General features: G+C 37.0%; 8 protein-coding genes, 1 non-coding gene and 4 pseudogenes across 18 annotated transcripts; 5 read left to right on the plus strand and 8 right to left on the minus strand.

Annotated features, from left to right (window-relative positions):
• Window positions 1–17,556: 17,556 nt before the first annotated feature.
• Window positions 17,557–96,730, minus strand: HGD (homogentisate 1,2-dioxygenase). 2 transcript variants are annotated; one of them, XM_037836334.1, is made up of 14 exons: window positions 96,539–96,730; window positions 89,425–89,496; window positions 88,669–88,757; window positions 84,903–85,008; window positions 72,912–72,971; window positions 71,179–71,270; window positions 69,472–69,506; window positions 68,592–68,671; window positions 67,930–68,029; window positions 65,767–65,891; window positions 63,308–63,412; window positions 60,869–60,995; window positions 54,664–54,845; window positions 17,557–18,158 (listed from the first exon to the last, which is right to left on the minus strand). In XM_037836334.1, the coding sequence occupies exons 1-14, from the start codon at window positions 96,551–96,553 to the stop codon at window positions 18,144–18,146; spliced, it is 1,203 nt and encodes a 400-aa protein (XP_037692262.1). In that variant the 5' UTR covers window positions 96,554–96,730; the 3' UTR covers window positions 17,557–18,143. The 2 variants fall into 2 exon arrangements, with proteins under 2 accessions (XP_037692262.1, XP_037692257.1); XM_037836329.1 differs by lacking the exon at window positions 17,557–18,158 and adding an exon at window positions 51,152–51,504 and having other exon boundaries at window positions 96,539–96,726.
• NDUFB4 (NADH:ubiquinone oxidoreductase subunit B4) lies at window positions 33,800–38,024 on the plus strand. Its single transcript, XM_037836343.1, has 3 exons — window positions 33,800–34,034; window positions 36,601–36,747; window positions 37,903–38,024. Exons 1-3 carry the CDS (start codon window positions 33,855–33,857, stop codon window positions 37,963–37,965), a joined length of 390 nt encoding a protein of 129 aa, XP_037692271.1. The 5' UTR covers window positions 33,800–33,854; the 3' UTR covers window positions 37,966–38,024.
• Window positions 96,731–102,909: 6,179 nt separating the features above from the next.
• RABL3 (RAB, member of RAS oncogene family like 3) lies at window positions 102,910–185,767 on the minus strand. Its single transcript, XM_037836366.1, has 8 exons — window positions 185,635–185,767; window positions 160,358–160,449; window positions 132,381–132,510; window positions 122,504–122,618; window positions 111,411–111,561; window positions 107,503–107,574; window positions 104,675–104,713; window positions 102,910–104,142 (listed from the first exon to the last, which is right to left on the minus strand). The coding sequence occupies exons 1-8, from the start codon at window positions 185,678–185,680 to the stop codon at window positions 104,077–104,079; spliced, it is 711 nt and encodes a 236-aa protein (XP_037692294.1). The 5' UTR covers window positions 185,681–185,767; the 3' UTR covers window positions 102,910–104,076.
• Window positions 185,768–185,803: 36 nt separating this feature from the next.
• GTF2E1 (general transcription factor IIE subunit 1) lies at window positions 185,804–227,237 on the plus strand. The gene is made up of 5 exons (XM_037836353.1): window positions 185,804–185,930; window positions 189,909–190,375; window positions 205,835–206,036; window positions 212,447–212,688; window positions 217,274–227,237. Exons 2-5 carry the CDS (start codon window positions 189,928–189,930, stop codon window positions 217,696–217,698), a joined length of 1,317 nt encoding a protein of 438 aa, XP_037692281.1. The 5' UTR covers window positions 185,804–185,930; window positions 189,909–189,927; the 3' UTR covers window positions 217,699–227,237.
• Window positions 227,238–252,986: 25,749 nt separating this feature from the next.
• LOC119534235 lies at window positions 252,987–254,702 on the minus strand (annotated as a pseudogene).
• Window positions 254,703–381,347: 126,645 nt separating this feature from the next.
• On the plus strand, window positions 381,348–934,946 carry STXBP5L (syntaxin binding protein 5 like). Of its 8 annotated transcripts, XM_037836387.1 has the most exons (30): window positions 381,348–381,484; window positions 382,646–382,842; window positions 532,025–532,122; window positions 588,282–588,363; window positions 592,447–592,547; window positions 625,445–625,579; window positions 632,342–632,405; window positions 653,190–653,273; window positions 658,167–658,290; window positions 716,362–716,440; window positions 722,117–722,271; window positions 726,362–726,434; window positions 727,826–727,973; window positions 728,846–728,913; window positions 744,962–745,002; window positions 748,992–749,209; window positions 751,042–751,214; window positions 764,637–764,762; window positions 785,549–785,700; window positions 787,573–787,644; window positions 805,155–805,220; window positions 826,724–826,816; window positions 834,173–834,223; window positions 860,076–860,246; window positions 861,971–862,210; window positions 912,450–912,810; window positions 916,337–916,502; window positions 918,130–918,241; window positions 927,821–928,041; window positions 928,539–934,946. In XM_037836387.1, exons 2-30 carry the CDS (start codon window positions 382,654–382,656, stop codon window positions 928,578–928,580), a joined length of 3,705 nt encoding a protein of 1,234 aa, XP_037692315.1. In that variant the 5' UTR covers window positions 381,348–381,484; window positions 382,646–382,653; the 3' UTR covers window positions 928,581–934,946. The 8 variants fall into 8 exon arrangements, with proteins under 8 accessions (XP_037692315.1, XP_037692323.1, XP_037692329.1 ...); XM_037836395.1 differs by lacking the exon at window positions 834,173–834,223; XM_037836401.1 differs by lacking the exon at window positions 787,573–787,644.
• LOC119534282 lies at window positions 410,505–410,981 on the minus strand (annotated as a pseudogene).
• Window positions 492,715–492,821, minus strand: LOC119510831. Its single transcript, XR_005212039.1, has one exon. It is a non-coding gene; the product is annotated as a U6 spliceosomal RNA (small nuclear RNA).
• On the plus strand, window positions 516,972–518,114 carry LOC119534272 (casein kinase II subunit alpha'-like). Its single transcript, XM_037836454.1, has one exon. The coding sequence runs from the start codon at window positions 517,043–517,045 to the stop codon at window positions 518,093–518,095; it is 1,053 nt and encodes a 350-aa protein (XP_037692382.1). The 5' UTR covers window positions 516,972–517,042; the 3' UTR covers window positions 518,096–518,114.
• LOC119534276 lies at window positions 584,213–586,195 on the minus strand (annotated as a pseudogene).
• A 21,993-nt stretch (window positions 934,947–956,939) lies between the features above and the next one.
• On the minus strand, window positions 956,940–1,119,451 carry POLQ (DNA polymerase theta). Of its 2 annotated transcripts, XM_037836477.1 has the most exons (30): window positions 1,119,289–1,119,451; window positions 1,118,363–1,118,542; window positions 1,116,514–1,116,644; window positions 1,115,129–1,115,285; window positions 1,113,384–1,113,492; window positions 1,109,890–1,110,109; window positions 1,101,287–1,101,434; window positions 1,079,658–1,079,804; window positions 1,078,172–1,078,384; window positions 1,075,374–1,075,510; window positions 1,073,948–1,074,152; window positions 1,073,493–1,073,635; window positions 1,068,970–1,069,163; window positions 1,067,219–1,067,343; window positions 1,056,190–1,056,436; window positions 1,039,725–1,042,843; window positions 1,038,157–1,038,297; window positions 1,034,055–1,034,251; window positions 1,031,650–1,031,890; window positions 1,027,269–1,027,462; window positions 1,023,591–1,023,728; window positions 1,022,091–1,022,265; window positions 1,019,432–1,019,558; window positions 1,018,731–1,018,852; window positions 997,181–997,365; window positions 981,488–981,599; window positions 977,646–977,770; window positions 964,608–964,761; window positions 958,913–959,028; window positions 956,940–957,929 (listed from the first exon to the last, which is right to left on the minus strand). In XM_037836477.1, exons 1-30 carry the CDS (start codon window positions 1,119,449–1,119,451, stop codon window positions 957,816–957,818), a joined length of 7,779 nt encoding a protein of 2,592 aa, XP_037692405.1. In that variant the 3' UTR covers window positions 956,940–957,815. The 2 variants fall into 2 exon arrangements, with proteins under 2 accessions (XP_037692405.1, XP_037692415.1); XM_037836487.1 differs by lacking the exons at window positions 956,940–957,929; window positions 958,913–959,028; window positions 964,608–964,761; ... (4 more) ...; window positions 1,019,432–1,019,558; window positions 1,022,091–1,022,265 and adding an exon at window positions 1,026,672–1,026,754 and having other exon boundaries at window positions 1,023,596–1,023,728.
• Window positions 1,119,452–1,124,721: 5,270 nt separating this feature from the next.
• LOC119537502 lies at window positions 1,124,722–1,125,483 on the minus strand (annotated as a pseudogene).
• Window positions 1,125,484–1,136,453: 10,970 nt separating this feature from the next.
• On the plus strand, window positions 1,136,454–1,152,243 carry ARGFX (arginine-fifty homeobox). Its single transcript, XM_037815169.1, has 6 exons — window positions 1,136,454–1,136,481; window positions 1,138,635–1,138,760; window positions 1,144,199–1,144,324; window positions 1,145,233–1,145,337; window positions 1,150,737–1,150,885; window positions 1,151,641–1,152,243. The coding sequence occupies exons 1-6, from the start codon at window positions 1,136,454–1,136,456 to the stop codon at window positions 1,152,241–1,152,243; spliced, it is 1,137 nt and encodes a 378-aa protein (XP_037671097.1).
• The last annotated feature ends 1,190 nt before the right edge of the window (window positions 1,152,244–1,153,433 follow it).

A 1,153,433-nucleotide genomic window follows, 5' to 3' on the forward strand; every position in this document is an offset into this window, starting at 1 on the left:
GTGCCAGGGACTTATGGGTCAGTGGCAGAGATGATCTGTGGCAGGACTGAGGTGAAGGCTTGGACTCTTGCAACAGCCTTAAATCTCCGGGAACACCTAGGAGGTTTGATTATTAAAGCTATCCTGCCTCCCTAACTGCTCGACACATGCCCCACATTCAGGCAGACAGCACCAACACACACCCAAACTTAGTGCACCAATTGAACCCCACAAGAATCAGATCCCCACACACCACAAGACAAAGTTGGGGAGAACTGACTTGAGGGGAATAGGTGACTCGTGGACACCATCTGCTGGTTAGTTAGAGAAAGTGTATGCCACCAAGCTGTAGATCTGACAAATTAGAGACCAGTATTTTTAGACCCTGAAAGAACACTATCAAGTAAAGCAAATGCCAAGGTCAAAAACAACAGAAAATCTTAAAGCATATGATAAAACCAATGATGTGGAGAACCCAAACCCAAATACCCAACTCAAAAGATCAGAAGAGACACGTACTTGGCGCAATTAATCAAAGAACTAAAGACAAACAATGAGAGCATGGCACAGGATATAAAGGACATGAAGAAGCATGGCACAGGATATAAAGGATATAAAGAAGACCCTAGAAGAGCAAAGAAGAAATTGCAGAGTAACTAAAAAAAAAAGATCTTATGGAATAAAAGAAACTGTTGGCCAAATTAAAAGACAGTGGATACTCATAATACAAGATTAGAAGAGTTGAACAATGACTCAGCAGCCTCAAGGACCACAGAATGGAAAATGAAAGAACAAAGAAAGAATGGGGGAAAAATCGAAAAAATCAAAATGGATCTCAGGGATATGATAGATAAATAAAACATCCAAATTTAAGACTCATGGTGTCCCAGAAGGGGAAGAGAAGGGTAAAGGTCTAGAAAGAGTATTCAAAGAAATTGTTGGGGAAACTTCCCAAACCTTCTACACAATATAAATACACAAAGCATAAATGCCCAGCGAACTCCAAATAGAATAAATCCAAATAAACCCACTCCAAGACATATTCTGATCAGACTGTCAAATACTGAAGAGAAGGAGCAAGTTCTGAAAGCAGCGAGAGAAAAGCAATTCACCACATACAAAGGAAACAACATAAGACTAAGTAGTGACTACTCAGTGGCCACCATGGAGGCAAGAAGGCAGCGGCATGACATATTTAAAATTCTGAGAGAGAAAAATTTCCAACCAAGAATACTTTATCCAGCACAACTCTCCTTCAAATTTGAGGGAGAGATTAAATTTTTCACAAACAAAAGCTGAGAGACTTTGCTAATAAAAGACCTACCCAGCTTCAGATACTAAAGGGAGCCCTACAGACAAAGAAACAAAGAAAGGAGAGAGAGATACAGAGAAATTTGACAGACATATATAGAACATTACATCCCAAATCACCAGGATACACATTCTTCTCTAGTGATCATGGATCTTTCTCCAGAATAGACCATATGCTGGGACATAAAACAAGCCTCAATAAATTAAAAAAAAATTTGAATATATTCAAAGCACATTCTCTGACCACAATGGAATACAAATAGAAGTCAATAACCATCAGAGTCTTAGAAAATTCACAAACAACTGGAGGTTAAAAATGAGGGGGAGATGAAAACATTCTCGGATAATCAAAAGCTGAGGGACTTCATCACCAGTAGATCAGTCGTATAAGAAATGCTAAAGGGAGGAGGCGGGGCAAGATAGCGGACTGGTGAGCTGTATGTTTTAGTTACTCCTCCAGGAAAGTAGGTAGAAATCCAGGAACTGCGTGGACTGGACACCACAGAGCAATCTGACTTTGGGCATACTTCATACAACACTCATGAAAATGTGGAACTGCTGAGATCAGCGAAATCTGTAAGTTTTTGTGGCCAGGGGACCCGCACCCCTCCCTGCCAGCCTCAGTCCCATGGGAGGAGGGGCTGTCAGCTCCTGGAAGGAGAAGGGAGAACTGCAGTGGCAGTTCTTATTGGAAAATCATTCTACTGATCCAAACTCCAACCACAGATAGACTGAGACCAGACACCAGAGAATCTGACAGCAGCCAGCCCAGCAGAGAGGAGACAGGCATAGAAAAAAACAGCACAAATACTCCAAAATAAAAGCGGAGGATTTTTGGAGTTCTGGTGAACATAGAAAGGGGAAGGGCAGAGCTCAGGCCCTGAGGATCATATGCAAATCCTGAGGAAGAGCTGATCTCTCTGCCCTGTGGACCTTTCCTTAATGGCCCTAATTGCTTTGTCTCTTAGCATTTCAATAACCCATTAGATCTGTGAGGAGGGCCCTTTTTTTTTTTTTTTTTTTTTAATCCTTTTTCCTTTTTCTAAAACAGTTACTCTAAGAAGCCCAATACAGAAAGCTTCAAAGACTTGCAATTTGGGCAGGTCAAGACAAGAGCAGAACTAAGAGAGCTCTGAGACAAAAGGCAATAATCCAGTGGCTGAGAAAATTCACTGAACACCACAACTTCCCAAGAAAAGGGGGGTGTCCGCTCACAGCCATCATCCTGGTGGACAGGAAACACTCCTGCCCATCCCCAGCCCCATAGCCCAGAGCTGCCCCAGACAACCCAGTGTGACGAAAGTGCTTCAAACAACAGGCACACACCACGAAACTGGGCGTGGACATTAGCCTTCCCTGCAACCTCAGGTGATTGTCCCAGAGTTGGGAAGGTGGAGCAGTGTGAATTAACAAAGCCCCATTCAGCCATCATTTCAGCAGACTGGGAGCCTCCCTACACAGCCCAGCAGCCCAGAACTGCCCTGGGTCACTCACCTGTGACATAGCACAATCATCCCTCAACAGAGGACCAGGGGGTGCACGGCCTGGAAGAGGGGCCCACTTGCAAGTCTCAGGAGCCATACGCCAATACCAAGGACTTGTGGGTCAGTGGCAGAGACAAACTGTGGCAGGACTGAACTGAAGGATTAGACTATTGCAGCAGCTTTAAAACTCCAGGATCACCAGGGAGATTTGATTGTTAGAGCCACCCCCCCTCCCTGACTGCCCAGAAACACACCCCATATACAGGGCAGGCAACACCGACTACACACGCAAGCTTGGTACACCAATTGAACCCCACAAGACTCACTCCCCCACTCACCAAAAAGGCTAAGCAGGGGAGAACTGGCTTGTGGAGAACTGGTGGCTCGTGGACGCCGCCTGCTGGTTAGTTAGAGAAAGTGTACTCCATGAAGCTGTAGATCTAATAAATTAGGGATAAGGACTTCAATTGGTCTACAAATCCTAAAGGAACCCTATCAAGTTCAGCAAATGCCAAGAGGCCAAAAACAACAGAAAATTATAAAGCATATGAAAAAAACAACGAGTATGGATAACCCAAGCCCAAGCACCCAAATCAAAAGTTCAGAAGAGACACAGCACCTAGAGCAGCCTACTCAAAGAACTAAAGATGAACAATGAGACCATAGTAATAAAGGATACAAAGGATATCAAGAAGACCCTAGAAGAGCATAAAGAAGACATTGCAAGACTAAATAAAAAAATAGACGATCTTATGGAAATTAAAGAAACTGTTGACCAAATTAAAAAGATTCTGCACACTCATAGTACAAAACTAGAGGAAGTTTAACAATGAATCAGTGACCTGGAAGATGACAGAATGGAAAATGAAAGCATAAAAGAAAGAATGGGGAAAAAAATTGAAAAAATCGAAATGGACCTCAGGGATATGATAGATAATATAAAATGTCCTAATATAAGACTCATTGGTGTTCCAGAAGGGGAAGAAAAGGGTAAAGGTCTAGGAAGAGTATTCAAAGAAATTGTTGGGGAAAACTTCCCAAATCTTCTAAACAACATAAATACACAAATCATAAATGCTCAGCGAACTCCAAATGAATAAATCCAATAAACCCACTCCGAGACATATTCTGATCACACTGTCAAAACATAGAAGAGAAGGAGCAAGTTCTGAAAGCAGCAAGAGAAAAGACATTCACCACATACAAAGGAAACAGCATAAGACTACTCAGCAGCCACCATGGAGGCGAGAAGGCAGTGGCACGATATATTTAAAAATTCTGAGTGAGAAAATTTCCAACCAAGAATACTTATCCAGCAAAGCTCTCCTTCAAATTTGAGGGAGAGCTTAAATTTTTCACAGACAACAAATGCTGAGAGAATTTGCTAACAAGAGACCTGCCCTACTGGAGATACTAAGGGAGCCCTACAGACAGAGAAACAAAGAAAGGACAGAGAGACCTGGAGAAAGGTTCAGTACTAAAGAGATTCAGTATGGGTACCATAAAGGATATTAATAGAGGGAGGGGAAAAATATATATGACAAACATAAACCAAAGGATAAGATGGCTGATTCAAGAAATGCCTTCACGGTTATAACGTTGAATGTAAATGGATTAAACTCCCCAATTAAGAGATATAGATTCTCAGAATGAATCAAAAAAAATGAACCATCATATGTTGCATACAAGAGACTCATCTTAGACACAGGGAAACAAAGAAAGTGAAAAGTGAAAGGATGGAAAAAAAATATTTCATGCAGCTACAGCCAAAAGAAAGCAGGTGTAGCAAATATTATTCTCAGATAAAAGAGACTTCAAATGCAGGGATGTTTTGAGAGACAAAGAACGCCACTACATACTAATAAAAGGGGCATTCAACAAGAAAAAATAACAATCATAATGTCTATGCACTCATCAAGGTGCCACAAAATACATGAGAGAAACACTGGCAAAACTAAAGGAAACAATTTATGTTTCCACAATAATTGTGGGAGACTTCAAACACATCACTCTCTCCTATAGATAGATCAACCAGACAGAAGACCAGTAAGGAAACTGAAAACCTAAACAATCTGATAAATGAATTAGATTAACAGACATATACAGTACACTTACATCCCAAATACCAGGATACACATACTTTTCTAGTGCTCACGGAACGTGTCCCAGAATAGATCATATGCTGGGACATAAAACAAGCCTCAATAAATTTAAAAAGATTGAAATTATTCAAAGCACATTCTCTGACCACAATGGAATACAATTAGAAGTCAATAACCATCAGAGACTTAGAAATTCACAAATACCTGGAGGTCAACAACACACTCCTAAACAATCATGTGTTAAAGAAGAAATAGCAAGAGAAATTGCTAAATATATAGAGATGAATGAAAATGAGAACACAACATACCAAAACCTATAGGATGCAGCAAAAGCAGTGCCTGAGGGGGAAATTTATAGCACTAAATGCATATATAAAAGGAAGAAAGAGCCAAATCAAAGAACTATGGATCAACTGAAAGAAGCTAGAAAATGAACAGCAAATCAATCCTAAACCAAGTAGAAGAAAAGAAATAACAAGGATTAAAGCAGAAATAAATGACATAGAGAACAAAAAAAACAATGAGAGGATAAATATCACCAAAAGTTGGTTCTTTGAGAAGATCACCAAGATGACAAGCCCCTAGCTAGACTGACAAAATCAAAAGAGAGAAGACCCATATAAACAAAATAATGAATGAAAAAGGTTGACATAACTGCAGATCCTGAAGAAATTAAAAAATTATAAGAGGATACTATGAACAACTGTATGGCAACAAACTGGATAATGTAGAGGAAATGGACAATTTCTTGGAAACACATGAACAACCTAGACTGACCAGAGAAGAAATAGAAGACCTCAACTAACCCATCACAAGCAAAGAGATCCAATCAGTCATCAAAAAGCTTCCCACATAATAAAGCCCAGGGCCAGATGGCTTCACAGGGGAATTCTACCAAACTTTCCAGAAAGAACTGACACCAATCTTACTCAAACTCTTTCAAAACATTGAAGAAAATGGAACACTACCTAACTCATTTTATGAAGCTAACATCAATCTAATACCAAAACCAGGCAAAGATGCTACAAAAAAGGAAAACTACCGGCCAATCTCCCTAATGAATATAGATGCAAAAATCCTCAACAAAATACTTGCAAATTGAATCCAAAGGCACATTAAAAAAATCATACACCATGACCAAGTGGGGTTCATTCCAGGCATGCAAGGATGGTTCAGCATAAGAAAATCAATCAATGCATTACAACACATTAACAAGTCAAAAGGGAAAAATCAATTGATCATCTCAATAGATGCTGAAAAAGCATTTGACAAAATCCAACATCCCTTTTTGATAAAAACACTTTCAAAAGGTAGGAATTGAAGGAAACTTCCTCAATATGATAAGGAGCATATATGAAAAACCCACAGCCAGCCATAGTACTCAATGGTGAGAGACTGAAAGCCTTCCCTCTAAGATCAGAACAAGACAAGGATGCCCGCTGTCACCACTGTTATTCAACATTGTGGCTGGAAGTGCTAGCCAGGGCAATCCGGCAAACAAGAAATAAAAGGCATCCAAATTGGAAAAGAAGAAGTAAAACTGTCATTGTTTGCAGATGATATGATCTTATATCTAGAAAACCCTGAGAAATTGATGATAAAGCAACTAGAGCTAATAAACAAATTTAGCAAATTAGCGGGATACAAGATTAATGCACATAAGTCAGTAATGTTTCTATATGCTAGAAATGAACAAACTGAAGAGACACTCAAGAAAAAGATACCATTTTCAATAGCAACTAAAAAATCAAAGTACCTAGGAATAAACTTAAACCAAAGATGTAAAAGTCTTATACAAAGAAAACTACATAACTCTACTAAAAGAAATGAGAAGGGGGCCCTTAAAGATGGAAAATACTCCACGTTCATGGATAGGAAGGCTAAATGTCATTAAGATGTCAATTCTACCCAAACTCATCTACAGATTCAATGCAATCCCAATCAGAATTCCAACAACCTACTTTGCAGACTTGGAAAGCTAGTTATCAAATTTATTTGGACAGGGAAGATACCTCGAATTGCTAAAGACACTCTAAAAAGAAAAACGAAGTGGGAGGACTTACACTCCCCTGACTTTGAGCTTATTATAAAGCCACAGTTGTCAAAACAGCATGGTACTGGCACAAAGATAGACATATAGATCAATGGAATCAAATTGAGAATTCAGAGATAGACCCTCAGATCTATGGCCGACTGATCTTTGATAAGGCCCCTAAAGTCACTGAACTGAGTCATAATGGTCTTTTCAACAAACGGGGCTGGGAGAGTTGGCTATCCATATCCAAAAGAATGAAAGAGGACCCCTACCTCACACCCTACACAAAAATTAACTCAAAATGGATGAAAGATCTCAATATAAAAGAAAGTACCATAAAACTCCTAGAAGATAATGTAGGAAAACATCTTCAAGACCTTGTATTAGGCGGCCACTTCCTAGACTTGACACCCAAAGCACAAGCAACAAAAGAAAAAATTAAGATAAATGGGAACTCCTCAAGCTGTAGAAGTTCTCTGCACCTCAAAGGAATTTCTCAAAAAGGTAAAGAGGCAGCCAACTCAATGGGAAAAATTTTTGGAAAACATGTATCTGACAAAAGACTGATATCTTGCATATATAAAGAAATCCTACAATTCAATGGCAGTAGTACAGACAGCCCAATTATAAAATGGGCAAAAGATATGAAAAGACAGTTCTCTGAAGAGGAAATACAAATGGCCAAGAAACACATGAAAAAATGCTCAGCTTCACTAGCTATTAGAGAGATGCAAATTAAGACCACAATGAGATACCATCTCACAAACCGAGTAGAATGGCTGCCATTAAACAAACAGGAAACTACAAATGCTGGAGGGGATGTGGAGAAATTGGAACTCTTATTCATTGTTGGTGGGACTGTACAATGGTTCAGCCACTCTGAAAGTCAGTCTGGAAGTTCCTTAGAAAACTAGATATAGAGTTACCATTCGATCCAGCGATTGCACTTTTCGATGTATACCCGGAAGATCGGAAAGGAGTGTCACGAACAGATATCTGCACGCCAGTGTTCATAGCAGCATTATTCACAATTGCCAAGAGATGGAAACAACCCAAATGTCCTTCAACAGATGAGTGGATAAATAAAATGTGGTATATACACACGATGGAATACTACACGGCAGTAAGAAGGAACGATCTCGTGAAACATATGACAACATGAATGAACCTTGAAGACATAATGCTGAGCGATATAAGCCAGGCACAAAAAGAGAAATATTATATGCTACCACTAATGTGAACTTTGAAAAATGTAAAACAAATGGTTTATAATGTAGAATGTAGGGGAACTAGCAATAGAGAGCAATTAAGGAAGGGGGAACAATAATCCAAGAAAAACAGATAATCTATTTAACGTTCTGGGGATACCCAGGAATGACTATGGTCTGTTAATTTCTGATGGATATAGTAGGAACAAGTTCACAAAAATGTTGGTATATTAGGTAACTTTCTTGGGGTAAAGTAGGAACAGGTTGGAAGTAAAGCAGTTATCTTAGGCTAGTTGTCTTTTTCTTACTCCCTTGTTATGGTCTCTTTGAAATGTTCTTTTATTGTATGTTTGTTTTCTTTTTAACTTTTTTTCCATACAGTTGATTTAAAAAAGAAGGGAAAGTTAAAAAAAAAAAAAAGATGTAGTGCCCCCTTGAGGAGCCTGTGGAGAATGCAGGGTATTGGCCTACCCCACCTAGATGGTTGCTAACATAATGGACAGACATAGGGGACTGGTGGTTTGATGGGCTGAGCCCTCTATCATAGGTTTTACCCTTGGGAAGATGGTTGCTGCAAAGGAGAGGCTAGGCCTCCCTATAATTGTGCCTAAGAGCCTCCTCCCTAATGCCTCTTTGTTACTCAGATGTGGCCCTCTGTCTCTAGCTAAGCCAACTTGAAAGGTGAAATCACTGCCCTCCCCCCTACGTGGGATCAGACACCCAGGGGAGTGAATCTCCCTGGCAATGTGGAATATGACTCCCGGGGAGGAATGTAGACCTGGCATCGTGGGACGGAGAACATCTTCTTGACCAAAAGGGGGATGTGAAAGGAAATGAAATAAGCTTCAGTGGCAGAGAGATTCCAAAAGGAGCCGAGGGGTCACTCTGGTGGGCACTCTTACGCACACTTTAGACAACCGTTTTTAGGTTCTAAAGAATTGGGGTAGCTGGTGGTGGATACCTGAAACTATCGAACTACAACCCAGAACCCATGAATCTCGAAGACAATTGTATAAAAATGTAGCTTATGAGGGGTGACAATGGGATTGGGAAAGCCATAAGGACCACACTCCCCTTTGTCTAGTTTATGGATGGATGAGTAGAAAAATAGGTGAAGGAAACAAACAAACAAACAGACAAAGGTACCCAGTGTTCTTTTTTACTTCAATTGCTCTTTTTCACTTTAATTATTATTCTTGTTATTTGTGTGTGTGTGCTAATGAAGGTGTCAGGGATTGATTTAGGTGATGAATGTACAACTATGTAATGGTACTGTGAACAATCGAATCTACGGTTTGTTTTGTATGACTGTGTGGTATGTGAATATATCTCAATAGAATGAAGATTAAAAAAAAAAAAAAAGAAATGCTAAAGGGAATTGAGCAGGCTGAAAGGAAGGGACACTAAACCACATGAAGAAATAAAGATTTCCAGTAAAGATCACGTGGTAAATATAAATACCAATACTACTGTATTTTTGATTTGTAACTCCACTATTTTCTTCCTACAGGATCTAAAATACATAAACTGTAATGATAAATCAGTAGTTTTGGACTCAGTGTAAAATATGTAATTTTTGACAAGAACTACATAAAAGTGGGGGAATGGAGGAGTATAGGAACATAGTTTACGTGTCCTATTGAAGTTAAGTTGGTATCAAAGAAAAACAAGATTGTTATAGATTTAAGAGGTTAAATTTAAGCCCCATGGTAAACACAAAGAAATTAGCAGAGAATATGACCATAGAGATGAAAAGTAGAGTATGGGTTATGAGAAGTGGGGGAAGGGGCAATGGGGAGTTAAGAAATGAGTGTAGGGCTTCTGTTTGGGGTGAAGGGAAATTTCTAGTAATGGATGGTGGGAAGGTGATAGCATTGCCGCATTCTTTATGTGATTAATCCCACTAATGGAATGCTAGGGAGGGGGTGGAATGGGAAGATTTAGGCTGTATATATGGTTCCGCATTTGAAAAAAAAAATGACAGTCTAAATAGATAATGACAGTTAAATGCCAAGGATGATCCTGGATGGGATCTGAGAATGGAGGAGAGGAGGCTCAAAGGGACACAGCTGGGACATAAGAAAAAAAAAAAAGGAAATATAGAATGTAAGCTTTGTATCAATTTTGAATTTCTTGAACCTTTCAGCTGTGCTTAAAGGGAATGCATAAAAGAATGTTCTTGTTCATGGGAAATGTATATGTGAATTATATTGTTTGTTCAAGGATGTGTGCAGCTTGCTCTCATATGTTCAGAAGACAGAGCAATAGATGATGGATGATAGGGAGGGAGGGAGGGAAAGAAAGAAATGGTGGTGTGACAGGATGTTAAAGTTGGTGGAGTGGGGTATCAGGGGAGGGGGGTTGGGGTCTGCTGGAGTTCTGTGTATGGGGTTTGTATTGTTTTTGCAACTGTTCCTGTAAGTTTGAATTTATTTCAAAATAAAATTAAAAGAAAAAAAAGTTAATTATTCTCTCTCCCCCCTACGTGGGACATGACTTCCAGGGGTGTAAATCCTGGCAACGTGGGACATGACTCTCAGGGATGAGCCTGGACCTGGCATCATGGGATTGAAAACATCTTCTTGACCAAAAGGGGGAAGAGAAATGAAACAAATAAAGTTTCAGTGACTGAGAGATTTCAAATGGAGTCAAGAGGTCACTCTGGAGGTTATTCTTATGCATTATATAGATAACCATTTTAGTGTCTCACATATTAGGATAGCTAGAAGGAAGTACCTGAGACTGTTGAATTGTAATGCAGTAGCCCTGATTTTTGATGATGATGGTCTAACTATATAACTTTTATTGTATGACTGTGAAATTGTGTAATTGTGAAAACCTTGTGACTGACACTCCCTTTAACCAGTGTATGGACAGATGAGTAATAAAATAAAGACAAAAAATATATATTAAAAAAGTTAATTATTCTTAAAAAAAAAAAGAAACCAACTCTGTTATTTGCTGATTTGGGGCCAGATATTTAACCTTTAAGAGCTTGTTTCCTCTTCTGTATAATGGGATAAATAACCCTACCATCATGGGGCCATTGGGACATTTAATGAGATATTGTACATAAAATAATTAGCTCAGTGTCTGTTACATAATAGGTGCTTGGTAAAGGTTGTTTTTATTAGTTGTTTGTCTTACTCTTAGGATTATCCATTTTCCGGGCTGGCACTGGTTTTGAATAGCATCTTTAATACCAGGAGTGGTCTTGAATGATAACTCTTTATTTTAAAGATGAGGAAACAGAATGATGAGGTTGAAAGTGATTTGGTCAAATTGATGACAGAGCTGGAATCTCTGATTTTGGGCCCAGTGTTCTTTACCTCTACTTCGTGTTCATGGGTGGGATTTGCCTAGAATAGTGACTTTTAGGGACATTATGCTCACATGTGTAGGGTGTGGTGGGACACCACCTTCCCTGCCTGAGTCTCAGTTTCTTTATGCAGAGAGAGGGAGTTGGCTAATGATTCTACTCAAGGTTTTAAGACACAATGTCTTCCTGAAGAGACGCCAGGGAACACAGGTAGCCATGGGTCACTTCACCTGGCCCTTGCTAAGACCAGGCTCCTGATCTACCTAAAAGAATGGGTAAAAACAGATACAAGATCTCCTCCATGCCCTCCCCTACAAGTCATCTCTGAGGTGACTGCTTTCTCAGTGGGAGTGATTTTCAAACTACAGATCATAAGCCATTAGTGGGTCTTGAAATAGATTTAGTTGGTTGGCATTTTAAAAAATGAAATAGAAGAGAATTTAAAAATATCAGAATGCATCACAAGTGGTCAAATAAGCATTCTTTTGTGAGATCTTTATTACAAATGTTATACAGTATATATGTGTGTGGATTCATGTACTGTGCTGTCACAATTTAAAATATATTTTTTATTGTGAGCCACAGTCCAAAAGTTCAAAAGCTACTGCTTTAAGACATGATCTATGTTGCCTGCAATTTGAAATTTTTTTCTGTTTTTAATGACACATTCATTCATTCACTCAAAGAAATAGTTATCGAGCACCTATTAAATGCCAGGCACTGTTCTAGGCACTGGGAGTACAGTAGTGAGTAAAACAGGCAAAAATTCCTGCACTCATGGGCCCTACATTTTGGTCAGGAGAATGTTAAGTAATATACAAAGCATGCACCAGTAAAAAAATACAGATAAGGAGAAAGGAAGTAAGGAAGGAAAGGAAAAGAGAGGGAGGGAAGCATGAAGAGATTCAGGGCACTCATAATCATACCATACAGAGAAAACACTTAAAATTTCAGTCCATGCCATTATAGACTTTTATTCATATGCATGTGCCATTTATCTTGCCATTTAGAGGACTTCAGGGTAATAGGTGTCACAAAATGTACAGGATGGGCGCTAACCAAAATCCAGTCCTCTGAAGGATGAAAAGAGAGCCCTGCTTTGTCTCCGTCTGCTTCTCCCTGCCCTCTCCCTTTTATCTCACAGCGGTCTGTCTCCGTATTTCTACTCTCTCCCTTCTCCTGTAATCATGCCAGGGCCTCAGCCTTAGAGGTAGAGACTGCTGTTTACAAATGAAATAGGCATAGCACGGCAGGCCCAGCTCACTGGGGAGTTGTGGGTCTGGGTCAGGATTCTGTGGAATACTGACTTTTAATGGCTTTAATGAATTAATCATCTTATAGATTTTTTAAAAAATCGAGGTCCAGAGAGGTTGTGGCTTGTTCAAGGTCTCACAGTGGGAGGTAAGGCAAGAGTCTGAAATGCTGTGCAGTTTGTGAGAGCTTTGGTTCGGCCATTCCCGCCTCCTATACATTTCAGATTCCTTTTTATTGTGCAAATATATATATAATATATATATATAATATATATATATAAAGTTAAGATGCTAAGCTGTTGCAGTTGTTTTAAGTTGTTTTTTAAAGAAGTAAAAACTGATGGTTAGACTTACCCTGGTTTAAGAGACCATTAATTTAGCAAATCTCCTTGGATTTTGCAGCTGCCATGCTAAAAGCCTTAAAAATAAATGTAATAAGAAGCTGCCCTTGGGTCTAGCAGGTGAGAACATAGAATTGGATCCTTTCCAAAGCTTGTATTTACACTTGGATGCCTCTGGCTTTCTCCTTTACCTTATTTAACAAGCTTATTTCATGACTTAACTCCATCTTTAAAGACACCGTCTGGTTTTTTCTTTCTTAAGAGGAGATGGTTTTAGGAGATAACAAGGAACTTAAAATCAAGGAGCTTGAACTCCTGTCCCAAGGCTGCTGGGTAACCTTACACTAGTCACTTCCCCTTTCTAAGCAGAAGATCCCTCATCTGTACAATGAGTGGGATGGACTAGACCAGAGGTTTTCCAGAAGTGCTCACTGGAGCCCTGGGATTTCCAGCATATATTTCTGGACCACCCTTGGGGGTTAAAGTTGAGGATCAGAGACTAGAGCTCCAGAGCCACATCTCTGCCCTCCCTCTTTCCCACACAGTACAGCTACCCTTATATTTGTTTTACAGGGAGAGATTCTGCATACGATTTTATTTGAAAGAAAGCTTCCTCTGTTTTTAAGCATTTAAAACCCACTAGAACAGCCTGACAATCTGAAAGATCCCTTCTAGTTCTAACACTACAATTTCTGGATTCAAAGATTGCCTCCTGGTTTTTCCGTTTGGAGATTTCTTTGCTCTATGGACACACTCACCAATCACACCTAAATTATAAATACTCTCTCTGCTGACTCGAGCTGACTGCTAACTATGTATTATGCTGGCTATAAAGATCTTGGAAATGAGCTTGTCTGGTAATCCAGCCTTAATAGCATTGCAATCGGCAGGGAAGAACATTTGCAGCAGTGCTTATTTGCTGACCAGGGATCTGATTTTTTTTTTTTTTTTAACTCGCAGGCGTTTGTTCCAACCACTTTGGAAAAACAGATTCATCCCCAGCCCTGGCTGGTACAGCAGCGTCCTCATTTGTATGCTGCCACTTTGTCTAGCAAAAGGCATTCGGCAATACCATTCTTAACTCCTCCCCTCCATGGTTAGTGGGTATTCAGATCGGATCCCGCATCCTCTCCTGCACATTTTGTTTTTCTGGCTGTCTGTATTGCTGTGTGCCCCCCAAGTTGCCTTTGAAAGTGAGAGATTTTTGGCTGTCCCTGCAGTATGGGCTGAGCCGGACTGTGCCAGCCCAGCCCTTCCCAGAGAGTCACAGCTCTTCCGGGTACTGATTGATTTCATACACGATGTGGCTGCTTTCCCCAGGATGGAGCAAGAGCAATTTTCCTGTACAAAGAACTGATTTGGAATTTCATCTAAAATTCACTAGTGCTAAAAGTAGACTAGTAAGGTCAGTAAGGTTCAAGAACTTGCTGCTCAATGAGTAAAATCAGGATACATGATGGGGAATCGTGAACATGATGAAAAGCCTTCTATCTGTCACTTTATGGGTGTTCTTTATTTCATATAATCCATATAATAACCCTCCTAGGCAGGTACTTTTATCCCCATTTGTTAGAGGAAGGAGCTGAGGCTCAGAGAGGGAGAATAGCTTGTCTGGACACACAGCTAGGAAGTAGCAGATGCAAGAATTAAACTTGTTCTATCTGGCATCAAATGCTGTGTTCTTTCCACGACACTATCCTGCCTTCTTAATGAACATGCTGACTCATTTAGGGAGTTACATAAGCTGGTAAATCACATTGAGATTCCCAGATAATATAACTGCATAAAGAAGAACAAAGTATCACTATGAGTAGCTCTGGTGCACTGGCAGAGGCCCCGGGCAGGTCATTCCCCTCAGTCCTTTGGGAAGGACTCAGCAAAACTGCTGAGAGAGGTAAAGGGCAGCACCCATGGAATCCAAACAAGGCACAATACCTTATCTCTCCCTTGCCCTCCCAACCTTTCCGGCAAGCAAGCAGGGTTTTAATTATACATATATGAATATATGTGAATAAAGCTATCTATCCACTACTAAAAACTATTAGACAAGATATCAATTATCTGAGCAGTTTATGATTCATGAACCTGGCAGCATCCAAACTGCATGCAGAAAGGAACTCCGTTAAGGAAGTGGAAAAGAAAAGCTTACATGGGGCAAACAGAAATATGCAAGGAAATGTTCTGATTGGCTGATGATAAGTTTCCATTTTACATGGGGGGTGGGGTCTTACAAAGTGGGGAGCAGATGTACATCGATTAGTATGGTATGCATGTCCATTCTGATAAGCTAACTCTACTGGACCGAAACTGGTTTATCACCGGGTATTGCTTAAGTGCAACTCTGTATGGTGTATTCCATTGTTCCACTTTCTGGGAGAGACCAGGTCAATTGTTTGTGTCTTCTGGAAAATCCTTTCTCAGAAAGGGGTTCCTCCCTGCAATGCCCAATTCAGGCAGCCATTTTATTTTACTTAACAGCCCCCCACCCCCTACACCCCACTTTTTGGTCATTTTTCCCATGTTGTCCTTGGAAACCTGATCAAAACACTCTGATCACCACCACTGTTTAATTTCCCTGTCGGGTGGTTGTTGAGTAGGCTTGGTCAGTTGTTGTGTTCTTTTCTTTCTTTCTCGATTGCAGTGTGGTTCGTTGGGTGTTCAGGTACATTTAGGACCCTTGGAGTGGGGTTGCTTCCTTAGTTGAGTATATTATGGGTACAGCCCTCTCTCCGAGTCAGGGTGTCTATTTTTTTATTTTTAGTCTCAGACCGCTAGAGACAGTCCAATTTCTATCTCATTTTCCTTTTGATTAGCTATCTTAAGAGCAACCATCTGTTTGAGGGTGACAATGAATTTGAACAGATTCTTGAAACAGTTTGTACAATAAGAAATAAAGCATAGGCTGATAATTACAATTAAAAGCATAAATCCAAAGCATACTAGTTATCCCCATATTTCCTTAAACCAACAACCTAGGTCTGAAAATAGGTCTGTCCATTGAAATAGCTGGGCACTGACTGTTATGTTGAAACACCTTAACTTGGTCCTTTAAAATATTTAGGTTATTTACCATTGTGCCAGATTTATTAACATAAAAGCCACATTTTTTTGTGGTCAGTCAGGCTTTCTAGAGCCTGTCCGTTTTGCAAGAACGCTGAGGCTAAGCTGCAGCTTCAGCCTAGAGAGGCTGTAGAGCACTGAAGGTGGTGTTACAGCTCTGTTTCATAACCTTAGCTATATTTATAACTGCTGTCTCCGGATCATATATTTCCAGGGAAGGTATGATGGTATGTATGAAAGAGTGGAACCCTGTATTATAGTAGGTCAAGGGATTGAGGGTATTATCCATCTTTTGTCAGTTTGAGGCCCAGTATAGAAAAGATCATAAGTTAGTTGTGTGACTGGCACTTAGGGTAGACAATATATGCAAGATCACAGCATCTCGTCCAATTTACCGGTAAGTAAAAAAAAAATCATGCAGTTATCTGCAGTTTACAAAGGTGGTGCAAGATAGCTCAGACAATGAATGGGATGACTAGGAGCAGAATCTGATAAGCCACAGGAGTGTGCTATAGTTTCTATTGAAACATAAAATTTCTCTGCAGTCACCCTCTTTGATCAAAGATTATCCAAGAAAGATTATTCTTGATCATAACATAAAGATGATTTCATTAGATTTGGCCTGATTATTTACATATGTGCAGCATGAATGGTGGTTTACTATATAGACCTTTTTAAGTTTGCTTTGCTGGTAGTTTTCATAACGAACGTCAGATTGAACTTTTAAAAGACTCTTGAGGCTGGGAAGCCAAGCCAAGAATTCAACACCAAATTTCACCTGCAGTACTTATAGGTTTGGGTGAATTCCACTTTCTTGAGGTCATCAAGTATCATGTGGTTCCTATGCTGCCAGAAAGTGACCTAGTTTACTTATGATGCTGGGAATCCTGGAGCCAGGAACCAGACCAGTTTTTCCAAGAGGGTTTTGTAAGCATTGGTTCCATAAAGTTGACCTTAGTTTTTTAAAAGTGTCTAGCCTTCTGGAGTAATGCAAATGTTCTAAAAATGATCATGGTGATGAATATACAAATATTTATTGAGAATATATCTCAATAAAATTACATTTAAAAAAAATCTCATTCCTAGATTTTGAGTGTTAATGTACAAAAACATGCAGTGTGGCCTCAACACTGCAACTTGAACTTGACAATCACGGTTTTCTGGTCTCAGACAGGCACTTAAATCTCAGTTATGAATATATGATTTAGTAATTGAAACTTCTCTTCTATTTGTCGGTTATATTTCTACCCCTCAATTAGCTGCACTGTTTTCTAATGTGCTATAGAATCTTTGAAATAATTTATTCAAGTGTTTGGTTTCCCTGCTTACAATTTATACAGCTCTCCTAGCATTTTACATGTAAATGTCAATAAATGCTATGAATTGGTGTCAAAATAATATTTTCTTTTTTTTCCCCTTTGCAAAATGACAGCTTTCTTATTTGTAAAATGTAAAAAAAAAAAGTTTCTGGTTATATTTGATTTAATGAGCATCATTCTCAAAAATGACATTCCAGTCAAAGCCTTGGTTATATAACTAGTGTCTCCAATTATACCCTGTTAACTAGGAGGACACATTCTTATTGAATATATGCAAGTAATTATTTTGCTATTAAAATAAGAATATTCAATAAGCGCTTCTGAATTCTGGAAAGACCTGGCAGGGAGAAAAAGATAAATGTTTTATGAATTATAAATAGACAAGGGAAAAGAGTAAGGAATTCCTTATATCTAGAAAATAGAATATTAAAACATCAGCAATATTCCAAACAAAACCTAGAATTATTCTCATCAGTTCATTCAGTCCTAGTTAATGAGTCCTTATTCTGCTCTGTTTTGTGTAGCAATTTCGTGAACCCATTGGTTTCTTTACTAGAATTCTGGAGATCTTTACTCAGACCAGCAGTATGGTCTCAAAGTTATTTAAGCAATGTCAGTAGAAGTTTCTGCACCAGAGTGGCTGGCATAGTCCTCTTCCTTTCCATGGGTCTCTGAGACAGTCCTTTTTGTTGAAGACGAAGCATTCTTCCCTGTATTTGATTGCAACTGCTTTCAGGCAAGCATCATCTGTAGATGACAAAAGACTTAAAATGGCTGTGGTTAACTCATTAATGCTTTACAAAAGAGCAAGTTCTGATGAGGTTCATTACAAAAATAATGCCATTGAAAAGGAAATTTGGTTGTTTCTTTAGTATGTAAAATATTTTTAAGAATAACTGAAATTATAACCAATAACACTTTTCTGTTTTCCAATATCTGGCGAATCAGTACTAGAACATCTCATTGACAGGGAGGACATTGACAAATCTTTAGGAACTTTATATAACTTCTGAAATATTTATATTAATAACATTTTACCCATACAAATTTAACCAAAAAAAGGTTAGAAAATCCTTTTTGACAACACTTCCCAAGCAATTCATAACATATCAAATAATTCTAACTATTTCTAGCAGCTCTGTTTACAACATGAAAGAACAAATCCTTCGTGATTTTCCAGGGGCCCTCTGGAAAATTCCAAAGACAGTTTGAGATCAGGAAGATGTAATTTAGGGTTTGATTGGGGGAAGGTGAAATGTCCAAAGTTGTCACTTTTGTTTAACAAAACTTTTGTTTAACACAAGTTGAACATTTTGTTAAATTGGATCATAGGTCACTGTGAAACAATATTTGGTTCCTTATTTAACCTAAGTAACAACAAAAGATTTTAAAAGTAAATAGAAGAGTTAACATGAGTGTAAAAGAAAACAAAAACAAAACAAAACAAAAAAACAAGGATGATAAGGTCAATATAAAGCACAGGAGATTATAAGGTACAGAATCTTTACTTCTAGGCCGATTACTCAGATGGTTAAGAAAATCCTTTTACAACCTCTTAGAGCAGACCAAGAATCCAAGCAAATGTTGTCATTTTAACAAAGAGAAAACCAAATACTAGTTTTGGATGAAGATACAGTCTGACAAGAAAACTCTTAAGAATATTATAAACCTATCAAACCTTAGCCCACCTTGACCATGACAAATAAAATTCCTTTTCCAAAAACCTTTTACAACCTTTTATATATATTCAGTTTTGTCATATACATTCCAATTTCTCATTCTTCAACAACTAGTCATTTTACTTTATCCTCTATTTCCTTACCAAAAACACATCCTGCATTCCTTATACATTTAAATTACCAAAAAAAAATCTTTAAAATTGTCTTCAAGCTGACATCCTACAATACATAATTACTCTTGAAATAAAATTTGTCAGAATAATATCAATTTGGTTAACCAAAGTTTCACATTTTTCTTCTTAAACATTTTGTAGATATAATGCTAGCTTATTTGATCAGTATACCTGTATAATTTTATGAAGAACATCTCCAAGTATAATAAAATTTTTTTCTTGTATTGTACTTAATATTGATAACTCAGAAGACACAACTATTTTTATTTTAGTAACATTATTAAACTAGTCCTGTTTGCCAAAGGTTTACCTAAATTACATGAACTTGATTTTTTTTTTTTAAACATTTGGGTTTAGTTCCACGAATACTCTTTTTTTTCCCATTGGAAATATTAAAAGTTTGGTTTCCCAAATTTCTGAGACTTCAGAAGTATTAATTTATATAACCACTTATTTATCTTTTAGCCAAGTTGAATAGAGGCCTTTTTAGGAGCTTTCTAAGTTAATTTGGTAATACCATCTGGAGGTAGGTAAAATACCATACATCAAAAATACAGACAGGCACAAATAGCTTATAGCTTTAATTAAAAATTTTCCAGCCATGAGTCAGACATAAAAAAACAGAAACACAGAAAACATAGAAATACAAAACTCAGTAGTTTATATAAAAGAGCTGACTTTCTGTCCTTGCCCCACTCATATATTTTTAATCAGAATTTTGTTCTTGGCAGATGGGACGAGTTGAGGTTAATTGCTTTATATGAGGGCTAAAGCTTTCCCATCAATACTTGTGAAGGAGAGTTTTAAGATTTTCTTTGCAAGGATGTGTTATCTTACAGAAGCTTTGCCCTATTTCTCGGCCTATTTGACCCTCAGATTTATTGTGGAAAGAGGGATCCTATAGGTCTCTTTCCAGGTCAGTCCAATCAGCTTTTGCCTTCCAGGATTTATCATCTAAGGTTCAGAACAACACGTATACACGCTGATATAGGTCAAATGACCCTGGGTCAAATGCACTCAAAAAAATTCTAACTTCTCTGAATAATTGACTCAGAGTTTCATCTTTGACCATAGTTAAAGGTGGTGGCAGTTGGAATGCCAGTCTGTGGAAGGTCTAACCTTAAAGAACAGCTGTCTAATTTCCTTTTCTTCCTTATCTTCTACATAAAAGGGTAATAAGAAAGGGTAATTAGGCAAAGGAGCATAAAGAGAAGTGGCTGAAGGCACAGCTGGGGTCATCAGTTTCTCTACAGTCCTTGACATGTGTCTCAGTTTCTTCTTTCTTACAATTATTTTTTATTGGCTATTGTAAGGAGTCTTTTATTGAGACTATTTTGGAATCACTAGTTCTTTTTGAGTCCACTGAATATCAATCAAAATATGTATCCAATTGCTTTTGAGAGATGCAAGATCCCTTATTTTCCAAATGTCCTCTGAGGAAAACTGCTTTATCTAAACAAAAACTACCCACCCCATTGTAGCTGCTGCAATTCTAAATTGTCCTTAGTAAAGTCTGACCATATTTTGTAAAATTAGACAAGTTTGGGGTCCATTGTTTTTAAACATGTACCCAGCCAGTATCCCAGCTGGGGGACCCCTAGATTCTGAAATTTTAGACAAAGATGAATCCATGTTACTTATTTGAGACTCAAGGCTTTACGGTCTGATCCGCAAACCTGTTTTATCCAGACTCTTAACTGGACCTTTACTCTGATTCCCAGACTTGAGCACTGCTCAAAGTCAGAGCACCATGCAATTTACAGAGCTTCGATCCGAGAAAAACTCACCCATCGACCTCCAGGCACCACGAAGGAGCAGAGAACACAGAGGGATCGGGTACCTTTTGTCTGGTTTTCCTGCTGCCTCCGGGGGCCATCAGGGGTCTCTTTTGGTTCCCACTAAAATTGTTTAAAAATATTAGATACAATATCATTTATGGAGTTTGTTTGAACAGTTTACAATCTATGAATTGGGCAGCATCCAGATTGCATGTGGGAAGGCGCTCCACCAAAGGTGTGGAAAGAGGAAGCTTATATAGGGCAAGCACAGAAGCAAGTGAGGAAATGCTCTGATTGGATGACATTAAGTTTCCATTTTACATTGATTAGTATCACATGCTTGTTCACTCTGGTAAACTATCTCTACTGGACTGAAAATGGTTTATCACCAGGTGTTGCTTATCTGCAACTCTAGAGGTATGATGTTCCATCGTTGCATTTCTCAGAAAGCCCCTGTAGGACAATTGTTTCTGTCTTGTGGAAAATCCTTTCTTGGAAAGGGGTTCCCTGTGGATGGCCATTTTATTTTACTTAACAATGCTTAATTCACCTGTAGTTAATGAAAGTATCTACAGGAGTCATGCCAAATGTGCCTGGGATCAGATGGTTCAGTGCCTCTCAAGGCAGTCACCCCCATCAGGAAAAATAGGGAATGTTGGCCCTTAGCATCATCCACACCCTTTCTGTTGACTGGGGGCATGCCATGAACAGATGTACCCTTTGGCAGCATGCCCAGCACAGGGTGAACCAGAAATTCTGGGGAATTGAAGAGCCTGAGAACACCTCACAAGCAATGATGGGTGAAAACCCCAGTTTCCTTGCCACTCTGTTGGGATAACTCTGAGATGTGTTCAATACTGTCTTTCAGAGTTTCCCACTGGGATTGAGCTCCATTGGCCCAAGTACTTAATACCATACCCTTTATTGGTTTCTTTCTCTCCCCTGTCTTACTTCCTCACACCCCTGCAAGGGTGTCCTGGGGTCACTTCTTAAATAAAATATTTAAATTCAATTCCTTGTCTCAGGGTCTATTTTGGGGGGAACTCAAATAAAGAGCAATCAAGACTTCCATGCAGATACAGATAACAGGGCTTAGATGAAGGAAGCAGGCATGGGAATGGAGAGGAAGGGATGGAGATCAGTAACGTTCACCCTGAAACTTAAGACTTCAAAACTGGTTAGATGTCCAGACAAGAGAGGAGGGAGGGAGGGAGAAATTTGGGTCCCTGACTTGAGCTACTGGGTGGATGCTGATGCCTTGAGCTGAACAAGGGAATAAGTTTGGGGGTAAGAAAGTAAATCCAATTTAGGGTATGTAGGAGAGAGTGGCATCTGGCTCTGTGATATCATTTGTGATTGTGAAAGTACTCACTCTGCCAAAAGCATTTCCCAAACTGCTTACCATAGTGCTTGAAATTCCTTTATTACTCATTCCTTTGGTTTGCTTTTCCCAGAATCTTATTTTTAAAATGCTCTTGAGATTATTGATAATTTGTTATGTGTGATAATAGCATTGTGGTTATGCAAAAAAAAAAAACACAAAATCCTCAACTGACAAATACATCTAAAATATTTGTGGGTAAAATGAAATAATGTCAGGGATTGTTTTAAAATAATCCAGCAAAAAGAAAAATGAAGTGTGTATGTGTGTGTGTGTTGGGGGGGATAGATAAAATAATCAAAGGCAAAATATTTAAAATTTTAAGAACTGGAGGATGTATATCATTTTCTCTACTTTTGTGTGTATTTGAAAATTTACCATAACAAAAATTAAATAAAAGTTATCCTGATACTTTTAATTCTCCTGGGAGGATACCATATCCAGCTGTCTTCAACACCTGGGAAAAGACAACCACAAGTGTGTTTTAAAACTTTGGTTGAGTTTTATATTTTTAGAATGTTTAGCAGAAAAGAGAGCTGGTCCTGTGAGGAGCAGAATTTTAAAAGAGAAGAGCCAGGATTCCGATGTTGGATATCATACCTTTTGCAGATCATTTGCTCCTTCCCACCATTCTACTGAGAGGGAGAAGGCATCTAACGACCATCTATTGAGCTTTGCTACCATACTCCTACATCAGGTCTCACATTAGCTGCTTTGTATGTGTGACCTCATTTTATCTTCAAAACTCTATCTAGGGATCCATTTCATAATGAGGAAATTGAGACGAGCAGTCCAGCCATGTACTTAAAGACAGTAGGGTGGTAATTGGTGGGGCCTTGGGAGAGGGGTCTGGGTTTTAAGCTCCCTTTATCTGGTTCCAAAGTTGTTATATTTCACAGCCTTCAGACTAGCTCTCCATGGTTGGCCCTAGGTCAGAGTGCCATTCAGAGAAGTGGTCATTCAAGCAAACTAACTCCCACTGAATTGATTTTCTGGGAATTGCCCTGCTTCTGCTCAGTACAGGCCTGAACTAAGAGGAATTAAGAGCATGCCCCCTTGGCCAGGGACAATAGGGTAATACAAGCTCATAGACCACAAGAGGACTGTCAAGGAAGCATTGAACCTGTTTACCCCAGAGCCTCAAAGGATTCACAGGGGCTGCCGGAAAGCTGGGCACAGCATCTTGAAGAGCCAGTGGAGGTAAGAAGCAAAGATAAACTGAATGTAAAAAAGCAGATAACTCCATGAGAAAATGTAAAATGTTCAGGTAAGTGGTATTTCTTTATTTAGGTACTCATGTACATTTTTAAAGCCAACTTTAATGTCAAGTAAAGGAGATAGTTAAGTAAATTAAATTATTTCCTCTTGTTGGAATAATATTATTATTCATAACAAAGACCATAAAATGTTTATTTTAAAAACTTAGGTGAAGCAGGATATAGTATATATAGCATGATTATAACTTTCTCTGTATAGGAAAAAGATTGGAAGAAAAAAAGTCAAATTTCTTATATAATTATGCTTACGTTGTGGAAATATGGAATTTCATATATTTTAATTTTTTTTTCCACTAAAAAAATTCCTGTAATGAACATGCATTACTTTTGGAATGGAAAGAAATAATAAATGTTAAAAAAATAAAACAGAGAAATTCATTTTACTTTTTATCCTTGTTTAATCCAGGGTAATGAAGATGCTTATAGAGATAAAAGAAGTTAAAAATATGGTTTCATGTTGAAACAATACTTACATTGTACTTATAATTTGGTATGAAATCTGAGCAAGTGATGATAAATTATATTCTATGTACACAAAGTAAACATCCTCATTGAGCCTTTGCCATCTTTGCTTGATCAGGTGACTATGAAATATTGAGAAGTTCTGTTCACCTGAAGATTACACTAAATGTCATCACTGAGCCTTCACCATCTTTGCTTGATCAAGGTGACTATGAAATATTGGAAGGTTTGTTCACCTGAAGATTACACTACAGATCCCTAGTGATAGGTCTCTCTCTAGACCCTAGGAAGTTAAATTTGTATGCCATTATTTTAAATTAGCTATCCACTTGGTATTTTCAAAAGGTCAGAAGAGTTAGACTCTATAAATGGTACTTTTTTGGCAGTCAAACTAGTGTTGCATTTCAGGAAGCCAGAGCCAACCCAGGAAAAAACTTCAGCGGCATTTTTTACCGGGTGTACTGGTTTGTATATATATATTATGTCCCCCAGAAAAAACCATGTTCTTTAATGCAGTCTTGTGTGGGCAGACGTATTGGTGTTGATTAGATTGTAATTCTTTGACTGAGTGTTTCCATGGAGATGTGACCCACCCAACTGTAGGTGATAACTCTGATTAGATAATTTCCATGGAGGTGTGGCCCCGCTCATTCAGCGTGGGCCTTGATTAGTTCACTGGAGCCCTATAATAGCTCAAACAGAAGGAGTGAGCTTGCTACAGCCAAAAACGACACTTTGAAGAACACACAGAGGCTGAGAGGAGCTGCAAATGAGAGACAGTTTGAAGATGGCTGTTGAAAGCAGACTTTTGCTCCAGAGAAGTTAAGAGAGGACAAAAGCCCCAAGAGCAACTAAGAGTGTCATTTTTGAGGAGCTGAAGCCTATGGAGGAATGTCCTGGGAGAAAGCCATTTTGAAACCAGAACTCTGGAGCAGACACCAGCCATGTGCCTTCCCAGCTAACAGAGGTTTTCCGGTCACCGTTGACCATCCTCCAGTGAAGATACCTTATTGTTGATGTGTTATCTTGCACCCTTTATGGCCTTAAGACTGTAAATTTGTGACCAAATAAACCCCTTTTTATAAAAGCCAGTCCATTTCTGGTGTTTTGCATTCTGGCAGCATTAGCAAACTGGAACACCTGGATAGATAACTTCTCTCCAAGACTGTTAAACCAAAAGCTATACTACATTTCCCAAAATATCTATAGAAGTTCCTTGGCAAGGAGGAGTACTTTCTGCTAGCTGACCTGAAATTGAAATTTTGGATATCTCATTTAGAAACATGAAATTCAGTGTCTTGGAGAGGATTTTACCGAAACTTAAGAAAAGAAATGTAAACAGTTTAATTATAATTCAACCATCCCTGGAGCCAGACTCAGGGTCAGACTCTTCAGGTGACACCTAGAGAGCTTGCCTTTAAAGGAGAGGGAGAGAGAACACAAAAATTCATGCAGTCCCAAGTAAAATAAGAAAGAAGTAGTATGCATATTCCAGGAAGAGAAAAATCATCTCTTCTTGGGGGCTTTGAGTAAAAATATCCAGGAGGATGAAGTGTTTTGAGTGGACCTTGATGGACATAAGATTTCAACTGGCCACAGAGAGCAGGGAAGGACAGGATGTCACTAATGGAGGGAACAATATCATCCAACAAAGGCAAAGATAAAAAAACCCCAACACTTTCTGTTCCAAATTGTAAAAAATTCAAGTTACCCTATTAACTTAGGCACCCCGGAGTTGCAGCTTGGTGTATGGCTGGGCTTTGTTTTGCCAAGGGTAGACTTGGAGCTCTGTGGACTTTGAGAGGGCAGGTGGAAGAGGAGGCAGCTTGTTTGGAGGTGCTCCCAGAGCAGATTCATAAGGGCAAGAGAGGAGGGATGAGACATCTCCTACTGCTGTAGAGTTGGGAACTTGGGGGAGAAGCAGAGATGTTAAAGGAGATTGTTAGAGCATTTTGTTTTGTGATATACCCCCTGTGCCAGTTCGATGTATTATGTCCCCCAAAATGCCATTATCTTTGATGCAATCTTGTGTGGGCAGACATATTTGTGTTGATTAGATTTTGGAATCCTTTGGGTGTTTCCATGGAGATGTGATACAATCAACTGTGGACAAGACCTTTGGTTGGATAATTTCCATGGAGGTGTTGCCCCACCCATTCAGAGTGGGTCTGAATTAAATCACTGGAGCACTATATAAGCTCAGACAGAAGGAGCAAGCTTGCTACAGCCAAGAGAGACACTTTGAAGAATGCACAGAAACTGAGAAAAGAGGAGCTGCAGATGAGAGATAGTTTGAAGACGGCAATTGAAAGCAGACTTTTGCTCTGGAGAAGCTAAGTGAGGACAAACGCCCCAAGAGCAACTAAGAATGACATTTTTGAGGAACTGCAGCCTAGAGAGGAACGTCCTGGGAGAAAGCCATTTTGAAACCATACTTTGGAGCAGACGCCAGCCATGTACCTTCCGAGCTAACAGAGGTTTTCCCGACACCACTGGCCATTCTCCAGTGAAAGTACCCAATTGTTGATGATTTACCTTGGACACTTTATGGCCTTAAGACTGTAACTTTGTAACCAAATGAACCCCCTTTATAAAAGCCAATCCATTTCTGGTGTTTTGCATTCTGGCAGCATTAGCAAACTAGAACACCCCCCTCTTCTGGAGCCACACAAAGTCTTCAGTAAAAATCTACATTATTAGACAACACAGGCAATACTTTTGGATTTGAATTTTGAATTTGCGTGTGTGGGGTGAAGGTTGGGAGGGAGGTGATGGGTGTGCAGTATAGCCTGTAGGTGAACATGGGATGAAAGCAGAGGCAGCAAGAGGGATCTATGCACATTTGATTAATATATGCACTTTTAAGTGAAGAAAGTCAACTGTCCATTCATTCACCATTGCCACAATGTGCCAGACGCTGTGCTAGTGCTGGGATGCAGGAGGAGCCAAGTCCAATGTGGTCCTGGTATTCAAAAAGCCTACAGGCTAGTGGGAGGGATGGGGGCAGGTATTAATTAAATAATTAAAATGTAAAATTAGTATTGTATTTAGTGTTACGAAGTAGAGGTCTATGGTGCTATAAAAGCTTATAGGAGATTTGACCTTTTTGGTGAGTTAAGGGGCTATATAATAGAATGAGTTCTGAAGGATAAATAGGAGTAGTGTAGAAAGTAATGTTTAAGGCAGATGAAGGATAAGTTCAAAGGTCCTGTGAAGGGAAGAAAGTCAAAAGAGGCCAGTGTGGCTGGAGCACAGACAGTGATGGGGAGGATGGAGACAAGTGTGGCTGAAGAGGTACAGAGCAGACCACATAGAGTCTTGTAAGTCATGTAAGGGTTTAATTAGGGGTAATAGGATTAGGTTTATTTAAAAAAATCACTGGCTGCTGTGTGGACAAGAAATGGGAGTAGGGCAAGAGTAGATGTATCTAAGAAGGCCAATTAGGAAGTTACTTCTCTCCCAAGCAAGAGATGATGATAGAACAGTACTTTGTCCCAAAGAAGAAGGCATGACAGCCTCAGCTAAGAGGATTAACCCTCTTTTATGTTAAACTGACAACTTGCAAAAATGTCACTTTACACCAAAATGTTGGAAACTTATTGTGCCTCTCAAGTACAAATATGTGCTTATGTAACTGACTTTACTAACAAGAACAGATATGTGCTAACACTGGGATGAAAAGACAATCTCTGAAGAAGAGGAATGCAAAATGTAATATTCATAAGCTTTTGGATATGTCTATGTGACAGATGTGTTCCTAAGTGTACTGTATATTTTAGGCAGAGATCTTTTCTCCTGCTTGGTTTGTATACAGCACACTAGGATGGAGTGAGCAGACCATTATATTTAAGTTGCCTTGTCTTTATGGTGAAAACAATTCACAGATGCATGCACAGTAAAATGTTTCCCATATCACCTTCAATTTACTCTGTGTACTCTTGTATTGCTCAAGGAGAAATCACAAACCACAATGGCACTGGGAAATTATAATACAGTTCTATATTGGAAATAGATCAAGTAGACAAAAATGAGTAAAGATAGGAGTGATCCAAACCACATAATTAAAAAGCTTGATATAATTTCGCACCCAATGAATACAAAATACACATATTCTTTTTAAGCTCAATGATAAAAATTGACCATGTATGATTACAAGGGTGTGTTCATTTTGTAATAACTCATTGAACTGTAAATGTATGATTTGTGCGTTTTTTCAATGTGAATGTTAAATTTCAATGAAATGCTTTGTTAAAACAACAAAAAAAAACTGCACCAAACCAAAAATTAGCCACATATGAAGTCCCAAACAGAGTCTTTGCAAATTTTTGACCATACAGAAAAAGTTCTCTAACCATAATGCAATTAAATTAGAAATTAACAGTAAAAATATAGTCAACACAAAACATCTTTCGAAAAGTGAAAAAATCATTTCTAAATGACTTGTAAGTTAAGGCAAAAAAAAAAGCATTACGGATTGATTAAAGATAATCACTAAAATAAAAAATGAGTACTCTGAAAAGACAAAGTAGACAAACCTCTAGAAGGATGGATGAAGAAAAAAGTATAAATAAACAATATTATAAACAAGAAGGGGAATGTAATTATAAATACAGTAGAGATTAGAAAAATCATAAGAGACTAGAAACTATGGCCATAAATTTAAAATGAGATGTTTGAGAAAACATAAATTACCAAAATGGATTCAAGAAGAAACAGAAAACCTGAACAAACCAATAATCATTATAGAAATTGAATTGGTAGCCAAAAGTCTCCCCTGGAAAAAAAGACAGTAAAACCAGACAATTTTACAAGGTAATTTCACCAAGTTTTCAAGGATAGTTCCTGTCAAAAAAAAAACAAAAAAAAAACAAACTGTTTGTAGAATTTTAAAAAAAAAAAAAAGAAGGAAATCTATCCTGTTCATTTTATGTAAGTATAATACCAAAAGTAGACAAGAGAAAAAGAAAACTACAGCACCAACTCACCTATGAATATAAATGCTAAAATTCTAAATAAAATGCTAACAAGTTTAATTCATCGGTGCATGAAAAAATATACATCATCACCTGAAGTAGGGTTAACTCTAGGACTACAAAATGGCTCCACATCAGAACCATCTATTAAGGTGCTCTGCCTTTTCAACATACCAACAGAGAAAAACCATATGATAATAGATCAAAAGAGTTAGAAATAGCATTTGATCAAATAAACATTCATTCATGATTAAAAAAGAACTTTTAGCAAGGAATGTAAGGATAGAATACAAGCCTTCTATCAAACTCTACAGGAAACACCATATTATAATGCCGAAATATCAGAAGTTTTCCTATTAAATTTGGGAACAAGATAAAAGATCTCTGATTTCTACTATTATATGACAATGTACTGGAGGACATAGAAAATGCAATAAGAATGAATAAAAAGAAATACAAGACTTGGAAAAGAAAGGCAAGACTGCTATTTGCACATGATATGACTGACCACATGGAAAAATGCAAAAGGGACACTGGTTACAAGATCAGTATACAAAATCAGTAAGATTCCTTGACACCAGCAATAACCAGTTAGAAAATATAATAGGAAAAAGAAACGACAATAGCAACAAAATCTACAGTGTTAGAAATTAATCTAATAGAAGAGGTGAAAGTTCTTTACGGAGAAAATTAAAAAACATGATTGATACTGTGGACAGTTGATTGTATACCATGGATCATTGTGTGGTGTGTGAGTGTATTTCAATAAAACTGAATTTAAAAAAAATTAAAAAGAAAAACATGATTGAAGGACATAAAAGAAGACTTGTCTAATGATCACAGATGGGAAGATGCAATACTATAAGGATGTATATTTTCCCCAAATCAATCCATAAAATTTAATGCAATTCCAATGAAACTCCAAACAGATTTGTTTTTCATGGAATGTAATAACTTAATCCTAAAATTCATCTGAAAGAGAAGAACAAAACTAGCTAAGATAATTTTAAACTATAATAAAATGGAGGAATCTGATGCCATGAAATAGTTAAGACTTACTGGAAAGCTATAGCAGATGCATTTAGAAAATGATGTATGTTTGTAATGGGCAGGCTGAGTAGTCTCCAAGTGCTTCCAAGCATGACATCCACTTTTGAAGAAAGCAGTTTCAAGCGGGTCTTTTCTAAGTGTGGTACGCTTCTGTGTTTTAGGTGTACCTGTTAGGTGAAACCAGTTGTGTAATCTTATTCGTAGCTGATGGAGACAATGCTCAAGCCAACAAAGCAACAGATGAGTTGGAGACAATGAATGTCAACCTCCCATGTGGTGCTTCAGAGCAATCTAGATTGGATAGTGTTAAACTGATCCAATAATATTCTCTTTTGGGGGGAGAGTAAACACTAGGTAAATGAAGAGAAAGTGGCTTACTTGAATTGAGGTGAGACCCTGAAAACTTGGGAATATTGGTCCTATTGTCCCTGAGGGCTGCCGTGCATTCCAACTTTTGAAGCCCAGGGTCCCAGGGTGGCTACAAAACCGAAAGGATGACTTTCCTTGCCACCTCAAGCTCTTGGATCTCCTTGCAATTAAATCAATTAACATAGCACTCGGTCTTTTGCCTGCAGCATTAGCAAGACTGACAGGCAGAATTTTTATGAGGCTTGAGGCTTATATAATTTTGGGGAGGGGGACTTTTTAAAGAAAAAATTATACAAAATCACAAATACAGTTAGGTATGAATGAGAAAAGAAATTATAATAAATTATAAAATATAATTATAATTTATAATAAATTATAAATGTTTCTCTGAAAAAAATCCAGAGAAATAATAGAATGTTTGATTAACTAACTCCCTGATATTCCTTTCTATCTTTTTCCTGTATATTTTCACTGTATACACTTTGTTCACCTTTTCAGATGTCAATGATTTTGTAATATTATTTCCTATAGAGGGAAAAGAAAGATAATTCAGTCTTTCCTCTAGCATGGTTAGATTAAATTTGATTTCTGTAATTGATATTTGTGTGTGTATATATGTATATATAGGTATATAACATTCTTTGTAGTATTGCACAGATTGGTATTCCACAAACAGGGATTCTGACAAATGATATTTTCATGCGATTTTCATCAAGAAAGAAAACAAATAATGAGTTCATAATTCTACCTACTATATTATTGAGTATACTCTTGATGACAAAGACTTTCTGTTTTGACTAGGCATTGACAAGAATGACTATTTGACTTGTAATTTTACGCCATGAAGACTGGAAGTGTTTTCCACAGATTAGCTTTTGGTTCTGTTTATTCCAAACCTTGTTTCTCCTCCTCTAGCCACACATTTCCAGGGCCAGGATTCATAGGACAAGATCATATCACAATACGAAAACTGATCCTTCCCCTTTGTGTGCAAACCAGGTGGTGAGAGTATTCCTGGAAGCCATTCCTACACCTGGATGGACAGCAATAACTTAACTTGACCCAGAATTGACTCTTAACCAAATAAATACATCCCATCAAACCTGGACTTCCCTTTGCCAGATCCCCAAAATTCCTGACGTCACTGCCGTGCCACCCAAAAGGAGGAAAATGTGATAGAAGAAAAGTCAGAAAGGAAAGATACAGCAGTCTTAGCCAATTGTGGTTAAAATACGTTACTTTTTCTAATTTTACAAAAACAGAATGAACATATGAACACATTTCCAGGGCTCTTCCCAGGATTCTTAAAGAGGCCCATGTAAGAAGGGGCCCTACATTAACTTCACAGTATATCCTCTGCCAACATTCAATGACAGGACAAACTTGAAAAATAATGAGGGAAATATTCATGAAATGTCAACTGCTGCTAATTATTGATTAATTAAACTTCTGAGCAACGGGTTTATCCCCAAATCAAAGTTGAGTTTATTCACAAATTTAGCTATACTCCTATCCAATTAAGAGAAAGAATGCTCTTCATATTGTTGCAAGTTGGAACCAGGTTCTGACTCCAGTGAAGACAGGTTGTTATCTGCTTCTTATACTTTTCTATATCCACCTGTCAGTTTTCTCTTCCCTGCCCCATTCACACAGCTTGACCAGCCCTACATATTTGGACTTCTCTCCTTCTCCATTTCAACACTTCATCTAATTCCCCTTCCAGCCAAACACAGGAACATATAACATGTAACATACAACATACAACATATATATAACCTATTCCACAATAAGGAAATAACTAAGACTGTGGAACTGTAACCCACAACATTCTCTGAATCTTGCTATTTGTTAAATTGCACTTGGAAAGTTATCACTTTATGTATATATGTTATATTCTACAATAAAAATATGATTAGAAAATTGAGTGTGAGTAATTTTTCTCAAACTTCTTTTTTCAATGTTTCCTCAGCCTTCAGTCTCATGAGCCCATTTTGCTATATAGTCATTTGGACATTCCACAGCTTTGCAAATATTATGTTGTGTGTTCTTTCTGTACTGCCTGATTGTCAGCTCCTCGAAGACAAACACTGCGTCTTTTATTTCTTCTGCATTTCCCTACTGAGCCTAGAAGACTAAGACTGACTAGTGTGCAGTATGCTTCATGAAGTAGGTGCTTAATAAATATTTTTAAACAGTATTAACATGTTGAATAAATTTGACAGCAGTGCTGCTCCTCATCACTTTGAGTGCCAACACTTTCTAGGTCCCTTCTTTGCTTAGCAACCATTTCCCAGCATACCTATATGTCCCCAGACGTTTCATCCCAGCTGAAGCTCTTTGTTCCTGCTTTCCTTGCCGGAGTTATGGAAATACTGTTTACATTTTCCCCCCTGAGGAGTGCCTTACTGGTACCCAAAGACACGACTGTGTAACTTGAGGCTCCTTTTAATCCTTGGTGGTGGTGTGGGAGTGGGTGACTGTAAGGATGGAGAAACTTTCATTTTGGGTTACCTTCCTTTTCTCACCAAATCATTTTTTACAATAAGATACAATGCCCCTATGATTATTTTCATACCTCTAAAAATGTTTTTCCTTCCTAGCATCTGAAGGGGGCTAAGGGTTTTAGGTAAGCAGTTTTAATATTTAAACTAAGATATTGTTTCTTCACAAGCTTTATTCAATGTCTCATTTTTTTCTGACCTACTACAATCAGGCAACGCTTCTTTAATAACATCATTCTCTTATTAAAATATTATTTTGTGCCTGTGAAAAATATTATGATTATGTTGTATACATTTAATGCATGCCTCTGTTCCTTGGATAGGGATTTGTTTTACAGAGCACTTTGACATCTTTATCTTATTTAATCCTCACAATACCCTTGCTAGGTGGACAGAATAGGAATAATTATCAGGAAATAGGAGACGAAACTCAGAGACGTTAAGTGACTTGACTGAGTTCACACAATTGTATAGACTCACACTGAGATCCAGGACTTCTGAGTCCAGACCCAGTACCGTTTCCCAGTCTGGTTATGTCAGTAGAGTTAAGGCTGCAGTAACAGGTTACAGACAGTAGAAGGGTAGGGAGCGGGGGAGGAGAGCAAGATAAATGCTCATGCGCAGATCACCAGCAGACGCCAGATGGTAAAAAAGGAACGGAAAACCAGGCTTACCTCTTTGCTAACCTCCACTTCCAGCGCCTGAATTAACGCGCAGGCGCACTTCCTCAGGATGAAAGTCAGACTAAAGGGGGCGGGACTTGGAGTCGCGCAAGCGCCATCGTGCTCCGGGTCGCCAAGATGTCTTTCCCCAAATACAAGCCGTCGCGGCTTGCCACCCTGCCCACTACTCTCGATCCAGCCGAATACGACATATCTCCGGAAACCCGGCAGGCCCAAGCCGAACGGTTGGCCATAAGATCACGGCTTAAACAGGAGTATCTGCTTCAGTACAACGACCCCAACCGCCGAGGGCTCGTCGTGAGTGGGGGCCGGCCGGGCGGGGATCTAGGGCCAGAGCCCCCAGACTGGGCAACCCAGACAGCCCGTACCGGCCACAGGGACCTAATGGGGGTTGGCCACCGTTTCCGGCCAGTATCTTAGACACGGGGACTCTTCCAGGCCCGGAAAGCAGGCCAACTCTCTAGCCCTTTGACCTTGTTCAGAGAGTTTGATGGTCAAGAGAACGGGTTCTGGAGTCAGACAGACTGGCTGGATTTGAGTCCTGGCTGGGTCACTGCCCACCTGGGTGGTCCTCAGAAAGTTATTTAACTCAGCTAAGCCTCAGTTTTCCTATCTGAAAAATTGGTATAACATAGTACTTCCTATTTTATGGGGCCATTATGAGGATTGAATGATAAAAAGGCACGTGGCAGGCCTAGCCCAGTGCCTGACTTGTAATGAATGTTCAGAAAGTGTTTATATCTATATATACATATATATATATAAGCTGTTTCTGCCTTTCGTTCACAGCTCATACTGATAATGCTGCTCTCTCTCTTGTTGGGAATATAGTGATTCTTGAGCTACATCTTTCAAAGACCGTGCAATTGTTGAAGCTTTAAGCTTTGGAGTCAGGTGCCAGGGCTATACTGACTGGCAAAGGATATGACCGTGGACAACTTACCTAGTAACTGCTCTGAACCTTATTTTTCTAATCTTTGTATGGGAATAATAGTACATTCTTCATAGAATTGCTGTGAAGTTAAATGAGATAGTATATGTAATGGAAATGATAGCCATGTTATTTGACATGTTATTTGTCAGAGTTACACTTTATTAATACTCCCATTTGACAGATGAGAAGACAACATGGAAAGGACAAGTAGCTCATGCAGAGAGATACCCAGTTAGCAAAAATTGAACAGAATTTGAGCTCAGATCTGTGTAAGCCAGAAAGCCTCTGCTTTTAGCTGTTTGGCTCTGCTGTCTCCAGCCAGAACCCTGTTTCCTTGGGAAGAAGATGCAGAGGAAGATATTTATTATAAACATACTCACATTGTGAGATTTGATGTGCTGGATTGTATGGTATAGTGAAAAAGAATGGGGCATTGGAGTCAGACAGACTGGTGGTTTAAATCCAGATCTATTTTCCAGTTGTGTGGCAGTTTCAGTTTTCTCATATGTAAAATAAAGTAATGATACTTGCCACATTGGTTAGTCTGATAATTAAATGAATGCCTAACACTTAATCATTTATTGATCAATAAATTTGAATTCCCTTGCCCAATCTTTAAGGATGATTGATTCAGTCAGTGCATAATTGCTTAGGCCCTATTATGTGCCAGGCTCTGTTTTAGATGCTGAGGTGAGAATGAAGAACAAAACAGGCAAAACTCCCTGTCCTCAGTGAGCTTTCTTTCCGGTGGAGGAGATAAGTAATAAACAAGTTAATAAACTAAATTTTCTAGCATATTAGAGCATGATAAGTGATAAGAAAAATAAAACAGGGAAGGGAATTAAGACTGTGTGTGTGTAAGGACGAAGGGAATGCAGCTACAGTTTTAGATAGGTTGGCAAGGGAATGCAATTCTTTTTGAAGGTGACATTTGAGTGAAGACCTCAAAGACATATAAAGTGAGGGAACTAGCCAGGTGGCTTTTGGGGGAATTAGCATTCAGGCAGAGCAGACAGCAAGTGCAAGTTTCCTTAGGCAGGAATGTGCTGGTTAATTAATAAAAAGTACTGAAGAGGCCATTGTGGCTAAAGTGGAAGAAATAAAAGCAGAGTGGAAAGAATGAGATCAGAGAGGTACCTGGGACTACATCACACTGGGCTTTGTAGATTCTTGTAAGAATTTACTTAGTGGGGAGTCACATAATCTGGATTTAGAATTTAACACTGAATCTCTCTGACTGCTTAGTTGAGAATAGACTCTGGGGGAGCAAGGGCAGGAGCAGGGAGACTAGTTAAGAGGCTTGTGCAGTAATACAGATAAGAGATTATGCTGTATTATACTTTCCTTTAACAAAACTATTCTTTCTACAAAACTATTTTAATAGTGTGAAATGTGGTACTAATTTTTGCTTTTAAAATATCAGCTGAGTCAACTTATAAATTTTAAGTTCAGAGTTAGCCTCCTCAGTCTTCACCTTTCTGCAGCTTATTTGTGATCTGGAAAGATCAAGGTGGGAGTGCCTTTAGAAAGGGTCCTGGAAACAAAATACAAAGTATAATACAGCATATGTATTTGTCTTCAGTGGGACTACTGTATGTCTCATGAAAGACAAGCTAAAATCCAGAGAAGAGTAGATAAAAATGACCCAGGAGGTAAAGCGAGAAAAAGATTCTTAAAACTTAAATAGAAAGCCGGAGGGTGATACAAGATTCTTTAAACTTCTGAAGGATTTGGACAAGATCATCAGAAAAGTATTCAACAAATTATAGAAATAAAGATCTTCCGTGAAGCTTTTTAGAAACATTCAGGGTATACCCTTCAGAAAGAACAAAAGGCATCTCCTGTTCTCGTCCATAGAAGTGCTGTTGAACTTGTTTCTCAATATGGCATTTCTTTAGTTCTTACAACTTTTGTTTCCATTAATTTTAGGAAGACCCTGCCTTGATTCGTTGGACTTATGCGAGATCAGCAAATGTCTATCCCAATTTCAGGCCCACTCCCAAGACCTCACTTTTAGGAGCTGTGTTTGGGATTGGGCCCCTTTTCTTCTGGTATTATGTTTTCAAAACTGACAGGGTAAGTATTAGGACCTGCTGTTTAGTATTTGTGTGATAGGTTCCTGCGGTGCCTGCTGCAGCCCTTTTCCATGATGATTGCCCCAGTGCCTCTCACATCTTGGCCCTAGACTCTTCCTTTTATCTTTATTCCCATTCAGCAAGAGTTAAAACAAAGTTTTCAGTTATGTGTTTGGTTTTATTGCCTTATCATTTCAATTCATAAAAATATATTGTAAAAAATCATGATAGCCTTTGGGTCTTTCAAATTAAATTTTAGTGGCTGCTCTAGAGTTTAAAGTAATAAAATGATTAATTTTAATTTCTAAGACCTGAACTTAGCTCATGAAAGAATTTTCCCGGTTTGTCATAGATGATGTAAGGAAATTGTACTGTGAATACTAAGCAAGGGAATATAGAAACGATATTTTTTTAAGTAAGTTCTCTTTTCTCATGAGAAGATTTGCAGAAATTAAACTTTTCTATTCTGATTAACCTTTAGACATTATCTTGGCAAATTTTTGTATTTTGTTTTTTTTAGTTCATTTCTTTTAAAAAGAGATAATGTTTATCATGTGTCATTTAGTGTGTTCTCTGTTCACATGCATTCTAGTTATACTGGTCACATTTTATGAATTAATGTTAAAACTTATTAATACTCGAACAACAGAGAAGCAAAACTGCCTGTGCTGGAAATCACTGCCATCAGAGGCCTGGGTCTATGACTGCAGAATCAGCAACGCTTATCTTTGTCAATAGACAACTCCCTTTCTGGTACCTGGCCCTCAGGCCCCAGGCTTTATGTTTCCAACTAGACTGGAGCCTATCTATCCAAGTAGCTCTGCCTAAACTAGCCAGTCCACTCTCCTGTTAGAGCTTGTGTATTTTGATTATCAGTTGTATCGGCTTAACAGAAAGGTAGGCCACAATTTTCCAGAAGGTGTTTGCATTTTGCTTTCAATGTATGTTCTTTAGTGTGGCGATTGCTAAACTGTGGAAAAGATGCGTTTGAGTAGTGATATTTTCTGATTGTCTCTTTATTTCTGCTATCTCTTCACTCATTCTCTCGAGTTTAGTGATGGGGAATTGGAATTGGGTTTGGAGTTTTTCATTCCTATTTTTCAGAGGTTGTACCAGAATGCATTGTTTTTAATGTACTTTTTTCCTGTCTATACAGGATAGGAAAGAAAAACTCATCCGGGAAGGAAAATTGGATCGAAGTATGAACATCTCATATTAAGTCTGGCAATGATGACTATATGTGTTCTTGCTTAAATAAATCTTCTAATAATCATTAAATAGTTTTCCTTTCTTATTATTTCCTTGATTCAACAAACATTTCCTAGACTTAGTAGAATCCCTACTTTCTAGGAGTTCATAGTTTAATGAAGAAACATATTCACATTCATTCATTCAGTCGTCAACAAATGAGTGCTCACTGTGTGCTATGAGCTGAGAATACAATGATCAGTAAGACAGATCTGGTGCCTGTACTTAATGAGTACACATTCTGATGACAGTTATTATTAGAGTTCATATTATGTGCCTGGTACTATTTAAGTCCTGCTCTGGTCCCAGCCCCACTAGTAAATGCAGAAGGATAGTAACAATTGTGAGATTCAGGGAAGTGATGTAGGCAAGCTGATAGGAAAGCAATTTTGACTCAGGGACTTAAGGAGAGGCTCTGAAGTTCACAATGCTGTAGGGTAAAACAAGCACAAAAGGGCAAGGGGAGGAGAAAGAGGGTGGAGGCTATGACGAGGAACAGAAGTACAATGGTTAAAAGCATGAGTTTTGGAGCTCAGTTCTGGCCTGGTTCTGGAGTTCAGTGGTTAGAATACCAGGCCTCCTTTTCCTCAAAAGCATGAGTTTTGGAGCTCAGTTCTGGCCTGGTTCTGGAGTTCAGTGGTTAGAATACCAGGCCTCCTTTTCCTCATCTGTAGCATGGAGATAGTAATGCTGATTACCTTATGGGATAATGAAAAATGAAATGAGTAACAAGAGTATTGCTTGATAGATTAAAGCTACCCCAACTTTGCTGTTCAGTCTTTTGAAGCAGTAGAGTGACAGTTTGCTCCATAAGGGTGGTGAAATCAAGTGCTGTTGATGAACCACACACACTGTAATTTAATTTATATATTGAGTTTTAATTTTGAAAGCATGTTCACAACTCTTCTCTCATTTGATTTTTGTCTTTGGGTTACCCCAAAAAGCAGAGCCCAAGAGAAAGACTTGTATGTAAGTAGGTTATATTAGGAAGTGATCTGAAAGAATAGGGGTGAGAGACTGGGAAGACTTGAGATGGGGAAGGAAGGGAAGCCAGTGAAGTGTGTATTCTTGATCTGGTGGTCTCTGAGAGTAAAGGGCTCAGTGCAACTAGGGACTTTCTGAGTAAAGTCTGAGTAGCCCTGTAGAATGCACACAATTTTTTCTCCACATTTGGGCAATGTGAATTTATCTATTAGCTCTTCTAGCTATTGGTCAAGAAGTGTCCCAGACAATTCCCTTGTACTTCTAACTATGGGATTGCCTCAGAAATATTGACTGCTTTCTTGCCCACATTGCACATGGAAGAGAAAGGACACTTAGTGCAGAAAGCAAGAAATGTGCTGTGCAGCTGAGGTGAAATGCTGTCAGGTTTTTCCTGCAGACAGCTGATAGCTGCAACAATATCTGAAGTAAAATGGTATGCCAAGAGGATGTGAGGCAGGGCCCAAGAGGTATCTGATTTCCTCATCTACTCCAGGCACCATCTGGATCTGCTTGGGCACATAGTAATTCCAAACTGTAACATGGCTTTCGAGGAGGTGACCAGCGACAATCTCTACAGAAGTCTCAGTATAGGAGGATTAGTGAAGCAAACTATAATCCACACTGTCACAACCAGTCCTGAGGCCATAACGTCTCCACTATGCTTTCTAAATTTCCCTCCCCTTGGCTATTACTTTAGCAGGTCTATATTGCTTGCCTGGTAGAGTCACTTAGACCTTTATTTCCAGAGATGAGAACCTTAATTAATCTAGCATCATTAAGTCTTTGTTGCACCAATTGTTTAGTTATCCCTGGACGTGGAAGCACTGAGATGCTCCAGTGAATCCCCTGGTGTTCTGGTTTGCTAATGCTGTCAATATGCAAAATACCAGAATTGGATTAGCTTTTATAAAGGGGGTTTATTTGGTTACAGATTTACAGTCCTAATGCCATGAAAGTGTCCAAACTAAGGCATCAACAAGTGGATGCCTTCACTAAATAACAGTGATGGCGTCTGAAACACCTCTGTCAGCTAGGAAGGCACTTGACTGGTGTCTGCTGTTCCTTTGCTCCTGAGTTGCATTTCAAAATGGTGTTCTCCAAAATGTCTCTGGGTTTCTCTTAGCTTAGCATCTTCAAACATCCTTCTGTCTGCATTGCCAAGTGTCTCCAGGCGTCAGCTTTCAATGGCCGCCTTCAACATGTCTCTCTCAGCTGCTCTGAGCTCCTTCTGTCTATGAGCTCTCTTACAGGACTCCAGTGATTTAATTAAGACCCACCCTGAATAGGCAGGGTCCATATCTCCATGGTAATAATTTAATCAAAGTCCTCACCAACAGTTGATTGAGTCACATATCCATGGAAACACTCAATAAGAAGATTAATGTCTGCCCTCACAAAATTGCATTAAAGAACATGACTTTTGGGGGACACAATAGATCCAAACTGGCACACCTGCCCCCATTATGTAGCAGCAACCCTAGCTCCTTGTAATCAGAATTGATTAATGCTGCCAATATGGAAACATGTTTTCCTAATGTTTCCCAGAGAAGCCCCAAATGACCAGGAGGTAGTCAGAGCTTCAAGTTAAGTGGAACCCTGATTGTATTTCTGCAGTAAAAGTGTTCTCACTACTCCCCCACTGTGGGGAGTTCTAATCCAGCAGAGCCTTAATTTGTGGGGAAGGAAAGCACACATTCCACAAGTGAGTCACTGAGATAGTGGACGGCCAATCCTACTTCTCCTCTTGTTTCTCAGACTCATGAATTCTAGCTCCTGGGACATAGCACTCTATACAACTGTTGGTTCATTGCCTATACAACATGGTCGACCCTGTACCAGAACACTGCGTGATGTCCTCAAGCTGGTACCTTAGCTAAAATATAATAGTCTTAACTGTATCTACTTGTATCCTAGAGCTGCTTAGGTCCAATTCCAAATATACCATTTCCATTGTATGATAAATTGCTGCTATGCCCACTTGCCCACGTGACTTGATGTTTCTGACATTATCCAGGCTCATGATAGCAGCTCTGGTTGCATGCATGGTCACTCGATTTCATGCTCAGACACTTAGTCTTTACTGGGGTCCCCTAGGCTGCCCAGCTGTTTCTGGAATGGTGCATTGTTCTCTGCTGCAGAAGGCACTTACTCCAAAAACCTGAGAGTCTGCATTGCAACTGTCCTTTTGCCAGTGTGTTGCAAGAGACTCCAAACAGCATCCTCATCTACCATGAACACCTAGAGTATCAGTGCTATTGTGTGATGTGGCCCAAGAGGTGGGGTGCTTGCACAGCAACTTGAATTGCTATATACTTCTCTCTGAGCCATTCAAAAACTGACAGTCTTTTGAGTCACCCTATAAATGGGTCAGGCAGTGTTCCTAAGTCGGGTATGTGTTGCCTCCAGAATCCAAAGAGACCCACAAACTGCTGTGCCTCTTTCTTAGTAGCAGAAGGTATGAAGGGAACAATTTGCCCTTTACCTTAGAGGGATTGTGCCTGCATGCTCCAGACCTTGGGGGGCCCCCTGCAAACATCACTGATATGGCAGGCTTCTGAACCTTTACAGGGATTAGCACCCACTCTCTGGTATCTCTTATATAGTGGCTTGGAGTTATGTACCCCAGAAAAACATATTCTTAATCCATTCCTGTGGGTGTGAATCCATGGTAAATAGGAACTTTTGGTGAAATTACTTCAGTTAAGGTGTGGCCTAAGTGAATCAGGATGGAGCTTAATCCCATTACTGGGGGCCTTAAAGAGAAGGCCACAGAAAGAGAAAAGCCACGGGGAGCAGCCAGAAGCTGAAAGTCAATAGAATCTGGAAGAGAAAGGAGAAGATGCCACCATATGCGTTCCCATATGACAGAAAACCCAAAGAGCAAGGATCACTGGCAGCCAGCCCCAGAATGCCACAGTCTTCTGGGAGAAAGCATTGTCTTGGTGACATCTCAATTTTGGACTTCTCTTAGCCTCAAAACTGTGAGCCATAAATTCCCATGTTCAAGCCAGTCCATTGTATGGTATTAGTTTAGCAGCTAGAAAACTAAAATATCTTACTAGGACACTGACGTAATGAAGGGCATATTCTATGAGTGAGCAGAAGCTTTGAAGCAAAAATAATAGAAAGTGTGGGAAACAGCTGTTCAAAGGGGCCAAGAAAGTAGACATATGGAGTAAGCTGTGTGATGGCAGAAGAAAAGTATAGATCCATGAATTTGTGCAAAACAGATCTTTGAACCATTTTGGACCTACAGCTGCCATCCAGTGAGACTTATCTGAATAATGGATTCCTGTTTTCATTTTCCATATTAATACCTGTTTGCTAATTGCCCCCACCTGTATTCTTGCAATAGCTGTCCCTGCCTCCTTCACTTTTAATTTGAATAACCTTATTCAAAGATCTCAAAGGATTTTCTGATGTTATCCTCATTTTACTCAAGGGCAAAAACTGAAGGAATTCTACCCTGACCTCCAGTCTTTTTTTAGATAACTTTTAATGTATTTTTCTTTATGCGTATGTACAAGTCTATTTTAGAAAAATCAGAACTAGTTAGGTAAAATAATAAAATAAAAACCATCCCCAATGCCACCATACAGGGATGACAATTTTGGAGTATATCTTTCTAAAGTTTTTTTTTTCCTTTGTGTTTACATATCTTTTTCCAAAAAAATGAGATCCTGCTGTGCATAGTAATTTATAACATTTTTGACCCAAAGATTTCTCATGAACATTTTCCCATCTAATGACTTTTCTACAACATTTTAAATGGGTGCTGGTGTTATGTGTCTGTCATAATTTATTTAATCAATATCATAGTTGGACATTTCATTTTCCAATTTTTTTGCTATGATGACCAATATTTTAATGGGAACTCTTAGAGTTGAATTTCTGTGTGTGTCCCTAATTTTTCTCTTAGAATAAATTTCTGGAAGTAGAATTTTTGGGTCAATAAATATGCAGATGTTTAGTGTATTTGCTATAAACATAAATGATTTTATAATTTTATATTCCCAGGCAATAGATTAAGATACCTGCTTTCTGTACCTTGGCCAACAAAGGGCATCATTTTTAATGATGCTGCAGAGCAAATAAGAGCACAGTCTAAACTGCTAAGCTTCCTGCCTTCGTAGCCCTGTTCTGCCACTTACTAGTGAACTGACCTGAGAGTATTTAAATTCTCTGTGCCTCAGTTTTCTTATCTTTAAAATGGATATACTGATAACATATATAGTGATGTTTAATAAGTTATTACTTGTTGTGTTTAGAATAGTGACATATATTAAGGTCTCAATAAGGGTTTATTGTTATTATTTTTAACCTGATTGATGGAAAATATATTTTAATTTGAATTTCATTTATTAGTGTGGTTTAACATTTTTCATGTGTTTTTGTATTTATTTTGTAGTCTACTTGCTAAATCCATTGCCCATTTTTATGATGTTGTGTGTGTTTTTTTAATTTTAAGAGTAAACAATTTCAAAAGATTTTTAGCAGTTAGGGACAGAAACCAACTCTGGGTAGATCACAGAGTTGCTGGGAGGGCTGGAAAACCAATTTGGGGCCTTGCATCCAGGAACAATGCCCAAAATCAACACCCCAGAAATGATCTGGTGAGGACATCATTGTTGCCTCCTCTGAGCACTAAATGCTGCCATCTGTCTGGTTGAAGTACTTGTCCTGGGCACCAGGCACAGGGGCACCCACTGGTACTGCTGCCCACGTTGGCCCAAGAACTCAAGCCGTTGCAACCACTGCTATCAGAAATAGTTCTTCAAGGTCCCCACACATTCCTGTCACTTGCTTCTGAGTCCAGGTGCATCCGATTGAATGAACCTAGGTCACGTGCCTGAGTTCCAGCTCCAAGGGAGGCTGGAAAAGCAAGCATGTAGCATATTCAGCTCTGTAGTGGGAGACAGGTACATAATCCCAAACATAGGAAAGGGTTCAAATGCTAAGAATTCAAAAGAAGAAGGAGAAGGAGAAGAAGATGAAGACAAGTGTGTAAAAAGGTATTGCAAATAGCCCAGCATAACCATATTATAGAGGGCAAGGGGAATGGGATGGGGTGGGAATGTCAGGAGAATCACAAGGAAAGCTGACCAGGGACCAGATCATAAGGGCCTTATCAGCCACTGTTAAGGAGTTTAATCTTGATGGCGATGGGGAGCCATTGAAGATACTAAGCAGTAGTATCCTAATGGGATTTGTATTCTTGAAAGATCACTCTGGTTTCTGGGTGAGGATGTTCACAGGGGGCAAGAGAGACTGAAGCAGAACCAGTAAGAAGGCTGCTGCAGGACTTGAGACCAGAAATGATTTTCAATTTTTGAGACAGACTTCAATGTAGAACAAAGCAGCCCCTGCCAACCCCAGAATGACTCATTTGGATGTGAACTTGTTGAAAGCTTTATGAAAGTCTAAATATATTGTCTCTATTAATTCCCCTTTATGCACATGCATGAGGAGCCAGTCTTCTTAATCATTCCTTATCCTTGTATGACATCTCCTTCTCTTCTCTGGAACAATATTGCTTCCCTAACAGGCTGATTTGTTTAAGTACTATGTCTTCTGACCCCTTTTTTGGTTCCTGCCTGAGAAAAGATTATGTTTTTACTCTGATTGAAATCCCATTGGGTTCGGTCCTTGATTTATTTTCCTTTTTATGTTTTCTCATTCATGGTGGCCCTGACAGTCTTCTCATAAGTTTGAGGAAGATATTTATTATCTGTCTTGACATTCTTCATGGTCATTAATGGGCTATTTGAAGAGTTTAGAGATGTGTACAGGAAGCTGTCTCTCTAAAATTTGCACAATTACAAAATATGGATGGTATTTTAAAATTACTATGATTCTAGTATATTGAAGATTTCGGATTCTCAAAGCTTCCACAGTCACTTTCTACCATTGTGTGAACAAATGGAATATTATTGGGTCTGCTTCTCAGAAGACCCATTTGTACTTACTGCTATAAATCCAATACTTCTAACAGTTTTCCCTCTGGCTGCCTTGTGTACTGTCCTTTCTCTCATGGAGATAGAAGCTCCTCATTCTGCTGATATTCCTCGTGGCCTGGAGAGACACCTAACCAGGTTATTCACCTAGAGATCCTTCATCTTGAGTTACCAAGAAAGTGCAGTGTGCATTGATTTTGCTGCCAAACTTCAGAATTTAAAGGAAACTCAACATCTGACATCTGACCTCCTAAAGTCCTTAGAGATGGATGATTGGAGGAATATCTGAGATTTCTGGAGCAAATCTGGCACTAGAATTCAAGTGCACTTTTTCCCATATCTTTACTTACATCACCAATTGCATTTAAATCACTGATCTCTTATTTAATTATTAGACTATGGAAAAATCTTGGTGGTGGGGGAAAGAGGAAATAGGCCAAGGGTGATCCAGAGACCAATATGGAAGGGACTTAGGAGCTACAGTCTGATAAGAAATGGTTGGGGATAGGGAGAGAAGGTGGTAGGGGACTTCTCTTGAAACTATATTTGCATACTTAGGCATTTTTTAACTTACATTATATGTTTAATGTCAATTAAAAATGCAAAGCTTTCTTAAAGAAGATTTTAGTCATACTTTATAAAAAATAGAGAAAGCATCAAAGACTATAATTATTATTTCATATGGGTTGGCTTGGGTGGAGAGTAGATGGGGACGGTCAATGTGATGGTTTCAAGCTGTATGTACTCCAGATAAACATGTTCATAAACTTGACCCATTCCTGTAGGTGTGAACCCATTGTGAATAGGACCTTTTGATGAGGTTACTTCAGGTTACGGTTTGGCCCAATTCAGTCAGAATGGGTCTTAATCCTATTACTAGAGTCCTTTATAAGCAGAATGAGATTCAGACACACAGAGAGAAAGGCACTGGAAGCCAGAAACTGAAAATCGGCAGAACCAGGAAGAGAAGGGAGAAGCCAGAGGAGCCCTCCATCTGGATTGCCATGTGACAGAGGAGTCAAGGACCAAGGATCACTGGTAGATGGTTGCCCAATCTTTGGGAAGAAAGCATGGGCTTGATGATACCGATTTGGACCTTCTCTTAGCCTCAAAACCGTGAGCTAATAAATTCAAATTGTTTAAGACAATGCATTGCTTGGTATTTGCTTGAGCAGCCAAGGAAATTAAAATAGTCAGTTACCCTGAATCCATCTGTTAGTAGCTGCACAGGCAGCTTCCTCTCCAAAATCATGCTCTACAGAAGAGGTGGCCCAGAAGTGATTTGGTCTTTATAGAGCATTTGGGAGGAGGCACCAGGGCAGGGGGCAAGGAGGATGAGCTGCTATTGGTCTGCAGATACCTGGGGATGGTTAGTTTCCTGGAGCCACTGAGCAGAGGAGCCTGTGTCCCATTGAATTCTTATGGGACACTGGCCTGTGGGTTTCCTCTGCATTGATCAAAACATGTTATCACTTGCCAGACACTGGGGATACTAATATGGAGAAGATACAGCTCCTTCTTGGAGGAACTGATAGCGAGAGAAAAACAACTTTAGCAGCAACTAGGATACTAGGCACTAAGCTAAACTAAGAGCTATGCACTCCTCCCATCACACCTCAAAACAACTCATTTAGGTAGGCCCTAATATCCCCATTATGAAGATGAGATTAAGAGAGTTTAAATAATTTCCCCCAAGTTTCCCCCTTAAATCTAGGCAGTCTGACCCCAGAGGGGATGACTTCAACCACTCCTTGAAAAGGATAAGGACTGATGCTATGGGAAGGTGGGTACTGAAAACAGATACCTCCAGCCTGGAGGATTTAAGAGATGGCACCTTAGAGAGCAGAGACTCCCGCGTGAATGCTTAGGTTTTCTAGCACATTCGCAGACATACAGAGTGCTAGAGTGGGAAGAATCTTTAAAGATCAGCTAGTCTCACAGCCTAATTCTATAGATAAGGTTTGGACAGGAGAAACGACTTGTCCAATTATTCTAGAAACCCTGCTATTTTGAGGATTAGGAATCTAGGTTTCGATTAGGAACTATGGCTCTGACTGCCCATGTCACCTGCTTGTGATTAGAGGTGAGACTGTCAGGTGTTAAAGACAATTGCCAGCCAACCTTCTTACTGCACGCAAATAGTAGCCTAGAAGAGTCATTTTAATAAGAATAGATTTGGGGAGAAATCAAGCAGATGTTTGAAGCATTTTCTGTGTAAAACAAGTATTAGCAGATTTATCTCTTCTTGGGGCTGTGAGAATGGAGAAACTGGATTTAAACCCAATACCGTCTATATTATTCTTGCTGAACTGTTACAAGAAGACATCTTTGATGGGCTCTAGATATTGCCCACCAATAGCCACTCCCCCTTTCTTTCTTTCCAATAGAATCACAATTTGTTTAGGAGGTTGGTGGAGACCCTTTATCTCAGGGAGGGTAGCCATGACCCCACCCCCAGGGAATAAGTCTAGGATTGCCAGGGACTGGTCTAAGAGTAGACATGTGACCCAGTTTTGTGTATGAGACTTGAGGAGAAGTCTGCTGGGGAGGGTTTCCCTTCCTTAATAAAAGAAAATAAAATGGAGAATGCCTTTTCTCTCTTTGCCCTTATGCTATCCCCCTTCCTTTGACCTGGAACATGAATGTGAGGCATAGAGCTGGATGGAAGGTGAAAAAGCAATATGAGAAGAACAGTGGAAAGATCCTGGGTCTGTGATGACTTTGGTTTACCATTGCCCCCATCCTGAACTGCCAATCTCAGACAAATGTCCCCAGTCTTCCAAATGTTCCCTAGGGGTGAGGGTGGGGATGGGGGGCAAAATCACCCTGGCTGAGAATCTTTGGTCTGGAGCCATTGCTAGTAGCTTGGGCTGTGAAAGAAGTTTTTCAAAAAGAAAAAAAGAGAAGGGTGGCTGCTATTATAACCTATATTAACAGGAAAAGGTGCCAAAGGTGATCTGGCAGAAAACCCTCCTATCGTTGGAGGCACTAATCTGGATGCCTTTTTTCTTTAAAGTTTTCTATCTCTAAGCAAGGAGATAATATATTTTCAAGGAGCATGGAAGAGGAAGGAATCTTAGAGAACAGTGAATTAAGAAAATGGTGCAGATCTTTCTAGCTGATCTGAGGCACAACAGAAGAAAACTAAATCTTTTTTTAATGAGCATGAACAGCCTGGCCTGGGTGAAATATTGTCTCCAGCTGAGCAGTGGCTGGCAGCAGTGGGGAGATAAAGCACAAAGGCTTGGCTCCTCGGTGGATGTAAACATAGGCTGATGTACTAGCCCTAAGGAAGCCTTTGCCACCAAACCAGTAACAGACTGAGCTGAAATATGTGAGTCTAGTATTTGTATTAGATTAGAGTTAGGATAAGCCTGTATAGAAAAGGCTGGGGTTTGTGAGCTAAATATTTTCATGGTTATCCCAGAAGCAGACCTAGAGGAAAAGGTTTGAGTGCGAGTAGTTTATTTGAGAGAAGCCAATAGTACCATAGGAGAGTGGAGAAGTGAGAAAGCAAAGGGAAGGAAAATTGTATTATCAAACAAGTTACCATTTTGGGCTGGTGGAACTCAGTCCCTCTGGGATGGTGGGGAGCCAGGGCAGAACACAAGTTTCAGAGGTATGGGACAAGAGAGCTGGCTTGTTTATCCACTAATTCCATACACCATGGGTTGAAGGCTGTCATCACTCAGCACTTCTGGCCTGGTTCTGGTTATAGCCTCAGGCAAAGAGTTGCCAAAGCTGGCAATTGGAAGTGGAAGTCAGCACTGGATGGTGATTGCCAATGGGATATGGTGGGCCACTGGCAGCTTCTGCCATAGTGGTCAATTTTAAACTCCATTTAAATGTGCCATTAACAGAGTTTAATTTTTAATAGAGGTTTTTATGTTAAGGAATATTGGGAAGGCACATCAACCTCTGTCATCATCAAAGATAACCTCCACTTTATTGAATGAGACCATGAAATATCATCAGAGGCCCAGCAGTGACTCAGCCCTGTCCTCAATTCCTCCTCCCCTCACCCCTTACACCCAGTCCACCAAGTTCTTTTCAGGTGTACTCCAAACCATTCTGGAATGTATCCACTCCTGTCTCTGCTGCCATCTCAATAGTCAAGACAATGTTGTCTTTTGCCTGGACTATTGCATTAGCTTCCTTCTGGCCTCGCACATCCACTCTTCTTTCATTTTCTTGAACCCATAAGGCTTTTTCTTGGAATGCTCTTCCTCTTCACCCTACTCCACACCCACTCTTCCTATGGCTTACTCCTTCCCATCCTTTAGGTCTGACTCAAGCTTACCTCCTCATTGAAGACCTCTCTAAAGAAAGAGCTTCCCCAGCTTATCCCACCTGTTGTTCCAATCTTGGTCCCTAATTGTTTTCTTCTTGGCAGGTTTCATAGTTTGTAATTATTGTGTTTGTGCATTCTGTCTCTCTCTCGAGAATGTAACCTCTGTAAGAGCAAGGACCATGTCTATCACCTTGACCACTGCATCCCTAGTAGGGTTGCCAGATTTAGTAAGTGAAAATACAAGGTGCCAGTTAAATTTGAATTTCAGATAAATCACGAATAATTTTTTCGTGTATGTCCACAGATTGCATGGACCATACTTATACCAAAAATTATTTGTGACTTGTCTAAAATCCAAATTTAACCTGGTGTGCTGGTTTGAAGGTGTTATGGACCCCAGAAAATGCCATATTCTTTTATTCCATTCCTGTGGGTGCAGACCTGTTGTGGCTGGGACCTTTTGATGGTTTCAATTGAGATGTGACCCACCCAATTCAAGGTGGGTCCTAATCTTTTACTGGAGTCTTTTATGAGAGAATAAAAGGCAGAAAAAGCCAAGAGAGCTTGCAGAGAAACACCCAGTTTGGAGAGAGCTTAGAGAAAAGCCCTGGAGTTGCTAAGAGAGGACCTACAGAAGCTCAGAGGAGACCACTTTAACCAGAAGCTGAATGAAATGAAACCAGGGAGCAAAGCACCAGCAGATGCTGGCCATGTGCCTTGCTATCTGACAGAGGAACCCTGGATGCTAGTGGCATTTCTTCAGAGAAGGTATCGTCCTATTGATACCTTAATTGGGACATTTTCATGACCTTAGAACTGTAAATTTGTAAACTAATAAATCCCAATTGTTAAAAGCAAATCCATTTCTGGTATATTGCACTTGGCAGTTTTAGCAAACCAAAACACTGGGCATCTTGTATTTTATCTGGCAACCCTAATCTCCTGGCCCTGACATATAATTGACTCTCACACATACTGTTGAATGAATGCCACTTGGTAGTAGCATATCAAATTTGCTACTATGGTAACCAAGTGGGGGAAATGTGCTAAAACAACAGAACTAAAGTAGCAACAAATATCACTTCCTATCATATTTCTGTTCTTATTTGTCTGTCTTCTCACTCCAGGAGAACATAATCAACTCATGTCCTATGTCTTGGGCAGTACAGTTGTCTGGGTCAGATGAGGACCAAAGTAAGAGAGGAGTTAGGAGCAGCTTTCCTACATAGTACTGTCTCTGTTTTGTTGCTGTCCCTACTCAGGCCTTGATCTGCTTTGACCCTGATCTCCCCAAACTCTGAGCTCCCTAAAGAGAGAGATTGTGTCTTCCTTTGTAACCATTCATCTAGCTCAGTAGGGGGCACATAGTTAGATCTCAACACATAGCTACTGAATGGACTGATGAATGAATAATAAAGTGACTAGCAATCCTCATTTGCCTGGGAATGAGGGGTTTCCTGGGATGCAGGATTTCCAGTGTAAACATCAGGGCAGTCCTGGGCAAACTGGGACAGTGGTTACCCTAAGTAAATGAATGGGTCTAACTTCTTGGTGGCCGGGTTGCTTGTCCATTATTACCTTATTTGCTACCATGTGACTACCAAGATAAATAGCCTGCTGGCCTGGCTATTTAGGCTGACAGCTGGATGTTGAGAGTTCTGCATAATCTTTGTGCGTGCCCATGCCTAGACTGACTCCTAGGAGCATGACCTTGGCTTCGGCCTTAGTTCATGGTCCTTGTGCTTGGCCTATCCTTTCTTGTGGTCTGATCTGTGTCTCTGGTAGATGCCCTGGACTTGTGCTTCCAAAATGAAGCCCTTTAGGCTAAGCTTATGGGAACACACCCTGGGTCTTCCTGGCCCCCCAGTCCTGGCCACTGAAGGTCTGCCTCATCAAGACCTGATTATGACTAGTTGCCAACCCCACAAGAACATCAACAAGTATTTAATTACACAATTAAGCTGATAGTCACAGAACTTTCCAAATACATTTCTACAAATATTCCGAGTTACTTGACTGAAAAGGTGAGTTCTTATTTTAACTAATCCCATCCCCCCAGTACTGCCAATGGGCATGAAATTCTAAAGGAATCTGCAAATCCATCATCAATTATGGTAGCAATGCTCCATTCTCAATTAGGTCCTGATGGGTTCCTAGAATTGGGGGTGAAGTAACTCTTGAGAGACTCCCAGCACTTGTAGTAGTTCTCATCCAAACAATTGCATGTCTTGAGCCCCCACTTGGTGATGGCCAAACTTAGAGAAGACTCAAACATAAATGCCTGTAGGAAATGAGGGAGGGATGGGAAAGAACAGGTAAGGTGGATAATAACACACATTTGATTAGATATCACGAGAGAAGATGTGGGTAGGCAAAATATTCAAATAATAAATGGTATGCACTAGTATGATGAAGTAAGCAGGCTAAAGCCTGGTTTTCCATCTCTGGTCTCTGTTGAGACTTTTAAAAAGTCCTTTAGACCAAAAGGGGGATGTGAAAGGAAATGAAATAAGCTTCAGTAGCAGAGAGATTCCAAAAGGAGCCGAGAGGTCACTCTGGTGGGCACTCTTACGCACAATTTAGACAACCCTTTTTAGGTTCTAAGGAATTGGGGTAACTGGTGGTAGATACCTGAAACTATCAAACTACAACCCAAAACCCATGAATCTCGAAGACAATTATATAAAAATGTAGCTTATGAGGGGTGACAATGGGATTGGGAAAGCCATAAGGACCACACTCCCCTTTGTCTAGTTTATGGATGGGTGAGTAGAAAAATAGGGGAAGGAAACAAACAAACAAACAGACAAAGGTACCCAGTGTTCCTTTTTACTTCAATTGCTCTTTTTCACTTTAATTATTATTCTTGCTATTTTTGTGTGTGTGCTAATGAAGGTGTCAGGGATTGATTTAGGTGATGAATGCACAACTATGTAATGGTACTATGAACAATTGAATGTAGGATTTGTTTTGTATGACTGCGTGGTATGTGAATATATCTCAATAAAATGAAGATTAAAAAAAAAAAAAAGATAGCACCTAAAGGGAAAATAGCAGTCCATGGAAATCCCAATGTGACCTCTACCCAGTAGTATATGAGAAATAATACCTCTGTTTGGAAATTGCTGCTTTTAAGTTAAACTAAAAAAAAAAAAATTTTTTTTGTTTTGTGTTTATAAATTTAATGCACTGCCATTAAAAAAAAAACTAAAGACAAATTGATGTTGTAACTTTTTTAAAAGAAGATTCATTTATCTAAAAAAATTATTTTCACAAATGTAACAATTCTTTGTATTCTACAATTCTCAGGAGACAGTATTATAATTGAAAACAAGGGAGAAATAAAGTGCATTTGAACCATGTTAAAACTCTAATGCAAACATTTTTATAATCTCTTTTCAGCATTTTAATATTGGTCTACAAAAATCAACTAGCTTTCAGAGGAACCTAACAAATAGTAAAAGTGTGAAGAAAATTAAAAAAAAAAAAAAAAAAAAGTCCTTTAGGCCCTTTAAAAAGCTCTACCCCAGAGAGTCCCAGGTATAGATGACCCATTGTATTCACATGGGTTTTGTCTACAACTATAAGATTACGCAAGTGCTCTAGGCATCCTAGACATTCCAATTGCTGATTTTCCTTCCCCCGTGTGTTTTTTTTAAACACCTTCAGTTCTTATATACCCATATTGTCGTAAATTTAAAAATATAGATGGGCAAAAGGAAGATAATAAAACCCTCTATACCACAACACAGAGTGCCCACATTAACGTTAGGTGTCAATTTGTTTTTGCCTAATATGATGGAGATGATTGGTCCTTTTTGACTTCCTAGGACAAGTTGGATGCGAAGAAGAGATGAGAGCATATGGAAGTGTTATGCAAGTTATAGAGCACTATTCAGATATACGGGTCATTACCGTGGCAATTAAGATTATTGTCCCTTTGCTGACTGCTTCTACGAAGTCTCACTGTCTAGCTGGAAGAACAAAAACCCCATTCCAGCTGAACTACAAAGGCAGTATTGTATCAAGTTAATGGCTCCAAACTGGAATAAGGATAAGGCATATGGATGGACTTGGGTCTTAATTGTATAATGAGAAATGATGAGAGAGACCTGAAACTAGGTCTGGGTAAAATGTCCGACCCTCCCAAACCAGATAGTCTGGGCTCTCTGGCTACCCAGGGCCTTCCATCCCACGCTTACCTCCCCACAGAGGAGAGCTTTCTCACTGGTGCTCTAGGTCCTAGATATTACTCAAAGTCTTGATCCTCATAAGAACAATTCTGTCCTGTGCATCACTGTTGCACCAAAGTTTACTGAGTGGTTCCTTTGTTGTAGCCTGTACACCTCCAGGAGCCTTCCAGAGGCAATAACTGAGACTGTCAAACCACATCTCAGAAATGTAGAGGTTCCACAGAAACCCCACAGAGGCCATTGCAAGGGGGAAATAGAGCCAAGTTCTAGCAGCTGGGACTCTGCAGCCTCCCTCTTCAGAGCAACTCCAGCCCCAGGGTTGGGAAAGAAAGCAAACTGCAACAGACAGATGGACAGATGGACAGATAATACTCACTGCTTAGGTAGTTTGAAAGCTGGGCATGGAGTCAGGCAGGTCTATGCTATAGATTTTTAATGGCAGGTAGCATTTGTTTAATAATGTAAAGCAACTTTGCACATGATTTAGCATAAAATCACTCCTTGTGGTTCATAAATGCTACCTCTACGAATGCAAAAATAAAATAAAATCAAGTACTGCAGCCAACTGCAATTGTGTTCAGCCTCAATGTTTACAGCCTGACACGGAAGGAATACAAAACAGGTTTTAAATCCCATCAGTTTCATCCCATGCCAAAGCAAAGCAAAGGAAAATGAGAAAACAGCTGAGAATAGCTGCTCACAAGCCGTAACGATAGTGAAGAAAGGCTTCCTGACTCTCCTTGGCTTGAGAAACCAGTTGAAGGTGACATCCTGCCTCCCCTGCTGCTGCAGCCCTAGAGGATTACTTCAAAAAGCAGGAGATTCTGAGACTGAGCATATGCTGCATACGGATAAGGGAAGACCCTTCACATAGTGTTAATCACATCCCCTTACATTTGAACAGTGTTGAACAGTCTGTAAGATTCTTAACTCACTGTCATCTGCTGGGTTGGATACAATACCCACTCTACAGATGGGGAAAATGAAACACAGAGAAGTTAAATGACTTGTTCAAGGTCACACAGGAACTAACCCAGGTCCAGCTCCAAGTCCAAAGCTTGCAACCACACCACACCAGCAGCCTACTATACACACAAGGGTGTGAATATACACACACATGAACATACACACACAAACACAGAGCTTTCTTCCCCTCTGTGCCTTTGGAGAAATGAAAAATAGCCATTCCTCTCAACAAGGCTGAGAAGCCCTGAGGCCACCCAGAGCCTGGGATTTAACTTGCTTACCATGGTCCCGTCAGCAATCCTCTCAGGCTCCAGCTTGGCCTTGCTGGCCTTCTCAAAGCAGTCAGCGTCGGGCCCGTGGGGGGTCATTGTGCAGTGCAGACTGGCTGCCCCTGGCAGGAACCCATCTTTCTTTGCCTCGTAGTGACCTTTGATGAGTCCCATGAATTCACTCATGCAGTTCCCTGGGAAGGGTGGAATAGTACTATTTTATAATCCAGTGCAAGACCAGTAGAACAAGTCTCCCTCAAACATTATTTCCACAGAATGTCAAGAGGATAGAAGAGTCTGATAAATTTTACAAGATTAGTAAAGGATACAGATCAACAGAACAGTCATTAACCATTCATTGGTATGGAATCCTTGGTAGTCAAACTCTCTTCAACAGCCCTGTAGATTATCAGAGGTCTTGAGTTCCAGGGTCTGAAGGAAATTGAGCTAGAGCTACAGAAAATGCAAATCATATCAAAGTGTATATGTGCTTCACTATCTAAGTTATCTTCTTTCCCACATCCAACCTCCTTCCCAAATAGCTCCACTCTGGGACATGTCATCCTCATGTTTCCAGTTCCCAATCTGGAAAGCCAAGGTGTGTGTGTGTGTGTGTGTGTGTGTGTGTGTGTGTTGATGGAAGGGTGATGTAATGGAAAGAACCCTGAACACTTGGAGTCCATTATCAGATGATAATCTGCATGAAAGGATCTTGGTATCTGTAAAATAGATGCATAAAACCTAAATGCTACATATGATGCAAAATATTATCTTCTATATCTGAATCTAAAAACATCTTATTCTTCCATTCTTCAAAATGTCTCTTAGATGCACTCTTTTTATAAAATCCTAAAACCTTAAAATTGTAAGGGATCCCTACTTCTATTAGTACAAAAGAATTTTCTACGTCATTCCTGACAGATCACTTCCTGGAATCTGCCTGCACATCTCCTGTGAACAGAAGCTCTACTCTACAAAGCAACCTGTCATATAGCGCTTAACAGCTCTGGGTGTTAAAAAGCTGTTTCTCATATTAAATGGAAATTTGCTTTCATTTATGTTAAATATATTTGTCCTAGTTGTGCTATCTGGAGTCACACAAAATGTGAGAAACATTACCATTCTCCCACTTCCCCAAGCCTATGTCTCTATTGAAATAAAGCTCTTTATTATAATAGCAACACATTTAGAGAAAAATTAAAGAACTATAACACCTGAGTAAATCTAGGTGCCTTGCCATTCATCTACCCATCTAGCCATCCATTCATCCATCTGTCCATTCCCCACCCCATCCATCTGCCCATCTATTCATTTAACATGTATAATTAGACACTGTGCTAAGTACTTCAATACAGTGTTGAATGAGAAATAGCCCTTGCTCTAAAGCTACTTGTGCCAATTTGAATGTATTATTCCCCCCAAAACGCCATTATCTTTGATGCAATCTTGTATGGGCAGACATATTGGTGTTGATTAATCGTAATTCTTTGATTGAGTGTTTCCATGGAGATGGGACCCACCCAACTGTAGGTGATAGCTCTGATTAGATAATTTCCATGGAGGTGTGGCCCCGCCCATTCAGCATGGGCCTTGATTAGTTTACAGGCTTACAGCCAAGAGGGACACTTTGAAGAATACACAGGAGCTGAGAGAGGAGCTGCAGATGAGAGAGTTTGAAGACAGCTGTTGAAAGCAGACTCTTGCTCCAGAGAAGCTAAGGGAGGACAAATGCCCCAAGAGCAACTAAGGGTGACATTTTTGAGGAGCTGAAGCCTAGAGAGGAACGTCCTGGGAGAAAGCCATTTTGAAACCAGAACTTGGAGCAGACGCCAGCCACGTGTCTTCCCAGCTAACAGAGGTTTTCCTGACACGTTTGGCCATCCTACAGTGAAGGTACTCGATTGTTGATGCAGTAACTTGGACACTTTATGGCCTTATGACTATAAATGTGTAACCAAATAAACCCCATTTATAAAAGCCAATCCATTTCCGGTGTTTTGCTTAACAGCAGCATTAGCAAACTGGAACACTACTCATCGTCTGTCTTGTGAGAGTGCTGAGAGTACAAACCATAGACAGGATAGGGAGATATGGCAGTGGGAACACTTGCAAAGCCAAACATTTGACATGATATATGTCCACCCCACTTCCTTACATGTAAAGTATAACCAAGTGCCAAAGCACTTCTGTAATTGACTAAGCAGGCACTCCCACCCTGCCCAGAAAACTTTATAGGGGCTGTAGGCCTCTACAAAGAAAGCAAGAGTGTGACAGCTCCTGCATTAAAGGTAAGACTCAGATCATGGTTCTACTTGTTTCTCTAGAAAGAGGAAATGGAAGAGAAGCAAATTTAACCATAAAGCATTTACATTTTAAAAGAAGTTTTGCTCATGACTAAATATGCCCGTAGTGCTCCTTGCTCTAGTACGTATCCTCAGGGTCACCTTCATGGCATAATTTTAAGAGCAGAGCAAGACAGAATTAAACTCTGATATGAATATGAATTTATGTGGCAATGCGTTTGGTGATGACATTGCTACATCATTTTTGATACTTCAAAGGACAGTGGGAGAGTAGACAATTTCTTTCTGATTAATGTTGAATCCAGTTATCTAAGGTACATTAAGATAACTGGAGGCAACAATTTTACAGAAATAATTTCCCATTTCTCCTATAAAGTGACATCAAAGTAGAAGAGATATTGATTATTGTGGAAGTAATATTTTTAATATGTCTGGCAAAACTAATTTCCAACTCAGGGTTCTAGTTTTTCCAACTGACTCAGGGCAACCATACCTTTCTGACATCTCTCCTGGAGCCAAATTTACTTTCAAATCATTAAAAAAAAATGTTACTGGAGTCATGTCACAAATCCATTTGTTCCAGGCAGCCTGAACTTCAAATCAAATTTAAGGAATGGGTCGAGAGCCTTAGCACAGTAGTAAACTTGTCCAAGGCAGATAGCTCTGCTGTTCCTCTCTCTAGGTGGGGAGACAAGCCCTAGGCCAATGTTTCTCAAAATGCGGTTTGTACACCCAGGGGAGTGAATCTCCCTGGCAATGTGGAATATGACTCCCGGGGAGGAATCTAGACCCGGCATCGTGGGATGGAGAACATCTTCTTGACCAAAAGGGGGATGTGAAAGGAAATGAAATAAGCTTCAGTGGCAGAGAGATTCCAAAAGAAGCCGAGAGGTCACTCTGGTGGGCACTCTTACGTACAATATAGCAACCCTTTTTAGGTTCTAATGAATTGGAGCAGCTAGCAGTAAATACCTGAAACTATCAAAATACAAGCCAGAACCCTTGAATCTTGAAGAGGATTGTATAAAAATATAGCTTATAAGGGGTGACAATGTGATCGGGAAAGCCATATGGACCACACTCCTCTTTTTGTCTCATTTATGGATGGATGAGTAGAAAAATGGGGGAAGAAAAAAAAGGCACCCAGTGTTCTTTTTTACTTCAATTGTTCTTTTCCACTTTAATTTTTATTCCTATTATTTTTGTGTGTGTGGTAATGAAAATGTCAAAAATAACTTTTGGTGATGAATGCACAACTATATAATAGTACTGTGAACAACTGAATGTACGCTTTGTTTTGTATGACTGCATGGCATGTGAATATATCTCAATAAATATGAATTATAAAAAAAATGCGGCCTGTAGACCACCTTCATCAAAATCACCTAGCCTACTAGTTCAAAATGCAGATTCTGAGGTTCCATCCATATTATGGGTTGGATTGTGTCCCTCAAAATGATATGTTGAAATTCTAATCCCCATTATCTCAGAGTGTGCACCTTATTTGGAAATAGGTTTGTTACATACGGTATTAGGCAAGTTAAAATGAGGGAATATGATAGGCCCTGAATCCAATACGGCTGGTGTCCTTGTATGAAGGGGTCTTCACAGACACAGACACACAGAGAGGAGAATGCCAATGTAAGGAAAGAGACAAGAGAGAAGGCCATATGCAAAGGATGCAGAGCTTGGAGTGTGGCTACAAGCCAAGAAATGCCAAAGATCCTTGGCCACTGCCAGGGACCAGGAGAGAGGAATGAAACTTCCCTAGAGATGTCAGAGGGAGCGTGACCCTGCCAACATCTTGGTTTTGGGCTTCTAGCACAGCGAGACAATAAATTTCTGTTGTTTTAAGCCACTCAGATTGTGCTACTTTGTTACAGCAGTCCTAGCAAACTAAGACAAACCCTGAAACCAATTAAACTCTCTTGGGGGTGGGCCCTGGGAATAAGCTTTAAAAAAATCATTCTAGGTGATTTTTTTATCCCTAATGTTTTGAAAGTGTGGTCCCCAGAAGAGTAGCATCAGTATCACTTGGGAACTTGTTAAAAATGCAAATTTTCAGGCCCCACCCATGACTTACTACTAAGCAGAAATTCTTAGGGTGGGACCCAGTGATCTGTGTTTTAATGAGCGCTCCAGGTGACTCTGATGCATGGTAAAACTTGAGAACCACCACCTCAGGCACAAAGAGTAACCGCAAACAAAAGTAAAGTAGTAAATTATCAAGGACTAGCATGTTATGTATTGGCTATAAGGCAGATAAATTCTCTCTCTTTGGCAACAGGTCTTGGAGGGGACTAACTTCCAGGGGAGAATAGTTAGGGCCAGTGATGGGTCTGACAGTCTTCAGAAAGGTCATAGCCCTTCATGACACCATTCACAAAGATCCACTGTCTTTGCAGGAGTAACTGATTGTTTCTTTTTCTCTATGATAGTGGTATCACCCAGAAAAAGGTGGTGCTCGCATTTGACCACAAAGTGGCCCTTCTTCCTTCATGAGGCCTTTAGTTCTTCACTCTCTACAAATGCTTGACTTGTCAGTTCAGTGCACTGGTGAATATTGTTGAACCTTGACACCTGGGAACTGGTACATAAAGGGAGGTGCCTCAAGTAAACAGAAGGCCCTGTGCTTCACTAAGGATATGGGGTTGTTTTGCAGAATGTTCCAGCTGAAATGAACATCAAGGTTTTCCCAGAGCTCTTTGTACACAAAAAAAATGTGATCTCCAGGAAGCAGAATTGTACATTGACCCTTAGGTTTGATTTTCAGCTAGCTATTGCCCAATTAAAAATGTCAACTCATTAGGTACAGCCAGAAAGTGCCTTATTCATTCTTGGTGAAGCATTCACTTATTAAATAAATATTTTTAAGTGCATATTATGGACCAAACACTGTGTTAGGCACATTAGTTAGTGGACATGAGGCTCTGCTCTGGCATCAGACTGCCTGCAAGTAAATCCTGGTTCCACTCCTTAACCAGCTGTGAGGCCTAGAGTAAGCTACTTAATCCCTCTGGTTTTGGTCTCATCTTTTGAAAATAAAAGCAGGGAGGGGCGTAATAACACTACCTATCTCCTAAAACACTGTGAGGATTAAATGAGTTAGTACTTTTAAAGAATTTATAATAGTGCCATAGAAAATGGTCAATAATTAACTGTTAGAAATAATAATATTAATAAAATAATAATTTATGGTCAATAATTAACTGTTAGAAATAATAATATTAATAAAATAATAATTTTATAGGTCTTGTTCTAAGCACCAAACACTCTGCAGAACCTTCTTGAATATAGTCCATCCCTATTATAGACTGCAGTCTACTTTATCCTGCCAAAATAATCGGAGAAGGCACATTTCATCGGCTCTTGAACCACATTTTGGTAATAAGTTGGTATTTTTTTTTTTTTTTTTAGGAGAATAGCCCTTGTTATATATGCCATCTGCTTTGGGGTCTTTCTAAATAGAGTATTGTGGACTGTTGGCAATCTATAAGGATCATTTCTCAGCAAAAATAATTTTAGACAATGGGAAAGTAGGAGTCATACATTCCTTCCCTGGTAATGAGTTTTTTGAAAACAACAAACTAGCCATGTACCCACCATAAGTCCCAGTGAAAACAACAACAGATTTAAAATGTAAAGAAGAAGCTTCTTGCCTCATACTTTCTGCCTCTTTTGGGCCCGAGAAACTGGGATCCAGGCATTACAAATTGTTTCCTTCTCAACACATCACTGCCATCATTGCAGGTAAGCAGTGAAATGTCAGGGGAACAGGCCTCGGGAGGCAGGATGGTGCCCTCAAGCAGCAGCAGAGTGTCCAGAAACACTAGGCAGTATTTCCCAATGGGCAGCACTTGCTGCTTTGCTGTCTCTTTAGTTTCTAAATAAGGCTCCGTAAAAGAGAGACTTACTGTGGTAATAGGGAGGCCTAAAGGTCTTGTCAGCGACCCCCCATCGAGGTGGGAAGATGACAAAATCAGCAATGGCCACTCCGGGGCGGATGGACTTGGCGGTCAACACCGTGAAAATGGATGGGTCCTGTGAAAGCACAAGGAGTGACGGAACAAATGGTTCAGGGGAGGCAACTGGACGATGATCTGTATGTCACCCACACATGAAGGTGTTTTCAAGTGTTGATCTAATAACTTCTGATCAAACCACATGGGCCAGGCTAAGAAGTCTGGACTTGTCACGGTGGTGCAATAATCACTCATTGGACTCTCCCCCCTTGCTGTGCTTGAAGCAAAATGAATTAACACTCTCTAAGAGGATTCTGAGCTGTTCTCTCACCCTGCTGAGCCCACATCACATACAAGACACTTCCCTATGGGTCTGAGAACCCAGTGGTTCTGTCTCCAAACCTCAGGTCACCCTGATGGGAGCAGGGATGTGCAGCAGGGAGCTCCTGGCAGAAGGATGTCTGGAGTAAGGTGGAAACAAATAAGATTAAATCCAAATTTCTATGTAGCTGTAGGATGTGCTTCTCTGTGGGGGAATCACAAAGATTCCAGATGGTATCCTTGAGCTGGAAGGTCTGGGAACTGGCTCATTGCTTTTTTACCCTCCTTTGACTCCCAGGTCTAAAACATGACACTTACATCATTAGTTTTAGCGGTGGTAGTGTAGAGAGGAGTAGGTTGGGGGACATATTGTGATTTTAAAAAGAACTTTAGAATCCTAGAATGGAAAAATAGAGATTCAATTTAATTGAAATCAACCATCGTATTAGCTTTCAGATATCACGTTAGGGTCTGGGGATTCAAGGATGATTGAGATCTACTCCCTGCCACTTTAGCATTAAGGGTGGTACTCAGGGGAGGTGAAGAAATAATAAAACAGATGCATGAACAACTAATCACAGCAAGGTGCCAAGGACCATCTAACTTTATAAATAGAGCTCTAAGGGAGTACAGAGGAAGGAGTACCCATTTGTACCTGAAAGAATCAGAGAAGGCTTGGAAGAGGAGGTGACATTTGAGATAGGTACTAAGAAATGAAGAGAGGAAAGAAAGAAAGGAAGAGAAAAAGAAAGAAAAGGGAAAAAAAAGAGAGAGAGAAAGGCATTTTAAGCATAGAAAACAGCAAAGGCATCAAAATACATGGAGATTTTGGTAAGAGAAGAGCAGGCTGAAGCCCAGGGTGCATTGGCGGAAGGGAGAGGGGAAAGAGGTGGTATTGGAAAATGAGTCCAGGACCAGATGGTGGAGAGCATCCAATACCACGCTCCACGGCTCAGACTTAATCCTAAACCATGGGGAGCCTGCAAAGGTTTTCCAATGCAGTGGTGGAATGAATGTTCAGATCTGTCGTTTTGGAAAGGTAACTATAGCAGCAGTGCAGAGAAGATTGAACTTGTGTAAATTCAAATAAAAAAAACTAACCCTTATTCCTGTGAAAGTTAACACTTCTTCATCTGTCATGGGAAATGATCTGAAACTACTAAAGAAAGATAGTGGCTCAAGTAAAGCTTTTTCAGTGTATCCGGATCCCTTTTCGTGCCACTTTGGGCTTGGTGCTTCACTTTTCTTTTCTCCTTTGGTTTTATTAAGAGTTGCTACTCTTCAGAAAGGTAGTTTTGTCTCCCCAGAGACAGGTTGAATTGGCTCAAAGTAATCTTTCTGTCTCTGGATCTCTGGTTTCTGCTCTAATTATCCCTCCAGCTTTCAGGATAAGTTAATCTATTATGAACTAGGCTGCAAAATGAACTTTCCCCCAGGATTCAGAACAAGCCCTTTATCAAGAATGTGAGGACTTGGGGACCTGCACTATAGAACAGGGAACTATTCATGGCCCCCTAATTGAGTAAAAAATATGATGAAGTAGACTTTCTTTGGTTCCAATTCAAGGACTGAACACTATGTACAATTTAGAGGAGAGTGGTCTTCTCCATCACTGCTGAAAACAGCCAGGAGTGGAAGCACCAGGGTGGGTAGGCAGAGCAAGTAAATTCTTGATATCTGTGCGAAGGACAGTCTTTTCCAAACCCATATAAGTTCCTTCCTTTTCAGTCCATCACTAACATGAGCAATCGGCTTTCTTTTGGGGATAAATTTTCTACAAAGAAAGTGAGCTTTTACCCGTCCATGAGAGTCACTGTGAATATTCTGTGTAGAGAACTGAGCTGGTTGAGTGTCTGGCTTGGCTCCCTCACCAGCTATGTGATTTACACCTTCACCGAAGACTTGCTGCAGACGATTCAAATTCCTATCAGCACAATGACAAATGACTACATCTAGGACTTCCAAGGATGGCAGGGGAAATATTAAATCTGCAAATGTCAAGGGTCTACTGCGGACCCCTCCCACCTGAGAGTTGCTGCATCTCCAGGCCCCTCCACAGTCCAAACTTACTGCGTGGTCAAAGGCCACTGAGTTGATGACCATGAAGTTCTCCAGGTTGTACTTGTAGGGTGCATAGTTCCCGTGCCAGGCCACAACATTGAACGGGGAGACATCCTGATCACAAAAAGCAGGAAAAGATGTGTAGCTGTGATCCCACAGTATGCACTTGGTGTCACCCTCAGTTTTTTTAAAATTTAATTTTGTTCTCATAACTTAATTATACCATCCTTTGGGAGAAGTATAACACTGAATCATTCTGTGTTTGCTTTATGCCCCCTCTAATCAGATTCACTTCACCACTAACCCCATTTTTCCAGGTCATAAGATGCATCTGTCTTTGGATCACATGTGCAGCAGAAGCACAGCACATTCTCCAAGCAGTGCCTTTTTGACATTTTTTTAAATCACAATTGTGAGAATTTGTGGATGCCAGCATTTCTCATACAATCTGGGCCACCTTCTGGGTTTTCAGGTGCAGAGGCCATTTGCTATGGCTGTTCTCCAGGTAACTGCAGCCCAGAGGAGCTTCCAATAGACATAGTGCCTGGGTTAGTGAGTATAGGAGAGGATAGAAAGTCTCTAAAAATTTCAGACCCAAGGACTCGAGATTTCAGAGCAGTCCTATGGTGCTGCTTGCTGCATCTGCCCAGGTGCAGGAGAGGATTGGTGTTCTGCTATAGAAGGCCTCCCCCTGTGTATGGGTCTGTTCTGTAAAGAGAATCTAACTCAGAATGTTCTAAAGACTTTAATGAAGGGACTTCTCACAGACATGTGGTCAGGGTTAAGTGAACTGACTTGTGGAGTTGAGGTATCTGAGCCCAGCAATAATGGGAAGACATTGCCTTCCTAAGCCTGAAGTACAAGGGAAGGAAATACTGTTTTAGGTCTCTGGAGAGAGCTAGAACCTTGGAGAAGGGTGCTGCCCAGGGTGTGCTGGTAAATATTTAACAACTAGCTCTCCAGGAAAAAAAATCCCTCATTTGTTGTGTTTGCTGACTTCTGGTGTGTAAATACTCTTGTCATGGTCCATTACAAACTATTATGTGATGTCACTGAACATGAAGTTTGGAAGAGATGGTATCAGCTTTTCCCAGTAGCACACCACTGGGGCTACCCAACAAGAGCTGAGGTCATGGAGGGATGTATCCATAGCCATAAATACAGTCCAAATAAGGAGGAAGCAGGGGAAGAAATATCCCAACTTGCCTTTCCTCCTGCCTTCCAGTTCCTTGAGGTGCCTCCCATTGGTTGAACCCAACCAGAAGACTGCTGGTTAGGGTGCCCGGGTGATGCAGTCCATATAAGTCAACCTCACAGGGCACGGATCAGAGCAGAGAAGGGAGAATGGATCAATGGGGGCTCTCACAGAGCAGAGAATACCAGTGCAGGGTCCACTTGCAAAGTGAAAATCTCTGGAGCTGCTGGTTGCATCTAGGAGAGTGGTTCTCTATCAAGTATACATAAAGGATAATCTGGGGAACAGGCTTAAATTGAAAGCAGATATCCAGGCCCCATCCTCAAGAGGCTATCATTTTAGCCAGGCTGCAGTAGTATCTAAGGATCTGCATTTTAAACAAGCCTCCCTGAGGATTTCTGATGCAAGCGGTCCCTGGAGAAACCCTGACCCAGAGTATATAATGGTGAAAATTTAAGCATGTGTATGCCTCAGAGGTTAATTTTAAGTGCCAACTGGTTGGCCTCTTCTGGTATGGTATGTTCTCTAGATGCTGCTGTCCAAGGAAGCTAACATGCTTTGACAAACTATAAGTAGTAAGTCAAATAAACATAAAAACCAGGTAAATTAATAAAGATAAACAGAAGAGAACTTTGGGTTATTTTGTATTATATTATTGTATTCTAATCTATTATTAACTTATACACAATTTATACAATTTATAAGCCAAATAGCATATTAATTTAAAAATGTATAAACTATACCATATTGTATTAGAGATTACATATTATGTTATTCTTTATTTTATCCATGCTGTTGCTTATCTTCTGAGTTTACCAAACTGATGGTATAAACCAAACCAAGCCAATTAACTGAGTTCTACTTGCTTTGTATCAACCATTACTTGTTTGAAATGTGGTGGCCATTGGATAATGTAGATCTTGGATGACTGTTCTTTAAGTCATTTTGCTTTTCAGAACATATTACCCTATCTAAGGATTACGTTTCCATCTATTATACATCATTTATAGAGAACTCCATTTTGCTGGGATTATTATTGCTTGGAGAGTGGAAAAAGCATGTGCTTTGGAGATAGATATGGGTTCGAATACTGGCTCTGGAACTTATTGTGATATTGGATAAATTATTGATTACCACCTGGCCTATTTGAATGACTACAAATAAGGCAAATAGTACCTTATATTTAGTACCTTAGTGATACGGTGATGGCCTTAGCAAACAGTAGATGCTCAATAACTATTCACTCCTCTGTCTACCAACCCTCTTACTTTACCTGTTTAGCAGTGAACAGCTTGCCCTGGTATTTATTGATCACAGTGTAACCACCTGGCACTTGGCGATCTTCATACCAGGCCACAGGTATTAAGAAATCACGAGGATTTGCCAAGCCATTGGCTCCTAGAAAAGAATGACCCAAAAGCCTTTTAGACACTCCTGAAATCACAGAAAAGATGCCCATGGTTGCACAGAGAGAAAGGGCATTCTTTTATGTCAAGATCCACTCCATAAATTACTTTCATTGCTCAAAGACTCATTGGATTCCCAGGCTAGTATCTTTTTAGGAGGGCTCCAGGAATTTGATGAGGTTAGGAACCTCAAAAAAAATCACAAAAATCATCAGCATCACCAGCATCACCTCTTAAAGTTGTAGAGTGACTATAGTTTAGAAAACCAGTTCACATGCATTATCTTACTATATTGGAGAGGAAGGAAGGAAGGAAGGAAGAGACTAGGAAAGAGGAAAAGAGAAGATCTGATAGAATACTAGATTTTTATTCTTTCAATAAAGTTTGAAAATTGACTCTAGCAATTATTTATAGTCCTGGTCTCAGAAAAGAAGAGTTATATACTGCTGCACAGGCATGCCTCTGCACCTTTGACAGAATTCAGAATCCAAGCCTGTAGAGCTGCTCTCCAGCCTGACAAATCTGGCTGCCATTCAGGGAGAAAGCATGCAAGTCTTGCTTGCTTACCTTTGCTTAGGAGCAAGTATTCCCTTTAGAGAAAGAAAAATAAATCAAAGGAACAAAAATAAAAAGCATAAGTGCAAAAACATAATTTAACTCTGAGAGGGGAGACCTGGGAAGTGTTTTATCATTTCCAGCTCCTGGGGTTAAAAAAATAAACCCCCAGCTGGTTAGCAAATTATATATATTTTTCAGAGGGTACATGTTCCATGAAACCTGGAGGCTATGCTGACTGTAAAGCAGCAGGAAGCCAGACCAAAGAGGGAAGAGTGGGTGGTGAGCAGGATGACAGACGGCCCCCATGGCTCCAGCTGCCTCTCTGCTGCCTCCCACCTTCCTCTGACTATTTGGATCTCCCAGTGGAGTGACCAGAAGGCACATGCTGGTCTGTCCCTGCTTTGCACTAAAAAGCTATTGACAAGAAGGGGAGAACTAGGCAGTGTGGCCACCACCTTTAGCAAACATGCCAAAGACAAAACCAAGGGCCAATTTTTCCAGGCACTCTTTTCACTCCAAGAGATGTTTTGAGAGCAACCCCTCCCGCCACCTTCACTTTTCTCCTGCATCTCCTGCCTCTGACGCCAGAAGAATAGGGAGGGACCTTGGTTCATGTTTGAAAGCTATAATCTGGCTGTGGTTTCTAGCTCCTCCACAGCAATGGGAAATGTACCTTTTTCAACGGTTAAGTGTATACATTTTGTGCAGTGTGGTCAGTAGGAATGGGAGGTGTGGAGACTGTGTCACTCACATCACTCATGTCTGTTCCCTATTTCCATAGTAATATAGCTTCTGCCATCTTTCTAGCTTTCTCCACTTTATTGTCTAACACAGTGCACTGGCTTAGCCAAAAAGCTCATTCCCACCTGCATATTTTTTCTGAAGCTGTTCCCTTTCTCTTCACTTCTCCTCAACTTTTCATAAAGAATTAGTCAAATCTGTGAAGCTGTACTTGGTAACTGCAGCCCACAGTAACCCATACTCTTACATCCCTGACAGTATGCACTGTATAATCAGAAATCCATTACATACTATCTTGCTCTCCAATGGTGTATACACTATTTATAATGTGTTGGCCTGCGTTGTTTTTGTTATGCTTGTAGTTTATGGGATTGGGCTGTGTTACTGTTGTAGATGTTCCTGTAATTACCTTCAACACAACATGGGAGTCAAGACTAGTTGAAGGGTCGATGTACAGATGGGCTAATTATTGAGGGTTTTATTTAACCAGTTGGTCCAGCCATACTGCATGGAGCCCCTGAACTTAAAGGTCTGAAAAGAAAGTCTGGAATTGCTCAGGGAATTCCAATAAGTTTTTGAAATTCTGAACTATACTCAGTCTAGAGCAGAAGTTGTCTAAAAAGGAAAGTGGAAATTTGAATGAGACAGAGAGGAAAGACAAATGCTCGTTCATGCAATTATCTGTGTGCTGTATCTCAAACGAGGCTTAGAGGTTTGTAATGAAGATTTACCAATGGGTCCCAGATCAGGCAACTCAAAGTGGACACCGAAGACCTCCAGGATATAGCCCCTGGTCTCCTCGAAGACATCAATGCTGAACCGCATTCCTCTCTGGAAGGGGAAGCAGACACTGTTGCGCCATCCCAAAATCATGTCTGGAGTCATAAAGAACTTACCTCAGAGCTACAGCCCCACATGCAGAAGTGAAGCCTATTTTGCTTCCAGAGATTATCAGCTGAACAATATGTTAGAAAGAAAATTTCAACTCCTAATCACATCTGTGATCCAAGCCAATTCTAGTCTGATTTCTCATTGGGTACAGAGATAGCAGCAGCCCTGATTTAGCCAAAATTTTAAGAAATCTGCCTACATTTCTCCCCATTCCCTATCCATGGAAACAGGACCTTATCCAGAATGTATAAATATTTAGTAAAGTGAATTGACAACGCTTTTTGCTTTGTGATTGTTTGCTATTTTATAACAAAGCGGGCACAAAGCCTGCTTACCCTTCTGCACATGGAGCCTTCTGCATAACTCAAACCCCTTCTCCATTGCCGAGATACGACAGAGAAATTTTAGAGTTGGAAATAGCAGCAGTTGAAACATCTGATTATTAGTTTCACTTAACCCAAATCAGGGAGAGTTTGGGAGGAGAAGGGGACACATCACCAACCTGAATGACGCAGATCTCTGGCGGCTGCACAAGCATCTTGCCAAACTCGGTGTAAATGAGAAGCTTCCCTTTTTGGGGAACTGACAGAAAAGATAGGGCAGTCATGAGCAACTCTTTTTGTGTGACATCCATTTCATGAAAAATAAAAGATTTAAGGACTGTATGTGCTTTTTCATCCCAAATGAAAAGAGCTTTATTGAGTCTCACAGGGAAAAGTGTGTATCCCAAGAACTTAGGTTAACTCTTTTACTATCTAGAAGAATGTGAGTAAAAAAAATTCACTTTTTTTTCCCAAGTAAGGAGCTTATATATACACCATCCAGTGAACTGACCAAAAAGAGCAGCAGAAATAGGAAAAAAAAAACATTAAGTAGTTTCAGCAAGAGGCTGACATAGTCTAGTATCTACACCTAAATGTTGACTCCAAAATAGTGATACTAAAACCATCCAATAGAATGGGCTGACCAGGGCAATCTTTGGTAGATGTAACATTAGGTGGTTTCATGAAAATGTGTGTTTAAATGGAAGATACCAATGACAGGATGGTCTTGGGCAATTTTGAAGGCAAATAAAGTTATCCTAATAAGTTAATCACACCTTGGTATTACTCTTCATTTGTTTCATCTACTCAGATCTCCCACATCAGAAAGGCCCAGCAGCAATGAGCAAGGAGAGAGAGAGACCAAGAAATAGAGCGCAAGCTTTAAGGCACACTAGGAATCTTCTCCAGACCACCAAGGGCCTGTAGACCTCAGGCTATAGATGCACTACATGCAATCAAACAAATTGGAGGATGAAGGAAAAGAATCTATATGAAATTTAAAAAGCAGTTTGTGGCTAGGAATTAACAGTGAAGGGGACTGAACCCTTCAGAACTCACCGATCAAGAAGTCCCCATCCGAATTGTAAAAGCATCTGGAAGGTAAAAGTAAATAGTAATTCCTGGTATTTTCAGTTTTAACAATAGACAAAGGAATTCATCCCATAAATTATTGTTTAGTGCCTACTATATGCTAGGCTCAGTTCTGGGTATAAATGATAAGCAAAATAGATCCAGTCTCTGTACTAATGGAGCACAGGGTCAAGTGGGGAGTCAGACAGCAAGCAAATAATTACAGAATTAAATCATCACAAACTCTAAAAGCACTATGAAGGTCAAGTTCAGGGGACTGAAAGTACAGGGGACCTGCTGTAGTCCAGGGAGTTAGCAAAGTCTTTCCTGAAGAAGTGACAGTTGACCTCAGAGCTGAAGGAATTAACTGGATAAGGGTTGGGGAAGGGAGGAGAACATTCTGGCAGAAAGAAGGAACAGCATGTGCAGGTGCTCTGAGGCAGAAGGGTACATGGCAGATTGAAAGAATTGAATGAAAGCCAGTGTGACTCAGCTGAGAGAGGGGGAGGTGGTCCGAGATGAGATTGAACCCAAAGGGAGATCTCCAATGCCTTGTCACAGGGCTGTGATTTAACCCTGATTCATTCCACATTTTTGGCTAAAGCTTGGAGGAAGGTCCAGGGGCCTGTTTATCAAATCTGAAATGCCACAGAGCTTGGGAGGCTTCTTACAGTCTCTTCTGGCTCCTTGGAGCACAGCTTTTAAAAATTTTTGCCTTAAAATAAACCAGCGAGAGAATAGCTGAGTTGCTTCCTTTAAAATAGCTCACCATCACTAATACAGGCTGATGGTTGTACGAGAAGGATGCTTCCCACCAACATTCTCATTAAAACAAACAAATAAATAAGTTAAAAATCGAGAAAAGGAATGTGGAAGTAGAAAAGGGACAGAATTTAAGAGAATTGACATAGCTTGGATAGCAGGGGTAATAAACAACAACAAAAATACTGCAAAGACTTTGTAAAATATGAACCCTTAATGAAGGTAATAGTAACTAACATTTGTTGAGCACTTTTCCTGGGTCAGGCTCTGGGCTGTGTGTACTTCACAATGTGTGTGGCTCAGAGAAGTTAAACAAAATTGCTCAAAGTCTCTCAGCCAGCAAGAGTGGAGTTGGGCTTTGGATGCAAATGGTCTCATTCCAGAGGTAGTGTGCAAAACCACTATGATATTCTGCTTCCCAAAGAAAAGATTGGGATTCCATTTACATATTTTTTTTTTGATTAAAAAAAGCCAGCATATAATCTCCTACACTTAGAAACTTCAAGTTTATACAAAGCTATTAGTTGAAGCCAAAGTTTGTCAGCTTTGATCTGCCACCAATGGGTGGCCCCATGGCTGCTGAAGCAAGAACAGTCCTGCAGAACCACAGAAATTAAGGATATTCTGATACAAATCTGATTAAAGTTAAAATGCCTCTTGGACCAGTTCCCTATTTCATCTTCCCTTTTCTATTTGCATTGTTATGTGACATTCTTGTTTATGTCATGGGAGTCAGTGGAGACAGAAATGCTCATTTATTGTCATTATTTTTAAGTGTAAATCAATATTGCCTTGGGGAAAAGTAAACAGTATTAACAACAGTGTATGTGTATGTGTGATTTTATAAGTGCCAAGAGCTAGACCTGACTTTTACCTTCTGGTCAAGAGCCCTTGGGGAATGGGCCTTTCTTGCCCCAGCACTGAGCCACTTACCTGTTCCCCATGGAGGTGTTGCAGAGGAAAATGTGGATGGCAAGCCCATTGTTAGACCTTATGTCTCCAGCTCCACACAAGGTGTGCAGGCCCTGGGAGAAACCCCACATGTGAGTAATGTCCAAGAGGTTGACCCTCTCTCTGGTTGCTGAAGGTCCTGAGGCAGGGTTCTATTAGATCTTCCCTTTGCGACCAATTTTACATTTGAGATGCAGGCTGCCTTTGGGGAGCATGGAATTTATTGACTTATGTTTGATAGGTGGTGGCTCACCTTAGTTGCCAGGCATGGCCCTAGATCTGGATTGTCTTAATGGCTACATCAGATGACCTTACGGTGCATCAATTCATTACCTGGGATTTAATCATTTGGTACTGAAGTTCATCCTGAAGGAGAGAGTCTAATGGAGGTAATTTCAGGCACCTCGCTGGCTTGGGGAAGAAGGTTGCAGTATTGGGGACCAGCTAATATCCTTCAAATATACCCCAACACATGAGTAGTCCTCTGCTTATTAATAAAGTTAGCCCTAATAGCTACAGAACAGGGCAGAAGAAGGAATTCTGGTCGACAGTAATTTTCCCTGTATGACCAGATGATCCACAGCATAAGAAACCTTAACATGTGGGACTTCTCAAAACAGCTGTCAACCCAACCCTGCAGACGAAGAACCAAAAGGAGGGAACTCTTTTCCTCCGGCTATCCATAATTCACACAGGGTGGGTGACTCTGTTTAAGTGAGTCCACGCAAGATTTGGAGCACTAAATCTGAAGAACTTAAAGATGATTCAAACAGTTGGCCTATGGCTGGGCACCTGGACTGCTCCTAGTAAGCCGCTGACGGGTTGGTTTGCAGAAACCTCCACTGGCCTCTTTGAGCCCCACCTCCTTGTAGCTCCTCTCTTTCCCCTCACAATCCACTGACAAGCTCCTTGTTCTGGGTACAGGTATTGCAACATTCACAGCACCTATAAATACCAAGCAGAGCTTCCAATCAGCATTGTGCTAACTAGAATTGCCACCTGACTTGATGCTAGTCAAGCCCAGGAGTTCCATTTCTAGAGATCCACGAAGGTGGATGGGAAAAAATTTTGTTTATATTTTCACTGATCTCTGAAAGAAATTTATCATTTCACTCAATTAATATGAATGTCAGCAACAAACCACAGCAGTATTAGCAATGCCTTGTCACTGATAGAAATCATAGATATTTCTATATCACATTAAGCTTGTTGCAGTATCTCAAAATATCATTTATGCTCACTCCTACTACCACTATAGTTATTAGAGCTGTTCAAAAATCTTGTTATCTAGTACACTAATAACAAAGCATTTATAAACCAAACCAAATTTATTTTAAAAATATTTTGATAATTATATTTCAATATAATTGGCTTCTTTGTAATTTCATATAATTTATTTTATGCATTAAAAACACCAGACTATTAAAGGGACCCAAGGAGTGAAACGGTTAAGAGCCTCTGTTCCAACTTGAGGGAGGTAAATGTTCAATTCCCATTAGCTTTTCTGAGATGTTGTAAATAGCTCATGGTGTCAGGGGCCATATGGGGCCTGTAAGTAAGACATTTCTTGGTCAGCCCCAAAAGCATACGCAGGTGATTTGCCTCTGTTGCCTCTTTTAAGGCTGGTTTTGCTTGGCATTCACCCTGCAAATGGTTGGATCACTCACCGCAGAAGAGAGGAAAGCAGTAGGAAGGTGTGGATAGTACTGACTTACACTCACAAAATCCACTTTCTTCTGAGAAGCTTTTGGAATCTCAAATGGTTTCCATCTAAGCTGGAAAAAAAAGCACACACACATACAGGAAAATTATTTCACAAGGGGAAACCATAAGCCTTCTAAAACGATAGCATCAATTATACAGAGTAAGGACAACTGCTCCCGCTGCGAGGCTCTGACTACTTGTGCTTTTGTTATTTTACAATTAATAATCATCTGTCATTTCCTTAAAGGGGCTCTGTTGGGTTGTATATGTGTTATGTGTAAACCTACATGCATAGAAATTGTCTTTGTTCTATACCATTTTAAATTATAAAAATTAAAAAGAATCAGCCTTCTACTCATTGCTTCCTCTTTCTGAAGCTGTTTGTTTCTTTTAACATTTTGCTCAGGCAGATCAGTGAGTTTTGACTGAGGCTGCTTTTCATGCTATTTATAATCAGCTCCCTTTCCTGGCATGCCAGCCTCTCTGTGTGGGCTTCTGACACTGCAGGAGAAGGTTCTACTGCTACTTCCAGCCCTTGGAGCTTTGAATTATTTCTTTAAGAGAAAGAAAAAGCACCCAGCCGAGATTGGATTTGGTAAATGCAGTACCCGGCTCTGTTTCTCCATCAAACCCGGCGTTGGTCCCCAGGCTGCCTGACAGTTCAGTTTAAATCACAACAATCTTTAATTTAATAATGAAATGATCTGAAGAAGTGGGGAGAAAAATCAGCGGGTTCGGGCCCTACAAGAAGTGTCAGCCCGGCACTTATTAATCAACTTGGCAGCTGGCCTGACCCAGCCGGCTGACAGCTGATAAACCTCACAGCCTCAGGACACTTCTCGCGCGGTGACCTGCACCCCAAGGGCTGCAGCCTCTGTCAGGTCAGGGAGCTCAGCTCATTCTGTATTTCATAGAGGGAGCCAGAGGGCAAGGAAGCAGCAAGTGGAAAAGGCGGTGCTGAGATTATTCTGCTTCTCTGACCCAGTCAGGTGGCAGCCTTTATTTCTTAAAAGCAAAGCAGGATTATCACATTCTGGCACTACTTAAAAAGGACATAAAATGTTGATTTGAAAAACATTGTTGAAATCATGCTTCAGAAAGAAGAAAAGACAGCTCTAGGTCTAATTACAGTAAGGATGATGTCTCCTGGGAGAGAAGGGGGAACCTGAGAGCAGGGATCTAGGAAAGGTTTCTCAACCTTGGTACTATTGACATTTTGCACTGGATAATTCCTTGTTGTGAGAGGCTGTCCTGTGTGATGTAGGATATTTAGCAGCACCCTTGGCCTCTACCCACTAGATGCCAGTAGCACTCCCCTAGTTGTAACCAAAATGGCTCCAGAATTTGCCAACTATCACTTGTAGGACAAATCACCCATTGTTGAGAATCACTGACTAGTAGGATACTCCCCTGACATAAGGAAAAGCCACAGCTGAACATTGCTGGTCTTGTGAGTGGAGGTTTTGATCTACTACTAACCATTACCTGCTGTTTCCCTCTATAAGAGTGGTGCAGAGTTTGTTTAACCCAGGAAAACTGGAAGATATTACCTGGAATCTTAATTCCAAGAGGAGTCATCATTCTAGATTTCCCAGTGGAAGGGATTTAGGTGACAGGTCAATGGTTGATTAGACAACTTTTTAGCTCTAGTCTAGAGATTCTCAACTCTGGCTACCCTTGAGAATCACCTGGAGAGCCTTAGAGACCCAAGACCAAATTAAATCAGAATCTGTGAGGGGGGGGGCAGCCATCAATATATTATAAACGCTCTCCAGGTAATTCTAAAGTCCAGCTAGGGTTTGAGAATCACCTCATCCAACTCAGAGGTTCTATGGTTCTTGCATTGCTGCCCTAAGCTTCATGTTCAGAAAAGTTCATCAAGTTAATCAATCAACTAACCAATCAATCAACTAAATTTTGACATTTTGGACCAGATGTAGCAGTGTCAATGCCCAAACTGAATAGCAAGGATGTTTAAATAATACAAGGCTAAGTATTTACAAATATAAGAGGAAAAGAGAAGGAAATGAGAAAGAAGGAAGAAAAGAATGAAGTAAAAACAAGAAACAAACAAATTAATAAATCCCAATAGCAAGGGGAATGCTGCCTGGTTTGTTGAACTGGGGACACCACTTTTGTATATCTGCCTGGAGTTAAAAGTAACTGTTTGGAGTAGAAACAAAGTCCTGGCCCCAGAGAAAAGATTCATTTTCTTTGGGTGGGAAAGACTGAACCAATGGGACTGATGGGTTGGGCAGGTATGCTGGCCAGTTTGTTCTAGTTTGCTAATGCTGCGGAATGCAAAACACCAGAGATGGATTGGCTTTTATAAAAAGGGGGTTCATTTGGCTACACAGTTACAGTCTTAAGGCCGTAAAGTGTCCAAGGTAACACATCAGTAATCGGGTATCTTCACTGGAGGATGGCCAATGGCGTCCGGAAAACCTCTGTTAGCTGAGAAGGCACGTGGCTGGCATCTGCTCCAAAGTTCTGGTTTCAAAATGGCTTTCTCCCAGGACGTTGTTCTCTAGCAAGCTTGCTCCTCTTCAAAACATCACTCACAGCTGCACTGAGTTCCTTCTCTTTGAGTCAGCTCATTTATATGGCTCCACTGATCAAGGCCCACCCTGAATGGGTGGGGCCATGTCTCCATGGGAATATCTCATCAGAGTCATCACCCACAGCTGGGTGGGGCACATTCCAAGCAAATCTAATCAGCACCAAAACATCTGCCTCACAAGACTACATAAAAAATAATGGCATTTGGGGGACACAATACATTCAATCTGGCACACAGTTTTTCAAGGTCTTCTGTAGCACATCAGCCTTCAAGCCACAAGGAGAGAGAGCTTGTGTTTGGGGTAGAAAGGCATCTATATGATGATGTGGGGAACTGGCCTTCAATAGGGCCCACATCCTGGATGAGGCAATGGTCTTGCAGAACTTTTGCTAGTGGAAAAAAGAGATTCCTTTCAAAAACAGAGATGGTATAGGGAGAGAGTAATGTATCCGTTGGGTGTGAGGGCAGCATATTTTATAAGGCCTATATTCAGTGTATCAACGAGGATGTTAAAGACCCCGAGATGGTGGTGATGAGCCTGGTACCCAACAAGAAGACACCAAGTTTGGATCCTTAATCAGGAGATTTTGGTCAGGAGATCTTGTGTGATAGTCTTGGTGAATGTGAGGAGGCTGATTTGGGGAGAACATGAACAAGAAGAGTCCATGGAGTGGAAAGCAGAAAAATCTGCTAGGGCCAGATGGTCAACTTAATTGCATGCTGCAGAGCAGTAGGTCTCTGAATCCCAGGCTGGACCAGGAGGGCAGTGCGTTGGACTAAGCCAGGAGACTTGTGTTCTGGTCCTACCTCTGTTCCCATTCACTCTGTAACCTCAGGCAAATTATTTTTTTCTCTCTGGATTGTGGCTTTTTTCATATGAACAAATAGGGTGCTGGTGAGAATTATGATTTTATAATTCTCTTCACAGAAGAGCTTCTGAAAGTCATAAAATATGCTTGTTAATTGATTTTGTCCTATAATTTTTCACATTATTTATTCATTACTGTATATTATTGCTAAGTAGCTCCCCCATACAGAATTCTTAAAAACTAAACATTTCAAAGACAGTTACATAAATGGAGTTCCCAATACACTGCCTTGACTATAGCAGGTGTTAATAAATACTTGTTGAATAATTGAATGAATAAATAAATATAAGGCACTGAGAACATTGCTAATATCTCAAAAAAACAAGACTTAAGCCAATATGTGAGATTTTTTGGAAGTCAAAATAAAATTCATGCAATAGCTAGCAAATTGTAAATGTTTTTCAAGTCCAAAGAATATTTCTAAAATGTAAGTCAGTTCTTCATGTATGTGCAGAACCCTCAGTTCTTCCATATCCTTGCTGATTTTCTGTCTAGATGTTATATCAATTGTTGAGGGAGGGCTGTTGAAATCTCCAACTATAATTGTGGATTTGGCTATTTCTCCTTTTAGTTCTTTCAGTTATTGCTTCACATACGTCTCTATTCTGCAAATTCTATTGAAAAATAAACCTTACTAAAAATGAAATGATCAAAACTTATTTGAAAATCATCTTCAAGGGAGTCCTAAGTTAGAATTTAAAGTTTTTAAAGTTATTAAAGGAGGAAGGCAGATAAATGGTAGCAAAATTTAATGACCAAGACACAAAAGGGATACTCAGAGATTAAAAGGGAACATCAGAGAATTGGCCTCAGAATTTCCATGGTCAGAAAATAGTGAGATGAGCTAGATGAATCAAATACCATTTTTAACACTGAAATTCTTTGATTTATTGAGATTCCCTCCAAAATTACCTTGGACTCACTAGGTTGGATGAATTGGATGGTTTCAGCAACATTGGCTGGCTAGAGGCAGACATAGCATTAGATGTAGGTACCATACAAAGAATTTTGAAGTAACTTGTGAAATACTTATCATAGTGTGTAAGCAATTATTGGCAGCAGCTATGGATAGGAGAAGCCAAAGATAATCCATAGTGGTTAGTTTCACTGCAGACTAAGGGTGATGGGGGTAAATAAAATAAAACAAAATCTCACTGAATTGGTCAGCAAATCTAGCAATTTGAGGAAAAAGACAACATGATTTATGTGAAGTGTTATCAGGCTTTTGAATTTCCCACTGGAGTACTTTGAGATAATAGGCAAGAGCACAGATAAGGGTAATACAAGCCATTGCAATTTATTTAGACTTTCACAAGTTTTTCATGAAGTTACAAAAAAAGATGAACCATTATGGGATTGGGGTGACATTTTATCATGGATACAAACCTGTATTCCCATGTATGCCTTAAACTGTATGCCTTAAACTCAGCTGGCTTATATTTATTGAACACTGACTGGGTGCTCTGCTTTTTTGCTCAAGGCTTTACATTCATTAGCCGGCACCTACCCGTAGGACCTGGCACAAAGTAGTCACTCAATAAATATTTGTTGGATGACATTTAATCCTCACAACAACTTTTTGAGGCTCCTATGATTATCATCTATGTTTTAGAAATGAGACAACTAATGGTTTAGAGCAGTTAAATTTTCCTTACTAAGAACTGATCCAACACTTTCTCAGCCCCCACTTACTAACCTATACCCTGACCCCTTTGATCTTAGTCTGTCTTGATCTGTTTCCCAAATTATTCCTGATCTTCTTGGCTCTTGGGCCCTGGCTCTGCCTCCTTTTAATGACCTTGCACTTGCCCTTCGGATCTGATTCTTATTTACTTCACCTTCAGTGCCAAGTTGTGCTGGCCCAATCTGACTTCTGGGACCCTGTCCCTGCCAAACTCTCTCATGGTCAGCATACTTCTTCACTCCCTTAAATTTATTATGTAAACAGTATTTATTGAACTGTTCAGTATTTATTGAACTCAGGTTCTATTCTAGGTGCTGGAGGTGAACATGACATAGTCTCTACCTTCAGGGTACCCATCACAGAAGACTCTGGAAGTGTGGACACTCTCTGACAGGGAAACAAGGAAATGGATAAATGGAAAGGACTTTGGAAGAGAAATGTAAACAGGGATGTTCTCCTAGGAATAAGTCCTGGTGCAAGCTCTATTTAGCATTTTTATACATGGAATATGAGACATGCACAATGAAATCATCAGGGTTGCAGACATCTCTACAGGGAGTAAAATGTAAGTTGATGGAGACATAATGTAAGAAGAGTCAGCAAGCTGCCCCAAAGGGCTGAACGGGGCAATGTGTACTGCAATGTTGGCAAACACCACAGAATGCATTTAGAGAAGGGCAAACTAGTTTATTTATAGGCTATTGAGATCTGAGATATCAGAGTCAATTCAACAAATACTGGGATTCCACCCTTGTAAGAAGGCTTGGTACTGGGCACTGCAGGTCATATGAAGATGACAGAGACACAGAACCTACTCTCAAATACTATGAGAAATATTAAAAAGGCTCATGAAGAAAGTGGTATTTAAAATGAGTTTTAGATTATGGGTGGGTTTTGGGTGGATGGATATTTGTAAGGGAAGAAGAGAAAATTCCAGTAGATGGAAGATCATAAAGCACCAAGGCAGGAGACCTTAGGATATTGTTCAGGATGGTGAAGCCTTCAGTTTGACCTGTGGTGGTGGTGGTAGGATTTAAAGATTTCTGATCTGATAATTTAGCAAGCTGAATCTGTGAGTAGGATGTGGGATATGGTAGGGAAGACACATGAATCAGTTAGGGGGCCATTAGCCCTTATAACAGTCCATGTAATAGGAAATGAGGCCCAAGCCAGGTGGAGATGAGAAGAAGAAGGAGAGAACAGATACTAGAGACATTGTGGAAGCAAATTCTACAGCAGTATTTCTTAAAGTATGGTCCAGAGCCAACCTTCATGGGAATTATCTGGAGAGACTCCTGGGTACCACCTCACTTACTGAATTAAGGTCTCTTAGGGCAAGGCTGGGGAATCTGAATTTCAGCAAGTCCTCCTGGTGTCTCTTATGCAAACTAAAATTTTGGAGTCAGTGATGTAAGGACTTGGCATTCAATTCAATGTCAAGGGAGAACAGGAATTTCTCAAAGATGGCTCTGAGGATTCAAAACTGGCGTGTGAAAGAATGGTTGTGTCAGTAGTAAAACTAGTCAGAGGGAGAAGATAGTTTCATTAGGATATGGCGACTTCAGTGTGGAACATGTTGGATTTAGAGCATATACATGGCAATGTCCAATATGGATTTTGAAGTTGGGGTAGATATTCGTAAAGCATATCACAGAGAGACGATAGCTATAGTCAAGGGAGTGAAAAATATTCGTGGGATGGAAAAAGTAAAATGTTGGTGATGGTCATAAGAGGAGATAGGAGGAAGATGAAGTGGATGAGGGTATAAATGAGGTTTCCACAATGAAGGAAGCTCCAGAATAGCTTCGAAACATCAGGGTGGAAGTACTGCTTTCCTGTAATGTGGCCCACCAGGTTCTGCCAAGCTTTGATCTGGAGTTATGTCAGGTGAAGTTAGATATGCCAGCTGTGGTGTGTGTGTGTGTGTGTGTGTGTGTGTGTGTGTGTGTGTGTGTGTGTGTGAGATAAGCGGGAAGCAAAGTAAACTGGACAAATTCTCTGTTGCTCAAGGAGTTCCTGCTCTTACTTCATCCAAGAATTGGGTATTTCTTATCCAAAGTAACTAATCTTTCCTCTCTAAGGCAAAGAGAATCCAGCAAAGGTGGGAATCACTAACTGATATTTGGAAGGAAAGGGGGAGGGAGCAGAGAGACGGGAAGGGAAATATTGTGGTGATAAGAAGGGGAAAGAAGAAAAGAGGTTAAGAAAGGGAACAAAGAAGAGGAAGGAAGAAAGAAAAGGTAAATACTCCACCCACCCTCTCCCCCCAAGGAGATGGAGAGTTCAGAGTCTAGTTCAGGACATTGGAGAACAACTATTTTGCTGGTTTGGCAGTCAGGAAAAGTAAAGAACAAAAGAGAGCACAGGGAGTCAGGAAGAAAAGACAGGCAGTCGATTGTTACATGCTTTGGGATATTGAGGAGAAAAGGATTGTATTTAGTCATGAGTGATTTAGAATAGTAAAAATGGAAACAACTAAATAAGCAGCAATAGAGGACTTGTTTTATAATCATATATTGGATTATTATGCAGCCATTTAAAATTATGTACACTGAAAGAGTACATTAAAAAGCACAAAATATGATATTAAACAAAAAATAGCAGAATGAAAAACCATATTACAACATGAGCTCAATTACAGTAAATATATATGTAGCTGGCATAAAAATACATATATGCATATCCACAGCCTCTTACCTTCCCTTCACGACTCCTTAAGGAAAATTCTAGTTTGTTCATCTTCACTATTCCCAGTCCCTTGAATTCCAGGCATATGTAGATCAAAGTTGTGTGTGTGTGTGTTTGTGTGTGTGTGTATCCTAGGAAAAGAGGATGGGGAATCTAAACTGCGAGTATTATTTTCTAGAGGCAGAAGGTAGGGGAAAGAAGAGGCAAGACATTAACCAGCAGTAACAAAGCACTGGAAGCTTAGGGAGAGTGGGAAGTGAGGTGGGAGAGGATTCTAGGTGTGAGAGTGCTGGAGTCTGGGAGAAACTGGGCAAAAGAGATTTTAAAAAGTGTTGCTGTGGGTCATATTTTGGGCATGCTTTAATATTTTTAGAGGAAGCAAGTAAAGATTGGAGTTATTTTCAATTACTTTTGGTTGTTGGCTGCATGGGCCCTAGGACTAGAAAGAAAGAAACCAAAACATTAGGAACTCTGCTCTGGTGGGATTACTGGGCATTGACACTTTTACTTAAACTTTGAAGAAAAATATGTAATAATTTTTGGAGAACACATAATTGTTTTAAAGGGGATATAAATATGTTGAATAGAGTGGTCTGGGCAAGCAGGATGGCAAAGAGTTAAGGAGTGAATGGGGCTGATTAAATGGGTTTAGATTACCTTCTCAAGAAGCTTGGCTGTGAATAGGAGAGAACTGGGCAAAAGCTTAAAAACAGAAAAACCCAAGACTTTTTTTTGGGCAGGGATTGGGGAGTGGCAGTTAGAATAGCAAGACCTGAACAGTAAATACCTTGTAAGTGTGCATTGTTTTGAAACATTTTGATAATTTGAATGTCCTGGAGGCAGAAGGAATTTTACGATATGGTTTTTAATTAGCCTCAAGGTGTTTCTCACTTGGTTCAAATTGTACTGGTTGAGAACTAAGAGGCAATTTCCTCAGCAGAGGACTAACTGGGTCAAGAGTCTGACTCTTCAACAATCAAGAGGTTAGGGATGTTATAATAAAAGAAATGAATTTTAAAGGACTCTGATTTCTAAAGAGGAATGCTGAGTCAGAAACTCTAATTGAGTCCCGTAGAATCATGATTACATTGGATGTGGATTTGTTCATTAAATTCTGGGATTCCGGAAGTTAGAAGCAGATGTATGATGAACAAAACTAGGTATACTTCTTATGTGATATAATAATGGATAGATCTTGGTATATTTAAAGATACCAAAAAATAATTTACATTAATTCTTGGGTGATTGATAAATATATAATAAAGAAAATGAAGGTTTTGTGGGGAGGGAATGGTCCCCAGTCTCCCTGTGAAGGTAGCAAGGATGACGGTGAGGCTAGCATATCCCTAATGCTCTCCTGAGGACTGAATGCTAGAATGGAGGAAACAGTTGGCAGTCCTCAAATCTTCAGCTTCCCAAAGATGATTAATGTAGGTAGCTGGTGAAGCTGATGAAGTATTGTGTTTGCTCGGTGACAGGCAAAGACACACCTACCACACAGGCGTCATCTGGGAAGGACTGTCAGATAGGAAACTAAATATAATTTTCTCAGACTTCCTTGGGGAGTCTGGAGTACATATGTAGAATAGGTTATGAAGGGGGAAAATAGTGAAAGCAGATTGCTATGGTTAATTAATGAAGTATAAAATTGAAAATAAGTATTAACTTGTCAAGAATGTGTAAATGAAAAGACAAAAGGATAGATTTCTCAAGAGCAGCCTGTGCATATATATCAAGACAAGGGGACCACGGTGGCACGTGAGGCAGTCACAGAGCAGGAGGATGATAAAACCTCAATGCAGCTGACATTCACAGAGACACCATCCAAGTGCTGAGCCACAGATGTCCCCATGTGTGTGAGCCATGAGCAGGGGAAGTATTGGGGAAGAAATTCATTTGGTGGCTTTCATATAGAAAGTGCTGAGGAATTCAAAACAGGAGAAATGTAAAGTGTTCAAGGAGAAATGCAAAGCAGGGTTAGAGTGGTAATCCTGGGGCATGGGGTAGGAAACATAGTAGGGGGTAGGAAAAATAATAGGAGTCCTATTATTAGGCAGTCAGATATGTTTATTAATCTAAAGCAAATAAGCATGGCCATTGTAATGCTCAGAGAGGAATTAGAGAATTTGAGATATAACCCATTTAGGAGTCAAGCAGATTCCCAGAGAATGAGCAGAGACTTTGGCTAGAATGATTTGTGGGTCTTTGAGGGGTAAGTGTGGATGGTCTGCCAGATCCTGCCTGATCAGCCCCACCTAAGCCCAGATTTTGGAGAGAAGGTGGTAAAAAGGTGGGGTTAAGTTTGGAGCCCAGGTGAGACTCAAAGATGAGGTGAAGTTGGAGTCACTAGATTGGTTGTCCGGTTTGTGTCCACACAAAGGCCCTGTCAGGCCAAAGGGGGAGGGACAGGTGCTGAAATCCATCTTGTGACCTCAAGCTTCATTAGCCTTGCCTGTGTCTTGGCAGGTAATTGTATCTGTAGGGTTGAGGGTTGGAGCCGGGGGTTCCCCTTCCTAGTATGCTCAAAAGCAATGCACAGGCCAGTGTTGGACACTGGCCTGCCTCTGCAGTAAACCTGACATAAGTTTAAGAGTCAGTTATTTAGGCAAAATGTCTTGGTTTCAAAATGGTTGGGAAGTGAATAACGATTTAAGATATAAACTAACATTCTTTTTCCCACCTTGAATGCTTCCCTTTCTGCCTCTATTGTGGAGGCGGGAGAGGGTCTGTAGCATTTAAGCAGGTACCTAATTCTTGAGATTTCTATAATTAGGGATTGATGGAGCAGGGCAGGAAACGAAAGGTGACCAGGAATTTTTATGATTTTTGTTCTACAAAAAAAGTCTTTAGGGAAAGGGATTTGCAGGCATAGACAAAATGCCTTGGTAAATAAAGGGAAATGGGAGATTTTCTTGGACTGAGGGACAAGAGAGAGAGAGACTGAGACAGAGACACACGCTGATCAATTTGTGAATGTGAGGTAGACTCGAATCTTGTGAACTGGAAAATCTCAAAGGGTGATGGCTGTGTCATGTCCAGGCAGAAAGGACCAAAGTGGCCTTGCAGATGATTCCATGCCCTAAACCTTGCATGGGAGCAGTCACACGATGGGCATATCAGCACTTCCCAGTAAGGGAGGACCAATAAGCAGGGTCCAACACCCACTCCTGCTCTGGCATTGCTTAAGACCAAAGGCCCTCACAGAAGACAAAGCTTACTTTTTTTCCCCCACAACTAGGCAGATGGGGGCTCAGAGTAAAAAAAAATAAAATTAAAAACAAAGTCACCTGAATATGAATTCTGAGCTTTATATGTACTACCACTGCCTTTAAGTGAATATATTAAAATGGCTGTATCAGATTCATGGTGCTTGCCTGGTATATGCTAAGCATGTTCACATCTAATCTCTCATGTGATCTTCATGAGAGCACTGCAAGGCAGATGTTTTTACCATCCTGTTTTACAGTTGACTCCCCACGGCTCAAGGACACAGCTGGTAAGTAGAGGGGCAGGGATGCAAACACAGGTCTATTTTTCTTCCTGTACCATATGCCTGGTATCAGAGACACATGTGCCTAAGCTCAGAGACAAAGGCAATATACCAGTGTTTCCAGAAAGGAAAAAAGAGATCAGTTCATGGTAGCATTTGGTCCTTCTCATTGCTGCAAGCCGAGTATAGAAATAATACTGCTGCCCAGAAGAAAAACCCACCCATCGCTAGACCAAGAGGAGGAAACTCCTCGGCAAAGAATGGAAGTTCCTAGGGCTGAAGAGACGGTACAACAATCTGTCACCACAATCAGACTTACAGAATCCAGCTCAGACAACAAGCCTCTCATTCCTATACAGGAGCCTCTTTTCTGATATGTCAGATATGGACATGCAGATATTTTCACCAGACTACATAATCTCCATAATCTTAAGTCACCTGGGCACTCCTACAGAGTCTGAACCATTTCTGTGCCTTCCTAGATACCACTAGGTTTATACACGTACACAAGGGTATACAAACTTAGACACATACACACACGCACACAATCACCAATCCAAATATTCCTACCCAAGTTTGAGCAAAAGGATGGACACACTTTAGCATTTATTTTAAAAAGTTGTCTAATTTTTCTAAGAGCAGGCCTTATTGAAATATTTATCTTCAAGGTTTTGACTATATGGTATGCTCCCATACACAGGACCAGATTACCTGGTTAGGAACAGGTTCAACTTCATCCCAGTTGTGAGTGATATGGCCTTGGTCAATGGATTCAAAAGGCTTGTGAGAAACTGAAGGTAGAATCCTATACAGCCAGCTAGGAGGAAACAAGGACACACGAGCTTTAGGGTAATGTTATGAGGGATACATAGCCTGGCTCTGAAAGTACCATCAGGTTGTCAAGTCAACAACTGGCTGAGGGCTCTAATGTGAGAAGCAATGACATGACACAGCATCACTTCTTCATAGCCATTGTTGCCCATGGCCTGGACCTCTTCCCATCTTTCCACTCCATCCATTGCTCTTCAAACTGAAGCTCTGGCTCTTTCTTTTTTTTTCTGCTGACAAAAAAATGAAGAACTGTTTTTTTTCCCAATGACAACTATAAAGAAAGGGGAAGAATCTTGAGTGTTACTTGTGCAAGAAAAACCATAGGAAAGCATTAGCTTATACGTCAGGATGCTAATCCTTGCTCTGGAAGGTGAGAACAAGGAATTCCTTGTAGACTGAGAGAATTCTGGGTGGTTTCTTTTGAAATATAAATTATTTTTCTCTTTTAAATTATAAAAGTAATACATGCTAACAGTAAAAAAAAGTAATTCAAGTAATTCAAAAAGTCCAAAAGGGTAATCCTCTCTGTCTCCTTCAATTTCTTCAGGTCACACTTCAAAAGCATCAGAGCATAACATTTTTCTCCCAGATATCATAAATGCATATATAAGCACAACTGCCAAATTGCTTTACTAATTTGTTTTCCTACCAACAATGTGTGAGAATGCCTGGTTGCCCATACCATCATAAATATTGTGTGTTATTAATCATTTTAGTCTTTTAGGTGAAAAATATCTCAGTTTTATTTTGTATTTCCTTTGGTAGGAGTAATGTTGAGAATCTTTTCATTTGTCTATTGGCCCTTTTTAATTTTTCTATGAATTGTACAAGTCCTTTTTCTTTTTGTTATTAATTTGTAAGAGGAGTAGGAAATTAAGGCTTCTGTAATCCAAAATTATCCCATGATTTCTTATAGTACATTTATGGCTTTGCTTTGTTTTTGTTTTTCTTAAGCTTTATTATTTGTACTTGTCAAGGCCAGAGCTAAATGCTTTCTTGTTGGCACCCTGGTCCCAGGCTTCAGGAAGGAAAGAACTCAAGGAACAAGATTCTGATGAAGGAAATCTGAAAGACACTAGAGGGAGAACACTCCATAAGTTCAGAGGGACACTGAAACTCACCAAGAGGGATCCGAGTCCTTCCAGAGGCCATCGCTGTGACAAGGTCCAGAAGGAAGAGGGACACTTATTCTGACAATGGAAGACCAGACTTGCTTTAATAGGCTTTGGCCCTTTAAGCCCAAAGATAGTCTGCCTCGGGAGGTAGCGCTGGCTGGCCCAGCACTGAGCCATCTGGGAGATTTGTTCAGTTTCCATTTGATTATTCCAGCTCTCCATGATGTAAACTCAGACCTTGGACTTCAGGCCAAGGATAAACTAAGGCTCTGACTTCCAGTAGTATATGAGTTAAGAGCATGTGTGTGTGTGTATATCTTAGAACCAGTGTGTATCTTGGACAAGTTACTAAACTTCCTTGATTCCTAGGCTCCTCATCTTTACCTCCTAGGAGTGTTGTTAAGAGCTCAAAGAGTTTATATATGTAAAATGCCTACACTTGGTAGGTGCTCACTTATTAGATGCTTGTTGAATTCTCTGTCTTTCCCTAATCATGTGTTTTTTTGACACAGTTCAGATTTTCCACATTCTCTAATCCTGACTCTTACCTTTTCAGGACTTAAGGGATGAATTACCTAATCTGATAAAAATTAACCCCTGACAGAAGACAGCTTTTTGGTGGCCCTGCCCTCTATGGTTTAAATAGGTAGTAACCAACTGTAAGAATTTCAGGCTGGACTACCTATGGTTAGGGCTGGCCGCATCTTCCCACTGGAAATTTTTAGCATTTGTACAAAATTCCTGTGGATATCTTTGAGGAGTTCTAAACAGATGGGTGAGCCATGCCTGGTGTCCCTTCTTTTTTAGCTGAGTTTATAAAACTCCCTAAGCAGCATTACATTGCCCTGGACAGAGATTTAATTCTGATTCAGGGAACAGTGCCAGCTTCTTAATGAAATGCCAACAGCTCCTTTTCAGCCTCCTGGAACAGAGCACAGCTCCTGCTGGCTGAAGATATTGCTGAATATCGGGGGCAGGCAGCAGACTCTGGAGTCCAGGGATCCTGTCAGTGGATGGGCCATAAAGTCAAGAATATAGACGTGGAGCCAGGTTGACATAAATTAGAATTTGGGACAGGAGTTATCTGTGTGCCTACCTTATGTTGACTATTTGGATTTGCAGAGAGAGCAATGATTAAACACCAAAGGATTAACCTTTGATTTTTTTACATGTGTGGGAAACTTCTCTATCTCTTCCTCCCTTCTTCCAAGCACATGTCTACTGAGAGAGAAGAAATATTGATATTGACTTTGTAATATAGCACCTGGCATATCTCACACTCAATTCTCTGACAGCCTCCTAGGGATAGTCTGGCATTAAGGCAGAACCTTGGCTATGGTGGCAATAATGATGATGATTATAATAATAACTAACAGTAATTGAGCACTCACCATGTGCTAGACATTATGCTAAGCACTTTACATATGTTCTTTCCTTTAATCCTCACCACATCTATGAAGTAGGTACTATTATTACCCCTATTTTACAAATTAGGAACCAGAGTCTCTGAGAGGGTAGATGACTTGCCCAAGGTCACACAATTAGAGAAGGAGCCAGGATTAAAAGTAAGGGGACCTGATTCCAGAGGGGGCTTGATTAACCACAAAGGAAACAATATTTATCATTTGTGTGATCTGTGGTGCTATTATACTTGCTCTCTCATTTGCTTTGCAGGGCATGCTGTAGAGATAAATGCAATCCTCCCACAAAGCAGTGCAAGCCTTCCTGCCCTCCTCCCCATATCTCCAATGGCAGCAGCCCTCATCACAGATGGCCTAGGCTGAAATTCCTACAATTAGAATTTACTTGTCTAAATTACAACACCTAAATTACATCCCCAAACCACACTACATCACTGCATCCAGCCTGCCTCATAGGAGCCAATCAAAGGAACAAGTTCATTGACCTGACTTGCAGGATCACAGCAAAGAAAGAACATGACATTCTGTGCTAATGAGTGTGCTGCTTTTCTGGCGAAGGCATATTCCAAAGAGTAAATACCTTATTAATTCAAACCACAAGGGGCCATAGGATATGACCTTTCAACTACGCAGTCTTGGATTATCTGGTACTTTCATGCAAAGAATATTGTGTTTCTAGTCAGCTGGGAAAGATGTTGCTTCAAATCTTCTATAATTTTGAGTTGAACATTATTGAAAAGCCAAGAAAACAAACACAAAAACTCAAATGGAAAATCCTTAGAGCAGGACCTTAGAGCAGAGCATTAGGAATGTTTTCTTCTGAGCACGAAGGGAATTTGTAAATGGAATTGGGCATGCATGTTTTCCAGGCCCCATGCTGCTGCTTATTCAGCTTTCTTTCATCAGTCCCTGATTCTTGCTGAGGATGAGGCATACACAGAGCTTACCCCCTTTTCCATCCTCACCTGACTTGTGCCCCAGAACAGAGCGTGTGAGAAGCAGGACTTTGGGCAGCTCTGGGAGAGGTTATGGCCCTGTTGTAGGAGATAGCAGTAAATCCTGGTCATAGCTCCCACAGTCTGCAGGTCAGAATTAATCTTATCCTTGTACCTTCTCTTATTGGTGCTCCGTGGACAAGTAAAAGCCGATCCTGAAAGCTGCTCAGCATACAGGTTGTAAGGGCAGACCTGAGGATTATTCTAAAACAAAGGAGGCAATAAACAACACAGCACCAAACAGAAAAGCATCCCACCTTTCTACCAAGCAATTCATTAGGGGTTCCCACCCTGGATGAGGATGCTCTAGGCCACTGTAGGTGTGGAGACTATGTGGTGCTGATGGGGCATGTAATGAGGGGGCCACATAAAGAGCAACTTAAAGTGGGAGACCCCACACCAGGGGGTCATCCACCGGACACGACCATCCCCAACCCATACGTACTTCTTGCAATAATTTTTTAAGTGACTTTTTTTTCCTGATTTTAAAAGTCATACATACTCACTGTAGAAAAGCTGTAAAATATATATCAATGTTAACATGTTTGCATATTTCTTTCCTACATTCTTATCTCCCAAAATATGGGGATTCTATGATATGTCCTATAAATTCTATGGTATGACCTACAATTAACCACCCCCCGCCCTTTTATTTTAGGAAACTATATCATGTGCATTTTTTTTATGCCATGAAATATTCTTCAAAATTAAGTAATACTGTATCTCAGTTGTCTTAATGACTTGGTGAAACTCCTAGATGGTTCAGTGGTTACATTACAAAGCCGTGGTAGGAAGAGGTGTGTGGCCCGAGGGCGAGTCATTCAGGCCTATGATTCAGAGCACTTTTAGCCAGCATTCCATTCACTCATACCTGTCCTTCCGGCAGGGCACCGGGGCAGCGGGGGTCCTCCGAGGCACACTCGTTCCCAAATCCCGAAATGTACTGCATGTGACAAAGACACAAATGCCACCATCAGTGGGGGTTTAAGGAATGTTTTACAACATTGGCAATCTATGAAGGCAAGAATTTCTACATGGACATGTGTTTGTGCAGGATGTTCTGGACATAGTATCTGTCCCATGTCTTGGCATGTGAACCATCTAGAGAAGATAATATGCTCTGCTTGAATTTTAAAGACTGTCAGTGATTGGGAAAAGAACGCTGGATACTACAAAGACTTCTCCACTCTTAGCTGTGTTGGTGAACTTATGGGGTTGTTTCTAATTATCTAAGAGCAGGATCTGTCATTCTGGTTGCATCAGGGAGATGGGGAGGTGAGATGGCTCCGACATCACCTCAAGATTAGTAGGACCTTGCTGGATCTAGGTTGGAGCCTCCTGAGTTTGGAGCTCCATTCCCCCTCCATACCCAGAAACAAGCACCTGGGAAGAGACATGTTGATTAAATCTGACAACAAAACCCTTGACAGAAATCTCTTCAAAGTAGCCTTGCTGCAGGCTCATTTATGAGTGTTTGTATATCTATTTGTATCTGTGTATAAGTATGAAAATGAAGGTGTTGGAAGATTTGGGTGGCCTTCAGGAGAAGTTGTTCTCTACAGCACAATGGCATCTACTCAGATTGCCATCACTTCACTCTACACCCAGAGAAAAAAAGTGAGGGGATTAATCAACAAGGTTAATCATGGGAGCTCCTGAAAATACCCTTGTAACACTTCACACACCTGTGAGTTCTTGTGCGCTGGCTTCTCTACTGGCTGGGACTATAGCAGTCATGTTTGCCTCTATGTTCCCTGTGCCTGGCCCATAGAAGATTTAACCACTGCTTAGAGTCCATCTAAAATGAGGGTATGTATGTTGCTGTAAGGGGGGATAGAACCCCCTTTTCTCTAATTTAAGTAACTATCACCAAAAATCATGACCATTTTCTTCCTGTTGTTGTTTGTAATCAATGCACTTGACTTTAGCGCCTGTTCAAATGGAAACACAGCCCAGGATGATGGGAGTGCAGTCTCACCGGGTGGGTGAAATGCCACCATCTGAACACATCTTTTTAAGAGATGCAAGAAGGGCGGAAGTGGGTGGAGGGTGGGCACTCCAGAGTTCTCGGCAGCATGGAGAAGGATGAGTTGGATGTAACACGCCTGGCTGTGTGAGTGATGATCAGGCCAACAGCTGTCTATATTTGGAAGGAATATCAAATGTGAAATGTTTTGACCTAGAAAGCATTGGAAGTGAAATTATTTTCTCCTTCAGACAATTTTCTACATAGTTGAAAATCTATCAGAACAAAAAAACACTGAGCTATATTATCCGTGGATTGGTTAACAGAGGCAGCATACAGTTTGGAATGATTTCTTTGTGGAAAATGCAGAGACCATCCAGCATTCTGACTCTCCAGTGATTACAATTTTCTTCTCTCAAAATGAACCCCAGTCTCACCATCAACAGGATTGAATTTGAACTGCTGAGAAATGGTAATGACCCCAAATTATATTCAATTCTGTGGGATGGAATTTTAGACCCATCTGTGACTAAGTATTACAGTGCCTTCACTTTGTTCAACTGCTGCATTGTTTCTCTCTGCAAGAGAGGAAGGAAGGTTTTAGTTAGTGGTGACATACAGCTGAGCTGAGAGGCTTGAATGGATTTACTCATTAACCTTCCCAGTCTTTGCTACTTGCTGACCTCAGAACAGAGTCCAGGGTTATATGTGTGTTTGGAACAAGGAGAAAGAGACTTGTGTATGTGGTTGTTTTTTTTTTAAATTCAGTTTTATTGAGATATATTCACATACCATACAGTCATCCATGGTGTACAATCAACTGTTCACAGTACCATCTTATAGTTGTGCATTCATCACCCCAATCTATTTTTGAACATTTTCCTTACTCCAGAAAGAATCAGAATCAGAATAAAAACTAAAAATAAAAATAGAACACCCAAGTCACCCCCCCCATCCCACCCTATTTTTCATTTAGGTTTTGTCCCCATTTTTCTACTCATCCATCCATACACTGGATAAAGGGAGTGCGATCCACAAGGTTTTCACAATCACTGTCACCCCTTGGAAACTACATTGTTATACAATCGTCTTCAAGCGTCAAGGCTACTGGGTTGGAGTTTGGTAGTTTCAGGTATTTACTTCCAGCTATTCCAATATATTAAAACCTAAACAGTGTTATCTGTATAGTGCGTAAGAATGTCCACGAGAGTGACCTCTCAACTCCATTTGAAATCTCAGCTACTGAAGCTTTATTTCGTTTCATTTTGCATCCTTCTTTTGGTCAAGAAGGTGTTCTCAATCCCATGATGCTGGGTCCAGATTCATCCCTGGGAGTCATATCCCGCATTGCCAGGGAGATTTACACCCCTGGGAGTCAGGTCCCACTAGGAGGGAGGGCAGCAAGATTACCCACCAAGGTGGCTTGGTTAGACAGAGAATGCCACATCTGAGCAACAAAGAGGCACTCAGAGGGAGTCTCTTAGGCACAATTATAAGCAGGTTTAGCCTCTCCTTGCAGCAACAAGCTTCATAGGGGCCAGCCCCAAGACAGAGGGCTCAGCACATCAAGCCATCAGTCTCCAATGTTTGTGAGAACATCAGCAACTATCCAGGTGAGGAAGTCCAACAACTCTGCATTCTCCCCCAGCTCTTCAGGGGGTCCCCAAATATATATTTTTATTCCCAACCCAAATTACTTTAGGATGCGTTGCTATTTCATTCTAATCTATACAGACCTACCATAGCTCACTTCCTAGTCAAAGTTCCATGTAATTGTAGTGTTGGAACAAACTGACAGTAGAAGTTATATTGTTTAGAAACTATAGATTCTACGCCAAATAAACATCTCTTCCCTTGGTCTCACATGGAAGTTGAAGTTTGAACACAGTCAGTTTCAACCTTTACCCTTTGGCCTGATTTGCTCTAGTATTAACCAGATCTGCTTTATTCGTATCTCTAATTGACGTCTGGGCTCTATTTGGGCTTTTTTTTTTTTTTAACATTTGCTGTATGCGTTAATACTGATATTCATATCTGCTGAGCTCTAGCTCTGAGTTTCAGGTGTCACACAGATACCCAATATTCCAGAAACCAATCAGGTTATACATTAAGGGATCGACATCTCAGAATTTGGAGATAGCCACTACAATTCAGGAATAGATTTGACTGCTGTAAGAGCTTACGATCTAGGGACCATTACAATAATCATTTCCCTGTTAGGCTGTGCTCTAAGATTTAATTCTGAGTTAACACATTGCAGTTAGTCCATATTGGTGAGGCATTATAGTATTTGCCTTGATTTCTGGTGTACTTCACTCAACATGCTGTCTAGGGATCCATTCACCTCGTTGTGTGTCTCACAACTTCACTCCTTCTCATGGTTGCTCAATATTCCATTGTATGCATACACCACAGTTTACCATTCTGTTCCTCAGTCAGTGTACCCTTAGGCCACCTCCGCCCATTGCAAATCATGAATACTGCCTCCATAAACACCAGTGTGCGAATGTCTATTCATGTCTCTACTCTCTGATCTTCCAAATACATACCCCATAATGAGGTTGTAGGACCTTATGGTCCTCACATACTTAGCTTCTTGTGGAGCCACCACAGTGACCTCCAGAAAGGCTTTATGTTTGTGGTTTTGAAGCATTTGATTTAGACAGTGCTTTTAAAAAAAATAGAAAAGAGTGTAGAAAGAACAGCTGCTGGTTTGGAAGGGAGCCACCTAGCACTGAGAGAAGTGTGAGTTCTGAATCGATTTCTCAATCCTAGCTGCGAGTGCATTGGTTGAAGAGGAAAGTGGAAGCTGCTGAGTCACTATCAGATAAGTTGGTTTTCCTAATCCAGTGAGAGAAAAATTACAGAAGAATTTATTAGAGCTTTAAGATGCCATGTCACTCCCTGCTGAAGGTTTCTGAATTGCAATAGCAGTATTCTGCAGCTGATTTCACAAGGCTTTCAGATCAAGGACAGATTCTGAACTCAGATTTTATCAGTTGTGAAAATCCAAATATTCAATTCCAGTTGGTTCATTTACTGGGTAAAAATACACCTTATACAAAAAAAAAAAAAAAAATTCTAACATTAAGCAAGTGTGTTTGTATGTTTTCTTCAGACCAGATTTCTGAATAATTTGACCCAACATAAAAATATGATTTCACTTCTTTCCAAGACAATTATACAATTATATGCATACTTCTAAATGAACGAACAATTTTCAGTGCTCCATCTGACTTCGGTATCATCAGTTCTTTGGCACTCACCTGGTCCCCAGGATATCATTTATTTGTCAGAGTAGTTTTAAGAGGTGCTTTCTCCTGACTCTGATTCTAGGCAACGCCCTGATGGAATGAGCAGATGGTATATCTCACTTCCTTTTATTGGGCATGGAGGGAAGAGAGAGAAGTCAGTGTAGAGATGGAACTATAGCTACCTTTATTTCTGTGGAAAGTGTCCAGTATTTCTAGTTGACCTTCTTGGGAACATAGATTACAAATTGTTAGGAGAACTTAAAAAGATTATTGTAGAAGGCTGAACAATGGCCCCTAAAGCTATCCATGCCCTAATACATGGCACATATGAATGTTACCTTACATAGCAAAAGAAACTTTGCAGATGTGATTAAGTTAAGGATCTGGAGACAGGATATTTTCTTGGATTATCTGGGTGGGCCCTAAATATTGCAACTGTCCTTGTAAGAGTGAGATACAGGGAGATTTGACTACGGAAGAGAAAAAGGTGATGTGATGATGGAAGCAGAGCTTGGACTGATGCATGCAGAAGGTGGAAGAAGGTGCCACGAGTCGAGTCAGACAGGTGGCCTCTAGATGCAGGAAAAGGCAAGTAAATGGATTCTCCCCTAGAGCCTCCAGGAGGAACCATCCCTGCTACACCTTGGCTTTAGTCCACTGAGGTGGATTTTGGACTTTTGACTTCCCAAACGGTAAGAGAATAAATTTGTGTTGTTTTAAGCCACTATATCTGTGTCAATTTGTTACAACAGCAATGGGAAACAAATATAATTATCTAGACCAGTCAGTCTCATCTCTGGCTAACCACCATTTAACCTGGTTAAATATACAAACCTGGACATAGAATATCAGAATTCTTGGTGGTAGGGCTCCAAGTCTGCATACTAAAGCAGCTTTTCATTTTAGAAATGAGGAAAACAAAGCTTGAAGTCAAGCAACTTACTCAAGAACATAGAGTAGTCTATTTTAAATTTCATTTTATTTTGTCTCTTGAATTTTCTTCCCTTGGTTGTGGTAACTTTATGTAAATGTGATTTTACTTGATGCTTTGTGTTGACATATCCATTAAAATGAAGAAATAAAAGCTGATAAATATTTTTAAATTATATAATGCTTATTGATTAGAATGAAAATGATGCAATCTGGCTTTCTGTGTTTGGATTCCTGACCTCTAGAGCTAACCTTTCCTTTGGAGATTAGACAGCAGGCTGAGAAATGAATGCCTTTGAAATTGAGAACAAAGACCTGCATGCAATTTACATTGGTGTGCTGGTGCTGTGCATAAAAAGCCGTTTAAAAATTACAGCAGGATAGGATTTTAGATATAATTTATTTATAAATGGTAAAGATGTGTCCAATCCCTGCTGAACTTCCCCACATGATTTTCATAAGGAAAGAAAATTTCTATGCAATCTCTGTCTTGCAAAACTTAAACTACCATCACTGACATATATCTGTGCTCCTAGTCTTGTCCACTACCCCTGGCTCCAGATCTGTACATCCAACCACCTCCTGGCTATATCCTCTTGGCTGTACCCCCAGCAACTTGAATTTAGCAGAAACACTCTTGGATGCCAAAACTTGCAGGACTTTTGGCACATGCTGTGTCTTTGCACTTGATATCTCCTCTGGCCCCTGTCTTTCTTCATTAGCCAACTCCTACATCTCTCTTAAGACTTACAGCCTCCTTTAGGAACTTTCTCTTGATTCCACCTAATCCAGATTCAGTTCCTGTTGCAAATGAATCTGTGGCATCATGTGCCTAGCAGGTAATAGTTGCTGAATGAAGAAATGAGAGTAAACTCTCAGTCAGGCATAAAGGCAAAGAAACAAACACTTTTACTCCAGAGTTGAGTGTATGATTCTACTTGAAGGGCATTAATGAAGTGCCCAAACCCTGCATCCCAGGGAGAAGCCTAGGGTCTGGCCCACCTGACTTGAGCCAAGGTTCTGAGCAGTTCTTTTCAGTTCCATATGCATGTGTTGGGCACTGATGCGAGCCTGGCTGGGCAAACCAGTTGCAGGCACGGGGGACATGCTCCCTTTCTCTGCCCTCAAGGCACTCAGTCTAATAGGTGCCACTAAGGCTCCTTTTAGAGCCAGAGCTTTGGATTCAGACAAACCCGTTTCTAGTCCAGTCTGCATCTCTTACCAGCAGTGACCTTAGGCCAGTCACTTAATTGCTCTGAACTTTACTTTCCTTTTTGGTTAAATAGAAATAGCACCTATATCTCAGATTTATTTTGAGGATTGCAAAATGAGTTAATCCATAAATTGCCTAGAACCTAATAGCATATAACCCACACATACCTTCCAAGATCACATTAAATTAAGAGGAATTATTTTCTAGAGGGGGTGGTAGGGATTCTACTGGCCAAGTGTTGATTTTGAGCCTCATAATAACTGAATAGATTAAACAGATCTAATTGACTGACTGGAAGCAGCCCAAGATGCTGCAGCTACAGGAAGGTGTCAGAAAGTAGGGTGGGAAACAGACACAGTGAGAAATGAGTCTGCACAAGACCTTATGATGCCTTCAGATTCCCAAGACGATATTTGAAATGAGCAAAGGTCAAAGATGGTCAATAAGAGCTTCCTCTTTGCTCTTATCACCTTTTCCTTGTCCTGCAGCCCTAGCCACCCCACAGATACTATGGTGAAGCCTCAGAAAACAGAGGTTTGGACCAGGGTATCTCCAGGTTCTTCTCAACTCTGACATGCTGAGTTCTCAGCAGCCACAGTGATCCTGCCAGAAAGTGACTTACCTTCAATTCAGCCATTCTCTTTCTGCTGTAGTCGTGATGACTTTGGGAAACTCAGGCCCAGATAGGATCTGAAGGTAACAGTCTTCCGTTTCTCTCTCAAACCACCGTCTGAATGTTCTTGTGGCTGTGCCTAACGGGGCAGCAGTTCACTCAAACTGGCTGAGATTGTTGCCTAACTGCCTGATGGAGTGGGGAGAAAGTCCAGGAAGCTCATTTCTGAACTGTTTACATAAGTGCCTTTGGTTTTGATTAAACACAGGCTGTTTCTGGAAATGTTTGCTATGGCCTGGCTCTTCTTTACCTGAGGTAAGTTATTTGTTCCAGTTAGAAGATAGGAGCTTATTACTAAAGGCAGGGAATTTAAAGCAATCTGGAAAAAGACATGTGGTAGTTAGTACCTGCTGGGTGAGGTGGAGGAGCCTGCACTCAGTCTTAATTCAGACCGGAAAGGAACAATACAGAGTGCTGCCTGAAGACAGGGACTAGACAGGACTAGACAGCTCTTTACAGGTGCTCCCCAGGGATGAGCTCAGGTCTTGGGTAAACTGTTCATTTAAAGCAAATTGAATAAAAAATGAAACTTTTGGATTATTACTATTGTTCTGAATTTCTTCAACTATATTCAGTGTTCTTATCAATTCTTGAAAAATTTTGTTTCCGAATACCCTTACCACTCAAAAAACAGGCCAACAGATTACTTTCTAGTCACCTTTTTCATGAATCCCTTTGTCTTCCATCTTGGCTACTCTCCTTAGTCACGGTCAAGTACTAACTTCCTGGCTAGCAGGATTCAGAAAGGAAGAAAACATATATCTAGCGCTTTGTCCCAGATTTTCCCACAGACATTACTTCACTTAATTTCAAGCAATCCCAGAAACTAGGCGTATTCATCAGAAACTCAAATGCAATAGACCAAGCTGAAAATGAAAATAAGTAAAGTAGGCTAGGTCATTTTTCAAGACAAGGTGTTTTATATGAAGCTCCCAATTTTTAAATGTTGGAACTAAATCAAACAAAAAACCCCATTATAACTTGCAAAAATGTCCATGATTTCTTCTCATCCTTGTATGCATGCCCCTTTTTAATGTGACTTTAGTGCTCCTCCCTTCAAGAGATGGAGTTTTTTTCCTTACCTCCTTGAATCTTTCTTTGGCTGATGGGATACTAGCAAACATGAAACAAACAGAGGCTTGAAGAGTGCTCGTGACTTAGGACTTGGCCATTTTTTGCTGGCTGAGACCACCGTGCCAAGAAGCCAGGCTTGCCTTCTTGAGAATGAGAGACTGTGTGGGGTGAAAAACCCAGCCAACTGCCAGCACTGCCTGCCAGTCATGTGTATAAGGCAAGTTGGGGCCATCCAGCACCATCTGAACAGCCAGATGACTGCAGACGCATGTGTGACCCCACTTGAGACCAACAGAAGAACCATCAGCTAAACCCAGCCTGAATTGCAGCCCCACAGAATTGCAAGCAAATAAAATGGTGCTTTATGTCACTAAGTTTTGGGGTGGCTTGTTAAGCAGTGATAATAACTGATACGCTTATGTAGTCAAAGAACATGTATGCAGGTTTGAAGTGCCTATGGGCTGCTAGTTTGAGATCTTCTGCTTTAGATGAATGGGTCTAAACAACCTCCAGAGGTCCCCAGGCTCCAGCATAGTGCAGTAGCAGCAGAATGATTTGCCTGTGTATGAAGAGTTGTATGAGAGGTTAGTGGAATGACAGAGAGGGCCAGGCTGAAGGGGCCGTGCTGATGGAAACAAATGACAGGTTTGCAGCAAACTGTGTGGATTATTGCCTGTAGAGCATGTAGGTTTTCAGTCATCTCAGGATATGTCATTACAGTTGGATGATGACATTGTGGTGTTATATAAGCCTCTCTGGCATTTATATGAAAACCTGCGAGCTGTGAGGTAGAGGGATGGAGACCTTGACTTTATTAAGGCTAAGTTTTCACTATTCCTGTCATCTGCAGACTCAAAAATAGAAACTGAATTCAAGAAAAACATTTCTTGCATACCTGAGTTTATGAGTACATTGAGTCTTGAATCTCTATTGATCCCTGGAAGTTAGGCTTTGGTGGTTAGGGGGAAAAAGGAGGTATGGGAGTCAACAAAAGAAAAAGGAGAAGCTTTACTGTTTTATTTTTCCATAAACTTTCTTTGCTCTTTCCATTGAACCAGCTTTTAAACTAGTGCTGAGAGGTGTTTCAGTTCTTTCTGAAAGTGAGAGATTTCTAAAGAAAGTGATTACAGATCCTTGACAGGATGAAAATTACTTTGAGGGGCCTGAAAACATTTAACATGGAATGAACCTACCATCAAACTTTTGGGGTTTCTCTTAAGTGGGTTAATTTTAGCTCCTGTATTTTTCTGTTGGTTTTTTTAAACAATGATTCAATAAAATAAGTATTTGAATATTTATTTTCATTATGAAAATAATAATTTGAATATTATGTGCCAGGCACTGTGCTATATATACATGGGGGACTTGAGAATAAATAAAACACAGGTACAGGTAGCTTTGATTCTATGCCTGATAGTTTTCATTTTAATTAATATAATCACACATGCACTTATTTATTAAACAGTTTTTGAGGACTTACTATGTGCTAGACCCTGTGAAATATGGGGATACAGAGATTAAGACTCAGTCCTTAATGCTTGCAGTGTGTTGGAGAAGACTGACCAATAAAGGGGCCACTGCAAAACAGTGTGATAAAGTGCCGTGATAAGGAAAAGCCCAGGGTGGTAGGTGAGTGATTTGGGGCTTCTGGCTTAGCCTAGCAGGGCATGGGATGGCTTCCCAAAGGAGATATGCCTGAGCTAAGTCTCAGAATAAGAGAGAGAGCAAGAGAAAGGACCTCTAGTAGAGGGAACAGTATGTGCAAAGATAGAGAAGTGGGAGTGCAGTTTCTTCAAAGAACTGAGTTTGGGGCAGTGAGACTGAAGAGAGACATGGAAGGGTCTGGTCACTGAAGGCTTCTTTCTGGGAAGGAGAGAATTTTGTTAGTTTTTGAAGAGAGGACCTTCTGGGCAGAGTGACAACATGCAACAAGACACCCAGTGGAAAGGGAATGTTGTGTTTAGGGGCAAGACAAATATTTACTGGACCAGAGTAGAGCCACAGTATCAAAACTGTGAGCAAAAAGATCAAAGTTGCTAAAAACCAGGCAGAGAGGATGAATTTAGGCATCTGCTGTGGGGAATGAGTGAGGCAGAGAACCTGCAAAGAAGCAGGAATTGTAGAAACCAAATGTCTGCTTCTCCCAGATTCTAACACAAGATGGGTTTATCCTCTGCTTAGTGATGAAAACTCCACTCCCTTCTCCGCTACACTCCCAGAATGCTATCAGCAAGTGTTTTACCCTTTAGACAGGAGACTGGAGGAGTCTTCTCTAGGTTTATGGTCCATAAATACTATACATTTTGATAAATAATTATTAAATCTAAAAAAGGAAAAAAACTTTTTTTTGAAATGCATCTATGAATGAGATAGATGGGGCTCTCCTGCCCCAATTAATTCATATATCCAGGGATGATTAATACTTATTTCTAATTCTTATTTCTAAAATGAGACAGGATTTAGCATCAATTTTTATCCTATTTTTCAGCTTTACAGATAGAAATGTTGAGAAAACTTGTTCACGTAACTAAGTAGATATTTTTGTTATGGTAATATCATTCACTTATCCTTCCAAATTAAATACCAAAAAATCACATTGTGATCTATCATTAAACGTTATTTTTAATGATCTGTCAGTTAACAACTGGATTAGGGCCTCCTTTAATTCTGCTGAAAGCAAATAATTGCAAACCAGATTTGCAAAAAGACTTGTTACCCAACCATTAGAATCATTCACTTTAATTGAATGTTAGTCTTTCACTTACTCAGAAAGGATTGGGAAAATTAAAATGTTAATTTTATACATTTGCCAGTATAATTATTTTTGAATAAAAATGTTATTTTGATAGACCAGGCAAGAAGTTTTGCTATGAAAGGTGCCACAACCTTCAATGTTCCTTACCAAAGCTTTCATGGATTTGTTCTCAGGGTCTTTTCCTTAAAAGCTCTGCATTTTGTTATAATTGTGGACAGTGGAACAGGCAATGTCCTTAAATAGGCTGGGAAGGAAGAAAGTGGTGCTAATCAAAATGGTAAGAGACATTTGTCTCAAAGACAAAGATTTCCCATTTTGCCAGCAGAGGTTGTGACAATCACCTTATGTTCACCTTGGCAGGTGCAGCCTTGAGAAGGGCAGGGTGGTTCAGTTCATTACATTAAAGTGAGATCATGTACAGGCAGCCAAAGATGATCTTTGATGAACTCTGCTATATTGGTGCTCACAAAGTACAGAGTCTACATGCCGTATATTCTATGTATTTTGATGAGTTTATCTGTCTTTCTCAAAGGGAGGACTCTGGATTACCTGCATCAGAATCATCTGGTCTGTTAAAAGTGTGAAATCCTGGCCCCATCCCATATACATGGAATCATAATCTTGAGAAGGGGAAGAGGGGATGGAAATCCTGGAATCTGCACTGTAAACAAGCACTTTAGGGGACTTTTAGGTACTGTAGAGTCTGTAAGCCATGGTTTAAGTCCTTAACGGAGGTATAGACTAACTGTAACTGGAAGCCTGGTCTCTTTCTTACTCTGTGGAGCAGCCCTATCCAGCTCTGTACATTTGGCTTCTGGCAAAAATACTTTGGAATATTTTGAGGCTCATGGTTTCCCCAGGGCTAGATTCCTGGAACCCTTCCCCTCCCACCACAGTGGTCTAGCTCAGACTTGGGAAATGAATTTTTTATTTCCTTCTCCTCCTTCCTTCAAACAGTACCCTCCTTTGAATTTTAACAGATTTTTAAGTAAATGCAGACATCCTGTTAGATCTTCAAATTTCTTAATAGGATGCTACCCGTGCTTTAAATTAATGTCTTTTAAATACCCTAACACAAGGCTCTTCCTATGCTGGGTGCTGGAGCACACACTATTGAACTGAAGACTCAAAATCTCTGATTAAGGCAGCCATTAAGAGCTCTTCATCTCTGCCTAACAGCCTAGCACATCAGGTCCATGCAGTCCATTTTCAGAATGGACAGAAAAATAGCAGTGTCAGGGCACTTGGAGTATATCACAGATACCTGCAGAGAATCTGAACCAAAGCTGACCTGCAAAGGATCTACCCCTTGGAAGCAGATCTTCTTAGACCATTAAGGTGGAGAGGCCAGTCCAAACACTGGATTCCAACTAAGGGTCCTACCCATCAGGACAGATGAGTGGCAGTATGCCTTCACATCTGGTCACCTTCACAATGAGTAGGAACACTGGTTAGGGCTTTAAATAACAACAGGGAAAAAAAATCTCTTTCTACTGCTAGAAACTTGTTTCATCAAGAAAGTAGGAAAATTAAAGATTTAATGAACACCTTTTGTAAAGTACTTTGGCATTTACACTTGTTTGTCATTATCTAAAAGCAATTTTCATGAGTTCTCAGGAAGTCTTAACAAAAATTATGTTTTAAAAACATTCTTAATGAGGAACTCTGGCTTATATTCATTTTGGCAGTCTTATTTTACTGCTATATACTTCCAACAGATTTATGTTAGGCTATTAAACATTATTTTTTCTTAGAAAACTGTAGGTCAGGGAATAAAGCCTGGCAACAAGAAGGAATGGAGTTGAAGAGTACTGTTAATTTTTCAAGGATGACTGAGGAACCATCAGTGAGGGGTAATTTTTATTTATTTATTCTAATAAGAGAGAAAATAAAGAAATTGGGATGAATTTATTTTTCATTAAAGGAAAGAAAGAGGAAGAAAGGGGAGTAAAGAAAGTGGCTATCAATTTATTTTTTAAGGAACACAAAGAGCTTTAGCTGGTTTAGGTCTTTGTGTGTGCATTTGGACTTCTACTTACCAAGTACACAGTCTCTGCCACAACACACTTGTGCCAAATCCCACATACAGATCATGATTTGCATAGCTCTCCTTTATGTCAAAAAAGAAGTGAGGGCTAAGTCTTGCGGGGGAAGAAGTGAAGAAAGACAGGAGAATATTCTAGTTGATGAAAGTGCTTTAAAAATCCTTTTTGAAATTCTCAAGGCTGCTTTTCTAAAAGTACTCTTACATTCTTATTTTAATATCCTCTTTTAGTGTACCTTGATATCCAGAGTACTTCTGAAATTTAATTAAAACAGAATAGAGTGAATTTAGTTTTTATTCCTTTGTTTTAAAATGAGAAAGTGAAACTGTATATTTATTTATTTATTTATTTATTTTAATCTACGCAAAATCAGGAGTGCAGAGACCAGTAGCAGAGCTGAATAAAGAATATGGGTGGTAAGGTGCTGAAAAGGAAACAAATTACAGTTTTGGGAAACGAGGTTTATTCATTAAGGAAGTACTGGAGCAGAGAGAATTAAACAAGCAAAAAAGACGGGTAAAAATATAACAATGAACAATTATGCATACACATACACCACCCCCCAAATTCCACTCAAAACACACAAAAATCAATGTGATAGTAAATATAGTATTGGAGTGATTACAAAATCCAAGAATTCTATTCCATAATTCATGTAAATGTGCCCCTGTGAAACTTACTCTTACTTCTCTCCATAAATACACTGTTGACACAAAGAATCGTTTTCTTAGTATACTGACTATATTTAAGGGACATTTCAGGGAGTTGACTTCCTCAAAAAAATAAAAACTCAAGAGGCTGTAAATTTCTCTTACTGTCCCTCTGCAGGTCTCAGATTTCATCCTACCTAATTCCAAAACAGAAACAGTAAGAGACTGCAGATAGCTGTAACCTAAAGAGTGAAGGATTTAGTGAGCTGCCAATTTTTCACAGTATTCATCTTTTCTGGTACTGCTGTTCTCTATGTATTATTAATCTGTATTTATATTTAACTCCAGCTATTAGTCTGCCTCTTCCAGCCACTGAGCGATTTGCAAAGGAGAGAAAGAGAGGCAGACAAGGGTTGCTATTATTAGGTATCCCAGTGTGTGATGAGGGTGGCGACAATTAAATAGCACCATTTTGCTTCTTCGAAAATGACAAAGAGATTGTTTGGGGTGGACAACTTAGGGCTGGTTAACATAACTTTTCCCCTCAAGAAGGTAAAACAATAGAGATACATTTTTGAAGTACTTAATTAAACCTTCAGCAATAAGTGTGGGAAAATTACAGACCCATTAAAAACCCTCCAGATCTAGGCAAGAGTAAATTTTCTCTGCAGCACTCTGTCACTGCTCATTTACTGTACCATTTTGACAACATATCATATTTCCACAAGGCTTTTACATAATCTATAAATGGGGACAGAAAGCTGAGGAATGGAGAGAATGGGGACCAAGTCTGGACCCCCCACATTGTCACTTCCTTTCATTTTTCCATTAGAGGGTGAGGCTGAAGGGTGGTATTTCAAGATGATTTCCTTAAAAGGCTGAGACGTTAATAATTGACACAGCAAGAGAAAAGCTGTGAAAAATCACCACTGCTTGCTCACTCTTCCAAACGATGAGTGTAATTTAGTCATAATGAAGGCTCTTTAATGTTCCTCCCCCAAACCTTTTTCTATCAGGAAAGCCTGGAATCTGTAGGCAAGAAAGATAATCACATTAAGTTGTAAGCAGGAAGAGTTCAAATGCTAATAGCCTTTTAAATCTTTTTATTATTTTCTGTTTCTGTATGTCCTCCAGTTGTTCTTTAAAGAATGAGCTCTCCGAGATTTTACTTGGAAAATCACTGAAGCTTAAAAAATGAAAATAAATTGTACCAAAATGGAGAAGATTTGTCAACAAACTGCTGACAGTGTAATTTAAATCAGAGAGGATGAAGGTGAATCTCATAATACTCACCTATCAGAGTGTTATATGAATTATTTGCATCATGATAAACTCTGAATATATACCTCTGGAGCCTCAGCAAAACATATCCTTTTATTATTTTATAATGTAGCCTTATTCCTGGCTTCTTGTTTCTTAGGCCTTTATTTTTCCTTTTCCCTCCTTTTGTACTTAACAGGACAGAAGAAAACAGTTGCTTGTGCCTACAAGGGACTTCTCCCTGCATTTTAAAACTGCTTCTAAAAAGACTTCATTTTACCAAGAAAAGTTAGATACCAACCTGATTACCCTCTCTTAAAAAGTATCTCTTCTCTATGACCTGTAAGAAATAAATAGAGAAAGATTTTAAGGGCTCAGCATACATACCTGGAAAAAGTGGCTAACTGTAATGGTCACCAACGGGACTAAAAGGCGTATATTCAAACAAAGAATCTTTTGAATAGTTCTAGACATTTAGTACAGTGAATTAAAATCTGGTACTGTGATCACCACTGTGGGAGTCTTCCAGAAAGCATTAATAATGGATCAGAAACTAAATGAATAAACAGAAACAACCAAATAACCAGAGACTGAAATGAAACCAAAGACATAGGATCCCATGCAATTCCTAGTGTATGGTAGCAATTTGGCCCTAAGTTTCCTAGCAGTCACCCCCAAAAGGGAAATATCACCAGGTACCAAACAGAATCCATAGATAAAAGCAAAACATTTGCCTACGACAACAGTACAGCTATTCCTGTACTTAAGGGGTGACTGTGTAATATAGTGAACTGCCATATCCCTGCAGTAAACACAGTGATAAATTTTGTAGCTTCTTAATGTAGACAGATGGCACAACACTAAAAACAGTCAATTAGTTTCTTTTTATGGACTTATCTACACCCTTAATTCAGTAGTTTCAGAATTGTCTGTATTGGGTCAGAGGAGAAACAAGTTAAAGCAGTAGATGGAGCTGCACAAATCCATTACTAATGTTGGGGAAAACCCCTCAAAATATGTCCTAATACAATGAGTTTAAGAACACCACGTTTTTGGAAGATGAAAAACATTTTAAAAAATCATTAATTCTGTTCTAACACTTGAGAAATTGCAATGGTTGCAGAGGCACTATTATCTTCTTTACATAGAGCTGCTATAATAAGAAAAGTTAATTCTTGTCTCATTAGATAAGAATACAGATTGGCTGGAGCTGAACTCTTAATGACGTGCAAAGCTAGAATGATGAAGCTAAGAATTGCTCTGAATGAGCTCAGAGTGTCTTCTTCCAGACCTGGGTCAGTCTGCTCCTGACATATCTTCGGCTCTCTTTCTATTTTGACGACTATGCTGGGTTACTTTGAGCCACAAGAGACCCAGGGCAAACTGGACTCCAAGGTAGAAAAGCTGGTTCACAATTAGTGTACATCTCAAAATACTTTCTCACACACAAACCAAGAAGGGACTGACTCCTTTTCCTCTATGTTCCTTGTCATTCTAGAGTGAGGATGAATTACTAGTAGCCAAGGGAGTCTGGAGAAGGAGTCAGACTCTTTCTTGGAGAAATCCTTGCAGTGATTCTGGAAGATCTAGTATACAAAAAAACCATGCAAAACTCTAGATTTAGCTGCCAGATCCCTTGGTTTCAGATAATCACCTCAGTGAGGAGGTCTGGCCAACTTCCTAATCCATGTTCTTTTTGTTGTGACATAGGCAGCCTTTTGTCATTGCTCATGATTCCTCACTCCCCACTTGCAGTGTCCTTTTCTTACCAAATCTTGCTCCCTCCAGAAAACTAACCAAGTTCCACCTCAAAACATTTTTTTTTAATAAAGCCTTGCCTGACAACGTGTGTCCCACTAGTCTATAAGCTATTGTCTCTCTATGCTACAATTTATTTCATCTTATTTGTTAATTACAAAATTAAAATATTACTTATCTTTCCAGGTCAGTCACATATCTAAACGATGTTGCTTTTAAGGGATTGAATTTTGTGTCAGATGGGGACCACAGGTCTCGATCAAATGGAAGTTCTTATATTTTAAGTTTGAAAACTGTGAAGAGAAAATTTAGTTCCTTGCAGTGCTTCCCAACATTTTTTGTGTCATGGCACACCACATTTAGAAAATGCTAATATTTGTATAGCACACTGGGGTAAATGAAAAGACTGATAATCACCTACTAGAGGGCTCCGGATGTTCTGAGAACTGAGAGGGTCAATACCTCGGGCACATGTGTAACATTTTCGCCACACACCAGTTGAAAAGTTTTGCAAAGAAGAATTTTCTGAATGGTCTAATATTAATCATGGAGGGGAGAGGACTTATCTTATGGTGAGAGAGTGGACAAAAGGGACAAACACTACAGCCTTCAATGGTCATAAGAAAAATGATTCATAAAAAAGAGATATGAGGAGGGAAATGTTTTTCTTAGGAGACTACACTTAAAAGGAAATATAATACAGAAATTAATCTTTTGCAACATTATACACAGAAATATATCCTATTTTACTTTACTATGCAATGTTAATATTGGCCAAACAATCTAAACTTGGGCAGTACTATGTGTAATGCAATGTACAGCCTTATGAAGGGAAGACAAACAGTGCTCTAATGTGTCATTCTACACTTTCATTCCAGTCCAGGACACTGGGATGATACTAGCACAGAGTCAAAATTGGAATGCAAAGTTACTAATAGGGAAACATTAGAGAATCAAGAAGATGACAATACAGCATCACAAATTAATAGAAACACTTGTGCAGAAAACATTAATAGCTGGCAGAGTAAAAAGAATTCAGGGCTTTAAGCAGAAGCTCCTCAGTTCAGTGCCTTTTGGGGGTAGATGAGCATAAAAAGAGTTAGAAAATGAGGAAATATAAATTATTTTAAGGAGGGAAATTACGTATCTTTTCAAAAACCTCATTTAAATCCAGTTGCTTTCACCTTTTGCTGAGAGAACACATCAGCAGTACTTGAGTAATTATACTAACAGGTAAGAGGGATCAAAATGGGTATTATGCAGGCAGCAAAGTTTAGGACAAAGGAATAAAGGGAAATAGCATGCTACAAAGAATTTAAACTCTCATAAAACATAAATTAAGTTTAAAAATAACTTAATTGAAGCCATTACCTTATCAAAAAACCTACTAAGCTTGACAGCATTGGAAGAACCTGCAGCTAAGTATCGTGGATTTGTGCAATCCTAGAAGATAAAACATAAGAGTTACAATTAATAGTCAGAAAACATAAGCTCTTTGTTAGTCATTACTGTTCCTGTTGCATATTTTTATGGTAAAATATTAGGCATAGTACTCAAAAAATATTAAAATAGTTTCAAATTATGATGCATGAAGCAAGAAGAAAGTGCTAAAGGAAGAGAAAGCTACTTACTGTCATTTAAGCAATTTTAGAGGATACTGCATTAATGCATTCATCACCAAATAATTCATAAAGGAAAACAGGATTGCTAATTTTGTACTTATAACAGAACCAAGGTGCTAATCAGATGAGATGACCCACCTGCATTTACCCTAGAAATCAGAAATAGAGCATTAAAAACAGTAAATCCTTCACTTTTAGTACTATTTACTCACCAGTACTCAACTAATCAAATACTAAGCAGGTTGGGGTTTAGAGGAGCTTAAACCAAACAGAACAGTTGTAAGGGATTTCTTGTTCACTAAATGAATACAAGGCACTACATCTATCTCTTGGCAGGTCACAAAAATACTGTGTTTAGATAGTAATCAGCAACAGATATATTACTATTGTTTAATAAGATTTTTAAAAATAGGGGAAAAATGGAGCCCAGAATAGACAAGAATCTGGCACATTAAATAATTACAATGATCAGTACAGAAGAGACTTGAAAGGCTTACTACCCTTTCTCCCAGGATTCCACCACTGACTTGCCATCTTAAGAGAGAGAGTAGTTCAATTTTTATCACAAATCCCACCCAAAACCAAACTATGAAGATACTACATAGGCTCTCTTGCAAAATTGATATTTGTTTTCCAGGTATAAACCTTCTTTGTCCCTTGGGAAATGACTGAAATTATTTTTGTCACATTTATTCTGTTTTGTAATCTCTAGGCCCAAATGATGCCTTTCCAATGAATTCAGTAATATCACCTGTTTTATTCATATACAGCAGTTCAAGGTTCAGATCTTTAATTTTTAATTTTGATCATAAATGATAATAATTCTTCAAAACCAAAACTAAAGAGATTTCTACAATAAAAATTTCAAAGATGACAGAGAACTAGAAAAATTAGGAATCTTGCAGTCAGCAAGCTGCAAATCTGAATATCATGCCTAACATTTCTAGGTTGTATCACTTTGGTTAGGATACTAAACCTTTTAAAGCGGAGATTACTTGTTTTGAAATGGGGATAACAATATCCATCTCATTTTTGTGAAAACTAAATGAGATACTATATGACAGGCATAGAATAGGTTCTGAAATATTAGTTCCTTTCTCCCTTCATTCTAAGAAAATGCTATCAGATTCACTATCTAGGCACAAAAGCCGCTAACATATCAAAGATAATTCCATATATGGATTAAAGAGACTGAAACATTTGAATATATTTCTAAAGCAGTGGAGGCATAGAAGAGACAGATTTAGACAGACCTGTGTCAGATATGTTTTACAAAATGAATACTGATTATAGTCATTAGAATCTCGAAAAACAAAACAACCCCAAGATTTTATAGATGATTCCAAATAGAGCTAAATAAGAGTGTTAAAATACAAAAACTAAAACAAAAAACAACAAATGAACAGACAATCCCCCTTAATATTTAATTCTGGGGCTCCACAATTTCATGTTGATGAGGCAAGAGAAACCCCATGATTTCAGGATGAGACTTCTAAAGCTGAAAGAGATAGCCACTGCCATTGATCACGGCTGAAGGCAAAGTCTGAAAATTTGAAGCTCTATATAGCTTGTCTAAGCTTGAGAAAATAACGTTAACTAGGTAAGGTGTTTTAATGTGACTCCTTTGAAGTAAACATATAGCAGAGAAAAATCTGAACTAGATACAATAAGCCTGACATGATTTAAAAAAAAAAAAAAGTAATTTTCTCCCTATTTATAATTTGAGCAATTTGCATTCATTTATGTAAAATATGATAACTTGGATTTTACTTTTGATTTATACATTTATGCTAAATTCTTGCTTTTCTATAGTTTTAAGTAAATTAATACAGTAACATGATACTGGTATTAACAGTCACTTTAGTTTCTGGTTTGAGTCTTCTACTGCTCTCTCTTTTTGAAACTCTTTATACCCAATTTTCCTTCTCATTTTTTATCTGTATCCTCAAAACCTTTTCCTATAATTTCTGATGTGTTCTTGAGGCAAAAGTATGTTGTATGTCACTCTCTGGAGACTGTGTGTGCGAAAGTCCCACCACTTGAATACCTTTATAGTCTTGCTAACAACTGAAAGATGGCTCAGCCTCCACAAAGGAAAATAGGAATAACATGTATCTAGAGTGTCTAGATCATCACAGAAACCTACAAGCACTGGAAACAGATACATTCTGAAATACATTAAAAGTAAGCACTGGAACAAATTAAGTGTATCTAGTAGTAAATTTCCCTTTGGAAATTCTGTTAAAACAAAGTAACTTCAACTCTACTTCAGCAAGGATATTATACATTCCAAATAGAATCCTCTGGAGTACTCTGGTCCAATACTGACTACCTCAGACATTTACATGTATTCCATGGCAGCAGCTCAGAAAGACAGGGCACCCTCCATTGCAAAGAAGAATGTAAAAAACAATGGAATGGTAGGCAGAAGCTACCTAGGTCATGGGTTTGAACTAAGCAGTGTTCACAAATGGTGATTTGTAGATTTAAGGCATCAGAATCACCTGAGTCATGTGTTAAACTTACAGGTCTTGATCTTCATGCCAGACCTTATGAATAAAAAGCCCCAGCTATGGGGTAGTTATTCAAAATTTTCACAGGTACTGTTGGTAATGTAATGCAGACAGGTTTGGTAACTTTGGTCTAGATGATTTCTAAGAGTTCTTTCCGTTCCAAAATTCTAAATTTTAACTGAAGGATAATTAAGTAGAAAATGGCCCTGGAGTCAGAGTGCCTGGTTTGAAAATATGGCCTACTTAACTGATCTCTTTCTATTGCTAGTCTTAATCTTTAAAATGGGGATAATAATGGTACCTACCTCATAAGGCTAATGTGAAGGTAAAGAATGTGAGATAATGCACATAAAGCAGAACAGTGCTCAGGACATAAGTGCTCAATTGATACCAGCCGTTAATTATAGCACTACCACTACCACCACCACAGATCAGCAATGTCCATGCAGTGACTACGTTGTATAAATCCTACTTGTGAACAATGAAATATAAACCATGACTGAAGCTGCTGGCCAGCAACCTTCTCTGGGTAACTCTAACTGGCATATATGAGAACTGTTTCTTATCCTTACTAGCATTTAACTCTGGTTCTAATTGAGCTAGCTGTCTCAGGAAGGGACTCAATTCTCTGTGTACATAGAAGTTTAAATAAACTTGTGCTTATGAAACACTTTGAACCATTTGTCATTTTTTTGTTTTTCATTTATCTGTTTGGTTGCCCTTTAAAGTATATTTCATAATTTAAGAAATGAAAAGGCTTTTTTAAAGCAAGAACAATCAAGGTACAGTATTAGTGACCCTTCTTTGTCATCTTAATTAATTAATTTTGATTTTGTTGTGATTTTGAAAAACGTCTCATGAAAAAGCCTATGATTTTCATTATTCATAGAATAAAATTTGAACATGGACAACTTCAGGATCATCGTGGTAATTGTTCAGTTTACAAGGAATCAGCATACAAGGAAGCCAAAAGTCACTGTGCCCATATGACAATCCATATATGTTGATTCCAATCTTGGCTACTTTTGGAGTAGAACCCCAATACTTCAAGTATGAAGCTTCCTGCACTAGAACATACGATGTTAAGTCTTTGGTTTGCCTTTATCTGTTAATAATACAAACTTGCATTAGTAAAAATACACACCAAATTAATCTCTTCTGCATTGAAATCTTCAGCCAGGAAAGCTGTTCTGGTTAAAACTTCATGGCGCTTGTTTTCATGAATCTGGTCCAGTTTAGTTCCTATTATCAACAGTGGGATTTGATTATCAGCAAACTGTTCCCGATCATAATCCCTGTGATAAATAATAATGAAGAGGTAAATACAATTTACCTTTCTGACACAGATGTGTAGTATTTAAATGGAACTAGCTTATACTATTTTCCTGGTAATTTCACTCACTCATCACCTATAAATCTACTTTTCTATCAATTTCTTCCATGTAGTTGTTCATTTATCAATCTGTTCTCACCTATCAAGTTTCAACTATTCAGCTAATTGCCCAAAATTTGTTTACATGTCTTTATGGACTTATTTATGGACTGTTTGAAAAACTGCATTGTCTAGGTAAACCAAAGTAGTTTGACTTGACTCCCTCAAAGTTCTGTCTTCTAAGGGTAAGAACTCAGGAATTTTTCAGTGTAGAAGCAGAGTGGACTCACACTTCTATATAGAAAAACCCTGGAGCCTTGCATGACACTCAAGCCTTGTGCCAGAAGGGAAAATAGAAAGCTTCTGGGTACCTTCTGGAGTATGCACAGGCTCTATAGCTACCATGTACATTAATGCCAATGAATAGCAAAGAAAAAGATATCATTTCAGGAAAATAAAAAGTAAGAATGTTAAGGGCTAGAATAAACTGAATATAGATTAGAGCCTGGGTAAAGATGTATTCAAGATATGGAAAAAGAAGGAAACAGCTAAAATGCAAAATAAAAGGCAAGAATTTAATACTAAATAGCTGTTAGTCCTGATATGAGAGCCATGGGAGACAGGGGGCTAGCAGTAACAATCACTTAGGGTTAGTGGTCTTGGGTAACTGGCAATTTCACAGGACAGAATGGTGATGAAAATGATGCTCCCCATTACTGAATGGATTGACTTAAATTCTATTCACTATAAGAAATAAAACAGATTTGGATTTCTGACATATCATAAGCTAAACTTAAAATAGTAAAATCAGGTTGTGAATAACTTATGACAGTAAATCAATATTACATAATCCAATCAATATAACACAGTTGAAATAGCTTTTTTCTTTCTTTGACATTACTTTTATTCTCTTTGAGTAATCTAAATGGGGGAGTGGTAGAGGCAAAGTTACTAAATCTTTATGTCCTTTACAATAATCTTACAGAGCCTCAGCTACTGTTCAGTCTTGGAACACAACTGTTTTGAACTAAGCAACCTTCCATCTCATAAAAATACTAACATTCTATTCATTGCATCAAAGCCAATAACAGCTTGAGTTGAAGGCTTTTGATTCTTCTTAGCAACATCAACCCTGATTAGGAGACATGGTCCAAACCTGAAATTTGCTTTATTAGAGACTAAAGTTTTGAGCATGTCCTCCTTGATGGCTGTTTCCTTTCCTATATACACTAATTGTGTCTCACATATTTATTCCATCAAAAATCATCTCTGATGCAAATACATCTCTGCCATTTATAGACTTGCACAATATTTTGCATATGAACATGATCTTGAAATCCTGGTTGGTTGGTTTTTTAAATGATTGTTGAAAAACTGGTGGAGAATTTTATAATGGATAGCTCAGGCTGGTAACACCTTAACGTCAGAAAGAGAGAGATAACCAGGAATTATATATGCACAATACCACTTTGGTAAAAACACAAACTAAAAAAGTAAATCTTTAAGACCACTATATTTACTACCATTTTACAAAAACTTAAGATTCAGAGGAGCAAGTTTAAAAGACACTACAGAGAGATAATCAGCAAAATGCAGAACTGTGGAAACTCTACAGGACAAACAAGCCATCTTCTTCCACAAATAAATTGCTAGGAAGGAAAAAAGGAGGGGGAACATAAGAGTAAAAGAAATTTAAGACTGACATATTTAAGAGAATAATGCAATAAGTGGACCTTATTTAAATACTGTTTTTAATGAACCAACTAATATTTATGAGAAAATACCTGATATTTAAGGAATTATTGTTAGATTTTTTTGGTGTGATAATTGTATTTTGGTTATATTTAAAAAGTCCTTATCCTTTACAGATTCATAGTGAAGTATATGTATGAAATTATATGCTATTAGGATTTGCTTCAAAATAATCCAGTTGTGAGAGTGCAGAGGAAAAATTGCAGAATAGAAGTGTTACAGATTGCTCTCTACACCAGAACCTATGGGACACCATCAAGCATACCAGTAAACACATCGTAAGAGTCCCAGAAGAGAGAGATAAAGAGAAAGAAAAAACATTAGAAATAATGGATGAAAACTTCCCAAACTGAGAAAAGATAAAAATATACAAACTCAAGAAACTCAATGAAAGCCAAGCAGAATGAACCCAAAGAGATCCACACTGAGACATTACAATCAAACTATTGAATGCCAAGAACAAAGACAGGATCTTGAAAGTAGAAAGAGAGACACAACATGTTAAATACAAGGGATCCTTAATAAGACCAACACCTGATTTCACATTAGAAAACACGGAGCATGGAAACACTGGAATAATATTTGAAGTGCAGAGGGTAAAAACTGTCCCAGTACTAATATATATGGCAAACTGTCCTTCAAAAACAAGGGAGAAATGAAGAATTTACAAAAGCTGAGGGAGTTCATTATCACTAGACTCGACTGCAAGAAATGCTAAAGGGAGTCCTTGAAAAGAAAGGATACTAAGGCAACTGAAGCTATGAGAATAAATAAAGATATCTGAATCAGGTAACTATATGGCTAAATATAAATGCTAGTAATATTGCATTTTTCATTTGAAAAGTCTTATTTCTTAGACGGTTTAAAATTAAAATGCATAAAAAACAAGTACAAACCCTTGTTACTGGGTTTAAGGTACAATTTGTGACAAGAACAACACAAAGGGGAGAACAGATGGATATAGGAACAGAGTAGGTTTGACCACTGAAGTTAAGTTGGTACCAATATAAACTAAATTGTAACAGATTTAGAGTTCTAAATGTAATTGCCATTGTATCCATAAAGAAAATATATAAAAGTTTATACAAAAGGAAATAAGAAGTGATTCTAAGTGGGTCATAATATATCATCTAAACAAAAAGGAAGGCAGTAATGGAGAAATGGAGTGACAAAAAGTGGTATAAAACTATAAGACAATTAGCCAAATGGCAGAAATAAGTCCTGCCTTATCAGCAATTATCTTAAATGTACATGGATTAAACTCAAAATCAAAAGGCAGAGATTGTTAGAATGGATAAACAGTCATGATCCAACCATATGCTGTTTACAAGAGATTCATCTTAGACCTAAAGACATAAACAGATTGAAAGTAAAAGGATGGGAAAAATATTCTTTGCAAATAGTAATTAAAAAAGAGCTGGGATGGCTAAACTCATATCAGAGTGTATGAGTATACTTTGATTTAAAGTCTACTTAAATCAAAGGCTTTAAATCAAAGACTACTAGAAAAGACAAAGAAGGACATTATATGTCAATAAAAGGGTCAATGAATAAGAAGTTATAACAATTAAAAGTATATATGTACCTAACAACAGGATCCAAAATATATGAAGCAACCACTGACAGAACTGACAGGAGAAATGGACCATTTACAACAATAGTTAGAGATTTCAATTTACTACTTTCAATACATGACAGAATATCTGGACAGAAGATCAACAAGGAAATAGAGGACAAACAACACTATAAATCAACTAGATCTAACAGACATACATAGAATGCCCAACAACAGCACAATACACATTCTTTTCAAGTGTGCATCGATCATTCTCCAGGATAGATCACATATTAGGGCACAAAAGAAGTCTCAAATTTAAAAATGCTGAAATCATACAAAGTAACTTCTTTGATCACAATACAGTGAAGCTGGAAATCAATAAACATTACGAAAACTGGAAAATTTACAAATATGTGGAAATTAAATAGCATACTCTTAAACAACTGTTGACTTGAAGAAATTAAAAGGGAAATTAGGAAATAAGACTTAGAGATGAATGAAAATAAAGACAAAACATAAAACTCATGGGATAGGCAAAGGCAGTGCTCAGAGGGGCATTTGTAGCTATGAATATCTATATTAAAAAGAAGATCTCCAATTAATAACCTAACTTCATATCTGGAGGAACTAGAAAAAGAAGAGTAAAGTAAGCCCAAAGTTAAAAGAAAGAAGGAAATAATTCAGATTAGAGATGACATAAATGAAGTAGAGAATATGAAAAAAAAAATTGAGAGCCAACAAAACAAAGAGTCGGTTCTTTGAAAAAAAAAACCAATAAAATTGACAATCTTTTAGCCAGAATGACAAAGAAAAAAAAGGAAAGATGCAAGTAACTAATGAAATGAAATGAAAATGGTAATATCACTAATAACCTTAGAGAAATAAAAGATTATAAATAATATATATATACAACAAATGTATGCCAACAAATTAGATAATCTAGATAAAGTGGTAAAACTGTAGAAATACACAAATTACCTAAACTGATTCAAGAACAGAAAACCCCAATAAACCTAGAACAAGTATGAAGATTTAACCAATAATCAAAAACCTTCCACCAAAGAAAAGACCAGGATCAGATTGGTTTACTGGTGAATTCTACCATACATTTAAAGAAGAATAAAAACCAATCCTTCTTAAAGTCTTTTGAAGAATTCAAGAAGAGGGTATACTTCCTATTTCATTCAATGAGGCTAGCATTGCCCTTATAACAATTCCTGGCAATGACATCACAAAAAAGTTACAGACCAATCTTCCTTATGAATTTAGATGTGAAAATCTTTAACAGAGTATTAGCAAACCAGATTCAACAGCATGTTAAAAAGATTATTCACCATGACCAAATGGAATTTATTCCAGGAAAGCAAGATTGGCTCAATATATGAAAATCAATCAATGCAATAAACTACATAAATAAAATGAAGGAAGAAAAAACAAAACAAAACAAAAACAAACCATGATTATTACAATGCAGAAAAAGCATCTGGCAATATCCAGCACTCTTTCCTGACAAAAACATTCAAAAGAAGGAATAGAAGGGAACTTTCACAACATGATAATGGCTATTTATCAAAAACCACAGATAAAATCATACTCAATGGTGAAAGACTTAAAATCTTCCCTTTAAGATCAGGAACAAGACAAGGCTCACTTTTCAACACTGCTATTAATATTGTACTATGAGTTCCAGCAAGAGCAATTAGTCAAGAAAAAGAAATAAAAGTTATCCAAATTGGAATGGAACAAGTGAAACTATCTCTTTTGGCAGATAACATGATCTTATATATAGAAAATTTGAAGTAATCCACAAGAAAAACTATTAGATCTAATATAAATTATTTCAGCAAAGTTGCAGAGACCATGATCAACACGCAAAAATCATCTGTGTTTCTATTCACTATCAATGAACAATCCAAAGAGGAAATTAAGAAAACAATTCCATTTACAACAGCATCTAAAAGAATAAAATATCTAGCAATAAACTTAACCAAGGAAAACTTGTACACTGAAAACTAAGTACTGCTGAAAGAAATTAAAGAAGAAATTAAAAAAATATAAACGGCAAGATATCCCATGTTCATGGATTGGGCAACTTAATATAAGAGGGCATATTACCCAAAATAATCTACAAATTCAATTCAATTCCTATAAAAGTTCCAGCAGTATTTTTTTCAAAATAATATGGAACTGCAAGGGTCCCCAAATAGCCAAAGCAATATTGAAAAAGAAAACAAAGTTGGAGGACTCCCACTCTCTCATTTCAAATTGTACTACAAAGCTATAGTAATCAAAACAGATAGGCACACAAATCAATTTCAACAGAATTTGGAAGTCCATAAACAGACCCATACTCTATGGCCATTTGATTTTAGACAAGAGTGCTAAAGTACATGCTAATGGGGAAAGAATAGTCTCTTCAACAAATGGTGCTGGGAAAACTGAATATCCACATGTAAAAGGGTAAAGTTGGACCCCTACCTCACATCATAAACAAACATGAACTCTAAATGGATCAAGGACCTAAATATAAGAGCTAAAACCATAACACTTAAGATTTTATAGGGGCAAATATTCATGACCTTTGATTTATTAGTGATTTCTTAGATATGAAACCCAAAGCACAGGCAAAAAAATAAAAGAAATAGATAAATTTGATCTCATCGAAATTAAAAACTTTTTTACATCAAAGGATGTTATCAAGAAAATGAAGAGGCAATTTAAAGAATGTGAAAAATAGCTGCAAATCATGTTATCAGATAAGGGTTCACTATCTAGAATACAAAAGAACTCTTACAACATAACAACAAAAAGACAAATAACCCAATTAAAAAATGGACAAGGGAATTTGGAGAGACATTTTTTCAAAGAAGTTGGCAATACTTACAAGTTGTCAATAAGCATATGAAGAGATACTCCCATCACTAGCCATTAGGGAATGCAGGTCAAATTCACGAGATACCACTTCACACTAACAAAGACAGCTATTACATTAAAAAAAAGGATAATAAGTATTGAAGAGGATGTGGAAAACCATAAATTTAGTGCATTGTTGGTAGGAATGTAAAATGGTGCAGGCAGAAAGAAATATAGCAGTTCCTCAAAAAGTTAGATATAGAATCACCATATGTTCTAACAATTCCATTTCTAGTTCCCTTATACCCAATGAAAGTGAAAATAGGGTCTCAGATATACTTGTATATCAATGTTTACAGCAGCATTATTTACAATAGCCAAAAGTTGAAAATGATCCAAATTTCCATTAACAAATGAATGGATAAACAAAATAGGGTACCAAAACATAATGGAATAGAGTTTGGCCATAAGAAAGAATGAAGTTCTGAGACATGCTGGAACATGGAAGAGCCATGAACGCATTATGCTCAGTGAAATAAGCAAGACAAAAGGACAAATACTGCATGAAGTCACTTAGATGTCTAGAAATAGAAAATCTGTAGAGATAGAAAATAGTAATCATCATCATCATTAACATCCAGTTGGGAGTGTGTAAAGGCGGAGGCTAGAGGTAGAATAAAACAAGATTGGCTATATGTTGGTAACTGCTGAGACTGGGTGACAGGTGTATGGGGTGTCATTATACTATTCTCTATATTTATATATTATTGCAATTTTCTGTAATAAAAAGTTAAATTTTTTTTTTACATTTGTGATTGTTTGAAGCTGTATGTACCCCAGAAAAGATCTGGAAGAAGGTATCATCTTGTTGATGCCTTGATTTGGACATTTTCATGGCCCAAGAACTGTAAACTTGTAAGTTAATAAACCCCCATTGTAAAAGCCAACTCATTTCTGGTATATTGCATTTTGTCAGCTTTAGCAAACTAAAACAACATGGTTCAAAATTTAAACTTACATAAAGATATATGATAAAAAGTCTTGTTCCTACCCCTGTCCCATTCTATCCATTTCCTCTGGCCCCCTATAGATAACCATTTTTATAAGTTTCCTAGTTATACTTTCACTGCTTCTTTACACAATATAAACACACTTGATGCATTACCTATGGAACAATCAACCTAGAATACTATATCTAGCAAAAATGTCCTTCAGGAATGAAGGTGAAATAAAGGTATTGTTAGATAAAGGAAAACTAAGACAATTTATGGTCAGCAAACCTGCTCTAAAAAATTGCTAAAATAAATTCTTCAGGCAGAAGGGAGATCATATCAGAAGGAAACCTGAAACATCAGGAATAAAAGATCAACAGAAATGTTAAATATATAGGTATATATAAGATTATTTTTCTCCCAAATGCTTTAAAATATATTTGATGGCTGAGAGCAAAATTTATTGTCAGATGGAGTTTTCAATGTATGCAGATGAACTATATAAGACTACTATATATGCATGTAGATTCAGTGCATGTAGATGTAACATATTAGATAGCTGTAATATAAAGGGGAGGGTAATGGGGCATGTATGATTGTATTTGACCACTAGAAGTAGTAAAATAATTCTAAGTAGAGTATAAAAAGCTAAATATATATTGTAATTCCAACAGCAACCACTAAAAAATTTATACAAAGAGATATAATGAAGAGTACAACAGATAAAACAGAATAGTTAGAAATATTTATGTTAATTAAAAAGGTGGCAGGTATGTGAAAAAAAGAACAAAAATCAGAGGGAACAAATAAAAAAATAATAAAATGGTAGGCTTAAATCCAAACATAAAAATAATTACAATAAATCATCTAAATGGGCCAATTAAAAGATGGAGATACTCAGAATGGAATAAAAAAAAAAAAGCATGATCCAACTATAAGCTGTTTATGAGAAACTCACTTCAAATACAACATACGTTAAAAGTAAAAGGATGACCAATGATGTTGAGTATCTTTTTGTGTGCTCATTGGCCACCTATAAATCTTCTTTGGAAAAACATCTCTTCAAGTCCCTTGCTCTTTTTTTAATTGGATTATTTGTCTTTTTGTTGTTGTGTTGTAGCATTTCTTTATATACTTGGGATATTAAACCTGTATCAGATATATTGTTAGCAATTATTTTCTCCCATTATGTAGGTTGTCTTTTCACTTTCTTGATAATGTCCTTTGATGTAAAAAAGTTTTTAATTTTGATGAAGTCAAACTTATCTCTTTTTTCTTTTGTTGCTCATGTTTTTGGTGTGATATCTAAGAAATCACTGACAAATCAAAGGTCATAAAGATTTGTCTCTATATTATCTTCTAAGAGTTTTATGGTTTTAGCTCTTACGCTTAGGTCCTTGATCCATTTAAAGTTTATGTTTGTATATGGTATGAGATAGGAATCCAACTTCATTCTTTTACATGTGGATTCCAACTTCATTCTTTTACATGTGGATATCCAGTTTACCCATTTGTTGAACAGACTGTACCAGGCTCTATTAATGGTGTATTAACGTATTTGGCATCCTTGTTGAAAAATTACATGGCCATAGATGTTTGGGTTTATTTCTGAAGTCTCAACTGTATTCTATTGGTCTAAACATCTATCTTTATGCCAGTAACTCCTGCTATGATTGCTGTGGCTTTGGAGTAAGTTTTGAAATCAAGGAGTATGAGACCTTCAACTTTGTATTTTTCCATAATTATCTGGCTATTTAAGGCCCCTTGTGATTCCATATGAATTTGAGGATAAATTTTTATCCATTCTACATAAATGGCTGCCGGGATTTTGATAGGGAAGTGGAAATCAAAACCACAAGGAAATCTCATTTCACACTGATTAGAATGGCTATTATTAAAAACCATAAAATTACAAGTGTTGACAAGGATATGGACAAATTGGAACTCTAAGGCACTGTTGGTAGGAATGTAAAACGGTGTAGCCACTTGGAATTCAGTTTGGCAGTTCCTCAGAAAATTGAACACAGAATTACCATATGACCCAGCAATCCCACTTCTTGGTCAAAAGAACTGAAAGCAGGGACTTGAACAAATATATGTAGACCAATGTTCATGGCAGCATTATTTACAATACCCATAAAGTAGAAGAAACCCAAATGTCCTTCAGCAGATGAATGGCTAAACAAAATGTGGTATATATGTACAACAGAATATTATTCAGCTGTAAAAAGGAATGAAGTTCTGATATATGACACAACATGGATGACCCTTGTGGACATGTTGAGTGAAATAAACCTGACACAAAAATACACATATTATATGATATTGCTGATATGAAATACTGAGAATAAGCAAATTGAGACAGATAGGGTCCAGGTTACCAGGTGCTGTGAGGTGAGGGGAATGGGAATATATTGTTCTAGTGGTACAGAGCTTCTACTTGAGGGGATGAAAAATTTGAGTAATAGACATTGGTGATGGTAGCCTAATATTGTGAATATAATCAATATCAATGAATTGTATACTTGAAAATGGTTAAAATGGGAAACTGAGTTGTGTGTATATATATATATATTTTAAAAAGCTTTTAAAAATTGCAATGAATAAAGTCCAAGAAAAAAAAGTAATAGGATGGAAAAAAAATTATATGCAAATATATTATATGCTAATCAAAAGAAAGCTGGAATGACTATATTATTATCAGAAAAAGATTTCATAACAAAGAAAAGGGAAAGGGATAAAGAGTGATATTACATAAAGAAAAAGGGTCTATTAATCAAGAAGATATATTACATGTGCAAGTACCTAACAACATATCTTCAAAATAAGTGAAGCAAAAACTGACTGAATTCTCTGGAGAAATAGACATATCCGCATTACAGCTGGAGACTATAATAGGATGTAAGATCGACATTCAAAATCAATTATATTTCTTCAGACCAGCAATGTACAGTTTGAAACTGAAATAAAAAAAAAAAGTACCATTTACAATAGTTTCAAAAATATTAAATAGTTAAGTATAAAACTAATAAAACATGCATAGGATCTATATGCTGAAAACTACAAAATGCTCATGAAAGAAATCTAAATAAATGTAGACATACTGTGTTCTTGGATTGGAAGACTGAAAAGAGTACAAAGATACCAGTTTTCCCCAAAGCAATTCCAATCAAAATCCCAGCACAATTTTTTAAAATAAATATATAGGCAAGCTGATTTATATGGAAAGGAATCGAAATAGAATAGGCAAACAATTTTGAAAAAGAATAAAGGTGGAGGAATCACACTACCTAATTTTAAGACTTACTATAAAGCTACAACAATCAAGGCAGTGTAATACTGGTGAAGGGATAGATACAGAAGAGAAAGTCCAGAAACAGACTCATTAACTCAAAATGGATCGCAGACCTATATGTAAACCCAAAACTATAAAACTAGGAGAAGCATAGAAGAAAATTTTCATGACCTGTGGTTAGGCAAGGAGTTCTTAGATATGACACCAAAAGTGTAATCCATAAAAGAAAAAATTGACAAATTAAACATGAAAATGAAAAACACTTGCTTTGTGAAAGACTATTAAGAGAAAAGAAGACAATCTACTGACTGGGAGAAAACATTTGCAAACCAAGCATCTTACAAAATGATTTGAAGGGGGCACTCCTATGATTGCTCTAACATTCAAAATCAACTCTGAAGAGATATGGGCTTACCCATTTGTTACCAAGACTCCGGTTGGTGCCAAATCCCGGTTGAGGGCTTCCAATGACCAACGATACAAGTTTTGGGATGATTTCTTATTTGTTAAGTCATGTACTAAAATAATACCTAAAATAATGAAAACAATGTCAATACTGTAACAATTCCTTCTCTTAAAATTAAATTTATTAAAAAAAAATTTCCAAACAAAGCAAAGGAATAAGAAAAACAAATATCCTAAAATAACTTCATTGCTTCCAATATGCTCCTACCATATCACAAGAAAATTAACAAACCATAGTCATTCTTGAGCATTCCCATATCATTAAGATTACCCTCAGTATCTTATCAGATCTGTGATTATGCTAGGAGGTCTGTCAGTATTTCATAACCGACAAAGTGGATCTTAGAAAATATAAGCACTAAGTTGCTTTGTGATTCTAGCATTCCAGCATGACCGACAAACTGAAAGATAATTATTAAACAATTCTTACAAACAATAATTTTAATTATAAAACTTTGTCAGTTATACAACTTTATTACACAAAGGCTGACAAAATATAATTAGACTTTTATAATGTCTTTTCTTTTTTCATTCAAGCCTCATTCACTCTCTGAATACCTACTCTGTGGTTGTTTCCAGTTGTAGAACCACATCATCAATAAAGAGAATCAAAACTTCAAGAACACAAAAGAAATCAAGCACATAAGAAATGTACTTCTGATGTACTTCAACAGTACATAAGAAATCATATTCGTACAAAAAATTATAGTGTTTCTGCACTGTCTGCAGGACTGTTACATATATATTACTCATACTTGATAATATTAGGTAATAAAATTTTATTAAAATGTTATTGATTCAATCTGATAACATTGTTACTCTTTGATAAAAGGTTGTGTTGTTGAACACCTGGGCCTAATCAAATAAAAAAAATCTATTTTTCTAGTTCTTTGAGTTAATGTTTAACTATGTGAGCTTGCTATCTATAAGAGATATAATTAACAGAGCAAAAGGAATAGGACACTAGAAGGGGGTAGGAACAGATAGCCAAGAATTATGAATAGCAGAAAAAAGATGGACTTTTGAGAGACTGAGAAAAATAAAATGTAATGAGGTTCAGATATACAATAAAATAGAATCAGTTAAGATTCTATAGAAAGGTAAAGCAGGGAATTACTACAATAAAAGAGAAAAATCTTTAATGCCTAGTGGGATTTAGGATATCATTTTCTATATCACCCATATTCTACTGTAAAAAGAAGACAAGAAACTGATGATTCCTCCATCTTCAAGATATGGAATACATCAGTTTGAAAAAAAAGGGTAGAAGAGGAAGAATTATTTGGTTCCTCTAATTTTACAGCCATCTGTAACTAAAGTGCTTATCCAAATTTATCACTTGATTCCAGGTCTCAATCAGGCTTCATTTCCTTCTCTCTCCTTTTCTCTAAGAAATCACCTAACATTACACTAAAGTTATATATCTTTTTCTCATTTATATGCATTCTTTTGTTGTTGTTGTTTTGTTTTCTTTAATGCATTTTTTTATTGTGAACTTTAACATATATACATAACAGAGTTAACTTTCAAAGTACAATTTAACAAGTAGTTAGAGAGCAAATTTCAAAGAATATCATGGGTCACAGTTCCATAACTTCAGCTATTTCCATCATTGTAAAATATAACATACATACAGAAAGGTGTTAACTTTTAATGTACAGCTCAACAAGCAGTTATACAGGAAATTTCAAAAACTGTTATGGTTACAGTTTCTGAGTTTCAGTTCTTTCCTTATTATGCAATATCGGGTATATACAGAAAGGTGAAGACTTTCAAAAGCACAATTCAATGAGTAGCTACAGAGCAAATTTCAAAGGATGTTATAAGTTACAGTTCCCCCATGTCATTTACCTCCTTCCAGCTATTCAACACCCCAGCATCTATATATATATATATTTATATAAAGCTTCAGTATTCATAGACCTTTGTTAAATCTTGTTTGTTGCTACCCCTTCCTCTCAATCTCTTTCTCCATCTTCAGGGGTGTCTAGACAGTTAGCACCTAACTTGTTCATATTGAAAGGGGGTGTCAACAGTATGGGGAAGGGGGCTGCATCTGATAGTTGTTCTTAAAGAGTGTGTTACCGCTGGGTTTTAGGATTTCTCTGGCATAGGAACACTCTGGTGGATTTAAGTTTCTCAGAGATAAATCTTAGTGAGTGTATCTTTTATGGAATCTCAGGTAGGGACCTGGGTATTTGGGGACTACCTTCTGTAAGGGCATGGTATACTGTGGCCATTTGGGATATGTAGCTGGAGCTTGCATAAGAGAAACCTCCAGGATAGCCTCTCAAATCTTTGGGATCGCTCAGCCACTTTGACCTCAACTTGATACCTTTTTTTTTTTTTTTTTTTTTTTTTTAAACTGCTTTTGGTCAAGTAGGCCTTTTCAATTTCTCACCGCCAGGGCCAAGCTCATTCCTGGGCATCATGTCCCATGTCACCAGGGAGATTCATTCTCCTGGGAGTTATGTCACTTGTCAGGGGGAGGTTAATGAATTTATTTGCTGAGTTGGTCTTAGGGAGAAAAAGGCCACATCTGAGCAACAAGAGGTTCTCTGGAGATGCCTCTTAGGCATAATTATAGGAGGGCTCAGCCTCCCATTTAATACCCTAAGTTTCACAAGAGCAAGTCTCAAGTCAAGGGCTTGATTTATTAAGTAGTGGGTTCTTAATTTCACTTAACATATAATGTGGTCAATTTCTCACATTATCTTCACTTAGTTGTACAATCAGCATCACTTTCAACTTTAAAAAATTATCATAATATAATACATCCCAGAGCTCTTATCAGCTGCTAATTCTTCATTCCTAGTATTAGTGTAGTGTTGGTTAAGACATTCCTATTAAATATAGTCTTTAATATGTAATCGGTAGTTTTTCCGTATACCACTGTTGTTAATTCTCTGCACCAGTGTCATACTTATAAGTATATCATGCTAACACTTACTTAGGTTTGTGGTGCTACTCTGTGGGTTACATGCCTTTAAACAACCATTTATGAACATGTTTGCCTTCAATGCGTCAGATACTTATAATCCCATCAGAGAACCACAGTCACACCTGACTATTCCCATACCGTTAAGTTCACCCTCATTATCATATCTGTACAAATTAGATTATCCTCCCCCCCCCCCTTCACTAGCTTCTGTCTCTCTCTAGGTCCCCTATACTCTACATTATAACACACTTATTTTACATTTTTCACCGAGTTCACAGTGGTAACATACAATATCTCTCCTTTTGTGTCTGGCTTATTTCACTCAGCATTACGTCTTCAAGGTTCATCCATGTTGTCACTGTTTCATGACCTCATTCCTTCTTACTGCTGTGTAGTATTTCATCGTAAGTATATATCATATTTTGTTTATCCACACATCTGCTGAAGGACATCTGGATTGTTTCCATCTCTTGCCAATTGTGAACAATGTCACAATGAACATCGGTGAGCAAATATCTGTTCGTGTCACTGCTTTCAGATCTTCTGGGTATATACCAAGAAGTGAAATTGCCTGATCGTAGAGTAACTAGATATCTAGTTTTCTGAGGAACTGCAAAACTGTCTTCCACAGTGGCTGTACCATTATACAGTCCCACCAGCAACAAATAAGAGTTCCAATTTCTCCACATCCTCTCCAGCATTTGTAGTTTCCATTCTTATTGGTGCAAGAAAATATCTCATTGTGGTCTTAATTTGCATCTCCCTAATGACTAGTGAAGATGAACATTTTTCATGTGTTTTTCAGCCATTTGTATTTCCTCTTTGGAGAAATGTGTTTTCATATCTTTTGCTCATTTTATATTTGGACTGTTTGTACTGCTGTCATTGAGCTGTAGGATTTCTTTATATATGGGAGATATCAGTCTCTTATCAGATACATGGTTTCCAAATATTTTCTCCCATTGCATTGGTTGCCTCTTCACCTTTTTGACAAATTCCTTTGAGGTGCGGAAGCTTTTGATTTTGAGGAGTTCCCATTTATTTTTCTTTTGTTGCTTGTGCTTTGGGTGTAAGGTCTAGGAAGTGATCTCCTAATACTAGGTCTTGAAGATGTTTCCCCACATTATCCACTAGGAGTTTTATGGTACTGTGTCTTATATTGAGGTCTTTGATCTACTTTAAGTTAATTTTCATATAGGTTGTGAGGTAGGGGTCCTCTTTCATTCTTTTGGATATGGATATCCAGTTCTCCCAGCCCCATTTGTTGAAGAGATTGTTCTGTCCCAGTTCAGTGGATTTGGGGGCTTTATCAAAAATTAGTCAACTGTAGATCTGGGGATCTAAGTCCAAATTCTTAACTGGATTCCATTGATCAATATGTCTATCTTTGTGCCAACACCATGCTGCTTTGACTGCTGTGGTTTTATAATAGTCTTCAACGTCATAAGTCCTCTCACTTTGTTTCTCTTTTTTAAAATGTTTTTAGCAATTCAAAGCCCCTTTCTCCTCCAAATAAATTTGATAACTAGCTTTTCCAAGTCTGCAAAGTAGGTTGTTGGTATTTTGATAGGAATTGCATTGAATCTGTAGATCAGTTTGGGTAGGACTGACATGCTAACAATGTTTAGCCTTCCTATCCAAGAACATGGAATATCTTTCCATCTCTTTAGGTTCCCTTTTATTTCTTTTGGTAAAGTTATATAATTTTCTGTATAGGGGTCTTTAACATCCTTGGTTAAGTTTATTCCTAGGTACTTGATTTTTTTAGTTGCTATTATGAATGGAGTCTTTTTCTTGAGTGTCTCTTCAGTTAGGTCATTTCTAGGAACATTACTGACTTATGTGCATTAATCTTATATCCCACCACTTTGCTGAATTTGTTTATTAGCTCAAGCAGCTGTGTCATCGATTTCTCAGGGTTTTCCAAATATAAGATCACATCATCTGCAAATAATGACAGTTTTACTTCTTCCTTTCCAATTTGGATGCCTTTTATTTCATTGTCTTGCCAGATTGTTCTGGCTAGAACTTCTAGCACAGTGTTGACAGCAGGCATCCTTGTTTCATTCCTGATCTTGGAGGAAAGGCTTTCAGTCTCTCACCATTGAGTACTATGGTAGCTGCTGGTTTTTCATATATGCTCTTTATCATACTGAGGACATTTCTTTCAATTCCAACCTTTTGAAGTGTTTTTATAAAAAAGGATGCTGAATTTCATCAAATGCTTTTTCAGCATCTATTGAGATGATCATTTGCTTTTTCCCTTTTGACTTGTTAATGTGTTGTATTACATTGATTGATTTTCTTATGTTGAACCACCCTTGCATGCCTGGGATGAACCCCACTTGGTCACGATGTATGTTTTTTTAATGTGTCTTTGGATTTGATTTGCAAGTATTTTGTTGAGAATTTTTGCATCTATATTCATTAGGGAGATTGGCCTGTAGTTTTCCTTTCTTGTAGCATCTTTATCTGATTTTGGTACTTTATGAAGCTCATTTGGCTTCATAAAATGAGTTAGGTAGTGTTCCATTTTCTTCAATTTTTTGAAAGAGTTTGAGTATGAATGGTGTCAGTTCTTTTTGGAAAGTTTGGTAAAATTCCCGTGAAGCCATCTGACCCTGGGCTTTTATTTGTAGGAAACTTTCTGATGACTGATTGGATTTCTTTACTTGTGATTGGTTTGTTGAGCTCTTCTATTTCTTCCCCGGTCAGTCTAGGTTATTCATGTGTTTCCAGGAAATTACACATTTCCTCTAAATTGTCTGGTTGTTGGTGTACAGCTGTTCATAGTGTCCTCTCATGATTTTTAAAATTTCTTCAGGATCTGCAGTAATGTCACCCTTCTCATTTATAATTTTGTTTATTTGGGTCTTCTCTCTTCTTGACTTTGTCAGTCTAGCTAAGGGTTCGTCAATCTTGTTGATCTTTTCAAAGAACCAACTTTTGGTTTCATTTATTCTATTGTTTTTTTGTTCTCCATATCATTTATTTCTGCTTTAATCTTTGTTATTTCTTTGCTTCTACTTGCTTTAGGATTAGTTTGATCATTTTCTAGCTTCTTCAGTTGTTCCATTAGTTCTTTGATTTTAGCTCTTCCTTCCATTTTAATGTATGCATTTAGAGCTGCAAATTTCCCCCTCAATACCACCTTCACTGCATCCCATAAGTTTTGATATGTTGTGTTTTTGTTTTCATTCATCTTTAGATATTTAGCAATTTCTCTTGCAATTTTTTCTTTGACCCACTGATTGTTTAGGAGTGTGTTGTTTAACCTCCAGGTATCTGTGAATGTTCTAGATGTTTGATGGTTATTGACTTCTAGCTGCATTCCATTGTGGTTACAGAATGTGCTTTGAATAATTTCAATCTCTTTTAAATTTATTGAGGCTTGTTTTATGCCCCAGCATAGATCTATCCTGGAGAAAGTTCCATGAGCACTAGAGAAGAATGTATATCCTGGTAATTTGGGATGTAATGCTCTCTATATATCTGTCAGGTCTAATTTGTTTATTACATTGTTTAGGTTCGCAATGTTCTAACTGTTCTTCTGTCTGGTTGATCTATCTATAGGAGAGAGGGGTGTATTGAAGTCTCCCATGATTACTGTGGATAAATCAATTGCTTCCTTCAATTTTGCCAATGTTTGTCTCATGTACTTTGGAACTCCCTGACTGGGTGCATAAACATTTATGATTATTTCTTCTTGGCGAATTGTCCCTTTTATTAGTTTATAGTGTCCTTTTTTGTCTCTTATGACATCCTTGCATTTAGAGTCTATTTCATCTGAAATTAGTATTGCTATCCCTGCTTTCTTTTTTGGCTGCAGCTTGCATGGAATACTTTTTTCCATCCTTTCACTTTCAATTTCTTTGTGTCACTGGGTCTAAGATGAGTCTCTTGTAAACAGCATATGGATGGTTCATATCTTTTAATCCATTCTGCCAACCTATATCTTTTAATTTGGGAATTTAATCCATTTCCATTCAATATTCTTACAGTGAAGGCATTTCTTGAATCAGCCATCTTATCCTTTGGTTTTTATTTGTCAGATCTATTTTTTTCCCTCTCTTTATTTCCTTTAAGTTACCCTTACTAATACTCTTCAGTTCTCTTCTCCAGGCCTCTCTCTCCTGTCTTTTCTTCTCAGATGGTAGAGTTCCCTTTAGTGTTTCCTGTAGGGCAGGTCTCTTTTAACAAATTCGCTCAGCATTTGTCTGAGAAAACTTTAAGCTCTTCCTCAAATTTAAAGCAGAGCTTTGCTGGATAAAGAATTCTTGGCTGGCAATCTTTCTCTTTCAGAATTTTAAATATGTCATACCACTGCCTTCTTGCCTCCATGGTGCCCAATAAGTAATCAGTACTCAGTCTTATGTTGCTTCCCTTATATGTGGTGAATCACTTCTACCTTGCTGCTTTCAGAAATTTCTCCTTCTCTTCAGCATTTGACAATCTGATCAGAATGTCTCAGACTGGGTTTATTTAGATTTATTCTATTTGGAATTCGTTGGGCATCTATGATTTGCATACTTATGTCATTTAGGAGGGTTGGGAAGTTTTCCCCAACAATGTCTTCGAATACTCTTCTTAGCCCTTTACTCTTCTCTTAGCCTATTTGGAACACCAGTGATTCTTATATTTGTGTGCTTCATGTTGTCCATCATTTCCCTGAGATCCATTTCAAATTTTTCGATTGTTTCCAGCATTTGTTCTTTTGCGCTTTTGCCCTGTCCTTGAGTTTGCTAATTCATTCCTCTACCTCTTCAAATCTGCTTTTATGTGTCTCAAGAATATTTTTAGTTTGATCAACAGTATATTTTATTTCTGTAAGATCCATGAATTTTTTTACTTACTCTTGCAAATCCTTCTTTATGCTTTTTTAGGGTCTAATTCATGTCCTTTATATCCTGAGCCATGACATTGCTGTTTGTGTGTACTTCTTTGATTAATTGCTACAAGTTCTGCATTTCCTCTGTCTTCATGTGGAAATTCAATCAGGGCACCAATTTTCTGTGTGCTCTGGGGACTGCCAGCCCTGTAGGTGGGTGGGCGTGCCCTGCACAGTTTGGCAGGGAGTCTGCTCCAGGACACAGTGATCCCAGCCATTCCCACGGCTGCAGGTGGAGTACTCTAGGGCTGCAGAGCTGCATGTCTCACCTGCTAGCTCAAATGCCCCCACAGTCCCTATCTGCTGTACATCCGTGAATCCCTGGGATTGGCGGAGGGCTCCTGGCACTTCGGTGTGGCACCCTTGCCTCTGGGCTGTGCACACCACAGGCTTCCGTGGAGGAAGAGTGGATGTTGTCACAAGCCCGCTGAATCCCAAATTCCCTCAAAGAAGCTGTCAGCCATGGGGATGGAAAGGGTTATCTCCCCAGCCAACTGCAAAGATGGCTGCATGCGGTGTGGAACACTGCCCCCTTCCACACTTGTCTGCCTGCTTCAACTGCCAGTCCCTGGCATGGGGCTCTTGGCTGCGGGTCTGTGATGGGTTATCCCCTGAGCCAAAGGCTGAGGAGGGTGTCTGGGGCGTGGAAGGCTGCTATCATCTGCGTTTGTCAGCCAGCTCCAATGTCCATTGCCTGGCGGTGTTCCAGGAGGAACACTTCCCAGTCTTAAATGCAGTCTCTCAGTTTCTCCAAGTACACACTCACTATGGGTGTAGAAGTCCCTGCTCAGCTGGTGGAACCCTGGAACTGCTATTCCGGAATGCTTTCTGTCCTTTAGCTAGTGTTTTTCAAGGAGGAGAATTGTGCTCTGTCTCTTCTAATCCACCGTCTTCCTGGAACTTCCATTTATATACATTCTATTAATATATGCCATCATCCTGCACTTCCCTGCGTGATAATGGCATATATTAATATCACCATCTTTTAACTGCTTTGTTTCAGTTGTGAATGTTTTGTTTCTTCAATTAGACTTTCACACTTTCAGAGAGAGTTCAGTGCTAGACAGGACATGAGTTTGAACTAACACAACTCATTCTATATTCTATAGCCTGTATCCAATGGCAAGAACCTTCTCTACTTCTTTTTGCAGTATCCACAATGTCTTATGACATGGGAATATACTGAAAGAGGAATATAAATAATAAAGAAGGTACTCAATAAATACAATGCTTATCTAATATTGAATGAGATTTAAGCACAGTATAAATAAGGTCCTATTGATAGCTATCCATCTACCAGGAGGGAAGGGGCGAGATGCCAAATCTTTGGTTTGTTGATAAAAGACAAATTATATTTCACAGTAAAAACGATCTTAAAGAAATGAAAAAGAAAAAATAAAGAAACCCTATAGGCAAATCACAGGTGTCAGGGGTTTAGTCCCTTGACACAGAGTAGGCACTGTGAACTGCAATTATATCCTCCATCTGGAAGACTGCTCCAGGTATCTGAGTATCTATAACTGAATGAAATTTTTGTGCCCCTAGAAAGGGGCAGCTCTTTTTAATTACCTAGAACTCTCTCTAAGGAGCAGATTGAAGAACTCTCTAGCTCTTTAACATCGGGCTTAGACTATGGGACTTCTAATGGTTCTATTGTACTTACTCAATTGATTGGAGAAACAGTATTCCCAGAGGACAGTGTTTTAAAAGTACCATGTTTTAAGTCTAGTACCCAAAATACAATCTTATTTCTCAATATTTAGTTTATGTCAATAATACAGATGGAACACTTATACAAAGCAGATGTTTCATGTTCTGAATTACATGGTTAAAATCTAGAAACATTACTGGAATGTGATATGCAGATTTAAATCAAGAGTGATGAGTATATTAGATCTTTCTCAAATTAAAATGAGTCTAGCATCCCACAGTGCTCCATATCAGAATATCTGTATTCCTAGATTTATTAATATATGGTAGAAATACAAAATGCTTTACCATTTACAGAGTTGTAGAATACTGCTCTTGTGCTTTTCACACTGCTGGCACTGCCCACAGAGCCTCCAACATCCCATAATTCTATATAGAAAGTCTTCTCTTCTGGGGTTCCTTCTTTGTAGTCATGAACCTACCAAATCCATCAAATCAAATAATTATTATACCTACTGGAAAAAACAAACTGGTAAGCACACCCTTTTTCTGGTTTAAAGCATTGAACATTTTGTATCAGTCACTAGCTAGTTTTATAACTTAAAAATCACAACCTCTCTGGTCTCACTTTCCTCATCTGTAAACTGGCAAGTATTGGTGTTGATATCTAAGGTCTGTCCCCGACCTGATATTCTACAATTTTCCCTGGGAGGATGGTGTGACAGTGGAAAGTAGTTTTGTCTTTGGGGTAATGAGGCAAATTTTATTAAATTGCACCCTTCAAATAATGAGGCAGAGGAATTCCAACTAGGTAAAAAGTACTACTATTCCCATCTTTCTACTTGAATTGCTTTCTTAAAGATACCAATGGTTTGCTCACCAAATCTGAAAGCTTCTACTCTCTTTAGTCCCCTTCTGACTCCTTGCTGAAACTTTTTTTTTATTATGTACTACTTTGATTCATCTCACTGTCTATTGACTTGTTCTTCTCTATCTCTTTTACTGAGTTCTCTTTCTTTTTATCACAAACTTTTGACTATTCCCTACAGCTCAGTCTCTGATCTCTGTTCTTTCCCAATATAATTTTGGGGTGTGTGGCAGACACCTTTGGTGGACTAACCCAACAACTATTCTTGTCATTTCCAACTACATAGGATGGAAAGCCAGGTACCCCTTTGCTTCTCTTGCAGCTAGGGATGGCCCTATGACCTAGCTTGTCCAATGAGACTTAAGGGGAAGTTTGCTGGGCACTTTTGGGAAAGGTTTTGCTTTTTTTTCTTTGCTGATAAAAAGGAATAGATACTGGTGCTGTGCCTTCACCCTTCTTCTTGCTTTGAAGAAAGACATAATGCTTGGAGTTACAGAAGATATCTTGCAATCTGAAGCAACAAATGTAAGGACACACAGCCAACATCCTAAGGATGGCATTACTAAGCCTTTACATCAAACCTGGAACCAACTATCTCCAGATTTCTTGGTATATGAGAAATATCTTTATTTCTTAAACGAGGGGTTGGCAAACTAAGATCCATAGGCCAAATCCAGTCCACTACCTATTTTTGTAAATATTTTATTGGAACACAGCCACACCCATTCATTTACATATTATCTAACACTGCTTTTCTTACAAGGGCAAAGTTAAACAGTTGTGACAAAGACCACATGACCCACAAAGCCTGATATATTTACTATCTGGCCCTTTATGTAAAAAGTTAGCCAATCTCTATCTTAAGCCACTGTAAAACAGGTTTTCTGTAACTTGCAGTTGAAAGCAAGCCATTTTCAGGGCTTAAATTATTGTATCTCCCTGAGTCTCCAGATCTGAATTCAGATCACTATTTACACTTCTGTATTTACAGCTGCATCCTGGACTTCATTATAGACTGCTGACTCTTCTTTGGAAATGTTTCTTGGACTTTTGCATGCTTCTCCATTCCTACAATCATTTCTCATCTTCGTTCAGATGCTCCACATTTTAAACTATTCCAGCAGTCTCCTAGCATGTCTTTCTATTTCATGCCCATCTCTCACCCCTCCGTAACTCCTGAAATCCTTCCATCAGGCCTTCTGGAACTCAAAGTTCAGTCTTCAGGAAAATCCCCCATATCTTCCGCTATTTTCGTAATGATCCTTTTATCCTTTGCTTTTTCCAATTGAAACCTCGCACTCCATTGAAGACAATGCTTCCCCTGCAGGCCATTCAGGTGGTAGCTGTTACCTCTCCCACCCCTTGTACCACTGGTTTGGTGGTATAGTGGTTGTCCTTTTTCACACTATCCTCCTGCCTCAGTATGTTATTTTAGGTCATTGGAATATATGATCCACTAATGCTCCTTGACAATTATCCAGAAATCACAAAGTTACTCCTCCTCATTCCTTCAAGATGTCAGACCCTAGCTCACTATTCCTCAACTAGTACTCCTACCATAAATCTTAGTGATTTTGAAATTTATCTAGATGATCTTTCCAATATGCTAGCTTCTCAGTTTCTAGACCTCTCTTCCAATGATCTGGTTCTCCACCCAATTTCAGTTATTCATTCTCATCATTACACCCTGGTCCTTGTCATCACCAACAACTGAAAAGCCTCCATAATGTCAATTTTAAGCATTTAACTCTCTGACTTTCTGTTCACCACTTCTATCACTCAAGTTTACTCCCCCTAATACTCCAACTCTAATAAACTTTGACCTCACAGGCCCTGAAGTCAATTGATTCTGACACCTTTCATAACTTACCACCACCACCACTTCCAAATCCTCACTTCCTAACTAAGCATAAATTCTATGGTCTGTGATTATAATCACTCCTTTGTTTTCTCACATTGTTGTATTCATCTGACAAAATTCCAACCTTGGTTAAATTCACTTCTCCCACTACTTCATGTCTGCAACCCAGCTACCTGAACGTGGAGTGTGCTGGTTTGGATCTGTTATGTACCCCATAACAGGCCATGTTCTTTTAATCCAATCTTGTAGGGGCAGACTTATTGTGGGTAGGGCCTTTTAATTAGATTATTTCCATGGAGATGTGACCCTGCCCATTCTTAGTTAGTTTACTGGAGTCCTTAGGAGAGCTCAGGGAGAAAGACAGAGGGCTCAGAGACAACATAGACCCAGATGCTTGGGAGATGCAGACAGAAAGATGTTTGGAGATGCTAAGCCAAGAGATGAAGCCCAGCGTTTGCCCTGGAGAAACTAAGTGAGAACCCACAGATGCTTAGAGAGAAAGCCACTGGAATAAGAAGCTGAAAGCAATGCAACTCAGGAGCAAAGGACCAGCAGATGCCAGCCACGTGCCTTCCCAGCTGACAGAAGTGTACTGGACACCATAGGTCTTTCTTCAGTGAAGGTATCCTCTTGTTGATGCCTTAGTTTGGACACTTTTATGGCCTTAGAACTGTACATTTATAACCTAATAATCCCCTTTCTAAAAGCCAATCCATTTCTGTTATTTTGCATTCCAGCAGTTTTAGCAAACTGGAACATGGAGTTTAGAAAAATACACATACAACCTGATGGGATTCACTTTAAATTCAAGGGTGTCTTTGGAACTGTCCAATCAGTTCCATAGTCCATTTACTCCTTTCCCCTCCTAGATAACTATTTCATACTTTCTACTCTTTTTTCAACTTCCATTATCTCTTCCACATCTTAATCACAGCTGATAATCTTGCTTCCTAAGACAGAAGCAATCAGAAGAGAACTCTACAATCTGCTCTTCCTGTATCTATTCACTTCCCTGCATCTGTGCCCATATAATCTGCCTTCTTTCTGCTATTATAAATGGACTCTCTGTGTCCCCAAGGCCAATTCCTTCTCTTGTGCTTAAGATTCCATTCCTTCGTTCTTATTCAAAAACTAGTTCCATCAATTCTCCCCTCTCTCCCTGTGCCAGTTCGATGTATTATGTCCCCCAAAATGCCATTATCTTTGATGCAATCTTGTGTGGGCAGACATACTAGTGTTGATTTGATTTTGGAATCTTTTGGGTGTTTCCATGGAGATGTGATTCAATAAACTTTAGCAAGACCTCTGGTTGGATTATTTCCATGGAGACGTTGCCCCACCCATTCAGGGTGGGTCTGAATTAAATTACTGGAGAACTATATAAGCTCAGACAGAAGGAATGAGCTTCCTACAGACAAGAGGGGCACTTTGAAGAACGCACAGAAGCTGAGAGAGTAGCTGCAGATGAGAGATAGTTTGAAGATGGCCATTGAAAGCAGACTTTTGCTCCAGAGAAGCTAAGAGAGGACAAATGCCCCACGAGCAACTGAAAGTGACATTTTTGAGGAACTGCAGCCTAGAGAGGAACATCCTGGGAGAAAGCCATTTTGAACCCAGAAGGACACTGCCTTCTATCATCAAAATTTCCCTCTCTGCTGGATAATTTCCACCAGCATACAAACATGCCATAATTTTTCCCATCTTTAAAGAAAAAAAAGCTTTCTACAGACTCCATGTCCTCCGCCAGCTAACATGCCATGTTCCTTTCAACAGCAAAACCCCATCCAAAGAGTTGTCTACTCTCAACTGACTAATCCTCTTCCTTATATTTCTTTTGAACTCATTCCTATCAAACTTTTGCCACTGACCTATTCCTTTTCCCAGTGACCTCCATATTCCTAAATCCAATGGTCAATTATCAGTTTTCATCTTACTCCACCACATGACAGAACTGATCACTTCTTTTGTCTTGCAATACTTTCTTCACTTAGCTTACAGGTTATCAGAAACTCCTGGCTTTCTTCCAACCTCACTGGCTACTCCTTCTCAGTCTCCATTTTTCGGTCTTCCTTCTCTCTCTAACCTCTAATTGTTGGAGTACCCCAAGGTTTTGTTCTTTGACCTTTTTTCTTCTCTGTCAACTCTTCCTTTCTTGACAATTTCACCTAATCTTATGACTTCAAATGTTGTTATTATGCTAATGAATTCTAAATTTATATCCATTCTGGACTAGTCACTTGAACTTCACACTAGCGTATTCACCTAATAGGCACCTGAAAATTATGTCCAAAAATAATTTCCTGATCTTCCTCCAAAATTATTCTTCTCACAGTTTTCTCCGTTTCAGTAAAAGGCAACTCCACCTTTCCAGTAATGTGGTCCAAAAAAGTTAAGAGTGATCCTTAACTCCTTTTCTTTCACAGAGCATATCTGTTTGGCAGCATGTCCTGTTGCTTTTATCTTAAAAATATATACAAAATCTGTTCATTTCTCACTACCTCCATTATTACCACTTTGGTCAAAGCTTCTACCCATTTCTTTACCTGAATTAATTACAATGGTCACCCTCCTTGAGCCCCACCCCATCCCGCATCATTTATTTTCCGTACATTAGCTAGAATGAACCTTTTAAAATGCAAGTTAGATCATATTACCTTTTTGTTCAAAACGCTCCAATGACTTTCTCAGAGTAAACTCCAAAGTGTTTCCCTTTCTCATGATCTAGACTCTGTAGGCATTTATTGCCTGTAGTACATAACTATTAAGAAGGAAATTCTGATATAATACAACCTTACTTATTCCAATATGTTTAAGAACCATATTATAATATGGTGGTTTGTAACAGGGGCGTACATCAGAATCTTCCAAGAATTTTTTTTTTTACAACTGTACAACACAAACCTCATTCTGGACCTACTGAATCAGGATCTTTGGGGCTCAGTCCTAGGTATGCATATTTTGAACACTTCTCAAATGATTCTGATGTAACCACTATTTAAGAACTGTTGATTTCATAGAATGGAATTGTTCTGGTACCAAGAGACTTAGATTATACTCCTCAATTGCCATGGATCATCCCTAATATCATTGAGCCTCAGTTGCTTATAAAATAAAGGAGCTGTATTAGGTGATCTCTAAAGTATCTACAAGTTTTGAAATAGTAAAAAACAAGAATGCTTAAGCAGTTAAATTAGATGTCATAAAATGCACTAAAGCTCACATACTATACTCAACAAAATGTTTCACACTTTGACTTATCCACAATTTAGTTCAAATCCTTTTGGCCCAGGAAAGGTTTAAATAATTAAGGTATTCTACAGACAGCCACAATGACATTAAGAGAAGGCAATTCTGAAACTAACAACAAAGAAGGTTAAAACAGAAAAATGAGAATAGCAAAGTCATAGAAGTCACAGATGGCAGTGAGGGTGGCATAATAACATTGTGAATGTGATGAATCCCACTGAATGGTATGCTTGGAAGTGGCTGCAATGGGAAATTTTATGTTGATATATATCTTTTCACAATAAAAAAATGGAGAGAGGCTAAAAAGAAAATGGCAATTAAAGGCAATACGTGATCCATGGATCTAATAATGGAGGAGAAAATTCCCAAAAGGATATTATTGGGACAACTGGAAAAAATGGAATATAGACTGTATGCTATATATTAATGACAACTTCTTGAATTGATAACTGCACTCAATGAGGTTATATAAGTGAATATCACTGTTCTAAGGAAAAACACACGAGAGCACTGAGAGTTCAAGGAGCATACACAGACGATAGAATAATTGATAGAATGATATAGCAAATGTGGCAAAATGTTAACAGTTGGTAAGATAAATAATAGGGGGGTGTCTTGGTTTGCTAATACTCCCATTATGCAAAATACCAGAAATGGATTGGCTTTTACAAAGGGGGTTTATTTGGTTACAAAGTTACAGTTCTAAGGTCATAAAAGTGTTCAAACTAACGCATCAACAAGATGATACCTTCACTGAAGGATGCCCAATGGTGTCCAGAAAACCTCAGTTAGCTGGGAAGGCATGTGGCTGGCATCTGTTGATCCCGGATTGTGTTCCTTCAAGTTCCTCTCTCAACTCCTGTGCATTCTTGGTTCTTTGTCCCAGGATGTTTCTCTAAGTGCCTAGGGGTCCTGTCTTAGCATATCCCGGGGCAAACTCTGGGCTTCATGTCTTCACTAAATGTCCTTCTGTCTGAATCTCCAAGTATCTCTAAACATCAGCATCTGCAAGTGTCTGGGCCCGTGTGGATTTTTTTAAAGGACTCCAGTAAACTAATCAAGACCCATGCTGAATGGGCAGGGCAAAATCTCCACGGAAACATTCAATCAAGAGGTCACATCCTAATCAAAAACATTAACCAATCTGCCCCTACAAGATTGCATTAAAGATGTATGGTATGTGAATATAACTCTATAAAATTGTATAAAAATATATATATATAGGAGTAAGTGTTGGAGAAAACATGGTGAGAGGGATGATGCCTCACCAATATGGACTAACTACAATGTGTAAACTCAGAATTGAATCTTAGAACATAGCCTAACGTGGACATAATAATTGTAATAGTCCCTAGATTGTAAGCTCTTACAGCAGTTAACTCTATCCCTGAATTGTAATGTCTATCTCTAAACTTTGAGATGCTGATCCCCTAGAGTATAACCTGATTGGTCTCTGTAACAATGCATATCTCTGAGACACCTGAAACTCAGAGCTAGAGCTCGGCAGATATGAATGTCAGTATTAGTGCATACAGCCACTGTCAAAAAAAAAAAAAAAAAAGCTGAAAAACAGCCCAGACTTCAATTAGTGATATGAATGAAGCAGGTCTGGTTAAGACCAGGGCAAGCCAGGACAAAGGGTAAAGGTTGAAACTGACTGTGTTTTAAAACTTCAACTTCTGTGTGAAACCAAGGGAAGAGATATCTATTTGGTACAGGATCTAAATTTTCTAAACGGTACAACTCTACAGTCGATTTGTTCAAACACCACAATTGCATGGAACTTTGAATAGGAAGTGAGATACGGCAGGTTGGTATAGGCTGGAGTGAAATAGTGACACATCCCAGAGTAATTTGGGCAGATAATAAAAAATATATTTACAGCCTCCCCCTCCCCAGCCCCGAGGATCTGGGGGAAGGTGTGGATGTGTTGGACTTCCTCACCTGGAATAGTGTTGATGTTGTCACAAACATTGGGACTGGCGGTTTGATGTGCTGAGCCCTTGATCATGGGACTTGCCCTTATGAAGCTTGTTACCGCAAAGGAGAGTCTAAACTTGCATGTAGTTGTGCCTAAGAGTCTCCCCCTGAGTATCTCTTTGTTGCTCAGATGTGGCCCTCTCTCTCTCTAACTGAGCCATCTCGACAGGCGAACTCGCTGCCCTCCCCCCTATGTGGGACCCGACTCCCAGGGTTGTAAATCTCCCTGGCAATGCAGAGTATTACTCCCGGGGATGAATGTGGACCCGGCATCGTGGGACTGAGAGTATCTTCTTGACCAAAAGGGGGATGCAAAATGAGACGAAATAGTTTCAGTGGCTGAGAGATTTCAAATGGAGTCGAGAGGACACTCTGGTGGACATTCTTATGCACTATATAGATAACACCTCTTAGGTTTTAATGTATTGGAACAGCTAGAAGTAAATACCTGAAACTACCAAACTCCAACCCAGCAGTCTGAAGTCCTGAAGACAATTATATAATAATGTAGATTACAAGGGGTGACAGTGTGATTGTGAAGACCTTGTGGATCACACCCCCTTTAGCTAGTGTATGGATGAGTGGAGGAATGGGGATAAAAACTAAAGGACAAATGGGGTGGGATGGGGGGATGATTTGGGTGTTCTTTTTTCACTTTTATTTTTTATTCTTGTTCTGGTTCTTTCGGATGTAAGGAAAATGTTCAGAGATAGATTGTGGTGATGAACGCATAACTATGTTATCATACTGTGGACAGTGGATTGTATACCATGGATGATTGTATGGTGTGCGAATGTATTTCAATAAAACTGAATTTAATTAAAAAAAAAAAAAAAGATTGCATTAAAGAATATGGCTTCTGAGGGACATAATATATCCAAACTGGCACGGGGGGATAAGGGGTTTGGAGTATTTTGGGTTTTCTTTTTTATTTTTATTTCTATTTTTGTATTTTTATTATTTTTGGGGGGAGTAATGAAAATGTTCTAAAATTGATTGTGGTGATGAATATACAACTATATGATGACACTGTGAGACATTGATTATATCCTTTTGATGGATTATATGGTGTGTGACTATATCTCAATAAAATTGCATTAAAAAAAAGTTGGTAAGTCTGAGTGTGATGGTTGGAAATTGTCTGTACCCCAGAAAAACATGCTCTTGAAGTTAATCCATTCCTGTGGGTTTGGACCCATTGTAAATAGGATCTTTTGATGACTGCACTTCAGTTAAGGTGTGACTCACCTCATTCAGGATGGGTCTTCACCTTCTTACTGGAGTCCTTTATAAATGGGATGAATATATATATAGTGAGAAAAAGCCATGGAAGCAAGAAGCTGAAATCAATGCAACTTGGAAGAGAAGAGAGAGACCAGCAAACACTATCGTGTGCCCTGCCACGTGAGAGAGGAGTACAGGAGTACCAGCAGCTGGTCTTCAGAAAGAAAGCTTGATTTGGACGTTTTCACAGCCTCAAAACTGTAAGCTTGTAAGGTAATAAATTCCCATTGTTAAAAGCCAGCTTATTTCATGGTATCTGCTTTAAGCAGTCTAAGAAACTAAAACACTGAGTATCCGGGAAGTGGGTAATTAGAATTCCCTGCTTTGATTTTGTATTATTTTTGCAACTGTCCTGTAAGTTTCAAAGTATCTTAAAATGAATAAAAACACACAAACAAACCAATTTCCTAGGTGATTTTCATACATAATTAAGTTTGGCAACTATTGCAGTATACCACTTTTTTTGCTCTGAAGCTATTTCTAATAACTAATGTTATCTCCACTAAAACACTAACTCTGCTGAGAACAGACACCATGTTAAATAATTCCAAGGCAGCACACTTCTTAGTCTTGCAAAATATCAACATACTCCCAACCCAGAGTGACTTCACTCTTCTCTACCCCAACACTTTTCCTAATCAAGTCTTTTCATATTTCCAGAATTAGAGAAGTTGTCTTCCTTCCTTTTCAACTTGTCCAATTAATACTAAGTTGAACTTAATTAAAATGGAATGAGTCCTCAGAACTTTAAACCAAAGGCCTGTAGTTTTTAGCTATGACATTATACCTTTTACATGGGTGAGTAATCTCTGAGGGAAAGCTTGACAACATAAAAAGTACTGCTCTTGACACAGGAAGTGGTACCTTGGTGCTACACTAAGAGCCCAACGTGATGGCGGGCAATACCAAAGTATAAGAATGTGTTTTGTATTTAAATCAGGTCATCAAGAATTTGATATTTAGAGTCATTACAGACCTTACAGCTATACATGGAAGGGTTTTCTCAACAGGGTGCAACAATATGTACTGATCATCAAATGGAAAAAGAAACCTCATTCCTCAATGCTGCTGTCACTTTGGAACTTCTCATCTACTCACCTCTTTACTTTTAATTGGAAACCAAATCAAAACTAAGTACAAAAGGTTTTTGGCTCATTTGGAGAGTTCATTCATTGTTTATAACTTTTAAAAAATAGAAACGGTTTTATTACATAAAATGACACACACCCACACCAAGAAAGAACATAAGATGTAGCAGATACTCTCCAATACATTTGGTTTAGTATCTGTCCCTGCAGAAATGTATTTCAAGAGAGGCAGGAAGGTAGGAGATCTTAGGGGAGAAAGAGGAGAAAAGGGAAACTCAGAGAGTATACCAGGGGAGAAGGAACTACATTTGTCTCATTCACTACTTTACCTCCAATTCTTCTGCACAGTGTCTGGTACCCAGTAGGTATGCAATACGTGTATTAAATAAAGAAGTGAATGAATGAGCAGCATAAAGATTATTGCTAATCACTTCTTCCTTTACCAGTAACTCTTGTTTTGCCTGTAGCCAAGCTCATTTCTTCTAGCAAAAAAAAAAAAAAAAAAAACTTTACTTTTACTTCTATTCTGTATCTATTCTCTCTTTACTTAACCGCTAAACTTTGTGAAAGATTGATTTAAATTTCAGTTTCTATTTCTTCCTGACCATTCACATCATTTGGTTTCTGCCACTAACATTCCATTGTACTTTCAAAGGTCAGCACTGACTTCATCACAACCAAATTCAATGTTTTGTTGTTTTCTTTCCCTCTCAGTCTGATCTCTCTACAGTATTTCATACTAAAGATCAATCTGTAATTTGTGAAATTTTCATCTTTCTTTGCTCCTGTAGTATTTCATCATCTCGGCTGTCCTCCTACCTCTTTGACCAATCCTTTCTTCAACCCTCTTTTACCTTCAACTCTCTAAATATAAATGGTCCCCAAGGTTCTTGATCTGCTCTTCTCTTCCTAAAATTTCTTTAAAAAAATCTCCATGATAGCCAGTGGATGAAGGTGGCTGAAGGGCACATTGACTGAGAAGCAGAAGGGCGAACTGTGGTGTTTACATATCATGGAATATTGTGTGGCTACAGAAAGGAACAAAGTCATGAGGCATGCAATGAAGCAAATGAACCCTGAGGACATTATGTTGAGCAAAATAAGCCAGAAACAAAAGGACAAATATTGTATGGTCTCATTTAGAAAATACTTGAAGAAAATTAGGGCCTAGATGGTAAGCTCTTATGGCAGTCACATTTATTTGTAAGTTTCAAGTGTTATTTCTAAATTCTGAGATGCTGTGTTTTCTGTGTATAACCTGGCATTTTCCTGGAACTTTGGGTACCTGTGTAACACCTAAGACTCAGAGTCAGAGGACTGCAGCTCTAAAAGTCAGCATTACTCCATACAGTATCTGTTAAAGAAGCGGAAAAGAGTTCAGACTTCAGAGATATGAACGAAGCTGATCTGGTTGGGACAAAGGTAAATCAGAATACAGGGTAAAGGATGATATTGTCCATATTTTAAAACTTCACCTTCTGTGTGAGACCAAAGGAAGAGATACTTTGTACAAAATTTAAATTTTCTGTAGTACACAATCTAACTTAACCTGTCTGGCCAGTTCACTTAAACAACCTAAACACATGGAGCCTAAAATAGAAATGAGATCTTGTAATTCTGTATAGCTTAATGTAATACCCTGATACATTCCAAAGTATGTTAGGCAGATAATAAGTTTTGTAGTCCCTTGAAGGACTGGAGAAGAACCACAGAACTATTAAACTTCCTCACCTGGGAAATTTCTGATACTCTCTCTAGCATTAAGGACTCCCAATTTAATAAGTAAAGCCCTCGATCTTGAGGCTTGCTCTTATGAAACTTATTTCTATAATGCAGAAGCTAAGCCTACCTATATCCATGCCTAAGAGTCCCTTTGAGAGAGCCACTTTTGTTGCTCATATGTGGCCTCTCTCTCTCTCTAAGCCCAACTCTGCAAATAAACTCACTACCCTACCCCCTACACGGGACATAACTTCCTGGGTTGTAAGTCTCCCTGGCAACATGGGACATGATTCCTAGTAGTGAACCCGGTGCTGGCATCATGGGATTGACAATTCCTGCTTGACCAAAAGGGGTAAAAGAAATGAAACAAAATAAGGTTTCAGTGGCTAAGAGATTTCAGAGAGTCGAGAGGCTATTCTGGAGGCTACTCTTATGCACATTTCAGCTAGGTACTGCAAATTGTCATGGTATGCCAAGCCCCAATAAACAGTATTCCTAGAAACCCTAAAGAATACTGAGGGCTGTAGCTGAGACTCTATAAAAGTTTCACTCATTAAGTTTATTTTTCAGAAACTTAAAACCTCCAGATTGTTCCTATGCCAGATAAGACGTGAAACCCAGAGGTACCAGTCTCCAGGAACATCAACCAGTTGCATCTTCCTACTCCATAATGTCGACACCCCTTTTCAACAAGAAGAAGTTAGAATAGTCAGTGCTCAAATATTCCTGAAGATTGAGTGAATGATCAAAAGAGAGGGAGGAGTTGTAACAGTAGAGACAGGAGTTAAATGATTGTGACTACTGAATCATTATAAAGATATTTCTTTTTAGTCTCTAGTGTATTAGAACAGTTAGAAGGAAATAACTGAAATTTGGAACTGTAACCCATACCATACTTTGAAATTTGCTCTATAACTACTTGTTAAACTGTATTTTGAAATTTACCACTTTTCTGCATATATGCTATATTTCACAATGAAAAATATTTTTAAAAAATCTTGTTAACTCTCATGGTTCAGGATTATCTCTATACAGAGGATTCCTACTCAGAATCCTCTTGAGCTTCAACACCTCATTTCCAATTGATTTCTAGACAGCTCTAGTTGAATAGCTCACAAATACCTCCTTCACCATGTCCATAACTGAACTTATCATTTCCTTTTCTTTCACCTATAATTCACATCCCTCCTTGGGGAATAGTTCATCCACTCAGCTGTCCAAGTCACTATTCACTCATTAACATCCAGTACAATTTTCCATTCTTCACAAGCACCACAATTTCTTTCTTGAACTACTATAGCACTTATTTTCTCTACCAGCACTGTCCAACAGAACTTTCTGCGATGATGGACATGTCCAACATAAGCACTAGAAACATGTAGCACTTAAAATGTAGCTAGTTCAATTGAGGCTTCTGAACTAGACTGCCTGAATGTGAATCCCAACTCCATCACTTATTAGTGATGTGACCTTGGACGAGTCATTTAACACCTCTGTGCCTTAATTCCTTTGTAAGCCAAACAGGGACACTAATGGTAACCACATCACATAGTTGCTGAGGGAATTAAATTAGTTATATAAAATAGGTGCCTAGCACAAACTCAACACTATAAAATGTTAGCTGTCATTATTGTTAATGTTATTTTAGGGATCATTTATATAAAACCATATCCCATCTAATATAACTTCATATTCTTGGTGAGGAGAGAGACTATGCCTTTTTTTATTTCTCCCTAATGCTTGCACATTGTTATGCCACCCAAAGAGGAATTCAATAAATATTGATTGCATGCAATGTGTAAATTAGAGACTAAAAATCTCATTAAATAAAAAGAACAAATCAATTTCCCTATTTAAGGATATCAGAGTCAGAAACTAGAACACAGGTTTATTAGGGGCCTGGGTGAGGGTAAGGGATGGGGAGTTAATGCTTAAATGGTAAAGAGTTTCTATTTGGGATGTTGGAAAAGTTTGGTCATGGATGGTGGTAATGGTAGCACAACACTGTGACTTTAATTAACAGCATGAAATATATATTTGAATGTAGTTAAAAGGGGAATTTCAGGTTGTATCTCTTTTATTGGAATAAAAATTTTAAATAATACATCCACAGAAATGTAACAACACAGTGAACCCTAAACCATGGACTATAGTTAACAGTACAATTATAAAAATGCTCTTTTATCAAATACAGCAAATATACCACACTAATGCAAGGTGTTAATAATAGCGCAGTATATGGGAACTCTGTTTATTGCATGATTTTTCTGTAAACCTACAACTTCTCTAATAAAAATAAAAACAAAAACTTGAAAGCATATTCCTTATTTATAATTTTTGAAAAGACTAAATTCTTTAAGTCTTGTTTTCATAATTAAGAATAACCACGCATTTCTAACAGCCCCATTAGCCTTGAGCAACAAAATTAGAACATGGGAATAAATGAAGAATAACACAAATAAAACTTTTTTCCCTTTCCCATTCAGTCCACTTAAGAACAATCTCTGCACTCAATACTAAATTGAAAATGGTAGTAATTACTGAGCGCATACATTAAACTTTATCATTAGTTTCATCCAGGACCCGAAATTAAACAATTACATTATCATCTTCATCATCTCTATTTTTAGTTGGTTCTTAACAGATTCGAAGTGAGCTAAATGGGGCAACTGTTTCTAAGAGAGTTTTTAAGAGTGTGTATTCATGGGTCTACATCAATTCTAGAGATCCCTTCTCTCAGGTTTCAATAATACAGAAGCTGTAATTGTAATATAAAAGCTGCTACAGAATACAGTGTTCTTCCAAGCTATTTAGGTAAAGGCTTTATTAGATTTAATCACTCTTTCTAAAGGGAAGAACTGTTCACTTTATTATAACAATAGTAAAAATGATTTACATGACTATGACAAATTTTCTTGAAGTTATAGTTTAAAAAATGTCTTTCATTTATGGTGTCACTCAAGAAATGCATTCTTCTCAAATCTGGAAGATAGCAATCAAACAGCCCAGGATACAATGAACAGTAATAAAAACAAGGTCATTTTCGGCCTCACATGCCCCATTCTTCCATGATGCAATTCAGGCCAGACAGGTTTTATTTATTTATTTTTTTATTTTTTTATTTTTTATCATCATTTTATTGAGATATATTCACATACCACGCAGTCATACAAAACAAATTGTACTTTCGATTGTTTACAGTACCATTACATAGTTGTACATTCATCACCTAAATCAATCCCTGACACCTTCATTAGCACACACACAAAAATAACAAGAATAATAATTAGAGTGAAAAAGAGCAATTGAAGTAAAAAAGAACACTGGGTACCTTTGTCTGTTTCTTTGCTTCCCCTACTTTTCTACACATCCATCCATAAACTAGACAAAGTGGAGTTTGGTCCTTATGGCATTCCCAATCCCACTGTCACCCCTCATAAGCTACATTTTTATACAACTGTCTTCGAGATTCATGGGTTCTGGGTTGTAGTTTAATAGTTTCAGGTATCCACCACCAGCTACCCCAATTCTTTAGAACCTAAAAAAGGTTGTCTAAAGTGTGCGTAAGAGTGCCCACCAGAGTGATCTCTCGGCTCGTTTTGGAATCTCTCTGCCACTGAAGCTTATTTCATTTCCTTTCACATCCCCCTTTTGGTCAAGAAGATGTTCTCCATCCCACGATGCCGGGTCTACATTCCTCCCCGGGAGTCATATTCCACGTTGCCAGGGAGATTCACTTCCCTGGGTGTCTGATCCCACGTAGGGGGGAGGGCAGTGATTTCACCTTTCAAGTTGGCTTAGCCAGAGAGAGAGGGCCACATCTGAGCAACAAAGAGGCATTCAGGAGGAGACTCTTAGGCACAAATACACGGAGGCCTAGCCTCTCCTTTGCAGCAACCGTCTTCCCAAGGGTAAAACTTATGGTAGAGGGCTCAACCCATCAAACCACCAGTCCCCTATGTCTGTGGTCATGTTAGCAACCATGAAGGTGGGGTAGGCAAATACCCCTGCATTCTCCACAGGCTCCTCAAGGGGGCACTACATCTTTTTTTTTTTTTTTTTTTTCCTTGTTTGTCTTTTTCTTTTTTTTTTTTTTTTTAACTTTCCCTTCTTTTTTAAATCAACTGTATGAAAAAAAAGTTAAAAAGAAAACAAACATACAATAAAAGAACATTTCAAAGAGACCATAACAAGGGAGTAAGAAAAAGACAACTAACCTAAGATAACTGCTTAACTTCCAACATGTTCCTACTTTACCCCAAGAAAGTTACATAATATAGCAACATTTCAGTGAACTTGTTCCTACTACATCCATCAGAAATTAACAGACCATAGTCATTTCTGGGCATCCCCAGAACGTTAAATAGCTTATCTGTTCTTCTTGGATTATTGTTCCCCCTTCCTTAATTGCTCTCTATTGCTAGTTCCCCTACATTCTACATTATAAACCATTTGTTTTACATTTTTCAAAGTTCACATTAGTGGTAGCATATAATATTTCTCTTTTTGTGCCTGGCTTATTTCGCTCAGCATTATGTCTTCAAGGTTCATCCATGTTGTCATATGTTTCACCAGATCGTTCCTTCTTACTGCTGCGTAGTATTCCATCGTGTGTATATACCACATTTTATTTATCCACTCATCTGTTGAAGGACATTTGGGTTGTTTCCATCTCTTGGCAATTGTGAATAATGCTGCTATGAACATTGGCGTGCAGATATCTGTTCGTGTCACTGCTTTCCGATCTTCCGGGTATATACCGAGAAGTGCAATCGCTGGATCGAATGGTAGCTCTATATCTAGTTTTCTAAGGAACTGCCAGACTGACTTCCAGAGTGGCTGAACCATTATACAGTCCCACCAACAGTGAATAAGAGTTCCAATTTCTCCACATCCCCTCCAGCATTTGTAGTTTCCTGTTTGTTTAATGGCAGCCATTCTAACCGGTGTTAGATGGTATCTCATTGTGGTCTTAATTTGCATCTCTCTAATAGCTAGTGAAGCTGAACATTTTTTCATGTGTTTCTTGGCCATTTGTATTTCCTCTTCAGAGAACTGTCTTTTCATATCTTTTGCCCATTTTATAATTGGGCTGTCTGTACTATTGTCATTGAGTTGTAGGATTTCTTTGTATATGCAAGATATCAGTCTTTTGTCAGATACATGGTTTCCAAAAATTTTTTCCCATTGAGTTGGCTGCCTCTTTACCTTTTTGAGAAATTCCTTTGAGGTGCAGAAACTTCTAAGCTTGAGGAGTTCCCATTTATCTATTTTCTCTTTTGTTGCTTGTGCTTTGGGTGTAAAGTCTAGGAAGTGGCCTCCTAATACAAGGTCTTGAAGATGTTTTCCTACATTATCTTCTAGGAGTTTTATGGTACTTTCTTTTATATTGAGATCTTTGGTCCATTTTGAGTTAATTTTTGTGTAGGGGGTGAGGTAGGGGTCCTCTTTCATTCTTTTGGATATGGATATCCAACTCTCCCAGCCCCATTTGTTGAAAAGACCATTATGGCTCAGTTCGGTGACTTTGGGGGCCTTATCAAAGATCAGTCGGCCATAGATCTGAGGGTCTATCTCTGAATTCTCAATTCGATTCCATTGATCTATATGTCTATCTTTGTGCCAGTACCATGCTGTTTTGGCAACTGTGGCTTTATAATAAGCTTCAAAGTCAGGGAGTGTAAGTCCTCCCACTTTGCTTTTCTTTTTTAGAGTGTCTTTAGCAATTCGAGGCATCTTCCCTTTCCAAATAAATTTGATAACTAGCTTTTCCAAGTCTGCAAAGTAGGTTGTTGGAATTTTGATTGGGATTGCATTGAATCTGTAGATGAGTTTGGGTAGAATTGACATCTTAATGACATTTAGCCTTCCTATCCATGAACATGGAATATTTTTCCATCTTTTAAGGTCCCCTTCTATTTCTTTTAGTAGAGTTATGTAGTTTTCTTTGTATAGGTCTTTTACATCTTTGGTTAAGTTTATTCCTAGGTACTTGATTTTTTTAGTTGCTATTGAAAATGGTATCTTTTTCTTGAGTGTCTCTTCAGTTTGTTCATTTCTAGCATATAGAAACATTACTGACTTATGTGCATTAATCTTGTATCCCGCTACTTTGCTAAATTTGTTTATTAGCTCTAGTAGGTGTATCGTCGATTTCTCAGGGTTTTCTAGATATAAGATCATATCATCTGCAAACAATGACAGTTTTACTTCTTCTTTTCCAATTTGGATGCCTTTTATTTCTTTGTCTTGCCGGATTGCCCTGGCTAGCACTTCCAGCACAATGTTGAATAACAGTGGTGACAGCGGGCATCCTTGTCTTGTTCCTGATCTTAGAGGGAAGGCTTTCAGTCTCTCACCATTGAGTACTATGCTGGCTGTGGGTTTTTCATATATGCTCTTTATCATGTTGAGGAAGTTTCCTTCAATTCCTACCTTTTGAAGTGTTTTTATCAAAAAGGGATGTTGGATTTTGTCAAATGCTTTTTCAGCATCTATTGAGATGATCAACTGATTTTTCCCTTTCGAGTTTTTAATGTGTTGTAATACATTGATTGTTTTTCTTATGTTGAACCATCCTTGCATGCCTGGAATGAACCCCACTTGGTCATGGTGTATGATTTTTTTAATGTGTCTTTGGATTCGATTTGCAAGTATTTTGTTGAGGATTTTTGCATCTATATTCATTAGGGAGATTGGCCGGTAGTTTTCCTTTTTTGTAGCATCTTTGCCTGGTTTTGGTATTAGATTGATGTTAGCTTCATAAAATGAGTTAGGTAGTGTTCCATTTTTTTCAATGTTTTGAAAGAGTTTGAGTAAGATTGGTGTCAGTTCTTTCTGGAAAGTTTGGTAGAATTCCCCTGTGAAGCCATCTGGCCCTGGGCATTTATTTGTGGGAAGATTTTTGATGACTGATTGGATCTCTTTGCTTGTGATGGGTTGGTTGAGGTCTTCTATTTCTTCTCTGGTCAGTCTAGGTTGTTCATATGTTTCCAGGAAATTGTCCATTTCTTCTACATTATCCAGTTTGTTGCCATACAGTTGTTCATAATATCCTCTTATAATTTTTTTAATTTCTTCAGGATCTGCAGTTATGTTACCTTTTCATTCATTATTTTGTTTATATGGGTCTTCTCTCTTTTTGATTTTGTCAGTCTAGCTAGGGGCTTGTCAATCTTGTTGATCTTCTCAAAGAACCAACTTTTGGTGATATTTATCCTTTCTATTGTTTTTTTGTTCTCTATGTCATTTATTTCTGCTTTAATCCTTGTTATTTCTTTTCTTGTACTTGGTTTAGGATTGGTTTGCTGTTCATTTTCTAGCTTCTTCAGTTGATCCATTAGTTCTTTGATTTTGGCTCTTTCTTCCTTTTTAATATATGCGTTTAGTGCTATAAATTTCCCCCTTAGCACTGCTTTTGCTGCATCCCATAGGTTTTGGCATGTTGTGTTCTCATTTTCATTCGTCTCTATATATTTAGCAATTTCTCTTGCTATTTCTTCTTTAACCCACTGATTGTTTAGGAGTGTGTTGTTTAACCTCCAGGTATTTGTGAATTTTCTAAGTCTCTGATGGTTATTGACTTCTAATTGTATTCCATTGTGGTCAGAGAATGTGCTTTGAATAATTTCAATCTTTTTAAATTTATTGAGGCTTGTTTTATGTCCCAGCATATGATCTATTCTGGAGAAAGTTCCGTGAGCACTAGAAAAGTATGTGTATCCTGGTGATTTGGGATGTAATGTCCTGTAGATGTCTGTTAAATCTAATTCATTTATCAGATTGTTTAGGTTTTCAATTTCCTTGTTGGTCTTCTGTCTGGTTGATCTATCTATAGGAGAGAGTGATGTGTTGAAGTCTCCCACAATTATTGTGGAAACATCAATTGCTTCCTTTAGTTTGCCAATGTTTCTCTCATGTATTTTGTGGCACCTTGATTGGGTGCATAGACATTTACGATTGTTATTTCTTCTTGCTGAATTGCCCCTTTTATTAGTATGTAGTGGCCTTCTTTGTCTCTCAAAACATCCCTGTATTTGAAGTCTATTTTATCTGAGATTAATATTGCTACACCTGCTTTCTTTTGGCTGTAGCTTGCATGAAATATTTTTTTCCATCCTTTCACTTTCAGTTTCTTTGTGTCCCTGTGTCTAAGATGAGTCTCTTGTATGCAACATATTGATGGTTCATTTTTTTTGATCCATTCTGCGAATCTATATCTTTTAATTGGGGAGTTTAATCCATTTACATTCAACGTTAAAACCGTGAAGGCATTTCTTGAATCGGCCATCTTATCCTTTGGATTATGTTTGCCATATTTTTCCCTCTCTCTATTAATATCCTTTATTGTACCCATACCGAATCTCTTTAGTACTGAACCTTTCTCCAGGTCTCTCTGTCCTGTCTTTGTTTCTCTGTCTGTAGGGCTCCCTTTAGTATCTCCAGTAGGGCAGGTCTCTTGTTAGCAAATTCTCTCAGCATTTCTTTGTCTGTGAAAAATTTAAGCTCTCCCTCAAATTTGAAGGAGAGCTTTGCTGGATAAAGTATTCTTGGTTGGAAATTCCTCTCACTCAGAATTTTAAATATATCGTGCCACTGCCTTCTTGCCTCCATGGTGGTTGCTGAGTAGTCACTACTTAGTCTTATGCTGTTTCCTTTGTATGTGGTGAATTGCTTTTCTCTTGCTGCTTTCAGAACTTGCTCCTTCTCTTCTATGTTTGACAGTGTGATCAGTATATGTCTTGGAGTGGGTTTTTTTGGATTTATTCTATTTGGAGTTCGCTGAGCATTTATGATTTGTGTATTTATGTTGTTTAGAAGATTTGGGAAGTTTTCCCCAACAATTTCTTTGAATACTCTTCCTAGACCTTTACCCTTTTCTTCCCCTTCTGGGACACCAATGCGTCTTATATTCGGACGTTTCATATTATCTATCATATCCCTGAGGTCCATTTCGAGTTTTTCAATTTTTTTCCCCATTCTTTCTTTTATGCTTTCATTTTCCATTCTGTCATCTTCCAGGTCACTGATTCGTTGTTCAACTTCCTCTAGCCTTGTACTATGAGTGTCCAGAATCTTTTTAATTTGGTCAACAGTTTCTTTAATTTCCATAAGATCATCCATTTTTTTATTTAGTCTTGCAATGTCTTCTTTATGCTCTTCTAGGGTCTTCTTGATTTCCTTCATATCCCGTACTATGGTCTCATTGTTCATCTTTAGTTCTTTGAGTAGCTGCTCTAGGTGGTGTGTCTCTTCTGGTATTTTGATTTGGGTGCTTGGGCTTGGGTTATCCATATCGTCTGGTTTTTTCATATGCTTTATAATTTTCTGTTGTTTTTGGCCTCGTGGCATTTGCTGAACTTGATAGGGTTCTTTTAGGGTTTGTAGACCAGTTGAAGTCCTTATCTCTAATTTATCAGATCTACAGCTTCGTGGAGTACACTTTCTCTAACTAACCAGCAGGTGGCGTCCACGAGCCACCTGTTCTCCACAAGCCAGATCTCCCCTGCTTAGCCTTTTTGGTGAGTGGGGGAGTGAGTCTTGTGGGGCCCAATTGGTGTACCAAGCTTGCGTGTGTAGTTGGTGTTGCCTGCCCTGTATGTGGGGCGTGTTTCTGGGCAGTCGGGGAGGGGGGGTGGCCCTAACAATGAAATCTCCCTGATGATCCTAGAGTTTTAAAGCTGCTGCAAAAGTCTAATCCTTCAGTTCAGTCCTGCCACAGTTTGTCTCTGCCACTGACCCACAAGTCTTTGGTATTGGCGTATGGCTCCTGAGACTTGCAAGTGGGCCCCTCTTCCAGGCTGTGCACCCCGGGTCCTCTGTTGAGGGATGACTGTGCTATGTCACAGGTGAGTGCCATCCCCCCAGGGCAGTTCTGGGCTGCTGGGCTGTGTTGGGAGGCTCCCAGTCTGCTCAAATGATGGCTGAATGGGGCTCTGTTAATTCACACTGCTCCCCCTTCCCAGCTCTGGGACATTCAGCTGAGGTTGCAGGGAAGGCTAATGTCCACGCCCAGTTTTGTGGTGTGTGCCTGTTATTTGAAGCACTTCCGTCACACTGGGTTGTCTGGGGCAGCTCTGGGCTATGGGGCTGGCGATGGGCAGGAGTGTTTCCTGTCCACCAGGATGGTGGCTGTGAGCGGACACCCCCCTTTTCTTGGGAAGTTGTGGTGTTTAGTGAATTTTCTCAGCCACTGGAATATTGCCTTTTGTCTCAGAGCTCTCTTAGTTCTGCTCTTGACTTGACGTGCCCAAATTTCAATTCTTTGAAGCTTTCTGTATTGAGCTTCTTAGAGTAATTGTTTTAGAAAAAGCAAAAAGGATTTAAAAAAAAAAAAAAAAAAAAAACGGCCCTCCTCAGAGATCTAATGGGTTATTGAAATGCTAATAGACAAAGCAACCAGGGCCATTAAGGAAAGGTGCACAGGGCAGAGAGATCAGCCTTGCTTCGGGATTTGCATATGCGCCTCAAGGCCTGATCTCCGCCCTTCCCCTTTCTGTGTTCACCAGAACTCGAAAAATCCTCTGCTTTTATTTTGGAGTTTTTCGTGTTGTTTTTTTTCTCTGTCTGTCTCCTCTCTGCTGGGCTGGCTGCTCTCAGAGTCTCTGGTGTCTGGTCTCAGTCTATCTATGGTTGGAGTTTGAATCAGTAGAATGAGTTTCCGATAAGAGCAGCCACTGCAATTCTCCCTTCTCCTTCCCGGAGCTGACAGCCCCTCCTCCCCCGGGACTGAGCCTGGCAGGGAGGGGTGCGGGTCCCCTGGCCGCAAAAACTTACAGATTTCGCTGATCTCAGCAGTTCCACGTTTTCATGAGTGTTGTATGAAGTATGCCCAAAGACAGATTGCTCTGTGGTGTCCAGTCCACGCAGTTCCTGGCTTTTTACCTACTTTCCTGGAGGAGTAACTAAAACATACAGCTCACCAGTCTGCCATCTTGCCCCCCAGACAGGTTTTAAAGGAGTCAATTAGTATCACTCTCATTCCCAGTAAAATTAGTCATATTATTCATGTGACACTTGTCTTTGACTACATGTAGCCTTTATTTCAACCTCCTCCTGTGAAGTTTCAAATGTTCCTTGGAACTATGAAGGGAGTTCAAAAATCTACAAACATTACAGTTTAAGCTGACTCAAGGGAACTCCAACTTCACTTTCTCCACAAGCAAGGCTTTCCAAAGGGAATTGCTGCTGTTACTTCTAAAACTTGATGATAACCTTGAGAATTTACCAATCTCATATTGGCCTGTACTCTGAGACCTGCATAGAAGCACTTCATGCAGACATAACCAAGTCTCCACCCTCATATACAGGGGACTGCTGAGACAAAGTTTATTTTGGAAACTTTGTCACCAGCTCCACTCAAGACATTTTTTACATCCCTATTATAATCAATTATCATGAGTTTTGGGCTTTTAATCCATCTCTCAAATTCCTATCCCCAAACTGCTTTCTGCTTCCCCTACTCATTATTCAACCATCAATTGTTCCCTTCCTCCAAATTTTTCCACTTATTTTCTTGGAACCCTACTCTATGGTTACAAAATTCTATTACTTTCTATCCTCAACCTCATTGTTTTAACTGATACCTGTTTCTACCCTGAGGCCACAACTTCTCCTCGTGCCCTCTCAGATGGATGCTATTTATTCTTCCACATTCTGATTAGCTTGGAGTCGAGACAGAAAACACCTTGCTTATTTGTCAAAGCTATTTCCAGTAAAATATTCCTCTACTTTATATTAAAAAACCCACGTTCTTTTGAGGCTTTGGATCATCTACAACTATACCCTCTCTTCCCTTGCCTTATTGTTGATACCTAATAGCCTCCTATTAGCATCTGATTCACAGTCTTGTTCTTCTACCCTCAGTCTTGTCATCAAGCACTTCTAAACCCACTTGGAAAATCCCTTCTACACTCTACCTGGTATTCCTTAAAGTACTATTCACCTACATCAGGATCTTCTTAGGTGCTTCTTAAAATGAACCATGTATAGTTCTGAATCAGCATATATGGGGGGAAAGGCCCAAGAAATAAATAAAAAGACTAAGACTATCAGACTGGTTATAAAAAAAAAATCTAACTATACCCTATTTACAAGAGACACACTTTAAATATAAGGACACAGAAAACATGAACGTTAACAGAGACAAACAAGATGCACCATGCAAACACTACCCAGAGAATAAGCTGGTATAGCTATTTTCATATTACACAAAACAGACTTCAAGGCAGGATGTATAATCAGATATAGAGAGAGATAAACACAATGATAAAATGTTAAATCCTTCAGGAAGTTTGAACAATCTTAAATTAGTATAACCTAATAATATAACCTCAAAAATATATATAAAAAACTGACAATTAAAATGAGAAATAGACAAATCTACCCTTGTAGCTAGAGATTCTAACACTCATTCCTTAGCAACTGATAAAAGCAGAAAAAAAATCAGCAGAGATACAAGAGATCTGAACAAAATGATTCAATAAACTTCACCTAAATGACTTATTAGAACACTGCAACCAACAATTACAGAATACACTTCCCTTTCATATGCACATGGACTATGTACCAAAATTGCCCATATACCAAGAGGGAATAAAACAAATTTTAACAAATTGCAAATCATACAGCATATGTTCTCTGGGTACAAAAGCTAAAAACCAATAATTAAAATATAAACATTCTCAAATATTTGCAAATTAACACTTCTAAATAACCTGTAAATCAAAGAAGAAATAACAATGGAAATTAGACAATATTTGAACTGAATAAAAATGAACAAAATTTCAGAGGTGCCGCTAAACATGTGCTTAGATAGAAATTTAGAACCTTAGCACTCTAAAGGAAAGCCTGAGAAAATCAATGAAACAACTGCTCATTTCAAGAAGTCAGAAAAAAGATAGCAAAGTAAACCCAAAGAAAGTAAAGATTTAATAAAGATAAGAGCAGGAATTAATGAAATAGAAAATAAACACATACTAGAGAAAATCAACAAAGCCAAAAGTTGGACCTTGATAGCTCTCTGGCAAGATTGATCAAGAATAAGAGAAGACACAAATTACCCATACTGAATGAAAAAAGGAATATGACTATAGTTCCTATAGATATTGAAAGACATTAAGTGACTATAAAAGCTTTGACAATTTGTATAAAATGAACAAATTCTTTCAAAAATACAAGTTACCAAAATTGACACAAGAAATATAATCATTTTCATATTTTCTATCTATTAACGAAAATGAATGTTATTTAAAAACTTCCCACAAAGAAAACCAGATGGTTCACCTGTGAATTCTTTCAAATATCTAAGGAAGAAATAACATCATTCTTATACAAACTCTTACAGAGATAAAACTTCCAAACTCATTTTCTGAGGCTAGGATATCCCTGATCCCAAAACCCCACAGAGAGGTTTTAAGAAAGGAAAATGATAGGCCAATCTTCCTCATAGATTCAGATGCAAAAAATGCAAGGTTTACTTAATATTTAAAAATTAATCAACATACTTAACCACTGATGATTATTCTGAAAAGGCAACTGATAAAATCCAACATCTACAAATAATCAAACTCTCATCAAAATAGGTATACAGGGCAACATCTTTAATCTGATTAAGTGTACATACAAAAAAAATCCTACAGCAAAGATTATACTTAATAATATAATGAAAATTTCCCTTGAGGTTGGGAATGAGACAAATCAGATGCCGGTTATCACTGCTTCCATTCAATACAATAACACAATGGAAAAAAAAAACAGAGAGAAAAGGTAAATCGCATGAGTACACTGGGCTATGGGTGGAGATGAGGGACAGGATAGGGGTAAAGAAGACCAGAAAATTGAACATAGTTTGAATTTTAACTTCAAATTGTAAAGCACTAGACGGCAATTGTGCATCTTTTAAGAGTCTCTGTTCCTCCCAACAAACCTGTAGGCTAGACAGAGCAGGTATTATTTATCTCCATTTTTGCAGGTGACATAACTAAGGCTCAGAGAGGTAAACGTACTAGTCTAAGTTCACTCAAATAAGCAAAATGCAATATAAGGATTGACCAAGGACATGGGAGTTTAAATCTAATTTTCTTTTCAATGTGTCATGCTCTCTCACAGAAAGGGAGCTTAGAAAAAAATCCAAAGAGAAATTTTGCACAGAACTTGTTATTGGTTCTCCCAAATCTAAATAAAGTTGCTGTTCAACTTATTATCTAAGACTTGCTTTCCTTCCATATCTAGGACTTTGTGCAACATGATGTGTGAAATGACAGAGACAGGTCCTATCCCAACTTCAAATTCATAGAAATGCTAGTGGTTTTGTTTTTCTTTTGTTTTTGTGTTCAAGAAAAGGACAAGCTCAAGAGAAAGAAAGGGAAATCTCCAGGTGCTAGAAATGAAAGAACTGAAAGAACTTAAAATAAGAGTGAGACGTGAGACCTGACCCAGCTTCAAACATAGCCCTGGGGGACGGTGCCTGGAGTTTTAGTGCCTATTCAGGAACAGCAGATCTGTTTTCCAGCTTTTAAGGCAAGGAGTGTGTGGGTGAGTGATAAAGACTAGATTTTAGATCCCTTCATGAAATCTGGACCCTTAATGAGTGCCCACTCTGCTCACTGGCTCAGGGAAGAGCAAAAACTTATTGTCAGGGACCCTAGGTAGGAATGGGAAAGAGAAATGGAAACTTCAGGCCTGTGTTCACCTGGATGTTACCGAAATTTATACTACCTAGGTGGCATGGAAACTCTTGGCTAAAAAATCAACCTAAAAATTGGTCACGGACCATTAAAATTCCTACAACCCCAGCAGCAACAGAAATGTAAGGGCACTGAATAGGGAGACTTTCACAATAGAGCACACAGGTCCTTCACAGGGGCAGTAAAAATTTCTGAAGATGTGATCATCTTCAAAGAATTACAAATAATGCAATGAGATACATTTCTATGAGGAAGAGTCAACACATACAGCAAGTTGGATATCTATCTCTCACACAACAAATACTACAACAATCCAAAAGAAACCATAAAATAAGTGTGTTGGGAATAGTTAAAATAAAAAAACAAAACAAAACAAAATGAAAGATCAGGACATTTTGAAAAATTTTGACATGTGTAAAAGAACCAAAGGAACATCTAGCAATTAAAAATTATAGTTACTGAAATGAAAAACTGAGTGGATCTATTAAAAATCAGATTAGACATAACTGAAGAGATTCTTAGTTAAGTGGAAGGCAGATTGAGGACATCACCTAAAATGCAGCAGAAAGAAGAGAAAACATGAAAATGCAATTAAGAGACAAAAATTTAATAGAAGTTCAAAAGGAAAGGAGGAAGGAAATTAAACAGATAATACTTAAACATTCTGAAAAATGAAGGAAGACATGAGAAGCATAACAAATTCTGGATAAAATGAATAAAAACTAATTCACACCTACCACACACAGGTTAGCAAAGCTGCAGAACACCAAAGATTTAAAAAACAAAAACAAAAATAACCTTTAAAAGCAACTAGAGAGAAGAAATCACCTTAAAAAGGAAGAATGAGTAGGCTGACAGATTTCTAATTAGCAGCAATATAAATCAGAGACTAGGGAATAATAGCTCCAAAGAACTGAAGGAAAATAACTAACAATCTAGTTAACTACCATCCTTATTTATTTATTTATTTATTTATTTATTTATTTATTTATTAACTCAAAAAAACATGCAAGGTATGTCAGCAAAAGAAGGACCTGCTCAGGACCAGCTGGGATTAGCAAAGATCAACAATACCTGGGAAGATATTTACTTCAATTAGTAGAAATGTACTTTCTCTGGCAACAGATAACCCAGATGTGTGACTCCGGAAACTTTTGTCTTTATGCTATATTCTAGCAAAATTTGGCAGTTTTAGTGGCATAGGCTTAGTGTGACAATTATTTATAATAGTATGTTAAGTAAACTGTAGATATATAGCACGGTAATTAAAACTGAGGTCTCTGGAATCAGACTGAGCTCAAACCTTGGCTCTGATTCTTACGATCTGAGTGAATCTGGTCAAGTTATTTTATTTCTCTATGTCTTAGTATCTTCAGCTATATTTTGCAGTTTAAAAAGGATTAAATAAGCAAAGACATGTAAAGAATTTGGCTTAGTGCTTGAGACACAGTAGATGCTTAATAAATTCCAGCTATTATTATGATGACTTAATCTTGGCTATAGTACTGTAATTTGATCATATACTTTGAAAGAAGTATCACTGTCTTTGAGTAAGACTTTTTAAAAACTAAAATATGAAAAGAACATACTCTGACATCCACTGAGCAGCCCACAGTCCAGGATGGATTTCCAAGCACTTGATTTTGGCATAGAAGATGAACTAGTGAAGATTTACCAACACCTGAAAAAGATATAAGAACTCTATTCATGTAAGTATAAATGATATGCTGAAATATATTCCGGCAAGGGTACAACTGAGAATATGTAGTAATAATGATATGTAAAAGTGTGGTCATTTAAATTGTATATAAACTATACTAACAATACAATAGGCTTTATTGAATAAGGTGAGCAAGATGGTTGAGGGCAATGGATCTCAATTTTAACATGCATCAGAATTACCTGGGTGGTTATTAACACAGAGATTGCTGGGTCCCTCTCCCAGAGTTTCTGATGCAGGAGGTAAGGCCCAAGAGTCTGCACTTTTAACAAGTTCCCAGGTGATACTGATGCTACTGGTCCAAGGGCTTTATTTTCAGAACCACTATAGAGGACAATTTAACTTTTTTTTTTTTTTTTTTCATTTTTATTGAGATTGTTCAGTACCATACAATTATCCAAAGATCCAAAGTGTACAATCACTTGCCCCTGGGTACCCTCATACAGCTGTGCATCCATCACACTTAATTTTTGTTCAATTTGTAGAAACTTTTCATTACTCCAGACAAGAAATAAAGTGAAAGATAAAAAAAAAAAAGGAAACTCTAATCCTCCCCTATCCCTAACCAACCCCCCTCAATTGTTGACTCCTAGTATTGATATAGTACATTTGTTACTGTTTATGAAAAAATGTTGAAATACTACTAACTGTAGTATATAGTTTGTAATAGGTATATAGTTCTTCCCTATATGCCCCTCTATTATTAACTTCTAATTGTATTGTCATACATTTGTTCTGGTTCATGGAAGTGATTTCTAGTATTTGTACAGTTGACCATGGACATTGCCAACCATAAGATTCAGTTTTATACATTCCCACCTTTTGACCTCCAACTTTTCTTCTGGTGACATATATGACTCTGAGCTTCCCCTTTCCACCTCATTCACACACCATTTGGGGCTGTTAGTTATTTTCACATCTTGCTACCAACACCCCTATTCATTTCCAAACATTTAAGTTCATCCTAATTGAACATTCTACTCATACTAAGCAACCACTCCCCATTCTCAATATCTTGGTACCTTATATTTCATGTCTATGAGTTTACATATTATAATTAGTTCCTATCAGTGAGACCCTGCAATAATTGTCCTAATGTGTCTGGCTTATTTCACTCAGTATAAGGGCAATTTAACTTTTGAATGACTTCATCTATTTAGCCTGTTTTAGAATCTTAATATACCTTGGAGGTAATCTTCTCCATTCTGCACACCAACGCAGAGGTCCCTTCTATAGAACCGATAGGTCTTCCAGATTGTACTTGAACAATGTTAAGGAAAGGGATTCACCATTTCACGATTCCATATTCAGATACTTCGGTTTTCCTCTATGGTGATTTAATAAGGCAACCAACAACTTGACCCAGATCTACCCTTGAGAAAAAGGGAACAACTCTATTCCCTGTTATACACCCTGGCCCTTTATCTTAAGACAGTGCTCTATCTTCTTTTTAGATCTCATGGGCTCAAGGAAGTCTAGTGATACATCCTAGGAATAGCATTCCAAGATCTGTGTGAAGAGGAAAGGGAATGAACTCTCCCTTTACCCTGTGTGGAGTCACTAATTCATTTAAAAGCATTTGGGGGATGTAATACATCAAGCACAGGTGATGAAACTTTACACATCACTAATGGCACCAAATATTTAGCAATCTTTCTGTGTGTTATTTTGTATGAAACTCTTGCTTATGTTTATTATTTATAAAAAGATATTTACAGAAAATTCAGATATAAAAAAAGGAGGAAAAATCACCCAAAGACCACTACTGTCACAACCTACATAGGCTGTGATCACATATGTTGTACAGTTAAAACAACATAAGCCTTTGCTTACATGGCTTTTTCTGTCTATCCCACCTCCCTTCCCCCAAACCTTGGTTTGATGAATACATCTTTCAAGACTCAGCATCATTCCAGTTATGAAGCCTTGTCTGACTTTACACAGGTAGAACTAAGCACACCTTCCTCTGAGTCTCCAGTGTACTCTGTACATTTTCCTACAGAGCACTTAAGAACACTATATAGCATCCCTGGAGGAGCAAGAGGAAGAGGCTGATAAACTACATAAAGAACAGTGAGATGTTCTCTCAGCACATTGGTTGCTGGTGCCCATCCCCTACTCTCATGGCGGGCCACCTTGGGGTTCCAATCCCTGCTAGGTAACTGGGGACAGAAAGGGACATAAAAATCCTCTTCCCCAAGAACAGGGATGGGCACGGTGGATCACTGCTCACAGCTTTTCAATAGGGACTTCAGATCACTGGATCCTGGCTCTGAGCTAGCGTTTCAACCTGCCCTGAATAAAGGTGGTGGCAGCACCATTTCAGTCCTGCCCAGGACAGGGATGGAGTGGTGCAGATTTAAAGACTCAGTGCTTCCTCAGGGCTCCAGGAGATGGTTAGCTGAAGGGCTGCATTTACTGGGCAGACCAGGAAAGCACAGATTTGGGGAGCTGTCAAAGAGGCTGTCGCAGTTTGTTAAAGCTGCCAAATTCAACGTATCAGAAATGAATCGGCTTTTATAAAGGGGATTTATTAGGTTACAAATTTACAATTCTAAGGCCATTAAAGTGTCCAAACTAAGGCATTGACAAGAGGATACCTTCACTAAGGAAAGGCTGATGGCGTCTGGAACACCTCTGTTAGCTGGGAAGGTACGTGGCTGGCAACTGATAGTCCTTTGCTTCTGGGTTCTGGTTTCAAAATGGCTTTCTCCAAAATGTCTCTGGGCTTCTGTCTCTCTTAGCTCCTGTGCACCCTTGCTTGGGTTTCTGTCTCTCTTAGGTTCTCTCTTTCAGCTCCTGTATCATTGCTTGTTCTCCCAGGGCAGTTCTCTCTAAGCATCTGGAAGTCCTCTCTTAGCTTCTCTGGGGCAAACTCTGGGCTTCATCTCTAAGCTTAGCATCTCCAAATGTCTTTCTGTCTGCATCTCCAAGTGTTCTGGGTCTGTGTCAGCTCTGAGCTCTCTCTCTGCCTGAGCTCTCTTAAGGACTCCAGTAAACGAATTAAGACCCATGTTGAATGGGTGGGGTTACAGTTCCATGGAAATAATCTAATCAAAAGGTCCCACCCACAATTGGGTGGGTCACACCTCCATGGAAACAACCTAATCAAAAGATTCCACCCACAATAATCTGCCCCACAAGACTGGATTAATGGAACATAGTCTTTTTCTGGGGTACATAACAGATCCAGACCAGCACACCTCCTCAGGACACTTTGGAGCCAGTCTATACCTCCTTCATCCCTGACCCTGCTTTGCCTGGGAAATACTGACCCTATGTTGCATGGGAAAGTCCTCTCCTGGGTGACCCTCCTCCAGGATTTTGGACTTCAGGCAAAAGCAGCCAGAGATAATGAAAGGAGTGTAAAAAACTATAGAGGCAAAAACCAAAAACAAACAGAACAGATCAAGACTCCTGGAGAAGGAACAATGGAAAGGAAACTTTCTTTTGGAAGGGAAACAATTGCACAAAGAGTGCAATCTTAAAAAATTGTTCCACATATCCAGGGCAAGAATCAGATGAAGAGCTGAGAAAATCTGATCAAACAGGCTATTCTGAAGGTATAGCATAAGGTGGACTAAGCATCAAAGGAGAGCCTTAACACAAAAACAATCAATTTAAAAACACTAGGCAAGAGAGAGAAACTGACATTTGGAGTAAACTCATCAAAATAGTGAGATATCTAGACACCAGAAAAAAATTATAAGCCATATTAAGAAATGGGAAGATACGGCCTGATCAAGGGAACAAATTAAAACTACAGAGGAGATAGAATTTGGAACAACTAATCAAAGATGTTCAGACAAATCTCTTAAATCAATTGAAGGAGATGCAGGAAAATATGCAAGAAGAGATAAAGGATACTAAGACCAAAACGTGTGGGCATAAAGAAGAATTTAAAAGTATAAAAGGAAACATATGTCGACCAAAAGGGGGATGTGAAAGGAAATGATATAAGCTTCAGTGGCAGAGGGATTCCAAAAGGAGCTGAGAGGTCACTCTGGTGGGCACTCTTATGCACAATTTAGACAACCCTTTTCAGGTTCTAAAGAATTGGGGTAGCTGGTGGTAGATACCTGAAACTATCAAACTACAACCCAGAACCCATGAATCTCGAAGACAATTGTATAAAAATGTAGCTTATGAGGGGTGACAATGGGATTGGGAAAGCCATAAGGACCACACTCCCCTTTGTCTAGTTTATGGATGGGTGAGTAGAAAAATAGGGGAAGGAAACAAACAAACAGACAAAGGTACCCAGTGTTCTTTTTTACTTTAATTGCTCTTTTTCACTTTAATTATTATTCTTGTTATTTTTGTGTGTGTGCTAATGAAGGTGTCAGGGATTGATTTATTTGATGAATGTACAACTATGTAATGGTACTGTGAACAATCGAATGTACGATTTGTTTTGTATGACTGCGTGGTATGTGAATATATCTCAATAAAATGAAGATTTAAAAAAAAAGAAAAGAGGAGGCAATAAACAACAAATAATGCATATTACTTTAAATATATTATTATAAATTAACATTTACCTTGGGTATGTCAATCTAAAACTCTCAGTATTGGGCAATATTGTTTGAATACTACCATATGGTAAATAATATAAAAAATAAATCCATGAAAATCTGATTAATTAAAAAAAAAAGAAACATACAGGTATCATGAGGATGAAATGAACAATAGAAGAGATTAAAAATACACTAGAGGCATACAACAGCACATATGAACAGGCAGAAGAAAGAATCAGTGAACTAGAAGAGAGGACAATCGAAATCTTAAGCAAGGTCTCAGGGATTTGAATGACAGTATGAAGTGCACAAACATATGCATCATAGGTGTCTCAGAAGGAGAAGAGTAAGAAAACGGGCAGAAAGAATATTTGAGGAAACAGTGGCCAAAAATTTCCCAACTATTATTAAAGACATTATATATATGTACAAGAAGCACAATATACTCCCAATAGAATAAATCATAACAGACCTACTCTGAGACACATACTAATCAGAATGTCCAATGCCAAAGATAATTAGAGAATTCTGAAAGCAGCCAGAGAAAAGAGGTTTGTCCCATACAAGAGATCCTAAGTAAGACTAAGTTCCAATTTCTCATTAGAAATCATGGAGGAGAGAAGGCAGTGGTATGCTATATATAAAGTACTGAATGAGAAAACCTGCCAGACAAAAATACCTTATCTGGCAAAACAGTCCTTCAAAAATGAGGGGGAGTTTAAAATACTCACAGATAAATAGAAACTGAGAGTCTGTCAATAAGAGACCTACCCTACACGAAATACTAAAGAGAGTCCTGCAGGCCGAAAGGAAAAGACAGAAGAGAGTGGCTTGGAGTAGTGTGAAGAAATGAAAATTATCAGTAAGGGTAACAGGATAAAAAGAGAGACCAAACAAAACCAAAACAAAGAAAGAAACAAAAAGATATGACATAAAAAACAAAGAATAAAATGGCTGAAGTAAGTACTGCCTTTACAGCAATAACATTGAATGTTAATGGGTTGAACTCAACCATCCAAAGGCAGATTGACAGAACAGACTAAAAAAAAGCATGAACCGGCCATTTCCAAGATGGTGGCATAGAGAAGAGTGGAAGCTAATTAGTTCCCCCGGAACAACTAATAAACAACCAGGAATAACTAGTAAATAATCTGGAATAACAACAGGGGAACAAAGGTAACTGTCCACAAATCATGCACCAACCTGAATTGGGAGGAATGCCGGAGATCACAGCATAAAATCTGTAAGTAAAAACTGTGGACCTGAGCTGGGAGCCCCCTCCCCTACAGCCTGAACTGCAAAGCTTCGCCGTGCCGGAGAGCAGCACTCTTCAAGAAAGTGAATATAGCTCAGCTGAGCTCCAACTGGAGTTTTAATTAACAAATGTGGACTGCTCAATATAAGCTATCAATCACAACAAGCAGACAGAGGTTTTTGGTGACTACTGACCTTGGAGAGCAGGAGGACCTCTCTGGGAGGGAAAGGGAGTCCAGAGGACCAACTGCTGTCTCTGTCTGATGGGTGAAACTGAGGGTGGCCACGAACTGGCCCTGAAGAGGGGATTTCTGTCCCTTTTTTGGCTCAGTGGAGAAAGCCTCAGCCATTTTCAGTTTGCAGCACTCTGATCCAGACAAGGGTGGAGACAGCACAGGCACAGAGACTACAAATGCAAATGACCTCTCCCTAGGGGGTATATCTTCCATAAGAGGAAAGAGTTGGTGCCAAACTCTACTACTTGCTTCCATTCAGAACCAGACCCCAGAGCCTGGGGGAAAACAGCCATGGGCCACACCTTCTTACACCACACTGGAGCTACAGGCTGACAGGCGCCACCTGCTGAACAGAAAAGCACAGTGACTTGAGGCCTCAGCTTATCAATCTTCTAAGACACCCTCAGGGAAACTAGATACTATTGTCTCCTTCCAAGACCTGAGCCCATTCTGGTCTAAGAAAACCTGATCGGGGTAACCAAGGAAACCAGATGACTAGAAAACACAAAACTACAACCTACACTAAGAAAAATGAAGTTATGGCCCAGTCAAAGGAACAAACTTACATTTCAACTGAGATACAGGAATTTAAACAACTAATACTAAATCAATTTAAAAAGTTTAGGGAAGATATGGCAAAAGAGATGAACCGTATAATGAAAACACCAGGCATACATAAAGCAGAAATCAAAAGTTTGAAAAAACAACTGGCAGAATCTATGGAAATGAAAGGCACAACACAAGAGATGAAAGACACAATGGAGAAAAACAACAGGAGATCTCAAGAGGCAGAAGAAAACATTCAGGAGCTGGAGATCAAGACACCTGAAAGCCTACACACAAACGAACAGGTAGAGAAAAGAATGGAAAAATATGAGCAACATCTCTGGTAATTAAATGACAACATGAAACACAGAAATGTATGTGTCATGGGTGTCCCAGAAGAAGAGAAGGGAAAAGGGGCAGAAGCAATAATAGAGGAAATAATCAATGAAAATTTCCCATCTCTTATGAAAGACATAAAATTACGGATCCAAGAAGCACAGCGCACCCCAAACAGAACAGATTCAAATAGGCCCATGCCAAAACACTGAATAATCAGATTATCAAATGTCAAAGATAAAGAGAATCCTGAAAGCAGCAAGACAAAAGCAATCCATCACATACAAAGGAAGCTTGATAAGACCATGTGCGGATTTCTCAGTAGAAACCATGGAGGCAAGAAGGAAGTGGTGTGATATATTTAAGATACTGAAAGAGAAAAACCACCAACCGAGAATCCTATATCCAGCAAAGCTGTCCTTAAACTATGAGGGAGAGCTTAAAATATTCTCTGACAAACAGACAATGATAGAATTTGTGAACAATGTACCTGCTCTACAGAACACTGCAGACAGAAAGGAAAAGACAGGAGTGAGAGGTTTGGAACACAATTTTGGTAGGAAAACCTCCAACTAAGAATCCTATATCTGGCAAAACTGTCCTTCAAGTATGACAAACAGACAATGGGAGAGTTTGTGAACAAGATACTGCTTTACAGGAAATACTAAAGGGAACACTACAGACAGATAGGAAAAGACAGGAGTGAGAGGTTTGGAGCACAATTTTGGGTGATGGTAGCACAGCAATGTAAGTACACTGACCAAAGATGACTGTGAGTATGGCTGAAAGAGGAAGGTTAGGAGCACGTGGGACACAGAAGGAAATAGGAAAGATAAAGACTGGGACTGTATGAGTCAGTGAAACCTAGGGTGCTCAATGATTGTGCTAAAAGGTACAAATATGTTTTTACATGAGGTACAACAAATGAATGTCAACATTGCAAGGTGTTAAAAATAGGGTGGGGTTGGGGGGAATACAGTCAATGCAAACTAGAGACTATAGTTAACAGAAACATTGTACTATGCTTCCTTTAATATAACAAAGGCAATATACCAAAGCTAAATGCATATGGGGGGGGGGGAAACATAGGGGAAGGGTATGGGACTCTTGGCATTGATGATGTTGTCTGACTCTTTATTTGACTTTAATTTAATGCTATCTTTCCTTTTGTTGCTTCCTAGCTGTCATGTTTTGTTTTGTTTACGCTCTTTATTTTTTCTTTTTCTTTTGTCTCTCTACTTTCTTTGACTCTTCCTTCTCTGCGGAAGAAATGGAGATGTCCTTATATAGATAGTGGTAATGGTGGTAAATACATAAATATATGACTACACAGGGAACCACTGATTGTTTACTTAGAATGGAATGTATGGTGTGTGAACAAAACTGTCTTAAAAATAAAAGGGTTGGTCATTACAGGAGGGCGGGGCAAGATGGCAGACTGGTGAGCTGTATGTTTTAGTTACTCCTCCAGGAAAGTAGGTAAAAAGCCAGGAACTGCGTGGACTGGACACCACAGAGCAATCTGTCTTTGGGCATACTTCATACAACACTCATGAAAACGTGGAACTGCTGAGATCAGCGAAATCTGTAAGTTTTTGCGGCCAGGGGACCCGCGCCCCTCCCTGCCAGGCTCAGTCCCGGGGGAGGAGGGGCTGTCAGCTCCGGGAAGGAGAAGGGAAAATTGCAGTGGCTGCTCTTATCGGAAACTCATTCTACTGATTCAAACTCCAACCATAGATAGACTGAGACCAGACACCAGAGACTCTGAGAGCAGCCAGCCCAGCAGAGAGGAGACAGACATAGAAAAGGGACAACACGAAAAACTCCAAAATAAAAGCAGAGGATTTTTCGAGTTCTGGTGAACACAGAAAGGGGAAGGGCGGAGATCAGGCCTTGAGGCGCATATGCAAATCCCGAAGCAAAGCTGATCTCTCTGCCCTGAGCACCTTTCCTTAATGGCCCTGGTTGCTTTGTCTATTAGCATTTCAATAACCCATTAGATCTCTGAGGAGGGCCGTTTTTTTTTTTTTTTTTTTAAATCCTTTTTGCTTTTTCTAAAACAATTACTCTAAGAAGCTCAATACAGAAAGCTTCAAAGAATTGAAATTTGGGCACGTCAAGTCAAGAGCAGAACTAAGAGAGCTCTGAGACAAAAGGCAATATTCCAGTGGCTGAGAAAATTCACTAAACAACACAACTTCCCAAGAAAAGGGGGGTGTCCGCTCACAGCCACCATCCTGGTGGACAGGAAACACTCCTGCCCATCGCCAGCCCCATAGCCCAGAGCTGCCCCAGACAACCCAGTGTGACGGAAGTGCTTCAAATAACAGGCACACACCACAAAACTGGGCGTGGACATTAGCCTTCCCTGCAACCTCAGCTGAATGTCCCAGAGCTGGGAAGGGGGAGCAGTGTGAATTAACAGAGCCCCATTCAGCCATCATTTGAGCAGACTGGGAGCCTCCCAACACAGCCCAGCAGCCCAGAACTGCCCTGGGGGGACGGCACTCACCTGTGACATAGCACAGTCATCCCTCAACAGAGGACCCGGGGTGCACAGCCTGGAAGAGGGGCCCACTTGCAAGTCTCAGGAGCCATACGCCAATACCAAAGACTTGTGGGTCAGTGGCAGAGACAAACTGTGGCAGGACTGAACTGAAGGATTAGACTATTGCAGCAGCTTTAAAACTCTAGGATCATCAGGGAGATTTGATTGTTAGGGCCACCCCCCTCCCCGACTGCCCAGAAACACGCCCCACATACAGGGCAGGCAACACCAACTACACATGCAAGCTTGGTACACCAATTGGGCCCCACAAGACTCACTCCCCCACTCACCAAAAAGGCTAAGCAGGGGAGATCTGGCTTGTGGAGAACAGGTGGCTCGTGGACGCCACCTGCTGGTTAGTTAGAGAAAGTGTACTCCACGAAGCTGTAGATCTGATAAATTAGAGATAAGGACTTCAACTGGTCTACAAACCCTAAAAGAACCCTATCAAGTTCAGCAAATGCCACGAGGCCAAAAACAACAGAAAATTATAAAGCATATGAAAAAACCAGACGATATGGATAACCCAAGCCCAAGCACCCAAATCAAAAGACCAGAAGAGACACACCACCTAGAGCAGCTACTCAAAGAACTAAAGATGAACAATGAGACCCTAGTACGGGATATGAAGGAAATCAAGAAGACCCTAGAAGAGCATAAAGAAGACATTGCAAGACTAAATAAAAAAATGGATGATCTTATGGAAATTAAAGAAACTGTTGACCAAATTAAAAAGATTCTGGACACTCATAGTACAAGACTAGAGGAAGTTGAACAACGAATCAGTGACCTGGAAGATGACAGAATGGAAAATGAAAGCATAAAAGAAAGAATGGGGAAAAAAATTGAAAAACTCGAAATGGACCTCAGGGATATGATAGATAATATGAAACGTCCAAATATAAGACTCATTGGTGTCCCAGAAGGGGAAGAAAAGGGTAAAGGTCTAGGAAGAGTATTCAAAGAAATTGTTGGGGAAAACTTCCCAAATCTTCTAAACAACATAAATACACAAATCATAAATGCTCAGCGAACTCCAAATAGAATAAATCCAAAAAAACCCACTCCGAGACATATACTGATCACACTGTCAAACATAGAAGAGAAGGAGCAAGTTCTGAAAGCAGCAAGAGAAAAGCAATTCACCACATACAAAGGAAACAGCATAAGACTAAGTAGTGACTACTCAGCAGCCACCATGGAGGCGAGAAGGCAGTGGCACGATATATTTAAAATTCTGAGTGAGAGGAATTTCCAACCAAGAATACTTTATCCAGCAAAGCTCTCCTTCAAATTTGAGGGAGAGCTTAAATTTTTCACAGACAAAGAAATGCTGAGAGAATTTGCTAACAAGAGACCTGCCCTACTGGAGATACTAAAGGGAGCCCTACAGACAGAGAAACAAAGACAGGACAGAGAGACCTGGAGAAAGGTTCAGTACTAAAGAGATTCGGTATGGGTACAATAAAGGATATTAATAGAGAGAGGGAAAAATATGGCAAACATAATCCAAAGGATAAGATGGCCGATTCAAGAAATGCCTTCACGGTTTTAACGTTGAATGTAAATGGATTAAACTCCCCAATTAAAAGATATAGATTCGCAGAATGGATCAAAAAAAATGAACCATCAATATGTTGCATACAAGAGACTCATCTTAGACACAGGGACACAAAGAAACTGAAAGTGAAAGGATGGAAAAAAATATTTCATGCAAGCTACAGCCAAAAGAAAGCAGGTGTAGCAATATTAATCTCAGATAAAATAGACTTCAAATGCAGGGATGTTTTGAGAGACAAAGAAGGCCACTACATACTAATAAAAGGGGCAATTCAGCAAGAAGAAATAACAATCGTAAATGTCTATGCACCCAATCAAGGTGCCACAAAATACATGAGAGAAACACTGGCAAAACTAAAGGAAGCAATTGATGTTTCCACAATAATTGTGGGAGACTTCAACACATCACTCTCTCCTATAGATAGATCAACCAGACAGAAGACCAATAAGGAAATTGAAAACCTAAACAATCTGATAAATGAATTAGATTTAACAGACATCTACAGGACATTACATCCCAAATCACCAGGATACACATACTTTTCTAGTGCTCACGGAACTTTCTCCAGAATAGATCATATGCTGGGACATAAAACAAGCCTCAATAAATTTAAAAAGATTGAAATTATTCAAAGCACATTCTCTGACCACAATGGAATACAATTAGAAGTCAATAACCATCAGAGACTTAGAAAATTCACAAATACCTGGAGGTTAAACAACACACTCCTAAACAATCAGTGGGTTAAAGAAGAAATAGCAAGAGAAATTGCTAAATATATAGAGACGAATGAAAATGAGAACACAACATACCAAAACCTATGGGATGCAGCAAAAGCAGTGCTAAGGGGGAAATTTATAGCACTAAACGCATATATTAAAAAGGAAGAAAGAGCCAAATCAAAGAACTAATGGATCAACTGAAGAAGCTAGAAAATGAACAGCAAACCAATCCTAAACCAAGTACAAGAAAAGAAATAACAAGGATTAAAGCAGAAATAAATGACATAGAGAACAAAAAAACAATAGAAAGGATAAATATCACCAAAAGTTGGTTCTTTGAGAAGATCAACAAGATTGACAAGCCCCTAGCTAGACTGACAAAATCAAAAAGAGAGAAGACCCATATAAACAAAATAATGAATGAAAAAGGTAACATAACTGCAGATCCTGAAGAAATTAAAAAAAATTATAAGAGGATATTATGAACAACTGTATGGCAACAAACTGGATAATGTAGAAGAAATGGACAATTTCCTGGAAACATATGAACAACCTAGACTGACCAGAGAAGAAATAGAAGACCTCAACCAACCCATCACAAGCAAAGAGATCCAATCAGTCATCAAAAATCTTCCCACAAATAAATGCCCATGGCCAGATGGCTTCACAGGGGAATTCTACCAAACTTTCCAGAAAGAACTGACACCAATCTTACTCAAACTCTTTCAAAACATTGAAAAAAATGGAACACTACCTAACTCATTTTATGAAGCTAACATCAATCTAATACCAAAACCAGGCAAAGATGCTACAAAAAAGGAAAACTACCGGCCAATCTCCCTAATGAATATAGATGCAAAAATCCTCAACAAAATACTTGCAAATCGAATCCAAAGACACATTAAAAAAATCATACACCATGACCAAGTGGGGTTCATTCCAGGCATGCAAGGATGGTTCAACATAAGAAAAACAATCAATGTATTACAACACATTAAAAACTCGAAAGGGAAAAATCAGTTGATCATCTCAATAGATGCTGAAAAAGCATTTGACAAAATCCAACATCCCTTTTTGATAAAAACACTTCAAAAGGTAGGAATTGAAGGAAACTTCCTCAACATGATAAAGAGCATATATGAAAAACCCACAGCCAGCATAGTACTCAATGGTGAGAGACTGAAAGCCTTCCCTCTAAGATCAGGAACAAGACAAGGATGCCCGCTGTCACCACTGTTATTCAACATTGTGCTGGAAGTGCTAGCCAGGGCAATCCGGCAAGACAAAGAAATAAAAGGCATCCAAATTGGAAAAGAAGAAGTAAAACTGTCATTGTTTGCAGATGATATGATCTTATATCTAGAAAACCCTGAGAAATCAACGATACACCTACTAGAGCTAATAAACAAATTTAGCAAAGTAGCGGGATACAAGATTAATGCACATAAGTCAGTAATGTTTCTATATGCTAGAAATGAACAAACTGAAGAGACACTCAAGAAAAAGATACCATTTTCAATAGCAACTAAAAAATCAAGTACCTAGGAATAAACTTAACCAAAGATGTAAAAGACCTATACAAAGAAAACTACATAACTCTACTAAAAGAAATAGAAGGGGACCTTAAAAGATGGAAAAATATTCCATGTTCATGGATAGGTAGGCTAAATGTCATTAAGATGTCAATTCTACCCAAACTCATCTACAGATTCAATGCAATCCCAATCAAAATTCCAACAACCTACTTTGCAGACTTGGAAAAGCTAGTTATCAAATTTATTTGGAAAGGGAAGATGCCTCGAATTGCTAAAGACACTCTAAAAAAGAAAAGCAAAGTGGGAGGACTTACACTCCCTGACTTTGAAGCTTATTATAAAGCCACAGTTGCCAAAACAGCATGGTACTGGCACAAAGATAGACATATAGATCAATGGAATCGAATTGAGAATTCAGAGATAGACCCTCAGATCTATGGCCGACTGATCTTTGATAAGGCCCCCAAAGTCACCGAACTGAGCCATAATGGTCTTTTCAACAAATGGGGCTGGGAGAGTTGGATATCCATATCCAAAAGAATGAAAGAGGACCCCTACCTCACCCCCTACACAAAAATTAACTCAAAATGGACCAAAGATCTCAATATAAAAGAAAGTACCATAAAACTCCTAGAAGATAATGTAGGAAAACATCTTCAAGACCTTGTATTAGGAGGCCACTTCCTAGACTTTACACCCAAAGCACAAGCAACAAAAGAGAAAATAGATAAATGGGAACTCCTCAAGCTTAGAAGTTTCTGCACCTCAAAGGAATTTCTCAAAAAGGTAAAGAGGCAGCCAACTCAATGGGAAAAAATTTTTGGAAACCATGTATCTGACAAAAGACTGATATCTTGCATATACAAAGAAATCCTACAACTCAATGACAATAGTACAGACAGCCCAATTATAAAATGGGCAAAAGATATGAAAAGACAGTTCTCTGAAGAGGAAATACAAATGGCCAAGAAACACATGAAAAAATGTTCAGCTTCACTAGCTATTAGAGAGATGCAAATTAAGACCACAATGAGATACCATCTAACACCGGTTAGAATGGCTGCCATTAAACAAACAGGAAACTACAAATGCTGGAGGGGATGTGGAGAAATTGGAACTCTTATTCATTGTTGGTGGGACTGTATAATGGTTCAGCCACTCTGGAAGTCAGTCTGGCAGTTCCTTAGAAAACTAGATATAGAGCTACCATTCGATCCAGCGATTGCACTTCTCGGTATATACCCGGAAGATCGGAAAGCAGTGACATGAACAGATATCTGCACGCCAATGTTCATAGCAGCATTATTCACAATTGCCAAGAGATGGAAACAACCCAAATGTCCTTCAACAGATGAGTGGATAAATAAAATGTGGTATATACACACGATGGAATACTACGCAGCAGTAAGAAGGAACAATCTGGTGAAACATATGACAACATGGATGAACCTTGAAGACATAATGCTGAGCGAAATAAGCCAGGCACAAAAAGAGAAATATTATATGCTACCACTAATGTGAACTTTGAAAAATGTAAAACAAATGGTTTATAATGTAGAATGTAGGGGAACTAGCAATAGAGAGCAATTAAGGAAGGGGGAACAATAATCCAAGAAGAACAGATAAGCTATTTAACGTTCTGGGGATGCCCAGAAATGACTATGGTCTGTTAATTTCTGATGGATGTAGTAGGAACAAGTTCACTGAAATGTTGCTATATTATGTAACTTTCTTGGGGTAAAGTAGGAACATGTTGGAAGTTAAGCAGTTATCTTAGGTTAGTTGTCTTTTTCTTACTCCCTTGCTATGGTCTCTTTGAAATGTTCTTTTATTGTATGTTTGTTTTCTTTTTAACTTCTTTTTTCATACAGTTGATTTAAAAAAGAAGGGAAAGTAAAAAAAAAAAAAAAGAAAAAGAAAAAAGACAAACAAGGAAAAAAAAAAAAAAAGGATGTAGTGCCCCCTTGAGGAGCCTGTGGAGAATGCAGGGGTATTTGCCTACCCCACCTTCATGGTTGCTAACATGACCACAGACATAGGGGACTGGTGGTTTGATGGGTTGAGCCCTCTACCATAAATTTTACCCTTGGGAAGATGGTTGCTGCCAAGGAGAGGCTAGGCCTCCCTGTATTTGTGCCTAAGAGTCTCCTCCTGAATGCCTCTTTGTTGCTCAGATGTGGCCCTCTCTCTCTGGCTAAGCCAACTTGAAAGGTGAAATCACTGCCCTCCCCCCTACGTGGGATCAGACACCCAGGGAAGTGAATCTCCCTGGCAACGTGGAATATGACTCCCGGGGAGGAATGTAGACCCGGCATCGTGGGATGGAGAACATCTTCTTGACCAAAAGGGGGATGTGAAAGGAAATGAAATAAGCTTCAGTGGCAGAGAGATTCCAAAACGAGCCGAGAGATCACTCTGGTGGGCACTCTTACGCACACTTTAGACAACCTTTTTTAGGTTCTAAAGAATTGGGGGTAGCTGGTGGTGGATACCTGAAACTATTAAACTACAACCCAGAACCCATGAATCTCGAAGACAGTTGTATAAAAATGTAGCTTATGAGGGGTGACAGTGGGATTGGGAATGCCATAAGGACCAAACTCCACTTTGTCTAGTTTATGGATGGATGTGTAGAAAAGTAGGGGAAGCAAAGAAACAGACAAAGGTACCCAGTGTTCTTTTTTACTTCAATTGCTCTTTTTCACTCTAATTATTATTCTTGTTATTTTTGTGTGTGTGCTAATGAAGGTGTCAGGGATTGATTTAGGTGATGAAAGTACAACTATGTAATGGTACTGTAAACAATCGAAAGTACAATTTGTTTTGTATGACTGCGTGGTATGTGAATATATCTCAATAAAATGATGATTAAAAAAAAAAAAAACAAACAAACAAACAAACAAACAAAAAAAAAACAAAAAAATAAAAGGGTTGATGAAGAAACCTTGAGTATACTGAGTGAAATAAGACAGATACATAAGGACAAATATTGCAGGGCCTCACTGATATTAACCAATCACATGTAAACTCATAGACATGAAATATAAGTTACCAGGATATAGAATGAGGCTAAAGAATGGGGAGCAGTTGCTTATTATGAGCAGAATGTTCAACTAGGGTGAACTTAAACGTTTGGAAATGGACAGAGGTGATGACAGCATGTTGTGAGAATAACTAACAGTGCTGAATGGTCTGTGAATGTGGTAGAAAGGGTAAGCTCAGAGTTACGTATGTCACCAGAAGGAAGGTTGGAGGTTAAAAGATGGGAATGTATAAAACAGTGAATCTTGTGGTGGACAGTTTCCACGATCAACTGTACAAATATAAATCTCTCTCATGAACTAGAACAAATGTATGACACTATAACTAGAAGTTAATAAAAGAGGGGCATATAGGAAAAAAAATACACCTATTGCAAACTATATACTACAGTTAGTAGTATTTTAACATTCTGTCACCAACAGTAACAAATGTAATATACCCAAACTATGAATCAATAATGGAGGGGGGGTAGTTAGGGGTATGGGAGGATTTGAGTCCCCCCCCCCGTTTTTTTGTCTTCTTTTCTGGAGTAATGAAAATGTTCTAAAAATTGAAAAAAAAATTGTGGTGATGGATTCACAGCTGTATGATGGTACCGTGGGCAACTGATTGTACACTTTGGATCTTTGGATAATTGTATAGTATGTGAACAATCTCAATGAAAAAATATATATCAAAAAAAAAAAAAGCTGGCTGCAACTAAATGTTGTTTACAAGAGACTCAGTCTGGACTAAAATACACAAATAGGTTGAAGATGAAAGGTTGGAAACAGTAACCAAAAAGGAGGTGGGGAAAGCTACACTCATACTGGACAGAATAGACTTTAAATGCAAAACTGTTAAAAGATGCAAAGGACACTATATATTAATAAAAGCGGCAATCCACTAACAAGATATAACAATCAGAAATATTTAGAGACTTAACCATGGTGCCCCAAAATACATAAAGGAAAGACTGGCAAAATTGAAAGGAAAAATAGATGTGTCTACAATAATAGTGAGAGACTTAAATTCACCACTACAATGAATAGATAGAACATCTATATAGAGGATCAATAAAGAAACAGAGATCAGGAATAATATGATAAAAGAATACTGCCCCCAAAACAACAGGATATTTGTTCTTCTCAAGTGTGCATGGATCATTCTCCAAGACAGACCACATGATGGGTCTCAAAAAAAAGTCTAAATAAATTTTAAAAGATTGAAATCATTCAAAGCACTTTCTCTGACCACAATAGAACAGAGCTGGAAATCAACAACAGGCAGAAAACCAGAAAATTCATAAATATATGAAAGTTAAACCCCATATTCTTAAAAGATCAGTGGGTCAAAGATGAGTTTGCAAGGAAAATCAGTAGATATCTCGAGACAAACTAAAATGAGAACATAACATATCAAAACTTATGGGATGCAGTGAAAGCAGTGCTGAGAGGGAAATTTACAGATCTAAACACTTACATTAAAATAGATAAAAGAAATAAAATCAAAGACCTAACTGTACACCTGGAGGAACTAGAAAAAGAATAGCAAAGTAATACCAAAGCAAGCAGAAAGAAATAACAAAGACTTGAGCAGAATTAGATGAAATTGAAAATCAAAAACAAGGATTAACAAAACCAAAAATCGGTTCTTTAAGAACATCAGTAAAATTGAGAAACCCTTAGGTAGACTGACAAAGAAAAAAAAGAGACATTACTACTGACCCCACAGAAATAAAAAGAATCATGTGTATACTATGAACAACTCTATTCCAACAAATTAGACAATCTAGATGAAAGGGATAAATACCTATAAATGCATGAACAACCTACACTGACTCTAGAAGAAACTGAAGATCTGAACAGACCAATTACAAGTAAACAGATTGAGTCGGTAATCAAAAATGTCCCAAGAAAGAAAAGCCCAGGACCAGATGTCTTCACAGGTGAATTCTATCAATCATTCCAACAAGAATTAATACCAATCCTGCTCAAGCTCTTCCAAAAACTTGAATAGGAGGAAACACTATCTAATTCATTCTATGGGGCCATTATCACCCTACCACCAAAGCCAGATGAAGATACTACAAGAAAAGAAAATTGCAGAACAATTTCTGTTATGAATATAGATGCAAAAATCTTCAACAAAATACTTACAAATTGAATCTAACGGCACATTAAAAGAATTATACACCATAATCAAATGAATTTTATCCCAAGGGTGGTTCAACACAAGAAAAGTAATGTAATATACTACATTAATTAATGTAATATACCACATTAACAATGTAATATACCACATTAACAAATCAAAGGGGAAAAGACTACATGATCACCTCAATTGATGCAGAAAAGGAATATGACAAAATCCAGCACACTTTCTTGATAAAAACATTTTGAAAAATAGGAATAGAAGGAAAGTTCCCCAACATGATAAAGGCATATATGAAAAACCCACGGCTAACAACATACTCAGTGGTGAAAGACTGAAAGCATTCCCTTTCAAATTCTGAACAAGAGAATGATGCCCACTGTCACTACTGTTATTCAACCTTTTGCTGGAAAAATTCTGGCCAGCACAGTTAGGCAAGGAAAAGAAATAAAAGGCATCCTGACTGGAAAGGAAGAAGTAAAACTTTCACTATTAGCAGATGTCATGGTCCTATATATAGAAAGACCTGAAAAATCTACAAGATATTAAAGCTAATAAACTAATTCAGTAAAGTGGTGGATTACAAGATCAACACCCCCAAATCAATAGTGTTTCGATACACTAGTAATGAGCAACTGGAGGTGAAAATCAAGAAAAAGAAATCTATTTACAACAGCAATAATAGAATTAAATACCTAGGAATAAATTTAACCTAGGATGTAAAGGACTTGTATACAGAAAACTAGAAAATCTTGTTAAGAGAAATCGAAGTAGAACTAAATAAATGGAAGGACATTCTGTGTTGATGGATTGGAAGACTAAATATCATTAAAATGTCAATTCTACCTAAATCGATTTGCAAATTCAACACAATCCCAACCAAAAGTCCAACACCCTACTTTGCAAAAATAGGAAAGCCAATTACCAAATTTATTTGGAAGGGTAAGAGTTCCCAGATATGTGAATATATCTTGAAATAGAAAACAAAGTTGAAGGACTCACGCTTTCTGACTTTAAAGCATGTTACCAAGTTACAGTGTTAGAAAGAGCATGATACTGGTATAAGGATAGATATATTGATAAATGGAGTTCAATTCACAGTTTAGATATAGTCCCTCACATCTAGGCCAATTGATTTTTGACAAGGCTGTCAAGTCCACTCAACTAGGTAAGAATAGTCTCTTCAACAAGTGGTGTTGGAAGAACTAGATATCCATATGGAAAAGAATGAAAGAGGGCCCCTATCTTACACCATATACAAAAATTAACTCAAAATGTATCAAAGGCCTAAATATAAGAACCAGGAGTATAAAACTCCTAGAAGAAAATGTAGGGAAGCATCTTCAAGATCTTGTGGTAGGGAATGGTTTCTTAGACTTCACACCCAAAGCACAAGCAATGAAAGAAAAAATAAACTGGACCTTCTCAAAATTAAAAACCTTTGTGCATAGGAATTTGTCATGAAAGTGAAAAGACAACATACTCAATGGGAGAACATATTTGGAAACCAACTATTTGATAAGGATTTAATATCCAGAATACAGAAAGAAATCCCTAACTCAACAATAAAAAGACAAACAACCCAATTAAAAAATGGGCAAAAGACATGAATGGACATTTCTCCAAAGAGGAAATACAAAAAGCACATGGCTAAAAAGCACATGAAAAGAAGTTCAACATCACTCATAATTAGGCAAATGCAAACTAAAACCATAATGAGATATCATTTCATAGCTACTAGAGTGTCCACTATTAAAAAAACAAAAAACTACAAGCATTGGAGAGAATGTGGAGAAACAGGAACACTCATTCATTGCTGGTGAAGATGTAAAATGGTGCAGCCGCTGAGGAAGACAGTTTGGTGGTTCCTCAGGAAGCTAAATATAGAATTACCATATGATCTGGCAATCTTGCTACTAGGTATACACCCAAAAGAATTGAAAGCAGAGACTCGAACAGATATTTGTACACTATCTTCATAGTGGCATCGATCACAGTTGCCAAAACATGGAAGCAACCCAAGTGTTCGTCAACCAATTCATGGATAAACAAAATGTATATATACACATAACGGAATATTATTCAGCAGTAAAAAGGAATGAAGTCTTGATGCATGCGACAACATGGACGAACATTGAGGACATTATGCTTAGTGAAATAAGCCAGACACAAAAGGATAAATATTATATTATCTCACTGTTATGAACTAATTATAATAAGCAAACCCAAAGAGTTACAATGTAGAATATAGGTTACCAGGAGATAGATCAGGGTTAGAGAATGGGGAGTTGATGCTTACAAAATTTTTATTGGGTTGATGGTAAAGGTGTGGAAATGGATGGTGGTGATGGTAGCACATGATTGTAAGTGTAATCAACAGCACTGAACTATAGAGGTTCAATGTGGTTAAAAGGGGAAACTTGATATATTACTAGAATAAAATTAAAAGATAAAGCATAGGGCTGTACAACACAGTGAGCCCTATTGTAAATGACAGTTTACAGTTAATAGTACAAGAATGTTCTTTCATCAATGATAACAAATGCATGATACTAATAAAGTTGTTAATAATAGGGTAACATATGAGAAAATATACCCAATGTAAATTATGGATGATAGATAATATAAGATTTTAATAATCTTTCATTTGTAACAAAGATAACTACTTTCTTTTTTTTTTAAAGTACAATTATTTAAAAAATGTTATCATCAATTGTAACAAATTTTCTACACCAACGCAAGGTGTCAGGTGTGGCATGGTGTATGGGAATCCTGTATTTTATAGATGATTGTTTTGTAAACGTGCAACTTCCCTAATTAAAAAATACTTTACTACACTTGTTTGCTTACAGGTTTTATTCACCTTGTTTAATTTTTGTTGCACTTGAAATCATATTTATTTGTGTACTTTTTAATTTTTAAATTTAATTTTATTGAAACATAGTCACACATCATACAAACCATCCAAGGTATACAATCAGTGGCTCACAGTATCATCACAGAGTTGTGCATATATCCCCATAATCTATTTCAGAACATTTTCATTATTCTCACCCTGTTGAATCTTAAGCTCTTTGAGGGCTGTGGCTGGGTGTTAAATTTAACTTTCAGTCTCCAGTATGGGATCTTAATTAGTATTTATTAGTGAGTAAAATTTCGCATCTTATTACAGAATCCTCATAAATATTTTTACTGTCTCCATAGTATTTCAGAGAAGAGACATAACAATTCACTTACCCATTCCCTCATTGTGCTGGTTTGAAGCTGTTATGTACTCCAGAAAACGTCATGTTCTTTTAATTCATCCCTGTGGGGGCAGAACTATTGTGGGTGGGACCTTTTGATTAGGTGTTTCAATTGAGATATGACCCAGCTCATTCAAAGTGGGTCTTAACCCTTTACTGAAACCCTTTATGAGATGATAAAAGGCAGACACATTTGGAGATTGTTTAGAGAGAGAAATGCCCCCAGAGAAGCAAGAAAGGACCCAGAGAAACTGAAAGAGCCAGAACCCGAAAGCAACAAAACCCAAGAGAGAAGGAATAGCAGACACCAGCTATGTGCCTTCCCATGTGACAGAGGAACCCTGGATGCCAGGAGTCTTTCTTCAGAGAAGGTATCCTCTTGTTGATGCCTTGATTTGGACATTTTTCAAGGACTTAGAATTGTAACCTGTAACCTAATAAATCCCCATTATTAAAAAGCCAGCCGATTTCTGGTATATTGCGTTTCGGCAGCTTTAGCAAACTGAAACATCAGTTATTAGATATTTAGGGTTTTTTGAACTTTTCAATATCCTAAGCTTTTAGTTCTGTTTAAACTTTTGTTTAAAATTAGAATTATGTGCTTACCATAACCTCCCAGAAGTGACATTAATGAATAAAAAGCAATGAGTATTAAAATTTCTTGATACATACTGAGAAACAGCTTTCATCTGGTTACACTGCCATCAGCCAGATATGAGCCTGTAGGTCCTGCTGCACTTCAGTAGTATCATGTAGTTGCATTTTCATCTTTGTTAATTTTGTAAGAGTAAAAAGTGACCTCTTGTTTTAATCTGCATTTCTTTACTTTCTGGCAAAGATATTTATTTTGCTCATCTTTGATAATTAGTTGTCTTTTTTATGAATTATTTGATGTGTTCTGCACATTTAGCAACCGGACTTTAGTGTTCTTATCAGTTTATGTGACATCTTTATATATAAAAGACATTAATTTTCATCTCATGTAATTGAGTTATTTCCCTAGGTCTCCTTTATTCTTTTTATTTTGTTACATACAGACATTTAAGATTCTGGAGTATTCAAACTTAGCTTTGCCTTTATATTTATTACTTTGCATCTGATATTTGTAACCTTTACGGTATATTGCTGATTTTTGTGTTGTTTATGTTAGAGGCACTTATCTGAGCACTTGCTTAATCTGATATGGGGCTTGAGCTTTTAGTGTTCCTAATTGTGTAAGAAATAATTTCTCTACTCAGTAATACTGTCTAGTTCTCCATTAATTAACTGCTTTGGGAAATAAGTCTTAGCTATCACTAGATGAAATTTTAAACAGTAAACATGGTTGAAGGGCTAGGAATAGTGGCTAACTATTGATTTCTTTAAGATTGGGGGTGGTTATGGTTCTGATTGTATGTTATCACTATTAGAGCTAAATTAGATTAAAAGAATACACTTGTGGTTTTTTTGGGGGGAAAGGGGGGAGAGCAACAATATAATTAAATAAATTCCAGCTCCAAATGTAGCTGTAATATGTTAAGCCTATCCCTAATATCTGAAAGAACAAAGAGAAAATTCTATGGGTTTGACTTTCCAGAAATTATCAAATACTTCTATAGGGTACAAAGCAACTCTCTAAATCTCAGGTCATTCCTTTATATGCTTATGAAATCCCCAAAATTCCACACAGAGAATAATCCTTTATTCAAAAGCAAACTTTGAAGTTTAAACACAAAGGCAAATGAAGTGTAAAAAGTATAGTCTAATCTGCCAGATAGTAAATTGCTGTTAAAAGGGAACTGACAGAAAGGCAATAACTGACTTGGCCCTGCAGCCTAACATTAGCGAATGTGTGACAAGATCATTTTCCTGGTGGGCAAAGCTGAGCCTTCTGTTTTACAACTAAACTATGAAAGAAAGCAAAAGTTAACCAATTACCTGATTACTTTTCCATATGTAATTATCGATTCCACAGTTAGAACCCCAGCACCTAATACACTGCCTGGCAAGTGGTAAGCACTCACTGTGTTTTTTGGGAGGGGGGAGTGGGGAGAGGTGGGAGGGGGAGTGGGGAGAAGTGGGGGGGGGGGAGTGGGGAGAGGTGGGGGAGAGAATAAATCTAGTTCCAACAGTATGAAAACATGAAGGGATTGTTGGATACAACAGAAAAAGGAAAAAAACTGATGAGAGTAACACCCGTTTTATATATTATGAAGTGCTACCAACTACTCTGGATTCCAGTCCTAACTACTACTTGGTGATATTCTTGCCAAGTCTCCCGCCCCATACCTTACTTTCTTCATCTGTAAAACTAAGCAACCTAATTAAATTAACTTCACTGCCACTTCAAGCTCCACAGCAAGAACTACAGTTGACATAATTGGCTTTTGCTCATGGAATTTCATACTCCAACTTTCTTACGGGAGTATTAATGTTCTCTGAAATATTTTATAATTCAAAAATCTTCAGGCAAGGTGAAACACCACCCCCCCACCCCAAATATTATAGTTTCTGTTAAGCTAGTTTTCAAATTCTTTGAAGTGTGTTCTGTCCACCTCGAAGTATCCAGCACAGTGTCTGCTCACAGCACACACTCCAAGGTTAATTCCAGAAAATCACATCCATTAAATGCAAAACTAACATTTATTCGAGGTTCTTAAAAAGCATGGGATTGGGTGTTATGGTGGGGAGAAAGGGAGAGAGGTGGAAGGAGGAAATGCAGATTTCAACTCCAGTTCCCAAATATTTAAGGAGGTATCAAAAGAATTTAACACTAGGATTCCGCTGGGATCTGCGTTAAGTACTAGCTGCTCCAGACTATGATTCTTATTTTAACTTCTCTGTTCCTCACAACCTTACGCATAACAGGTTTTAAGTTAAGATTAAATAGGAAAGGAAATTAAGAAGCCCACGTGAGAGTAAAACAGAACCACCCGCTATTCCATGAAGTTTAGTTTTCAAGATCGCAAATTCTGGGGTTCAAACTGTTTCTTCAAAATCTCTCCGCCTCACATTCATCATCTGCAAAACTGGGTAACAGGGCTGCTTTTAGGATTAAATGAGTTAATATATGCAAGGCGCTTGGAACAGTGCCATCTTCAGCGCACGTTTTACGTCCTTAATGAAAAGTCTCTTCAAGGCACGGTCCTACTAATTTCTGTATCCCTAGTTCGGCTCCCAATACAATACGCACTGTCTACCTATCTTTTAAAACAAAGGAATTAACAATACACCCTAAGCAGTGGTAGACCGGGAAATCCGAACCTAACGCTGCGAAGGTGGGGCAGGGCCCGGCTCTGCGCCCCTAACCCCGCGCCGCCGCCGTCTCGTCAAATGGAGCAATGTCCTCTGGGAAGTGTAGTCTTTTAGGCCTTGAGCGAGCCTTCAGCCACGGGCCGAAGAGCCAGAAGGCTGGGGGACAAGCAGTAAAGGGAGCTATTATGTGATAACTCAACAATGTCGGGCGCCCCAGAGGTGGGTTGAGCCACTCACCTGAGTCCCCCAACACCAGCACCTTCACCCGATCCAGGGAAGCCATCTTGTCATGGTTTCTCCGGGGTCAACGCCAGTTCTGGGACGCTTGGCCAATTAGAGCTGGGCCTGAAGGGCAGAGCCTTGAATTTCATTGGTCAACCAGAATATGACTGCGGGTGAATGCAGGAGGTGGTTTCCGAGGCTGGTCTCAGGAATAAGGCGTTTTCGTTGTCGCACAGGTGGCGTGACTCGTTTAAGCCGGTAGTTGAGGCGCTGAAGGAAGCTGTAGTGGGAGTGTTCGAGGATTCGCTTCGGTAAACCTTGTTCCCAATTCCTTGTCCCAGGTTCCCTGGCTCGGGGTAGCATTTCAGGCTTTCTCCTCCTTTTCACTTCGATCACCTTAACCACCCTCCGCTCCTTACCTACACTGCTAACTTGGACCTCTTCTTGGTCATCCTAAGAATCATTGACCTCGGAGCAGCCCTTGTGCGACTTCGATTGGGTCGGGTTTGGCTGCGCCGAGTTTGGTCACTGGACGCAACTGGGAGAATCCAAGGGAGTTGGGGTCCCCGGGTCTCGTAGTGGGGAGGAATGAACATTATTGAACCGGGCTAGGGAGGGCAGCTGGGTCCGGAGGTTTGCCGCGAAACATAGGAAGGCGTGGAGAGTGCCATGAAATATGGTAACTGAGAAAACAGCAGTAAGGTGTATAGAATCCAAGTTATTCCGGAACTGGAATAGTATACTGAAGTAATTTAGTTAGACTCCTCGTATCCTCTCTTTTCTCTTTGTAGTCTGTACTCTACAGTGGGCATAAACTTTTAAAATCGCGAATTTGGTTCTTTTACTTTCTGATTAAAATTTAGCTTAAAAGAAGGGTGTCCTGTCCTTTCTGAAAGCAGGAATGGAAGAAATGAATTGGGGAGAAGTAAGTAGGGTGGGCATGTTGGAAGAACACGTGCCTAGAAGATCTGTTGAAAGGTTTATGGAAATACTTGACTAGCTTTGCCAGATGCTGGGGGTTCAATGGTAAACAACATAATGTTTTAAGGTTGGGGGGAGAGAGAGGTGAAGAAAGTAGACATCTACAAAGTGTAATCTAAGAAAAGGAAAGAGCTATGGGAACATGTGAAAGATCATTCTAACCTACCGTGAGGAATCTGGGAAGGCCTCGCCAAGGAAATGTCATTTGAAATTTGAAAGATAATCAGAAGAAGGGGGTTTGGGCTTAGATTTGGGGGCAGAGGGAACAGCATGTGCTAAGACTGAAGTGGGAGAAAGCATGTGTGGCTCATGAAATTGAAAGCATGTCATTGTGGCTGGAGAGGAGGCTGACAAGGGAAGATAGAGGGCAGAATGCATTCTTTTGAAATTTGTTTCTCCAGCTCTGTACCTGGTGAGCTTAGTCCCTGAATGTTTCTATGGTTGGAATACATGTGGCTAAAAAGAAACAAAACCAACTTGTTTTGGGGTATCTATGCTGGGTAGGGGTGAGGCTGGCAGGTAATGATGGACTATAAGAATAAAAAGAAAAGAACTCATAGGTACATACTCAAAAGACCAGCCATGCTCATTCCCTAAAAGTGTCTACTGCTGTTTACCTTCAGATTCTTATTTGCATGTGGGAATGTGGTCTCTTTTTTTCCTCAGATATTTCCAATTTTCAAGAGGAGCTGGAAGTTGAAACTTATGTGACTCTCACAATTTTTAAATGTCGGTAACTACTTCAGAAAATTTTCAAGACATTCTTTGGGTCAAACAAAATGTGTGTAGGCTGCCATTAGACCTCTGATCTAAGTTACTTAAGAAATCCAGAAATTGATTAGGAGATTCAACAGGTGTGGGGAAATGGAAATGGTGGAGCAGAGAAGGCAGTGGTCAGGAAGAAGATTTTGAACACAGTGGCACAGCCTTGACTTCTTTCCTCGTTCCTTTCTTTTGTTCAGCTCTCTTCTGTGCGTCTTTATAGGCATATCCAGTGGTATTTCTTCAAAGACGAACATCTCAAAGTGAATGCCACATCACTTCCAAATATCCTCTTCAGGTGTTATCTGTTTCTCATAGTAATACTTATATATCATCCTTAATATACTGGCCCAAAACAAATAGCTATTTTTAATTTTTCCTACTCTAGTACCCCATTTTCAATATATTATTAGTTCCTTTATTATTGTTTCACTCATCCTGTCCTTTTCTTGCAACTTTTGATTCTCTTCCTTAGTATTTTTTTTTCACTCCATTTTTGTTTTCTCTTACTTTTCACTTGATTGCTATAGCTTAATTGTCCTCCAAAAGAAGAGGTAAAAGTGTCTTTTTCTCACATACACACATAGCTAAAGGAAAAGTTGGAAGCTTGTCTAGTAAATAGGCAGAAAAGAATGAATTTATAGCTAAGTGGAAAGAGACCTTGTCAGTGAAGTGTCTACAGAATCTAAAAAAGCAACCATACCATATGCATTTAGAGCCAACTCTCAAGGGAGGCATTTTGAAAATTTGTGGGAGCATGTTTTGGTTGTCACAGAGAGAACGTGCTGCTGATACTTAGTGGGTGGGGACTGGCAATAACTAGATGTTTTCCGAGGCACAAGATAGTTCCATTCAATAAAGAAGGGCCCTATGCGATGTTCAGATGTAGTCCTGGACATTTGTTTAAGAGAATGACTTAAATTTAAGCCTATAACCCTATTCTGTTTTACAGAGTAATGCAAAGTATTTTTTTGTTGTTTTAATATGTAATGAATGCATTTTTATTCAAGTGGCCACTTAAACTTTTGCTTTTTCAGTTTCCTTTACTTTTTGCATGAGTGACTTTTGATCTTGACTCTTCTCCAGACTTGTTCATTATATATAGGTGCAAGCGTATGGCTACTTCATTATCTCTTTTTGCATATTGTCATGCCTGAGTATTTGCAATCTGAAGTAGATATTTTATTATAAATAACTTTCCTTTATTATAGGTAGGGCACTATATTCTTCTCACTCCCCATACCTCAATAAGTGTATAGGTTGCTTACTTAGGAATTTCCTTTTAGTAAAATGTGGATATAAAAATATTTCTTATAAAAAGGGGTATTGGATCTGATAGGGTTGATAACCACTGATTTCAAATTAAAAGTTCAGTAGAAACTTACATTAATAATAATGTGATTCCCCATTGAGATAGCTCAAAGGGATATCCATTAAAAATTTCCCTATGATATAGGGAAATTTCACTTGAAGTAATCTGTGTGGAAAGCCTGGGCATTTTTAGTTTGAAGCATATTAAATCAATAAGAAAGCTATCCTTGTTAACAAGTGCTTCCTAAATACTTTACTTTCCTTCTTTCTTATTCATCACAACCAACAACCCCATTGAGGTATGTGGTATTATCCTTATTTCTCAGAGTGTAAAGCATGGTTTGAAGTAGTTTAAGGGATTTGCTCAGGATCACTCACCTATCAAAACACTGGCCATCTTAACTCTTAATACCAAAGCCCAGGCTTCTAAACAACTACTTGTATATCTAGCCCGTGCCAGTAGGGCTTTCAAAAGACAGCTTTCTTGTTCATGGCATGGGAATTGCTTTGTCCTTCCTGTAGGACATCCAGGATATCCTGGGCTCTTTCTTATTTTTAAGGACTGTATGATATTTCTTAGTTGGTTATCAGATTTTACTTTGCAAGGTTGGAAAAGTTGTTTGGATCTAAAGGGTTCATTTCTTTCAGTCTTACAGTTAATAGTTTTGTCAAACAGCTCCAACAGGCGTTAACTTATGTGTTTATAGGTTTGTTGTGGTTTTATTGTGAGATAGTGACTATGTGATATACCCTAAAATTTATATTGGTAGAAAAATTTTATTCAGAATAAATAAAGACACTTTAAGGATATGCTGAATACTTGGTTTCTCAGGGTTTCCAGCACTCTTGAAGATCTATATCATTAAGAATAGCAAGCACTTCTTTTAGCTTTTGTTTCAATCTCTGAGGTCAAGTGGGCTTGCTGTAATATCTCATTTTTATAAGTAATACATTACTTTTTGGAATCAAGCACACTGTAGATTATGAAAGTATTCATTTAAGAAGTATGTCAAGCTTTTTAGATGTAATCTTTTTTTTTATTCTAGAAGAAAATCTTGCTCTTCTCTATTAAATGTTTTAGGCATTGGAAGTAATTTAAAACAATGTTTGAGCACCTTTGTGGCATCCCAAGAATGGTGGTAGCTACCAATAACAGGTTGATTATTCTAGGTTTAAAATGATTACCATGTCTTTATGCCTACCTAATTTTCTCCCTCTCCTTTTTTTGAGTTCAGAATAAGTTTGCAGCTAAAGATGGCAGACCCAGATGTCCTCACCGAGGTTCCTGCAGCACTGAAGAGATTAGCTAAGTATGTGATCCGGGGGTTTTATGGCATTGAGCATGCATTGGCCTTGGACATCTTGATCCGAAACCCCTGTGTGAAAGAGGAGGATATGCTGGAGCTGCTCAAGTTTGATCGGAAGCAACTTCGGTCGGTTTTGAATAACTTAAAGGGAGACAAGTTCATCAAATGCAGAATGAGGGTAGAGACTGCCGCGGATGGGAAAACCACTCGCCATAACTACTACTTTATCAATTATCGCACTCTTGTTAATGTGGTAAAATATAAATTGGACCACATGAGAAGGAGGATTGAAACTGATGAAAGAGACTCTACCAATCGGGCTTCCTTCAAATGCCCTGTCTGTAGTAGTACTTTTACAGACTTAGAAGCTAATCAGCTCTTTGATCCCATGACAGGTGAGGTTTATCCAGTTTATAAATCTTTAAGTCATTTTTTAAGATGAAATATATACCCTTTTTCTTAAATTGATTCATTTAATTTTAAACCAATTATGTATACATTATAAAAGTGAATGGCTCAGTGTGAGTCAGCATATAGTCATTCTTAGTCTTACTGTCCTGTTTAGCTGTCATGCTACTTTGAGAAGCTTTTGCATAGGCTTTCTCCTTTACAAGGGAGTGTACTCATCTATGGACTGTTGTCTCACCTGTGGCCCCCCTTCTCTGACCCTGTTCCTCAGTAACATCTGCAGCCTAATCTCAAGGGTTAACTTCTCTACTACTTTCATGCTATTCTGACAACTTTACCTTTGCTTTCCTTTCAACAAATAGTTAAGTACCTACTCGTGCCAGTCACTGCCAGACAGGTATAATACAGGTATAAAACTAATAAATGTTTTGTTAGTGACAGTACAAAGCGCTATCAGGAGTACACAACTAGGGCATCTAATCTGGACTCTAAGATTTGGGGAAGGCCTCTGGAAGAACTTAAGTAACCACTGAGACCCAAATTATGGTATGAGTTAGCCAGATTGTAATTAGATCCCTGTTGATGAAAATTTAAGTTATTTCCACTACTTTGATATTATGAAGAACAATATTCTTATGCCAATGCCAAAAAAACAACAAGTAAAATAAAAGTTAACTGGATGAAGAAGGTAACCCTTTCCAAGTTAACAAGTAGATAGATGTTTATTATCTCTAAGAATGAGCCAGGCATTAATAGAAGGGAATTATTAACAAAAGATATATAATTTGCCTCATTTAAAATCTTTTAAGGACTTTTCTTATCAACACAGAATTTGGCAAAGCATGTATTTTCTAAAAAATACAGTATGTCCAGCATTAATGTGAGAAATTTTGAAGTGCTGGGTTGTGTAGTTACTTTGTCTTGGCATTATTTGTAAACTGGAAAAGAAGGTATAGATTTACTAATTACTCTGGGTCAATTTTGTATTTTCTAGAGGTAAAAATCTATAGTAAGGGTCAATGCAGTTAAGTTAGATTGTCTCTTTATTTTGGCTGAATTCAGGAGTATAGGTTACTTTTAATTCTTAGATCTACCTTTTTAAAAACTTTATCAGAAAAATTTAAACTTTCTTCCATGAAACATTTTGTTGTAAAAAATTTCCCAGGTTTGTGTGCATGTTTAATATATACATACATATGTATGTATTGTACCTTTTAAAGACTTCTAATTACATTAAAAAAAAGGTGATAACCCAATATCAATTAAAATTAGTGACAAAAAGAGCTAGACCCCCCCATCATTGTAGAATAGTCATTTTGTATCAATAGTCATTTTAAAAATGCATATCTTTGTTAAATTTCTGATTTGTCTGAACCTGTTTACCTTGAAAGGGACATAACTAGGAGGAGAGATCTTGGTTATAAGAAAACCTTAACCATCTTGGATATAAAATTGCTTGAGTGAGCTATGGAGGGAGGCTGTACTATATATCTGGAGCTCTTTCAAAATAGTCTAGAAAAGTCTCGTGATTTTTGCCATTCACTTTAACAGATTTCTTAAAGGAGCTCTGGGTTTTGGTTTTGTGATTCTCTGCAGATGTTGGTGTTACAGTGGTCCAGTCTTCATCACTCTTGACCGCAGTGGAAGGTGTTATCCAGCACCTCAGGGTAATCTAAAGTGCTTCTATATTTATTCACCATTTGATTCTTATTTGATTTCATGAAAGTTTCTAAAAGAAGGTTATTCCACTACTTGTATATCAGTATTTAGGAGATTGATCCATGATGCTCTTTTGATATCACCTAGGGTTATTCTCTGAATGAAACCAGTTGCAATTAACAGTGGGCTTGTGGAAGAGATGGCCTGAAATTCTGGGGAAGTACCCAGATATACATCATCGTTATTTGAATTGGAATTGAGATAGCCTAGGGGAAGTAAAAATATTTTATGAACGAAGTCCAAAACTGAAACAATTGTGTTGTAGCCACTGTTGACAAAGACTATTTTTAATATAAGGGCTATGGTCAGCCTGAAGATAGAAAGAAGGGGTGTGGAAGAACAACATTAGGTCACTTAACATTGATATACCGCAGGGGAGGGTGCCCTGATCAGCCAACACTAATATTTGACTTAATTGGCAGTTATGTTTTTACAGTGAAGCCTGAGGTGTCATGATTGAAAATTCATAATGATTAGGAGCCCTCCTTTGGAGAACATACTCACCCTTTGATTATAATTCGGCTTTTCTTTTGGATTTTCCTTTAAGGAGGGAATGTGCTGATGAGGTGATTCTAAGTCCCAGTCTGCTTGTCAGTTCTTTTTTTTTTTTTGGTCTCTTTTTTTTTCACTATTTGTTAATAACTGACACCCTCCCATGGTCTGCACGTTGCCTTTATAAATCTTTTTTTTTTTCTTGCTGCTCCCTTCCAGTTTTGCTCAGTGTGCACCCTCTGCCACCGTGTTATGAAGAAGATGGGAAATAAACATTTGGTGTGTGTAGTGGGGAGGAGGGAGCTATCTCTTTCTGCTTTAATATTTATACTCTGTTTTAATCAGTAGATATAGTAGATACAGTCCTGTACCCTCAGCTATCCAATCTTCTGGTTGCTATTGGAGATTGACCATATTTCGGACCACTTAATGGGAGTATCTGATGGGCTTGCAGCTCCATTCCCTTCTCAACAGTTTTTAAATTGAACTGGAGTGTAATAGTAATAGGAGGGTGTTCAGGAATTAGATTTGAAGCCGTCTAGACTTTACTGCCTCCCTGATAAAAAGTCTTAACTCTAGAACTTTGAATGAATAGGAAGCTCTCTGCTACTGGACAAAGAGTAGTGACTCCTAGAGAAGCTCCTGAGGAGCATCCTGAAATGCCTCAGGAAACTCTTAGCCAAGCAGAATTGTTTTTAGTGTTAATTCACATGTAAGCCAGTATTCTTCCTACTTCTGTTTAAAGCTTTTCTCCACCCATCTCTCTTTTTCCTAATGATTGTAGGAAAAATACTATAGTACTACAAGTTACTCTAAAGACTTTCCTTTCAGAATTTGCCTGTAGTATGTTTCTGGGTTGAACTCCTTCTAATTTTTGATACTTGGTGCGTGTAGATCTTTCATTTCCTTAAAATGAAATAGCCAATCCTTTACCTGGTTTTAGAAACTGAATCAGACAAACCACCTGTTTTAGTTTCTGAAATGAGAGGGTTCTGTAGACTCGAAATAAAAGACAACCTGATGTGAAATCCCTCAAATCAGCAGAATGGCATCTTGTGGCTTACAAATGCATGTTTTAGATTTAGAAAGTTTTCTTGACCATGTAAATAGACTTAATATTTCAATTTTAACATTCTCAACCACAGACAATTTAGTTAATGGCATTTCTAAGTTACGTTCGGCAACATGCTTCCCAAAAAGTGGAGAAGGGTCTTACTCTCTTTTTAGGTATAAGGTTAGATGATATGGAAATAGCTTTATTTTCCATTATTTTTAATTTAAAAATTATACAACTGTAATGTGAGAGAAAATTTGGAAGAGAAAAAAAATTATTCACAAACCCAACAGTCTTCTGCATGTTACTTCCAGTCTTGGAATGCATAAATACATATTTTAATATGGTTATGATCATGGTCTAGAACATATAATCTCTTGATTCTTTAATGTACCAAACTCTCCTGTTGCTATATAGTATTCAAAGCATGTTTTAAAGGGTCTAATTTTCCCCTTTCTTCCTTTCCACTCATTTTGGACACTTTGATTTTATCTGCTTGTTTTTTGTTTGTTTTCTTTTTGCTAATATAGATAGATAATTTAAATACCATTGTATATATAGCATTTTATTTTATTTTATTTTATTTTTTGTTTTCCCTTTAGAAGAATTCTCTGTAGAAAGAATATTGGGGCAAAGAATATAATTTTATGGCTTTATAAAGGTATATATTGGACTATGTTTTGTTATAGGTGGAGTAAAATTATTAGGTGTTTGAGTTAGGAGGAGTCCTATTAGTGAATTCACCTAGAGGCCTGGTAACCCCCCTTTAAGCAAACTTTGAAGGGATAATTTAAATTAAAAAAATTACCCTTGTAAGAATGTATAATTAATAAGATCTTAGAAAAAGAAATTTAGAGATTATCCAGTCCAACTCATCAAATTATGTGTGTTGTTATACTCCTGGGTTGAGGATCTTACAAAGTAACAAGCTCAAATCTAGGGATATATCGGTTGCTAGAATGTTTTATATTGGATATTAGGGAAGAATATAATAGCTGTCATGGAGATTCAGCTTGTTTTGTGTGGCACCATGGAAAAGATTCAGATACAGGTAGATTTTAGGATAGGGTAAAGTCTTTAATAATTAACTCTAAAATAAGTTATTTGATAAAATAAGTCCCTAATAAATAACTCTGAGGAATAGCCAACAATGGGAGTTCCAAGTCACTGTGAATATTCAAGTAGACTATACTTGGGGTACCAATATGTGAATTTGAGGTTAAATCATATGAATTCCTTCTTCCCTCTGATTGCAGGTAAAGCTTTTTGGTTTAGACGGAAAAATGTCCTTAACCTGACATTTTAAAAATATGAGGATCCCATATTTGTGAGCTGTCTAAAGACTTGTTAATAATGTTTGCCTTCATAGGGCTGGCTGCATTTTCCTGTCTTCATCTCTTATTACTTAGGACAGGAGATGCCTTATAAGCAGTGTGTTCAATTACCGAAATGCTAAAAACAAAAAAGAACACTTACCAGGATTATTTTGTTTAGTTTCTGAGCCTTCAATCTTCTTTGAAATCTTACCCCGAATGGCTTCAATAATAACTGAAAGCTAGAAGGTGTGGATTGAGGGTGGGGATGGGGGAGGGGGGTTATTAGAATAAGTTAAAAAAAAAAAAAATTCAAACAAGTTGTGGAAAGACCAGAATGAGCAAGCATCTTCCTTGTTCCATCTTCTCCCCACCATGCCAAAGCCTTTAGATCCGATTTCAAAAAAAAAAAATTTCAGCTGCTTTTGATTTTAAGGATTTGAGAGCTTTAAATAATCTTTTGTATTTTATGTTTTTTTGTATTTTGCTGATTATACAGGTGCTAACTTATTTGTGAGTAGTTGCTTTATAGTTCTGATGCTAGCATACAATATTCTATTGATTATTTTCTTTTAAGTGATCATATCAAAGCCTTAGGCATTTTCCAGCCATCTGCATGTTAAGATCAATTTAGAGAATTTACTGCAAGCTTTAGTATTCATCCAAGAACCATACTTCCATTTGTTATTTCCCGTCCCAGGCATAGTACATTTTTCAACCATTATAATGAGTTCCAGAATTTAGGAATAATGCATGATTAGAACAAATCTGGATAAGTGTAGGGCAGAAGCCAATTTCATTAAGTTGAATTTGGAGTGGGAGTGGTTGTATTGTGTACTTCATCAGTACATTTGGGATCTACTAAATTCCAAAATATATCAAACCTGCTTCTGTTGTGTTTTTTTCTTTGCATATAAATGAGTAATTTGCAGCTTTATGTGTTCTGCAGTGAATTTTAAAAGATGGGTTTTCAACTTCTGTTTTATTATAGGTAAAGTAATTACATGAAATGTATAATTGTTTCTGTCATGTGTTACTATTTTGTATTTATAATAGCAATTCTTATTTCCTATACCTTTCCCCTTGCCCAGTTGAACTGAAGAAATTTGCTTTATGAAAATAAAGCTTGGAAATTAGAATAAAAAATGTCTTGTATATATTTTAAACATTTGACTTAACATTTTCAGTTATAAAAGTTATAATAAAGACTTGATAATACTTTTAAAGAATAGTCCAGTAATATCTATATAACATCTACATATAGATTAAGAGGGAATTGAATGTTTTGGAGAATTCAGAATAACATGTTTTCTTTCTTCTAAGAACATTTGAGTAATATATCAATGTAAACTTTTTAAAGACTCATAGTAGAGAAATATGTAGAAGAAGATGGGCAAACGTAGTTTTCCCTCCATATGGCTCCCCGACTCAACTCAGTCCCCACTGTCACCACCTTTCTCAGCTTTAACAACTATTAAGTTTGGTTGTTATTCTTCTAGCCCTTTTACTTTGCATCCCCAATGTCTCCCACCCCCAACGGGTAAATCTAAGAAGGCAAACTGATTCTTAATTAAACATTTTGTTGTTAGAAGAGCTATGATTATTGGTGCTTGGTCAACTTGTAATAGAATTGTAATGGTTCTTTGTAACATACCCTACTACTGTATTACATTGGGGCCTTTTGCATAATCAGTGTTTTCAGTGGACATGTATTTTTAGAAGTTTGGTTTTTTGTTTGCTTGTTTTAGGCTTTGCTAAAATACAGTAAAATGACAGTATATTAGAATTCCAGAGCCATGGCTTCTAGTCTTGGGCAATGTTTGTAATATTACCTTGGACAAATCCTATGATTACACTAGGCTTTTTTTTTTAGCATGTACAAAATAAGTTCAGTCCGTTCCATACAGTATATGGTTTCTCTCAACTCGAACATCATACCACCCTTTGATTTGGAGGGTAGTTTACGTTTTAAAAGTATAAAGGAGCTTGGGGTTGTTTCATCACTTCTTTTAGATGATGATTTTAGGTACCTCTGATTAATTTGGAAGCCTTGGTTAGGAATTCAAACCCCTGGATATAGTAGTGTTCATATGGAAAATATGCACTGTTTAATGATGCCATCTTTTAGAGACGCACTGTGGCATAATGGAGAATACTGTTTACAATTTTTAGGCAGTCTTATTTTCCAAACCTTCCCAATTCACATCCTTTCCCCAGATATACATAGTCCAAAAAAAAATTTAGTGAGAGGAAGAACAGTGTCCAAATATGCTTACTAAGGACATACCACCTTGCTTTCATTGTTGCTGCCCATGTATATAGCAAGTGATAACAACCAGGGATCCTTCTAAAACACATTATGTCACTTTATTCTTCTTAACCCTCCAAAGGCTTTTCCCTTCACTCAGAAAAGTGCCTTTATTGGATATGTGGTTTCCAAATATTTTCTCCCATTTTGTAGCTTGTTGTAAAGTCCTTTGAGGAACAAAAGTTTTTAATTTTGATGAGGTCTCATTTATCTAGTTTTTCTTTTGTTGCTTGTGCTTTGGGTGTAAAGTCTAAGAAACCATTGCCTAAAGATGCTTCCTTTTGTTTCCTTCTAGGAGTTTGGTAGTTCTAGCTCTTATGTTTAGGTGTTTGATCCATTTTGAGTTGATTTTTGTATATGGTGTGAGGTAGGGGCCTTCATTTTTTTTTTTTTTTTTCCAAATGGAGATCCAGTTTTCCCAGAAACATTTGTTGAAGAGACTATTCTTTCCCAATTGAGTAGTCTTTCCCACCTTCTCAAAAATCAGTTGGCCATAAATGTGAGGGTTGATTTCTGAGTTCTCAATTCTATTCCATTGGTCTATATGTCTACCCTTGTGCTAGTCCTATGCAGTTTTGATTACTGTGGCTTTGTAATAAGTTTTAAGATTGGGAAGTATGAGTCCTCTGACTTCATTATTCTTTCTCAAGATGGCTTTAGCTATTTGGGGCTCCTTACCCTTCCATATAAATTTGAGGATTGGCTTTTTCGCTTCTGCAAAGAAGGTTGTTGGAATTTTGATTGTGATTTCATTGAATGTATAAATTGCTTTGGGTAGGATTGACATCTTAATGATGTTTGTTTAGTCTTCCAGTCCGTGACCATGAATGCCCTTCCATTATTAAGGTCCTCTTTGATTTCTTTTAGCAATGTTTTGTAGATTTGTTTATATGTCTTTTACATCCTTGGCTAGATTTATTCCTAGATTCTTTTAGTTACTATGGTGAATGGAATTTCTTTCTTGATTTCTTCTTCCAATTGTTCATTGCTTGTGTACAGAAACATTCTTATAGTAGTTTTTTCTTTACTGCTCCCCACTAGAATATGAGTTCTGTGAAGGCAGCTCAGAAGATGATGGCTAGAATTAGGAAGGCAGAATGTCAGAAGTCCTTGGGACATCAAACCCCCACTGTACTGGGTGAGGAGTTTGCAGCAGCAGACATTTGATCCTCTCTTTCTTTGACCAGCCTTGATAACATGGGCTTCAGCATGACTCACAGTTCAGCACTACAGCACCTGGTACCATATCAAAATAGTTGCGCTTATTTTGAAGTTTGTGTGTGTGTGCTCTGCCCATAGTTGCATTTTGTATCTCTGTGCTTTCCCTCAATTAGAATACATTTCCAAAGCATTTTCCTGTCAAAAAGAGGAGGAAACCCATTTTTTTTTTACTTCATCTTATTTGTATTTATTCATTGTTCCCTTGACTGGATACTGACATAATTCAAGCGAGTAACATGTTTGTTAAAATGAGTAACATATTTGAAGCAGTTAAGTGGAAGGCCTTGCCCAACATAGTAGGTAACACTTTAATTTTCTGCTTCTGTATTTAGCAAAGGAAAAATACCAGGTTTTGAATTTTGTTGAACTTTGCTGATTTTTTTTTTCCTTTTTTCCCCATCTTCATTCACCCCAGATTCATTTTTTTAATGAGAAAAAAATAACTCCTTAACTTGGCATGTCATTTAATTCCATTTTGTAATCATAGCACATGGGCTACAATTAATGCCAGGGCTGGGGAATCTGGCCTGATTGCTAACACTTGCAGAGGCACAAACCCCCAGATTCATTTTTGTTTTTGCATGTCTTATTTTGAGAGAAAGTTGAAATTAAATGCTATAGAACTCTTCTCTCCTCTCACCTCTCCTTATCATCTGCATACCCACAATTAGGTCTCCATTTTTTTTCTCCTCACTTTGGAGTGATAACTTACCTTTGTTAGATGAGTCCTGAGTCTTAGAACTGGAACATTCATATACTACTTGGTAGATGAACGTAAAATATAGTTTATAAATATCTATTTGTAGAAGATCTTTTTTTTTTCTCTCTACTTCAAGGGCCTGTTAGATTGCTGCAACTGGATTTTGATCCTTCTGGCAAACCTGATATATTCAACTCAGCTGAGTAAATGCCAAGCATGTGATAGGGACTTATTGTTAAATAAATTCTTTGTTACAAATCCTCTTTCCTTCTGTTCTATATTTAAAAATATATATATGTTTATACATAGGAAAAGTTTGCTAAATTGTAGTAGGCAACAATAATAGGAGGTTGGGAGACAGGTGTAATTCTGGATGGTACACTGGATTTAGTCTTTTGAATCAAGCAGATTTGGGTTTGAATCCAAGCTTAGTAATTTTTTTCTCATGCTATAACCTGGTGATCTTAACCTCCCTGAGGTTTCATTCCCTCATGTGTCAGAGTTGGATAGTACTATTGCACTGGCTTGCCTATGGTGAATACATGAGAATATTTGAAAAGCAGCTTTCTCAGTGCTTTTGAGGACAAATAGGTTGACATTGAATTTCTCTTATTTTTCCTTCTAATCTCATCGGTTGACAAGATTTGCCTAAATAATCTTCGTAGCCTTCATTTTCTCCTTGCTGCCACATTTCTAGAACTAGCTTCCATGTTCTCTCATATGATTTGTTGTGGAAGCTTGGCTGGATTCACTGTTTCCAGTTTTTGTCTTTTGGTCTTAAATATGCAAAGGGAAAAATGGTGCAGTACTCTGAGTTTCAATTCCAATTTCTTCTCTCATTCTTGAATAGTATATTCTGTGTATATATTTAGTGCAGAATGGTCCAGTTACAAGAAGAGTTGGGATATTTATCATATTGATTACTTATCAGCAGTTCTTCACCTGGAGTATGCCTTAGAATTCCTTGTGGAACTTTAAAATTCATTCGTGAACTCGACTCCTGAACTATTGAATCAGTATCTCGGGAGGTGGGGTTTGGCTATTAATTAAAAATTTCACCAGTGATTTTTATGTGAACCCTCAGTTAAGAATTAGCTTATTGGAAGACCATCTCAAGCCCCTAAGGCAGATTAAAATTGGTAATGCCTCATGTTCCTTTCCAAAATCCTTCAGTGGTTTTCTTCTTACTAAAGAAGAAAGTCAATATGAAGTTTGGCATTCAAGGCCCAGTTACGGCCATCCTAGTTTATTCTATTTTAATTCTGTTTGTTTTTTTTACCCATTCATTTGCTAACTATATTCCTACCAGACTGAAATTGCTGTTTAATGTTGTTTTTCAACTACCTCCTTCTCCTTTGATGATCTAGAATGTGTTGTTCTCCTCCCTCTTTCCTTGATCTCTGTAATAACTGCTAATCTTCTAAATTCCACCTCAAGAGACATAGTTTCTCCATAGGCTTTCCCTGGTACCCTCAGCTAGAAGTCACATTTCTTCTTTTAACTCCAAGACACTTAAGTACTTTACTTTTGCACTGGTCGCTAATCATGTTTCTTTTTTCCAGATACCTTTTGTCTCTACTAAACTTCAAGATTTTTGATGATAGGTCTGTGCCTGTATGTATTTTACTACCACCTGTTCAGTAGCATGGTGCTTTGTATGTGGTATGTACTGAGGCCCCCCCGGCCCCTCTATTTTGGAAAAGCTGATTTGCATTTTTATAATGCTTGGTGAAATTTATAAAAATGCTGCTGGTATCAAAAGCTAGTCTTAAGTCATTTTCCATAAAACCGGAGAGTGCAAGAAAAGAAATAAATTCTTCATGTGACTGTTGACAGTCTGGTTCTTGTTTACAGCTTGTATTTTTGTGATAAACATAGGATTCCGAGATGCCTGGCTAGCTTTTTCTCTTGTAATGTTTGCCAGAGGTGATAATATTTGTGAGATAGTTCTCCGTGGGTCTCACATTGATGTATGTCTTTCAAGCAGAGGCACTGACTGTCTTTTTTTCCAGACTGTCTTTTCAAGGAACAGCCTTGTAAGATAGAGGTATTATCCCTCCTATGAGCAAAGTGCAGGTTTGCTTACTGGCAATTATAATAAAATAGTGTCTTCCTGCAGAGCAAAGGGCAGATTTGGTTACTGTCAAGTAACAAAAGGTAGTATCATACCCCTTCCCAAGAAAAGAGGACAGGTATGATTATGCCCATTATAAATGATTCAGGTTTCTTAAGCTCTCTACTTTCTTAAGTTTCTTTACTGTAACATAAACCACTGCATGTGCAAGTATCACCTTGCTCTCTTTATGTCACCCTATGGGAATTGTGACTCGGGGAACTGGTACAAATGCTGACACTGACTAATACTATTGCCATAAAGTCCTTTGTTTCTGACCCAAGAATGTTGTGTCTTCTACCAGCATCCTTTAAACTGTGGCAGGCTATCTTGTTAGATTATAAGTACGGTAAAATTTCAACCCTTCACAATTCTTGACTGCAGTATAAAAGCCTTTTCAGTACTGCAAAATTGGCCCTTCTATAAATAACTCTGTTAAATCTTAGTCTAAATTAAGCCTTGGGTCTTAGGAAAGTTACCTAGATCGGGCTCAAATTCAGGTTCCGTATGACTGTGTACTATTTTCTCTTTTTTCCTCTATTTTTATGAAACTAAATATATTCAAGTGAAAGGACTGTCATTTTGAGATTGTCCTATGAAATGATGGTACTAAACAGTGTGTTTTTAATCTCTGTCTCCCTCACTCTTTTTTATAAAATAGTATAAAATACTTTTGATAAAATAAAAAGGTAACAAGCTTGTGGTCCCTAAAGTGTTTGGGAAATATTATTTGCTCGTGAAATTCAAGCTACGTAGAATTCCAGTTCTGTGGGATGTAGTAGCTATGAAATGGATGCAGAGTTCTGTGGCCAAATGATTGGGAAATGATACAGCAGAGTAAGGCTTCTTAGTCTTTAATATGGTGATAAGGTGATGAGTTATGAATCCCCAAGAAGGGAACACAATATAAATCATTTCCTTGATGTATCTGACCACTGAACATAATTTGAGAGAGCACACATTAGCCCCATTTTTATATGGAAAGAGAGAAAGTTGAGGAGAGATAAATCTGGATGACCTCTAGAGATTTCTATCCTTATCCCTTTTAATAGTTTAATAGACAACTGGCTTGGCAGGTCCAAGCCAAGAAAAGAACAAGTTGATATTAACCACAGGGCTCCAGAGGCTCCACCTTCCCAAGGAGGCCACTTCCCTGACCAGGGAGCTTCCATTGTTAGGATAGGAATATTGGGATGGAAATAGTGTTGCATATTGGCTAGGGAAGGCCTCATGAGGTGACTTGAGCAAAGAACTGACTAGCTGGAGGAAAAGCATCTTGGTCAGAGGAAATGTAAGGTGAAAAGGCTACAGCAAAATGTACCTGGTACGAGGCATTGAGAAGGTCTATTATGCTTTGAAGACATTTACTGTGAAGATTATAGTGCTGCCCTTTGTCTTAGTTGTCTTTCTGTGCTTCATCCAGAGCACTTGCTTTTATGTTTATATGTTAAGTACTTTTTCACCGGAAGAATAAGATTCCTTCTTTAAAAAAAATAACCCGTCTCTAAAGTGTTCTCTAGTTCTCATTGACGTAAATGCCCATCTCTCAGCAGTCGACATAAGTCCCATATCAGTGTGTTTTTAAAATTCAGCCTGTATTTGAAAGGTGTATTAGACCTTGCTTTATATAGGTTATTCTCCCACTTGGATTATATCCTTTGTATTTCTATTGGGAAGAGGCTTATGCAGCCTGAACAGTTAGAGAATAATCTAAGGTAGCACACCAGTTAAGATAGCGCACTTTCTTGTCAAGGGCTCTAATTACCCTTTATTACTAAATATAAAAGCTAGATTTCAATTCCTGCTGACCTTGAAAAATTAACAGTAAATATTTCCTTCTTGAAACACCATCCTATCATCCTGTTTTACCATTTTTGTCTCTTTAAGATTCTTATTCCCTTGGGTTTATACCTTGACTGCCTATTCTTCTCACTCTTCTTAACCTCTTTGATATGCTTAACTACTCTATGGTGTCAGTTACCACCTATGTTCTATTGATTCTCGTATCTAAATTTCTAATCTAAACCTCTCTCAAGCTCTAAGCAGTTGTATAAGCTGGCTTCTTGTATATCTACTTGGATGGCTCATGGGGCAACTTGGTTCCAGAATATCTAAAGCAACTTTATATATTTTTTCCCACAAAGGAAAAAGAACCTCGTCTTTCTCTCTCTCTTTTTTTGGGGGGAGGGGGTAGTAGATATTGTCCTTGTTCAGTTGGTTGAGCCAGAATCTTTATGTTGATGCCCATCAGTCAAAGACCGCCAGGTACACACCTGTAGTCAAAGTTGGGTGTATTTTGCTTTCTGCAGCAATAGAAGCTATGTATCATGGGGATCCATGGTGTATCTCAGTAAAAAGGTGCTGTATAGAGACTTTGGGCTTGTGTTAGGTAATTATGGGGAGGATTCAGGGACATGGTAGGGGTTTGCTCTGGATTTGGTGCTATCAAGAAGGAGGAATAATTCTATGTCTGGGTATCTCAATACATCTTATCTAGGAGGTAAGAGAAATAGGACAAGGCTAAAAATTATAATTGGAAAAGAAGCAGCAGCCACTTGTGTTAGCTGAGATTTTTTTTTTTTGTATGTGTGTGTGTGTGGTTTGTACAGAGGCATTGTTTTGTTTCTATGCTCAGCCATGATTGCAGAGTGGCTTGGTTTTGCCTCGCTTCCATAATGGTTATGGAGGACCTTATCTGATGTTGGTAATCTGTGAGATTATGTTTTATAGAAAGACACCACAGCCTAGCCTATTGTGAGTGATGGGCCACCTCCTAGCTGTGAGGAGCTGCTTTTCTCTTTCTTTTTTACTTGTTTGGGATAGACATAGAAGATTATGTATGTTTGGACAGCAGGAAAATGGATTAAGAGTGTTTTAGACAGGGTATATGAACAGAAAATTTACATGGGAATGACTGTTTATGTGTGAGGGTAAGTGAAGAAACTTATTCTACTTGAAATATATCAGTAGGATCTCATTTAAATGTTGAGACAGAGATGCCTGGTTTGTTTATCCTTCAACCAGGGAAGGGGGTTGGGAATGGGATTATTTTATCAGTCATATGTGGGGCCTTTTAAAGCTAAATATTTGAGTATTTTCTGTGTGTCAGATACTTTTCTAAATACTAATGTGATCCCTTTTAATCCCTCAGGTAAGTTGGGTCAGCAAGAAAGGATGCTTATCCCTGGCATTGGGAATGCGAACCAAGCTAGAAATCCAAGTGGGGCTTATGGTTTAGACTTTTAAGTGATGTTTGAGAGTGTGAGTTTCAGCATAATAGTTTGGTTCAATTTCTACCTCCTCCCTCCAACTAGTAGTGTTATGATCTTGAGCAAGTTACTTAACCACTTAGAACCTCTGTATTTTAGATTTAAAAACTGGCAAATTATACTGACCTCAGAAGATTTATTATACCTAGCACTTACTAAGCACTCAATACATAATAGCTCCTGTATTACTTTTCTTTTTTTTTTTTGGCTATATGAGTTTGGACAAATCATGAAACTGCTCAGAGCCTCAGTTCTGACTTCTACTTCACAGGATTGGTGTAAGGTTAAAAAAATGTACATAGAAGCATTTTAGAAACAGAAAGCACTTTATACAAATAAGAAAAAATATATCAGTACATAGTTTCAGTACATAGTTTCTGAAATGTTTGCATGTACATAGTTTCAGAAATGTTCTACACAGTAAAGAACTAGATTTGATGCCATGGACTTTAGAAATTCAGCTTCCAGAGAGACTTTAAAAGAGGATGCCCTGATAACAGTGGTGGCATATGAAGCTTGGAATTGGAGAAAGGAAACCTGGAGGTTCAAAGACCAAAATTAGAAAGCTGTTTCAGGTCAGATGACCATGGCATAGATTAGTGAAATGACAGTGGACATGAAAAATCTGAGACATTTCTAAGGAGTTAATGCAAATCTGGATGCAGGGGGATGTAAAAATAAGAAAATTAAATGTTTCTTGAACTTTAATTTTGAACATGTATTGGTTAAGTTTGTTTAACATAAATGGTTAATAGTTTTGGATAAACAGCCTTGGGACAATGTAGAGGATTACCAGAGACTTTGTTTTCAGTTATCTATTTGGCTTTCTTTTCCCATAATCTAGACCCAAATGTTAAATGTCCAAAAATAAAGCTGCTGGGAAAGGGTACAGGTTTGTGTAGTAAGCTGTAAAGAATTTGGTTTTTAGTCAAAATAAGTATAAACTTATTAGAAGTTTGTGATTATAAACTTTTGCTATGGTGAAATTAGGAGTGAAGTAACTTTGAAATGCATCAGAAATGATAGGTGAGTAGAGGAATGGATAGATGTGATAAATCAAATACAGCAAAATGTTAATTGTTCAATCTAGATGATAGACACATGGGAGTTCATTGTAAAATGTAAAATTGTAAAATTTCAAGTTTTCTATGTATTTGAAAGTTTTAATAATAAAATGCTGGTGGGTGATTGTAAACTGCTAAAGACTTGTCTTGAGCACTTCACTTTTTTGACCTGAGACTTTTGTTTTCTCTGTAGGAACTTTCCGTTGTACTTTTTGTCAGACAGAGGTAGAAGAGGATGAATCAGCAATGCCCAAAAAAGATGCACGCACACTTTTGGCAAGGTTTAATGAACAAATTGAGCCCATTTATGCACTGCTTCGGGAGACAGAGGATGTGAATTTGGCCTATGAAATACTTGAGCCAGAACCCACAGAAATCCCAGCTCTGAAACAAAGGTGAGTGAAGGTGGCCCTGTGCTCTTATCAAGAAAGTTTTTAAGTTCACCTTTCTTTTAACTTCCTGTAATTTGGAAAGCAGAAGCAGGTAAGTAATTTACCGGGAGACTAAAGACTATAATGTTACATAGGTTCTAAGCTCTGCCACACTTGTCTTATTGACTTATGCTTGTGATGAAATTCATTTGTACTGAATGCGGAACAGTGTGAGCCTTAGGCAAAAATCTTTAAATAGTCAGATTTGACTTCAAGTACTCCTCTTGGGCCTGCTGCAACTAAGCCAATTGTTAGCTAATCCTAAATTAGTTGCGCCTGCCTCTTGGGGATATTTGAATTTTCCTACCTAACTCCTAAAGGCTGAAGTTAAGTAATACAACATCCTCTTTGTTTATAAAGCATTATAAACCGCACATATTTCTTACTGTCTTTAGTTTTAAATGCAGCTTCCTGGGAAGTGAATTATATTAGGTGTTACCTATAGGTTAATAATTCTACCTGTGGCTCCCTATTTTTATTAGTATACCTTAATGTTTGAACTGCAGAGGTAGCCTTCATTTTGTCATGCCATCAGGAGTGGTTTATATACTTTTCTGTAAAGAGCAGGGTCAGCAAGTGTACTTCAACTCCACCATTTTTCTCTCTCCTTCTCTCCAGCGTCAAGCCAAGGGCTTAGAGTTTATATTCACCTATTCCTGTCCATAGAGACCAGTGGTCCACTATACACTTGTATTGGTTTTAGATCTTTTAGTGTTTTATTCCCTCTCATATTGATGCTTCAGAATAGCCAGTTTTGGGCAGTCCTGAGAAAGTTGAGTTTCTTTTGTGGTAGTAAAAAATAATCCAATTGTAAAGAAAATTTTGATCTGTACAAGTTGTTGTAAATTTTTTAGTCTAGCACCATGTTTCAGTTAAGATGCTTTTGGCTGTGATAACAGAATATCCAACTAGAAGTAGTTTGAACAATAAGAAAAACTTATCTTGACCATAAATCCTGAGGTAGTGCATTTCAGAATTGGTTAATTTCACAGTGCAACTACATCCTCAGGGATATAGATTTGTTCCATCTTTATACTTTGCTAAACTTGGTCTTTTGGTCTTGAGTTGGTGAGGGGAACTAGCCTAAGATGTATTTCTCGGCATCACATGCAGATGATAGCATCCAAATGCAGAAAAAGGGACCATCCCTTCCTGTTTTCTATTTTAAGACCGGGAAAAGCTTTCTTAGAAGCCCACCTTCATCCCACTCTAATTCCCAATGTTTCACTGGCCAGAATTGCTTTATATACTTATTTCTAAACTAGCTTCTGGCAAATGATATAGAATCATATGCTTGATACTTAGACTAGTTAGACTTGTTAAGGTTTATCTTTTGGGGCTAGAGAAGATCTCAGAGTCCTTTGGAGCAAACAGCCATCAGTATCTGAATAAAATCAGTAAACAAAGAAGGGGAGGGATTACAGTTGCTAGGTAACAATATCAGCCACATTACAGGTAGTCTGAAGTTTTAATACTGGTCATTTGATCTCAAGAATTTTTTAAAAATCTTTTTTCTGTCCACTTAAGTCATACTGTAGCTCTAACATGGAAGCCTGTGAAGGAAATTGATTTCACACAAAATTTATAATTGTCTAAGCCAATAGGTGATTTCGTATTGAAAAATGGATATGTTTTTTCTTTCTGATTGATTTTTACCCATTGTTTTACTGTCTATGAATTATTCTTGTTTCCTCATCTAATAATAGTATTTGTCCTATTTATTAAGATGTTTTCACTACATTAGCATTCATTCACCACCAACAGAGGCATTCTGCCTCTAATGTTCCTGCTACAGTCCACCTCCCACCCCAGGATCTAAAATTTATTTAGATATCTCTTATTCCATGCCTGGGACAAGTCTTAATGGTAAAATTACACCAGAGGCTCAACAGCACCTTGCTGTATCAGGTTACCTGCTTCTCTTTAGAAATAATGGTAACCTCAGGTATGAAGAAGAATCAGGAAACAGAGGAAACAAACCAATTAGGAAAGAGAATAATCAGTTTAGTGACTTAGGAAGAAAGAGAGAAATGGAGGCAGGCAAAAGAGAGACAGAATGGGACACTTGGAGTTACCAGCAGAACAAAGTACAGTTTTTTCCACATGGTTGGGTTAAGTCCACTTGAGCTAGGTTAGAAGGTGGTACCCTCCAAACATCTGACAAGCTCCATTGCTTGGCTATAATATCTTAGAAATGGTAATTTGGCCATTCTGTATTACAGGATCTGTTTCAGATCATAAAAGCTCTATAGTAGCCCATCTGCCACAAGTACAAGAAAATAAACATTATTATTAGAGTGATATGGGAGCATAGAGATAATAGTAGTTCATTGATATTTTTAATAAGTAGCATCATTATTAGTTTGGTTACTGCTTTATAACCAAATAAATTCCAGCTTGCTCCTAGATCAGGAACCAGAGGCTACCTCTGTAGAACTGTCAGTAAGCTTAACCTGAGACTTGATGGACAGCTGTAGCATTTCTGCAAGTCAACCCACTGGTGATATTTGGTCCTCCAGTCTTTCTTAAATGGAATTCCTTGCCAATAACCTCTCCTTTTCCATAATCTCTTATTTAACATTCATCGTAAAGATCTTTAAAAAAAATAATTTTGAAATGATATTCCTCGCTCACCCCTGAATAAAAGTTGTCTTTTAAATCTTTTAGAATGGCCTTAAAATTTCTTAAATAATGTAAAATGACTCAAATCTGAATTGTCATTTTTGTCATCTTCAAGTGAAATGTGTACTTTCTCCATGGAAGAATTAAATATGCAGGAGTGAATCTAGATGTCTCTTATCTAGATTTTCTTTAGTTTCACATTTGCTGGTGGGTTAGATTTGTCTGTGTCCTTGGTGAAAATATAAGTAAAATCAATGTCATCACCTATCCGTGGTTATAAATCTTTTTTTTAAGTTTTTCCAAATTTTAAAACTTGTTTGACTTCTGATCAAATCTCTCTTGCCTCAAACTGGAATAAAACCAATATTGAGTTTCTGTAAGGTAATATAGAAAACAAAAGACTTTTTAAAAGTAGTCTCATGCTAACGTTTATTTTAATTTTTATTTTTTTCTAGTCTTCTTGTTTTTCTCTATTCAAAGTATTGATTACTTGCTAACCTCCAGAAGATAGCCGTCAGAGTTAATTCTAAAGATAGAGCATAAATAGAAACTATGTTCATGATTATAGATAGAGAGAAACAGAGTAGCTTCAGGAAGAATGAGTGAAACATTTAATAGTTTGGATGAAGGAGAGGCAGATAAGGTAAGAGCTAGAGAAAATTGAGTGGGTGGAGAGAGACAGAAGAGGTTGTGGCTAATTCAAGAAGACAGATTTGGGGGCAGATAGGCATATAGAGCAGGCTCAGCACCACAAGGTAGGGACATTGGCTTAAGATAGAAGAGGCATTAAAAGAAGTCAGGGAGACACAAATGGTTGAGAAAGGAGAGACTCAGTGTACAGTGAGCATAACAAACACATAAGCACACATCAGGCCAAGAGAAGAGAAAGAAAAATGAATGTTGCTGAGGGAGACCAAAATTGAAAAAGCCAACCTGTACCAAAGTAAGCAGAGAGTCAGATTACAGTGAGGGCAGTGACACAGGCTTTTAGAAGAAACATAGAACAGGTAGCAGATAGAAAGTGAATGACGGGTCAGATACAGGTTAAATTGAGATGAACACAGTAAATAGTGCAAAAAGTAGCATCAGGCAAATGCGTATAGAAGGTGGAGATCTATTATTTGCAATCTTGGCATAAGACTTTAAAATACAGCAAGACAAATAGCTGTATTAGATACAGAGAGAGAGATGCCATATAGGCTTAGACTCAGAGTAGGAGAGGAAGTAACTGGTACAGAGCGGGAGCAATGAGACAAATTCGGAGGAGGCAAAAGAAGTGTTCAAGACATAGAACAGATAGAAGAGGTGCTGGGAGAAAAAGGCTGTGGAAGAGAGTGGTTTATAAAGAGACACAAAGTGGCCCTGGATCCAGCTAGAGCAATAAAAAGAATGCAGAGGCAGTCACTGGCAGGCATGGATTAAATGACCTGATCAGCATGGATTGGACTATTAGGGAAAGCATGTCTTATGGTAGCAGAAGTGGCAGTGGGCCACAGAGTCCAGGATCCATGGAAAAGATTTAGAGAAAAATGGAAGAGAAATAAAGGAGAAATGTGGGGCCAAAAGAGTCAGTCATTGAACACTGAAAGGAACAAAGCAAAAGGTTTGGAGAAAGATATGCAGCAAGCATAGAGAAAGTGGGTAATTTAAGAAACCTGAAATAGTTTATGGGATGGAACATAGTTGTCCAGACATAAAGGGAAAGAGTCACACGCAGAAGTTGACACAGCAAGCATCAGCAGTAGGTAGAGAAAGACAAGGCATGAGTTCAGACACATAGTGGGTCAGGTAGATTCAGAAGGATGTGGAACAGATTGAGAATGAAACAAGTCGATAAAAACAAGAATTAGCAGAAAGACAGAACTTAACTCACTGAGATGGGGAAATATAAGTGACTGGAGAAAAATAAGAAATGGTTAGATCTGAACAGGCTAAAAGGCAATAAGATAAATGAGTAGTAGAGGTAAAAAACAAAACAATTTCAACAAATAGTGCTGGAACAACTGGACATCTACATTCAAAAAAATGAATCTAGACACAGACCTTTTACCTTTCTCAAAAATTAACTGAAAATGGGTCTTAAACCTAAATGTAAAATGCAGACTAAAACTTCTGGAAGATAACATAGAAGAAAATCTAGGTGACCTTGGGTTTGGTGATGAGTTTTTAGATATTACACCAAAAGCAAAAACTTGATAAATTGGACTTCATTAACATTAACAACTTCTAGTCTATGAAAGACACTGTTAGAGAATGAAAAGGCAAGCTATGGACAGTGAAAAGTATTTGCAAAACACATTTCTGATACAGGACTTGTATCCAAAAGAGCCCTTAGAATTCGACAATAAGAAAATAAACAACCCAGTTTAAAAATGGGTAAAAGATCTGAACAGACACCTCACCAAAGAACATATACAGGTGGCAAATAAGCAGATGAAAAGATGCCCCGTATCATGTATCATTACGGATTTGCAAATAAAACAATGAGATACTACTGCACACCTAATTAGAATGGCTAAAATCTAAAACACTGACAGCTCCGAATGCTGGCGAGGACATAGAACAACAGGAACTCTCTTTCATTGCTGGTAGGAATGCAAAATAATAGTATAACCACTTTGGAAGACAGTTTGGCACTTTCTTACAAAGTTAAACATAGTCTTAACATACAATTCTGCATTCACGCTCATGAATATTTACCTAATTAAGTTGAAAACTTAGGTCCATACAAAAACCTGCACAGAAATGTTTATAGCAGCTTAATCATAATTACCCAAAACCGGAAGCAACCAAGGTGTCTTGTAGTAGGTGAGTGGATAAACAAACTGTGGTATATCCATACAATGGAATATTATTCAGTGATAAAAGAAGTGAGCTCTCAGGCCACAAAAATACATGGAGGGGTTACCTACTATATAGGTTTTTTTCTCTTTCCTGGTTCTTAGTGCCAGGAAATACCAGCATGTGTCTTTTTCACAGCTATCATTAAAGTCCAACAATCTAAGTTGATACATGGGGCAGTTATTAGAGTGTGCTCCTTGGGAACTGCGGTCCCATTCCTCCAACTTGCATCTGGCATGAGGAAGAGTTATTTTTATTTAGAACTTCCTCTTCGGGGCTCCACTCATAGCCCCAGAAGTACTCACAGTGGGTGGAGGGTTCTGGGCCTTTTTGTGAGCAGCAGTTCCTTTTTGTCTGACATGTTAGCAAAGTTACAGTGGTATATACTTCTCTGGGCTTGGCAAAGCCACCAAAAGACAAGAAGAAAGATGCTAAGCTAAAAAGTCAGCCAAGAGACAGATCCAGTGAACAAATCGGGAGTCAGGAAGGCACAGCCAAAAGGAAGAAGTGGTCCATATTTAAAAATATAGTATGTTTTTTTCATTTAAACTTCTCATAAAGGTGTAACTTAGAGAGATTTTTGCCAGACCCAGTGTCTTTAATGGATTATGTCACAATGTTATTCCTCCCTGTCCCTAGTTAGATTTAGTGAAACATCTTAAGCTATAAAACCTCAGTCACTTATACATACCAGAGGAGCCAGTGTTTAAGGAACTTAAATACGTTGTGTTCTTCTAACCCCTGCAACTTTACCCTAAGGTATAAGAGAGGTGTCTGAGAAATGTTAAGTCGTGTGTGTATGATTGCTAAGTAGCATTTGTAATACTTCAGTAATCACCTTCCCAACTTTTCTTCTTTTCCCATACCAACACTAATTTTTCTTCCTGTCCTGTTCTAATATTGTTGAATAGCAAGGACCGTTCAGCAGCTGCTGCTGGAGCTGCTGGCCTGGCAGGTGGGCACCACCGGGAAGCATGGGCCACTAAAGGCCCATCCTATGAGGATTTATACACTCAGAATGTTGTCATTAACATGGATGACCAAGAAGATCTTCATAGAGCCTCACTGGAGGGGAAATCTGCTAAAGAGAGACCCATTTGGTTGAGAGAGAGCACTGTCCAAGGGGCATATAGCTCTGAAGAGATGAAGGAAGGTAAGAGCAGAAGAAATCAGTAAAATGGATATGTCTTGTGTTCAGTAGAAAATGAGCTTGAATTAGGCCTGTGCGTTTCTTAGTTTTATTGGAAACCACTGCATCTGTTTTACAGAGCAGTTAAACTATAGCAGAAGAAAGTGAGCAATAAGCATTAAAACACATCAATATACTTGTATTGTTCTTCAACTTAGTTGACATAACAAGTAGCTTTTTAAATCTCCATTTTAAATTTGAGGAATTGCTACCTCTTTAACTTAATTTCTTGGAAAAGTGCTCTGATGTTCAAGGTGACCATGTTCACTTCTCCTTTAGTCTTTGGTGGCCCTTATGTATATACATTTTTATTTCTCTGAATTGGGTGCTGTAACTATATACTAGTCCGAACTGTTTCATATTGTCACCACATATAAATACCAAGCAGTTTCTGCTATCTGAAATACAGAAAGATACCACAATGAGTAAAGAATCTGGCATTCTTGCAGTCCAAGAAGACTGACAAAACTTTATTCTAGAAGATTTTACAACTCTTTCTGAGCTCTAAAGACTTAAGAATTGCAAAATAATCTTCAGAAGTTTGAGATCTGCAAGATTTCACTTTTTAAATTTTAGTTGAAGTTACTGCATTCAAAGACTTTGGCTCGTGATGGTTTAGGAGTATGTGGAAAATAGGAGGCTAAGACTGGACAAAGATGACTCAAACTGGAAGGCAGAGGTGAAAGGGGTTCTCTGTACCTCTGGTTAGTTTTCATCAGCATAAGAATCTATGTGCCCTATCCCCAGGCTACTAGTCTATCATCAGCCTGGTTCTGTTAACGCTAAGGAATCATCAGTAACTGAAAAACGTTTTTTTTTGGCCTTTCTCCCAACCTCTTTTCTCTTCATAATTAGCATTTCTTTGCTATGTACAGTAAGCATTATAAAAATATGGTAGAGTTGGGTAGTGATGGTAAAAGCAGGTAATACTTCTATCATTATTCTCTTTGATGTTTTAATTCCAATCAGAAAAAAAGTTTTCCTTGGCAGCCATGCTTTACTCCCTCCTCCCAGGTAAGCTTGGCTATGATTAATTATTTTGATTAAAGTTGTTTTAGATTATACAATAATTAGAAGTAGTACAACTGTCCAACAGGTTTATTTTCTCCAATTTGGCATCTTGCCTGTTCTTGAAACATCCAAACCTTCTTTTCTTTGAACTTAAAAAAGTTGAATAAAACAAACTGTTGTTAACCAATATTATATACAGTTGGTCTCATAAGTTTAACATTCAGTGTTTACAGTTCCTAGAATCATAGAATTTAAATCATAAGGGCCTTAAGTAAGTCATCTAGTCTACCCAATTAAGTTTTATGAGTATTTCTTTCTGTATAAAATAGGATAGTATGCTCTCATGTCTGAATTTGTCATTGTTAAAGTTCATGATAGAACAGCGTCTATCCAGTGAATGTGTGAAGTCTAAAACTTAATTTTCCTCAAATTTCATCATGTTAATGTTTTTCTTAATTTTATGGATTTTGACCATGTCTTCATTGTCATGTTGAAAGTTCTAATTCCTTTTGATTCTCTTTTTCTTATAAATAGCTCCTTTCCAAGCCGCTTCTGCCCACAGTTTTTGTTTTACTTAATCTTTTCCTGGACCATCTCCAATTGCAGTATTTTTAACTTGAGACCTAGTGACCAGAACAATACATGTTGTTCTAGGCATGGATGCATCATTAATAATTTGAGTTTTACCTCTCTGAGGGTTTTCTAGGGAAACAAAACCAACAGGAGATATCTGTAAATAGTATGAGGTTTTATAAAGTTGTCTCGTGCAACTGTGGGGATAGACGAGTCCAAATTCTATAGGGTAGGCTGTGAGCTGGCACTCTGATGAAGGTCTTCGATGAATTCCCCAGGAGAGGGTGGATATGTCTTGTGTTCAGTAGAAAATGAGCTTGAGTTAGGCCTGTGCCTTTCTTAGTTTTATTGGACACCACTGCATCTGTTTTACAGATGTTCTTCTGTTCTGTTCACTGAAGCTATCACTTCCCTCTTACAAGCCTTCCACTGAGTAGATTAAACATCTCTCACTGCGGAAGACACTCCCCTTGCGTCCTGCAGATGTAATTAGCCACAGATGCAATTAACGTACTGATGATGTAAGTCCATGATATGTCCTCACAGCAACAGATAGGCACGTGCTTGCTTGACCAGACAGCTTGGCACCATCACCTGGCCAAGTTGACACGTGAACCTAACCACCACAACTTCTAATATCCTCTGGTTCTTACCTGACATTTTGTTTGTTGCTTTGGTTCTGGAAACAGAGAAAACCAACAACTTTAGAAACATGTATAGGGATTTTTGGAACCTGGCCTGTAACTGAGAGCTTGAATCGTATATATTTTAGATTATTTTTTCTATGCACATGTCCTTGCCTTTGCCAGTATGGAAAAAGATCTGCTACTTTTCTGCCTGTTTATTCAACCTTCATCTCTTCATATATTTTTTGTATCATCTTGGCATTTAAGCACCCAGAATTGCCTACATTATCAGTGAACTTAACAATTTTACAGTATGCATCTTCATTGTAATTTATAACCCTATTAAATAGTCTGTTCCTGGCACCATTGTTTCTACTTTTCCAGTCAGAGATGTGCTCATTGATCCTTATTTTTTTATTGTTTTTTGTTTCCATACATAACAAACAGTTCCCTTCCCCCCAAACTTCTGAATACCCTTATCAGAAATTTGTTAGCTATGACTTCATTTGGTCTACAAAACTGATGTGCTTTACCCAAAATTTTATATTTACTTTAAACATTTATCAAAATACTGTGTTGATAATATTGAGCTATTTGGAACATTCATTTAGAAGCAATGATTGCATTGGAGCCTTAACATGCATCACATGTCTTTTTTTTTCCTGTTGAAATACTCCATTGCTAATAAGAATTCTGGGTAGGAGATCCAACCTTTGAGAGTTTTGAAATAGGTAATTTTGATTTTAACTCTATTTTGACATTCATATTGTCCAAGCCTGTTTCCTTTCATCTGTAATCTTTAACATACCAGTTCCTATTTCTTTTTCTCTCATCTGCCCAATATCTTATCACAGGAGTGCTGTACTTTCCATAATGTCTAGTGCTCAGCCAATCTGCTCTGATGTGTCACTGTGAAGGAGCTTTCACTTCATCCATAGCCCGAATTGGCCATTTCTGAACCCGCTAGATGGTGATTTAGATAACACTATTCTAAGCACCAGGCCTATTTTAAGCGCATTCCATATATACACTTAATGCTCACAATAATCCAGCAAGGTAGATGCTATTATATTTTTTCCCTTTTTGCCCTTGAGAAAATTGAAACAGAGAGAGAGGAAATAACTTGGCCAAAATCACAAAGCTCATAAGTGTTAGAGTCAGAATTTGAATCAGGTACTCAGGTTCCAAACAATACTATTAATCCTTGTGTGTGCGTATGTGCGTGTATATATGTGTGTGTGTGTGTACGTGTATGTATGTATTTTTTAAGTGGTATTATGTTTGGTATTATCAGAATACAAAATTCAAATTTTTTTTTCATATTTTTCATCTGTAATATTTTAGGCAAGATGTTTACACAACATGAAAGGAGGTATGTAGTAAGAGAAACTTTCCTGGTATTTGATTCCTTTTTATAAAGACTTCAAAATATGCTTAGTTTGCTTCAGGAAAATAAAAATGCCGTTTATTCACTCATTCAGTAAATATTTATTCAATGCCTAACAAGTGGCAGGCACTATTCTAGGTGCATGGGATAGATCAGTGAATAAAACAAATACCTGTTGTGGTAGAACCTACATCCTAGGGAAGGGAGACCGAGAGACAATAGGCATAAGTTATTTATGTTAGAAAGCAAGTGCTATGGGTGAAAATAGAGCAGGGAAGGGGGATTGGGAATGTAGGGCTGGGAGTGAATTAAAAGAAGGTGAGTTTTGAGCAAAGACATGAAAGATTTGAGAGAATTAGTCATAAGGATGCATAGAGGAAAAATATTCTAGGCAGAGGGAATAGGCCCTGATGTAGGAGTGTGTCTTAGCATGTACAAAGAGTATGATGGAGGCCACTGTGGCTGGAGTGGAACGAGTGAGGAAAAGGAGAAGAGATAAGTGTGGGGGAGAGAGGGGTTTCAGATGGTGTAAGACTGGTAGGTCATTATAAGGCCTTTGGCTTTTACTCTGAGTAACAGTAGGAGCCATGTTTTGATTTCTTGCTATGCCAGCTATTTACCATATTTGGTCCTTCATAGATATTATTTCATATGTTCTTAACCAGAACCCTAGATGGCCTTTATCACCCTGTTTTACAGAAAAGGGTACTGAAGTATAGAGGCTAAATAATTTGCCAGGGTGGTACAGCTTGCAAGTGGAAGAACCAGGTTTCAAATCCAGGCTGTATTACTCTTAAAACCCAAATGTAGAACCATTAAGCTCCAGTTTGTGAGAAACATTTTGATAGCAGCTCTAAAAATGGAACCAGTGAACCCTGTGTTATACTTTTTTCCACAGTGAAAGGAATTCCCTTTATATTTAAGGATATTGACTTCCTGTTTTTTCCCCCAGGTGGCATAGATATAGATGCATTTCAGGAACATGAAGAAGGCCATGCAGGGCCAGATGATAATGAGGAGGTCATGCGAGCACTGCTCATTCATGAGAAGAAGACTCCTTCTGCCATGGCTGGCTCAGTGGGGGCAGCTGCTCCTGTGACCACTGCCAATGGCAGTGACTCAGAGAGTGAGACCAGTGAATCAGATGATGACTCTCCACCCCGTCCGGCAGCTGTGGCTGGTCATCATCAAGAAGAGGAAGAGGAGGATGATGAGTTTGAGGAGGTGGCAGATGATCCTATTGTCATGGTGGCTGGCCGTACATTCTCCTACAGCGAAGTGAGCCAGCGGCCCGAACTGGTGGCCCAGATGACTCCAGAAGAGAAGGAAGCATACATAGCAATGGGACAACGCATGTTTGAGGACCTCTTTGAGTGAGCTTTACCTACCTTTTCCTCCTTTCTCTAATGTTTGTTTGAAAAAGAAAACCCCCACCTTGGAGAAAAATGTTGAAGTGGCTTCCTATCCCTCTTGATGTAAAGCAGCTGTTAATTTGTACAAAGAATAAGGGGAAAGAAAATTTGATATTTATTCCAGAAACTTCCCAACAAGGTTGGTTGGCTATATGCATCCCCTTCCCTGCTATTATTACAGTATTAATATTTTGCTGTACTATCTAATCTTTTCCTTTACTTTTTAAGACATTTTCCTCTTTTCTCTATAAGATAAATCTTTCCTGTATGCCCATAGAAGCTTACTACAGTAGGTTACAATAATATCTGTTCTGACTGTGCATTCCAAACAATCCCTAATATTCTGCCAACTAAAGCATCTTGCCAATGGGCCAATCATAGATGAGGGGGAGTTGCCTAAAATGTCATATTTCCTCACAATTGAAGATCAAGTCCAACATACAAGGGGAGGTGGGAGTATGTGCAGAAAAGAGATGGATATGCCTGAATCTCATGATTAATATCTTATACCAAAATTTGTGTCTCCAGAACTGACCAGAATGGTAGCGTTTGTCATTTTGCTTAATGCATTGTGGTTTGGACATTCTTATGAAGAATTAGAAGAGACATGGATATAGGACAAGGAGTCCATGTATGCAAAGGGTTGAAAAGTGGGAAGCATTGTAAATAGTGCCTTTTAGAATTGCCTGAGTTTGTGATGGTTTGGAAATCTTTTGAGACTGGGCCCTTTTTTCTGTAGTTTTCTACAGAACTCTTGCCAGTGCTATAAATTGTTTAATGAGGCCATTCCAGAAATCGCTTAGAATAATTGATTATTCCCCTCACGCCACCCCATCCTTCCTTTGTAAACATCATTGAAAGTCTTCTTTACCTCTCCTATGATTTTTGTCAGACATGGTATTTTACAGTGCATTCAGTATATCACTGAACATTGTAACCTCAAGGAACATAGCTTATTTTTGGTTCTCATATGAAGCGTAGTATTATTCCCTAAGGCAGAACTTCAAAAACAAAGAACTTTCATACAGGTGTCTATAATGATTGTACTTTTGAAATGTTTTCCCTTGCATTATAATCTTTAAGTATTTATCATTTTATAGTACATGTGTGAAGTTAAGGTAGTATTTTAGAGTACTGAGCCTTGTATGAAGTGATGTTTCATTTACCTGGATTATATTAATGACTGAATATTGACAATAAATATATTTTATACTGATTGAAATTTGTTAATTTCTAGCTATATAACATCTTGGAGCATAATTAAAATGAATACTTTTCCCATTTAAAAAATGTTCAGACTTTTTCTCTTTTTAGTCATTTATTTAAAATAATAGAAGCAATTGCATGTGGTCTAACTTTTTTTTCCCCAAAGTTACCATAAGAATGACCTTTACATAAGTACCTTGTACACATGGAGCTATTCAATATGTAAGCATTGTTTTCTAAACTTTCAAAGTTCTAGAAAGATGTTCTGGTTAAATAAAACGATAATTTTCAAAAATTTAGTTGTAGGTGAACTGTCAGAACTTATTTCAAAGAATACATTTCTCATTCTTTTCCTTGAATCTAATTTTGCATGTTCTACTTCCTAAAGCTACTCTTCTGTTTTACTTCCCCATTAAATACCAACTTCTTAAAGAATTATGTACTACTGAGGTATTTCTTTCATTTCCCTCTTGCAATCTGGTTTTTGTTCTGTTATTACACTGAAACAGCTTTCTTCAGTCCTACTTGTCCAACCTAGTGGCCCTTTATTCCTCATTCTCTTTGACCTCTCATCAGTATTTAATGCTATCACTCCAAAGTTTCTTGAAACTTACCATTTGGTATCCTAGCCATTATACTGTCCTGGTTCTCTTCTACTTCATTGGCTATTCCTTCTCAGTCTTCTTCAAACTTTATTTCCTTCTCTGCTGTATGTATGGGCATACCTCAAGGCTTATTTCTTTTTTCCCCTTGTGTGTGTGTGTGTGTGTGTGTGTGTGTGTGTGTGTGTAATTTATGTTATGGACAAATGTTCACAAGTGAGGACCTAAGTATGACTAAGAGTTTTCATTGAAGCCGTGTTTGGAATCGAGTCAAATAGAATAGAATAGAGTCGAGTCGAGTAGAGCAGAGTAGAACAGAAGGATAAATACATGGATACACTGTGCATCAATTAGGGAATAGTTAAATTATTTTGTCATGAAATCACATAGCCATTAGAAAAAATGTATTGAGAGGAAAAAGATATCCATAATGTGTTAAGTATAGAAGAATCATTTTTCTACCTTTATAAGTATATGTGTACATGTGTGTGTGCCAGACACTTTTAACAGCTTTACACATTTTGATTTGTTTAATCCTTTATAATAAACCTGTGGGGTAGGTGTATGTGTGTGTGTATGTATGTATGCACACACACACACACACACACACACGATTAATGATTGCAGATGAGCATGACAGTGGTTTTAATGTGTTATAATGGAAAAGATAATCCCAATTTTGGACAACTCAAATAGACATTTAATGAGTTTCATGTAGAAATTACCTAGTTAAATTAAAGGCAAAAAAAAAATAGCAGTGACAAAAGCAAACTCTTTTTATGTTAATGCCAGGATTTTTAGGTCTGCCTTTTTTTCTTTAATCCTGGGTTCATCATTTCCTTGAACAAACATTTCTCAACTTATACTCAAAAAATAATAGAAAAATAGAATCTAATATGTAAAATTTTGGACATTACCTCCATATTTCAATAATATACCTTATAAACTAATATCAAACTGTTGAGTCTTATCAGATAGTTTTATATCTCTTGAGGCATAGTAATCTGGTGAGGAAAGCCAGTCAGTGATAGAAGAACTGAAAGTGGGAGCCCTGCTGATGATTACCCTCTGAATCTCTAGTAAGGGCAGGTGCATCCCCAAGGTTGGGAAATACATGTATATAGTCACAGTGTATCTTGTCCCACAAACTGTAATAAGAGATGGCCAGGCATTCATTTTCTTTGAGTGAAGTTGGCTATATTAGTATAACCTAAGTGTCAGTTGTCCAGATATCCCAACTTTTCCATTGTCCTTTAAGATTTAAATAGAGCTTTTTTTACCCTAACATGATGGAACACTTCTTCCCGTGTGTTTCTTTTGGGGATGCATGCGCTTATATCCTCTGGCTGTGCCTGTCTGCCTCCCTGAGTTCTCTATGTCACCTCTGCACCACTTGTACTGACTTCCCACACTACCAGGAACACACAAATCTGTGTACCAGAGCTTCACTGAAATTTTTAGAGTAATGGGTGGGGGACGGGCGGGGGGTGAGCGTGCAATGAGAGAAGGGTTTCCGTCTCAGCATTGCATAGTCAAGGAATAAAATTGGGTTGTATACTTCCTTGTTTTTAAAGAGTTTCTTAGCCATTCTCACAGGTCATAACCCCAAGTAGAATTCTGTCTCCACATCTTGCTAAGGTTTCAGCTTCCTTGTCCCCTGTCCTCATCACCCCCTTCTCTCCAAAGACCTTGGAAAGTTCTAAATGTATTAGGAAAAATAATTTAGTTCTTTGTTTTATTCCTGTTTTATCCAAATAGTGCCTTGAAAGCTCCTATTATATACAATGTGGACTATCAAGATGTTTCCTTAAACAGAGAGTCAGCTCCCTACCTCTAGGAGTCAGCATAGGAGGTTAACTATGGCTTTAAGAAGGAACTTTTTTCTCTCCCTGCTGCACAAAAAAAATCACTCATCATAATTTGCCAAAAGTAAGGCAATAAGTAAACAACCCGGGCCCTAGATGATCCTCAAAGTTATGTCTGGTACAAAATTGCTTTCCAAAATTCTTTCCTTTCATCCTGTCTGCCCTGGGATTTGAAACCCTTTTTTTCCCAAAACATCTTAAGGTGTATTAAAATTAAGTGATTAAAAGAAAATATTCAATTTGGCATAGCCTGGAATTTAGGAGACTAGGTTCTGGTCCCAGCCCCAGCTAAGTAGACATTGTTAAACACTGAAGCTATTAGCTGATGTAACTTTTCTGGGCCAGTTTCTAAGCTGTCAATAAAAAGAGGATAGTGCTAGGATCACTAAGATTGCCTCCAGTTCTAATTTTTAATAGAGATAAGTGGTAGTTAATACATTTAAAAATGAGATCAAATAATAACAAAAACAAAAATCTGATTCTCTAAAGCAGTTCAAACCAGATGAAGGATATTTTGAGAGACTGTAGTGTCAGGTGGTAGGTTTAGATATGTTTGAGTACATTACAAGCCACAGCATTAACAATAATTAACAATAATTAGATTTCTCTTCCCCCATCTTTCAAGGTGCTTCATTTCTAGTCATCTGAAGGACTGAGGGAGAAATAATTGAATGTTTCATAACTCTTTTTTGGTATTGTTTGAGAGAATTGGACACTGAATGGGAACAAAATTGAGTAGAGAAATTCCTTTTCTTGTACCAGTTGGCTCTATGGCTAGATTTCCAGCCAGGACCACAATAGAAAGAGTTACATATGTACTTTCTTGTTCTCTTTATTTCCAAGTTAAAAAAAGTAACTAAGAAATGACAATCAAAAAGCAAATAGGAAAATTTTCAGAATTTAGAACTGGTATAATTCAGCCTTCAATTTGTTTAGCACTTGTATTTACCAACGTTGTTTCGCATGTGCCATCTCTAACAGAGTTTGGCTTCTGTAACCTATTTTTTTTTTTTTTAATATCTAAAAATCTCTTGGGAAATGAGAAATAATTTCAGAAAGGAGCTAGCACTATGGCAAAAATACTGTCTCTTTTGTTGGCACTTTGTGTTGTAAAAGAAGCAAAGTAAACTGAACAAGAGAGTACAGATGCCTTTAAAACATGTAAAGCCAAAATGGGTTGGAAAGAGGAAGGAATCCATGAAATTTTACTTCTCCCTTTAAAGAGCTCAAGGAATGAACTGATTTTGGAGTATCCCAGGGACAGGAACAAGATTACCCTAGCTTCTCCTCAGAAAGAACATGTCCCTTTGAATGCCATCAGCTGCCTTTCCTATTCCAGTTGTAAAGCAGACAGCCCTAGCACGGGACACAGTTTCAGCAGTCAATCCACATGCATTTCACATCGCACAAAAGCGCATTATCACCTTCCTAATGTAAATTAGTCTGAGAAATTAGTCTGGAAAGAAGCGTGGGGCCAGGTCATACAGTGCCTTGTACAGTGTTAAGGCAACAGGACTGTTTTACATTTTGTTGTTGTTGTGAAACATTTAAATCTATTAACTTTTAAAAATTGTATCCAATACAAAACATATATATAGTAAAAAATGAAAAACTCCTCAGCTCTCTACCCAGACATAACCATTGTTGATAGCTAAATGTATGTCATACCAAGTCTTTTCTAGGCCTTTAGAAACATACCCACACATACACACCCATAGATGTCCCACAATGTTTTTTCTAGAAATGTAATCCAATTGTACACTTTGCCATTTGCTTTTGATATATCTTGGAGAGCTTTCCACATCTTATGTATATCTACTTCGCTTTATAAAATAAAGGCTATATAGAATTTTACAATGTAGTCATACGATGATTTATGTGTCACAGTTCCCTTATGATGGGAATTTCGATAGTTTCCAGTTTTTTTTTTTTTTCACTATTACAGTGCTTTAATGAATTGCCCATATATTTTCATTCTTTTGTTTGAATATTTCTATGGGATAGAATCCTAAGAGAAATTGCCAGAACAAAGGGCATGCCCATTTTAAACTTTGATAGATACTGCCGAATTGTCCTTCAAAAAGGTTGTTGGAGAATTTTAAGCAGAAGAACCATTTGTAGCATTTATGTTGGATTAAAGAAGTTTAAACCTAGAGATGCAGAGACTGATTAAGAGACTATTTTAATAATTTTTGTGACTAATTTGGTTTAAAGAACTGTCCAAGTCAATGAAGATGGAAAGGAGGGGTCAGATATGAGAAAATTTGGGGAGGTAGAAATAATGGGATTGGTGACTGTTCAGATAGGAATGTTCCTTGGATAAAACTCAACCTTGGTTCCATTCTCTAAGGTTGGCAATATAAAAGAGGGATAGGTTTTACTCCTTCTCTGGACTCCCCAACTCAGTAAATGGTGCCACCATTTTACCCACATGCTCAGGCCAAAATTAATAGCCATCCTTAAATTTCTCTTTTTTTCCTCCCACATCTAGTTCATTAACAAATCCTGTCAGCTCTATCTTCAAAATATAATCTAATTTATATAATCTAAGAGTTGCTGATGAATTGAAAATATATTCTAAATCTGACTTTTCATTGCTTTCACCACCATTACCCTAGTCCAAGCCACATCAACTCTTATATCAGCTACTACAGCAGCCTCCCAAATGGTTTCCCCCTTTCAGACTCACTACCCTACCCCCACCACTAGCCATTCCATACACACAGGAATTTTTTTTAATGGAAATCAGGTACTGACCCCTGCTTAAAACACTTCCTTGATTTCTCTTACAATAACATCCAGACTCTTTATCCTTAAGGCCCTGTATGGTCTAGCCCAGGCTACCTTTATGATTGCATCTGTTCTTCTCCTGGTTACTATAACCACATTGACATTCTTTCTGTTTCTCAAATATGACACTCTTTTTCCTGCCTTAGTTCTCTGCATAAAACCCTCTTTCTCAGTCTTGTCCCGTTATGTCATTCTCAGGTTAAATATCACCATCTCAGAGCAACCTTCTCCATCTACCCTATCTAAAGTAACCTCTTCTCCCATTAACTGTATATTTCTGTTTTATTTTCTACATAGCAAAATTTCTATTTGAAATTAACTTTTTTTTTTATTATGTCTGTTGACTCCCCCAAATGTCTAAATCCCCCAAGGCAGGATGCCAGCATAGGGAACTAATTCCCACACATTGCAGGTTTTCGATAAATGTTGAATGGATGGATGAATGGGTGAATCATTTTGAAAGATTTGAATATGAGAATTATATTCTCATAATTAGTTAATTATTGAGACCTAGAGCTATATCTGCAGGACTAGCACTAGAGGGTACAAGACTATAGCTTCTAGGGCACAGCCAATGAAACATCTAGAAGATTCAACTCTGGGGAGCAATAAGCTTTAATGTTCATGGAAAAGGGAATTTAGTGTGTAATTTGTTTAGCTGTACTATCCAATAAGGTAGCCACATGTGGCTATTGAGGACTTGAAATGTTTCTAATTCAAATTGATATGCTGTAAGTATAAAATATAAACCAAATTTCAAAGACTTGGTACAGAAATAAAGAATGTAAGGTGTCTTAATAATTTTTAAATGTTGATTAGATATTGACAAGATAATTGTGTAGCTGTGTTGGGTTAAAGAAACTATACAATTAAAATTAGTTTTGAATGATATTACCAAGATGGCAGCATGAGATGCTCCAGGATTCCATCACCCTACAGAAGTTTTAGACAACAAAAACAGGCAGGACTATCTTCTCAGAGCTCTGCTAAATAGTTAAGGCTAGTAGTAACTGGGTAAGCACCAAATCAAGAAAAAGACAACTTAAGAAATAGTAGGAAAACCTTGTAGTTCCTTTGCTGGCCTTTCCAACTCCTCCCTGGCTTGGTGCAGAGCTGACCCATGTTCTCTGTGTGGCTCCCTGGTCCCAGTTCTGGAGGAAGCAGAGTAACTCCTACACACATATTAAGATACATGTATGTCTATACCAGTCTGGTGGCAGCCTGAAGGACTAAACCAGGACATTCTTCACAGGCTTGCTGTCCCAGAACTTGCCCAGCATGTAGAAGCAACTCACAGGGCAGCTAATCTGCTGTAAGAAAACAATCAAATCATAGCTGCCTGGGACAAAGAATTACCAGCTTTAAGACATGAAATATGGAACCCTAAGGTGGGAGGAAAGACTGTCTCCTAGGGGAAAAGGGAAATTTGGATCTGTGAAATGGAATATTTCCTAATGCCATGTGTGCATGCCTAGGACAAGACACATGCTCAGAAAAGGCCAGGAGGACTGTCAACTTTCACCTCAGGCTGCCCTTTAAACTCACTGTTAGGCCACTTAAACTCTCAAGGAGAGCACTCACATAGGCCAATTTGCAATGACTGGCAAAGATTTTTTTTTCCCTCTTTTTGTTACTCCTGACATTCAAAGAAATATCACTCATAACACTAGCTGGATATAAGATTAAGGAACAAACACCTTAGTGACTAAATTCAAGAGGTAACATACTAAAATGTTCAAATATCCACTGTGCAATAAAAGATTACAGGACAAAAAAAGAGGAAATTATGGCCCATGAAAAGGCGTAAGATAAAGGATTAGAAACCATCAACAAGTAAGATAAGACTTTTGGACATACCAAAATATACTCTTAAATATACTCAAAAGCTAAAGAAAAACATGGACAAAAAAACTAAAGGATATCAGGTGAATGATAGATGAACAACAACAACAAAAAAGAATTTCAGTAAAGAGATAAAAATCATAAAAAGAATCAAGCACAAACACTGGAGGTGAAGACCACAGTAACTGAAGTAAATTTCCCAGAGGCGTTCAACAGCAGATTGGAGCTGGCAGAAGAAACAATCCATGAACTTGAAGATAAGGCAACTGAAATTATTCAATCTGAAGAGCAGAAAGAAAACAGTGTAAAGAAAAATGAGCAGAGCCTGAGACTTGTGGAACAACATCAAGTGTACCAATGTACATGTTATGGGAGTCCAAGGAGAAGAAAGAGGGAAAGGGGCAAAATGAATATTCAAAAAATAATGTTTGAAAACTTCTCAAATTTAATGAAAGATGAATATACACATCCAAGAAGAACAAAGAGTTCCAAACAGGATAAACTCAAAGAGAACCACACTGAGACACATTAAAATCAAACTCAAATGCCAAAGGCAAAGAGAGAATACTGAAAGCTACAAGAGAAGAGCAACATGTCATGTACAATAGGGCCTCTGTAAAATTAAGTGCTGTTTTTCTGTCAGAAACCATGGAGGCAAGAAGGCAGTGGGATGACATTTGAAGACCAAAAGTTATGATAAATCTATGGTTTTGGACACAATGTATAAAGATTGTAATTAGCAACAAGAATAAAATACAGGTGGAGGGGTGTTAGGAACCTAGTTTGTGTATCAAAGTTAAGTTGGCATCAAATTAAATGAGATTATTATAGATTTAGGACATTAAATTTAAGCTCCATGATCACCATAAAGAAAACATCTGAAAAATATACAGAGAAGGAAATGAGGAGTGATTCTAAAGGGTTCTTTACAAAAGGTGAACTAAATACAAAAGAAGGCAATAACAAGAGACTTTAAGAACCGAAAGTTATGACTTAAACCTAACAGCAAAGTGACACAAGTAAGTCCCACATTATCAGTAGTTACTTTAAATTAATTGGTTAAACCTTCCAATCAGAAGGCAGAGATTGGCAGAGAAAAGCATGTCCCAACTATATGTTGCTTACAAGAGACTCGCCCTAAATTCAAAGATTGAAAGTGAAAGGATGGAAAAAAATAACCCATGCAAGTAATAACCAAAAGAGAGCAAGGATAGCTATAATAATATCATACAAAATAAAGTTTAAGTCAAAAAACTTAAAAGGGACAAAAAGGGACACTATATATGGATTAAAAGATCTATTCATCAAGAAGATATAACAATTATAAACATATACGCACCCAACAACAGAGCCCCGATATGTATGAAGCAAACAATGTCAAATATGAAGGGGGAAATAGATGGCTCTACATTAATAGCAGCAGACTTCAATAATGGATAGAACATCTAAACAGAAGATCAGTAAAAGAATAAAGAACTTGAGCGATAGTAAATCAACTAGATCTAACAGACTATATAGAACACTTCATCCAACAACAGCAGAATATATATTCTTCTCAAATTCACATGGATCATTCTCTAGGATAGACCATATGTTAGGTCACAAAACAAGCCTTAAAACAGTGTGATATTGGTGGAAGGACATACATATAGACCAATGGAATCAAATTGAGAATTCAGAAGTAAATCCTTACATCTATGGCCAACTGATTTTGACAAGGGGCCAAGTCCACTCAATAGAGACAGAATAGTCTCTTCAACAAATGGTGCTGGGAAAACTGGATATCCACATGCAAAAGAAAGAAAGTGGACCCCTACTTCACACCATATACAAAATTAACTCAAAATGGATCAATGATCTAAATATAAGAGCCAAAACTATACAGCTATTAGACAAAAGCATAGGACCTTGTATTAGGCAATGGTTTCTTAGAGTTTGCACCAGAAGCATGGCAACAAAAGAAAAAAATAAATTGGACTTCCTAAAAATTAAAAATTAAAAAATGTTTATGCATCAAAGGACATTATCAAGAAATTGAAAAGACAACCTACAGAGTGGGAGAAAATATTTGGAAACCATAGATCCAATAATGGTTAATATCCAAAATATAAAAAGAACTCCTATAATATAACAACAAAAAAGACAATCCAACTTAATAATGGGCAAAGGAGTTGAATAGACATTTCTTCTAAGGAGATTTACCAATGGGCAATAGTCATATGAAAAGATGCTCAAAATCATTAGTCATTAGGGAAATGCAAATCAAAACCACAATGGCATACCATCTCATACCCATTAGAAAAATAACTATTTTTTTTTTAAATGGAAAATAAGTTCTGTCAAAGATGTGGAGAAATAGAGACCCTCTGTACATTGTTGGTGGGAATGTAAAATGGTGCAGCCACTGTGGAAAACAGTTTGGCTGTTCCTCAAAAAGTTAAACGTGAAGCTACTCAGCAATCCCTAAAGAATTCAAAGCACGGACTTGGACAGATATTTGTACCCCAATGTTCATAGCAGCATTATTCATGATAGCCAGACTGTGGAGACAAACAATTGACTATCAGCAGATGGATGGATAAACAAAATGTACATATACAATGGAATATTATTCAGCTGTAAAAAGGGACATAGTTCTGATATGTGTTCAACATGAATGAACCTTGAAGACATCATGTTGAGTGAAATAAGCTTGACATAAAAGGACAGGTATTGTATGATTCCACCAAAATGAAATAACTAGAATAGGTCAATTTATAGAGACAGAAAGTAGAGTACAGGTTACCAGGGGCAGGTATAGGGCAGGGGGAATGGGAAGTTAGTACATAGTCAGTGCAGAGTTTGTTTGGGGTTATGGAAAAGTTTTGATCATGGATGGTGGTGATGGGAGCATAACATTGTGAATGTAATTATGTCACTAACTTATATTTTGGGGAGTGATTGAGATAGGAAATTTTATGCTGCATTTATATTACCACAATTTTAAAGAGAGAGAGAGAGAGCACGCCAAAAGAGACAATGACAGGGAAATGCAATCCAATCCATGATCCTGGACTGGATCTAATAATGGAAGAGAAAATGCCCAAAAGAACATTAATGGGACAATTGAAAAAATTAGAATATTGACAACATGCTTTACATAATGTTAAATTTCTTGAACTTAATAATTGTACTTAAGTGATTATGTAAAGTGAATATTCTTGCTTTTCAGAAATATACATGGAAGTATTAAGTGGTAAAGGAGCATGAAGTATGCAATCTACCTTAAATATTTAGAAGATAGATGATGGATGGATGGATAGATGGATGGATAGATAGATAGATAGATAGATAGATAGATAGATAGATAGAACCTACCTTAAATGTTTAGAAGATAGATGATGGATGGATGGATGGATGGATGGATAGAGAATGATCTTAAAAATGGGCTAAATGTTGTAAGTTGGTAAGTCTGGATATCTGTGGATGGATGTATTGGAGTTCTCTGTTTTATTTTATAGTATTTTTGCAATTTTCCTATAAATGTGAAATTCCAAAATAAAAAGTTTTTAAAAATTAATTTCACCTGGTTCTTTTTTACTTTTTTATTGTGGCTATTCAAACATTTAAAATTGCACACATGGCTCACATTTTTGGCTTACATTATATTTTTATTGGGCAGCATTTGTCTATGGCATTTTCTTCAGGTGCAAGAGTTACATGTATAACTTTATGTATTGTACTTGGTGATTGTTTTCAGTTTTTCCTTGTTTACAAGTTTATGACCTGAGTGCTTTGCCTACCCTCCTCGCCTCCCCCACCCTCTATCAGAAAGGTAGGCTTTGTTTTGTTTGTAGGCTCTTTACTCTTGGGAGCAGTAGCAAATTTTGCTTCCAGTTTATTTCCCCCCCTTTTTTTTGCAGTGTGTAGAGGATTAGAGTTGGGTATTTTTGTTTTGTTGTTGTTGTTGTTTTTCTGGAGGTGGATAAAATGGAGGGAAAATTGCAGCAATGGTGATAAAGAATTGAGAAGATTTAGCTGCTGTGACCAACAGTGTGAAAGATGGCTGACTTTTGGTTGGCTGAGGAAGCTGAGGGTTCTGTGAAGCTCCGCCAGAGATGGTATGTCTTAAGCTAGAGGAGAGTTGGAAGCCCAATGTGTTGATGAAATTATATATAATATTGTATTATATATGCAATATATTAATACATTATAAATATTAAATTGTTCATGTGTTTATTGTATATCTCCCCCTTACTAGAATGTAAGCTCCATGAGGGCAGAGATTTTATCTTTCTTGCTCACTGTATTACTCTGGTTCATGTCCCTAGCTCAATGTTTGGCACATAGTAAAATGGTAATTAGTACATATTTGTTGAATAAATAAGTAATTATGTGTCAGCTTCTTCAAGCAGGAGTAAACTATGGCTCTTATGCAAAGGCTACTGTTTTCAGTTTCTGTTGTTATTTACATATCTAATGATTGTGATGCTATTTTGTACTAATTATATTTCCAGAACTTCATGTTTGGAATGGTGAGTGCTGATCTGTTTAGCAAAGGTTGTTTTCCTAGCTACTGGTAGAACCACCTAACCAAAAATATATATCAAACATATACATCTAATCCAAGGGTTTCACATGGATTTGTTCACTTAGTCTATGTTAAGATCATTCTAAAAAGAGGAAATTTGTTAAAAAAAAAAAAAAAAAAAAAGATTGTGTTCTTTCTTTCTTTTTTTGGATCAACTAGCAGTTTGGTTTTTCTCATAATAAAGTTGCCTTCATTATTATCAAAAACCCAGCTTCCTTTTATCTTTCTGTTCAGCCTGATTTGGCAAATGCTTGTTGCTTCATGGTCACATGATGAAGCATGTAGAAAGGGGGTGTGGGAGGTGAGATAATGGTATTTGCCAGCAAAATCAGTATCCCCCTCCCTTTGTAATTAATTTATTTTTAAATTATTTATTCAGGTGAAATTGGCATAGCATAAAATTCACCATTTTAATGTGAACAGTCTAGTAGCATTTAGCACATTCACAATGCTGTGCAACCATAACCTCTAAATAGTTCCAGAACATTTTCATCACCCCAAAAGAAAACCCAGTACCCATAAGCAGTTCTCCCCATTTCCCACTTCCCCCAGTCCCTGGCAACCACCAATCTGCTTTCTGTCACTGTGGGTTTAACTATTCTAGATATTTCAAATAAATGGAATCATACAATATATGGCCTTTTGTGTCTGACTGGCTTCTTTCACTTAGCAAAATGGTTTTGAGGTTCATACACATTGTAGCATATATTAATACTTCATTCCTTTTTATTGCTAAATAATATTCCCTTGTATGTGTATACCAAAATTTGTTATCCATTTATTCATTGATGCATATTTGGGTTGTGTTCTAGTTTGCTAATGCTGCCAGAATGCAAAACACCAGAGATGGCTTGGCTTTTATAAAAGGGGGTTTATTTGGTTATGCAGTACAGTCTTAAGGCCATAAAGTATCCAAGGTAACACATCAGCAATTGGGTACCTTCACTGGAGGACGGCCAATGGTGTCTGGAAAACCTCTGTTAGCTGGGAAGCATGTGGCTGGCATCTGCTCCAAAGTTCTGGTTTCAAAATGGCGTTCTCCCAGGATGTTCCTCTCTAGGCTGCAGTTCCTCAAAAATGTCACTCTCAGTTGCTCTTGGGGTGTTTGTTCTCTCTTAGATTCTCCGGAGCAAGAATGGCCATCTTCAAACTGTTGCTCATCTGCAGCTACTCTGAGCTTCTGTGCATTCTTCAAAGTGTCCCTCTTGGCTGTAGCTCCTCTTCAAAATGTCACTCTCAGTTGCACTGAGTTCCTTCTGTTTGTCAGCTCATTTATATGGCTCCAGGGATTTAATTTAGACCCACCCTGAATGGGTGGGGCAACACCTCCATGGAAATTATCCAGAGTCATCACCCATAGTTGGGTGGGGTGCATCTCCATGGAAACACTCAAAGAATTACAATCTAATCAACACTGATACGTCTGCCCACACAAGATTATATCAAAGAATATGGCCCTTTCTGGGGGACATAATACATTCAAACCAGCACAGGTTGTTTCTACCTTTTGATGTGCTGCTATGAATATTTATATATAAGTGTTTGAGTCCCGGCTTTCAATGTTTTAGTGCATATAATTAGAAGTAGAACTGCCATTTGGTAACTCTATATTTATGTGCTATTTCTTTTTAAAGTAGTGCCTCTCCCTTCATGTTGTGCAGTAATTACTGTCATTCAGTGGGGAGTAGACAGGGCCTTGTAACCAAGATGTCTGTTTTGGATGTGAGAGTCAACAGAGAATACCAGAACTCTAGGGTTTGTGGCTGGAGAGTCTTCCCTGGCAACAACTACAGAGGACAGATTAACAGGAGGCATGCATATGAGGTAAGATTCAGGAGTCTTGAATTTTTGTTTTTTCCTGAAGGAATTAGTTTCTCTCAGTTGCCCTTCATATTCATTCTTGGGATTTAGACTCGAGTCACAATATGGAGTTATCCTGTCCTTTTAAAGCCCTAAACTACAAATACAATCTCTTGCTCCACATATCAAGTCCAGGATCAGAAATGGGTTAATGTCTTCACCTGATTAAGCCTAAGGTGAAGTCCTTCCTTCTGTTTGAATCTGCTTGGAGTTCTACCAATATAAGGGCTGGTGGTGATCACAGTTGTTAACATCCAGAGGATGGATCCAGAACTAAATTGCCTTTCACAAGTATTTGCTCAGTAAGAAGTCAGCTTTAATCAGCCCTGTTCCACTGGCTTCAAAAATGGGAGGCTGGCATCTTTTAATTTCAGGGTAGTGACCTACCTGGGAGGTCTAAAGAATGGATTCTGATAATGTTCCAAGTGAATCTTTCCCTGCTGTTTTATGCCACTGTACAGGTATAATGTGTATGTAGGAGGATGGAAAAAAGGCAAGACAGTGTGAGCCTTTGTGTTTAGTGGGTGAACGGAGAGGAGGACCCACCATGCTGTGTGTGTCAATCACATTTCACACCTCTTTGACAGGCTGTTACTTCACTGAGATTATTAAGCTATAAAATTATTGTAGTGCTATGGGCATCTACATCCATGTCTCTTGCATCAAATCAAGTCTGGTTCCTTCAAGGCTGAAAGCCTCTTCCTCCCTCCCTCCCAAAGTATGGACATGTACCAAGCAAAGAACTAACTGAAAGTATGTGCCAGTTACTGCATTTTCCCACTTAAACCACTTGTTCCGGTTTGCTAATGCTGCCATTATGCAAAATACCAGAAATGGATTGGCTTTTATAAAGGGGATTTATTTGGTTACAAATTTACAGTCCTAAGGCCATAAAAGTGTCCAAACTAAGGCATCAAAAAGAGAATACCTTCACTGAAGAATAACTAATGGCATCCAGAACACCTCCATCAACTGGGAAGGCACGTGGCTGGCGTCTGCTCTTCTTGGGTTGTGTTTCAAAATTCTTTCTCCAAAACATCTCTGGGCTTGTCTCTCTTGGCCTCTTCAGCTCCTGTGCATCTAACCTGGAGAAGTAATGCGGCTCTGGGGTTCTTCTCTTAGTTTCTCTGGAGCAAACCCTGGGCTAGCATCTCTTAGCTTAGCATTTCCAAATGTCCTTCTGTCTGCATCTCCAAGCATCAGCTTTCAAAGGCCTTCTTCAAAACGTCCCTCTTATATGACCCCAGTGATTTAATTGAGACCAACTATGAATGGGTGGGGCCCATATCTCCATGGAGATAATTCAATCGAAGGTCTAGGCCACAGTTGATTGAGTCATATGTCCATGGAAACAATCAAAAGATTAATGTCTGCCCTCACAAGATTGCATCAAAGAATATGGCTTTTGAAGGGGGACATAATATATCCAAAGTGCCACACCACTGTTTCTCAGGAAGTGCATTGGGTCACTTGGGGAATTCTTAGCTATATCCTTGCTATGTTTTGACTCACAGATGTCTGTGTTTCAGTAGCAGTCTTATCACACCACTTCCCCATCCCCCAAAGTGCACTTGGTAAGTCCCTTTCTTTTTTTTTTTTTTCATTTTTATTGAGATTGTTCAGATACCATACAATTATCCAAAGATCCAAAGTGTACAATCACTTGCCCCTGGGTACCCTCATACAGCTGTGCATCCATCACCACACTTAATTTTTGTTCAATTTTTAGAAACTTTTCATTACTCCAGACAAGAAATAAAGTGAAAAATGAAAAAAGAAAAAAAGAAAAGGAAACTCTAATCCTCCCCATCCCTAACCAAGCCCCCTCAATTGTTGACTCGTAGTATTGGTATAGTACATTTGTTACTGTTTATGAAAAAATGTTGAAATACTACTAACTGTAGTATATAGTTTGCAATAGGTATATATTTCTTCCCTATATACCCCTCTATTATTAACTTCTAATTGTATTGTCATACATTTGTTCTGGTTCATGGAAGCGATTTCTAGTATTTGTACAGTTGATCATGGACATTGCCCACCATAGGATTCAGTTTTATACATTCCCATCTTTTGACCTCCAAGTTTCCTTCCGGTGACATATATGACTCTGAGCTTCCCCTTTCCACCTCGTTCACACACCATTTGGCACTATTAGTTATCCTCACATCTTGCTACCAGCACCTCTGTTCATTTCCAAACATTTAAGTTCATCCTAATTGAACATTCTGCTCATACTAAGCAAACACTCCCCATTCTTAAGCCTCGTCCTATATCTTGGTACCTTATATTTCATGTCTATGAGTTTACATATTATAATTAGTTCCTATCAGTGAGACCCTGCAATAATTGTCCTTATGTGTCTGGCTTATTTCACTCAGTATATTGCCCTCGAGGTTTTGTCATCAACCCATTTTTTTTTTTTTTAAATATGGTTTTGTTCACTCACCATACATTCCATCCCAAATAAATAATCAATGGTTCTCTGCATGGTCATACATTTATGTGTTCACCACCTTCACCACTATCTATATAAGGGCATCTACATTTCTTCCACAAGGCAGGAGGGAGAGTCAAAGAAGGTAGACAGGCAAAAGAAAGAGGAAAAAAATGACAGCTAGGAAGCAGCAAAAGGAAAAATAACCTTAAATCAAAGTAGAATAAAGAATCAGACAATACCACCAATGTCAAGTGTCTAACATGCCTCCCCTACCTCCCCTATTATCTGCATTTACCTTGGTATATCACCTTTGTTACATTAAAGGAAGCATAATACAATGATTCTATTAGTTACAGTCTCTAGTTTATGCTGATTGCATCCCTCCCCCAATGCCTCCCCATTTTTAACACCTTGCAAGGTTGACATTTGCTTGTTCTCCCTCGTAAAAGAACATATTTGTACATTTTATCACAATTGTTGAATACTCTAGATTTCACCAAGTTACACAGTCCCAGTCTTTATCTTTCCTCCTTTCTTGTGGTGTCTCACATGCTCCCCACCTTCCTCTCTCAACCGTATTCATAGTTATCTTTGTTCAGTGTACTTACATTGTTGTGCTACCATCTCCCAAAATTGTGTCCCAAACCATGCACTCCTGTCTTCTATCACTCTGTAGTGCTCCCTTTAGTATTTCCTGTAGGGCAGGTGTCTTGTTCACAAAGTCTCTCATTGTCTGTTTGTCAGAAAATATTTTGAGCTCTCCCTCATATTTGAAGGAGAGCTTTGCTGGATATAGGATTCTTGGTTGGTGGTTGTTCTCTTTCAGTATCTTAAATATATCACACCACTTCCTTCTTGCCTCCATGGTTTCTGCTGAGAGATCTGCACATAGTCTTATTAAGCTTCCTTTGTATGTAATGGATCGCTTTTCTCGTGCTGCTTAGGATTCTCTCTTTGTCTTTGACATTTGATAATCTGATTATTAAGTGTCTTGACATAGGCCTATTCATATCTCTTCTGTTTGGAGTACGCTGCGCTTCTTGGATCTGTAATTTTATGTCTTTCATAAGAGATGGGAAATTTTCATTAATTATTTCCTCTATTATTGCTTCTGCCCCTATTCCCTTCTCTTCTCCTTCTGGACACCAATGATATGTACATTCTTGTATTTCATTTAATCCTTAAGTTTCTGGAGACATTGCCCATATTTTTTCATTCTTTTCTCCATCTGCTCCTTTGCATGTAGGCTTTCAGGTGTTTTGTTCTCCAGTTCCTGAGGGTTTTCTTCTGCCTCTTGAGATCTGGTGTTGTATGTTTCCATTGTGTCTTTCAACTCTTGTGTTGTGCCTTTCATTTCCATAGATTCTACTAGTTGTTTTTTTGAACTTTCGATTTCTGCCTTATATATGCCCAGTGTTTCCTTTACAGCCTCTATCTCTTTTGCAATATCTTCTCTAAACTTTTTGAATTGATTTAGCATTAGTTGTTTAAATTCCTGTATCTCAGTTGAAGGATATGTTTGTTCCTTTGACTGGGCCATAACTTTGTTTTTCTTAGTGTAGGTTGTAATTTTCTGTTGTCTAGGCATGGTTTCCTTGGTTATCCAAATCAGGTTTTCCCAGACCAGAACAGGCTCAGGTCCCAGAGGGAAGAAATATTCAGTATCTGATTCCCTTGCAGGTGTGTCTTAGAAAATTGCTCCACCCTGTGATGCCTCAGGTCACTGTGCTTTTCTGCCCAGCAGGTGATGCCTGTTAGCCTATAATTCTTGACTGGTGTGAAGAGGTATGGCCGTGTTCCCCCAGGCTCTGGGGTCTGGTTCTGAATGGAAAGGGCCCCACCCCTTTCCTCCTAAAGAAGACAGATCCCCCAGGTGGAGGTCATTAGCATTTCAATGGTCTCTCTCTCTCTGCTTGTGCTGTCTCCACCCTTCCTCAAGTCACAGCCCTGGAAACTGAAAATGACTGGGGCTTTCTCCACTGAGCCAAAAAAGAAACAGTCCCCTTCAGACCCAGTCCAAGGTGACCCTCTGGATCTCCAAGGTCAGTCGTCACCCAAAGCCTCTGTCTGTTTTTTGGGGATTCATACCTGTAGTGAGCAGTTCATACTTGCTACTTAAAACCCCAGTTGGAGCTCAGCTGAGCTATATTCACTTGCTGGGAGAGAGCTTCTCTCTGGCACCACAAGGCTTTGCAGCTTGGGCTATGGGGGAGGGGGTATCACGACTTGGATCTGCAGGTTTTACTTACAGATTTTATGCTGTGTTCTCAGGCATTCCTCCCAATTCATGTTGGTGTATGATGAGTGGATGGTCTCGTTTGTCCCCCTGCAGTTATTCTGGATTATTTACTAGTTGTTTCTGGGTTTTTGTAGTTGTTCCAGGGGGACTACTTAGCTTCCACTCCTCTCTATGCCGCCATCTTGCCCAACCACCTCAGTAAGTCCCTTTTTAAACTTGCCTTTTTTCAGAAGTGATACTGTTCCTCTGCCTCAGATCCTCCCTTGATTTTCTTCCCTCCTCAGTCTTGTGTCTTCTTTACAACCATCACTTCTGGAGCAAGACTCTTAAACCTACTTACTTCCTATGGTGGACATGTGTTGTTTTCATTTGCTCTCCTATGGTTTTACTTTCCTCCCCCACTCTCTGTCCATACGATTAAGCTGGATTGATGCAGTAATAGTGATTGACTCAGAGAGAACCAAATTACCCAGACCAGATAATGAGAATTGTTATTTCATATTTTCTGTTGAAACAAGAAAGAGGCACTCTCTTTTCTTACTAGGATTCCTAGTTGTTGGAACATAAACCTGTAGCTGCTAGGGAAGCCTGAAAATGAAACCAACACAGCAGAGGAAGACAGAAACTAGAGATAGAGACAGATTCCCAACCATAACACTTGAATACCTGAATCTGCCACATTTAAAGCCATTTTACCCTTACAATTATTGGTATTATGTGAGTCAATACATTTTATTTTATTTTTAGGCCAATTTGAGTTGGGGTTCTAGCCCTTGCAATTAAACATCTTGATTAAGAGAGTGCTCATCAGCCCACTCCTACCTCCACTTTCCCTCTCCATTCTGTCTTTCTCTCTGGACCCTAGTCATTTGGAGATAGCTCCTCATTTATGTCCCAAGCCTCATTCTCACCTCTTCTTTCTACTGACCCATATCAGTATTATGATCCCATAACACTTATTCAGAGCTTTGTAATCCACAAAGGGCCTTCCTGTCTAATTTGATCTTCACATTAAGCTCTGATGAAGTTAGAGGAGGTATTATTTCCTGCTTTCTTCAGCTGAGAAAACAAATTGAAAGAGGTTTATGATGATTTGCCCACATGAACTATTTATAGCCACTGCTGGGACTCAAATCTAAGTTTTCTGAAGTAGTGTTCTTTCTTTTATGCTGTATTCCTCCCCTGGGTAGAAACCTGGCTCTAGTAAATTCCTACTATCCTTTCCCATGGAGACTTCCTTTCTCTAATACCTGTAGGCCCAATGGGACAGAAGGCCTGATATTTGTTTCCAGTATCTAAGACTGGCTGTCTTCCCTCCAGTTTCTCCCTCATTTGGATTCCATTTCATTTATGTGTACTACCTGCCATGAGTTTTTGTTATTACTATAGATTACTTCTAAAGGACTTATTGTAGATTAAGGATATGATTTTGTTCTGGGTTATATTATGACTTTGGCTCTTCTTCCTATTTGAGAACCCCTTGACTTCTTCAACTCTTCAACTTCTTCAACAACCTAAAACCTCCCACGAAGTCCCTCAAATAATCCATCATTACTACATATCTTTCTGTTCTGATTTTTATGCTCTCTCTCTTGGTCTGGGAAGTGTAGCACCAAAGACACTTACTCATGTATTACTGGCCATGATGCCCATTTTCAACTAGATCTTTTCTATGGGGCAGCAGATCTCTCAATGGCAACTGAGCTGGTTTGAATCAGTTGTGTACCCCATAAGAGACTGTGTTCTTTTAATCCACTCTTGTGGGGACAGACCTATTGTGGGTTGGACTTTTTGATTAGGTTGTTTCCATGGAGATGTAACCCACCCAATTGTGGGTGGGACCATTTGATTAGATTATTACCATGGAGATGTGACCCTGCCCATTCAAGGTGGGTCTTAATTTGTTTACTGCAATCCTTAAAAGAGTTCAGGGAGAGAGAGAGAGCTCAGAGCTGACACGGATCCAGACACTTTGAGATGCAGACTGAAAGATGTTTGGAGATACTAAGCTAAGAGATGAAGCCCAGAGTTTGCCCTGGAGAACCCACAGATGCTTGAAGGGAAAGTCACTGGAATCAAAAGCTGAAAGCAATGCAACCCAGGACCAAAGGACCAGCAAGCACCAGCCACATGCCTTCCCAACTGACAGAGATGTTCCAGATGCCACTGGCCTTTCTTCAGTGAAGGTATCCTCTTGTTGATGCCTTAGTTTGGATATTTTCATGGCTTTAGAACTGTAAATTTATGAACTAATAAACTCCCATTGTAAAAGCCAATCCATTTCTGGTATGTTGCATTTCTGGCAGCTTTAGCAAACTGGAACAGCTACATTCTTATAGTGTTTCCTTCTGTTCTCACCCTCAACCTTTGCCAGTCTGTAAGTGATCCTGCTTTCTCCATTTCTATCATGTCTGAGATCAGTTTGCCATCATATAAAGTCTATGATAAACATCACGTTTTTCCTACACATCATCCATTGCTTTCTTTCTAATAATACCTTGATTTTTACTAAGGGATTTCCCTTCCCCAAGAAGCACATGGGCTTTAGGAGATGGTAACTCCATGGTTGGACCTGATTAGGCCAAGGGAAATTGTAGTAGTAATAGGGTTATTCACATAAGGTTGCATTTTCCATCTTGTTGAAATTAGGAGTGGCCATGTGACTTGGTGTGGCCAAAAAAAATGTGAATAAAAGTGGTACATGTCACTTCCAGTCAAGAGCCTTTAGGATCCAGTCAATGATTTATAAGGTCCCCCCTCTCCTTGCTGCAGTGATTGCTAAAGTATGTGTCGAGATGAAGCCTCTATCAGCGTGGGTCCCAAAGTGACTTAAAATGGCAGAAATCCCCCTGACATATGCTGAGTATGTAGTGAAAGCAAGAAATAAATTTTTGCTGTATCAAGCCACTGAGATTTGGGGGTTGGCTGTTATTGCAGTATAAACTAGCCCATCCTAACTGATATAATAATCTCATCCTTTTACCAGCAGCTGGATCAAGACCTAGCCTAATCCATGCAGCCCATGGTATTCTCTAGTCAAGGAATTGGTTGAGAAAACCCAAGAATATTAGTTGAGAAAAATGCTTACTTTTATACAATAATATGGAAAGGGAAGCTTTCTGGGGCTTTGAAAGGAAAGTTTCCTCACTTTTAAAGAGCCACCAGAAGAGATGGATTCTCTCCTTCCTGTAGATGTCCTGTGTAAATGTAAGGCCCAGATTACTACAATTAATCTTTCTATCAGCCTGCAGATAAAGTAAACATATGGGGGAGAATACTACCAAAAGAATCAACAAGAAATGAAGCCAATAACACCAATCAACCAAGTGAGTGGCATGAGATGCTCAAGGGTCCCACTACCCCATGGAATCTTTGAACAACTAGCAAAAGTTGGCAGAGCCGTCTTCCTCAGAAATCCAGAAAATAGTTAAAGGATTGTAGTACTTGGAGAAGCGCCACATCAAGAAAACACAGCTTTAAAGTATGATAAGAGAAGCTTGTGGTGTCCTTGCTGACCTTTTCCCTATCCTCTCCCCAGCACAGTGTGGATCCAGCTTGAAATCCCATTGTAGGTCCCTGGCCCTGGTACAGAGGGAGCAGAGTGACCCCTATGCACATACTGTCTTGCCTAGATGTTGGTGCCAATCTATCAGGAGGCAGCTAGAAAGACTAAACAATGAAACTCAACTCTGGCTTGTCCTCCCAGAACTTGCATTGCAGACATAAGCATGTTGCTGACAGCTAAAGCAGTGTCAAGAAACAATTAAGTCAAAGTGGCCTGTGGAAAAGGATTATGTGCTTTAAGTCATACAGTAGAGCACCCAGAGGAGGGGTGTCTATTTCATAGAGAGTAGAGGGGGCATTCAAATCCCTGTAAATGGGGGAATTCCTAAGACCATGAGCAAGCACAAGCCCAGGACAAGATTAAGGCTCAGAAAAATGTAGAGGACCCTGGACTTCATATTTGTGTCAGGCTGATCTTCTTGGTAGGACAGCTAAACTCTGAGGGAGAGCACCAGGCAACACAGAACCAATTTGCAAAGATGGTGAAAGGTGTTTTTAGTGTTGGTTTCTTTGTTTATGTTAGCCCATGGCACTAAAGAAAGTTTCTGTCATATCCCTAGCTAGATACAAACTTAAGGAACATACAGCTCAGAGACCTTATCCCAAAGTTAATACTTTAAAATATTAAAACATACAGTGTACAAAAAAAGAGATTACAATACAAACGAAGAAACAGGAAATGATGGCCCTTCCAAAGGAATAACATAAATGTCCAGAAAACATCAAAAAAGAGATCAGACTGTAGACATACCAGACAAAGACTGAAAAAGTAATGCTAAATATGCTCAAGGGAGAAAGGAACTAACAGATGCAAAAAAAAAAAAAAAAAAAAAAAGAATGAACATTTTATTAGATTCTCAATAAAGATAACATTTATAGAGGAACCAAACAGAAAGACAGAAAGACTGGATATGAAGACCACAATAACAGAAATGAAAAATTCCCTAGAGGGTTTCAACTTAGATTGGAGGTGGCAGAATAAAGAATCCATGAACATAAAGACAAGACAATTCAAATGATTATGCTGAGGAGCAGAAAGAGTGAAAAAAATGTAAAGAGCCTAAGATTCTCATGGGGCACAATCAAGTACACCAAAATACATGTTATGTGTGTCCCTAAAGGAGAAGAAAGAGAGAATGGGGCAGAAGGAATATTCAAAGAAATAATGCTAGAAAACTTCCCAAATTAACAAAAGACATGAATATGCACATTCATGAAGTCCCCCCAAACCCCAAACCAGATGAAAAGAACCATGCCCAGACACCTAATAGTCAACTTTCAAATGCTAAGGACAAGGAGAGAGTTCTGAAAGTTGCAAAAGAAATGCAGTATAAGGAAGCCCCAATAAAATTATTTGATTATTTCTCATCAGAAACCATGGAGAGTAGAATGCACTGGGATGAAATATTTAAAGCACTGAAAGAAAACAATTGCCAAACAAGAATTTTATATGGCAAGACTACCTTTAAAAATGGGGAAAATGTTAAGACATTCCAGATGAACAAAAGCAGAGGGAGTTGGTCACTATTAGATCTACTCTACAAGCAAGGCTAAAGGGAATACTTCAGACTGAAAGTAATAGACACTAGAAGGGATTGAAATGGCATAAATAAATAAAGATCTCCAGTAAGGGTAACCATATTGGTAATTATAAATGCCAGAACCATGATATGGTGTTTTTTGGTAGGTAACTACACTTTTTACCTCTTACAGTTATAAAATGCAAGTACGTAAAAAAGTAATCATAAATATATGGTTTTTAGAACAAAATATGAATATAATTTGTAACAACTACAACAAAAATGTCGGGGGGATGGGTATTGGAGAATTTTATGTGTATATTATTGAAGTTAAGTTGGTATTAAAACAAACATGATTGTTATATATTGAAGATGTTAAATTTAAGCCCCATGGCAACTGCAAAGAAAACATATGAACACACACACACACACACACACACACACACACACACACACATACACAGAAAGAAAGAAGAATGAACTCAAATTGGTACAATACAAAAAAATCAAATAAATAAATATGAAAATAGAAATTAGTGGAAGAATTGAAAGACAAAAGAGGTAGAAGACTTACAAAGACCAACTAGCCAAATAACAGAAAAAAGTCCTGAGTTATAGACAGTTACTTTAAATGTAAATGGATTACACCCTCCAGTCAAAAGGCAGAGATTGGCAGAATGGATAAAAAAGCATGGCCCAACTATATGCTGCTTATAAGAGACTCACTTTAAATTCAGACACAATTAGGTTAAAAGGGAGAGGACAGAAAAGATATACCATGCAAATAGTAACCAGAAGAGAGCTGGGGTAGCTATACTAATGTTAGATAAAATGGACTTTAAGTCCAAAACTTTTATGAGGGAAAAGTAGGTCAATACATACTTATAAAGGGGTAAATTCAACAAGAAGACATACCAACTCCAAGTATATATGCACCTAACAGCAGAGCCCCAAACTATATGAGACAAGTATTAACAGATTTGAAAGGAGAAATAGAAGGTTCTACATTAGTAGTAGAAGACTTCAATGAACCACTTTCAATAATAGATAGAACATCTAGACAGAAGAGCAATAAGGAATTGGGAAACTTGAAGGTTACTATAAACCAACTAGACCTAACAGACATATATAGAACATTTCACCGAACAACAGCAGAAAACACATTCTTTTCCAATGCACATAGATAATTCTCTGGGGTGGACCATATGTCAGCTCACAAAATAAGTCTCCATAAATTCAAAAATATTGAAATCGTTCAATTCATCTTCCCTAACCACAATGGAATGAAGCTAGAATCTATAAGAGAATGAGAAATGGAAATTCACAAATATGTGGAAACTAAACAATGCATTCTTTAACAACCAATGGAACAAAGAAGAAATCACAATCACAAGGGAAATTCAGAAATATCTGGGGGCAAGTGAAAATGAAAACACAGCATACCAAAACTTATGGCATGCAACAAAGGCAGCGCTGAGAGGGAAATTTGTAGTTCTAAATGCTTATGTTAAAAAAAGAAAGATTTCAAATCAGAGAGCTAACCTAACAACTGGAGGATCTTGAAAAATAAGAGCAAACTTAACCCAAAGCAAGAAGAGAGGAAATACTGAAGATTAGAGCAAAGATAAATGATACAGAGATTTAAAAAAAAAAAAATAGAATCAATGAAACCAAAAGTTTGTTCTTTGAATAATCAATAAAATTTACAAACCTTTAACTAAACTGCCAAAAAGAGAGAAGATGCAAGTAACTAAAATCAGAAATGAAAGAGGGGGCACTACTACCCACCCCATAGAAATGAAAAGAATTGTAAGAGATACTATGAACAACTGTACATGAAAAAATTCGATAACCTAAATGAAAAGGACAAATTCCTAGAAACACAGCAACTACCTACAACGACTCAAGAAGTAGAAGATACCAAGAAACCTCCCATCAAAGAGACGACCAGGACCACATGGCTTCAATGGTGAATTTTACCATACTTGCCAAGAAGAATTAGAACCAACCTGCTCAAACTCTTCCAAAAAATCAGAAAAGGGAACACTTCCTAACTCATTCTATGAGACCAAAATTATCTTAATGCCAATACCAGATAAAAATACCAGAAGAAAAGAAAATTACAAGTCAATATCCCTAACAAATAAATCCTCAACAAAATGCAAGCAAACCTAATCCATGAACACATTAAAAGAATTATACAGCATGATCAAGTGGGATTTATCCCCAGTATGCAAAAGTGGGGATAGATCTTATTTGCAAAGGATTTATTCAAAACATAAGAAAATCAATTAATACAATACAACACATCAACAGAAGAAGAAACAAAAAACATACGATCATCTCAATGCAGAAAAAGCATTGGACAAAATCCAATAATAAAAAAAATTGATAAAAAAAATTAAGAATAGAAGGAAACTCCCTAATACAATAAAGGGCATATATATAGAAAACCCATAGGTAACATTATAGTCAATGGAAAAGATTGAAAGCTTTCTCTCTAAGATCAGTGTGATGGTTGGGTTCATGTGTCAACTTGGTTAGGTGGCCTAGCTGTCTGGTCAAGCGGGCACTGGCCTGACGATTCCTGTGAGGCTATTTGAGTCTGGTTGGTTTGTCGGATCATCAGTCAATTGACTGCAGCTGACTGATGACTCATCAAGGGGCGTGCTTCCACAGTGAGAGAATGCAATTGGCTGGATTTGGTCCGGGTGATCAGTTGGAGGCTTATAAGCCGGACGGTTAGAGAACCTTCACTTCTTCTTCAGCTGCTCAGTGAAGCTTTTCCTGGGGAGCTCGTCGAAGTTGCCAGTTCGTTTCCTGAGGAGTTCATCAAAGTTGTCGGTTCGTTTCCTGAGGAGTTCTTCAAAGTTGCCGGTTCGTTTCCTGAGGAGTTCGTCAAAGTTGTCGGTTCGTTTCCCAAGGAGTTCGTCGGACGTCTTCCTTGGAGTTGACAGCTTGTTGACGGCTCTGCAGAATTTGGACTTGTGCGCTCCCGCAGTTGCATGAGTCACTTTTACAATTTGATAATAAGAGACATCTCTCATTGATTCTGTTTCCAAGGAGAACCCTAACTAATACAACTTGGTACCGAGAGTGGTTCTTGAGAAACGGAATCTTAAAATGGGCTTTTACAACTTGTTTTCTACTCTGATTAGATTCAGAGGCACTAATGACTCTATTTCCAATAATCAAGAGGGTACTAAGAGTCCATGGCAGGAGTTGGCAAAGGAAATACGCAAAATAGCACCATTTGATTCTCCTAATTGTGCTCTAGTACGAAGCGAGGCTCTGGGTGACAGCGTTTTCGACACTTTCATGGAGTTTTGCAGTATTAAGAAGTATAATGATGTTGGCTGGCTGCTCTTAGATACTTTGGATACAGTTGTAAGAGAAAGGGATGAGCTAAAGGCTTCAAATTCAAAACTTGAATGCTGTATGACAGATGTAAAGAGTTCCATCTGTGCCCTGAAAGAAAATCTTATTTCCTGTGCCCGCAGACTGGAGGTTTCTGAAAATCAGACGCAGTCTCTTATTGTGCGAGTAGCACATTTACAGCGTAAACTAAAATCTCAACCTCTCAGGGTGTCTGCTGTTAAAGTAAAGGCATTGATTGGAAAAGAATGGGACCCAGAAACTTGGGATGGAGACATATGGATTGATAATAATGACAGTGAGGACATTGGAACCCTGGATTCTGCTGGGTCATTGTTAGATTTACCTGTAGAGGGCTGTCTTGGGGAAACAGCTTCTCTGCCTCCAGTCTGCCCTAAGGAGCCTGCCACGCAACTCCCACCTAAGGAGATTGACCCTTCAATGCCTGCTAATCTTGTAATCACCTCCCCTGAGGAAGCAGCCCTCACTCTTTTGTCTGGAGAGACTAATCCTGTTTTAAGAGATGAAAATGCAACAGAGTGCCCTCAGGTGAATGGCTTGAGAGATAATTCTAACTCTTTTCATGACCCACCCCCACCACCAGTTTTTGCTTCAAGACCTATAACTAGGCTCAAGTCCCAACAAGCCCCAAAGGGTGAGGTACAAAGTGTGACCCATGAGGAAGTACGCTATACTCCAAAAGAACTGTATGAGTTTTTCAACTTATACAGACAGAAACCAGGGGAATATGTGTGGGAATGGATATTGAGAGTGTGGGATAATGGTGGAAGGAATATAAGGTTGGATCAGGCTGAATTTACTGATATGGGCCCACTAAGCAGAGATTCTGCATTCAATGTTGTAGCTCGAGGGGTTAGAAAGGGTGTTAACAGTTTGTTTGGGTGGCTGGCTGAAACATGGATCAAAAGGTGGCCGGCATTACCAGAAGTTGAAATGCCAGAACTGCCCTGGTATAATGTGGAGGAGGGGATTCAAAGGCTTAGAGAGATTGGAATGTTAGAGTGGATTTATCATGGAAAACCTGCTCACACAGTCCTGGAATGTCCAGAGGACACACCTTTTACCAGGACTGTAAGGAATAAATTTGTGAAACTAGCTCCATCATCCCTGAAGAGCTCTGTAGTCGCCCTTCTCTGTAGGTCAGATATTATTGTAGGAACTGCTGTCACTGAGCTGGAATCCTTAAACACAATGGGGATAATCGGGTCCCGAGTCAGCAGAAGCCAAGTGGCTGCAGTTAATCGCCACAGACAAGGTGGACAGGGCTACCATAATGGAAAACAGGCTCAAAGCAGCAATCAAAATAATATGACTCGCAGAGATTTATGGCGTTGGCTAGTGGATCATGGAGTACCAAGTAGTAAAATAGATGGGCAATCGACTAAATTCTTGTTTGAACTATATAAGCAGAAGAATTCTAGGCCACGTGAACAAAAATCTCCCTTGAATTACAAAAACAGAGAGTCACGGCCCCTTAATCAATTCCCAGACTTGAGACAGTTTACAGATCCAGAGCCTCTTGAATGAAGGGAAGGCCGGGTACCCTTGGAGAAGGACCCTGTCACACTGCCAAAAATTTACACTGTTAATCTTCCTCCCAGCCTTCCCCAGGGGGACCTACGGCCTTTTACCAGGGTGACTGTGCATTGGGGAAAAGGAAATGATCAGATATTTCGTGGATTATTAGACACTGGGTCAGAAGTGACATTAATTCCTGGAGACCCAAAACGTCACTCTGGTCCACCAGTCAGAGTTGGGGCTTATGGAGGTCAGATGATTGATGGAATTTTAGCCCAGGTCCATCTCACAGTGGGTCCAGTGGGTCCCCGGACCCATTCTGTGGTTATTTCCCCAGTGCCGGAATGCATAATTGGAATAGACATACTCAGCAACTGGCAGAATCCTCACATTGGTTCCCTGACTCCTGGAGTGAGGGCTATTATGGTGGGAAAGGCCAAGTGGAAGCCACTAGAGCTGCCTCTGCCTAGCAAAGTAGTGAACCAGAAGCAATACCGGATTCCTGGAGGGATTACAGAGATTAATGCCACTCTTAAGGACTTGAAGGATGCAGGGGTGGTGATTCCCACCACATCCCCATTCAACTCTCCTATTTGGCCTGTGTAGAAAACAGATGGGTCTTGGAGGATGACTGTGGATTATCGTAAGCTTAACCAGGTGGTGACTCCAATTGCAGCTGCTGTCCCAGATGTGGTATCATTGCTTGAGCAAATCAACACATCCCCTGGTACCTGGTATGCAGCTATTGATCTGGCAAATGCTTTTTTCTCAATTTCTGTCAGCAAGGACCACCAGAAACAGTTTGCATTTAGCTGGCAAGGCCAGCAGTTTACATTCACCGTGCTACCTCAGGGTTATATCAACTCTCCAGCCCTATGTCATAATATTGTCCGCAGGGATCTTGATCATTTCTCCCTCCCACAAGACATCACACTGGTCCATTATATTGATGATATCATGTTGATTGGACCTAGTGAGCAAGAAGTAGCAACTACTCTAGATTTGTTGGTAAGGTATTTGCGTGGCAGAGGATGGGAGATAAATCCAAAAAAAATACAAGGCCCTTCCACCTCAGTAAAATTTCTAGGTGTCCAGTGGTGTGGGGCCTGTCGAGATATTCCTTCTAAGGTGAAGGATAAGCTGCTGCATCTGGCCCCTCCTACAACCAAAAAAGAGGCACAACGTTTAGTTGGCCTCTTTGGGTTTTGGAGACAACATATTCCTCATTTAGGTGTGCTACTCTGGCCCATTTACCGAGTGACTAGAAAAGCTTCTAGTTTTGAGTGGGGACCGGAGCAAGATGAGGCTCTGCAACAGGTCCAGGCTGCTGTGTAAGCTGCTCTGCCGCTTGGACCATATGATCCAGCTGATCCAATGGTGCTGGAAGTGTCAGTGGCAAATAGAGATGCTGTTTGGAGCCTTTGGCAGGCTCCTATAGGAGAATCACAACGCAGGCCCTTAGGATTTTGGAGTAAAGCTTTACCATCCTCTGCAGATAACTACTCTCCATTTGAGAAACAACTGTTGGCCTGCTACTGGGCCTTAGTAGAGACAGAACGCTTAACCATGGGCCACCAAGTTCCCATGAGACCTGAGTTACCTATCATGAGCTGGGTGTTATCTGACCCACCAAGCCATAAAGTTGGGCGTGCACAGCAGCACCCCATCATAAAATGGAAATGATATATACGAGATAGAGCTCGAGCAGGTCCTGAAGGTACAAGTAAGTTACATGAGGAAGTGGCCCAAATGCCCATGGCCCCCACTCCTTCCACCTTACCTTCTCTTGCCCAGCCCACAGCTATGGCATCTTGGGGAGTTCCTTACAGTCAGTTGACTGAGGAAGAGAAGACTCGGGCCTGGTTTACAGATGGTTCTGCACGATATGCAGGTACCACCCGAAAGTGGACAGCTGCAGCACTGCAGCCCCTTTCTGGGATATCCCTGAAGGACAGTGGTGAGGGGAAATCCTCCCAGTGGGCAGAACTTCGAGCAGTGCACCTGGTTGTTCACTTTGCTTGGAAGGAGAACTGGCCAGAGGTGCATCTGTATACTGATTCCTGGGCTGTTGCTAATGGTTTGGCTGGATGGTCAGGGACTTGGAAGGAACATGATTGGAAGATTGGTGACAAAGAAGTCTGGGGAAGGGGTATGTGGATAGACCTTTCTGAGTGGGCAAACAACATGAAGATATTTGTGTCCCATGTGAATGCTCACCAGAGGGTGACTTCAGCAGAAGAAGGTTTTAATAACCAAGTGGATAAAATGACCCGTTTGGTGGATACCAATCAGCCTCTTTCCCCAGCAACTCCTGTCATTGCCCAATGGGCTCATGAATAAAGTGGTCATGGTGGTAGGGATGGAGGTTATGCATGGGCTCAGCAACATGGACTTCCACTCACCAAGGCTGACCTGGCCACAGCCACTGCTGAGTGTCCAATTTGCCAGCAGCAGAGACCCACACTCAGTCCCCGATATGGCACCATTCCTCGGGGTGATCAGCCTGCTACCTGGTGGCAGGTTGATTACATCAGACCACTTCCATCATGGAAAGGGCAGTGATTTGTTCTTACTGGAATAGACACATACTCTGGATATGGGTTTGCCTTCCCTGCACGACATGCTTCTGCCAAAACTACAATATGTGGACTTACAGAATGCCTCATCCACCGTCATGGTATTCCACACAGCATTGCTTCGGACCAAGGAACCCACTTCACAGCAAATGAAGTGAGGGGATGGGCACATGCTCATGGAATTCTGTGGTCTTACCATGTTCCCCATCATCCAGAAGCAGCTGGGTTGATAGAACGGTGGAATGGCCTATTGAAGACTCAATTACGGCGCCAACTAGGTGGCAATACCTTGCAGGGCTGGGGCAGTGTTCTCCAGGAGGCTGTGTATGCTCTGAATCAGCGTCCACTCTATGGTGCTGTTTCTCCCATAGCCAGGATTCATGGGTCCAGGAATCAAGGGGTGGAAACAGGAGTAGCACCACTAGGGAAATTTTTGCTTCCTGTCCCTGCAAGTTTAAGCTCTGCTGGTCTACAGGTCTTGGTTCCAAAAGGAGGAGTGCTTCCACCAGGAAACACAACAATAATCCCATTGAACTGGAAGTTAAGGCTGCCACCTGGCCACTTTGGGCTTCTTATGCCTCTGAATCAACAGGCAAGTAAGGGGATTACTGTACTGGCTGGGGTGATTGATCCTGACTATCAAGGGGAAATAGCACTGCAACTACACAATGGAAGTAAAGAAGAGTTTTCCTGGCATACAGGAGATCCCCTGGGGCGTCTCTTAGTACTACCATGCCCCGTGATTCAAGTCAATGGAAAACTGCAACAACCCAATCCAGGCAGGACTACCAATGGCCAAGAAACTTCAGGAATGAAGGTTTGGGTCACCCCACCAGGCAAAGAACCACGGCCAGCTGAAGTGCCTGCTGAGGGTAAAGGGAACATGGAATGGGTAGTAGAAGAAGGTCGTGATAAATATGAACTACGGCCACGTGACCAGTTACAGAAACGAGGACTATGATGATATGAATATTTCCTCCTCGTTTTGTGATTATGTTTGTATTTGTCTGTGAAGAGAATATTTTTGCTTTCTTCTCTGTCTTGTCCCCTTATCATATGGCATAAGCTGTAACGTTCATTTTGAAGATATGGTTTTGGGTGATGTGTACAACTGCCAAGTTGACAAGGGGTGGACTGTGATGGTTGGGTTCATGTGTCGACTTGGTTAGGTGGCCTAGCTGTCTGGTCAAGCGGGCACTGGCCTGACGATTCCTGTGAGGCTATTTGAGGCTGGTTGGTTTGTCGGATCATCAGTCAATTGACTGCAGCTGACTGATGACTCATCAAGGGGCGTGCTTCCACAGTGAGAGAATGCAATTGGCTGGATTTGGTCCGGGTGATCAGTTGGAGGCTTATAAGCCGGACGGTTAGAGAACCTTCACTTCTTCTTCAGCTGCTCAGTGAAGCTTTTCCTGGGGAGCTCGTCGAAGTTGCCAGTTCGTTTCCTGAGGAGTTCATCAAAGTTGTCGGTTCGTTTCCTGAGGAGTTCATCAAAGTTGTCGGTTCGTTTCCTGAGGAGTTCTTCAAAGTTGCTGGTTCGTTTCCTGAGGAGTTCGTCAAAGTTGTCGATTCGTTTCCTGAGGAGTTCGTTGGACGTCTTCCTTGGAGTTGACAGCTTGTTGACGGCTCTGCAGAATTTGGACTCGTGCGCTCCCGCAGTTGCGTGAGTCACTTTTACAATTTGATAATAAGAGACATCTCTCATTGATTCTGTTTCCAAGGAGAACCCTAACTAATACAATCAGGAACAGGATAAGGATGCCCACTGTCACCACTATTATTCAATATTATACTGGAAGTTCTAGCTAGAGCAACTAGACAAGAAAAAAAAAGACATCCAAATTGGAAAGGAAAGGTAAAACTTTCCCTATTTGTGGATGTTATGATCCTATATATAGAAAATCTTGAAAAATCCACAACAAAGCTACTAGAGCTAATAAGCAAATTAAGCAAAATGATGTGGTAGAAAGTCAGCATGCAAAAATCAGTTAATACTTTCACATACTAGTAATGAACCATCTGAAGAAGAAATCAATTTAAAAACTTCCATTTACAATAGCATCCAAAAGAATCAAATATCTACAAATAAATTTAACTAATGATATAAATGACTATACATAGAAAACTATAAAACATTGCTAAAAGAAGTCAAAGAAAGCCTAAATAAATGGAAGGACATTCCATGTTAATGGATTGAAGACTATATATTGCTCAGATGTCAATTCTACCAGAAGCAATTTACAGAGTCAATGCAATCCCAATAGAAATCCCAATGCCCTTCTTTGCAGAAATGGAAAAGCCAATCATACAATTTATAGGGAAGAGAAAGGGGTCCTGCATAGCCAAAAATATCTTGAAAAGACAGAATGAAGTTGGACACTCACAACTTCTTAATTTTAAAACTTATTGCAAAGCTTCAGTAATCAAAACAGCATGGTACTGGCACAAGGACAGACACACAGATCAATGAAATCGAATTAAATTGAGTTCAGAAATAAATCCACACATGTATGACCAATTCATTTTTGCCATGGTGCCAAGTCCACTCAACGGGAAAAGAATAGTCTGTTTAACAAGTTTTGTTAGGAAAACTGGATGTTCATATGCAAAAGAATAAAGTTGGACCCCCACCTCACATCCTATACAAAAATTCACTCACAATGGTCAAAGACCTAAATATAAGAACCAAAACTATAAAACTCTTAGAAGGTAACATCTTCAGGACATTGTGTTAGGCAATAGCCTTGTAGACTTTACACCAAAAAACAAAAAAGAAAAATAGATAAATGGGACCTCATAAACATTAAAAACTTCGTGCACCAAAGACTTCATTATGAAAGTAAAAAGACAACCTATGGAATGGGAGAAAATATTTGAAGACCACATATCTGATAAGGTTTTTTTGTTTTCAACTTCCAGTATCTTTTATTTTTCCTAGATACAATAAACTCATTAACTCAATATTGATATAGACATGACATAACTATACAAAATTAAAATTCTACATGCAACACATGGTCTCTGTAACAGAACTTGGCCTTCTAAGGTAGCTTATGTACATTACAAATCACCCTTTGCTTTTCCATTCTAAGGTTGCCACCAATAAACCACTCTGTTTTTTACTAAGTACTTAAATCAACTTAAATGATGATCCCTCCAATTAGCAGGCGAAAAATCCCTCAATTTGTCCTAAAAAAACTTTAACTGAACTATCATATCAAATTTCAGCAGATGAAACACCAGAAATAGGTTATGAGCACTTGTCTTTTGCCTGAGCAATTCAAGGCTGACTTTTCAAAAGAAGACACAGGTTTCTCATTAAACTTTGTTTTAATGGTTCTCAAAATTCTGTGACAGATTTTTGGTCATTGTTTCCATTTAAAAAGTACTGATTTTAAAAACTAATAACTTAAAACTGCCACACAAAAACAAATGGTCCACAAAACATTCCTTTCCTTCTGAAAGTTTTATAATGCATTGTTATCGTTAACCAGTCTTTTACTATTAAACTTAAATGGCCAATTGAGACAAACAGTTCTGAGACTGTTCTTCCACCACTGAGTAAGACTGGGGTGGCAGGTGTTATAGGTAATATTCATTTAGCCTTCTGAGCTTTCTGGGCAGACTTGGTGACCTTGCCAGCTCCAGCAGTCTTCTTGTCCACTGCCTTGATGACAACCACAGCAACTGTCTGTCTCATATCCCGAACAGCAAAATGACCCAGAGGAGGATAATCAGAGAAGCTCTCAACACACATGGGCTTGCCAGGAACCATATCAACAATGGCAGCATCACCAGATTTCAGAAATTTGGGGCCATCTTCCAGCTTCTTACCAGAACAATGATCAATCTTCTCCTTCAGCTCAGCAAACTTGCAAGCAATGTGAGCTGTGTGACAATCCAGCACAGGGGCATAGCCAGCACTGACTTGGCCTGGATGGTTCAGGATAATCACCTGAGCAGTGAAACCAGCTGCTTCCATTGGTGGATCATTTTTGCTGCCATCAGCCACATTGCCATGACGAACATCTTTTATAGGCATGTTCTTGACATTGAAGCCCACATTGCTCCAGGAAGAGCTTCACTCAAAGCTTCATGGTGCATCTCAACAGACTTGACTTCAGTTGTAACACTGACTGGAGCAAAGGTGACCACCATGCCCAGTTTGAGAACACCAGTCTCCACTCGGCCCACAGGGACAGTACCAATACCACCAATTTTGTAGACATCCTGAAGAGGCAGACACAAGGGTTTGTCAGTTGGACGAGTGGGTGGCAGGATGCAATCCAGAGCTTCAAGCAGCATGGTTCCACTGGCATTGCCATCCTTACGGGTGACTTTCCATCCCTTGAACCAAGGCATGTTAGCACTTGGCTCCAGCATGTTGTCACCATTCCAACCAGAAATTGGCACAAATGCTACTGTGTCACGGTGTAGCCAATTTTCTTAATGTAGGTGCTGACTTCCTTAATGATTTCCTCATATCTCTTTTGGCTGTAGGGTGGCTCAGTGGAATCCATTTTGTTAACACCAACAATTAGTTGTTTTACACCCAGTGTGTAAGCCAGAAGGGCATGCTCACGGGTCTGCCCATTCTTGGAGATACCAGCTTCAAATTCACCAACACCAGCAGCAACAATCAGGACAGCACAGTCAGTCTGAGATGTGCCTGTAATCATGTTTTAATAAAGTCTCTGTGCCCTGGGGCATCAATGATGGTCACATAGTACTTGCTGGTCTCAAATTTCCATAGGGAGATATCAATGGTGATACCATGCTCACATCCAGCTTTCAGTTTATCCAAGACCCAGGCATACATGAAGGACCCCTTTCCCATCTCAGCAGCCTCCTTCTCAAATTTTTCAATGGTTCTTTTGTCAGTTCCACCACATTTGTAGATCAGGTGGCCAGTAGTGGTGGATTTGCCCAAATCTACGTGTCCAATAATGATAATGTTGATATGAGTCTTTTCCTTTCCCATTTTGGCTTAAGAATCAGCGATGGTTTTCATGACACCTGTGTTCTGGCGGCAAACCCATTGCAAAAAAGCCTGAAAGTTTTAATATCCAAAAGTTATAAGGAAATCTACAACTCAACAACAAAAGGACAAACAACTTGGTTTAAAAATGAGAAAAAGACTTGAATAGATAGTTCTCTAAAGAAGATACACAGATGGCCAAAAATTACATGAAAGGATGTTCAACATCATTAGCCATTAAGGCAATGCAAATCAAAAGCACAAATGAGATATTTTATACCCACTAGAATGGCTGCTATTAAAAATAAATGAATAACAAGTGTTAGAGAGGCTGTGGAGAAATAGTAACAATCATTCGTTACTGGTGGCAATGTACAATGGCATAGCCACTGAGAAAACAGTTCAGCATTTCCTCAGAAAGTTAAGCACAGAATTACCATAAGACCTGGCAAATATTCCCTTCTTCTAGGAATATTCCCAAAAGAATTGAAAGCAGGGACTCAAACAGATATTTGCACACCAATATTCATAGCAGCTTTCAAAATTGCCAAAAGATGGAAGCAACCCAAATGTCCATCCACAGATGAATGGATAAACCACATATGTATATACCACATTTACATACAATGGAATATTATTCAACCATAAAAAGAACAAAGTTCTGATACATGCAACAACATGTTGAGTGAAACAAGCCAGATACAAAGAAACAAATATTGTATGATCTCACTTATATGAAATAATTAGAAAAAGCAAATTCAGAGTCATGTCAGAAACTAGAGTACCAGTTACTAGGGTCTGGGGTGGGGTTAGGGAATGGGTAGTTAATGCTGTTTGGTGTGATGGGAAAGTTTTGGTAATGGGTGGTCGAAGTGTTTAGCACAACATTGTTGAACATAATTCACACTACTGAATTATGTATTTGAATGTGGTTAAACGGGGAAATTTGAGGTTGTTTATATGATACTAGAATAAAATTAAAAAAAAAACAAATAGAACTGTACAACACAAACAGTGAACTCTAATGTAAACTATGAACTTTGGTTAATGGTATAATTATAATAATCTTCCATCAGTTCTATCAAGGACATCCCACTAATGTAAAGTGTTACTACTGGGGAAAACTGGGTGTGTAAGTGTGTGTGTGGGGGGAGGGGAGGAACAACAAAAATATCTTAAAAATGAAGGCAGTGTCCAGATTGAATCATAAGTAATCATTCTCCTACTTCTGGACTTTTTCAGTTATAAAAGACAATAAACCCCCTTTACTGTGTAAACCATTTGAATTGGGTTTTCTGTTACCTGCCTCTGAAAGCATCCTAACAGTTTTAACTTCGTTTATCAGTTCTTATCTCTATCTTCCCACCCTTCCATCCAGTATCAGAAGAATAAAAACTAAAAACACTACCCTTTTATAGAATACTTACTATGTGTCTGTCACTATGCTAAATGCTTTCTTGAAAGAGATTCTGATTTCATTTCAGAGTAGCAAATACATGTGTGAGTTCCTCCAGAGCAGGAATCTTTTCTTATTTATAATTGTTTACCCCACCTGGTGATATGGTGCAAAGTAGGTGTTAACAAATATTAACTGAACAAATATAAATTGAGTTTTACCCTTAAAGAGCTTACAATATTGTTGAATACCCAAGTCTCACAAACTTAAAAGATTAGAGACAATACAGTACACTATAGGTTGTTAGGTAATAAATGGAAGATCCAAAGAGCATATTACTAACAATAAAGGCTATGAGGGAAACAGATCATTGCTGCATGAAGGTTGGGAGCAAAAACTTTTTGGATAAGGTCATATTTGATCTAAAAAAACCCAAAGGATCAGGTTTGGATAAGCATACCAGAGTGGGAGAGCAAGTGTCCCTCAAAGTTCAGGCACTAACAGAAGGAACAGGCGTCAAGAAGAAACATGGTACAGTTAAGGCATCCAGTACATTCTTTTTATGTGCTCAATAAATTTATGTTCTTTTATTTCATTTTTTTAGCATGATGGACAGTACAGAGCCAGTTTTCCTTGAACTGTTTGATATAAGCTTGATATAAAGGTGGTTGTGGCTGCTACACTAACTATTCATCTGCTTATTTGCTCAAACTTCTTGCACATACTAGGCTGTGAACATGTTTGTAGAATTACAAAGACATTCATCCATGCACTATTTCTCCCCAGAGAAAGTAGAAGCTTCTGAGGGCTTGTCTGCTACTTACTTTCTGGCTCTCTGAACACAATGCTGGGCATGCACCTGGTGCACAGTAGGCCCTTAGTTAAGTACTTATTAAATAGATTCAAATTATCTGGTTTACGAAGAAGTTATTTGCCTAGTGAGCCTGGCTTCTCAGCACATCAACACTTCATCAAACCTCTGTCAGATCTGATTCTCAATAGGGTATCTTAAATACATGTTATTAAAATACTTAAATAGAAGTTCCATCTGTTTGAATAGACTGAGCCCGATGAATCAGCTAGAGAGGTGGGAGGCTGATCCAGCCAGACATGAACCGATCTGGTGGGGAACTGGCAGCTCTCTCTCTTTGCCACTCCAGAGTGCTCACAGCAGAACATACAGGTTTATAAAGAGAAAACCAGTTCAATTAGTTGGCAAACATGAAAACTGAAGCAAGCCACAGGGCAGGGTCTGTGGGCTAATTAATAGTGGTTTGGCTGGGGCACCTGTTCCATGTTTGGATCCTGTTGAAGCTGGTGTCAGAGCAGGAGACAGAGGAGCCCAAGGACTTGCCTCGTTCATAATTTGTGGGCCTCAAGAATCTAGATTTTGTTTTCATGCAATTGTAAAAAGCATTTAAAAAGCACAAAATAGGATTTATTTTGGGAACTGTCAGTGTTGAAGACATCAAGTACTTAAAGACCTAAGATGAAACACGATGTAAAAGTGTTGAAGGAGCTGCATCCTCTCTTATTTCCCCAAGTAGGATTTTGCACATCCCTGATGAGAGCTCATCAAGTCCTGCATTTCCTAATAGTTTTGGGTGCCAGAGTCTGAATCACAATCAGTTTCTCAACATTTCTCCCCTTTCTTACCTCCCCTTAAAAAAATGTGGTTGTGGATTGCACTCTTTGATCCCTTCATTAGAGATGGCAGAAGATTTCTGGGTCACTTTTTATCACTCTAAAATAATATGTTTAAAATTGCTCTTCTATGCTCTGCTCCCCTTGGTAGCACTTAGCACACAAAGCATTGCACAAAGTGCTCAATAATCTGTTCAACTGAATTGAATCGCTCCTCAATTCTCTTGGCTTAGAAAAAATCCGGTGTGCTCTTTTGTTACCATCTGTGGTCTGATTTCTCTTGTGCTGTGCTGTCAACTTGCCCCATCCATATCTGTGTTCTTATCCCTGCTCACCCCCCATACAGACATGTAAGCACAGTCTCACTGTTTGCCCCAGGTTTTTCTATCACTCTTTTAGGGTTTTTATAAAAGGTATTTTAATTCTTAAATAATAGGGGAAGTGAGAAGAATAATATCTCAGCATGGAAAGACCTGGAATCTGGCCTTAGGTGTGCCATTTATTGGCTTTGGGTCTTAGGTACATGACTATATGACTTATTTCTGAAATAAGGAAAATAATAATATGACAGACCTATCTCACAAGATTGTTGGTAAATGTCAAATGAGCTAATATATATGAAAGCCCTTTGAGAAAGCATCTAAGAATAGTAAATGCTTTATAAAGGATAGTTCTTACAATAAGAATTACCCTCCCTATTCCCCACATCCCATCCTGACCCCCAGTTTATGCACCCAGTAAAGCACATGTTGCAGCATCAAGGATTTCTGTAGTGTGTTTCCCAGGGAAACAGGCTCCTTCTCACCTCTCTTACCCAGGAGAGGCTAACTGGCTGGCTTCCTGGCCTGAAAGGGCCACATTTACTCTGATGAATTCACTGGGGTTCAGGGTCAGGCCTTCAGCTTTGCATCATCAGAAACTCGATCTTGGCAGAGCCTCTTAGTTGATCAGACTCAGGGATGCTGACTCATGCTAACCCACGAGAGACTTGACATACAACCAGAATGCCAGTTTATTAATTTACAATGGGTAACATTTGGCCTGATCTGCCCCTTCTTTCCTTATAGACCAGTTGCATGAGAAGAGAGAGCATTACAAGGTTGCTCAGTAAGCAAGGAACCCTGACAAAGGAGTTGGAAGATTCCAATGTTTAATAACATCAGGCTCTGCTCATACGGGGCCTCCATCTCCTCTAGAGGGATCTGTGCTTCAGATGATCTAGATATTTCAGGCACCTTGGCTGGGGACCCAATACCTAGACCATGCTTGGATGAGCCGGCATGTGCCAAGGGTGCCTTTTCTCTACATTCCCTTTGCTGACCAACTCACTTATGGCCATTACATTGCTCTTAATATGTGTTAATGCTTTTCAGGCCCCTTACAGTAGAACTGTAGTTCCCAAAACTAGTTTGCTGACAATGGCAGGGTTGGTTGCCCCAAAATACCTAGGAAACTTAAAAAGCAACAATAGAAGACTTTTTTTTTTTTACTCTACCGGAAATGCAATTTATTGGGTCTGCAAAAGGGTCTAGGAAAGTGAATGTTTATGGGGATCTCAGATGATTTTGATCATCAGGCAGGTTGGGGAACCACTAATACAAAGTCTTATTTGGCTAAAAATCCATAGTATTGCTTTAAGATGACTTTGCAAATCTCTGATCTGACACATTTTGGATTGATTATACAGATCTTCTCAGAACAAAATGCCATTTCTTAGTGCTTGGTGGCATCCTTAAACCAAGCTTTCTTCCTCCTTCCTTCTTCCCTCCCTTCCTTTTTTCCTTCCTTTCTCCCTTCATAAATATTTATAAATGCCTAATACACAAGGAAGCTTACCAAGAGAAAGTTGTGGCAGTTGATACTCCAGGAGCCAAAAGTAAAAGCTGCTTTTAGGTGATAATAGGCTTTGAGGATTAGGATATTTGAGCCTGTTGCATAGACAGATCTAAGGCCAGCCAGTAAAACTAAGGCCTGATGTTGGACAACCTAGAGACAATTTCCCTGTCATAAGTAACCCTGGGCCTTGGTATACTTTCTGAGTTTATGTCTCCCAGGAAACAGCATTATACCCACAAGTGTCCTTGAAGTAAACTCCAAGTACCATGCCCCTATCCCATTCATGAAAAAGAAAACAGCTGTTTTTCCTCACTAACATAATCCCCATCTCACTAGCCCCTGTGCCTTGCTTCAAGCAGAGCATCAAAATTGGCAAATCAACAGAGAATCATCTAAGGGGGTGCCAAAATGTGATGGGCATCTCTTAATATACCAGGCATTTTGCCCCCATACTTTATATACGTATTGCATCCCCAAAGCAATGAAATGGGTTTTTATATCCCCATTTCCAGATGACAAAATTGAGGTTCAAGGAAATTAAGTAACTTGGTAAAGGTCATACAAGCAGTAAGAGGTAGAATTGGAATTTGAATCCGAACCCACCCAGTTACAAATACTATGTCCTTTCCACGTTCCCACACTCTCTTAGTAAACAAAGAGTTTTGAATTGGTAGTTTTGAACATAAGCAGCATATGTATTTATAGATACATATGCTACTCATCTGTCTTTATAGATAATTATGATTTTGATTTCTTCATATAGAATTATACATATATCTTTCTCACTTTTTCACAATGACAACTATAACATTTCTATAGATAAAATATACTAGCATCTAAATCTGCATTTGGTTATACAGCTAATTCTTATTCTTTTCTGGGGGAAAAGGGCTATAATTGGGCACAGGATTGGGATTACTTGGTTTATAGTCTTTGGCTCTGACATTCACTTCACTCACTCTGTTCCTTGGGAAACTCCATTCCCCTCCCTGGGCCTCGATTTCCTCATCTGTAAATGAAGGTTTGAACCAGATCACTAACATGCTAGGTTTTAAGAATCTGACGACAGTGCTTACTGAGTTTCTTAATTGTTTTTTTATCAAAGTATAGAAACTGAAAACTAGTGAAAGAAAGCTGAACACATACACTAGAAGGCTATTTAATAATTAATATTTATTGAGTATTAATTTTACACCAGGGACTGTACTAACTGGTTTATATAACTTATTTTGATTAATTAATCTATTTTTATTTATCCATCTCTGAGGAACAGAGAGGTAAGTAATTTGCCCAGGATCACATGGCTGGTAAGTGGAGAAGCCACTACTGAAATGCTGGCCATACTCCAAGGCCAACTCCAGCTCCACGTGTATGGGTGCTCTATATACTGTCTTGCTTCATGGCTCCTATTCTGATAGCTGCAAGGCATTTATCTTCAAGTTCCATTTGAGATTATCTAACCTTGGGGCATGAGGAAAAAGGAGAGCACATACTAGCCCATGTAAGGAAATTTCCTAGAGACTATTATTATGATTTTATTCCTTTGGAAGGTGAGAAGTAAAAGTCATACAGAATATGTTCAGGTTCAGATACTATGTTTTCATTTCAGCTGTATCAGAGCAAACATTATACTGGTCAGCAGAGCCTAACAATAAAACTCTCAATTCCTTATTAGTAAGCTTTGTTTTCCTAATGCAGAGCTAATAAAAGTTAGTCTCCTGTTCCTCCGAGTGGGTCTAAATAGGAAGAAATAAATATGCAATAGAGTGAACCCTTTTCTGGCTAGCACTGATCCCATGGGGGTGAAGGGAGAAGGAGAAAGGGATGATTACTGGCAGGTAGGGAGAGAATTATTAAAAGGCTGAGTCTTGTATGGACTGGGGCTGTTGCATTAGACATCCATCCTGTTCAAATCATGCCTTGATGCCAAACTGTTTCCTCTGATCTCCTGGAACAAAAATGCTGGCAGCTAGGCTAAGCCATGGTCTAGGAGGAACTATATAAACATATCCTCAGACACAACTATCCCTAAGGGAAAATGCCTGAACCAGATAACAAGTGTCCAATCCTGGCACCAGGGATAGGAGAAAAGGGAGGGAGGTGCAGGTAGGGTCACTACTTTCTGTTTTCTTCCTTGCTCACTACCCCCATTATATAGGCATTTTTCTTCCTTGTATGCCTGGTAGTACTTGTCTTTCAGATAGATTGGAGAGAATTGGAAAAGGTTGTCTATAAATTGCTCAAGCTAATTTAGAAGTCATTCTGCATTGTGTACCCAAGCTTACACTTTCAATAATGTCAAAAAAGTTTGCCTTACTTTCGCAATGCATCAACAAGTTAAATGACATTTTTACTAAGCCTACGGTGACACAAAGCTGGAAAGTATAACTACAGAACTAAATCAGAATTGAAAATTGTCTAGACTGTCTGGAGTGTCTTGTCTAACTCAATAAGATGAAATTTTTCAGAAGTAATTGCAAAACCCTATATTTAGGCTAAAAAGAAAACCAACTATTAAAGTCCAGGATGGAGGAGATTGCCTGGACAGTGTTTGTTCACATGAAAGAACTGGGGGCTTTAATCAACCACAACTTGATTATTTGCCAACACTATTATGTGTCTGCTGTAAACCAACTCAATCTTTGATTGCATGAAAGGATGTGAGGTGGAGATCACAGGCAGCCCTGGTCCTACGGCAGTGGGCTGTGGTCAGACCACACTGCAACACTGGGTTCCGAGGCAGTTACCACAATTCTTGGGGGATATTGACCAAGTAGAGGAAGGCTAATAGGGTGGTAAGGGTCAGGAAATCAGGAATGTTGCTATAAATAGTCACATTTAGCCTGGAGAAGGAAAACAAAAAAAAACACATATCAACAAAAGGAACACCAGATCATTGTCTGTAAATATTTATAAGGCTCCTGTATGATTGGGAGAATAATTTTGTTCTGCCCTGTCAAGATATAGGGCTAGACCAAGGAGTAACAGTTAAAAGAAGACAGATTTCAATTCAGCATAAGTAAGAGCTATCCAACAGCTGAACCATTGTCCTAGACTGGGAGTTCCTCGTAGGTAGAAGTATTATTACCTTAAGGCTACCAAGGAGGAAATCTTTCCACTGGACGGAGGGGAGTGTGAGAACTGAGGCAGCATTATTTGTTTGATTTATATTCTCTGAACCAAAGGAGCTAACAATGTCTCTGTTTTCCCCCATTGAATCCATTGCTCTGATATCACCTGAAATTTCATATATATATCCTTGGACCCTGAGCTGGGAGTTGCCAACATCAACCGGAGGTCTTAGTCTGAGGATTCAAGGCCCATGACTTTCAGAGAAAGGACCACCACTTGGGAAAACCTGGGTCTGTAACTCAGCCCCTTAGGAGTTCTCACAGTGAAATTCAGGCTCCTGTACTCGTCCATTTGTCTGATAACAGAAGGACTCACTTTGCTTTTTGAGCATATATTAGCCAACTATTGCTTCCATTGCAGAAATATCTTTATTGTTCCATCTATTGCACTTTTATTTCTTTCAGTTTCATTTGATCATTCCTAGATACTTTTTTCCTCCACTTTAAAAAATGATGAACATTGGATAATATGATCATTTTAATAATAATTATAATTATTACATTTGAAAAATGCTAAACAGGAATTTTCTAAGTATGAGTTCTGAGGCTTGGCTGTGCAGTTAACAATGATACCAGGAGACTCCCTGAAAGACACATTCATTCAGCCCCAAAAGAGATTAACTATCACCCTCTGATCATCCCTTACTGTTCACCTATCCCACTAGGAAAGGCTGGTCATCTCATTCTCAAAATCCTTGATATAGGAACTTAACAGAATTGAATCCCAAATATCCTCTGATGAGACACAAGCTTGGCTTCATGATTTCTTAGAGTAAACTAATAATAATATAATAATAAAAATACTATCATAGCACTTCCTATGTGCCAGGCACTATGAAGGTATTTTACATATTATAACACATTTATATTTTACATACTATAACTCATTTAATTGTCACAATCACCTTATAGTAGATGCTATTATCAATTTACATTTTAAAGAAGCAGAAAATATGGCATGCAGAAGTTATGTAATTTGCTCATGATCACAGAACTAGTAAGACAGAAGTTCACGAGTTGAGCCCATGAGTTCTGGCTCTAAAATTCAGGCTTTTAATCACATACTAAATATGCTACCATACCATGTTCCATCTTTATTTTTAGAACAGTGCAATTCCTTAAGATAAATCCATTACTAAAGTTCTAGTTTCAACATCTTATGACCTTTAAAAAAATGTATTGTTTCCATTATAAAAATAATACAGTGGTTAAGAGTTCTACCGAGGCTAACCACTGATAAATCACTTATTCCTTTAGTTCCTTTAGCTTCATCAAATGTAAATTGGTAGATTTATAAAGAGAATTAAGTGAGCTGAGGTACTTAATGTGCTTCACAGAGTTCATGGCCCGGAGCCAGCGCTCAGGAAATGTTAACACTCATTAATATTTATTATAACTAGAGAAAATATGGAATTACTCAAAGTTGAAAGGAGAGAAAACATCACCCATGATTCCACCATCTGAACCAAGATTGGGTTATTTCCATTTTGTCTCTTTCTTTAATGTGTAAGTTTTATTATTATTTATAATTCTGAGAGGAGTCCCGGTAGCTGAAATGTCCTTTGTTAGCCGAGTCATAATGAGTGGTGGGAATAAAATTTGGTGGTAGATCTGGGCTGTGCATGCTGAATTGCTCTGCATAATACGGGAGAAGGTGGATGATATTCTCTAGGGGAGAAATTATATAATCTCTGGATTAGCTAATTTGAACAATCCCTATTAAAGACAGAGAAGGAAGCCTTTGAGGGCTCCAAGTCTTAGAACTGTTTCTGTTAGGATGTACTAGCTTTGTGATAACTTTTATGCCAGTTCCCAATTTGTTGAGAGTGAAGATGAGTCTGAATGCTGCACCTGAGACTCTCATGCTAAGACAAAGTGCTGTTTATCTAGCCCTCCATTCCTCCAAGTCATTCTTTTCCAACCCATCCCTCCCAGAGGCAGCCGTGATGGTCTCTTCTGTGGTTCCCCATCTCAAGTCAGGCTCTCATGAAAGTGGGAGAAGCATACATGAGCCAACTTAAATCACATTAAAAAAACAGACTTGGGAATGCCTTAGTAGGGAATCTGGACCAGGAATGTTGCTTTCCTATGAGCTTGGGCTAAGGGATGGCCACCAGAATCCAAGGAGAAAATACTTGACTAAACTAATTTATCATTACAAGCTAATGTTGCTGAGTGATAGCCTAGGGAAGAATTTTATTTACCACTGAAATCAAGGCACCAATGTTATTATTTAGTAGTTTATTTTTCTTTGCTTATTTTTATCCACAGGTTGAATATTTAGATTGGTTTGAAATTATTACTTATCTATTAAGTAAATCTGGACCTTTGAGGTTGCAAATCATTTGCATTGCTAGAATCATAACTTGATGAGAAATGCTAGGAGGTAAAAAGAATAAAATTGAATAAGGTCCTCTCTATTTCTATAGCTAACCTTTGGGGAAAAAGTTGATAGCACAAGAAACTTCTTCATTAGCTTCCTATGGATAGAGTTTAGGCTGGGTCTAATCAGTCATGATTATCCCTTGTTGGAACTATGGGAGAACTATATATTCAGTTTGATATAGATTGTTAGGAAGGAGAAACAAATCTGGAAAATTTAGGTAAAAATCATCTTGAGTAGATTTTGGAGTATCTACTACAAAGGAGTATTAAATGTAAATCTTCTAGTAAGCATTTGATAGAAAGTTGGCCAGGATGACCCCTAGCAAGTCTACCTAGTGAGTTCAGGTGAGGATGGATGTGAAGGGGATTGGATTAGAAGCAGCAGCTTCCCAGGCAAAGCCAGGCCCTTCTGGAGAATGCAACTGGAAACAGGGCAAGGGTGAGAGGAAGAGGGCCCAGTTCTGGGAGTCCAGAGAGTCAATCCCAAAGAGTGCCAAGGGCCAAGGTTCTGGTTTTGCCGAGGAACCAATATCTGGGATCAAGGGAGGCTGAAGAACCTGGAGAAGACTGAGAAAACACAAATAACTAAGAGAGACCCAGAAACACAGAAACCATTAGGACATCAAAAGAGGTCATTCAAGGAGATGCTCTCCTTGAAAGCTTTTCAGGATTATTTGGCTTCTGTATCAATTAGTAAAAAAATAAAAACTGATAAAAATGTAGCTTAAACAAGATGGACACAGACTTTTCTCTCAACTAACAAAGTCAGAAAGTTGGTAGACCAGAGAGTCCACAATGTCATTGATATCCCAGACTTATTCTTTCTGATCCCAATATCCTTAGCATGTAGTTTCCATCTTCAACATTGCCTCATGGTCACAGTTGCTTGTTGCAGCTCCAGCCATTGGATCCACCACATGGGTAGGTAGAAGGAAGGAGGAAAGAGGAAAGCCAACATATATGTATCTACTGAGTCAGCCAGTCCCCTTTAAAAGGCATTCCCACACTGTGATTTCTACCAACACCTTTTAATGAAATCTATTTCATATAACCAATCCTAACTGCAAGGGAGGCTAGGGAAATAGAGTTTTTAAGCTTGGCACTTACTTGCCTTAAATAAAATTGGGGTTCTCTTAGTATCTTCATTTGCTAGGGCTACCATAACAAAATACCACAGACTGAGTGGTGTAAAATAACAGAAATGTTTTGTCTCCCAGTTCTGGAGGCTTAGATGTATGAAATTAAGTTGTCAGTAAAACCATGCCTCCTTCAAAGTCTTTAGGGAAGAATCTGTTCCATGCTTCTTGCTTGGCTTCTGGTAGTAGCTTGCCAGGAATTCGTAGCATTCTCTGCCTTGGTTGTCACATGTCATTCCTCCACCTCAACCTCACCATCATCTGTGTCCAGATTTCTTCTTATAAGAATACCAGTCATATTTGATTAAGGGCTCACCCTACTCCAATATGACCTAAGTCTAACTTGCCTAATTCCATCAGTAATGACCCCATTCTTAAATAAGTTCACATTCTGAGGTACTAGGGATTAAAACGTCAACATAGCTTTTTTGGGGATGCAATTCAATCTACAATATTTAGTAAGGGAAAAGGGAATTGTGGATATTAAATAAGCAATTAGCAGTCTTTGCTGCAATCCTCCAAACATAGAAGAGCAGAAAAACTCTTTCCACCTCCCAGTTATGCCAGTTATGTGTTGAATGAGGCTTTGGATATGTTGATATTCTCTGGATCTCTTTTCATTGATTCCAAGGAAGAGCAGGACAGCTTATCTGCATCTTATGCCAACACTGGGATTGAGCTAAGCAAGGATAAGGATAGATAATAATGATAATATGAAAATGATATAATGAAAAAAGCCTGGAGGAAGTACACCATAATGATTACAGTGATGGGTAGGGTGGTGGGATCATGCCTTTTTTTAAATTCAATTTTATTGAGATATCTTCACAAGCCATACAAGCATCCATGGTGTACAATCAGTTGTTCACAGTGCCATTATATAGATGTGCATTCATCATCACAATCAATTTTTAAACATTTTCATTACCACAAAAAACAATAAAAATTAAAGTAAAAAAGAGCACACAAAATATCCCACACACTCCCAACCCTCCTTATACTTCATTTACTTTTTGTCCCCATTTTTCTACTCCTCTGTCCATGCACTGGATAAAGGGAGTGTGACCACAGGGTTTCCACAATCACACGGTCACACTGTATAAGCTATATGGTTATACAGTCTTCTTCAAGAATCAAGGCTACTGGGTTGCAGTTCATCAGTTTCAGGTATTTCCTTCTGGCTATACCAATACACTAAAATCTAAAAATGGATATCTATATAACGCATAAGGATAACCTCCAGAATGACCTCTTGACTCCATCTGAAATCTCTCAGACACTGAAACTTTATTTTGTTTCATTTCTTTTCTCCATATTGGTCTAAGAAGGCTTTCTTGATGCCAGGGCCAAGCTCATCCCCACGAGTCATGTCCTATGTGATCATGACTTTTTACTTTTCCAGTTTTCTGTTATGTGTTTGCATTATCAAAAGTTTTCTTTAAAAAAAATAGATGACGCCCTCTTGAGTTCCTTTTTCCTGTTTCCAGACCACTTCTAGAGGGAAGGCATTGGGGCCAGCCTACTTAAAATGAGATATATGTATAACAGGCCAAAAAGTCACAAAAGGCTGTTTTCTAGGAAAGAAACGAGAGCATGTGAATTGCTCTTGTATAATCATATTGCGTGTAGGTAATACTGATTTCTCTATCAAAGGGAAGCCATAATGAGCTGGTGAAGGTCCTATGAGGGCAAATTAGAGGATGAAGGAGCTGCTCTATGAAAGTTATTGAAGAGCACGTGGCAGAGTGGAAATTGCACATCATGGCTTGTGGTAGAGGGACCTGCGTTCTGGGCCTTTAACCAGTCCTGCCTTAACCAGCAGCATGGTCCTGAAAAAATTATTATATTTTGTCTTGGTTTTCTTATCAATAAAATGAGGGAATAGGTCAAGAATGCCTTGAAAATCCTTTGCAATCTTAAATAGTTTTATTTTCTATAACTGGTTGAAACAAGAGAGACAACTATGAAATATTTTGGTAAGTGAGAGCAAGGAGAAATGAAATCAGGCAAGTAGCCTAAGATGTGAAGAGGTTTAGTCAAGAGTAAAAAGACTTGGAAGAGGAATATGAAAGCACAGAAACCATTTGGGGTGATTTTAGGTGCAGGTAGTACAGGAAATCCCCTTAGACTGGGGGATTGACCACACCATATTAATGAATAGAATATGCTGATCAAATTCTAGCACCAAGAAGGGATTCCCACATGTTTCTGTTTACAGGCACCCAATTAAAATTCCCCCCAAAAGGAATTATTTTTACAATCACTTAAGTCAATGAAATGTACAATTCCCATTAGAAAGATTTTTAACAGTTATTTTTAAATAGCAGTAATTCCACATTTCTCTCAATCTTGCACCATAGCTTTCCCTAATGTCTATTCCTCCAAAACCCCCATTCCTTTTCTCTTTAAACCTCCACAAGTCTTTTCCTCTTTAAATTTTGAAGCCTCCAGTGATTGTTTAATCTTACTTTCTGAATTCTGTTTAATTGAAGAAGGGTGTGTGTATGTGTTTTGTGTGTGAATACACATGTACATGCAAGAGATTACTGTGGTTTTTCTGAAATATTTTCCTGGAAAATATAATCTAATATACTTCTCTAATGAGATTTTTTTCAAGTGCAAATAAGTCCTGTATTCTTTAGAAGAAGTGAAGCTTCTCTCCCTGCACTAGTACACTGATTACAATTATTTTGTTATACTGGCTCTTCCTTGAGAAATGCTATGCTCATGTTTCCTGCCACAAGAAACTTGAGGATAAGAAGATAAAGTCTGTTTCCTTGATTGATAAGTGTGGTGGTTTGGATGTATTATGTCCCCCAAAACGCCATTATCTTTGATGCAATCTTGTGTGGGCAGACATATTAGTGTTGATTAGATTGTAACTCTTTGAGTGTTTCCATGGAGATGCAACCCACCCAACTGTAGGTGATAACTCTGATTAGATAATTTCCATGGAGGTGTGGCCCCACCCATTCAGCATGGGCCTTGATTAGTTTACTAGAGCACTATATAAGCTCAGACAGAAGGAGCTGAGAGAGGAGCTGCAGCTTACAGAGCAACATTTTGGAGACGGCTGTTGGAAGCTGACACTGACATTTTGGAGAAAGCCATTTTGAAATCAGAACTCTGGAGCAGACGCCAGCCACGTGCATTCCCAGCTAACAAGAGGTTTTCCAGACGCCATTGGCCATCCTCCAGTGAAGGTACCTGATTGTTGATGCATTACCTTGGACATTTTATGGCCTTAAGACTGTAACTTTGGAACCAAATAAACTCCCTTTATAAAAGCCGGTTCATTCCTGGTGTTTTGTGAAAAGGTAGCATTAGCAAACAAGAACAGTAAGGAAGTCAACAAACAGAATGTTAAGGAAGAGAAAGCAGAACAGGACAGATTTAACTCAACTTCAGTGCAAATTCAGGCTCCTTGTCTTCAGTGTGGCCTTAATGCAGCCTCTACTCCTCGGTCTCCCGAAGCCTGTGCCTTCCATTTTGCTTTCATAAACTTTAGATTCTAAAGCTTCTGGTCCAAGTCTCTGCTTTCATTTTCAGCAAATGGCACTGGAATCATTCCACATATGTCTGCTCTTTCAAAATCTCCCTTCACTGTGACACACAGAAAACCCTTCCCATCCTTGTTCCCTCATCTTACCATCCAGAGCCAAAGAAAGAGGGCCTCTCTTGTCTAAAGTTAATTCCTGTACTTCACATCCCTCCAAAGTCCTCTAAGACCTTGTCTCTGTAAACCTGAATGAATCAGGCTGTCTAACTCGCACTTCAAGGCCTGGTGAAGTACATAACTGGAGACTAAAGAAAACCCAAGTCAAAATTCTAAAGAGCAATGTGGATCTTTACTGAAAGTTTCTTAGGGAGATAGAGAAGGGATATATGCAGAACTTCCTTAAAATATCTTGTAAACTCCACTCCCTTCCAAATCCCGCTTCCTCCTTACCTGTAACTCTTCCCACTACATCCACTGCTCCATCTTTTCCTCTGAAAGTCAACTTCATCTTCTGAAGCCATTTGGCTTTCATCAGCTTTTCTAATGAACCTCTACTCTCCTCAACACATGGCACAACTAAAGCCCAGTGATTAGTTGTGGAAGATTTTCTTTCTCTTTAGAGCTCAGGGGAGTGGATGATACTCACTATTCACCATTATAAAATGTGGGTAAGAATCATACTTCATAGAGTTGTGAGAATTAAGTGAGATAATATGTGTATTATCTTAGAATAGTGGCTGACACAAAGCGAGTATTCAATACATTTTTGTTACTATTAGTTTTAGCTATTTTTTTCCTGGCTTATCACAATTATTTCTACTTTTCTAAGCAGTTTTTATTTCCTATTTGCTCTTGCTCTCCATCTGAACAATCTACATTGTTTGACCATTTCCAACAATTAAATGATAAATTTCTCAAAAACATAAGCTATCTATTACATTTCCACTTTCTAAGTGCCTATTAACTCCTGAACTCCTTGATTTCTAGGAGTTCAAAAGAGGTGACAGTAGCATGAAAATAACATAAAGGCACATTCCAATACAAACCATAGCTTTACAGAGTTCTGTTAGTGGCTGGAGGATGCTAGAATAAGATTATATTGGGCTGGTGGAGTGTGAGAAGAGAGAAAGATAATTTGGGGGAGAGAAGGAAGGAGGGCATTCAGATGGACGTGAACTGTGGTTTGTAGCAGAAATACATAGGCTGTGTTCAGGAGATAGTAAATTTTTCTGTACTGAAGCAGAGGATCTGAAACAGAGCAATGAAATGTGAGGTTACTGACAGTATAGTTTATGATGAATCAAGACTATGGGGGAGGTAACTGATAGAAAGTTTAAAGCAAATGCAAAAGACTCTAGATTTAATGCAGGGAGCAAGAATAAGATTATGTAATCCAGGCTTATAATTATTAACAACAGTGGTGATCAGTCTCATTTCTGGAGGGCTTCCTATGTGCCAGGTATTGTGCAAGGACCTCCCAAATGGCCTCCCTCCCTGTATTTCCTCCTGTTCCACTAATCTTAACTCAAAATAGCAGCCATGGTAATTTTTTTAAGATGCAAATCTGATCATGTTACTGACTACTTCCCCAACCCCCTTAAAATCTTTCATCAGCTTCAGCCTTTTTAGCTTCAAGACTTGTTTTCTTTTGGTCCGTTAACATAAACCCTACCCTCTCCTGGCTCAGTGCTTCATGCATGCTCTTTCTTATCCTGGACAGCTCCCGCCTGCAACCCTTGATCTGTTAACACTGCCTTGTGTTCCACATCTCAGCTCAAATGACACTTTCTCAGGAAAGCCTAGGTCAGATACTGCACTACCTTCTCTTACAGCTCAGCAATTTCCTTCATAGCCTGTACACTGAGTGGCTCTCCCTTCAAGAAGAACTTGACGTTCAGCTTTAAGGAGTGCTGTCAGCTATCTCAGCTTTCTAGCTATGACCATACTCTTCCAGGGCAGCCCCAATATTATGACTGGGCATAGTGGGATTATTAGGACCTGATCATTTCTGTCCAGTGTGGGGACTCCTGTAGTGGGCTATCTTTGTTTCCAAGTCTCTACTGAATTGTCTGATCCTTCGACAGATCTATATTGTAATCTGAGACTTTTCCCTGCCCAATCCTGCTTCCTCCACCCTTCAGTTTTCTCAGGCCTTAACTCCCAATACATCTCTTACATCTTTAACTCTGTCTCAGCATCTGTTTTCTGGGACACCCATTAGACATATAGCAATAATCACTATTTAAACTTATACAATTGTTTGTGCAATATCTAATTGATGTTCATGTCACACTCGAAAATGCAGAAGGGCAAGGGCCACATCTGCAATCAAAATTGTATCCCTAGTTATCTTCCAGACTGCTTGGCATTTGGAAGTCCTCAAAAAATATTTGTGGAAAGTAAAGAATTTCTACAAGCATTATCCCACTTAATCCTTTGAGAGAGCTACTATTATTGTGCCATTTTAAAGATGGGGAAACGGAATGAGAGATTAACTTGCCCAAATTTGAACCCAAGTGTATCTAACTTCAAAGGTATTTTTCTGAACCTTTTCTTAATTTCTTTTTAAGTAGGAATTTTTTTTTTTTTTTAATTTGAGCAAGAATTGTCTGACCCTTCAGCTAGGACCACTCAGTTTTTACCTTGTTGGATCCTTGCTCCTACCAAATATTGTGAGCTTGATTTGAAAAGGGATCCTACCTAATTCATTTTTGGTGTATTCCTAATAGTGTAGTGAACTGGATGGGCAGCGGAGGACAGGGATGATGCTTAAAGTGGGTGATTCTTGCTACCTTCTATGGAAGCCAGTGTAAGAGTGTGAATGAACTCTACTGTTTCCGAAAGGAATCAATGCTCAAGATTCTGGAGCACAGCTTCCTCTGATCATGATTATTTCCCTTGCCCCATCTCTAAGGCTATAAGACAGTGTCCTCTATACAGAGCTTCCATTCTTGCTGCAAAGAGAAATCAGTGGACCTGAGAGCCAATCATTTTCCTCTTGCCTTTGGGGTTGTGATGTGCTTGATGCAGCTAGGAATGAATTATTGCAGCAGGGTTTGAAAGGAACTTTAGAGATAAAGATCTAGCCTATTTATTTTGTAGGAGGAACAAATTCAGACCCAGGGAGGTAAAGCAACTTCCCCAAGTAGCCCAGGTAAAAATGGAACCAGCTATCCCATCTCTCCCACTCCAAACTCTCAGCCTGCAGAAGAAATTAAGGATCTTCATTTTATTTCCTGGCAGTAAAGCTAAACATTAACTCAGAGAGAGTCACTGTGATGGTTAGGTTCATGTCACTCAACCATCTTTTGCTGGGATGTGGCCCAGGGGGACAGGAATGGGTTTAGGGATGAATAGGAGGTTCTAGAATAGCAGCACTGTGCAAGAATCAGTATTTCCTAGACAAACCCAACTTCTGACAATAACATATACTCACTGCAAACAGAAGAATAATTGCTTGACTACAGAGTTGCTTAATCTAGTTTGGATCTTATTGTTGGAAAGTCTGATCAAATTTGAGTTCTCTTCCTGCACTCCTTTCTCAAATCATTAATGGTACTCGCCTAAAGCAATCACTGCTTTCTCCCAAGGAGATCTTACCTCTGCTCTGACATTGAATATCTGTGTGAATATTTGTATCTTTCTGGTGTTATTTTCGTCTAATAATTTAAAAAGGAGACAAAAAAGGCGTGTGTCCTGCCAAAGGTCACACTCACTCAACACAAGGACCAGTCCCTCTTCATCTACAAAAGGTCAAAGAGATTCTCAGACTAGGAGAGATGGACCAGGCCGCAGGTTCTCTCCAGGCCCCTGGTCTTTCCTAGTGCCTGTCAGCCTGCCAAGAGCCAGTGCCGCAACTCTCTCTTATTGCCCATCATTATCCCGGTTGGCTAGGAGGCCCTGCTGAGTTTGGAGAGGGTCAGGGCACAGGGCCAGCCCAGAAGAGAGGCCACAGAGAAGAATTAAAGAAAAACAAATCCTGGGGAAATGCATCAAAACAATGCTGAGAGCAAAAATCTGGCTATAGACTGAGGGTTGGCAGGAAAGGGAAATAGCCCTGTTCAAGGTCAGAGCAGTGCAGATATTCTCAAGTTGGAAACTGAAATCAATTATTCTTTCTTTTCAGCCTGGCAGCTACATCTGGTGGGTGACTAGGAAGCTGGAATACTAAGTGACAGCCCTGGCAGCACCACCACTGAAAAGCAGAAGGGTCCTCAGACACAGGCTTGAGGCCAGAAAGGATCACATTTTTTGGCCCTTGTCCTGGGCCCCTTGCAAACAAAAAAGCAGAGCTGCTTCATGGTGTAAAAAGGGCATCACAGGAGTATCTATTCTTATGGGTTCTCATTTTCATCATGATTAGTTTTTCATGTACTTCTTTTTAAAATATGAGTCATATGTCCTTGTAGCTAAGACCTTGTTTTGATGAGGGTAGGGATAAGAAGAGACTCTTCTTCCATTATGAGGCTTAAAATTCAGGGCAGGCAAGCTACTGTACTTCTTACCGGAATTGGTTCTTGCCAAGACAGGTTCAGGCATTTTGGATTGGTGGAGCACACAGGAAGGGAGACAGGGAATGTGGGGAAATAAAGCTGTTTTTCTCTCTCTTCTGCTTCACTGCTTGGCAGAGTGCATAAAGGTGGATCGAATTTGGGGATGGAGAACAGAGTGAGGGGAAAACAGTGTTCAGTTTATGTAGACCTGTAAATGAACACATAAACTCAGAAGGGCAAGAATGGGCTAGAGGCAGTTCACTGACAGCTTTTATGATAGAAAAGAAGGAGAATAAATTTGAGGAGGCTGTCTGCCCTCTTCACATTTCAGTTCACCAACATTTATTGAGCACCTATTGGTGCCAGACATTGTGCTGGGCACAGGGAATTCAGAACTAACAAAGTAAAATTTATACTGTGAAGAAGCTCACAGTTTAGAAGAGATGGCTCATTTAACAGACAACCTCAAAACAAGGCATAATGTGTCAGATTCAACAGAGGTATAAACTGCATGTGATAGGAAACAGAGGAGGCTGAGATGAATTCCATCTGGCAGATCCAGGAAGCCCTCATGGAAGAGGCAGCAATTGACCTGGAATTTGAAAGATGATTTATTTTTATTTTCCTTTTTTCTGTACACTGACGTTTCATTAGTTTGAATAGGTAAGTTCATTAGCTTAAGAAAGTCAAATCTTACCATTTTGCTTCAAAATAACACGTGTGATGACTTCCTGGGATATTATCATTTTCTTTCAGAGCTAAGGTCTACATTTAATTTCTTCAATAGCCATGCAAAGATTCTTAAGGCAACAAGGGAATGTAGAGTCCAGAGAGAACCTAACAATAGTTCAACAATAAGTACAATAAGAAACAGGACCTGTTCCAGGGCAGATGACAACTCATAATTTAGGAAAAGCAATATCATCCCCTCCCCAATAGTACCCAGCTAATACATCTTTGTGATTACAGTTCAGATCACATTTGTAATCCTCTGTTACTTTTCCATATGAAATGGCTAAAGAACATGGCAAGTATTAAAGCCAGAGGTTGGACCCTGTACTCAGCTCTTTTAACCAGGAGTCAGCAAATTCTTCCTACAAAAGCCCCAATAGTAAATATTTTTGGCTTTGCAGGCCATACAGTCTCTGTTGCAACCACTTGACCCTGCCACTGTATTGTGAAAGCAGTCATAGACAATACCCAAATGCATGAGTGTGGCCATGTTCTTATAAAACTTTATTTACAAAAATGGTGGCCTGGATTTGGCTGTAGGGCCATAGTTTGTCAATCCCTGCTTTTTACCATCATTTTAACATGACTTTCCCTGTCCTTCCCACCTTCTCACAATTGCAACATGAAGGGTAGTGGAAGTATCCATTGAGAACCTAGCCCTCCATTACAGATCTCCATTATTTTTTTCCAGTCAATAATTTCCTTTTTATATTTAAAAATGAAAACATCTCTACCTTCCAACCTAAGTTTCCACCTTCATTTTTTTCTGCCTGTAGCCAGGCATATCTTAATACTTGCATGGATTAATCTTCTCTTAACCTTGGCAACACCTGTGGCTAAGTGGCTCTGGAAAGAGAATTTCCAGAGCTCTCTCCCAAGATGTGGCCTAAGATTGCTAGTTGTTTCCCTCATTATCTATTCTTTTCTTTGCTTTGTAGTTAGCCCTAAATATTTGGCTAATCCCATAGCCACCCATAATAGAGACATTTCCCAGTCTCCTTGCAACTAATATAACCAGGTAGTTAAGTTCTAGCCAATGTGATAGAAGCAGAAATATTGTGTAGCACCTTCCAGGAAACTGTCTTAAAAGGCAATTAGTGGGTGCCTTCTCCCCTTCTTTTTCATCCCTTTCTCCATTATGCCACCTGGAAAATTGATGTGAATGATTAAACTCTAGCTACCATCTTGGGCCATGAGGATGAATGAATACCTTCAGAATGCTTTAAAAATTTAAATAAGGAAATTTTTTTGGGGAGGGGAACAAAGACTGAGATGAATGTAATTATAATTCTTAAAACAATGGCTGTTTTTAAAACAATAGTCAGTTAAAATCTTAAATCATAGAATAATTAAGTTTGTTCAATGTGGCAGAAAAAAGCATAGGTCTTGTCTTTGAATTTATTGGAGGTTTATAGCTTCTGAACTTTCATTACTTCTTATGAATTCAAATAATAAATAGGGGTAACTGAGAAATATTTAGTAGTATCATAATAATGCTAGGATCTGGAGACTGCCTGATTCTCTCAGCAGTAATTGTTGAGCAAAGTTTATGTTATATAATGAGGTTAAATTGACACTACCAGATGCTAAACAGAGCACATCTCTCAGAAGAGGTAAGAATGGGCAAGCAACATAAATACATCTATGATCCACATTCTAGACTGGCAACCTGTGGGAATGCCCCATCCTTTCCAAAGTTTGCACTTCAGGGACAGTTTCTTGTGGATGGTAGGATATATGATAGAACTAGAGAATCCCATAGGCATCTGTTTACATTCTCAGTTCTTTAGAGAGGAGCTTGTCCTCTGCCAGGCACACTGCCTGAGTTCTCACACTGCTGTAGGACTTCCCTAGGGGGAGAGGCCCTGCAGAGCAACCCACTTCTGACTGTTACTCCAACACTGGGCAGCATAATTTATCTTTTCCTTCTTTGTACTCCTTGTGGGAGTTCCCTGCTGGTTGATGTGTCAGACACATTACAGAGGCAAAAAAATTTCCTACAAGTTGATACAATTGCCCTATGTTTCTTATCCACCACTAGCAGGGCAATCTGGAAATAGAGACTGCCCTTTTCCTTCTGCAGTTTACTTAAGAACATAAAATGTAATAAACCATTATTCTTTACTTTCGTTCATCATAAATGTTCTAAAGCAGTGGCCACAAACTTCCCAAAAGACTTTTCATTAAGGGGCCCAAGGTATTCCAGCCCACAGCTTTGCCTTTCTAGCCTTATCGCCTCAAACCCTGCACTCCCATCTTCTCATATCAGGATAGGAAGATACTATTGCCCTCCACCCTGCTAATAAGCCAGCGCCAGTGCCGCACCTTTCTTCTGGCTGGTTATATGACACTCCATTCCTGATACCAAATTCAGGTTTAGTTAAGTTCATTTGGTTGCAAGGAACAAGAGACAAATGTGGAGTAGGGTGGCTAGTCTAAGGATATTCTTGAACTATAACTGAGCCTAGCAAACTGGTAGGAGCCAAAGTAGTTTCAGAGACATGTGGTTTCTCTAGCTGATGTGGTCTTTGCTACCTTCTTTTTGTTCTCCTGATTGACTTTTCATTCATTCACTTATTCCTTCAATCATTCATTAACCAACTATTTATTGCTCACTTCCAATTTCCAGGAACAACTCTCAACCAATAATACAGCAGTGAACAAAATATACAGTCATGAGTTCAAATATTAATGGGAAGAGACAGATGACAAATGTGTAATGTCAAGTAGCAGTAAATGCTATGAAGAAAAATAAAGCAGAGTAAGAGGATAGCGATTAGCAGTGTGCTATGTTAGATAGGGTGGTCATAGGCAGACTCTCTGAGGAGGTAAAATTTGAGCACAGACTTGAATGAATTGAGAAAGGGAGCCATGGGGGAAGAGTGTTCCTGGCAGAGGACATGGTAAGTGCAAAGACCCTAAAGCAAGAATGTGCTTGTCATGTTAGAACAACACAAATCAATTGTGGCGGGAGTACTAGGAACATGGAGGAAATTCATAGATAATAGGGTCAGAATGCTCAGAGGCCAGATTATGCAAAGTCCTCCAGGCCATGGTTAGAACTGTCATGGTCTGATTTATGGTTTAAAACATTGCCCTTCCTGCTTTGTGGAGACTATAACGGAGGAGAGCAAGAGCGAAAGCAGAGAAGCTGGTTAGAAGGTTAGTGTAGTAATCCAGAGGGGGATGACGATAGCTTGGACTACCATTGGAGGGAGGAAGTGGGGATTAGGATATTTTTGAAGTTTGCTTGTGCATTAGATGTGGAATATGAGGGGTGGAAAAGAAGTAAAAGATGATTTAATTTATTTTTTACCTGAGAATCTGATGGTGTCATTTTCTGAGAAGGAGAACATTGGGGTAAGGATTTTCTTTTGAGTTAGTTAAATTGTTTTTCTCATATTGAGGAGTTAATTTTACTCTATGAAACCAGCTGTTAATTCCTAATGGACATTTATATATCATTTAATGATAGTAGCTTGATTTTGAACATGCTGATTGAGATATTCATGGCATAGTGGCAAATACAATTATGAGTTATGTTAGTCCTAGTTTTTATGATTAGTTTAATAAAATCTGAAGTTAATTTTAGAAAGTGAAATAATGACAGCAATGGACACTTAAATGGTACTTGCTATGTGTCAGGCACTATTCAAAACCCTTTATGTATATTAACTTAATCCTTGAAACAACCTAGGCAGAAACTAGAAAGGTTTCTCCTTTGCCCTAGGTCACACAGCTAGTGGTGGAATGATACAGAAACCTATGTAGTTTGGGTCTAAAGCCTGTGCTTTTATGCTCAATTGCCTCTCAAGTTTTGTGGGTGGTACCATGGCAAAACAGCCCCCCAGCACTTACATCATTTTTGGCAAGTGGTCACTTAGAACATACTAGAACATTTCCATCATATATTGGGCTCCTTCTACCATGGAAAACTAATTTCTTCATTTATGTTTTGCATTATATTCCATTCTGTCTTCCAAAGATATTGCTCTTTTGAGTATTTTTTCTCTGTCATCCATCCTCACCATTCTTTGAGTGCGTATTCCCATTACTTTTTAAGCATAATATTGCCTTCTTTCCACTAGCATTTAAGTGTCAAATCTCTGCCTCCCTTAAAGAAAAAAAAAATCTCCCCTCCACCTGTGACCCTCTTGTTCCCTTCACTGCCATGTCCTCACTAGCGTCCTCTCTGTCTCCCTTTCCTCAACATATGTCAATTTAGCATATATCCTAATTGATCCAGTGAAACCCCTGCCCTCAAGCCACCCATGACCTTTTTACTAAATCAAACACATATTTTAGTCTTTATTTTAACTTGCCTCTTGGAAATTCTGTAACTTGGCTGATCACCTTCAATGCAATCCTCTTTTACCTTAGCTGTTATCACATCCTCGCTCCAGGCTTTCTTTCTTATTTCTGTGGCCTTTCCTTCTCAGTGTCTTTTTATTTTTCTAATTAAGACTGTTCACATACCATACAATTATCCAAAGATCCAAAGTGTACAATCAGTTGCCCATGGTACCATCATACAGCTGTGCATCCATCACCACAATTAATTTTTTTTCAATTTTTAGAACATTTTCATTACTCCAGAAAAGAAATAAAGACAAAAAAAGGAAACTCAAATCCTCCCATACCCCTAACCAAACCCCCTCCATTATTGATTCATAATTTTGGTACAGTACATTTATTACTGTTGATGAAAGAATGTTAAAATACTACTAACTGTAATATAGAGTTCGCAATAGGTTTATTTTTTCCTGTGTAACCCTCTATTATTAACTTATAGTGTCATAGATTTGTTCTAGCTCATGAGAGAGATTTCTAATATTTGTACAGTTAATCATGGATATTGTCCACCACAAGATTCACTGTTTTATATATTCCCATCTTTTAACCTCCAACTTTCCTTCTGGTGACATATGTGACTGTGAGCTTACACTTTCCACCACATTCACACACCATTCAGCACTGTTAGTTATTCTCACAACCTGCTACCATCACCTCTGTCCATTTCCAAACGTTTGAGTTCACCCTAGTTGAACATTCTGTTTATAATAAGCAACTGCTCCCCGTTCGTTAGCCTCGTTCTATATCCTGGTAACTTGTATTTCATGTCTATGAGTTTATATATTACAATTAGTTCATATCAGTGAGTCCCTGCAATATTGGTCCTTATGTGTCTGTCTTATTTCACTCAATATAGTGCCCTCAATGTTTCTTCTTCAACCCATTTTTTTTAAAGACAGTTTTGTTCACACACCATACATTCTGTCCTAAGTAAACATCGATGGTTCCCTGTATAGTCACGTATTTATGTATTCACCACCATCGTCACTATCTACATAAGAACATCTCCATTTCTTTCACAAAGAAGGAGGAAGATTCAAAGAAGGTAGAGAAACAAAAGAAAAAGAAAAGAGATAGAGAAAAACAAAATAAAACAAAACAAAACATGACAGCTAGGAAGCAACAAAAGGAAAGATAGCATTAAAGTAGAATAAAGAGTCAGACAACATCACCAATGCCAAGAGTCCCATATCCTTCCCCTATGCCCCCCAACCCATATGCATTTAGCTTTTGTATATTGCCTTTGTTATATTAAAGGAAGAATAATACAATGTTTCTAATTATAGTCTCTAGTTTGCATTGATTGTATTTTCCCCCAATCTCACCCTATTTTTAGCACCTTGCAATGTTGACATTCATTTGTTCTACCTTATGTGGAAACCTATTTGTTCCTTTTATCACAATCATTGAGCACCCTAGATTTCACTGAGTTATACAGTCCCAGTCTTTATCTTTCCTCTTTCCTTCTGGTGTCCCACATGCTCCTAGCCTTCCTCTTTCAACCATACTCACAGTCATCTTTGGTCAGTGTACTTACATTGCTGTGCTACCATCTCCCAAAATTGTGTTCCAAACCTCTCACTCCTGTCTTTTCCTTTCTGTCTACAGTGCTCCTGTTAGTATTTCCTGTAGTGAAGGTATCTTGTTCATAAACTCTGTTGCTGTCTGTTTGTCAGAGAATATTTTAAGCTCTCCCTCATATTTGAAGGACAGTTTTGCCAGGTATAGGATTCTTGGTGGGTGTTTTTTCTCTTTCAGTATCTTAAATCTATCATCCCACTTCCTTCTTGCCTACATGGTTTCTATTGAGAAATCCACACATAATCTTATCAAGCTTCCTTTGTTTGTGATGGATCACCTTTCTCTTGCTGCTTTCAGGATTCTCTCTTTACCTTTGATGTTTGATAATCTGATTATTAAGTGTCTTGGTGTAGGCCTATTCAGATGTATTCTGTTTGGGGTATGCTGCACTTCTTGGATCCATAAATTTATGTCTTTCATAAAAGATGGGAAATTTTCATTGATTATTTCCTCTATTATTTCTTTTGCCCCTTTTCCCATCTCTTCTCTTTCTGGGATACCCATGACAGATACATTTTGCATTTTGTGTTGTCATTCAATTCCCAGAGATGTTGCTCATATTTTTCCATTCTTTTCTCTATCTGTACTTTTGTGTGTAGGCTTTCAGGTGCCTTGTTCTCCAGTTCCTGAGTGTTTTCCTCTGCCTCTTGAGATCTGCTGTTGTATGTTTCCTTTGTGTCTTTCATCTCTTGTGTTGTGCCTTTCATTTCCATAGATTCTGCCAGTTGCTTTTTGAAGTTTCGATTTCTACCTTATGTATGCCCAGTATTTTCATTATATGCTTCATCTCTTATGCCATATCTTCCCTAAGCTTTTTTAATTGGTTTAGCATTAGTTGTTTCAATTCCTGTATCTCAATTGAAGTGTAAGTCTGTTCCTTTGACTGGGCCATAACTTCGTTTTCTTAGTGTAGGTTTTAGTTTTCTGTTGACTAGGCATTTGGTTTCCTTGGTTACCCCAATCAGGTTTTTCCAGACCAGAACCGTCTCAGGTCTTGGAAGGAGGCAATAGTATCCAGTTTCCCTGAGCATGTCTTAGAAGATTGATACACCCTGTGAGGCCTCAAGTCACTGTGGTTTTCTGTCCAGCAGGTGGTGCCTGTCAACCTGTAGCTCCAGACTGGTGTAAGGAGGTGTGGGCAGTGGCTGTTTTCCCCCAGGCTCTTGGGTCTGGTTCTGAATGGGAGGCAGGTAGTAGAGCTGGGCCCCACCTCTTTCCTCTTAGTGAAGATACACCACCTGGGGAGATGTCATTTGCATTTGAATAGTCTCTCTGACTCTGCTATCTCCACCCTTGTCTGGATCAGAGTGCTGGGAACTGAATGTGGCTGAGGCTTTCTCCACTGAGTCAAAAAAGGGACAGAAAGCCCCCCTTCAGGGCCAGTCCACAGCCACCCTCAGTTTTACCCATCAGCCAGAACTAGCACCTGGTCCTCTGGGCTCCCCCTCCCTCCCAGAGAGGTCCTCTGGCTCTCTAAGGTCAGTTGTCACCAAAAGCCCCTATCTGCTTGTTGGGAATTCATAGCTTGTATTGTGCCATCCATGTTTGTTAATTAAAACCTCAGTTGAAGCTGGCCTGAGCTATATTTGCTTGCCCAGAGAATGCTGCTCTCCATCACAGTGAAGCTTTGTAGTTTGGGCTGCCAGTCAGGGGAAGGGGCTCTTGGCTTGGATACACAGTTCTCACTTACAGATTTTGTGCTGTGATCTCGGGTATTTCTCCCAATTCAGGTTGGTGTATGATGAGTGGACAGTCATGTTTGTCCCCTAACAGTTATTCCATATTATTTACTAGTTGCCTCCTTGCTGTTTATTAGTTGTTCCAGGGGGGCTAACTAGCTTCCACTCCTCTCTATACCACCATCTTCTTCTGACTCCCCCTCTCAGTATCTTTTAAAGGTTTCTATTTTACTTTCCACCTCAAGGATCTATTGCCTTCTCACTTTATATAGTCATTCTAGGTTTCCTCATCCTCTTGTGTGGCTTCTTTTTCTCTATATGTAGATGGCTGGCAAGTCTCCAGCCTGGAGCTCTATCCTGAGCCTAAAATACATATTAGGTGTTAGTGTTTATCTCATTTAGATATCTTACAGGCCACCTAAACAGGTACAACTATGAACTTAACTCTCCTGTTATACCCCTTATACACACACACATACACACACACACACATGCACAAACATTTATGCATTATTTGCTACTCCTCTGTTCTCTTTCTTAGGGAATGGCCTCACTGTCAACCCAGCAACCCAAAGCAGAACCCTGGCTGTCACTTTCTTTTTTTTTAAATAACAACTTTATTGAGATATAATCCACACACCATAAAACTTACCACTTTAAAGTATAGTTTTTAGCATATTCACAGAATTGTGCCCCCATGACCAATATCGAATTTCATCACCACAAAAAGAAACCTCATAGCAACCACTGGCCTATACTCTCTTTTTATGAATTTGCCTATTCTGGACATTTAATATGGAATAGATGAAATATATATTATATATATAGTGTTCTGTAACTGGCTTCTTTCACTCAGCATGATGTATTAAGGGTCATCTATGTTGTAGCATATGTTGTTCTCCATTACTGTTTATTGATGAATAATATTCCATTGCATGGATATACCACATTTTATTTATCTATTCATCAGTTAATGGATATTTGGGTTATTTCCACTTTTTTGGCTATTGTGAATAATACTGCTATAAACATTCACATACAGGGTTTTGTGTGAATATTTGTTTTCAAGTCTCCTGATTATACACCTAGGAGTAGGTTATTTGGTAACTCTATGTTTAACATTTTGAGGAAATGCCAAATGTCTTTCCCAAGTGCCTGGATTATTTCCCAATCCTATCAGGAATGTATGTATAGGAGATAAAATTTCTTCCTGTCTTCTCTAACACTTGTTATTGTCTGTTATTTTTATTTTAGCTATCCTAGTGGGTGTGAAATGGCATCTACTTGCAATTTCGATTTACATATCCCTAAAGACGCTGAGCATCTTTTCATGTGTTTATCAGCCATTTGTGTGTCTTCTTTGGAGAAATGTCCATTCAAATCTTTTGCCCACTTAAAAATGGTATTATTTGTCTTTTTATTGTTGAGTTGTAATAGTTTTATATGTTCTAGATACAAGTGCCTTATCAGATGTATGATTTGCAAATATTTTTCCCATTCTGTAAGGTTGTCTTTTCACTTTCTTGATGGTGTCTTTTGAAACATTTTTTTTTTTAATTTTGAAGAAGTCAAATTGATCTATTTATTCTCTTGTTACTTGTGTTTTTGGAGTCATATTTAAAAAACCACTGGTCATGAATAAATCAAGGTCATGAAGATTTACACCTGTATTTTCTTCTAATAATTTTATATGTTTAGCTTTTACATTTAGGTGAAGGATTCACTTCGAGTTATTTTTTGTATGTGGTATCAAGTAGGGTTCCAGCTTCATCCTTCTGCATGTGATTACACAGTTGTCCAAGCTCCATTTGCTGAAAAGAATATTCTGCCCCCTCCCCCCATTGATTGTCTTAGCACCCTCATCAAAGTTAACTGATCATAAATGTAAAGGTTTGTTGCTGTACTTTCAATTCTATTCCATTGATCGATAGGGAACCCTTATGTCAGTACCACACTATCTTGATTACAGTAGCTTTTTAGTAAGTTTTGAAATAAGAAAGTGTGAGTTCTCCAAATTTGTTTGTTTTATTCAAGATTTTTCTGGCTGTTCTGGGCCCTTGCATTTCAGCATGAGTTTTAGGATCAGCTTCTCCATTTCCACAAAAGGACCAGCTGATATCTTGACAGTGATTTCATTAATTTATAGATCAGTTTGGAGAGTATTGCCATCTTAAAAATACTGTCCTTTAATTCATGAACATGTATTTTTCCTAGATATTTGATTCTTTTGGTTGTTATTGTGAATGGATTTTTTTTTTTTTTACTGATTTCCTCTTGAGATTGTTCATGTATTTTCATTAATTATGGTCTTCTTAATTTCTTTCAGTGATGGCTTGTAATTTTCAGTTTACAGGTATTTTGTTTCTTTTATCAAATTTGTTCCTTAGAATTTTATCCTCTGGTGCTATTTTAACTGGAAACTTTTCTTAATTTCATTTCAGGATTGTCCATTACAAATGTATAGAAGTATAACTGATCTTGTGTTACAGAAATTGTAGGTTTACAGAAAAATCAGGCAGAAAATACAAAGTTCCCATACACCCCCCTCACACACACTTTGCATTAACGTGGTATCTTTGTTACAACTGGTGAAACAATATTATTATTTGTTTTACCTGTGTAAAGTCTGAAAAGCCATTGCTGAATACAAAATGCCGAAGGTGCTTCTCTATGTTTTCTTTTAGGAGTTATATATTTTTCATTTTTATATTTAGGTCTTTGATCTATATTGAGTTGGTATTTGTATGTGATGTGAGGAGGGGTCCATCTTCACTCTTTTGCTTGTGGATAGTCAGTTTTCCTAGCATCATTTGTCGAAAAGACTATTCTTTCCCCTGTGAGTTGACTTGGCACCCTTGTCAAATATCAATTGACCATAGATGTGTGTGTTTATTTCTGAAATTGATTCATTTCAATTCCATTAATCTGTATGTCTGTCTTTGTGCCAGTACCCTGCTGTTTTCATTACTGTAGCTTTGTAATATCTTTGAAAATCCATGTGAGTTCTCCACTTCATTTTTCTTTTTCAAAGTTGTGGCTAATCGGCCTGCCATACTGTTCTATATATAAACTTGATAACGGTATTTCTATTTTCTGCAGAGAAGGCTGCTGGAATTTTGATTGGGATTGCATTGAATCTGTAAATCTCTTTGGGTAGAATTGACATCTGAACAATATTTAGTCTTCCAATCAATGAGCATGGAATGTCCTTCCATTTATTTAGGTCTTCTTTGATTTCTTTTAGCAATATTTTGCAGTTTTCCTGTATAAGTCCTTTACATCCTTGGCTAAATTTATTCCTAGATATTTTATTCTTTTGTTTGCTATTGTGAATGGAATTTTTTTTCCTGAGTTCCTCTTGAGATTGTTCATGATTAGTATATAGAATAAACTGCTGATTTTTGCATATTGATCTTGTTCCCCACCACTTTGCTAAATTTTTTTAGCTTTGTTACGGATTTTTCAGGATTTTCTATATGTAGAATCATGTCATCTGCAAATTAGGAAAATTTCACTTCTTCCTTTCAATTGTTTTGGCCACAACTTCCAGTACAATGTTGAAGAGCAGTGGTGACAAGGACATCTTTGTTCCTGATCTTAGAGGGAAAGATTACAGATATCAGTCTTTCACCTTTCAGTATGATGTTAGCTGTGGATTTTTTATATATTCCCTTAATTGTTCTGAGGTAGTTTCCTTCTATTCCTAGTTTCCTAAGTGTTTTTGTCAAGAAGGGATGCTAGATTTTGTCCAATGCCTTTTCTGCATCAATTGAGATGATCATGTGTTTTTCTCCTTCATTCTATTCATGTTGTGTATTACATTAATTGATTTTCTTATGTTGAATCACCTTGCCTGCCTGGGATAAATCTCACTTGATCATTCTTTTAATGATTTGTTGGATTCAATTTGCAAGTATTTTGTTGAGTACTTTTGCATCTATAGTCATAAGGGATATTGATCTGTACTTTTTTTTTCTTATGGTATATTTATCTGGCTTTGTTTATTGGGGTAATGTTGGCCTCATAGAATGAATTATAGACTGTTCCTGCCTTTTCAGTATTTTGGAAGAGTTTGAGCAAGATTGATGTAAAATTCATCAGTAGAGCCATTTGGTCCTGGGCTTTCTTTATTTGGAGGTTTTTGATTATCAATTCAATGTTTTTACTTGTTGTTGGTCTGTTGATATCTTCTATTTCTTCTTGACTCTGTGTAGGTAGTTGGTGTGTTTCTAGAAATTTGTCCTTTTCATCTAAGTTTTCTTTTCTTAAATTCAGTTTTATTGAGATATATTCACATAAACTGTAATCATCCACAGTGTACAATCAATTGTTCACAGTACCATCATATAGTTGTGCATTCATCATCAAAATCAATTTCTGAACATTTTCTTTACTCCAAAAAGAAAACAAGAATAAAAATAAAAGTAAAGAAGAACACCCAAAATATCCCATCTTCCCAACCCCCCGTTATTCATTGAATTTTTGTTCCTATTTTTCTACTCATCTGTCTGAACACTGGATAAAGGGAGTGTGAGCCTCAAGGTTTTCACAATCACAGTCACACATTGTAAGCTGCATAGTTATACACTCATCTTCAAGAATCAAGGCTTCTGGGTTGAAGTTCAACAGTTTCAGGTATTTCCTTCTAGCTATTCCAATACACTAAAAACTAAAAATGGGTATCTATATAATGCATAAGAATAACCTCCAGAATGACCTATTGGCTCTATCTGAGATCTCTCAGCCACTGAAACTTTATTTTGTTTGATTTCTTTTCCCTCTTTTAGTCAAGAAGACTTTCTCAATCCCATGATGCTGGGTCCAGGCTCATCCCCAGGAGTCATGTCCCACATTGCCAGGGAGATTTGCACCCCTGGGAGTCATGTCCTATGTAATGGGGAAGGCAATGAGTTTATCTCCTGAGTTGGTTTAGAGAGAGACGCCACATCAGAGCAGCAAAAGAGGTTCTCTGTGGGTGACTCTTAGGCACAGTTGTAGGTAGGTTAGCCTCTCCTTTGCAGTAACAAGATTCATAAGGGCAAGCCCCAGGTTATCAGGAGATGTAAAGAGGGTAGAGATCAGGCATTTGATGCTGAAGGAGTATAGAATGTTCCACAGGATTGATTGCATACATCCTGAAATGGATAGCACAATACTGTGTGATGGTAGCACAATATTGTAAGTACATTGAACAAAGATGACTGTGAGTAAAGTTGAAAGAAAAAGGCTGGAGACATGTATGACACCAGAAGATAAGATAGAAGATAAAAACTGGGACTGTGTAACTTAGTGAAATCTAGAGTGGTCAATGAAGGTGATTAAATGTACAAATACAAAAATGTTTTTACATGTGGGAGAACAAATGAATATCAACTTTGCAAGATGTTAGGAATGGGATGGTATTGGGGAAAAAGATAATCAAGGAACACTATAGTCTATAGTTAACAGTAACATTGTAATATGCTTCCACTAACTGTAACAAAGGCAATATACCAAAGCTAAATGTCTATAAGAGGGAGGTATAAGTGAGAGGCATGGGATTCTTGGTGGTGGCGGTGTTGTTCTGACCTTTTTATTGTATTTTTATTTTTATTTTTTCTTTCATCCTTTTTATTATTCTTATTTTAATTTTTTTAAGGTTTTCTAATTTTTGGCATACAGTTGTTCTTAGTATCCTCTTTTAATCCTTTTTTTTTTATTTCTGTGGTGTAGGTAGTGATATCCTCCCATTCATTGCTCATTTAGTTATTTGCATCATCTCTCTTTTTTTCTTTGTCACTCTATGTAAATATGTAATGATTTTATTGATCTTTTCAAAGAACTCACTTTTGGTTTTGTTGATTCTCTATTGTATTTTTATTCTTTTTCATTTATTTCAGCTTTAATCTTAGTTATCTCTTTCCTTCTGCTTGCTTAATATTTAATTTTCTCTTCTTTTACTAGATTCTCCAGGTTTGAGGTTATGGCTCTGATCTGAGATCTTTCTTTTTTATTTTAAGTGTTTAGAGCTATACAGTGACCTCCAGCAGTGCCTTGGCTGTATCCCATAAGGTACTGGCGTATGGATTTTTATCTTGTTCCTTTAAGTGGGTTATCATTTCTTGTTTCTTTGTCCTGCAATATTTTGTTGCACACTCTACATTTTAGTATTTTAGAGTGTTAACTCTGGAATATAGTCCCTGAGCTATTTGTTACTTAAGTTTTTAAACAGATAGTGATATGTCAGAGATTACTTTGAGTACCAGGAGCTAACAAAAACAAACAAATGCAAAGAACATCTTTCACAGTCTTCACAAGTTGGGTCTGTGTTGTCTAGTGATCTACATTAGAGGTTAGCCCTTCCATCAAGAAGACTAACTTGAGGTGAATGTCAAGTTCAGAGTCCTCTCAGTCTTTTCTGAGCCTGCATCTTGTCCTGGGCTTGTGCTTGCTTGTGATCTTAGGAACTCCCCCATTTATAGGAATTCAAATGCTTCCTACACTCCCTATTAAATAGAGTACCCCCCCACCCGTGCTCTATTATAAGTTTTATAGCAGATAATTCTTTGCTGCAGGCTACTTTGCCTTACTTTTTTTACACTTCAGCTGTCCACAAGCTACCTCTGCCTACTGTGTAAGTTCTGGAGGATGATCCAGTGTTGAGCTTCCTGGTTTGGTCTTTCAAACTGCCTCCTGATAGACTGGCACCAACATACTCACACTGCAATATGCACATAGGGGTAAATCTGCTCCCTCCAGAAGAGGGCAAGGGAGACACAACGGATATTCAGGCTGGCTTCACATTGTGCCAGGGAGGAAAAAGAGGAGAGGCTAGAAAGGACACCACAAGTTTCTTCTACTGTTTTTTAAAGCTGTGTTTTTAAAATTTAGCATGCAGTTACTGCAACACTTTAACTGTTTTCTGGCTTCTGGGGAATATAGTCCTGCCAGTTTTTCTAGTTCAAAGATTCTGTGGAGTAACAGCACCCTGGAGTGTCTTATGCTACCATCTTGGTCTTATATATTGATTTTGTATCCTGCAAACTTGCCAAACTTGTTTATTACTTCTAATTGTTTTTGTGGATTCCTTACAATTTTCCAATCATGTCATCTGTCAATAGAGACAATTTTCCAATCATGTCATCTGTCAATAGAGATAGTTTACTTTTACTTTCCTATTTATGCCTTTTGTTTCTTTTTCTTGCCTAACTGTCCTGTCTAGAACTTTCAGTTCATGATTAACGGAGGTGGAAAAATCTTGTCTTACTCCTGATCTTAGGAGGAAAGCCTTCCTTTTTCATCATTATGATGTAAACTGTGGTTTGTTTGTTTTTTTAAATAAATGTCCTTTATCAGATTGAGGAAATTCCCTTCTATTCTTAGTTTATTTAATGTTTGTGTAGTGAAAGAGTGTCAGATTTTGTTAAATGCTTTTTCTGTATCTATTGAGATGGTAATGTGTTTTTTGTTTTTTATTCTATGATTATGGTGTTTCATTGATTTATTAATTTTTATATTTTGGGCCACCTTTGCATTCTTGTGATTAACCTCACTGGCTTATGGTGTATAATACCTTTTATATGTTGATGTATTCCACTGGCTTGTGTTTTCTTGAAGATTTTTGAATCTATATTCATAAGGGATATTGCTCTATAGTTTTATTTTCTTATGATATCTTTGTCTAGTTTTGGTATCAGGTTCATCTGGCCTTGTAGAAAGAGTTGAGAATTGTTCCCCCATTGTCTGTATTTTGGAAAAGTGTGTGAAGAACTGGTTTTGGGCTTTTCTTTTTGGGAAGTTTTTTGATTAGAAATGCATTCTCTTTATTTTTAATAGGTCTATTTAAATTTTCTCTTTTCTCTTGAGTCAGCTTTTATTCTTTATTTCTTTCTAGGAATGTGACCATTTTATGTAAGTCATCTAATTTATTGGCATATAATTGGTTCATAGTATTTCCTTATAATCTCTTTTATTTCTGTAAGGTCTTTTGTAATGCCCTCTCTTTCACTATTAATTTTAGTAATTTGAGTCTTTCTCTTTATTTCTTAGTCTAATAAAAGATTTGTCAATCTTGTTCATCTTTTCAAAGAACCAATTTTTGTTTACATTGATTTCATCTACTGCTTTTTAATTTTCTATTGCATTTATTTCTGCCCTAATTTTTATATTTCCCTATTTTTGCTTACTTTGGGTTGAATTTTCTCTTTTTCTAGCTTCTTAAATGGATGGTTAAGTATTGTTTTGTGAATTTTCATCATTTTAATATATATAGATTTAAAGTTTCCTCTAAGCACTGCTTTTTGCTACATCCCAAAAATTTTGTATGTTGTACTTTCAATTTCATTCTTCTCAAAGTGTTTTGTAATTTCCACTGTTATTTTTTCTTTGATTCATTTGTTAGTAGTGCATTATTTAATTTCTTCATATTTGTGAATTTCTCAAGTTTCCTTCTTTTATTGATTTCTAGTTTTATTCCAGTGTGGTCAGAGAACATACTTTTCATGTTTTTGATCATTTAAAATGTATTCTGGTTTGTTTCATGGCCTAACATATGCACTATCCTGGAGACTGTTCTTTGTGCACTTTCAATGAATGTGCATTCTATTGTTGCTGGGTGAATTGTCTATAGATGTCTATTAGGTCTATTTGGTATATAGTATTGTTCTAGTCTTTATTTCCTTTTATATCTTCTGCCTAGTTGTTTATCCATTATTGAAAATGGAATATTGCTGTCCCCAACTATAATTGTTGAATTGTTTATTTTTCCTTTCAATGTTGTCAGTTTTTGTTTTATGTAGTTTGGGTCTCTGTTCAGTGCATATATATTTATAATAGTTGTGTCTTCCTATTGGATTGTCCCTTTTCTCATTATAAAATGTCTTTCTTGTGTTTAGTAATAATTTTTGTCTTAACATCTATTTTGTCTGATATTATAAAAATTCTAGCTCTCTTTTGGATACTGTTTTTGTAGTATTTCTTTATTAATCCTGCACTTTCAGCCAATATTTGTCTTTGAATATAAAGTTTGTCTCTTGCAGACAACATATTGTTGGATCAGGCCTTTTTTCCATTTTGTTAATATTTGCCTTTTGAGTGGAGTATTAAATTCATTTACATTTAATGTAATTATAGATAATGTAGGACTTATGTCTGCCACTTTACCATTTTATTCTATATGTTTAATGTATTTTTGTTTCTCTATTCCTCCATTTTTGCCTTATTTGGAGTTAAATAGATATTTTTCTAGTGTATCATTTACATTGTTTTATTGTTTCTTTAACTTTATTTTTGAGTTATTTTCATAAAATGGTTTCTCTCGTAGATTACAATTAACATATTATTATATAAAAATTAAGTTATGATTAATACCAAGTGAATTTCAATAGCATACAATAGTTTTGGTCCCATATAGTCCTTCCCTCCCCTTCCTTTATTCTACTATTTCATAAAAATTGCATCTTTACACACAATAAGCCCACCCACACAGTTTTATAATTATTATTTTATGCAGTTTTCTTTTAAAACAGAGAAGAAAATAATTACAAGTAAAATATATTTATACTATCTTATATTTATTTAAATAATTACCTTTACCAGTGGTCTTTAATTTTCATGTGGATTCAATTTACTAACTAATGTCCTTTCATTTAAGTCTGAAAGTCTTCAGTATGTCTTGAGAGGTGGGTCTGCTCGTGGTAAATTATCTCAGTTTTTGTATAACTTGGATTTTTTCCTTTGTATTTGAAGAATAATTTTGAAAGATAGAATTATTGGTTGACAGCCTTTTTTTTTCCCCTTGGCATTTTGAAAACATCATCTCACTGCCTCTTGGTCTCCCTGGTTTCTGATGAGAAATGTGCATTTTTCTTATTAATGGTCAATCCCTTGTATGTGATGAGTCATTTCTCCTTGTAAGTTTTCAAGATTCTCTCTTTGCTTTTGTCCTACAGAAGATTTATTAAGCTATGTCTAGGTGTGGATCTCTCTGGGTTTTATCCTGCTTGATGTTTATTGATTTTTTTTGATGTGTAGATTGATTTTTATCAAATTTGGGGTATTTTTAGCCATTATAGCTTCAGATATTTTTTCTACCACTTTCTCCATTTTCTCTCCCTCTGGGACTCACGTTATATACATGTTGGTATACTTAATATTGTCCCACAGGTTCCTGAGACCCTGTTCATTTTCTTTATTCTGGACTGGATAATCTAGATTGACCTATCTTCAAGTTTGTTGTTTTTTTTTCCTTCTGACTTCTAAAATCTCCTTTTGAGCTGCACAAGCAAATTTTTGTTTCAGTTATTGCACTTTTCAACTCCAGAGTTTCTTTATTTAAAAAAAAATAATGTCTGTCTCTTTATTGATATTCCTTATTTGGTAGGGACAATTGGAAATTGTTTCATACTTATCCTTAGTTCTTTAGAGAGTTTCCTTTAGTTCTCTGAACACATTTATAATAGCTAATTTAAAGTCTTTTTCTAGAAAGTCCAATATCTGGGCTTCCTCGGGGACAGTTTCATTGAGTGCTTTTTGTTCTGTGGGTCATACTTTCCATTTCTTGCATGTCTCATAATCTTTGTTCATAATTGAACATTTAAAATAATATCATAAGGCAACTTTGGAAATAAGATTACTCTCCTTTCCCAGGTTTTGTTGTTGTTGTTGTTTGCTGCTGTTTTTGTCCAATGATTTGCATGATCTGATTCTGTAAAATCAGTGTTGTTTGTCATGTGTTGTCACTGAAGTCTCTGCTTGGTTAGCTTAATGGTCAACTAATGATTGGACAGTGATTACCTTAAATGCCTTAAACCAAAATGTCTCCCAGACTTTGTTGAGGGGCTCTGCATGAGTGTTGGGGCAAATCTTCAACACTCTAGTAGTTTACAGGTCTACCTTAGCCTTCACTTAAAGATTGTGCAGAGACTCAACATCAACCAGAAGTGAGAGGTCAGGGCCTACTCTAAGTCATCATGGGCATACACACAGCCTTTGACATACACATTGCCTTACATATTTCCAGGAATATATTGGAGCTTTTCAAAACCCACTATGGCTATCTAATTTCCCAGTTTTTCCTTTTAAGATTTTTTTTTTATCAACTTCTTCATTGCCCCAACTGCTATTCCTACTCCTGATGGCTGCAATGTTAAACAATTCCCACAGCTTTTTTTTCAACAACTGTCCTGAGGAACAAGCTATTCACACTGAGTGAGCTCTGAGTGAGATTACATAAAGATAAGCCATGCACATGGGCATTCCTAAACAGGTCAAATAATGACAATGATCTGGGAATGGGGACATCTGGGGAACTCCAATCCTATTCTGCCTCCTCCAGTGGCTGCTATGCTGCTGGTTTTCACAGATACTGTATTTGTAAGACTATTGGCTTTTAGGGCTACAGAGGAAATGGGGAGAGGAGGATGAGAATAGGGCAAGTTTAAATGCTACAAATATCACTATTCTAACCAAGATTTAATCATTTTTCTTGAATGAAAACCTCTCAAAGTGTTGCAAACCTTTGGTTAATTTACAAAGTTTCAAAAAAGTTGCTTTAAGCCATTTTAGCTGGTGTTCTTGTTACTTTTATGGAGGAGCAGATTTTTGGAGGGCCTTACTCTACCATTCCAGAACTACATATTCTGAATCTGTTAAATTTGGGTTCTTTATTAGCATGAGGCAGGATTGCAAAAATTAACAGCATGTGATCTGGTACCAGATTTACTAGGGTTCATATCTCATTTCTGCTAATTTCTATCTGTGAGAATCTGTTTCCTGTTTTGTGAAATGAGTATCATAATAATACCTATCTCAAATGCTTATTGAGAGTATTAAATGAGTTAATTAAAAGTGAAACATGTAGAACAGGGATTGGCAAACCATGGTCTACAGGAAACTGTTGCTCACCACCTATTTTTTTGTACAGCTCATGAACTAAGAATAGTTTTACATTTTTTAATGGTTGAAAATAATCAAATGAATAATATTCCCAGACACTTTATATGAAATGAAGTTTTATTGATATACAACCATACTCCCTAATTTGCATATTGTCTGTGGCTGCTTTCATACTCAACATCAGAGTCAAGTAGTTGTGATCAAGTCATATGGCCCACAAAGCCCCAAATATTTACTAGCTCACCCTTTTTAGAATAAATGAGAACTCTTGATGTAAAACACTATCAGACATGAAAACACTCAATTATTATATTTATTTCAATTTTGTTGTGATACATTTGCATACCATACAATCATCCAAAGTGTACGATCAACTGTTCACACTACCATCATAATAGTTGTGCATTCATCACCGCAGTCTATTTTTTGAACATTTTCCTTGTAACAGAAAAAGTAAAAATGAGAATAAAAAATTAAAGTAAAAAAGAACACCCAAATCATCCCCCCACCCTACTTTTCATTTAGTTTTTGTCCCCATTTTTCTACTTGTCCATCCATGCACTGAATAAAGGGAGTATGATCCACAAGGCTTTCACAATCACACTGTCACCCATTGTAAGCTACATCATTATACAATTATCTTCAAGAGTCAAGGCTACTGGGTTGCAGTTTGATAGTTTCAGGTATTTACTCCCAGCTTTAAACCCAAAAAGGGTTATCTATGGAGTAACGTAAGAGGGTCCACCAGAGTGATCTCTCGACTCCATTTGGAATCTCTCAGCCACTGAAACTTTATTTTGTTTCATTTCACATCCCTTTGTCACTCAATTATTATTAGCTATAACTTTTATTTGTTGGCTCACAGCTACTGTTCAATTTCTTCCCCTTTATGAGCAAATATTTCACATAGTCCATGCTGGCTTCAACTCTAACTCATTAGGTCACGTTATACGCATGATGGCCTCCCAATCTCAGCATGGTTTGGCTCCAGACTCTCTCTCTCTCTCTCGGATGTCATCTTCTCCCTTACTCATTCTGCTCTAGCTTGACTGGCTGTTTGTCAGTTCTGGGAATACACTGAGCAATCTCCTTCCTCAGGTTTTTTGCATTTGCTTTTCTCTATGATGGAACACTCTTTCCTTGATTCCTCAGAAAGTTGGATCTGTATCAATCTTCTGCCTCAGCTTAATATCACACCCAGAGAGGTCTTCCCAGACCATCTTATCTAGATTAAGTCTGTCCCCCTTGCTCTTCCTCATCCAAATATTCTTATTTACTTCTTCATGGCAATAATAATGCCATTTTCTAATTTATTTGTTTATTTAACTATTTTTGTTTGCCTTCCCGCTAGTATGTTAGTGCCTTGAAGACAAGGATTCTATCTTTCTTGATCGTCATTATAATATAGTAGTGCCCTCAATAAATATTTGTCAAATGAATGAATGATGTTTTAGCTTCAACACCCAAGGCCAAGTATACTAATTCTCTTGCTTGTTCATTTGTTTTTGTCCCATACTCCCATAGCAAAAAAACTAATTGCCCTTATTTACCTTTCTGCTCAAGGGCATGTCATAGGTCTCTGACCAGGCTGTTGTCTGACCAACCTTGGTCAGATAACCTTCCTGGTCCTAATAGACTATGGTCAGGAATTGGGGGTGAGGTGGGGTCACAATGGACAGACAAGTCTGCCTAGAGGCTGCCTTTTCAGTTGGGGCTGTAAGATGGTAGGAAAAAAGGGCTACTATAAGGGTGCAATCAGAAAACAACTTTGTATGTTTCCTTCCCTGCACAAACTCAGCAGTTACTTCTTCTGCTGGGGGATGAAATCTTGGGCAGAACTCATTAGTTATATGTTCACCATTGGATAAGAAAATCTGTCCCTCTAGTCACTCAAATCCCTAAGATGGTCTTAGTTTGGTAATTAATATATTTAATCCAGTGTAATAGTCAAAACTCTGAACTTCATTCAAAATGAAATCTCCTTTTCTCCAACTTGGACCTGCTTCAACTGGAAACTTGCTGTGTGGTCCAATGTGGGTGGAAAGCATGTGGATTTCTTCCTTTTCTTTTGTCCCACTCACTTGGCTCCCTATGGCTCCTTTAATATTGCAGTGCATGGAGGCAGGAGAGGTACATAACAGTGAAAGTCTTCCTGGACTAGCAGTGCTGTAATCTTGCCATAATTCCTTCTGGAGGTGGCAGTGATAAAAGTAAACTCTCCACTGGTGCTTTCATGGGTGTTTCAGAGATTGTCTTGTTGGCTCCCTCCACTGTACCCTTTCTCCTGGCTACTTACAACCTCCTTACAATTTCTATACCCATTGGTACATCTGAACCTCTTTCTACTGAATATTGTCTTGTTTCTCACAGAAATCCCTCTTGAACATTATACTAGCCAGTTCCAGGTCAGTAGCCTCTCTCCTGCATTGCCCACATCCGATCCATGAGATACAAGCAGCTTGGTCCTGTTGTCAATAGGGATAGGGTTATCTCCCAGCTGCAGAGCTCTGTTTTGCTGCCTTCAGGCCTCTAATTCTTTAGATTTCTTACAGTTGATGTAGAGATACACTTCAATACCTGGAGAAACATACTAAACTCTCAGGGTGCTCTCCTTAGTGCCCTTCTCACTTGGCCTTCATGTTGGCACAGGTGGGCAAGAGGGGGAAGGAAAATGCCACCACACTTCCACAACTCACTCTAGAAGAAACCATGTCTTCAATATCCCGAAGCTCTCTTAGCATCTCTGACCTTATTTTTATAGGCAGTGGGATGAGCAATCAGCTAATGGTCACAAAACTACAAGTCCTACATAGCGCTCCCTTGGGAATGCAGAGTAGTTGGCACCCATTATCTTGGGCACCTCAGCCAAAAACAGCAACAGATTCCCATTTTGACATCATATTACCCATGTCTTGCACCCTCTGAATCATTATATGTCTCATGCATGAGAAGTTCATTTTAATGTTTGTGTGCACATGCACATGTGTGTGTGAGTGCAGATATGTGTGTGAGAGTTTTTATCAGTTCTAAAGATTGCGTAATACACTTTTTGAAATTCATTCTGAAGGGTTTGCAAAGGCCTGTAGCCAAAATTTTTAGACTCATTTATGAACTAACTTAAACAATTGAGTCTATATTGAAAACATCATGAACAAAAAGTCAAGCATTTTAAAAATAGTTTCAGGTGTGCTGAAGGAGGGTGTGGTTACAGTTTCATCACACGGTAGATTTTACTTCTGTCCCCTGAGGCATCATTTTTGTAACTCAGCTTATAAAGGCAGCAGAAGGTAGTTCTGCGTTTATTACTTGTGTGTTGGTGGAGTGAGAAAGAACAATTTCTAATTTCTGCCAGTAAAATTCTTTTCTGTTCCTGTCTGTTGAGCTTGTTCTGGCAGTAATCATATTCTTGCCTCCCTCCCCTCCCCTGCACCCCCTAGCCTTAACAGAGATACATTTGAGCTCATGCTGGGTTGATGCAGGAAAAGTAGAAAAACTCGTCCTTTTTGGAACCGTTAATTTCTTCTTGAATTCAGAAATTAGGATTGAATAGCCTAGACTTCTAATTGTCTTCTCTGCTATAAAGCAGAGAGAGCTTATGAAGATAGATGAAGAGTTAAATGCTTCATGCCATTTTATTAACAGTCTGTATCTCTCTAGCCCTTACTAACTCCTTTCTCTCCACTCCCCCATCTATTCATTGACTCATTCTTTTCTGGACCCTTTTTAAATTTGTTTGTGGGTGACATTGTGCCTGGACCAGAGTATGCGCAATATATGTTGACACAATGGATAATGATTTTCTAGCTGTATCTTCCTATATGGTTTTCCATGGGTACCATAATATTTAAGGGGCCTTTTATGTGAAGGCTGTTTAATTAGAGAGCCGTTCAGGTATATAAATCTGAGATCAAGTGGCTATGAAGCTGGAGGGACAACACAAAGTAGAAGTCCCTGTTCCAGATGATGCTATCTGCCCAAAGACTTAACCCACAAAGGAATAGTTTGGCCCACACTTTGTGCTCCAAGGCTGAAGACTGATCTTATTTAGCTAAGAGAAAAGTAATGATAGGCTCTTATCCACTCTGGCTCTTTAAAAAAGATACATCTGTGGGTCATATTTTACATCACTTCCAGATAATGCTCAATGATCAATTAATACAACTTTCAGGAATTCAAATCCCCAACAAAGCTGTCAATCCTCAGTTTTCTTCTATAGTTGGTAAGGAGAAGTTGCACAGAAGACAATCCTTGGGAGCACTGGGTCACCCTCACACTGAGACCTGATTCCATTACCATGGAAACCATACTCCCTCCTACAGAAGGGGAATTGTAATTCACCACACTTGCCTCTCTCCCTCTTTTGGGAGTTCTTTCTCTGTTTCATCTTTTAAAACTGTATGTTCTGAATTATAGTAAAAACTGCAATTTATTGAACTGTTACTGTATTCCATTTATCACATTTAATTCTCCACAGTTCTATCCTAAATCCTGAGTTATTCTCTCTCTTCTCTCAAGTCACTGTGGAGCTCACCTGTTCCTGTGGCTTCAACTATCCCCATCATACATAGTCTCCAAATATGGATATGTCCATGTCACCAGATCCACATCACCAAAAGCTCAATCAATGTTTCCCCATGGATGACTTGCCATCAACACCCTGTAATTCAATACCTCACAAACCCTTCTCACTCTCCCCTCCCACATTCTAGCTCTGCATATTACATGATCATCTTAGCTATCACCCAGGCTTAAAATTTTCAGTCATCTTTGACTCATCCATCTCCTCCTTTTCCTATATATATATATAGCCGCCAATTCTACTAATTTTTGTTCTTTCTATCTCATTGCTACTTCAGGCCTTCTCACGTCACACAAGAATTACAGCAATTGACTTCTGGCAGGGGCGTACTTCCATGTACTCGGCTGAGCCTTTACACAGCTTTTTCTCATTTCAGTCTGATTGCCAGTGGCCCATCCAGTGTTAACTTCACATTCTCATTCTGGCCCTATTGCGCTAACTCTATCCATGCCTCCTACACCCTACTCCACCGAATATATAGTCTCTGCCTTATTCAATCCCAGGGGCTCTGTCACCTTTACCTCCAGGACTCTGTTTATAAGGTTCTCTTAACCTAGAATTTTCTCCCTTTCATTTTTGAGATGAAAAATCCAAGGGTCTGAGAGGTTGAAAGATTTTCCTGATGTCATACTGCAAGTTATTGAGCCAGATTTAAACCTATTCTTCTGATCCCCAAGCTTGTGCTTTCTTCCATTTGCCATGACTGCTTGTTTCAGAATTAGATTAACACAGGATATATTCATAGATGGAAACTCAAATTGCACTTGTGCAGTACCTGCCTAACAACTTATGTCAATACTACCAGTATTAAATACTCCCATTCCAGGACAGATTTAGCCCCTAAGACTGCTTCCCTTGTACTCGACTCCAGTAATGGCAAAGGAAGGCAATCTAACTCCTCCAGCCAAATTAATCTACAAAATATGGCCATGAATGACTTAGTTTTAATAGTTTTCTGATCTGTGGTCTCTTAAAGAAAACCTAAAATTCAAAGGAAATAATAATTGGATATCCACAATTAGCTCCAAAATCATTGCAATTCTCCATTAAACTTCAAATTCAATCATAGTGGCATTGCTCCTAGTTGTCCTAGGTTTGTACTTTAAGCTGCACCCAAAGTTCCAGCACAGATTTTTTTATGATTCTAAAAAAGGATCAGATAGCATATGTTCAAGCTGAGCAAGTTACTAGGATGCCAATAGTATGTTTCTGTAAATTTTTGTTTGTGGATTTCCTATACAAATAGGACTTCTCAGGGTCCTTGCTAGTGTTGCCTTTAAATGAAGGACACAACCTTTTAGTTCAACTGATATCAAAAATTACTAGACTCACCCAAAGTCTTTCTGAGGGTTCTTTAAGGGTAACAATCTGTATTTGTAATCTGGCTGCTAACTTGCAGAATAACAAACAGATGTCTTTCTCCATCTCTGTTTCCTGCTCTAATAAAAGAAGATATCACCTATCTCTTTCCACCTACTCAGGAATATCAAAGGATTAAGGATGTTGGTGAATCTTATTAAAAGAGAGGTTACATTTTTATTACATAAAGATCTCACATATAATCACCTCCTGGCAATAGCTGAGTTTTATTATGGGCACATGCAATGGGCAGTTTTTGTTGTTCATTTAGTCAGCCTCATTATTTGTCATCACCACATTGAATTCAGCCTGAAAAGCCGGATTCTTAGAAACATAAACATCAATTTGATTCCAACCAGCAATACTCACAGCCCTGACAGATCTTTAAGGAGAGTTAGAAACTAGACAGTTGTCAAAACCTGTCTTTTGAATATTTTACTTCTTTCTAAGATTTAGTGGTTGGCTCCAGAGGTTGGTTAGTAATAGTAGCAGAAGATATGTCAACCTCATTCCAAACCATCGTGAAGAGCTAATGATCTTCTGTGGTAAACACAGCAATTTCTTTTCCACTGTCTTCCCAGAAAAGGAAAACCACACATTATACCACAAACCAAATACCACAGACCACTCATTCTTTTATTAATTTAGCACCTACTGTGTGTAAACATTCTTAGTAATACGGGATTAGGGGAGGCAGGTTCAAAGGATAAATAAGACACAGGCCCTGCCCTCAAGGAACTCAAAATCCATCACAACTTTCTTGCATTATCAATACCAGTATCCATATTTCATATCTAATACTTGAATGATTTTTCCACCTTTCTTCCTGTTTCCTCATGAGATGGTGCAAAAAGCATCAGATGAGTGGTTCTGAGACTTGGATATCAGGAGTGGCCTCTGCTAGCTTGTTTGAAGTTGACAAGTCATTTTACGTCCCTGGATCCTGGTGTCTTCATCTGTAAAACCTTTCCAGCTCCAAAGTTCTATTTGTTTCTCCAGCATTCATTAACTGTTGTTAGCGTATCTAGTATGTGCCAGGCAGTGGTCCAGGTACTTGGGATACAATAGTGATGTAACAGACACGTATTCCTGCCCTCCCTTCCCTCCCTTACATTCTATAGGAAAGGAAGACAAGCGATGGACAATAAACATAATAATAAATAAATAATATAGCATATTGGAAGGTTACGGAGCCATGGTATAAACAACACAATGTAAGGGGGGTATCAAAAGTGTGGGGTTGGGATACGTTGCAATTTTATATACAGTGACCATGTGGGACTGAGAGAGTGCTGTTTAAGCAAAGACTAGACAATGCCCTGTCCAATGTCTTCTCAATTCAAAGCAAATAATGGGATATCCATTATTATGTTTTTGACACGGTAAGAAGGAAAAGAATTAAAGAATTGTTGGAACAAACACCACAGAGCTATGGCAAGCAGCTTTTCTTGCTCTGCTCTTTCCTTTTCTTCTAGCTGAAGTCAGACATATAATCTAGAATTTCTCTGTCCATTACAGTAGCCACTAGACTTAAATGGCTATTGAGCTCTTAAAATGTGGCTAGTCAAAACTGATACATTCTACGTGTAAAATACAAACTGATTTCAAAGACTTAATATTAAAAAGTAATTTAAATATCTCATTTATTTTTAATATTGATTTATGTTCAAATGATAATATTGTGTTTATGTTGGGTTAAATAAACTATATTTTAAAAATACATTTTACTTCTTTTTACCTTCCTTTAAAGGTAGCTACTAGAAAATTTAACATTATACATGTTGTTCACAATATATTTCTACTGGGAAGTTCATATTTAGAACTTGAAATGGGGTCTGAAAGTGAATTTTGCTATTAGTGTAGATGTCAGCCTTGCTTTGTCAGGTAAATCATCTTTCATTTTGCTGAATGTCTCTCATCCGGCATTCTTCAAAATTCTTCTCCTGGTGGTCTCTGGGTTGAGGAATGCAACTAGAAGGTTCACATTTCTGGGATTTAGGATACTTTAGGGCTATAATTAGGTATTAATTGGGGAAGGACAGGGAGGGAAAAGGAATTTGAATTCTGGGGTAGAATATAGGTTCACAAGGCCGTGTTTTCAAAACTATAAGACAGGCCACTTTTATTTGTTTTTATGCTAATTAGGGTTAATTATTTCTATCTTTAATCTTCATTCTGAACTTTCATACATGGCAAATGAGGGTAATGCTGAAATAAAATAGGAACCATTTTCCAAAACCATAGCTAGTCACAGTTTACCTTCAAAAGTAAAGGTTTTGAAGGTAAAACTTAAAATTCAGGGAAAGGCCTATATAAAATATGGGTATCTCTTGTTTTATACAAAGCCAGCTTACAGAAATCCAAAGCAGCAGAATAAATAAAGCATGGGACCTATTCAACATATAGGTCTAAACAATGCATTTTATAAAATCCCAAGTTCCCCTGAATCATGGTTTTGAAAGCATTCTAGAGCTAGGGACAATCCTGAAATATTACTCAGCTACCTATTTTTAAGCAGGCAAAGAACTAAATCCTTCATCTCTGGGAGTGTTCTGTTCTCTTTATGATGATTCCCCAAGGGTACAATAAATGCTTATTGAATGACTAGAGATTCCACAGTCTCCCGTAGGAGCCTATTTCAGAAAGCCTTGCTGATATACAACCAAAAATAATGTTCTTTACTCTAAGAAATTTTCTTTTATTTTGTCCATGGAGAACAACTAAGTAGTTGTCTCTTAAAATTCTTCAAGTACATAGGAAGTCTAAGTGCAATCCATCTCTCTCAGTTCCTTCTTATCCCCTGCCTCATACCATTGCATTAGCTGCAAAGCTCCATAGAGTTGCTCAGTATTATATTGCTCCCTACATTATATTTACATTTTTGTACCTTTGTCTATAAATCAACTGCCTTGAATTTTCTTTATTGAATTTCATCCTGTTTTCCAATTTTCTCATTTATAAAGTTCACTCTCAATGATTTTTCTTTTGCTTCATTTACCTAATATGTGTGTTCTTGAACCTGCAGTATCAGAATGCCATGAACCAAGGCACTACTAAAATATTTGTTTCAACCAAGAATCATTGGGAAATCCGGTTCCACTGAGAAACACAGCCAGGAAGGAACAGAATGTGCAACTATGAGGAAATCAGTAACTGAAAACCAGGTAGGAACCACTCACCACAGAACTCCAGAGAGGAGAAAGGACTAGATTTATTGAATATAAAATGATTCCTGGTATCCTAGATTTAAATTATATAATCTAGATTGTCTCAAATAGTAGGCTATTTAGAAGTCTCCTGCCCATATAATATAATACAATTCAATTTGGGCTCTTTTATTCAAAACATTTTGCTTTGAGAACGATGGAGAATATATCTTGTTTGGGCCCAAAGGCTCATCTAGACATTCCTTTTAGACCAACGTTCCCTTTGGAGAGTTACTCAATTTAACTGCTGTTGTCTTGATGGGCTCCACATATAACTCTAACCACAGTGTGTATAGCATTTCTGCAGAATCATTGCTTCAACAGAAATCTGCAATACTCCTGAAACAATTGCCAACTGATGGACCAATCAGGATAAGAGGGAGTAGGGTTGTACTGCTTTTCATAACCCTGAGCATGGAGAGAGGGAAATTCCTAGAAAAGTAGATGACAATTCCAGGTGTCTATAATTGCAACTATTTCATTTCTTCTCTGTCTCCTTCATGGGATGGTGATCTTCTTAAGGGTAGGAACTGTGTCTCATATTTCTTTGGATCTCCATGTCTTACTTTGGGGCTTGGAACAAAGTAGGTATTCACTAAACAGCTAATCAGTGAATGTTTAAACATATGGATGAGTGACTCAAGTAATCTATCTATTCACAAAGAAAAATAAGTGCCATGCTAATATTTCAAAACAAAATTATTCATTTATTTTTTCAAAAAGAATTTAAATGATCTAGTTTATCCCTCATCCCTCTCTATCCTAATGAAACATTAAAGTGGTAAAGTCACTTTACTTTATATAAATTAGTTTGCAAGATAGTTTAAACAATACTAATATGGTGTGTGTGTATGTGTGTGTGTATGGCAGTACACATAAATGAAAATCAAAGTGATCATCAGTGTGGCCTGGGTTTAATCAAGGAAAGTAACAAGTGAATGTTGAATCTGATTTTAATTGAATTGTGGTCATGAGCTGATAGGGAGATGCTGAAAGCCACACAGGGAAAGGGAAAAATCATAGAAATATGAATAATCATGTATTGGGAGAGAAATGATAAGGATACCAATTTGGCTTTGACTCACACCATGCAGAGACTACCAAGAAATGCAGAAATATTAATACACACATATCTATATCTCCATTAATCTATATTCATATCTGTCTGTTCATCTATTTAATCTATCTATCTATCCATATCTGTCTAATTATATTTGAGCCAGTAGATAGTTAGAAGGAATTAGTGGTTCTTAAGCAAGGGAATGACATGATGAAAAAAAATGTTTTTTGACAGTGGTGTCAGGAAGAACTGGAGACCAGAGAAGGAAGGTCCAGCTGGGAGGATCTTGTAATTATATGAAAGTGAGATGACTAAAGCCTATACAAGATTGATGACCATGGGATTAGATAGAAAAGGGGAGACATGAAAACATTCAGTAAAGCAAACCACAGAACTTTGTACCAGAATGTACACACTGAACTGAGAAAAGTAAAAAGTAAATCTGAGATTGTAAGGAGAAAGTGAGGTTACACATGTCAGTAATGATAATGGAGATTTCAGGAAGGTATAATATTTTGGAGGGTACAGTTTTTGACCAACTAAATTTTAGTGACATTAAAACCACTGCTGTGGTGGTTTGGAGCTATGTTTCCCAGAAAACCACATTCTTAAACCTAATCCATTCCTGTGTGTGTGTGAACCCATTGTAAGTAGGACCTTTGGATGAGGTTATATCAGTTAAGGTATAATATGACTCCTATTACTGGAATCCTTTATAAGCAGAATGAAATTCAGACAGATAGAAAGACAGAGAGAGCAGCCTGAAGCTGAAAGGCAATGGAACCCAGAAGAGAAGGGAGAGGCCAGGCGTGGCTGCCATGTGCTCTGCCATGTGACAGAGGATTCCAGGACCAAGGATCACCAGCAGCCAGACCCATAAGGCCAGTCTTCACGAAGAAAGCATCACCTTGATGGCTCCTTGCTTTGGACTTCTCCTAGCCTCAAAACCAAGAGCCAATAAATTCCTATTTTTTAAGCCAACCAAATATTTACTATCTCGCCCTTTTTAGAATGGTATTTGCTTTAGCAAAGAAGGAACTAAAACAGGTACCTCTGGAAGTAACTGAAAATTTGGGACTAAAGTGGAGAAGCCAGAGCTAATTTCTGGATCTTCTTTCCTCTCATCTTGGTTGCTCTCCACTCCAGGAATGATTCTTTTTTGTTTGATTGATTGATTTTTCTTCTTTAGGCAACCAACCTCTGCCTTTAAAGGAAGACTGTACAAGTCTCTGAGCAGAGGCAATCCTTTCATTTATTCATGACCCAAATTCTATTAACTGAGTAACTTCTCTGTATCCAGAACAGTGCTGGGTGCTGTAGACACAAAGATGAAAAGATGACCACTTAGTAGTCATGCAAACAAATGGTTATAATGAATATAATAATTACTACTGTAACCCAGGTTACTTAGTTATCCTTTCTTGAGGGTACAAGTCAGGGTACACAACTAATCACAAAGTGTGTCTAGCTCTGTCCTCACCTACTCAGCAGAAAATCCAGCCCTGTCAAAGTCCTCCTAAATAGTTTGAGATTCCTCAGAAAGTGTCACAAGCTTTTTCAGCTACTGCATGACATCTCTTTTATGCATTAGAGTGCATGGAAAGTTCTGCATTTAAACCTATTTCATTATTGCTAGACTGTAAAGTTTGGAATGTGGCCTAGTGGGAAATGAGGCTGGACAGACAGGGAAAAGTCAGATACCTATCCTGGACCCCTCAGACTTCTTGCAAAATGTCTTCATAATTTGCTTTTATGAAATTTCTTCATAATTTTCTTTTCATCCTGAGAATATTCCAGAATTGCTGTTTGTTCAGAGGGAAAAAGAAAGGTGAACAGATCCCTTTGTTTTACATACTTGAAAATCTTTTGGTGTGAGTTGGACTGGCTACCTTTGATAGAATGTGGCATTTTCCTCTCATGAACTCTTCGTCTCTGTTTCTTGTCTTTTTGTGTTGTGTCACAGCCTCTGACAAATTTATTCCCTGGCTTTTACTGGCTAGTAATCTTCTCTGAAGCATCTATCTCTAGGCTCAAACACTATCCTTGGCACTTTCTCCTGAGAGGGTCTCTAGGGTTGTCCTGTCCTACCCTTTGTATATATATATATTTTTTAACTATTATCTGCTATTCTGTCCTAGGAAAGGAGGCATCCTCTCACCAAGAGGTGTCATCTGTTGCCTGCACTAGTGCTAACTATCTACCTGTGGATTTGCCTGCATCTACTATTGGTTCAAATTGCAACTCATCACCTGCCTCTAATTCCACAGATTAGCCCCTTCTTCCTGTCCTTGTGATGATCTGTAATGCTTTTGTGGGATACTCCAGGATGTCCTACACCACTGCTTCTCAAACATCAATTTAATAGGAGTCCTTTTGAAACGCAGATTCTAATTTAGTAGGTCTGGGTTAGGACCTGAGATTCTGAATTTCTTACATTATCCCAGGTGAAGCCACTTCTGCTGGTCCATGAATCACACTTTAAGTAGCAAGTCCTAGAAAACGTGAAGAATTTCTTTTTGCACACTAGCTCAGGCCTTAGCCACTTCATTGGGATGTGGTGGCCACCAATGCATCTGCCTGTCCCAGTTATGCTTCCTTTCACCCTCATTCCTGCATCCCAGGGTTTCCAACTTAGCCCTTCAGTCCAAGTGTAATCAACTTCATGTCTGGTCACCAAATGTCAGAGAACCCCACACAGTGATCTCAGTCACGAGATTTCTAAAGCAGTTCCCTATGTTCTCTGCATTTTTTTCTTTCTATAGCTATTGCCATCCTTGAGGATCTGTTCTGCCCTAACTTGGCTGCAGAATGGGGAATGAACTGCCTAGCTCCCCAGTCCTCACAGCCTTCTGAAGACAAGCCCACAGATCCTATTGTTTTTAAGGATTTTCCTTCTAATTGTTCTGGCAAAGCAGTTTTTACTATATTTATAGTTCAAGTTATAAACATATAGAAGTTACAAAGATTAAAGTTCTTACAGAACTGGTCTTATTTCTCAATTGCAGCTATCTTCTTCTGAGATGTTAAAATAGAAGCTTAAAATCCCCTCCTCCTGTTATTAAATCCCTACTTTCTTCTGGCTGCCTCATATCTGATATCTTTTAGTATCTCTTTGCTTTTCTAGCTTTGAGGTCTCCCTCCTTGATATTCTCCAAAATCTGACCCACTCCCTCATGACCCTCTCATTTCTTTTATACGCTGACTCTGGATTCTTGCTTACTCCAATCTGCTCAGTCCATCATTTTACTTCCTCAAAATATGTGAGGTCCAGGAAACCCTGTTGGTTAGACAGCAGTCTTTGAAATGCTTTAGAATGCTCATCCTGCTGATATTACTTCTTGTTCCCCTTGACTTCAACTCCAGCTCCTGACTTCTACTTTGGACCTTGACTCTGTTCACACTATGCCTTTGCCATCTGCCTGGGTATGCTATTGAACTGATTATTTTCTGCCACTTAATTTAGACTCCTTGTCCCTATCCCCATTTTCTAGTTCTAATCCACAGACCTGATGCCAAGCAACAAGTATTTGACATAAGGCAATTAGTAAAAGATTTACTATTAGTGAAAGATTTACTGTTAATGAACTGACTATCCTTGCTACCTTTTACAAGAGTTTGAAAATCCCAACGCTTCAGTGTATATTAAAAATAAATGAAGAGGGAATGTGTATATTTTTAAAAGTTGACCCAGTATTGTCAGTTTCACTGGCCCCTTTGCATATGCTGTTCCCTCCTAATCTTCTCTCTCTTGCTCTTTTCATGGCTGGTTACTTCTCCTCATTTACGTCCCAGTTTAAACATTACCTTCCATAGGCCCTGCCCTGCTATCTAAGAAGCATCTACCTTCTTATTTCATTATTCTCAGATACTTTATTCTTTTTTTTTTGGCATTGCCTAATCTAAGTTGTGCTTATATATACACACTTTTTTTAAACTTATTTTTTGCTTTTCTACTTCATTAGGTTATAAGTTCCAAAAGGACACAGGAGCTATGTTTGGTTTGTTCAATTCTAAATCAGCAGTATTTAGCAAAGTGCTGGATATGTTGTAACTGTTCAATAAATACTTGTTGAATGAATGCTTGAATGGGATCAAACCTTAATAGGAGATAAATACGGCAGCATTAACTCAATAAAACTGTTCAAGGCTATTTAATGATGGAGGTTCAAAACTGTGAGTTGAAGTAGACTGAATGGGAACTCACAGAATGCATTTTTAAAATGGTAACTGGGGGTGAAACTACAAACCTGGCAGGAGTCAAGGTACCAAGATACCAGTAGAGATCCATGTGGAGTTCTATAATTTCAGAAACCCCAGAAAGGTTTCAAGGCTAATCAGCAATCAAGTGGTTTGTCCCTTGACCTAGTTTATACTGAAATCCCTCCTGAGACCATCAAACCTGACCAATTATTGGATTAACAGACAAAGGATTAATGACACTTGCTAGTTCAGATGATTTGCAAAGCTGATGTAAGGCATTCATAACCTTTATCTGTCCCTTGAGAGATAATCTCTTTTCTCTGTCCTTTAATTATTTGTAGGAGATCCTGGGTATGACTGAAAGGACAACCGCCTGTTGTTTTGTTTTGTTTTTCTTCCAGTACCGTTTTAAAAATAGATGTGAGGTCTCTAGGCAAAGCTGGAGGTGACTGTGGAAAAGTATAGTTTGGTATGATCAGGCAATGGAACTCTGAATGATTTTGGAAAAGTTAAATATGTGAGTAAATCTTCTTGAAAACAGCACTGAAGATAATTAAAATAATTGTCATGGTGTGAGAAGAGAAAACAGGAGCACAGTGAAGGTTTTTTACACAACATTCTGTATATTCTGTTCTTAAAAAATGCTCCATTAAGCTTAGATTATTTAGCTTTATTAAACCTAGGAAAAGCAAATAAACGTATGTAAAAGAATAATACATACAACTATCAAACGGTTACTCTCTTATCTCCCTGCCTGCATCATTTTTTGGTTGGTATCTTGAAAATTGTAAGAGGGGTGTAAGAGGACAGATTGTATGTGTGTGCACAGCCAAAAATGAGGTTATTTCCCTGGAGTGTGAAACCCTTAGAACTCCTCATATAGCTGTCATATATGTTCTAACACTCTACAAAGAAACAAAAAGGCTTGGCAGAACTAAAGCCAAATATATGCATGCCATATGACTTGGTACTTATACTCTTATGTATATACTCAATAGAAATGCATACATATATTCACCAATAAAGCATGTACTAGAATGTATATAGAAGCACTATTTATAATAGCCTCAAACTGGAAGGTATCCAAGAACCTGATAACAATAGAAAGGAAAAATAAATTGTGGTATATTCATATAATGGGGTACAATACTGCCACGGAGAATTAAGATAAAAAACTACATACAACGAATATGATAAAAACTTGAGAAACATAATACTGTGCAAAAGAAGATGGACAGAAAGAATACATATTGTATGATTCAAATTATATAAAATATGAATATAAACAAAACTAATAGTTATCCTTGAAAAGGAGAGTAGGAACTAGAAGGGAGCATTAGGGTTTGGAGCTTTTGGAATGCTGGTAATATTCTGCATCTTAATCTGTCATTTGGTTAAATGGTTGCATCCAATTAGTGACAATTCATCTAGCTGTATGCTTATTATATATGCAACTTTTCTATAGGTACATATTATAGTTGAAAACAGAAATAAAATAATATAGGGAACCATCTTCAGGACCTAGTAATAGGGGATAGCTTCTTAGACCTTACACCCAAAGCACAAGCAACAAAAGAAAATATTAATAAATGGGAATGCCTCAAAATCAAAAGTTTCTGTGCCTCAAAAAACTTTGTCAAAAAGGTGAAGAGGCAGCTGACTCAATGGGAGAAAATATTTGGAAACCATATATATAAGAGACTGATATCCCGCATATATAAAGAAATCCTACAACTCAACTATAGTACAGACGGCCCAATTATAAATTAGGCAAAAGATATGAAAAGGTATTTTTCCAAAAAGGAAATACAAATGGCTAAAAAACACATGAAAAAATATTCATTTTCACTAGATATTAGGGAAATGCAAATGAAAACCAATGAGATACCATCTCACACCCGTAAGGATGGCTGCCATTAAACATGCATGCTGGAGAGGATGTGGAGAAATTGGAGCTTTTATTCATTGCCGGTGGGAATGTATAATGGTATAGCTTCTGTGGAAGAGTTTGGCAGTTTCTCAGAATATTAGATATTGAGTTACCCTACGATCTGGCAATCCCACTTCTTGGTATATACCCAGAAAGCAGTGACACGAGCAGACATTTGTCCACCGATGTTCATAGCAGCATTGTTGGAAACAATCCAAGTGTCCTTCAACAGATGCATGGATAAACAAAATGTGGTATATAAAATTGTGGAATACTACACAGCAGTAAGAAGGAATAAAGACCTGAAACATATGGGAACATGGATGAATCTTGAAGATATAATGCTGAGTGAAATAAGTCAGATACAAAAGGAGAGATATTGTATGTTACCACTTCTATGAACTCCCTGAACAATGTAAAATCAATGTCTTAGAGCACAGAATTTTGGGGACCTAGTGAAAGACAGAAGCTAGTGGAAGGAGAATGATAATCTAATGTGTTCAAATATGTTAATGATCATGAATTCAAATGTATGGGAGTGGATGGGGTGATGATTATTTGTTAATGGGATTATAAGTGTCAGAGATGTATTGAAGGTGAATAGTATTGAACGAGGTTGTTTAAAGATATGTATCCTATAGATCAGCACTACAAATATAAATAGGTGCTTGCATGATATACTTCTAAGGTATGACACTAATACAGAGAGTTGACAACAGAATGGTATATGGGAAAAATATACCTATAAAAAAAAGCAGTAATGAAATTCTCATTTGGAACTAAGGATTTTGGTTTCTACAACTATCAAATGGTTACTCTCTTATCTCCCTGCCTCCATCCTTTTTTGGTCGGTATCTTGAAAATTTTAGAGAAACAGGAGACAATGGTTTTAATGGTTTAGCCCAAATGAAAAAAAGATGAGAATGAAAGAAAGTTAAAAAAACAAAAAACAAAAAACAAACAAACAAAAAAAAACGAAGGAAAGAAGGAAAGAAGGAAGGAGATCAAGAAAGATAAAGAAAGAAAGAAAAGAAATCTACCACTCAGTGTCACCTAATGACTTCTGTTTGGGGACTGATCTACTAGACCTTCTCCCTCAGACAGCTCCATCTTCCCTTAGCCTGCCCATCACAACCTGGGTACTTCATCAAAAAGACAAGGCTGACTAGAGAAAGGAGAAAGAAAAATAGGGGAGGAAAGGATAAAAGTAAGGAAAGGGAGCTTTCAACTTCAGTGAGGCTCTTTATAAATCACTGCCTGCATTCTATTTTGAAGTATTTTTTCTCATTTTCTTGCTATTTAACTATTCAATTACAACTTTGGGAAATACACTCAATAAAAAACATTGGATTATAATTTTCAAATTAAGCACAAATTAAAGTTCTCCATTTAATCCTCAATATAAGCAAAATGTATACTTTTTCAAGAAAACTTACTTATTCTTTTAATACCATGACCAAGTTTTGTCTATCTATTTTTCTTTATGTAGGTAAATTGTTTTCTTTCCCCCAAAATTTTGATGGCCTACAAAACAGAAAACTAAAACTTACTTTCTGATGTGACCCTTCTGAGTGACTAAAACCTAACCTGGCTCAGGTCAGTGAATTAAGCCACAAGATAAAAAGGAAACAGTCAGTTTAATCCCAGATATCACTGATGTATAGGGTTATTTGAGATGGCTCTTACCTGTTTTGGGGCGTCTACATAATAACTTGTAAATGTAAAAGGCCAATTTCTGTTAATTGTTTGACTCTTTTATCTATACAACGCCATCCATCTTCCACCCACAAATGAGCATTATCATAAACATTGTTACTGTTTTCCAATATGTGGGAAACAAACTCTCAGAAGGCAGAAGAAGCTCCACAGCCTACAATCCTTGTTGGAAGAAACTCCAGTGATCACTCGACACCAATTCCTCATTTTTACAGATGAAAAGGTAGAATTGAAACAGTTCATTCAAGATTGCATAGGGACTTAGTGACTGGAGCCCAGGCCAATCCATTCTTGTCATCCCTGGGGTAATATGTGATATGTATTATCATGCATTATTTTTAAGAATTTTGTTTCAGGGCACAGAAAGTGATTAAACTACTTTCAGTTTTTAAATTCTAGCTATTAAATTTTAGATAATTTTCATAGACCTGGAGTGCATATTGTAGAAAAAAAATCCCCCCCAAAAGCTTCTTCTTTAAAAAAATGTGTTCATACAACAATATGTTCTCTATACCTCAACCTTTTCTTCTGTAACATTTTCCTTCCCTTTTCCCAATATCACCTGGTTTTTAATTCTGTGTTTTTATTCATTCATTCTTATCTGTGTTCAACTCGGAGGACGATTTTTAAATAATTACATGAATAGAAATGTTCACATATACCTTTCACTAGTTAAAAGTACCCAGTTATAAGAATATTGAAATAGGAATGAAAATCTGTTTTTCTTAAAATTTTACCCTTTTGAAAAATATTTTGGTATAGAAAGTCATTCTGAGTTTTTAAAAATAATCCATTTCTCTCCTCCTTAATCTTGACTAATTGTGAAATTTAAAGGATTTTGGTAAAAATAAATATGGTGTTATGTAAGTACATTTTTAAACAAAATATTTGAAAAAATAAAGCATTTATTTTTCTCATTTAGAAAAACTAAGATTTCAAAGAGTTGTCTTTGACACTAGGGTATCATAAAGAAATAATTTTTCACAGTTTGCAAAGTATTTTGACACAAATTAAACTTGCTTAATCCTTATAAAAGCATGAGCGCTGCTGGTCAGAAGGAAAATTATTATTCCCATTTCAAAGATGATGAAACTGAGACTGAGAGAGGCAAAAAGATGTATACAGAGTCACATAGCAAATTAGTGGCAAGAAGCGACTTGAAACTGGACTTTTGGTCTGTGTTTTTTCAATGCCGTGTCATGGCTGCTACTCCTCTTCTTCATCCTCTCAGCAACTGCCCTCCCCGCTCCACACAGTGCCTCTGAGGTAGAATGTTCAGAGAACACACCCAGGAAGACATATTGAATTAACAATTCTGGCTGTGCAAGCCTCCACCCTCCTACCCAAGTGAAAAAATTCTGGCAAGGCCATCTGTTTAGTCAAGCATTTGCCTGATGGTTGTAGGAGGATCGACAACTGTACCATCATGGATTCAGGCCCTAGGGAGTAAATATTGAAACATGTGTTTGTTTCTGTACATGTGCCTCAGGGCTCAGTGATGGGCACATTTTAAGGATCTAAATAATAATAGTGACAGTGATGCTGCCAGCCCTAGCAGTATTGCAGGACCTGAGCTTCGCTTGAAGGAGAGCTGTGGCCATTTTGCTGAAGGCACACCCTCTTTCCCATTCATATAGTGCCCCTGGCCAAATCCTTGCTTTCCCCATGTACCTGCCCTGGTCCTCTCCTTCCTATTCTCCCAGTCACATTTTCTCTTTTGAAGTGATACACTGTATTCCTATGGGTTCTTGACAATTGATTTCTTCCCAGGAGATGCCTAAATTTCTATTTTTTTTCTCCTCTCTATGGTGGGCTGCCTCACTCCATGTATAAGTAAGAAACAAATAACATAGTCATTAAGGATTTATTAAGAAGGGCATGTATCAGGTGCTACAGGAATATGCAAAGCAAATAGAAAGTTGTACCTGACCTCAAGTACTGTCACATTTGGTTTGGAAGATAAGGGATGAGATGACATAAGGGCTACCTATAACTAGGTATTCAGTATTACATTTGATGGTACATATAGCAGAATCAAGGGAATTCTGAGTAAAGGAATCAGGTGGGGTTACACAGGGGTGGCTTTTAGGAAGAAGATAAAAAAGCATCGAATGGTGATGTAGGTGGGCTTTAGAATATATAATCATATAATATTTGGTACTCATTCCCAAGCTATCCCAAACAAACATAAAAGCCAAATTAAAAAAAAAAACAAAACTGAGTGTGCTATGCCATCCTAGCTACAAAATAAGACCCTTAGCCACTCCCATTAGATCTGTTTGCTATATAAACCAAGCTGCTCATATTTAGAAGACCTAGAGCTACACCAAGAAGAAGTGAATTTCAAAGGAAATATGGAATTTTAGAGAAAAGCATTGAGAGTATCTTCTTGTTGGATGGGGAGGTTTTTACAAAATTGGCTACAAGTATGGAGACAAGAGAAGACTTGGCTAAAGCAAAGGGAAAGTCATGTTGGGTTGTAGAGAGGAAAGAAGATGGAGATCGGAAAAGAAAGGAGAACTGATGGAGGTTCTTGAAGGCCAGGCTAAATAATAACAATGGTAACAATTATCTAACCTTAATTCTATGCTGGGCTCTGTGCTAGGTATCATAGCACACCATCTTATTTTAGTTTCACAACAATCCCATGAGGAAGGTGTTAGGAATCCTGTTTTAGAATGGTGTAATAAAGGGGTTAGGAGGTCTGTCCAAAGTCACACAGCTAATGAAGGGCAGATTTGTCAGAATCTGCAGCTCTTGTTCTTTCCCCTTTTCATAATTTGGATAACTGATAGTTTACACTGAATATGCTAAGAAATTGGGAACATTTATAAGTTTTATTTTTAAATAAAATTTAATTTTTGTCAGAGTAACACATGCACATAGTATAAAAAGTCAAATATAAAACCTATAACAAAATAGAGTAGTCCTTGTCCAAACCTCACCATCTCCAGGTACTGTTCTGCAGAGGCAATCATTTCCATTTCTTTTTTAACTTTTTTCATTCTATTCTCTTCTCCTTAACTCTAAATTAGATGCTTAGACTAATATTTATTTTATTATTTGTTAAACATTATCTATTGTTTTTTATTTTTTGTTGATGAGGACTTACCTTTTATATACCTCTTCTTCCTCTCTCTACTTCATCCTCTCAACAGTTACATAATGTTTTGGTAAATTAATATTTAATGTTTACATTATGATAATGATATAAATCCTATAATAAAATAAGTAATGTACCATGATTATGGTTCCTTCTTAGACACCTTTTGCTTTGTGTTGGTGTAAGAAATTGCCTTGGTTTTAAAAATTGCTTTTCCTATATGCCTCTGGCTATTTCTTCCCAAATGTTCCATAGATTTTTTTCGAAGCAGTTTTGTTGAGATGTTTCCATACCACACAAAATCTAATTCTGTCTCTATAGATTTATTTATATTTACATTTTATATAAATGGAATTATTGAATATGTAATACTTTGTGTCCTGTTTCTTTCACTTAGCATAATGTTTTTAAAATTATTGTTATATATATTTTTTTAATTAGAGAAGTTGTAGTTTACAGAAAAGTCATGTAATAAATACAACATTCCCATATAACCCCCTATTGTTGACACTTTGCATTAGCATGGTGCCTTTGCTACAATTGATGAAAGAATCTTAAAATACTACTGTTAACTATGTTTCATAGTTTGCATTAGGTATGTTTTCCCATACAACACCCTAATATTTACACATTCTAATAGTGATGTATATTCATTCTAATTCATGAAAGAACATTCTTTTATTTGTACTATTAACCACAATCATTATCTACAACAAGGTTCATTGTGTTATACAGTCCCACGTTTTATCCTCTAACTTTCCTTCTAATAATATACACAACCCAAAACTTCCCTTTTCAACCTCATTCACACACATAATTCAGTGCACTCCCAATAATGTGCTATTAGCACTGCTACCCATCTCTAAACATTTATAATCAACCTAATTATAAATTCTGCACAAATTAAGCATTAGCTCTCCATTCTCTACCACCATTCTATCTCCAGGTAACCTATACTCTAGATTCTAACTCTATGAGTTTGCTTATTATAATTACTTCATGTCAGTGAGATTGTATAATATTTGTCCTTTTTTATCTGGATTATTTCACTCAATAGAATGTCCTCAAGGTTCATCCATGTTGTTGCATCCAACAGGATTTCATTCCTTCTTACAGCTGAATAGTATTCTATTGTATGTATATACCACATTTTGTTTATTCATTCATCAGTTGACAGACACTTGAGTTACTTCCATTTTTTTGGCAATTGTGAGTAATGCCTCTATGAACATCAGTGTGCAATGTCTGTTCATGTCCCTGCTTTCAGTCCTTCTGGGTGTATACATAGTAGCGGGATTCCCACATCATATGGCAGTTTTATACTTGGCTTTCCAAGGGACTGCCGGACTGACTTCCACAATAGCTGCACCATTTTACATTCCCACCAGCAGTGAAAGAGTGTTCCTATTTCTCCACATCCTCTCCAACACTGGTAGAATAGTGACCATTCTAGCAGGTGTGAAATGGTACCTCCTTGTGGTTTTGGTTTGCATTTCCCTAATAGCTAGGACGTTGAGCATCTTCTCATGTGTTTTTTAGTCATTTGTATGTCCATTGAAAAACTGTCTATTTAAATCTTTTGCCCATTTTTAAATTGGGCTTGTCTTTTTAGGGTTGAGTTGTAAGATATCTTTGTATATTCTGGTTATTAAACCTTTATTGGATATGTGGTTTCCAAAGATTTTTTCCCATTTAGTAAGCTGCCTTTTCATTTGCTTGACCTCCTTGAGGAGGTCCCATTTATCTAATTTTTTTTTTGTTGCTTGTGTTTTGGTTGTAAAGTCTAAGAAACCATTGCCTACTACAAGATCAACAAGATGCTTCCCTACAATTTCTTCTAAGAGTTTTAGGAATCTTGTTCTTAAATTTAGGTCTTTGATCCATTTTGAGTCAATTTCTGTATATGGTGTGAGATAGGGGTCCTCTTTCATTCTTTTGGATATGGATATCCAGTTCTCCTGACACCATTTGTTGAAGAGACTATTCTGTTCCAGTTGAGTGGACTTGGCAGCCTTGTCAAATAACAATTGGCCACAGATGTGAGGGTATATCTCTGAATTCTCAATTTGATTCCATTGGTCAATATATCTATCTTTATGCCAGAACCATGCTGTTTTGACCACTGTAATTTTGTAATAAGCTCCAAAGTCAGGAAGTGTGTGTTCTCCAACTTTGTTCTTTTTCATTATGTTTTTTGCTGTTTGGGCCCATATCCTTCCAAATAAATTTGGTAATTGGCTTTTCCATTCCTGCAAAGTAGGCTGATGGAATTTTGATTGGTATTGCATAGACTCTTTAGATAAATTTGGATAAAATTAACATTTTAATGATATTTAGTCTTCCATCATAAACACAGAATATCCTTCCCTTACTTAGGTCCTCTTAGATTTATTTTAGCAATGTTTTGTAGTTTTCTGAGTACAAGTGCTTTACATCCTTGGTTTAATTTATTCCTAGAAATATGATTCTTTTAGTTGCAGTTATAGGTGGAATTCTTTTTTTTATTTTCTCCTCAGCTTCCTCGTTACTAGTGTATAGAAATGCTACTGATATTTTCATATTGATCTTGTATCCTGCCACCTTGCTGAATTGTTTATTAGCTCTAGTAGACTTGTGGATTTTTTGGGACTTCCTAATATAGGACCATGTCATCTGCAAATAGTGAAAATTTTACTACTTCCTTTTCAATTTGGATGCCTTTTATTTCTTTTTCTTGTCTAATTGCTCTAGCTAAAACTTCCAGCAAAATATTGAATAACAGTGGTGACAGGGGGCATTCTTTTCTTATTCCAGATCTTAGAGGGAAAGCTTTCAGGATTTCACCATTGAGTATGCGGTTAACTATGGGTTTTTGGTATATATCCTTGATAATGTTGAGGAAGTTTCTTTCTATTCCTGTCTTTTGAAGTTTTTTTTTTTTTTTAATCAAGAAAGGATGCTGGATTTTGTCAAATGCCTTTTCCACATCAATTGAGACGATCATGTGGTTTTTCCACTTTGATTTGTTAATGTGGTATATTACATTAATTGATTTTTTGTGTGTGTTGAACCACCCATGCATACCTGGGATAAAATCCACCTTATCATGGTGTATAATTCTTTTAATGTACTGTTGGATTCAATTTGTTAGTAGTTTTTTGAGGACTTCTGCATCTATATTCATTAGAGAAATTGGTCTGTAATTTTCTTTTCTTATGGTTTCTTTTTATGGCTTTGGTATTAGGGTGATGTTGGCTTCATAGAATGAGTGAGGTAGTGTCCTTTCCTCTCCAATTTTTGGAAGAGTTTGAACAGGATTGCTATTAATTGTTCTTGGAATGACTGGTAGAATTAATCTGTGAAGCAATTTGGTCCTGGGTTTTTCTTTGTTGGAAGGTTTTTTTAATGACTGTTTCAATCTCTTTACTTGCGATTGGTTTGTTGAGGTCTTCTATTTCTTCTAGACTCAATATAGGTTGTTTGTGTGTTTTTAGGAAATTGTCCATTTCATCTAAGTTGTCTAGTTTTGGGCATGCAGTTGCTCATAGTATCCTCTTATGATATTTTTTTTATTATTATTTCTGTGAGTCATTAGTAATGTTCCGCCTCTCATTTCTAATTTTATTTATTTGCATCTTCTCTCTTTTTTTCTTTGTCAGTCTAGCTAAGGGTTTGTCAATTTTATTGATTTTCTCAAAGAATCAATTTTGGTTTTGTTGATTCTCTCTACTGTTTTTTTAGTCTCAGTTTCCCTTATTTTTGCTCTAATCTTTGTTATTTCTTTACTTCTGCTTACTTCAGGGTTAGTTTGCTTTCTTTTTCTAGTCACCCCAAGTGTGCAGTTAGGTCTTTGATTTTTAGTTCTTTCTTCTTTTTTTAATGTAGACATTTAAGGCTGTAAATTTTGCTCTCAGCACTGCCTTCTCACATTCTATAAGTTTCATTATGTTGTGTTCTCATTTTCATTTTTCTCAAGATATTTACTAATTTCTTTGCAATTTCTTCTTTGACCCACTGATTGTTTAAGCACATGTTGTTTAACCTCCATGTATTTGTGAATTTTCCAGTTCTCTGCCTGTTATTGATTTGCAGCTTCATTCCATTGTTGTCAGAGAAAATGCTTTGTATAATTTCAATCTGTTTAAATTTATTGAGACCTGTTTTGTGACTCAACATGTGGCCTATCCTATAGAATGATCCATGACCACTTGAGAAGAATATATATGTCCTGCTGTTTTGGGCTGCCAAGTTCTGTGTATGTCTGTTAAGTCTAGTTCATTTATCACATTATTCAAATTCTCTGTTTCCTTATTGATCCTCTGTCTAGATAGTCTATCTATTGATATGAGTGGTGTATTGAAGTCTCCAATTATTATTGTAGAGACATCTATTTCTCCCTTCAGTGTTGCCAGTGTTTGACGCATATATTTTGGGACACCATGGTAAGGTGCTTAAATACTTATGATTATTTCTTCTTGATGGATTGCCCCTTTGATTAATATTTAGCCTCTTTTAACAGTTTTGCATTTAAAGTCTATTTTGTCTGATATCAGTACTATTACCCCTGTTCTTTTGGTTACACTTTGTGTAGAATATCTTTTTCCAACCTTTCACTTTCAATCATTTTGTGTCCTTGTGTCCAAGGAGATTCTCTTGTTGACAGCGTATTGATGGATCATAGTTTTTTATGCATTCTGCCATTTTACATCTTTTTATTGGTGAGTTTAATATGTTAATATTATATTATTACTGTAATGGCAGTACCTACTTTAACCATTTTATCCTTTGGCTTTTATATGTCATATCTTGTCTCTCTTTTTACCCTTTTAGTTACCCTTAATAAAAATTTTCAATTGTCTACTCTCCTCCAAACCTCTCTGTATGAGTTAAGGTTCTCTAGGGAAACAGAATCAATGAGAGATGTCTATGAATATAAGATTTATAAAAGTGTCTCACACAACCGTGGGTATGCACAAGTCCAAATTCCATAGGGCAGGCAGCAAACTGGCAACTCCAATGAAGACATTGAATGAACTCCTCAAGAAATGAACTGGCAACTTCAACAAACGTGTTCAATCAACTCCTCAGGAAATGAACTGGCAACTTTGACGAATTCCTCAGGAAATGCTTTGCTGGTCAGCTGAAGAAGAAGTGAAGGTCCTCTATCTGTCTTGCTTAACAGTCTTCAACTGATTGGATGAAATTCAGTTTACTGCATTCTCTCATTGTGGAAGACATGCCCTTCAGTGATGTCATGAGTCACAGCTGCAGCCAATTGACTGATGATTTAATAAGCCAGCCTGTTTATTTACCAGCCACAAATGTCCTTGCAGCAACAGTTAGGCCAGTGCTTGCTTGACAAGACAGCTGGGTACCATCACCTGGCCAAGCTGACACATGAACCTAACCATCATACTCTCATGTCTTTTCCATTCAGCCTGCAGAACTCCCTTTGGTTTTTCTTGTAGGGCAGGTCTCTTGTTGATGAACACTCTCAGTATCTTTTTATCTGTGAATATTTTAAACTGTCTCTCATTTTTGAAGGGCAGTTTTTCCAGATAAAGAATTCTTCACTGGCAGTTTTTCTTTTTTCAGTACCTTAAATATATCATACAACTGCCTTCTCACTTCCCTGGTTTCTGATGAGAAATCGGCACTTAGTCTTATTGAGGATCCTTGTATGTGACAAATTGCTTTTCTCTCACTACTTTCAGGGTTCTCTCTTTATCTTTGGCATTTGACATTCTGATAGTATGTGTCTCAGAGTAGGTTTATTACTCTGTAGGATGTTTTCTGGAGTATGTTGAGCCTCTTGGACATGTATATTTATGTCTTTCATAAGATTTGGAAATTTTTCTGCCATTATTTCCTAAAATATTTTCTGCCCCTTTTCCTTTCTTCTCTCCTTCTAGGGTACCCATGACATGTATGTTTGTGCACTTCATGCTGTCTGAGACCCTGCTCAATTTTTTCCATTTTTTCTCTGTCTGTTCTGTCTCAAAGATTTTGACTGCCCTATCTTCTAGTTTGCTGATTCTTCTGCCAGTTCAAATCTGCTGTTGTATACATCTGGTGTATTTTAAATCTCTTCTATTGTGCCCTTAATTCCCATAGTTCTGTTATGTTTCTTTTCATGCTTTCAAATTCTTATTTAGGCTTAACCAGTGTCTTGTTAATTTCCTTTATCTCTTTATGCATATTTTCCTTCACCTTGAGTTGATTTAGGAGATTTGTTTGAACATCTTTGATTAGTTGTTCTAAATTCTGTGTCTCCTCTGAAGTTTTAATTTGTTTCTTTGGGTCATACCTTCCTGTTTCTTAATATAGCTTGTAATTTTTTGTTGATGTCTAGGCATCTGATTATCTTGGTGAGTTTACTCTGAAGGTCAGTTACTCTTTCTTGCCTAGGTATTTATTGTTGATTGGCTTTGTGTTAAGGCTTTTCTTTGACACTTGGTTCAACTTATTCTATATCTTTAGAATTCTCCATGTTTAACTGATCAGAAAAAGCTTCCTTTCCTTTGTTCATTCTCTAGGAATCTTGATCTGTTCTGTTTGTTTTGCCTTTATGGTTTCTTTTACTCTCCTTTCATTGCCTCTTGTTACTTCTGCCTGCAAGGCAAATTCTGGAAGGAGGGCCACCCCAGAGAGGACTTTTCCATGACAGTATTTCCCAGCCCAAACAGGGCCAATGACCAATGAAGGGCATGTGGACCAAAGAGCTCCAAAGAGCACTGGGGACAGGTTCAGGAAAGATGTTCCAAATCCTTCTGGATGGTCCCCCAAGCAAATGGCACTCTTCGGCAAACATTCCCTGCCTCCCTAGGGAGGTCCTGCATCTTCAAACCTCTACTTCCTTCGACTCTGTTGGGGTGGGGTAGAAACAATGAACATGGCGGTCCCTGTCTGGGAAAGGCTAAAGCAGCAGTTCAGAGCTGGGACACAGTGATCTAAATTCACCAGTCAAAATCCATGATCTGTATATGGCTGTGCCACCCCTGTTCTTGGGGAGGAGGGCTTCCACAACTCTCTCCATCCACAGCAGCTAGACAAGGACTGAACCCAAGGCAGCTCACCTTCAGAGAGGGGGATGGTTGCCAGCAGCCACTGTGGAGTGAATTACTTACAGTTTTTACTGCAGTTTCTTAGTCTTGTCATCCTACTCATCCCTGGATGCTGTTCTGTGCTCCCTTAGCCTCTGGAGCCCCAGAACAGTTGTCTCAGACAGTTTCCCCCTGTCTAGGGCAGGCTAAAACACTGTCCACTAGCTGTTTTTGGAGTATAAGTGAGTTCTGGATCTCCCTACTTGGACTTCTCCCTTGGAAGTTCCCCTGTCCATAGATTTTTAAAGCATGTCACAATATAATCACAGTATCATTTCCATATGATCAAATACAACAGATAATCTATCAATTCCTGTTTACATGGCTGTCCTTGAGAATCTCTCTCTTGCCCTGTGTCCTGCTCCAATTTGGACTAGTTGCCTAGCTCTCTACTCCTGTGTTGGAGGCCATATTTTCTGGATTCTGTATCTTCTTATTTCTTCATTTCTGCTTTCTTTCAGTGAAGCACATTCCTCAGAAGCATCCTAAAAAGGGTACACTGAAGGTCCAGTTTTAAGTTTTTGAGTGTCTGAAAATGTTTTTCAGACTATTATCATATTTGGTATATTATTTGACTATGTATATAATTTAAGGTTCAAAGAGTTTTCCCTTGGAATTTTGAATGTATTTTTCCACTATCTTACAGCTCCAGTTTGGCTATTGAAAAGTCTAATGTTTTCCAATCCTTTGTGACTTGTTTTTTTAATTTTCTCTTTATCTTTAATGCTCTGCTTTCCTACGAGTCTTCATACCTGGGTCTTTCCCTTCTATTATCCATCTCATTTATCGTACATTTATCCTACATTCATCATTTATTCTACATTTGAGAGTTTTCCACATCTTTGTCTTCCAACCCTTCTGTTGCATTTTTATCTTTATCATATTTTTATTCATCAAAAGTTCTTTCTTCTAATTCTTCTTCCCTTCTCATTTTTGCTTCATGGATACAATAGCTTTTCTTTTCCCAGATATTAAGTTGTGAGTGTTTTGCTTTTGGAAAATTGTTTCTTCTTGCACTTTCACTTTCTTCTATACCTTAATTGTTCATCTTTCTGTTTGTTTTGGTCTACTTTTCATATTGAAGACTTTCTTTAAATGTCTGGTTGTCCTTGCCTTCACATTCACATTTAAGAATGAAGAATTATGAAATTGATTAGAAGCTTGGGCTGGAGAGGAAGGGGCAGTGTAGGGTTATAGAAAAGCCAGATAGCATTTTCATTGAGGACCTCCAAATGCTAGTACTGGGTAGTTATGTTTTCCCTAGGGTCATTCAGTTTCTCCAGAGAAAAAGTCTCCCAATCTACTATCTGGGAGGTAATGTTCTGGCCTTTGTGGGAGGCTTGTATGGGGAAGCAGACTGGAGGTGAGAAGTCTTCCCATTCAACATGCAGACTTTCATTCCCCCTCCTATTTTCAGCTCCATGCCCAACTCCTGTGACAGTTACCCTAGCATCCCCTAATTCAGGGTCTACCTTGTCATTTTATTCAAGGAAATAAATCTCTAGTCTTAAGCACAGATAAAGGACAAGACTTGGAGTGAAACCATTTGGTAAATTGATTTCAGTCAAGGCCCTTGTTTTCAGCTTCACCCTCATGTCTGTCTCCAGGAGTACTTAGTCCTTCCAAGTCCTGAGCTTTTCAGAAATTCTGTGGGAGAAATCATCCAACTTCTCCTTGATATCCCACTGTGTCAGTTAGGGTTCTCAAGGGAAACAGAAACAACAGGAGATATCTGTAAATATGAGATTTTATAAATGTGCCTCATGCAAATGTGAGGATGCATAAGCCCAAATTCTGTAGGGCAGGCAGTGAACTGACAACTCTGATGGTGGTCTTTGATGAACTCCCCAGGAGAGGCTGGCTGGCTGAAGGAGAAGTGAAGGTTCTCTATTCTCCCTGAAAAGCCTTCAACTGATTGGATTAAATCCAGCTGATTGAATTCTCTCATTGCAGAAGAAATGCCCTTCATTGATGTACTCAGCCACAGATGCAGTCAATTGACTGACGATTTAATAAACCAGTCTTCTGGTTTATTATCCAGCCACAAATGTCCTTGCAGTAATGGCTAGGCCAGTGCTTCCTCGAGCAGACAAAAGGGCATCATCACCTGGTCAACTTGACACATGAACCTAACCTTCACTATCTATCCCTTGTCAACATGGCAGGTATACACATCACCTGAAATCATATTTAATTTCTAAATATAACATAATAACAGACATATGTTTTTCCTAACAATACTCAGCTGTCCTGTGTACAACTGGAAATGCACTAAATCACTCCAAAATAGGGTACAAGTCCTTGGGTAACATTCACTCTTAAACTTGATATTCTATAACTTAAATACTATGAAATGAACAATACAGCTTATATCATACAATAAAGGGATAAGATAGAGAAGAAAACAGGATATTTGCTTTATGGACAAATACAAACATACTCATAACAAAACAAGGAGGAAATATTTATGCCATCATGGTCCTCATTTCTGTAAATGGTCACATGGTCATAGTTCATATTTATCACTACCTTCTTCCACTACCCATTCCATGTCCCCTTTACCTTCAGCAAGCACTTCAGCTGGCCATGGTTCTTTGCCTGGTGGGGTGACCCAAACCTTCATTCCTGAAGTTTCTTGGCCATTGGAAGTCCTGCCTGGATTGGGTTGTTGCAGTTTTCCATTGACTTTAATCACAGGGCATGGTAGTACTAAGAGATGCCCTAGGGGATCACTTGTATTCCAGGAAAACCCTTCTTTACCTCCATTTTGTAGCTGCAGTCCTACTTCCCCTTGATAGTCAGGATCAATCACCCAGTTAGTAAAGTAATCCCCTTCCTTGCCTGTTGATTCAGAGGCATGAGGAGCCCAAAGTGGCCATGTGGCAGTCTTAACTTCCAGTTCAATGGAATTATCATTGTGTCTCCTGGTGGGAGCACTCTTCCTTTTGGAACTAAGACTTGCAGACCACCAGAGCTTAAGTTTGCATGGACAGGAAGCAAAAATTTTCCTAGTGGATCACTAGGGGAAATAGTGAGTGGTGCCACTTGCATTTCCATCCCTTAATTCCTGGACCCATGGATCCTGGCTATGGGAGAAACAGCACCATAGAGTGGACACTGATTCAGAGCATACACAGCCTCCTAGAGAACACTGCCCCAGCCCTGCAAGGTGTTGCCACCTAGTTGGCATCATAATTGAGTCTTCAAAAGGCCATTCCACTGTTCTATCAACCTAGCTGCCTCTAGATGATGGGGTACGTGGTAAGACCAGAGAATTCCATGAGCATGTGTCCATTCCCTCACTTCATTTGCTGTGAAGTGGGTTCCTTGGTCAGAAGCAATGCTGTGTAGAATACCATGATGGTGGATAAGGCACTCTGTAAGTCCACAGATGGTAGTTTTGGGAGAAGTATTGTGTGCAGGGAAGGCAAACCCATATCTGGAGTATGTGTCTATTCCAGTTACAACAAATGGTTGCCTCTTCCATAATGGAAGCAATCCAATGTGATCAACTTGCCAGGTACCAGGCTGACCACCTCTGGGAAAGGTGCCATATTGGGGACTGAGTGTGGGTCTCTGCTGTCAGCAGATTGGGCACTCAGCAGTGGCTGTGGCAAGGTTGGCTTTGTTGAGTAGAAGTCCATGTTTCTGAACCCATGCATAACTTCCATCCCTACCACTGTGACCTGTTTGTCCATGAACCCATTGAGAAATGAGAGAAGTTGCTGGGGAAGGAGGCTGACTGTTATCCACAGAAAGGTTCATCTTATCCACTTGATTATTAAAATCTCCTTCTACTGAAGTTAACTCTGGTCGGAATTCACATGGGACACAAATATCTTCTTGTTTTTTGCCCACTCAGAAAGGTCTATCCACATATCTCTGCCCTAGATCTCTTTGTCACCAGTTTTCCAGTCATGTTACTCCAAGTCCCTGACCATCCAGCCAAACCATTAGCAACAGCCCATGAATCAGTATACAAATGCACTTCTGGTCAGTTTCCTTCCAAGCAAAATGAACTAGGTGCACTGCTCAGTTTCACCCACTGGGAGGATTTCCCCTCACTACTGTCCTTCAGGGATATCCAAGAAAGGGGCTGCAGTGCTGCAGCTGACCACTTTCAGGTGGTACCTGCATATCATGCAGAACCATCTGTAAACCAGGCCCAAGTTTTTTCTTCCTCAGTCAACTGATTGTAAGGAACTCCCTAAGATGTCATAGCTGTGGGCTGGGAAAGAGAAAGTAATGTGGCAGGAGTGGGGGCCATGGGCACTTGGGCCACTTCCTCATGTAACTTACTTGTGCTTTCAGGACCTGCTTGAGCCCTATCTCATATATACCATTTCCATTTTATGATGAAATGCTGCTGTGGACACCCAACTTTATGGCTTGGTGGGTCAGACAATACCCAGCTCGTGATAGGCAGCTCAGTTCTCAGGGTAACTTGGTGGCCCATGTTTAAGCATTCTGTCTCTACTAAGGCTCAATAGCAGGCCAAAAGCTATTTCTCAAAAGGAGAGTAGTTATCTGCAGAGGATGGCAAGGCTTTACTCCAAAATCCTAAGGGTCTGCATTGTGATTCTCCTATAGGAGCCAGCCAGAGGCTTCAAACAGCATCTCTATTTGCCACTGACAATTCCAGCACCATTGGATCAGCTAGATCATATAGTCCAAGCGGCAGAGCAGCTTGCGCAGCAGCCTGAACCTGTTGCAGAGCCACATCTTGTTCTGGTCCCCACTCAAAACTAGAAGCTTTTCTGGTCACTAAGTAAATGGGCCAGAGTAGCACACTCAAATGAGGAAAATGTTGTCTCCAAAATTCAAAGAGGCCAACTAGGCATTAGGCGTCTTTTTTTGGTCATAGTAGGGGCCAGATGCAACAGCTTATCCTTCACCTTATAAGGGATATCTTGACATGCCCCACACCACTGGACACCTAGAAATTTTACTGAGATGGAAGGTCCCTGTATTTTTGTTGGATTTATCTCCCATCCTCTGACATGCAAATGCCTTATCAACAAGTCTAGAGTAGTTGTTACTTCTTTCTCACAAAAAGATATCCAATCAACATGATATGTTCAATATAATGGACCAATGTGATGTCTTGTGGGAGGGAGAAATGGTCAATGTTCCTATGGAGAATGTTATGACATAGGGCTGGAGAGTTGATATACCCCTGAGGTAATACGGTGAAAGTATATTGCTGGCTTTGCCAGCTAAGTGAAAACTGTTTCTGGTGGTCCTTATTAACAGCTATTGAGGAAAAAAAAGCATTTGCCAGATCCATAGCTGCATACCAGGTACCAGAGGATGTGTTGATTTGCTCAAGCAATGATACCACATCTGGAACAATAGCTGCAATTAGAGCCACCAGATGGTTAAGCTTATGATAGTCCACTGTCATCCTCTAAGACCCATCTGTTTTCTGCACAGGCCAAATAGAGTTGAATGGACCATCCCTGCATCCTTCAAGTCCATAAGAGTGGCATTAATCCCTATAACCCCTCCAGGAATCTGGTGTTTTGCTTCTGATTTACTATTTTACTAGGCAGGGGTAGTTCTAGTGGCTTCCACTTGGCCTTTCCTGTCATAATAGCTCTCACTCCATGAGTCAGGGAACCAATGTGGGGATTCTGCTGGTTGCTAAGCATGTCTATTCAAATTATGCATTCTGGAACTAGGGAAATAACCACAGAATGGGTCTGACAACACACTGGACCCACTGTGAGGTGGATGCGAGCTAAAACTCCATCAATCACCTGACTCCATAAACCTCTACTCTGACAGGTGGACAAGAGTGATGTTTTGGGTTTCCTGGAATTAATGTCACTTCTGAGCCAGTGTCTAATAATCCCCCAAATATCTGATCATTTCCTTTTCCCCAATGCACAGTTACCCTGGTAAAAGGCCATAGGTCCCCTTGAGTAAGGCTGGGAGGAAGATTAAGGTATAAATATTTGGCAGTGTAACAGGGTCCTTCCCTAAGGGTACCCGGCCTTCCCCTCATTCAAGAGGTTCTGGGTCTGTAAACTATCTCAAGTCTCGGAATTGATTAAGGAGATGTGACTCTCTGTTTTTTTGTAATTCAAGTTAGACTTTTGTTCACTTGATCTAGAATTCTTCTGCTTATACAGATCGAACAAGAATTTAAAAGACTGCCCATCTATTTTACTTCTAGGTACTCCATGATCTGCTAGCTAATGCCATAAGTCTCTGTGAGTCAGATTATTTTGACTGCTGCTTTGAGCCTGTTTTCCATTATGGTGGCCACATCCACCTGGTCTTTGGTGATTAACAGCAGCCACGTGGCTTCTGTTGACTCAGGATCCAATTATCCCCATAGTGTTCAAGGATTCCAGTTCAGTGACAGTGGTTCCCACAGTAATATCTCACCTGCAGAGAAGGCCAACTACAAAGCTCTTCAGGGTTGATGGAGCTAATCTCACAAATTTATTCCTCACAGCCCTGGTAAAGGGTGTGTCCTCTGGACATTCCCGGGGTGTGGAGCAGGGCTTCCATGATAAATCCACTCTAACATTCCAATCTCTCTAAGCCTTTGAATCCCCTCCTCTGCATTCCACAGGGCAGTTCTGGCATTTTGACCTCAGGTAATGTCAGCCACCTTTTGATCCATGTTTCAGCCAACCACCCAAACTGTTAAAACCTTTTCTAACCCCTTGAGTTACAACACTGAATTCAGAGTCTCTGCTTAGTGGGCCCATATCAATAAATTCAGCATGATCCAATGTTATATTCCTTCCACATTTATCCCACACCCTTAATATCCATTCCTACACATATTTCCCTGATTTCTGTCTATATAAATTGGAAAACTCATGCAGTTCTTTTGGAGTATAGAGTACTTCTTCCTGGGTCAAACTTTGTACCTCACCCTTCAGGGCCTTTTAGGACTTTAGTCTAGTTATAGGTCTTGAAGAAAAGAGTGGTGGTGGGGGTGGGTCATGAAAAGTATTAGAAGTAACCCTCAAGCCAGTTACCTAGGGACATTCTGCTGTAGTTTCATCTGGTGAAACAGGATTAATCTCTCCAGACAGAGGAGTGAGGGCTGCTTCCTGAGGGAGGTAATTACAGGTTTAGCTGGCACTGAAGGGTTAATCCTTTTAGGTGGAGGTTGGGTGACAGGCTCCTCAGGGAAGACCAAAGGTTAGGAATCTGTTTCTTCAAAGCAGGCTGGAGGTTGGATAGCTGTCTCCTCAGAGCAGGCTGGAGATGTGGGGGTGGTGTGGGGTCTGTTTCCTCAGGGCAGACCATTACCATCTAGCAAAGACTCAACAGAATCCAGGGTTCCAGTGTCCTCCATGCCATTATTATCAATCCATATGTCCCTGTTCAGGTTTGCTAATGCTGCTGGTAAGCAAAATACCAGAAATGGATTGGCTTTTATAAAGGGGGTTTATTTGGTTACAAAGTTACAGTCTTAAGGCTATAAAGTGTCCAAGGTAATGCATCAACAATCGGATACCTTCACTGGGGGATGGCCAATGGTGTCCAGAAAACCTCTGTTAGCTGGGAAGGCATGTGGCTGGCATCTGCTCCAGAGTTCTGGTTTCAAAATGGCTTTCTCCCAGGATGTTCCTCTCTAGGCCACCACTCCTCAAAATGTCACTCTCAGTTGCTCTTGGGGCATTTGTCCTCTCTTAGCTTCTCTGGAGCAAGAGTCTGCTTTCAATGGCTGTCTCCAAACTGTCTCTCATCTGCAGCTCCTCTCTTCACTCCTGTGAGTTCTTCAAAGTGTCCCTCTTGGCTGTAGCAAGCTCACTCCTGTCTGATCATATGTAATGCTCTAGTAAACTAATCAAGGCCCTCGCTGAATGAGCAGGGTCACACCTCCATGGCAATTATCCAATCAGAGTTATCACCATAGTTGGGTGGGGTGCATCTCCATGGAAACAACCTAATCCAAATGTTCCAACTTAATCAACACTAATATGTTTGCCCACAAAAGATTGCATCAAACATAATAGCATTTTTGGGGACATAATACATTCAAACTGGCACAGTCCCTATCCCATGTTTCAGGATCCCATTCTTTTCCAATCAATGTCTTTAACAGCAGACACCCTTCGAGGTTGAGTTTTTAGTTTATGTTGTAAATCTGCTATTCACACAATGAGACTCTGGGTTTGGTTTTCAAAAATCTCAAGTCTGCAACCACAGGAAATAAGATTTTCTTTCAGGGCACATGTAGAAACCTTTACATCTGTCATACAGCATTTAAGTTTCAAGTTTGAAGCCTTTAGCTTGTCCCTTTCTCTTATAACTTTATCCAGCGTATCTAAGAGCAGCCAGTCAACATCATTATACCTCTTAACTCCAAAAAACTCTGTTAAGGTGTCAAAAACTCTGTCACCCAGAGCTCTGCCTCATATAAGAATATGATTAGGAGACTCAAATTGTGATTTTTTGCATATCTCCATTGCTAACTCATGCCATTGACTGTCTGTGCCATCTTGACTATTGGAAATGGAGTCATTAGTGACTTTGAATCTAATCAGAGTAGAAAACCAATTGTAAAAGCCCATTGTAAGAGTCTGTTTCTCAAGAACCACTCCCAGAACAAAGCTATATTAGTTAGAGTTCTCTAGGAAAACAGAACCAACAGGAGATATCTGTAAATATGAGATTTTATAAATGTGTCTCATGCAACTGTGGGGATACATAAGTCCAAATTCCATAGGGCAGTCAGTGAGCTGATAACTCAGATGAAGGTCTTTGATGAACTCCCCAGGAGAGGCTGGCTGGCTGAAGGAGAAGTGAAAGTTCTCTCTCTTCTCCCTTAAAAGTCTTCAATGGATTGGAAAAAATCCAGTTGATTGAATCCTCTCACCATGGAAGACATGCCCTTCATTGATGAAATAGCCTCAGATGCAGTCAATTGACTGATGATTTAAGAAACAGCCTTCTGGTTTATTATCCAGCCACAAATGTCCTTGCAGTAATGGTTAGGCCAATGCTTGCTTGACCAGACAACTGGGCACCATCACTTGGTCAAGTTGATACATGAACCTAACCATCACCCCTACTCTATAGGCATTTTTGCTGTGTCAGCTATTGTTCCTTCATCTACTGAGCTCCTTTTCTTGTTTTCTTTGACTGTGCTAAAAAGTTTTTTAAAAGGTTATTTTACCTTCATTTTAGTGTCCTTTCTGAGGTAGATAGGATATGTGTATGTCTAATTTGGGTTTTGTTCCCTGGAAGCAGATGCTGGGATAGTTTGGGGTTCAAGATTAGGGGTCAACATTTGTGAAAGAAAGGGAGAGGAGGCAGGATTGAAGAGAGAGAGAGAAGTCACACTATGATGCAGATCTGACAAGCCTCAGCCAATCTAGCTGGGAGCTCTGTAGTGAGCTAGTCAGAATTGTCCTGCATCCAGTGGAAATCGCTGGGTCTTTGTATTCCTGCCTCACTCAGTCACTGGGATGTACATTGCCCTCAGAAGTGTGTGCTGGCAAGGTAGCTCTCTGAAGCTGAGGCAAAGAGACATGGCAGCTGTAGGTCATATGCTTTCTACACTCCTCACAGCTGGGCAGTAGTGCATCGCCATGTCTAACACAAACAGGAGCCCATCATAGATTTTTTTTTTAAAAATAGCCTGATTGAGACATAATTCATATACCACACAATGCACTCATTTGAAGTGCACAATTCAGTGGTTTTAAATGTATTCACAAAGTTATGCATCTATCGCCACAATCAATTATAGAATGTGTTCTTTACCCCCCAAAAGATCTCCACTCTCCCCTTAGCCATATCCCCTCAATCCCCCAACCATTAGGCAACCTCTAATCTACATTCTTTCTCTATAGATTTGTCTATTCTGGACATTTCATATAAATGGAATCATAAAGCATGGATCCTTTGTGACTGGCTTCTTCCACTTAGTATAATGTTTCCAAGGTTCATCAATGTTGAGGCATATATTAGCACGTCATTCCTTTTTATGCCATTGTATGGAGATTATTTATCCATTCATCAGATGATGGACATTGGGCTATTTACACTTTGGGGCTATTGTGAATAATATTGCTATGAATATTTGTGTAGAAGTTTTTGTGTGAATGTATGTTTTCATTTCTCTTGAGTATATACCTAAGAGTAGAATTGCTGGATCATATTTAATCTATATGTTTAAAATTTTGAAGATTTGTCAGACTGTTTTCCAAAGTGGCTGCACCACTTTATATTCTCACCAGCAGTGCAGGAGAATTCCAATATCGTCATATCCTCACCAACACCTGTTATTATCTGTATTCTTGATAGTAGCCACTCTAGTCGGTATGAAGTGATATCTCATTGTGGTTTTGATTTGTGTTTCCTTGATGGCTAATGATGTTGAGCCTCTTTGCATGTGCTTATTGGCCATTTGTATATCTTCTTTGGAGAAATGTCAATTTAGATACTTTGCCCATTTATTTCATTGGTTTATTTGTCTTTTCATTATTAAGTTGTAATATTTCTTTATATATTCTAGATATGAGTCCCTTATCAGATATATCATTTGCAAATATTTTCTCCCATTCTGTGGGTTGTCTTTCTCTTCCTTGATAGTGTCTATTGAAGCAAAAAAGCTTCTAACTTTGATGATGTCCAGTTTATCTACTTTTTCCTTTTGTTATTTATGCTTTTGGTGTCTTATCTAAGAAACCATTGCCTAATCCAAGAACATTAAGATATATGCCTATATTTTTTATAGTAATTTTATAGTTTTAGCTTACATTTAGGTCTTTGCTCCATTTCAAGGTAAATTTTATATACAGTGTGTGGTAGGGTTCCACTTCACTCTTTTGAATTGTGGCTATCCAGTTGTCCCAACCACCTGTTGTATCTTGCTGGACCAGCAATGGGACTCACTCCAAAAAAAGAAATAAGGGAAGCCCAGGCCAGAACTGCCCCAACTGCCTTACATTGCAGATAGTTGAGTTTTCTAAGACAGAGGCACTAAACAACAGGGTGATCAGTCCAAAAACATTTATGAGGGGAACTTACGTACGGAGTGCTGCAGCTACCTTGCAGTGGACAGTGAGATGGTAAGTAGTTTCTCAAATGACTGCATATATGGCAACTGCTCTATAGATTATATATGGTTGAAGAAAAAGGTGCCTAAGTGCCAGGGGCTTGCTTCCAAGTATTGGGGAATCATCTTAATATATGCTCTTTTTTTCAAATCAAGATGTGCTCGGAGTGGTCTGTGCTCAGGGCAGTCCAAGCTCAATTTTATGGCAGCCAATCCTCAGTGTTCCAGGGTATCATGGAAAGGATGCTGAGGAGGACAGCAGTGAGGCCAACTTTCAGTGAGGTAGGAGATGCTCTATGTATCACACACCACCGTAGATGCGTAAGCCTGAGAATGGCATGACTAATAAAAAATTAAGAAAATAGCTATTGAATATCTCTCCTGTATGGTGCATTTATTAGGTGTTATGAAATATTGGGCCACATTCTCTTACTTGTTATTATTTTCTAATTCTTGTATAACAGACCACATTCCTTTAAAAAATTATTCATTTACTGTTGTCTGAGTGTTGAACAGGATAATAGTCATGCACAGAGTATTTAAATTATGCCCCTTTAGAATTCTCTCCTGGTTGATCTGCATCTCTTATGCAGTTCACTTTGAATAGGCACTTATTTAAGAACCCACCAAATGAATTGGCAACCTAGTATTTGCCGGGCTCTGAAATAGGTGCCAGAGATTCAAAGAAATATAAAGCATTCCTTTTTCTGTCATTGAGTTCAGAGTCTAGTAGGGAGAGAGTGACACAGTAAAAAGAGTTTTACCCACTATCTAAGCCATCATCCTAGCTCACATCAATTCATCTTTTCCATAACAGTGTAACAGATTTATTGAAATCATAATTTGTCTTTAGAATTCCTTCTGCTTAAAAGACCTCTAATCTTATTAAGAAAAATTATTGTCTTGCCACTTTCTTTTTAGGATTCCATGCTGGCTCCTGATGGTCACCAATTGTTATTCTTTTTTATATGCTTGCAAACCACTGTAAATAAATCTGTTAATAGAATTTTGACAAGAAGGAATTTTATACTAATTTGCCCATAGTTCCTAGTCAGAGAGAGCTACTCTCTCTTCCCCCGACACTTTTTTAAAAAAATTTACCCATTTTGTTAAAAACTTTGTTAAAAAGTTATCCATTTTGTTTTTTGTTAAAAAGTTATCTATTTCCAGTCTTCAGGATCCCTTAGTATTTTCTATGATTACTAAACATTTACTTATGTATCTGTGAAATTTACTTTCCTTGCTAATTAAGGTTAGTCAGGAAAACGTTTCAGTCTTACATATGTAACTCTTTATATAATAGTCTTCTTTTCCATTTTAGTAAATGTAATCATTTAATATTGGGCCAGGTGTGGCAGGGAGATGTAGTCCAAAATCAAGGGCTGTCACTAAGAAGAAGTGATAATTTACGAGTTGGGAAAGAACAACTATTTTTTTTTTTCAAGATAATGGATGGAGGTATCTTCCTATAATTAAATGGACTGAGAAATGAATAAGAAAGTATGAAAACCTTTATAATTGTCTAATTTAGAAGGTAGAGCATATATTTCTGGTTCTAAAGATTCTAGTAAAGATAGCAAAAACTTATTGGGGCCACAAATCTCAGCCTGAAGTAAATACGTTTTGACCTGAAGGGGTGGTGCAAATGCATAGGGATCTTTCCTACTTTTCCACTCAAGTTCCGGCCTCCTCTTGGCTCTGTGGGCTCCGAGAGTCTGATTCTATCCTGTTTCCTAGAAACTGGTCTAACTGACCTTCTTGACTCTCTTAGAACATTTTTTTTTTTTTCTCGTCGAAAACTCCAGAATTCTTTGAGTTCTCACATTCAACCTGGATTTCCCATATGAAGGAAGTGCCTCGTCCACAAGAATAGCAAGGATAACTGACATGTATTCCCATTTTAGGCTCATGTTATTGATTCTTACAATGCTGGGTAACTCAAAGGCAAGGAATTGCCAGAGAAGGAAATGTTTCTTTGAAGTTTGAGGATGCTGGAGAAAGAGTGAATCTTTTTGACTGTCATGTATTATTGCAGAAAATGTACACATTGGAGGTTTATAAGACCACACCAGTTCTTTATGGACTTTGGGATATGCTTTAAAGTTACTTATTTTTATTATTAAATCCACAATCCCTATTTTTTTGTCATGTGTTTCCTAAAAATACAGAGCCATAGAAAACATCCTTAAGTGAAGTCTTCAGTAGTTGATTCCCTATTAACAGCGATTTTACCATAAAAACAGAATTCAAAACGTAAAAAATAATTTTAAAAACCAAGTGATTATAATTCAACTCTATCAATGCTCCCAATTCATGATTAGAAATAAAAGATTTCGAGTCTTTCCTCTGATTTTCACATGAAGTAAAAGAATTGTGTTAGTAGTATTTTCTGTTTTTCCTTTTATTGTGATTTCACTGTTTATGCTGCACCATGATGAGAGGAGCATTATATGTGAAATCATTATGAATTATTGTTGGCAGGAAGAAGAACAGACAGAATAAGTGATTAAAAAGGAGAATGAGGCAAGGGTCTGGTGGGGATAGGGTGTGATGCTGCAGCTGTACCTCAGCATGAGAACGGAGACCCGTTATGCACATGGGGGGAACACATGGTCTGCTTTCATCCTTGCAGAGTCCCTGTTTCCGCTGAGTTCTCTGCTGATTCTAGTTCTCAGTCCAGAAAGAACTGGTACATTGTTTACTACCTGGAGGGATCAAAAATAAAGACCAACATCCCCATGGTGCCTTTGAACGAGTAAGCTTAGAAAGAAAGCTACAGAAGGGTAGACAGATTGCTAATAGCAAGGGTGGTAGGGGTGCTTTCTTTAGTATGGTCCCAAGGGAATACTATCAATAGGCAATCAGGAAGGGGAAAAAGCAGACCTCTGCCAGGAAAATAAAATCTCATTGCTTGGGTTGGGACTTAACAAAGATGCTGGTCCTGTGTTATATTACTGTTTGGAGGACTGCCAGGAATAGAGGGAGCATGCAAAGGCAGCCATTCTTCCATTGGAAATGAAGAGTTGCTGCAATCTGCAAAGCAATTGCCAGGCCTCCAGGCAATTTCCTTCCCTTGGCAGAGTGAGGCCCTCTTTTTTTTTTTTTTTTTTTTTTTTTTGCATAAATTGTACTGGCACCTGGATACAAAGCTCCTTGGAATTTCCCCCATGACACCCTTTCTGGGACATGCCAGGTTCATGACAATCACTTGAGATCACAGAATCCTAGAATTTAAAAGCTCAAGGGGCCTTAGAGGTCACCTAGTCAGCTGTGTATGCCCAACAGACACTGAGTGAATCATGAGTTTTCATCAAGTTTGGCATTTGCCTGTGAATTTACATGATGTCACTTCAAAACTGACAAATGAGCAGCCTGGCTAGAGCCAACACATGTGTGGGATGCTTCATCCACAGGCATTAGCTGGTTAATTTGATGACAAATCAGTGCTTTCTGACTCAATGGACTGCAGCACTTTCACCCAGTTTGGACTTCATTTTCCTATCACTATCAGTCACAGTGACTGCTGCCCCTTCCCACTTTGCTGTTAACTTTAAAGTGGGAGAGCTAATTGGCTCCTTCTTCTCTCTCCTGTCCAGCCTCCCTTGCACTCTGCCTTCTTGTTCTCTCTGGTCCCAAACCAGAAAATGGGAGGACTAGAAATCAAGCCTTTTGGCTCTGGATAAGGGTTGATTATCCATCTTCTCTCAACCTGAAGTTCTTCTCCTTGCTTCTGAGGTCAGGATCTTTCCATTCCTACTCTGTCCCCTCCCTCAACAGCACATTGGGAGGATTAGGCTACGGACAGTCCTGCATGGATCCTGCTTTCAGCCTATGGCTCAGGGCCTGGGACTGGGCCAGGCATGAAGAGGGGACTGCAGATATTTACTCCAAAGAATACCCTTGAGTGGGGTGAAGATCAGACATCTGCATCCTTAAGCTAAGGGCCCTTTTAGCTAGAGAAGAAATGACCAGAGGTGGACCTGGACTGCAGGCCTTTTCTCATAAACCCATTTGGTTAGAACTTGTCTCCTAACCTAAGACCATGAGCCTAAGAAAGATACACACACATGAGAGAGGAACATTGAGAGAAACCAGAGACACTGTGTGACTGAGAGAAACCAAAAACAGAAAAAGACCAAGAGATGAATAAAAACACGTTTGTGCATTCCATTTCTGAACCAACAAGTAACCCTAATCTTGTCTGAGAAGCCTGAGAGTTATGGTAGTTAAACATCTATATTGAAGAGAAAAAGACCCATAAATTCTGGAACAGTGATTTTCAACCTTGGCTTAACAATGGAATCATCTGGGAAAACTTTTTTAAAAAATAGTTTTTTTTTAAATGCCTGGGTCTTATCCTTAGAAATTCTGCTTTAATAGGTGTAGGGTGCTGTCTGGGCCTTGGGATTTTTAAAACCTGGCTAAGTGATTCTAATGTGCAGCCAAAAGATTGAGAGCCACTGTTCTGAAAGGAAATGTTCATATGTAGCAGGATACCTTTCCAGAGATTAAGATTCTTTTTCTTTTTTCTAGAGGGAAAGGCACAATAAAAGCACCTTGGAATCATTTAGGGAGTTCTTTGGAGGGAAATTCCTTGAAGCCTGAAGATGGTTTCTCTCAAAACAGCAGGTATATAGGAGCCGTGAAGTCTAAACTTCACTGTTGCTGTCTAGAGAAGAGAGAATATAATTGGATGCCTTTTCTTTTGAAAATTCCAAAGAAAATGTATAGGCTGGTTTGGATCTGTTATGTACCCCATAAAAGGCCATGTTCTGTTAATCCAATCTTGTTGGGGCAGACTCTTGTGGGTAGGACCTTTTGATTAGATTGTTTCCATGCAGATGCGACCCTCCCCCCATTCTAGGTGAGTCTTAATCATCTTTACTGGTGTCCTCTATGAGAGGATAAAAGGCAGAAACATTTTGAAGAGAGCTCAGAGATGCTTAGAGAGAAAATGCCCAGAGACATTTTGGAGACAGCCATTGAAACTAGAACCAGGAGAGAAGCTAAGGGATGAAATCCAGGGTTTGCCCCAGAAAAGCTAGGAGAGGACCCCCAGATGCTTAGAGAGAAATGCCCTTTCTTGTTTCCTTGGGAGAAACAAGCAAGGAAGCCCAGGAGCTGAGAAAGAGAAGCTAAGAAAGAAACCCAGAGACAATTTGGAGAAAGCAATGAAAAACAGAAGCTAACCCCAGGGGAGGCCCAGCAGACTCCAGCCATGTGCCTTTCCATGTGACAGAGGAACCCCAGGTGCCATCAGCTTTTCTTCAGAGAAGGTATTGTCCTATTGATGCCTTAACTGGGACATTTTCATGGCCTTAGAACTTTACATTTGTGAACTAATTAATCCCCATTGTAAAAGCCATGCCATTTCTGGTATTTTCCATTCCAGCAGCTTGAGCAAACAAGTACTAATACCATTAATTACAGATCTTTGGAGAGAGAAAGGGATAGTGGTTCTGGGTCAGCTGCTGTTCTGACAGGTGGCGGCATCTGACTCTACCTTTAGTTTTGCTGCTCTATGCCCAACATTCCCTTCTCCCTCTTATCAAGTTCCCAGCTCAGATATCAACTCTCCTCCCTGCAGCTTTCCCTGATCTCAAGTAAAATAAATCTATCTTGTATTCCTAGAGTAATGCATGTATATTTTTATTTCAACACTTGTCACATTGTATTACAGTTATTTGTGTACATCCCTGTCTTTCTCAGCTAGACCATGCACTTCCTAAAATCAGAGAGTGCTTAACACATAGTAGGTCCTTAAAAATATATAGAGAGAATTAATCAGAAATAATAGGTTCCTATGTTAGTTCAAAATCCTATTTAATTTACAGTGTAATTGAAATATCTATACAATAATGAATGGTAGAAAACAATAGTGTGGAATCATCTGTTTTTAATGTACTATGAAATTTGTTGAAATACACACTATAAATACAAACATAAAACATGCAATGCAGAAATTTCCCAACACACTACCAGTCAATGGTTCTGGGGCTTAGAGGATAACATGCCTGGGGTAGGGAGAGTGGCTATTGGTGAGGCTGGAGCTTATTGTAAAAAGTTGTGAATGCTATGGGAGGCTTTTGGACTTTACACAGAAGTATTGTGGAGCTAGAGGAGTCCCTTAAGGAGGAAATGACAAAATCAGATTTGTCATTTAGAAAAGTATCAGTTGGTTTAGAAAAGGAACAATCTGGTGGGTTTTTTTTTCAGATTTGTCATGGTGCAGCAAAGTGGGGAAACCAGACATGAGGCTACTGTCCACCAAGTGAGAGACTAAGAAATGTGTTTTCTGTTCCTAGTTCCAAAAAATAGACTTAGCAATAAACTCTTAGGACACAATCCATTGGTAAATTGTATGCGGCTCATATGTATTATTTCTCATGACCTGACGCTCTAGGGCTTGGTGCAGTTTTGGGGCAAGAGAACAAGATACTTTCAAATTCAGTCTTGGACCAAACTTCAAAATAAGAACATCCTAGAAATGCCCCCATTGAAACATGAAGCTTCAGAAAACCTTATATATAGGTAATTTGTCATCTATTTTATATTTCCTTGAATAACTATATTAGAAATTGAGATTTGCCATTTTCATATCGTTCTTCATGCCCAAACATGCGCTCACATACTCGTAAATATATAACATACTAAGAGCATCTGCAATACAGACCTGATGGCTATGTTGTTAGCAGGTAACCCTGTCCCACCTTGCTTCAGTGATCACAGGGTTGGGCATTTGATTCAAAGAGAAACAATTGGTAGCCCGGAATGAACAATCGGATACTCTCTTTCATTTGAATCAAAATACCTAGAAATTGAGGGCAATGGTAGCTGAATCATATTTATGGTGGAACCATAACTGAGAATGACTATTGTCAATGTCTCCTGATTTGGTTGGTTCTTCTGAGGCCTTATGGCTCATAGGAGCTTGTGTCTTGATAAGCCCCATGGCCCCTTTTCCTTGAGCTATTTTAAGTAGATTTCTCTTCTCTGCAACTAAATGTGCCCTAATACAAAGGATAAAATGAATTCTAAGGCTGAGATTAAGCTTTAGAGACTAAAATCATGAATAAGCACTGGTTCACCCCCAAAAGTATGTAATTCCACATATTGTTTTATTCTGTAGAGCAGAGGACAAAGTCTGTACCATAAAGAGGGGGCAGAGTAGAGAAAGGAAAACAAAAGTAAAGCAGCTGCTACCATGATTCATTTAAACTTTATTTTGAATCTTCTTAAAATAATATTTTCATTTATATGAGTGAGTACATATGTATGAATATATGTGTATGCCAAATATAACAGAAAAGTGGAGAGAGTCTTACTTAGGAAAAGGAAGAAGCAGAGGATGTAGATGAAGCATGACATTCCATAGAACGCAAACAATTTTAAATTTACCCCATAATACTAAAATATACAAATGAAATATGAAAATTATCTAAAAAAAGCTTTTGAGAAACTCTAAATAGATGCCTAAAATTTTCACTTCTTTAGCTATTTCAAGTGTTATGAATAGCTAATTGAAAGGCATTACCTAAAACCATATACTATTTTAAATAATGAAAATTTTAGTAACTTTTAAAAATTGAAATCGAATTTCTATATGTGGGCATTTAAATCATTCTCTCTTATTTCTCTGAAAATACTTGGCAAAGTCATTTTGGAGCCTGATTCATTTTCCTCTCTCTTTTGACTCAGTTTTGCCACATGAGCATTGCTTCCTATGGGCATTGCCATAGATTCAGGCTAATGGGGAAGCTTCCTCTTCCTTACAGGAGGGTATGCAAGGTTTGAGGAGGCTTTCTGGATTCAGGGGAACTACATTTCTAGGCAGGGTTCTGATTTCAAGATTAGAATCAGAAAAAGGGCATTCCAAGCTGGGGAGGTATGGTCCTCCCAGGGAGTGGCCCGGATGCTTTCCCCCCTTCCTGCCTCCACTGACCCAGGACCGACTGCCCTGCAGGATGGACCTCTGGCTGGCTCTTATCAGAAGGAGCACGAGAAGCCAGACAATGGGGTCCTGGGCTTCCTTTCTCAGCATTGGTGACAGAGGAAATCAAAGAGTAAGTGATCAATCCAGGATCAGAAATGTGGAGGTCAGGCAGGCTCAGAGGGTGCAGGAAGCAAAGCAATAGGGTGAGGTCCTAATCATAAAGGGAAGATAGGGTGGTCTAGTGGTGCACAGGTACTGAAGTCAGGCTGCTGGGGCTCCAATTCCAGCTGCTATTTGTTTACTGAATTTCTTGTCTTTTCCAAGTGCTAAATCCCCCATCTGAATAGACACATGGTAATAGTCATACCTACCTCATAATATTGCTTTGAGGATGTGATAATATTTGTAAAATGCTTTGCTTTCTTTCTTATGTGTGACAAACAGTTTATCTTATTAATATAAAGCTCACCAACTTAGAAGAGAGATGTGCAGGGAGGGGTAAGGGCCAGGGGCAGTAGCATGGAGGGGTGATGAATAGGTATGGGCTGCATCTCATATGCCTCGTTCTCTACCTGCACCTGCTCCTCTAGCTGTGCAGCTGAACCAACATGTAATAAAATAAGAAATTTGGAGGACTCCTCAGAGAGCAAAGGACAGCCATGGCTTTCTCCCCTGTTCAGGTTATTTTTGTACCCTGTGAAGGCCACTCTAGCTACTGAAATTAAAACAACACCCACCCCACCCCCACTCCCCCAATAAATAAATAAAACCCTCTCTCCCATGAACCAAGAGATTAAAGTAACAGCTCCAGTGATAGGGTATCTGACTGTCTGGCTCCTGTGCCCTGGCTGCTCTCCATCCCTGTCCATCCCCATCCTAGTTTTGGCTTCCCTAGTCAGACCTCTCTGCATAGCAGCAGAGGGTATGCTCAGCAGCTCTGGTCAATGACTGACGGACCTGCAGCAGCTCCCACGGAGGAGGCCAGGCTGTGATTCAGACTTCAGAGTATATTTGGAGGGTATTACTTTTCAGCTGCCAGTAACAGCATTAGACTTTGTATTTTGTTAGCTAACGGGGAATCTGTGGTCACTTTTCTGATTAATCAGTTCTCTTGCCTACTTAACCCTCTTCCCAACTACCTTTTACCCCACTCTCCATGGGTCCCTTCTCATCCATCTCCCTATTTATCCTTGTAAATAACTTCATATTTCAATGTATTTGTATATAAATTTCTCTCTCGGATCCTATGAGTACATGAAACCTAATTGTGAATCCTTTTGGGAGGATACTACTTAACAACACTTGGGGTTACTCAAAGGAAGCCCCTCAGCCTGAAAGCCCAAAGTCTGCCCAGGGAGAAAAAGGGTCCTCTGCTGGCCTAGATATTTCCTTCAGCCCTCAGCTTCCTAGACTCAGGGGACCCTCAGTGTGATTACTTGTGCAATTAGACTGTCGTTTTTTGAGTCTGGCATCCTGAACTAGAACAGATCTGGTGTCTCTCCTGTTGTATTTTTGCAAAATGTGGTTTGCAAAACTCACAGACCTGTTGTTGATTGTGACAGATATTTATAAGGACTTGACCAGAGTACTAGCGTTCCATGAAAGTACCCCAGAAACTGCTGTGGTTGAGTATAGAAAGGCAAACTGACAGTCTCTGAAACCCCACCCTGGCTCTACCAGAGAAACTTTGCTTTGTGAGTTTTGCATATTTGATTATGTGCTGTATATTCTATGCTTGCCTGTTCAAAGCCATTTTCCAGCCTTCTTCATCCTGCTTTGGGTCCCTGGGAGGTTGACTTTCATGGACTGTATCAGTCAGTTTTCCCTGCCCTCTAGTTTTCTGTTGAGTTCAGCCAATGGGAGGATCATCAGGAGATTGGAAGGCAGGAAGAGAGAGAAGCAGGGCTATTTATTCCCTTAATTCCTTTCCTTTTAGACCGTGGTTTGGCAGTGGCTGCATTCTTAAGTCCACAGATAGTGGCACTCTCCTTTAGTTGCAGTTCTTGCTAGGTTCTGGTAACTATTCTGCCCTCTCCTTTGGCACTTCAGGCCTAGGGGTTAGCCTTGGTGATTTTCTATGAACATGTCCTATCAGTTGTTGTTAGAGGGGTATTGAAATCTCCAACTACAATAGTGGGTATTGCTTTTCAGATGCCAGTAACAGTATTATACTAGCCCTGAGGTATGTTTACTTTCCCTTGCTGGTTTCCCTTTGCCCCACCAGACTTTGTGAATAGTCCCTTCATTACGCCCTCTTCATGCACCCTTTTTGAGTTTCTATCTGTGTTTGAATTTTCCATGCTAGGACTGTGACTGATTCAGTTTTCTATTGTAAGATTTTGTTTGGTAAAGGATACTGCTGCTACAAAAAATTGGAAAATCACAACACTGGACCAATCAGAAGCATTGTGAGAATAAATGTCCCATTTCTTGTGAGTGTGAATTATCAAAGATGGTTGAAGCAATGGCTTCTAAAAACCATTGAATTAGATGATCTTTACCATACATTTTAAAGTTTCTATGGAGGAATACATTTAATTCCCTACTAAATTTAGTTACTGAATAAGGCTATGAGGACTCTGGAATCAGATAGACTTGAGTCCTGACTCTGACACTTACCAGTTGTGTGATTTTGAGTAAGTTATTTAACTTCCCCAAGCCTGAACTTTCTCACCTAAAAAACGGAAGTAGTAACATTCCCTACCTCATGGAATTATTGTGAGATGAAATGAAATAATGTATATATAGTGCTTGACACTGAGCCTCATACTTAGTAGCCAATAACTTCTAACCTTTTTATTATTTTTTATAATAAAATTTCAGAAGAATACATCAAACCATCAAAAGTCAGTAGTTTGAGGAAATAGTCATTCCTCAAAATCTAAAGATCTGGGTGGGGAAGCAACAAGTGCTCTACTTAGACATAATAAAGACAGATCTGGCTCATCCTGGGCTTGCAAGTGTTTAAATCAGCCTCCCTGTCTAAAAACCCATGTTGAACCAACATGCATGCTGTGGCAGCAAAGATTCACTGGTGCCATCAGGAAATTCAGCCAGGCATACAAAAGGCAGAGAAGGTATAAGTCACTTGAAGAAGTTACCAGTGCTGGTAACCTGGCTCAACCTGGGCTTGCAAGTGTTTAAATCAGCCTCCCTGTGCTTGAGAGCAGAGTTAAAAGTCCTCAACTATCTATTTGCCACTTATTGGAGAGAAGACATTGATTCCTTCTTTAGTGTTCCATCTCACTTTGAGTGTTCCCCCTCATTTCCTTCCCTAACCCCAAGAGTGACACATTTGATTTTCTAAGTTTTAACCATTTAGTTTGTTTTCCACATTGAATGCTTGGTAAGAAAAAAGCAAGCAAAGCTCTAGCAAAACTTTTCTTGGTCAATATGGGCCTGTCTGTACTGGCCTTTTATTTTTCCCATTATAAAGCCTAATAAATTCTTGTCCAAATTGTCTTCCAAGGCAAATAGGAGCCCCTTCACTTGCTTTCCTCTCATCAAAGGTGAGATTGGAAATCAACTTGACAGTCCATAACATTAAGTCCAAAGGCATAGTCCAAAAATACAAAACAATGGATTTGCAACGGAGATACCGAGACTGAGTGCAAGCTTTTGGAAGGAGAAACCAGTTCTCTGAATTATTGAGAGGAGAGATTTTATAGGACACCTGTAATGTGAACTGTTAAGGGTTCTCAGATGCTCTGGATGGCTATTTGTTAGGAGACAAAGGAGAGTAACAAAGGAGAGTAAGGACCAACTGTGCTGGGTTGTGGTAGTAATTGCCTGGAGCAGTCTTTCTCAGAGTGTGTCCCTCAGCCAGCAAATCAGTATTACCTGGAAACTTGTTAGAAATGCACAGTTTGGGGACTTACTACATCAGAAACTCTGAGGTAATATCTACTTTAGCAAGTTACCCAGCTGGTTCTGATGCACACCAAAATTTGAGTAAAACTGGTCTGGAGTACTGTGTTGAGAAGGATTCTAATCTGGGATACACAGAGAAAACATGCATAATCCATCAGTGATGTTTAACATGATCATGGGAGGGAGAGGTAGCAGCAAGTATGCCATATATTTGTGATCTCACTTCTAGACAGGGTTGATAAAAATAAGTCAAACTAATGATCTAAATAAAGTAGCAGCTACCCAAAAGTTCGGAAGAAATAAAAGAACAATTGGCCAAAGTAAATAACAAATGCAGGGTGGAATGAGGCCTGTGTCTAATGGAGAACCACATGGTTCCACATCCTTAAACAGTGCTCTGGAAGAGATTCTAGAAAATACGCGTTTCACCCCAAATTTGGAAAGATATGATGGTAATAAACAAAATATTTATTATGACAGGAAAAAAATAACTCACAAGTATCCAGAAGCTTTTGTCTCTTGAACCACAATGAGAATTATGGGTTTGCCAGCTGAGTTGATGGGTCTTTTTTGTACAGAATCTGTAAAAGAGGTAAAGAAGAGAACTGAAAGGTACGTAGATAGGTTGGCTTGCTCTGCAAGAGAAAAGATAGTTATTGGAAGGATAAAATAATGAGCCCAAAAGGTCAAAAGGGTGGGGGATAAGAACCAGAGTGGGCTGGTTTGGGGAAAAGATTTATTTGAGATTTGAGGGTAGTTTGGAGATAAAATTGAGGGAGGTGAGAGATACGTGAAGAGGTGGAGAAAGAAAATTTCAAGAACTTTTGCTGTGCATTAGCAAAATTCCCATTTGGGATTTTTAAGAGACTTTTGTAAAGATTTAAATTGCTTTCCAATTATTATTATCATTATTATTGCAATTTTGATTGTTGAATTGGGGTTTCTTTGAGAGTGATGGCATGTTAAAGCTGGGCTTTATCCAGGTTAAATATTTGTGTATTTATTTGTTTACCTTCTTTCTCTAAAGATGCCTTATTTAAGGTGGCTTATAGACAACAGTAGTGCCAATGGCTTGTATTTGCTAAACATTTTATAATTATAAAACTGTTTTGAAACATCATCTTTTCTGCAAAATATTATGGGGAGGTAGGTGGAGCTTATGTTATTTTTCCCATTTTCCAGATAAAGACACTGAAGCTCAGTGAAGTTATATACCTTGTTCTGAGTTCAACAACTGTTTAATGATGGATCTGGGATGCAGATTTGATTTCCTGACTCCATGTTCAGCATTCTTTTTATTACCTCAGAAGTTAATAAAGAATAACATAAAGGAACAAGTCTTCCATTGCTGACGGTAATTTGTTATAATTTTATATAGTTTTTGTTTTCATTCTCCTTTACCATGTAATATGTCCATGTACATTTCCTAAGAACAAGGATATTCATTTCTGTAACCTCACTAAGTATAATTATAAAGTTCAAGAAACTTAACATTGATATAAAGCATATAGTCTATATTCAACTTTTTAATTGCCCCAATAATGTCCTTTTGGGCATTTTCTCTCCCATTATTAGATCCAGTCCAGGATCATGTATTGCATTTAATAGTCATTGTCTCTTTAGTCTCTCTCTTTTTTAAAAAAAATGTGGTAACATCTGTATAACATCAATTTCCCATCTCAACCACTCCTGAGCATACAATTCAGTGGCATTAATCACTTTCACAATGTTGTGCCATCACCATCACCATCCATTACCAAAACTTTTCTATCATCCCAAAGATCCTGCACCCACATCACATTAACTCTCCATTCTTGCTCCTTCCTATCCTTAGTAACCTGTACGTTATGCCTTAGTAACTTGTCTCTATGAATTTGCATGTTCTAGTTATTTCACATAAGTGGAATTATACAATATCTGTTCTTTTGCATCTGGTCTATTTCACTTAACATGATATCTTCAAGGTTCATCCATGTAGTGGTATATATCAGAACTTCATTCCTCATAACATCTGAGTGATACTCCTTTGCCGACATATACCACATTTTGTTTATCTATTCATTTGTTAATGGACACTTGGGTTGTTTCCATCTTTTGGTAACTGTGAATAATGCTGCTATGAACCTTGGTCTACAAATATCTGTTCAAATCTCTGCTTAACTCTAGTTCTTTTGGGTATATACCTAGGAGTGGGATTGCTGGGTCATAGGGTAAGTCTACATTTAAATTTTTGAGGAACTGATAATTTGTTTTAAACTTTAAACTTATATGGTGTCTCATAAGATATGGCCATAAGTATAGCCACTCTGATATGTGAGGACTGGTGGTCTCATCTGAAAGGTGAAATCAGTGCAGATGCTAATTACTTTGGAAAGAGAAGCGTTTTTCAGACTGGAAGCTGGAGCAATGAAAGGTTGAAAGTAGAAGTCACCTAGTCTAGCTGAGTTTACCTATAGAGGATTAAAAGGAACTCTTAGCAAGGGTTATTAAGAGAGGGCTTTGGGACTAAGTGTCTGTCTTCAGACAGGAGGTGCAGATAGAATAGGACAGAGAGTAAGCTTGCCGCAAGAGTGTCAGAAACCTGTCTGTTGTCAGCCTGATTGTTTTTATGCTTTTGTGTTCTGTGTTAACTTCTTTTCTTCCTCCCTTTCTATTTAATAGGATTGTGTTGAAAGTTCTATCCTGCCTAAGCCGTGCCAAAGGGAACCAGGGAAAAGGGTTTCTTTCATATTTGGGTTGGAGCTTTACCTATAGAGCCCTAAGGATTCAGAATGGTGGTGTAAGTGGAAAGGTGGCCCTCTAGGAGACAGAGTTGGGGTGATGTGGGCAGTTGACTCTTCCTACTGAGAGATCCCCCTTCCTTGGATGAAGCATGGGAGGAGAGTAAAATTTTTATGTTTGTTTTTTTTTCAATTCAGTTTTATTGAAATATATTCACATACTTCACAATCATCCAGTGTAGAATCAATTGTTCACAGTACCATCATATAGTCGTGCATTCATCACCAAAATCAATTTTTGAACATTTTCATTACTCCCCCCCAAAAGAATAAATATACAAGTAAAGAAGAACACCCCAAACATCCCACCCCCCTATTACTCATTTAATTTTTGTTCCCATTTTTCTACTCATTTGTCCATACACTGGATAAAGGGAGTGTGAGTCACAAAATTTTCACAGTCACACAGTCACACCGTGTAAGCTACATAGTGATACAATTGTTTTCAAAAATCAAGGCTATTGGGTTGCATTTCAACAGTTTCAGATATTTCCTTCTAGCTATTCCAATACACTAAAAACTACAAAGGTATATCTATATAACACAAAAGAACAACCATAACCTCCAGAATGACATCTCGACTCCACTTGAAAATCTCTCAGCCACTGAAACTTTTTGTTTCATTTCTCTTCCCCCTTTTGATCAAGACTTTCTCAATCCCTCAATGCCGGGTCCAGGTTCATCCCTGGGAGTCACGTCCCGCGTCGCCAGGGAGCTTTACACCCCTGGGAGTCACTTGCATTTGTTTTTTATTTCTTCTTTAAAAGAGAGTGAAAAGAATATTGTCACAAAAGATCACATGATTTGAAGGAGAATTGAGGCAGAGTGAAAGGGTAGTTGGGAAGGAGGAAAAATTAAGAAATAATTATTTTCTATAAATAGAATTTTAAAAATATATTGATAATAAAACTGTTTATAAGATAAATAAAATGTTTAGAATGAGTATTTTTCCTCATTGATGTCTGGTCTTTGCACTTTCAAAATTCAAAAAGAATATTTTAAATCTAAGTCTTCAAATAGTGTCAGAGACAAGTAACACAGTATAGCTCAAATGTAAAAGTAAAATAATTTTCAGGATATACTTCTAGTTTTACCAGCTGAAGAGAAGAAAAGAAAGAATTAAGGGCTTTATTTGCTTGTAGTTTTCTAATTTAAAAGTTGGGGAGTTTTCCTGTTCTGCTAATTTGACCCTGGGGCAAAAAGTGGATCAACAAACTCCTACTCCATAGAGATTGGTATCAAAAAGCATATTACCTTAAATCTTCAGTTATCACAGAAAAGGAAAGAAAGAAGAAATAAAACAAATAAATCTAAAGATACGGTAATTAGGATACAATTTTTTTTCTCATCTGATAGTCTTGAAATCTATAAAGGAGTTGAAAGATCATCATTGACTAGTAAGAGTTCAAATATATTTGAATGAGAATATTAGACTATATTTTAACAACATTAGTATATCTTCCTAGCCTATATAAATTGTCATTGAAGTTCTACTATCTGGTGTTATTGCTTAATCACCTGTTTGACCTTGGCAGTGAAGTGAAGCCTGTAGAAGTAGAAATTTGTACGCCTTTAACTCTGTGAGGACCCATCCCTCTATTAGTTGTAGGTTGGCATTTATACACAAACTAGCCAATTAGCTATATTTTTCTTTGTTTCCCCTACAGCAGAATGGTGAAGCCAATTTCTTGTGTATAATTCTAAGAAGGAATGTAATTCTAAGGAGGAATAAAGGATTCACCAATACTATCCAACAAAACATACAATTCCAATGCTACCAGAATGACCAAGCACATTTTTATTTGTTACAAGTGTACTACACTTTGTTTTTAAAGAAATCCTCACAGGATATAAGAATATATATCTTATAAGAAGAATATATGTATAAAGATATAACTAACAAAGAGAACAAGTTACTTTTCGCATTATTCTCTGACCAGATGTTCTCCTGTTACTGCTTTTGCAAAGTGAACAGAGAGAGGTACCCAATTAAGTTCCTTGAGTAACCAAATATTTAAAACAATTGAATACACAGAAACCTTTCAGTGATCTTCATTTGTAGGCAAGGTAACCATAGAGAATCAATGAATAAATTGGCCAAGCACTGGTAAGAGGAATGTATTTGTCACAGCGCTGTGCCACTCACTTACAGCACACCTGACTGGCTTCCTGTCCCTGAGTTGCCCTGACCCAGGTGGCTGTTCTTTCCCAGACCCAGTTAGAAGCTCTGCTTCCTCCCAGGGTCCTGGAATAAGTCTTATCCAACTCATTGATTTCAGATCAAGTTAGATTTGTTGCTGAACCCTCTCTGACCCTGGTGTCCCAACTGCTCCTGATTGGATTCATTCCCTATCTCCCAATTACACCATTAATTGAGCTTCTTGCTAATTTCTCCACATCTCATGTTCTTCTCTGAAGCTTACTAACTTTATCCCAATTTCTAAATTCTGTCTGCTAGATTTATGTGAATGGTGTGCACGTGAGTCACCTCTGTTTGCTTATTTTACCAATTCATTGATAGACATCTTGGATTTGATTTGAACCTCACCTGACTGTATTTATGATCTTCCTCCCCTCTCTCTAGGACACGAATGTCCTAGTTCTATACCTATCTTGGGATTCATGTTTAATTGTGTCTAGCCCAATGTGGTAGGCAGAATGATAGCTTCCCCAAAGATGTCCAAATCCTAATTCCCAGAACTGTGACTATATTAGGTTACATAGCAAAAGGGAGTTAAAGTTGCAGATGGAATTAAGGTAGATACTCAGCTGACCTTAAAATAGGGAGATGGTCCTGGATTATCCAGGTAGGCCCAATATAATCACAAGTCTTTAAAAGTGGAAGAGGGAGGTAGAAGAAGAAAGTCAGAGAAGGAGAGGTAAAGATGGAAGCAAAGTCAAAGAGATGCTCCTTTATTGGCTTTGAAAATGGCAGAAGGGGGTGCGAGCCAAGGAATGAGGGTAGCCTCTAAAGCTAGAAAAGGCAAGGAGACAGGTCCCCTTCTAGGGCCTCCAGAAAGGAACACTGCTCTGCTGAGTTTAATTTTTGCCCAGTGAGACCTGTGTAGGAAGTCTGAACTACAGAACTGTAAGACAATAAATTTATATTGTTTTAAGCCACTATGGTTGTGGTAATTTGTTAGCAGCAATAGAAAACTAATACACTCTGGGATTAGAAACTCTTGGATATGCTCTCATGTTCAGACCCCAGCCTTTGGCTGCCAGAAAGTTCTCCTGTTCCCTTATTTCTAGGCTTACACCAATTGATCCATTCTGCCACCACTCCAGACCTTAGAATGAACATGCATTAGATGTAGTATGGAATAATAGAAAGAATTTGTATGGGGATTAGAGCCAGGTTGGACTGCCAATTCTGGTTCTGTCACTTTTTAGCTGTGTGACATTAGATAAATCACTGAAATTTTCTGAGTTTTGGTTATATTTCCTTTGTCTACAAAATGGTGATAATGCTTTTACCTAAGCATAAGTGCACCTAACACAATGAATGTTAGCTATTCAGTAAGTGGTAGCTATTATTATGGCATTTTAAATTCTTAAGCAAGGCTTATTTTGGAGTCAGAATATAAACAGGTAATAAAATTTGAAAGAAAGAATCAGTGAGGCATTGTACTTATAGTACTTATTGATGAATAAGGAATCATAAAACTGTCAAACATGTCCAGTATTATTTTTTGAGAGACCCTGAAACAGGAATTGAGAGAACCCAGTAGACTTGAGTTAATTGCAAAATATGTGCTGTCCTGCAGTAGACAGGGAATAGAAAGATATTTTATTTGCTCTGTTGAATAATAATCTAAGTAACTTGAAAGCAATTTGAGAGATCATATGTATGTATTCTTTTTCTTTCAAAAGATTCTACATCCTGTGCCTAAGTCTGCCTTGTCATGTCATCAAGTTATCTTGAAAGCCACCAAAAGATCTCTAGAAAAATTGAAGTTATAAAACATCTAAACCTACTTATAATAAAGATATGATCTTAGAAAAAGAAGCAAGCAAAAAAAAAAAAAAAAGATTGTGAAAGTGACACTCAAACATTGTAGTAAAACTTGATAGGATGAAGTAGTAATTTCCTTAGAGAGTTAAAAAAAAATTCTTCAAGAAGTAATACTAATAGCTGAGGATCTTTATATACTCAGAAAAATAGGACAAACCTCCTAAGGTAGTACCTTCTGAGTTTCACTACAGAGCTGCAAACTTTAGTATATTCTAGACCATAGTATTTAGCAATCATTGCATTTAAATCAAACAGTACAGTTTTGTCAGAAATTTGTTAACTAACAAAACTCAAGTCTGTTAATTTAGACTTGAAAAGTATTTCTAATTACAAGCACCAGAGAACTAAGTTAAAAAAAAAAAAAACCTTTTATTAAGAAACAGGAGTAATTGTCATTAGTCAATTCCTGCTACTGAGAACATCTTAAATCTCAAATTCAAAAAAAGATAAATATATGAAGGTAGCCCTATGATCATATTTTACAGGACTAAAAGAAAAAAGTGGTATCACAGCAGGAAGAACAGATGGTGCCCAACGGATAATTATGGTTGTGGAGAACAGTCATGGGGGGTAGTGGTGAGGCCAGGAAAGCAGTTGTGAGGTAAAGTCTCTCCTGAGGATGGGGGATGCTCCAGGATGGGATAGAAGTGGAGAAGTGGAGCATATGGAAGAAATACATACCCTCCTGTTGGGGAGAAGCCAGATGCCAGGTTCAGACAGGTTGAAGGTCAGAGTGAGGCACCAGAACACACGTGGTACATAGGAAGTGGGATTTATGAGAAAGTAGGAAGGTGCTGGGTATGTCTAGGGGTGAAAGAAAATAGAAATAGAGCCAGGAACAGCAAAATGTTACTCAGGATCACTGATCAGAAGGAGAGTAGAGGATATACCATACAGCCTCAGAATCCAGCAGGCAATGACTTCTAATAATGAGCTGGTAAGCATGGCCTAATTTCCACAATGTCAGCCAGGTCCTTCTGCCTACCATTCTCAATTCTTAAAGTAGTCAGGCCTGGCCAGGTGGACAACAGCGTGTGACTTGGCAAGCAGCACCCCCATGATTTGATAGTACAAAAACAGAAAGTCTTCAGGTGGTAGCTCCCAGAATGCAGTCTGGGATTCTGCCAAACAAAAATGTTATGAAATATGCTGGAAAGGCCTCTGCACAGCAAGGCTGTTGGTGCCTCTTGGTTCTTGTCTAAGATGCCCCAGCTTCCTCAGCCAGTGACAAATAAGCACACACACTCCAAAACAAGACACAACCTGACTTATAATGGGACAGAGAAGCATGATTCAATGTGGGCAACTCTGTAATTTTTACAAGTCTGAGAAATGGGAAAAATGAGATAGATGCCCAGAGACAATGCTTCCTTAGGTCATTTGAGAACTTCCTAATTCATCTCAGATACTGATTTATGTAACAATTTCTGGTGAATGTCCTTGGATGAGCAATTGAAGTCCCAAACTGCATTTATAATTCCAAATAGAGTATACTGGTGTGTTGTCTTGATCTTTGTATTGGGATCACCTTAACTTCATTCCAAAGACTGATGAATGGGTTGTTACATGAGCTAGGAGTATTTGCTCTAACGTACAAAGATGAACAATAAGTATACCTAACTAAAATACAAAAGAGCATCTGAAACATTGCAGGTTGATGCTACATGCAACCCACATTTAATGAGAAAACGTTATTACAATTCTGCCTCCTAAATATCTTCCAAAAGTCAATCTATATATTTTTTCAGGTCTTGCTGTCGTATCACCCTAGTTCAGGACACTTTCACTTGTATTAATGGAACAGCTTTATAATTTACCTCCAGCCTTACCCTCCCTCATTCCTTCCAATTTCTTCTTATTACTACAGTGATTATGGTTTTTCTAAAAAACTTGGTCATTTCACTTCCATGGTTAAAACATTTAATGGCTCCCCACTGTTTTTGGGATAAAGTCCATATTCCTTAAAACAGTATACAGAGATGTTTGTGATCTGCTCGTCATGTACCTCACCAATTTAAATTCTATATTCCCCAATGATTTCTTTATTCCAGCCCCAATAAACAACTTTCAGCTTCAATTTGCCAGGCTGTCTCACTTCTGGATCTTCCACCTTATATTCTCAATGTCTGTAACATTCCTCACTACTTGTCACCTATTCATCTCCCCCTTCAACTTTCATGGCTAATTTTTACTCACCCTGTCTGGGCAGACACTATTTATTGGTCGACAAACATCCATGTTTTCCTGTTCATCCTTGGCACATGGCTAGATCGTACTTTCTAGCTTCTTTTGCAGTTAGGTGTGGCCATGTGGCAAAGTCAAATGCTAGTGGAAGTGATTGCCACTTTCAGGCCTGGTCCATAAAAAAACTGCCACAAGCAAACCTTGCTCTACCCTCCATCCATCATCTGACTAGAAAGGACTCAGAGCATTTGAGGAGCTCAGAGCCCTAAGATGTAAGGTGCCTGGGATCTTCATTTGCCTGTTCCATGAGCAAGAAATAAATCATTTTTTGTGTTAAATGGCTAAGGAATTGCGAATGTTTGTTTGCATTACTTTCCTTAAACAACACAATGTCTTAGCTCAGGTATAAATTTCTTTGGGAAATCTTCTGTGACTGACAATATCTGTTTTCTATACTGTACTGTAATTTCAGTGAGGGAAGGGACCCTTATTTTATTCACTATTGTATTTTCAGTTCTTGTTACAGTGTCTGCATACAATGCATGATGGACACACAAAAATATTTGGTTGTATGTCAAATTAATGGACTTTATATTGAAGCTTGGAAAATTTAAATTTGAATTTTTAGAGGTCAAACATGAAAGATAAAACTGGGAAAATATATTTAATTCCTTTAAAGAGAGTGGAAATCATGAAGAAGTGGAAAGTGCTTATATCTAAGCAAGCAAGCGAGAAAACAACTTAAGAGACCGAAACAGCATTTTCGAGTCAAGAAAGTTAATACATATTGAGGTTTATCCATCACTTTGGCACTCTAGATGGTCTGCTCTTTGATTTTGCTCAGGAGAGAAAACCATGATAAGGATATCTGTCACCTGGAGTGGCAAGAAGCTTTTGAAAAGCTGAAATAAGCTCAGTTTTTAGAGCTCCAGGCATTTCAAACCTGTTCAAACTGGCAGGTGACATGCCTGATAATGGTTGGAGCACTTTGTTACAAGACCACAACAAGGGAATAGTTGTCTACTTATGAGAAAAGTGTTACCAAGAGAAAGAAACTTGTCTTTTCTACCCCAGTAATATAAAGTAATTTGAAGTTCTTGGACAAACTGTGGATCTCTATCTTTGGCCAACATTTTTATGTGTGTGAAGTGGTCACCAAGGCCTCCCTTAATTATAACATGCTTGACTCTGCCGTGGCTGATAGAAATAGTCTTGGAAATAGCCAAATGAATGAATTTTCCGAAAGCAAGTATGAGAGAGAGAGAGAGAGAGAGAGGTATCACATACTAGCATACCGTGTATGTGAATAGAGAGCCTAAGGTTTTCATATTTCATGGATCTCCCTCAACTAGAAGAAGTTATAGTACTGATTTGGATCTCAACCTCACCTATTTGCTAAAGGAATGCAGGAAACAGGGCTTCAAATAGGATATTTAAGGTAAATACCATTAATTGCCTGCCCCAAATTCATTCCTTGTTCTTTTGTCTTGCTAACGGAAGCCTGATTTTGTTTATGACCAGCCCCAGATGATGAAGCATGATTGGTAAGCTAATTATGACAACTTTTCTTTCCTTTCTTAGTTTTCTCTTGCAACTCAGGGTGGCCTTGTGACCCAGTTTTATCCAGTAAGCCCTAAGATGAAATCTGCTGATAGTTTCTGGGGAGATTTTTGTTTCCCTGATAAGAGACTTATGCTGCTGGCAATGTTCTTCTCTGCCTACCCCACCCCCATTCTTCCTACTTTGAATACAGATTTCAGAGTCTAGAGCTTCAGAAGTCATTTTGCTACCATGAGGCAATAAGCATGAGGATAAAATCCAACACACTTAGAGTGACAGAACAGAAAAACAGAAGGGAGATAGGTCCTTGCATTGTTGAGCAAATAAACTAATACAACAGGGATGCACTTATCTCTAGGTTACCAGTAATATGAGAAAAATAAACCCTTGTTTTTTTCAATGTCTGATAACTTGACAACACATAAAGAAAGAAAGAAGAGTAGAAAACATATTGAAACATATTTAAAACCCACCTCGTATTAGAACACATATCTTTCTTTCACTGATAGGCCAAAATAAGAGTCTGGGATACAAGAATTATGTGCATTTGGGTGTTCAATTTAATGGTAGAACTGTGATGATAGCAACAATGAGTAATTAAGTACAAATCATTTAATTAGGAAATACTTTTGCCAATTATGGAAGAAAAAGCTTGTGTGAGTTTTAAAAATGTTATGTAGACAAAAGCAGTTACAAGAACAAAGATGCTATGTCAGATGGGGCCAGTAGTCAGACAGATAATACTAGATATTGTTCTTGCATGCAAAATTTTTTAAATTACCCATGATTAAAAACAGGATTTTTTATTAAAGTTTGGAGCATGACCAAACTCATAGTTTGAGCCAGGTGGACTTGGCTGTGTATTTAGAGAGGGTATGAAACTGACAGATAATAGTCCAAAAAGTTTTGATAAAATTATGGCTATATATTCCTGTCAATCTACTATGGGTATCAGAGATGTTTGATGATTAATTCTTAATTTTCAGTGTAATCAAAGTCTTGGAACCCTCTCATTAAATATACTTCAGAATTAGAGGTTGGGCTAGCTGAACCATTGAGCTGACCCAGAAAGAGCAAATGTTTAGAATCAGAAAATCTGGATTTGAGTCAGTGCTCTGACATAGTGCTTATTGACTTTGAGAAAAATCACTCACACTCTCTGATCCTCAGTTTTCTCAACTGACCCATGAATATAATAATACTTTGTTATGTTCCTTCCCAGGATGTGAGGCTGAGATCAGAAAATGTTATGAGAGATCTTTCTGTATACTGTTAAATATTATTAGGATGTTAATTGTTATGAAGGTGAAGGTACCCAATGTAGTACCTGGTTATTATTCAGGAATTACTAATCCCTGTTAATCATTATTATATGAGCATCCCTGGCTGGGTTCAGGAGGAAATAGAAATCTAGGGTTCAATTGGTGGAGCCATGGCTATACGATCAGCTAGCTCACTTCTAGTAACCCCTCAACGTTCTTGCCAACCTGGGGTTTGCTTTCCAGCTCACAAGCCCCTGTCTTCTCTCACAGCCTGAGAGATTTTTAGTGTCAGAAGAAAAGTCTAAGAGCCTTTTGCCTTCTTGGCCTTGAAAAGAAGAAAATAGGATTGCTTGGCAGAAAAACTATTCACGGGTCTGACAAAGACCCAACATTTATCATTTAAAAATACTTATTATGAAATATTTCAGATATAAAAGATTTATAACATATCACATAATGAACATTCATATATCCGTCACCCATCTTAAAAAATAAAATAACAGCAATTCAATGAAAGTCTATGCTACCTCTCCCAGATTGCATGCCAGGTAATCAGTATCTTGAATTTTTTTTTTTATCATACAGTGCTGTCCTCTGTAGTTTTGCTGCTAACCAACATCAATTCTTTATAAGAACAGACCTTACTAGATTCATCACAGTTCTATATCCCAATATTCTGTCTTCATCTTCTGTTTTAAAGGTTACAGCGCTTCTTTTTTAAATTGTAAGCTTCTCAGTACTACACAATTTCTTGACATCTTAAGAACTCAGTCTGGTGGAATATATATAAATATATTTTTTGGTAAAAAAAAAATAAAGCATTAATATTCATTAACTTTATACATTGCAGAATGTCTCCCCCACTCCTCCCCTATTCTTGAACCTCTTCTCCCTTCATTATTTGCATCAGCATGTGGACTTCTTGTTCCCACCAAATGAGTCAGTTGAGATAGAACGGATGTCAATGTCTCCTGAAAAAAAAAGATGCCATGCTGTCTTGTAAAGTCACAAAAAGCATCAGTTTGAGCCAACACTGAAAAAAAAATTGGTAGAGCTCACATAAGTCTGGATTTCTGGCTGCTTCTGAAAAACTGAAAATTCTGATAACAAATGCCCACATTCCCACATGGCAATAATCCACTTGAGTGAAGTAGCAGCTGCCTCTTATAGATGGGCCACTCTCCATTTTACCATATTCTTGCCACTCTCTTTTTCTCTCTAAGACTGAGACCAATGTCAGTTGCCATTTCTTATCATGCTTGGACTGCTGATGTTTCTCATGGTAGAGAAAAAGTGTTTTCTTTACTCAATCAATATTATCAAAAGTGGTGAAACAAAAAAATCAATTGAAAGTGCCACAAGGGTTTTTGCACTCTGCCTGCCTCACTCATTTACATAATGCACCTAGCCCTGAAAACATTTGTGTTCTTGACCCCTGATAAAGGGTTTAATCTTGCCATTTATCTAGCTTAAAAGATAGTTCTCTAAATAGGAGTAAGGGCAAAAAGTGGCAATGCCAAGGCATGATTTGTGGGGACTTTAACTCACTCCCATAAATCATCATCCCTTCCACTCTGAAACCACTCTCAAACACAGAGCCTAGAAAAAAATAACGTGCTTGCTTCACAATCACAACTTTAAGGGAAGTCCACTTGTTACCCTGTCAAACAGATTGCTGCCTCCAAGGCCCTCCTCTGTAGAAATGTACTTTGCTCTCCCAACCCGCCACACCCTAATTGTCAGCTTCTGCCTTTGTCTCAGTCTTATGTAGTTTTAACTTAGGCTTGAGGCTATGAGTGTGGAAAATGAGACAAGAGAAATGTAGGAAAAGAATAAATGTTAAAAGACTCCCAACATAAGCTATAACTTCAAATTTAGGGGTGAGTTACAGGAATCAACACATAATTAACAAGATTGACCATTTTAAAAATAATTTCACAGAAGAGACCCACTTTAAATATGATTTATAAAGTGTTGCTGTTGAGATTAAAGTGTCTGCTTTCCTAACATCTCACCAGGAAGCCAATCTAAAATGTGATAATGAAGGATAAGCTCTAACCTTGGAAATTGTAATGAGAGGTAAGGTTGTAATGACCAAAATGCTTGGTGGGCTAACAGAGAGGAAGAGAAGGAAAGTAAAGTAATGAGTCCTTAGATAGCATAGCATCATCCATGTCTAGCAGATAAGCACAAGAATTCCACCCACTAGCATGGTGTTCTCTGGATAGGAACAGGTATAAATCTTATAGCTTATAGGTAAATTATTCAAATATCTTCTCTCTGGTTTCATACTTCACAAGAATCTTCTAATTATTATTTAGGGATGAATGTCTTAACTAATAGACATGAGGACAAGTACTCTCTGATGTATGAACATCTGATTTACAAACAACTGGTACTTTTGGAGTATTTTCTCAGTATTATTCATGACCCTGTCCCACACACCATCCTTCCTGGATATGATACATTGGCCATCTGTTCTATTGCAGGCTACATGGAAAGTGAGGCTCAGAGGAGGAAATAAAATGTTATGGGTGTCTAGAGGTTATCAACCCCAGCCTCTAGTGACTACTCTGGTAGCTGCTAGAACCTACCTCTTCCCACTCCTTTTCTAGGCCCCTCTGCCATCTTTACTATGGAAGAGGAGTGACAAGGGAAAGCTACTGACACAAGGATAAATGTATTCTTGGTATCTTCATGTAGAATTCAGCATATCTTTCCCTATAGAAATAATATCATGAACTGCGGCAAAATGTAGTTGAAATAGTATTGAGAGCACCATACTCAAATCATATTGTAGGATAGATTGGGCTAGGTTTTGAATTAGTCTGGGACTCCAAATACTATGGGAAAATATATTCGATACTTAAAAAAAATCTGTGTACAAGTGAAAATTTGGAAACTGCCTTCTTTCTGGATTTGGGAACCATCTTACCACTACTTAAACTGTTGACCATCATTAATTTATAGTCATCCTGGCTTCATTATTTAGTGATTTGGAGTAGGAGGAATTAATGCTCAGTTCAAAATTGAGAGTCTTAAACTATAAGACTATTTCATTCATTCACTAATATTTTTTGAGCATCTACCATGAATCAGGCACTGTGCTAGATTTTGGGATATAGAATGATTAAAACAGAGAGGTCCCTATCACATGACCCTTGGCATCTAGTAGGGAATACAGATACTAAGCAGGTATCTTAGTATTAGTTTGCATAGTGTTAGTTTTAGTTTTTACAGTACCAGTAATTAAAAACACCTTTGTTGAATCCTATAAAGGAGAAGTGAAGGCTGCTAAATTAAGAATATAATATGGGAAACTGACCCAACCAGGGAGTTAGGGAAGGCTAAGGAAGGCTAATTTGGGGCCTGAAAGATGTGTAGGAGTTAGTCACTTAAACAAGTAGGGAATGTGCATCCTCGTTTAAAGGACCGGTATCTGAAAAGCACCTGAGGTGAGAAGGAGCTTGGAGTATTGGTAGAACTTAAAGGAGGCCAACGTGGCTAAAGTAGATTAGCCTGAGCTAAAGGCAGGAGGGGTAGGTGTGACAGATCAGGCAGGATATTACAGGCCATGTCACAAATTTTAGACTTCACTCCAAGACCAATGCAGAGCTGTTCAGAGTATTTCAACCAGCAGAATGACATGATTAGATTTAGCTTTAGGTCCAGTTTCTGGCCTGTGGTGATCTCAAAAAGGTGTGACTGTCCCCCCAAATTATGCTGAAAGTAATTATCTGCCTTTATCTACTATGCTGCAACCCACAGTATTATAAATAATGCATTTTCATACTGCAACCAGTGGCATTCTATATAATATGTTTCAAAGTCCATTCTTGGAATGAGCACTTAAAATATAGGAACATTGAATTCCACATCGCTACCTAGAAAAATTGACTTTAGCTCTGCAGCCGAAGGAATGAATACAGTGACTAATGTTTTCTTTATTTCATTTTTATTCTTTAAAATCTAAATTATTTATCAGTTTTTCTAGCCTATCATCTCCTCTTTAGAAGTTTGACAGGAGTTCGGAATCTATGTCATCTCTTTCAGGCCACTAGGAATTTATTTAAGGAACTGCACTGGCAATTGATTAGCAAACTGGCAAGGAAGGCCGTTTTCTTATCTTTGTACTTGTTTCTGCATTTGGGCCATTCTGCCAAGTGGCAGTTGCTCATAGCCTGAAAGAGTAAATGCAGCTTCCAAATTGCTTAACCTGTGCCTATTGAGAGATTGTACTGGGAGAATTTGGTTCATTTTAAAATGCTTTATGTTATAAACATATCCAGAGACTCTTTGGCATCAGTCTCCTTTAAAATTTAAATAAACAGCAGTATCTAAATATAATTCAAACTCATCCCAGACTTGTGCTATTGTCTTTTTTCTTATGTGTGCAGAGCTGTCTCTGATTATCCAGAGAGTTCAGCCTGCAGAAGCAGTGTATGGGGGGCAGGGTGGACAGAACAAGATTTTGGCCCTCCATTGCAAACTGCTGCCTTTTAAATGATGCACACATGCTTGGTCCATCTGTCTTCAAGGACTCGGCAGAATAGTCAGTAAAACTTTCTATTCAGTGTTCAGGGCTGAATTGCCAAATATTAATAACCTATTTTATTTATAACTGAGTCTCCAATATAGGAAAAACAGGTGGTACTCATGAAGAACTCAATAGTAGCCAAATTTCAAAGGTCAGCTGCTGCAAGTGTGGAATGAGAGAAAGCATTTTGTGTTCATATTCTTACTGCAGAAACGTTTGCCTGTGGCTCTTTTCCCCAACCATAATACTGATACTTAAGTCTGCCCAGGTCCTCTCTCTAGTGCCTCTCCAGCCAAATCATCATTATCCAGGAAGTTTCCTATGCTACAGACTTTGAAAAATGTCTTAATGGTCCTTCATTTCCTTCCTATGTGGTCTTGTTGATAAAGACTTACAAAACAATGGCTATAATGGTGAAAGAGTCCAGCTCTGTGGAATATCAGTAGGCAAGATAATTGTAGGCATACAGGATCTTTCTTCTGTTAGTCTCCCATTCTCTGATCATGAGAAGATCAACAAACTTCTGAGAAATCAAAAATAAAAGAGATGCCAGGAGACAGCTTTTATTTAGTTGAAATTTTCAAAATGGAAATGTTGACATGTTGCTTTTTGGCCTCCCGGTGTCCCTTTTTTCTTCTTTTCATGACAACTCCAATTTTTCTTGTGGGCATTAATCTCTTTCCCCAGTGGAGTGGGGAAAGTTAGGGTTCCTTGATGGACCCTAGCCAAGGGGTTGGCATGAGACTCAATATAACCAATCAATTTCCACCCCCTGGGCAAGCATCAAAAAGCCTGAATTAGTGTGGTGTTCATTCTCTCCAATAGGAGAAACCTGAAGAGGCCATCCATTTATTCTAGCTACTGAGACTCCCAGAACTGCTCTGGATCTAGATCTTGCTGAACCTGGTTATTTAATCTTCTCTTTTTAGTCCTTTCAATGAATTTATTTTTGTTGCTTAAGTGAGCTAGAGTCAATTTCTGTTGTTTGCAAATAGAGAACCTAATTGACAGAAAAGTTAATTCTAAACTGATAAATGTGATATTCATCCTGTAAAATTCTAGGGTCTTGAGTAGTCATTACTATTATCTGCCAAATCTTTCCAATCCCTCTCCCACTTACATGGTAGGACAGTTCTTCCTAGTCCCCTTTGAACTTGGGTATGCCGTGTGGCTTTCTGTCTTTGACCAACAAAATGTGAATAGAAGTGATATGTAGCATTTCTAGGTGAAAACTTTAAAAGTCAGTGTGCAAATTGCCACTGTTCTGGTGGACCAGGGAAGTTTGTGCCATGTATTTTGAAATAGATATAAATGTTTTTTTTTTGTTATGGATTGGACGTTGGGATTGTGTTGTATGAGTGTGTGTGTGTGTGTGTGAGAGAGAGAGACAGGTGAGTATACTTTAACACACAGGTAATGAAATATCTGTTATATCCTTAGGAAAAAATGCCACCTTACCTTCCCACATTTATGCTTTACTAAAATTTAGGTAAAATTTGCATATGCCATATGTACCCATTGGAAGCATACAGTTCATGACTTTTGACACACATGCACATCTATATAACCGTTGCTGCAATCAAGACAGAGAATAATCCATCACCCCAGAAAGTTCCCAGATGCTTCTGTGGTCGAGCACTAGGGAGGCTGACAGGCATTGGTGTTCTGATCGTCACTGCTTTGGAGAGGTAGTCCAGGGTAGTACTTCTCACCTTTCTGTATGCTCAATGTCACCAGAGGATCTGCTTAAAATGCCCATGCAGGCCCACAGCTGGAGCCAGGATGCTGCATTCCTCACAAGCTCAGGCCACACAATGGGGTCTGGTGCAAGTCTATTGTATTGCATTGTATTGTATTGCATTTGGGGGAACTGAGGCTCAAAGCATAGTTGCGGGTGACTTGCAAACCCTGGTTTTGAGGCTCCTGGCCTAATGACAATCTCATGCACCTTTTTCCCAGATTCTTTCTCTTTCTTTATCTCCACCCTAACCCTGAATCCCAAACAAGAGGTGTTGCCATAGTAACATCTCCCTCTTCTTTCCCTTCCGAGTGTCTAGAAGAAGTCTCTAGTGTGAGGCAAATGTAAACTTTTATGTTAAGTTATTGAGATTTTCAAGTTTTTTTTGTTACTGCTGTTTAACTCAACCTATCCTGACTAAAACAAGAAGGATGTTAGAGGATGTAGAAAAATAGGTGGTTATTTCTGGTTGCCAGCCTAGAGTCCTAAAGGACAAAACATAAGGGATATTTGACTCTCTCACTAAGTCAGAGTTGTTAGACTAGACATATAAGGGAAATGGAAAAGCTTAGTGTTTCTTGGACTTGAGTAACATATAAACCCTATTAAGAGGAAAAAGGATAGAGTATCTAAATTAGTTTTTATTTTAATGTTAACTAAATATAAATAAAATTATGAGCCAAGATCATCCAGTATGAATGCTAATAAAGCTACAAAACCAATATTATTTAAATCCATCCAATTAATTTAACGCTACAGTTGATATTGTTTAGCTGAAATAAATCACTGCTTAGCAATGTGAGTGTGGTACGGAATGCCATGAGCTTGGTCTTCCATTTCTACCACGTTCCATGTGATGACTCAGGTCACCCACGTCTTTTCTTTATTTGAAGCACCGCAAAATCATCATTTATAGAGGACACGATGTCATTTGGCCTGCTTTTGGTGTAAGTGCATTATTTAAGTATTAAGGCATCCTTTTTTTTTTTCTCATTAACTAACCACAATTAAAGTAGTACTTCTTGGCACCAATGTGGTGATAAATGCAGATCAAGAAACAGAAGTAGTGTGGTAGTCCTTGGTTATAAAGGAATCATTCAAATTATATTTAATATATTTATACTGATTTCCAAAAGGTCACTATTAAAATTAAAGGATAACCTTAGAATAATTATCATATGGAACTTAAGGGCCTCGGAGAATATGCATGTGGATACAAAGAGCTGCATACAATAGTCTAAGAAACATTGCACTTGATATAAAATATCAAGATTTCAGTTGGGCATGGCATGTCTCACAACCCTGGGTATCCTTATGTATGGACAACATAACAAAATTATTAAATTGTGCATAATTAGTTGATGTTTATTAATGGGTCAGTATCAACCTAGGTGTCTGGTGGCATGGCTCTGAGCTCTATTCTTAGACTTGTTTTGGTCTGTAATTTCATCCAAGCCACAAATAAAAATGTAGAATACATGTTAAACAAATATATAAACCATAAGCTGGGGATGAAAACAAGTATGTTGTATAATGAAGAAACCTGCAAAACAACCTCTAAACCACCTCCGCTCCCCAAGATTTCACTCTTATGTCAATGCCCTCTTATGTCTTATGCCCTACTGTTTAGACTCATGTACTGACCCCCAGAAGATCACTCAACCTCATTTCTGTCATTCCCTTTAACAATACAGTTGTCTTGATTCGTGGTAATTTCCTTATACAAGGTCTATCCAACTGTCTGATTTTTCAGTTTCTTGACCTCCTCCCTTCTAATGACCTTGTCTTCTACCTTACTTCAGTCACTCTACAGGTCATATCTTAAACCTTGGCATTACTGATAACTGAAAGTTATGCACAATCTCAATTGCAAGCTTTCCATTTTGACTACCATCTCCTCTAAACTTCCTGACTTATTTCTTGCAGTACCTCAATTCCCATAATCCTTTGAAACCACCAGGACCAACAAAGCATCTATCCTAATACCTCTTCATTATCTTTCATCCCTCATGTCTTTACTTCTTTTGTTATTCAGTTTAAATTTTGTGCTTATTCCCTATACTAACTCCCTTGCATATTCTCTCAGCCCCTTTCCCCTCTCTTGCTGTATTGTTCTTACTTGGTTCCGATCCTGATTAAATCTGATTTTATGCCTACTGCATACATTTACTTGTTTAGTTTCCACAGCTAGAGAAAGATATGCAAACATATTGAATGGTTCTAACTTTATGTTCATGATCATTAACCTTATGTGGTTATGCTGCCTTGTTCTAGTCTCTTAGATAATTATTTCATTTTTTTTCTTTCTCTTCTAATCTCTAATACCTCCTCCTTCATTTTTTTAATCATCATTTTATTGAGATATATTCACATACCACGCAGTCATACAAAGCAAATCGTACTTTCGATTGTTTACAGTAACATTACATAGTTGTACATTCATCACCTAAATCAATCCCTGACACCTTCATTGGCACACACACAAAAATAACAAGAATAATAATTAGAGTGAAAAAGAGCAATTGAAGTAAAAAAGAACACTGGGTACCTTTGTCTGTTTGTTTCCTTCCCCTATTTTTCTACACATCCATCCATAAACTAGACAAAGTGGAGTGTGGTCCTTATGGCTTTCCCAATCCCATTGTCACCCCTCATAAGCTACATTTTTATACAACTGTCTTCGAGATTCATGGGTTCTGGGTTGTAGTTTGATAGTTTCAGGTATCCACCACCAGCTACCCCAATTCTTTAGAACCTAAAAAGGGTTGTCTAAAGTGTGCGTAAGAGTGCCCACCAGAGTGACCTCTCGGCTCGTTTTGGAATCTCTCTGCCACTGAAGCTTATTTCATTTCCTTTCACATCCCCCTTTTGGTCAAGAAGATGTTCTCTGTCCCACGATGCCGGGTCTACATTCCTCCCCGGGAGTCATATTCCACGTTGCCAGGGAGATTCACTCCCCTGGGTGTCTGATCCCACATAGGGGGGAGGGCAGTGATTTCACCTTTCAAGTTGGCTTAGCCAGAGAGAGAGGGCCACATTTGAGCAACAAAGAGGCATTCAGGTCCTCCTTCATTTTTACTCTTAGCTGTTGACCTTGCTTTCTCTTTTCCTGAGAAAATAGAGGCAATACTTAAGGAACTTCCAAAAACAACCACCACTTTTTCTATCCACCCATATACTCTGCCTTCTCTCCTGTTACTATGGATGAACTCTATGGACTTCTATATATGGCCAAGCCCTTGTGCACTAGATCTTTTCTCTTATCACCTTCTCAAGGATATACTCCAACTCTTCCCCTACTTCTTATGCATCACTGATTTCCCCTTCTTTACTGGATTTTTCCCTATAGCAAACAAACATACTGTTTTTCTTTTCTTATCTCAAAAATAAAACAAACAAACAAAAAACCCATCAAAACCCTTCTCTTGACTTCACTTCCCCTCCAGTTCCCATACCATTTCTCATCTTTCCTTTACAGCAAAAACCTAAGAAAAACGTATTTATGTACTTATCTCCAATTCCTGTCTTCCCATATTTTTTCAAATCCACTCTAAACAGGCTTTCGCCCTTGCCATTCCAGCACAACCACTCCTCTCAATTTCATCCATGAACTCCAGTTCTCATCTTACTAGGCTTTGATAGAGTTGAGCACACCCTTCTCCTTGAAATTCTTTCTTTATTTGGCATGGAGGACACACTCTATTGGTTTTTCAACTACCTCACTGGCAGCTCCTTTTCACTCTTTTTTTTTTATTATTATTTTTTGACTGGTTATTAGTCACTTCTTTATGCTGGAATGCCCTAGGACTCAGTCTTTGGACCTCTTCTCTTTTCCATCTATACTCATTTGGTTGGTGGTCTCATCCAATATCATAGCTTTAAATACCATCTAAATGTTGATGATCACAATATTATACTTTCTAACATCCATAGTTCAGATCTTTCTGCTGAATTTTTGACTAAAATACCCAACTGCCAAGTAACAGGCATCAAAAAATTAACAGGTCCAAAATTAAGTCTTGATCTGCCTTTCCACCAAAATTTTCTCCTTCCTAAGTCTTCCTCTAATAGTTGATAGCAATTTCAACTTTTAATTGCTCAGGCCTGAGGCTGTAAAATTCTGGTAGAAGTGTACCAGAGTCTACTAGCTGAATATCATTTGTTTAATTGTTCTTCATTTTAATAAATTGTTCTTTAATCATTGATCAATTACCTATTTCAGTCTTGCAGTTAAGAGACTTCTATTTTATGATATGTAGGACTAGGAAAGTAGTATCCACATGGAGTATATTTCTGGGAATCATAATTTAAGAGGGTTACAGGCATCTGGAGAGTATTGAGGAAAGTGGCCAAGATGTTGAGAGAGAGGAAAGCCATGTTTTATGAGGAATAGTTGAAGAAATTGAGGATATATTTAACCTAGAGAAGAAAGAAATTAAGAGATGGATATCTGTTATCAAATATTTCTAGAGTTCTTCATGAAGAAGGGTGATTACTACACTTGGGCTATCCATCCTGCTTCAGATAGGTCATTAGAGATGTGACAATGCTTTCTTCTCAGAATGGATGGATTTGATAATCAACCACTAGGAGAACATGACACTGCAAAGCTTAGGTCATTTAATTCAAAGAGATAATTTATATATATAAGAAAATGGGAAGGAAATAATATCTTGAGATATTTTACAGTTTTAATATCTTGCTGTGTGTCTTGGGGATTTCTTCATGATTGTTATTTTGGAATATGTTTACTAGAGTATATAGGAATCCCATTGTTCTATGTCCTAAGAGAAAAATTTTACCTGAATGTCACCATATCTCATGAAAAAGTGATGGGCGGGCATCTCATTGGTAGAGAAACAGTGATGGGATCATGTCCAAAGAGCCAGAGTCTGGATGAAACTTTTTCTGTCCATTTCTTCTAAGAACTCAGCTTCTTTCTGTTCAGATGTGTAAAAAGTTTAAGGAAAGGGATCTTTCCACCAAAGGCTGAAAAACAAATGGGAGTTATATGTGATATCTGTCACTTATAGTTCAGAGCCCTTTATAATTTATAAAAATAACCTATTATTTAATTTTTGACCAGACAAAGAGAAGGGAGACTTCCCCTGAGCTTTGTCTGAGAATTTCCAAGAAAACTTCATTTAGGTCAATATTTCAGAGTGACAGATTTTGGCTTCTTATCAAAACAATTTTATCATCATCAAGGATGTATTGTCTCTAGAGCAGAGTTTCTTAACCTGGGTTAAAAATACTGTTTCTGGGTCTCATCTCCAGAAATTCTGATTTATTTGCTCTGGGCTACAGCCGCAGCATGGAGATTTTTAGAAGTTCCCAGGGAAATTCCAATGTTCAGCTAAGGTTGAGAACCTCTTCTTTAGAGAAAATTTATTCCTTCTCTCCATTGCTGGGGTTAGGTGACGGTAGGATGAGGTGTTGGGAGGTGGTTTCAGGTACAGGTTGGATGACCACTTGGTGCAAATGCTGTTGAGATCACTTAAATGTTCAACAGTTGATTGGAGTGATGGCTTTTTATATTTTCCCCAACCTTGAGATTCTGTGATTTTATGTATATTCACCACAGTGTACGTACATATATGGAATCAAAGAAATATATGCAAAGACATAAATTCCACTGAGCTAAATAAATTGGGATGATTTTGCTGGTATAGCTGTATTCCTACTTGCTGCCTCTTTGGGTAGGTGAACTATTCTTTTATTCTGACTGCTTTTCAGTGCACATGATACGGCTGTATTAGATTACATTATGCACAGCATCGAGTCAAAGTGATGTTATTAGCTTGCTAGAAGAAGCTTCTTAACCACCTGTGAGGGTTTGTTAATATACATTATGATGTTAATAGTGCACATGAATATGTGTGAGTAGGTGGTAGGGGACAGAAATTTAAACCAAATTAAAAATGTGAGAGAGACTGTAGCACATGGGAAGTAAATGCTCATTGCCACCAGCCTCAGTTATTTTTCATTAGTTTCAAGGTCAAGCTGGCAAATTTTCACAACTCTTACCCACAAAGGCCCTTCCCAACTGATTGACTCTTACAGCTAGAAACTCTCCTTACAACCTAGGAGGCAAGCCTGCTTATTTATCATATTAAAAAAATCTAAATGTAGAAGTGATAAGAATACTGGGCTTCTGTTTATTTTTATCTGAAAATCAAAATACCATGCAAACTCTAAAGCAGTTAATTTACTATTAATCCAGGATTTTTTTAGAAGTCTAAATGATTTTTAAAAATATTATGCTGTGGAAATTGTTAATTATTCTTATTGAACCTAAAAGAAGCTTTATTATAACCCTGCTATGTAGGAAATCGTCTAATTATTCCTTACCACTTGATAAAGCATGCTCCCTGTATAACAAAAGAAATAAAATACTTCCTTAATGAGACCTTCACCATTCCTAAATTAGGATGAAAATACATTTAATGCTCATTTAAAACTGTATAGGACTTTCTCCTATGGATATTTTGTCCTAACATTCAGCCATAGATTGGAGAATTAGGATAATTATTGAAGGTAGAAAAGGTGAGAGTTTCCTAGGGATTCTTAATTGTTTTATAATCCACTGATAAAATAAGAGAAAGACACATATGAAGTTTTCTAGAGGTGGGAGAGCATGGATAAATGGGAGAAGGTGGGCACAAAGTGGGAAGTAGAGACTGTTAGTAGTATAGGAAGGTAACATTTCTAAAGCCACTACTTAGTTCTAAACATTACACAATACGTCAGCCTCTCTTTTTGGCTCCAATCTACAAATACTCCCCCTTTTAGTAGTTCAAGCTATGAAATGCAGAGAGTAAATGTGACAATTTCCTCCACTCTTCAACAGTATCTAAAATGAAGTATAAGAAGTAGAATTGACAGAACATAGGAGTTAATAATGGATTGACTGTTACCAGATGAGGGAGAAGAAGGGGTAAAAGAAAACTAGGTTTCTGGTATGAGCACCCTAGTTGATTAAAATACCACTCACTGAAATGGGGAACAGGAATTCAGTTTTGGGTTTGTTTTCTGAGATTTCTGCAAAACATCCAAATGGAGGTATTCAATAGTTACATGGATCTGGAGCACAGAAAAGAGAGATCTGGGCTAGAGCTATCTATTTGTTAATCATTAGTTTATAAATTGTATTTGATGCCATGGAACTAGGTAGATCATACCATCTAGGAATTAGAATACATAGTGAGAAGACAGAAGACCTAGAATAGACTTGAGGCCATCCAACTATTCTTGTGGAGTGGCCAGAGAAGCAGGATAACCAGGAGATTGAGCCACAGAAGCCAAGAAAAAAGCATGTTAGAAAAAGAGAGGTCAGCTGTGTCAGCTGTGTTGAACACTCTTTGAGAAATCAAATATGAAGACTGAAAAGTGACGATTGGATTTAGCAATCTGTTGGAAATTAGAAATCTTAGCAAGAGCAGTTTTAGTGTAATGGTGAGAACAGAAACCAGATTGGTGTGTACTGGATGTTGAGGGGGAAATGAGGAAGTTTAAACAACTTGGAGACACTCAACTGTAAAGGGGAGTAAAGAGATAGGGTGATATCAAGTCGTTTTTGTTTTTTGTGTTTTTTTTTTTTAAGATGGGAGATATTATAACATGTTTAAATGCTGAGGGAAGGATCAGAAAGGAAAAGGTTAGAGATGGAGGAGAGGGAAGGAGTTAACTAATGAAATTAGATTCCTGAGAAACCTGGAGAGATAGGATCCAAAGCCCTGGCCTAGGACTGGGGGAGATATCCCTCTTAAATTGTCAAAGGGTTGGGGTGGGAGCAATTAGAGAAGGCCAGGATGGGCGCTGATGCAATGATTTTCTCAAAGATTTGGTAGTAGGGGATTGAGGGGATTTCTGCTGAATGGCTTCCATTTTCTCTATACAGGACAAAGTCATCAGCTGGGGTTGCAGCAGCAGAGAAGAAATTGGAGCATTGGGAAAAGTAGAGAGGTTATGAAATAGTTGTTGTGGACTATGACCTTATATCATTGGTTATCTTATCTTACTTTTGAATCTCAAATAGCTCTCTGCTCCAAAATATTGCAAAATCTGCTATTCACTTCTATCTCCCCAACCCCTCCCATTTCTCTTTTCCCTTTCCATGTTTTCCTCTTTTCCCTTACAACCAAACTGCTTGAAATACCAGTTTATGATAACTACCAACTATTGATCTTATTGTTCCTTAAATCTTTAGGGGTTGGGAAGAAGTATATGACCCAGGGAAAGAGGTAAAAGAGACTTCAGAGAAGTGGAAGGAAAATAAGAATAGAGTCGTACTGAGGAAACTAAGGAGAGAAAAGGTTCAAGAAGAGCTAAAGCTAACCTTCTCAGTTCACTCACCCTTTCTCCACTAAGGGTCCTGGAATCACGTTATTCCTTCAATAGAATTTCATTACTCTCATAACAATGTATTTTAAAATTAGTTTTATGCATGTCTGTCACTCCCCTGCCATGCTCAATTATTATTACTTCTTCAAGTCAGTATCACTATCTTATTCTTTATGATTTTGTCCCCTATCTAGCATTATCCCTTAGCACAAAATAGGCACTCAATATATATTTGTTGATTAAATGAAACATTTCTCTAATTTATGACTTAATCAAAGCTTCAAATTCAGGCCTGAACTTACAGCATGCAACATGAATATCATGAACTAGTATTCACTCATTTATAAATATTTATTGCAGGCCTACTATGTACTTGGTAGTATTTAAATTGCTGGGGATATAACCATAAACAAAACAGAGAAAAATTAATTTCTGCAAGTCATTTAACAATCATAAAACTGGCCCTTATAGCTATTCTTTTTCCTTTTCTCTCATCCTATACTATCAAAGGCTGAGGCCTTCATTAAGCTTGGTATGCAAAAGGGGAACAAGGCTCCTTTCTCAACACCTCCTTCTTTACTTCCCACACCCTGTAAAACACGTTTTTATAGCTACTACCCTTGACTTCTTCAGCCTTCTTCTTTTCTTGGATTGTAGAAAACTCTGTAAGAGTTGATGAATTATAACATGGTGACCATATTTTTAAATTAAAAAAATCAAGGCACATATTCTTTAAAAGTGTTTATTTTTTCTTACTTGTGAACATATGTGATGGTTAGGTTCATGTGTCACCTTGGCCAGGTGATGGTACCCAGGTGTCTGGTCAAGCAAGCACTGGCCTGTTACTACAAGGATATTTGTAGCTGGTTAATAAACCAGAATGCTGGTTTATTAAATCATCAGTCAGTTGGCTGTGGCTGTGACTGATTACATCAATGAAGAGCATGTCTTCCACAATGAGAGAATGCAATCAGCTGGATTTAATCCAATCAGTTGAAGATTTTTAAGTGAGACAGAGGAACTTCACTTCTTCTTCTACGACCAGTGAAGCATTTCCTGAGGAGTTCATTGAAGTTGCCAGTTTGTTGCCTGAGCAGTTCATCAAACATCTTCATTGGCTTTGCCAGTCTGCTGCCTGCCCTACAGAATTTGAATTCGTGCATACCACAGTTGCGTGAGACACTTTTATAAATCTTCTATTTATAGATATCTTTTGTTGATTCTGTTTCCCTAGAGAACCCTAATACAACATATTTACATAAAAAGTGTTACAGTGGTGTAAAATTTAAATCACACTTAATTATACATATAATGCATAACCTTCATTAAAAAGAATACAATTGGATGAAGGAAAACAAAGAAATTAACCAAGATACATATTTGCATGGTCATTTTCATCAGCTGCTACTAAATGACGGCATGTTGTTGCCCTCATATTTGTTTGAGGAACTCAACTTTCTTAATAATTGTGTATTCTTTCCAGTTTTTCCCCCAACATTTCTTGGAAAATCTCCGAGAATTCTTGTGGATTACCAGGAAAGATTTTACAATTCCAATGTTTGCCAATTGTTATTGCATTCGACAAAAGTTGTTATGAAGAAAAAAAAAAGCAAAAAAAAAAACAAACCAAGAACAAGCAAGCAAACAACAACAAAAATCTCCCAAATCCTGGATTTTGCCAGAAAGCGATTGACTTATGACATTTTTTTTCTGCTTGAAAGAATCATGTTTCCATGTTGAAATCTTTAAACGTATTCAACCATCTTTAATCTATAGATATATTTATCTTTGTCCCACTCTGCTAGCAAGTTCTTATTAAGCTATGATTTAAGGACACATTATTCATTAAACAGATAATATGATTGATTTAATTGCCTATTTTTCTACACTGACTATTTTGGCTCTCCACAACTGCACCCAGCCAATTTGTAATTTCTATGAATATTTCCTTTTTAAAGGAATACATTTCTAATGGTAATTATTAACCTACAAATGTCAACTATATACTACCCAAAGTCCAAATCATAACAAACATCATATTAATAGTTTCCATGCTAAGTTCTTTTACTTTGAGTGGTGAAAACCTTAAAATTTTTCCCCATACAATTCTTTCATGGTCACCAATATTCATATGAACACTGAAAAACATTGGTGCTGAAAAAATAATAACAATAGTTAACATATACGGAGTGCTTCCTATGTGCCTGGCAGTGTGTTGAGTACCAGCATGAAATCTTTCATTTAATCTTCACAACAATCCTATGAGGTTGGTAATATTATCTTCCTTTTGTAGATAAGAACTTGAAGCACAGAGAGGTTGAAAAACTTGCCCAAGGTCAAGCACTGAATAAGTGACATACTCAGGTCTCTCTGAAATCAGTCTCTGCTCTTAAAAATACACTACTGTACATCTCCAACTTCCCCATAGTTTTTGCCAAGCAAATTTAAAAACAGCATCATGAAAAACAGTGGTATTGTTGAAGAACAGGAATCTCTGAGGCATTTTGATGGTTTAAGAGAAAAATGCTACAGAATATTTTAAATAGGGACTGTCTCAGAAAATTTAAGATACTTGGTCTCCATAATTAAAGTACATTAGACACAGACACACTTGGAAACTATGCAAAATAAAGCAATATTAGCATTAAATAAAGAAGGTTTATCACTAAAGACAATAGAGAGAAAATAATGGGGAAGAAAGAATGAAGCAAAGAAATAGTTTGTTCTTCTCACTGAGGAGAGCTAGAGGGAGAAATACCTATAAATCACTCTGACTGTTACTGAAAAAAATGCGTGTAAAGTTTCTCATCTTGTCAAAGGTTAAGAAGAACAACAATGTTTTGTCAGCTTGAGCCGGCCAAGGAACAGATTGGAACAGAAAGCTTATCCTGCATAGCCAGAGAGGACCCACTAGAAGGGTTTTCTGGTCTTAGAGTGTGCAATTGGGCAGCCACAAAGTCACTCATCCTTCTCTATCCTCAAGGCTCTGTTTTGGAATTTTTGTTTATGGTAAAGCAAAGTCATGCTGGCATCCTGGCTTAGTCTCTAAAACTCTAGTATGTCAATTTTAGCAGAGCTAATAAGTAATATGGACATTTACAAAATTTTAACATCTTAACCTTTTATTAGCCATTATAAAAATTAATTTACAGATGGCATTATTATATTTGTTATTGCCATAATGAAAACAAATTCATACCCTTACTTAAATTCATGCAATCTTCATGAGTCATGGTGAATCAAAGCCTCAGGAAACAAGAGAGACTGGGTCTGACAGGGACTGTTTCCTCCTGTCTCCATATTCCAAATCTATGAGAGATTGTCGACCCTTTGCATTTTTTATCACCTAGATCAGGGTCACAGAATCTATGGTAGGTGGTCTGAATCTTGCCCTCAACTTCAGTGTTAATAACAAATTCCAGGGGTTCATATCTTTATTTATTTTGTCTATAGTTGCAAAAGCCAACTTGGTTTTAAAAGTCACTAACGTTAAAATTCGTCTGATTTGGTTGTTATACTATAAAATTCTATTGTAGGTCTATCTATATTTCTTTCTCTACTTTTTTACCACTTCCTTAACCTTATTTTTTCATTTTTTCCACATAAATTACCATAACATACAATTAAATTATGCATTTTTATTTGCTGATATAATTGGATGAAATTTCTATAATTGCTTTTTAAACTTAGAAATTAAACATGTGGAGTGTTACAGAGTTTCTTTTTAATCTGTAATTTCTTTGAAAACTTTTACATTTTCTCCCTCCAAACTCAAATTAAGCATATTTTACCTTGTCACATTTTTCAGTTCTATTCAGTCAATTATGCTTACAATTCTGATCATTTTAGAACACTCTCTCTTTAAGTTTCGTCAACATTTAAATAGAATAAATCAATGTAGGTGGTATGGCATTTCCCTTTACAAAGGTTCATTATAACATGAGTTCTCCACAAGTACCTAAGCTCATAATGAGGGCATAAATAAAAAATAAATTTATTTTAAAAATAAAATTTGGAACTTAGTTTGAAGAACTGTTTTGACACAGTTAACTTCCTTAAAAACCCTGAAACTTTGCCAAGGATTTAGTGTGAAAGTGTTTTCTTCATTATCATTTATGATAGTGTAATATTAGAAATAAATAAAATAGCCAAGACTATGGAAATGATTAAATAAATCATTGAATATAATACAGACATTCAAAATGGTGTTTTTCAAGACTATTTAATGAAATAGGGGATGCTCTCAATGTTATTCGAAAAAACAAGAATCAAAACTGCATATTCTGAACAATTCTAATTGTTTTAAAATGTGTTAAAAAGGACTAGAAATAACTGTCTAGATTTCTAAAGTTTCTATAATAAGCACACCTTACTTTTATAACTGGATGTATTTGCACACACATATAAATAGAAATATTAATTAAAATGTGGCCTCCAGGAATCTCTAACTGGTACATGGACACGAGGATTCCTGTGTTCTTTGCCTACCGTAGGCTGCAGTTCATCTCTGTTGGCCAGTACCTCCATGGGTATCCTTTTAGTTACCTTTTCAATGAGGATTTGAGGTGATTAGGAAGGGAATGCACTGAACCTTCACTAAACAAATCATATGGAGATGAAATTTTGGTTTGAAAGGAACTTTTAAGTTCATCTGGTCCCAACCCTCCTCCTATCATTCAATTTTAGCTACAGTCGACCCATAGATGCAAGGGGACTTTTATATTAATAATAATGGAAAAGTAAACTCAACTTTAAAGTCAATATTTTAAAACTAATAATATATTTGTATAGTGGTTTACATTTTACAAGTCACTTATATACATAATATCACTTTTCCTTGTAAAAGCCTGTATTTGTTCCTATATAAAAGGCAAAACAGGCTTAAATGGTTGAAGGAGCTTGTTAGTATCACAACTTGTAAACCCAGGCTTGTCCAATGCTAAACCCCTTTCTCTTTCCACCATATCAAAATGTGATGGATGAATATGTGAAAATCTATTTTAGAAAATGCAAAGAGCTGATTTTAATTACATGTTTAATAGCAAATATTTGAGTTTTGCCTTAGAAGGCATGAGTTCTGTTTGCAGTTCTGTCATTGAATATGTGCTGAGCCATAGTTTGTATGTTTTTGGTCTATCCTAATGACCCCTGCCTCTTTGTCTGAAACTCATGAGAGCTGTGACATTATTTAATTAACCCCGTGGTTTCTCCCTCTGTGGGCTTGAACTAGGATGAATAGAGGGTTTTCATGGTAGTTGCTATTTCCTGCCATATGATAGAAAGCTGACAATTATCAACCAGTATGCCTCCTAAAGGATGTAAAATAAGGTCAGAAAAAAAATTACATGATGTAGGAAGGAAAGATAATTTCTAATCCTCTTGAAAAATTTGCCAGACAGAACACTGGTGGAACTTGTTTTTTAACTCTATTTTCTTGATGAAATTCTAACTCCTAGATTGGCAAATAATAAAGGGTGGTACTGTATCTTGATCGAGGGTTCAGAAGTGGGTAATATGTTAGATTGTTCAGTCCAGGACCCAGTACCTCATGGCAAGCAGATGGGAAATGTTCATATGTGATAATTGCCAGCCTGGTCTTAGGGTAAGTCTTGTGTCATCTCCTCTCTCCAACAAATTCTCCTTCAAGCTGTTCTGGTATTCACTGGGTCTACAGCTTCTCTGAGCAAATTAGTACCACCTTGCTATGTATAAGTAATTACTGAATTACCAATTTTCTCCTATTTTGTTAAGGGTACTCCCCTGGGACTCTGTTAATGCATTTCAAATTATGTTGAGTTTTCTTGTGAGGATAAGAACTTCCCATCAGTTTGACACTCCAAAAGTCCTCTGCTTCTAATACTCACTTGTCCTCAGTTCCCAAATGCCTCTTTGTTTCTAGTATCTACATTCCTTATCAGATATTTTCCTTCTTTGTTCTGTTCTGTCTATTTTATCCTAATACCTGCAGTTTGTCATAATTTCCTTTTTATATCAAATATCTATATAATGGGATTTATTTGGTTTCTCAAAAGAGCTTTGCGATCAGATTTATGTAAGTTCAAATTCCTGTTCCACAACCTACTAGATGCATGATATTGGGCATATTACTTAATTTTTATCTCTGTTCTCACCTGTAAAAATGGAGTTCCAATAGATACCATGCATGGTTGTTTTGAGGATTAAATGAAAAAAGAAATATAAAATAGTTTACACAGTTTCAGCTCATAGTAGATGCTGTCCTCAAAGAACGAATTTGATGATCGTACATTCACTATTATAGAGGAATCAATCCCCCACCTTTTTCCTATTCTAGTACCTATTTAATCCTCTAATTAGTAATAGGGTGGTGGTTAAGAGTATGATTTAGAAGTTAGACAACCTTAGATTTGAAGACATGACTATCCAACTAAGTAACCCTTGGTGAATTTTTAAAATATTTCTGAGCCTGAAATTTCCTCATCTGTAAAATGAGGACAATAATACCTATCTCATAGTGTTGTACTGAGGATCCAAGTGCTCTACTAAGCACTTGTGAAGTGTTTAGTAGAGTGTCTGGCATATAGGTGCTAAATAACTGGTAGAACTTATCTTTATATAGGATGGACATGTATTTGGTCAATTTGGCTTAGTGTTTTCCAGGCCTGGACAATTTAGCTATCCTTCTCCTCTGTGTGTAGTGCCCTGCGTATGCTTACTTTCCATAGTCATTTGATATTTTAGGGGTATGTTAAGGCATATTTGAAACTGGTGTAGCTTCTATCAGCTTTAGCATTGGCTGGAATCCAAGACCACAAACACTTAAAGTGAGTTGTTATATATATAGTGAACATTTATCCTGAAAATCCTTCCAGTGTATTAGATTTGTTTAAATGATTTGATGATTTTCCTCCAGGGACCAAGCTTAGACTATTTTTCTTTCTTGCAGTTCTTCATACTTCTTGTTTTAGGAAGAAGTCATGGCTTATTTAGAAACTCTACCCCAGTAATTCCTCTCCATGAGGAATTATTTTATCCCAGTTTGCAGAGTGATGATTGAAGCAACTATTACCATCTGACCCAACTCTGAAGTTCCACACATTATTTATAAGGTATGTTGTATGAGCTGTTCTAATTCTCTTTACCAAATGGTTTATGAAATAACATTTTATTGTTTTTCAATTAATTCTTGATAGGATTTGCTTCCAAAGATATTTTATTGTGCTTCTCCCACCTAGTAAAATTTTTAGCTGTAATTGTTTATGCTGTGCCTTCATATACATAATGCACTGTGCCTCTTGCTCATTTCTATCCTTTCACAGTCTGTGAACTGGCATCATAATATCCTCTGTCAACAGGGTTTCTCTCTCTCAGATAACAATTATGGAAGATTTTTACTTGCTGTCATTTATTCAAATGACACTGTGGAGGAACAAAGATATTTAAACTAACTCCAAAGAGTCTACAATCTGCATTCTATTGATCATATTTTATTTTTTTAGGCTGCTAATATTTATTTGGAAACATTTATATATTCTGACTTGACTTTTCTTCCACTTCCCATACCTGTATGTTGTCCCATCTGAAGGGGTATCTACACTACCATCTCTTTTTAATTCAAGTAGGCCACTGAATTTGCTCCAGGTGCTCAAGCAAAGTTTCTATCTGTTTTGTGTGCTTTTTCATTAACTCTTTCATAGTTTTTAGAATAAAAATTACCAAATTGTTTCCTAAGATAGTAGTGTCAGCGATGGGTGGTTTAAGGGCTCTTTCTTGCAAAAGTCACATCTCATTTTGCTGAATTGGGCTATCTTCTTTCTTCACTCTACTCAAAAGACCAAACTGTCACTTGTTATCCATTTGTTTGCTTCATTTATTTGACAATTGAGTTGCATGTAGACTTTCTGATGTAGGGAAGGAGGACATCTAAAGCACAACAATTAATAACAATTAATAAACCAACTGTTTTGAAACTCTTTAAGTTTCTATTATATGTGAAAGATTGTGCCAGGTGCTAAGCAATGTATGTGAAATATATTCCATGACTTCCTTGAAGAAGATTGATTACTGTCTACCTGTGGCAATGAGAGAATACCAGGCAGTATAGGGGTCACAAAAGGAGTAAACTAGACACAAACTACTGAAAAAAAGGAGAGGGTGAGCATTGAACTGGGAATCAGAAAACCTGAGCTCTCTTCCATCTTCTCTGCCATTTCCTGGCTATATGACCTAGGGCAAATCATTTGTCTTTCTTGTCTCCCCCCTTCCCTTCCTGCCCAGCCCCAGAAAGAGAGAGAGAGAGAGAGAGAGAGAGAGAGAGAGAGAGAGAGAGAGAAAGAGAGAGAGAGAGATGAAAGCAGCAGCTATCCTAGAGATCTCTAAGATGTAAGACAACATATATTTGGGATCATTATTAAGGAGCTCTGTTTTGTTGCTAAGGCTGAAGTCTATAGCTGGCTATGGTCCCCTGAGCTGCCCTTCATTTTCACAGAGGAAGAAATCAAGTTCCAAATTTCCCCAGTTCAGTGGCAAGACACTGCTCAAAACCAAATCTCTCCATCCTGATGCTTTTTCTTTGGTAATGCAGCAAATAGTGCATCTTTCAAAATAATTATTGTGACTCACAGAAAAAGCTTAAATTATATTCTTCAAACGGTTTACTATGGGAAGAAAATTATTTCTTAAAAAAATTAAATATCTTTGTATAAGTGAAGATGGGGGGAAGGGGTAATTGTACTTAGAGGAATACAGTGAGCAATCTACTCCTTAGGATATGGAAAGCTATAGATTCTAAAACTCTATTGAAATATAATTCCTTCAGGCGGAGGTAGCCTGTTTTTAGATACTATTAACCATTATTAGGTAACAGTTTTGTAGGCGTTAATAACTGATACAAATTGAGCGCAGGTAGGAGGATAGTGAGGAGCGCCCAGTAGATACACTTGGAGAGTGTGAAGAGGCTCGCTGAAGTTATAAGCTGCAAAAACACTTGACGAGTTCACAATATTGTCCAGAGCCAGACCTAAAGTAACCATTCCTGCATCCCAAGTTTGCAGGCTTCCAGGCCATTCTATTGATCCACAATTGCGTCCTTCAACAGGTAGCGCCAATTACAGCCCCCAAAGCGCGGGCCCCAGTATACAGGCCAATACCGCTGTCAATCAAATAACACCCCTACCTTTCTAAATTCTCCCCCCGCATTTCATTGGCTTTTCCTTCTGCCTGTCCCCAAATTTCTTCCTCGCCTCGCGACCACGGAACTTCGCCCTATCAAGCCTGTGATTGGAGCCGAGGCTACTCCCGCCCTTTGACGTCCCCCGCAAGGACCAGGAAAGAGGGGGTGGGGGCGGGGAGAGCGAGAGGGCTGCTCGGAGGGGCGGGGCTTGCCTCCCACGGCGAGAGGGCGGAGTCTGCGGCGGAGACTGCCTGCTCGGTTAGGACCTCGGAGAGCGCCGGTCGCCGGTACCAGAGGGACTGGTGAAGCGGCAGGAGACTGTCCGGACTGACGCCAGCGACCCTGCCTCCCTCCGCGCCCTCAGCTTCCCGGGCTGGCAGGCGGCTGGTGGCGTCTGAGGAAGGTGCCTAAGTCCGGGGTCAGATAGTCATCCTTCTGGGACGCCGCCGTCCAGCCGCGGTTCCCTCACACCTGTGTGTGTGTGTATGTTCGAGTGTGTGTTTTGTGAGCGTCAGCGCCCGCGCGCGAATGTCTGCGTGAGGGTGTTTGTGTGTGTTCCGGCTGGGCGCGCGAACGTCTTGTGTGAGGGTGTTTGTTGTGTTCACGCGCTCGCGAGCGGGAGCCCCGCGCCTCGGCGCTCGGTCGGGGGATGGACGGCGCGAGCGGCGGCTCAGCTATCCCAGCAGACTTGAGACGCGAGCTGGGGCCGCAGCCGTCACCGCCACCGCCTCACGTCCCCCGAGAGCAGCCGCCGTGCTGCGGACGGGCGGCCGAGCGAACGCAGCGGCGGCTGCGGAAGAGGGGGACAGAGGAGGGGGAAGAGAGGGCGGGAGAAGGTGGGAGAGAAGGGGGAGGAGGAAGGAGAATTGGAGGCAGCTGGCGCGGCTCCTCGCCCCTCCCGTCGGCTGCTCCTGTGGGTTACCCGCAGATGTTTGGGATTGGGACTGGTGGAGGTGAGGAATGGAGAAAGGTCTCCCTCATCCCCATTTCCTATTGAGAAAAAGGGAGATTTGATGATGATGGGGGGAGAGCACAGAAGGAGGTGGCAGAGCAAATACTGGCTCCTTAACCCCCACTCCTCACCGCTCCCCCCACCCCCGACACACATCGTTTGGCTGAAAATAAAATCTTCTGGGCTGAATCTTTAGAAGGAAAGCCCGCCCTTAAGAGAGAGACAGAGAGAGTCTTGGTCTGTTGGACTAGGGTTTGATTGTATAATAATGATGATATAATGCTAATGATGATGATGACACTGCCTTTTATTTTTACCCCAGTGCTGATAAAGCTTAGCCACAGCTGTAGTTAAAGCCCTTGAAAATCTGATGTGTGAGGAGGGAATACTGTTGCTTTTGGAGTTGTGTTTTTTTTTTTTTTTTAAGGATATGCTTTTAAGAATTAAAATTCGACAAAACGAAGCTTGACTTTTTTCCAGTCAGTTATAGCCAATGCTCATAAAATGGGGACGGGCTACTGCTTTGACTAAGGGAAAGATAAAGACTTTTATCCAGTTATAATTCTGTGTGTTAAATCATCCTTTTCCCCTTTACATTGAATTTCTCAACAGTTTTTGAAATGAAGAAGTTTAATTTCCGAAAAGTTTTGGATGGCTTAACTGCCTCCTCCCCTGGCAGTGGTAGCAGCAGTGGCAGTAACAGTGGTGGTGGGGCTGGAAGTGGTTCCCTGCATCCTGGAGGATCTACAGGGGTTCTCAGAGAGGAGATTCAGGAAACCCTGACTTCAGAATATTTCCAGATATGCAAGGTAAGTTTTGAATTGACTTAAAACTTTTTATTTCCTTATTTTATTGTTGTGAGGAAACTGGGAGAAAAACATGCATGCACACACACTTATAGGGACAGGAAATTGTTGAGTTGCCAGCAACAGAGAGAATCTGGCACACAGAATCCTGTGGAATGAGTTTGAATTAGTAAATATATTTTGGGCACCAATTTCAGCATCAACTTAAAAAGCAATGGAAGTTTAAGGGGGGGAAGGGAATCAGCAAACATAAACCTAGAATGTACAAGATAAGGACCAATAGTGAACAAAGTTTTTAATGTGAAATTTATGTGTAAGTAGAAAACTGAAGGAGAAAATAGTCATTTTGGTTTATTCTGTATGATCATAAGATGTTGCTAGAATTAAGTAGATAATAGCTAGATGAATATATCTATTTTAAAGAGCCTTAAATTCTTTGTAAATAAAAAGACAAATGAATACTTGAATATTTGCAAGAGCTGTAATATTTGTAAGAACTCGAAAATAGCCAGTGAGGTTTAGTGAGGAAACATCTTAGGTAATTATACTTTGATGTTGAATATCTAATGAGTAAACAAAAGCAAGAGTTTCTGATGGAAAGAGATGAGAATTTACAAAACAAATATTATGTTAATGTTGAGATATTCTTATATTTTCTAACATAAAGTGATTTATAATTTTTATTATCCTTTTTTTGGGTAGCCTAGGAATGTGCTTTTGATCTGCTTTATGCCTTATAAAAGCAGCTAAATCATTCATATGATACAAGTGAATTTAGTTTTATAAATGTGTCTAAATACGTAAGAAGAAATGGTAAACTTTGGAAATCACAGAAATCAGTTACCAAATTTTTTCATACTTCAACAATAGAAAATTTTATTTTTTGCAATTATTAAAGTTATTTTTGTAGTAAACAAATACTGTATCATGAGATGTTTCATCATTGCTTTTTTCCTATGCCCAGTAAGGTCATTATAAAAGCATTAAACTTGTAAAATATCATGAATTAGTTTACCAAAAAAATGTATTTATAGTTGGATTGGATAAACAGATTTAATTCTGATCTATCCTGTGGAATTTGTGTATAGTAGTAGTTTTCTCCTTGATATGAAATAATAGATATTCTGTTAGTTCAGGGAAGATCTTATTAGTGGCCAAGAGACAAATATGTAACAGGGTTCTGAAGGCCAAATTTGAACTGCTAGGCAAGAAAATTAGGACCTGATTCTCTAATCTTTGACATATTGCTGTTTTCATATCCAGATTCAGAAAAAAATTCTAAATTCTTTCATGCCTGTGATAGTGATGCCATGTGATAGTGAGGCCAGAGAGTTTAAATAGATATCTAATTGGAGAAGAAAAGATAGACTTCTGAAACAGAATGATACTGGGTTGAGGTTATAAAGTGGTACAAAAGGTTTTAAATTTTAAAAATCAGGGAAATGGGGAAATGCAAGAGAGGAAAATTGGATATATAGTCATTTTCCTATTTATTCTGAAAAGGGATGGTCATGGGAAGTGGCAGAAATTAAATACAGCACTACTTCAAAAATATATGGCATGGTAGTAAAAGCACTGGCCTGGAATTGTTAAAAACAAACAAACCTTGTACTAAAGCTTTGCCAAGACCATATAATCTTGGGCAAGCCATTTATCTCCTTTGGGTCTCAATTTCCTCATCTGCAGAGTGGGAATGAGTATTTCTGTTCTCCTCATCTAGGAGGGTTATTGGAAAGATCGGATAAGACAATAAAGGTGAAGACAATTTATAAATTGGAAAGGGTGATAAAACGTACATTTATATTACTGCTATGGTTTTTAAAATAAGTTTTCTCTTGACAGAATGAGTATAACTAAAGGTTTATAATAACACGAGGCAACAATTTTCAACAAAATTATAAGGATACATAGTTATATAAGCTGTACACTTACAGTATTGAAATCTTACTAAATGGAGAAAGTACTATGGCTTCTTTGGATAGGAGTCTCGTACTTAATTTTAAAAAGTGGTTATATGGCTGTATTAAAGGTTACCAGGACTATAATCAAATATATAAAAATGAATTAAGGAAATTCCAAAATCAGAACTGTTATTAAAATGGGGACTTCATTTAGACTCACTGTGCAAAGAACACTCTATTCTGAGTTCTAAGACATTGGCACCTTCTGGGTACTACATTTGGAACATGGCCAGAATTAATGTGTAAATCTAGACTTTGCTTTTTTGAAAACCATCCTCCTTTCCACTGTCTGATCAGTCATCAAATCTTATCTATTTTATTTTCTTAGTATTTCTTAAATGTATTCCCTTTTCTCCATCCCCAGTACATGTTCATTCCTTCATATCTTCTTACTTGGTCTCTTGAAATTACATCATCACTGATCTCCTCACTTCTTGTTTCACCCTATTCCAATTCATTTTGCTCTAATAGTGGTTATTTCTGAAATTCAGGGCTAATTATGTTATTTTCTTGCTAAAAATTCTGTGGATAGTGTGGCAAATTGTGCAATTTATATGCATTTTGCTGAAGGTTAAAATGTTCAGTAAACCTTTTTCAAACAAACAAAATTCTGTGTTGGTTTTCCAAGAGCAGTGCTCTACAAATAAAAATCTTACGTGAAACCCCAATACATACAAATTATTAAAAAAAATAAGTGTGGTAGTTTATTGGCATGCATTTATTTTATATATTATAATAAATCATACAGTCAGTCAATAAACCTTTTTTTAATACTTGGGTTTAGTTGTTAATATTATTCATAGACAGGTAGGATATTTGCTATTCTTAAAAAGTAAACTGTGAAGCTATAGCCTTCATAATAATTGGCATGTCTGTAAATGTTTAAAAACACAGAAATGGCAGAAGGTTCAAGGTCAACAAAAACAAGTTAATTCATTGGTTTACTGCAGTCTGTTTAAGTTCAGTATGTATGCATTTGAATGTCCATGTTTTGCAGGTATTTGTGAAATATATGAGCCACCTTTCCTGAACTTGAAGTGTATGAAACAAATTTGAAACCAATGCTCTATATTATAAACTTGAAACTGCTTGATTGGTATATGGTTCCCTGTATGCCAATTCCTTTATACCAGAGTTCCTATTTACTTTTCCATCCTCATTTCCTTGATTCTCTATGCATATTACATTCCCTGAAAGCACCATATTTTCTCATCTCTGAATGCCTTTTCACATGCTATTGCCTCTGACTAGAATATCTCTTCCAGATTTAATATAGTGGAGAGCTCTCAGTTACACTTTATGTCACAGTTCAAACACCACGTCCTCCATGAGACCAGCTCTGATGACCACTGCCTTCCTCATCTACCCTCCAGAAAGAGTTTTTTCTCTCTTCTGTTTTCCCATAGTACCTGGTCTATACCTATACTGTAAATTTACTATCTTCTTGTGATTAAAAATATTATCAGTCACTGCCATACTGTGAGCTCTTTGAGAAGCAGGTTATTTTTTGTTCATTTTGTTTTGTTTCCTTATTTAGACTGCCTACTACCTAGGGGTTCAGTGCTTCTCAACTCTGGTTGTCTAAAAGAGAGATTTCCAGTCTCTCCCAGTCTTGGAGTATAAAAATCTCTAGGAGTGTAGCCGAGACACTTGCATTTTTTTTTTTTTTTTTAAAAAAAGACCCTACAGGAGATTCTGATGTACAGTCAGTATCAAGAACCATTATAGTAGGCACTTGTTACATACTTTTAAAATTACTGAAACAGCATATATATGATTGGTTGATTACTTGAAAAGAGATTAATAATAGCAGAAAATTATTACTAATGATACATGTCAAACATTTTAACAGAAAGCATATAAATATGTAACAGTTTACAAATCACTTGATACATGTCCAAGATTTTTTTGTTTGAGAACTGGTCTTCTGATTGGAGTGCTACATGGACTTCTCTTCCATTAACTATCCCAAATGCATTCCATACAATTTGTAGTTTTAGTTTATTTAAAGAAGTAGAGTAAGAACTTACATGTTTTTGAAGCAAACTGGGTGTTAAATCCTTCTAGATTTTATATGTGTGTGTATTCATCCCTATAGTTAACTAATACACACCTAATTAAGCTGGGAGCATGAGAGTGTGGGTATTCTAGCTAGACAGTAGTTTACGAACTTTAAGCACTCAGTATACCATCAGTATCAATCTGTGTGTTTTAAAAAGAGAATGGAAAGTTTTGTTAATGTACCAACTTGGTATATCAGTTTAGAGAACTTCATCTGTAAAATATCTCTTTTGAACTTCATAATGATCCTGTAAGAAAGGTAGGGTAGGTATTAATATTTTTTATTTTACTGGTAAGACATATGAGGCCAGTGAATTTAAGTGACATCCTTAGGTTTCCCAGTTGGTAAGAGGCATAGCAAAGTGTAGCACTCTTCTTCAATTCTCAAATCCAGTATTCTTCTTTATCTTTCTTACTTTCTAGAAAAGGTAACATGATAAATTATTCAGGAAGCCTAGAGACTTTGAGAAGGTGAAGACTATTCTGTTGATTCGTCCTTCAAAATATATCTCAAACCTGACTACATTGCTTCCCTTCCACCACTACTTCCCTGATCTGAGCCCCCTGCATCTCTTGTCTGAACTGTACTTTGTACCTCCTAAGTGTTTTCCCCCCTTTCTCCCAGGTCTCACTACAGTCTCATCTCATAATAGTTGGAAGAATCCTTTTAAAATGTAAATCATACCATGCTATTCCTTATCCGGTCTACCCAGATAATCCAGTATAATCTCCCCATCTCAAGGTCAGCTGACTAGCAGCCTTATTTCCATCTGTAACCTTAGTTCCTCTTTGCCATGTAACCTAACATATGCATAGTTTCTTTGGGAGTCCAATATTCTGTTTACCACAGAATATCATAGATATTCTGATGTATAGCATGAGGTAAAGATCTAACTTTGACAAATGATCAGTGAGTTGTCCCAGTACCATTTATGAAATAATGTTTCTTTTCACACTCATTTGATTGCTGCTTTTATTATATATTTAATTATTTTATACATTTAGCTTCTTTTTGAACGTTTGATTTCATTCCGTTAATCTGTCTCTTCCTACATCTGAACCAGATTTTAAAATACTCAAAATTTTATAATACATTTTAATATTCAATAGTTTTCCCACCCTTTATAATTTCCTTTACAAAATTTCTTGCATAGCCTTAGGTTTATATAATCAAATTAACTTTAGTTGTATTTTTCTCAAGTTTCATAAAAAGTCCAGTTGGGAGTCTTACTTTCTATATTAGATTTTAATGTTAATCTAAGGGGAGCTTGACATCTTTTTAATATTGAATCTTTCATCTGGTTTTATAGTATACTTCTCTAAATATTCTTTTCTTAAACATTTTTTTGAAGTACTTTCAGACTTACAGACAGCTACAAAAGTAATATAAACCTCATACAGAGTACACCTACATATCCCTATCCCCTAGATAACCAGGTTTACCAATTTTAACATTTTGCCACATTTGCTATATCATTCTGTCTGTCTGTCTGCCTTTCAATCCATTCTCTGAAAACTTTAGTGTAGGTTGTATACATCATGCTCCTTGTACTCTTAACACTGCCATGTACATTTCCTAAGAAAAAGGATATTCACTTATGTAACCACCTTAAGTACAGTTATCAAGTTCAAGAAATTTCATATTGATAAAAAGCTTACAGTCTATATTCCAATTTTTTCAAATGTCCCAATAATGTCCCTTTTGAGCCTTTTCTCTTCCTCTGCTAGATCCCATCCAGGATCATGTATTGCATTCAACTGTCATTGTCTCTTAAGTTGCTTTTTCTTTTTTTCTTAAATTGTGGGAACATATATATAACATAACTTTCCCATCTCAGCCACTCCAAGCATACCATTCCATGAGATTAATCATATTCACAATATTGTGGTACCCTCATCACTTTTGATTACTAAAAATGTACCCGTCTCCCCAAACAGAAACCTATACCCATTATGCATTAACTTCCCTTCCCCTTACTCCTCACCCCAGCAACCTGTGCACTAAGTTCTGTCTCTATGAACTTGCATATTCTCCAATACGTAGTTACTGTGGGACTTAAATTTAATACCCCAGATCTTTAACAATCTTGTTTGCTTTGATACCAACTTCACTTTAGTATTATATACAAACTGTGTTCCTATGCCCTTTTGTCCCCCACTTTTATATAGTTCTTATCACAAATTACATGTTTATATGTTATGAGTACAAAACCACTGATTCATCATTACCTTTTATGCCTTTGCCTTTTAGTTTCTGTCGGAGGTAAAAAGTGAAGTTATAAACCCAAAATATACTAGTACTGGCATTCATATTTACCCATGTCATTGCCCTCACTGGAGACCTTTATTTTTTTATGTGGCTTCAGTCTATTATCTAGTATCCTTTCCATTCAACCTGCAGAACTCTCTTTAGCATCGCTTGCAGAGCAGATATGGAGGTGATGAAAGCTTTTGTTTATCTGGGAATGTCTTAATCTCTCCCTTACCTTTTTTTTTTTTAATTAGAGAAGTAGAGGTTTACAGAAAAGTCATGCAGAAAATACAAGGTTCCCATATACCACTCAATTATTAACATCTTGCATTAATGTGGTGCATTTATTACAACTGATGAAAGAACATTTTATAGTTGTATTATTAACTATAGTCAGTGGTTTATGTTAAGCTTCATGTTTGTGATGTACAGTCCTATGGATTTTTATTTTTAAATTTTCATTCTAGAAACACATATACAACCTAAAATTTGCCCTTTTGATCACACTCAAATATGTAATTCAGTGTTGATAATTAGTGTTGTTCACAATATTGTGCTACCATCCCCATCACTCATTACCAAAACTTTTCTATCATCCCAAGTAGAAACTCTTTACAATTTAAACATTAACTCCTTATTCCCTACTCCTACCCCAGTAACCTATATTCTAGATTTTGATTCTATGAGTTTGCTTATTCTAATTATTTCATATCAGTGAGATCATGCAATATTTGTCCATTGCTGGTGGTTATTTCACTCAACATGATATCTTCAAAGTTCATCCATGTTGTTGCATGTGTCCAAGCTTCATTCCTTTTTATGGCTGAATAATATTGTATTGTGTGTATATATCACGTTTGTTTATCTATTCATCTCTGAATAGGCACTTGGGTTGCTTCCATCTTTTGGCAATTGTGAATAATGCTGTTATGAACATTGGTGTGCAGATACCTGTTTGAGTCCATGTTTTCAAATCTGTTTGGAATTGTGGAGATTTGGAGATATATACCCAAAAAAATGTGTTGTTAAAGGTAACCCATTCTTGTGGGTTTCAGCCCTGTAAATAGGACCTTTTGATGAGGTTTCTTCACATAAGGTGAGGTCCAGGATGGGTCTTAACCCTATTACTGAAGGCCTTATACAGAAGGTCACAGAGAGAGAAAAAAAGCTGCAAAAGGAGGAGCCAGAAGCCATGGAAGAGAAGGAAGAGGCCAGGAGAGGCTGCCATGTACATTGCCATGTGACAGAGGAGCGCAGGACCAAGGATCACCAGCAGCCAGCCTGAAAGCCCCAGTCTTCAGAAAGAAAGCATCACCTTGATGATGCCTTGATTTGGACTTCTTCTCACCTCAAAACCGTAAGCCAATAAATCCCAATTGTTTAAACCAAGCCATTGAATGGTATTTGCTTTAGCAATGAGGAAACTAAAACAGTTGTTGGTACCAGAGGTGGTGTGCTGCTATTGCAAATAGCAAAAAATGTGGAAACAGCTTTGGATTTGGGTAATGGATAGAGGCTGGGAAGAGCTATAAGGTGCTTGACAGAAAAGGCCTAGATTGATTTGAAGAGACTGTTGGTATAAATATGGATGCTAAAGGTACTTCTCATGAGGACTTAGAAGGAAATGATGAATATGTTATTAGAAACTGAAGGAAAGGTGATCCTTGTTTTAAAGTGGCAGTGAACTTGGAGAAATTGAGTTCTGATGTCATATGGAAGGCAGAACTTGAAAGTAATGAACTTAGATATTTAGCTGAGGAAATTTCCAAGCTTAGTGTGGAAGGTCCAGCCTTGTTTCTCCTTGCAGCTTATAATAAAATGTGAGAGGAACAGAATTTGATGGTTTGGAAATTCTGAGCCTTTCCAGATAGTGTGCTCTGAGACTAGGGACAGAAGCATCTCTGTCAGGGGCCTCCCTGAGCTGCTGGAAACTAAGTTGTTAGAGAATAGAGGTCCATGTGAGGGTTTAGCTGAACATGGAAACAGCCAGCCCTTTCAGTGGAAGTCAGGATTGGAAATGCAGGAAAGATCCCTGGAAAGTTCTGTTGTCTGATAGTTTGGACCCTTGTGAAATACATGCAAAGCCAACAAGTATTTTTGTGAAATTTTAATGAGTGGAACCACTGCTAGCGTGGACTGCAAGGAAAAAGGGGACAAATTGAAGGAAGAATGACTTCAAGGGCAGAACCATGGAAGCTGTGGTCTGGACTGAAGAGATCTCCTCGGACCAGGAGAGCAGGCCTACCCATGTGGGTAGAAAGGGTGGGTCAGCCCCTGCACTTGGACGGTGCAAGCCCTCTGCCCCGGGCTGGAGGGGGCAGACCTTCCCCTCTGTTTTTCAGGTAGCATGCTGCCATCCTAATGCTTAGAGATGGTGGGGCCTCTGCCCCAGCATTTGCAGAGAGCCTGGCTAAATCCCGATGCTTGGAGAGAGTGGAACCTTCACCCCAGTGTTCAGGGAGAGCATGGCAATTGTGCAAGCACTTGGAAGAGATGGGGCTGCCACTCCATCAGGTCTGGAGGATAAAACATCTATCCATAGATGATTCTCAGACCTTGAAATCTAATGTAGTTTGCCCTACTGGGTTTCAGAATTGTTTGGAACTCATGACCCCTCTTTTCCTGCCTGTTTATCCCTTCTGGAGTGAGAATGCCTATCCTGTGCCTGTCTTTCCATTGTATATTGGAAGCATATTACTTGTTTTCTAGATTTTACAGGTTCACAGACAGACAGGAATTGTGCCCCAGGGTAGACTACACCCATCATTGCTTCTGATGAGACTTTGTACTTAGTATTGTTACTATATGTCTTAAGATTTGGGGGATGTTGTGATGGAAAGAATGTATTTTGCATGTGGAAAGAACATGTCTTTTTGGGGTTCAGAGTGTAAACTGTGGTGGTTTGGATCTATAACCCCTGAAAAAAACATGTCCTTGAATTTAATGCATTCCTGTTGGCGTGAACCTTTGTAAAGAGGACCTTTTTATAAGGTTGCTTCAGTTAAGTTGTGGACAAGGATGCACCAATCCTTTTACTGAAGGCCTTATAAGGAAGGTCATAGATAGAGGAAAAGAGCCACAGAGGGAGCAGCCGAAGGCTACAAGTCAGTAGAACCTGGAAGTAAAGAGTGAGGCCAGGGGAGGCTCCCATGGTCATTGCCATGAGACAGAGGACCAAGGATCACCAACAGCCAGCCCAAGATTGCCAGTATTTTGGAAGAAAACATCACATTGATGATGCCTCGATTTGGATTTCTCCTAACCTCAAAAGCACAAGCTGATAAATTCCCTTTGTCTAAGCCAACCCACTGCATGATATTTGCTTTAGTAATGAGGTAAATAAAACAGGTTTGTACCTAGAAGACAGATCTGGATCATATGGTAATTTTATACTTAACTCTCTGAGGAACTGCCAGACTTTTCCATAGCAGCTAGGCTGCATCATTTTACATTCTTACCAAAAATTAATGACTGTTCCTATATCTCCACATCCTCTCCAACACTTGTAATTTTCTGTTTTTTTTTTTTTAATAGTACCCATTCTAGTGGGTGAGAAGAGTTATCTCATTGTGGTTTTGATTTTCATTTCCCTGCTGGCTAATGAAGTTTAGCATCTTTTCATGTGCTTTTTGTCCACTTGTTTATCTTCCTTGGAGAAGTCTATTCAAGTCCACTTTTAAAATTGTTTTTTTTTTTTTTTTCTGTTGTTGAATTGTAGGATTTCTTTATATATGTTGGATATTAACCCTTATTGGATATATTGTTTTTAAATATTTTCTCTGATTTGTGGTCAGTTATTTTAATTTCAGGATAAAGTTCTTTGTACAGAAGATTTAAATTTTGATGAGATCCCATTTATCTATCTTTTCTTTTGTTTCTTGTGCTTTGGGTGTAAAGTCTAAGAAACCATTGGCTAACACAAGGTCCTGAAGATGCTTCTGTATGTTTTCTTCTAGAAGTTTTATAGTTTTTGTTCTTATATTTAGGTCTTTGATCCATTTTGAATTAATATTTGTATATGATGTGAGGTAGGGCTCCACATTCATACTTTTGCATATGGAGATCCAGTTTTCTGGCACCATTTATTGAAGAAACTATTCTTTCCCAAAAATAAATTGGCAATAAATGTCAAGGTTGATTTCTGAACTTTCAATTAGATTCCGTTGGCCTATATGTCTGCCCTTGTGTCTGTTTCATGCTGTTTTGATTATTGTGGCTTTGTAATAACTTTTAAGAAAGGGAAGTGTGGGCATACCGCCTTTGTTCTTCTTTTTCATGATGGTTTTGACTGTTCAAGGCCCCTTAGCTTTCCATATAAATTTGTTGTTTGGCTCTTCCATTTCTGCAAAAAAGGTTATTGGAATTTTAACTGGGATTGCATTAATTCTGTAAATTGCTTTGGGTAGATTTAATGTCTTAACAATATTTAGTCTTCCAATCCATGAACACAAATGTCCTTTCATTTATTTAGGTCTTGTTTTATTTCTTTCAGCAAGGTTTTGTAGTTTTCTTTGTATAAGTCCTTACATCCTTGGTTAGGCTTATTACTAGATATCTGAGTCATTTAGTTGCTGTTGTAAATGGAATTTTTTCTTGATCTTTTTCTTCTAATTGTTCATTGCTAGTATATAAAAGAAAACAACTGATTTTTTGGTATTGATCTTGTATCCTGCCATTTTGCTGAATTCATTTATTAGCCCTAGTAGCTTTGTTTTGAATTTTTCAGGATTTTCTGTATATAGAGTCATGCCATCTGTAAATAGGGAAAGGTTCATTCTTCCTTTCCAATTTGGATGCCTTTTATTTCTTTTTCTTGCCTAATTGCTCTGGCTAGAACTTCCATTACATGTTGAATAACAGTGGTGATAGTGGGCATCATTCTCTTGATCCAGATCTTTGAAGGAAAGCTTACAGTCTTTCACCATTAAGAATGATGTTAACTGTGGGTTTTTCATATATGCCCTTTATGACATTGAGGACATTTTCTATTCTTAGTTTTCTAATGTTTTACTAAAAATGGTGTTGGATTTTGTGAAATACCTTTTCTGTATCAGTTGAGATGATCATGTGGTTTTCTTCCTTCATTCTGTTAATGTGGTGTATTACATTAATTGATTTTCTTATTTTGAACCACCCTTGCATATGTGGATTAAATTTCATTTGATCATGGTATATAATTCTTTTAATGGGCTGTTGTATTCAGTTTGCTTGTATTTGTTGTTGATTTTTGCATCAGTATTCATATTGGTCTGTAATTTTCTTTTCTTGTGGTATCTTCATCTGGCTTTGATATGAATGTGATGTTGGTCTTGTAGAATGAATTAGGGAGAGTTCTCTCCTTTTCAATTTTTTTGCAGTGTTTGAGCAGGTTTGGTGGTAATTCTTCTTGGAATTTTGGTAAAATTCCCCTGTGAAACCATATGATTCTGGGCTTTTCTTTGTGGGGAGGTTTTTTTAATCACTGATTCAACCACTTTACTAGTAATTGGTTTGTTGAGATCTTTTATTTTTATTGAGTCAGTTTAGGTAGTTTGTATGTCTAGGGATTTGTCCATTTCATCTAGGTTATCTAATTTGTTGGTGTCCTGATGTTCATCTCTCTCTCTCTCTATATATATATATTAGGGTCTAGTTGGTCTAGAGTATAATTCAAGTCTCCCAATTCCTTATTGACCTTTTGTCTAGATGTTCTGTACATTATTGAAAGTGGTCTATTGCAGCCTCCTGCTATTAATGTAAAACCATCTATTTCTCATGTCAAATCTGTCAATTTGCTTCCTATATTTTGGGTCTCTGCTGTTAGGTGAATATATTCTTAAAATTGTTACATCTCCTTATTGAATTGACCATTTTATTGGTATTTAATGACCATCTTCATATCTGGTAACAGTTTTTGACTTCAGATGTATTTTATCTGATATAAGTATAATTACCCCAGCTCTCTTTTGGTTACTACTTGCATGGTATATTTTTTCTCTTCTTTTCACTTTCAGTCTACTTATATTTTTCAATTTAACATTAGTCTCTTGTAAACAGCATATAGTTGGGTCATGCTTTTTAATCCATTCTGCCAATCTCTGCCTTTTAACTGGAAAGTTTATTCCATTTGTATTTAAAGTAGCTACTGATAATGCAGGACTTTCTTCTGCCATTTTTCTATTTAGTCTTTATAAATCCTACAATGTTTTTAACTCTAAATTTTTCTGTTAATGTCTACTTTCATATTTACCTGTATTTTTATGTTGTACCATATCAAGTCTTGTGTTAGTCAAGGTTCTCAAGGGAAACAACTGACAGGAGATAACTGTAAATATTAAGATTTTAATAAAAATTGTCTTACCCAACAGTGGGGATGCACAAACCAAATTCAGTAGGTCATGCTTCAAACTGGGAACTCTAATGAAGGTTTTCAATGAATCCTCCAGGAGAAGCTGGCTGGCTAAAGTAGAGATGGAAATTATCTTTTCTGACTGCTGAAATCATCACTTCTTTTAAATCCTTTAACTGATTGGATGAGATGTCTCCCATTATTGAAGAGAGTCTCCTCAGTTGATTGTAGGTGTAATCAGCCATAGATGCAATCAGCTTCTTGATGATTTAAGTCCATGAAATGTCCTCATAGTAACAAACAGACCATTGTTTGCTTAACCAAACAATTGGACACCATCACCTGGTCCAAGTTGACACGTGAACCTAACCATCACAGTCCACCCCTTGTCAACTTGACAGTCATACACACCTCCTTAAGCCACACTTGATTTCTAAATAAAGAACAATCACAGTCCTATTTTTTGCCTAACCATACTCAACTGTCCTGTGTACCACCAGAAATGCACTTATTCCAGAATAGGGTGCAAGTCCTTGGGTAATATTCACTCTTAAACTTGATATCCTATAACTTAAATACTACATGAAACCAATACAACTTATATCATATGATAAGGGGATAAGACAGGGAAGAAAACAAAGATATTTCATTTACACACACACACACACACACACACACACACACACACACACTTATAAAAAAACAAGGAAGAACATTCATAACTATTATAGTCCTTGTTTCTGTAACTGGTCATATGGTTGTAGTTTGTGTTTCTCACTATTTTCTTCTACTACCCATCCCATGTTTCCTTTACCCCCAGCAAACACCTCAGCTGGCTGTGGTTCTTTGCCTCATGGGATGACCCAGACCTTCATTTCTGAAGTTCTGGGCCACTGGTAGTCCTGCCTGTATTGGATTGTTGCAGTTTTCCATTGACTTTAATGACAGAGCACAGCAGTACTAAGAGATGGCCTAGGGATCTCCTGTATTCCAGACAAACACTTTTTTACCTCCATTGTGTAGTTTCAGTCTTACTTGCTCTTGAAAGCCAGAATCAGTCACTCCAGCCATATAGTAATTCCCTTCTTTGCCTATTGATTCAGAGGCATGAGGAGCCCTAAGCGGCCTAGTAGCAGTTTTAACTTCCAGTTCAATGGAATCATTGTTGTGTTTTCTGGTGCAAGTACTCCTCCTTTTGGAGCTAACACCTGTAGACCAGCAGAGCTTAAGGTTGCAAGGACAGGAGGCAGAAATTTTTCTAATGGATCACTACGGGTAATAGTGAGTGCTGCCAATCCCATTTCTACCCCTTGATTCCTGGACCCATGAATCCTGGCTATAGGAGAAACAGCACCATAGCATGGATGCTGATTTAGAGCATACACAGCCTCCTGGAGAATATTGCCCCAGCCCTGCAAGGTATTGTCACCTAATTGGTGCCATATTTGAGTCTTTAAAAGGTCATTCCACCATCCACTCAATCCAGCTGTTTCAGGATGATGGGAACATGGTAAGCCCAGTTAATTCCATGATCATGTGCCCATTCCTGCACTTCATTTGCTGTGAAGTGGGTTCCTTGATTAGAAGCAATGCTGTGTGGAATACCCTGGCAGTACATAAAGCCTTCTGTAAGTCCACGGATGGTAGTTTTGCCATAAGCATTGCATGCAGGGAAGGCAAACCCATATCTGGAGTATGTGTCTATTCCAGTTACAACAAATCACTGCCCTTTCCATAATGGAAGTGGTCTAATGTAATCAACTTGCCACCAGGTAGGAGGCTGATCACCTTGGGGGGCCTGAAGTTTGGTCCCTGCTGCATGCATATTGGGCACTCAGCAGTGGCAGTGGCCAGGTCAGCCTTGGCTAGTGGAAATCCATGTTGCTGAGCCCATGCAAAACTTCCATCCCTACCATCATGGCCACTTTGTTCATGAGCCCATTGGGGAATGACAGGAGTGGCTGGGGAAAGAAGCTGACTGGTATCCACAGAATGGGTCATCTTATCCACTTAAAGCTTCCTCTGCTGAAGTCACCCTCTGATAAGCATTCATGTGGGACACAAATACCTTCATGTTTTCTGCCCACTCAGAAAGGTCTATCTACATGTCTCTTCCCCAGATCTCTTTGTCACCAGTTTTCCAGTCATGTTCCTTCCAAGTCTCTGACCACCCAGGCAAATCATTGGCGGTAACCTATAAGTCAGTATACAAATGCACCTCTAGCCAATTCCCCTTCCAAGAAAAATGAACGACCAGGTGCACTGCTGAAGCTTCTGCCCAATGGGAGGATTTCCTGTTACCACTGTTCTTTAGGGACATCCCAGAAAGGAGCTGTAGTACTGTAGCTGTCCACTTTTGAGTGGTACCTGCATATTGTGCAGAGCCCCCTGTAAACCAGTACTGAGTTTTCTCTTTCTCAGTCAACTGATTGTAAGGAACTCCTCAAGATGACATAGCTGTGGGCTGGGAAAGAGAAACTAATGTGGCAGGAGTGGGGGCCATGAGCATTTGGGCCACTTCCTCATGTAATTTACTTGTGCCTTCAGGAGCATACACAGCCTACTTCCATTTTATGATGGAGTGCTGCTGTCCATACCCAGCTTTATGGCTTGGTGAGTCAGACAACACCCAGCTCATGATAGGCAGCTCAGATCTCATGGTAACTTGGTGGCCCATGGTTAAGCATTCAGTCTTTACTAAGGCCTAGTAGCAGACCAAAAGCTGTTTCTCAAAAGGAGAATAGTTATCTGCAGAAGATGGCAAGACGTTGCTCCAAACTCCCAAGGGGCCTGCCAAAGGCTCCAGACAGCATCTCTATTTGCCACTGTCACTTCCAGCACTATTGAATCTGCTGGATCATATGGCCCAAGTGGCAGAGCAGCTTGCGCAGCAGTCTGGACCTGTTGCAGAGCTTCCCCTTGTTTCAGTCCCCACTCAAAACTAGCAGCTTTTCTGGTCACTTAGTAAATGGGTTGGCGTAGCACACCCAGATGAGGAATATGTTGCCTCCAAAATCCAAAGAGACTACCAAGGCATTGTGCCTCTCTTTTGGTTGTGGGAGGGGCCAGATGCAACAGCTTATCCTTTGCCTTAGTGAGGAGGGCTTGACATGCCTCACACTTACTGGACATCTAGAAATTTCACTGTGATAGAAGCCCTCTGTATTTTTATTGGATTTATCTCCCATCCTCTGACATAAATGCCGTACCAATAAGTCTGTAGTAGTTGCTACTTCTTAATCAGTGGGTCCAGTCCACATGATATCATCAATATAATGGACCAGTGTGATATCTTGTGGGAGGGAGAAATGATAAAGTTCCCTGCAGACTAGGTTATGACCTAGGGCTGGAAAATTGATATACCCCTGTTCTAGTTTGCTAATGCTGCTAGAATGCAAAACACCAGAGATGGATAGGCTTTTATGAAAGGGATTTATTTGGTTACACAGTTACAGTCTTAAGGCCATAAAGTGTCCAAGGTAACACATCAGCAATCAGGTACCTTCACTGGAGGATGGCCAATGGTGTCTGGAAAACCTCTGTTAGCTGGGAAGGCACATGACTGGTGTTTGCTCCAAAGTTCTGGTTTCAAAATGGCTTTCTCCCAGGACTTTCCTCTCTAGGCTGCAGTTCCTCAAAAATGTCACTCTCAATTGCTCTTGGGGCATTTGTCCTCTCTTAGCTTCTCTGGAGCAAAAGTTTGCTTTCAGCTGCCATCCTCAAACTGTCTCTCATCTGTAGCTCCTGTGCATTCTTCAAACTGTCCCTCTTGGCTGTGGCTTCTCTTCAAAATATCACTCACAGCTGCACTGAGTTCCCTCTGCCCATCAGCTCATTTATATGGCTCCACTGATCAAGACCCACCCTGAATGGGTGGGGCCACGCCTCCATGGAAATATCTCATCAGAGTTATCACCTACAGTTGGGTGGGGCGCATTTCCATGCAAATCTAATCACCACCAAAACGTCTGCCCCACAAGACTGCATCAAACAATATGGCTTTTTCTGGGGGGCATAATACATTCAAACCGGCACAACCCCTGAGGTAGGACAGGGAAGGTGTATTTCTGGCCTTACCACTAAAAGCACACTCTTTCTGGTAGTCTTCATTAATAGCAGTTGAGAAGAAAGCATTTGCTACATCAATAGCTGCATACTAGGTACCAGGGGATGTGTTGATTTGCTCAATTAATGATACCACATCTAGAACAGCAGCTGAAATTGGGGTCACCACCTGGTTAAGTTTATGATAATCCACTGTCATCCTCCAAAATCCTTCTGTTTTCTTCACAGGCCAAATAGAGTAGAATGGGAGTGTGGTGGGAATCACTATTTCTATCTCCTTCAAGTCGTTCATGGTGGCAGTAATCTCTGCAGTCCCTCCAGGAATCCAGTACTGCTTTTGATTTACTATTTTCCTAGGTAAGGAGAGTTCTAGTGGCTTCCACTTGACCTTTCCTACCATAATAGCCCTCACTCCACAAGTTAGGGAACTAATGTGGGGATTCTGCCAATTGCTAAATATGTGTATTCCAATTTTGCATTCTTGAACTGGGGAAATAACCACAGAATGAGTCTGGGGATGTACTGGACCCACTTGAGACAGATCTGAGTTGAAACTCCATCAATCACCTGACCTCCATATGCCCCTATTCTGGTTAACCACAGGGATGTTTTGAGTCTCCTGGAATTAGTGTTACATCTGAGCTAATGTGTAATAATCCCTGAAGTGTCTGATCATTTCCTTTTCCCCAGTGCACAAGTCAGGGTAAAAGGTCCTGGTAAAAGGTGGTAGGTCTCTTTGGGGATGGCTGGGAAGAAGACTAACAGTATAAATTTTTGTCAGTGTACCAGGGTCCTTTCCCAAGGGGACCTGGCCTTGCTCTGGGTCTGTAAACTGTCTCACATCTGGGAATTGATTAGGGGGCCATGACTCTCTGTTTTTGTAATTCAAGTTAGATGTTGTGTTCTTCTGCTTATATAGATCAAGTAAGATTTTAGTAGACTGCCCATCTATTTTACTGCTAGGTACCCATGGTGTAGCCAATGCCATAGGTCTCTGCAAGTTATACTGTTTTGATTGCTGCTTTGAGTCTAATGTCCATTATGGTAGCCACTGCCACCTGTCTTTGGCATTAAAGTGCTACCACTTGGCTTCTGCCAACCCGGGATCCTATCATCCCTTTTGTGTTTAAGGATCCCAGTTCAGTGACAGCAGTTCCCACAATAAAATCTGACCTATAGGGAAGAGCAACCACAGAGCTCTTCAGGGAAGAAGAAGTTAGTCTCACAAATTTATTCCTCATGGTCTTGCTAAAAAGTGTGTCATCTGGACATTCCTGGGGTGGGTGAGGAGGTCTTACATAATTAATTCACTCTGACATTCCAATCTCTCCAAGCCTTTGGATCCCCTCATCTACATTATACAAAATACAGTTCTTGCATTTTGACCTCAGGTAACATAGGCCATCTTTTGGTCCATGTATCAGCCAACAACCCCAGTAAGCTGTTAGAACCCTTTCTAACCCCTTGAGCTACAAAATTGTATCAAGAATCTCTGCTTAGTGGGCCAGTGTCAATAAATTTAGGCTGATCCAACTTCATATTCCTTTCGCTATTATCCCATACCCTTAATATCTATTCCCACACATATTTCCCTGGATTTCTGTCTATATAAATTGGAAAACTCATGCAGTTCTTTTGAAGTATAGCACACCTCCTCATGGGTCACACTTTGTACCTCAGGGGTACACACTTTGTTTGCTCAAGGGAGGTGGTTACAGGTTTATTAGGCACAGCAGGGTTAATCTCTTCAGGTGGAGGTTGGATGGCAGATCTCAGGCTAGACTGGAGGTGGGGAGACTGATTCCTCGTGGTAGACTGGAGGTTAGATGGCTGGTTCCTAAGGACAGACTATGACAGGTTTAGCTGGCAAAGACTCAGCAGAATCTAGAGTTTCAGTGTCCCCACCCTTGTAATTATCAGCCTATAAGTCCCCATTCCAATTTTCAGTATCGCTTTCCTTTCCAATCAATGTCCTCACTTTATTAGCAGATACCCTGCAAGGTTGGGAATTCAGTTTGCATTGTAATCTAGCCACTCTTACAATGAGACTCTTGGTCTGGTTTTCAGAAATCTCAAGTCTCAGTTACACAAAATAAGATTTTCTTTCAGGGCACACATAGAAACTTTCATGTCCTTCATGAAGCACTTAAGTTGCAAGTTGAAGCCTTGAGCTCATCCCTTTCTTTTATAATTGTATATGGAGTATTTAGAAACAACCAGCCAACATCATTATACCTTTTATCTCCACAAGGTGTAAAAACGCTCTCACCCAGAGCCTTGCCTCTTACAAGAATTCAAGTAGTTCTGTCAGTGGTGATATTTTGTGTGTTTTTATTAGCTCACACCATGGACTATCAGTGCCATTTTGATTATTGGAAATAGAGTCATTAGTGCCCTTGAATCTAATCAGATTAGAGAACCACTTCCAAAAACCCTAGAACCAATTCAGAAATCTCATCCTTAGTATTCTCTTTCTCAAGAACCACTCCTGGTACTAACGCTGTATTACTAGTCAGAGTTCTCTAGGAAAACAGAACCTACAGGAGATATCTGTAAATATTATGAGATTTTTAAAAAGAATTGTTGCACACAACTGTGGGGATACACAAGTCCAAATTCGTAGTGTAGGCTGCAAGCTGGCCAGTGAAGGTTTTCAATGCATTCCCCAGGAAAAGCTGGCTAACTGAAGTAGAGATGGGAATTCTCTCTTCTGACTGCTGAAATCATCTCCTCTCCTTTTGGATGAGATATCTCAATGTTGAAGGCAGCTTTCTCAGTTGATTGTAGATGTAATCAGTTATAGATGCAATCAGCTTACTGATGATTTAAGTTCATGAAATACCCTCATAGTAACAGTCAGACCAGTGCTTGTGTAACCAAACAGCTGGAAACCATCACCTGGCCCAAGATGATACATGAACATAACCAGCACAAATCCCTTCTCATTTCTTTCTGGATATATTTTTCATATATTTTCTTTGTGGTTTCCATGGGTTTAAAATGTAACACCCTTAATATATAACAGTCATATTTGATTTGATACCAACTTGACTTAAGTAGCGTACACATATGCTGTTCCTATACCCTTCCATCCCCCCATCTTTTTTTGTACTTGTTACAAATTATATCTTTGTATTTTGAATGTTTAAAAGATAAATTTATCATTACTTTTATGCATTTGCATTTTAGCACCTGTAAGATGTAACAAGTGGAGTTGTATACCAAAAACTGTGATACAATAGTACAGACGCTTAAAATTACCTATGTGATTACCTTTACCGGAGTTCTTTATTTCTTTATGCCACTTTGAACCATTATCTTGTGCTCTTTCTTTTCAGTCCGAAGAACTCCTTTTAGAATTGTTTTTAGGGGAGCTGTAGTGGTAATAAACTCCCTCAGCTTTTCTTTTTCTGGGATTGTCTTAATCTCCCCCTCAGTTTTGAAAGAAAGTCTCACTGAACCTAAAATTCTTGGTTGGCATTTGTTTACTTTCAACACTCTAAGTATTTCAGTTCACTACCTTCTTGCCTCCATGGTTTCTGATAAAAAATTGGCATTTAATCTATTTGGGACTTCCTTGTATGTAACATATTGCTTTTCTCTTGCAGCTTTCACAACTCTCTCCTTTTCCTTTACATTGGACAGTTTGACCAGCATGAGTCAGGGTGTATTTCTCTTCAAGTTTAACCTATTTGGTGTTTTCTGGGCTTCTTGGATGTGCATATTTACATTTTTTGCTTCGTTTGGTAATTTTCTGCCACTATTTCTTTGAATATTCCTTCTGCCCCTTTCTTTCCTCTCTTTCTGGGGCTCCCATAATGCCTATGTTGGTATGCTTGATATGTGCCAGAGGTCTTTTTAGGCTATTTCAGTTTTTTATAATTCATTTTTCTTTCTGTTCCTCAGCCTGGCTTTTTTCAATTGTTCTATCTCCAAGTTTATTGAATCTTGATTCTTTCTTCTGCCAGCTCTGGCTCCCCTCTAGGGAATTTTTCATTTCAGTCATTGTGGTCTTCTACTCCAGTGTTCTGCTTGGTTCCTTTTTAAAATTTATCTTTATTGAGATTCTCATGTTGTTCATTCATTATATTCCTTTTAGCCTTTAGTTCTTTCTCTGTATTTTCCTTCAAGTCTTTACGCATATTGAAGATCATTTTAAAAAAAAATGTTGGTCTGGTATATCCACAGTCTGGTCTTCATTGATTTTTCTGGATTTTTGTTCTTTTCCTTTGGATTGCCATCATTTCCTGTTTCTTTGTCTGTCTTGTAATCTTTTCTTGCACTTTGTACATTTTAATATTTTGAAATGTTAGCTCTGGGATTTATCTCCTAAGATGTCTGTTTCTTGAGTTTATATCCACATAATGCTGTGATAAGAGTTTTTCTTCAGTGTCAGGAGCGAACAAAACCAAGCAAACCTTAGCAAAAAACACCTTTCACAGTCTTTGCAAATTGGCTTTGCATTGGCTGGGGCTCTCCTTCAGAGTTCAGCCCTCCTATCAAGAAGGTGAGCCCGAGGCAAATGCAAAAGTACAGGGTCTTTTCTGGACCTGTGTCTTGTCCTGGGCTTTTCCTTGCCAGTGGCATTAGGAGTTCTCCTGTTTATAGCGATTTTTTTTTTTATTTTGCAATAAATTCAAAGTTATAGGAACAGTTACAAAAACAATACTAACCCCATACACAGAATCCATCATACCCTGATCCCCCTCCCCCAATAGCTCAATCCACCACCTTTAACATGCTGTCACATCGCTATTTCTTTTCCTCCCTCCCTCCCTATCATCCATCATCTATTGCTCTGTCTTCTGAACATATGAGAGCTAGCTGCACACATCCTTGAACATACACTATAATTCATGTATACACTTCCCATGAACAAGAACATTCTTTTATGCAATCCCATTAAGCGCAGCCAAGAAGTACAAGAGATTCAACAATGATATGAAGCTTACATTCTATATTTCCTTTTCCTTATGTCTCAACTGTGTCCCTTTGAGCCACCTGTCCTCTATGTTCCAATCCCATCCAAGTTCATCCTTGGCATTCAATTGTCGTCTATTTAGGCTGTCTTTTTTTTTTTTTTTTCAGTTGTGGAAACATATATACAGCCTTAATCTTCCCATTCCACCCCCTCCCTAGCCTTCCATTAGTGGGATTAATCACATTTAGAATGCTGTAATGCTCTTTCCCACCATCCATTACTAGAAATTTCCCTTCACCTCAAACAGCAACCCTACACTCATTTCTTAACTCCCCATTGCCCCTTTCCCCATTTCTCTTAACCCATACTCTACTTTTCATCTCTATGGTTATATTCTCTGAATAATTTCTTTGTGTTTACTGTGGAGCTTAAAATTAACCTCTTAAATCCATATCAATCTTGTTTTTCTTTGATACCAACTTAACTTCAGTAGGACACATAAACTATGTTCCTATACTCCTCCATTCCCCCACCTTTATATAGTTGTCTAAAATTACATATTTTACACTGAGTTCAAAACCACTGATTTGTCATTAGAATTTGTGTATTTTATATCATGTAGGAAGTAAATAGTGGAGTTACAGTTCAAAAATTATTGACTTCTATTTGTATTCCATTGTGGTTGGAGAATGTGCTTTGAGTATATTCAATTTTTTTTTTTTTAATTTCTTGAGGCTTGTTTTATGTCCCAGCTTATGGTCCCTTCTGGAGAAAGATCTGTGATCACTAGAGAAAAATGAGTGTCCTGGTGATTTGGGATGTAAGGTACTATATATGTCTGTTAAAATTCTCTTTATCTCTTTCTCCTTTCTTTGTTTCTCTGTCGGTAGGGCCCCCTTTAGAATCTGAAGTAGGGCAGGTCTTTTATTGGCAAAGTCTCTCAGCATTTGTTTGTCTTGTGAAAAATTTAAGGTCTCCCTCAAATTTGAAGGAGAGTTTTCCTGGACAAAGTATTCTTGGTTGGAAATTTTTCTCTCTCAGAATTTTAAATATATCATGCCACTGCCTTCTTGCCTCCATGGTGGCTGCTGAGTAGTCACAACTTAGTGTTATGTTGTTTCCTTTGTGGTGAATTGCTTTTCTCTTGCTGCTTTCAGAACTTGCTCCTTCTCTTCAGTATTTGAGAGTCTGATTAGAATATGTCTCGGAGTGGGTTTATTTGGATTTATTCTATTTGGAGTTTGCTGGGCATTTATGCTTTGTGTATTTATATTGTGTAGAAGGTTTGGGAAGTTTTCCCCAACAATTTCTTTGAATACTCTTTCTAGACCTTTACCCTTCTCTTCCCCTTCTGGGACACCCATGAGTCTTAAGTTTGGACGTTTTATTTTATCTATCATATTCCTGAGATCCATTTTGATTTTTTCGATTTTTTTCCCCATTCTTTCTTTTGTTCTTTCATTTTCTGTTCTGTGGTCTTCTAGGACACTGAGATGTTGTTCAGCTTCCTCTAGTCTTGTATTGTGAATATCCAGAGTCTTTTTAATTTGGCCAACAGTTTCTTTCATTTCCATAAGATCTTCTATTTTTTTAATTTACTCTTGCAATGTCTTCTTTATGCTCTTCTAGGGTCTTCTTTATGTCACTTATATCCTGGGCCATGGTCTTCTTGATGTCCTTTAAATCCTTTGCCATGTTTTCATTCCTTGATTGTAGTTCTTTGATTAATTGTGTGAGGTATTCTGTCTCTTCTGATATCTTGATTTGTGTGTTTGGAGTTGGATTCTCCATATTGTCTGGTTTTATCATATGCATTAAGATTTTCTGTTGTTTTTGGCCCCTTGGCATTTGCTTTGCTTGATAGGGTTCTTTCAAGTTGAAAAAAAAAAAAACCTATCTAATTTTTCAGAAACACAGTTTGGTGGCGTACACTTTCTCTAACTAACCAGCAGATGGTGTCTGTGAGTCACCTATACCCCTCAAGTCAGTTCTCCACCTTGTCCGCACGGTGTGTGGGGAAATGATTCTTGTGGGGTTCAGTTGGAGAACTCAGTTTGGGTGTGTTGCTGGAGCCATCCACCCTGAATGTGGGGCGTGTGTACGGGTGGCCAGGGAGGAAGGACAGCTTTAATATTCAAATCCCCCAGGTTCCCGGAGATTCAAGCCCGCCGCAAGAGTCTAAGCCTTCATTTCATTTCAGTCCCAGACCCTCTCTCTCATTGTCCCACAAACCACCGGACTTGGCATAGTGTTCCTGGGTTCTCCGAGTGGGTCCCCCTGCCCAGCCGCGATCCTCCAGGACCTCTGCCAAGGGAATGCCATGCTACGTCACCAGTGCGCACTGTCCCTCAAGGGAAGCCCCGGGCTGCCGTGCCATGCCAGGGCGCTTTCAGTCTGATGCAAATATGGCCGAATGGGGTGTCTCAACACACCCCTCCTCACGCAGTTCCTCCTTCCCAGCTCCGGGACAACTGGCGGGGCTCTGGGCTGTGGGCACGGCACCAGGCAGGAGTTTATCCAGCGCTCCAGGGAGCCAGCTGCTAGCCCCGGGGTTTCTTTCTGCTTCCGGCTCTCCCCTCCATTCCCCCGGCCCCAAGGGTATCTGCTGCGGGCTATCTTCCAGGCCAGACACCGAGAGGCTGGCCCAGCCCCCTCTTGCTGTGTTTTACTGCGTGGTTCCCACTATCGCAGCTGCAGCTGCTCCTGGGTTTTTCCCTTGTTTTTTTTTAAAGAGCCAGTTGGTCTCCAAATGCCAAACCCTGGCTTCCCCAGACCGCCGCACGGCTGTGGGTCTTCCAGCCAGCTTACTCACTTGTTTCAGAATGCAGACTCCCGTTTTCACCCAGTATACGGCCCCTGTGGAACTAGCAGACCTCGTCCAGCTGGTGCATCGCTATAACCGGTATTCTGGATCACTTTCTGGTTTTTATCTAGTGTTTTCAACGGAGGTGTTTTTTTGCTCTGTCTCACCTATCCACCATCTTAGTTTCTCTCTGTTTATAGCCATTTGAATGCCCCCTCTTTTCCCCAGGAAACAGACCCTCTCTCTTTCCCAGGTGTTCCACTGCAGGACTTAACGTAGCTAAGCCTTTTCTCCAGCCAACCCAATTCAATTGTTTTGTACTCTGCTTTCACTGTCTCTTGCTGCTTTTCCCTGGAGGTCAAATTCTTGAAGGGGGAAAATGCTAGAGAGGAGTTTCCCAAGTCAGTCTTTTCAAGCTGAAACAAGACCAGGGACCTGGAACAAGGTAGTGCCAGCCAGCTTCAAACTGCCTTGGGGAGGGGATGAAGGAGGAGGTAGGAAGGATGCCTTGAGCTTCTCCCATGGCTACCCAAAGCTGCAGTTTTTTGAATTGGCACCTGCCCAGCAAGTGCAGCCATTCAACTGTCCTCTGCAGCTCAGAGGAAGTGTACTTTCTTTAGTTAAGTCTCCTCTTCTGTCTGTGTTCTTGGTGGGTTGGAACAGTGGCCACACTCAGAGCTGGGCCACCACTGATCTGAAGTAGCTAAACAAAAGCAGTGATCAGTGATCAGACCATTACAGCACAGGATTGTGAGGAAGTAGGTTTTTATGTCCCACTCTGGCACCAGCACCAAGGGCTGGATTTGAGTACCTCACTGCTGCCAGCTGCAAGGCTGGGGGATGGATGTCACTAGCTGCCCCACAGAGATTGCAGTTCATTGATATTTACTGCAGTTTACCAGCCTCTTCCTGCTGCTTTTCCTTGGATACTGCACAGTGTTCTTCTGGATTCTGGAGTTTCACAATAGTTGAGTTAGACAGTTCCTACCAGTTTTAATAGTTGTTCTGGTAGAGGGACTGATTCCTGGGGTTTCCTACTCAGCCATCTTCCCCTATCCCTCATTTTTGAAAGGTGGTTTTGTGGGATATAGAACTCTTGTTGGGCAGTATTTTGCTTTCAGCACTTTAAATACGTCATCCTGCTTTCTTGCCTCCATGGTTCCTCATGAGAAGTTTGTACTTAATCTTATTGAGGCTCCCTTGTATGTGACATGCTGCTTCTCTCTTGTGGCTTTTAGAATTCTTTATCTTTGACATTTGACAGTTTGATTACAGTAGCCACAGTGAGGGTCTATTTGGGTTTATCCCATTTGGAGTTCATTGAGCATCCAGTGATGAGTTATCACTGGAATTTAGATTCTGAGGTGTCTGTTTCTTCAGCTTGTATCCAGCTCATGTTATGACGGAGCTTTCCTTGAATGCCAGGAGCCATCAACAACAAAAAAAGAAAAATACCTTTCTCAGTCTTTGCAGATGGACATGTGTGAGTGTTCTCATTCAGGACTTATCCATATAATGAGTTTAGAAAATAGCTGTAGGCCAAAGTGTAGAGGCCTCCCTGATCCTTTCTGCACATGTGTTCCAACTTGGGCATGCATGTATGACTCTAGGAATCCCCCCATTTACATGATTCTGAATATCACCTCTTCCCTGGGAAACTTTTTTTTAATGGTCCCAGATGCTTCTCTTTACTTCCTGTAGCCAGTAATCCCATGGCCCAGGCTGCATGACTTCTTTCCCACAGTATTCTGTAGGAGAGCTCCATGAGCTGCCTTCTACATGCAGGGCAAGTTTTGGGACAGCAAGTCCCTCAGGCCATCACCAGACAAATTGGGCCAGATATACATGCTCCCAGTATGTGCACAAGGGTTACTCTGCTCCCTCTGGAACTGGGACCAGTGATCTGTACTGGAGCATGGGCCAACTCTGTGCCAAGCCAGTGAGGGGAGGGCCAACCAGGGTACCATGAGATCCTGCCACTTCTAGTAGGCTTTTTCATGATTCGGCACTTGCCCTGTTACCATAGTCATCTAACTGTTTTCTGGAGCTTTGAGAAAGATGTTTCTCCTAGTTCTTTCTGCTTGTTCAAAGTTTCTGTGGGGTATGGATTGTTGAAGCATCTCACTCCACCATCTTGATCAGGGTGGGTCTCTATTCAGTGAGTTTTTTTATTTTTATTTTTATTCTCCCCAGTTTATTTTGAAAACAACCTTTTCTGATATATATCCAAATGAATTTGAAATTATAGTTACCTCAAGCTATATTATCTATATTCTCCTGTAAATGAAACACTAATAAAAGAACACTTAACATATTATTTAAGAACTTCAACATAATAGAATCCTCTTTTTTTCAGCTTTTTAAACTATTTTTTTTCCCCATCTAAGCCAATATGTAATATTTGACATTTGGTTTATATGTGCATGTAAAACAGACACATTTGTCAAAGTGAGCACAAGATGAAATGGTATACAGTGTCATTTCTAGATATAATTAAATGTTCAGAGGCAAGACGGTCCAATGGGTGCAAAAAGCTGACTTCCTCTTGCAATGAACTAGATAAACAAAAATTAAGAATAATAGCTAAAGATTTATTCCATTAATGATTCCCTTTCCTATCCTTCTAATGTACAAGTCTGCATTCTGGGTATGTGTGAATCAAAATACTTCCAATCAAGATTGTGAACTCCTATGACTAGGGGTATCTAATTCAATAAATTGCCCTGGAGTAAAAAGAGAGGTAGTATAGGTGAATAGGGGACCTTTGTCCATCAAGTTATACATATTGACTTAATAAAGAGGTAGATTATTTAAAAGTCTCAGTGGGCTCAATGGGCCTGAAAGTGATATTTTAATTACTTATTAAGATCATAATTAAGCATATTAAAATGCTAGCCATCACTGGATTAGTAATTTAAGGTTAAACACTGGAAAGAAATGATTGTTACAAAATGCACACAAAGCATATTTTATGGTTCTACCATTTTGTTTGTTCCACTATTTTATGATTGGGGCAAGATAAGAGGTCCAATTTGTTTAAGAACATTTAATTTACTCCATAAACTGTCTGAATCAGAGATTTTTGTTAATTCTTCTGCCAAACACAACGTTGATTTCCATCTATGATTATTTTTTAAGATAAAAAAAATAAATAAATTGAAAAAATTGTGGTCTTGAGCTATGAAACATACTTTTAACACACTCACTGAAAACCCTAGAACATCACTGTAAAGATGTTAATCATTGTCGGCCTTCAGCAGTGAATGGATGCAGCTTTACTGTGACTTCTCCAAAAATGCTTTGCAGGTTCTAACACACTGCTTGTACACAGTCTCAAAGTCAGAGTCATTCCCATAATAGGGATCTACAATAATAAGTTGTTTTTGTGGCTCATAGCTGCCAAGAAGTTCAATTTTCACTTTGCAGTTTTTAACTTTGCTACCTTTTCTATTCAGATCTCTCAGATTGCTTTCATCCATACATAGTATAGAATCAAATGTGGCCAAGTCTTCTTTGGTAATCTGCTGGGCAACATGATTCATAGGAATATCATGATTCTTCATGCAGTTTTGCCCTTGATAATCAGGAGAATTTCCTATCTCTTAAGTGGATTTTGCAGCACTGTCTCTCCTCCAATTATCGGAAATATTTTCATCAGTTACAAATTTTCTGAAAACTGCTTCTGCAATGGGTGATCGACAAATGCTTCCCAAACATACAAACAGCACTGACTTGGGCGGCTGTGCTGCCATCTTCTTGGGAGCAAAGAGAAGCAGAGAGTTTTGACGGTTGTATTATCCAGATAACCATTAGTCAAAAAAAGATATAGAATATTTCCATCACCTCATAAAATTGCTTCTTGCCTCTTCCCAGTCATTTTACCTCCACTCCTTTCCAGAGGTGACTAATTTCTGAATTCTGTCACCATACCTTAGTCTTGCCTGTTCTTGGACATTATATAGACTGAATCTTACAGTATATAGTATGTATGTATATGTGTATGGCTTCTTTCATGTTTTTGAGATTCACCTATGTGTTGAATATATCACTAATTTATTCCTTTTTATTTGCTAGTAGAAGCCTATCAAATATTTTTATTAAAAATTATTTTCAAAAATTTATAAATTTAGATATTTAGAAACATTACAGAAGGGTAGAGAGAAAAACACTCCCAAAATATCCATACTTCAGACCTGCAGAAGCAGGCAACAATTATTGATTTTTGTGGTATATTTCATTTCAGTGTTTTTATGTTTAGTTTTTTTTATGTGGAAATAAACAAGGACCATACAAATGAGAACAAAGAAAGGCTATTTATTCAGAGCTTGCTATAGCGTGGGAGTTAGCCACCATCTCTTGTGGTTGTCAGAGATTCAAAGGCAGGCAGGAGGGTGAGAATGGTTCTTAGTGAAAAAAGAAGTTCAATTTTTTGGAGGCTTCATGTGTGTTTTTTATTGAAGATTTTTGCAAGGGGAAGGTAGCGGTTGGAGAACTAGAAGTGGGACATCCTGTGTGATTGGTTTGGGAAACATGTTCGGATATGTCTGTTTGGTCCTGAATTAGACGTTTAAGGAGGGAGATTGCAAAAATTAGGGAATCTGGCAGTCATTGGTTAAGTCCTGATCGTTCTGGGCTGATTGCTGCAGAAGTTGTGGTTTGGCTTCCTGGAGTTATTGCTTCAGGGATTGTGCCTTAGTTTCCCAGGCTGGTTGTTGCATTTTTGTACATCAGAGTTCTATTGTTGTATATTGTCTGGCCATTGCTCTTTTTTTATATTCAGTCTCTCAGTCATATTTTGGTATGTATTACAGATCTTATGTAGAGTTTTGCATCCTAATTTTTTTTCACTCAACATTATGACATAAATATTTTTCCATGATGTTATGAATTTTTTATTTACATAAATTTAATGACTGTATAATAGTCTCTCTAGTGGATGCACTCTTACTTTATAGTTGGAAATTCAGGTTGTTTCATCTTTTTTCCATTATAAACATAATGCTGCTATGAACATCTGTGCACATTGAAGCTTCATCCTATTTAGTATTATTTCCTCACACTAGAGTCCTAGATGTAAAATAATTAGATTATAGACTGTTTATAATTTACCCAATTGCTTTCCAAAAGGACTCAAAAATTTTAACTCACTGTAATAATATTTAATTGTCAGTTTAATGTGCAGTCACTGGCTTATTTAAAAATATTTTTTTCTAATTCATTAGTGAAAAATAGACTTTCTTAGTTGTTTTAATTTATAACTTTTTATTAATGATCTTGATTATTTATTAGCCACTTGGGTTTCTTCCTTTTTGAATTATTGTTCCATATACTTTACCCTCTTAATTTTCTATTAGTTTGTATAAGATGTTTATATACTAAATATATTAATACTTCCCAGCTCATTGTTTGCATCTTGTTCATGTTTTTCCTAATATATATATATATATTTAAATTTTTGTGTAGTTAATGAGCTCTTCCTTAATGATTTCTTTCATCTCCTAAACAAGGAAATTCCTATACAATCCAGAGTTTTGATAAAATATTTATTTGTATTTTCTTCTATTTTTTTGTGTTTTGATCTTTTATATTTTAACATTTTATCCAACCAGAATTTACTTTGATACATAGTGTGACTCTAAGATAATTTTTCCCCAAGCAGCTAATCAATTGTACCATACCATTTATTAGCTGGTCTCCCCTGTTATGGTTTGCTAAAGCTGCTGGAATGCAATATACCAGAAATGGACTGGCTTTTACAATGGGGTTGATTAGTTCACAAATTTACCATTCTAATGCCATGAAAATGTCCCAATTAAGTCACCAATAGGACGATACCTTCTCTGAAGAAAGACTGATGGCACCTGATGTTCTTCTGTCACATGGGAAGGCACATGGTCAGAGTCTGCTAGGTCTCTCCTGGGGTTGGCTTCTGGTTTCTGTTGCTTTTTCCAAAATGTCTCTGGGCTTCTGTCTTAGCTTCTCCTGGAGGCAAACTCTGGATTATATATCTTAGCTTCTCTTCAAAATGTCTCTGACTTTTATCCTCTAATAGAGGACTCCAGCAAGGGGATTAAGACCCACCTTGAATGGGTGTGGTCACATCTCCATGGAAATAGCCTAATCAAAAGGTCCCGCCCATAATAGGTCTGCCCTCAAAAGATTGGATTAAAAGAAAATAGTCTTTTCTGGAGCACATAACAGATCCAAACCAGCACATCCCCTTTTCCACTGATTTGTGATAATCCTTTGTCATATATTAACTATTGATATATATTAGGATTTGTGTCTGGGATAACTACAGTCTCCTTCTTTCTGCCTGTTTGCATAGCAATACCGTAACTTCAGGCTAAAGACTGGCCTGAAATAGTGTGTAGACTGGTTTGTTAAATATTTAAAAATAAATGTAGTGCTCATGTCCATTGGCCAAAGAGTGCATACCTGTCTTCAAACAAATTTGGGTTTATTACAAGGGTTACTGCATACCATGGGGAACCATGAGACATCTCCGTATGAACGTGTTAGGTGGGGCTTGTGTTAGGTTCAAAGAAGTGTGAATTGGGTGTTATCCCAGTGGGATATCATTTGCCATTCTAAGAATTTTTATCTAGGAGCTAGAAGGAATAGAGTGGAGCTAAAGATATAACTTGTGAAGAAGTAGCAGTCATTTATGTTTGCTGAATGAGGGAAGTGTTTGATCATTTTTGTGGTTTTCACAGAATGCTTATTTTCATCAGACATGAATCCAGAGCCTTGTTTTTGTCTTGTTTCATCACTGTCATAGAGTGGACTTGTTTGATGTTGGTTTTTGTGAACTTGTTCATGTTCAACAGGAGAACACGTTGGTATTAGCTGTTAGTGCAAGGTAAGCACCAGCTGACAGTTGTTAGGTGCTGCATTTTTCTTTCTTAGCAGTTTATTATTATTTTAAAAAATTATATTGTCGTAAAGTACATATACAAATTTGCCATTTTAAGTGTACAACTCAGTGGCATTAATTACGTTCACAAGGTTGTGCAATGATTACCACTATCATTACTGTAAATGAAACAAGAAACTCTGTACCTATTAAGCAATAACTCCCCATTCCCCTCTCCCACCAGCCCCTGGTAACATCTAATCTAATTTCTGTCTCTCTGAATTTACGTATTATAGTTTTTCATATAAGTAGAATCATACACCATTTATTCTTCTGTATCTGGCTTATTTAACTCAATAAAATGTTTTCAAGATTCATCCATTTTGTAGCATGTATCAGAACTCCATTCCTTTTTATGGCTGGCTAATACTCTACTGTATGTATATACCACATTTTGTTTATCCATTCAACTGTAATGGGCACTTGGACTGTTTTCATCTTTTGACTGTTGTGAATAAAGCTATGACTATTGATGTAGGAGTACCTGTTTGAGTCCCTGTTTTCATTCTTCTTCTTTTTTTTTTTTGTAATATTCTTAGTTGTAGAACTGCTGGGTCATATGGTAGTTCTATGTTTAACTTTTTGAGCAAACACCAAATTGTTTTACATTCCCACCAGCAATGCATGAGGGTTCCACGTTTCTTCTTGCCAACAATTTTTATTTTACGTTTTTTAAAATATAGCCACTCTAGTGGGTATGAAGTGGTATCTTGTGGTTTTGGTTTGCATTTCCCTAATGACTGATGATGCTGGGCATCTTTTTATATCTTTATTGCCTAATTATATATCTTCTTTGGAGAATTATCTATGTAAGTTCTTTCAGCAATTTATTACTTTTAAATTAGCTTTGTAGCTAAAGTTGCTTCAATTTGTTGCTAAGCAGATTTGCTTCAACAAGTAGATAAGAGAATTTTTTCTCTATCACTGACAGCCTACAATCCATATTGTTGAATTGTATTTGTTATATAATTGTTGGACAACAGCAATTGTTTAGTATAATTATATACTTGAAATAGTGTGGTTGAAAACAGCTTTCCTAAATAAGTATAATGATTTCTTGTGTTCTTGTTATTTGCCCTATTTCTCTATTTATTCACATTTTTTCTTTTCCTTTTTGAGGAAATAATGCAGATTTTATTTCCTCCATAGAATACTGTCTAGCAGGAAGGCATTTTTAACTCTATCAGGTAAATAAAGAATTTGAAGTGACTACTGGTTTTCTGAGCATAGTTCAACACAGCAAATCAATTTAGTATTTTTATGTAGCCAGGTGAAGATTTGAAATCTCATCTGCTTTAGAAATAAAACTAATTTTAAAAAATCCTGCAGGAGGCTCTGAAGTATGTGTCTGGGTAAGGTAAGTTGCCTATGATACTCACCTTAATTTTTCATCTTAATTGTGTGACATCATCTAAACTAGTTACTTTAACCAAGTACCAGAAAAGAAATTATTCTCTGGCCTGCATCGTTGCGTACATTTTATACCACTGGAGTAGTTTCACTTCTATTTTTCTAACCCTTCCTTTTTAGTCACTCTCCTATATTGACAAATACAAATTATTTTATAAAAGAAAATTGTATGAAATAAATTAATGTACTTAGGAAATACATATTTTGTAAAGAGCATTGTATTTGGTAGTAGGATGGGCAGGCCACGTGGGTGAATCATACACAAAAGTTTAACATTCACTGGGTCCAGTGCAGATTTGGGCAGTGATGTGCGTAGGATATAGCCACAGAAGGCAATCGGTCTAAATATGTTATTTAATTGCTTTAGTATGATTAGGTAATAGGCAAAGATTATGATTCAAAATAAACTCCAGATCCCTGGAAGAGTAGAGGAAAGAGTAATATAGGAGGAACTGTGATACTGGACAAGAAAATAAATACTCAGTCTCATCTTCAGGAACCAGGATTATAGGTTATTGGGGGAGCCTCAAAGCTGACTCAATACCTAGTCTAATTGGTTAATGTTGTTGAAATCCCCTTGCCCAGTGAAAGAATTATTTCTAAAAGAATAGTAGTAGTTTGCTGAAACTACCCAACTACTCTCTTCTTGGAACTGTACTAAAACTTTTGGGCTTTCTTCTGCCTCTCTTATTTTTTCTGCTGGGTTAGCTTTAGTAAACTGTTGTTCTTCCTTCTTTCATGATTCATTTCTTTCTCTAGTTTTTTCATTTTTCTTGGTTTATCCTTTCTTTTGCTGTCTCAGTTAACTGTTTTTGCCAAATCATATTCTGCCTCTGTTCCCAGTTGTAGGTTTTGGTGCTAAATTGCCTTGAAACATTTTAAAATTTCTTTACAGTATCTTTTTTAAAAAATAAGCTTAAATCCTTGATACCCAAATTGGAATTAATATTTATAATTTAGTCAAGGGTTTAAGCAGCATAATAATAGCAAATAATTGTTAATGATTTACAGTTACTAAGTTATTTTGTGGACTCAAAATTGATTTTGAAATAATTAGTGTATAGGTTTAATTTTTTCAGTTATATTGAATTGTACTGAGTTATTTCAGACTCAAGAAATAGTGAGTGTCATAAAAATACCCAGCATTCTTTTTCTTTTAAAACTTTTTTTTGTTTCACAAGTAATTTTTCTCTGTATAAAAATTAGAAAATGCAGATAAGCGTAAAGAAAAAAATTGCCCATGATTTTATCCAAATATTACCAGCATTAATGTTTTGCAGTTTATATTTCCAGATGTTTTCCTATGCTTATGATTACATGTAAAAATTTTTATATAAAATGGAATTTATACATACTTCTTTGTAACTTTTTTCTTATTGAATATATTATGAACATCTTCCTTGTCTGGTTGTTTATCTTTTTTTTTGTCCTTTTTTTTTTTTTACATATGGTTGAGTGGTTGCCTCACATTCTATTATATTTATGCATCCTGGCTTATTTAAATCAATCCTCAATTATTTCTAATGTTTTACTTTCATAAAAAACACTACAGTAAATATCTTTGAATGTGCATCATAAGAATTTTTTCTTAGGATAAATCTCTAGAAGAACGATTGCTTAACTGAAGAGTAAGCATATTTTTTTTAAAGTTGTTTATATATATAACAAATTGCCCCACTGAAAGGTTATACAAATTTATGTTACTATGGGAGCTTCTAGGAGTACTTGTTTCCTTACACCTTTGATAACCCTGGAAATAACCACTATTTTAAAAACCTTGACCAAATGATTGGAGATGAAACTCAAGACTGTGTTAATTTGAATTCATTGGGCAGTAGGGAATTTTGCACATTAAAAAATCTTTATTTCTCATTTGCATTTCTTTTATAGTGAATTAGATGTTAATGTCTTTCGAGTATTTCTCTTTGGGCTCTTTTACTTTTTCCTCCTGTTATAAGAACTTTTTTTAAAATGCAATTTTATTGAGATATATTCACACACCGTATAATCCATCCAAAGTATGCAATCAGTGGTTCACAGTATTATCATATAGTCGTACATTCATTGCCACAATCAATTTTAGAATATTCTCATTACTCCAAACTAAAGAAAAAAAATAAAAATAAAAATTAAAAAGAACACCCAAAACATCCCATATCCCTTATCCCCTCTCTATTATTTATATATTTTTTGTTTTTTTTACTCATCTGCCCATACACTGCATAAAGGGAGTGTCACTCCCAAGGTTTTCACAATCACGTGATCCCACGATAAGAGCTATATAGTTTTACAGTCATCATCAAGAATGAAGTCTACTGGGTTGCAGTTCAAAAGATTCAGGTACTACCTTCTAGCTATGCCAATAACTAGAAACTAAAAAGGAATATCTATAAAATGCATAAAACCTCCAGAATGACCTCTCAAATATTTGAAATCTCTTAGCCAATGAAACTTTTTTTTCATTTCTTTTCCCCCTTTTGGTCAAGAAGGCATTCCCAATCCCATGAGCTCATCCCTGGAATGAGTTATGTCCCACATTGCCAGGGAGACTAACACCCCTGGGAGTCATGTCCCATGAAGGGGGAAGGGTAGTGAATTTATTTTCAGGTTGGCTGAGAGAGAGAGGCCACATCTGAGCAACAAAATAGGTTCTCTGGGAGTGACTCTTAGGCATAATTATAAGTAGGCTTAGCCTCTCCTTTGCAGAGATAAGTTTCTTAAGGGAATGCCCCAAGATCAAGGGCTTGACTTATTAAATCGGGCATCCCCAATGCTTGTGAGAAATCAGGAATTTCCCAAGTGGGGAAGTTTAAGAGCTCCACGTTTTCCCCCAGTCCCTTAAGGAACCTGTGTGCATGTGTGTGTGTATTATTTTTTTCTGCTCCAAATACTCTGGGATGTATCACAGTATTACAGAATAACAAAATTAACCTGTACAGAATAATAAAATCTCATTCCCTATTCTAGGTTTCATGTAGTTATGTTGTTTAAATAAATGACCTTACAGGTTAAATTAGATGGTGGGCTACAAAGAATATAAATTTTGTACCAAATAAACCTCTCTTAAATAACAGTTAAAACTTAGGAATAGATGTGACTGCTGTAAGAGCTTACAATCTAGGAACCTTTACAATAAGCCCTATAGAACATTCTATACTCCTGCATCATCTATTCCCCAATCTCTGCCCACATTTTATCCCCTGATAACCTATGCTCTTGAATTCAATTCTCAGCATTTGCTCATTATAATTAGTTTATATTAGTGAGGCTTTACAATATTTGTCCTTTTGTTTTTGGGTTATTTCACTCAACACGTCCTCAGGGTTCATTCACCTAGTTGCATGCCTCATAACTTCATTCCTTCCTGCAGCTACTCAGTATTCCTTTGTATGTATACATCACAGTTAACCCTTCTGTGTACCTGTAGATGTACCCTTAGACCACCTCCATCCATTACAAATCATAAATACTGCCGCTGTAAACAGAATGCAAAACCTATTCATGTCCCTGCTTTCAGTTCTTCCAAGTATATACCAAATAACGGGGTTGCAGGATCTTACGGCAATCCTATACTTACCCTCCTGTGGAACCACAACACTGCTCACCAGAGGGGCTGCACTATTCTACTTCCCTACCAACAGTGACTAGGTATATCTCTCCCTCCACATCTTCTCCAGCACTTGTATCTTTTTGTTTATTTTATGAACAGTTTTATTCACACACTGTTCCAGTTTGCTAATGCTGCCCTTTTGCAAAACACCAGAAATGGATTGGCTTTTATAAAGGGGGTTTATTTGGTTACAAAGTTACAGTCTTAAGGCCATAAAATGTCCAAGGTAAGGCATCAACAAAGCGTACTTCACTGGAGAAAGGCCATTGGCATCCGGAAAACCTCTGTTAGTTGGAAAGGCATGTGGCTGGCATCTGCTTGTTCTCAGGTTGTGTTTCAAGATGGCATTCTCCAAAGTGTTTCTCTTCAGGCATTTTGTCCTCTCTTAGCTGCAGCTGCTCTTCAAAATGTCACTCTCAGTTGCTCTCCAAAATGTCACTCACACCTGCTCTGCATCTGGGCCCCTGTGGCTCTTTTTAAAGTGCTCCAGTGATTCAATAATGACCTACCCTGAATGGGTGGGGCAACACCTCAATGAAAATAATCTAATCAGAGTTATCACCTACAGTTGGGTTGGTCATATCTCCATGGAAACAACCTAATCCAAAAGTTTCAACCTAATCAAGACTAAATACATTTGCCCCCCACAAGATTGCATTAAAGAACCTGGTGTTTTGGGGGACATAATAATCCAAACCAGCACAATTTTCTAGGAATTTGTCCATTTAATCCAAGTTATCTAGTTTGTTAGCATATAGTTTCTCATAGTTCCTCTTGTTATCTCCTTTATCTGTTTGGGGTCAGTAGTTATGTCCCCCCTATCATTTTTTATTTCATTATTTGCATATTCTATCTCTTTTGCTTTGCCAGCCTAGCTGAGGATCCATCAATTTTATTGATTTTCTCGAAGAACCATCTTCTGTTTTTGCTGATTCTCTCTATTGTTTCCATGTTCTCGATTTATATCTGCTCTAATTTTTACTACTTCTTTCCTTCTGTTTACTTTGTGTTAGTTTGCTGTTCTTTCTCTAGTTCCTCCAGGTGAGCAGTTGATTCATCGACTTTTTGCTCTTTCTTCTTTGTTAATATAGGCACAGGGCAATAAATTTCCCTCTCAGCACTGCCTATGCTGCATCTGTAAGTTTTGATATGTTGTGTTCTCATTTTCATTTGCCTCGAGAAATTTACTGATTTCTCTTGTAATTTCTCCCTCTCTTGTAATTTCAACACTAAGAGTGTGTTGTTTAGCCTCCATATACTTGTGAATTTTCCAGCCTTCTGCCTGTTATTGATTTCCAACTTCATTCCGTTATGATCTGAGAAAGTGTTTTGTATAATTTGATCTTTTAAAATTTATTGAGACTTGATTTGTGTCCCAATATGTGGTGTACCATTCAGAATGATCCATGAGCACTTGAGAAAAACATTTATCCTGCTGCTTTTGGGTGCAATGTTCTGTAAATGTCTGTTAATTCTAGTTCATTCATCACTCTATTCAAAATCTGTTTCTTTATTGATCTTTTCTCTAGATGTTCTTTTCAACAAGAGTGATGTATGAAGACTCCAACTACTATTGTGGTTGGTGTCTACTTCTCCCTTCAGTGTTGTCAGTGTGTCCTTCATGTATTTTGAGGCACTCTGGCTTGGTGCATAAATATTTATGATTGTTATCTCTTGATGAATTATGCCTTTTATTAATATATAGTGTTCTTCTTTGTCTCTTTTCATTGCTTTACATTTGAAGTCCAATGTGTCTGTTATTAGTATAGCTACCCCTGCTCTTTTCTGGTTGTTGTTTGTGTGAAATATCTTTTTCTAGCCTTTCACTTTCAACCTATTTTTGTCCTTGGGTTTAAAGTGTGTCTTTTTCAGACAGCATATAGATGGGTCCTGTTTTTAATCCGTTATGTCTGTCTATGTCTTTTCATTGGGGAATTAAATCTATTAACATTTAATGTTATTTCTGTAAAGGCAGTACTTTCTTCTATCATTTTGTCTTTTGAATTTTATATGTAATATATTATTTTTCCCCTCTTTTTACCCTTACTACTAATCTTTATTTCTATACTCTTCTCCAAACCTCTCTATTCTGTCTTTTTCTGTCTGCTTGTAGTGCTCCCTTTAGAATTTCTTGTTGAGCTGTTCTCTTGTCACAAACTCAGTGTCTGTTTGTCTGAAAATATTTTAAACTCTCCCTCATTTTCAAAGGACAGTTTAGCTGAATATAGAATTCTTGGTTGGCAGTATTCTCTTTCAGTACCTTAACATGTCATAGCACTGCCTTCTCGCCTCCAAGGTTTCTGCTGAGAAGTTCACATATAGTCTTATCAAGCTCCCCTTGTATGTAATGGATTGCTTTTCTCTTGCTGCTTTCAGAATTCTCTCTTTTCTTTAACATTAGACAGTCTGATTAGTAAGTGTCTTGAAGTAAGTCTATTCAGATCTGTTCTGTTTGGGGTATGCTATACTTCTTGGATCTGTAATTTTATGTCTTTCATAAGAGTTGGGAAATTTTCAGTGATTATTTCCTCCATTATTGTTTCTGCCCCTTTTTCTTTCTCTTCTCCTTCTGGGACACCCATAACATATATATTTGTGTGCTTCGTGTTGTAATTCCATTTCCTGAGACTCTACTCCTATTTCTCCATTCTTTTCCTTATCCATTCTTTTGCATGTAGGATTTCAGATGTCGTGTCCTCTAGTCACTGGTTTCTTTCTTCTGCCTCTTCAAATCTGCTGTTGTATGTTTCCATTGTGTTTTTCATCTTTCCTATTGTGATTTTCATTCCCATAAGTTCTGCCATTTGTTTTTTCAAGCTTTCAGATTCTTCTGTATGATCGGTCACTCAGTGTCTTCTTTATATCCTCATCTCTTTTGCCACTTTTTCCTTCTTCTTGTTGATTTGGTTTAGAAGATTTGTTTGAACATCTTTAATTAGTTGTTTCAACTTCTATATCTCATTTGGAGTGTTAGTTTCTTCCTTTGACTGAGCCATATCTTCATGCTTCCAGGTATGACTCACGATTATTTTGCTGGTGTCTGAGCATCTGATTTCAATGATTTGTTTATTCTGGAGGTCATTTTCTCCCTTTTTTCCTAGGGTTTTCTTGTTTGCTGGCTTTGTGCTCTATCTGTTGTTTGACATTCCGTTCAACTTACTCTAGACCTCTAGCATAGCTTCTGTTTAAGTGATTAGAATTTTTCAGCTCTTGTTTTTCTGATTCTTGCCCTGCCTATATGGAGGAGAATCTTCCCAGATAGGATTGACCCCAATCAGATTTTCCCAGACAAGACAAGCCCAGGATTCATGAAGTGGGTGTAATTGGTATGAAGGTTCCCTGGGGATGAGACCCAGCAGGTTGCCAGTCTTTCCTGTGAAGCTTCTTGATTCTGTGCTTTTTCTCCTGCCAAGGAGGAACCACTTGTCAGCCCGCAGCTCCCCACCAGCCCAAGTGGTACCATGCCTTTAGTTTTTAGCACACTCTGTCTCTTCCAGGGGCATTGTTGAGACAGAAGCTGAGGCAGAGGGGTTCTTAAACTGTTTGTTTTCCAGCCCCTGGGACCTAAATTCTCTGAATGAGAGGTGCCACTTGTGCTGTGCCCTGTCCCCTCTTTCTTAGGGAACATATGCCTGTGCTGGTTGTATATATTATGTCCCCCAGAAAAAAGCCATATTCTTTGATTCAGTCTTGTGGGGGCAGACGTATTAGTGTTGATTAAGTTGGAGCCTTTGGATTAGGTTGTTTCCATGGAGATGTGACCCACCCAATTGTAGGTGATGACTCTAATTAGATAATTTCCATGGAGGCATGGCCCTACCCATTCAGTGTGGGCCTTGATTAGTTTACTAGAGCACTATGTAAGTACTCAGACAGAAGGAGCTCAGAGCTTCAGCCAAGAGAGAGAGCAACTGAGATTGACATTTTGGAGAGGAGCTGCAGCTGAGAGACATATTTCAAAGATGGCTGTTGGAAGCTGACACTGACATTTTAGAGAATGCCGTTTTGAAATGCAGCCTAGGAGCAAGCTGATGCCAGCCACATGCCTTCCCAGCTAACATAGGTTTTCGGATGCTATTGTCCATCCTTCAGTGAAGGTACCCTGTTGTTAAAGCCTTACCTTGGACACTTTATGGCCTTAAGACTGTAACTTTGTAACCAGATAACCCTCCTGTATAAAAGCCAATCCACTTCCTGGTATTTTGCAAATGGCAACATTAGCAAACCAGAGCAACGCCCTTCAGGGAATTATCTCCTTCACCTGGCTGGTTATTTTGTCTCTCAGATATTTCTTAACTCTGCCCTTGCCTGGGGAAGTTCTGACAACTGAAAAAGCCTGCTGCTTTCTTTAATGCTAAAAAGTTAAAAAAAATCCTTTTCAGACCTGGTTCCCAGTCCCCTGGTTCACCAGTCAAGAGTCATAGTTGGTACCCGGTTTATGTGCTTCTTTCTGGGGGCACAGCCCTTTTCTAGTATTGTGCACCCAGCCAACTCCAAATGCCTCTGTTATTTTTTTTTTTGTTTTTGTTTTTGTTTTTTCCAACCCTGCCTTTTCTCTGCTATTGAGAGAGCTCAGGGTTCCTTTCAGGCTTTCTCTGGGTTTATCTGTTCTTGGAGCTTGTGTTCGGGAGTCTGAATTTGTTAATTAAAACTGCAATTGGAAATTGGTTGAGCTACCCTCCCTTGCTCCTGGTAGAGACTGCTTCTTTTTCCTGTGGGGAAGTGATTCCAGACCAGCCTGCCATGCTAGTGGGGGAGATGCGCTAGCCTTGACAGATTGGGAGACTTATGGTTCTGCACTGCGATCTTGACCCTTCCACCCATACCATACTGGAGTATGATATGTGTCTGGTCATGGAAATCCCCCAAACAATTGTTCCAGACAGTTCCTGTCTATTTATTGCCTGCCTTAGAGGACATACAAAATTCCACACCTTCCTTTGCCACCATCTTACCCCACCTCCTCTAAGAACTTTTTAATACAGTAAAGACATTAGCATTTTATTATGTTATGTATAAAAGGCTCTTGCAATATTTTGCTCTATTAAGGTTTTAAGACTTCCTTAATCATATATGAATATTTGCCAGAAATAATTTGTTATATTTTATGGGTTTTAGTTATTTGTTTCATTTGTTTGTAGTAATAAATTGTAATCCATCTTGAATTTCATTGATCTATGGTGTAAGATAGGGATCTTATTTGTCAGATGATCAGCCAGTGTCCCAGTACTATTTATGGAATAATCTTGCTTTTCTCACTCATTTGGTTGCTGTTTTTGTCATATGTTTAATTATTTTATTCACTTAGCCGACTTTTGAAGATCTGATTTCATTCCATTAATCTCTCTCTTACTACAGTGGTACCACATTTTAAAATACTTAAGTTTTATAATATGTTTCCATATTTAATAGTTTCCCACCCTTTATAGTTTCCTTTACAAAATTTCTTGCATATCTTAGATTCATTTAACCAGATAAACTTTAGTTTTCTTTTTCTCAAGTTTAAGATAGAGTCTGCCCAGAATCCATGAATCTTGAAGACAGTTGTATAAAAATGTAGCTTATGAGGGGTGACAATGGGATTGGGAAAGCCATAAGGACCACACTCCCCTTTGTCTAGTTTATGGATGGGTGAGTAGAAAAATAGGGGAAGGAAACAAACAGACAAAGGCACCCAGTGTTCTTTTTTACTTTAATTGCTCTTTTTCACTTTAATTATTATTTTTGTTATTTTTGTGTGTGTGGTAATGAAGGTGTCAGGGATTGATTTAGGTGATGAATGTACAACTATGTAATGGTACTGTGAACAATTGAATGTACGATTTGTTTTATATGACTGCGTGGTATGTGAATATATCTCAATAAAATGAATATTAAAAAAAGATGAAATCTGGTTGGGATTCTTATTTCTATATTACATTTTTGTTAATTTGGGGAAAGCTTCACATCTTTTCAATAGTGAATCCTTCATCTGGTTTTATAGAATACCTCTCTACATATTCATTTTTTAAAACATTTTTATTTTTAAATACTTTCAATCTTACAGGACAGTTACAAAAATCATACAAACCTGAAAGAGAAAACTCCAGCATATCCCTACCCCACCCTCTGATACCCACATCCAACAAATTTGACATTTAGCCACTTATGCCCTTCCTCCTTTTCTTCCTTCCTTCCTTCCTTCCTTCTTCCCTCCCTCTCTCCCTCCCTCCATCTCTCCCTCCCTTCCTTCTTTCCTTCCTTTTCATCTATCTATCTGTCTATCTATCTATCTGTCTATCTATCATCTATCTATATTTTCAATCCATTTTCTGAACACCTGAGTGTAGGTTGTATACATCATGCTCCTAGAACACTTAATTCTGCCATGTACATTTCCTAAGAACAAGGATATTCACTTACGTAAGTACCTTCATTGCCATCTAATTATTCTTTTTGTTTTGTCTTTTTTTTTCTACGTTTGTCAGGAATGTTTTGTAGTTATTTTCTTTTCTTTAAATATATGGCACATTTCTTGTTAGGTTTAGTCCTACATATTTTATTTGTTTTGTTTGTTATTTTGAATAGGAGCTTTTTTACAATGCATTTTCTGTTTACTACTAATCTAGAAGAAAGCTAATATTTTGGCATATTTATTTTATAACTCTTTTAATGATCTTTTTGAAATCAGGCTGGGATAGAGAGGTCCCTAGGCTTATTACAGAGATCTTTAAGAGATTGTACCAGTTTGTATTTCTGGGATAAATCCTCCTTAATCATGTTGTGCTTTAAAAAATAACTACTAGAATGACTTTTCAAATATTTTACTTGGGACTTGTCCTCTATATTTCTAAGTAGGATTGATCTTTAATTTTCATATGTGTATGTATACGCTGTGTGCTTGTGGTATATGTCAGGTTATTGAATTAGAGTTGTCTTGTAAATTGAATTGGGATGCTTTTCATCACTTTCTATTGTAAATAAAGTACCTTTTTCCTTAAAGGTTTGGAAATATCTTTTGTCTGGGATCAATATTTGTGACAGGGTGTTTATTGAAACAAAAATTATGGTAATTGACCAAATTAGATTATTGCTTTCCTCTTTAATGAAATTTATTAGTTTATGTTCTCATAGGAAATCACAAATTTTCATCCGGTGTTTCACTGTTTCACAGTTGTTAGTATAGAGTTGTCTATTTTAAAAATAGCTTTATTGATTTATATTCACATAGCATAGAATTTGCCCATTTAATGTGTATGTTCAGTGATTTTTAGTATAATCACAGATACGTGCAACCATCATCACAGTTAATTTTAGAACATTTTCATGACCTCAAGAAGAAACCCTGTAGCCTTTGGCTATTACCCCTCCTCCCTACCCTTCAAACCCTAAGCTACCACTAATTATATCTGGAATTTCATATGAGTGGAATAATTTAGTATGTGTTCTTGGTAACTGGCGTCTATCACTTACATAATATTTTTGTGATTCATCCATGTTGTAGCATGTCTCAGGATTTCATTCCTTTTTATGGCCAAATAATATTCCATTGTATGGATATATGAATATAGCACATTTTATTTATCCATTCTTCTGTTGATGGATATTTGGATGTTTCTACCTTTTGACTATTATGAATAATGCTGCAATAAAAATCCATGTACAAGTTACTGTGTGTATATATGTTTTCATTTCTCTTGGCGTATACATAGAAGTGGAATTCTGGGTCATATGGTAGTTCTATATTTAATCACTTGAGGAACTGCCAAACTGTTATCAAAAATTGCTGGAACATTTTACATTCCCACCAACAGTGTATGAGGTTTCCAATTTCTCCATATCCTTGCCAACATTTGTTATCTGAATTTGATTCTAGGCATCCTAGTGAGTGTGAAGTAGCATCTCATTGTGATTTTGATTTGCATTTCCCTGATGACTAATGATGTTGAGCATCTTTTCATGTGCTTTTTGGCCATTTTTACATCTTCTTTTGAGAAATGTCTGTTCAGATCCTTTGCCCATTTTATAGCTGGTTACTTGTCTTTTTATTGTTGTAAGAGTTGTAAGAGTTCCTTATATATTTCAGATACATGATTTGTAAATATTTTGATTTTTGCCTAATTTCCATATATATGTGAGTTTCCTGTGTTTCCATTTTATTGATTTTAATTTCATTTCATTGTAGTTAGAGAACATATTTTGTATCATATCTATCCTTTTAAATTTATTGGGGTTTGTCTTATGACCTAGTATTTGGTCTGTCCTGGAGAATGTTTCATGTGTGCCTGAGAAGAATTTATAGTCTGTTGTCAGGTCAAATGTTCTGTAGATGTATGTTAAGTCTAGTTGGTTTATAGTGTTGTTCAATTTCCTTGTTGATCTGTCTAGTTGTTCTATCCATTATTCAAAGTTAGGTATTGAAGTCTCCAGCTCTTTTGTTTGGGTTTTCTATTTCTGCAAGTTTTTGTTTCAGGTATTTTGATGCTTCATTATTGGGTACATACTTGCTTCCTGATGGATTGACCCTTTTATCATTATATGTGTCTCTTTATTTTTAACAGCATTTTTTGTTTTAAAGTCTATTTTGTTTGATATTATTATTGACACTTCAACTTTCTTGTGGTTGCTTTTCAAATGATATATATTTTTCCGTCTTCTTACCTTCAGTCTGTTTGTGTCTTAAAATCTAAAGTGTGTCTTTTATAAATGATATATAGTTGGATCACATTTTATATATTGTATTTATATTTTATATACAGATAATCTCTGCCTTCTGATTATTGATATAGTTGTATTTATATTTGCCATCTTATTTTTTGTTTTCCATATGGTGCTTGTCTGTTTTGTTTCCCTATTCCTCTTTTAGTACTTTATTTTGCATTGAGTGAATACTTTCCAATGTAGCATTTTAAATTTCATTTTTTTAATGGACTTTATTTTTAGAGCAGTATTAGATTGTAGAAAAATTATACAAAAGTACAGAAAGTTCCCATATACTCCCTTTCTCCCCTCACAGTTTCCTGTTATCAGCAGCTTCCATTAATATGGTACATTTTTTATGATTGATGAACCAATATTGATGCATTATTAGTAAAGTTCATAGTTTACGTTAGAGTTCACTCTTTGCTTTGTACAGTTCTATGGGTTTTGAATAATGTATAATGTCAAGTATCCACCATGGCAGTATCATACCAAATAGTTTCACTGCCCTAAAAATGCCCCATGTGCCACCTATTCTTCCCTCCTCTCATCCCCCTGAGCTGTTGGCAACTACTGATCCTTTTACTGTCTCTATGGCTTTGCCTTTTCTAGAATTCCATATAGTTGAAATAGTACAGTATGTAGCATTTTCAGATTGGCGTCTTTCACTTAGCAGTCTGCATTTAAGCTTTCTCCATGTCTTTTGCGGCTTGATAGCTCATTTCTTTATATCACTGAATAATACTCCATTGTATGGATCTGTCACAGTTTGTTTATCCAGTCACATATTAAAGGATATCTTGGTTGTTTCTAACTGTGGGTAATTATGAATAATGCTGCTCTAAACAGTTATGTGCAGTTTTTTGTGTGTGGACATAAGTTTCATCTCATTTGGGTAAATATCCAGGAGCATGATTGCTGGATCATATGGTAAGCCTATGTTTAGCTTAGTAAGAAATAGCCAGACTTGCTTCTAAAGTAACTGTACCATTTTGTATCACACCCAGTAATGTTCCACATCCTTGTCAACATTTGATGTTGTCAGTGTTTTGGATTTTAGCCATTTCAAAAGGTGTATAGTGGTATTACATTTTTGTTTTAATTTGCAATTCCCTAATGACATATGATGTGTTGAGCATCTTTTCATATGCTTATTTGCCATCTGTCTGTCTTCTTTGGTGAGGATCTGTTCAGATCTTTTTCCCATTTTTAAAATGGATTGTTTGTTATCTTGTTATTGAGGTTTAAGAACTCTGTATATTTTGGATGCAAGTCCTATATCAGAAATGTGTTTTGAAAATATTTCTCCCAGTTTGTGGCTTGTCTTTTCATTCTCTTAACAGTATCTTTCGCAGAACAGACTTCAAAAAAAGTTTGCCACACCCAGACCCATATAATCCTCTATCCCCTTAATCATTTCTGTTGTGTCACTCTGGACATTCTCCAGCTCTTTTTTTTTTAACTACAACAGTTAAAATGATAGTGTATTCTTTGAGCAACTGAAGAATTATTTCATAAAATTGGACAGCTGATCTCAGTTATTTTTATCATCCTCTTTCCAGTGGCATGCAATTGTTCTTTATTTTATTGATTGATATTTTAGTTCTCCTAGTCCCCTCCCATTTATGTTTCACCCATGTATTAAAATTTTTTTTTAAATTAAAAAAGTTAAAAAAATTTTTTAATAAACAGTCTTCCTTTTCCCCTCCCCCGGCTGCCTCTTCCCCAAGAACCTTTAATCAGAGCCGAAGTTTTACATTTTAATGAAGTCTAACTTACCAGTTTTTTTCTTTCATGGATCATACTTTTGGTGTCATATCTAAAAAGTCATTGCCAAACCCAAGGTCACCTATATTTCCTGTTATCTTCTAGAAGTTGTATAGTTTTGCATTTTACATTTAGGTCTGTGATCCATTTGGAGTTAATTTTTCATGAAAGGAGTAAGCTCTGTGTCTAGATTCACTTTTTGTAGGTGGATACTCAGTTTTTCCAGCACCGTCTTTCAAAATGAGTGTATTTTATCTGTTCAGTTGCCTTTGATCATTTGTCAATAGTCAGTAGACAGCATTTGTAAGGGTCTATCTCTGGACTCTCTTCTGTTCCATTGATTGATTTGTCCATTCTTTTACCAATACCACATTGTATTTATAGTATCTCTTGAAATAGGGTAGTCAGTCCTCCAACTTTGTTCTTCTTCAGAATTGTGTTGGCTAGTCTGGGTTTTTAGCAATATAAACTTTAGTATCAGTTTGTAGCTATACACAAAGTAACTTTCTGGGATTTTGATTGAGATTGTTATTGAATAGAATGACAGTTTAACAATATTGAGTCTTCCTGTCCATGAACATGAATTCTCTCTCCATTTATTTAGATTTTCTTTGAATTATTTAATCAGAGTTCTTCGTGTAGATATTGTACATATTTTATTAGACGTATACCTAAATACTTCATTTACTTTAGTATTAATGTAATTGGTGTTGTGATTTTAATTCCAAATTCCACTGTTCATTGCTGGTATATAGGAAAGCAATTGGCTGTTGTATATTAACCTTGTGTCCTGCAACTATGCTATAATTGTTTATTTGTTCCAGGAGGTTTTTTGTGATTCTTTGGGATTTTCTATGGAGGCAGTCATATCACCTGTGAACAAATTTTTTATTTCTTCTTTCAAAATATATATATCTTTTATTTCATTTTCTTGTATTATTGCATTTGGTAGGATTTCCATTATGATATCAAACATGAGCAGTGAGAGAGGATATCCTTGTCTTGTTCTTGATGTTAGGGGGAAACCATCTAGTTTCTCACCATTATGTATGATGTTGACTCTTGGGTTTTTTTGGTAGATGTTCTTATTAAGCTGAGGAAGTTCTTCGGTATGCCTGGTTTGCTGGGAGTTTTTGTCATGAATGGGTGTTGAATTTTTTCAAATGATTTTTCTGTATCATTAATATGATCATATAATTTTTCTTCTTTAGCATCTTGTGCTCGTTTGAATCTATTACGTACCCTAGGAAAGCCATGTTCTTTTAATTGAATCTTGTGGGGGCAGACCTGTTGTGGGTGGTGATCTTTTGATTAGGTTGTTTCCATGGAGATGTGACCCTGCCCACTCAAGGTGGGGCTTAATCACCTTTCCTGAAGTCCTCTATGACAGGATAAAAGGCAGAGACATTTTTGAAGAAAGCTCAGAGATATTTAGAGAGAAAACCCCCTGACACATTTTGGAGACAGCCATTGAAACCAGAATCAGGAGAGAAGCTAAGAGATGAAATCTAGAGTTTGCCCCAGACAAGCTAAGAGAGGACCCCCAAATGCTTAGAGAGAAATGTGTTGGGAGAAACAAGCAAGGATGCACAGGAGTTGAGAGAGAGAAGCTAAGACAGAAGCCCAGAGACATTTTGGAGAAAGCAATGGAAACCAGAAGCTAACCCCAGGAGAGGCCCAACAGACTCCAGCCCATGTGACAGAGGATCCCCTGATGCCATCAGTCTTTCTTTAAAGAAGGTATTGTTCTATTGATGCCTTAATTGGACATTTTCATGGCCTTAAAGCTGTAAATTTATGAACTAATGAACCCCCATTGTAAAAGCCAATCCATTTCTGGTATTTTGCATTCTGACAGCTTCAGCAAACTGAGACACCTGTTGATGAGATGAATTACAATAAATGATTTTTTGAAGATTGAACCAGTCTTGTATAACTGAAATAATTCCTGCTTGGTTGTGGGACATAATTGTTTTTATGCGTTGTTGGGTTTGATTTGTTTGTATTTTGTTGAGGATTTTTCATTTGTTTATAAGAGATGTTGGTCTGCAGTTTTACTTCTTAGTAATGTCTTTGATTTTTATTTTAGTGCATGCTGGCCTCATTGAATGAATTAGGAAATTTTTCCTTGCTTCTATTTTCTGAGAGATTATAGAGAATTGGCATAATTTTTTTTTCTTTAAAAGTTTGATACAATTCACCAGTGAAACCATCTGGCCCATGCTTTCTATTTTGGAAGATTACTAATTGTTGATTTAGTTCTCCAGAGAAATAGAGCAGATAGGAGATAAAAGTATGTACTTGTGTGTGTGTGTGTGTGTGTGTGTGTGTGTGTATTGAGATTTATTATAGGAATTGGTTTATGTTACCATAGGGATTGACAGACTTAAATTTCATAGGGCAGGCTGCAAGCTGGAAACTCTGATGACAGTAAGGTTGAATTATCCAGGAGAATCTGGATGGCTGAAGTTGAGGCAGAAATTATTCTTTCTGACTTCTGAAATCCTCACTTCAGGGCCATGGTCTCCAACTGATTGGATGAAGAGACTGCCCACATTGCTGAGGGCTAACTCCTTTCTTGATTGTAGATGCACTCACCCATAGGTGCAGTCAACTTATTATAGATGCAAATCCATCTATGAAATGTTCTTTCAGTTACAATCAGCCAGTACTTGCTTGACCAAACAACTGGATACCAAAACCTAGCCAAGTTAACACATACTTAACTATCACATTATATTTTTCAAGAAATTGGTCGATTTTATCCAAGTACTCAAGTTTAGGTGCATAAGGAATTCAAAATTCCTTTATTATTCTTTTAATGTCCCTAGGATTAGTTGTGATAACCTCTATTTCATTTTCGATGTTGGTAATTTTTTTCTTCTTTCTTTTTTTTCTTATTTAGCCTGGCTAGAGGTTTGTCAATATTATTGATTTTTTCGAAGAACAAGCTTTTGGTAGGAGAGGATGGGCCTGTGCCCCAGTGTTTTGGGGAGAGTATGGTCACTGTTCAGGTGCTTTAAGATGGTGGGGCTGCCACTCTAGCAGACCCAGTGGGCAAAGCATCAAACCACCGATTATTTTCAGACCTTCAAATCTAATGGAATTTGCCTTGTTGGGTTTCTAATTTGCTTGGGACCTGTGACCTCTTCCTTCCAATTCCTGCATTCTGAAATGGGAATGTCTGTTCTATGCCTGACCAACCACTGCATTTTGGAAGCAGATAGCTTGTTTTCCAGGTTTCATGGGTACATGGTTGAAGAGGAATGTTGCCTGAGGATGTACGGCACCTGTAACTGATTTAGATGAGATTTTGGAGTTAGAGTTGTTACTTAACTGGCTTATGGCTTTTGGCATGCTGAGATGGGATCAATGTATTTTGCACATGGGATGAACGTGTCTTTTGGGGGTACAAAGGGAGGATTGTGGTAGATTGAATAATCTCCCCTACTAAGACAGGTTGAAGTTCTAGCCCTCAGCCCTGTGGGCATGAACTCGTTTTTTTTTTTTTTTTTTTTTTAGAAAATAATAAAAAAGATGAAAAAGAGAAAAATAACATGTCTTACAATACAATATAATAGTAAGGACAGAAAACAACACCACTATCAAGAATTTCATATCTCTCCCCTATATCCCCCTCTCATACACACTTAGCTTTGGTATATTGCCTTTATTACATTTAATGGAAGCATATTACACTGTTACTGTTGACCATAGACTCCAGTTTGCTTTGATTATGTTTTTTCCTAAATACCATTCCTTTTTCAATACTCTGCGTGGTAGACATTCATTTGCTCTCCCACATGTAAAAACATTTTTATATTTGTATATTTAGTAACAGTCATTGGCCACTCCAGTTTTTGCCAAGTTATACAGTCCCAGTCTTTGTCATTTGTGTTTACCTCTGGTGTCATACATTCTCCTATCCCACCTCTTTCAGCTTTACTCACAAACATTTTTGTTCAGTGTACTTACAGTTCTGTGCTACCATCACACAGTATTATGCTATCTATTTCTGGATCTATACAATCCATTCTGCTAAACATTCTGTAGTACTTCAGCATCAAATGCCCAATCTCTACTCTTTTTCTATCTTCTGGTAGCCTGTGTTGTCAGCTTTTAACTCTCAAAGTTTGTTCGTTAATGTTTGTTCATATTAGTGAGACCATACAATATCTGTCTTTTTATTTCTGGCTAACTTCACTCAACATAATGTCCTCAAGGTTCATCCGTGTTATTACATGACCCATGTCTTTGTTCTGTCTTACAGCTGCATAGTATTCCATCGTGTAGATACTGCAGTTTGTTTATCCACTCATCCATTGATGGACATTTGGGCTGTTTCCATCTCTTGGCAATCGCGAATAATGCTGCAATAAACATCAGTTTACGAATGTCCATTTGTATCTTAACTTTCAGTTCCTCTGAATATATACCTAGCAATGGTATAGCTGGGTCATATGGCACATCTATACTTAGCTTCCTGAGGAACCTCCACACTGTCTTCCAGAGTGGTTGCACCATTCTGCATTCCCACCAACAATAAATGAGTGCCTCTTTCTCCACATTCTCTCCAGCACTTGTAATTTTCTGTTTTTTGGATAATGGCCATTCTGATAGGTGTGAGATGATCTCTCATTGTGGTTTTGATTTGCATTTCCCTAATAGCCTGTGAAGTTGAGCATTTTTTCATATGTTTTTGAGCCATTTGTATTTCCTCTTCAAAAAGTATCTGTCCATGTCTTTTGCCCATTTTTTTAATTGGATTGTTTGTCTTTCTGTTGCTGAGTTGTAGGATCCTTTTATATATTCGGGATATTAAATCCTTATCTGGTATGTGGTTTCCAAATATCATCTCCCATCGTAGGTTGCCTTTTTACTTTTCTGTCAAAGTCTTTTGATGTACAAAAGTTTTTAACTTTGAGGAGATCCTGTTTGTCTATTTGTTCTTTGGTTGCTCGCGCCTTGGGTGTGAGGTCTAGGAAACCACCTCCTATCACAAGATCTTTAAGATATTGCCCTACATTTTCTTCTAAGAGTATTATGGTCTTGGTGCTAATGTTTAGGTCTTTGATCCATTTTGAGTAAATTTTTATTTGAGGTGTGAGATAGGAGTCCTCTTTCATTCTTTTGGAAATGGATATCCAGTTCTCCAAACACCATTTATTGAAGAGGCTGCTCTGTCCCAGTTGCTTTGGCTTGACTGCCTTATCAAAGATCAATTGTCCGTAGATGTGAGGGTCTACTTCTGAACACTCAATTTGATTCCATTGGTCAGTCTTTCTGTCCTTATGCCAGTGCTATGCTGTTTTGAGCACTGTAGCTTTGTAATATGCTTCAAAGTCAGGTAGTGTGAGATTTCCTGCTTTGTTCCTTTTTCTCAAGATATTTTTGGCTATTCAGTGCACCTTTGCCCTTCCAAATAAATTTGGTTATTGGTTTTTCTATTTCTGTAAAGCAAGTTGTTGGGATTTTATTTGGTATTGCATTGAATCTGTAAATCAGTTTAGGTAAAATTGCCATCTTAACTATATTTAGTCTTCCAATCCATGAACACGGTATGTTCTTCCATTTTTTAGGTCCTGTTCAATTTATTTTAGCAGTTTCTTATAGTTTTCTGTGTAAAGGTCTTTTGTGTCCTTGGTTAAATTTATTCCTAAATACTTGATTCTTTTGGTTGCTATTGTAAATGGAATTTTTTACTTGATTTCCTCCTCTTGTTGCACATTTCTTGAGTTTAGAAACACTACAGATTTTTTGCATGTTGATCTTGTAGCCTGCCACTTTGCTGTATTCATTGACTGGTTCTAGTAGCTTTGCTGTAGATTTTTCTGAATTTTCTCCATATGGAATAATGTCATCTGCAAATAATGAAAGTTTTACTTCTTCCTCTCCAATTTGGATGCCTTTTATTTCTTTTTCTTGCCTAATTGCTCTAGCTAGAACTTCCAGCACAATGTTGAATAACAATGGTGACAGTGGGCATCCCTGTCTTGTTCCTGATCTTAGAGGAAAAGCTTTCAGTCTCTCCCCATTGAGTATGATGTTAGCTATGGATTTTTCATATATCACCTTTATCATATTGAAAAAGTTCCCTTGTATTCCTATCCTTTGAAGTGTTTTCATCAGGAAAGGATGTTGAATTTTGTCAAATGCCTTTTCTGCATTGATCGCCATGATCATGTGGTTCTTCTGCTTTGATTTATTGATGTGGTGTATTATATTAATTGATTTTCTTGTGTTGAACCAGCCTTGCATACCAGGAATAAATCCCACCTGGTCGTGGTGTGTAATTCTTTTAATGTGTTGCTGGATTCGATTTGTGAGTATTTTGTTGAGGATTTTTGCATCTATATTCATTAAAGAGATTGGTCTATAATTTTCTTTTTTTGTAGTATCTTTGTCTGATTTTGGTATTAGGGTGATGTTGGCTTCATAGAAAAAGCTAGGTAGCTTTCCCTCTTCTTCAATTTTTTTGAAGAGTTTGAGCAGGATTGGTACTAATTCTTTCTTGAATCCTTGGTAGAATTCACATGTGAAGCCATCTGGTCCTGAGCTTTTCCTTTTTGGGAACTTTTTGATGACTGACTCAATCTCTTTACTTGTGATTGCTTTGTTGAGATAATCTATTTCTTCTTGAGTCAATGTTGGTTGTTTATGCTTTCCTAGGAAGTTGTCCAGTTCATCTAAGTTGTCTAGTTTATTAGCATATAGTTGCTCATAGTATCTTTTCATTATATCCTTAATTTCTGCAGGGTCAGTAGTTATGTTTCCTTTCCCATTTCTGATTGCATTTATTTGCATCCATGCTCTCTCTCTCTCTCTCTCTCTCTCTCTCTCTCTTTTTTGTTAGCCTAGCCAGCGGTCCATCAATTTTATTGATTTTCTCAAAGAACCAACTTCTTTGGTTTTGTTGATTCTCTCTATTGTTTTCCTGTTCTTAATTGCATTTATTTCTGTTCTGATCTTTGTTATTTCTTCCCTTCTGTTTGCTTTGGGGTTAGTTTGCTGTTCTTTCTCTAAGTCCTCCAGGTGAACAGCTAATTCTTCAATTTTTGCTCTCTCTTCTCTTTTAATATAGGCATTTAGGGCAATAAATTTCCCTCTCAGCACTGCCTTTGCTGCATCCCATAAGTTTTGATATGTTGTGTTTGCATTGTCATTTGCCTTGAGGTATTTACTAATTTCACTTGTAATTTCTTCCTTTACCCACTGGTTCTCTAAGAGAGTGTTGTTTAGCCTCCATGTATTTGTGAATTTTATGACCTTCTGCCTTTTGTTTATTTCCAACTTCATTCCATTATAGTCTGAGAAAGTGTTTTGTATAATATCGATATTTTTAAATTTGTTGAGACTTGCTTTGTGACCTAACATGTGATCTATCCTAGAGAATGTTTCATGAGCACTTGAGAAGAAAGCGTATCCTGCTGTTGTTGGATGTAGTGTTCTATAAATGTCTGTCAAGTCTAGTTTATTTATCATACAATTCAACATCTCCGTTTCTTTATTGATCCTCTGTCTAGATGTTCTATCCATTGATGAGAGCAGTGTATTGAAGTCTCCAACTATTATTGTAGAGGTGTCTACTTCTCCTTTCAGTGATCTCAATGTTTGCCTCATGAATTTTGGGACATTCTGGCTTGGTGCATAAATATTTATGACTGTTATGTTTTCTTGATGAATTGACCCTTTTATTAATGTATAGTGTCCTTCTTTGTCTCTTTTAATTGTTTTACTATTGAAGTCTAATTTGTCTGATATTAAAATAGCTACTTCCGCTTTTTTCTGGTTGTTGTTTGCATGAAATATCTTTTTCCAACCTTTCACTTTCAGTCTATTTTTGTCTTTGTGTCTAAAATGAGTTTCTTGTAGACAGCATGTAGGTAGATCTGTTTTTCAATCCATTCTGCCAGTCTGTGTCCTCTTATTGGGGGAGTTTAATCCATTTACATTTAGTGTTATTACTGTAAGGGCAGTACTTTGTTCTACCATTTTGTCTTTTGGATTTTATATGTCATATCTTATTTTTTTCACTCTCTCCTTTTACCTTTCCTGATAATCTTCATTTCTGCACTCTTCTCCTACTCTCTCTCTCCTTTCTTTTCCTATCAGCCTGTAGCACTCCCTTTAGTATTTCTTGTAGTGCTGGTTTCTTATTCACAAACTCTCTCAGTTTCTTTTTGTCTGAAAATATTTTAATCTCTCCCTCATTTTTGAAGGACAGTTTTGCCAGATATAGAATTCTTGGTTGGCAGTTTTGCTCTTTCAGTATCTTAAATATGTCATGCCACTGTCTTCTCGCCTCCATGTTTTCTGTGGAGAAATCTACATAGTTTTATGGAGCTTCCCTTGTATGTGATGGATTGCTATTCTCTTGCTGCTTTCAGAATTCTCTCTTTGTCTTTCACATTGGACAATCTGATCAGTAAGTGTCTTGGAGTAGGTCTATTGGGATCTATTCTGTTTGGGGTATGCTGTACTTCTTGAATCTCTAATTTTCTGTCTTTAATAAGAGTTGGGAAATTTTCAGTAAATATTTCTTCTATTATTCTTTCTGCCCCTTTTCCCCTCTCTTTTCCTTCCGGGATTCCCATAACGCACATATTCGTGCATTTCATATTGTCACTCAGCTCCCTAAGACTCTGCTCGTATTTTTCCAATTTTTTCACCATCTGTTCTTTTGCGTGTATGAATTCAAATGTCTTGTTTTTCAGTTCACTGATCCTTTCTTCTGCCTGTTCATATCTACTGTTGTGTCCCTCCATTGTGTTTTTCATCTCCTCCATTGTGGCCTTCATTCCCATAAGTTCTGCCATTTATTTTTTCAAGTTTACTAATTCTTCTTTGTGGTCATTCTTCATCTCTTTTGCTATGTCTTTCTTCAGTTCATTGAATTGATTTGGCATTAGTTGCCTCAACTTCTGTATCTCAGTTGAACTATTAGTTTGATCCTTTGGCTGATCCATATTTTCATGTTTCCTAGTATGGCTTGTTATCTTAAGTTGTCTAGGCATCTGATTTTCTTGATTAGTTTATTCTGGAGCTCATTGTCTTTTACCTAGGGGTTTCTTGTTGGTTGGCTTTGTTCTGTGACCTCTGTTGTTCAGTTCAACTTATTCTAGACCTCTAACTTAGTTTCTATTTAGTTGATCAGAATTTTTTCACCTCTTGTTTTTCTGTTTCTTGCCCTGCCTCTATGTAGCCTTTTTGTGAGATGGTTTCTTTAGATATGGTCAACTGCTGTCAGATTTTTCCAGTCTAGAGAGGCCCAGGTCTCATTGGGAGGGTATGGAGTTTCCCTGAGAATGAACTCCTCCTATGAGGCCTCTAGAATTGGTGCTTTTCCTCTCCTGTCCAGCAGGTGGCACTTGCCAGTCCACAGTTCCCCCACCAATGTAAGGAGGTGTGGAGCCTTTAGTTCTCCTGGTGACTCTGGTCCTGTCAGGAGCCTGGCTGACTGAAGCTGGAATCTGAATTCCAGCCCCTGGTGTCTGTGTTCCCAGAAGAAGGGCTGCCAGTTGAGCTGGACCTCCCTCCACTCTCCCAGTCCTAGGAACTCCAGTTGTCTGTCAGGGACACTATTCCCTTCTCCCCTCTCCTCCTTGGTCAGCCTGAGTAGCCAATTAAAGACTGGGTGGAGACCTTTTTCAGAAGTGAATCTGGAATCGAAGTTCTGGGTACTCTGTCTCCCCTCAAGCCTAGCCTAGAACTTTAACTTGGGCTTTCTGATAGAAAATAACCACATATGTTACTTTTAAGTTAAAAAAATAGAAAAGAAAAGCAAAAAAGAAAAAAAAAGGAGCCCCTTTTAAAAGCCTTCCCCCAGCCTGGACGTTTTGTCAGTGTCAGAATAGAGCATTTAAAGATGTGCTTTGGGCTATTGTCTGATAATTATTCTCCAACAGCTTCAATTCAGCCCCTGCCAGGGGCTATTGAAATGCAAAAAGATAAGGGGTCAGTGAGAAGGGACAAAAAGCTGTTGGAGAATAATGTAGGGGGGAGAAAGCTTTTTTGGAGCCTGGCAATGGGGGCCTGCTTTTATGTGCACCCCCCTTTCTCGAAGCACAGACCTTCTTTAGCACCCTCAGCTCAAAATTAGTTAATTAATTTGCTAATTAATTCTTCAGTTGAGGCTGGGTTGAGCCCCCCTTCTTGTCCTCAGCAGATTGTTGTTTTTTGTTTTCTGTTTTTCCCTTTCAGGGAGCCAGCAGCAAGACAGTCCCTGGGGTCTGGGTGGGGATGGGCACCAGAACCCTGGTTGGGGGATCTTACAATGTTTGCTGTGATCTCAGCTTTTCCTCTGATTCCAAACTTGTGTCTGATGTGTGACTGGTTACTGAAGATCCCGAAAACACTGTTTCATATAGTTCTTGGGTAATTACCAACTGCTCTAGAGGAGAGACGAAATTCCACACCTCACCACTCCGCCTTCTTGCTCCACCTCTTCATGAACTCATTTTTAAGAAGGATCTTTGAAGATCTTATTAAAAGGAGGCCAAACTGAATCAGGTGAAGCTCAATCTGGTATGATTGGAGTCCTTATAAACAAAGGAAATTTTTAAGTGGAAGTACAAGCCACAGGAGGAAATAGTAAGAGACAAATAACCATGTGATGGAGGCAGAAATTGATTGCCAGCAAGCCATCATGAGAACACAACAAACTTTGGAAAAGACATGTCCTGTGATAATTCGATTTTGTATGCCTAGTCTCCAAAACTATGAGAAAATAAATTCCTATTTGCTAAACCAACCAGTTTGTGCTATTTTATTATGCTAGTGCTTGCAAACTAGGACACTATCATTGCTTTTCTCTATTAATTTCCTGTTTCAGTTTCATTGATTTCTGGTCTAGTTTATATTATTTTCTTCTGTTTACTTGGGTTGTAATTTGTTCTTTTTCTAGTTTCCAAAAGTAGAAACTTAGATTATTGATTTTAGATTTTTCTTCCTTTCTGATATATGCATTCAATACTATGCATTTCCTTCTAAACACTACTTTTGCTGAATCCCACAAATTTTGATAAGCTGTATTTTCATTTTAATTTTGTTCAAAATATTAAAAAATTTCACTTGAGATTCCTCCATTGTCCTATATTTTATTTATAAGTGCATTGTTTAATATCAGAATATTTGGGAATTTTCTAGCTTTTTTGTTACTGATTTCTAGTTCAATTTCATTTCATCTGAGAGTATACTTTGTATGATTTCTATTCTTCTAATTTTATTAAGGTGTCTTTTATAGCCCAGGATGTTTTATGGCCATTGGTAACTGTGCCATGTGTGCTTGAGAAGACTGTTCATTCTGCTCCTTTTGGATGACCTATTCTATAAATGTCAATTATATCCTGTTGGTTTATGGTGCTGCTCAGTTTAACTGTATCATTATTGATTTTCTGTCTGCTGAATCTGTCAGTTACTGATAAAGGTGTGTTGAAGTTTCAAACTATAATAGTGGATTTATCTGTTTCTCCTTGCAGTTCTATCGGAATTGGGCTTACATATTTTGATGCTTTGTAGCTAGGCACACATTCAGGATTGTTACGCCTTCTTGGAGAATTTACTTTTATATCATTATTTAATGTTTCTAATTTTTCCCCAATAATTTTCCTTCCTCTGATTTATCTGACATAAATATTGCTACTCCGTCTTTCTTTTGCTTAGTGTTAGCATGGGTTATCTTAATCCATATCTTTACTTTTAATCTATCTGTGCCTTTATATTTAAAGTGGGTTTCTTGTAGACAAAACATAGTTGGGTCTTGTTTTTTTTTTTTAATCCACTCTGATAGTCTCTTTTAATTGGTGTATGTAGGCCATTCATGTTTAAAGTGATTATTGATATAGTTGGATTAATGTCTACCATATTTGTGTCTGCTTCCTATTCATTGTCCTTGTTCTTTGTTTCTTTTTATCTTCCATTTCTTTTATTTCCTTCTGTGGTTTTAATTGGGAGGATTTTATATGATTCCATTTTCTTTTTTCTCTTGGCATATACATTATATGGTGCTTCTTTAAAATTTTTTTTTAGTGGTTGCCCTAGAGTTTGAAGTACACCTTTTTTTTTTTTTTTTTTTTTTTTTGTCCAGAGCCAAAATAATGAATTTATTTGAAGGGATTGAGGGGAGATGTTCCCTCTATCTGAAAAGATCAGAAGAAAAGATGTAATCTAACATTACACTGAAAGATTAACATAGCTTGTCTTGAGAGATGACACAAACAACCAATTCTGGAAAAAAGCAAGTTTTTGGAGATTAGACCAGACATGAAGTAACCTGAATGAAAACTTACAATCATTATTAATAACAGTAAACAATAGTTGTGTTTTTTTCCCCTGAAATTACCATCAGACAGCAAAACTCCTGGACCAAATGAGTGAACAGGATCCTTCCCAGTGTGCAGAAGGGTGAAAGATGACATTTCCAGACTGGCTCCCATGTCTTAAAACTTACTGCCTGAGGACATGCTCTTCTACCCTCCAGATAGCCCCCTTGACCTGTGAAGCCATCAAAAATACCAATATTGGTTTGTAGCCTCCACTAACACACACCATTCTCCCTCAAACCAACATTTTTCATTCCATATATCTTTTTCTCCTATTTTCCTGATAATAATCTTCCAAGTTAGACTTGGATACCCATCTTTCAGAGTGAAATCTAGCAAGGGTACTAAGCCAACATTTGTAGAAAGAGATGGGGAAAATTAGGGGAGGGGAGAGAGTGGGGATGAGAGTGGAGGTGTTGGAGAGAGAAGGAGGCATGAAGGAGAAAGTAGAAATTAGCAGGAAACTAAAGGAAAGTGACTAGGGTGACAGGGAGAGAAAATAATGACAGAGATGGAGTTGGGGGAGAGAGAAAAACAGATATGAGGAAGAGAAGAGGGGGAAAGTGGGGAGGAAAAGGAAATGGGAAAGTTTAGAGAGAAGAAGAAATAGAAACAGAACCTCAGATAGTATAAAAACTTGTGCCACTTTTATTGGGGTGTTAGACCCTAGTAATAATCCTTTAACTTTCTTTTATTTTCCTACCAAGTGTGAAACCAATTGAGAGAAATACACTGGAGTTAAGCAAACAGAAATCAAAATGTGAACTTTATACTGGCTAAAGCAAAGTGACAAACCTGCCTTTGTATCTGCATCCGACCTAGAACTGAACTTTCCCATCCAGTTTAAGAAAGGGCTGGAACACTGCAGCACATCCCTCATCCACAGTCACCCCGGGGGCAGAATCTGTCCTGCTATGCTGCACTTATCACACAGCACACTTCTGGAAAGAAAGCAGGCTCTTTGCAGATAGGAAGTTGAATGAGAGAGCTAAGAAGGTTCTCTTCCCTCCTCCAAACTTACCAACTAGATTAAGTACACCTTTTGACTAATCTAAGTCCACATTCAAAAAACATTATATCTCTTGCTGGGTGTCCAGGTGACTTATAGCAAAGTATTCCCTATTCTTCCCTCCTATTCCTTTTAATACTACTCTCATAATTCACATATTCATAAACTATAATTATCCAATATATTGTTGCTGTTATTATTTTGAACAAACTTATCTATTTGACCATTTAAGAATAAGAAAAATAAAAGATTTTATTTTTATTCCTTCTTGAATGCTAGTTCTTTTTTATTCATATTCAAATTTCTGACCTATATAATTTATACAATATTGTGCTACCATCACTCAGTATTGTGCTATTTTTGGATCTATACAATCAATCCTGTTGAACATTCTTTACTCCCTCAGCATCAAATGCCCTATCTTTACCCTCTTTCTGTCTCCTGGTATCTTTGTTTATATATTCTTATTCAAACCACTCTCCCCTCTATTTTCCTGTAGCACTCCCTTTGTATTTCTTAGAGGAGGTCTCCTGTTCATGAACTCTCCCAGTGTCTATCTGTAAATATTTGAAACTCTCCCTCATTTTTGAAGGACAGTTTTGCCAGATATAGAATTCTTGGTTGGCAGTTTTTCTCTTTCAGTATCTTGAATATACCATACTACTGCCTTCTCACCTCCATTGTTTCTACTGAGAAATCCACACTTAGTCTTATTGAACTTCCCTTGTATGTGATGGATTGCTTTCTCTTGCCACTTTCAGAATTCTCTTTTTGTCTTTGACATTTGACAGTATGATTAGTGTTTTGGATTAGGTCTATTAGGATCAATTCTGTTAGGGGTACACTGTGCTTCTTGGACTTGTAATTTTTTGCCTTTCATAAAAGTTGGGAAAATTTCAGTGATTATTTCCTCTATTATTCTTTCTGCCATTTTTCCCTTCTCTTCTCCTTCTGGGACACCTATAACATGTATATTTGTGTGCTTCATGTTATCATTCAGTTCCCTAAGCCCCTGCTCATACATTTTCATTCTTTTCCCTATCTGTTCTTTTGTGTGTATGATTTCATTTGTCCTCTCCTCTAGTTCAGTAATCCTTTCTTCTGCCTCTCCAAGTCTGCTGTTGTATGTCTCCATTCTGTTTTTCATCTCTTCCATTGTGCCCTCTCTCCACATTTTCTCAGTCTCTTTGTCCCTCACTGACCCGGACCTTGAAATGTCCTCCCCTGCACCCTGGATCTTCAAACAGAGGGGGTATGTCTCACTGCTGTGAAAGATTTTTACATCTGTGTTCTGGTGGGAGGGGTCCCATCTGCTGACTCTGTGCATTTTCCACATGGAGACTGAGTGAGGGGATAGGGAGAGGCTGGTCTGGAAAGGAATATTCCTGCCTGATATTTCTTCTCTTTCCTCAATTTGGTATCTACAGTGCCCTTCTCCAGTCCCTATCCTCCAGAGTTTCAGAGAATTCAGAATTGTCCTTTTTATCATTGGATCTTTGGAGAGGAGTTTTCAGTAGCTGTCTGTGTCACCATGTTGATGATTGTGCTGGTTTGAAGATATTATGTCCCCCAGAAAAAGCCATGTCCTTTGATGCAATCTTGTGGGGCAGACATATTAATGGGGATTAAGTTGGAACATTTGGATTAGGTTGTTTGCATGGAAATGTGCCCCACCCAACTGTAGGTGATAACTCTGATGAGATTTCCGTGGAGGCATGGTCCCACCCATTCAGGGTGGGCCTTGATCAGTGGAGCCATATAAATGAGCTGACATAACAGAAGGAACTCAGTGCAGCTGTGAGTGACATTTTGAAGAGGAGCTACAGCCCAGAGGGACACTTTGAAGATTGCACAGAAGCTGAGAGAGTAGCTGCAGATGAGAGACAGTTTGAAGACAGCCATTGAAAGTAGACTCTTGCTCCAGAGAAGCTGAGAGGACAAATACCCCAAGAGCAACTAAGAGTGATATTTTTGAGGAACTGCAGCCTAGAGAGGAATGTCCTGGAAGAAAGCCATTTTGAAACTAGAACTTGGAGAAGATGCCAGTCATGTGCCTTCCCAGCTAACAGAGGTTTTCTGGGCACCATTGGCCATCCTCCAGTGAAGGTACCCAATTGTTGATGACTTACCTTGGACACTTTATGGCCCTAAGATTGTAACTTTGTAACCAAATAAACCCACTTTATAAAAGCCAATCCATTTCTGGTGTTTTGCATTCCAGCAGCACTAGCAAACTAGAACAATGATGTTACCTCCCCCTTACTTTTGAAGGATAATTTTGCTGGATACAGAATTCTAGGTTGGTGATCTTTTTCTTTCAACTCTCTAAATATTTAACTCCACTTCTTGCTTATATAGCTTCTCAAGAGAAGTCCCATGTAATTTTTATCATTATCCTCTGTAGGTAAGGTTTGTCTCTATCCTTCCCTGGCTTTTTTGAAGATTTTCTCTGTCTTTCATTTTCTGAAGTTTGGATAGGATGTGTCTAGATGTAGATTTTTTGGTATTAATCCTGCTTGCTGTTCTCTGAGCTCCCTTGATTGTTGCTGATCTGTCACTAATTTTGAAAAGTTAGCCATCATTGCTTGAAATATTTCTTCTATTCCTTTCTTCACCTCTGGTATTTCCATTACATGAATGTTACACATTTTGTAATTGTTCCACAGTTCTTGAGTATTCTGTCTGTTTGTTTTTTAAATTCTTTTTTCTTATTGCTTTTCAGTTTGTGAAGTTTTCTACTGACATATATTCAAGTACACCAATTCTTTTCTTAGCTGTGTCCAGTCTATGGATAGACCTTTGATAGGTATTCTTCATTTCTGTTACAGTTTTTTTGATTTTTGGAATTTCTTTTTGATCCTATCCTACTGTTTCCCTCACTCTGTTCTTGAATGTTTTTCGTTTTTTTTTTTTCCATTGGAGCCCTTAGCATATTAATTGTTGTTATTTTAAATTATTGTTCAGGTAATTCCAAAATCTCTGTCATGTATTTATGAGTTTGGTTCTGACAAACAGTTTGTCTCTTCAGACTGTATTTTTTTACTTTATCTTATCTTGTAATTTTTATTCATAAGCCGGACATGATGTATCAGGGAAAAGGAACTGAGGTAAATTGGCCTTTAATGTGAGGTTTTACGTTTATCTGGCTAGAAGTTAGACTGTATTTATTATTTGTTGTAACTGTAGGTGACAGAGGCTAAAATCTCTACTGGTGTTCTTTTTTTCTGACTCCCCTTTTGTCTGTGGACTTCCTTAGAGACTTCTTAAATAGAGTCTGAGTCTTGTCGTTCCTTTCAGCTTCAATACCCTGTTATTATTATACAGGAGTCGTAATGATATGGTGGTGGGAGAGGAAGCCCTCTGTAATCCTATCACTGGATCTCAGTCTTTTAATGAACCTGTGCCTTTAGGCTACGACCTTCACAATTGCTTCTCAGATTTATTTTTTTTTAATTTTAATTTTGAAATAAATTCAAACTTATAGGAACAATTGCAAAAATAATACAAACCCTATACACAGAACTCCAGCTTACCCCAACCCCCCTCCACTGATACCCTGATCTACCAACTTTAATATTCTGTCAATTTACCACTTCTTCCTTTCCCTCCCTCCCTTCCTCCCTTCCTATCTATCATCCATCTATTGCTCTGTGTTATGAACATATGAGAGCAAGTTGCACACATCCTTGAACAAATAATATAATTCACATATATATTTCCTATGAACAAGAATATTCATTTATGTAATCACTTTAAGTATAGTTAAGAAGTTCAAGAAATTTAACGTGGCTATAAAGCTTACATTCTATATTTCATTTTTTTCTTTATGTTCCAATTTTGTCCTTTTGAGCCTTTTCTTCTCTATTCTTACATCTCATCCATGATCATCTATGACATTTAATTGTCATTATCTATTTAGACTGTCTTTTTTTTCAATTGTGGAAGCATATATGCAGCATAAATCTTCCCATTCTAACCCCTCCCAAGCATTCCATGTAGTGGGATTGATCACATTCACAATATTGCAATGCCATCACCTTCCCACCATCCATTACTAGAAATTTCCCTTCACTCCAAAGAGAAACCCTACACTCATTTCTTATTAACTCCCCATTGCCCCTTCCCCCACTTCTCATAACCCATACTCTACTTTTTTCTCTATGATCTTATTCTCTGATACTTTCTTTGTGTTCACTGTGGGGCTTAAATTTAACATCTTAAGTCTATAACAATCTTGTTTTCTTTGATACCAACTTAACTTTAATAGGACACATAAACTATGTTCCTATACTCCTCCATTCCCCCACCTTTACATATTTCTTGTCAAAAATTACCTATTTTACATTGAGTCCAAAACCACTGATTTGTTGTTACACTTTATGTATTTTAGATCCTGTAGGAACTAAATAGTGGAGTTACAAATCAAAAATACAGTAGTATTGGTATTTATATTTACCATATAATCTTTACTGGAAATCTTTATTTCTTCATGTGGTTTCAGTCAATTGTTTAGTGTCCCTTTCAGCCTGCTCAATTCCCTTTAGCATTTCTTATAGGACTAATCTACTGGTGATGAAGTCCCTCAGCTTTTGATTATCTGGAATGTTTTCATCTACCCCTCATTTTTAACCTCCAGGTGTTTATGAATTTTCTAAGTCTCTGAAGGTTATTGACTTCTATTTGTATTCCATTGTGGTCAGAGAATGTGCTTTGAATATTTCAATTTTTTAAGTTTACTGAGGCTTGTTTTGTGTCCCAGCCTATGGTCTATTCTGGAGAAAGTTCTGTGATCACTAGAGAAGATTGTGTATCCTGGTGAATTGGGGTGTAATGTTCTATACATGTCTGTTAAATTTCTCTATATATCTCTCTCCTTTCTTTGTTTCTCTGTTGATAGTGCTCCCTTTAGTTTCTGAAGTAGGGCAGGTCTTTCAGTAGCAAAATCTCTCAGCATTTGTTTGTGAAAAATTTAAGCTCTCTCTCAAATTTGAAGGAGAGTTTTGCTGGAAAAAGTATTCTTGGTTGGAAGTTTTTCTCTCAGAATTTTGAATATGTCATGCCACTGCCTTCTCGCCTCCATGGTGGCCGCTGAGTAGTCACTACTTAGTGTTATGTTGTTTCCTTTGTATGTGGTGAATTTCTTTTCTCTTGCTGCTTTCAGAACTTGCTCCTTCTCTTCAGTATTTGAGAGTCTGATCAGAATATGTCTCGGAGTGGGTTTATTTGGATTTATTCTATTTGGAGTTTGCTGGGCATTTATGCTTTGTGTATTTATATTGTGTAGAAGGTTTGGGAAGTTTTCCCCAACAATTTCTTTGAATACTCTTTCTAGACCTTTATCCTTCTCTTCCCCTTCTGGGACACTAATGATTCTTGTATTTGGATGTTTCATTTTATCTACCATATCCCTGAGATCCACTTAGATTTTTTCATTTTTTTTCCCTATCCTTTCTTTTGTTCTTTCATTTTCCATTCTGTGGTTCTCAAGGACATTGAATCACTGTTCAGCTTCCTCTAGTCTTTTACTATGAGTATCCAGAATCTTTTTAATTTTGTCAACAGTTTCTTTTATTTCCATAAGATCATCCATTTTATTTACTCTTGCAATTTCTTCTTTATGCTCTTCTAGGGTCTTCTTCATGTCCTTTATATCCTGTGCCATGCTCTTGTTGTTTGTCTTTAGTTCTTTGATTAATTGCTCCAGGTACTGTGTCTCCTCTGATCTTTTGATTTGGATGTTTGGGTTTGGGTTATCCATATCATCTGTTTTTTTCATATGAGATTTTCTGTTGTTTTTGGGCTCTTGGCATTTGCTTTACTTGATAGGGTTCTTTTAGGATATGAAGACTTATTCAAATCGCAATCTCTAATTTGTCAGATCTACAGCTTGATGGTGTGCACTTACTCTAACTAACCAGCAGATGGCATCTGCAGCTCACCTAATCCCCTCAAGTCGGTTCTCCCCAACTTTGTCTTTGTGGTGTGTGGGAATCTGGTTCTTGTGGGGTCCAATTGGTGCACTAAGTTTGGGTGTGTTGTTGGTTCTGTCCGCCCTGAATGTGGGGCATGTGTCTGAGCAGTTAGAGAGGCAGAGCAGCTTTAATAATCAAACCACCCAGGTGTTCCTGGAGATTTAAGGCTGTTGCAAGAGTCTAAACCTTCATTTCAATCTCACCACAGACTGTCTCTGCTGCTGACCCACAAGTCCTTGGTATTGGCATAGGGTCCCTTGGATTTCTGAGTAGGTCCCTCTTCCCAGCCTCTGCTGAGGGAAGGCTGTGCTACATCACAAGTGCGCACCATCCCTCAAGGGAAGTCCTGGGCTGCCAGGCCATACAGTGGCGTTCCCAGCCTGCTGTAAAGATGGCTGAATGGGGCATGTTAATTTCCCCCTTTTTGCATAGCTCCACCTTCCCAGCTCCGAGACAATTAGCAGTGGGTCCGCAAAGGGCTATCTTCCACGCCAGATGTCAAGGTGTTCCTGCCGTCCTTCACTCTTCAGTTCTCGCTGCCGTATCTGCAGCCACTTTTGTTTTTTTTTTTTTTTTTTTTTTTAAAAGAACTAGTCCACCTCCAAACACCAACCCGTGGTTTCCCCACACTGCAGCGCAGCTGCTGGACATTCAGTTGGCTCACTCAATTGTTTCAGAAGGCAGACTCCTGGTTTCACCAAGTGCACGGGCCCTGTGGATTTAGCAGACCTTGTCCAGCTGGTGCATTGCTGGAACTGGTGTTCTGGGTCACTTTCTGGCTTTTATCTAGTATTTTTCACAGAGGTGCTTTTTTGCCCTGTCTCACCTAGCCACCATCTTAGGTTCTCCCCAGATTGTTTTTTTAACTCCTTAGATGAGCTAAGGATAGTTGGTGCTGGAGTGGATATTTCCTTTTCCCCATGTTGGAAACTAGTTTAGGGGAACGAGTTACGTCCTTCCTTTCCCTTTTGTTAAAGGCTAGAGGGCAATGTAATTGAGTAATTCCCTTCCCCCATATAAAGTTTCTTTCTTAGTCCATTGCAGATTTGCTCCCACCTACTACCTTTGTGTTGAAATTGGCAAATATATTGTACATATATTTCTACGTGTTATAGAACCAATAATCCTTTTTCTACATATATTTTATGCACTTGCTTTTCAAATCAGTTAAGGGAAGAAAAGATAAAAATATACATTAATAGAATCTGTTATAATTACATAATTACCTTTACCAAGGATCTTTGTGTGGATTTGAATTACCATTTGTGGTTATTTGCTTTCAGCCTGAAGAACTTTATTTAGTATTTCTAGGAAGGTAGGTCTGCTATCAATGGATTCTCTCAAATCTTTTAAAATCTAGGAACATCTTTATTTTGCCTTCAGTTTTGAACAGTAGCCCTGCTGGATATAGGATTGTTGATTGAGTTTCTTCTCTGAACACTTTTAATATGTTATACTGCCTTCTGGCCTCCATTGTTTCTGTTGAGAAGTCCATTGTTAATGTTGTTGGGGTTCCCTTGTAAGTGACTCATCATTTTTCTTTGGTGCTTTAAAGATTTTATCCTTGTCCTTGAATATCAGCATTTTGACTGTGATGCATCTGCTTATGGGTCTCTTTGGGTTTATCCAACTTGGAGTTCGTTGCGTTTCATAATGTGTAGGTTATTGTTTTCCAATAAATTTGGTAAGTTTTTAGCCATTATTTCTTCGAACAGTTTCCCTCTTTTTTCTTCTCTCCTTTTGGTTATCTTATTACATGTATGTTGGTGCACTTAATGGTGTTCGTATTTCTCTCAGGCTCTGTTCCTTTTTCTTCATCTTTTTTTTCCTCTCTTTTCTTTGGCTTTCATCATCTCAGTCAATATCTTTGGATTCACTAGTTCTTTATTCTGCCACTTTAGATCTACTGAGGAGCCCCTCAAGAGAATTTTAAATTTCAGTTGTTATACTTTTCACCTTCAGATTTTCCATTTGGTCTCTTTTAAAAATTTCTATCTTTTTATTGGTATTCTCTATTTGAGGTGACACTGTCATCATATGTTTCTTTACTTCTTTAATCAAGCTTTCCTTTAATGCTATGAACATATTTATAATGGCTGTTTTGAAATCTTTTTCTTTTAAACTCACCATTTGGTGGTTCTCACAGGCAGTTTATGTGCTCACTTTCCTGCTAGTACATGAGTTATACTTTCCTGTTTCTTTGCTTGCTTTGTGATTTTTTTGTTAACATTTGGACATTTAAGATAATGTATTGTAGCAACTGTGGTTACTGATGGATATTGTTATATTCTTGTTTATTTGTTTAGTGACTGATTATTAGTGAAGTCTACCACTGCCCCTGTGTTAAGTCTCTGATGTTACTGCTCAGGGAGGTGCAACACTGAGTATGCCTAGAGTCACCCTGGGATGTCAGTAGTACTGGTAGGACTCACTTGGCTCTCTTTCCTTGACAACATCCAGCTGTTAAACTCCACTATTTTCCTGCTAATTGCTCCATGGTTTACAACAATGCCCTGGGGCATGAATGCTTCTCCAAACTAATCTAATCAAGTCGTGTTTCCTTTAATGGAATAATTTTTGAAGTCAGCATTTGATATTTGTTCTAACCTAGGAGGGTTCCTCCCAAATGTTTTATTCTCTAGTCATTTCCTGCAAACTAACTGGCCTGTAGTCTAGGCTATATCTTCGTTAGCTCCATGAATCTCCTCCCACTTATCATCACCATAACTTCCACTGTTTTTGAATGCACCCTTAGTTTAAACTTCTCCATGCTCTGTTGCAAATGAAGTAAATTCCTTTGGGAAGAGATGAGGAACTAATGCTGTCTCTTGAGCCAGGGCTCTGGAGCTTGTGGTAGGGGCAATTACAAGCTTCTTCCTGAGTGAACCCCTCCCCTCCACTTTAGAAGCTGAGCACTCAATGAGGTTTGGGTCCAATAGCCGGAGATCCTCTTGGCTTGTTGCTTCTAGTGTAGAACCATTGCCTCACGAACTGGGGGAAGGCTCTCAGGGCCCCAGTATTCTCAATGTACCATGCCCAAGGTGGAGACTCTGTTCTGTGAGTGGTGCTTGAGCAGAAAGAGGGAGTCTCCACCTCTTGACCACATTCACTTGGGACTTAGTCTCAGCAACAAGGACCTGGGGAAAGAATGAGAAATGCTGAAGTCATCTTCCTCCCAGAATGAAAGCTCTCTATTTGGGGACTTGGGGAAAAAGGGATCCCTGTTATCTTGGCTGCAGCAGTTTGGAGTGGAGTGCCTGCCTCACTGAGCTGGGAGGGAGGAAGGAGAGAGCAGTCTTAGTTCAAATCCCACAGACTCTTCCTTTTTAATCAAAATTACGTAGATTTTATTGAATAGATGATTCTTCATTTGCAATTTGTCTGTAGGACCATTACCAGAGGCTTTAAATGGTTGCTTTAAAAAAAAAATTCCACCAGTTTCATTGGAGCTTCTCACACTGTCATGCCACAAGTTGCTCTCTTATGTATTCTTTTTATAATACGAAGATCTCCTTAGTAGCAATGGTTATGTTTTCCAAGTCTAAAATTATGGGTTTATATTTTTATATCTTTTTTCTTCCAGAGGTTCTTTCCATTATATTGTATTTTTGAAAGTGCTAATTCATGAATCTGATGTTTTGTATTTTAAAAGGCATTTACTATACACACTCTAATAAACACCACTGTACATAAGTATTCCCTATATATACATTCCTAGAAATGGAATTGCTGAGTCAAAGGATATGTACATTTTAAATTAATATTTTAGCATGGAAACTTCTCCCATTTATATTTATTGTTATAATGGACACATTTGTTCTTTTGACATTTTATTATATATATATTTAGCAGCTTTATTGAGATATAATTTACATACCATACAATTCACCCATTTAAAGCGTACAGTCCATTGGCTTTTATTATATTCACAGTGTTGTGCATCCATCACCACAATCAATTTTAAAACATTTTCATTATCCCAAAAAGACAGCCATCATCCACAATCTTCCCATACCCCCAGCCCTAGGCAACCATTAATCCACTTTCTGTCTCTATGGATTTGATTAATCTGGACATTTCACATCAATGGAATTATACAATAGGTGGTCCTTTGTGACATATTGATTTTTTATGCTTCTTGTCTGTTTTCTTTTTCTTGATTTCTGTTATATTGATTATATCTTCTCTGTCTTTTTCAGTGTTTAGGAATGTATATGTATATATGTATGTGTGTTTGCATATGTATATCTTAGTTTTCCAGCTGCTCAAATACCATACAGTAGATTGGTTTAACCAGCATGAATTTTTTTGGCTCATGTGTTTGAGGTGATGCCTTCTCTCCAAAGACTGTGGTGTTCTGGGGCATAGTGTTGGTTATCCTTGGTCCTTGGCCTTTCTGTCATGTGGAAATGCACATGGCAATGTCTTTTCCTTTCTCCTTCAGGCTCTATTGACTTACGACTTTTTCCCATGGCTTCTCCTTCCATGTCTAATTTCCTTTGCTTATAAGGACTTCACACATACTGGTTTAAGGCCCACCCTCATTCAGTTTGGGCACACCTTTACTAATAACATTTTCAAACATTGTATTTACAAATAACATCTTCAGAGGTCTTATTTACAATCACAAGACTAGAGGTTGGGACCTGAACATGCCTTTTTGGGGGGACATGATTCAATCTCCAACAATATGTAATTGTGTATATATATATGTAAATATGTGTGTATATATATATATATATAGATAGATAAACATAAAGGATATGTATGTGTTTATGCATATATGTATCTCCTTTTTTATTCTATTAGTGATTATTTTTAGGTTTTTCAGCAGCTTTATTTAATTCCTACTTACCTAATTGTCAGAGTCAGGAGTGAAATGGAAATTTTTTGGGTAAAGTTTTTGACTACTCTTTAAGACTTAATTTTGAGACGTGAAGCACTATATGGTAACATATATATATATAAGGCACAAGGGTATGTATTATAGTAATTTATAAAAGTAATTTGGGTGATTTTTGGCTGTTTGTTATCTTGCTAAACTCAAAATTGCTATCCTAAGCTGACCCCGGGCCGTCTCATTTTTTTGGCTTTTGTTGGCATTGAGCAAAAATAATTTCTAAAAGCAAAATACCATCTCTGACCTTGAGACTCTGATAAAATAGTATTATTAAAAATCTTGTCAATTTTTTCCTATCCTATCTCATGTTTCTTTGAAATACACAGTACCAAAAAAACTCACCCCTGCTGTGGGAACCCACCCCTTTGTACAATATCTTTCCTACTTCAATTTATTTGAAAATGTAATGTACATTTGATGTTTTCCTTACAGAAACCAATACTAATAAGCAGTGTACTTGATCCCTTCTACATAGTACAGCACTGGACAATGATTTTTAATGAGATTTTGAAGTTTCTTTGAACTGTGAACAGGTATTTCAGTTTAATTTCTTATTCCTCTAAAAGATAGTACTAATCTGATTGATGGAATATTCTGTATTCCAGTATTCCCCTGAGGTAAATAAAGGAGTTGAAAGACAAGGAAAGCCTACTTACTCTCTGATCCACCTGTTCGGTCAACTGAACACTCTTTAAACAAAAATTATATGGAAAATTTCTAACAAGAATAGAGAGAATAGTATAAAAAATGATATGTATCCAACACCCTGTTTCAACAGTTATCACATTTTGCTGTTCTTATTTCATCTCTTCCTTCCCTATCTCCTCAAACACATGCACTTTATTTATTGGAGTATTTTATTTTGTTATTTCTTTTAACTCCTATTTTGAAATAATTTCAAACTTTCAGAAAAGTTGCAAAAATAGTACAAATAATTCCATGTACTCTTCATTCAGATTCCACAAATATTAACATTTTACAACGTTAGCTTTATCATTCTTTTCATTTTCTGAACTGTTTGAGAGTAAGTTGCAGACATGATGCTCCTTAACTCCTAAATACTTGTGTGCATTTCCTAGAAATACAGTCCTTTTTTTCCCACAAAACCACAGTAGAATTATCAAAATCAGGAAATTTACATTGACATAATATTATCTAACCTATAGACTTTGTCCAAAATTTTTTGTTTCCTCACTAATGTCCCTTATGGAAAGATGAAGAGAATTTTTTTTCTGAGCCAGGATCCAATGTAAGATCACGTGTTGCTTTTGGATGTCATGCCTCTTTAGCCTCCTTTAAGATGGTATAATTACTCAGTCTTTCTTTAATGTCTGTTATCTTGGCATTTTTGAAGAGTGTAGGCCCATTATTGTGTAGAATGTCCCGCTATTTGAGTTTACTGGAATAATTCAAAACAAATCCTAGATATCTTATTTCACCAAAAAAAAATACTTATGTATCTCTAACATATAAAGATGTAAATGAAACATAACCTTAATGCTATTCTCACACTCAACAAAATCAATAATAATTCCTTAATATTAATATCTAATTCTTGTTCAGTTTCCCATTTGTCTCAAAATGTCTTTTTAAAATGTTTGTTTGAAAAATGATGCAAAAGAGGCCATACATTTTACTTCTTTGCATATGTCCCTTAAGATTCTCTTAATTTATAATTGTTCTTCCTTTCCTCGCCTTACTATTTGATAGTTGAAGAAACAAGGTTATTTGTCCTATAGAATTTCGTACATTCTGTATTTGGCTGATTGCTCACTCAACTAAGCATTCTTAAGCTCAGGCTTTTTAAAAAAGAAGGCAGTGGATTAAGAAGTTAATGGTGCTAACTACCTGTTCCCTTGATCTACACCCTTGTTTCCAGGGCATATTATTTTTACCATCTAGGCATTCTCCTTTAAAACTGTTACGATGTTAGTGAGCATACTTTAGTCATGATTTGGCTTTTACACTTTGGTCTCTGCTGAAACTGCTCATTCTGAAGTCAGGCAGAAGGGCTAAATTCTGGCTTAAAAGTATCATTTGAACTAGCATGATATGGTCACTGGAACAATTTCAATATATGATCTTCTAATTCTATTCCATTCCACCTGCTTTGTTCCTAGTTCCAAAATTGTTACAACAAAAGTGAAGTATTGTTTTTCATTAGCCTTTTCTACTCCTAGGAATAATTTATTTAGAAGCAGGTGCCTAATTATTATTGGCTGATCTGCTTTATCTTGCCTCAGGAGAGAAAACTGACTAAAGTGGAAAATAAACCATTCTTGCTAATAATGACCAGTTCAAGCTGATGCCTTTGTTGCCTTTCATAGAACTTGGCTAATATAACATTTCATAACTTTTATTTTGTAATCTCCCATGGCAATATTATTACAAACAAAACTTTTAGAGATTCCTTATAAAACCCATTTGACTATTTTAATGGAATTGCTATATCATTTTAATAAAAAGACAGTTAAACCAGTTTTTTACCTGTTAATTGAGATGAATGATCAAAACAGTTGTGGGAATACATGCACGTGCATATACACACACAGGTACACACACACACACTATTAACTAGGCTAGATCATCACCCTGTCAGGAGGGGAGGGTAATGGCAAATTGGGAGGTGCTAAACATAGAGCAAGAGATTTTAGGGACCTGAGGAAGCCAAGGATAGTTAAAATGAATGTCTGATATTACTTAGCTATTACATTATATAATAAAAGAAGGAAATCATAATAGCAGTTTTTGAGTGCTTACTTCTGGCCATGCACTGTGCTAATAAGCTCTCTAGAAGAAGAATCTCTTTTTATTGTCATCACAACAACCTTAAGATGTGAGAACTGTTCTTATTCTCATGAATCGGATAATGAAATTAAGGCTTAGAGAGGTTACCTAACAAGCCTCAAATCATAAAACATAGATTAGAACTGTGATTTAAACTCAGGTCTGTTTAATTGAGAGTTTAAGCTTTAAAACAGATCATATTTGTCAGTTGTGTGACTTGTTTCATTACTACCAAGTCATTTATTACTAGTAGTTCTGGCTCTTAATTTCTGCATATTTGTCTGAAAATAACTTCTAACCGTTTTGAATACTTGGCTCTTTTAGATTATTTTAGGCCTTTTCAGAGAGACCTGCCTAATAACAAAGGCAGACCCAACTGTAAAAAAGGCATTTCTATCTATAAAATCCTTTGTTACTGCCAAACCAAAGGCTTTTGTGAGGTTTCTTTTTTTAAAGATTTCTGCTGCTACTGCCCAAAAGATCAAGGTTATGCATCTTTAAATATTACCTTTAGCATTATTATTCTCCAACATGAAAAATATCTCCACTTGTAACTTCTATTTTAGTAGGCGAGATTGGTCTTCAGCTTCTAGCCTTTTCCCTACCATTATATTGACCCCCTCCTCTTTCAGGAGTAAAAACATTGCTATTCATTAAATTAGTCCCCTTTTGAGAAGGTGTTTTGTCAACATATTCTTCTTAAAAATGTCTCTCTCAAGTGTTGTCTTGCCCAGGTATTTGTGTTTTCTGTTTTTTGCAGCTCTGGTGCAAAAGAAATTGTCAGCTTTCTGGGAGTTGAATTTTGGGGAAAAGATTAAAATAAGAGAAATTTTGGGGGATATATTAGACCAAAAATATTTGAATTTCTCTTGAAATTCTGCTTTTCATGTCATGTCATGATGGTGAGTAGAACTCTTATAGTCAGAAGAAATAGCTCACAATGTTTTCCCTTCAAATAATCTATCTGCTTCTTAATTGTTATCTTATGGACCTTGCTGGTTACAGTTGTCAGAGGCCTATTACCAGCAGTAGCTTGAGGTAGAAGTGGTACTGACAGCCCAGGTCACTAGCCTATAATCTTTGCCCTTTAGTAATTACTGCCTTTTTTTTTTTTTTTTCCCTCTGAGCATGAACCTTGTTCTCCCATTCTTAATCATAAGTTTCTGAGATCTTGTGACCATTTTTATTGTGTCCTGGACCACTCATACTTTTTCCATTACTCTGCTCTTGGTTTTTCATGCCCTATCTATGTAAAATGAACTGCCTTTACACATTGTAGGGAGGTTAATAAACTAATATTTTAGGTTTGTACAAGTTCCTTGAGTTGTAAAGCCAAAAAATCTGTGAATGGTTACATAGATCAGAGTTTCTTCTGACTCTAGCATGACAGAGCTTATTCCAGACTGATCCTAGGAAGTAGAAGGTAAAAAAAGCAATTTGTTGGCCTGTAATACTTTATTCCCTACTCTCTCCTCCAAAGACCAGAGATCACTACTGCTCCTCCTGTTAGAAACAAACATTATACATTAAAAATGCTCACTGGTTGTGGAGGAGAAAAGAATTTATTCATGATCTTGCAAGAATGGATGCACAGCCAGAAACATGGCAGGCTCGCCAATCCCCCCCTCCCCCCAAAATGGCGATAGTTATATCCTACACCTAATACCATATCCCTCCCCTGTTTCCCCATTTGCTGGGTACTCCAGAGGTTACAGCCTATCTGAGAGAGCTAACTAGCCTGCCTTTGAGATTTTGAATTGTACAGCCTATCAGAGAGTTAACTAGTTCAAATGTTTTGCCGCGAGTCCCCCTCTTTGACCATATGCCCACATTCTTTTACATTCCAGTAACCTGGTTATCTTTCCCATATAAGGAACTGGCACTGATTCTAGACTGACTTCACAGCACTCTCTCTCTCTTTCCTTCCCATGGGGCTAGTTTAAACCAGCTCTTCCGCCCAATCTCCATCTTCCCTATTCCATGTGACCTTTATGTGAAAGCTGAACTTAACCCTTTTTTACACTCCTTTCTTGATAGTCTATTTTCTTGATCGTAATATAAAGCACGGGGATTAAATTGATCTTATTTATACCCCTTAGTGAAGTCAGGAGCAGAAGTATTTGTTTATTCTCCTTATAGTTGTTTTAACTCAATGGCTGATCTTAACTCTACCCCAAGTTGAAGCTCTGATATTTCTTATAGTTCCTTTGAAATCGATTTCTGGCTCTTGTCTTAAATTCATGGGAAGGAAAGAGGTAAAGCAGGAGGTTACATTCTTACATGCTTAGATGTTAGAGGATTGGAAGGCTATATAGCTCTCACTTCGAAAGCCATCAATCAAACTGTGTATTCACTAGTTTGGTGACCTTGGACAAATTGATTAACTTTTTTCAGCCTCAATTTCTTCATCTATATGACACCACTTATCTCATAGTGCTATAGAAATAAACAAAATTAAATTAGATAATCCATGTAAAGTGCTCTTCATTGTGCCTGGTACATAATAAACAAATGGTGGTAACAGCAGCTTTGTGGGGGGGGGGGGCAATGATTGTATGCATATAGTCTTCATTGTTTATTTTTAATGTAGCAAGGGGAAAGCCACCATTGTCAAATTCTTTGCAACTAACCACAGTAAATAGGCTGAGAAACAAAGACATTAGCTCTGCATTTACTTCTTTGGTAGATGACAATGTTACTGTTTCTGAATGTAGACTGTAAATTTAGATCTTATTTTATTTGTATTGGAGGCTCACAGTGTTTTTATTTTTATCTATTGAGATTTAAGAAGGTATCATTTGAGGAAGAGATATTTCAAATTTTAGGTATTTAAAAGCTACTTATAGAAATAACAGTAGTACCAGATATCTCAGTGAACTGTTTGAAATGCAAGTGTGTAGCTCACTAGAGAGTCAGACTAAATAAACAGCAAATCATCTTTAATAGGCTAACATCATAACTAGCTAGATAATTAGTCCTTTTGAATTAGGGAACATAATGCTAAAAATAAGCCCTTTGTTTCTTTTAAGGAATACATTCTTAGTGAGAAATTCAGAAATAATGATTTGTCTTTCCTATGACTCTACCATGGTTTCTAGAGCAAGGTTTTGTATTAGGAGTACAACATAGAATTGGGTGAGGACTTAAAATAAGTTGGTTCACTGTCTTATGTTTTTTTAATTTAATAAATTTTATTTTGAAATAAATTCAATCTTATAGGAAGAGTTGCAAAAATAGTACAAACCCCATACATAGAACTCCATCATACCCCGACCCCTCTCCCCCAATACCCCGATCCACCACCTTTACCATCCTGTCACACCACCATTTCTTTCTTTCCCTCCTTCTCTCTCTCCCTCCCTCCCTCCCTATCTACCAACCATCATCTATTGCTCTGTCCTCTGAACATATGAGAGCAAGCTGCACATATCTTTGAACAAACAATATAATTCACTATACCTTTCCCATGGACAAGAACATTCTTTTATGCAATCTCATTAAGCACAACTAAGTAGTTCAAGAAATTTAACATTGATACAAAGCTTACATTCTATATTTCCTTTTTTTTTTTTTTTTTTGGTGTGTGTCCCATCGGTGTCCCTTTGAGCCTCCTCTCCTCCATCCTCAGATCCCATCCAGGATCATCCTTGGTATTTAATTGTCATCTATTTAGACTGTCTTTTTTTTTTTTTTTTTCACTTGTGAAAACATATACATAACCTAAATCTTCCCATTCCACCCCCTCCCTAGCATTCCATTAGTGGGATTAATCACATTTAGAATGTTGCAATGCTGTCACCTTCCCACCATCCATTTCTAGAAGTTTCCCTTCACCCCAAGCAGAAACCCTACTCTCATTTCTCAATTCCCCATTGCCCCTTCCCCCACTTCTCAGAACCCCTACTCTACTTTTCATCTCTATGATCATATTCTCTGATACTTTCTTTGTGTTTACTGTGGGGCTTAAATTTAATGTCTTAAATCTATAACAATCTTGTTTTTCTTTGATACCAGCTTAAACTGTGTTCCTATACTCCATCATTCCCCCACCTTTATGTAGTTCTTGTCAAAAATTACATATTTTACATTGAGTCCCAAACCACTGATATATCATTACAGTTTATGTATTTTAGATCCTGTAGGAAGTAAATAGTGGGGTTATAAATCAAAAATACAGTAGTATTGGTATTTATATTTACCATGTGATCTTTACTGGGAATCTTTATTTCTTCATGTAGTTTCAGTCAATTGCTTAGTGTCCCTTCCTTTCAGCCTGCTCAACTCCGTTTAGCATTTCTTATAGGACTGATTACTGGTGATGAAGTCCCTCAGCTTTTGATTATCCGGGAATGTTTTTATCTCCCCCTCATTTTTATCCTCCAGATGTTTGTGAATTCTCCAAGTCTCTGATGGTTATTGACTTCTGTTTGTATTCCACTGTGGTCAGAGAATGTGCTTTGAACAAATTCTTTTTTTTTTTAAAAGTTTATTGAGGCTTGTTTTTATGTCCCAGCATATGGTCCATTCTGGAGAAAGATCCATGATCACTAGAGAAGAATATGTGTCCCAGTGACCTGGGATGTAATATTCTATATATGTCTGTTAAAATTTTCTCTCTCTCTCTCTCCTTTCTTTGTTTCTCTGTCGGTAGGGCTCTCTTTAGTATCTGAAGTAGGGCAGGTCTTTTATTAGCAAAATCTCTCAGCATTTGTTTGTCTGTGAAAGATTTAAGCTCTCCGTCAAATTTGAATGAGAGTTTTGCAGGATAAAGTATTCTTGGTTGGAAATTTTTCTCTCTTAGAATTTTAAATATATCATGCCACTGCCTTCTCGCCTCCATGGTGGCCGCTGAGTAGTCCTACTTAGTCTTATGTTGTTTCCTTTGTATGTGGTGAATTGCTTTTCTCTTGCTGCTTTCAGAACTTGCTCCTTCTCTTCAGTATTTGAGAGTCTGATCAGAATATGTCTCAGAGTGGGTTTATTTGGATTTATTCTATTTGGAGTTCACTGGGCATTTATGCTTTGTGTATTTATATTGTGTAGAAGGTTTGGGAAGTTTTCCCCAACAATTTCTTTGAATACTCTTTCTAGACCTTTACCCTTTTCTTCCCCTTCTGGGACACCAGTGAGTCTTAAATTTGGATGTTTTATTTTATCTATCGTATCCCTGAGATCCTTTTTGATTTTTTCGATTTTTTTCCCCATTCTTTCTTTTGTTCTTTCATTTTCTGTTCTGTGGTCCTTGAGGAGTCTGAGTCATTGTGCAGCTTCCTCTAATCTTGTATTATGAGTATGCAGAGTCTTTTTAATTTGGCCTACAGTTTCTTTAATTTCCATAAGATCATCTATTTTTTTATTTGTTCTTGCAATGTCTTCTTTATGCTCTTCTAGGGTCTTCTTTATGTCCTTTATATCCTGTGCCATGCTCTCATTGCCTGTCTGTAGTTCTTTGCTTAATTGAGCCAAGTACTATGTGTCTTCTGATCTTTTGATTTGGCTGTTTGGGTTTGGGTTGTCCATATTGTCTGGTTTTATCATATGCTTTAAGATTTTCTGTTGTTTTTGGCCTCTTGGCATTTGCTTTACTTGATCTCTAATTTGTCAGAACTGCAGCTTGGTGGTGTACACTTTCTCTATCTAACAAGCAGATGGCATCCGTGAGTCACCTATTCCCCCCAAGTCAGTTCTCCCCAACTTTGTCTTTGTGGTGTGTGGGTATCTGACTCTTGTGGGGTCCAATTGGTGCACTTAATTTGGGTGTGTTATTGGTGCACTTAATTTGGGTGTGTTGTCGGTGCTGTCCGCCCTGAATGAGGGGTGTGTGTCTGAGCAGTTGGGGAAGAAGGGCAGGTTTAACAGTCAAAACTTCCAGGTGTTTCCGGAGATTTAAGGCTGTTGTCTGCCACTGACCCACAAGTCCTTGGTATTGGCGTAGGTTCCCTGGGATTTCCGAGTGGTTTCCCCTTCCCTGCTGTGCTCTTCCAGGACCTCTGCTGAGGGAGGGCAGCGCCACGTCGCAAGTGTGTGCTGGCCTCCAGGGAAGCCCTGGGATGCCAGGCCATGCAGGGGCGTTCCCAGCCTGCTTCAAAGAGGGTTGAATGGGATGCGTTAACTTCCCCCTTTCCACACAGCACTGCCTTCCCAGCTCCGGGACAATCAGCCGTGGGTGTATTAAAGGCCACTGTCCACGGCTGACACTGTGGCGTGTGCGTGGTGCTGCGGGAAAGACTCCCCATCACACTGGGCTTCCCGGCGTGGCTCTGGGCTGCGGGTCCGGCCCTGGGCAGGAGCATCCCCCGCCTGTGCGGGAGATGACTGCAAGTTGCGCAGTCCTTTCTCCCTTTGGCTCTCCTTTGCTCCCCTGGGCCTGAGACAGTCAGCAGCGGGTGTAGGAAGGGGTATCCTCCACACCAGACACCAAGGAGTTAGCCCAGCCTGCTCCCGCTGTGCTTCTCTGCAGGGCTCTACCCATCATATCTGCAGCTGCTCCCAGGCTTTTTTTTTTTTTTTAAGAACTAGTCCGTCTCCAAATGCCAACCCACCATTTCCCCACACCGCAGCATGGCCAAGGGGCTTTCAGCCGACTCAGTCACTCATTTCAGAATGCAGACTCCTGGTTTCATCAAATGAATGGTCCCTGTAGATTTAGCAGACCTTGTCTGGCTGGTGCTACTCTGGAACTGGTGTTCTGGGTCACTTTCTGGTTTTTATCTAGTATTTTTCGTGGAGGTGTTTTTTGCCCTGTCTCACCTAGCCACCATCTTAGGTTCTCCTGATCACTGTCTTATTTTATAGATGAAGAAGCTGAGAGGTTGAGTAATGTATCCAGATTAGATTGTCCAGGTTAGATAGTCTCCTGACTCCTAGCAAAATATTCTTCCATGTCTCATGCTGCCTGTGTAATTTTGCTTCAAAAGATTTTCACTCTTATAAAAGTGATTTTTAGTTTACTATAGGACCTGTTTTTTCCTGTGACTGCTAACTTCCACTTTTATTACGTATCAATGAGAAAAGATCTTTAAGTTTGCAGAAACTTGTTTGATAGTTATATAGACACATAAAATAGATTCATTAAAAGAGGTATTTGTACTTTTAAGCATGATACAAAATTAAGTTGCAATATGTTGAGATTTAAATAGTTGAGGAGAGAAGCTAGTATAGTCAGGAAGAAAATAAAAGTTTCAGTTAAATAGGAGGGTTTAAGGGAAGTATGAGGATGGGAAGAAAGATAGAATAAAAGCAATGACAGGAAAATATATTCTGAATGAAGAAAGAATGTCAAATTTGAGTTCTTGAAACGGGACTAGAAATGTATGATGATGAGACTGCTGAGATTGATAATTGGTGATGATCAGTTGAGTTGAAAAAGAGGGAAGAATGATGTGGTCAAGGTGTGTGATAGACTGAAGCAAGACTACTGAAGACATTAAAATTGTTAGTAGGGTCAAGAGTAGAGAGAAAATGTATGAGCCACATGGCAAAATCACTTAAGATGAAAATGAATTCTATGGGTGGGCGGAAAAAAGACAGTGGAATTACTTCAGAGAGAACAATCTGGACACAGAGACTTTTCTGCCTTCAGTTCTGTGTCCCTTATTGCATAAAAAGATGATAGAATTGGGTACCTTTGGAGTTTACCTATAGTTAGTTCATGTGTGCTAGTATTTATATTACTTCTGTGAGTTATTTGTGTGTATATCTCTATACTTTCAGTAGTAAGAATTGGACTGTAGCAAGAAATGGGCAAAGGACTTGAACAGATGTTTTTTCCTAAGAAGATACACAGATGGCCAATAAACATAAGAAAAGATGCTCAGAATCATTAGCCATTACGGAAATGCAAATCAAAACCACAATGAGATACTACTTCACACCCAATAGGATGGCTATTATTTAAAAATTAGAAATTAGCAAGTGTTGGAGAGGATGTGAAGAAATTGGAATTTTAGTGCATTTTTTGATGGGAATGTACAATGGTGCAGCCACTGTGGAAAGCAATATGATGGTTCCTCAAAAAAGTTAAATATAGAAATACAATATGACCTGGAAATTCTACCCCTGGTTATATACAGAAAAAGTGAAAACAGGGCCTCAAACAATTACTTATATTATCAGTGTTCATAGCAACATTATTTATGATAGCAAAAAGGTGGAAACAACCTGAGAATCCATCACCAGTGAGTGTATAAACAAAATGTAGTACATACACACAGTGGATTATTATTTGGCCATAAGAAAGGATGGAGTTCTGACATATACTGTAACCTGGATGAATGTTGAAAATATTATGCTCAGTGAAATAAGCAGGCACATACGGACAAATAGTGCATGATGTCACTTATGTGAGCTAACTAGAAATAGCAAATTTGCAGAAATAGAGGGTAGATTAGAGGTTGAGGATGTGGAAAAAGAGTGTGTTGGCTTGGTGTAGGTATAGAGTGTTTGTAAGTGAAAATTAATTGAAATATGATAGAAATTAATAAAAAAGAATTCGACCTGTTAATACATAATGTGTATTTCTTTGAAGGTATCCTTTAGCATGTATCTATGTAATATTATCAGAGAAGGTAATAGTATGAGAGATAATGGGGTAGCATTAGAGAAGGTAAATGAATTTAATTTGAACTTGATTCTCTCATATTTTGAAAGGGCTTTTTTCTGTAAAGTTTAAGTACTATTTACTTATATTTATATAGAATGCTCATTTTACAGAGCTTGTTTACATGCATTATCTGAATTATGACTCAGACTGTTGTGTAAGATTAATGGAATGACCTGTAAAATCAAAGTTAAGGCATTATATGTGTTGAACAGTTGTGATAAAAAGTTGTTCAGTCATTTCTTGAATGCCAATAGGGCTCTTGAACTTGGAACAACAGAATCTCTGACCTCAACTGGTTTATAATATGGTAGGGAAGAAACACATTAGGTAGTACAAAAATAACCTACTTTTATACTAGATTTACTGATACATTAGTATCTATAGCATATCCTCAATAAAAGCGTTATTCCAATGTGGGTGCTTGTTCTGTTCTAATGCCCAGCATTACAAAGAGAAAATTATATATTAATTTTAAAATTGTCCTAGATAAGGCTTTATTTCAACATTTACAAAATACTTGGCTGTAATTAATCATCTTTCTTAAAATATAAGAGAATTGTTTTTGAAGGAAATATTGCTTATATACACAAATCATATTAATGAACTTAGCAAAGCCAACTATTTAATCATGTACTGGGCTCAGAGATTGAGAAATATTAAAGGCATGGTCTCTGTTTACAAAGGAGTTTAGGACTTAATTTGGATAACCAGTGCCGTAATCATTCTTTAATAATTTTGAATAGATGCTAATCTGTGGTTAATTTGGATAACCAGTGCCATAATCATTCTTTAATAATTTTGAATAGATGCTTAGGATTTTAACAAATATTTCAAAAATGAGGTTTTGACTGGGGACTTGAGGGATTAGCAGGTGACTATTTTATTTTTGAAATATGCTAATAATTAGAACCTTTTGTCTATCACTATGTATAAATGTTTTCAACTATTAGCTTTCTGTAGATACTTTGAAAAGAGTGATAAAAATTTTTGGAAATATATAAACAATTGCTTCATGAATACTAAATTCTGAGGGGAGTTTTTTTCACAGCTACAACAAAACATAATAACATCAGCTGTATTTCTAGTAGAATTCTAACACTTGTCATGTAACTTTATAGTATTAAATAATCTGAGAAATATGAATATAATCCTGCTATTAATCAAGATTAATAACAGATTAAGTTCCAGTTTAGTGAAAAAATTTTTATATCTCTAACCACTTTATGTAGTAGAAAATATATTTTTCACTGTTACTGAATAAAACATTTGTTTTCAGAATTATGACAAATTTAGCAGACTTCAGATTCACAGTTAAAAAGATAAATGGGGATTTCCCCTAATTCTTTTGGCAATTTGTTATTGCTAGTATAGAGAAAAGGAACTTATTTTTGTTTATTTACTTTGTGTCTAAACCACTTCCCACACTTTTATTTCTAAAAGATTTTTGCATTCTATTTGACTTCTTACTTACCTGTTTTTATATATATATATATAATTTCAATGTTTGGTCTTACTGAACAAAGTTGATTAAAATAAAGAATAATGTCTTCTTCTACATGTTTTATAGTTTTACATTTTACATTTAAATCTATTATCCATTTTGAATTAATTTTTTTATGATGTGTGAGATTTAGGTTGAGGTTCTTTTTTATTTGTTACCTATGGATATCCAATTTATGGATGTCCATTTGTTGAAAAGTTTATCATTCCTTCATTGAATTGTGTTTGTAACTGTGTCAAAAATCAGTTGACTGTACTTGTGGGATCTATTGCTGGAATCTCTATTCTATTCTCTTGATCTGTATGACTTTCTACCAATACCACACTGAATTGACTACTGTAGATTTATAGGAAATCTTACATTTGGGCAGAATGAGTCCTTTATTCTTTTTCAGTATTGTTTTAGCTATTTTAATTCCTTTGCTTTTCTATAAAGTTTCCTTTCCACAAAGTTGAAAGTCATAAATTTTAGAATAACCTTGTCTGTATCTACAACAAAAACTTGCTTAGATTTTTGTAGGCATGTATTAAATTTATATGTCAATTTGGGGAGAATTAACATCTTTAGTAGGTTGAGACTTCTAATCCATGAACATGTCTATTTAGATATTTTGTTTCATTAACAACATTTTGTAGTTTTCGCCATACAAGTCCTATATGTTTTGTTAGATTTATACCTAAGTATTTGATATTTGTATGCAATGGTAAATGGTGTATTATGTTTTGAATTTCAGTTTACACCTGTTTATTGCTAGTGTATAGGAATACAAATCCAAAGCCTAGCAGGGCCAACTCCATTACATTCCAAGATCTGAGAATCACTTGTGGCTCAATGTTTTGTCCTCCCAGTCTGCTGTAGTGGTAGCTCCACCCTTTCCAAACACCCGGGCAGAAGCTACACTCTCTGAACATTGTGTCATAGGTCCCACCCTCACTGAGCACCACGGTGGGCCTGCCTTTTCCAAATGTCATGGCAGTGTCTTTCTCTTTTGGCACAAGGATGTCCTTTCAGTTCAGACCTTTGCATCCACGGTTCAGCCCTTCTTTCATTTCATCCTGTCTCTGTCTCTATCCAGGCTGACAGTGCTTCTGCTCATAAAAATTCTCAAAAACCTTGTCAATTTTCTGTGCAATTCAAGGGAGTCTAGTTTTCAGACAAAAGGATCTTCCACAGAACATTTCTGGATATTTGCATCTCCAATCCTGGCCTCCTCTGAGATGGTTGGTTGATTCTTGAGTCATATATCTAATCTCTTTAGCAAATAGCTATTTAGCCACACCCTCATGTGGGGCTCCCTTCACTGGGAACTCAAGAAGGGCTCTATCAGGGCCACTTAATGGCCTTAGTCTCAAAGCACACTATCTGGATAGCATGAGAATTTTCCTAATCATCAAGTACTGGTTCCTCTGTGATTAACAAATTCAATCCTCAGTTTATCTCTTTCCTCCTGCATTTTACTGTAAGCAGCAAAGAGAAACCAGGCAGCACCTTCCACACTTTGCTTGGGAATCTCCTCAGCTAAATATCAATATCCAAATTCATCACTTACAAGTTCTACTTGAAATCCAACACTAGGGCATAATTCAGCTAATTTTCTGCTACTTTATAGAAGGATCGCCTTTCCTCCAGTTTCCAATAAGACATTCATAACTTCCTTCTAAGTTCTCACAGGAAGTACCTTTAGTATCCATATTTCTACGAACATTCTGTTCATGACAATATCTTTATTTTCTAAGATGATGGAAATTTTAACTGAGCCCTCATCATAATCACCTTTAATGTCCATATCACTACCAACAGTGTCTTCAAGTCTACTTAAGCTTTTTCTATCAAGTGCCTCAGAATTCTTCCAGCCTGTACCCATTACCCAATTCCAAAGCCACTTCCACATTTTTAGGTATTTGCTATAATAGCACCCAACTTTCTGGTACCAAAAACTGTCTTAGTTTGCCAGGGCTGCTATAACAAATACCATAACTTGTGGTATTTGCTCAAACACCAGAAATTTATTGTTTCACAGGTACCAAAATCAGGATATGTACAGGCCCTGATTTTTCTGAAATCTCTAGTGTTCAGTAGTGGCTCAATCTAAACCTCCATCACATGGCAATTCATCTATCTCCTCCTCTGGATTCTACTTCCGAGTCTAACTTCCTCTACTTATAAGATTGTAAGGACTCCAGGTATATCATATTAAGTCCCACCCTGATTCAGTTTGGTTTCCTCTAAGTAGGATTTTTGAAAATACCATTGACAAATGAGTTCACACACATGGGCCTGGGGGTTAGGTCTTGAATATGTCTTGTGGGGGGCATGATTCAATCTATCACACCACCACTACATAGTGATTCACCTATTCAGCCTTCTCACCTTCCCCCCGAATTCCTTGCAACCCCTTATCTTTTTACTCTCTATAGTTGCATTTTCCAGAATGTCATTGTGCTAGTTTGAATGTATTGTGTCCCCCCAGATGCCATTATCTTTGATGTAATCTTGTGTGGACAGACATATCAGTGTTGATTAGATTGTAATTCTTTGAGTGGTTTCATGGAGGTGCACCCCACCCAACTGTGGGTGATGACTTTGGTTGGATAATTTCCATGGAGGCGTTGCCCCGCCCATTTAGCGTGGGTCTGAATTAAATTACTGGAGCACTATGTAAGCTCAGACAGAAGGAATGAGCTTGCTACAGCCAAGAGGGACGCTTTGAAGAATGCACAGAAGCTGAGAGAGTAGCTGCAGATGAGAGATCGTTTGAAGATGGCGGTTGAAAGCAGACTTTTGCTCCAGAGAAGCTAAGAGAGGACAAATGCTCCAAGAGCAACTGAGAGTGACATTTTTTGAGGAACTGCAGCCTAGAGAGGAATGTCCTCGGAGAAAGCCATTTTGAACCCAGCACTTTGGAGCAGACACCAGCCACATGCCTTCCCAGCTAACAGAGGTTTTCTGGACACCATTGGCCATCCTCCAGTGAAGGTACCCGATTGCTGAAGTGTTACTTTGGACACTTTATGGCCTTAAGACTGTAACTGTGTAACCAAATAAACCTCCTTTTACAAAAGCCAATCCATCTCTGGTGTTTTGCATTCTGGCAGCATTAGAAAATTAGAACAGAATTTGGTACCAGCAGTGGGGTGCTGGTGCTGCTGAGTTTGCAAATACCAAACATGTTGGAATGGCTTTTTAAATGGATAAGGGGAAGATTCTGGAAGAATTGTGAGGAGCTTGATAGAAAAGGCTTTGAAGAAACTGTGGAAATATGGACTCTAAAGATACTTTTGATGAGGCCTTGAGCAGAAATGATGAATGTGTTGTTGCAAACTGGAAGGAAGGTGATCCTTGTTTTAAAGTGGCAGAGAATTTGGCAAAATTGAGTCCTGTGTTGGATGGAAGGCAGAATTTGAAAGTGATGACCTGGAATATTTAGCTGATGAGATCTTCAAGCAAAATATAGAAGTAGCCTGGCTTTTACTTGCAGCTTATAATAAAATGCAAGAGGACAGAGATAAGCTGATAAATGAACTCTTGGTTTCAAAGAAACCAGAAATTGATGGCGTGAAAAATGCTGGGCTTCCAGGGGTGAAACCCCAGAAGCTACAGCCCAACATGAGGATGCAACCAAACATGGAACCCAGCCACCAGTTCAGTACGGGCCAAGATTGGAGATGGAGTTAACCAGAAAGGATGTATGGAAAGTCCTATTGTCTCATGGCTTTGACCCATGTGTGCTTCATGCGAAGCCAATAGAATTTTTACGAGATCTTTATAGACAGAGATGCTGCCGGTGTAGACTGGAGGAGACAGACAAGAAACAAATTGAAGGAAAAATTTCTTCAAAGACAGAGCCATGGAAGTTGAGGTCTGGAGTCAAGAGGTCTTGGGCTGGGAGAGTGGAGCAGCCCACATGCATGGAAAGGGTGAGTTTGCCCTGGAGGTCGAGGGCAGGCCTTCCGCCTCGATGCTCAGGAAATGTTCTGCCACTCCAAGCCCCAAAGAAGGTGGAGCACATTCCCAGGGAATTGGGGAGAGTCTGGCTGCCACCACACTATTCTGAAGGGGTTGAGTGTGTGCTCCAAAGATGGAAAGGAATCTGGGTGCTGCCCCGATGTTTGAGGAGGGTGGGGCCAAGAAGGTAGTCTCCCCAGTGTGTCGATATGTTGGAGCATTCACCACAGCATTTGGAGAGGAAAGGGCTGCCACAAAGGCCCTTGGGACAGGTTAGACTCCCGCTCTCTCGAGCCCCAGGGATGCAACGTCATTCTGTTGATGACTCAGACTTTGAAATCTAATGGAGTTTGTCCTGCAGGTTTTAGGAACTGTTTTCGTCCTGTTAACCCTGTTCTCCTTACTGTTTCTCCTTATGGCATTGGGAAGGTTCATCCTGTAAATGTCCCTCCTTTGTATATTGGAAGCACATAACTTGTTCTGAGTTCACAGATCCACAGCTAAAGGAGAATTATGCCTTAGGACTGACCATGTCTGTGATTGATTTTGATGGGATCTTGTACTTAACTATTGTTACTGAAATGATTTAAGTTTCTGTGATATTGTTGTGGGATGAATGTATTTTGTATATGGAAGGATAATATCATTTTGGGGTCCAGGGGGTAGAATGTGCTGGTTTGAATGTATTGTGACCCCAAAATGCCATTATCTTTGATGTAATCTTGTGTGGGCAGATGTATCTGTGTTGACTAGATTGCGATTCTTTGAGTGTTTCCATGGAGATGCACCCCACCCAACTGTGGGTGATGACTTTGGTTGGATAATTTCCATGGAGGCGTTGCCCCGCCCATTTAGCGTGGGTCTGAATTAAATTACGGGAGCACTATATAAGCTTAGACAGAAGGAATGAGCTTGCTACAGCCAAGAGGGACACTTTGAAGAATGCACAGAAGCTGAGAGAGTAGCTGCAGATGAGAGATAGTTTGAAGATGGCGGTTGAAAGCAGACTTTTGCTCCAGAGAAGCTAAGAGAGGACAAATGCCCCAAGAACAACTGAGAATGACATTTTTGAGGAACTGCAGCCTAGAGAGGAATGTCCTGGCAGAAAGCCATTTTGAACCCAGCACTTTGGAGCAGATGCCAGCCACATGCCTTCCCAGCTAACAGAGGTTTTCTGGACACCATTGGCCATCCTCCAGTGAAGGTACCTGATTGCTGAAGTGTTACTTTGGACACTTTATGGCCTTAAGACTGTAACTGTGTAACCAAATAAACCCCCTTTTATAAAAGCCAATCCATCTCTGGTGTTTTGCATTCCGGCAGCATTAGCAAACTAAAACAGTCATATAATTGAAATCATATAGTAATAGCCTCCTCAGGCTGATTTGTTTCACTTAGAAATATGGATTTAAGGTTTCTCCATGTCTTTTCATGGATCGATAGCTCATTTCTTTTTATTGCTGAATAATATTTCATTATATGGATGTGCAAGCTTGTTTATTAATTCACTTATTAAAGGGTATCTTGTTTGTTCTACTTTGTGAAGATTATGAATAGAGCTTCTTTAAGCAGGTTTTTACATGAGCAAGTTTTCACATCCATTGGGTAAATACCTAGGAGTGCAGTTGCTGGATTGTATGGTCAGTCTGTGTTAGCTTTTAAAAAGACGGCCAAATCGTTTTGCAAAGTGACTATACCATTTTGCACTCCCACCACTAGTGAGTGAGAATTCTTTTTGCTTCGTATCTACACCAGCATTTGGTATTACCATTTGTTTTTCATTTTAGCAGTTGTAATAGATGTATAGTGGTAGCTAATTGTATTTTAATTAGCAATTTTCTAATGACAAATGTTAATGAACCTATTTTCATATACTCCTTTTCCCTCATGACATTTCTGTCATTCATTTCACCTACCAATATATTATAATCACCTAATACTTTACTGTCATTACTTTGAATAAATAATCTATTAGACCAATTAATAATAAGAAAAATAAATAAAGGATTTTATTTTACCTTCTGAATTATGGATTTTCAGGGAAACATAACTGACAGGAGATGTATGTGTGTGTATGTTTATGTGTAAATATTATGAGATTTTATTATAGGAATTGGCTCACATGACCATGGGGATTGCCCAGTCCAAATTTTGTAGGGCAGACCAGAAATTGGGAACTCCAATGAAGGTTTTAATTCCCCAGGAGAAGCTGACTGAAGTAGAAATTCTTTCCAACTGATGAAATCACCAGTTCTCCTTTTAAGGCCTTCAACTGATAGGAAGAGATTTCTCTCATTGCTGAAGGCAATTTCCTTTTTTGGTTATAGATGTAATCAGCCATAGATGCAATCAAATGACCAATGATTTAAATCCATAAATTATCCTCACAGTAACAATCAGGCAAGTGTTTGCTTGACCAAACAATTGTACACCTTAACCTAGTGAAGTTGACACATGGACTTAACCATCACAGTCCACCCCTTGTCAACACGGCACCCATGTACATCTCTGCAAACTCCACTTAATTGCTAAATAAAAACAATAACAGTCATACTTTAGCTTAACATAACTCAGCTGTCTTGCATACAACCAGAAATGCATGAACTCTTTCTCCTGAAGAGGATGCATGTCCTTGGGTAATATTCCTTAAACTTGTCCTGTAACTTAAATACTATGACATAAAGTTGATACAACTTATGTCATATGATAACGGCATAAGATATGGAAGAAAAAGATATTTGCTTTGTGTATATATAGAAATGTTCATAAACAAATGAAGAAATAATCATAAACATTACAGTCTTCATTTCTGTAACTGGCCATGTGGTCGTAGCTTGTATTTTTATCTGTCTTCTTCCCTTATCTGTTCCATATTCCCTTTACCGTCAGCAAGTACTTTAGATGGTTGTGATTCTTTGCTGTGGGGTGATCTAAACCTTCATTCATGAAGGTTCTGGGCCATTAGTAGTCCTTCCTGGATTGGGTTGCAATTTTCCATTGACTTTAATTACAGCCCATGGTAGTACAAAGAGTTACCCTGAGGGATCTCCTGTATCCCAGGCAAACTCTTCTTGACCTCTGTTGTGTAGTAGCTGACCTATTTCCTCTTCTTAATCAGGATCAATCACTCCGGCTAGTACAGTTACTCCTTTCTTTGCCTGTTGATTCAGAGGCATGAAGAGCCCAAAGTGGCTGGGTGGCAGTCTTAACATCCAATTCAGTGGAAGCACTCCTCGTTTTGGAATTCAAATCCGTAGTCCAGCAGAGTATAAGGTTGTGGGGGAAAAAAGCAAAAATTTTTCTAGTGAATAACTAGGTAATTGTGAATGATGCCATTCTCACCTCATTTCCACCCCTTGATTCTTGGACCTGTGAATCTGAGCTATGGGACAAATAGTGCCACAGAGTGGATGCTGATTTAGGGTATACACAGCCTACTGGAGAACATTACTCCATCCCTGAAAAGTTATTGCCACCATAATTGAATTTTTAAAAGGCCATTCACCATCCTATCAGTACAGCTGCTTCAGGATGCTAGGGCATTTGGAAAGACCAGTGAATTCCATGAGCATGTGCCCATTTCTGCACTTCATTTGCTATGAAGTGTGTTCTTCAATAAGAAGCAATGCTGTGTGAAATATTGTAATGATGGATAAGGCATTCCATAAGTTCATGGATAATAATTTTGGCTGAAACATTGTGTGCAGGGAAGTCAAACCTGTATCTGGGGTACGTGTTTATTCCAGTTAGAAAAAATGCTGCCCCTTCCTTGATGGAAGTGGTCCGTTGTAATCAACTTGCCTCCTGATATAGTAGGCTGATGACCTCAGGGAATTGTGCCACATCAAGGATTCAGTGTTGGTCTCTGCTGCTGGCATATTGGGTACTCAGCACTCATCAGTGGCTGTAGCCAGGTAGGCCTTGGTGAGTAGAAGTCCATGTCGCTGAACCCATGTGTAACCTTCATCCCTATCACCATGGCCACTTTGTGTTCCATAAGTTTTGGTATGTTGTGTTTTCCTTTTCATTCTTCACAAGATATTTCCTGCTTTCCTTTGTGATTTCTTTGACCCATTGACTGTTTAAGAGGGTGTTGTTTAACTTCCACATACTTACGCATTTTATAGTTTTACTTCTGTTATTGATTTCTAGCTTCATTTCTTGTGTTTGGAGAAGATGTTTTATGTGATTTCAGTATTTTTTTAATGTATTGACACTTGTTTTTGTGACCCAACTTATGGTCTATCTTAGAGAATAACACATGTGCATGTGAGAAGAATGTGTATTCAGCTATCGGATGAAGTGTTCTATATATGTCTGTTAGGTCTAGTTCCTTTATAGTATTGTCCAAGTTCTCCATTTCCTCATTGATCTTCTGTCTAGGTGTCCAATCCATTAATGAAACTGGTTTATTGAAGTCTCCAACTATTATTGTAGAAGTGTCTATTTCTCCCTTCATGTTTTTCATTGTATTTTTTGTATTGTATTTTTCTTGTATTTGGGTGTCTGTGATGAGGTTCATATATGTTTATAATTGTTTTATCTTCTTGATGTGTTGACTCTTTTATTTATATATAGTGTCCTTCTTTGTCTCTTGTAACTGTTTTTGTCTTGAAGTCTATTTTATCTGATATTAGTATAGCCCAACTCTCTTTTGGTTACTGTGATTGTTAGGTTCATGTGTCAGTTTGGCCAGGTGATGGTTTCCAGGTGTCTGGTCAAGCAAGCACTGGCCTAACCATTACTGCAAGGACATTTGTGGCTAGTTAATAAACCAGAGGCTGGTTCATTAAATCATCACTCAATTGACTGCACCTGTGACTGATTACATCAGCGAAGGGCATGTCTTCTGCAATGAGAGAGTGCTATTAGCTGGATTTAATCCAATCCATTGAAGACTTTTAAGGAATAGAGAAGACCTTCACTACTTCTTCGGCTAGCCAGTGAAGCATTTCCTGAGGAGTTCATTGAACACCTTCATCGGAGTTGCCAGGTCACTGCCTGAGGAGTTCATTGAACACCTTCATCAGAGTTGCCGGTTCGCTGCCTGCCCTATGGAATTTGGACTCGTGCATTGCCACAGTTACATGAGATACTTTTATAAAATCTTATGTTTATAGATATCTCTTGTCAATTTTGTTTCCGTAGAGAACCCTAACTAATACAGCTTGGTAACAGGAGTGGTCTTGAGAAACAGAATCTTAAAATGGGCTTTGCAATTGGTTTTCTACTCTGATTAGATTTGAAGGCACTAATGACTCCATTTCCAATAATCAAGATGGCACTGACAGTCCGTGGTGTGAGTTGGCAATGGAGATACTCAAAATATCACCATTTGATTCTCTTAATCATACTCTTGTATGAGGCAAGGCTGCGGTGACAGTGTTTTTGGAACCTTAACAGAGTTTTGCAGAGTTAAGAGGTATAATGATGTTGGCTAGTTGCTCTTAGATTTGCTGAATAAAGTTATAAGAGAAAGGGACAAGCTAAAGGCTTCAAATTTGAAACTTAAATCTCATCTGATAGATGTAAAGGTTTCTATGTGATCCCTGAGATAAAGGCTTATTTTCTGTGGCCACAGACTTGAAATTTCTGAAAACCAGACCCAGAGTCTCATTGTGCTAGTAGCGGATTTAGAACATAAACTAACATCTCAACCTTGCAGGATGTCTGCTGTTAAAGTAAAGGCATTGATTGGAAAATAATGGGATCCTAAAACATGGGATGGGGACATATGGATTGATCATAATGGCAGTGAGGACATTGGAACCCTGGATTCTGCTGAGTCTTTGTTAGTACCTGTACCTGTAGTGGTCTGCCCTGAGGAAACAGTCCTCATACCTCCAGTCTAGCCTGAGGAGACAGCTACCCAACCTCCAGCCTTTTTTGAAGAAACAGCTTCTGGACCTCCAGCCTGCCCTGAGGAGCCTGCCATCCAACCTCCACCTAAAGAGATTAACCCTTCAGTGCCTGCTAAACCTATAATCACCTCCTCTAAGGAAGCAGCCCTTACTCCTCTGTCAGGAGAGATTAATCCTGTTTCACCAGATGAAACTGCAATGGAATGTCCTGAGGTAAATGGCTTGAGGGATACTTCTAATTCTTTTCATGATCTACTCCCACCACCAGTCTTTGCTTGAAGACCTATAACTTGACTAAAGTCCCAACAGGGCCTGAAGGGTGAGGTACAAAGTGTGACCCATGAGCAAATATGCTATACTCCAAAAGAACAGCATGAGTTTTCTGATTTGTATAAACAGATATCAGGGGAATATGTGTGGGAATGGATAATAAGGGTGTGGGATAATTGTGGAAGGATTATAAACTTGGATCAGGCTGAATTTATTGATATGGGCCCACTAAGCAGAAATTCTGCATTCAGTGTTGTAGCTTGAGGGGTTAGAAAGGGTGTTAACAGTTTAAGTGGTTGGCTGAAACATGGATCAAAAGGTGGCCAACATTACCTGAGGTTGAAATGCCAGAACTGCCCTGGTATAATGTAGAGGAGGGGATACAAAGGCTTAGAGAGATTGGAATGTTAGAGTGGATTTATCATGGAAGACCTGCTCACACACCCCTTGAATGTCCAGAGGACACACCTTTTACAAGGACTGTGGGGAATAAATTTGTGAGACGAGCTCCATCATCCCCGAAGAGCTCTGCAGTTGCCCTACTCTGTAGGTCAGATATTACTGTGGGAACTGCTGTCACTGAGCTGAAATCCTTAAACACAATGGGATAATCAGATCCCAAGTCAGCAGAAGCCATGTGGCAGCAGTTGGTCACCAGAGAAAAGGTGGGCGTGGCTACCATAATGGAAAACAGGCTCAAAGCAACACTCAAAATAATCTGACTCACAGAGACTTACGGTGTTGGCTAGTAGATCATGAAATACCTAGAAGTAAAATAGATGGGCAGTCTACTAAATTCTTGTTTGTTCTGTATAAGCAGAATTCTAGGCCAAGTGAACAAAAGTCTACCTTGAATTACAAAAACAGAGTCATGCCCCTTGATCAATTCCCAGACTTGTGACAGATTACAAACCCAGAGCCACTTGAATGAGGGGAAGGCCTGGTACCCTTGAAGAAGGAGCCTGTTATACTGCCAAAAATTTATACCATTAATCTTCCTCCCAGCTTTCCCCAGGGGGACCTACAGCCTTTTACCAGGGAAACTGTGCATTGGGAAAAAAGAAATGATCAGATATTTCATGGATTATTAGATACTGGTTCAGAAGTGACATTAATTCCAGGAGACCTAAAACATCAGTCTGGTCCACCAGAGTTGGGGCTTATGGAGGTCAGGTGATTGATGGAGTTTTAGCTCAGGTCTGTCTCAGTCCAGTGGATCCCCAAACCCATTCTGTGGTTATTTCCCCACTTCCAGAATGCGTAATTGGAGTAGACATACTCAGCAACTGGCAGAATCCTCACATTGGTTCCCTGGCTCATGGAATGATGGCTATTATGGTAGGAAAGGTCAAGTGGAAGCCACCAGAACTGCCCCTGCCTAGCAAAATAGTAAACCAGAAGCAATACCAGATTCCTGGAGGGATTGCAGAGATTAATGCCACTTTTAAGGACTTGAGGGATGAGGGGTGGTGATCCCAACACATCCCCATTCAACTCTCCTATTTGGCCTGTGCAGAAAACAAATGAGTCTTGGAGGATGACAGTGGATTATCATAAACCTAACCAGGTGGTGACTTCAATTGCAGGTGCTGTTCCAGATGTGTGGTATCATTGCCTGAGCAAATCAACACATCCCCTGGTACCTGATATGCAGCTGTTGATCTGGCAAATGCTTTTTTCTTAATAACTGTTAGTTGGACCACCAGAAACAGTTTGCATTCAGCTGGCAAGACCAGCAGTATTCTTTCCCTGTGTTACCTCAGGGGTATATCAACTCTCCAGCCCTGTGTCACAGTATTGTCTGCAGCAATTTTGATTGTTTATCCTTCCCACAAGACATCACACTGGTCTGTTATATTGATGATATTATGTTGATTGAGCAAGAAGTAGCAACTACTTTAGATTTGTTGTAAGGTACTTGCATGTCAGAGGTTGGGAGATAAATCCAACAAAAGTACAGGGGCCTTCCACCACAGTAAAATTTCTGGGTGTCCAGTGGTGTGGGGCATGTTGAGATATCCCTTCTAAGGTGAAGGATAAGTTGTTGCATCTTGTCCCTCCTATGACCAAAAAAGAGGCACAATGCCTAGTTGGTCTCTTTGGATTTTGGAGACAACATATTCATCATTTGGGTGTGCTACTCTGGCCCATTTTCCGAGTGACCAGAAAAGCTTCTAGTTTTGAGTGGGGACCAGAACAAGATGAGGCTCTGTGACAAGTCCAGGCTGCTGTGTAAGCTGCTCTGCCACTTGGACCATATGATCCAGTTAATCCAATGGTGCTGAAGTGTCAGTGGCAAATAGAGATGCTGTTTGGAATCTTTGGCAGGCTCCTAAAGGAAAATCACAAGGCAGGTCCTTAGGATTTTGGAGTAAAGCCTTACCATCCTCTGCACATAACTACTCTCCATTTGAGAAACAGCTTTTGGCCTGCTGTTGGGCCCCAGTAGAGACAGAACGCTTAACTGTGGGCCATTAAGTTACCATGAGACCTGAGTTACCTATCATCAGCTGGGTGTTGTCTCACCCACCAAACCATAAAGTTGGGTGTGTGCAGCAGCACTCCATCATAAAATGGAAATGGTATACACAAGATAGGGCTTGAGTGGTCCTGATGGCAAAAGTAAGTTACACGAGGAAGTGGCCCATATGCCCATGGCCCCCACTCCTTCCACCTTTCCTTCTCTTTCCCAGCCCACAACTATGGCATCTTGGGGAATTTGTTACAGTCAGTTGACTGAGAGAATTTGGGCCTGGTTTGCAGATTGGTCTTCACAATATGCAGGCACCACCTGAAAGTGAACTGCTGCAGCACTGTAGCCCCTTTCTGGGCTGTCTCTGAAGGACAGTGGTGAGAGGAAATCCTCCCAGTGGGTGGAACTTCAAGCAGTGCACCTGGTTGCTCATTTTTCTTGGAGAAGTGGCCATGCATTTGTATACCAATTCATTGGCTGTTGCTAGTGGTTTGGCTGGATGGTTAGGGACTTGGGAGGAACATGATTGGAAGATTGGTGACAAAGAAGTCTGGGGAAGAAGTATGAGGGTAGACCTTTCTGATTGGGCAAAAAACATGAAGATATTTGTGTCTCATGTGAATGCTAACCTGATGGTGACTTCAGCAGAGGAAGATTTTAATAATCAAGTGGATAAGATGACCCATTCAGTAGGTACCAAGTCAGCCTCTTTCCCCAGCCACTCCTATCATTGCCAATGGGCTCATGAACAAAGTGGTCATGGTGGTAGGGATGGAGGTTATGCATGGACTCAGCAACATGGACTTCTACTCACCAAGCCCGACCTGGCCACAGCCACTACTGATTGCCCAATCTGCCTACATCAGAGACCCACACTCAGTCCCTGATATGGCACCCTTCCCTGAAGTGATCAGCCTGCTACCTGGTGGCAGGTTGATTACATTGGACCACTTCCATCATGGAAGGGGCAGTGATGTTCTCACTGGAACAGACACATAATCCAGATATGGGTTTGCCTTCCCTGCATGGAATGCTTCTGCCAAAGCTACCATCTGTGGACTTATGGAATAGCTTATTCACTGTCATGGTATTCCACACAGCATTGCTTCTGACCAAGGAACCCACTTCACAGCAAATGCAGTGAGGGAATGGGCACATACTCATGGAATTCTCTGGTCTTACCATGTTCTCTGTCATCCTGAGGCAGCTGGGTTGATAGAATGGTGGAATGGCATTTTGAAGACTCAATTATGATGCCAACTAGGTGGTGACACCTTGCAGGGCTAGGGAAGTGTTATCCAGGAGGCTGTGTATTCTCTGAATCAGCATCATCTCTATGGGGCTGTTTCTCCCATAGCCAGGATTCATGGCACCACTCACTATTACTCCTAGTGATCCACTAGGAAAATTTTTGCTTCCAGTCCCTGCAAGCTTAAGCTCTGTTGGTCTACAAGTCTTAGTTCCAAAAGGAGGAGTGCTTCCACCAAGAGATACAACAATAATTACATTGAACTGGAAGTTAAGACTGCCAACTGGCCGCTTTGGGCTTCTCGTGCCTCTGAATCAACAGATAAGGAATGGGATTCCTGGACTGGCTGGGGTGATTGATCCTGACTATCAAGGGGAAATAGCACTGCAGCTACACAATAGAGGTAAAGAAGAGTTTTCCTGGAATACAGGAGATCCCCAAGGGTGTCTCTTTGTACTACCATGTCCTGTGATTAAAGTCAATGGAAAACTGCAACAACCCAGTCCAGGCAGGACTACCAATGGCCAAGAAACTTCAGGAATGAAGGTTTGGGTCACCCCACCAGGCAAAGAACCATGGCCGTCTGAAGTACTTGCTGAGGGTAAAGGGAATATGGAATGGGTAGTGGAAAAGGTAGTGACAAATATGTACTACAACCATGTGACCAGTTACAGAAATTAGGACTATGAAGGCATGAATATTTTCTCCTTGTTTTGTTGTGATATTTAAGTTAAAGGAAATCAAGTTTAAGAGTCAGTGTCACCCAATGACTTGCATCCTATTCTGGAGAGATTTAGTGCATTTCTGGTTGTACACAGGACAGCTGAGGATTTTTAGGTGAAATGTATGTCTGTTATTGTTCTCTGCTTAGAGGTAAAGTATGGTCTAAGGTGATGTATATAACTGCCAAGTTGATAAAGGGTGGACTGTGATGGTTAGGTCCATGTGTCAACTTTGCCAGGTGATGGTTTCTAGGTGTCTGGTCAAGCAACTACTGGCCTAATCATTACTGCAAGGACATTTGTGGCTGGTTAATAAACCACAGGCTAGTTTATTAAATCATCACTCAGTTGACTGCACCTGTGACTGATTACGTTGACGAAGGGTGTGTCTTCCGCAATGAGAGAATTCAATCAGCTGGATTTAATCCAATCCATTGAAGACTTTTAAGGAAGAGAGGGAACCTTCACTTCTTCTTCTTTGGCAAGCCAGTGAAGTATTTGCTGAGGAGTTCATTGAACACCTTCATCAGAGTTGCCAGTTTGCTGCCTGAGGAATTCACCAAACACCTTCATCAGAATTTCCAGTTCGCTGCCCAAGGAGTTCAATGAATGCCTTCATTGGAGTTGCCAGTTCACTACCTGCCCTACAGAATTTGGTCTCATGCACCCCACAGTTGCATGAGACACTTTTATAAATTCTTATATTTACAGATATCTCTTGTTGATTTTGTTTCCCTAGAGAACCCTAGCTAATAGAGTTACTATTTGCATAGAGTATTTTTTCCACCCTTTCCCTTTCAACCTATTTTTGTCTTTGGATATAAGGTGAGCCCCTTATAAACAACATATAATTTGATCATGTTTGTTTTTTTTAATCCATTCTGCCAATCTGTACCTTTTGATTGGAGAGTTTAATCCATGTACATCCAATGTAATTAGTGATAAGGCAGGACTTACATCAGCCATTTTATCCTTTGTTTCTTGCTCATCTTCTACCTTTTTTTGTCCCTCTTTCCCTTTTTTTTTTTTTTTTTTTGTATATAGGTAATCCCTTTCTCATTTCCATTTCTGTTCATATTTTAACTACTTTCCTGTGTGGTTACCATGAGATTGGTATTAAAAAGCCTAAATCTTTAACCCACTATTTAAAAGTGATACAACTGTTGTATCGCACTGAACAAGCAGCAGAACTCACCATGAAAGAATAATTACGGGGAGACCCAGCCAAGGCTGCCCAAACTGTCCCACAACAGGGCCTGTTGAGGTTCTGAAGAGAGGCACTAAATGGCGGGATGATCAGTCTGTAAGCATTTATTGGGGGAACTTAGAACAGAATGCTGCAGCTACCTTGTGATGGTCAGTGAGATGGCAAAATTTCACTTGAGTGTCCACTCTTTAGATTATGTGTGTTTGGGGAATGTTCCAGTTTGCTAATGCTGCCATTGTGCAAAACACCAGAAATGGATTGGCTTTCATAAAGGGGGTTTATTTGGTTACAGAATTACAGTCTGAAGGCCATAAAGTGTCCAAGATAAGGCATGAGCCATCAGGTACCTTCACTGAAGGGTGGCTGTTGGCATCTGGAAAACCTCTGTTAGCTCAGAAGACACGTGGTTGGCATCTGGTTGCTCCCAGGTGGTGTTTCAAAATGGCATTCTCCAAAATGTTGCTCTTGGGGCATTTTGTCCTCTCTTAGCTGCAGGGCCTCTTCAAAATGTCACTCCAGTTGCTCTGAGGTCCTTCTGTCTGTGAATTACTTTATACAACTCCAGTGATCCAGTAACACCCACCCTGAATGGGCAGGGTAATACCTCCATGGAAATATCTAATCAAATGTTTCACTCACAGTTGATTGCGTTACATCTCCATGGAAACACTCAAAGAATTCCAATCTAATCAACACTAATATCCTGTATAGTCTCCCCTCAGCAAAAGAGTGATCATGCACTTTATTAAAAACTGAGCAGTGTGTGTACATTCCACATTAAAAAAAGAAGCTAAAATAAGTCTTTAGCTCACATGAAAGAAAAATTGCAACTTTTAGATCAAATGGGTGATGACTCCTGCATGGTAGTCTCATATACAGGCTTGGTTTTCAGGGTGGGGCAGCTAGTAAAAAACTGTTAATTGAACCTTTTAGATACTGAGACAATTGGTCTTTATCTGTGCACTTGTATATGTTGTCAGCATGGATTCTATTGCCAATGCTCCTTAAAAATGGAAAAAAACACTCTTGCAAACTGTTCCCTCACCCTGAACATGGGCCTGGAATTCTCATGAAAGAGGGGGAATGCAAAATTGCAAGGGCCAGTCAGAGGCATGGATTGTATGATAACATATAGTATCTCCTACCTGATAAGAGGATTGACCTCACACCTGCCCACCCTTGTGTGATACATATAGCATCTCCTACCTGATAGAGGATTGACCTCACACATGCCTCCCTCTTTAGGCATCCTTCCCCCAAATTGTGGGATTTTGTAGCACCACCTTGTGCATGGCTGCATTGTTTTCTGATTTAGTGCAGGAAGACTATTTAGTATCATTGTGGACTGTGGTTATAAACTTTTGGAATGTTTTTATCTTGAACATGAAGTCAATATCGCCTCCTTGTGGTACAAAAATAGAGATCAAATAATCCCACTAAAAGAATATAGGATTGCTCTACCTCTCTCTGCAAGTAGGCTTATTTAAGGGTACTGGGACTGTGTCTGATATCCTAGAGTGTATTCAGGAGAAGCCAAGGGGGCAGTCACAGCCACTTTTGTGCTGCATAACCACTGTGTGTCATTATGGGAAATCTAGTAGATATTGGGGTGTCAGTTCCTGTTGACAGTAAACCAGTTCCTGCTATTTTGGGCAATGGTATGGAAGCATTTTCTTGGAGTCATAGCTCAGATGTCTATTATGAATTGGTTTATGGTCTTTTGTGTGGTTTCTTTGTTCTCAACACAGGGAGGCAGGCTATGATAGTATCTCCATGGTAGGAGTTAAGCAAATAAACCCATCTCATAATTTAGCATAGGATCCTCACTGGTGGAAGATTGTATTCCTTGGGGTAATATGTGCCTTCTGGATAGCTTTTTTTCCCCAAGGCTTTACTGAAACAGGTTAGGTTGTGTCCTAGGTTGTTTCATTCCACCTCCCATGAGTTAACAGTATCACCTGTAATGTCACTTGTGTTTAAAATTAAGATTTTTTTTCTGTTGGTCACTAATCCAACATTATATAGCCTCCCAATCATGAATATGAAGTGGATCAAACCACCAAGAGGTACCTCTATAGCTGCTCCAAGGCATGAGGACACAAACCCAACAGTTGGAGAGGTTGTGTTCATCGGCCACGTGGTGGGCTCAGGCTAAAAACATATTTTCAGTGGTGTTCTAAGTGTTAGCATAAACAGATAGCCATCTAAGACAGCATAAGCTACCAGTGAAAAGATAAGCACTTGTTAGGAATACAGATTGAGCTATCTAGTCCTTTTGTTAATATCAGACTAGTGTCTGTTTTTTCCTTCAGGATGATGACTTTTGCCTTAGCAGAAACTTGCTCTGGCTGACTATACCATTCCTTTTGTCCTACCACTGGAGGGGCTGTCACCTCTATTTAATGTTAATAGTAATCCAGAGTACAGTCATCACTTTGGGATTGGGCACTCACATGCCCATTGTTACCTTGTCTCTCCAGGTCCTCTTTCTTTCAGGATTGTTAGGGTTAGCTCTAGGGTGATGGGGACCTCCACTCAGCAAGAGGATTCTGATCCATCCCTTGGGTGCTATCCACCCCAGACCCCAAGGTATTATAAGGGTACCTGAGGTGATAGGGAGAGGAGTTCATAGTGTTATTTCATCTGGGGTGCTGTTTACCTTGGGGCTTCAGGTTCTCTCTGTTTTCATACTCACATGGCTTGTGCAAGGGCTGACACTGCTAAAATCCTACAAAAAGCTGTCTTACTTCCCTTGGTGGGTGATTCATTATGGTTTTTGAGGGTTTCTGGTAGGACTACTACCCATTTTTAAAAAGATGTCAACTCAGAGAGGAGTTTGATCTGTTCCTTTAGTAGGCTGTTTTTCTTTTTTATTAAGCTGGCACCTATAGCATTATTAGACCAGTGAAACTGCCATGTTATCCCCTCCTTTTGCACCCAATCTTGTATTATGGTGCTGGTGAAGTCACTAGAAATGACACTGGTCATGCCATACATGTTTTGTATATATTGCAGTCTTTTAATAGTGGATGTTTGGTTGGCACATCTGCAGGGTAATGCTTAAATGAGACCACTTAACAGTGCCTACACAGGGAAGTGCATAGTGACACCCTCAATGCCTCAGAAAAGGCCCTTTATAATTCACCTACTAGATGTCTAAAGCTTTAGGGCTTCTTATTATATGGCCAGATGCCCCAGTCAAGAGATTTGGGTTGCACTTGACTGCAAGTGGTACAGTCCTGGCAGACTATCTCAGTGTCCTCTGGAGATAGGCAAACTAGCCATTTGTGCTAGCCTTTAGGTTGTGTGAATACCCCTGTGTCCCCCTCTCCAATATATCAGTGAGCTATATCTGTCTTATCAGTCATTTCCACCACCCAGGTCTTTGCTAAGATATTTGCTTTTATGTTTCCCAGGAGGTTGCCTGGTGGACAGCCACATGGAAGACTGTAACCTCTGCTCCTGGGCATTCCAGGCATTCCCAAATGTCTTGTGATAGTTTAGACACCCACAAAGGATGCCTGTTTACATGTCATTTATTGGCTTCTCATTTGGCAATCTATATACTGTTAACCCTTTTATGACTGCCCATGAATCTATGCAAATGGTGAACAGGTGTGACTCATTCATAAGAACCAACCAGACAGCTCTTAGCTCAGCCCATTGATTACTGTGTTCCATTTCCATCTCCACCCACAGCGTTTCTGTTGCTGGTTGTATGCCCACTACTGTCCAAGATGGGTGTTGGTCTGAGCAGGTGCCATATGTATACCAAGCATTCTGTGAGAGTGTGTCTCTCTGCTGTAGATACGTGTTCCTCTGCACTAACGTGCCATTCTTGGCGACTGCAGAAGCAGGCCTCACAAATAGCCCCTCCACTCATCTCTTAATGGGATATGTGATTTTAATTTTCACTGCTACATCCTGTGATAGCATGTTTGTAGTAAAGCTTGGTAAATAGCTAGGAATTGCTTTTTTAAGATGGTGTAATGTTGCTCAGTGCCTTTGAAAAGTTGAGACCAAAACCTATGGGAATCCATGTCTTCCTGTCCCTTTGCCTTCAGGCCTATCCCCTTCCTTCCTCTGTGACAGAGATGTCCAGCTCAAATGGTCATTCTGGTGTCACAGTTTTCAGGGCCTAAAATTTGTGTTTTGTCAAAGGCCATCTCTTCCTTGTGCCCCCAATCCCATACTGATCCCCTTTTCATTAGCCTTTACACAGAGTGTAGGCATAGTATAAGATGAGGAATGAATGTCCTCTGATAATCCAGTAACCCTACAAAAGTCTGCATTTCTTTAACCATTTGTGGGTGGGGGTAAGCTTGGATCTTATTTATCAGAGTAGATGGTAAAACACGAGTCTTACCTGACCATACTAACCCCAGGAATTTGTTGGTATTTTCTTGTCCCTGTATTTCCTGGGAGTTATTACCGATCCTCTTTTCTGGAGGTGCTGTTTGTAAAAGACTTGAATCTACAGAGGTTAGCAAAGTATCATTCACGTAGTGTTCTACATGCATTCCTGGATGTGGATCCAAGGTCCCTGGCTACTGATTTCATGAGACAGATAGTATAGGGCTATGTATATATTCTTGGGGAAGTACCTGGAAGGTCCACTGCTAACACTTTCCCCACCCCCCAATAAAGGCAAATGTATCCTGTGATTGTTTATTTATTGGTATACTAAAGAAAGCATTGGCCAAATCCAAAGTAGTATGATAGGTCCCTAAACAGGCTGTTAATTTTAGTAATTTTGGGCTACATTAGGTATGGCAGAATGGATGGTAGGAGTCACTTTACTTAGTCATATTTTAGATTTCATTTGGTTTCCGCACAGTCCAAACAGGGCTATTGAAAGGGCTCTATGTTAGTTAGATAAATTGTGCCTTATTAAATTTAAAGTTAGTTGTAGATACTTTTATCCTTCCCCAGGCAGACAGTGTTGTTTAAAAGCCATTGTTCTCCTTGGTTGTGGTAGGAGGACAGTGCCTATCCGGCATGCCCCTGTAGCACCACCTTCACAACTCTCACCTTTAGACTCCAACAGTGATATCTAAGGTGGTCCCTGGAAGAGTATCTACTTCCAGTATATTTTTAGATGTAGGGGGTATGCATACTAACCTGTGGGATGGAGAGGCTTGCCTTATTTAAAGGAGCAGGTGAGCCTTTTTCACCAGATGGATGTGCTCCTATACCCATCAATGTTTGTCAGTGTCCAGAGAACTGGTGGGAATTTCCATTTATGAGGGTGCATTCCACTCACATGTCTATTAGGTCCAACATCTTTTTTTAAAATTTCATGTGGAATAATGTATGGTTACTTCCACATGGGGCCCCAGGTTTCCCAAGATGGCCCTCCCCTTAGGGGAGGGGATATGGAAGTTACCATTCTCTTTCTATTTCCTCCTCCCAGGAAGGGGGCAGTTGGGTCTAACTCTGGTCCATGGGGCCCTCTAGTGAATTGTTTTTCTCACTTCAGCCACTTCCAGTATTTCAGCAGAACAGCATTGGGGTTTTTGTTGATTTTCTCCAGTACCATCCCAGCTCTCAGAATGTCCAGCTACATGTGGCTATAGGAAACCTTCTTTGCATTGGATTTTGGGGGGAGGCAGCTTTATTTTTCCCAGTGTGTCACTCTCCCATTTGGCACTCTGGACACTGGATGTTCTGGTATCTATCTCTATCACTCCTGTCTCAGAAAGGGCTTGTCCTACATTATACACAGGGATACCAGCAAGAGAGCTTAGAATATGGAGGAGGTTTCCCTAATAACTGGATGGTGCCGATTTCCCTGCTGGAAAGGCTAACAGTGCAGTTTGCCAGCAAGGAGTTGAAGCAGCTGGTGGATTGGGTAGAATGGCCCTTGCTATGGGCAGTTTATTCCTCATGCCTGTCATAAAAGTGGCATTATCAAGGCCCTGGAAGAGTGGGGCATAAATAGCTCATGCATCCGTAGCTTTCTCAGAAGTACTTGCACTCCTTCAGTAGTTTTCTAGGAGGGGCAGCGAAGTCTCTTGGCATTTCTCCCCCCAGTGGTCTCTCCCCAGTGGTCATGCATCCTCACAGACATTAATGACCCAATTAATGAAGGTGTGATTGCCCTGCACTGCCCTTGCCCCAAGTAAGCATTGTATGATGGATGGGTGGGTGGATGGTGACATTACTTATCTTTTCAGTCTCATTCCCTGACAAGACTACTCCATCAGCTCCACTGTCCCATAGCTTTACTAGCCATCCTGCCATTGTCTCCATGGGATTGTGGAGGAAATAGCTTTTGATATTCAGCTCTATTGGTGTATATTCCTGGATGGAATATGCTTTATTTTACTGCTTGAGCTCCTGCTGGTCTAATCTATTTTACCTTATTCTGTATAAGGGTACGAGTGTGCAAAGATGCTTCCTCTCTCTGGTCTTCCCAGCTGATTATCTCAACAGACTCATCAAACTTACTTTCACTTTCTAAAGGATTCCATGTCTTTGCACCACAACTGGGAGCTGGCACCTAGAAGGAGCCTGTACCTTCAATTAGGGAGCCTTTTCAACACCTTTTTGCATACCAGCAGGCCAAGGTATTTAGCCTAGACACCCCTTCTTCCACTTCCCCTGCCATATCAGTTACAAGCATAGTTGCAGTTGATCTTATATCTTACTTCAACTGCACCTCTTTCTCTAATCTATATTCTCTGGCCTCAGCTCCTAACTGTGCTTTAGAAGCTGTTATAACTGCCCATAGCAAGGACCATTCTACCCAATCCACCAGCTGCTTCAAGTCCTTGCTGGCAAACTGCACTGTTAGCCTTTCCAGCAGGGAAGCCAGACTTTGGAGTATCACTGTACTCCCAGGGTGGCTAGCAGATATCTAAGAGATGTTCAGTGGAGCTGCCCATTGACCCCTTGCTGCCAGTCCAGGATTTCCCTGGTCACTTTCTCTTTTCTGTGCCAATTTCTCCATAATCCTGACTGTGCCAATTGTTGCATCCTGCCAAACCAGGAACAGGACTCACCATGAGGGAATAAATAGGGGGAACCCTGCCAGGCCTAACCCAACTGGCCCATAAAGGGGCCTTTTAAGGTTCTGAAAAAAAGAATCCAGGGTGATGAGCACTTGTGAATTTATTAGAGCTGCAGCTACCTTGTGATGAACAGCAAGACAGCAAGAAGTTCACTGGAGAATGTTTGCACCTATGGCAACTGCTCATCAAATAATATATGGCTGGGGGACAGAAGTACATGAATGCCAGGGGCTTGCATGCAAGTTTTGGGAAAACATCTATGTATGTGCTGTTTCCTAAAACAAGATGCACTCAGGCCAGGCAGTGTTCAAAGTTATAGCAGCCAAAGCTTGGGGTGCCTCCAGGGAGTTACAGGGAGGGCTGCCTGAGGAGAGGGGTAGGGGTGAGGTCGATCCTCAATCAGATAGGAGGTGCTATATGGATCATACACCAGCTTTACTTCAATAGCCTTTACAGCCTCTGCTCCTACACCCTTCTGTTCTCCCTCTTTATGTTGTTTTTGTTGTTATATTTTGTGTGTCCATAACATACAATAAGAGTATTTCTTATTCAATTTTATTATGACTTATAGGAAATAAAGAGTAGAGTTACACACTGAGGATAAAATACTAGTGGCGTTTGCATTTACCTATGTGGCTACCTTTACTGGAGATCTTTATCTCTTTATAATGGTCCAAGCTGTATCTACTGTCCTTTCCTTTCAACCTGAAGAATGTCCTTTAGCATATCTTGTAGAGCAAGTCTCTTGATAACAAACTCCCAGTTTTTACTTATCCATGAATGGTTTAAACTCTGTCATTTTGAAGGACAGTTTTTCCAGATACAGAATTCTAGCCGTTTTTCTCTTCAGTGCCTTACATATATTGTACCACTCTGTTTTCACCTCTGTGGTTTCTGATGAGAAGCAGGCAATTAAACTTATTGAAGATCCTTTGTACATGATGAATTACTTCTTGCTGCTTTCAGAATTCTGTCTTTATCTTTGGTATTCAACATTTTGATTACATGTCTTGGAGTAGGTCTATTTGGGTTTATCCAGTTTGGAGGTCATTGGGCTTCTTGGATGTATCTGCTGTCGGATTTTAGAAGGTTTTGGCCATTATTTCCTCAAATATTCTTTCTGTCCCTTTTTTTGTTGTTGTTCTCCTTTCCTTTTAGGACTCCTGTAATATGTATACTGGTATGCTTCATGCTGTCCCACAGGTCCCTTAGTCTCTATTCACTTTTTCTTTCATTCTTTTCCCTATCTGCTCTTTAGACTATATGATTTATGATTTATGATTTTGATTGTCCTATCCTCTAGTTTGCTAATTCTTTCTTCTGTCTATTCAGATCAGCTGTCGAACACCCTCTGGTGTATGTTTAATCAGTTACTGTTTTTCATCCCCCAAAGTTCTGCTATGTTCCTTTTAAATTTTTCTAATTCTTCTGTTTGTTCACCCACTATCTTCCTGATTTCTTTTAGTTCTATGTCCAGTGTTTTCCTTTAGCTCATTGAACTTATTTAGGAGTTTTGATTGAATGTTTTTCATTAGTTGTCCCAATGTCTGTACTTCCTCTGTTGTTTTAATTTATTCCTTTTATTCCAAATTGTCGCAAAACACCCTGTTGATTTCAGTTCTTTAAAATTTGTCAAGGTTGTTTATGGCCTGTGATTTGTTCTGTCCTTGTATATGGTACATGAGCTCTTGAAAGGAATGGTATATTCTGCTCTTGTTGCGTGGCGTGTTCTATGAATGTCAATTTGATTATGTTGGTCATTGGTGTTCGTTGAGTTCTTTTATGTCCCTGATGATTTTATTTCTAGTAATTCTATGAGTTTTTGAGTGAGGGGTAACTATAATTGTATATTTGTTTATTATTCATTTTATTTCTATCAGTTTTTGCTTTATGTATTCCAAAGCTCTGTTGGTTGATGTATATACATTTAGGATTGCGTATGGACTGTTTTATCAATATCTAAGGTCTATCTTTTTCATTGGTAATTTTCTTTGCTCTTTTGTCAGCTATTCCTGCTTTCTTTTGATTAATGTTTCCATGGTATAAGTTTTGCCACCATTTTACTTTCAGCCTACTTATATCACTATATATGAAATAATCTTTTTGTAGCTATAGCATACAGTTGGGTCATATTTTTAAGACTATCTATTATGCTTCTCTTTTACTTGGTACATTTATTTATTATTTTATATGTGTTATTCACTTTATAAATAATATTTATTTAACGTTATTGCAATGTTAGGGTTTAAGTCTGCCATTTTATTGTTTTGTGTGTGTGTTCCCTTTTTTTTTTTACAACTTAAATTTATTTCTGAAATGCTTTATTCTTGTAATTAGTATGCATTATGTTATTTATAGAATTTCTTTAAAAATTAAGTTTTATTGTTAGGACATTGTTACAGAGAAGGAAACTTTTAACTCTTTGACTTCTTTTTACAGTTATCCAAGTTCCAAGTAGATTCTTATATTAAGGCTCTTCTGTGTTATTTTTGTCCAGTTTGAGACAGCTGTTTTATGAATTGTGTAACATTAAAAAGCTCACTGCAGTCAAGGATGACACGCAAATACACAAAGCGTCCCATTTTTATTTTATATAGAGGCAAGAAAACTGGATATATATTTTGAATATGAAGAAAACATAATGAGCAAAACTACTCTGTTCTGCTTGTTTCCCCTTTATGTAGTTTACAAGATTTTGGTATTCAATGTAATTGCCTCCATCCACCACAAAAACAGTTGCCTCTTGGAATGGATTTTTATTCCTTGGATCTGAGCTGTCATTGCCTTGCAGCATTTTGGGATCAAAATATCTGTAGTCATCAGTTTCAGGGTTTGACTTCATATTCACGAGTTTGTCTAAAATACAAGTAACAGATTTTGCTGTTTAAATACCAGGTTCTTCACTCCTTCCATCACAAACTGTGATCCTGTATTCAAAACTCATGATAAGAGACCCATTGGTTTAGTGGTAGTGTTGCCATAGCTGGCAGGAGCTGAGGCCATCTTGGTAAAAGCCTTCCACTGCTTGATATATTGTAAGGGATTAAGGTTGCATCCCACATGAGTCGAAGCTTTTTTGTATTGTTCCATATCAGCCTCGGAAGGTGCTTGCTGTGTGGTTATGTACTAGATAAGAAATAGCCTCACTTTATCTTCTGGAGTTCCTGCATCAGGGTCTGATTTATCCAGAAGAGATATATCCAGAGTAGTTTTGCTCATTATGTTTTCTTCATATTCAAAATATATATCCAGTTTTCTTGCCTCTATGTAAAATAAAAATGGGATGCTTCATGAATTTGCATGTCATCCTTGTGCAGGGGCCATGCTAATCTTCTCTGTATCGTTCCAATATTAGTATATGTGCTGCCGAAGCAAGCACCCTTTGTTTTTTATTTTTCTGATTTACTTTTCCTCTCTTCCTGTGGACTATTGAACAATTTTTAGAATTCCATTTTGATTTATCTATAATAGTTTTTGAGTATTTCTCCTCATATAGATTTTTCAGTGATTTCTCCAGGTATTATATTATACATAGGTGACTTAGTCTACTGATGTCAATATTTTATTAGTTCAAGTAATGTTTAGAAATCTTACCTCCATTTAGATACCTTTACTTTCCTCCATTTGTAAGATAATTGTCTTAAATATTTCTTCTTCATGAATTGATAACTACATCAAGTAATATTTCTAATTTTTGCTTCTGCCATCAAATTTAATTTACTAAACTCAAGATGAGAAGACTGTATTTTTACTCTTTCCATTGTTCTTCATTTCTGATGTTGCAAGCTTATTTCTTTTTATCATTTACTTTTTGTTTGAAGAGCTTAATTCAACCATTCTTTCAGGGTATATGTGCCAGTGGCCATTTTTGTTAGTTTAGTTTTTTTTTTTCTTCTGAGAATAGTTTGTTTTCACTTTCATTCCTAAAGAGTATTTTCACTGGAAGTAGAATTCTGAGTTGACAGTATTTTTTTTTTTTTTCCAGCACTTAAAAGCTTTGTATACTCTTCTGGCTTTCATAGTCTCTGATGAGATTTCTGCTGTTTGAATTGTTCCTGTATAGGTAATGTTTTATTTCTCTCTAGCTGCTTTCAAGATTTTTCCTTTTTCTTTGGTTTTTTTGAACTTTGATTATGATGTGAAGATTATGTCTTTTGTCAAATTTGGGTAGTTTTTAGCCATTATTTCTTCAAATCCATTTTCAATGTAATCGCCCTGCATCCTTTCTTTTCTTCTGAGGCTTTGATGATATTAATATTAGGTCTTTTATTATTGTCCCTAACATCCTGCTAATTTCTTTTCAGTCTATTTTTTCTCTTTTTTTTCAGATCAGATAATTTCTATTGTTCTATATTAAAGTTTACTGATTATCTTATTCATTCTTCTATTGATGCCATCCAATGAGTTTCTGTTTTAAAGTGTGGAATTTTATACATTTTGATAAATGTGTACACTTATGAAACAATCATCATAGTTGCAGTAATGAACATATCTATCACCCCCAAAGGTTTCTTGTGCTCTTTTATAATCTTTCCCTCCCAAACATCCTTGCCTCCTGTTTTTTCCCCAGCCCCTCACCCCCCAGTTCTGTAGGCAACTGCTTGGGTTGTATCTGTCTCTAAGATTAGTCTTCCTTTTCTAGAATTTTATATAAATGAAACTATACAGTACATATACTTATTTTATCTGCCATCTTTTACTCAGAAAATTATTTTGAGATTCATTTATATTATTGTGTGTATCATTATTCATTCCTTTTGATTGCCGAGTAGTATTCCTGTATTCCTTTATAAAAATGCACCATATGTTTATACATTCACCTATTGATGGAACTTTGAGTCATCAATGTACAGCTCTTTTTATCTTCATATACTTTTGTTTTGCTTGGCTAACTACTGAGGGAATGCATGTGTCATGTGATAGGTGTATGTTTAACTTTTTAAGAAGTTTCCAAACTATTCTCAAAAGTGGTTGTACCATTTTACATTCCCACTAACGGTGTAGTTACATTTGTTTCATATCCTCACTGACACTTGGTGTAGTGTTTTGTTTTGTATTGTTTATTTCTTTATGCATGTGTTTTAGTTTTAGCTATTCTAATAGGTATATATAGTGCTATATCATTGTGGGTTTGCATTTTGCTAACATTTAATAATTTTGAGTATCTTTTCATGAGCTAATTTTCTTTCCATATGTATTTCTTGATGAAGTGTCTGTTGAAATATTTTACTCATTTTTTTCTTTAATTGCTTGCTTTCTTTTTACTGAGTTTTGGGAGTACTTTACACATTCTGGATACAAGTCCTGTATCAAATATGTGATCTGAATATATTTGCCATTAGTCTGTGGCTTGACATCTCTCTCGTAAGAGAGTCTTGTTCAGAGCAGTAGTTCTTAATTTTGATGACATCCAACTTATGAGAAGAAATAACAATCATAAATGTTTATCCACCCAATCAAGGTGCGGCAGAATACATAGGCAAACACTGGAAAAACTAAAGGAAGCAATTGATGCTTCCACAATAATTGTGGGAGATTTCAACACATCACTCTCTCCTGCAGATAGATCAACCAGACAGAAGACCAATAAAGAAAATGTAAACCTAAACAATGTGATAAATGAATTTGATTTAACAGACATATATAGGACATTACATCCCAAACACCAGGATATACATTCTTCTCTAGCACTCATGGAACTTTCTCCAGAATAGATTATATGCTGGGACATAAAACAAGTCTCAATAAATGTAAAAAAACTGAAATTATTCAAAGCACATTCTCTGGCCACAATGGAATACAAGTAGAAGTTAATAACCATCAGAGACTTAGAAAATACACACACACCTGGAGGTTAAACAACACACTCCTAAACAATCAGTGGGTTAAAGAAGAAATAGCAAGAGAAATTGCTAAATATATAGAGATAAATGAAAATGAGAATACAACATATCAGAACCTATGGGATGATGCAGCAAAAGTGGTACTGAGGGGGAAATTTATAGCACTAAACGCATACATCAAAAAGGAAGAAAGAGCTAAAATCAAAGATCTAATGCAGCAACTGAAGAAGCTAGAAAATGAAAAGCAAACTAATCCTAAACCAAGTAGAAAAAAAGAAATAACAAGGATTGAAGCAGAAATAAATGACATAGAGAACAAAAAAAAAAAAAAAAAAAAGAGAGAGAGAATAAATAACACCAAAAGTTGGTTCTTAGAGAAGCTCAAGAAGTTGACAAGCCCCTAGCTAGACTGACAAAATCAAACAGAGAACCATATAAACAAAGTATTAAATGAGAAAGGTGACATTACTGAGGATCCCAAAGATGTTAGAAAAATTATAAGAGGGTACTATGAACAACTGTATACCAACAAACTAGATAATGTAGAGGAAATGGACAATTTCCTTGAAACACATGAACAACCTAGACTGACCAGAGAAGAAACAGAGGATCTCAACCAAGCAATCACAAGCAAAGAGATCCAGTCATCAAAACACTTCCCACAAATAAATGCCTAGGGCCAGATGGTTTCACAGGGGAATTCTACAATGGGGCAATCTCCCTAATGAATATAGATGCAAAAATTCTCAACAAAATACTTGCAAATCAAATCCAAAGATACGTTAAAAAAAACATACACCATGACCAAGTGGGGTTCATTCCAGGCATGCAAGGATGGTTCAACATAAGAAAATCAATGTATTACAACATTTTAACAAATCAAAAGAGAAAAATCAAATGATCATCTCAATAGATGCTGAAAAAGCATTCGACAAAATCCAACATCCGTTTTTGATAAAAACACTTCAAAACGTAGGAATTGAAGGAAACTTCCTCAATATGATAAAGAGCATATATGGAAAACCCATAGCCAGCATACTACTCAATGGTGAGAGACTGAAAGCCTTCTCCCTAAGATCAGGAATGAGACAAGGATGCCCGCTGTCACCACTGTTATTGAACATTGTGCTAGAAGTGCTAGCTGGGGCAATCTAGCAAGACAAAGAAACAATAGGCATCCAAATTGGAAAGGAAGAAGTAGATCTGTCATTATTTGCAGATGATATGATCTTATATCTGGAAAACCCTGAGAAATTGATGATACAGCTACTATAGCTAATAAACAAATTTGGCAAAGTAGTGGGATACAAGATTAGTGCACATAAATCAGTAATGTTTCTATATGCTAGAAATGAAAAACGTGAAGAGACATTCAAAAAAAAGATACCATTTTCAATAGCAACTAAAAAAATCAAGTACCTAGGAATAAACTTAACCAGAGATGTAAAAGACCTATATAAAGAAAACTACATAACTCTACTAAAAGAAATAGAAAGGGACCTTAAAAGATGGAAAAATATTCCATGTATGGATAGGAAGGCTAAATATCATTAAGATGTCAAGTCTACCCAAACTCATCTACAGATTCAATGCAATCCCAATGAAAATTCCAACAACCTAACTTTGCAGGCTTGGAAAAGCTAGTTATCAAATTTATTTGGAAAGGGAAGATGCCTTGAATTGCTGAACACACTCCAAAAAAGAAAAATGAAGTGGGAGAACTTAACACTCCCTGACTTTGAAGCTTATTATAAAGCCACAGTTGTCAAAACAGCATGGTACTGGCACAAAGATAGACATATTGATCAATGGAATTGAATTGAGAATTTGGAGATAGACCCCCAGATCTATGGCTGACTGATCTTTGATAAGGCCCCCAAAGCCACTGAACTGGGATGTAACAGTCTTTTCAACAAATGGGGCTGGGAGAATTGGCTATCCATATCCAAAAGAATGAAAGAGGACCCCTACACCACACGCTACACAAAAATTAACTCAAAGTGGATCAAAGACCTCAATATAAAAGACAGTACCATAAAACTCCTAGAAAATGTAGGGAAACATCTTCAAGACCTTGTATTAGGCGGCCACTTCCTAGACTTTACACCCAAAGCACAAGCAACAAAAGAAAAAATAGATAAATGGGAACTCCTCAAGCTTAGAAGTTTCTGTACCTCAAAGGAATTTGTCAAAATGGTGAAGAGGCAGCCAACTCAACGGGAAAAATTTTTGGATACTGTGTATCTGACAAAAGACTGATATCTTGCATATATTAAGAAATCTTACAACTCAATGGCAATAGTACAGACAGCCCAATTATAAAATGGGCAAAAGATATGAAAAGACAGTTCTCTGACAAGGAAATACAAATGGCCAAGAAATACGTGAAAAAATGTTCAGCTTCACCAGCTATTACAGAGACGCAAATTAAGAGCACAACGAGATACCATCTCACAGCAATTAGAACGGCTGCCATTAAACAAACAGGAAACTACAAATGCTGGAGAGGATGTGGAGAAACTGGAACTCTTATTCATTGTTGGTGGGACTGTATGATGGTTCAGCCACTCTGGAAGTCAGTCTGGCAGTTCCTTAGAAAACTAGATATAGAGTTACCCTTCGATCCAGCAATTGCACTTCTCAGTGTATACCCAGAAGATCTGAAAGCAATGACATGAACAGACATCTGCATGCCAATGTTCATAGCAGCATTATTCACAATTGCCAAGAGATGGAAACAACCCAAATGTCCTTCAACAGATGAGTGGATAAAAAAATGTAGTGTATACACATGATGGAATACCATCTGGCAGTAAGAAGGAATGATGTGAAACATATGACAACATGGATGAACCTTGAAGACATAATGCTGAGTGAAATAAGCCAGGCATAAAAAGAGAAATATTATATGCTCCCACTAATGTGAACATTGAAAAATGTAAAATAAATGGTTTATAATGTAGAATGTAGGGGAACTAGTGATAGAGAGCAATTAATGAAGGGGGAATGATAACCCAATAAGGACAGGTGAGCTATCATGGGTAAATTTAATGTTCCAGGAATGCCCAGGAATGACTATGATTGATTAATTTTTGTTGGGTATGGTAGGAACAAGTTCACAGAAATGTTGCTATAATAGGTTATTTTCTTGGGGTAGAGTAGGAATGTGTTGGAAGTAGTTACTTTAGGTTAGTTGTCTTTTTCTTACTCCCTTGTTATGGTTTGTTTGAAATGTTTTTTATTTTTATTGTATTTTTAAAAATTTATTTCATATAGTTAATGGTTAATTTTTTTTAAAGTTAATTTAAAAAAAAATGAAAAAAAATATGTAGAGCCCCCCTGAGGATCTGGTGGAGAATGCAGGGATGTTGGGCTTCCCCACCTCGATGATTGTTAATGTGCTCACAGACACAGGGCACTGGTGGCTTGATGGGCAGAGCCCTCTACCACAGGACTTGCCCTTGGGAAGACTGTTGCTGCAAAGGAGAGGCTAGGCCTGCCTATGATTGTGCCTAAGAGCCTCCTCTTGAACGCTTCTTTGTTGCTCAGATGTGGCCCTCTCTCTCTAGCTAAGCCAACTTGGCAGGTGAAAGCACTGCCCTCCCCCATGTGGAATCTGACATCCAGGGGAGTAAATCTCCCTGGCAGCATGGAATATGACTCCTGGGGAGGAATCTAGACCCAGCATCAGGGGATGGAGAACATCTTCTTGACCAAAAGGGGGATGTGAAAGGAAGTGAAATAAGCTTCAGTGGCAGAGAGATTCCAAAAGGAGCTAAGAGGTCACTCTGGTGGGCACTCTTATGTACAATATAGACAACCCTTTTTAGTTTCTAATGAATTGGAATAGCTAGCAGTAAATACCTGAAACTATCAAACTACAACCCAGAACCCTTGAATCTTGAAGACAATTGTATAAAAATGTAGCTTATGAGAAGTGACAATGTGATTGGGAAAGCCATATGGACCAGTCTCCCATTTGTCCAGTTTACGGTTGGATGAGTAGAAAAATGGGGGGGGGGGCACTCAAGTGTTCTTTTTCACTTTAATTCTTATTATTTTTGTGTGTGTGGTAATGAAAATGTTCAAAAATTAATTTTGGTGATGAACTCACAACTATATAATGGTACTGTGAACAATTTGCATGACTGCATGGGATGTGAATATATCTCAATAAAATTGAATAAAAAAATTTATGGTTCATGTGTTGGGGTTGTATTTAACAAATCTTTACCTAATTCAAGGTCACAAAGGATTTCTGATTTTTTTTCCTAGAAATTTTCTAGTTTTAGATTTTACATTTAGGCTTACATTTTTGAATAGCTTCTCTTTCTATGTCTTCAAGTTCACTGATCTTTTCTTCTTCCATGTCTAATTTTCCATTAATCCCATCAAGTGATTTTTATCTCAGGAATTGTAGTTTTAATTTCAGCTTTGATTTGGGTCCTATTTGTATCTTCCACATCTCTACTGAATATATTTAATCTTTCCTCTAGCTTCTTAACCATGTGGAATGTCTTACTGTACCAATTATATCATCTTTGCCATTTCTAGGTAGGTTTCAATTGATTCATATTTTTTCAATTTGGGTTGTATTTTCCTGATTCTTTTCTTGACTGGTATTTTATGATTAAGTGACATTGTGAATTTTACTGCATTGTAAGCTCAAAATCTTTGTGCTCCTATGAATATTCTTCAACTTTTTTCTGAGCATATTTAGGTTACTTGGAAACAAACAAACTTTTCTGTTCTTTATTTTTAGCTTTGTTAGACAGACTCAGAGTAGTGTTTAGTTTAGTATTAGTTTCAGATGCTGAGGAAAAACCAATCTAAGTTCATGTCCCAAGAAATATGAGGTTTTCTATTCTGGCTGGTGGAAAAAAGAATATTCCTGCTAATCTTTTCAGGTATTAGGAATGTGTTGGAAGTGTATGCATGTGAGAAAACTGAGCAGTATTCACCCAATCACTTGAGAGGTGCACAAATCTAGAATTCCTGGTCTGTGAAGCTGTCTCCTTTCTGGTACTGCTTCTTTGAAATTATAGCTGTTTTGCCCTCTCTGGAATCTTAGATCTGTCTCTTCAACCTAGGGAAGCCCTGTGCCTGTTTTGAGGTTCTATCCAGGCTGCAACCTGGAAAAATTGTAGGGTTCAGCTCATTGATTTCCTGCCTCTAAAAGATCACTGTCTATTGTTACCCAATGTCCTCCTTGAACAATGTTGTTTTTTTATATTTTCCTGTTTCTCAGGAAATTATTCAGGTGGAAGAATAATTCTGGTTCTTGCTTCTCTATCTTGGCTTGTTCAGAACACTTAAAAATTTTGATGAAGCTAACTTAACTTCTTCTTTTATGGATTATGCTTTTGGTGTTGTATTTAACAAATCTTTGCCTTACCTAGAGTAAAGAATATTTTCTCTCTCTTTCTTCTATAGGTTTTGTAGTTCTAGCCATTACCTTTAGGTCTGTGATCTATTTTATATAATTTTTTATATATTTTGTAGGTTGTGTCAAAATTCAGTTTTTAATATGATGTTTGGTTTTTGACTAAAATATGTGCTCTTTAAATAAATGTTCCATATGGACTTTAAAAGAATGTGCATTCTCTTTGTGTAGGGTGAAGTGTTCTATAAATGTCAATTAGGTTGACACAATTAAAATCATCAGTATCTTTGCTGATTTTATGCGTATGTGTTCTTTTGGTTACAAAGAGAGGAGAGTTGACATCTTCAATTATAATTATGGTTTTTTCCTGTTTCTGCTTTGAGTTTTATTTTTTTTTAATCTGTGTGATACCAGATCTATGACAAGGAATGGAGAGAAGCAGAAATGGTGAATGTGTGGGAAAATAAGTATATAGCATTTTTCTAATTTTACATCTCCTTAAAAGGTAATTTACTGTTTAAAACAATAATAATATTATAACAGTAATAATATACTTATGAAGGTATAAATATAAATAACATAAGTATATACATGCATACAAATAACATAAATAATAATTAAATTAATAATATTTGAAATGGTTCTCTTGTAGACAGTATATATTTAGGTCTTGATAATATATCCAATTTGACAGTCTCTTCCTTTTAATTGGAGAGATTATGCCATTTACATTTGATAGAATTTTTGATATGTTTGGATTAAATATATGTTCTTGCTATTTGTTTTCTATTTGTCCTATGTTTTCCTTGTTCCTTTTTCCCTCTTTTCCTGCCTCCTTTTGGATTGGGTATTTTGTTATTCTATTTTCTCCCCACTCTTGCTTATTATTGTTTTATTTTTCTGGTGGTTGCTCTAAGGCAAGGGGTATTCATCCTTTTTCTTAAAGGCTTGATTGTAAAATCTTTTAATCTTTCAGGCCTTATGGTCTTTGTCTCAATGAATCAACTCTCCTGTTGTAGCATGAAAACAACAATAGACAGTATATAAATTAGAGAAGCTGTGTTCCAATAAAACTTTATATACATAAACAGGTAGCTGGCCTGTGGACCATAGCTTGCCAACCTCTGCTCTAGGGTTTACAATATATTTATTTTTTAGCCTCACAATATACATCTACTTTGAAATAATATTTGTGATACATTGTGATTTTATTTTAAGCAGTCAATTCGCTTTTAAAGTGATTAAAAAGAGGAAAATTTGTTTTATGTTAACCATAAATCATGTGTTTTATGTTTCATCATTTCTGTTTCTCTTCACATAGATCAGGTGTAATTTTTCTTCTGCTTACAAAACTTCCTTTGTCATTTTTTAATTGTACAGGTCTGCTGGTGGTGGATACTCTCAGTTTTTGTTTCCTGAAAACCTTTATTTATTTATTTATTTTTGAAAAACATTTTCACTGGGGTTGATGTTTTCTTTTCTACATAAAGTGTAGTGTCATTGTCTTCTGTTTGAATAGTTTGAGAAGACTCCTGGCATTCTTATTTTTGTTTCTTAGCACATTATATGTGTTTTTATCTGCCTTTTAAAACAAGATTTTCTGTGTTATTGGTTTTCAGAAGTAGCTTTTTAAATGGTTATTCTGCTAGAATTGTGTTGAGATTCTTGGATTTATGGATTTATAGTTTTCATTAAATTTATTTGAACATTAGTGATTTCAGTTGTTATTTATTCAAATATTTTTTTCTGTTTCACATTTCCCCTGTACTTCTTGATCTATGGTTGCACATATTTTATACTTTCATATAGTCTCATAGATCTCTGATAATCTTTTCATTTATTTCCTTCTCATCACTGTGCTTAAGTGCTTCTATTTCTATGTCTTTCATTTCACTGTTGTTTTTTTCTGTAGTATCAAATCTGAAATTAAATTTATCCAGTGAATTTTTATTAAAAATTTTGCATTTTTGCTTCTAGAAGTTCAACTTATCTTTCTTTGCTCTCCTTAACATGTGCATGTTTTTTTTTCTTCTAAGTTTTGAACATATGGATATTTATGATGGCTGTTTCCATGTCCGTTCTGCTAATTCCAACAATTTTTTTATTTTTAGGTCTGTTTCTATTGATTGCTTTTTCTCAGTTATTGTTGATATGTTCCTGCTTCTTACCATGTGTGTTAATTTTTTAATGCATTTTATTGAGATATATTTGACATATCAGATAATCATCTGAAGTGTACAATCCATGGTTCACATTGTCATCATATACTTGTGTATTCATCACCACAATCAATTTTTGAACATTTTCATAACTCCAAAAAAAAAACTAAGTATAAAAATAAAAATGACCACCCAACACATCCCATAACCTTTATCCCCTCCATTATTTATTTATTTTTGTCTTTATTTTCTTACTCATCTGTCTGTGCACTGTATAAAGGTAATGTCAGTCACAAGGTTTTCGTGACTACACAGTCACAATGTAAAAGCTAAACAACTATACAATCATCTTCAAGAATCAAGGTTACTGGATTGCAGTTCCACAGTATCAGGTATTTCCTTGTAGCTATTCTAATACACTAAAAACCAAAAAGGGATAGCTATATAATGCCCAAGAATAACCTCCAGCATGACCTCCTGACTCTATTTGAAATCTCTCAGCCACTGAAAATTTATTTTGTTTCTATTTCTCTTTTCCCTTTTTGTCCAAAAAGTTTTTCTCATTCCCATGATGTCAGGGCCATGCTCATCCCCAGGAGTCATGTCCCACATTGCCAGGGAGAGTTATACCCTTGGGAGTCATGACCCACATGGGGGGAGGGCAGTGAGTTTTCCTGCAGAGTTGGCTTAGAAAGGCCACATCTGCACAACAAAAGAGGCTCTCTGGGGGTGACTCTTAGGCATAATTATAAGTAGGCTTAGCTTCTTCTTTGCAGGAATGTTTCATAAGAGTAAACCCTAAGATTGAGGGCTTGGCCTATTAAATTGTAGTCTCCAATGCTTGTAGGAATATCAGGAATACCCTAGGTGGGAAAGTTTAATTTTTTCTTATTTTCCCCCAGTCTCTCAAGGGGGCCTTGCAATTAATTTTTTATTCTCTGCCCAAATACCTGTGGGATGTATCAGGATATCACTCTATAACCTGTACAAACCAACCAGATCTCAATTCCTTTTCAAGGTTCCATGTAATTATGGTGTTTGAATAAATTGATTATAGAAGTTAAATTAGATAGTATACTATAGAAAATATAAATTTTGAACCAAATAAACATCTCTTCCCTTGGTCTCACACAGAAGTTGAAGTTTTAAAACACAGTCAATATCATCCTTGACCCTTTAGTCTGATTTGCCTTAATCCTAACCAGATTAGCTTCTTTTACATCTCTAATTGAAGTCTGATCTATTTTTCAGCTTTTTAAACAGTTGCTGTCTGGGATAATGCTGACTTTCATAGCTTCAGAGCTCTAGCTCTGAGTTTCAGGTGTCACACAGAAACCCTAAGTTCCAGTGAATGACCAAGTTATACACAAAAAGTTCAGTGTCTCAGAATTTAGAAATAGCTGTAACAACAACTCAGGAATAGGTGTGACTGCTGTAAGAGCTTGCAGTCTAGGAACCTTTACAATAAGCCTTCCCCTGAGAACCTATGCTCCCAGATTCAATTCTCAGACTTTACACATTATCCTTAGTCCATAAAAGTGAGGTGTTATAATATATGTCTTTTTGTTTCTGACTTTGCTCAACATACTGTCCTCAAGGTTCATTTACCTAGTTGCATGCCTCACAACTTCATTCCTTCTTGCAGCCACTCAGTATTCCATTGTATGTGTACACTCAGTTTGACTTTCCATTCATTAGTCGAAGTACCCGTAGGACACCTCCATCCATTGCAAATTGTGAATACTGCTACGAGAAACACTTGTGTGCAAATGTCCATTCATGTCCCTACTTTCAGTTCATACAAGCATATACCCATTAATGGTGTTGTTGTATCATGTGGCAACCCTATACATAGATTCCTGTGGAACCACCACACTGCCCTCCAAGTGGGCTGCACCATTCTACTTCCCTACCAACAGTGAATAGGTACATCCCTCTCTCCACATTTTCTGCAGCACTTGTATCTTTCTGTTTATTTTTAAAACAGTTAATTACATGCCATACAATCCATCCTAAGTAAACAATAAATTGTTCCTGGTATAATCACATAGTTACACATTTGCCATCACAATCTCTATGAGGACATTACCATTTCTTCAACAAAGAAAGAAGAAGAGAAAAAAAATGAAGAATAAAATAAAAAGGAAAAACAACAATAACACTAGTCTCTTATTTGCATTGATTATATTTTTCCATATATCATCCCGTTTTCAACACCTTGCATTGTTGACATTCGTTTGTTCACCTTCAAAAAAAAATTCTTGTATTTGTACATTTAATCACCAGAATTGCCCACTCTATGTTTTGCTAAGTAATACAGTACGTGTCTTTATCTTCTATCTTTCCTTCTGGTGTCATAAATGCCCCTAACCTTCCTTTTTCAACCATACTCACATTCAGCTTTGTTCATTGTAGTTACAATATTGTGCTACCATCAGATAGTATTGTGCTATCCATCTCTAGATCTTTAAAATTAAATCCTGTTGAATATTCTGTGCTCCTTCAGCATCAAATGAACAATCTTTATCCTCTTTCTGTCTCCTGATAACCTGTGTTCTCAACTTTAACTCTCAAAGTTTGCTTATAAATGTTAGTTCATATTAGTGAGACCATACAGTTTTTGTCCTTTTGTGTCTGGCTAATTTCACTCAACACAATGTCCTCAAAGTTCATCCACGTTTTTGCATGTTTCATGACTTTTTTCTGTCTTACAGCTGCATCCGTATCCATCATATGCATACATATCCATCATATGTGTATACCACAGTTTGTTTATCCACTCCTCTACTGATGGAGATTTGGGCTGTTTCCATCTCTTGGCAGTTGTGAATAATGCTGCTGTAAACATTGGTGTGCAAATATCCTTTCACGTTCCTGCCTTCAGTTCCTCCAAATACATGCCTACTAATTGGATTGATGGATTATATAGCAATTCGATACTTAGCTTCCTGAGGAACCACCACACTGCCTTCCAGAGTGATTGCACCATTCTATATCCCACCAACAGTGAATGTGTGCCTCTTTCTCCACATCCTCTTCAACACTTGTAGTTTTCTGTTTTTTGGTAATGGCCAATTTAGTAGGTGTGAGATGATACCTCATTGTGGTTTTTATTTGCATTTCCCTTATAGCCAGTGAAGTTGAGCATCTTTTCGTATGCTTTTGATCTATTTATTTTTCCTCTTCAGAAAAATGTCTATCCATGTCTTTTGCCCATTTTTTAATTGGGTTGTGTTTTTGTTGTTGAGTTGTAGGATCTCTTTATATATTTTGGATATAAACCCTTATCTGATATGTCTCCCATTACATAGGCTGCCTTTTTACTTTTCTAACAAGATCCCTTGATGCACAAAAATGTTCAGTTTTGAGGAGATCCCATATTTCTATTTCTTCTCTCATTGCTCATGCATTTGGTCTAAGGTCTAGGAAACCATTCCTATCAAAAAATCTTTAATTTCCCTGCATTTTCTTCTAAAAGTTTTATATTCTTAGCCCTAATGTTCAGGTCATTGATCAATTTTGAATTAATTTTTGTATAAGGTGTGAGATAGGGGTCCTCCTTCATTCTTTTGGATATGGATATGCAATTTTCCACGTACCATTTATTGAAGTTGCTCTGTCCCAGTTGAGTTGACCTGACTGTCTTATCAACTGTAGATGAGAGGGTCTAATTCTGAACCCTCAATTCAAATCCATTGATCAGTATTTCCATCTTTATGCCAGTACCATGCTGTTTTGACCACTGTGCCTTTGTAATGTGTTTAAAGTCAGGTAATGTGAGACCTCCCTCTTCATGTTTTTTCCTCAAGATATTTTTAGTTATTCAGGGAACACTGCACTTCCAAGTAAATTTGGTTATTGGTTTTTTTATTACTGCATAGTAAGTTGTTGGGATTTTAATTGGTATTCCATTGAATCTATAAATTAATTTGGGTAGAATTGACATCTGAAATATATTTAGTCTTTCAATTCATGAATACGGTATGTCCTTCCATTTACTTAGGTTTTCTTTGATTCCTTTTAGCCTTTTTTTTCTTTTACTTTTCTTTGTATTTGTCTTTTGTGGCCTTGGTTAAATTTATTAGTAAATATTTGATTTTTTTGGTTGCTATTGTAAATGGAATTTTTTTCTGGTTTCCTTGTCATATTGCTCCTTACTAATGTATAGAATCAGTACTGATTTTTGCATGTTGATCTTGTACCCTGTCACTTTGCTGTGTACATTTATTAGTTATAGTAGCTTTGCTGTAGATTTTTCAAGATTTTCTACATATAATATGTCATCTGCAAACAGTGAAAGTTTTACTTCTTCCTTTCCAATTTGGATGCCTTTTATTTCTTTTTCTTGCCTAATTGCTCTAGCTAAAACTGCTAGCAAAATGTTGAATAGCAATGGTGACAGGGGGCATCTGTGTCTTGCTCCTGATCTTAGAGGGGAAGTTTCAGTCTTTCCCCATTGAGTATGATGTTAGCTGTGGGTTTTTCATATATATCCTTTATCATGTTGAATAAAAGTTCCCTTCTATTCTATCCTTTGAAGTGTTTTCATCAAGAAAAAATGTTGGATTTGGTCAAATGCATTTTCTACATCAATTGAGATGATCATGTAGTTTTTCCCCTTTAATTTATTGCTATGTTGTCTTACATCAATTGCTTTTCTTATGTTGAACCTTATTTGCATACCTGGAATAAATCACACTGGGTTGTGTTGTATAATTCTTTTAATGTGCTGCTGAATTTGATTAGTTTATATTTTGTTGTGGATTTTTGCATCTATATTCATTAAAGATATTGGCTGTAATTTTATTTTCTTTTGGTATCTTTGGCTTTAGTATTAAGGTGATGGCTTCATAGAATTCATTAGGTAGTTTCCCTCCTCTTCAATTTTTTTGAATGCTTTGAGCAAGATTGGTACTAATTCTTTCTTAAATACTTGGTAGAATTAACATGTGAAGCCATCTGGTCCTGGACTTTTGTTTTTGGGAGCTTTTTGATGATGGAATCAGTCTCTTTACTTATGATTCCTTTGTTGAGGTTGTCTGTTTCTTTTTGAGTAATGTTGGTTGTTTATGCTTTTCTAGGAAGTTGTCCATTTCATTTATGTTGTCTAGTTTATTAGTATATAGTTGTTCATAGTATCCTCTCATTATCGCCTTTATTTCTGCTTGTTCAGTAGTTATGTCCCCTCTTTCATTTCTGATTTTAATTATTTGCACCCCCCCCCCTTTTTTTTTTTGGTCAGCACAGCTAAGGGTCTATTGATTTTATTTATTTTCTCAAAGAACCAATTTCTGGTTTTGTTGATTCTCTCTGTTATTTTCATGGTTTTAATTTCATTTATTTCTGCTGTAATCATTGTTATGTCTTTCCTTCTGTTTGCTTTGGGGTTAATTTGCTGTTCTTAATCTAGTTCCTTCAGACAAGCAGTTAATTCCTTGATTTTTGATTCCTTCTTTTATAATATAGGCATTTAGGGCAATAAATTTCCCTCTCAGAACCACTTTTGCTGCATCCTATAAGTTTTGATATGTTGTGTTTTCATTCTCATTTGCCTGAAGATACTTTCTTCCTTGGCCCCTTGGTTGTTTAAGACTGTATTGTTTAACATCCATATATTTGTGAATTTTCTGGCCTTCCACTTGTTCTTGATTTCTAACTTCATTGTATTATGATCTGAGGAAGTGTTTTGTATACTTTCAATCTTTTTAAATTTATTGAGACTTTTTATGTGACCCAACATGTGGTCTATCTTGGATAATGATCCATGAGTACTTGAGAAAAATGTGTATCCTGCTGTTGTGGGGTTTAATGTCTTGTAATTGTTTGTTAAGTCTACTTCATTTATCATACTGTTCAAAATCTCTGTTTCCTTATTGAATCTTTGTCTAGATGTTCTATCCATTGATGTGAGCAGTTTATTTAAGTCTCCAATTGTTATTGTTGAGGTGTCTACTTCTCCCTTCATTGTTGTCAGTGTGTGCCTCAGGTATTTTGGTGCATTCTGGCTTGGTGTATAAATATTTATGGTGTTAAATCTTCTTGATGAATTGTCCCTTTTATTAATTCATAGTGTCCTTCTTTGTCTCTTTTATTTATTTTACATTTGAAGTCTAATTTGTGATTAATATAGCTACCCCTGCTTTTTTTCTGGTTTTATTTGTGTAAAATAACTTTTACCAACCTTTCACTTTCAAATTACTTTGTCCTTGGATCTAAAGTGTGTGCTTGTAGATAGCATACAGTCTAGTCCTGTTTTTTAATCCATTTAGTGAATCTGTGTCTTTTGATTGGAGTTTAATCCATTAACATTTAATGTTATTAATGTAAAGGCAGTACTTTCTACTACCATTTTGTCTTTCGGATTTTATATGTCATCTCTCTCTCTCTCTCTTTTTCTCTCCCTCTCTCTCCCCTTACTGATAGTCTTCATTTCTACACTCTTCTCCAACCCTCTCTCTCCTGTATTTTCCTACCTGCCTATAGTGCTCCCTTTAATATTTCAGGTAGAACATGTCTCTTTTTCACAATCCTCTATGTCTCTTTTTGTGGAAATATTTTAATCTCTCCCTCATTTTTGAAGGACAGTTTTCCCAGATATAGAATTCTTGGTTGGCAGTTTTCTCTTTCAGTATCTTCAATATATCATACCACTGCCTTATTGTCTTCATGATTTCTGCTGAGAAATTTGACACAGTCTTATTGAGCTTCCCTTGTATGTATGCTTTTCTCTTGCTGCTTTTCAGAATTCTCTCTTTGAATTTGACATTTGATATCTGATTAGTAAGTGTATTGGAATAAGTCTATTCAGATCTATTCTGTTTGGTATGCACTGCACTTCTTAGATCCATAATTTTATGTGTTTCATAAGAAATTGGAAATTTTCAGTATTTCCTCCATGTTTTTTTCTGCCCATTTTTCCTTCTCTTCCTTTCTGGTACATCCATGACACTTATATTCATGCACTTCACGTTGTCATTCAATTCCCTGAGACTCTGCTCCTATTTTTCAATTTTTTTCCCTATTTTATGTGTAGGATTTCAAATGTTCTGTCCTCTAGTTCACTAATCCTTTCTTCTGCCTCTTTAAATCTGCAGTTGCAAGTCTCCATTGTGTTGTTCACCTCTTCTATTGTGCCTTTCATTCCCATAAGTTCTGCCATTTGTTTTTTTCAGACTTTTGAGTTCTTCCTTATGTTTGCCTGGTGTCTTCTTTATATCCTTCATCTCTTTTGGCATATCTTCCCTCAAATTGTTGATTTAATTTTTGAATTGATTTAGCATGTTTGTTTTAACAACTTTAATTAGTAGTTTCAACTGCTGTATCTTGTTTGAAGTATTCATTTTTTCCTTTGGGCCATTTATTTGTTTATACTAGTGTGAATCATAATTTTTGTTGGTGTCTAGGTGTCTGGTTTCTTTGATTTGTTCATTTTAGATGTCATTTTTGCTCTTTTACATAGGGCTTTCTTTTCATTTGGCTTTGTTCTCTTTCTGTTATTTTTGGTTCAGTTCAACTTATTGTATGTAGACCTCTAACATAGCTTCTGTTTAACTGATCATAATTTTTCAGGTATTGTTACTGTGCTTCTTGCTCTGCCTATATAGAGCATTTTTTTTTTCTTGAGGAGGGTCTACCCAGATATGATGGACCCAAATTAAATTTTCCAACACCAGACATGTCCAGATCTCTGGATAAGGGTGTAACGAGTATCAATGTTTCCTAAGTATGAGATGCTTCAGGGTGCCAATTTTCCTGTGAAGACTCTTGCTTTTGTGTTTTTTCTTATCCTGCCCAGCAGGTGTCACTTGTCAGCCTGCAGCTCCCTACATGCATAATGATTTGCTGTGTCTTTAATTCTCAGCATGCTTTGCTCCTACCTGGAGCATGATTGAGACTGAGGCTGAGTCAGATGGAGGGTTTATACTGTTTCTGTTTTCCAGACCCATGGGTCTGCATTCTTTGAAGGAAGGCCACCATTTGGGCCTGTCCCTCCCTTTTTGGGGGGATGATATGCCTTTTAAGGAATTATCTCCTTTGCTAGACTCCTTACTTTATCTCTCAGACTTATCTTGACTCCACCCTTGCTTGGGTCAGCACTGACAATTGAAAATGCCTGAGGCTTTCTCTAATGAGCTGCTTAGAATGGTTTAAAAACATAAAAAAAGAAATCCCCTTTACAGAATGAGTCTCAAGCCCCCAAGTTTTGCCATTCAAGATCTGGAGTTTGTACCCAGCTCTATGTGACCCTTTTTTGGGGGGGTATACCCCTTTTCCAGTATTATGTGCTCAGCTGACTTCAAAACCCTCTGTTTTTATTTGTTTGTTTGTTTATTTTTCTGTCAGCCCCACCTCCTCTCTGCCAGGAGAGACTCCAGAGTTCCTTTCATGCTTCCTTTGGGTTTATCTGTGATTGTGGCTTTTATTTAGTAGTCCAAATTTGTTAACTAAAACCAATTGGAGCTTGGTTGAGCTACCTTCCCTTGCTCTTAGTAGAGACGACTTCTTTTTCCTAGAAGGAAGTGACTCCAAAAGAGTCTGCCATGCTAGTGGAGGAGGGGCACCAGTCTCCAGAGTTTGTGAGCTTTACTTACAGTCCTATGCCATGATCTCAGCCCTTCTATCTATTCCAGAGTGGTGTATGATGTGTGTTTGTTCACAGATGTCTTCCGGACACAGTTGTTCCAGATAGTTCCTGGCTATTTATTAGCTGCTCTAGAGGGCTAACATTCCACACCTCCTTTTGTTGCCGTCTTCCCCACATCCTTGTTAATTTTGTATTATATGCCAGATATTGTGAGTTTTAATTTGTTGGTTTCTGTTTCTTTGTTATTTCTTTAAATACTGGTTGTTCTGGAGTGCTATTGATGGACATTGTTCTGGTGTGTAATTAATTTTCATGCAATCATTTGGATTCTTTTGAGTCTTGCTTTTAAGGTTTGTCAGCTGTCACAACCTCCAGAACAGGGAGTTAAAATTTTCTTTCTGAGAACAAGAAATGATAAGGCAGAGGGAAGGGAAAGGTGGAGGCTTCTGAATTTTTCTTTTCATTGACTTTCCAGTTCCTCAGTACAGTAAGCCCCCTAGCTCATACTGTATAGTCTGTCAAGGTCAGTTCACCACAAACATTTTCACCAGATATTGTAGGGTTTGAAAATCTTTGGGATGTTCTTCATCTCTATTTGAACCAGATTGTACTTTTTCTTTTGCATTTTAATTGAAATATAATTCACTTATAATAAATGCACGGATATTCATGTTGAAGGTGGTATAGTGTCCAGTGTTTTGTTAAATTCTGGATGACAATCTCAAATTTTAAATTGGTGCATTTAGGCCACTTACATTTAATGTAAATTTTGATATGGTTGGTGTTCTAGTTTGCTAATGCTGTGGAATGCAAAACACCAGAGATGGATTGGCTTTTATAAAAAGGGGGTTTATTTGGCTACACAGTTACAGTCTTAAGGCCATAGAGTGTCCAAGGTAACACATCAGTAATCAGGTACCTTCAATGGAGGATGGCAATGGCGTCCGGAAAACCTCTGTTAGCTGGGAAGGCACGTGGCTGGAGTCTGCTCCAGAATTCTGGTTTCAAAATGGCTTTTTCCCAGGATGTTTACAGTGCCTGTAAAAGTTATGTTTACACTATATGATAGCTTAGTAAATGTGCAGTAGCATTATGTCAAAAAAATAATGTACATATCTTAAATTAAAAATACCTTATTGCTTGAAAATGCTAACTCTGATGTGAGCCTTCAGTGAGTTCTAATCTTTTTGCTGATAGATTGTCTTGTTTTAATGTTGATGGTTGCTGACTGATCAGGATAGTGTTTGCTGAAGGTTGGGTGACTGTGGCAATTTCTTAAAATAAGACAACAATGAAGTTTGCTGCATTGATTGACTCTCCTTTCATGAAAAATTTCCCGGTAGCATGTAATACTGTTTGATAGCATTTTACCCACAGTAGAACTTCTTTCAAAATTGGAGTCAATCCTCTTAAACCCTGCCACTGTTTTATCAACTAAGTTTATGTAATACGTTAAATCCTTTGTTATCATTTCAACAATGTTTACAGTGTCTTCACTAGGAGTAAGGTCCATCTCAAGTTACTTTCTTTGCTCATCGATAAGAAGCAACTCCTCATCCATTCAAGTATTACCAAGAAATTGCAGCAATTTAGGCTCCACTTCTAATTCTAGTTCTCTTGCTATTTCTACCATGTTTGCAGTTACTTCCTCCACTGCAGTCTTGAACCCCTCAAAGTCATCCACGAGGGTTGGAATCAACTTTCTCCATACTCCTGTTAATATTCATATTTTGTTCTTCTCCCATGACACATGAATGTTCTTCATGGCATCTAGAATGGTGAATCCTTTCCAGAAATTTTCAGTTTACTTTGCCCAGATCCATCAGAGTAATCACTAAGGCAGCTATAGCCTTATGAAATATATTTCTTAAATAATGAGGGTGGAAAATCAAAATAATTCCTTGACCCATGACCTTCAGAAGGGATGTTGTGTTAGCAGGCATGAAAACAACAGTCATCTCATTGTACATCTCTATCAGAGCTCTTGTGTGACAAGGCGCATTGTCAATGAGCAGTCATATATTGAACGGAATCATTTTTTCTGAGTAGTAGGTGTCAAAATGGGCTTAAAATATTCAGTAAGCCATGTTGTAAACGGATGTGCTGTCATCTAAGCTTTGTTATTTCATTTATAGAGCACAGGCACAGTAGATTTAGCACAATTCTTAAGGGATCTAGGATTGTCAGAATGCTAAATGAGCATTGGCTTCAACGTGAAGTCACCAGCTGCATTAGCACCTATCAAGAGAGTCAGCCTGTCATTTGAAACTTTGAAACCAGGCATTGACTTCTAGTTTAAATCTTAGATGGCATATTTTTTTCAATACTTTATAAGGCTGTTTTGTCTACATTGAAAATCTGTTGTTTAGTATAGCTACCTTCATTAATTATCATAGCTGAATCTTCTAGATAACTTGCAGCTTCTACATCAGTACTTGCTGCTCCACCTTGTGCTTTTATTTTATGGAAATGATTTCTTTCCTTAAACCTCATGAACCAACTTCTTCTAGCTTCGAACATTTTTGCTGCAGCATCTTCACTTCTCTCGGCCTTCATAGAGTTGAACAGAGTTAGGATCTTGCTCTGATTAGGCTTTGGCTTAAAGGAATGTTGTGACTGGTTTGATCTTCTATCCAGACCACTAAAACTTTCTCCTTAGCATCAATAAGGCCATTTTGCTTTCTTATCATTCATGTATTCACAGGAATAGCACTTTTAATTTCTTTAAAGAACCTTTCTTTTGCATCCATAACTTGACTGTTTGACACAAGAGTAGCCTAGTTTCTGACTTATCTTGGTTTTTGACATGCCTTCCTCACTAAGTGTAATCATTTCTAGCTTTTGATTTCGTATGAGAGACGTGACTCTTTGTTTCACTTGAACACTTAGAGGCCATTATAGGATTATTAATTGACCAAATTTCAATATTGTGTGTCTCAGGGAATAGGGAAGTCATGGGAGAGGGAGAGAGACAAGGAAACAGCCAAGTAGGTGGAGCAGTCTGAACACACACAACATTTATGGATTAAATTGGACCATCTTATATGGGTGCAGTTTGTAACACCCCTAAACAATTACAATAGTAATTGTGCAATCACAATAGTAATATCAAAGATCACTGATCACAGATTACCATAACAGTTATAAGAATAATGAAAAAGTCTGAAATATTGTGAGAATTAAAAAATGTGACACAAAGACACTAAATGAACACATGCTGTTGGAAAATGGCACTGATAGACTTGCTAGACACAGGGTTGCCAAAAATTCTCAATTTTTTAAAAATGGAAAATCTGTGAACTCCAATAAAGCAAAGCACAATAAAATAAGGCATACCTGTATTTACTTATTATTTATTTATTTTTTATTTATTTATTTACCTGTATTTACTGTATTTTTAATTCTCTTTTTATCTTCTTATCTGTGCTATTTTTTGAATGCACTTTGAAATGTTACAAATCTCAATCAGCACACTTGGCTACTTCACACTTCAGCATGCATATCATTAACAAGAGTTCAATATTTGCTTATAATAAATTTTTCTTATCTTTTATTTTTGAAGCATAATTTACATTTAGGAAAATCACAAATTTTGTGGTATCATTCAGTGAGTTTTGAACTAATGTATACACTTGTGTAATTCAAACTTCTATAAAAATATAAATTATTACCTTACCCAGTAATGTTTCTTCATCCCCCTTCCCAGTCAATCTTTATCCAGGCACCCACTGTTCTGATTTTTTTTCACCATAGATTAGATTTCCTTTTTCTGAACTTAATATAAATGGAACCATACTGTATGCACTGTTTTGCATATGGCTCTTTTTTTAAAATTCGAGTTTTATTGAGATATATTCACGTCATACAACCATCTGTGGTGTACAATCAGCAGTTCACAGTACCATCATATAGTTGTGCATTCATCACCCCAGTCCATTTTTTGAACATCGTCCTTATACCAGGAAAAGTAAAAATAAGAATAAAAAATAAAAGTAAAAAAGAACACCCAAATCATCCTCCCTACCCTATTTTTCATTTAGTTTTTGTCCCCATTTTTCTACTCATCCATCCATACACTGGATAAAGGGAATGTGATCCACAAGGCTTTCACAATCACACTGTCACCCATTGTAAGCTACATTGTTATACAATCATCTTCAAGAGTCAAGGCTACTGGTTTGCAGTTTGACAGTTTCAGGTATCTACTTCTAGCTATTCCAATACACTAAAACCTTAAAAGGGTTATCTGTATAGTGTGTAAGAGTGCCCAACAGAGTGACCTCTTGACTCCATTTGGAATCTCTCAGCCACTGAAACTTTATTTTGTTTTATTTCACATCCCCCTTTTGGTCAAGAAGATGTACTCAATCCCACGATGTCAGGTCCAGATTCATCCTCTAATCCTCAGGAGTCATATCCTCCATTGCCAGGGAGATTTACACCCCTGGGAGTCAGATCCCATGTAGGGGGGAGGGCAGTGAGTTCACCTGCCAAGTTGGGTTAACTAGAGAGAGAGGGCCACATCTGAGCAACAGAGAGGTACTCAGGCAGAGACTCTTAGGCACAATTATAAGCAGGTTTAGCCTCTCCTTTGCAATAACAAGCTTCATAAGGGCAAGCCCCAAGATAGAGGGCTTGGCATACCAAACTGCCAGTCCTCAATGTTTGCAAGAATATCAGCAACAATCCAGGTGAGGAAGTCCAACACTTCTGCATTTTCCCCCAGCTCCTCAAGGGGGCCCCACATATGTTTTTATTCTCTGACCAAATTACTTTGTAATGTGTCACTGTTTCACACTAACCTATAAAAAGATCGATCATATGGCTCTTTTTACTTAGCATAGTATTTTTGAGAGTCATTCATGTTGCATTTATCAGGAGTTTGTTTCTTTTAATTGTTGAGTAGAATCTGTCATTGTATTATTATACCACAGTTTGTTTTCCATTCTCTTGTTAATTGATAGCTAGGCTTTTTCCAGTTTTCCACTTTTAAGAATAGAGCTTCATGGTGGGGTGAGAGGATGGTGGACTGGGGAGCACCAGGACTCAGTCCTTCCACCAAGGCACCTATAAAACAGGCAGTAACTATGTGAAACTATTTTGAAACTCCAGAGGCCATAAGAATACTGTAGAGCATCCAGGGAAGAGCAGTAGGAAGAAGCTGATAAATATGGTAAAGAATAGTAAATTGCTCTTTCTGCACCCACTGGTGCGCATCCGCCACTCTCACAGCTGACTACTGAGGAGTCCAAGCCCTGCTACCTTGCTAGTGACAGAAAGAGACATAAAAATTCTATTCCCCAGCTTTCCCGGCCGGTGGCTGCCGCTGCCGCCGCTGCTGCTGCCACTGCCACTGACTCGGGACCACGAGCCGAGCCGAGGCCGCCAGGAGCGCGAGCGCCGCCCGCCCTTCCGCCTCGCCCGCCGCTCCAGGCCGGGCCGGCCCGGCCGGCGCCCCCCGCGCCCCCCAACCCGCCCGCCCCCGCGGGCCCGGCCTGGCGCGGGCCGCCCACCGCCGCACTCCTCCTCCTCCTCCGGCGCCCCGCGGCCCGCCGCCTGCTCCGCCCGCCCCCCGGCGCCCCCCGCCGCGCCACCCTCTGCGCCCCGCGGCGCCCCCCGGTCCCGCCCGCCATGCCCGGCCCGGCCGCGGGCAGCAGGGCCCGGGTCTACGCCGAGGTGAACAGCCTGAGGAGCCGCGAGTACTGGGACTATGAGGCGCACGTCCCGAGCTGGGGTAATCAAGATGATTACCAACTGGTTCGAAAACTTGGTCGGGGAAAGTATAGTGAAGTATTTGAGGCCATTAACATCACCAACAACGAGAGAGTGGTTGTAAAAATTCTCAAGCCAGTGAAGAAAAAGAAGATAAAACGAGAGGTTAAGATTCTGGAGAATCTTCGTGGTGGAACAAATATCATTAAGCTGGTTGACACTGTAAAGGACCCCGTGTCAAAGACACCAGCTTTGGTATTTGAATATATCAATAATACAGATTTTAAGCAACTCTACCAGATCCTGACAGACTTTGATATCCGGTTTTATATGTATGAACTACTTAAAGCTCTGGATTACTGCCACAGCAAGGGAATCATGCACAGAGATGTGAAACCTCACAATGTCATGATAGATCACCAACAGAAAAAGCTGCGACTGATTGATTGGGGGCTGGCAGAGTTCTATCATCCTGCTCAGGAGTACAATGTCCGTGTAGCCTCGAGGTACTTCAAAGGACCAGAGTTTCTTGTGGACTACCAGATGTATGATTATAGCTTGGACATGTGGAGTTTGGGCTGCATGTTAGCAAGCATGATCTTTCGAAAGGAACCCTTCTTCCACGGACAGGACAACTATGACCAGCTTGTTCGCATTGCCAAGGTTCTGGGTACAGATGAGCTGTATGGGTATCTGAAGAAGTATCACATAGACCTAGATCCACACTTCAACGATATCCTGGGACAACACTCACGGAAACGCTGGGAAAACTTTATCCACAGTGAGAACAGACACCTTGTCAGTCCTGAGGCCCTAGATCTTTTGGACAAACTTCTGCGATACGACCATCAACAGAGACTGACCGCCAAGGAGGCCATGGAGCACCCGTACTTCTACGCTGTGGTGAAGGAGCAGTCCCAGCCTTCTGCAGATAACACTGTGCTTTCCAGTGGTCTCACAACTGCACGATGAAGACTGGGAAGCGACGGGTAATGCGGCATTGATGCTTGCCAATAAAACCAACCAACCAAAACACACATCCTTGAAGGAAAACTACAGTGTGATAAAAAGAAATTGTAATCATTCCTTCTAAATGCAAAGAAGAGTAAAGACCTAAAAGTCTGTCAAAAAGAAAGAAAGAAAGAAAGAAAGAAAGAAACTCCCCAGTACTAGTCTACAGGGAGCTGCCGCTTTGGCAGCATGATGATGCGCATAGTTCAGGATCTGAGGGAAGCTCCCTCTGGTATGCATGGGAGATGAGAGACTCAGAGTTGTTGTGCATTACCTGCTTTAACAGGAGACCACTGTTGAATTAACCCCTTCAGTCAACAAGCTCTGAATATCTGACTTCCTGTCTATTCCATTGTGGTCTGGGTTTCCTTTGGTGAGATTCAGGCTCAAGTTATAGCAAAATGTCAGCAGTCTACACTGACACACCAGCCTCATTTGTGAAAAGGAGATATTAAACAGTGACAGTATTTCTTTTTCTTTTTTTTTAAAGCTCTTTTAAAATTCATGTTTTATGTATTTTTTATGACATGAGCTCTCCAGGAAATGTACCTCATCCCTGCAGTTTTCCTCCAAGTGTATTCATATGGGAGCAAACTGTAATCACTTCACAAAAGAGTCCTCTTTGATGTCAGGTGGCATCACTAAACCTTGCGGTGCCACAAATAGGTCATCAGTCTCATTGAAAGTTAGATGCTAAGTGATAACTCAAAGTGTAACCTTTGTCGATTTGCCTAACCATAAAAATCTTGTTGCTATTTTTTCATTTACCCTTTTTTTCCCAGCCTTGTAAGGAAAACAAACCACTTTCCAGCACATACCTATATGTGCACCTGTTTTAATGCACCTCTTTGAAACAGACTTTTTGTTCACGCCCATAGCTAAAGCTGGAAAGTCAGTCTTCAGGCAGGTCAGGGAGGGAGAATAATATCCCATTAGAGTTTATTCAGAAAAGATTTATTGGGTGAAAGTTATATACCCCTCCCTCCTTTTCTTCCCTCTTTTTTATCCCCCTGAGAGAAATAATTTCCTGCTGTAATCAGGGTAACACATTTTTAAGCTCTGATATGTGATGCTTATTGTGATGAGAAAGACAAGTCTTTCGCATGCAAGGTGCTGGAGTTGTGTGGCAAGGCCACCCGAGTGACTGAAAGGAGAGGAGTTTACCAGGGGCTTGGGGAAGGAAGCAGATCTACTGGCACAAAGGTTAAAGGTTTGGATCCATCATGCTAGCCTGTACATTAGCAAAGGAGGCTAGGTTTAAAAAAAAAAAAAAAAAAAAAATTGGGTTAATTTCATTTTGGGACTTGTCATCAATACAGATTGCAGGTGGGCACCTCAGCCCAGCTGCTCCTTGGAATCCCAGCTGCAGCACCATGCTACCGCTGTGGAGATTTCACACACCTGGGCTAGAGCTAGACGTGTCATCACATCCCACTGTAGGATTTCTTTATTAATTATTTAATAATGCCATACATTTTTACAAAGTTAGTTTGTTTGAAACATTTGTTTACATTCCACATTCCAATAAAATCATATTGGTATTGGTAGTGAGTCCTATCTCTAAATGTAGATACTATTTTTGTTCGTTGGTGTGCAAGAACTTAAAATGCAAATAAAACTCTTCTCTTATTATGGAGTTGAGGTTCCAGAATAAGAAATTAAATAAGATCCAAAGCCAGGAAATGAGTTCAGCTAAGGTTCTCATAACAATACTACCTGCCTGCATTGCACATTATGTATATTAGTGTAAACATTGTTCTACCTGAAAATTGAAAACGAGACATGCACTCTCAGCCGAGCCTATGTCAATATGTCAGACAGCAAAACTCAGTGTTTTGGATTATCAAAAGCCTTCTGTTGTGCCCTTATAGGCAATTATCGAACTGTTGGCTATTATCAGGGAGGTGTGTTACTGTGTGTCTTTCCTGCTCCCCTACCTCTCATTCTCACCCACTCCCTCTGCCCTGCCTTTTTTGTTGTTGTTGTTGCCTGTCTGGACCAAGTAGAAAGAGCCTGCTGGAGGGTCTTGGTAAGCAGTATCCTCTTGATTCCCCCAGAGGCAATAAAAGCATCTGGAGAAAAGAGTCAGAAAAAAAAAAAAAAAAAAAAATTCTATTCCCCATTGTTCCAGTTTGCTAATGCTGCCTTTTTGCAAAACACCAGAAATGGATTGGCTTTTATAAAAGGGGGTTTATTTAGTTACACAGTTACAGTCTTAAGGCCAGAAAGTGTCCAAGGTAATGCATCAACAATCAGGTACCTTCACTGGAGGATGGCCAATGGCATCCAGAAACCTCTGTTAGCTGGGAAGGCACGTGGCTGGAGTCTGCTCCAGAATTCTGGTTTCAAAATGGCTTTTTCCCAGGATGTTCCTCTCTAGGCTTCAGCTTCTCTCCAAAATGCCCATGAACAGGTGTGGGCACAGTTGATCACTGATCATGGCTTTTGAAAAGCAACTTTGAGTCATTGGGGACCTGGATTTGAGGGCAGCTATTGTTTGAACCTACTTGGACAAATCTGGTGGCAGCCATTGTTTCAACCTACTTGGACAAATCTGGTGGCAGCTATTGTTTCAACTTTGCTGGACAGGGGCTGCAGCAGCAAGGGTGGATACTCAGAGATACTGTGCTTCCTCAGGGTTGCAAGGGACAGTTAGTTGAAGGGCTGCATTTTTTGGACAGGATATGAAAACTTCTTTTGGGGAGCAGTCAAAGAAACTCTTGGTGCCCTTCCTGATCCTTACCCCCAAGGCACTTTGGAGACAGTTTGCACCCACTTCATAGATCCCTGGCCCTGTTTTGGCTGGAAAAGTCTTGGGAAAGTCCACTCCACCATATCCCTTCTCCCAGAATTTTCATTCATGGCAAAACTACCCTGAGACAATGAAAGAAGTGTAAAAACTATAGAAGCAGACAGGCTGGGGCAAAGGCCTGCCAGGTTTAAACAAGTGGGAGAGGGAGGTCTGTCTCCTGGGAAATATAGAGGATAACCAAACTCCTATAAACGGGAAATCCAAAACAACTAACAAGCAAAAGCCTAGGACAAGACAGAAGCCCAGAAAGACAGGGAAAAACCTGAATCCTGCATTCACCTTACACAGACCTTCCTGTTAGGAGGGCTGAGGCACAAGAAAATGTCTGTCTTATGACCAACTAGTTACAGAGTCAAGAAACAGACATTCCAGGGAGTAAATCCCACATTTAACCTTTTTAAAAATTAAAATGTACAGTGTGCAACAGAAGAATATGAGACAAAGAAATAGGAAATGATGGCCTATCCAGAGGAAGAGGAAAAGCATTCAGAAAACATTGAAGAAGATGATAATGTGGACATACTGAACAAAGCCTTTAAAAATATGTTCTTAAAAATGCTCAAGGAGATGAAGGAAAATACAAAGAAAGAAATAAAGGATACCAGGAAAACAGTGAATGAGCAATATGAAAGTCTTAGTAAAAAGAGAAATTTAAAAAAGGAACAAACAGAACTACTGGAGTTGAAGACCACAATAACTGAAATGAAAAATTCCCAGGAGAGTTTTAAGATTAGATTGGAGCTGGCAGAAGAATCAGTGAACTTGAAGAAAAGCACTTGAATCAAACAGAGGAGCAGAAAGTAAAAAGCACTATTAAAAGCAAAAATAACCTAAGACACCTTTGAAACACCATCAAGCACACCAATATATGTATTATGGGAATCCCAGAAGGAGAAGACAAAATCTATGTTTTTGGATATACAATGTACAAAAATATAAGTGGTAACAAGTACAAAAAAAATGGTGGGTGAACAGAGGGGTATAGGAAAAGTATATGCACATGCTATTGAAATTAAATTGGTGTCAAAGCAAATATGATTGTTATATTTTAACCCATGGTAAGCACAAGAAAAGAGATAAAAATATATATATATACAAATAGAATAGAGAATGCACTCAAGAGGGTACAACAGAAAAAAAATAAATATAAAAGTAGGCATTAACAGACGTGAAGGGCAAAAGTATAAGACTTACAAAGGCTAAATAGCAAAATGGCAGAAGAAAATTATTTTGGTTTGTGTTCTGGTTTGCTAATGCTGCTGCTAAACAAAATACAAGAAATGAAGTGGCTTTTTAAAGGAGGTTTATTTATAGTCCTAAGGCTATAAAAGTGTCCAAACTAAGGCATCAACAAGAGGATACTTTCACTGAAGAATGGCTGACGGTGTCTGGAACACCTCTGTCAGCTTGGAAGGCACGAAGCTGACGTCTGCTGTTCCTTTGCTTCCTGATTGCATTTCAAAATGGTGTTCTCCTAAATGTCTCTGGGCTTGTCTCTCTTAGCTTGTCTGTAGCAAACTCTGGGCCAGTATCTCTAAATGTCTCCAAGCATCTGCTTTCAATGGCCATCTCCAAAATGTCTCTCTCAGTTACTCTTGGGGTGTTTTGTCCTCTCTTAGCTCCTGTGCATCCTGAGCTTGGCATCTCCAAATGTCCTTCTGTTTGCAACTTCAAGCATCTCTAAGCATCTCTAAGTGTCAGCAGCATCTGGTTCTGTGTTGGTTCTTTTTAAAGGACTCCAGTAAAATAATCAAGACCCACCCTGAATGGGTGGGACTAAATCTCATGGAAACATTCAGTCAAGAGTTCACACCATAATCAAAAAGATTAATGAATCTGCCCTCACAGGATTGCATTAAAGACTATGGCTTTTTCTGGGGGACATAATATATACAAACTGGCACAGTTTGCTAAAGCTGCTGGCATGCAATATACTGGAAATGGATTGGTTTTTACAGTGAGGGCTTATTAGTTCATACATGTACAGTTCCAAGCCCATGAAAATGTCCAATTAAGATATCAACGGGATGATACCCTCTCTGGGTAAAGGCTGATGGCATCTGAGGTTCCTTTGTCACATGGGAAAGTGCATGGCTGGCAACTGCTGATCCTTATCTCCTGGCTTCTGTTCTCCCTGTCTCATGGGAAAGCACATGGTGACATCTGCTGGTCTTCTCTCCTGGGCTCTGATTTCAGTGCCTTTCTCTCTCAGCTCCTGTGATCCTTCTTGCTTCTCCTGGGGTGTTTTCTCTCTTAAGTGTCTGTGGGTCCTCTCTTAGCTTCTCTGGTGCAAACTTGGGATTTCATCTCTGAGCTTCTCTCCTGGTTCTGGTTTCAATGGCTGTCTCCAAAATGTTTCTCTAAAATGTCTCTCTGTGCTCTCTGAATTTCACCTATCTTTTATGCTCTCACAGAGGACCCCAGCAAGGGCTGGGTCACATCTCCATGGAAACAATCTAAAGGTCCCACCAAACAATAGGTCTTCACCCACAGGGATGGATTAAAAGAACATAAGCTTTTCTGGGGTACCTAACAGATTCAAACCAGCACAAAAGTCTTGTATTATAAGTAGTGACTTTAAATGTAAATGGTTTAAAATCTCTAGTCAAAAGGCAGAAATTGGCAGAATGGATTAAAAAAATAGCATAACCCTACTATAAGCTGTCTGCAAGAGATTCATCCTTAAATTCAAAGATACAAGTAGGTTGAGGGTAAAAGGATGGGAAAAACTATACCATGCAAGTAGTAACCAAAAGAGAGCTGGGGTGGCTATACTAATATTGGATATAATAGACTTCAAGTCAAAAACAGCTATGAGGGACAAAGATGGACAGTATATTACTGATAAAGGGGAGAATTCAGCAGGAAAATGTAACAATTATAAATATATATGCACCTAACAGCAGATCCTGAAAATATATGAAGCAAATACTGAAAGATATGAAGGGAGATTTTGATGGTTCTGTATTATTAGTAGGAGACTTTAATACACCACTCTCAATAATGGACAGAACATCTAGTCAGAAGATCAATAAGGAAGTGGAAGACTTGACTGATATTCTAAACCAACTAGACCTAACAGACATATATAGAACACTTTATCCAACAGCAGCAGAATGCACATTTTTCTTGAGTGCACATGGATCATTCTCCAGAATAGACTATATGTTGGTGTGCCAGTTCGATGTATTATGTCCCCCAAAACGCATTATCTTTGATGCACTCTTGTGTGGGCAGATATATTAGTGTTGATTAGATTTTGGAATCCTTTGGGTGTTCCCATGGAGATGTGATTCAGTCAACTGTGGACAAGACCTTTGGTTGGATAATTTCCATGGAGTTATTGCTCCACCCATTCAGAGTGGGTCAGAATTAAATTACTGGAGCACTATATAAGCTCAGACAGAAGGAGCAAGCTTGCTATAGTCAAGAGGGACACTTTGAAGAATGCACAGGAACTGAGAGAAACTGCAGTTTACAGAGGCATTTTGAACACAGCCTTTGAAAGCAGACTTTTGTTCCAGAGAAGCTAAGAGAGGACAAACATCCCAAGAGCAACTGAGAGTGACATCTTGGAGAGAAGCTGAAGCCTAGAGAGGAACGTCCTGGGAGAAAGCCATTTTGAAACCAGAACTCTGGAGCAGATGCCAGCCATGTGCCTTCCCAGCTAACAGAGATTTTCCAGACACCACTGGCCATCCTCCAGTGCAGGTACTCGATTGTTGATGCATTGCTTGGATACTTTATGGCCTTAAGACTGTAACTGTTTAACCAAATAAACCCCGTTTATAGAAGCCAGTCCATCTCTGGTGTTTTGCATTCCAGCAGCAACTAGAACAGTTGGCTTATAAAACAAATTCCAATAAATTAAAAAATATTAGAATCATACATGTATATTTTCTGGCCACAATGGAATGAAGCTAGAAATCAGTAACAGAGAGAGAAATGAAAAATTCACAAATATTTAGAAATTAAACATCATACTCTTTTAGAAACGATGGGCTAAATATGAAAAGAAATGAAATTAGGAAGTATCTTGAGGTGAATGAAAATGAAAATACAACACACTCAAAATTATGGGTTGCCCCAAAGGCAGTGCTGAGAGGGAAATTTATAGCTCTATATGATTACATTGAAAAAGAAGCAGGAGGAGCTAAGATGGTGGCATAGAGAGGAGTGCAAGACTGTTAGTCCCCCCCGGAACAATTCATAAATGACCAAAAAACTAGTAAATAAGCTGGAATAACTGCAGGGAGACAAAGGTGACTGTCCACTCATCATCTACCAACCTGAATTGGGAGGAATGCCCGAGATCGCAGCATAAAATCTGTAAGTAAAAACTGCGGACCCGAGCTGAGAGCTGAGAGCTGAGAGCCCCTCCCTCATGGAATCTTCGCAGTGCTAGAGAGCAGCACTCTCTCAGCCCCACTCCAACTGGGGTTTTAATGTCAACTGCTCAATACAGACAGTGAATCCTCAACAAGCAGACAGAGGCTTTTGGTGACAACTGACCTTACGAGAGTAGCGGTACATATCTGTCTCAGGACGGGGAGCCCAGAGGATTGGGTGTTATCTGTAGCTGACAGGTGAATCTGGGAGCCTTCTGTCCCTTTCTGTCTCTGTGGAGAAAACCTCAGCCACTTTCAGCTCGCAGCACTTCACAGTAAAGGAAGCCTCAGCCATTTTAAAATCAAAACACTTTGATCAGCAGAGTCAGAGAAACAAAGAACTTATTGATATACAGATGACATTTCTGGAGGGGGCATAGCTTCCCAAGAGGAAAGGGAGGGGCCCAGCTCTACTGCCTGCCTTTCCGGAGCCAGACCCCAAAGCCTGGGGGAGGAGAGCCACAGGCCACACCCTCTTACACAGGCGGTGACAGGCTGACAGGTGCACCTGCTGGGCAGAAAAGCACAGGTGTATCAATCCTCTAAGAAAAACCTCCAGGGAAACCAAATACTGAATATTACCTCCTTCTGTGACCTGAGCCTGTTCTTGTCTGGGAAAACCTGATTGGGGTGGCCTAGGAGGTCAGATGCCTCGACAACAGAAAACTACAATCTACACTAAGAAAAATGAAGTTATGGCCCAGTCAAAGGAACAAACGTACCCTTCAACTGAGATACAGGAATTTAAACAACTAATGCTAAATCAATTAAAAAAGTTTAGAGAAGATTTCGCAAAAGAGATAGAGGCTGTAAAGAAAACACTGGGCATACATAAGGCAGAAATCGAAAGTTCAAAAAAACAACTAGTAGAATCTGTGGAAACGAAAGGCACAACACAAGAGATGAAAGACACAATGGAAACATACAACAGAAGATCTCAAGAGGCAGAAGAAAACACTCAGTAACTGGAGAACAAACACCTGAAAGCCTACATGCAAAGGAGCAGATGGAGAAAAGAATGAAAACATATGAGCAATATCTCCGGGAACTTAAGGATGAAACAAAGTACAAGAATGTACCTGTCATTGGTGTCCCAGAAGGAGAAGAGAAGGGAAAAGGGGCAGAAGCGATAATAGAGGAAATAATGAAAATTTCCCATCTCTTATGAAAGACATAAAATTACAGATCCAAGAAGTGCAGCATACTCAAAACAGAATAGATATAAATAGGCCTACACCAAGACACTTAATAATCAGGTTATCAAATGTCAAAGACAGAGAATCCTGAAAGCAGCAAGAGAAAAGCAATCCATCACATACAAAGGAAGCTTAATAAGACTATGTGTGGATCTCAGCAGAAACCATGGAGGCAAGAAGGAAGTGGTGTGATACATTTAAGATACTGAAAGAGAAAAACTGCCAACCAAGAATCCTATATCCAGCAAAGCTGTCCTTCAAATATGAGGGAGAGCTCAAAATATTTTCTGACAAACAGACTATGAGAGACTTTGTGAACAAGACACCTGCCCTACAGGAAATACTAAAGGGAGCACTACAGAGTGATAGGAGAATATAGGAGTGCATGGTTTGGGACACAGTTTTGTGAGATGGTAGCACAGCAATGTAAGTACACTGAACAAAGGTAACTATGAATACAGTTGAGAGAGGAAGGTTGGGAGCATGTGAGACACCAGAAAAAAAGAAGGAAAGATAAGGACTGGGACTGTGTAACTTGGTGAAATCTAGAGTGTTCAACAATTGTGATAAAATGTACAAATATGTTCTTTTACGAGGGAGAACAAGCAAATGTCAACCTTGCAAGGTGTTAAAAATGGGGAGGCATTAGGTGAAGGATGCAATCAATGTAAACTAGAGACTGTAACTAACAGAATCATTGTATTATGCTTCCTTTAATGTAACAAAGGCCATATAGCAAGGTAAATGCAGATAAGAGGAGGGGATAGGGGAGGTATGTTAGACACTTGACATTGGTGGTGTTGTCTGACTCTTTACTCTGATTTAAGGTTATTTTTCCTGTTGCTGCTTCCTAGCTGTCATTTTTTTTTTCCTTTTTCTCTTGCCTCTCTACCTTTTTTGACTCTGCCTCCTGCCTTGTGGAAGAAATGTAGATGCCCTTGTATAGATAGTGGTGAAGGTGGTGAACACATAAAGATGTGACCATACAGAGAACCATCAATTGTTTACTTAGGACAGAATGTATGGTGTGTAAACAAAACCATCTTAAAAAAAAAGGGGGGGTTGATGACAAAACCTCGAGGGCAATATACTGAGTGAAATAAGCCAGACACACAAGGACAAATGTTGCAGGGTCTCACTGATAGGAACTAATTATAATATGTAAACTCATAGACATGTAATATAAGGTACCAAGATATAGGATGAGGCTTAAGAATGGGGAGCAGTTGCTTAGTATGAGCAAAATGTTCAACTAGGATGAACTTAGATGTTTGAAAATGAACAGAGGTGTCGGTAGCAAGATGTGAGAATAACTAACAGTGTCGAATGGTGCATGAATGAGGTGGAAAGGGGAAACTCACAGTCATATATGTCACCAGAAGAAAAGTTGGAAGTCAAAAGATGGGAATGTATAAAAGTGAATCCTGTTGTGGGCAATGTCCATGATTAACTGTACAAATATTAGAAATCTCTTCCATGAACCGGAACAAATGTATGACAATACAATTAGAAGTTAATAATAGAGGGGCATATAGGGAAGAAATATATACCTATTGCAAACTGGATACTACAGTTAGTAGTATTTCAACGTCGTTTCATAAACAGTAACAAATGTACTATGCCAACACTACAAGTCAACAATTGAGGGAGGTTGGTTAGGGATATGGGAGGATTTGAGTTTCCTTTTCTTTCTTTCTTTTTTTTTTTTTCTTTTTTCATCTTTCACTTTATTTCTTGTCTGGAGTAATGAAAAGTTTCTAAAAATTGAACAAAAATTAAGTGTGGTGATGGATGCACAGCTGTATGAGGGTACCAGGGGCAAATGATTGTACACTTTGGATCTTTGGATAATTGTATGGTATCTGAAAAATCCCAATACAAATTAAAAAGGCAAAAAAAAAAAAAAAAAAAAAGAAGCAAGACTTCAAATCAGAGACTTAACTTTAAAACAGGAAAAACAGAAAAAGAAGTGCAAACTTAACCCAAAATGTGAAGGAAGGAGATAGCAAAGATGAGAACAGAAAGAAATGACATAGAAAACAACAACAACAACAAAAAAAAAAAAATAGAGAAAGTCAATAAAACCAAAAGTTGGTTCTTTTTAAAAATCAATTAAAATTGACAAACCATTAGTTAGACTGAGAAATGAAAGAAGAGAAAGGATACAAATAACTAAAATCAGAAATGAAAGGGGGACATGACTGCGAACCCCAGTGAAATAAAAAGGATTATAAGAGAATTCTGTGATCAATTGTATGCTAATAAAATGGATAACCTGGGTGAAATGGACAAATTCTTAGAAACACACAAACTACCTATATTGACTCAAGAAGAAATAGAGGATCTCAGCAAACCAATTACTAGTGAACAGATTGAATCAGTTATCAAAAAACCTCCCAACAAAGAAAAGCCCAGGACCAGATGGCTTCACAAGGTAATTCTACCAAACATTCCAAGAAGATTTTACTTGAAATCTGCTGAAATTCTTCCAAAAGTTGAAGAGGAGGGAACACTCAGTAATGCATTCTATGAGGCCAACATCACCCATGTACCAAAGCCAGATAAGGATACCACAGGAAAAGAAAACTGTAAACCAATATCTCATTATGATTATATATATAACAGTCCTCAACAAGATACTAGAAAACCAAATTCAACAGCATATTAAAAGAATTATACATCATGATTAAATGGGATTTATCCCTGGTATGCAAGAGCTGTTCAACATAACAAAATAAATTAATGTAATACACCACATTTACAGAATGAAGGGAAAAAAACACACGATCATCTAAATTGATGCAGAAAAGGCATTTGACAAAATACAGCACCACTTTTTGATAAAAACACTTAGAACACTAGGAATAGAGGAAAACTTCTACAACATGATAAAGGGCATACATGAAAAGTCCCCAGCTCATGTCTTCTTTAATGGTGAAAGACTGAAAGTTTTTCCTCTAAAATCAGGAACAAGACAAGGATGCCCACTATCACTGTTATTCAACATTGTATTGAAAGTTCTAGCCAGAGCAATTAATCAAGAAAAAGAAATAATTGGAAAGGAAGAAATGAAACTTTCCTTATTTGAAGATGATATGATCTTATATACAGAAAATCCTGAAAAATCCACAAGAAAGCTACTAGAGCTAATAAATGAATTCAGCAAAGTTTCAGGGTACAAGATCAATACCCAAAAATAGTTGTGTTTCTATCACAAGCAATGAACAATCAGAAGAAGAAATCCTTAAAAAAAATTCCATTCACCATCGCAACAAAAAGAATCAAACATCTAGGAATAAATTCAACCAAGGATGTAAAGGACTTATAAACAGAAATCTATAAAACATTACAAAAAGAAATTTGAGAAGACCTAAATAAATAGAAGAAGCTTATGTGTTCATGGATTGGAAGTCTAAATATTATTAATATGGCAATCCTACCCAAAGCAATTTATAGATTCAATGCAATCCCAATCAAAATTCCAACAATCTTCTTTGCAGAAATGGAAAAACCAATCATGAAATTTATATGGAAGGATAAGGGGCCCCAAATAGCTAAAGCCATCTTGAAAAAAAGAATGAATTTGGAGGACTTACACTTCCTGGCTTATTACAAAGCCACAGTAATCAAAAACAGCATGGTTCTGCCACAAGGACAGACCTATAGACCAATGGAATCAAATTGAGAGCTCAGAAATCAACTTTCACATTTATGATCAACTGATTTTTGACAAGGGCCAAAGGCAATTAAATCGGGAGAGAATTTGTATCTTCTACAAATGGGACTGGGACAACTGGATCTCTATTTGGAAAAAAAGAGGACCCCTACCTCTCACCATATTCAAAAATCAACTCAAAATTGATCAAAGACCTAAATATAAGAGCTAGAACTATCATACTACTAGAAGAAAATCTAGGGAAGCATCTCCATGACCTTGTTAGCAATGGTTTCTTAAATTTTACACCCAAAGCACAAGCAACAAAAGAAAATATAGATAAATGGGACCTCATCAAAATTTTAAAAAATTTGTGCCTCAAAGTAGTTCATCATGAAAGTAAAATGACTACCAAAACAATGAGAGAAAATATTTGGAAATGGCATATCTAATAAGGGTTAAATATCCAGAATATATGAAGAACTCCTTTGATTTAACAACAAAAGTGAAACAGCCCAACTAAAAAAGGGCAAAAGACTTGAATAGACATCACTCCAGAGAAGATATACAAATGTCCAGAAAGCACATTAAAAGATGTTCAACATCATTAGCCATCAGGTAATTGCAAATCAAAACTACAAGGAAATATCATTCCTCACCCATTAGAATGGTTGCTACTAAAAACACAGAAAATAACAAGTATTGGATAGGATGCAGGTAAAGAAGAACACTGATTCATTACCAGTGGCCATGTAAAATGGTACAGCTACTGTGGAAGACAGTTTGGCGCTTCCTCCGAAACTAGGTGTATAAATATTGTATGACCTGGCATTCCCACTAAGTATGTACCCAAAAGAACTGAAAGCAGGTAGTTGAACAGATATTTGCACACCAGTGTTCATGGCATTATTCACAATTGCCAAAAGATGGGAGCAACCCAAGTATCCATCAATGGATGAATGGATAAACACAACAGAATATTATTCAGCTGTAAGAAGGAATGAAGTTCTGATGCATATACTACATGGATGAACCTTGAAGATATTATGTTGAATTAAATAGGCCAGAAACAAAAGTACAAATATTTTATAATTTACTTATTTGAATCAATTAGAATAAGCAAACTCATAAAGACAGTAGCTAGAATATAAAGTTACCAGGAGATGGGATGTGGAAAAGGAATGGGAAGATAAGGCTTAAAATGTATGAATATGATTAAAATAGGTAATGTTGGATTCTGTACGTGGTAACAGTATAAAATTTTTTAAACTCTATGGAAGTACACTACACAAACTGTAAATGCTAGTTTAAAATGTGGACTTCATTTAATAGTACAATTATAAAAATGTGCTATCTATCATCAATTGTAGCAAATGTTCCACACCAATGCACAGTGTTGGTCATAGGGTGTTGTATGGGATTCCTGCCTATATTTTATTCATGACTGTTCTGTAAACCCACAGAAAAAAATATTAAAAATAAAAGAATAAAGCTGCCAGGGATATAATCATAGAAATCATTTTGAGGAATATGCTTTCGGTTTTCTTGGGTACATATACAGGAGTGGAAATTGTTAGGCCATAAGATATGATTATGTAATAAATGATAAAAAACTATAATACATTTTACAAAGTGGTTGAATTATTTTATATCCCACCAACATTGTATGAGAGTTCAGGTTACTCTGTATCTTTGCCAACATTTGGCAGTGGTTTTTGTTGCTGTTATCTTTTTTTTTTTTTTTTTTTATTTTAGTCATTCTGGTGGTTGTGTTATAGTATCTTGTGATTTTAGTTTTTATTGCCCTGATGACTATTTGTACTGTTTGCTATCTTTCAGACAGTTCGGCATGGTTTTCCTTATCAGCCCACAGCATTAGCCTTTGATCCTGTTCAGAAAATCCTGGCTATTGGGACAAGAACAGGTGCTATACGAATGTATCCTTAATTTTTGGTTCATTATTCTATGTATTAATATCAACTGTATATCCTTAAACATTCAGGTAAGTGAAATATTTATAACCGGATAAAGTCTATTGTTTCTTTAGAAATGGGAAATTATTGTGATAACCCACATTGTCAAAGTTATTGGCATACTTTTAATATCTGTGAGATCAGTATGCTGCCCCTTCTTTCATTATTGATAAGGTTTTCTTCTCTTTATCCTGACCAGTCTGGCTAGAAACTTATCAACTGTATTGATTTTTACAAAGAACCAACTTTGGTTTCATTGATTTTATGTATTATTTTTCAATATTCTATTCCATCAGTTTCTACTCTAATCTTTTAAGTTTTCTTTCTTTTGCTTAATTTGGGTTTAATTTGTTCTTCTTTGTCTAGCTGAGGCATTATTTAAGACCTGTCTTCTTTTCTAATATATGCCTCTACTGGTATAAATTTCCCTCCAAAGTCTGCTTTAGTGTTATCCCAGATTTTTTAAATTAAATTTTTTATTTTGAGATAATTATAGATTCACATGTAGTCCTAAGAAATAATACAGAAGGATCCCATAGACCATTGATCCATTTTCCCCCAATGGTAACATCTTATTAAACTATAGTTACAATAACACTACCAGGATATTGACATTTTAACAGTCAAGATACAGAACATTTCTCTCACCTCAGTGATTCCTCATCTTGTTCTTTTAGAGCCATACTCCATCCTTCAACTTTTCTACTCAAATCCCTGACCCCTGACAACCACTAAGCTGTTCTTCAATAATTTTGCCTTCTCAAGGATGTCATATAAATGGAATAATACAGTATTTAAATTTTTGGGATTGTCTTTCTTCAGCATAATTCTCTGAAGATTCACCCAAGTTGTTGCATGTAACAGTAGTTCATTCCTTTTTGTTGTGGAGTAGTATTCCATGGTATGGATGTACAACCATTTGTTTAAGCATTCACCTGTTGAAGGACTTTGGGTTGTTTCCAGTTTGGGGTAATATGACTAAAATGGCTCTGTACATTTGTGTGCATGTTTTTGTGTGAGCATAAATTTTCATTTGTCTGGGATAAATGCCCAGGAGTGCAGTTAGGGATGGGTGAAGGCATATGGTAGTTGCCTGTGTAGTTTTAAAGGAAACAAACTGTTTTCCTTAGTGTCTGTAGCATTTTACACTTTCACCCCCCAGTGAATGAGTGATCCTGTTTCTCCACATCATTAGCTCTACTTTGTATTGCCACTATTTTTTATTTTAGATATTCTGAGAATTGTATAGTGATATCTTACTGTGGTTTTAATTTGCATTTCCATGATGGCTAATTATGAATGTATTTTCATGTGCTTATTTGTCATATGTATATTCTCTTTGTTGAAATGTCTGTGCATGTCTTTTGCCTCTTTACTATGTGGATTGATTTTTGTGTGTGTGTGTGTTTTTATTTTTATTTTATTTTTTTAATTTTAATTTTATTTTTTAAAATTTTTATCATTGTTTTTTTATTCATATTTATTGAGATATATTCACATACAATGCAGTCATACAAAACAAAGCATACATTCAATTGTTACCATACCATTAGATAGTTGTGCATTCATCATAAAATTAATTTTTGACATTTTCATTACCATACACACAAAAATAATAAGAATAAAAATTAAAGTGAAAAAGGACAATTAAAGTGAAAAAGAACACTGGCTGCCTTTTTTTTTTTTCTTCCCCCATTTTTCTTCTCATCCATCCATAAACTAGACAAAGGGGAGTATGGTCCATATGTCTTTCCCAATCACATTGTCACCCCCTCATAAGCTACATTTTTATACAATCGTCTTCAAGATTCATGGGTTCTGGGTTGTAGTTTGGATAATTTCAGGTATTTACTACTAGCTATTCCAAGTCATTAGAACCTAAGAAGGGTTGTCTATATTGTATGTAAGAGTGCCCAACAGAGTGACCTCTCAGCTCCTTTTGGAATCTCTCAGCCACTGAAGCTTATTTCATTTCCTTTCATATCCCCCTTCTGGTCAAGAAGATGTTCTCCGTCCCATGATGCAGGGTCTAGATTCCTCCCTGGGAATCTTATTCCATGTTGCCAGGGGGATTCACTCCCCTGGGTGTCAGATTCCACATGGGGGAGGGCAGTGCTTTCACCTGCCAAGTTGGCTTAGCTAGAGAGAGAGGGCCACATCTGAGCAACAAAGAGGCATTTGGGGGGAGGCTCTTAGGCACAATTATAGGGAGGCCTAGCCTCTCTTTTGCAGCAACAGTCTTCCCAAGGGCAAGTCCTGTGGTAGAGGGCTCAGTCCATCAAACCACCAGTAGCCTATGTCTGTGAGCACATTAGCAACCATCAAGGTGAGGGGACCCAACACCCCTGCATTTTCCACCAGCTCCTCAAGGGGGCTCTGTATATTTTTTTTCATTTTTTTTAATTAACTCTTTTTTTTTAAAAATCAACTATATTAAAAAAATTTAAAAAACCATACAATTAAAAAAACATTTCAAACCAACCCTAACAAGGGAGTTCAACATGTTCCTACTCTACCCCAAGAAAATAACCTAATATAGCAACAATAGAACTTGTTCCTACCATACCCATCAGAAATTAACAAACCATAGTCATTCCTGGGCATTCCCAGAATGTTGAATTTACCCACGATAGCTTATCTGTTCTTACTGGTTATCATCCCCCCTTCATTAATTGTTCTCTGTTGCTAGTTCCCCTACATTCTACATTATACACCATTAATTTTACGAGTGTGTTGTTTAACCTCCAGGTGTTTGTGAATTTTCTAAGTCTCTTATGGTTATTGACATCTAATTGTATTCCATTGTGGATGGAGAATGTGCTTTGAATAATTTCAAATTTTGTGCATTTATTGAGGCTTGTTTTATGTCCCAGCATATGGTCTATTCTGGAGAGAGTTCCATGATCACTAGAGAAGAATGTGTATCCTGGTAATTTGGGATGTAATGTTCTATATATGTCTGTTAAATCAAATTCATTTATCCAATTGTTTAGGTTTTCATTTTCCTTATTGGTCTTCTGTCTGGTTGATCTGTCTATAAGAGAGAGTCATGTGTTGAGATCTCCCACAATTATTGTGGAAACATCCATTGCTTCCTTTAGTTTTGTCGGTGTTTGTCTCATGTATTTTGTGGCACCATGACTGCGTGCATAAACATTTATGATTGTTGTTTCTTCTTGTTGAATTGCCCCTTTTATTAGTATGTAGTGGCCTTCTTGGTCTCTCAGAACATCCTTGCATTTAAAGTCTATTTTATCTGAGATTAATATTGCTACTCCTGCTTTCTTTTGGCTATAGCTTGCCTGAAATATTTTTTCCATCCTTGCACTTTCAATTTCTTTGTGTCCCTGTCTAAGATGAGTCTCTTGTATGCAAGATATTGATGGTTCATATTTTTTGATCCATTCTGCCAATCTATGTCTTTTAATTGGGGAGTTTAATCCATTTACATTCAACGTTATTACTGTGAAGGCACTTCTTGAATCAGCCATCCTATCCTTTGGTTTATGTTTGTCAGGTATATTTTTTCCCTCTCTCTCTTACTGTCCTTTAATGAACCAATATTGAATCTCTTTAGTACTGAACCTTTCTCCACCTCTCTCTCTCCTTTCTTTGTTTCTCTGTCGGTAGGGCTCCTTTAGAATCTGAAGTAGGGCAGTCTTTTATTAGCAAAACCTCTCAGTATTTGTTTGTCTGTGAAAAGTTTAAGCTCTCCCTCAAATTTGAAGGAGAGCTTTGCTGGATAAAGTATTCTTGGTTGGAAATTTTTCTCTCTCAGAATTTTAAGTACATCATGCCTCTGCCATCTCGCCTCCATGGTGGCTGCTGAGTAGTTACTACTTAGTCTTTTGTTGTTTCCTTTGTGTGTGATGAATTGCTTTTCTCTTGCTGCTTTCAGAACTTGCTCCTTCTCTTCAGTATTTGAGAGTCTGATCAGAATATGTCTCGTAGTGGGTTTATTTGGTTTTATTCTATTTGGAGTTCACTGGGCATTTATGCTTTGTGTATTTATATTTTGTAGAAGGTTAGGGAAGTTTTCTCCAACAATTTTTTTGAATACTCTTTCTAGACCTTTGCCCTTCTCTTCCCCTTCTGGGACACCAATGAGTCTTATATTTGGACGTTTTATTTATCTGTCATATCCCTGAGATCCATTTCGATTTTTTTGATTTTTTCCCCATCCTTTCTTTTGTTCTTTCATTTTCCATTCTGTGGCCCTCAAGGTCGCTGATTCATTGTTCAGCTTCCTCTAGTCTTGTATTATGAGTGTTCAGATTCTTTTTAATTTGGACTACAGTTTCTTTTATTTCCGTAAGATCATCTATTTTTTTTTTATTTACTCTTGCAATTCTTTCTTTATGCTCTTCTAGGGTCTTCTTCATGTCCTTTATATCCTGTGCCATGTTCTTCATGTCCTTTATATCCTGTGCCATGCTCTCGTTGTTTGTCTTTAGTTCTTTGATTAATTGCTCCAAGTACTATGTCTCCTTTGATCTTTCAATTTGGGTGTTTGGGTTTGGGTTATCCATATTGTTTGTTTATTTCATATACTTTAAAATTTTCTGTTGTTTTTGGCCTCTTGGCATTTGCTTTACTTGATAGGGTTCTTTTAGGATATGAAGACTTATTCAAATCGCTATCTGTAATTTGTCAGATCTACAGCTTGGTGGCATAGCCAGCAGATGGCGTCCGTGAGTCACCTATTCCCCTCAAGTCAGTTCTCCCCAGCTTTGTCTTTGTGGTATGTGGGGGTCTGATTCTTGCGGGGTCCAATTGGTGTACCCAGTTTGGGTGTGTTTTAGGTGCTGTCTGCCCTGAATGTGGGGCACGTGTCTGAGTGGTTAGGGAGTATTCTAGTTTGCTAATGCTGCCAGAATGCAAAGCACCAGAAATGGATTGGCTTTTATAAAAGGGGGTTTACTTGGTTACATAGTTACAGTCTTAAGGCCATAAAATGTCCAAGGTAACACAGAAGCAATCGGTTACCTTCACTGGAGGATGGCCAATAGTGTCCGGAAAACCTCTGCTAGCTGGGAAGGCACGTGTCTGGTGTTTCAAGATGGCTTTCTCCCAGGATGTTCCTCTCTGGGCTGCAGTTCCTCAAAAATGTCACTCTTAGTTGCACTTGGGGTATTTGTCCTCTCTTAGCTTCTCCGGAGCAAGAGTCTGCTTTCAACGGCTGTCTTCAAACTCGCTCATCTGCAACTCCTGTGCTTTCTTCAAAGTGTCCCTCTTGGCTGTAGCTCCTCTTCAAAATGGCACTGTCAGCTGCACTGAGTTCCTTCTGTTTGTCAGCTCATTTATATGGTTCCACTGATCAAGGCCCACCCTGAATGGGTGGGGCCACTCCTCCATGGAAATTATCTCATCAGAGTTATCATCTACAGTTGGGTGGGGTGCATTTCCATGGAATCACTCAAAGAATTACAATCTAATTAACACTGATAGTTCTGCCCACACAAGATGACATCAAATATAATGGCATTTGGGGGACATAATACATTCCAACTGGCACAGGGAGGGAGGGCAGCTTTAATAATCAGACCTCCCAGGTGTTACTGGAGATTTAAGGCTGTTGCAAGAGTCTAAACCTTTGGTTCAGTCTCACCCCAGATTGTCTCTGCCGCTGACCCACAAGTCCTTGGTATTGGCGTATGGTCCCTGGGATTTCCAAGTGGGTCCCTCTTCCAAGCCGTGCCCTTCTAGGGCCTCTGCTGAGGGAAGGTAATGCTACATCAGAAGTGTGTGCTATCCTTCACGGGAAGTTTTGGGCCACTGGGCCATGTAGGTGCATTCCCAGCCTGCTGTAAGGATGGCTGTATGGAGCATGTTAATTTCCCCCTTTTCACACAGCTCCATCTTCGCAGCTCTGGGACAATTAGCTGTGGGTGTGCGAAAGGCTACTGTCCATGCCCAGTACTGTGGCGTGTGCACATGATGCTGGAAACACTTCCTGTCACTGGGTTTTTGGACATGGCTCTGGGCTGTGGTGCCGGCACCAGGAAGGAGCGTTCCCAGCCCACCGGGAAGATGTCTGCAAGGGGTGTTGTTATTTTCCCCTTTTGGCTCACCGCTACTCTGAGACTATTAGCAGCGGGTGCATGAAAGGCTTCCACGCCAGATATTGAGGCATACCTAGAGCCTGTCCCTGCTGTGCTTCACTGTGCAGTTCTTGCTGCTGCATCTGCAGCTGGTTTTGGGTTTTTTTAAAATGAGCTAGTCCATCTCCAAATGCCCCACAGTTTCCCCATACCGCAGCATGGCTGCCGGATATTCAGCAAGCTTACTCACTCGTTTCAGAATGCAGACTCCTGGTTTCACCAAGTGCATGGTCCCTGTGGATTTAGCAGACCTTGTCCAGCTGGTGCATCACTGGAACTGGTGTTCTGGGTCACTTTCTGGCTTTTATCTAGTATTTTTCATGGAGGTGATTTTTGCGCTGTCTCTCCTAGCTGCCATCTTAGGTTCTCTCCTATGTGGATTGATTTTGATTGTTGAGTTTTGACAGTTAGAATATATTCTACATACTAGTCCTTTGTTGGAGATGTGGCCTGCAATTATTTTCTCCAGTCTTTAGCATGTCTTTTCATCTTCATATCAGGTCTTAACACAGAGTCCAATTTATCAGTTTTTCATTTTATAAGTTGTGCTTTTGGTATCACCTCTGAGTATTCTTTGCATAGTGCTGGATCTTGGCCATTTTCCCCATGTTAATTTCTAAAAATATAATTTTAAATTTAAGTTCCAATTTTGTTTTGAATTTACTTTTTATTTGTACTGGCTTGTCTGGTTTTGCTATATGGGTAATACTAGCTTTAGAAAATGAATTGAGAAGTGTTCCCTATTCATCTGTTTTCTGGAGGATATTGTGTAAAATTGGTATTCATTCTTGTTTAAATATTTGGTCAAATTATCTAGTGAAATTATCTTGGACTGGAGATTATTAGACAGGAGCTTTTTTTTTTTTAATTAGAGTAGTTGTAAAGAATATGTGAAGAATACATGTAAAGAATACAGTGTTCCCATCTATGCCCCTGCCCCATTATTAACACTTTGCATTAGTGCGATACCTTTGTTAAAATTGATGCAAGAATATTATAATTATATTATTTGTTATAGTCCATAGTTTACATTAGGGTGTATTCCCCCCCCCCCATATACTACCCTATTATTAGCATCTTGCATTGGTGTGGTACATTTGTTACAATTCATGAAGGAACAATGGGTTCCCTGTGTTGTACAGTCCTATGTATTATTGTTTAATTTTTATTCTAGTTACATGTATACAATGTATTTCCCCTTTTAGCCACATTCACATATATAATTCAGTGCTGTTAATTATACTCACAGCATTGTGCTACCATCATCCGTGCTGTTGCATTAACCAGAACTTCATTACTTTTTTTGAAATGCAATTTTATTGAGATAGATATATTCACACACCATATAATCCATCCCAAGTATACAATCAGTGGCTCATAATATCATCTTTTAGTTTTGCATTCATCACCACAATTTTAGAACATTTTCATTACTCCCCCAAAACAATAAAAATTAAAAATTAAAATTAAAAAAAACACCCAAAATATCTCATACTCCTTATTCCCCCCTATTATTTATATATTCTTCTCTTTATTTTATTACTCATCTGCTCATACACTGGATCCAGGGAGTGTCAGTCAGAAGGTTTTCACAATCACATGGCCACACAATAAAAGCTATATAGTTATGTAATCATTATGAAAAATCAAGGCTATCCATTACAGTTCAACAGTTTCAGGTATTTCCTTCTACCTATTCTAACACACTAGAAAATAAAAGAATATATAATGCATAAGAACACCCTCCAGAATGACCTCTTAACTCTATTTGAAATCTCTTAGCCACTGAAACTTTATTTTGTTGCATTTCTTTTCCCGCTTTTGGTCAAGAAGTCAATCTCATCCTTCTTTTTTAAAGCTGAATAATATTCCATTGTATATATACACCATATTTTGGTTATCCATTCATCAGCTGATGGACACTTGGGTTGCTTCTATCTTTTGGCAATTGTGAATAATGCTTCTATGATCATTGGTGTGCAAATATATCTACAGGAGATTTTAAATTACAAACTCTATTTTATAAGTAGATATAGGACTATTCTGGTTGTTTATTTCTTCTTGGCTAGTTTTAATGCTTTGTGATTTTCAAGGAAATGGTCCATTTTTTCCAATAGATTAATTTATTAATGTTAAATTGTTCATAGCATTACTTTATTATCCTTTTAGTGGCTGCAGGATCTGTAGTGGCAATCTCTTCTTTTATTTGTTATACTGGTGATTTGTGTGTTTTTTCCCTTTTATTTTTGTCATACTTACTAGTGGTTTATCAATTTTGTTGAGTTTTCTAAAGAACTGTCTTTTTGTTTCGTTGATTTTTCTCTATTTTCTAGTTTTTAATTTTTCAGTTTATGTTCTTAATTTTCTTCATTCCTTTTGCTTTCATTTTATTTTGCTTTTTTTTTGATAGTTTTGTGAAGTAATACCTTAGATTTTTTTATTTGATACATTTCCTCTTTTCTCATGTATGCATTTAGAGCAATTAATTTCCCTCTGAGCACTGATTTAGTGGGTCCTACATATTTTGATAGGATGTATCTTCATTTTCATTTTCATTTTCATTCAGTTCCACATTTTAAAAAAATTTCCCCTGACTCTTCTATGATCCATTGATTATTTACAAGTGTTTTTCTTTTGTTTCATTTTGGTTTTGTAAACAATGCTAGGATGTTTATTTTGAAGGAAAGTATCATCACAAACTAATACTTTGTGTTTTACTAAAAGTAAACAGCAAGATAGGGTAAAACAATATTTTTAACAAAATCCTTCTAACAGAGCCTAAGAGGATACTTTCAAAGGTAATGTTCTAGTTTGCTAATGCTGCAGAATGCAAAACACCAGAGATGGACAGGCTTTTATAAAATGGGGGTTTATTTCACTACACAGTTATAGTCTTAAGGCCACAAAGCATCCAAGTAACACCTCAGCAATTGGGTACCTTCACCGGAGGACAGCCAGTGGTGTCCGGAAAACCTCTGTTAGCTGGGAAGGCACGTGGCTGGCGTCTGCTCCAAAGTTCTGGTTTCAAAATGGCTTCCTCCTAGGACATTCCTCTCTTGCAAGCTTGCTCTTCTTCAAAACATCACTCACAGCTGCACTCCGTCCGGTCTCTTTGAGTCAGCATGTTTTATATGGCTCCACTGATCAAGGCCCACCCTGAATGGGTGGGGTCACACCTCCATGGGAGTATCCCACCAAAGTCACCACCCACAGCTGGGTGGGGCACATTCCAAGCAAATCTAACCAGCACCAAAATGTCTGTCCCACAAGACCACAAAGATAATGGCATCTGGGGGACACAATACATTCAAACTGGCACATTCCACCCCCTGGACCCCAAAATGACATTATTTTTCCAAATACAAAATACATTCATTTCATCACAATATCACAAAAACTTAAACCATTTCAGTAACAAAAGTTAAGTACAAAATCCCATCAAAATCAAATATAGGCGTGGTCAGTCCTAAGGCATACTTTTCCTTTAGCTTGGACCTGTGGACTTAGAAAAAGTTATATGCTTCCAATATACAAAGGAGGGACATTCATAGGATAAACATTTCCATTGCCATAAGGAGAAATAGTAAGGAAAACAGGGTTAACAGGACCAAAACAGTTCTTAAAACCTGCAGGACAAACTCCATTAGATTTCAAAGTCTGAGAGTCATTAACAGAATAACGTTGCATCCTTGGGGCTTGAGAGAGCGGGAGTCTAACCATTCCTAAGGGCCTTTTCGGCAGCCCTTTCCTCTCCAAACGCTTAGGTGAGTGCTCCAACATATCCACACATTGGGGAGACCACCTTCTCGGCCCCACACTCCTCAAACATCGGGGCAGCTCCCGGATTCCCTTCCATCTCCGGGGCACACGCTCAACCCCTTCAGAACAGTGTGGTGGCAGCCAGGCCCTCCCCAATTCCCTGGGAATGTGCTCCACCCTCTTTGGGACCTTGGGTGGCAAAACTCTTCCGGAGGATCGAGGTGGAATGCCCACCCTCGACCTCCGGGGCAAACTCACCCTTTCCATGCGTGTGGCCTGCTCCACTCTCCCAGCCCGAGGCCTCTTGACTCTAGACCTCAACTTCCATGGCTCTGTCTTTGAAGAAATTTTTCTTGCAATTTGTTCCTTGTCTGTCTCCTCCAGTCCAGACTGGCAGCGGCTCTGTCTATAAAGTTCTCGCAAAAATTCTGTTGGCTTTGCATGAAGCACACAGGGGTCAAAGCCATCAGACAATAGGAGTTTCCACAAATCCTTTCTGGATAATTCCATCTCCAATCTTGGCTTGTACTGAAATGGTGGCTGGGTTCCATGTTTGGTTACATTCTCACATTGGGCTGTAGCTTCTGGGATTCCACCCCCTGGAAGCTCATAATTTTCCAAGCCATCAGCTTCTGGTTTCTTTGAACCCAAGAGTTCAGTTCTAAGTTTATCTCTCTCTGCTCCCATTTTACTGTAAGCTGCAAGGAGAAGCCAGGATACATCCTCCACATGTAGTCTGGAGATCTCCTCAGCTAAGTATTCCAGGTTGTTGCTTCCAGATTCTTCCTTCCATCTGACACCAGGACTCAATTTTGCCAAATTCTCTGCCACTTTAAAACAAGGATTGCCTTTCTTCCAGTTCACAACGACACATTGATCATCTCTGTTCAAGGCCTCGTCAGAACTATCTTTAGAATCCATATTTCCACAAACAGTCTCTTTAAAGCAGTTTTGGCCTTTTCTATCAAGCTCCTCACAATTCTTCCAGAAACTCCCCATTATCCATTTAAAAAGCTGTTCCAACATGTTTGGTATTTGCAAACTCAGCAGCAAAAGCACCCCACTTCTGGTACCAAAATCTGTTCTAGTTTGCTAATGCTGCAGAATGCAAAACACCAGAGATGGACAGGCTTTTATAAAATGGGGGTTTATTTCACTACACAGTTATAGTCTTAAGGCCACAAAGCATCCAAGTAACACCTCAGCAATTGGGTACCTTCACCGGAGGACAGCCAGTGGTGTCCGGAAAACCTCTGTTAGCTGGGAAGGCACGTGGCTGGCGTCTGCTCCAAAGTTCTGGTTTCAAAATGGCTTCCTCCTAGGACATTCCTCTCTTGCAAGCTTGCTCTTCTTCAAAACATCACTCACAGCTGCACTCCGTCCGGTCTCTTTGAGTCAGCATGTTTTATATGGCTCCACTGATCAAGGCCCACCCTGAATGGGTGGGGTCACACCTCCATGGGAGTATCCCACCAAAGTCACCACCCACAGCTGGGTGGGGCACATTCCAAGCAAATCTAACCAGCACCAAAATGTCTGTCCCACAAGACCACAAAGATAATGGCATCTGGGGGACACAATACATTCAAACTGGCACAGGTAAGTATATATATTTTTCCTTTTCTAATATGATAAAAATACACACACACACACACATATGCAAAATTTTGCCATTTTAACCATTTTTAAGTGTATAATATTGTGGTATTAATCACTTTTACAATTTTGTCTTGCCATCAACACCACTCATTATCTCCAAAATTTTGTTATCCAAAGCAGAAACTCTGTATAATTAAGCAATAATTCCCTCTTCTCCCTACACCCGGACCTGATAACCTCTAATCTACCTTCTGTTTCTATGAATTTACTTGTTCTAGATATTTCATGTAAGTGGAATCATATATTTGTCCTTTTGTGTCTGGTTTATTTTTACTTAGCATAATGTTTTCAAGGTTCATCCATATTGTGGCATGGTTCAGAACTTCATTCTATTTTATAGCTAAATCATATTCCATTGTATGTACATACCACATTTTGTTTACCTGTTTATCAGCTGATGGACACTTGGTTTGTTTCCATCTTTTGGCTATTGTGAATAATGCTGCTGTGAGGATCAGTGTACAGTAATCTGCTTGAATCTCTGCTTTCAGTTCTATTGAGTATGTACAAGGAGTGGAATTTCTAGGTTACATGATAATTCTATGTTTAACTTTTTTAGGAAACACTAAATGGTTTTCCATAGCAGCTGCACCATTTTACTTTCTACTAGCAATGCATGAGGTTTCCTATTTGTCCATGTCCTTGCTAACACTTGTTATTTTCCATTTAAAAAAAAAATAGCCATCCTAGTAGGGTGAAGTAGTATCTCATTGTGGTTTTGTTTTGCATTTCCCTAATGGCAAACGATGTTGAGCATCTCTTCAGCTGCTTACTGGCTATTTGTACGTCTTTGGAGAAATGTTTATTTAGGTCTTTTGCAGATTCTTTAAATTGAGTTTTTTTGTCATTTTTGCTATTGAATTGTATTAGTTCTTTATGTATTCTGGATATTAAACAATTATTAGATATATAATTTCCAAATACTTTCTCCCATTCAGGAAGTTGTCTTTTCACTTTGTTGGTAAAATGTCCTTTGATGCACAAAAGTTTTAATTTTGATGAGGCATGATTCATCTATGCTTTTCTTTTGTTGCTTAAGCTTTTGGTATTATATCTTCATAAGTATGTATGTGTTTTTTAGTTTTTATTGTGCTAAAATATCTACAACACAAACTTTCCATTTCTAATCATTTTCTTATATATAATTCAGTGATAATAATTATATTCACAATTTGTTCCATAACCACTAATCATTACCCAAACCTTTTCGTCACCCCAAACAGGAACTGTGTACCTATTAAGCAACAACCCCTCACCTTCTGGTAACCTAAAATCTATTTTTTGACCATATGAATTTGATTAATCTAAGTATTTCACATGGGTGAAATGCTACAATATTTGTCCTTTTGTTTCTGGCTTATTTCATTCAACATGCTATTTTTAAGGTTAATCCATGTTGTAGCATGTATCAGAATTGCATTTCTTTAATGGCTGAATATTTCATTGTGTGCCACATTTTATTTATCATTCATCTGTCAGTAGACAATAAGGTTGCTTTCTTCTTTTGGCTATTGTGAACATTTTTGCAGTGAACATTATTGTATAATATCTATTTGAGTCCCTGGTTTCAGTTATTTTGGGTATGTACCTATAATTGGAATTGCTGGATTATGGGGTAATTCTATATTTAACTCTCTGAGGAACTGTCAAACTCTTTTCCACAATGGATACATCATTTTACATTCCCACCAATAATGCATGATGGCTACTATTTCTCTGTATCCTTGCCAACACTTATTTTCCATTTTAAAAATAATGGCCAGCTGAGGTCTTTTCTGAGAATGTGTCTTGTTCTGGGTATGTGGGCACAGCCTTATTAGCTTCTCCTGGATACACACTGTACTCCAAATGTGTCCGTCTTCCCCCAAGAAATTTGCAGCCTTTCCTTCTGGTTCCAGGTGCCATTATATGTCTTAACTGGTAATCCTTTACCCGTGGCAGCTGTGGTTTGATTGTTTTGTTTTGGTGTTTTAGACACCCTTCCAGCTGCTTCTATGTCCAGAGCAAAGTGTGGGGCCTGTGAGCCAGAGATGAGCATGCTGGATCAGTCCTTCAGGCTGCCACCAATGGATTGTTACCGAGATACATGTGCCCCAACATGCACAACAGGGTACTCTGCTCTCTCCAGAACTAGGACCACAGACCTTCACCGAGAGCATCAGATGTTACTTCTCCAAGCTAGAGAGGGTGTGGGGGAAGGGCCAGTAAAGGCACCACAAGGTTTTATTATATAGAACACTTTTAAGTTGCTGTTTTCTTGATCTTGCACTTGCCCAGTTATTGCAACCCTTTAACTGTTTTTGATAGCTCTAAGAAAGTTGGTCCTGGCAATTTCTGCTGTTTATTCAATTGTTGTGGGTGGATGGTTCCCTGGAATTTCTCATTTTGCCATCTTGCTTATGTCACTCTGCTCACACAATTATAGATGCTCAATGAGGGACTGGACTGGATGCCTTTATGTCATTCACTGTTGATGCTAGCACCTTTCTGGGCCTCAGTTTCCTTACCGCTTAGCTCATGTGGATTGCAGGAGCCCCTGGTGAAACAGGGCAATCCTGTCAAAAAAAGAATGAGGAAATGTGAGGCCCAGCTGTCCCTTGAGACAAAGCAGTGCTCTTCACAGCCTCAGGGCTTGTGTCCCAACTCACTTCCCGTTCACCCCAAACCCACCCCAGAATGCAGGCTGGGAAACACTGGATGTACAAGGAGCATGTCTGAGGCCAGCCCCTAAGTCCTGACATCTCTGCACCTGTGAATAGCCCATATGCTGTTCCCTTCATGTCCTATGTGGGCCTCCTAGCAGTGTTTTAACTAATTTCCAAGTGTTTGGAAATTTTCTTTTTGTCTCTTTTTGTTGGTTATTGATATCTAGTTTGATTCCACTATTAGTTTAAGTACACATTACATATTATTTCATTTATTTTAAATTAATCAAGGTTTGTTTTATGATCTAGGGTGTGGTCCATCTTGTTGAATGCTCTGAAAAAACATATGTATCTGGCTATTGTTGAGTAGTGTTCTATATATGTTAATTAGATCCTGTTGATGTATTGTGTTGTTCAGTTCTTCTATATCCTTGTTCTTTTTATGTCTGGTTATTCTGTCAAATTCTGAGAGTGGGCTATGTTAGGTTATCCAACTCTAATTTTGGATTTGTCTATCTTTCTTTCTAGCTTTGTCTGTTTTGCTTCATGTATTTTGAGGCTCTGTTGTTTGGTAAAGGGAAATAGGTGTGTTGACTAACTCTGCTTCACACTGCCTTGTTTAGTCTTGTGCTTCTGGGTGGGTGTGGAGGTTCAGGTTTCCACTGGATCCCTACTGACAAGGTATGGGGCAGTGAAACCTAATGATGAATAATCCTACCTTGCACCACCTCATTGACTCATTGCTGCTGGGTGGGGATAGAATCTCAGCTTGCCACTGGACCCTACTGGCACTGCCTTGGTAGGGAAATTGGATCATTGCTTCTTTCTGTTGAATGGGGGTTAGAAGATCAGCTGCCCATTTGGACTCAGATACCACCCCATCTTAGATAAAAACAGGCTGCTGCTGCTGATGCCTCTGTTGGGCTGGAGATGGGAGATCAGCTTCCTGCTTGGTACATTGATACAACCTGGCAGGGAAACACACCAGGCAGGAGATGGATTATTACTTTCCTGTTTGCCACCTTCAACATTTATCAGGGGGGGTTGTTGCAATATGCCATCTGCAAGGTGGAGGTAGGACAAGATGGAAGAATAATTCTTTGATCAGCCTTGTTGAACTGTGTGTGGTGGTTGGAGGAAGTGAGAGATAAGGTTTTTCTGTTGTTGTTTGACTGGAGTAGGGTGGTATTGGCAAAATTTGTTGTTATGCCACCCTTTTCTCTGTCCTTCTTTTGGAGAACAGCCTTTTACTGGAATTTTTTTTTTCCTGGTCTGTGCCTATTGGTTGGTCTAGATTGGAGACTTCTGTAGTGCCTTTCCATGATATGTGGGAGGTAATAAGAATACCCAAGGGACTTACTGCTGTGTCATCCCTCAAGTCCTGAGGTGCCTAGGCAGTTCTTTCTACCTTTCAAAGATTTTGTATGCTTGTTTATTGTGTTATGTCTATAACTTTTTAGTTATAAGATGGAGCACATGGGAGGAATGACTACTTCATCTTGGCAGAATTGGAAGTCTCCATGCCCAAATTTTGATATGTAGTGTTTTCATTGTCCTTCAGTTTAAAATATTTTGCAATTTTCATGTGATTTTTTTCTTGACCCACGGTTTATGTGTATTATTTAATTTCCAAGTATTAGAGATTTTTCCAGATCTTTCTGTTATTGAATTGTAATTTAATTCCACTGAGGTAAGAGAATATGTTTATGTGTTGATTGTGACCTGACTCTTTTAAAATCCTTCAAAGCTTATTTTACGGACCTGTCTGTGGTCTCTTATTCAACGATGAATGTGAACTCAAAGTGACTGTTAATTCTGCTTTTGTTAGGTGAATTGCTCTGTAAATTTCAAGTAGATCATCTAATTATCAATTGGGGATTGATGGTGTTCAAATGTCCTTATTCATACTGATTTCTGTCTTATTGTTCTATTTATTATTGAAAGAGTGCCACTGAAATTTTCCATTATAATTGTAGATAGATCTACTTATCCTTGCCATTCTATCAGTTTTATTTCATGTATTTTGAAGCTTGGCTTTTAGCTGTTTAAACATTTAGGAGTGTTGTATCTGCTCGATGATGTGCCTCCTTTAACATTATAAAATGAATGTTTTCATCGCTGGTTAAAATTTTTGCTCTGAAATCTACTTTTTCTGATGTAGATAGAGCCACTAAAGCTTTCTTTTGACTAGTGTTAGCATGTTATATCTTTTTCCTTCTTTTTTGTTTTCAGTCTGCTTGTATCTTCATATTTAAAATGTGTTTCTTGGAGGTGGCGTATACTTGATGCTTTTTTTATCCAATTGATAATCTCTTCCCTTTAAAATTAACATAGATTTATTTATATTAAAGGAGGCTCATGTTTTAATGTAATACTTATTTGTAAGAGATGTAGCTTTCCTTTAGCATATACTTAATTTTTAATTTTTAAAGATTTTTATATAGTAAAATTAACTTTTTCTTTCAATGTACAGTTGTATGCATTTAGATACAGACATAGTTTGTGTAACTTTCACCATAATTAGGGTACAGAATAGTTATATCATCCAAAAAACAAAAAGACTCCCCCATGTTATCCCTTTATAGTTAACCCATTTCCCTACTCATAACCATAGCAATCACTGATCTTTTTATTTATCACTACAATTTTTTTTTTTTTAAACCTTTGAGAATGTCATGTAACTGGAATTGTATAGTTTGTGACTCTTTGAGGCTGGCTTCTTTCACTCAGCATAATATCTTTTAGATTCATTCAAGTTGCCATGTGAATCAAAAGTTCATTCCATTTTACTGCTGAGTAGTCTTACACTGTATAGATGTACCACAGTTTGTTAATCTATCTGCTCACTTAAATGGTAGTTGGACTGTTTCCAGGTTTTGCATATCCAAATGAAGCATCACTGAACATTCAGATACAGATTTTTAGGAGCATAAGTTTTCATTTCTTGGGTAAAAAAAAGGCATGCTGTGTTATATGGCATGCCTGTGTTTAAATTTATAAGAAGTTGTGAGATCATTTTCCAGAGTGACCATACCATTTTGAATTCCTACCAGGAATGTAGGAGAGTAAAGTTGTTCCACAGTCTTACCAGCACTTGTTATTGTCAGGTTTTTTTTTTTATTTTATGTCTCTCTTAAGTGTAGTAGTATCATAATGTGGGTTTTTTTGTGTGTTTTTTTAATGCAATTTTATTGAGATATATTAACATACCATACAGTCATCCAAAGTGTACAATCAGTTGTTCACAGTATCATCATATAGTTGTGCATTCATTACCACAATCAATTTTCTGAACATTTTCATTACTCCAAGAAATAAAAATGAAAATAAGAATAAAAATAAAAATAAAAGTATGAAAGAATGCCCAAAGCATCTCATACCCCCATCCCCATTATTCATTTACTTTTTGTTCCCCTTTTTTCTACTCATCTATCCATACACTGGATAAAGGGAGTATGAGCCACAGTGTTTTCACAATCACACAGTCACACCATATAAGCTATATAGTTATACAGTTGTCTTCAAGAATCAAGGATACTGGATTGCAGTTCAACAGTTTCAGATATTTCCTTCTAGCTATTCTAGTATACTAGTAACTAAAAAGGGATATCTATGAAATGCAGAAGAAAACCTCCAGAATGACCTCTCGACTCCATTTGAAATCTCTCAGCCACTTAAACTTGATTTTGTTTCATTTCTCTTCTGCCTGTTGGTCAAGAAGGCTATCTCAGTCCCATGATACTGGGTCCAGGCTCATCCCCAGGAGTCATGTCCCATGATGTCAGGGAGATTTACATCCCTGGGAGTCACGTCCCATGTAGGGGGGGAGGCAGTGAGTTTACCTGTAGTGTTGGCTTAGCGAGAGGGGCCACGTCTGAGCAAAGAAAGAGGTTCTCTGGGGGTAACTCTTAGGCACAATTATAAGTTGGCCTAGCCTCTACTTTGCAATAACAAGCTTCATAATGGCACGCCCCAAGATCGAGGGCTTGAACTACTATAATGGTAGTTCCCAATGCTTGTGAGAATATCAGGAATTCTCCAGGTAGAGAAGTTTAATATTTCCAATTTTTCCCAGTCTCTCAAGGGGGCTTTGCAAATACATTTTTATTCTCTGCCCAGATTACTCTGGGATGTATTGGGGCTTCATGCTAACATGTACAAACCAACCAGATTTCACCCCCTATTTAAGGTTCCATGTAATTATGTTCAAATAAACTGACCATATGAATGAAATTATGTAGCATGCTACAGAAAATATAGATTTTCCACCAAATAAACATCTCTTCCTTTGGTCTCACATAGAAGTTGACGTTTTAAAACACAGTCAATATCGTCCTTTTCCCTTTAGTCTGGTTTACTTTAGTCCTAACCAAGTCCATTTTGTTCATATCTCTAATTAAAGTCTGATGTCTTTTTTCAGCTTTTTAAACATTTGCTGTATGGGGTCACGCTGACATTCATAGCTGCCAAACTTTGACTCTGAGTCTCAAATGTAACACATACACTTGAAGTTCCTGGGGCCAACCAGGTTCTACACAAACAGCTCATCATCTCAGAATTTAGAAATGACCATTACAACTCAGGAATAGATGTGACTGCTGTAAGAGGTTACAATCTAGGAACCTTTACCATAAGCCTTCCCCTGATAACCTATGCTGTCAGATTCAGTTCTCAAGGTTGCACGTTATAGTTAGTCCGTATTAGTGAGGCATTATAATGTTTGTCTTTTTGATTCTGGCTTATTTCACTCAACATGCTGTCCTCAAGGTCCATTCACCTAGTTGCACACCTCACTACTTCATTTTTCTTGTCACTGCTTAATATTCCATGGAATGTATACACCACAGTTCACCATTTGGTTTACAGGTCAATGTACCCTTAGGTCACCTCCATCTGTTGCGAATGTGAATACTACCACCATAAACACCAGTATGCAATGTCCATTCATATCCCTGCTCTCAGTTCTTCCAAGTATATACCCAATAATGGGGTTGAAGGACCATATGGCATCTCCATAATTAGCTTCCTGTGGAACCACTACATTGCCCTCCAGATGAGCTGCACCATTCTACTTCTCTACCAACAGTGAATAGATACATTTCTCTATCCACATTTTCTCCAGCACTTGTATCCTTCTGTTTATTTTTTTAAACAGTTTTATTCACACACTATGCAATCCATTCTAAGTAAACAATCAATGATTCCTGGTAGAGTCACATAGTTATGGATTCACTTCCACAACCTATATGAGGACATTTCCATTTCTTCCACAAAGAAAGAGGAAAAGAAGAGAAAATAAAGAATAAAAATATAAAATAGAAGAAAAATAAAAATAAAGTAAAATACAATGAAAAGGTCAGACAACACCACCACCACCAAGAATCCCATATCACACCCTTATAACCCCCTCTTATAGGCATTTAGCTTTGGCATATTGCCTTTGTTACAATTAATGGAAGCATTTTACAGTGTTGCCATTAACTATAGACTCTAGTTTGCATTGATTGTATTTTTTTTCCCTTGTACCATCCAATTTTCAACACCTTGCTATATTGACATTCATTTGTTATCCCTCTTTTAAAATCATTCTTATATTTGTACATTTCATCAGCATCATTGACCATTCTAGGTTTCACTAAGTTATACAATTGCTGTCTTTATCTTTTTTCTTTCCTTCTGATGTCATACATCCCCCTAGCCTTCCTCTTTCAACTGTACTCACACTCATCTTTGTTCAGAGTACTAACAGTATTTTGCTACTATCACACAGCATTATGTTATCCATTTCTGGATTTATACAATCAGTCCTGTTTACTGTTATGTACGCCTTCAGCATCAAATGCCCAATTTCTAACGTCTTTCTATCTCCCGATAACTTGTGTTCTCACCTTTAACTGTCAAATTTTGCTTATCCGTGTTATTTCATGTTAGTGAATCTGTAGAATATCCATCCTTTTGTTTCTGGCTAATTTCAGTCAACATAATGTCTACTGTCTACCATTTTGAGTTTGGGTATTTGTATGTCATATCTGATTTTATTTTATTTTCCCCCTCTCTCTCTTTTTACTCTCATTGATAATGTTCATTTCTACTCTCTTCTCCAAAGCTCTTTCTCCTGTGTTTTCCTATCTGCCTATAGTGCTCTCTTTAGTATTTCTTGTAGAGCAGGTCTCTTGTTCACAAACTCTCTCAGTGTCTGTTTGTCTGAAAATATTTCAAACTCTCCCTCACTTAAAAAAATTTTTTTTGTTAACTTTAACATATATACATAAGAGTATTACCTTTCAAAGTACAATTTCACAAGTAGTTAGACTCTACTTATGAAATTCCTGAAGTTCCACAACTTCAGCTATTTCCATTATTTTAAAATATAACATACCTACAGAAAGGTGTCAACTCTTGATGTACAGCTCAACAAGCAGTTATATAGGTAATTTCAAAATTAGTTATGGACTACAGTTACACAGTATCAGTCCCTTCCCTATTATGCAATAGAAGGTATATACTGAAAGGTGAAGACTTCTTCCTCATTTTTGAAGGACAGATTTGCTGGATATAGAATTCTTGGTTGGCAGTTTTTCTCTCTCAGTATCTTAAATATATCATACCACTGCCCTCTTGCCTCCATGGCTTCTACTGAGAAATCTGCACACAGTCTTATCAAGCTTCCATTGTATATGATGGATTGCTTTTCTCTTGCAGCTTTCAGAATTCTCTGTCTTCAACATTTGACAATCTGCTTATAAAATGTCTTGGAGTAGGCCTATTTGGATCTATTCTGTTTGAGGTACACTGCGCTTCTTGGAACTGCAATTTTATGTCTTTCATGAGAGATGGAAATTTTCAGTGATTATTTCCTCCATTATTGTTTCTGCCCCTTTTCTGTTCTCTTCTTCTTCTGGGACACCCATAACATGTATGTTCATGCACTTCATATTGTTATTCAATTCCCTGAGACTCTACTCGTATTTTTCCATTCTTTTTCCTATCTGTTCTTTTTTTGTGTAGGATTTCAGATGTCTTTTCCTCTAGTTCCTGAATCCTTTCTTCTGCCTCTTCAAATCTGCTGTTGTATGTCTCCATTGTGTTTTTCACTTCTTCTGTTGTCCCTTTCATTCCCTTAAGTTCTGTCCATTGTTTTTTCAAACTTTCATGTTCTTTCTTAAGTTTGCCCAATGTCTCTCTTATTTCCTTTGTCTCTTTTGCCATATCTTCCCTCAACTAGTTGATTTTACTTTTGAATTGATTTAGCGTATGTGTTTTAAAGTCTTTAATTAATTGTTTCAACTCCTGTATCTCATTTGAAGTGTAAGTTTGTTGCTTTGACTGGGCCATATCTTTGTTTTTTCTAGTGTGAAGCATAATTTTTTGTTGCCTAGGCATCTGGTTTCCTTGATTACCCCAATCAGATTTTCCCAGACCAGATGGGCCCTGGTCTCAGGAAGGGGATATAATCAGCATCAAGTTTCCCTGAGGATGATATGTCCTCACCTCTATGGTGCCCATTGAGTAGTAAGTACTTAGTCTTATGTGGTTTCCCTTGCATGTGGTGAATCGTTTTTCTCCTGCTGCTTTCAGGACTTTCTCCTTGTCTTCAGCATTTGATATTTTCATTAGTATGTGTCTCCTAGTAGATCTATTTGGATGTATTCTCTGGAGTTTGTTGGGCTTCTTTGATTTGCATATTTATGTCTTTTATAAGGTTGGGAAGTTTTCCCTAACTATCTCCTGAAAGATTCTTCCTAGCCCTTTACTCTTCTCTTCTCCTTATGGGGCACCAATGATTCTTATATTTGTGTACTTCATGTTGTCCATAACTTCCATGAAATCCAATTCAAATTCTCCCATCTTTTTCACCATTTGTTCTTTTGTGCATTTGCATTCAATTGGTCTCTTCTAGTTTGCTTATTCTTTCTTCTGCCTTTTCAAATCTGCTGTTATGTGTCTCTGGTATATTTTTAATTTGATCTACAGTATCTTTCATTTCCAAAAGTCTACTCTTTTTCTGTTTACTCTTTCAGATTCTTCTTTGTGCTCTTCTAGTGTCTCTTTGATGTCGTTTATTTTTAGCTAACCCATTAAATTGTTTTGGAGATTTGTATGTACTTCCTTGATTAGTTCTAATTTCTTTGTCTCCTCTGGCTTTTTAATTTGGTCATTTGGTTTGGCCATATCTTCTGTGAACTTCATATGCTTTGTGATTTTGGTATTTGCTTATCTTAATAAGGTTATTTTGGGAGATGGAAGTCTCTTTGGATATCTGTATAAAATTTGACAGAACCGCAGTTTGCAAGAGTGTACTTTCCCTGTCTTGCCAGCAGGTGGCACTCTTGGGCCATCTCTTCCCCTCAAGCCTGCTTTTCTTTGACTGTGGGTGTGTGCTGGGTGGGGTCCAAACCAGGCAGAAATCCAGTCAATACTTCAGTTCTCCAGACTATCAGCACCAGGGGTGGGAGGTGGGCCCTGTGGGTATGGTGGATCTGACAATTTCTAGGCTTATGAGCGGATTAATCTCCGGCTGTGGGGCTATGCGTTTCACCTTCTCTAGCACCCACAGGCCTCTGAGGTGTGAGAGTGGATCCTGATGCTCCATGTGGCACTCTCCCTTTTCCCCACCTCTCAACCTGTGCATGCCACTGGCCTCCATGGAGAAGGGACACAGGCAGCAGAACACAGACTGTATCTCTCTCCTGCTAATTGTCAGATCATCTCTGCTCAGCTCTATGTCCCCTCTCTTCCTGAGGGGAGAGCCCACCAGTCTTCCCCAAAACCAACCCCTGCAGCAGCCTGCCTCAGGGTTGAAGGGTAGGCACTGTGCACTGCAGCAAGTTCTCTGTGTATGGCTAACACAGTTCCATTGATTCCTGAGTTCTCTCACAGGAGGTCTCAACTGAGAGCTTAATTGGTTACAGAGATGGGAATGCAGAGCTCCTTCCTCTTCTGCTCTGGCTGGTACATAGCTGCCAGCCCCAGAGGTGGTCATGATTGAATAAACTCACCCTGTCCTTTCCATTTTTGTTTCTCTGCTCTTTCATCCAGGTCCCCTGTATATGTTGGAGAGGTCCTTCTCTGACTGCTTGTACCCTGGAACTGTTGTCCCCGTTATTTTCTACCTTTCTCCAGTTATTCCATGGGAGACAAGTTTGCTCTGCCTCTCCTATTCCACCATATTCCCAGAAGTCTATTTCATTCTTTTATGGCTGAAAATAGTCCATTGTATGGATATAAGGAAATACCACATTTTGTTTATCCATTTATCCAGTAATGTATATTTGGGCTGTTTCCACCTTTTGGCTATTATGAATAATGGTGAAGTAAACATTCATATATACATTTCTATGTGGACATATGTTTTCATTTCTCTTGTGCATATACCTAGGGGTTGAGTGCTGGATCACATGGTAATTCTATGTTTAATTGTTTGAGGAACTGCCAGACTGCTTTCCAAAGTGGCTGAATGATTTTACATTCACAGAAGCAATGTATGAGTGTTCCAATTTCTCCACATCCTTGCCAACACTTGTTATTTGACTTTGATTCTAGCTATCATAGTAGGTGTGAAGTGGCATCTCATCATGGTTTTGATTTGCATTTCCGTGATGACTAATGATGTTGAAGATCTTTTCATATTTTATTGGCCATTTGTATATCTTCTTTGGAGAAATGCCTATTCAGATCCTTTGCCCATTTTTAAATGGGTTATTTTTTATTATTGAGTTGTAAGAATTCTTTATGTATTTTGGACACAAGTCCCTTATCAGGTATAGGACTTGTAAATATTTTCTCCCATTCTGTGTTGTCTTTTCACTTTCTTAATGGTGTCCTTTAAAGCACAAATATTTAATTTTAATGAATTTTAATTTGTTTATTTTTGCTTTTGTTTCTTAAGCTTTAGGTATATTATCTAAAGAACAACTGTCCAAACCAAGGTCTCAATGATTAACTGCTGCTATGTTTCCCTTTAAGAGTTTTATAGTTTTAGCTCCTAAATATAGGTCTATGATCAATTTTGAATTAATATTTGTATATGATATAAGGAAGTTATCCATATTCATTCATTTGCATGTGGATACCTAGTTGTTTCAACCTCATTTGCTAAAAAGTCAGTTGTCTCAATGAATTGTCTTATCCTTGTCAAAAGTTAATTGACTGAATATGTGAGGATTTATTTCTGGAATCTCAATTTTGCTCCATTTATATATATGACTGTTCCTGTGCCAGTACCTCACTTTCTTAATCACTGTACCTTTGTATACATTTTGAATTCAGGAACTGGAAGTCCTCCAAATTTATTTTTTTCAAGATTGATTTTGTATTCTGGACCCTTTGAATATTCACATGAATTTACAATCAGCTTTTTAATTTATGTAACAAAATCCAACCAGGATGTATAACCTGATTGGTCTTTGGAACATTGGGTATCTGTGTGACACCTGAAACTCAGAGCTAGAGCTTGGCAGATATGAATGTCAGTATTAACATATACAGCAACCGTTAAAAAAAAAAAAAAGCTGAAAAAGAGCCCAGACTTCAATTAGAGATATGAATGAAGCAGATCTGGTTAAGACTAGGGCAAATTGGGCCAAAGGGTAAAGGTTTAAACTGACTGTGTGTTAAAACTTCAACTTCCATGTGAGACCAAGGGAAGAAATGTTTATTTGGTGTAGGATCTATATTTTCTAAACAAGATAACTTCTACAGTCAGTTTGTTCAAACACCACATTACATGGAACTTTGAATAGGAAGTGAGATATGGTAGATCTGTATAGGTTAGAGTGAAATAGCAACACATCCCAAAGTAATTTGGGTGGAGAATAAAAATATATTCGGGGCCCCACTGAGGAGCCAGGGGAGGATGCAGAGGTGTTGGACTTTCTCACCTGGATTGTTGCTGATGTTCTTACAAACACTGGGGAATGATGGCTTGACATGCTGCGCCCTCTGTCTTGGGGCTTGCCCCTATGAAGCTTGTTACTGCAAAGGAGAGGCTAAACCTACTTATAATTGTGTCTAAGAGTCTCCTCCTGAGTGCCTCTTTGTTGCTCAGATGTGGCCCTCTCTCTCTAAATATGCCACCTAGGCATGTGATCTTACTGCCCTTCCCCATATGTGGGGTCATCCCAGGGGTGTAAATCTCCCTGGCAATGCAGGATATGACTCCCAGGATGCATCTGGACCCAGCATTGTGGGATTGAGAACATCATCTTCACCAAAAGGGGGATGTGAAATGGAATGAAATAAAGCTTCAGTGGCTGAGAGATTTCAAATGGAGTCGAGAGGTCACTCTGGTGGACATTCTTATGCACTATATAGATAACACTTTTTAGGTTTTGATGTATTGGAATACCTAGAAGTAAATACCTGAAACTACCAAACTCCAACCCAGTAGCCTTGACTCTTGAAGATGATTGTATAACAATGTTGATTTCAAGGGCGAACAGTGTGATTGTGAAAACTTTGTGGATCACACTCCCTTTATCTAGTGTATGGATGGCTGAGTAGATAAATGGGGACAAAAACTAAATGAAAAATAGGGTGGGATGGGGGGGATGATTTGGGTGTTCTTCTTTATTTTTATTTTTTATTCTTATTCTGATTCTTTCTGGTGTAAGGAAAATGTTCAAAAATAGATTGGGGTGAGGAATGCATAACTATATGATGGTACTGTGAACAGTTGATTGTACACCATGGATGACTGTATGGTATGTGGATATATTTCAATAAAACTGAATTTTAAAAAAAAATCCAAGCAGGAACTTGTTTGGGATTACATTGAGTCTGAAGATCAATTTGGGGAATAGTATCATCTTAACAATATTAACTATTTTAGTCTATGAACATGGGAAGTATTTCCATTTATTTTATATCTTTATTTTTTGACAATGTTTTGTAGTGTTCAGCATAGACTTTTGCACTTCTTTTGTTAATTGTATTCTTAAGTATTTTGTTCCTTTTGAAGTTATTGTAAATGAAATTTATTTTTTAATTGTAGTTTTGGATTGTTCATTGTTAACATACAGAAATGGAATAGATTTTTCAGTATATTAATTTTGTAATCTGTAGCCTTCCTGTACTCATTTTTTAGTTATCTGTTTTTTAGTTTTACCTTTTTTTTTTTAATTAGAGAAGTTATAAGTTTACAGAAAGCTCATGCATAATGGCACCTCATACTGAATAATTTCAGTTCTCATCTTTAGGTTCGCTGATTCTCTTTTCTGCCAGCTTCAATCAGCTGTTGAATCCCTATAGGGAATTTTAAATTTTGGTTACTATGGTCTTCACCTCTCTTTGGTTCCTTTTCATAATTTTCATCTCTCTATTAGTCATCTCTTCTGTATTCATCTGTCCTTTTCCAGATATCCTTTAGTTCTTTGTCCATGTTTTCCTTTAGCTCTTTGAGCATATTTAAGACCATTTTAAAAAAGTCTTTGTATTATATGTACCAGAACTGCTCTTTCACATTGATGGTTTCTAATTCTTTAATCTTCTCCTTTGCCTAGGCCATCACTTCTTGTTTCTTTGTATGTTTTGTAATCTTAGGTTCAAACCTGGATGTTTTGATATTTTGATATGTTATCACTGGAATTTAGGTTCTGAATTGTCTGTTCCTTAAGAACGTATCCAGCTAGTGTTATGTCTGAGTTTTCCTAGAATGCTTAGAGCTAAAAAAGAAGAAGAAGATGATGATGAAAGGAGAAGAGAAAACATCCGTGTTTGCAGATTGACATGTACAAGTGCTCTCCTTCAGGGCTTATCCATACAATGGTTTGTGTAAGAATAGCTCCTGGCCAAAGTGTAGGGGTCTCCCTAATCCTGTCTGCACATGCATCTCGTTTGGGGCATACACATGTGGTCCTAGGAATTCCCCTGTTTACATGGTTAGAAATGTCCCATCTTCCCTAGGATACACTTTTCTCCTGGTCTGTGCAATGCACTGTATGTCCACAGCCAGCAATCCCTTGTCCCAGGCAGCACATCTTGACAGTTCTCCCACTGCATTCTGTAGAAAACTCTCAGCTCTCTTCTATGCTGGGCATATTCTGGAATGGTAAGTCCCTCAGACCACCACCAGACAGATTCGGCCAGACATACATTCTCTCAGCATATGCATGAGGGTCACTCTTATCCCTCTGGAACTTGGACACCAGGGATCTTCACTGGAAGCACCCCAAGCACCACCAGCTCTGTTTTTAGATGGTGAGAGGTGAAGGAGGATTAGGGTACCATGATATGCAACCACTCTTAAGAAGCCTTTTTCTCAATTCAGCATTCACCCTGTTACTGAAGGTCTTTAACTGTTTTCTGGAGCCCCAAGAGAGTTGCTTCTCCCAATTCTTTCTGGTTGTTCAAAGTTTCTGTGGGGATATAGAGCTCTGAATTGTCTCACTGCCATCTTGATCGGGGTGGCCCCATAAATGTTGATAGATTCTATTTTCATTATCAATGAGTTCAAAATATTTTCTTTTTCCCTGTGATTCCTCCTTTGACCTATCAATTATTCAGAAGTCTATTAATGTCCAAACACCTGTGGACTTTGCAGGTATATTATTGTTATTGATTTCTAATTAATTCTTTTGTAGTTAGAGAACATACTATGTATTATTTAAATTATTTTAAATTTACTGAGTCCTGGTTCATGACCATGGATGTGATCTAGCTTGGTGACTTTTCCATGTGAACTTGAAAATAATACATATTCTATTGTTGTTAAGTGGCATGTTTTATAATTGTCAGTTAACTCAATTTAATTGAAAGTGGTTTTCATTTTCTCTGTTGAATTTTTGTTTATTTTCTCTATCAATTACTGTTAGAAATATTGAAATTTTCAACTATAATTGTTGGTTTCTCTATTTTCCCTTTCACTTTTGTTAGTTTTTGCTTTATATATTTTGTAGCTCATTACTGGGTACATACCCAAATAAGATTCTCTGTCTTCTTGATGATTGACCCTCTATCAAAATGAAGTATCCTTTTTGTCTTTGGTAACTGCCCTGATTCTCAAGTCTATTTTGATATTTGTATGATTTATCCCAGTTCATTATGAATAATGTTGCACAACATATATTTTCCATTCTATTTACCTTAACATGTCTCTGTCTTTTTACTTGAAGTGGGTGTTTTGTGGAAAGCATACACTTGTGCCTTATTTCTAAAATACAATTTGTTAGTCTCTGTTTTTTTGTATTGGAGAGCTTAAACCATTTATAATTAATGTAATTATCAGCATCACTGGGTTTCAAACCTACTAACTTGCTCTAGGTTCTTTCTTCCTTTTTTTCCGTTTTTCCCTACCTTCTTTGGATTAATTGACTCTTCCTTTCTGATTATATATTTTCTCCACCATTAATCATTAGATATATATTATTCCTATATGTTATTATTGGTTGTTCTAGGGTTTACTAAATGATTCCTTAAACTATCAAGTTTACTGTGAAATAATCTTATATTACAGTACATAATGTAAGTATGCTGCTACACTAAATTTCTATTTTCTCTTCTTGTCCTTTATGCTGTTATTTTAATACATTTTACTTCTACATATATTATAAATCTCAATAGCATTGTCATTTTTTATTTGAACAATGAACTATTTTAATAAACTTTTAAAATGAAGAAAAATGCCTTTTATATATAGTCAAATGCTTACTATTTTAACTACTCTATGTTCCTCTGTGTTGACATTAGTTTCTATCATAATTACTTTTCCTTCTGCCTGAACAACTTTTTCTTTTTGACATATGTTGTATTGCAAATCTTCTGACAATGAGTTCCCTCATTTTTTGGCTTTCCTGGAAAAGTTGTCACTTTTATTTTTGAAAAATATTGTTTCAGGGCTGATTTTTTTAAATCAATGTTCTTTTTGTTTGAATAATTTAGTATAAGTTTATGACTTCACTTATCTAGTACCTATGTATGTAATTGAGTCTTTTTCTCTGAATACTTTAAAAATTTTTATCATTATAATTTTATTATGATAAACTTTGATATAGTTTACCTTGTCTTTTTCCTGCTTTGGTTTCTTTGACCATCTTGGATTTGTTATAATTCTTAACAAATTCAGAAATTTTCAACCATGATTTTATTATTCTCTTCACTTTTTGATTGAGGTAGTTCGTCAGCTAAGGGTCACTAAATTAGTTCTTAGTTATTTTTGGAGACTTCAGTAAAAGAAGTATTATTATAAGAACATTCTGTTACCTTTATGTATGTTTACTTTCATCTGTATGTGTGAATGTACATGTATGTATATGAATTCATACACCTCTATGAATTTTTACATGAGAACTCCCAATTTTAAGGCTTTAGCAACTGATTTCACTTTAAAGAAACATTGTGTGGATTAAATCAAACATGTTATTAGCCAGATTTACTCTAGTTTGTAGTTTCTGGTTTTGTTTATATGTCCTAAAATGAAGTATAACCATTTAATGCATTATAGTTCATAATTTTATGTACTAATAACAGAATATTGTACAATAAAACTGATATTTTAAATAGTCTATGACTACTAATTATGTGCCAGTTGCGTTAGCTGTCCAACCCAGGACTTTCAGTATGAATTGCTTGAACTTCATCTACGACTATTTGTTGTCTTTATTATCTAATCATGTTTATGATTCTTTTTATCTTTGTATCTACTTAAATGTGTATACCTGGGTTTATATTTTTGGCCATGTAGCTCTTAATGTGTAGCCTAAGTTTTGTATTTATGGGTTTATAAGTATGTATATTTGGTGGCCACCCATGATCAAGTGATCAAAATACGGCTTCTTCCATATTAGTGAACTTTTGAGTGGCATTTAAATCTAACATGTTAGTACATTCTGAAAGACAGTACTCAAATTTTTCATTTAGGTGAGCATGATTTAAAAAAATCAGCTTAACCAAAGGAATGAAAAACACTTTAGAGTACCTATGAGATATTTCAGTTTGGAGGGGCATTATTTTGAATTTTTTTTTAAAGTATCACAGTTTTCTCTTATACAGGGGAAGGTGAAAAGTAAGAATACTTGAAAAAGAATTGGAAAATCTGAGTACTAGTCCTAAGTCTTCCAGTTATTAAACATGTAACATTGGCTAACTTACAGCCACTCAATTTTGCTTGTTTGGAGATTGAGGATAATGATACCTACCTTGCATATTTCATAGATTTTTTTTTTTTTTGGTGAAATGAGTCAATATATGTAAATGTTGGGAGACTATTCTCCATTGGTCTTTCATGTTTCTGACATCTTCCAAGAGAAGATATGGACTACATTTTTCTGGATAACTTTTCAGGGATGTTTGAATAATAAATAGCCTTTGAAGATAGATAAACGTAGAGTCTCCTTCTGGAACAGAGGGCAGATTTGATTTCTGCCTAGGATAATGAAGATGGTATCTTCCTCTAGGGAAAAGGTTGGGCAGATTTTCTACAGCCCCCTATAAAGTATTGTGGTTTCCTAAGCATGGGGGTTCTCAGCTGTGATGCAAACTCCCTGTGTGTGCAGCACCCCTTGGATCCCTCTTCATTGCCCTCATGGAACTTAGGAGACAAGAAGAACTGATGTAAACATGAAGCATTAGAATTACTTTCAATTCCAAAGCAGAATGATATCAAAATCATTGACTAAATTTTCATGTAAGTTCAGGAATATTAAATGGATTGTTTTCTGTGTAATACATGTTATTAATTGCTAAAATGGAAATAATAACTTTGAGAAGGCTGTAGGAGAAATTTTTGCATCTATTTTCCTTTTCCTTGATTGATATTATTGGTTATAATTTGGTATTATATATCTTGTTTGAGTAATGGATATAAAGTATTAGAGTATCCTCAAAGATTTAGAAATTTTCATGTAGGCTCTCTCCCCTCAAACATCATTATCAGAGTCTTGTAATGATTATACAAATATTCTACAGTGAAGCCATTTACCTTTTCCCCTTGTTCCTAGGATATCTCTTGCATTTTCTACAATAGAAACATCAAAAATATTTTGAGGAGGTCCTATTGAAATATCACTTCCTATAAATGTACAGTCTTTTTCTCCAAGTAAAAAAGTGCTTTTCTTTGGAGATCTTGTAAAAGCTATTGGAATCATCATTTTTCAGTGGTAGCAAACAAAGTTAAACCGTATCACTAATTTAAAGTATAAATCAGTATGTTGTTATAGTGCTTACAGTTAACAGAGTACTTTTTAAAAATCCAGTGATTCAAGAAATATTTTTAAAGGACTACTATATGCCAGGTTCTATGGATATAGAAATTAGTAAGAAAAGTGCCTTGTCCTCAAAGAAGTCGTTAAGTAAAGAAGCCCCCAAACTACCAAGTCCAAAGTTATGGAGATGAGAAATAATAACTCTGTAGTGGGTTATAAGTATAATAGTGAAAGAGATCACTCCTGCTTCTACCATACATTCTGGCCATGGGGAAATGGTACCAAAAATGGAAACTGGTCTACAGTCTATGCTGCGTCATACAGGATAGTATTCAATCTCAAAGAGTATTATACTCCAACAAGTACCATACTTGAACTTTAAGCAAACCATTCCACCATTCTATCATGCCACCTGATTTGGAGTAATGGGGCACATGGTAAGACCATAAATTACATGGTGTGAGCGTATTGTCACATTTCCTTTGCTTTTAGAGTTCTTTGGGCAAGGATGATACTTGTGGGTTACCATGGTGATGGTGAAAGCATTCCATAGGTCCATGAATGATAGTGCTGGAAGAAGTGTTGTAGGTGCAGAAGGCAAAATGATAGCCAGAATATGGATTTATTCCTATGAAGAGAAATTAGTACTTCCTCCATGAGGGAAGGGATCCTGTGTAATTAAACTGCTTGTTGATATTCTCATGGCATGTTGCTATATGTGTGCCTCAACACTGGCATTTTTGTTGGATGTTTAGGCACTCAGCAGACATAGTAGCTAGAACATTTTTGAAGAGAAGTCCATATTGTTGAACATATTTATAGCTGCATCTCTGCTGCCATGGCCACTTTGTATATGTGCTCATTGAGCAGATTTTGAGATGCTGGAGTAAAGAAGCTGACACAACATTTTTGAGAGCTTCCTCAACAGGGGATTACCTCTGGTAGGCACTTATGTGCTACACAAATATTTTTACATCTGTCTGAAAGTGTCCATTCATATACTTTCCCTACATATCTTCTTAAATTTCTCTGTAGAGATTATTTGGAATATAACTCTCTTTATGGGACTAGAAGCAATGAAAGATAGTACTAAAAAAAATTGACATTCATTTTTGACATGACTATCCCAGTTTTTAGGAGTCTGGGGATTTTCCTACAGGTTAAAAATTCTCAGTTCATTTTGTGTCACCTGAATATTCCCATCCTACATCTCGGGGTCTCACTCCTTCCCAAATAGTAGCCTTGCTTTAGCATAATAAACCTGATGGGATTGAGCATATAATTTTCACTGCAACCTCACCTGCCTTTCAGTCAGGCCCTGGACTGGTTGAGTTGATCCTTAACCATGCCTGACCTGAAACTTCAGGCAATAAAAGATTCTCTTAAATTAATTATTTGGTGAGTGAAGACTTTCAAGTTTGTCTTTTTTTGTGTGTACACTCTCTAGGGAAGTAAAAATAGCCAACCTACCCCCAAATATTTTTTTTTTTATCACTATTGCTGACATAGTCACTAAGTGCCATAGCCAGTGTTTTGCTTTTCACATGTACACCATTCCATTGCTACAACCTGTAATAACTTGAGGAATTATGATGCCACTGAAGGCCATGGCTTACCATATTTCCTCCCAGCAAGCTTATCTGTATGTTATTATACCTGTAAACAATTTAATCCCAGAATTCCATTTTAAGAATCTGGTTCACTAGAATAGGGAATGAGATCTTGTTATTCCATACAGGCTAATGTAATACCCCAATATATCCCAGAATATTTTGAGCAGAAAATAAAAAAGTATTTGCAAAGTGGACTGGGGAAAAATGTAGAACTATTAAACTTCTCCACCTGAGGAATTCCTGCTATTCTCTTAAGCAATAGGGACTCCTAATTTAATAAGCCACACCCTTGATCTAGAGCCTTGCCCTTATGAAACTTAGCTCTCCATTGGTGAAGCAAAGCTTACTTATAACTATGCCTAAGAGTCACCCCCAGAGAACCTCTTTTGTTGCTCAGATGTGGCCTGTATCTGTAAGCCAACCCTGCAAATTAATTCACTGCCCTCATGGGACAAGACTCCCAGGGGTGTAAGTCTCCCTGACAGTGTGGGACATGACTCCCAGGGATGAGCCTGGCCCTGGCATCATGGGTTTGAGAATGCCTTCTTGACCAGAAATGGGAAAAGAAATGAAACAAGGTTTTAGTGGCTAAGAGATTTCAAATAGAGTTGAGAGGTCATTCTGGAGGTTATTCTAATTCATTATATAGATATTCCTTTAAGTTTCCAGTATATTAGAATACTAGAAGGTAATACCTGAAACTGTTGAAATGTAAAGCAGTAGCCTTGATTCTTGATGATGATTGCATAACTATATAGCTTTTATTGTGTGACTTTGTGATTGTGAAAATCTTGTGACTCACACTCCCTGGACCCAGTGTATGAGCAAATGAGTAATGAAACAAAGACAATAAATAAATAAATAATAGAAGAGCTATAAAGCATATGAGTGTTCTTTTTTATTTTTATTATTTTATTTTTAAATTTTGATTATTCTTTTGGAGTAATGAAAGATTGTGGCGATGAATGCACAACTATATGATGGTCCTGTGAGCCACTGATTGTATACTTTGGATGGATTATTTGGTGTGTGAATATCTCAAGAAAATTGCATTAAAATATATAACAATAATTTAAAAAAACATTATGCTAAGTGAAAGAAACCAGACACAAATACTACATATTATATGATTCCATTTATATAAAATCTAATATAAATAAATTTATGGAGACAGAATAGGTTAATGGTTATGTAGGGCTGGGGAAAGATAGAGGAATTGAGAGGTGGCTGCTTAAGGTTTATGGGGTTTTTCTTTTTGGAGTAATGAAAATTTTCTAAACTTGTGATGAATGCACAACTTTATGATTACACTAAATGTCATTGTACACTTTGGAAGGATTGTATGATATGTGAATATATCTCAATAAAACTGCTTTAAAAAATCTGGTTCATGGAGCTACTCATAAATCCAACTATTGGGTTAGTCATAGCTCCTTCAAGCCTGGACCTGAAGTCCTAGTCTATTACTGGAATCCAGCAAAAGCTTTAACCATGGAATTGGGGCTTTCAGAAATGAGCCATGGCCATGGGTAGAGAATGGTGGTCACTGTCAAACTATAATGTGTTCTTCTTACCTTCCGTCTTTCACCTGGTGACTTCCATTGGTCTAACCCACTGAAAACCAAAGGGCAAAGGAATCTGCTTTGGGTTAGCTTCCTGGGGGTCACAGCAGGGCACAAAAGGATAGACAGTGGATCTGACAGGGCAAATGGAGCATAACCAGCACAGGTACAGAAATTATCTTTGCTGACACTAAAATTATGGGACTTTCAGTCAAATAAGATTTAAATTGACTTAATTACATGCATTAGGCAGAGAATGCTTTTTGGAAAAGCAACATTCTCTGCCATCTTTGCTTATATTACTGGGAAGCTCTGTGTTTTCTCTCTTTCTTTAGAATTTTTTAAATACTACAAAAATAATCAGCACATGCCAACTTTTACCTATTGTTTCACATAATACTTAAATCTTGCTGTGGATATGGCTTATGCCCCAAAGTACAGCAAACAACATTTTGACCATGTTTTGCCATCACATAATAAGAGTCACTAACTTTCCAGCTTGTAATAGTTGGAGTCCTCACTTCTGTCACTTTCCCTCCTTCACTTAACTAATTCCACATTTGGGTTCCCTTCCTTACACATTTGTACTCCTGATAATAATTTCTGTATAAGTTATGGTTCTTACTTTTAAACAACAGAATCTAACTGGCATTAAGTAGAAAAGGAGTTTATTAGAAGTATACCAAGTAACTCACCGGATGAGCTGGAAAATACGTTGAATGGAAGCTTCCAAGACCAACACCTCAAATCATGCTACAGAACCAGCCTGAGAATTGTATTGATGCTCTTAAAACACACTGAGATGTCTCCCCCACTATACCCTTATAGCATGTAAGAAGAATTTAGAGAGGGAAAAGATCAAGAGATAAGCAGCAGTCAGTTCATGAGAGACTCCATAAGCCATAGGATTAAGACCCCATAGGGAATTTGGATATTATTTTCATGGCAGTGGAATTTTAAACAAGAGTGGCATCGTAATATTTTCATTATAGAAAGATGACTCCAGATGCATTATGGAAGATAGATTAGAAACGAGAATACCAGTTAAAACATTACAGTGTGAAAAGGGATGATAGTAGAATTAAGAATGGGAAGAACAGATGTGTTCAAGAGATGTTTAAAAGTAGAACTAACGTTATATATTGGATTTGGAGTAGAATCAAGTGTAGCTGTCAGATCTCTACTGAACTTCTTATTAGATGGTGTTGACCCTCACCAATATAGGATGCTGAGGGGGGCATAGCAGAATGTATTAGGGAAGAAAGTTTGTTACATGCTAAGTGAGAGATTTCTGTGGCCCATTTAAATGGAGCAGTCTACTATGCAATTAAATATATTTTCTGAAACTTGGGAGAGAAATCTGAGCTGTAGATACAGATTTGGGAATCATCAATATATAATAGTAGTTGAAGCCTGAAGCAGCCCAACAGAAGTGAGTAAAGAGAGGAAAATAGGACTACATTTAAAGAACAGAGGAAAATAATTGCCAAAGAAACCTGAGAAGTAATGGCCAAAATGAAATTGAACAGTGTGGTTATTATAAAAGCCAAGGGAAGAAGAGTAAATCAAGAAAAAAGGATTGATCATAAAGTCACTTACTGCATTTTTACTTAAATGGTTAAGTGAAAAAAAAAAAAGGCTGAAAGTGATCATTGAATTTAGTTGCTAAAAAATTATTGGTGGCTTTATTATCCATTAGATAATGAATTTGTGATTTTTATAGAATATTAACCCACGTGGTGTTAAGCCAATATATTATCAAGTACTCTATAATTATCTGTCTACCTTTAGTGTTATCTGTTATATTTTCATGTAATTAGAACTGATTTTAATAATTGAAAGATAAATTATAGTCTTTTAAGTAAAATTTTGTACTTTAAATACCAAGAACATTTCTTATAATTATATAAACTAAATGTCACCACTGAAGTATATAAAATAGATTTTGAAAGCATAAATTAAACTGTTTCATAAATTATTTCTTTAAGAAATACTTAAATCTTGAAATAATATTTTAAGTCTTATTAAAAATAGTATGTTCTCACGACATTTCTCTATGTTAATTGAGTCTATGCAAGTCTTTTGGACAGTGTTATACTAAGAAACTAAGATTTGGATATTTTAGAATGTACATCTATAAAATACCACCTTCTATCTAGGCAGGAAATGGATGTTAGTGGAAAGTTTTCTTTGGGAACTCTTAGGGACAAAGGCAGGGAAAAAAACCAAACATTCATGTTTTGCTCCTAAATTGATACTACGAGCATAAAAAATACTTGCCATAAAACATACATACCACATTTATCTCCCTACTGATTCACTTCTCAAAAAATAAGGCCTACATTTTTTTTTGCTATGATGCTTGAATAGTTGTGTGCTTATTTTAAGCTGAACATTTACCAAGTTGTGAGACTAAGTTAACAAACCTCCAAAAAACCAATTGGTGGGTCTGGTGCTGATGATATTGATCCCCTACTGTTTATAGACAATACCTCCTTTTATCAACAGATAGGGAGACTCTGCAGAGTGAATTTTATTTAATTGTATAGAGGTAAGGTATAGTTGTTCTGTTCACCTGCAGAGGCAAATGGACCCCCTACCCAAATCTTGGTTCTGATGTGAAGATGACGACAACTCATATACATCAAGATAGTATGAAAAGTTTTATTACTTCAGTGATTTAGGTCTCTGGGGAGAGCATGAGCAGCCTCTCAAGCAGATCCAAAATTACTTGAGAGAGCAAGGAAAGGAGATGGGCCTGGGTTTTTATTGTGGTGAGGGGGTGGGACTAGGGTGAGAGTTCTCCCACATAAGCAGAGGTTTAAGTGGTTTGAATTTCCCTCCAAAGGCAAAGGAGAGAGCGCTAAGGCTTTCTTATAATCTTGTCCTGGTGGTGGAGCACAAGGGAAAGGGGGAAGGATGAAGATTATAAACTTTCAGCAGTTAAATATCAAAAATTAGGATCAGACTCCTTGTTACACTAGATTGTTTTTTATCTGTACCTAAACACAGGCAATAATCTGTAGCTCTGATGGCAGTTATTCAAAGTATAAATTCATTCTTTGGGGAAGGATTAACTATCTCCATGTTATGATATAAAGAAATGTATTTTCAGTTGTGAATGTCATAAAAACAAGGCTGTTAGGATTTTGATTTCATTAAATCTAGATCAGTTTACACTTGATCTTAGCCAAAAGGCCGAGAAGCGATAAATCTAGATCAATTTATGGAGGATTGTGATCTTAAAAATCTTGAGTTTTCCAGTTCATGAATATAGTATATATTTTCACTTATTTCAGTCTTCTTTAATTTCTCTTTACAATGTTTTTTAGCTATTAGCGAACAGGTCTTAAACAATTTTGTTAAATTCTGCACCCTCATTAAATTCACTTATTGGTTTCAGTAGCTTTTTTGTGGTTTTCTTAGGGTTTTCTGCATAAATGATTTGTTCTCTGCAAATAGAGGCAGTTTTAAGTCTTCATTTCCAACCTGAATACTTTTGATTTCTTCCTCTTACATCTTTGCACTTGCTGGTACATGAAGTACGTTATTAACTAAATGAGGTGAGAGTGGATTCCTCTATTGTTCATTATAGGTTGAAGGTATTGTGCCTTTTACTGTTGAGAATGATGTTAGCTATAGGTTTTTCTTAGATGCACTTAATCAGGTTGAGGAAGTTCACTTCAATTCCTAGTTTGCTGGGAGATTTTATTATGAAAGAATTAAAAAATCTTGTCAAATGATTTTCTGCATTTATTGAGATGATCATATGGCTTTTTAAAATTTGTTTAGCCTATTAATGTGATGAATTAAATTGACTGATTTTTTAAAAAAATGCAATTTTATTGAGATATATTCACATAACCTACAATCATCCAAAGTATATAATCAGTTGTTCACAGTATCATCAATTAGTTGTGCATTCATCACCACAATCAATTTTTCAACATTTTCATTACTCCAAAAAAAAATGGAAATAAGAATAAAAATAAAAGTAAAAGTAAAAGTAAAAAAGATCACACAAAACATCCCCTATCCCATATCCCCACCTATTATTCATTTACTTTTTGTCCTGATTTTTCTGCTCATCTGTCTATACACTGGATAAAGGGAGTGTGAGCCGCAAGGTTTTTGCAATCACATGTTCACACTGTTTAAGCTATTTAATTATACATTCATCTTCAAGAATCAAGGATACTGATGGGAGTTCAACAGTTTCAGGTATTTCCTTCTAGCTATTCTGATACACTAAAAACTAAAAATGGATATCTACGTAATGCAGAAGAATAATCTCCAGAATGACCTCTCGACTCCATTTGAAATCTCTGTCACTGAAACTTTATTTTGTTTCATTTCTCTTCCCCCTTTTGGTTTTCTCAATCCCACAATGCCAGGTCCAGGCTCATCCCACATTGCCAGGGAGATTTATACCCCTGGGAGTCATGCCCCATGTAGGAGGGAGGGCAGCACGTCCACCTGCCAAGTTGGCTTAGAGAGAGAGAGACCACATCTGAGCAAGAGGTTCTTGTGAAGTAACTATTAGGCACAATTATAAGTAGACTTAGCTTCTCCTTCGCAGTAACAAGCTTCATAAGGTCAAGCCCCAAGATCGAGGGTCGGCTTTCTAAATTGGTAGTCCCCAATGCTTGCAAGAATATCAGGAAGTTGAATATTTCCACATTTTCCTCCAGTTCCTCAAGGGGGCTTTGCAAATACGTTTTTTTCTCTGCCCAAATTACTCTGGGATGTATCAGGGCTTCAAACTAACCTGTACGAAACCAACCAGATATCACCCCCTATTCAAGGTTCCATGTAATTATGCTGTTTGAATGAACTGACCATGCAAGTTAAATTGTATAACACGCTATAGAAAATACAGATTTTGCACCAAATAAACATCTTTCCTTTGGTCTCATAGAAGTTGAAGTTTTAAACACAGTCTATATCATTCCTTTACCTTTAGTCTGATTTACCTTAGACCTACCCAATTCCATTTCATTCATCTCTCTACTACAAGTCTGATTCTTTTTAAGTTTCTTTGACAGTTTGCTGTGTGGGTAATGCTGACATTCATGCTTGCCTAACTCTGGCTCTGAGCTCTTAGGTGTCACACAGACAACCGAAGTTCCAGGGAACTGAGCATGTATACACAAAGAAGCTCAGCATCTCAGAACTTAGAAACAACAATTGAAAATTTAGGAATAAGAGTGACTTCTGTAGAGTTACAATCTAGGAATCTTTACAATAAGCCTTCCCCTGATAATCTGTGCTCTCAGATTCACTCTCAGAATTTGCACGTTGTAGTTAGTCCATATTAGTGAGGTGTTATAATGTTTGTCTTCATTTCTGGCCTGTTTCACTCAAATTCTGTCCTCAAGGTCCATTCGCCTAGTTGCATGCTTCACAAATTCATTCCTTCTTGCAGCTGCTCAGTATTCCATTGTATGCATACACCATAGTAAGCCATTCTGTTTATCAGTCAGTGTACCCTTAGGCCACCTCCATCCATTGTAGATCATGGATAGTGCTGCCATAAACTGTCATAAACACCAGTGTGCAAATGTCCATTTTGCCCCTGCTTTCAGTTCTTCCTTGTAGGTACCCAGTAATGGGGTTGCAGAACCATATGGCAATCCCTTACTTAGTTTCCTGTGGAACAACGAGAGTGCCCTCCAGATGGGCTGCACCTTTCTACTTCCCCACCAACAATGAATAGGTACATCCCTCTCTCCACATTTTCTTCAGCACTTGTGTTCCTCTGTTGATTTTTTCCACAGTTTAATTTGAATACCTTACAATCTATCCTAATTAAACAATCAATTTTTCTTGGTGTAATTTTGCATTCACCAGCAAAATCTATATGAGGACATGTCCATTTCTTCTGCAAAGAAAGAGGAAGAGGAGAAAAAATAAATGAAGAATAAGAAAAGAAAAAAAAAACTAAACTAAAATAAAATATAATAAAAAAGGTCAGACAACAACAACAGCACCAAGGGTCCCATACCCCTCCCTTATATCTCCCTCTTATTGACATTTAGCTTTGGAATATTACCTGTGTTACAATTAATGGAAGCATATTATGATGTTACTGTTAACTATAGACTCTAGTTTGCATTGATTGTAATTTTTCCACTATACCATCCCATTTTCAACACCTTACACTGTGGACATTCATTTGTTCTCCCTTATGTAAAAACATTCTTATATTTGTACATTTAATCACCATTATTCACCACTCTAGGTTTTGCTAAGTTGTACAATCCCAGTCTTTATATTCTATCCTTCCTTCTGGTGTCATACATGCCCCTAGCCTTCCTCTATCAACTGTACTCACACTCAACTTTGTTCGGTGTACTTACAATATTTTGCTACCATCACACCATATTGTGCTTCCCATTTCTGGATCTTTGCAGTCAATCCTATTGTACATTCTGTACTCCTTCAGCATCAAATGGTGTATCTCTACACTCTTTCTATCTCCTGATAACCTGTGTTCTCAACTTTAATTTTCAAAGTCTGCTCATTAATGCTAGTTCATATTAGTGAGACCATACAGTGTTTGTTCTTTTTTTTCCGGTTAATTTCACTCAGCATAATGTCCTCAAGGTTGATCCACATTGTTGCATGCTTCATGACATTATTCTGTCTTACCACTGTGTAATATTCCTTCATATATATATACCACAGATTGTTTATCTGCTCATCCATTGGTGGACGTTTGGGCTGTTTCCACCTTTTGGCAATCGTGAATAATGCCGCTATAAACATGGGTGTGCAAATGTCCTTTTGTGTCCCTGCCTTCGGTTCCTCCGAATGTGTACCTAGTAATGGGATTGATGGATCATATGGCAAGTCTATACATAGCTTCCTGGGGATCCACCACACTGCCTTCCAGAGAAGTTGCACCATTCTACATTCCTACCAACAGTGAATGTGTTCCTCTTTCTCCACATCATCTCCAGCACTTGTAGTTTCCTTTTTTTGTTTTTTTTGTTTTTTTTGTTTTTTTTTTGATAATGACCATTACCTAGTAGGTGTGAGGTGATATCTCGTGGTTTTGATTTGTATTTCCCTAATAGTCAGTGAAGTTGAGCATGTTTTCATGATTTTTAGCCATATGTATTTCCTCTTCAGAAAAGTGTCTGCTCATGTCTTTTTGTTGTTGAGTTGTAGGATCTCTTTATGTATAATGGTAATTAAACCCTTATCTGATATACGGTTTCCAAATATTGTCTCTTATTGCATAGGCTGTCATTTTACTTTTCTGACAAAGTCATTTGATACACAAAAGTATTCAATTTTGAGGAGATCCCATTTATCTATTTCTTCTTTGATTGCTCACTCTTTGGGTATAAGGTCTAGGAAACCAACTTCTATTACAAGATCTTTAAGATATTTCCCTTTATCTTCTTCTAAAAGTTTTATGTTTTTAGCTCTAATGTTTCGGTTTTGATACATTTTGAGTTAATTTTTATATAAGGTAGGAGATAGGAGTCCTCTTTCATTCTTTTTGATATGGATATCCAGTTCTCCAAACATCATTATTTAAGATGATATTCTGTCTCAGTTGCATTGGCATTCTTGAATGCCTTATCAAAAATCAATAGTCTGTAGATGAGAGGGTCTATTTCTGAGCCCTCAATTCAACTCCTTTGGTCAGTATAGCTGTCTTTATGCCAGTACTATGCTGTTTTGACCATTGTAGCTTTGCAGTATTCTTTAAAGTCAGGTAGTGTGAGACCACCCATTTCATTCCTCTTTCTCAAGGTATTTTTGGCTATTCAGGGCACTGTGCCCTTCCAAATAAATTTGGTTATTGGTTCTATTTCTGCAAAGCAAGTTTTTGGGCTTTGATTGTTATTGCATTGAATCTATAAATCAGTTTAGGTAGAACCGATACCTTAACTATATTTAGCCTTCCACCATGAACACAGTGTATCATTCTATCTATTTGGCTCCTGTTTGATTTCTTTTGGCAATGTGTTGTAGTTTTCTCTTTGTAGGTCTTTTTTTTGGCCTTAATTAAAATTATTCCTAAATATTTGATTGTTTTGGTTGCTATTGTAGATGGAATTTTTTTCTTGATTTCATCCTCATATTGCTCATTACTAATGTATAGAAACACTACTGATTTTTGCATGTTGATCTTGTACTCTGCCAGTCTGCTGTAGTCATTTATTAGCTCTGGTAGCTTTGCTGTATATTTTTCAAGATTTTCTACAAATAATATCATGTCACCTGCTAACAGTGAAAGTTTTACTTCCTCTCCAATTTGGATGCCTTTATTTCTTTTTCTTGCCTAATTGCTCTAGCTATAACTTCCAGCACATTGTTGAATAGCAATGGTGACAGTGGACATCCTTGTCTTGTTCCTGATCTTAGACAGAAAGCTTTAATCTTTCCCCATTAAGTATGATTAGCTGTGGGTTTTTCATATATTGCCTGTATCATATTGAGGAAGGTTCCTTCTTTTATTATCCTTTTGAGTGTTTGCATCAAGAAAGGATGTTGAATTTTGTCAAATGCATTGTCTACATCAATTTAGATGATCATGTGTGTTTTCTGCTTTTATTGATGTGGTGTATTACATTAACTGATTTTCCAGTCTTGCACCCCTGGAGTAAATTCCTCTTTGTCATGGTGTATAATTCTTTTAATGTGTGGCTGGATTCTATTTGTGAGTATTTTGTTCAGGATTTTTGCATCTGTATTCATTAAAGAGCTTTGTCTACAATTTTCTTTTCTTGTAGCATCTTTTCTGGCTTTGGTATTAGGGTGATGCTGGCTTCATAGAATGAGTTAGGTAGCTTTCCCTCCTCTTTAATTTTTTGAAGAGTTTGAGAAATATTGATACTAATTCTTTCTTGAATACTTGGTAGAATTCACATGTCCTTGGCTTTCCTTTTTTGGGAGCTTCTTGATGACTGATTCTCTCTCTTTACTTGCTGAGTAAAGAGATACTTTCATTTGCTGAGATCATCTATTTCTTCTTTAGTCAATTTTGGTTGTATATGCTTTTCTAGGAAGTTGTCCATTTCATCTAAATTGCCTAGTTTATTAGCTTATGTTTGGTCATAGTATTCTCTCATTATCTCCTTTATTTCTGTGGTGTCAGTGATTATGTCCCCTGTTCTAGTTTGTTAATGCTGCGAGAATGCAAAACACCAGAAATGGATTGGCTTTTATAAAAGGGGGGTTATTTGGTTACACAGTTACAGTCTTAAGGCCATAAAGTGTCCATCAACAAAGGGTACCTTCACTGGAGGATGGCCAATGGTGTCCGGAAAATCTCTGTTAGCTGGGAAGGCATGTGGCTGGTGTCTGCTCCAAAATTCTGGTTTCAAAATGGCTTTCTCCCAGGACATTCCTCTCTAGGCTGCAGTTTCTCAAAAAGGTCACTCTTAGTTGCTCTTGGGGTATTTGTCCTCTTTTAGCTTCTCCAGAGCAAGAGTCTGCTTTCAACAGCTGTCTTCAAACTGTCTCTTACCTGCAGCTACTCTCTCAGCTTCTGTGCATTCTTCAAAGTGTCCCTCTGGGCTGTAGCTCCTCTTCAAAATGTCACTCACAGCTGCACTGAGTTCCTTCTGTTATGTCAGCTCATTTATATGGCTCCACTGATCAACTCAGACCCACCTCGAATGGGTGGAGCAACACCTCCATGGAAATATCTAATAAGAGTTATCACCTACAGTTGGGGTGGGGCACATTCCATGGAAACACTCAAAGAATTCCAATCTAATCAGCACTAAAATCTCTGCCCCACAAGATTGCATCAAAGATAATGGCGTTTGGGGGACATAATACATTCAAACCGGCACATCCCCTTTCTCATTTTTTATTTTATCTGTTTGAATTCTCTCTCTCTCTCTCTCTGTCTCTCTCTCCCCCCCTCCCTCCTTCTGTCTTCCTCCATCCTTCCCTACCTTCATCCCTCCCTCCTCCATCTCTCTCTTTGTGACCTCTCAACTCCATTTGAAATCTCTCAGCCACTGAAGCTTTATTTCATTTCATTTTGAATCCCCCTTTTAGTCAAGAAGATGTTCTTAATCCCATGATGCCGGGTCCAGGTTCATCCCCCAGTAAACTCACCCTCATTTTTGAAGGACAGTTTTGCCAGGTATAGAATTCTTGGTTGGCAGTTTTTCTCTTTCAGTATCTTAAATGTATCATACCACTACTTTCTTGATTCCATGGTTTCTGCTGAGGAATCTGTACATATTCTTTTTGAGATTCTCTTGTTTGTGATGAGTTGCTTTTCTCTTACTGTTTTCAGAATTCTCTCTTTGTCTTTGACATTTGACAGTCTGATTAGTATCTTGGAGTGGGTCTATTTGGATCTATTCTGTTTGGGTATGCTGTGCTTCTTGGATCTGTAATTTTATGTGTTTCATAAGAGATGGGAAATGTTCAGTGATTATTTCTTCTGTTATTGTTTCTGCCCCTTTTCCCTTCTCTTCTCCTTCTGGGACACATGTGACTTGTATATTCATGCTGTTCATGTTATTCAGATCTCTGAGACCCTTCTCAGATTTTCCCATTCTTTTCCCTATCTGTTTTTTTTTTTTTTTTTGTAGGATTTCAGATATGCTGTCCTCTAGTTCACTAATTTCTGCCTTTTCAAATCTGCTGTTGTAGGTTTCCATTGTGTTTTTCATCTCTTCTGTTGTACCTTTCATTCCCATATATTGTGCATTTGGTTTTTTTCGACTTTTGAGTCTTCTTTATGTTTGCCCAATGTCTTCTTTGTATCCTTTGTCTCTCCTTGCTATATTGTCCCTCAACTTTTTTTTCATTTTTTATGTGATTTTGCAGTTGTTTGATACATCTTTAATTAGTTGTTTTAACTTCTGTATCTCATTTGAAATGTTGGTTTGTTATTTTGACTGGGGCAATATCTTCATTTTTCCCTAGTGTTGAACTCTAATTTTCTGGTTGTTATAGGCATTCTGAATTCCTTGATTAGTTTATTCTGTAAGTCATTTTTCACTCTTTTTACTTAGGGTTTTTCTTGTTGGTTGGCTTTGTTTTCTATCTGTTTTTTGGTGAGTTGAACTTATTCTAGACCTCTAGCATAGCTTCTGTTAATCAGAATTTTTCAGCTCTTATTTATTATGTATTTATTTTTGAGGGACAGTCTACCCAGATATGATCCACTGCAGTAAGATTTTTCCAGACTAGACAGGCCCAGGCCTCAGAAGGAGGGTGTAATCAGCATTAAGTTTCCCTGAATGAGACCAAGAAGGTTGTCAGACTATTCCGTGAGGCTTTTAGACTTTATGCTTTCCTATCCTGCCCAGCAGCTGGCACTTGTCAGCCTGCAGCTCCCCACAGGCTTAAAGAGGTGTGGTGCCTTTAATTATCAGCAGATCCTGCCCCTGTCCAGGGGAATGGTTAAGGAAAGCTTAATCTGTTTCTGTTTTGTTTTTTTTTTTTTCCTAGCCCTTGGAGTCTGAATTCTCTGAAGGAAGGCTGCCACTTAAGCTGGGCTCATTCCCTTTTCTTGGGAAGTTATGCACTTTAGGGAATTATCTCCATTTGGCGCCTCACTTTACCTCTCAGATCTATCGTAACCCTTCCTTCCTTTACCTGGGTCAGTGCTGACAACTAAAAATGTCTGAGGCTTCCTCTAATGAGCTAATTAGAATAGCTTAAAGAAAGAAAAACAGAAGAGAGAGAGAGAAAGGAAAACCCCTTTTCAGAGCCAGTCCCCAGTCCCATCCCCAAGGTTTTGCCTGTCAAGAGCTGAAGATAATGCCCCAGTTCTCTGTGGCCCTTTTCTTGGTCACAACCCTTTTTCAGTTTTTGAGCTCATTCAACTCCAAAGTCTCTGTTTTTTTTTCTTAGCTCTGCCCTCCTCTCTGCTAGGACACACTTGGAACTTGACTGAGCTACTTTCCCTTGCTCCCAGTAGAGATACTTAAAGATAAGCCCTTTGGGAATTATCTCTGTCACCTGACTAGTTACTCTTAGACATACCCTAATTCTGCCCCTGCCTGGGGCAATGCTGAAACCTGAGAATGACTACAACTCTAATTGGCTTTTAAAAAATAATATATATGTATGTGTGTGTATGTGTATGTATATATATATATCTAATGTATTTATATATTATATATATAAATGTAAAGAAAATTAAAAAAAAGAGAGAAATAAAAAAATAAAAAATAAAACTTTTCAGAGCTGGACCCCAGCCCCTTGGTTCACCAATCAAGAGCTGGAGTTGGTACCCAGTGCTATATGACCCTTTTCTTGGGAACCAGACATTTTCCAGTAATCTGGAACCTTCTAACTCCAGAAGCCTCTTTTTTTTTTAATTAAATAATTTTTATTGCTAAAAGTCACTTGACAGTGTTAGGGAGAAAAATTTCACCATTACTACCAAAGGGCTGAAGCTTGCCCTTGCCCCATGTAAACTTTGGAGTTGATGCTACTTACATAACTGTTTAGGTATTATTTGGGTATAACAGAAAGGGAGTATCTTGAAGTTAACAAACAAGGAAACTGTAACAGATGCAAAATTTAAAAAAGAATTTTTGAAACCACTCTAATGTCATTTAACTTAGCCTAATGTTATATAGTTTTACATGTCTACTTAGGTTCAACTGCTTTCTTCAGTTGAGTTCAGAATGAAAAGGATCCAGAGATCCTTTCAAACAGCTGCCACTCTAGAGTAACAAGGGATTTGAAGAGGATGTTGAACAATTGTCACTTCTTGCTGTTGAGTTTTCCCAGCAACATTTTTTTCTGTACCAAAACCGTTTCTTCTTTAAGTTTCCCTTGTGCCTCAGTAAGATGATTTTCATGATCCTTCTCCAAGTCCTCAAACCCCTTTAAGAACTGCCCCATACAACTTTCTAATTGCTCTGACGAGTTCTATATTGTTGAAAAACCTTCTGTTGCTGTTGAAACATTATCACAGAGTTTTTTCTTCTGTTCCCCCAGCTTTCTGCAAATCCTTATCCACTGCTGAAACAAAGTTGAAAATGCTGAGACTAGTCTCATAATTAAGATTCTTCCTTTGTTTCATGTGTGCTTTCCAAACACACCCTCAATTTTCTGGTTACTGGTATTCAGTGAAGCATTGGTATCCATTTCAATCTTTTCTCTTTGCAAAAAGAGACTTTTGTAATGTCATCTCCCAATTTTTTCCCAACATATTCTATACTTCACCCCCCACTTCTACCTCAATTGTTCCTGCAGATGTCTTTTTTTTTTTTTTTTTTTTTTAACCATGCCTATCAGTTACTGCAGTCTTTCCTTCCAAGGGGCACCATTGTGGGACGTCTGCTCACTTTAATAAGAGATCTAACTCCCTGAAGTGGCACTTCCTCAGAGTGCAATGCTCCCCTGAGGCACCTCTCTGTTTTTGTTTTTGTGTTGAGGTTTTATTTTGTTATGATATCTTTGTCTTGTTTTGGCATCTTGTTAATGCTGACCTTATAGAATGAGTAGAAAGGTTCCCTACTCTTCAGTTTTTTAGAAGAGTTTGAGAATGGTTGATGTCAATTCTCCTGTGAATGTTTGGTAGAATTCACCAATGAATTCATTTACTCTTAGCATGTCTTTGTTAAATACGTTCATAGTGTTGTGGTACTATCACCACTGCTCATTACCAAAACTCTGTCATCAAACCAAAAAGAAACTGTGAAACAACTAAGAATTAACTCCCAATTCCCAACCCCTAACCCAGCTGCTGGAAACCTGTATTCTAATTTCTGACTCTATGAATTTGCTTATTCTAATTATTTCATATCAGTGAGATCATACAATATTTGTCCTTTTTGGTCTGGCTTATTTCACTCAACTTGATATCTTTATGGTTCATCCATGTTGCTGCAGGTATCATAACTTTATTCTTTTTATGGCTAAATAATAGTCCATTATATATCACATTTTGTTTATCCATTCATTGGTTATGGACACTGGTCTTTTTCCATCTTTTGGCAATTGTAAATAACACTACTATGAACATTGGCATGCAAATATCTGTTCAAGTCCCTGCTTTTGATTCTTGTAGGTATATATATAGAAGTGAGATTGCCAGGTCATATGGTAATTCTAGCCTCAACTTTCTGAGGAACCTCCAGACTGTCTTCCACAGCAGCTACATCATTTTACATTCCTACCAACAATGAATGAGTGTTCCTATTTTTTTCCACATCCTCTCAACCACTTGTAATTTTCTGTTTTTTTTTTTAGTATCCATTCTAATTGGTGTGAAATGGTGTCTCATTGTGGTTTTAATTTGCATTTCCCTACTGGCTAATGATGTTGAGCATCTTTTCTTGTGCTCATTGGCCATTTGTAATCTTCTTTGGAGAAGTGTCTATTCAACTATTTGCCCCTTTTTAATTGGGTTGTTTGTCTTTTTGTTAAGATGAAGGATTTATATTCTGGATATTAAACCCTTATCAGATATGTGGTTTCCAACTATTTTCTCCCATTGGGTTGTTTTTAATTTCATACTAAAGTACTTTGAACAAAAGTTTTTAATTTTGATGAGGTCCTGTTAATCTGTATTTTCCTTTGTTGGTTGTGCTCTGGCTTTAAAGTTTAGGAAACCGTTATCTAACACAAGGTCCTGAAGATGCTTCTGTATGTTTTCTTCTGGTAGTTTTGTAGTTCTGATACTTATATTTAGGACTGTGACCCATTTTGAGTTGATGTAGGAATTTACCATCATTGTTTTGCATATTAAGATAGTTTTCTTAATAACATTTGCTGAACAGACTATTTTTCCACCATTGAAAGGACTTGGCACCCTGGTCAAAATTCAATTGACCATAGGTGTGAAGGTTTATTTCTGAATTCTGAGTTTTATTCCATTGTTCCAAATATCTGTTCTTGTGCCAGCACCATGCTGTTTTGACTTCTGTAGCTTTGTAATAAGTTTCAAAATTAGGAAGTATGATTCCTCCAACTTTGTTCTTCTTATTCAAGTAGGCTTTGCTTATTTGAGCCCCTTACTGTTCCATATAAATTTGATGACTGACTTTTCCACTTCTGCATAGGAAATTGCTAGAATATTGATTGGAATTTCATTGAATCTGTAATTTGATTTGGGTTTATTGACATCTTAACAATATTTAGTCTTCTAATCCCTGAACAAAGAATGTCTTTCCATTTATTTAGTGGTTCTTTCATTTCTTGTAGCTATGTTTTTTTTCCATGTATAGGTCCTTTACATCTTTTGTTAATTTTATTCTTAGATATTTGATTCTTTTAGTGCTGTTGTAAATGGAATTTTTAATTGTATTTCTTTTTCCAATTGTTCATTACTAGTGTATATAAACACTACTGTTTTGGGGTGTTGATCTTGTACCCTGCCACTTTGCCAATTTTTCATTTATTAGCTCTAGTAGCTTTGTTGTGTTTTTTTTTTTTTTTTTTCAGGATTTCCTATATATAGGATAATGTCATCTGTAAATAGGGAAAATTTCACTTCTTCTTTTCCAGTTTGGATGCCTTTTATTTCTTTTCTTTGTCTAATTTCTCTGGCTGTAACTTCCAGTAAAATGTTGAATAACAATGGTGACACTGAGCATCCTTGTTTTGTTCCAGATCTTAGAAGGAAAGATTTCAGTCTTTCACCATGAAGTATGATTTTAGCTGTGGATGTCCGATGGCATCCAAAAACCTCTGTTAGCTAGGAGGGCACATGGCTGGCATCCACTTGCTCCCAGGTTGCATTTCAAAATGGTGCTCTCCAAAATGTTGCTCTTGGGGCATTTTTTCCTCTTTTAGCTGCTGCTCCTCTTCAAAATGTCACTCTCAGTTGCCCTCTGTTCCTTCTGTTTGTCAGCTCATTTATATGGCTCCAGTGATTTAATTCAGACCCACCCTGAATGGGTGGGGTAACATCTCCATGGAAATTATCCAAAGTCATCAACCACAGTTGGGTGTGTCATATCTCCATGGAAACATCCAATCAAAAGGTTCCAACCCAGTCAATACTAATATGTCTGCCTCCACAAGATTTTATCAAAGATAGTGGCATTTTGGGGGCCATAATACATCCAAACTGGCATACCTCCTATAGTCCTTTTTATTTCTTTGGGGTCTGTAGTAATATATCCCTTTCATTTCTGATTTTAGTTATTTTTGTCCTCTTTTTTCTTTGTTAGTTTAGCTAAAGATGTGTCAATTTTATTGATCCTTTCAAAGAAACAATTTTGATTTTGTTGATTCTATTTTAATTCTCTATTTATGTTTACTGTGATCTTTTTTTATTACTTGTTATCTGTTCACTTTTGCTTAGTTTCCTTAGTTTCCAGTTCCTCCAGATGTGAGGTCTGATCTCTGATTTGAGAGCTTTCTTTTTTAATGTTAAGCATTTAAAGCTATAAATTTCCCTTTCAGCACTGCCTTTGCTCTATTCCATGAGTTTTGATTTGCTGTGTTTACATATTCTTTTGCCGCAAGATATTTCTTAATTTATCATGTGATTTCTTCTTTGACCCAGTGGTTGGTTGTGTGTTGTTTATTTTCCACTTCTTAGTAAATTTTCAAATTTTGTTATTGATTTCTATCTTCATTTCATTGTGGTTTGAGAAGATATATTGTATGATTTCAATGTTTTTTTTTTTTAATTTACGGAGATTTTGTGTGTGTGTGTGCTCTAACATATGGTCTCTCCTGGAGAATGACTCATGTGCCCTAGATGGGAATGTGTATTCTGCTGGTGTGGGGAAAGTGCTCTATATATGTCTGTTAGGTCTAGTTGGTTCATAGTATCATTCATTCTTCTATTTCCTTATTGATTTTCTCTCTAGGTGTTCTACCCATTATTGAAGTGGTATATTGAATGTCTTACAATTAATGAAGAAATGTCTATTTCTTCTTTCAAATATGTCAATATTTGCTTCATGGAACTTGGGGCTTTGACATTAAGTGCATATATATTGATGATTGTTATGTCTTATTGAATTGAACCGTTTATTAGTATATAGTGACCTTATTTCCCTTTTAACAGTTGACATAATGTAAATTTTACTGATATTGCTTTAGCTACCCCAACTTTCTTTTGGTTACTATTTGGATGGTGTATTTTTTAACTTTCAACCTACTAATGTCTTTGAATGTAAGGTGAATCTCTTTTAGTTAAACAGCATGTAGTTGGATCATGCTTTTTACACATTCTGTCAATATCTGTCTTTTTTTAATAAATAAAAGAATCAGCTTTTATTATCCTCAACAACAGAGAAAACATGAGCCTAAAATCATTGAAATTAAGTAGACCCATCATGGAGGGGGGAATCCACAGAAGACCTTCCTCAGAAAGTCCCTGAGTCCTGCCACCCTAGAGAGGATATTTCAAATGAATCACAAAGTGCAGTGACCAGCCTGGAAGAGGATACTGAATAGTATCCTGGTGTGAATCAGAAGTTTTCCTGGGTGAATCAGCCACTGTCCAGCACCTGGAAGAGAAAACTCACTCTCCTGTGGGTCGCATCCTTACTGGAGTGTAGGTGAGAATTCACAGCTGTGAAGTCAAATACATTCTCTCTCTGACTGCATTTTCCTCTGTTCTTTGGCCATAGTGTTTGATTTTTGAGAAAAGAACAAGTCAAGTCCTTGTTAGTCTGAATCTGAATGCTCATTTGACTTAGAAGCCTTATATTTTCATGTGTTTTTTTTCTTTTTATTCCTTTTCTTATGCTTTGCTTTATTCTCCTTATGTTAGTCTTTATAATCTGAGGAACTAGAGCTGCTCCCATCTTCATCTGAGCTGGAAACCTCCAGCAGCTGTTTTGACTGCTATAATCTAAACATGTAAGATGATCGAAGAACTAGGATTTTTTTTCTCCAGTCTCTCAAGGGTCTTTGCAAATACTTTTTTATTATCTACTCAACATGCTCTTGAATGTATCATGGTATTACATTAAGCTATATAGAATTGCAAAGTCTCATTCCCTATTCTAGTCTTCATGTGTTCAGGTTGTTTATTGAACTGGTCAGACAGACTAAGTTAGATGGTGTGCTACAGAAAATTTAAATGTTGTACAAAGTAAACATCTCTTCCTTTGATCTCACACAAAAGGTGAAGTTTCAAAATAAAGACATTATAATCTTTTACTCTGTATTCTGATTTACCTTAGTCCTAACCTGCTTAGCTACATTCATATTTCTAATTGAAATCTGATCTGCCTCTTGGCTTCTTTAACAGCTGCTGTATGGAGTAATGCTGACTCACAGAACTGAAGAACTTTTTACTCTAAGTCTCAAGTATCACACAGGTACCCAAAGTTCCAGGGAAATACCAGGTTATACACATAGAGCACAGAATTTAGAAATAACACTTGAAATTCAGGAATAAATGTGACTGCTGTAAGAGCTTACAAGCTAGGCCCTAATTTTCTTTTAAGTATTTTCTAATTTACTATTAGTATTTTGTTTCTGGCTTCAAACCAGAATTTTTAACTTCAACTTTTTAAAAAATTTTTTAGGTAAAAATATGATTAAAGAGCAATATTTTATAGAAAAAAAGTCACATGTAATCCCTTCACTAAACACAGTACTTATTTTAATTTTTGCATATTTTCCCCATTCTTGTCCATACTCATGCTTATTTTAAGTGATTGTAACCAGTGTTCAAGCTAGTTTGTATTCTTTTCACTGTCCTAAATATTTCTGCATGTTCCTAGAATCTTTATAACTTCTAACAGATACATAATTTCTTCAATCATTTCCCCATGGATAATTTCATAGTAGATAATCTACCTCCTTAATAATAATTACAAGTAAATGCAACCAATTTGGAAAAAAAATAAACACTCCAGTTTATTCACTCTGTTTTTACACCTGTCCAGAAATAATGTTTAACAGAATTTCAGATCCCTAAAGACAATGGAGAAGATAAACTAAATAATACTCAAATGTAGCATATAACTAGCCACACTGTGGTTTGCCATCCTCAGCTCTCATGTGAGTGGGCTGGGCCAAGTCCACTGCTTTAAGCTGACCATGGAGAAGACAACCAGAATGCTCAGTCCTCACATGCTGGCCTTTTCAGTGATTGCACCTGCCCTCCAAATAATGCAGAATCAAAGTACCATATTTACTAAACCATTCCCCTAATATTGGAATGTTTGTTTTCAATTTCATAAAATTTATAACTTTAAGAGGAGATTGTCATCATCAGGACAAACCTCACTGTACATCCTTTTCATGTTTGTTATTCTCTTGTGTGATGTCATACATGGGATCTTCATGTGCCTACTCCAAAGTGCTCTAACTTTTGGTTGCTTTTAATAAAGAAAGAACATTCTTTGTCACCTGTTCACTGACCGTATTGTTTACAATGCCAACACTGCATAACTTTGACTTGTTTTACCAATGGTATCCAAAGTGTAACTATTATTATTTAGTTGGTGTATGAGCCAGAAATTCCCTGGCATGTTCATTACCTGGTAAATCTGGTATGAGTTTAGTCTCATCTTCAACAACTCCAGGTACTTGAGCTGCTGCAGCTGCTGTTCATCATGCTGCTGCAGCTTCTGGCTCCCAGGGCTGCTGCACTCCTACAGCCCACATGTCATCATGCCTGGGCTGGGAGGACATCATAGCCATGTGCCTCTCGACAGCCCCAGCTGCATGGCTGAGAATATCTGTCTTTTGACTGGAGAGTTTAATCCATTTACATTTAAAGGAATTACTGATATTGTAGGACTTTCTTCTACCATTTTGCTACTTGGTCTTTGTAAGTCTTAAATTGTTTTCATCCCTCAATTCTTCCATTTCATATTTCATGTTTATTTCATTGTTTGCATTATACCATTTTAAGTCCCTTCTCATTTTCTTCTGTATTTATTTTTCATACACTTTCTTTGTGCTTACCATAGGACTTAAATTTAACATCCTGAATCTGTAACAATCACTTTGATTTTATACCAGATTAACTTCAATTGCATACACATGTCTCTATTTAACATGTTCAATCTTTTCCCCACCTTCCTTCAATAACATAAATAATATAGGTATAACATGTTTTCATATTCCTGTCTACTATTTCTGTCATCAGTGTCATTTCTGGTTCTGTATCTATTAATTGATTTTTCTCCTCATTATGGGTCGTAATTTTTGCTTCTTTGCATGCCTGATTGAATGCTACACCTTTCAAATTTTAACTTTTTGGGTGCTAGATAATTTATATTTCTATAATTATCCTTGATCTCTGTTCTGGGATGCAGTTAAATGGAAATAGTTTGATCTTTTTGAGGCCTGCTTTTGAAAGTTTTGGTAGGCAGGACCAGAGAATCCTTTAGTCTTGGGGTGAATTTTCCCCACTACTGAGGCAATACTCTTCTGAGTACTCTGCACAGTACCCTGTGAATTTTGAGGTTTTTCACTCTGGCTTGTGGGAACATGAAAAATTTCTGGCCCTATGTAAGTCTTGAGGATGATTTTTTTTGTGTGTGCATGTCATTCTTTCTACTTTGGTACTCTGCTATATGAATTCTAGCTGCCCTTTACCTTCCCAGACTCTTAGCTCTGTTTCTTCCACTCAGAGAGCCTACTGGTTTCCATCTGGGTTCCCCCTCTCTGAGATTCGGCTTGGAAACTTTTCTAGATTGTCAGATGAGGCAAAAATAAAAATAGGGTTCACTTCATATTATTCCCTCTGTCATGGATCATTGTCATTCCCTACCTAATATGCAATGTCTGAAAACTGTCATTACTTCAGTTTTGTCCAGGTTTTTAATTGTTTTAGGTGGGAGGATATATCTGGTCCCTGTTCCTTCATTATAGCTAGAAGTGAAAGGCTTTAGGTAATTCACATCTTTATGGAAAGAAAGATATGATAAGTAAATATTATAAAATATATATAATATCAACTGATATAGAGTGTTCAAGTGAATTTTGTTCCATGGAATCCCGACCCCTTTCCTACGTCCTGTCCTTCTCCTTCTTTCCTTTCTTTTCTCTCTCTCTTTTTCTTCTTTATATGTTATTCAACTCTGTATATAATATAGAAAATGACTCTTTTAATATGTTACTATTTTCTAGCATTTCTTTGTCTTTTGCCTTGTTTATGATGTTTGTCCCTGTAGAAATTATACATTTTACATAGTCAAATATATCAATCTATTTCTTTGTGATCTCTGGATTTTTTATTATGCTTAGAAGGTTTTTGTATATACTGATTATCAACATATTTACCTAAATCTTTTTTTTTAACTAATCTTGATTTCACTTCCTTATTTTAAAATTAGAACCAAACAGTAGACATTATATTAATGGTGATTTCACTTTTTACATTAAAATTTTTTTCTCACTTTGAATTTATTTTAGTGAAAAGAGTGTTTAATCAAATAACCAAATTAAAAATGGAATGAGATGTGTCAGGATTCCCAATTCCTGTTTTACTTATTGGGAAGGAAGTAGTTCCCTTTCAAATTCCTTACTAATATTCTTATTTCAAACTCCTGGAGTATATAGACATCTGTGTTATATAATTTAATTTGAATCACTGAAGACTAAGATTTTCAACTTTTTATTTACAAAAATATGGATAACTAAAGAGCAAAAATTCGGTTGCTAAATCATTTAAACATATTAAAATATGTTAAAATCATTTACTTCCTTTTTTACTCATTAATTTTGATGCTAATCAAAATGTTAGAGTCCTTGACTTTCATTATATTAGACTTGGGAGACCTGGTGTCGATTGTTACTGTCAACATGAAAGTGGTGCAGCTGTCCTGCAGCTCCAGTTCTTGATCAATGAGGTAAGGATTTTTTGACTATTTATGTACACACACACACACACACACTTGCATTGCCTTAACTGATTAGTCTATTTGATATTTTGATTTTTAAATCTTAAAGATATATATGTGTGGGATATTTTCATGGTCATGTTTCTCATAAAAGACTGTATTTCTGATTTTGTCAATTCCTTAAAATTTAAAGGAAAAAGATCATATATGCTGGAAGATCCAGTTATTTTGACTGTGTAGCATAATTTATCATTAATTATTTAAATGGTTAAAAAAAGTCCTAAAGTCCTTTGATTGACCATTAAATTTTCCTTCTATCCATTCTTTTCACACTAACTTAAGTTTTATAATCCAGCCTTAACATTGTGTTTTGTCTTTATCCTCCATTAAATAATCTTTTCACCTATTTACTTACGGGCTCTTTTGTCTGCATAACTTCCTATGCATTTTTTGGTGTGTGAGAGTGTGTGTGTGTATGTATATATACACACACACAATTGAATTGTTTATATATTCATAGCTAATATGACAATTGGTGTCTACCCTGTCCCTTTTTTTAGAACTCTGGTGATGAAGAATTTCCTAAAAAAGCAAAGTATGTATTTGTCAAACTCAGAAAGGTTGCAAATCTTCCATTAGTTGAAGGATACTAGAGGCTTTGTTGACTCAGATTTTTACAGAGGCTCCTAGAGTCTTGTAGAGCACTTTTGTGTCAAGTGAGCCAGTCAATGCCCAAACACTTTAAGGATTTGTGCCATGCCAGACTTAGGCCCTTTTAGAAGATTAAACTCAGTGCTTTGGGAAAAAAAAATGAGGTACCATTGGTTGTTTTTGTATGGCATTAACAATGATCTTTTATTCAGTGTCTCTCTATATTTGCATTTATATCTCTCTAAAAATTTGTAATTGTAAAACATGGGTAAAATGGTTCATAGTATTTTGATTCAGAGATACCTTGGGCAAGAAGAATTTGTGGAATTTGGCAAATGTCCACTTTTCACTTCTCTTGGCTCAAAATCTTTCTCAGAAGCTTTTGAGATCCTTCTTATTACAAACTTAGCATATTTCACATTGTAGGCATACTTGCTATGAGGTACAAAAAGAGGGAGGGAGAGAGGGAAGAAAGAGAAATTTTTAAAAATGTTTTATTGTAGTCTGCTAATCATTTATATATAGTATGTAATCTCTTTTGAGGTCTCATTGCTACTTTATAGATCCTAGTTGAGTGATCTCAGCCTTTTACCTTCTGCACTGATGTATACTGGTGGACATAAGTTGTTTTCATGTGATTTGCTCTGGGTTTGATTCTCTGAGAATTGTCTTTAGGGCTGTAAGTTTGCCTGTGTGCTACATAATTACAAGTACCTTTTAAAAATGCTTTCGACTTCCTTGCATTGTTGACATCTATTCTGAACTTCTCACCATGATTTACTTCAGCTTCTGGTATCTTTTCCTAAACTTCCAACTTTCTGATCCCATGACTAGTGTTTCTATTCACAGTTTTTAATCTCTTCACAAATATTTATAAGCATTGCTTCTGTTAGGTTCACTTTGCTTTTGTAAATGAACCCTAGACTCTTGCTGATGTGCTTACTTTCATGTTTGATGTCTCTGTTGGTGCTAATATGGTCAGTGGTCCTGTTTACTTCCCTCCAATGATAAATTACCTGCCAATTTTATCATATAGATAGAATTAATAATACAGAGTTCTTGCATAGATTTATTCAGCTATTACACTAAGATTCTGTGGACTATATGCTCCTTTATTTTGGCATGTTATATCTTTTGTATAGCAGAAAACTACCTATTGTAGATAATGTTTTACTAATTTCACACATCATGTCCTACCTTCACTCTAGCCCAAGTGAACGTCTACCTCCCTGATAAATGAGATCAGAATCCTATATCTGAAACAGATTAATTGTAACTCATGTGTATCTAAGCAATCCTAATAATTTTCCAGTTTGTATCTGTGTTTAGGAAGAGTTTACAATTAAAAAAGCAAACAAACCCCCCAAACCCTCAAGGCATGTATAGGGTACATTTTATTGCATGGTATGAGAATATATCAGTTCATTTAAAAATGTATGTATCTATTATAAATCTTTGTGTATTTATATATTTATATATAAATATGCAAATTATAAAAATTTTTTAACATTTTTATGTATATATTCTCTGATTATGATTGTTTTTTTAAGCTATTTCTCTTTGAGACTATAATCACAGATATACAATCTAAGGAAAACCTTCATAGGATACATGACTTTTTGGCTTAGGAATTGTTATGGGAAAGCATCTATTCCTATCCTCTTTTCTCTGCTGATTCTTAAAGAAGAAATAAATTCTAGGAATTTCAGAATAGCTCTTCTTAGCATCCAAATAGAGAAATAATTGTAATGTTCTTGATTGATTTTATAGAATATGAAAGTTTACTAGTAACACAGAACTTTGGCAAATATAAAGAGCATTTTAAGTCTCTCAGGACCACAGTGGTTCTGCAGGATCACTTTTGCAGAATACATTCACTACTTCAAGCAATAGCTTCAGGCTGTCATAGGGCAAGTATTGCCACTTTCAGTTGGGAAACTGTCATTTTAATAAAAGTTCTGGCATGGTTTAAGCTTATCTTACTTAAATCAGTGAAATAAATAGATTAAGCCTATAAACAAAGTCATATACAGCAGCTGCTTATCTGCCCATATATTTTAATCTGTAGTAAGAGGTAGAATCCATTTTGTTTGAAATTGGATTTATTTATATTTAATGGTGCTGGATAGAAATAATAGTATTATTTTTGTAGCTTTACTAAATTCTGGTTAAAAAGGTTTTCTTTTATTATAGATTTTTTTAAACTAATAGATGAAATTTTTTGTACTGTAAAAAGCAAATTAAATTACACCAAGGCTAGACTTTTTAGGAAAAGTATGTACTTTATAGCTATTTTTAAAACTCTTGTCAATGGAGAATTTTTATATGACTATGCCAGTTCGATGTCCCCCAAAATGCCATTATCTTTGATGCAATCAGGTGTGGGCAGACATATTAGTATTGATTAGATTTTGGAATCCTTTGAGTGCTTCTGTGGAGATGCACCCCACCCAACTCTGGGTGGTGATTGGATAATTTCCATGGAGGTGTTACCCCATCCATTCAGGGTGGGTCTAAATTAAATCACTGGAGCCATATAAATGAGCTGAAAAGCAGAAGGAACTCAGTGCAGCTGATAGTGACATTTTGAAGAGGAGTTACAGCCAAGACGGAAACTTGGAAGAATGCACAGAAGCTGAGAGAGTAGCTGCAGATGAGAGACAGTTTGAAGACAGCCATTGAAAGCAGACTCTTGCTCCAGAGAAGCTAAGAGAGGACAAAACACTCCAAGAGCAACTAAGAGTGACATTTTTGAGGAACTGCAGCCTAGAGAGAAACATCCTGGGAGAAAGCCATTTTGAAACCAGAACTTTGGAGCAGACGCCAGCTAGGTGCCTTACCTAGCTAACAGAAATATTCTGGACACCATTGGCCATCCTCCAGTGAAGGTACCCTTTGTTAATGGACACTTTATGTCCTTAAGATTGTAACTTTGTAACCAAATAAATACCGTTTTATAAAAGTCAATCCATTTCTGGTGTTTTGCATTCTGGCAGCATTAGCAAACTAGAACAATGACCTCATTGCAATTTAAAACTGTTGGATATTTGCTTCTCTGTAAAGCTATGTAGTTATGGTGTGAAGAGTACAAACGAAAAAGTTAAATTTTATTTTTCCCAAAGAAAATACAAAAAGAAATGCTTCATAGTCACAATGATGCTTCAGTGATTATTCTTTTCTATTGGTAAATGCATATTCCTTGAGCTAGGCATCTGGACCATCCATACACAATAGTTCACTTTCTTTTTTTTTTGCTCTCAGCATTCTTAGCCTTCCTAATTGAAGTATATGCAACTGCCCTTCCCTGTATTTCTAGGTTATATGGAAACAAAGTAATAACTCTTCAAACAGGGAAAACCTCACAAAATTACCTTGTTTCCACTTCACAGAAGCCTTAAGTTCAGTAAATTGGTCACTCACTTTGTCTTCTTTTTGTTCCAGGGTGCGTTGGTCAGTGCAGGTTCAGATGATACACTTCATTTGTGGAACCTTAGGCAAAAAAGGCCAGCCATTCTTCATTCTCTTAAATTTAACCGAGAAAGGTAAGAACATATGAGTTAGGTAATTTATTTATGTACAAAAAAATTGTTTCCTAAGCAAGTTTCAAGTTTTGAAGCCTTTTTTTCATAACTTTAGTAGATAGAAATTTAATATTTGTGTTTGCTCTTATAATTGTTTCTTTTCATTAAAAAATACATAATTGATATAGATTCAGTCATCTACTAATAGAGAAAGTATAACCTTTTTGTTCTCCTAGTTATAAATGAGGACTTTAGTGATGTCGTGTTCTTTTCTCTGGGCCAGGGTGCTGAAAACCCAGACCTAAAGTTTAAAAGACAAGTAAATACTATGCTATTTATATACCTTTGATTGTTAAAGTTACCTCCTACACTAATGCTTTTGCTTAATTTTTTTTTACATTAGAAATATATTGAGATTAAAGTTTTGGATATCCAAAAATGTTGCTACTAACTGCTGAGCAATAATAAACATTGAAGATTAAAGTTTTCAAAGATGATAATCAAAATTCAGATCCTCTCCTTTGGAATGTAATATTAATGATCAGAAAGAGAAAAATCATAGGAATACATATGGGAAAAGCTATTATATTTTATTTGTAATAAACTGTACTGAATTGTAATGTTTCTAGTGGTGGATTCAACCAGACCTAAACCTAATCACATCCACCTAATCACTGATCCACCTAAAAATGAAGTAAAACTTGTATTTTGCTATTTATCTCTGTAATTAACTTAAAATAATCTGATATTTGTTTATTTTTGTGAGCAATAAACTCTTTGCAGTGAATGGGAAGGACCATCATAGGAAAATTGGATGTTAATGACAGAAAGAGAAACTTCTAGGAAGTAAACTAATGCATATTAGCAACTACCATTCAAATTGAAGAAAGTGAACAATGGAGGCTGAGGAAACAACATAGTGCCCACTTTATTTTATTGAATGGTAATGGTTGATAGGGAATCATTACTATACGGGACAGAGATTAACAAAGTAAACCTATTTCATAGGTATGATGAAAAAGAAAGATGGAGGTATACAGACATTCTTCTTTGCTCTACCTTCAGCATTTTCTTTTTGTATGTTGACTTTGTACCCAGTGGCTTTGCTTAAATTCAATTAATAATTCAAATAGTTTATCTGTTGTAGATTTTCCTATGGGCACAATCATGCCATCTTCAATTAATGACAGTTTTATTTTTTTCCTTGCAGTTATATTCCTTTTGTTTCTTTTTGTTACCTTATGGCACTGGTTAGGACCTTGTATTAGTTATCTATTGTATATTATCACAAACTTAGTGGCTTACAACAATATACATTTATTGTCACAGTTTTTGTGGATCAGGAGACTGGGCATAGCTTAGCTGTTTTTTCTGCTTCAGGGTCAAACAAAACTGTGATTAAGGTGTTTGCTGATACTACAGTCTCGTCTAAAACTTGACTAGGGGAGGACCTACTTTCAAGCTTATGGGGTTGTTCGCAGCATTCAGTTCCTTCAGTCGCTGGCTGTTGACCAGAGGCCATCCTTAGTAGCTTACCATATGGCCCTCTCAGTGGACCAACTCACAACATGGCAGCTTGCTTTTTATGGTAGTAAGGGAGTCTCCTCACAAGACGGACGTCTTAAAGTGACATCTCTGACTCTTGCCATATTCTATTGGTTAAAAGTAAGTCAGATGTCCTGCACACACTCAAGGGAAGGGGATCAGGCAAGGGCATGAATATCAGTTGTCAGGAATCATGGGAACTGCCTTATGATCTGTCTACAACAGACTTCCAGTATAGTGTTGAAAATAAAGGACAAGGGAAAGCATTCTCTTGCCTCATTGCTGATTTTAGGGGAAGTATTTTGATTTTTTCACCATTAAATATGATGTTTAATGTAGACATTTTGTCAATATGAATTTGCTTATTCTAGATAGTTCATGTAAGTGTAATTATGCACTTTGTCCTTTTGTGTCTGGCTTATTTCATTAGCATAATATTTTCAAGATTCCAAGTTGTAGCATTTGTCAGAATGTTATTTCTTTTATGGTTGAATAATTTTCCATTTTAAGTACGTATCGCTTTTTGTTTATCCGTTTGTCTGTTGATGGACACTTGGGTTTCCACCTTTTGGCTATTGTGAATAATGCTGCCATAAACATTTCTGTACAAGTATCTAAGTCCCTGTTTCCATTGTTTTCAGTATATACTTAGGTGTGGAATTGCTGGATCAGAGGGTAATTCTATATTTAACTTTCTGAGGAAACACCAAACTGTTTTCCACAGCAGCTGCACCATTTGCCATTTTCACCAGCAATGCAGGAGGGTTCCAATTTCTTCACATCTTTGCTAGCAGTTGTTATTAGAAATATAATTAATTTTTGAATGTTGATTTTGTGTCCTGCAACTTAGCTGAACTCCCTTATTAGTTTTAGGCCGGACCTGCTTTTTGTGCATACAACCTTTATTGTTGTACAGGGGCCCACATTGAGAAGGGTCTGTTTTTAGTTAAATGCTCTACTGTTGCCATTCGTATGGCATTTGATTTGCCCACCATAAGGCTTCCATAGAACTATTACTTTGTATTCAGGGCTTTGTGCTCAGAAGAGCCGTGCTTGATTAAATGCTCTGCTCTCACCGTCTTGAAATTCTTAATTTTATTTTGTAATTGTGTTTTGTAAGTGAAGTCCAATGGGACACTGGAGTGTGTGCATGAGCAGAAGTGATATGTGCAATATGTATGTCTTCTACTTCATGCTGTCTCAGTTGCATATGTCCGATAGACCCACAAGGGCTGGAAATTTAGTAAGACTCATACTGAGTATTAATAAATGTTTTATATCTGCAACCAAGGAAGTGGAAACACTGATATCCTTGAGAGGCCACACTTTCTGAACAAACCACAAGTTGCCTAAGTGCTAAATGAAGGTAGTGGTATTGTAAAAATCACGAATGACCAAGGAACACTATATAACCTTTATTATTCATTTTACTTTCCTGTATTAACTAGTCACTTATGGTGAAAGAATGATAAGGCAACATAGAGTTCCTTTTCCATTCAGTTCTTCCTTAGTCATCAGTAAGCCAAAGGTAGAGAGTGTTGGTAGCATGTGTGTGTATCAGTAAGCAAAAGGAAAACAGGTGAATTTGTTTTGTGTATTGTTTACTCGTTTCTGCTAAGAAGCAAATACGTATGCATTTATGACCTAAATAATACAAATTGCATAATTTCAGGGATTCTGCATACAAATTAAATGTTTCCATATTTACATTTAAAACTGGTATTGCAGAATATAAAAATGAATGGTAAAATTCATGCTAATAATTTCAAAATTTAATTTTTCTTTATTTAGGAAAAACACAATTAAAAGTTAAGAGACAGTCCATGAAAGAAAGGAAAATGTTTATATTTTATTGCTTTTCATGGCACTGTTTCCTGCTTTTGAACAGTCCCACAATTTAACGATCCTGTCTTAGTTCTAGGAAATTTTTTTTGTAGGTTACTTGTGATTGTCTACTTAGATCATCATGTGAACTGCAAATAGGAACAGTTTTATGTTCTCCTTTCCAATCTGTGTGCCTTTCATTTTGTTTCTTATTGCACCAGCTAGATCATCCAGTAGTATGTCATATGAGAGTGGTAAGAAGGGAAATCTTTGCCTTGTTTTCCTTCTTAGAGTGAAAGCATTAAATAATTCTTTCTCCGTTAGGTGTGATGTTAGTTTTTATTTTATTTTACTTTTTTACTCTTTAGTTTTGAGAGTTATCTACTGTATATGCTAGTCCTTTGTTGGATATGTGGTTGGCAATTATTTTCTCCCAGTCCTTAGCTTGTCTTTTCATCCTTTTAACAGTGTCTCTCACAGAGCGCAGTTTGTCAGGTTTTCTTTTATAGATTGTGCTTTTGATATCACCTCTTAGAACTCTTTACCTAGTCCTAGATCTCGGCGATTTTCTCTTCTGTTTTTTTCTAAAATTTTTATAGCTTTACATTATACCTTTATGTCCGGGTTCCATTTTGAATTAAGTTTTTTATTTTATATTGATGTATCAAACTCTAATGTAGTACCACATGGATCATTCTAGCCTCTTCCTTTGCTTATCTGTAAATTCCTACTTCCTCAGTGAGAAATCTAGCTTCTACCATTTATCATACCATGTATAAGAGTATCAGGATTGTTAACCCATATGGCAAACAATCTTATCAACTAAATTATGGTGTATTCCATATTCCATTTACCTTTAGTCTTACAGATATCACAGACTCAACTTATTTAATTATTTTCAAAGTTACTTAGGTCATTACTTTTTCTCTCCACTCTTATTAGTGAGGTTGTTTCATACATTAGTGATAGAGTTAGATTGTCTTGTCACAATTTGCATTCTTTGCTTGGATCTCCCCCTCTCTGATGATTTTTTAAGAATTTGCATGCATTCATATTTTACTCTTTAAGCTGTAAAGTTCTTTGGATTTGACAGATGCATAATATCATGTACCCACCATCGTATTTTCATAAAGAACAGTTTCCATCTCCTTTAAATCCCTGTGCTTCATCTATTCAGCCTCCTCCCTTTCCCCCTGAACCCCATGCAACTACTAATATTTTTACTGTTTATGGTTTGCCTTTTCCCAAATGTCATGAAAGTAATCTTACAGTATGTGCCCTTTTCAGATTAGCTTCTTTATTTAGCAATATGCGTCTAAGATTTTTCCATGTCTTACTGTCACTTGGTAACTCATTTCATTATAAGAAACTGCCAAACTGCCTTCCAAATTGGCAGTACCATCTTTCATTCCCACCAGGAATGAATCATGGTTCCTGTTGCTCCACATCCTCATCAGTAATTGGAGTCATCAATTTCACATTTTAGCCATTCTATTAGGTGTGTAGTGGTGTTTCATTGTTATTTTAATTTATAATTCCGTAATTAAACAATGCTGCTGAGCATCTTCTCATATGCTTATTTACTGTCTCTCTTCTTTGGTGAGATTTCTGTTCAGATCTTTTGCCCCTTTTTACATTTGTTTTTTTGTTTGTTTGTTTTTTCTTGTGGTTGAGTTTTAAGAGTTCTTTGTATATTTTGGATATCAACCCTTTATCAGATATGGGTTTTTGCACATATTTTCTCCCAGTTTGTGGCTTCCTTTCCTTCTCTTAATGGTGTTCTTTGCAGAGCAGAAGTTTTAATTTCAATGAAGTACAACTTAATTTTTTTCGTAGATTATGCTTTAGTGTTCTATTTAAAAACTCTTCAGGAGAGGGTCAAGATGGCGGCATAGAGAAGTGTGGTATTTAGTTAGTCCCCTGGAGCAGCTAATAAATAACCAGGAACAACTAGTAAATAATCTGGAACAACTGCTGGGGGACACCTGTGACTGTGCACACATTGTACACCAATGAGGATTGGGTGGAATGGCTGAGGTTGCAGCTTAAAATCTGTAAGTAAAAACTGTGGACTGTGCTGGGAACCCCCACCCCCTACAGCAGGCTGAGCTGCAAGACTTCACTGTGGAAGAAAGCAGCATTCTAGGAACAAGCAAATATAGCTCAGCCTAGCTCCAACTGGGGTTTTAATTAACAAATGTGGACTTCTGAGTTCAAGCTACAAACATAGACAAAACCCTAACAAGCAGCAAAGTACCCTGAGGTCTCTCACAGTGGCAAGAAGGTGGGGCTGATGGAAAAAAATTATTTAAAGAAAGAAGGAAAAATACAGAGACTTTTAAAGACAACTGACCTTAGAGAGCCAGAAAAACTCATGTGTCCCAGGAAAGGGAGCCAAGAAGACCAGGTGCTGTCTCTGACCAATGGGTGAAACTGGAGGGCCATGGACTGGCTCAGAAAAGGGGCTTTCTTTTCCTTTTTCTCTCTCAACCTGAGTGGCTCAGTGGAGAGAGTCTTAGCCATTTTCACTTCTCAGTGCTCTGACTCTGACAGAGGTGGAGTTAACAGATCAGAGACACAAAGGAATAATTCAGACGCAGAAGATAGCTACCTAGGGGGGTGTATCTTCCCTAATAGGAAGGAGGTAGGGCCCAGATCAGACCCCAGGGCTGGGGAGAAAACAGTCAAAACAGAAACAATCTAAGCAGAGAATTAAAGGGGCCACACCTCCTTGCACCAGTCTAGAGCAGACAGGCTGGCAGACTCCACCTGCTGGGCAGGTTAAGAAAAGCACAGCAGTAGAGACCTCACAGGAAAGTCTGTCAATCTTCTAAGACACACCCTCAGGGAAACTTGACACTGCATATAGCCCCATTCTGAGACCTGAACCTGTTCTGGTCTGGGAAAATCTGATTGGGGTAACCAAGGGAAACAGATGTCTAGATAACAGAAAACTACAAATTACACTAGGAAAAACAAAATATATGGCCCAGTCAAAGGAACAAACTTACACCTCAATTAAGGTACAGTTGAGATAGTGTTTCACTTTAATGAAACAATCAATTAAAGATTTTCAAAGAAATGTGCCAAAACATACAAAAACCAAGTCAATGAGTTCAGGGAAGATATGGCAAAAGAGATGAAGGATATAAAGAAAATCCTAGATGAACGTAAGGTAGAAATTGTAAGTTTGAAAAAAACTGCTGGCAGGATATATGGAAATGAAAGGCACAACACAAGAGATGAAAAACACAATGGAGATATACAACAGCAGATCTCAAGAGGCAGAACAAAGCACTCAGGAACTGGAGAACAAGACACCTGAAATCCTACATACAAAAGAACAGATAGGGAAAAGAAGGGAAAAACATGAGCAATGTCTCAGGGAATTGAATGACAACATGAAACACATGAAGGTACATGTGATGGGTGTCCCAGAAGGAGAAGAGAAGGGAAAAGGGGCAGAAGCAATAATAGAGGAAATAATCAATGAAAATTTCCCATCTCTTATGAAAGACATAAAATTATGCATACAAAAAACGAAGCATACCCCAAACAGAATAAATCTGAATAGACCTATGCCAAGATGCTTAATAATCAGAATATGAAACATCAAAGACAAAGAGAGAATCCTGAAAGCAGCAAGAGAAAAGTGAGCCATCACATACAAAGGAAGCTTAATAAGACTATGTCTGGATTTCTCAGTAGAAACCATGAAAGCAAGAAGGAAGTGGTGTGATATATTTAAGATACTGAAAGAGGAACACTGCCAACAAAGAATTCTATATCTGGCAAAACTGTCTTTCAAATATGAGGGAGAGCTTAAAATATTCTCTGGCAGACAATGAGAGAGTTTGTGGACAAGATACCTGCTCTATAGGAAATACTAAAGGGAGCACTACAGACAGGAAAAGACAGGAGTGAGAGGCTTGGAATACAATTTTGGGTGATGGTAGCGCAACAATGTAAGTACACTGAACAAAGATGACTGTGAGAATGGTTGAAAGAGGAAGGTTAGGAGTATGTGGGACACCAGAAGGAAAAAGGAACGATAAAGACTGGGACTGTATAGCTCTGTGAAACCTAGAGTGCTCAACAATTGTGATAAAATGTACAAATATATTTTTTCATGAGGGAGATCAAATGAATGTCAACCTTGCAAGGTGTTAAAAATGGGGTGGTATTTGGGAAAAAATACAATCAATGCAAATTAGAGACTATAGTCAACAGAAACACTGTATTATGCTTCCTTTAAGGTAACAAAGGCAATATACCAAACCTAAATGCCTACAAGAGGGGGATATAAGGAAGGGGTATAGGACTCTTAGCATTGGTGATGTTGTCTGACTCTTTTATTGTACTTTACTTCTATCTTTCCTTTTGTTGCTTTTTAGCTGTCATTTCTTTTCTTTTTTTTCTTTTGTCATTTGTTTTCTTTTTCTTTTATCTCTCTACCTTCTTTGACTCTTCCTCCTTTGTGGAAGAAATGGAGTCCTTATATAGAAGTGGTGATGGTGGTGAATGCATAAATATGTGATTATACATGGAACCATAGATTGTTCACTTAAGATGGAATATATGGTGGGTGAACAAAACCGTCTTTAAAAAAAACAGGTTGATGAAAGCTTGAGGGCACTATATTTAGTGGAATAAGTAAGATACAAAAGGACAAATATTGTATGTTCTCACTGATGTGAACTAATTATAATATGTAAACTCATATATATGAAATATAAGGTACTAGGACATAGAAAAAGGCTAAAGAGTAGGGAGTGATTGCTTATGAGCAGACTGTTTAACTAGGTTGAATTTAAGTGTTTGGAAGTGGACAGAGGTGATGGTATCACATTACTGTGGGAATAAGTAACAGTGCTGAATGGTGTGTGAATGTGGTAGAAAGGGGAAGCTTAGAGTCACATATGTTACCGGAAGGAAAGTTGGAGGTTAAAATATGGGAATGTATAAAACAGTGGATCTTGTGGGCAATGTCCATGATTAACTGTACAAATATTAGAAATCTCTTTCATGAACTAGAACAAATGTGTGACACTATAACTAGAAGTTAATAATAGAAGGGTATATAGGAAAAAATATACCTATGTCCAACTATGTACTACAGTTAGTTGGGTGATGGTAGCACAACAATGTAAGTACACTGAACTTTTTTAAATTCAATTTTATTAATTCAATTTTATTGAGATATATTCACATACCATGCAGTCATACAAAGCATACAGTCAATTGTTCACAGTACCACCATAAGTTGTGCATCCATCACCAAAATTAATTTTTGAACATTTTCATTACCACACACACAAAAAATAAGAATAAAAATTAAAGTGAAAAAGAACAATTAAAGTAAAAAAGAACACTGGGTGTTTTTGTTTGTTTGTTTGTTTGTTTGTTTTTTGCCCCTGTTTTTCTACTCATCCATCCATACACTGGACAAAGGTGAGTGAGATCTACATGGCTTTCCCAATCACACTGTCACACCTCATAAGCTACATTTTATACAATCATCTTCAAGATGCAAGGGTTCTGGGTTATAATTTGATAGTTTCAGGTATTCACTGCTAGCTATTCCAAGTTATTAGAACCTAAAAAGGGGTTATCTATATTATTCCTAAGAGAGCCCTCCAGAGTGACCTCTCGGGTCTTTTTGGAATCTCTCAGCCACTGAAACTTATTTCATTTCATTTCACATCCCCCTTTTGGTCTAGAAGATGTTCTCCATCCCATGATGCTGGGTTCAAATTCCTCCCTGGGAGTCATATTCCATGTTGCCAGGGGGATTTACACCCTGGGTGTCAGATCCCACATAGTGGGGAGGGCAGTGATTTCATCTGCCAAGTTGGCTTAGCTAGATAGAGAGGGCCACATCTGAGCAACAAAGAGGCACTCAGGAGGAGACACTTAGGCACAATTATGAAAAGGCCTAGCCTATCCTTTGCAGTAACAGTCTTCCCAAGGGCAAGTCCTGTGACTGAGGGCTCAGCCCATCAAACCACCAGTCCCCAATGTCTGTGAGCACATCAGCAACCATCAAGGTGGGGAAGCCCAGCACCCCTGCATTCTCCACCAGCAATGTTCACATTAGTGGTAGCATATAATATTTCTCTTTTTGTGCCTGGCTTATTTCTCTCAGCATTATGTCTTCAAAGTTCATCCAAGTTGTCATATGTTTCACAACATCATTCCTTTTAACTGCTGCGTAGTATTCCCTGTGTGTATATACCACATTTTATTTATCCACTCATCTGTTGAAGGATATTTGGGTTGTTTCTGTCTCTTGGCAATTGTGAATAATACTGCTATGAACATTGGCATGCGGGTATCTGTTTGTGTCACTGCTTTCAGATCTTCTGGGTATATACCGAGAAGTGCAACTGCTGGATTGAAGGGTAACTCTATACCTAGTATTCTAAGGAACTGTCAGACTGTCTTTCAGAGTGGCTGAAACATTATACAGTCCCACCAACAATGAATAAGAGTTCCAGTTTCTCCACACCCCCTCCAGCATTTGTAGTTTCCTGCTTGTTTAATGGCAGCCATTCTAATTGGTGTGAGATGGTATCTCATTGTGGTCTTACTTTGCGTCTCATGAAGCTGAACATTTTTTCATGTGTTTCTTGGCCATTTGTGTTTCCTCTTCAGAGAACTGTCTCTTTATATCTTTTGCCCATTTTATAATTGGGCTGTCTGTACTATTGTCATTGAGTTGCAAGATTTCTTTATATATGCAAGATATGAGTCTTTTATCAGATACCTGGTTTCTAAAAATTTTTTTCCCATTGAGTTGGCTGCCTCTTCACCTTTTTGACAAATTCCTTTGAGGTACAGAAACTTCTAAGCTTGAGGAGTTCCCATTTATCTATTTTTTCCTTTGTTGCTTGTGCTTTGGGTGTAAGGTCTAGGAAGTGACCTCCTAATACAAGGTTTTGAAGATGTCTGCCTACATTATCTTCTAGGAGTTTTATGGTACTGTCTTTTATATTGAGATCTTTGATCCACTTTGAGTTAATTTTTTTGTAGGGTGTGGGGTAGGGGTCCTCTTTCATTCTTTTGGATATGGATATCCAACTCTCCCAGCCCCATTTGTTGAAAAGACTGTTATGTCCCAGTTCTGTGGCTTTGGGGACCTTATCAAAGATCAGTCAGCCGTAGATCTGGGGGTCTATCTCCGAATTATCAATTTGATTCCATTGATCAATATGTATATCTTTGCCAGTACAATGCTGTTTTGACTACTGTGGCTTTATAATAAGCTTCAAAGTCAGGGAATGTAAGTCTTCCCACTTTGTTTTTCTTTTTTAGAGTGTTTTTAGCAATTCAGGGCATCTTCCCTTTCCAAATGAATTTGATAACTAGCTTTTCCAAGTCTGCAAAGTAGATTGTTGGAATTTTGATTGGGATTGCATTCAATCTGTAGATGAATTTGGGTAGAAGAGACATCTTAATGACATTTAGCCTTCCTATCCATGAACATGGAATATTTTTCCATCTTTTAAGGTCCCTTTCTATTTCTTTTAGTAGAGTTATGTAGTTTTCTTTGTTTAGGTCTTTTATATCTTTGGTTAAGTTTATTCCCAGGTACTTGATTTTTTTAGTTGCTATTGAAAAATGGTATCTTTTTCTTGAATGTCTCTTCACTTCATTTCTAGCATATAGAAACATTACTGACTTATGTGCATTAATCTTGTATCCCGCTAATTTGCTAAATTTGTTTCTTTGCTCCGGTAGCAGTATTGTCGATTTCTCAGGGTTTTCCAGATGTGAGATCATATCATCTGCAAATAATGACAGTTTTACTTCTTTACCAATCTGGATGCTTTTTATTTATTTTTCTTGCTGGATTGCCCTGGCTAGCACTTCTGGCACAATGTTGTGTAACAGTGGTGACAGCGGGCATCCTTGTCTCATTCCTGATCTTAGAGGGAAGGCTTTCTGTCTCTCACCATTGAGTACTGTGCTGGCTGTGGGTTTTTCATATATGCTCTTTATCATATTGGGGAAGTTTCCTTCAATTCCTACCTTTTGAAGTGTTTTTATCAAAAATGAATGTTGGATTTTGTTGAATGCTTTTTCAGCATCTATTGAGATGATCATTTGATTTTTCTCTTTTGATTTGTTAATGTGTGGTAATACATTGGTTGATTTTTCTATGTTGAGCCATCCTTGCGTACCTGGAATTAACCCCATTTGGTCATGGTGTATGATTTTTTTAATGTGTTTTGGATTCAATTTACAAGTATTTTGTTGAGAATTTTTGCATCTGTATTCATTAGGGAGATTGGCCTGTAGTTTTCTTTTTTTGTGGCATCTTTGCCTGGTTTTGGTTTTAGATTGAAGTTAGCTGCATAAAATGTGTTAGGAAGTATTCCATTTTTGTCAATGTTTTGAAATAGTTTAAGTAAGATTGGTGTCAGTTCTTTTTGGAAAGTTTGGTAGAATTCCCCTGTGAAGCCATCTGGCCCTGGGCATTTATTTGTGGGAAGATTTTTGATGACTGATTGGATCTCTTTGCTTGTCGTTGGTTAGTTGAGGTTTTCTGTTTCTTCTCTGGGCAATCTTGGGTGTTAATATGTTTCCGGGAAATTGTCCATTTCCTCTGCATTATCCAGTTTGTTGGCATTTAGTTGTTCATAGTATTCTCTTATAATTTTTTTAATTTCTTCAGGATCCGCAGTAATGTCACCTTCCTCATTCATTATTTTGTTTATACGGATCTTCTCTCTTTTTGATTTTGTCAGTTTAGCTAGGGACTTGTCAATCATGTTGATCTTCTCAAAGAACCAACTCTTGATGTTATTTATTCTCCCTATTGTTTTTTTTCCTCTATGTCATTTATTTCTGCTTTAATCCTTGTTATTTCTTTTCTTCTACTTGGTTTAGGATTGGTTTGCTGTTCATTTCTAGCTTCTTCAGTTGCTCCATTAGTTCTTTGATTTTAGCTCTTTCTCCCTTTTTGATGTATTTGTTTAGTGCCATAAACTTCCCCCTCAGTGCTGCTTTTGCTGCATCCCATAAGTTTTGATATGTTGTGTTCTTATTTTCATTTATTTCTATATATTTAGCTGTTTCTCTTGCTGTTTCTTCTTTAACCCACTGATTGTTTAGGAGTATGTTGTTTAACCTCCAGGTGTTTCTGAATTTTCTAAGTCTCTGATGGTTATTGACTTCTAATTGTATTCCATTATGGTCAGAGAATGTGCTTTGAATAATTTCAATTTTTTTATATTTATTGAGGCTTGTTTTATGTCCCAGCATATGGTTTATTCTTCAGAAAGTTCCATGAGACTAGAGAAGAATGTGTATCCTGGTGATTTGGGATGTAATGTTCTTTATATGTCTGTTAAATCAAATTCATTTATCAGATTGTTTAGGTTTTCAATTTCCTTACTGGTCTTTTGTCTGGTTGATCTGTCTATAAGAGAGAGTGATGTGTTGGTGTCTCACAATTATTGTGGAAACATCAATTGCTTCCTTTAGTTTTGTCAGTGTTTGTCTCATGTATTTTGTGGCACCATGATTGGGTGCATAAACATTTATGATTCTTATTTCTTTTTGTTGAATTGCCCCTTTTATTAGTATGTAGTGGCCTGTGTCTCTCAGAACATCCTTGCATTTAAAGTCTATTTTATCTGAGATTAATATTGGTATTCCTGCCTTCTTTTGGCTGTAGCTTGCATGAAATATTTTTTTTCATCCTTTCACTTTTAATTTCTTTGTGTCCCTGTGTCTAAGATGAGTCTCCTCTATGGAACATATTGATGGTACATATTTTTTGATCCATTCTGCCAATATATATCTTTAAATTGGGGAGTTTAATCCATTTACATTCAACATTATTACTGTGAAGGCATTTCCTTGAATCAGCCATCCTATCCTTTGGTTTATGTTTGTCAGATATATTTTATCCCTCTTTCTCGTATTGTCCTTTAATGAACCAATACTGAATCTCTTTAGTACTGAACCTTTCTCCATCTCTCTCTCTCTCCTTTCTTTGTTTCTCTGTTGGTAGGGCTCCCTTTAGTATCTCAAGTAGGGCAGGTCTTTTATTAGCAAAATCTCTTGGCATTTGTTTGTCTGTGAAAAGTTTAAGCTCTCCCTCAAATTTGTAGGACAGCTTTGCTGGATTAAGTATTCTTGGTTGGAAATTTTTCTCGCTCAGAATTTTAAATATGTCGTGCCATTGCCTTCTCACCTCCATGGTGGCTGCTGGGTAGTCAGTACTTAGTCTTATGTTGTTTCCTTTGTATGTGGTGAATTGCTTTTCTCTTGCTGCTTTCAGAACTTGCTCCTTCTCTTTAGTATTTGACAGTCTGATCAGAATATGTCTTGGAGTGGATTTATTTGGATTTATTCTTTTTGGAGCTCTCTGGGCATTTATGCTTTGTGTGTTTATGTTGTGTAGAAGGTTTGGGAAGTTTTCCCCAACAATTTCTTGGAATACTCTTTCTAAACCTTTACCCTTCTCTTCCCCTCTGGGACACCAATGATTCTTATATTTGGATGTTTTATTTTATATATCATATCCCTGAGGTCCATTTCAATTTGTTTTAAATTTTTTCCCCATTCTTTCTTTTGTTCTTTCATTTTCCATTTTGTCGTCCTCCAGGTCACTAATTCATTGTTCAACTTCCTCTAGTCTTGTGCTGTGAATATCCAGAATCTTTTAAATTAGGCCACCAGTTTCTTTTATTTCCATAAGATCGTCCATTTTTTATTTACTCTTGCAGTTTCTTCTTTATGCTCTTCTAGGGTCTTCTCCATGTCCTTTATATCCTGTGCCATGCTCTTGTTGTTTGTCTTCAGTTCTTTGATTAATTGTTCCAAGTACTTCATTTCCTCTGATCTTTTGATTTGGTTGTTTGGGTTTGGGTTATCCATATTGTCTGGTTTTTTCGTATGCTTGAAAATTTTCTGTTGTTTTTAGCCTCTTGGCATTTGCTTAACTTGATAGGGTTCTTTTAGGATATGTATACTGATTCAAAGACTTATCTCTAATTTGTCAGATCTACAGCTTGGTGTTGTACACTTTCTCTAACCAGCAGGTGTCATCTGTGAGCCACCTCTTCCCCTCAAGCCAGTTCTCCCCAACTTTGTCTGATTCTTGTGGGGGTCCAATTGGTGCACCAGGTTTGAGTGTGTAGTTGGTGCTCTCCACCCTGAATGTGGGGCGTGTTTCTGAGCGATTAGGGAGGGAGGGCAGCTTTAATAATCAAATCTCCCAGGTGTTCCTGGAGCTATAAGGCTGTCGCAAGAGTCTAAACCTTCAGTTCAGTCTCACCCCAGATTGTCTCTGCCACTGACCCACAAGTCCTTGGTATTGGCATATGGTCCCTGGGATTTCCGAGTGGGTCCAAGTCGTGCCCTTCTGGGGCCTCTGCTGAGGGAAGGCTGTGCTACATCACAAGTGTGTGCCATCCCTCAGTTAGTAGTATTTTAACATTCTTTTATCAAAAGTAACAAATGTACTATGCCAATACTATGTGTCAATAATGGAGGGGGATGGTTAGGAGTATGGGAAGATTTGAGTTTTCTTTTTTGTTTTTATTTCTTTTCTGGAGTAATGAAAATGTTCTAAGAATTGAAAAAAAATTAATTATTGTGATGGGTGCCCAGCTGTATGATGATACCATGGGCAATTGGCTGTGCACTTTGGATGACTGTATGGTATGTGAACAATCTCAATAAAATTCAATTTAGAAATAAAAAGTCTTCACCAAACCCTTCATCACCTAGATTTTCCCTGTGTTTTCATACTGACGTTTTATGGCTTGCCATTTTACGTTTAGGTCCATGTTAAACTAATTTCTGTGACGTGTAATGTCACATTATTTGTAGATTTTTTGTTTTTTTGTTTTTTGTTTTTGTTTTTTTGTTTGTTTGTTTGTTTGCATGTAGATGTCCAGTTCAAGTACTGTTTGTTGAAAAGTCTCTCCTTTCTCCAGTGAGAGATAGCCTTTTCTTCTTTGAAATGATCAGTTGACTTTGTTGCATGAGTCTTTCTGGGCTTTCTATTCTCTTTATTGATCTGTTCGTCTTCTCTTTACCAGTATCATATTTTCTTGATTACTGTAGCATCATAGGAATTCTTGAAACATTTTGTGTGTATCCCCCAGTTTTGTTCTTCTTCAGTACTGTGTTAGCTATTCTAGGTCTTTTGTCTTTCCATATAAACTTTAGAATAATTTTCTCAGTATCTACAAAATAGCTTTCTGGGATTTTGATTGGTATTGCATTAAATCTATTGATCAAATTGGAAAGAATGGACATGTTTAGAAATTGAGTCTTCCTATTCCTGAATTGGAATATTTGTCCATTTGATTTTTTCATAAATTTTTTGTTTTCTACATAGAATTCATGCCTGTATTTTGTTAGAATTCTCCATAAGTATTTCATTTGGGGGCCAGTGCTATTGTAAATGATATTGTATTTTAAATTTCAGATTCCAACTGTTCATTGCTGTTATATGGTAAAACATTTTTAAAATATATAAACCTTATATCCTGCAACCTTGCTATAATCACATAGGTTCCGGGAGCTTTTAGTTGATAGTTTGGGATTTTCTACATAGACTGTCATGTCATTATGAAAAATGGAAGTTTTCTTTCTTTCTTCCCAATCTGTATATCTTTTATTTCCTTTTCTGGTCTTATTGCATTAACTAGAACTTACAGTAGGATTTTGAACAGGATTGGTAAGAGGTGATGACATCCTTGCCTTGCTCTCAGTCTTAGGATGAAAGTATCTAGTTTCTCTCATAAAGTATGATCCAAGCTGTAGGTTTTTTGTAGATGTTCTTTATCAAATTGAGGAAGTTTCACTCTGTTCATAGTTTTTTGAGAGCTTTATCATGAATGTTGGTTTTGTCAGATACTTTTTCTGCAGCTATTGATATGATCATATTTTTCTACTTTAGCTTGTCAGTATGGTGGATTATCTTGATTGATTTTCAAATACTGAGATAGCCTTGCATTCCTGGAATGACCCCCCCCCCCCTTTTCTGGTGCATAATTGCTGAATTGTACTTGATAATCTTTTGTTAAGGACTTTTGCATGTGTATTCAAGAGGGATTTTGGTCTGTAGTTTTCCTTCTTTTTACTATCTTTATCTGGTTTAAGTCTCTGGTAATGCTATCTTCATAGAGTGAAATGGAAAGTGTTCACTCTTGTATTTTCTGGAAGTCATTGGTAGAATTGATTTTAATTCTTTAAAGGTTTGGTAGAATTCTCTAGTAAAACCATCTGGACTCGGAGATTTTTAAATTATGAATTCAATTTTCTTAATACTATTCAAAGTATCTATTTGAAAATGAGGGAATTGTGGTAGCCTGTGCTTTTTGAGGAATTTGGACATTTCATCTAAGTTGTCAGAATTATTTGTATAGAGTTGTTATTATCCTTTTTAAGTCTGCAGGACCTGTAGTGATATATCATTACATTCATCATATTGGTAATTTCCTCTGTTTTGTTTCTTGTCAGTCTTGCTAGAGAGTTGTTAATTTATTGAACTTTTCAAGGAAACTGCTTTTTGTTTCATTAGTTTTATTTTTTTCTGTTTTCAATTTCATTGATTTCTGTCCTCATTTTTATTTCTTCTCATCTGCTTTCTTTGGGTTTATTTTGTGCTTATTTTTCTAGGTGCTTGAGGTAGTGTTTAGATATGGATTCAATACTTTTCCTCTTTTCCAATATAATCAATTAGTTTTATAAATTTTCCTCTTGGCAGTGATTTACCTGTTTCCCACAAATTTTGGAATAGCGTATTTTTGTTTTCATTTACTTCAATGTCCTTTTTTGTTTCCCTGGAAATCTCTTCATACACTCATAGATTATATAGAAGTGTGTTGGTTTGTTCCAAGTATTTGGAAATTTTCCTTTTTTTTTTTTTTCTTTCTGATTTCCAGTTTGATTGTGTTCAGAGAAAATACTCAGTATATTTTGAATCCTTTTATGTGTGTTGAGGTTTCTTTATATCTTCTTACCTCTCTTGTTTATAATATGTGTCTTAAATTATTTCCTCTCTATGTATTTATGACCACATAAGACTATTTTAATTTTTGCTTCAGCCACCAAACTTAATTTAGGAAACTCAAAAGATGAAGGAATATATATTGTATTTCCCCATATTTTTACTCTCTCTTGTTTTTTCTTTACACTTGATAATCCAAAATTCCATCTTTTATCATTTCCTTTCTGTTTAGTGAACTTGCTTTAGTCATTCTTTTTTTAATTTTTAATTTTTTTTTCATTCTTGTCTTTATTACTTATCTGCTCATACACTGGATAAAGGGGATGTCTGTCACAAGGTTTTTACAATCACACTGTCACAAGATGAAAGCTATATGATTATACAATCATTATCAAAGATTAAGGCTACTGGATTACAGTTCAACAATTTCAGGTATTTCCTTCTGTTTAGCCATTCTTTTAAGGTAGGTCTTTAAGTGGCAAATTCTTAGTTTTTCTTCATCTTACAATGTTAAGATTTCCTTCTTATCCCTGGAGGATTTTTTTCACTGGAGGTATAGTACTGGGTTGACAGATATTTTCTTTTAGCACTTGAAGTATTCTACTTTCTTGTAATCTCAGTGATTTCTGATGAGAATCCATTGTCCTTCAAATTTTTCATCCTATAAATGTGGGTGGTGTCATTTCTTTCTTGCTGCCTTCAAGATTTTTTTTTCTTTTTTTTTTTCTAGTTTTCAGATGTTTGGCTATGATCTTTATATTTTATTTCTTTGGGTTTATCCTGTTTGGGTTTGCTGAGCTTATTTAAACTTTTTGGTTTATTCCTTTTGCAAATTTGGGAAGTTTTCAACAATTTTTAAATATTTTTTTTCAGCCCATCTTTTCCTCTCTTTATGTGACTGTTGACATGATGGTTAGATATTTTGTTATTGTCTGACATTTCCGAGGTTCTGTCATGGTGTTTTTTTCAATATGTTTTTATATCTGTTGTTCATATTGGGTGATTTCTGTTTTCTGTTTTTGAGAAAACTGATTTTTTCCTCTCTCCCCTCCATTCTGCTGTTGAGCCTGTCCATTGAGTTCCTTATGTTGGCTATTGTGTTTTTCAGTAGTAAAACTTTCATTTGGTTCATTTTTTTATATCCTATTTATTTGCTGAGACTTTTTATTATTTTGCCCATACTCTGTATTTTTTTCATGTTTCAAATATGCTTGTAATTGCTCATAGAAGCATTTTTAAGAGTGCTCTTATAAAATATTTGTCAGAAATTCAAACCACAACTTCCAGTACAATGTTGAAGAGCAGTGATGACTGCTCTTCCTGATCTTATAGGGAAAGATTTCAGATTTCAGTCTTTCACCATTGAGTATGATGTTAGCTATGGGTTTTTCATATATGCTTTTTATCATGTTGAGGAAGATTCCATCTATTTCTAGTTTTCTAAGTGTTTTTTATCAAGAAGGGTGTTGAATTTTGTCACATGCCTTTTCTGCATCAATTGAGACAATCATGTGAGTTTTTCCTTTGTTATGTTAATGTGGATGTTGTGTATTACATCTATTGATTTTCTTATGTTGAGTTGAACCACCTTTGCATATCTGGGATAAATATCACTTGATCATGGTGTATAATTCTTTTGATTTGCTGTTGGTTTGTTTTCCAGTATTTTGTTGAGGGTTTTCCTTCTATATTCATACAGGATATTGGTCTGTAGTTTTCTTGTGGTATCTTTATCTGGCTTTGGTATTAGGATGATGTTGGCCTCATAGAATGAGTTAGGGAGTGTTCCCTCCATTTCAGTTTTTGGAAGAGTTCGAACAGGACTAGTGTTAATTCTTCTTGGATGTTTAGTAAAATTACCCTTTGAATCTATCTGGTACTGGACTTTTCTTTGTTGGGAGGTTTTTGGTTACCAAGTCAATCTCTCTACATTCATTGGTCTGTTGAGATTTTCTTTTTCTTTTTGAGCCAGTGTAGTATGTTTCTAGGAATTTGTCCGTTTCATCTAGGTTATCTAATTTGTTTGCATACTGTTGTTCATAGTATCCTCTCATGTCCTTTTTATTTCTATGGGGTTGGTAGTAACATCCCCCCTTTCATTTCTGGTTTTAGTTATTTGTGGCTTCTTTATATTTTTGCCAGTGTAGCTAAGGTTGCTGATATTTTTTATCTTTTCAAAGAATCAACTTTTGTTTTGTGGATTTCCTCTTATTTTTTTATTCGCTATTTCATTTATTTCTGATCTTTGTTATTTCTTTCCTTCTCCTTGTTTTGAGGTTTGTTTGGTCTTCGTTTTTTTCCTAGATTCTCCAGCTGTGAGGTTAGATCTTTGCTTTGAGATTGTTCTTCTTTTTTAACATAAGCATTCAGAGTTATGCATTTCCCTCTTAACCTCTACTTTTGCTGTATCCCTTGTTTTTTTAATCCGTTATCACATTTCTGTAAATTTTTTTTTTTATTAGTGAAGTTGTGGGTTTATAGAACAATCACGCATAAATACAGGATTCCCACACACCACCCCACCACCAACACTTGCATTAGTGTGGGAAATTCGTTACAGTTGCGCATCCCATAAGTTTTGATATGTTGTGTGTTTATTTTATTTTGCCTCAAGATGTTTTCTAATTTCCCTTGTGATTTCTTCTTTGACCCATTGGTTATTTTAGGGTGCATTGTTTAATTTCCACATATTTTTGAATTTTCTGTTTCTCCCTCTGCTATTGATGTCTAGCTTCATTCCATTTTCATCAGAGAAGACACATTGTATGATTCCAATATTTTTAAATTTATGGATAATTTTTTTTATGATGTAACATATGGTGTATCCTGAACAATGATCCATGTACACCAGAGAAGAATGTGTATTCTGCTGCTATTGGGTGACATGTTCTATATAGGTCTGTTATGTCTAGTTGGTATATAGTATTGTTCAAGTCTCCTATTTCCTTTTATTGATCTTCTGTCTAAATGTTCTATCCATTATCAAAATTTTCTATAGACATCTCCTAATATTAATGAAAGAACTTTCTATTTCTCCCTTCAAATCTGTCATATATTTTGGTGGTTTACCATTGGGTGCATATACATTTACAATTGTTAAGTCTTCCTGTGGAATAAACCTCCTTTATCAGTATATAGTGACCTCTTTGTCCCTTGTAATAGTTTTTGACTTGAAGTCTATTTTATCTGATCTTAGTCAAGTTACCCCAGCTCCTTTCAGTTATTATATGTATGGTATAATTTTTTCCACCCTTTCAGTTTCAACCCACTTGTGTCTTTGAATTTAAGGTGAGTCTTTGTAAACAGTGTATAGTTGTGTCATGCTTTTTTACCCATTCTCCAATCTGCCTTTTGACTGTAGAGTTTAATCCATTTACATTTAAAGTAACTACTGATAATGCAGGGCTTTCTTCTACTAATTTGCTATTTTGTCTTTGTAAATCTTATACCTTTTTTGTCCTTCAATCCTTCCATTATTGCTCTATTTATTGAATTGTACTATTTTCAGTCCCTTCTCATTTCTTTCTGGATATATTTTTCATATATTTTCTTTGTACTTACAATGGGTTTAAAATTTGACTACCTAAATTTATAGCAATGATGTATGATTTGATACCAACTTGATTTCAATAGCATACATAATCACTGTTCCTGTACCCCTTTGTCCCCCAACTTTTTGTTTTACTTGTTACAAATTATATCTTTATACATTGTATACCCCAGCCATAACTTTATCATTACTTTTTATGCATTTGTACTTTTAAACCTGTAAGAAATAAGATGCTGTGTTGCATACCAAAAACTACAACACAATAGTACTGGCATTTATTATTAACCATATGTTTACCTTTACTAGAGGTCTTTATTTTTTTATCTTGCTTTGATCCACTACCCAGTATCCTTTCCTTTCAGTTTGTTTTCTTTCTTCTCCTTCTGGGACTGCCATAATTCATATATTGGTGCACTTGATACTGTCCCACAGGTTTCTAAGGCTCTATTCACTTTTTTTTTTATTGTGGAATGTAACATATTTACATAGAAGTGATAGCTTTCCAAGTGCAATTTAACAAGGAGTTAGAGAGCAAATTTCAATGAATGTTAAGGGTTACAGTTCCACAGTTTCAGTTATTTCCTTATTGTGAAATATGCAAAAAGGTGATAACTTTCAAAGTATGATTTAAGACATAGTTATATAGGAAATTTCCAAGAATGTTATAGGTTGCAGTACTATAGTTTCACAGTTATTTCCTTATTGTGAAATATAACACATACACAAAAAGATGATAACTTTCAAATTACAATTTAACAAGTGCTATATAGCAAATTTCAAAGAATGTTATGGGTTACAGTTCCATCATTTCATTTCTTTCCTTCTAGCTATTTTAATACCCTAGCAACTAAGAAAAAGAAAATTACATCGAGATTCAGTATTCATAATCCTTTGTTAAATTCTATCTTGTCTGTTGCTACTGCTTCCTCTAGTTTAATCACTTTCCCAATCTTCAGGGGTGTCTAGGCAGTGACCACCCTAACTTGTTCATGTTGAAAAGGGGTGTCGACGTTTTGGGAAAAGGGGATGTTTCTGGTTGATATTCTTGAAGAGGCTGTTGCCTCTGGGTTTTGGGACTTAGTTGGCATAGGAGCTCTCTGGAGGATTTACATTTCTGAAGAATAAACTTAGTGAATGAAACTTTTATAGAGTGTTAGATAGGGACCTGAGTATTCTTTAGGGTTTGGGGACTACTGTTGACTTTGGCTTGTCATAATGTGGTCATTTGGGATCTCTAGCTGAAGCTTGTATGGGAGTAACTTCTAGGACAGCGTCTCAACTCTATTTGAAATCTCTTAGGCACAGAAACTATTTTGTTGCCTTTCTTTTCCCCCTTCTGGTCAAAAAGACATTCTTAACACCTTGATGCTAGGGTCAGGCTCATTTCCAGAATCTGTGTCCCACATCACTAGGAAGACTCACTCACCTGGGGGGGAGGGGGGTCCTGTCCCACATCGGGGGAAGAGTGATGAATTTATCTGCAGAGTTTGGCTGAGAGAGAGAAAGTCCACATTTGAGTAACAAAAGAGGTTCTCTGGAGGTGACTCCTAAGCATAATTATAGGTGGACTTAGCCTCCCCTTTACAACCATAAGTTTCACAAGAGCAAGCCTCAAGATTGAGGGCTTGACTTATAAAGTAGGGGATTTCTAATTTCACATAGCATATGTTCTGTCCATGATAATCAATCAGTATCTCATATTATCATCAATTAGTTGTATAGTTCTCATCACTCTTCATTTTAAACAACCTCATGGCCCAAAGCACCCTATAGCTCTTTTCACCCCTTAATTAGTTGTTCCTTGTGTTTGTGTGGTAGTAAGGTATTCCTATTAATTATAGGTACATTTTTCACATAGGGGTGATGATTGTTAATGGGATTATAAGTATCAGAGCTGCATTGAAGGTAAACAGGATTGAAAGGGGTTGCTTAAAGGCATGTATCCCACAGATCAGCACTACAAATATAGATAGGTGCTTGTGTGATATACTTCTAAGGTATGACATTGGTACAGAGAGTTCACAGCAAAGTGGTATATGGGAAAAATCTATTTACTTTTTAAAATTCTTTGTTCTTTCTGCTCCCTAGCCTGAATACTTTCAGTTGCCTTATCTTTGAGGTCACTTTTTCTGTCTTCCACCAGCCCCAATCTTCTTTTGAAATATTTTAGGAAATTTTTTATTTCAGTTATTGTGATTTCTCAACTCCAGTAATTCTGTTTGGTTCCTTATAAAATTTTTCATCTCCTTATTGAGATTCTCATATTATGCCTTCATTGTTCCTTATATCCTTTAGTTCTTTCTGCATGTTTTCCTTTATCTCCCTTTGCACATTTGAGAATCATGTTGAGAATATGTCCAAAATCTGGTCCTCTTCATTGATGATTTATGGAGTTTTATGTTGTTCCTTTAGATGTGCCACCATTTCTTGTTTCTTTGTTTGTCTTGTAATCTTTTATTCCATGCCGTGCATTTTAATATTTTAAAGTGTTAACTCTGGGATGCAGTCTCTGAGAAGTCTGTTCTGAAGTTCTTGACCAACTAATGATATGACAGAGACTTTCTTGAATGTCAGGAACAAGCTAAAAGAAACAAACCAAAGCAAAAATCACCTTACACATCTTTGCAACTTGGCTCTACTTTGGCTGGTGGTCTCCCTCAGAGCTTAGCCCTCTTATCAGGAATATTAGCCTAGGTGAATATGAAGTTCAGGGTCTTATCTGAGCCTTTGTGGAGACTTGGAACCTGATTTTTTTTTCCCTGGGCTTTTGCTTTATCATGGCCTTAGGAATTCCCCTATTTATAATTTACAGTAGTTTAAATGCCCCATCTACTCCTTTTGAAATAGACTTTCACCCCCTCCTATGCGCTCTATTGTGTGACTTACTACAGGTAGTCCTTTGTCCCAGTCTGCTTTGACTTAATTGTTTCCTAAGCTGTTTTAGGTGTCAGCAAGCTGATTTTCTGCCCTTAGGACGGATTCAGGTAGGTCAAGCCCAAGACAAGTTTCCTAGGTCAGTTTTTCAGACTTCTACTAGATAGATTGGCACTGACATATAGGTACCAGAGTAAGCACATAGGAGTAACTCAGTGGTAGGCTAGGCTGGCTCCATACTACACCAGCTAATGATATGACAGAGAGACAGTGGGGGACAGAGCAGCAAGGTTACCGAGAGCTTCTCCTGTGCCTTTTGTAGTTGCATGTCTTGATTTGGCAGTGAGATTGTTTGGAGGCTTTATGGACCCTAGAAGATCATGTTCTTAAAGCTAATCGATTCCTGTGTGTGTAAATCTATTGTGGATGGGACCTTTGGACTAGGTTGTTTCCATTGAGGCATGTGTCAGGTGGGTCTTAATCCTCTTACAGTAGTCCTTTTGTGAGAGGATGAAATTTAGATAAAGACACAGAGAGAAAGACACAGAAGTGGAGAGAGGAAGCCAGAGAAACAGAGAGGAAGCCACTGAAGCCAGAAGCTGGAAACAATAAAACCCAGAAGAGAAGGGAGAGACTGGTAGACACCACCATGTACCTTTCCATCTGACAGAGGAGTCCAGGTATCATCTTTTGTTTTGTTTTGTTTTGTTTTTTTATTTTTTTTAAATCTTCATTTTATTGAGATATATTCACATACCACGCAGTCATGCAAAACAAATCGTACATTCAATTGTTTACAGTACCATTACATAGTTGTGCATTCATCACCTAAATCAATCCCTGACACCTTCATTAGCACACACACAAAAATAACAAGAATAATAATTAAAGTGAAAAAGAGCAATTAAAGCAAAAAAGAACACTGGGTACCTTTGTCTGTTCATTTGTTTGTTTGTTTCCTTCCCCTATTTTTCTACTCATCCATCCATAAACTAGACACAGGGGAGTGTGGTCCTTATGGCTTTCCCAATCCCATTGTCACCCCTCATAAGCTACATCTTTATACAATTGTCTTTGAGATTCATGGGTTCTGGGTTGTAGTTTGATAGTTTCAGGTATCTACCACCAGCTACCCCAATTGTTTAGAACCTAAAAAGGGTTGTCTAAATTGTGCATAAGAGTGCCCACCAGAGTGGCGCCTCGGCTCCTCTTGGAATCCCTCTGCCACTGAAGCTTATTTCATTTCCTTTCACATCCCCTTTTTGGTCCAGAAGATGTTCTCCATCCCACGATGCCAGGTCTACATTCCTCCCTGGGAGTCATATTCCACGTTGCCAGGGAGATTCATTCCCCTGGGTGTCTGATCCCACATAGGGGGGAGGGCAGTGATCTCACCTTTCAAGTTGGCTTAGCTAGAGAGAGAAGGCCACATCTGAGCAACAAAGAGGCACTCGGGAGGAGGCTCCCAGGCACAATTACAGGAAGGCCCAGCCTCTCCCTTGCAGCAACAGTCTTCCCAAGGGTAAATCCTGTGGTAGAGGGCTCAACCCATCAAACCACCAGTCCCCTATGTCTGTGGTCATGTTAGCAACCAGGTATCATCTTGATGATGATGCCTTGATTTGGACGTTTTCATGGCATCAGAACTGTAAGCTTATAAGTTAATAAATCCCCATTGTAAAAGCCAACTCAGTTCTGGTATATTGCATTTCTGCAGCTTTAGCAAACTAAACACCAGTTATTGCAGCCCTCTATTTGTTTTCTATAGATTTGAAGAAGGGTATTGTTTTTAAGTTCCTCTGCCTCTTTTGCCTGAGAGGGTTGGGAATAATGGCAGCCCTCAGAGCTGGCCCTAGCAATCTGAAGTAGTTTATCAAAAGCAATGATGAGTTATCAGACCACATACCCCTTGGAGTTTGGAGGGCTAGGTTTTTATGTCCCACCCTAGTACCAGCAAGCTGTACTAGGAGCCAGGGCTGTAGTCTCCAGTGCAGGGGAATGATAGCTGTAGCAGGGAGGGTGAAAGCCACCATTATTGACACAATTTACCAGCCTCTTCCTCTGGTTCTTCCTTGGATGCTTCAGTGTTTTAGACGCCAGGGTTTCATATGTTGATTCAGACACTTCTTGCCAGTTCAATAGTTGTAGCCTAATTTATTTTTGAAGAACCATAGTCCTTGGAAAGTTGATTCATGTTTAACAAAAATTTGCTTCTTTGTAACTTCTTTATACATTGTTCCTAATTCTATTATCTGTAGCTATGTAAAAGGTCTAATCTCTCTTCTAAAATGAGACCAACCAAATTACCAGTTAATCAATTTTTCCTCAATCTAATTTGATTAGTAACTCAACCATACTTAATATATGATTTTCAAACATTTCACCATTCCAGTCACCATTCTCCAAATATACCTCCAGTTTGTTAGTTTCTTTTTAAACTGTAGAATCCCAAACTGAACAAAGAGAAATGTGATCTAATAAAGTGGCTGTAAGTGAATATATACAACATAAGATTATTTAAATTTTTTTAATCCTTAGTTATACAGTGATACTGTTGATACACATTGAACTTAAGGCCAACCAAAATTCCCACTTTTTTTCCTCCTTGAACCATTGTTAAACCATGTCTCCCCAATAACATAGTTTCACAGTAGATATTTTTTAAAACCAAAATGAAGAATATTCTCTATATCCTTATTAAGATGCTTTTCTTTTTAACCTATGGTATATATGGTATTATATATATATATATATATATATATATATATATATATATATATCCAATTATATCATTAAATATCTTGCTGTATTTTTCAGAGTGGATGAGAAAATTAATCAGCGTATATTGTTTCTGTCTGATGATTGGTGTTTCCCAGTAGAAGGTGATGGGATTACCAATTTTAAAATTTGGATAAGAAAGTATAGGGAATGTAAATCTTGGTAAGTATGGAATAAGATGCTTGACTTACAAAAGACTTGTACAGCTGATTAAGAAAGAAGTTAGAGAACATTAGATGATTAGGTGATTATTTCAAGAACAGATACAGCAAATCAAACAGCTCAGTCTTCCAAGACAAAGCTCTTAGTCTTTTGCTATTTAAGTTTTAATGAGGTAATAATTGTGGGTATTTATTGCAGGAAGTGTGTTTTGGACTTTACTTTCCCTAAGTGATTTAAAATAATGAATTTCCATGGTCCAATTCTGCTAAACAATTTTAAATTTTAAAATTAACAATTTTAAATTTTGAATTCCCAAAAGGCTAGAATTGTGCCTTGTAATTATTGTATCTCTAGCATATAGTACCTGTGAAGTTTGTTAAATAAATGAATGAGTCAGTACTTTTAGTATAACATTTGACAATACGTGCTAAGAATTCATAACCATTCATGAAGTCTTTGATAATTTGTATGTCTTGCTTGTTCAAAGCAATTTTGTAATAACTGTAATTCTATAAAAAATGTCATGAATTATACAGATATAATATGAAGAAATAATATGCTGAAAATAATCAAGGTAAAGTCAATTTTCTGTGATTCCTGATGCTGAAGAAAAATATTTCAAAAAAGTTCTCTTGATAATTTCAGCTGGTACATTTTACATAATACTACCTAGCCCAATAAAAATGGAAAAAAATTAATGATTTAGATTACAGTCATCAAACTGTATCCTACAGGCCAAATATGGCCAATGGCCTGTTTTTGTAAATAAAGGTTTTTTGGAACAAAGCTATGCTCCTTTGTTTATGCATTGTCTATGGCTGCTTTTGCACTGTAACAGCAGAGTTGAGTAGTTGCAACAGAGGCTGTATGGCCTTCAAAACCTAAACTAATCCCTATATTTTAGCCCTTTGCAAAAAAAAAAAAAAGTTTGCTGTCCCCTTACTTATATTATTATTAAGTCATATCAGTAATTTCAGAGATTTGACTTATTTTTAAAATTTGACTTATGTTAGGTTGTTTTCCAACTAATGCCAGGCAATAAATTGAATAAGGTTTTCACTGACTGATTGGTTGGTTAATGGCCCATTGAGTGGGCCTTTCATGTGATTTAAATTCATGTTATTGAAGTTAACTGAATTTCTGGTTATCTGTTTAATATTGTCTCTTGTGTTGTAATATCAGCTAAGTGCAAGTTGTCCAAAATCATCAGATACTTTTTCTTAAAGTAATTTTATTTCTTTATTCTTTAAATATGACTTTTAGTTTTTCCAATAAAATTCCCACATATAAGTCTTGAACTTAAGATGCTGATAGAATCTTAGGGTAGCTATCCTTTCCTTTCTCAAGCTAATGTTGTTGGTCTTGTTCTTTTTCTTCTTATCATCATCATCATCATTATCCATCATTATAATCACCAGTATTACTAGCTGATTATTGGGGGGTTGCATAGCCACAAAGACTTTATCCCTACCACTAATAAGATAGTAATTAAGATTCTTATCTAGAAACATGAAGAATATGTAAGCAGAAGTCATTCAACCACTGAACAATGTGTGTTAAAATGTGATTCATAAATTATCTGCATCAAAATCACCTAAAGAATTTCCTAAAGTTCCTAAACTTTAATATGCTATGAATGTCCTGGAGGTTCTTGTTAGAATGCAATTTCTGACTCAATAAATCTGGGATGGTGCCTGAGTTGCTGAATTTCTAATAATCTTCCTTTTGATGCCCATGTTGCTGATCCATGGATCTTACTTTGAATAGCAAGGACTGAGGATACTTGTTGAAATTTCAGAGTAATATGCCCCATTCTAGGCCTATGGAGTCACAATTTATGTGACTAGGATAAGGAAATATGGATTTTAATGGGATTCTTATGTACATCACAATTTAAAAATTGTTGCTATAATTTACTTGTTCTTAATTGTAGTTGTGAATCAAAAATCACCTGAAAACAGCATTCCCTAGACATTATCTGAGAACTAGTGATTTATCATCTCTGGCATTTGTATTTTTAACAGGCAGAATAATTACACACCTGATTCTGAATATAACTGGGGTTGAAAAACACGATTATAAATTTTATAAAAGGGACTGTAGTCTTGGGTGGATTACCTGAATCATGGTGCCTGAAACTCAAGGATTTAATTGAAAAACAGGCAAAAGATAGGCGTAGTATTGAAATATGTTAAAACTTGGGGAAAAAAGGACTTTGGAGGAAAAAAAGATTTAAAAATTCAAATTTCCTATTTATTATATCTTTAATTTTAAACCATTTACTTTGTTAAAATATATATTTGGTATGTGCATTATGACAGTTTTGCTCAAACTGGGGTCTATGGACACAATATTGTGGTATGTGAATTTTCTACAATTTCTAATTATAATATATTCATTTTATATTATATGATGTGAAACATTCAAATCATTTATGCAAAAATGTTGTCATACAAGTTCCATCTGTGAAGTTAAATTTGTATTTACGCTTGTATTGGTGCAAAGCAGTATTATTTCAATCATTACAGGTTAATAAAATGGTAACAGAGGTGGCATATGCACACAATTTATGTATTTGTTCTAGTTTGCTAATGCTGCCAGGATGCAAAATACCAGAAATGGGTTGGCTTTTTTAAAGGGGGTTTATTTGGTTACCCAGTTACGTCTTAAGGCCATAAAGTGTCCAAGGTAATGCACCAAGAATCGGGTACCTTCTCTGGAGGATGGCCAGTGGTGTCTGGAAAACCTCCGTTAACTGGGAAGGCATGTGGCTGGTGTCTGCTCCAAAGTTCTGGTTTCAAAATAGCTTTCTCCCAGGACATTCCTCTCTAGGCTGCAGTTCTTCAAAAATGTCACTCTTAGTTGCTCTTGGGGTGTTTGTCCTTTCTTAGCTTTTCTGCAGCAAGAGTCTGCTTTCAACAGCCATCTTCAAACTGTCTCTCATCTGCGGCTACTCTCTCACCTTCTGTGCATTCTTCAAAGTGTCCCTTTTGGCTTAGCAAGCTCGTTCCTTCTGTGTGAGCTTATATAGTGCTCCAGTAAACTAATCAAGGTCCATGCTGAATGGGCGGGGCCACACCTTCATGGAGATTATCCAGTGAAAGATCTAGCCCACAGTTGAGTGATCACATCTCCATGGAAACATCCAATCAACACCAATATGTTTCCTGCCCACACAAGACTGCATCAAAGATAATGGCATTTTGGGGGACATAATACATCCAAACCAGCACAGTATTCTTGACAAATTATTGTGAAATTACTTAATGATGTACCATGTATGGAAAAAAGTATTAAAAGCAGTTTGAGTAGATGAAAGGGGTGAGAAAAAACCACAGTGTATGTAGAGATATACTAAACTCAGAAGAACCTGTGCAGTCAGAACCACCTTCATATTGTGAGGTTATTTTATTTCTAAAAAAGTTTCGTCTGTTATATACCTTAATGTTGCTAATATGAATGCTAGTTGTAGTTTTAATATTGTATATAATTTGTAAATTTTGTTTGTATATGATAGGCATAAGTGGGAGGAACATATCTGATTTTATTTTTGTATCGATAAATTATAGAATTTTTAAAAGTCAAAAGTGATGATCAGCAAACATTTTTCAAAAGTCTGTACATTATTCAGGCTTGAAAAATGTGTTTTGACCTTTAATGGTTTGATTCACAACAACTTTCTTCATTAGCCTCCTTGATTTCCCTTATTAGAATTAATTCCTCCTTCCCTGTGAACCCTTTATATCAATGAACACATTTTACTTTTTCTTGTTTACTTGTCATATCTCTCCTGTTAGTACTCTTTTTGAGGAAAAATGGTTGTCTGTTGTAATCTAGGGCGGTACTTTTTATAATTATTCAGTGAAAGTTGAATGAATGGATGCACGGGCGGAAAGGTAGGAATGTCTTAGATAATTTACTATAGAAGAATAGTAGTTAATATAAACATAGGACCAAGATTATTTTTCCAAGCTTTGCATATAACAGAAAAAATCCTTCCGTAGCAGGTAGTGGTGGTATAACTATGTTACAAATTAAGGTATAACTATTAAATACAATAAATTAAGTTATATAAGAGTATTGGTTAGTCACTTGTTAGGGTTACCAAATACACATCACAAATGTAATCACTCTCCGTTCCCTTACTCACCTATATCAACCATCCCAAGTAAGTCACATTACTCTTTTTCACTGAATTCGGATAAAGTCTAGGAATTTTTCTTCCGTTTCTTTCTTTCTTTTTTTTTTTTAAAATATGTCCTCTACCCATCCCAAGGCCTCTGGCAACCACTGATGTATTGTCTATCACTATAGTTTTGTCTTTTCTAGAATATCATATAAATGGAATCAAAGAGTATATAGTATTTTGTATCTGGCTTCTAGATTTCTAGAAATCTTTTTAACCAGTTGTAACCATTTCCCATCATTTGGACATTGGATGTAAGATGAAACTTTTTTGACATTACGTCTAGTGTCTCTTCAAAGGATGGGGGGAGAAAACAACAACATAAGTATTGGCTCAAGGAATAGTTCTGGCTCTGTTTTGATTTTCTTCGTGTATTCCAAATTGTTAGAGTATGGTAAAGTCTGTCTATATCTGGGATTCTACCTCTTGATTCAGGTCTTATTACTGAAACCTGGCAATTCTTAGACTTTTCTTGTTAACACTGGAAATGATATGTAATATTGTAGTTTGCTCTTTTTCTACCCAAACCCCTGTATTTGTATCTTTTATGGAATTACTGTTTTCTCTACTTTCCCTGTGATACAGAAAGGGTCATCTTAAACTCTTTTTAAAATATGTTTCATCTTCCTACTTAGACTGAATTTAAAACTGATCTTTTATTGCCTAGAAACATAACCATCAGGTTATTTACTGTGAAACATCATTAAATATCCCTTGGCAACGGCAAAGCTAGACTTTGTGATTTAATCAAGATGTCCAATATCATATAAGTTACACTTGAATTAGATTGTCAATGAACTCTGTTAAGTGATTATGTAACAGCAGGACTTGTAGTTTCTTGGATATAGTGTCTGGGGGTGCTTTTAGCAGGATTCTTTTGAATAGATGAAATTTGGTTCAGAGATGTAGGCTGTTAAATAATTCAACAAACCCAAATGTGAATACAAACTGGACAAACTGGATGTTCACTCTTATATAAAGGGATACAAAATGTAATCTTGTTGGAAATTTAACATTCATGTTCTTTTTACTTTTCATATTGGTCTGTCTGCCTGGTGTCAGAATTCTGTTCAGCTCTCCTAATAATTTACCAGCTCCTCTTCTGAGTAAACTCTAGGAAATATTATGACTCAGTAACAAGTTGTGGCAAGGGATGACTATGAATTTCCTCATTTCGTTTTTAAGCAGATTAAGGAAGCTTGATTAGGCCAAACTAGAAAGAGTGGTGATGCTGCAAATAGAAGACTCTGGTAAATTCCCAGATTTCATATATAGGTATCACGGTTGCTCTGGCTAATGTACAGATTCCCAGAGCTGGTAAGAAAGCCGACTGTGGAGATGAGGGCAGAACAACAACAACAACAACAACAACAACAACAACAAAAAAAACTAAGGGAAGAATACAGTGGACATCTGACCTTCTAGGTTTTCTTTATACTACTTTGGTGCCAAATATCTGAATGAAAGGAAACAAGTTATCACCTCAAGCAGACATAGCTACCACCTTTCTGTGAACTCTGCAATTTATGTTTCATGTGTACTTAATTTTCATTTGAAGTGAATATTATCTAAAACAAAGAAACAGTTTAGCTTGGTGGAAAGATGGTAATTGTTGCAGCCAAACAGGATTGGATTTTAAATCCAGTTTCGCAGCTGTCAGTCTTAGACAAGTAAAACAATTCTTAGCCTCAGTTTTCTCTTTGTGAAATAGAAATACATACCTGTTTTGAAATGTTGTTTCAGAAATAGAACTAATGTGTACTAAGTGCATATCATATTTCCTGACCTATATTAGGCACTTATTTAATAATGGTTAGTATTATCATTGTTATTTTAGTGATATATTTTTCATATACCCTCGATTTTTCATATACTCTCTAGACTAATTAAATGCTAATTGAGTATATAATATATAAATTTTATTATTTTTATAGCTATCACTACATAATAAGTATAAGGAAAATTTAATGCTTACCAAATATAAAATTTAGGTATTTTAATTGTGATTTTCTTTCTTTCAGAATTACTTACTGTCATCTACCTTTCCAGAGTAAATGGCTCTATGTTGGAACAGAAAGAGGAAATACACATATTGTAAATATTGAATCTTTCATTCTTTCTGGATATGTTATCATGTGGAACAAGGCAATTGAACTGTAAGTTTGTACTTCAGTATCATTTTATTTGGCTTAAATGTTTTATATAGTCATGTAACATTTATATAGAATTATACATGTTTTATTTAAAACATCTATATCTAACTTATGATTAATTTGATTGAAAAGATAGCTAAAATAATTTGAAACCGTAAAGACTTTAAATGTTGCTGTGTTAACAATGTTGATTTTAGTCTTTCCAAATACCATAAATAACTAAGGCTATGTATGCAAAATTTGATGATAAAATAGTAAGTTTCATTCTACAAGGTATACTTGGAAATCATCCTTTACTTTAAAGTCATCCTTAGTATAGGCACTTCTAGTAAGGATGACAAGTAGATTATGACAGCATTTGTTTTTATGCAAAAATAATCATGATCAGTGCACATTTTTTTTTATTCTGATAGCTTATTCTTCTCTTTCTCATTAGAATATTATTCTGCATTCAAAGGAAAAGCAATTTATCAATACCATTCATGTTGTGATATGTACAGCTTTGGGTATGTGGTTGATGGCATTTACCACTTGAACTTTGGTACTGATAATTAAGTTTCTGCACATACAGAATGTGAAGTCCCCTAAATGTGAAACTTCAGGGATTTCTAAGCCATCTGTTCATAATACATAAACAATTCTCCTAGTCAATCTGTTAATCAGTAAACAATTTTTATTTAAAAAAAATTAATGCTATGTAATACTAAGTCCTTAATAATATATTTGGCTTGAGGCTGGCTCATTCTCTTAATCATATATATTCTAAGTTACATCATTAGTCTTCTCCAAAATTCTGATTACAACATCCTATTTTTATTAAGCTTGACTCTGGTCTTTGTAATAAATCTACTATTTCCTATCCCCAGTGTTTCAATGTGCATGTATATTACTTGAAAAGAAAGGTTGTTAATAGTTATATTCTTGTTACAATATTCCTTTTGTATTGTGTCCTAAAGTGTCTTTTATTAATGATAATTCTTTCTCCCTTATCAGATGAAGAACTGCTTAATGACAGATCTTTGTTTTTTTTCTTTTCTTTTTCTCTATGCTTGGCTTTTTTGGTACTTTCCACATAGACACAAACTTAGAAAAACTTTAGAGAAATTGAATTATAGAATTTTAAACAAATGCAATATTAATACAATTGGTAATAGGTGTAATGTTTGTGTTCAGTTGAATGTTGCTAAAGTAATTAAAAAGTTTACATAGATCTTATATAGAGCAAACATTTCACCATTCTTGTGATGTTTCCATATTAATTTACTTAAATCCTTTGCACAATACAAATTAATACAATTTGAGCTAGTGACTTATGGCTTGTATGTATTTGTGGAATCTATACCTTATGATTTCAGGAAAAATGAAGATTTTTTAAAATGTATATCAGATTTCAGGAAAAATAAAGGTTTTAAAAAATGTATATTATAAAGTAATATAAAATTAGGAGAAATTAAAGAAATAAAATAAGGCACTTTTATTTTCAAATGTGTGATCTTACATTTATGATTCAGCATCAGAATAGCATGTTCTATTTTATGTACAATTCTGTGTTCTGTAGTGTTTTATAGAGCCATACAAGGACACTTTAAAAATGTCCTTGAAATATCCTCAAGAAATTGTGAGTAGGCAGCATGACATTGCCCACTGACTATCTCTTGGTTTATTTAGATCAGATTTCCAGAAGTGTGTTCCGTGGAATTCTAGTTCTATTCTGATAAATATTATTTTAAATGGCAACTTCAAATCTTCCAGACCTCTTTTAATTGGTTTCTGTCTCTTGAGCTGCATTACAAAATGCATGCCGTTTCCTGGCAATATATGTCAAGTGTGTAAGACAATAATATAATTACATTTAATAAAAAGTCATTTCCTAAGAAGAATTTTGAACTATGAATTATAGCAAAACAGTTTCTAAACATGACAAGGGCAGAAATTATCTTTAAGAGATATGAAATTATTTTTATTAAAGTCCTCACTTGAAATACTTTTCAGTTGATGGTCACTATTTTTCAGCTTGCTATCCATTTTAGTGAATTCTCCTAATGTAATAATAGACAATTCCCAAAACTACAAATAGTTTGTGTTCCCAAAATGTATATAATTGGTTATTTAGAAACTGGAATACATTTCCCATAGAATCAGTGATTGCAAAACATCTCAAAATAGTAATTTAGAATTAACTGGCCATTAAAGAATATTTCCATGGGAAAATATATTCCAGATTATTACAGAGAAATAGTTGGTTCTCCAGGCAGCCCCAGCAGCTTTTAAAGAGTAACTTTTTGTCTACATATGTTTAAAATTTGAATGTGAAATTCAGAATTAAATTACTACCATCAGGCTTATATTTAACTAACAAGCATTCAAACATAGCTATTGAGCACTATTATATGCTAGATATGGGAAACAACTATGAACTGGGAAGACAATTTCCAGGCTAATGAAGGTGAGAATAAGTAAAAAGGCAATTAAAATATTGTGTATAATGTGACAATTTCATAAGTTCACCTAATATAGACATGGGGTCTCAAAGAAGTATCTGTGAAGGAAGTGATATATATGCTGAGATCTGAAGGATGAGTTTCAGTTAGATGAGTGAAGAGGAGGGGGAGAGAAGTAACAGTGCTCCAGGCAGAAGGAACAGAACGTTCAAAGGCTGAAATGTGAGTGAATGCTTTTTCTATGCACAAAAATTTTAGGTAGTTTAGTTGATTGGAATGCTTGGGGCAGGAGGTAGAAATGACAGGAATTAAAGCTTGGGAGGTAATCAGGGTATGAAATATAAATAGTCTTGTAAGCCAATTTCAGGGTTTGGACTTTAAAGGAGCTAGAATTTGAAGGGTTTTGCACAGGGAGTTGGATTTATCAGCTTTGCCATTTGGGAAGACTACTTTGAATGCAGGAATGGAGAAATGATTAGAAAGAGGAAAGACTGAATTATTGATCAAAATCATGGACCAATAACTGTGGAGATATGCTGGCATATTAAAGAGAAATTTAGAAAATGAAAGAGACAAGACTTGAATATTATAGAAGGAGGTAAGAAAAATAGGGAAGAATTAAGGATGACTCTCAGCTGTTTGGCTTGAACCACTGTATAGGTGATGGCGCTATATAGTGAAAGAGTGAAGGAGATTGGGTAGGTTGGAAATAAAATAATTAATTCAATTTTAGGTAGGTTGAGTTGTATGTGTTTATGAGACATTCAAATGGAGTTGCTATGGAGAATAGTAGTAAGTAGGTTGTATGGATCTGGCGGTTATGAGAGATCTCAACTTACATGGTCTGGTCATTGAAACCATAAGAATAAAAGAGATTGTGTATGAGGAGTATATAGAAAAGAGGTGGCAAACTGGTAGCCAGTGGACCAATTCTTTTTTTTTTTTTTTTTATTAAATTCAGTTTTATTGAAATACATTCACACATCATACAATCATCCATGATATACAATCCACTGTCCACAGTATGATAACATAGTTATGCGTTCATCACCACAATCTATCTCTGAACATTTTCCTTACATCAGAAAGAACCAGAACAAGAATAAAAAATAAAAGTGAAAAAAAACACCCAAATCATCCCCCCATCCCACCCCATTTGTCCTTTAGTTTTTATCCCCATTCCTCCACTCATCCATACACTATATAGAGGGGGTGTGATCCACAAAGTCTTCACAATCACACTGTCACCCCTTGTAATCTACATTATTATATAATTGTCTTCAGGAGTCCAGACTGCTGGGTTGGAGTTTGGTAGTTTCAGGTATTTACTTCTAGCTATTCCAATACATTAAAGCCTAAGAGGTGTTATCTATATAGTGCATAAGAATGTCCACCAGAGTGACCTCTCGACTCCATTTGGAATCTCTCAGCCACTGAAACTATTTCGTCTCATTTTGCATCCCCCTTTTGGTCAAGAAGATACTCTCAGTCCCACGATGCCGGGTCCACATTCATCCCCGGGAGTCATACTCTGCGTTGCCAGGGAGATTTACACCCCTGGGAGTCGGGTCCCACGTAGAGGGGAGGGCAGCGAGTTCACCTGTCGAGATGGGTCAGTTAGAGAGAGAGAGGGCCACATCTGAGCAACAAAGAGGTACTCAGGGGGAGACTCTTAGGCACCATTACGTACAACTTTAGCCTCTCCTTTGTGGTAATGAGCTTCATAAGGGCAAGTCCCTTGCTCGAGGGCTCAGCACATCAAACCGCCAGTCCCAATGTTTGTGACAGCATCAACACCAGTCCAGGTGAGGATGTCCAACACATCTGCACCTTCACCCAGATCCTCGGGGCTGGGGAGGGGGAGGCTGTAAATATGTTTTTTATTATCTGTCCAAATTACTCTAGGATGTGTCACTATTTCACTCCAGCCTATACTAACCTACCGTATCTCACTTCCTATTCAAAGTTCCATGCAATTGTGGTGTTTGAACAAATCGACTGTAGAGTTGTACCGTTTAGAAAATTTAGATCCTGTACCAAATAGATATCTATTCCCTTGGTCTCATATGAAAGTTGAAGTTTTAAAACACAATCAGTTTCAACCTTTATCCTTTGGCCTGGCTTGCCCTGGGAGTGGACCAATTCTAACTCACAGATATGTTTTGTTTGCCTTTCAGAGAATTTAAATATATTCTGAATTATTAGTTGCCCATATCTAAAAATTGGTAGAGTGGATTTAAAAATTTGGATTTCCAGCTTTTTGTAAAAAGAAAATCATGATGAAGCAGTCATAGTCCAGCATTCCTGCATGCCAGTAATAACCTGGGGCTGAATATCAACTTTCCTTTTATAGGGGGGATCAGCTGCTATCCAGTTTGGCACAGTTCCTTTTGAGCCTATTTTAGTTATTTGCAATACCTTCCTAAGCTATTGTGGGCTCTTGAATTTATGACTCCATATGATGTGAAAAAAAATGGAGGGCAGTCTAGGACAAAATACCAAATAACACCAATATTTAAGTTATGTGAAGAGAAATAGTTTCCACAGAGGAAAGGACCAAGAAATCTTTGTGGTGAATGAGAGAAATAAATAGGGTTACTTAGAAGAATTACTGGGCATTGTATAGGTGGATATTACACGAATTTAAGTTCTTTGATAATTCTATCTTAAGTAATTTTGTGGAATTTACAGAATCTAGGATCCATGATTTTATTTTTATTTTGAGAGGTCAATTTCTTATGGCCATAGATTTTGAAATGAGTGGTAGGTGGCTTTTAGAAGCTCAATATTAGGGGAAAAGTCAGAAGAAATGCACCAAAATGTAATTCAGAGCTTCCCAAACTTATTTGATGTGGAACACTCTATGAGAAACATCTTGTGTCTCTGCCAATTTATCATGGAGTATACTTTGGTAAACGTTTGTCCAGTTAAATCAACAGACAGGTTCCTGTTTGTGGTTTGCTGGCTATTATCAGTTTCTGAAGAATAATTGAAGGACACTGTCCATTTGCAGAGGTATTTACCTCCACAAAAGCACTACATTTATGTATAAATGATATATTACCTATAAACACAGAAAGCAATGTAAAAGCTCAGTAAACTTTTTATGAAGCCCTTTCTAGTTTTTTTCCTTCCTGTATCTATATCTGATTTCCAATGAATAATGCATACTCTTTATTGAATACTTGCTATGTTTGTGGCATTATCTTAGGTGCTGTGTATATTATTTCCAATCCTTATAATTATTCGTGTAGGGTGATTGATACTATCCCCATTTTTAAGTGAGATTTAGGTTGACTCCATTAACAATATTTATCAGTATGTCATAAATATGTATTTACTTCCTCTGCATCCCACTGGGGAATCGGTATCAGTGGAACCTGGATTTTCTTAATTTGCCACTTTCTCTGATTCAAAATAGTTTCTAGATTTTAAATCTTCATTGTTTTGTGCAGAATCTTTGATGGTATTCATGTGTGCTCAAGAAATAAACTAAAAGTACATCAATATAATCAGAATTAATCTGCCATAATTATGTCATTAAGAAAAGCTGTGGAAAATTTAGCATTATTTAATCTTTGGTCATATCAGAACAAATATTTAACCATGACATAATAATTTTCAACAATGATGTAATTTAACTTTGGAATTGTAAAAGAAACATGGCAGGTATTAGGATAGAAGAAATTTAAAGTCAGATTGACAAAGCACAGGTACCTGAACAACATGCTTTTAGACTCATCATTATCTGTTGTTGCTACTATAGCTAACCAGATAAATAAGACATAACCAGCAAAACAGGTTTCTCTAGTTTGTAGGTTTTCTGGAAGACGACTGTCACTGGAGAGTTTCTTCCTAAGCCAAAGGAACGCTGTATCTCTCTTACGGGCAGAGTCAAGGGTGATTTCATGTCAAAGAAAATCTTAAATCAGGGATGTACTTTCTTTGCAATTTGGTTGAAAGAGCAGCAACATTATGGCTGTAGAATTCTTTTATCTGTGTCAATAAAAGTTCAATTTCAAATTCTGAGAGAATGAGAGGATCAGATATGGCAATGGACATATCAGATAATGAAGAATCCCACTGTTAGGTGGATCTATTTTCTTAAGCCTGTTTTTTTTTTTTTTTTTTAAAAAAATCACTCCTACTTTAATAGAGTTAGAGATCAGTAAAGAATAACAACCCCAAACTCAAATGAATCTGAGCAAAAACCCAGCATATTGGGAGCTTATCTAATATAATATTAATTTTTTTGTTCCTGTCTCTAACTGTAAGGTGTTTTAATGTTTATTTTTTAATTATTTGTTTTAAAATCATTTAACAGATCCACAAAGACTCATCCAGGTCCAGTTGTACATTTAAGTGATAGCCCCAGAGATGAAGGGAAAGTAAGTATTATAATACCATTATTCTTGTGTTTGTTTTCCTCATTCTTGAATAAAAGTGTTTCATGGAATTATTTTATACCTAACATCTAGCACAGGTCATGACATTTGGTGTAATCTAAAGTTGAATTTTGTTGAATGAATGAAAGGTGAATGAATGAATGAATGAATTATTCATGATAATAATGGTCCCAAATTAAGTCTTTAGTTTCATATAGAGCTAAAGGTGATATTTAACTGTATAATTTTGAGGAAGGCCTATAACATTGTAGAACAACTTTAATTTTCAAGTATTCTGTGCTTGAACTTAATATTATTAATGTAATTAACCAGTGGCCCCTGTCATTGAGTTTTGACAGTGATAAATGACCAATATTAAACAAAATAAATTAGCCAGTCTTGATTTTTTTACCTAGATAATATAGAAAATGTTATCAGATTACAGAAATAATCTTTATACATCTTTATTATTTAATAATTTTCTTTGATGGTGAGGAAACGAAGTTGATAACATGAAAAGATCTAGGACACCATCATTGTAAATGACATTTGTTTTGACCCTTCCAAAGATATAATTTTTGATAATTATTATTAGAAAACAATTGAATAAAATATTTAATATAGGTCTGGTTCTTTATCTATCTTTAAAGAAAAGAAACTGAATTAGACTAACAAATATTGAACCTGAAAGTCAAGTCTGTCTGATGATAATAGAAAGAACATAAGATTCCTTCAAATTATCTATAAGTAAAATGTAATCCCAATCAGGTCCCATTGAAGTTTGTTTATTATTTTTAATTCAATTTTATTGAGATATATTCACATACCATACAGTCATCCAAAGTGTGCAATCAGTTGTTCATAGTACCATCATATAGTTGTGCATTCATCACCCCAATCTATTTTTGAACATTTTCCTTGTACCAGAAAAAGTGAAAATAAGAATAAAAAAAGAGTAAAATAGAACACCCAAATCATCCCCCCCACCCTATTTTTCATTTAGTTTTTTGTCCTCATTTTTCTACTCATCCATCCATACACTGGAAAAAGGGAGTGTGATCCATAAGGCTTTCACAATCACACTCACCTCTTGTAAGCTACATTGCTATACAATCATCTTCAAGAGTCAAGGCTACTGGGTTGCAATTTGATACTTTCAGGTATTTACTTCTAGCTTTTCCAAAGCATTAAAAACCTAAAAAGGGTCCTCTATGTAGTGCATAAGAATGCCCACCAGAGTGACCTCTCAACTCCATTTGGAATCCCTCAGCCACTGAAACTTTATTTCGTTTCATTTTGCTTGCCCCTTTTGGTCAAGAAGATGTTCTCAATTCCATGATGTCAGGTCCAGATTCATTCCCCGGAGTCATATCCTGCATTGCCAGGGAGATTTACACCCCTAGGAGTCAGATCCCATGTAATGGGGAGGGCAGTGAGTACAACTGCCAAGTTGGGTTAGCTAGAGAGAGAGGACCACATATGAACAACAGTGAGGTACTCAGGGGAGACTCTTAGGCACAATTATAAGCAGGTTTAGCCTCTCCTTTGCAGTAACAAGCTTCGTAACAGCAAGTCCTGTGATAGAGGGCTCGGCACATCAAACTGCTGGTCCTCAATGTTTGTGAGAACATCAGCAACATTCCAGGTGAGGAAGCCCATCACCTCTGCATTTTCCCCCAGCTCCTCAGGGGGGCCCTGCATCTATATTTTTATTCTCTGTCCACATTACTTTGGAATGTGTTGCTATTTCACACTAACCTATGCAAACCTACCAGGTCTCACTTCCTATTCAAAGTTCCATGTAATTATGGCATTTGAACAAACTGTTTGAGTTAAATTGTTTAGGAAATATAGATCTTTCACCAACTAATCCTCTCTTCCCTTGGTCTTTCATGGAATTTGAAGTTTTAAAATGTAGTCAGTATTGTCCTTTACCCTTTGGCCCGATTTGCCATAGTCCTTACCACATCTGTTTCATTCATATCTCTAGTTGAAGTCTGGACTCTTTTTCAGCTTTTTAAACAGTTGCTATATGTGCTAATACTGACATTCATATGTGTTTTAAAAATTGATAAGCTAAATGTAAAACTGATCAGCAAAGGATCTAAACAGATATTGGAGAAACGGTCAAGGCATTTATGGAAATTTTGTATACTTTAGCAAAGATATTTCAGGATATGATAAACTATTGAATAAACAGTGTTGGACAATTGGCTCTCCATTTGGAAAAATAGTAAGACCTCCAACTCATATCATTAATAAAAATAAAGTCCAGATAGAGAAAATTCATAAAGAAAAAAATCACAACTCTGAAAGTATTAGAGGCAACTATAGGAAACTGGCTGTTACTATGGAGAGTACGCCTAGACAAGACATAAAAGCCCAAAGCTTTGAGGAATATACCGTAGAAAAACAGTCATGATAAGGCAAAGGCAACAAATGAGGAGGCAACATTTGCTACATATATATAGCAAACAAATGAAGATGCCAAATATACAAAGAACTTTTACTAAACCCTCATCTTTCATAGGAATCAATAGATAATGGCTAATTATAAGTAAAGAAATGACAGTTTAAATTTATTTAGAAATATGGAAACATCTAGAAAAGACAAGTATTAGAGTTGAAGATGTGGTGGCCTCTTTATAGAGAGCAGGACTTGGTAGTGAGGAGTACTCCATCTCACTAGTAATTAGGGAAATGCAGTATATAATATTACCATCAAACTGGAAAAATATTAAAAATGAAAATATTAATAATACCAGATAATAGAAAGGGCATTGAGAAACAGGTATCTAGATACAGCATTAGTAAGTACATATATGACTGTAGACAATTTAGCATTATCAACATTCAAAATATGTATTTATTTTGTATTCATTGTGACCTAGAAAATCCATTTCAGATATCTATACTATTGATTGATTAAAGAGGCAAAATATTGGAAGCAACCTAAATGCCTATTCATAGAAAAATGAATAAATGAATGCTGACACATCATACTATGGAATGTTGTGCTGATGTGTAAAGTTCTTTAAGACATGTTTTTTAAAAAGAAACAGTAAGTGTGGTATGAACTCACTTGAACTACATATTTGTATTTGTACTTATATGTTTATATATATTTATATGCCTGGGGAAAAACCCTGGTATGTGGTATGAACCCACTTGAACTACATATTTGTATTTGTACTTACATGTTTATATATGTTTATATGCCTGGGGAAAAACCCTGAATGGATATATAAAAATCTGGGGAGAGTACAGGAAATTGGGGATTGGGGAAATTGGTCAAAATTATTCCTGTTTTATTTGTATTGTGTAGATGTTTATGAAAGAATATAACGTGTTGTGTGATTAAAAATAAAAGGAATGTGAAATAAATAACTATTGGAGTCAGAAGACTATGTGTTTAAATTGTGGCTGTACTCCCTTATTAGCATATAACCTTGGATAAATCACTTGACTTCTTGGAGCTCAGTTTTTTCATTGATAGTCTTGCCACATATATTTTTTTTTATTTTAATGTATTCATTTTTATCAGTCTTATCATTTCATTCCTGCTTTTAATTTCTTTTTTAGTAAACCATTTCCTACCTGAGGGAAAAATATAATCCTATTTTTTGTATAAGTTTTAAGTCTTTGCATTTTAATCCATATGCAATTTACTTAAGTTGATTTGAGATAGGGGTATGATTCTATTTTTACATATGAAAATTTTATTTATTGAATAGTCAATGTATTTTATACTGATTTGTAAAGCTACCTTAGTCATGTATCAAGTTCCTGTATATGGATGGGTCTTGTGGGCTTTTCATTCTGTTGCATTGATATAGTTATTTGTTGTTGTATGACTAGCACACTTTATTAGTTATAATAATCTTACAAAATGTCTTGATATCTGATAGGCTATTTTTACTTCTCTTTCTCCTCCTCCTTCTACTAAGTTATCTTGGCTATTTCTGGGCCTTTATTCTCTTATATGAATTTTAAGATCATTTTATAAAGCTCTATATTAAATCCTATTGGGATTTTGTATGAAAATCTAGTATTCTAAGAGTTTTAAGTTATGAGTGGTGTTAAATTTTACTGAATGCTTTTTCTACATGTATTGGGAATGATTATTATTTAATTTGTTAATTTACTGAAATATGTGAATAGATTTTCTAATATTAAACATCTTTACATTTCTGGGATAAACTCAATTGGAAGGGGAAAGCTTCCCTTGGAGGCTTGCTGGTGAAATAAAAGAAGGAACAAACTTACTGAAGTTAAGGTTCCTTAGAGAATCAAGACAGTATCCTAGAATCAGAAGATAGACCACCTTTTTTCCAAGACACCATTTACTAAAGAAACTGCATATTAATCTATCAAATACAAGAGAGTGCTCTTTAACTGAGAGATGCCTGTATTGGACACATCATATGCACCTCCTCAGATTCTCTCAGCCTTACTTGTCTCTCAAACCCTTTGATGCTTGTTTCACCTAAGCTTTGGCAGGATTATTCAACTTCATACAGTACTGCTTCCTGAAGTTGACTGGCTCTGGCTCCTCATGTTAATTCTGTATTTAGAAGATGAAGTACATCATATGGCATTACATCTGGCATCTCTAACAGCTACTAAAGGGATCAGATGACACAGCTTCAAAGTGAGTGGATATTAATTTCCCATGGAGAAAATCTTGACCAACATTAGGCAAGAGACAAGAAATAAATTCTCTCTCACTTCTTCCCTCTGATTGGGCTATTCTGAGTCACAGTTTTGTACATAGACTTTTAGAGACATCTTGTAAGTCCAAGCAGATATACCTGCTGTGCGACTTACTGTGTTTCTTGTACTTCTTATGAAATAATGGTTAGTGTGTTAATGAATCATCTGCATTTACTTCTTTGCATTACTTCAATTTTCCTTCATTCTTGCATTCCTGAGATTGTACTTCATCATGATGCATTAGAACTTAAGTCTTGCCTCAAGCTGTTTTCTACAAAACCCTGGTTAAGATATTAGTTATCAGAATTATTCTCAATCAATTTTAGTAAAAAGTTTTGTTGAGACTCAGCCACACTTATTCATTAACATATTGTCTATGCCTGCTTTCTCTCTTAGGAACAAAGTTGAGTAGTTGCTACAGAGATTGTATTGCTCTGACCCTTTACATAAAAGTTTGCTGACTCTGTTCTAAACAGTAGACCCTCAAGTTGGGATTGTGGATGTGGATTGTCTCTTTTCTAAAATCAAATTACCCATTGCTGGTGCTAAGTGGAATAGTACAATGACATCATAATTACTTGGATTTTTTCCTGTGATTAATTGGGATGAGGGGCTGATGGAAGCATAGCACAATGGGAGATCAAGTACCTAGGGTGCTTAATTGATATGTGGCAATGATAATTATAATGATAATATAGTTAGAATAGCTTCTTTTGATGGCACTTGTGTTAGTTTTCTATTGCTACTATGGCAATCACAAATTTAGGAACTTAAAACAACACAAATTTATTATTTTACTGTTCTGTAGGCCAGAAGTCTGACGTGGGTCTCAGTGGGCTAAAATTAATGTATCAACAGGGCTGTATTCTTTTCAGGAGGCGCTAGAGGAGAATTTGTTTCCCTGCTTTTTCCAGCTTTTAGAGACCTCACACATTCCTTGGGTTGTGGCCCCCTTCCTCCATCTTCAAGGCAAACAATGCAGCATCTCTCTAACCCTTCTTCCACCCCCATGTCTCTTTCTGACCTCAGCCAGGAAAGGTTCTCTGCTCTTAAGGACTCATCTGGTCAGATTGGGCCCACCTGGATAATCTAGGCTATTCTTTCCTTCTCAACATTTGTACCCTTAATTACTTCTGAAAAGTATTTTTTGTCATATAATGTAATATATTCACAGGTTCCTGGGATTAGGGCATAGACGTCTTTGAAGGGCCATTATTCTGCCTGCCACAGCACTGGAAACTGTGTGAAAATAACATGATCAGCTCAGAACAGTTAAGCATGCCAGAGGTCCTCTAAGCCACTTTTAAGGGAACTCTTGCTTCTTGCAGCTTTAGGATAGACTGTGCTGAAAATAGTCCATGATCTGTTTATAAGAAGGCTAAATGCATAGCTTTGATAGGTCTTACCAGTTATAGTCAGAGCCCTGATAAGTAAAGAGTATGAACTAATACCTGGGATGGAGAAATTTGTGTGAATATTGTAACCTCTCCTTCTCCTCCACCCTCCAATGTCCCTAAACTCTCCTGGCCAAAAGAAGTACATTGTTCACCCTTGCCAGAGAACAATTTTCCTTTTCTGAAGACTGTAATGACTTCACCTAAAGTAGGTTCCTTGTGTTATGATGCTTAATCTCACAAGACCAACCTTCAACCTTCTACCTCATTACTTCAAAGCCAATAATAAGAATCAGATCTCAGCACATCATAACATGGAAATGTAAGCCCTACTCTAGAAAGAAATGGACTATACACCCAAGAAATAGAATACTCATCAAAGGAATTGCACAACCTGGAATACATACTGCCAGGCACCAAAGCAATATGTGTAGGAAAGTTTTTTAAGGGTTTGAACTTGGAGATTGCATTGAGCAAAATTCATTTACATGGGGACATTTACCCATAATTTGAGATTTAATGCTTTGGTAGGAACACCTGCAGGTGGTCCTAATCACTTGCTGGGATGGTCACTAGAAGCCTGGATTCAACAAAGGCATATAGTAAATAAGGGAGAGATGCCAGAGCTTTTTTTAGTGTAGGATTAAGGAAGAGGTCAGAAGACTCAGGGAGATGAGAATATTAAAATGGATATATTTCATTTGTTCTGGAAACTCACCTCCTGACTGTGACACCCAGGAGGGTGCTAAGGACACTCCCTTCATTTAACTTAATAAGGCATGCTCTGAAAAGGCGGGTAGCAGCATATTTGAAAAGCTTGTTAGTAGCTGTCCTTTTAGGCCTGTGTTGTCAGTAGTGGATGATGGCATAGAAACATATTCAATATGTATGGGGATTAAATGTCATGTATTGGTAGAGACCAGGTGACAATATTTAATCACCCGGCAATGTGGACGTAATTACCATAACTAGTTGGAAGGCTGGAGTGACAACACAGAAATCTGTGGTGATGACTAATGGTGTTTCCTGAAGCAAAATTAGGTGGGCAACTGACTAGGATGTTGCTTGATTTGCACAATCTGAAAAAAATCAAGAGCAGTTTAGCTCTTGACATCTACCACCAAAATGGAAAATCACAGTACCTCATCAGATTTCCAGATAATTCATAGACCTAGAGCTCATTGATTAAAATGAGCCCCAAAGAAAGACCTGATGTTCCTCCATAATTACATACAGTAATTATAAAAGCATCTGTGGTCATTGCAGGAGTAACCATTTTCTTTTAGAGGACTATAAGCTTTAGGGTTAGAGCAGACATTGATACCAGGAGATCCTAAAAGCCTTGACAGTCCTCAAGTTAGAGTCAAGACTTATGAAGCCAGGTGGTAAATGAAGTTTTGGCCCAAGTCTATCTCACAAGGTGCAAAGGGTATGAAGACAAACCCAGGTTTTTTCCCCTAAGTGTATGATTTGGACAGATATGCTTAGCAGCTGGCATAATCCACATATTGGTTTCCTGACCTTGGAATTAGAGCCATTACAGTAGAAAGGGACAAATGGAAACCTTAAGCTATCTCTTCCTGCCAAGATTACAATAAGAATCAATGTTGCATTCCTAGAGGAGTTGCAGAGATTAGCACAATTAGACTTGAATGATGTAATGATAGTGGTCATGTCCTTGTTGAATTCCATGGCCTGGCTTCTGCAAAAAACAATTCGGTCAAGGTTGGTGATAGTAGACCAAGTGAGAGCTGAAATCATAGCAACTTTGCTGTTGATACTTTTAGTGCAGATCAACACAGCCTATGGCACTTGGTATACAGTTTTTGATTCAGTGAATTCTTTTTCTCAATATCCACCAACAGAAAGAATCAAAAGCAGTTTGCTATTACAGGAATGGGGACAACATATAACTTCACAATCTTGAAAAGGACTATGTTGTTTTGCCTGCTCTCGATCATAATACAATCTGTAGGAACCTTGATTGTCTTGACAATTTTAGAAAACAGACTGATGCACTTTGTTGATTACATCATACTAATTGGATCTGGTCGCAGAGGCATCAAGTATCTATATAGCTAGTAAGATTCATATGTCAGAGACTGGGAAGAAAATCCCACAAAGTTCCAGGGGGCTGTCCCATAAGTGATGGTTTTGAGGATATAATGATCAGGGACATCTCCTCTAAGGTAAAGCATGAGCTCTTGTACTCCCTCCACTAGAAAGTATCCCATCACTTGGTGGACCATTTTGCATTTGGGTGATAGTATATGATGCCCTTGAAGTTACTGCTCTAGATCATTTTTTTTAGGTCCCCCCAAAATCTGCCAGTTTTGAGGGGGGCCCAGAGTAGAAGGTGGCTTTTCACTAAATCCAAGCTACTTTGAAAGCTACCTTACCACTTGGGATCTATGGTCTAGTAGATCTTTTGGAGCTTAAGGTATCTGGTTAACCCAATATGTGAGTCACAACAGCTACTGTCCATTTCAAATGCATGCTACTGGGCCCTTGTAGAGTTTGAAGACCTAACCATGGGACACAAAATGACGATGTAATCTGAGTTATCCATCATGAACTAGATATTATCATGTCCACTGAGTCATAAGATTTGGTGGGGCAAGTGACAATCTGTTTTACAGTGGAAGTGGAATATTCAGGGTATCAGCCTTGAGCCATCCAAAAGGTGTGAATAAACTAAATGTACAGGGAGTCCCGTATCCCATGCCATCTTCATCTGTTGCAACAGTGACTTTCTCTTCCTGTGTCTGTGGTCTCATGGGGTGAGGAGAGATGTATTTAAAACCAACTGGATGCAGGAGTAAATAATTCAGTCCTGGTTCACAGACAGGTCAGATGATTGGTTGGCACTAGCTGGGCATAGAATACTGGTCAGTTGTATCTCCATTTAGGGGAGATGTATGACCCTGATTCATTTCTGATGAAATTGTGTCATTTCTTATTATTGTGTCATTTCTTATGACAAAACAACAAAATCCAAAAAAAAATTCCCCTCCACTTACAAATTTTTAAACTCTCTATTAAATAACTCAAAGGTCAAATAGGAAATACAAATCAAAATTAAAGTATTTATAAAAATTAACAGTAATTAAACACTATATATCAGAATCTATGGGGTATAATTAAAACAGTGATCATAAAATAATTCATAGCCTTTAATACTTATATCAATAAAAATTAAGTAAAATAAAATTTAATATATAAATCAAAAAGATAAAAAAGTGAATAAAGCAAAACAAAGTAGAAAGAGGTATTTAAAGATAGAAGAAATTAAAGAGTTAGTTCTCCTGACTTTAAGCTATTTTATTAATTAATAAAAATACTCATTTTTGGAAAAGAATCCAAACAAAATATGTAAATTCATCTCTGGTCTAGTAAAGAAAAATAGGGAAAAAATTTATACAGGATAATACATAAAACAAAGTGGGAAACAGACTAAAATTAAGGAAATTAAAAAAAATTAACTTATTTTGCACAACTCTTAAGCAGATAGAATTGAAAGCATGGATAAAATGGATAATTTCCTAAGAAAATAAATTTATCAAAACTGATACCAGTGGAGACTAAAAGTTTAAAGGAGAAATTGAGAAATTGATTAAATTACTACTCCCACACAAAAGTACCAGGCCCAGGTGATTTTACAGGGGAATTTTACTAAATTTTCAAAGACAAGGTAATCCCAAATGTTACATAAACTTTTATAGAGCCAGGGTTGCTCAACTGGGGCCAGTTGCTCAACTGGGGCTAACCTATTTTTTTTTTTTTTTCAAATTCCAAACAAATTTTATATCAAGCAATTTTTTTAATCACATGAAATTTACAACCTATACAAAAGTAGACAGAATAGAACAAACCCATCACTCAATCACTACAATTATCAATATGTGGTCAGTCTTGTTTGATTTATATACTCCCATTCCCTCTACCCAATTTCAATTATTTTGAAACAAATTCCAGATGTCATATGATTTCACCCATAAATAATTCAACATACATCTCTAAAAGATAACTCTTTTTTTAAAAAAACCATTGTCACCTAAAAGACTCACAATGATTATTTTTTTTTATATTTCAAGGAATTTGTTTTATTCCTATCATGAATATGTTTCAGCTGACTCCACTTCATCCCATGCATTTTTTTTTTCACCCAACTTTTTCATTTTTGTTGAGATTGTTCAGCTACCATACAATTATCAAAAGATCCAAAGTGTACAATCACTTGCCCCTGGGTACCCTCGTATAGCTGTGCATCCATCACACTTAATTTTTGTTCAATTTTTAGAAACTTTTCATTACTTCAGACAAGCAATAAAGTGAAAGATGAAAAAAGAAAAAAAGAAAATGAAACTCTAATCCTCCCCTATCCCTAACCACCCCCCCTCAGTTGTTGACTCCTAGTATTGATATAGTACATTTGTTACTGTTTATGAAAAAATGTTGAAATACTACTAACTGTAGTATATAGTTTGTAATAGGTATATAGTTCTTCCCTATACGCCCCTCTATTATTAACTTCTAATTGTATTGTCATACATTTGTTCTGGTTCATGGAAGTGATTTCTAGTATTTGTACAGTTGATCATGGACATTGCCCACCATGGGATTCAGTTTTATACATTCCCATCTTTTGACCTCCAACTTTCCTTCTGGTGACATATATGACTCTGAGCTTCCCCTTTCCACCTCATTCACACATCATTCGGCGCTGTTAGTTATTCTTACATCTTGCTACCAACACCCCTGTTCATTTCCAAACATTTAAGTTCATCCTAATTGAACATTCTGCTCATACTAAGCAAACACTCCCCATTCTTAAGCCTCGTCCTGTATCTTGGTACCTTATATTTCATGTCTATGAGTTTACATATTATAATTAGTCCCTATCAGTGAGACCCTGCAATAATTGTCCTAATGTGTCTGGCTTATTTCACTCAGTATATTGCCCTCGAGGTTTTGTCATCAACCCATTTTTTTTTTTAATATGGTTTTGTTCACTCACAATACATTCCATCCCAAGTAAATAATCAATGGTTTTCTTCATGGTTATACATTTATGTGTTCACCACCTTCACCACTATCTATATAAGAGCATCTACATTTCTTCCACAAGGCAGGAGGGAGAGTCAAAGAAGGTAGAGAGGCAAAAGAAAGAGGAAAAAAAAATGACAGCTAGGAAGCAACAAAAGGAAAAATAACCTTAAATCAAAGTAGAATAAAGAATCAGACAATACCACAAATGTCAAGTGTCTAACATGCCTCCCCATCCCCCCCTCTTATCTGCATTCACCTTGATATATCACCTTTGTTACATTAAAGGAAGCATAATACAATGATTCTATTAGTTACAGTCTCTAGTTTATGCTGATTGCATCCCTCCCCCAATGCCTCCCCATTTTTAACACCTTGCAAGGTTGACATTTGCTTGTTCTCCCTTGTAAAAGAACATATTTGTACATTTTATCACAATTGTTGAATACTCTAGATTTCACCAAGTTACACAGTCCCAGTCGTTATCTTTCCTCCTTTCTTGTGGTGTCTCACATGCTCCCCACCTTCCTCTCTCAACCGTATGCATAGTTAACCTTTGTTCAGTGTACTTACATTGTTGTGCTACCATCTCCCAAAATTGTGTTCCAAACCATGCACTCCTGTCTTCTATCACCCTGTAGTGCTCCCTTTAGTATTTCCTGTAGGGCTGGTGTCTTGTTCACAAAGTCTCTCATTGTCTGTTTGTCAGAAAATATTTTGAGCTCTCCCTCATATTTGAAGGACAGCTTTGCTGGATACAGGATTCTTGGTTGGCGGTTTTTCTCTTTCAGTATCTTAAATATATCATACTGCTTCCTTCTTGCCTCCATGGTTTCTGTTGAGAGATCCGCACATAGTCTTATTAAGCTTCCTTTGTATATAATGGATTGCTTTTCTCTTGCTGCTTTCAGGATTCTCTCTTTGTCTTTGACATTTGATAATCTGAGTATTAAGTGTCTTGGCGTACGCCTATTCATATCTCTTCTGTTTGGAGTATGCTGCACTTCTTGGATCTGTAATTTTATGTCTTTCATAAGAGACGGGAAATTTTCATTAATTATTTCCTCTATTATTGCTTCTGCCCCCTTTCCCTTCTCTTCTCCTTCTGGGACACCAATGATATGTACATTATTGTACTTTGTTTTATCCTTGAGTTCCCGGAGATGTTGCTCATATTTTTTCATTCTTTTCTCCATCTGCTCCTTTGCGTGTAGGCTTTCAGGTGTTTTGTTCTCCAGTTCCTGGGTGTTTTCTTCTGCCTCTTGAGATCTGCTGTTGTATGTTTCCATTGTGTCTTTCATCTCTTGTGTTGTGCCTTTCATTTCCATAGATTATACTAGTTGTTTTTTTGAACTTTTGATTTCTGCCGTATACATGTCCAGTGCTTCCTTTACAGCCTCTATCTCTTTTGCAATATCTTCTCTAAACTTTTTGAATTGATTTAGCATTAGTTGTTTAAATTCCTGTATCTCAGTTGAAGTGTACGTTTGTTCCTTTGACTGGGCCATAACTTTGTTTTTCTTAGTGTAGGTTGTAATTTTCTGTTGTCTAGGCATGGTTTCCTTGGTTGTCCAAATCAGGTTTTCCCAGAGCAGAACAGGCTCAGGTCCCAGAGGGAAGAAATCTTCAGTATCTGGTTTCCCTGCAGGTGTGTCTTAGAAAATTGCTCCACCCTGTGATGCCTCAGGTCACTGTGCTTTTCTGCCCAGCAGTTGATGCCTGTTAGCCTATAATTCTTGACTGGTGTGAGGAGGTATGGCTGTGTTCCCCCAGGCTCTGGGGTCTGGTTCTGAATGGAAAGGGCCCCACCCTTTTCCTCCTAGAGAAGACAGACCCCTCAGGTGGAGGTTATTAGCATTTCAATGGTCTCGCTCTCTGCTTGTGCTGTCGCCACCCTTCCCGGAGTCACAGCCCTGGAAACTGAAAATGACTGGGGCTTTCTCCACTGAGCCAAAAAAGAAACAGATAGTTCCCTTCAGACCCAGTCCAAGGTGACCCTCCGGCTCTCGCAGGTCAGTCGTCACCCAAAGCCTCCATCTGTTTTTTGGGGATGCGTACCTGTAGTGAGCAGTTCACACTCGCTACTTAAAACCCCAGTTGGAGCTCAGCTGAGCTGTATTCGCTTGCTGGGAGAGAGCTTTTCTCTGGCACCACGAGGCTTTGCAGCTCGGGCTATGGGGGAGGGGGTCTCACAACTTGGTTCTGCAGGTTTTACTTACAGATTTCATGCTGTGTTCTTGGGCATTCCTCCCAATTCAGGTTGGTGTATGTTGAGTGGATGGTCTCGTTTGTCCCCTGCAGTTATTCTGGATTATTTACTAGTTGTTTCTGGTTTTTTGTAGTTGTTCCAGGGGGACTACTTAGCTTCCACTCCTCTCTATGCCGCCATCTTGCCCTCCTCACCTGCAGACTAACCTATTTTTGTGAATAAATTTGTTTAATTGAAGCACAACCATTTCCATTCATTGATACATTTCCTATGGATGAAAATATACAACAGTAGAGTTGAGTAGTTGCAACAGAGATTGTATGGCCTGAGAAGCCTAAAATATTTACTTTCTGGCCCTTCACAGAAAAATTTTGCCAACTGTGGTGGTTTTAAGCTGTATGTACCCCAGAAAAAACATGTTCTTTAATCCATTCCTGTGGGTGTAAACCCATTGTAAGTAGGACCTTTGGATGAGGCTAACTTAGGTAAGGTGTGACCCACCTCATTCCGGATGGGTCTTAATCCTATTACTGGAGCCCCTTATAAGAGAATGAAATTCATACAAAGGGAGAGAAAGCCATTGAAGCAAGATGCTGAAATCAATGAAACCTGGAAGAGAAGGGAGAGACCAGCAGACACTGCCATGTGCCTTGCCATGTGCCTTGCCATGTGACAGAGGAGTCATGGATCGTGGGCAGCCAGTCTTTAGGAAGAAAGCATCACTTTGATGATGCCTTGATTTGGACATTGGCCTCAACGCTGTAGGCTAATAAATTCCCATTGTTCAAGCTGAAACATTTCATGGTATTTGGAAACTAAAACACCAACCCTTGTTCTAAGTATAGTTTAAAAAAAGTAAATTTTCCAAATTATTTTTATGAGTCAGTTATAAAAGTGATGACTAAACCTGATAAAAGATTGCACAAAAAGAAAGCCATGAATTTATTGGACTTATTAATATCAATGGAAAAGTACTAAATAAAATAGTAGACAGAATCCAGCAGCACATTAAAACAACATGTTGTGACAAGTGGTGTTTTATGCCAGGAATGCAAGGTTGGATACTATTAGGAAGTCCATTCATATAATTTACGTTGTTAATAGATTAAGGGGAAAAAAAGTCATCATTTCCATTGATGCTGAAAGGATTTTTGAATAAAATTTAACACCCACAGCATTTCTACTTCCAATTATGGTAAACTACTTTGTTTCAGATTAGCCTTCCCACTAGGAGAACTAGAAAATCTAGGCAAAACATTTTTTAAAAATCTGTCTGAAGGCACCAGAGAGTGTTGGTTTTTGGTATGATTTAGCACATTTCTTTGAAAACTTTTCATTGATTGTTTCATTAAGGTGAAATAGTATCTCAACTGTATGTTAACTGAGGTGTAAGTTTGTTCCTTTGACTGGGCCATATCTTTGTTTCTCCTAGTGTAATTTGTAGTTTTCTGTTGTCTAGGCATCTGTTTTCCTTTGTTACTCCAATCAGATTTTCCCAGACCAGACCAGGTTCAGGTCTCAGAGTGGGGCTATATTCAGAGTCCAGTTTCCCTGAGCATGTGTCTTAGAATATTACAGACTTTTCTGTGAGGCCTCTAGCTTCTGCCCAGCAGGTGGTGCCTGTCAGCCTGTTGCTCTGGACTGGTATAAGAGTTGTGGCCCCTTTAATTGTTAGCTTAGTTTGTTTCTGTTTTGACTGTGTTCCCCCAGGTCCTGGGATCTTAGTTCTGAAGGGTGGGCGGCAGTAGAGCTGGGCCCCACCTCCTTCCTCTTATGGGAGATACATGCCCTACAGAGTTATCTTCTGCATTTAAATAGCTCCTTTGTCTCTCTAACTCTGTAACTCTATCCCTGTCTGAGTCAGAGTGCTGCAAACTGAAAATGGCCACTCAGGTTGAGAGAGAGAAAAAGGGAAAGCAAGCCCCCTTTCAGAGCCATCCGTGGCCCCCAGTTTCACCCTTTGGTCAGATAGAGCACCTGGTCCTCTGGGCTCCCTCTCCCAGGATACTGGTGTCCTCCAGCTCTCCAAGGTCAGTCTCTAAAAGCCTCTGTATTTTTCCTTTTCTTTTAAATTAATTTTTTTCCGTCAGCCCCACCTCCTCTCCACTGGGAGCAACCTCAGGGTACTTTCTGCTTGTTAGGGTTTTGTTTGTAGCTTGTATTCAGCAGTCCACTTTTGTTAATTAAAACCCCATTTGGAGCTGTGCTGAGCTATATTCACTTGCTCCAAGAATGCTGCTCTCTAGCACAGTGAGGTCCTGCAGCTCAGCCTGCCATGGTGGGAGGGGGCTCCCAGAGTGGTTCCATAGTTTTTACTTGCAGATTTTATGCCGCAGTCTCAGCCATTCCACCCATCTAGGTTGGTGTACGACGTGTGGACAGTCACAATTGTCTCCCAAGTTGTTCCAGATTACTTATTAGTTGTTCCTGGTTGTTTCTTAGTTGCTCCAGGGGACTAACTAAATATCACACTTCTCTATGCTGCCATATTGCCCCTCTCCTGCTTTAGACTTTTGAATCTCTACCTCATTTTTAAGGACAGCTTTACCGGTATACTATTCATAGATAACAATTTTTTTTTTCAGACTTTAAATATGTTTTCCCACTACCTCTGACCTCCATGGTTTCTATTGAGAAATGAATTGCTTATCTTATTAAGGATCCTTATATGTGACGTCTTGCTTCTCTTGCTGTTTTTAGGATTCTGTTTTTATACTTGGCATTTGGCAGTTTGATTATAATGTGTCTCAGTGTAGATCTCTTTGGGTTCCTCCTGCTTGGAATTCATTGAGCATTTTGGATGTGTATATTAATATCTCTCATCAGATTTGGGAAGTTTTTAGCCATTATTTTTTCTAATACTTTTTCTTTCCCTTTATCTCTCATTTCTCCTTTTGGGATTCCTATCATGCATACATTGGTTTGCTAGATGGTATCCCACAGGTTCCTTGGGCTCTGTTTCTTCTTTCTTTTCTTTTCTTTTCATTTCTTTCCTTTCTTCTCCTCAGACTGGACAATTTCAATTGTCTTATCTTCAAGTTCACTGATCCTTTTATCTGCCTTATCCAATCTGCTGTTGACCCTCTGTATTGAATTTTTCATTTCATTTATTTTACTTTTCAGCTTCAGAATTTCCATTTGATTCTTCTTTATAATTTTATCTTATTATTGAAGTTTTCATTTTGTTCATGTATTGTTTTTTGATTACCTTTACTTCTTTGTCACTGTTTTCCTTTATTACATTCATCTTATTTAAGAGAGTTGATCTAAGATTTTTGATTAATATTTCCCATGACTGAGCTTCCTCTGGGATAGTTTCTGTCAAATTCTTTTATTCCTGTGACTGGACCATACTTTCCTGTCTTCTTGTGTGTTTTATAATATTTTTTTGTTGAGAAATTGACATTCTGAATATTATGTTGTGGTTACTCTGGAAATCTGGTTCTTCCACTCTGCAATCTGCCTGAACAAGGAAAAAAGGTAAGAAAAAAGAAAATTAAGGAAAGAAAGAAAGTGAGAAAAAAATAAGAAAAAGAAGAAAAGGATACTAACAAAGAGACAGACCCTCACCGAAAAAAAAAAAAAAAGGTGCACTGCCTGTCAAATTCTCTCATTTTGTGGCAGTACAAAGCTAGAAGCTGCTGCTGTGGAGGCTGAAACCTAGGCCATTGTCTGTGCCCATCCTTCTGAGATCTGCCGGCTCAAAAAACAAAAACAAAAAAGGGAAAGAGAAAGAGAAAAACTATCTGACTAATTAACTGAGGCTAGCATCTGTGCTGGGCCATCAAGTATCTGCCAGACTATAAAACACACAAAAAAAGAGACAGAAGAAATACAACTGAAGAAAGGTACACAGCCAGTCTACTTTATTTCCTAGTAGATACTGATGTAAGACCAGAATCTACTTCTGGGAGAACTGAAACCTATTTTGCATTTCAGACCCACAGGATCTGCTAGACTAAGAAACATCCACTTGCAAAAGAAGAAAACTAACCAAAAAAAAAAAAAAAAAAAAAAAAAAAGATTCATTGGCTTTTTACTTCCCAGTGGATGGTAGTATGAGGCTAGATATGGCTGCTGCCCAGAGGGCCAACACCAAGGCTAGAGTCTACCCTGAGCCCTCAGGGATCCACCAAACCAAGAAACACTAATACACAAAAGAATGAATACCAGCAACAAAAAAGGTGCATTGACTCTTTGTGTCCTGATGGATACTGGTGGGAGACTACAGCCACTGCTGCCAAGAGGGCTGAACGAAGGCCAGCACCTACACTGGTCTCTCAGGGATCCCTTAGATACTTTTGGGACCTCAACCCAACCCCAATTTTTGGATAATGAAGTGTCCTCTTTCTGCCATGGGCCCAGATGGCCACTCCTGGAATCTGGGCTACATTTCTGCTTTCCACAGCTGCTGCCACAGGGCTGAGGAATAGGAGATGGTCCCTGGTTTGTTCTTTCATTTTCAGAAGCTCAACTCTCAGCAGTCTCTTGTTTCTTCTCATACGCCTGTAGTTATTCTAGGTGTTTTCTTGCTTAAGTGAGATTTTCCAAACTTTTTAGATTTATAAATCTCTTTCCCATAGTCTCAGACACTCTTAGGAATTGGTTTTATCATTTCATTAGTTTCTCTGGAAAATAAAAAGACATGACTGAAGTTTAAAAATATATATTAATATAATATTTATGACTATATGAATTTTATTTTGAGAAATATTTATTAAATATATATTTAGTTTTGACATTTTCTATTTTAGCAAGTCATACATGCTATTTATTTTAACTAGTAGGTAAAGAACTTTTTTTCTCAAATCCTTTTAAAAATATATTGTGTCTGGTTATTAAAACAAACACTTAAGTGTATGTTATAGCTTCAAAAATAAATATACATTGCCTTCATGACCTGCTATTTAGAATTATTGTGTATTTCATGTCAATAATAATATCTGGCTTATTTTTGTGATTTTTTTTGTGTTGTTATAAAATATTGAGGTAAGTGATAAGATTTTAGGATGCTATGAAGGAGTAGGTTATAACCACCACCATGTTTTCTATTCTCTAACAGTCTTTTTTGTATTAAAATATGTTTATGTACTATGTAAGAATTTTCATTAGAGGTAATACTGGACTTCAAGAAAATAACCTTGAGGCAAGTCTGTGGGAAATAATATCATTATTTTAACATTAGCCTGTTTTCTCCTTCCTGTTTTTAATGAATGACAGATTGAATTTAAGAAAATATAACTACATATACTCAGAATCATGTAATAGTAAAAATCATTAGCATGGCTACCAACATTTAGCTGAATGATGAACTCCTTTTTTTTTAATTCATTTTATTGCGATATATTCACATACTACGCAGTCATACAAAACAAATCGTACATTTGATTGTTCACGGTACCATTACATAGTTGTACATTCGTTACCAAAATCAATCCCCGACACCCTCATTACCACACACACAAAAATAACCAGGATAATAATTAAAGTAAAAAAGAACAACTAAAGTAAAAAAGAACACTGAGTGCTCTTGTCTGTTTGTTTTTTTGTTTGTTTCCTTCCCCTACCTTTCCACTCATCCATCCACAAACTAGACAAACGGGAGTGTGATCCCTATGCCCCCCCCCCCAATCCCACTGTCCCCCCTCATAAGCCACATTTTTATACAGTTGTCTTCAAGATTCATGGGTTCTGGGTTGTAGTTTGATAGTTTCAGGTATCTACCACCAGCTACCCCAATTCTTTAGAACCTAAAAATGGTTGTCTAAATTGTGCATAAGAGCGCCCACCAGAGTGGCCCCTCGGCTCCTCTTGGAATCCCTCTGCCACTGAAGCTTATTTCATTTCCTTTCACATCCCCCTTTTGGTCAAGAAGATGTTCTCCGTCCCACCATGCCAGGTCTACATTCCTCCCCGGGAGTCATATTCCACGTTGCCAGGGAGATTCACTCCCCTGTGTGTCTGATCCCACATAGGGGGGAGGGCAGTGATCTCACCTTTCAAGTTGGCTTAGCTAGAGAGAGAGGGCCACATCTGAGCAACAAAGAGGCACTCGGGAGGAGGCTCTTAGGCACAATTATAGGGAGGCCTAGCCTCTCCTTTGCAGCAACCGTCTTCCCAAGGGTAAAACCTACGGTAGAGGGCTCAACCCATCAAACCACCAGTCCCCTATGTCTGTGGGCATGTTAGCAAACCATCGAGGTAGGGCAGGCCAATACCCCTGCATTCTCCACCAGCTCCTCAAGGGGGCTCTGCATATTTTTTTTTCCTAAATCAACTGTATGAAAAATTAAAAAAATTAAAGCGAAAAATAAAAAAAAAACATACAATAAAAGAACATTTCAAAGAGACCATAACAAGGGAGTAAGAAAAAGACAACTAACCTAAGATAACTACTTTACTTCCAACGTGTTCTTACTCTACCCCAAGAAAGTAACCTAATATAGCAACATTTCTGTGAACTTGGTCCTACTATACCCATCAGAAATTACCAGACCATAGTCATTCCTGGGCATTGCCAGAATGTTAAATTTACCCATGGTAGCTTATCTGTTCTTATTGGATTATCATTCCCCATTCCTTAATTGCTCTCTATTGCTAGTTCCCCTACATTCTACATTATAAACCATTTGTTTTACATTTTTCAAAGTTCACATTAGTGATAGCATATTAATATTTCTCTTTTTGTGCCTGGCTTATTTCGCTCAGCATTATGTCTTCAAGGTTCATCCATGTTGTCATATGTTTCACAACATCGTTCCTTCTTACTGCCATGTAGTTGAATGATGAACTCTTAAATGGTCATCTTATAATCACTATCTATTCTTAAATTCTTCTATTTTAAAAGGAAGAATCTGTATTTGTTAATTATCTTATTTATTGATTTAAAAAATAAAATTTGAAACAAATGTCAACCATTTTTAATTATGTGACTTTCTAGAATAGCTTTGTGAACTTCTGAAGGCTCATAAACCACCAGTTTAAAACACTGACTTAAGTCAAAGAGAATATAGAATTGGATGTATAGAAAACTGAAGCCAAATTTGTGGCCACATTTTTCCAAGTGCATAGAACTAAAGGCATATATTTTTTGTATTAAACTGATCCCATTTCATCTTACTATTTCCTACCGCATTTTCTTTCGCTCTGATTTTCTCACTCATTTTTATATTGTGTCATATTTATATGCTTACTCAATTCCTCTTTGAAATGAGGCAGAGTTCATTGGTAAATGTTTACATTGAAGCAGTTTGTTGCCTAATTTTTTAATTTAGGAAGTCTATATTCAGACCTTAGAAAAATTGGTATTCCAAATGAAGTTGTATTATGTGGTATATTACTTTATATGTTTTAACATGAGACTTGAATGGAAACAAGCTTAATTAATATTAGAATTAAGAAAATGATTGTTCTAATGTTTTCCAGCTGCTAATAGGTTATGAAAATGGTACTGTAGTCCTTTGGGACTTGAAATCTAAAAGAGCAGAACTGAGAGTTTATTATGATGAGGTAAGTGATTTCTACCGAAATATTTGAAAAGGGTCTTGTGACATTGTACCTGTTTTCTACCTTTAATCTTTGTAATTTACCAATATTTTTATTATTTGATAACTGCCTGGTTTGGACCCAGTGCCTCACACTGTCTTTTGATATTTGCACAGGTTCCAACTTTGGGTTATTCTCCTGAATGGGAATTCTACCTTAACTGCCTATTTCTGGGCCCTTCTTGGAATCTTATATACTTTGGTGCCTGTCACCTATACTATATCCCCAACTTTGTTTCAACTTCTTATCTTTTCTCTAGTCACTGTGCTATGCTTTGCCTCATTGTCCTTAATGTCTCTAAAGACACTACTCCATACCTTCTGTGGCCGAAAAGTTAAGTGGTCAATTTGAAAGCCTTATCTTTTAATATTTGCCTTCTTAGAATAAAGAGATATTTTATAAATGGTAACTCCAAATAATAAGAATCAGATTATTTTCACCAACCATGACCAAGTTACCTATAATGATAAAAAAATAATCTGACAAGTGATGTCATCTGATTATCTTCTTTAGGATGAACTTATAGGGCATCTTGAATCATGAGGAAAGAAGCTAATAGGGAGCTAAGCCAGGATTTTCCTTTTCTTAAATATATAATGTATAATGACAGACGATTGAGATTGCTCCTTCTCTCAAGACTAGCATTTGGATAGGAGTCCAAATACTATCTAAGTATTTAGTTGTGTGGAAATAGAGTATACCATCTAAAAATTCAGAGGACAAAACTGAATCAGCACATTTTCCTGTAGCCTCCAACCTTAGAAAGTGAGCAATTTTGCAATGAAATGTTTAAGTAAGGATGAGTAATGGTTTAAGTTAGTTATTAGAGTACCACATTACATCTGCTTTATACTTAGAAATTATTTTAAATATTGATTTATATGATATATAGTATATGTGTATAAATTTATCATCTATCTACTTTTGTCCTATCATTTTAATAGAAATAGTTATATACTTCATTTTACTGTCAAACCTTTCAAACTTTCCTCAGTACTTTACTTCTCATATCTAGAAACCACCCCTAACACTTTTCTGAGATGGTTTCTCATAATCACCAATGATCTCCTCATTACTTTACACAGTGACCCTTTTATAATCTTTAAGTTCCTCACTCATCTGTGGCTCTACATCTCCCCTTCCTTCTTTTTTTATGCAATTTTTGAGATATATTCACATACTAGATAATCATCCAAAGTGTACAATTAGTGGTTCATGGTATCATCATATACTTGTGCATTCATCACCACAATCAATTTTTTAACATTTCCGTTACTCCAAAAAAATAAAAAATAAATAAAAATAAGAAAAAAATAAAAATAAAAAAGAATACCCAAAACATCCCATACCCCTTATCTCCCCCCTATTATTTATTTGTTTTTTGTTTTAATTTTCTTACTTGTTTGTCATACACTGGATAAAGGGAGTGTCAGTTGCAAGGTTTTCACAATTACGCAGTCATACTGTAAAAGCTATATGGTTACACAATCATCTTCAAGAATCAAGGCTGCTCGGATACAGTTCAACAGTTTCAGGTATTTCTTTCTGGCCATTCAAACACACTAAAAACTAAAAACGGATTTCTATGTAACACATAAGAATAACCTCCAGAATGACCTCTTGATTCTATTTGAAATCTCTCAGCCACTGAAACTTTATTTTGTTTCATTTCTCTTCCCCCCTTTTGGTCCAAGAAGGCTTTCTCAATCCCATGACGCCAGGGCCAGGCCCATCCCAGGGGACATGTCCCACATTGCCAGGGAGATTTACACCCCTGGAAGTCATACCCTACATAGGGAGGAGGGCAGTAATTTTACCTACAGAGCTGGCTTAGAGACAGTGCCCTTCCTTCTTAAAATGCTTTCTTCCCTGGCTGTCTTTTTCTGCCTCCTTGTTCATCCTTTATTTCTTCGTCACTGATTTTTTTTTAGCTCTCCTTTAAATGACAGATACTCTTCAGAATTCTGTGTTTTCAACATTACATTTATGTACTTAACCCCCCTCACTGTTTCAAATATTACCTTTATGCTAATAAATTAAAAATCTATATATCTCTAGTCCTTACCTCTCTCTCCTGAGCTCTAGATCCAAATGTCTAACAGTCTAATAGAAAAGTTCAGTTAAATGTTTCATTGACCCTTAATTCATATTTAAAGACTGGAGCCTCTTTTATGTTCTCTCTTTCAGGTTTTAAATTTTGATTTAATTAATTTAGTTTAGATCCCTCAGAGTCATATTTGACTCTTTCTTCTTCATATACCTTATTCAATTAGTTTTCCATTCCTTTTTATTGCCTTTATATTGTTTCTGTCTCCTCCCTTTTTAAATTCCCATTTCCAGTGTCCTAGTTTAGGTTGTAATCTTTTGCCTGAACAAGTATAATTGCCTCTGAACTGGTTGCTTTTCCTCTGATATCTTAGCTTTTCAGTATCCTTCACTACCAAGATTATTGTTTTAAAACATAGACACATCATGTAATTCTCCACCTTAGATTCTTTGAATGGATCCAAACTGCCAACAAAACAAAGTCCATATTCCTTAACATAGTATATAAGGCCCTCGTTCTATCTTTTCTTTTAAATTTACTTTACTGCATCCTTTTGCACTCTCCCTACACTTCAGATATTTTACACATTGTCTCCCAACCATAACACTTTTTTTTTTACCACCTCCAAGCCTATGTTCCTGCTAATTCCTTATCATGAACACCCTTCTTTCTTCTTCTGTGTATCAAAATAGTGTTAATTCTTTAGACATTTTAAAACTGTTTAGACTATCAAACTAGCCCCATGATGAATAGCCATTGATAGACTGAGAGTTTTTTCTTATAAAGATTATTTTCAGAAATAACCATATGAATTTTTTACTTCCACATTCACTGTGAAACTTTTGTTTCATTGTATCAATACTCTTTAAATAATTTCTCACAGAGAAATCCTTCAGAGTTTGGCATGACAAAAATCTTTTATAAACTTGAAGAATTGCTCTATTTCCTTTTTTCAGATTGTTACCCAGCTTTGTTGGTTTACTTTTTCTTTTTAGTTTTCAAGAAACTTACTCACAGCTGCCGAGCTGACCAAACAGGCTAGTGTTTATATTTTATCTTCCCGTTTGTTTTCTGTCTTTTAAATTTTTTCTTAAATTAGTTGTATTTTTTTTTTTAGTAAACTTGTTATGTCCTTTTTTAAAGAAAGGAGTAGGGTATAATCAATAGAAATTGAATATTTGTCCACCAAAGTCAGATCCACTGTCAATTCTATCAACTCTTAAAATGTACTAGTAAACATCCTTTTCTCTAATAACAAATTGGTTTTACATACTCACTTTTCAGTACAGTACTTATACTTCTTTTATAGTACTTACTTATTTGGCTTTGTATTTTAGCCAGTATTTATATATCTGCCTTCTTCTGTAGGCAAATATATAAATTAAATAGCATAGGGTTGGGGACCTTTCCTCTGCCCTTCTCCTACATTGGTGGCAAAGAAATTTGGGAGAACTTGGTAAACTGACCAAAGTTAACATGTAGGAAAGGCAAGAAGAAGTGGCATTTCCCTTGAACCACCTACAGAAGGGAGAAGAAATAAGCAGAAGAGGAGACAAAAAAGAGTTTATATTTCCTCTAACTGCCCTTGCTGGACCCTAACACAAATGATGTCCTGCCCAGTAATGGAGGACAGGGTGAGAGAAAACACAAGTTTCCAGGATTTCATTGTTGCCTTTTCCATTTAATCAAATCTTACTTATCTTTTGAGGCACAGCTCATATCCTATTTCCTTTATTATATGTTTAAAGATTATTCTGGCCATAAGTTTTCTGAAACTCTAATAATACTTATCATTTGACATTTATTTATATATTTCATTTATATCAGTCTCTCTCTGATTTTTAAGTTCCTTTAAACAAAGGATCACATTGTATATATCTGGCCAAGTTTTATGTCTTCTAGAGCTTCAGTCACATTACCCAAATTCCATATACTTGATTAATTTAGATGTATGTGATGACACTAATTACTTATTCAATAGGTAGCTATTTATTACCTACTTTATGCAAGATGCTGTGTTAGCCCTGGGAGTATAACAGTTTGGGGCAATGGAATAATTACTTTTGAATTGTATCTATTTCACAACTACTGAGTGAGCATGAAAACATTTAATAAAATTAAATTCTTCTTGCTTTAAATTGATTTAAATAGTATATATTAGAGACAATATTGTGTAATGATTTAAAACATGGGTTTTGTAGTTAGAATTGGCTTTGGGTCGCGTGAGTTGAGCAAGTTTCTCAATCTCTCTAACACTTTATCACCAAGTGTAAATTGGAAAAACTAATACCTATTTTGTGGTAGTAAATGCCATACATAATGTGCTTACCACAGGGTCTGGCAGTATAGTAAGCCCTCAGTAGCTCTTTTTAAAAATATTTTTTTAAATTACCTACTTTAAGTAGACATAATTACCAGAAATCATCTTCTGATAACCTTGCCTTTACCTCTTTGTAGAGAATTTTTTGAAGAAGCATCATAGGATACAGGAAGGGTATAGGATTTACAACCAAAAGTTCTGTGTTCAAAAGTTCTGGTTCCTCTCTGCTATTTATGGGTTATGTGATATTAGGGAATTAACTTAACTTTTCTTTATCTCAAGAGATGAGGTTTGTAGCCTTTTAGGAACCTGTAAAGGATTGAAGCCTAAGATAGTCTGATGATCTGGGTTAGAAAAACCACATTATATATTTCTTAAGTATTATTATTTTAGTAGTTTTATGTCAGAATATTTTTCCTTTGGAATATGAAATGATGTAATATGTCTACTTTTTTTTGTCTCTACTTACTTTTAATTGTTATTTTATTAGGCTATTCATTCAATTGATTGGCATCATGAGGGCAAGCAGTTCATGTGCAGCCATTCAGATGGTAGCTTGACTTTATGGAACCTGAAAAGTCCAAGTCGCCCTTTCCAGACCACAATTCCGCATGGTAAGATATATGCTTTCACAAGAAATAAACCCTGGATATACAGTGCCTTGAATTGAAGTAGGAGAGGTGGTATCAGTGTGTTTAATAGAAAGAGGTGTTAGGATGTGGCTTCTGATTCTAAGTACATCTTTATGTGTCTTTCAGACCTCATTATACCTCCAATTTTCTATACTTTCCTTCTTCATGCCCATCTATTTTCCCACATTTTAAGCTGTACTTATTATATAGAGGCCTTCCAATCAAAAATGGGTAATGCAAAGTTGATGTATCTGAAGCAGAAGAGATAATATAGGAAATTTGGTCAATTTTAAGAGTTGAGGAGCAAATGAGATAATGGCAGTATATGGATATCACTTTCAGACCTAATTCCTATATTATTTTATAGCCTGTTGTTTTCTGGACTCTCCCATAAATTTTCATTTCTGCATTTGATTCCACTAAATTATAAGAGGTGTGGGGTTTTGAGGTTGTATTTCTTTTATTATCTTTAGCATTAAAATGGGGGTTTTAAGATTTATGCAGATCTGTCCACTATACAGGGAAGAATAAGTAATTAAACTATATGAATATGTGTATTTCAGATGGTCAAATTATTTCAGAGAATATTGGTGATATTCTAAGTTCCATGTTTACCTAATACCGTAGGTTCTCTGTCAGAATAGAGAAGTCGAATCCTAACAGTTAATCAAACACATTATATTTTGTAGTTTCTGAATATTTGTTATAGTGTCACATTTAGAAAATAGTAGTATGTTTTCTATATGGATGAGCCATAGATCACATAGTTTCTTAGACTCATACCATCTCATGTTGGTCTGTCATTTCTTATATCACAGTTGGATGTTCCATTTGCAAATGATTAAATTATTACAAAATTTATCCTAAATGTTTTATTTAGAAATTGCCATTATGGAAACCTCAGATAGATAATTGTTATATGTGTCACTCAGTAATGACTATTTGCCTCTATGGTAGTTCTCCCTCCAAAAATGACATCTTATGCCTATGCCTTTTATATACAAAAGTATAATATGATTTTTCATGAATTTTCTATTTACTTTTGTTCTTCTCAAAAATCAATTTCTATGGAAGTACTTGTTTGGCTTGATTGGATATTTGGTATTTTCATGTCTTTACCACATCCATATTTGTTTTTATCAGTTCGGATTGTTTTCTGTGATTCTGTCTTCCTTTTGAAAGAAATAAAGCTCTGTTCATAGGTTGTTGAAAACATCAGCATCTGTATCTCTAATAACGTAAATCAGATTAAATTCTGGGTGCCGCACCATAACATAGTTAAGCAAGTACTAGTGATTTTGACCACAGGGTCATCCATTGTCATAACTATCCTATATTCTTTCAGTTTATTTTGTTCCTATCTTCTTAAGTTGGACAATGAAATAGTTTTCCAATTTTTTTCTTTTCAAAAATAAAAAATTTCTCTAAGTACCACTTTAACTGCATCCTATAAGTTTTGATATGTAATATTTTATTTTCAGTTTGAGGCATTTTCTAGTTCTTATTATGATTTTTCCTTTGACATATGAGTTACTTAGACATGTTTTTTTTTTTTATTTCCAGACATGCTTTTTATTATATATTTTAAATTAATTTTAGTCAGATAATGTGGCATGATATTAGTTGTATAAAATTTACTTCAGAAAACATCAGTTTTCTTTACAAGTAGTACTTAGTTATCATAAAGTTCCAAGTGTACTTGAGAAGAATGTAAATTTCCTAACTTGCATAAAGGTCAAACTTGAAATTGATTTTCACGTTATGCTCTTCAAATCTTTGCTAAGTTTTTGTTGTTTGATTTTTCAGTTAGGAGAGAGTGAATTAAAATCTCTATTATAATGGATTTTTCCCTTTAGTTCTGTTCATTTCTGTTTTATGTACTTTAAAAATCAAATAGCTCAAGATGATTGATAGATCCTCTCTAATTTTACTCTTATTTGTCTGGTGCTATCAGTTGCTGAGAGAGTGATATTAAAATTTCTTACCTCAATTGTAAAATTGTCTATTTTTCATTTGAACCTGTTAATTTTTGCTTAATGTATTTTGAAGCCCTATAATTAGGCATGCACACATTTGTGATTTTTTCTTCTTGATAACTTAACCCTTTGTTATGAAATGTTCAACTTTATCTCTGGTAATACTCTTGTCTTGAAGTATATTTTATCTGATGTCAATATTTTCACTCCAGCCTTCTTTTACTTACAGTTTTCATGGCATAACCTTCTACATCCATTTACTTTCAACCTATCTGTGTCTTTATATATAAAATACATCTGTTTTAGAGTTCGGTCTTTCTTTTTTATTCAGTCTTCTATCTTTTAGTTGGAATTGTTTAGTCTCTTAATATAAAATGTAGTTATTAATAGAGTTGGATTAGGTCTACCACTTTATTGTTTTCTATTCATCCCATCATTTTTTGCTTCTCTTTTTCCCCTTATTTTGGATTATTTTAATATTTTTATTAGAATATTTTACATATGGACTTTTTAACTTCACATATTTTAAATGGATTTCTCTAGGGATTACAATATACTTCCTTAACTTTATAGTCTTTTTGAACAAATATTGCAACACTCTGCCTAAAATGTAAAATCTTGCAACCATATAGGTCCATTTACCTTCCCACTGTCTTTTATGCTATAGTTGTTATATAATTTACACCTGCATAGATTGTATGCCCCACAAGACAGTGTTCTCATTTTTGCTTTAAATAGTAATAATTATTTTTAGGAGAAAAAAATGATCTTTTATGTTTTCTCTGATATTTATAATTTTGTATGCTCTTTTTTCCTGAAAATAGAAGAATATTATTTAGCATTTCTTGTAATGCAGATCTGGTGGAAGTGAAGTATCTTAGCTTTTCTTTATCTAAAAATGACTTTTGCTTTCATTCTTAATGGAAATTTTTCCTGGATTTAGAATTCTGGGTTGGCAGGTTTTTTTTTTTAACATGCTGAGCACTTCACTGTCTTTGGATTCCTTAGTTTCTGAATGATAAATCTGTGGATATTTAATTGTGGTTCCTCTATATGTAATGTCTCATTTTTCTCTGATGCTTTCAAAATTTTCTCTGTACCTTTAAATTTTTAGCATTTGACTGTGATATACCTAGGCTTGGATTTCTTTCATTAATCTTGTTTAGGGTCTTACTAAGTTTTTAAATCTATAAATTTATATATTTTACAAAATTTGGCAACTTTTCTGGCATTATTTCTTCAAATATGTTTTTCTGTTCAATTCCCTCTCTTTTCTTTCTTTCTGGGACACCAGTTTTCCATCTGTTAGAATTTTTGGCATTGTCTCATGTTTCTGACCCTCTGTTTATTTTTTTGTCAAAAAAAATTGTTAATTTTTCTCTCTGATTTTCAAATTGAATAATCCCTGTTGACCTATCATCAATTTCACTGCTCCATTCCTCTGTCATCCTCATATTGCTATTAAGCCCATACGTTACATTTTTACTTCAGTCATATTTTCCATTTGTTTCTTTTTAATATTTTCTATTTCTCTGCTGAGATTTCCTCTTTTCATTGATTATGAGTGCATTTTCCTTTACCTCTTCAAGCATAGTTATAATAGCTACTTTAAGTCACTGTGTGATAAAACCAACATCTGGTTCACTCAGAGTTGACCTCCATTTGTCATTTAACTGCCTTTTTCATATGACTAGCAATTTGGATTGTATCTTGCATATAGTAAATATTATGCTATGTCTATTACAGAATATATTTTATATATTTTTTGCCCCCGGCTCTTCCCTAGTTGTTGTGTTTCCTAAACTGGGAATACCAATCTAGAAGTACTGCATTATTTTTGGACAAACCAAAATTTTCTATACTGGACAATGGTGGGATAAGAGGGAAGTGGCCAAAACTAATGATGCTGAATCAGCAAGTGTTTCACTTAATATATGCACTATGGTGGTGTTACCTTGTTGTTGCTGGTTTCTGCTGATACTGGAGACATCGATTTTCTTTTTGGAGTAAATCATAATGGTTTCAAATGGTTTCAGTCACAATGCCCTCAGCTGAACATACATATAAATAAATGCATATGTGTGCATATGCACATACACACACATACATGCACATCACAACACATACTTACACACATTATCTTAAACCAAATCTTATCAAAATATGTAATAGTGAAATGATTGTATTCCCATTACACAGAAACAGGACAAGGATGTCCACAATCACCACCATTATTTAACATTTTCCTGAAGTACTGGCCAATGTAATTAGACTTGAAAAAGAGATATGATATTTAAAAATTTAGAAAAAGAGTTCCAAATTGTTTCTTTTCAATAATGCAATTTCACACCTAAAAAACAAAACCAAATAGGAAATGATTAAGAATAACTAGGGAATTCTGTTTGCAAAACAAAATGTAATTGATATATAGAGCCATTTTAAATAATAGCACCCACAAAAATACCCAAGTTAAACCTTAAAATAATTGTGAAGTATCATTTCTACTATGGGAAAAAAAAGGAGACTTGAACAACTGAAAAACATGCCATATGCTTGAACAGTAAGTTAAATATTGTAAAGATGTTAATTCTCCACATATTAACCCATAAATTTAATTTGGTTGCCAAGGAAAATAACAGCTGGTGGTTTTTTAGATAAGCTAATATATAGCAAAAATAAACATGAAAATAGGAATATTATTTAAGCTATGAATAATAAACTTCAATTAAAGGCAGTTTGGAAGGTTAGATGCCCTGAACAATTCTTACTGAAAAAAGCAAAATGCTGAATATATAAGGTTTTTATTCTTTTAAATATTATTAAACAGACAAGCATAAAAATAAGGGGTCTAAAGCACCCAAAAGAGGATTTTAAACTAGAAAATCTCTAAGGTAAGCAGGTCGTAAAGATGGATTTTGTTCTGTGGGTGTTGCTAGACTTTGGGGAAGTTAAACTTCTTTTTTTAAAAAAATAACTCTATTGACATTTTAGTCACTTTCCCTACAATTAATTCCTTGAAAGTAAGCAATTCATTGGTTTTTAGTATATTCAGAGTTCTACAACCATCAATACAATCTATTTTTAAATGTTTTTGTTGGCCCAGAAAGAAACCTCATACCCAGTGACAGTTCTTCCCTGTCTCTATTGCTCTAGCCCTAGGAAATCACTAATCTTTTTTCTGTCTGTATAGATTTTCCAATTCTAGACATTTCATATAAATGGAATCATATAATATGTAGTCTTTTGTGACTGACTTCTTTCACTTAGCATAATGTTTTCAAGGTTAATCCATGTTGTATCATGTATCAGTACTTAATTCCTTTTTATTGTCAAATGATATTCCATTATACGGGTATACCAAATATTATTTATCTATTCATCAGTTGATGGACATTTTGGCTATTATGAATAATGCTGTTATGAACATTTGTATACAAGTTTTTATGTGGAGATATGTTTCCATTTCTCTTGTGCCCCAAAGAAGCTGCACGATTTTATATTTCCACAAGCAATGTTTTAGATCTCCATTTTCTCCACATCCTTGCCAACTGTTGTTATAATCTATGTGTTTGATTATAACTATCCTAGAAGATGTGCAGTGATATCTCATTGTGGTTGTGGTTGGCATTTCTCTAATGAGTAATGATGTTGAACATCTTCTCAGGTGTTTTTTGCCCATGTGTGTATCTTCTTTGGAGAAATGTCTATTAAGATCCGTTTCTGACTTATAAGTTGGGTTTTTTTTTTTAATCGTTGAGTTGTAATTGTTCTTTATATTCTGAATACAAATCCCCTATCAGGTATGTGATTTGCAAATATTTTTTCCCATTCTTTAGGTTATGTCTTCTTTTTTTTCTGGTGTCCTTTAAAGCACAACATTTTTTTTTTTTGCTGAAGATAAATCTGTCAATTTTTTATTTTGCTGCTTATGCTTTTGGTGTAGTGTCTAAGAAATCATTGACTGACTCAAGGTCACAAATATTTACTCCTATGTTTTCCTCTAATAATTTTATGGTTTTAGCTCTTCATTTAAGTTATGATCCATTTTGAGTTAATTTTTTTTTGTATGGTGTAAGGAAAGAGTCTGGCCTTGTTTATTTGCCTGTGTATATTCTGTTGTCCCAGGACCATTTGTTGAAAAGATTACCTTTCCCCAATTGAATTGTATTGGCAGCATTATGGAAAATTAATTGATCAAAAATGTAAGGTTTATTTCTGGATTCTCAATTCTATTCCATGAATATGTGTGTCTGTCTGTGTGCTGGTACCACCTTGACTTATCACTAAAATTTTGCAGTAAGTTTTGGAATTCAGAAGTGTGAGTTCTCCAACTGCAAATTTGAACATCTGCTCTGACAACTGCATTAGGAGAGATGGAGGGGAGTAGATAAAGCCTAAAGTTCTACTTTTTATATAGGAAAATCCTGCATAAAATTGGTACCCAAAATAGTTGTACAGTTAATATAAATAGTTAAGTTAAAAAAAATCCAACTTTATAAGGGCATGAAAGAGAAACTGGATTGCTTGCTTCAAACCTGGTGCTGGGTGGGAAGGTAAAAAAAGTAATCTGAGATGCCTCAACCAAAAGCCCACCCTTATACAAATTTGCACTACAAATTTATACTATCTATCCTCAGAAAGAATATTTAATTTTATTAATGTATTCAAGTTTAGAATTGTTAGACTTAAAGAAACCTTTTATAATTGTGTAGATCTCTGTGCCTGATGATGCTTGTTTTAAAACTTATTTTTTCTGATAATAGAATGGCTAAACTTGCTTTCCTTTGCTTAGTACTTCCCTGATATATTTTTCCTTCTTTTTCCCCACACTTTCCATGTCTTTAAGGGTTAGCTTTGTCTCTTGTAGATAGCATTTAGTTGAATTTTTAAATCTAATCTAATAAACTCTGTCTCTTAACTGGTGAGCTTAATACATTTAAATAAATTTCCATTTTCCAAGATATTTGCTTTAGTTTTGAAGTTCCTTTAGCTCAAATGCTTTAATTCAAGTTATCTTAGCATTAGTTCATCTCCAGATGTCTCCATTTCACCCTCCTTCTTGATAGGTGTTTTTGTTTTTCTATATATGCAGTTCTGAATTGGCACCTTTCTTTTTTCAGTGCTTTGATGATGTTATACTTCCTTCTCCAACCTTCTGTTTTATTGTTGGGAGTATTCTGTCATTCTAGTTTTCATTCTTTTGTGATGATCTGTTCTTTCTGTGATTTCTATTATGATTTTCTCCTTGCTGTTGATGCTTTTTAAAAGTTTTATTACAATGTGTCTATATTTGGACTTCTGTGTATCCTTCTTGGAGTACATTGGGTTTTCTGAATCTGTGGACTTATGTTTTTCATTTGTTATAATAAATTCATTGCCATTATCTCTTGAAATATTGCCCCTCTTCCATTCTCTCTATTCTATTCTCAGATTCCTTTTAGACATATTTTAAGTCCTTTCACTTTATTCTCCATATCTCTCAGTATCACTATTTTTTCTCTCTCTTGCCTATCTGTGCTGCATTCTGGATAAATTTTTTTTTTTCAGATATGTCTTCCTTCATTAATTTTTCCTTCAACTGTGTATTTTTATATTTAATTCATCAAATGATTTTTTTAATTTCCATAATCACAATTTTCATTTCTAAAGGCTTTTTTGCAACTCAGAATGTTGCAAAATCATTCCTAATAATCTGCTTAATGTTGATCTTTGTCATTACATCCTTCTTTTCTTCAAACATTACATATGTAGCTCTTCTGTATTCTACGTCTGGCTATTCTAATGTATGTAATCCATCGAGAGGTATAAAGCTGTTGTTTATTGTTTCTGTTAAGTGTCAACAACCAATTCTCTAACCCCAGTCTATAGCCTGATAACCTGTACCCTAGTTTCTAATATGAATTTGCTTATTACAATTAGTTCCTATCCATGAGATCATACAATATTTGTCCTTTTGTGTCTGGTTTGTTTCACTCACAATAATGTCCTCAAGGTTCATCCATGTTTTCTCAGGCATTAGTTCTTCATTCCTTTTTATGGCTGAATAATATTTCATTTTATGTATATACCACCTTTTGTTTATACATTTATCAGTAGATGGACACTTGGGTTGCTTCCATCTTTTGGCAACTGTGAATAAGGCCACAGTGTCATTGGTATGCAAATAACTGTTCAAATCCCTGTTTTCAGTTCTTCTTGGTATATACCTAGTAGCGGGATTGTTGGATCATATGGTAACTCTATACATAGCTTCCTTAGGAAGTGCCAAACTGTCTTCCACAGTGGCTGCACTATTTTACATTCCCACCAGCAATGAATGAGCGTTCCTATTTCTCTACATCCTTTCCAACATTTTTAGTTTTCTGTTTTTTAATAGTGGCCATTCTAGTAGGTATGAAATGATATCTTGTGGTGGTTTTGATTTGCATTTCCCTATTAGCTAGTGATGTTCAGCATCTTTTATATGCTTTTCAGCCCTTTGTATTTCCTCTTTGGAGAAATGTCTGTTCAATTCTTTTATCCATTTTTTAATTGGATTGTTTGCCTTTTTTATTGTTGAGTTGTAGGATTTCTTTATATATTCTGGATATTAAACCCTTATTGGAAAAGTGGTTTCCAAATATTTTCTTCCATTGGGTAGGCTGTCTTTTCACTTTCTTGGCAAAGGCCTTTGATGCACAAACGTTTTTTTTTCATTTTGAGGAGATCCCATTTAACTAATTTTTCTTTCATTCTTGTACTTTGGGGGTAAAGTCTAAGAAACCGTGGCCTACCACAAGATCTACAAGAGACTTCCCTACATTTTCTTGTAAGAGTTTTACAGTCTTGGTTCTTATTTTTAGGTCTTTCATCCATTTTGAGTTAATTTTTGATAGGGGTCCTCTTTGATTCTTTTGCATATGGATAGCAAGTTCTCCCAACACCATTTGTTAAAGAGACTGTTCTTTTCCTGTTGAGTTGACATGGCAGCCTGTCAAAATCAATTGGCCATAGAAGTGAGAATCTATTTCTGAATACTCAATTCAGTTTCATTGGTCAGTGTATCTATCCTTATGCCAATACCATGCTGTTTTAACCACTTTGTAATATGCTTTAAAGTCAGGAAGAATGAGTCCAACTTCCTTCTTCTTTTTCATTATGTTTTTGGTTATTTGGGACCCTGTACTCTTCCAAATACATTTAATAGTTGGCTTTTTCATTTCTGCAAAGTAGGCTATTAGAATTTTGATTGGGATTACATTGAATCCATAAATCAATTTGTGTAGAATTGTCATCTTAATGATATTTATTTAGTCTTCCAATTCATGAACACGGAATGTCCTCTATTTGTTTAGGTCTTCTTTGATTTATTTTGGCAATGCTTTGTAGTTCTCTGTTTACAAGTCCTTTACAACCTTGGTTAAATTTATTCCTAAATATTTTATTCTTTTAGATGCTATGTAAATAGATTTTTTTCTTGGTTTCCTCCTCAGATTGCTTGTTACTAATGTATAGAAATGCTACTGATTTTTGCATGTTGATCTTGTATCCCACCACTTTGCTGAACTCATTTATCTGTCTCTAATTGCTTTGTTGTTGATTTTTCAGGACTTTCTCTATATTAAGATCATGTCGTCTGCAAATAGTGAAAGTGTTACTTCGTTCTGTCCAATTTCAATACCTTTCTTTTCTTTCCCTAAATGCTCTGCATAGAACTTCCAGCACAATTTTGAATAACTAGTAGTGACAGTGGGCATCCTTAGTTGTTCCAGATCTAAAAGGGAAAACTTTCAGTCTTTTGCCATTGAGTATGATGTTAGCTTTGGGTTTTTCGTGTATGCCCTTTATCTTGTTGAAGTTTCCTTTTATTCCTACTTTGTGTAGTGTTATTATCGAGAAAAGATGCTGGATTTTGTCAAATGCCTTTCTGAATTAATTGAGACAATCATGTGGTTTTTCCCCTTCGTTTTGTTAATGTAGTTTATTACATATTTGATTTTCTTATGTTGAACCACCCTTGCATACCTGGGATAAAACCCACTTGATCATGCTGTATAATACTTTTAATGTGCTGTTGGATTTGATTTGCAGGTATTTCTGTTGAGGATTTTTGCATCTATATTCAGAAGATAATTTGGTCTGTAATTTTCTTTTCTTGTAGTATCGTTATCTGGCTTTTGTATTAGGGTGATGTTGGCCTCATAGAATGACTTAAGTAGTGTTTCTCTTCAATTTTTGAAGTGATGGGTTGAATTTGCCTGTGAAGCCACCTGTCCTGGGCTTTTCTTTGTTGGCAGGTTTTTGATGACTGATCCAATCTCTGAACTTGTAATTGAAATGTTAAGGTCTTCTATTTCTTCTAGAATCAATCTAGGTTGTTCTTGTGTTTCTAGGAATTTTTCCATTTCATCTAGATTGTCTTATTTGTTGGCATATAGTTGTTCATAGTATCCTCTTATGATCTTCTTTATTTCTGTGGAGTCAGTAATAATGTACTCACTGTCATTTCTGATTTTATTTATTTGAAGCTTCTTTCTTTTTTCTTTTTCAGTCTAGCTAAGGGCTTGCCAATTTTATTGATCTTCTCAAAGCACCAACTTTTGGTTATGTTGTATCTCTCTTTTTTTTTTATTCTCAATTTTATTTATTTCTGCTTGAAACTTGTTATTTCCTTACTTCTGCTTGTTTTGGCATTAGTTTGTTCTTCCTCTAGTTCCTCCAGATGTGCAGTTAGATCGTTGATTTTAGCTCATTCTTCTTTTTTAATGTAAGCATTTAGGGCTGTCAGTTTCCCTCTCAGCACTGCCTTTACTGCATCCCATAAATATTGATATGTAGTATTCTTGTTTTCATTCATCTAGAGATATTTACTGATTTCCCTTGCAATGTATTCTTTTACCCACTGATTGTTTAAGAGTGTGCTATTTCTTTCCATATATGCTTCCATGTATTTGTGAATTGTCCAGTTCTCCAAATGTTATTGATTTCCAGCTTCATTCCATTATGGTCATAAAAAATGTTTTGTATAATTTTAATCTTTTTAAATTTACTGAGTCTTGTTTTGTGACCCATCTTGTGGTCTATCCTGGAGAATGATCCATGTGCAGTTGAGAAAAATATATATCCTGCTGTTATAGGGTGCAATGTTCTGTATATGTCTGTTAGGTCTAGTTCATTTATCATATTATTCAAGTTCTCTGTTTTTCTTATCAGTCCTCTGTCTAGATGTTCTACCTGTTGATGAGAGTGCTGTACTGAAGTCTCCAACTATCATTGTAGAGACATCTGTTTCTGCCTTAAGTTTTGCCAGTGTTTGTCTCATGTGTTTTGGGGCACCATGATTAGATGCATAAATATTTATTCTTGTTATTTCTTCTTGGTGTATTGCCCCCTTTTTAATATATAGTGTCCTTCTATGTCTCTTATGACAGTTTTGCATTACTATAGATACCCATGCTCTTTTTTAGTTACTATTAGTATGGGATACCTTTTGCTAATCTTTTACTTTCAACCTATTTGTGTCTTAGGGTCTAAGATGAGTCTCTTGTAAAAATCATATTGTTGGATCATGCTTCTTTATCTATCCTGCCCATCTGTATCTTTTGATTGAAGACATTAATCCATTAATATTCAGTGTTATTACTATATTGTCAGTACTGACTTCAGCCATTTTATCCTTTGGTTTTTATATGTCATATCTTTTTTTTTTTTTTTTTTTTTGCTCTTTTAGTTTCCCTTACTGCTAATCTTCATTTTCTTCATACTACTTCAGGCCACTCTCTCCTGTCTTTCATCTCAACCTGAAGAACTCCCTTTAATATTTCTTATAGGGTATGTCTCTAGTTGACAGACTCTTTCAGTGTCTGTTTATCTGTGAATATTTTTAAATCATCCTCATTTTTGAAGTACAGTTTGGCCAGAAAAAAGAATTCTTGGCTGGCAGGTTTTTTTTTTTTTCCCAGTACTTTAAATATGTCATACTACTGCCTTCTCGCCACCAAGGTTTCTGATGAGAAATTGGCACTTAGTCTTACTGTGGATTCCTTGTATGTGATGAATTCCTTTCTTCTTGATGAATTTGGAATTCTTTTATCTTTGTCATTTGACATTCTGATCAGTATGTGTCTTGGGGTAGGCCTGTTATGATTTATTCTGTTTGGAGTACATTGAGCTTCTTGGACATGTATGTCTTTCATAAGAGTTGGGAAATTTGGGGCCTTTATTTCCTCAAATCATCTTTCTTCCCCTTTTTCCTTCTCTTCTTGTGGGACACCCATGATGCCTATGTTTGTGTCCTTTGTGCTATCTTGCAAATCCCTGAGACACTGCCCATTTTTTTCTATTCTTTCCTGTATCTGTCCTTTTGTCTGTAAAATTTTGATTGTCCTGTCTTCTAGCTTGCTGATTCTTTCTTCTGCCTGTTCTTATCTGCTGTTGTATGCCTGTAGCGTATTTTTAATCTCTTCTATTGTGCCTTTCATCTCCATAATTTGTTATCTTTCTATTTGTACTTTCAAATTCTTTGTGCTCACACAGTGTCTTTATTCCTTTATCTCTTCAACCATATTTTCTTTCATTTCCTTGAATTGATTAGGAGATTTGTTTGAACTTTTTTCATTAGTTTTTCCAAATTCTGTGTCTCCTCTGAAGTTTTAGTTTGTTTCTTGGACTGAGCCATATCTTCCTATTTCTTAGTATTTCTTGTAATTGCTGATGTCTAGGCATTGATTATCTTGATGCATTTACTCTGAAGTTCAGCTTCTCTCTCTTGCCTAGGGTTGTATTGTTGATTGGCTTTTTGTTAAGGCTCTTCTTTGATGCTTAGTCCACTTATTCTAGACCTTTACAATAGCTTGTGTGTAACTGATTAGATTTTTCAGCTCTTCTATCTGATTCTTGCCTTGGATATGCAGTACAGTTTTTGGAATTGCACTGTTTGCAATTATTTCACCTCCATTTGAAAGCTTTCTTTCTTTTGTTCCTTCTCTGGGAATCTTGTTCTATTCTGTTTGTTATTGTACACAATGTTCTCCTCAGGTCCTGTGACTTGTTCTCTTCCTCATTCAGTGCCCCACTTTCCTTGTACTTTTCAATTTGATCCCCCCCCCCTTTTTTTTCTCTCCCTGAGGCTTTTCTGCCTCCAGTTTCTTCCCTATTAGGGTATCCTGCCCAAGGGAGCCAGATGGTGTCAGTCCAGAAAGGTGAGTTACTCCAGAAATCTGTTTTGCATTTAGGTGGTCCAGCCAGTAGATTCTGGACTGAGTGAGTGCACCACTTTCCAGTCATGGCTTCTTCCTCCCTGCCCCCAACCCACCCAGGCCCATGAGCCCTTAAGTATGTGGCACTCCCAAGCAGCTTGTGATCCACCCTGGGTCTCTGCAGACTTGAGACCTGGTGGCTGGCTATTTGTAGGTTTCTAACATGCTCCTGCAAGTGGCTGTAAAGTCTGTGACCACAATGGATGAAAGGAATCTTGGCCTCTCTTTCTCTGAGGCACACTCAAGGTATACAGGACCAAATGAGGAGAGGGAGTGGGAACAGCATTCTGGGACAACAATTTCCTGTGTGGTATTTTTCTTTTCCTTCACTATAGCATTTGTAGAGTCCTTCTCTGGTTTCTACCATCCTCCAGAGTTTTAATCAGGTGGGGTTTGTCCTTTTACTCACTGACTGTCTGGAGAGGTTTCTTCAGGGGATGTCTTACATCACCATGTTGATGACATCACTCATAGTGTCTGACTTTTATGCTTAGTGATCTTGGTTTGAAAGGTCCTTGCTTGATATTAATGGGTAGGATATGCTTAAATTGAGGATTTCAGAAGATTTCCTCCAAAGGGGGTTTGCTTTTGCTTTTGCTGAATTATTTAGGGGTAAAGGAACACCATGTGTCTGAAACTTACTCTCAGATGGTTCCAAAGAAAAATAAGAACACATAAAGTTAGAGAGAGTGATAAATCAATCATAGAAATAAACTATAAGTGAATCCGAGTAAAGGGTGTAAAGGAGTTATTTGTACTCTCCTGGCAACTTTTTCTGAATTATACATCAAAATAAAATATTACAGAAAGAAATGAAAATATGACAGACCAGAAGTAGCAATTTTGGTAGGGCATCATTTCTGAAATAAAAGATACAACCCTTGGATGCTGGGTATAAAGGGAAAGAAGGAAGCAAGCAGTGACAATTAAGGGTCTTGCAGAGACCAAATATATAATAACAAAATCAAAAGATACACCAAAACCTCCACCTCAAAAATAATGCCATTAATTAATTAAACTGTACTTTGCTCTATGAACATCAGAAGTTGCTCTAAAACTAAGAAATGTAGTAAACCACTTAAACTCCTTATGGTTACTTGTTATTCTGGTTTGTAAAGAACGTGCATTTCAAAAATGGTCATCACTTAGCATCCATCCATACTAAGGTATTATAAGAGAAAAACATAAATGAGGAATATAAACATTCTGTCTGCTAGAAATTCGCATCAAAAAAAGAAGCAAAGGCAGTTCCGATTTTAGAGAGATGGGAAGAGTGTCATTCTCACTTGCATACAACAACATCCTCAAAAAAGCTACAGAAACTACAAATTAACTTTTCTTGAACTCATCAGAGAACTCAGGTGGCCAGGAGAAATCTGGGGAGAGAAAGGTGCCTGCCAGAAGGAATAAGACCTGAGCCTTTGCTTACCTAAAGCAAACACTGCTGGATACCATAAAAGTCAGTAAAAAGATTTATCAATTTTTTTAAATGAATTGATAAGGGCTAAGTGTGGGCTAATGTGAAAGTATAAAGCACCTGAGAGCTGCATAAGTAAGAGTTTTGACTGTCTTGCAGAATTTTCCTCCATGAACCTTACCAGGCAAAAACAGGGAAAATTTCCCTTATGTTTCTGACTGGAAAAGGGAAATAGCAGCCAAGGCCAAATATCTCCCAGCTCTCCTACTGACAAAAACCTTAATCTACAGGAAAAAGAGCAAAAAAACTGCCACTTTAGGGCACTAATGAAAACTCTTTGCAGCTGGGTAAAGGGAACAGGAAAAAAAGCCTCTACGTTTAGAGAGAAGCAGGAGTATATGCTAGTTCCAGCCCAACTGCAGGAGGTAGAACAGGAGCCCTTCTGAAGACCATACCCCTTAAATCTGGCTTCACTGTGCCAGCTTAAGACTAAGGTTTAGACACAACGAGAGAATGTCCCTCTCCACTATCCTCCAGCAAGCCAAAAATTAAATAATTTAACAAGTATCAAATAAAAATAACAGTAGACTATAGCGGGACAAACTGCTAGAGACATTCTCTTGTGGAGCAAACTCAGAAAAACTCTCTGGCAGCTAGCCCAGACCCTAAACACAAAGAATCACTAGAGGAATTTGAACGCTTTGGTGCACTAAGGATAAACACAGCAATAACAAACTTCAAATACAGATGAAATCCTGATTAAATTAATACTAATCCCCATACAAAAGGCCTAGCTGAAGAGAGATATGCTCATCTGCAAACATGAGAAAAACATTTATTTCAGTATCTATTGTCCTGTACAACATTCCAGCTTTGAACAAAAACTTAAGAAGCATATAAAAAAGCAAGAATAAAACACAGTCTTAGGGGACAAAGCAATCATATTGTTGTATGTTCTTAATATACATGAAGTGCTATATTATTCTTTGAAGGTAGATTCAGAAATTATTTTTAAATGTGTAGTTTAAACCTTAGGGCAACACTAAAATATTTTTAAGTATAAATAATTCAATAGAGATAAAATGAAATCATTAAAAATGCTCAATTAAACCCAAAGGAGGAATAAAGAAACAGAAGTAGAAAACAACTAGCAATATGGTCAGATTCTTAATGCAATTTTATTGAGATATGTTCACATACCAGATAATCATCCAAAGTGTGTAATCACTGCTTCACAGTATCATCATATAGTTGTGCATTCATCACCACAATAAATTTTTGAACATTTTCGTTACTCCAAAAGAAAAAATAAGAATAAAAATTTAAAAGAACACACCAAACATCCCATACCCCTTTCCCCCCTATTATTTATTTATTTTTTGTCTTTATTTTCTTACCTCCTCTATTCCATACACTTGATAAAGAGACTATCAATAACAAGGTTTTCACAATTACACAGTCATACTCTAAAAGATATATAGAATCAAGGTTATTGGATTACAGTTCAAGAGTTTCAGGTATATCCTTCTAGCTATTCTAAAACACTAAAAACTAAAAGGGATATCTATATAATGTATAGGAATAACCTGCAGATTGACCTCTTGGCTCTACTTGAAATCTCCTAGCCACTGAAACTTTATTTTGTTTCATTTCTTTTCCTGCTTTTGGTCCAAGAAGCCTTTTTCAATCCCATGGTGCCAGGGCCAGCCTCATCCTCATCCCTGCGAGTCATGTCCCACGTTGCCAGGGAGATCAATACTCCTGGGAGTCATGTCCCACATATGGGGAGGGCAGTAAGTTTACCTGCAGAATTGGCTTGAAGAGAGAGAGAGGCCACATCTGAGCAACAAAAGAGGTTCTCTGGTGGTGAATCTTAGACATAATTATAAGTAGGCTTAGCTTCTCCTTTGGAGGAATAAGTTTCATAAGGGCAAGCTCCAAGATCGAGGGCTTGGCCTATTAAATTGGTAGTCTCCAATGCCTGTGAGAATATTAGGAATTCCCCAGGTGGGGAAGTTTAATCTTTCCACATTTTTCCCCAGTCCCTCAAGGGGGCTTTGCAAATCCATTTTTATTCTCTGCCCATGTACATCTGGGATGTATAGGGGCATCACATTAACCTATACCAACCAACCAGATCTCAGCTCCTATTCAAGCTTCCATGTAATTATGGTGTTTGAATAAACTGACCGTACAAGTTAAATTAGATAGTGTGCTACAAAAAATATATATTTTGCACCAAATAAATATCTCCTCCTTTGGTCTCACACAGAAGTTGAAGTTTTAAAACACAGTGAATATTGTCTTTTACCCTTTAGTCTCATTCACCTTAGTCCTAATCAGATAAGCTTCATTCATACCTCTTACTGAAGTCTGATTTCTTTTTCACTCTATTTATTTATTTTTTTTGGCTTTTCACTTTTTACTATATATATTTTATTGACTTTGGCACAAATTACAAAAATAATGTTCACTGCAAAAAGTCAATGACTACATGAATAACATGTAAAGTTGATCCTGTCGTTCCTACTCATGACCTTCCAATGATTTTCTCTTTTTATATTCATTTTATTGAGATATATTCACATACCACGCAGTCATACAAAACAAATCATACATTCAATTGTTCACAGTACCATTACATAGTTGTACATTCATCACCAAAATCAATCCCTGACTCCTTCATTACCACACACACAAAAATAACAAGAATAATAATTAAAGTGAAAAAGAACAATTGAAGTAAAAAAGAACACTGGGTGCCTTTGTCTGTCTGTTGTTTGTTTGTTTCCTTCCCCCATTTTTCTACTCATCCATCCATAAACTAGACAAAGGGGAGTGTGGTCCTTATGGCTTTCCCAATCCAATTGTCACCCCTCATAAGGTACATCTTTATATAATCATCTTCAAGATTCATGGGTTCTGGGTTGTAGTTTCAGGTATCTACCGCCAGCTACCCCAATTCTTTAGAACCTAAAAAGGGTTGTCTATAATATGTGTAAGAGTGCCCACCAGAGTGACCTCTCAGCTCATTTTGGAATCTGTCTGCCACTGAAGCTTATTTAATTTCCTTTCATTTCCCCCTTTTGGCCAAGAGGATGTTCTCCATCCCACGATGTTGGGTCTACATTCCTCCCTGGGAGTCATATTCCACGTTGCCAGGGAGATTCACTCCCCTGGGTGTCTGATCCCACGTAGGAGGGAGGGCAGTGATTTCACCTGCCAAGTTGGCTTACCTAGAGAGAGAGGGCCACATCTAAGCAACAAAGAGGCATTCGGGAGGAGGCTCTTAGGCACAATTATAGGGAGGCCTAGCCTCTCCTTTGTAGCAACAGTCTTCCCAAGGGCAAGTCCTGTGGTAGAAGGCTCAACTCATCAAACCACCAGTCCCCTATGTCTGTGAGCACATTAGCAGGCATCGAGGTGGGACAGGCCAATACCCCTGCATTCTCCAGCAGCTCGTCAAGGGGGCTCTGCATATTTTTTTCCTTGTTTTTTTTTTTTAAACTTTTTTTTTAAATCAACTGCATAAAAAATTTAAAAAATGAAAAATATTTAAAAAACATACAATAAAAGAGCATTTCAGAGACCATAACAAGGGAGTAAGAAAAAGACAACTAACCTAAGATAACTACTTTATTTCCAACATGTTCCTGCTCTACCCCAAGAAAGTAACCTAATATAGCAACATTTCTGTGAACTTGTTCCTACTATACCTATCAGAAATTAACAGACCATAGTCATTCCTGGGCATCCCCAGAATGTTAAATTTACCCAGGATAGCTTATCAGTTCTTATTGGATTATCGTTCCCCCTTCCTTAATTGCTCTCTATCACTAGTTCCCCTACATTCTACATTATAAACCATTTGTTTTACATTTTTCAAAGTTCACATTAGTGGTAGCATATAATATTTCTCTTTTTATGCCTGGCTTATTTCGCTCAGCATTATGTCTTCAAGGTTCATCCATGTTGTCATATGTTTCACATCATTCCTTCTTACTGCCACGTAGTATTCTGTCATGTGTATATACCATATTTTATTTATCCACTCATCTGTTGAAGGACATTTGGGTTGTTTCCATCTCTTGGCAATTGTGAATAATGCTGCTATGAACATTGGCGTGCAGATATCTGTTCGTGTCACTGCTTTCCGATCTTCCGGTATATGCTGAGAAGTGCAATCACTGGATCGAAGGGTAACTCTATATCTAGTTTTCTAAGGAACTGCCAGACTGACTTCCAGAGTGGCTGAACCATTGTACAGTCCCACAACAATGAATAAGAGTTCCAATTTCTCCACATCCTCTTCAGCATTTGTAGTTTCCTGTTTGTTTAATGGCAGCCGTTCTAATTGGTGTGAGATGGTATCTCATTGTGGTCTTAATTTGCATCTCTCTAATAGCTAGTGAAGCTGAACATTTTTTCATGTGTTTCTTGGCCATTTGTATTTCCTCTTCAGAGAACTGTCTTTTCATATCTTTTGCCCATGAGCTGTCTGTATTATTGTCATTGAGTTGTAGGATTTCTTTATATATGCAAGATATCAGTCTTTTATCAGATACATGGTTTCCAAAAATTTTTTCCCATTGAGCTGGCTGCCTCTTCACCTTTTTGACAAATTCCTTTGAGGTACAGAAACTTCTAAGCTTGAGGAGTTCCCATTTATCTGTTTTTTCTTTTGTTGCTTGTGCTTTGGGTGTGAAGTCTAGGAAGTGGCCTCCTAATACAAGGTCTTGAAGATGTTTTCCTACATTATCTTCTAGGAGTTTTATGGTACTGTCTTTTATATTGAGATCTTTGATCCATTTTGAGTTAATTTTTGTGTAGGGTTTGAGGTAGGGGTCCTCTTTCATTCTTTTGCATATGGATATCCAACTCTCCCAGCCCCATTTGTTGAAAAGACCATTATGACCCTGTTCAGTGACTTTGGGGGCCTTATCAAAGATCAGTTGGCCATAGATCTGGGGGTCTATCCCCGAATTCTCAAATTGATTCCATGCCTATCTTTGTGCCAATACCATGCTGTTTTGACAACTGTGGCTTTATAATAAGCTTCAAAGTCAGGGAGTGTAAGTCCTCCCACTTTGTTTTTCTTTTTTAGAGTGTCTTTAGCAATTTGAGACATCTTCCCTTTCCACAGTTGCTGTACGGGGTTTTTCCAGTTTGCTAAAACTGCTGTTATGCAAAATACCAGAAATGAATTGGCTTTTATAAAGGGGATTTATTATGTTACAAATTACAATTCTAAAGCCATAAAGGTATCCAAACTAAGGCATCAACAAGAGGATACCTTCACTGAAGAAAGGCTGATGGTATCCAGAACACCTCTGTTAGCTGGGAAGACATGTGGCTGATGTCCCCTGGTCCTTTGCACTTGGGTTCTGGTTCCAAAATTGATTTCTCCAAAATTTCTCTGGGCTTCTGTCTGAGTTTCTCTTTCCCAGCTCTTGTGCATCCTTGCTTGTTCTCCCAGGGCATTTCTCTCTAAGCATCTGGGGGTCCACTCTTAGCTTCTTCAGGGCAACTCTGGGCTTCATCTCTTAGCTTAGCATCTCCAAACATCTTTCTGTCAGCATCTCCATGCATCTGGGTCTGTATTGGCCCCTTAGCTCTCTTAAGGACTCCAGTATACTAATCAAGACCCATTTTGAATGGTCGGAGCCATGCCTCCATGGAAATAATCTAATCAAAATGTCTCACCCCTAGTTGAGTGTGTCACATCTCCATGGAAAAAACTTATCAAAAGATCCCACCATAATCTATCTGCACCCACTTGATTTGATTAAAAGAACATGGCTGGAGGCAGGGAAAGATGGAGAATAGGAAGGTATGGAATTTAGTTAGTCTTCTGGAACAACTAGCCTATAGCCAGGTACAACTAGTAAATACTCTGTAACAACAGTTAGGGACATCAGTGACCAGACACACATCATTCACCAGTCTGGAATGGGTGGAACAGCTGAGATCATAGCATAAGAACTGTAAGTAAACACATCACTCACCAGTCTGGAATGGGTGGAACAGCTGAGATCACAGCATAAGAACTGTAAGTAAAGCTCCCAAAACTGCAGAGATGGTGCCCCTCCCCAAATGGCATGGCAGGCTTAGTTGGAACATTTCCCTGTGAGAAAAAGAATCAGTCTACTAGGAGGAAGCTAAAGTAGCTCAACCAAGCTCCAACTGTGGTTTTAATTAATGAATTTGAGCAACTGTATAAAAGCTATGAGCACAGATAAATCTGGAGCAAGCAGGAAAGGAACTTGGAGGTTTCTCCTGGCAGAGAGGAGGCCGAGCTAAGGGGGAAAAATAAATAAATAAAAACAGAGGCTTTTGGAGTCAGCTGAGCTCAGAATATTGGAAAAGGGCTGTGTCCCAAGAAAAGAGGCACATAGAACTAGGCACCAACTCTGGTTATTAAATGGTAACTGGGGACTGGGGACTAGCTATGAAAAGGGGATTTCTTTCCTTTTTTCCTTTTTTTTTTCCTCTCATTCTAAGTAGCTCATTAGAGAAAGCCTCAGACATTTTCAGTTGTCATCACTGATCCAGGCAAGGGTAGAGTTAAGATATTGAGACAAAGAAATAAGTCAAGTGTAGGGGATAAATCCCTAAAAAGCATATTTTCCCTATGAAAAGGGGGGAGGGAGGAAATAGCTCAAGTGGCTGCCCTCACTCAGGGAACTCAGACCCTAGGGCCTGGGGAAAAAAAACAAAACAAAACATAAGCGCCTTAAGCTTGGTGTCCCCTGGCAGGGACAGGGTCTGATAAGCATTAAAGTCAACACAACTCTTTGTGCTGGTGGGGAGCTATGGGCTAACAAACACCACCTGCTGGGCAGGGTAGATAAAGCACAGCATCTAGAGGACTCATAGGGAAGTCTGACAACTTTCTGGGTTTCATCCACAGGGAAACTTGATACTGATTACACCCCCTTCCTGTAATCTCATCTGGTCTGGGAAAATCTGATTGGGGTAATCAAAGAAACTATATGCCTAGACAACAAAAAATTATGAAACACACTAGAAAAAAATGAAGATATGGCCCAGTCAAAGGAAGAAACTTATACTTCAATTAAGATACAGGAATTGAAACAACTAAAGATCTTCAAACAAATATGCTAAATCAATTCAAAAATCAAATCAATGCATTGAGAGAAGATATGGCAAAAGAAATGAGCAAACATAGGGAAGAACTTGAAAGTTTGAAAAAACAATTGGCAGAAATTAAGGGAATGAAAGGCACAACAGAAGAGGTGAAAAACACAGTGGAGGTATACAACAGCAGATCTGAAGGGGCAGATGAAAAGATTCAGGAACTGGAGGACAGAACATCTGAAATCCTACACAAAAATGAACAGATAGGAAAAGAATGGAAAAATATGAGCAGAATCTCAGGGAATTGAATGACAGCATGAAATGCATGGACATATATGTCGTGAATGTCCAGAAGGAGAAGAGAAGGGAAAAGGGACAGAAACAAGAATGAAGGAAATAATTACTGAAAATTTCCCATCTCTTATGAAAGACATAAAATTGCAGATCCAAGAAATGCAGTATACCCCAAACAAAATAGATCCAAATAGACCTACTCCAACACTCTTAATAATCAGATTATCAAATATCAAAGACAAAGAGAGAATTCTGAAAGCAGCAAGAGAAAAGTGATCCATCACATAAAAAGGAAGCTCAGTAAGACTATGTGCAGATTTCTCAGTAGAAACCATGAAGGCAAGAAGCAGTGGCATGATACATTTAAGACACTGAAGAGAAAAACTGCCAAACAAGAATTCTGTGTCCTGCAAAAGCGTGCTTCAAAAATGAGGGAGAGTTTAAAATATTTTCAGACAAATGGACACTGAGAGAGTTTGTAAACAAGAGACCTGCTCTGCAAGAAATACTGAAGGGAACACTGCAGACAGATGGGAAAAGGCAGGAGAGAGAGGTTTGGAGAAGAGGGTAGAAATGAAGATTATTAGGGAGAGCAAAAAGAGAGAGAGAAAAACAAAACAAAACAAAATAATATATGACACACAAATTCCAAAACTCAAAATGGTAGACAGTAGGCATTATGTTGAGTGAAATTAGCCAGAAACAAAAGGATGGATATTCTATGTACTCAATAACATGAACTAACATTGAAGAGCAAAATTTGAGAGTTAAAGTTGAGAACTCAGGTTATCAGGAGATAGAAAGATGTTAGAAATTGGGTATTTGATGCTGAAGGAGTACCTAAGGGTCAACAGGATTGATTGTATAGAACCAGAAATGGATAGCATAACACTGTGTGATTGTAGCACAATATTGTAGGTACTCTGAACAAAGAAGAATGTGAGTAGGGTTGAAAGAAAAAGGCTAGGGGCATGTATAACACCAGACGTAAAGATAGAAGATAAAGACTAGGATTGTATAACTTAGTGAAGCCTGAAGTGATTAATGATGGTGGTTAAATGTACAATTATAAGAATGTTTTTAAAAGAGGGAGAATAAATGAATGTCAACATTGCAAGGTGTTGTAAATTGGATGGTACAGGGAAAAAATACAGTCAATGAAAACTAGAGTCTATAATTAACAGTAACATTGTAAGATGCTTCCATGAATTATAACAAAGGCAATACACCAAAACTAATGTCTGTAAGAGGGGTTATAAGGGAGTGATATGGGATTCTTGGTGGTGGTGATGTTGTCTTACCTTTTCATTGTGTTTTATTTTTATTTTTCTTCTATCTTTTGTATTTTTATTCTTCATTTTTTTTCCTTCTTTTCCTCTTTTTTGAGGAAGAGATAGAAATGTCCTCATATAGATTGTGGTGGTGAATGCATAATTATGTGATTATACTGGAAATCATTGTTTACTTAGAATGGATTGTATGGTGTGTGAATACAACTATTTAAAAAATAAATGGAGGGATACAGATGCTGGAGAAAATGTGGAGAGAGGGATATTCCTATTCTTGGTTGGTAGGGATGTAGAATGGTGCAGCCCATCTGGAGGGCAGTGTGATGGTTCCACAGGAAGCTAATGATTGGGTTGCCATATGGTCCTGCAGTCCTATTATTGGGTATATACTTGTGTTCTGGTTTGCTAATGCTGCTTTTATGCAAAATATCAGAAATTGATTGGTTTTTATGAAGGATTGGCTTTAATTTGGCTGCAAATTTACAGTTCTATGACCATAAAAGTGTCCAAACTAAGGCATCAGCAAGAGGATATCTTCACTGAAGAATGACCAATTGTGTCTGGAACACCTCTTTCAGCTGGGAAGGCTCATGGCTGGTGTCTGCTGTTCCCAGGTTGTGTTTCAAAATGGCTTCCTCCAAAATGTCTCTCTCAGCTATTCTTGGGGTGTTTTGCCTTCTCTTAACTTCTGCAGAGCAAACTCTGTGCTTCAGCTCTTAGCTTAGCATCTCCAAATGTCCTTTTGTCCAAATCTGCAAGCATCTCTAAGCATCAGCAAACATCTTCGTCTTGGCTTAACATATCCTGGGATGTTTTCATCATCCATGCTCCCTTTAAAGGAATCCAGTAAACTAATCAAGATCTACCCTGAATGGGTGGATTCCAATCTCCATGGAAACATTCAGTCAAGACGTCACACCCTAATCAAAAAGATTAATAAATCTGTCCCCACAAGATTGTGTTAAAGAATATGACATTTCCTGGGGGACATAATACATCCAAACCAGCAAAACATGGAAGAACTGAGAGAAGGGACATGAACGGACATTGCACACTGGTGTTTATGGTGGCAGTATTCACAGTTCACAACAGATGGAGGTGACCTAAGGGTACATTGCCTGATAAATGAAATGGTGACCTGTGGTGTATGCATTCAATGGAATATTGAGTGGCAGTAAGAAGAAATGAAGCTGTCAGGTATGCAACTAGGTGACTGGACCTTGAGAACAGTATGTTATTGTGAAATAAGCCAGAATCAAAAAGGTAAACTTTATAATGCCTCACTAATATGGACTAACTATAATGTACAAACTCTGCGAATTGAATCTGAGAACATAGGTTATCAGGGGAAGGCTTATGGTAAAGGATCATAGATTGTAAGCTCTTATAGCAGTTACATCTATTACTGAGTTGTAATGGTTATTTCTAAATTCTGAGATGATGAGCTGTTTGTGTATAACCTAGTCAGTCCCTGGAACTTTAGATATCTGTGTGACACCAGAAATGCAGAGTCAGAATTTGGCAGGTATGAGTGCCAGAATTACCCCATACAGCAAATGTTAAAGAAGCTGAAAAAGATAACAGACTTTCATTAGAGATGCAAACAAAATGGACTTGGTTAGGACTAAAGTAAACCAGGCTAAATGGAAAAGGATGATGTTGACTGTGTTTTAAAACTTCAATTTCTATGTGAGACCAAAGGAAGAGATATTTATTTGGTGGAAAATCTACATTTTTGGTAGCACACTGTATAATTTAATTGTATGGTCAGTTTATTCAAACACCATAATTACATGGAACCTTGAATAGGGGGTGAGATCTTGTTGGTTTATACCGGTTAGCCTGAAGTCCCAATACATCCCAGAGTGATTTCGGCAGAGAATAAAAATGTATTTCCAAAGCCCCGTTGAGGGATTGGGTGAAAATGTGGAAACATTAAACTTCCCCACCTGGGGAATTACTGATATTCTTGGAATCATTGGGAACTACAATTGTAGTAGGCCAAGCCCTCAATCATGGGGCTTGCCCCTATGAAGCTTGTTATTGCAAAGGAGAGACTAAGCCTACGTATAATTGTGCCTAAGAGTCACTCACAGAGAATTTCTTTTCTTGCTCATATGTGGCCTCTCTCTCTCTAAGCCAACTCAGCTGGTAAACCAACTGCCCTCCCCTCTTTGTGGGACATGACTTCCAGGAGTGTAAATCTCCCTGGCAACATGGGACATGACTCCCAGGGATGAGCCTGGACCCAGCATTACAGGATTGAGAAAGCCTTCTTGACCAAAATGGGGAAGAGAAATGAAACAAAATAGTTTCAGTGGCTGAGAGATTTCAAATAGAGTTTAGGGGTCATTCTGGTAGTTATTCTTATGCATTATATAGATATCCATTTTTAGTTATTAGTGTGTTAGAATAGATAGAAGGAAATACCTGAAACTGTTGAACTGAAATCCAGTATGCTTGATTCTTGAAGACAATTGTATAACTGTGTAGTTTATACGTTACGACTGTGTGATTGTGAAAACCTTGTGACTCACACTCCCTTTATCCAGTGTATGGACAGATGAGTAGAAAAAAGGAAGACAAAATGTAGATGAATACTAGCCGGGAAAGGGCTATGAGATTTTTGGGGTGTTTTTTTAATTTTTATTTTAGTTTTTATTCTTATTTTCATTTTTATTTCTTGGAGGAATAAAAATATTCAAAAATTGATTGTTGTGATAAATGCACAACTATATGATGATACTGTGAATAATTGTACACTTTGGATGATTGTATGATTTGTGAATATAACTTAATAAAATTGCATTAAAATAAAAAAAAAAGAACATGGCTTTTGTGAGGGGGCATAATAGATTCAATCCAGCAAGGGGTAATGCTGACTTTCATTACTGTAGAAATCTCGCTGTTAATCTCAGGTGTCACACAGATACCCGAAGTTCCAGGGACCGACTAGGTTATACACAAGGAGATCAGCAACTCAGAATTTAGAAATAAATGTAACAACTCAGGAGTAGATGTGACTGCTGTAAGAGCTTACAATGTATGAACCTTTACCATAAGCCTTCCCCTGATAACCTATGCTCTTAAATTGAATTCTCAACATTTGCATATTACATTTAGTACATATTAGAGAGGCATAATATGTGTCTTTTCGTTTATGGCTTCTTTCACTCAACATACTGGCCTCAAGGTTCATTCACGTAGTTGTATGCCTCACAATTTTCTTTCCTTCTTGCAGCTGCTCAATATTCTGTTGTATGTATACCCCACAGTTTGCCCTTCTGTTCATCAGTTGATGTACCATTAGGCCAACTCCATCCATTGGAAATCATGAATACTGCTGCCACAAACACCAGTGTGAGTGTCCATTCATGTCCCTGCTTTCAGTTCTGTCAAGAATATACCTAATAACAGGGTTTCAGGTCATATGGCAACCCTATACTTAGTCTCCTGTGGAACCACCACACTGCCCTCCAGATGGGCTGCAACTTTGTACTTCCCTATCAACCAGCACTTGTATCCCTCTGTTCATTTTTTAAACATGGTTTTATTCCACACCGTATAATCCATCATAAGTAAACAGTCAGTGTTCCTGGTATAATCACATAGTTATACATTCACTACCACAATCTATGTGATTTCTTCCACAAAGAAAGAAGGAAAAAAGTGAAGAATAAAAAATAAAAATAATAAAATAAAAAGGAGAAACAACAACAGTAACACCAACAATCCCATACCCCTCCCTTATATCCCCCTCTTATTGACATTTACCTTTTGTATATTGCTTTTTGTTACATTTCATGGAAGTTATATTACAATGTCACTATTAACTATAGACTCTAATTGGCATTGATTATATTATTCCACATACCATCCCATTTTCAACCTTTTGCGATGTTGACATTCATTGATTCTCCCTCATATAAAAATATTCTTACATTTGTACATTTAATCACTGTCATTGTCCTGTCTAGGTTTCGGTAAGTTACACAATCCCCATCCTTATCTTCTTTCTTTCTGGTATCATACATACCCCTAGCCTTACTCTTTCAACCATTCTCACACTCAGCTTTGTTCAGTATACTTAAAATATTGTGCTACTATCAGGTAGTATTGTGCTATCCATTTCTGGATCTTTATAATCAATCCTGTTGAACATTCTGTACTCCTTCAGTATTGAATGCCCAATCTCTGCCTTCTTTCTATCTCCTGATAATCTGTGTTCTCAACTTTAACTCTCAAAGTTTACTCATTTTAGTTAGTTCATATTAGTGAGACCATACAATATTTGTCCTTTTGATTCTGGATAATTTTGCTCAGTGTGATGTCCTCAAGTTTCATCCATATTGTTATATGCTTCATGAGTTTATTCTCTCTTACAGCTATGTAATATTTCATCATATGTGTATACCACAGTTTGTTCATCCACTTATCCATTGATGAGCATTTGGGCTGTTTCCATCTCTTGGCAGTTGTGAATAATGCCACTCTAAACATTGGTGTGCAAATGTCCTTTCGTGTCCCTGCTTTCAATTCCTCCAAATATACACCTAGTAATGGGATTGCTGGATCCTATGGCAGTTCTATACTTAGCTTCCTTAGGAACCACCACACTGCGTTCCAAGTGGTTGCACCATTCTATATTCCCATCAATGGTGAATAAGTGTGCCTCTTTCTCCACATCCTCTCTCTAGCACTTGTAGTTTTCTGTTTTTTTTTTTTTCATATATATAATGGCCATTCTAGTAGGTGTGAGATGGTATCTCATTGTGTTTTTGATTTGCATTTCCCTAATAGCCAGTGAAGGTGAACATCTTTTCATATGTTTTTAAGCCATTTGTATTTCCTTTTTGGAAAAGTGTCTGTCCATGTCTTTTGCCCATTTATTAGTTGGGTTGTTTGTTTTTTTGTTGTTGAGTTGTAGGATCTCTTTATATATTCTGGATATTAAACCATTATCTGATATGTGGTTTCCATTGTGTAGGCTGCCTCCATACTTTTTGGACAAAGTCCTTTGAGATATAAAATTGTTCAATTTTGAGTAGATGCCATTTAACTATTTCTTCTGTCATTGCTCACACTTTGGGCGCAAGGTATAAAAGACTACCTTCTATCACAAGATTGTTAAGATATTTCATCACATTTTCTTACTAAAAGTTTTGTTCTTAGCTCTAATGTTTAGACCTTTGATCAGTTTTGAGTTAATTTTTGTGTAAGGTATGAGATAGGAGTCATCTTTCATTCTTTTGGATATGGGTATCCAGTTACCCAAGAACCATTTATTGAAGAAGCTGCTTTGTCCCAGGTGAGTTGACTTGATTGCCTTTCAAAGATCTATTTCTGAACACCCAATTCAATTCTGTTGGTCAGCATGTCTATCTACATGCCAATACAATGCTGGTTTTTTTAAAATTTTTTGCTTTTTATTTTTTTAATTCAATTTTATTGAGATACATTCACAAACCATACAGTCACCCATGGTGTACAATCAGTTGTTCACAGTACCATTATAGGGTTGTGCATTTGTCATGACAATCAATTTTTGAACATTTTCATTACCACAAAAAAAGAATAAAAATTAAAGTAAAAAAGAACACGCAAAACATCCCATAGCCCCCGTCCCTCCCTGTAATTCATTTACTTTTCGTCCTCAGTTTTCTACTCATCTGTGCATACACTGAATAAAGTGAGTGGGATCCGCAAGGTTTTCACAATCACACAGTCACACAGTGTAAGCTATGTAATTATACAGTGGTCTTCAAGAATCAAGGCTACTGCTTTGCAGTTTAACAGTTTTGGTTACTTCCTTCTAGCTATTTCAATACACTATAAACTAAACATGGATATCTATATAATGCATAAGAATAACCTCCAGAATGACCTCTTGACTCCATTTGAAATCTCTCAGCCATGAAAAACAGCATCATACTGGCATATAGATAGACATGCTGACCAATAGAATTGAATTGGGTGTTCAGAAATAGACCCTCTCATCTACAGACAAGTGATCTTTGATAAGGCAATCATGGCTTATTTTGTTTCATTTCTTTTCCCCCTTGTGGTCTGTGCTGGTTTGAATGTATTATGGCCCCCAAAACTCCATTATCTTTGATGCAATCTTGTATGGGCAGAGGTATCAGTGTTGTTTAGATTGTAATTGTTTGAGTGTTTCCATGGAGATGCACCCCACTCAATTGTGGGTGATGACTCTGATTGGATAATTTCCATGGAGGTGTCACTGCACCCATTCAGGTGGGTCTAAATTAAATCACTGGAGCCATATAAATGAGCTGACAAACAGAAGTAACTCAAGGCAGCTGAGAGTGACATTTTGAAGAGGAGCTACAGCCAAGAGGGACACTTTGAAGAATGCATAGAAGCTGAGAGAGTAGCTGCAGTTGAGAGACAGTTTGAAGATGGCCATCGAAGGCAGACTCTTGCTCCAGAGAAGCTAAGAGAAGACAAACACCCCAAGAGCAACTAAGAGTGACATTTTTGAGGAACTGCAGCCTAGAGAGGAACGTCCTGGGAGAAAGTTGTTTTGAAACTAGAACTTTGGAATAGACACCAGCCACATGCCTTCCCAGCTAACAGAGGTTTTCTGGACACCATTGGCCATCTTCCAGTAAAGGTACCCGATTGTTACTGCATTATCTTGGACACTTTATGGCCTTAAGACTGTAACTGTGTAACCAAATAAACCCCCTTTTATAAAAGCCAATCCACCTCAGGTGTTTTGCATTCTGGCAGCATTAGCAAACTAGAACATGGTCCAAGAAGGTTTTCTCAGTCCTATGATGCCAGGACCAAGATCATCCCCATGAGTCATGTCCCACATTGCCAGGAAGATTTATACTCTTGGGAGTCATTTCCCACATGGGGGAAGGGCAGTGAGTTTACCTGCCAAGTGGGCTTAGAGAGAGAGAGGCCACATCTGAGCAACAAAAGAGGTTCTCTGGGGTTGACTCTTAGGCACAATTTTAAAGTAGGCTTAGCCTCTCCTTTGCAGTAACAAACTTTGTAAGGGCAAGCCCCAAGATTGAGGGCTTAGCTTTCTAAATTGGTAGTCCCCAATGCCTGTGAAAATATCAGTAATTCCCCAAGTGGGGAAGTTTAATATTTCCACATTTCCCCCCCAGTCCCTCAAAGGGGCTTTGCAAATACATTTTTATTGTCTGCCTAAATTATGCTGGGATGTATAGGAACTTCATACTAACCTGTACAAACAGGGAGATTTCACTCTCTGTTTTAAGTTCCTTGTAATTATGGTGTTTGAACAAACTGACATACCAGTTAAATTATATGGTGTGTTGCAAAAAATATAGATTTTATACGTAATAAATAGGTATAAATATCTCTTCCTTTAGTCTCACATAGAAGTTGAAGTTTTAAAACACTGTCACTATAGTCCTTTACTCTTTAGTCTGATTTACCTTAGTCCTAACCAAGTCCATTTTGTTCATGTCGGTAATTGAAGTGTGCTCTCTTTTTCAGGCTCTTTAACATTTGCTGTATGGGATAATGCTGACATTCATAGCTGCCAAACTCTGGCTCTGAGTCTCAGGTGTCACACAGGTACCCAAAGTTCCAGGGACCAACCAGGTTATACACAAAGAGCCCAGCATCTCAGAATTTAGAAATGGCCATTACAACTCAGGAATAGATGTAACTGCTGTAAGAGCTTACAATCTATGATCCTTTACAATAAGCCTTCCCTTGATAACATATGCTCTCAGATTCAATTCTCAGAGTTTGCACATTATATTTAGTCCATATTAGTGAGGAATTATAATGTTTGTCTTTTCATTTCTGGTTTATGTCACCCAACATACTGCCCTCAATGTCCATTCACCTATTTGCATACCTCACAACTTCATTCCTTTGTATGTAGGCATCACTGTTTGCAATTCCGTTTATCAGTCAATGTACCCTTAGGCTACCTCCATCCACTGTGAATTCTGAATACTGACACTATAAACCCCACTGTGCAAATGTCCACTCATGTCCTTCCTTTCAGTTCTTCAGGTAAATACCCTGTATAATCACATAGTTATGCATTCACCACCACTATCTGTATGAGACCATTTCCATTTCTTCCACAAAGAAGAAGGAAGAGATGAAAAAAGAAAAAGAAAGAAAAAAATAACAACCAAAAAGCAACAAAGGAAAAAATAAAATTAAAATAAAATACAATAAAAAGGTCAGACAACAACACCAACACCAAGAATCCCAAACCCCTGTCTTATATACCCCTCTTGTAGACATTTAGTTTTGGTATATGGCCTTTGTTACAACTGATGGAAGCATATTACAATGTTACTGTTAGCTGTATATTCTAGTTTGCATTGATTATATTTTTTCTCCAGTAAACATCCCATTTTCAACACCTCACAAAGTTGACATTCATTTGTTCTCCCTCATTTAAAAACATTGTTATATTTGTACTTTTAATCATAATCATTGACTCCTCTAGGTTTCATTAAGTTATACAATCCCTTTCCTTATCTTCTGTCTTTCCTTCTGGTGTCCTACATGACCCTAACCTTCCTCTTTCAACTGTACTCACAGTCCTTTTTGTTCAGTGTACTTACAACATTGTGCTACCATCATGCAGTATTGTGCCATCCATTTCTGGATCTATAAAATCAATCCTGTTGAACATTCTGTACTCCTTCAGCATCAAATGCCTGATCTTTACCCTCTTTTTATCTCCTGGTATCTTATTTCTACAGTCTTCTCCCAACCTCACTCTCCTGTCTTTTCCTATCTGTCTATAGCACTCCCTTCAGTATTTCTTGTAGAGGAGGTCTCCTGTTCACAAACTGTCTGAGTGTCTGTTTATCTCTAAATATTTTAAATTCTCCCTCATTTTTGAAAGATAGTTATGCCAGATATAGGATTCTTGGTTGGCATTTTTTCTCTTTTAGTATCTTGAATATATCACTGCCTTCTTGCCTCCATGGTTTCTACTAAGAAATCTGCACTTAGTCTTAGTGAGCTTCCCTTGCTTTTCTCTTGCTACTTTCAGAATTCTCTCTTTGTCTTTGACATTTGACAATCTGATTAGTAAATGTCTTGCAGTAAGTCTATCTGGATCGATTCTATTTGGGGTATGCTGCACTTCTTGGACCTGTAATTTTATTTCTTTCATGAGTTGGATAACTTTCATTGATTATTTCCTCTAGTATTCTGTCCGCCCCTTTTCCCTTCTCTTCTCCTTCTGGGACACCTGTAACACATACATTTGTGTACTTCATGTTGTCCTTCAGTTCCCTGAGCCCCTGCTCATATTTTTCCGTTGCTTTCTCTATCTGTTCTTTAGTGTGTAGGATTTCAGATACCCTGTCCTCCAGTTTGGTAATCTTTTCTTCTGCCTCTCCAAGTCTGCTGTTGTATGTCTCCATTGTGCTTTTCATTTCTTCTTTTGTGCCTTTCATTCCCATAAGTTCTGCCATTCGTTTTTTCAAGCTTACAAATTCTTCCTATGGTCATCCAGTGTCTTCTTTATATCCTTCATCTCTTTTGTAATATTTAATTTCAACTCATTGGTTTGATTTAGATTTGTTTGAACATCTTTAATTAGTTGTTTCACCTCTTGAGTCTCAGTTGAGGTGTTAGTTTTTTCCTTTGATTGGGCCATATCTTTGTGTTTCCTAGTGTGGCTCATGATTTTTTGCTGTCTGGGCATCTGATTTTCTTGATTTGTTTATTCTGGAGGTCATTTTCTGTCTTTTGCCTTAGGTTTTCTTGTTGGTTTATTTGCTCTCTTTCCTTCTTCGTTTCTCTCACTGGCAAGTTTTCAGATTGTCTCTGCTCTCCAGTCGTCCCCCAAAATCAGGCACCCACCATGGCCTGCCACAGGGATGGGAGGTAGGCACTGGGCACCACAGCCAGTTCACTGTGTGTGGCAATATAGATATGCTAGCCTCCAGTGATGCTCTGTTTCCCTTGCACTTTCTGGACTCTCCAGCAGATGGCAGGATTTGGTAACTTAACTGTCCTTAAAGGCTGCTTTGCCTCCAAGCACAGGGTGCATACAGGTGAGCTGAAACTATGGGATTCCTTTGCCCTCACTTTGCCACTCAAAATCTGACTTGATGTGGGCTACACCTGTGGCAGAGTACTCCCTCAGCTGACCCAGTACTTCAGCCATTCACAAGGCAAGCAAATGGCTGTTGCCTGCTGCTTTCCTCAGCTATGGGAAGGGTTTTCAGACCCTTGGCTGGAAACACAGTCTCTGTCTATGTTTTCTCAGTCTCTTTGTCTCTCACTGACCTGGGCCTTGAATGTCCTCCCCTGTCCCCTTTGCCTACAAACAGTAGGGGTATGTCTCACTGCTGTGAGAGATTTAAAAATCTGTGTCCCTGGTGGGAGGGTTCCCATCTGCTGATTTTGTGCCTTTCCCAAACAGAGACCAAGTGAGGAGGAGGGGAGAGGACCAGCTGTCTGGGATGGAAGATCCCTACCTATTTCTTCTCTTTCTTCAGCTTGGCATTTGCAGGGCATTTCTCCAGTTTGTATCCTCCTCTAGAGTTTCAAACAATTCAGCATTTTCCTTTTTTGTTGACTCTCTGGAGAGGAGTTTTCAGTAGCTCTTTATGTTACTATGTTGATGAGTCACCCCTTAGTACCATGCTGTTTTGACCACTGTTGCTTTTTAATATGTTTTAAAGTCAGGTAGTGTGAGACCTCCCATTTCATTCCTCTTTCTCAAGATATTTTTAGCTATTTGGGGCACCCTGCTCTTCCAAATAAATTTATTGGTTTTTCTCTTTCTGCAAAGTAAGTTGTCAGGATTTTAATTGGTGTTGCATTGAATGTATACATCAATTTGGGTAGAATTGACATCTTATCTGTATTTAGTCTTCCAATCCAGGAACAGGGTATATCTTTCCATTTACTGAGATCTTCTTTGATTTCTTTTAGCAATCTTTTTTAATTTTCTATGTATAAGTCTTTTGTGGCCTTGGTTAAATTTATTCCTAAATATTTGATTCTTTTGGTTGCTATTGTAAATGGAATTTTTTCTTGATTTCCTCCTCAGATTGCTCATTATTAGTGTATTAATTTCTGATTACTGTTGTTTGCATGTTGATCTTGTACCCTGCCACATTTCCATATTCACTTATTAGCTGTAGTAGCTTTGCTGTATATTTTTCAGGATTTTTTACATATAGGATCATATCATCTGCAAACAGTGAAAATTTTACTTCTTCCTTTCCAATTTGGATACCTTTTATTTCTTTTTCTTGCCTAGCTAGAATTCCTAGGCTAGAATTTTCAGCACAATTTTCAATAACAGTGGTAACAGGGGGCATCCTTTTATTGTTCCTGATTTTAGAGGGAAAGCTTTCAGTCTTTCCCCACTGAGTATGAGATTAGTTGTGGGTTTTTTCATATATATATCCTTTATCAAGTTGAGGAAGTTCTCTTCTATTCCTATTTTTTTAGATGTTTTCATCAAGAAAGGGTGTTGAATTTTGTCATATGCCTTTTCTGCATCAATCTAGATGATCATATGGATTTTCCCCTTTGATTTATTGATGTTGTGTATTACATTAATTGATCTTCTTTTGTTGAACCAGCCTGCATACCTCGAATAAATGCCACTTAGTCATGGTGTATAATTCTTTTAATGTGCTGCTGGGCTTGATTTGTGAGTATTTTGTTGGAGCTTTTTGCATGTATATTCATTGAAGAGGTTGTTCTGTAATTTTCTTTTCTTGTAGTATCTTTGTCTGGCTTTGGTGTTAGGGTGATCTTGGTATCACAGAATGAGTTAGGTAGCTTTATCTCCTCTTCAGTTTTTTTGAAGAGTTTGAGCAGTGTTGGTACTAATTCTTTCTTGAATGCTTGGTGGAATTCACATGTGAAGCCATCTTATGCTGAACTTTTCTTTTTGGGGAGCTTTTTGATGACTGATTCAATCTCTTTACTTGAGATTGGTTTGTTGAGATCATCTATTTCTTGAGTCAGTGTTGGTGGTTCATACATTTTTTTATAAAGTTGTCCATTTCATCTACTTTGTCTAGCTTATTAGCATTTAGTTGCCGATAGTCTCTCTCATTTTCGCCTTTATTTCTGCAGGGTGTGTAGTTATGTCCCTTCTCTCACTTCTGATTTTATTTCTTAGCATCCTCTCCCTCTTTTTGTCAGTCTAGCTAAGGGTCCATTGATGTTATTTATTTTTTCTTAAAGAATCAAATTCTGGTTTTGTTGATTCTCTCTATTGTGTTCATGTTCTCAATTTCATTTATTTTTTTCTCTAATCTTTGTTATTTTTTTCCTTCTATTTTCTTTGGTGTTAGTTTGCTGTTCTTTCTCTAGTTCTTCCAAGTGAACAGTTCATTCATCAATTTTTTCTCTTTCTTCTTTTTTAATACAGGTATTTAGGGCAATAAGTTTCCCTCCCAGCACCACCTTTGTTGCATCCCATAAGTTTTGATATGTTGTATTCTCATTTCTTTTGCCTTGAGATATTTACTGATTTCTCTTGTAATTTTTGTCTTGACCCACTGGTTGCTTAAGAGTATGTTGTTTAACATCCATATATTTGTGAATTTTCCAGCCTTCCACCTGTTATTGATTTCCAACATCATTCGTTATGATCTAAGAAAGTGTCTTGTATAATTTCAATCTTCTTAAATTTATTGAGACTTGCTTTATGACCCAACATGTGGTCTGTCCTTCAGAATGATCCATGAGCACATTGACAAAAATGTGTATCTTGCTGTTGTGGGGTGTAATGTCCTGTAAATGTCTGCTGAGTCTAATTCATTTATTGTACTTGCTTTATGACCCAACATGTGGTCTGTCCTTCAGAATGATCCATGAGCACATTGACAAAAATGTGTATCTTGCTGTTGTGGGGTGTAATGTCCTGTAAATGTCTGCTGAGTCTAATTCATTTATCATACTATTCAAAATCCCTGTTTCCTTATTGATCCTCTGTCTGGATGTTCTATCCACTGATGAGACTGGTGTATTAAAGTCTCCTACTATTTCTCTAGAGATGTCTACTTCTCCCTTCAGTGTTGTTAGTGTGTACTTCATGTCTTTTGGGGCACTATGGTTTGGTGAATAAATATTTGTTATGTCTTCTTGATGAGTTGTTCCTTTTGTTAATATATAGTCTCCTTCTTGGTCTTTTTTAATTGTTTTTCCTTTGAAGTGTAGTTTGTCTGATATTAGTATAGTGACCACTGCTCTTTTCTGGTTGTTGTTTGCATGAAATATCTTTTTCCATCCTTTCATTTTCAACCTATTTTTGTCCTTGGGTCTAAAGTGGGTCTCTTGTGGACAGCATATAATTGGGTCCTGTTTTTTAATCAGTTCTGCCAGTCTATGTCTTTTGGGGAGTTGATGCATTAATATTTAGTGTTTTTACTATAAAGGCAGTGCTTTCGTCTACCATTTTTCTTTTGTAGTTTATATGTCATATCTTATTATTTTCTCTTCTCTTTTGACTCTTACTGATAGTCTTCATTTCTACAGTCTTCTCCAAACCTCTTCTTCCTGTCTTTTTCTGTCTGCTGGTATTTTTCCCTGTAGAGCAGGTCTCTTGTTCACAGTCTCTCTCAGTGTCTGTTTGTCTGAAAATATTTTAAAGTCTATCTCATTTTTGAAGGACAGTTTTGCCAGATATAGAATTCTTGGTTGGCATTTTTTCTCTTTTAGTATCTTAAATATATCATACCAGTGCCTTCTCGCCTCCATGGTTTCTGCCGAGAAATCTGCATATGGTCTTATCAAGATTCCCTTATATGTGATGGATTGCTTTTCTCTTGCTGCTTTCAGAATTTTTAATAAGTATCTTGGTAGGTATTTTTGGATCTATTCTGTTGGGAGTACTCCGTGCTTCTTGGATCTATAATTTTATGTCTTTCATAAGAGATGGGAAATTTTCAGTGATTATTTCCTTCATCATTCTTTCTGCCCATTTTCCCTTCTCTTCTCATTGTGGGACATTCATGGCATGTATATTCATGTGCTCCATGTAGCAGTTAAATTTCTTGAGATCCTGCTCATAATTTTCCATTCTTTTCCCTATCTGTTCTTTGTATGTAGGAAAGCAGATGTATTGTCCTCTAGTTCACTAATCCTTTCTTCTGCCTTATCAAATCTGCTGTTGTAAGTCTCTATTTTGTTTTTCCTTTCTTCTATGGTGGCTTTCATTCTCATAAATTCTGCCATTTGTTTTTTCAAACCTTTGAGTTCTTCCTTATGTTTGCCTAATGTTCTCTTTATATCCTTCATCTATTTTGCCCTATCTTCCCTCAAGTCATTGATTTGATTTTTTAATTGATTTAGCATCATTTGTTTGTACATCTTTAATTAATTGTTTCAACTTCTGTATCTCATTTGCAGTATTACTTTGTTCCTTTGACTGGGCCATATCTTCGTTTTTCCTAGTGTGTCTTGTAATTTTTTGTTTTTTGTTGGTGTCTAGGCATCTGGTTTCCTTGATTAGTTTATTCTAGACTTTTTTTTACTCTTTTACCTAGGGTTTTCTTGTTGGTTGGCTTTGTTCTTTGCCATTCAGTTAAGCTTATTGTAGACCTTTAGGATAGCTTCTGTTTAACTGATCAGAATTTTTCAGCTCTCATTATTCTGGTTCTTGCCTTGCCTTTATGTCTTTCTTGCTGGCTAGTTGTCAGATTAGCTTTGCCCCCCTAGTCTTCCCCAAAAACCAGGTGCAAACCACAGCCTGCCTCTGTAGGGTAGGCACTGGAATCCCCAGCAAGGTCTCTGTGTAGGAAAACAAGTCTGCTGGCTCCCAGTGGTGCTCCATTTTTTTTTTTTTTTTTTTTTTTTTTTTTTTTTTTGCAGGCCAGCAAGCCCTGGCTTTGTTTTAGAGTACTGCTTTAACTGCTGGGTCATCCATATTTTTCAGTTTAAACAGGACCGGGTTCCTCTGCAGGGAGTGTAGACCAACTCCGGAAGTCTTGCAATTCCCTTGCACTTTCCATTCTGCCCAGCAGATAGCACTGTTCAGTGACCTAATCATCCTCCGAAAGTATTTACCTTCTGGTTCATGGCTGCATTTGACCATATGGGGCTGAATTATCTCCTGGAGTTGAGGCTGTGTCTGACCAGGTGGGGCTAAATTACTTCTTGGAGCCCAGGCTGAGTCTAGTCAGGTGAGGCTGAATTGCCTCCTGATGTCTCTGCTGTGTATAACTAGGCGGGGCTGAGTTCCCTCCTGGAGGCCCTTTCTGATTTGGTGGGGCTGAAGCTGTGGGGTTCTTGTGCCCTCAATTTGCTGGGCAAAATCTGACTCAATGTGGGGTGTTTCCCCTATTTTCCTTTTGGCACAAGATTACCCCTGCTGCCACAATTTTCAGCCATTCCCCAGGCAAAGATGGGACCACTGGCTACTGTTTCCCTCAAGGTGGGGGAAGGGCTTTCAGACCCAAGGCTGGAAACAGTCTCTTCCCATGTTTTCTCAGACTTTTCATCCCTCTCTGATCTGGACCTTGAAATGTCCTCCCCTATCCTCCTGGTCTCCAAATGGTGGGGATCTGTCTCACGGTTATGTGTGATTTTATAGTTTATGTCCCTGCTGGGAGGTGAGAGGAATCCCAAGTGCTGTTTCTGTGTGCTTTCTGCTCTGCATGAGACCAAGTGAGGGGTAGGGGAGAGGACCAGCCAGTGTGGAACAGAGTTTTTCTACCTGATCTTTTTCTTTTTCTTCAAATTGGCATTTGTAGGGTCCTTTTCCAGTCTATACCCTTCTCCAGAGTTCTGAACAAGTCAGGGTTATCCCCTTTTTTTGATGAATTTCTGGGGAGAAGTTTTCAGTAGCTATTTGTGTTGCCATGTTGATGACATCACCCAATACAATCAGTTTTAATCCAATCATGTTAATGATCACTTTAAATGTGAATGATACAAATATACTAGTTAAAAGACAGAGATTCTCAGATGGATAAAAAAACAAGATCCAACTATATGCTGTCTACAAGAAACACATTTTAAATATAAACATACATAAGTTGATAGTAAAAAGATGGAGAAATATATAGTGTGCAAATACCAACCAAAAGAAAGCCAGAATTGAAGAAGAAGAGGAGGAAGAAGAAGAAGAAGAAAAAGAAGTAGTAGTAGTAGTAGTAGTAGTAGAAGGAGGAGGAGGAGGAGGAGGAGGAGGAGGAGGAGGAGGAGAAAGCCAGGATAGCTATGTTAATTTCAGACAAAGTAGGCATCAGGAAATATTATTGGGGATAAAGAGTGACATTACCTTATAATAAAAAGGTCAATTCTTCAGGAAGACATAACAATCATACAAATGTATATACCTAAAAAGAGCTTCAAAATACATGTGGCAAAAATTTATAGATCTGAAATCCACAATCATAGTTAGAGATGTCAACATTCATCTCTAATAATTGATAGAACAAGTATAGGTATAAACTGAACAAAGTTTAGGTATAAACTGAACAAAAAGTGTATAGGATTTGTGTGCCAATAATTGATGGAACAAGTAGGTAGGATATAGATAGCCTGAAAATTATCAACCAACTTGACCTAATTTACATTTACAGAACAATCCACTCAAAAGTAGTATAATACACATTCTTAAGTGGGCATAGAACATTTACCAAAATAGACCATTTTTGGGTCATTAAATTAACTTAAATTTAAAAGAAGAAAATCATACATAGTATATTCATGGACTGTAAAAAATTAAGCTAGAAATCAATACACAAAGATATCTAGAAAATCCTCAAATATTTGGAAATTAAATAGCCTACTTCTAAATAACTCATGGGACAAAGAAGGAGTCTTAAGGGAAATTAAAACAAATTTTGAAGTGAATGAAAATGGTTCAACATTAGAAAAGCAGCTGAAGCAGAGCTTAGATGGAAATTTATAGCATTAACTGCTTTCATTAGAAAAAAAGAAGGATCTAAAAACAGTAAGCCAAGTTTCTGCCTTAAGAAACAAGAACAAGAAGAGGAAATTAAATCCAAAGCAAGCATAAGAAAGAATAGTGATCAGAGCAAACAGCAATGAAATTGAAGACAAAAAAACAGCAGAGATAATCAGTAAAACAAAAGCAAGTTCTTTGAAATGATCAATAAAATTGATAAACTTCTAGCTAAGCTGACCAGAAAATAAAAGAGATCACATAAGTTACCAATATCAGCAATGAATGACTGATTAAATGGATAACAAGAAAATATTTACCACTACTAACTCTATCCCCATGAATTTTACCACTTGATGAAATGGACCAATTCCTTGAAAGAAACAAAGCTTACTCAAGAAGAAATACATTATATACATATTCCTCTATTTATTAAAGAAATTGAATTAGTACTTTAAAAAGTTCAAAAAAAAAAAAAAGTCCATGGCTTAGATAGATTCACTGTCCAATTATACCAGAAATTTATAGAAGAAATAATAGCAATTCTACACAATCTTTTACAGAAAAGAGGAGGAAGAAACTCTCTGCAACTAATTTATGCCAGCGTTATCCCAGTGCCAGAATCAAAGTCATTACAAGAAAAGAAAACTACAGACAAATATCTTCATGGACATAAACACTAATATCTGTAACAGCATATTAGCAGATAGAATCCAGCGATAAATAAGAGTAAAATATCCTGATTGAATGGAGTTTGTCCCATGAACACAAGGCTGAACATTACAAAATTAGTCAACATAATCCATCATATTAACAGACTGAATACGGAAACCATGTGATCATCTCTATAGAAACTTAAAAAAAAGCATTTAAAAAAATTCAACATCCATTTATGATAAATACTCTCAGCAAATCAAGGAAAGAAGGGAACTTCCTTAACCTAAGGAGTATCTACTAAAGGCTACAGTTAGCATTATACTCAATTTTGAGAGATTGAATACTTTCCCTCTAAGTTTGGGAGCATGGCAATGATGACTTCTCTCACCATTCTTATTCATAACTTGTTCAACAAGTCAAGAAAGAGAAAAAATAAAGGGCATAAAGATGGAAAAGGAAGAAATAAAACTGTGTATGTCAGTCCCATTTTGACTACGGAGAAATTATCAGGGAATATACAGAAAAGCTCCTATAACTGTTAGACTTAGCAAAGTTGAATGATAGGCCAATAAGCAAAAGTCTATCATATTCCATTATGCCTATAAAGAACAATTAAAATTTGAAATAAATAAAAAGTACCATTTACAATACTAAAATAAAAAAAGAAACACTTAGGTATAAACTGAACAAAAAGTGTAGGATCTGTGTGCCAAAAACTGCAAAACACTGCTGGAAAGAGATCAAAGATTAAACAGATTTAAGAAGAGATAAACTGTATTCAGGGGTTGAAAGACTCAATATTCTTAAGATATCAGTTCTCTCTCATTTGATCTGTAGTTTCAATGCATTTCCAATCACAATTTCATCCAACTTTTTTTTGAAGTTATGGACAAGCTGATTTTAAAGATTATATGAGAATGAAAAAGAACTAGAATAGCCAAAATAGTTCTGAAAAAGAACAAAGTTGGAGAAATCACAGTATCCAATTTCAAGTCTTTGAAGCATATATCAAGAAATAATGGCGCTGGGAAAATGATAGATAATAGAACATAATAGAGACCCAAGAAAAAATAGAGCCACCAAAACCTACAACTGATATTTGAAAAGGTGAAAAGACAATTCAGTGGAGAGAGAATCTTTTCAAGAAAAGTTGCTAGAACAATTGAATGTAAAGTACGAAAAAAATAATAATCCCAATACATACCTTGCAGTTTATATAAAAAGTAATTCAAATGGATTATAGACCTAAATTTCAACTATGAAACTAAAAAAAAAAGAAGAAAAGAAAACATTGACAAGTAAACATAAGAAACTTCTTTGTATCCTTGGGTTTGGCAATGAGCTTCTAGATTTAACCTCAAAAGTAAGATCCATAAAAGAAAAACAAATTGGACTTTATCAAAATTAACATGTTCATTCTGCAAAAGATAGTGTTAAAAGAATGTAAAAGACAAGAAGAGAAGGTATTTAAAAATCACATTTCTGATTTTTTTTTTCCTTAGGGTAAATGCTGTCTTTAAACAGGTCAGAATAAGGGTACATCACACTATCCAGGGGGCGTCATTGATATATTTGTTTATCAAAGGAAGGCACTGGCTAGTAGCTGGCTGAGTAAATCACTGATGCCTTCTTTTTAAGTCTGAGTAACACTGCTTTCTGCCCTGGAAATTTCTTTCTTGCTAGGTCTATTTTCCTGCATCTACATGATTGCCTCTTAGACCTGTGGTTCAAGCAGTGTTAGCCAAGAGTTCACAGCTCTAAGGACCAGTCTTAAACTTATTAATCCCAAAACTTCTTTTCCGTTTACATAGAACACAAAGCTTGGCCTAAGCAGGCTATGCCTCTCCACTGGCTATTTTTCCCCAGCTGTAAGAGGCTCATTGGTGGTCGTCAGAGTGCCTAAAATATCCTCAGAATTCCACCGGAGGGTTCTGGCCCTTTTTGGAGATGATATTTCTCAGGCTGCTCTCACAACAGTTCACAGAGTAGATAAATACCAACGAGCTCTGGCCAATGCAGGCAGATTTCCAAAGGAACATGTCTTTGCTGCCCCAGTGGAGGTCTCAGACTCCTATGCTAGTTCTCAGTCCTGCTAGGGCACCATCTCCATGGTGAGAACTTCTATCCAAAATACATAAAGTACTCTTAAAGGTCAACCATAAGATGCAGGATCTATATTTTGTTAACAATTTAACTTGTACAGTCAGTTCAAACACCATAATTACATGGAGCATTGAGTGGGAAGTGAGATCTGGTGGGTTTGTATAGGTTAGTGTGAAATAGTAACACATCCCAAAGTAATTTGGGCAGAGAATAAAAAATATATATGCATGGCTCCCCTGAGTTGCTGGGGGAAAATGTGGAAGTGTTGGACTTCCTTCCTCCCCTGGATTGTTTCTGATGATCTCACAAACATTGAGGGCTGACAGTTTGGTATGCCGAGCCCTCTATCTTGGGGCTAGCCCTTTTGAAAGCTTGTTACTGCAAAGGAGAGGCTAAACCTACTTATAATTGTGCCTAAGAGTCTCCTCCTGAGTACCTGTTTGTTGCTCAAATGTGGCCCTACCTCTCTAGCTAAGCCAACTCAGCAAATGAACTCACTGCCCTCCCCCCTACATGGGACCTGACTCTCAGGAGTGTAAATGTCCCTGGCAATGCCAAGATATGACTCCAGAGGATGAATCTGTACCCAGCATCATGGGAATGAGAACATCTTCTTGACCAAAAGGGGAATGCGAAATGAAACAAAATAGTTTCAGTGGCTGAGACTTTTTAAACGGAGTCGAGAGGTCACTCTGGTGGGTATTCTTACACACGCTATAGATAACCCTTTTTAGGTTTTAATGTATTGGAATAGGTAGAAGTAAATACCTGAAACTGTCAAACTGCAACCCAGTAGCCTTGACTCTTGAAGATGATTGTATAACAATGTAGCTTACAAGGGGTGACAGTGTGATAGTGAAAACCTTGTGGATCACACTCCTTTTATCCAGTGTATAGATGGTTGAATACAAAAATGGGGACAAAAACTAAATAAAAAAATAGGGTGGGATGGGGGAATGATTTGGGTGTTCTTTTTTACTTTTATTTTTTATTCTTATTTTTTTTACTTTTATTTTTTTGGTATAAGGAAAATGTTCAAAAAATAGATTGGGGTGATGAATGCAAAACTATATGATGGTACTGTGAACAGTTGATTCTACACCACAGATGATTGTGTGATATGTGAATATATCTCAATAAAACTGAATTTTTAAAAAAGTCAACCATAAGAAATTATTGAAGATTGATTCATGCCCCCTGCAAAAGGCATGCTGAGGTCCCAATCCCTAGTCTTGTGGGAGTAAACCCATTTGTAAATAGGACCTTTAAAGATATTATAAGTTAAGTTGTGCCCATCATGAATGAGGGTGGACCTTAATCCAATTTAGGTAAAGTCCATATAAACAATGAAAATTGGACAAAGAAAGAGAAGCCATGGCGATCAGCCAGAAGCTAAAAGCCAATGGAACCTGAAAGAGAAGGGAGAAAGAGCATCACTTTGCTGAAGCTTCAGTTTTGGATTTCTCCTAACCTCAAAACCATGAGGAAATAAATTCCTGTTGTTTAAGCCAATCCATGGTATGGTATTTGTTTTAACAGCTAGGAAACTAAAATAGAACCCAAATAGCCCAATTAAAAAATTCACTAAAAGTCTGAATAGACACTTGACCAAAAAAAAAAAAAAATTCAGATGGCAAAAGGGCATATGATGATAAGATGCTCAACATCATTAAGTAGGAAAATTCAGAGTAAAACTAAAATGTGTTACCACTACATACCTATTTAATGGAAAAAACAAACAAACACAACTAACCAAACCTGATAACAGCAAGAGCTGATAAGGATGTAGAGCAACAGAAACTCTTCTTCATGGCTGGTAGGAATTTAAATGGTATAGCCATATTGGAAAACCATTTGACAATTTCTTCAATAAAGTAAAACATACATTTACCATGATGCTCAAGAACCCCACTTCTGGGTATTTAGTCAAGTGTATTGAAAACTTTGAACCATTGATTCATTCAACAACATAGATGAATCTTAAAAACATTTTTGCTAGGTGAAAGAATATAGACCCAACAGAAAACATATTGTAGAATTTCATTTATATGATATTAGTGAAAAGGTAAGATTATAGGCATGGGAAACATCACCGGTTGCTTGGATTTCTATGAGAGAAGATTTTCCTAAATAAATAAAGACCTGTACAAGAGAATTATTAGGTAATGTAACTGTTCTGTATGCTACTATAGTATTAGATACATAACTTCATGAACTTTTCAAAATGCATCTATACACCAAGGGTAATGTTTACTCCCTGCAAATAGAAAAAAAAGCAACCGATATGTCAAGATAATCCAGGATGCAATATAAATACTAACAAATGAATCTAACTGTACTGTAAATTTATGGCATGATCCCACTGAAGGGAATGGGAAAGAAAGGTCCTTACCTAACTAAGTGTTCTAGTTTGCTAATGCTGCTGTTATGCAAAACTCCAGAGATGGATTGGCTTTTATAAAAGGGGGTTTATTTGGTTACACAGTTACAGTCTTAAGGCCATAAAGTGTCCAAGGTAACACATCAGCAATTGGGTACTTTTACTGGAGGATGGCCAATGGTGTCTGGAAAACCTGTTATCTGGGAAGGCATGTGGCTGGTGTCTGCTCCAAAGTTCTGGTTTCAAAATGGCTTTCTCCCAGGACGTTCCTCTCTAGGCTGCAGTTCCTCAAAAATGTCACTCTTAGTTGCACTTGGGATATTTGTCCTCTCTCAGCTTCTCTGGAGCAAGAGTCTGCTTTCAAGGGCCATCTTCAAAATGTGTCTCATCTGCAGCTCCTGTGCTTTCTTCAAAGTGTCCCTCTTGGCTATAGCTCCTCTTCAAAACATCACTCACAGCTGCACACTGAGTTCCCTCTGCCCGTCAGCTCATTTATATGGCTTCACTGATCAAGGCCCACCCTAAATGGGTGGGGCCATGCCTCCATGGAAATATCCAATCAGAGTCATCACCCACAGCTGGGTGGGGTGCATCTCCAAAGAAACACTCAAGGAAATCTAATCAAAACTGATAATGTCTGCCCACACAAGATTACATCAAAGATAATGGCATTTGGGGGCCACAATACATTCAAACTGGCACACTAAGTAACTTCCAAAGAACAGAGTATGAAAAGGGGGAAAAAAAATAACTGCTGTGGAGAAACCTGGCCAACACCACCTCAACCAAATTATCAAGGGTAACTTCAACAAGAAGTCAGGCTCCTATCATATGCCGCTTGATATCAAGTGATGAAAAGGCCACATCACTTTAATGTCACTTTTCCCCAAAATCTATAACCTCAGTCTGACTATGAGACTACATAGACAAACCCAAATTGAGAGACATTCTACAAAATACCTGACCAGTACTCTTCAAAAGTGTCAAGGACACAAAAGACAAGGGAATTCCAAGAAACTGCCACAGATTGCTAGGGACAAAGGAAACATGATGACTAAATGAATGTCATATGTGAGATTGGATCTGGAATAGAAAAAGGACACTGATGGAAAAACTAGTGAAATATGAATAATGTCTGAGTTTAATTACTGGTATTGCACCAATGTTAATTTACTAGTTTTATATAACCAATATACCTTGGTTATATAAGATAGTAACTTTAGGGGAAGGTGTAAATGGGAGCTCTCAACTACTTTTATCACTCTTCCGTGATACTAAAAGTATTTCAAAATAGACAGTTTTAAAAACAACAATAAAAAAGTTAACTTCCAGTTTCTGGTTTGGCATATAAGGAACTTGGAAGTTTCACTTCTATCTTCACAACAAGAAAACAATGGTTCTTCTTAGATCCATTAGAGAATTGAAGTCACAGGACCAAACCACTGTCCCCAAAATTGGAGAGACTGGTGAATACAGGGGATCGCAGTTTATCAGGAGCAGAAACTACTACTGGAGACTGGTAGGAACAATTCCAGGTACTTGACTAATTGCTAGAGACGGAGCATGGAATAGCTTGAAAGAGAAAAACTACTGGAGCCCATCCTTAGAACACCACACTTTCCAGAGTTTTACTTCCAGGAGCTTTTACCAGGTTGTCAGGGTGAAGATGGGAGAAAAATCTCCCTCCTCCTATGTTACTGACAGGGTAAGGGGGAAAGTGACCATTTAGAAATACGCCCAGAGCACTCTCTTCTACCTAACATTAGTTTGCCTTCAAGGGAAGCTATTTTGCCAGACCTTAAGTGACCTGGGGTAAGTGAAGTACCCAACTCCAGCCCCCTCCAGCCTTCGATATGAGGGAAGGAAAATACCCAATTCCATTGCCTTTTAGCATTCCTGTCTCTCCTGAGATGAGGGAAATAACAGCTGAGAACTGTTTGTAGAGGTCATGGCCCGGAGACACAGGTTTACTAAAAAGAGACCTAATAATAGGACATAGAATGCTTCACCTTATGCTTTACCACTACATCAGTAGGATGCTTATTGATCCTACTGGATCCCTATTCCAAACAAGGGATTACACCTGAAAGAATTACAAACATAAAACCTTATTAAAGGAGGGAAACCCAAAAACAGCAGGGAAGGCAAAAACAGGGCACTAGAGGAAATTTAAGCCTTTGACACCACAGCTACAGCATACAGTAAACACAGCTAACTCCTAGCTACATAAATTTAAAACCTCACATGAAAGGCCTCTAGATATAACCTATAGCTTATAGGAAAATCAGAAGATGGGGCAAAAATTAAATGGCATGATGATGATGAAGCAATCAGACAATCTTTAATGTGGGACATTCTACAAAAAAAAAAAGTCTTATTCTTCAAAAAGTCAATGATTGGGAAAAAATGTGAATATACTATTCTAGATTAAAAGGGACTAGAGAGGGTGGAAGAAGATGGCGGCATAGAGAGGAGTAAAGCTAGTTTTCCCTCTGGAACAACTAATAAGCAATGAGGAACAAGTAGTAGGTGACCTGGAATAACTACGGGGGGACAAATGTGACTGTCCACTCATCATACACCAACCTGAATTGGGAGGAATACCTGAGATCACAGCATAAAATTAAGTAAAAACTGCAGATTGAAGCCGGGAGCCCCCACCCCCTATGGCCCAAACTGCAAAGCTTCATGGTGCTAGAGAACAGCACTCTCTGAGCAAGTGAATATAGCTCAGCCCAGCTTCAACTGAGGTTTTAATTAACAAACATGGACTGCTCAATACACAATATGAATCCCCAACAAGCAGACAGAGGGTTTTGGTGATGACTGACCTTGGAGAGCCAGAGGGTGGCCACGGACTGGCCCTGAAGGGGGCTTTCTATCCCTTTTTTGGCTCAGTGAAGAAAGCCTCAGTCATTTTCAGTTCCCAGTGCTCTGACCCAGACAAGGGTGGAGATAGCACAGGCAGAGAAACTATTCAAGTGTAAAGGACCTCTTTCTAGGGGGTGTATTTTCCCTAGAGGAAGAAGGTGGTGCCAAGCTCTACCACCCACCTTCCGTTCAGAGCCAGACCCCAGAGCCTGGGGGAAAACAGCCACAGGCAACACCTCCTTACACCAGTCTGGAGCTACAGGCTGAAAGCTGCCACCTGCTAGGTGGAAAAGCACAGTGACTTGAGGCCTCACAGGGTGTACCAATCTTCTAAGACACACCCTCAGGAAGAAACGATACTATTGCCTCCTTCTGAGACCTGAGCCCGTTCTGGTCTGAGAAAACCTGATTGGGGTAACCAAGGAAATCAGATGCCTATACAACAGAAAACTGTAACCTATACTAGGAAAAACAAAGTTATGGCCCAGTCAAAGGAACAGACTTACAATTCGACTGAGATACAGGAATTTAAACAACTAATATTAAGTCAATTCAAAAATTTTAGGGAAGATATGGCAAAAGAGATGCAGTGTATAATGAAAACACTGGGTGTACATAGGTAGAAATTGAAAGTTAGAAAAAACAACTGGCAGAATATATGGAAATGAAAGGCACAACCCAAGAGATGAAAGACACAATGGAAACATACAACATCAAATCTCAAGACACAGAAGAAAACACTCAGGAACTGGAGAACAAGGTACCTGGAAGCCTACACACAAAAGAACAGATAGAGAAAAGAATGGAAAAATATGAGCAACATCTCTGGGAACTTAAGGACAAAACAAAATGAAGGAATATATGAGTCATTGGTGTCCCAGAAGGGGAAGAGAAGGGAAAAGGGGCAGAAGCAATAATAGAGGAAATAATCAATGAAAATTTCCCATCTCTTATGAAAGACATAAAATTAAAGATCCAAGAGGTGCAGTGTACCCCAAACAGAATAGATCTGGATAGACCTATGCCAAGACACTTAATAATCAGATTATCAAACATCAAAGATAAAGAAAGAATCCTGAAAGCAGCAAGGGAAAACCAATCCATTACATACAAAGGAACCTTGATAAGAGTATGTGCGGATTTCTCACTAGAAACCATGGAGGCAAGAAGGAAGTGGGGTGATATATTTAAGATACTGAAAGAAAAAAACCACCCACTAAGAATCCTATATCTGGCAAAACTGTCCTTCAAATATGAGGGAGAGCTTAAAATATTCTCTGACAAACAAACAATGACAGAGTTTGTGAACCAGATACCTGCTCTACAGGAAACACTAAAGGAAGCACTGCAGACAGAAGGGAAAAGACAGGAGTAAGAGGGTTGGAAAACAATTTCGGGAGATAGTAGCACAGCAATGTAAGTACACTTAACAAAGATGACTGTGAGCATGGTTGAAAGAGGAAGGTTAGGAACATGTGGGACACCAGAACAAAAGATGAAAGACAAAGACTGGGACTGTATAACTCAGTGAAACCTACAGTGCTCAATGATAGTAGTAAAAGGTACAAATATGTTTTTACATGAGGTAGAACAAATGAATGTCAGCATTGCACGATGTTAAAAATAGGGTGGGATTGGGGGGAAAATACAATCAATGCAAACCAGAGACTATAATTTACAGAAACATTGTATTGTACTTCCTTTAATGTAACAAAGGCAATATACCAAAGCTAAATGCATATGGCGGGGGGGACATAGAGGAAGGGTATGGGACTCCAGGCATTGGTAATGTTGTCTGACTCTTTATTCTACTTTAGTTTAATGCCATATTTCCTTTTGTTGCTTTCTAGCTGTCATGTTTCTTTTTCTCTCTCTTTCTTTTGTCTCTCTACCTTCTTTGGCTCTTCCTTCTTCTTTGCGGAAGAAATGGAGATGTCCTTATATAGATAGAGGCGATAGTGGTGAATACATAAATATGTGACTATACAGGGAGCCATTCATTGTTTACTTAGGATGGAATGTGTGGTTTGTGAACAAAGAAAAATGGGTTGATCAATTAAAGAGAGAGAGAGAGAGAGAGAGACTAGAGAGACATAACCAAATGCAGTATGGGAATTCTGAATAGATCCTTGTTTGAAAAAAAGCTGTAACAGATAATTTAGAGAAAATTGGGAAATTTTAAATTATGGACTAGACATTAGATTAAAAGGAATTATGGTTACTTTTCTTTGATCTAATGATATTTTAGTTACATATGATACTGTCCTTATTTTATAAGATACATGCTAAATATTAGGGATGAAATGCCATGTAATTCATTTTCAAGTGTTACAGCAGAAAAAATACACACACATATACATACATACACATATACACACAAAGAGAAAGCAAATGAGTGAAAAAGTTAAATAATTATTAACTCTAGAAGAAGGGTGTATTAGTCAGTGTTCTCTAGGGAAACAGAACCAACAGGAGGTTTCTGTAAATATGAGATTTATAAGAGTGTCTCACACAACTGTGGAGATGCATGAGTCCAGATTCCATAGGGCAGGCAACGAGCTGGCAACTCCAAGGAAGGTCTTCAATGAACGCCACAGGAGAGGCTGGCTGGCTGAAGAAAAAGTGAAAGTTCTCTCTTCTTTAAAAGTCTTCAACTGATTGAATTAAATCCAACTGATTGGAGTTTCTTATTGCAGAAGACACTCCCTTAGTTGATCGTAGATGTAAACAGCCACAGATGCAGTCAATTGACTGATAATTTAATAAACCAGCCTTCTGAGGACTATGATGGCATGAATATTTCCTCCTTGTTTTGTTATGATTATGTTTGTATTTGTCTGTAAAGCAAATATCTTTGCTTTCTTCTCTGTCTTATCCCCTTATCATATGGCATAACCTGTACTGTTCATTTTGCTGTATTTAAGCTAAAGGAAATCAATTTTAAGAGTTAATGTCACCCAAGGACTTGCACCCTGTTCTGGAGAGATTTAGTGTGTTTCCAGTTGTATGCTGCACAGCAGAGTATTGTTAGGCAAAATATGTATCTGTTATTGTTATCTACTTAGAGATAAAGTATGGTTTTGGGTGATGTATATAACTGCCAAGTTGACAAGGGGTGGACTGTGATGGTTAGGTTCATGTGTCAACTTGGCCAGGTGATAGTACCCAGCTGTCTGGTCAAACAAACACTGGCCTAACAATTGCTGTTAGGATGTTTGAGGCTGGTTAATAAACCAACAGGCTGGTTTATTAAATCATCAGTCAATTGATTGCAGCTGTGACTGATGACTCACCAAAGGGCGTGTCTTCCACAATGAGAGAATGCAATTGGCTGGATTTAATCCAATTCATCAGTTGAAGACTTATAAGTGAGACAGATAGAGGACCTTCACTTCTTCTTCCGCTGCCCAGTGAAGCATTTCCTGAGGAGTTCATTGAAGTTGCCGGTTCGTTTCCTGAGGAGTTCATCGGACATCTTCCTTGGAGTTAACAGTTTTCTGATTGCTCTACAGAATTTGGACTCGTGCATACCCACAGTTGCGTGAGCCACTTTTACAAATTTGATAGTCAGAGACATCTCTCATTGATTCTGTTTCCCTAGAGAACCCTAACTAATACAACTTGGTACTGAGATCCTTCTGGTTTATTAACCAGCCACAAAATGTCCTCGCAGTATCAGGCCAGTGCTTGTTTGACCAGACAACTGGGCACCATCACCTGGCCAAGTTGACATTTGAACCCAGCCATCACAAAGGGTATATGATGTTCATTATGATTATTTCAGTTTTTCTATATGTGGAACATTTTCAAAATAAAATATTGGTAAAAGAAAGAAAATGTAATCAAATCTTTTCTGACATAAAATGACTGGTTTGGGTCATTGATTTGACAGTGAGAACTGGCTTTGCAGAGTAGTTTATATAATGGGCATTTTTTGTAAATCTGATGAGCTGAAACTGTAGCCCTTGTGTACTGATGAGATTTTATTAAAGCCTGTGAAAAAGCATTTTTCAAGAAATATTTTATCAATCGAGGTAAACAATTGGTCAAGGTGGAAAATCATGGAAGGTATTTTGATTTTCTATACCTTTTCTGCATATATTAAGTTAAACAAGATGTGTCTAAGTGAAAGAGTAACTAGAACAAATAACTATTTGATTAGCCTTAAGAAGCATGTTTTAACAATTAACAACCAAATGAAATCCTCTAATGATTAGATAACAAATTTTGCAAGTCAAGTGGTTTCTGATCCTTAGTTTTCAACAAAATTGAAGGAGGGTCTAATCAAACTATCAGCTGGTAGATCCTTAAAAATAACTTTTGGTAATAGAGTACTATGTGAATTTTATCCACTAAATCATAAGGTTGTCAAATAATTGAGTGGTGTTGATTTAACAAACTTCTTTTATCCCCATCTATTCCTGTGAACACCACTTATTCTTTACAGCTATAAAAATATAGTAATTGTTGCTGTTCCCTATTTTATTCTAGAAGTAATAATTATCCACAAATATCTTAACTGAAGCAAAAGCACCATCCATCCAATTAAGAGATACTTCTCCAATAATATTTTGCTTTATAATTTTAACAAAATTATAAATGTTTGTATTAATCAATTGTAGTAGTAGTAATACTTATAATGATAGCCCAGACTAGAATTTAATCTCCTTTTTATTTCTGTGAATTTGCTTATTTTAGATATTTCATTAAGTGGAAGAATCCAGTATTTGTCATTTTATGTCTAGCTTATTTCCCTTAACATAATGTTTTCAAGGTTTATCCATGTTGTAGTATATATCAGAACACCATTCCTTTTTATGGCTGAATAATAGGCCATTGTATATGTATACTACATTTTGTTTACCCATTCATCTGTCAGTGGCCATGGGTTATTTCTACCTGTTGGTATAATTGTGAATAATTCTGCTATAAACATTGACATGAAAGTATATTGACATGCAAGTATCAGTTCTTGGAAATATATACCTAGGAATTGAATTACCAGATCATATGGTAATTCTATGTTTAACTTTTTGAGGAGCTGCCAAAGTGTACAGCAGATGCACCATATTACACACCACCAGCAATGGACAAGAGTTACAATTTCTCCACATCCTTGCCAACATTTGTTATTTTCCATTGTTTTTTAAATAATCATCCTAATTGGTATGAAGTACTATCTTGGTTTTGATTTTCATTTCCTAATGGCCAATGATGTTAACCATCTTTTCATGTGCTTCTTGGCCATTTTATATTTTCTTTGAAGAAGTGTCTATTCAAGTCCTTTGCCCTTTTTAAATTGGGTTGTTTGTTTTTTTGTTGTTGAGATGTAGGAGTTCTTTATATCTTCTGGATTTTAACCCCTTAACAAATATATGATATTCTACTCCTCTCCCATTCTCTAGCTAGTCTTTTTGCTTTCTTGATAATGTTCTTTGATGCACAAAAGTTTTTCATTTTGTTGAAGTTCAATTTATCAATTTTTTTCTTTTGTTGCTCATGCTTTTGTGTCATATCTAAGATCCATTGCCAAAGACAAGATCATGAAGATTTACCCCAATGTTTTCTTCTAAAAGTTTTCATTCTTATGTTTAGGTTGTTGTTCCATTTTGAGTTAATTTTTGACTATGGTGTATATGGTTATTCTTTTGCATGTGGTTATCCAGTTTTCCCAGCATGATCAGTTCAAGGGACTATTCCATTTCCATTGAATGGCTTTGGCACCCTTACTGAAAATCAATTGACCATAGATGTATGGGTTTATTTCTGGACTCTCAACTCTATTCTATTGGTCTATATGTTTACTCTTATGCCAAGATACCAATGTTTTGGTTTTGTTTAAATTTTTTTCCTAGTAAACACTTCCCCTTCCCTCTCTCTTCATTCCCTGGTATCCTCTAATCTACTTTCTATCTCTGTGAATTTGCTAATTCTAGTCTTGTCTTATAAGTAATATCATACAGTATTTGTCCTTAAGTGCCTTGCCTATTTCATTGAGCTTAATGATTTCCAGATTCTTCCATATTACAGCATATCTCATGTTCTAGTTTGCTAATGCTGCTGGAATGCAAAACACCAGAGATGGATTGGCTTTTATAAAAAGGGGGTTTATTTGGCTACACAATTACAGTCTTAAGGCCATAAAGTGTCCAAGGTAACACATCAGCAATCGAGTACCTTCACTGGAGGATGGCCAATGGTGTCCAGAAAAACTCTGTTAGCTGGGAAGGCATGTGGCTGGTGTCTGCTCCAAAGTTCTGGTTTCAAAATGGCTTTCTCCCAGGACGTTCCTCTCTAGCAAGCTTGTTCCTCTTCAAAATGTCACTCACAGCTGCACTGACTTCCCTCTCCTTGACTCAGCTCATTTATATGGCTCCACTGATCAAGTCCCACCCTGAATGGGTGGGGCCATGCCTCCATGGGAATATCTCATCAGAGTCATCACCCACAGCTGGGTGGGGCACATTCCAAGCAAATCTAATCAGCACCAAAACGTCTGCCCCACAAGACTACATCAAAGATAATGGCATTTGGGGGACACAATACATTCAAACTGGCACATCTCATAACTACATTGTTTCTTATAGCTTAATAATATTCCATTGTGTGTATGTACCACATTTTGTTTATCCATTCATTTATTGATGGACACTTGGATTCTTTCTACATTTTGACTATTGTGAATAATCCTGCTATAAACATCGGTGTACAAATATCTGTTTGACACCGTTTTCACATTTTTTTTCACTTTATACCTAGAAATGGAATTGCCAGACCATACAGTAATTTTTTATTTAACTTTTTGAAGAACCACCATATTTCTTTCTACAATGGCTGCACCTTTTAACATTCCCATCAGCAATGCACTAGAGATCCATTTTCTCTCCAACAATTGTAATTTTCTGTTTTTTTAAATAATAGCCATACTTGTGAGTACCACTGTGTTTTGATTATGGTAGCTTTGTAGTAAGTTTTGAATATGATAAGGGTGAGTCCTCCAATTTCGTTCTTCTTTTTCAATATTGTTTAGGCTATTTAGGGTCCCTTGCAGTTCCCTATGAATTTAAGTATTGGCTTTTCCATTTCTGAAAAAAAAAAAAGGCCATTGGAATTTTGTTGAGGATATCATTGACTCTATAGAGCATTTTGGGAAATACATCTTAACAATATTAAGATTTCCAATCTGTGGACATGAGATATCTTTCCATTTATTTAGTTTGTTCATTTCTTTCAGCAATATTTTGTAGTTTGCAGTGTATAAGCCTTTAACATCTTTGGTTAAACTTATTCCTAGGTATTTTATCCTTTTAGATGCTATGAAGACGGAAATGTTTTCTTAATTTTAATTTTAGGTTGTGCATTGCTAGTATAGAGAAATACAACTGATTTTATTACATCTATCTTTTATCTTAACCTTTGCTGGATTCATTTATTAGCTCTAAATTGTTCTTTTGTGGATTCCTTAGGATTGTCTATATGTAAAATCATGTCATCTATGAATACATATAGTTTTACTTTTTCCTTGTAAATTTATGTCTTTTATTTTTTTCTTGTCTAATTGCTCTAGCTAGAACTTCCAGTACAATGTTGAATAGATGTGGCAAAAGTGGGCATCCTTTTCTTGTTCCTGATATTAAGAAAAAGGATATTGGACTTTTGTCAAATGCTTTTTCTTCATCAATTAAGATGATCATTTTTTTTCCTTCATTCTATTAATGCTCTGTATTCCAATGATTTTCATATGTTGAAACACCCTTGCATTCCTGGGATAGATCCCACTTTTTCATTGCATGTAAATCTTTGATTGTGCTGCTGGGTTCACACTGCTAGTATTTTGTTGATGATTTCTTCATTTATATTCATAAGGGATAGTAGTCTATATGTGATATCCGGGTAATGCTGACTTCTTGGAATGAGTTTAGAAGTGTTCTCTCCTCTGCTGTTTTTTGGAAGTGCTTGAGAAAAATGGTGTTAGTACTTTAAATGATTTATAGAATTCACCAGTGAAGCCACCTGGTCCAGGAGTCTGGCTTACTTGGTGATTTCAAGATCTCTGCCACACTGGGGAAAGGGTTGAGGCAAGGGCGAGTACTACTACTAAACCACCTCATGTCCATCACTCATTTGCTTATGTTATCTTATATCGTCATTTTTATATTTGTTTTGTTTTATCTGTTAAATTTTAAGCCTCCTGGTGGTCACTTATTTCTTTGTACCCTATTAGTACAGTACTCTGAAAATAAGTAGTAGCAGTAAATGAAATTGTTAATAATGACTTTTCACACAATGTGACATTTAATCATGTTTCAGTTACTGAGGGGCAATGAATATAAATCAAAGTAGATGACCTTCATGGAAAAAATAAATTAATTTTTGAGTTGACAAATAAAATAAAACATTAATCAATTATTAATTAATTATGTAGTTGTTTACTATTTTAAAAATCAGTTCATAATGATCCCGGTGTGTATTTATTGAAACATATTTTGTTACATATATTTAAACACTGAAAGTATACCATTCAGGTCAACGCATGATTTGGCAATTAATAGAGAAGCACTGGATAAAGAACACAGAGAAATGGAAGTATTCATCAAGTGAAGGAGAAAGAATCTCTCTTGTGGCTGTGTCATTTACTTTGGTTCTGTCTAATCCCACTTTATTATTACCAAAGCCAATATTCTCCACTTATCTATTCCTTACCACTAAGTGACTAGATAGCACTGATCAAAGTGAATCCCTGAGCCAAAGTTGTCTCTTTATAAGGTATCATGGCCTCATGTCATATCAGTAATTCTCTTTTATATATGGTATGGATTCTTGTTTATTTTTTAAATGTGAATTATCACAACCAATATTATATTGTTGCTTGCTTCTTTAGTAACCACAGTCTAAAATAAAGATAAGGCAATTTCAGAAAACATAGTATAGGGCAGATAATGGTTATTTGTGTGTGGCTTCCCTGCCCTTTAAACTAGGTGAGTAAGACAATCTTAACATATCTGGATTTGGCTGTGCAATTCCTGCACATATTGTGCAGGTAAAGTCTCACTGTGGCAAGACAAGAGTAAGGGTATTTATTAAAAATTTTAAAAAGAAACAAACATAGCATTTTATAAAACATGCCAATTTTATTAAAATGAGATATAGAATCATGACCAAAGCATAGCTAAAGAGGTAAGTATATTCCATAATGGAGTAGCTCTACTTCTATTTCCTTCTCTTTTTTGATCATTTATTCAAAATCTTATGGAGTCTAAACAACATAAACCTTCCCCTGCCAGAAACCTTTATTTTTGTTTCGCTCAAATAGAGCACATGATTAAAATTATTTTTCAAATCATTTAGTATATCATCTGTGTTCATTGTCTAATAGACTTTCCTTTAAATGAATACGTCATATGCTTAAATGACAAACCTTTCTGCATATAAAAGAGTTTGCTTGTTTATATCATGGATAGAATTTTGAGCCCAGTATGGATTTCCATAATAATACATTTAATTATGCAGATAAGTATGTTTGTGTTATATGTTTTCAATTCTAAAGTTGCTGAATTTATCCTAAATTTAATAAACTTAATAACTTTGTGTAAGACTAGATTTATATGTGGAGAATGTAAAGCAATAAAACTTGGATAATTTTACAGATATTGTAATTGACTATATAGCAATCAATTGTTACAACACTAAAAATTGTTTACAAATTCAACAAAAATTTAGGATGCATAGATATGCATTTATCCTATTATGACTAATACATTATTATATTATTACATTTTTCTCACTCTTTTAGTCAAATTTTTAAATTCTCATAGATAAGTAAACTTTGAGAGTTAATGGAATCTTTTTTTTCCTTAGGAAAAAGTCAAAGAGAAGGAAGAAAATCCGAATCTTGTAAACCGATTCTTAAAGTAGAATACAAGACTTGTAGAAACAGGTATGCATTTTTACTTTGGTAGATATGGGAATATATGTAAGAAACATAGATGAAAAAGGCAAATAACATTTAATATTTATGTATTCTGTCAAATTTTATGTAATTATAAATATATTAACTGGCTGAATCCTCACCATTAAAAATAACTGATTTTCTATTGTTTAATAGGCATTGCTATAATGATCATTATTATGAATATTGCAAATAACTGTTAATTATTAAAAAAATCCCTATGAGTATTCAGATGACTATTATATACATTAATTTTAACAGTAGAACTTTTTAGCTATGCACTTTACAGGTAGATTCATTCAACAGATATTTATTAAGGAGAACCTATGTGCACATAGCAGAAGCTGTATTGCACATGAAAGAAATATATAACAAAGTCTCTGTACTTTAGGATCTTACATTCTAAAGTTAGAAGGATTACAGTTAGTTGGAAATTAAGAAGTTATTTATATTGGCATAATAAAGAGTACTAAATTTTAACATACAGGCATTTAAAGAATAATTAATATTTAGTAAAATTTTATCCTGTATATATAGCAGCCATATCCTATATTGTTGATGAATACATCAACAATATTTCTTTTACCTGTAATAATTTTAGTGGCAAAACTCTCACCCAGAATTGTCATAATAACAAACCTTGCCTAACCCTTAATTTTATTTCAACTATAGATGAAATAATGGTATTTTTCTTAATTATATGCTCATGCTACAATGTATTCCTGGCATTATAGATCCATTTAATGTTCATACCTGCTTTTCTAAAATTTTAATAATATTTAAATAAAATTATGGTCTTTTTTAGCCAGTTAGTTTATATTTGGCAATACATCTGGCTCAGCCTAATGTTATTATACATAAACTAGCAAACTTGATCACAGTTCAACTGTACAGACCTATGGTTTTTACCTTTTTTAATAAGTTTTTTATTCTAGTAACATATATATAGTCTAAAATTTTTCCGTTTTAACCTCATCAGCAAACTCTGATGTTACAGTTAATAGTACAATCATAATAACATTCTCTCACTAGTTATAACAGATACCACACTAATACAAAATGTTAATACTGAGAGTGAGTACATGGGAACTCAGTATTTTCTACATGATTTTTCTGTAAACCTACAACTTTTCTAATAAAAAACTTTAAAAAAACAATTTATACTATTATAACTAAAGTATTAAAACTTTTTAAATTTATGGCAGAAGTATTAAAATATTACATATATTCTTTCCTTCTTAAAACAGTATTTATAATTTAATCTCTGTGCACTCAGTATCATCACTATTTACATCATGGTTATACAGTGATGCACTTCAAGGACTATTGAGGTGTGGAAGAACTATGTTAACTACTCCTAATAATGTGTGTGTGTGTTTTACTTTTTCTTTGGATATTTATGTTTTTTTATCTTCTTCAGTTTTTAGCTATCAGAGTTTCTTGCTGTTTCCATTGTATTATCTACTAGTATCCAGTCTTTTGTTTTCCTATAGACTAATAAACTTAAAGCCAAACTTATAGAAAATGAGAGCATACAGATTCATGTGAAAATCTGCGAAGTTGATCCATGGTCTATATGACATCTATTTTGTTGCTCTGGGGCTTTTTAAAAAAGGTATTTTGATGAAGTACTCAACAATATTCACTTTAGTTCAGTTGAAACAATATTTATGAAATTACCAGGAACTATGCAATTTGTTTGGTGTACTAAAGGAAAGATATTAATGTCTGCCTTTGGTTTTATTATGGTCTAGTAGCAAAGGCAAGCTACTAATGGCTTTTCTACAACCAGAGCACATTAAAAGGGAACCCAACTCAGCCTTAAGAGAGTTGGGAAGATAATGGTGAAGTGAGAGAGATCAGTGAATTCTTCTTGGCAAAGGAGATGCCTGATGTGGGACTTTTATCAGAGGCATGATAGACTGGTGACAGGACAAGGGAGAAATGCACAAATGTGAAGAGAAGGTATTTTGAGAATCAGAACTTAAGTCAAAGCAATATAAAATAATGATTAAGATTATTGGCTTTGGAGTAAGATATCTGTGTGACATCATTGGAATGCTTGTGAGGATTGAATGAAATAAGGTGTAAATCATGTAAAGTATAATTTTGGGGAGTGGCAAATAGTTGGGTTCTTAATAAGTAGAAGTTACTATTATTGTTATCATCAGAGCCATGATATTCCACATCTTTAAAATTGTTCAACTACTCCTAAATCCATGAATGGTTCTAGTAATTGGTAATCCAATTTTGTATAGAAGTAATTCTTTGGATTTGTAATGTGAAATAATAGCATATTGTTGATCCAATTAGTATCATTGCATTTACTAATGTACTTTATTTAGTATACCCTGTGTCTTTTTATTGTGATCATTACTAAATTAGAAAAGTCACCTCCACAGCTCATGGAGCAGAGGAGTTAAAAGATTAAGAATGCTGAGGTTAGGATTATTTAAAGGTATTGACATAGCAAAAGGGCCAGTCTGGAAGCGTATGAATATAATTCCACTCTATCTAGTATGTAGCAGAAACTTTGTGAAGTCAAAATTTAGGATGGCTGTGGCAGATGCAGAAACTACAGGAAGAGCTTTAGCATAAATGTTACAGCAATAGGGCCTCTTAATGGACTGGGGAAGTAGCAGATGTAAGGGACATGTTTTCTGCTTAGTTTTGTCTCACTTCAGCCATTTATAGACTTGCTTTAATTTCCAGGCATAGACGACCACTCTGTTCAGGAATCATTTGTTCCCAGTTACCTCTTTGCCTACTGGCACTCCAACCAAGGTTGGTTCTAGGCTTAATAATTGTATCCCCTTCAAGAAAGGAATATTGACTATCAAGTTTCCCTGTAGCTAAGGAAATCACTTTCTGCTAGTCTTTTAATCCCTTCCTTTACATGAGACTAGATTTATATGATAGGCTTTCATGTGTAGTTAACGTCTCCAAGCCTCGATACCTATCTGTAAAGTGGGGAAGTAATAGTATCTCTCTCATTAGGTTGTCATAATGATTAAATAAAATAATATATGTAAAGTGTTTCACACAATGCCTGGGACATCATAAATAACTCAGTAAATGTTAGCATTTAATGTTTATTATGTTATGTTATGCAACTTATTGTTGCCTTCATTCAGACAAAATTTTAATGCTTTAATTTCTTCATTTTATTTTTAAAATTTGACTTCTTTTTTTCATATACATTTCTATTGACTTTAACATATATATAGATTCCTGTAACCAGCACACCCAATCAAAATACAGAACATTTCCGTTACCCTTGAACTCCTTTGTTCCATCTCTTTCTAATCATACCTTCCATCCACTCCTAATCCTTGGCAACTGTTGATAAGTTATCCATCACTATTATTTTGTCTTTTCAAGGATGTCATATATTATTTGTAAATGTGTATTAAATTATTAAATTTTTAAAAAATCTTTTTTGTAGAAAACTTATTAAGATATATTCCACAGCTTGGGAAATATTAGACTAGAAATTAAAAAAAAAAAAAAAAAGCATGGCTTTTGCACCCTTGGCTTGAATCCTTATCCCACCACTCGCTAGCTGCTTGACCCTGAACAGTTACTTAACCTCCATGAATTGCAGATTCCTCGTCTACTTTCCTTATCCAAGCTGTTTTGAAGAGTACATGAAATTTACTTTATATGTACATATAGCACGATATATGCCACATTGTAAACATTTAATACATTGTAGCTATTTATTATCAGAGGCAGTATAGACTACTGTTTAGACTTTGGAGTCTGATAACTCTCAATTTTCTTTGGGTTTTCACCACTTAATTGTTACTTAACCTCAGTAGTAAAATGAGAATTTAATGTGATAGTAAATATTCAGTATGCTTTCTGGAACATCATATTAAATATCTGATACAATTATCCATGAGTGGTTCACTGAACATTTTCCTGAGTAAATAACTTTTTTTATTCAATCATTCAGTAGATTACAGAAAAGCGTACATATATCGACAATTAACTTCAGACCCAGTTTTTCTGATGCAGAGAACAGAAGAGGTGTTGCTCCCTTTCAGTATTAGAGAGGCACGTATTTTCAATTTGCATACAAAAAGAAGGAATATAATTAGGTCCTTTTCCTATGTTTGGATTACTACTAGGGGATAAGAGTAAATTCACCCACTCTTTCATGGCCTTTTAATGATATTTAGAGCAGATAGTTAAACTCAATACTTATAGAAAGATATTTCCTCCATATTGTCTTTTTTGCAACAAAACAACAAACAAAGGTACAAATATTCATACTCTTTCGTAAAGAACTGTATAGAAATGCTTTCAAAGCTGAAGAATATTCTTAATAATTTAAAAATATATTTTATACACATAACAACCTTCTTAATACCACCATTAGGAGTTTGATCATTTATTATGTGAAATCACTGGTACAAGACTATCAGTCAAATGGCTGATGCAGGACTCAAAGAAAACAAATTACAGCATTTTGTCTCATTTAGCCTGGAAGTCAAATATTTATGTTAGCAAAATATGAAAACTGAATTATAAATAAAAATTGGTATGGACATTTTATATATTTGTCAGATAATTTTTAAAGCCATTTTTTTTTTTTTTTGTTAGATAGCCAGCATAATGTTAGCAAATGTCCTATTGTTACTGTTGGGTAATTTGCACAGTATAAAGTGGAATAAAAGGGAAATCTTTAGAGTGATTTCTAGAGACAGAGTGAAAGTGAATTCTTTAGAGTAATATTATGTTCTCAAAGGATTGGTACAATAAAAGTACCTAGTTCTTTTTTGAAATTATTTTTGGAGAAGAATATTTTCAATTTGATATTTACTTCTTGAAAATACTTCATGTCAGCACATATTTTCTTTCGTATACTTGTACTAGAGATATATGGATATTGGTTTGAAAAAAGAAAAATGAAAAATTGTGAAGCTATTTCATAATTTTTGGATAGCTACAACATTCTATAGTCATCTCAATCCCACTCTATTAGCTAATTGTATCTTGCAGACTAATAAGGACTAGAGAATTTTTTTTTTTATTAGTTGAACAAGCTGAATAGAGCGAGCCCTAGGTAAATTAAGAGGAAACACATTTATCTTTGGTGAACTGTTTTTTCTCTTATACATTAGATTTCTCCATCTTTTTATCAAACCCATTTTTCCATAGAAACTCCGTCATCTAGAATTTTTGTGTTACCCTCTACCATTCTGGGTTTGCCACTGTGACATCCCATTTCATATTGAAATTTACCTCTTTTATGTTAGGATTTCAGGACCCAAAATGCCAACTGATATACTAACCCTAACGTGGACTAACCTGCTAATAGTAATGATTTAGAGTTTGGGAACAACTAATGTATGTGAAGATGTCCTTTTGAAAGTTAATAAGCAGTTCCTCCTCCCTCCGAAAGCCTTGCCCTCACCTGGCAGCACCTTTAGAGACTGCTCCATTAGCAAGTTCAATGGTGAGAAGGTACATCCAGAAAAAGGGAAATGGTACAATAGTAGGTTGTTGGGGGGAGATATTTTGAGCCGGGAAAGCCTTTGATTCTATCAAATTATATTCTATATGATACCCTGCAGCCTGTTTTTTATAGGCTCAGTCTTGTGACTCATGTATCGTCTTAAAAGATTCCTCTGTCTCATTAACTTTTTTCCTATATAGTGAACCATTCATAATATTTTCTGGTGGACTGTCCTATGACAAAGCTTGCAGAAGACCAAGTTTAACCATCATGCATGGAAAAGCAATTACGGTACTTGAAATGGATCATCCCATTGTTGAATTTCTAACTTTATGTGAAACACCCTATCCAAATGGTAAGTAGCTAACTAAAATGAAACTATTAATGTTGAAAGAATCATTTTTGAAATGTTGCATGACAAGTTCCTAACAAAATTAAGGTTAAGTATTTTCAGTTTTGGCAGCTGGCATCCACCGTGGTACAACACTGTGAGCTGCAGGTATTGGAGCAGGTTCTGCAACTGTACCTACTTGACAAAATGGAAGTAAGACAGATGCAGGGCAACACTGCTGGAGTTTCAGGGTTCTAATATCAGGTAAGTGCTTTAAACTTTGATAAGGACGGTGGAAGCTGAGCTGGGAGGGTCCGATAGGGGTCTGAGGTAAAATCACTTGGGGAAACTGGGTCTCCTGATAGCCTCTCCTAGACCAGCTCCACCCATCCAATTCTAAAGCCAATCAAAGTTAAAGCACTTACCTGATATCAGTGATCTGGAACTCAAGTGGTGCTGCATATGTTTTACATCTGGTTTTGCATCAGATGTGATTGTGGCACCTCTGATTACTCTAGGATTGCTGATGTGTGGTTAGTGATTTATATTAATTTTGAGAATTATTGCTCAGAAAAGCCTTTGGGAAAAGAGATGTTTATATTTCTTATCATCCTGAATACAAATCAAGACTCCTTTTGTAAACATAAAAGCTAGGTTTAAACTTATATGCAAAATATAAGCTTTTAATAATGAAATCTAAAATTTGAAAGGATGAAAACATAAGGGAAATATGTGTTTATTATTGAAAAGACATAGTGTATATATACATTGCTAAATTTTCAAGAGGTAACATAGATATAGGGGAGATAGTACTGGACTTGGAGACAGACTATTTGGTTGTATGATTTAACTCTGCCACTTATTAGCTATGTGACATTGGGCAAGTCACTTTATATTTATGAGTTTGATTTATCATTTGTAGACAGAGAATAATATCATCGCAATTATTATTAGAAGGTTAAGTGAACACATTTTGTAAACTATGAAGATATGTAAGTTGTCTTACTGTTGAATATATTTTGTTTTAAATTCTTTTGTTTCATATTTAAAAGGTTGGATAAATTGATATGAAATAACAATGAATGCAGCCCTTTAATTCCTGAGTTACTAGAAACAGAATATTACCTGTGCCATTAACTAATTAATCCATGAATATTTATTAGGTTACTTCTGTGGTCTCATACAACAAGGAATTGTTGAGAATACAAGAAGTATGAAGTATGAAACTGATCTCTGATATCAGATTGCATAAAATCTAGTTTGGTGAGGGAGATAAGTATGACTTGTCAAATTTAAATATAAGACTTTAAGTGGTAGAGAGTGTAAATATTGTACTAATTTGTAGGCTAGATAGATAGATGATGAACAAAATATTCATGCAAAGCTTCTGGAGAAAGTAGAACTTAGGTAGGCCTTGAAGAATGGCCTAGGTCTTGAAAAAGAATATTGCACTGAAGTTTTAGAAACTGGAGGTTTTCAGAGTAAGATCAATTTATAGAGAAACTTAAGGCCTTCTAGTGACAGGGAACAACAGAGGAATTGTGAGAAAATATTACGATGAAAGAAAGCAGTGTTTTTAGGAAGATTTGCCAAAAAGGAATATGAGAGTTTGAAGAGAAGTCACTGAAATCTGAAATTCCAGATTTCGGGTGGAAAGCTGTTGTAATAACAAGTATTTAAAATGATCAAGACCTGAAACAAGGGGCTGTCTGTAATGGAAAGAGAGAAATCCACTGAATTTAGCGAAGAACTGGATTAAGGAATGACAAGATAGATGAGTCAAAGATAACTATATATTTTAAGGATAGTTGTTTTGTGGGCAATAATAGCAGTCTTTGGAATGAGGGAAAGAAGCTTGACTGAGAGTCAGTCGAGCTGTTTCAAGAACAGAAAAAAAGAGAGAGAAAAGAGCTTACAATATTTATTAATGAATCACCGGAATATAGATATTTTTTGAAGCTATGAGAATGAATGATGGAGGAACACAGGAAGAAATGAACAGAGGACCAAAAGCTGAGCTTAGGAAAATGCCTCATATTAAAAGCCTAGAAGAGAATGGACCAGCGTGTGTGGTTGCAAAGATTCAACACCGTGTGTGCGTGTGTGTGTGTGTGTGTGTGTGTGTGTGTATGGATATATAAATTTTTGCATATCAGTAGAGATGTTAGGACAATTTCCAATAATATTCAATAAATTATAAATATACTGCAACCATTTCTATTTACTTCCAAGTCACATACATAAATCTTTGTTTTTCAGAGAAGTGGTGGTAAGGATGGAGCTTTTCATCTGTCAGGGGTTAGGACAGAAGGTTAAATTTACTCAGTAGAAAATAAATGTATTTTATTTACTATCTCCAATTAAAACAGTAATACATGAAAATGGCAGAAAAGAAGCCCTACAATACAAAACAGTATATAGTGAAAAGTTTCTCACTGCCCTTACAGAGGCAACCATTGTTACCAAATTTCTTATGCATTCTCCCCCAGATAATGTGTGTGTGTGTGTGTGTGTGTTTGTGTGTGTGTGTGTACTCAGTCATGTATGCACACATTATTTCCTTTTGTGTACAAACGACAGCATATTCTTTGTACTGTTCTATATAATACTTTTTTTCCCACTTAACAGTATATATGTTGATTATGATTCTACATTAGCAAGTGTGGAACCTCAATCTTTACAACTGCAGTGATACATTTTATGCATATGTTAAACAAAAGGCATTTTAAACAATTTTTAATATTGCTGAATCATTTATGACATCTAACAATTCAATTCTTTTCTCAAAGAACCAAGTGCTTAATGTAGAATCTAGACTCAGAATTTCTTGGTTTCTCATCTAGATTTATGTGTATCCAGTCCTCTCTAAGTCCCATAAATAATGCTTTTCTCTTTAGAGAAGTAGTAATTATGATAGAGCTTTTGCCTTGTTTGGGGCTAGGGTTAGAAAACTGATCCTGCTCAGGATAGACCAGCAATCTAATGAAGGAAGTCATGCAGCTGGAATCTATTGAGCACCACCGTGTGCCAGGCTTTGCAGTAAGACATCTTTGTATATGTTATTTCATCTAAACTTCATAACTTTCTAAGGTAGCTATTATTTTCCCATTTCCATGGCTGAAGAAATTGAATATCAAAGTTAATTTGCCCAAGATCAAACTATTAATGAATAATAGACACAGAATTGAAACTAACATTGACTCTTAAGGATATCTTTTCATTCGCTAGTCACCATAGTACACTACAAAGGTGAAACTTCTGTTACTAGTTTGAATTATTTGTAAGGAAACAAAAATAATCTAAAACAATGCAACTACCTAAAATGATACTTCTGACTTTTGTTCATTGATGTTGATGTCTCAATTATTTTATTTTCCTAGCAATTGCTTCCCAGCTAGTGATACTGCTAAGAAGAGAAGACAAAGAGGAAATAGCTAGTAGAATAGAACTACTTTGCTCTCCAGTCTGAGAAACAAAATAATAAAAAACCAGAATTATGAGAACCCTGCTGAGCAACTAAAAATAACTCTAAGAGATACAGAGAAAGAGGGAAAGCCTCTGTCTGAGAATAATGGCAAATAGTGTGTAGACTACATACTGCCACATAGATATGCACCCAAACAAGAGTATGCTCTTTCATAGTTTTCTTTCATTTTTCTCTTACACAAATGTGACTGTGAATGTCATCTATTCCAGTTTCCCATCCAAGACTCAAATCCTCTGAATAAAATACCTGCCAAATGATTCCTGAGCTTATGGTTAAATACTTTTAACTACCCAGTACAAATTCTTAGTATTAGGAAAGCAGGATAGAATTTAGGATCAGAAAGACCAGGTTAAAGTTTCACCTCATTATTATTGAGATATGTTTAACATTGTGCTATGCAACTTCACATTTTTAACTTGTTCCCTGTGGTGATCTTAACATTAAATTTGAGAAACACAGCATATATTTTTTAAAAGTGCTCTTTGTTACGCCTTAATTTTGCCTCACATTTTGGTCTTCTCAAATCATTTAAATATATTTGCACAGGAGTGAAAGGAATTGCAAGTTTGGTGGTTTTATAAAATGTACAATCTGAAAGCTTTTCAATTTTTTCTTCTTTATTTTTAGAATTTCAAGAACCCTATGCTGTTGTAGTACTTCTGGAGAAAGATCTCATTGTAGTTGATCTGACACAAAGCAAGTAAGTTATCTATGCACAGATTAATGCTAGCTACTTTTAAACTCTATTCTTTACAATTAAAACACAGGAGGACATTAGTGTTATTGAAATGCTAAAAATTCTTTATGTGAATATTGTGTTGCTAGAATTACAGAGATATAATTTGATTCAATAATGAAAAGTATACCAAGAAAGTTTGAGAAACATTGAAAACATTGTAAGACAGCTTAAAGGAAACCCCTAATGTTTACAGACAAGCATTTGGAAACACAGGCTATATAAAAATGGATCACATTACTGCTATTCCATTAAGTAAAAGCAATTGTTACAGAAACTTGTAGAATGAAATGTCTGACCATCTGGTAGTCTACTGACTAAAGGAAAATCACACATGATGAAAGGATTTTTGGACTAATGCAGCAGATAATACAGAAGAGCAGGATTTTAGAAGCAGAGAAGATGAGGAGAAGCTGACTGGCTGAAATCCTACCTTCTGACTGCTCCTTTTTAGAGCTTTCAACTAATTGAATGATATTTCTCTCATTGTTGAAGGCAGTCTACTCGATTGTGGATGTGATCAGCCATAGATGCAATCAACTTACTGATTATTCAAGTCCATGAAATATCCTCACAATAACAATCAAGGCAGTGCTTGCCTAGTCAAACAACTGTATACTGTAACCTGGCCAAGTTGACACATGAACTTAACTACCCCAGTTACCTATTTATAAAATGAGTATATTAATATGTACCTGCTTCGTAAGATTATTGTGAATATTAAATGTGTTAATGTGTGTGAAGAGTTAAAAACTGTGTCTGGCACAGATTTAATACTCAGTTAAAAGGGAATATGTATAGATATCTAGAGCCCGACTTTTCTCTAGTTTACACGTTAAATGATCTTTAAACATACGCAGTCACATACTCACCTACACACCAAACCCATCTTTCATTTACCCCTGTGAAACAAAACAAAACAAAACTCAGACATTTTGCCTCCTAATGACAAACATGTCAAATTTTAGTAGGACATTTTAATATTTATAAATATATAAATATCTTGATGAAGTACCTAGTTGCTAACATTTTTAATAAATTGGCTGAGTCAACTTGTTGCATAATATTTTCAGTTTAATAGAACTTGTATCCATTTAGCAAAGCAGTGTTACTGTGGATGTTCGAATTATGGGAAAGAAAATTAATTTATTGGAGTAAAATTTTACTGGCATTCATATTAAAATTTTATAAGCAGCTATTAAAAGAAGAACATTCTTGTTGATGTAATTGTTTTGGTGCTTAAAAAAGTTAAATTTACAGTTAATATTTAGAGACACTTGAGGGTTTATTTTATAAAATTATATTACATTTTTATCAATGCAAAATTATACTAATATATTGTCTTTATCTATTAGTTTTCCAATCTTTGAAAATCCATATCCCATGGACATTCATGAATCACCAGTTACATGCACAGCATACTTTGCAGATTGCCCTCCGGATTTGATTCTAGTACTCTATTCTATAGGAGTCAAGCATAAAAAACAAGGGTACAGTAATAAGGTAAAAGTAACAAGTATAATATTTCCTGTATTATATATTCATATCATATGATCATACTATTCTTATTACTTTATTATCTGACTTTCCATATAACAGGACTTGATCTAAGTATCTATTAAAAGACATAACTTGTAAGATTCAAATTTCCTAAATGCTACATAGTTTAAAGCCTACAGGATTCATATTTCTTATATACTAATTATATAATTATATACTAAGGTATACTTAGGTATCATATACATTTATATACTAAGTATATACTTTAACATATTTGAAGCATGAAATGTAGTCTTTGAATTATCTTAGGATTTTTTTAAAAAATTCAGAAAGTCAATTCCTCCTAGTTAAACAGTTATTAATCAGTTGATGGTTAACAAAATATAATTATCAAAAGCAATTTGTTGAATAACATTCTAGAATTTCTTTTTGTTATATTTAACTACAGAATTCAATACTTGCCATTGTAACCGGTAATCTGTTATGACCTATTATTAGCACAGGTTGTTGAGATGTACAACTCCAGTGGTCACTATCTTTATCACATTCTATGTAGAAAACCAGAGTTTGGTTTGCGTAGACTATGTGGTTCACGTAGCAATGCTATATTTGCAGAATTAAAAATGCTTCTTTGTTTTATTTATATGAATGGTAGTATTAGTTAAAATTTATATTTTGAAAGGAGATAGAATTGTACATTTGTAGGTATTTGTTCAATGAAAGAATTAAAAGTTAACTGCACACCTTATCCTTGATTAATTTACAGCTGTTTATTGTTAAATGAGCCTTTTGTTATTTTTTTAAGTATTTTCATTGTAAATCTGTAATTCAGATTTTTAAAAATTGAAACTTATATGTTCTTCCTTGTTATCCAGGAGTGGCCAATCAGTGGAGGAGCTTGGAACCTTGGGACACAAACATATCCAGAAATTATTATTACTGGGTAAGTGGGATATAATTTGGAAGTTTATCAATTCATCAACAAAATAACATTTATTAAGTTTCATCACTTTCCCTATAATTGTACTCTATACAGACTGACACTTTAAGTAAAAATATAAAACACAGCTTCTATCAAAAGATTATCTTAGTCTTGATGGAAGATAGAACTAAAGCACTGAAAAAACAAAATTATAGCAAAAAAGCAGGAGAAAGTCACAGGGGGAAAAGCATGAGAAATTACTCAGAGAAAGCTTCATGTAGAAATCATTAAATGTTAGCCTTAGAAAAGTCCTTTTCAACATCTCTTGATTCTCACCAAATCCAAGAATCACTGATACATATCCCTGACAGGTGGTTATTTAAAGTATGCTTCAAAACATACCACCAGAAATATGACTATTTTGTACAATGACCCACTTCATATTTTAATATTAGGAACGAAAAGAGAGAGATAGCTACAAATAAAGAGATTTAAGAGATAATGAGGGGTTTCACTTATGGTGTCCCGTTTATGGCAAGATAGAGTAGATGTACTTTGCCCTGTTCTTCCTAGTAAGTACAACTAAAAGCCCTGGACATTATGTATGTATAAAACAAGCATAAGGTGATTCATATGGTAAAGAGAAAAGGTCAGGCTGGCTAGGGCCCTCAGGACTCAAGGAAGGAAATTGTAGTGAGCTCCCTGGGTTTTATTTTTGCCTTATATATCCCAGATTTGGTGCTGAAGAAGCTGGCAACCTGAAAATGTCACTGGGCACAGACAAAAGTAAAAACTAAAACAACAAAAGCCATCTTTCTCAAGCCAAGGGACAAGGAAAGGGACAGCCTAGCAAGATAAGAAACTTTTAGAAAATGATCCCTCTACTCCAGTCAAACAGCACAGAAAAAAAAAAAAAGATGTTGCCATGCCCACACCAGCAAATGCAAAATTCTGCTAGCCTAGAATTTCACCCTCAAGGGCTGTAATGATGTGTGTTACAAGACCAAGAGGAGTTTATTCTAGGAATGCAAGAATAACTCAATATTTGAAAATCAATCAGTGTAATCACCATATTAACAATCAATGTAATTCATCAGAAAAATAATATGATCATATCGATAGATGCAGAAAAAAGCATTTAACGAAATCCAACATGCATTCGTGATAAATACTCTCAGAAAATTATTAATAGAGGGAAACTTCCTCAACTTGATAAAGAAGATCTATTAAAAACCAACAGCTAACATCATACTTAAAGGTGGTGAAAACAGTTGCTTTCCCCATAGATTGGGAACAAGACAAGAATGTACCCCCTCACACTCCTATTGAGTATCATACCAGAAATCCTAGATAACGATAAGACACAAAAAGGAAATAAAAGATACATAAAATTGAGGAGAAAGAAATAAAACTGCCTTTGTTCACAGATTACATGATTGGTTATATAGAAAATCCCAAAGAATCAACAACAACAACAACAAAACCTCCTGTAACTAATAAGCAGGGTTACTGATATAGCAAGGTTGCAGAATACAAGATTAATATACTAAGGTCATTTGCTTTCCTATATACCAGCAATAAAAATTTGAAATTTGAAGTTAAAAACACAGTACCATTTACAGTAGTACCCCCTTAAAAAGGAATGCTTAGATATAATTCTAACAAAATCTATATAAGATCTATATGCATAAAACTACAAAACTCTGATGAAAATTTTTACATGGAAGGATGTTCCATGCTCATGAATTGGAAGACTCAATATTGTTCAGATATCCATTCTTCTCAACTTTATATATAAATGCAGTGCAATCCCAGTCAAAATCCCATAGAGCTATTTTGTAGATATGGAAAAACTGATGCTAAAATTTATATAGAAAAGCAACAGACACAGAATAGCCATCACAATACTGAAGAACTGAAGAAGAAAGTTCAAGAACTCACAATAACCAATTTCCAGATTTCCTATGAAGCTATGGTAATCAAGAGAGTGTGACATTGGTAAAAGAATTGTCACCTAGATCACTGGAACAGAATAAAGAGCCCAGAAATAGAGAACCCTCACTAATCAGTTCAACTGATCATTGACAAAGACGCAAACACAATTCATTGGATAAAAGGATAGTCTTTTCAACAAATGGTGTTTGAACAATTAGACATCCATATGCCAAAAAATAAAAAAATAAAAGGAATCCAGCTGCAGCATGGTTTTACACATTTCACAAAAATTAACTCAAAGTGGATCATACACCTAAATTTAACAGCATAAAATTTCAGATGAAAACATAGAAGAAAATCTAAGTGAATTTGGGTTTGGTAATGAGTATTCACCTACAATACCAAAAATATGATTCATAATGAAAAGATAAACTAGACTTCATTGATATTTAAAATGTCTGTCCTGCAGGCTCCCCTGAGGAGCTGGGGGGAAATGCAGAAGTGTTGGACTTCCTCACCCAGATTGTTGCTGATGTTCTCACAAACATTGAGGACTGACAGTTTGGTATGCTGAGCCCTCTGTCTTGGGGCTAGCGCTTATGAAGCTTGTTACTGCAAAGGAGAGGTTAAACCTGCTTATAATTGTACCGAAGAGCCTCCCCCAAGTACCTCTTTGTTGCTCAAATGTAGCCCTCTCTCTCTAGCTAAGCCAATTTGGCAGATGAACTCACTGCCCTCCCCACTACATGGGACCTGACTCCCAGGGGCGTATATCTCCCTGGCAACATAGGAGATGACTCCCAGATGAATCTGGACCCAGTGTAGTGGAAATGAAAACATCTTGACCAAAAGGGGAATGCAAAATAAAACAAAATAAAGTTTCAGTGGTTGAGAGATTTCAAATGGAGTTGAGAGTTCACTCTGGTGGGCATTCTTATGCACTATATAGATAACCCTTTTTAGGTTTTAATGTATTGGGATAGCTAGAAGTAAATACCTGAAACTGTCAAACTGCAGCCCAGTAGCTTTGACTCTTGAAGACAATGTAGCTTATAAGGGGTTAACAATGTGATTGTGAAAACCTTGTGGATCACACTCCCTTTATCCAGTGTATGGATGGTTGAGTAGAAAAATGAGGACAAAAGCTAAATGAAAAATAGGGTAGTGTGTGTGTGTGGGAGGGGGTGATTGGGTGTTCTTTTTTACTTTTATTTTTTATTCTTACTTTTACTTTTTCTGGTATAAAGAAAATGTTCAAAAAATAGATTGGGGTGATGAATACACAACTATATGATGGTACTGTGAACAGTTGATTGTATGCCATGGATGATTGTATGGTATATAAATATATCTCAATAAAACTGAATTTAAAAAAAAAAAAGTAGAAAAAAATGTCTGCCCTGCAAAAGACACCAGTGGCATAGAGCTATGTACCCAGAAAAATAAATTCTTAAATTTAGTCCATTCTTATGGGTGTGAACCCTTATAAATAGGACCTTTTGATGAGGTTACTTCAGTTAAGGTGTGGCCCAGCTGAATTAGGATGAGTCTTAATCCTATTACTGAAGGTCTTATAGGAAAGGTCACAGAGAGAAAGCTACAGAGAGAACTGCCAGAAGCCGAAAGTCAACAGAACCCGGAAAACAAAGGAGAAGCCAGGAGAGTCCACCATGTTCATTGCCATGTGACAGAAAAGCCAAAGACCAAAGACCACCAGTAGCCAGCCCCAGAATGCCACCATTTTCTGGGAAAAAGCATTGCCTTGATGACACCTTGATTTAGACATTAGCCTCAAAACCGTGAGTCTATAAATTCCCATTGTTTATGCCAACTCATTGCATGGTAATTGTTTTGGCAGCAAGGAGACTGAAACAGATGCTGTTAATAGAATGAAAAGGCAAGCCACAGATTGGGAGAAAATCTTTGCAAAACCCATACCTGATAAAGGATTTATATCCCAAATATACAAATAACTCTTAAATTCAACAATAAAAACAAACAAAATATGGATTCTGAACAGATATCTCACCAACAAAGGTACACAGATGGAAAATAAGATATGAAAAGATGTTCAACAACATTTTTCATTAGAGAATTACAAATAGAACAACCATGAGAGACCACTACAGATATAATGGAATGGCTAAAATGCAAAACACTGACAGTACGAAATGATAGTGAGGATGTAGAACAGGAACTCGTATTCATTGCTGGTAGGAATACAAAATGGTTCAGCCTCTTTGGAAGATAGTTGGGCAGTTTCTTGCAAAGTTCAATGTAACCTTACCATACAATCCAGCAATTGTACTGCTAGGTATATACCCACTGAATTCAAAACTCATGTCCACACAAAAACCTGCACATGAATGTATATAGAAGTTTTATTTGTAATTGCCCCATACTGAAATTAACTGAAATGTCCATCAGTAGGTAAATGGGTAAAGAAACTGTGGGAATCCATATAGTGGAATATTATTCATCAATAAAAAAATGAACTACCAAGTGACCAAAAGATACGGAGGAAAGTTAAATGCATATCGTTAAGCGAAAGCCAGTCTGAAAAGGCTACAATGTGTATGATTACCTATATAAGATTTTAGAAAAAGCACACTATACAGACAGTAATAGTAGTATTTGCAAAGGTTTCAGTGAGAAGGGGAAAGGGTTTAACAAGTGATGTCCAGGGGATTTTTGAGGCAGTGAAGCTGTCCTTTATGAGATTGTAATAGATACATGATATTATGCATTTGCCAAAGTCTTTTTTGGCCCAAAGAGTAAACCTTAATACCTGCAAATTTAAAAAGAATCCTTTATAGGTAGGGGGATCCCAGGAAGAATGCAAACCATGACAAGTTAATCTAACTGTATTACTAATGTTTGAACCAATCTCTTTAAAGAGACTAAGGAAGATGCTCACTGAAGTAACTTTGAAAGTGAGTGGAGTCTGTGAAACTAAAGGCAAAGTAATTGCACATAAGCATTGTATTAAGTTGATAAAGTTGTTTGCCACAGGGATATGAGTTAACACTCTGATACTTCTAAGCATGCACAGTGGAAATTAATTAAGTACATGTGTGACAGATGGTAGAAGCCATGTTTCTCATTGTTGGAGTTCAAATTTATAGATAAGCAAGAGTAGGAGGCTATAATGATCCGTGTAGTGATGTATTAGAGTTGGAGACATCAGTATGGACTCAAAAAAAAAAAAAATAATAATAATTCAAAATGGAACCTGGACTTAAATATGTAATGTAAAGCTATATAATTTTTAGGAAAAAAAAATTAGAAGAAAATTGTCTAGATCCAGGTCCAGGCAAAGAGTTCTAAGAGGTGATATCAAAAGCACAATCTGTAAAAGGAAAAACTGATAAATTGGGCTCTGCAAAAGATCCTTTTATGAGGGTAAAAAAGACAAGCTAGATACTGGGAGAAAATAATTGCAAACTACAAATCTGACAAAGCACTAGTATCTAAAATATATAAGAACTTTTAGAACTCAAATGACATGATCAGATATTTAATGAAGAGAATATACAGGTGGCAAATCAGCAAATGAAAAGATATTTAACATCAAGAACCAGCAAAGAAATGGAAATTGAAACCACAGTGAGACATTATTTCCTAGTTATCAGAATGTCTGAAAAAAATGGTGACAACACAAAATAGCTGGTAATGATATAGAGGGACTTAATCACTCATACATTATTAGTGGGAATGTAAAATGGCACAACCACCCTGGAAAACAGTTTGTCAGTTTCTGTAAAACTAAACATGCAATTACTTTGTGACCACTGCAGTTTCACTGCTGGGTATTCATCCCAGAGAAATAAAAATTTAGGGTCACACAAAAACATGTGAATGAATATTCATAGCTGCTTTATTTGTAATAGCCCCAAATTGGAAACAATCCAGTTGTTCATCAATGAATAAATGGTTAAATAAACTGTGGTACATCCACACCATGGAACACTATTTAGCAATAACAAGAAACAAACTTTTGATACTTGTAACAACTTGGATGAATCTCCAGAGAATTATTCTGAGCAAAATATGCCAACCCCCAAAAGTTACATATTGTTTGATTCCAGTTATAGAATTCTTGAAATGACAAAATTATAGAAATGAAGAACAGATAAGATGCTACCACAACAGAGGTTATGGGGATGAGAAGAAAGTAGGTAAGACTATGAGAGAACATCGTGAATCCCTCAGGATGATGTAGCTCTGCTAATATCAGATAAGGTAGATGTTTTAGTTTTCTATTTTTGTATGACAAATCACCTCAAGTTTAACAGCTTAAAACGACACCTGTTTAATGGGATCCCAGCAGCTGGGATCTCTGCTCAAGGCATAACAAGGCTGAAATCCAGGTGTTGACCAGGCTGAATTCTTATTTGGAAGCTCTGAGGAAAACTTGCCCTTTTGGGGTCATTCTTGTTGCTGGCAGAATTAAGTTTCTTGTATGTTATTGAACTGAGGTCTCCATTACCTTGCTGACTGTTGGTGAGATTCACTCTGTACTCCTAAAGGCTGCCTGTATTCCTTGCCATATGTCCCACCTCCATCTTTAAATCAGCAACTGTGCATCTAATGATTCTCCTGCTTCTAATCTCTGACTTCTTATCCTTTAACCTCTAGAGCTGTATTTAAAGGGCTTGTTTGATTAGGTTAGGCCCATGGATAATCTCCCCTTTCTTAATGTCAGGTAAACTAACTTTATCATGGAAGTGATATCCTGTATTGTTCACAGTCTCAGGGATTATATGAGACATGTACACCAGGGAATAGAAATGTTGGGCATTCTAGAATTCTGCCTAATACAGTAAACTCAGTAGCAAGTATTGCATTTCTAAAAGAAAAAGGAAATATATCAAAATAATAAAAAAGGTCACTCTAGCAGGATTTTGTGGGCAAAGCCTCAAAATATATAAAGCAAAAATTGGAAAGGAGACATAGACAAACCTGCAATAAATGAGAAAAAATATTAAAAAATCGCTCTCTGAAACTGAAAAATCAGAGAAAAAATCAATAATATATAGATTTTTAAAACATCATTAATAAATCTGATCTGACATGTTTAGAACATTATATTCTACAACTCAAAAGTATACATTGTTTGAATTGCATATGAGACACATAACAAAACTGAACATGTGCTGGGCTGTAAAACAAGTGTCAATACATGTTAAAGGGCTATGATAATATATAAAATGTTCTCTGACCATGATGTAATTGAACTAGAAATTAATAAAAAGGATATAAAGAAAATTCACAAAATTAGGAAAGTAACCAACTTCCCCCCAACTAACTTAGGAGTTAATGAAGAAATTACAATAGAAGTTTTTAAATATCTCAAATTGAAAGATAATGAAAATACAATATAGCATTATATGTGGATACCTTTGAGTCTGTGTTTAGAAGTAAAGTCATAATCATTACTGTGTATTTTAAAGAATAACTAAATATCAGTTCTCTAAGTATCTAGCTTCAGAAGTTAGGAAAAAATGACAAAACAACCCAAAAAAAGTAGAAGGAATAAAATAATGTTAAAAGCAGAAATTAATGAAATAGAAAGTAAATATATAATAGCAAGGATTGACAAAACTAAGGTTGCTTTTTAGAGGTAAATGATAAAGTTTATGAAGGTTTTGCAAAACTGATCAAGAAAAATATAGAGAAGGAACACATTTTTAATGTCAAGAATAGAAGAGAGGATACCACTAAAGTCTTAATAGCAATTTAAAAATAATAAGAGGATATTTATGACCAACATTATACTATTAAAATTGAAGAGACAAAATTCCTAGAATATAGCAGTCTTTCACCACATCTTCTAGAGAATTGACAAAGAGGGAATGTTCCCAAATCTTTTTATAAGGCCAGCATATTTTCAATACTGAAACCTGAAAAACGCATCACTAAAAAGGAAGGTTCTAAGCCAATGTTTCATGAATATAAATACAAAAATCCTAAATATGATGTTAGCCAGCATAATTCAGTGATATATAGAAAGTGTAATATTTCAGAACCAAGTTGACTTTATTTCAGAAATGCAAAGCTGGTTTATAGTTCAAAAAAAATCAATTAATGTAATTCACCACATAAAATAAAGTTGAAAATGATGTAAGATTAAATGAGCATTTGATAAAATTCATCGTCTGTTGTTACAGCCTCCTAGCAAACTGGGATTAGAAGGAAAATTCTTTAGTGTGAAAAAGAGTTTTCAGGTGGGAAAAAAAAAAACCTACAGCAAACATCATACCGGTGAAATATTTGAAGCTTTGTTCCCTATGTAGGGAATGAGGCAAAGATTCCAGCTGTCACCCCTGGTATTCAACATTACACTTGTAGATCTAGCCAGTTCAGTAGGACAATAAATAGAAATAAAAATATAAAGTTTGGAAAGTAAGATATAAAACTGTTATTATTCAGAGAAATTTAGCAATTCACTGGGATACATAAATATACAAAATTCAGTTTTATTTTTACATACTACCAAAAAATTATAAAATAAAAAAAATTTGATACAATTTAAAGTACAAGAAAGATGCAAGAAAAAATCATAACTTAGAAATAAACCTAACAAAAGACATATAAGACTTCTACACTAAAAACTGTGAAAAAAATTTGAGAGGTACAAAAAGACCTAAATATGTGAAGGGATAGATTATGGTCATTAATTTGAAGACTCAATTTTGTAATGATAGCACCTTTTCCCAAGTAGATCTAGAGTTACTGTGAACCCATAAAAATAATCAGCATCAATTAATTGATGAACTGTTTCTAAAATTATTTTGAAATGTAAAGGGCAATAACCAAGGTAATATGAAAAAAAAAGTGAAGACTTAAACTACCTGCCAGATATTGAGTTATTATAAAATTGCATTAATTAAAATCATATGGTTTTGGCACAAATATGGACAAAAAAATCTGAATATAATAGGAAGTCCAGAATAAATCTATCGCACATAGAGACACTTGACTTATGACAAAGATGGCATGAGAAGGCAGGGAGGAAAGGATGGTCTTTTCAATAAATTATGCTGGTTAATTGAATATTCATATGGAATATTTTCTTCTACACATCATACAAAAAAATAGCAGTTCCAGGCAGACGAAAGACTTGAATATGACATACAAAACAATTAAGATTCAGGAGGATTATACCGGGGGATGTCTTCTTGATGTTTGGAATGATAAGTAAGACATAAAAAAGCACTGACTAAAGGAAAAAACTAATAAATTAGATTACATTAAAATTAAGAACTTCTTGTCCATAAAAGACAGAATAAAGAAAAAGAAAATTCAAGTCACAAGGAGATTTTGCATCACATATAACCAATAATGCACCTATATCAGGACACATAAAGAGTTCCCAGAAATCCATTAGAAAAAGACAACTCAGTAGAAAAAAAATTTGCAAGAAACTTAACAAATGAGGTAACAAATGGTTACAAATATATGAAAAGATGCTCATCAGTCATCAGCAAATGTAAGCTTCTGAGATACCACTGCACATTCCCATCAGTATGGCTAAATTTGTAAAAGGATTGACGAAAACATCTGTTTCTAATGATGTGGAGCAACACACTGCTAGTGGGAGTTTAGGTTGGTTATAGTCTCTTTGAAAAACTCTTTGGAGCTATCTACTAACTCTTTGAACCCAAAATTCCACTCCTAGTTATATGTCTAACAGAAATGTGTATATCTAGAGATACAAGAATATTCAGAACAGCATTATTTGTAATAGCCACAAACTGGAAACAATCAAAATGTTTAATAGCAGTAGAAGGAGTAAATATGCTATAATATATTCATACAATGAAATTCTAAATGGCAACTAAAAATTCTTTTAATCTATTGCTTCACAAGATAACATGAATAATTCTGACCTATTATTGACCATAAAGGTCTAGACATAGTGGTTATATAAACATGTTTACTTTGTGACATTTCATCGTGCTCTTACCTTACGATTTGTGCTGTATGTTATAGTTCAATAAAAAGTTTGTCTAAATATATTGGATAGTGATGGCACCAAAAGAGGTGGAGTAGGGAACCCCAAAACTCCATCTCTCCATGGAATAAATGATTAAGCTGGAAAATCAGCAGTGAAAATCAACTTTTTTGGAACTTTGGAATCTAATTAAAAACTTAAAACCACCAGGGGGATTCTTAATGAAGAAAAAAAACTCCTGAGTTTTGGTAAGAGAGCATGGTGGCATTTTAACTTAATACTTACAATCTCCCACTATCCATCTTTGTGGCAGCCATGAAGTTGGCAGTCCACATTCCTGGTGAAGCTTGCTCATAACACAGGGAGCAATAAGGACCTTATTCACAAAGTGCTCTCGTCTTTTTATTTTTCTGATGTCTCCCTGAAGCATCAGCTCAAGGACTTACCTTTGTGTCATCCCTCTCAGACTTTTCCTAAGGCTGAACTGGCTTCCCAGGAAATATTTGCTGAAAGTATTTAAAGGCAGATGTGAAGCCATAGATGCCTAAGACAAGAGATTGGGCATTGAATCATGTCCCGCACAGAAGGCATGGTCCTGTGGGTATGTACCCATTTGTAAATAGGATCTTTGAAGATGTCATTAGTGGAGGTATGCCCAAAATGAATGAAGGTGGGCCTTAATCCAATATGCTGATGTCCTTATAAGCAAAGGAAATTGGACATGGTGAGAGAAGCTAGGAGGAGCTGCCAGAAGCTTGAAGTCAACAAAACTCAGAAGAAAAAGGAGAAGACACCATCATATGCCTTGCCATTTGATAGAAAAGCTGAGGACCCAGGATCCCCAGCAGTCAGGCCCAGAAGGCCACAGTCTTCAGGGGAAAAAGTCTTGTGTGAGTCAATAATTCCCATTATTTAAGCTAACGTACTGTATGGTATTTGTTTGAGCACCTAGGAAACTAAGACATCAAGCAATAAACAGACTAGAAAGCCTGAATGGAGGAGTCAAAAGAAGGAGATAACTGAGGGAATAAAGACTTTGCAAAGTTCCTGCATATACCAGGGAATCTAGAAGGCCATCATATGTCCAGGGTTGGATGCAAGTGCATTAAAAACCTGAGAATACCTTCAGCTTTCACATCTGGCTGACTTTTAGGCATTGCACAAACAAGAGGTAAAGGCTATGGCACAATTGTGAATGACCTGATGTTTTAGTTTGCTAGGCTGCTCAAAGCAAACACCATAAAATGGGTCAGCTTAAACAATGGGAATTTATTTGCTCATGGTTTTGAGGCTGGGAAAATGTCCAAATAAAGGCATCATCAAGACAATGCTTTCTTCCTGAAGACTGGCTGCCAGCAACTCTTGGCTCTTCTGTCACATCGCAGGGCACATGGCGGTGTCTGCTGGTCTCTCCCTTCTCTTCTGGGTTTCATTGATTTCAGCTTCTTGCTTCTGTGGCTTTCTGTCTCCCTCTCTTTATTCCACTTATAAAGGACTCCAATAATAGGATTAAGACCCATCCTGATTGAGGTGGGACACACCTTAACTAAGTATCCTCAACAAAAGGTACTACTTTCAGTGGGTTTACATCCACAGCAATGGATTAGATTTAATAATATGTTTTTCTGGGGTACATACAGCTTCAAACCTCTAGACTTGGCCAACTGTTGAAGGAGTCCTCTAAAGCAGAGTCAATCTGCAAATATCAGATGAGTATTGATTTTCTCAAGGTGTTTAGGGAAATCTGTGTCAAATCATTTTGCTCTACACTAAGCTAACATAAGAGACTTCAGTGGCCACTCATGGCAAAGATAGTTTAGAAAAGTCTCTAAAGAAAGAGCAATAACCCACAAGAAGAAACAGCAAATCTAGGGAAGTGGGAGGAATCTGATTTCCAGAGTTGCCACATTATAATATTAAAAATACCTAGCTTTTAACAAAAAACTTATGAAGCATGCAAATAAACAAAAAAGCATATAGCCCATTCATAGGGAAAAAAATTAATGGAAGCGAGCCCTGAAGATGAGATATTGGGCTTGAAATCAACTGTCTTAAATCTGCTAAAAGAACTGGAGGAAACTAGTGTAATGATGCCCCACAAATAGATAATATCAATAAATAGATAAAATTTAAATAGAATTATAAAAAGACATTTAAATAGGAATTTAAATAGAATTATAAAAAGGAACCAAACAAATCTTAGAGCTCAAAATACAGTGACTGAAATGAAAAATTCATGATGGAGTCAAAAGATTTGAGCAGTTTTGAGCAGGCAGAATAAATAATTGGCTAATTTGAAGACTGGTCAATTAAGATGATCCAGTCTGAGGAACAGAAAGAAAAATAAAAGAGCAAATAAAAATGTACAGAGCCTGAGACACCTGCGGAACACCAGGAAGTGTAACAACATTTGGAAGTTACAGAAAGAGAGGATAGAGAAAGGAGCAGTGAAAAGTCTTAAAAAATAATGACTGACAACTTCCCAAATTTGATAAAAGACATGAATCTACATATCCAAGAATCTCAACAAATTCCAAGAAGGATAAACACAAAAAGATCCACACTGAGACACATAACTGGCAATATACAAAGAGAGAATCTTTAAAGCAGCAAGAGAAAAGCAAACTTTTCATGTACAAAGACTCCTCAGTAAGATTAACAGCACATTTCTCATCAGAAACCATAGAGGCTAGAAGGGAGTGAAATGACATTTTTAAGTTCTTAATGAAAAAAAAAGCTGTCAACTACAAATTCTATATACTGGAAACCAAACCTTCAAAAAATGAAGAAGAAATTAAGGTACTCCCAGATAAAAGTTGGAGGAGTTCCTTGCTGGTGGACCTGCCTTTCACAAAACACTAAAGGAGTGCTTCAGGTGGAAATGAAAGGACATGAGAGAATAACTTGAAGCCATATGAAAAAATAAAGACCACTGGTAAGGTTAACTGTGTAGGTAAATATAAAAGATAATATTATTGTATTTCTGGTTTGAAACTCATTTTCCTTGTTATGTTATATTTAAAAGCTATAAAATTAATCACAGATCCATGTAAATGGGTACACAATGTATATAGATGTAATTGCTGACAGCATAAAAGGGGGACAACTATATAGGAGCATGTTTTCTATACAATTGATGCTCAGTTGGTATTATTCAAGCTAAATCGTTTGTTAACTGTACTCCCTTATACTTCATAGCTGCACTCTTTTTAATAAAATAAATAAATAAATAAATAAACCACCTGAATGCCCAGTGGCAGAAAAAGAGATGAACTGTGGCATAATCACACAAGGGACTAAAGGAGACTAATATATATTATAGGTAGCAATGAAAATAAATGAAATATAGCTACAGTAAACATCATGGATGAATTTTATAAATATGATGTTACATGAAAAAAACAAGTTCCTGAAATTTATGTACAATATGATACCATATTTATGAAGCTCAAAAATTCAGCAGAACTAAACAATAGATTGTTTAAACATACATTCATATACATGTATATATATGTGTGTGAGATAATATAAAGAAAAGCAGGAGAATGATTAAAAAAATTCAAGATGGTAGTTACTTGTTGAGGAGGCAGGGAGATGGGATGGAGAGTAGCACATATGTAGATGTAAGTTTTAGTAATGTTAGTCTTTGGTTGGGTGATTAGTTTACACAGTTTCAATATATTATTTTATAAATCAAATATAGTTACTTATTTTGTTCTTGCATATCAAATATTGCTGATAGAATAAAATAGAATTCAATACAGTTAGGGACTTTAGACTTTCAGACCAACATCCCGTAGGATTTTCTATAATGGATTTTTTCTTGTTGTTGTAAGTGTATGGTTAGAATGCCTAACAAAGACATAGCAGCTTTATTTGTAATAGCCAAAACCTGAAAACAACCCAAATGTCCATCCACTGGTAAGTGGGTAAAGACAATGGGGTGTATTCATACATAGAACAATTTTAGCAATAAAAAGGAACAAATTGCTGACATGTAACAGCAGGAATGAATCTCAGAAACATTATTCTAAGTGAAATACACAGACAAAAAGATTAATATTGTATAGATTCTAATTCTATGAAAGTTTTGAGGAAAAAAAGACAAATCTATAGAGACAGAAAGTAGATCAGTGGTTTCCTGTGCTTGAGATTGGGAAAGATTGCATACTGTCATTAAGAAAACTTTTTGGGGGTGTTGGAAGTGTTCTAAAACTGGATATGGTTTTGTTAGGACAATTGTACAAATTTACTTAAAATGATCAATGTAAGTATACTTACAATGGGTGAATATTATATGTAAATTATACCTCAATAATGTTAAAAAAATAAAGTAAGCCATTACAAGGGTGGTTCTCTATAAGAAAATCAAGTTGTATAATATACCACATTAACAGAATGAAGGGAAAAAACATATGAGCATCTCAATTGATGCAGAAAAGACATTTGAAAAAATCCAGCACCCCTTCTGGATAAAACCAAGATCAGGAACAAGACAAAGATGCCCACTGTTCACCACTATTACTCAACATTGTACTGGGAGTTCTAGCCAGAACAGTAAGACAAGAAAAAGAAATAAAAGGCATCCAAATTGGAAAGGAAGAAGTAAAACTTTCCCTATTTGCAAATGACATGAGCTTATATAGATAAAATCCTGAAAAATCCACAACAAAGTGACTAGATTTAGCAAACTGGCAGGGTACAAGATCAATATGCAAAAACCAGTAGTGTGTCTGTACACTAGTAAGTAACAATCTGAGGACAAATAAAGAAAAAAATTCATTTACAGTAGCGATTAAAATAAATGTCTAGGAATAAATCTAACCAAGAATGTAAAGGACTTTTACACAGAAAACTATGGAGTGTTGGTAAAAGAAATAGAAGGAAACCTAAATAAAAAGGACATCCCCTCTTTATGGAATGGAAGATTAAATATTGTTAAGGTATCAGTTCTACCCAGAGCAATTTAAAGAGTCAACCCAATCCCAATCAAAATCACAACAGCCTTCTTTGCATAAATGAAAAATTCAATCATCAAATTTATATGGAAGGGTAAGGGATCCTGAATAGTCAAGCTATCTTAAAAAAGAACAAAGTTGGAAGACACACATCCCAATCTTAAAACTCATTGTAAAGACACAATAATCACAACAGCATGATATTGGCACAAGGACAAACATATAAACCAATGAAACCAAATTGAGAGCTCAGAAATAAACTCACACATCTGTAGCCAACTGATTTTTACAAAGGGCAAAGACCACTCAATTGGGAAAGGATAGTCTCTTCAACAAATGGTGTTGTGAAATCTGGATGTCCATATGCAAAGAATGAAGGTGCCCCTGCCTCACACCATATACAAAAATCAACTCGAAAGTGGATCAAAGACTTAAATATAAGCATCAGAACTATAAAACCCCTAGAAGAAAATGTGGGAAAGCATCTTCAGGACATTATGTTAGGCAGTGGTTTCTTAACTTTAAACCCAGAGCATGAGCAACAAAAGAAAATGTAGATTAATGGGACCTCATCAAAATTTAAAACTTTGCTCATCAAAGTACTTTATCATTAAATTAAAAAGACAACCTATAGAATGGGAGAAAATATTTTGAAACCACATGTCTGATATGATTTTAATATCCAGAACATATAAAGAAATCCTATAACTCAACAATAAGAAGAAATACAACCCAATTAAGACAAGAAAAAGACTTGAATAGACATCTCTGCAGTGATACACAAATGGCCAGAAAGCACATGAAAAGATGCTTAACATCACTAACCATCAGGGAAATGTAAATCAAAGCCACAATGAGATACCATTGTAGTAGAATGGCTACTATTTAAAAAGAAAAAGCAGAAAATTACAAGTGTTGGAGAGGATGTGAAGAATTAGGAACACTCATTCATTACACATAAAATCTTGTTGGCTTTCTGTTATACGTAAAATCTTGTTGTCTTAAAATCCATTATTATTTTCCTTAATTTCGATTGTGAATTGATTAAAAATAAACCATTGTTTTGATCTTAGAAATGAATTATCATACATTAGTTTTCATTAGATTGGTATTTTTTAATCAAAATTTTAACAACAGAACTCAGGATTTTGTGCTTTGGAGTGATTTTGATTTTTTTATTTACTATGCTTTAATTAATGCTAATTTATTTCTCATCTAGTCATGCAGATGGATCAATAAAATTTTGGGATGCTTCTGCAAGTAAGTTTTAAATTTCTCTATGGATAACAGAAAATACTTTATTAATATTTGCTCAGAACCATCTACCACTTTTTAATTTGGACATTTAACATTTCAGATGAATCTTTAACACACATATGTGGTTGTGTTGCAAAGATCCATTTTCAATATTCTTAACTGAGTTTAAGCATCATCTCTACGGTAGTTTTCTTCTATTATAAGAAACAAGACTCAGTCGCTATCAGCAACCCATTATATCTATAAGAACATCATACATTGGAAAATGAACTAAACTTTGTTAGACTAACTGTGTTCAGGGAATTTTGTCTACCAAACCCTGGAGAATTAAAATAAATAATTTGATAAATGTGAAAAGCCTTTTTAAACTCCTGAGAATTGTGTAATGTAAGGAATAAGTAAGGTATTATTCTCAGTGTTGAAGGACATATAAAGATATTAAGACTCATACCCCTCAGAAAACTTACAGTCACTAAAAATGACAAAGGAATTTACATATATAGCTACAGGACAAACAATATAAGAATTCTAAATGTGAAACAAGCCAAATTCTATTTGTTATCACAGAAAAAATAAATTTATTTGGACCAGGTATATACAGGAAGGATATTTTGATGTGAGTTTTGGAGGATGATTAAGATTTTGACAGGGATAGGAGGAGAACAAGTGAGCCATGACTCTTCGTTTTGGAGTGAATAACCTGGAAAATGTAGATGACTCTGTTGGAAATAAGGACTTCAGGAGAGCTTTGGAGGTTTGAGTTTTGTGGTAATACCAGGAAATCCGAGTAACAACGTCTGGCAGGTAGGGAGAACCATCAGGAATGGAAACTAATAAACAAGCAGCCTAAAAGTGATGTTTGAAGTTATAGGAGGTAAAAAGTTTCTAAAGAAGATTGTAATAAACAGAAAATCAGAGAGATGAAGGTTGAATATTGATGATACCCTTAGCCCACAGCTAAAGGCCCTCAGAAACCAAGCAGAACATCAGTGAAACTAAAAGATTAAAAGGCATAAAGCCATGAATTTGAGGCCATTTCTTTCCTCACACAGTAAAGAGGAATGCTCAGAGAGAAATTGCAAAGGGCAACAGATTTTATTTTGATGATTCTTTTCTGATTTTATCTGAGTTTATTCCTGGAGCAAAACTGACTGCAAAGTTATGCCATTGCTCCTTTCCCATTACCTCAAAGTCACTCTTTAGCTTCTAAAATGTGACAGGTCCCTTGAAGACTCTAATTATTAGAATGCCTACCACCCTAAGCTTGTATAATAAATATTTTAAGAAGTTAGGGTTTTTAATAAAAAAAAAATATCACATTAAGAACATAAATTGCAAAGGTTTGTAGCATATTTATTGTTTTTACAGTGATCAACTATAAAGGCCTATCTCCAAAGTAATAGATGTTATTGAAAAAATGTTACTCAGTTTGCTAATTTTGTTTTCTACATCATTAATGCCAGAAGTGAAGTTATACTGAATTTGAATAATTGAGTTTGTTATTATGTCTTACTTATCTATTGCTGAAGAACAAATTACCACAATTTAGCAGCTTAAAACAACACGTGAATACTATCTCACAGTTTCTGTGGGTCAGGAGTCCAGCTCTAGTTGAATTGATTCTTTGCTCAGGGTCTCTCTCACAAGGTTGTAATCAAGGTGTCCAAGAGGGCTGCAGTCTCATCTGAGGCTTGGGGTCCTCTTCCAAATTCACATGCCTTTTCATTTTCTCGCAGCTTTAAAACTTACAGTGCCTTGTTTCTTCAAAGCCAAGCAAGAGAGCATCTCTCTTCTCTGAATAGGTCAAGCCCATTAAGGGTAATCTCTCTATTGACAACTTAAAGTTGACTAAGTAGGGACCTTAAATACATCTGTGAAATCCTTTTACCTTCATCCTATAATATAACAAAATCATGGAGTTGATATCCTGTTGGACCTCAAAAGCCAGCCACAACACCTAATACAATGCCTTGCCTATTTTAAAAGCTATCTTAGTTTGACATAATTTCAAATTTACAGAAAACTTACAAAAATAGTGCTAGAAAATCTATATATTCTTTACAAAGATTCCCCAAATGTTAATGTATTAATTCATTTGTTTTTTCTTCCTCTTTTTCCTTCTCTCCCTTTTTCCACCTTTCTATTTATATATACATATATAGCTTTTCTTACACCATTTGAGAGTAAGTTGCAGACATGATGCTTCTCTAAGACTATATATCCCTAAATATTTATGCATTTGTTTTCTGCAAACAAGGACATTCTTTTTTGTAACCCAAGTACAGTTATCAAAATCAGGAAATTAAAAATAATATAAAACTTTCATCTAATATGCAGATTTTATTCAGCTTTCATCAGTTGTTCTAGTAATATCTTTTATAATAAAAGAAAATCCAGAATCATTTCTTTAGTCATCAGTCTCTTAAGTTTTCTTTAATCTGGAACAGTTCCTGAGTCTTTATTTAATGATATTGACATTTTTGAGTTCAGGCCACTTATTTTGTAGAATGTCTTTTAATTTGGGTTTGACTTCTGTTTCTTGGGATTAGATTCAGATTAGGCACTTTGGCAGGAATACCACGGAAATAATATTGTTTTCCTCAGTTGTCTTGCCCATTTTTAACAGGCAATAAATATTTGTTGAATTCAGTTGACCTAATATGTCGATCATAAAACATAAAAGAACCTTAGAAATACATTCCTTTGATATTCATAAGAATACACTTTGAGGATCATGTCTACATTGGAGCAAATATTTTGCTATTGTATTTCCAAATGTTAATTTTATCTGTGTGTAGATAGAAAACTACTAATGATTAAGAATCAATTCTCCAGCAAATGTCATAGTTAATACAGAAAGTCTGCAGTGGTCTGGGGAATAGCTCACTACCATGGGATAACTGCTATATTTAAACTTTGGGGTAAACTTTAACACACTTACATGTTAAAGCATTTTAGCCCCAGAAATGCCCTAAGAATTTGTTCAAATTCCTAGGAACTGTGAGCTAATGACATCAGAAATAATGGGACGTTATTTAAAATTCCACTTTCATTGTTACAATTATTTAAGAAAACAATTATCATAGATTTTAGCTAATACTTGGAATTATTTTAATTTTTGTGCATGGCCAATAATCCAGTTTGTAAAGATTTACTCATTATAAACTATTAAAAATAACAGCCTAAAGTGACAAAAAACATTTCTCAGTCAAAATTTGGCATTATTAAACAGATACCACCCTAGCTTCACAACTCCCGGATTGTTAGTTTTCTCAGGATCCTTTGCAGAATCAAAGCTTTTAACAGGGGAGTCATCAGCAGGGTCCAAATGGAAAAATATTCCCCCAAATAAATATTCCTGGTAACAGTTCACAAACCTAGGGTTTTGTGAGATTATAACTGATTCTTTCCTGGCACAGAGCCCCTCAGAAAAGATCCTTTCTAAAATAACTACAGATTCTTGGGCTCCCAATATTGCTAGCAGGTAAATTACAAATGATTCCAATCTGAAGCAGTATCTAAAAATTGGTTGAGGGCGTAAATCCTCTGGGGATAGCATCAACTTCTCATCTAGCAATCTAAGAGAAAATTTATGAAAAAGGATTGAGGGGGCTCCCCTTAGGAGAGAATTAGGTTGAAGATTTCAGTTGTGAACTTTCTGAACCCCAATGTTTTCATCAATAAATGAGGGTAAAAATATCCACTTCATGTGACTTTTCTGAGGATCACATGAGAGAGTGCATTCAAAACACCTACGTATTCCTAAGCGCATAGTGTGACTTCAATAAACCATCATTTCTTCCCTCTCCTCTCCCTCCAGACAAACTGTACTGATATAACAGCATGATACTGGATACTTAGTAGTTAAAAGTGTAATTTATTTTTTCTACCTGGGTTTTACCTTTATAGTTTAAAAAATATATTGAAAAAGCTTTACAACATCTAAGGACTAAATTCAAATTAGAAGATAACTATGCTTCAATATTTTATAGTAACTCTGCAGATGCTGTACAAGTTAAAAACTTCAAAAGTGTTTGAAAAACAGAAGGCAGGAGAAGGGAAACAAACATGTGAAATTGTAGAGGAAGATCCATATGCCATTCAGATGATTTACTGGTGTCCAGAGAGCAGAATATTCTGTGTGTCAGGAGTCTCTGCATATGTCATCATTTATAAATTCAGCAGACAAGAAATTACAACAGAAATAGTGGTAAGTCATTTAAAATGAACTTTTGCACTTACAGTTATTAAAAGAAAGCTATTATCATAGATTTTGGCTAGTACTTGGTATATTAAGCCATCAAGACTATAGTATGTGGCCAGCAATTCAAGTCATAGGATTTTAAATTATTGTCACTCAGATTAGCATATTAAAAAATAATTTGGCTTAAAGTTACAAAATGAATTCTCTTTCAAAATTTGATATTATTGCATAGGATGAATTATGCCTATAAGTTTTACACAGACATTATAAAAATTATTTTATGTACAAATGTCAATTCAATGCAGGCTTTGTTCTTTACCTTTATTAAATTTTAAAAAGTTTTTCTGATTTGTTGCTTCTTGTCAACTAGTTGCCATTAATGATAGTTTCTAAACTAGATAAGGTTATTTTTTAATGATTTTCTATATAGCAACATTTTTTTATGGGAGAAATAAATATGAGGCTGCTTACTTAATTTTTAAACTAAAGGAGTTATTTGATTATCTAAAATAGTGATACTCTTATGGGTTAAATTAAATCTAAATTAAGATATTTGTAGATAATTGGCCTTCTCAACCCGGTCCATTTTACCAAGAGATAAAAGATTATTTATTACAAGCCTCTGTATAACTTTTTGTCTCAACAGCTACAATTCAGTAGTACCCTTTTAGAATATATTAGTTAAAAATCAAGGCTATGGAGTTATATAAACCTGAGTTTTAATTCTGGTCTTACCATTGAATGGTGTTCTGAGCAAGTCACAAGGCTAGCAAGTTAGTAGTAGAGCCTGGATAAGATTCAGTTTTATCACCTATATAAAATTTGCTGTGAATATAAAATGGAAAATAAAACATGGGAAATAATAATACCAGTTTCGTAGGATTTTTTTAAAGAATTATATAAAGTCATTAGCATAGTGTCTAAGCATGGTAAACACTCAATAATTGATAATTGTTAGTATCACTAGAGGGTTCTTTTGTAATTGAAGGTAATTACGATAATCATTTTATAATATTGCTTTCTTCAGCATCACCTAATGTCATTTTTCCATAAGCAATTGTTTTCAATCTCAAAAATGCTCATTTTGACATTGAAAAGCAAATATTTATTATAAAGTCTGTTTTAATCAAAGTAATGCAATTATAAGGTGGTATAACATTTTTATTTTAAAAAAGGTTTTTGGATCACCTTTTTATTTCTCTCAAATTACCATATGCTTTTCATTAAGCATTTCTCCTCAAGCAGATGAAATTGAATAAGTAAAACTTTTGCTAATGAAACAAACAACAGAAAAATGGAATTTGTTTTGATAAATTTTTACTGAATTAAACAGAAATCTAAATGGAATGAAAGTGTTTTTAAAACTATAATGCCTGAAAAAATACTGATTTTTAATATATAAACATATTTATACATACATACATACAGTGGTGTGTGTATATGTGCATACACACACATATACTCATACATACTACACACACATGCAGTTTAATTTCTTTCATTGAAATAACCAAGACCAATTTCTCATTTGTATTTATTATATTTCAAATTTCAATTTATACTTTATCTTAGAGAAAATTTATTATATTAAAACCATATCTTCACTGGTATTTTTCTTACAATCCTGAAGTATTAAAAAATATTTTACATTTCATGCAAATGTCATTGAATATTACATATGATTCACTACTGAATTCAGTTTGGAAAATTTCTCAACTTTATTATATATTGAATTTATTAATCTGAAAAAATCTTGAATAATTACTACAAAGTTTATCAGCTATTTTAGTGTGATTATTTATGACTTAGATTAAATGAACGTTTGATTTCTTTTTAAGTCATTGGAGGTACGACTTCAGTACGATGTTGAAGATATTATTACCCCTGAACCAGAAACAAGTCCTCCATTTCCAGATCTCTCATCCCAGCTTCCTTCTTCAAGGAGTCTTTCCGGAAGCACTAACACTGTGGCTAGTGAAGGAATAACAAAGGACAGTATCCCGTGTCTCAAGTAAGAGTTGCTATCTAACTTTAAAACAAATATACATATTAATAATATAATTTTATGACACCATACCAAATAAAATCACTTTTGTCCCTTAAGTTGTTGTCAAGTGATCTGTAATCTATCAAGGGACATCATGGTCTTTTCTTTGAAGATCTATGAAGAATATAAAATATTTTCATCTTTCACTTACTTTTTCATATATTTCCTTCCAAGGGAGAACCTAAGGTAAACATGACTTTGATAGAATGGAAAAAAAATTGGCAGGGCAGAAACTTGGTCGCTTGCTTGGTATTTTTAAATTGACGAAGAGTGTTTAGGGAATTTCTTCAGGCCTCTGAGAATCAAAAAGAAAACTGAGTTTGCTTACTACTGCAAGAGTACTGTGTTAAAAAACAGTTTCAGTCATAATTGCTAGGATGTTGCATATTATTACTTTCTTTTTTTAACTAATGCTATTTGTAAATAAACTGTGCTCTCTCAATATATCCAAACAAAGATAGTGTCATAATCAAAGAAAACTGAAGTTATTCAAGCCCATAGTAATATTTATCTTAATAGTTTGTATGCTCTTTGGTAATAGGGTTTAAAAGAGTGCAGCTTCCTTAGATTATTACTTACTACTTTTACACACTCAAATCTGATATTTCTAGAGTTAGCCAGTGGGAAAATTGATTCTAAGCAGGGAATTTCTCTGACCCCTATGTGAAAATATCTGAATCTGCTACTCAAGGAACTTGAGACAGCTATTTTTCTCATATCTATTTTAAAAATTTAGAGATAAGATTTCAGGAGCCAAAATCAGTTTACAATAAAAAGTTGCTATCCTTGTGTAATCATCTTTTCCAACCCCCACCCCCACAACTTTTTACATGAAGTAAAATAAAGAAATATAAGCAAGCATTATTGGGATGAAAATCTACAAAGGAAAACATTATCATAAAATTTTAGCTGATGTAACACTTTCATAATGTATAGTTTTAAATATTTGTCATTTAATTGATTATGATTCATTTAATTAATTTCTATTAAAATGAAAACCAAAAAGAAACCAAAGTTCAACATAGCTCAAGAAAGCACCGTAGATTGATTTATTAACTAAGACCTTACTAAAATGTGGGTCTTTTAATGAACTAAATATTTACCTATAAAATATAAATTTTTTTAAAATTTAAAAGACAGGAATTTAAAAGGTAGGGATGAGAGAAACAAACCAGTGAAACCAACAAAGTTAGTGGAGATGAAGTAAGTAGTAACCAGTGTTGAGGCATGTTGTAAGCATTTAATGTTGACTTGAAAAGTAGTGAAGAGGGGACTTCCAGGAAGATGGCCAAGTAGGTAAGGCAGAAATGAGAGAGGAGCTGGAGGATACCCAGGACCACGATTTTGGGGTGTGACTGGCCATAAAGGGTCCCCCACAGTATGTGGAGGGGACATGGTCAAAAACACAAGAGATGGTGACTCACGGGATGGGGTGAGTTTGTTTTGCTGGGTCCGTCTCCCAGGTTGACAGCAGCAAGACAGCCTCTGGGCAAGGGAGTGAGCAGTGGCTCTCCACTCCCATGCACCTATCTTGGCAGTTAGCTGGGGAGGTGATCCTCCACAGCCAGATGGCCAGGAGCTCCCATGAGGGAACACAGGAAGCAGTGTTTGCTCTCCTCCCCCCACAGAAATCTGGGGGTGCACCAGCAAGAGGCGGGGATTGGAGAAAGCTCCATAACAGTTCATCAGGAGCCCCTCCCACACCCTACAAACTCACAGGCACACAGCAGGTAGGGAGCAAGGCACATTTGATCCACAGGGTGCCCTTCAGTGGACTCCCTGCCTAACTACCCAGACTCCACGTAGCAGCCCCAGGGCAGGCAGTCTCCAGTGCACATGGAGAATTGAAGTGATTGGTTTCCCCACCCAGTTTGGACTCCTCCCTGTGCACAAGAGAAGTTCAAGGAAAACCAACATGAGAGCGCAACCTCCTGGTAGGGCAGAGAAACTGCACTCCAGCAAGCTGTAGCTCAAATAATCCTGAATTTACCAAAATAACATTATCTAGACAAGCAAATGCCCCAAAGCTAACAGAAAATCACAAAGCACTTGAAGACTCTAGAAGATATGGACAAGCCAAACAAACAAATTAAAAAGCTGGAAGAGATGCAAATTTTAGAACAATTAATTAAAGAAGTACAAATGAATCTCCAAAACAACTTCAAGAAGATGGCTAAAGACATACAAGAAATCAAGAAACTCTAGAAGAGCATAAAGAAGAATTGGAAAGAGTAAATTAAAAAATAGCACATCTTATGGAAAAAGGTCACTGTGGGTCAAATTAAAAATATACTAGAGATACACGACAGCAGATTTGAAGAGGCAGAAGAAAGAATAGGTGAACTAAAAGACAGGGCAATTGAATGTGAATGCACAAAAGAACAAATGGTGAAAAAATCTAAAAATTTGAAATGGATATCAGAGAAATGATGGACAACATGAAGTGAATAAATACATGAAGCATTTGTGTCTCAGAAGGAGAAGAGAAGGATAAAGAAAGAGTGTTTTAAGACATAGCTGGACAAAACTTGTAAGCTCTTCTAAATGACATAAATATGCAAATCAAAGATGCCCAGTGAACTCCAAATAGAATAAATCCAAATAAACCTACTCTGAGATGTATACTGATTAGATTGTCAAATGCTGAAGAAAAGGAGAAAGTTCTGAAAGCAGCAGGAGTAAAGCAAATAACAACATACAAGGGAAACAACATAAGACTAAGTACTGACTACTCGGTGGACACCATGGAAGTGAGAAGGCAGTGGTATGACATATTTAAGATTCTGAAAGACAAAAATTGCCAGCCGAGAATTCTTTATCCAGCAAAGCTCTCCTTCAAAATTGAAGGAGAGCTTAAAATTTTCACAGACAAACAAATGCTGAGAGAATTTCTTAACAAGAGACCTGCCCTGCAAGAAATACTAAAGGGAGCTCTACCAACTGAGAAAAAAAGAAAGGAGAGAGAGATCTGGAGAAGGGCACAGAACTGAAGAGTGTTAGTAAGGGTAACTTAAAGGAAAAAAAGAGACGGGAAAAAAAAATAGATATAACAGCTAAAAAACAAAGGATAAGATGGTTTGTTCAAGAACTCCCTTCAAAGTAATAACTTTGAATGTGAATGGATTAAACTCTCCAAATTAAAAGAATGGAATAGAAAGTATGACCCATTGATATGCTATTTACAAGAGACTCATCTTAGACCCTGTGACACAAAGAGACTGAAAATGAAAGGATGGAAACAACATTCTCTGCAAACTGCAACCAGAAGAAAGCTGGGGTAGCTATACTAATATTGGACAAAATAGACTTTAAATGCAAAGATGTCATAAGAGACAAAGAAGGACACTATATGTTAATAAAAAGGGGCTGTTAACCAAGAAGAGATAAGAGCCATAAATGTTTATGCACCCAATCAAGGAGCTCCAAAATAGATGAGACAAACTTTGTCTAAACTGAAGGGAGCAAAAGACATGTCTACAATAATAGTGGGAGACTTCAATACACCACTCTCTTCTATAGATGTATAAGGAAATCGAGACCCTAAATGATATGATAAATGAATTAGTTTTAACAGACATACACAGATTGTTACAGCCCAACATGCCAGGATATACATTCTTCTCTAGTGCACATAGAACTTTCTCTAGTATACATCATATGCTACAGCACAAAACAAGTCTTAATAAATTAAAAAAGATTGAAATTATACAAAGCACATTTTCTGACTACAATAGAATGCAACTAGAAATTAATAGCCACCAAAGAACCAGATTTTTCACAAATATATGGATGTTAAACAACACACTCCTAAACAACCAGTGGGTCAAAGAAGAAATTGCAAGAGAAATAGATAAATATCTAGAGACAAATGAAAACAAGAACACAACATATCAAAACCTGTGGGATGCAGAGAAGGCAGGGCTAAAAGGGAAATTTATAGCTCTAAATGCATTTATCAAAAAGCAAGTGTGCCAGTTTGAATGTATTATGTCCCCCAGAAAAAGCCATATTCTTTGATGCAATGTTGTGGGGCAGACATAATAGTGGGGATTAAGTTGGAACGTTTGGATTAGGTTTTTTGCATGGAGATGCGCCCCACCCAACTGTAGATAACTGATGGGATATTTCCATGGAGGCGTGGCTCCACCCATTCAGGGTGGGCCTTGATCAGTGGAGCCATATAAATGAGCTGACTCAAAGAGAAGAAACTCAGTGCAGCTGTGAGTGATGTTTTGAAGAGGAGCAAGCTTGCTAGAGAGAAATGTCCTGGGAGAAAGTCATTTTGAAACCAGAACTTTGGAGCAGACACCAGCCACATGCCTTCCCAGCTAACAGAGGTTTTCTGGACGCCATTGGCCATCCTCCACTGAAGGTATCTGATTACTGACATGTTACCTTGGACACTTTATGGCCTTAAGATTGTAACTGTGTAGCCAAATGAACCCCCTTTTTATAAAAGCCAATCCATCTCTGGTGTTTTGCATTCCGCAGCATTAGCAAACTAGAACAGATTTTGGTACCAGAAGTGGGGTGCTTTTGCTGCTGTGTTTGCAAATACCAAACATGTTGGAACGGCTTTTTAAATGGATAAGGGGAAGATTCTGGAAGAATTGGGAGGAGCTTGATAGAAAAGGCCTAAACTGCTTTGAAGAGACTGTTTGTGGAAATATGGACTCTAAAGATATTTCTGATGAGGACTTGAGCAGAAATGATGAATGTGTTGTTGCAAACTGGAAGAAAGGCAATCCTTGTTTTAAAGTGGCAGAGAATTTGGCAAAATTGAGTCCTGGTGTCAGATGGAAGGAAGAATTTGAAAGTGACAGCCTGGAATACTTAGCTGAGGCGATCTCCAGACTACATGTGGAGGATGTACCCTGGCTTCTTCTTGCAGCTTATAGTAAAATGCGAGTGGAGAGAGATAAACTTAGAACTGAACTCTTGGGTTCTAAGAAACCAGAAGCTGATGGCTTGGAAAATTATGAGCTTCCAGGGGGTGGAATCCCAGAAGCTACAGCCCAACGTGAGGATGTTACCAAACATGGAACCCAGCCACCATTTCAGTACAAGCCAAGATTGGAGATATCCAGAAAGGATTTGTGGAAAGTCCTATTATCTGATGGCTTTGACCCCTGCATGCTTCATGCGAAGCCAACAGAATTTTTGTGAGATCTTTACAGACAGAGCCGTTGCCAGTCTGGACTGGAGAAAACAGACAAGGAACAAACTGAAGGAAAAATTTCTTCAAAGACAGAGCCATGGAGGTTGAGGTCTGGAGTCAAGAGGTCTTGGGCTGGGAGAGCGGAGCAGCCCACACACATGGAAAGGGTGAGTTTGCCCTGGAGGTCGAGGGTGGGCCTTCCACCTCGGTGCTCAGGAAATGTCCTGCCACCCCAAGCCCCAAAGAGGGTGGAGCACATTCCCAGGGAATTGGGGAGAGCCTGGCTGCCACCACACTGTTCTGAAGGGGTTGAGCATATGCCCCGGAGATGGAAGGGAATCTGGGAGCTGCTCTGATGTTTGAGGAGGGTGAGACCGAGCAGGTGGTCTCCCCAATGTGTGGATATGTTGGAGCACTCACCTAAGCGTTTGGAGAGGAAAGGGCTGCCAAAAAGGCCCTTAGGAAGGGTTAGACTCCCACTCTCTCAAGCCCCAAGGATGCAACATTGTTCTGTAAATGACTCTCAGACTTTGAAATCTAATGGAGTTTGTCCTGCGGGTTTTAGGAACTGTTTTGGTCCTGTTAACCCTGTTTTCCTTACTCTTTCTCCTTATGGCAATGGGAATGTTTATCCTATGAATGTTCCTCCTTTGTATATTGGAAGCATATAACTTGTTCTAAGTTCACAGATGCAAAGCTAAAGGAGAATTATGCCTCAGGAACCACCATGCCTGTAATTGATTTTGATACGATCTTGTACTTAACTTTTGTTACTGAAATGATTTAAGTTTTTGTGATATTGTGATGGGATGAATGTATTTTGTATTTGGAAAAAATATGTTTTTCTGGGGTCCAGGGGGTGGAATGTGCCAGTTTGAATGTATTATGTCCCCCAGAAAAAGCCATATTCTTTGATGCAATCTTGTGGGGCAGACATAATAGTGGGGATTAAGTTGGAACATTTGGATTAGGTTCTTTGCATGGAGATGCGCCCCACCCAACTGTAGATAACTGATGGGATATTTCCATGGAGGCATGGCCCCACCCATTCAGGGTGGGCCTTGATCAGTGGAGCCATATAAATGAGCTGACTCAAAGAGAAGAAACTCAGTGCAGCTGTGAGTGATGTTTTGAAGAGGAGCAAGCTTGCTAGAGAGAAATGTCCTGGGAGAAAGTCATTTTGAAACCAGAACTTTGGAGCAGACACCAGCCACGTGCCTTCCCAGCTAACAGAGGTTTTCCGGACGCCATTGGCCATCCTCCACTGAAGGTATCCGATTACCGATGTGTTACCTTGGACACTTTATGGCCTTAAGACTGTAACTGTGTAGCCAAATGAACCCCCTTTTTATAAAAGCCAATCCATCTCTGGTGTTTTGCATTCCGCAGCATTAGCAAACTAGAACAGCAAGAAAGCGCTAAAACCAAAGACCTAACTGAACAACTGAAGAGGCTAGAAAATGATCAGCAATCTAACCCTAAAGTAAGTAGAAGAAAAGAAATAACAAAGATTAAAGCAGAAATAAATGACCTGGAGAGCAAAAGAACAATAGAGAGAATAAATAAAACCAAAAGTTGGTTCTTCGAGATCAGCATTGACAGACCCTTAGCTAGACTAACCAAGTAAAAAAGAGAGAAGACCCAAATAAACAGAATCAGAAATGAGAAGGGGATAATTACTATAGATCCCAAAGAAATAAAAAATATAATTTGAGGGTACTATAAACAACTGTATGCAAGCAAGGTAGGCAATTACAGGGGTCCATTTTCCTGGAAACACATGAAGAACCTAGACTGACCCAGGAAGAAATAGAAGACCTCAACAAACCAATCACAAGCAAAGAGATCCAATCAGTCATCAAAAATTTACCTACAAATAAAAGCCCAGGGACAGATGGCTTGATAGGGGAATTTTACCAACCTTCCAAAAAGGATTGACACCATTCCTGCTCAAACTCTTTCAGAATACTGAAGAAAGAGGAATGCTACCTAATTCACTTCATGAAGCTAATGTCACCCTGATACCAAAACCAGATAAAGGTACTACAAAAAAAGAAATAAATAAAGGAAAACCATAGGCCAATCTCCCTAATGAATATAGATGCAGAAACCCTAAACAAAATACTTGCAAATCAGATCCAAAGGACATTAAAAGAATTATATACCATGATCATGTGGGGATCATTCCTGACATGCAGGGGTGGTTCAGCATAAGAAAATCAATTAATGTAATGCCACACATTAACAAATCAAGGGGGAAAAAACAAATGATCATCTCAATAGATGCTGAAAAAGCATTTGACAAAATTCAACACCCCTTTTGATAAAAACACTTCAAAAGGTAGGAATCGAGGGAACCTTTCTGAATATGATAAAGGGCATATATGAAAAACCCACAGCCAGATAATACTCAATGGTGAGAGGTTGAAAGCCTTCCCCCTAAGATTGGGAATGAGACAAGAATGCCCACTGTCACCTCTATTCAACATTGTGCTAGAAGTTCTACCCAGAACAAGTTGCCAATACAAAGAAATAAAAGGTATCCAAAATGGAAAAGAAGAAGTAAAACTGTAATTATTTGCAGATGATATGATCTTATATTTATAATATCCTGAGAATTTGACAACAAAGCTACTTGAGCTAATAAAAAAATTCAACAGAGTGGTGGGATGTAAGATTAATACATGTAAGTCAGTGTTCAGGTTTGTAATGCTGCCGGAATGCAAAACACCAGAAATGGATTGGCTTTTAGTAAAGGGGGTTTATTTGGTTACATAGCTATAGTCTTAAGACCATAAAGTGTCCAAGGTAATGCATCAATAGAGTACCTTCACTGAAGGATGGCCATTGGCTTCCAGAAAACCTCTTTTAGCTGGGAAGGCACGTGGCTGGCATCTATTCCAGAGTTCTGGTTTCAAAATGGCTTTCCGCCAGGACTTTCCTCTCTCAGGTCCTGTGCATTCTTCAAAGTGTCCCTTTTGGCTGGAGCAAGCTCACTCCTTCTGTCTGAGCTTACATAGTGCTCTAGTAAACTAATCAAGGACCATGCTGAATGAGCAGGGCCACACCTCCATGGAAATGATCCAGTCAGAGTTATCACCTACAGTTGGGTGGGTCGCATCTCCATGGAAACACCCAAAGAATTACAATCCAGTCAACACCAATAATGTCTGCCCACACAAGATTGCATCAAAGAACATGGCATTTTGGGGGACATAATACATTCAAACTGGCACAGGCAGTAATGTTCCTATACACTGGTGATGAACTAACTGAAGAGGCAATCCAAAAAAATATTCCATTCATAATAGCAACTAAAAAAAATCAAGTACCTAGGAATAAAATTAACCAAGGATGTAAAAGACCTCTGCACAGAAAATTATGAAACTTTACTAAATGAAATTTTAAAAAGAACCTAAATAGGTGGAAAAATATTCCATGCTCATGGATAGGAAGACTAGACATTGTTAAGATGACAATTCTACCCAAACTGATACAGGTTCAATGCAGTTCCCATAAAAATTCCAACAACCTACTTCACAAACTTGGAAAGCTAGTTATCAGATTTATTTGGAAGGGAAAGGGGCCTTGAATTGCCAAAAACTTCCTTAAAAAAGAGCAAAGTGGGAGGAGTTACACATCCAGACATTGAGGCATGCTATAAAGCCACAGTAGACAAAACAGCATGGTATTGGCCCAAAGACAGACATACTGAACAACAGAATTGAGTAGAGAGTTCTGAAATAGGCCCCAGATCTCTGGTCGACTGATTTTTTATATGGGCCCCAAATCCACAGAACTGGAACAGAACAGTCTCTTCAACAAATGGGGCTGAAAGAACTGGATATCCATAATCAAAGAATGAAAGAGGACCTCCACCTTGCACCCTATACAAAAATTAACTCAAATTGGATCAAAGACCTCAATATTAGAGACAGCACAATAAAACTCTTAGAAGATAATATGTAGAAACATCTTCAGGACCTAGAAATAAGAGGTAGCTTCTTAGACCTTACACCCAAAGCACAAGCAACAAAAGAAAAAATAGATAAATGAGAACTCCTCAAAATGAAAAGGTTCTGCGCCTCAAAAAACTTTGTCAAAAAGGTGAAGAGGTAGCCAACTCAATGGGAGAAAATATTTGGGAACCATATATCTGTTTAGAGACTGATATCCTGCACATATAAAGAAATCTTACAAGTCAACAATAGTACAAACAGCTCAATTATAAAATGGGCAAAAGATATGAAAAGGTAGTTTTCCAAAGAGGAAATACAAATGGCTAAAAAACTAAAAAAAAAAAAAAATGTTCATCTTCATAGCTATTAGGGAAATACAAATCAAAACCACAATGAGATACCATTTCATACCAGTAAGAATGGCTGTCATTCCACAAACAGGAAACAATAAATGCTGGAAAGGATATGGAGAAATTGGAACTCTTATTCATTGCTGGTGGGAATGTATAATGGTACAGCTGCTGGAGAAGACAATTTGGTGGTTTCTCAGAAAACTGGATACTGAATTATACTAGGATCCAGCAATTCCACTTCTCAGTATATATCCAGAAGATTTGAAACCAGCGACACGAACAGACATTCACCAGTTTTCATAGCAGCACTGTTCACAGTTGCCAAGAGATGGAAACAATCCAAGTGTCCTTCAACAAATGAGTGGATAAACAAAATGTGGTATATACATACGATGGAATACTATGCATCAGTAAGAAGGAAAGGGTCCTAAAATATATGGCAGTATGGATGAACCTTGAAGATATAATGCTGAGTGAAATAAGTCAGACACAAAGGAGAGGTATTGTATGTTATCACTTCTATGAACTATCTGAACAATGTAAAATCGATGTCTTATAATGGAGAATATTGGTGACCCAGTGACAGACAAAAGATAGTGAGGGGGACTGATAATCTAATATGTTCAGACATGTTAATGATGATGAATTCAAAGGTATGGGAATGGATAGATGTGACGCTTGTTTGTTAATGGGATTATAAGTATCAGAGCTGTATTGAAGGCAAATAGGATTGAAAGGGGTTGTTTAAAGGCATATATCCCACAGATCAGTACTACAAGTAAAGATAGGTGTTTACATGATATACTTCTAAGGTATGACGCTAGTACAGAGAGTTGACAACAGAACAGTATATGGGAAAAATCTACCTATTGCATTCTAGGAACTATAATTAATAACAATATCATATAGTACCACACAAATACTAGGGACAAATAATTAAGGGCTGAAAAGAGTTAGGAGGTGATTTGGGTCATGAGAATTGTTTAAAATGGAGAGGAATGAGGATTGGACAACTAAGTGATGATAATGCGAGAGATGGAATGGATTTCTATGGACATAACATATGCTATGTGAACTTAGGAAACCTTACTTTATAAGATAAGCCCTCGATCTTGAGGCTGGCTCTGGTGAAACTTATGGTTGTAAAGGGAAGGTTAATCCCACCTGTAATTATGCCTAGGAGTCACCTCCAGAGAACGTCTTTTTTTGCTCAAATGTGGACTTTCTGTCTCTAAGCCTAACCCTGCAAATAAATTCATCACCTTCCCTGTGACATGGGACAGGACCACCACCCCCCCTCCCCGCCAGATGAATGAGTCTCCCTGGTGATGTGGGATGTGGATTCCGGGCATGAGCCTGACCCTGGAATCGAGGGGTTAAGAATGCCTTTTTGACCAAAAGGGGGAAAAGAAGGCAACAAAATAAGGTTTCAGTGGCTAAGAGAATTCAAGTAGAATCAAGAGGCTGTCCTGGAGGTTACTCCTATGCAAGCTTCAGCTAGATATCCCAGATGACCATAGTATGATAAGCCCAAGTCAACAGTAGTCCTGAAAACCCTAAAGAATATGTGAATCCCTATCTGAGATGCTATAAAAGTTTCACTGACTAGGTTTATTCTTTAGAAACTTAAATCCTCCAGAGAACTGCTATGCCAGCTAAGTCCCCAAACCCAGAGGCAATAGCCTCTTCAAGAACATCAACCAGTTATGTCCCCTTTTCCTGTAATGTTGACACCCCTTTTCAACATGAACAAGTTAGGGTGGTCACTGCCTAGACATCCCTGAAGATCAGGAGAGTGATTAAACTAGAGGAAGGGGTAGCAACAGAGAAGATGGAATTTAACAAAGGATTATGAATACTGAATCTCTTATATCATTTTCTTCTTCCTAGTTGCTAGTGTATTAGAATAGCTAGAAGGAAAGAACTGAAGTGGTGGAACTGTAACCCAAAGCATCCTTTGAAATTTGTTCTATAGCTAGTTGTTAAATTGTTATTGGAAAGTGATCACCTTTTTGTATATATGCTATATTTCACAATAAGGAAATAACTGAAACTACAGTACTGTAACTCATAACATTTTTGGAAATGTCCTATATAACTACTTGTTAAATCATACTTTTAAGGATATTACCTTTTTGCATATATGTTATGTTTCACAATAAGGAAATAACTGAAACTGTGGAACTGTAACCCATAACATTCTTTGAAATTTGCTACTTGTTAAGTTGCACTTGTAAAGTTATCACTTCTATGTATATATGTTATATTCTACAATAAAAAAAATTTAAGAAAAGAAAAGTAGTGAAAACAAACTTAAGAATAATCGAAAGAACAAAGGAGGAGAAAATAGTATAATCCTATTTTATCCATATAAACTCACAAGGACCAAGACGTAGGACTGATATAGGTACATTATTCTGTGAATTATATTATATTACAAGTGGTTCTTGAATTGTGTGTAATCCATTCTTTGCTAAATTATTTGTTGACATACATCCCTAGGTCACCTTTCTGTTGCTGCATTTATATTCCCATATACATTAGCTAATGAATAAGCATTTCAACTAGCCAACTGTACAATTTTTACAATACTTCAGTTTTTATCAATATACATGTATGTGCAGTTATTTGATTATTTTATTGCCTTTGTGCTTCCTAGTGTATAAAATGAGTAATTATCATAGACCTCATTAAGAAGATGAGAGTTGAATCTTTAAGGAGGTCAAGGAGTTAGCCAAATGAATATCTGGTGGAAGAGAATTCCAGGCAGAAGAACCAGCTAGAGCAAAGTCACAAAAGTGCCTAGTGTGTTTGATAAATAGTAATAAGATCAGTGTAGCTGGAGCAAAGGGAGCAAGCCAGGAACTGGGGAAGAAAGAGGGGGAGTAGTCGATGAAGTCAGATGTGCTAGAGGGCCAGATATTGTCAGGACCTTGGCTTTTAGTCTGAATTTAATGGGGAATCATTGAAAGGTGTTGAGCAGAGAAGTGACATAATCAGACTTAAATTTTAAATTGATTGCTGTGGCTGAATTGAAAATGAGTTTTTGGGTGGAAGAGAAGGGTAGAAGCTGGCAGACCAGTTAAGAGGCTATTGCTAATTAGAGATGATTTTAAGGGCTGCTGTAGTTAGCATATAAACACAGGTGCCTAGTTAAATTTGAATTTCAGGTAAGCAATGAACATTTTTTCATATAAGATGTCACAAATATTGCCTGTGACATACTTATACTAAAAGAATTATTTATTGTTTATCTGAAATTCAAATTTAATTGGGCATCCTGTACTTTTATTTGGTAACTGTAACTACAGTGGTAGCAGTGGAGATGTAAAATGTGATCAGATTCTGGGGATATTTTGAAAGTAGCACGAACAGCATTGGATAATAGATTCGATGTGAGGTAGGAGGGAAGGACAAGTCAAGGAAGACTGAGGCTTTTTAATTTATTAATGAAAGAGTGAAAGTTGCTATGAACTGGAATAGAGAAGGCTGCAGGTACAGAAGTTTGGAGGGAAAGAGCAGGAACTCACGTTTTGAATATGTTGACCTCTTAAGCTAAGTGATAGTTTAATGGTCTTTTTTTTAATTTTTATGATTTATAACTCACATGTAGTTAATGAATGTTATATAAGAAAAATAATTTTAAATGTTAGCCTCAAAAGAAAAAAAGGAAGTGATGAAGGCCAGTTGAAGTTGTGGACCTAATTGATTGAAAAGCTGTTTACATAACTAAGCAATTACAAGTGACTCAGTGTATTTTGGAAAGCTTGAAGACACTGTCCACCTGTGTTTTGTCCCCAGGGCTTGGTGTTCTGTATTTCTATAAGAAGATTTACTTATATTCTTAAGCTTGAGCATGCGTATTTAAGCTGCATGCTCTAAGCATAAGGATACCATTATTTTTTCTTTATTCCAGTGTTAAGACACGACCAGTGCGGATGCCTCCAGGGTATCAAGCAGAACTTGTTATTCAGCTGGTGTGGGTTGATGGTGAACCTCCCCAACAGATTACTAGTCTTGCTGTAAACTCAGCCTATGGAATGTAAGTAACTAAATATCCTTTCTAATTTATATTCTTTAGCTAGTATGGTTGATATATTTAGGTGTTTCTTTTAAAATACTTAAGTGAAATCCTAAATATTTAAAGAAGTCCTTTCCTGGATTTTTTATTAGTGACTTGGTATAAGAAAAATGATTTAAATATAAACTAGGGTTATTTGTCTTTTTTAATATCACACCTGTGATAATGTTCCCACTTTTGATATTAAAAAGTTGTTAAGATATTATTACTTTTATGCTAGACCTTTTCATTATATCTTATATGTCCCATGCTGTTTTGTTTGTTTGTTTTTGTATTTTCTTGTGTTAATAGGGAAGCTGTCAGGAATAATCTATAGATGCAGGGAAGTGAGGAAGGCAGTGTGGAACAGGCTATAGTTTCATTATCTGATATGGCAAGAATAAGTCATTGTCCTCTAGTAATCATGGAAGGTGACTGAGCTTAAACCATTCTTAGGGTTCCCTACCCAAGAGGTTGATAAGCAAAGCCAAGGGAATCACAGAATTAAGATACTATGGAGGTATGTCACCAGGGTCAGAAGCTAAGGGATATTAGAATAGGTCAGTTAGAGAGCATATTTCCCATGTAAGGGGACTGTGATGGTCACAGTCCTTACAAAGCCTCTGAAGAATCTGCACTTGTATGAGAAAGACAGCTTGGACGCCTGCCCAATAGAGAACTTCAGATGCCAAAAATAAATAAACCCAGCCAAATGGCTACTCAAGTAAATTCCACAAGATTTGAAGGACTAAATAATACCAATATCATGTAAAATCTTCCTGAGAATTTATAAAGAGAAAATCATGCTCATATCATTTTATGAGGCCAACATAGCTTGATACCAGTCTTGAAAAGGACATTACAAAAAGGAAAAATTTTAAGTCCATCTTTTGTATGAAGATACATGCAAAAATTCTTAACTAAAATATAAATAAATGTAGCAATAAAAAGGTAACATATCATAACCAAGTTTGGTTTACTCCAGGAATGCAAGGTTTCTTTAACATTTGAAATGAAAAAGTACAATCCACCACATAAACAGAATAAAGTAGAAAAACCATATGATTAAGTCAGGCTATACAGGAAATGAAAGCATCTAATAAAATTCAACAACCATTCATGATTAAAAAAAAAAACTATCAGCTAAGTAAAAGTAGAAGAAAATATCCATAATCTGATAAATTGCAGCAAACAACATATACTACATGGTAAAATGTTCAAAGCTTAACTTCTGAGATTAAAAACAAGACAAGGAGGGCTGCTATTAGCACTTCTATTCACATTGTAGTGGAGGACCTAACCAGGGCAATACAAAAAGAAAAATGTAATCAAAGTTATAAGGATTGGAAAAGAAGGAAATGGAAAAAAAGTCATGATTATGTATATAAAACATTCAAATACTCATCAGACAAATTGTTAGAGTTAGTAATTGATTTTAACAGGGTTGATAGAAACAAAGTCAACATAAAAATGAATTATATTTACATGTACTCGCAAAAAAATGATTTGAAAGCAAAATGGTATAGACATAAAAATCCCATTTACAATAGAAAAAAACATAAAAGATGTAGGAATAAATCTGACAAAAGATGTTCAAGTCCTCTAACAGAAAATTATAAAACAACATTAAGATCAATTAATGAATACCAAAAGCTATGGAAGGTTATACCATGTTCATGGAATGAGAAATTCAATAATAGGATAAAGGTATTAGTTCTCCACAAATTGATCTATAAATTCACCACATCCTAATCTAAATTTTAGCAGAATTTTTTCCTCAGAAATTGAAATCTTGTTCTAAAATGTATAGAGAAATGCAAAGGGCCACAGCTAGCTAAGGCAATATTGAAGAAAAACCGAGTTGGGAGATTTATGCTACTAGCAAACAATATGTTTCAAATAAAACTATATTGCTCAGGAAAGTGTTCTATTGGCAAAATAGATAATAGATAAATAGACCAAGGACAAGACACTAGAAAGATCCAGGTATGTATAGCAAAGTTGACTCTTCAAAGCAGTGGGGAAAATAATAGGAGTTCTTCTGTAATAAAAAATACAGTCAATTGGGTAATCGTAAGGAAAAGCTAATATTTGATTCCTTCCTCTCACTGCACATAAAGATTCTAGAAGACATTGTAGGAGAATCTCTTCATAACACTTGTGTTAAAGAAATGTTTTTAAATAGCTTCTAAAAGTGCTAACCATGAAGGAAAACACTAAGAACTTCTTGAAAAATGACAACACCTCTAAAAGAATCAAAAAGCAGGATGGGGAAGAAGATATTTGAATCACATGTAACTGATAATTGGCTCATATTCAGAGTTTAAAAGAAGTCCCATGAATCAGTAACAAAACAAACAACTCAATAAAAAAAAAATTAGAAAAATTTGAATAGGCATGTCACAAAAGAGGATATCCAAATTTAAAAAACAAAACATAGAAAGGTGTACAACCTCATTAGTAATGGTAGTGTTAGCAAAGATGAGTAGCTGGAACTCTTATAAACTGTTGCTAAGAGGGTAAATTGGTATTTCCACCTATAAAACTGTCAGCTTTGTGTATTCCAGTTTAGCATATACATGTACACACACCCTTTTACTGAACATGTCATTTCTAGGTATATACCCAACAGAAATGCAAGCATGTGTGCACCAAAAGACAGCAGCAGCATTTGCAGTGGCAGTATATATTTATAATAGTCCCAAACTAGAAACAGTCAAATGGCCATCAGAGTAGACTGAAGAAACAAACTGTAGTGTATTCATTCAATTGAATGCACAACAATGAAAATGAATGAACAATATTAACATGAAAAAATATAAAGAGAAAAGCCAGACATATATTAATATATAACGTGAATTCATTTATAAAAAGTTCAAAAATAAGAAAAACTTATTTTTGGTATAGAAAGTCATATTTTGGGTAGAAGAGAGGAGTTATAATTGGGAACAGCATGAGGGAGCTGCTGGTAACATTCTATTTTTTGTCTGTGGTAGTTATGTGGGGGTGTTCACTTTGTGATAATTCATTGAAATGTACATTCATGTACATATGTACTTATGTATGTCATACTTGAAAAAAAGAAAAGAAAGTGTTTTGTTCCCAAATAACTGAATAATTTCACTTCTAGGAATTTATCCCATAAATATACTCAATATTGTATACTAACGACTTAATAGTATATTCTTTGTTACAATGTTTATAATAACAGAAGACTGGAAGCAATCTAATTGTCCAGCAGTGAAAGTCTGTGTAAATACAGTAGAGTACACACATATATTGTGAAGCCATTTTAAAAATCATCAACTCTATGAATTTACGTAGAATAATGGTCAAAATACATTAGGTAAAAAAACAAGATGCAGAATATTACTTATACTGTCCAAATGTGTTTCTTGGTAATATATTACTAATATCCAGACTACATTTTTAAAATTCCTACGAATTGATAAGAAAAAGAGAAACCAATTGAAAAATAATCCAAGTATATAAACAAACATGTCATGAAAAAATGCAAAAGGCCAATAAATATGAAAACATTCTTAAGTTTACTAGTAACAAGGGAAAAGCAAAGTAAAAGAACAAGGGAATTGCAGTTTTTGCCCATTGGTGGTTAAATTTAAAAAGTATTGTGAAGAGTTACTGTTAAAAGTGTGAGAAAATGGATCCTCCATATATATATATATATATGTATTTTATCTTTTAAAATAAAACTAAACATCTCTAATGACCCTAAAACTCTCATATATATATATATATGTATTTTATCTTTTAAAATAAAACTAAACATATCTAATGACCCTAAAATTCTAATCTTAATGAAATTACGACTATTCTGGAGAAAGACTCTGCTTTTGCACAGAATGTATGTAGAAGGATGTTTCTTGCATCCCGTGTATTAGCAAAATAGTTGAAACTCATGAAATGTCTGTCAATAAGAAAATAATCAAATAAAATTATCATTACTTTTATACCATGGAATAGAATGCAGTAGTGAAAGAATTCAAACAAGGAGATATCTCTAAGACATATTTTAGTGAAAATAAGGAAGATACAGAAGAAATATAGGAAAGGGCCAAGAAGAATTAAAAAAAAAAAAAAAACTTAATAGCGGGTGTCTCTGGAAAGGAGAAGAGCTTACAGTAGGTTGATAAAAGGGACGTTCACCTTATTTGATTTTTTTAGAGTGAGAATATTTTTAAATGTTATTTTTAAAACTTTAAAAAAAATTAGAAAGGAATTCCTGAAAAATTGGCACTGTGCCTCTGTAAATTTCCTTCCTTAAGAGTGGGAAACATAACCTGATGAGAGGGATCTAATGTACAATTATCAGAGACCAGAAATAGTTAGAAAGGTTTGGACCTTTGAAAATTATCACTCTCCAGTATTCTGGGGGAAGGGACTAATCAGTAGAGACCCAGACTTCTTGGCAGAACTATAAGCACTAGGAGGAGCAATGATAAAATGCATGAAAACACAATTCCTTAATACAGGTGGAGAGATATTCATTTATTCAACAAATTTTTTTTGAGCTCCTACTATATAACAGGCATTTTTGTTGAAGCTAGGAATACAGCAGTGAGCAAAAAAGAAGAAAAAAATCCCTGCCCTCAGGAATATTCAGTCTATATTCTTGTCAGGATATTTAATAATGCAGGTATGTAATATACTATTACTTAAAAGTGGTTAAAAAGAGTTATAAAAATTGATAGAATGCAGCAAGATAACTCAAAGAATAAAACGTGAGGTAAAGAGGGTGAGACATCAAAGTCATTGAAGAAGTCTAATGAGAAGATTAAATGTGAACATTTCACTTTTATTCCAAAAGATAATAGGAATTATGTTGACTTATCTCTTCTGTCACGGGCCCCCGAATTTCCAGAGGACACAGAACTTTGATAGTTAGGCTTAGTAGGGAGGTCTATATTTTAGTTACTGAGATAGTTCATGCTAAGAGCATGAATTTTTGACTCAGACTTTTTGGGATTCAAATCCCAATTCTGCATCTTTCTTGCTACTGAACTTTGGGCAAGGTACTTGAACTTTTTGTTCTTCTGTTTCCTTTTATGTAAAATGAGGATAAGATGTTGAGAGGAATAAATGTGTAAATATATATAAAGTATTGTATCTTTCAGGATCCTAATAGGAAACACATGGCATATTCAAAATAGAATAATTTGAGGAGCTTTTAATAAATGGATTATTTATGAAGGTTTGAGCAAGATGTTGAAAAACAGCAAGAGACGGTATAGTATTCCAGGGCTAGAAAGAATAGTGCTCCATTATCACCTGTGGAACAATGACTCAAAGATTTATGGTTAATTGTTTCCACATTGTTTACTTAAATACAGGTAAACCAATAAGAGATTGATTTCCTCTTATAAGGCAAAAACAGGATTTATTTAAGAGAAAAAAGAAAGAGTCGAGAAAGAAAAACCACAGATAATTTGTAAACAGTGAACTTTGTGTTTTCCTTTCATTGTGTAAGATGCTAATGAGAAAGCAGCTAGCCAACAGACCTGTCACAGTCTGATAAGCTAAACCAATTTAAGTTATTGACTTCTGCAGAAGACCTTAGCTGTTTAATTTGTGGCATATATGCAAGAGACGTTTTCTGAATTATGTTTGTCAATGTCATTTGATAGTACTTCCATCTGAGTTATGCCAGTTCTCCACCATTTCCCTTATTAGAATTTCTCAATTCCATCCTTTGGTCAAACTCAGCCTCCAAGCTGACTGAGCATGAGAGATGTACCCCCTTTATGAATCAAATCATTAGCTGAATAGTACCTCGGGACAGTGGGTTCGTAATAACATTTAAGCACTTGGATATTAGACATTAGAGGAGAACAAAAGCATAAATACAATCAAATTATTATAAGAAATATTTGGAAACCACTTCATGCCAGTATCCTAGTTGGCCTAAGTTGAACCAGAAGAATAAGTCCCAAGGATCAGTGTGATCAACTTAGTTAACTATCTCTATTTTTCCGTTGATGATTGATCGTTTCTAATTTATTGAAGAATTCACCAAGATTTAACTAAGTCAGAAGCTGAAGGGTTTGAGATTTTGCTCTACTTACAAGCTAGTAAATTAGCCTGTCAAAGCTTTACATACATACATACTTTTATATTTATATTTATATTTATATTTATATTTATTTATATTTACATTTTTGCATACACACAGAAAACAGGCCTCTGGGTCAGAGACAAAGACAGTTTATAACTCACAGCAAAAACAGCAACTAGAGCAACATCTTCATCAGTTCCCTAAGTCCCAGTCCCCACAGAGCAATATGGTAACGGACAGATGATACCTGCATGTGCAGTGGGGAGCATTTACAAGAAAGGAACCCCAAATTTTAAAAATTCATATGCTATATAGGGCTGCTGGTGACCTCCCCCTAGGAAGAGAGAGACCTTATTGTTAGGTTCAAGAATCCACACAACACAGCAAGACATGGTTTAAGTAGAGAGTTTAAGGTTTATTAGAGGAAGATAGCAGAAGAAAGCAGGTGGGAGCCATCAGAAAAGAAAGAAAGGAAAAACGGCTCCGGCTCTCTTTCTGAGAGCAGCACTTTTAAAGGAAAAACCCACGTGGGGAGGGAAGGGTGTTGGGGGAGAACGGTCTCTGCTGAGTGCATCCTGTACCTCGATTGGGCAAGTGCCTGTCACTTTCTAGGCTGATAGGTTGTTGGGATTCTGGGACATTATTCTACTTAGAAAAGCAGCTGCCTTATCTATCTAGGGAGAGCAGGCCTTTTCAGTTGTTTGTCTTATAGAAATATCTGATCTTGCTTTTACCCGCCTTTTGGGGTTGGGGCACCACTGTGTCTGAAACAGCCTTCATTCTTTAGTTTATGGGGCACCTATTTTCTGTGAGATAACAGCAGGGACCCTGGATCAGACATTCCTTCTATATGTTAGAGTCTTTTTTCTGGGGTCTGACACTTATCTTTACTATGGAATGTAGGCAAGGGAAGAGAAGGAGAAGAGGTCTTTATGTTTACTCTCCCCAAACATCCCTAGGGAGGGATACATCTCTAAAGTTTACTCCCCTTGTACAAACATTGTCAACTACTTGGCAGCATTGCCTTCACCAAGAGGATCCAGATGATGCAGAACAGTGAGATATTCATGGAAAATCATCTACCAATAGCAATAAGATTAATTTAGCCAATTTGTTTATGCTAGCCGGAGAGAACCTTAATGTTTGAGTTGTTTTATTTGCTATTTCAGTCTATGTTCAGAGATAAATTGTTTTGTTTAGGAGTTTTGTGCGAGAGTAGAGGTCATAGAAGAACCTGTGAAATACATTGTCTTGTCTTCCTTTGGATATGTAACTATATTGGGTTCTTATTAACATGTGAGTAACTGAGTGTTTTCCTCTGAACTTGGGAAGATCATGTGACAAATTTGGCAGTTGAAAATTGCTCTTACTATTTCAGTGTGTTTCCTAAGATCAAGAATATTTCCATACACCATAAGCATAGTACATTTATCAGAAGCAAAAATAAATATTGATTCACTTCTGTTATTTCTTTCACAGACCATGTTTAATTTTTATAGTTGTCCCAATAATATCATTTTATTAGCCAGGGTTCTCTAGAGAAATATTAAGAAATTTATTACAGGAAGTGACTCACGCAACCATGGGGATTGGCAAGTCCGAATTCTGTAGGACGTGTCACCAGTTGGAAACTTGATGAACGTGATGCTGAATTCCCCAGAGGAAGCTGACTGTCTGGAGTAGAGACAGAAATTCTTCTTTCTGACTAATGAAATCATCAGTTCTCCCTTTAGGGCCTTCAGTTGATTAGATGAGGAGACTCCTCTCATTGCTCAAGGCAGTCTCCATTTTTGATTGTATATGTAATTAGCCATAGATGCAATCAACTGACTAATGATTTAAATCCATGAAATACCCTCACAAATACAGTCAGGCCAGGGCTTGCTTGATCAAACCACTGGACACTATAACCGACCCAAGTTGACACATGAAATGAACCAGCACAGTCATTTATAGTTATTTTTCCCCAGAACAGATTTCTCTCCAGGATCATGTACTTCATTTAGTTTTCATTTCTCCTTTAACTCCTTTAATCTGGACCAGTTCCTCAGAATTTATTTATTTTTCTTGACTTGATATTTTTGAGGAGTCCCAACCGGTTGTTTTGCTTAATGTCCCTCAGTTTGGGTTTGTCTGATGTTTATTCATGATTAGAATCCAGTTAGTCATTTTGGCAGGAAAAACGCAGAAGTGAGGCTGTGTCTTTCTCAATTTATCATAATCAGGAGGTACCTGATGATGGTTTGTCCCAATACTGGTGATGCTTATCTTGATTGTTTGGTTAAGATGATGTCCACCTGATTTCTCTGCTATTAAAAGTATTATTTTTCCTTTGTAAATAATAATTAATTTGGGGGAAATTTTGTAAACATCTTGCTTCTCATCAATATTTTACCCAATAGTTTGGTATCCACTCTACTGGTAAGAAAGCATAACTTTCTCTCCTATATAAATATTTATTTATTCATATATTCTCATCAGTATGGAGTCATGGATTTGTATTTTATTCAATGAGTTAAAATCCATTACCATCATTTATTTTTTTTAAACTATAATCCATGGTATAATTTAGTTTTCACTATTTGTGTACGGTAGCCCCATGAATATTTTAATTCCATTTTTATTCTGTTACCATACATACAATCCAACATTTCCCCCTTTTAATCACATTCAGATATATATTTCAGTGCTATCATGTGCACTATGTTGTGCTACCATCATCACCATCCATCACCAAAACATTTCTATCATGATATTAAAATGACCCTGTACATTTTAAGTCAACTTCCTATTCTCTGTCCCTCCTCGTCCCTGGTTACCTATATTTTAAATTCTGACTCTGTGAGTTTGCTTATTCTGTTCTGATTAAGTGATACCATACTATATTTGTCCTTTCGTGTCTTACTTATGTCACTTAACATGGTGTCTTCATAATGCAACAACTTGGGTGAACCTTGAAAGGCATCATTTATTACTTTGAAGACATCATTTTGTTACAGATTGTCCCCGATTTGGCCATTTGGAATCTCATCAAGGTGGTTTCTATGTTCTTTTGATATGTCCTTATTTTTTTTTCTGAGCACTTTATTTTCTGAGAAAACAAGATGTTCCATGCTTACTTGGTAGATTCCTTGCCCTAGTCCTGGAGTCAACTTTTTTGCCAGGAGCACTGCTTCCTTTTACTGGAGAATGTTATTTAGAAGCCAGTATCTGGGCCTGTGCTACTGGTGTTATTGCTTCTAGGCCTTCTCAGTATACAGAGCTATAGAGCTGGGGAAAATTTTTATATATAAAGTAACTTTTATATATATATGCATTTATGTTTGTGTTTCTATGTGCATGAATCAGTGTTCAGTCCTTTTATTATTCAGTAGTATACACATCACAGTTAGATGCACATTTAGGTTATTTCTGTTTGGGGAAGCACCTAAGAATATCGGTACAAGTTTTGGGATACATATTTTTTCATTTCTATTCATAAATACCTAGGATTGAGATCATAGAATAAGTGTATGTTTAATTTTGATAAGAAACTTCCAAAATTTTTTCATAGTGGTTGTACAATTTACATTGCAATAAGCAATATGTAAACATTCAGTTCCACAATATATTTGGTGTATGTCGTCTAAATTTTAGCCATTCCAAGGATTCTAAATTACTATCTCATTGTGGTTTTAGTTTGGATTTTCCTAATGACTAATGATGTTGGGCACTTTTTCATGTGTATGTTGATCACTTGTATATCTTTCCTCGTATGTGTCTGTTCAAATGTTTTACACTGTTTATTTTTTTAATTATTTAATGTAGAAGTTTTTAAAAATAAATTCTAGGGTCAGGTCCTTTGTCAGATACATATATTGCCAATATTTTTCCCCAAGTGTGGCTTGCCTTTTCCATTTTTAATGGTAACTTTTTGTAAGCAGATTTAAATTTTGAAGTATCTTAACTTACCAACTTGTTCTTTTTTGTTTATTGCTTTTTGGGTCCTATCTAACAAATATTTGCCTACCCTAGGTTTCTTCCCTAGAAATTTTATAGCTGTAAAATTTATATTTAGTCCATAACCAATCTCAAATTAATTTTTTAAATTAATTTTTATTAAGATATATACATATACCATGCAGTCATATAAAACAAAGTGTACATTCAGTTGTTTACAGTACCATTATATAGTTGTGCATTCATCACCAAAATTAATTTTTGACATTTTCGTTACCACACACACAAAAATAATAAAATTTAAAGTGGAAAAGAACAATTAAAGTAAAAACGAACACTGGGGGTGCCTCTCCCCCCCCCCCATTTTTCTACTCATCCATCCATAAACTAGACAAAGGGGACTGTGGTCCGTATGGCTTTCCCAATCACATTGTCACCCCTCATAAGCTACATTTGTATACAATCATCTTCAAGATTCATGGGTTCTGGGTTGTAGTTTGATAGTTTCAGGTATTTTCTGCTAGGTACTCCAATTCACTAGAACCTAAAAAGGGTCGTTTATATTGCACATAAGAGTGCCCACCAGAGTGACCTCTCGGCTCATATTGGAATCTCTCTGCCGCTGTAGCTTATTTCATTTCCTTTTACATCCCCCTTTTGGTCAAGAAGATGTTCTCCATCCCACAATGCCAGGTCTAGATTCCTCTCTGGGAGTCACATTCCACATTGCCAGGGAGAATCACTCCCCTGGGTGTCAGATCCCACGTGGAGGGGAGGACAGTGATTTCACCTACCAAGTTGGCTTACCTAGAGAGAGAGGGCCACATCTGAGCAACAAAAAGGCATTCAGGAGGAGGCTCTTAGGTACAATTATAGGAAGGCCTAGCCTCCCCTTTGCAGCAACAGTCTTCCCAAGGGCAAGTCCTGTGGCACAGGTCTCAACCCATCAAACCACCAGTCCCCTATGTCTGTGAGCACATCAGCAACCATCGAGGTGGGGAAGCCCAATACCCCTGCATTCTCCACCAGCTCCTCTAGGGGGCTCTGCATATTTTTTTTTCATTTTTTTTAATTAACTCTTTCTTTTTAAATCAACCATATAAAAAAAATTTTTTTTAACATACAATAAAAAAATATTTCAAGCAAACCATAACAAGGGAGTAAGAAAAAGACAACTAACCTAAAATAACTAGTTTACTTCCACCATGTTCCTACTCTACCCCAAGAAAATAACCTAATATAGCAACATTTCTGTGAACTTGTTCCTACTATACCCAACAGAAATTAACAGACCATAGTCATTCCTGGGCATTCCCAGAACATTAAATTTACCCTTGATAGCTTATCTGTTCTTATTGGATTATCATTCCCCCTTCCTTAATTGCTCTCTATCACTAGTTCCCCTACATTCTACATTATAAACCACTTGTTTTACATTTTTCAATGTTCACATTAGTGGTAGCATATAATGTTTCTCTTTTTGTGCCTGGCTTATTTTACTCAGCATTATGTCTTCAAGGTTCATCCATGTTGTCATATGTTTCATGACATCGTTCCTTCTTACAGCTGCATAGTATTCCATCGTGTGTATATACCACATTTTATTTATCCACTCATCTGTTGAAGGACATTTGGGTTGTTTCCATCTCTTGGCAATTGTGAATAATGCTGCTATGAACACTGGTGTGCAGATATCTGTTCGTGTCACTGCTTTCTGATCTTCCGGGTATATATCGAGAAGTGCAATCGCTGGATCGAAGGGTAACTCTACATCTAGTTTTCTAAGGAACTGCCAGACTGACTTCCAGAGTGGCTGAACCATTATACAGTCCCACAACAATGAATAGGAATTCCAATTTCTCCACATCCTCTCCAGCATTTGTAGTTTCCTGTTTGTTTAATGGCAGCCGTTCTAACTGGTGTGAGATGGTATCTCATTGTGGTCTTAATTTGCATCTCTCTAATAGCTAGTGAAGCTGAACATTTTTTCATGTGTTTCTTGGCCATTTGTACTTCCTCTTCAGAGAACTGTCTTTTCATATCTTTTGCCCATTTTATAATTGGGCTATCTGTACTCTTGTCATTGAGTTGTAGGATTTCTTTATGTATGCAAGATATCAGTCTTTTGTCAGATACATGGGTTCCAAAAATTTTTTCCCATTGAGTTGGCAAATTGACAAATTCCTTTGAGGTACAGAAACTTCTAAGCTTGAGGAGTTCCCATTTATCTGTTTTTTCTTTTGTTGCTTGTGCTTTGGGTGTAAAGTCTAGGAAGTGGCCGCCTAATACAAGGTCTTAAAGATGTTTCCCTACATTATCTTCTAGGAGTTTTATGGTACTGTCTTTTATATCGAGATCTTTGATCCACTTTGAGTTAATTTTTGTGTAGGGTGTGAGGTAGGGTTCTCTTTCATTCTTTTGGATATGGATATCCAACTCTCCCAGCCCCATTTGTTGAAAAGACTGTTATGTCCCAGTTCAATGGCTTTGGGGGTCTTATCAAAGATCAGTTGGCTGTAGATCTGGGGATCTGTCTCCAAGTTCTCAATTTGATTCCATTGATCAATATGTCTATCTTTGTGCCAGTACCATGCTGTTTTGACAACTGTGACTTTATAATAAGCTTCAAAGTCTGGGAATGTAAGTCCTCCCTCTTCGTTTTTCCTTTAGAGTGTCTTTAGCAATTCGAGGCATCTTCCCTTTCCAAATAAATTTGATTACTAGCTTTTCCAAGTCTGCAAAGTAGGTTGTTGGAATTTTGATTGAGATTGCATTGAATGTGTAGATGAGTTAGGGTAGAATTGACGTCTTAATGACTTTTAGCCTTCCTATTCGTGAACATGGAATATTTTTCCATCTTTTAAGGTCCCCTTCTATTTCTTTTAGTAGAGTTACGTAGTTTTCTTTGTATAGGTCTTTTCCATCTTTGGTTAATTTTATTCCTAGGTACTTGATTTTTTTAGTTGCTATTGAAAAATGGTATCTTTTTCTTGAGCGTCTCTTCATTTTCTTCATTTTCCAGATATAAGATCATATCATCTGCAAACAATGACAGTTTTACTTTTTCCTTTCCAAATTGGATGGCTTTTATTTCTTTGTCTTGCCAGATTGCCCTGGCTAGCACTTCCAGCACAATGTTGAATAACAGTGGTGACAGTGGGCATCCTTGTCTTGTTCCTGATCTTAGAGGGAAGGCTTTCAGTCTCTCGCCATTGAGTACTATGCTGGCTGTGGGTTTTTCATTTATGCTCTTTATCATATTGAGGACGTTTCCTTCAATTCCTACCTTTTGATGTGTTTTCATCAAAAATGAATGTTGGATTTTTTCAAATGCTTTTTCAGCATCTATTGAGATGATCATTTGATTTTTCTCTTTTGATTTGTTAATGTGTTGTAATACATTGATTGATTTTCTTACATTGAACCATCCTTGCATGCCTAGAATGAACCCCATTTGGTCATGGTGTATGATTTTTTTAATATGTCTTTGGATTTGATTTGCAAGTATTTTGTTGAGAATTTTTGCATGTATATTCATTAGGGAAATAGGTCTGTAGTTTTCCTTTTTTGTAGCATCTTTGCCTCATTTTGGTGTTAGCTTGGTGTTAGCTTCATAAAATGAGTTAGGTAGTGTTCCATTTTCTTCAATGTTTTGAAAGAGTTTAAGTAAGATTGGTGTCAGTTCTTTCTGGAAAGTTTGGTAGAATTCCCCTGTGAAGCCATCTGGCCCTGGGCATTTATTTGTGGGAAGCTTCTTGATGACTGATTGGAACTCTTTGCTTGTGATTGGTTGGTTGGGGTCTTCTATTTCTTCTCTGATCAGTCTAGGTTGTTCATATGTTTCCAGGAAATTGTCCATTTCCTCTACATTATCCAGTTTGTTGGTGTACAGTTGTTCATAGTATCGTCTTATAATTTTTTAATTTTTTTGAGATCTGCAGTAATGTCACCTTTCTCATTCATTATTTTGTTTGTATGGGTCTTCTCTCTTTTTGATTTTGTCAGTCTAGCTAGGGGCTTGTCAATCTTGTTGATCTTCTCAAAGAACCAACTTTTGGTGTTATTTATTCTCTCTATTGTTTTCTTGGTCTCTGTGTCATTTATTTCTGCTTTAACCCTTGTTATTTCTTTTCTTCTACTTGGTTTAGGATTAGTTTGCTGTTCATTTTCTAGCTTCTTCAGTTGATCCATTAGTTCTTTGATTTTGGCTCTTTCTTCCTTTTTAATATATGTGTTCAGTGCTATAAATTTCCCCCTCAGTACCACTTTTGCTGCATCCCATAGGTTTTGGTATGTTGTGTTTTCATTTTCATTTGTCTCTATGTATTTAGCAATTTCTATTGCTATTTCTTCTTTAGCCCACTGATTGTTTAGAAGCATGCTGTTTAACCTCCAGGTGCTTGTGAATTTTCTAAGTCTCTGATGGTTATTGACTTCTAATTGTATTCCCTTGTGGTCAGGGAATGTGCTTTGAATAGTTTCAATTTTTTCAAATTTATTGAGGCTTGCTTTATGTCCCAGCATATGATCTATTCTGGAGAAAGTTCCATGAGCACTAGAGATGATTTGGGATGTAATGTTCTGTATATGTCTGTTAAATCCAATTCATTTATCAGATTGTTTAGGTTTTCAATTTCCTTATTGGTCTTCTGTCTGGTTGATCTATCTATAGGAGAGAGTGATGTGTTGAAGTCTCCCACAATTACTGTGGAAACATCAATTGCTTCCTTTAGTTTTGCCTGTGTTTGTCTCATATACTTTGTGGCACCTTGATTGGGTGCATAAACATTTATGATTGTTATTTCTTCTTGTTGAATTGCCCCTTTTATTAGTATGTAGTGGCCTTCTTTGTCTCTCATAACATCCTTGTATTTAAAGTCTGTTTTATCTGAGATTAATATTGCTACTCCTGCTATCTTTTGGCTGTAGCTTCCATGAAATATTTTTTCCATCCTTTCACTTTCAATTTCTTTGTGTTCCTGTGTCTAAGATGAGTCTCTTGTATGCAACATATTGATGGTTCATATTTTTTGATCCATTCTGCCAATCTATATCTTTTAATTGGGGAGTTTAATCCATTTACATTCAGCATTATTACTGTGAAGGCATTTCTTGAATCAGCTATCTTATCCTTTGGTTTATGTTTGTCATATATATTTTTTTCCCTCTCTGTCTTAACGTCCTTCAGTGTACCCATACTGAATCTCTTTAGTACTGAACCTTTCTCCATATCTCTCTCTCCTTTCTTTGTTTCTCTGTCAGTAGGGCACCCTTTAGTATCTCAAGTAGGGCAGGTCTCTTATTATCAAATTTTCTCAGCATTTGTTTGTGAAAAATTTAAGCTCTCCCTCAAATTTGAAGAAGAGCTTTGCTGGGTAAAGAATTCCTCGTTGGCAATTTTTCTCTCTCAGAATTTTAAATATGTCATGCCACTGCCTTCTTGCCTCCTTGGTGGCTGCTGATGACTGCTGAGTAGTCACTACTTAGTCTTATGCTGTTTCCTTTGTATGTGGCAAATTGCTTTCCTCTTGCTGCTTTCAGAACTTGCTGCTTCTCTTCCGTATTTGACAGTGTGATCAGAATATGTCTCAGAGTGGGTTTATTTGGATTTATTCTATTTGGAGCTTGCGGGCATTTATGATTTGTGTATTTATGGTGTTAAGAAGATTTGGAAGTTTTCCTCAACAATTTCTTTGAATACTCTTCCTAGACCTTTACCCTTCTCTTCCCCTTCTGGAACACCAATGAGTCTTATATTTGGACATTTTAGATTATCTATCATATCTCTGAGGTCCGTTTCAATTTTTTCAATTTCTTTCCCCATTTTTTCTTTTGTTCTTTCATTTTCCATTCTGTTGTCCTCGAGGCCACTGATTCACTGCTCAGCTTCCTCTAGTCTTGTACTATGAGTATCCAGAATCTTTTTAATTTGGTCAGCAGTTTATTTCAATAAAGTCATCTGTTGTTTTATTTTCTCTTGCAATTTCTTCTTTATGCTCTTCTAGGGTCTTCTTCATGTCCTTTATATCCTGTGCCATGCTCTTCTTCATGTCCTTTATATCCTGTGCCATGTTCTCATTGTTCATCTTTAGTTCTTTGATTAATTTCTCCAAGTACTGTGTCTCCTCTGATCTTATGATTTGGGTGCTTGGGCTTGGGTTATCCATATCATCTGGTTTTTTCATATGCTTTAAAATTTACTGTTGTGTTTGGCCTCTTGGCATTTGCTTAACTTGATAGGGTTCTTTTAGGATTTGTAGACTGATTAAAACCCTTGTCTCTAATTTTTCAGATCTACAGCTTTGTGGAGAACACTTTCTCTAACTAACCAGCAGGTGGCATATGCAAGCCACCTCTTCCCCTCAAGCCAGTTCTCCCCCACGTTTTCTTTGTAGTGAGTCGGGGTGTGAGTCTTGTGGGGTCCAATTGGTGCAGCAAGCTTGCATGTGTTGTTGATGTTGCCTGTCCTGTATATGGGGTGTGTGTCACTCAATCAAATCTCCCTGGTGTTCCTGGAGATTTAAAGCTGCTGCAATAGTCTAATCCTTCAGTTCAGTCCTGCCACAGTTTGTCTCTGCCACTCACCCACAGGTCCTTGGTATTGGTGTATGGCCCCTGGGACTTGGAAGTGGGTCCCTCTTTCAAGCCGTGCACCCCCAGGTCCTCTGTTGAGGGATGACTGTGCTAGTCACAGGTGAGTGCCATCCCCCCAGGGCAGTTCTGGGCTGCAGGGCTGTGTAGGGGCGTTCCCAGTAGATTTCGCTGATCTCAGCTGTTTGATGCATTCATGAGTGTTGTATGAAGTATGCCCAAAGTCAAATTGCTCTGCAGTGTCCAGTCCACGCAGTTCCTGGCTTTCTACCTACTGCCCTGGAGGAGTAACTAAAATGTACAACTCACTACCGCCATCTTGCCCCACCCTCTCAAATTAATTTTTGAGTATGATGAATAAGAGCTGGCTTTCTTTTTGTTCCATGTATACTCACCTATTCCATTACCATTTAATAAAAAGATCCTCCATTCCCTCATTGAATTCCCTTGGCACATTTGTCAAAAATCAATTCTGGGTTGATTTCTGGACTCTATGCTGCTCCATTAAGTATATGTTTCTCTTATACCATTACCAAACTGTCTTGACTTTCAAGACTGCTGTAAATTCTTCAAATTTGTTCTACTTTTTCAAAACTATCTTGACTATTCTAAATCTTTTGAATTTCCTTGCACATTTTTAAATTAGCTTGTGAATTTTATCCAAAATAAAAGCTTCCTGGGATTATGATTGGGATTGCATTGAATCCATAGAAAATTTTAGGAGAATTGCCATGGTAACCATGTGGCATCTACCCATAAAGTTGATACAAACACTCCAGTTATTTAGGCATCTTTAATTTCTCTCAAAAATGTTTTATAGTTTTGCAAGTGTACTGGTCTTGCATATATTTTGTTAAAATTTTCCCAAGTACAGTATTCTCATTATTTGTGGTAGTTATGTATTTGTAGTAGTTATGTATTCACTGCAAATACTGAATTAGCAATACTGAACTATTGTCTTTAGGGAAGATACATGGTCAGTCCCTGCAAACCTCTGGTGGTGCATTTTGTTAGCCGGTCAATATATATAACCTTATTTTATGTCTTTCTGTTTAAAGACACCGTATGTTTTTGCTTTCTCCTTAAATTTGCATACATTGATCCCCTAAAAGTTCTTTGTTTCACTAGCCTTTTGGAGACTGCCTCCACTTAACTCCATCTAGAAACAGTATCATTGCCTTCAGAACATTTTGGACTAGCATTTAAATAAAGTCTCTGAACATAAATTCATTGAAGTGTAATCATAAATCATATTGGGAGGGGCAGAAAATTGGAGTTCACTAAATAAGGTGTTGATTCACTAACATTGAATTCAAAGCTAATAACTCAGCTGGGACTGTGCACATCTGGAACTTAAATTTTTCGCTGCTCCATGCATGTTTGTGAGTGTCTATGAAAACACCGTGAATACTGATTTGGGGTTACAAATAAATTTAGTGAGTAAGTGAATTCATAATTACAGAATCCACAAATAATGAACATTGACTGTATTTCATAAATTTTGATATTGTAAATGATGGTAACTTTAAGTTTCATTTTCCAGCTGTTCATTGTTGGTATTTAGAGATACAAGTGTTTTTTGGTATATTTAACTTGTACCCTATGACCTTGTTAATTGACTTACTGGTCCTAGTAGCTGCATTATGGATTCCTTAAAAGTTTTCTGCATAAGCAACCATGTCTCTATGGGTAGCAATCAGTTTCTACTTTTGACTCTCTGGTCTTTATGTCCTTTTTTATTTCTTGCATTATTGTAAAGGCTAGGACCTCCAGTACAAGGCTGAATAGATGTGGTGAGAATGGACATTCTTGCTTTATTCCCAACCTTATCAGTAAATTGTTCAATACTGCTAGCTGTGGATTTGTCACAAATCCCTTTTAATTCTAGTTTGCTGAAAATGTTTTATTATTAGTGACTTTTGAATTCAGTTGAAACATTTCACTGCATCTATTAAGATTATTGTACAGTTTTCTCCTTTCTTATGTTACTCTGGTAAATTACATTGATTAATTTTCAAATGATAAACCATTACTGCATTCTTGGGATAAATCTCACTTAGTCATGGCATACTGTCTTTTTCATGTGTTACTCTATTTGATGTGGCAATATTTTTTTCCCACTACTAAATGAGGAGTCTATCTACTGTTCTGTGTGTTAGAAGATTTCTGCAGCTTAACTGGTGGGAACATGAAATATTCTCAGCCCTGTAAGACCTCTGGGAATTGTTCTACCTGTTCTTTTTTGATGGTTCTTTCCCAGGCTTCAGTAATTTCTTCATATAGATGTGCCAATCAGAACTCAGCCAAAGTCTTAAGAGGGTCACTCTGCAACTCTCTAATTTGCTCTCTCCATGCACTTCTCTTCTCTAGTTTGCCTCTTAAATTCTAGCTGCTTTTGAAGCCTCAGGCTCTGATCTCCGTGTTGTCAATTCAAGGAAACCATTGATCTCTCTTTGGGTTTCACTTTCCTATTCTCTGGTCTGGGAAATGTCTCCAGTCAGTAAGCTAGAATATTTGTGAGGTTTACTTCATTTGTTATCTTTGTCTTGGGGATCCCATCCTTCGATGCATTTTAATCAATGTCTGAAAACTATTGTTTAATATATTTTATTCAGTTTCCTAGTTGTTTAAGGTAAGAGATTAAATGCAATCTCCTTATGATTTTACAACTACTGCCTGACCTCCCCAAACCTAAGGCTTAACTTTTTAGTATTCTTATTATTCAAAGATAGAAATAATTATTTTTTGTTGCTGTGATACATTCTATTTGCATAGCTTTTTTCCTCTCAAAGTTGCATTTGGGAACTCCATCATGCCTATAAACATAAGTTATTAGCTGAACTTAAAAATTTTAAAGATACCAAGTTGCTACAATATATAATATGTATAATATTGCATTTATTTAATTTTAAGAGCAATTCTTCCTTTGAAAATAATTGTAGAAAAATTTCGAGTACTTTAATAGCAGTTTTCGGACTTGAGGTTCATAAAAACCCTATGAACTAGATAAATCTGTAGTATCATTCTCATAATACAGGTAAAGAAACTAAGGTCCAAAAATATTCATTAACTTTTCTCAAATTCTTATAACCTATAAATGAGAGAGGGGAATAGAACCTAGATCTTCTGAATTTTATTATAAATTATTTTTCCAATTCTCAAGTTTATCTTACTGGAAATTATAGGACTCTATATGAAAATAGCAAAACATCTAGTATGGTAGAATTTTTGTTTTTAAGTTGTGAAGAAGACAGTGTGATGGAGTGGAAAGAACTGGAGAGTAAGGAGATGATATGCAAACCTGATTAAATCTAAGTAATAAAACAACATGGAACTTATATAAAATGAATGAAACAAAGTTCATACAACTTGTGCATATTTAGCTTAGGAAACAAAAAGCTCAGACATAAAATTATTCAGCAGGAGGTCAAGTAAGTAGAGAAAAAAGAGAGTTAGCATAAGCTAATGGGGTAGGGGACCAAAATGCCTGCATAGGAGAGCCACCTTTTTTAATTTCCCAGGAAATTAAGTCAAGAAATCAGTCAAAATGTCTTTGTCTTTTAATAATTGGGACAAAGAGAAAAGCAAAAGACTGAGAAAATTTTAATTTTTTATGAATGAAAATTGTATCTCAGTTTATATCTGTTACTATGCCAAAACCTTAGATATATGAAGTTAGCTTTTATCCAGAAATTTTGTGTTAAATATATACCCTCTGCTTGAGAAAGATTTAGAATTAATCTGAAGCCTAATAATTATAATTTTTTATGTAAAAGTTATCTAATTACATATCTAAGCATCTCTAGCTATTAAAGTGTGACATTTCTTGTCCTCTCTCCCCTTTACATGCAAAAAAGATTTGTAATTCATCTATAAACAATAAGACGAAATTAAAGAGCAGAATGGGTAATCACTACTGAAACTGTCGAGTTGCTGATAAAATGTGATTGCCAGTTATCCCCATTTTTTGCAGCAAGTGGGCATAGCTATTATACAAGGTCAATCTATCCTATGTAAGGGAAAGGTATCCTTTCTAACCCTATAATTACTATCCAACCTTCCCAGTCCTAAGGAATTATTTTCCAATATTCTTATTTTTAATTGAAAGATAAAAATAATCATGTTTATTGTGATACAGTCTAGTTGCATATTTTTTCTCTCTCAGAGTTGCATTTGGGAACTGCAATGGGTTGGCTGTAGTGGATTTTATACAGAAGACAGTACTGTTAAGCATGGGGACCATTGACCTATACAGATCAAGTGACCTATACCAACGACAACCACGGTCTCCTCGAAAAAACAAGCAATTCATTGCAGGTAGGAGATAAAACAAGATGGTTATGAGCTTGACTGCTTCATCTGTTTTCTTATCTTTAGATTTCTTGTCTTTCTTTTCTGTGGTGCTATGAAAATATATAGTAATATACAAGTCACCATAATTTACAATACCAAGTAAAATGAATTGTGCAGAAATGTAGTGACAATTTTTGAAAGGGCAAATGGGCTGCTTAAACTTATCCGTTGTCGATGTTAGGAAGCATCTCAAGTTCCTTAGATTGAGTTCCTAAGAGATGACATAAAAGAAGAAGCTATTAAATATAAAAATGCTATGAAGAATGACATCTTTTTTCTATTAGCTTATTGGCAGAACCAATAAACTGATAAATAATAAATTGATTTATTTAAATATAAAAGAAGGAAACTTTAAGATTAATTAGGATATAAGCATACAGACTTTCTAAACAATGCCTAACTTTAATATGCAAAATGATCCTAAAGTTTTACTGAATTTTCAGCATGTATCCCAATATTTGAGTTTGTAAATGCTACCAAAATTTTGTGGATTTTCTGTTGACTGACATACTCTAATTGATAAAAATTAGTTGAACTGAAAGGTTTGCAGATGGAAATGCATATAAGATATTATGTGTTCTTTTAGACAATTCTTTTAAATATTCTAGTTAGCTTTATTTAAAATAATCAATTGAATATAGGAGCCTTTACTAAATATTTCAGTGCAAAAGTATTTTAAAATAAAAATAATGCATGATGGTAGCTGTTATTTCCAATAACAAGTGTGCCAATTTTAACATCCAAATGTGATAATAAAGGAAGTTCCCTCTTGAAATGGACAAATGAAAAATTTCTTGATGTACTTAAACTCTTTTCTGTTAGCCTTCCTCAATCCTCTCCAGATTGCCATTGTAGACTCTTTTCACTGTCATAAAATTTCTCCTTTAGAACATGGAATTTCTGTTTTTTTTTTTTATTAGGAAATATCAAGTATCCTAAAGCCATACTTTTAGCAAAATTTTATAAGTTCTAGAAATTTCAAACTCTATAGTTTTGGGCTACTATTACTTGCTTTTGAAAGGAAAGCAGAATAAGAGAATTTTTACATGCTATATACTCCAAGATTCTGTCATGATTGGGAAAGAGAAGGTTGGTTTTTGAAAGTTCATTGGCGTTAGGGTAGCAAATATTAGGGGGTAGCAGGCAGTGTTTGCATGTCAAAAGCATCAAATCAATCAGAAAAGCTAATGATCATATACAGCATCTGAATTACTCGATGGATATACACAGTAGGGTGAACAAAATATATTCTGACAAAGATAATAAAACTGCTATTTAATTTAATTTAAACTTTTTGAGCCTCAATAATTATGACTATACCTTAGAATTTTGATGACTTTAAAACCCGGAATAACTGGGATAGAGTTGTAAACTTCTCAGTTTGTATTTGCTTACAGGATGACTATAAAGTGTACTCCTTGTCCCTTATAAAATTAAAATTTTAAAGACTAAAATCCCTAAACCTTCTTTTTAGTGGCTAAAAGCTAGGGACAATGATTTTGATATCAATGAGGCAATTTATACATATTATTTACAGACCAAATAAGTTTACTAGGTTAAAAAAAATCATATTGAGAAATATACTGTGTAATTTTATAAGATATTTGATTAAATAAAATTGCTATAGCATTCTCATCATTCACCTATCACCTCTTATTTTCTAAATGGTTTATTTTTTTTAATACCTCCTCTCTAATCTGATTACCAAAACTTGCTGCAATTTCTTCATCTTGGCTGTTCTAGATTCTGGTATGATATCACTTCCTTTCACTTTAGACTCTTTTTCTCTCTTTCCTCTGCCTGCTGCTGATGCTGGTGTTCTGGCATGTTCCAAAGACAACTTTTGCATGCGTGGCCTGTCTAACCTTTATCCTGATTTAACGAAACGGATCCGTACTTCCTATCAGAGTAAGTTTTATAAAGGTTAGGCAAATAACTTTTAAAGTCATAATGCTTGAGTTAAGTCCATACATCTGTATTCAGTAATGTGTTTTTTAAAACACATTCAGCATGCATGCAAATTTTTGTTTTTTATGGATCTGCAACCTGATAATATTAATAAAAATATTATACAACTATTTCAAATCATTATCATGTACCCTTTTATTCATATTCATTGTTTCAGTGTTTATTTTAAATCATGCACACACGTTCTATTGTCTGAGAGTCACTGTCTTTTGTTTTGAGGAGGAAGAGCCATGATGTCCTTTGTAAATAATAAACCTGATATGCCAGTATCAACAGTAATTGAATGCTTTCTTATTTTAGAAATGTTGTGCGTTAGGCCATTTTACAAAATTATTCTAACCAGGATCACAATATTTGCTTCTTCTAAATAGATATCTTGGAATTAATTTAGTATTCCTAATTTCTAAATTTCTTCATTAAAGTGGAATACACAACAGACATTTCCAGAGGGATTTTAGGTACCAAACACTCTGAAGTAGGTGAATTAAGGTCACAAGTCAAAGAGTGAAAAATATTAATATTTGCAGTGGTAACAGGTACAAATCTGAAGGTAGATGGAGTAAGGAAGTCTAAAAACTGGTGCAGAAAGGGTTGGGAGTGGGTGTTGCTAGACGTGTGAATGATACTAGTGATATTATGGGTGAATATTCTTTATATCCTCTATATTCAGCATAAGCCATGAACTAATAAATAAATGACAATAGTAGTGGGGTAGAACATGGCAACAGGCTCTTTTCTCTCACATGAACAGCCAGGAGACTATTCATATTTGACAAATGAGAGCAGAACAGGCTTCTGTAGTAACCATAGTTACTGGGTTCACTAGAATTTTGCATATGTAATCAAAATTCCTTCTAAACAAAGACCTAAAGTGTCATAAGACATAAGTAAAATCAAGCACTTAGAAGGACTTAAAGAAGTCCTCCATATCTCCATCATGTCTCCAAGAGGGCTCAGGCAAGCCCTGGGATTTGAAATTAGATTTCTGGAAGTCTCTTCTTGATGATCAATATCATATATTATAAAAAGGGACTGGTTCTTTAATGACTCAAAGGTATATTCTGGAGCTTGCGTTTTAAAATATATTTTATAAAAATTTGGCTTGGAGTTTAATTCTTGGATAATATCACCTGGTTATATTTCTACAGTCTCATTTTATTATAATAGACTCTGCATAGCCCTTTCATAAATTGTGTTCTAATCCTCAGAAGAGCATATCTACATTGTTCCTACTTGAGGAAACCAAACCCACTTCCATTGGCTACCTAATCTGTTCTCGGTTTGTGCTAGGCAATTCGACTCAGTGTTATATTATTTAATTGTCATTATTATCTTTTGAGGCATGTCCATAGTTGCCAGTAAACTCCTCTACATATGAGGACATTGAAGTTGAAAGAGATTAGATTAGTCTCTCAAAGTCACATAGAAAACGTAGGAACAAAACCTAGACCTCTCTGACTCTAAAGGGGCTACATATGCTTTCCACGTATGATCTGTATTTCTAAGTGCCTCTTAAAATTTCAGGTGCATTGGAAACCAGTTCCATTATAGTACTTAGTTTTATCAGTTTTTATCCACTATCAACGAAATAATATATTCAAAAATGAAACATTCAAAGTCATTTTTCACGTATTTAAAATGAGTGGATTAGACAAGTTGCTTTCTCAAGAGCCCTTACCTCTCTAAAAATATCTATTTTGTATGTTATTACATTAAAGTATGTCATTTGCTCTTGATCACATTCTATTTTGAACCTTATACTTTTCATTTTTCGAGAAACATCTTAATTTCAATCTTTTCCAGGGCTCCTTAACTAGTCACCTTATAACCTAGGTTAGGCTCCAAGGGACTACCTTCTCTAAATCTTTAAATTTTCATCTGTAAGACTTTCACACCATAGAAGAATAAAACTTCATAGCCAAATGGAAACCTCCCCAGTCCTCCTTATTTTACAGATGATGATTTTTGGAAGCTGGTAAATGCTTTGGAAAGAGCAACAGATAAATGGCCAGAAGATTTAGATCAAGTTCTGTCTTTTCCACTTATATTCGTAATCTTAATCAAGTCATTTAGCTGCTCTTAGTTTCAGTTTATTCGTATTTGAAGTAAAAATCATAATTTCTCCACTTCCCTTAGAGAGTTATGGAACTTTTCTGGGTTAATGTTTGCGAAATCACTTCTAAAAATATTAGACATTATTACTATAATAGAAGATAAACCAAGCCACAAAGATGTTAAGGAACCTTCCCAGAGTCACAACCAATCTGTGGAAGACTTAGGAGTAAAACCCAGTCTCCTAACTGATTCCCTGGTGCTCTGTCCACTTGTGATAATAACATAAATTTTGTTATTTAAAAACTGACTGTATGCCATTTGAACCAAAGGAGGTCTGAAAATAGGCTTAAGGTAGAGCACCGTCAGAAAATTTTGTTTGTGCATCAGTTTCTAATTATATAATGAGGGATCTTTTATGAAGTCTCAGATCAAGCCTTCTGATATTTCATATTTTCCCTCTTTCACTGTATAGTTTTTCAGATTTGGGGGAATGATAGCAGACCCTCAAAACATAAATCAGAAAAATAAATAAGAAATTAAAGAAAGTGAAAGTTAAGAATATGAGAGAAATAGCAAAGAGAGGCAGATAAATAAATGTAAAATAAAATGACTGGGGAAAACCAAGAATGGAAGAGGAGTAAGACAGAAAGAGTATGATATATCACTGAATTGGACACATGAAAGTAGTTAAAATGGGAAATTTTGTGTTGTGTATATGTTACTACAGTATACGGTAAGGAAAAGGGAATAGACAAAGAAGGAAAGCCTCAAACAAAAAGAAAGAAAAAAACTGCCAGCAAAAATTATGGTAAATCAATAAAACGGAAGAAATTCATACATTCAAATATTTATTGAGCATCTTCTGTGTCAAACATTTTTCTAAGACTAGGCACTATATAAAGAAATCCATAGATATGCTATCATAATTGAAAAAATGGTAACAATACCATGATAGAGAAAATGAGATGAGGGAGAAAAGATGAACCTATTTTTTTATGTTCTCAGGGAGAGGCCTATCTAAGGAGGAACCACTTAAATGAAATTTTACAAGATAAGAAAAACCAGCCAAAGGTTTGAATAGAGTAATAGAGACCAGATTTAAGTTCCCGCCTGAAACAACAAAAAGAAGAAGAAAAAAGAAATTAAACAATGGTTTTTAAGACACTGAACATCAGACAGCGTAGAACAGTGATCCCTGACAGATGGGAAATAAAATAAGTGAGCCCTATAATGGCACCCACTTACTGCCCTGAGAGAGTTTCTATGGCAGCCAAGAGGGAGAACCCAGGCAGAAACTATCTACTTGTAATGAGGCGATAGAGCTGAAAGACCAGGGAAACGAAAGCATCTGGAGTTCTCAAGACAGAGTACAGGAGAGGAGAGAGCTGCATGGAGAATCCCAGAGATCTACAGAGGTACTTCCTCAAGCAGAGTACTTATCAGCATATACATATGACAAAACTAGTCAGGGAAGAACCAACTTGAAGGATTAAAGAGAACGGTGCCCAACACTCAAAGAATATGGTGCCTATTTCCACCAGCCAGAATGGAAAAAAAAATCATAATTCACATTCACTTCTATACAGCATTGTACTGGAGTTCTAGCCAGTGCAGTCAGGCAAGAAAAGGAAATAAAAGATGTCTTGATTGGAAAGGAAGGTGTAAAATAATCTCTATTCATAGACAACATGATTGTCTCTGAAGAAAATTTAATGGAATCTACAAAACAAAGCCACTGGAACTAAGTCAGTTTAATAAGATGTAGGATATTTTTTTCTATATATCAGCCACAATCTGAAATTGAAATAAAAAATTTTCAATAACTTCAAAAATATGAAACAGCCGTAAATGAGACAAAAGATGTGAATGTCCTGCACACTGAAAACCAGAAAGCATTGCTGAGAGGAAATTAAAGAATACCTAAATAAGTGGAGAGTTATACCATATTTATGGGTTAGTAGATTTGATATTATGAAATTGTCAATTCCTTCCAAATTGATCTATGTCAGTGTAATCCCAATAAAAATCCCAGCAGACTTTTTTATAGAAATTTACGATCTGATTCTAAAGTCCATATAGAAATGCAAAGGATTTAGAAAAGCCAAACCAGCTTTGAAAAAGAAGAAAAACATTGGAGAACTAGCACTACCTGATTTTAAGACTGATTATAAAAATTCAGTTATCAAAGAAGTTTGGAATTGGTCCAAAGATAGATAAATAGATCGGTGGAACTAAGTAGAGCCTCTAGAAATAGAGCCACACTTATATATACAATATTTTAACAAACACGCAAAGGCAAGTCAGTAAAAAAAGAATAGTCTTTTCTACAAATGTTTCTTGAACAATGAAATATAGTTCTATGGAAAACAAATAGCTTTCATCTTGTTCTAGTTTGCTAATACTGTGGAATGCAAAACACCAGAGACACATTGGCTTTTATAAAAAGGGGGTTCATTTGGCTACACAGTTACAGTCTTAAGGCCATAAAGTGTCCAAGGTAACACATCAGTAACCGGGTACCTTCACTGGAGGATGGCCAATGCGTCCAGAAAACCTCTGTTAGCTGGGGAGGCACGTGGCTGGCGTCTGCTCCAAAGTTCTGGTTTCAAAATGGCTTTCTCCCAGGACATTCCTCTCTAGCAAGCTTGCTCCTCTTCAAAGCATCACTCACAGCTGCACTGAGTTCCTTCTTTGAGTCAGCTCATTTATATGGCTCCACTGATCAAGCCCCACCCTGAATGGGTGGGGTCACGCCTCCATGGGAATATGTCATCAGAGTCATCACCCACAGCTGCGTGGGGCACATTCCAAGCAAATCTAATCAGCACCAAAACGTCTGCCCCACAAGACTACATCAAAGATAATGGCATTTGGGGGACACAATACATTCAAACTGGCACACATCCCTGCTTTGCACCAAATAAAAAAATTAACTCAAGGGATCATGAACCTAAATTTAAAACTTGAAACTATAAATCTAGAAGAAAACAAAGGATAAAATCTGTGGGACTTTGGGTTAGACAAAGATTTCTTAGAGAAGACATAACAAATAATAATAATAATGCTCCATAAAAGAACATATGGATAAATTGAACTTCATCAAAAATAAAAACTTCTGCTTCTCAAAAGACACTATTATGAGAATGAAAATTTAAGCCATAGACTAGGGGAAAATACTTGCAAAACATACATCTGTTAAAGGACTTGTATCTATACTACATAAAAATTCTGAAAATTCAATAATAAAAAAACAAATTATAAAAAATGGGCAAAAGATTTGAATAAACAGTTCAAAGAAGATATACAGATGACAAATGAGCATATTAAAAGATACTCAATAACATTAGTCATTAAGAAATTGCAAATTAAAATGAGATCTCACCACACCCTTATTCTAATGGCTGAAATTAAAAAGACTGATCATACCGAGTGTTGGCAAAGATGTGAAGGACCTAGAACAATTCCACATTACTGGTGGAAATGTACATTTGGTATAACTATTTGGCAGGGTTTTAAAGAGTTAAGCATACACTTACTATATGATCCAATCATTTCACTCCTAGTTATTTACCCTAGACAAATGAAAACATATATCCATACAAAGATAATCAGAGCAGCTTTATTTGTAGTAGTCAAACACTGAAAACAACCCTGATTTCTCTCAGCAGGGAAGTGGGTAAACATATTCTGGTATAGCCATACAATGGTAAACTACTCAGGAATAAAAAGTAATGCCCTATTCATATATACCACAACATGGATTAATCTCCAAATAATTATGCTGAGTAAAAGAAACAACACAAAAAAGTTGTATACTGTATGATTCCATTTATATAAAATTCTAGGAAATGAAAACAAATATACAGTGACAAAGATCAGTGTTTGTCTAGGAAGGAAAAAGGTATATACAGGGAAGATCAGGAGGGAAGTTTACAGAAGGGCACAAGGAATCTCTTGAATGGGATGTATATATTTATAATATTGTTTATGATGATGGTTTCATAGGTATATACATATGTCAAAATTTATCAAATTTTTAACTTTATAAATATGTACAGTTCTTTTTATGTCATTAAAACTCAAAGCTGTTAAAAAATAGCAACATGAAGGGCAAGGAGCAGTATATTACCGGCAGAATGAACAACTTTTAAGAAGGTTCTAAGGTGGTAAGAGACTTAACTATCTTCTGGAATTAGGAAGAAGGTCAAGAAGACTGGAATGTAGTGAGCAAGGAGGATAATGAGTTGAGATTTATTTGTAGAGATGAGTAGGGACAAGCTCATATAAGCTTCTAGAGCAATTATAAGAAATTCAGTGTTATTTTAAGCAGGGGAAAGATGTGCTTTATGTCCTTAAAGTATCATTCACACTATTGTGTGAAGAAAATATTGTGGGGCCCAAAAGAAAAGCCAGTATACCAATTAAAAGGCCAGTATTGTACTTCAGGCAAGAAATGAATGTGACCTTGACTAGAGTGATAGCAATGCTGTTAGAGACAAGTGGTGGGATTCAAGAATCATTAGCACTTACAGGGTGACTGATTAATGCAATATGAGATATCAGAGAGTGGAATCAAAGATTATTCTCAGATTTTCACTTGAGCTATTCATTATGTTATGATATTGTTTACAAAGATAAAGAAGCTTTGGTTGAGGGGGTGGGAATGGGGTGGAGAATAAAGAGTTCAATTTTAGACATGTTACATTTTGGTATGTCTGTCATGTAAGTAGAGATGTCAAGTGGACATATTAACAAATCAGAATAACAGACGAAATTTCTAGCCCTGTAACTTGAGTCTTTCTCATATAGGTGGTATGTAATAAAATTACACAAGGAGGGAAGAAGGGAGAGTGAGGCAGAGATAAAAAGAGGGAAGGAGGGAGGAAGGGAAAGACAGAGGGACAGAAGGAGAGAGGGAGGGGAAAAGAGAGAGAGACTGAAACTGAGTGTGCAGGGAGTGGGAAGGAGGAGAACTGCGGGTTGAGACATCAGGAATTTCAACATATAAATTCAGGAGGAAGAGGAGTAGCTGGCAAATAGGATTTGCTACAGCAAAAAAAAAAAGTGTCTCAGAAACCAAACAAGGGGAGTATTTCAAGAAGCGGTCAACTACATCAAAAGCTATAGAGAGGATGAGTAGGATAAGTTCAGAAATGTGAATAGTTGGTCTGGCCCTGTGAAGGTTATTAGTGACTCTTTAAAATTAGTTTCAGAAAAGTAGTAGGATAGAAACTAAGATTAAATTAGACTGAAGAGTGAATGGTTGGTGAAGAAGTATAAGTAGATAACACTTTCAAGCTGCTTGATTCTGAAGGGGTGCAGAAAAACAGGTTATTACCCAGATTAAGTTAAGGTGTTAAAAAGAGGAGTTTCTGTATTTTTATTTTAGAAGACAATACTTTAAAGCTAACTTGAACATGGAATGATCCGTAGGGAAAGAGAGATTGGTAATAAAGAAGTAAGGGGATAACTAAACCAGCAAAGTCTTTAAGAAGGTGAAGAGGGGGTGGGAATCAAACATATATAGAAGGATTGGCTTTTGAAGGGAGGCTTTTCCTATTATAATAGACATACATTTTTTTAAAAAGGTGAGAGCCACAAAATGAGTAGCAATAAATTGAGAAGGTTATGATTTGAGAGATGAAACAATTGATTTTCATATCTCTAACTTTCAGTTCTAAATTTTAATAGGCTTCCTTTCCTTTTGAAATCAATTTTACATGGTGGATTCTCTTACTTTAACTAACAGGGAAAATGTGACATTCCATCCTTGAGTCAGAAAAAAATCAACAAATAAAAAATAGGAGAGCTATTACTTAGCAGTATGTTTGTGTTTTCTAGAGTTCCTTAACAGTAAGCTCAGTGTGCATCAAACTATAAAACAGGCTAATATAACTAGTCAGGGTTGATTTTGTCCCCAGGGAACATTTGAGAATGTCTGGAGAAATTTTCGGTTGTCACAACTGGGGAATAGGCATCTAATAGACAGAAGCCAGGAATGCTACTAAACATTCTACACTATAACCCCCACTCCCACCCCCACAGCAAAAAGTTATAAAATTATCTGACCAAAATGCCAGTAGTTCTGAGGTTGACAAAACCTGCTGTAGGACAATATTAATGTAACTGTGGCATTTAGGTTAAAGGAGTCCTGTCATACTCTAATTTAACCTAAACAATTTTGTAGTACTGAGGCACCACATTTTAAAGGGAAAATAATCAAAATGGAAAGAGGATATAGGAGAAATATATATATATATAATAAATCCCAAGAAAGTTTATGATCAACTGTATGTATGGAGATTTTTGTGTATTAGTCTCCTAGAGAGTACCGATATTTTATAACATTTTTTATATTCATACATTTCTACTTAAAATCTATCTCAATTATATTTGCAATATTAATAATAAAAGATTAGAGGTGTTTATTCTTAGAAATTTTTATATGTTTGTGTAATTAACTGTAGCCAAGGAAATTATATCTTCTGATATTCACTTGTTTCTTTAACATAAAATTCTGTATCTGTTATCAACCAGAATTTGTTATACATTGTCTAATGAGTCACTGTACAACCCTTCCAAGTTTAATAGTCAATTTCCTTTACTTAATTCATACATCAGACATAGCTTTCCCTCTAATCTTGGAGAAGTCTCACCATATTGTGCTTACTATATTATCAAGAAAAGCAAAATTATTTGGTACACACCCCATTGGGAATTGAATCATGTCTTCCACAAAAGCCATCTTAGTCCCAACCCCTGGTCCTGTAGATGTGAACTCATTTGTAAATAGAACCTTTGAAGATGTTATTAGTTTAGATGTGCCCAAACTGAATGAAGATAGGCCTTAATCCAATATGGCTAAAGTCCTTATATGCAAAAGAAATTGGGCACAGAAGAAAAAGCCACAGGGAGCAGCCAGAAGCTGTAAGTCAGTGTAACCAGAAGAAAAAGAAGACACCACCATGTCCATTTCCATGGGACAGAAAAGCCAAGGAACCCCAAAGATTGCTGGCCAGCCAGAAGATACCAGCCCCAACCCTGGGAGGAAACAAAAGTAAGCCTTCTAGTCTCTGAAACCATGAGCCAATAAATTCCTGTCGTTAAGCCAACCCATTAGATAGTATTTATTTTAACAGCTAGGAAATTAAAACACACCCTGAGCACTCTGATAGAATACTTATTAAATCATGATGGATTAACCAATTTAAGTGGCTTCCATTCTTCTAGTTCCTCATGATCTAGGTTCAAGGAAGGAGTAGTCCTGCCAAAGGTAGAGAGACTACAAAGAAGAGGAGAAATCGGTGAAGTTTAGTGACCATATGGACTGGCCTGTTGAGTTGGAATCTGAATAAGCCCTAAAGGCAAAAACAAATCTTGGAAATTCTCCAACTTGGAAATTTTCTGTCACCTTAACTCTACTACTACCAGAGTTTTGCTGATAAATGGCAGTGCAAATGTGACTGGAAAGCAGAAAGAATTTATGCAGTCTCAAAGTGCTTGAATTCTGGGATTATTGTAGTTTAATCAAAAGTGAATTAAAACTATCTGAAGCTGCTTCCCAAAGTTCCTCCAGCATAAATACTGATAAGATCAGAAATCAGCTACTTAGCAAAAGGTATGTAGAAGTTTGAGTGATGAGGGGCAAAGAGAGATTTTCTTGGTCATGTTTGAAACCAGAGAACTCAATCTAATTGAAGCTGAAACCCAGCCACAGCCCAGTTTCAATACTTTGTAGAATCTGAATGCTCAACATTTCTGTTCCAGTTTGCTAATGCTGCCATTACGCAAAATACCAGAAATGGATTGGCTTTTATAAAGGGGATTTATTAAGTTACAAATTTATAGTTCTAAAGCCATAAAAGTGTCCAAACCAAGGCATAAACGTGAGCACACCTTCACTGGAGAAATGCCATTGGCATCTGGAAAACCTCTGTTAGTTCAGAAGGCATGTGGCTGGTAGCTGCTGGCTCCCAGGTTGCATTTCAAAATGGCATTCTCCAAAATGTCTCTAGTCGTGGCTTCTCAGGGCAAACTCTGGGCTAGTATCTCCAAATCATCAGCAAAAGTCCGCTTTCAATGGCCATCTCCAAAATGTCTCTCTAAGCTGCAGCACTGAGCTCCTTCTGTCTGGGCTCTTAATAGGGCTCCAGTAAACTAATCAAGACCCACATGCTGAACTGGCAAGGCCATACCTCCATGGAAATAATCTACTCAAAGTTACCACCCACAGTTGTGTGTGTCACATCTCCATGGAAACAACCTAATCCAAATATCCCACAAGATTGGATTAAAAGATCATCGCTTTTTCTTGGGGGGCATAATATGTCCAAACTAACACAATTTCCCTTGGGTATATTCATGTAAATACTTTAATCTCCACTGTTGTTTTATACACAGCATACTTTCAAAAAATAGAAAACATGCATATAAACTGAACAATGTGACTCATAATGGAGTGGGAAAAAAATCATCTAAGCAGACCTATGGATCACCCAAATTGAAATTAACAGACAATAACTTTTAAATACCTATTATAAGAAATTGTAGGAAAAGATGAATTATAATGGGTGAATGTATTGGGGAATTTCAGGAGATATGTTGAAGTAAAAAATAACAAAATTGAAATTCTAGAACTAAGAAATAAGATATCTGAAAAAAAAATTCATGAGACTAGTTAAACAACATATTGGACAACAGAAAAAAATGTGAACTTGAATACAGATCAATAGAAATGAGCCACCTCGACAGGTGAACTCGCTACCCTCCCCCCTACGTGGGACCTGACTCCCAGGTGTGTAAAACTCCCTGGCAACGCAGAGTATGACTCCCGGGGATGAATGTGGACCCGGCATCATGGGATTGAGAGTATTTTCTTGACCAAAAGGGGGATGCAAAATGAGACGAAATAGATTCAGTGGCTGAGAGATTCCAAATGGAGTCGAGAGGTCACTCTGGTGGACATTCTTATGCACTATATAGATAACACCTCTTAGGCTTTAATGTATTGGAATAGCTAGAAGTAAATACCTGAAACTACCAAACTCCAACCCAGCAGTCTGGACTCCTGAAGACAATTATATAATAATGTAGATTACAAGCGGTGACAGTGTGATTGTGAAGACCTTGTGGATCACACCCCCTTTATCTAGTGTATGGATGAGTGGAGGAAAGGGGATAAAAACTAAAGGACAAATGGGGTGGGATGGGGGGATGATTTGGGTGTTCCTTTTTCACTTTTATTTTTTATTCTTGTTCTGGTTCTTTCTGATGTAAGGAAAATGTTCAGAGATAGATTGTGGTGATGAATGCATAACTATGTTATCATACTGTGGACAGTGGATTGTATATCATGGATGATTGTATGGTGTGTGAATGTATTTCAATAAAACTGAATTTAATAAAAAAAATTAAGATAACATAAACAATTTGACAGGAAAAAAAAGTAGAAATGAGCCAAATGGAAGCAAAAGAATAAAAATGGTTCACAAATACTAAATAAGCATTAATAACTTTGGGCTGAAATTTTTCTAAATTTGATGAAAAACTTCAGCTCAAAGATCCAAGAAGCTCAAAGAACCTTAAACAGAAAAAATACATAGAAAACCACACTTAAGCCATCATAGCCACACTGCTGAAACCAATATTAAAGAGAAAAATTCAAAATCAACAGAGAAACAAAAATGCGTGCGCGCGCACACACACACACACACAGGGGAACAATGATATGAATAGTGAACAACTTCTCATCAGTAATAACTGAAGCCAAAAGACAAATGGAATGACACTTTTTAAGTGCTGAAGAAAAATAATTGTGAATCCAGAATTCTATATACAACAACAAAAAAAAATCCTCCAAAAATTAAAGTAAATGAATTTCTCTTCAGCAGACCAGCACTAAAAGAAATGTTTAAAAAGTTTTCTGAAGAGAAATAATATTAGGTAGAAATTTAGATATTCAGAAATATTGAAGAGCTCTAGAAATAATATATGTGTGGGTAAATGTATAATATTATTTTTTATTTTCTTAAATAGTCTAAATTGACTCTTTAGATTTAAAAATAACATTATATTGTGGGGTTTATAACAGATGTATAAGTAAAGTGTATGGTAACAATAACACAAAGGATGGGAATGGGGTAAACAGCATTACAGTGTTGTAAGTTTCTTTCATTTTAAGAGAAGTGATATAATATTAATTAAAGGTAGAAAATTCTAAATGCATATTATAATCCTTAGAATGACCTCCAAGAAAATAAAACAGATGTAGCTAAGAAGCCAAAGAGAAGATAAAATGGAATACTAAAAAAATATTTTATCATCTCAAAAGATGGAAAAGAATAACAGTGGAAAAATGAGTAGAGGGGGTAAATTGAAAACAAATAGGAAGATGGCAAATATAAGTGTAACAACATCCATGATTATATTAAATGTAAGTGGACTAAACAGTCCACTGAAAAGGCAGAGATTGTGACACAGGATTTTTTTTTTAAAGGCCCAATTATATGCTGTTTATAAGACATTGCACTTTAATTAGTGTGCTGGTTTGAATGTATTATGTCCCCCAAATGCCATTATCTTTGATGCAGTCTTGTGGGGCAAACATTTTAGTGCTGATTAGATTGGAATTCTTTGAGTGTTTCCATGGAGATGTGCCCCACCCAACTGTAGGTGATAACTCTGATTAGATATTTCCTTGGAGGCATGGCCCCACCCATTGAGGGTGGGCCTTGATCAGTGGAGCTATTTAAATGAGCTGACAGGCAGAGGGAACTCAGTGCAGCTGTGAGTGACATTTTAAAGAGGAGCAACAGCCAAGAGGGACACTTTGAAGAAAGCACAGGAGCTGCAGATGAGAGACACTTTGAAGACAGCTGTTGAAAGCAGACTCTTGCTCCAGAGAAGCTGAGAGAGGACAAATATCCCAAGTGCAACTAAGAGTGATATTTTTGAGGAACTGCAGCCTAGAGAGAAACATCCTGAGTGAAAGCCATTTTGAAACCAGAATTTTGGAGCAGACTCCAGCCACATGCCTTCCCAGCTAACAGAGGTTTTCCGGATGCCATTGGCCATCCTCCAGTGAAGGTACCCAATTGCTGATATGTTACCTTGGACACTTTATGGCCTTAAGACTGTAACTGTGTAACCAAATAAACCCCCTTTTATAAAAGCCAATCCATCTCTGGTGTTTTACATTCCAGCAGCACTAGCAAACTAGAACAATTAGTAAAACACAAATAGGTGGTAGAAAAAGAAGGGAAAAAGAATTCCATGAAAAAATAACCTATGTGAGATAAATTAGACTTCAAAGCAAGGAAGTACAGAAGCACAATTCATAATTATAAAAGGATGAATTCATTAGGAAGATATGAAAATTGTATACTTGTATGGCCTTAATAAGAGATATTCAAAATATATAAAGCAATAATTGACAAAACTAAAGAATCTCTATTATCTCTACAATTAAGTCCATACTCCTTAAATAGGAAATTTCTCCATTATTTGTCCCCAAATTTCTTTTCAGCCTCATTTTAATATCTTTCCAGGTCTATACTATTCCATTTATTCATTATTCTCTTTTCTGGTAGCAGTACAAATCTGGTAATTCAGATAAGGCAATGATTTATAGTAAGAGTCAGCCTTGCTCAAATAGTACACCATCACCATCCCAATTCATCTGAGTATAGACTTATCAAAATTGTTACAGTAACTTCATAATATTTCTTCCTAATTACCATCTCAAGCAAATACAACCTTCATATTTCCACTCCAAATTTTCAGAGATCCAAATGATGTATTTAGAACATCTGTTGCAAAGAAGAGATGGGTTGAAAGGACTTAACAGGCAGAAATACTTTCTGGAGACCTAAGTAAGGAAAGCAGAATCCAGTGGGAACAGAAAGTAACTGTCTTGCCAGCATGAGCAAAAGATAAAGAGAAGCAAAACTAATTAAATTTCTTTTCCTTAGATAGAATCAAAGAGATTGTTATTAATAATAATACCCTGTGCCTTCCATATACAACAGTCATATGCTGTGTTCTCATTGCTTATTTAGTTACTGCCATTAGAACAGGAATTGTAACCATCTTGCTCACCATCATACCTGTTCCAGTAACTATTGTTACATAACAAATCACCCCAAATTCATTCATGTAAAACATGCTCAGTAATTCTGTGCATCAGAGCATAGAAGGGATGGCTTGTTGGGAGCCTCCAGGAAGACTCAACAACTGTTAGTGACTTAAATGACTAGTATCTGGATTCAGCTGAGGCTTCTTCATTTACATATCCAGTCCCAGGACTGGAAAGACTCCAAGTCTGCACTCAAGTATGTTGACTGGAGTACCTATACATGGCTTCTTCATGTGGCTTGGTCTTCTCACAGCATTATGGTAACTTGATTTCAAAAGGGAGTATGCAAAGGGAGAGTATCCCAAGATCAAGCATTATAAGATAACCAAGTAGAAACTTTATGGTCTTTCATGACTTGGCTTCAGAAGTTACATAGCATTATTTTCTCCATACTCTGTATATCAAAGCAGTCACAAGCCTACTGAAATTCAAGGAGAAGAGACATAGACTACTCCTTAATTGAAGGAATGTCCAAGAATCTGGAGATGATATTTTAAAACTGTCACAATAATCCCATGCCTAATACAGAACCTTGGCACAGTAATCACTCAATGAATATTTATTAAAACAAGAATGGAATGGGAAGGTTTGAGTTATGATTTTGAAGACTTAAATATGTAGGTAAAGTGTTAGAAATGCCTCTTTGATATATAAGCAGGTGCCAGCTAATATTTGTTACACTGTATTTTCCAAGTTTGCCATTTAATGTTCCTAATGACTTATCAGTAAGTTTCAGGAAGCCTGAGTACATAACTGAGAGCTGGTCTGCCTTTAAAGAGACATTTAAAGTCTGTTATATTATTTTTAAATTTCATGTGTCTTGATCTGAGTGCTAGTTACGTAAATGTGTTTACTTGGTGAAAACTCATCCAGTTATACACTTATGATCTGTGCACTTTCCTGTATGTATCTTATACTTCAATGTCGAATTACTTCAAGTATTTCAAATTAAAAATAGTGTTATGTGGAAAAATCAAAATACAAAGCTGGCTTTGATCGATTAAAAATAATCATGGTAGGAAGAAAATAAGCCAAAACTATGATTAAATTCTATAGTTTTTATCCCCTCAGTTTTCTTTCAAGTTTTGTGTAGAGATAAAGCATTACTTCTATAGTCAGAAAAAATCATGTTTATTTTTAAATAATGAAGACTTTGAATAGTTTTTATAGAGTTGAATGATGATAGTTATAAAAATATTAAGGGTTTGAATACATTTAAATTTACACATAGAAACTGCTTTACTGTTATTATTAGGTCCACATGGAGCAGGAAAGCAGGTGAATTCAGGAGAACTAGGGAAAACAGAAGACTCAATAGACAATAAGGGAGTAGAAGAAAATGGTAATTTTCACATAAAGGAAGCTTAGCCCTTGATACAGCAAGCATGGTTCTTTCCAATATAATGACCAACTCCCAGCTCTCCTGCATCTTAGCTGAAAAATTTGGGAGCAATGTATATAATAGCATCTCTACCTCATGTCTACTGTAGGGGTAGTAATATAACTTGTCTCATAATACTGTTACATGTGAAAGAGATAATTTAGATAAAGGTCCTAGCCCAGTGTTAAGGGCAAAATAAGTGCATGATAAATAGTTGTTACTATTACTGTTACAATGAAGAACATATAGTGTATTAGGCATTCAATAATTTTGATTTACTAACTCAGCTTATAGTGATGTCCTCAAAATCTTTCTGAGATCTGTATAACTCCCTCTGTCAAACAGTCCTGTATCACTCAGTAGTCATTTTAGTTCCTCTCTGTGGTGGCTCATAATTCTTCTACCTCCTCGTCTGTTGTTCCAACTGACTTAATGTTTCTAGTTCTAGAAGTCCTCCTGCTCCCTTTGTAATCTGCTCTGTCTCTAATTTACTGTCAGATAACAAAGCCTGTTTAAGTCAGTAAAGGAGGGCCAGTGATAGTTAGGTAGCTCCGCTGTAGAGTAGCATTTATTGCTTTATAGCCTTTTTCCTATCCACTTAGTTTTTCTAAGAATGTGTTCAGAATAGTTTAGGTTCATGAGTATCTACTTTCCAAATAAATAGTAATATTTATATCAGTAAGTATTATATGTGTATTATGAGTATAGACAGAAGCAAAGATTGGATGATCACTAAGTTAAAGGTCTTACAAATTTTCAGTGAAGTAGGAGAACAATTAGACTGGGAGTTGAAGGAGCAATTGAAAGGAATATTAGTGCAGAATAATGTAGTGTGAAAATATCTGTACTATGAGTTCTGGGCTCTATTCAAGATATTTAACTAATTTAGTTCTGTGACCTTTAAGTAGTTTAAACTCTTTGAACTTAACAATTTCTCATCTATAAAACAAGAGTTGGATTAGGTTATCTCAATGACCTTTTCAACTCTAAATTTTTATGATTCTTTGAACCTACAGCAAGTTTATTGGTCCAAATTGTATAAAGAAGAGGGTGGTGGGGAGAAATATGAACAGACATTATTTAAGTAATTGATGATAGCTCTCAAATGCTTCAGCTTATGGGGATTTACATTCAAGTAGAAACTTAGTTTTTTTTTTTTGTAAAGAGAAAGTATGTGGGACTCTCCAACGAGGATAGGAAACCCATAATGAAGAATATCTAATGAATGCTGTAGGAATGCAGATTGGAAGATGATAGCAAAATGTTTAATAATCTGTTATGGTTATCCTTGTATTTGTCAGGAAAGAGACAGAATAGAAAATAAGAAATATTAGAAATTAGAGAAAATATAGAGTTTATTATAGAAGGACTTGATACCACAGAATGAATCACTTAGCATTTGCTACACAATATTCTATTTTTATTAATAAATATAAAACTTAAATTTTGTAGCATCACTCTTCTGAAAGATCTTTTAAAAGCCAATAAGCATTTCTACTGAAGGTAGATTTGATCAGGTCCTTTTAAAAACCCCTTCTAACTCTTATTATTCTTGGTCTATTTTCAGATAGAACCAGATATCACCTGTTTAATATTGAGCCTTCTTAAAGTAGCTGTTTCATGTGAAAATAATAAGAAAGGGGATTTTAAATCTTTCCACCAGCCATGTTCAATTACACTTTGTATGTCAATCAGTTATTGCTCCTGATTTTTTCTGTATCACTTGTTAAAACAAACTTTTGGAATAATTGTCATAGCATGGGCATGGGAAAGTAGTTTTCATAGGGAAAACAAAACCTTTTTAAACATAGGATTTAAGGAATAAGAATTACTTAGGAAATGCTATCAAAATTTATCTCACTTTTGACGTCTTCTTTGCAGGTTTAACTGAGTTGAATGACAGTCCAGTTCCCTTGGAACTTGAACGTTGCAAGTCTCCCACTTCAGGTAAACATGAGCGTTTTTGTTTGTTTGTTTGTTTTTGTTTTTTTTTTTCCAGACTTATGGTACTTCACTACAGGAATCTACTGCTTTATTTTCATAATTCTTATATTGTGAAATTCATAATATTAATAATTAGAATGATTCTATTTCTGAAACTTAGCCATAAGCAAATTTGATTCCAAAATCAAATAGAAATAGATGTCTTTAAAAGTCTTTGGTGCCCAAAATAAAATTGACATAGAGATGACCATAATACTTTTAAAGATATTTTAAAGAAATGTTATTTCCATAAATAAGGCCCAATAAGTATAAAAATAAATTAGTAGTATTACACAGAAACTCTGTCCTCTTCTGGCTACAGCTGAACTAGTGGGAAATATATACTACAGGTGAGTGAGTAAATGATACCATCCCTCTGGACAACAGTTTGGAAACACCATGAATTAAAGGCTTTTAAAATGTGCATCTCTTCTCAAAATTTATTCCCAGGAAATACTTGAAAAAAGTGCAAGTATTTACCTGTATTTATCCATGACATCATTTCTAATATGGAAAAATTAGAAAAAACACTAAATGCCTGACATCATCCCTGTATGAAATATTATGGAAACATAAAATAATGAGGAATTATATTCATTGACAAGAAATAAAAATGATAATATAATGTGGTGTGAAATAAAATATCAGGATAAAGCATGAGCCCATTAAAATATATAAAATATGTAGGTATAAAGATTTCTGGGAAAAAGTGTTTAAACTATATAAAAAATATTAACCGCAGAAATGTCTGGCTAGTGGGATTATGAGTGGTTTACTTTTTTAAATTTTTATTTATCTGATTATTCTGTTTTTTCTATAATGAATACAAAGTAAATGTGTAAATTTTTAAAGCACTAAAAATATTAGGTATCTCTTTGACACTTAACTGTATGTGAATCTGTTTTCATAAAGGATCAAAAATTTGTAATTCTGTTTTCTCTTTTATTTTAACTTCATATAAATTTATAAAAATTTGTTAATAAATTTATAACACAATGAATTTATAATTTTACATATTCATTAGAATTGTGACACTTCTTCAATTTATTCTGTCCCCTTAAGAGTTGTTAGTTTTTTATCCTTGTCCCTAGGCTGAATGGAATCTAGTTGTGTACTGTGTAAATATTTGTTTAATCATGTCCTTTTGATCCTCATTTTACTACTTTTATTTTAAACGTTCTCTCTTTATATTAATACATACCTGGTTTAGGTATTTATTATCTCATACCTGGGGCATCACAAATATTCTGGCAGGTGCCTCCTGCTTTCCATCTCTCCCTCTTAAAATCCATTTTTCACGTCTTGATGCAAAACTAACCCCCTCAAAATATTACTTTAGTTATATTTTCCCATAATCAGAAGCCTTCAATATAAGATATAATTCAATATCCTATGTCAAATTTAAATAACTTATCCGGACTCTAAATTCTCATCCATATTCTTTGAATAGTAATACACTTTTGTGGTTCAAACATCAAAAAAAAATGGAGTGAAAATTTTCCCTCCCATCCAGTCCCATACATTGTTTCCATCCTACTAAAAGATTATTATTATTAGTTTCTTGTTTATGGTTTCAGACAATTCATATTAGCTAACAAACCAAAAAGACATCTATTCTTTTCTGCTTCCTGTTTTATGCAAAAATTTTATTTATATGCATTTTACTATACTTTCCTTGTTTCACTTCACAGTGTGTCTTATCTTTCTATTTCATTACATAAAGCATTTCTTCATTCTTTTTCACAGTTATGTGATATTCCATTGCATGCACATGCTATTCATTTCTCCTGTTAAAGGACATACTTTGATACCAATCTTCTGCTATTACAAACAATGTTTCAGTGACTAACCATGATACAAAAATCTTTTTAAATGTGTTATACCTTCATGGGGTAAATTCTTGAAATAGGACTTGCAAGGTTAAAGAATATTTGCCTACTTTTTATAGATAGTCACAAATTGTTCTCCGTAGGATTTGTAACAATTTCCTCTCCTAGCAATAACATGCCAATGTTTGTTATCAGTCAATTTTTTGGAATATTGCCTTGTCTAATAGTTAAAAAGGGTATCTAAATATAGTTGCAGTTTACATTTTAAGTAATTTTGAATGTGTTTTCATATGTTTAAGAGCTCTTTTAAGTTTTTTGAACCATTTATTCACATATTTTGCCCATTTTCTGTTAAGATGGTCTTTTATGTTTGACTTTGTAGAACCTCTTTATAAATGAAGACTAGCCCTTTGTGCTATGAGATCCAAATATTTATAATTTTTATTTTTTGCTTATGGTGTCTATTGCTTTAGAGCAGGTATTTTTTTGTTGTTGTTAGAGAAGGTGTAAACTTACAGAAATATCATGCATAAAGTCTATAAATACAGAGTTCCCATATACCACATATACCACCATATTATTAACACCTTGCATTAGAGTGGTACATTTTTTATAATTCATGAAAGAACATTTTTACAATTGTACTTTTAACTATAGTCCATCATTTACAGTAGGGTTCATTGTGTTCTACAGTCCTGTTTTTTCTTTTAATTTTTAGTCTAATAACGTATATACAACCTAAAATTTCCCTTTTTAACCACATTCACATATATAACTCGGTGCTGTTAATTAACATTCACAGTGTTGTGCTACCATCACCCCACCATCCATTATCAAAACTTTATAATCAACTCAAATAGATAGAGTCACTACCTTAAATTCGTTTGGGTATACACCTTGTAATGGGATTGCTGAGTCATATGGAAGTTCTATACTTAGCTTTCTGGGGAACTGCCAAGCTGTCTTCCATAGCCGATGCTCCATTTTACATCCCCACAGGCAGTTAATGAGTGTTTCTCTTTCTCCACATCCTCTTCAACACATGATATTTTCCATTTTATTATTAGCAGCCACTCAAATGGGTATTAAATGGTGTCTCATTTTGGTTTTGATTTGCATTTCCCTGATGGCTAATGTGGTTGCGCATCTTTTCATGGGCTTTCTGACCATTTGTATATCTTCTTTGAAGATATGTCTGTTCAAGTCTTTTGCCCATTTTTTAATTGAGTTGTCTTTTTGTTGTTGAGTTGAAGGATTTCTTTATGTATACTGAATATTAAACCTTTATCAGATTTGTGGTTTCCAAATATTTTCTCCCATTGCATAAGTTGTCACTTTACTTTCATATAGTCCTTTGAGGTGCAAAAGATTTAAATTTTGATGAGGTCTCATTTATCTTTTTTTTTTATTGTTGCTTGTCCTTTGGGTGTAAAGTCTACGAAACCATTGCCTAAACAAGGTCCTGAAGAAACTTCCCTATGTTCTCTTCTAGAAGTTTCATAGTTCTAACTGTTATATTTAGGTCTTTGACCCATTTTGAGTTGATTTTTGTTAAGATTTGAGATATGGGTCCACCTCCTTTATTTGCAAATGGAATTCAGTTTTTCTGCTACTATTTGTTGAAGAGACTATTCTTTCTTGAAAGGTGGTCTTTGCCACCTTTCAAAAATCAGTTGACCATAAATGTGAGGGTTGATTTCTGAGCTCTTAATTCTATTCCATTAATCTATATGTCTGCCCTTGTGCTAGTACCATGCTGTTTAGATTACTATGACTTTGCAGTAATTTGTAAGATTTGGAAGTGTGAGTACTCCAACTTCATTCTTCTTTTTCAAGATGGCTTTAGCTATGCGGGGCCCCTTACCCTTCCATATAAATTTAATGATTAGCTTTTCCGTTTCTGCAAAGAAGGTCATCTGAATTTTGATTGGGATTGCACTGAATCTATAAATTGCTTTGGGTAGCTATGCTATTTGAAGCTGTTATGTACCCCAGAAAAGCCCCTTTTCCTTTGATAGAATTCCCTTGTAAAGCCATCTGGTTCTAGGCTTTTCTTTGTTGGGAGGATTTTGATAATGGATTCAATCACTTTACAGGTAAATGGTTTGTTGAGATCCTTTATTTCTTCTTCAGTCAATGCAGGTAGTTTGTGTGTTTCTAAAAATTTGTCCATTTCCTCTAGGTTATATAATTTTTGGCATACTGTTTTTCAAAGCATCCTCTTATAATCACCTGTATTTCAGCAGGGTTGGTAGTAATGTCTACATTTTCATTTCTGATTTTCATTGTTTGTATCTTCTCTCTTTTTTTCTTTGTCAGTCTAGCTAAGTGTTTGTCAATTTCATTGCTCTTATCAAAGAACCAACTTTTGGTTTTGTTGATTCTCTCTATTGCTTTTTTTTCAAATTTATTGAGATATATTCACATACCACACAAACCATCCAAAGTATACAAACACTGGCTCACAGTATGATCACATAGTTGTGCATATATCCCTTTAGATCAATTTGGAACATTTTTATTACTCCAGAACAGAAATAAGAATAAAAAATAAAACTCAAATCCTCCTACACCCGTTATCACCCCCCATTATTGACCCATAGTATTGGTGTAGTAAATTTGTTACTGTTGGTGAAAGAATATTAAAATTTTACTATTAACTATAGTCCATAGTTTACAATAGCTATATTTTTCCCTCTACCCCTCTATTAATTTTTAATTTTTAGTAGCTCTTGCAAGAACTTATTTATATTTGTAATGTTAATCAGTGATAAACATGACTTTAAACAACCAATTTAAATCAAATTTAACTACTATACAGCACTATTACTTATAATCCAAATAATTATTTGGATTATAAGCTACCATCACCTCTATCCATTCCCAAACAATTAACTTCAACTTCATTAACAGTTCTGTACATATTAGGTAACTGCTCCCCCTTATCTAGGATCTGTCTATCTCTAGGTGCCCTACATTCTACATTTCAAGACTACGAGTTTACGTGTCCTAGTTAGTTCATATTAATGAAATCATATATCTCTCCTTTTGTGTCTGGCTTATTGCACTCAGTGTTATGTCCTCAAGGTTCATTCATGTTGTCACATGCTTCAGGACCTCATTCCTTCTTACTGCTGCATAATATTCTATCGTATGTATGTACCACATTTTGCTTATCCACTCATCTGTTGATGGACTCTTGGATTGTTTCTATCTTTTGGCAATAGTGAATAATGCTGCTATGAACATTGGTGTGTGAATGTCTATTCGTGTCTCTGTTTTCAAATATTCTGGGTATGTGCCAAGTAGTGCAATTGCTGGGTCATAAGGCAACTCGATATTTAGTTTTCTGAGGAATACCAAACTTCCCCAGTGACTGTACCATTTTACACTGCCACCAACAGTGGATAAGTGTTCCTAGTTCTCCATATCCTCTCTAACATTTGTTTGTTTAATAGCATTCCTGTTTGTTTAATAGCAGCATTCTTATAGGTGTAAGATGATATCTCACTGTGGTTTTGATTTGCATTTCCCTAATAGCTAATAAAGATGAACATCTTTTCATGTGCTTTTTAGCCATTTGTATTTCCTATTTGGAAAAATGTCTATTCATATCCTTTGCCCACTTTATATTTGGGTTGTTTGTCCTTTTATTGTTGAGTTGTAGGATTTCTTTATATATACTGGATATCAAACTCTTTTCAGATATATGGTCATCACCTCTTCTCTCCCATTGAGTTGACTGCCTCTTCACCTTTTTTGACAAAGTCCTTTGAATCACAGAAGTGTTCAATCTTGAGGTGTTTCCATTAATCTGTTTTTTCCTTTTGTTGCTTGTGCTTTGGGTGTAAGGTCTGAGAAGGTACCTCCTATCACTAGGTCTTGAAGATGTTTCCCTATATTTTCATCTAGGAGTTTTATGGTAATGGCTCTTATATTTAGGTCTTTGATCCATTTTGAGTTGACTTTTGTATATGATGTGAGGTAGGGGTCCTCTTTCATTCCTTTGGACATGGATATCAAATTCTGCCATCCCCATTTATTGAAGAGACTGTTCTGTCCCAGTTTGGTAGATTGTGGGGCCTAACAAAAATCAATTGATCATAGATCTGAGGATCTATTTCTTAATTTTCAATTTGATTCCATTGATTAATATATCTATGTTTGTGCCAATACCATGCTGTCTTGACTATTTGGCTTTATAATAAGCTTTAAAATCCTCCCACTTTGTTCTTCTTTTTTAGGTTGCTTTTGGCTATTTGAGGCAACTTTCCTTTCCAAAAAAAATTTAATAACTAACTTTTCCAAGTCTGCAAACTAGGTTCTTGGAATTTTGATTGGTATTGCATTGAATCTGTAGATCAATTTAGGTAGAATTGACATCTTATGATATTTAACCTTCATATCCATGAACATGGAATGTCTTTCTACTTATTTAGGTCTTCTTTGATATCTTTTAGCAATGTTTTGTAGTTTTCTGTGTACAGGTCCTTTACATCCTTGGTTAAGTTTATTCCTAGAAACTTGATTCTTTTAGTTGCTATTGTGATTGGAATTTTTTCTTAATTGCCTCCTTGGTTACGTCATTACTAGTATACAGAAACACTACTGATTTTGCACATTGATCTTGTATCTTGCCACTTAGCTGAATTTTTTACCTCAAGTAGCTTTGTCATAGACTTCTCAGGATTTTTCAAAATAGGATCATGTTACCTGCAAATAATGGGAGTTTTACTTCTTCTTTTCCATGCCTTTTATTTCTTTTTCTTGCCTAATTGCTCTAGATAGAACTTCTAGCACAATGTTGAATAACAGTGGTGACAGTAGGCATCCTTGTCTCATTCCTGATCTTAGGGGGAAGGCTTTCAATATCTCATCATTGAGTATGATGCTGGATGTGGTTTTTTCATATATGTCCTTTATCATATTGAGTAAGTGTCCTTCAATTACTTCCTTTTGAAGTGTTTTTATCAAGAAAGTATGTTGAATTTTGTCAAATGCCCTTTTTGCATCAATGAAAATGGTATGTGATTTTTCCCTTTCAATTTGTTAATGTGTTTTATTACATTGATTGGTGTTGAACCACCCTTGCATGCCTGGAATAAACCCCACTTGGTTGTGGTATATAATTCTTTTAATGTGCTGTGGATTCAATTTGCAAGTATTTAGTTGAGAATTTTTGCATCTATATTCATTTGAGAGACGGGTCTGTAGTTTTCCTCTTTGTAGTATCTTTATCAGGTTTTGGTATTACAGTGATGCTTGCTTCATAGAATGAGTCAGGTAGAGTGCCTTTTTCTTCACTTCCTTTTTGGAAGACTTTGAGCAGGAATGGTATTAGTTCTTCCTGTAATGTTTGGCAAAATTCTTCTGTGAATCCATCTGGCCCTGGGTTTTTCTTTGTAGGAAGGTTTTTGATGACTGATTGGATCTCTTTGTTTGTGATTGGTTTATTGAGGTCTTCTGTTTCTTCTCGAATTGGTATAGACTGTTCATGTGTTTCTAAATTGTCCATTTCATCTAAGTTGTCTAGTTTGTTGGCATACAGTTGTTCATAGTATCCTCTTATGATGTTTTATTTTTGGGGGGTTTACGGTAATGTCCCCCCTCATTTCTGATTTTATTTATTTTCATCTTCTCTCTTTTTGACTTTGTCAGTCTAGCTAGGGAGTTGTCAATCTTGCTGATCTTCTCAAAGAACCAACTTTTGGTTCTACTTACTTGCTCTGTTTTGCTTTTATCCTTGTTATTTCTTTTCTTCTACTACCTTTAGGGTTAGTTTGCTGCTCATTCTCTAGTTTCTTCAGTTGTTTAGTTAGATCTTTGTTTTTAGCTCTTTCTTCCTTTTTAATGTAGGCATTTAGAGCCACAAATTTTCCTCTCATTAACGCCTTCACTAATTCCATATGTTTTGATATGTTGTGTTCTCATTTTCATTCATCTCTAGATATTTACTGATTTCTTTTGCAATTTCTTCTTTGACCCACTGATTGCTTAAGAGTGTGTTGTTTAACCTCCATATATTTCTTTAAATTACAGTTCTTTGTTGATTATTGATTTCCAACTTCATTCCAATATGATCAGAGAAAGCACTTTGAATAATTTCCATCTTTTAAAAATCATTAAGACCTGTTTTCTGTCCCTGGATAATGTTCCATGAGCACTTGAGAAGAATGTATATCCTTGTGTTTTGGGGTGCAGGAATGTATATATTTCTATTATGTCTAATTCACTTGTCATATTAACTTCTCTATTTTGTTATTGATCCTGTCTGGTTTTGCTCTATAGAACAGATAGGTGTGTTAAAGTCTGCCACTGTTACTGTAGAAACATCTGTTGCTCCCTTCAGTTTTGCCAGTGTTTGCCTCACATACTTTGGAGCTCCTTGATTGGCTGCATGAATATTTATGATTGTTATTTCTTTCTGATGAATTTCCCCTTTTAATAATATACAGTGTCCTTCCTTGTCTCTTATGTCATCTTTACATTTAAAGTCTCTTTTGTCTCATATTAGTATAGGTACCCAGCTTTCTTTTGGTTATTGCTTGCATAGAATCTTTTTCCATCCTTTAACTTTTCAACCATTTAGTGTCTTTGGGTCTAAGATGAGTGACTTGTAAACAGCATATAGCTGGATCATATTTTTTAGTCCATTCTGCCAATCTGTGCCCAATAAAAATTGGGGAGTTTATTCTGTTAATATTCAAAGTTATTTCTATAAAGGCAGTTCTTGATTCAACCATCTTATCCTTTGATTTTTGTCAGATCTATTTTTTTCTCTCTCTTCCTTTATCCTTTAAGTTACTCTTATTAATACTCTTGAATTCTATGCCCTCCTCCTCTTTTTTTTTTCAGCTGATGGAGCATCCCTTTAATATTTCTTTTAGGGCAGGTCTATTGTTAACACATTCTCTTAGCATTTGTTTAAATGTGAAAATTTTAAACACTCCCTCACTTTTGAAGGACAGCTTTGTTGGATAAAGAATTCTTGGCTGGCAGTTTTCCTCTTTCAGAATCTTATATATATATAGTATCCCTGCCTGGTCACCTCCATGGTGCCTGATGAGTAGTCAGCGCTTTAGTCTTATGTAGATTCCCTTGTATGTGTTGATTCACTTTTCTCTTGCTGCTTTCAGAACTCTCTCCTACTCTTCAGAATTTTACAATCTGATTAGTGTGTTTCTTGGAGGGAGCTGTTTGGATTTATTTTATTCGGAGTTTGTTGGGCTTCTTTGATTTGCATATTTATTTATTTTATAAGGGTTAGGAAATTTTCCCCAGTTATCTCCTCAAATAATCTTCCTAGCCCTGCACTCTCCTCTTCTCCTTCTGTAGCACCAATGATTCTTATATTTGTGTACTTCATGTTGTCCAACATTTCTATGAGATCCAACTCAAACTTTTCCATCATTTTCACCATTTGTTCTTTTGTGCATTTGAATTCACTTGTCTGTCCTCTAGTTCACTTATTCTTTCTTCTGCCTCTTCAAATTTTCTTTTGTGTGTCTCTAGTATATTTTTAATTTGATCTGAAGTATCTCTCATTTCCATAAGATCTATTTTTTATTTATTCTGTCAAATTCTTTGTTATGTTCTTCCAGTATCTTATTGATATCCTTTATCACTTCAGCAAACTCACTGAAGTTATTTAGTAGATTTGTATGAATGTCTTTGATCAGTTGTTCCAAATTCTGTATCTCCTCCAGCTTTTTATTTTGATTTGGCTTGGCTATATCTTCTTTCTTCTTCATATGGTTTGTGATTTTTTTTGTTGTTGGTTTGTTGTTATCTTGATACTGTTATTTTGAAAGTTGGTTTCCCTCGCTCATCTAATATTTTGTTTTTGCTTGGGTTTGCATTGAGTGTCTCCTTTGGCACTTGGTTTGTCAGTAATTCCTAGCCAAATGAGGGCCAGGGCCTCACACAGGAGGTGCAACCCTTTGAAAGTCCATTAGGGGTTGGGCAGAAAAGCAATTTGCCAGACTGCACTTTCCTGTCTTCCCAGCAGATGGTGCTCTTGGGATACCTCTTCCCCACAAGCCTGCCTCTCCCTGACTGCTATAGCCTGCTGGGCAGGGACCCAACCAGACAACAATCCAGTCAAAGCCACAGGTCTCAATGTGTGCTGGAAGCCACTGACTCTGGGGGTAAGGGATGGGCACTGTGTACCTCAGCTGAAACTGCGCCTGTGGGAACAATGTGTCTGGTGATTCCCACGCTCCTGTGTGGAAAGACCTCAGGCTGGTAGACTAAGAGGTTCAACTTCCCCATCCACCAACCAGGCCAGGAGTGCTCTGCTTTTCACTGGCCAGTAAGACCTGGGTTTGTTTTAGGGCACTGTTTTGACAGTTGGGTCATCTGTATTTCTCAGCCAAAACAGGATCGGGTTCCCATGCAGGTGGTATAGACCAGCTCCAATAGGCCTAGGATAGCATTTGGAGAGGCTCTGAAAGCCCTGGAATTCCCTGCACTTTCCAGCCTGCCCAGCAGATGGCACTGTTCGGTGAGTTAACTGTCCTCAGAAGCAGTTCACTTCCTGGAGTCCAGGCAGTGTCTGACAAGGCAGGGCTGAAACTTTGGGGTTCCTGTGCACTCACTTCTCTGGCCAAAATCTGGCTCAATTTGGGGCTGTGTCCCCACTTTATTTGTGGTGGAGGATTAGCCCATGTGCCCCAGACAAGGATCAGGCCACCTGCTGCTTTTCCTTCAAGTGTGGGGGATGGACACCATGACCTAGGGCTGGAAACACAGTGTATGTCCATGTTTTCTCACACTCTTTGCTCCTCACTGACCCAGGCTGTGAAATGTCCTCCCCTGTCCCTGGAGTTCCAAAACAGTTGATTCGAGTATTTTTTTGCCTGGCTTCTTGATGCTTTTAGAGAAGATTTTTTGGTACCCTCCATATTCCTCCATTTCAGAAATTCCTCTTTGCTGTCCTTGTGTATTCCACTTTCTGCCACAGCTTAAATCCTGCCCTGGGTCCCTCTGGGCTTGGTTCTCTGTGTCTGGATATAGATGGGGATCTGTCTCACTGCTGTAAGAGATTTTATAGTCTGTGTCCCCAGTGGAAGGTGGGAAGGATCCTGGCTGCTGCTTCTATGTACTTCCCGAGGTGTGTAGGACTAAGTGAGGGGGAAGGGAGAGGACTGCATGTCCGGGACAGAAGTTTCCTGCCTTTTATTCTCCTCTTTCTTTTATTCAGCATTTGTGGGCTCCTTCTCCAATCTATAACTTCCTCCAGAGTTCTGAACAAGTGAGAATTGTCCCCCCCTTTTTTTTTCCTGAATCTCTGGGGAGAGGTTTTCAGTAACTGTTTAAATTGCCATGTTGATGATGTCACTCCTCTCTATTGCTTTTTGTTTTCTATTTCATTTATCTCTGCTCTAATCTTTGTTATTTCCTTCCTTCTCCTCACTCTGGGTTTAGTTTACTCTTGTTTTCCTGGGTCTTCCAGTTTTGAGGTTAGGTCCCTTATTTGAAGTCTTTCTTTTTTAATGTGAGCCTTTCAAGCCATAAATATCCCTCTCAGCACTGCCATAACTGCATCCCATAAGTTTTGTTATGTTGTATTTTCACTTTCATTTGCCTCAAGGTATTTCCTAATCTCACTCCTAATTTCCTCTTAAACCCACTGATTGCTTAAAAGTATGTTGTTTAACTTCCACATTTTTGTGAGTTGTCCATTTCTCCCTCTGTTATTGATTTCTAGCTTCATTCCAGTATGGTCATAAAATATACCTTTTATGATTTCTATGTTTTTTAATTTATCGAGACTTTTTGTGACCCAACATATGGTCTATCCTGGAGAATGATCCATGTGCACTCAAGAAGAATGTGTATTTTGTTTTTGATGGGTCAAGTGTTTTATATGTGTCTGTTAGATCTAGTTGGTTTAGAGTATCATTCAAGTCCTGTACTTCCTTATTGATCTTCTAACCAGATGTTCTATCCATTATTGATGAAAAGGGTGTATTAAATGTCTGCTACTCTTGATATAGAACCGTCAATTTCTCCCTTCAAATATGTCAGTATTTGCTTCATGTATATCAGGCCTCTGCTTTTAGGTACATATGTGTTTATAATTTAGATGTTCCTATTGAATTGTCCCCTTTGTTAGTATATAATCACCATCTTTATTCCTCAAAACTTTTTTTTTACTTAAAGTCTATTTCATTGGATATTAGTATAGCCACCTCAGCTCTCTTTTGGTTACTACTTGCATGGTATGTTTTTTTTTTTTTTTTCCATCCTTCCACCTTCAACCTACTAATAACTTTCAATTTAAGGTGAGTGACTTGCAGATAGCATATTGTTGGGTCATTCTTTTACATGTATTCTGCCACTCTCTGCCTTTTGACTGGAGAGTTTAATCCATTTACATTTAAAGTTACCACTGATAATACAAGACTTTCTTCTGCCATTTTGCTATTTAGCCTTTGTAAGTCTCAGGACTTTTTTGTCCCGTACTTCTATTAATGCCTACTTTTATATTTATTTGCTTTTTTGTTTTGTACTGTATTGAGTGCCTTCTCTTTTCTATTTGGAAATATTTTTTATCTCTTATGGTTACCATGGGGTAAAATTTAACATATATGATATATATATATATATGTATATGAAACAATCATTGGTTTAATACCAACTTAACTTCAATAGCACACACATATAGTTTTCCTATACTCCTCTGTTCATCCACCATTTTTTGTACTTGTTACATTTATATCTCTGTACATTGTATATCCAAAAACATAGATTTATCATTATTTTTTATGCGTTTGCATTTTAGCACCTGTAGGAAGTAAGAAGTAGAGTTATATACCAAATAACACACTACAATTATACTAGCATTTATAATTACCCAAATGGTTATATTTATCATAGTTCTTTATTTCTTTATGCTACTTAGAACGCTGTCTAGTGCCCTTTCCTTTCAGTCTGAAGAACTCCCTTTCACCTTGCTTGTAGGGCCTTGAAATCCCTCAGCTCCTATTTATCAGAGAATGTCTTATTCTCACTCTTATTTTTAAAAGAGAGTCTCAACAGATATAAAATTCTTGGTTGGCAATAGTTTTTTTCTCAGCACTTTAATTATTTCAACCCACTGCTTTCTTGCCTTCATGGTTTCTGTTGAGAAATCAGCACTCAATCTAATTGGGACTCCCTTGTATATACCACATTGCTTTCCTCTTGCAGCTAAGTTTGAGAAGTTCTCTGTCATTATTTCTTACTACTGCTTCTGCCCTTTTCTCTCTTCTCCTCCTATGACTCCCATAACATGTATATGGATTAGCTTAATGGTGCCCCGTAGCTATCTTAGGCTGTTTTGCTTTTAATATTTCTTTTTCCTTTGTGCTCCTCAGCCTGACTCACTTCAAGGCACTGATTCATCCTTGTGCCAGCTCCAGTGTGCTCTTAAAACCCTCCTGGGCATTTTTCATTTCAGTTACTGTGGTCTTCCTTTTTTTAAATGTCTATCTCTTTACTTAGACTCTCATATTGCTCATTCATTGTTTTCCTGATATCCTTTAGTTCTTTCTCTGTATTTTCCTTCATTTCCTTGAGCTTTTTTGAGATTTTTTTTTTAAAGGTTTTGTTCAGTATGTCCACATTCTCCTCTTCTTCATTGGTGTTTTCTGTATTTGTATCCTTTTCATTTGGATGGGCCATCATTTCCTGTTTCTTTTGTCTTTTTTTTCTTTTGTTTCACACTGTACATTTTAATATTTTAAAACATTAACTCTGGGATTTATTTTCTGAGATGTCTCCTTCTTGGTTTAGTAACTAGTTAGTGAAAAGACAGAGATTTTCTTGGCTTCAACTCTCCTATCAGGAAAGTCTGCCCAAGGCAAATGCAGTGTGCCGGGTTTTCCCTGTCTTTCTGGGCCTCTGTCTTTTCCTGGGCTTTTGCTTATTAGTTGTTTTAGAGTTCCTCTGTTTACAGGAGTTTGGTTGTGCTCTCTGTTTCCCAAGAGCCAGACCTCCCTCTCCTTAGTGTTTGAAGTTGGTGGAACTTTGTCCCAGACTGTCTGTCTCTGTAGTTTTCTTAACTCTTTCCATTGTCTTAATTTTCTTTTGCCTTGAGGGCAAATTCTGGGAGGAGAGGTACACTGGAAAAGACTTTCCCAAGTCAGTCTTTCCCATTTCCTGCTGGGACAAGGACCCACAAAGCAGGTACAGATTGGCTGCAAAGTGCCATGAGGGAGAGGATCACTGTTCTAGTTTGCTAATGCTGCCAGAATGCAAAACATCAGAAATGGATTGGCTTTTATAAAAGGGGGTTTATTTGGTTATACAGTTACAGTTGTAAGGCCATGAAGTGTCCAAGGTAATGCAGCAATAATTGGGTACCTTCACTGGAAGATGGCCAATGGCATCCAGAAAACCTCTGTTAGCTGGGAAGGCACACAACTGGCATCTGCTCCAAGTTCCGATTTCTAAACGGCTTTCTCCCAGGATATTCCTCTCTAGGCTTCAGCTCCTCAAAAATGTTACTCTTAGTTGCTCTTGGAGCATTTGTCCTTTCTTAGCTTCTCCAGATCAAAAGTCTGTTTTCAAAGACTGTCTCCAAAATGTCTCTGTAAGCTGAAGCGCCTCTGTCAGTTCCAGTATGTTCTTCAAAGTGTCTTTTTTGGCTGTAGCTCCTCTTCAAAATGTCTCTCAGCTGCACTGAGTTCCTTCTGTTTGTCAACTCATTTAAATGGCTCCAGTGATTTAATTTAGACCCACCCTGAATGGGTGGGGTAACACCTCCATGGAAATTATCCAATCAGAGTCATGACCCACAGTTGGGTGGGGCACATCTCCATGGAAACACTCAAAGAATTACAATCTAATCAACAATGATCCATCTGCCCACACAAGATTACATCAAAGATAATGGCATTTGGGGGGACATAATACATCGAACTGGCACAATCACGAAGGGTTCCAAGAGCTTCTCTGACAGTAACCCAAACTGAGCTTTTCTGGCCTGCACAGCAAATGCAGCCCTTCGGCTAACTGTCCCCTGCAGCCGTGAGGGAGCAGTGCCTTTACATCTCCATTACCTCAGCCCTTGTCCAAGAAGGATTGAAACAGTGGCTACCATGGCCTTTGTCAGAGGCAGATTGAAACAGTAGCTGCCCTCAGAATTGTGCCCCAGCAATCCAAATTCTCTAATCAAAAGCCATTGTCAGTGAGCAGCTGTGCCGACCTCTTTTCTTAGGAAAGAGGATTTTTGTGTCCCTTTCTCTCACCAGTGAGGTAGCCAGGGATTGGACCCCACAGCATCCTGCCACAAGAGTGGAGGATGGGTGCTGGTAGCTGCCATGCAAAGAGAGCAGTTTTCTATTCTTTACTGTAATCTATCAGTCTCTTCCTCCTGTTCTTTCCTGGATGCTGTACAGTGTTCTTCTGGCCTCTGAAGTTTCAAAATAGTTGTTTCAGACAGTTTCTGCCTGTTTAATATTTTGTTTTGGTGGAAAGACTGAGTTCTGGAGCTCCCTACTCCTACATCTTCTGCAGAAGTTTATACTTAGCTTTCTGAGAAGCTGCCAAACTGTCTTCCTCAGTAGTTGCACCATGTTACATTCCCACCATCAGTGAATGAGTGTTCCTCTTTCTTCACATCCCTTAGAGTGTGTGTGAGTGTGTGTGTGTGTGTGTGTGTGTGTGTGTGTGTGTGTATGTATGTATGTATGTATATATAATCAGACATCAATCTTTTCTTTTAAGACTTTTCTGTTAAGGCCTTTCTTTCTTTCATGTTCAACCATTTCAGTACTGTTGGACCTATCTGCTCTTTACAGTTTTGGTAGAATCACCTGACAAGTTACCATTTATAATTTCTTATTTTGTATATGTGTACTTCTTCTTTAAAGACAAATATTTTCCCTAAGGAAAATTTTCAAACATATGCAAAAGTAAAGATTCCGTTTTTCTTTAATTAGGCTAACTATCAGTTCATCTCTGTTTTTGTTTTTTTTATTTTGCCCCAAACAGGTTTTTCACTTTTCAACTTTTTGTGCTAGATGACTAATACATTTATATTTATTCTTTCTATGTAGCGATATAAGTATTAAAGACCAAATTTCCTAATGAACTCTTCCTTAGATGTATGACATAACTTCTAACAAGTTATTAATTCATTAGCATTATTTACTTTATGGTAGTCAATTTGTTTATATTTCTTTGCCCAAGAGTTATTTAAGGTAAATATGTAACATTGTGTAGCTAAAATTGTCAGCACTTTGGTTGTGTTATTTAAGTCTTTCATGTCCTTAGTTATATTTTGATTACTTGACCTATCAAGGGGATAGAGAGAAGTGAATTAAAATCTTGTACTAATAATGTGTTACTGTCTATTTTTCCTTGTATCTTCTATAGTTTTATTTTGAAGAATATCCATGCTATCATAATTTATGCATAGAAATTCAAAAAGTATATCCACATTTTAAAGTACATACTTCAGTATTTATCACCATAGTTTGTTTCATATTATGTGTTCCTCATCTGAATTCCAACTTGTTTACTATTAATACCACATCCTCTGCTTTTTTATTTAGAATTTTCTAATATACATTTGCCCTATTTTGTTTGGTACACTTTTTTTAATTGAGATATAATATGCAAACCACAAGATACACAGATCTTAAAGATCCAACTAGATTAATTTCTACAAATGAATATCCTCACAAGAACAAAAGCCAGGTCAAGATATAGAACATTTTTAGAACTCCAGAGGCTTTCTCAATTCCCCTTTTAACCACTAACCCCCACAAAGGTAACTGCTGTTCTGATTTTTATCAGAATAGATTAGTTTTGCACCATCCTATTAATGGAATCATACAGTGTTTACTTGTTTATTTCTTGTTTATTTTGCTCAACATTATGTATATGATATTCAACTAGTTGCTGCATGATTTTTATTTTCTGCAATATTCCATTGTATATGAATGTTCCTCTATTTATATGTTTATTGTTGCCAAGCATTTAAGTGGTTTTCAGATAGGAGCTGTTATAAAGTTCATGTAACCAATCATGTACATATTTTTAATGCAAATATAAACTCACTTATGTTGGATAAATAGCTGTGAGTGGAATTTGGGGGTCATGGAGTATGTTATGTTCAGCTTGAGTAAATACAGCTAATGAGTTTTCAAAAGCAGTTGTACCATTTACTTCCACTATGAAAGTTCCATTTTTTCCACCTATTTATCAATGTTTGAAATTGTCTTTTTTTTTTCTATTTTATTCATTCTGGGGTGTATGTAGTGATATCTCATTTTGCAATTAAATTGAATTGTATATCCCTGATGTCTAATGATTTTGGTGAGCTTTCCTTATGTTTACTGAATATTTCAAAACTTCTGTTATAAGGCATTCAAATCTTTTGCCAATATTTATTGGGTTGCCGACTTTTTCTTATTGGTGATAGGAATTTTGTAGATAAGCTACATAGAACTCTTTTGTTGGATGTTTGTAATGGAAAATATCTCTCCCAGTCAGTGATTTGCCTTTCACTCTTTGTTGAACAGAAGTTTTTAATTTAATGTAATCCAGTTTATCAGTCTTTTATTTCATTGTGTGTTTTATGTGTCCTATTTTTAAAAATACATTTGCCCACCCCAACATCATGAAGATATATTCCTATGTTATCATCAAGAAGTCTTATTTTTTTACCTTTCACGTTTAAGTTGAAGTTCCATTCGGAATTTATTTCTATGTGTAATGTGAGGTAGGGGTCAAGGTTCATTTATTCTAATTGGTTTTCCAATTGATAATGCTCCATTTATGGGAAAATTGCCATTTCCCCCGCCTGCACTGAAGTGATACTTTTGCCACCAATTATTTGACTTCACCCTGTGTGTGTTTGTGTGTATGCTTTTAGGCTTTATATTCTGTTCCATTGGAGTATTTGTCTATTACTGATCCAACACCACACTGTTTTAATTGACGTAGCTTTATAGTATCTGATAGTGTAATTTTGCCAATTCTGTTCTGATTCTTTTTCAAGATTGTCATAGCTATTCTAGGTCTTTTGCACACCCTTAAACTTTTAGAAAGAGCTTGTCACTTTCCACACTAGCAGACATACTAGGATATTGGCTGCAATTGTATTGAATCTATAGATCAATTGGGCAGAATTAACGTATTCAATGGTATTGAATTTTCCTTGGTTTCTCTCCGTTTATGTGTCTTCTTTACTTTCTCTCAATAGTATTTTCTAATGTACAGATCTTGCACACTTTTCATTAGAATTGTTCCTTTGTATTTGATGCTTTTTATTGTAAACGTTATCTCTTATTCATTTTTTAATTTTTGTGGCTAGAATATAAAAATTTAATTTGATTTTTGTATCCAGAAGCCTTGCTAAATTTATTTAATTTCACTAGTTTATATAATTTTGTTGGATTATCTATGTATCCAATTATGTCCCCTGTGAAAATGGCATTTTATTTCTTCCTTTTACAGTAAGAAATTGACTACGACCTCCAATAAAATGTTGAATGGATGTGGTGTCCACAGACATCTTTTTCTTGTTCCCAATCCCAGGAAAAAAGATTTTCTATATTTCATAGTTAAGTATAAATACTGCAGAGTTTAGACTCCTGCTTTCAGCCCAATGCTTGGGATGTTTCTTCTTTATTAACATTAGAACAGATCTAGAAACACCACCACCACACTCTTTTTTGTAAGGTAGATTTCAGAAGATTTTGCATGCAATCAAATGGATTGTTTCAAAGAAGGAAGGTTTTGACTACTTTCATATTATGTTCCTAGGGCAGAAATGATTGACTCTGATGAGATTTGCTTCTTCTTCCAGTACCTTATTTGAGATTGTTAGACTGTTTCACTAGTCGGACTCCACTCTTCTTTAGTAGCAACTTTAAATTATAAGCAAGCATAATTGTGGAGTTAGCATTTTTCCCTTACAAGAGCTATATAAAGAATTAAATGTTCTATTTAAAAAAATATATATGTGAAATTTATTTTCTGGGAAAAGTGCCAACGAAGTGTAATGTATTTTATTCAGAGATGTTATAAATAATCAATATTTGCTGATTCCATTCATTAACTAATGTGAATAGTTATTACATTATATTAGAGGGTCTTTTTAAGGCCACAAAGGAAAATTGTCCAGTACTATTTCCAGAATACCATAGCAACACCAATACCAAGTACATTTTGAAACTACCCTCTGTAATCTCTTGCTGCTGTTATAATTACTGCATTCAATCAAGATCACCAGGAAAGTTCGAGTAAAGCAGACTTTTCAGCCCAATCTCATAGCACTAAAACTGAACTGTGAAAAAAAGCAAATTTAAGACTTTAGTAGAATTTATAAAACTCATGAGACTCATTGTCTTTAGAAGTAGGAAAGAATAGTAGGCTGCTCAAAGCAAATACCATGAAATGGGTCAGGTATAAACAATGGAAATTTATTAGCTAACAGTTTTGAAGCTGAGAAAATGCCGAAATGAAGGCATCATAAAGGTGATGCTTTCTTTCTGAAGACTGGCTGCCAGTGATCCTTGGCTCCTCTGCCACAATGTCACAGCACTTGGCTGTATCTGCTGGTCTCTCCCTTCTCTTCTGGGTTTCATTGCTTTCAACTCCTTGCTTCCATGGCTTTCTCTCACCCTCTCTCCCTCTCTCCCTCTCTCCTTCTCTTTCTCTCCCCGCCTCGTCTTCATTCCATTTGTAAAGGATCCAGTAATAGGATTAAGTCCCATCCTGAATGAGGTGGGTCACACCTTAACTGAAGTAGCCTCATCAAAAGATCCTAATTACAGTAAGTTTACACCCAAAGGAATGGATTAGATGTAAGAACTTGTTTTACTGGGGTACATATAGCTTCAAACCACCACACTTAATGAATGTCATAACCATTATATATAATTAAAGGAAACTAGAATATTTGCAATACATTCTAACTTTTGAGAAATTAAGAAAAGCAGCCATGGGTTCCCAACAACAGTCTCTTTTTTCATACTATTAGAAACAGTTCATTAGGTGTGATTAATAATGGCAATTTATTATGCTTATATTTGGGTATATCTCCCTTTATCTTATGCATACATAACACTTAATAATGAATACTATTCTTGCCTTCTCTCTTTTCCCTTTTTTCCCCTTAGTTGTAGTGGTTCTCAAACTTTAGTCTGTATCAGAATCATGTCAAGAGTTTATTAAAACACAGATTGCTAAGCCCCAGAAATACTGATTCAGTAGGTCTGGGGTAGGGCTTGAGAATTTGCATTTCTGGCAAGTTTCCAGGTGATGCTAATGCTTCTCTGGTCTTTTGACCACACTTTGAGAACCACCACCCTATGAAACAGGTTTTTTGTTTTTTTTTTTTAATAATGTTTTTTCAGTATCCCCTAACAGTATTTCTTTTGCTATCTCAGATCTTCACCCGTTTAAAGTGTGCTAAGACAGACTAAAACATTAATGTAAGTGGCTCTGAATAAGAGGTCAGGATTTAGGGAAGCCCAAAGGACCAGTAATCATGTTATAACTCTGATTTTCTAAATGGATATCACTAACTTACAGTCTATTGAACTACCGGGAAAATAGAGTGAGGGCTCAGACTACTAGATATTTCCTTGAGAGTACTGAAAGAGAACAGAGTAAGGACTGAGCCAACCAGAATACTGATATTTTCAGCTTCTAGAATAATACACTGCTCTCATATTATTTATTCATTCCCTCAACTATTCACAGATTTTTTCACTACTACTATGAGCAGACATTGGGCTATCCACTGATGATTAAATAATGAACAAAATAAACATACTCCATGTCAAATGAAACTTACAGTCTATCTGCAAAAACATACATTAAACTATTAATTGCACAAATTGTTAATCTTTTTTTTCCTTAAAGCCTTTTAATCCTTTTTCACTCATCAAGAAAGGTTGTGAAATTTATGTAGTTCACAAACACAGCTCGCAAGGGAGTGAGTGGGTGTAACATTCAGCCCTGGTTCCACTTATCTAGCACAGAACTGCAGTCCCCTAAAGAAAACAGCCCTGTTTTCCTGGGACAAAAAGTTGAAAACTCACTAAGCCTTCAACGGTAGAGTGGTGTCTGCCCAGAAGGTATGCATTTTTCTGATTTGTGTTCTTTTAAGATGTGTCTTTTTTTATAATCATTTGCTCAGATAAACATCTTTTTCTAGGCTAGTATCAGGTCCTGATAAAGCTGGTACCTATTCAGCCATTCACCCTCATGATTCTTACTGTCCACAAACTACAATAGATTTATCATGATATTCATGTGAAGGCTATGGGTGTTAGAAATCTTTATCTTTATTAAAACATTTAATTAACTATATTTATTAAAATTTCATACAGGCTAGTGCTATAAAATACTCATAAAGAGGTACTCAGCTCTATTATTCTCATCCCTGGTATAGTTGGATCTTAAAGCCTCCTCTTAATGCTCCATCCATGTAATTCTATGTGTCTAAATCCCCACTACATCCTCCAAATAAGAAAGCTTCATCCATTCTGTTGGAACAGTTCCTGTCTTGATCTGGGCACAAAATAGAGACCTTTACATATTATTATTATGAAAGTCACCTTTAAGGTAAGAATTCTTGGTTCACTTGGGCTGAGAAATTACATGCCAATAGTTTTGTATTCCCTTCTTTAGGACTTGCTACCAGAATTCCTGAGACAGCACCAGGCTTTTATAGGAATGAAATACCAGCTGTGAGACAGAGGAATCAAGTACATCATTTGCCAGGTGAAGGTGGAAATCTCTTTGATGATCAAAAAAGTTATCCATATCTCCACAATATTCCTAGACTGAATATTTGTCTCAAAAATTTTATTTTCATCTGTTTTGCCAAAAACACAGGTCTCTATTGGTGAATAAAGTCAAATTTCTGGGAAGCAATTGTTAAAACGAGAGATGCTGACTTCATCACATATTAATGGAAATTCCTAAGTCTTTTGTTAAAGGTTTTGAAATGTTCCATAGAATTTTAATAGTATTTTTTTCCTACTCTAACCCTGAATAATTTTATTAGGCCTATAAGAAAACATGGAGGTGTCAAGAGAGAACTTGAGGACAACTTAAGAGCCATAAAGTAGAAAGGTTTTGTAAGAATTCTCCATAATTCTTCCTAATGCAATGAAATGTTTTCTATGATCAGATACAACCATGATGATCATGGCAAGTCCACAAAAGAATTGCCTCAAAGGGGTTAATCTTATCTTTGTCATAAATATCAGCGAGCAGAAAAGGAGGTCCTATAAACTAAATCTAATCTGGAGTCATTGAATATTTTATGCACTTCCTAGATACCAAAACAGAATCAAACACAGGCCATATAGCCTCCTTCAATTTGACATTCATTGCAAAATGATTATGGCCAGATTTTCAACTTTCTGAAGCATGAATTTATCAATGTTCTAGACTCCAAATAAGCCAGTAGTTGAGAAAGGTAAAGATAATTTTACCCCAGATTTTTCAGACAGCAGTTTCTTTTTTTGTGCATGTAACATAACACCACTGGGATACACCCTTTTCAGATGATTAACTCTAAAGCTCAGAGTAGTTAAGTAGTTTGCCTAGAATCACTTAGTAAGTTGTAGTGCTGGAACTCCAATTTAGTTACATTTGGTTGTTAATCCTATGCTTTTTCCCTAGTGTTAATTAATAAAAAAAGAAAAAGAAATATGAGAATAACAAAAAATAACCACAACTGAAATTATGTAACATCTGAGCCCTGAGAAGTAGCTGAATTACAAAGAGACAATGATTTAACAAAGCAGAGTTCAAAATAACTTAAATTTACTTTGCATGAAACATTAGAAAAAATATAATTTACCGTTTAAGTTCCAGGAAAAACTGGTTTTGAATATAATTTTTAGATTTTATAGTTCATGATATCATTCACCACATTTTGAGTTTATTATCCTCTGTGCATTTGCTAAAAATTCTAATCGACATTTTTAGTACTTTCATGCTAACAAGGTATTTTTCATGTGTATTATCTCATTTAATTCTCACAACAACCCTGTGAGGTTGGTATTGTTCTTATTTTATATGGATAAAGAAATTATGACGAAGGAAAATATTCTGTAACTTGCCCAAGGTTACCCTGCTAGTAAATAGCTGAGTCTGACACAACCCAGATTTCAGACTTTAAGCCTCTGACCCCAAATTCCATGACCTTTATACCAAATTACTTAGCCTCCTATCATATGCTTAAAAGGAAAAAAAAAAAAAAAAAAAAAATTGTATTGTAGAACCCAGTTCTCTCTGGAAGTTTACAATTCAAGGTAGATGGTGTTGATCTGAACAGAAATAAAGTTTCACACATTGAACAAGTGTGTGACATTAATACATAGGTCATTGATTTATTAGCATTGTCTAGATAGAAATATAATGCTTATTTTAAAGTAGCAAGACAGAGTCATGAGATTAAGCATTTTTATGCTTGTACAAATTCCAACTTTTCCTGGATATTTCTTAGCCACTTCTAAAAATATGAGTAAATAGCAATGCAATTAGAGGCATATAGGCCTTTCATGACTCTACCATGGCATGGTGACCCCCAGAATGTTTGTATTTCCTTTTTTAACTTTACCCATATACATACTAAGTGTTTTTGTTCTATCTTGGTTTCTGACTTAGAGAAGATAGAGGCAAATGAAATTCATTACTATATTCTAACCAGTCAATTAATTAATCAATAGGTAAATAAATAAATTTTACAATTATTTTAATCTAGGTGATTTTATTTTCACTTAATGTTAGATTTATTTATTTAATTAGCAGATATTTAGGCCGTACAGTGGTATCATTGATGTAAGGAAAATTATGTTGCTTAGTGAAAAGGGCATAATTTGGAATCAGATAAATATTAATCTACTCTGTCATATTCTAGCACTATAACCATGTTTCTCAACCTTAAGCTGAGTCCAGTACATAGATGCTTAATAATCTATGTTAGCAGTTATTGTAATGTAGTGAGAATCCACAGTGAGACTGAACTAGGTTCCCTTGGCCTTTCTAGATTGCCAAATATTCACTGTAGCTTAGGCATAGCAAAGTCACAAATCCTTTACTGGAAACCAAAGAGTCAGTCCAGTGAGTTTGTTTCTGAACAATGAACAACTAATGAGAAGCTTTGAATTAGAAACTTTTAACAAAGCTCTTATACTATTTCCCATTAAAGTAGTAGCCATATTCAGACTCTGATTCAGACTTCAATATGTACCACTCTAGAAATTTATCCATGATATTACACCTTTAATTACTGCATAGAATACAAATTTTGCTGTAGACTGAAACACCAAGACTTTCACACTAAAGAAAATGAAACAAACATTTATTTATTTTCTATATACCTAAATTTCGACATATTTTACTATTGGTCTTAAAAATCTGTTTTCACCATTTGGTCAAAAAGCATATTGAAGATTTTCAATGTATTAGGCAGTTGGGGTAAGAAATAACTGTCCCTGCCCTCAGTGAGTTCACAGTCTGCTCAAGAAGACAAAAGTCACAAAATTACAATTTGTTAAGTGCCATTGTAATAGCAGGCACAGATGCTTTAAGAATACATAGAAAGAAAGTTGGTATTACAGAATCCTTCCTGGGAAAGTAACATCTGGTATGAGTTTTGAAAAATGGGCAGGAATTGACCAAGAAGAGCCCAGGAAAAGGCAGGTACAAATGCATAGAGGCAACATTGGAGGGTAGCATATTCAAGGAACTAAAATAATTTCATAAATATGTATACTTGACATGGATAAGGGAGTAAGACAGGAGAGACATATCAAGTCAAAAATGCAAGTAAGACTCAGATTATGTAGGTCTTTTAATCCACACTAAGGAATTTGGATCAGGTTAAGATTAGAGAGTTATTAAAAGACTAAGCAGGAGGGAAACATTTGCACTTCATAAAGGTTAGTCTGGCTAAAAAGGAAAATAGGCACTATGTAAGATCAGAGGCGAGGCCAGAAGCCTGGAAACCAGTTGGCCACTTTTGCAAAGATCTAAATAAGAAATCATAAAGGCCTAAGTAAAGGAAGGAGTAGTCAAGATAGATTTCTAGCTTAGGCAATTAAATGACCAGTGGTAACATTTACTAAAATAGCAAATGAAGGAAGGGGAGTAAAGAGGAAAATGATATTTGGACAGTTTTGACAGTTGGAATATCAGTTGGTCACCCAGTAGGCTGAATGGTCTGTAGCTCAGGACAGAAAGCTGAGTTCAAGAAATCGTAACAAAACTTGCGGTAATTAAAGCTAAGGAACATGAACCTTCCTTCTAAAAACTAGCTTTGACTACCAGGAAGATACACTAAAAATCCAGATAGGTGTTCATTTAAAAATGTTTAAAACAGGAAATTTTATGTTATATATCTTAACACACACACACACACAGAAAAAAATCCAAAGATTTTAAAAAGCCAACTCAATATGAGTAGCCAAAGATAAAAGAAAGGTTTGAGTTTAAAATTGTCCTCTAACTCTTAACTCCAAGCTTATTTTTTGTTTTTTAATTTTGTCATAACCATGATCAGGGATATCGGTGACCTGGAAATTTATTTATGGCTTTTTGGTAAATATTTTCAAATATTCCTGTAAAAAATTAAATAACATTATAAGTGTCAAATAATTATAACACAGTATAAAAAATGCTACAAGGTAGTATGTGATGATAGCTAAACTTTTTCATGGAGCACCAGATAGCAAAAATTTTAAGCTTGCAGTCTGTATGGTCCCAGTTGCAACTACTCAACTCTGCTGTTGTAGCACAAAAGCAGCCACAGAACATACATAAATGAATGAGCATTGCTATGTTCCAATACAACTTTATTTACAAAAGCAGGCAGCAGACAATAGTTTGCAAAGAGGATAAGGGGTCATTTTGTGCTTGAATTATGAGGACAGATTTCCTGGAAGAAGTTCCTGGGACTTGATCTGGGTCTTTAAAAATCTTGAAAGATTGGTAACATTTCATAAAGATAAAGAGGAAAAGGGAAGACATTTTATGCAGAGGAATATACAGAGGTGAGATTTCAGTAAGGTACTGTTGAAAATAATAAGTAGATTAGTTTAACTAGAACAGAGAGGGTATATGAAGGCTGATCAAGAAAAGTTTGGCAAGGACACAGGTTAGATTCTTTTGGGTCTTTGAAAATTATATTAAAAAGTGTAGACTTAAGTCAGTTGCCCATCTTAGATTTTATAATGGGAATTTGTATCATGTCATTTTATGGTTAATTTTGGCTTTCGGAAAGATATTTACGTTAATGAGATCTTTGAATGGGGAAAGAGAAAAGAGTTGAAAGGTAGTGTCAGAAAAATAAAACTATAAAAGTTACGTACCTTTGAGCCATCTTCTTGCTTACTGTCTACAATCCATATAATGCTTGACCAAAATCTTTATATAAAGTCACTGTTTATGAGTAGACACCAATAAAAGATTTTTTATTGATTTGTTGATTAAGATTATATTTTTTGTTAACCAGATCAATACAGTACTATTGCTAAGGGCTGTCTGTTAGGATATAAAGATAACTTTTATGAGTTATGATAAAAATAATAAAAATGGCAGACATATGACTCTGACAGTGTCAGGCACTATCTTGAGTGCTTTACATATATTAGGTTGTTTAATTTTTCATGATAATCCAATGAAGTTGATATTTTTGTCATTTCACAGATGAGGACACAGAGAGGTTAAACAGCTTGCCCCAGTAACACAGGTAGTAATTGACAGAGTTGAGATTTGAACTCAGGCAGTCAGATTCTAGATTCTGAACTTTTAATTACCGTACTACACTACCTGTTTCAAAGTGACCCAATTGGCAGTACAATATACTGATAAAATTAGCATGTTCATGTCCTTTTCTTCCTTTCTTGTGCTTGCTTATTCTCCTTTCTTTTTCCATCATCATTTCTCAGCAATTTTTCCCTCTCCATATGTTTTTAAAGGTTCTCATCTATTTTTTAAATTTGTTACTATACATGTGTTGAAGATAAAAAAATTCCTATTTTAAAGTAACATTTGATTTTCAACTACAAACTTAGCTAAGGTTTCTAAATAATTGACTCGAACTAAATCTTGAACTTTCCCAGACAAGCATATAGCATACAATTTCTAGAACTAGAACCACATTCTTCTCACCCACAACATCTCATTAGATCAAAGGCAGAAACTTAAGAAGGGCCATTATTTAGGGGGCAAGAAGAGGAGAATGGATGATGAATACAGAGGTAAACACTTGACACAGGTAGGAGAATGTGTATAGTATAAAGTTAGAAAAACCAAAAGAAGATGAAATTTCCAGGGGAAAGTGCTTGAGGGTGTCAAATTTGCAAAGACCTGAATTTATTTGGCTGTTGAAACTACTCAGGAACTACTTATTGATCAAGCAAAATTTATCTTCAGGATTATTCCACTGTTGATTACTTCCCTTCCCAAGTAGCCAATGCTTCCTGGCTTCCTTCTGGCTCCTTATGGGTCCTGTGAGCTGAATATTACATAATCTCCTCTTTCCATGTTAAAATTATTTGACTTGTATCCTTATTTTCTGTTTTCTGCTAGAATGGTTACAGGTTAATTGGATAAAATAATTTGTTTGGTAGAATTTTTCTGTTTAAAAAGCTATGCTTTAACTGGGGTAAAATTTACAGGGCAACAGGAAGCCTTAGAGTTATTCCAAAAAGAATTTCAGATGTAGTGGCAGACTTGTAGGATAGATATTTTTGGTCAGATTAATCGGTTAGTCTCCTCCAAGAAGTGAATCCAGGTAGGTACGTAATTACTGACTCTGCACACATAAAGGTCCAACCACAACTTATTTTTTTAATTAAACAAGTAAGTTTTATTTTAATTAAGTTAATGTTCCAAATTAAGCCAGTTAATGGTATAAACAATAAAGCAAGGAAGATGCTTTGATACAAATTATCTTTATGCTCTTGAAGAGCTAATATAAACAACAGAAAAAAGATATTCCAAGTTTGAGCTATTTAGCATTTGTCACTTGTGAATCAGAATATAGCAGAGATATACTGTATAGGAACAATGTCTAGAATATGATAATATGTCACTAGAGATTATATCAACAATGTTATTTGACAAATGAAAATTAAGCTGCAGATTGATGAAAGAATTTTTTCCAAAGTTACAGAACTGTTACAGAACGATTCAGAAATTTGTGTGTCCTGTTTTCTGATTTTCAGTTGAGTATTCCTTTTGCTGTATCATCCTACATCTATATTTTAAAATAAGTTTCCTTGTTGTAAAGAAAATCACTCATAGAAGACTTAAACTGAGTCTTAATAAAATATCAATTTATACAAAGGATTTCTAACATAGCTTCCCCTAATGTATTTCTTTCTATGACAATGTGCATTCCAGTTAAATATTTTGTATGTCCAATGTAAAATTTTTATTAACAAATAAATAATGAGGTATACTTTTCAATAAATTGTAGGAATTTTCGGGTTTTTTTATTTATATATAAATTTTCTAGATAATTTGATGTATTATAATTGAGTTCATTTTCAAATAATTTGTATTTTCAAGATTTTCTTATCTACTTAATTCAAATCATAGTTTTCTGACATTGAGAACATCATTTCATCTGCCACAGGCACAGGAAAGTTTCCTTGACTACATCATATATATATCTTTAATAGAGTTTTTTCCTATTTCAAAAAAATTTTGACAGGGTTGATTAATTTTTACTCTTTTCATTATCTGTGATATGAGCTTATAGATTTGTTGAAATATCTCTTTACATATTAGATTTGTCCTAAATTGATTTTCTGCTCTTTTCCCATTAAATAAGAAATCAGTTCGCACTCTACATGTGAAAGAAACTATGCAAAGTGCCCTTAATTATCTTCTGTAAGAACAATTGCTTTTCTCTTGTTTCTGTGTGCATATTAATATTTACTGCTGAATGGCAACAAGCTTACATTAGAACAGTATTTCTGCTGCCATAGGTGCTCACTAAATGTAATGTTCATCAGGATTTTAATAATTATACTGTAAGAATATGTTCCCCCACACTCTTATTTACTTTTTATATAATTAACAACTGCCTTTTTCCTTTTTCTGTTGTTTCAGTTAAAGGATCAAGAAAGTTAAGTCTGCCAACAGATCTTAAGGCTGATCTTGGTACGGTAGGCAAAAGCCAATAATTTTAAGTTTTCTTACATTCATTTGGCTGAACATTTTTACCAACCAATCCATGAATAACACAAGTTCCCTTAGATGGCAGTGTTTGATGGCTTTCCAAAATGGCTTTCTTAAAAATCACCATACAGTTCTGTTGGCAGCATTCAACATTTTGTTTGTTAACAATCATTTTACAAAATTATGATTTATAAATCATTAACACCAAGGTATGTAATGTGTTGTTTGTTTTCTTTTTATCATGAAAATGTTTTAAACGTTGAATAGTCACACATACAGACCCTTTATGACTATTGTCATGTAAAAGAACAGGGTTTTCTCTGGGGTGATTTTCCCTATTTTGTGTACTAGTATATCATTTAAAATTAACTCTATTTAACAAAAAAAATAGTTTCATATATAAGGGAGAGGAGCTCTGGCCATTTTTTTATTTTAAGGAAGTTATCAAAAATTTAATTCACTTCTCTTTTTTTGTGGTGGTGGTCACAGGCTTGTTCATAATTCCAACTCTGTGAAATAAAGTAAGACATTACTAAATTGGCCTTCATAAATTTTTCTTTGAGCACTTTTTTTCTGCTTGCTCTGGTATGGTTTTCTGGAAATTTAATTGAATTACCTTTATTTTCAATTCCTTTACTCTGACTTAAAGCCATAGCGTTAAATTGTACCGATGTTATGGTTAAAATAGCAAAAACACAATGATTAGTCTTTATACTATTCTTTAGAGAAAAATACACATTCGTGATATTTATTCACATGAAATAATGTTTCATGCATATTATTTTATTCAATTTTTCTTAGCAACTCTTTAAGGTTGTTGTTATTGTTTCCAATCTTTTTTCCTCTCAGAGCAGAAACTGAGATTATGTTGTTGGTAAATAGTAGAGTTTGAACCTGGGTCTTAGAACACAGTTCCCAAAGTTTATGGAGCATATTTGCATATCTCATCTCACTATATCTGAGTTAAATAACTAATAGAACAAATATAGTTTCTAATATATAAAATACAATTAGAAATGATCTTATGTGAATTTGATAAATTGAGATAAGTGCAGTAGTGTTTTTTAAGGCAAAGTACTAACATATTAGGTATTATAATTAGTTTAAAATTAATATTGAATAGTTATGAAGTTAGCTGGTATTTTGTCAGTATAATTTGATATCAAAGAAAAACCAACATTATAGTTCCATGTATTGATCACTGCCGTGTGTCAGACATTATGCTAGATGGTTTGTGTGTATTTTCTGAGATAAGGTAGGTGGTATTATTCCCATATTACAGATGAAGAAGTTAAGGCTATGAAAAATTCAACTTTACTTAGAGTCACACAACTCATAGAAAAAGTGGAATTGAAATCAAGTCTATATTACTGCAAACCATATAATCTTACAACTACCTGTCATTTTGTGTAGCATGTGCTGTGACTGATGTCAAATGAAAACTATTTTAAGGATAATGCTCTTCTCTAGAAAAATAGACATATGGAAATTTCTTAGAATGTTAAAAAGAAAAACAGAAAAGAAAGAAAGATTCCCAATCCACCCCTGTGTTTAGTGCAAGTAGTAAACAGAGCTCTTAGCTACATTTCTAATCTGGAGGCAATTAGGCATGGTTGTTATTAATAGACATTTACTTTATATCTATAAATGTCCATCTCTCAAAGTCTCCAACTCTCTTCCTCCCAATTGCTTTATTCTCACTGTTTTCATATATACTTTAAGAAAAGACAAATATTGAAAAAGTAGATATATATAAAAGATAAAAGAGATAAGCATGTCACTTTACTGAAAGCTTATTTTCACTTAAAAGCATTCAAATTAAGATGTCATTAAATATCTGTTTTTAAGTATGCTGTCAATGTAATTTAATATTTATAACTTATTTCCACAAATTTTCAGAAAAAAAAATCATATGGCCTCTGAAAGAGTATAAATGACTATGTATATTAAAAAAAATTCTTCCAGCATAAAGACTTGGTGTAAAATATACCCTGGGTTGCTTATAATGTTTTTTGAAGAGTATTTTTTAGGAGTACAGATCAAATAGTGAAGGAGGAAGAAATGTAGGAGGTTATTGCAGTAGGCCAAATGAGGGTCTGAACTAGGATAGTAACAAAGAACATGAAAAGGAGAAGAGGAGTTACCACAGGAAACTTCACAACTACTGAGGTTGTATCAACTGATTGGGAGCAGCAGGGAAGCAGGGCTGGTAAAACACAGGAAACAGAGGAATCAAGATGGCTAGAGTGTTGACAATAGCTCTCAGGAAGAATACCTGGTTTAGGAGGGGACAAAAATGAGCTTGAGTTGGTGGAGGAACATCCATGTGGAACACTGAGTGATTAGAAAATGTAGAGCTGGAGTGAAGGGGAATCTCAAGGCCAAAGTAATAGATTAAGATTCATCTGTGTGAAGGTATTAATGACCTATGTACATTAGCTGTTAACTGAAGACAAAGGAAAAATACCACCATATTGGACAGCTTTGGAAACTAATATAACTTCTTTGTTATAACAATTGTTAACTAGAGTAGAAAAATAACATTGAAAACCTATGAATTTGATAATTAAGCATTTAGAACACTTAAGTAGTTCATATTTTATGAATTGCCAGATTCATGGCTTTATAGCTACCATTTTTACATATTAGTGAAAACTATTGTTTTCTATTTTTAACAAAAAATAGACATTTTCATTCTGAATAAACAGGATTTTGATTAAAAGCCTTAAAGTAAATTAATTTTATAGAATTCAAGCTTTGAATGTACATAATCTAGGGGCTGGCATATAACATTATGAATATATTATAGTATGTACATAATACAATGCTATAAATGAAATATTGGTCCCATAAGCCCTTAAAAAATCTAAAGAAGGAATTCCAGTAAACAGTAAGATACATAGAGAGGCCAAGGTAAAAGGACAGGTAGTGTTTATTTAATTCATTTAATTGTAGAACTAAAGTTAAACAACAGTGTAACTATGTTATAAAATAGAATATAAACTTAAAATCCCAGACAACATAAATAATAGTGAAATTTTAAAATTGAGAAATGGAAGGTAGAGAAGATATAAAAGTAGCAAACGAGAGTTAATAATTCTACAACCACATTTGGTGGTCAATTGATAGTGAATTGAAAGGAAAGGGAAGTAGGGGGAAAGGAATTACATTAATTTCACCTTTCTTATGAGGAAATTAACTGATACTATTTATAGAAGATAATTCAAGAAGTAAGGAATTAAGAATATATCTTTAGAGTAACCACTAGAAAATATAAAGAGAACCTAAAACTTAAAAAATTATCTGAAGAATAATACATACACAAAAGAAAATACAGACCATATAGTGAAAGTGGCCATAAGCATTTTTAAATGAAGATCTAACCTGCTGTAAAAATGACAGATAGCCGGAGCCTGTTCATGTTGACTGACTAATTCTGCACTGTTGAGCCCACTTGGACTGCCCTGATCCTAGCTTTCTACCTTTTGAAAGTACTAAGAATAATATCCCTGCATTAATTTTTACTAGAGCTAATTACTTCTCCTGCTTGGAACAGGAATTGTGCCCAGATTGTCTTTAGCCCCAACAATCACAATGTCCACATCTGTAAGAAGAATAGGAGCCAGAAGGTGAAAGCTTATGAACTACAGCAGCACACTGAGCATATCGTAGGTATTGACTGGATTCCCAAGAGTGACCATATTGTCATTTGTGGGGCAGACCACAATACCTATGTCTAGAGTCAGAAAGATGATGTCTGGAAGCCAAATCTGGTCGTCCTGAGAATTAATCATGCAGCCGCTTTTGTGAAGTGGCTCTCCCCAGAAAACATATTTGTTGTGGGTAATAGAATATGACTCATTTCTATTTGTTACATACAGAAAATGACTGATGGGTAAGCAAGCACATTAAAAAGCCAATTTTTTTCATGGTCCTCAGTTTGGATTGGCATCCCAACAATGTTTTGCTGGCAGCAGGATTATGCAACTTCATAAGCAGAGCATTTTTACCTACCTTAAAGAAGTGGATGAAAAGCTAGACATTATGCCATGGGGCACCAAGAGGTCTTTTGTACAGCTGATGTCAATGTCTAGATTCCCCAGGGTCTGCTTTTCTGCCAGGGGGAGCCACCAGGCCTGGGTCAGCCACAACAGGACCATGTTCATTGCTGATGCCTCAAAAAATGTGCAAGGTTTAACTCTGAAAACAGAGTTCTTGCCACTTCTGAATATATCATCCATCTTGGAGAACAACATTGTAGCTGTTGATTATGATTGCTGCCCAGTGCTCTTTAACTGTGCTAACTATGGCTGCTTGACCTTAGTCTCCAAACTAGACATTCCAAAACAGAGGAATGGAATACTTTCACAACATAGACAAGAGGACCATAACCAAGCACCACAATACAGCCTTTAAGATGCTACACCAGAATAGGATCATTAAAGTATCTGTTTATGTGGTAGACAAGCAACATTGTCACAAATTTTACATTACTGGCATCAATGAAGCCATGATAATTTGGGATTTCAAGAGTCTTCTATCCAGAGCTTTCTAATATGAAGGTGAGGGAACCTTCATGATTAACATGAAAAACTGCGACTGACTGACACTCTGCTATCTGCAGGATGGTGAGGAAAGCCAGTTGCAAGGAAACACTGAAAACGTATCATGCAAATATCTTTGGTGCATTTTTGTTTGAATAAAATTGGTGCAAGTGTTGAGTTTTAAAAGTAGCAGTGAATTTCTTTTTGTTTCAGTCTATTCTGGCCTAACATTTCTCTTTAAGCAGTTTATAAGGGAAAATTGTCACACTAACTTAAAGGAAGGGGGAGTAGAAAATTAAGTAAAAATATTTGATGTCTTTTTAAAATGACAGAACTCAAATGGATTATCTCTCTCATGTCAATAAACATAAATCAAATAATTCACTTTTTATAAGAAAAAACTTTCAGCATCTATCACAAAGCAAAATCTAATAAGAGAAAGAATTAAAGCAAAATGATTCAAAAATTAGTAGAACATATTAGGTAACAACTAGCAAAAAGAAAACAGGAGTTATGGTATTAGTATCAAAGTTGAATTCAAGGCAAAATGCATTAAATGAGAAAACTGTTCTTCTTAATGATGAAATGTACAGTCCACAAGAAACTCTTACAAATTTTAATGCACCAAATAATGTAAGATTAACAGTAGTAAATCAAAAACTGTAAGAAACACAAGAAATACACATAAATTCAATAATAATAAGAGATTTTAATGTAATTTAATGACAACTCAAGAAGACAAAAAATAAGAAAGACCACAGAGGAACAACAACAACAAAATAAAACATGGAAGAGTTATTTAATATATCTGAACTTTATGCCTTGAAAATATGTTATTTTTAAATGTCCATGCAAAATTTAAAAAAATTTAAACCTACATGAAATCCACAAAGGAAACTTCAGTTCTAACAAGTAGAATAGTACAAAACACATTCTCTAATCACAATGGAATGACATACAAAATTAATAAAAAAAAATAGAAAACAAAAACAACCCCTATAACCTGGAAGATTTTACACTCTCCTGGACCTGATTTCCAGCATACTAGATTAGTAACTAGATATTTCTTTTATTCCCAATATCATCCTGGCCTGATAGTTCTGAACTCTAAGGGCCCATGAGCTAGTGGAAGGCAATTGCAAAACTGTTTAGCAGTAGAGGAGAGCATAGCAGGGGAGATAGAAAAAAAAGGTCCAAACTACATGAAGAAATGTAATGATAGAAAGAAGAAATGAAGTGTAATGATAAGAAAGACAACAAAACAACTAGAACATCAATTCATTCCGGATGAAATTAATTCTATGAAAATCATAACAAAGATTTTAAAAATAAGACTTTATAGGTTACTAAACAAAGTAATGAATTAATAACTTTATTTTTAAAAATATCAAAAAATTAAGAAGCAAAAACAAATACAAATGAAAAGAACCAATTAAAATCTTGGGCATTATTTTTAAAGCTCAATAAGCAAGATAACCCCAGGAATGGATATGGCTGAAAACAGTAATTGGAAGAGAGACTCTACACAGATCACAGAACAGATAAGCAAAAACATTGTTTGAGAAAAAGCTAAGTATGGATACGTTGCTAAGCTCTAATGTATTTAAAAGAAATTCTGGATGACAAGAATGGAGAAAATGATGCAGAAGTATTATTTGAAGAAATAATAATTGAAATTTTTCCAGAGTTGTGAAAAATCATATTGTCTCTGTAAATAAAGATTAACTCATGCTTCAAAACAAAGCACTACCAATACTAGGTTGTTTTTTACCTCCAGAAATGGCAATTTCATATGGTCTATCCAAACATTTAAAACAGAATACATCAAGAAAAAAGAATATTCCACTTCTAGTCATTATGGGACCAAATTTAACCTCTCACCTTAACCAACTCAAAAGCCAACAAAATATATAAACAGCAATAGTTTTCCAGATATTGGATAACAGGCAGATCAGGATAGTGATCCATGAAAGAAGGGAAATAAGGGAGGTGAACCCTAATTTGCCCCTCCTTGCCTCATCAAGCTTTTCCAAGCTGTAGCACAGGGAGGGACAACCCAAACAGAACCCAGCAGCCTACTCTAGTTGGAAAACACAATTGAGAGTTCAGGAAGGCCAAGGTGGCTGGAATGTGGTGGGCAGAATATAGAAAAGGAGAGAGCTGCGCAGAGAAAGAGCTATAGAAATCTGCAGATGCTTCCCCTGGAGTCTTCAGATGAGTATCAGTCAGCTCAGGCATGTGAGGAAACTACGTGAAATCTGGGAAATAACCACTGGACAGAGGCAGATAGAACAGTCTCCACAGTTCACACAGGCTTACGAATAGATCATATTCCCTGCCATCAGCCAGAGTGGAGCATCCTTCTAAAATACATAGCACTGGGATTAAATTTTTGAAGAGCATTGCTTTAGTAAAGGAACCGCAGTAGATAGATTAAAAGCTGTTCTGGTCCTGACTCACAAAACTTAGAAACAAGCCTTAAAGTGATCAACTTAGTTTCCACACCAATATGGCCATTTGATTTTTAACAAAGGTACAAAAGCAATTCAATGGAGAAGCAATAATGCTGGAACAATTGGACATCCATATGGGAAAAAAATGAAGCTTAACTTAAATCTCATGCTTTTATATAAAGATTAGCTAAAAATAAATCATAGCTCTAAATGTAAATCTAAATCTAAATGTAAAACATTAAAACTTTTATAAGAAAGCATGAGAAAATTGTTAGGTTCGGAGCCGTTCAAGAATCCACACAACGCAGCAAGTCAAAGTTTAAGTATAAAGTGTAAGATTTATTAGAGAAAGAAAGCAAGTTGGAGCCAGCAGAAAAGAAGAAAAAGATAATGGCTCCTGCTCTCTATCTGAGAGCAGCATTTTTTAACGAAAAAGGAACCCATGTCGGGTAGGGTGTCTGCTGTAATGTTCTGTGCCTCCACTGGGTGAGTGCCTATCTAGTTTTGGGCTGATTGGTTGCTAGAATTCTGAGACAATATTCTTTTTAGGAAAGCAGCTGCGTTATCTAACTAGGGAGAGCAGGCCTTTTTGGCTGTTTATTTTACGGACATATTTGATCTTGCATTACCCACCTTTGAGGTGCTACTGTGGCTGGAACAGACTTGAACAGCTTTGAACAGCCTTCATTCTTCAGTTTATGGGGCACCTGTTTTCTGTGAGGTAAGCTGCAGGGCCCCTGGGTTAGAAACTCCTTCTACATGTTAGTTTCTTCTTCTGGGATCTAACAAAAATATTTCGTCCTTGGGTGTGCTGGTTTGAATGTATTATGTCCCCCAAAATGCCATTATCTTTGATGTAATCTCGTGTGGCCAGAGTTATCAGTGTTAATTAGATTGTAATTCTTTGAGTGTTTCCATGGAGATGCAACCCACCCAACTGTGGGTGATGATGCTGATTGGATAGTTTCCATGGAAGTGTGGCCCCACCCATTCAGCATGGGCCTTGATTAGTTTACTAGAGCACTATATAAACTCAGACAGAAGGAGCGAGCTTGCTACAGCCAAGGGGGACACTTTGAAGAATGCACAGGACCTGAAAGAGGAACTGCAGTATATGAAGACATTTTGGAAATGGCGTTTGAAAGCAGACTTTTGCTCCAGAGAAGCTAAGAAAGGACAAACGCCCCAAGAGGAAGTGAGAGTGACATTTTGGAGAGAAGCTGAAGCCTAGAGAGGAACGTCCTGTTGACAAAGCCATTTTGAAACCAGAGCAGATGCCAGCCACATGCCTTCCCGGCTAACAGAGGTTTTCCGGACACCATTGGTCGTCCTCCAGTGAAGGTACCCAATTGTTGATGCATTACCTTGGATACTTTATGGCCTTAAGGCTATAACTGTGTAACCAAACATGTCCCCTTTTATAAAAGCCGATCCATTTCTGGTGTTTTGCAGTCTGGCAGCATAGCAAACTAGAACATTGGGTTAGGTAAAATTTTATACGTAACACTAAAAAAGTCACAATTCTTAATATAAAACATTGATGAATTGAAGTTTATCAAAATTTAAAGACTTTGGCTCTGTGAAAGATACTGTTAAAAGAATGAAAAGCTATGGCATGGAAGAAAATATTTGCTGGTGAAGGCAAAATACAAAATGAACCTGGAAGATGTAATGCTAGAAAGCAAGGAATTGCTCAAAAAACAAATGAATCAGGGCAAAAAGGGAACCAGTTTGAACAGTCTCCTAGTGGCCAAGACTGAAACAATTTGAGTGACAAAATAAATAGCAGATTTTGGATACATCCAAAATATAAAATTATTTTACATGGATCCATACTGATGTAAATAAATGAGCGAATAAACAAATGGAAGAGAATGGACAAATATTCCTTACAGTATAATCCCCAATAACATAAGTAGATGCTACTCATCTAGGAAGTAGAGCTTAATCTCTGTCCTCTCTTGAGGGCCATACTTGGGGACTTCCTTCCAAATAATATAGTATGGAAGGGGGAAGGATAGTAACTTTGCAGTGGAGGACCTGACAAACACTACCTATACAAAATGATAAAGAGCAACATCACCAATGATAAATCATATGGATATAATGTACCCCTTGGCATGGAGTGGTGAGAAGGTCACTTCACCTCTATGGTATTCCTCAAGAAAACACTTAGCGCAAGTCTAATCATGAGAAAACACCACAGACAAACCCAACTTGAGAGATGTTTTACAAAATACTTCACCATTGCTACACAAAGAAACTAGCAAGAAAAGATTTAAAAACTGCCATAGATCAGAGGAAACTAATAAGGTGTGATTACTAAATATTTTATGGTGACATTAGTGTAAAAAATGCATGAAATTCAGAAGTTTAGAGTTTAGGTAATAGTAATGTACCAATGTTGGTTTTTTAGTTTTGACAAATGTGTCATTAAATATAATCTGTTAACATTAAGGGAAACTGGGAAAGGAATATAAGGGAAAATTTCTGTAAATCTAGGATTATTCAAAAAAATACATTTATTTAAGAAATGAGCAAAAGACTTGAGCAGTCTCTTCATCAAAGAGGATACACAGATGGCAAATAAGCACAAGAGAAGATGTTCAACGTCATTAGACATTAGAAGAATACAAATTAAAACCATACATTGAATACCATTGTGAATACTTACCTATGTGAATAACTAAAATCAAAAATACTGGCAATGATATGAAGAGGAGGATACAAATCAACTGAAACAGTTTGTTAACAGCCACTTGAAAAAAAAACTTATCTTCACACAAAAATCTGTACACAGATGTTAACAGCTTTTATTCATAATAGTCAAAAACTAGAAACAGATCAAATTTCCTTCAATGGGTGAATGATTAAACAAACTGTGGAACATCATGCCAAGGAACAGTACTCAGTAATAAAAAGTAAAAAATTATTGATACATGCAACAACTTTGATGAATCTCAAGAGAATTGTACTAAATAAAAAAAAAAAACATTTCAAACTGTTACACACTCTATGATTCCATTCATGTACCAATCATTTTTTTTTGAGATTGCTCATGTACCATACATTTATCCAAAGATCCAAGGTGTACAATCAGTTGCCCACAGTACCATCATAAAGCAGTGCATCCATCATCACAATTAATTTTTTTCAATTTTTAGAACATTTTCATTATTCCAGAAAGGAAATAAAGATAAAAAAAGGAAATTCAAATCCTCCCATACCTCTAACCACCTCCACCCCTCCATTGTCGATTCATTGTTTTGGTATAGTACATTTGTTACTGTTGATGAAAGAATGTTAAAATACTACTAACTGTAGTATATAGTTTGCACTAGGAATTTTTTTTTCCTATATGTACCACTATTATTAACTTTTAGTTATAGTGTCATACACTTGTTCTAGTTCATGAGAGAGGTTTCTAATATTTGTACGGTTAATCATGGACATTGTCCACCACAAGAATCACTGTTATACATCCCCATCCTTTAACCTCCAACTTTCCTTCTGCTGACATACGTGACTCTGAGCTTACCCTCTCCACCACCTTCACACGCCATTCAGCACTGTTAGTTATTCTCACAACATGCTACCATCACCTCTGTCCATTTCCAAACGTTTAAATTCACCCTAGTTGAACATTCCACTCAAAGTAAGCAGCTGCTCCCCATTTTTTAGACTCGTTCTGTATCCTGGTAACTTATATTTCATGTCTGTGAGTTTACATGTTATAATTAGTTCGTATCAGTGAGACCCTGCAATATTTGTCCTTACATGTCTGTCTTATTTCACTCAATATAATGCCCTCAAGGTTTCTTCATCAACCCATTTTTTTTTAAGACAGTTTTTTTCACATACCATACATTTCATCCTAAGTAAACAATCAGTGTTTCCCTGTATGGCCACATATTTATGTATTCACTGCCATCACCTCTATCTATATAAGGACATCTTCTTCCACAAAGAAGGAGGAAGAGTCAAAGAAGGTAGAGAGACAAAAGAAAAAGAAAAAAGAAAGAGAGAAAAAAAAAGAACAAAATAAAATATGACAGCTAGGAAGAAACAAAATGAAAGATAGCATTGAACTAAAGTAGAATAAAGAGTCAGACAAAATCACCAATGCTAAATGTCCCATACTCTTCCCCATCTCTCTTTCTATATGCATTTAGCTTTGGTATATTGCCTTTGTCACATTAAAGGAAGTATAATTCAATGTTTCTGTTAATTATACTCTCTAGTTTGCATTGATTGTATTTTCCCCCCAATCCCACCCTATTTTTAACACCTTGCAATCTTGACATTAATTTGTTCTACCTCATGTAAAAATGTATTTGTACCTTTTATTACAATCTTTGAGAACCCTAGGTTTCACTGAGTTAGACAGTCCCAGTCTTTATCTTTCCTCTCTCCTTCTGGTGTCCCACATGGTCCTAACCTTCCTCTTTCAACCATACTCACAGTCATCTTTGGTCAGTATACTTACATTGCTGTGCTACTATCTCCCAAAATTGTGTTCCAAACCTCTCACTCTTGTCTTTTCCTTTCTGTCTGCAGTGCTTCCGTTAGTATTTCCTGTAGAGCAGGTATTTTGTTCACAAACTCTGTCATTGTCTTTTCATCAGAGAATATTTTAAACTCTCCCTCATATTTGAAAGGCAGTTTTGCCAGATATAGGATTCTTGGTGGGTGGTTTTTCTCATTCAGTATCTTAAACATATCACCCCACTTCCTTCTTGCCACCATGGTTTCTATTGAGAAATCTGCACATAGTCTTATCAGGCTTCCGTTGTATGTGATGGATCACTTTTCTCTTGGTACTTTCAAGATTCTCTCTTTATCTTTGATGTTTGATAATCTGATTATTAAGTATCTTGGTGTAGGCCAATTCAGATCTATTCTGTTTGGGGTACCCTGTGCTTCTTGAATCCGTAATTTTATGTCCTTCATAAAAGATGGGAAATTTTTGTTGATTATTTCCTCTATTATTGCTTCTGCCCCTTTTCCCTTCTCTTCTCCTTCTGGGACACCCATGACACGTACATTCTTGCATTTGGTGTTGTCATTCAGTTCCCAGAGATGTTGCTCATATTTTTCCATTCTTTTCTCTGTCTGTTCTTTTGTGTGTAGGCTTCCAGGTGTCTTGTTCTCCATTTCCTGAGTGTTTTCTTCTGCCTCTTGAGATCTGCTGTTGTTTGTCTCCATTGTGTCTTTCATCTCTATTGTTGTCCCTTTCATTTCCATAGCTTCTGCCAGTTGCTTTTTGAAGTTTCAATTTCTCCCTTATGTGCTCCCAGTGTTTTCATTATATGCTTCATCTCTTGCATATTTTCCCTAAATTTTCTGAATTGATTTAGCATTAGTTGTTAAATTCCTGTACCTCAGTTGAATTGTAAATTTGTTCCTTTGACTGGGCCATAACTTTGTTTTTCTGAGTGTAGGTTGTAGTTTTCTGTTGCCTAGGCATCATCTTGGTTACCCCAATCAGGTTTTCCCAGAGTGGAACGGTTCAAGTCTTGGAAGGAGGCAATAGTATCTGGTTTCCCTGAGAGTGTCTTATAAGATTGATACACCCTGTGAGGCCTGAAGTCACTGTGCTTTTCTGCCCAGCAGGTGGTGCATGTCAGCCTGTAGCTGCAAAGTGGTGTAAGGAGGTGTAGCCCATGGCTGTTTTCCCCCAGGCTCTGGGGTCTGGTTCTGAATGGAAGGCAGATAGTAGAGCTGGAGCCCACCCTTTCCTCTTAGGGAAGATACACCACCTGGGGAGATACATTTGAATTTGAATAGTCTCTCTGACTCTGCTGTCTCCACTCTTGTCTGGGTCAGAGTAGTGGGAACTGAAAATGACTGAGGCCTTCTCCACTGAGCTGAAAAAGGAACAGAAAGCCCCCCTTCAGAGCCAGTCCACAGCCACTGTCAGTTTCACCCATCAGCCAGAGATAGCACCTAGTCCTCTGGGCTCCCTCTCCCTCCTAGAGAGGTCCTCCAGCTCTCCAAGGTCAGTTGTCACCAAAAGCCTCTGTCTGTTTGTTGGGGATTCATAGCTTGTGTTAAGCAGTCCATGTTTGTTAATTAAAACCTCAGTTGGAGCTGGGCTGAGCTGTATTCACTTGCCCAGAGAGTGCTGCTCTCTAGCACAGCAAGGCTTTGCAATTTGGGCTGCCATGGAGGGAGGGGCTCTCAGCTTGGATTCACAGTTTTTACTTACAGATTTTATGCTGCAGTCTCAGGTATTCCTCACAATTCAGGTTGGTGTATGATGATTGGACAGTCATGTTTGTCCCCCCATGGTTATTCCAGATTATTTACTAGTTTTTCTTGGTTCTTTATTAGTTGTTTAAGGGGGACTAACTAGCTTCCACTCCTCCTATATAGCAATCTTGAACTAACAAAATTAAAGTGATGAAGAACCAATTAGTGATTGGCAAGGGTAGGGATGGAGGAGGGAAAGGGTAGTGTGGTTACAAAGGGGTAGAACAGGAGAGCCTTGTAGTGATGAAACAGTTCTGAATGTTGATTATGGTTGTGGTTACATGAACCTACACTACACATGTGATAAAATTCCATAGAATAACATACATATGCACATATACATACAAGCATGCATATAAAATTGATACTATCTGTGTAAGCTCTATTAACTGTACCAATGTCAACTTATGGGTTTTTATATTGAACTATAGGTGTGCAAGTTATTATCAATGGGGAAAATGGGTGAAAAGTGCACCGGGCCTCCCTGTAGAGTTTTTTTGCAACTTTTTATGGATGTATAAGTATTTCAAAATAAAAAGTTTAAAAAAAGGTACTGTTTTGAAGAAATGCTATTGTGCCCTGGAATCACAATCAAGAAGAATATTGAAAGAAAGAGAAAAAAAATGGCACCTAATAACATAAAAGTCACAATGCCTGGCATTCAAGCCAAAATACCATGCAAATCAGGAAATTTATTACTTCTATCCATAAGGAAGATAATAATCAAAGGAAACTTCCAGAAATGACACATAAGATCCAATTAGTACACAAGGATATTAAAACAGCTATTAAATATACTTCATATACCAGTAAATAGAAGAAAATATGAACATATCAAGAAGAAAACAGGAAAATATTTTAAAATACCCAAAACAAACTTCTAAGGTTGAAAAATATAACTTCTGAGATGAGAAATACACTGATGGGATTAACAGCAGAATTCAGGTGGTGGCAGAAAAGATAACTGAGCTCAAAAATGTACTGTCCAAAATGAAACAAGGGTAGCAAATGACAAAAAGGGAAGACAACCAATGACTTGTTGGCCAATGTCATGCTATCTAATATACAAGCAATAGGAATCCCAGAAGAGAAGAGAGAGGATGAGGGAAACATGTTTGAATAAGTTATCACCAGAAATTTTTCTAATTTGCTGATCTCTGTGTATACAGACCCAAGAATCTCAATGAACTCCAAGCACAAAAACATGGAGAAAATTGTACCAAAGTATAGCATAATCAAATTGCTTGAAAGCAGTGATAAAAAAGAAAATCTTCAAAAATTACCAGAGGAAAAAGATATATTACATAGAAGAACAAATATAAGAACATTAGCATACTTATCTTCAGAAATAATGCAAGCTAGAAGGCAGTGGAAGAACTTTTTAAAGGCATTGAAAGAAAAAATTATAAACCTAGATTTCTTTACCCAGTAAAATATCATTCAAAACTGAAGGTAAAATAAACACTTTTTAAAGTATGCAAAATCTGAAAGAATCCAGCACCAGCAGACCAACACAGCAAGAAATGTTAATGGAAGTCCTTCAGGAAGAAGGAAAATAATACCAGAGTGAAATCTAGATCTGCACAGAGAAATGAAGAGCACCGGCAATAGTAAATATGTGGGTAGTATAAGATAATTCTTTACTTAGCTTTTATCTCCTTAGAAGATAATTGATGACTGGAAACATCCAAAATGTCCCTCGATGAATGATGATTAAATAAATTGTGGTATATCCATATAATAGGATACTCTTCAGTGATAAAAAGAAATGAGCTATGGATACAAATAACACAAAGGAATCTCAAAATAATTATCCTGAATTTAAAAAGCCATACAAAAATGAATACATACTGTATGATTCCTCACATAAAATTCTATAAAATGCCAACAAATTTATAATAACAGAAAACAGATTAATGATTGCCTGAGGATAGGGGACCAGTGGGGAGATGCATAGTGAGAAATTACAATGAGATATAAGAGCACTATTGAAGGTGATAGATATATGCATTATCTTTACCTTGGTTATGGAAAACATATTAATGGTTGTCAACCTTAAATATGTGTACTCTATTATATGTCAATTATCTCAACATATGTTGAGGAAAAGTAATTGTCATATAAGGATTTTGCACTAAACTAAGCTATCATTTAAAAATGAAGGAAACATTGACTTTCAGACATCCAAATACTAAGAATTTAACATCTGTAGATATATATCTTACACTTTAAATACTAGCCAGTACAATTAGATGAGAAAGAAATATTATGAATATTCATTTGAAAGGAATTGATGAAACTATTATCATTTATAGATGATAAAATTGTATCTGAAATCTCAGGAGAATCAACTGAGAAACTAATATATAGGGAGAGAATGAGAACTTAGTGATGTGGCTGGTTACCAAATTCATACCCCAGAAGTAAAAGCTTTATTATATAAAAACAAACATCATATTAAAGATCGGGAAAAACTCCTGATTTACAATATTATCAAACAGATTATAGGGATAAACTTAAATGTATATGATTGATGTGAAAAACCTTTTAAATCTCTATCAAAGAATGTAAAAAGGAGTCAAATGAAGAAGACATATTTGCTTTCTTGCTTTTAGATAGGAAGACTTAAAATTTATGTATGTTTGACAATTTTAAAATATTAAGTTTATGCATAACAATTCTGTAAACCTACAATTTCTCTAACAAGAAAAATTAATAAAAATTTTAAATAATTCCATGGAAAATAGAAAGGATTTACAAAATAGTAAACAAGCTGATTCAAAAATTCATATGAGAGAGAGGATGAAGATGGTGGCATAGAGAGGAGTGGAAGCTAGTTTATCCCCCTGGAATAACTAATAAACAACCAGGAAGAGCTAGTAAATAATCTGGAATAACTGTGAGGGGACAAATGTGACCGTCCACTCATCATACACCAACCTGAATTGGGAGGAATGCCTGAGATCACAGCATAAAATCTGTAAGTAAAAACTGTGGATCCAAGCCGGGAGCCCCCTCTCCCCATGGCCCAAACTGCAGGACCTCGCAATGCTAGAGAGCAGCACTCTCCGAGCAAGTGAATATAGCTCAGCTGAGCCCCAACTGGGGTTTTAGTTAGCAAATATGGACTGCTCAGTGCAGGCCTAGAATCCCCAACAAGTAGACAGAAGCTTTTGGTGATGGCTGACCTTGTAGAGCCAGAGGGTGGTAGTGGACTCACCCTGAAGGGGGCTTTTTGTCCCTTTTTAGGCTCAGTGGAGAAAGCCTCAGCCATTTTCAGTTCCCAGTGCTCTGACCCAGACAAGGGTGGAAACAGCACAAGCAAAGAGACTATTCAAATGTAAATGACCTCTCCCAAGGGGGTGTATCTTCCCTAAAAAGAAGAGGGTGCTGCCAAGCTCTATTACCCACCTTCCATCAGAACCAGACCCCAGAGCCTGGGGGAAAATAGCCATGGGCCACACCTCCTTAAACCAGTCAGGAGCTATAGGTTGACAGGAGCCACCTGCTGGGCAGAAAAGCAATGACTTGAGGCCTCACAGGGTGTACCAGTCTTCTAAGACACACCCTCAGGAAGACGTGATACTATTGCCTCCTTCTGAGACCTGAGCCCATTCTGGTCTGGGAAAACCTGATTGGGGTAACCAAGGAAACCAGATGCCTAGACAACAGAAAACTACAACCTACACTAGGAGTAACGATGTTATGGCCCAGTCAAAGGAACAAACTTACACTTCAAGTGAGATACAGGAATTTAAACAACTAATGGTAAATCAATTCAAAAAGTTTAGGGAAGATATGGCAAAAGAGAAAAAGCATATAATGAAAACACTGGGGGCACATAAGGTAGAGATCGACGGTTGGAGAAAAGAACTGGCAGAATCTGTGGAAATGGAAGATACAACATAAGATGACAGACACAATGGAGACATACAACTGCAGATCTCAAGAGGCAGAAGAAAACACTCAGTAATTGGAGAGCATGACACCTGGAAGCCTACACACAAAAGAACAGATAGAGAAAAGAATGGAAAAAATATGAGCAATGTCTCCGGGAATTGAATGACAACACCAAATGCAGGAATGTATGTGTCATGGGTGTCCCAGAAAGAGAAGAGAAAGGAAAAGAGGCAGAAGCAATAATAGAGGAAATAATCAATGAAAATTTCCCATCTCTTATGAAGGACATAAAATTACGGATTCAAGAAGTACAGGGTACCCCAAACAGAATAGATCTGAATTGGCCTACTCCAAGATACTTAATAATACAATTATCAAACATCAAAGGTAAAGAGAGAATTCTGAAAGTAGCAAGAGAAAAGTGATCCATCACATACAAAGGAAACTTGATAAGACTATGTGCAGATTTCTTAATAGAAACCATGGTGGCAAGAAGGAAGTGGGATGATATGTTTTAGATACTGAAAGAGAAAAACCACTAACCAGGAATCCTATATCCAGCAAAACTGCCTTTCAAGTATGAGGGAGAGCTTAAAATATTCTCTGATAAACAGACAATGACAGTTTGTGAACAAGATACCTGCTCTACAGGAAATACTAACGGAAGCATTGCAGACAGAAAGGAAAAGACAGGAGTGAGAGGTTTGGAACACAATTTTGGGAGATAGTAGCACAGCAATGTAAGTACACTGACCAAAGATGACGTGACTATGGTTGAAAGAGGAAGGTTAGGACCATGTGGGACACCAGAAGGAGAGAGGAAAGATAAAGACTGGGACTGTCTAACTCAGTGAAACCTAGGGTTCTCAAAGATTGTAATAAAAGGTACAAATACATTTTTACATGAGGTAGAACAAATTAATGTCAAGATTGCAAGGTGTTAAAAATAGGGTGAGATTGGGGGGAAAATACAATCAATGCAAACTAGAGAGTATAATTAACAGAAACATTGTATTGTACTTCCTTTAATGTAACAAAGGCAATATACCAAAGCTAAATGCATATAGAAAGGGAGATAGGGGAAGGGTATGGGACACTTGGCATTGGTGATTTTGTCTGACTCTTTATTCTACTTTAGTTTAATGCTATCTTTCATTTTGTTGCTTCTTAGCTGTCATGTTTTTTTTCCTCTCTTTCTTTTTTCTTTTTCTTTTGTCTCTTTACCTTCTTTGACCCTTCCTCCTTCTTTGTGGAAGAAAAGGAGATGTCCTTGTATAGATAGTGTCGATGGTGCTGAATATATGAATACATGACTATTCAGGGAACCGATGATTGTTTATTTACGACAGAATGTCTGGTATGTGAACAAAACTGTCTTTAAAAAAGTGGATTGATGAAGAAACCTTGAGGGCACTATATTGAGTGAAATAAGACAGACACATAAGGACAAATATTGCAGGGTCTCACTGATATGAACTACTTGTAATATGTGAACTCATAGACATGAAGTATAAGTTACCAGGATATAGAACAAGGCTAAAGAATGGGGAGCGATTGCTTATTATGAGCAGAATGTTCAACTAGGGTGAACTTAAACTCTTGGAAATGGACAGAGGTGATGGTAGCATGTTGTGAAAATAATTAACAGTGCTGAATGGTGAGTGAAGGTGGTGGAAAGTGTAAGCTCAGAGTCACATATGTCACCAGAAGGAAAGTTGCGGGTTAAAAGATAGGTATGTATAAAACAGTGATTCTTGTGGTGGACAACGTCCATGATTAACTGTACAAATGTTAGAAATCTCTCTCATGAATGAGAACAAATGTATGACTCTATAACTAGAAGTTAATAATAGGGGGGCATCTAGGGAAAATATACATATCTATTGCAAACTGTGTACTACAGTTAGTAGTATTTTAACATTCTTTCATCAACAGTAGGAAATGTAGTCTACCACAATTATAAATCAGTAATGTAGGGGAGCATGGTTAGGGGTATGGGAGGATTTGAGTTTCCTTTTTTTGTCTTTATTTCTTTTCTGGAGTAATGAAAATGTTCTAAAAATTGAAAAAAATAATTGTGATGGATGCACAGCTGTATGATGGTACCATGGGCAATTGATTGTATACTTTGAATCTTTGGATAATTGTATGGTATGTGAACAATCTCAATTTAAAAAAATTCATATGAAAAATTGAGCATAATAGTTAGGAAAATTCTGGCAACCAGGATTCATAAAGGAGGTCTAGCTCCACCAGATAATAAAATACAGAATAAAATTACAGTATAAAACATTGTAAAACTGCTAATGATAATCATACCATTTTTTGATACTGATTCATGAACTGTCCATTCAGTGGTACAAAATATAAAATCCAGAAAGAGATATGTGTACACAGGAATTTTGGAATTAATAAGACATAATCTTTAAAATTAGTGGGAAAAGAGTAGGTAATTCAATAAATATAGTTGGGACCACTAACTAGGCATCTGGAAAAATAGGCTCCTAAAACAGAAATAAATTCTTGATGCTAAAATTATAAATGTTTACGGAGAAACTATAAAAGTGTTAGAAGATAACATGGGCAGTATATTTTTAAAAATATTCTTTGAGTGGGGAAGGCTTTTCTAAAGATTACACAAAATTCAGTACACATTTATAAACAAAACAAAAATGAATAGTTGGTATATTTTATTATATGAAAATAACTAATGTAGAAAAAAATAAAGTAAAAAGACAAAGACATCCCTCAATAAATTTGATAAAACAAGACTAATTTTCATAATATGTAAAGGAGCTCATACATTAAAAACAAGAATACGTACAACACACTAGAAAATTTGATAAAGTATGACTATTGGCAGTTCACAGAAAAAGAAATGGGTCTTTTAAAAAAATTTTTAATGTTCATCATAATAAATGAATATTTCAGCAATTTTATAAAATACTTAAATAAATGTTTGTTATTTAAATATTTAAATAAATGTAATACAAATATTTTTACAAATTTTTACCTGTTTGAGAAATAAATATCAAAGAGTTTTTAAAGCATAATATTGGTAAAGATGTGGGGAGATTGGCAGTCTTATACATTATTAGTGGGAATGTAAATTGATGTAACATCATTGGAAGCCATTTTAAATGAAGACTTAAAATGGCATGTTCTTTTTCCCCAGCAGTTTTGTTTCTGAGAATTCATTCTAAAATTTAGTTATACATTTGCAAACATGTATTACTACTATAATGAAAGGCTTTTTTTGAAAGACTGAAAAAATTTAGACAAAATAGCCTAAATGTCCATTAGTAAGAGAATAAATTATTGCATATCCCTAAGATGGAATGTATGCAACTGTGAAAAATAATTATATAAATCTGTACAAAATGGTCTCAAAGACATAATGTAAAATGGAAAAAATATCAACCCACAAAATGTGGTATACTGTGCTTCTAGTTCTGAAAAGATAACCCCCCAAAATGTTAACATTGTTTGTCTAAATGAGGTGATACTCTGAGGCATTTAATTAAATTAAAATTTTTTAATTTAAAATGTTATCTAAAAAAGGAAAAGTGAATTGTAGGTAGAAACTACACTACCTAGAGAATACTGCTAAAGCATGACATTGCCTAAAATATCCAAGAGTAAAACTTGGTCTTAAACTTTCTTGACCAAATAATTTTAACTAAATATATTAAAATATTTTCCTTCCTCAAAGAATAGTTTCCAGTCATGTAATATGTGTTCATGTGTGACTTAGAAAACATATACTGTACATATAATTCATTGTTAAAGATTCAAAGATAAGTGGAGAATTAAACTCTTAAGCTTGGCCTACAGGAATGATTTCCAGAACAAGGCCACCAAACAGACCCACCAGGGTAGCAGACATCTTTGCTACAATCAAAAACAGAAAATCAGAAAACTACTGCTAATCTACTGTTGAATTTAAGATCATAGAGTTATATGTAAGATGAGGAATCTACCACAACTGCCTGTTGACACATAAAAAACTTGTGACTGGTCACTGGAATACTGCTTTAAAAACAGAGCAATGAAAAAAAAAAAAAAACAAAGCAATGTCTCCATAACTTTTACTTGAGTTGGACGTCCTTGAAATTAAATACTTCTGCTCCACAGAAGACACTGTTAAGAAAATGAAAAGACAAGCCTCAGACTGGGAGAAAATATTTGCAAAACCATTTCTGATAAAGTATTTATATCGAAAATATACAAAGAACTCTTAAACTTAACAATAAAAAAAATTAGAAAAGGGACAAAAGATCTGAAAGACACTTTACCAAAGAATACGTACAGATGGCAAATAAGCACATGAAAATATGCTCAACATCATGTGTCATCAAGGAATTGCTAAATAAAACAGCAATGAGATACCACTACGCATCTGTTAAGATGCTGAAATCCAAAGCACTGACAACACCAAATACTTGTAAGGATGTAGAGCAACAGGAACTCTCATTCATTGCTGATAGGAATGCAAAATGATACAGCCACTTTGGAAGACAATTCGACAATTTCTTACAAAGCTAAGCATAGGCTTGCCATACGATCCAACAGTTGCACTCCTGAGTATTTACCAAAGGAATTGAAAACTTATGTTCACACAAAAACCTGCACCCAGTGTTTATTGCAACTTTATTCATAATTGGTAAAAATTGGAAACAACCAAGATGTCCTCCATAGGTGACTAGATAAACAAATGAATGCATCCATAAAATGGAATATTATTCAGCAATAAAAAGAAATGAGCTATCAAGTGACTAAAGGACATGGAGGAACCTTAAATGCATGGTGAAAGAAAACAGTCTGGAAAGGCTATATCCTGTATGATTCCGACTATATGACATTCTGGAAAGGCAAAACCATAGAGACAATACAATTATCAATGGTTGCCGAAGATTTGCAGGGAGGAACAGAGGGATGAATAGTGGAGCATGGGGTATTTTTAGGGCAGTAAAACTATTCTATGTGATACTGAATGGCAGATACATGAGATTATGCATTTGACAAAACCTGCAGAACTGTACAACACAAAGAATAAACCCTAATATAAACTGTGGACTTCATAATGTATCAGTATTGGTTGATCAATTATGACAAATGTTCCACTAATGTAAGATGTTATTAACAGGGAAAACTAGGTACAGAAGGGGTGGGAGTGGGATATGGTAACTATACTTTCTGCCCATTTTTTCTGTAAACCTAAAAGTGTTCTAAAAAATAAAGTCTAAAAGGTAAAGTCTATTAATTTAAAAAACAAAACAAAACAAAGTGTCTCCATGACCTTACTTGCAAGCAGCACAACTAAAGCAACAGAAATATGGTTTCTACCCTCTTTTCAAAATCATTTGCCTTTGAAGCCTGAAGCCACTATGCAAAATGGCCAAATACCCTAAGGCCATCATGCTGCAAGGAAGCCCAAGCCACAGTTAACGGTCCCAACTGAGCTCAGCCTTCAAGTCATTCTAGCCTAGAGAAGTAAAAAAAGAAATCTCCAAAGTATTCCAACCCCTCAGACACTCAAGCATTCCCAAGTAATGTCCAGACAACATGGAGCAGAAATAAGACATCCCCACCATGCCCTAGCCAAGGTCGTGGCCCACAGTATCTGTGAGCATAATAAAATAATTGTTATTTTACATCAGTAGGTTTTGGAGTGTTTTATTATGCAACAAACACATAAAAACAGATATTTGATACTTTTCTGTTTCCACAAGCATTTCAGAAACATTTTAAAGGTATGATACTCCGTTACATGATACGTACCACAATTTACCTAAAACTTTGTGCTCCATTGTAAAGAAAAACTGGTTTCTAACTTTTCTCTATAGTAACTAACTCTACAGTGAATACCTTTATTTTCCTTTTGCATTTATTATTATCTCTTTATCATTAATTTCCAGAATGACTGTGTCTAAGCTATTATCAAATTTCTTTCTAAATGTTTTATACTAATTCATATCTTTCTTGAATATTTAGCATTGTTAAAAAAAAGTTTTAAAAAGCAAATCTGTACCATATATTTTAAAAATCCAACTACAAAAATAGATTAAATTGATCAGTCCTGTTGAAAACAGAATATGCCCCCAAACTGTGCTATCCATGCGCAATAATGTCAGCCAGACCTCCTGAGTCAAACATGAGAAGCTGGGGAAAGTTTATCCACCACAACCTTAGGTGCAAGTAGAAAAAAAAGAAAAAAGAAAAACCAGAACTTTGAATAATCTAATAATTGATACCTTCTTGTTATGAGCTGACATGAAACAGTATTCACATGTAACAGTCACCAAAAAATGGTAAGAGCTAGGCAGGGGTGGCTTTTTTTGAGCAAGTCGACAGAATCCTGGGTAAAGAAACAAGGTTTATTGTTCTCAGGCCACATGTGCTTGTACCTAACTGAGAAGATATGAATCCATCCCACATTCCTCTGGACAAGCAGTGTGCCCTAGAGCACGGCACTATGTTTGCATCTGAGAAAGAGACAGCTGTTCCCAAGTGATGTCCTCAGAGGAGGTGCAGTTTTGCAATTTGTACCCCTAAAGCAGGTGTCATTTTCTGCTTCATCATGAATGCCAGCCTTGGCCTTGAGTGTCCTTCATATTTACAAGACTAGAATCCATAGAGACAGGAAGAGGTAGAGCTCTTGATTTCAGCTTCCCTGCAACTAACTCATCATGGAATGTTTCTGCCTTTCCACCTGAGATTTCTGATACCTGTGTTAATATGGAAGATGATCAGCCCCAAAAGGGTAGATAGCTCAGTGTGTGCTACATGAGCCATTCCTAAATCATACTAAATCTCTTCTAAATTGCTACCTTCTCCAAAATATTTTAGCTGATCTCATGGCTTAGTGTTTAAGCAGGCAGACACTAAGTGAGAGAGCCCCATTTAGAAATCTGCCTCCATGAAAACTGCTTTTGTGGTTGTGCCAGTTTGAATGTATTGTGTCCTCCAAATGCCATTATCTTTGATGTAGTCTTGTGGGGCAGATGTTTTGGTGCTGATTAGATTTGCTTGGAATGTGCCCCACCCAGCTGTGGGTGATGACTCTGATGAGATATTCCCATGGAGGTATGGCCCCACCCATTCAGGGTGGGCCTTGATCAGTGGAGTCATATAAATGAGCTGACTCAAAGAGAAGGAACTCAGTGCAGCTGTGAGTGACATTTTGAAGAGGAGCAAGCTTGCTAGAGAGGAACATCCTGGGAGAAAGCTGTTTTGAAACCAGAACTTTGGAGCAGATGCCAGCCACGTGCCTTCCCGGCTAACAGAAGTTTCCCGGACACCATTGGCCATCCTCCAGTGAAGGTACCTGATTACTGATGTGTTACCTTGGACACTTTATGACCTTAAGACTGTAACTGTATAGCCAAATAAACCCCCTTTTCATAAAAGCCAATCCATCTCTGGTGTTTTGCATTCCGCAGCATTAGCAAACTAGAACAGTGGTCTTAGACAATTTTTAGAATTCCTTTTTCTGAGCCTCAGTGTCCTCATCTACAAAATCAGGATAATGAAAGCACCTACCTTGAAGAGTTGTAGTGATGACTAAATGAGATAATCTGTATCCAATACCTGGTGATTTAAGTGTTCAGTAAATGGTAACTCTAATAAAAAAAAAAAAAAATGATAAAGCATGCTAATGCATTTGAATGGTAAAACCTAGTTCTCATCCTTGCATAGCTCAAGGAAATTTGGGAAATGTACAATTTTAGGTTTCCAAAAGGCTGTAATGGAGGTGATACTAAGTGCCAGTTCCCCATATCCATCTTGGCCATTAAGTATGATTCTTCTTCGTGTAACTCTGTTGTCCTTTGGTCAAAGAAGCATGTTTTAGAATGTGTTCTATATATTGCAGAACTATAAAGAGATGATTTTAAAAATATGATTTGTTAGCATTAAGATAAAAAGACATATTTTAGTGCCATTATTTCCAAGTTGTTAAGTTACAGCACAACAGAGCTAAACCCACAAGCTCTGAATACACAGTGCTATTGTCATAGAGATGAGCAGTTTTAATATGGTGGAACAAGAATGAAAATAGTAATTACCATTTTTTCAGTGTTTACTGTAGGCCAGGAAGTTTCCTAAGCACTTGACATATATTATCACAAAAATGCTATCAGGTAATATCCCAATTTTACAGAAGAGGGAACTAAGATAAGAAGACTAAGTGATTTGTACAACTAATAAGTTGCAGAATTGAATTGGAACCCAGGCAGTTTGGCTCCAGAGTTAATATGCTTACCTACTTTTCTCAGCTGCATAGTAAGATGTTTCTATTACATTTTTAACTCCAAATATTTGAAGTACTTCGAAAACTTACATAAATTGGTGTATATTTAAAATACTATGCAGTATAAAATTATGTATTATAACCTATTTCCTAATGCCATTAAATTATATAATATATAATGGGAATATAGTGTAAAATGTAAACTGTGTTAACTGGTAAAATTATAAAAATGAATCTCATACTTAATAAATACCTTGTGAAATTTTCAGCTAACTACTGATAGTGTGACTAAATCTTAAAACAAGGACTTAGGCATCTTCATTTGGTTTAAAAAAAAATTCTTGCTCTTCTTCATCTGTTAATCTACACACTTGGATTCCTTTATATTAAGATTTAATTATGATATTCATGCTGCCTTCCTCCTCTTTTTATAGACCATGTGAATGGACACTGTACAAGTCCAACTTCTCAGAGCTGCAGTTCTGGAAAACGTCTTTCTAGTGCCGATGTTTCAAAAATAAATCGTTGGGGTCCTGCAAGACCACCATTTCGAAAGGCACAATCAGCTGCTTGTATGGAGATTTCTTTACCAGTTACAACAGAAGGTAGGTTAACATTTCAACATTTGTGGTACAGATAAAATTTGATTTATCATAATAATGGTAACAAGGAGACAAAGCATGGAGGTCACATACAACAGATATAAAAAACTAGTCACCTCTAGGCAGTAACTGAGGATCTTGGTCATATTAAATTCTAAACTTTGCAGTCTTCTTCATATTCTCTAAAAAGGAAGGGTTATTTGCTTATTTACAGAATGAGGATGGGATGGGGAATAGTAAGTACAAGAGCCAGACACCTAGAAATTTTTAGAGAAAGAAGAGGGAATCTTATAAATTTGCTGCCACTGTTTTGTTGATAAAGAACTTTGGGGAGAGAGGAAAAAATAATTTTAGGAAAATTTGATATGGTTGGCATAAAGTAACTCCCAATTTGCTACCCCTCAAAATTTCTTTTGTAAAGATCTATATGGCTCTTCAAAGTCTTTTAAAATACAATTTATTTTTCAGTTTTTATCTGTTTATTTAATATTAAGCCATACTAAATCTGGTCTCAATGCAACCCTGTTTATTGGAGTCACATACAGGTAATGAGGTTATCTTTCTCACAAGTGTCTCTGAGTATCAACCATGAATGTATGTGGAAGATTTTGGAGACATATATTAGCTATCAAGGTGTAAGGGTTATAGAAGAAGTAGCATTCTTAATAACTGGATTTTGAGTTGGAGATTTTTAGTGTTAGACATTTATGCTTCTAATTTGTGCTGGATTCTGAGAAATTTACTTAACCCTATGTCTCTGTCTCTAAATCTGTAAAATCTATAGATCTCTAAGTTCTCTGCTAGCTCTAGATTCAATAACAATTATTTTTGTAAAATGACTGAGAGATAGAGGGGGAAATTAGGAATATTATATTTTGTTTTCTAGTAAAGGGATATTCTGAACCTTGTTTAGTCCCTTTTTATAAAAATAATTGTGACATGCTTGTACCTATCAAGAGGGAAAGAAGAAGGCAATAGAAAGACTAAGAGGAAATTGTATTCTTGGGTGATTATAAAACAGTACAACCTTAATAATGTGATTTAACTGAGGTGGTAAGTTTATGCTTATTGGAGTATGCCTATGTACACGTGTGGATGAGCAGGAGAACCTGAAACCATCCTGTTTCCTTTAAGTGGGCTGAAGCTTTCTCAGAAAGATTACTTCTGTCAACAAAATGACATGATCTACAGCTCCTTATAGGCACCTTGAAACTAGTTTGGGGAGATAGCATTTGCTCTTTGGCTTTGGTAACTCCAAATACCCCAGATGTGGTAAAAGCAAAAATCGTGAAAGTTAAGGGAATGTGTTAGCCACAGAAGAGTTGTGATCTAGTTATACCCCTTTAGGTCAGTAACTGCAATGTTGTCAATAAGTGGAAATTGCTAATAAATCATTAGGAATACTTCCAACAATTGAGAGATAGGAAGAAAGCAGAATTGAAATATCAGAAATTCTTGTAACCTTGATTATTTAGACCAAATAATTTTATCCAAACTAGAGAATTTCAACTAACTTGTGAGGGAGAAAATGGTGACCTAGAACTCAGGAGGCTCAAGTTCTGGTCCCCAGTCTCTCCATCTTCAATATAAGCTGGTGCCCTGGATAAGCTGTTTTCCTGATCAGTTAACAAAAAATTAAATTCTACTTCCCCCTCATAATTTTGGCACTAAATCTGACTTGCTTGTCTTGGAAGTACACTTACTTTTTATTTTTAAAATGTCCATAGAAAATCGAGAGAATTCTTATAATCGTTCCAGAAGCTCTAGCATCTCCAGTATTGACAAAGATTCCAAAGAAGCAATTACAGCACTGCACTTCATGGAGTCCTTTGCCCGGAAAAATGACTCTATTATCTCCCCTTGTCTGTTTGTTGGAACTAGTCTGGGAATGGTATTAATCATCTCCCTAAACCTACCTTCAGCAGATGAACAAAGGTTTACAGAGCCAGTCATGGTGTTGCCAAGTGGTAAGACTTTTAACTCATTTTCTCATTGCTACTTTCTCAGATTTAGATGTAAGTTATTGTAAAATATTAACTTCTACTGATTTGGGGCAAAGGTATGTAAAGTATTTCATGCAATAGGAACTATTTATAATTTCATAAATCATATAATATCCCAACATTTGTCATATTGCAGCTTACCTGTCCTTCAGAGTAAAATATACAACCATTTCTATTGTTATAAATAGTAGAATTGCCCATCACAACAATGTCTTAGGAAATAAGTTTTTGAAGAGCACTACGGGAAACCTTAATGCAAAAGTGAAAAATTGGTTTTTAATAAATTGAAGAATTTCTCAAAAACTCCATGCCAGATCAAAACCTATGAGTGTTTTTACGTCTTCCTTGAAGAACTCAGAACTATTAAGCCTGACCTAAGGTGCCTTTCTGAAGTCTTTTACGATCTCCTTTCTTGTTGCAAAAGCATGCTGCACAATTTTTTCCTTTTTTATCCTAGCATTTGAAAATTTGCCCTAAGCTAAGAAAATAGTTGCTAAAGCAAATGTTGCATTCTCTTCCTACTTGGGCTATCTTCTTTTTCCTTCCAAAAAAAAGGATAATTGTGATTCCTCCTATTATTCCTTTGAATATTTTAAATTTGTTCTTATTCCTAACTTTCACTCTCTCTTTTTACCTATATATGATAAGAAATGTTTTTCAGATAGTTCTGAATGAAAAAAAAAGCACTTCATTTATATAGGATGAGGGACTACATATGGTAAGTCAGGTTATATAGAGTTGTGTTTACTTCGCTAACTGGTATGCTAAGTTCATATAGTGCCACATATTGTGCTAGTTAGGATATATTATGTCCCTCCAAAAGCCATATTCTTTAAGGCAGTCTTGTGGGGGCAGATGTATTAGTGTTGATTAGGTTGGAATCTTTTGATTGAATGTTTCCATGGAGTTGTGATTCAATCAACTGTGGGTGAAATATTTGATTAAATTATTTCCATGGAGATATGGACCCTCTGCCCCTTCAGGGTGGGTCTTGATTTAATCACTAGAGTCCTATAAAAGATTTCACAAACAGAAGGACCAGAGAGCAGCTGTGAGAGACATTTTGGAGACAGCTGCTGAAAGCAGACCTTTGCTGACACTTTCAGGATGCTAGCCCAGTATTTGCTCCAGAGAAGCTAAGAGAGGACAAAACGCCCCAAGAGTAACATTTTGAAGAAAGCACAGGAGCTCAGAGAGCAGCTGGAACACAACCTGGGATCCGGGATGCCAGCCACATGCCTTCCCAACTAACAGAGGTTTTTCAGATGCCATTGGCCTTCCTTCAGTGAAGGTGTACTCATGTTGATGCCTTAATTTGGACATTTTTATGGCCCTCAGACTGTTAATTTGTAACCAAATAAACCCCCTTTATAAAAGCCAATCCATTTCTTGTATTTTGCGTAACAGCAGCATTAGCAAACCGCAACACTCATTATAGGTAGAGTAGACAACTCTCTTCTGTTGTGGTAAATTCAGATAAATGCATTGTGTTTTAAAAGTTAATCTATTAGCATTTTATTTTAATTGTAAACATATTTCACAATGAACAAATAACTTATACTTGCGGTATTAAGTATTAATAAGCCATTCTTTACTCAATAAGTGATTATAAATATTGAGTACCTAATACGTGCCAGGCATTCCCCACGAGTTTAAAGCTAAAATCAACCTCATGGGTCACACAAGTTTACAACTATAAGTGAAAGACAATTTTCTAATAAGATATATTCTAACAAATTTGGCTCTGTATGTCTCAAGCATAGAAATAAACAATCCCTGGAGCTAATGTAACAGATCTCTCAATATCATGGAAAAGCTCTTTCCCTTCCTAGCAAACATACTTAGACCAAAAATTGTGACAAAATACAAAATAAGTATACATTTAACTTTTTTGGCATATGGTTCATAAATATTTGCAAACTTTTTCTTAGCTATTTAATGAGATGTCATAGGAAACTGACAGTCTTCTCCAAGTATCTGTGTCAGTATTCTACTATTCATTCAAGACTTATTAAATGACTACCCAAGGCCTGTACTTTCTAGCTTCAGTTATAATTCCCAGATAAAGCTGAATTAAAGAATATGAAACAAATTTTCTGTTTTCATACCAACCAGTAAGTTTGCTGATTTCTCACAAAGATTCACTTGCCTAAAAGTAGTTTTTCTCATCCCACTATGATGCCCTCTTTATAATCCTATCTGAGTTGAAAATCACTCCTTGTCTGAATTAAAACAGTATTTTCAAAAAGCCACAGTAAAATGCTTGTTATGAAGTTTCAATTCAGTTGATTATTAGAAAACTTTATCTTGAATTGGTTGTTCTCTTGCTAAAGGCAAGTTTGTTAGATAAACTTTTTCTCCCTAGAGGAAGTAATTAAGAAATATCTAGTTGGACACAATGAATTCCAAACTAATCTACCACCTTATTATCTGCATTTCATTCTCTTCTCCCTTTTCTAACCTACATGCAACATTGATTCAAGATACTTTTAATTGCTATTTCACTGTCATAGAATTAACTTCAGAGTAACTCCATTTTCTGCTACTCAAACTTGTAAGGTACCCCATATGATTTAACCTTACTGTCCATGAAGGTTTCTAATATTATGAGAGTATGAATTTTGGTTCTTGATACTTGATGTCTAAAGGTAGATTCTCTGATATTTAGGTCTTAACTTGCAGTCTGCCTATTGATGCTGAAATTATCCCATTCTTTGAGTAGTCAATAAGCTTCATTGTTTATTTAGTACTGGGTACAGTGGAGGAGAATAAAGATATATAATGATGGACCTTTTACTCCAGGAATGCTCAAGACAGTATGTTTTGAGTGTCAGAATTTATGATGTAGAAAGTCATTCTAGGAGATCCAAGATGGCAGATTAGGAGAGACAGAGCAAAATTCTCCTCTGTGAAAAACACGACATAAAAGACAGAAAGTGCTCCAGAATAGTGGTTCCAGGGTTCCACCAGCTGGGCAGTGACTTATATATCCATAGTGACTGAGCACTTGGAGAAACCAAGAGACTGCATTCGGAGTCACGTAAGTGTTTGATCCGGAGAGCCACTGGGGAAACGGCAGCCAGACTTGTGCTGCAGTGGGGAGAAACTAAGAGACTGTGTTTGGAGGCAGGTTAGAGTAAGACCGGAAATCAGCCAGGGAGCCAGCAGCAGGAGCTGCAGTCGATCACAGTGGGTAGTGCCTTCCACTCCCTGGGCTCCTACCTCAGTATACGGCATGGGTGATAGCCCTTTGCACATTCACAGCTAAAAGCCCCCAAGCCAGGGATGGGCCACTGTGGCATGTGGACAATCACAGAAGTGGGTAGTTTCCATGCCCCATGCAGCCATCTTTGCAGCGAGCTGGGAGACAACTGTTCATAGCACTGCAGTGGAATGCTTCCTTAATTGAATTTGGGATTCAGCTGGCTTCTGATGGTGAGCACTGCTCTTCTGCAAAGCCTGCATGGTGCACAGCCTAGAAGCAGGGATGCTACTCTGAAGTACTGGGAGCCCTACACCTAGCCCAGGCACTTGTGGACCCACAGCAGAGAGGGACCATAGGGCATCTAAGCTGAGGGGTTAGACACGTGCTGCAGCCCCAGGGTATTCCAGCTGCAGCCCCAGGAATGGCTGTGAGTATTGGGTCTTAAAGCTGTCTTCCGTGCCAAACTGCACAGGGCAAACCCCCCATCCACAGGGCTGGTGGACCCCAATGCACACGGAAAATTGGTGCACTGATTGGACATCCACATGTTTTGGGCCCCCATTTGCTGCATAAACAAAGTTGGGGAGAACTGGATTGAGGATAAGAGGTGGCTCGGGAGAGCCATCTGCTGGTAGGTCAGGGAAGGTGCACTGCACCAAGCTGTAGCTCTGTCAAATTATGGATAATTGTTTAAATAAGTCTGCATATCCTAAAAGAACCCTACCAAGATAAGCTATTGAGGGTAATCTCAATGTTATGGGAATGATCAGGAATGAATGTGGTTTGTAAATTATCTTGGGTATGGTAGGAACATGTGGGAAGCAATGTAGTTATTTTAGGTTATTTGTTTTTCTTATTCTTTGTTTTGTTATGGTTTGTTAATTTTCTTGGGGTATGGTAGGGTCATGTTGGAAGCAATACAGTTATATTAGATTGCTTTTCTTATTGTTTTGTTTTGTTTAAATTGGTTTTTTTTTTTAATTTTTTGATAAAGTAATAAAAAGCTATTGCATTTTATAAAAAATTAGCTTCAGTGTAGTTATTTTAGGTTATTTGGTTTTTCTTATGCCTTTGTTTGATTATGGTTTGTTATTTTCTTGGGGTATGGTAGAAACATTGGATGCAATGTAGTTATTTTAGGTTATTTGTTTTTCTTAATGCTTTGTTTGGTTATGGTTTGTTAATTTTCTTGGGTTATGTTAGGAACATGTTGGAAGCAAAGTAGTTATTTTAGGTTATTTGTTTTGCTTTTTCCTTTGTTTTGTTTGAAATGCTATTTTTGTTTGTTTTTTAATTTTTCAATAAATAAAGTTAAAAAAAGAAAGTCATTGTAATGTGAATTATAAGAGGAATCGAAGAGAATTTTACAGACTTAAGCTGGGCAAAGCAACTTAGTATAATATTAATATTTGGATGGATCAGTAGATATGAGTGGGAAAAAAGATTCTAGGCCAATAAACTAAATCAAAAGAGTGCAAACAAGAATGAACATAGGTGATTGGGAGGCAGCAAAGAGAAAGAAGTGAAGTCAGGGGATAAGTCAGGGAACTGTTGCTGGGAAGCAGCAAAAAGTAAGATTTAGAGAGGTGGGGTGGAGCTAGCTTATAGAGATCATTGATTTCCAAGATACAAAAGTAGAAATTGCTTCTACTAGGGAAGTGAAAGATGCCACAGAATATTGTACATGGGAATTAGGTGATGAAAACAATGCTAGAGACTGGTGACAATGAGGAAAATGGATCAGAAAAGAAAAAACTGAAGTCACGGAGGCCATTTGGGTAGTACTGTGGCACTATTAATAGAAATGGGAAGAGTGACGAGAAAAAAAAAACAGTTCAGAAATGGAGTGGATTTATTCTGGAAGAGCTTGACTTTAATTATGAGTTGTGTGCCAGTTTGGATATATTATATCCCCCCAAAAGCCATGTTCTTTAATGCAGTCTTGAGGGAGCAGACGTGTTAATGTTGATTAGGTTGGACTCTTTTGATTGAGTCATGGAGATGTGACTCAATCAACTGTGGGTGAAATGTTTGATTAAATTATTTGCATGGAGATATGGACCCCGCCCATTCAGGGTGGGTCTTTATTTAATCACTGGAGTCCTATAAAAGAGCTCACAGGCTAGGCCTCCCTATAATTGTGCCTAAGAGCCTCCTCCGGAGTGCCTCTTTGTTGCTCAGATGTGGCGCTCTCCCTCTAGCTAAGCCGGCTTGAAAGGTGAGATCAGTGCCCTCCCCACTACGTGGGATCAGACACCCAGGGGAGTGAATCTCCCTGGCAACATGGAATATGACTCCCGGGGAGAAATGTGGACCTGGCATCGTGGGACGGAGAATGTCTTCTTGACCAAAAGGGGGATGTGAAAGGAAATGAAATGGGCTTCAGTGGCAGAGAGATTCCAAAAGGAGCCGAGAGGTCACTCTGGTGGGCACTCTTACGCACAATTTAGACAACCCTTTTTCAGTTCTGAAGAGTTGGGGTAGCTGGTGGTGGATACCTGAAACTATCAAACTACAACCCAGAACCCATGAATCTCGAAGACGATTGTATAAAAATGTAGCTTATGAGGGGTGACAATGGGATTGGGAAAGCCATAAGGACCACACTCCCCTTTGTCTAGTTTATGGATGGATGAGTAGAAAAATAGAGGAAGGAAACAAACAAACAAACAGACAAAGGTACCCAGTGTTCTTTTTTACTTCAATTGCTCTTTTTCACTTTAATTATTATTCTTGTTATTTTTGTGTGTGTGCTAATGAAGGTGTCAGGGATTTAGGTGATGAATGTACAACTATGTAATGGTACTGTGAACAATCGAATGTACGATTTGTGTGTGTGCTAATGAAGGTGTCAGGGATTTAGGTGATGAATGTACAACTATGTAATGGTACTGTGAACAATCGAATGTACGATTTGTTTTGTCTGACTGCGTGGTATGTGAATATATCTCAATAAAATGAAGATTAAAAAAAAAAAAAAAAAAGCTCACAAACAGAAGGAGCTCCGAGCAGCTGAGAGGGACATTTTGGAGAGACTCTAAGAGCTGATACTGATGCTGATACTTGGAGATGCTTGGAGATGTTTGGAAATTATTTCCATGAAGATGTGGACCCCGCCCATTCAGGGTGGGTATTGATTTAATCACTGGAGTCCTATAAAAGAACTCACAAACAGAAGGAGCTCAGAACAGCTGAGAGGGATGTTTTGGAGAGAAGCTGAGAGCTGACACTGATGCTGACACTTGGAGATGCTTGGAGACCTTTGGAGATGCTTGGAGATGTTTGGAGATGCTAGCCCAGAGTTTGCTCCAGAGAAACTAAGAGAGGACCCCCAGATGGTTAGATGCATGGGAGCTGAAGAGGCTGAGAGACAAGCCCAGAGACATTTTGGCAGATGCCGGCCACATGCCTTCCCAGCTGACAGAGGCCTTCTGGATGCCATTGGCTATTCTTCAGTGAAGGTATCCTATTGTTGATGCCTTAGTTTGAACACTTTTATGGCCTTAGTGCTATAACTTTATAACCAAGTAAACCAACTTTATAAAAGCCAATCCATTCCTGGTATTTTGCATAATAGCAGCATTAGCAAACCAGAACAAGTTGAAATCTTGAGTTTCATCATAAAACACCAAAATAATTTTTTTATAAAGCAGAGCTAGGCACTTCATGTGGTAGAACTATAAATGCAGAATAATTTGTAGCTGCAGCATAAAGAGTTAAGTAGAAAAAATCCACTGATCTAGGAAGCCTTTTCCAACTCCTTAACATGGCTTAAAGCCCTCTGTAATCTGCCCCCACTTACTTTTCTAGCCTCATCTAGCACTATTGTACCTCTAGGCTTCAGCTGTTCAATGTTTTCTATTTCCTCCAGGTTTTTCTCATTCTGTTCTGAATTACTCTTAAACATAAGTACTATGCACAACTACCTCCCAAACCTGTCCAACTTCCATTTCAAATTTCAGCTTTGTGAGGGAGGTCTTCCTCAGTTCCTCTAGCCTCCCTCCCATGCTGCCTCAGTGCTCTTTACTTCCTGTGCTTGTTTGGATGTATTATGTCCCTGAAAACGCCATCTTCTTTGAAGCAATCTTGTGGGGGCAGACATATTAGTGTTGATTAGGTTGGAACTTATTGATTGAGTGTTGCTATGGAGATGTGACTCAGTCAACTGTGGGCAAGACCTTTGATTGAATAATTTCCATGGAGGTGTTACCCCACCCATTCAGGGTGTGTCTGAATGAAATCACTGGAGCCATATAAAAGAGTTGACAAACAGAGAGCAACTGAGAGTGACATTTTGGAGAGAGCTGCAGCTTACAGAGACATTTTGAAGATGGATGTTGAAAGCTGACACTTTGGAGGATGCCATTTTGAAACGCAACCTAGGAGCAAGCAGGCACCAGCCACATGCCTTCCCAGCTAACGGAAGTTTTCCAGATGACAATAGCCTTTCTCCAGTGAAGGTACTCTATTGTTGATGCCTTACCTTGGAAACTTTATGGCCTTAAGACTATAACTTTATAACCAAATAAATGCCCCTTGTAAAAGCCAGTCCGTTTCTGGTGTTTTGCATAATGGCAGCATTAGCAAACTGGAACACTTCCCCTTTTGTAATTTCCTATTTGATTTTGTTCTTCTTAACAAAGCTCTGATAACAGGAACCATAGAGTGTCCTGATCACAATTGTATCCCCAGTGATGATTCAGTAGTATGTGCTTGATAAATGTTTGTTGAATGAATGTATGAGTAAATTTCAAAATGGATTGTATTCAAGTTTAAGGAAACTGCTTGACTGAGACGCATGTTCCTAGCCAACTAATAAAAGGTTAACAGTGTATCTGCAGGAAAGCAATGTAATTAGGGCCTGAGAACATATTTCCCATTCCAATACTGACAATGAAAGAAGAAACCATCACCAATTCCAAGCCTCTTTTTTTTCAATTTTTTCATCTTAAAATACTTTAAACTTATAAGCAGTTACAAAATTAATACAAACCCCATATGGATGTCTCCAACATTCTCCTACACCCCAGGCACTGAAATCCACCAATTTTAACATTTTACCACATTTGCTATATCATTCTATCTGTCCATCTATCTATAAATCCATCTGTCTATCCATCAATCCATTTTCTGAATACTTGAGTGTAGGTTATATAAATCCTCCTCCCTGAACACTTAATACTTCCATGTACATTTCCTAAGACCATAGATATATTCACTTATATAACCAACTTAAATACAGTTACCCAGTTCAAGAAATTTAACACTGATATAAACTTACAGTCCATGTTCCAATTTTTTCATATTACCCAATAATGTCTGTTTTAGTTTCCTTGGCTGCTCAAGCAAATCCCATGCAATGGGTTGGCTTAGACAATGGAGATTTATTAACTCACAGTTTTGAGGCTAGGAAAAAGTCCAAATCAAGGTGTCATCAAGGTGATACTTTCTTCCCAAAGACTCACATTCTGGGGCTGGCTGCTGTGATCCTTGGTCCTTTGACCTCTTGTTGTGTGGCAATGCCCATAGTGGCCTATCTTGGCCTCTCCTTTTTCTTCTGGATTCCATTGATCTTTAGCTTCATTGCTTCCTATGGCTTTTTAGCTGCTGAATTTCATTTCACTTATAAAGGATGCCAGTAGTAGGATTCAGACCCATCCTGATTGAGGTGGGCCATACCTTAACTGAAGTGGCCTTATCAAAAGGTCTTACTTACAATGGGTTCACACCCACAGGAATGGATTAAGTTTAAGAACATGTTTTTCTGGGATACATAGATCCAAACCACCATACTGTCTTTGGTCCTTTTATCCTCCCTTATTAGTTCCCATCCAGGATTATGTATTGCATTTGATTACATTGTCTCTTTAATTGCTCTCTCTTTATTTTTTTTATGTGGGAACATACGTACAACATAAACTTTCCCATCTGAACCACTCCCAAGCATAAAATTCATTTGGGATTATCACATTTGGAATATTGTGGTACCCTCACCACCTTCCATTACTAAAATGTTCCCATATCTCCAAACAGAAACCCTACACCCTTTAAGCATTAACCCCTCAATCCCCCAGTCCCCCCACCCCTGGCAACCTGTACTCTCATTTCTGACTCTGTGAGCTTGCATAGTCTCAATTATTTCTTTTTAGATACCATGGGGCTTAAATTTAACATCCTGTATCTATAACAATCTCATTTGCTTAGATATCAACTTAACTTCAATAGTATACACAAATTATGTTTCTATACTCCCTTTATCCCCCTACTTTTATGTAGTTCTTGTGACAAATTACATGTTTATACATTATGAGTCCAAAACCACTGATTTATTGTTGCATTTAGCTTTTAGATCCTGTAGGAAGTAAAAATTCCAAACCAAAAATACCATAGTACTGGCATTTTTATTTACCTGTGTCATTGCCTTATTGAAAATCTTTATTTCTTCTTGAGGCTCTGATCTGTTATCTATTGTCCTTTCCTTTCAACCTTTGGAACTCTCTATAGCATCTCTTGTAGAGCCAGTCTGGTGATGATGAACTTCCTCAGCTTTTGTTTATCTAAGGATGTTTTAATCTCTCCCTTATATTTGAAAGAGAGTTTTACTGGATATAGAATTCTTGGTTAGCAATTTTTACATTTAATACTTTAAATGTCATCCCACCGCCTTTTGCCTCCATGGTTTCTGATGAGAAATTGGCATTTAATCTCATTGAGGCTCCCTTGTACGAAACAAACTGCTTCTCTCTTGCAGTTTTCAGAGTTCTCTCTTTATCTTTGGTATTCATCATTTTGATTATAATGCCATGATATGGGTCTATATGGGTTTGTCCTGTTTGGAGTTCATTGAATATCTTGGATATGTATGCTCACATCTTTCTATAATTATGGAAAATTTTCAGCCATTGTTTCTTTGAATATTCTCACTGTTCCTATCTGTCTTTGCCTTCTGGTACTCCAGTAATGTATATACTGATACCTTGATGTTTCTCAAGCTCTGTTCACTTTTCTTCATTCTTTCTTCTTTCTCCTCATGCTATTTGAATTGTCTTATCACTGGTTCTTTCTTCTTCCACCTCCAATCTGCTGTTGAACCCCCTAGGGAATTTTCAAATTTCTGTTACTATGGCCTTCAGCTCTGTTTGGTTCCTTTTCATAATTTCCATCTCTATATTGATATTCTCTTTGTGTTTATCTATTGTTTTCTGGTTTTCCTTTAGTTCTTTGAGCATATTTAGGACCATTTTTAAAAAGTCTTTGTCTAGCATGTCCCAGGTCTCATCCCCAGCATCGATGGTTTTTAAGCTTAATCCTCTCCTTTCCCTGGACTTTTTTCTGTGTATATTTTGTAATCTTTAGTTGAAACCTGGACATTTTGATATTTTAAAGTGTTAATCACTGGAATTTAGATTCTGAGGCCTCTGTTCCTTAAGCTAGTGGTGTAACAGAGCTTTCCTTGAATACCAGGAGCTAAGAAAAAAAAAAAAAACAGAGGAAGGAAGAAAACACCTACACCTTTCCTGATCTTTGCCTATTGACCTGTTTGAGTGCTCTCCTTCAGGGCTTATCCATATGAGTTCAGAGAATATCCCAGGCCAAAGCATAGGGGCCTCCCTGATCCTTTCTGAACATGCATCTTGTCTGGACATGGAAATTCCCCTGTCTACATGGATACAGATGTCTCCTCTTCCATAGGAAACAGTTTTCTCATGGCCCCAGACATTGTACTGAATGTCCTGCAGCTAGCAATCCCTTGCCCCAGGCAGCCACAACTTCACTGCTCTCCCACAGTGTTCTGTAGCAAAGATCTATGAGCTGCCTTTTACATGCAGGGCAAGTTCTGGGATGGTGAGCTTGTGATGAATACCGTAGGCTGCTACCAGTCAGACTGTGCCAGGCATACATGCTCCCAGTATGTACACAAGAGTTACTGCGCTCCCTCCAGAACTGGGACTAGGAACTTGCACTGGGAGCAGGCCAGCATTATGCCAAGTCAGTGAGGAGATGGGGTTGCCAGCCAGGGTGCCATAAGATCCTACTGCTTTTAAGTAGCCTTTTCCTTGAATCAGCACTTGCCTTGTTACTACAGTCCTTTAACTGTCTTCTGGAGGGTTGAGAAAGATGTTTCTGCAATTCTTGCTGGTTGTTCAGAGCTCCTATGGGGAGAAAGAACCCTGAAACTTCTCACTCCACCATCTTGACTAGGTTGGTGCTTCCAAGCCTCTTTTAATGGCTCCCATAACCTAGAGCAGTACCAATAGAGCAGTAACTAGAGGAGCTTGGATATCAGGCAATTGAGGGAGAGGGGCCTGGCAGGGAGTAGATATTGGAAAGAGAATGACGCATTCTTGCAGATATTATAGAGTTAAGAAGTGAATTGCGAAAGAGCGGGCAAGGACAAAGTTTCCTACTTTGAATTTGAACTGGCTTTCTGTCATCTATCTTTTCTTATGAAACTCTACTCTCCTTTTTATCTTTTTTTCTGCCATAAATTATGACTTCAGTTAGGCTTTCTCTTTTTCCATGGTTAATTGTAAAACAGACCTGAACTCAGCCTCATAACTTTCTCCTTTATAGGACACCACCCTTTTTCTCTTCTTAAAACTTAAGAGTGTATATTAGCAAGTTAATGAAGTAAGATTCATCTACATTTCTAAGGAAAACTTACACAGTTGCCTAAACATTTTATTACAGATACAGAATGGAATCTCTGATACCCTCTCAGAGAGGATATCAGCTGGGAATACCACCTCTATATCCAAAGTACAGTGTAGGGGGTAGGGAGTAGGGGCTTCATTGGGGACTTCAAGAGGAAGAGAAAGAAGAAAAAGATACAGTTCCAAAGGTACCATCTTGGAGAGAGTTCTGTTTTCATCTAGCTTGTTGCCCATTCCAGGATGGCTCCTTGGATATAGGAATATGTAAATTCAGCAGTATTTATAAATGTTATGACCAAATCCTCATTTACAAACCTTTGTCTTAGGATCCAGAATATTTTATCTTAGAGATTTCTAAACACCAGTCTTTGATATGGGTCCATTCCAAAGTTTTCCTTAGTTTCCAAAAAACTAAGAAAAATAAGAGCAATTTAGTGAGTTTTTCAGACAACTTAATTTATTCAGTTTACTGGAAAGACTTGTTTTTATTTGAAGATTATATCCTTCTGCCTACTTATTTTGGTAATAAAATGGCTTTCTGTGAGATGATAGTAATAATATATGGTTACTTTATTTTTAACTTTTCTAACTTTGAAATGTTAAAAGTTAGCAAATCTACACTGAAATTTCAATCAGTATAACAATACTGATCCTTGAAATCTAACATTTGACAATTAATGCTTTATTGCATTTATTCATTTATAAGATGTTCTCTCACTGTGCTTCTTAAGGAAAACTTCCCTATATTTTCATATCTATATCTACAGCCAGGAGTAGCTTCAGACTCTGTGGTACCTGAAGCTTGTAAAATTGGGGGGAGTGAGGGAGGGTTGAGGGTTTAACAAAAGAATACACAATTACAAATGAAAACTAAGTAAAAGTTTGAAAATTCATTTAGAATGAGAAAACATTGCTACAATCAACAAATTTTTAAAAACTAACAAAACCTACAAATATCACAAAACCCAGAGAGCTAATACAGTAGTTTTTATTAATTGACACATTTCTATAATACATTTTCCTATATTTATGGCTGCATATTCTTTGTTTGCCTCTTCATATGACAATGGTTTTATAATATTATCTGTATCTATAGAGAGATTAGAAAGATAATTCAGTTTTCCTCTAGTATGGTTGATAGACAATTGCATTTTTATTATTGATATGAAAATTTCTTTCTACTTTACAACTGTCATTGGTAAATGTTATGTGAATTTTTACGTTTGTTGTCAAATGTGGGAAAACCTCTATCAAGTTTCTTTCATATTTGAGGTTTAAGACTTGGAAGAATTTTCTACAGACCAGCCTTTGGCTCTGGACATTTCAAATTTTGTTTGTTCTTCATTTTCTATATGCTTCTAATGTTGACCTAATATGCCTTTGCAATATGACCTCCAGCTCTGTACTGTCATGTCAGAATGATGCTAAGTTGCCTCAGGATAGTAGGTAGGAAGAGTTTTCCTAGAAGACCTCCCTGTACCTGGAAGGCTAGCAATAACCTAGCCTTTCAGGTATAGTTAGTGACTGTGAGCCACCTAAATATATCTCACTAAAACCCAAACCAGATGTACCCCATCTCATCTTCCCCTTGTCCAAATCCCCAAAATGTCTGTATCCACAAAATCCAGAGAGCTAATACAGTAGTTTTTATTAATTGACACATTTCTGTAATACATTTTCCTACATTTATGGCTACATATTCTTTGTTTGCCTCTTCATATGACAAGAGGAAAATTAGAAATGAAAGAGAAAGCAGTCTGTGGTTGATTGAATTGTATATACCGAGTTTGTACATGTTCTTGGTCTTGATCCTCATTCAGGTGGTTGTGGACCCATTATAAATAGGATCTGTGAAAATGTTATTTCAGTTAATGTGTGGCCCAGCTGAATCAGGTTGGGCTTTAATCTGGATTACTGGAGTCCTTTATAAGAAGAATGAAATTCAGAGATAGAGAGAAAAGAGCCACAGAAAAAGCTGGAAGTCAACAGAACCCAGAGAAGAAAGAAGACATCACCATGTACATTGCAATATAACAAAAAAGCCAAAGACCAAAGATTGCTGGCAGCCAGCCCCAGAATACCACAGTCTTCAGGCAGAAAGCATCACCTTACTGGTGCCTTTGATTTTGAACTTTTCCAACCTCAAAACCATGAGCCAATGAATTCCCATTGTTTAATATACCCCATTATATGGTATTTGTTTTAGCAGCCAGAAACTAAGACACGTTCTTAACTGTGGTTAAAATATATTAGTTTCACAAATTTTATGAAGACATATGGTCATGGGAAGACATTGCTAGGGTCTTGTTCTCGGCCTTGGAGCCCATAATAATAATCATTAGCCTCATGATAAATCTGCCTCTGCCCTCAGCACAGTATCTGGCACACCTTGAATGACTCAGTATAAGATAGGAAGAGAGCAAGCAAAGAAAAATAAATCTAGCCAAAGTCAACATTATAAGCATTGTCCAAACAAGTTATGCTAGTGAGACCTTGGAAAATAAGCAGAAATTTAAAAAGCTATCACTAAATTAATTACATTAAATGTTAGTAATATTATCAGCCATTAACATGCCAACAAGTTGCCATATTTCTAAGTCTAGGTAAACAGCAAATATAATTGTTCACAAGGACTCATTACCTGGAATCTATCTGGACTCAAAGCTTATGTTTTGGAGGATTGAAGGTAGGGGTAGTATGTATGTTGCCTGACTTAAAGAAAGTCTGATAAAGAAAAGTAAAAAATGAAAACAGATAAAGATTTATGTAAATGAATTTACCTCATATTTTATCTATAGATTATGCTCACTTTGTATATTAAAATTATGATTTTAATTAATTCAGTTTCTGATTATATATATTATGTAAACTTGTGTATAATTTGGTATTTTTCTAGAGATGATCTTTGCCCATTTTTTGGACTGTTCTTTTTCTTCCAGTGTTCTTGTGTTGTCTTTTGGCTGCTGAGAGAAATATCGCCTGAACCTACCCTCTACTCTCATCTTTTCTCAACACCCTCCCCATGTCAAACTTATTTGTCAGCTTTCAAATTCCATTAAGGTCCAGCTCCTCTAATAAAGAATTAGTAAATTAATCTATGAAAATGTGAAAAATGGGTTAATGTGGTATCTCACAGAAATAATATTAAGCTAGTTAATGGAATTTGGCTGGAGATAATCTTTTAGTTGAAATGAAAAGGATATAGTTTTTAACTTAAATCTCTAAACTTGATGAGAAACCTTATTATATTAAAATATTATTTAGTTAGGTCCTTTCATTATAATGTGAACATTTCACACATTTTTGTGAAATCCATGCATTGTGTCTCTTATAAACTGCAATAAATACAAATACAATTGGAAGATAGTACAACCAAACATAATTATTATACTTGCCTTAACAAGCATAATCATGGCCTAATAGAGAATAATAAACAAACACATTCCCATACAGATTTCTTGTATATATAGCAGCACTGTTAGAAGTTCACCATTGTTATTACTAGAAGTAGTGTGTGGAAACCATATTTTCTTCAAAGCAGATAAAATGTCACTGGAAATTACTGGGTGCAAAGTTGGAATTTGTCTAAGCCCTTATTAATTGGGCTATCATGTATCAAAAGCTACTAAGATTTTTAGATATTTTTAATTAATTGATAAAAAAAGCAAAACAAAATTCTCTCCAGGTAGTATCAAAAACAAATGGAACTTTACTTATCCTTTTGTTATATACACTGGCATGAATTCAAACTGTTAGCCGAATAGGACCCCTTCTTATATTAATGGATGAAAAAATGTGTCCTCATTCTTTGTGAAAATATGAGTTAAATATATAGTTCTTTTCTTAATATAGGAAGAACAGTAAGTAACCCTGTAGATATGTGACTAGATGTTCCAGTTTCCTAATGCTGCCTTTTTGCAAAACACCGGAAATGAATTGACTTTTATAAAGGGGGTTTATTTGGCTACAAAGTTACACTCTTAAGGCCATAAAGTGTCCAAGATAACACATCAACAATTGGGTACCTTCACTGGAGAATGGTCAATGGCATCAGGAAAACCTCTGTTAGCTGGGAAGACATGTGGCTGGCATCTGCTCTGCAGTTCTGGTTTCAAAATGGCTTTCTCCCAGGAAGTTCCTCTCTAGGTTGCAGCTTCTTGGGGCAAACTCTGGGCTAGTACCTCCAAAGCATCTACAAAACTCTGCTTTCGATGGCCATCTTCAAATGCCTCTGTAAGTTGCAACTCTGAGGTTCTTCTTATTGTGAGCCCCTTTATAAGACTCCAGTGAACTAATCAAAGCCCACGGTGAATGGGTGGGGCCACACTTCCATGGAAACATTCAGTCAGGTCACACCCTAACCAGAGGTGTCACTCACAGTTGGGTTGGTCACATCTCCATGGAAACAACCTAATCCAAAGGTTCCAACTTAATCAACACTAATAACGTCTGCCCCCACAAGATTACATCAAAGAACATGGCATTTTGGGGGACATAATACATCCAAACTGGCACGCTAGGGAAACATTGAAAGGCTATTTGTCAATTATACAAATCCCTCCTAGGGAATATAATCTTGAGGTATTTACAATTTAGCATCTTTTATTTTTTTTATTGTTCAGATTAAACAAACCCCAACAAAGCAAAAACTTTCTGTTTCACATAGGAAAAACTGAGGGGGAAGCAATAATCTTGGGCTATGGAAGATCTAATTGAAAATGAGGCAAATTTCTTTCTAAACAAAATGGAGACTGGAGATTATGACTTTTAATTAGACTGAATTTTCAAAACCGTAGACTCTTACAGGCGAGCCTGGTACATACCTTCAATTGTTGCTACTCAACTTTTAGTCATTCAGAAAATACTCTTGCCTTTTCTCCATAAATATAGATGGGAAAAGTCAAGAGAAACAAGGAGCAAATTTATTTACTTGGCAATTTCTTCTTATTTCTTTGTAGGCCATAAGGTGTATTTTCAAAAACAAAACAGAAACAGGAAAAATGCATTAAATATGAGATGCAGAAAGCCCTATATTCAGATAACAACTCTGCCAATTTCTGGTTTGGTAACTTTGGGCAGTCACTTAACTTCTTCATGCTGCAGCCTCAGTTAAAATCAAGACATGGTTGTTGGGAGGATTAAATGAAATAATTTAAGTAAAGGACTAAACACATAGAAAATAATAAGTGTTAGTTCCTTTCTCTTTTTTAAGGAATATTTTCACTTTATTTCAGTCACCCTGATGGCAAATTTTAGTCAATGATGTGGAAATTTGAAATACATTAAATCATTGAATTTAGAGTTGGAAAGCACCTAGACGTTATCTGTTCCAGTAGTTATTGAATTTTAGTCATCATCAGAACCACCTGGAGTGTTTGTTGCAACACAGAATGTTAAAGCCCACCCCCAGAGTTTCTGATTCAGTAGGTCTGGTGTGGGGTCTGAGAATTTTCATTGTTAGCAAGTTCTCAGGTGATGCGAGGCTGAAAATGAAATCTTACTTGCCCCTATTCTCTACTAATCTATTGCAGTTTCCTTATCCACAGTTTATAAAATGGATCTTCAGAGAGATTAAATAACATGCCATAAACAAGCAAGAAAAAGAAATAATATTGGAATAATAATATTGGAAATAACAGGAATGCCCAACAGTAGAAGATGGGTTTAATAAATAACATTATAGAATGTAACATTATAGAATGTTGTACATCTATGAGAAACTATGTGCTCAAATAATTTTTAAATACGTGGTTATGGGGGAAAACTTGATTCAAAATAGTAGAGTAAATGATCTTGGTTTTATAAGAATCATTTTAGAGAGGCAGGGCAAGATGGTGGTGTGGTGAGGTGTAGGTTTTAGTTACTCCTCCAGGGCAGTAGGTAGAAAGCCAGGAACTGTGTGGACAGGACACCGCAGAGCAATGTGACTTTGGGCATACTTCACACACCACTCGCGAATGCATGGAACAGCTGAGATCAGCGAAATCTATAAGTTTCTCATGGCCAGGCAACCCGTGCCCCTCCCTGCCAGGCTCAGTGGGAGGAGGGGCCGTCTGTGCTGGTAATGAGGAGGGAGAACTGCAGTTGCGGCTCTGATTGAAAACTCAGGGTGCTGATCGAAACTCCAAACACAGACTGAGACCAGACACCAGAAAATCCGGGAACAGTCAACCCAGTGGGGAGGAGATAGGGCTAGCAAAAAAAAAAAAAAAAAAAAAAAAAAAAAAAAAATTCCAAAAATAAAAACAGAGACTTTTTGGAGTTCTGGTGAACATAAAATGCAGAAGGACAAGGATCAGGCAGAGTCAGGCTCATATGCAAATCCAGAGGGCGAGGTCCCTGGTCTGAAGAGCCAAAGAGCTGGTTTCTCTGCTTTCTTGATTATTCTTTAATGGCCCTAATCTCCTTGTCTCTTAGCATAATCTCCTTGTCTCATAATCTCCTTGTCTCTTAGCCTGTTAGATCTTCAAGGAGGGCCCTTCTTTTTTTTTTTTTTTTTTTGTCTTTTTCTCTTTTTCTAAAACAATTACCCTAAGAAGCCCATTACAGAAAGCCTCAAAGACTTGCAATTTGGGCCCAGGCAAGAGCAGAGCTAAGATAGCTCTGAGAGACAAAGCAATAAGTCTAGTGGCTGAGAAAATTTGCTAAATGCCACAACTCCCCAAGAAAGGAGGGGTGTCCCCTTACAGCCATCTTCCCAGAGGGCTGGGAATGCTCCTGCCCAGCGCCAGTGCCACATCCCAGAGCTGTCCCAAACAACCCAGTGTGACAGGAAGTGTTTCCAACAACACATGCACACACCACGACATAGGGCATAAACAGTAGTCTTTCACACATCTGCAGCTAATTGTCCTGGAGCCTGGAAAGTGGAGCTGTGTGAAAAGGGGGAAATTAACATGCCCCATTCAGCCATCCTTTCAGCAGACTGGGAACACCCCTACACAGCCCTGCAGCCCAGAACTTCCCTTTGGGGGTGGTGCTCACCTATGACGTAGCACAGTCTTCCCTCAGCAGGGGATCTAGGAGGGCATGGCTTGGAAGAGGGACCCTCTCACAAGTCCTAGGGACCATACGCCAACACCAAGGACTTGTGGGTCAGTGGCAGAGACAAACTGTGGTGAGACTGAACTGAAGGATTAGACTATTGCAACAGCTTTAAATCTCCAGGAACACCTGGGAGATTTGCTTTTTGAAGCCGCCCTCCCTCCCTAACCACTCAGACACACATTCAGAGCAGAAAAAGCACCAACTACACATGCAAACTTGCTGCACCAATTGGACCCCACAAGACTCACACCCCCACTCACCACAAAGACAAAGTTGGGGAGAACTGGCTTGAGGGGAATAGGTGGCTCGCAGACACCACCTGCTGGTTAGTTAAAGTGTACTCCACGAAGCTATAGATCTGACAAATTGGAGATAAGTGTTTGAATCATCCAACATATCCTAAAAGAACCCTATCAAGTTAAGCAAATGCCAAGAGGCCAAAAACAACAGAAAATTTCAAAGCATATGAAAAAACAAGATGATATGGATAACCCAAACCCAAACACCCAAATCAAAAGATCAGAGGAGACACAGTACTTGGAGCAATTAATTAAAGAACTAAAGACAAACAATGAGAGCATGGCACAGGATATAAAGGACATGAAGAATCATCTTATATAAAATATATAATATATGATTTATAGCATAGCTTGGAAAAATACTTGGAGTTATACAAAATCTTAATGTGATAGTACTATGAGTGAGTTTTGTGTTATGATATTATTGTTCATATTTTCTCCAGTAAGAATTTACCACTTTTATTTTTAAAGATAATATTATGAAAAAATGGGACAGTGAGAATATACCTTCCTCCCTGTGGGACCCACAGGTGAGGCACCCAAAGCTCTGGAACATCTCCAGCTGAATCCACAAACCTCTAAGAAGAGAAAAGTGGTGTTACATACCAAAAATAAAATACAATAGAGAGCTTCCAGGGAAGATGGTGGAGTAGGGAACTCCAGGACTCATTCCTCCAAAAACAGCTAGTGAGCAAGTAGAAACAGTCTGAAACAACTTAGTTGTTCTGGGGCTTCAGAAACCAAGGGAGCACTGAACAACATCCAGGGAAGAGCTGGACAAAGATACTGAGAAACTGTGGTAAAAAAAAAAAATGGTAATTTATGTCACTCCATGGTGACTGTACCCATCCCCCACTCTCAAAATGAACCTCCTGGTATACAGTCCCTGGCTCACTGCTGCAGGTGGAGAGGGACATGGAAGCCCTCTTCCCCAAGACTGGGGTGGGGGTAAGGCACGACCAAGTACTGATCATGGCTTTTGATTGGCAAATTTAGATCACTGGGTCCTGGCTCTGAACTGTTGTTTTAGGCCACCCCAAAAAGAGACCACCATCACCATTGTTTCAACCCATCTCTGACAGGAGTGAAGGCAGTGAAGGTGTAAAGACACAGAGCCTCCTTAGGACTGTAGAGAACAGTTCGCTGAAGAGCACCATCTGACGGGCAGGCCAGGAAAGAGCAGCTTCAGGGAGCTGTCAAAAAGACTTTTTTGGTGTCTTTCCTGACCCTCTCCCCAGAAAGGGCAATCCACCAAGTAGAAACAGCAATCATAATTATTTATGCACCTAAGCATGGTGACCCAAAATACATGATGCAAACACTGGCAAAACTGAAGAGAGAAATAGACATCTCTACAATAATAGCTGAAGACTCCAATATACCACTTTTATCAATAAACAGAACATCTAGACAGAGAATCAATAAGGAAACAGAGAACTCGAATAATATAAGTGAACTAGACCAACAGACATGTACAGAACATTGTACCCCAAGACAGCAGGGTATACATTCTTCTCAACAGCATGTGGATCACTCTCCAGGATAGACTACATGTTGGGTCACAGAACAAGTCTCAATACATTTAAAAAGATTGAAATTATTCAAAGTACTTTCTCTGATCATGATGGAATGAAGCTGAAATTCAATAACAGAGAGAGAACTGGAAAATTCACAAATATATGGTGGTTAAACAACACACTCTTAATCAGTGAGTCAAAGAAGAAATTGAAAGAGAAATCAACAAATATTTCAAGAATGAAAAGAACACAACGTATCAAAACTTATGGGATGTAATGAAGGCAGTGCTGTGAAGGAAATTTATAGCCCTAACTGCCTACACTGAAAAAGGAGAAAGCTAAAATCAAAGACCTAACTGCACACCTGGAGGAACTAGAAAAAGAGCAGCAAACTAATCCCAAAGCAAGCAGAAGGAAAGAAATAGCGAAGATTAAAGTGGAAATAAATGAAATAGAGGATAAAAAAAAATAGAATTAACCAAACCAGAAGATGATTCTTTGAAAAGATCAATAAAATTGACAAACCTTTGGCAAGAGTGACATAGAAGAAAAATAGAAGATGCAAACAAAAGCAGAAATGAGATGGGAGACTCTACTACTGACTGCACTGAAATAAAAAGGATCTTAGGAGGATACTATGAACAACTGCATGCCAACAAATTAGATGAAATGGAAAATTCCTAGAAACACTAGAAGAAATAGAAGACCTCAACAAACCAATTACAAGTAAAGAGATTGAATCAATCCTCGAAAACTTCCCAGCAAAGAAATGTCTAGGTGAATACTACCAATCATTCCAAGAGGAATTAATACCAATCCTATTCAGAACTCTTCCAAAAAATTGGAAGGGAGGGAACACTACTGTGCTAGTTTGAAGCTGTCATGTACCCCCAGAAAAGGCCATGTTCTTTTAACCCATCCCTGTGGGTGCAGACCTATTGTGGGTGGGACCTTTTGGTTCAATTGAGATGTAATCCAGCCCATTCAGGGTGGATCTTAATACCTTTACTGGAGTCCTCTATGGAGAGTATAAAAGACAGAGAAAGCCAAGAGAGCACAGAGAGAAAAACAATCAGAGAAGCTTAGAGGAAAGCCCCCAGAGGAGCTGAGAGAGCCACAGAATCCAGGAACTGAAAGCAGTGAAACCCTGGAGAGAAGGACCAGCAGATGCTGGCCATGTGCCTTGCTATCTGACAGAGAACCCTGCAGCCTGTCTTCAGAGTCCAGGTGTCATCCTGTTGATGCCTTAATTGGGACATTTTTATAGCCTTAAAACTGTAAATTTGTAAACTAATAAATCCCCATTGTAAATGCCAACCCATTTCTGGTATATTGCATTCTGACAACTTTAGCAAATCAAAACAACTACCTAACTCATTTCATGAGGCCAACATTATGCTAATACCAAAGCCAGATAAAGATACTACAAGAAAAGAAAATTATAGACCAGTAACTCTTATGAATATAGATACAAAAATCCTCAAGAAAATACTTGCAAAGTGAATGCATCAGCACAATAAAAGAATTATAAACCATGAAAAAATAGGTTTTATCCCTGATATGCAAGGGTGGTTCAACACAAGGAAATCAATGTATTACAACACATTAACAAATCGAACAGGGAAAACCACATACTCATGTCAATGATGCAGAAAAATTGATGCAGATAAGGCATTTGACAATATCCAGCATCCTTTCTTTCCAAACAACACTGTGAAAGATAGGAATAGAAGGAAACTTCCTCAACAGGATAAAGGGCATAGATGAAAAACCCACTTTTAACACCATACTCAGTGGTGAAAGACTGAAAGCTTTTCCTTTAAGATCAGGAACAAGACAACGAAGCCCACTGTCAACATGGTTATTCAACATTTTGCTAGAAGTTCTAGCTAGAGCTGTTAGGTAAGAAAAAGAAATAAAAGGCATCCAAATTAGAAAGGAAGTAGTAAAACTTTCACTATTTGCAGATGGCATGATCCAAATATAGAAAGACCTGAAAAATCTACAGCAAAGCTTGTAGAGCTAATAAAAGAATTATGCAAAAGGGTGGAATACAAGATCACCGCAGAAAAATCAGTTTCTATGCACAGATAATGCCCTGAGGAGGAAATCAAGAAAACAATTCCATTTACAAAAGCAACTGGAAGAATCAAATATCTATAAGTAAATTTAGTGAAGGATGTAAAGGTTTTGTACATAGAAAATGACAAAACATTGCTAAAGGACATCAAAGAAAACCTAAATAAATGGAAGAACATTCGGTGCTTATGGATTAGAAGACTAAATATTGTTAAGATGTCAATTCTACCCAAATTGATTTACAGATTCAATGCAGTCCCAATCTAAATTCCAAAAGCCTACTTTTCAGAAATGTGAAAGCCAATCATCTAATTTATTTGCAAGGGTACGGTGCCCTGAATACCCAAAAACATCTTGAAAAAGGAGAACAAAGATGGAGGATTCACATTCCTGACTTTAAAGAATATTACAAAGCTACAGTGGTTCAAACATCATGGTACTGGCATAATGGTAGATTTATTGGTCAGTGTTATTAAATTGAGAGTTCATAAATAGAACCTTGCGTCTACGGCCAATTAATATCTGACAAGGCTGCCAAGTCCACTCAGATGGGACTGAATAGTCTCTTCAACAAATGGTGCTGGGAGAACTGGATATCCATATGCAAAAAAATGAAAGAGTATCCCTAGCTCACACCATATTGAAAAGTTAACTCAAAGTGGATCAAAGACCCAAATATAAGAGCCAGGGCCATAAAACTCCTAGAATAAAATGTAAGGAAGCATCTTCAAGATTTCATGGTAGGCAATGGTTTCTTTGACTTTATACCCAAAGCACAAACAACAAGAGAAAAAATAGATGAATGGGACCTCCTCAAAATTAAAAACTTTTGTTCTTCAAAGAACTTAGTCAAGAAAGTGAAAAAGCAACCTTCTTAATGTGAGAAAATATTTGGAAACCATGTTTCTGAAAAGGGTTTAATATCCAGAATATATAAAGAAATCCTACAACTCAACAATAAAAAGGCAACCCAATTTTAAAAATGGGCAAAAGACTTGACTAGACCTTTTTCCAAAGAGAATATAAAAATAGCTTTAAAAGCACATGAAAAGATGCTCAAAAGCGTTTGATATTAGGAAAATGCAAATTAAAACTGCAATGAAATATCATTTCACACCTACTAGAGCGGTCACTATTTAAAAAAAAAAAAAACAGATAACTTGAAGTGTCAGAGAGGATGTGGAGAAATAGAAATATTCATTCACTGCTGGTGGAAATGTAAAATGGTGCAGCCACTGTGGAAGACTGTTTTCCAGTACCTCAGGGAGCTAAGTACAGAATTACCATATGATCCAACAATCCCGCTACTTGATTATATACCCAGAACTGAAGGCAGGGACATGAACAGACATTGGCACACCGATGTTCATAGTGGCATTATTCACAATCGCCAAATATGGAAGCAACCTAAGTGTCCACCAACTTATGAATGAATAAACAAAAGATGGTGTATACATATGATGGAATATTATTCAGCTTGTAAGAAGGAATGAAGCCCTAATGCATGCGATAACAGATGAACCTGGAGGACATTATGCTGAGTGAAATCTAGACACAAAAGGACAAATATTGTATAATCTCACTAATATGAACTAATTATAATAAGCAAACTCATAGAGTTAGAATCTAGAACATAGGTTACCAGAAGACAGAATGGGGGTAGAGAATGGTGAGCTGTTGCTTAATTTATGCAAATGTCTAGTTAGGTTGATTATAAATGTTCAAAAATGGATAGTGGTGACGGTAGCACATTATTTGGAGTGTAATTAACAGTGCTGAATCATTTGTGTGAATGTGGTTGAAAGGGAAAGTTTTGGGTCATGTATGTTACTGGAAGTAAAGCTAAAGGATAAAACGTGGGACTGTATAACACAGTGAACCCTGTTGTGGATGATGACTGCAGTTAATAGCACAAATATAAGATTTTTCTTTCATGAATTATAACAAATATACATCGCTATTACAAGGTGTTACTGATAGGGTAGTGTATGGGGAAAATAAACCTAATGCAAACTGTGGTATAGTTAACAGTAATATTTTAATATTCTTTCGTCAACTGTAACAAAGATAAGACAACAATGCAAAATGTCAACAATAGAAGGGTGTATGGGAATGTTGTATTTTTTACATGACTTTTATGTAAACCTACAAATTCCCTACTTTAAAAAAATAAATAAAAAACATTACGCTAAATGAAAGAAACTAGACACAAGTACCACATATAGTCTGATTCCATTTGTATAAAATGTAAATGTAAACATAAATATATTGAGACAAAATTAGATTAGTAGTTATGTAGAGCTGGGAAGGATAGAGGGATTAAGAGGTGACTGCTAAGGGACATGGATTTTTTCTTTTTGGAGTAATGAAAATGTTCTAAAAGTGATCCTTGTGATGAATGCACAACTCTGTTACATTAAAAGCCACTAATTGTACACTTTGGATGGATTGTATGTTATGTGAATATATCTCAATAAAACTTCTCTTTTAAAAAAGAAAAATTGGAGGGAAAACATTTTAAGCTCATGGAACCCCTGGAACTGTCTCTAGCTCATTTTCTCATACTTAAACTTGGATGTCAATTTACTTTAATGATCTTCTTCAAAACTCCAAGTTTGTACCAGAATACCTGAACTTGGTCAGTTCAGGTTTGTTCATTTGTTTGTTTCCTGTGTGTGTGTGTGTGTGTGTGCGCGCGCGCGCGCACGTACCCATAAATATCCATTTTCCTAACCTGGGATATAGTTCTCATTCAACAGATTACCAAAGGCTTATTGACTGCCTCTTGTGCTCTACTTAATGGGAAAAATAAGAGAAGCATTAGACATGGTTCCTTCTCTTGACTGGCTCATAGTATGGTTGAAGGGACATAATACACATAATAACAGCACAAGATTCAGATATACTCAGGCTGACTTCATGGGTTTGTGACCTGTGCATTTGCACAGGGCCCCACTCTCAGAAGGGTCCTCGGCTTGGTTTAATGCTTTGCTGTCGCAGTCTTCAAATTCTTAATAATTTTATCTTTGAACTTGTGTTTTGAAATGAAGTCCAAGGGGCAGTGGAACAATGCCCCAGGGATTTGGAGCCTCCACTCAAATCCCTACAACAGGTTTTTTGCTGTGCACTTGGCTGTTGTCTGACTCCTTGGTCCTTCCAGGCCTCTCCATCCTGGCCACTCCCTACCAAGAGAAGCCATTTGTTCCTGAGAAGAGGGGCATGTCTCCATTGTTTTCCACATGGGGTCCTGGGAACAGCCACCGTGGTTAGGATCGGGCACATGCCCCATGACATTTGGGACATGCGTCGTAATAGCCCTCGTTGCTCAAGTTGGCAGCTCTTTGTGCCTCCATTGGGTGGCCAGCCAACCAGAGACCATGTGTTGGAGGGGTGAGACTCTTGACCGCCCTGATCTAGGTACCTAACACTACCTGACACAGACATTTAAAGACACTTGGGTTGTCACTCATCCCCTGTGGTCTGGGGCAGCAGGCCTGTGGGGAAGGCTGAACTTCCCCACAGCCTATCCCTGATCAAGGTAGGTTCTGACAACTGTTAGGAGGAGGAAACTGGCAGCCATCAAACGCAAATATATGGGAGTACCCAATTTGCAGGATGGGAGCACCCAGATGCTGCTGAGGGTCTGCACTTGCCCTCCTAGTCTCCCTGTACCCAGGGGAGACTGAGTGCTCCCTCAGTTCATGTCCTCTCCTTCCTTCCAATCTTCCTGAGTCTAGTTCATCTCTTCTGGCTGACTTAATATGGATAATCATTTCATAGCTCTGGGGATGAGATAGGAAATATGAATTGTGTAATTTCAGTGGTTCCAAATAGAAATTAAATGTTCTTATAAAGAACTACAAAGATGAATGATAGAATTCATGCTAATAATCTAAATTTTTAATTTTTCTATACTTACAATTACATTAAATAGCAAATAAAAACCACCATGAAAGTCAAGAAAGAGACCACAAAAGGAAGAAAAAAGCTTGATAATTTGGTACCTTTAATGGTACCATTTCCTACTTTTTGTACAAGGAGCCCTGAATTTTCATTTTGCCCTGGGCATAGCATATTATGTAGCTGCTTCTGGGTATGTGATATAGACTAAGAGTTTTAAAAATCTAAAAAATAAATATGAGCTAGAGTGCCCAGGAAATCAACACATATTTATAGAGCACCTGCCATGTTCAGATATTATAGTAGGCATTGAAGATAAATGAATGAGTCATATAAATTTTCTGCCTTCACAGAGCTTACATTCTAGGTAATAAACAAGAGAGGACATGAAAGCTGGGAGAAAAGTGAGATTTGAATACTGTGTATAAGGGAAAGGAAAAGTAAATTCCTCAGCTCAATCTCCTTAAGATCCCAACTTTAACAATTCCTTAACCCCACTAGGCCCTCCATCCATTGATCCTACTGTGTTTTCATTGTCCCTCACCCCTTTCATGTCTTCAATTCCTCTTCTCATCCAAGCACTATACTTTCCTGTGTGATTACAACTCAACCCTCAACTCTCTTGCCCCTCTTATGCTTTGTCTGCTTTTTAATGTTTAGTCAGCTTGATCATAACCCTGATTAAATTCAACTCCCCTTACTCTATTTCTGTAGCTGAATGTGGCTGGAGAAAAATATATGACCACACTAAATAGTCTCATTTGAAATAAATCATCACTAATCTCAAGCAGTTGGGTCCCCATGCTGCTGTAAAGTATAATCATACTATATTTCCCAAGTCCTCTTTCCTACTCTCCTTGACCACAATTGCATGCTATCTCCACTTTCCTTAAGCCTCCAATACATCCTCCCTTGTTTTCAGTCTCAGCTAGTGACCATATGTCCTATTTCTCAAGCAAATTGAAACAATCAGATGAGAACTTCAGCAAGTTGCCACCACCACATCTACCACCTACCTGCCCACCTTCATGAACTTCACCTTCCGTCCTGTACTATGAATAAACTGCCTATGCTCCTAACTTAGGCAAATCTTTCCACTTGGGCACTAAATTCTATCCCCACCTTACCTACTCAGAAACATTACTCCAGCAATTTTTACCTCTTTTTCTTTTACAATAAATATTTCACTTTTTACTGGATGAGCATACAAACATGCTGTTATTTCTTCCATTTGAAAAAAAAAAAACCAACCACTCTTGAACCATGTCCACTTAATGCTTCGTTTCATTTCTTTTTATTTAAGGCAAAATACCTTAAAATGGTTGTCTTATTTTCATTGTTTCTAATTTTATCCTCCCATTCTCTCTTGAGCCCATTTCAATCAGGCAGTCTCCCATACAACTCAGCAAAATTATATAGGTCACCAGTGGCCTGACTGCTAAATCCAATGGACAATTTTCAGGCCACATTTTACTTGAGATATCAGCAGCATATTACACAGTTTACCATTCTCTCTAACATGAAGCACTTCACTTAGATTCCAGAACACTATATTTACATAGCTTTCTTCCTACTTTTCTAGCCATTCCTTCTCAGTCTTCTTTGCTGGTTCCTCCTCATTTCACTGAATGTAAAATATCAGAATGCCCCAAAATTGACTCCTTGGATCTTTTGTCTTTTCTATTTATATTCTAGCCCTCGATGAAATCAACCAGCCTCATGATTTTAAATACCATTTATGAGTTATTGAGTCATATTTTTACATCTATAGTCTGCATGTATCCCCAAATTCCTGACACAGATATCCAGCTATCTATTTGATATCCACTTGGATATCTAATGAACATCTCAAACTTAAAGCATCTTATACGGTGCTCCTGATATTCCTCTTCAAATGTTCTTCCACATCTATTGATGACAATTTCATCCTTCTGGTTTCTCAGTTCAAAAATCTCAGAATCATCTTTGACCCCTATCTTTCTTTCATATCCTAAATACAATTTATTAGAAAATCCTATTGGCTTGATCTTCACAATATATTCAGATTCTGACTATTTCTCACCAATTCTATTTTTACCACCTAGTTCAAGCAAGTCTCTATCCATTTCTCAATTGGATTAAATAGTTACCTCTTAACTGATCTCCCTGCTTCCAAACCTGGCACCCTTTAGGATATGCCCAGCAGCAAGAATGATCCTGTTGAATGAAACTTAGATTATTTCACTTCCCTTCTCAGAATCCTCTTACCTCAACTCAAGAAAAAGTCTAAGTCTTTTCTAAATCTTAAAGGACCTACATGATCTGGATCTTTATTGCCTTTCTGATCTCATTTCCTATGAGTCTGCCCCTCATTCCGCTAGAAAATCAAGATCTATAAAGAGTCTGAGAATTTACTCTACTTGCAAAGTAATAAGTTAGGTTGCCAATTCATAGATACTGACAGAAGACAATAGACTCCTGGGTCAGAGAAGAAGGGCACTTTATTACGAATAGGAATCAGAGTAGCCAGAGTTAGCATTTTGAACTGGAGCTCCGATTCTCATAGGGTGATTCAAGGAGCCTTCTCTTCTACTGTATTTAAAATTTAAACACCCCTCTTACCAACTTCTCTGATTTATTTTTTTCCTTAGTACTATTACTATCTAATCTCCCATATATTTACTAATTTATGCTATATATTATCTGTCTTTCTCATAGAAAGTAAGTTCTGTGAAGGCAGGGACTTTTGTCTCTATTATTCACCACTATAACCTTGTGCCTAAAACAGAACCTAGAACACATAGTAAGCTGTGTATGTGTATGGGGAGGGCTGGTAATTTTGAAAGCTGGAATAAAGTACACTCCTAGTCAGTGTGATTTCCTTTATGAGGAAAGGCCTGAATAATTGTGTGGTGCGTTATTTACTGTAGACTGCATTGCTAAGTTCTTAGTATAGATTCCCTTAGGTTTAAGCCTATTTTGCAACGAAGTGTATTTCTGAAGTAGTAAGACTTGTAGATTGAACTTCATTCAGTTTAGGAAAAAAAAAAGGAAAATTAAAAATAGATTAATACATGAATAATACATATAATAATACATTATGGGATAACTAAAACTCTCTATAAATCTAACGAACCAAAACGTTCTTCACCACAAATTAGGAAACAAAGCAGCAGTTTTGGCAAGGGCAGCTTATTGAAAAACTGTCATTTTGATGCTGCCAGCTTGTGAGTATCAAGTATAAGTAAAATGGCTTAAAAAAATGTGGGTTTCTTTGCTTTTTAACCTACTGTAGGCAACCTCCAAATTAAGAAGCTGACATATTTATACTTACAAAAGGCCTCAATTGGCAGGTAGTTATGAAAATGTGGCTTTATAGAACAAAAGGACCAATTCTGCATGAATTCTAATTAAATCATTCTTCATAGCTTTCAGCATTATTTTTTCTTCATGGGGGATTGGTACAGCTGTTCTGTTATATTTTGATCATCATATATGAAAAGCACCTATATCCCAGCTCCCCTACCCTTTTAGGATTTAAAAACACAACTGAAATATTAATCATTCAAACCTGTTATTTTGAATTTGATTAATTTTACCTTTACATTATAGTTATGGAATGTATTTGGAATAGAATATATTTTTGTCTGTCATTCTTCCCTTTTCATGTCTTGTCACGTGCACTTTTTTTAAATTTTCTTCCAAGTTGTAGGTTTACAGAAAAATCTTGTAAAAAAAAACAGCATTCCCATATACTGTCCCCCATTATTAATACTTTGCATTAATGTGGTACCTTCATTACAATTAATGAAAGAATATTAAAACTATATAGTCCATAGTTTACATTAGGGTGCATTTTTTCTCATTTACCAGCCTGTTATTAACAACTGCATTAGTGTGGTACATTTGTTATAATTCATGGAAGAACATTTTTATAATTGTACTATTAATGATAGTTCATAGTTTGCAAGACAGTTCCCTGTAAAGTACTGTCCTGTGTTTTATCTTTTAATTTTATTCTAGTAACATATTTGGGACCTAAAATTTTCCCTTTAACCACACTCACATATGTAATTCAGTGCTGATAGTTACGCTCACAATGTTGTGCTGCCATCACAACCATCCATTTCCAAAACTATACAATCAACCCAAATAGAAATTCTTTACAATTTAAGCATTAACTCCCTATTCCCTACCCATAACCCAGCCCCTGGTAAACTATATTCTATATTCTAACTCTGTAAATTTGCTTATTCTAATTATTTCATATTATAGAGATAATATAATATTTGTCCCTTTGTGTCTGACTTATTTCACACAACATAATGTCCTCAAGGATAACCCATGTTATCGAATGCTTCAGGACTTCAGTCCTTCTTACAGCTGAATAATATTCCATTATATGTATATACCACATTATGTTTAACTATTCATTGGTTGATGGACAGTTGGATTGCTTCCATCATTTGGCAATTGTGAATAATGCTGCAATAAACATTGGTGTGAAATTATCTGTTTGAGTCCCTGCTTTCAGTTCTTTGGGGTAAAAACCTAGTAGAGAGATTTCTGAGTCATATGATAATTCTATACTTAGCTTTCTGAGGAACTGCCAAACTATCTTCCACAGCAGCTGCACAATTTTACATTGCAACCTGCAATGAATGAGTGTTCTTGTTTCTCCACATCCTCTCTAACACTAGTAATTTTCTGGTTTTTTAATAGTAGCTGTTCTAATGGGTGTGAAATGCTATCTTGATATAGTTTTGATTTGTATTTCCTGAATAGCTAATGATCTTGAGCATCTTTTCATGTACTTTTTAAGCTATTTGTGTATCCTTTTTGGAAAAAGGTCTATTCAAGTCTTTTGCCAATTTTTAAATTGGGTTGTCTTTTTATTGTTGAATTGTGGGATTTCTTTATATATTCTGAATACTAAACCCTTATCAGATATGTGGTTTCCAAATATTTTCTCCCATTGAGCAGTTTGTCTTTTCACTTTTGTGATAATGTCCTTTGATGTACAAAAGTTTTTATTTTGATAAGGTCCCATTTATTTACTTCTTTCTTTTGTTGCTTGTACCTTAGGTGTAAAGTCTAAAAAACCATTGCCTGACACAATCTCCTGAAGATGCAACCCTACTTTTTATTCTAGGAATATTAGGGTCCTGGTTCTTATATTTAGGTCTTTGATCCATTTTGAGTTAATTTTTGAATATGGAGTGAGGTATGGGTCTTCCTTTATTCTTTTCATATAGATATCCAATTCTCCCAGCATTCTTTGTTGAAGAGACTGCTCTCCTAATTGAGTAGACTTGGCAGCCTTTTCAAATATCAATTGGCCATACATGTGAGGGTCTATTTCTGAACTCTTAATTTGATTCTGTTGGTCTACATATCTATCTTTGTGCCAGGACCATGATGTTTGACCACTGTAAGTTTGTAATAAGTTTTAAAGTCAGGAAGTGTGACTTAGTTCTTCTTTCTCAAGATGGATTTGGCTGTCTGGGACCTCTTACTCTTCTAAATAAATTTGATGTTTAGCTTTTCCATTTCTTCAAAGTAAGCCGTTGGACTTTTGATTGGGATTGCATTGAACCTGTGGATCATTTTGGGTAGAAGTGACATCTTAATATTTAGTCTTCCAATCCATGAACACTGAATGTTCTTTCATTTATTTAGGTCCTCTTTCATTTTTTAGTGAAGTTTTATAGATTTCCGTGTGTAAGTCCTGTACTTCGTTAGTTAAATTTATTCTTAGATATTTGATTCTTTTAGTTGCTGTTGTAAATGGAATTCTTTTCTTGATTTCCTCCTCAGATAGTTTATTACTAGTGTATAGAAACACTACTGATTTTTTTCTATGAAGTACTCTGTCACTTCGTTGAATTCATATATTAGCTCTGGTAGCTTTGTTGTAGATTTTTGGGGCATTCTATATATAGGATCATGTCATCTACAAATAGTAAAAGTTTTACTACTTCCTTTCCAATTTTGGATGCCTTTTATTTCTTCTCTTGCCTACCTGCTCTGACTGGAACCTGCAGTACAGTGTTAAATAACAATGTTAATAGTGGGCATCCTTGTCTTGTTCCAGATCTTAGAAGGAAAGATTTCAGTTTTCACTGTTGAATATGACATTAACTGTGGGTTTTTCACATATGCCCTTTATCATGTTCAGGAAGTTTCCTCCTATTCCTGTTTTACTAAATGTTATCAAAAAATGATACTGGATTTTTTCAAATGCCTTATTTGCATCAATTGAGATGGCGTGGGATTTTTCCCCCCTCATTTTGTTAGTGTGTTGTATTACATTAATTGATGTCCTTATGTTGAACCACTGTTGCATACCTGGGATAAAACCTACTTTTTCATGGTTTATAATTCTTTTAATGTGCTATTGCATTCAATCTGCAAGTATTCTATTGAGGATATTTGCATCTATATTCATAAGAGATATTGATCTGTAATTTTCTTTTCTTGTGGTAACTTTACCTGGCTTTGGTATTAGGATAATGCTGGCCTCATAGAATGAGTTAGGCAGTGTTCCTTCCTCTTCAGTTTTTTGAAAGAGTTTGAACAGGATTGGTATTAATGCCTCTTGGAATGATTGGTAGAATTCACCTGGGAAGCCATCTGGTCCTGGGATTTTCTTTTCTGGGAGGTTTCTAAGGATTAATTCAATCTCCTTACTTGTCATTGGTCTGTTAAGATTTCTATTTCTTCTCAAGTCTGTGTAGGTTGTTTTTGTGACCCTGGAATTTTTCAATTTATCCAGACTGTCTAATTTGTTGGCAAACAGTTGTTCATGATATCCTTTTATGATCTTTTTATTTCTATAAGTTCAGTGGTTATGTCCCACCTCTCATTTCTGATTTTATTTATTTGTTTCATTACTCTTTTTTTTCTGTATCAGTCTAGCCAAAGGTTTGTCAGTTTTATTGATCCTTTCAAAGAACCAACTTCTGTTTGGTTAATTCTCTCTTTTGTTTTGTTTTGTTTTGTTTTTCTCTGTTTCATTTATTTCCACTCTAATGCTTGTTATTTCTTTCCTTCTACTTGCTTTCAGGTTAGTTGGCTATTCTTTTTCTAGTTCCTCCAGGTGTGCAGATAGGTCTTTGATTTTATCTCTTTCTTGTTTTTCAATGTAAGCAATTAGGGCTATAAATTTCCCTCTCAGTACTGCCTTCACTGCATCTCATAAGTTGTGGTTTGTTTTTTTTTTTTTACGTTTATGAAAATATGCACTTTTAAGTATATGTGCTCAGTACAATTCTGACATAATGTTTTTTAATACAGTTTTATTGAGATATATTCACATACCCTACAATCGTCTATAGTGTACAGTTATTCACAGTATCGTCATATAGTTGGACATTCATCACCAGAATCAATTTTTGAACATTTTCCTTATTCCAAAAGAAATAAAAATAAAAGTAAAAAAGAATACCTAAAACATTCCATCCCATCCTATTTTTCATTTAGTTTTTGTCCCCATTTTTCTACTCATATGTCCATACACTGGGTAAAAGAGTGTGAGCCATAAGGTTTTCACAATCACGCAATCACACCATATGGCTACATAGTTATGCAGTTGCCTTTAAGAATCAATACTTCCAACTCTGCAGGTAAACTCACTGCCCTCCCCACTACATGGGACCTGACACCCAGCGGTGTAAATCTCCCTGGCAATGTGGGACATGACTTGCGGGGATGACCTTGGCTCTGGCATTGTGGGATTGAGAAAGCCCTCTTGGACCAAAAGGGGGAAGCAAAATGAAACAAAATAAAGTTTCAGTGGCTGAGAGATCTCAGATAGAGTCAAGAGGTCATTCAGGGGGTTATTCTTATGCATTATATAGATATCCCTTTTTAGTTTTCAGTGTATTGGAGTAGCTAGAAGGAAATACCTGAAACTGTTGAACTGCAACCCAGTAGCCTTGACTCTTGAAGATGATTGTGTAACTATATAGCTTACACTTTGTGACCATGTGATTATGAAAACTTTTTGGCTCCCACTCCCTTTATACAGTGTCTGGACAGATGAATAGAAAAATAAGGACAAAAAGTAAATGAATAATAGGAGGGATGGGGGGATGGGATGTTCTAGGTGTTCTTTTCCACTTTAACTTCTATTCTTATTATTTTTTGTATATGGTAATGAAAATGTTCAAAAATTGAATGTGATGATGAATGCACAACTATATAATGGTGCTGTGAACAACTAATTGTACACCAGGGATGATTGTATGGTATGTAAATATATCTAAATAAAATTGAATTTATAAAAGAAGAATCAAGGCTTCAAGAATCAAGTTTTACAGTTTCAGGTATTTCCTTCTAGCTATTCCAATACACTGAAAACTAAAGAGGTATATCTATATAGCACATGAGAATACCCTCCAGAGTGACCTCTCGACTCCATTTGAAATTTCTGAGCCACTGAAACTTTATTTTGGTTCATTTCGCTTCCCCCTTTTGGTCAAGAAGGTTTTGTCAATCCCACAATGCTGGGTCCAGGCTTATCCCTCGGAGTCATGTCCCACATAATGGGGAAGGCAGTGAGTTCACCTGCCACGAGGGCTTAGAGAGAGGGGGTAGGGCCACATCTGAGCAACAAAAGAGGTTCTCTGGAGGAGACTCTTAGGCACATTTATAAGTGGGCTTAGACTGTCTTTTGCAGTAACAGCTTTCATAAGGGCAAGCCCCAAGATTGAGGGCTCATCCTACTAAATTGTTAGTCCTCAAAGTTTGTGAGAATATCAGTAATAACCCAGCTGGGGAAGTCTAACATTTCTGCATTTTCCCCCAGTTCCTCAGGGGTGGGGGGGCCTGTAAATATATTTTTATTCTCTGCCAAAATTACTTTGGGATATATCAGGATTCCACACTAACCTGTACAAAACTACCAGATCTCACTTCCCATTCAAAGTTCCATGTAATTATGGTGTTTGAATAAACTGACTGTACAAGTTAAATTATTTATTGCTGTAGAAAATACAGATCCTGCACCAAATAAACACTTCTTCCCTTGGTCTCACATAGAAGTTGAGGTTTTAAAACAGTCAATATCGTCCTTTACCCTTTGGTCTGACTTGTCTTAGTCTTAACCAGATCTGCTTCATTCACATCTCTAACTGAAGTCTGAACTCTTATTCAGCTTTTTTAAGTTGCTGTATGAGGTGATACTGACATTCATAGTTGCTGAGCTCTAGCTCTGAGTTTCAGGCGTCACACAGATGCCCAAAGTTCCAGAGACCAACCAGGTTATACACAAAGAGCTCAGCATCTCAGAATTTACAGATAACCATTACAACTCAGGAATAGATATGGCTGCTTATAATCTAGGGACCATTACAATAAGCATTCCCCTAATAAGCTGTGCTCTAAGATTCAATTCTCATAGTTTACACATTACAGTTAGTCCATATTAGTGAGGCATTATAATGTTTGTCTTTTTGTTTCTGTCATACTTCACTCAAAATACTGTCATCAATATCCATTCACCTAGTTGCATGTCTCACAGCTTCATTCCTTGTTGCAGCTGCTCAATATTCTATTGTGTGCATACATCACAGTTCACCATTCTGTTCATCAGCCTTAGGCCACCTCTATCAATTGCAAATTGTGAATACTCTTGCCATAAATACCAGTGTGCAAATGTCCATTTGTGTCCCTGCTCTCATGTCTTCCAAGTGTATACCCCATAATGAGGTTGCAGGACCTTATGGCACCCACCTACTCAGCTTCTTGTAGAACCACCACACTGTCCTCCAGAGAGGCTACACCATTCGACTTCCCCACCAACAGTAAATAGGTAACATCCCTCTCTCTGTGTTTTCTACAGCTCTTGTTTATATTTTTCCTGCAATTTTATAGAGACATATTCACATACCATACAATCATCCACAGTGTACAATCAGTTGTTCACAGTGTCATCATATAGTTGTGCATTCATCACCACAATCAGCACTTGAATATATTCATTACTTCAAAAAAAAATTTTAATAGTAAAAGATAAAAAAATTAGAATACCATACAATACAATATAATAATAAGGTCACATAACACCACTACCAAGAATCACATACCTCACTTATATCCCCCTCTCATAGACATTTACCTTTGTATATTGCCTTTATTACATTTAATGGAAGCGTGTAACAATGTTACTGTTTAACCATAGACTCCAGTTTGTTTTGATTATATTTTTCCCCAATACTATCCCTTTTTAACACCTTGCAAGGTTGACATTCATTTGTTCTCCCACATGTAACAACATTTTTATATTTATACTTTTACTCACCATCATTAACCACTCTAGGTTTCACTAAGTTACACAGCCCCAGTCTTTATACTCTATCTTTCCTTCTGGTGTCATACTTGCCCCTAGTACTACTCTTTCAGCTTTACTCATAGACATCTTTGTTTGGTGTACTTACAATGTTGTGCTACCATCATACAATATTGTGCTATCCATTTCTGGATCTATACAGTCAATCCTGTTGAATAGTCTATATTCCTTCAGCCTCAAATTCCTGATCTCTACCCTCTATCTCCTGACAGCCTGTTCTCTCAGCTTTTGACTCTCAGAGTTTGCTCATTAATGTTAGTTCATACAGTGAGACCATACAGTATTTGCCCTGCATAATTTTCCATCATGTGTATATACCACAGTTTGTTTATCCACTTGTCCGTTGATGGATATTTGGGCTGTCTCTTGGCAATCATGAATAATGCCACTATAAACATCAGTTTACAAATGTCCATTCATGTCTTAACTTTCAGTTCCTCTGAGTATATACCTAGTAATGGAATTGCTGGATCATATGACAATCCTATACTTAGCTTCCTGAGGAAATGCCACACTGCCTTCCAGAGTGGCTGCACCATTCTACATTCCCACCAACAGTGAATAAGTGTGCCTCTTTCTCCACATCCTCTCCAGGATAATGAATAATGGTCATTCTAGTAGGTGTAAGATGATATCTCATTGTGGTTTTAATTTGCATTTCCCTAATAGCCAGTGAAGTTGAACATGTTTTCATATGTTTTGGGGCCATTTGAATTTCCTCTTCAGAAAACTGTCTATCCATGTCTTTTACCGATTTTTAAATTGGGCTGTTTGTCTTTCTGTTGTTGAGTTGTAGGATCTCTTTATATATTCTGGATGTTAAACCCTTATCTTATATGTGGTTTCCAAATATCGTCTCCCATTGCATAGGCTGCCCGTTTACCTTTCTGACAGAGTCCTTTGATGTACAAAAGTGTTTAATTTTGAGGAGATCCCAGTTATCTATTTCTTCTGTGATTGCTCTTGCTTTGGGTGTAAGGTCTAGGAAACAACCTCCTATCACAAGGTCTTTAAGATATTTCCCTACATTTTCTCCTAAGAGTTTTATGGTCTTAGCACTAATGTTTAGGTCTTTGATCCATTTCAAGTTAATTTTTGTATAAGGTGTGAGATAAGAGTCCTCTTTCATTCTTTTGGATATGGATATCCAGTTCTCCAAACACCATTTATTGAAGAGGCTACTATGTCCCAGTTGCTTTGGCTTGACTGCCTTAGCAAAAATCAATTGTCCATACTGTGAGATATGCAATGAGGTGAATGGATCCTATACACAGCATTTTGAGTGCAGTATGCCAGAAATAAAGGCAAATACTATAATGCCTCACCAATATGGACTAACTACAATGTGTAAACTCAGAATTGAATCTTAGAACACAATCTAAGAGGGGAACAATTATTGTAATGGTCCATAGATTGTAAGCTCTTAAAGCAGTCAAACCTATTCCTGAATTGTAATGGCTATCTCCAAACTTTGAGATGCTGATCCCTTAGTGTATAACCTGATTGGTCTCTGGAACATTGGGTATCTGTGTGACACCTGAAACTCAGAGCTAGAGTTCGACAGATATGAATGTCAGTATTAGCACCTACAGCAACTGTTAAAGAAAAAAAAAAAAGCTGAAAAAGAGCCCAGACTTCAGTTAGTGATATGAATGAAGCAGATTTGGTTAAGACTAGGGCAAACCAGTCCAAAGGGTAAAGGTCAAAACTGACTGTGTTTTAGAACTTCAACTTCCATGTGAGACCAAGGGAAGAGATGTCTATTTGGTGCAGGATCTATATTTTCTAAACAGTATAACTTTACAGTCAGTTTGTTCAAACACCACTATTACATGGAACTTTGAATAGGAAGTGAGATATGGTAGGTTAGTATAGGTTACAGTGAAGTAGTGACACATTCCAAAGTAATTTGGGCGGAGGATAAAAATATATTTACAAGGCCCCCCCTGAGGAGCTGGGGGAAATGTAGAAGTGTTGTACTTCCTCACCTGGACTGATGTTGAAATTATCACAAACATTGAGGACTGGTGTGGTGGTTTGATGTGCTGAGCCCTCTATCATGGGGCTTGTCCTTATGATGCTCATTACTGCAAAGGAGAAGCTAAACTTGCATATAACTGTGCCTAAGGGTCTCCCCCGGAGTGCCTCTTTGTTGCTTAGATGTGGCTCTCTCTCTCTAACTAAGCCACCTTGACAGGGGAATCTCACTGCCCTCCCCTCTATGTGGGACCTGACGCTCAGGGGTATAAATCTCCCTGGCAACATGGGATATGACTCCCAGGGATGAATCTGTACCCAGCTTCATGGGATTGAGAACATCTTCTTGACCAAAAGGGGAATGCGAAATGAACCAAAATAAAGTTTCCATGACTGAGAGATTTCAAATGGAGTCAAGAGGTCACTCTGGTGCACATTCTTATGCACTATTTAGATAATACCTCCTAAGTTTTAATGTATTGGAATAGCTAGAAGCAAGTACCTGAAACTATCAAACTCCAACCCAGTAGTCTGGACTCCTGAAGATGATTGTATAACAATGTAGATTACAAGGGGTGACTGTGTGATTGTGAAAACCTTATGCATCACACACCCTTTATCTAGTGTATGAATGGATGAGTAGAAAAATAGGTGGAATGGGGGGATGATTTGGGTATTCTTTTTTACTTTTATTTTTATTTTTCTTCTGATTCTTTCTGGTGTAAGGAAAATGTTCAAAAATAGATTGGAGTGATGAATGCATAGCTATATGATGGTACTATGAACAGTTGATTGTACACCATGGATGATTGTATGGTATGTGAATAAATTTCAATAAAACTGAATTTAATTAAAAAAAAATCAAAGTACGGCACAGAAATCAGTGGGAACAAGAAATGAGAATGGTGCTGTCCAATCTGATTCTATGGTTTGAAAACCTGTGCTGTGCCCAACAAGCATACATCCCTTTAGTAAGTAATTGTGGTCATTTAAGAATGAAATTAAAATATCTTTTCTTTCAAAAAAAAGATCAATTGTCCACAGATGAGAGGGTCTATTTCTGAACTCTCAATTCTATTCCATTGGTCAGTGTATCTGTCTTTATGCCAACACCATGCTGTTTTCACCACTGTAGCTTTGAAGTATGCTTTAAGGTCAGGTAGTATGAGGTCTCCCACTTTGTTCCTCTTCCTCAAGATATTTTTGACCATTTGGGGCACCCTGCCCCTCCAAATAAATTTGGTTATTGGTTTTCCTATTTCTGCAAAGTAAGTTGTTGGGATTTTAATTGATATTGCATTGAATCTATAAATCAGTTTAGGTAGAATTGAACATCTTAACTATATTTAGTCTTCTATCCATGAACACAGTATGTTCTTCAGTTTTTTTTTAGATCTTGTTTGATTTCTTTTAGAAGTTTCTTGTTTTCTCTGTATACATATTTTGTGGCCTTGGTTAAGTTTATTCCTAAATACTTGATCCTTTTGGTTGTTATTGTAAATGAATTTTTTTCTTCCTTTTCTCCTCCTGTTGTCTTTATTTCTGTATAGGAAAACTACTGATTTTTGGATGTTAATCTTGTAGCCTGCAATTTGGCTGTATTCATTAATTAGCTCGAGTAGCTGTGCTGTAGATTTTTGGGGATTTTCTACTTACAGGATCATGTCATCTGCAAACAGTGAAAGTTTTACTTCTTCCTCTCCAATTTGGATCTCTTTTATTTCATTTTCTTGACTAACTGTTTTAGGTAGAACTTCCAGCACAATGTTGAATAACAATGGTAACAGTGGGCATCCCTGTCTTGTTCCTGATCTTAGAGGGAAAGTGTTCAGGTTTTCCCCATTGAGTATGATGTTAGCTGTGGGTTTTTCATATATTGCCTTTATCATATTGAGAAAGTCCCCTTCTATTCCTATCCTTTGAAGTGTTTTCATCAAGAAAGGATGTTGAATTTTGTCAAATGCCTTTTTTGCATAGATCAAGATGATCATGTAGTTCTTCTCCTTTGATATATTGATGTGGTTTACTACATTAATTGATTTTCTTGTGTTGAATCAGCCTTGCATACCTGGAATAAATCCTATCTGGTCATGGTGTATAATTCTTTTATGTGCTGCTGGATTTGATTTGCAAGTATTTTGTTGAGGATTTTTGCATTTATACTCCTTAAAGAGATTGGTCTATAATTTTCTGTTTTGTAGTATCTTTGTCTGACTTTGGTATTAGGGTGATGTTGGCTTCATAGAATGAGTTAGGTAGCTTCTAACTTCAATTTTCTGAACAGTTTGAGCAGGATTGGCACTAATTGTTTCTTGAATGCTTGGTAGTATTCACATGTGAAGCCATCTGGTCCTAGGCTTTTCTTGTTGGGAGCTTTTTGATGACTGACTCAATCTCTTAACTTGTGATCGGTTTGTTGAGGTTGTCTGTTTCTTCTTGAGTCATTGTTGGTTGTTGTTGCTTTTCTAGGAAGTTGTCCATTTCATCTAAGTTGTATAATTTATTAGCATATAGTTGCTCATAGTATCTTCTCATTATCTCCTTTATTTCTGTGGGGTCAGTATTTATGTCCCCTTTCCCATTTCTGATTGTGTTTATTTGTATCTGCTCGCTCTCTCTCTCTCTCTCTCTCTCTTTCTCACCTAGCTAAGCGTCCATCGATTTTATTGATTTTCTCAAAGAACGAACTTCTGGTTTTGTTGATTCTCTCTATTGTTTTCCTGTTCTCAATTTCATTTATTTCTGCTCTAGCCTGTATTATTTCAGTTTGCTTTGGGTTTAGTTTGCTGTTCTTTCTCTAGTTCTTCCAGGTGAACAGTTAATTCCTCAATTTTTTCTCTTCTCTTTTAATATAGGCATTTAATGTAATAAATTTCCCTCTCAGCACTGACTTTGCTGCATCCCATAAGTCTTGATATGTTGTATTTTCATTTTCATTTGCCTTGAGGTATTTACTAATTTCTCTTGTAATTTCTTCCTTACCCACTGGTTGTCTAAAAGTGTGTTATTTAGTTTCCATATATTTGTGTGTTTTCCAACCTTCTACCTGTAACAGACTTCCAACTTCATTCCATTAATATCTGAGAAGGTGTTTTGTATAATATCACTTTTTTTTTAATTTGTTGAGACTTGCTTTGTGACACAACATGTGCTCTATCCTAGAGAATGATCCATGAGCACTTGAGAAAAATGTGTATCCTGCTGTTGTGAGGTATAGTGCTCTATAAATGTCTGTCAAGTCTAGTTCACTTATTGTACAATTCAACATCTGTGTCCTTATTGATCCTCTGTCTAGATGTTCTATCCATTAATGATAGCGGTGTATTGAAGTCTCCAGCTATTATTATAGAGGTGTCTACTACTTCTCCCTTCAATGTTATCAGTGTTTGCCTCATGTATTTTGGGGAATGCTGGCTCAGTGCATAAATATTTTTGATTGTTATGTTTTCTTGATAAATTTTCCCTTTTAGTAATATATGGTATCTTTCTTTGTCTTTGTTAGTTGTTTTACATTTGAAGTCTAATTTGTCTGATATTAATATAGCTACTCCCACTTTTTTCTGGTTGTTTTTGCATCCTTTCACTTTCAGCTTATTTTTGTCCTTATGTCTAAAGCAAGTTTCCTGTAGACAGCATATAGATAGGTCTTGTTTTTTAATCCATTCTGCCAGTCTATGCCTTTTTATAGGGAGTTTAATCCATTAACATTTAGTGTTATTACTGTAAGGGCAGTACTTTCTGCTACATTTTGTTTTTTAGATTTTATATGTCATATCTTATTTTTTCTCTCTCTCCTTTTACCCTTCTGGATAGTTTTAATTTCTACACTCTTCTCTAAAGCTCTCTCTCCTGTCTTTTCCTATAAGCCTGTGGCACTCCCTTCAATATTTCTTGAAGCGCAGGTCTCTTATTCACAAACTCTCTCAGTGTCTGTCTGTCTGAAAATATTTTAATCTCTCCTCATTTTTTTTAAATTTTATTTTGAAATAAATTCAAAGTTATAGGAATAGTTGCAAAAACATACAAACCCCATACACAGGACTCCAGCATACCCTGACCTCCCTCCCCCAATACCCCAATCCACCAACTTTAACATCCTGTCACACCATTTCTTTCTTTCCCTCCCTCCCTCCCTCCCTATCATCCATCATCTATTGCTCTGTCTTCTGAACCTATGAGAGCAAGCTTCACACATCCTTGAACAAACACTGTAATTCACATATACAATTCCTATGAACAAGAACATTCTTTTATGCAATCCCATTAAGCACAGCTAAGAAGTTCAAGAAATTCAACATTGATACAAAGCTTACATTCTATATTTCCTTTTTTTTTTTTTTTTCCTTATGTCTCAACTGTGTCCCTTTGAGCCTCCTGTCCTCCATCCTCAGATCCCATCCAGGATCATCCTTGGCATTCAATTGTCATCTATTTAGACTGTCTTTTTTTTTTTTTTCAATTGTGGAAACTATATGCAGCCTAAAACTTCCCATTCCACCCCCACCCTAGCATGCCATTAGTGAGATTAATCTCATTTAGAATGTTGCAATGCATCACCTTCCCACCTTCCACTACTAGAGATTTCCCTTCACCTCAAACAGCAACCCTACACTCATTTCTTAACTCCCCATTGCCCCTTCCCCCACTTCTCATAACCCATACTCTACTTTTCATCTCTATGGTCATATTCTCTGATAATTTCTTTGTGTTTACTGTGGGGCTTAAATTTAACCTCTTAAATCCATAACAATCTTGTTTTTCTTTGATACCAACTTAACTTCAATAGGACACATAAACTATGTTCCTATACTCCTCCATTCCCCCACCTTTATATAGTTGTCTAAAATTACATATTTTACATTGAGTTCAAAACCACTGATTTGTCGTTAGAGTTTGTGTACTTTATATCATGTAGGAAGTAAATAGTGGAGTTACAAATCAAAAATTATTGACTTCTATTTGTATTCCATTGTGGTCAGAGATTGTGCTTTGAATATTTTCAATTGTTTTGTTTTGTTTTTTTAATTTATTGAGGCTTGTTTTATGTCCCAGCATATGGTCTATTCTGGAGAAAGATCCGTGATCACTAGAGAAAAATGAGTGTACTGGTGATTTGGGATGTAAGGTTCTATATATGTCTGTTAAAATTCTCTATATCTCTCTCTACTTTTTTTGTTTCTCTGTCAGTAGGGCTCCCTTTAGTATCTGAAGTAGGGCAGGTCTTTTATTGGCAAAATCTCTCAGCATTCGTTTGTCTGTGAAAAATTTAAGGTCTCCCTCAAATTTGAAGGAGAGTTTTGCTGGATAAAGTATTCTTGGTTGGAAATTTTTCTCTCAGAATTTTAAATATGCCATGCCACTGCCTCTCACCTCCATGGTGGCTGCTGAGTAGTCACTACTTAGTCTTATGTTCTTTCCTTTGTATGTGGTGAATTGCTTTTGTCTTGCTGCTTTCAGAACTTGCTTCTTCTCTTCAGTATTTGACAGTCTGATCAGAATATGTCTTGGAGTGGGTTTATTTGGATTTATTCTATTTGAGGTTCACTGGGCATTTATGCTTTGTGCATTTATATTGTGTAGAAGTTTTGGGAAGTTTTCCCCAACAATTTCTTTGAATACTCTTTCTAGATCTTTACCCTTCTCTTCCCCTTCTGGGACACCAATGAGTCTTAATTTGGACATTTTATTTTATCTATCATATCCCTGAGATCCATTTCAATTTTTTCAATTTTTTTCCCCATTCTTTCTTTTGTTCTTTCATTTTCTGTTCTGTGGTCCTCTAGGACTCTGAGTTGTTGTTCAACTTCTTCTAATCTTGTATTATAAGTATCCAGAATCTTTTTAATTTGGCCAACAGTTTCTTTTATTTCCATAAGATCTTCTTTTTTTTATTTACTCTTACAATTTCTTCTTTATGCCCTTCTACGGTCTTCTTTATGTCCTTTATATCCTGTGCCATGTTCTTCTTCATGTCCTTTATATCCTGTGCCATGCTCCCATTCTTTGATTGTAGTTCTTTGATTAATTGTGCCAAGTACTGTGTCTCTTCTGATATTTTGATTTGGGTGTTTGGGATTGGGTTCTCCATATCGTCTGGTTTTATCATATGCTTTAAGATTTTCTATTGTTTTTGGCCTCTTGGCATTTGCTTTGCTTGATAGGGTTCTTTCAAGTTGTAAAAAATACAACTTGTGGGGTGTGTGTCTGGGTGGTTAGGGAGGCAGGGCATCTTTAATAATCAAACCTCCCAGGTGGTCCCAGAGATTCAAGGTTGTTGCAAGATTCTAAGCCTTCATTTCAGTTTTGCCCAGATTATGGCATTGACGTAGCATCCCTGGGTTTTCCAAGCAGGCCCCCCTTCTCAGCTGTGATCTTCCAGGACCTCTGCTGAGGGAAAGCTGTGCTATGTCACAAGTGTGCGCCATCCCTCAAGGGAAGCCCCGGGCTGCCGGGCCGTGCAGGGGTGTTCCCAGCCTGATGCAAAGATGGCTGAATGGGTCATCTCAACCCCCCCCCCCCCCCCCCGCTTTTCTCACAGCTCTGCCTTCCCAGCTCCGGGACAGCTAGCTGTGTATGCACCCTAGGCCACTATCCATGGCCGATATTGTGGCATGTGCATGGTGACTTGGGATACACTCCCTGTCACACTGGGTTTCCTGGCGCAGATCTGGGCTGTGGGTATGGCCCCAGGGAGGAGTGTCTCCAGCCCACCAGGGAGCTGGCTGCAAGCAGCGTGGTTTCTTTCTCCTTTTGGCTCTCCCCTCTGCCCCCCAGCCCTGAGGGAATCAGCAGCTGTCTATCCTCCACACCAGACACCGAGAGGTTGGCACAGCCCGCTCCTGCCGTGCTTCACTGTGTGGTTCTCACCATCGTAACTGCAGCCGCTCCTGGGTTTTTTTGTTTTTTGTTTTGTTTTAAAGAACTAGTCCATCTCCAAATGCCAACCTCCAGTTTCCCCACACTGCAGCACAGCCACAGGGCTTTCAGCTGGCTTACTCACTCATTTCAGAATGCAGACTCCCAGTTTCACCAAGTGCATGTCCCTGTGGTTTTAGCAGACCTTGTCCAGCTGGTGCATCGCTGAAACTGGTGTTCTGGGTCACTTTCTGGTTTTTATCTGGTATTTTTCGCAGAGGTGTTTTTTTGCCCTGTCTCACCTAGCCACCATCTTAGGTTCTCGTCTCTCCCTCATTTTTGAAAGACAGTTTTTCCAAATAAAGAATTCTTCATTGGCAGTTTTTCTCTTTAAGTATCCTAAATATATCAGACCACTGCCTTCTCACCTCCATGGTTTCTGCAGGGAAATCTGTACATAGTCTTATCGAGCTTCCCTTGTATGTGATGGATCACTTTTCTCTTGCTGCTTTCATAATTCTCTCTTTGTCTTTGACATTGGACAGTCTGATCAGTAAGTGTCTTGTAGTGGGTCTATGGGGATCTATTCTGTTTGGGGTATGCTACACTTCTTGAATCTCTAATTTTATGTCTTTCATAAGAGTTGGAAATTTTTCGGTAATTATTTTTTCTGTTATGCTTTTTGCCCCTTTTCCCTTCTCTTCTCCTTCTAGGACACCCATAACACATATATCCATGCACTTCGTGTTATCATTCAATTCCCTAAGACCCTGCTCATATGTTTCCATTCTTTTCCCTATCTGTTCCCTTGTGTGTAGGACTTCAGATGTCCTATCTTCTAGTTCACTTTGCCCTTCTTCTGCCTCTTCAAATCTGGTATTGTAAGTCCCCATTGTGTTTTTCATCTCTTCTGTGTGCCTTTCATTCCCATAAGCTCTGCCATTTGTTTTTGTCATACTTTCGAGTTCTCCTTATGTTCACCCAATGTCTTCTTTATATCCTTCATCTCTTTTGCCGTATCTTCCCTCCCCTCATTGATTTGATTTTTTAATTGATTTAGGATATTTGTTTGATTATTAATTAGTTATTTCAGTTCCTGTATCTCAGTTGAAGTGTTAGTTTGTTCCTTTGGCTGGCCCATATTTCCTAGTATGGCTCATTATTTTTAGCTGCCTAGGCATCTGATTTTCTTGTTTAATTTACTCTGGAACTCTTTTCATCTCTTTTACCTAGAGTATTCTTGTTGTATGGCTTCGTTCTCTATCCTTTGGTGTTCAGTTCAACTTATTCTAGACATCTAACATAGCTTATGTTTAGTTGATCAGATTTTTTCACCTCTTGTTTTTCTGTATCTTGCCCTGCCTCTATGTAACCTTTTTATGAGAGGGTCTCCTCAGATATGATCGGCCCCAGTCAGATTTTCCCAGTCCAGACAGGCTCAGGTCTCAGGAAGAGGGTATGGAGTTTCCCTCAGAGTGAGACCCTCCTGTGGAGCCTCTAGACTGTGCTTTTCCTGTGCTTTCCAGCAAGTGGCAGTTGTCAACCCACAGCTCCCCACCAGTGTAAAGAGTTGTCACAGGTGCCTTTAATTCTCCATAGGCCCTGTCCCTGCAAGGAGCATGGCTGACTCAGGCTGGTTTCTGTTTTCCAGCCCCTGGGGTCTGATTTCTCTGAAGGAGGGCCACTACTTGAGTTGGGCCCTGTCCCCTCTTATGGGGGGGGGGGCATGTTATGCCCTTTAACGTGTCTGCCCTTCTAGACTCATTGCTTTGTCTTTCAGACCTATCTTAACTCTGCCCTTGCCTGGGTCCATGCCAGTTGCAAATATCTGAGGACTTCTGTAATGAGCTACTTTGAATAGTTATTTCAAAAAAATAAATCCCTTTTCAAGGCCTTTCCCCAGCCCCCAAGTTTTGTCATTCCCAGTATGGATTGTTTAAAGATCTGCCCTTTAGGCTATAATCTCTTTCACCTGGATAGTTACTCTCAGACAACTTTAATTCTTAATTCCACCCTTGCCAGGGACAGTGCTTTGATGGGCTTTTAAAAAGTAAAAAGATAAAGAGTCAGAGAACAAGAAAGAAAGAAAAACTTTTCAGAACTGGACCCCAGCTCCCTGGGTTTGGGAGCCAGAGCCCAAATTGGTACCCATCTCTAGGTGCCCCTATTTCTTGGAACCCAGCCCTTTTCCAGTTTTCTGAACATCTTCAACTCCAAAAGTCTCTGTTTCTTTTGTTATTGTTGTCAGCCCCGCCTCCTCTGCTGGACAGATTCCTCCCAGCTCCTTTTGTGCCCACTCCTGGTTTATCTCGGCTTGGAGGAGGGTATGGAGTTTCCCTGAGAGTGAGACCCTCCTGTGGAGCCTCTAGACTCTGTGCTTTTCCTATATTTTCCAGCAGGTGGTACAGTCCAAATTTGTTAATTAATTCTGCAATTAGGGCTGGATTGAGCCCCCTCCTTGCTCCCAGCACAGATTTTTTTCTTTTTCCTTTGAGGAAACAGCTCCAACACAGTCTGCGATGCCTTGGGGGAGGGGTGCCAAGTTTTTCACTGCAATCTCAGGCATTCCACCCATTCCACATTTCCGGGACTCCACAGAAGTCCCGGAAAACACGGCTGTTCCAGACAGTTCCTGGCTATTTACCAGATGCCCTAGAGGAGTAACTCACATCCCATAAGTTTTGATATTTTGTGTTCTTCTTTACATTTTCCTTGAGATATTTACTGATTTCTCTTGCAGTTTCTTCTTTGACTCATTGATTGTTTATGAGTGTATTGTTTAACTTCCAGACATTTGTGAATTTTCCAGCTCTCTGCCTGTTTTTGGTTTCCAACTTCATTCCATTATGGTCAGAGAAGATGCTTTGTATAATTTCAATCTTTTTAAATGTATTGAGACTTGTTTTGTGATCCAGCTTGTGGTCTACCCTGGAGAATGATCCATGTGCACTTGAGATGAATATATATCCTGCTGTTTGGGGGTACAGTGCTCTGTACATATCTCTTATATCTAGTTCATTTATCATATTGTTCAAGTTCTCTGTTTCCTTATTGATCTTCTGTCTAGATGTTCTGTCTATTGAAGAGAGTGGTATATTGAAGTCTCCAATTATTATTTTAGAGACATTCTATTTCTCCCTTCAGTTTTGCCAGTTTTTGCTTCATGTATTTTGGGGCACCCTGGTTAGGTGCATAAATATTATGTTTGTTGTTTCTTCTTGGTAGATTGCCCCTTTAATTAGTGTATAGTGTCCTTCTTTGTCTCTTGTAACAGCTTTTGACTCAACATCTAATTTGTCCAATATTAAGATAGCTATCCAAGCTCTTTTTTGGTTACCATTTGCATGGAATATCTTTTCCCATCCTTTCACTTTCAACCTATGTGTGTCTTTGGGTCTAAGGTGATTCTCTTGGAAACAACATATGCTTGGATCATGCTTTTTCTATAGTCTGCATCCACGACAGGAGTGACCCAGGTTGTGCTGCCTCTGTGTGACTCCCAAATGCATGGGACTATATAAGGTGGGGTTAACATTCTTACTCTTGTCAAGGAACAAAGGAGAGAAAGGGCTGCTAGGACACTGCTTAGGGGAGAGTCTGGCAATGTCCAAAGGTCACTGTAGCACAAGTTACCCCTAAACTTTATAGTATCTTTTGCTCACGACTAGCAGAAACACACCCACAGGTAATGATCTGGCATGCATATTCAAAGTTGGAGAGTCCAGGTTACAGGTGAGTAAACCCTTTTCTGCATAAAGATGCATACGCCTGCTTAGGAGCTGAAGGTTTTCTTTTTTCCATACAGTTAAAATTGCTAGCATGAATACTAGATGTTGAAATTTGATGAAATTTACACTGAGTATTCAGTTTCAGAAGGAAAAGCATTTTATAACAAATGAGCCTGCAAATAAGAAAAGGGAATCAGACGACGATAATTTTTTTCAATTTAATTTATTTTAGTAAATGAAAGTTATTCATTTTATTAAATTTCCTTTTTAGAAAAGAATTTTAAGGGGGGCCATATAGCATAGTGAAAGAATACTGGATTAGGAGTCAGGAAACCTGAGTTCTAAGCCAGTCTCAGCCATTAACTTTCTATTTTACCTGGCCCATAATGACAAGATTTGACAAGTTGATGTCTTAGGCTCCTTTTAGACCTAACATTCTATGATTCCAAGTTATTACAATTGATGAATTCACAAATCTACTTGTATATCACCACAATATTATGACACTATATATATAAATTATCTTAATATGAAACACTCTTTGTCTGTAGATGAATAACAGCTGGTTTAGAAGGAATTTCACATGCCAGTGATGTGAAATTGTTTTTATAGGTACGTTCCTGTCATTGAAAGGAGCTGTGCTAACATTCTCCTGTATGAACCGAACTGGCACGTTAATGCAACCACCATATGAAGTTTGGAGGGATCCTAACCACGTAGATGAAAATGAAAAATCTTGGAGAAGGAAACTGGTTTTGAACTCCCCCTCTCTATCCCAAGAAATAGGAGATCATCAGTATACAATAATATGCTCTGAAAAACAAGCCAAAGTCTTCTCACTGCCTTCTCAGACTTGCCTTTATGTTCATAACATCACTGAGACATCTTTTATACTACAAGCAGATGTGGTGGTCATGTGTAACAGTGCCTGCTTGGCATGCTTTTGTGCCAATGGGCATATCATGATAATGAGGTACTTGCCTTCTTTATATATTATCTGGTCATCACAACAGTGCCAGTAAGGTAGAATTCTGAAAAGTCTATGTGTAATATACGAGATGTTAGCAAGAAGCAACCTGAAATCCTTGTTTCATTATGTTTGTGAATGTTGTGGGGTTTTGTTTTGTTTTGTTTCGGCTAAAAATTCTTGGCATTGTGAATGAAATATGTATTTTAATTGACATCAGAGGAATCAAAGATTGATTTCCAGTCATGCATATATTCATTCAACATTTTTTGCAGATCCAATAAAGCAGATTGAGAAGTCATCAGAGAAATAGGAAAACAATCAAAATGGTACAGCTTAGGAGACAAGAGTATCAAAAAAATTGGAGGTGGACAAGATGTAGTCAAGTATACCAGAGAGATCAAAGAATTTTGGTACAGATCTGGCAACTAGTAGGATATTAGCGATCTTTGAGAAAACAAAATCTGAGGAGCATGGGAGGCAAAAACTGAATTTCCAAGGGGGCAAGAATAGAGGCAGTCGTATAGACCAGGTGGCAGCAAACTATAACCCAGGCCCATAAATAAGGTTATTTTGGAGCACAACCATGCCCATTTGTTTACATGTTGCCTGTGGCTTCTTTTGCATTACAAAGGCAGAATTGACTAGTTACAACAGAGACCACAGGGCTTACAAAGCCTAAAATATTTACCATAGGACCCTTTACAAAAAAAGTTGGCTGACCCTTTATATGGATTATTCTTTAGGGAAATTTTATGGTAAAAAGAGAGATGAGAGACAGGAAAGTAATTCCAGTGAAACTAGATTTGGAGAGCGTTTTTGTTTTTATTGGCTTTTTTTTTTTTTTTAATAGGAGAGACATGAGCAATTTGTAAGCCAAGGGGAGATAGTAAAAGAGAAAGTTCTGAAAGAATAAAAACAAGCATTTTATGGTCTACTCATTCTCTTATATATCTGGTTTTCCCTTCCTCAAATTATTTTTAGAAATTACCAATGAAGGTCATTCCAATCTTTTTGGAAATGATGATGACTTAACTTCAAGACATGCCTCAGTTTTGAAAAAAAGAGAAAATCTGTGTGTGTATGTGTATCTCTGACACATATTCTCCCCTCCCCCAAACTAGTGTTTAGTCACTCAAAATTGTGTTACATTAAACTGTTATTATGACACAATTTCAAAGTTACCTTGAGATGATTGCTTACCCCATTTTGCAAAATGTTAGTTTCTTGTTTTCTCAAATGTTCTTATATATCTCTAATTTCTATTTAAATGAATATATGCTACTATTTACGTTTATGAGGAGAAAGATTTCTTGAGAAATGGAAAACAATTTAAAAAGCAACAGGACTTATTGATAAGATATCACAGTCTTCCTTTGCCCTTTGTAAGAGCTGCTTTACATGGCAATGGCTACTTTTATATTATGTCATAGTGTTCAAGTGTTTAGGAGGATCATCAAAAAATATTTGAAAAGGAAATGATTTCTACATGATTTTAATAATATATAAGGTGTGACTAGGAAATAATGATGTGCACTCTGCTGTGTGGCTTGAGGAACTGAATCCTGCAAATTGACATGCACCTGGCCTTGATCATCTTCCCAAGCTGAGTCTATCTCCAGAGTCTTTCCAGACCCTATCAGAACTTAATTGACCTGAGCCCAGTCTCCTCAAACCCTAGTTTTCTGATAGATGCCAGCTAACCAATGATTGCTTTTGTGTTAATGTACCCAGACCCAGACTTCACTACTCTCTGAGTATAGAGAGGGTAGAAGAGGTCTATCTGTGTATAAATTCTCAGGCTGGACTGTAAAAGCCATTTTTAGTGAGAAATGCCTTTAATTCTGACACTATTTCCTTGTAAAAATGTCCCTGCATGCAGAGTTTTAAAATCTTTTTTTCAGTTTTAAAAGCATTTGTTTCCTATCTCTTGGCAATTAACTTGCTTTTTCCCTTTTCCTACCTGAAGTGATTACACCTTATTTTCCTCCTTTTCTTGGCTTCTATTTATAATGCTAGATAGACAGTGTACCCCATCAGATACACTCCCTCACCTGTTAACTTGACTGAAGCTATCATAGAAGTGTGTTTAAGTGGGTTTGTTTTGGACTCATATCTTAAAAAGTTTAGTGACCTAAAGTGCTATAATAGCGCTATCCAATAGAAATGTAACATGGGCCACAGGGTGGGTCACATATGCAATTTGAGATTTTGTAGTAAATAGCCAAATTTTTAAAAGTAAAATGAAATAGGAGAAATTAATTTTAATAGTATATTGTGTTTAATCTCATATGTCCAAAATATTATTATTTCAACATGGTCATCAATATAAAAAAATCATTAAGATATTTTACATTCTTTTTCCATACTAAGTCTTTGAAATTCAGTGTGCAATTTACACCTACAGTGCATCTCAATTCAGACTAGCTACTTTTCACGTGCTCAGTGGCCACACATGGTAGTGACTACTACACTGGACAGCACAATGCTATTAGAACCTTATGAAAATCTTATTTCAATAGCACAGATTTCAGATTCCATTTTAAATAAATAGTAAGGTCCTAGAGCTCAAAGTATACTCACAAACTACTTTGATAAGTGAAATCAGGATTTTTTTTGGAACATGAAATAGATGCTGGTTTTCTGATCTGAGATAATTTAAAATTATTGTGCATAGTTTGAATAAGCAAGATGGTTTCAAAATGAGATTTAATTGCAAGTTTACTTTTTTTCCTTTTGACATTAAAGGTTTGATTAAAACACGAGACTGCTCCTCTTCAGTGTTTCTAAAGCTGTCTCTAAAGACAGAATCCAAAGGAACATGCTGATGAATATTTAAGTAAAGTCATTGGCTACAACATTAAGATTAGCATATAACCACTGGGTAAGACACTTCAAAATTGTGGTCTTCATTTGGACCTGCAAATTCTGATCCACTGTTTATAACTTATTCTCATTCCCTTGCAGCCTCTGTCGTGTTTATTAATCATGCCTTCAGTGAAATGGTTCCTAAGTTATAGATAATTTTTATTGCCTGTTTTTTGACAGAGTAAAGGAATGGAGAGCAAAGCCACTCCATTTTAGAGTGAGCTAGACCATGTCTCTGTCAGTGTATATCCTACTCAGGCTTAGGAATTTTACCTTAAAAACAGACAACAGATCAAGTATGCTGTCAGCCACTTTCTTGCTGTAGTATTTCTGCCATAATCAAAAACTATAGCCATATTGTAGAAACCTGTGAAATACTACAACAAGTGTCCCTGAGACTGCTGACCAGTGCATTTAATCCTTTGGGGACATTTGCTAAGTGTCTCTGTGGATTAAGAAAAAGAACTGAGCCCAGAAATTGTTTGTGTATATGATTTTACATGAAAGTCTAGCTCATTACCACTGAGCCTTCAAGAGGACAAAAAGAAACAGTTCTAAAATAGTGGTATAAAAGCCTTATGTAAGGATCTGCAAATTTTATACAGAGAAATTAAAAGCTTCTAACAACTTGAATAGGAAATATGAATTTGCTTTTTCCATTCAGCCTACCTAGTCTTCGCCCAATGTTGGATGTTAATTATTTGCCACTGACAGACATGAGGATAGCACGGACATTTTGTTTTACCAATGAAGGACAGGCATTATACCTTGTCTCTCCTACTGAAATTCAGCGATTAACATACAGCCAAGAAATGTGTGATAATCTACAGGTAGGTCAGGTACACTATTATTATTATTATCAATATTGTTATGAATATGTTATGTACATGTTATGGATAAACGTTGGACATGGTTGTAAAAAGAGAGAGAATGATAGTGGTGTCTGAGAGCTAAAATATTATTGGGCCACATAATAAATGTGCCTCTCCTGGAACATGTTTTCAATATATGTTCTTCATTGTGACCTTACCAAACTTTCAGTGTGATTCTAGGTATGCAGAGAATATAAAAAGAGGAAAGGAATGTGAAGTTAATCCATATTAATAGTTAATTTTTTGTTTATGTTCCTGTTGTTTGTTTGCCTGTAGAGAATCTGTGAAAGTTATAAACTCTCTCCCCAAGTGGTAAAAATATGTATGTACACACAAACATTCTACATACAGTTCAGGGAGTTTATGCATTTTTTTGAAGAAACCCTGATTTTAATTAACGGCTTCACAAATAAATACATATCTTGTGGGTTAGAATTGGGCTTTTTTTTTTTTTTTTGACCATTGTAAGCATAATCAAAAACAGGGTAGATATAAAAATCTATCTAACATTGGGAAAGTAAAAAATAGTCATAAAATTTTAAAAAAGAATTGTAGAGATTTATATAGTTCAACTCTTTCATTTTACAAATAAGGAAACCGAAAACCATTATAATATATAAATTAGGAGTGTAAGCTCTGAACTATTTGAGTTGCATTTTGACTCCCCCATTTGTGTGACTTTGGGCTTGTAATTTAACCCTTCTTTATGTTCTACCTTGGAGCATTGTTATGAAATTAAATAATTCATATAAAGCACAGAGCACAGTGCTTGGAACATAGTAAGTTTTTTATAAATAATAATAAATGTTTTTATTGTCATTATTATTGTTATTCAACAAATATTTACTGCTCTAGGAATGCAGTAAGAAACAAGATGCAAGTCCCTACCTGACCTGCTTTAGAAAGAGTTGGAGAGCAGGTTAAAAAGACAGATAACCAGAGCACATCAATTTAGTATATATCTATTTAGTGTGTAGGAAATGTAGTCTGAGCATCTGTATTTCTAACAAAATTCCCACGGTCATTATAAGACACACCAATTATTGAGAACAGTTGCACTGACCATGCAGTATCTATTTGAATCATTTAAATTATCTTGATTCATTTCATAACTGTTTACTTGTTAGAAAAATTGACCCAACCTTCTTCCACGTAACAAAAAGGGCTTCCTATTTCATAGGGGAGTCTACCCTCAATTTAGGGAAAGGAACCAGCTGGGAAAGAGGCTATAGTAGAGTCTATGGTAATGAAAAAAGAATCAGAAGTCTAGGTTGGTAGTCACTGATCATTGGTGGAGATTAATCCTGAGGTGAATATATCAGCATCCTATATAGAAGAGAGAAGAGCAGAGGGAAGGAAATGAGCATTTTAAAATGTCAGTTACTGAAGAAAGGAAGGAAAAAGAGGTGAAAGAGAAAGAACTGGCAGAGAAATGACAGACATGAGAATAAGGCAAAAATCACCAAGAAAAGATATGGAGAGCAGACTGTGGTTTCATAATGTGCTCTAACATGCTGCAGTGTTTCCTTTTCATCTTAATTTATGTTTAGCTGCTCTAATGCTTTTTTCTCTGAATTTGATACAGGACATGCTAGGAGATTTGTTTACTCCCATAGAGACACCAGAAGCTCAAAACAGAGGCTTTCTCAAGGGACTGTTTGGTGGAAGTGGACAAACATTTGACAGAGAAGAGCTCTGTAAGTAAACTCTTGGTTATAAAAATGTATCATAGAGGAGGCGGGGCAAGATGGCAGACTGGTGAGCTGTAGGTTTTAGTTACTCCTCCAGGAAAGTGGGTAAAAAGCCAGGAACTGCGTGGACTGGACACCACAGAGCAATCTGACTTTGGGCATATGTCATACAACACTCATGAAAATGTCGAACTGCTGAGATCAGCGAAATCTGTAAGTTTTTGCGACCAGGGGACCCGCGCCCCTCCCTGCCAGGCTCGGTCCCGTGGAAGGAGGGGCTGTCAGCTACGGGAAGGAGAAGGGAGAACTGCAGTGGCTGCTCTTATCGGAAACTCATTCTACTGATCCAGATTCCAACCATAGATAGACTGAGACCAGACACCGGAGAATCTGAGAGCTGCCAGCCCAGCAGAGAGGAGACAGGCATAGAAAAAAAAAAATAAAAATAACACGAAAAACTCCAAAATAAAAGCAGAGGATTTTTGGAGTTCTGGTGAACACAGAAAGGGGAAGGGCGGAGCTCAGGCCTTGAGGCGCATATGCAAATCCCGAAGAAAAGCTGATCTCTCTGCCCAGTGGACCTTTCCTTAATGGCCCTGGTTGCTGTGTCTATTAGCATTTCAATAACCCATTAGATCTCTGAGGAGGGCCCTTTTTTTTTTTTTTTTTTTTTTTTTTTTTAATCCTTTTTACTTTTTCTAAAACAATTACTCTAAGAAGCCCAATACAGAAAGATTCAAAGAATTGCAATTTGGGCACGTCAAGTCAAGAGCAGAACTAAGAGAGCTCTGAGACAAAAGGCAATAATCCAGTGGCTGGGAAAATTCACTAAACACCACAACTTCCCAAGAAAAGGGGGGCATCCGCTCACAGCCACCATCCTGGTGGACAGCAAACACTCCTGCCCATCGCCAGCCCCATAGCCCAGAGCTGCCCCAGACAACCCAGTGTGACGGAAGTGCTTCAAATAACAGGCACACACCACAATACTGGGCGTGGACATTAGCCTTCCCTGCAACCTCAGCTGATTGTCCCAGAGCTGGGAAGGTGGAGCAGTGTGAATTAACAAAGCCCCATTCAGCCATCATTTCAGCAGACTGGGAGCCTCCCTACACAGCCCAGCAGCCCAGAACTGCCCTGGGGGGATGGCACTCACCTGTGACATAGCACAGTCATCCCTCAACAGAGGACCCAGGGTGCACAGCCTGGAAGAGGGGCCCACTTGCAAGTCTCAGGAGCCATACGCCAATACCAAAGACTTGTGGGTCAGTGGCAGAGACAAACTGTGGCAGGACTGAACTGAAGGATTAGACTATTGCAGCAGCGTTAAAACTCTAGGATCATCATGGAGATTTGATTGTTAGGGCCACCCCCCCTCCCCGACTGCCCAGAAACACGCCCCACATACAGGGCAGGCAACACCAACTACACACGCAAGCTTGGTACACCAATTGGGCCCCACAAGACTCATCCCCCACTCACCAAAAAGGCTAAGCAGGGGAGAACTGGCTTGTGGAGAACAGGTGGCTCGTGGACGCCACCTGCTGGTTAGTTAGAGAAAGTGTACTCCACGAAGCTGTAGATCTGATAAATTAGAGATAAGGACTTCAATAGGTCTACAAACCCTAAAAGAACCCTATCAAGTTCAGCAAATGCCACGAGGCCAAAAACAACAGAAAATTATAAAGCATATGAAAAAACCAGACGATATGGATAACCCAAGCCCAAGCACCCAAATCAAAAGACCAGAAGAGACACAGCACATAGAGCAGCTACTCAAAGAACTAAAGATGAACAATGAGACCATAGTACGGGATATGAAGGAAATCAAGAAGACTCTAGAAGAGCATAAAGAAGACATTGCAAGACTAAATAAAAAAATGGATGATCTTATGGAAATTAAAGAAACTGTTGACCAAATTAAAAAGATTCTGGACACTCATAGTACAAGACTAGAGGAAGTTGAACAACGAATCAGTGACCTGGAAGATGACAGAATGGAAAATGAAAGCATAAAAGAAAGAATGGGGAAAAAAATTGAAAAAATCGAAATGGACCTCAGGGATATGATAGATAATATGAAACGTCCAAATATAAGACTCATTGGTGTCCCAGAAGGGGAAGAAAAGGGTAAAGGTCTAGGAAGAGTATTCAAAGAAATTGTTGGGGAAAACTTCCCAAATCTTCTAAACAACATAAATACACAAATCATAAATGCTCAGCGAACTCCAAATAGAATAAATCCAAATAAACCCACTCCGAGACATATACTGATCACACTGTCAAACACAGAAGAGAAGGAGCAAGTTCTGAAAGCAGCAAGAGAAAAGCAATTCACCACATACAAAGGAAACAGCATAAGACTAAGTAGTGACTACTCAGCAGCCACCATGGAGGCGAGAAGGCAGTGGCACGATATATTTAAAATTCTGAGTGAGAAAAATTTCCAGCCAAGAATACTTTATCCAGCAAAGCTCTCCTTCAAATTTGAGGGAGAGCTTAAATTTTTCACAGACAAACAAATGCTGAGAGAATTTGCTAACAAGAGACCTGCCCTACTGGAGATACTAAAGGGAGCCCTACAGACAGAGAAACAAAGACAGGACAGAGAGACTTGGAGAAAGGTTCAGTACTAAAGAGATTCGGTATGGGTACAATAAAGGATATTAATAGAGAGAGGGAAAAATATGGCAAACATAAACCAAAGGATACGATGGCCGATTCAAGAAATGCCTTCACGGTTTTAACGTTGAATGTAAATGGATTAAACTCCCCAATTAAAAGATATAGATTCGCAGAATGGATCAAAAAAAATGAACCATCAATATGTTGCATACAAGAGACTCATCTTAGACACAGGGACACAAAGAAACTGAAAGTGAAAGGATGGAAAAAAATATTTCATGCAAGCTACAGCCAAAAGAAAGCAGGTGTAGCAATATTAATCTCAGATAAAATAGACTTCAAATGCAGGGATGTTTTGAGAGACAAAGAAGGCCACTACATACTAATAAAAGGGGCAATTCAGCAAGAAGAAATAACAATCGTAAATGTCTATGCACCCAATCAAGGTGCCACAAAATACATGAGAGAAACACTGGCAAAACTAAAGGAAGCAATTGATGTTTCCACAATAATTGTGGGAGACTTCAACACATCACTCTCTCCTATAGATAGATCAACCAGACAGAAGACCAATAAGGAAATGGAAAACCTAAACAATCTGATAAATGAATTAGATTTAACAGACATCTACAGGACATTACATCCCAAATCACCAGGATACACATACTTTTCTAGTGCTCATGGAACTTTCTCCAGAATAGATCATATGCTGGGACATAAAACAAGCCTCAATAAATTTAAAAAGATTGAAATTATTCAAAGCACATTCTCTGACCACAATGGAATACAATTAGAAGTCAATAACCATCAGAGACTTAGAAAATTCCCAAACACCTGGAGGTTAAACAACACACTCCTAAACAATCAGTGGGTTAAAGAAGAAATAGCAAGAGAAATTGCTAAATATATAGAGACGAATGAAAATGAGAACACAACATACCAAAACCTATGGGATGCAGCAAAAAGCAGTGCTAAGGGGGAAATTTATAGCACTAAACGCATATATTAAAAAGGAAGAAAGAGCCAAAATCAAAGAACTAATGGATCAACTGAAGAAGCTAGAAAATGAACAGCAAACCTATCCTAAACCAAGTAGAAGAAAAGAAATAACAAGGATTACAGCAGAAATAAATGACATAGAGAACAAAAAAACAATAGAGAGGATAAATATCACCAAAAGTTGGTTCTTTGAGAAGATCAACAAGATTGACAAGCCCCTAGCTAGACTGACAAAATCAAAAAGAGAGAAGACCCATATAAACAAAATAATGAATGAAAAAGGTGACATAACTGCAGATCCTGAAGAAATTAAAAAAATTATAAGAGGATATTATGAACAACTGTATGGCAACAAACTGGACAATGTAGAAGAAATGGACAATTTCCTGGAAACATATGAACAACCTAGACTGACCAGAGAAGAAATAGAAGACCTCAACCAACCCATCACAAGCAAAGAGATCCAATCAGTCATCAAAAATCTTCCCACAAATAAATGCCCAGGGCCAGATGGCTTCACAGGGGAATTCTACCAAACTTTCCAGAAAGAACTGACACCAATCTTACTCAAACTCTTTCAAAACATTGAAGAAAAGGGAACACTACCTAACTCATTTTATGAAGCTAACATCAATCTAATACCAAAACCAGGCAAAGATGCTACAAAAAAGGAAAACTACTGGCCAATCTCCCTAATGAATATAGATGCAAAAATCCTCAACAAAATACTTGCAAATCGAATCCAAAGACACATTAAAAATATCATACACCATGACCAAGTGGGGTTCATTCCAGGCATGCAAGGATGGTTCAACATAAGAAAAACAATCAATGTATTACAACACATTAAAAACTCGAAAGGGAAAAATCAATTGATCATGTCAATAGATGCTGAAAAAGCATTTGACAAAATCCAACATCCCTTTTTGATAAAAACACTTCAAAAGGTAGGAATTGAAGGAAACTTCCTCAACATGATAAAGAGCATATATGAAAAACCCACAGCCAGCATAGTACTCAATGGTGAGAGACTGAAAGCCTTCCCTCTAAGATCAGGAACAAGACAAGGATGCCCGCTGCCACCACTGTTATTCAACATTGTGCTGGAAGTGCTAGCCAGGGCAATCCGGCAAGACAAAGAAATAAAAGGCATCCAAATTGGAAAAGAAGAAGTAAAACTGTCATTGTTTGCAGATGATATGATCTTATATCTAGAAAACCCTGAGAAATCAACGATACAGCTACTAGAGCTAATAAACAAATTTAGCAAAGTAGCGGGATACAAGATTAATGCACATAAGTCAGTAATGTTTCTATATGCTAGAAATGAACAAACTGAAGAGACACTCAAGAAAAAGATACCATTTTCAATAGCAACTAAAAAAATCAAGTACCTAGGAATAAACTTAACCAAAGATGTAAAAGACCTATACAAAGAAAACTACATAACTCTACTAAAAGAAATAGAAGCGGACCTTAAAAGATGGAAAAATATTCCATGTTCATGGATAGGAAGGCTAAATGTCATTAAGATGTCAATTCTACCCAAACTCATCTACAGATTCAATGCAATCCCAACCAAAATTCCAACAACCTACTTTGCAGACTTGGAAAAGCTAGTTATCAAATTTATTTGGAAAGGGAAGATGCCTCGAATTGCTAAAGACACCCTAAAAAAGAAAAATGAAGTGGGAGGACTTACACTCCCTGACTTTGAAGCTTATTATAAAGCCACAGTTGCCAAAACAGCATGGTACTGGCACAAAGATAGACATATAGATCAATGGAATCGAATTGAGAATTCAGAGATAGACCCTCAGATCTATGGCCGACTGATCTTTGAAAAGGCCCCCAAAGTCACTGAACTGAGTCATAATGGTCTTTTCAACAAATGGGGCCGGGAGAGTTGGATATCCATATCCAAAAGAATGAAAGAGGACCCCTACCTCACCCCCTACACAAAAATTAACTCAAAATGGACCAAAGATCTCAATATAAAAGAAAGTACCATAAAACTCCTAGAAGATAATGTAGGAAAACATCTTCAAGACCTTGTATTAGGCGGCCACTTCCTAGACTTTACACCAAAAGCACAAGCAACAAAAGAGAAAATAGATAAATGGGAACTCCTCAAGCTTAGAAGTTTCTGCACCTCAAAGGAATTTCTCAAAAAGGTAAAGAGGCAGCCAACTCAATGGGAAAAAATTTTTGGAAACCATGTATCTGACAAAAGACTGATATCTTGCATATACCAAGAAATCCTACAACTCAATGACAGTAGTACAGACAGCCCAATTATAAAATGGGCAAAAGATATGAAAAGACAGTTCTCTGAAGAGGAAATACAAATGGCCAAGAAACACATGAAAAAATGTTCAGCTTCACTAGCTATTAGAGAGATGCAAATTAAGACCACAATGAGATACCATCTAACACCGGTTAGAATGGCTGCCATTAAACAAACAGGAAACTACAAATGCTGGAGGGGATGTGGAGAAATTGGAACTCTTATTCATTGTTGGTGGGACTGTATAATGGTTCAGCCACTCTGGAAGTCAGTCTGGCAGTTCCTTAGAAAACTAGATATAGAGCTACCATTCGATCCAGCGATTGCACTTCTCGGTATATACCCAGAAGATCGGAAAGCAGTGACATGAACAGATATCTGCACGCCAATGTTCATAGCAGCATTATTCACAATTGCCAAGAGATGGAAACAACCCAATTGTCCTTCAACAGATGAGTGGATAAATAAAATGTGGTATATACCCACGATGGAATACTACGCGGCAGTAAGAAGGAACAATCTGGTGAAACATATGACAACATGGATGAACCTTGAAGACATAATGCTGAGCGAAATAAGCCAGGCACAAAAAGAGAAATATTATATGCTACCACTAATGTGAACTTTGAAAAATGTAAAACAAATGGTTTATAATGTAGAATGTAGGGGAACTAGCAGTAGAGAGCAATTAAGGAAGGGGGAACAATAATCCAAGAAGAACAGATAAGCTATTTAACGTTCTGGGGATGCCCAGAAATGACTATGGTCTGTTAATTTCTGATGGATATAGTAGGAACAAGTTCACAGAAATGTTGCTATATTATGTAACTTTCTTGGGGTAAAGTAGGAACATGTTGGAAGTTAAGCAGTTATCTTAGGTTAGTTGTCTTTTTCTTACTCCCTTGTTATGGTCTCTTTGAAATGTTCTTTTATTGTGTTTGTTTTCTTTTTAACTTTTTTTTTCATACACTTGATTTAAAAAAAGAAGGGAAAGTTAAAAAAAAAAAAAAAAAGAAAAACAAGGAAAAAAAAAAAAGATGTAGTGCCCCCTTGAGGAGCCTGTGGAGAATGCAGGGGTATTCGCCTACCCCACCTCCATGGTTGCTAACATGACCACAGACATAGGGGACTGGTGGTTTGATGGGTTGAGCCCTCTACCATAAGTTTTAACCTTGGGAAGACGGTTGCTGCAAAGGAGAGGCTAGGCCTCCCTGTATTTGTGCCTAAGAGTCTCCTCCTGAATGCCTCTTTGTTGCTCAGATGTGGCCCTCTCTCTCTGGCTAAGCCAACTTGAAAGGTGACATCACTGCCCTCCCCCCTACGTGGGATCAGACACCCAGGGGAGTGAATCTCCCTGGCAACGTAGAATATGACTCCCGGGGAGGAATGTAGACCCGGCATCGTGGGACGGAGAACATCTTCTTGACCAAAAGGGGGATGTGAAAGGAAATGAAATAAGCTTCAGTGGCAGAGAGATTCCAAAACGAGCCGAGAGATCACTCTGGTGGGCACTCTTACGCACACTTTAGACAACCCTTTTTAGGTTCTAAAGAATTGGGGTGGCTGGTGGTGGATACCTGAAACTATCAAACTACAACCCAGAACCCATGAATCTCGAAGACAGTTGTATAAAAATGTAGCTTATGAGGGGTGACAATGGGATTGGGAAAGCCAAAAGGACCAAACTCCACTTTGTCTAGTTTATGGATGGATGTGTAGAAAAGTAGGGGAAGGAAACAAACAGACAAAGGTACCCAGTGTTCTTTTTTACTTCAATTGCTCTTTTTCACTCTAATTATTATTCTTGTTATTTTTGTGTGTGTGCTAATGAAGGTGTCAGGGATTGATTTAGATGATGAATGTACAACTATGTAATGGTACTGTAAACAATCGAAAGTACAGTTTGTTTTGTATGACTGCGTGGTATGTGAATATATCTCAATAAAATGATGATTAAAAAAAATTAAAAAACAAAAAAAACAAAAAAAACTAAACAAAACAAAAATGTATCATAAAATAGCCTGTTTCTCTGTGTATGTGTAACTTAAGGTAATGTGATCTCAAATTCTCACTACGTTTATTTGCTTCTAACTTAAAGTTTGAATATCTGTTTCCTTCTATACCATGAAAATTCTCTTTACCGAAAGTGAATAAAATTGGTTACTTCGTATTAGGAAATAGTTTTTTAAAAATGGTACATAACACTCATTAGGTACATAATGAGTAAGCTAATAAATGTGTCACCTGCAGGTAGGTCATTCTTGCAGGGCAGAATGAAGGTATTTAAATTATTAAAGTCTGGGGAAAAAAAGTATTGAATCTGCTTGCCTTTGACCATTTCTAGGAAACAGATTCTTTGCTTAGAAATGCAAGTTTATCAGCATTACAGAATAAATTACTTTAAAAATCTACCAGTGAGACTCTTATGAACTATAATGGAAAAGCAGTAGGAAGATACTGGGGAACATTTTCAAAGAGAAGTCAAGAATGTATTTCCCCAAGTCTCCCACCACTATTCAGTCTTGAAGACCAAAACTTTCTTTTGAACATTTAACTTTGCAAATGCTTGGGGTCTCTCCAAACAATGGAATATCATTTTGCCATAAAAAGGTATGTAGTACTAATACATGCTATAACATGGATGAACCTTGAAAACATCATGCTAAGTGAAAGAAGCCAATTACAGAATGCCACATATTGTATGAGTCCATTTATATGAAATGTCCATCACAGGCAAATCCACAGAGAAAGAAAGTAGATTAGTTGTTGCCTGGGTGGGAAGGAGGCAGCAATAGGGGATGACTACTAATCGCTATGGGGTTTCTTTCTCAGGTGATGAAAATGTTCTAAAATTAGATAATGATGATAGTTGTACAACTCTGTGAATATATCAAAAACCACTGAATTGATCACTTTAAAAGATTTAATTTTAATTTAGGTATATTATATCTCAGTAAAGCTGTTAATTTTTTAAAAAGACATCTAGGCTCTATCCCTAATGTTACATATTTGGGAATGCTCACTAAATTTCTGCAAATATGGCCATATATCAACATTTCTTGTTACTTTATTAAAATTAAATGAAATGAGGTTTGTAAGTGATGGAGAAAATTTTAGTCTTTTATAAAGTAACAATTTCAATATATATAATGTTCATCATGCATATATACCATTCTCTAGTATTTACACAGAGAGAGTGTTAAGGAGAGAGAAAGAAAGAAAAAAAGAAATTTTTTGAAAAACTGAAGGAAAACATTTAAACAGCTGATATAAAGATAAACAGAGAAAGGCTGGAATGAATACCTGAGCAGAAATTAAAGCAAAGAATCAGGTCTGAGATTGGAAGACACTAATATAGGTTAAGTATGAGGTCACATATCATATGTGTGACCCAATTTAGCGATGTCAAGAGACGCAATTGTATCAAATTATATGAAACCGATTTTAAAAAGTCATATGGTCCATATGGTAACAATATTTCTCACAACCTCTTTCTTAGGCATTTTACTTGTGTATGTGCTAACATCTTCAAACACAAATGACAGGACCAAACGTCTTTCATTTAATGAGAATTATAACAGCAGAATTTAATATAAGTATTTTGTGACAGTCTTGACTAATTATTCGAATTATTGACAAAAAATCTTTTAAATTGCTATGGCTTGAATTCCCAGTTGGGGAAGCTTCAGCAGGGAAAGCATCTCGAAGCCTTGCCCAACACATTCCTGGACCAGGTGGTATAGAAGGGATGAAAAGTGCTGCTGGAGGAGTGATGGGAGAGCTGACTCGTGCTCGGATTGCACTTGATGAAAGAGGACAGAGGCTAGGAGAGCTGGAAGAGAAAACTGCAGGCATGATGACCAGCGCAGAAGCATTTTCCAAACATGCACACGAGGTATATTGCCTAATTAAATATAGGCATCTTCCTACGGTACCCTGGGTCTCATATAAGAACTATAATTCTCTCAATGTTTGGGAGATAATAGTGTTTTACATACTACAATAATACAATAGTGTTTTACATACTACAATACTTGTAATTACATTACAAGATAATGTAAATGAAAATTATCTAGTGTTTCTGATACATTGGTCTATGTTGTTTATCAGCTGCTTAAAATGTGTTTAAGTAGATTATATGACCTCTAAAGAAGGTGTGAGGAGCTGAGGAGGTTTGGATCCATACACCCCATTTTGTTTCATTCATTAAAAGCCATTTCCTTTCAGCTGAGTCTTTTTTTTTAATCTTGCTCAAATTTACTTTATTTCACAGAATGCAATTTTATGAATTTTGAGATTTAGAAATGCATGATTAGCTCAATATGGGTTTGCTTTGATTAGCACTTTTAAAGACTTTAAAACATCTCATGGTGACTATTTTTTTCTTTGCAGTTAATGCTGAAATATAAGGATAAGAAATGGTACCAATTCTAAACTTCTAAAGAAGCTGTGACTGCTTTGAGAAACCATTATTCAGGGAAACCAAACTTATTCCCAGCATCACTATTCAAAAATTGCTAGAAGCCAGTTTCTTCTTCAAAATGTTCCATTACAGTCCATCTGAAGTTATCATAAGGGAGACTTATCAGAGATGTTGTACAACCCAAAGGCTGGAACCCTGGTTAAAACCCCAAGATATGGCTGAATTTGCCTTTTCCCACGTGGAATGGAGCTATCATCTTGGCATGTCGTTTGCTAAGGATTTACATTTAGGAACCATGGGGAGTCCTTCTAATTGAAAAAATCCTGTACAAACAAAAGCATTTAATGCACTTAATGAAAAAAAATTTGCATGATAAATTAACATCTTAAGAGGAAAAGAAAGAAGCATGTTGTGACAGAAGAAAAAGAAAGATTTATTGTAAACTATTTTTATAAATTGGGCCACACCCTACAATTTTTTTAAAATCTGCATTAGAAGATATTAGTGCATTTCAAGTATATTTGTCATACCTACCTGAAAAAGAAAACCAAAACCAAACCAAACAAACAAAACCACCAGAGTTTTCTTCTCATCTGTAACTTTCATTATACAGAAGACTAGTACATTATTGAATTCTTATGGCAAGAGTCTGGTTAACATTCTTCTCTCTCCATATTTTACATCATGGTTCTCAATCGTAATCATATATTGCCAGTATAGAAACTATTCCCAACATCTTTATTTCCATTTTTATCACCTTCAGAATGGGCTATTTTTAGTTACAAACCATGCAGGATTGGGTTATCTATCTCAAAACATTTATTTTTTTTTTAATTTAATTTTATTTTTTTGGCCTGGTTTGTACTCTGCAGGGGAGTTGATGCTACATTTGGGGAAATTAGCCTATAGGTGCAATGCAGTTAGCTTTGAGATGCAATTTCAAAAAAAGTGAAATTTCATACACCCTGGCTTCAGTTTCAAAAGTGATATATTTTTAAAGCTCCATTTGTATCCTTATCTAATAACTGTACAGTATATTTACTGGTCAACCCCAGTGTGGTCTTCAATCCAAAGGTGCTCCTAGAAGCCTGGCATTCACAGACCAAACTGGCCACTCTGTTTAGTATGATACAGTAAAACCTCACTTCATATTTTGGGAAAGAGATTCTGATTTATTGCATTTCTAATGAACCAGGGCTTTCATTAGAAAAATACATTTTAGTTCAATACATATTATTGAAAATCTTCATAAAATGTAGTGTTGCTTTTGCTCTCTTGGTCTTGGTCATCGTTGTGGACAGCAGAAATACACAGAAAGTTTAATGAAACAAATCAATGATTTCATTCCTGATTACACCACATAATAAAAGCCACAGGATCATGTCAATAGATAGCAAATATCTATTACTTATTAAAAACTCTCTTAAAATTGGAATAAAAGAATATAGTCTTTAACATGATAAAAAATATAACTCAACAGGGAAGCACTAAAGGCAAAACAAAATAACGACACCTGCCGTCATTATTTCACGTGATTCTGGAAGTTTAAAAGACATAGAAATGAATATATGCAGACTTCAGGACTGTAATATGTTCCTTCAAAAAGGTTTTTTTAATTAAGAGTTTTGGCTTATTTAATTTTGGGTTATCAAATTCTTACTGGATTTACATTTATGTTCCTTAAGAATTCACCATTTACCTGAAGTCCAAAAAATAGTATTTCTGTTTGTTTTTTTAAATGGTGAATTTGTGTGATATTGAAAAGGGTAAAGATAATTGAAGGAGTCAGAAAATTTACATCAAGATAGCATTTACCAGAGTTCTTGAAAGTTCTTGATTTCTTAAAAGATCCTCTCCATGGTTCCTGTGAACAGCCTCAGGATATCAGAAGCTGCCTGGGAAATAATACAGACATGAAACATAAAATTATATAGTAAATCTATTAAAGACACTTGAGACCAGGATTTGGAAAACACTGGCGAATTTGTGTTGTGAAGCCATCAGTTTTAAGAATCCAATTTTCTGACTTTCTGAAAAAATATTTTATCATTTTGACATTGAAAAAACCTAAAAATGAAATAGTAGTTATTTTAGGAATAATGTAATTCAGCCCAAAATGATATTAAATTCAATGAATATCTTGAAGTCCCCAAATAAGATTTGGTTTAACTTCTTCTGCATCAGAGTTTTTCAAATGTGGCACTATTATATTTTGGATTGGTTAATTCTTTGTTGTGCATTTAGGATGTTTAGCAACATCTCTGGCCTCTGTCTACTAGATACCAGCAGCAGTCTCCCAGCTGTAATAATCAGAAATGTCTCCAGCTCTTGGCAAATATCCCCTGGGAGGCAAAATTACCCCCAGTTGAGAGCCATGATTCTACATCATTTAAAGAGACAGATTAAGTGTGAATATGTAATATACAACTTGTTACATAAAACTGTACATCATAAGTGTACAATGTCCAAATAAGATGAATTAACACACCCAAAACTTACATGTGTTTCATATACAATAAAATATAATTTAAAAAAAAACCATATAAATCAATGAAAAATAACAATTACAGAATATTTTAAAGCTTACAGATAAAGCACCAAAAAGGACAATATAATATTTGATAATAAAAGTGCTTAAAGCTATGGCTTCAATGAATAGATCAAAAGTTTGTAATTAATACATCAATTGGAAGTAAATAGGTGCTTCTGAAATGCTTGAAAATAGGTCATTTTAAAGTTTAAATGTCTTTCAAATTTGTTTTTATAAACCCTTTCTTAATATAACTTCATCCCACAAACTTCTGATCAGTAGGAATCCAAATTAATGAGGTTTTACTGTATCAAAATTATTTTTATAATTCAGAGATAGCAATAATAGTAATCTAATGTGGATGTGATTTTTCTCTGAACATATTTGTTCTGTTGCATTGACTCTAGTGTACATGCACACAAATACACAATCTCTTCGTCGTCACCATCATCGTCGTCATCATCCTCCTCTTTTTTGGAAAATGAGTTTTTTGATCCATGTAATTTTTTGCATTTTCCTTCCCATCTTGACTATGTAAATGTCATTCCTCTTTTATGGACTATTAGAAAAATACTCCTAATAACTTGGACAATGAGAGAGAAAATGACTCTGAGCCTTGGTTTTCATCAAAATTACATTATATCTCTTAAGGTGGCATCAGAAGTTAAGGCCTGCAAACTAAGGTCTCAACAAATCAACCTTATTTCCCTATGACTCCCTCAAGAGATAAGCCCTTCTTAGAGTTCCAGCAGAAAGTGGGCCTTTCCGTTCCATTCATCAATAAGAAGCTGGAAGTATTTGTTTTCCTGGTTCTAATCACATGAGCAATAATCCCTACCATGAAAGCATCCATTAATCTTGGGGTTTATCATTTATTTTAATTCCATAAAAAAGCAGAACTTACTGACTTTGCTTCCTAAACTTCACTGAGCCCCAAATTTAGTGACCCAATCACCATCAGGGTCATTGTCAGACTTCAACTTTGGAAGGACAGTGATAGAACTGAAATGTTTTCCAATAATTCAGTCATAAAGATAATTTTTCAAATATTTTATATAACCTTTGAGTGATTCTCAAGCTGATAAATCAAAATCCATGTCTCTGTCCCTCAAAGTTTTTAAGGGATCTTAAAGAAAACGTTTACTTTGGAGTCCCTTTTAATGTAATCCACAAGTCCAGTTTTAAATATACCATCTGTCTGTTATCTGCGTTAAGGGATCACCATGCCTTTGAGAGAGAAAAAATAATAATACTATACCTAAGGGTGGTTGAAGAAGATTAATAATTTGTTCCTTGAGAATACAATATTTGTGCAGAAGGTAAAACTGAAGCAGGTCAGGAAGAGTAAGGTAAAAATCTTCTCCTCGGCTTAGGATCGCTGGGACAACCCGGAAACATATTTGCACTATTGTAGCCTGCCCCTATTGGGGCAGGGGGAACAACACTGTAACCTGACCATATGGGCTCAGAGAGGGCAATTCCAAAAGGAGTTAGGGCATTAATAGTAGGTCTTGTTCTTTGTGTCAGGAAAAATGTGGTAGCCTTTACAGCTTCTTCACCTCTGTCCTCTGTAGCCCCAACTGTAGCCCCAACCCTATTTTTGACTAGGTACTACTATTTTGCATGCACACTGCCCTGGGTGCCCGAAATGCTTGCCAGTAACTCATGTACTTTGGTTGAGCATTATCTCCAGTATGCACCATTCCAAGGAGAATGGTTATCAGCATTGCAAATTTAGAGTGTATTTTTGCAGAGAACATAGCCCTGAAAGGAAGGGATGCAAAATAGAGAAGTTTGAGTTGGGAATGGAGGAGGAAGTGTCAAGTTGGTGCGTGAGGGGTGGAGAGGGATATGGGAGCCAGAGTGCTTTAGAAGAGGCTTTGATAAGGAACCAGAAGTACAGGGATTGCCTTTATGTATTTATCCAGGGGAGTGATTCTCAACCTTGGCTGCACATAAGACTCACCTGAAGGACTTTTAAAATTCCCAATTGTATCAAAATCTCTTGGGGTCAGAACCAGACATCAGTATTTTTTAAAGCCTCCAAGGTAGTTTCAGTGTCTAGCCAAGGTTGATAGCCACTGCTTTATGGCCAACTGAGGAAGACTCCTTTGTCTGCATTGGCTTGTGCCCAGCTGTACCTCTGAGGGTTCAGAGAAGATATAGCTGTACTGACTGGATTGATATTTGCTTCTTGCCTCACACAGGAACAAAAGTGAGTGCATATTTCTAACAAGGCAGAGCCCCATTAACTCTTAAAAACTCTGTCTTTGTGATATTCTCCTATATGACTTGCCCGTTAAATATTCCAATTCAAACATCCAGGTTTTTGATTGCCTTATACATGTGACATTGCAAGATATCAGAAATACCCCAGCAAATTCAACAGCATGTAGAGCTAAGTGGCAAACTAATTCTCAATAATTAAACAGTTCCAATTCTCAAAACAATTATTTACTAAATCAGGTCCAAATTTCTTATTCATTCTTCTTTTGGAGGAGACTAGGTACCTGTTCTGATTAGGTCTATTTTATTGGACTTGGTATTAGCAAGAAGGAAGAACAACTCTTGTTGTCTTAGCTCCCAGGGCCACTTGGATTTGTTTTCTTCGTTACTGGATATATGTTTAAAGGGAGAAGAATGCCTGCAATCATTATCTGACCTCAAGTGTCCTGAGACAGTGCTTACACCATCAAAAAGTCCAGTCTATCAAAAGGCTATATCCACAATGAGAAAAAATCGGAGAGCGGTGTCTCATATTGCTTCCCCTCTGATAATGGCCCACCCTTCTCAACTGCAAAGCTGGAAAATAAACTAGTTGGTGGTTTTGGACAATTGTACACAGGATCAAAATCTCTAATAACTTATAATTTTTAGTACTTAATTATGTGATGTCTTATTCTAGGAAATAAGAAAACAGATGACATCATTGATGTATCTTTCTTTCACCTTCAGAATTTTTGCATCTTTTCAGAAAATGACAAATTACTATTTTTCTGTTGCACTCAGCAATTGTGACTATCCTTAACAAAATTCTTGTAGTCTGTAGAGATATCAATAAAATTGTATATGTTTGTACATATATGTTCTCTTATGTCATGATGTCATGCACTTCTAACGGTTTTTGTCAAGATTAAATATAGACACAGGTAAGACCCTCATTTGCAATGCTGTGAACTTGGTTTTCAAAATCTAAATGTTTTTTAAAAAGTACGGAGTAGGAGAGAGCAATGTACAGCATATTTATTTAAACTGAAAAAATGTAAACAAAAATTCTCCAAACTCATAGATTTTGCTAGATTTTATTAATCCAAAAGGCTAGAAATAGTTTCCATCAGATTGGAGATCTGTGTAACTTTTTATTGGAAGACTTTGCAAACAATTTATGACTGACTTCCACTTTCAGTGAAGTACAAATAGAATTAAGTTTGGTGAGAATGGAGAATAATAAATTGAAGTTAAGTAAAAGATGTACCTACAAATGGAACACACAAACCTCACTTCCTCACTTCGTTTCTGCTGTGGCACTGTTCAGGATCCAGGCAGCAGAATTAACCCTATGATTGGCTTACACCACCACCTAGTGATTGTGATGAAAGCTCATTAACCCAACACCTTCAAAGCCCCTGCAGAAAGTGTGTGCTCTTCTGCTCTCCTGGCTTTCATCAGCATAGTTCATTCCTATTCAAGTGCTTCCCTTATGTATACCTACACTATGGCCTTAACCAACTATTCTTCCAAATCCCGTCTATCTCAGGAAAAATTCCACCCACCATAATATCCCTCATAGTTTTGGCTCCATATAAAAATAGAAGGGGGAAAAAAAAAAAAAACCAACCACCAACCCTAGGCTAAAATGTTTTTCAATTAGAAATACAAACATAAAGACAGACTTTTTAAAATCCAAATATCCAGTTCTTTCCTTCAGAACTTCCTCAAAAGAATCCATCTTCTTTGAATTACAAACATTCAGGCCTCATCTTCTTCAACTTCTTTGTATTAAAATCATTCAGGCTTCACAAACATGCATTAAATATTTAAAATACTGATTTGGCTTCCTCCTTCCCTCTCTCTCTCCCTCCTTCCCTCCCTCCCTCCTCGCCTCCCTCCCTCCCTTCCTTTCCTTCCATTTCCTTCCCCTTCCCCTTCCACTTCCCTTTCCTTCCACTCAGGACACACCTGAGCAGATTGGTGATGCCAGCACCACACAAGGACTGCACTGGAGCAGGGTGAGAGGGATGGGCCATAGGAGGATAGTGTTGGAGTGGGGTGGCACTTACCAACCACCTAAGGGCTGTGGTCAGTAATGGTGACCTATGTGAGATTGCAGCAGGCCAAAAAGGCAGCCCAGTAGTTAGAAGATTGACTACGTACAGAGGATTGAGCAATTAACTAAATATATTGAAGATATGGGAACCAGGTTACACACTAATGGAGAAGATAGGTACAAATATGGAAAAACAGAAAGCAAAAATGCACCCAGAAATATTGGATTAGAACTGGAGCTATCAAGGTGAATTTGTGGCTATTTTTATATATCTCATAATGGTTTGTGTGTGTGTGTGTGTGTGTTCTACATATAAATTTCCTAACTCTGAACACTGAGAGTACTGGATGCAACCCCCGAGGAGCAACGAGCACAGCTAGTACTTGGATTTTGATATCTAAAAATAAACCCTGCTAAAAGGAACCAGGGCTCCTTGAAGAAATGTCTGATTCCAAGGCTGAAACATCATTTTGTGTGAGAAAATAAAGAAGTGCTCAAAGAACATGTCAAAAGGACATAGAAACCAGCTTAAAGGGGCTCCCACAGGCCAAAATCAGAGATAATTTGAGAATCAGAAGTAATGCTAGTAAATGGATAAAATAGGTAAACACAAGTCCACACTGATAAGTAATGGGGAGAAGAGAAAGCTCTTTGTTACAGTAGACTGTCAATAAATATAAATGGAACTAAAGAAATCACCATTTGGAAGACATTAGTGTAATAATTTAATGGGGTGACAAATATTGATGGATGCTAAAATTAGTGGGTGAAAGTGGGATGGAGGAATAGGATAAATACATATTCTCAAAATATCTTCAAAAAAATTATGAATAAAAAATATAATCTTACAGTAGAGAAACCTAGAGGATACCATCTTAATCAAGTGATCAAAGTTACCACCACCAATAAAGGAACAAATTAATATCATGTGCCACTTGACAGGATCATTACTGATGTAATGAAAAGAACCAGCATCACTTCTGTTGTACTCCTGCCAAAATGCATAATCTGGGTCTAATCATGAGGAAATACTGGACAAAACCAAATTGAGAGACATCCCATAAAATGACTCTTCTGTCTTCTTCAAAATTTTCAGCATCATAAGAATCAAAGAAAGAGAAAAGAATGTTTCATATTTAAGAAGACTGGAGAGGCATGACAACTGAGTATAACATGTGCTCCTGGATGGGACCTTTTGCTATAAATTAGAGCAATTAGCAAAACTTGCGTGTGATTTTTCGCTTGAGTGAAATTGTTTGTACTATTGAAGTTTGAAATTGTTTCAAAATAAAGTTATAAAAATAAAAAATAAAAGTTTTGATTTTTTTGAATTACTTGCATGTCAATAACATGTCCAAGCAATGGACATGGCAAATGGACAGCTGTTTTATGGGTTAAATAATGGTTTTGTGAGCAGGTTTGGGAATCCAACCATTATTTAAAATATTTTTAAAATCTGTTTTAAATACACAAATAATACATGAATGTACGTTTGTAAAAAAAATTTAGACAAGGTAAAGTGAAAGCATCCCTTGCTTAGCTCCTATCCTCATCTCAAGTAACAAGTTATTAGTTTAGACCAGATAAAGTGAAAGCTTCCCTTCCTCACCTCCTACCCTCATCTAAAGTAACAAGTTATTAGTATAGTATGTTTCCTTCCAAACGTTTTCTATACTACAACTTTCTTACTCATTAACCTACTATATCTTGTCAGTACTTAACAATTCATTCTTTTTAACTCATGTATATTATTCCATGGTTTCAATAAACCATGATTTGTTACCATTCCTCTGTTAATATGCATTTAGATGCTTTCCAATCTCTTGATACTACAAACAAGTTGGCAGTGAACATTATTGCACATGCCTTTTGCCTATGGGCAATTGTTTCTCTAGGGAAGATACTAAATGCAACTGCTGGTCAAAAGGTATGCTCATTTAAATCTTTGAAATAAATGTTGACAATTAAACTATTCTTCCACCAGTGTATAAGGAGTTACTGTTTCTCTACATCTCCACTCATTTTTCAATATCAATTTTATTTTATTTTTTCACAATCTGAAAGGTGAAAATGGCATCTGTTGTAATTGGAATTTCCCTTACTGGTGAAATTGAACACCTTTTTACATGTTTAATTATACACTCCTGTTTCCTCTTCTATGACTGGTCTGTACATAGCATTTTTTCCAAATGACTTTTCTGAACAGTTGTATTGTGTTCACCCTCCAGAAGCAGGCCAGAATCTCACTTGAAATTTGGTTCGGATGTCAAGACTGGTGATGCCAAACAGACACATCAAGAGGGTATGAAAAAGTTTATTATTCACATAGTTAGCTTTCTGTGGAAAGCAGGGTGACTCCCAATCTGGTTCTAAAATAGCTTGAGAAAGCAAGGACAGATTTGGCTTGGGATTTTAATTATAGTTAGGGGGTGGGGCCTGGGTGAGTCTTGTGTACAGGAAGGGGCTTGCATGGTTTGAATCTCCTATCAGCACCAAAAGAGGGAGCACCCATGCTTTCTTATCAGCTTGCCCAGACAAGGGTCAGAAGGAGGAGTGAGGCTTAAAAGTTGTCAGTAATCAAACATCAAAAAATAGACTCATTATTACAGGTTGTCTATTATTTTTATTTTATAACTCTGGAAATTAATGCAGTTTTTATTTTTTACAAACGTATTCCTTGCTTTTGAATCCCCTTCCTAAAGGTCATTCAGATATTTTTCTCCCCTTCTTTACTGCATGTATCTTCTGGATCTAGAGGAAGGCTTATATGCTCTCATGGCAGAGGAAGAGAGCTGCTGGTCCTTGTGCTGCTCTCTGGGTCCTCCGTGACTCCCTCTATAATAGTGGCTGGTCTGTTACAACCCCAAACACCTTTCACTGATACGTGCTGAAGTACAGTTGGTGTCTGTGTGGTTTGCACTGTTGATTTGGACAAGACCTTGTGGTCCTCACCTGCTAACTCAGCTTCACCTAAGCTACGAGTACTTCTTGAAAATTTTATCTTGCCTTGGCCCCTTGGTTCATCCTGCAGCCTCTAAAGCTTCATTCAGTCCCTCTCGCCTACCCTGTATAACCCCAGTGACCATATGGCAATCCAATGGCTGTTATTTTAATCACCTCCTACGTCTACATTTCCCATGGGGCTGAGGTGTGTGTGTGGAGGGGATTACGTTTCTGGATGTCCTCCATGCCATGTAGGAGCTGAGAATGGCTCAGGAGAGCAATATTCGGTCTTTTCACTGCCTAGCCTATTTTCATTCTTAGGCAAACACTCTCCCAGAGTTCCAAACAGGCTGGAGGGGTTACTTTTCCTTCCTCCCCAATCTAGTATTCACCATTCTGGATCAATCCACAGGGAAGAAATCCAGGACACATAGGTCTCACCAATCTTTCTTTTTCTGGTTCCAAAGACTTCCTTTTCTTCCCCTTCCTGTCTGCAAGAGACTTCCCAGATCCTCCTTTCTTCCCCAAGTAGTATTTGCTTTTCAACCCTTCCTGAGTCATAGTGGCTGAGTGGCTGAAGGGGAAAGTGATTGGAGGAGGGGAAGAGAGGAGTAAACAGGATAAAAAATTCATCATGTAGTATTTTCAACACACCAGTACCATTACATTTTGTAATACTTTTGCTCAGTGTCTTTCATGACTCAACTTTATTGATGTCAATTTGTAAATCTTTTATCTTTATAAGTTTTGAACTTTGTTTTAAAGGTTTTTCCTTCTGCAAAATCGTAAAAATATCTTCTTATATTCTCTTCCCTTTCATAGTTTTATTTTTTATATTTAGGCTTTATTCAATCAAGTATTTGGTGAACATTTGAGAATCCAACTTAATATTTTTACAAATGGATATAACCTTTATCCCTGTTATTGAATAACCCATTCTTTCCCTACTAATTTGAAATGGTATATTAATAGTTTCCCATACACATTTAAATTAAATAAATTATTTAGTCCATTCTAGTAATCTGTTTATCTATTGCTGGGCTTTATCAAACTTTTAAATTATAGTTTTATGATATCTCTTAATATCTGATAGATATCTTTGTTCTTTTTCAAGTTTGATAGGTACTGATACTTTTTCTTGAGTTGAATTTTAGGATACTTATGTCATCTATCTCAAAAAAAACAAAACCCCAGAAACCTCTATTGGGACTTTAATTGGAATAACGGGGAAATTTATTGATTCATCTGGACAGAATTAACATTTTTAAAAACACTGTTGTCCTAACCTAGAACATTAGTTTCTTTTCTGTAAAATAAAATTTTAAGTAAAAATTCATAGTTTTCTTTCTAGAAATCATACATAAACACATATGCATTGGCTCATGTAGATGGACGCACACTTTCTTGTTAGGACTACTCTCAACTATTTTATAATTTTCATTGCTCTTAATATTTTCAGTTTTCACTGGTGGCTTCTAATTGTTATTGTAGCTATTAACTTTTGTGCTTTTCTTACATGTAACCAGCTTTTATTCTAACAGTTTGTCCATTAATTCCCTTGAATTTTCTAGGTATACAAAACATTTACAAATACTGAATTTTGTGTATTCTGTCCACTCTTTCTTACTTTGCCTTGCTTGACTACAATGGTTTGGAACTCCAGTACAATTTTGAATAATAGGACTCTTTTCTCAGTCCTGACTTTAATGGGAATACTTCTAGCAATTTGCAACAGGATATTGATAGATACCATTTACTGAGTTAGTATTTTCCTTTCTATAGATTTGTCAAGCATTATCATTTAGAATGAGTATTAAATGTCATGCAATATCAGGTATCTGTTGAAATAAACATATGGATTTCTAGTTTGTGAATATGGTATTTCTGTTAATTGATACTATAAAGTTAAATCGTTCTTGGATTCCTAAGATAAACCCTACTTGTCCTGTTGCATTACTCTTATGATAAGCTAATAGAGTCTATGTGTTAATATTTTGTTAAAATTTGTCATGCATTCAAAAGTGAGTTGGGTTTATAGTTGTGTTATCCTTGTCCAATTTAGGTCAGGGATGTACTAGTCTTCTCCACCTTTTTTTTATGCTCAAGAACTTGTTACAGTAGAAAAAAATTATCTATGCTTAAAACATTGGGAGAATCCACCTGTAAAATTATCTAAGCCTGATGCCTTTGAAGAACTAAGAATTTGGAAACCTTTTAAACTTAAGTATTTGAAGATTTGTTAATAAATTCTGACTTTTTAGCCAATATAGTTTTCATTTTTCTAGAAAAAGTCATGCATTTCCTCTAGCCTCTTCACATTTATTGTTATAAAATTATGTATATATATTCTTTATAACCATTAATTTCCTTTGCCTGTTGTCTCATATTATTGTCTTTAAATTTTTTTCCTGCTCAGACTTGCCATTAATTTACATATTTTACAAGCTGCTGTCTACCCTGTTCCCAGAGAGACAAGTTTTGGTCTTATTGATTACTCTGGGTGAAGATGTTTCTATTTCAATAATGTTAGTTTTTCTCTATATTAATTTCGTCTTTTTGCTTTCTTTTTGTGACTTTTTAAATGCGCTTCGCTTATTTGTTAGTACTCTTATTTTTGTATCATACATTTAAAGCTATAAAACTTTATGAGTTGCTTCTCAATGATTTTGCTATGTTGTATCCTGATTATTAAAAATTTATAAATAGTTCATTATTTAGAAGGATGTCATTTAATTTCCAAGGGAATACATTTTCCTTGAAAATATCTTTGTTAATTTTTAATGTTCTTACAGAATGGTGAATGTAACCTATTTGATTTCTGCTGCAAGTACACTGAGATTTCTTTGATGCCAAAATACAAATTTCTGTGAGAAGAGCATTATCGTTTATTGTTAAAGAATGCCTGTTCTGTTTGTGAGGTTCATTATTCACTCTTTTTAATTGTGCTATTTAAATCTATGTTTGTACTTATTTTTGGCACACTAAATCGGTGGACTTTCTAAGGGAGATATTAAGATCCCAATATAATTGTGGTTTGATCAATTTCTCCTAGTATTTCTATGTTTTTGCTTTATATATTTCAAAGCTATGCTTTACATGTCTAAAGGTTGATGACAATTACATATTCTTGGTGAAATCTATCCTTTATCAATTTGAAATCCATCTATATCTCTGTAAATGTTCTTTGCCTGGAATTCAATCTTGTCTGCCCAACCTGCTTCCTCTTGATAACATTGCCCAATTTAACTTTGTCTTATCCTTTTGCTTTCTCCTTCCTGTATCACTTCATTTAAGATGTACCTTTTGAAAATGGTAGTAAGCTGGACTTTTTTTTTTAACCTGCATTGGTTAGGGTACTGCTAGTTGCTGTAATAGAGACACAAAGACATAACAGCTTAAATCCAATAGGTTATTTCTCTTTCATAGCAGCCAAGTTCCAGATGAATGGGCAGCTCTATTCCACAGGTTCATTCAGAGACTCAGGTTGTTTACATATTTCTCTCCTCTTTTGCATGATCAAAATAAGTTGCAAGCAAGCACTTGTTCAGGTTCATGCAAAGCGGGAGGAAAGCTTGGAGGAGGCCCTCTCCTCCTGCTTATGTATCATTAGCTGGAAACTAGTCACTTGGCCACACCCAGTTGAAAGGGAGTCTGGGGAATCTGGCATAGCTTGGATACCTTGTGTCCAGCACTATTATTTCAATGGACGGAAGGGAGAAAGGACTTTGGTAGATGACTAGCAGTCTTTGCCATTTACCCTTTCTTAAGAGTCTTTGAAGTTTAGGTCATTCACATGCATCATGGTTATTTACAGATTAGACATTCTTAACATTATCTGGTATTTCCTATGTTTCATGCTTGTGATGGCATTTCTTTCTTTTCCTCTCCTGCTTTATATTAGGCAGATTGGAATTTATGTATTCTGGCTTTATTCCCCCCTATTTGTTTGGCAACTTTATTAACACATTTAAAACTATTTTTTCCATCAAGATCCAGAGTTAATTAGTATCCATATTTTTTCCCCAATTCAGATATTTGAAAGGATTCAGATTCTTTGGAGAATATTCACATAAGGCTTTTTTAGAACTATGAAGATCTGCATAAGGAATCCTGATTTCAGGAGAGTTCAGAGAAGCTCTCAGTGGAGGTCATATGATGAAGCCAAGCCTGTCAAACTGGTCAGGCCAGTTGCAAACCATCAAAAAAGAAAGGGACCCCTCCTGGAGGGGACTTCAAGAGAGTTTCAGACCTTAAACAACATAACATAAATCCCACTGCTCTTACCTTGTTCAAAACTAAAAACACAGACATCCAAAGATTCCTAGAGATAATGATAGAGCTTTTCCAATCCAGCTATAAATCAACTCTATCTTCATGGTATTTGTATACTCTCCAAGAGGATAACCTTAGCATGTTTTTACTTCTTTCTCACCTCTGGAGTTGATATGATCTGAGAATTGAATTCCAGGTTGTTGTTTTGTTCAATCAAAACTTGTTCATCTTCATTCCATGTATGTCAACAATTATCTAGATTTTGCCACTAAACTTAAACAATAGCTTGAGATTAAAATTTATTTTCCCATGAACTGTTTTCTTGATTTTTAAACTATTTCTTATTTCTTTGGTGATGATCTGTTTCATTCTCTCTAGATTTTCTACTTATTCCTAGTGTTCTTAAATGTAGCTCACCAGAGAGATTCTAGGGATGAATCTTTCTTATTCATCCTGTTAGCTCTCCTTGGTTCCTTTCAACCTGGGTACTTGGCCCTTTTTAGCACTGGCAGTTTCTCTTATCTATCTTCTTCATCTTCTTCTTCTAAACCTTGTTGAGGCAGACACTCCATTTTTTTTTTTCTTGGTATCATGGATATCAACTGTTCCAGTTTGCTAATGCCACCATTATGCAAAATACCAGAAATAGATTGGCTTTTAAAAGGAGCTTTATTTGGTAACAAAGTTACAGTCTTAAGGCTATAAAGTGTCCATGGTAAGGCATCAACAATAGGGTACCTTCACTGGAGAAAGGCCATTGGCATCCAGAAAACCTCTGTTAGCTGGGAAGGCGTGTGGCTGGTGTCTGCTTGCTCCCAGGTTGCATTTTAAAATGGCATTCTCCAAAATGTCTGCATCAGCTTCCAAGGGCCATCTTCAAAATGTCTGTCTCAGCTCCAGCAGCAAGCTCCTTCTGTCTGAACTCTTATTTGGGGCTCTAGTAAACTAATCAAGGCCCATGCTGAATGGGGTGGCCACACATCCATGGAAATTATCTAATCAGAGTTATTACCTACAGTTGGGTGGGTCACATCTCCATGGAAACAACCTAATCCAAAGGTTCCAACTTAATCAACACTAATACATCTTAGCCCCCACAAGATTGCATCAAAGAACATGGCTTTTTCTGGGGGACATAATATATACAAACCAGTACATCAACTAACAATACAGGCAGTCCTTGCTTTACACAATGGTGTGGGACTGTAAAAATAACCATGCAAGATGAAACTATGCAAAGCAATCTTTAATAACTGATGAGGAAAATTACAATTGTCCTATGATATTTAAAAGTGTTTATCAAAATGGTGGTAACTCTTACTGCTGGTTATAAATGTACAGAAAAATGAAAAAAATAATATAACTAATATTTATTTACTTTGCTATAATTTAAAACATTAGAAGAATTGAGAATTAAACTGTTCTATTTCTTTGCAAAAAACTTTTCAAAGAATAGTTTAAATAGTGCCTACCTTCCTATGTGACTTATGACAGAGAGAACATCTTTACATTGTCTTAGCGAATTGTCATACTCTTTTCTAAATCTGTACCAGCTTCCAATATTTCTTCTGAGTTTTTTTAATAATGCAATTTTATTGAGATATATTCACACACCATAAATCTACCCAGAGTGTACAATAAATGGCAAACAGTATCATCACATTTGTGGATTTCTCACCACAATCAATTTTAGAATATTTACATTACTCAAAAAATTAAAATAAAATTTTTAAAAAACCCAAAACATCCCCTACCCCTTACATCCCCCATTATTGACCCCTAGAATTGGTGTGGTACATTTGTTACTGTTGATGAAAGAATATTAAGATATTACTGATAACTATAGTCCATAGTTTGCAATAGGTTCATTTTTCCCATATACCACCTATTATTAACTCCTTGTGATAGTATCATATATTTGTTCTAGTTATGAAAGAACTATCTTATGTTTGTACTGTTGATCACATTCATTGTCTACGACAGGGTTCACTGTGTTATATAGTCTCATGTTTTCACCTCTAGCTTTCCTTCTGGTGACATACATGACTCTAAACTTCCCCTTTCCACCACATTCACATACAATTCAGCACTGTTAATTATACTCACAATACTGTGCTACCATCACCTCTATCCATTTGCAAACACTTAAATTCAACCTAGTTAAAAATTCTGCCCATATTGAGTAACTGCTCCCCATTCTCCAGCCTCATTCTATCTATGGAAGCCTATATTTTAGATTTTATGTCTGTGAGTTGACATATAATAACTAGTTCATGTGAGATCATACAATATTTGTCCTTTTGTGTCTTCATATTTCACGCAACATAATGTCTTCAAAGTTCATCATATTGTCGCATGCATCAGGACTTCATTCCTTCTTAGAGCTGATAATATTCCATCACATGTATATACCACATTTTGTTTATCCATTCATCTGTTGATAGACACTTGGGTTGTTTCCGTCTTTTGACAATTGTGAATAATGCCACTGTTAACACTAGTGTGCCAGTGTCTGTTCGCATCCCTGCTTTCAGTTCTTCTGGATATATATCTAGTAGTGGCATTGCTGGATCATATAGCAATTCTATATTTAGCTTCCTGGGGAACTGGAAAACTGGCTTCCACTGTACCATTTTCCATTCCAACCAGCAATGAATGAGTGTTATTTCTTTACATCCACTCTGAGTCTTGAAGTTTTCTGTTTTGTTTTTGTTTTTCAAAGTGGCCCTTCTAGTAATAGCTCACTGTGGGTTTGCATTTCCCTAATATCTAATGCTCTTGAGCATCTTTTCTTGTGCTTTTTAAGCTAGTTGTATATCCTCTTTCAAAAAATAGCTATTCAAGTATTTTGCCCATTTTTAAAAATTGAGTTGTCCTTTTTTGTTTTTGAGTTGTAGGATTTCTTTATATATTCAAGATATTAAATGCTTATCAGTTAGGTGGTTTCTGAATATTTTCTCCCATTGAGTAGGCTGCCTTTGAAGCACACAAGTTTTTAATTTTGAGGAGGTCCCACTCATCTATTTTTTCTTTTGTTGCATCTGCTTTGAGTGTAAAGTCTAAGAAACCATTGCCCACTACAAAATCCCAAAGATGCTTCCCTACATTTCTTCTAGGAATTTTATGGCCCTGGCTCTTATATTTAGGTCTTTGATCCATTTTTAGTTAATTTTTTTTATAGGGTGTGAGATAGGAGTCCTCTTTTATTTTTTTGCGTATGGATATCCTGGTCTCCCAGCACCATTTGTTGAAGAGACTTTTATGTCCCACTTGAGTAGATTTCGCAGCCTTGTCAAATATCGATTGGCCATAGATGTGAGGGTCCATTTCTGAACTCTCAATTTGATTCCACTTGTCAATATATCTATATTTATGCAGGTACCATGCTGTTTTAACCATGGTAGCTTTGTAGTATGCTTTAAAGTCAAGACTTGTGAGTTCCCCAATGTCATTCTTCTTTTTCAAGATGTTTTTGGCAATTTGGGACCCATAACACTTCCAAATAAACTTGATCATTGGCTTTTCCGTTTCTGCAAAGTAGGCTGTTGCATTTTTGATTGGGATTCCATTGAATCTGTAAATCAATTTGGGTAGAATTGACATCTTAATATTTAGCCTTCCAATCCATGAACATAGAATGTCCTTCCATTTATTTAGGCTTTCTTTGATTTCTCTTAGCAATGTTTTCTAGTTTTCTGTGTACAGGACCTTTACATCCTTGGTTAAGATTATTCCTGGATATTTGATTCTTTTAGTTGTGATTGTAAATGGAATTTTCTTCTTGATTATCTCCTCAGCTCACTGCGAATGTGTAGAAACACTACTGATTTTCCCCGTTGATCTTGAATCCTGCTACTTTGCAGAAATCATTTATTAGCTCCAGTAACTTTGTCAGAGTTCTTGCAGGATTTTCTAAATATAGGATCATGTCATCTGCAAAAAGTGACAGTCTTACTTCTTCCTTTCCGATTTGGATGCCTTTTATTTCTTGCCTTACTGCTCTAGCTAGCACTTCTAGCACAATGTTGAATAACAGTGGTGACATTGGGCTTTCTTGTTTTGTTCCTGATGTTAGAGAGAAAGCTTTCAGACTTTCACCATTAAGATGGTAGCAGTGGGTTTTAATAAATGCCCTTTATCATATTGAGGAGGTTTCTTTCAATTCCCACCTTTTGAAATGTTTTAATCAAGAAAGGACACTGGACATTGTCAAATGCCCTTTGTACATTGGTCAAGATGATGTGATTTTCCTCATTGGATTTTTTAATGTGGTGTATTGCATTAATTGAATTTCTTCTGTTGAACCATCCTTGCATAACTGGAACAAAACCCACTTGATCACGTATGTAATTTTTTTAATATGCTGTTGCATTAGATTTGCAAGTATTTTCTTGAGGATTTATATATCTATATTCATTAGAAAGATTGGTTTCATGTTTTTTTTTCTTATCATATCTTTTTCAGGCTTTAGTATTAGTGTGATGTTGGCTTCATAGAATGAGTTAGGTAATGTTCCCTTCTCTTCAATTTTTTGGAAGAGATGGAGGATTGGTATTAATCCTTGGAATGCTTGGTAAAATTCAACTGTGAAACCATCTGGTCCTGGACTTCTCTTTTTTGGGAAGTTTTTGAGGACTGATTCAATCTCTTTACTTGTAATTGATTTGTTTAGGTCTTCTATTTCTTCTCAAGTCAGTATAGGTTGTTTGTGTATTTCTAGGAAGTTGTCCATTTCATCTAACTTGTCTAGTTTATTGGCAGACAGTTGTTCATAGTATCCTCTTTATGATCATTTTATTTCTTCAAGGTGCATAATCATTTCTGATTTTATTTATTTGCATCTTTCTTTTTGTCTTTGTCAGCCTAGCTAAGGGTTTTTCAATTTTTTTGATCTCGAACCAACTTTTGGTTTTGCTGATTCTATTGTTTTTTTAAACCTCAATTTCATTTATTTCTGCTCTAATCTTTGTTATTGTTTTCCTTCTGCTTACTTTGGGACTACTTTGCTGTTCCTTCTCTAATTTCTGCAGTTGTTCAGTTAGGTCTTTGATTGTAGCTCTTTCTTCCTTTTTAAAAAAAGCATTGAAGGCTTAAAATTTCCAATTCAGCACTGTGTTCACTGCATCCCATAAGTTTCAATATGTTGTGTTCTCATTTTCATACATCTCAAGATATTTACTGATTTCTCTTGCAATTTCTTCTTTGACCCACTGATAAAGTGTTTTGTTTAACCTCAATATATCTGTGAATTTTCCACTTCTCCACCTGTAGTTGATGTCCAGCTTTATTTCATTATGATCAGAGAAAGTGCTTTTGATAATTTCAATCTTTTAAAATTTATTAAGACCTGTTTTGTGACCCAGCATGTGGTCTATCCTGGAGAATGTTCCAAAAGTCTTTGAGAAGAATGTATATCCTACTGTTTGGGGTGCAGTGTTCTATATATGTGTTAGGTCTAGTTCATTAATCACAATATTTAGGTTCTGTTTCCTTATTGATGCTCATTTAGATGTTCTATCTATTGAAGAGTGGTGTGCTGAAGTTTCCCACTATTAGTTAATAGAGACATCTATTACTTCCTTCAGTTTTGCCAATGTTTGTCTCATGTACTTTGGGGCACCTTGATTAAGAGCATAAATATTTATGATTATTTCTTCTTGGTGAATTGCCCCTTTTATTAGTATATATTGTCCTTTGACTCATAACAGATTTACATTTAAAGTGTATTTTTTCTGATGTTCATATAGCTACTCCTGTTTTTGTTTTTGTTTTTGTTTGGGGGGGTTACTACTTGCATGGACTATCTTTTTCCATCCTTTCATTTTCAACCTACTTATATCTTTCGTTCTAAAATGAGTCACTTGTGAACAGCATATAGATGGACCATATTTTTAAAACCATTCTACCAATCTGTGTCTTTTTTAATGTCTTATTTCAATTGTTCACATACCAAACAATTATCCAAAGATCCAAAGTGTAGAATCAATTGCCCATGGTACCATCATACAGCTGTGTATCCATCACCAAAATTAATTTTTTCGAATTTTTCGAACATTTTCATTACTCCAGAAAAGAAATAAAGACAAAAAGGAAACTCAAATCCTCCAATACCAATAACCACCTCCCCTCCATTACTGACTCATAGTATTGCTGTAGTACATTTGTTACTGTTGATGAAAGAATGCTAAAATACTACTAACTGTAGTACATAGTTTGTAATACGTATATTTTTTCCCTGTATGCCCCTTTTCTAGTTTGATGATGCTGCTGGAATGCAAAACACCAGAGATGGATTGGCTTTTATAAAAGGGGTTTATTTGGTTACACAGCTACAGTTTTGAGGCCATAAATTATCCAAGGTAACATATCAGCAATAGGGTACCTTCACTAGAGAATGGCCAGTGGTGTCCAGAAAACCTCTGTTAGCTGGGAAAGCACATGGCTGGTGTCTGCTCCAAAGTTCTGGTTTCAAAATGGCTTTCTCCCAGGACATTCCTCTCTAGGCTGCAGTTCCTCAAAAATGTCACTCTTAGTTGCTCTTGGGGGTTTGTCCTCTCTTAGCTTCTCCAGAGCAAGAGTCTGCCTTCAATGGCCATCTTCAAACTGTCTCTCATCTGCAGCTACTCTCTCAGCTTCTTTGTTTTCTTCAAAGTGTCCCTCTTGGCTGTAGCAAGCTCACTCCTTCTGTCTGATCTTATACAGTGCTCCAGTGAACTAATCAAGGCCATGCTGAATGGGCGGGGCTACACCTCCATGGAAATTATCCAGTGAAAGATCTCACCCACAGTTGAATGATCACATCTCCACAGAAACATCCAAAGTCTCCAACCCAATCAACACCAATATGTTTCCTGCCCACACAAGACTGCATCAAAGATAATGGCATTTTGGGGGACATAATACATCCAAACCAGCACACCCCTCTATTATTATCTTCTAGTTATAGTGTCATACATTTGTTTTAGTTCATGAAAAAGACTTCTAATATTTGTACAGTTAATCACAGATACTGCCTACCACAGGATTCATTGTTTTATACCTTCCCATCTTTTAACCTCCAACTTTTCTTCTTATGACATACATGACTCTGAGCTTCCCCTTTCCACCATCTTCACACACCATTCCGTACTGTTAGCTATTCTCACAACATGCTACCATCACCTCTGTCCATTTTCCAAATGTTTAAGTTCACCCCAGTTGAACATTCTGCTCATAAGCAACCGCTCCCCATTCTTTAGCCTCGTTCTCCCTCCTGGTAAGTTATATTTCATCTCTATGAGTTACATATAATTAGTTTATATCAGTGAGACCCTTCAATATTTGTCCTTATGTGTCTGCCTTATTTCACTCAATATAATGCCCTCAAGGTTTCTTCATCAACCCATTTTTTTAAGATGGTTTTGTTCACACACCATACATTCCATCCTAAGTAAACAATCGATGGTTCCCTGTATAGTCACATATTTATGTATTCACCACCATCGCCACTATCTGTATAAGGATACTCCATTTCTTCCACAAAGGAGGAAGAGACAAAGAAGGTAGAGGGACAAAAGAAAAAGAAAAAAAGAAAAAAAGTAACATGACTTCTAGGAAGCAACAAAGGGAGAGATTAAACTAAAGTAGAATAAAGAGAGAACTTCACCAATGCCAAGAGTCCCATACCCCTCCCTTATGTCCCACTCTTATAGGCATTTAGCTTTGATATATTGCCTTTGTTATATTAAACAAAGAATAATACAATGTTTCTTTTAATTATAGTCTCTAGTTTGCATTGATTGCATTTTACCCCCAATACCACCCTATTTTTCACACCTTGCAAGGTTGACATTCATTTGTTCTCCCTCACGTGAAAACATATTTGTGTATTTTATCACAATTGAGCACTCTAGATTTCACAGAGTTATATAATCCCAGTCTTTATCTTTCCTCTTTCCCTCTGGTGTCCCACATGCTCCTAACATTCCTCTTTCAACCATCCTCACAGTCATCTTTGTTCAGTGTACTTACATTGCTATGCTACTATCACCCAAAATTGCACTCCAAACCTCTCCTGTCTTTTCCTATCTGTCTGTATTGCTCCCTTTAGTATTTCCTGTAGAGCAGGTATCTTGCTCATAAATTCTCTCATTGTGTTTGTCAGAGAATATTTTAAACTCTCCTTCATATTTGAAGGACAGTCTTTCCTGATATAGGATTCTTGGTTGGTGGTTTTTCTCTTTCAGGATCTTAAATATATCACACCACTTCCTTCTTGCCTCCATGGTTTTTACTGAGAAATCCGCATGTAGTCTTATCAAGCTTCCTTTGTATGTGATGGATCGCTTTTCTCTTGCTGCATTCAGAATTCTCTCTTTATCTTTGATGTTTGATAATCTGATTATTAAGTATCTGGGTGTAGGCCTATTCAGATCTATTCTGTTTGGGGTATGTTGTACTTCTTGGATCTATAATTTTGTCTTTCATAAGAGACGGGAAATTTTCATTGATTATTTCCTCTATTATTGCTTCTGCCCCTTTTCCCTTCTCTTCTTCTTCTGGGACACTCATGACACATACATTCATGCATTTCATGTTGTCATTCAATTCCCTGAGATGTTGCTTATGTTTTCCCATTCTTTTTCCTTTGTTCTTTTGTGTGTAGGATTTCAGATGTCTTGTTCTCCAGTTCCTGAGCGTTTTCTTCTGCTTCTTGAGATCTGCTGTTGTATGTCTCCATTGTGTCTTTCATCTCTTGTGTTGTGCCTTTCATTTTCATTCTGCCAGTTTTTCTCAAACTTTCGATTTCTACCTTATGTTTGCCCAGTGTGTTCATTATACGCTTCATCTCTTTTGTCATATCTTCCCTAAACTTTTTGAATTGATTTAGCATTAGTTGTTTCAATTCCTGTATCTCAGTTGAAGTGTAAGTTTGTTCCTTTGGGCCATAACTTCGTTTTTCTTAATGTAGGTTGTAGTTTTCTGTTGTCTAGGCACCTGATTTCCTTGGTTATCCCGATCAGGTTTTGCTAGACCAGAACAGGCTCAGATCTCAGAAGGGGGCAATATTCAGTATCAGGTTTTCTGAGGGTGTGTCTTAGAAGATTGACACACCCTATGAGGCCTCTAGCTGCTGTGCTTTTCCTAACCTGCCCAGCAGGTGGCATCTGTCAGCCTGTTGCTCCTGCCTGGTGTAAGGAGGCATGGCCCCCTTAGTCCTTAGTTTCTGTTTTGGCTGTTTTACCCCAGGGTCTGGAGTCTGGTTCTGAATGGGAGGCTGGTAGTAGGGCTGGGTACCACCTCCATCCTCTTAGGGTAGACACATCCCACAGGAAGTGATCATCAGCATTTAAATAGGTTCTTTGTCTCTCTGCCTCTGCTATCTCCACCCTTACCTAGGTCAGAGCACTGTGAACTGAAAATGGCTGCAGCTTTCTCCACTGAGCCACCCAGGTTGAGAAACAGAAAAAGGAACAAGAAAGCCCCACTTCAGGGCCAGTCCATGCCCACCCCCCAACCCCCAGTTTCAGCCACCAGCCAGAGATAGCACCTGGTCCTCTGGCCTCCCCATCCTGGTACAGAGAAGTTCTCCAGCTCTTTAAGGCCAATCATCACTGAAAGCCTCTGTCTGCTTGTTGGGGATTTGTAGCTTGTATTGAACAGTACATGTTTGTTAATTAAAACCCTAGTTAGAGCTGGACTGAGGTATATTTGCTTGTTCAGAGAGTGCTGCTCTCTATCACAGTGAGGCTTTGCAGTTCAGGCTGCCATGGGGGAAGGGGGCTCCCAGCTCGGGTCCGCAGTTTTTACTTATGGATTTTATGCTGCGATCTCAGGCATTCCTCCAAATCCAGGTTGGTGTATGATGTGTGGACAGTCATGGTTGCCCCCCAGCAGTTGTTCCAGATTATTTACTAGTTGTTCCTGGTTGTTTATTAGTTCTTCCAGGGGGACTAACTAACTTCCACTCCTCTCTATGCTGCCATCTTCTTCCATTTCCCAATCTGTGTCTTTTGATTGGGGAGTTTAATCTATTAACAATTCGAAGTTATTACTGTAAAAGCCATCCTTATTTTGACCATTTCATCCTTTGGCTTTCATTTGTCAGATCTATTTTGTTTTGTTTTTTTTTTTAATCCTTTTAGTTATCCTTACTTTAGTCTTCATTCTATACTCTTCTCCATTCCTCTCTCTCCTGTCTTTTCTTTTCAGCTGGCAGAAGTACATTTAGTGTTTCTTTTAGAGCAGGTCTTTTGTTGATGAACTCTCTCCATATCTGTTTATCTGTGTATATTTTAAATTCACCCTCATTTATGAACGACAGCATTGCTGCATAAAGAATTCTTGGCTGGCAATTTTTCTCTTTCAGTATCTTAAATATATCTTACCACTGTCTTCTCACCTCCGTGGTTTCTGATAAGCAATCAGCATTTAGTTTTTTTTGTTTCCTTTTTATGTGGTGAATCACTATTCTCTTGCTGCTTTCAGAATTCTGTTACTCTTTGGCATTTGGGTCTATTCAGTTTATTCTAATTGGAGGACATTGGGATTCTTGGATTTACATATTATGTCTTTTATAAGGTGTTCTAGTTTGCTAATGCTGCTGGGATGCAAAACACCAGAAATGGATTGGCTTTTATAAAGGGGGTTTGTTGGTTAAAAATGTTACAGTCTTAAGCCCATAAAGTGTCCAAGGTAACACATCAGCAACTGGTTATCTTCACTGGAGGATGGCCAATGGTGTCTGGAAAACCTCTGTTAGCTGGGAAGGCACGTGGCTGGCATCTCCTCCAAAGTTCTGGTTTCAAAATAGCTTTCTCTCAGGATGTTCCTCTGTAGGCTGCAGTTCCTCAAAATGTCCCTCTTAGTTGCTCTTGGGGTGTTTGTCCTCTCTTAGCTTCTCTGGAGCAAGAGTCTGCCTTCAATGGCTGTCTTTAAACTGTCTCTTGTCTGCAGCTACTCTCTCAGCTTCTGGCATTCTTCAAAGTGTCCCTCTTGGCTGTAGCTCCTCTTCAAAATGTCACTCTCAGCTACACTGAGTTCCTTCTGTTTGTCAGCTCATTTATATGGCTCCAGTGATTTAATTTAGACCCACCCTGAGTGGGTGGGGCAACACCTCCATGGAAATTATCCATAGTTATCACCCACAGTTAAGTGGGGTGCATTTCCATGCAAACCTAATCCAAATGTTCCAACTTAATCCCCACTAATATGTCTGCCCCCACAAGATTGCATCAAAGAACATGGCTTTTTCTGGGGGGACATAATATATACAAACTGGTACATAAAGGTTGGGAAATTTTCAGCTGTTCTTTCATCAAATATTCTTCCTGGCCCTTTTCCCTTCTCCTTCTGGGAAACTGATGATGTGTATGTTTGTGTGCTTCATGTTATTTAATCATTTCCACGAGACCCCAAATTTTTCCATTTTTTTCTCCATTTGTTCTTTTGTATGTTAGAATTCATTTGCTGTTTTTTAGCTAGCTGATCATTTCTTCTACCTCTTCAAATCTGCTGAGGTGTCTCTAGTGTGTTTTTAATTTCATCTAGTGTCTCATTTTTCTATGTATTCTTCAAATTCTTTATCCTCATTCAGTGCCTCTTCTTATTATTCTTTATCTCTTTAGCTATCTCATTGAATTTGTTTGAACATCTTTGATTAGTTGTTCCAAATTCTGGGTCTCCTCAGACTTTTTAATTTGCTCCTTTGACTGGACCATATCTTCCTGTGTTTTACCATGGTTTGTGATTTTTTTGCTGATATCTGGTCACCTGATTATCCTCATGAGTTTATTCTGAAGGTCAGTTTCTTGCTCACCTAGGATTTTGTTTGGGTTCATATTAAGGCTCTTCTTTCACAGTTGAATCATATTTCCCAGCCGAAACAAGGCCAGGTGCCCATGCAAGGGCATAGAACAAATGGGCCCTGGGATAAGGTCTGGAAAGATGCCCCAAAGCCTTTTTATTCCCTGCACTTTCTGGTCTGTCCAGCAGATGGTTCTATTTGGCTACCTATTCTCCTGTAAATTCACTTCTAAAGTAGTTGAGACAGTGGTGCCTGGTGGCGTATGACCAGCAGGGGCCAAAACTGCAGGGTCCCATGTTGTCACTTCATCAGCCAATATGTGGCTTGGTGTTCAGCTGTGTTCCCCTCTGTACTTGGGGCAGAGAACTCCCACAGCCATCCCAGTCCACAGCCACTCCCCAGGCATAGGTTGGGCCACCCAATGCTGCATCCATTGACGGTGGAGAATGGGCACCAGAAGCCTCAGACACAATTCCTCAGTTTTTGATCACACTTTCTCAGTCTCTTCATCCCTCACTTCCCTGGGCTTTGTACTGACCTCCACAGTGCCCCCAATCCCGTTGATTCAGAGTTTCTGCCTGACTACTTGCTGCTTTTGGGAGAGAAGCAGGTTCTACTGCTTCCTCCCTAGTCCTCCATTTTTAGAAGATCCTCCTCAGGGCCCTTTTTATTCAGCACTCCTCAGCAGCTTGTGTTCTGCCCTGGGACTCTGTGGAATTGGATCCCTGTGTCTGGATATGTGTGGGGATCAAACTCATTGCTGTGGGTGTTTTTATAGTCAGTGTCCACGGTTGGAGGTGGGAGCTATCCTGGCCACAGCCTCTGTGCACTTCCCAAGCCAGGTGGGACCAAGTGAGGAGTAGGAAAGGGGACTGCCTGGTTTGGGACGGAAGTTTCCTACCTGATATTTTTCTCTTTCTTCAATTCAGCATTTGTAGAATCCTTCTCCAGTCTCTACCTTCCTCCAGAGTTCTAAACAAGTGAGATTTGTCCCTTTTTTCACTGAATCTCTGGAGAGGTTTTTTTCAGGGAATATCTTATTGTCACCATGCTGACAATGTCACCCTGGGAGTTCTTAATGTAAAGTTTTTTACTGGTGTCACTTCTCTAGGGCAGCTCCTCCTTTTCATCACAACCATTTTCCTTATTTCTGTTGATAATTTTGCCTTCACTCCATTTTTCAGACTGCATATCTAGTATCTCAAACAGCAGTGTCAGCATTTCCACAGCACCTATTTCTTCTATTCCTTCATTTACATTCAACTTTTCACTTTCTGGTACACTTTCATCCTTACTAGTATTTTTTAGTTTCCTATTGCTGCTATAACAAATTACCACAAACTTGCTGGTTTTACAATAAAAATTATTTTACAGTTCTAGAGGTCAGAAGTCCACAATGGGTCTTACTGCACTAAAATCAAGGTACTGACAGTGCTAGTTCCTTCTGGAGGCTCAAGAAAAGAAACTTTCCTTGCTTTTTCTAGCTTCTAGAGGCCACCTTGCATTCCTTGACTTGTGACTCCTTCCTCCATCTTCAAAGTCAGCAGTGCAGCATCTTCAAATCTTTCTCTCTGCTTCTATCATCACATCATCTTTTCTGTCTCTGACCCTGACACCCTCTTATAAGGATCCCTGTAATTACATTGGAACAACACGGATAATCCAGAATTATCTCCCTGTTTCAAGATCTCTAGCTTATTAATGTCTGCAAAGTCCCTTTTGCTATGTAATGTAATAGATGTATATGTTTCAGGGATTAGGATGTAGACATTTGGAGGCCTAGTTTTCTTTCTATCACAATACACATCTGTTATTTGCACAGTGATTTGTGGACTGAAGAGCCAATAGACAAGATTGTACTTTATGCAATCACAGTTAATAAATCATGATATTGTGTTATTAGGGAACTGGTGCTATTTAACTCAACTGTGGTAACTGGAATTTGTGCATATCTGAATCATGTAAAGAGAGCACTGCCTGTTTAAAGTCCAACTTATAGGTCAAAAAGGAAGAGAAAATGTTATGTGGCTATATGTGCAGGGCCGTGTTTACAGAAAATGAGGTGGAAGTATCCTTTATGTTTGCCTTCAGATTTGAAAAACACTCCCAGATAAATAAATTGAGCGTTCTGTTGTGCTAGATCTCAAGCTCACCAGAATACTGACAGCATTACAGTGTTTCCCTCTGACAAGCATGGTACAGGTGACTATGGAAAAAAAAAAAAAAAAAAAAAAAAAAACTCAAGAAAATGAAGTTATTCCCTCTTACCTCTGTCATCTTCCCACCAAAAGCAAAGCAAAACAAAACAAAATAAAAAGCCAAACAGTGAGTCTCCTATGCACTATTACCCAACTAGTGATAGTGTATTATGTTTTATTTATAAACTAGCAAACTTTTTCCTTTATTCTGATTAGTAAACATAAAAGAGCTCTTCTGATAACTAAGAACGTAATAAGCACTTCCTATGTGCTCCAACAACACTGTGGAGTAAGTAAATAGGGGACAGGTTCCTGATTCTCTTAGACCAAACACAATTAAAAGAAAAAATACTGAACTGCTGATGTGTACGTGCTCATAAATTCTTTTATTTCAACAGCACAAAGGTCAGTTGTACACCTCTGACTGAGATTACAAAGTAAAATTTTTTTTTTTGATGAGTATTTTCATCATGCCACAAACATAGAGGGACTACAGATTGATAAGAGGGTGTTCTTCTTCTCTGGCAGTGTTGTATTAAACTGCAATAAAAAATATGATCTTAAAAAATATCCTACCTCTTGAAGAGGTGTAGGTCATTTTATAATACATAAGTATTCCAAATACATTCATTGTATGAATTGGTAAGGGAAAAAGAAGACACAGCATTTCATGAAAACTTTTCTAGACTCTGTCTATACCAAGTTTTACTTTATGGAATTCATAATTTACTATTTAAAACTACAACTTCAGTAATCTTAAACTGCTGCTGGAGAAAAATCACACAAAATACCTATCCCTGGTGGTTTATGTGAAACCAAATCCTTATATGCCCGTGGCTTGTATTGGGGTCAATACCACGGGCGTCGGAATCCTGGTGATGAGACAGGGATGAAATGACAGCATTTGAGCATTTCCTTCATACTCATCCCAGACAGATGAGGACCCAAAGTGCTAAGTGCATATTTTAAGCATGGGTTCTGAACCTGTTTAAAGCACAGTAAATTATAAAATGCAATTCCATAGTCCATGAGTGAGTATAACCATAATACTTGTTATTTTACCTTAAAACAAAGTTTTCTTATGCTCCATACAGTACATCCTGATATACATTTTGAAACCTTCAGTATAAAATTAATCTCTTAAATCCATCAAGTCCTGAGGGTTCCTATTTTCAGGGGTTGAAAGGTAACTGCATTTTTTTCCATGTGACAAGACCTATCAGGCTCCTCTGGGAGAACATAATTGTACCACTATACATCAAAGTCCTTCAGCTCTCCCCAGCTGGCACCTATTTTCACTTTCACTCTCAGTTTCACAGACAGTTTTATGGCATTTTCCATTTCATTCTTGACAATCTGAGCTACCTATTAAAAAAAAAAAAAAAAGGTTAAATTCTGCCCAAAGAAGACCAGAAAGAAAAGAAAAAGGGTTTCCAACCCACCCCCTGAGAAGGTGATGTACTAGACTGGAACTCTTTACCTAATGATGCTCAAAATGCTAAATGAAAAAAAGCCAAGTATCTCATACTGGTCTTTACTGATGGGCAGCAGCTTCTGCCAGCTTTTGCTAGAATGCATGGAGCTTTAAAACCTCCGAGAAAGATTCCCAATTCTCATCTAACTTTTACCAAACAAAAGTATCCCTGCATCAGGAATTTCTTTACTTTAAGAATAAGCATGGCAGTGGCAGAGAGATTCCAAAAGGAGCCGAGAGGTCACTCTGGCGGACACTCTTATGCACAATATAGACAACCCTTTTTAGGTTCTAATGAATTGGGGTAGCTAGTGGTAGATACCTGAAACTATCAAACTACAACCCAGAACCCATGAATCTTGAAGACAATTGTATAAAAATGTGGCTTATGAGGGGGGACAGTGGGATTGGGGGGGCCATAGGGATCACACTCCCATTTGTCTAGTTTGTGGATGGATGAGTGGAAAGGTGGGGGAAGGAAACAAACAAACAGACAAGGGTGCCCAGTGTTCTTTTTTACTTTAGTTGCTCTTTTTCACTTTAATTATTATTCTCGTTATTTTTGTGTGTGTGGTAATGAGGGTGTCGGGGATAGATTTTGGTAATGAATGTACAACTGTGTAATGGTACTGTGAACAAACAAATGTACGATTTGTTTTGCATGACTACGTGGTATGTGAATATATCTCAATAAAATGAATAAAAAAAAAAAAAAAGAATGAGCATGGTACCAAGCACTCTTAGCTCCTTCTCTATCTGTAAGAATCAATATTCATATAACCATCCTGGGGCTAGAGTAGGGAGCCAGAAGCTGTTTGCCTGTTAAAGTGCCTTAGCTCCCTTAAGTAAGGGATACCAAATTCTACAAAAATACCTGAACAACATCTTCTTCTGCCACTTCATATAAGAGTTCATCATGAAGTTGAAGGATGAAGAAGCCTCCTCTGATTGGGGAAAACATCCCTTGCAGTCTTCTCTTTGATAATGCTCCTACCCATAAAAAAGGCAGCAAAACTGATCAGCATGTCAGTGTGCCACAGGAGAACTTTTTAGAGCTTTTGAAAAACTCTGGGAAATTTTAATTAAAAGATTAAAACACACAAGCCTTGGAAAACTACCAGGAAAATAATTATTTGCAAGCTGCTTCTCAGACCACCCATCAGGTAAACACAAATCTCCATCAAATTCCTCTATGAAAGGAATCTGACAAAGTCAGTGAATAAGAATGAAAAACTCTGCTCCAAACCAACCTAACATATTTCTCATAAACAACCACTGTCTTCTCTCTGTGCAGCACCCCACCTCTGTCTCTGAATGATCACAACAAAATAGTATGGGGCCTGATCCCTGTTCCAGAAAAGTGAACTGGCATTGTCATGCAGTATTTCACAAAAACACTTCCTGATATCTTTTTATGGCCAGAAGTGTCACTATAGAACTGGTAGTTCCCCAAGTACTCTAGACAGGTAATTCTAAACCTACAGTCCACACATGTGAGTGCAGAATATCCGATTCACAGAAAGTGTGTGAATCCCCTGAAATTATATGTAAGATGTATGACTGTACATTTTTCTTTGGAGAGGATACATACCTTTCAATAGAGTTTCAAAAGAACGCGTAACTCCAAAAATGGTTAAGAAGCACTGTACTGGACTTAGTTACCATTTTCTAATTAGCTGAGCTTAGTGGTACAGATTATGCTTCTCTGTTCCCTAAGATAATGTTCAACATGAATATCTTTAGAGCAACTGACTTGTTTTACCATACCTCATAGCAGTCCTTCTTTCTACCATCCATATTTCCTTCTGGATGTTACACCATAACTAACATCTCCTTCAATACCTGATGCTTTCCTCAGAAGGAATTCTTTAGCTGTCACTGTCTGTAGCCCAATTTTGCTTAGAGGTGCTTCTCACAGGGTAAGAGAATAAATATAGCCAAGGTTGTGTCACGCTGCCTCCATACCAGGGCTGCAAAGGTTATGTATCTGTTTGCCACTTTGGCTGAAATCTGATCCCACTTATTTAACATCACTGACTGGATGCTCTAGTTTTCATGGCTTCTGATTACCATACCTCTGCACTTTTGCTTTCCCTTGATTACCTGGCTTCTAGTTTAGAACACCATAACCCTCTCTGAGGAGACTCACATGCTTTTGTTCCCACTGACTTACCTTTAACCTGGCATAACACCATGAACTCATCATCAATGACATAGCCACCTTACCATCAACTCACTCATAAGGGTGTTATAGTCAATAGCCTCATTTGACACTGCATCAAATATCACATAGATATTTATATAAATATTTCATAGCCAGGTATCATAATTTCCCTTCCTTTCATTAGATTTAAATTTTAAATTTAAACATGAGTTGATAACTTTTACTTCTAAATACCCCAAAGTACGCAGCACATTGTTATTCTGCAGATGTTTGATCATACATTCTCATTGTGTTTCGCTTTGTTGCACTTCGCAGATATTGCATATTTTACAAATTGAAGGTTTGTAAGTCTATCCGTGCCATTTTTCCAACAGCATGTGCTCACTACATGTCTCTGTCACATTTGGTAATTCTCACATTTCAAACCTTTCATTATTATTGTATCTTATGGTGATCTATGGTCAGTGATCTTTGATATTACTCTTGTAATTGTTTTGAGATACCACGAACCACATCCATATAAGACAGCAAACTTAATTCATAATTGTATATATTCTGACTGCTCCACAGATCAGCCACTTCCCCATCTCTCTCCCTCTCCTTGAGCCTCCCTATTCTCTGAGATACAATATTGAAATTAGGCCAACTAATAACCCTGCACTGGCCTCTAACTGCTCAAGTGAATGGAAGAGTCATGTGTCTTTCACCTTAAATCAGAAGCTAGAAACATGAAGCTTGGCGAGGAAGGAAGGAAGGCACATCAAAAACCAAGATAGGCCAAAAGCTAGGCCTCTTGCACCAAACAGTTAGCCAAAGTGTGAATGCAAAGGAAAAGTTCTGAAGGAAATTAAAAGTGCTACTCCAGTGAACACACAAATGATGATAAAGCAAAAAAGACCTACTGATGATATGGAGAAAATTTTAGTGGTCTGGTCTGGACAGAAGATCAAACCAGCCACAACATTCCCTTAAGCCAAAGCCAGAGCAAGGCCCCAACTATCTTCCATTCTGTGAAGCCAGAGAGAGATGAGGAAGCTACAGAAGAAAAGTATGAAGCTAGCAAAGGTTAGTTCATGAAGGTTAAGGCAAGAAGACATCTCCATAACATGAAAGTACAAGGTGAAGCAGCAAGTGCTGATGTAGAAGCTGCAGCAAGTTATCCAAAAGGTCTAGCTAAGATGATTGATGAAGGTGGCTCCACTAAACCACAGGTTTTCAATGTAGATGAAACAGCCTTCTATTGGAAGAAGATGCCTTCTAGGACTTTCACAACTAGAGATGAAAAGTCAGTGTCTGGCATCAAAGCTTCAAAGGACAGGTTGACTGTGCTCCTTTGAATCTATTATGTACCCCAGAAAAGACTATGTTCTTTTAATCCAATCTTGTGGGGGCAGACCTATTGTGGGTGAGATCTTTTGATTACGTTGTTTCTATGGAGATGTGACCCACTTAATTCAAGGTGGGTCTTAATCCTTTACTGGAGTCCTTTAAGAGAGACAGAAATTGCCCCAGGAGCTGAGACAGAAGCCCAGAGACATTTTGGAGAAAGCCACTGAAACCAGATGTTAAACCCGGGAGAGAAGGTTTTGCAGAGCCAGCCCTGTGCCTTCCCATGTGATAGAGGAACCCTGGATGCCATCGGCCTTTCCTCAGAGAAGGTTATCTACCTCCTGATGCCTTAATTGGGACATTTTCATAGCCTTAGAACTGTAAATTTGCAAACTAATAAATCCTCACTGAAAAAGTCAATTCATTTCTGGTATATGGTATTCCAGTTGCTTTAGAAAACTGAAACATTGACTCTCTTGTTAGGTGCTAATACAGATGGTGAGTTTAAGTTGAAGCCAATGTTCAATTACCATTCTGAAAACCCTAGGACCCTTAAGAAGTGTGCTAAATATTCTGTCTGTGCTCTATAAACAGAAAAAAGTCTGGATGAGAGCACATCTGTTTACAACATGGTTGACGGAATATTTTAAGCCTACTGTTGATACCTACTGCTCAGAAAAAAAAGATTCCTTTCAAAATATTACTGCTCATTGGTAATGTACCTGGTCACCCAAGAGCTCTGATAGAGATTGTTCAATGAGATGAGTGTTGTTTTCATGCCCGCTAACACAACATCCATTCTGTAGCCCATGGATCAAGATGTCATTTCAACTTTCAAGTCTACTAATTAAGAAACACATTTCATAATGCTACATTCTTCTTAGAGTGATACCTCTGATGGATCTGGACAAACTAAATTAAAAACCTTCTGGAAAGATTCACCATTCTTGATGTCATTAAGAACTTTTATAATTCATGGGAGGAAGTCCAAATATCAACATTAACAGGGGTTTGGAAGAAGATGATGTTAACCCTCATGGATGACTTTGAGGGGCTCAAAACTTCAGTGGAGGAAGTAATTGCAGATGTGGTAGAAATAGCAAAAGAGACAGAATTAGAAGTGGGGCCTGAATTGCTGCAATCTCATGGTAAAACTTGAAAAAATGAGGAGTTGCTTCTTATGAATGAGCAAAGAAAGTGGTTTCTTGAGACGAAATCTACTCCTGGTGAAGATGCTGTGAACACTGTTGAAATGACAACAAAGGATTTAAAATATTATATAAATTTAGTTGATAAAGCAGGGGCAGGGTTTCAGAGGACTGACTGCAATTTTGAAAGTTCTACTATGGGTGAAATGCTATCAAACAGCATAAAATGCTACACTACAGAGAAATCTCTTGTGAAAGGGAAGAGTCAAAGAAGTAACCTTCATCATTGTCTTATTTTAAGAAATTGCCACAGCAACCCCAACTTTCAGCAACCACCACCCTGATCAGTCAACAGCCATCAACATCAAGGCAAGACTCTTCACCAGCAAAACGATTATAACTCGCTGAAGGCTCAGATGATGGCTAGCATTTTTTAGCAATAAAGTATTTTTTTAAGGTATATACATTTTTTTAGACATAATGCTATTGCACACTTAATAGACTACAGTATACTGTAAATATAACTTTTATATGCACTGGGAAACCAAAAAATTCATGTCACTCGCTTTACTGCAGTTGTCTGCAACCAAGTCTGCAATATCTCCAAGGTACCTCTGTACAAATATGTAACATAAATATATGTGTAAACACATTCACATACACATAAACACACATACCCCCACATAAAAAAAATGTTGAATGAGCAGCCTTAAACTTTTTTTCAGCATTGAAAACAGTACATTTAATCTTCATTTAATGAGCAAATAGACATCTCAATTTGCATCTCTGTATGTTTTTTGTATTTATATCTTTGTAACTGGCTGTATTATTTTCTATAACATGTGTATCTCTTAAGGCAAGAGCAAATCTCATCCCCAACAGCTGATCTCTGCTTCTTCTGTTCCATCTCCATCAGTTTATTTTTCCCTTTTGTGTCCCAAGCTGTTTTAACTTCTTCCCAGGAAAATTTAAAACATGGCTGTAATCATGGTTAGACAACAATCTCCATGACAGTGAAATGGTATTTAAAGAGGAAGTATGAGCATGTGACAGACAGGGAAGAAGGGCAAGTTCTGTCTACTTTTGCAATGAGAAATAATTTATCCAGGCAATAAAGAGAGAACTTATGGGAAATATTTTGAAAATAAGAAAAAAGATGGCAATACTGACAAAGAAATGTATATGATAACGAGGTCAACTCAGAGATATATTCCCAGACTTCAGGGAACACTGAGGGTCATCAATAGAAAAAATCAACATGTTAGAATGGTCTGGGGACCACAGAGGTAAGTAATCTGCAAGGTCAAAACTATGTTAGTAATGCTAGGAAGTTATTTGACTTTTCATTCTTATTTTCTCGTAAGTGTAGAACAGGGTTGACCACCTGTCCCAGTTTTAGCACTGGAAGTCCCACATCCCGGGAAATCCCTCAGTCCCTAGCAAACTGGAACAGTTATCATCCTAGACTGTAGGGGGTTGGGGGTGAGGGTTTCCAGAAGTTACAGGACATTTGATATTGCAACAGATTGAATGCAGAAGCAGATAAGACAGCTGTTTTCTCTTAAGCCAGACATCAAACAGATTTGCAAAAATGATTTGCAAAAAAGTAAAACAATGTCACTCATCACTAATTTTTGTTTTGAAAAATGTATTTTCATAAAAATATATTATTCATGTTGTATAATGGGTGTTAACAAATATTTTAAAATACTCTCAGTTTTGATTTCTAATATGGTAATTAACAGATATAATCCACATATACAAAAGCCCTTTAGGATCCTAAACAATTTTTAAGAGTGTAAAGATATGATAGCAAAATGTTTGAGAACTGCAGTGATAGATAAATAAAATATAACATACCTCCCCAGTTCTTTTCTGATACATTTATTCTCACATTATAGGAGGGGGGGTCTCATCTATGAACTAACCTGTTCTGTCACATTGGAACATACCCTCCCGATGACCATGGGATTTGAAGGTTGGATGAAAGGTCTCTAATTGCTTCTGAATGTTAACTGTGGCTATTTTGACAATATCAGCTGCCGATCCTTGGACCATTGTGTTGATAGCTTGACGCTCAGCCTATGAAAAACAATAATAAGTGCTCCATTAGGGATGCCAACATAATTTCATACCTGCCCTTGGTGTCCACAGAGCATTTCTTGCATCTACAGCCAGACTGGAAATACGTACTGAGAGTGCCCCTTGACTTTCAACGATTAAGTTGCATCCTAAGAATAACAACTATGATGATTTGGGGTTCTAGGTTTGGGGTTATCCATATGAAGACAGGCTAAGTATTAGAAAGGCAGATTGCTTCTATTTAGAAATCTTCACTCAGAAACCAAAATCCACATTGTAAGAATGTATATAATTGCTCAAACTTATTTTATAAACATTTATTGCCAATGTTCTAGCTGTTGTAAACTTCTTTCTAAAAGGGTCTATTCCTCAAAATACAACTTCTCTTAATGCTAGAGAGAGGTCGTTTTGTCAGATGCTGACGAATCCATTCCAAACTGAATGCAGCTGTTACTATTCAAAGAATCAAGTGACTCCCTCTCAAAACTATTCCTTTGTGTAGCAGACTATATCACTGTACCCATTATTTGCTGCTTTTCTTTTGTGAGATTATATAGCCCTACCCATTGCCATGTGATTTGAAGTGTTGTTCCCTGTAAAAGATGAACTTGACTTGCTTTCACCAATGACATTTGAGTGAAACTGACATACAGCATATCCAAGAGCTATCCAACATTGACACACACAGACACACAGACACACAGACACACACACAAGCATATCACAAATGGGGCTTTTCCTTCATTCTGAATTCCAGAATGAAGAAAATTTGGAGAAAAGCCACAGTCATCCCAGAGCCAAACTGTAATATGAGTGAAAAACAATGTTCTTTGTACAAAACACTGAAATTTGGGGATTCATTTTACTGTGACATATGCAAGCAAAAGTATGCCTAATATATTTCATGCTTATATTTCCCTGATTCTCTTCCAAATTAAGAAAACTTAGCAGTTGTTGCATTGTGTCCCACAGAATTTGTCCCTTGGTCACCAGGACTTTTTCGTCTACATAAAGAAATTATATAGACCAACCCTCCCACTGATAATAGCTAGAAAGAACAGAAAAACGCCTCTATGAATAAATCAAACATTAAAAGGAAGTAAATTAAAGGACCTAGGTCTCTAGGAGATTTAGGAGAGAAAGAAAACCAACAGAGGTAATCCTGGCATTGGAGTCTACCAGTTTTCCCAGGGGAATCAACAGTTTTCTGAAGAGGCAGATGAGAGGCTAAAAAGCTGAGCAAAGCTTCAGATAGCCTTGATAGGTTTGCGGGAAAACATTTGGCTGCAAAGCCCAACAAATAGAGGTTATGAACCCCAAACCAACACCCTAGGGAAAAAAGATTAACCTAACCAGACTGACACTGTTCTTCAAATCATCTCTATCCCTGAAGCTGGATCAAGGTGATTCTCTATTGCTGATCATTCTAGTCTCTTGCCAAAAGCAAATGTAAATCCTCCAAACAAAAGTATCATCATCATACAGGCTTCAAATTATTCCCACAGTCTTTCACATATAATGTTTAACACTCAAAAAAAATAATAATTATAACCAGAACAAGGAGTTGAGATAACATAATATTTGTAAAAAATTAAATTAAGATTTTATAAGAACAGATTAAAGGGATAAAAGACATGAGACTTACCAGACTATGGATTATCAAACTTATTAGACCCTAAATAACTATGTTTAACATAATCATAGAAATAAAAGACAAGACTGAGTCTTTCAGCAGTGAGTCAAATACCATAAAAATAGAAACAAAACGGAAAGGTCAGAACTGAAAAACAAAATAACAGAACTTAAAAAGCTTAATGATTGGGTTTTAACAGTAAATTAATGAGCAAATCAGGAAACTGAAAAATAAGTTGAAAGAAAATATCCAGAATAAAGTATGAAGGAATATAACCATAGAAAATTGAGAGAAGAGGAAATTAAATACAAGGGCTATGAAAAAAATTAACAAATTTATAATTTGTTATAAATTATAACACAGAAAGTAGATAATGTGACAAAACAACTGAAGAGGTAATAACCAACAAGTTTCCAAAATCAACAAAGATATCAAGCCACAGATTCAAAAAGTTCTAATATCTTCAAGAAGGAGCAACACACACAAACACAGACATGTTAAGTTGAAAAACACACACAGACAGAAAGAAATACACTATGTTGAAAGCAACTGGAGAAAAAAAGGAAGATTACATTCAAAGGAGCAACAATTTGACCAGGGGTCAGCAAACTATGGCCTACAGGCAAATCCAGCCTGCCTCCTATTTCTATAAACAAAATATTATTGAAACACAACCATGCTCATTCATCTTTGTATTGTTTATGGTTGCTTTTACAGTATAACAGCAGAGTTGAATAGTTGTGACAGAGATCCTATGACCCGCAAGCAGAAATTATTACTATTGGCCCTTAATAAAAAAAAAATAAAGTGTACCAACCCCTGAATTAGACAAATAGCTGACTTCTTAACAGAAATAACATAAACCAGAGGTCAATGGACCATCTCATCTCTTCAGTGTGCTGAAAGAAAATAACTGCCAACCTAGAATTATAGAGAAAAATAACTACAAAGAACAAGGGTGAAATAAAGATATTCATACAAACAAAACTGGTAAGTATTCACCAGCAGCAGAGCTGCAACACAGAAAATATTAAAGGGGACCCTTCAAACAGAAGGAAAGTAATACTAGAGATATAAAAAACAGTGAGAACTGAAAATGATAAATATGTGGGTAAATATCAATTGTATAATATGATAGTGATAATGTTTTCTGTAAAATATATATATTGATTTAAAATACACACCAATATAAAAATATGAATTAAAAAATCTTGACAATAATAGTATATAAGTTGAGAGGGGGCTAGATTGACTTAAAAATACCAAACACTAATTTATAGTAGATTTTGATAAGTCAGTGATACATAAAGTAATTCCTAGAATACTAAGAGGGCATAACTGTCAGGTTAGCCAAGAGAAGATCATTAAATAAAAAAAAATAATTCAAAGGAAAAAAAGGAATAAAATAATGCATAAATGGTGGAACAAATAAAAGGCAAATAGTAAAGAGGTAGATTTAAATCCAACTGTATCAGTAATTAACTCAAATGTAAACAGACCAAATGAAAGACAATGAAAGACAAAATTATAAGACTGGAGGGAAACCAAACCCAACTATATGTAACTTACAAGTGACACATGTAAAAGTAAGATTCCAGAAAGACTGAAAGTAAAACAATGTAAAAAAATGGTGTAAACACTAACCAAAAGAATTCAAGTTTATTAATAACTGATGAAATATACTTTATATCAAAAGGCATTACTGGAGATAATGAATGGGAAGCCAGTAGGTGAATAAGAGGACGCATGAGGGGGCTTAAAGAGGGCTGAAAATATTAATTCTATTTCCTGACATTGGATGATGGTTACACAGATGTAACTCTGTGATAATTCACTGATATTTGTTTTCTGCACTTTCCCTATGTATGTTTTTCAATAAAACAAAAGTTTAAGCAACAAGTAAAACCAAACCAAGGAAAATCACAAAATATATCTGACTATATTTACTCTATTCCTAATTCAGAGAGCCGATTATTTTTTTTCTCAGCAAAAACATAATGAATTAGTTAGAATTTCATTCTTAAGGATTTGGCATGAAAAAGTCTTATTCTCACATCTTTAGGTACAAAAATACTAGTTTTCACAAAATTACATGGTTCATTTATCTTAATATCTCCATGTACCATTTTTCATCATGTAAATCCCAAGAAAAATAATTCCTGTTACATCAACTCCAAAGTCCTCAACCTGTCATCAAAAGCCTTCCACTAACTGGCTCCATCTGACCAGTAAAAACTATTTACCACTAACGGGCCCCTCAAATTCTTCATCACTAGCAGGCTGCTTCTATCCGGTCCTCACTCAAATTGTTATTATATAACTTTTTCTAGTGATTATCTTTTTCTAATTCCCAACAATCTCAATTTTAAATCACCTTCAAGAATCTGTTCCAGTTTCACCTCCTCCCTGAAGCCTAAATAATTGAGTGCATATACAATGTTACTTTTAAACATTTTTTTAGATTGCTTTCTCTCTCCAAATAGACAACCTAAGACTTACTTTTCCTAGTACATCAATTACAGTGCCTAATTCTCTTAGGTATATGGTAAAAGCCTGCTAAATCTCTGATGTCTGCATGCAGGCATATGGCAAGCTAGAAAGTGAAGGGGTAACAAAAAAGCCAGCTCTTCCTCCATGGTCCCTAAGAACATTAGTCCTCTGAAGGCTTAAGTTTTTAGCAGTATTGGAGCTGGGTATTTTCTTTACATACAATGTGTATTAGGCACTGACACACAGAATTCTGGGGCAAGGACAGAATACAACCAGTAAAAATACCAAGACTTGGCCTATAATAAAAGCTTAAATGATACATAGAATTCTTTTATGAATCCCAATGATTTCAGAGAGAGATTTTAATCATAGTTTACGTGGTGTTAAAGACAGTTTTGTTCAATATTTTGGGTATCCTAATAATCTCTGATAAAGCAGTGCTTTTAAAATAAACAAACAAGTAGAAATTATCAAAGGACACCACAATTTAATGCTTTGCTAATCTCTGAGGAACATTAGCAATCAGATGTGATACGGCAAATAAGTACATGGTATCTGAAACAAAGAACAATTTGAAAATATAAGAATTAAGTTTATTTACAACTTATTACCAGCTAGTAAATAACTGGCTTACTGAAATACATCTTCTTTATCCTGACATACAATACAGTTTGATTAAATGCAAACATGTTTACATTAGTCACCCAAAAGACTGTTCAACAAGTACCAGCATGTGCTATCACTTCAAAAGTCCTTAATGGAACCAATGATTGAACATGTCTATGCAGAACATACAATTAATACGCCAGTGGTCCATGAAAGGGACATGAGCAGTGCTTAATCTTTGTTGAAAAAGTATGTCATTGAAATGTTAAGTTAAAAATACAGAGAAGGCGGAGGCGGGGCAAGATGGCAGACTGGTGAGCTGTATGTTTTAGTTACTCCTCCAGGAAAGGAGGTAGAAAGCCAGGAACTGCGTGGACTGGACACCACAGAGCAATCTGTCTTTGGGCATACTTCATACAACACTCATGAAAACGTGGAACTGCTGAGATCAGCGAAATCTGTAAGTTTTTGCGGCCAGGGGACCCGCGCCCCTCCCTGCCAGGCTCAGTCCCGGGGGAGGAGGGGCTGTCAGCTCCGGGAAGGAGAAGGGAGAACTGCAGTGGCTGCTCTTATAGGAAACTCATTCTACTGATCCAGATTCCAACCATAGATAGACTGAGACCAGACACCAGAGAATCTGAGAGCAGCCAGCCCAGCAGAGAGGAGACAGGCATAGAAAAAAAAAAACAACACGAAAAACTCCAAAATAAAAGCAGAGGATTTTTGGAGTTCTGGTGAACACAGAAAGGGGAAGGGCGGAGCTCAGGCCCTAAGGCACATATGCAAATCCCGAAGAAAAGCTGATCTCTCTGCCCTGTGGACCCTTCCCTAATGGCCCTGGTTGCTTTGTCTCTTAGCATTTCAATAACCCATTAGATCTCTGAGGAGGGCCCTTTTTTTTTTTTTTTTTTTAATCCTTTTTTCTTTTTCTAAAACAATTACTCTAAGAAGTCCAATACAGAAAGCTTCAAAGGCTTTCAATTTGGGCACCTCAAGTCAAGAGCAGAACTAAGAGAGCTCTGAGACAAAAGGCAATAATTCAGTGGCTGAGAAAATTCACTAAACACCACAACTTCCCAAGAAAAGGGGGGTGTCCGCTCATAGCCACCATCCTGGTGGACAGGAAACACTCCTGCCCATCGCCAGCCCCATAGCCCAGAGCTGCCCCAGACAACCCAGTGTGACGGAAGTGCTTCAAATAACAGGCACACACCACAAAACTGGGCGTGGACATTAGCCTTCCCTGCAACCTCAGCTGATTGTCCCAGAGTTGGGAAGGTGGAGCAGTGTGAATTAACAAAGCCCCATTCAGCCATCATTTCAGCAGACTGGGAGCCTCCCTACACAGCCCAGCAGCCCAGAACTGCCCTGGGGGGACGGCACTCACCTGTGATATAGCACAGTCATCCCTCAACAGAGGACCCGGGGTGAACGGCCTGGAAGAGGGGCCCACTTGCAAGTCTCAGGAGCCATACGCCAATACCAAGGACTTGTGGGTCAGTGGCAGAGACAAACTGTGGCAGGACTGAACTGAAGGATTAGACTATTGCAGCAGCTTTAAAACTCTAGGATCACCAGGGAGATTTGATTGTTAGGGCCACCCCCCCTCCCTGACTGCCCAGAAACACGCCCCACATACAGGGCAGACAACACCAACTACACACGCAAGCTTGGTACACCAATTGGGCCCCACAAGACTCACTCCCCCACTCACCAAAAAGGCTAAGCAGGGGAGAACTGGCTTGTGGAGAACAGGTGGCTCGTGGACGCCACCCGCTGGTTAGTTAGAGAAAGTGTACTCCACGAAGCTGTAGATTTGATAAATTAGAGATAAGGACTTCAATAGGTCTACAAACCCTAAAAGAACCCTATCAAGTTCAGCAAATGACACGAGGCCAAAAACAACAGAAAATTATAAAGCATATGAAAAAACCAGACGATATGGATAACCCAAGCCCAAGCACCCAAATCAAAAGACCAGAAGAGACACACCTAGAGCAGCTACTCAAAGAACTAAAGATGAACAATGAGACCATAGTACGGGATATAAAGGAAATCAAGAAGACTCTAGAAGAGCATAAAGAAGACATTGCAAGACTAAATAAAAAAATGGATGATCTTATGGAAATTAAAGAAACTGTTGATCAAATTAAAAAGATTCTGGACACTCATAGTACAAGACTAGAGGAAGTTGAACAACGAATCAGTGACCTGGAAGATGACAGAATGGAAAATGAAAGCATAAAAGAAAGAATGGGGAAAAAAAATTGAAAAAATCGAAATGGACCTCAGGGATATGATAGATAATATGAAACGTCCAAATAAAAGACTCATTGGTGTCCCAGAAGGGGAAGAAAAGGGTAAAGGTCTAGGAAGAGTATTCAAAGAAATTGTTGGGGAAAACTTCCCAAATCTTCTAAACAACATAAATACACAAATCATAAATGCTCAGCGAACCCCAAATAGAATAAATCCAAATAAACCCACTCCGAGACATATACTGATCACACTGTCAAACACAGAAGAGAAGGAGCAAGTTCTGAAAGGAGCAAGAGAAAAGCAATTCACCACATACAAAGGAAACAGCATAAGACTAAGTAGTGACTACTCAGCAGCCACCATGGAGGCGAGAAGGCAGTGGCACGATATATTTAAAATTCTGAGTGAGAAAAATTTCCAACCAAGAATACTTTATCCAGCAAAGCTCTCCTTCAAATTTGAGGGAGAGCTTAAATTTTTCACAGACAAACAAATGCTGAGAGAATTTGCTAACAAGAGACCTGCCCTACTGGAGATACTAAAGGGAGCCCTACAGACAGAGAAACATAGACAGGACAGAGAGACTTGGAGAAAGGTTCAGTACTAAAGAGGTTCGGCATGGGTACAATAAAGGATATTAATAGAGAGAGGGGAAAAATATGGCAAACATAAACCAAAGGATAAGATGGCCGATTCAAGAAATGCCTTCACGGTTATAACATTGAATGTAAATGGATTAAACTCCCCAATTAAAAGATATAGATTCGCAGAATGGATCAAAAAAAATGAACCATCAATATGTTGCATACAAGAGACTCATCTTAGACACAGGGACACAAAGAAACTGAAAGTGAAAGGATGGAAAAAAATATTTCATGCAAGCTAAAGCCAAAAGAAAGCAGGTGTAGCAATATTAATCTCAGATAAAATAGACTTCAAATGCAGGGATGTTTTGAGAGATAAAGAAGGCCACTACATACTAATAAAAGGGGCAATTCAGCAAGAAGAAATAACAATCGTAAATGTCTATGCACCCAATCAAGGTGCCACAAAATACATGAGAGAAACACTGGCAAAACTAAAGGAAGCAATTGATGTTTCCACAATAATTGTGGGAGACTTCAACACATCACTCTCTCCTATAGATAGATCAACCAGACAGAAGACCAATAAGGAAATTGAAAACCTAAACAATCTGATAAATGAATTAGATTTAACAGACATCTACAGAACATTACATCCCAAATCACCAGGATACACATACTTTTCTAGTGCTCACGGAACTTTCTCCAGAATAGATCATATGCTGGGACATAAAACAAGCCTCAATAAATTTAAAAAGATTGAAATTATTCAAAGCACATTCTCTGACCACAATGGAATACAATTAGAAGTCAATAACCATCAGAAACTTAGAAAATTCACAAATACCTGGAGGTTAAACAACACACTCCTAAACAATCAGTGGGTTAAAGAAGAAATAGCAAGAGAAATTGCTAAATATATAGAGACGAATGAAAATGAGAACACAACATACCAAAACCTATGGGATGCAGCAAAAGCAGTGCTAAGGGGGAAATTTATAGCACTAAACGCATATATTAAAAAGGAAGAAAGAGCCAAAATCAAAGAACTAATGGAGCAACTGAAGAAGCTAGAAATTGAACAGCAAACCAATCCTAAACCAAGTAGAAGAAAAGAAATAACAAGGATTACAGCAGAAATAAATGACATAGAGAACAAAAAAACAATAGAGAGGATAAATATCACCAAAAGTTGGTTCTTTGAGAAGATCAACAAGATTGACAAGCCCCTAGCTAGACTGACAAAATCAAAAAGAGAGAAGACACATATAAACAAAATAATGAATGAAAAAGGTGACATAACTGCAGATCCTGAAGAAATTAAAAAAATTATAAGAGGATATTATGAACAACTGTATGGCAACAAACTGGACAATGTAGAAGAAATGGACAATTTCCTGGAAACATATGAACAACCTAGACTGACCAGAGAAGAAATAGAAGACCTCAACCAACCCATCACAAGCAAAGAGATCCAATCAGTCATCAAAAATCTTCCCACAAATAAATGCCCAGGGCCAGATGGCTTCACAGGGGAATTCTACCAAACTTTGCAGAAAGAACTGACACCAATCTTACTCAAACTCTTTCAAAACACTGAAGAAAAGGGAACACTACCTAACTCATTTTATGAAGCTAACATCAATCTAATACCAAAACCAGGCAAAGATGCTACAAAAAAGGAAAACTACCGGCCAATCTCCCTAATGAATATAGATGCAAAAATCCTCAACAAAATACTTGCAAATCGAATCCAAAGACACATTAAAAATATCATACACCATGACCAAGTGGGGTTCATTCCAGGCATGCAAGGATGGTTCAACATAAGAAAAAAAATCAATGTATTACAACACATTAAAAACTCGAAAGGGAAAAATCAATTGATCATCTCAATAGATGCTGAAAAAGCATTTGACAAAATCCAACATCCCTTTTTGATAAAAACACTTCAAAAGGTAGGAATTGAAGGAAACTTCCTCAACATGATAAAGAGCATATATGAAAAACCCACAGCCAGCATAGTACTCAATGGTGAGAGACTGAAAGCCTTCCCTCTAAGATCAGGAACAAGACAAGGATGCCCGCTGTCACCACTGTTATTCAACACTGTGCTGGAAGTGCTAGCCAGGGCAATCCGGCAAGACAAAGAAATAAAAGGCATCCAAATTGGAAAAGAAGAAGTAAAACTGTCATTGTTTGCAGATAATATGATCTTATATCTAGAAAACCCTGAGAAATCGACGATACAGCTACTAGAGCTAATAAACAAATTTAGCAAAGTAGCGGGATACAAGATTAATGCACATAAGTCAGTAATGTTTCTATATGCTAGAAATGAACAAACTGAAGAGACACTCAAGAAAAAGATACCATTTTCAATAGCAACTAAAAAAATCAAGTACCTAGGAATCAACTTAACCAAAGATGTAAAAGACCTATACAAAGAAAACTACATAACTCTACTAAAAGAAATAGAAGGGGACCTTAAAAGATGGAAAAATATTCCATGTTCATGGATAGGAAGGCTAAATGTCATTAAGATGTCAATTCTACCCAAACTCATCTACAGATTCAATGCAATCCCAATCAAAATTCCAACAACCTACTTTGCAGACTTGGAAAAGCTAGTTATCAAATTTATTTGGAAAGGGAAGATGCCTCGAATTGCTAAAGACACTCTAAAAAAGAAAAACGAAGTGGGAGGACTTACACTCCCTGACTTTGAAGCATATTATAAAGCCACAGTTGCCAAAACAGCATGCTACTGGCACAAAGACAGACATATAGATCAATGGAATCGAATTGAGAATTCAGAGATAGACCCTCAGATCTATGGCCGACTGATCTTTGATAAGGCCCCCAAAGTCACTGAACTGAGTCATAATGGTCTTTTCAACAAATGGGGCTGGGAGAGTTGGATATCCATATCCAAAAGAATGAAAGAGGACCCCTACCTCACCCCCCTACACAAAAATTAACTCAAAATGGACCAAAGATCTCAATATAAAAGAAAGTACCATAAAACTCCTAGAAGATAATGTAGGAAAACGTCTTCAAGACCTTGTATTAGGCGGCCACTTCCTAGACTTTACACCCAAAGCACAAGCAACAAAAGAGAAAATAGATAAATGGGAACTCCTCAAGCTTAGAAGTTTCTGCACCTCAAAGGAATTTCTCAAAAAGGTAAAGAGGCAGCCAACTCAATGGGAAAAAATTTTTGGAAACCATGTATCTGACAAAAGACTGATATCTTGCATATACCAAGAAATCCTACAACTCAATGACAGTAGTACAGACAGCCCAATTATAAAATGGGCAAAAGATATGAAAAGACCGTTCTCTGAAGAGGAAATACAAATGGCCAAGAAACACATGAAAAAATGTTCAGCTTCACTAGCTATTAGAGAGATGCAAATTAAAACCACAATGAGATACCATCTAACACCGGTTAGAATGGCTGCCATTAAACAAACAGGAAACTACAAATGCTGGAGGGGATGTGGAGAAATTGGAACTCTTATTCATTGTTGGTGGGACTGTATAATGGTTCAGCCACTCTGGAAGTCAGTCTGGCAGTTCCTTAGAAAACTAGATATAGAGCTACCATTCGATCCAGCGATTGCACTTCTCGGTATATACCCGGAAGATCGGAAAGCAGTGACACGAACAGATATCTGCACGCCAGTGTTCATAGCAGCATTATTCACAATTGCCAAGAGATGGAAACAACCCAAATGTCCTTCAACAGATGAGTGGATAAATAAAATGTGGTATATACAAACGATGGAATACTACGCGGCAGTAAGAAGGAACGATCTCGTGAAACATATGACAACATGGATGAACCTTGAAGACATAATGCTGAGTGAAATAAGCCAGGCACAAAAAGAGAAATATTATATGCTACCTCTAATGTGAACTTTGAAATATGTAAAACAAATGGTTTATAATGTAGAATGTAGGGCAACTAGCAGTAGAGAGCAATTAAGGAAGGGGGAACAATATTCCAAGAAGAACAGATAAGCTATTTAACGTTCTGGGGATGCCCAGAAATGACTATGATCTGTTAATTTCTGATGGATATAGTAGGAACAAGTTCACAGAAAGGTTGCTATATTATGTAACTTTCTTGGGGTAAAGTAGGAACATGGTGGAAGTTAAGCAGTTATCTTAGGTTAGTCATCTTTTTCTTACTCCCTTGTTATGGTCTCTTTGAAATGTTCTTTTATTGTATGTTTGTTTTCTTTTTAACTTTTTTTTTCATACAGTTGATTTAAAAAAGAAGGGAAAGTTAAAAAAAAAATAAAAAGAAAGAAAGAAAAACAAGGAAAAAAAAATGATGTAGTGCCCCCTTGAGGAGCCTGTGGAGAATGCAGGGGTATTCGCCTACCCCACCTCCATGGTTGCTAACATGACCACAGACATAGGGGACTGGTGGTTTGATGGGTTGAGCCCTCTACCATAAGTTTTACCCTTGGGAAGACGGTTGCTGCAAAGGAGAGGCTAGGCCTCCCTAGATTTGTGCCTAAGAGTCTCCTCCTGAATGCCTCTTTGTTGCTCAGATGTGGCCCTCTCTCTCTGGCTAAGCCAACTTGAAAGGTGAAATCACTGCCCTCCCCCCTACGTGGGATCAGACACCCAGGGCAGTGAATCTCCCTGGCAACGTGGAATATGACTCCGGGGGGGAATGTAGACCCGGCATCGTGGGACGGAGAACATCTTCTTGACCAAAAGGGGGATGTGAAAGGAAATGAAATAAGCTTCAGTGGCAGAGAGATTCCAAAACGAGCCGAGAGGTCACTCTGGTGGGCACTCTTACGCACACTTTAGACAACCCTTTTTAGGTTCTAAAGAATTGGGGTAGCTGGTGGTGGATACCTGAAACTATCAAACTACAACCCAGAACCCATGAATCTCGAAGACAGTTGTATAAAAATGTAGCTTATGAGGGGTGTCAATGGGATTGGGAAAGCCATAAGGACCACACTCCACTTTGTCTAGTTTATGGATGGATGAGTAGAAAAATAGGGGAAGGAAACAAACAGACAAAGGTACCAGTGTTCTTTTTTACTTCAATTGCTCTTTTTCACTCTAATTATTATTCTTGTTATTTTTGTGTGTGTGCTAATGAAGGTGTCAGGGATTGATTTAGGTGATGAATGTACAACTATGTAATGGTACTGTAAACAATCGAAAGTACGATTTGTTTTGTATGACTGCGTGGTATGTGAATATATCTCAATAAAATGATGATTAAAAAAAATGTAGTTGCAAAAAAAAAAAAAAAATACAGAGAAATTTCAACATACATGAGCTTTATGGTAAGGGTTGGTGTCTTTGATTCCTGGCAAGTATCTTCGCCTTCTCAAAATGGTCTGAACAAACCCATCTCTTCTACAATTCTTCACTGTCTCTTTCATGAAATTATTAACTCCTACAAAGAAGATGCAGAAATACTTACATACAACCAAGGACCATCATTAATCTCACTGGATTCGATGAAGTGAAATATATCTGATTACTTAACACTAACAACACATCATCATAACCATCTATACAAAATTTCATTCATTTTTGGTATATTCAGAAAGTTAAAAACAAAAAGAACTTTAGAAGTAGTATAACTGAATCATATCTTCTTTTTAAAATAAAACAAAAAATATGAAACAAAATTCCAAAAGAGTATAAATCTATGTTTTTACTCCAAAATCTTAACAATTTCATAACAGTGTTCACAGATTTCTGTTCTTTGTATTCTTCTTCAATTACACTTTGATTTCATCATTTCAAGGTTTTCCAGTGGCTCTTTGTTACCATCTATGCCACAATCCAAATCAGGCCTTTCTAAAATTAATGTGTGAGCTAAAATAAACATTTCATTTGGAACACATGACTATTCTTAAAATTCAGAAAGATTATGTGTAGTAAAATAGTATTCAAAGACATTCATATTTCCTATGCCAATATTTATCCTTTGCAATACTCGCAGTCCAATAGTATATCTTATGGATCTCTAGGTTGAACAGTCCAATAGAACCATTCCAAAATAGTCCTAAGTCCAGTGTTATGTCTAATGGATCTCCAGGTTGAATTCTCTGTTCCAGGTGGGCCAATCCCTTCACTGTTCATTCTGTCTCTAAGTTCATATGGTTCTCCTTTCCTGGAACATTCTTTCTCTACACTCTTTAAAATACAATCAGATATAGAGCCTGTGCTGAGCTATATTTATATATATGCAATTTCTGCTTTCTCACAGCTCTACTTATCCTATGTAATAAACACTTATTTCTCCAATTGGGACCCCTCATTTGAGGCTTTCTGTTGTGTGGCCAGTATGGCACAGACATTTGGGTAGATAGTGGGTGAAGGAGGGGAATCCCCTGCTAAATGAAGCTGTTGGAGATATTTGACCACTAGCACAAGAATTTCAGAAAGGAATCAGGCGCTCATCTTTTTCCCATCAATGATTACTTTGATATTGTTGGGTGAAGAGCAAAGAAAATACTGAGTATTAAGAGAATGTACCTCTACAAATTCTCTTACCTGATTCCTGTAGAAAGCTTTCCAATAGTCAGATCATAGGTGCTACTTTTTACAAAAATCAATTCTGAGGTAAAATTTACATACAACAAAAGGAATCCACTTCAAATAAACAGTTTGATAATTTTAACACAGGAATAAATATGTATAACCACCACTACAAGATATGAAACATTTTCATCACTCCCAAAACTCCCCTCAGGCCCCTTTACAGTCAATTCCTCCCATTATCAGCCTCAGACACTTGCTGATCTGCTTTATGACCCTACAGATTAGTTTATGAAATTACTTCAATTTTGTAAAATTGAATTGTGCTGTATGTACTCACTTGAGTCTGCTTTCTTTGCTGAAAAACATGCTTGCAAGAATCATTGATACAACAGTGAGTATCAGTATTTGGTTCCTTTTCATTGAAAACTAATATTTCATTGTAGAGATACACCAAAATTTGTTTACCCAATTCTCTATTTGGATGTTATGAATAAATCTGCTATAACATTCATGTACAAGTCTTTCCCTAAACATATGTTTACATTTTTCTTGGGCAAATACTTGATGATAGAATTGCAGAGCCATATGGTTAGAACGTATGTTTAACTTTTATATAGTAAGAGCCATACTGTTTTCTAAAGTGGTTGGTACCATTTTACCATACTAGCAGCAATACAAAAGGGTTGTAAGTCTTTAATTTCAGCTATTCTAGTGTGTTTGTAGTGGCATCCTTTTCTGGTTTTAATTTACTTTTCCCTGATGACTAATGACAACAACATTTACAGGGGTTGTGCATGTAAGTTTTGTGAAATGTAAGTTCAAATCTTTTGACCTTTATTTTATTGGATTGTATGCCTTCTTAGTATTGAGTTGTAAGAGTTCTTTATATATTCTGGATGCAAGTTAGATAATAAGTACTACAAATATTTTCTCCGTCTGTGGCTTGCCTTTACATTTTCTTAATGTGTCTTTTATCAATTCCCCTTTTATGGTTAATTCAGTGTTATTAGGTCCTAAGAAATATTTGCCTACCCAAAAGTCATAAAGCTTTTCTCTCCTGCTTTCTTCTGAAGATTTACAGTTACAGTTATTTATTTTATATCTGTGCTCCACATGAAGTTAGTTTTTTTAATATAATGTGAGGTAAACACTCAGGTTCATTTTGTTCCATACCAATATTGACTTGTTCTAACACCATTTGTTGAAAAGACCATCCTTTCTCTATTGAAGTACCTTGGCAACTTCATTGAAAATCAGTTCACCATATATAGAGTGTCTATTTCTGGACGCTTCGTTGTATTCCATTTTTCTCTGTCTACTCTTATACCTATCTTTGTTATTATAATTGTATAAGTTTTGAATTTAAGGAGTCTAAGTCATCAACTTTGTACTGCTTCCTCAGAATTAATTTGGCTATTGCAGGTCATATAAATTTTAGAATCAGCTTGTCAAATTCTACCCCAAAGTCTGCTGGAATTTCAACTGGCATTGCTATATCTATAGTTTGGGTAGAAGTAACATCATGACCATACAGTGGCTTCCAAAAAATAAACATGGTATACACCATGTTTATTTACATATTATTCACTTTCTCCCAGAGTTGCTTTGGAGTTTTCAATATATAAATATTGCATAAACTCTGTTATATTTATCCCAAGTATTTCATGATTTTTGATGTGATTGCAACTGGCATATATTTTTCATATTTCATAAACTAATTGTTTGCTACTAGTACACAAGAATATATATGATTTTTACATACTGATCTTCTATGGTAAGAATGTGTTAAATTTAGTTATATGTTCCAGTAGATGTTTCCGTAGAATCCATACAGTTTTCTATGTACATTTCATGTCATGTATGAATAAAGACAGGTTTCTTCTTCCTTTCAAATCTGAACATTTAAAATTTTTCTTCTTGCAGTAGTGCACTGGTTACTCCAGTACCAATGGGGTATGGGGATGGGAATGACTATAAAGGTCATAAAGGAACTTTTTGAGGTGATGGAAGTGTTCTCTATTTGGATGTTATGAATAAATCTGTTATAACATTCATGTAAAAGTCTTTTCCTAAACATATGTTTACATTTTTCTTGGGCAAATACTTGATAGTATTTGTGGTATAGATTTTATGAATGCATTTGCCTAAATTCATGAAACAGTATACCTAAAAATGGTAGATTTTACTGTGTAAATATACCTTGAAAACTGCCAAAAGGGGTAAATTAAGTCAGTGATTGTCAAACTGCTCTGTAACATCAACTGTTCTCTCACGGTTCCTGGTATATTTTCTTTTTCAAATTAAAGTTACCTAAACTCAAAGCACACTACAAATCCCAGATTTTACTCAGAGACTGACAATGATATAGTAGCTTATATATCAACTGCATTTTGCTATTCCATCTTTGTCCCTACTTTTATCAACAAAGCACCTCTTAGGAAAAAATTACAATACAGGTAATGTTATTTGCCTTTCATAATGCCTGATGAAAAAATGAAAAAATTCTGATGAATAGAAACTTTAATAAAAAATTCTATAACATGGATTTTAAAAAATTACATGGAAATATGGTTGAAAAGAATAGTATCTTGAAGATAACAGGTACTCAAGGTTTCTTTACCTGTATATCTGGATTTGAAGGTGTCAATATAGCAAGCGGCATCATTTTCTTTAATGCCCATCTGCTCTCCTAGAGATTTAGCTCCCATTCCATAAATGATTCCATAGCAAATCTGTGAAAAGGAATCATCACATTCAATAAGTAAAGAGCACAACTGCATAAAATGCAGATATTATACAATGTCTGAAACTGAGCCAATAAATTCTTGTTGTGAGCCATAAAAAAAGAAAAAAAAAAAAGATTTCAGAAAGACTGAAACTGTGGTAAACTTTTTATTTCAAAGTGAGTCAAAACAATGATTACATTTGTTGGGTTAGATCCAAAGAGGTTGACCATCTATCCAGTGAACATCTTTTCCACCTTTAAGCACTACTTTTTGAGAGAGGAGAGGAAAGGAGAATATGAACACATGTATTAATTAGTCAGGGTTCTCTAAAGAAACATAATCAACAGGATTTATATATATATAATGAGATTTACTTTAGTAATTGGCTCACTTGACCCTGGTAATTGGCAAGTCTGAATTCCATAGAGCAGGCAGCAAGCTGGAAAATGATGAAGATGAGGAATTCCCCTGGAGAAGATGGCTGACTGAAGTAGAGGCAGAAATTCTTGTTCCTGACTTCTGAAATCCTCAATTCTGGCTTTTAAGACCTCCAACTGATTGGAACAGGAAACTCTTCTTTGTTGATTGTAGATGCAATCAACCAAAGATGGAATCAACTGACTAAAGATGCAAATCCATCTATGAAATACCTTCATACTTCCCATAACCTACCCAAGTTGACACATGAAATTAACCATCACAGCCTACCTCTTGTCAACTTGGTACCCATATACATCTCCTTAAGCCATACTTAATCTCCAAATAAAGACAATAACAGTCATATTTTCCCTTAACATAACACAAATATCCTGCAAATAATAAAAAATGTACTAACCCTTTCCCCAGAAGTGTTAGTCTGTGCAGCTGGCAGACTGTACACTCAGCAGTGGCTGAGTGTGGCCAGTTCAGCCTTCATAATTAAAGCCCATGTTGCTAAGCCCATGCTTAACCTTCATCCCTGCCATGTGGGCCACTTTATTCATGAGCTGTTGGGCACTGAGAGCAGTGGCTGGGGAAAGAGGCAGATTGGTTTTCACAGAATGTGTCATCCTATCCACTTGATTATTAAAATCCTCCTTTGCCGAAAACACCCTTTGGTAAGCATTCACGTGGGACAAAAATATCTTCACATTTTTGCCCAGAGAGCTCTATCTACATAACTTGTCACCAGAATTTCTCATCTCCAATATTCTAAGTGGGTTCCTTCCAAGTCCCTGGCCATGCAGTTAAATCATTGGTCACAGCCCAGGAATCAAAACACACCCACACATTTGTCGACTTCCCCTTCCAGGCCAAATGAACACCTAGGTAGATGCACTCCTCAAAATTCTGCCCACTGGGAGGATTTCCTTCACTGCTATCCTTCAGGGATGCTCAGAAGGGGACTGGGGTGCCGCGGCTGTCCACATTTGGGTAGTGTCGCATATCAGCAGAACCATCTGTAACCAAACCTGAGTTTTCTCTTCCTCAGTCAACTCATCATAGGGGACTTACCATGAGACCACAGGTGGGCTGGGAGAGGGAAGGTAATATAGCAGAAGTGAGGCCATGGACATTTAAGCCATTTCCTCATGTAACTTACTCATGCCTTCAGAGCATGCTTCAGCCTGATCTTATATTTACCAATTCCATTCGATGATGGAGAGCTGCTCTGCACATCCAACTTCATGCGATGGTCAGTCAGGCAACATACATTTCATGAAGGGCAGCCCAGATAGAATGGTAATTTGGTGCCCAAGGTTAAGTGTTCAGTGTATCTTACAGCTCAGTATTAAGCCAAATGCTGTTTCTCAAAGGCTTCTAGTTATCCCCAAAGTAAGGCAAGACTTTGCTCCAAAATTCTAAGGGTCTGCACTGTAACCCTCCTATAGAGGCCTACCAAAGGCTCCAAATTTCTTTATTTGCCACTGACACTTCAAACACCAATGAATCTGCTGGATCATATGGCCCAAGTGGCAGAACAGCTTGCACAGATGGCAGTGTGGACCTATTACAGAACCTCCTCTTATTCCAAGTCCCACTCAAAACTAGCAGCTTTTTTGGTCACTTAATAAATGGGTGAGAGGAGCACACCCAAATGAAGAATAGGTTATCACCAAAATCCAAAGGGGACATCTAGGCACTGTGCCTCCTTTTTAGCTATAGAAGTGGCCAGATGCAAGAAGGTTATCCTTCACCTTACAAGGGATATATCAACATGCACCATACCACTGAACCCCAAGAAATTCCACTGAAGTAGAAGGACCCTGAATATTTGTTGGATATATTTCTCATCATCTGACATGCTTACCTGTTGGTTCTGTTTCTCTGGAGAACACTAATGCAGATTTTGTTACCAAGAGAATCTTAAGGATGAGATTTCCGAATTGGTTCTGAGGTTTTTGGACTTGGTTATCTAATCTGATTATATTTAATGGCATGAGTGACTATTTCCAGTGATCAAGAGGACACCGAAAGTCTGTGGCATGAATTGGCAGTAGAGATGTGCAAAATATCATTATTGGATACTGCTATTCAAATGATTTTAAAAAGCAGGAAAGCTGTGGATGATGATAATGTACTTAATACTTCAGCAGATTTTTTGTGACGTTGAAAAGTATAATGACATTGGCTCATTGTTCCTAACTACATGGGATAAAATTGTTAAAGAAAAGGATGAGTTCAGGGGTTCAAATTCCCAGCTCAAGCACCACATAAATGACATGAAGTTTCTATATGTACCCTGAAAGAAACTCATTTCTCAGAGCAACAGTTGACGTTTCTGAAAGCCAAATGCTGAGTCTCCTCGTGTGAGTAGCTGAATTACAATGCAAATTGAATTTCCAACCTTGCAAAATGAAATTGTTTGAAACTCTGGAGAAGGATATAGGCTGGAGAAAGACCCTGCAAATGCCGAACTGAAGAAAGAGAAGAAATATCAGGCAGGAATTTTGCATCCCAGACCAGCCAGTCATCTCCCCTCCCCCTCACTCGGTCTCTGTGTGGGAGAGGCACGGAAACAATAGATCAGAACCCTCCCACGAAGGACACAGATTTTAAAACCTCACAGCAGTAAAAAAATACCCCCACTGTTTAAAGACCCAGTGGACAGGGGAGGACATCTCAAGGCCCAGATCAGTGAGGGACAAAGGGATTGAGAAAACATGGACAGAGATGCATTTCCAGCCCTGGGTCTGAAAGCCCTTCCCCCACCCTTGAGGAAAGCCGCAGAGAGCAGCCATTTCCTTGCCTTGGAGACAGCTGGAGTGCTTGTTCAGCTGAGGGACTGCTTTGCCACAGGTGGAGTCCCACATCAAACCAGATTTTGGCTGGCAAAGTGAGGGCATAGGAATCCCAGTTTCACCCTTGCAGGTCATACAAAGCCTGTGCTAGGAGGCAAAGCAGCCTCTAAGGATGAGTAAGTTACTGAACAGCACTATCTGCTGAACAGTCCAGGAAGTGCAAGGGAAGAAAATACTTTTTAAAAGATGCTTCAAACCCTTTCTTAGGAGCACAGGAGCTGGTCTACACATCCTGTACAAAAACCCAGCCCTGTTTTGGCTGAGAAATAGAGAAGACCGAACTGTTAAAACAGGGCACCAAAACAAACCCAAGTCTCGCTAGCCGGTGGAAAATAGAGCACTACTGGAAGCCAGCAGATCTGAATTACCACACACACTGAACTCGCTGGGGTGCCCAGTGCCTACCTCCCATCCCTGTGGCAGGCCACAGTGGGCACCTGATTTTGCAGGGAAGACTGGATAGCAGAGACAATCTGAAAACTGGCCAGGGAGAGAAAAAAGAAAAGATATAGATCAAAGTCAACCAAGAAGAAAACCTTAGGCAAAAGAGAGAAAACAACCTCCAGAATAAAACAATCAAGAAAATCAGATGCCTAGACAGCAGAAAAAAATCATGAGCCACATCAGGAAAAGGGAAGATATGGCCCAGTCAAAGAAAGAAACTAATATTTCAACTGAGATTCAGGAGTTGAAACAACTAATTATAGATGTTCAAACAAATCTTTTAAATCAAATCAATGAGGTGAGAGAAAATGTGATAAAAGAGATGAAGGATATAATGAAGACACTGGGTGATCATAAGGAAGATTTGTAAGCTTGAAAAAACAAATGACAGAACTTACAAGAATGAAAGACACAATAGAAGAGATGAAAAACACAATGGAGACATACAACAGCAGACTTGGAGAGGCAAAAGAAAAGATCAGTAAGCTGGAGGACAGAACAACTGAAATCCTGCACACAAAACAAGTAGGAAAAAGAATGGAAAAATATGAGCAGAGTCTTGAGGAAATGAATGATAACATGAAGAGCACGAATATACGTGTTATAGGTGTCCCAGAAGGCGAAGAAAAGGGAAAAGGTGTTAGAAAGAATATTGGAGGAAATAATCAATGAAAATCTCTGCACTCTTAAGAAAGACATAAAATTACAGGTCCAAGAAGCACAACATATCCCAAACAGAATTGATCCAAATGAACCTACTCCAAGACACTCATCAGATTTTTCAAATGTCAAAGACAAAGTGAGAATTCTGAAAGCAACAAGAAAAACAATCCTTCACATACAAGGGAAGCTCAATAAGACTAAGTGCTGATTTCTCAGCAGAAACCATGAAGGTGAGAAGGCAGTGGTATGACATATTCAAGATGCTGAAAGAGAAAAACTGTCAACCAAGTATCCTGTATCTGGCAAAACTGTCCTTCAAAAATCAGGGACAATTTAAAATATTTACAGATAAACAGACACTGAGAGAGTTCGTGAAAAGGAGACCTCCTCTACAGGAAATGCTAAAGGGAGTGCTATAGACAGATAGGAAAAGACAGCAGAGAGAGGTTTCCAGGAGAGTATAGAAATGAAGATATCAGGAGATAGAAACAGGGTAGAGACTGGGCATTTGATGTTAAAGGAGTATAGAATGTTCTAGAGGATTGACTGTGTAGCTCTAGAAATGGATAGCACAATACAATGTGATGGTAGCACAACACTGTAAGTACAATGAACAAAGATGACTGTGAACATGGTTGAAAGAGAAAAGATGGAAAGACAGAAGATATAGAATGGGACTGTATAACCTAGAATGGTCAATGAGTGTGATTAAATATACAAATATAAGAATGTTTTTACATGAGGGAGCAGCAAGAAGGAATGAAATTGTGAGGTATGCAATGAACTGAATGGACAGTGAGGACAGCAGGTTGAGTGAATAAGCCAGAAATGAAGAGACAAACATTATAATCCTGCACTGATATGAAATAATAATAATGTGAAAACTATGAGAATTGAATCTGGAAGCACAGGTTATAAGGGAAAGGCTTATGTAAAGGTTCCTAGATTGTAAGCTCTTAACAGCAGTAACATTATTCATGAGTTGTAACAGTTATTTCTAAATTTTGAGATTCTGAGCTATTTGTTTGTGACATGGTTGGTCTCTGGAGCTTCAGATGTCTGTGTGGCACCTGCGACTCAGAGCCAGAGTTTGCCAGCTGTGAGTGTCAGCACTGTACCATGAACCAACTGTTAAAGAGGGTGAAAAGGAGATCAGACTTTGGTTGATCAAAATGGACTTGGTTGAGATTGGGGTAGATCAGACTAAAGGGTAGAGGATGATATTAACCATGTTTTAAAACTTTGGCTTCTGTGTGGGACCAAAAGAAGCGATGGTTATATGGTGCAAAATCTATATTTTCTGTAGCACACTATATAATTTAACTTGTATGATCAGTTTACTTAAATGCCATAATTACATGACACCTTGACTAGGAAGTGAGACCTTACTGGTTTGTACACGTTAGCATGAAGCCCTGATACAACCCAGAGTAACGTGAGCAGAGAATACAAAGCATTTGCAAAGCCCCCTTGAGGGCCTGGGGAAAAATGTGTAAATATTAAACTTCCCCAGCTGGGGTCCTGATATTCTCACAAGCATTGGGTACTATAAGTTCAGTAGGCCAAGCCCTTGATTTTGGGGCTAAACTTAGGAGAGGCTAAACTTTATTTACTGAAACATTCAAAAATGAATAAAAAAATAAAAACTGGACCAAAAAAAAAGAGGCAAAGCCTACTCATAATTGTACCTAAAAGTCACCCCCAGAGGGCCTCTTTTGTTGCTCAGATGTGGCTATTCTCTATAAACCAATTTGGCAGGTAAACTCACTGACCTCGCACCTACATGGGAAATGACACCCAAGGATATAAATCTCCCTGGCAATGTGGGAAGTGACTCCCAGACATGAGCCCAGACCCAGCATCATGTGACTGAGAAAGCCTTCTGGACCAAAAGGGGAAAGAGAATTGAAACAAAATAGTTTCAGTGGCTGAGAGATTCCAAATGGAGTCGAGAGGTTACTCTGGAGGTAACTCGTATGCATTATACAGATATCCCTTTTTAGTTTTTAGCTTATTAAAATAGTTAGAAGGAAATATCTGAAAATGTTGAACTGCAATCCACTGTCCTTGATTCTTGAAGGCAACCATATAATTATATAGCTTATATGGTGTGACTGTGAAAGCCTTATGGTTCACACCCCCTTTACCCAATGTATGGACCAGTGTATGGACAAATGAGTAGAAAAATGGGGACAAAGAGTAAATGAGAAGATGGCAGATTAAGAGACACAGGGTAAAAAAAAGTCTCCATGAAAAATACTAGATAAAAGACAGAAAGTGCCCCAGAATACCAGCTCCAGCAATGCACCAGCTAGACAAGGTCTGCTAAATCCACAGGGACCGTGAACTTGGTGAAACCAAGAGTCTGCATTCTGAAACAACTGGCTGAGCCTGCTGGAGAACCGGCAGCCATGCCATAGTCGGGAGAAACCAGGGATTGGCGACTGAGGACAGATTAGTTTAAAAACCCAAAAGTGGCTGCAGTTCCAGCAGTGAAAGCCAGGCAGTCCAGCGTGGCAGGAAGTGCTTCCCACAACCTATGCACACGCCTCAGTATGTGGTATGGATGATAACCTTCCGCACACCCACAGCGAATTGTCCTGGAGCTAGGAAGGCAGAGATGCGCTAAAGGAGAAAATTGCCACGCCCAATACAGCAGTCTTTTCAGCAGGCTGGGAATGCCCCTGCATAGCATCACAGCACAGAGCTACGTGGCGGGCAGTGCTTCCCACAACCCGTGCACACACCTCAGTATCTGGCATGAACGATAGCCTTTTGCACACCCGCAACTAACTGTCCTGGAGCTAGGAAGGCAGAGGTCCGCAAAAGGAGGAAATTACCACACCTCATATAGCCATCTCTTCAGTGGGTTGGGAAGGACCCTGCAGGGCCCAGCAGCCCAGAGCTTCCCTTGGGGTCTGCACTCACTGTAACACAGTCTTCCCTCAGCGGAGGTCCTAGGAGGGCATGGCTTGGAAGAGGGACCCGCACAGAAGTCTGAGGGACCATACATCAATAACAAGGGCTTGTGGATCCACAGCAGAGACAAACTGTGGCAAGACTGAACCGAAGGTTTGGACTCCTGTAACAGCTTTAAGTCTCCAGAAACACCTGGGAGATTCGATTATTAAAGCCGCCCTCCCTTCCTAACCACTCAGATACATGCCCCACATTCAGGGCAGGCAGCACCAACTATAGGGAAATTTGGTGCACCAACTGGACACCCACAAGATTCGGAACCCTACTCACCACAGAGACAAAGTTGGGAGAACTGGCTTGAGGAGAACAGGTGGCTCGCAGACACTACCTGCTGGTTAGTCAGAGAAAGGGCACGCTACCAAACAGTAGCTCTGACAAATTAGAAATAATTGTTCAAATAAGCTGCATACCATAAAAGAACACTATCAAGATAAACAAATGCCAAGAGGACAAAAACAATAGAAAATTTTAAAGGAAGTGAAGAAACCAGAAGATATCGATAACCTAAACCCAAACAACCAAATCAAAAGATCAGAGGAGACACAGTACTTGGAGCAATTAATCAAAGAACTAATGACACACAATGACATCATGGCACAGGATATGAAGGACATGAAGAAGACCCTAGAAGAGCATAAAGAAGAATTTGCAAGAGTAAATTAAAAAAACAGAAGATCTTATGAAAATAAAAGAAACTGTAGATCAAATTGAAAAGATTCTGGATACTCACAGTACTAGATTACTGAGGGAGTGTAGCAGCGAATCAGCGAGCTCGAAGAGGAAAGAACAGAAAGTGAAAGAACAAAAGAAAGGATGGGGAAAAATGGAAAAATTGAAAATACAAAGTGCACAAATCTAAGAATCATTGGTGTTCCAGAAGGGGAAGAGAAGGGTAAACATCTAGGAAGAGTATTCAAAGAAATTGCTGGGGAAAACTTCCCAAACCTTCTAAACAACATAAATATACAAATCATAGATGCCCAATGAACTCCAAACAGAACAAATCCAAATAAACCCACTCCGAGACATATTCTGATCAGACTGTCAAATGTTGAAGAGAAGGAGCAAGTTCTGAAAGCAGTAAGAGAGAAGCAATTGACCACTTACAAGGGAAATAGCATAAGACTAAGCAGTGACTACGCAGCAGCCACCATGGAGGCAAGAAGGCAGTAGCATGAAGTATTTAAAATTCTGAAAGAGAAAAATCACCAACCAAGAATTTTTTATCCAGCAGAGCTCTCCATCAAATTTGAGGAAGACCTTAAAATCTTCACAAAGAAATGCTGAGAGAATTTGCTAAAGAGACCTACCCTACCTGAGATACTAAACGGAGCCCTACCAACAGAGAAACAAAGAAAGGAGAGAGATGTATCGAGAAAGGTTCAGAACTAAAGAGATTCATTAAGGGTACATTACAGTACATTGGGGGGGGGGGAATATATCTGACAAACATAAACCGAAGAATACGGTGGCTGATTCAAGAAATGCCTTCACAGTAATAAAATTGAATGTAAATGGTTCAAACAGCTCAATTAAAAGATATAGATTGGCAGAATGGATTAAAAAAATATGAACCATCAATATGTTGCTTATAAGAGACTAATCTTAGACACAGAGACACAAAGAAATTGAAAGTGAAAGGATGGGAATAAATATTTCATGCAAGCTACAGTCAAAAGAAAGCAGGAGTAGCCATATTAATCTCAGATAAAATAGACTTTAAATGCAAAGATGTGATGAGAGACAAAGGGGCCACTACAAACTAATAAAAGGGACAATTAAACAAGAAGAAATAACCATCATAAATGTTTATGGACCCAATCAAGGTGCCCCAAACTACATGAGACAAAACACATGAGGCAAAACTAAAGGAAGCAAATAAGACATTTCCACAATAATTGTGGGAGACTTCAATATACCACTCTCTCCTATAGCTAGATCAACCAGACAGAAGGCCAATAAGGAAACTGAAAACCTAAACAATCGGATAAATGAATTTGAATTAACAGACATATATAGAACATTACATCCCAAATCACCAGGATACACATCTTCTCTAGTGCTCACAGAACTTTCTCCAGGATGGATCACACACTGAGCCATAAAACAAGCCTCAATAAACTCAAAAAAACTGAAATTATTCAAAGCACATTCTCTGATCACGAGGGAATACAATTAGAAGTCAATAACCATCAGAAACTTATAAAATTCAAAAGTACATGGAGGTTATAAACAACACACTCCTAAACAGTCAGCGGGTTAAAGAAGAAATAGCAAGAGAAATTGCTAAATTTATAGAGACAAATGAAAATGAGAACACAACAATCAAAACCAATGGGCTGCAAAAAAAGCAGTAGTGAGGGGGAAATTTATAGCTCCAAATGCATACAATAAAAAGGAAGAAAGAGCTAAAATCAAAGAACTAATGGGGCAACTGAAGAAGCTAGGAAATGAACAGCAAACTAATCCTAAACCAAGTAGAAGAAAAGAAATAACAAGGATTAAAGAAATAAATGACATAGAGAACAAAAGAAAATACAGAAAATAAATAACACCAAAAGCTGGTACTTTGAGAAGCTCAACAAGATTGATAAGCCTCTAGCTAGACTAACAAAATTAAAAAAGGGAAGAACCAAATAAACAAATAATAAATGAGGGAGGTGACATTCCTGCGAATCCCAAAGAAATTAAAAAAATTATAAGAGCATACTATGAATAAATGTATGCCAACAAACTGGATACTGTAGAGGAAATGGACAATTTCCTGGAAACACATGAACAACCCAGACTGAGCAGAGAAGAAATAGAAAACCTCAACCAACCAATCACAAGCAAAGAGATCCAATCAGTCATCAAAAAGCTTCCCACAAATTAATGCCCAGGGCCAGATGGCTTCACAGGGGAATTATGCCAAACTTTCCAAAAAGAACTGACATCAATCTTACTTAAATTGACTCTTTCAAAACACTGAAGATAATGGAGGACTACCTAACACACATTTCATGAAGCTAACATCACTCTAATACCAAAACCAGGTAAAGACCCTACAAGAAAGGAAAACTACAGGCCAATCTCTCTAATGAATATAGATGCAAAACCTCTCAACTAAATTTTTGCAAATCGAATCCAAAGACACATTAAAAAAATCATACACCATGACCAAGTGGGGTTCATTCAAGCATGCACGGATGGCTCAACATAAGAAAATCAATCAATGTATTACAACATATTAACAAATCAAAAGGGAAAAATAAAATGATCATCTCAATAGATGATGAAAAACATTTGACAAAATCCAACATCCCTTCTTGATAAAAACACTTTAAGAGGTAGGAATTGAAGGAAACTTCCTCAATATGATAAAGAGCATATATAAAAAAACCACAGCCAGCATGGTACTCAATGGCGGGACATTGAAAGCCTTCCCTCTAAGATCAGGAACGAGACAAGGGTGCCCACTGTCACCACTGCTATTCAACATTGTGCTAGAAGTGCTAGCCAGGGCAATATGGCAAGACAAAGAAATAGAAGGCATCTAAGTTGGAAAGGAAGAAGCACAACGGTCATTATTTGCAGATGATAATGATCTTATATCTGGAAAACCCTGAGAAATGGATGACACACCTACTAGAGCTAATCAACAAATTTAGAAAAGTAGCTAAATTTAGCAAGATTAATGCACATAAATCAGTAATGATCCTATACATTAGAAATGACCGAACTGAAGAGACACTTAAGAAAAAGATGTCATTTTCAGTAGCAACTAAAAAAATCAAGTACCTAGGAATAAACTTAACCAAAGATGTAAAAGACCTATACAAAGAAAACTACATAACTTTATTAAAAGAAATAGAAAGGGATCGAAAAAGATGGAAAAATATTCCATGTTCATGGATAGGAAGGCTAAAGGCCATTAAGAGTTCAATTCTACACAAACTCATCTACAGATTCAATGCAATCCCTATCAAAATTCCAACAAACTATTTTGCAGACTTAGAAAATCTAGTTATCAAATTTACTTGGAAAGGGAAGATGCCTTGAATTGCTAAAAACATTCTTAAAAAGAAAAACAAAGCGGGAGGACTTAACACTCCCTGACTTTGAAGCTTATTATAAAGCCACAGTAGTCAAAACAGCATGGTACTGGCACAAAGATAGACACATTCATCAATGGAATTGAATTGAGAATTTGGAGATAGACCCCCACATCTACGATTGACTGTTCTTTGATAAGGCCCCCAAAGCCACTGAACTGGGACATAACAGTCTTTTCCACAAATGAGATGGGAGAGTTGGATATCCATAACCAAAAGAATGAAAGAGGACCCCTACCTCACACCCTACACAAAGATTAACTCAAAATGGGTTAAAGACCTCAACATAAGACACAGTACCACAAAACTCCTGGAAGATAATGTAGGGAAATATCTTCAAGACCTTGTATGAGACAGTCGCTTCCCAGACCTTACACCCAAAGCACAAGCAACAAAACAAAAAACAGATAAATGGGAACTCCTCAAACTTAGAAGTTTCTGTACTTCAAAGGAATTTGTCAAAAAGGTGAAGAGGCAGCCAACTCAATGGGAAAAAATTTTTGGAAACCATGTATCTGACAAAAGACTGATATCTTGCATATATAAAAAAATCCTACAACTCAATGACAACAGTATAGACAGCCTAATTATAAAATGGGCAAAAGATATGAAAAGACCGTTCTCTGAAGAGGAAATACAAATGGCCAAAAAGCACATGAAAAAATGTTCAGCTTCACTAGCTATTAGGGAGATGCAAATTAAGATCACAATGAGATACCATCTCACACAGATTAGAATAGCTGCCATGAAACAAACAGGAAACTACAAATCGCAGAGAGGATGTGGAGAAATTGGAACTCTTATTCATTATTGGTGGGACTGTATAATGGTTCAGCCACTCTAGAAGACAGTCTGGCATTTCCTTAGAAAACTAGATATAGAGTTACCCTTCGATCCAGCAATTGCATTTCTCAGTATATACCCAGAAGTTCTGAAAGCAGTGACAAGAACAGATATCTGCAGGGTGATGTTCAGAGCAGCAATATTCACAATTGCCAAGAGATGGAAGCAACCCAAATGTCCTTCAACAGATGAGTGGATAAATAAAATGTGGTATATACACACGATGGAATACTACATGGCAGTAAGAAGGAACAATGTCGTGAAACATATGGCAACATGGAGGAACCTTGAAGACATAATGCTGAGTGAAATAAGCCAGGCACAAAGAGAAATATGTTTCCACTAATGTGAACACAGAAAAATATAAAATAAATGGTTTATAATGTAGAATGTAGGGGACCTAGCGATAGATAGCAATTAGTGAAGGGGGAACGATAATCTAGTAAGAACAGATAAGTTATCATGGGTAAATGTAATGTTCTGGGAATGCTCAGGAATGACTATGGTTTGTTCATTTCTGGTGGATAATGGTAGGAACAAGTTCACAGAAATGTAGTTATCTTAGGTTGTCTGTTTTTCTTATTCCTTTCCTGAGCTATAGTCTGTATCTTTTCTTGGGGTAGAGTAGGAACATGATAGAAGTAATGTAGTTATTTTAAGTTATTTGTTTTTTCTTATTCCTTTGTTTTGGTTTTGTTTGAAATGTTTTTTATTGTCTGTTTTTTTTTTTTAATTTTTTGATAAAGTTAATTAAAAGAAAAAATTTTTTAAAAATATGCAGACCCCCCGAGAAGCTGGGGGAAAATGCAGAGGTGTTGTGCTTCCTCACCTGGACGTCTGCTGATGTTCTCACAAACATTAAGGACTTGCAGGTTGATGTGCTGAACCCTCTATCACGGGACTTGCCCTTAAGAAGCCTGTTACTGCAAATGAGAGGCTAGACCTGATTATGCCTAAGAGTCTTCCCCTGAATCGCATTCTGTTGCTCAGATGTGGCCCTCTCTCTCTAGCTAAGCCAACTTGGTAGGTGAAATCACTGCCCTCCCTACTATGTGGGATCTGATACCCAGGGGTGTAAATCTCCCTGGCAATGTGGAATATGACTCCCAAGGGGGAATCTGGACCTGGCATCATGGAATGGAGAACATCTTCTTGACCAAAACGGGGATGTGAAATGAAATAAAGTTTCAGTGGCTGATTCCAAATGGAGTCGAGAGGTCACTCTGGTGGGCACTCTTAACGCATTATACAGATAACTCTTTTTAGGTTTTAATGAATTGGAATAGCTAGTAGTAAATACCTGAAACTATCAAACTACAACCCAGTTGCCTTGAATCTTGAAGACAATTGTATAACAATGTAGCTTATGAGGGGTGACAATGTGATTGTGAAAGCCTTGTGGATCACACTCTCTTTATCCAGTGTATGGATGGATGAATAGAAAAATGGGGGCAGAAAACTAAAGGAAAAATGGGGCTGGAGGAGTCAATGATTTGGGAGTTCTTTTTACTCTTATTCTTTTATTCTTATTTTCACTTTTCCTAGTACAGGGAAAATGTTCAAAAAATAGATCGGGGTGATAAATGAACAACTATACGATTGTAATATGATCAATTGTATACTCTGGATGCTTGTATGGTGTGTGAATAAATCTTAATAAAAAAAATTTTTTAAATAAATGAATAATACGGAGGAGGGGAGTATGGGACATTTTTGGTGTTCTCTTTACTTTTATTTTTATTCTTATTTGTATTTTTTGGAGTAATGAAAATGTTCAAAAATTGATTGTCATGATGAATGCACAACTATATGATGATACTGTGAACTACTGTCTTACACGTTGGATGATTGTATGGTACCTGAATATATTTCAATTAAGAAAAAATTTTTAAAAGAAGTGAGGGGAGAGAAGGGGTATGCAATGTTTTGAGTGTACTCTTTTATTTTTATACTTATTTTCATTTTTATTTTTTGGAGTAATGAAAATGTTCAAAAATTGATTCTGGTGTTAAATGCACAACTATATTATGAAATTGTGAACAAACTGTACACTTTGGATGATTGTATGGTATCTGAATATATTTGAATAAAATTACATTGAAAAAAAAGCCAATTGACCATAAAAAAATTTCAATAGTCAATTTAGAAGATAACGTTTTCAAAAATCTAAAATACAAAGAAAAAAGGCAAAGGAGAAGAATATGAGACAACAGATGAGAGACAGAGAATATCACCCCTAGAGGTCCAAATATTTGATAACTAGAAGTTCTTTTCAAAATAGAGAGAACAAAGAAAACAAAAGAAATTATCAAGGAAGTAATATAAGAAAATTTCCCAGAGGATGAAGGACACAAATCTCAGTAGGCAAGGGGTACTAAAATCTTGCACATTCCAAAGAAAGAACTGACCCTTGACCAGCTCCTGGGACCTATAAAACCTTGGAATATCTTGCCTGATGAGAGTGTCTTTGCATACCTTGGGGCTGCCAGATAGTTTATGCTAACAATGTGATTTGTGGTCAATCCTGTTTTTGTTCACCTGGGACTCTGGGACCCAGTGCGGCAGTCTGACCTCTGAGGATGCTGGAGACTTAGTAGCTAAGGTCAGTCATGTGGTCACTTCTTCCCTACATGCCTGGCCCCAATAAAAACTCTGGACACCAAGGTCAGCTTCTATGGTTGGCAATACTTCATTCATTTCATCGCACATTATTGCTAGAAGAATTAAGCACTGTCCGCACAACACCACTGGGAGAGGACAACTAGAAGCTTGCACCTGGTTTCTACTGGACTCTATGTGTCTTTTGCCTTTGCTGATTTTAATCCGTATCCTTTCAATGTGATACAGAGTAATATAATGTAACCATGAGTATAATAGCTTTTTTAAGTTCTGTGGATGTTTCTAGTGAATCATCAAACCTAAGGGTTATCTTAGAGTCCTCCAACACACACATAAATAATGACCACCACAACAATATCTACCACCTTTAAATAAACATCAGCTGTGTACCAGGCACTCAGAATAGTCATATGATAGTCTTAACATACATAGCTTTCCTGAGACTCGGGTCAAGTGGACTCAGACCTCAATCTGTTGGCTTCTTTCTACTGCTTCTATGAAGCAAAGTGTAATGAAAACCATGATAAAGGCTCGGATGAATGTGGTTTCAAAGATACCCAAGATGGAGAAATCGTTTCTCAACTACAAGCAATCAGGACAATTTTTCAACTTTTGTATCTTTAATATGCGTCTCATTTATACTAAACATGTTCATAAAGATCACCTGCTTTGCTTGTTGCCTCAGATCATCCCCAACAGCCTCTGGCTCAATCATTTTCCATTCTGCTGCAATGCTCCTGAAGACATCAGCTCCAGTGTTTAACACTTGAATGAGATGATGATCATGGGATAAATGAGCCAAGATCCTCAGTTCAAGTTGAGAGTAATCAGCAGCCAGTATCAAACCACCTGAAGTAGAAATAATTTTAGAAAAGCTGAAACAAAGATATATCCAATTTCTGTAATTTAGCAGGATGACAGAAATTTGGCTCCAAAATAGAACTTTGAGATAATGTGTTCAAAAGTTAAGACTTTGCTCTTACTGTGATATGTCTACCCTTAACATAGATCATGTATTTTTTTTTCATTTAGCTCTCATGTACACGCAATTTGTACAGCCACCCTTGACACCTGCCCCTTAACCACTGTGGTAGCACCTTCCTCTTTTCCCATAGCATCTGGCACATGCTCTACAGTGGTTATATCTTATCTCTCCCACCAATCACTGAGCCATTTACGGATGGGAGACTTAATTTCCCTTTGCATTCTACAGAAAACCTGGAAAATTCCTAGTACTTAAAATGCCCTTCATAAATGTTTGTTCAATAAATACATAAATTAATCAATGAGAAAACTGATTTCCAATGTGTACATATTTTAAGTGGGCCAGAGAGAAATGTTTGCTCTTCTTCAACAATAGCAAAGGCATCCAATGAAAAAACAAAGCGGTCCGCAGATGAAGAAAAGTTACGAAGAGGACTAAGATAATTTTCCTATGGATTTGAAAAGACCAGATTAGATATGCAGGGCAAACACAAAAACAAAATACAACAAAACATAAGCAGGTTTAAAGAAAATGTAGGAAAAAACTGCTATCACAAAGTACTGCCATATATTTAAAATAAGTTGCTACAAATCAAAAAGACTAACATGAAAATATAAACAAGCTGTTCTCAGAAACATAAACACAAAAGAACCTTAAACAATCAATAATCAGATGCAGTCTCCTTCCCCATACTGTTGACACTTTCTTTCAATATGAACAAGTTAGGCTGCTCACTGCCTAGATACCCCTGAAGATGGAGAAAGACATTAAGTGAGAGGAAGGGGTAGCAAGAAACAAGACAATATTTAACAAAGGTCTATGAATACTGAAACCTTATATATATTTTAGATGCAAGGGTGCTGGAATGGCTGGAAGGAGGTAAATGACATGGAGGAACTGTAGCCTAACATCCTTTGGGATTTGCTTTATAGCTGCCCGTTGAATTGTGCTTTGAAAGTCTTCACCTTTCCGTATACACCTTATGTTGCATAATGGGGAAAGAACTGAGACTGGAGAACCATAGCCCATAACAATTTTTGAAATTACCTATTTAATTGCTTGTCGAGCTGTACATTGAAAGTTAACACCGTTTTGTATGTATGACATATTTTACAATGGAAATAGCTGAAGTTATGGAATGCTGACCCATGACATTCTTTGAGATTTGCTCTCCAACTACTTGAATAGTACTTTGAAAGTTGTCACTACTATGTATATATGTTGAAGTTCATAATTTTAAAAAAAAGAACCTTAAACATATTAAAGAATTTTCAACTTCATTCATAAGATGAATACAAATTAAAGCTATAGCAAGAAATCATTTTACGCATTTATATTGCAAAAATCCAGAAATTGGACAATATACTCTGTGGCAAGGCTATGGAAAAATAAACACTCTCATATATTGTTAATGGGAATGTAAAATGATGGTATTTGGTGTTATCTATCTAAATTAGAAAGGTTTTTACTGTAACTGAGCAAATAAAACCACATATTGCTGCACTGGTAACATGCACACAGACTAAACTGGTTTATTCTTAAACCTCTTTACTAATGAAGACAAGTCTCCAGGATAAAAACATTAAACCAATGCCTTACAGACAAGGCTAACCTAATCCTAGAGCAAAGGCTATGCTAAACATAATCTAACAAAGCTCTATTAAGTGCCTCAAAATGATAAAGATGATGTGTTAGTAAATTAACTGTGTGCCAAAAGAAAATGTTATCCTCTATCAATGAAAAAAACAAAATCCAGAGAATCAACAATGTCCAGCATAAAAGCTATGACAGCAACTAGATACTAGAGAAGAAAAGATCAGTGAACATTAAAATGGAACATGAACACCATCCATTGAAGCAAACAGCAAAAAAAAAAAAAAAAAAAAAGGCAGGCAGGGATAAAAAAGAACCTCAATGGCTTACAGGACAATACCCAATGATATAAACGGTATCACATATGTATGTTTGGAGTAATAGGAAGAGAGGAAGAAACAACAGGGATGAGAAATATTAAAAGAAACAATGACTAAAACTGTCTAAATTTAATGAAAAATGTTAACACAGATAAAAATACCAAGCAAACTCAGAAAACCCAGCCAATTCAAAAAGCCAAGGAGCTCAACACGAAAAAGTACCCAGAAAGCCATGCATCTCAGATAGGGATCTGGGTATTCTTTCAGGTTTGGGGGACTACTGTTGACTTGGGCTTATATATACTGTGTTTCATTTGGCATATCTAAGTGAAGCTTGCATAAGAGTAACCTCCAAGACAGCCTCTTGACTCTATTTGAATTTAATCAGATAGCAAAGAGAGTCAAGAGGCTATCCTAGAGGTTACTCTAATGGAAGCTCCAACTAGATATTCCAAATGCCGACAGTATGCCAAGCCCTAATCAACAGTAGTCCCCAAAATACTAAAGAATAACTTGGTCCTTATCTGAGCCTCTATAAAAATTTCACTCACTAAGTTCATTCTTCAGAAACTTAAATCCTTCAGAGAACTCCTATGCCAACTAAGTCCCAAAATCCAGAGGCAAAAGCCTCTTCAAGAATATCAGATGGATATGTCCCATTTTCTCATAAACTCAACACCCCTTTCGACATGAACAAGTTAGGGTGGTCACTACCTAAACATCCCTGAAGATCGGGAAAGTGATTAAACTCGAGAAAGGAGTAGCAACAGATAAGAAGGAATTTAACAAAATTTTTCTTAGTTGCTAGGGTATTAGAATAGCTACAAGGAAAGAATTGAGATGGTAGTTCTGTATCCCATAGCTTCCCATAGCTTCCTTTGAAATTTGTTCTAGCTACCTGTTAATTGTAATTTGAAAGCTATCACCTTTTCGTATATGTGTCATATTTCACAATAAGGAAATAACTGAAACTGTGGAAATGTAACCTATAATATTCTTTGAAATTTGCTAACTACTTGTTAAATTGCACTTGGTAAGTTATCACTTCTATGAATGCACGCTATATTCTACAATAAATAATGATTTTAAAAATACGTAAATCAAATTGCTAAAAATGACGCACAAAGAGAAAATCAAAAAGTATCCAGGGGAAATCCAAGGATGCCAGCAGTCAGAACACTACCAACTCTGGGAGGAAGCAAGCCATCTAGCTTCTGAAACCTATAACCAAAGGATGTCATCAACAATGCAACATAAGACAGCCACTGAAAACTTCTCCCCAGAGATTCAGAGAAAAAGGGAACAATTCTGACTTGTTCAGAACTCTGGAGGAAGATAAAGACTGAAGAAGGATCACACAAATGCTGAATTGAAGAAAAAGAAAAATATCAGAGGAAATTCCATCCCAGACCATCCAGTCTTTTCCACTTCTGCTCACTTGGTCCCTTGTAGCTCAGGAAGTGCCCAGAGGCAGCAGTTGGGATCCCTCCCACCTCCCAACAGGGACACAGACTATAAAATCTCTCACAGTGAGACAGATCCCCACCTATATCGAGACACAGAGACCCAAGCCCAAAGGTACCCATGGCAGGACTTAAGCCACTGAGGAGAGCAGAATATAAAAGGGTAAAAAGGAGGGGTTTCCAAAACAGATGATTAGGGAGAGAACAACAGAATACTTCCCAAAAGCAGCAAGCAGCCAGGCAAAAACTGCCCAAATCAACTGTTTGTGGACCCAGGGGACAGGGGAGGACATCTCAAGGCCCAGGTTACTGAGGGACCAAGAGTCTGCGAAAATGTGGACAGACTGTAATTCCAGTCATGGGTCCTATGCCCATCCCCCAGCCTTGAGGAAAAGAGCAGCAGGCAGCCTGATCCTTGCCTGGGGGGTGGCTGCAGACAAGGGTGGGGGTGGGAATCCCCTGCCTCAAGTAGAGTGGGGGACAGAGACACACACTGAACCAGATTTCAGCTGATGAACTGAGGAAAAAGGAACCCCACAGTTCAGCCCCACCTGGTCAGATGCTGCAGCCTCCAGCAGGTAAACAACTTCTGAGGACAATTAAGTCACCAAAGAGTGCCATCTGCTGAGCAGGCTGGAAAGTGCAGGAGAATACTGCAGGGCTTTTCAGAACCTCTCCAGACCCTATCCCAGGCCCTTCAAAACATGTTTATACCCCCTGCACAGGTATGCAGCCCTGTTTTAGCTGAGAAGTACGGACAATCCAATTGTCAATGTAATATGCTAAATCAAACCCAGACAACAACTAAACCCGAGACAAGAGAGAGAAATAGACCTTCAGAATAGACCCATTAAGATAATCAGATGACCAGGTATCAGCAAAAATATCACAAAGCATACCAAAACTCAAGAAGAAATGGCCCAGTCAAAGGAGATCAAAAAGTTGGAGGAGATGCAGAATCTGGAAAACTAATTAAAAAAAATGTGCAAACAAATCTCCTGAATCAATTCAAAATAATGAAGGAAAACATATAAATAGGTCAAGGATAATAAGAGACACTGGAAGATCAAAAAGAAGAATATGAATGAATCTATAGAAAAATAAGACATTATGGAAATAAAAGAAACTACAGATGAAATTAAAAATATACTGGAGACACATAATAGCAGATTTGAAATGCAAAAGAAAGGATCAGTGAGCTAGAAGACAGATTGACCAAATTACAACAGACAAAAGAACAAAAGGAGACAAATATGGAAAAATTTGAGCAAGCGTCAGAAAAAGGAATGACAATACAAAGTATATGCATCAATCTAAACTGACTCGAGAATAGAAGACCTCAACAAACTGATCACAAGTAAAGAAACTGAATCAGCCATCAAAAACCTCCCAACAAAGAAAAGCCTAGGACCAGAGGGCTTCACAGGTGAATTTTACCAAGCATTCCAAGAAGAATAATACCATTCCTGCTAAAACTCTTCCAAAAAATTGAAGAACAGTGTGCTGGTTTCAATCTGTCATGTACCCCATAAAAGACTATGTGAGGGCAGATCTATTGTGGGTGGAACCTTATGATTAGGTTATTTCCATGCCTATGTACCCACTCAGTTCTGGGTGTGACCTTTTAATTAGAATATTTCCATGGAGATGTGACCCTGCCCATTCAGGGTGGGTCTTAATTAGTTTACTGGAGTCCTTAAGAGAGCTCAGGGAGAGAGAGAGAACTCAGAGCCGACAGAGACCCGGACACTTGGAGATACAGAGAGAGATGTTTGGAGATGCTAAGCTAAGAGATGAAGCCCAGAGTTTGCCCCAGAGAAGCTAAGTGAGAATGCAGAGACACTTAGAGAGAAAATGCAAAGAGACATTTTGGAGAAAGCCACTGAAACCAGCAGGTAGGCCCAGGAAAGAAGGTTCAGCAGAGCCAGCTATGTGCCTTCCCATGAAACAGAGGAACCCCAGATGCCATCCGCCTTTCCTCAGAAAAGGAATCTACCTCTTGATGCCTTAATTTGGACATTTTCATGGCCTTAGTACTAAAAGTTTGCAACCTAATAAATCCCCATTGAAAAAGCCAATCTATTTCTGGTATATTGCATCTCAGCAGCTTTAGCAAACTGGAACAAAGATGGAACACTACGTAACTCATTCTATAAAGCCAGCATCACCCTAAAACCAAAACAGGATAAAGATACTACAAGGAAAGAAAACTGCAGAGCAATCCCTAAATGAATACAGATGAAAAATCCTCAACAAAATACTTCCAAATAGAATCCAACAGTAAATTAAAAGAATTCTACACCATGACCTAGTGGGTTTTATTCCAGGTATGCAGGCATGGCTCAACACAGGGAAATTAATTAATGTACTACACCACATAAACAAATCAAAAGAGAAAAACCACATGATCATCTTGACTGGTGCAGAAAAGACATCTGTCAAAATTCAGCATCCTTTCATGATAAATACACGTCAAAAGGTAGGAATCAAAGGAAACTTCCTCAATGTGATAAACAACATATATGAAAAACCCACAGCTAACATCATACTCAAAGGTGAGAGACTGAAAGCTTTCCCTCTGAGACTGGAAAGAAGACAAGGATGTTAACTTGTTACCACTGTTATCAACATTGTGCTAGCAGCTCTAGCTAGAGCAATTAGACAAGAAAAAGAAATAAAAGGCATCCAAATCAGAAAGAAAGAAATAAAATTGTCACTATTTACAGATGACATGATCCTACATTTAGAAAATCCTGAAAAAATTACAACAAAGCTATTTGAACTAATAAAAAAGTTCAGCAAAGTGGCAGGATACAAGATCAACACACAAAAATCAATGGTGTTTCTATACACTAGTAGTGAGCTATCTGAGGAGGTAATCAAGAAAAAAATTCCATTTACAATCGCAAGTAAAAGAATCAAATATCTAGGAATAACCTTAACGAAGGATGTAAAGGATTTGTACCAAGAAAACTACAAAACATAGCTAAAAGAAATCAAAGAGCTGAATAAATGGAAAGATATTCCATGTTCATATACTGGAAGGCTAAATGTCATTAAGATATAAATTTTACTCAAACTGATCTACAGATTCAACGCAATATTAGTCAAAATTCCAACAGACTACTTTGTAGAAAGTGAGAAAGTTAATTATCAATTTTATCTGGAAGGGTAAGGGGCCTTGAATAGCCAAAAATATCTTGAAGAAGAAGAATAAAGTGGGAGGTATCACACTTCCTGACTTTAAAGCATATTATAAAGCCACAGTGGTAAAAACAGCATGTACTGGCATAAAGATAGACATACTGATCAGTGGAATCAAATTGAGAGTTCTGAAATAGACCCTCAGATCTATTGTCAATCGATTTTTGATAAGGCTCCCAAGTCCACTCCAATGGGACAGAACAGTCTCTTCAAAAAATGGTGTTTGGAAAACTGGCTAACCATAATCAAAACAATGAAAGAGGACCCCTATCTCGCAACCTATAAAAAAATTAACTCACAATGGTTCAAAGACCTAAATATAAAAATCAGAACCATAAAATTCCTAGAAGAAATGTACAGAAACATATTCAAGATCTATGATAGGTGGTAGTTTCTTAGACTTTACACCCAAAGCACAAGCAACGAATGAAACAATAGATAAATGGGAACTCCCCAAAATTAAATACTTCAGTGATTCAAAGGACTTTGTCAAAAGGATGAAAAGGCAACCAACTCAGTGGGAGAAAATACTTGGAAACCACATACCTGATAAGAGTTTGATATCCAGTATATATAAAGAAATCCCACAACCCAACAATAAAAAGACAACCCAATTTTAAAAAGTGGGCAAAATACATGAATAGACATTTTTCCAATGAGGAAATATAGATTGCTGAAAAAAAAGCACATGAAAACATGGTCAGTTTCGCTAGCTATTAGGGAAATGCAAATCAAAACCACAATGAGATATCTCACACCTACTAGAATGGCTGCTATGAAACAGGAAACTACAAGTGTTGGAAAGGATGTGGAGAAACTGAAACACTTATTCACTGCTAGTGGGAATGTAAAATGGTACAGCCACTGTGGAGGACAGTATGGCAACTCCTCAGGAAGCTAAGTATAGAGTAGCCTAACAAACTGGCAATACCACTACTCCAGATATATCCAGAATATCTGAAAGGAGGGATGCAAACAGACATTTGCACATCAGTGTTCATAGAGGCATTATTCACAATTATGAAAAGATAGAAACAACACAAGTGTTTGTCAACAGAGGAATGGATAAACAAAATGCAGTATATACATACAATGGAATATTATTCAGCAGTAAGAAGGAATGAAATTCTGAAGCATGCAACAACATGGATGAACTTAGAGGATATTACATTAAGTGAAATAAGTCAGACACAAAAGGACAAATATTGTATGATCTCACTGATATGAACTAATTATAATACGCAAACACATAGACATAAAACACAGAATATAGGTTACCAGGGTAAAGAATGAGGCTAAAGAACGGGAAGTGGTTGCTTAACATGTGCAGAAAGTTTAACTAAGTTGAACTAAACGTTTGGAAATGGACAGAGGTGATGGTAGCATGTTACTGTGAGAATTAACAGTATTGATTCTGCATGTTAATGTGATAGAAAGGGGAAGTTTAGAGTCAGGTATGTCACCAGAAGGAAAACTGAAGGTTAAAACATGGGAATGTATAACAGTGAATCTTGTAGTTGACAATGTCCATGATTAACTGTACAACTTTTAAAATGTACTTTCATGAACTAAAGAAAATGTACAATACTATTAAAAGGAGTTAATAATAGAGGGGTATATGGAAGAAAATGTACCTATTGCAAACTATGGATTATAATTAACAGTAATATTTTAATGCTCTTTCATCAACGGTGACAAACGTACCATACAAATACTGTGGGTCAATAACAGTGAGGGATGATTTAGGTATTTTTATTTTTATTTCCTTTCTGGAGTAATGAAAATTTCTCAAATTGATCATGGGGATGTATGCATAACTATGTGGTGATACTGTGAGCCAGTTGTATATTTTAGATGGTTTGTATGGTGTGAGAATATATATCAATAAAATTGAATGAAAAAAATTATCCAGGGCATAGATACATTACATTTGGAGGATTAGTAATAAAAATGATGGTATATATTTCATAAGAAACAGTGCAAACCAGAAGATATCTTTAAAGTGGTTTAAAAAAAAAAAATGTTGACCTAGAAATCGCTGTCAAATAAAACTATCCTTCAAAAATGAGGATGAAATAAAGAAATTTTAAGACAGGGAAATGCAAGGAGAATTTGTCATCAGTACAATTACACTATAAGAAATATTAAAGAAAGTATTTCAGGTGAAGAAAAATGATAATAGACACTTTTATTTACCCCAAGGAAGGAAGCCTGCCAGAAACAGTAAAAAGTGAATAGACAGAAAAGACATATTTTTGTTTTGTAATTTCTTTGAAATATATTATTTAAAACAAAATAATAACAATATATCTGTTTACAATAAACATAGAAGTAAAATGTAGTACAATACAGAGAATGAAAGGAAATGGAAATATACACTCCTTACATATTTGAAGTTAGACTGTGATATGATGCATATTGTAAACTTTTTAAAAATCTAAGATACATACTAAATAATTCAATATAGAAGATAAAATGAAATAAGAAAAACACTCAATTAAAAATTTTATAGAGATTGATTGTGGTAATCAATGCACAACTATGAACAACTGATTGTGTACTTTGAAGGACTGTTGGTTGTATGAATGTATCTCAATAAAATTGCATTTGAAAAATTTTATAAAGAGAATAAAGAACACATGGCATTGCATTAAAATAACAGAAAATTTTAGATTGGATCATGTACATTCAATTTAACTTCATTTCAATTTTAATACAAAACCAGTGTAAAGTATTTCTGCACAAACACAACTTTATTGTTCTGGTAAAAATAAATATTTTAAACAATGCATCACGTAATATATTATTGTATTACAGTGCAGGCTTGGGGAACATGCGTTTTATCTAGTATTATAAAGATAACACCAATCTAATTAGTGTCCAACAGAATGATTTAGTTTGGAAGACTTTTTTCTATATACCAATGTAACATTGTAATGTAGTTGTTGAATGGTTTAAGCTGACAACATGAGTGGCAGTGATGCCAATGTGAACTGTAATTGATAATAAAATTGAATACTCATTATTTTAATATAATTAAATTTCTTCTCTATTTACAAAAATAAGTATGGACAAATTTTAAAATGTTAAAGGCATATGAGGGATCCAAGATGGCAGATTAGGAGAGACAGAGCAAAATTCTCCTCCATGAAAAACACTAGATAAAAGACAGAAACTGCTCCACTATAGCAGTTCCAGGGTTCCACTGGCTGGGCAAGGACTTCTACACCCATAGTGATTGTGTACCTAAAGAAACTGAGAGACTGTGTTCAAAGATGTGTGAGTGTTCGTTCAGTCCTGAAAGTTGCTGGGGAAATGGCAGCCAGAGTCACAGTGTAGTGTGGGAGAAACCGAGAGACTGTGCTCGGAGGTGGGTTAGTGGAAGACCTGAAGGGCTGCTGAGGAACCGGCAGCTGGAGCCTCAGTCAGACGGGGTGGGGAGTACCTTCCATGCCCTGAGCACCCACTTCAGTACTTGGTGTGGATGATAACTGTTCACACACTCACAGCTAAGAACCCCTGAGCCAGGGAAAGGCCACTGCAGCAGATGCAGCGCTGAAGCTGAGAGCTTCCTTGAGGGAATTCGGGATTCGGCCAGCTTGTGACGGTACACAGTCCTCCTCAGCGGAAGACCACAGTGTACAGAGCATAAAGGCAGGGGTGCCGCACAGAAGTGCCAAGAGCCCTACACCAAACCCAGGGACTTGTGGGCCTATGGCAGGGAGGGACTGTGGGAAATCTGGGCTGAAGGGTTAGACACGTTCTGCAGCCCCAGGGTATTCCAGCTGCAGCCCCGGGAATGGCTGGGAGTACTGGGACTTAGAGCTGTTTCCCTGCCAATCTGCACATGGTATGTCCCCCACCCACAGGGCTGGCAGTCTCCACTACACATGGAAAACTGGTGCACTGACTGGACCCCCACATCGTCTGCGCCCCCCACTTGGTACACAGACAAAGCTGGGGAGAACTGGCTTGAGGGTAAGAGGTAGCACGGGAGCGCCATCTGCTGCTAGGTCAGGGAAAGTACACTCCACCAAGCTGTACCGCTGTCAAATTATAGATAATTGTTTAAATAAGCCTGCAAATCCTAAAAGAACCCTATCAAGACAAGAAAATGCCAAGAAGCCAAAAACAACAGAAAATTATAAAGCATATGAAGTCAGAAGATATGGATAACTCAAACAAGCAAATTAAAAAACCAAAGGAGACACAGAACTTGGAGAAATTAATCAAAGAAGTAATTGCAAACACCAATACCCTGGCTCAGGATATAAAGGATATCAAGAAGACCCTAGAAGAGAACAAAGAAGAATGTGCAAGAGTAAATTTAAAAATAGCAGAATTCACGGAAATAAAAGAAACTGTTGATCAAATTAAAAAGATTCTTGAAACACATAACACCAGAAATGAAGAAGTAGAGGAACAAATAAGTGAACTTGAAGAAAGGGTATTGGAAACCGAAAGCACAAAAGAACGAATGGTGAAAAAAAATTGAAAACTTTGAAATGGATCTCCAGGAAATGATGGACAACATGAAGCACACAAATATAAGAATCATTGGTGTTCCAGAAGAGGAAGAGAAAGGTAAAGGACTAGGAAGAGTATTCAAAGTCACTGTTGGGGAAAACTTCCCAATCCTTCAAAATGACACAAATACTCAAATCATAAATGCCCAATGAACTCCTAACAGAAAAAATCCAAATAAACCCACTCCAATACATATTCTGATCAGACTGTCAAATGTGAAGAGAAGGAACAAGCTCTGAAAGCAGCAAGAGAGAAGCGACTCACCACATAGGAGGGAAACAACATAAGACTAAGTAGTGACTACTCAGTGGCCACCATGGAGGCAAGAAGGCAGTAGAATGACAGATTTAAAATTCTGAAAGACAAAAATTGCCAACCAACAATTCTTTATCCAGCAAAGCTCTCCCCCAAATTTGAGGGAGACCTTAAAATCTTCACAAACAAATGCTGAGAGAATTTGCTAACAAGAGGCCTTCCCTACAAGAAATATTAATAAGAGCTCTACTGGATTAAAAAAAAAAAAAAAAAAAAAAAAAAAAAAGAAAGGAGAGAGAGGTCTGGAGAAGGGCACAGAACTAAAGTGTTTTAGTAAAGGTACATTAAAGGAAATAAAGAGAGAAAGGGAAAAAATACATCTGACAAATAAAAACCAAAGGATATGATGGCTGATTCAAGAAATGCCTTCACAGTAATAACATTGTATGGGAAGCATTAAACTCCCCAATAAAAAGATATAGATTGGCAGAATGGATTTAAAAAATATGAACCATCAATATGTTGCTTACAAGAGACTCATCTTAGACCCAGAGACATAAAGAAATTGAAAGTGAAAGGATGGGGAAAAAAATATTCCATGCAAGCTACAGCCAAAAGAAAGCAGGAGTGGCAATATTAATCTCAGATAAAATAGACTTTAAATGCAAGGATATCATAAGAGACAAAGGACACTATACACTAATAAAAGGGACAATTCAACAAGAAGAAATAACAATCATAAATGTCTATGCACCCAATCAAGGTGCCCCAAAGTACATGAGACAAACATTGGCAAAACTGAAGGAAGCAACAGATGTTTCCACAATAATTGTGGGAGACTTCAATACATCACTCTCTCCTATAGACAAATCAACCAGACAGAGGACCAATAAGGAAACTGAAGACCTAAACAATCTGATAAATGAATTTAACGTAACAGAAATATATAGAGCATTACATCCAAATCACCAGGAGGCACATTCTCCTCTAGTGCTCATGGGACTTTCTCCAGGATAGATCATATACTGGGGCATAAAGCAAGCCTCAGTAAATTTAAAAAGATTGAAATTATTCAAAGTACATTCTCTGATCACAATGGAATACAACTAGAAGTCAATAACCATCAAAGATTTAGAACATTCACAAATATCTGGAGGTTAAACAACACACCCCTAAACAATCAGTGGGTTAAAGAAGAAATAGCCAGAGAAATTGCTAAATATATAGAGACAAATGAAAATGACAGCACAACATATCAAAACATAAGGGATGCAGCAAAGGTGGTATTGTAGGGGAAATTTATAGCTCTAACTGCATACATTAAAAAGGAAGGAAGAGCTAAAATCAAAGAACAACGGAACAACTGAAGAAGCTAGAAAATGAACAGCAAACCAATCCTAAACCAAGTAGAAGAAAAGAAATAACAAGGATTAAAGCAGAAATAAATGACATAGAGAACAAAAAAACAATAGAGAGGATAAATATCACCAAAAGTTGGTTCTTTGAGATCAACAAGATTGACAAGCTCCTAGCTAGACTGACAAAATCAAAAAGAGAGAAGACCCATATAAACAAAATAATGAATGAAAAAGGTGACATCCCGAAGAAATTAAAAAAATTGTAAGAGGATACTATGAACAACTGTATGGCAACAAACTGGATAATGTAGAGGAAATGGACAATTTCCTGGAAGCATATGAAGAACCTAGACTGACCAGAGAAGAAATAGAAGACCTCAGCCAACCCATCACAAGCAAAGAGATCCAATCAGTCATCAAAAATCTTCCCACAAATAAATGCCCAGGGCCAGATGGCTTCACAGGGGAATTCTACCAAACTTTCCAGAAAGAACTGACACCAATCTTACTCAAACTCTTTCAAAACATTGAAGAAAATGGAACACTACCTAACTCATTTTATGAAGCTAACATCAATCTAATACCAAAACCAGGCAAAGATGCTACAAAAAAGGAAAACTACCGGCCAATCTCCCTAATGAATATAGACGCAAAAATCCTCAGCAAAATACTTGCAAATCGAATCCAAAGACACATTAAAAAAATCATACACCATGACCAAGTGGGGTTCATTCCAGGCATGCAAGGATGGTTCAACATAAGAAAATCAATCAATGTATTACAACACATTAACAAGTCAAAAGGGAAAAATCAAATGATCATCTCAATAGATGCTGAAAAAGCATTTGACAAAATCCAACATCCCTTTTTGATAAAAACACTTCAAAAGGTAGGAATTGAAGGAAACTTCCTCAACATGATAAAGAGCATATATGAAAAACCCACAGCCAGCATAGTACTCAATGGTGAGAGACTGAAAGCCTTCCCTCTAAGATCAGGAACAAGACAAGGATGCCCGCTGTCACCACTGTTATTCAACATTGTGCTGGAAGTGCTAGCCAGGGCAATCCGGCAAGACAAAGAAATAAAAGGCATCCAAATTGGAAAAGAAGAAGTAAAACTGTCATTGTTTGCAGATAATATGATCTTATATCTAGAAAACCCTGAGAAATCGACGATACAGCTACTAGAGCTAATAAACAAATTTAGCAAAGTAGCGGGATACAAGATTAATGCACATAAGTCAGTAATGTTTCTATATGCTAGAAATGAACAAACTGAAGAGACACTCAAGAAAAAGATACCATTTTCAATAGCAACTAAAAAAATCAAGTACCTAGGAATCAACTTAACCAAAGATGTAAAAGACCTATACAAAGAAAACTACATAACTCTACTGAAAGAAATAGAAGGGGACCTTAAAAGATGGAAAAATATTCCATGTTCATGGACAGGAAGGCTAAATGTCATTAAGATGTCAATTCCACCGAAACTAATCTACAGCTTCAATGCAATCCCAATCAAAATTCCAACAACCTACTTTGCAGACTTGGAAAAGCTAGTTATCAAATTTATTTGGAAAGGGAAGATGCCTCGAATTGCTAAAGACACTCTAAAAAAGAAAAACGAAGTGGGAGGACTTACACTCCCTGACTTTGAAGCTTATTATAAAGCCACAGTTGCCAAAACAGCATGGTACTGGCACAAAGATAGACATATAGATCAATGGAATCGAATTGAGAATTCAGAGATAGACCCTCAGATCTATGGCCGACTGATCTTTGATAAGGCCCCCAAAGTCAATGAACTGAGTCATAATGGTCTTTTCAACAAATGGGGCTGGGAGAGTTGGATATCCATATCCAAAAGAATGAAAGAGGACCCCTACCTCACCCCCTACACAAAAATTAACTCAAAATGGACCAAAGATCTCAATATAAAAGAAAGTACCATAAAACTCCTAGAAGATAATGTAGGAAAACGTCTTCAAGACCTTGTATTAGGCGGCCACTTCCTAGACTTTACACCCAAAGCACAAGCAACAAAAGAGAAAATAGATAAATGGGAACTCCTCAAGCTTAGAAGTTTCTGCACCTCAAAGGAATTTCTCAAAAAGGTAAAGAGGCAGCCAACTCAATGGGAAAAAATTTTTGGAAACCATGTATCTGACAAAAGACTGATATCTTGCATATACCAAGAAATCCTACAACTCAATGACAGTAGTACAGACAGCCCAATTATAAAATGGGCAAAAGATATGAAAAGACCGTTCTCTGAAGAGGAAATACAAATGGCCAAGAAACACATGAAAAAATGTTCAGCTTCACTAGCTATTAGAGAGATGCAAATTAAGACCACAATGAGATACCATCTAACACCGGTTAGAATGGCTGCCATTAAACAAACAGGAAACTACAAATGCTGGAGGGGATGTGGAGAAATTGGAACTCTTATTCATTGTTGGTGGGACTGTATAATGGTTCAGCCACTCTGGAAGTCAGTCTGGCAGTTCCTTAGAAAACTAGATATAGAGTTACCATTCGATCCAGCGACTGCACTTCTCAGTATATACCCGGAAGCTCGGAAAGCAGCGACACGAACAGATATCTGCACGCCAACGTTCATAGCAGCATTATTCACGATTGCCAAGAGATGGAAACAACCCAAATGTCCTTCAACAGATGAGTGGATAAATAAAATGTGGTATATACACACGATGGAATACTACGCGGCAGTAAGAAGGAACGATCTCGTGAAACATATGACAACATGGATGAACCTTGAAGACATAATGCTGAGCGAAATAAGCCAGGCACAAAAAGAGAAATATTATATGCTACTACTAATGTGAACTTTGAAAAACGTAAAACAAATGGTTTATAATGTAGAATGTAGGGGAACTAGCAATAGAGAGCAATTAAGAAGGGGGAACAATAATCCAAGAAGACCAGATAAGCTATTTAACGTTCTGGGGATGCCCAGGAACAACTATGGTCTGTTAATTTCTGATGGATATAGTAGGAACAAGTTCACAGAAATGTTGCTATATTATGTAACTTTCTTGGGGTAAAGTAGGAACATGTTGGAAGTTAAGCAGTTATCTTAGGTTAGTTGTCTTTTTCTTACTCCCTTGTTATGGTCTCTTTGAAATGTTCTTTTATTGTATGTTTGTTTTCTTTTTAACTTTTTTTTCATAGAGTTGATTTAAAAAAGAAGGGAAAGTTAAAAAAAAAAAAAAAGAAAAGAAAAACAAGGAAAAAAAAAAGATGTAGTGCCCCCTTGAGGAGCCTGTGGAGAATGCAGGGGTATTCGCCTACCCCACCTCCATGGTTGCTAACATGACCACAGACATAGGGGACTGGTGGTTTGATGGGTTGAGCCCTCTACCATAGGTTTTACCCTTGGGAAGATGGTTGCTGCAAAGGAGAGGCTAGGCCTCCCTATGGTTGTGCCTAAGAGCCTCCTCCCGAATGCCTCTTTGTTGCTCAGATGTGGCCCTCTCTCTATGGCTAAGCCAACTTGAAAGGTGAAATCACTGCCCTCCCCCCTACGTGGGATCAGACACCCAGGGGAGTGAATCTTCCTGGCAACGTGGACTATGACTCCTGGGGAGGAATGTAGACCTGGCATCGTGGGACGGAGAACATCTTCTTGACCAAAAGGGGGATGTGAAAGGAAATGAAATAAGCTTCAGTGGCAGAGAGATTCCAAAACGAGCTGAGAGGTCACTCTGGTGGGCACTCTTACGCACACTTTAGACAACCCTTTTTAGGTTCTAAAGAATTGGGGTAGCTGGTGGTGGATACCTGAAACTATCAAACTACAACCCAGAACCCATGAATCTTGAAGACAGTTGTATAAAAATGTAGCTTATGAGGGGTGACAATGGGATTGGGAAAGCCATAATGACCACACTCCACTTTGTCTAGTTTATGGATGGATGAGTAGAAAAATAGGGGAAGGAAACAAACAGACAAAGGTACCCAGTGTTCTTTTTTACTTCAATTGCTCTTTTTCACTCTAATTATTATTCTTTTTATTTTTGTGTGTGTGCTAATGAAGGTGTCAGGGATTGATTTAGGTGATGAATGTACCACTATGTAATGGTACTGTAAACAATCGAAAGTACGATTTGTTTTGTATGACTGTGTGGTATGTGAATATATCTCAATAAAATGAAGATAAAAAAAAAATAAGGGATGCAGCAAAGGTGGTATTGTGGGGGAAATTTATAGCTCTAAATTCATACATTAAAAAGGAAGGAAGAGCTAAAATCAAAGAACAACGGAACAACTGAAGAAGCTAGAAAATAAACAGCAAACTAATCCTAAACCAAGTAGAAGAAAAGAAACAACAAGGATTAAAACAGAAATAAATTATATAGAGAACAAAAAAAACAACAGCGAGAATAAATAAAACCAAAAGTTGGTTCTTTGAGTAGATCAACAAGATTGACAAGCCCTTAGCCAGACTGACAAAATAAAAACAGAGAAGACCCAAATAAACAAAATAATAAATGAGTGGACATTACTGCAGATTCCAAAGAACTTAAAAAAATTATGAGAGGACACTATGAACAAGTGTATGCCAACAAACTAGATAATGTAGAGGAAATGGACAATTTCCTAGAAACACATGACCAACCTAGACTGACCAGAGAAGAAACAGGAGACCTCAACAAACCAATCACAAGCAAAGAGATCCAATCTGTAATCAAAAAGCTGACCACAAATAAACAGAGGCATATGGCAGAAGCAGAATTGAGAGGAGAGTCAGAAGTGAGTACTATTACTGAAACAGTAAAGAAAAAAGACTAAAGCAGTGTGACAAATTTCATGATACAAAGTAATTGCAGTTTGCTGCAACAGCAAAGTAAAATACTTAAAAACCTGTTGGCTTCCTCAGGAAAAAAAAAGTTTTAAAGGTAATAAAGTAGATAATCTTAGACATTTTCAGCAAATACACAGGAAATTCAACAAGAAGTTTCCCCTCAATATTCACCTGTGATGAGAATTAAATGTCTAACAAATAATTTTTAAACTATTTTCAGTTGGATCTGACTTTGTAACTTTGGCAGGTATAAAACTGCATGATTTCTTGCACACAAAAATATAACCACTTTTAGATAGAGGGATAAAATATATTCTTTGGCATGAAAGTTGTGTTAGGAACTTATAAGGAAAAGATTTTCAGATAATTCACAAAACAATAACCCACGGAAGACAAGACCTTTCATATAAGATCATAAATCAATTGATTCCAAATTTGAAAAACTGTAAGTGCTTCTTTTTAAAATGAGTTGTCCCATATAAGAATATTAATATTAAATATATTAAATATAAATATGTTTAATATTGGGGGTACGTTTTGTCTCAAAGCACTTCAAAATTTATGAGGAAATAACCATTCTTGGCTTATAATATCAAATGGGTGTCATACATATTTTTAATCTCTTACAACAGTCAAAGAATTTCAGCTAAATATGAAAAACTAATACCTTTCATGACAGACCATACATCAGCTATTGCTGTCAGTCAGTTATCTTACAATTTTAAACGTGAGAATGATGTGTCCCTTATTGCTTCATTCCAACGTATGATACATATAAAAAATATTTGTGTTCAGTTTGTTGAATCAGACTGTGAAAAGTGTATCGACTCAGTTGTTTAAATTGTTCCATACATGCATGCAAATGTTATAAAACATCTCAGTTTATGGGGGACTGTTTACAAACGGAAGACTAACAATCTTGTGTTCTTTGAAAACCCATTGGTTGAGATGTGGAACAATTTTACAAAGAAGGAATACTTGCCAAATATTCCATAAACAAAAATGAAATATGACAAAGTGATCTACATTTTCTAACCAATATCATACAGCATATATTTGAAGCTCCAACAAAGGAAAAAACTCATTACTGTCCTAGCTAGACAGACATTAAGAATTATTTGGAGTTGAAACTTTTCATAATACAAATCAATAATAATTTAACACATTTTCTAACATGAATCAATATGCAGTAGAATGTAAATGTAATCAACAGTGTTATGTAAACCAACTGCAAAACAAGAAAAAGTTAAAGAACACTATGATGTTAATTTTAAACTTATGTAATATCCCTTTGAATTTGACATAATAATAACCTAAGTATTAGCTGACACAGAATTAGTGAATTTACTTATCTCAGACAGTTGCAGTTTTGAAACTGATATACTTCTGCTTCAAAGTCCAATCAGTACTTATAAAAAAGATGAACCAATTTTATCAATGTGGATGTAAGTCAAAAAAGAAAACAATTTTTTGGTACTGTCTTAGTTTGCCAAGGTTGTTATGACAAATACCATAGACTGGTTGGCTTAAGAAACAGGAATTTATTGTCGCACAGTTTTGGAGGCTAGAAGTCCAAAATCAAGGTCTCAACTGGCTATGCCTCTCTCAGGTAGGGAGTCTGGTGCTGGCTTACCACATTCCTTGTGATTCCCTTGCTTGCAATGAGGCCTCTGCTACATGTCGCTCTGCTTTATTCCCTGACTTCTTCTACTTCCTCTGTGTCCAATTTCCTTTGCTTATAAGGACTCTAGTAATATGTATTAATGCCTACTCTAATTCAGTTTGGCCACCTCTCAATAGGACTTTGAAGATCTTAGTCACAAGAGTCCACACCTTCTTCAAAGGTCCTATTTACAAATGGGTTCACATCCACAGGACCAAGGTTAGGACTTGAACATGCCTTTTCTGGGGGACATGATTAAATCCCCAGAGGTACTCAATTCAGTTACTGGAAAATTTTGAAATATGTTTGAAACCACTTGAGTATAGGAATCTGTTTTTCTCAATGGCAAATTTTATGAATCTAAATAGGTCATAAAATTTAGATGAAAATCTGGCATCTAAACTGAGATGTACTATAAAACAGACATCATATTTACAAGACTTAGTATGAAAAAAATGTAAACCATCTCAGCAATAATTTGCTGAGATGGTTTACATTTCACAACTGATTACATGTTGAAATAATATTTTGAGTACATTGGGTTAAATAAAAAATAACATTAAGATTAATTTCAACTTTTTTCTCCTGTTTCAATGTGTGTAGAAGATAGAATTAAATGCTCTGTCTCCATCTCTAGGGACACCTGGATGTCTGGTCAAAATAAGGGCAGTGGGATTTATGATGAGTAGCTTAAGATCTGAAACTCTTCTACTGATCCCCAGGTTCAGTTTCTTTACTGATGGTTTGCAACTGGCTAATAGATTAAGTCAGTCAGGCTTAATTATATGCTCAGAGAGGAACTTCTGCTTGGAAGTTCTCTTTAAGCCTAGATTCCTCTAACAGATCTTGGTGGGTCAAGCCAGAAACAAAGTGTAGTCCCTCTGTGTGAATAAAGACCACTGAGGAGTTTGTGCATAGGATGTCTCTTGGACCCAAAATTCTCTTGCCTGCATTTTCTTTCTTTGCACCAGATTCTTTGCCTTTAAATAAAAACCTTTAACATCAGGATGCTCTGTGAAATCTGATATGACCTTTCAAATATTCAAACTGGGGAATTATTTACAATGTGACTACTAGAAAATTTAAATTCTAAATGTCCCTCACAGTATATTTCTATTGAACAAAACTTCTTTAAATCCAGTCAGCTCCTTCCCTTATACATAAAAGGAGAAATCCAGGACTGTGAAACTTCAGTTAGAAATTATCCACATACCACACAGACTTTCTAGACTCCCTTGGACAACTCTGATTGAATTTTGTTTGCAGATGGATCTACTTAAAAAGCAAAAGTGAAAATTGCCACATTGCTTTCACAGGCCTTAATTCACCCTTGGAATATAAGTCTCTCACAGAATTTAAATCTATTCAGATGGTTACTTGCACTTGACCAGACCTGCCAACCGGCAAAAGATAAAACAAATATGTATGCCAATAGTTGGTATGACTTGTGAGTCAGACAATGACTTTAAAATATTCTGATGACAAAGGAATTAGGAGAATGAAGATAGCCTTGGGCGCCATCCCATGCAATTGGAAGTAGCAGTGGGGAAAAGGAGAAAAGAAATAGAAGATCTCAAAGCAGAGTCAGAAAGAAAGACAAACAGAGATAAGAAAAGCAGGTTAATATCATGACCTTGGAGGTCAAGGGAGGAGAGAATTTGTAGACAGAGAGGGTCTTTAATAGTAAAAAATATTTGCAGAGAAGTCCAAGAGGATAAGAATGAAAAAATGTCACTGAATTTTGTAAAAAGATGTATAATGGCTTTGGAACATACGGCTTCAGCGGACTGCTGATGATAAGCATACACAACAGAAGTTTCATATTGGGCTGATCACAAAGACAGTGATGACTATTATAAACCTGACAATACAAAGGAGAAAAACAGGCTCAATTATAGAAAAGAAAGACTGAAGGATCAATGCATGCTTCTAAGTCTTACTCGAAATTCAAGTTTTATCAGTGCTTTGAAAACCATCCCACTGAATGAAGAGCTCAAAAACTACCAGCCACTTTACCTGGGAAAGGCACAAAGGCATGTCGCATGCTAACAGAAAATGGCATTCCTCTATCTGAGGCTCTCTCCTCCATCTGTGCCTGGTGCCCAAGGTTCAGGTTACAACCCTTTTTACTTCCTCCTCTGTGGTGCAAACAACATCATCAGCTGGACATGCAGTAGTCTCAAATATATAATAAAGGTCTGATTTTCAGTAAAGACAATTATTGCCATCCAAAAAACTTAGGAACAATGTTATTATCCGAGCATCACTTTAAGTTGAAAAACAATACTAGACCTCTTTTTAGCAAATGTTCAATTATACATTCAGTATAACATTTCTGTAATAGCCTTTCCTAAGCACTGCTGAGATAATTCACTGATGTTTATCTCTACTCAACAAATCTCTGACCATATCTATTACAAATTATCTCTATGCTTTTTCTACATTTTGTCTGTATATGGAGAAGGGAGGTAGGAAGATATCTCTGACATAGCTAAACTCTTCCCTTTAGTCTTTGACAAATATTTGTTGATTTAACAAATGGCCCAAATTTTTAGACTTTCATCACCAACTAGCTTTTATAGACACTCAGAATTTGAAAGGTGTAATGTATGGAACAGAAGATTTAACTAATTTCTTTATTTTGTCCAATAGGCTATTTTTGAGCCATCCATACTGACAAAAGTATATTAATACAAACACAGAGAAGTAGAGTCTACCTGACCATGGGAAGTATGCCTTTGCCTGGGGCTTGGGAAGGTGGGCTTTCCCCTACTACTGTTGGCATTTTGATCTCAAAATCTCTTGGAATATTTTGAATATTTGGTTCTATGAAGGTTATTCGACCTAAAATCAAGCAGAATGAAGAAGACATTAAAATTAGGAAAAAAAACTTGACATTTATTTTAATAGTTATTGCATTTAATAATTCTCTTAAAAATGCATGTTCTATCATGACTAAGTTAAAATAAACTGATAGTTATATGATTCATTTTTCATCAAGTTCATGTAACTAATGATGATATAAAATAATTACAAGATTACTCTCAATGTAAATATATGAATCAGCTATAATACTATGTTTTACATTGACCTAGCTCTCTAGAAAACAACCCTTAAGAAGTAATTTGATAAAGCAACTATTCCCATGCTAAAAATATGAGTACTGGAAGTTGGCACTATAAAATGTATTAGCAGTCATATTAATTACACAAGGCTAATCAAATGGATCCTAGGAGAAATGAGTATTGAAGACTCTACAAGCCAGGAATGTACAAGATACAGAGAAGAAGATTTGGAGCAGAAGAGCAACTGAGTGATGAAGAGAGACATTTGGGATCAGAGAATTAGCTAACGCAGGAGGCAGAGTAGCAGTGAGACATGGAAAATTCCAAGACATTACCTGGCCCATTTTCTTCATCATTATCACTCATCAAGAGAATCAACAATAGCACTGATATGGCTCTTACTGCACTTTTTATTACACATATTATAGCAACACTAAAACCCTCTTTTATGATATACTCTTCACTGTAACTCTCAACCAGCTACTATATGTAACTATATGTAACTCTCAACCAGCTACTATATGTAATTTCATCTTCTTTTGATGAATCAGACATTTTAAGTGTCTTGGACATTTTAATAAACACTGTTTATCAAATAAATCCCTAGTATTATGAGGTCCTTATTATTTAGCTTTTAGCATAAAATAAGCGCTCAACTTCTAAGTGCTAAAGGTAGCATTATTATAATTATCATTAAATGGCCTATTCAATGTTACAAAGCTAACAAATAGTAGAAGTTACCCAATGCTTTTTCTACCTCAGCACACTCTTTTTTCTATAGCAGTTAATATTCAGCATAATGCCCAGATCTCTTGGTTGAATTAATGCAGTAATATTAGCAGACCAAAAAAGATAAAAATAAAGCATGAACATAGTTTCATGGAGATGACTAAATAATGAAATGATTTTGCTGTTCTTAGCCTATATTTTTAAAATATTCTTTAAATGTAGGCATATTATAATGACAACCAATCAAAAAAAAATTAACTTCTGATTTATAAGCAACAAATAAATGAGCAACACCTTTGAAAATTCTAAGTTGATTTTGCTTTTCTATCACCAAGGATTTTATTTTATACAAATTTAACATGTTTCAAAATGAAATTTAAATAGCAGCAAGGCAAGAAATGGCTAAGGACCAAGAATTTAGCTAAATAGGGAGAAAGGAAAAGAGTTTGAGTTTGTTTAGAACAGGGAAGAAGCCAGCAGAGAGAAAAGCGGCTCCTCACAGTACCTCTTTCCTTAATAACAGCAATAACTGATATTGAGCACTTCTATACGCCAAGTGCTATTCTAAACACCCTGCAGCTATTAATCTATTTAGTCTTCACAGTGACCTGTTATGATAGGACTATTATTACCTTGTTTTACACATGAGGAAACTTAGGCATTGAAGTTAAGTACCTGTGTAAACACTCACAGCATCAGATTTCAAACCTTTTAAAAGTTTTATTTCAAAGCCCAAGTTCTATACTACCAATCTAAACCACTTACCCTACACAAGGGTAACTCTATCCCTTCTTTCACTGCACACTGCCTCTGGCAAAATTTAGGGTTTTGCACTGCCTAGAGAAAAAAATCCTCTTTTCCTCACCAGATTACCCTTAACCTAAGAGGTCTATGAGATCCCCAAAAGACTCTACAGCTTTCTTTTCTGTGTGAGTAAAATGAGACACTCACTTATTATAAAAGATACCCCAGAGGACAAAAACTGAAAAATATGGTGGGATGAGGGGATGATTTAGGTGTTCTTTTTTATTTTTATTTTTTATTCTTATTCTGATTCTTTCTGCTATAAGGAAAATGTTCAAGAATAGATTAGGGTGATAAATGCATAATTATATGATGGTACTGTGAACAGTTGATTGTACACCATGGATGACTGTATGGTATGTGAATATATTTCAGTAAAACTGAATTTAATTTAAAACAAACAAAAACAAAAAAAAAAAAAGAGAAGATACCCCAGAGACCCCTTAGAATCTTAAGCAGCTCAGGAGAGGGGTGGGACTAAAATGAGATGATTACTGAATCAAATATTTTATTCCTATATATACTTTCTCCCAATGCACTGTCTCAGACATCCCAATTACCCTTTACAGTACTTAAAAGCAGAAACTGTATTTTACTAAAGCTCATCTCTGATTCTAAATAGTACCTTTCTGTCTTGAATGTCTTATATGTTTGATAAATGTTTGTGGAACTTCACTGAACCCAATGATCACACTTGAATTCTTTGATCATTATAAGCAAACATGAAATTTTTTTCCTTCAAACTTGGATATTATTCATATCTAAGATTTGTCATCACCTGTAGCAGTGTGTGATTGTGATACTGGATAGATTCTTTCCATTCCAAGAAAAGGATTCAAATGCTTTTCCCGCTGCAGGGGAAAGACCACTTTGGTAATAGCATTAGTGATTCTTCTCCACTCTAATATCAAGCTTGGTAAAGGATGAAATGCCTTTAATTTATTTAAAACATCCTGCCAAAGAAATACATTAAGGTGAGATTAGATGCTTGACCAAAGTCCACAGCAAACCAGAATCTCTTTTAGGTCAATAACATGGCTCCAAAATTAGATTGACAAATCCTGCATCTTTTTGCCCTTTTTGAAAAAACAAGCAGGTGCAGGTGGTGGCAGTGGCTGAGGCTGGAAAAGCAAAAAAAAAATAGAAGAAAATAAAATATTTTTAAATTTAAAAAAAAAAAGAAAGTAAATTAAAAAAAAATCCTGCGCCTACAACTTAAAAGCATTGTGTGTGTAACTGTTTTGGGGGAATCATAACGATAAAACTATAATAACTGATAAAATGCAAACATTACTACTGAGTAAGATCAATTTAGATACACCTTAAAAAAAAAAATTAACTAAATGTCAACTTAGCAAAGTTACTGCTTCCCTATCCCTTCCATCCAACAGTTTATATCATCTCTTTCATTCCTCACATGACTGGAAGTTTCCCAGCTTTTTCCTTCTTACCCTGACACTTTCATGGTTTTCTTATCAAGGAAATCAGGAGGCATTTATTTTTAAAACTTCAAATTTTCCATGCTATGGATTTTCAATGAACCACTAAAGAACAGAAATTTGTGAGATACAAGTACTGGGAGTACAAATAAAAAGCCACGCTACAGCATGGAGCTGTGGGAACTCCCCAAAGGGCACCAAGTCATAGCTAAAGGCATTGGGGTCAAAATAATACAGAATGTCAATTGGGATAGCCCTCCATGGCCACTGTGGTTATATTTTATGTTCTTACTGGTCCTTAAAACTTCATTACATATGAAATTAAACCCTTCCTCTCTTCTCTCTCACTATGCATGAACTGTTGACAAATTGTGATTAGCCATTTTACTTTGAAATGAACAGATCATGAAAGCTTACTATCTTGGCCCTAGTACTTAAAATAATTGTTTTTATTGGATGTTTTGTTTGTTTGTTTTAATTTTTCCATAACCTTCTCCATGTTCATATAAATGAATACAAACTATATTATACTAGAAGTCTAAGAGTAGTGGATGTCAAGAATTAAATAGCATCTACAGGTCTAGAGGTCTGAGTTTACTGTTTTATGATAGGAAGGACACAATTGCTAATTCAGAATATGGTCCAGATTTCCCATGTTGGAATGTCTCCACAGTTTTTGTGGGCTACCATGACAAAATCCAATCTGTTTTTATCTGGATACGTTCAAATGGTGAGAGATGGGCTATGTTCTATCTTGTTTTCATCAGCATTCTCATACTGATGCAAGATAGCAAAATGCTAAAAGTAGTTCAGATTCTCCCCATTGCCCCAAAGAGTACCTTACTAGTGCTGAATTGTTTTCCGAGCCTTAAATTGCGTCCATTGCCATTCCCTCTTCTCGTAGAGCCCAAAGTTTTCTTGCTATTTCGGTTTTTCATCTCTCCATTTGGTGGCAACTTCAATTCCAAAAATAAGACCTGTAAGAAATGAATGCTTCCTTAGCCAAGAAACAAATCACAGGTTTGATATTTAAAATATTTCTTTGATTCAGAAAATATTTTAAAAGTTATATGAGAAAGCAATTTCTACAGTTCAAGGGGTTGAAAGAATGTGTCTTTTGGACAATTTGGAATTAAACATTTAATAAATGATAGGAGTGAACACTCATACTCTAAGTAGGCTAATTTGGGCAAAATCAGAGTAACACTAACAACAGGCTTTTAAACAGTCAAGAGCACAGGAATGTATACTAATTGCTTAGCACAGAGTAAATAAACTACTGGCACTGAGACTTTAGGTGGCTCTGAGGATTCTGAGCTCTCTTAAATACCCCCTGAAGTGGTAATCAACATGACTGCTCAGTCATTTACACCCCACAGAGGCTCAATGTGATAAACACCATGGGAACCTACATGGCTATTGTGTGATCACAAAATCAGAGAACACTAAGGTTGGGAAGGATTCAAAAGTCATCTAGACCCACCCTCACAAGGATGGAACCTGAGAGTCCCTGGGAACAAAAAGTTAGAAGGTGGCCGACCCAATGGGACAATAGTGAAGGCTAGAAAGTGGCTGGTAAGCAGTATCAACCCCACTGAATAAACAAGCCTACACAGGGAAGGGATCCAGGCTCTAGGGCAGAGAAAAGACCCAATGTAAACTTAAACTCATTAGTTCAAATTAAAGGGGTTATAACTCAGGCAATTCAGAACACTATCTTTTTCATCTACGTATTCATTTATATTCCAAGAGTGGTCTTTAATGAACCTTGGTTTATTTTCCAGTAATAATTCTAAAAATTTGCATAAATGCAAGAATTTTTTCCACTATTAGATGGAGGGAAGGATATGCCCATGCTTCCCTAGACTAGTAGTCACAGTAGAAACAAAGATGTTTCCAAATTCAAGTAGTATATAGTAAGTTAGGTTCTTGAGAATGACAGATATTACCCAAGAATTGTGTAAAAAAGATACGAACATATGCATGCATAGTAATTTGGGTTGTCACATTTAGCAAATAAAATTACACTATATCCACTTAAATTTAAATTGCATGAGGCATACTTACACCAAAATATTACTCATTGTTTATATGAAATTCAAATTTAACTGGGAATCTTGTATTAGTATGGATATCTAAGGGTATATGAATAGCAGATTAGGAGAGAGAATGAAATAACTGGATAGAAAAAAAATGAAAGATATGAAACATTATCAAAATAATAATAAATCAATAATTCCAGAAATGGAGATCTATCATGAATAAGACAACACAAAAACCTCAAGTTATGTATTTAAATGCAGTTTATCTTAAGCTTTTACTTTTGGTGAAGCCTTCAGATTAATTTTGAACACTTCATATATTAATTAACTTCTCCAGGTGTCAATTAACACACATGTTAAATGAGGGGGCTCAACTACATGGTGGCAAAAGGTACTAATAATTATTGAGCACTTGCTATGTGCCAGCCATTGTGCTAGGTGCTTTAACATATGCAGCCTTCATAAAAATTTTCTGACAAATCTGAAAAATTTAGACAAGTTCAGAGTTAAGATACTTGCTCGAAGTTCCACGGCCAGAAAGTAGTAGAGTAAGAATTAGATCTCAGAGCCTTCAAACCCTACATGACGACAAGGAGTTGGCAACATTTTCTATGAAAAGCCAAATAAATATTTTCAGCTTTCCAGGTTTTACTGTCTCTGCCTCAACTATCCAACAATGCTGTTATAGAACGAAAGCAGCCATAGGCAACGAATAGTCATGGCTGTGTTTCCAATACATTTTATTTACAAAAAGAGGTAGCCAGTGTTCTTTTTTACTTCAATTGCTCTTTTTCACTTTAATTATTATTCTTGTTATTTTTGTGTGTGTGCTAATGAAGGTGTCAGGGATTGATTTAGGTGATGAATATACAACTATGTAATGGTACTGTGAACAATCGAATGTATGAAAAAAAAAAAGAGGTAGCAAGATGAATCTGATTGGTGGTCTGTAGTCTGGTGACTGTTGCTCTAGATTAGTACCTCCAATAGAACTTTCTGCAATAATGGAAATGTTCTATACTTGCACTGTAGAATACGGCAGCCACTAGCCACATGTAGCTACTGAACACTTGAAATGTGGCTGGAATGACGAAGAAACTGAATTTAAGTTTTATTTAATTTAAATCTAAATAGCTACAAATGGCTAGTTGCTCCTGTACTGAACTACACAGCTCTAGGTGATTAGTACTATCCCGCCCAATTCAAAGATTCAAATTAAAGATTAAACAGCCACAGTGTGAAACTGTTAAGAGTACCTTACCTATAGCTTCCATTTTAACATGAAGACCTAAAAACAAACCAATAACATCAAAGACCTTTTACTCACACCCAGAGTTTGGTCTAAGACTGTGGTTCATATGCCTTATACCCATCTGAATCTCAAGGGTGCCAATTCCTTCCTTTGGCACAGGATTACTTGTGCTGAAATCCAGAGATTCCATATTTTTGATAAGTCAAAAAAATTGTGATATCAATACAAACATACCAAATGATTAAGAGAAACAAAATTCCTTAATTTCTTTTTAAATTTAACTCCGTAGTTTCAAATGGGCAATTTTATGAAACTATATAATAGTTATTGAGCATTTACTACATGCTGGGCACTATTCAAAGTGTTTTACATACAAAATATCCTTTATTCCTCACAATGACCCTATGAGTTAATTCTATCATCACCCTCATTTTTCAGATGAAGAAACTGAGACATAAAGAGTTGATAAACTGGCTCAAGGTCACGGAGCTAGTTAGTAAAAGGAAGAGGTGGGATTCAAACCCAAGCAGTCTGGCTCTAAAGCCTACGATCTTTATGCTATGTTATTGAACTGACTGCATCTAGGAGATACAGGAACTTCAATATTATCTAGTAAAAGCACCTACCCTGTGTTTGTAGCCCCTCTACAACAATCCAACCATCCTTTGTAGGGAAGGGGTGTTGGGAGAAGAGAGAATAGAACACCAACCTTTGAGAATAAAAACAAGAGTAAATTTTATCACAATTTATGTGAGGTGATAAAAATCTTAATTAGGTTTACAAGCAAGCAGTCAAAAAATCCCTTAATCATTAACATTTGACAAATATCTAATTTCCAATTCAAAAGAAAGGGTGTTGAAAAAAGGAGTGAGGGTTAATGAAATCACTAATTTCATGGAGAAACGGCTACACTGTTATGCAACTACTATTAAGGATCATTTGTTTAACAAATATTTATCAACTGTCCCTTCTGTTCCAGGCAAATTTCCTACTCACGGAGCTTACATTCTAAGAGCCTTCCTTACTATATTCCTTTTCATAAATACAGACATAACTTATAAATTAGATGCTGGAAGATTCAATTCCAAAAACATCTAGTTACTGATGGTTTATTTTATTGCTCTTTGGCATTTAGGTATATACATATTAGAAAACATGCAAACAAAAATCATTTTTAACTCTAAAAATTATTTTTTCTAAATTCCCTATTCCCATGATACAACCTCAGCAATGTCATCTGAACTGGTGAAGGAAAAACTGTGTCCTGCTAGTTGATAGGCCTGAGTCTCAATCGCATCCAGCTTGGCTTGCATTATGTGTTTCTGACTTTCACATTCTGCAGTACTAAAGCCAATTCCATTCAGTTCCAGCAAGGCCAAGCAGTACTGAGAAGGCATTTCTACTTTACAGAAAACATCTGGGAGAAAAACAGAAAATTAAAACATTAATTCATCAACTAAAGGTCTAGATCAGCAGCATTATCTAAACATACATACAATTTGTCTAGGAAAATCCACAGATGCTATATAAGCTATCCTTTAATATACAGTCTTCTAAGCAGCATCCCAAACAAAAACTGAAAGAGTTTACCATCAGGTGACATGCTTTTAGGGAACCCTTAAAAGATATACTTCAGGAAGGAAAAAAAAGGGCCCAGAAAAAGTCAGGAGAAGGAAAATCAGCGATAAAGAGCTCTAAAATTCTTTTGTTTTATTGAAGGATTGGATATTAAAATACTGTTCAACTCTGAAACATTTTTAAGTAAAATATATATGCAAAATTTCAACAATAAAAGATTGGAAATAGAGTGTATAAATTCTAAACTGGTAGGGAGAAAACTGGAATTAAGGTGGAAGGGAGTGGTGAAAAACAAAGGAAGAAAGGAAGGAAGGAAGGGAGGGAGGGAGGGAGGGAGGGAGGAATGAGAGAAGGACCTAGCCACAAAAACAAAGAAAAAAAGAGACAAATAGAAATGAAAAAGTAAATCAGTAGAAAAATAGAGTATAAATATATATCAATAGTCACAATAAATGTGAGATTGGTAGATTTTAAAAATAAATAAATAAGCCATATGTTGTTTACAAGACACATCTAAACATCAGGACCTGCAGAGGATAAAAGGAATAGAAAAAAGATACATGAAACAAATACTAATCAAAAGAAAGTTCACATTGCCATATTCATATCAAAAAATACATATGTATACATATTAATATATGTATACGTGTGTATATAAAATATATCAAGTTAAAATTGAACTACAGGGGAAATTAGATACAGAAGATCTAAACAGCAATTTTGATTTAACTGGCACATAAAATTCTGTATCCAGAATTAGAGTAAAAATTTCTTAAGCACACGTAAAACATTTGCAAAATATTTCAGCTTTTAGGTCATAAATCAAGTCTCAAAAAGTTTCACAGAAAGTGTTATACAACATGTACTCTAACTACAATATATTTAAGTTTGAAGGCAGTAATACAATTATAAAATTAAAAAGTTTCCCAATATTTGGGAATTAAAAAAACAATCTTTGAAATAATTCATAAATCAAAAAATGTCATAATGAAAATTTAAAATTATTTGGAATGAAATAATAAAAGCATTATATGTCACAACTTGTAGGATACAATGAAAGTAAAGCTTAAAGGGCAATTTATAGCCTTGAATACTTAAATTGGAAAGGAAAATATGACATGAAACGTAATGAGTTTAGTGTCAAACTTATGAATTTAGAAAAAGGACCACAAAATAAAGCCAGGGGAACCAGAATGAAAGAAATAATAAAGAAGTTCACAGAAATCAAGGAAATAGCAAACAAAAACAATAGAAATAATCAACAAGGACAAAAAGTTGGTTCTTTGAAAAGACAAAAAATCAGATAAACCTCTGGTGAGATTTAAAAATAAATTATTAGAAAAAGAGAACAAAATGGATAAACCAGAGATATATTTAAAAAGAAAATTATCAATAGTTTTATGCCAATAAATTTGAAAACTCAGATGAAATAAATTCTTAGGAAAATATAGCTTACCAAAACATAACAAAAATAAATGAATAATCCTATAGTTATTAAAGAAATTAAAGTAGCAGTTTTAAAAATCTTTCCACAAAGAAAAACCCAGTCAAATGGTTTTTAGGCAATTCTATGAAACTTTCAAGGAACACATCATTCCAATAACACACAAACTTCTCCAGACAACATAAAGAGATTATACTCATAAACCTATTACATGAAACTAGAATAACTTTGCTACAAAAAACAAAGACAGCATGAGAAAAGAAAATTGTAGCCATTCTACAACCAGTGAATTGGTTTAGATAGTAAACATATACCACCAGTCTGGAAAACAAATTAGCATCATCTTGTAAAGCTGAATATTCCCATCCCCAAACAATCTCACTTCTATGCACACAACAAAAGAAATTCTTGCCCATGTTCCCAGGAGACGTATGCAAGCTACTTGTTATAGCAAAAAACAAATTCAATACAGTCCAAATATTCATCATGGGAAGACTGATAAATAAATTTTGACATATTCAAATAGTGATATATTCCATAGCAATGAAAATGAATAAACTATAGATACTTGCAATAATATGCATGAATCTTAGTAACACGACAGTACATGAGAAAAGCTAGTGTGAGAGACTTTTTATAAAGTTGAAAAACAAGCAAAACTAAATAATACATTGTTTGGATTAAGATGTATATGTGCTAAATTTTAAAAATTATAAAATTTTTTTAATTCTAATTTTAAAAATATGGGAATAATAAACACAAAACCTGGGATGTGCAAGAAAGGAGAAGCATATCATATAGGTAAACATAAACTATTGATAATGCAGGCTCACAGTTCTATGTTATATTATTAAAATAATAATGAATAATAAGAAGATCACATATGGACCAATCATGATAGCATACATGAAAAAAAAACTACAATTAATATAAATCTTGTAACCAAGATCCTTTAAAAAATAGAGAAACCCACTCTATACTAGGACAATTAACTCATGCACATTCAAGCCACTCTATGGAAAGGACCTAAATAATCCACGTGAAGGAGGAACAAGAATACTTAGTCCTGAATCACATTAAGCAAAGTTTAATGAATAAAAAGCCTTAACACTGCATCAGAATGTATTTAACACCTCCTAGTCACCCACTTTTGAAAATTTGCAGAAAAAAGGAGTTTTTAAGGCACACTGAAATTTTGAAAATTAAAAATAACAAATCTAGAGGGTTTCTTGTACTTTTCTGGAAAGGAAACCATAGTGCCCTTTTTATAGTAAAATAAACTATCTTTATGTATTGGAACAGCTCCCTCCCAAACAGGGGGAAAGTTTGTAATTTTGATATTGAGCAACAAACCAATTCACATCATCATCATCAAAAGTCAGGAGCTGGGAACTACACGAACAAAATACCCAGAACTCCTAGCCTACAGGCAGGCAAGACAAACTGAGAGGGAAAAAGAGCTGTGTTTATTCAGCATTATTGTCCATGAATGCAGGAGCAGTCCTACGTATGTGTGCAACATATGCCCACCCCTTGGCCTGACTACACGGGCAAAATGAAGCTGAGCTTGACATGTTACAGTGCCTGTACAAGGCTGTTTATTAACATTATCACTCAAGCAAGAAAGACACCTATGAACATCCAAGTCAGTTCTGGCCTTTTGTTCTGTTATTCCATCCCAGTGATGCTGGGGAGAATATTACTTACCAGTTTGTGGTAGTGGTAATCATCACCAGCAGCAACTAATATATTAATGGGCACCTACATTGTGGCAAATACTGCACTAAGTTCACTGTCTTATTTAATCCTTATATTAACATTGTAAGAACCAGACTTATCAATAGCTTGCCCAAGGTCTCTCAGTTAATAAGTGGTACAGCACAGATTCAAATCCAAGTCTGAATTCAGCAGTCTGCTGTTTCCAGAATTTATTGATCAGTCACAATGAAACTAACATTGCTCTACTGCACTGTCTCTACCATAAGCATTAGCTACGCTCTTTGAAACAAAGGTACTAAATCTGGGCCAGCAAACTGCTCAATAAATTTATTCTATTTATTATGAGGGAAAAAGAGAATCAAATGAATATCCTTTACCGAAAAAATAGCTCTTAATAATTCTAAAAAGAAAATAGTTCTTTTTAAAATCCATTAAGAGAAGAGTTCTCAGCATGAATTAAAAAAAAGTTGATAAAAGTTCAAAATACAAAATCAGCAACAATTGACTAAAATGTGATTTAATTACCTTGATTACACTAGAGTGAGGGGTCAGCAAACTATGTTCTGTAAGCCAGAGGCCTATTTTTATAAATAAAGTCTTATTGGAACAAAGCCCCATCCATTCATTTTCATATTGTCTATGGCTGCTTTCACGCTACAATGGCAGAGTTGAGCATCTGTGATAGAGACCAATTAGTCTGCAAAGCTGACAGTATTTACTACCTGGCTCTTTCCAGAAAAAGTTTGTTGACCTCTACACTAGACACTATAAGGTTTGCATAAAATGTGTAATGTAAACACGTGTTACAAAGAGTGGTAAATATATCTGCAGCATAATAAAAATGCCAGGATCTTTAGTTTTACCTTGAAGATTTTCCTTCTGCAACAAAGAATTGAGTTCATTCATAGAGTTGAAGATGAGAATAGACTCTACAGATGCTCTGTATCGCCCAGAGTGCTCAGTGCTGACATTCAGACCTAGGTTTTGAATTCCTTGGCCGGTCTCCATCCCCTCCAGCAGTGAAAGCTCATAAGGGAGAAAACTGGTAACTATGCTGTGAAGAGTTGGCTCCCTAGAATCCGGATCTAGTAACCAGCATGCCACCTGAATGAAATAGCAATGTGAATATTTTCTTGATTTTTCCAAGACATTATAGCACCATTAAATTAAAAAGGAGAAGTAGAAAGCTCATTTCTAATCTCATCATTTTCATTCAACACTTATTCAGTGGTCTTCCCAGGAGAGAAGATGGAAAGGATAAATGAAATAGGACCCACTTTTGGTACCAGAAGTGCAGTGGCCTTCAAAGAAGGAAAAACTGTAAATTTTTCCATTAATGCAATGTTCCTGCTGATCTAGCTCTGAAGCAGGCTTGAAAATCAAGAGTGCCTCTTAGTTAACTGAAACCACGTGTCTGTAAATGTAGATGGACTCTTCTCCACTAAGGCTGACACCTGCCAAGCTACTATAATAAAGTGAAGCCTCTTTGTCTAGTTTATGGATGGATGAGTAGAAAAATAGGGGAAGGAAACAAACAGACAAAGGTACCCACTGTTCTTCTTTACTTCAATTGCCCTTTTTCACTCTAATTATTATTCTTGTTATTTTTGTGTGTGTGCTAATGAAGGTGTCAGGGATTGATTTAGGTGATGAATGTACAACTATGTAATGGTACTGCAAACAATCGAAAGTACGATTTGTTTTGTATGACTGCCTGGTATGTGAATATATCTCAATAAAATGATGATTAAAAAAATAAAAAAAATAAAAAAAAAAAAAAATAAAGTGAAGCCTACATAGTTTTAGGTTTGTGTAGCTCTTTCAACATCAGCAACAGTGAGGCATCTACATTAAAAGCTCATACCAAGTTTTGGAAAATCTCTAGACTTTCTCCTCTCACTAGGGCCATCCAACTGGTCATTTGATTGCTACTTTTAGCTTCCAGGTAACTAGGATACTTTCTCCTCTCACCAGGGCCATCCAACTGGTCATTTGATTGCTACTTTTAGCTTCCAGGTAACTAGGATACCTGCAGTTTCTAATACTGGATCTAGCAAATAATGACCTTGATTTAGAATAAGGAAATCTAAGCCCTGTTCATAATTGTGACAATTATTAAAAGACAGTTATTTCTTTTGCGGGTAAAGAATAAAGTATTACTGGAGGGTACTAAATGAGATAGTCTGGTCTAGAAGTTGGCAAATGTTTCTTATAAAGGTGAAATTTTATAAATAGTCTGTTTTCAACCATCAAAATGTTGTGATTAACAAAACAAATTATGGAATATTTCAAGTAGTTTAAGAAAAAGGTGCTATATAAATCTGAAATGTTGCTGTAGTTTTGAATGGCTCATATTACCCTTATTCTCATTTGGATCCAGAATATCAAAATTAAGTGATGACTTTTTATAGTCTGTAAAGATCAGTTTAAAAACTACATGAAATTTATCACATGTAAACCAAACCTGGCTTAAAGTATAGAAAAGTAAAATATCTTTATTTGATGATGCCTTTGAAAACCTTTGAAAAGCAGTTAAGAAAACTAAAAATTACCCTGTTATTATTGACTATATTGATAACAACTACCAACAAGTATCATTTTCTCAGCTCTAAATTAATACCCCACAAGGCTTCATGTATCCAGAATCAACAGGAGAAAAAAATATATTTTTATCCCTTTGAGAGCTACCATATTGCAAACAAATCCCTTCCGAAAATGCATTACACTTTTAAGTTGATATTACAATAATATAGTTACCCTTTTCTTAATGATTCAAAGTCATCATAACTTGCTATTATATAGGAAAGTTCTCAGGAGCTTTTAAGATGACTTGCCCTTAAGCTAAATGGCTCCTAACTATTATCCTTTTTGGCTTCTTATATCCACCTACTTTTCCTATTTTCTTACGCCCACCTTCACAAATATTTGAAACACCCTGCTACCATATACCCAAATCTAACCACTCTCCTCTCACTTTTAATTTACTTTAGGCCAGAAAACTTAGAATTTATGCCCAGAACAAAGGTTTAAAAATCTCTAAGGAAAGGCATGATCTTTAAGGGCTTGATATTTGAGACATCTCTTTAATCAACACAGAAGTATTTGGTGCATAATTTTCTGTTCTGGATGGATGAGATTCCTGGATAAAGAAGACTTAAACTGCATCATATTTGCGCTGAATAAATACCAAGTCATTTAAGTATTAACCCTAAACACTAATAATGTGGTTTTTTTTTTAAGTACGTAAAAATTAAATAAGAATTGGAACCTTTGGATCTTCATAACTTTGTTCCAGGGAGATGCCAAAAGAGAGGAGAAAAATTTTATAGTTCTGGATAAAGTCATAGATAATAATGGAACATTCTTTATCAGATTTATTTTGCAAGCAGGATTGAAGGTGCCACATCCTTTCTTTCACAGTCAGGCTTGGATCCAGAGAAGGAGGTGCCAAACTGGCACTGATTTCTAAAAAACAGTTATAAGGCAAAAATTACATGTATTCATTTGAAGTAGAAATTTTTAGTGAAAAGACTAAAAAAGACTCAGAAGCCTTAGGTTCTGGTTCCATGTGACCACTAATTCAGCATAACCTTACCCAGGTCATGTTGGCTATCTAGGTGAACTGCTTCATAATAAAAAAATTATGATTTGGAAAAAAAAAATTATGAGATTTGGGCTACATGATTTATAGTGCACTATTTCATTGGATAGGAGAAAATCTAAATATCAAGACCTCTAAAAATAAAATTGTTTTCCTCAGAATTAGGAGTTAAGAGACAGGAAATGTATTTTGATTGAATTTTAAAGGAAATCCTTTTGAAAGATTAACTAATATGAACAATTAATGTCACACCTAAAATAAAAGAGGTAGAAGTTCAAGAAATTACTCACTCTTAACACTTTCCTGCCAAACACCTAGAAATATTTCATACTGACTTAATAACAGAAACTATATGGCATCCTTTAAAATATTTCTTTAATTTTGCTCGTCACAAACCAATCTATCAGCTGGATATCCAACAACCATAATCAGATTGCAAGGTATTTCCAGAAAATATCCTTTCAATTTCTTAGATTTCTCCATAGACTGTATGATTCAACGAATGTAGATTTCTAGCTCATCATTTTTTTTCTTCAATTCAGTTTTGAGATATACTCACATACCAATCATCCCAAGTGTACAATCAATTGTGCAGTACCATCATATAGTTGTGCATTCATCACCATAGTCAATTTTTGAACATTTTCATTACTCAAAAAAAAAAAACAAAAATAAAATAAGAATAAAAATGCTAGTAAGGAAGAACACCCAAAGTATCCCACCCCCCCCAACTTCCTATTATTTATTTAATTTTTTGTTCCAATTTTTCTACTCATCTGTCCACACACTGGATAAAGGGAGTGTGAGCCACAAGGTTTTTCACAATCACACATGTAAGGCTATATAGTTATACAACCATCTTCAAGAATCAAGGCTACTGGGTTGCAGACCTCTCAATTTCATTTGAAATCTCTCAGCCACTGAAACTTTATTTTGTTTCATTTCTCTTCCCCCTTTTGGTCAAGAAGACTTTCTCAATTCCACAATGCCTGGTCCAGGTCTAACTCATCATTATTGCCAGGTGAGTTCCAGATCCAGCCAACAGGAGAAAAAGACTAAATAAAAACTGCTACAATCCAGTCTTCAAAGCAAACCCTTCAGGTGGGCAATGAGCGCCTGAGGCTACATTGTCCCCCTTAGAAAAGAAAACATAGTATTAACAACCTCATGTGATAGGCATGGGGGAATGGAAGCAGTACATCCTGAAAACATTCATTCTAGGTAATATATGCAATAATATACACACTAGCTGCTCTCCAAAAGAAACAATTTTTAAGTCCTAGAAATAAACTCTAGGTAAATATGAGGAAATTATTTACAAGAAAACAATATCAATATCCTAACTGAGGTTACATTAAAATGATACAGTTAGTTTGCTGTTCTTACTCTAGTTCCTCCAGATAAACAGGTAATTCCTCAATTTTTGCTTTCCTCTTACTTAATATAGGCATTTAGGGCAATACATTTCCCCTTCAGCACCACCTTTGCTGTATCCTGTAAGTTTTGATATGTTGTGTTTTCATTTTCATTTGCCTCAAGATATTTACTAATTTCTCTTGTAATTTCTTCCTTGACCCACTGGGTGTTTAAGAGTATATTGTTTAACTGCCATGTATCTGTGAATTTTCTGGCCTTCCGCCTGTTATTGATTTCCAACCCCATTCCACTATGATCCAAGAAAGTGTTTTGTATAAATAGCAACATATTTTAGTTTATTGAAACTTGCTTTGTGACCCAACATGTGGTTTATCCTGGAGAATGTTCCATGTGCATTTGACAAATATGTGTATCCTGCTGTTGTAGGGTGTGATGATCTCTAAATGTCTGTTAAGTCTAGTTTATTTATCATACAATTCAAAACCTCTGTTTCCTTATTGATCCACTGTCTAGATGTTATATCCATTGATGAGAGCAGTATATTGAGGTCTCCAACTAATACTGTAGAGGTGCTTACCTCACCCTTCAGTGTTCAGTGTATGCCTCCTGTATTTTGGGGCACTCTGGCTCGGTGCATAATATTTATGACTGTTACGTATTCTTGATGAATTGTCCCTTTTAATAATACGTAGTATTGTTCTTTGTCTCTTTTAATTGTTTTACATTTGAAGACTAATTTGTCTGATATAAGTATAGCTACCCCTGCTTTTTTCTGGTTGTTGTTTGTGTGAAAAGCTTTTTCCAGCCTTTCACTTTCAACCTGTTTTTGTCCTTGGGTCTAAAGTGGATCCCTTGTAGACAGCATATAGATGGGTCCTGTTTTTTAATCTATTCTGCCAGTCCATGTCTTTTGATTAAGGAGTTTAATCCATTAAGATTTAGTGTTTTTACTGTAAAGGCAGTACCTTCTTCTACCATTTTGTTTTACATCTATTCCTGAGTTGTAACAGTTCTCTCTAAATTCTGAGATAAGGTCTTTGTATATGATCTGGTCAGTCCCTGGAACTCTGAGTATCTGTGTGACACCTGGGACTCAGAGCCAGAGTTGGGCAGCTATGAATGTCAACATTACCCCATACAGCAAATGTTAAGCCAAAAATGAGATCAGACTTCAATTACAGATATGAACAAAATAGACTTGGTTAGGACTAAGGTAAATCATTCTAAAGGGTAAAGGACAATATTAACGGTGTTTTAAAACTTCAACTTCTGTGTGAGAGCAAAGAAAGAGATGTTTATTTGGTGCAAAATCTGTATTTTCTGTAGCACACTATATAATTTAACTTGTATGGTCACTTTATTCAAACACCATAATTACATGGAACTTGGAATAGGAAGTGAGATCTGATTGGTTGGTACAGGTTAGTGTGAAACCCTGATACATCCCAGAGTAATTTGGGCAGAGAATAAAAATGTATTTGCAAAGCCCCCTTAAGGGACTGGGGAAAAATGTGGAAATACTAAACTTCCCCACCTGGAGAGTTACTGATATTCTCACAAGCATTAGGGACTACCAGTTTAGAAGGCTGAGCCCTCAATCTTGGGGCATTCCCTTATAAAGCTTGTTACTGCAAAGGAGAGGCTAAGTCTAATTGTAATTGTGCCCAAGAGTCTCCCCCAAAGAACTCTTTTGTTGTTCAGATTTAGCCTCTCTAAACTCACTGCACTCCCCTCTATGTGGGACATGACTCCCAGGAGTGTAAATCTCCCTGGCAAAGTGGGAAATAACTCCTGGGGATGAACCTGGACCGGGCATTGTGGTATTCAGAAAGCCTTCTTGAACAAAAGGGGAGGGGGAAGAAAAATGAAACAAAATAAAGTTTCAGTGGCTGAGAGATTTCAAATAGAGTCAAGAGGTCATTCTGGAGGTTATTCTTATGCATTATATTGATATCCCTTTTTAGTTTTTAGATTTACTTAGCTAGAAGGAAATACCTGAAACTGCTGAACTGCAACCCAGCAGCTTTGATTCTTGAAGACAACTGTATAACTATATAGCTTACACAGTGTGATCCTGTGATTGCACAAACCTTGTGGTTCAGTCTGTTTATCCAGTGTATGGACAGATGAGTAGGAAAAATGGGAACAAAAATTAAATGAATAATGGGGGGGGGGATGGGATATTTTGGGTGTTCTTTTTTACTTTTATTTTATTCTTTTGTTTTGGAGTAATGAGAATGTTCAAAACTTGTGGTAATGAATGCACAAGTAAATGATGGTACTGTGAAAATCTCACTGTACTCTTTGGATAACTGTATGGTATGTGAATATATCTCAATAAAACTGAATTTAAAAAAATTATATAGTGATTAGCCAAATAGTGTTTACTCACCAGAATGCTCTTGTTCCCTCTGCAATGAAACATAATAGGCATCTCTTCCACCCCAACATACTGCCAGTCCAACCACCAAGAGGTCATCACAACCTTTAACAGGAAATCCATCTCTAATATGGGTTTCCTGAGATGAGTTACCTAAGTGTATCAAAAGTGAAATAGTTTAAGAATCTCAAAAAATAAAGCCATTAAAATAATCATAAAAGTAATAATAAAAAAACTTTATTTGATAGGCAATATTTCCACATCCCTAAATTACACATCATTTAGATAGTCATTTTTAGGTGTATCTAAGATCTTTCTAGACTTCCCATCAATTAAGATAATTGTCACTATGGAAAATTTACAAAGATTCCTTAAAATAGAACTAAAATAATGACTGAAATGGGTATCAACTGAAAAAAAGAGCTACATTTTGAATTTCAATAACTCAAACAAATAATTAAAGATCACCTGCACACTATAAACATTTACTTGCAGAGGACTTGGCAATTCTTAACCCTAAGAAACTCTCCAGAAAAATCAAGAGCCTTACACCTTAGTAAATAATTAAGTATGATCTTGTATTTGCAGTCAACATTTTTTTCTGAAACAATGCCTCTCAAATTTTATAAAAATATAAGGTCAAGAACCGATCTTCTTATTTACAATTAAATCCCCAATGCCTGGAAAATAATTGCCATGTAACGGGCACTTGATAAATAGTTGTTAAATTTAGGTCAACATTCTTATCCCTAGCCTCTAGCACAGAGCCTGATACAGAAAATATACTCAATTTTATGTATGTTGAATGAAAATGGAAAGTACTACTCAAAAATGAAAATACATAAAACTTTTCATGAATACATCTGCTCCATGAATTGAAGATCAAACAAAAACTCAAATCTTTATGAACAAATTCATTTACAAACCGAGATTTAAGACATCTGATCAAATCTCTAATTTCTACAACAGGTTCTCAAGCTGACTACAGCTACTCCTCATGGTCCAGAATCCAGGGCTCATGCAGGAAGACAAGAATATACAAGCACAATAAACTCTCTGAGTCTCTGGGATTAACATTTCTGTATACAATTCATGACTATCGCCAGAGGTCCAAGTTCTATTTGAGATAAGTCCGGGAAAATGTAGCTAATGCACGCTGAGAAAAAACATAGTACCTATTTGTTATGTACTTTTCTGATTAGATTAAGCGAACAAAGATATTACAACTTAATAGGAATACACAGGCGCTGTTGATTAATAAAAATCATTGGCACACCATACATACACCATAAAATAAATGTCTGATACATATTCAAAATATATATTATCTTAATTTTTACTAACTTATATTCCAGTTAACATAGTATACATTACATACATGCATCCCTACCAAACGACAACTATTATTAATCTAACTGTACTGAATAAATAAGACTGTTCTACAGGTATATAGACCGACATAGAAGATGCTTATTAAATGTTGAATTTGTTACATTTTAATATTTAATAATGAAAAATCTAAATTCCACCTCAGTTCATAACTATATTACAGATAGATACAGGGGAGAAAAAATACGTACCTTGCTTAAACCTACCACCAATAGCAGTTTTAGAAGACGTCAAACTACTAATCTTTTCACAAGCCAGTGAGACTGAAAATCGTTTTTTGCTCTGCCACTCCTTAATGAATGTTTGAAAGAGGGTTTGATCACTTGCTACATCAATTATGGTCAAAGTTTCTGAACTGCATGAGGCTGGAGTTAACTGTGATTCCTCCTGTGATAATGGCATTGAAACACTTTTGTCTTTAATAGGACTGTCTTCTCTGAAACTATTTCCACCCTCTGGAATTAAATCAAGGTTTTCAGTATCTGAAGGTGAACCAAATGGATAATCAGCAGGCTGTAAAACACTACCAGTTTTCTGAAGCTTTACAGAAGATGTTCTAAGAATCCCTGGAAATGCAAGCTTAGAAGCAGATGCTACAATGGGGGTAGGAGGAATGAGACCATTATCATCAACTATGCAGCCTTTTTTACAAAGCAAGAGGGATGAGGTTTCACCATGAATGGCATTGTTGTTTAGTGTCTCAATCTTGCTTTTTATTTCAGTATTAGGGAAAACTAAAATTTCCTGAGCTTGATTTGGTTCCAAATCTGAAATCAGTTCTTCTTTGTCTTTTAACTCTGTATTCTTTTCCTTCAAACTAGACAGGTTTATAGTATTTAATTTTAGATTTTCATTTTCTAGAGGACTGGACATTTTATCTAAGATCCTTTGCAGTCCTGGACTTAAATCAAATGATTTTCCCGACCATATGAATGAATTATTTTGCCTTGGCCCAGTTAATTTGGATTTGTGAGCCCTTTCATCTTGATCTCTTTCAGTTACTTCTCTTCTAGGACGATCATTACCTAAAATCTCTGGATCACTTAGTTCTAATGCTTTAAAAGATACTGCAGTATTATGTTTCTCTTGGACAGGAATTGTATCTACATTGTCCAAGGCCTCAACCATCTGAACAGTATTCATTTCTGAAAATATAATAGACTCATCATTGAAATAGTTCAGCTGCTGCTGACTATCTTGATTCTTACTCATATCACATTTTTTAATTGAACCCTCTGGTTGTAGACAGAGAGGATCACTGACATGGTCTGATGTTATTTCAGAAGTAAGGGGTTCTTTCACTTGTACATCACATGGTTGCTCTTTTACTAAGTAGTCTTCACTGAAACTGTCAAATAGTAAACTGTCACTCATATTCAAACTTGTTTCAGGAACTGGCAGACATTCTATTTCTATACCAGTGGGAGTTTTCTTTTGAGGAAATAGAGTTATGACTGGTTTCACAGTTTCTTGTGTTTGATAACCTTGAAGAAAACTATTTAATTGGGAGTCAGTAACAGAAAGTTCATTCCCTTTAAAACAAGGGCCATTTTCTCCCAACATTATTGGAGAATGAAAATTTGAGCTTTCTGGAGTCAGTATATCAACCCCATGTGAATCAGCACTGTGTTTCATAATATCTACAGTCTTAAGTTCTAAATGATTTATATCTGTCACTCCTAGAGAATGCCATTCATCAGGAAGAGTAATATGAAACTCATTCTGAAAAGAGCCAATGGAGCTCTGTTTTTTGAGGTCCTTCTGCATCATCCCTGCTGCCAGGTTTGTGTCCTTTGCTTCCTCTAATTTGGCATTTTCAGTTCCCATCTGCTGTAATATTTTTTCTGACTGAGTATCCAGGTAGAAACTATCTTCAAAATCACAGAGGACTAAGCCTAACTCAGAAACATGATTATTTGTAGTTTTCTTTACTGCATAAGCATCTGTTTTGTCTCGTATTCTCAAGATGTTTAGAAAATTCTCATCCTGGCCTATAGCTTTATCAAATGTTCCAGTTGGTAGAAATATTCCATGGGCTATTTTAGTGCTGCTTATGTTATCTCCTAATGCCTGAAAATTATTTGATTTATTTTCCTCAGCATTAGTCTTTATATTTTCCCATTTGACTGCAGCAACACTGGAGTCTCTATTCACATAAATACTGATTGCCTCTTGGGGCATTTGTGTCTCTATTACATTTTTCTGTTTCGTATAAGTGTTTTGATGTTTATCAGATTGCTTTTCAGGGCACAGGTTAATTGTATGGGTGTCATGGGGTTTCACATCAACATTTTGGTTTTTCGAATCATTTTGTAACAGTACACTGTCTATTTTTTCTGTCTCAACAACAGCTAATCTTCCATTTTCATTAATGACACTAGTGGCTTGACAAGTCACTTTTTCACTTTGGGATCCTGTGATAAAATGTTCCACAAAAATATCACTAGCCATTTTTCTGTTCTTTGTACAATTTTGTTCTGTTTGTGGAGAGAACGATGTCTTGTTGCATTTAGTCTCAGCACAAAGAGATACATTTTTAGAAAATGATTCTGGACTTCTAAATTCCACACTCTTCTCATTTAAGGCTGGGTCTTTACAAGGAATAGGATTAGACATAATCAGCCCTTTTATACCATTTCTAAACATCCCAGAGTCTTTCAAAGGGCTTTTATCCCTGGATTGATTTAGAGGAGTATTATAGTTCCAAGAATGAATGGTTGTGTTCATCATTTTTGAATTGAAATTCAAAGCTTCTTTTTTTATTTTATGAGAAGACAAAGTCTGAACAATTTTCTTAGTGCTTGTTTTTCCCTCATTAAGAGAGGTTCCTAATTTCTCTTTATTTATGTTCAAAGAAGACTGTTTCCTTGCTCTGGAAATTGAATGTACCTGATGTTGATTCCCATCTTGGAGTCTAAAAGAGGAATTTACATGCTCTCTACTTTTATCTAAATCTTGCACCATATTTGATGAATGCTTAACAGGAGAATCACTAAATGTTATTGTGTTTCTTTTTCTCTTTAATGTTGTTAATCTCTTACAAGAACTATTAGCTTGGGATATAAATGTACGTTCCTTCATGTCTGACTCATTGCTGGCCAATGAGTGTGTATCAGAATTAAAAGGAGAATATGGATTCCATTGCACTCCCATTTCAACTAAGTCCTGCTGCAGAATCATTTTGGCTTCTTCCACTATAAGGGCAGCTGCTTCCCTTTCAGTTACGCCTTTTCTGCCAGCTACCCAAATAGTTCGCATATTCCGACGTTCTTCAACTGCTTCCTCTTCCTCATCCACTGCCTTTCGGGAACTATACAAGAAAATAAGAAAAGAGACAAATGAATTTATTCATTTCTTCACACAACAAATATTTATTAAACATTCATTCTGAGCTGTTCTAGGAACAGAAGAAACATCACTGAACAAGATAAATGTATCTACTTTCACAGAGCTTACATTCTAGCCGGGAAAATCAGAAAGAAAAAAATGTTTCAAATGCATTATATGCCAACTGTAATAAGAGTTGCACACAACAATGAATAGGAAAGGGAGAGAATGAGAGAAGGGGTGGGTGGTTCAGCAATTTTTAAATAACATAAGAGCAGACAGATTTGTTTAAGCAGAAACCCAGAATAAGTGAGGATCAAAAAACTTTCACTGAAAACAAATCATCCTGAACAACATAAACTCTGTACAAAATATATGAAAGGACTGGATGATGACAGAAAGGAAGCAAAAACTGAAAGGGAGCTGGAACGTAGAAGAAAGAAACAGAGGTCATCTAATTTTCATCTCAAGGCAGGCCCCTACGAGCACCATGTAGAGTGGCTAAAACCTTGGATAAAAATTCGGAGTTTAAGTTCAGAACAGATTTCAAGGTGAACACAGAGTAACTGAATGGGGAAAGTCCAGAAATTAAAGTCAGAGGGCCCCAAATTCTTTAAATATGTAAGCTATGCCCAATTATCTGGATGACCTCTAAACTTATGCATCTATGGGCAGACTCCAAGCAGCCAGATAAATCAAAACAACAAAGCAAAGATTTGAGATACTGCACACTACAGGAAGGCAAAGTTTAAAGTTGGAGTTCAGGCAAGCTAACGCCTGTTAAACAAGTATCAATGCTCTTCAGAGTAAGATACCAGACTCTAACAGGTTGCATATAATTTAAGTATCAGGAGGAGAAGAGAGATGCCTTAAAAATTACATGATGAAATAATGGCTGAGACATTGAGGCAAGACAGCGGAGTGGAGAGGTGTGGAACTTAAGTTACTCCTCTAGGACAGCTGGTAAATACCCAGGACCTATCTGGTACAACAGTTTGGGGGACTTCTGTGACTGGACACATTATACACCAGTCTGGACAGGGTGGAACGCCTGAGATTGCAGGGAAGAACTGTAAATTTCCCTGGCCAGTGTGCTGGTGCCCCTCCCACACTGGCATGGCAGGCTGTCTTGGAGCTGGGTCCCTAAGGGAAAAAGAAGCAGTCTCTGCTGGAGCAGGTAGGGTAGCTCATCCAGGCTCCAACTGCAGAATAAATTAACAAATTTGGGCTGATGAATAAAAGCTCCAAGCAAAGGTAAATGAAGAGCAAGCAAAAAGGAAACAGGAAATACATCTCAATAAAACTGAATTTAAAAAAAAAAAAACAAAAGGAACCAGAAGGTTTCACCCCAGCACAGAGTGGGTGGGGCTAACAAAAAAAAGCTTTTGGAGTTGAAAGAGCTCAAGTGGGGAAGATATTCCCTTTCTTCCCCAAGAAATGAGGGGACAGGGCCCAGTTCAAGTGGTAGCCCTCCTTCAGAGAGCTCATACCCCACAGGCTGGAAAACAGAAACAGCTTGAGTCAAACACGCTCCTGGCAGGGACAGGGGTTGCAGACAATTAGAGACACGCAACTCTATACACAGATGGGGAGCTGCGAGATGACAAGCACCACCTACTGGACAGGATAGGAAAAGCACAGAGTCTATAGGGTTAACAGGAGGGTCTGAAAACGGACTGAGTCTCATTCTCCAGTAAAGCTGATACAGATTACACCCTCCTCCCAAGACCTGGGCCTGTCTGGACTAGGAAAATCTGACTTGGGTCAATAGTATCTGGGAAGACCCCCTCAAAAAAAGGTTCCATATAGGCAGGGCAAGAACCAGATAAACAAGAACTGAAAAAGTCTGATAAATCAAACAGAAGCTATGCTAGAGGTCTAGAATAAGTTGAACTGAATGCCAAGAATTCATAGAGAAAAGTCAACCAACAAAGCCCTAAGCAAAAGAGTGAAAATATCTTCAGAGTAAACTAACCAAAAAAATCAGATGCCTAGACAGCAAAACATCATGAGTCATACCAGAAAACACAAAGATTTGGACTAGCCAAAGAAACAATCTAACACATCAACTGAGATACAGGAGTTGAAACAACTAAAATTGTTCAAACAAATCTTCTAAATCAAATCAACAAGCTGAAGGAAATGTGGCAAAAGAGATGAAGGATATAAAGAAGACACTGGATGTTCTGGTTTGCTAATGCTGCCATTAAGCAAAATACAAAATACCAGAATGGATTGGCTTTTATAAAGGGGGTTTATTTGGTTACAAAGTTGCAGTCTTAAGGCCATAAAGTGTCCAAGGTAAGGGGGTACCTCACTGAAGGATGGCCAATGGCGTCTGGAAAACCTCTGTTAGCTGTGAAGTCACGTGGCTGGCGTCTGCTTCAGAGTTCTGGTTTCAAAACGGGTATCTCCCAGGACGTTCCTCTCTAGGCTGCAGTTCCCCAAAAATGTCACTCTTAGTTGCTCTTGGGGTGTTTGTCCTCTCTTAGCTCTCCAGAGCAAAAGTCTGCTTTCAAAGGCCATCTCCAAAATGTGTCTGTAAGCTACAGCACCTCTTTCAGCCCCTGTGCATTCTTCAAAGTGTCCCTCTTGGCTGGAGCAAGTTCATTCCTTCTGTCTGAGCTTATATAGTGCTTTAGTAAACAAATCAAGGCCCATGCTGAATGGGCAGGGCCACACCTTCATGGAAATTATCTAATCAGAGTTATCACCTACAGCTGGGTGAGTCACATCTACATGAAAACACTCAAAGAATTACAATCTAATCAACACTAATATGGCTACCCACACAAGATTGCATCAAAAATAATGGCGTTCTGGGGGACAGAATACATTCAAACTGGCACACTGTGTGACAATAAAAAAGAATTTGTGAGCTTGAAAAAACAAATGGGAAAACTTATGGGAATAAAAGGCACAACAGAAGAGATGAAAAACAAAATGGAGACATACAACAGCAGATCTGAAGAGGCAGAAGAAATGCTCAATGAACCAGAAGACAGGACATCTGAAATCATACACACAAAAGAACAGATAAGGAAAAGCATGGAAAAATATGAGCAAGGTCTCAGGGAACTGAATGATAACATAAAGCACATGAAAATACATGTTACGGATGTCCCAGAAGTAGAATAGAAGGGAAAACGGACAGAAAGAATAATGGAGGAAGTACTCACTGAAAATTTCCCAAGTCTTACAGAACACATAAAATAACAGATTCAAGAAGCACAGTGTAGCCCAGACAGAATAGATCTGAATAGACTTACTCCAAGACACATACTGATCAGATCATCCAATGTCAAAGACAAAGAGAGAATCCTGAAAGCAGCAAGACAAAAGGAATCCATCACATACAAGGGAAGCTCAATAAGACTATGTACATGTGCCACTTTGAAACTGTTATTAATCCAATCTAGTTGGATTGAGTGCTTCCATGGAGATGTGACTCATCAAAATGTGGCTGAGAACTCTGATTAAATTATTTCCATAGAGTTGTGATCCTACCCATTCCAGGTGGGTCTTAATTAGATCACTGTAGTCCTGTAAGAGAACTCAGGAAACAAGGAGCTCAAAGAAGCTGAGAGAGACATTTTGGAGAGAAGCTAAGAGCCAACACTTGGAGACATTTGTATACTGATGTTTATAGCTACATTATTCACGATTGCTAAGAGATGGGAACAGCACAAATGCCTATCACTGGATAAGTAGATAAACAAACTGTGGTATACGCATGCAATGGAATATTACGCAGCTGTATGACAGAATAAAGTCACGGAGCATAAAACAAAGTGGATGAACCTTGAGGACATTATGCTGAGTGAAAATAGCCAGAAATAAACAGACAAATAGAGTGTGGTCTCACTAATATAAACTAACATTAATGGGCAAATGTTGAGAGTTAAAGCTGAGAACACAGGTTATCAGGAGAAAAAAAAAGGTTACAGACCAGGCATTTGATGCTGAAGGAGTACAGAATGTTCGACAGGATTGATTTTATAGATCCAGAAACGAATAGCACAATACTGTGTGATGACAGTACAATATTTTAAGTACACTGAACAAAGATGAATGTGAATACTTCTGAAAAAGGAAGGCTAGGGGCATGTATGACATCTGAAAGAAAGATAGAACATAAAGACTAAGACTGAACTTAGTAAAATCTAGAGTGATCAATAATGGTGATTAAATGTACAAATATAAGAATGTTTTTACATGAGAGAGAACAAATGAATGCCAACTTTGCAAGGTGTTGAAAATAGCACGGTATTGGGGAAAAGATACAATCAATGCAAACTAGAGACTGTATGTTCTAGTTTGCTAATGCTGCCGGAATGCAAAACACCAGAGATGGATTGGCTTTCATAAAAGGGGGGTTATTTGGTTACACATTACAGTCTTAAGGCCATAAAGTGTCCAAGGTAACACATCAACAATTGGGTACCTTCACTGGAGGATGGCCAGTGGCATCTGGAAAACCTCTCTTAGCTGGGAAGGCATGTGGCTTCTGCTCCAGAGTTCTGGTTTCAAAATGGCTTTCTCCCAGGACATTCCTCTCTAGGCTGCAGTTCCTCAACAATGTCACTCTTAGTTGCTCTTGGGGCGTTTTTCCTCTCTTAGCTTCTCTGGAGCAAAAGTCTGCTTTCAACAGTCGTCTTCAAACTGTCTCTCATCTGCAGCTCCTCTCTCGGCTCCTGTGTGTTCTTCAAAGTGTCCCTCTTGGCTGGAGCAAGCTTGCTCCTTCTGTCTGAGCTTATATAGTGCTCCAGTAAATTCATCAAGGCCCACTGTGAATGGGTGGGGCCACACCTCCATGGAAATTATCTAGTGAAAGATCTCGCCCACAGTTGAGTGATCACATCTCCACAGAAACATCCAATTAAAAGTCTCCAAACCAATAAACACCAATATATTTCCTGCCCACACAAGACTGCATCAAAGATAATGGCATTTTGGGGGACATAATACATCCAAACCAGCACATTATAGTTAATAGTAACGTTGTAATATGCATCTATTACTTGTAACAAAGGCAATATACCAAAGCTAAATGTCTATAACAGGGTGATATAAGGGAGGGATAAGGGATTCTTGGCTGTAATGTTGCTGTATGAGCTTTATATTTTATTTTATTTTTTTTTTCTATTCATCGTTTTTCTTTTGTTTTTTTCTTTTTTCTCCTCTTCCTCTTTCTTTGTGGGAAAAATGGAAATGTCCTCATATAGATTTTTGTGGTGAATGCATAACTATGTGATCATACCAGGAACCACTGATTGTTTACTTAGGATGGAATGTATGGTTTGTGAATAAAACTGTTTAAAAAACAAAACAGAGGTATACAAGTGCTAGAGAAAGTGTGGAGAAAGAGATACACCTAATCACTGTTGGTGGGATATTAGAATAGTGCAGCCCATCTGGAGAGCAGTGTGGTGTTTGTACAGGAGGCTAAGTATTGGGTTGCCATATGGTCAGGAACCCCATTACTGGGTATATACGTGGAAGAACTGAGAGCAGGGACACGAACGAACATTTGCACGCTGTTGTGTATGGCAGCATTATTCACAATTCGCAATGGATGGAGGTGGCCTAAGGGTATGTAGACTGATGAACAGAATGGCAAACTGTGGTGTACACATACAGTGAATAATCAAGCAGCTATAAGAAGGAACGTAGTTGTGAAGTATGCAACTATGTGAATGGACCTTGAGAACAGTATGTTGAGTTAAATAAACCAGAAATGAAAAGACAAACATTATAACACATCACATATATGGACTACTATAATGTGCAAACTCTGAGAATTGAATCTGAGAGCATGGGTTATCAGGGGAAGGCTTATGGTTAAGGCTCCTAGACTGTAAGCTCTTACAGCAGTTACATCTGTTCTTGAGTAATAATGGTTATCTCTAAATTCTGAGATGCTGAGCTCTTTGTTTATAACCTGGTTGGTCCCTAGAACTTCAGATATCTGTGTGACACCAAACTCAGAACCAGAGTTGGGCAGCTATGAATGTCAGCATTACCCCATACAGCAAATATTAAGGAAGCTGAAAAAGAGATCAGACTTCAATTAGAGATATGAATGAAAGAGACTTGGTTAGGACTAAGGTAAATCAGACTAAAGGGTAAAGGACAATTTTGACAGTGTTTTAAAACTTCAACCTCTGTGTGAGACCAAAGGAAGAGATGTTTATTTGGTGCAAAATCTGTATTTTCTGTAGCACACTGTATAATTTAACTTGTATGGTCACTTTATTCAAACACCATAATTACATGGAACTTTGAATAGGGAATAAGATCTGGTTGGCTTGTACAGGTTAGTGTGAAGCCCTGATATGTCCCAGAGTAATTTAGGCACAGAATAAAAATGTATTTGGAAAGCCCTCTTGAAGGTCGGGGGTAAAATGTGGAAATATTAAACCTCCCCACACGCGGACTTAACTTACATTCTCACAAGCACTGGGGACTACCAATTTAGAATGTTGAGCCTTCCATCTTGGGGCATGCCCTTATGAAGCTTGTTTCTGCAAAGCAGAGGCTAAGCCTAACTATAATTGTGCCTGAGAGTCTCCCCCTAGAGAACTTCTTTTATTGCTCAGATGTGGCCTCTCTCTCTCTAGGCCCACTCAGCATGTAAACTCACTGCCCTCACCCATACACGAGACATAACTCCCAGGGGTATAAATCTCCCTAAGAACATGGGAAATGACTCCCAGGGATGAGTGTGGACTCGGCCATCATGGGATTGAGAAAGCCTTCTTGACCAAAAGGGGGAAGAGAAGGGAACAAAATAGTTTCAGTGGCAAAGAGATTTCAAATGGAGTTGAGAGGTCATTCTGGAGGTTATTCTTACATGTTATATAGACATCTCTTTGTAGTATTTTGTGTATTGGAATAGTTAGAAGGAAATACCTGAAACTGTTGAACTGCAACCCAGTAGCCGTGATTCTTGAAGACAATTGTATAACTATATCGATTACACAGTATGACCATGTGACTGTGAAAACCTTGTGGCTCACACTACCTTTATCCGGATACATGAGTAGAAAAATGGAGAAAAAAATTAAATGAATAATGGGGGGTGGGGTGGGTTTGGGTGTTCTTTTTTACTTTTATTTTTATTCTTATTTTTTAGTTTTTGGAATAATGAAAATGTTCAAAAATTGATTGTGGTGATGAATGCACAACCAAATGATGGTACGGTTAACAAATGATTGTACACTTTGGATGACTGTATGGTATGTGAACATATCTCAATGAAACTGAATTAAGAAAAAAGAAATAATGGCTAAAAGAACTTTGCTTCCAATCAAGATAGAAATCAAGATAGAGATATAAGGACTGATTAATCCTCTTGCCACAGAAAATCTAAAAAAAACTGAGGCTAGGTCATGAAAGGCATTCCAGCTTCTGTTTTGCTCTCTTTTCACTTGCTCTAGGGGAAGTCAACCATCATGTCATCAGGACAGTCAAGTAGCCCTGTGGAGATGTCCATGTGGTGAACAACTGAAGCATCAAGCACTATCTTGCCCGTATGTGATTATCTTGGAATCAGGGCTTGAAGCCCCAGTCTGGAAGACAAACACCCCAATCAACACTTGACTACAATTTCATAAAAGACCCCAAACCAGAACCACCCTGCTAAACTGCTTACAAATTCATATCTCACAGATACTGTGAGATAACACTATTTATTGCTGTTTTAAGCCACTTATTTTTTTATATGTATTTTGTTATGCAGCAATACAAATATGCCTAGTAAAAGTACTAAACTTCAGGAATGGAGAAAAAACTCAGGACCTCCATACAAAGAGATGAGATAACTTAAAAGGGCAAAAGACTCAGACTCCCATTAAACTTCTCAAGAACAACACACAAAGCAAGGCCACAGGGATGAGCATTTTGAAAAAACTCAATGAAACCAAGTATGGACCAAGGATTTTATATCCAGCCAAGCTGTCCTTCAGATATCCAGGTTATAGAAAAGAAGAATTTAAACATACAGGAACTTGGTTAATTCTGTACAATAAGCCCTTTTTGAGGACTCTACTAGAGGACGCGTTTCATCCTGCCTTGGGAAGACTGTTACTGCAAAGGAGAGGCTGGGTCTGCTTATAGTTGTGCCTAAGTGTCTCCTCCTGGGTTCCTCTTTGTTGCTTAGATGTGGCCCTCTCTCTCTGGCTAAGCCAACTTAGCAGATGAAATCACTGCCCTCTCCCCTACGTGGGATCAGACACCCAGGGGAGTGAATCTCCCTGGCAACGTGGAATACGACTCCCGGGGAGGAATGTAGACCCGGCATCGTGGGACGGAGAACATCTTCTTGACCAAAAGGGGGATGTGAAAGGAAATGAATAAGCTTCAGGTGGCAGAGAGATTCCAAAAGGAGCCAAGAGGTCACTCTGGTGGGCACTCTTATGCACACTTTAGACAACCCTTTTTAGGTTCTAAAGAATTGGGGTAGCTGGTGGTGGATACCTGAAACTATCAAACTACAACCCAGAAACCCATGAATCTCGAAGACAGTTGCATAAAAATGTTAGCTATGAAGGGTGACAATGGGATTGGGAAAGCCATAAGGGACCCACACTCCACTTTGTCTAGTTTATGGATGGATGAGTAGGAAAAATAGGGGAAGGAAACAAACAGACAAAGGTACCCAGTGTTCTTTTTTACTTCAATTGCTCTTTTTCACTCTAATTATTATTCTTGTTATTTTTGTGTGTGTGCTAATGAAGGTGCCAGGGATTGATTTGGGTGATGAATGTACCACTATGTAATGGTACTGTAAACAATCGAAAGTACGATTTGTTTTGTATGACTGCGTGGTATGTGAATATATCTCAATAAAATGAAGATTAAAAAAAAAATGTAGCTTATGAGGGGTGACAATGTGATTGGAAAGCCATGTGATCACACTCCCCTTTGTCGAGTGTATGGATGGATGAGTACAACAGCAGGGGCAAAAAAAAAAGCACCTAGTGTTCTTTTTACTTTAATTGTTCTTTTTCACTTTAATTTTAATTCTTACTAGTTTTGTGTGTATAGTAATGAAAATGTTCAAAAATTAATTTTGGTGATGGATGGTACTGTGAACAATTGATTGTACGCTTTGTATGACTGCATGGTATGTGAATATATCTCAATAAAACTGAATTATAAAAAAAGAGATCACTAGGAATACTTCAGCAATGAGACTGATAAGAATTTTAATTTTTAAAAAAAGTAGATTATATTAGTCTTCCATTCCACCCCTTCCACAAAGGTGGACAAGGGTGGAAAACTAATATACAATACTAGAAATAAAAGCAAAATAAGCTCAAGATTATTTTTCAGATAATAGGTAAGAGTTAAAGGATACCATTAAAATCTTGACAAACCAATGAATAGGCTGGTATCCACTAAACAGGTACACACTAGAACAAAAATGCACATCTTCCTTAATTTAAAAATAAATCAGCAAAGAACATCCAACAGAGAAACAAACATAGGAAATGTAACATAATACACATAATTATAATTTGAGAGTTGTGAGCAAACATCAGTTATATCAATAAATATGTATGAGATTAAGTAATCTATTAGAAGGAATTATCAATCTATTCAGAAAGCTCTAAAAGGTAACTACAACTCAAGGTTGTATATAAAAAACATATGGAACAAAGTCATTCTGAAAGACTGATAATAAAGGGAAAGACAAAGGGATTACCAGGCAAAGGGAAACAAGAAGAAAGCAAGCAGAATTCAAGCCAAAAAGCACTAAGCAGGACAATGAAGGGTACTATTTAATGCACAAAGCCGCAATCACAATAAAGATAACAGCTATGACTATCTACACACCAAATAGCAAGCGACCACTTTTATAAAGCAAACACTACAGGAGACATAAGGAGACAGAGAGAGAAGTACTCCCATTAAAAGAGATGAAGGGAGAAGGAAATAAATAAGAATACTGAAGACTTAATGAGTATAATCAATAAGGAAGACTCTATGAATATATTTCAAATGTTGCACCTTTATAATACATTTAATCTAGGCTCACATATTAGTCACATACAAAGTATCAGTGAGTTCCATGAAGTAGAAATATTACAAACAGCATTCTTAAATTGCAATGCAACAAAATTAGAAATTAACAAAATATAAAAGTGTAGATGTGCCAACCCCCCACCCCCCCCAACCCCCAAAACCCCCGACCCCCCACCTCCCGCAAATCTGGGTTCATCGCTTGTCGCAGCTTAAATGTACAGAGGCACCGAACAGACTATGGAGGAAAAGGAAGTTTATCTACGATGGCTGGAAGGCAGGGGAAACTTCCCAAATGGGTCTCTCCTAAGTGATTTTTTCAATTGGCTTTTATACACATTAGAGACAAAGAAAGATAATCATCTTGAGTTAAAAGGTAACAGGGATCTGGAGAACTTCAGTAGCTCCTTATCTCAGTTACTTACTACTTCCTTTAGGATATATTCCTCTGTGATTCCTGGAGCATGGTACTTTCAGGTCTGGGGTGAAAGATGAAAGCCTATTCATATCTAGGCACAGACGTTGCATATTGCTTCTCTGTGACACTAAAGCTCAAATTCACAGCTTGCTTACAGTTTTAAGGTTACATTTAAAAGGCTAGCTATACAAAAGCAAAAATCACTTCCACCTAGACATTAAAAAACCTTCTACTGAACAATTTTTGATCAAAGAGAGAAACAAGTAAATTAAAGAATTTCTTATAAGAAAAAATTAAAACTCTAATATCATAATCTTTGGGCTGCATTTAAAGCAGAGATAATAGGAAAATTAACTAAACATCTTTAACAATAAAAACAATAATATAATCCCGAATTAAATTACCAATAAAAAAAAAAACAGAAATAGCATAACAAAGTAAAATAAAAGAAAGCAAAGGAAGGAAAAATAAAGTTAAAAGAACGAGTTAATGAGGTGGGTTATTTTTTTGTTTTGTTTTGTTTTAAATTTACAAAATAGGCAAACCACTAGCTAACATGACCAGGAAAAATTTAGGGAGAAAGTTCAAACTTTAAAATAAGAAATGGCAAAGGAGAAATAACCACTGAAATAGGAGAAATATTTAAAATTCATAAGAGACTAATATACAGATCTCTATGAAAATACACTTGAAAACCTGGATGAAATGGATAATTCACTAGGGAAATACAGATTACCAAAACTGACCCCATTAGAGATAGAAAGCATAAAGAGAACAATTCTGACAAAAAAGTAGAGAAAGTTAACTAGGGGTGGTAAGAGCTTTGGGGTGTTTTGGGTTATAATAATTGTTTAAAATTTGAGAATGATGTGATGATTGTACAAACTAAGTAAAGATAATGTGAGACAATGATTGTTTATCTTGGAAAGAATATATGTTATATGAAATTAGTAACTCTCTAGTTAATTAAGCCCTCTATCTGAGGCTTGCCTTAGTGAAACTTATTGCTGTAAAGAGGAGGGCTAAGTCTACTATAATTTTGCCTAGTAGTCACCTCAAGGAGAACCTCTTGTGTTGCCCAGATGTGAACTTTCTGTCTCTAAGTCCAACTCTGCCAAATACACTCATTACCCTCCCCCATATGTGGGAGGGAAATGACTCCCAGGGGACTCAATCTCCCAGGTGATGTAGGAACATGGCTCCCAGGATTGAGCCTGGCCTTGGCATCGAGGAACTGAGAGTCTTTTTGACCAAAAGGAGGAAAAGAAAGGTAACAAAATAAGGTCTCAGTGGCTAAGAGATTTCAAATAGAGTCGAGAGGCTATCCTGGAGGTTACTCTTATGCAAGCTCCTGCTAGATATTCCAAATGTCCAAAGAATGCCAAGCCCAGACCAGCAGTAGTCCCAAAAATACTAAAGAATATCTAGGTCCCTATCTGAGCCTCTATAAAAGTTTCACTCACTAAGTTTGTTTTCCAGAAATTTAAATCCTCCAGAGTGTTCTTATGTCAGATAAGTCCCAAAACACAAAGGCAACAGCCTCTTTAAGAACAACAATCATATGCATCCCCTTTCCCCATACTGTCAACACCCTTTTTCAATATAAACAAATTAGGTTGGTCACTGCCCAGATATCCCTGAAGATTGAAACAGTGATCAAAGAAGGGAGAGGGGTAGCAACTGACAAGACAGGATTTAATAGATTACGAATACTGTATCTTTAAATATAAATATAAATATAAAAATATAAATATAAATTTAGTTTCTAGGGATTAGAATAGCTAGAAGGAAATAACTGACATGGTGGAGTTGTAACATATAACATGCTTTGAAATTTGCTCTATAGCTGCTTGTTAAATTGTACTTTGAAAGTTATTACCTCTCTTTATAAACGTTATACTTCACAACAAGGAAACAACTGAAATGGTGAAACTGTAACCCATAACATTCTTTGAAATTTGCTCTCCAACTACTCATTAAATCATACTTTGAAAGTCATCACTTTTCTGTACAAATGTTACACTTCACAATGAAAAAATGTAAAAAAAAAAAAGCAAGAAAAACAAAAAAGCACAACTATGTGAAGAGCTCAAATAAGTGGGATACAGGAATGTCTATCATAAAACCATATATTTTCCTAAAAATCCTCACATGTTGTTAAAATTATGTACTAAAACTCAGTAGGCTTAGGAGAAAAATAGTTGAGACAAACCATACAAAATCTATAGAGCTTTAAAACCACAGCATTGATAAGACAATAATAATGTGAAAAACATTAGCACAGTTAAAATTGTCCAGGCATTTGCACCTAGTAACAAACTTGAGGTGTCTTCTTTTGTTGAGATGTAGGACTTTCTGGAGAGCATGAACTTTCAAAAGGGAATATTTTCACCAAAACTAAAAATCTGAATTTTATTATGCCATTGTATGTGGCCTTTAATATATCATTGTGGCTTTTTTGTTTTTGTTTTTTAATTTTCTAATAAGACTAACAGTATTCAATATCCTAGTAAAAGTTTGATTATAAATATCCAACAGTATAAAAAGTACTCCAAACAGAATTGTAGATTTCTAATATATTTATACGAAGTGCATGACTACATACAGTACATCCTACAGGCAAAGAAAAATGGAAGGGGAAAAGAAAAAAATGTGGTTGAGGTCTAATAATAAATAAATAAATACAGAAGTAGAGATGATCCATATTATAGTATAATCTACCACCAATACTGCAGTCAAAATGTACAAATGAAAAAAAAAAACATTTCAAATATAACTCAGGGGAAGATGTTAATGGCTGGAAATATTTTAACACATTATCTACATTTATAAATTGATATGATTTTTCATTTAATAACCTGATATAGACAGAGGAACTTTCTTACCTTTTGAAAGGAACTGCATTTTTCAGAACAGCTTCCACCTCAGCAATATTTGCTCTGGCAAGATCTGCCACAGTAAGAAAGCCGGAAGCATACAGAAACCTGGCTCGCTGTGCATTAAGTAAGGACACCCGGACCAGGTCACACAGCTCCCTCTGGATGCCAAATGTAAGACGCTTCTGAAATTGGGACAGCAGGAGTTCCATATTGTGCCAGCCCAGGCGGTTTTGCAACAATACTGTAATCATTCCTGGAATAGTCATTGAGTGTTTGTTAAATTAAAATCTCTAGACTCAATTCTCCATTTCTTTAGATGTACCCATTTTGCTGTTTTGTTTTTTTTTCCTGCAGAACTGTAAGGTTGCACAGAACCAAGTTCTACATTAATAGAAGGAGCATATATTAAGGGCCTAGTTAATTTGCCAGTTAATGTGCTGAACACATTAAATGTCATCTCATTTGTTCTTACCCCTGAACTTGACATTTGAAAACACTGAGATAGAAAACAAACACAAAACATATAAAAATCCTCACCCTAGTTCATTCTGCTCTCTCTCTCTCTCTCTCAGTCTCTTTCTTCCTTACTTTCTTTTTTTAAGGGAGAACTCTTAAAAGCAGGTGAGAGGGAGGGTGGGGCAAGATGGCGGAAACTATCAAACTACAACCCAGAACCCATGAATCTCGAAGACAATTGTATAAAAATGTAGCTTATGAGGGGTGACAATGGGATTGGGGAAGCCATAAGGAACACACTCCACTTTGTCTAGTTTATGGATGGATGAGTAGAAAAATAGGGGAAGGAAACAAACAAACAGACAGACAAAGGTACCCAGTGTTCTTTTTTACTTCAATTGCTCTTTTTCACTTTAATATTATTCTTGTTATTTTTGTGTGTGTGCTAATGAAGGTGTCAGGGATTGATTTAGGTGATGAATGTACAACTATGTAATGGTACTGTGAACAATCGAATGTACGATTTGTTTTGTATGACTGCATGGTATGTGAATATATCTCAATAAAATGAAGATTAAAAAAAAAAAAGCAGGTGAGAGGGAGGGTGGGGCAAGATGGCAGAGTGGTGAGGGGTGGAATTTAGTCTCTCCTCTAGGGCAGCTGGTAATTACCCAGGAACTGTATGAAACCGTGTTTTCGGGGTATCCAGTGACCAGTCACACATCGTTCACAAGTTTGGAACAGGAGGAAAAGCTGAGATTGCAGCGAACGCTGTAAGTTCCCGTGACCAGAAGCCTGGCACCCCTCCCCACCCAGAGCCCAGGGACTGTCTTGCAGCTGACTCCCGGAAAGGGAAAAAAAAAACAACAATCTGCTGAAGACAAGAAGGGGGACTCAACCCAGCTTCAACTGCAGAATTAATTAACAAATTAATTAACTAATTTTTGGAGCTGGGGGTGCTAAAGAAGGGCTGGGCTCCAAGAAGGGAGGGCACATAAAAGCAGGCACCCATTCCCTGGCTCCAAAAAAGCTATTTTCTTTTGTTCTCCTACATTTTGTCTCTTCTTCTTTCTCACTGACTCCTTAACTTTTCACACTTCAATAAACCCCAGCAGGGGCGGAACTGAAGCTGCTAGAGAGAAATTCTCAGACAGTAGCCCAAAGTGCATCTTTAAATGCTCTATTCTGACACTGACAAAACTTCCATACTGGGGAAAGGCTTTTAAAAGGGACTTCATTTTCTTTTTTTAAATTTAAAAGTAACATATGTGGTTATTTTCTATCACACAGCCAAGGTTGAAGATCTAGGCTGGTCTTGGGGGTAGACAGAGTATCCAGAACTTCTGTGAATTTCAGATTCACTTCTGAAGAAGGTCTCCACCCCAGTCTTGAATAGGAAACTCAGGCTGACCAAGGAATTAAGTGGGAGTTGCCCCAAAGAGGAAAGGGGAGAAGGGAATAGTGCCCCTAGGAGACAACTGGAGTTTCTAGGATTGGGAGAGTAGAGGGAGGTCCAGTTCAATTGGCAGCCCTCCTTCTGAGAACCCAGACCCAAGGGCTGGAATTCAGATTCCACCTTCAGTCAGCCACGCCCCCAATAGGCTCAGAGTCTGCAGAGAATTAAAGGCACTCCATCTCCTTACACTGGTGAGGGAACTGCGGGCTTGCAAGTGCCACCTGCTGGACAGGATAGGAAAAGCACCAAGTACAGAGGCCTCACAGGAGGGTCTCATTCTCAAGTAAACTCCATATCCTCCTCAAGAGACCTGGGCCTCTCTAGACCAGGAAAACCTGACTGGGTCAATCATATCTGAGAAGACTCTCTCACAAAAAGGCTACACAGAGGCAGAGCAAGAAACAGAAAAACAAGAGGTGAAAAACTCCGATCAACTAAATACAACCTAAGTTAGAGGCCTAGAATAAGCAGAACTAAATACCAAAGGTTAGAGAACAAAGCCAACCAACAAGAAAATCCTAGGTAAAAGAGTGAAAACGAGCTCCAGAATAAACTTATCAAGAAAGTCAGATGCCTGGACAGCTCAAGATAACAAGCCATACCAGGAAACACAAAAATATGGACCAGCCTAAGGAACAAACTAGTTCAACAGAGATACAGGAGTTGAGGCAACTAATGCTAAATCAATTCAATGAACTGAAGGAAGAACTAATTAAAGATGTTCAAACAAATCTCCTAAATTAATTCAATAATCAAGTCAATGAACTGAGGGAAGATAAAGCAAATGAGATGAAGGATATAAGGAAGACACTGGATGACCATAAAGAAGAAGTCATAAACTTGAGAAAACAAATGGCAGAACTTATGGGAATGAAGGGCATAATGGAGGAGATAAAAAAGACAATGGAGGGATATAACAGTAGATTTGAACAGGAAGAAGAAAGGATCAGTGAATTGGAAGACCAGACATTTGAATTCATACACACAAAATGGTGAAAAGAATGGAAAAATACGAGCAGCATCTTAGGGAGCTGAGTGACAACATGAAGTGCGCAAATATACGTGTTATGGGTGTCCCAGAGGGAAAAGAGAGGGGAAAAGGGGCAGAAAGAATAACAGAAGAAATAATCACTGAAAATTACCCAACTCTTATGAAAGACAGAAAATTACAGATTCAAGTACAATGCACCCCAAACAGAACAGACCCTAATAGACCTACTCCAAGACACTTACTGATCAGATTGTCCAATGTCAAAGACAAAGAGAGAATTCTGAAAGCAGCAAGAGAAAAGCAATCCATCACATACAAGGGAAGCTCAGTAAGACTATGCACAGATTTCTCTGCAGAAACCAGGGAGGTGAGAAGACAGTGGTATGATATATTTAAGATACTGAAAGAGAAGAACTGCCAACCAAGAATTCTATGTTTGGCAAAACTGTCCTTCAAAAATGAGGGAGAGATTAAAATATTTTCAGACAAACAGACACTGAGAGAGTTTGTGAATAAGAGACCGGCACTACAAGAAATACTAAACGAGTGCTACAGGCTGATAGGAAAAGAGAGGAGAAAGAGGTTTGGAGAAGAGTGTAGAAATGAAGATTATCAAAAAGGGTGAAAAGAGAGAGAGGGAAAAATAAGGCTTGACATATAAAATCCAAAAGACAAAATGGTAGAAGAAAGTACTACCGTTACAGTAATAACATTAAAAGTTAATAGACTAAACTCCCCAATAAAAAGACACAGACTGGCAGAATGGATTTTAAAAAAAGGAGCCATCTATATGCTGCCTACAAGAAACTGACTTTAGAAGCAAGGACAAAAATAGGCTGAAAGTGAAAGGCTGGAAAAAAGATATTTCATGCAAACAGCAACCAGAAGAAAAGGGAGAGTAGATATACTAATATCAGACAAATTGTACTTCAAAAGTAAAACAATTAAGAAAGACAAAGGACACTATATATTAATAAAAGGGTCAATTCATCAAGAAAACATAACAATCATAAATATTTATGCATCAAGACAAAATGCCCCAAAATTCATGAGGCAAACACTGAGAACACTGAGAGGAGAAGTAGATACCGCTACACTAATAGTAGGAGACTTCAATACACTGCTTTCATCAATGGATAGAACATAGAGACAGAGGATCAACAAGGAAACAGAGATACTGAATTGCATAATAATTGAACTAGGCTTGACAGACATTTATAGAACACTATACCCCACTACAGCAGGATACATGTTTTTCTCAAATGCTCATGAAACATTCTCTGGGATAGACCACATGTTGGGTCACAAAGCAAGTCTCAACAAATTTAAAAATTTTGGTATTATAAAAAACACTTCCTCAGATCATAACAGAATAAAGTTGGAAATAAATAACAGGCAGAAGATTGTAAAATTCACAAATATATGGACACTAAATAACACACTCTTAGAAAACCAGTGGGTAAAGGAATAAATTACAAGAGAAATTAGTAAATACCTCAAGGCAAATAACAAGGGAAACACAAAATATCAAGACTTAAGGGATGCAGCAAAGGTGGTGCTGAGAGGGAAATATACTGGCCTAAATGCCTATATTAAAAGAGAAGAGAGAGCAAAAATTGAGGAATTAACTGTCTACCTGGAGGAACTAGAAAAAGAACAGCAAACCAACCCCAAAGCAAACAGAAGAAAAGAAATAACAAAGATTAGAGCAGAAATAAACGAAACTGAGAAGAGGAAAACAACAGAGAAAATCAACAAAACCACAAGCTGGTTCTTCAAGAAAATCTACAAAATTGATGGACCCCTAGGTAGGCTAACAAAAAAGAGAGAGAGAGAGAGAGAATGAATGCAAATAAATGCAATCAGAAACAGGAAAGGAAACAAAACTACTGACCCTGCAGAAATGAAGGAGATAATGAGAAGATACTATGAGAAACTATATGCTAATAAACTAAACAACTTACACAAAATGGACTTCCTAGAAAAGCATAAACAACCAACATTGACCCAAGAAGAAACAGATGACCTCAACAAACCAATCACAAGTAAAGAGATTAAGTCAGTCATCAAAAAAGCTCCCCAAAAAGAAAAGCCCAGGACCAGATAGCTTCACATGTGAATACTACCAAGCATTCAAGAAAGAATAAACACCAATCCTGCTCAGACTGAAGAGGAGGGAAAGCTACCCAACTCATTCTATGAAGCCAACATCACCCTAATACCAAAATCAGACAAAGATACCACAAAACAGAAAATTATAAACCAATCTCTTTAATCAATATAGATGCAAAAATCCTCAACAAAATACCCACAAATTGAATCCAGCAGCACATTAAAAGAATTATACACGATGACCAAGTGGGGTTTATTCCAGGAATGCAAGGCTGGTTCAACACAAGAAAATCAATTAATGTAATATACCACATCAATAAATCAAAGCAGAAGAACCACATGATCATCTCGATCAAAGCAGAAAAGGCTTTGACAAAATACAACATCCTTTCTTGATGAAAACACTTCAAAGGATAGGAACAGAAGGGAATTTTCTCAATATGATAAAAGCAATATATGAAAATCCCACAGCTAACATCGTACTCAATGGGGAGAGACTGAAAGCTTTCCCTTTAAGATCAGGAACAAGACAGGGATGCCCACTGTCACCACTGTTATTCAACACTGTGCTGGAAATTCTAGCTAGAGCAATTAGGCAAGAAAAAGAAATAAAAGGCATCCAAATTGGAGACGAAGAAGTAAAACTTTCACTCACTGCAGATGACATGATTCTATATGTAGAAAATCCAGAAAAATTTACAGCAAAGCTATTAGAGCTAATCAATGAATACAGCAAAGGGGCAGGCTACAAGATCAACACACAAAAATCTGAAGTGTTCTTATACACAAGTAATGTGGAACAAGAGGAAGAAATTAAAAAAAAAAAAAACCATTTACAATAGCAACCAAAAGAATCAAGTATTTAGGAATAAACTTAACGAAGGCCACAAAAGATCTATACAAAGAAAACTACAAGAAACTGCTAAAGGAAATCGAACAGGACCTAAAAAAATGGAAGAACATACCGTGTTCATGGATTGGAAGGTTAAATATAATTAAGAAGTCAACTCTACCTAAATTGTTTTATAGATTCAATACAATACCAATTAAAATCCTAACAATTTACTTTGCATAAATAGAAAAATCCATAACCAAATTTATGTGGAAGGGCAAGGTGCCCCAAATAGCCAAAAATATCTTGAGAAAGAGGAAGGAAGTGGGAGGTCTCACACTACCTGTTCTTTGAAACATAGTACAAAGCTATAGTGGTCAAACAGCATAGTACTAGCATAAGGAAAGATATACTGACCAATGGAATCGTATTGAGTGTTCAGAAATAGATCCTCGCATCTATAGACAATTGATCTTTGATAAGGCAGTCAAGCCAAAGCAACTGGGACAGAGCAGTCTCTTCAATAAATGGTGTTTAGAGAACTGGATATCCATTTCCAAAGAATGAAAGAAGACTCCTATCTCACACCTCATACAAAAATTAACTCAAAATGGATCAAAGACCTAAATATTAGCGCTAAGACAATAAGACTCTTAGAAGAAAATGTAGTGCAGCATCTTAAAGATCTTGTGATGGGGGTGGTTTCCTAGACCTCACACCCAAGGCACAAGCAACCAAAGAACAAATAGACGAATGGGATCTCCTCAAAATTAAACACTTTTGTTCATCAAAGGACTTTGCCAGAAAAGTAAAAAGGCAGCCTACAAAATGGAAGATGATATTTGGAAACTATACATCAGATAAGGGTTTAGTATCACGAATATATAAAGGAATCCTACCACTCAACAACAGAAAGACAAACAATCCAATTAAAAAATGGGCAAAAGACATGGACAGACACTTTTCTGAAGAAGAAATATAAATGGTTCAAAAACGTATGAAAAAATGCTCAACTTCACTGGCTATTAGGGAAATGCAAATCAAAACCACCAAGAGATATCATCTCGCACCTACCAGAATGGCCATTATCCAAAAAAACAGAAAATTGCAAGTGCTGGAGAGAATGTGGAGAAAGAGGCACTCTTGTTCATTGTTAGTGGGAAAGTAGAATGGTGCAACCACTCTGGAAGACAGTGTGGAGGTTCCTCAGGAAGCTAACTATAGATGTGCCATATGACCCAGCTATTCCATTGCTAGGTATATACTCAGAGGAACTGAAAGTTAAGACACAAATGGACATATTTAAACCGATGTTTACTGCAGCATTATTCATGATTGCCAAGAGATGGAAACAGCCCAAATGTCCATCAACAGATGAGTGGATAAACAAACCGTGGTATATACACATGATGGAATATTATGCAGCTGTAAGACAGAACAAAGACATGGAACATACAATCATGTGGATGAACCTTGAGGACATTATGTTGAGTGAAGTTAGCCAGAAACAAAAGGACAAATACTGTATGGTCTCACTAATAAGAACTAACATTAATGAGCAAACTGTGAGAGTTAAAAGCTGATAACACAGGTTACCAGGAGATAGAAAGAGGGTAGAGATCGGGCATTTGATGCTGAAGGACTACAGAATGCTCATCAGGATTGATTGTATAGATCCAGAAATAGATAGCATAATACTCTGTGATGGTAGCAAAATATTTTAAGTACACCGAACAAAGATGTCTGTAAGTAAAGCTGAAAGAGGTGGGACAGGGGAATGTATGACACCAGAGGTAAAGACAGTTGATAAACACTGAGACTGTGTAACTTGGCAAAAACTGGAGTGGTCAATGACTGCTACTAAATGTACAATACAAAATGTTTTTACATGTAGGAGAACCATGCAGTGTTGAAAAAGGGATGGCATTTGGGAAAAAACACAATCAAAGCAAACTGGAGTCTACAGTCAACAGTAACATTATAATATGCTTCCATTAAATATAACAAAGGCAATATACCAAAGCTAAATGTGTATGAGAGGGGGACAGAAGGAAGGAATAAGGGATTCTTGGAAGTGGTGTTATTTTCTGTCCTTACTATTATATTGCATTTATGACATTTTATTTTTTTTTCTATTTTCTTTTTTATTATTTGCGGAAAAAAAAACAAAAAACCTTTTTTCGTAGTAATCAGTATGTTCAAATGCTGATTGTGGTGATAAATGTACAATTTTATGATGATACCGTGAACAACTGCCTGTATACTGTGGATAAATGTATGGTATGTGAATATAACTCTATAAAATTGTAGGAAAAAATATACACAGGGGAAAAAGTGCTGGAGAAAACATGGAGACAGGGATGTACCTATCTACCGTTGACGAGGAGGCAGAATGGTATAGCCTTTCTGGAGGTGAGTGTGGCGGTTCCACAAGAAGCTAAGTATGTGGGAGCCATAAAGTCCTGTAACCTCATTACGGGGTATGTACTTGAAAGATCTGAGAGCAGACACGAATGGACATTTGCACACTGGCGTTTATGGAGGCAGTATTCATGATTTGCAATGGGTGGAGGTGGCCTAAGGGTACACTGACTGAGGAACAGAATGGTGAACTGTGACGTATGCATACAATGGAATACTGAGCAACCATGAGAAGGAGTGAAGCTGTGAGATACGCACCGAGGTGAATGGATCCTGTACGCAGCATTTTGAGTGAAGTACGCCAGAAACAAAGGCAAACTCTATAATGCCTCACCAATATGGACTAACTACAATGTGTAAACTCAGAATTGAATCTTAGAGCACAGCCTAACAGGGAAATGATTATTGTAATAGTCTCTGGATTGTGAGCTCTTACAGCAGTAAAATCTGTTCCTGAATTCCTGAATTGTAATGGCTATCTCCAAACTCTGAGATGCTGATCCCTTTGTGTATAATCTGATTGGTCTCTGGAACATCGGGTATCTGTGTTACACCTGAAACTCAGAGCTAGAGGTTGGCAGATATGAATGTCAGTATTAGCTCATACAGCAACAGTTTAAAAAAAAAAAAGACTGAAAAAGATCCCAGACTTCAATTTCAATTAGAAATATGAATAAAGTGGATCTGGTTAAGACTAGGACAAATCAGGCCAAAGGGTAAAGGTTCAAACTGACTGTGTGTTAAAACTTTAACTTCCATGTGAGATCAAGGGAAGAGATGTTCATTTGGTGCAGGATCTATATTTTCTAAATAGTATAACTTCTACAGTCAGTTCGTTCAAACACCAACAATTACATGGAACTGTGAATAGGAAGTGAGATATGGTAGGTTTGTATAAGTTAGAGTGAAATAGCAACACATCCCAAGATAATTTGGGTGGAGAATATAACTACATATGCAGGGGCCCCCTGAGGAGCTGGGGGAAGATTCAGAAGTGTTGAACTTCCTCACCTCGATTGTTGCTGATGTTCTCATAAACACTGAGGACTAGCGGTCTGATGTGCCAAGCCCTCTATCATGGGACTTGCCCTTATGAAGCTCGTTACTGCAAAGGAGAAGCTAAACCTGCATATAATTGAGCCTAAGAGTCTCCCCCTAAGTACCTCTTTGTTGCTCAGATGTGGCCCTCTCTCTCTAACTAAGCCACTTTGGCAGGTGAACTCACTGCCCTCCCCACTATGTGGGACATGACTCCTAGGGGTGTAAATCTCCCTGGCAATGCAGGATATGACTCCCGGGGATGAATCTGGACCTGGCATCATGTAATTGAGAACATCTTCTTGACCAAAAGGGGGATGTGAAATGAAATTAAATAAAATTTCAGTGGCTGAGAGATTTCAGTTAGTCGAGAGGTGACTCTAGTGGACATTTTTATGCACTATATAGATAACACCTTTTAGGTTTTAATGTATTGGAATAGATGGAAGTAAATACCTGAAACTATCAAACTCCAACCCAGTAGTCTGGACTCTTGAAGACGATTGCGTAACAATGTAGCTTACAAGGGGTGGCAGTGTGATTGAGAAAACCTTGTGGATCACACTCCCTTTATCCAGTGTATGGATGGATGAGTAGAAAAACGGGGAGAAAAAACTAAATGAAAAACAGAGTGGGATGGGGGGGATGGTTTGGGTGTTCTTTTTTACTTTTATTTTTTATTCTTATTCAGATTCTTTCTGGCATAAGGAAAATGTTCAAAAATAGATTGGGGTGATAAATGCATAACTATATGATGGTACTGTGAATAGTTGCACACCATGGATGACTGTATGGTATGTGAATATATCTCAATAAAACTGAATTTAATTTAAAAAGCTGTAAAAGGATTTAATTAAAAAAATAAAAGCAGGTGAGACACTCTTTCCTCCTAAAGGAAAACAAAAGAGCTGATTTAAATATTCAAGTGCTGAGAGAACCAAGGGAGTGAAGTTCCTATAGTTATTTTTTTTTTAAGAAGGGTTGCCAAGCTCAATAGCTATATCCTCTTGAAATTAAGAGGCCAGAGCAGGAAAGTACCAAGTCATTAAGAAAATCACTTCATATGAGAACATTAATTAACCCTAGATGCAGTCTTAGAGCTTTGATGCAAATGAGTTGAAAGATAAGCCTCTCCCTTCTTACCATCCTCCACCCCTACCCCTACCCTCCCCGCCTGGATTAAACATAAACATATAAATACAGGCAACCTCTTATCAGCCCAGGCTTTTCTTTCTATGGGCTTTGCCTTAGTAAAATCAGACCCAGAATTTCCCTTGTTTGTTTAGCTTAGAGGACATAGTTTCAACTTTTTTGAGGGAGACCAACGTTTCCTTACAGAAGAGGTAATATTTAAAACAGACAAGAATCCAGAAACCACTCTCCATTTGTGATCTTCCTCCTCAACTTTGTGTTAATCAGTACCTTGAGAAAAGAAAGACTACAGGAAATGTTGCTGCTGCTTCTCCCAACAGGCAACAGGAAAAAAACAAACAAAATCAAAAAGTAGAGGGATGGTCAGCAGGTTGCTAAGGAATGGAATGGACATTCTCTAGAACGGTAACTGGGCCCTGATTTAGGTTTTCTGATGGTGGCAGGGATTATACATGGCTTGGCATGATCCCATCAGTTTTAGAGTCCTACATTGAAATGGAATTTGAAAAAAGTAATCTCATAACTTGATGTCAAACCAGAATCTTAAGTAAATATGAAAACCCTTTCTTTAACTGACCTGCATAAACAGCAGCTGACTGTTGCAAAGACTGAATCTGTCCACGATTGCATCCATATTTCTGGTTAATTTCCTTTAAAGGAACTTCACTGATTAAATCTAATAGCACAAGGCTGGTGAGAAACCTGAAAAGTAAATCACCGAAAACATAGAGATCACTTTTGTTTACTATGAAAGTACAATATGTAGTGCAAAAAAACTAAGAACCATCTTAATAAAAATAAATTCAAAACAAACAAAAAAAAAAAACCTAAGAACCAAAAATGGTTAAAAAAGGTTTATACATTCCGGGAATATTACTAGGAGGAAAAAGGGTTGTGGAGAAAGATTGAGATAAATGTTTTAAAAGTTAAGTTCAGGAATACAAGTTAACTTTTTTATAACATATAACTAATATCCCCTCTATTACAGTACCGCTAACAAATTTCAAGAAATTAAATTTGGTTTAAAAAACATGATGGCACAAAAATTCAAAACACTAGATACACAGTTATATGATCACATAATATTTCAATAAGATGACAAAATCTGATTACCAAATCTAGTTTTAATTATCTGAGTAGATGATCATCTGAGTAAAAGAAGGGCAACAATAGCAAAAAAAATCCAAGAACATAAATCTTCACAAAGCTAACATTTGGGAAGCAACCCAAGAGTCCATCAATAAATGGATATATAAACAAAATGTGATATAAACATGCAAAGGAACATTATTCAGGCATAAAAAAGAATGAGGTTCTGATACTTCATATCATGTTGAATGAAATAAGCCATACACAAATGGATAAATATTGTATGATCTCACTGAAATGAAATAATTAGAATAAGCAAATTCACACAGAAACTAGAATACAGGTTACCAGGACCCAGAGTGGACATAGGGAATGGATAGTAAATATAGAGTTTCTGCCTGGGGTGATGGAAAAGTTTTGGTAATGGATGATGGTGATGGTAGCACAACATCATGAATATAATTAACCACACTGTTAAATATTTGTACATAATTAAAGGAGGAAATTTTAGGTTATATATATAAGCTACTAGCAGAAAATTTTTTTAAAAACCATAGGATTTTACAACACAGTGAACCCTAATGTAAACTGTGGACTATAATTAATAGTATAATTATAAAACTATTGTTTCGTCAATTGTAACAGAGGTACCACAGTAATGTAAAGTGCTGTTAAATAGGGAAAACTGTGTGGAGGTAGAAAAGATACTTGGGAACTCTCTATTTTCTATATGATTTTTCTGTAAACCCAAGTATTATGATTAAAAAAAAGAAAGTTTAAAAAAATTCACATTTGACTATGCCGTGAATAATATACTAGAGAAAAAAAGCTTTAAGAATAATAATTTTATCAAATTTCAAAGAAAATGAAAGCCTATCCAATTTCCCTATATGAATCTTTTAATTGGTACTTCCATAATGGTAATAAATCACTTCTCAGGATAATACAAAGTATCACTCCAAATAAAGATGCACTAAGTGGGCAGTTGTTCTGATTCACATCTTCTTTAAGAAAGAGAAGTAATTTAATATTCTGATTCCAAAATTCATCACATAAAATGTCCGCTAGACTGTAAGATGAGGGTAGAAAGGAAAACATCAATAAATTCAGTAAATACAGGAAACTGAAAAATTTTACTACAGTCTATCAAAAATTTAATAGCCGTCTACTGACAATGAAAATGGATGAATAAAGTAGACATCTACTCTACATTGGAAAGTCCAGACTCCTAGATGGTACCTTTTATGAACGGCCATCTGTCGGTGCTGTCTCTCAGTTTTGGCTACTACTTTTCCTTTCACACAACGAGCCAAGAACCCTTCTTCAACTCCCACTAGCTCTGCCACCCGTTTCAGAGAGGTTGGCAATTTCTCCCACAAACAGAAAAATCGGTACCAATCAATAGTCATCCAATCTTCAAACATAGGTGTAACCTAAAGGGAAAAAGCATCATGCAATAGCTAACAACTGTATTACAAAAGGAATAAAATTGTAAATGTAAACTTAATATTATAAACAAAAATCTTGGAAGGTGATGTCAACAACATGATGACTAAGACATCCCTGGGAAAAGTCTCCCCACATAATCAACTAATAAAACAGCAATTCCCACTTGCTTGGATCTCTGGAATACAATAGAAGGACTTCACAGATGCTGAATCAAAATAAAAGAAAAAAATAGCACCAAAATTAAGTAAGAGAGTTGGATACCATATCAGCAATCCAGACCCCTTCCAATCACGTGGCCCCATGTACCCTGGGAGTCCCAAAGAGGCAGCACAGCCTAAGTCCTGCCTACTATGGAGGCAACACAGCCTAAGTCCTGCCCACCATGGAGGTAGACCATAGAGCCACTCACAAGGGCAAGTTATAACGCCAAGCATATCCATTAACAATAAACTGACTGAATAAACAATGTACATCCACATAATGAAGTTATACAACTACAAAAAATATATTAAAAAAAATAATCCCCATAACTGAGATGGAGTGATTTCCAAGATATATTGTTAAGGAAAAAAAGGAAGGTACAGACACAGGTATGTATATAGTATGCTATCCTCTATGAAGAAAGTAAAAAAATATATAAATACTTGCTAATTTTTGCAAAATAAAATGGAGAAGAGATAAACCAAAAAGTAATGAAAACAATTACCTATGAAGGTGGGTGGAAATGCCATGAAAGGGATAGATTTGGGAATCACACTTCTCTGAGTATTCCTTTTTATATAGTTCCAACTTTAGAATTACATAAATGTTTTAAATATTCAAAGGTAAAATAGAACATGCAAACTCTAAATATTTTAACTCAAAACATAAATGTCTATTTATTTACTAATATTGTGAGCTAGGGTTCAAGGCATTTTTTTTTTTTGAGTGTGAGTCTGTTGATTTACTATTGTTTTCTTAGTTAAACCCTATCCACAATACATTGTATAAAATTTCCAGTTTCTGCCTGATAAAGTGAAGTTAAAAATTTAAGATGATTGCAAAATAATCTGTTAGCAGTATCTTAGTTTTTCCATCTAGATTTTTACAACTATTTCTCAGAACTTTTACAGTTGTCTCACTTATATAATTCATCAACAATTTTTTTAAGAACTTGCATTTGACTTTGTTTTTATGGAACTAAAACGACATAAACAAGTTTGAGAACAAATACAACTCTTGAAAGGCATACAATTCAAATGGTGAAAGACACAGAAGAGACCACTAACCCCAGCATTCAACATATAAAAGCCATCAGTCTTTATGTTCTAGTGAGAATAGGAAGAATCGGGCTTTCCGATAAATGACTTATATAACTTATATTAGAGAGTTTACTAGAAATAATATATAATATAATAATAATATTTATTATAAATTAACTAAAATATAAAACACCAAAAATTGGGTACTGTTATTACTTCCATTTTACAGATGCAGAAATGGAATCTTAAGAGAGGTTAAATACTAATCCAAGGTTATAGTTATCAAATGATGAGGCCAAGAGTTAAACTAAGGCAGTCTGACCCTGTGCCAGTTTGAATGTATTATGTCCCCCAAAACGCCTTTATCTCTGATGCAATCTTGTGTGGGCAGATGTATTAGTGTTGATTAGACTGTAATTCTTTGAGTGTTTCCATGGAGATGTGAGCCACCCAACTGTGGGTGATGACTCTGATTGGATAATTTCCATGGAGGTGTGACCCCACCCACTCAGGGTGGGTCTAAATTAAATCACTGGAGCCATATAAATGAGCTGACAAACAGAAGGAACTCAGTGCAGCTGAGAGTGCCATTTTGAAGAGGAGCTATAGCCAAGAGGGACACTTTGAAGAATGCACAAGAAGCTGAGAGAGTAGCTGCAGATGAGAGACAGTTTGAAGATGGCCATTGAAAGCAGACTTTAGCTCCGGAGAAGCTAAGAGGAGACAAAAACCCCAAGAGCAACTAAGAGTGACAATTTTGAGGAACTGCAGCCTAGAGAGGAATGTCCTGGGAGAAAGCCATTTTGAAACCAGAACTTTGGAGCAGACACCAGCCACATGCCTTCCCAGCTAACAGAGGTTTTCCTGACACCATTGGCCATCCTCCAGTGAAGGTACCCGATTGTTGATGACACATTGGACACTTTATGGCCTTAAGACTGTAACTGTGTAACCAAATATACCCCCTTTATAAAAGCTGATCCATTTCTGGTGTTCTGCATTCCAGCAGCATTAGCAAACCAGAACAGACCCCAAAGTCCACAATCTTAGGCACTGTATAATAAATGAGACTTTTTTTAAAAGGGCATAGTAGATGACTGGTAACATCTGCTTTGATATTTTTCTCAGCCATAATCTAGGGCACAGACTTTGAGCTCTTTATCACCCATATATTACATATTTATAAGAGAAAAAATTGGACTTCGTACCAGTTTGGATATATTATGTTCCCCAGAAAAACCCATGATCTTTTAATCCAATTTTGTGGGGGCAGACGTATTAGTGTTTATTAGGTTGGAACATTTGGATTAGGTTGTTTCCATGGAGATGTGACCCACCCAACTGTAGATGATAACTCTGATTAGATCATTTCCATGGAAGTGTGGCTCCACCCATTCAGCATGGGCCTTGATCAGTTTACTAGGGACCTATTTAAGAGCTCAGACAGAAGGAGCTTGCTGCTGTAGCCGTGAGGGACTGAACGCACAGGAGCTGAGAGAGGAGCTGAAACACAACCTAGGAGCAAGCAGACACCAGCCACGTGCCTTTCCAGCTAACTGAGGTTTTCCAGATGCCAACAGCCTTTCTCCAGTGAAGGGACCCAATTGTTGATGCCTTACTTCGGACACTTTATGGCCTTAAGACTGTAACTGTGTAACAAATAAACACCCTTTATAAAAGCCAATCCATTTTTGGTATTTTGCAAATGGCAGCATTAGCAAATTGTAAGACTTGTACATACATTCTCCCTCAGCTCATCTTTATATAGTGATTTTTCTTGAAACACATTCCCTTATAAGCCATCTCAATCCTTATGAACGTTTCAATTTTATCCCTGCCCCCCACTTGCTTATTAATGTGTCTGCTATTAATTGACAAAAAAAAAATTTCTGGTCAAGTTCTTGTCAGATAATATGACCTCAAACTCAATTTTATCCAATTCTTATCAAAAGCTTTGCTGTAAGGCATAATATTTATAGAGGGATGTTTAATGCAAACAAACTTTAAAAGTTCCTTATTACATTTATTAGAGTTTTATCAAGGATATAAGTCACAACATGTCTTTTTAGGACTAAATTTTTCTTAAGTAGTGAAATGCAATGCTTTTCCTAAGTACTAGTTTTTAATCTTATAAATACTGAAACCAAGCAAGCTTCCTGCTCTGCTTCAATTACTAGAAAGCTCAGAACCAAAGTTGGCAAAAGCAACTGTACATAAGGTAATGGCACACATGTTTATGTACCAATCTTTGCTTGAATTTTACATTATGATCTTACTTTTAGTTTCTTGATATCCCATTGTCCTTTGCTGTTCTCTTATATATTGTAAATATATATATATACATATATATATTTTTTTATAAACCACTCAAATCATTTTTGAAAGTTTAGAGAAGATACATAGGTAAGTGGATAGGTAGGTGTGATGGTTAAGTTTATGTGTCAACTTGACCAGATTATGGTACCCAGTTGTTTGGTCAACCTAGCACTGGTCTAACTGCTACTGCAAGGACATTTTGTGGACTTAAATTTTATCAGTAAGTCGATTGCATCTATGGCTGATTACCTCTATAATCAACTAAGGGGAGTGTCTTCTGCAATGAAAGACGTTTAATCCAATCAGTTGAAGGCTTTAAAAGTGATGATTTCAGCAGTCAGAAGAGAGAATTTTCATCTCTACTTCAGCCAGCCAACCTCTCCTGAGGAATTCAACAAAAACCTTCATTGGAGTTGCCAGCTTACAGCCTGCCCTACAGAATGTGGACTCGTGCATTCCCACAGTTGTGTGAGACACTTTTACAAAATCTCACATTTACAGATATCTCCTGTTGGTTCTGTTTCCCTAAACAACCCTGACTAATAATACAGTAGGTAAGCAAATAGATTAAAAGTTCAATAGGATTATTTACCATCTTATTTTAAACAACTCCCTTCTTCTGTATTTCTACCACTACTACACTAGTCAAGGAAAACAGACAAGATATTCTCTTAGGGTATATTTGATCCTCAGGAGTCTATATATGTATTTTCTCCCCATTTTCACAAATATAATAGTGAAGAAAACAGAACTTACCAGATAGACCATATGCAAGTCATTCTCTAAAACAAAGCTCTTCATTGCTCTTTGGAGATCAGCAAAAATATCTAAGGTATCAGTTGGAGAAAGTGAAGCAGAAAGAGTAGCTGTACCAAGATGTGTTGGATGATACACCTTTCCTGGTTTGGAGGCAGGGAAGTGAGGGAAAAATTTTTAAATTAAAAAAAAATTATCTAAACAAAATAAAATCAAACATCTGTCTCTCTGTATTCTACAATAAATCATCTAGCCTCTAGTAAGTTTAATAAACAGAATCTTGTCCAACGCAAGGACACATATGAACAGGCTCTACGCTAATTTTCTGAAGTTGCTAAACACAACTCTGCTTAAAAGTCAATTTCCTCTTACTGAGCAGTCTTATACTTTAAAGTGATTCTGAAGTCACTAAAAATGGAAAAGTGAGTAAATTTCAACAGAGAAATCATGTTTACCTTCTATTCCATCACTAGCTTCTATAATCTGGATGAATTCATTTTCTAGCAGCCACATCAAACAGGCCTCAATTTCTCCAGGTTGATCAGAATCTTGATTTCCCTGAACTCCCCCCTTCCCTTTGTTCATACTTGCAGCCAGAAATGTACAAGAAGCATAGGTCTGCATATCTTGTGATGTACTTGCCACTCCACCAACTACTATCTGAAAGAAGAGGTTTAAAAATTTCTGTAACTTTTTATATGACATTCTGGCTCCCATAATATAAAATAAACTTTTTAAAAAAATAAATAATACTTCTGATATAAATGAAAATATATGACTTATTACCTATCTGAAATTTTGGAACTCACATCCAATATAAAGGAGGTACTGATGGCTTATGGCCACTAATCAAATAAATTATTTTCATTCTTCCTTCTGAAATGTGTGGGCACATACGTATGCTTATATTGAATACTTTTCTGACCACCCAGAAGGAGGGGTGAGAATAAGTACAGAAAAAGATGAGATCAGTTGTGCCTTATGGATATTAGTTTCTCCAAATATTCTATTATATAAACTATTTTGCTCCTTGCTTCTTTCATTTAATACATATTATAAAAAATAATAAATCATCATAAAGCTATCTCATTCTTTTTAATGGCCACAAGATATAGTGCTACCATAATTTATTTCATATTACTGATATCACAGTTTACAGTTTATCCTTATCATTAATACTGCTGTAATTAAAACGGACACGTGCACTTTTCATAGATAAGGCCAAGTTGCCCTCCAAAAGAGTTTCAGCAGTGTATGAATATGGCTGCTTTTGATACTCTTATCAACATCCAATGTTATCAAATATTTTCTCTTCTTTTTTCCCCAAACTGATAATTAAAGGGAAAAGAAGAGTATGGGTACAAGTACCAGTACTACTAATACCAATACTGAAATTAATACCAATACATGCCAGTTAATGCATAGAAAACTTTTTTGGATGGATACATGAAACACTTAACAGAAGATACCTTTGAGGACTGAGCAGAAGGAGGTTTTACTTTTTATTTTTACATCTTTCTGCATTGTTTGAAATGTCTAGCCATGTTCAATCATAACTTGATTTTATTTTAATGTCAACAGGTGTTATCTGGGTGGAGGGATTAGGGCTCATTTTTGTCAATTTTTTTTTCAATTGAGAAAACACTAGAGAGCATTTAAACACTAAAGAACCATATGACATTTGAGTTTAAATCTATTGCTCTGAAAGGGACTGACATCACCATAAAATAACTATAAAATGGAAGAGATTCAAACATAGGGAGTCTACAGATATAACAATCTAATAAAGAAACACAAAGCTATGATTTTCACATCCTGAAGATTTACCATTTTAACATAGGAGCAAAGAAGCAAATGGTAATTTAGAGAACTCTGTCTTACTTCCAGAATAGCTCGTATCATGCTGGCAGTTACTTCTCCTTGTCTTTGCAGGCAGCTGCAAACAGGTTTCAGGGATCCCTGAAGTAGAGCTATTCCTTTCGATTTCTCAGAGTTCTTACAAACTAAGATACTTTCACCTATAACCAAAAGAGCATATATTTTCCAAATTCCAACTAAAACAACTTAAGTTGTCTTACCTGTTTAAAAGAAAGTAAGAGAGGATAGTGATTGTTAAACTCAAAGAATTATGTTAATGTTTCCCCTTTCTGAACTTTGAATTAACCATTATTATTGTATAATTAATTGAAAACTGTAATGTGAAACACAAATACAAACTAATTATATATGACAATATAAAAATATATATATATATATATATACACACACACACACAAAATCACCCAGCAAATGGATCAAACAGCATTAACATTAAAGTAAAAAGTCACCTTTGATTGTTTAAAGGTCTTCCAAGCTTTGATGCTTCAACTGAATTCACTATCCTTTTTCAGGAGGGACAAAATTTGTGAAAATGCCCAAACAAATGTCAATTCATATGTGCAGATTTCTGCTCCAACCTATTTGCAGGAGGTTTCATTCATATCATAATAGGGAAGTTCAATCAAAGCACTCATTGCTAACTGTTGAATTTGTAAATCACTATTTTGGCACAAAGCACCAGGTAATCTACAGAAAGACTATAAAATGTCATCTAAATAAAACAACATGAGCTGTGCAGGAAATATTAAGAACATCTTTTATAAAATGCTGAAAAGTTGCAAAGGTGCTACACAATCCAATCCAAAAATCATGACCAACTATTTGAAATCTTCATAGTGGATATGAAACACTATATTTGTACATTCCCCAGCTGCTTAGTTTTTCTGAGCATGTTATAGGCCAGGTGCAATCCTGAAACGGAGCATTACTCAAAGTCAAAAGCTCAGAAGTCTCTAAGACCTAAGAAATGAAGTTGTTATGGTATATTTTACTTTTGTTTGAAAGTTACCTGATTTAAGGCTTGATAGTTAGCCCAGGGTTCCAACTTTCCAATTTTCTTCCCCAGAGAAAGATGAATAAAAGCTAAGACTGTAGCAAGGCAAATAAAACCTAATAAAAACTTCTACATTACCTCAAAATACCTTCTGGCCCTAAGAGAATATCTGTATAAAATGAACTTACACTCCACTACAGAGTTACGAGTCTACAGAGAAACTGGAGTTAGGGAAGGGCCGGGAATGACAGATAGGAATGGGAAAGGATATCTTAGTCTCCGTCCCTCTCTCTCACCCTTTTCAAACATATAAATGAAGTCTGCGTATTTTATAGTCAAAGTAAGAGGCAGAGACAGAATAAACTTCTTTGAAATCTACTAAAGAGGAAACCCAACAAATGAGAAGATTTTTAATCACCAATTTTTTTTTTGAACTAAAGAAGGTTGACCAATGGCTTGTCAGGGGTTGTAAGTCACTTGTTATTGAGGCTGAGACTGATGTTTCTCCCCCAAGAGCTATTCTCTCAACTTTAGCCACCCAGCTAAAGGTTATATTCCCCAGCCTCCCTTGCTGTAGGGGAATGTAGTTATGTAACTAAATTCTGGCTTCCTGTTGGCTGAAATGCAGATGTTATGACAGGGGCTGGAATAGCCATCTTATGCAATAGGATAGAAGCCATATTGCTGACAATGGAAAAGCAGCAAAATAGAAGACTAAGTTCCTGACACATTGCAGCCACTACATCAGTCCCGGATTGCTTACACCTGTACTGTTTTAAAAGAAACAAATCAGCTTCTACCTTGTTTAAGCAACACTTATGTTGGCTTTTGTTATAGCAGTGAATTTACATCCTAACTAATTTAGACACCAATAAATTATTTGGGGCCTTCATCAGACAAGTAATTAAAAGTCTAAAAAGTCTCAAAGTCACTTCTTCAGTATTCTTTTATGCCCAGAATATCCCATCTATTTTCCCATTAAGACTTTCTCTTTTCTCCAGGACTTCTAATTTCTCCTCAGTAGCCAAAGAACTGTTCTAGTTGCTTTTTTTTTGACATATCTAGTATTATTTTGGAGACAATAAATTATGCCTTAGAGAAAGAAAAAGTGACAGGGAATGTTATACACATGGTTCTTTAATATTAGAAGGCTCACAACAATTTAATCACACCAAGAAAGAAACGGTTGGTTGGGAATGATATTTGTTGCTGTCTTAATATTTAATTCAATCAAACCTCTCATCATTGCTTAAGGCAAAACTTTTTTTTAATTGTTAGTAATATTAGCAATACCTGTTGGTATAAGAAAATGAAAATGTGTTTTTAGAGCTAGCACCTTCAAGAAAGTATATGAAGTTCCTACACTCAAAATGTGAGAGTGCTTTCCAGCTTTCAGTATCCCTATGTGATTTTTCTCTCAGACCAGGCCACCTAAGCTGAACTAATATCCATAAAAATTATTCCTTTCATTATTACTGAAGAGTAGAATATACTTGGAAATTAAAAATTGTCTTCTAGTTAAAGTGGTAAGAAACCATTTTGATTAACAAAATACTGAATTATTTCACTAAACACATAATTAACACAAAAGAAAAGCTTAATTCTACATTAGCAGAAAATCAATAGTTGATATCTAAAAATTGTAACTTTTACCCATTATAAATACTAAATGAATCCAAAAGGATAATATTTGTGCATTGGATAATAAATACAACATGACAAGAAACAGGTTGCCAGGAGCTGATCAAATTTCAAGCAGACCAACACTGCCCTTCAGCAATGCTATTACAATTAAATTCACACTCACCTATTGTGTCTACTCCTTTCCTCCCAGCACGACCAACCATCTGCTTGTAAGTAAGAATATCTAGAGGTCGACCACTGAAAATAGGAGTCCGAATAATCACACGACGTGCAGGTAAATTTACCCCAGATGAAAGAGTAGAAGTCGCTGCCAAGACCCGAATGAAGCCTTGACGGAAGGCTCCTTCAATAATATCTCTCTCCTCAAAAGTAAGACCTAGGAAAAAAGGAGGTTCTAATGACATATATTTATTTATGAAAATATTATACTTATCACTTACAAAGGATCTGAGTGTTCGCTACAAGAACCTAAAGATTTTTTTTTCAATCCATTATTACGACTGTAAAGAAAGAAGTCATCACAGTTTAATGATTGAAGAATATAATTTGCTTTGGATGGATTATATGGTACGTGAATATCTCAATAAAATTTGCAGTTAAAAAAAAGAATATAATCTGCCACTCCAGTGTTCTCTGTCTCAATTTCTAGACCAGAGGTTAGCAAACATTTTCTGTTAAGGGCCAAATAGTAAATATTTTAGAATTTGTGGGCCAGTCTGTCATAACTACTCAATTCTGCCTTGTTACATGTAAGTGGCCACAAACAAATGGGCATGATTGTGGTCCAATAAAACAATTACAAAATAGATGGTGGGCTGGATTTGACCATCAGGCCCATCTGCCGACTCCTGTTCTAGACAATGAACTCCTTAAAGGTAGGGACGTGCTTTATTCATCATGTCATCTTCAGGGCCTATCCAACACAGTGGTAGGGCACATTTTTGGCATAAATAAAAACGTCTGATGAATAATCACAAGAGTAAATGAAAAACAGCATATAAAATATGTATTAATCTGGCTTATTTTTAATTTTATTAAATTAGAAGGAGGGCTCTAATTTGTAAGTTAAGTGGGAGGTTCACAGGCGTTTATTTTCTTAGTACACATCATAAGTTATATACAAGTAAATATTCTTTATATGTATATAAAAACTTATATGTATATAAAAAATTTTTAAATAATTGAAAGGGTTAAATTCTTAATCTTAGAAAATATACAGTCTTAATCATATCCTTAGCACACATCTCCACGGACAGACCATTCTCTGCAAGAATTTCTTTAATTTGATTTTAATATATCTGTGAGATATTTCAATATCCCTTAATAAAAGGAGACACTCAGAGTGACATAAAATTAGTAGCAAGTACTACCCTAAATTTCAATGAAACAAAGCATAAAAAGGTAACAATTTTAGAATTCATTTCCCCAATAGTTCAAAAAAGCCTATATCTAGTAATTTATATACTATAAAGATAAGTAAACAAAAACATGTTTGTTTTACTCTCGATTAATCTTAGTCAACTTCTTAAAATGAAATCTAAAGGTATTAAACATGGTTAACAAAAAATTACATGCACACAAACATAAAAATGAGAAAATCATGAGGTTTTTAAGAGAATGCTTAATAACAGGTTGTAAATATGGAATACCTGCATGATGAAATGCTACTCCCCATGGTACAGTTTTTTGTAATACACAGTCCAGTCCTGAAGGCAAACGTTTTAACTGATTCATCACTTCCAGTAGGCCCTTTTGGTCCAGAATCACTGGTAGAATTTCATATGGTTTAACCAATCCTGTTACAAAATAATTACCAAGAGTGTTCACCTCTGGCTGAGCCTCTTTAGGTGCTATCTGCCTAAGTCATGATAAAGCCAAACAATAGGGCAATGGTTCTGAAACTGCTGCATATTATAATCACCTGGAGATCTTTAAAAAATACTGATGCTTGCTGCCCCTTTCCCCCATCTCCTACCTTCTTATGTAATTGGTACGGAGTACAAGCTGGGTATAAAGAATTTTAAAAGCTCCCCAGGTACTTCTGTGCAGTGAAGTTTGGGAAACACTGTGAAGTTTGTACTAGAGTATGCATCAAGCTAAGAAGAAGGAATCAAGTGAGCTCAGTTGTAAGAAGAGGGCTATAATAGTATGCCAAGCCCTAATCAACAGTAGCCCCAAAACACCTAGGTACCTATCTGAGATTTTATAAAAGTTTCACTCACTAAGTTTATTTTTCAGAAACTTAAATCCTCCAGTGCTTCTATGCCAGAAAAGTCCCCAAACCCAGAGGCAACAGCCTCTTCAAGAACATCAACCAGATGCAGCCCCCTTCCCCATAATGTCGACACCCCTTTTCTATATGAACAAGTTAGGGTGGTCACTGCCTAGACATTCCTAAAGATCAAGAAAGTGATTAAAAGAGAGGAAGGGGTAGCAACAGGTAAGATAGGATTTAACAAAGGATTACAAATATTGAATCTTTATACAAAAACTTTTTTAAATGCTAGGGTATTAGAATAGCTAGAAGGAAATAACTGAAATGAAGGGAACTGTAACCCATAACATACTTTGAAATTTGCTCTATAGCTACTCATTAAAATGTACTTTGAAAGTTATCACCTTTCTGCATATATGTTATATTTCACAATAAGGAAATAACAAACTGGAACTGTAACCCGTAACATTCTTTGAAATTTACTACCTACTTGTTAAACTGTACTTTGAAAGTTATCACTTTTATATATTTCCCAATAAAAAAATATAAAAAAAAAAAAAAAAAACCAAAAGAGGGCTACAGATTTAACACTCAGAGTCTACAAATCAAATAGATCCTTGCTCAAAGTGTGTCCCACCAACAAGCAGCATCAGCATCACCTAGGACCTTGTTAGAAATACAGAATCTCAAGACCCAACCCAGACAAATGGAATCAGAATCTTTTTTTATATAATCCAAGTGATTCATACATACTTTATGTTTGAGTAGCATTGAAACAGACTATTAACTCCTTGAGGACAAGTATAGTATATATTTCTTGATGTATATATGCAGCACTTAACCCAACATCTGTACATATTAACTCTCTTCAATATATGTATTTTTATTTGATTTTGGTTTATTTAAGGGGGGAAGAATCCATCAGCCTTTCATTAATCACCATAAAGAAGACCTCCCCAATATACTTTATTGTGATGTCTCTTCATCAGAAAGTAGCTAAACCAAACAAACTTTATGAGTTAATAAATAAAGCTTAGTATTAAGAGAATTTTGAGAAATGTAGTAGGAGAAACTTTGGACAACCACAGGAAACTGATTTTCTGTTCAAAGTATGAAATAGACATACTGTCTATACAAGTCACCTAGTCAAAGGATGGCTAAACTAGTAATACTGTGATCTCTAGGTAGTAGAGATAGTCCACCCAACTGCTCAAAGACAAGGAGTTAGAAAGAGGTCCAGCTCAGCCTAAGCCATAAGTAGGCACTGACAAACTAAAATCAAACAAACAAAAACAACCTGCCAGGAAGTTCAGCCTGGTTCCAAGATAAAACTAGAGACTGACAGAATGAGTAGGCCCCAGGCTATACTCAGTTACTTTATACCCAGAAACAAAGAATTTCTAAGAATGACTTAATAGTTCAAAACAATTATATATCACATGTAGGAAAAATGTTCATACTCCTTAGTCTCATATCAAAGTCTTCTAAAATCTGGCTACTTGTTTCCCATTTTTCCTCAAAATCCTTAAGCAGAATGATTTCCTCAATATATTCCAAACATACCTTCTTCATTTCCTTCTCTTGACCTTTGCCCGTGTAGTTCCATTGGGCCAGAATCCCCTCCCCTTACTAATCCAAACCCTATTCACAAAGCCCAGTTCTGTGTGACAATTACCTTAGACCAGGATTATTTTTTTTTATTATTATTTTCTTTAAATCTTCATTTTATTGAGATATACACGCATACCACACAGTCATACAAAACAAATCGTACATTCGATTGTTCACAGTACCATTACATAGTTACACATTCATCACCTAAATCAATCCCTGACTCCTTCATTACCACACACACTAAAATAACAAGAATAATAATTAAAGTGAAAAAGAACAATTGAAGTAAAAAAGAACACTGGGTGCCTTTGTCTGTCTGTTGTTTGTTTCCTTACCCCATTTTTCTACTCATCCATCCATAAACTAGACAAAGGGGAGTGTGGTCTTTTTGGCTTTCCCAATCCAATTGTCACCCCTCATAAGGTACATCTTTATATAATCACCTTCAAGATTCATGGGTTCTGGGTTGTAGTTTGATAGTTTCAGGTATCTACCACTAGCTACCCCAATTCCTTAGAACCTAAAAAGGGTTGTCTAAATTGTGCGTAAGAGTGCCCACCAGAGTGACCTCTCGGCTCCTTTTGGAATCTCTCTGCCACTGAAGCTTATTTCATTTCCTTTCACATCCCACTTTTGGTCAAGAAGATGTTCTCCATCCCACGATGCCAGGTCTACATTCCTCCCTGGGTGTCATATCCCATGTTCCCAGGAAGATTCACTTCCCTGGGTGTCTGATCCCACATAGAGGGGAGGGCAGTGATTTCACCTTTCAAGTTGGCTTAGGTAGAGAGAAAGGGCCACATCTGAGCAACAAAGAGGCATTCGGGAGGAGGCTCTTAGGCACAATTACAGGGAGGCCTAGCCTCTCCTTTGCAGCAACAGTCTTCCCAAGGGTAAATTCTGTAGTAGAGGGCTCAACCCATCCAACCACCAGTCCCCTATGTCTGTGGTCATGTTAGCAACCATCGAGGTGGGGTAGGCCAATACCCCTGCATTCTTCACAGGCTCCTCAAGGGGGCTCTACATATTCTTTTCCCTTGTTTTTTTTTTTTTAACTTTTTATTTTTTTAAAAACAACTGTATGAAAAATAAAAAAATAACAAAAAAATAATTTAAAAAATACAATAAAAGAACATTTCAAAAAGACCATAAAAAGGGAGTAACAAAAAGACAACTAACCTAAGATACCTACTTTACTTCCAACATGTTCCTACTCCACCCCAAGAAAGTTACCTAATATAGCAACATTTCTGTGAACTTCTTCCTACTATACCCACCAGAAATTAACAGACCATAGTCATTCCTGGGCATTCCCAGAACGTTAAATTTACCCATGATAGCTTATCTGTTCTTCTTGAATTATTGTTCCCCCCTCCTTAATTGTTCTCTATTGCTAGTTCCCCTACATTCTACATTATAAACCATTTGTTTTACATTTTTCAAAGTTCACATTAGTGGTAGCATATAGTATTTCTCTTTCTGTGCCTGGCTTATTTTGCTCAGCATTATGTCTTCAAGGTTCATCCATGTTGTCATATGTTTCACAACATCGTTCCTCCTTACTGCCGTGCAGTATTCCATCGTGTGTCTACACCACATTTTATCTATCCACTCATCTCTTGAAGGACATTTGGGTTGTTTCCATCTCTTGGCAATTGTGAATAATGCTGCTATGAACATTGGCGTACAGATATCTGTTCGTGTCACTGCTTTCCGATCTTCCAAGTATATACCGAGAAGTGCAATCGCTGGGTTGAATGGTAACTCTATATCTAGTTTTCTAAGGAACTGCCAGACTGACTTCCAGAGTAGCTGAACCATTATACAGTTCCACCAACAATGAATAAGAGTTCCAATTTCTCCACATCCCCTCCAGCATTTGTAGTCTCCTGTTTGTTTAATGGCAGCCATTCTAATTGGTGTGAGATGGTATCTCATTGTGGTCTTAATTTGCATCTCTCTAATAGCTAGTGAAGCTGAACATTTTTTCATGTGCTTCTTGGCCATTTGTATTCCCTCTTCAGAGAACTGTCTTCGTAATTTTTGCCCATTTTATAATTGAGCTGTCTGTACTATTGTCATTGAGTTGTAGGATTTCTTTATATATGCAAGATATCAGTCTTTTGTCAGATACATGGTTTCCAAAAATTTTTTCCCATTGAGTTGGCTGCCTCCTTACCTTTTTGAGAAATTCCTTTGAGGTACAGAAACTTCTAAGCTTGAGGAGTTCCCTTTTATCTATTTTTTCTTTTGTTCCTTGTGCTTTGGGTGTAAAGTCTAGGAAGTGTCTGCCTAATACAAGGTCTTGAAGATGTTTTCCTACATTATCTTATATGAGTTTTATGGTACTTTCTTTTACATTGAGATCTTTGGTCCATTTTGAGTTAATTTTTCTGTAGGCTGTGAGGTAGGGGTCCTCTTTCATTCTTTTGGATATGGATATCCAACTCTCCCAGCCCCATTTGTTGAAAAGACCATTATGGCCCAGGTCAGTGACTTTGGGGGCCTTATCAAAGATCAGTCGGCCATAGATCTGGGGGTCTATCTCCAAATTCTCAATTTGATTCCATTGATCTGTATGTCTATCTTTGTGCCAGTACCATGCTGATTTGACAAATGTGGCTTTATAATAAGCTTCAAAGTCAGGGAGTGTAAGTCCTCCCACTTCGTTTTTCTTTTTTAGAGTGTCTTTAGCAATTCGAGGCATCATCCCTTTCCAAATAAATTTGATAACTAGCTTTTCCAAGTCTGCAAAGTAGGTTGTTGGAATTTTGATTGGGATTGCATTGAATCTGTAGATTAGTTTGGGTAGAATTGACATCTCAATGACATTTAGCCTTCCTATCCATGAACATGGAATATTTTTCCATCTTTTAAGGTCCCCTTCTATTTCTTTTAGTAGAGTTATATAGTTTTCTTTGTATAGGTCTTTTACATCTTTGGTTAAGTTTATTCATAGGTACTTGATTTTTTTAGTTGCTATTGAAAACGGTATCTTTTTCTTGAGTGTCTCTTCAGTTTGTTCATTTCTAGAATATAGAAACATTACTGACTTATATGCATTAATCTTGTATCCCGCTACTTTAATAAATTTGTTTATTAGCTCTAGTAGCTGTATCGTCAATTTCTCAGGTTTTCCAGATATAAGATCATATCATCTGCAAACAATGACAGTTTTACTTCTTCTTTTCCAATTTGGATGCCTTTTATTTCTTTGTCTTGCCGGATTGCCCTGGCTAGCACTTCCAGCACAATGTTGAATAACAGTGGTGACAGCAGGCATCCTTGTCTTGTTCCTGATCTTAGAGGGAAGGCTTTCAGTCTCTCACCATTGAGTACTAGGCTGGCTGTGGGTTTTTCATATATGCTCTTTATCATGTTGAGGAAGTTTCCTTCAATTCCTACCTTTTGAAGTGTTTTTATCAAAAACGGATGTTGGATTTTGTCAAATGCTTTTTCAGCATCTATTGACATGATCAATTGATTTTTCCCTTTCGAATTGTTAATGTGTTGTAATACATTGATTGATTTTTTCTTATGTTGAACCATTCTTGCATGCCTCGAATGAACCTCACTTGGTCATGGTGTATGATTTTTTTAATGTGTCTTTGGATTCGATTTGCAAGTATTTTGCTGAGGATTTTTGCGTCTATATTCATTAGGGAGATTGGCCGGTAGTTTTCCTTTTTTGTAGCATCTTTGCCTGGTTTTGGTATTAGATTGATGTTAGCTTCATAAAATGAGTTAGGTAGTGTTCCATTTTCTTCAATGTTTTGAAAGAGTTTGAGTAAGATTGGTGTCAGTTCTTTCTGGAAAGTTTGGTAGAATTCCCCTGTGAAGCCATCTGGCCCTGGGCATTTATTTGTGGGAAGATTTTTGATGACTGATTGGATCTCTTTGCTTGTGATGGGTTGGCTGAGGTCTTCTATTTCTTCTCTGGTCAGTCTAGGTTCTTCATATACTTCCAGGAAATTGTCCATTTCCTCTACATTATCCAGTTTGTTGCCATACAGTTGTTCATAGTATCCTCTTACAATTTTTTTAATTTCTTCGGGATGTCACCTTTTTCATTCATTATTTTGTTTATATGCGTCTTCTCTCTTTTTGATTTTCTCAGTCTAGCTAGGGGTTTGTCAATCTTGTTGATCTTCTCAAAGAACCAACTTTTGGTGATATTTATCCTCTCTATTGTTTTTTGTTCTCTATGTGATTCAAGAAATGCCTTCACGGTTTTAACGTTGAATGTAAATGGATTAAACTTCCCAATTAAAAGATACAGATTTGCAGAATGGATTAAAAAAAATGAACCATCAATATGTTGCATACAAGAGACTCATCTTAGACACAGGGACACAAAGAAACTGAAAGTGAAAGGATGGAAAAAAATATTTCATGCAAGCTACAGCCAAAAGAAAGCAGGTGTAGCAATATTAATCTCAGATAAAATAGACTTCAAATGCAGGGATGTTTTGAGACAAAGAAGGCCACTACACACTAATAAAAGGGGCACTTCAGCAAGAAGAAATAACAATCGTAAATGTCTATGCACCCAATCAAGGTGCCACAAAATACATGAGAGAAACACTGGCAAAACTAAAGGAAGCAATTGATGTTTCCACAATAATTGTGGGAGACTTCAACACATCACTCTCTCCTATAGATAGATCAACCAGACAGAAGACCAATAAGGAAATTGAAAACCTAAACAATCTGATAAATGAATTAGATTTAACAGACATATACAGGACATTACATCCCAAATCACCAGGATACACATACTTTTCTAGTGCTCATGGAAATTTCTCCAGAATAGATCATATGCTGGGACATAAAACAAGCCTCAATAAATTTAAAAAGATTGAAATTATTCAAAGCACATTCTCTGACCACAATGGAATACAATTAGAAGTCAATAACCATCAGAGACTTAGAAAATTCACAAATACCTGGAGGTTAAACAACACACTCCTAAACAATCAGTGGGTTAAAGAAGAAATAGCAAGAGAAATTGCTAAATATATAGAGACGAATGAAAATGAGAACACAACATACCAAAACCTATGGGATGCAGCAAAAGCAGTGCTAAGGGGGAAATTTATAGCACTAAACGCATATATTAAAAAGGAAGAAAGAGCCAAAATCAAAGAACTAATGGATCAACTGAAGAAGCTACAAAATGAACAGCAAACCAATCCTAAACCAAGTAGAAGAAAAGAAATAACAAGGATTAAAGCAGAAATAAATGACATAGAGAACAAAAAAATAGAGAGGATAAATATCACCAAAAGTTGGTTCTTTGAGAAGATCAACAAGATTGACAAGCCCCTAGCTAGACTGACAAAATTAAAAAGAGAGAAGACCCATATAAACAAAATAATGAATGAAAAAGGTGACATAACTGCAGATCCTGAAGAAATTAAAAAAATTATAAGAGGATATTATGAACAACTGTATGGCAACAAAATGGATAATGTAGAAGAAATGGACAATTTCCTGGAAACATATGAACAACCGAGACTGACCAGAGAAGAAACAGAAGACCTCAGCCAACCCATCACAAGCAAAGAGATCCAATCAGTCATCAAAAATCTTCCCACAAATAAATGCCCAGGGCCAGATGGCTTCACAGGGGAATTCTACCAAACTTTCCAGAAAGAACTGACACCAATCTTACTCAAACTCTTTCAAAACATTGAAGAAAATGGAACACTACCTAACTCATTTTATGACGCTAACATCAATCTAATACCAAAACCAGGCAAAGATGCTACAAAAAAGGAAAACTACCGGCCAATCTCCCTAATGAATATAGACGCAAAAATCCTCAGCAAAATACTTGCAAATCGAATCCAAAGACACATTAAAAAAATCATACACCATGACCAAGTGAGGTTCATTCCAGGCATGCAAGGATGGTTCAACATAAGAAAAACAATCAATGTATTACAACACATTAAAAACTCGAAAGGGAAAAATCAATTGATCATCTCAATAGATGCTGAAAAAGCATTTGACAAAATCCAACATCCATTTTTGATAAAAACACTTCAAAAGGTAGGAATTGAAGGAAACTTCCTCAACATGATAAAGAGCATATATGAAAAACCCACAGCCAGCCTAGTACTCAATGGTGAGAGACTGAAAGCCTTCCCTCTAAGATCAGGAACAAGACAAGGATGCCTGCTGTCACCACTGTTATTCAGCATTGTGCTGGAAGTGCTAGCCAGGGCAATCCGGCAAGACAAAGAAATAAAAGGCATCCAAATTGGAAAAGAAGAAGTAAAACTGTCATTGTTTGCAGATGATATGATCTTATATCTAGAAAACCCTGAGAAATCGACGATACACCTACTAGAGCTAATAAACAAATTTAGCAAAGTAGAGGGATACAAGATTAATGCACATAAGTCAGTAATGTTTCTATATTCTAGAAATGAACAAACTGAAGAGACACTCAAGAAAAAGATACCATTTTCAATAGCAACTAAAAAAATCAAGTACCTAGGAATAAACTTAACCAAAGATGTAAAAGACCTATACAAAGAAAACTACATAACTCTACTAAAAGAAATAGAAGGGGACCTTAAAAGATGGAAAAATATTCCATGTTCATGGATAGGAAGGCTAAATGTCATTAAGATGTCAATTCTACCCAAACTCATCTACAGATTCAATGCAATCCCAATCAAAATTCCAACAACCTACTTTGCAGACTTGGAAAAGCTAGTTATCAAATTTATTTGGAAAGGGAAGATGCCTCGAATTGCTAAAGACACTCTAAAAAAGAAAAACGAAGTGGGAGGACTTACACTCCCTGACTTTGAAGCTTATTATAAAGCCACAGTTGCCAAAACAGCATGGTACTGGCACAAAGATAGACACATAGATCAATGGAATCGAATTGAGAATTCAGAGATAGACCCTCAGATCTATGGCCGACTGATCTTTGAAAAGGCCCCCAAAGTCACTGAACTGAGCCATAATGGTCTTTTCAACAAATGGGGCTGGGAGAGTTGGATATCTATATGCAAAAGAATGAAAGAGGACCCCTACCTCACCCCCTACACAAAAATTAACTCAAAATGGACCAAAGATCTCAATATAAAAGAAAGTACCATAAAACTCCTAGAAGATAATGTAGGAAAACATCTTCAAGACCTTGTATTAGGCGGCCACTTCCTAGACTTTACACCCAAAGCACAAGCAACAAAAGAGAATATAGACAAATGGGAACTCCTCAAGCTTAGAAGTTTCTGCACCTCAAAGGAATTTCTCAAAAAGGTAAAGAGGCAGCCAACTCAATGGGAAAAAATTTTTGGAAACCATGTATCTGACAAAAGACTGATATCTTGCATACACAAAGAAATCCTACAACTCAATGACAATAGCACAGACAGCCCAATTATAAAATGGGCAAAAGATATGAAAAGACAGTTCTCTGAAGAGGAAATACAAATGGCCAAGAAACACATGAAAAAATGTTCAGCTTCACTAGCTATTAGAGAGATGCAAATTAAGACCACAATGAGATACCATCTAACACCAGTTAGAATGGCTGCCATTAAACAAACAGGAAACTACAAATGCTGGAGGGGATGTGGAGAAATTGGAACTCTTATTCATTGTTGGTGGGACTGTATAATGGTTCAGCCACTCTGGAAGTCAGTCTGGCAGTTCCTTAGAAAACTAGATATAGAGCTACCATTCGATCCAGCGATTGCACTTCTCGGTATATACCCGGAAGATCGGAAAGCAGTGACACGAACAGATATCTGCACGCCAATGTTCATAGCAGCATTATTCACGATTGCCAAGAGATGGAAACAACCCAAATGTCCTTCAACAGATGAGTGGATAAATAAAATGTGGTATATACACACGATGGAATACTACACGGCAGTAAGAAGGAACGATCTGGTGAAACATATGACAACATGGATGAACCTTGAAGACATAATGCTGAGCGAAATAAGCCAGGCACAAAAAGAGAAATATTATATGCTACCACTAATGTGAACTTTGAGAAATGTAAAACAAATGGTTTATAATGTAGAATGTAGGAGAACTAGCAGTAGAGAGCAATTAAGGAAGGGGGAACAATAATCCAAGAAGAACAGATAAGCTATTTAACGCTCTGGGGATGCCCAGAAATGACTATGGTCTGTTAATTTCTGATGGATATAGTAGGAACAAGTTCACAGAAATGTTGCTATATTATGTAACTTTCTTGGGGTAAAGTAGGAACATGTTGGAAGTTAAGCAGTTATCTTAGGTTAGTTGTCTTTTTCTTACCCCCTTGTTATGGTCTCTTTGAAATGTTCTTTTATTGTATGTTTGTTTTCTTTTTAACTTTTTTTTTCATACAGTTGATTTAAAAAAGAAGGGAAAGTTAAAAAAAAAAAAAGAAAAAAAAGAAAAACAAGGAAAAAAAAAAAAAGATGTAGTGCCCCCTAGAGGAGCCTGTGGAGAATGCAGGGGTATTCGCCTACCCCACCTCCATGGTTGCTAACATGACCACAGACATAGGGGACTGGTGGTTTGATGGGTTGAGCCCTCTACCATAAGTTTTACCCTTGGGAAGACGGTTGCTGCAAAGGTTGTGCCTAAGAGTCTCCTCCTGAATGCCTCTTTGTTGCTCAGATGTGGCCCTCTCTCTCTGGCTAAGCCAACTTGAAAGGTGAAATCACTGCCCTTCCCCCTACGTGGGATCAGACACCCAGGGGAGTGAATCTCCCTGGCAGCGTGGAATATGACTCCCGGGGAGGAATGTAGACCCGGCAGCGTGGGACGGAGAACATCTTCTTGACCAAAAGGGGGATGTGAAAGGAAATGAAATAAGCTTCAGTGGCAGAGAGATTCCAAAATGAGCCGAGAGATCACTCTGGTGGGCACTCTTACGCACACTTTAGACAACCCTTTTTAGGTTCTAAAGAATTGGGGTAGCTGGTGGTGGATACCTGAAACTATCAAACTACAATCCAGAACCCATGAATCTCGAAGACAGTTGTATAAAAATGTAGCTTATGAGGGGTGACAGTGGGATTGGGAAAGCCATAAGGACCAAACTCCACTTTGTCTAGTTTATGGATGGATGTGTAGAAAAGTAGGGGAAGGAAACAAACAGACAAAGGTACCCAGTGTTCTTTTTTACTTCAATTGCTCTTTTTCACTCTAATTATTATTCTTGTTATTTTTGTGTATGTGCTAATGAAGGTGTCAGGGATTGATTTAGGTGATGAATGTACAACTATGTAATGGTACTGTAAACAATCGAAAGTACAATTTGTTTTGTATGACTGTGTGGTATGTGAATATATCTCAATAAAATGATGATAAAAAAAATAGGTTCAATGTAGTTATTTTAGGTTATCTGGTTTTTCTTATGCCTTTGTTTGATTACGGTTTGTTAATTTTCTTGGAGTGTGGTAGGAACATGTTGGAAGCTATGTAGTTATTATAGATTATTTATTTTTCTTATTCCTTTGTTTTGTTAGGGTTTGTTAATTTTCTTGGGGTTTGGTAGGAACATGTTGGAAGCAATGTAGTTATTTTAGGTTGTTTTTCTTATTCCTTTCTTTTGTTTTCTTTGTTATTTTAGGCTATCCAGTTTTTCTTATGCCTTTGATCACGGTTTGATAATTTTCGAAGTTCTCTTAGATTATTTGTTTTTCTTATTCCATTGTTTGGTTATGGGTTGTCAATTTTCTTGGGGTATGGTAGGAAGACGTTGGAAGCAAAGTAGTTATTTTAGGTTACTTGTTTTTCTTAATCTTTTGTTTTGTTTGAAATGCTGTGTTTTTTGTTGTTTGTTTAATTTCTCGATAAAGTATAAAAAAATTTTTGAGGACCCATATAAGGTTGCCAATGTTTTATTTTGCTAAGGAAAGACAATTTAAATTTAAAAAAAAAACAATAACTATCACCTACAACCTCTTCATTTCAAAAGAAATTTTAATATCAAAATGTTAGGAGGGACAATTTCACAATTTTAACTTCAGGTTTATGAAAAACATGCTCCCTTGTCAATAATTTCTAGTGAGCACTTCATCATAAACCATGTCCCCCAACAAACGGCATGTTCAGGCCCCAAATTCTGGTCCTATGGGTATGAACCCATTTGTAAACAGGATCTTTGAAGATTATTAGTTAAGGGTGCCTAAACTGAATGGGGGAGGGGGGGAGGCTTAATCCAATATAACAAAGGAAAATTGAACACAGAAGAGAAGCCATGGGAAGTACCAAGAAGCCAGAAGTCAGAGGAGAAAGGAGAAGACACTGTTATGTGCAATACCATATGACAAGAAAAGCCAGGAATCCCAAGGACTGCCAACTAACCAGAAGATACCAAGCAAACCTTCTAGCCTCTGAAACTGTGAGCCAATAAATTCCTGTTATTAAGCCAAACATTGTACGATATTTGTTTAACAGCTGACAAATGAAAATAATCAGCTCCAGTCCAAAAACCAGCATTTGGAAACCACTTCTGTAAATCAAGATAACAGAACTAAAGGAAAATGATGATGATTATGGTTATTAAGGAATAAGGTGTCATGGTACAGAAACTACCAATTAAGAGGGAACTAGAAGAGATATTATAATATTGGACCAGGGTTGAGCCTATATAAACATCAATACATGTTTACCTGTTAAAGCTAGACTTGCGATACTCATCACCTGTCCCCATGATGCCACAACGTGTAATGGAGTCATAAAACATTCTAATCTTCGGTTACTAGAACTAGTCTCTGTCTCCCTAAATTTACCTTGGACTCCAAGGGACCAAAGGCTAGTGAAAGTGGTAAGGAAACAGTGCTTGCCCTAAAACAGTAAAAATATATACTAATAGTTACAGTCATACAAAGAATCATTACTAGGCAGGGACAAATTCCTGATAAACGTAACTAATTGGAAGAACCTCAAAAACATTAAGCTGACTGAAAAAAGTCAGACACAAGAGAGTACATACTGCATGACTTCATTTATATGAAATTCTTAGAAAAGGCACAATTAATCTAGAGTGACAGAAAGCAGACTAGTGGTTGCTAGGACTAAGGACAGAAGGAGATTAATTGCATAAGAGCAGAAGAGAACATTTGGGATGATGAAAATGTTCTATATCTTGATTATAGCAGTAGTTAAACAAGTATATATATATATATCTGTTAAAACTCATCAAATTTTACACTTAAAATAACACACTTTATTGTCTGTAAATTATACCTCAAGAAAGCTTTAAAATACTTATGTGTATATATACATATACAGTTAGCCCTTCCGCATCGCAGGAGTTAGGGGCACAGCCCTCCCATGATCTGGAATATCCACTTAAATTTTTTTTTTTTCTGAGGGTTTCAGTAAGCTCTCTAGCTACCGCTTGATCAGCAGATGCTGCCTCTCCTGTTACTTCTACAATGTGTAGCTAAACATTTTTTTTTTAATTTTCAAACCAAAGGTGAGGCAAGATGGCAGCATAGGGAGGTGTGGAATTTAGTTTGTCCCCTAGAGCAACTAGTCAATAGCCAGAAATAACTAGAAAATACTCTGGAACAAATGTTTGGGGAACACTCATGACTGAACACACATCATACACCAGTCTGCAATGGATGGAATGGCTGAAATCGCACCATACAACTGGAAATTTGATACAGTTGCATGCTCCTCCTCAGACCTAGGCCTGTATGGTCTGGGAAAATCTGATTGGGTAATCAAGGAAACTAGATGCCTAGACAACAAAAAATTACTATTCACATAAGGAAAAACAAAGATATGGCCCACTCAAAGGAACAAACTTACACTTCAAGTGAGACATGGAAGTTGAAACAATTAAAGATGTTCAAACAAATCTTCTAAATAAAATGAACGAGCTGAAGGAACACGTGACAAAAGACATGAAGGATATAAAGACACTGGATGACCAGAAAGACGAATTCATAAGCTTGAAAAAGCAAACAGCAGAACTTACGGGAATGAAAGGCAAAACAGAAGAGATGAAAAGCACAATGGAGACATACAACAGCAGATTTGAAGAGAAAGAAGAAAGGATTCATGAACTAGATGATAGGACACTGGAAATCCTATACACAAAGAACAGATAAGGAAATGAACAGAAAAATATGGGCAGGGTCTCAGGGAACTATCAAACAACATGAAGTGCATGAATATATGTGTCATGGGTGTCCCAGGAAGAAAAGGGGAAAGGGGGGCAGAAAGAGTAATGGAGGAAATAATCACTGAAAATTTCCCATCTCTTATGAAAGATATAAAATTACAGGTCCAAGAAGCGCAGCATATCCCAAACAGAAAAGATCCAAATAGACCTACTCCAAGATGCTTAATAATCAGATTATCAAATGTCAAGACAATGAAGAGAATTCTGAAAGCAGCAAGAGAAAAGCGATCCATCACATACAGGGAAGCTCAATAAGACTATGTGCAGATTTCTCATTGGAAACAATGGAGGTGAGAAGGCAAGTGGTATAATTAAGATACTGAAAGAGAAAACTTCCAACCATGAATTCTATATCCAGCAAAACTGTCCTTCAAAAATGAGGGGGAATTTAAAATATCTTCAGACAGACAGACACTGAGAGAGTTTGTAAACAAGATATCTGCTCTACAAGAAATACTAAAGGGAACACTACAGGCAGACAGGAAAAGCAAGGAAAGAGAGGTTTGGAGATGAGTGTAGAAATGAAGACTGTAGAAATGAAGACTATCAGTAAGAGTAGAAAGAGAGAGAGAAAAATAAAAATAAAAAATTTGACATATAAAATTCAAAAGACAAAATGGTAGACAGTATACATTACTTTGAGTGAAATTAGCCAGAAACAAAAGGACAAATACTGTATGGTCTCACTAATGTGAACTAACATTGATGAGCAAACTCTGAGACTTCAAGTTGAGAACACAGGTTATCAGGAGACAGACAGAGGTTAGAGACCAGGCATTTGATGCTGAAGGAGTACAGAAAGTTCAACAGGATTGATTGTATAGATCAAGAAATGGATAGCACATTACTGCGTAATGGTAGCACAATACTGTAAGTACTCTGAACACAGATGAGTGTGAGTACAGTTGAAAGAGGAAGGCAAGGGGCATGTATGACGCCAGAAGGAAAAACAGAAGATAAATACTAGGATTGTATAACTTAGCAAAACCTAGAGTGGTCGGTGATGGTGATTAAATGTACAAAAATAATGTTTTTATATGAGGGAGAACAAATGAACGTCAACACTGCAAGTTGTTGAAAACTGGATGGTACAGGGGAAAAAATACAATCAATGCAAACTAGAGTCTATAGTTAACAGTAGCATTGTAAGATGCTTCCATTTATTGCAACAAAGGTAATATACCAAAGCTAAATGTCTTTAAGAGGGGGATATCAGGGAGTAGTATGGGATTCTTGCTGGTGGTGGTGGTATTCTCTGACCTTTTCACTGTATTTTATTTTTATTTTCCTTCCATCTTTTCATTTTTACTCATTTTTTTCTCCTCTTTCTTTGCAGAAGAAATGGAAGTATCCTCATACAGATTGTGGCAGTGGATGCATAACTAAGTGATTACACCGGTAATCACTGATTGTTTACTTAGGATGGATTGTGTGGTATGTGAATAAAACTATTTAAAAAATATAAAAATGAAAAAAAAAAAATTCAAACCATCCTTTGCTGGCCTGAAATCCATAGTAGACCCTTCACCTTCATTTTCCTTTAGGGAATCATATAAGGACTTAGCCTTTTCTCCTATGACACCAGAGTATACTGGAATGCCTTTTTAATAACAATCCCCCACACAAAAGAATGTTGCATTTTCTACAAAAAAGAGATGTGGATCTCATGGTTTATGCAAATATTTTGTAGTTGTTGGTGTAGCTGCAGCAATGGCTTTATGGATTTCCTTCTCTTTTTTCTGAATATGCCTTATCACCATTAACACCATAATGGCAGACAACTGCAGCAGCGGTTTTCCCTAGCTGACCAGTGATATATCGAAACTGCAATGCGGAAAGTCAGGATGTGGAAGGGGTAACTGAGTGTATGTACACACACATGTAATTTTTTCTAGAGGCACATATTCCTTTGGTAATCTGAAGAAAGTTATGGGCCCTTTCCCCAGAAAAATGTATATACAGGGAGAACCTAAGATGGCGGCTAGGAGAGACAGAGCAACAAAACAACTCTGTGAAAAATACTAGATAAAAGGCAGAAAGTGACCCAGAACACCAGTGTCAGCAATGCACCAGGTGGACAAGGTCTGCTAAATCCACAGGGACCATGCACTTGGTGAAACAGGAGTCTGCATTCTGAAACGAGTAAGCCTGCTGAATATCCGGCACCCATGCTGCAGTGTGGGGAAACCGTGGGTTGGTGTTTGGAAGCAGACTAGTTCTTTTTTAAAAAACCCAAAAACAGCTGCAGATACAACAGCAAGAAACACACAGTGAAGCGCAGCAGGAACAGGCTGAGCGAACACCTCAATATCTGGTGTGGAAAATAGCCATTCATGCACCCACTGATAATAGTCTCGGAGTGAGGAAGGCAGCAGTGAGCCAAAAGGGGAAAACAATCACACCTCTTGCAGCCATCTTCCCAGCGGGCTGGGAACACTCCTGCCCGGAGCCAGCACCACAACCCAGAGCCGTGCCAAAATACCCAGTGTGACAGGAGGTGTTTCCAGCAACACATACACACGCCACAATATCAGGCGTGGACAATAGCCTTTCACGCACCCACAGCTAATTGTCCTGGAGCTGGGAAGGCAGAGCTGTGCGAAAAGGGGGAAATTAACACGCCCCACATGGCCATCCTTACAGCAGGATGGAAACACACCTACACTGCCCAGCGGCCCACAACTTCCCTTGAGGGATGGCATGCACTTGTGATGCAGCACAACCTTCCCTCAGCAGAGGCCCTAGAAGGGCACGGCTTGGAAGAGGGACCTGCTCGGAAATCCCAGGGACCATACACCAATACCAAGGACTTGGGGGTCAGCGGCAGAGACAATCTGGGGCGAGACTGAACCGAAGGTTTAGACTCTTGCAACAGCCTTAAATCTCCAGGAACACTTGGGTGGTATAATTATTAAAGCTCCCCTCCCACCCTAACCGCTGAGACACACGCCCCACATTCAGGGCAGACAGCACGATCAACACACCCAAACCTGTTGCACCAGTTGGACCCCACAAGAATCAAATCCCCATACACCACAAAGACAAAGTTGGTGAGAACTGCCTTGAGGGGAATAGGTGACTCGCGGATGCCACCTGCTGGTTAGTTAGAGAAAGTGTATGCCACCAAGCTGTAGATCTGACATATTAGAGATTAGTCTTTGAATAATCCCACATATCCTAAAAGAACCCTATCAAGTAAAGCAAATGCCAAGAGCCCAAAAATAACAGAAAATTTCAAAGCATATGGAAAAACCAGACAATATGCGTAACCCAAACCCAAAGGCCCAAATCAAGAGATCAGAGGAGAGACAGTACTTGGAGCAATTAATCAAAGAACTAAAGACAGACAATGAGAGCATGGCACAGGATATCAATGACATGAAGAAGACCCTAGAAGAGCATAAAGAAGAAATTGCAAGAGTAAATAAAAAAATAGATGATCTTACGGAACTAAAAGAAACTGTTGACTAAATTAAAAAGATTCTGGATACTGATAGTACAAAACTAGAGGAAGTTGAATGACTCAGTGACCTTGAGAACCACAGAATGGAAAATGAAAGAACAAAAGAAAGAATGGGGAAAAAATCGAAAAAATTGAAATGGATCTCAGGGATATGATAGATACAATAAAACGTCCAAACTTAAGACTCATTGGTGTCCCAGAAGGGGAAGAGAAGGGTAAAGGTCTAGAAAGAGTATTCAAAGAAAATGTTGGGGAAAAATTCCCAAACCTTCTACACAATATAAATACACAGAGCATAAATGCCCAGCGAACTACAAATAGAATAAATCCAAATAAACCCACTCCAAGACATATTCTGATCAGACTGTCAAATACTGAAGAGAAGGAGCAAGTTCTGAAAGCAGCAAGAGAAAGCAATTCACCACATACAAAGGAAACAACGTAAGACTAAGTAGTGACTACTCAGAGGCCACCATGGAGGCGAGAAGGCAGTGGCATGGCATATTTAAAATTCTGAGAGAGAAAAAATTCCAACCAAGAATACTTTGTCCAGCAAAACTCTCCTTCAAATTTGAGGGAGAGCTTAAATTTTTCACAGACAAACAAATGCTGAGAGATTTTGCTAATAAAAGACTTACCCTACTTCAGATACTAAAGGGAGCCCTACCAACAGAGAAAAAAATAAAGGAGAGAGGGATTATGTAGAAAGGTTCAGTACTAAAGAGATTCAACACTGGTTCATTAAAGGACAATAAGAGAGGGAAAAAATATATCTGATAAACATAAACCAAAGGATAAGATGGCTGATTCAAGAAATGCCTTCACAGTAATAACGATGAATGTAAATGGATTAAACTCCCCAATTAAAAGATATAAATTGGCAGAATCCATCAAAAAATATGAACCATCAATATGTTGCATACAAGAGACTCATCTTAGACACAGGGACACAAAGAAATTGAAAGTGAAAGGATGGGAAAAACTATTTCATGCAAGCTACAGCCAAAAGAAAGCAGGAGTAGCAATATTAATCTCAGATAAAATAGACTTTAAATGCAAGGATGTTATGAGAGACAAAGAAGGCCACTATATACTAATAAAAGGGGCAATTCAACAAGAAGAAATAACAATTACAAATGTTTATGCACCCAATCATGGTGCCACAAAATACATGTGACAAACACTGGCAAAACTAAAGGATTCAATGGATGTTTCCATAATAATTGTGGGAGACTTCCACATATCACTCTCTCCTATAGATAGATCAACCAGACAGATGACCAATAAGGAAACTGAAAACCTAAACAATTGGATAAATGAATTTGATTTAATAGACATATATAGATCATTACATCCCAAATCACCAGGATACACATTCTTCTCTAGTGATCACAGAACTTTCTCCAGAATAGACCATATGCTGGGACCTAAAATAAGCCTCAAGAAATTTTAAAAAGAATTGAAATTATTCAAAGCACATTCTCTGACCACAATGGAACACAATTAGAAGTCAATACCCATCAGAGACATAGAAAATTCACAAGCACCTGAAGGTTAAACAACACACTCCTAAAATAAATGATTTATAATGTAGAATGTAGGGGAACTAGCGACAGAGAGCAATTAATGAAGGCGGAATGATAACCCCATAAGAACAGATAAGCTATTGTGTGTAAATTTAAGATTCTGGGAATGCCCAGGAATGACTACGCTTTGTTAATTTCTGATGGGTATGGTAGGAACAAGTTCACAGAAATGTTGCTATATTACGTTATTTTCTCGGGGTAGAGTAGGAACATGTTGGAACTAAAGTAGTCATTTTAAGTTAGTTGTCTTTTTCTTACTCCCTTGTTATGGTTTGTTTGAAATGTTTTTTTATTGTATATCTTTTTAAAAAGAATTTTTTATATATATATATAGTTAATTTTAAGAAAAGGGTAGTTAATTAGAAAAAAGGGAAAGAACAGTGAGGGAAGTGTGCAGAGCCCCCTTGAGGGGCTGGTGGAGAGTGCAAGGCTGTTGGGCTTCCCTACCTCAATGGTTGCTGACGTGCTCACAGACATAGGGGACTGGTGGTTTGATGGACTGAGCCCTCTACTACCAGACTTGTCCTTGGCTAGACTGTTGCTACAAAGGAGAGGCTAGGCCTCCCTACAATTGTGCCTAAGTGCCTCCTCCTGAACACCTCTTGCTTGGTCAGATGTGGCCCTCTCTCTCTAGCTAAGCCAACTTGGCAGATGAAATCACTGCCCTCCCCGCTACATGGGATTTGACACCCAGGGGAGTAAATCTCCCTGGCAACGTGGAATATGACTCCCAGGGAGGAATCTAGATCCAGCATCGTGGGATGGGGAACATCTTCTTGACCAAAAGGGGGATGTGAAAGGAAATGAAATAAACTTCAGTGGCTGAGAGATTCCAAAAGGAGCCAAGAGGCCACTCTGGTGGGCACTCTTACACACAATATAGACAACCCTTTTTAGGTTCTAATGAATTGGAATAGCTAGCAGTGAATACCTGAAACTATCAAACTACAACCCAGAACTCATTAATCTTGTAGACGACTGTATAAAAATGTAGCTTATGAGGAGTGACAATGTGACTGGGAAAGCCATATGGATCACACTCCCCTTTGTCCAGTTTATGGATGGATGAGTAGAAAAATGGGGGAAGGAAAAAAAAACAAAAACACCCAGTGTTCTTTTTTACTTTAATTGTTCTTTTTCAATTTAATTTCTATTCTTAATCATTCTGTATGTGTGGTAATGAAAATTTCAAAAATTAATTTTGGTGATGAATGCACAACTATATAATGGTACTGTAAACAACTGAATGTACGCTTTGTTTTGTATGACTGCGTGGTATGTGAATATATCTCAATAAAAATGAATTTTTAAAAAATGTATATACAAGAAGTTTTGCATACTACAATTCAGGGTCCTCAAGACTATCCTCTGAAAACCTATAGATCCCAGATGAAGAACATTACTATATATCTTTATAAACCCAATATTCTAAAAATCTGAAACTGATTACACTGAGAGTATATATACATTGTCTACAAAGATAATGATAGCTGGATAAGTAGAAAAAATACTCAATATAATTCTTTGGGTGGAAAATGCTTAGTATACTCTTCAGTAGTAAAAAAAACAAAAAAAGTTTATTATAATCACTTCACTCAAGCAGCCTTGAGTTATTTTAAGCATAAAAAGCCCTTGTTAAAATAACTCACTGTTGATCTATTCTCAACAACAAAAATACTTCCTCCCTGTTCCCAGGAGCTTTCCCAGCATTATGTGCAGGAGAATGCAAGGAATATCACCATATAGTCTGATAGCCAGTGCCTTCTTGAAAAATAAGCCTGAATGAGGACAGGACTTCAAGATAACAGGAAATATGACCAAACAGCTTTCTCTTCTATTTTCTTCCCTTCTGCTTTCTTCTGGATCCCAGCCATTTCTTTGTCTGTTTGGGGTTATAAAAGCCCAAACCACTCTTCTCACTCTGAACTGGTATTGGAAAGTTTTTTTTTTACCTCCAGTTCCTTGTTGATGCATCTTCAATAAACTCACCTTCTCACCAAAGCAAAAACTTATTCCTCTATTTAATATGGGATCAGGTGGGCCTGACTATTTAGGACTGTGTTTTCTGATAGTAACAATAACAAGGAGAGGATTAGTTACAAACACATAGCTTTGTAAAGTAGTGCCCAGTGGACAAGGAAGCACTGAAGAAACAGATAAGATAATCGCTAACATTACCTTCAAGCAAAAGTACTAAAGTATGTAGGCTTTTGTCTCCATCTTTAACTCACCCTCAGTTCGATGATGTAGATTGTAAAACTCATGGGCAATGGTATCTGCCAGCTTCTCACACCATTTCTTTGATGGACAGAAAAGCAATACTGAATGGCCATCACAAACAGTCTCATAACATAAGCTAACAACATGGTCATCATCTCCCTAAAAAAGAAAGAGAAATATCCACTCTAGTAGAACTTGCGAAATATTTTCACAGTAGTTAAAAGTCATCCATTAAAAAAAAAAAAAAACCTCATTCATTTTGTGTCTTGGGGAAGAATTTTTCTACCCAAAGGCAAAATAAAAATCAATTACCAAGTCACTAGCAAAACAAATAAAGAAAAACAAAAAAAGAATAAGGAAAAAGAAATTAATCTCCTTATGATGTAAGATGGAAAGGAAATGTTTTCTGTTCATTCAATTAGCATTTATTGAGCTCCGACCCTCAGGCAATATGGGATACAACAGCAAGCAAAAGAAAGTCAAGGCCCTTCCTATCTTCAAGGGGTTTATAATCTCAAGGGAGACACTGAAGTACTCAACAAATATAAAATACAATCAAAAGCTGTACTACAAAAGACAGTTTTATGATATTTTTAGGCCTCATATGAAGGGAAATTGAAAGAAAAATCTAAAAAAGGTTTCCCTGAAAAAATGATGACAACTGAAACGTGAAGGAAGAGAGACATTATCTCAGTGAAAGGTAAATAAGTGACAGGGGGCACATTTCAGGCAGAATGAACTGCTTGTGTACAGGTCCTATTGTAACCAAGAAGTTAGAATTTAACAAAACATTATGATTACTGAATCAATACATAGATATTTTTTTACTTTCTAGTGTGTTAGAATAGCCAAAGTGAAATATCTGAAAATACTGAACTGTAATCCAGCTACCTTGAACTTTGATAATGATTGTATAACTAGATAGCCTTTAACCTGTGATTGTAAAAACCTTGTGACAGACCCTCACTTGTACCCCTTTATACTGTTTTTCAACTTTAGAGTCTTAGATCACTAAAGACAGTCCCAATGTTTATTAAAGAAGGGCGCTGAGTCAGTCCAGAAGTAACCCACCCCAATTCAAAAATTATCTTGCTAGTCAGAGCTAGATCTAATAAAAATTGGCCCACCTGACAAGCATTTTAACCTGTAAGTGACCTACACCTCATTATACTACTAAAAATCACACCTATCATATTAAGGTCTCCATTTTCTTACATACATTCTGTGACTAAGCATGTAATCAATCTGCAAATGTCCAATAATTAGATCATCTCTAACCTCATCATCGCGAGCCATTATGCTCATTATCCTAAAACTTGCCCATCTTTCGAGACTATAAAACTATTAGAGTTACTGCAATTTGAGGGAACAGATTTTTAGGACAATAGGCCATCTAATCTCCTGCTTTGCACTTCACAACAAACTCTTTGAAACTCCAGTGTCTCAGGAATTGGTCACTTGAGCACATTAGGAAGAGAACCCACCATTTTTGATCGGTATCACCGTGGTGGCCCACTGAATTTCAGTGTGTATAATTGGACTGATTAATTCATTCATCCATTCACTCATCTCATCAAACAAATATTTATTGTGCACTATACACTCTTCTAGACACTGGGGATATGCAGTGCACGAAGAAAAAGGCTCTTTGCCCTTACAGTGTTTGTATACCAATAGGAGAAGATAGATAATAACCAAAACAAGATAAGTAAAACACATAATATGTTCAAATTTAAAAAGTGCTAAGGAGAAAAATGAAGCAGGACAAGGAAATGGGGACCAGGCATAGGAGGACATTTTAGTTTAGGTAAGGAAGCCAGAGAAGATCCGAGAAAGTAACATTTGAGTGACGTCTGAAGGTGAGAGTTAATCATGCTGATGCCTGGGGACAAAAGCATTCCTGACAAAGAAAACTTGAACTGGGAGATTCTTGCCCTGTTTAAGGAATAGCAAAGAGACCACCGTAGAGAGAGTAAGAAGCAATGTAGGAGAAGAGGTCAGAACAATAAGGGAAGGGACATGAGAAGTTCGTGTAAGGCCTTCTAGTCCACTCTAAAGAAGATGCTGGCTTATTTTCTAAATCAAATAGGGAGTCATTCCAAGTTTCTGAGCAGAAGTACGACATGATCTGATGTTTATTTTAAATAAATCACTGGCTTCAGATTTAAGCATAGATTGAAGAGAACAAGGTCAGAAACAGATCAATTAAGAGGCTATTTCAATAATCCAGGTAAGAGCAGAAAGTGGCTTCAAATAGGGCAGAAGCATAGACATGGTAATAGAAGAAAAAGATTAACAAAAGAGTAAATTAATGTATTAATGTATTTATATATATATATATATCTCGACATAACCAAGGCATAATCAGGTGAAAGGTGACATTCAGGGGACTGCCCTCTTTTCCTATCATAATATGAATATTTTCTGGTATATCCAATTAAACTATGTAATTTTTTTCCCTCTCTTACTTATATGAATTGAGCATAAAAGAGCTTAAATGACTTCTGAGACTACTAGCTTTCCTCAGGAACATCAAGGGGCCAACCCTAGCTACCCTTTGCAAATAACTGCTGTTACAAGAGAATAGAAATTTAGAATGGAGGTCATAGCAGACAAAAATTAAAGAGGTGTGTAGTATGGACAAGTTAAGGGTGTGATTCCGCTCCTGAATCAAGAGACATAAAGAAATATGTCTGTGACTAGCATGTTCATGCTCTCCCAATTTCAGACTCTACCTATATTGTTGATCATGATACAAGATAAAGCTGGCAAGTTGCAAGATAGGTTGTGGTGAGACCAGACAACCTTCTAGGCTGTGTTAAAAATGTTGGCCTTTATCCTAAGAGTAATAAGAAGTAATTGAAGGGTTCTGTGATGGTTTGAAGCTGTATGTACTCCAGAAAAATACGTTCTTAAATTTAATCCATTCTGTGGGTGCAAACCCATTGTAAGTAGGACCTTTTGATGAGGTTACTTTAGTTAAGAAGGTGTAGCTCACCTCAACCAGGATGGGTCTTAATCTTATTACTGGAATTTTTTATAAGTAATAGATAGGGAGCGAGCCACAGAAGCAAGAAACTGAAATTCAATGGAACCCAGAGGAGAAGTGAGAGGCCAGGAGTGGCCACCATGTGCATTGCCATATGACAAGCCAAGGACCTAGAATCGCCAACAGCCAGCCCCAGAATGCCACAGTCTTTGGGAAGAAAGCATCACCTTGATGATGCCATGATGTGGACCTTGTTTTAGCCTCAAAACCATAAGCAGATAAATTTCCACTGTTTAGCCTGACCCATATCAAGGTATTTGCTTGAGCAGCACAGGAAACTAAAACAGGTTCTAAGCAGGAAATGATCATATTTGCATTTAAAAAAAAATTAAAAGACCACTCTAGTTTGTTAATGCAGAGGATGGATGAAGTGGGAGGAAGAAAAGAGTAGATGCAGATGCCATTTAGGAGGCAGTGCTGTGATCCAGGTAAGAGATCACAATACCCCAGATAAGGGTGGTAGCAGTGAAGATGGAGGAAAATGGACAGATTCAAGAAATATTTAGGAGGTAAACTGATATGACCTGATGATAAGTTAGATACATCTAATTTAAGGAAGAGGGGAAGATGGAGGTAAGCAAAGATGACTCCTATATTTCTGGCTTGTAGCAACTGCATGAATTATATATGCCATTAAAAAAGGGAAAACTTGACAGAACAATAGGTTTGAGAGTGAAGATAAATTTAATTTGGATGTAAAGAGTTTAATTTAATTGGGTGTAAAGATACATTTGGTTATCTATCTGGAACTGAAGGGAGAGATGTGAGGCAGCATGGAACTAGAATCTAAAGCAAAGATTACTAAGGCATAAGACAAAAAAAAACAAAAGATGACAATGAGTACAATAGAACTTCATGGGTGACCATAACAGATGGTAAAAGTAACTCAGCAATCTTATTTTTTTATTCCTTATGCCAAATCTAGATTATCTCCTCTATTACTTCACTACTGATTCTCAGGCAGTATATCAATGATCAAACATCTTAAAAACAGATGGCTTTACTGTATCATAAAACGCCATCATCTCCACTTAACTTTCTACAGTTGGTTTCTTGATATATTGTATATTCAACACATACTTCTTACCTCTCTTTCCAAAGATCTGCTACACACTTCATTCCAGAGAATCTTTCATCTAAAGTCAACAGTCTTGGACTTCTAGATTCCACTTTGCATACAGAAAGCTGGAAAGAGTGCCAATGTCGCCCTTACAACAACCAAAAAAGAGCCAAAGAATCTACAAATCCACAACTTTTCTTGAACTTATTAAAAAGCTGAGGTTCTGGGGCAACTAACTAACTCAAAATCTAAGGAAAGGCAAAGGCCTCCAAAGATAGATAGGACACATCCACTCACAGGCTCTTCTCCAAAGACTTCTTTGCATGTTTATGAGAAAGACTGAGGGCAGACCTGAGAAAGCCTCCCTGATAGTGTAGGCCTGGGAGGAGGAGAACAGCAGTTAATACAAGAAAGGCACAAACCACAGATTCTTCTACCCTATGTCCCCTAATATAACAAAAACTGTAAGCTACTGGGGAAAGGGCAGCAAATCCTATCATATTCAGGCCACAGGTAAGACCCATTGCAGCTGAGGGGACAGAATGGGGTGGGGGGGGGCACCTTTATCCCTGGGGGAGGAGCAGAAAAGTCCTAGGCCCAGATCATTAGAGACCTTGCCACTAGGAGAAAGGCAAGATAACTGAGAAGATCCCACCCCCAAGATCCAGGAACACAGTCCTGCCTAAGACAGACAAGAAACTGAAAAACAGAATGTCCAACTCCTTCACCAGGCTAGCAAAGGTAAATAACAGGTAACAGCAAAATATTGCCAAGACAGGGGGAAGATCTTAAAGAAAGACTTTCTTTCAGGCACAGGTGATACTGATAAAAAGCGGTGGTATTCTGCCTGATGTGCTCAAATGACCAATTCCTGAGAAACCAGGGTTTCAAAGAGACAATTTATTGCTTAGGGCAAAGCAGGAGAACAAATGGCCTATGGTCCTAAAAATCTGTCTCCCCGAGATGCAGTAATTCTGATAGTTTTATAGTATCAAAAGATGGGCAGGTTTTAGGATAATGAGCACAATCATTCCAAATGATATAATCAGAGGTGATCTAATCATTGAGCATGTGCAGATGGATTACATGTTAGTAACAGAACATATGCAAGAAAATAGTGGCCCTTAATATGATGATGGATGTGGTTTTTAGTATTATAATGAGGTACAGGTCACATATAGGTTAAAGTCTAAACTACTGTACATGTCAGAAGGGCCCATTTTGGTTAGAATCCAGCTTCAGTTACCAAGATAACTTTGGAATTGGGGTGGGTTAGTTTTGGGCTGACCCAAGACCTTCATTAATAAACATTAGGAGCTGTCTTTAGTGATCATAAGACTCCAAATCAACAAACAGGGTAAAATGGGTACTCATAGGGGTAGTCACAAGGTTTTTACAATCACAAGACAAAGGCTATACAATCATTATCAGAAATCCAGGCAGCTGGATTACAGTTCAGAGATTTCAGATATTCCCCTCTGTCTACTCTAATATAGTGAAAGTAAAAAAGGATTATCTATATAATGATTCAGTAATCATCATCATCCCATAAATCCTAACTTCTCAGTTTACACAGGCACAAAGGGAAGCGTTAAAGCTGCGGATGATGTAAACATAGAGAACAACCCTTGATAAACTAGCCATCACCCTAAACTCAAGGTAATGCTAGAACAGAGGTAAGCAAAATACACCCATGGGCCTATTTTCATAAACAAAGTTTTATTGGAACACAGCCACACCCATTCATTTATGTACTGTCTGTGGCTACTTTCAAGCTTTAACAGGAGAGTTGAATATTTGCAACTGAGCCAATATGGCCCACAACCCTAAAATATTTACTCTCTGGCCTTTTAAGAAAAAAATTCTCTAATGTCTGTACTAGAAGAATTTAAAGACTGTGGTACACTTAGAGTAACCACAATAACAAAACCCAAACACAGGTCAACTCCTAATGAGACTAACTCAGCCCTCCAGACAAAAGGCCTAAGAAAAGGCAAGTTCACTGCCAGGCATAAATATGGCCTAAGTTTCAACTGTCCAACTCAAGGTCAGATAAATCAAGAAAAGGAAAAACACTGTCAAGAGATAGTGTGGAAAACAGGCATGAACTGATTGGGAATTTCAGCAGATAGATGGAAACTTAAGAAAGGGTCAAATGGAAATTCAAAAATGAAAAACACACAAGAGATAAAGAATGCCTTCAATAGACGTATCAGTAGACTCAACACAATGAGGAAAGAATCTGTGAACTTGTTGGTAGGTCAATAAAATTTACCCAAATTAAAATGCAAGGAAAAAGAGTAGACAGGAAAAAAAAGAAGACAAACACAGAGTTGTGGAACATTATCAAACATTGTAACATATGTGTAATTGGAATTCCAGAAAGGAGAAGAAGCCAAATCTAGTCTGCCACCTGTTTTTGCATAGCCTATGAACTAAAAATGGGTTTTACATTTTTTTAGTGGTTGGGAAACAATCAAAAGAAGAATATTTTGTGACAGATGAAAATTAAAGTAAATTCAAATTTTGGTACCCATAAATAAAGTTTTACTAGAATACTATCAGACACCCCTTTTCAACATGAACAAGTTAGGGTGGTCACTCTGTGGACATCCCTGAAGATCAGGAAAGTAAATAAACTAATGAAAGGGTTAGCAACAGATAAGATGGAATTTAACAAAGGATTATGAATACTGAATCTCTATATAATTTTCTTTTTCTTAGTTGCTGGGGTATTGGAATAGCTAGAAGGAAAGAAATGAAATGGTGGAACTGTAACCCATAGGATTCTTTAAAATTTGCTCTATAGCTACTTGTTAAACTGTAATTTGAAAGTTATCACCTTTTTGTATATATGTTATATCTCACAATAAGGAAATAACTGAAACTATGGTATCGTAACTCATAACATTTTGGAAATTTCCTATATAACTACTTGTTAAACTGTACTTTGAAAGTTATAACCTTTTTGCATATACGTTATATTTCACAATAAGGAAATAATTGAAACTGTGGAACTATAACCCATAACATTCTTTGAAATTTGCTAACTACTTGTTAAATTGCACTTGGAAAGTTATCACTTCTATGTATATATATTATATTACACAATTAAAAAAATATATGATTACTAAAAAAAAGAAAAAAAAGAATACAGTCACACCCATTCATTTATGTTTTCTCTATGGCTTTCATGCTACAACCACAAAGTTGGTTAGTTGCAACAGAGACCATATGGTAAGCAAAGATTAAAATATTCACTATCTGGCCCTTTACAGAAAGTTTGTTGTCCTCTACTCTAAAAGATAACTAAAGAAAAATAATATTAATGTATTATGTATTCATAGCATACATAAAAGTAAAATGTTATGACAATGGTACAAACAATGAGAGTTTTTGAAAAATCAGAGGTAGGATGTTTTTAGACTCACACTACCCATAAAGCAGTATATTATTTGAAGATAGACTGGTTTAAAGATGTATACTTTACACCTTAGAGCAATCCCTAAAAATTTTTAAAGAGGTATAAATAACCCAATAGTGGAATAATGGATATGGAGTAAAATCATAAAAATACTCAATCTAAAGTCAATTATCTTCCCAGCTACCAGAGAACACAAAATTCCAAAATAAATCTCAGAGGAACACAATAAGATTCCATACCAAGCATGCAGACTACAAATGCCCTTGGAGGGTACTGAGACATGCAAATTTAGTCCTATTACCAATCTCAAACTGACCCTGGCTGTTTTAGTACTCAGAAGCACACTCTGACTAAAAATAGAAGATGCTTCATTCCAGAGATGTACATGAGTCAGTTCTCTAACGTCAAGTTGAAGAATAAGGCTCAGAAAATAAAATACTGTCAATAAAAACTTTTAAAACATAAGGGGTATAGAAGTGAACAATCATTTACCAAGCACCTTCTGGATGGTAGACAATTTTTTAAAAATCACATTTCATTCTTACAATGATCCTGTAAGTATTATATCCCACTTAATAGATGAAGATACTGAGTTCAAAGAGGTTATGTGATTCAACTAATATCACAGCCATTAAGTGTCTCTATTAAGTGTTAGAGATAGGTCTATCTTCAAAAATGTCAGTGGAGTGACTCCACTCTAGTATATATTATACCTACCATTCAACAAAAAGTAAATTTTCTACATTAACTTTAATGCAAACTAAACCATAAAATAGTTTCCCAGTTTAAAAAAAAAAAATCTAAAAAATTCTCATTAGGAATTATTATTTTACAAACTTAATCAAGAAGCAATAATCATTTAAATTGATGACACAACTGCATTTTTTCTCTCACCATAACCATCAATTCTTCAAGATGAAACCAATTAGCTTAATATTAATATTCCTTCTAATAGATATATAATGTATATAACTACTTTTCAGTTCCTCATTTATATAATTCAAAAATTATTAACAACTGGCTAGTAAATGCAATCAAACACAAAGATACTGGCAGCAGTGATGTGAAAATATTGAATTACCTTCACTTGTAGCATAGGTTGAAATTTCCTCACAAGTGTCATTGAAGAATCATATATGGAACTTCCAATTTTTACTGACTCCAAAAGCGGTACAGGGCGAAAGTCAGTGTGATATAGCTCAGCGTTCAACCAGGAAGCCACAAGTTCCAAATTAGGAAGAGTAGCACTCATGCCAACAATCTGCACAACATTAGACAGAGGACTGGCTAAATCTGCCTGGCTGTGAAAAGCAAATGCAAATAATGATAAAACATACATAGCATTAATCACAAATAGTGTTACTAACAATATGCTTGATTATGTTTTGATTATGTTTTTGGTAGACACATGCACACTTTCCTTTTGGGTATATAAAGTAAAATTACTAGATCATAAACTATTAGCATTTTTAATATAAAAGAAGATAATGTCAAGCTGTTTTCCAAAGAGACAGTACTAAATAAGACAACCTGTGTGTGTTCTATTGCTCTACATCCTTGTCAACACTTGCTACTGTCTATCTTTTTAAAGTTAACCATTATGGATGGTATGTGTAATATCTCTATGAAGAAGTAATTTACATTTCCCTGACTACTAATGAAACTGAGCACCATGGACCATGTGGAAACCCTTGCAAATGCCTGTTCATGTTCCTTGCCCATTGATACATTAGGTTATTTGTGTATTTTCTTATTGATTGGTAGGATTTTTTTAATCTTCTGGATAATGACTTTACTCTTTCATTAATTTTTGCTCATCATTATTTCTTTCCTTCTATTTTCTGTGGCTTTACTTTATTATTATTTCTCTAAGGTCTTAAGACAGGAACTTTAATCACTGCTTTATCAGCCTCTTTTTTTTAATTAATCTATATACTATATACTTTAGTGTATACCTTAATACACTAAACACAACATTTGCTTCATTTTACAAGTTTCTTTAGGAGATATTTTTATTAGAATTTCAGTTAGAACTATTTTTTAATTTCTATTGTGACGACTTTTTGACCCAAAAATGCATCAAAAATCTATTTCTTAATTTCCAAACATGTGGCTACCTTCTAGTTAAGCTTTTCTTGTATTTATTTCTAGCTTGAGTCCACTGTTGTCAGGGAATATTCTTTCAATATTTTAAATCCTTTGAAATACGTTAAGACTTGCTTTATGGCCCAGCATACAGTAAACTATTTTGTAAATGTTCCGTGTGTACCTGAAAAGAACATGTATCTTGCTATCGTTTGGCGCATTGTTCTACATACAACGATTATGTTAAATTTGCTAATTATGTTCACTACATCTTCTATATCCCTACTGATGTGGGATAGAGAAGGTTATCTGCTTGCTCTTATGACATACTGACAGAGATGTGTTAAAAATCTCCCCAAACTAAGTTAATGTTTAATTGGTACAGAATTTCTGTTTAGGAGGATGGAAAAGTTTTGGTAATGGGTGGTGGTCATGGTAGCACAACATTATGAATATGATCTATACTACTGAATTGTCCACTTGAAAGTGGTTAAATGGGAAATTTTATGTTATACTTAGGTTACCACAATAAAAATTTAAAAACAAACAAACAAACAAAAAAAGAGAACTCCCCAAACTGAAAGACAAGAGTTCAGAGACTGAAAGAAACTACCGAATACCCAGCACAGTGAATAAAAACATACCAACACCAAGACACATCAGTGTGAAATCTCGTAACACTGAGGATGAAGAACAACTCCTAAAACTTCCACAGAGAATAAAAAGGTTTAATACAAAGGATGAAGGATCAGCATGGCATTCAATTTCTCAACAGTAATAATACTGGAAACCAGAAGACAATCAAGTAATGCCTTGACAACTCTGAAAGAAAAGTGTTTCAAATCTTGCCATTTATCCCTGGACAATCTCTGAAGTAAATGCAAGACATTTTCAGACAAGCAACGTCTTTAAAAATTCATACTCATAACCCTTTTTCTCAGGAACTTCCTGGAAGATATCCCCATCAAAATAAGGAGGTAAATCTAGAGGAAGACATATAATCCAGAAAAAAAGGGACTGATTCAAGCAAAAGGCTATTGGAATGAATGATGATTAAAAAAAAAAAAAAGGAGGAGCCCAAGATGTCTGCTATGCAGCAAATATATAGAACAACCTATCCAAATTGAAAGAACTCAGAAGGCTTCAAGAGAGAAACTTTTCTAAGATGAAACTGGTAGAATATGTTAGAACATATTGGGTAGATTTACACAACCAGGGAAAAGGCTGGTAATAAATGAGTGATAAATACATAGAAAACCAAGCCATCATTTATTAATTTCAGAGAAAACAAAGTTATTTAGAAAAGTGAAAGTAATCACAGCATTCTACATGGCCCAGTTGACAATGGCATGTATGTACTTGTAATAGTGTAACACTGACTGCTGATCAAAGAAAAATTATGACAACTGTACCAGGACAATAGGAAGATGATAAAATGATAAAAGGATGAGAGAGAAGCTGCAGCAGATGGCAAGGGAGTAGGTAGAGGTCAGTAAAGAATTAAAAAAAGAGCCAAATCTTCAACTTCCATAGTAAGAAGGCAATAGATAACATCTAAAACTAAAAACTGTAAGTAAGTACATTTAGTACATTTAATACTTTAAAAAGTAAGTAGCTGCGTTTAGAGATAAGGCTGTAAATATCCCTGCCCAACCCCCATCCCCACTATAAGGGGAAAAAAAAAGCTATAAGAGTTGAAAGTAGTTGTCTCTGAAAAGTTGGAGGCCAAACAAATGCCGTTTTTCAAAATTAGCCTTGACTATTTAAATTATGTACATGCATAACTGACAAATACAAAACTATTTCTTTAAAAATCTATCATACATCAGGCTGCCAACCCCCTACCAGGCTGACGCCCCAGTTCCTCCGCACCAAGGACCCCAGTGGAGCACCTTCCTTCCTGCCTTCCCGGCAGAGGTGTGAGTCTGTGCTCCATCAGGGACAGAGCACATGGGGCAGATCAGCTCGTCCTTGCAAATGAGGCAGTTTTGTGTGCTTTAGAAAAACACTCCAATTGTTCCCTCAATTACCCAGAGCAGATTGAATATATTAATCTCTTAACTCCAGACTCCTTTGCTGCTGCCCCTCCCCCAACTACAAGAGCCTCTCCACAGGCACGTGCCAGGACTGCCACAGACAGAGCCTCCACCATGCCCGCCCCAGGTCAGATAGCAGGCTTTTGCTAATGCAGTGCCCACAAAAAAAAAAATAAATAAATAAAAAAACCTATCATATAAGTATGTATGCTGAAACAAATGGTGAACAGTCAGAAATCTAACGATGTTCACAAAGGAATCTAAAATCAGCCTCAGTCTGAAATGCTTCTTTTGAAACAAAAAGGAACTACTGTACATGAGTTTGTTCTAAGTAAAAGTACTATGCTCCTTCTTTAATTGTTTTAACTAATACTTATACTATGTACTTATGTAGACACTTTGTACATAGTGTTTTGTTTGGAATTTCAAAAGCTCAGTTACTTTAAGTACTCACCAAGATGCTGATTTCTGAGTTATATAGCAAACCTTGGTCAGCAATAGCTCCAGCAGATACCCTCGGTGAGAGTCTCCCAGCATATGCAGTTCGTCTACAACCACCATTCCTGAAAACATTTTCAGATGCTAGGTTTTATCAGAATTTCACAATTCTGAGAAGGGTTTAAAAGATTAAATATTTTGTATATTTATACAGTAAGTTGCTGTCATTAAAGTATGTTGCAGGTGGTGCAAAGTTCTACACATAAAACTAAAAATCAGATTCCATGCAATGGATAATTCTTTTCCAAGATGTCTCAGGTGTATGTCATAAGTGATACGATTACAATGTATTCCGGATCTAAAAACCAATGGTTAGCTTACTCAGGGCTAACCAAACCCAGGAAAAAAAAAAAAAAAAAAAAAAAAAAAAAAAACTGCCTCTTGTTACTCAGACACTTCTAAATTGACAATTTTGTACAAATGTACAATGAGATATTAAAGACATCTATGTCAGTTATTCAGTGTATTGACTTTTCCGTGGGAAAACAACTGGGGTAATCATACTCATGTTAGTAAATTCGTTGGAAATACAGAATCAGATCAAAAAAAAAAAAGATAATTTTAAAAGATGATCTTGTTTGACAATGGTAGTGAGTCATCCTACCTCAAAGCATAAATATGATCATGATGCCCTTCTCCACTACTTGGAAAACTGAACTTGGAATGCACTTGGGACACTGCTTAATAATTACTGAAAATTTAGTATCCTTTAATGCGTTCCTCAGTTAAAAATTTTCTAAACATTATAGTTTCCAGGTTCACTTATGCCCCACCATCCCCAAACCATCCTGTAAATATTCCCCACCAGAATAAAGACCTTTTAGACTATTTCCTAATGACACGAGGCTCCTTTTCCTCATAAGTAAACTATCTCCAAGTCATACTACACGAGGAGTTATTTCAACATTTATTCATTCATTCATCCAAAAAACAATTTATTTTACCTATAGTATGCTAGGTACATTGGATATCATACTTAATAAGATTCAGTCTCAATTCTCAAGATATTTAAAGTCCAGGGGAGGACACAATAACAGAATGCTGATACAAATGTGAATGTGCTTTCTCTCTCCAAGCTTCTAGAAAGCACAGCCCATGTCTTATTAAACTTTGATTCTCATCCTCTACCACCACCTAACCCAACTTTACCATGCTATTTTACGTTCACCAGGATCTCAATGAGTAGTTAACTCACCGCTGCGCTGCTACTGCTACAACCATTCTATTCCTTTTGCTACCTCTACATATGGTGTTCCATAGTGATTTAAAAAATAATAATAATAATATAGGAAATGTTCCTAAAATCCCAAGCTCAAATATAATGTCCGTTTCTGTAGCTACTAAATGTGTAGACTTTGGGTTCAGGCTTAATCTGGGTATTGTATACACCCAATTGCAGAGATAACAAGCCCCAGCATGCTTCCTTCTATTCTTACTGAAGTTTAGCCAGGAAAGAAAAAAAATAATTCAAGTGCTCCAGAATTTCCTCTTTTTTGTAACGTACAAAAAAAAGCAAGGTAGTAGAGGCAATAACAACAACAGGCCACAAAACTTTTTTCTCACATTACAGATGTCAATTCTTGCCTCCAGAAGTAGATGACAGACAATAGAAAAACAAGATGGGACATACAGAAATTACACAGTTCTACTCCATCAAAAATAACAATAAAAAGTATTTGCTTATTTTCTTACTTGTCTTACCTAACAGATCCATCTTTCTTTCCTCAATGAGGCGATTGATCAGACCATTGGCTCTCTCAACTGTGCAAACAGCAATATCCAAAGAAGAGAAATGCCCTGCTGGAGAGGTACTGCCCATGTACCCACCTACTTTTATTCCTACTTCCTGAAACAGGCTCTGAATTGAATAAAAAGAAACAACACATGTGGGGAAAAAATGTGAAATTCAGGAATTATAAGTCAAAGCACAATTTGGTTCTAGTCCAAAACATAAACATAAGCATCTAAGGACGTTTATCAGATTATTCTCAGTTGCCCCTGACCAGGACCTATTGGTACTTTTTAGAATCATATACTAAACATAATGAAGTTCAGAATTAACAAGACCCAGAACAGAAATTTTCTGTTAAGACAAGGTCAAAAAAATTAAGCATGACATTTCAATGCAGCATTTATGGAGCAAAACTGGTCTAGAAACTATTTATAGAAATTAAAAGTAGAGGAAAACTACCTTAAGCACTAATATTTTAAATCTAATAAACAAGAAAGAAACTATTTCTTCAAGACCAAGGTAACACTTTAAGTAACAAATTTATACTTTGTGAGGAAAAATTTTCATTATCGCACTAAAGACCAGTTCTCCATGAAACGAAAGACAAGTTTTAAAAACTCAAATGCAGTGGAACTTCGATGTTAATTCTTTTAGTTTAACTTTTAACTAACATACCTTCTCAATAAAAAGGATCCTTTCATCATTTTGTTACTTTGGATCTAAGATGAGAGGATGTTACCATGTAGGACCAGCTTTGTTGGCCATCTGGCCTCTGAAATAACTGTTAAAAAGATTTATAGAGCCATATAACTTGACAGTTGTTTATTCAGTAATTTTTTCTTGAGTGTTCATTGAGTTAACCTACCGAGCTAGGGTTGATAACCTCACTTTACAAATGAAAAAACTGAGGTCCAGCAGGGTATGTGCCTGAACTTTACCTAAGCACCAATGGATCCTGTTCTTCATCCTCTCAATGTTCCCAGAAAGCCCTCAATTGGGATGAAATGTGCTTCCTTCAACACTTTCATTCCCAGGTTTCAGTCTAGTCCTACTATTCAGTTAAAATTCTTAATTTATATGTTTATACGTTAAGTTTTCTGTTTACTTCTTAAGGAAGAGTTCACAATTTCTACACAACTTCCACCAATTACTCCTTTAATTTGATGGCTATTTCTCCACCATGCAAAAATAAAAAAAAGTTTCCCTCCCTAAATGGTCAACTTTTAAAGCTATATGGGGATGCAATAAAAGAAACTATTTTCTACTTGCTTTTTCAGTTCTATTTCAAATGAGTAAAGCCAAGGCTTCCAATATTAAATCTTTCATTATTTCAAACTTAGTACAAGAACATTACCTGGAGATAGTATTTCTTCTCTTTAGCCACAGACACAAAGGGCAGAATAAACAAAGCTTTCTTGCGCATTTCCAAAACCCGCTTCAAAATAAGTAATTCGGCAACAAGGGTCTTCCCAGCACTTGTAGGAGCTAAAACAATATTATTTTTAAAGGTTATCACAAAAAGAAGTAATATTTGGCACAATATTAATAAATGTTTTAAATCACATTCCAGTAGCTCCAGAACGTAAGGCTAACCTACCATTAATGTCCCACCTAGCATCTGAAACCTTTATACCCTGAAATATCCCTGGCTTTAAACCAGCTTCCTAAATAGTCATGCAATGAAAATAGAGAATTACTAAATGAATCTTCATATCAGCAACAAATAATGAATATTACTGGTTCCTAGCTTATAGCCAAAGATCCTCTCTTTTAAGTACCAAATAGTTAAAAGTCCTATCCTCCAGGAGTTTAGACTATTGAGGAAAGAGATGAACAATTTTGATATATTTTGACAGGAGCTATGATTTGAGAGGAGGGAGAGCTGTAAGAAAGTTTATGGAAGGGGAAGAGGACTTCTGTTCTCAAAAAGGTTGGGAAAAAAAGGTATACCAAACAGAAGAAACTGCAAGTACAAAGGCCTGGATGAAAACCTGGCATGTTCAGATGATCGTAAATAATTTTGTAAACGTGGAACATAAAGTACAAGTAGAGGAGTGAAAGAAGTTTTACAAAAGGGTCAGATGAAAAAGGGTGTTATGATCCCACCATGTAAGGAGTTTAGACTTTATCCTGAGAGCAATGCATAGCAACTAAGTTTTATGAATGGGAGTGACAAGATTCTATTTGTACTTTATAAGGATCACCTTGGCTGAAGAAGCATGGCAAAACAGAGGAAAAATATAAACTAGTTAGAAGGCTATTGCATAGCCAATCTATAAGAACCAAGGCCAAACCAAGGTAATGGACCTCAGTCAAGAGATATTTGAGGTAACAGACACAGGGCCTATGAATAAAATCCAAGTTTAAGCAATTGAAATGGTCAGGCCATGCTACCACTGCTATGATATGCCACTAGTTAGATATATTGAGTACTTTCTGTGTGCTAAACACTGTTCTAAGCTTTTAACATGTATGAGATAATTTAATCCTCCTCTCTAAGTACTACCAAGACACACACAGACAAGCGGACAGATATATATACACACACATACACACAATCAAGTAATATGAACTGTTACCAAGCCAGTAAGTGATAGAGAGATATTTCAAACCCAACCAGTCTGACTTCACAGCTGGAACTCTTAACTACTAATAAGTGAACTTATTTTTTGCATGGCAGTAGTGAAAAATCTGGGTGACTACAATTGTAGAGAAAACTGATATAAATGAAATGCATCTTACCCAAAGACAGTATGCACAGGGTTTAAAAATTGTGTATGTCAAAGTTGCCTTGAAAACCCACATAAACCTTCTATATATTACTATACAAGCAGGTCATTTTACACATATATAATGTATAATGTTTACACTCTGAAAAGCAACTGAGATCATCTGGTGGAAGAGCAGATTCACATCTCCCATTGCACAATCACTCTGGGACAAGTATTTGTTGAGGGGAATGTCAGGCAGAATTGCCCACTTTTCAAACTGTAATTTTTCTTGCTCTTTTTTCCCCTAACCATATTTTGGAATTTGTACAAGTTAAATTTGCATATGTTGAGACTCCTCTTCCATGTATTTTAAAACTTCCTCTAGTTATAAAGCACTGTCTCATCCACCTTAAAATATTATCTCAATACAGTATCCTTTACATTCATAAAGACTTAAAAAATAATGAAATAAAATTGCACAAATCTGCATACCTGAATAGACTAAATTCTTTCCTTCCAGTACTCGTCCAAGCAAAAGGCACTCTGCCTGCCATTCAAACATTTTTTGTACACCAAAACTATGATATTTTTCCAGTACTGCTTTTGGAAGTCCCCAATTTGCCAATAGCAACTTTTCTGTTCGGTCATCAGGGACAGTCTGCTTGCATTCCCCTTTCAGGAGAAAAAGAAAAAAAGTTATTAATAGTTGAATTTAATTCTAACATGAGTATAGTAGTTAGCCCTCCCCTGTGTTGGAATTCCTAAGTGTTGGAATGAGGCTATTTAAAGCACATCCTGACTTTCAGGAGTTTACAAGAAAGTGACCATGTATAGAAAAGTAACAGTAAATTATTTAATCAGATCTAATACAAATCGTTCCTTAAAAGCCCCAAACAAACAAAATGTGGTATACACTATGGATCTGGAGTGGGCGGAGGAACAACAGCAAGGAATGAATTGCAAGCACTGCAAAGTCAAGTAAATTTCTATTAAAGTTTTAAGTATTTAATACTTAAATACTGTTTAAATTTAATACTATTTAAGTGTTAAGTATGATGACGACACAACCAGTAGTTAAGAATTGAGTCAACATTCACCAGACACCCAGCCAATTTGAGAAAAAAAACAGCACAAATCTCTTCCAGGATTCCCCTGGATCTGTGTGGAGTACTGGATACTATTAAGAGCGAGCCCCTACAAGTAATGAGATATGACCAACTAGGAAGTTGCTTCTGTAAAGGTCGAAAAGCCCAGAAACTACTTGAACGGTACTACCGGCGGTCACAAAAAATCGGTTGAAAGCATATGCCGCACCAGACTCGAGTCCAGAGAAGTCGGCGGTGCAAACAAACAAGCTCCGGACACCTAAAATGGAGCTGTCCACCACACCCCGCTGCCTCCGGGGTCCCTAGGAGTACCTTCAGCTGCGCGGTTCAGACTACGCCCCAGGCCGGGGGGCGGGCTCAGCACAGGCCCTGAAAGGAGCTGGGGGCTGTCACTGTAGTCACCACAGCTTCCCGTGAAGGAGTCTGAGTCCGATGCTGAACGCCGCCGTTTCCCACTCCGGCGCGGAAGATTCATCGCGAATTCTTCTCGGCAACTCAGGGCAGACTACAATCCCAGAGCCCCCGGGATCGGGAGAAAGCAGGTCATGATAACTGTAGCCGCCATCTTCCCAACAGTTTTTAAACTCCCGCCGCGCAGCCCACTCCGGAACCATAGAGTACCAGCGAAAAGAGTAACCCGAGAATCATAGAGTCGTGAGGGAAGGAGCGGTTCTCTCTAGTGTCCGTGGCGTCCCGCCTCCGACTTCGTTGTTGGTTAGTGTAAGAGAACCAAGCTTGGAGTTAGATTGAAGGAGGAAAACCAGAATCTGCATTTATAATCTGCTTTTATAATGAGACTGACCTAAAAAATTTTCTTGTTCTGTCCATTTCTTGTTTGACTAGCAAGGCTATGCAAGCTTCATAAAATGAGCTGCAAAGTTTTCTTTTCCTATTCTCTGGAACTGTGTGTCTTGTATTTAAAGATGTATCAGAACTCCTTTTGTAAAAAAAGTAATCTGATACTGGTATTTCTGGTATTTTCTTTTTGTTAATGAGTAAGTTTTAAGTATCGATTTCATTTCTTTAGTGGCTGTAGGCCCAGTCAGGTTTTCTGGTATCCTTGGGTAATTTATATGTTTCCAAAATATTGTCCTTTTGTCTCTTTTCCTTCTTTCTCTTTCTTGCTTTCGTTTTTGTATACAGCTCATCATTATATTTTATGTTTTTTTCAATAACCATTTTACCCATAGTTGTATTATCTTGTTTATTCCTTATAGTCTTTACTTGGGTGCTCTCCCTCTCCCTCTTGTCCATCTCTCTATGTATCTAATCCTGCCAGTGGTTTGCCTATTATATTGATATTTTCAATGAGCCAGCTGTTATTTTTGTTGATATTCTCTATTTCTCTTTCATTCATTTCTGCTTAAACTTTTTAATAATTCCTTCTAATTTTTTTGGCAGGTGTTCTGGTTTGCTAATGCTGCCATTATGCAAAATACCAGGAATGGATTGGCTTTTATAAAGGGGGTTTATTTGATTACAAAGTTACAGTCTGAAGGCCATGAAAATGTCCAAATGTAGGCATCAACACAACTATACCTTCACCAAAGGAAGGTCAATGGCATCCAGAAAACCTCTGTTAGCTGGGAAAGCATGTGGCTGGCTTCTGCTTATCCCAGGTTGTGTTCCAGCTCCACTCTCAGCTCCTGTGCTTTCTTCAAAGTGTCTCTCTTGGCTGCAGCACCTCCTTCTGTCTGTGTACTCCTTTATTGGACTCCAGTGATTCGATTAAGACCCCTGAATGGGTAGGGTCCACACCTCCATGGAAATTATCCAATCGAAGTTCTCACCCACAGTTGATTGAGTCATATCTCCATGGAAACTCAATCAAAGGATTCCAACCTAATGAACACTAATACCTCTGCCCCCACAAGAATACATCAACGAATATGGGTTTGGGGGGACATAAAACATCCAAACCGGCACAGCAGGGTTACCTTTTACTTTTCCTGACTTTCTGAGTTAGACTCAGCTTATTAGTTTTCAGTTTCTTTAATTGTTGTTCAGCTTTTCTGTAAACAATTTTCTTGTCTGGTGCATCTAGAAGTCATTAAAAGAGGTATGTTAAAATATCGCACAATACTTGTGGATTTGTCAATTTCTTCTTGTAATTCTGGCACTTCATCTCCTGATATTAAAGAAAAAGAGAGGTGGTGGGAAAAGAGCACATAAAAGTAGAGTGGGACATGAAGTGGAGATACCTGGGCTGAATTAGAATAGAAGCAATTCCCTTTTTATACTAGCCCACAGTTTTTCATGAAATTCTTAGTGAAGAGTGATTAGATATGAATATATCACCTTACTGTATAGTCTATGTTGCAGTTTTATATAATTAAATTTAGATTAACTATAGCAAACTATATATATTTTCTTCCCAATTCTATTACAGTTAAAGTCAATATCTGAGAGTGCCTAATATCTATTTCAGTCAAGATTTGGTCCCCATAATAAGGTATATAAGGGACATAGCTCTTCTTAATGCACTAATATTCTAAGGAGAATTATTCCAGATTGTGTGTACAAAACTTTATACAGGTAAAACTCAGGATTGGTAATGGGAGCATAATTTGCCCCTCTCTCCTAATGTATGATGGCAGAGCAGGGGCTATACCTGGGCACAATTTCAATTTTAGCCATTATATACTGAGAAATACGTGATGGGGTTTGGGGGGATGCTGCAGTCACCCCTTACATAATTGTAAAAACACTGCAACAAGGGGCTCTAGATGTGGCACTAAATGCCGTTAATGATCACTCTGAGTCAAGAGCTTATTAATGGATCTATGCTTTACCTTTTGGCAAGGTAGAGTGGTGCTTATTAATTACCTAATTGCACAGTTCATTTCACTAAGCAAACCTAGTAGGCAAGATGCCTGCCCTCAAGAGGTTGGGCTATTCTGTAGGAAAAAAAAATTCTCAAAAACACCAGTCCAATAAAAAAAGACTCTAATATAAGTCTGAGAAATAACACGTGAATGTCATCATACCTCATTAAAAAAAAAAAAAAAAAAAAAACTTGATTTAAATAACAGTATTCTAAATTGCCACAAGATGGAGACATTGCTCCATGAAGGAAACATTTTTCTTACACGTTTCTTTGTTCATCTTTCAACAACTGCATTTTTTGTCTTTATTAGATAAGCTGTGCATTTACAGAACAATTATACGTAAGAAACAAGATTCCCATATACCACCCTATTATTAACACCTTGTATTGGTGTAGAACATTTCAATAACTATTTTTTGAGCATCTACTTAGTGCTAGGTAACTGAGTATAAGGGAGTGAACAAAACTTTTCGAAATGGTTCCTGCTGTGATAGAGGGAGTCTAGAAAAAGAGACATTAAACAAATACATAAGTTAATAACAATTTTAAAATGTAATAAATGCTCAGATGGAAAGGAGCAGAGTTCTATCAAAGAAATAAAAGGGGTTTCTAATTTAGATTGTAGAATCGTGGAGGATCTTTCTAAGTTTTTAACACTTTTTTCATAATTTCCTTTTAATTTTTTGGCAGGGTTACCTTTTTCTTTTCCTGACTTATTGAGTTGGACACAGCTTATTAATTTTCAATTTCTTTAGTTTTGTTCAGCTTTTCTATAAAATTACAAATTTTCTTGTCTATATAGCATAGTGGTTAAGAGTGTAATTTGGGCCACTTGGCTTAAGTTTGAAGACTTGAAAGCAGTGCAATCTTGGGCAACTTGCTTAACCCTTCTGTCTCAGTTTCTTCATCCATATAATGGGATTAATAATAGTAACAACCTATATGGTAATTATGAGGACTAAATCAGTCAATATATGTCAAGTGCTTTAAAAAGTGTCTGGCACATAATAAGTATTATTTTGAGAAACTGATATTTAAATGTTCAACTATTTCTCCCCATATAAATACAGCATTCTGGTGGGAAAAGAAATCTCTCACAAAGTTATTCTATTTTTCAATGTGATCTGTTATTAAATGAGGAAAAGAATTAGGAAGGAATTGAGAGGAGTGGTTTATGGCATCCTTCTAGAAGCCTAGAGAATACTTTTAAATGTATAATTTATTTTAAACATTCAACATATATTTCTAATTTTTAGAAATACTCAGAAAAATAAGAAGAGAAGACTGTGTCTCAAAAATATTAAAGAATTGTTTATGCTAACAGTTATAATAAAAGTAATGTAAAACACCAGAAGCATTTTTCATTTGTCTTTTAATTATGTTTGAGCTTGTGTTCCTTGGAATTTTTTCTGTGGTAATTCTTCAAGGTCTGAGTTAAAACCCTACAGAGGAAATCTGTACATGCTTCTCCTAGTTACCCGGGGGACATACAAATTCTGGACCACTTTAAACTTAATCTCTGGATCAGTATTTTTTAGGATACAGAGAATGATTTCAGGCACCGAGAACCAGGTTTGGACAGGCTTGCATCCTCCCTGTCCCAGTCAGCATGATGGGTATTTACTGAGGGTGCTGCCCTTCTGGGATTTTGGCTTTATGCCAGGGGTCTTAAATGTGCCCTTAACCCATTAAAATAGCACTCTTGACCACCAGGGGTCAGCAGACATCACTATGGATACTGTTGGTTCTATTGTTCCGCTTACTCCTCTGAATTGATTTTTTGACATTTCTATCCTACAAAGAATTCCCTGACTTTATCAGGTTAGTCACGAATTTTTAAAGATAAAATTTTTATATGACATCCAGCATTTAAATGTGTGCTGTACTAGCAGCCAATTCTTTTTCAGCATAATATTGCTGAAAACAGAATCAAAGGAAACTCAAATAAGAACAACCGACGTACATTCAAATATGTCATCTGATCATTTTAGTAAGTTTTCAAAGATAATGAAGACTCCTTTTGCCATTGAAACTTCAGAAGTTATATAGAAAAATAAAATTTACACAAGCTATATTTGTAAATTGATGAAAACAGAATCATCTATCCAGACTGAATAAACCGTGTTTCTCTCATGGGTGGAAGTGATTTGCAAAGGGGCAAAAAAGAAGGAATTGAAGAATATACAAGATAAGAAGGATGGAACTTAGAGTGGTCCTGATTGGGTCTTATGTGCTTAGGAAAAAGGAGATAATATTTAGAGGGATGTTGTTTTTGAAGTCCAGTCATTCTCCACCCTGGCTGCATATTATAATTCCCTGGGGAGCTTTTAAATATACTATTCCACTCCCAGAGATTCTGATTTAATTAGTCTGGAATGGAGTCCAGACATCGGTAGGTCTTAAAAGCTCCCCAGGTGATCCTAAAATGCTGCTGGAGTCAAGAACCACTGATGTAATTCCAGGAATGAGGCGGCCTTGAATTCAGATGGCTTCCTGAAAACAATTTTAGTAAGAGGCTTATTCTTTTTTTTTTTTATGGAGAAGTTGAATGTTTTATTGTTATTAAAGGGTGTCTTGTTTTGCTCTAAGGCTGTTGCTTCATTGTATGAAAATAGCACCAGCAAATGTGGTATACTGGGAAGTTACGATACTACTGTTTCTCACCTGACACTGTAAAACTAACAAAAACTTAAGTCTATTCCCAGTTATTTCCAGTGAATATATCATTAAGCATTTTGACCCAAATCCAGGGACTCAAGTAAGCAAGTTACAATATTATGTAAGGCTTACGATAACAATCTTAACTGAATTACATAATTTTTACAAGTAGTTTTACTTCTGATAATTTCATGGATTCTGAAAATAATAACTAGATCCTGGTCTAAATCACTGGGTGATATGAAAAATATGCAAATTGTGTTTACCTGCTATCATTAAAAGTTAAGGGGTATTTTCTTTCAATAGCATAGTTGGAACAAGTAGTTTCTGTTTTCCTATGGTATTGCTAAAAGTTGCTATTATAAATTTTTATCCACCAGTAATTTAAAATATTGCTGGATTATACTGTTTCAGACTAGTTTATTTGGGGGTTCCATTTTCACTCTTCAATAGATTTTATATATTTCTCATATGCTTCTTCACTCATTAGTTCATCAAGTTCTGAAGGATTACTCAGTGTCATCTTGATCAGCCAACCATCTTCATAACAAGATTTGTTGACAAGTCCTGGATTCTCTGCAAGAGCTTCATTAATTTCTGTTACTTCTCCTGACAGAGGAGAATAAAGTTCACTAGCAGCTTTCACACTTTCCAAAGCACCAAACTCCTCGTTTGTTCAATTTTGTCCCAACCTCGGGAAGACTACAGTAAACAACATCTCCCAAAGCTTCCTGTGCAAAATTGCTGATTCCCACTGTTCCAATACCATTTTCTGTTGTTATCCATTCATGTTTGTCTGTGAATTTCCACACCGAGAGCAGAGCGGGGCCGGTGCGCAGCGTCCGAACAGCGCCAGTCCCCAGCCCCCAGGGCCGCCGCGGGCAGGACGTGGCGGGCGCTGAGGCCGCGCGCAGGCTGCAGACGACGATCCGCACACTCCGTGCCGCGCGCAGCGCCATGTTCGCAGGGGTGCGGAGGGTCGCGGTGCCGCAAAGCGGACACCGGGCCGACGGGGCGGGGACGGCCCCGGACCCGGCTTATTCTTAACAAAGGACCCTGAAAGAGACCTGCTTCTCCACAATGACCCAAAGAGCTAATATAAATAGTTCACTTGAGCATGGAGATGGACCCAAAATTGAAATAACTTGAAAGATCTACATTAAAACATCAGAAAACCAACTTGAAGGTGGGCAAAATAAACACTGAATGCCTGAAAGAGACCCAGTTAATTGAATATTTAAGAACACAAATCTGTAACTTACAAATTCAAATATAGGCTGTTCTCACAGTTTCTTCATCTTAAAACTGCTGCCGGCTTAGGCAGTGAACACTATAGCAGGCGCTGAGGAAGAGGGATAGCTGAAAGCAGTTAAGAATGAGAATCCTAAGGATGTTGATTTAAAGGAAAAATAGCCTTTGATTAGATGAAGAAAAGGATGCGTACTTTATCTGGGAAAGATTATCAAAAGGAGCAGTAGAGGAACCTGAACAGGAAACCCCTTGCTTGGTTTGGGGGGTGTGGGGGTGGTGGAGGTGGGAGAGAGGTCAGTGCACACCTAAGCACACTCCAGGACTGCCATGTGGGTCTTTGGATGTTCAGTGTTTAGAGCAGCCTTCGTGGATTCTGAGGATTTCTCTGGATGTTACTTTTTTTCCCTCTGATGCCCTAAACCCACTCCCTTTTCATATTTAGATAAAATCTTCCCCAAATCAGCAGAAATAACCAGGAGTAATGGGTGGGGGATGCTGCTTAAAGCCAACTAGCTGCATTAGCAGCTTTAAGCCTCAGGCCCAGTCAGGGTGAATTTGTACTCCTCTCTTCTTTTTGCATCTCCCTAGTGCCTCTTCCTCCAAATCTCTCTCCTTTTCTCTTTATTTGCTTTTCTCCCCTTCCCTTTCTTTTTTGCATTTAATCACAATTAAGATTGTATACTTTTATGTATATTACAAATGAAAAGTTTTATTTTTAATAAACTCAGACTCTTTCATGGAAAGAACTCTTTTATACTAAGAGGAACCTTGTACTTACTTGCAGTTCTCATGCTAATAAAAATGGCCATTGAAGTGACTGATTGGTGTCTTTAAGTGTGATTTTTATTAGATACTAGACAATTTTTGCATATGAAGTAGTAACTAAATATTTTTCAGAACCCCATCTCATTCCTCCTTAAAATGGGGCCCATTTAACAGATTGCATCTTCGATGACGATATTAGCAGGCCTCCCTGGCACAAAGGAATTCAGACACATGCTGGATTATGTTCAGGAATAACCTGATGGACAAAGATATACAGATCCTTCTCTCCTATATCCCCTCACTTGCAAGAGCTTGATAAGCAACTCCAAGAGAATGTTTCTTTTGGTTCAACAATATCACCAGTATTATCATCATTTGCCTGACACAGAACCTGCAGGAAAACGTCTCGAGTGTACTACTTGGATGGAGCCACTTTCTAAGGCTAGAAGATGTACAGTAGAAGAATAGGAAAAAATGTCCCATAGTCAACATAAAAATCATTTTGCTCAGCCCATCCTAGCAAGCCAGGCAGCCACGTTGTCCTGTGTTCCAGTTTGCCACACTGGAGTCACCTTAGGTAGCACTGGATTTAAGGAGCAAGCATTCTATCCAGATGGCGGACTTAGGTTCAAATCCTAGAGCCACCATTTTTTAGATTTTTGACCTTAGGCAATATTGCTTTCTTCAGCCTCAATTATCTTTTTCTAAAATTTAATTGATAAAAATGCTGATCTCATGGCTTGTTGTGAGAATAAAAATATATTGCATATAAAGTGCTCAGCATCCGGTGTGGCATGTCTTAAACAACAATTGGGATATACCATTATTCTCCCTCTGGGGTATATTTGACATAGAAAACCCTGGAATCAATGGGAAGTGTAGCTGATCTGCTGTTTGAGGCAAGCACTAGCTGCAATATTCAGATTTACTATTTATTTTTGATGAGAAAGTTTTCTCATGTCTTAGATGGCTGAATGCTAGACCCTCTACATAGAGCACTCATCCTTTTGTTTTGTTTTGTTTTCACCTGGATAGCTTCTTCTTATCCTTTGGAACTCCGTTTAAACAATGCTTCCTCAAAAGGAAGACTTCTGGCTCCAACAAATAGGTTAGGCACCATTTCTATGTTTAACAGTAGTACTCTGCATTTCCTTATTACTCCACTTAGCCATACTTGATCATGAATGTTTAATTATGGTCCCCATTAGATGTAAGCTCCAAAGAGTCAGAGATCATGTTTATTATGACTGACTTGTATATGCTGCTGGTGCCTATTGAAGACTTTAGGCATTCATTCATTCCCTAAATCTTTACTGCAATCCTTTGAAGGAGTTGATCATTCCATCTAGCTGTTCCATCAATTGTTAAGGTAGAGATGTTGAAGTCTCCAATGTAATTTTGGATTTGCCTATTTTTCTTTTCAGTTCTATCAGTTTTTGCTTCACAAATTTCTTGCTTAGTGCACACATGTTTAGGATAGAATTGCTCTGTCCCTCTTGGTTGATTAACGGTCTCATTATTATGTAATGTCCCTCCTATCCTTGGTAATTTTCTTTGCTCTGAAGTTTACTTTATCTGTTATCAATAAAGTCACTTCAGCTTTCTTTTGATTAATGTTTGCATAGTATACATTTTTTCATCCTTTTATTTTCAACTTACCTATATAATTACATTTGAAGTTAGTCTACTATAGACAGCATACAGTTTGGTCATGTTTTGTTTTCCCCACTCTGCCTATCTCTTTCTTTTAATTAGCATGTTTAGACAATTTGTATTTAATCTAATTATTGATATGTTTGCTCTTAAGTCTGTTATTTTAGCTTTTCTTTTGTTTGTTTTTTCTGTTTTCTTTTTCTTTCTTCCTGTGGGTTTCTTGAACATTTTTCAGAATTCCATTTTGATTTATCTGTAATGTATTTGACTACAAGTTTTTGTATAACTTGTTTAGTAATTGTTCTATGTTTTTAATTATGTAAACATAACTTATCAAAGTCTACTGGTGTTGACATTTTGAGTGAAGTGCAGAAGCCCATCTCTTTTTACATCCTTTTATCTGTCCTCATTTATAATATAGTTGTCTTAAATATTTCCTCTATAATTCTTGAGAACCATACTGAGAGTATTATAATTTTTGCTTCCACCTATCAACATAAGTTAGAAAACCCTAGGGGAAAGTCTATTTTATTTACCTATATTTTTGTTCTTTCTGTGTTCTTTCTTCCTTCCTGACATTCTAAAATTCCTTCTCATATTGTTTCCTTTCTATTTAGAGAACTTTCTTAAGCCATTCATTGAGGGTAGGTTTACTGCTGACAAATTCTTACTCTTCCTTCATCTGAGAATGTCTTGAATCCCCCTTAATTCCTAAAATATATTTTTGCTAGTTATAGAATTCTAGGTTGACAACTCTTTCAGATTTGAGATCTTCATTCTAGCCTTCATGATTTTTAATGAGAAATATGCTGCCTTTGAATTGTTTTTTCCCCTATAGGTAACACATCATTTCTCTCTAACTGCTTTCAAGACTTTGTCTTTGGTTTTTAGAAGTTTGACTATGACATGTCTTGGCATGAGTTTCTTTGGGATTATCCTGTTTGAAGTTTGGTCACCTTCTTGAATCCGTAAGTTTATGATTTTTGTCAAATTTGGTAAAGTTTCAAATCCTTATTTCTTCAAATATTTTCAGCACCATTCTCTTTTGCCTCTGCTTCTGGGACTTCAATGACACATGTTTTATTATGGTCCCATAGGTCCCTAAGTCTCTGTTAATTTTTTTTTTCCAGGCTATCTTTTCTCTGATGCTCAAGTTGAGTGATTTCTATTTTTCTATCTTTAAGTTCACTGATTCTTTCCTCTGTCCTCTCCATTTTGCTATTAAGCCAATCCACTGAGTTTTTTTTTTTTTCATTTCAGTTATTATATTTTTTAGTCCCAAAATTTCATTTGGTTCTTCTTTATATCTTCTATTTCTTTTCTTGAGATTTTCTTTTTATTTGCTGAGACATTCTATTTTTATTTCTTTCAAGAATATTCATAATAGTTCATTAAAGAATTTTTATGATGACTGCTTTAAAATCCATCAGATAATTTAGTAACTGTGTCATCTCAGTGTTGGCATCTGTTGTTTGTCTCAGTTTAAGATATTCCTGATTCTTGGTATGACAAATGATTTTGATTGGAACATGGACATTTTATGTATCATATTATAAGACTTAGAGCTTATTTAAAACTTGTGTTTTCAGCAGGCCTCCTCCAACACAAATCCAATGGGTGAAAGGGAATGCTACCTCATTTTTGCCAGGTGATGGTGGACATCCAAGTACTCCACTCAGCCTCCATTGACACTGGGGGACAGAAGGACTCCTCATTATTTAGGAGTGAAAGTTTAGGCTCCCCACTAGAGCCTCTACTGATCTTACCCTGCTCCCCATGTGGCTCTTCTAAAACCATGGGCTGAGGGTGGCCTTGTTACAAATTTGTCTCTTACTGCCTCCTCTTCTTAATGGGAGTATCAGTAAAGAATTTATAGCCATTTTAAATCTACCATACAAACTATATTTCTTTTCCTTCCTTGCAGCTAACTGTGGCCATGTGACTAAGTAATGGCCAATGAGCACTTTGGTGTTCATGAGGTGTCAAGAAGGGAATTTTTTTAAATGCTTCCTGGGATGTAATAGGCTTCCAGAATCTGAAAATTGGATTTACACATTCTGAGAAATTCTTAGGTATTGTTTTTGAAATACTGCTCAACTATATTCTGTCTCTCTTCTCCAGATCTCTAATTAGAAGTATGTTAGACTTTCCTACTCTATTCTCTTTCTCTATTCTCTCCCTCCTTGGGAAAAGGATAATCCCAACAGCTGGGCTGGCCAAATAGGATCTTGGAATTTCTTCTTCCCACAGACTACTTTGTGTCCTTTAAGAAAGATCTTTGGGAAACTTTTGGACTTGAAGATTTCAGAGTCATTCAGTTATGCAGGGTCGTCTTTAAACATTGGTTTTAAAGTTTGTCACACCAAGACCTTGTATTAGGAAGTCACTTCTTAGACCTTACACCCAAAGCACAAGCAACAAAAGAAAAAATAGATAAATGGGAACTCCTCAAAAGTAAAAGCTTCTGTACCTCAAAGGAATCTGTCAGAAAAGTAAAGAGGCAACCAACTCAATGGGAAAAAATATTTGGAAACCATGTATCTGACTGAAGACTGATATCTTGCACATATAAACACAATGACAATAGTACAGACAGCCAATTATAAAACAGGCAAAATATATGAAAAGATATTTCACTGAAGAGGAAATACAGATGGCTAAAAAACACATGAAAAAAATGTTCATCTTCACTAGCTATTAGGGAGATGCAAATTAAGACCACAGGAGATATCATCTCACACCAATTAAAATGGCTGCCATGGAACAAACAGGAAACTAGGAATGCTGGAGAGGATGTGGAGAAATTGGAACTCTCATTCATTGCTGGTGGGACTGTATAATGGTACAGCCACTCGGGAGGACAGTCTGGCAGTTCCTTAGAAAACTAGATATTGAGTTACCCTTCGATCCAGCAATTTCACTTCTAGGTATATACCCAGAAGATCTGAAAGCAGTGACATGAACAGATATTTGCACACCAATGTTCCTAGTGGCATTATTCACAATTGCCAAGAAACAGAAACAATGCAAATGCCCTTCAACAGATGAGTGGATAAACAAACTGTGGTGTATACACACAATGGAATACTATGCGGCAGTAAGAAGGAACAAGGTTTTGAAACATATGACAACATGGATGAACCTTGAAAACATAATGCTGAGTGAAATAAGCCAGACACAAAAAGAGAGATATTGTATGTTACCCCTAATGTGAACTCTGTGAAAAATGTAAAATAAATATTTTATATTGTAGAATGTAGGGGACATAGAGATAGACAGCAACTAGTGAAGGGGGAATGATAATCTAATAAGAATAGATAAACTATTGAGGGTAATCTCAATGTTATGGGAATGCTCAGGAATGGCTATGGTTTGCAAACTTTCTTGGGTATGGTAAATCATATTGGAAGCAATGTAGTTATTTTAGATTATTTGTTTTTCTTATTCGTTTGCTTTGGTTTATTAATTTTCTTGGGGTATTGTAGGAACATGTTGGAAACAAAGTAGTTATTTTAGGTTATTTGTTTTTCATAATCCTTTGCTTTGTTTTGTTTGAAATGTTGTGATTTTTTGTTGTTTGTTTGTTTTAATTTTTCAATAAATAAAGTTAAAAAAATGAAGTTTGTCACCCTTAAAATTTTGGTTAATGGCAGTTCGCCCATCTCCTATAAATGAGAAAAAAAGCGAAGTTATACACACCTACTATATGTTTGTAAAACCTTCTCAGAGAGGCCTTCCTTGACCCTTCCCAAATATCCTCCATTAGCTCAGCCCTCTTTTCCCTCACTCTGCTTTATTTTATTCATAACAATAAAAACTCTCTGAAATTTATTATTTATTTGCATATTTAAAGACTGACTCTCACCAGAGTGTGAGCTCTATGAGAGCAAACACTTTGTCTTGTTCTCGGTTTTATCTCCAGCACTTAGTACAATGCATGACACATAGTAGACACTCAAAAAGTGTTTGTGGATGAGTGAATGACAACTATATGTCAGACATTTTGCTGGGCTCTGGAATACAGGATGAACGAAAGAGACAGAGTCTCTTCTCTTGTGGATCTTAATTTCAAACCATCTGTCCCCCTTTTTTTCTGAAATTTTTCAGTTTTAGTATTTTATTTAGAAAATAGAGGTTTAGTATGAGGAATCCTTTATTGAGTGTGCCATGTTCTCTGAGATGTAAGTATTATCTGCTCATACCAGGGACATGAACTGTGAACATTTGAGAAGGATTCTTGAACTTTCAATCCCCTGGATTTGTTATTTGATCTTCTCATTTGATTCCTACCTTTTCCTCCCCCTGGAGCGAGGGAAGGGATAGCTATAAAGACCTTGAAGGAGGGGGTTTTTACCCATCAATGGAGAATGGGGCAAAGGTCAGGAGTTATATACCTGAAAGAAGATATAACAAGAACAAAAGTTGAGAACTGACTGGTGAATTTAGAGAAGAAAGGTAAAGATGAAAGGAGGACATCCTGGAAAGAAAATATGGGGGAAGAAAATAGGATGAGATGAAACTAGGCATTCGCTCAAAGGTCTCCTATTGCCTGATATCCCAGCGATGTCCCTTGGGGTTTGATGGAGTCCACATCTTTCTGGACTCATCCTCTGGTGCTCTGGACTCTGCTTTGTTTTTCTGAAGTTGGAAGATTAGACAGTTGGCTGGACTGGTGAGAGGGAATTGTGGGCCCCTAAGGCATAACAGAACTTATACTAACTCTGGTGCGTGCACAGAACTTCTCCCTGCCCCTGTCCTTGGTGAAACAGCCAGAATCACGTCTCCCTCTGCATCCGGTTTGCAGAAAGCATTAGAATATTATATAAGCCCACAGTCAAGAGCTTTTGGGGAGTATGGGCTGGGAAGATGGTAGAAGGGGGAGGTTGCCTTTGACTTTCACCTTTTCTATTTCCTTTATCTTTGTGGGACTTCATTTGCCCTGACAACCTCCATCTCATTCAGTGAATATTTTTCTTTCTCTGTCTAATCTCCTTGTCTCTCCATCTCTGTCAACTCTTTGCCTTTCCACCTTTGTCTCTTTTCAAAGTGTTTGTAAATCTCTTTCCCTGTCAGCCTCTATTTCCAAGGATTCAGCTTATTTCTCTCTTCAGTTGGGCTCAAGCTGTGTTTTACTGTCTCTCCTTCCTACATTCTCCTTCTCTCCCTCTGGTTTTCTGTTTTACCATCCCAAAATCCCATTTTATTCTTTCTCTCAACACTTATGATTTCTCTGACTCATCTCCGAAGAGTGGGAGTTGTGAGCAAAGTCTTTGGAGTCAGGAAGATCTCAATTACAATCTGGCTCTGCCACCTCCTGAGTGTAATCCTGATCAAATCGTGCTGCTCATATAAGCCCCACTTGTCCTTACTGATAAAAGAGGGATGATAACATAACCTATTTCAGAAGGTTGCCATGAGAATTAAATGCAAATAAACCACACAGGCCAGAGCCTGGCAACAATAAGTGAATAAGCCTGCAGCCCCGCACCACTATCAATCAATAAATATATAAACAAATAAAAGCTGTTACTTATTATTCTGTATCTGGCTCCTTCCAGACCTATCTTCTTTCTGGGGTACAAAGCGCTTAATCTGAGACAGCCACTGTTTGAAATGCTTTAGTGATATTAACTCCTTTAACCCTGTGAGAACCCTGAGAGGTTAAGCAATTTGCCCAAAGTCACAAATCTAGCAAATGGTAGAGCCTAAATGCAAATAGTCTGGCTCCAGAGTCCATTCCAGCCCTTTTCTACTTTTTCTAGCTCTCCTTTTCCTTTTAATAACCTCTCATCTCACTTTGTGGATAATTTTGATTCCTAAGGGAAGTCAATATTTTCTTCACATCTTTGCCTTCTAGTAGCTCTCCATGTTTGAATAAAGGTGCTGTCAGGAGGTAGGGAGGAGTCTTAGACCCCCACCTAGCCCAGGAGGAGAAAAAGTTGGACGAAAGCTAACCTGGGAGTAAGAAGGAGGAATAAGCCAATCAGATTTCCAGAAACAGAACCAGATCCTGGGATAAGAGTTGTGTCCCTGGGGCACCTGCTGCCTATAATGAATAAATGGATTAATTGGATTGAAGCCAAAATATCCCCCACCAACCATAGTCAATGCCTTGCACAGGCTCTTCCCCTAGGGTGAGAATAGGGGAATTCAAGACAATTTCACTGCCTCTCATGCCCTGTGCTCCGATTCCAGCTGATAATTCTCTCCTTTGCTCAATTCTGAAGGCAGGCATCTTTGCTATCATCCCAGAAGCTCTCACCCAATGCACTCTCAACCACGCAGTGCAACTGGGCAACCCTGCAGCCCTTCCCCTTCACAGGCTGACCTCCATATGCAATGGTGGAAATTGGATATTCCACCCAGTCTAGAAGGCAGACAGATAAAGGAAGGAGGAGCTGACTGAGGGCAGAGTTGAGCTAGTCCCTCACAGTAAAACCCAGTTCAGACAAAGCAGACTGGGGGTAGGGGAGACATAGAGAAAGAGTTCAACAAATCTAATTCTTTATTAATTCTCATTTTTTCCTGATTCTTGTAAGAGAATCAATTATTCTCTCCCCCACTCTCTGTTTAAAAATGCTTTTTTATAATCTTAATTGGTCTTTTTGCTGACAAGTATAATGCATTGTCTTTTAAAAAAAATTCCAATGGAATATTTTCATATTAGCACTCATTAACTCATCTATCTATCACCCATCCATGTATCCATTCATGAAATTGTTTTTTAACTTTGCTCCAGACTGGCTCTGGAGATACAGCAGTAAACAAATACTATGTGCAAGGTTCCTGACCTCAAGGGGCTTGCATTCTCTTGAAGGAGATAAGGAAACATAAATGTATTAATTAATTTAATTTTAAAATAGATTTTCCAAATACATTTTTATTGCTATAGGATAATTCATATGAGAAATGTATCGCAATTTATTGACCTATACTATTGATAGGCATTTTAGTTTACTCCAAATATTTGATGAAAAAGCAAATACTATAATGAATATTATTGCATAGTTATCTTTATACCACATCCTTTACAGCTTTTACAGCACCTTCTACATCAGAGTAAATTCCTGTATATACAAATAATAGATTAAAAGTGCACATGAACATTTAAAATTTTATTGTCACCTAAAATTGTTTCCAAAAGATCAAAGAAATTAATATTCAATCCAAGTGAGTGAGCGTGCTATTGCTTACCTGGGCTGTCAACCCTAGGTTTCATCCATATTTTAAACAAAAGGGAAAAAGGAAAAATGATTTAATTCCTAGATTAAATGGTGTTTCTTTTAAAATATCTTTTCATACACTTATCAGGCTTGACTGTCAGTGGACTTCTCAAAAAAATGAGTTCTATACTCACTTAACTATTCTGCAGGAGTGATAATGTATTAAAGATTTTCCATCAAAGAAAGCTCAACATGTTTTACAATCACTAAAAGAACTACTGATGGTTCTATTTCAGAAAGAATGAAACTGAGCCCAGGACGGAAAAGGAAGATGAAAGAAGTGATGATGATCAAAAAACTTGATAAAAATATAGTAAAGTCTCAAAAAATACTTATGGTAAAAAATAATGATAATAATAATGAAGATATTTAGGGGTATAAAAGCAAGTTTGATCTAAAACAGTAGGCAAAAATAACATGGAGAGTGAAGATGGGAATTCATTGTTAATAAATCTGGAGAACTTTTTATTGTTTGAGAGAAGTATGGAGAAACTGATTAATTTTTGACTTTTTTAAAATCAAGTATGTACACTGAGAAATCAATGGTAACTCTAAACCTTGAATATAATTTAAGCACCATTGTGGGAGTGATGAAGGAATAAATAAGGTGCCACTATTCCAACAGAAGGCAGGAAAAGTGGGGGAATATGCAAAGATTGTTAAAAGGAAAGTAAAAAAATCTAAATATATTACTGATGACTATCCTATCAAACATAAATGGATTAAACCCATATGTTACATTTCTAAGATTGGATTGCTGATTTAAAGAGACACACCTAAAATTTAAAACAACACAAAGTATAAAAGTAAAGAGGAGGTTTTATCAAAAGGAACAGTTGGTTAAAGGTAGGAAATTTGAATATAAAATGAAGAATGCTTCTATTTCCAGCAACATTTATACTAGATTCTAAGCATACTTTTATTGAATGGATAAACAAATGAATGAAGGAAAGATGGAAGGAAGGGTAGGACTTGAAGGTGTATCTGGGTGGTGCAGAGATCCTATTATATAAAAACCTGCATTCAAATTCACCATTCACCATGAGGACACACTGAAGAAACTGCATTTCCAGAGAGAGAAACATCAAACAGGACTGAAAATGGATACTTCGAAGGGATTCATGATAGGTAAGCCAAAGGGGGCAGGAGAGGAATTGGGGGTACAGAGTATGGGACTTCTGAGCTCAAAAGAGACTCAAAAGATCAAAGGAGCAAAATTAAAAGATGCAAATCACTTGGCTACCATTTGCATGAGAGGGGAGACAATGGCGGGAGGGTTATATGTTGAAGACAGAAAGAAGGATTTGAAGGTCTGACTGCCTCAGGAGAGTCAGGAGTGAATATGAGACCCCAGTTACTGGGGGTTGCTGGCTACTCTGCAATGCTCCAGAATTTTCCCAACCTGTGGTGGCTGGCCTTTGAAAATCCTTTCTAGAATGCAAGCTCCTTTACGGCAACCATTTTTGTGTGTTTTATTCATTGCAGAATCTCCAAGACCTAGAAAGCATCTACATTAGGGAGGCAGGCAATAAATGTTTACTGAGTAAATGCAGTGTCCTTCTTGACGATTCTGTCCTGTGCTCTCCATAGTCCTGAGCATGGAAAAGACTGGAGTCCAGTTGAATTTTTTGTTTGATTTGCTAGTTTAATCTGCCTTTCCTGGGAAAGGGGGCAGGAGTTTAGCATGTGTATTCAGGAGCTAGTAAGACCTGATTCATTCCCAGTTATGCTACCCTCTAAGTGCTCAAACTTCTCTTCATCTCTAAGGATGATAACAATTGTGCTTTACCCCATGTGTTCGTTGAGAGGATGAAATGAATTATGTATATGATGTGCTTAGATGTCTAACACATGTATTACATGCTGTTTTATATAGTATGACACAATATTCTAATGTTGCTATCATATGGTACTGAATCATTTTATATTACGTTTACTTAAAGGGTTATATTGAAGAACAGAGCTTAGCTAAATTTGACTTCTCTTGAATTAAATGCCAGACCTTGCTGATCCCTTAAGTTGTTGCTTCTCAAACTTTTTAATCAGAACCTCTTTACATCCTTAAAAATTGTTGAGGACCCCAAAGAACTTTTGTTAATGTGGGTTATATCTATAGATACTTACCACATTAAAAATTAAAATTTAGAAAATTTAAAAATGTTTATTAATTCATTTAAAAATAAAATGATAAATACAATATGTTAATTGTATTTTTGAAAATAGAAGAATGGCCTTGTTTTACATTAAAGTAACCTTGGCTAGCTTAATAGAAGATAGCAGAATTCTCATCTACCTTTGCATTCAATCTTTTGCGATACTGTTTTTGTTGAAGTGTAAGAAGAAAATATGGCCTCATGCTGATATGGTGTTAGAAAAGGAAAGGGTATTCTTTGAGATAATTGCAGATATCCTTTAAAACTGCAACACAAACTCAAGAAGGGGTCATTTCTTAAAGATTAATTGTGACATGAAATTTAGTCATATCATTGAACTTGCCAAACTCTATCACATTAAAATCCGTTGGTCTACAGCACAATTTTGTAACATCGAACACTGGTCATTTGCAAAATACTTGGTTCACTGAATTTCACATATACTCTATTATACATTCATGAGAGAGTGAACGAAAAAGTAACTGTGACCTCAGGAACCCTCTAAAAGGATCTAAGGAACTCTCAAGGGTCTTTGGAGCACACTAACTGCTTGTCTCCCTCCCTCTCTTTCTCTCTCCCTCCCTCTCTTTCTGTTTCTTGCAAACTCTTTCCAAGCAGAGACAAAAATAATGTATATTCCCCTCCCATTAACACATCACCTCCTCATAGCCAATTGTTTCCCAAGATGAAACACATGGACAATAAAGTAGTAGAATAAAAATAAATGGGTAAATAAAATTGTAGTTGTTTTTTTTAGAAGGAAAAGCACAGAGTGCTAGTCCAGGGTCAGTAAGGATTTGGGATTTATCCCACCTGCACTGGAGTCATGGAAAAGGAGTCAGAGCAGTACAGTCACACAGTCTGAATTACTTTTCTAAATAACAGCATATTCCATCCCTTGAGCATTGGGTTGCATCAGACTGGGCAATTCACAGAACCCTCAATACATCTTGTGAGGTAGAAATTACAATTACTTTTCAGTGGAGATAACTGAAGAGGTGAAGTCACTTTTTTTGCATTCACAGAGATAGTTTGTGAGTGAGCTGGGATTCAAAACCATTGCCCTTGAATAAATTGTTTCCCAATGAATGAATGACCACATCCCTCTGTCCCTGTCCTGTTCCACAGACCTACCAGTGGAGCCCTGTGGTGCCCAGATGGGCAGAGGAGCCCCTGGGAATCCCCAGCCCCACTCTTTTATCCACATGGGTGATTCCAGCATGAACATGATACCACAAGAACGAGTGGATCACAGTGAGTACAGCAGCCTGCTGCCTGCCCTCCAGTCTAACGCCCATCTCCTAGGGGCACCCAGCACTCCTCCCCAAAAGAAGGGCAATTAAAATGTTCAAATGAATGCCAAGAACCTCTGGTTCAGGGTGAATCATGTTTTCTAGGATCGATCAATTGGTAACAACAACAAAAAAATAGCCTGTGTTATTCCAGGTCCTCCAAGAAGCAGTTACCAAGATGGGATTAAATCTGTAGTGATTTTATTAGGGGAAATGCCTGTGGGAGAAAACAAGGAGGGGGCTGGGAGAATTACCAGACCAAGGCACAACTGTTACTCCTAGTGACAGAGAAGGGGAGAGAAAATTGAATAGAAGTGGTATAGACCAGTCTAAGAAAAGTTGGGCAAGGCTGTTGGGGAGTTCTTGAGCCAAGGGTTCCACTGCATTTGGAGACAGAAATGACAAGTGGGTGGGCCCATGGACCCAAGCGGACTTTAGTAAGAAGTCCATTTATTACCTGGCCTCCAGAGCTCTTAGTTTTATTTGGGGGGAGGGGGTTGAATATGCTTCAGGTATCTGGGCATCAATGCCAACCCAGCCCTGTGTCTAATAGCCCCTGGGGTGCAGTCATCTAAGTAGATGACAATCCTTTTGGGGGAAAGATTAGAGAAATTATCATACTACATACTTGCAATGGTTTTGCAGGGCTCTTCCTCCTAGGTACTCGGCCATCTCTTTAAGTCAGTGGGTTCCAGATCTGAAAATTGGCTCAGGACTGGGATCTGAGGAAGGGATTAAGACTTCATATTATATTGGGACAATCACCCTCAGTATCCTGCTATTCCATTCTTAATGTATCAGCTTAGAAAGTTTAATGAAATTTTTATTGAAGTATTGTTTTGAATTACATTAAAGTTAAAGGTTTGTTTGTGACAATTTTCTAATATTTTGTCCTTTAATCCATAAACATAATAAGCATCTCTATTTATGCAGGTCTTCTGCATTCTTCAATAAACTTTTGTAGTATACCTTATACAGACCTTATATATTACATGTTTAGTTTATTCTTAAACATTCTATATTGTGTTTAGGCTATTATGAATGGACTCATTTAAATATAATGTTTTTATACTTTATACTTGGTTATATCTTTCAAAGTTTTATCAATTATAACTGTCAGTTGTGCCTCTTGGGAATTTTTTTAAGCAAATATTATATATATATATATATATATATATATATATATATATATATAGACAAATGACACTTTTGTTTCTTCCAATATTTATACTACTTGTCAAAGGCCCTAAGAGACCACAAGAGGAAATTTGCTGACAGGGCCAGCTCCATGGACATGTGATCTGACAGGGTCCCTGCCTAGAAAGGCCCCATACTTGGTTTAATGCCGTGCTGTTGCCATCTTGAAATTCTTAATGTTTCAAAAAGGGGCCCCTATTTTAGTTAATAACACAATTATAAAAAGTTGCTATCATCAACAGTAACAAATATTCCCCCCAATGCAAATGTTCAACACCAATGATGATAGGGTGGTCTCTGGGAACCCTGGGCCTTGCAAACTACATAGCTAGTCTTGCCTATTAATCACATTAAGTTGAGTTAATTAATTTTTATTCAGTTTGACAGAATCTCAGTAGTCTCTAGAGAGGGGAAGTTACAGAAGGTTATCGATGGGGTTTTAGGGATTAGGTGTGATGGCTGTAAGGCTGGTTTGGTCAAGGATTGGTCAGAATTCATAAATTAGGTGAGATGTTACAATCTATATTTTTATCCATGGCTATGAATAAGCCACTGTAAAAATAGATGAGAAAAAAGTCAGAGTGTAATCTATCCCAAGTTTGTGTTCCAAGTTTGTGGTTTCTCTTCCTGGGACAGACAGTTCTACTAGTCATCACAGAAAATGACGCTATATTCCAGTTTCCCTAAAACATAAGGAACTATCTATATCTATGTCTCTATAATTATTTTTTACTCATCTTATTTTACATTATCTAGGTCCACCAGGATGATGTTTCAAAGAACCTCTTCTCTCTTCCCTAAGGCAATCATGAGCATAGGATTGGTGTAATTTTTGTAGTTCACACATTATATATACAAATACAACTCTGTGTAGTTTAGTTTTGTGAATTTTAATGAAAATTTCATAAGTAATGTCATATGGTGTTAGAAAAGAACAAGAATTAGAATTAAAATTAATTTACAATAAACGCATTTAAATTTTTATATGAACATACTAAAATGAGGAAAGAATTGAGATTTTTTCTAACTAGCAGAATAATTTATAGTTTATGTACTGGAGAGGCTAATTATAAATCAGTGAGCTCACAAACAGTGGGTTAATGGTCAGAAACTTGGTAAGGTTGTTACATATCCCGTGATAAATAACGTTTATAACTTTAAGTAAACAATCATCTGTAAGAAACGTAAAGTAATAAAATTAGCAACAACAAAAAAGCCAGACACTCTTGTAGATGCTTTTTTTATATGAACATATCTAATTCTTATAAAACCCTCTCACAATTAGGTACTCTTAGTATCTCCTTTTTCAACTTGATAAAACTGAGGCACAGAGAGTTTAAGTGACTTGTTTATGATTACCATGTTAGTAAAGTGTGGATATATAGAATCAGTTTTTCACTAGCAAATGCGTGTAGTCAAAAGATTATAGGGTAAAACCATTCCATCATTGCAATTATCATTTCATAAACTCCTTGCTTTTATTTCAGAATGTTTAAGGTAATTATTTTTCAAGGGACAGAGCATGTATACATTTTGTCCTGCAAGGGTACTGAGCTCTAGGATATTGTTCATTCATGTTCATGATCATTTCCTTACTTAATCTTTCTTATGACATCTAATCCTGCACATAAAATTATCAAAGTAATCATGATATCAAATATTAGCCTACCCCAAGGCTTTTCTTTTTCCCCATTCAATACCAATGTATATTACGGTTTCCTTCTTTTTTTAAATTTTTATTGTGGTAACCTATATACAACATAAAATTTCCCATTTTATACCACTTTGAAGTATACAATTCAGTGATATCAATTACATTCACGATGTTGTGCTATCATCACTGCCATCTATTACCAAAGCTTTTTCATCAACCCAAACAGAAACTCTGTACACATTAAGCATTATGTTCCCCCCTCTGTACCCCCCAATTTATGATTTCTTTGACTTTTTTTAAAACAAAAACTAATTTAAAATATTTCTAAGAATATATAATTTTCATGCATGTCAAATTTGAATTGCATTCAAGTTGATATATAAGTATGTATCAAATTCATTCTATTTAACTGCTTTGTTTACACATTATTTGCTGGACACTTAGGTTGCTCCCGGGGCTGCACATGTCTCAGTGTACACATGGGCCAGGATTGTTGTTGTTTGTAAATTATAAGCTTATTTTTTTCGATAATTGTAGATATACATGCACTTGTAAGAAAACAGATCCCTTGTCCCTTTACCCAGTTTCCCCCAGTGGTAATATCTTGCAAAACTATACAGACCTACCTCGTTTTATTGCACTTCACTTTATTGCTCTTTGCAGATACTGTGTTTTTTTTTACAAATTGAAGGTTTGTGGCAACTGTGTTTTGAGCAAGTCTATTGGTACCATTTTTCCAATAGCATGGCCTCATGTTGTGTCTCTGTCACATTTTAATTTATATGTACATTGTTTTTTACATGTAATGTTATTGCACACTTAATAGACTACAGTATAGTGTAAACATAACATTTATATGCACAGGAAACCAAAAAAAAATTGCTTTATTGTGATATTTACTTTATTGTGGTGGTCTGCAACCAAACATGTAATATCTCGGAGGTATGCCTGTAGCACAATATCACAAGCAGGGTATTGACACTGATAGAATCAAGATATGAAACATTTCCATCACCACAAGGATCCCTTAGGTTGCCTTTGTATAGCTGCACCTACTTCCCTCAGGTTCCCAACCACAAATGATGTGATATCCAGAGTGGCTGTACCATTTTACATTTCCACAGCAACATACTCATGATCCAGTTTCACTGCATCATCACCAGCATTTGGTATTGTCACTATTTTTATTTTAAACACTCTAGTTAATGTGTAGTGATAACTCATTGTGGTTTTAGTTTGCATATTACTAAAGGCTAAGATATTGAAGATCTTTGGTGAAATATCTCTTCATGTCTTTTGTCCATCTTCTAATTGGATTGTTTGTTTATTTTTTTTTATTTTATTTTTTTTTTTTTTTGTGCCTGGCTTATTTTGCTCAGCATTATGTCTTTATTTTATTTTTTTTTAATCTTCATTTTATTGAGATATATTCATATACCACGCAGTCATACAAAACAAATCGTACTTTCGATTGTTCACAGTACCATTACATAGTTGTACATTCATCACCCAAATCAATCCCTGACACCTTCATTAGCACACACACAAGAATAACAAGAATAATAATTAGAGTGAAAAAGAGCAATTGAAGTAAAAAAGAACACTGGGTACCTTTGTCTGTTTGTTTCCTTCCCCTATTTTTCTACTCATCCATCCATAAACTAGACAAAGTGGAGTGTGGTCCTTATGGCTTTCCCAATCCCCTTGTCACCCCTCATAAGCTACAACTGTCTTCGAGATTCATGGGTTCTGGGTTGTAGTTTGATAGTTTCAGGTATCCTGTTTATTTTTAATTATTGATTATTGAGAGTTCTTTATATATTCTAGAAAATAATCCTTTTTCAGACACATAGTTTGTAAATATGCAAATATTTTCTCCCAGTCTGTAGCTTGCTTTTTCATCCCCTTCATAGGATTTTCCATGGAGCAAAAGTTTTTTAGCTTTGATGAATCAATTTTTCCCTTTATGAATTATGCTTTTGGTATCAAATCTAAGGACTCTTTGCCTCCTTCTAAATCCTGAAGATATAATCCTAATTTTTTTTTTTCTGAAAGTTCTGTAGTCTTGCATTTTACATTTAACTCTATGGCCATTTTGAATCAATTTTTGTATGAGGTATGATACTTAAGTCATCTTATTTTGCCTATGAACATCCAATGGCTCCAGAATCATTTGTTGAAAAGGCTATCTAGCCTCCATTGAGTTAGTTTGCACCTTTGTCAATAATCAGTTGGGCATATTTGTGTGGGTCTTAGTTCTCTATTCTTGTGTGTCTAGCCTTCTGTCAACACCACCACATCTTAATTTCTTTAGCCATATAAAAACTCTTAAAATAGGATGGAGTGATTCCTCTCAAGTTATTCTTTTATAAATTGTTTTAGCTATTCTAGTTCCTTTGCCTTTTCAACATATCTGGAGTCTTTTTCTATGATATGAAATATAAATCATTTTCCAACTAAAGTAGAGAGTTAGGGGGTTAACCTCAAATCTGGAAAACATTGCTTTCCAGAGAATAAATGACCTCTTTAGCAACCCCTTTCTCGTATAGGCTATCCATCTCAGATTTCGGGACCTTTGATGAACAGAATGGCCCCAGAGAATCCCCAGCCTGAAGCTTTTGTCAACATGGGTGATTCCAGCATGAACTTGCTATCACAGAATCCAGCTGATCCCAGTAAGTATAACCCTCTATTGCCCTCTGCTCTTGGGGCCCATTAATTATATTTTGTATTTGTTTTAAAGCAGCCATTGAATTTGTTTCTCATATTTAAAAAATCTATTCAAAAAAATCTTCCCATCATAAAAAGGGGAAGTTATAAATTTCAAATCAAAGTCATGGGCTTTTGGCCCATGATTAATCCAAATTATGACAGATAAACTGAGAACACAAGATACAGGGCAAGTGAGAATTTTTTATATAGGACCTACGAACTAAAGCATAAGAAAAGAGAAATAGAGAAAGCTCCTTTGCCAAGGCAAAAATATTGTCCCCTAGGGTAAATGAGAAAATGAAGCCTGTTAGAATTATTTTCAATTTTTAAAATTATAAATGCATGCTGTTTTATAATACAGTAGTAATATATGATTACATCTTATGACTGAAACTCCTAATCCTTCCCCACTTCCAGGAACTAAAGTCATTAAAACTTTAATATTTTTAAAGCTATATTATTGAGTATAAACATGTATATAGTAGGATATAAATGTATATAGACATTTATTTACATAAATAGGATCTTACTGAGCTATTCTGTAATATATATGTGTTTTTATTTAACAAGGTATCCTAAGAGATTTTTCTGAGTGTGTACATGAATGTCTACCTTTAAAAAAAAATATGACTGTGTACTATACTAAACTATGGATATACAAAAGATTATTTCATCAGTCTCCTATTGCTGAATGTTTTAAATTCTTAGGAGTGAATTATTAAAGGGCTTGTAATCCAAAGCCTATCCTACCTCAAGGCTTTTTATTTTTCCTTATCTAATATTAAATCAGCCAGTGGCTCCTTTCTTTAATTTTTATTTTAGCCAAAACTGATTGAAAATATTTTCAAGTATATAATTTTTATTTCTACAGTACCCCTGCTGAACAGAATGCCCCTTGAGACTCCCCAGCCAGACCGTTTTATCAATATGCATGGTTCAAGCATGTACTTGGTACCTCAGGATCAAGGCAGTTCCTGTGAGTTGCAGTATTTTAAAGATATTGCCCCACTGTCTTCTCATTTGCTCTGTTTCTTTTGAGAAATTTGATGTCATCCACATCTTTGTTCTTCTGCATGTGAAATGTCTTTCTCTTGCTTTAAGATTTTTCTGTTTTTCACTGATTTTGAACAGTTTGGTTACAGTGTGCCTTGATGTAGTTTTCTTCATGTTTCTTGTGCTTGCAATTCATTGAGCTTTGAGGATGTATAAATTTATTGCTTTCATAAAGTTTGTAAGGCTCTCTGCCATTATTTCTTCAAATGTTTTTTCTGCTTCTCTTCCTTTTGGGGACTCCAATTATCCATATGTTAGGACACTCAAAGTTGTTTCACAACTCACTATTGCTCTTATTTTTTATCTTTTCCCTCTGTGGTTCATTTAAAATAGTTTCTATTGCTACATTCTTCAAGTTCACTGACCTTTTGTTTAGCTCTGTCTAATCTGTTGTTAATCCTTTTCAAGGTGTCGTGATGATCTTTGTAGTTTCTATCTCTAGAAGTTCAGTTGGGGCCCTTTTTTATATCTTCAAGGCTTCAATCTAACTTTTTGAATGTATGGGATAGCTGTAATACCTGTTTTAATTCCTCCTGTTTTAACTCTAACATGTGATCCTTCCTGTTTTGAATTTTTATGTGAAATTTAGTTTCCTGTGCTTTTATGCATAAGAGTGGGCCAGGAACATTTTTTTTTTAACTTGACCTTGATTTTTCAATTGTGAAACACACCATGCACATAAAATGACAAATCAAATGTATCTGTATAATTTAAAGAATAACAATAAATGCTTGTAGACAAACTACCCACTTTATGAAATAGATTATTAGCATCTTTGAAGTCTTCTGTATATCCTGCCTTTACCCCATATTTCTCCCACTCCTAAAAGAGGGAAAACACTTTCCTGGATTTCCTATTGATCCTTCCCTCTTGCTTTTCCTTATAGTTTTACCTCCTAAATAATGTTTTAATTAATGTTGCCTGTTTACAAGCTTTATATAAATGGAATCACACTATAACCTGCTTCTTCATCATGATGGCTGGGAGATGCATCCAAGTTTGTGTATATTTTCCTTTATTTTCAACACTGTATATAGTATTCCAAAATTGATTTATACATTCTCCTGTTGACAGACATTTGGGCTGTTTCTGGTTTGGTCTTCTGGCAAACATTGCTTCTGTGAGCATTCTTGAACGTTCCTTCCCCTGGCTTCTTGGGCACATGTGCAAGAATTTCTCTTGGGTATTTACCTGGAAGTGGAATTGTCAGGTCAGGGATATGCATATGTTTACTCTGAACAGTTAATGTTCCATTCTTCTAAAGTGGACGTGTCATTTTTGCTCCCAGTAGCAGTAGAGGAGAATTCCTATTTGTCTTCCTCATCCCCATTTGGGTAAACTTTTGCATCTCTGGCAGAGGTGAAATGATCTTTTATTATGGCTGTGCCAGTCTGAAACTGTCATGGACCCTAGAAGAGCCATGATCTTTTTTTTTCTTTTTTTCCATTTTTTAAAAATTGTAGAATATAACATATATACATAAAAGTGACAACTTTCCAAGTGCAATTTAACCAGTAGTTAGAGAGCAAATGTCAAAGAATATTAAAGGTTACAATTCTACAGTTTCTGTTATTTCCTTATTATGAGATATAAAATACATACAAAAAGATAATATCTTTCAAAGCATGATTTAACAAGTAGATATATAGGAAATTTCCAAAGTTATGAGTTATAGTACCATAGTTTCAGTTATTTCCTTATTGTGAAATACAACATATATACAAAAAGGTATAGCTTTCAAATTACCATTTAACAAGTAGCTATAAAACAAATTTCAAAGGATGCCATGGGTTACAGTTCTACCATTTCAATCCTTTCCTTCTCACAATTCTAATACCCTAACTACTAAGAAAAAGAAAATTATGTAAATATTCAGTATTCATAATCCTTTGTTAAATTCCATCTTGTCTGTTGCTATTCCTTCCTTTAGTTTAATGACTTTCATGATCTTCAGGGATCTCTAGGCAGTGACCACCCCAACCTGTGCATGTTGAAAAGGCAGGTCAACTTTATGAGCAAAGGGGACACATCTAGTTGATGTTCTTGAAGAGGCTATTGACTCTGGGTTTTGGGACTTAGCTGTCATAGGGGCACTCTGAAGAATCTAAGTTTCTGACAAATAAACTTAAGTGAATGGAACCTTTATAGATTCTCAGATAGGGATCCTGGCAAAGAACACTTGTAGACTTCCGTTTCAGGGTTTCCTTTTTTGTTGCCTTTCTAAAGTTATCTATCAGAGATCTGCATCCTCTGATCCTTCCTTTTATCTGAACCTTCTTTTCCTTACCTTTGGCTGTACTGTTTGGGTCCTGTTCAATTTGTATCCTTCTCCCAGTTTTATTTCCCCATTGCAGAGTTTTGTTTTAAAAGGGAGCTTTAGTTTGTTAATTTCATGAATACATGGGGCCTAGACTATTCACCACCTTCAGATCTGAGATTCTTTTCAATCACTCATAATTTGTAGTCTGCAGAACTACTCCCAGCTTCAGATATTTTTTTCAGATTGGTTTGCTGCACTTTCTAGTATGTACCTGTTGGTGCTTTGGGGGTTCTTATCTTCTCAAACCCCGATGATGCCCTGCTGTCTTCCTTCTGCATCTCAGTGCAATAAGTGGTATGTCACAAACCAAATAAATGAGAAGTTGCAAACCAGTGGCAGCTCTGACCCATTTGGAAAAGACAGGGAAAGAGTTGTCAGAAGAGACTGGTTATTATGCATCAACATTTGGGAATAAAGCTTAGGTACAATAACTTGCTGCAGTTTTATATAAAGGGATAGTTTTTTAAATAAACACAGAAACAAACTAATAAGAATGTGTTGAAAAAGGCAAAAACATACACAAATAGCAGTCTTTTCCTTCTCTTTTTCATTTATAAGCTTTTGTTCATTTAACTTATATTTGTATATGTTTAGTCATAGATAATAAAATTAAAACTTTTACCTTTGCATTTAATACATAAATTAGACAATTTACCCATAATACTGAATTTAACTGCAATAATTTTTTCTAGACAGACAAAATATAGTCATTACTTTGTATAACTATTTGTATTTATTTGTCAGCTCTTGTGCATATTATAGTAACAATCATTCAATTCAGTTATAAATTTTAACCAAAGTAACTTTTTTCCCCTACTGGCACACTGAGGTCTAGTAGATAAATCAGAAAAGTCCTTAGGAATCTAGCAAAGCTCCAGTGAAAGCTATTTTTGTGTTTTGTATTTTTGCATTACAGAGTCCTTTTAGATTTTTGGAAGTAGCACAAATGAACATATGTATTAACACTATCACCAAAGTTTTTGTAAGATCTTTTTAACCTGGTAACTGATGGATGCTCTCAGATGTATTTATTCTAAAGTCTCAAAGTCAACTGAGGATCTTGACATTATAATTTAAATTCATATAATTCAGCAAAACAAAGTTGATCAAAAATCTCTCAGAGAAATGGCATTTAAAATTTTACCTAGATAGTGTATGTGGGACAGCTGAGTCCTCTATGATTTGTAGCATTGTAAGAATTAAGAATTAATTCCTTTTTAGAAAGACATCAATTATTATCCTTTAATTTATTATATAATTATATCTATAATTTAATCTTAAACAGTTAGTGGTAATAATGTTACCTTATCTGGCCACTAAAATCAATATAGGAAATTTATGAAGTTAAAGCTAAAATTTTATGGGAAAATAACCCAAGTTCTTATATAAAGTAAAATATTGTGCTAATAATTTTTTGGGTAATAAAATCAGGGAGAAGATGTATAGCTGCTGTTAAACAATGTATTTGGATAAGCATAGATGTTCTCTAGCAGGTATACAGGATGACAAGCTGACTGATACAACTAATTGACTTGTTGCCTCAAGAGTTGCACTGTCCAATAGATATATAATATAAACCATATGTAAATTTAAATTTTCTATTAACCACATTTAAAGAAAATAAAAAGAAACAGGTGATAAAATTTTAGTAATATATTATTTTATCTAATATATTCCAAGTATTATCATTTCAACATGTTATAAATGTTTAAAATGTCAATAAGCTGTTTTACATTCTTGCATTCATATTAAGCCTTCAAAATCCAGTGTATACTTTGCACTTAACAATACAATAAGCAGTTAGGTTGTGCAAATGCATCCATACAGGGATGAAAGTGGGGGGAAAGCAATTTTCTTAATGTTATGTAAATAAGTTCCTTGTGTCTTAGAACAAAATTACCAGTGATAGCATTCCATAAACACATCCCAAAAGTGTTGTATCACAAACAAGTTATTCAAAAGTAAAGATTCTCTCCCTGGTAAATGATGTTATTTAACTGAAAGAACCGGCTCAGGGTGTTGAAGATATGGCTAAGGTAAATGCAAACAGTTTGAATATAATAATTTTATAAAATATGAGCAGAAAAAAAATCAACATTCCCAAATTGATATCCTATATAATTGATTCCAAATATATATGAATTGCAAAAATAAACTAGATACTATAAGTATAGGAATAAGTACATTTTAAATATGTGATTATATCAAATATATTTTACTTAAGCTATTTCCATCTATATTCATAAGTGACAGTCTATAGTTTTGTTTTCCATGGTGTTTATTACTCATCCCTGGTTTTAGTGATCAGGATTTTGCTCCTCAAATATCAGAAGAGGGGCAGGAGTGAATCCTCCCTTCTTTTATTGAAATCTGGTACATAACAAGAGAATTATCACTGCATTTCCTTGAATTCTGAAACTAACCTGTGTTTTTGTGTGGCTATTAGTGTATCCAGGGTCTGTTGCTCTTTTTAAAATCAATTTTTGTCATTTTATTTTCTTAGAAAAATTCCTTTTCATCTCTATTGCTATTTAAAAAAAAAAAATCTATGATTTTTCCACTTTCTCCATATGTTTAGTTATGTCTTATTTCTTATGACCTTTTTCCAGAGGGGTAAACAGAGGCCCACAGAGCCTGGAAAAGAGAGAGCCCATTTGCCAGACACAATGCACTGAGTTGTTGAATAAATAGGTGAAGGGAGGGAACCCATTTTAGAGAGTGTTGTACCCAGGCAAAGAGACGTGGGGTTTCTTCCCAGGTTCCAAAAGAAACAAAAAGTGTGAAAAAGAAGCTAAGAAGAGGGAAGCACTGACCACTGTTTTAAGGAAAGGGAGGTTAGACCAGAGCAAAGGGATTTTCTAGTTTCAATGCAGGACCATCTAAAACTCAAAGCAGCCAGTTTCCAGAGTGAACAGACTGGGTACAGAGAAAACTGAACCGTTAATTCATTTCTTAGCAGGCTAGTATAAGTGTAACTGCCATCTCTCCATCTCTGTTTACAGCAATTTGGAGGAAGCATCATGACCGTACCTCATTCTCCCACAAACAGCATAAAGAATTGGAGTCTCTATTCAGTCAGACCATGTTTCCAGATAAAAATACCCAGAAGGAACTTGCTTTGAAACTCAACATAGAGGAGTCAAGAGTGAAGGTCTGATACCCTGGTGTATGCTTGGTACTCCATCCAAACCATATTCTGCTAATCAGCCTGGAAATTCCCACCCCACCCCAATAATAATAGCTTTTCATTTGTTGAGTAACTACTGTGTGCTAGTACTAAACTGGGTACATTGCATACATTGACCGCACTAGTATCCAGTTTAAAAGATGAGGGAATCGAGGTTCAGAGGTGAAATGACTTGCACAGGGTCACACAGATAATACATGGTATAACTAGAATTAGAACACTTGTTCTTAACTCTTGAAATATACAGCTCAAATACAGGAAAGGTTTTCATCCTGACAGACAACTCATGGTCTTCTCAAGGAAAACCCTGCAGTCTCTTTAGTCACCACACGAACTCCCTCCAATCTCTGACTCTGCTAAGACCCAGGAAATTTCTTTCAGAATATTCCTCACAGTGGCAGAGTCCTTAGAAATCCTTCAGTTCAAATTCTTCACCTTCCTTTAGATCCCTGAACTAGCTTCTCTTCTTAGAATTCAAGATCCATTCTCTGAATCCCTGAATCCCCAGAACAGCCTTTAAAACACCCCCCCTTTCTTTCCGTCTTCCTTCATTGTCCCATCTACTGGCTCCACACAAGCCTACCTTGCTCCCTCAGAACCTAGTGCCATGGTGACTTGGACAGGACACAAGTATTATAATATGGATGTTTGTGCCCAGGAGAAGCCTAAAATTTCCTCATTCATAGACAACAATCTCCCCTCTTCTCCCACAACTCCAGATTTGGTTCAGGAACCGGCGATCCAAATTGAGGAAGCAGCAGCAGCAGCAACAGCGATCACTGGAGAAACCAAGCCAGATCCTTCCAGCCAAGGAGAATGTGCCCATCTCATCCAGAGCAAGCGCCAATCCTTATTCTTTTTTTCCTGTGGTTTCCCATTCCTACAGCTTCCTTCCACATCAGCCATTAGGCCCTTCCAATTGGGCACGGGACTCTGACTTCTCTGGGAATCGCACAAAGGAAACCCAAATGCAAGATCAAGAGTTGGAAATGCTTGTGGCCTCAGTTCCTGCTTTGTACTCCGATGCTTATGACATATCCCAAATCATGGAATTGTACAGTTTTCCTGATGAGAACGAGATATCCAGCTCTTCCTTCAGCTGTCTATATCAGTATCTCTCACCCACAAAACCTCAGCTAGGAGGACAGGGTAACATGCTCAGCAATTTTGCTGGTCCAGCTGTAGGTCTATCTCCAGAGCGAACCTGGTCCAGTGGGACAAGCCAAGGCTTTGAAGCCTACCGCCTAAGATACAGCCTGGAGTTCCAGAACCCTTCCAGTATGGTGGACTATGGATTTCTGTATCAGAGTAATAGCAAATAGTATAGGCCTCATAGAAGCAGGGTCTTCCCACCCCTTGCACTTGCTTCTCTTCACTCCTTTGTCTACATTTTAACTCAGATATCATGGAAATCTTGTAAAAACTAGAGATTTTCTAAGTATAGCTCAGCACCACACAATGAGCCCCCACAACTCTCCCTGGGGAAAGGCCTTCCCGGTTCCTCAAGTGGCCAATGAGACTCCATAATGTCCTCTTCGCAAAACTATCTTGTACTTTTTAAAGGAGTGATAGACTGGGGCATTTAAGGTCATTCACTTTTTTTTCATAGACTATTTTTTTAGAGCAGTTTTAGGTTTACAGAAAAATTGTGCAGAAAGAGAACAGTTCTTATATAACCTCTCTCACCCCCATCCCCTGCACAGTGTGGTACATTGTTACAATTAATGAACCTATATTGATAGAATATTATTACCCAAAGTCCACAGTTTACATTAGGGTTCACTCTTTTTGTTGTTTATTTCTATGGGTTTTGACAAATGCATAATGTCATATATCCCTTCCAGTATCATACAGAATAGTTTCATTGTCCTAAACATGAACTGGATACCACCTATTCATCCCTTCTCCCATATTTGGAACCCCTGGCAACCACTGGTGCTTTTACTGTTTCTATAGTTTTTCCTTTTCCAGAATGTTGCAAAGTTGGAATATTTATCTATTTAGCAATATTTATCTAAAGTTCCTCTATGTCTTTTCATGGCTTGGGAGGTCATTTTTTTTTATTGCTGAATGATGTTCCATTATATAGATTTACCACAGTTGGTTGATCTATTCACTCTCAGAGAACATCTTGGTTGCTTGCAATTTTTGACAATTATAAATAAAGCTGTTATAAATACTTGCGTGCAGGTTTTTAACTTATTTGGGTAAATACCAAGGAGTGCTATTGTTGGATGATATGGTAATCAAATGTTTAGCTTTCCAAGAAACTGTCAGCCCGTCTTCCAAAGAGGCCCAACCATTTTGCACTCCCACCAGCAATGAGTGAGAGTTCCTGTTGCCCCATTTCTTTAACAGCATTTGGTCTCAGTGTTTGGGATTTTGGTCATTCTAATAGATGTGTAGTGGTAGATCATTGTTTTAATTTTCAATTCCCTAATGACAAATTATACTGAGAATATTTTCATATGCTTATTTTCTATCTGCAGATCTTCTTTGGTGACCCATCTGT

Source organism: Choloepus didactylus, chromosome 1 (assembly GCF_015220235.1).
Source record: "Choloepus didactylus isolate mChoDid1 chromosome 1, mChoDid1.pri, whole genome shotgun sequence".
Classification (NCBI taxonomy): Eukaryota; Metazoa; Chordata; class Mammalia; order Pilosa; family Megalonychidae; genus Choloepus; species Choloepus didactylus.

What these genes read in the sequence shown, in the direction of transcription:
- NDUFB4 (XM_037836343.1), top strand. Translation starts at nt 33,855, where the DNA reads ATGTCTTTCCCCAAATACAAGCCGTCGCGGCTTGCCACCCTGCCCACT. An exon ending in CCAACCGCCGAGGGCTCGTC is followed by an intron (nt 34,035 to 36,600) that starts GTGAGTGGGGGC and finishes CATTAATTTTAG; the next exon opens with GAAGACCCTGCCTTGATTCG. An exon ending in ATGTTTTCAAAACTGACAGG is followed by an intron (nt 36,748 to 37,902) that starts GTAAGTATTAGG and finishes CTGTCTATACAG; the next exon opens with GATAGGAAAGAAAAACTCAT.
- HGD (XM_037836329.1), bottom strand. An exon ending in CGGAGCACCAATAAGAGAAG is followed by an intron (nt 85,009 to 88,668) that starts GTACAAGGATAA and finishes GTTTCCTCCTAG; the next exon opens with CTGGCTGTATAGGATTCTAC. An exon ending in CAGTGGCCTTTGACCACGCA is followed by an intron (nt 60,996 to 63,307) that starts GTAAGTTTGGAC and finishes GTGCTTTCACAG; the next exon opens with GACCCATCCATTTTCACGGT.
- RABL3 (XM_037836366.1), bottom strand. Translation starts at nt 185,680, where the DNA reads ATGGCTTCCCTGGATCGGGTGAAGGTGCTGGTGTTGGGGGACTCAG. An exon ending in GCTGCTCAGTGGATGTCAGA is followed by an intron (nt 132,511 to 160,357) that starts GTATGTTCTTTT and finishes TGGATTTGGTAG; the next exon opens with GTTCATGACTACAAAGAAGG. An exon ending in TTAGTAGGTTTTTTGATAAG is followed by an intron (nt 104,714 to 107,502) that starts GTAATGGCTTCA and finishes TATTTCTTACAG; the next exon opens with GTCATAGAGAAGAGATACTT.
- GTF2E1 (XM_037836353.1), top strand. Translation starts at nt 189,928, where the DNA reads ATGGCAGACCCAGATGTCCTCACCGAGGTTCCTGCAGCACTGAAGAGA. An exon ending in GCTCTTTGATCCCATGACAG is followed by an intron (nt 190,376 to 205,834) that starts GTGAGGTTTATC and finishes TTTTCTCTGTAG; the next exon opens with GAACTTTCCGTTGTACTTTT. An exon ending in CTCTGAAGAGATGAAGGAAG is followed by an intron (nt 212,689 to 217,273) that starts GTAAGAGCAGAA and finishes TTTTTCCCCCAG; the next exon opens with GTGGCATAGATATAGATGCA.
- STXBP5L (XM_037836387.1), top strand. Translation starts at nt 382,654, where the DNA reads ATGAAGAAGTTTAATTTCCGAAAAGTTTTGGATGGCTTAACTGCCTCC. An exon ending in TGGAACAAGGCAATTGAACT is followed by an intron (nt 625,580 to 632,341) that starts GTAAGTTTGTAC and finishes ATCATTTAACAG; the next exon opens with ATCCACAAAGACTCATCCAG. An exon ending in CCAGAAATTATTATTACTGG is followed by an intron (nt 728,914 to 744,961) that starts GTAAGTGGGATA and finishes TTTCTCATCTAG; the next exon opens with TCATGCAGATGGATCAATAA.
- LOC119534272 (XM_037836454.1), top strand. Translation starts at nt 517,043, where the DNA reads ATGCCCGGCCCGGCCGCGGGCAGCAGGGCCCGGGTCTACGCCGAGGTG.
- POLQ (XM_037836477.1), bottom strand. Translation starts at nt 1,119,451, where the DNA reads ATGAATCTTCCGCGCCGGAGTGGGAAACGGCGGCGTTCAGCATCGGAC. An exon ending in GAAAGGAGTAGACACAATAG is followed by an intron (nt 1,075,511 to 1,078,171) that starts GTGAGTGTGAAT and finishes TTTTGGTTATAG; the next exon opens with GTGAAAGTATCTTAGTTTGT. An exon ending in TGATACGAGCTATTCTGGAA is followed by an intron (nt 1,074,153 to 1,075,373) that starts GTAAGACAGAGT and finishes CTCTTCTTTCAG; the next exon opens with ATAGTAGTTGGTGGAGTGGC.
- ARGFX (XM_037815169.1), top strand. Translation starts at nt 1,136,454, where the DNA reads ATGGATACTTCGAAGGGATTCATGATAG. An exon ending in TCAGGATCAAGGCAGTTCCT is followed by an intron (nt 1,145,338 to 1,150,736) that starts GTGAGTTGCAGT and finishes CTCTGTTTACAG; the next exon opens with CAATTTGGAGGAAGCATCAT. An exon ending in TAGAGGAGTCAAGAGTGAAG is followed by an intron (nt 1,150,886 to 1,151,640) that starts GTCTGATACCCT and finishes CCACAACTCCAG; the next exon opens with ATTTGGTTCAGGAACCGGCG.